The sequence below is a fragment of the Penicillium citrinum genome (genome assembly GCF_028827155.1).
Source record: "Penicillium citrinum strain IBT 23319 chromosome Unknown utg000009l:1.0-4274883.0:1.0-4276374.0, whole genome shotgun sequence".
Lineage (NCBI taxonomy): Eukaryota > Fungi > Ascomycota > Eurotiomycetes > Eurotiales > Aspergillaceae > Penicillium > Penicillium citrinum.
Window position 1 is genome coordinate 845,480 of NW_026622694.1, and position 873,752 is coordinate 1,719,231.

The window sequence follows — 873,752 nt, forward strand, 5'->3', positions numbered from 1 at the left end:
TGCCCTATATCAATGGACAGAGTGGGTGACAAATTTCTCAATTAACTAAGAAATCCTCGATTTATTTCTTTCAAACTAGCACATCTACAGGAACCAACATGAATATACCTCTAAATATCACTGTGTAGACTTAAGGGGGATATACCGAGTACAGTATGTATAAAAGTACGATCTTCACGGCCCCGCAACGCGCCAATGTTGTTTGGCGGTGGAGGAACCCCGTCAGTTTTCTCCGCCGAAGCTCCATTAAGCTTCACAACTTCAATTGAACTCCCCACTAAGTCAATCACGGGCAATTTATTCCTAAGTCCTCGAGATAGGGTCACTTCATCCAAATAGCCAGCGGTTTTGCTCAAAATAAACCAGCGATGAACATATGAACCTGATCTACCTCAACGAAGTCTTTACCAGCAGGCGCAACTCCCTCATCTTGAAAAAGTAACTCTTGACGCACTTTCGACTCACGACCTCCTCCTGGACGAATTCCCCGGTGCAAAAAATGCTTTCTCTACCATTCATCACACCTCGCGACGTAAGCGGCTCTCTTTTCCCCTCTCTACTCTAAACTCACCATTCTAACAAACACCTAGTCCCACGAGCTCTGGTTCGGCTCCCCACAAACATATCACCCTTCATCGACGCAGCAAATAAACGACCCAGCAACTCAATCCCGCAGAAATGCCTCGAATCTCTCAATTCACCGCGCCTTTCTCCCCTCTCGCTCCCCAGCAAATAGTCTCGCCGCACTCGCAGCCGAGGAGCGCGCTCTGCGCGTGCGCAAGCAAAACATCGCTACATATGGCTCTTCCTGGATTCGACCCGCCGGCTGCGCAAAGACAATGCAAGGCATGAAAGAAGAAGAAGCCGAGCGTGAAGAGGCGCTCGCCGCAGCACAAACGGAAATGGGCGCTATTGACGGCGAAGGAATCATGGAAGATGATCTGGGGATGACACAAGGCGAAGAGGATGATGAGGAGGGTATGGAGCGGGATTTAGACGAGGACATACCAGAAGCAGAGGAGGGGCTTGTTGAGGAAGGGGAGGAGGGCGAGGATATTGGTGATGAGGAGGGATATATGGAGCGGGATTTGGACGAAGATATACCGGAAGGATATGATGATGATGGATATGATGATGGGGGACTTTATGAGGAAGAGGCTGAAGAAGATTTTGACAATCAGCCCGATCTAGACGGTGATATACCGTCTGCAGATGAAGGGTTTGGAATGAGTGAAGAGGGTGAGAGTCGGGATTTGGATAATGATATTCCTGACGCGGCGGAGGATGGTTCTGAACAGGAAGGCGAGTGGCAGCATACGGATACGGAGGAGGAAGATGATGATTACGATGAAGACGAGGACTCGCATTCACTGCGTCCTCAATTCACTTCGAATTTCAGAACAAGTACCCCCAATAGCCGGGGTGGATTACCACCACCGCCGCCATTGCGTCGGGAACGTGAAACGGAGGCTCAGCGCAGATTCATTAATCGGTGGAGTGGGGGTGGTGATGCCTTTGACTCGAGCAGTATTTTGCTTGAAGACGATGAACTACGTGCTTCAGTTACTAGTCAGAGCAGTCGACACGGTGGATTTGGACGGAGATTTCCTCGACATGTCGGGGGACCTCGTGATAGTCTTAACTGAGTGGGGGTGCAAATCGTTTGATTCTGCAAGTTTGCATATGCTTTTAACCTTGTACTTTGGAGTCTTTAGGAATTTTTCGAGCGTTTTGATTATCTTATGCTGTATGATAGTGTCAGTCGTTGGGTGGTTGACTGGATTCTCTTTCAAGCGTTAAAGCTAGGACTCTAGCACTCAGCAAGAATAATAAAACAAGATGTATCATTGATAGAAAGACATGAAAATGAAATTAAGTCAACTCCAAACACCCTACCCAAGGTACATGCTAAAAAGATAACCCGTATGTAAGTCACTGAATAGAACAACCGCAAACAACACGGTCAATCCATCCAACGTAAAAGGATAAATTAAATATTGGGAAAACCCCGAAGTCCAACCCTATAGTCCCAGACTAAAAGAGCCAGACATAAAAGAACAATAGGAAGACAGCGAAGAGAAAACCAAGCCAGACCTTCCATCCAACACCAGTTCGTTCTGCCATACGAAGCATACGCTTCATATTACCCCGAAGTCTCACTCGAGTTCCTTCGAAAGAACTCTCTAAATCCGTCATGTGCGTAGTATCTCTAATTTCATCTCCAATAGCAATCGTAAGCTGTCAACCATTAGCTTCGATACAAACCACCCAAGTTATCCCATTTGCAAGGACATCCTTAACTCACATCTTTAAGCATCTTCACTTTCGAAGAAATACCCTCCACCTCAGCATCATTCTGCGACTCTAACGAGTCAAGGACGGCATCCGAGTAATGTCCCCTTTGTCATGTTAGTTAAAAACTTCCCCTTCTTATTCTGCACCCTTATCTCCGGGACTCAAATCAGAGCAAAGCTTCATTCCTTTCTACTCACTTCTTGTCAGGTGTTGCATTTCGGAATAATCCCGGATCCCTCGTATGTCCATTCCCGTATGAATTCCCGTTATACCCTCCATACCCATACCCCCCAGACGGAGCGGGCGACCTACTAGCAGGACGAGACTCGCCACCGTATGAATCGAATAAGTTCGAAGGACGTTGGCGGGGAAATCTAGTAAATGTCTTCGTTAGTTTCCAATAGGTTCTCTGATAGTATATCGGAACGGTCGAGTATTCTTTTCGGTCCCCTTTGAACGAGTCGCGTACCGTGAAGCCATAGCGGGATTGCGTTAGGCGTGGTTCCGCGCTGAACCGAGGTTATGTGAAGTATTTCCAATCAGCGATTGTGTCAGGTTATTGATTTGATGAGTGGGGTTTCTGGATCATTGTGTTGTTTCGTGAGAATTGTGATTTATTGGGGACTTTTGGGGATTCGAGTTTGGTTTTTGATGCTTGCGGACAAAAACCAGGTGGCCAAAGCGTGTCTTTGCCCGAAGTGAGGCGATGCACGTGATGATGCAATTATTTGTTTATGGCCGAGACAACAATGAATTGTTTGGATCTTAGTTTTTGAATTTCGGTTTGTTTCTTGAATTGGCGTTGGGAGATTTTACTGTGGACTCGATTTTGATCTGTTGATTTATGCTTGGTGTCTGCGAGCGTTTATGCGTGATTACAATACCTCATATAGAGAGGGAGTTTCACAAGTATATGTGTAGCTCAAAAAATCTACATGGCCGGACAAGACAATATACGTGCTCCTTGACACTCACTCTTAGCTTACCAACACCTCCGGTACTGACACCCTTTTCTGAGGTCCAAGGCATACACAAAGACAGAAGCAGGCTTCATTTCATTTATTCATAGTCATGTCCATTGCCAGGCTCAGGCCATGACATTTCATAGGTGAGATGCTAACCACAAAGGCGCACGAGAGAACCTCCTTCAGAAACCATAGCGCCAATCCTCCAAAGTCCTATGTTAATTGAGATCCGTCATCAAGACCATGCGCTTAGTCGCGCATCTGGTCATCCTCGTCGTCATTAGCGCCTTGGTAATCCTCGTCATCCTCAGAGTCCTCCATCTCATCCTTGTTCTTCTCGGCTTCGGCGGCATAATCGATGATCTTGCCGCGTGTACGGCGACCACCTGAGATGATGTTGTCTTGGGAGATGGGCTCGAGGTTGTTGTCATCCTCTTCCTCGTCTGTGATCACGCTTTATTAGCATAATGTACTCAGTGATTTCAATCAAGCATGCCTGTGAGGAGCAATAGAATAGCGAGTAGGGGAATTTCCGTAGCAAAGGATGCGAAAGTGGCAAATGCGATTGTTGGAGGGAGGGGTGGAGGGTCATCACGTACCAACCTAGATGGTAATAAAGTTAGCAAATTACTTTTCAATGGCAATTTTCCGGCGAGCGCTGGCGCGGTTGATTCTAACTCACCATCTCAGGCTCCTGGTCACTCTCCTCGTCGCTGGAGTCCTCCGCGATTTGATCCTGGACGTCCTTGCCCTTGCCCTTCTCCTCGAAGGTGGCGTTGGAGGGGTCGTTGGTAGTGGCGTGGTCACCCATTGTGTAAAGATATAAGGTTGTTATGGAGATATGTGGAGTGTAGTAAATGTGCAAAGGAGACGGGTGTCAAGGAGGAGATTTAAAAGAGACGGTCTGCAAAGTAAGGTGTAGCTTGACCAAAACAACCCGCAACAGTAAGGGAGGCCCCTCGGCGGTGTGATTCGTCAGAGACTCTGTGCAGGTGGAGATCCCGTGACAGTGCCAGCCCTGAGTCCCAAAACCAAGATGGCTTTTGCGTTTGGGCCTACGGAGTACAGGGAGAAGGCAATTTAAAGATGTGATAGAATTATATTCAGATTCAGTACGTACCCTTTGTAGTTGGAGAAGGATAGAGGCATGGAAAGAAATAGACGGATGTGGTGAACATAGGTCCTCCTCAGGCCTCTAGATACATTGTATCAAGGTATCCTACAATTGCAATATGATGTGTTAGACTTCGATTGCGTGGTCACTGGTAATGCATGCTTCAATCAGAGGGTAGAGCCCAAAGATCATCAACTCCTATTCGTTTCAGTGACTGTACGTGAACCTGTGTGGTTCATCTTATGGCTACCATTAGAGGATTCCAAACTAACTAGCTGCCTCTGATGGACAAGACCTCTCAGCTCCAAAGCCGTTTTTGGATTCACCAGAGAGCACTTATTCTAGAAAAAGTCAACTTGCCTCGTCCTCTAAATCATTCAAGGGTACTTGAGCGCAATTATCGAGTCTTGCAATTGATGGTTGATTCATTGAACCCGGGAACATAAGTAGAGATGTTATCAACCTTTCAAACTAATATACAGATTCACACCCGGGATATAATACTTATACTCATGACATGATCAGTGCGACAGAGGCCAACACCTCATTCAACCCAAAGATAACCCCTTTATGCAGTTGCCTTTGCTTGAGCTTCCTCCTCCGCCTTCATTTCACGCTCCAACGCAGCAAAGTCTCCCTGGAAGGCGTTCCGAGCCGGCTCAAGACGCACATCCCAAACATCTTCACTGCTAGGACCAGTCTTATATTTGATGGCCTTCTTGCGATTGTGGTCTCGAATGGTCTTCCTCCGTAAATCATCTGACCACCCCCCTAGTCCTCATACACAACCAAAAGTTATCCCAATGCTCACTGCAAGAGCGCATCTCTCCGTATCGATATACATTGACGAATTGACCACCGAAGGACTGGCAGAAAAACGCATAGTCGAAGGCTTGACGGCAGGACATTTCATCTTGGTAAAGGGAATCGGGTGCAATTGCGGAGGATGATTTATCGGTGGTATTTGAATCGGTCTTTTGTTGCTGGAGGTTCTTTGCAAATGTATCCTCTTCTTCGCGCAGACTAGCCAGGATCTGGCTGAATTCCAGCTCTGCTTGTTGATCCGCGGTCAATTGCTTCGGAGGCGGGCCTTGCGGTGGGACCTCGGGTTGAATTGTTGATGTTGATGTTGATGATGCTTCATTATTACCATCCTTTTGAGGACTCGATCGTGACCACCAACCCATGTTTGTGGAGGTGAATGTGACAAATTGTCTTTGATTGGCGATTCCGAGCCATCCCCGACGGCGGCGACGCGATTTTCCGTCGATACATAATCGCAATAGTCACGTGCTGGAGTAGACCTTCCCGATAGCGATAAGCCCGATGCGCGACGTCATTACTTCGGGGAATCGAGATGGGCTGCTTTGGACCTGCAGTCATCGCTTGAAAGCTTGTTTTTCTTTCTCCTTCCAGGTGGTGGTCGACAGTCTCGTTATGCACAACTGATAGCATGAGACCAGCGATATTCTCGAAAACATCCCTAGCACGAGCTCCTCATTTACAGTCCAGAATTGGCTTCCGGGCATCTGGCTGGAGGTGGGGAACGACGCTGCGCTCTTCTGTCGATATACGCTTTTCTTCATCGATTCAATCAGGACACATTAAACTCGCCGAAGATGAAGGCGTAATATACCTCAACAGTGAGCAATTCGACTACTAGAAGGTTGATGGAATATTGTCTTCTAATATGATCTAGATATCTTCCCACATCGACTTCAATGGCTATTGCGGGGGCCTCTCAGCCATGTCCAGCCCCTGGAAGGAATCCTGAAGCGAATCAACCATCCCGACCTAGCTGCAGCAGATCCCACCCAGATAGTGCAGCGCGCACTTCCCAAATCTCTGGATCTTGAGATCAAAGAAGTCATCACACGGTACAAGGAAGGAGGTGTTTTCGTCAAGTATGCGCGAAAACCCGGCGTTAATGATGAGGAAATCCAAAATGCTGTCAAAGAGCATCTTGCCAAATCCCCAATACGTCCTTGGTTTAATCCACTTCAGAGAGCAGATGCAGATTTGGTTCGGGGACGTCCATGGATCGAGGATCTTTACCGAGTCCCGAGCGCATCTTTGAAAGTCGAATTTCTCCCAAGCACAAGCGAGGGCGCACCTACAGAATTGACTCAAGAGGCTTTGTACACCTTATTCCGACCGTATGGAAAGTTGTTGGATATTCACCCGCAGCCTTCAGACTCGAAGCTTGAGCCGCGGTATGCTACCTTACGTTTCGACAGACCCAGATTCGCTGTCATGGCAAGAAATTGTCTGCATGGATATATTGTTTCGGAGGAAGAGGGTGGTGGCAAGGCCGGTACAAAGTTCAAGATCAACTATGAGCGCAAAATCAAGCTATCGTTGATCAAGGATTGGATCTATAATCACCCCCGAATCGTGATTCCTGCCCTAGCTGCTTTGGTCGCAGCGATCACAGTCATAATCTTCGATCCTATCCGAACTTTCTTCATCAAAATGAAGATCAAAGCTACACTTCATGCTGAGGAGAATTCTTTCTTGCAATGGATTCGCCGACAAGCTAGCAAAGCCAATATCACCTACTTCGGACAGCGCAAGACGGATCCTCGAGGCCTCACGGCTATTTGGGAAGACCGCCAAAAGGATATCACCCAGTTGGAAGCCTGGTTGACTGAAACGGCGGAGACTTTTATAGTTGTTCATGGGCCGCGAGGGTCAGGTAAACGGGAGCTCGTTCTGGATCAGGCCTTGAAGGATCGCAAATACAAGGTTATCATTGACTGCAAGCAAATCCAAGATGCTCGAGGAGATACAGCCAAGATTTCTCGTGCGGCTGCTCAAGTTGGCTACCGGCCTATATTTTCTTGGATGAACAGTATCAGCAGTTTCATTGACCTCGCTGCACAAGGAATGATTGGCACCAAGGCCGGCTTCTCAGAGACTTTGGATGCCCAGCTGAGCAAGATCTGGCAGAACACCGCAGTGGCTATGAAGCGGGTCGCTCTCGAGGGTAGACACAAGGATGACAAGGATGCCAGCATGGGCGATGATGAATATCTCGAAGCCCATCCCGAGAAGCGGCCTGTCGTGGTCATTGATAACTTTGTCTATGATTCCGAGGGCAGTGTCGTTCTTGACAAGCTCACTGAATGGGCAGCTGGGTTGACTACTTCGAATATTGCTCACGTCATCTTCTTGACTACGGACTCTTCATTCGCGAAGCCGCTCAGCAAGGCACTTCCCAACCAAGTTTACCGCACGGTTAGTTTGGGTGACTGCTCTCCGGAAGTGGGCCGCCGTTTTGTGCTCAGCCACTTGGACACCGAGGGCTCTGATGGAAAAGACAAGCCGAAGCCGAAACGACAGGAAAATCTAGCTGGCTTGGATGATTGCATCAAGATACTGGGTGGTCGGGTGACTGATCTCGAGTTCATGGCACATCGAATCGAGGTTGGAGAAACTCCTCAAGGTCGGTCTTACATTTATAATACTTCAGAACCTCCGCTAACTTCTTCTAGCTGCTGTGAATCGTATAATTGAACAATCTGCGTCGGAAATCCTGAAAATTTTCATCCTTGGTACGGATACCTCCACAGTCGATCCCCAATGGAGTCGCGAACAGGCGTGGCACATCATCAAATCTCTGGCCCACTCCAAGGATGGTGCCCTGCTTTACAACAAGGTTCTTCTTGCGGATCTATTCAAAGACAACGGAGAAGCAACACTTCGAGCTTTAGAGCAGGCAGAGCTCATTTCCGTCGGATCCGAGAAAGGATTCCCACGATGGATCAAACCTGGAAAGCCCGTCTACCATGCTGCATTCCGGCGACTTCTTGAGAATAAGACCTTAGAGTCTCGTCTTGACCTATTGATTCTCGGAGAATTGATCAGCGGTGAGAACAAAGGCATTGGCAAGTATGAGCAAGAGCTGCAACTGCTTGGGTCGCTACCGAAACATCCTGGGGAGCTCACATCTCGTATTGAGTGGCTCCTTCGTAAGATTCAGGGCTCACAGGCGAAGATCATGAAGTATGAACATGATAGTGCTGTTTTGCAGAAGATGTTGCAGAGCGAGAAGTAGTTGCTTATCGTCTTTGAGAATGTATCCTGATGTATATTTTGAGCACTGTTTTGGCGATTTTGCAATATTTACTTGAGTTCAAATTTAACACTCCTCACTCATCGAATAATCCTTAAAATATGTGCAAGACCTCCTTTTGTAATCTCATCCAATATTCGCAAGAAATCTAGCACATCTGTGTGCTTCAGCTTTTTTTAGGGCTGCTCTCCAGCGTTGGATGTCTCAGGCCGTCGTTGATGAGCTAAGCAGACGAATTCCACCTGGCCAAATTCCCCTGCTGCGCCTTCTTAAACACGAACCGGGCCAGAATTCCGGCAATTTTGAAATTTTCTTGTCTTGATTAATCCTCACCTTCAATTTGTGTTCCAGCAGTGTGTGGGCGCTGTTGAATTTGGCGTCGGGCCTCGATCGGCATTGTTTGTCCATTTCCTCTCTCATTGCGCCCCGTCACAATTATGGAGGACCACTGGAACTACGAAACGCCATCTAACAGTCTAATCCAAACCATGAAGGATGGCTTGTCTGAAATGAGCTGGAACAAGTTCTTAATCATATTGGCTCTGTCATGCGTCGTCACCCGTATCATCAGTGGCATACGGAGTCGGCAGCGTGTCTCAAACCCTTCAGAGCCTCAAGTCTCACGCTTAGCGCCATATTGGTTCCCTTGGTTCGGCCATGGCTTTTCCTTTATGTGGAATTATGCCAGTTTATTCGAGTCACTCAGGTAAGTTGTGGATGTAGACTACATTATTTTCATGCGATCGCTTATCAATGACTAGGGACTCTATGAATGAATCGGTGTTTGGCGTCTACCTACGCGGTGAAACACATAATACTGTGATTTCACCATCAATGATCAAAAAGATCTTGTCATCACCTAATACATCACCTAATCTAGCTCTCGACCAAGCACTGCAGAATGTCTTTGGCAATCGCAGCCTCATGCAGGCCTTGCAACAGAATTCCAACAGGGAGATCAGCGACGATGTTCCTGCTCTCTTGAATCAAGAACCATTCTTGAAAGATGCGTCGGCCGCTATTACTGGCCTAGTAAAACGCAATATTCCAACCTTGGTGAGCTTCAGCAGAAGTCTCGTAGACCAAACCCCCTGGGAACGCGACAGTCTAGTATCTCTCGCCGAAGAGAACCAAACAATCTGCGAAGCTAGTCTTTTTGCTCTGATCCGAAACTTCGTGGGTCACAACATGTCCACGTTCTTGATGGGGGAAGCCTTTCTTGAAAACTTTCCCATGGTAATCGAAGATCTATGGAAGCTTGACACCAGCTTCCCTTCGATGTTTCTCGGAGTTTCTCGCGCCACACCTTCGCCAGGTATATCATCGGGATATGCCGCACGTGACAGACTTGTCCATATCACATCTGTCTTCTACCGAGCATTTTGTGCTTGGGATGACGGAATTGACCCCGGACTCGAGCTTCGTGACCTTGAGGATGTCTCTGAGCTTTTCAAGCAAAGAATGCGGACATTCCGTAAGCTCGATCTGACACCAAATGGAAGCGCTGCCGGCTATCTATCATTATACTGGGACTTGCTTGAACATATTAGCAAGATAACCTATTGGACTGTCCTCCATATCTTCGCAGACAGCGCACTTCTGAAGGAGATACGAACCGAGGTTGGCCCCTACGTGAAATCGACTCGGCTGAGTCGCGAAGAGACAGGATTTCCATTTGATGAACCTCCTCGTCTCAGCCTTGACCTCGAGAGGGTACTTGACTCGTGCCCACTTTTCAAGGCATGCTATTACGAGACTATCCGTCTTCACTCTGCCGGTGTTTCTTTCAGAAAATTTGACTCGGATATGATCTTATCTGAGTCAGTGGATGATGCCACTGAACCTCGCAGCTACAAAATGCGCAAGGGTGAGAAGATTATCATGCCCCATGTGGCTTACCAAACCGACCCCCGGCGCTTCTCGAATCCAGAACAATATGACCCGCTTCGATTCATTGTGATTGATCCTTCATCCGGAGGAAAGAAGGTCCATGCCGATATTCTTGGGCCTTTTGCGGAGGGGCTTTATGGCTCCAAGGACAATCAATTTAATGAGCAGTCCATCTTAGCTTTTACTGCAGGTATCTTGTCGATGTGGGAAATAATGCCAACCGAAGGCAAAGATCTGAAAATACCCAATAATTGGCCAGCTTGGGGCTCTTTCCAGCCCTCGAAGGAGATCAGGGTCAACCTGAAGCCGACTGCTTGAGCTACTCGTTTGAAGGCTGTGTTGGTATTCAGTTCATAATGCATGTCATATAGAGAGCGTTTCATTATAAATTCCTTTCAATAGCAGTCATCCTAATTCCAGTCCTATCTAAATACTAGCCTTAGACCACAAGACTGCATCACCTCACATACCAAGGTTACCATAGGGCTCTGATGCCCGTAGTAAATAACAATTTTCAACCATTGATCATTATCCTTCGGCGAATTGTGCATTGGCCGAGCCCGAGATGACCGAGATGATATAATTCAACAAATCAAACACCCCCGAAACAAATAAAAACAGCCCTGTTCTTTGCCCTTTCACTCATCTACAAATCAAATGGAAGGTCGAACGCGGGGGTGAAGGAGACGGGAGCAACCCGCACGGAATAATATCCGATCGGAGTTGACCCGAATGACACCATCCACTTAAAAGATGGGCATATATAAGCCCCACGAGCTACTATTTTGAATATTATGAAGCTGTGGATTGGCTAGAGAGTTACCTTCACAGCGGGACATTCATCTATCCCGAATCTAGTATCTCACCATGCAAAACGAAACAAAGCCCAATGACGATTACGAGCTCGACAAACCAATAGCCTCAATCTCAGGGCTTCGTCAGGGCCTAACATCTTACGGCGATGCTCATTTCTCATTATTTCTTCGAAAGGTGTTTATCAAGGCATTGGGGTATTCAGAAGATGCACTCTCACGTCCAATAATTGGGATAATCAACACCTTCTCGGGGTTTAATCCATGTCATGCTAATGTGCCACAACTTATTGAGGCAGCTAAGCGTGGTGTACAACTTAATGGCGGATTGGCGATAGAATTTCCAACGATAAGTGTTCATGAATCTTTCTCGCATCCGACGAGCATGTTCTTGAGGAACCTGATGAGTATGGATACCGAGGAAATGATCAAGGCGCAGCCATTGGATGCTTGTATCATGATTGGAGGTTAGTATCAAATCCTATCAAGCAGCGCGATACATGCTGTACATTGATACATACATTTGCTGATATTTACAGGCTGTGATAAAACGGTCCCTGCACAGCTTATGGGTGGTATATCTGCCAATAAACCCATTCTACCTCTCATAACCGGCCCTATGATGCCTGGTAGTCATCGAGGTAAAAGGATTGGCGCATGTACAGACTGCCGAAATAACTGGGCCGCGTTTCGCGCAGGCGAGATCGATGTTGAGGAAATTTCAGAAATTAACGAAGAGCTTGCTCCCACAGTAAGTACTGCGTAGTGTCTGTATCTTGGTCATATGGGCTCTGTCTAACACCGTTAATTTAGATTGGCACATGCGGCGTTATGGGGACTGCCAGTACTATGGCCTGTGTAACTGCGGCTCTGGGGATGATGCCTCTTCGTGGCGCATCTGCACCGGCCGTATCATCTGCAAGACTGCGAATTGCCGAGGAGACCGGTGCAAATGCTGTAGCCGTGGCCAAGTCTTCATCTAAGCCTCAGGAAATCCTAACAAAAGAGTCATTCCTGAACGCTATTACTGTGCTTCAAGCTATCGGCGGCTCGACGAATGCCGTGGTTCATCTGCTCGCCATTGCCAACAGACACCCTCAACTTCAAGGTGTGATAACTTTGGAGACATTCGAAGAGATCGGGAAGAAGACCCCGCTCCTAATCGACTTGAAGCCAAGCGGAGATAATTACATGAATGACTTTCATAACGCTGGTGGCATGATGGCATTACTCCAAGTCCTGCGGCCGTTGCTACATCTCTCTGCCATGACAATTACTGGGAAGACATTGGGAGAGACCCTGGACTCAGTACCAACAAAGAAATTTGCATTTGCTCAGGATATCATCCGACCCTTATCAAACCCTCTCTTCCCATCCTCCTCTCTAGCCGTCCTACATGGCAATCTTGCGCCCAACGGAGCAGTCCTCAAAGCATCAGCTTCAAAAGATCGACACCTTCTCACGCATACTGGTCCTGCAGTGGTTTTCGAAAACTCAGTAGATTTGGCCCAGCGCATCGACGATCCTGCTCTCGAGGTTACAAAGGATAGTGTCTTGGTACTCAAGGGGATAGGACCAATTGGCAACCCCGGAATGCCCGAAGCCGGACTTATCCCCATCCCGAAGAAACTCGCCTCTCAAGGCGTAAAAGACATGCTCCGATTATCCGATGGTCGTATGTCAGGAACTGCTGGAGGAACCATCATCCTCCACATCTCACCCGAAGCCGCTGTGCCAGATTCACCATTTGGAATCGTTGAAACAGGGGACCTGATTACCTGTGATATCGAAAGTCGCAGACTTCATCTTGATATTTCCGAGAAGGTGTTGAAATCTCGAATCTCACAACGTAAGCATCTTCTCGAAGCTGAGACCGGACCTGTTCAAGCAAGAAAGCACAAACGAGGTTATCGTGGGTTGTATGAGCGGTCGGTGAATCAGGCTCATGAGGGGACCGATTTTGATTTCCTGACTGCCAATGGACCTGTAAAATAAAATTGAACCTGAATAATTTTAAATTCAAACCGAACAAGTTCCCAGTATGTAATTCGTTTTCTGATGTATACTTCCGTGCCCTGAACCCTACTTTCCCAATCGGGTTAAATCCCTGGGGCGCGTCGCGCGCGCGTCTCCGCCGATCACCTCCGAGCAACGCCAGAGGGGATTCTCCAAGTTGCGATTGACTCCCCGCGAATTGTTGTTGCTGCAATATCATACTGTGCAGAGTTGTCTGCAGGATAGTTTGCAATGAGCTCGGAAGTTGCTCGCCCTCGAGGGCGCCCAGCCCGTGAGTTGGTGTCGCCTTTGAATGTCAAGTGAGATCTCCTACTGACCTTGTTATCACAATCTAGACACCCCAGGGACGACTGTCTTGACGTACACACCAGATGGTCGCCGAATTATCACCGGTGGTTCGAATTCGGCCATTCGTATCTACACTGTTGACGAAGATGGAGAGCCGCAGACTGTTGACGATGGAATGGATGGACATGTTGGCGTTGCCGCAACGGTAGGATTAAGAGAACACGATCCCTCGATTTGCGAATTGAATTTCTAATGGATTGGTAGAACAAATACTTTGTTATGGGCAGTGAAGATGGTAATGTTTGGCAATACGACGCAGTAACTGGCAAGTCGGGACCGATCCTGACACGATGCGCGCTACCGATTCGAGACCTAGCCCTGTCTAGAGATGGAGAATGGGTGGCTGTGGCTAGCGAGTCAGTAAAATTGAAGCATAATACTGGAACAACAAGTTAATCTGGCTCTTTAGTGATCTCACCGTGAAGCTCGTCAAGGTCGAAGATATGTCGCAGATCAAGTACCTCCGCGAACAACAAAAGTCCGCCAAGCATGTCACATTTGATCCCAATGGTCGATACGTTGCCGTATCCAGCACCAACGGTCTCCTTTACATATATTCGTTGGCAGAGGACGAGCCAGAGCTGATTCAGAAGCTCGATGGAGTGATTCGACAACTCGAGCCCGAGTCCGAGGCAACCTCAAGAGCTGTATGGCACCCTGATGGAACTGCATTTGCTGTTGCAGAGGCAACCAGGGATGTAGCTATATACTCGGTATCACAATGGAAGAAAGAGAAGACTTTCGCCAATGGACACACCGGCGAAATTACCGCTTTGAGCTGGTCTCCAAATGGAGCTCTGCTGGTTACGGCTGGAGCTGACAAGCAAATCGTGCTTTGGGAGACGAAGACTCAAAGCATTCTGCAACGATATGACTTCGGAAATGTCATCAACATTGCCTGGCACCCCACCAAGAATTCACTTTCCTTCACGACCTCGGACGGTGAACTCTTCATCCACGACAACTTTGTCCCCAAGAGTCATGAAGCTCAGCTGCTGAAGTCCCTACAAGCGGCTCCCATATTTGCCGGGCCATTGACTGATGTTTCCAACAATGTGCAACAGACATTAGCAGATCGATCTAAGGAGAAAATGCGGAAGCCGGTCCGAGCAGGGACGCCGGATTCTCTGGATGATATCCTTGGCGGCGACGAGGAAATGGAGGACTTTGTTGATGATGACGATGGTGCTGGCTATGCCGAGGAGCTGAATGCGCATGGGAAACGACCAAATGGTCATCTTGATGACCTAGATGGCCCTGACGCCAAGCGCCTCTACTCTGGTGCTGTTCAGCCCAAAAGCCACCCACCACTTCAGCCTGGAAGTACACCATGGGCTGGCAACAGACGGTATCTATGTAAGTTGATCTTTCGTGTAAATACCGTGTCTTCTACTAACCATTACAAGGCTTGAATTTGACTGGCGCTGTATGGACTGTCGACCAGGAAACACATCATACGGTTACTGTCGAATTTTATGACCGAGAGCTCCATCGAGACTTTCACTTTACTGATCCTTATCAATACGATAAAGCCTGCCTGAGTACGTTAAATAAGTCCTGACCAAAAAGCAGCTCTGACCGACATAGATGACAACGGTACGCTTTTCTCTAATAATCCTTCCGACGGAAGCCCTGCTACGATTTTCTACCGGCCGCACGAGACCTGGACGACACGAGCAGACTGGCGTACTCAACTGCCTGAGGGTGAAATGGTTCGAGGTAAGATATCTCCTGTCGTGTTATTTTCGTGAGATTCTAACAAATGACTAGCTCTTGCCTTGAGCGAATCTTATATCGTTGCTGTTACGACCAAAGGCTACGTACGAGTGTATACCCTCTTTGGGACACCCTACAGAGTCTACCGGCAAAAGAGTCAGGCCGTGACTTGCGCCGCTTGGCGAGACTATATCATGACCATTGGCAATGGCTCTGTATCGGCTGATGGCCGATATGCAACCTTACACTACACGGTTGAGAATGTCAAGCGCGATGAAATTTGCCAAAATGAAGACGTGGTTGCTCTACCCCCCGGAGCTCAACTACAAAGTGTATTCTTCACCGACACCGGAGTACGTCCCTCAGCTTCCCGTTTCTGGCTGTGCAGACCATAACTAATCATATCCAGGACCCCTGTGTCTACGACTCAACCGGTGTGCTGGTAATTCTTCAACACTGGCGTACACCAGGACAAGCTCGATGGGTTCCTCTCCTGGATACCAAGCAGCTCTCTCGTCTCGCAGGTGGTCGTAAAGAGGAGACCTATTGGCCTGTCGCCGTTGCCCAAGGCAAATTCCACTGCATTATCCTGAAGGGCGGTGACAAAAACCCATACTTCCCTCGACCCTTACTCAGTGAATTCGACTTCCAGGTACCTATTTCCAGCAACCCATCAAAGGGACCCGAAGAAGACGGCGCAGATGCGAACCAAAGCAGCCGTTTCGAAGAAGGTTTTGTTCGGGGAAGTCTCCTTCTCTCGTTATTCCGCGATCTCCTGGCCTCCACAAATGCAACCTCCGGACAACGCGCCGAATTGGCTCGTAAAGAATTGGAGCTCGATAAGACTCTGCTACAGATGCTGGCCATTGAGTGCAGAGAAGGCGAAGAACGCGGCATGAAAGCTTTGGAACTTGTTAATCTCATGACAGATCGCAATGGAAAAATGGTCGAGGCTGCGGCCAAGGTTGCTGAGCGCTATGGCCGCGGTGTTTTGGAAGATAAGATTCGGAATCTGGCTGAACGACGAGTATCAGGCATGGATGATGACGATGATGAACTTGCGTGAAGTTAGAATGTATGGCGTGGAAAGATCCTACGAATATCAAATGATATGACTTCTCAAAGACGCTTTTTTGCTACTTCCTGAGATGGCGTGTATAGTATTTAGACTCATTCCTTCCCCTGAACGGCAGACCCATCAGTACTTGATTGCTGCCATGCCGCGACGTATCGCCGTGACCGCTCCACCTATCCATGTCTCGTGATATGATGACTCCTAGTAGTTAACATTTTCCGTCTTGTTCTCTTGTTTTCCTTGCCTTTCCTGCTTTTTCATGACATTACATTAATCCAGCACCCCCCCTAGGCGGTTGCAACCACTTCGCCGAGTGTAAAAAGGACAGCCTGCCACCCACTCTGCACGCCCTTTTGTTAGTCCACTTGCTCAGGCCTGGTAGACACAAACTAATATTTCAGCCTCTAGTGCTGCTTGAATCCCCCAGAAATCATTTGTATAATTCTGAGTATATGTTACATACTACGGCCACCAAACATAATATTCCGTACAGTTAAACTATTGTCGCGGTTATAGAATCTTACCAAATAGTTTTATCAACTAGTTTTTTAATTTTTGATCTAGATGGTGACATTCAGGTCAATTTTTTCTAACAAAATAAAAATATATATAATACCTGTATAATATCGATATAAACAAATTTTATTACAAAATATATTGCAATTTATACAAAACAAAAATAATATTTCCAGTTTATATTATTGAATATAATAAAAATATTCAAAAAATCATTTGACATCAGACAGTCTCAGTTTTGAAAAAATAGAGACGGACAGATATCTCGTTATGAAGATGACTGAACTTCACAACATCAATGGCTTCCATTACGGAACATGTTGTTCTGTTAGTTTAAACAGTCTGTTATATTCAACAAACTCCGATAACTTTCCCCCTCTTTCAGTCGTCATTATCTCCGAGACTCGAAACCAGCCGGAGTATGATCTGGCAACATAATACTACTAATGTAACATTGATGTAGTAAATTGGAAAATAACGATTCTACAAGACAAATCTCTTTCATAGATTAAAGTCATGCCGGCCCTACAGTAAGACATGTTCAGATTTTGCATAACATCCGCATTGTGACTCCGTACAAAAGTGTATATCTCGTAATAGGCTTGACTGCAGAATATGGCTGCTGTGGTCTTGTCCACAACAGAGAGAATGCCAGCTTTTTCGTCGTTGAAGATGTCAACTCCTTTAGAATCAAGGTCCGTCTGTCAATAAATCCGTTCCAAACATTATAAGCGACGTACCTGGAGCAAGAATGTTGCTACAGCCCACAATCTGCCCCTAGGAGATGGTGCTAATTGCATGCCCAGATCCCCGGGTTTCCTTGTCCAGTCAATAACATGGACTGTTATCTGTCGTATTGGTAGTTCACGATCCCCAATCTTAGGTCTCCATTCTCTTTCCATGGATCGATCGGCTCTCGCGTTCTTTCAGCTTCCTGAAGAAATTTATCGATTTGATGGCTCATCGGCTCGTTATTTTATTGTTATTTGGAGTATAAATGCAATATGCATTGAATATCAACTGTGTTCTCTGTAGTTCATTGGATGTGCTAATACAATAAAAGGTTATTGTATACCGACGCGTTGTGATTGGCTGCCCGCAAAACCGGGAAAGGCCTCTCCGCATCCAACTTTCTCAACTCCCAACTCATTTCCAACTTCACTGTCTCCCTCTCCATGGCATGACCCTCGTTACTCCAAATCTGCGTCCCGGCAGAATGCCCAAGCTGCTCCCAGCCTCGCGCTCTCTACGCTTACGGCCGCTGCAACTGCAGCATCCGTCTTGCGCGGGCCGCTCGTTCACATTTACGCCGAATCATCCACTCGCCCATCCGCGTCATGGGATCCTTCAAGAGCCCTGGCTACCTGCAGACTCCTCCACAAATCCTCCGATAACACATTTCTCTCCAACAAGGATACGTAATGGACTTGACGGCCTGGATGGCGGGCCACGGAATGACCATAAGCCGCCAGACGAACGAGTATTGAAACTCGGGAAAAGTGAGCGCAAGATATGGATGATTATAATTTCAGGGACAATGCAACTGACTGAATGCTTCCAGCTCTACGAACACTCTCACCTCTACTTCCAACTATTTTGTACAATACACTCCCACCGGAGATCCTTGCTCCAAGCGTCAACCTCCACCTCTTCCCTTCTACCCACCCACACCTCCCCACTGTAAAGGGCCGCACATTATACCGGGCAGCATTATGGACAGTCCCCGTCGCATGGAGCAGCGTGCCGCTAGTCGGCAATGTAAAGCTCAAGATCCTCAGCGAGCGAATAGTGCGCGCGGGTACACTTCTGGAACCAGAGCACGGCGACAAGCATGACTGCGGCGACGAGCGACTAGTCGTGCGATGGAAAACTGAACCTCGCACAGACAGCAGGCCTTTTCATGAACCACACAAATCAATACTAAACACCAGCAAAGAGAATATCGCGACAGGCGGATCACAAAATCACCTCTCGTCTTCTGAAACTGGGACAAATAGAGGCCTGAGTAAGCTTCTCGGAGGCGAAGAACCGATATTCAAACTCTCCAAGGAACAGCAATTTAGCGGACTGTTCGTTTTCTCTTTCGACGAGGAAGGCCGCATCTTGACTCATACTATTGAGCATGCTGATGAAGCGGATGGTGAGGATCGTACGGCCAAGTTCGTCACATTGACTGATTGGCTTATCGGCAAGGCGCGTGGATCTCTTGATCCAAATCCAAACCCGGGGCTATGCATGGAAGCATGTCATGAACATGGGATACCGTCGGGTCGTTCTCGACGGAGAGGTCAGCACTAGTATCCTAAGATGTACCCGTATATTTGCTTGGGTAGTGATCCCTCGACATCCTCCAAAGTTTCGACTTTCACATCGCTCTTACTTCCCATGATATAACTTGGCCTCCGTGTACAGCAGATACTGGAACTCACGTTCACCACTCTTTGCGTTACAGCTTGTGTACTATACCCTCTGTCAATATCTAGAATCAATCTTCACTACTTATCTACATCAGAGTATATCGAGATACCACATTCATGCATTTTCCATCTCGTACACATCATGTCTAGAATTCTCCAGTGTAAAAACAAGTTGATAGAAGCTGATTACCCGATAAGGCTAGCGTATTGCGTGATTGATGAGATAAGCCCCGCAATGAGTTCATTTTGGGAACTGGCAAACCCGGGGAACTTCTGAACTCTTCTCGTTTCACAATTCTATCCCATTGTCAATTGATCAATTTAAAAAAAAATGGCTTCATTCATTGCTCCTCAAGTCTGTCGTGCCTTTAGGTCGGCTCCCAAGGCCGCTCCATGGGCGCGTTTGTCCACTCAGCTGCCTCGTGCTCAACCGGCCTTCCGCCGCTTCTTCGCAGCTCCCGCCCAGGAACAGCCACGGCTACGTCTGGGCTCAACCGGTATGGACTTGCAGACGTACTTCATTATAAGACCTGCTCGAAATATTGACTATTAATGGAATAGCCCCCAATTTCAAAGCTCTGACCACCAAGGGTGAAATCGACTTCCATGAGTTCATCGGCGATAGCTGGACCATCCTCTTCTCTCACCCCGCCGACTTCACTCCCGTTTGTACCACCGAGCTCGGTGCTTTTTCGAAAATGAAGAATGAGTTTGAAAAGCGTGGCGTTAAGATGATTGGTTTGGTAAGTCGAGAAGTGCTCTTGGGGAATGGGGTTGAGTTACATCGATTAACATTCTTTCCCCTCAGAGTGCGAATGACATCGGCTCCCATGACGAATGGATCAAGGATATCAATGAGGTCTCATCGACCGACGTACAATTCCCGATCATCGCTGATGCCGATCGTAAGGTGGCTTTCCTCTACGACATGATTGATCAGCAGGACCTGGACAACATTGACCAGAAGGGTATCGCGTTCACCATCCGCTCCGTCTTCATTATTGATCCCAGCAAGAAGATCCGTCTGACTATGATGTACCCCGCTTCGACCGGCCGTAACTCCGCAGAGGTCCTGCGCGTGATCGATTCCCTGCAGACTGGAGACAAGAAGGGCGTGACCACCCCAATTGACTGGCAGGTTGGCGATGATGTTATTGTTCCTCCTTCTGTGTCGACCCCCGACGCAAAGAAGAAGTTCGGTGAGGTTCGCGAGGTTAAGCCATACCTCCGCTATACCAAGTTTTAAACTGCCAAGGTCCGGATATCCCGTGGAGGACCACACAATGTAAAATAAGAATATGACGAGTCAATCAAAAATCACCCACGCGACAGGAAAAAGGAACCCTTGTAGAACAGAGTGGGCCGTCGATCGCGATTCTTCCATTATCAACCCCGGCTTTCATGCCGGATGGAGTAGACTTCGGGTAAATCTCGACAAGCAAACCTTGGAACAACAACAAATCGCAATGCTCCACAGATTTCATCAAACATCATGTCGAATCGTGCATTGATGGCTTGGGTACCGTTGAAACCCCTGACAGAAGGCTATTCTGGGAAATGATAGTCCGGGGCTGCAGGATCGTCGTTCATAGTTCGACGGGTCTTCCTATTTTGGGCTACAATCCCAGCATTGGCGTCGCCGCTATGGAAAACAGCCGAAGCGATTCCACCTATCCCTGTTCTGCGTTTCGAACTCGAGTACGAAGTTGTATGGAATACGGATCACTCGGTTATGCAAGCGAACACCATGATCACCCTTGTTTCTCTGAACAGGCCAAGTCGATCCATTCCTCCGGGCAAAGATCGTCTACTGAAGAGATGAAAAAAGAACTCCAGGCAGCACGTGGATTCTTCCTCCTTTTATGAGATGCTAAAAGTCAGATTAAATCCCCGGATTCTTGAGAGTTTCTGTATCACCTAACTCGCCATCCATCTGTGATACGACCCGGGTGATTGCTTGTGCCTGATCTGTTGTGACCCGTCTGTCAACCCTGCCGGGACACCATGACTACCTGGACGCGTCTCGCATTGGGCTTACTTCTGCCCCAGATTGTGATAGCATCCCCAGTACCCGAAGCCGCTCCTGGGACGATAAATCTCGAGCAACGTGACGATGCGCCGGAAGGTTATAACTCGCCGGCGTATTATCCCACTCCGCACGGCGGATGGGTGTCCGACTGGGCTGAGGCCTATGAAAAGGCATATCAGGTAGTCAGTAATATGACACTTGCCGAGAAAGTCAACTTGACGACTGGTACCGGCTTCTTTATGGGACCCTGTGTAGGACAAACAGGGAGCGCTCCTCGATTCGGGATCCCGAATATCTGCCTCCAGGATTCCCCTCTAGGGATTCGAAATTCGGACCACAATACTGCATTTCCGCCAGGAATCACGACGGGTGCAACTTTCAACAAGGAGTTGATGTATGCCCGAGGTGTCGCGATTGGTGAAGAGGCTCGTGGGAAGGGCGTGAATGTTCAACTGGGACCCTCCGTTGGTGCTCTGGGACGAAAGCCTCGGGGTGGTCGAAATTGGGAAGGCTTTGGTGCAGACCCTGTTTTGCAGGCCATTGGGGGTGCGCAAACGATCAAGGGTATGCAAAGCACCGGTGCTATTGCTGCTCTTAAACACTTTATTGGGAACGAGCAGGAAATGTACCGCATGAGCAGTATCATTACTCAGGGATACTCTTCGAACATTGATGATCGTACTCTACATGAATTGTATCTGTGGCCCTTTGCTGAGGGCGTTCGTGCTGGTGTTGGCTCGGTCATGACTGCATACAATGATGTAAGTCTGAAGAGTACGTTCAACTATAACGAGGCTCTGACATTTTCTAGGTTAATAGCTCTGCCTGCAGTCAAAACAGCAAGCTACTCAATGGTGTTCTGAAGGACGAGCTTGGCTTCCAAGGATTCGTAATGACAGATTGGCTTGGCCATTACGGTGGCGTAGCATCGGCACTCGCTGGTCTGGACATGTGTATGCCTGGAGACGGCGCTGTCCCTCTGTTCGGTGACAGCTGGTGGGGGCCAGAACTATCCCGTTCGATCTTGAATGGGTCGGTACCCGTCAGTCGATTGAATGACATGGTAATTGCATTGTCTGGTAGCCATCTCCAAATCTATGCTGATACAGACTTAGGTTACTCGAATCGTCGCTACATGGTACAAACTTGGCCAGGATAAAGATTATCCTCTCCCTAATTTCTCCACCAACACTCAGGATGAAAAGGGTCCTTTGTATCCTGGGGCCCTCTTCTCGCCTAGCGGAGTTGTGAATCAATTTGTCAATGTTCAAAGTGACCATAACATTACTGCCCGGGCAGTTGCCCGGGAGGCTGTTACGCTACTTAAGAACGAGCAGGGCATTCTCCCACTACGAAGAAACGACTCTCTTAAGGTATTTGGCTCTGATGCAGGTGGTAATCCCGACGGGCTCAACTCTTGCAATGACCAAGGCTGTAATAAAGGCGTTTTGACTATGGGCTGGGGTAGCGGAACCGCTCGACTCCCATATCTCATTACACCACAAGAGGCCATTGCCAACATTTCGAAGACGGCTCAATTTTATATTACCGACTCTTTCCCTAAAGACGTGACTGCAACCTCCAAGGACATCGCAGTGGTTTTTATTAATGCCGACTCCGGAGAGAATTACATCACCGTCGAGGGTAATCCTGGAGACCGAACCAAAGCCGGACTCAACGCCTGGCACAATGGAGATGACCTTGTCAAAGCTGCCGCGGAGAAATTTTCTAACGTCGTGGTTGTTGTGCATACTGTTGGTCCCATCCTTATGGAAGAGTGGATTGATCTCAAGTCTGTCAAGGCTGTTGTCATGGCTCATCTTCCTGGCCAAGAGGCTGGAAACTCACTCACGGATGTTTTGTTTGGCGAATATAGCCCTAGCGGCCATTTGCCGTATTCAATACCGCGCAGCGAATCTGACTACCCTGAAAGCGTGGGTATCATTGACGATCAGCCCTTTGGTCAGATTCAAGACACGTTCACCGAAGGTCTCTATATCGATTACAGACACTTTCTCAAATCTAACATCACTACACGCTACCCGTTTGGCCACGGTCTTTCTTATACAACATTCAAGTTGTCCAACCCAACTATCTCAGAAGTAATCGCGATCAACAGCGCCTATCCCCCTACAAGACCCGTAAAAAGCTCGACCCCGGTATACAACAACTCCATTCCAGCGGCGTCCGAGGTCGCATGGTCCTCAACGAATTTCACTCGCATCTGGCGTTACATTTATCCTTACCTTGACAACCCAGAATCCATCTCCGCATCAGACAAGTACCCTTACCCAGATGGTTACAACACATCGCAACCGGAATCAAGGGCTGGTGGTGGCGAGGGTGGAAACCCTGCGCTCTTCAAAACTGCATTCACTGTGCAAGTAACAGTCACAAATAATGGAGCTCGACGAGGCAAAGCCGTACCCCAGCTCTACGTTGAACTGCCGTCTAGCTTAGGTCTGGACACGCCTAGCCTGCAATTGCGTCAGTTTGAGAAAACGAAGGAGTTAGCCCCAGGCCAGTCTGAGACTGTTACTCTTGAAGTCACTCGCAAGGATCTGAGCGTTTGGGATGTAGAGGTGCAAGATTGGAAAGCGCCTGTCAATGGTGAGGGCGTTAAGCTATGGATTGGTCAAAGTGTTGCTGATCTACCCATTGTTTGCGTTATTGGTGAGAAATGCTCTTTCCAGTGATATCTTGATTCGGCTTTTTTTGAACATTCTTTTTTTTTTCTCTTCCTTTCTTATCCATTTCTCTTCTATTCACATCCCTTTATACAAGGCTCTTCCGACACTATGGAAACTTGGTCGTTCAAAAGTTTTCTACCTGAGCTTCGACTACATTCTTTGGACTGTACATATTTCTCATTTTGGACTGTCGATATTAATTGCATTTACGTTCTCGATATATTTTTATGTATCGTTCAAACTCCTAGCTCGGCGTCTAGCAGTCTCGTACGTCTTCAACTACAGGCTTCTTCTCGATGGGAAGCCCGGTGACAGTTTCAACATGCTCCTTGTTCAGAGTGGTCTTTAAGATAAAAACCGAGAAGAACAAACCGAGCCCAGACATGCAAGTATAAAGAATCCACATATTCCTCATACTCCAGGCAAAAGCCTCTTTAACGGCAAGCAATTGAGCAGCATCGTCGATAGTCTTGATAATTTCAATACTAGCAGCCGCAGAGTCACCGGTCATCTGCTCAGCCAGACCTTCCGGCATACCAGTAGCTAAGAGATTAGGTCTCATCTGGCCCATACTATTCTGGAAGACCACGCCTCCAATAACAATTGAAGTTGCAGTAGCCATATTGCGAATGAATCCCAATGTGGCTGTGGCCGAAGCTGTCTCATCTTGAGAAACCATTGCCTGAATTGCAATGATGGGAGTTTGAAAAAGGAAACCTGCACCAAAGCCGCTTAAGAATTGATATCCGACGATTTCTCCTAAAGAAGAATCAACGTCAAGATTAATGTAAAGACCGGTTCCGATGGTCATTAGGGCTAAACCGAGCCAGATTAATTCGAGATATCGCCCAGTACGATGGATCACAGCCCCGGTTATCATGCCAGAGAAAGCCTCTGCGAGAACCACTGGGAGTGTCAAGATACCTGAGCGCATGGGCGAGGCCTCCTTTGCAGATTGAAGGTAGAGTGGAATATAATATTCACCGGCGATGAAAACCTGTCATCCAGTCATATTAGTTTTCTCACGCCCATACTTCTTTCCCTACGAATGAGATAGACTTACAAATCCATGAGCAAAAGTAACAGCCAGAGCCGCGATGTTTGACAGACGGCTAAAAATACCCAAAGGCATAAGAGGATACTTTGCCAGACGTTTTTCACTGTAGATGAATAGAAGCGAGCAAAGAGTTCCGAAGACAATCAAACAGATGACCTGCGAAGAACTCCAAGCAAAAGTGACACCTCCAAAGTCAAGACCTAGTAACAACATCAGTGTTAGACCAAGGACGGACAAACTTCCAAACCAATCAATGGCTTTAATCCCATCCATCATCTTGGTCTTTGGATTATGAACATCCAGGAAGAACAACAGCAAAAAAAAGGCAAGACCTGAGACTGGAAGATTAATCCAGAAATTCCATCTCCATGTTACATATTCCGAGAAAGCACCTCCCATGAGTGGACCGATTCCACCAGCCAGTGCCCACATACACTCCATGAGCCCAAGGTAAAGACTCCGGTGCCTATCAAAGATATTAGCCAGGAACAGAGCCATATTATCCAACAATGAAACTTGCGCCTTACCGAACGCTGAATAGATCAGAGATGACAATAATAACTAATTGCAAAAGACCACCACCAGCAACACCTTGCAGCGCACGACCAGCAATCAACATCTGCATATTAACAGCAGTAGCACAAATAATCGAGCTAACAAAAAACCACGCAACGGCGATAAGAAGAATCAACTTGCGACCCCAAATATCAGACAGTTTAGCCCAAATACAAGCACCAGCCGCATTAGCCAGTAAATAAGCACCACCAATCCAAGTGTAACCAGCAGCAGAGTGTAACTTGGCGGCAATTGTGGGAATGGCTGTTGCAACGATGGTTTGATCAAGAGCAGCCACAAACATAGATAACTATGAATTTGTATTTAGTATGGTCTCATAGATGGGGTAGGACTTGTCATTGAATGTCAATCTTACAGAGAGTGCAAGCATAATAGCTACAATACGAAGTTTCCCTCGACCCGGCGTGGGAGCATCTTGCATTTCCATATTCGAAGCCATGTTCCCCTCAAAACCCTAATGAATAAAGATGATTTCCGGATCTGGTAGGGAATGAAACAAAGAGAAAATACCCTCGAAGACTCGAAGATGGGGCAGAATGAAGAGTCAGATGGATGGGCTCCGATCCGAAAATCTTTTGGAACTTCTGACCCCCGCCGTGGCGTCCAATACGAGAATATCAGTGGGTCCACGATGGGATCTTCCGAGGAAAACATTGTCCTGTAGAGATCATCACTGGAGTGTATCTTGGACGGTTTTTCCGGCTGTTGAGTTCACTTTGAAAGAAATTTTAGCTGGCATACCAAGTATATACAGCAGCCATTGCCTGTGGCTGAGGTGCTTTAAAGTCTGGGCTATGGGAACGAAGTACACTCATTGCTAATTCGAAAATAAAATTGACGCCGAGTTCAAGGAACAATGGTAAATAGCTGCCAAAGAAAGACCTCAGAAATAAAATGCTTGATCTGATCCTTTGCAAGCCTTGGGTTTCAACATCGCTGATCTACTGGGCAGTCTGTGAGGATATACTAGGGGACACCAGATTCACAAAGCCACCAACTAACCTCAGTCCAATAAGGTTATTGTGACGCAAAAGGATCAATAGAACCAAGATCTAGCCTTGAGTAAAGGCTAGTATCGGATATTGATCAGAGCATATTTGAAGTAGTTTTTTTTTTTTCTGGCGACTCATCTCCTTCATGCTATTTTTACTAGCAGTAGAAGTAATGTAGGAAGTTAGAAATTGAACCCGACGTATCTGGATATAATTGGATGGTTCGAATTGGATTTCAGTCTCTTCACAGCCGTGATTTTGAATGCGAAATGCTTGGTGTTTTTTTTTAATGAGTCTCTCTATCTACTTGATATGTCATTGGAGCTCCTCTTTACAAGGGTATCCTGCTTGACGGGTTGTTCTATCGGCAATTCATTAGATTATCTCCACTCTCCTATCATAATCGAGGAGAAACAGAGCCCTAGAAACTTGTTTGGTATAACAGTAACTCTCCCGCCGACTCCGTTTGGCTGATTTGTATCGATACATCCCCAACGACCAATTGTGTCAAAACACTGGTGAAAGGTTGGCTTTTCGAGGTTAGCGTAGGGTGAAACACTTATAATTCTGTAGGAGACTCGAATCAGTTGTGATGAAAATTTCTCGGTCCAATTCAAAACCAGTCCGCAGATTTCTGGAGTCAAGAACGTGAAGGTGTTCGTAAGGCTGGGTTTCTCAATGGTATTCCTTTCTGACTTGCTGAAGATGCTGGGTCACTCTTCATGTGAAATGTGAAGGTGGCAGCTATTCAAATGGAATCAGTAACCTTTACATATACTTAGTATGCCTCACGAAAACATTTCATCGTATTGTGATCAGCGTTTGGACAATATCTCTATTCGTCAATTAAGAAAATCAACATCGATTCCTTGCGAGAATACTCATGACGATCACGTCGATCCTTCAAATGAGGATGAGTTTCCTCGGGTTGTGTTTCCTCAGGTTGTTTCTGTGTAACCTTCTCTTGTCAAGAGAGTTTGATGGTGATGATAATCGATATTCTCTACGACCAAATAGCTACCTTGAAGCATTCGAGCATTCAAGCTCTGTGCCTCCTTGTCGTTTGACATGATATCATGCAGTAGATTCCGAGGTCGCCGAAACCCCAGCAGAACCAAACAAACTAGAGGGAAGACACTTCAAGGTTCAACTGGATCTTTGAAGAGGATATCCCAGGATTATCGTCACAGCAAGACGACCAGGCCAAGATGTAGCAACCATAAATACTGCCTTATGATGCGCTTCAAAATCAGCATCGGACTCAGCTGCTGATTTTTTTTTTTAAAAAAAAAACACTCTTATTACGATCTAATCCTTCAACATGAAGATCACGCTCGCCACCTTGGCTGCTTTCGTAGCCTTTACATCGGCCGTAATTGTCGAAGATCCTGTATTGGGACCAGGACCTGACGGCCAACCTCTACCTCTAGATTTAACAGTGCTGAGATAAAATGGAGCCAGGCGTGAGGCACTTCCCTTGCTATGATTTGAGATTAAAAACCTTTGAGTATTGAAGTATGGATTAAATCTTACTCTTTCACAGTGACAACCGCCCGGTATACCTTTTCCTCGCAAATTACATGGATAGTAAATATCCTCCGGAATGCACCAGCATCGCGAAAAGCATCGATCCCAGTAGTGGGCAGTATATGATCCCTGCAGGGAGCATTAATTGTTCTGTCAGCGGCGGGTAAGTGCCCCCTTCAACGCATAGAATATAGATCTACTGTACTAAATTGAATACCTTTTCAGGAGTGGATATCAATTCCGTCTAAGCTACGAAGATAATTGCTGCAGTATCCAAGCTCAAAACAACAAGCCCTTCAACGTGGCGCCTTATACACCCAGTGATCCTACGGCCTGTGGAAGTCGAACCTGTTAATTGAATCAATTGAGTTGGCCAGATTCATTGCTCTGGCATTCGGATTTGATCATCCCAGCCTTGCATCTCATGTTGATTCGAGAAGGGGTTTTCTATGTTGATCTAAGTTGATGGCCATGATATAGTGGCTTTCTAGCGCTCATTGAATTCCATGACAATTAGGTAGTGACAGCGAAGTTTGTATCGCTGCTCTTTTCGAGTACCAATTGACTACAAATTATGAAGTCTTCCGGTTACAGCGTATTGAAATATATCTATTTCTTGTAAATCATGGGTTGAAGCTACAGATGCTTCACAATAACACTATCAGAGGTGACCGAGCTTGAAGTAAGAACAACACCCTTCTGTTTAATATCAACGAGAGTACTCCCAACCGGCCCACCAAGAGTCCCGTTCCGAGAAGCCAGAACCTTTGAAAAAACAACCTGCTCAAAGTCCACAAATGGGACAAGAACTGTACTCTCTATAAAATCCTCAACAATCCACTCGGCATTATATCCGCACAGATCAGCGTGAACCTCGAAAGGCCCACTAAACGCATGAGACGCAATCTGACCCGTGGAAATATTCTCGATAACCGCTGTTCCAGAAATCTTAGATGTAGCATTCACCGTCATTTTAATCCTATCCCCGGCTGATAGAGAAATATCGCGATGCGAGAATGAATGCGAATACGCAGGATACCATTCAAACCAGGCATCGTACGAGATGGAATTTCCTCTTACACAGAATTCTATCCCAGTTTGCAGGATTGCAGTGCTACAGGTATCTCCATCGATACCAACCCAGGCAGAGGCGCAGTATTCGTCTAATGAGGGGCCTTGAGAAGGGGGTTTTGGAGTTGGAACGGTGATTTCCGCAGTCACGAAGTTGTAATCCGTGCCTGTGAGCACTGCACCGGCCCAATTGGAGGTATATCTCTCATCAGAGCGATTGAGAAAGAGCCTCTGGTCTGTGTCGCATGTATAGGGTAGATGGCTCTCGTGATTATTGAGATGGGAAAGTCGTCGAGTTTCATACCGTCCCCGGCGATGAATAATCAAAGGGTTAGCGAGGGCCACACTCACAAGGAGCCAGCTGCTGAGAAATGTATAGTAGAGCCTCATATAGCAAGGTTTGTGAGGTAAAGTGAAAAAGTCAGTGGGCTCTAGATAAATACAGGAATTAAGCCCTTGAATTTAACGGACCAAATGAGTAAACCTGAGTGTCTCACTCAACTCGACTCTTTATATCACTAATTATGGTCTTACTTCACCGAGAACCATTGTGACATATGACTAGCAGGTAGTAGATGCCAACTCTTCAAAGACGAAATCTTTCTCTATAATAACCTCCGAATGATCTTAGTACTAGTTAGTATCATGGGACTGATTGTCGATGTAACAGCATTGCAGGGGTTTCGCCCACGTCAGCTTGCATATTCGATCAATTTCTAAAGTCAGTCTATGTCCATCCCCCTCGCTCTCTTTGAGAAGAGGGAGAAAAAAAGAGAGAGAGAGAAGTCGTACGGGACAGTGTCTTCCATGTTTGATGTGTAGCAGTGTCTAAACTTAAGCAGAGAGAATGAACAAAGATGGTCTTGTTAATTCATGGAACGCTGAACCATGCTCTGAAAGATGCAATTGCTTGACGCATTTTTGAATTCAAGACCTTAATTGAAGAGAGCCACAGGTCACATTCATTGAAGTTGTCGTAGTCCCATGAATTAACCCTAGCCATACCGGATTGGGATAGCTAAGACACCCTGCAGTATAAAATCGATCTGCAAAAGATCGAACCAATGACAGGCCCACAATGTCGATCTACAAATCACCACCATCATACTTCATTCCATAGATCGAATAAATCCAATTCAAGACTTGCCGATTTCCTCCCATGATTGATTTTAATGAGAAAAGTCCTGTTCGACTTTATACTGCAGTACAGTACGTCATGTTCATGACGTCAACCGTTCGCAGCAACTTCGACTTTCTCTTCTTCCTCTTCTTCTCATTCTTTTCTTTCTTCAAATGGTCAATGCTTTGATTGGAAAATACTCCAATCCATTCCATACCTTCACAAAATCACCCAGTACCTCCCAAAAATTCCCATTGCCAACCATTGAACCACTCTCCACCGCTATCACCACCACCACCACCACCTCGATATCAACCATGAAATCCAACTCCACAACCAAAATAGTACTTTATTGGCACCGAACAGACCTCCGTCTCCACGACTCCCCAGCTCTAACCTCCGCACTCTCCCTAAAACCAACAACCTTCATCCCAATCTGGACCTGGGATCCACACTACGTCTACAAATCCCGCGTCGGACCAAATAGATGGTCTTTCCTGCTAGAAAGCCAAATCAATCTCTCAAACTCCTACAAAAGTCTCAACCCAAAGCAGAAACTCTGGGTAATTCGCGAAGCGCCGCAAACCGTTCTCCCAAAATTATGGAAAAGATGGGGGGGTTACGCATCTTGTTTTCGAAAAGGATACAGATTCCTACGCACGTGCTCGTGATGAAGAGGTCATTCGATTAGCAGAGGAAGCGGGCGTTGAAGTTATTGTTAAAATGGGGAGAAATTTATTTGATCCTGATGATCTTGTTCGGAAGAATGGGGGGAAACCTACGATGAGTATATCGCAAGTTGAAAAAGCTGCTGAGAAAATTGGGGATGGAAGACCTGAAAGACCTCTGGATGCTCCAGGGTCAAATGATATTCCCAATCCATTACCGATTGAGAAAATGGATTTGAAGGGTATACAACATGAGAATGTTGATCCTGGGGTTGATGTTAATTCTGATCATCGGGTTGGTAAGGATAAACAGTATATTGATATCATGGGACCGAATCAGGATTTCGGAGTCCCTACCCTTAAAGAAATTGGAATTAACCCTTCTGACATCGAAACACCACATCGAGGAGGGGAGTCCGTTGCATTGGATTTGTTAAATGGATATATACAAAACGAAGAGTATATTGGTTTATTCGAGAAACCAAATACATCCCCCGCAGCATTCGAACCTCAATCAACAACACTCCTCTCACCACATCTTCATTTCGGCACATTATCAGTCCGAAAATTCTGGTGGGATGTACAAGACGTCATGGAAAAGCGCAAAAAAGCCAAGAAACCCAATGCTTCTATACCAACTAATATACCCGGTCAACTATTATTTCGCGATATGTACTTTGCCGCTCAGGCTGCTATCGGCGAAGCATTTTGTCGAACATACGGGAATCCCATCGTCCGTTTCATCGATTGGCACCTGCAAACTAAAAGTCCGGAGAAAATTGCACATGGGGAGTCGGGGGGTAAATTGTACGACGTTGATTCGGAAAAGGCCGAGGAATGGTTTTTACGATGGAAGGAAGGGCGGACAGGATTCCCTTGGATTGACGCTTTAATGAGACAACTTAAGCAAGAAGGGTGGATTCATCATCTTGGTCGACATAGTGTTGCTTGTTTTTTGACTAGGGGAGGTTGTTATGTGAGTTGGGAACGAGGAGCTGAAGTTTTCGAGGAAATGTTGATTGATCGTAAGTATTTCCCCCCTGGATATCGATATCCTGTGACTTGATCATAAGATCTACCCAGAACACCCCACGCTGACATTATCCCACTGAATCAGATGAGACAGCTTGTAATATTGGTAACTGGATGTGGTTATCATGTACAGCTTTCTTCGCCCAATTCTACCGGTGCTATTCACCCATATCATTTGGTAAGAAATGGGATCCTGAAGGTAACCTCATTCGGAGATACTGTCCGGAACTAGCAAAGTTTGATAAGAAATACATCTACGAGCCATGGAGGGCACCAATTGCCGATCAGCGGAAATGGGGATGCAGGGTTACTGGAGATAAGACCGATTGGACCGAAGATGGCCAAGTCTATCCCAAGCCCATGTTTGATTTTGATGAACGAAGAACGATTTGTCTGGATGGGATGAAGAAGGCATATCATGTTGGATTGCACGGAGATGATAAGCAGGTGAAGGATGAATCGTGGCGGAAAGCCTTTGGAATAGAGGAGGGTGGGCAGAGGCCTCAAAAGAAGCAGAAGACAAACCAGTAGTAAACATGTGTTGGGAGAAGTTGAAGTGTGAATATTTTGATTCATTCGAGATCTTGAAGTATAAATGTGTATAATATATAATATACAAGCGCCCCGTATTCATATCGTTTTCGTCATGAATTCCTCCAAAGAATAATTTCAGCGCAATGATATATGATCCCAATATTAAATGCTCCACATGCCGTGTAAAATATGAAAAGAAAATGAAAAGAAAAGAAAAAAAAAACAAAAAAACAAAAAAAAGTCCTCACAAATGCAATATATACATAAAACTAGAAGAAGAAAGAGTAAACAAAGATCAACACCGTCGCAACAGTGGCAATCTCATATTGGAACTCGAACCAAGCAGCCTGGCCACCAAAGGCAATCTTCTTGCTCTTCCGGGTTGGATGGGCAACGCCAGTCTTAGGGTCACGGTTCAACAGATTCTCACGATCGGGGACAGTTGGAGGGTGAATTGCATATGAAACGGGAGTCCACAATGAGGTACAGATGAAAAGGAAGGTAAGTGGAGGCCAGAAGGCATGGGTAATCAGACAAATGACGATACCCTTGAAACCGCTCTCCTTGTAGAAGCACCGATAAGTAGAAATGGCAACCGCAATGATAGTCACGTAGACGAAAGCGAAATGGAATAAAGCCATGAAGTTGAAGAGAATCACCCGCAGACGGACGAACATGTTTTTCCTTAGGTTGACATCACGCTCGTTCAGTTCGGATCCCAGAGAACCGGTTGGCTTGAAGGCTTGCGTCTGGCCACCGAGCCACTTGGGAAGAATGAATGATCGAACAATGCAAAGGGCGATGTAAGGTGACATCCAGAGTTGGTAACGAGATCCACGCTGACCAGTGTGGTAGCCAGCCGGAATGAAGAGTGCAAATTCGCAGAGTCGGTTGGCCAAAGTTGAGGCGAAACAAGTCCAGATAAGCCAATGCAGCTGGTCCTGGTTTGCGTAGGCCACGAGCTGCTTACCCCACAGAAGAATGATGGGAATGGCGAAGAGAGAGGCAGTCAGAAGGATAGTATACAAACTCAAAGTCGCATACAGGAATCCAGAAAAGCGCTGGGCAATAGTCATTTTCTTGACCGCATCACCCCAAGCGCAGAACTTCAGCTTAAATGCTGTATCCACAGTACCAATGGCCCAACGGGTACGTTGCTTCAGGTGACCGCCAAAGTCTTCAGGGACAGTACCGAACTGCAGAGGTTCATGGACATACGCGGTTTTCCAGCCCTTTCCGAGCATCAGGGTGGAAGTTGCAACATCCTCCGCCAAAGAACCCAGTGGGAAGTTACCGATATCCTCCAGAGCCTCGCGACGAACAATATAGCCCGAACCAGTACACCAAGCGACGTTCATCGCATCCTTGATAGGTTCAATGACATGCACGAAGAAGTCGAGACTCTGCGCGAGCGGATCGGACGCAGGGGTATTGTAGAAAAGCTGGGGAGGGCATGCAAGGGCCATTTGAGGGTCCACCAACAAGTGGGGAAGAACGGCGCGCAGCCATTCCTGTTCGGGGATCTAAGGCCTCCCATTAGTATAGATTCGCGTATAAGAGACACTCGTATGAGGGGAGGGGGGGGCAATAAGAACAAAATTAAAGTGCTTACCATGTCAGCATCAAGAGCAGCCATAAATTGACTGGCACCACCGGGCAAAGTGTGAACCTGGTCGAGACCGTAGTTCAGATTGCCAGCCTTGAAGTGATGAGGCTTGCCAGGGATCTTTTCGCGGGCCATGTAGTAAAGATTGGGGTTCGTCATGGCGATTTGATTGCAGGAGTCTTCCAAAGTGACCGATTTACCATCATCCAAGACAATGACTCGGAATCGTTCCATCGGGTAGTCTTGATCGAGGGCACCACGGACAGTATCAAGAACAACCTCATCATCCTCTCCGCAGCAGGTGATGAAGACATCCACAGTAGGACAGTCATTCCCAACCAATCGAAGCTTAGCTCTACCTCTCTTTTTCAATGCCAACATTGTCCAACAATTGTGCATCAGAGAAGGAATTGCAACAGCAATTTCAATCGCCACGAAGACCCACGCACCCGCGAAGCTGTAACCGGCCGCATTCTGAGCCATAATGATACAATAGACACGAAGTCCCAGATAGAAGAGGTACAGTCCGGTATTAGCAAACGTGAGAAACGGGGTGAACATGAAGACCCAACGTTTCCAACCCTTCCAGATATCGACATCATCACGATCATCGAGACGAGCAATAGACCCAGAACCTGTCTGTACCCATTCTTTCGCGAAACCTGGAGTGGCCGGTGTATCGACGAGATTTGTGAGAGATGCCGCACTTGCTAATTGTGAATTCTGATACTGTTCAAGGACAGAGACCTGAGTTAGCTTCATTGGGAACCACTTTGCCTTTGTCTCGAGGCTTTCTTCTTTTTCTCTCTGGTGCGGCATTGCAAATCGCGCGAGCCACATGGAAGGACAAGAAGAAAGAAAGAAAAGAAGGTTGATCGAAGGAATGCGACACATACCAGAGTAGGCGAGGCCGAGCGAGAGTCATAGGGAGTATTGGGGAACGAATCCGGACCACCGGACAAACGCGGAGTCGGTTGCAGCCATGGAGACGAATACTCGGGGGGACTGTAGTTGGTAGTACTTGTGGTAGCAGTATGACCCGGTCGGATTGGCATGATGGGTCGAGGTGATGGGGCGGAATCCTGGAATTGGAAATCGAAAGAGTTGGGATACCGGGAATTTTGTGGAGGAGTTAATTCATAAGTCTCCTCTTCCTCGGGGTATGGGCTACCATAGGGGCTGGGAGGGTAGTGGGAAGCAGCATGGCCGTTCATGGTGGATGAGTTCGACACCACGCACGCTTGCGGTAATGCGATGGCGGGGAGTGGGACGAGCGGAGTCACAGAAAAGTTGATCAAAGGATGGATAGGGAGGAGAAAGAAAGGGAAGAGAGTTAAGGATCAACAGATAGCAATAGTGATGATGTGTACAGAGATTGCCCGTACAGAAGAAAAGAAAGCAAAACAAAGCGAATGTGATGTAGCAAAAGACGGGAGAGAAGCAAGGAAGAAGTATTAAGTGAGATACACTTCGATGCTGTGGTGGTGTATTGTATGTATGTTAATACCAAGATTACCAAGATACCAAGCTACAGTACATAGTAGAACATGCATTAGGGCGGGCTTATCTTTACTCTTTGTCTATGGATCTCCGTTATTGGTGTGTATGTACAATGTAAGAGGTGTAATTTATGCAATCTGATGGATCCGATTGGCGTCAATCTCTTCACGATGGAGAAGTCTTAGACCAATCGGACCCGCAATGATGAATTGCCTCCGGTCTGGATCATCGCAGTATTAGTACAGTTTACTTACTCTGTACGGAGTACTCCGTACATTGATCATTATTCATTTACAATAATAGTATCACGACTGTACGTATATGCCGAGTATACTCTATACTCTATACTCTATACTCTATACTATATACTATATACAGAAGAGTTATACTCGCGTCCTCTTGCGTCACCATTGTGAGTACTCCCTCAATATACTGTACTCACTGTATTCACTGGACCGGCTAAAGATATTTCACCGATCGAAAATAGAATGCAAATGGAATGAATTGATTTTGAACCAACCAAACCTCGGGCAAACCCAGTCCCACTTTTGTCTCAGTCCACTTTTCTATATCCAGGCACATCTCGATCAACCACGGTTCCTGATCGCCAATGACCAACCGTTGGGTTTCGTGATTGGTGGATATGATTGGCTGGGTGTTATGACCAACCTGCATTTGGCCTACACAAACCTGGTTGATAGTCTCCACTGATCTCCACTTGGACCCACCCTGCGAGGGGAAAAAAAAGAACTTATCAGGCACAGCCAAAAGTAGACCAAAGCACACCCGCATTAGTCCGTGGCTTTGTATTGCTTGGTACTTCCGCTGCACTCGGAGAGATACTCTCCCTCACTGCAACCCCGATAATCCTTTTTTTTTTCTGGTTCTTTTTTTCGGATTTCATTTTTTACTTCCCTTTTTATCTTCCCTTTTTTTTTTATTTTCTTATTCATTTTTTATTTCTTGGCAAAATCAGTATTAACTTGCTATTCTTACCTATTCATTTTTCCCGCAACATCTCCGACATCCCGTTTTAGGCACATTCCGATCTCACACTTCCACTTCCCAGATCTTTCTTCAATCCTCTTTTTTCTTTCCATTCCTCCCACCACATTCTCAGCATAAACCCCCTCTTCACCTTCACTTTCACACATGGCGCTCTCGCTGATCGTCAACGCCGGCCTGATGGCCCTACCCATCGGGGGCTGTCTAGGCACACTCTTCGGCATTGATGCTCATCGCGCCGCCACCGGTCAACGCCCATTGTTCGCACCCAACCCAAATGATCCCGACGAGAACTTGGGTGTCGGAACTGGAGGAGGAGGAGGAGGTCAAGATAGTACCGGTGGTGGCTCGGGTGGTTCAGGATCAACTGGAGATGTCAGCGACAATGGAATTCAGAACAATCAATACTGTCAACTCTCTTACGGTATTTCGCCGCCTTCAAAGCATGGTGAATCTTTTACGCGTGAGTCTACCTCCTCTCACTTCATACAAGCTGCTTTCTTCTTTTCTTTGGCTCTATTCTGAATCAGTCGCTAATTCTTCTCAGTCAATCCCAACCAGTGGGGTGTGACAGATACCTCGGTTGGCGGACTATGCATGAATGTAAGTCAAATCTGCCTTATGCCTACTCTCCGGCTGCATTAGAGGCATTGGCTAACACTCACTCACAGGTCACCACATTCAACAACATGACCTACCCAACTCAATACTCTGCCCCGGACTTCTCCGTGACATGGAAATGGAACCCTGGACCCCAAACCGATCCCGTACACGCATTCCCCAATATCATGGTCGACAAAGTCCTACCCGTCGGACTCGACGATATGCAAGAGCTCTACTTCAACGTTCACTGGACCTACGGCGTCGGCGACACTATTGCCGAAACTACCGACGAAGATGAATTGACCTCCAACAGCGTCAACACCAACGTTGCCATCGATATGTTCTTCGACAGTGACAAGGAAACCGCGTTGAACAGCACAAATGCCAAATACGAAGTCATGATCTGGTTCGCAACCTTTGGCGCCGCAACACAACCATATGGTTATCCAAATGTCGTGACAACCCGAGAACTTAACGGTACAACCTTGTAAGTTGAACCATCGACACATCGACAGCCTTGCTATTTCAGGTTCCATACTAACGCCTTCACAGCAAACTCTACTCCGAAAAGAACAAGAACACAAATCAAAATGTCCTCACCTGGGCCGCAGAAAAAACCGTCGAACAATTCAGCGGAGACATTTACCCATTGATCACCGATCTTTACAAATTAAAGGGTGACGTCTACCCCTCAAGCCAGGATTACTTGGGTTACTTTGGTTTCGGTTCCGAAGCCTTCTCAGCCTCCAAGAACGTCACGCTCGGAGTGACCAACCTTGAAATCGGCATCAAGACATAAGCATAGCAACATGTATATATATAGAGCGATTCTTTGATTTACACAATATTAATGACTGGATGATACAATGCATACCAATTATCTTCTATTTTTACCTGATCCTGAACCACGCTTTTACTTTTCATTATAATCAACTTAACTACTATAAAAAACAAAAAACCAACACTGTAGACCCTTTTTTTTTTGCTAGCGCCGATCGTGGAATCTCAGTGGGGCAAAGGCGTTTCACCGTCTCCCACTATCTTTTGACACAACTTTATTGAATCGCCAACCCACCATAAGGCTAGCAATTGTTATGTAGGGACTCCTTCCCTATAATTCTACAGTCCAATAATACACAAACCCCTAGAAACATCCGCGAACACAATAATGTACCATATATGCAGTGATGGCAGTTGCTTCGGTGACGTGAATGGCTGGTATCACCCCTTACCGCAGCCGGAACGACGCATTTGGCAATACATAGACGAAATCAAAAAATCAAAAAACTGGGATTATTCAAGAAACAAGGAACTGTACAATACATACAATGATAATCAAAGAATCATGCATTATTCATATAATGGGTCGAGTGGTGGAGATGGGATAATTTTCTCGGAATTATTCACTTGACCTTGCACATCCACCCCATCACCGGAGCAATATCAACTTTTACCGGTGAAAATCACATCTATACAAATTATACTATAATTGAAAATCTAACAGGTCAAATCTATTAGGCTACTACCCTTACTCACTTCGAAGCAAAGAAGGGGAGTAGAGAAAATGGAGAATGGGAAACCAAACAACTTTCTTATTTCCATATTGTAACCCACGAATGCGGCCACTCTTCTCTCGGTCATCCCTGTCAAATCCCGAAGGACATTGTCACCTTAAAAATAAAATCCTACTAGTCCCAAACCACGCGGATTACATTACAGCCTTGTGCTCATAATGTCAGAATAGCCCTGTCGCGATTTGATTACTGATCAGTTTCCGTTTAAGGGTGGAAGCCAAGTCTGGCATTAGGGACGAGCCCCTTAGGATTGAGATGTGGTTTATAGGAAGAGGGATTGTGATCGGGGTTTTTCTGGAGGTGTTATTCAAGAATTGAATTTTTTGATATGCATTTGTGGCCATCGCTGGTCTTTACAGTAGTTTTAATATTGTTTTTATAGATCTGCTGCGTGGGTAGTTGAAAATCAGCCCTAAAGGTCAGCCCTTATAACATCGCACTGACTCGGCCTGACTAGTGTAAAACTTTACAACAAACTAAAACTGTCATTCTCAGGCCAGATAATACTCTAGCATACTTTAGATGAATATCCAAGTCTCCCAGCCACAGGTGAATTTATTGCTCTCTACATTAATTAATGTACGCTGATGAACCACCTGATTCATCAGCGTGCATTAATTATGGTGTTTTCTGAATGAACTATACCAGCTTTTTTTATATCTGACGCCTTTTATCTTACTCGGAGTATGTATGAGTATTGTAATATCCATCTTATTTATCTTGTCCTACCTTCATGATGGTATACTAAACTACTAGTTTAGTATAGTAATCCACTACAGCTAGAAACTATGCTTCTATATGCACTTCTCACATCTCATATCCAAAGGCGTATCAAATTTATTTAATTCCTTAACTTTGCGTTGGATACCAACAAAGCATCGCTCTCACCCGCAATATCTTCAGTGGATTAGAATACCCAGGTTAATAATGTCAAGTGCATGCCGCAAATTTATAAAGGAATCCATTGAATTTGGACGCTGAGGCCGCGTTCCACCACTGATAATCACGTGATATCATCGGCTGTCGCTCGGCTACTCAAAATGACATTGAGTCATCTTCAACAACGCACATCATTCTTTTATGTTATTCCATTCTGGAAATTCCAATTTGCCAGCCTTTAAAGCGTCGTTTTCATCTATTTATGGGGTCCAGCTATACGTAGGACGTGTGTCTTATCTGATTCAATACAGTCGCCCTGCATTAGGCCACTTCGCAAAACTCTCAGTCCAACTTCCGGCGAAACTATTCCATGTTTCTGACGAACAGCTCTTTAATTCAACCAGCATGATACTCCAGCTTGTTCAGTCTACATGGGGCTTCCTGGCAAATCCCCGTGTCCTGTGCAGCATTGCAGCCATCATATTTCTCTTATGCATCGCCTTGGTTATTGTTGCACAAAATGGAAACAATACTACGACGCGTAGAAAATTAAAAAATTTACAAAAAGTGGGATCGACCACGAGAAATATGGCGGATCAATATCATCCCAAATTCGATCATCCAGCCGGTACTCAAGTTGATGGACTACCTCGAATTAAATCAATCTATCTCCATCCAGTCAAATCATGCGGACCAATCGAGGTAGATCGGGCCTTGCTCACCAAAACCGGGTTTCTTTTCGATAGATGTTTTGTACTGGCAACGGGTCCACTAAAAGAAGACTCGTCGAGCGAGAAATGGCGATTCATCAGTCAGCGCACGAAGCCATCCATGTCCAGAATCGAGACAGAACTGTGGCTACCAAATAAATACAACTACACCGCTACACAAGACCAGTCCGGTGGATATCTAGTTATGAGATTCGACAACCCAGAAACACCTACATGGGCTGATCGAATTGAAACATTGCTCCGTACATGGGATCCATCGACTATCCCACAAACATCCTTCATCGTCCCCCTCAGTCTCACAGCTACCGAAATAGAAGGCTTCCAAACAAAGCCCAAAACATTCAACATTCATTCTCGCGATGCGAAGGGAATAGATATGGGTGAAATCCCATCTGTCGCAGCAGCTTTGCCTCAATTGAAGAAATTCTTGAAAATCCCCAATGGCGACGGCTTGTCTCTTTTCAGATGCACACCCGATACCCTCGTCCGAACGGATAAAAATCTCGCTCCACTCAAACACATCGGGACACCAGCCGTTCACGGTTATACAGACCAACAACCCATCAACATAAACAGTCTATCCTCGGTCCAAGCCGTATCCGCCCTCCTCCCAACAGAAAATCAACCCATGGACGCCCTTCGCTTCCGGGCAAATATATGGATCGAGAACGCACCCGCATACGACGAAGAAGAATGGAAACGATACTGCATCCTGCCAAAAAGCCAAACTTCCCTTTCTCGAGCTCAAGTGGCGCCGACACTTTCAGTCGTTTGTCGAACATCAAGATGTACAATGCCAAACGTAGATCCAGCAAAAGGAACCTTTGATACGGATAACCCGCCACTAGACAGAAAGAAAGGTAAGCCCCAGCCAAGTACGACTTTGGTTCAGTATCGTACCGTGGAAACTGGCAACAAAGCGGCGCTCGGCTATCTGGGCATGCATTGTGTGCCAGAAGACTGGTGTTTGAAGGTGGCCGAGGGGCAGGGGGAGGGTTTATTTGTTGAGGTTGGAGATGAGATTGAGGTTCTTGAAAGGGGAGTGCATCTCTATGGATCTACTGGGAATGACTACTGAGCTTTTTTGGATACATTTCAGTACATAGCATTGCACAATGCTTCCTAGCGCCATTCATTTTTTTCTCGGGTCCTTTAGTTGTATTCATTCGGGGGCGGAAGGAAGTTCCTGTACAAAAGCGTGGATTTGATCAAAGAACTAGAAACACAGGCCAAATTGACAATTATGTGACCCAAATAGTCTCCATATGGAGTTGAAAGATCAAAGAATCCCATTTCTACTAGAGCAGTTCCATGCTATCAATGACTGATACTCAGTCCGGCATCGTAAACCTGCGCTGAAAGAGTCCCGTATTGATTCCAACTCGCTCTCCAGCATCAACGGATGATCTTCACATTAATCAAACTCTCCCACGTATCACCATAAATAAAAAGAAAGAACCAACTATTCAAAGAACGGAAGAATGGGCGTGGCTCAACCAAACAGGCCATTCACAAATAACTTCTTTGAAAGACAGCATTTCTAGATCTGAAAGATATCCAACTTTCTTTGATCCCAAACATTGTAACATAACCATGCTCTAGTAATACATACCAGGGTAACCCTCTATATCCTATCTATCCCACGCCTCAAATATACTCGAAAATCCACCATCACTGTCTACATCCCACGACCCTCAAAATGCCTCGTCGTCACATTCGAAGCCCACATACAAAGAGGAAGCGTCAACCATCACCCTCAGAGTCATCACCTTCAAGATCTAAAGCTAAAACATCCGAAAGTAAACCGTTCCCCCGCGTAAAACCCGAGGCACAAGATCTATCACTTTCATCTCAGAGTCGGAAATCTATACTATCGCAGTCCGCTTTGCGTAGATCGAGTTCTGTTATTCAAACACCCCCAAAACCAGAATATAGAAGATGGCCCCGTCAAGATCCGCCTATTACCAATATGAATGATATTCCTAAGAGCTGGAATTGGAGTCCTGATGAGCTTGATCTTGATACGGAGTACGTGACAATTATAAAAAATGATTCAAATGTGCTTCAGGACTCTAAAACTCATTTCGTTCCATAGTGACATCGACGCTCACATCGCCCGTAATAAAGAACGCATCGAAGATGGAATTCTTCCTCGACTCTTCGAGATAAGACTACGAGAATACGAGAAGAAAAAGGCATACCGAGACCAAATGATTTCGTCGGAGCCAAAGGGTCTTAGCATGAGTGTTATAACTAGACTCACCAGTCTAAAGGACATGAAGAAGATTCTTGAAAAGAACGGCGATGAGAATGAACAACTTTCGAACGTCAATGCCCTCATCAAGGCTTATCGAGAACGTACACTTGACTGGTCTCAAGATGGAAAAGTCACATACTGGTATAAAGGGACACAACTCTGTCAACCAAGAGACTTTATAATTGAAGAGTTAATTGAGTTGAATCGCAAATATAATCCCGAAAAGAAGCATAATGAGGGTAAAGGATTTTGGGTTGAAGGAGTAAGTCTACTTACTCCTTAGGCAATGACCTATTAACAACTCTAAATAATATCCCAAACTAAACTAAACTAATATGTCACATATTGAAATAGCTCTCAGGACCCGAGCCTAAACGAATGATGTTATCAATTTCTATCCCAGCAGTACTCTCATGGAATCTTTGGCCAACACACATGGTTCGTACTACACATATCCATCCAAATCAATCAAAAAAAAAGTAATACTAAATCTCATCCACAAACAGATATGGTTCGAAGTCCGAGTCCCAGGGTCACCCAATGGAATCAAAATGGAATTCCTAGAAGATACCGGCGCAAACACAATGAGCATCTACTCATCTGATCTAGAAACCCTAATTAACGGCACTGGCGTCCCGGGTTTAATCCCCCCTGAACCTAGGCGATACAGTCGTTCAAACAGCTAGTACCGCCGTCACAGATAAAGCAGTACTCCTCGAAGCAAGAGTAGCTCATTCAGGCTTGTATACGAAGTGGTATATGCTGGAGTGTATAGTTAGGGAGGATACAGTGGAAAGTACAAGATGGAGACTTAGTGGGTCTTGGTGGAGGGAATCGTTGTATACTGGCAGTTTTCCAGATAGCCAGAGAGTCATATCTGCTTCGGATAATTACTGGGAGTTTGTGAAAACGATTCCAGATGTAAATCCTGATGAAGTCGTTCCTATTTCCCCGCCGAAGCGAGGCGATAATGCTGTTGGCGGTGGAACAAAGTATAAAAATATCTTCGATGAATTCCTCAATTTGATTTCTTGATTTGGATTGATATGATCATTTGACGGAATATCGTCGGGACTTTAAGTGATTCTCATATTTGCGTTTAGTTGGGAAACACCTGATTGTTGGTTATCGAGTGGTTATATGATCTGTTTGAGTCACTGCGAATCTTTTAAAATACTTAATTAGCTCTTCATGGAGTTGACTTCTAACGGTGGTTACTAGCATAGTGATAAACTCGATAGAGTAAATTGGTCATATGCAGTGATCATATTATTGAAGTAAATACAGTAAATGTGAATTTGTACAAGAAGGAAACAATTCATCACACTTTTATCTGGCACTAAGCACTTGGCCAATTACCACTCCATCGTACCAGACTCTCATCTTCATCATCAATGACAACGACCATCCAAACACCCACCTCTCCATTATTCGCCAAAAGAGGCGTGCAATGGATCCAGCGGTGCCGACCCTGATCCCTGAAGCGGTTCACCCATTTGATCCGAGCTGTAACGCTACGACCGGCCATCATGGCATGTAAGATAGTATCACGCTTGGGCCCTGAGTCACCGATACGAGAGAGGAATGATGATTGAAGCATGCCGGGAATTTGAAGAGACGGGGATGTAAAGAGGATTCGAAGTGATGGGTATGGTCTGACAAGAAGATACTGCAAAAGAAGATCAGAATCCGGCCGCGACACTTTTCTTTCGTGGGCAGACTTACATGTTTATAAACACCAGTTAAAGAGCCTCCAGTGCTAGAAGGAGAAGTCGGCATTCCAAGGCGAATTTCATTCTCGCTCTCGGGACTCTGCAACCACAGGCGACTGTTCTTCGGGTTGAGTTTGTCGGACACGGGGTGGAACAGATTACCGCCGTAATCATGCACATTCTGCAATTCACGGGGACTGAACAACTCTCCCAGTTCTTGAAACTCAGACTTGGGTTCCTCGTTCAAATGTGAAGCATCGTCTTTCTGGGATTTGTCATTTTCTTCTTCTAAGGTTTTTTGCTTCTGTAAATCTTGTAGTGATTCCATTTGTGCACCTTCCATGGCTAGGCCAGAAACATCAATCTGGGCTCCGATAAAGTAACGGATCTTGCCATGGCTGTCACATAGCGGGGCGCACTGAAGAAGATTCATAAAAGGTGAGCCATCGCGGCGGCTATTTCGGATGCGTTAGCTTCTTTCTAAACAATGCAGACCCAAAAGAGACATACTAATTAAGGAACAGTTCTGAATGGTGTCGGCCAGATTTTATACCCTCCCGAATACGCCGAACACTATTGGGATTCGTCTTGGGTCCTTGCAAGAAACGGCAGTTTCGTCCGAGTACGTAGTCCATACCATATTGCGTCGTGCGGTGGAATTCTTCAGTGAATAAGATTAGAAAACACATACTTCTCAAAAGTGATACCCAAATCAGCGAGTTACTTACCTCCTGAGGCAAATATGATCGGATTATCTGGACGAGACGGATCCGTCAAACAGAATACCTCTGCCAACGCATCTGATGTTCCATGGAACTTATCTGGCAGCGTTCCTCGTACCCGTTCCTCGACAACCTTGCTGGTGATATTAATGCATGTCGCCGTGATAAAAGCAGGTAGCTCCTCCGCTGTCAAAGCATTCAGAGCATCATCAACGCGAGCCTCAAGCGCTGCATTTGTCGTAGCGCCAATTGGCTGTTCGGCTGGCTCGATCCCTGCTGTCGGCACATCTACCGACAATCGGACAAGCGCATTGGCATATCGAATTGCATTAAGTGCCTTGCAGGCATTAAGATAATATGTCAATGTCGGGATCGATTTTGGGCGCTCTGAAACCAAGAAATCTCGAAAGCGTGCCAAATAGCGTGGATTTTTCAGGATGGTCAGCATGTGTTCAGACGAGAACATTGTATCCGCTTGGCGCTCGAGTGTGTGTAGTGGGGCCGCGTCGCCCTCGTACGGAGCAACCAGGTCGAAAGTATCTCCATCTTCTTCTTTGACTGGATTGAACTGCTCCGAGCCGTCATTGGGATTTGTCGCTTGGAGTAGAGGCAGCTCATTGAGTGTGAAATTCCGACGCTGAGTTTTGAGTGATGATTCGGGGCAAAGTTCGTGCGTCCCTCCAGAGCCCGGTGGGAGCGAACTGGGCTGTAATTAGCGGCGGGTTCCTGCGTTACTAGTTCTTTTCCCACTGCAGATCTTAGCTCACCGTTCATCGTCACCGGGCACCCGGACAGCATCTTTCTCTTCTGGGAAATCTTTTGGTTTCTCTTGCGGTTCTGGCGTGCCGAGATCTTGGTTCATTTCTGAGCGCACATCTGGGGTTGTATCTCCTCGCACAGATGAATGCTGTGCCTTGCGGATATCTTGATAACCCTCCTTGGACCGCGTTTCAAATTCATATTCTGTCGCACCATCAAGGACAATGGTAGGCGAGTACGACAGCACCGACGGAGATTTGTGTGGGCGATTGTCGGGAATATCAGGAATCTCCATGGTGAAATGACGATACGCAAAAGTTCAACAGTTTCGCAAAGGCGAAATTCAATGTACAGGGCTCCTGTAGCCTTTAAGAATGCCGAGTAAATCTTCTGTCATGATTCGTAGGATTCCCACAAACTCAGCTGTACCGAGATGAGTTATTGAAGGCCATCCATGGTTAGGCTGGCATCCTGGACGAATGGATAGTATTTCATGTCGCGCAGTAAGGGATCTGCATCACCAATTTCAAGCTCAGGCTCGATCGACCGATCAATCGAACGATCTGCTTCACCACGAGTAGCCGCTGCACGAGATCAGAGAGCTGGGGAGGCTATGATGCAATGGGCCACGTCGGTCAGCCGCGAGTGGAGTCAATTCTGATCTCATTTTTATTTCGAGGCATTGTAGAGACCGTACAGTACGGAGTATTCCCGGTGACAATAGGGAGACTATCGAAAAAGATCCACAACAAACAAGAATAACCAAGATCCTTTTTGAAGGATGAAGCTGTGAAAGTTGACAATTGGGTCTGGCCCAATCACGTGGCTTTGTGCCTGTTCCTGAACTAAAAACGGATCCCCGGACTATGACATCATTAAGTGTTCCCAGGTCTTTTCTATCGACCCCGGCGAGATGGAATACACTATCGATAAACTACTGAGTGCCAAATTTGGAAATTATACGCTGTAACAGTCATGGATTGTGGAAAGGATATTTCTCAATAAATGGCTGAGATTACTATATTAGCCGAACTCCATGGCAAACAGCACATAACTCGAACGCTGCATCATGAAGCTGATGTAGCCATGATGCAAAGAAACAGCTATTCATTTCATATTATATCGAAACGGACAGTACAGAGTTACCCACGTCGATCAATAAAGCCTTATGTCGGAGTGGAGGAGAGGCATCTTGGAAATTGGACCTTCATTCATTGGACGCCAGTGGACGCAAAATCAACTCAAAAGGGGTTGAATCGACAGCGTCTGCAGGCATGTAGTCTGCAATGCTGGCATCCGTAGATGCACTCTGTCAGCTTACCGCGGAATTCCTCGCATTGGTGCTCTCCGGTCATACGCTTCCAGCGTTTGTGGCCACACTCATGGTGCTCTCTGAGCGAATGGGCCACCTCCCTCACGGCATCACTGTTCAGTCTAGGATTCTCTCGGGCTACGATTCGTTCTGCGCGGCGGTACAAGCGAGTCTCCTCCCATAGTGGGCATTTGCATGTCCTCCACTTCTTGCTACAAAGGTAACAGAACTCGTACCTGCAAATGCAACTTGTAATCGAGAATATATGTCAGTTTGTTTGAGCCAGAAGACTCGATCGTGCTCAGCAAACTTACGTGATATTATTGCACCCTGTATCGAGCTCTATGAGGTGTTTGCAGTAAGGGCAACGCTTTCAACCCTCACGCAATGCTAACTGCAAAGTTGGATCGGACTTTTGGACGCAGCGCCCTTGGTGAAATTCTTCTGCAAAGAGGAGTCATGTTCTTTGATTGCATTCCTGGCATGTGCCGCAATTATTCTTCCTCTGGCCTGGGAAGATGTATGCCGAGCAAGTTGGCTTTGAGCAATATCTTCTGGAGGAATCGTTGAATTCGACAGTTCTTTGTCTCACTCTTCGGCAGGCCAATGGCCCAAGAAGCGTCTTAACGAGCGCAAGAGGGATGGCTAATTGACAGCATCGTGCTGGAAAAAGAGATTCGTCCGTGACAGATGCGAGGAAAAGTCGAGTCAGGCAACGCTGACAATAGTAATGACCACAAGGGGCACAAACTGTGTTGAAATAGATCACTGGCTCCATGCACACGATACACTCAATTCTCCTTTTCTTGTCCGTGTCGCTATTTTGTTCTCTGAAGGAATCACTTAGCTGGCCTTCCCATACAGCGCCTGTATTTTGGGCAAGAACAATGTCGACCATCCGCTGAGCAGGTTTAATATCCACTGGTCTAGCTAGTTGATTGGTGGGGGTTGCGTTCTCGTCCAGAGAAAGGGCAAGCCGGCGATCAGCCTGTGCTGCTAATTCCTCTTTCAGAAGGGATGAGATTAAGGCAGCATCAGCGCGGGCAGTCTTTGACATTCGAACTGCAAGTTCGTGGTCAAACAAGGCAAATGCTTGAGCCTCGACCTCGGCCTTCCAGAGCTCCAGAGCTAGCTCCTGGTCTGTGAGAGTGCCGGTTGGGCTTTTCGGCTAGAGAGAATTGTATACTTCATCAATGTCATCCTGGAGTAGCTTGAGAGAGAGTTGTGCTGACTTCTGTGTCATCTTGGCCGTCTTTAGTCACCTGGTAAAAGAATAAGACGGAAGGCTCTTCACCGAGGCGTGGTGATCCTTTCGTGTAAGAGATTTATCAATTCGGCAAGTTATAGCATAAGAGTGACTAAATAACGAATCTTTATGATGACATCTCTCGAGGGGTGAAAAAGGGAAGGAGAAGGGAAGAAGAAGAAAGTGAGAGTTGGCAAGGTGGAAGTGACTTGCTTGAGGAAGGTGCGTGTCACGTTTGCAAGGCGCGTCGGGAGAATTCCTCGTCAGTATTTTATTACCCCGTCTTGAATACTGACCTATCAATGGATGGACTTTATTTCCTCGTAGAGCACGTGGAGGACACATAACTCTTTATTAGCATAGATATCATTGGTTCCTAGCCGAAGCATCTACTCAATTCATACTGCTCCGCCATCATCGGACAGACATTATGAATTTGAAAGTGAAGGCTATCTTCGAGAATACTCAAATTCAGAGCAGATAATCTGGTTGAAGTTTAAGGGCAAAGCAGAGAAGAGCCACAGTCTGTATTGTAGATTTTCAATTAGGTATCACGTACAGTCATGCTACACTAATGGTACCAGTATGGGAGAGCATCCGTGATATGGATGAAACGCTAACTACTAGTACACCAGCGCTTGAGCACGCCAGTTCATTCTTTTACTACTTCATCTATCAATTAATAATATAAATCGGATTTCGCAGCAGTCATCGGCCCGGGCTAAACTATTGTCGCTTCCGAATTCCATGACGGAGTTAACATAATCTCCGGATGTACTCTACATCCATTATAAAATAGCCTGACATCCCGGATGTTCTTATGCTGAACAGATCTATCATATATTCTCTAGAGCCCAAAAGCAATGGCCTCCTCATCCCTCAAATATACCTCCAAACTAGCCAACCAGCGTATTCTGGTTCTAGGTGCTACTTCTGGCATTGGATTCTGCGTCGCCGAAGCCGCTATCGAACATGGTGCCCAACTAGTCATCTCCAGCTCAAAACAGAGCAATCTAGATAAGACTATTGCTCGACTGAAGGAAACATACCCTTCACAGGTCGAAAAGCAACCCATCACCTCGCACGTCTGTGACCTGTCTGATGTCGCAAACCTTGACACCAACCTCAAATCTCTGTTCGAAGCAGCCACAAACGGTGGTACCATCAAGCTCAACCATGTCGTCACCACTGCAGGTGATACACTCCCCCTCTCTTCCCTGAACGAGGTCACTCCCGAAATCATCTACGCAGCCATGAATATTCGTTTCGTTGCGCCAGCGGTAATGGCCAAATATATTCAGAAATATATCGAGTCCTCTCCTACCAGCTCTTTCACTATCACCACTGGAGTTCGAGCTCATAAGCCTGCACCGGGATGGTCCGTTGTCACAGGAATGGCCTCGGGCTGTGAAGGTCTGGTCCGTGGTCTTGCGGTAGACCTTAAGCCAATTCGAGTCAATGCCGTTTCCCCAGGTGCAGTGCATACCGAACTTTTCTCTCAATTTCCGAATGTAGACTCCATTCTGGAGATTTTCCGTCAATCTTCTCTCACCGGCACTGTTGGTAAACCGGAGGATTTGGCGGAAAGTTATATCTACGTGATGAAAGATCATTTCGTTACTGGCACCGTGATTGAGTCCAATGGTGGGGCTCGACTTGTTTAATCACATTAATATGCTTTCAACGCTAGTTGATTCTTGTTAAGAAACAACATTTTCCCAGAAGAAAGTTCGGCTTGATGGTAAATGTAGGATCGAATGAAACTGGACTCCGTATTATATATACATATACTAGTAGAGCAGATGGAAGCTCGGGCGGCCACACTCAGGCTGAGTCATGCCCGTTAAGTCCGCGATCTTCGGTCCGCAGCGCAGCGCCACGCCAGATTCCGCATTGCGATCACCTCTCGGTTTTTGGCTTCTGCAGCCACGCTGGTCGAGGTGGGCTGTCTACAGCGTCAACCTTGTTATATCTCAACTGGTCTTATCTGTGTCATTACTTCAATTTTTTTTTCTTGTCCGACGGGCTCGTTGAGCCAACCAACTTCACAATGCAGGGCTTCAGTAAGTACCACCCCCGCCTTGCGCCAGGAACCAAGAGCTAACCTTAGATACAGATATGGGACGGTTGGTTACCAATCCAAAAGAATCTATAGGAAATCTTCTCTCTAACTCAAGTACAGCTACGTCCCTCCGGACCAAGAAGGCCTCACATCTGCAAACAAACTCGCCGGCAAGCACCCACTCGGTGCCCGAGCGCGCCACCTCCATACAACCGGCGCACTAATCGTTCGATTCGAAATGCCATTCGCAGTATGGTGCACAAACTGCAAGCCCCACGAAACAATAATAGGCCAAGGAGTCCGCTTCAACGCCGAAAAGAAAAAAGTCGGAAATTACTACTCGACCCCAATATACAGTTTTCGCATGAAACACACTACATGTGGAGGATGGATTGAAATTCGCACTGATCCGCAAAATACCGCATACATAGTGGTTGAAGGTGGAAGGAAACGCGATACCGGAGATGATAAAGAATTACAACCTGGGGAAATTGCCATTCGACCCTATGGTTTGGGTTTGGCAGAGCAGGATCCAGCGGAGAAAGATCCGTTTGCAAAACTTGAAGGGAAGGTAGAAGATAAGCAACGCGCACAGACTGAGTCGAGACGTATATTGGAATTACAAGAACGTCAGAATAGGGATTGGGAGGATCCATACGAGAAATCGAAACGACTGCGACGTACATTTCGAACTGAACGGAAAAGTCTTGAAAGGGCAGCAGCGAATCGAGAGGCACTACAGGATAAAATGAGTCTGGGAATCGAACTCGTTGATGAGACTGATGAAGATCGTCAACGAGCTGGTATGGTTGATTTCGGCGAGGATCGGTCTATCCTGGGAACTGAAGCTTCTCGAAAAACAAGAGTCCGACCTATGTTCGAGACATCTATTCCTCAAAAGCCGTCGAATTCCAATTCGCAGAAAACGAAACGCAGTAGTCTTGGACAAACGAAGACTGATAAATTGGCTGCGCAACACAAAACATCTCTTCGTCATGAATTAACCGGAAATACGCGTGCTGTGGTTGATCCATTTTTAAACGAAGTGAGCGACACCCAAGAAGCTTGGAAAGCGGGTGTGAAGAGGAGAAAGACCACGGGCAATACGCCGATTTCCAGGAAAAGCGTGGATTCACCTTCTAGGCCTGAAGACGATAGTTGTATGTCAGAGTCAAATTCCAGTTCCTCAAATATGCCCAGTGCTGGTCCACTAGGCATATCCAAGGAAACCCTATCTACGACATCACTTCCAGCGCTTGTGAGCTATACTTCTGACTCTGAATAGTGTTTTATATGCTCTTTCTGGTACAGAATTTGCGCTCACATTTCTTCGTCGTTCCCTATACCCTAAATGTTACGATATACCAGACCTTATTAGGAAATCAATAACTTGTAATTATAGGGCAGGATTCAAATCAATCTATCTTCGTAATCTAGACTCTAGAGAGACACGAATTTCCGTGGATTTTGTAAGCTTTATTTATGTGCTACTCGGGGGACATTGAGGTTGATTCAAATAGAATATATGGCATAGAATATTGACATGGTATTTCATTCAACTATCTCGACTACATATTCTTCTTCTTCAGGGGTATCTTACTACATCATCTTCATTTAGCCCAGGGGGGCTTTTGTAGGGCCGTCGCCACCAGGCGGAGCTGGAGCCTGGGAACTTGCCCAGGGAGCTCGTGTGGGGGCCATGGGACCGGGAGGCAGTCGAGAAGTATCCGGAAGGCCTGCCGCGCTTGGTGCATTGGTTGAGCTTGAAGCTAAAGGCCCATCCCTTCTACCTGCTGCCCAAGGCGCCGCTGTCGGGGCTATCGGAGCCCTTGTTCCAGCTCCCGAGGTTGCCCACGGAGCTTTTGTTCCGCTGTCCACATTTGGCCGAGCCCCTGCGGATGATGGTGGACCAGCATCTGGGACAACTGGTCGCCCTTGTGGACCAGAGGTAGTGTGTACGGTGGATGGAGGCGCAAGAGCATACGGGTCGCGATCCCAGCTGAACAAAGAACCGAATGGGAAATGCTGTACCACGGGGAACTTAGACAAAACTTCCGCATTATACATTTTGATCATGCCCTAGTAATTCCAAGTCAGGTTTCAGCGTGTACGAAAGAAATTAGAATAAAAACTCACCTTGTTAATTTTTCCCCAGCCAGCTCGTATACCAGATATATCGTAAAGCATTGGGCTATGTTCCCAGAAAGGCCCTTTTTTTACATCATAGATGAACCCGACAGCAGAAAAATACAAGTTTGTCTTTCTCTCGCGTTCCACAATGTTTGGTTTGACTATTCCACCTGGATCAGGAGCATCTGGCATAGAACCTTCCTCGGGGGTTAAGTCAGTGGAATTGATAGCTGGGGACAGCTGAGCAGATCCAAATATGTAAGGAATAAACGCGTGATCATCAAGCCCCCATACTCCATGGGAGCCAGCAGGCTCTAGAGTGTATGTTTTTATGAGCAACCTCACGAGCTCCAGGTACCTAGACGTCTGTGTTAGGGACGATTCACGTATTTGAAAGCTAGATGGGGAACATACGGCTCGATCACACCAAGAACAATAGCTCTCTCTTCAATCCCGGGGTCTGATTTGGGAAACCCATTCAACTTCCAGATTGACCCCAGGAAAGCCAGAAAACTCAGCTCATGACCTGTCCCATAATCCAGTCTCTGCCCACTTCCCCAGCTTCCCAGAAAATAGGCTTTAAGCTCTGCCTCCGCAGTAACACCATCCGCCTCCGCAGACCTTCTTTCCAAGAGCTCTGCGGGTAGACACTCTTTCAACAAACCAGACGCGCGTTCCTCCAATACCTCATGCCATTTCCTGAAACTTATATTCCCAAATCTGCGTGGTCCGGTGTCTGGTGGAACTTCCGTGATAATATCTTCGAGTTTCGAGAGGAGGTTCTGTAATTGTCGGACAGGTGCGGAGAATTGTACTTCTTCTGTATTCAGCGGCCAAGACTGTGTTGTACCGTCGTTATATTTTTCTGGAAACATTGATCGATTCAACTGCAGAAGGAAGGTCATGATATCCGTGTAAGCTTTTGACGTCAAGAACGCCGAGACATCTTGTGATTCGTGTATTTTCTTGACGGGCTTTTTGAAGACGTGCGACGTGGATGAATCTAGCGTTGGAAGAACGCGCACATGTCTACCGTCTGTTTCCATGATGAGTGTTGGTCTGATGTATGAAGGATGTCAGACAATAACAGCCTTGAGAAAGCTGTGGAGGGGAAAGTGGGATGTGGTGGCGCCCTCCGAATGGGCTCCACCCAAGCTCTTTCAACTCCGCCGTGACCTCCGCGTTTGATGTACATCACGGAGGTGAATGGCTTAGACTTTTTTAAGATCTCATGAGAAAAAGATGATATATATCAGATGGTTACATGCTAACTTATTGACTCTAATTCTTTAGATCAATGTTCTTTCAAGATTATTCAAAGCTTTGTTCGTGGGTGATTCATTATGGTTTACTTTTTACTTTGCAATTTCATTATAGAATCGGCACTGTGATAATTTCTAGGTAGATACATAAATAATCCCTCTGGCATGAATGAGTAGCATCCTACACTTAACCTTAGTTGATCAACTAATATCAGTAGTGATATACTAACTAGTTATTGCGTCGGAGTAGGTATTTATACCTGAAAAACGAGGTGTCAAACCGATTGCCGTCATGACTTCCTCTCTTCGCATTGACTGCACTCCGCGCACCGCGAAAGTCAGAGGTGCTTCCCACGTCACTATAATTATGGCTCCTGCGAAAAGGCGAAAACTGCGCCCGTCGACAAATAAATCCCTTGATTTCCTCAATAACTTGTCAAAGGCCGGCTCGACAAAGGGGAAACACACCAGCCGACATGACAGTGTCTACGATATCCCCTCGTCGCCCGAATCTCCAAGACTTTCCCAGAAGAATAAGCCTGTTCGACAGCAGAGAAGGCCTCGTACTCGTCAAACTAAAGGCACTTCGACGCCAAGTCCCGAACCCGACGAATTCCCCGAGCCTGATCGTGAACCAGAGACCATTGAAGCGGAACCCATTCATTCACTCTCTCCCGACGTGGCTGACTATGAAGATGCCGAGGAATTGATGATTCATTCAGAAGGGGCTGAGGAACTGCAGGAACAGTTGAATGATTCTCTCACTAAAAGAACCGAAGATGGTGAACAGCGATCGAGTAGCGCAGTCGACGTGAGCGATGATAATCAAAATGAATTTGAGGTAGAGGATATGGGCAAGGAAACAGACGAGGGTCCAGAGCAAGAGAGCGCAGAGCATATTGACGATAATACCTCTCCGCAGCCCGAAGATCATCATCAATTGGTGCCATCGCGAAATAACGTCGAGGTAGTGATCGAGAATACTCAGCATAGCTATCTGTCACATGGGTTCGCTGAGACCATCCTTGAGTCCGATGACAATCGAGATCCCGAGCCTCGTGAGCAACCCGTAAAACAGAAACAAAAACACCAAAAACGAATCAATCCCAATACACAATTCCTTCGCGATCTACGCCAAAGATTCGACCAAGAGGTCCAAAATACTGGCGTGGATTCCGATTGGAAGAAACTCAACGAACAAGGACGATCTCTGAAACATTATGCCTCACGGCCCCGGCCAAACTATCTGGAAAATCTCCACCTATTGTTCGATGAGTATCGAAGGCTTTACAGAGAAATTTCGCGACCTGATGATCTTTCTTCTGATCTGTGGGCACGGCTTCGAAATGTCAAAGAATCCATTGTGACGGAAGTCAGACAGCTATTTGAGCATGCATCGGAAGTTCTCCAAGATTCCAGTGTGATAGATCAATTTGAAGCGCACTTCATACCGAAAATGGTTATTCTGCCTCAACTGGGGTTCATTGTATATCGAGCCACAGATGGACAGGCATATGACCAACTGTATCAGACACTGGACCTGCTGTCCATATGTATCAAGCTTGTCAAAGGATATATCGGGTTGCTTGAGCCACAATTCCGATCCCGGTCTCTAGGCCAACCATTGAACCGCGTCTCAAAGGCATTGAAAGCAGGTCAATTGAGAGCTAAACATCCTGATGAAACTGGTCCTTTCTGGAGTGACATCGCACCGGTAACTGAACGCTGGACCTCAGATGAAGAGCGAGTTCTGAGATATGGGATGATTGAATATGTCGAATATGGTCAGTCTCGCCCAACTACTCTTTTTTTGAAAAATTCACTAATGAATCAAGTAGATAATCCTTTTCTCCAGATCGCTACGCATTGGGGTCATAAGTTGCCTCGACGGAGTATGAGGGACATGGAAGGCAAAGCCAAAGCAATGGGGCTTTCTTAAACGCTCTTTATATCTTTTTCTTCCCATTCCCCGACCCCCGAAATGACTTTACGTATTCGTTCTCTGCTTTGCTATTCCATTCTTGCTCGATTATTTGATGCTATATACCCTTTTTACTTTATTACCAATTCGAGACGAGCTGATGGCCCAAGTTCGGTTCCAGCGGATCGGGCTGGCCTGTGAACCATGGATGTCTTTGTTTTGGTCAGACGCGCGGGCTTCAGGGGTTGTTTGTAGACATTCATGTTCATTAAATGCATCCCTCGACAGCTGTTAGAAAAATCAATAAAATTCGAACCATATTTTACTAGTGTCTCCTTCCGCAACGTGGAATTCATTTTCATCTGGGGACAAAGTTTAGAATATAATAATGATCGGCATAGACTCACCCGCCGCTTTGTGTACCTCCCGTACATACCAAAGATGTTTGAAAATGTCTTTGAACGCCCAAAAGCCTGTCAACAGTCTAAGCCAAGGCCTGTAGGTATGCAACCAGACATTCTCAAAGAGACCCATACATATCTCGAGACAATGTCTTCTTTTTTTTTCTGATCCTCAAGACCCTCTTCGTGTAGTTTCGCCCAATTTCGGTTAGTCGGCGCGCGTTGAAGCAGCGGCGATCCCCCCCCTCCTCTCTTCCTCTCCACCGCTTTACTCCCGCCTCCTTTTCTTTTCTCTCCAAACCTTTTTGCGACAATATCGCGCGATATCAGCCTTTCTCTTTCATTTTGTGGTCGCCATTTTAGGCTGATTGCCTGTTGTGTTGAGGTTTGATCTTGTACTTTTCTGATTTCAAGTCATTGGAGCTTTTCCTGCAATAGCTCTATACGCGTTGTGTAAGTACAATATTTCCTTGAACACAGACCACCAGATGTGCAATGCCTAGGCATTTGCTATATTTGCAATCTCTGTGCTTTGCATGAGCTTCAGCTTTGAATAATCCTATTCGAGGTCACTTCTTCAATGATCCTCCATGGACATAAACTTCCTGCTCTGAGCTTGGGCTACAACGAAGAAGCGTTGAACAACAGGTGTAGATGCGATGCAAGCTTGGCGTTGGGTCTCAACCGTGCAATTTGCAGTTCCTCACTGGCCTAGCATTGACTACGTTTTCTCTGAGGTGTACTTGTGCTAATTGATCACATAGCTTAGGCCCCTTTTTCCTCCCAAGGCCGTGTCTTCCGACTGATTACAATAACAAATTTACATACTTCCTGCACTTTAATCGGACCAATTGATCAATATGGCTTCAACCGAAGAGCCCATCCCTACTCCTTCTGATGTCGAGCCAGAGACTGAGACCGCGCCTCCGGCCACCCCGGTAGAGTCCACTGTTCTGTCGGGAGGAGAGGAAGCCAAATCGAGTCCCGAGGCATCCAAAGAAAACGTCCCAGAGTCTCCCGCAAAAAGCACTACTGGCACTACGGCTACCGCTAAACGTCCGGTCTCGAGCTCTACAGCCTCTAAGCGGCCTACATCGTCCTCTACTACGTCGTCGAGACCTACAGCTTCGACCACACGTGGCACCACCTCGTCGAGCAGCACGCTCAACAAGCCGCCAACCCGCCCCACCACTACTACAACCGCAACCCGCAAGCCTTTGAGTACTTCGACGACCTCTTCACATCGATCTCGTGCCTCGGTCAGTAGTTCCGCGGATGAGAAGCGCTCAGTTGCTAGCTCTGGAGACGAGAAGAGAGGTATCTCAAGCACTGCCAAGCGTATGTCGATGGCCGGTACTACATCGACACGAACTCCATTGAAGACTTCTTCAACTCTCGATCGTAGATCGAGTGTTGCCGGCTCAACTTTGGACAGAAAGCCCGCCACCTCTACTTCTACTACCCGCACTGCAACTTCGACTAGCAAGCCTGTTGGAAAACTCACATCGGCGACTTCGTCCACTACTCGCACAACCCCATCATCCACAACTGCCACTCGAACTGCAGCACGGCCTACTTCCACATCTTCTACTGTTCGATCTACCACATCGTCGGCAACTGACCCGAAAAAACGTCTTAGTACAGTCGGAAGCTCCGCCGCACGGAGCGCGGGAGCCGATGAGAAGTTGCAGGCTCTCCAAACGAAGTTATCTGAGAGTGAGGAGACTGTCAGCAATCTGAAGAGTGAGCTTGACACAGTAAACGAAAGACTAAGCCAACTTTCTGTCTCGGGGGAGAAATCTGCCGAGAACGGTGTTGACACCGAGGCGATTCGTGCTGAGCACGCGGCAGAGCTCGAAAAATTGGCTTCTTCGCATGCCGAGGCACTTCAAGCTCTCCAAGCACAACTTGACAATGCGGAGATCCAGCGCAAGGAGTTGGAAGAGCAATTCCAGAAGGAGCTCGAAGAAGCCAAACAGTCTGCTGCTGCTTCGGGCAATGACACTGCTACAGCTGCACTTGAAGAGCTGAAGGAAACCCACAAGGCTCAGCTAGAGACTCTCGAGAAGGAATTAGCGGACCATAAGGCTGCGGCAACTACCTTTGAAGAACAGATCAATGCTTTGAAAGCTGAGATCGAATCCGAAAAGGCCCTGCGCGCAGAGGAGAAGGCTCAGTCTCGTGATAACCTTGACCGAGAGCTCAAAGGAACCAACCAGGTCATCGAAAACCTTCAGTCTGAGCTTCAAAAGTTGTCTAACTCCAACAACGAGGTTGTAGCTGCAAAGGAGGCTGCCGACGAATCTGTTGCTGAAATGAAGGAACAGATTGCTGCTCTGGAAACTAAGCTTGCGGAAGCCGAGTCCTCTACTCAACAAAGCTCGGAGCAAACAACCAGCTCTCTTGCCGAGAAGGATCAGCAAATTGCCGAGCTGAAGCAAGCTATCGAAAAAGCACAAACTGAGCTCGAAGAGGCACGTGAAGGCGCTGCCAACGCCAAGGAGCTAGAGTCCTCTCACGCTGCCGCAATTGCAAACTTGAAGGCCGAGCATGACACTGCTTTGAGCTCCCTCCAAGCGTCGCACGCAGAGGAACTCACTGTTGCCAAGGCCGCAGCTGAATCAACCGGCACTGAGCATTCTCAACAATTGGAGGAACTACGTGCTTCGCTGGAAGCTGCTCGGACTGCTGGTCAGGACGACCACGATCGTGCTATCTCTGAGCTAAAGTCCGCCCATGAAGCTGAAGTGAATGCTCTTCAAGAAAAGCTCACCACATCTGAAAAGGCGCTCAGTGATTCTCGCCAGGCCCTTGACGAACGTAGTGCTTCCGCCCAGGAAGATGCTGTTCACGAAATCGAGGCCCTGCGCCAAAAGGTTGAGACTCTCGAAACTCAGCTGTCCACTGGAACCGGCGAGATCAGAGCCTTGCAGCAGGAAGTTCAAAACAAGCAGGCCGAGGCTGAAGAGCTTTATCACAGCCTGAAGAATCTAGAGGGTGAGACTAAGTCCAAGGATGTCCAGCAAGATAGTAAGCTGAAGGAGCAAGATGACAAGCTCAGAGCTCTGGAAGAGAAGGCGGCGGATTCAGCTGCTCAATTGGCTGCTGCCATTGAGAAGCATTCACAAGAACTGCAGGCTATCAAGGCTGAGCATGCGTCTGAACTGGAACGAGTGACTAAGGAGGCATCTGGATCCCACGAAGGCGCTCTGAGCGAACTTCAACAAAAGCATGACGAGCTATTTGCCAAGAACCGTGACCTAGAGTCTAGCCATGCCACTCGTGTCGAGGCCCTTGAGGCCGAGTTGAAATCAACTCTGGAACGCCACGCTGGAGAAATTGCTACTCACACGGAGTCTCGGGATAAGGATGTCCAGCTTCAGCAACAGGCTCAAGAGACCCAGGCTAAGCTGCAGGCTGAGCTGGAGACTCTCCGAAGCGCGGCTCAGACTGACAAGGAAACCCACGCCAAGGAGCTCGCAGAGCTTCAGAAAGGATTCGAGGAAACTAAGGCAAAGTTCCAGACTGAGCTTGAAGCTTCTCAAGCCTCAAAGGCAGCCGATGCTGATGCCGAACATGGCAAGGCCATCGAGGAACTTCTTACCCTTCAAGAGGCCAAATTGGCCGGTCTGAAGGAACAGCTTGAGGCAGCGAACAAGGCAAACATTGAAGAGCTCCAGAAGTCCCACGAGGCTGCTCTGGCCGCAGCAAATGAGCAACTTTCTCAGGCCAAGTCTGCCGCGGCGGATACCTCCGTCGTCGATGGTTTGAAGGCTACTGTCGCTGAGCTCGAGCAGAAGCTAGCGGATTCCGAAAAAGCCCACTTGGCAGTCCAGGAATCGGTGACTACTGCTTCTCGCGATCTCCAGGACAAGCACTCTGCTGAACTTTCTCAGGTGCAAGCTGAACATGCTGGACTTATTGAGAAGCACCAGGCGGCCATTGCCCATATTGAGGAGCTCCAGAAATCCGTTGCCGCATCAAGCAGCAATGTATCCGATCTAGAGGCTATCAAGGCACAACTTTCTCAGTCTCAGGCTGAGATTGAAACCCTTAAGGCAAAGCACACCGCCACAAGCCAGCAGTTAGAGGAAGTTCAGGTCCAAAACAAGACCATGGAGGAGAAGCTTGCTGCTGGCGAGCGGGACCTTAACGATCAGATTGACAAGAACATGTCACTTCTCAACCAACTCGGTGACGTCGACAGCGCTATCTCCAGTGGCCGTCGTCGCGTTCGCGAACTCGAGGCAGAGCTTGCTGCTCTGAAGGCCGGCAACGATAAGAGCACTTCATCCGGGTTGGAGTCCAGCCGGTGGGCATCGGCAGAGGAGGGTAGCGAGAAAGCTGAGGAGGGAGGTCCAGCCGCAATGGAAGGTGAGGACCTTGGCCCATCCATCGAGGGAACGGTGGGAAATCCCCGTTTAAAGTCTTCTTACTCCTCAGACCTACCCGTTTTCCATCCATTTACATGAGGTTGAAATAATTTGATATCATACAATTACTAATCATTATTTTTTTTGTAGATGGCAAGCATTCAGGAACAGCTTAAACATATCCGATTCGCTAATGACGAATGGTATGATGAGCATCGCAAGTTAGTATCTCCATACTACATCCACGTGTTACAGAGCAATATTAACCATGTCCCTTGCAGACTCATCGGAGAATTAGCCCAACTCTCCCGTCGAGCTACCCCTGACATCCGCAGCGCCTCATCAACTCCTCGCCTGGAAACAACAGCTTCAGTCCATGAATCAGAAAGCAGTCGCAGTCGATCTGATGAGGGTTCTACCGCTAGGTAGATACTTTAGGACACTCGTGGCTGTTTGCTCACTTGTTAGAGATGGAATCCCCTTGCAAGATGACATGACTTTCTTTTGTTAGATCCATTTCGTTCGTTCCTCGTCTTGGCTCGTTGTATGTAATAGGACTCGGGATACCCTTCCGTTGGAGCCAACTTTACGTCACATACGTTTATTGTTTAATATTATCGTCCCACTCTCTTCTAGAGGTGAGTCGTTACTTGTACATGTACATATCTGTGTTGAAGGATGTAAGATTCTGTTTCTAGCATTCGTAGTACCTACTAGGTAGTAATACTCTCGATGCCCCGTTCAAGACTGAGTACTACTCAGGCAAAAGTATTGCCTCGTCCATCATGTTGAAGGATCTTCAAATCCGCAATGTCGATATGTGCCAATGTCCGGACTTAAATAGCACCAGTCTAATCAGTTTTCCGAAAATCAATGACAACCTTAAGTTGGAAATTGAAGACAGTGGAATCTACATTAACAGCCGTAACATCCGCAAGACCCGGGTCCTCAGAGTGAGCATATAAACTCGTACCACAATTATTGCAAAAATAATGCGGAAACTTCTTAGAAGCAAACCGATATTCCTAGATGAACTATTACTATCGCTGACGTTGGTTGTTATGACTTCGAGAATTGATACCTTGACATCCCCCTCGCTGTGATGAATCGTAACATCGCTCGCTTTGGGATAAACCTTTAGATACCCATTAACGTGGCAAATAGAGCCCTCTATCTAGGCTGGAGCCAAACAAGTACTTTGTTAGAATTGTATCTTCACCTTCTATTTCTTCTGAGGTAAATGATCCAAGAAGGAGGCTAACACGATTGCATCGTACAACGTTCTGTCCCGATATTGGTGAAGATAAGCGTATTTCGAATTTCGCTTGTCCGCAGTGACAAGCACCGTTGTAGGTTTGAGGATTCTGTGTTTCTTCGGCCATGTTCTAAGCTTATTGCAATGTTTGAGACGTTGAATGGGTTGACGAGGGACTGATCAGCTTAACTTGTTGGGGATTCGTTAGCTACATGATCGCCAATGCCAAACGTGATCTCGTATTGTCAGCCACGATATTCAACTTCTCCTACCAGGGACTTGGCGGTGTTCTCAACAGGGGATTTAAAGACAAGAAGGATCTCTATGTAGAAAGATCCTTGCCTTCGTCGTTTATCAACCTGCATCAATTTGAGGACTACTACTCCGACTTGTGTCGTCTATATACGAGTCTCTTTAGAGGGCGGGTTCTACTTTGCAAGATAAACCCGAAGCTCATTTAGAGCAAATTTTGCATTGACTGAATACGTTTCAAAAAACTTATTTGTCTGCTGGCGTATTTGAAAATAATGACCTGAGCGGTTGAAAGATGCTTCTCTGTCGGGATAATCTTCTCTCACGCGTAGCACGTTGCATTTCCATATAAATTAGGGGCGTCATAACTTGAGAGGGCGGTTGAGGCTGGATATCTTGATTTGTTGAGAAACTAGCCACCTTCTCCTCTGATTGAGACTTGTCATAAAGAGTAGGTAATATGTTGTGGCGTGAGGAAACAAACGACGGGTCATTTAGGACCAAATCTTTCTCTTTCGATTCGACTGATGGGGCGTGTATTATCTCCGGTTGGTAGTCAAAGTTGCCACATAAAGATCCAGACTCTTCAGCAAGATGTGAAGTTGTTGGAATATGGTTCTGGTTTGCTAGATAGCTGCATGCATTCGTAGCTTGTTCTCCCCGTTCCGCCTCCATCGAGATATCGAATTCCTTTTTCATTTGCGGGGTACCTGATAGAGTAAATTGGTGGCAGAATACATCGTATTCGGGCATTAGGTATGGGTCCTTTTCTAGTTGTATGGGATGTAGCGAAGGACCTGTCCCAGAGACTCTGTGAAGAAATTCGGATCCCTTTACGAAACTATTTCTCACGGCCATCTTCCCTGATATACTCCGGTCCTGGACCAAAGCGTCGCTCTTTGCTTCTGAAAATTGTGTAGCCTGATCTAGAACGATAAGGTTCTTCTCGCTTAACTCGTTGACGTTGGTATTATTCGATAATGGTCGCGAGACCCTCTTCGAAGCCCATCTTTTTAACGTAGTCACTGTATTTCGCCGGCGAAGTGGTCGTGGGGGTCCCGCTGGTAAGTCATAGGCTGTCGAGAAGGAAGCAGCACTTGATATCGATGCGTCGTCCCGGTCAATGCGAACTTGAGGCATGTTGAGGCTATCGAGTGTATCGGGGCTGTGTGAAGTACGACGATGGTAATAATATGGAGAAGGGGAAGTCGTAGGAAAAGCAGCACTTGTGGGATATGAAAGAGTCAAAGAGACCGTGTATCCTCACCTCCAAACTGCCCTGTATCTCACCTCTTAGGGTAATAGAGGTGAGAAATTCAAAAGCAAGACACGGCGGAGGAGGTGCATCTAATAGATTCAAGCATTTATCACGACAAACACCTGAGAAAAACTCAAGCAATGATCTTTCTAGTGTCTGTCAGCCCTTGTAAAGAACTTGAAAGGGGAGGAAGAAGAAATAAAATATCAGCGTAGTAGCGGGATGGTTAATATCGGTTGTATTCAGGTCATAAGTGTGATGTCTCAGTAAAGAGAATAAAAACCACCAGAATCACTTTCTACCTTGGCCAAGAATTAATTACGAGCTCGACAAACACCCCTCATGGCATGAACCGACATGCAACTACATGCCCCAGGCGTATCATCGCAGCAAGCCACATGCACGAAGCCATCGACTAGCACACTAGCACATGCCCTTGGATATCTGCTCGGGCGATCATAACAGGGAAATGAAGCAAGCATCATAATCTGCCATCCAATAACACTGTCAATGAGACCTCTGATCTATCGAATAGAATAATGTATACTCACTCTGAATCTCCTGGCCTAGTGTAAGTGATTGTCTACTGGCTTGATTGCTCGCCAAAACATACGCAAAGGAGTGTGTGAGACATGGAGACACTCTGGCTTCAGCCGCCGACGAAATATGGCTTCGCTCCTTGTCCCAACTGAGACAATACACCCAATCAAAGCTTGTCAAAGCCAGGCTACTGCATTATCGCATTTAATAGAAGGGTCTGCTGCTGCCAAGCCACAGTTTCTTTCAAAGATCTACAACGTTGTCTTCTTGGCCGGGAAACCCCGTTCACATGAAGCATTTGAATTAGTGCGTAGTCCAATACTTTACAGGGGTTCACTTTGGAACAATATGGAAGACAGCGGAGTATATTCCGGTTCCGTGTTTTTTATTTATTTACATATACTATGTAGGATATCATTGTAAGATTACTAGTACACAGCCGACATGTTAGCCGGACACACCATCTCGGCCTAAGCCCCATCGGCCAACTTCACGCATGGCTTCATCACCACCTTCAACCAGACGACCGTTGGCATTTGATGGGTTCTCTTCTCCCAGAACTCCAGCAACACATTGCCAACCAGTACGACCACCACCCCAGCGAAGGACTTCATTTTTGTATCGTTCGCCAGCAGCCCGATCTACAGATGTGCGACCAGATTGGAAGACATCCTGCCAGATCTTGTTGGCAATCGCGCGGTCAAAAATGTAACTATAGTAGGTAGCACCGTATCCATAAAGATGACCAAAGAAGCCTTGCCACGAAGTCCGGGGGTGAACATTTTCGGGATCAGGAAGACTAGAGTATTGGGAGAACACCTTGTGGTAGATATCAGTGGTGTCGATGCCTTTGACTGCATCCGTTGAAGGGATAGAGTGGTAGGCTTGGTCAACGAGAGCCATAAGAATTTGGGCTTCATTTTCAACAGCGCCATATATAGATCCGTGCGCAGTACGGTCCAGCTCCATGCTACGCATCATATTCTCGGACAAAGGCTCATCGGTCTTCCAGTGACGCGCGTACAGAGAAAGAACCTCAGGCGCGGTAGCAAAACTTTCCATCAATACTGAAGGGAGCTCCGCAAAGTCAGTAGCACATCGCGTTCCGGAAATCGACTGGAGCGGCGTCTGGCCTAAGATCGAGTGCACGGCATGGCCCATCTCGTGGAACAAGGTGCGTACACTCTGCTCGCTGAGGAGCGTAGGACGACCTGATCCATTCATGATTGGCTCTTGGAAGTCACAAACAAGGGCGATGGTTGGCAGTTGTCGCAAGGTTTTGGTGTGGGGATCAACTGCTGTCGCCATGCCATCATTTGGATGCGCAGACTCGTGTAAGGAAGCACATTCAGCAACCTCATCGGCGGATATCTCACGTGAGCAGCGAAGTGTGAAGTGAGCTGGGTTCGGCAGCTTGTTGGCTCTAGTAAAAAGATCACAGTAAATGACCGCGATATGCTTCTCGGACTCGTCCACGACATCCAACCGGCGGACATCCGGATGCCAGGTCTCCCCGGGAGCAGTCTCTTGGGGAACAAGACGAACACCATAAAGACGATCGAAAAGCCGAGAGAGCCCTTGCATGACTGTTCCCAGGGAGAAGAACTCGGGAACGGCACTCAATTCACGAGACCGGCGAGACTGCGAGTATTCCATCACACGCTTGTGAACATAATATGCGTGGTCCCAAGGCTTCAAGGAACTGCCTTTCAATTGTTGTAGCTGTAATAATTCTTCGCTGACAAGGCCTTGGTTGCTTGAGATCAGAGAAGTCAGAAAATTGGAGACAGATTCGGGGCTTTTAGCCATCTTATCGCTCAATGTCATGTCAGCAAAGCTGTTAAACCCCGAAAGCTGGGCAAGCTCGGCTCGCTTCATTAAGAGTTTCTCAAGCCGGTGGATTTGACGAGAACTAGAAGTTCGTGTTGCCAAGTAGACCTCTTTCCGCACATCTTCATTCCGTACGGACCGTAGAACGAGTCTGGGGACAATTCCCATTGTAGGGACGGGCGCTTTATTATTCCATTTCTTGATTTGCTGGATCACAATAGGATCAAGCCCTTGAAGGCTGTTGGCAGGAAATGTTACCTGTGCCCTAGCTGGCTCTGCACCTCCAAAGAAGTCAGACCCAACCTGGCTGACATCGTTGGAGAGATTAACAAATCGCTGCCTCTCATCCGGTGGCATATGAATTGCTGAGTTCGTGAAGTCTTTCATCAGGATCTTAGCCACGATGGTCTCTGCTTCTGTCCAATGCGATGTCACATCCGGATTATCCAGGGCCTTGCCTAGTTGCTCGTGAAGACCGGTGGTGGTGTTCAGCACATTCATATATTCAAACATAAGAGCGTACGCCTGCGTTGCTGCTTCCTGGATTTTTCGATCGGGGTGAATGGTTCGAATAAAGTCTGAAAGATCGATGACGCGGCAAAGAAGGTCACTTAGTCGGTCCAGGTTCCGTGCTAGTGAGCGGTATTCATCCAAAGTCGAGGCCTCGAGTACTTTTGTCACAATCGCCTGGCATTTGTGAAGTGATATATGCGCAAACGCTCTAAATCCGTCAGGGCTTGTCAGGTATTGATTCTGAACTAAGCCCGCCGGCTTAGACGATACTCCAGTTCTCGGGCGCGAGAAGTCTTTCCAAAATGGCTGGGAATCAAAAACCCGGCGTAGGGAATCATCATCGGCATCCTTTCTTGGTGATTTATTGTCAACTGGAATGTAATCTGGTTGGGATCGAGGAGCAGGAGACGCGGCGCTTTCGAAGGCTCGGGAGTGATTGCGCAGGAGACATTTGCGGCATGTCCACGCCCGGCGCCCGACAGGGCGAAACATAATATAAACTGTTCAAATCGAACGAAAAGAATGAAAGCTCGAAGTTCCCACCTTCAAAACGCAATATAAAAGCCACCAGATAATCACGAAAGGAAGAAGTCGAGAAGTTTTGGGGAAGAAGAACGGGCAATGACGGAGATTTCTGAGTTCCGCCGAGCCGAAGAGTTCCCGCCTCACTTCAACCCGACTTTGCTGCTTCAAACCTCACCCGATCTCTCTCATCTCCCCTTCCCTCCTCCCCCCACATCCAGGATGTCGTTCCCGGCCGATGTTGCAGCAGGTATGTGGAATGATTTTAAGCTGGACTCGATGATATTGAGTGCAATTGACTGTTCAATGTCATACTGACACGCTTCAAGCGGGCTGTGGCTCCGATCGCAGCCACCCTCCTCGCAGGAAGCATGGCCTTGTATCCTAAGCAGACGGCCTTTGCGGAAGACGCTCTGAACGTGAGATATCCGATCTATTTTATCAATGCCATGAATTGCAAAGTGTATATATCTGACATATGACGACTTGCCCCCGATACAGAGGAAACCCATCTACGACGACATCCCATCTGACTTCCCGGAATCTTCCAAGCCCGCCGCGCCTGCGCCTGCATCTGAGCCTGTGTCTGAATCCCCGGCTCCCTCCAAGGAAATTTCGCTTCCGGTGTCGCCATCCACTCCCTCTTCGCCAACCCCGACAGACATCCTGACCTCCCAGGTCCGACAAGCCCGTCTCTTCCTCTATAATAACTCCCTTGCCGCGGAGACCGGCTTCAACAACTTCCTCTCCCGGGCCCTCCACATCGAAAATGCCTTCACCAACACTGTTGCTTCGCTTGCGCCTTCTGCTGAATCTGGCGAGAGTCTGACTCCCGGTGGTGTCTACGTTGTTGTGGCCGCCATGGCCGGCTCCATTGTGTCACGCAACCGCGGTATCTTCCTCCGCACCATGTCTCCTCTCGCCTTCGGCACCGTCGCGGCCTGGTCTCTTCTCCCCGTTACTATGCGCAACATCTCCGATCTTGCCTGGGAGTATGAGAAGAAGTTCCCTGCTGTTGCGGACCAACACCTTGCTGTCCGCGAGCGAGCAGAGCGTATCTGGTACACCAGCATTGCGCACAGCCAGATGACCCGCCAGATGATGGAAGACAAGATTGGTGAAGGCCGCAAGAAGTTGGAAGAGCTGGTGAGCAAGGGTCACTAGAAAGTATTTTTGGGTTTTTTATACCGTTCTGCCCTAGCGTGGTTTGAGGGGTTTGTCCACTTTTTGCATATGTACGTTTAGAACTCGCAGATCCGATGATTTAATCCGGACTAGTTCCTTTTGTCAACAGAAATCCGTCTTTTGAAGTTTTCTATTTCATTGTTTTAGATATGACTCGCCTGCGGGATTTTGCAGGGAGCAATGTACTGCACTGCAAATGGTATAACTCTGGAGAAAAAAATACATGCTTATCGACATAAAATCCGACGATAGTCTCATTGTCATTATTCTTCTTGGGATGGGCCAGGCTCTCCTTCCACCGCCTCGACTGCTGGAGGGGCCGGCGTACTAGAATCTGGAGAAACCCCGGCCTTTGGCGGCGGGGGAAGAGGTGTTCCCTTCCGGGACGGTGCGTAGTCTTGTTCTCGGCTCTTCTGTTCACCTTCTGCAAAATAGTCATCGAACGCCCTATTAGGGGATACGGAAGGGCGTGTCTTTCCACGACGACTCGATGATGACCTAGCGTCTGGAGGTGAAGTCACACTTGTCTGCGAGGCAAGAGGGGGAGGTGATGCCATGTTCGCGGGCACCAGGAATTGCCCAGGTGTCCCATATTGTGGCCCAGTGCTGCTTGCCTCCGGCAATGTCGTAGAGCTACCATCCTCTCTGGTCTCGAAGACGAGCTCGCCGGGTCCCTCAACCTCTTCACCTAGTCCAACGGGCAGTCTGTGTAAGGCACCAAACCCCAATTCAGCACCGACGGCACCTTCACCACCCCATCCTCGAGTAGGGACTAGTTCTACCTCTCGGATCACATCAAACTCGCTGTTGTACACCCACAGAACCAGTGTGCGGTCGAGATGATCCTCCACCAGTTCACCGAGAGCTGATTCTCCTCGCAAAGTCCCACTCGGGGTACCAATAATATAGTCTGAATGTGGAAGAAGACCTGCACGGTATGCTGGGCTTAATGGTGAAGGGATACCGAGCACATGCCATATATTCTGGGTCGAGTTTAGAGGGGCTAGCTGTAGAGCAACACCTAAGGATGGGTTCGTTGCGGGAACTGGAACAGTAACCGTATGAGTCCGTTGTCCCTGGAATAGCGAACTTCCTGTTAGTCTCAATTCTTCTTAAAAGTCTCAGATCACTTTATCATACCTTAGCGCTCCAGACCTCCAGTGTCACGCTTGAGCCGGCGCAATTGCGAACCTCCGTCGCAAAGAGGTTTGGGTCAGGATCCTCCTATATGCCATGTATTAGTAAAATCTTCCGGCAGTATGGGCATCATATAGCTCTCATACAATTGCATGCCCATTTATTCCCACGACAAAATCAAACCATGGCTCCAAGGGTATATCTTTGTCTTTATTGCGAAGTACCTGGAACCCAAAAGCGTTGTCACTAGGTCCATTTCGAGTTTGTTGAGTGGGCTCGCCATCTAACCGGCCAATGAACCGATTAAGTGCCCCAAACATTTCGTAGAGTATCAACTAAGTCGATCTAAAAAGAAACCCGGGGAGAAGTAGTCGAGGCTTGGAGAGGACGAAGCTCGGGGCATGCGCGAGCTGTCCAATTCAATGCAAACACAACAAACATTCTCCATGCTTTATCGGTTATCAAAGATGATTTCCCAGGTTTATCTTGACTGATGTGCAGCAACTGCTTTTGAAAGCTAGAAGCAACACTATGGCCGATGTGGAGGAGGCACCTCCGGAGGTGCATCACTACAGTAGTCTACAAGAAGTTCCGTGGGATATTCAAAAGTGAGACCTACCGCGAGCTCGATGTTGAAACATCACTGACTTGTCATTCAGTTACTGGTCTCAACGTTATCGGATCTTTTCCAAATACGATGAAGGTATTTGGCTCACTGATGACGCTTGGTTTGGAGTGACTCCAGAGCCCGTCGCCAAGTAAGTCGCAATCGAAACTTGGTCGATTTTATATCAGACTGAACGGTTCTTAGTAAAATCGCGAAACATATCGCAGAGGGAGCACCCAATGGCCGCAGTATTTTGATCGACACTTTTGCTGGTGCCGGAGGTAATACGATTGCTTTCGCCAAATCTGGGAAATGGAAACGAGTCTATGCCATTGAAAAGAACCCCGCGGTCTTACAATGCGCCAAGCATAATGCGAAGATCTATGGGGTAGAAAAACAGATCACTTTCTTCGAAGGAGATTGCTTCCAGATCCTCAAAAACCAGCTTAAAGACTTGGCCCCATACAGTGTCATCTTTTCAAGCCCTCCGTGGGGTGGTATGTTTTTTCTGCCGTTTCCATCTGTGATCATTTTTAACTCTCGTATTTGTAGGGCCGGGATATCGCTCTGATGAAGTCTTCAACTTGCGGACCATGGAGCCTTATCCCCTCGAGACTCTTTTCAAAGAATACTCTCTCTTCAGCGAACATGTTGCCTTGTATTTGCCCAGGACTTCAGATGTGAAACAACTCGCGCAGTTCGTTAAGGGCGACGTTAAGGCGACAGTGATGCACTACTGCATGGAAGGCCACAGCAAAGCTCTATGTATCTACTACGGTGGATTCAATGTACAATAAATTTTCAATTTTTCTACCAATATCCAAATTTAATGAGCGTCTTTATGATTTTACAGCTAGATACTTGCTTTCCGTACCTGTTTGAGGCCGGCTATTCTGCTGCGTTGACTATAGCTTAAATCCCACTCCATCTAATTCATGATTTTAAACTTACACTTTCGTTTTTGGTATTTTTTGTTGCTAGAAAATACTCTTATTTTGCCTTTTGATTAGTTATAGATCATCTCACAGCCAAAAACCTGAAGGTCTTAAGTATCCGCTAATAAGCTGGTTACCCAATCGGGTTAGCGCTCGGGCGCGCGGCTTTTTGGCCGCTGCCGCGCCTCAACCCGGTCTCCATCCTTCACTTCGCTGTCCCCTCCTTGTCCACTCTTTTACGTGACGTCGACTGCGTGTCGCATCTGGATAGTTGACGACCTAGATATCTGCCAGATGCGCGCTTTATAAACCCCAGACTTCCCCTGTCTGGCTACCAGTCGCCTCACGTTCATCGCCTGTTCGGTTCAGACGCCCAGGCTGCCCAGTCGCAATATCTCAGGACCATCCTACTCAAGGGTTTTATCGCCCTTGGACACCGAACATGCCTCACGCCACCCAAAATGAGGCTCCCGCGGAGCCGGAAGATACCGATTTCGATAATGTGATGCGACAGTTGAACAACTACGAAGGCGGGCCGGAACTGGACTTCTTGTCACGAGACCTCGACGTTGGCGAGAAAGCAGATGATGCCGTTGACTATGAAGATTTTGACGATGACGAATTACCCGAAGATGAAGGAACCGCTACGTCTCTACATCCCCGGCAAAGGACGGCGACGATGATCCTTTTGCTAATCTCGGTACGGATGACGCTGGTCTGTTCGGAGCTGGAGACGATATATTCGGGGAGAAAGGAGATAATGAGAATGAGGTACAGGGCCAAGAAGACAACCTTGACGATCTCTTCGGTGATGAGCCTATGTCACCGGCCGCCGACCAGGCAGATCACACACAAGGTCTTTTCGAAGATGAGGAACAAACCTCTTTGACCCATCAGCCTGTCGAATTACCACCGCTACCACCTGCCGCAGAACCTGAGCCCCAACAGATGGCTATTGATGATGATTTTGAGGATGATGAAAGTGTATTATCAGACGATATGGACCCGGCGACCCTACGCGCTTGGAAACTCCAGCAGGAGCTGTTTGCGATGTCTTCGATAGCTGGGCCCGAAGCTTTGCCAGCGCCTCCAGAGAATCATGAAGAGCTTCTCCGCTCTCTGTTCCCTAGTTTTGACCGCTACACGCTCCCCCGCTGGTTGGAGCTGATCCCTCATAAAAAGGCATTCTTTCTTGGGAAACAGCCTCTCAAGGTTCCGAAGCCTGTCCTTCCTACCAAGGTCAACATTGAACTGGCTCCTGATCAAGAACGTATTTTTCGAACAGGTCAGGCTGCTAAGCGCGGCATTGACCATGAATCTCAAGGAATCGTTATGATCACTGAAGCTAACCAAGAGGAAGAGGAGCCAAAGGAAGACGTCGATCTCGCGGATATGGACACGGATGAGGTACTTCCCGGTGGATTCACCATGGCAGATCTCCGAACGATCTGTGCAGACTGGGATGTCAAGGACGAAGATCCCTCTCTGGTTGAGAAGAGCAAGCAACAGCCCGATAAGGCAGACACTGATATGTTTGAAGAAGATGAGCCAGATTGGCTCATTGATGCAGATCATCCTTCAAAGAAACGTAAAACTGGACCAACCCCAATGGATGTCATTGCTTTGTCTCATCTAGACATTCCACTCCTGGATGACCCAGAACAGGCGCTTTCTCAAATCGCAAGGAAGGTCACCATTGATATGAATGATCCCAACATTCTTGTCGAGGAATTAAGACCAGACTCAGTCGTCCAAAAGCCAAAACATGTCGTCCCTCGCAATGGAGAAGAAATGGACGTCAATACAACCCGCCGCCTCACTCAGCGATACAATATATCGAACGACCAAGCCTATGATATGCTGAAACAAAACCATCAAAACAAGATTCGAAGTACACTCGGCAATGTAACGCTAGAGCATGCTCTCCCGGCCTTGCGACTACAGTGGCCCTATTACAAAACGGAGTTGGCGAAGGCTGAATCTCGATCGTTCCATCGGCCGACTATGGTCTTCCGACAGGGCCAAACTTCATGGTTCAAAAATCCAGCACATGTTAAACGCAAGCATTACAAAGGCAAAGATCCTAAGACCCTTTTTGAATCAACGAAATCTTTGTCTATGGCGGACAATTCGAGTATCCTGCTTGTGGAATATTCCGAGGAAGCCCCAATGTCTCTGTCCAACTTCGGAATGTGCAATCGTTTCATAAATTATTACAGGCGAAAGAATCCAGACGATCCTACTCGTCCAAAGGCAGATATTGGAGAAACTGCAGTTTTGCTCCCACAAGATAAGAGTCCATTCTCCATCTTCGGACATGTGGATCCCGGCGAAGTCACTCCAGCAATCTCGAATTCGATGTATAGAGCGCCGCTGTTCCCACACCAATCTAAGTCGACCGACTTCTTAGTAGTTCGCAACTCTACTGGCTCTAGTGGCAGCAATTACTATATTCGCAATATCGAGAACTTGTTTGTTGCAGGTCAACAATTCCCTTCAGTCGATATTCCTGGTCCACACTCGCGCAAAGTCACTACCGTGGCCAAGAATCGTATGAAGATGCTTGTCTACCGACTCCTGAAAAAGAGTGCCGATTCTCGACTATCTATCAGCGACGTAACAGCTCATATTCCAGGTACAACCGATATGCAGAACAGACAGAAGGTCAAAGATTTCCTGCAGCATGACAAGGATACTAAGTATTGGAAGCCTCTTGATGCCACTCTTCCAGATCGGGATACCATACGGGCATGGGTCCAACCTGAAGATGTTTGTCTTCTAGAATCGATGCAAGTTGGCCAGCAACATCTTCACGATACTGGTTTTGGCAATGATGCCGATAATGGGAATGATAACGATGACGATGAAGAAGGCGAAAGTTTCGAACAGCAAATGGCTCCCTGGAAAGCGAGTCGCAATTTCTTGCTGGCGTCTCAGGGCAAAGCAATGCTGAAGCTTCACGGTGAAGGTGACCCAACCGCTCGTGGCGAGGGTTTCAGTTTCATCAAGACATCCATGAAGGGTGGCTTCAAAGCTATTGGTGAAAGTGTGGAAGACAAATTGGATGCACAGCGGCTGAAAGAACTTGGTGGTCACAGTTACAATGTTGCACGTCAGCAAAAGTCCTATGAGACCTCCATCCGCCGTATCTGGGATTCTCAGAAAGCTAGTCTTTCTTCCACAGTCGAGCACTCGGATCAAGAAAGCGATGTCGACCAAGAAGATGAAGAGGACTTCAGCAAACCAACGCCACGATCTGAAGCCCCCACACCGGCTCCTTATCACCACAACGACGACGCCACCAGTCAATTCAGCCGAATGAGCTTCGCCACTCAACAGGGCAAGGTTCTGCGAATCACACGTCAAATCAAGGCCGACAATGGTGAGATTGTCGAGAGAGAGCAAATTATTCGAGATCCGCGCGTTATCAAACAATACATTCAGCACCGTCACCGCACCGAAGCTCTTACGACGAAATTAGAATCCCTCAAGCCAACAGGGGATGCCGAGGTTGATGCTCGCAATCGCAAGCTGATTGAAAACGAATTAAGTCGACTCAACCGTAACAAGGAGCGTCGCTTTGCTCGAGAAAAACAAAAGGGAATCTCTCGCTCCGGCGAATCTTCCATGGACGGTAAACCAGCCGGTACCCAACGCAAATGTGCCAACTGTGGACAAGTCGGACATATCAAAACGAACAAAAAACTCTGTCCATTACTAAACGGCACCATGAAACCCGAAGATCGAGTCACCGACTCTGCCTTTTCCATGAGTGCCCCCGTCCTTTGAGGTGCCTTTTATTTATCTACCTCTACCGCCTTTCACTTTCTCATTTCCCATACGATACCCCTATCATAAACTTTGGGTCAACATTTGGACTTTTTGAGGACCCAGTTATCTGCTTAGCCTATTTTTGCGAATATAGTCGAATCTGCAGAATGGATAAAAATCTGGCGTTCATGGATGACTGTTTTTCCACACTTTTACATCGAATTGGGCTTTGGTTTGCGGTTTTTACGTCGATTTAGACTAGTATCCATGGCGTACACTTCCTGGAATTTGGAGTGTTCTTTTTACCTGTACAGTAACTTGAGACACTTCCGGTGCAGTATGTCAATTGATACCATAAACTCACGTTTCCCATTCACCATTTGATATACCTACTCAGGCCTCGAAATGCAAGGAACCTCGCCTTCGAATTCTATTAGTTGTACGAAATGGATTAGCAATGTCATGTCTTGCACAAGTAGTTGAAATATTAGGTAGGTAGTAATATACAAAAGGGGGCGTTGTGTCTATTGATATGGATTAAAGGATCGTTAGAAGTAAGAAATCACAGGATCAAGAATCCTGAAGCGCAGAAAAGGAATGAAAGGTTCACAGAGACACCCAATAAACTGTTTCAACCCTTCGTGGAAAGACCCTCAAGCTGCGTACAGCTCTACCATTTGATTCCTGCCCAATTTCTGGCGGCCACGGTCTTGAATGAGAGCAAGTGTCGGTCCCTTTGGTCGCCGATAAGTGTAGCCCAGAAAGATTGAGTTCTTGCGTATTTCGAGTGCTGTTTTCCCAACTTTCTTATCTCGCAGGATCTTGTCTCGGGCACGTTTTCTGGCTTTTTTCTTGCCAGTCACTGGCGTTTTCTGTGGGTCTGCTTTCACAGGACCGATAGCATCTATATCAGAGACCGGGTGATCAAGTAAAGGCTGAATCTGTGCGGGAGTGGAACCTTCTGTATTTGACACATCCGGGTTTTGATTGGTCTTTTCATCAGATTCCTCGTTTTCACTTCCAGTCGTGAGCTCTTCGGCATGGTCACTTGACTTCCAGTCCTCAAAATATCGGGTATCTTCCCAGCCCTTGACGCGGGGGACCATTGGTGGAGAGGTCAAGTGAAGTTGGTTCCACTGAACTCCTCTGAAGAAAGGATGGGCTTTGATTTCCACGGCATCGTTCCGGAATACGTAGTAACAGTTGATGTCCCGACGGTCCATGGAGTACAGAAAGTTGGAGGTGACTGGACGACCTATCAAGATGTCATTGACACGGTATCTCGGCGAACACAGTCGGTACTCCCGTTCCTGGAGTATTCGACTAATGAGATCAATTGCATCATGCGATACTTGCTTCTCGGTGGGCTTCTCTCGGGGGAATATGAGAGTTCTTGGGTGTTGCTTTAATGTCATGTTAGCAGATTGAAATGCCATCTGATTCAGATAACTGACCAGGATTTTGACCTTGGTGTCGTGTCTGTTCGCGCAGGCAAAGGGTGTGAATCCATAAATACACTATATGCCAAAAATCAAAATCATCTATATAGAGTCCAGTGCGCAGAATGCGTTACTCACCTCATAGATGATCACGCCCAAACTCCACCAGTCACACCGACCATCGTACATCTCGCCTCGAATGACCTCTGGAGCCATATATTGACTAGTACCAACCACACTCTTAGCGAATCTTCGTCTCTCCTTCTTGTCTCGCCACTCCAGCAGTTCCGAAGAAGGATGGCTGTATCTAGAAGCATCTTCAAATTCCCGGTGGCGGAGATCTAGGTAGGCATCCTTTTTCTCGGTCACTTGAGACTGATCTTCTTTATCGCCTTTGATAGTGATATTGAGCCTATCCAGGAGAGAATAACGCTGTTTATGGTAGTAGAGTTGGTCGTGGGACCAGTGCCCGTTAAAAGCCAGGCCGAAATCGGATATTTTCAAGTGACCAGATGCAGATATGAGGAAATTGTCTGGCTTTATATCGCGATGGATCCAATTGAGACGATGTGCTTCCTCGATACATAGGATCATTTCCGCTGCGTAGAACCTTGTCCAGTCCTCACGAAGGATATCCTTGCGAATCAGAAGCCCAAGGAAGTCTCCGCCGACCATATAGTCCATAACAAGGTAAAGGTTTAGGTTGTCTTGAAAACTGCTTATCAATGGCACAACCCATTGAGACCTTTCAGATGCAACAAGAAAATCCCGCTCGGCCCGGATATGGCCTTCTTGGGAGTTGTTGATCATTTCTCGCTTTTTAATCACTTTCATTGCGTAGACTTCCTTTTTCTCCCCTGTCATATACTTTCGTCGGCTATTTCTCACTCCATCTGCGGCGAATCTCAATGCGTTAAGAGATCTAGCCCTCGAGTTGGCTGAGGTCCTCTCCAATGAGTGTGTAAAGCTCTCATCGCAATCGAGTTTGGTTGCGCCTACTTTGCGTACTAAGCGCACTACGCCGAAGCTGCCTCTACCCAATGTCCTGATAGTCTCATACCCAGCAGCTGAGATCTTATCTTCCGTTCGGTTGCTCCTCATCCGAGTCTTTAAGTTTCGACATTGCCGAAGATACTCGTTTTCCTGTATCAGCCAATTTTTCCTCGTTGCAACCTGAGCTTCGGAGGATAGCTGAAATGCGAATATATGTTGCTCCAGTTCACTCCGTCGGTGCTCTCTACTATCAACATTTTGGAAAATTGAGCTGAAGTATAGCTCTAGATATGTTTTGGTGGCCGAAGTGGATTCCACTGTGAGGATAGACGGTGCTATTACCGGTGATGTACTTCCCGGGGTGGTATTTTGGTCTGAGCAACAATCTATTGAAGCAAGGTTCCCTGAAGTAGAACTATACTTTTCCGATAAAGTCGAGGTTTCATCAGACGTTATCGGTGTTTGTGGGGCCGAAGTTCCAACGGGAGGTGATTCGTTACTGCTGGGACCTGTAGATGGGGCTGAACTATCATCGGCACCATCGCCCTGTTTTTCTGGAGTATTCGGCTTAGAAGGGTCAATGAAAGGAACACTTGGTCTCATTCGCAGATTAGGACGGCGAATGACGGTTGGATGCCCAAAGGTTTGCGAAAGTCGATGAGAAACTCTGTCAACCAGCGATGGATTCAGTGGACTCACAGGCTCGTCACTGCCCATATAGCAACCAAAATCTTCCCTTGCAGGCAGATTTTGCTCATTAGTTTCGGTCTTGGCCAAATCGGCCTCTGTTCCCGGCGTATGACAATCCGAGGAAACTTCGGTAGGGTTGTCGAGAACAGGTGGGTGTACATCGATTGAACGAGCGACAGTTGGCGATTCACTTTCTGGGGACCCATCGCTAGTCATAGAGACTGGGCTACCTCTTTCAGCATCCTCAGGTAAGGATGTTTCCCCTCCCTTGGGGTTTGAGGTCTCTCTGCAAGAACCAGATCCTGCACTGGTCTTATTACCTATATCGAGAGGTCAATTTCCACACCCGGCGAAGTACGTTATTGGGTACTTAAACTGACCTATGTGAGTCCCACCCAGCCCAAATAGATATAAAATCTTAGATCGACTTCGACTAAAGCGGACCTTCAGACGATCACGACTTCCGCATGGAATAGTTATCGGGTCGGATGAGGGAGTATCCGATATAGCGGAATCAGTTGGAGACGGGTCGAGTCTGCTATCAAAAGGAACGACTTTAGTGGGAATCCAAAGACCAAAAACACTCCGTCGTTGGCGTAGTTTGGTGGTTCGTGGAATATTCATAGCGTATATATGTCGCGCAGCATCCAAGGCCAAAAATGAATTGTATAGAAAGTTGTCTGCTGTCACGACATGGTGATTTGTATAGAGAATGACAGGATGAAACTTGGTTATGTCAAGAATAGAATGAATGGCAATTCTGTGTTCAATATATGAGATGGAGAGAATTAGCTGGAGGTTAAGTGGAAAAAGTCACGAGGAAAGTTGTTCACGGCGCAGATGCGGCAGGTCCAACCTTGACTTGTCAATTAGGGCTAGCAGTTGGTTACTGTACACTGCAAAGAAGTGGCATACAAGACGCTTCAAAGCAATCCTCAGTAATTAACCAGCTAATCATATTGTTCTCCTGTGGCAAGAAGAACAGAAACTATTGCATACTACTCGTCCAGGCTATGCCATGGGTCTACGATCAAACTGCGAAGGCTCAGAGCAGCCTAGTACTCAAACATATCACTAACTCAGCTTGCCAGCTCCTCATGAGTCCTAGGGATGACCTTCAAGTTATTGTGATGATAAACTATAGAGGCTTTGCACTTAAAATTGGCGTCTTTCAGGTCACACACTACGACTTAGGCAGGTCAAATTAGAGTAAGCAAGAGAATTGGAAGGAAAGCCCAATGGGGCGGAATAAATTCAAGTACAGATGAAAACAGATACAAAAGTTACAATAATAAATCAGGCACTTTTCCATGCAGGGGAACAATTTCCTCGTGATGGTCTCGGCCTCCTCAACAGAGGGAGACAGCAAAATAAGAGAAACAAGCCGGATATCACGGGAAATCATGCAATCAAATCGGAGCCCTATATAACACCCTGGGAGCCGACGGTAGAAGACACAGGACACAAAATAGCCATTAATTTACTTGATCTCCAGAAGCTTAACATCGAAGATGAGCTTGGAGTTGCCGGGGATTCCGGGGAGAGCCTTCTTGCCGTAGGCGAGCTGAGGAGGAATGGTGATACGACGCTCACCACCGGGGGCCATGCCGGCAACACCAATGTCCCAGCCCTTGATGACCTCACCCTTACCCAGCTTGAAGGAGAAAGGCTTGCCCTTCTTGTTGGAGTCGAAGACCTTGCCGTCCTCGAGCTTACCAATGTAGCGCATGGCAACGACGTTGCCAGCCTTGGCAGCAACACCCTTACCGAGCTTCTTGTCGTCAATCTTGACGCCACGAACCTCCTTCACTCCAAGAGTGCCGGTGGGCTTATCACCGGAAGGGGTAGGGCCTTGCTCGAGGTTCTTGGCGAACTGAACCTTCTTATCGGACTTGGCCTCCTTCTTGGGCTCGACAGCAGCAGCGGCGCCATCGTTCTTCTTGAGCTTCTTCTGCTGAGCCTTCTCCTCGGCCTTGCTGGCCTTGCCCTTGGCGCTCTTGGCGATCTGGTCATCAAGGCTCTCCTCCTCAGCGGCGCGCTTGTTCTTTCCCTTTCCCTTAGCCTCAACGAGCTTAGGAGCCTCCTCCTCCTCGCTTTCGACCTCGGTGATACGGGGGTCCTCCATATCATCCAGATCGTCGCTCTCATCGCCGTCAAGGGCCATAATATCATCAAGGTCGTCGAGCTCATCCTCATCGGGGGACAAGTCGTAGTCATCCTCCTCATCCTCCTCATCCTCATCGAACTCGGGGCGGCCCTCATCAAGGCCAATGACGTAGTTACCAGTGATGAAAATAGTGTGGTTACCGGTGGCCTTGAAGAAGACACGCTCACCCTCGCAGACGGTGATGTCAAGGGGCTGCTGCCAGTTCTGCAGTAGAGTTAAATATGTTTCGAAACTATTGAGTGGAAGACAGTGATGCTTACCTTCTCGGGGCTCAGTGTGCAGATAACGTTCTCGTCGAGGTCCAGACCCTCGTCAGACTCGTCGTCAGAGTCGTCATCGGTAGCGGGGCCCTTGCCCTTGATCAGCTTGGAGATAGCAGCCTTCAGGTCGAAGCCACCATCATCCTCCTCATCGTCATCTTCCTCGTCGTCCTCGGCCATGGCCTCCTCCAACTCCTTCTGGGCGGCGGCCTGCTTCAACTTGCGGGCTTTCTCCTTGTCACTGGGGCCACCGTTAACCTCCTCATCATCAGAGTCCTCCTCCTCTTCATCATCCTCGTCACTGTAATCCTCATCATCCTCATCCATGTCAAGGCCGGGAGGGGGGCGGATGATCTTCAGAGTCGCGCGAGAAGGCTTGCCAGACTCGCTCTCATCCTCGTACTCGGGAGCCTCATCAGGGTCGATGGCGGCCATGCTCACGCGAAACTATATTTTAAAAGTCAATGGCAATTTATCAACCTAATAGAAAAGCATTTTGTACTGACCGATGCGGCGGCATTGGGCACGGCTTCAACCATAGCACCGGGAGGAACCCGGAGGGCATAGACGGCGACAGGCTGCACAGCAGACATTGTGACTGAAATCAAAATTTACGAAATGCAGAAATTAAACGTAAACGAAGAAAGGTGGCAGAGTGAAGGAATGAGCCACTGGAAAACAGGCGTGGATGAAGAGAAAAAGATCGAAGATGCGACCAAAAGCAGCGATGGCAGATCCGCCGGAGCTCTTTTTTTTAGTTTTTTTTCTTCCTGCCAATTTTCGGCCCGCCTATAAAACTGGCCAATCAGGTTGAATTGAACATACTCACCGCCACATGACTTTGATGTGTTCACCGCCTGTCATACCGCCTGCACGTGCTTTCCAGTTTCTGCCGGCGACGCGTGATGTCGCCGCGCGCGCCGTCGACATTGAGTCCTCTCTTTTTAAACCAGTTGATGGTCATGGTGGTCTCGCTGGCCCAATATGGGCTCCCGTCTCGAAGCCTCATCTAGCGCGGTGCGGAAGCGGATTGAGAATCGTAGGTTGTGTGCCTATCTGAGTCCGTTGGATCCTACTTGCTAATAGAACACCGTATAGATGACTTCCGCGACGAAGCCGGTGAGGAGTATGAAGCCTCCAGTTTCGGTGGCTTTGCGGATTATATGCGTCGGAAGAAAATCAAACTTCAAAACCTAGATGCCGAAATTCGAGCTCAATCGGGCGATTGTCCCCCCATCTTCCGCGGGGTTGTCGCTCATGTCAATGGTTATACTCAGCCCTCCCTCCAAGATCTTCACCGTCTGATTGTCAGCCATGGCGGTGGGTTCCTGCAATATTTAGATAGCAAGACGATTGCAACACATATAATTGCTAGTTCATTGACTCCAAAGAAACGTGAAGAGTTTCGACGATATCGCATTGTGAAACCAGCTTGGGTGACTGACAGTATAAAGGCTGGGCATTTACTTCCTTGGGATGAATATCGTTTGGTGGATGAAGGCCATGCCCAAAAGGTCTTAAAATTCAGTGATGGTCGTTTTGGAAGTCAGGCCAATACTCCCAGGTCTAGTTATAAAGACCAATCTAGAAAGAGTTGGTACCACGAACAGTTGCAAGCAATGGAGTCTGCTGGGACTTTGAATACTCCTTCTAAACCCCCACGGCCGTCACCAAAACTCCCGAGCCAACACTCACAATCCGACTATGGTGATTTTCCAAGCTTTACTGCTCTCGAAGGCAGCAACTCTAGTTCCCCTGCCAAATCAATACAAGATTCATCTACCACCCCCAAGAAACCGGTGACTAACAGCGCCTCTGATGAAGTACACCGGCTTCCTGAAATGGAGCAGCGCAAGACTGAGAGCCCTCGATCAGCAAAGAAGCCCTGTCTGCCCTCCGGCGCGCAGATGACCTCCGAAGAATATAATGCGCAGCTTCTCTCCGACCCGCGAATGCGCAATTCAAGTTTCGCCAACCCTGATTTCCTCCGCCAGTATTATCAAGAGTCCAGACTTCATCACCTGTCAACTTGGAAAGCTGAATTAAAAGCCCAGCTTCAAGCAGCAACCCGAGAGAAATTGCAGTCTCAACCTCCTCCAAAACGGCCCGCGGCCGGATCAAGGAGATATATTCTTCATGTTGATTTCGATTCATTTTTTGCTGCCGTTTCCATTCTCAAGCGTCCGGATCTCAAAGAAAAACCGGTGGCCATTGCACATGGCCCCGGTCCGGGCTCGGAAATAGCCAGTTGTAATTACGTTGCACGTGGCCATGGCGTCAAGAACGGCATGTGGATGAAAGGTGCATTGCAAGCGTGCCCAGAACTCCAGGTTCTACCCTACGATTTTCCGGCATATGAAGATGCCAGTCGTAAATTCTACAGCTCAGTTCTTGCTATTGATGGTGTTGTTCAAAGTGTTAGCATTGATGAAGCACTTATTGATATCACAAATCAATGTTTGGAAGCCGGCAGCTCGATCGACAGAGACATGCCAGAGGAGACTTTATATCGTGAGCAGGCATTGGCAGACGGAATAGCCCGGGACTTGCGAGATTCAATCAAGGAGAAGACGGGTTGTGCGGTTTCTGTTGGAATCGGTGGTAACATTTTGCTAGCCAAGGTGGCTCTAAGAAAGGCAAAGCCAGCGGGGCAATTCCAACTCAAGCCGAATGATGTCCTGGAGTTTCTCGGATCTCTTACAATAAGAGATCTTCCCGGTTTTGGATATAGTCTTGGGGCCAAAATGGAGGAGCTTGGCGTCAAACTCGTTAAGGACGTTCGTGAGATTCCCAGGGACAGGCTAATCTCCAGTCTGGGGCAAAAGACTGGTCTTAAAATGTGGGAATATGCCCGAGGTATCGACAAGACTGAAGTTGGAAATGAGGTCTTAAGGAAATCTGTTTCAGCAGAGGTCAACTGGGGTATCCGATTTGTCAATCAAGAACAAGCGGAGGATTTTCTCAGGTCATTGTGCAAAGAACTCAATGGGAGGCTTATTGAGAATCTGGTCAAAGGGAAGCAACTTACGCTCAAGGTTATGCGCAGGTCAATGGATGCCCCCCCTTGAGCCCGTGAAACATCTTGGTCACGGCAAATGCGATGTGTTCAACAAAAGCGTGGTAATTGGCGTTGCCACGAATGCATCTGAGATTCTAGGCAAGGAGGCCGTTTCAATGCTGCGAAGTTTCAATTTCTCACCAGGTGATCTTCGAGGTCTAGGTGTTCAAATGACCAAGCTGGAGCCTCTTAAGACTGGACCTACTGCTAGCCTCGAGAGCAGTCAGCGACAACTTAATTTTCAGAAATCACCAGTACGAAAGAAGCCCGCCGTGGATGCTGATCCTGATGAATTGGAAAGCCCACAGAAAGGTGATTCTGCTAAAATCCAAGTCGATCCGGTGCTCAGCAACAGCGCACATAAGCCTTTGAACATGTCCGGTTCTCAATTCATCATGCCCACGCAGGCGGACCCCCAAGTCCTCTCCGAGCTTCCTGGGGACATCAGGTCGAGACTCGTAGCACAGTCAAAAACACGACAGAATACGCGCTCTGGTTCACCATGTCCACCTCCGCGTCCGCGGGAGAGACTTACAGCCGACTTGCCTCCTCAGTCCCAGCTAGATCCAGAGACTCTGGCTGCCTTACCTGAGGATGTTCGAAGAGAAGTATTAAGTTACTACGATGTACAGCCAACCACGTCTGCGCCCCTAGCACCACCTCCAGCACCGGCACCGTCCATACCGCGGCCAGCTTCTGCCGGTGGCTTCAAGCTAAGAAGGCCGGCTTCTCCTCCCAAAAAAAGACGCGGCCGTCCTCCCAAATCTGCCTCAAGCACAAACAATCATTTGAAGCAGTCAAGCTTCGCGTTCCCGCGGGCTGCAGGCGCCGCCGCCGCGTCAACGAGTCGGGAGACGTCCCGACAACCATCTCCCGCTCTAGAAGAACAACCCGAAGCCTCTGCTGAATTTCTTGCCGCATTACCAGAGGACATTCGTCAAGAGATTCTCGAAGATCAAAAACGAGCACGTATGCCCCCTGCCGTCCCAACGACAATTAGGCCGATCTCACAACCACAAACTGTTCCTGCACCCGCAACTGAAACTCCTGCCCCCGCTCAAGTTGAGAAAGTACTACATCTCCCTCCTATACCTGCTCGACCCGTTTTCACATCTCAGCGCCTTTCTGCACTGCCAGATCTACGAGACGCAGTCAGGGCTTGGCATGATGTGTTTGCAACTGATGGCCCCTACGGTGAGGACGTTCAGGTCCTGTGTACATACCTACGATGCGTGATTACCGAGGAGAAAGATATCGATAAGGCTGTCTCTATAGTGCGGTGGCTGATGTGGCTCGTTGGCGAATGTGCCTCTCCTGATGGATTGGCGGATGCACAACAACCGCCGAAATCTGCACAGAGTGATGTTGTCTCTTGGTCTGAAGCAGTTTATCTGATGCAGGGTAGTGTACAGCGTGCTTTGGTTGAGAGGGATCTACCGCCTGTGGAATTCGAATGATTTTCTTGTAAATTAACATAGTTAGGTATATGATGCAATGATATACGACCAATTTTCTATCGAAAAGATTTCTGGGCTTTCAATACCATGTAAAAATAATATCAGTGGTAGAATAATATCCAGGTAGCGTCAAGTCTGAGACGTCACGATATATGCACTTCTAACGTCCTACTTCAGCCAAACTACCCTCAGGCATATATTTCGGTAAGGCAAATTAGTATAACTTCCAGAAAAAATAACATGATATATTTGACTCAGCTTAAAAAAGGCTACCCTGTGATATCTCAAATGAATAACTGCGGTATACAACTGGATATACAACGCTGTGGCAATAGTCACGTGTCGGGCTTTGTTTGTATTTGCGTCATGGCGCAACTTGTTGTCTTTCTGTTCCATTTGCCTTCCGTTTCTCCCAGTCTCCCTTAACTGAGCATTCATCAAGAAATAGAATTAGACAGCTTGCATCTCATCTATACGGGCAGATGACCGTCGACTACATACAGTAGGGCCCAGCATTGCAGCTTTTCTTTTGGCCCGCCTGTTGCCCCGACTACGAGACCAACCAACCGGCTCGGCCTGAATTGACAAGTGGACAAACAACCCACATTGCTTTTCGCAAGACTCCTTCAGGCCAACTTCCAAATCAAGGAGCGATCGGTGGCTCTCCTCTGTGTGTATTCAATCCCAGACTGAACGTCATCTTGCGCCACGACCATCCTTGTCGACACCGGGTGACATTGAACCGAGGCGTCTTTGTTGGAAGGCTTGTGCTTCGCTGTCATCATCATTAACCATTCGCACGTTCCAAGCGAGGCACACACAATACACCATGGCGGATGAACTAGATTATCTCCAGTCGGACTTCGACTTAAACTCCCTAACCGTCCCCCGCCTTCGCTCCATTCTCGTCAGCCATGATATACCCTACCCTGCCTCCGCCAAGAAGGCTCAACTGGTTCGCATCCTGGAAGATGAGGTTCTCCCACAAGCCAGAAAACTCCTCCGGGATCGCGAGCGCGTGAGAAGGACAAGTGCAGGCATCACAGATATGAGCAGTCGCTCTACTTCAGTCACGAGTGAAGACGAAGGACGCGATTCCCTACGTCCACCCCCGACACCATCTACAGTAACATCGACCACCGGAACGCGGCGTGTTGGCTCACGGCGAAGTGCTCGCGGATCAACCGCGGACACTGAAGAACATACCGTCCCAGCCACCCCTGCGACTGCGTCGAAGCGTCGAAGTGTTGTCGCGCGCTCGGTGGGTAAACACCCGCGCGCCTCAGACACAGAAACCGGCGACGATAATTTAGCAACCCCCGTCGCGGCTGTTGGTGCTTCCCAACGCAAATCTACAGCGAGGAAGCTTCGACGCAGCGATGTAATTCCTTCAACTGAAGTCGATGAATTCACACCATCTGCTGTTAAGACCGAGCCTAGGGAAGGGGGTATCTTTACGGATGACAATCCCTTCCAAAGCGGAAGTCCCTCGGACAATATGCGGAGCAGGACATCTAGTCATGATGGAAAACGCAAGAGTGGTGGGAGGTTATCTACGGAGAGTCCCGCCATGAAGAGTAACCTGCGGTCCAGGAAGTCAGCAACTCCTTCCAGTATCAAGCAGGAGAGCGGAATCAAGGCCCCGGCGAGAGCTTCTTTTGACTTTGCATCTCGGCTACAACCCCCTCAAGAAGAACCTGAAGAGTCTTCTTCAGAAGAGGAGGAAGACGCCGAGAGCGAGGTTGGCTTCGGTGAAGAGTTTACTCCGGAAGAGCAGCTGGCCCTGGAGACAGAACAATATGCACCACTTACACAAGCGCGTAAGCGCAAGCAGAAACAAGGATCTCCCAGTATCATCGCTTCATGGCTCGTTATTTTGGGCATCCTTGGTGGCTTTGGTGCTTGGTGGCGCAAAGAAAAGATTGAGATCGGTTATTGTGGTCTTGGAAAGCCTACCTGGTCTTTGACAGAAACCAACGTTCCAGAATGGGCTAATGTCCTGGAGCCGCATTGCGAACCATGCCCGCCTCATGCCTTTTGCTACCCAGAGTTTGAGGCCCGTTGCGAGCACGACTTTATTCTCAAGCCGCATCCTCTTTCATTGGGTGGAATTATCCCGCTTCCGCCAACATGTGAAGCTGACAGTGAAAAAGCACGCCGTGTCAAGGCTGTTGCCGAAAAAGCTGTGGAAGAGCTCCGTGATCGACGAGCTAAGTGGGAATGTGGCCAGTTACAGGAAGATGGGAAGGAGGCATCTCCTGAAATCCCCGAGCCGGAGCTAAAGGAAGAGGTTGCTAGGAAGCGCCGCAAAGGTCTTAGCGATCTTGAATTTGACGACCTTTGGAAAGGAGCTATCGGAGAGATCATTGAGAAAGATGAAGTTATTAGCAAGACCGAACAGTAAGTTGAACCTTCTCACTCGGACATTTTCTATGTCTACATCGCCGCGCTTTTCGTTCCGGGCTTCATACCTCCGCCGGCTATTTCTTATGAAGATCTTGGTTCTGACATGGTGCACCGGAACTAACAGAGACGCCTTCGCAATTACAGACCTTCCGCCGTCCTCGTCCTCACATCAACATCCACTGCCCGACTCCCATTCACATGTGCCACCCGCCGTTACGTCCGACTCGCTCTCCTCGCGTATCGACTCCCTCTTTCACTTCTAGCTTTAACATTTGTAGCTTTGGCTTATGCTCGTGCTCGAGTTCTCGCACGTCGCAAAGACATTGCGCGTGTACCCGAATTAGTGGCTACAAGCCTTGACCGACTTGCCACACAAGCTGCACTTTACGCACGCGGGGGTGCAGTGGAACCTTACATCCCCATCGGCCAGATGCGAGACGACGTTCTCCGCTCTGAACTGCACGGCAAGCGACGTGAAGAATTGTGGCGCCGCGTCCAGCGCATTGTGGAAGGTAACGCTAACGTTCGAGCCGCCGTGCGCGAGGGCCGTAGCGGCGACGTTGCGCGGTCATGGGAATGGATCGGCGGTATAGGAGGCGTTGGCGTGTCTGGCGGGGAATATGAAGGAAGTGCTCGCCGTGAAAGTGCGCGGTTTTCCTTGCCTTCTCCTTCTAGTAACGTCGATGCAGGTCATCAAGTGTCTAAGGGAGTCAATGATGAATCTGCAACGAGTCCGAGACAATCGCGTCGGTGGGATGAAGGTCGTCCGATTTACTAACTGGGAAGTCTTGGTTTTCAAATTCAAATGTTGATGGGGGTATCTTTGTATTCTGAGATGCAGTTTTCTGCATCTTGATATCCTCTCATGTATGAGTTTGGTTTTGGTTACAATTCTCTCATGCCCTTTTCCTTTTTATTTTTTCTTCTTTCATCCTTTTATCAGATTCACGTACATATGTCTGTTCTCTGTCTATCCTAGCTTTCATTCCACATTCACAATACCCCTTAAATCAGTCTAACAAGATTCATTCTCATTGCTTTCCCATTCTGATCTATCCATTTAGTTATTTTCTAACTCTCAAAGACATCCCCATTCTAATGGGTATAGTAACCAATCAATATCTTATCAGCCCGTGTCAAGACGCCAGCGATCGTCAATGCCGATCAGCTGTGCGTTCATTTTCGGTTCATAGTTTTTTGCACTTTTTCTCCAATTGTACTTGATGGAATAGTTATAGCGAGACTGAATAATGGCTATAATATTTTCTACTTCACATAGTATGGAGCAAGGGACGCATCTTGTTGAATATGCACCGCCCGCCACACTATAATTCCTCCGCATGTATCATACTAATCGGAGACAATCTCCGCAAAGTAGAAATACATCTACTTAGGGAACACTCTTTCATATACTCCCACTCTACATCTATATGAGAAGAAGTTCTTTGTATATTCGGTAGCCCGTGAAGCTACTTTAATGACAAATAAAACAAAGTGAAAATGAGGAATTGAACATTTTAGGGTGGCATATTTCTTGCCCTAAGGGGTCGACGGGGTCTGATGCCCAAATGACGAGATGCCAAGTGACCAGGCAAGCTCCGAATTCAGATTTTCAACGCCACAATTCGAATACACGGGATTGAACGATGTGTGTGTGTGTCTGTGTTTTATTTGACAGGTTTGCGCGAGAGATAGATCAGGGATTCAGAGTTGAGTTGAGTAGAGTAAGTAAACCGGTTATTGTACGGAGTAGAGCTCCGTTAGTCGCCGTTGTCGACGAACCACTCTGTATACAAACCATCAAGAACACCCCTTCCTTTTCTTTTTTTATTCACTCCTCGATAAAAAACGAATTTGGTTCTCATAATGTGGATATTAGGATTACACTGCATATTTCGCAAGGGTTTGCCTGGGACTTGCAGGCACGCGATACTTGAAGCGATGTATGACGAGACGGACATTCAGAACCAATAAGGGCGTAAACTAGATGAGAAAAGACGGGATTTTGCTGTAATCCTTCATGCACAATATCGTGGAACTATACCTTCCAATACTCTAGTAGAAAAATGCCGGTGTCGGCTCAAAGAGAGCTGGAAATAATCTCCGTGGGACGCGATGATCCTGATTCCCTTCTTTTCGGGGTTACTAGGGGTGTGACATCTTCATTCTAGCAGGACCGCGCATCGTTTTGACCGCTCATTTCTTTTTCCTTACTTCTGACCCGGGGGTAGATCGTATCTCGCTCTGGGTCTTGCTCAGGCACTTTTTCGCAAATCGCCGAGTCTATCCTGTGATGACCCAGCCCTAAAATGACGAGGTGGATCAGGTCTGCCCCGCTCAGATGGCTCTTCATTCGACAATAGTTGTGGTTATTGCCTACTGGAAGCTGAGAGAACTTTCTTTCTCGCTTGAGGGGGGGGTTTCGCCTGGTTGGCCGCATGAACAGTATGTATGAAGACGAGATCAACGCGGACACGTCGTCAGGCAGGTATGAGTATATCAATACCATGATGAGAATGTATGCTCAAGTAGTGTATTGTATTCAATCGTACACTCGGACATTCCATCGAAAGGATTATGGTGCTTGGTAATTTGTACATACGGTATTTCCCCGGCGGTCCCGTGAGAACAAAAATGGACCGGGATCTAAGAACATTCAGGAACCACCTTCGACTTCAATCAACCCGTAATACAGTAGAAACCATTCCCTCTCTGGAATCGGGCGTAAGCAACCATTTTAGGGGTCATTTGTGCGCTGATCACGGGTCTCCTGTACATGTGTGGAAAAGGTGGTTCATTACCGGTGTTATTGCAAAGTAGGCCCGATCCGAGGCTAGCGTCAAAGAGATTCGACTTTTTACTTGTTTGGAACCCGGTAGTTAGACCAGTTTGCATTTAACCAAGAATAACAAACGCTCTTCAAGGGAATGTGGGAATCGGTTAAAGAATTGGAGAGGGAACGAGCTCGGCTCGGTTGAGCAAATTATCATGATCTGGATATAATATCCCGCAGTGTCAACCTGAGTATAGGAACGCCGCAATCCACTTTTTGAAGACGCCAGGGGGGGAGAGGGGCAAGGTCCCCGTCGCCCACTTTACTAGAAGATCGAGAGGCTTGGATTTGAACCACTTGAATTGGACCTGGATAATTGAGCCAAGATACCGGACTGATTCATGTCGAGATCGGCGAGAGACCAACGGAAATGTTCGCCGAGGGTCATATTATCATGCCTGAGCCACGGCCCACTGCTATTGATGTCGTAGCGGTTCGGTTTTTGTGGTTGTTGTTGTTGTTGTTATTATTATTATTATTATTTACCTTGTCTGTTTCTGGTAATGGACGTGGAAGCCATCGAGATGGTGGGCATTGGCTCGACGAGGAGCTTTGATCGATGCTTTCCCCATAAGGAGTAAGCTGTGGATATTGCCGTTCTATCAAAAGACGAAATCAATATTATAGCATTGGTTTGAAGGACAGTATAGATATTTGGTGTAAGTATGATTAGAAAAAGTAGAATGCGTGATCAATGTTAGGTCATACTCAAGAGTACATATGTGTTGTTAAAGCATTGATATTCTGTTCTCGATTAGATCGTACCAGTACATAGTCTTTGTTTCGTACAAACGTGGCTGTCATGTCAAGGCTATTCTTCTCCGATAAAGTTCACCTCTGACTATAATACCGATGGCGGTCGATTTTAGTAATTCTCTTGGGTCCGCAGCGCCATTGATGCCGTGACACTAGAAGACTCGCGCCAGTGGCGAATCTCAAGCCGCTCATCTGCCGTCATTTGTCAATCATTCCGGGAAAAATATCCCGACAGTTGTGATGCACCTTTTTTCTTTCCCCTTCGCAATCATCGGCCGAATGCTTTTCTTTTCTGTACATAGTCTGTAGTGCTTATGTATAAAGCCACAGTGGAGTCTCATGCTTCACTCGGTGGAGATTTGCCGTGCGACTGACGTTGCAAGCGCTAGTGGCAAATATCCCAGGTGAACAGAAGGGGGCGCATTCCACCGAGTTTCCCGGGTCATTTCTCCACGAGCTGGAATGAAGATAATCTTCTTCACAAATCGAAGCCATCTAAACCTTTTCCGGGGTGGGCGGAGAGTGTATGCGGATCTCCTGTGAGGGTTTAGAAGGTTGAATATGCCAAACAACGGAGGCGCGCATTGTCGGTATAAATGTATGGATTAGGGATGGGTTAGGAGTGGTCAGGGTGGATATTAGGGTACACATGTAGACATGCAGACAGAACTAGGGATTAGGTGAATATTTGGTACTGTACTCTGTATGACCTCAATTATACCTTCAGTATCACGATGGGTTCCAAGGTTAGAAATAATTATAATATACACATAGTATAAGAGTGAACTGTCACTTGACCTCTATTTACTGTAATTAGTCAGTTAACTACCTAACTATGCCTACTGTACATACTGTACATACATTGTACAGTACTTAGTCATAGCCCTAACTCCGTAACAAGAATCATCATTGTAAACCTCCTTGTAAGATAAACCAATCAGCAAGCCAAAAGGAGCTCATCCGATGCGATCGAAGACGACATTTTTCGGTTTTCACTGAACACTCGACGGACGAAGGGGCAGTGGCTGTTTTGATTGGTTGAGCGGAATGGAAATAATATCCGAAACTTAAACCACTCTCTGCATCGGACGGGCTTCTCCACCGAATTGTCTCCCTTTCCAAACACACAAAACAAAAAGAACGAGAAGAATTGGCGTACTTGTATTTACTAAGAAAAGAGAATATCTGCATGCAGAGTTTATGAGAAAAAAAATGATTGGCATTATGCATATTTGTAACTAATATATGGAAAGAATTGTGATGAATCCAGGGGACGAGACATAATAATAACAGTACTCAATATGATAATCATAACAAATCGATTGGTACTTAAGTTTTAACCTTGTATAAATGTACTTGGACTACAGCTTAGATGGAATTGAAGGACTAGAATAGACAGAAGCCTACCAATTATTCCATGTTAGTCCAGTATATTTTAACTGTTTTGATGTAATACAAGCAGGTATATTGTAGAACGTATGGATCGGACTAGCCGCGGTGAATACGCTAGTTAAATTTTAAGCTGTAACACTTCACTCCCATTCAGTTAGTAAATTAGTCTGAATAGCTTCAAGCCGAATTTCGAAGGGGAGATAATACCGAAAGGACGAATGCTTAGATCTATCTAATACAAATGTACTTTAGTAATAGGTCCTTCGGCACGAGGTACATGTGTTTATCTAGTAGAAATACATAATTATCAAGCTCAAGTAAACACCATCCAAAATACCAAAAAAAAAAAACAAGAAGACTGTAAACTATTGTAAGGAGAAGGGGAAGAGATCTATCTCTGGGATTCAGATCTACATGAGCTGAAATAAATCAATTCCTTTTATGTTTAAATGGAACATTTTTTTTTATTGAATTATTTTATTAAAATTGAATTTAATTGAATTTTCCCTTGGTTGGCCCACCATCCTTACCTGAACTGGAGAAAAGAGAGGGGGGACAGAGAATGTCAGTCAGACCCAAGTTCCACCTTTCCGCCACACGTCTCGATCTTCTCTCCCCTTCTCCAATCCCCCACTATCCTAACTTTTTGGCCCAGTTCGACGGGGCAGTGTGTCACGGGCGTCTGGTCCTGCAGAATTTCCTGCACCCAGTAGTAGTAGAAGACTGCATTGAGGGGCCCCAACCCAGTGAGATTCTTTTTCTCAGCCCGCTCCCGACTCGTTGGACCCATTCCGCGCTGATAATGATTCATGTGGCATGGACTCTACGTTTTACGATTGTGGCTTGACCCTCTCGAGTTGCCAGTCTAACGCCGTGAGCTTCTCTGTGATCCCTTTTCGGCTCTTCTCTCTCCCCCCCCTTTTCCCTCCATTCGACCTCCTTCCTCCTCCCACCCCCCAACCGGGCCTTCTAACGCAATGGGTGACGGAGGGAGGCCTTTTCGACCCATTGCCCCTCGGTCCATACCTCCAGGTGCTGGTGCTGGAGGAGGTGAAAGGACGCCTATCGCTGGTGCCAGTGGTCTACCAGAGGAGGGCAAGATGAAAAGAGCATCGACAGCTTGTAAAGAGTGCCAAAAACGTCGGACAAGGGTACACATGATCTCCTCTCCTGCTACTCCTTTGATGCCTTAGAAATTCCTATCGCACACTTTCTCTCGTTCGTTTATTTGTTCTATTTGTATTTTCTAAAGGAAATTTCCTTTTCTTTTTTTCTTTTCTTTCGCTGTTCTTTTCTTTTCCAGTCATATTCTTGTCGCACCATCTCCCTCCCTGCTATATTGAACCATATTTCTGATATCGGCTATTTTTCGCCCAATAATTTAGTGTACCGGAATGCCATGTACAGAATGCGTTACCCATGGCCGTGAATGCGTCACAGATGAATTATCTGATAAACGCCGAAAAGCATCTGCGAAAAGAACTCAGGAGGAACTGATCGATCTTCGTGGATTTCTGGACCAAATCTTGACCGTCATGCGGATCAGCGACCCGGCAGCCCTACAACATTTCGTTCAAACCGTTCGAGCCGGAGCCGATATGAATGAAATTCGCGACACTGTTCAACGGATCCTCCATGCCCATACCCATAACCAATCCTCCGAACCAACCCTACGACCAAGTCCACAAAATCTACATGTCGGCATAGATCCAAACATGGTGGACCCTAGCATGAGGAATTTCTTCAATCCGAATCCGCAATAGCGAATTTCGGTCCTTTTTGTGATTTCCTACTTTATATTTCCTTGCCTGATTGTGCCCCCCCTTTTTCCCTGTCATATAATGGCAGGGAGGGGAGCGTCTGTTTGCATAACATTGGAGTGACACTTGGGTTTACGATTCGTGCTCAGCGATCTTATACACGTCTCGATCCTGCGCCGCATCCGTGCTACGAGACGATTGCCAGGTGGGCTATTTGATAGTGATGTCCGATGGTGGACGTCAGGATCTTTCTCGCTCGCTGTTTCATTGCTTTTGGGGAGGTTTGAATGATAGATCCGCATTAGCCCTGCCGCAATCTCCGTGGTTCTTTTTATTTTTTCTGCGCGCTATTATTATACGACAAACTTGAATTGTTTCAGAATGGTTCTTTTTATGAATGCCATAATTTAAAAACTCTTCCGTATCTAATAACATAGACTTCATGTTCTGTTGTATCATTTGATTAATCCAATATTTGCGAAATCTATTGGCCTTGCGCAATTACTTGAGTGGATGTACATTCAGCGCGACAAATGCGGCCTACCTCAAGTTTATCTTGCTCAGGAATATTTCTAGTTGGTCGAGATAATAATTTCTAGCGTCAAGTGTACAACCTTGTACATGCATGGTGATTGGAAGAGAACAGGAGAAACTTCGCTACATGCGTCCCTTTGTATAGCTAACTGGCAATACATCCGTAGTAGACATGCACTGATTTTTTTTTGGTTCTTGCTGGCTCCTCGACTTTTCTCTGTACCTTGAGATAATATACATTAGATATAGTATTATGTTGGAATACGAGTTTATCTATATATATTGAGTATACCAATAACAACTGATTGATTCCTGGCATAGATTAAAACTTTACTGAACATCATCGTACTGGAAATCTCGGTATGTCTTGCTCGCGCTGGAACGAAGTGGCAATCTTCCTTATTTAGTACTTCACTAGTGTAGTCAATATGTACCTAGTATAGTATAGTATAGTATACTATACTATACTACCTCACTAGTGCAATGCGAGTCCTTCAAATCCCAGCTCACATTCTCCAGAAACACCGAATCATTCGAGGGTGAATCCCTCTGACCAACCCTATCCAAGCATTGCTTCTTTCTTGCATGATTCTCAATCGGGATATCTGCTACTGTAGCACCCTAGTTGTAATATGCATATACCATGATATACCATGGCTGACTATTGAACGTGGTATAAATCCGGGGGTGGAGTTGTGCCCCGCGCGCACCGAAGGAGCCAACAGCCGACGAGAGCCTCTCCACTTTCGTTTCTTCCCACTTCTCAACACCCCCCCCCCGGATTCTTCTCCTTTTGGTGCTACTCGGATATCCAGTCCAGTCTAAATTGGAAGTATGAACTACTTGGCAGTTCTCACATAGTATCGACATCCCCCTCCAAACATGGCCATGGCTACAACTAGTATAGCCAATCCGAGCGTCACGCAGGGATCCGAGTCTGGATTGCTCGACGACGCTGTTGACACTGCAGAAATGCGCAATCCCGGTCGCAAAAGAAAAGCCTTCAGCGCACTGTCAAATAAAAATAGCGGGGGCCGACAGAAGATCACTAGGGCCTGTGACTCGTGTAAAGTTAAAAAGACTAGGTGCACTGGTACCCTTCCCTGCACAAGATGCACTCGTCTATCACTATCATGCCAATACAATGCGGCCTACTCCAGAGGACTTCCACCCGACCCACTACCTGCAACTCCATCACCGGGTAATCCTACCGGTACAAGACGCCCATCTTCTGAAACGGGCCATCGTTCTAGTAATTCTATTTCTGGCGATAATGCGGGATTTATGACGACGTCGTCTACTGTAACGGCAAAAAGAGGCACTGTCAGCAGCCAACATGTCTCCCATAGTCAACGCCACCCTGTGTCGCGACGCAACTCTCCAGAACCTGGATCAACTGACTTTGATGGTAACTATCTAGGTCCAGCATCTGGCGTGTCGTTTATCAATCGTGTCTGGGGTCGCCTGCATCAGGATGAAAGTCAGATCCCGAATGAGCTGCAGAATGAGTCGAATAAGAACACAGCCGTCTTCATGTTTGGAGACAAACCTTATTCCCAATGCCAGGATATCCAATTTCCACTGCCATCATATGAGAGTGCAATGGAGCTTGTTGCTATCTATTTCGACTTTTCCATGGTCACATACCGCTTTTTGCATAGGGGTAGCGTGGAAAAATGGGTGAAGCAGGTGTATGAGAATCATATCTCGGTGGCTAATCCTCCAACTGGTAATATGGTAGCAAGGACTGCGATTGTGCTCATGATATTCGCCGTGAGCACTGTCCATAAAGCCCCTGAAGTCCAGGGGGATGGACAAAGCCTCAGGTTAGTGCGTCTGGTATCAAGTTGTTATACAAGCTCTAGCAGAACCGCATCAACTAACGAGTCCTGTAGTGAGCGTTGGTTCGCAGCTTCAAAATACATGTCTTCCTTGGAATCGGGACCGCCTCGTCTGGAGACGATACAGGCCCGATTGATTCAATGCCTGTATCTACTATCTTCATCGAGGGCTAATGAATGTTGGTATTCATTTGGCACAGCTTTGCAAGTCGTGACGGCTTTAGGTTTACATCGGAAATTCCCGGTCAAACCCTCTAAGAAAGGAGGCTCTCATTTGGAACTGGAGCTCAGAAAACGTATCTTTTGGAGTGTTTATGTTCTAGACAAATACTTGAGCATAATGTTTGGACGACCGCGTCTGCTCCATGACGAGGACATTGATCAGGAACTACCGGATGAAATGAATGACGATGACCTCCTAGAGGAAGATCCAGCCAGACGTACAGGGTCCACAGATAGTATGATGATCGCTTCTGTACTTCATTATCGGTACACCGCACCCCATTCCACCTTCCTTTTTTTATTGTCTGCTAACACTCCCGGCAGATTAGGTCGCATTTTGGGCGAGATCTCTCGACAGCTTTACAGCATAAACCCTCTCTCGCGAGACTCGCCATTAGAAACAGCCGTTCGTCTCACCTCGGAATTAGAAAAATGGAAAGAAACCGTCCCACCACTCTTCAACAGCGTTCGACCATCAAGTTTAATCCCGCCTCTTTGTCGACAAAGCCAAGTTTTACAATTAGCATATGCCCACGCCATGATCCACGTTACTCGCTCATTTCTCCTAGATGATTTCACCGATCTAAGCCGTCGTCCAAGAGATCCCCATCCACTCGTCAGCGCCCATGTACACAAGTGCATTGAGGCGGCAGAACATATAATGACACTCGTCGACGAACTAGCGCAACAAACACTATTCATCCAATCATTCTGGTTTACACATTACGTTTGTTTCTGCGCTATTCTCGTCGTATATATTCACGTTATTCAACAACATCGTCAATCTCTAGCACCAAGCCCTTCAGCCGGGAGTCCAGCCGATGTCGATAAATTGCATTCACTATTTTCACTGGCAGAAAGGTGTCAGCAACATCTAGCCGAAGCCACACGAAAAAATTGTCCAAGTCGTCGATACAGTATCATCCTTGAAGAACTCAGACAGGAGGTCCACAGACAACTTGGAAATGGTTTGGATCAATCCAATCCATCAAGGGATACCGATATAATGCAGGAATCGCAAGAACAGGCTGCACTCACCCCTAATAGCGTGGACCAAGAAGAATCCTTTGCCACGCAGAATCTAGACTTTGCGCCAATGTCCGGAATGTTACAAGCTCCTGAAATTGGGGCGTCATTCGACGATATTGGTCTTTTGGAAAATTTAGAAGGCTCCATTTGGTGGGCTCATCTTGATTCATGGGTGTGTGTTGGTTGTACTATATTCTTTCCCTGTTGTCACTCGCTAACTGTTCTTAGGCTTTATCAAGTTTTCCCAATGACCCATCCAATTTTCATTTCTAAGTGGAGTTAGAGATGTTGATTTACATAGTAGTACATAGTACACTCTATTCATATCAGGATACCCATATAGATCGTTGTTTCATTTCTACCACATTTCTTTTTCCCTCAATCACGTAACTTCGAATTGAAGGAGAAATCTGAAAAAAAAAAAAGAGGGTGTGTGTGAATCAAACAATATAATCCAATGATGTTTGGAATAAAACTAAAAACATAAAAAAATGGACTCGCGGGGAATCGAACCCCGGACCACTCCCATGCTAAGGGAGTATTATACCACTAAACCACAAGCCCCATTTGATGAAAGACGGCTCATATCTAGGCTACATGAATCTAAAAAATAGAAGACGTAACAAAGTCATCTCTGATCGCCGGGTCTCATATCAAGGAGATCTATGGGATACTATCCCCTACACTTCTCGTTGGCATTTAAATATGAGTGGGGTTCTAGGGTATGTATGAGGTCTCTTGGGATTGTAGCTATAAATATAGGATAAGTTGAATGTGGAATTGAGTAGCTTTCATGTACTTACACGTTTCGGCACGATATATGTTTGAGTCCTTGGGGGTCAAAGCTGTGGGCTTAACACCCGTGTTACCTAACTCATGGGCGGGCACCCATCACATAGGTTCGGTGGACTTCCACCTGGAAAACCTTGGAAGGTTTATCCCACAAAGAGCTCACAGTACCACGATAGAAACCTTACTATCGTAGTTGGAACAGTCTACAAAGAAAAACCTAGCCAGGAATATGTTCACATTTCAAGCCAAATACATGTCCATATAGACAAGAAGCTACAAAATACACGAAAGCGAAAAAATAATAAAAAAAAAAACCAGAAAGAAAAAGAAAAATCCAATCCACCGTGGCTCCGCGCCTTGATGCAGTAAAATCAAAAGACTCCCCACCAATGATAAAAAAAAGACGCCGTCCTTAAAGACATGAAAGGATCAAAGTATTCCGAAATCGACCACAAGAGAAAAAAAATTGCGTAGGGAGACCGATGATTGGAAAGTTGATGAATTATATGAATGAAGTCCTCTTATCGAAATCTGCGTTGAGATTCGAAGGAGCGAGGATCCGAAGTGTCAGGTGTATCGGGTGGGTGTAGGAAGGATGAGGAGGCGGAGGTTGTCATACTATCCATGCTCATGGATGGGTGCATTGAAACACCTCCGTATTGAGGTGGAGTTCCATCGGGGATGCCAGCAGCCCCGGTAGCCATTTGTTCTTTGAGAGCGCCATATTCTGCGAGTTGAGTTTGTAATTGTTGCAGGACTTCACCGATTGGTACGGCGTGGTCGTCGAGTGTATCGCCAGGTCGGAAGGGGCGCATCATGTGACGGAGTGAGAGTGTGTTGATCGTTGTCTCGATGCGAGTGACTTGTTGATCCACCAGACTGATCACAGTTGAATCGTTCAGTTCACCCCCGTGATTCTTGACCATGTGGAAGAGAGCGACGTTGGGTTCTCGGAGTCGAGGTTCAGTTGGGTTTTCCAATGCGCCGCAGAGTCTTTCCAGGCGAAGGGTGACTTCCCAAAGGCGCCAGATTAAGTCTGTCTTGAGATCAAGTTCAGAGCCAGGTGAGATAATAGCCGGGTTGACTTCTGAGTCTTGAGCCTCTTCAGAGGCGGTCATACGGCCTGCTAGTGAGTGCGGGTAGACAAGGTACAAAGGTTCAGGGTTCTCGAGGCCCTTGAGCTTGCGCTCACCCTGGTCTTTGATAACGAAGCCTTGGCTATTAAGCTGTTGCAACTCACGCCGGATGGTGTGTCCTAGGCTGTCCATGCGTGGGTGGCTGTCATTTGAACTGGTCGATGCAGAGCGCTCGGCATCAGCGAAGACCTCGAGATTGCGTTGAATATCGCTCATGAAGTCCGATGAGACAAAGATCTGTCCACCATCGGCAACAGCAGAAATACGGGATGCTCGATTAACCATTGGACCGAAGTAGTCCATACGATTCGTCACAGGATCATTCTCGCAGACAGGCTCGCCCCAGTGTCCACCCATGCGAACAGAGAGACCACGGAAGATAATGTTATTCTCCATATCGTAGACAATACGGCATTGTGGCTGCTCGAGAATCTCTGTTGGCCACTCAGCTTCAAGAAGCTGATTTTGACAATTGAAGCACCACAGTAATGCTGCAGTCGTAGAGTTAAAAGCCACCATGAATGCATCACCTTCAGTCTTGACTTCATATCCACCAATAATTCCAAGTTGACGTCGAAGAATATCATTGTGGATTTGAATCGCAGAGCGCATGGCATCGGGACAAGTCTCCCAGAGACCAGTAGACTTCTTGATATCAGTGAACATGATAGCAAGTTCACCGATTGGAGCATCGACGCGGTCAAAGCGAGCCAGTCGAGAGTCTCCAGGGACATCACGGGGTCTTTTGCGAAGCTTAGTTGTCGGAACGATTTGGTCATCTGGGAAGGCAGAACGCTCTAGGTTCATGCTAGGTCGAGAAAACTTCTTCTGTCGCTTTTGCAAGTCACCCACGCCAAGAACCATTACCATAAGTTTGTTAGTAGCACCGAAGGAGATAGCGAGATCTCGCAACTTCTGTGCGGCATACATTAGATTGGGATGAGCGGCTCTAGTAGCGTCAACCACGAGCTCAGGCGCCACATATTCCCATAATTCCTTGGAAGCAATGATGACCATTTCATCCTGCTCAGTCAATGTTGTATGCATGAGAGCAGGGGCCGCAATTACAGCAGGCATCATTGGGAAATGGCCGAAGCATCGCGACACGGGAAGAACGTCATTAAGTTTTCCGTTTCGAGACACAAAGCCACCAGCAGCTCGAATGCGAGCCCGCTCGCTGGCCTCTGCCGGGTCATGGACTTGGGTCAAGTTCCGTAATGAACCGTCTGACTTCACGAGAATCGCCTGCGCATTACCCACGTTGGCAGCGTAAAGATCCATGTTGTTCAGATACAAGACGGTTGCAACACCACCAGATTGTATGTCATCCTGGTTGAGCTGTTTCGTGTTCGAAGATCTGCGATTGTACTGACGCAGCTCGCGGTCATCGATTGATCGATAGGCAGATCCCGCCATATTCTTATTCAATGCCAAAAATGCGCGTCGCAAAGCATCTAGTGGTGTCTCATCTTGACCCGGTTGGAGCCTCTTAAGCTCATGGGAGAACGTTGGCGTAAAATTTTCATGAAGATACTTCGCAACGCGAGAACCACCACTTGACATTGTAGAGCCATCGAACATACCAACCAGGGTTTCGATCTTGTCAGGCTTCAAGCGTGGTACGATCATATCGATGATTGAAAGATGCTCGGTTCGACCTAAGGTGTCTGCCATTCCGTATGCAAGTGATCCAGCCAGCGAAGCGGACGTTCTCACGCGGCGATCTTCATTCTCCTCAGGAATAGTAGGAATAGTCAACGTCACATCCATCAATCCAAGAACACGAAGGTGTGTCAAAGATGTGAAATCGGTCAAGTCGGCACCATTCGTGACTGGAGGACCCAAGGAAGCAATGTTGGGCTTGATTTCCAGACGCTTGTTACCAGAAAAATTCAAGTACTTCAAACCTCTGTTCCAGTTCCAATTCCAATCATACGGCCAGTTGGAGACGTTATATTTCAACATGTTGCTGCCGACATCGAGGATTGACAGTTTGCTGACTTTGCACAGTTCTGCGGGGAGCACTTGGAAACGGTTCGCGTTGATATGTAATACCTTCAGGTTACTGCCCTCTTCGAGATCATCGGACGGTAGTGAGGTCAGCTCGTTGCCAGACAAGTAAAGCTCTGAGATCCAGGGCCACCGTTTGAGAACCCCCCTGAGGCAATTCCGTCAATTCATTGTAGGAAAGATTGACAATGCGGAGCTCTGGAAGACGAGCAAGTTCACGGAAGACCTCATCATCTAGTCTGTTGTCGGCGAGATAGAGATTCCGGAGAGACGCCGCAAATGTCAATGAAGCAGCATGCTGCGAGAAATTTGAATCCTTTCGAGATGAAGAGCTTCCATCTGTGGCGTTAGATCGCGATGCGGTGGACACCTTCCGCCCGCCCTGCTGTTGCCCAACAGAGGGCGCGATGGATGGATTCCGGTACGAGCCACTGGGAGATGAGCCAGTTGCCAAAGCTGCGTTGGGGTTTTGATTGGGTCGACGGAGATCCGGCTCATCGAGAGGGCCTAGTTCCTCGTAGCTGGGATTGCCCGTGAGCCCTGGAGTTGCAACGGGAGTCGTAGTTGGCTCACCGGGAACCAGCGGCTGCGGTGCACCGTGCTTCGGAAAGGTGGTGAGAAGATTGGTAGACACGTTGAGGGTTTCCAACTTCGCACAATGCCAGATCTCATCCGGGAGGGATTTCAAATTGCACTCGCGCAGGTTGAACTCCCTCAGTTCAATCAGACATCCAATCTGGGGAGGAACGATTCCAAGTGGGTTCTTAATGATGCTAAAGTGCTCCAACCGGCGCAATTTTCCAATCTGCGCAGGAATTGATGAAAGATGATTCTTGTCAACGCAGAGTTTGGAGACATTTGGCATGTTATCGAAGATAGTGTCTTTCAGGGCAGAAAGATTCGCAGATGCCAGATTAAGGGACGACAACGTTGGCATATGAGAATCAATATCGAATTGTGTCAAAGGATTGTGGTCTAGATGCAAACTTCGCAATTTTGGCGCTGAGCCTCTGAAGCGCGAGACTAAATTGTGACCGAAGAACACTTGCTCAAGCTTGGGAAGCCCGCAAAGATTATCAATGCTTGTGATTGCATTGAAGCGGCCATCGATCTCCCTCAGACTAATCAGCCTTTGGAAGGTCTCATCAAGCGGTCCGGAAATATTGTTATTAGTCATCCAGAGGCGTTCAAGCGTGGTCAAATTCCCAATACATGGGATGCCTTCAATGTTATTAAAACTGATATCCAGATCAACCAGTGCTCGGAGGTTGCAAAGAAACTCGGGGAAAACCTTGAAGCTGTTCGATGACATGTTCAAGCTCCGCAGGTATTGGAAGTTGCCAAAGTAGCTCGGCAGTTCGGTCAGCTGGTTATTGGCCATTTTAATGCTCACTAGACCAGTAAGCCGATCCAAGTTGGCATGTTCTAATTCTCCCAGAAAATTGTTCGACACATCCAAGTACGTTAGCCGACTGGCTAAGCTGAAACTCAAAGGGAGATGCAAGGCCTCGTTCCCAATAAATTTGATCTCCCGCAGATTGATGCAACTTTGAATGAAGTCCTTCGGGACATCCAGTGACAAATTCCTGGACAAGTTCAAAGATATTATCTCGGACGATTTCTTGTAGAGGGTGATGGGGATGGTGACAAGACTCCGACCTTGAAGATCCACATGGCTGAACTTTTGCATCTTGTTGAACCCAGGATCTGCTTCAAGGCTGGTATAGCCACTCAGCTTTGTGGGTAAGAATACAAAGCGGCAAAGATAACTGTGGTCCTCACGACCAATGTCTTCGATGCGATCCTTTTCTGTATATCCGACTTGCTCCAGAAGCTTCTTCTGCATTAAGATCGGTCGTTCTTTATGGTCAAGCTGCCGAGACAGATCATTCTTCCGCAGTACGATCTCATAATTATTAAGATGATCCTGCAAGAAGGACTTTTTCCCAAGCATATAGAGAACATCTGCGACGGTCGTGTTCAGACCAGCTGAAAGTGTGGCAAATGTCAAATCTATCCTAAAGACTCGGATGAAGTAAGACGCCCCATCGCGCTCTTTCACCGCACCATTGGGTTTGAGCTGACCCTGGGCTTCTGTAGCAACATCAGGTATCTTCTTGACGTGCCAGCTATCCGGTGCATGCCAGCTATCAGAACCTTGGTCGCCGCCTTGCAAGAAGTCTGGCCGCGGCAGTTCTTCGCGTGGTGTTGTTGTACCATCGGCCGCTCTAGGCATGCGACCAGGACCAGGTGAAGCAGTGCGCACACCTCGCATGTCTTCAAGATCGGTGTCCAAGGAAAAATAGTGTTTCCCTTCTTCACCATGTGATGTATTACTTCTTGGTGGGTGGACATCTCCAGTCAAATTGCTGAGACCTCGTCGAGGGAACTTTCGCCCCTTACCAGAATCTTTCTTGCTTGAATCAGCTGTGTCCAGACGAGGAGTAGATGTTCCTTCGAGGCTTCCTTGTCGGTTCCGATTTGGAGATTGTTCGCGCCTCGATGACTTGTCGTGGTGCGGCTTGTGCCCGGGCAAAAATCGACCAATTTTGCTCAGTATATTCTGTTTATTGGGAGGGCCTCCTGGAGAGTTGCGGCTATGATCGCGATATATAGCACTTTGCACGCTCGGAGTTGGACTTGTGGACCGACCTCCAAGGTTAGTGGACGAGCTCATGGCGGTAGATGAGTGAAGATGGCTATCTTTGTGAGGCTTCAACCCGACAGAGAAATCATCTCGCCCGACGGAGGGGCGGCCGCGGAAGCCAGCATACTGGTGGTCCGCAAGATCACCGGCAAGGGTGGGCCTTTCCTCTTTGCTTCGAGAATGACGATGACCAGTACCGCCTCTTCGACTCGATGAGTCTCTATGCGCAGAAGACTGTCCTCCTTGAGATCCCATACGCTGACCATCAGGACCTATAGGTACTTGCCGAACAGGAGCTTCTCCATATTGTGGGATATCATTGAAGCTTTGATACACCCAGGGAGTGATATCACTTGAAGGTAAAGGTGTTTCCGCTCGGGAACGTGATTGTCGTTGTGAGATTTCGGAGCCGTCTGAGTTGGCCCGTTCTCGAGCTCGCAACTGATCAATTGGACCCCCGCGCTTATTTGATAGGTTCGATCCGTCACCAGACTCATCCACTGAATATTCTTCACTGACGGAGCCCTTTTGTTTCTTCCTCATGAATTTGGCGCTCAAGTTTGATTTTGTGCTGCTGGTCATGCTCGTAGCAGAAGGTCTCCTGTATTCTCCATTATACTCCATTTCTGCGGGCTCGCTGGCAAAAGTGCGTCCAGTTGTAGGCCGGAATGTAGCAGACGCAGGCGAAGCTTCATGCTCAGACCAATCATTGAAAAAGGTCCGTTGGCCATCTCCGCCGGCACTTGTTGCCCAAGGAGCTATGGACTCCTGATCGGGGTTGTCATTATTAGGGCGGGTTTGGTTGATCGGCGCAGGACGCGGGCTAGGGGAAACTGATCGAGAAGCATCATCTCCAGCACCAAGAACAGCGAGTGCCTTCTTATGATTGCTGAAGCCGGATCCTTTGCGCTCTTCGGTAGGGGAAATCTCGGGAGAGCTCCATGACCACATGGAAGCTCCCCAATCGATCTTAGGAGCTCGGGACGACTCGGACCTGATAGATATTTAGCACTCGGCTTTTTTCCAGATGAGGATATCGCATATGTCGTAAGAATTTCCCCAGGGACTTGGGTTTTCTTCACTTCTTTTTCTGGAATGGAGAAAGGTAAAAAGAAAGCTCACCGGTCTGCTAAGGAGCCAGGGAAAGCATCGGCATTACGACTGTCAGAGGTGATATTGCTCTGATCCCGGCGGGAGCCATCACTATTTCGAACTGTCGCTTGTGACATCGAACTGTGCCCCGAGCTCGCTGAGCCCTGCCGGTCGGGTTGCTCGTGCTCTCGCACGGGCATGGCTGGTCCCAGACTCGACCGAAACCCTCGACGGGGAGCTGGATCAGGTCACTACCGGCGGCAAGTTTCGGGATGCTGTGAAGAATCGGTGTCGTACACCATCAATAAAAGCAGGCTTTTTTCAGTGCGCCGGGGCACACAGGATGTGAGAGGTCCAACGTGGGTCGGGTAAGCTGTCGCGGATGCTTGCGCCACAGTTGGAAAGCTCAGACCCGGAGGTGCGGCAGTGAGTCGTGTTGATCCGGGAGTGATGGATGAATCAGGAAGACTTGGTCGGGGATGGCAAATGATAAGAGCAAGCTAGGTGATCGGTCGCATCGATGGACAGAAGGGTTAAGATAGGTATTTGGTAAGGTAAGGACGAGGCGCGTTGGCCGAACTGCGAGGCGAACCACGGGGGGTAACTGAATTGGGGGGGGGGATTTGAGTGCCTTATGATTGAGGCTGAGATTGGGAATTATCGTTCAAAAGGAGTGTTTAAAGGCGACGCTCAGGGATTATGGATAGTGCTGATCACAGAGCGCAAAGTCAGGGACACGTAAAAACCATGCTGGCGATGGAAGAAATTGTCAAGATCGAGAGTGAAACTGGCGAAAAGTGGGGAGGGGAGGAGTTGAATTTGGGGGGGGAGGTGGAGGGAGAACGGATGGCGGACGATAAATGGTGGAAGATGCGGCGGATCAACAGGGGACAGTCGGAGATACGAGGAGATGTCTGAGATGGACAAGGCCAGGCGAAGATAGATTGCGGAATGTTGAAAGGTCAAGTTGCGGGAAGAGGGGAGATGTGAGGAGAAGAAAGATGGAAGAAGAGAAAGGAGGAGGAAGGAAGAGTGAAAGAAAGAGATATAGTAAGATGATTATTGTGAGGCTCTGTATGAACGGGAGACGAGGTGATTGGGGGAGAGAATGTATGTATGTATGTGTGTAATGCATTCAAAGATACGAGATTCAACGATAGTCAACAGATGTTCACAAAGATGATCAATAAATGAGAAGGAGAACTTTCAGATGGGGCTGTCTGGGGGTGGTCCGTGAGGCTGTCCGTGCGGTGGATACATTATATATACAGTACATAGTACAGTAGTACACAGTTGAGTATAGAGGATAGTAGATTAACATTACAGAATTATTATATAGAGTATTGTTATATATTCAATTCTCAGGAAAAGGATACAATTATCTACAATACTAGATAGTCATTAATAACTAAGTGGTTAGTACGTATGGATACATATGATTGATCGAATTCCTTGGAGACGGACAGGAGTCCCTGACAGACTAGAATCCATAAAAATATATACTCCTATGTATATAAAAATAGGTATTCTTATAGAACATGGTAGATCTGTCTCACATATGCACCCGCCATGCATGATCCCTCGGTAAAGTCTTTGTCGCTTTCGCTGCCTCAAAGGGGATCCTCATGCAAACTACCTAGTCGGCCACTTCCAATGTCTCGAATTATCCACCAATTGTAACTTTGGACCCGTCACAGGAGATAGAAGAGGAATATGATATATTCTGTGTGCCACAATAAGGAAATCTAGCGAGAAAGTTGGTCATGTGACTGGCGGTTGGGTAGTGACTTTTAGTGATCTTTTGTGATGGTTTTATTTTAGATATCCAAATACAGAAGCTAAGATTCTGCAATTGCTAAAACTGTGCGAATTGTGCTTTTCAAAGCAGATAGTGCAGCCTTAGCACTTATCACACAGAGAAAACTCATTCCCAGAGTCTAGTTTCCATCGGCAAAACAAGCATCATGGCATTGGTTGATACGCCAGATAGAAATATAGCTGCTATGGCCAGAAAATATATCCATACATTTCTGGGGGATGGATCCAAGCGTGTCTGCCACCTGGATGTAAGCGAGCCGAAGAAATGATAGATCTGGTTTTAGAGCGGAATATGGCACAATTCAACGTACGGCCGCTTCTAACTACATCGATTCTACTGACGCACGAGGTATCAAAACCACTCTGCACAACTTTGCTCAGACTTAAGCCAAAGGACCTCTCTCAACTTCAAAGGTAATTATTGTCTACTGAGTGCACTTTAGATACAATAGACCTCCTAAGTATTAGATGATTTTAGGAGTCCGTACTTTGACGGGACCAACGAGTGTTCACATTGATCTTCCATCTCACAATGTCAATATAGATTACCCCAACCCTATATCCGCCATAGAGTGCGACAGTATTGAGGAAATTCACAGTCCTATCACCATATAATGATAACCCAGGATATGCAGCTTCGGACTTTTCAATGTAGAGGCCAAAATCAGCCTTGCCCCGCCATCAGCCACAACACCGTGAGTCACGAAAGATCGTCGATCATTGAAATACCAGTACTCCGATAACGAGAGGCAAATTAGTACGTCGATGAGTAATTTTTTGTATTGAGGATATTTTAAAGTGTTTTAAAGTCCATAATTGCTCTTACACTATACTATGTACGATACTGTATCATCTAAGGTTCATAGTATAGGTTATACTAATGATAGCTTTCAACTGGGTTTAGGCTTCCCCGAAAATGTCCAGGCTACCACAACTATTTCCCCGTCCAAGATTTAACAGAGCTACTCGTATCTGATTATGGCATATCTACCAAGTCCACATCTCATAATCAGTTTTAACCATGACAGAAAAGCCTCACCATATGACAACACAGTTTTTACATTCAGTAGATGTACACGGAGATTGGGGAAATGGAAGATTACTGGATACTACCACTGGGAAATCCAATACCATGGAACATACTTAGTACAGTTACAGTTTACAGAGTAGTCATTGACAATCAAGATTGGAGTTTCACAACTTCATTCATCAAGGAACCATAGCATCATAAAGAGCATATCAGAAACAAAGGAAAAGTAATAAAAACACATATCATCGGGAATAAACCACTCTCCATACAAGACAACTTCCCCACAAACGAGTGAGTCACAAAATCAATGAACCAATAACAACATGCATCAAGCAAGAAACATGCATACAACCAAACAAAGAAGAACTTCAACTTCTTATTGGTCTTCCATCCACACTCCCAGCCAATAATGGCGTAATCAAATATGCAAGAAGTATAGACCTCAGTAAAGAAAAGAGGGGATTCATGCATTCGAGTCATTTCCTTCAAAAAGACCAGATCTTTACTAGATCCGGCTGTCCGACTAAAAAAAAAAGCAAGGTGGTCTTTTTCACGGATATTGTTGTTGTCCCACAATACCCCAAGACGCAAGTTTACCAAATTTCCTTGTCAAGGACGAATGGAATCAATGGTGGGACTTGTCGAGTTCCCAGCATTGGGTTTGGACCGTCTTGCGGTCTCAAACCGGGAGAACAATCAATATTCTCCACGGAGCGTGTATTGAAGTGAAGCTTTTGAATAAAAGCAAATCAGGGATATGAACCGTGAACCATGGTTGTAGTGTAATGCGTAAGACGACGAAGGGGATTCGATCAAGACGTAAATAATCAACGGTAGTAATCAGATCGACGTCGAATATTGGTAGATTCATAACGACGTTCTGCTCGATCAAGAAGATCAGAACCATAAAGCGAGCCTCGACTAGCCGGACTACGACTAGCAGAGTCACGAGGAGTTTGACGAAGAACGACACGGTAATTCTTAGTGTTGCCGGATGTACTTCCCGAGGAGCTACCACTAGTACTGCGAGGTTTGCGAGTGACGATAGTTGGAGAAGTAGGTTCGTTTTCAGGAGAGTAAGAGCGAGGACGACGCTCAACGATCGATTCCCGGACTGAAAGACGAGGACGAACGTCGTAGGTACTATCGTAGCTTACAGCCGGTACATTGGAAGAGCCAGAGCCACTGGATGGAGGACGAACGGCACGGGCACGGCCTCGACGGGCGGATCGTAGAAGCAGACCTGCTTCAATGCCTTCAAGCAAGTGATGAACTGACTTGGCCTCACGAGGTAACTTGACTCGACGCAATTTTCCATTCTCTTGGTCTACTACCGCCAGGTGTTTTCCTCCTTGGCTGTAAAGGTATTTGCTCACGTCGACGGCGTAGGCGTTGCCACGGTCACAAAGAGTATCGTGGGAGGCATCAAGGGCTGAAGAGCACTGAGTGCAGTGAGCTGTGTGTTGCTCGAATTTATCAACGACAAATTGCTCGTCGTCTTCTAGATCGCGGACGACGGCGGGGGCAGAGACGATTTCAATGGGAGCGGGCATTTCGTGTGAACGGCGTGTCCCAGGGAGACGCCGGGATGAACTTCGAGGGGAATCTATGGTGGAGGTGTTTGGGTCGATAAAGTAGGTTGTTGAGCGTTGAGGAGACAGTTTGACGGATTTCTTGATTATCACGCGGGTGAAGGTGTATGTGTGCGTGGATGACCGAGGAGGATGGAAGTATAGAGTGGATGATCGGTGGATGATGGATGATCAGTGGCAGGTGATTGAGTCTTGCGATACAATAAGTATAGAAGTGATGGGTTGATATACTATGATGTGACGTGTAGTAGTAGATGAAAGGGAATCTATTCAAGAGGAATCATCAATTTATATAGAAAAAGTGCCGGGTGTATGTAAATCGAGTGTAATCCGTAAATAACGAATCTGCGAGGCATCCCCACTTAGTCGCTGCCTGCAGGGTAGACCCGCGAGAGGCTCTGTGAGAAAAGGTACCCGCTGTATCCGCTATTTTTGTATGACAGACTAAGTACCCCTTCCCGCTAAACTAGTGCGTGGCTCAGTCAACACCGCCGCGATGAACCTGGCCGATTGCTTCATTGGTGGAGGACTTCTTTTCTGACGGTCTACACACTCTTTGTTCCGGGGAATTTTGGTTCTCACGGCGCTTTGTGATGCAGTCTTTGTTCTGCACCTGCATGACTTGCATCGTCATCGTTCCCGATTCCCCAATTTACTTTTGTTTTCTTTTTCTCTTTTTTATTTGTTCTTTTCTTACAGGCCACTCTCTTTGCTGCCTAGTAAATACCTGAACAAGATGTCATCACTAGGATCATACAGTACATACGTATGTAAACATACATGGATGGTGTAGAACATGTGGCTTGAGCTTCTCGTGTTCCTGCGCCCTCAGGGGTCTCGTGTTCCCCTCATCAATCATCCTCAGCCCTCAACTGTATAATCGTGACCTGTACTGGTATTTCTAACCTTGTATCCGCAACTTTCATTGAGAGCCACTCCTTGTGAATGACGTTAGTTTGATCAGGCGCTGTCTCTGGTCGACCATCCCTATTTGTTCCCCGCTACCCGCTTCAGCGTCTCCCAAGACAACTATACATACAGTAGCACTCTATTCTATGTACTCGAGTCCAGGAATACTCGAAACACTCGCAATAAGTATAGTACTCGCTGAGACTCCTGAGACTCATTCACATCTCACAATGCCAATTTTGGAAACACGAGATCGGCGTTTCAATACTTTCTATCTTAAAATTACGAATTCCTAAGAATAGTCGCCGATCGTCTAGCCTCGTGTTTTTGGACCCCAATCTACTATGTACATAGTACTATTCTCTTCTTGTCTTCTTCTTCGTCTCTCAAGTCAAGCCTCAATTACTGCGCCGCAAGCCACACCCCTCCCCATATCCCCCTCGTCATTCAGTCTGACGAGAACAACTTCGCAACTCCTCAACTTCTCAAAGTCGCACACTTCCTTGTTTCTTCATGCTCAGCCTCAGCCACATATCACGCTTATCTAGGTGTTTTCTCACACCAGCCACTTATTCCTTCCTCTTTCTCTCCAACTCTCCTCCTCCCTCCTCTTCTCTCCTGTCTCTGCTTACTCCCCCGCTTACTCGTCCCATCCCCACCCAAACGTTCTCGGTTCTTCTTGTCAGGGGTTGTCCGAAAGTTTTCCATGACGATATCAATCCATGATTCGTACACCGGCTAACGCGCGCCATTCTCTAACAATCATCTCACAATCCTCTGTCTGCCTTGGGGACCATAACCACTGACTGACTCCAATTGCCCGGGCAATCTGGCTCTAGACCCCTGGGCCGTGCGCAAGGCACGGTCTTTTCCTTGAGATACGGTATTGGTGTAATTCACCAATTGTCTCATCTCGATAGAACTCAATCATCGTCTTACACTTACGTCCTACAGTACGGAGTACAATTGTTGAATCCAGCACCCGGGTGAATCTAAACTTACCTCAGTACAACTCCACCCACAGCATAAGGGGAGATCAATCTTCTACTATTCACATATGAATCATTCCCCCGCTTCACCCTTCAACAGCCCTTGCCGGGCTAGCTCAATCGGTAGAGCGTGAGACTCTTAATCTCAAGGTTGCGGGTTCGACCCCCGCGTTCGGCTATTCCTAAAGATAACCACGAGATTTCTTTTTTGCTTCATGATTTTATGGATTTTTTTTGGTTCTGTGTGTGTGGTTCTCATCAATTGCGTGATCGTGAATGGTCAATATACATCTACAGACCCACAACAGTGGATCGGACCGGGATGGGAAGAACAGAACTTGAGAAAATACATTAACTATTTTAGTATTGTACACATATACTATGTACTGTACAAATGAAAGAAAACATCAGATGTATGTAGATTACACTATCATGAGGAACGGAGGCAAATTCCTCAAGCCAAAGAAAAAGCAAAAACTGTAGGAAGCAAGATTGATGCCTGCACCTGTGGCTAGTGTGACCAGGCCAAAGCGCGAGGCAGAGTCTGTCATCCTCGATCAGGCGTAGAGGTTGGGGTTTTCAGCTGAGCTTGGTTCCTGACAGATGTCAGGGCAGGGAATCAATCACTTTATTCAGAGGGGAAATTGAGTGAATTTGTAAGCTGCGCTTACTTCTACAGTTCAGTAGCTTGGTATTCTTGCAAATGGTTATGAGATGCGGGCCGCGTTTGTTGCTGGTGCTTATCGATCAATATCAGTTATTAGCAATCAGTTGTTCGATCATGGATTGTAGGGTTGAAATCCATTATGATTATTCACATTACATACCGATGTGTATGTGTACTAGGTGACACAGGATCAATTTCAGATGTCCAACCTGAATTTGTTTCGTGCTCATATGCTCAGTCCATTTTAGTAATTTTGCTTGTCCCCACCACATGTATATAATATACCCCATGATAAATAACATCAGGAATATCCAACATAAGAGAGCATTTAAACACCCCTCTAGACCGTAAAATATCCCACCCCAAACAACCAAAAATGGAAGAAAAAAACTACCTAGTGCTGTAGGTACATCAAATGTATGATGTGATCAATATTCGCCTGAGGTTTCGTTCCGCCGCTAGTCATCCCATCCATGAACCCCGATGGGCATTTCAAGGTCTGTCGACGGCAGGTTAATTTTTACAAGCATCGAGTAAAATTACCATTACACCCCCGTTAAGTACATAGTATCGGAGAAATATTCTGCACGTGGTATACCCCTTGCCTAGGAATACCTGAAGCACGATAATCTGCCGAGTCCAAGTTGCAGCAGCAAGGTAATTGTGCATACCGCGAATGTGCATCCATCCGTTGACAGCCCGCATTTCAGATAACGTGGACATCACCCCGAGGCCTAGCGCGTGCGGTGTTGAGTACAAAGAAGCAATGGAATAATATATTTGATATTTTCTTTTATGCATGATAGTAGTATAGCGAGACGAACCCTCACAGCCTTGAGCTTATCAACTAGATTGCGAGAATTGAAACAACACCTTCTAAATGGACCTTATATCTCACAAAAAAAAAAAAACACATAATATATACACTATCCACTCAAAAATCTCTCCGAGCAACCTGCTCACAAAGGTCACGCAAAATACCACCCAACCACTCAAAATCACTCTTCTCCAAGAAAATCTGCCCACTCAACCGCGTCCACAACCACGGCCCATGCTGAAAAACGGGAACAAACGTATTATACTTCTCCAATAACTGCCTCTGAATAAAAGGAAAGGCCCGAGAAGCCTCAGTGGTCGATAACGTAACAAGAGTACCAGGAACCATAGACCCACCATCCGACGAATCCGCAACAGCAATCGGCAAACGAACCGTAGTAAGCGCACAAGCACGCATTTGACTCTTCTCCCCAGGCTTCAAACCCGGTTCCTGAAGAACATCCGTTCCCAGGATATTAGCAACCACATCAGCACCCTCATTAGCTACTTTCTCGCAATATCCCATAATAGCTTCCTCGCCACCGCATACTTCCTTGCGGAATTTGAGTGCGGCTTCAACGCAAATATATGCCGAGTCATCGCTCGTAGCGACGAACTCGAATAATTCCTCAAAGGGACTTTGGGATTTCACCTGTGTAGGATCTTGAAGGACAGATGCCATTGTTTCGGCGGAGCCGGCTGCAGCGATGAACCCCCATGATGTTGGTAGGGTGCTACGCATGAAATGCTGGTTGCGTTTCGGGACGTAGAGAATTGCTGCGCTGCGAGGGGTGTATAACCACCTAACCAGGGAGAAAGTTAGTGATAAGGAGAATGGCAAGAGTGGATTATGAAGGGAAGATGAATGTTGGGGGGGAGCTCTTTCGTACTTGTGGCAATTAGAGGTGAAAAAGTCAGGTTGGAGGGTCTTCATGTCTAACGGTATCTGACCAATACCATGGGCACCATCGATAACACTTAGAATACCCTCTTCACGACAGATACCAATGAATCTCTCGAACGGGAATCGTATACCCGGATTACTAACGATGGTATCAAAAACCGCAGCGCGAACAGTCAATCCCTCATTTCGAGCAGATGAAACCGTCTCACGAAATCGACGCTCAAGTTCATCCACAGTAATAGGAAAATGAAAATTCACTTTCCGCGCCTGAAAGGATGAATGTTCTTGAAAAGAAACGATTCCCTTCTCCACAGCTCCGTAGACAGGTTCGAAGTAAATGAGTGCTTCCTTGGGTTGGAAATTCAGGTTATATAAGACGGTCGCGACGCCGGTTGTAGCGTTCTTGACAAAAACACATTCATCTGTCGGTGCATTGACAATTTGAGCCACGGCCTCGCGTGCCTTTTGAAGAAGCTTAGTATGTTCTAGACGGATGTAAGGGTCTGGTCGTGAATCTGCCAGGTCCAAGAATGCACGCTGTGCGTCACGGACTGGGGCAGGATGAGCGCCGAAAGAGCCTGGTTGAAGTGTAAGTCTTCTTATCCCGATCCCTTTAGAGATACAATCAATTATCGCAACGAACCGTGGTTTAGATTTTTATATGAAGGGTCGAAGAGCCAATGCTTTAACATTGGTTTTCCGAAGGGAGTTAATTGAGTTGTCATATTGTTGGAGTTGGATTGCTCGATCGGAATCGGAATCGCCCTTGTAGGTACCTATTTCCAATAGTTATCTAGGTAGGTAATTGAGTGTAAGGTATAAAGAACTTGGTAGAGAGAAATTGGAAATGATTGAGTTGCGTGGTAGTCGAACTAAATAAGGTCGATGAGTCAGATTAAAGAAACAAAGCGTTGTTGTAACAGTCACAGCAGCCTTGCGGAGATTTGCTCATTTGAATGTTGCTAGAGCCAATCGTCAAGGGAATTTCTTGCTAGAAGCTCCACTTGTGCCATACGAAGGGCGGGGGGAATTGGAGTGCAAGTAGTACATATGTATACTAGTTATGTATCTGTACGAGTAGACTAGAGCAGTATTGTATCAACGATTCTAGAATGTATTAAATATCGGATGTAGAATATTATAGAGAGCCCTTTCATTTGGGTTCTTTCTACGATGTAGATAGGGTGAGTTTAACTTAACAATGAATATTGCAAGATGTTGGCCCAGCTGACGTTGAGGATTGCCGCAATCAACCGGAGATAACCGACAAATTTAGGGGAAAAAAAAGTGGCCGAAGATGAAGTCCATAAGGGGGAAGGATTGAAGACTCACAAAATTAATATTACTATTCTTTAATAAAGTAGTTCAATTATAAAATGATACTCAGAATCGAGTCTCGAAGTGCCACCGATTATCCGTGCTCGCCATATACATGGCCTTTTCAACCTCTTTCCGTTTAAATGCAGGACCAGAACCAACACATATACAACGACGAGAAAGATCTATCAAAAATGTCAGTAGACTATAGAAATAACTGAGTTATTTGATACTCACATTTTATAAATGATGGTGTGTTGATTTCCGTCGTATAATCAATAGACGGACTAGACGGTACCGAATCACCCTCTGACAATCGAACTCCCTTCCGTTCCAAATATTTCTGCACCCCACTAGCATCCATATATTCGCCAGGTCCAGCCTCCGAGATAATTCTCGAAGCACGCACAGTACGAGCACGCTGCTCTGACGTAGTCGCGTCCCTCGCGTTATACAAAGGACTGCAGACTTTAGTCTTATGCTCGATTAGGTCTCCGACTTCATCGTGCATAGCATTATAAAATGATGTTATCATCCGATTGCGCTCGGTAGTTGATAATGGTGCTTTGAATATATCTTCTATCGTGTGTTCGTTGGCTTCACCGGTCAATAACAAGTATCCATTTTGACAACATTGCCGTACAAGTCGATGGGACAACGTCCACCTCCCTTGCTGCATGAGATTGCTTGGAGATATCGCTGTCGGAGGACTTGGAATGGCCTGAGTCGTATTCGAGAAAGAGAAGGGGGGTGGGGAGTAGACGATTCCGAATGGGAGAATAGGTTGATCCTGGTGAGGTGGTGTAGGTGGTAATTCTGTCCAATGAGCCAAAGTAGCTAGCGAAGGTTGAAACGGATCCTCGGGAAACATAAAATCATTTCCACGTATAATCTCAGCATCAAAGTCTAGATTTATTTCTGGCGTATGAGGTTTATTCCGATCGATCTTCGCTATAGTATCAATGGCAACTTTCTCTTTCTCTTTCTCTTCGGGATCATCGCACCCCTGTTTCGCAAGAGCGACGCATTGTTGAGTGATTTTCTGTAAGGCAGACGTGATATTTGGATTTTGTTCGAGAACTCGTGCTTCGAGAAGAAGATTACTGAAAGATAAGAATGATTGACTGAGATCTTCAATTCCAGATTCAAGTTCTTGTACGCGAGTCTGTAAATTGCTGATTGTCGTTTCTTTGCGCTTTCGATATGCCTGCTGCGCGACACGAAGTTGTTTGCGACGCCTCTGCGAATTTATCAGTGAATGTTCTTCTTCTTCTTTTTTTTTTACTATCCATTTATTGCATCATTTTACCTCTGGCACTTCTTGATCATTTGGGACAGTTCGAGGACGGCCTCGCTTCCTTGGCGCGGGCGATGCGACTTTTACCTCAGCCATCACTTCCAAATTTAATAGAGTGTTTGTACTGATGGGTCTTTTGTCTCTTCTCTTCTTATCTGATACTAAAGAAGTGATGTAACGAAAGAGAATGGAGAAATCCTGGGGGTAATACTAGGATTGGCGGATGGTTTATTCATCGAATTCCGGTTCGGAGTGTTGAATAATCGAAAATTCCGCCATTCTGCGCCACTCAAATGCTGACAAAACCACATCTTCAACACTTTTGCTGAAGAAATCAAGAACCGCAATTCAAATTGATTTTATTTATTTTGGGAATAAATAGATCTTTTAAAAAGAGATTTTCAAATTCAAAGTGTCAATCCTGGCGCGTCGTTTAAATATGTAATTAAATCAATTGTCACTAGTTGATGGTATAGGATACTTCCCCCTTCTGCTGCGGATGTAATAGGCTTTGAAAGATCTGTTGGCCCGATGATGATGTTTGATAGTCTCAGAGCTCGAGGCGCGTCTTTTGATTCCAAAAACAAGCGCGTGATGACACAACTCCTCAACGCATGCTGCAAAGGAAGGGTACTTTTAATAAGATCTCTCATAACATATGACGCATCTGTGAAGACTAGCTCAAATGCAAAGGGTGATGCCATTACACGCGGCTGCTTATTGGTATCAAGATGAAGGCGAGACTGTAAAATTACTTTTGAAGAATGACGCAGATCCGAACTCGGCATCTCCTGATGGTACTCTATTGCGTTTTACTGTTACGAGACGAAAAATTTGCGACAGCGTCAAGTATCTCGTGCAAAGTGGAGCTAAAGTCAATGAATTAGACGACAAAAAGAAAACTCCCCTGGAGAGGGCAGCCATCAATAATCCAAATAGCGATGTTATCAATTATCTTGTTAAGAATGGGGCAACGTGCAATCTCAAAACTCGGCAACTCAAATGAGGATTCGACGAGCACAAATCTGGAAAGGTATTAGTGGAGCTGTGATACCGAGTTGGGGTTAAGCTGTAGACATGTCTGGAAAGAACTTGTCTAGATTGGAATTACAGAGATATGTAGTATTAGTGGAGCTTGCGCAAATATCTTCGTGTATCAAGCGAGAGGTTCCTATTGAACGTTCAGAGCCGGTGGCTACCAGAGCATGAAGCCTATATTATATGGCCACGTAGATGAGATGACCCATGTAGCTGCAATATAGTAAGCCGATTTATGAAAGGTAAGATCCAATCGCTCGAAATCCTCGATGGTCTACATCCAGACACAAATATATGCATGTCTTGGTGGGTCGGAATTGGCTGGATGTCATGTTTGCCCCTTCAGCCCTGATGTGGGATCATAAAAATGTGAGACGTAGCTGCAAGATAACTAGTATTGATTCCCACCACGACAAGGCTGATATTGTAGCGAAGACAAACAATCTCTCCCGGGGAGTGTCCGCGCCGCAGTCTTTAAGCATTCCGATTTCTTGTAACAGTCTGCTTTGAAAAATCTAGATTCTGGACACCCACAACAAAAAATCAGTATGGGCTCTCTTCCAGAGACAAATATCGATAACTTCGACCCCTGTAAAGAACTTCCACCAAACATCGTCAATCGCCACGCTGCACTCTACCCTGACCAGATCTGGGCCGAGGCTCCAAAATCTGCAGATAATTACAGCGACGGCTACAGAAAGGTCTCTTATAGAGAACTAGCCAATGCAGTCAATGGGATTGCTTTGTTTCTGATCGACTCTCTCGGTCAAGGGGATGGTACAAACAAACTGCCCTACATCGGACCGAATGATATTCGGTATACTATACTTGCTATCGGTGCTTTGAAAGCGGGTTAATGTGTAAGTTGGACAATCACCTCATTTCCGATAGGCAGTGAGCAGCTCAGCGCTAACTGCTCAGAGATGTTCTTCCCATCAGCACGAAATAGTCTTACAGCACACACCATCCTACTGGCAAAGTTGCAATGCAAAGTCCTACTAGCATCTACGCCCAGTCCACCGATTATTTCGGATATCGCGCAAGCTACTTCCTTGCCTGTAGTCACAATCCCTGAAGTCAATGAGCTTTTGACAACTGAATACGCATCTGTCCCATTCTCGAGAACTCTCGCGGAAAATGGGACCGACACGTTTACGGTTTTTCATACCTCGGGCTCGACTGGTATTCCCAAGTCAATTAAACTACCTTTCGCAGTCGGTGCAGCCTTTATGAGGATGGTCCAGCTTCATACGCCCGATGGATTTCACAGTCTTTACCGCATGATACAAGAGAAGCGTATCTTCGTGACCGTCCTTCCTTTCCATGTAAAGAAAATCTTCTACCTCGTCTTGAAAGGAAAAAAAAAAGTTAAGAGACGCTTTGACTTAGGCAGCTTATATTTTCCACGTTATTTTCAACGTCATCCCATTCGGGGTTGTCCTCATATATCCGACTTCATCATCATTTGCTTCAGCTCAGGGAATGGTCAATGCAATAAAGCAAACCCAACTTGACGGAGTCTTCACAACCCCTATAGTGATAGAAGAACTAGCCCAGAATCCCTCCCTTCTGAACTTCTGCCATAAAAGACTAGGAATCATCTTCTTTGGAGGCGGCGACCTCCCCCAAGAAATCGGCGACAAAATCCATGCAAAAATCAAACTAATCAATCAATTCGGCGCCACAGAAATTGGTCTTCTCCCAGTCCTCTTCTCCAAGTCTAATCGTATCCTAGGAGATTGGAAGGATATGGAACTTGACCCAGGCCTTGGAATCGAATTTCGTCCCATCGGACAAAACCAACATGAACTGATCGTCGTTCGTCATCCAAATAGAAAAAAGCACCAACCAACCTTCGCCTATTTCCCTCATTTACAAGAATACGAAAGTCGAGATCTATTCGTACAACACCCCGATCCCAACAAAAAGAACATGTGGAAATGGCACGCACGAAAAGATGACATTATTGCATTTTCAACCGGCGAAAGACCAATTCCATCTCTATGGAACAGTACATTCAATCTCAGAATTCAGAGATAACCGGGATTTTAGTTTTATTGGTGCACACCGAACAAGAGCAGCTCTACTCATTGAAATGAAAAACGATAGAGAAGAAATGTCATTAGCTGAACGAAGTGATTTCATCGAGAAGATCTGGCCGTCAATAGAAGAGGCTAATAAGGAATGCCCCGTACAAGCGCGCATTATTAGGTCTCATATTCTATTGACGAGCCCCGAGAAACCGATGCTTCGTGCTGGGAAAGGAACTATTCAACGAGCTGGAACTTTACAGGCGTATGAGGAGGAAATTGCTAAACTTTACACAGAATTTGACTCGGGGTCGGGGTCTTTAGCTTCATACTGATTTGGAAACGCAGTTTTCAGGCTGAAATAGAATCCTGCTTGTCGCTACATGCCGTGCCATTTACTTGATAAGCGAATAGAGACGAGTAAATGCTGTCATTACTACTTGTGGCACTGCAGCATTTACCAGAAAACAAGTAAAATCATACAAAAATACGTTCCGGTTGCTAACAGACCACATATGGTTGTACATGGTTATAAGACCAAATAACTTGACCTAAGCCTCATAACAACCGAAGACTGCCATAACAAACAGCCAACATGATAATCAAACAGATGCAAGATATAACCTACAGGCTAAATCACGAAAATGCACAAGATTACCGCTTGCCCTTCTTGCGGGGAGCAACGACCTTGAATGCAGCATTGCTCTCCTCTTCACGCTGAGTCTGGGGGGGTAGCACTGGAAGCAGATCCCTTCTTGGCAACCTCACTCCAACCACCGCCATTCTTCTGCTCGGCAAAAGCACTAGGGGAGACGGGTTCGACGACGCCCTTGTCGGCCAGCTTGCGGCGGCGGATGAATTCATCGGCAAAGCGGCGACCATCTAAAGTCTGAGAGTTGGCGTAAACAGAGTCGGAAATGATCTCGGCCTCGGCGGGCAAGAAAAGAAGCTGCTGAACGAAGTCATCGACTAGGAGTATGTTAGAATAGGACAATTTTGCTTTTTTTTTTTCTGTCTTGGATCTCATTTGCGTGACTTACCATTGATGTTGCTGTTCAGGCCCTTGCCCAATGACAGCTTGGCCCACTTCGTGAATTCCTCGACAGCGCGGGTAGAGTTAGACTGAGGAACACTACCAACAGTCACGTTACGAGTAGTGATAGTAGGGCGAGGCTTCGCAACAGAAGCTGGGGCGATTGGCACAGTTCCGCTGGTTGAGCGAGGACCGAGGGGTGCGGCAGGAGGAGCCTTGGCCTTGCCACCGGCGCCAACAGTTGTCCAGGCACTAGAAGTGGCAGGGGAAGCACTGGCGGCAGCAGCAGGGGCAGGAGCCTTGCTAGCGAGTTCAGCATAGCGTTTGGTAGCGGAAGCAGGAGGGCTAGGTGTCGCAACTTGAGCAGAGGCGGCGGCATTGATAGCAGCTTGACGTTGCTTACGAGCCTCTTCTTCCTTCTGAATCTGAGCGAGAGTCTTCTTGGCGCTGCTGGCGGCAGGCACAGGCTGGCTCTTAGTGTTCCAGGGCGAACCGGCCGAAGAAGGAGTGGCTGGGGATCCAGAGCTGGCCCAGTTAGCGGAAGAGGGGAGACCGGGGACAACCTGGGCCTGGGCCTGGCTAAGACGTTCTTGTTCCGCTAGTAGCTGAGCACGACGAGCAGCGGCGTGTTGTTCTTCACGTTGAGCAGCAGTGCGGGCCTCGGCCTCCTGGATTTCCTTCAGAGAAGGACCCTTTGGCACCTCGACAGCATCCTTAGCCCAGGGAGCAACAGAGGTGGGAGGTGTATCAACCGGAGTTTGAGTGTGAGACCGCGATCCGGCAGCCAGCGATTCAGCCACGTTCTGGCGGTTGCGCTGAGCGGCAGGGGCAGGTAGAGGCGATGCGGAGGGAGGGGGAGGGAAGGGCTGAGGCATAGCGCTGTCATTTTTGACGCCCCAAACATTTTCAGGAACAGCCTGGGTCTGCTGGTCCTGCTCCTGTTGCTGCTGACGCTGGGCAGAAGCAGCCTTGTGGACTTGCTGAGAAAGGGTAAGAGTAGGCTCTTCGCTAGGCTCATCGGCGGACAGAGCCTCCATGGCTAGCTCCTCGCTAGTAGCAGCAGCCTCAGCGTCCTGGGCAGAAGCAGAGGCTGGGTGAGTTGGCAGGCCGTCGGCAGTACGCATACCATAGTCGCCTTCCTGGGCTCGCAGAGCATGGAATTGGCGAAGTCGCTCCTCGCGAGCCTGCTGGTCAAATAGATCATTGGCATTCAGCTGATCAAATTGCTCTTGCTCCTGTTGAAGTGCTTCACGGTCCTGAAGCATAGAGGAGACCTGCTGGGAGTGCAAAAAGCTGTCGGGCTGGCGGGTAGCGAATGAACCAGCTCCACCAAAAGCAAAGGGATCTTGGCGGCTGACGTTGAGGCGATCAAGAAGGGCTGGGAGTTGATCTTGACTGCCGAGTTCGGTTCCTAGCATTCCAGGCCCGACATTTGGGAGACCGGATTGTCGGATCGGTGTTGCGGCATCAAAGAATCCTGAAACACCACCCTGTGATTGCTGCTGTTGCTGGCCTTGGATAGGAGCCTGGATGGGAGAGGGCTGATAGCCAGAGGGCGAGGCGATACTTCCGAAACTGGGCTGGCTGTGAAGGCTGTGAGCGCTAGTTTGATGCTGCAATTGGGGCTGCATAGTGGAAGGCCCAATCTGCTTCATGATAGCTTGCTGCTGAGCCAGATGCTCCTTTTGACGGGCCATGAGATACTGCTCCTCCTGTTTGCGGCGCTCAAGCGCATTTTGCTGCTCAGCAGTCAAGGTAGTACCAAAGCTTGGGAAGCTACCGGGGAACGGAGGCTGAGCAGTAGCGGCTCCAGGTGGACCAGTCCATTGGGCACCAGAGGGCTCAGGGCCGTGAGGAATGCCAATTTGAGGAACAAGGAAAGGTTCACGGGAATTGCCAATGCGTCGGACCAGTTGAGCGAGTGGCTCAAACTCAATATCCTCGAGCTTTTTGATCTGCAGGTCGGGACTGAAAAAGCCAGCCTTGAACCAGTCATGCATTTCAAGTCCAGTCCAGGGCCCTTGGACATTGCCCTGTGGGTCGCGGTAAATCCAGCGCATACGATCAGGCATCACCATGCAGCGTTGTTGAGCGGAGGGCACAGTTCCACCAGGAGTTTGAATTGAAGATGCTCCATCATGGCCAATGCCAGGAGGAAGAGAACCAACGGCCGAGACAGGGGTTTGAGAAGGGTTTGAGCCGGGCTTGCTTGCCTGACCAGGCTTGTCCGCCTGCTGAGCTGCGTCTTCCAGGCCAGTTGATTCGGAACGACCTTGCTCGTCCTGCATAGCGGAGGAGAAAAGGGCGCCAAGTTTGCTTGATCGGCCGATGCTGGCGGTTCCGGATATACCAGCGTGAGGGCTGAAAAGACCACCACCGCCAAGCGTAGACAGACTTGGAGACTGAAGATCACCCATAGAGCCAAAAATGGGATCTCCGAAGCCACTAGCGAAAGCTGAACGTTCGCGGGTCGGGGTACCAATGGCTCCTCCTCCAGATGGCCAAGCAGAGCCTCCACCGAGAGAAGGAAGACCCCCAAGGCCACCAAGACCGGAGAAGTTCCGGTTTGCGTTGGCACTCGAGTTTTGACTGCGATCAACAGTAGGCAAATCCATGCCCGAACCAACGCGTCTCATGGATCCGAATGGGTTCGAAGGATCCCGTAAGCCACTCAATCCAGGATGCTGAGAATGCTGAATGTCCGATCCATCAGTGTCCACATCCTCTGCGTCGACAGTCCGATCGTTTTGAGGACTCTGGTAGGGGTTGGTATTCGTGGGGCTTGTGGGCTCGTGGCCTTGGAGCAGGCTGGGAGTAGGGTTGCGAGAATTCTCCTGACTTTGCATTAGCTCTCGGAAGCCCGGGATGCTTGAGGTCATGCCAAAAGCGCCGAATCCGAGGTCAGCTTGAGAGGGAGCTTCCACATCCTGAGATCCACCAAGTGCGGCGCTACCACTGCGAGGCTCGTCGAAGGGATTGGTCTCGCTACGATTCGCACGCGTCTTGACGGCCTCCCCCCACGGAGACTGAGAGCGTTGATTGCTATCATCTTCGGTTAGACGCTCCAAACTGCTTAGGTTCTTCTCCTTAGCTGAGCCGGCAATATCCTCGGAGCTATCCTTGGAAAGCAGACCCTTGAATCGACTTTCTCCACGAAGGCTTCCGTAACCAGGCTTCTTCTCTGTGGGTGTCTGAGCTGCGCTCGAGCCCAGGGAGAAAGCTCCAAATGCGCCCATGGGGGAGAAATTGGCATTGTGCGAAGCAGAAGCTGATCCCCAAGGCGAACTTGGTCCTCCAACGGCAGTATTGAGAGGATTGGTGGTGCTCCGTTTCAGCGTGCCAAAAGGAGAAGCAGCTTCAGATCCTTCCTTAACCTTTTCATCACCCTTTTGATCTCGGAAATCGGTCTTGCGACGCAAGAGGGCCGGCGGAGGGGTAGAAGTCGTCGCCTCGTCGCGGAAAAAGCGTGAATTAGAGCCGGTTGGAGACATGGGGTTGCCCACCGAGTCTCCAGTCTCACGACGTCTCGCTCCTGGGCGGTTGGCGGTAGGAGAGGAAGTGTTGTAGTTATTGATGTGGCCCTGGGTGTAAGAGATGGACTGTTTGCGGGCGCCGGTACCCGGCGCAGTATTTTCTTTCTGGGCATTCGTGGGTGGTGGCTTGAGTGGGGAGTTAACTGAAGCCGAGAACATCTGCAGAATTTTAGCATCAGAATCCAAAACGTCCATCTCACACTGGATGCTGTGACCGACCTCTTTCTCTCCGTCCGACATATCATTTAGGCCCAACGGTTCGGCTTGTCCTCCATGGTCCCAGCACACCTCAGGCCCCGCGGAGGACTTGTGGTCATCCCGCTTCCCCCAAGCTCCATTTGCGGGGGTTGTCACGGTGTGAGGATCCCAGTCGGCCACAAAGTATTCCTCCACATTCTTGCCCAAAGAACCGGCCTCCCGTTGTGCCTTATACATCTCTAGGAGTTGTTCCTTGGAGTATCGGGCTTCGCCATTGCGTACGGTGCTTGGAATATTTGAGCTCATGTGGGGTGGGATGTATGCCCCCGAGGCCGTCGGTGTCGAAGCAGATGCAGGTTGACCAGCTTCTCGGATATGAGAAGGGTTGGTAGCAACAGAGGGGCGGCGAAAGGTCTGAGTGGCACCGTTCATGCGAGATCGAGACCTTTGGACAAAGATTTCGAGGTTAGCAATGAAATTCTCGAATCCGGGAGAAGAGGTAATTGAGGATCAACGAGGTGGTTTAGATGATTCATGTCGATATAAAAAGCAAAATGAGGCTAAGATAAGGGAGAAAGAACAAAGATTGCATACCATTCACCACCAACTCCTCCATCCCCTCTCCGGCTGGGATCCTGCGTGTTGCCTGCAGCGGCAGATGCAAAACTCGATGGAAGTGGTGTCGGCATTATGAATGATGGGCAGTTTTAGTAAAGGTGATAATCCCCCACAAAACAGCTGATTTGAAAAGAGTTCGTCGCGAGACTTCTTGTGGCGGGTAGTGAGAAAGTGTGTGATGCGAACTTTTGGTTGAGAAACGCGAAACACAAAGTGTAGATCGAGAGAGTAGAAGGGCGGGTTGATAGAAATGACAGCAATATGCTTGTCAATCGACGAACGAAATCGAGGTGGGTTGAGGTGATGCTGTATGCTAAGGCGCCAGAGGAACGAGGTCAAGAAAAGAGAGATCGAGATTCGATTTCGCTTGGGTTTCCTGGAGCAAAAATGATTTAGCGGGGGGCGTGGCATTAAGCGCGCAGAGACGAAAATACCGCGTATTCATGACGGGCTGTCGCGTGGTAGGTCTTCATTCAAGGCGGCAATACGCTGTATTAGTGAAACGAAAATTACACACAAGCAACCGCCAGCCACCACGAAAGACCAGGGCGGAGTACTGGCTACACACAACACACACTACTCCGCCTCTATTGCCCAAGTACCAGGTACTTCTTACATCAGAGAGTATGAAGCTGGAGGGAGGAATTTATCAAGGTAGTTGAACTCATCAAGATTTTTTTTTTTGATTCTTTTGCTTCTCTTTCCTTTTCTTTTCTTTTGACCTTCTAGCTACTTTGAATTCAACGTTTCTACTCTTTTCCCCTCCGAATTTGTGGAGTCTGCAGTCAGAGGGAAGCTCCCTAACGCAGCACGAGCGCAGCTGGCATCTTTTATGTATGCATGCGGTGGATTGCGTGTGTGGCAATAAAGTGGTCGACGTGTAAGGTGTGACTACTACCACTCCCAGTGTTCAATTGGTCGATCAGCTGCTTTCAAACGGTTAAAGTTGGATTGGACTTGTTCTTTTCCTCTTTTTCTTGACGTGTCGTGCTGCTTGATGTTCGCCCTTGCGGCGCGATGTACACTCTTTGCTTAACTGTACTCTTTTCAATGCTGTAAAGTCCAACCTCAACGATAATTGAAAGGAGGGGAGGGGGATACTTGCATACATATTGTCCTTTCATTCCTCCCTTTCCCAGCCCCAGCCAGCCCACGATATTCCTGGATACCAGAATTAAGCACTCACCAATTTCAGTGAAATGGTCTTCTTTTTTCATTAAAGTACGAACGGTTATTAGCAAACCCTTCTCCAGTCTAGGATCGGACTAGAATCCGGCTAGGTTCGAACTTCTATTCTTCTACCCGTCTTCATGCATAAGGCTATCGTCACCGGCCCGTCTATTTGGGAGGTTGGCCTGATTGCATGGCTTGTAACCGTTTATACTTAGTTTGCTTGATCTCTTTGAAGAAACTCGTAGGCAGAAGATTCATCCCATGTACATAGGAATCAACCCATTCAAGAATTCTTACGGTAACTCTGGTCCAATCGCTCATTTATAACTGGTATTCTCGCCTCGCCCTTGACCGACGAGTGCTTCTGTTTTATGCTTTTCTTAATTTGCTAAGCAATCAGCCTCTCGCTCTCATCGCTTCTATTTGAACCTGGTAGCTTTTTTCCTATGTACTTATTTGGAAGATATCCATCTTCAACGACGCCATGAAGCGAGGCAGCCGTGGGTGTATGAACATTCCCGATTACTTCTTAGGCAAGTCATATCCTAAAGTTGTCTCTCGGGGTGAGCAAATAAAACCCAATTTATTCTTTGCTCGTGGAAATGAGGCCTGTACCTTTATGCATCATTCACCCGGAGTGACTCCAGCCGAGAAATCCACTTCTCGAAGCCCTTGTGAGATTCACTGCAATCACACATATCCAAATACTCCCACTGCACCCCATAATGATCAATCAGATAGAGCCTCGCTCTTGAAACATTGTTGTGGTCACTGTTCCCCCAGTGAATTGGAACCTCAGAAACCTTCACAGCCCAAGAAGAGTAAAGGAAGCTCCAAGAACAACAAAAAGCCTCCTGCTGCAAGCATTCCGACAAGTTTATGTCGTTGTCAGACACGTCATCCAAGACCACCAGCTTCTTCAATGCCAGATTATCCTTCTTATTCTCCAACACCAAACATATACGGAATGGCTTGCAATCATGAACATTGTCATCACCCACCTCAATCCCCAGCAACGAATCCAGCATGTAACTGTTCACATCAACCAATCGAGATACCCCGAGAGCCCGAGTCCCATACGAAAAGCACTTGTAAACGACCAAACCCAACGCCTCGATCTGAGACTCGGCCAGAAGGCTGCTGCTGCTGTGCAGATGATGCCAAATCTGAAAGCTCTCTTGATTATGCACTTTCTGACGACTCGTCATCTGATTCTTCCACCGGCGCCGTGGTTGAAGACACATTGGATTTTGGTAAAAGCAAGTGCACTTCGTGCCATACATATCAGCTTGTATGTTGTTGTCGGCATGGTGTTTTATACGGGACAAGATGAAATTTGCTTAAGAATTGGGTTTCTTTGAGGAGAGGGTTTGGAACCATTGAGTACTTTTGGCGGCGTCTGGCCTAGGCGTTCTTTTAATTAGGATAGAACCATGCAATTATTCGCAGATTTTCGTATCAATTTGAATTAGAATCTCAGTAATAAGTCTTGGTATTGAACGAAGTTCATCTCTAAGAGCTGGGTGGCTCTTTCAGATGCCCAGTCAGTTGAATAATCGATTGATTGGACTTCCTAATAATTACACTATACTTAACTGCTAGTATTAGTACTACCAACTAGTAAGTAAATAACAGTAGAGTACCCTGCCGTGGTACTGCTGCACATATATATCGAAGATTGCAGCTCGAAAATATAGTAACATCAAGTTGAACGCCGGAAAATGTTCCGTTTACTCCGAAAATAAGACCACAAATCAACAGGTAAGCCGTCTACTTCTCCAAATTGGAGAGAAGATTACAATAACTATAAAATGGTCGTGGACAATTAGTAATTTGATCGCATGCCCGCGGGCCGAGGTCCCTCATGGAAGTATCGATACCATGAAATGCACTTAGGTTTCAACAAAGCTCTGAGATTTAAAATTCATAGTATAATAAAGTCGATTGATCATTATTTCTCGGTCTAAATCGTGAAAACATAGTGTATCCATCTTCATTTGACGCAACCTGGGCCCATTCAACCGGTTTCGTGACCAAGTGATCCTCGGCTATCGATAAGCTAGCTGTCCCCGCATTCAACATTGGACATCTCTCAGCACCAGCAGACTTGGTTTTTTTTCCAGTTCATTTTTTCCCATATACTATATCAATATATCAAGATGTCAAAGGCTGTCTATATTTCGCCCATAGATGGCAAACCCGGCAAGCCAGGCCAGGTGTATTACCCACTCACCGTGCGCAATTTACCCCAGCCTTCTCCGCAGGGCCGCGAGCTCCTTGTGAAGTTAACAGCCGCCTCACTCAACCACCGTGATCTCTTTCTCCGCCAACACCTGTATCCCGGTGTTACATTCGATGTACCTCTGCTGGCAGATGGTGTTGGCGAGGTCGTCGGGGCCGGACCCGATGCTTCTGGACAGTGGAAGGGCAAACGCGTCATTCTGAATCCAGGTGTGGGCTGGAAGGACTCACCTGATGGCCCAGAAGAGCCTACCGGTTACCGTATTATGGGAGGAACCAAGGTCTACGATAAGGGAACTCTCCAGGAATATATCACCATCGATGAATCTGAAGTTGAGGAGGCACCTGCACATCTATCCGATGCGGAGGCTGCTGCTCTCCCCTGACAGGTCTGACTGGATGGAGAGCTCTTGTTTCCAAAGCTGGCGAGAAGAACTCTGGAAATGGCGCCGCCGTCCTGATCACAGGTATTGGTGGTGGTGTCGCTTTGATTGCCCTGCGGTTTGCAGTCGCCCGTGGCGCTCATGTTTATGTGACAAGTTCAAGTCAGGAGAAGATTCAGAAGGCTATTGACCTTGGCGCGGCTGGCGGTGTCAATTATAAAGAGGAGGGATGGGAGAAGAAGCTGTTAGCTTCTCTTCCTTCTGGTAAGAAGAACTTTGATGCCATTATTGATGGAGCTGGTGGTGATTCTATTGAGAAGTCCGTCAAGCTACTCAAGGTAAGTTCACGCATCCAACTTCATAGATAACAACAATTTCTTCGAAATTTTTACTGACCCTCGATCAAGCCTGGTGGTATTCTGTCTATCTATGGTATGACGGTGTCCCCGAAGATGACATTCTCCATGCCAGCTGTCTTGAAGAACATTGATGTTCGTGGCTCTACGATGGGCTCTCGTAAGGAATTCAAGGATATGATCGAATTCGTCAAGGCCAAGAAGATTCACCCGGTTATCTCACGAGTACTCAAGGCTCAAATTGATGACCTTCCCGCTATCGATGGACTGTTCGAGGACATGAAGCAGGGCACACAGTTTGGGAAACTGGTTATTGATTTTAGCGGTGCCTCTTCAGGCAGCAAGCTGTAAATAACTACCTAGGATAGCAGCAATCCTCAGGTATATTCACGATCTTTAGATGATAATGTTCAACCGCGCCTGCCATAGAAGGTACGCAAGTATTCACCTAAGATGCTGCGCGAGGCAGGCACGACCCTGTCCCTGCCCTCATCACTTCAACTTCCTCAGTATATTCCCATTCGTCTATCAGACCACGCCTGCTATCAAAATACCTCGCTGACAACCGACTCGCTGACAATCAAACGACATGTCTGTCTCCCCCCAGAAATGCTCTCCCGGCAAAGGCTCCCCTGAAAGAGGCTCACCCAGAAATCGTCGACGTCGGACGCGGTCTCGTTCTCGTGGGCCAGTGCCATCGGCCGAATCGGAGGACAACTTTTCTGAAAACAGAATGAGTGTTAGCCACTGACTTTCAAAATGGTGGAATGGAGTCATCGAGAGTACGAAACTGTGAAAGCTAACAGACCGACACAGAAATACGAGATCGCGCGTCTCGCACTGCAGGCCTCGAACAACGATCTCCAGTCTCGTGTATCCTCTCTGCACTTCAATGCCCAACGACTGAAGCGAGAAATCACAATCCTGACGCGCCATGTCAATGATCTCAGCTTCCCCCTCCTTGAGACCTGGGAAGCCGACATCCTGACCCGTCTTATCGAAATCGCGCATGTACGTCAGCACAGCAAGATACCAGATGGAGTTTTTATTCGTGCGAACACTGTCTTGGAGCGTGAGCTTAATTGCAAGGCATATTGCAACGCGGCTCGCCGAGTGAGGATGAGTACGCTCTTCAAGCTCGGTCTCGATGAACCACACTATGAGGCGCTTCAACGTTACCCTGAAGTAAGTTGATAACCCCTAGAGATGGAAATGAGAGCACCATGGTGCATCCGATCACTTGACTCATACTTGGTATAGGTTGTTGTGTATCGAAGCCCGAATCCCTTCCAAACAGAGACTTCTTTCGCCAAATGGCTGATAGAGGAGGGTGAGGCTAGGCCAGAAAAGTATGAATTCTGGGCAAAGCTCTATCCAATCTGTTACGGACGCTCCGTGGAAGAGAGTGCCAACCTCTGTTAAACGTCTATTATGTTTTCTTCTTTCAAGCACGGGCGTAATGGACATGATACGAGGTGAAAATTGTGGGCGTTCCGGAGGGACAAAGGGTTGGGCTAAGGGACTGAAGACACTCTTGTGAGCTTCTGCCAATCGTGTACCTGCCTCAAGAACTTGTCCAGTTAGCGACCTCCAATTTGAGTGCAGTTTTACTTGAACTGAGAGATTACTTTGGGCTGGAAAACCCAGCTGTACGGCTGCCCACCTGGATCTTTCCCTTGAGGAATAAGGCGTACGACCGCATAATCATTGATATCGGCATCATCACCAACGTGTCACTATGCTGCGAAACTAGGTACAACTCCTGGATATCAGCCCGCTTGGTATTTTGCATACTATGGAATCCGCTTGACCGACATCAAGACTTGCTGATAACTACCGTCTCGGTCTTAGTACCATCAACCCTAAGAATGAGACACTACTGACCGCCAGACGATCACCAGACGATCACCATGGCTAACACCGTCACGATCAGGCACCCGAGAACACCCTTCACCGTTAAGAAAGTACATAATATTGGAGACCTACGCTGATAGGAATAAGATACGTAGATCAAACATCTTCAACGGCTATTTCGAACATGGCTCAGCTGAATCAAACCCCAAAAACAAACAATTCGGTGAAAACCGAAACAATCAGCTGAACTATGGGGTGATCCGTATCTACCGTAATTCCCTGCTACAGTACAACCAGGATAAGAATTGCTACCGTTACAAAGAGATCATCTAAAACATAACGCCTCATTGACTTCCCATCCGAAAAAAGTACGCCATATCGGCCTAACCCAATACTGTGTGCTATGTATACTGTATACTGTATACTGTATATAGTACCAATTTCATGTCGAACCATATCAAGAGGGATTTTTTTTTTAACTTTCCGTCGTGTTCACCGCTAAGAATAGTAGCTTCTGGAGAGCTAAGCTATACTTAGGGCAAGGTGAGACAGAAGTTTAACAGCTCCAGCACTGCCCTGCAGTTGTAAGTTGGCGGTGGTGGTGGCAGCCAATCACAGTCACTATGGCAGTTCACCGGTAATTAACCAATTATATCTCCTTATATTATGGGTCTTAACTGCGCGGGCTCCGATTCGTCCCGCCTCGGTTGGGTTCCGAAGCCTCTTTGTCAGAATGATGTCGTGGATTGCCCTAGTGCTATACTATGTAGACTGACTAGTAATGTACATAGTATGTATGTGTAGTGTAGTACATATGCGAACAACATCTTCAGTCTACAATTATTCTGAAGTTGAATATGCTCATAACTATAAGATACTAAGTTTGAACATATTACTCAATCTGAAATATGTAGTACCATAGTCTCGCACAGAATGACACAATTGACTTGATCATTGATTGATTCTTTTAGGGAGGTAAAGTTGGATCAATGCTTTCTTTTCTTGGGTCCTCCTCAAATTTACCTTTCCTGGCGTCCATGTTATGGAGTCGTTTTGTACAATTTTGTCTATTTAGTCTTGGCTTTTTTTTTTTTTAGGCGATGTACATAGCAGAGAGAGTCTATACGATATTCGTACTCGTTAACGGTATGACCAATCTGACCCAAGCTTAGCATTTTAGTTAATTGCAAAGTGGATGTGTCGACAAAGTATGAATATTAACGAGCTGTCAAAGCCGAGGTCCAAGCACCCGTGTGAACTGTTGCCTGCTGTGGCAGCATGGTTCATCAGAACATTATATTTTGGTACGCGGTGCACGGTGCAAGGAAAGAGGGTCAATGCCGGGCAATGAGGGTGGTTGGTAAAGGGTTGGTTCCATAGATACACGATGTCGAGAAGAAAAAAAGAGGATACGCTACGGAGTACAGTACAAAAAAAATTTAAAAAAGGAAAGAAAAGAGAAGAGAAGAACAGAGAGAGAGAAAAAAAATAAAAGTGGAGCGGCGTCTCTTTCGCATTCGGCTCCGACAGCAGTGGAGAGGGTACTAACAATGATCATTGGATGATCATGAATAGCGGCATCACGGCCCTCTCTCGGTAATACTCGATCTGGTATAACTACATAACAAACTTGTAAACAGCAGAATTCAATGTCGGAATAGACTGGGTCTCCGACATCCCCGACGAGGTACAATTCCCATGCCGCCCATTTGTTGTGCTTTCTTTTCCCCACTAGATTCGGCGGAGGATCGCTTAGCGCGTGCAGGTGGATTCTCCATCTCGTGGGATGCACCGCCATTCCACCTTGCCCTGTTTCCATAAACTTGACATTCAAAAACCCGATCCGGGATCCAGGAATAATGACCAATAAGCCTTCAACAAGCAAAAAAAAAAATTACTGTAGATGTTGGATGTATATTGCTCACAAAAACTGTGCATGAGAACTTGGACCCTGAAATATATATATTTTAGTCGGCATTGAGGGAGTGAGAATTTAAGCCTCGGTACTTTCAAACAATGGTTCGCTTCAAGTTCGTTTCAACCGGGTTATGCCAGCCGTCAACTTGGATCTATGAGGTGTAGGCGGGATAGTTTGAAAGAAAACGACTCCGTTCTAGGATCAATTTGAAACGATCGTATATAGGCGGAGGTTTCAAGTGTGGATGATCAGGGCCGATCGCCGCAAGCTCATTCGGGAAGTGACGAGCTCTGAATCGAAAGAAGAAAGGAGTATCTTCTGGAAATCGGTAAAATTTTGTTCGGATAATTCCTTTCCATGTCTTCATCAATCAATTGGTTCCTTGTTGGTAGGATCTCTATTAGAGTTTGTAGATGGTGTCGGATTGGACGATAAGGGTTGAACCTCTCCGCATGTATTTATCGGGCCGGTAGCGACGATCTACCCTACTCCTCGTGCCCGATACTACCTTAACTTATCCGCAATACGATCTGGAGAACCAATCCAAATCCATCCTAGCTGAACTGGACGTTAGACGTTTTTTTTATCAGTTTTTACTCAAATTTGAGATTTTCATACCCTACTATGTACATTCTTATGGTCGCCAACGCAATTTGGAGTAAATACAGAACCACGGTCCTCAGGTATTCCTTCAGTCACTATAATCTAAAGCACATAATAGTCCTGCATTTCCGATGATATGTTCCGTTTCTGAATTGATCGACAACATTGCAGTATGGTAGCCAAACTAAGCGAAGATCTTGTTTCACAGCCCCTGAGCCTTGAATGGAGACGCATCTTAACGAAAGCTCCCCCTACAAGGAAGGTCGACAAAATGTCTACGTAGGCTGCTAGATTTTAGCTTCTCAGTAGTCACTCATAAGAAAATTTTATTTTTCAATGATTGGACCAAGTCTCAGCAACGACGACTGGAGCTAGGATCGACGAAAAAAGCCCCATGTTGTATTTGGCAGAGTGGAGGAAAACAGCTTTGGCACCATTCCCACGTTGGAAAGGAACGCACTGTGCATGATTTGCGCGGGTGGTCATACTTTCCCTACTACGGATAGGATCTTCATTCGAAAGGAAAAAAATATACTATGTAAGTGGGCGGCCTTCTTTTACTATTCCCCATGGGCTGAAGAATCGCCGAAGGAATCGAAAACTTGTGGTGAAACCTTTCCTATGGTCTGCTCGTGTAGTGAAACATTTACGTCCACGGGGATCCCGTGACGGGGCTAACGGGAAGGAACAGGATGTTATGAGGGCGAACCTAAATCTATTGAAAATCCTGTGCCGCGTCCTGGGGACTTCAGCTCGGGGAAATGAATCAATTAGGGTCATGCTCATGGGTTGGGTTAATCTGCATGCATCGGGGAGATGGTTGAAAGGAAACTACTCCGTAAGCGTTAGTGTGGCCTACTGTACAGTATGCAGGTCAACTCCTCAGATTTGCTGATACGTCCAGCAATAATACAGTGTACACGGATAATTGATCAGGAATGACGTCTTGAATTTAATGTCGATGGGTCAGTTGCGCCTTTTTTATCATTCAAGCTTAATACCTTATGTCAATTGAGACCAAACAGAAAGCGCAGTTGGTGGCCGAGCACCGACCGAGCGACACGGAGACAGGCCGGCAGATGGAGCCACTAGCTAACGCGTAGTCGGGGAGTTGCTGACCCCCTTTTCTTGGTATACAAAGTTGTGGACAAAGCCGTGATTAAGTTGGAGCACTAACAACAGGTGAGGCAAGAATCTATGTTCATCAAAAGGTGCCATCGATGGTACCAGGACGTGACGGGAAAAACTTGGAAGGCTTGAATGGAGGAATATGCAGGGCTTAGCGGAGTTCATGGAGATGCTTCACCATGAATGGTCTCTTCTTGATCCCGGGATTGCGAAGCACCGAGTTATTGTGTAAGTATCACGTCAACAAAAACCACATGCAGATATACTAACGGCAAGTATTGATGAAGGGAAAAAAGTACAGCACTACCGTCAATGGTTCTTCAAGCCACCTCTACCTCATTCGTGAACCAAATTTCAAGCATATCTTCACCCGAAAGATGAACCAGAGATTCTAATCTATGGAACTATGGCTCAGCAAGACTACCATGTGGCTGAGTAGAGGGGAGAAAACCACTTCCAAGAGAGGGTTCCACCTCGGACATCCGGGACTTGTACATTGGCAGAAAGGATTGTAGTTATGCAGAAAGACCATATCTTTTTGAGACGGCAGAGATGCAGGGAAAACCTTGGATATTGATTGTCCTAAAGCTGTATCGGGTAATTTCTATCAAAATCATCGAGCCTGTAAGGGTGCTTCACCAGAGTCGATCATGGTTTCACTCTTATGACGGCGCCCACTGTGCGATTTACTTCGAATGCAAGGCTCCCAAGAGCCCTGACATCTCATCATCATCCTTCAGATGATCGTTTGTACATCCACCCCGGTAAAAAGTGTAAAGGGAGAAAAGTAGGATGGAAGAATGGAAGTTTATCATTATGTGTGATTGTCATTTAATTAACTTCGTCCTGACGTATGTACTTAAATTTGCGTACAGATATTACCTGGAGAGTCAATAATGCCAAAGCCTATTTAATGATCGAGCAATAGTGTGTGAGCAGCGCCTGGGGGAATGCCAAAAGTGACTGATTTACCGGTGGGGGTTACTAGGGAGAGTAATAGGCAGGTGCCGGTAGAAGCCGCAATATCAACTCGGAATAACTACGGAGGTATCTCTAAGAAGGTTGATCCTCCGAAACCCTGAAAGACAAGATTTGGTGGGTCTCATTTTCTCTTTTTTTCTCCTTCTGGGAACTTGTACTGTATTTGGTAATGAAGCAGCAAATGAAAATTGATTTTGATGATTTCAGAAGGGGCTTTCGGAGAATCGTAGGAATAACTATAGTATAGCCCTTCCTTAATTCGACCCTAGCCTTTTCCTTTTCCTCATAAATTGCATGAGATTGAGTGACAACCTACAGCTAGTTACAGATCTTGAATGTACACTTTCGAATGGGGAATTTTCTTTTTGGGGAGTGTGGAGCTAATGTGGTCCCGGGTATTGGCCGATCAGAGTGGACGATTGGCGGTTGATAACCAGGCAAACGGGCTCGGGTTGGGTCCCGGGGAATGAAGAGGCGAAACATTGGCAAAAGGGAGAGTCCATAAAGGTTAAACTTAGAAGCTCATCTGGATGATACTCATTTCCTCCTTACCGGGTCTGTTTGAATTAAAGGGGTGGTTGATAAATTGATTAAATTAAGTAAACTAGGGAGTCGTAGTTTGTATAGACGTTGGAAGGCTGGGATCCGTTTGCCCTTGGCTCTTACCAAAGTTTCGCTGTGATTGATTGCTGATCACGGTTGAGGATCCACGGTCCCCTTGAACCTGACCTTGCACCCTTGTTGTAATCCATTGTTGCTCTCTCCACTGAGCCAAACATCCAGCTCCTCTTCGAGTTTAGTGGCGTGTCCACAACGGACGTCTTGAACGTGGCAAAATCGCGGAGACGGTGCATTTACATTATCCAGTTAGGAGAATTTACTTTCGCTCTTCTTTCCTGGAGAGGTAAAAAGGGCGATCCGGATAGATCTGTGCCAGCGATATGTTCGGCATTAACACGGGTGTTTTGACATCGTGTGTGGCTGGATACATGTATGCAACTCATTAAGTGGGTAGGTAGGGTTAGAAATCTGCATCCGAACCGTTGAACGAAGGGAGAAAATTCAATCAAAAGAAAAAAAAAGTCTGTTGCTAGAGACTGCGAGGGCTACACTTTCATCCTTGCTCAATGATCTCATTCGTCTTAGAGCTCAGGCCCTTACACTTGCACACTTTTTAAGATATACAGTAAACTACTGTAGACGAAGGGATAATAGAAATATTCTGATTCGTTATGATTCAAAGAAAAAAGAATTATCGGTGGATCAATTGCTACATATAGTACGGAGTAAATTTGAATTGTACGATAATCTCACCACGATGGAAAGATTTCATCCTCATGTTTCATGGATATACGTAGGAAGGGGTGGCAGATGTACCTAGTACAGCCACCCAGCCGCCACGATCGACAGGACCAAACAATCGGTTAATCCTCTCCGCAGGGCAGGACCCTGAGCTTGGACCAATCTCGGAAGGCGGATGAAAGTGTACAAAGCTGAGCATAGCAGCCGGGGTAGCCGCTTAGAAGGATAAGGTCGCAGTGCAGAGTATGATGATACGGTATCGTATGTAGGATTTGCCCTCGCACGGGGGAGGACGAAAAGAGTATCGCACGGATCCTCGTGGGGCGCGGGTGATACTGGATTTGCAGTAGCGCTGGCCAACCTCTCCCAATCAACGTTCAGAACCCTTGCATAGTCAGGCCACCAAGTCAGGTGAGATGCAAGGTGTACTATTGTTAGCTCGGGAGCTGTCCGTTCTTGACTTGTCCACACCTGGTGTACGGAATACGGCGTACGATTGGAATGAACTATGAAAGTTGTCCTAAACGGAGTAGACTAGGTTTACGCCTTGGCTTGATTTGGAAGTATCCGGGGTCTGCAAGTATGAAAATAAGGAGTTGTGTAGCGAAAAGAAGTCTCAAGGCTGTCAAGTCGATCAGTTGATTCTTCTTAAGATCATGATATCCAATACATACGGTATGTACAGAATGGGTCGGGGGGGGTTGGATGACCCAACCTCCCGCAGCCACCCTCGTGTGTTGGTAACTCGAGGGGTATATTGTACGTGCAAGTGCTGCAGGTCAACTTGTGAACAATACATACATACACGTAGCTATGTATGTAAGTGTTTAGTCAGTCATGACACACGCACACGAGGGAGCCTGATGCAGAACTGACTTAGGCGGCCGAGCCGGAGACAAGGGGTAGCCAATAGAGGAGCCTAGGGAGATCCGCGGTGGATCCTGAGCATCTCTGGAGAAGAGGTTGGCACAAAACAGGGTCGTTTTTAGTACGTGACGAAGAGGAGGGGGTTGGCTTGTCTTCAACCCTCCGTTCTAGCACGGGGGTTGGGGATCCTCCCTCCTTCACATCGGATCGACCTCGCAGCAAGGGTTCAAGGTAGTGAGATACAGTAGTCGGCAACTTTACTTTGTAAAATCAACGAGCTACAGAATTCTGTATTATAGTACATACAATCGTGACTTCCTAGGGAGTATCATATTGACTTGAGGTTGGTAAGAGTGGCTGGAGCTAATATCTCACCATCCTTAGATCAGCTAGGGCCTAAGCTAATTATACACACATACTTTCTCTGAGTGGCTTATGAAGGGCGGAAAGTAGAAGCTAGTAAAGCCAAGCCTTTTGATTGGCAGTGGAAACAACGAGAAAAAAAAACCGTCGGAAGTCGGCGTCCGGATTGATTGGGTCTGGGGATGTGTGAGGTTGGTGAGTGACTTGATGGAAGACTGTGCTTTAGCCCCCTCTGCTGCAATGGAGTAAATGAAGTCACCCCTTCGCCGTTGTTTTTTTGCATTGTATAGAAAGAATACGGTATACAACTGGCTCTGTCTATGGTTCTTCCCTACCTACAGCAGCCTTTTTTTTACTTTTCTTAACAAGTTTTATTTTTCTTAAATCCCACACGCCCTTCAAAGTAGGGGTCCACTTTATCTATTCTCGTTCGTGTACGGAGTATACACGGCTCTGTCCGCCAGATCGGAGCGGAGAACTTACCAAGTACATACATCGGGTACCGTTTGTTCCGCTTGTAACGTATTTACTTTTTTTTCTTCTTGATTGAGTTCTTTATCAACCCACGAAAGTACTGAATGTACTTTTTAAAAGTATCGGAGCTAGTTTAATTTGTAAATATCAATTAAGAACGCCCGTAGATAAAATAGAATATCGTTCGACTAGTATTGATGGGTACAATTACTACCGGTCGGACACATCGGAAAATCATGACGCTGATGAGTGGTCACCGGCTCTCCACTGTGGTACATACAACCAGAATCACTTCCGCGTGTTGTTGTACATAGTACAGATGGATGTACATACATAGTGTACTGTACATATGCGCAGAGTACGGAGTGCCGGAGTACATATGTACCATGTACATACTTCCCTAGTTACATACAGGAAGTACATGTGTACGGGGGACATGTGTACTGCGTACTGTAGAAACACATGTCCAATTCCAGTAATACCCAACCACCCAAGGGCAAAGCAGGCTGGTAAGACTCGATCTGGTAGTAAAGTATAACTATAATAGATACACTACACCCTCGCAGCCAATTATTGCGAATATGTTACTGTCCCCGAGACCCTGGACCGTGTCACGACCTCTATTTCCTCCGGAACCAGACGAATACCATGATGATGCCAAGTTTCTGACCCCAAGTTCCCTCGACATCGGTTGCTCTGTGCATCCCCCGCCACGATTGCCCACTAGTCCTCTTAGTGTGACTACTTTGGGGCTAAAGGTGGACACCCCGAGGTTAGAAAATAAAATTCGCCAAAAAAAAGAGAAGAAGACGAGGGAATTGGGGGGACCATCCGAGATGCCCACTTTTATTTTTATTTTTATTCCTCCCCCTTTTTTTTTTTCTTGGTTTTTTATTTTATTTTTCTGATTATAATTATGATTATAATTTTTTTGATTTTATTTTTCCCATTTCCATCTTCAAAAGGGTAAAAGCGTGTAGGAAGGACTATTGTCCCCACTGCTCGCAAGCCCTATACAGTTTAGGCCCAAGTTGCACTCTGACCAGGGCTCCTCTTGACTGCTAATAATAATTTACACTCAATCGTATAATGTACCCTCGTCGCTTTTAACCCTTCTGATTCCTTGCTTCGATCTTGATCTTCTTTCCCCCTCTTCCCTTTCTCCTCCCTTCCTCTATTATTTCCTTCCCCAAGACTCGCTGTTATTATGACATCTTGAAGAGTCCCACATTCGCTCACAATACCCACGTTCGCTCATACGCTCGCTTTTCGCTGCTACGAGAACCACGTTCGCTACGCCAACACAAATCAAAAAGATACTCTTTCATCTGGATTATCAGTAAAAAAGAGTTTATATATCAGAAGAAGTAAAATAAGGTGTTTATCCTTATTTGAACCTTGATCTACCGGAAAAAGGGAAAAAAAAGAAAAAAACGTCTGGTTATATCCCGAATATTCTTAATATTTAATTATCGCAACGCCTTGCGCGCCTATTCGCTGGACGCACCCTTGATTTACAATATTTCCCGTGACAATCGACTTGCAGAGAAAAAGAATATCAAGGTGGAGAAAAAAAAGGACGCAGGAGTCGGAGATTGTAAAGTGACAATCGCCTGTCGTTTGCGCATCTCGACCTTGTCGTGTCTGTAGACATCCGTTTGTCCCGCACCCGCGACAATTTGATCGAATTTATCACCAACGTCGATCGTGATCATCGCCTTTTTGTTTTTGATTATTTCGAATCTAGAAAACTATATGTTCTAGAGTCGTTCATCGCCGCCTTCAAATAACCCAAATCACTCGCTTCTGGGTTTTGTTGTCTCGGCTGAAAGCACCACCTCCCGTGTCTCACTATTCACGAAGAGTATCAAATATCATCTTAAGGTTGGCACCCCACTTCTACTTCCCTTTACCCCCTCCCTTCGCCCACGGTCTCAGTCCCTCCCTCGTGCCTTGCATTGCTTCCTCTTTGGTCTTGTCTGTCGCATCTCCTTGCAGGCAAAGGTCGTGCCCTTTGATCTACGGGACTTCCGGGAGATGACGAGCGTCGTTCGAGCCGCCGGACCATCTTCCCCGTATCCAATATCTCTCGGGGAGTTGTTGTTTGTTATTGACATTAGTCTCTTTTGTCAGGCATCTTCCAATTTGCAAAACTTGCATAATAGGAGGCTTTCACAGCAAATCGGTTTCAATTCTCTCATCTTTGAAACATCCGGTGAGTCTATCTACTACTACTGGTCTATGCATTGACCCAACTCTCTTTCTCTCCCCTCTCCCTTCTTTCTATTATCGATCCAAGGGCTTGAAGAAAGACCAAAAAAGAGAGAGTTCATACTCATTGCTGGAGTAGTTCGCCCCTTCGCTTGAGAAAGAAATCGTTCGGCATCCAATCTGCTTGAACCTCTCCCGAAACCTCTCGGAAAAGGAAAAGAAAGAACGCAAAACCTCACCAGTCCGCGTGTTTCTCGCCCAGTATTTCCTTGGAAAGCTCATTCGCAAGTCTCCCGTCCAATCTCCGCTTCTCTTTTGTTCCAAATAGCGGTGGCTTTTGCATCTGGCCTTATCCTCACATACGACAAGTTTACTTCTGTCTCCTTAGGGCTTTATGAACCTTTGGGCACTAGTATTTCGTGATTTGAGTCTCTATCTGCAGCCAGCCTTCATCTAGTTTCAGCCTTAGTGTACTCTCAATCCTGGATGGTGATTGAGGCACTCTACTGTGAGACTGACAGCAACTTTTCTTCTCGTCACTCGTTCTTGTCTCGGAGAGCCCCTTTCTCGTGTACGCTCGTGGCGACGTACTATCGCTTTTGAGAGAATAAATTCTCAGTCATTCGCTTCTTCAGAGTATTCGGTCTCGTTGCAGTCGCTGCAACACCTTCAAGCTGGCTTACTCGAAGACACACGGTGTTTTGGTGAGAAACCTCCCCTAAACTATCTTGTTGTTGCGTCTCTCTTCTGGATGCCCGCATGTTTTGCCTCTTCTTCCAATTCCCGCTTGATTTTTTGTTTGAAAAATTTAAATCCTCTGCCCTCCTGACTTTCCGGATTGTGTGAGAACCTGCTCGGCTGACTCTGATTTTTCTTTCTTGTGTGTCCAGTTCGACCCGGATTTCCAAACGCCTCTAATTTTAGGAGAGACGTTGGATCTCTCGGATTCTGAAGAGTCACGGTTCGTCGGTGCGTTTTCAGACGGCCTGTGGGCCAAGTCTGAGCCCTTCTTGTCTATGTCTAATTTCCAGAAGCCCGCTGCTGGTGCCGTACTTGGTAAGTGCTTCCATTATCTTTTTTCATTTTGATTGCAGGTGATAGTTGATACTAAGACTGCGCTTCGGATATAGACTACGCTTCCACGCGGTCTTTGCATGATGCTGGCTCATACTCGGCCTATGGCCAGTCGCCATACGTGACAGCCTCCCTTGTTCCCTCCCCGATGGCCGATCAGGCTAGCCAGGCTTCCGATTGTGTTCCTTACCTGCAGAGTAACGAATATGCTAGCTCGTACGACGAGGCTCCCTCTCCCATCATGGGTAACGGATCTCGTCCTTTGCCTGAGATTGTCAGCTATCGTCCTCAACGTGGCTCCGAGGGTACAAGGGTAGCAGTTTACATTCAGTCTCCCTTTGATCTGCACAGCTCCAATTATGGTAGTCTGTCTCTGATTTTTGGCTCAAAGCGGTGCGAATGTATTCCCACCTTCTGCGGGTTCCAAGGGTCCGCCTTCCAGTATTGTCTCTCGGTTGAGGCGCCTCAATTCATGTCGACTGGATCACCTTCTTTAGCGGTTCCGATTCAGCTTGTCTTGGAGTCCCAGGGTGATTGTCCTCCTACGACTTTACAAGTTGGTGTTTATACATATCAGCATGTTCCTCATGCTTCTCCTTCCGCGGACTCTCGCAAGAGAAAACTTTCCACTTACTCAGAAAACCCCGTCTCTGCACCCGCGAAGCGAACAGCTACTGGACCTGTCATTCCCAAGGTTGAGCCCCAAGACAGCTACTCCTACCGTGACAGCCGCTCTGCATCATATTCGCCTTATTTACAGACATTGCCAAACATGAGTGGATTCGTTGCTCCATTCCATGCTGCCTCCTCCCCTCGCACAGCGTCTGTTCATTACTCAACCGTCTCCGCTACACCCCAGCCAACGATCCGTGCTCCATCTCCCCTGACCCCTGGTTGGAGTCCTTCTTTCATGTCTGTTCCATCTGATGGCCGAGCTCCTGGTATGTCTATGGCCCATGGCATGGCACGACACAGGGTACCTTCACCTATGCGCTCCTCCAACCCTACTCTCATCCGTACCTCTACCTTGCAGCAGGCCAATGGCCTTGGTCAAGCTCACTCTTTCAACCCATACGCCATGTATCCCACCAAAGCTATTCTCAAGCTGAACGGTGATCTGGACGGCATGGCTGAGGGTTGGACTGCGGAAGAGAAGGGAGCCCAGCGTCGACTGGTTGAGTTCACAAGGAATCAAACTGGAAGCACCATCCACGCCGATTTCAAGCCTGTGACACCGGAGAAGCGTTCACCCAACAGCATCTGTATTAGCTGCATTAGCTGGGAGGGCAAAAATGAGTGCTTTGTTACTAGCGTTGACACAATCTATCTGCTTGAGTCACTGGTTGGAGTTCGTTTCACTGTCGAGGAGAAGAATCGCATTCGTCGCAACCTGGAAGGCTTCCGTCCCTTGACCGTTTCGAAAGCCAAACAAGATAGCGAGGAGTTCTTCAAGGTTATTATGGGCTTCCCTAACCCTAAGCCTCGCAACATCGAGAAGGATGTCAAAGTCTTCCCCTGGAAGATTCTGAGCCATGCCCTGAAGAAGATCATTGGGAAATACGTGAGTATAATTCGACCCGATAGCATGTCGTTTGATTGATATTGAAGTTTAACATGTATTTTTTCTCTTAAGTCTGCTAGTTACTCCTCCACCGCAGGTGCTCTGCCTACACCGATCACAAACTACGCCAGCCATGGAACAGGGTCTGACTCCGGAACTGAGCCTCACACTGCTACTTCTCCTCGATCAGTGTCTGATTCCGGCCCAGCCAACAATTACGCTCACGCTATGGGCGCACCGGTATATACCCAAGCTGAGCATCCGTCTTTGACAGCGGCTCCCGAACTCCGATCGATTATCCCTGCTCATACTCAGCCGTATACTTCCGTTGGCGCATACTCCTACCCGGCAGTCTGTCAGCCTCAGCATGCCCACAGTCTGGTTGCTCCGACCCCCCCGGTCGGCATGGGACATCCATGGCTTGCCTGCTGCGGGCCCTCCCAGCACTGCAGCTCCAGCTAATGCATGCTACAACTTCATGGATCCTGTGTATCCGATGCATGACTCTGCGCATAGTCAATGATCGGTCCGTTTGGAACTTTTGATCCGATCTGTGTCTTTTGCTTGCTTTTTTGTTTGCTTTTTTTTATCTTTCTATTTTTATATTTCCCCCTCTTGCTCCGTTGATACACGATTCTCCTTCTTGTCACTCCTTGATACCATGCCCAGAATCGACGCCGGAGAGGTAGATTGTCAGACAGAAGCTCGTTCTCCCGTCTACTTTCTTTTTTTCCTGCAGTCAACCTATTTACGATTTGAACGTCTCTCCTTACCACAACTTCACGCCTGGATGCCCCTCACCCAAACATATTTTGCTTTTTTTTCGACACGGTTTGAGACCTGTTACTTCCTGCATATTCTTAGACGGTGTCTTGTTCATTCCTTTTTTACTGGGTTGCATCCTCCATTGCCGGGCATTTTGGGCTTTACTCTCCTTTTACACTACACATCTGGGCTACTGTATGATTATTCGGCATAGCATTGGGCGCTGCTGTCATTCCTTTGAGCATTCGCAGGACGGATTTGGGATAGATTTATTGATTTGGGAAATTGGAGGTGAACCGGCCAGCTTGGAGAGCTGGTCTTTGTTCTCTCCTGGCGCATCAGGGGATACTGTCTTCGAGATTAAGTCACATTTGTGTCTTGCTTTTGGAGGCTATTATTTCCCCTGTCTGGAACTTATTGGGAGTTTTTTTTTTCTCTTCTTGTCTTTTTGTTTTTGAGCTGAGGGTTTGTTTCTTGTTATTTACTGCATTGTCCTGGAGTTTGGGGAGAGATGGGCTGCTTCTGCGCCCCTTTGTATCTTGATTTTACTTCATATAGTTCAAACCGGTTAATTTCCTCCATCCTAAATATCTTCACTTCCAGCAAATATTTGTACGTATTTCGCGCAAATACCGAGTCTTCTTGTGGTGAACTATTTCAATCAATGTACATAGATGGACCCACTCAGCACATTCCTCCACGGCAATCATTGTTGAATGTACGACAGTCGGATCTCGCTGTGTAACTCGATGTCAAATATTCGACACGTCCAATAAAACAAGACCAAATGAATTCCACCCTATTATCGTTGGATTCAATCAATCGCATCCCTACGACCATTCAAATTAACACTTTGATCCTCCAAAGCCATCCTGTATACTTCGTCGCATACCCTAATTTCACCCACATAAGCCGCTGACTCAGCGCTATCTTATCAAACCAACTCACGTGACTCCGCGGGGCGAAATCGGCGAAAAAGGCGGATTCCAATTGATTGACTCATTCGGGTCTTTGACTTCAATCTCAACTGCATTCTTCTCCTATTTGCATTGGCTTGTTCAAAAGTCTCTGGGTTTCACGGCAAATTCCGTGTTGTCTCTGTATCTTCATTTTAGGTCACCATTGACCATTTCCTTCACCTCTTCGCCGTATCCCACTTTCTTGCCCCGCGTTTTTACCACTACACATCCCCAATATGGAGCATATCAAGCAAACATTTGCCAAGTGCAAAGAGCAAAAGCGTGCCGCCCTGGTAGCCTATATTACCGCTGGTTACCCAACTGTAGAGGAGGCCGTTGATATTCTGCTGGGTCTCGAGAACGGTGGTGCTGGTACGTGCAATGATTCCTCAAGTGGCGGGGCAATAAGCATTGTAGGCTAACGACTTATTTTAACAATTATAGATATCATCGAACTCGGAATCCCCTTCACTGACCCTATTGCCGATGGACCTACAATCCAAACAGCCAACACCAAGGCCCTCGAGAATGGCGTTACTGTCACAACAGTGCTGCAGATGGTCCGCGATGCTCGTAGCCGCGGCTTGAAGACCCCTATCATGCTCATGGGTTACTACAACCCTGTTCTTCGCTATGGTGATGAGCGTATGCTAAAGGACTGCAAGGAGGCTGGTGTCAATGGTTTCATCATGGTTGACCTTCCTCCCGAGGAGGCCGTTCGCTTCCGTGACCTCTGTGCTAGCAACGGGTATGTTCCAGTCTAACTGAGAAAATCCGCTCATAACGAATACTAACATCTTTGCCAGTCTTTCATACGTTCCCCTCATTGCCCCCGCCACCTCAGACTCTCGCATGAAGCTTCTCTGCAAGATCGCCGATTCTTTCATCTACGTCGTCTCGCGTATGGGTGTCACTGGTGCTACCGGAAAGCTGAGCGCGAACGTTCCCGAGCTCCTCGCTCGTGTCCACGAATACTCCGGCAATGTCCCGGCTGCTCTTGGATTCGGTGTCAGCACTCGTGAGCACTTCCTCTCTGTCCAGGAAGCTGCTGAGGGTTGTGTGATTGGTAGTCAGATTATCACTGTTGTTGGCCAAGCGCCCGCTGGCCAGGCTGCTAAGGCTGCTGAGGAGTATTTGTCCAGCGTTACTGGCCGTAAACTTGAGCGTGATGCTCAAGGTACTCTTACTCGCGAGGTCAAGGTCCTCGAGGCTATTGAGAAGGCTCTGCCCACCGGCGAGACTGCCCCTACCAAGGTTATCACTGATGCCGACACTCCCTCCGGCCCTGGCTTGGGTGACCAGTTGGAGGCCCTGAACGTCACTAAGGACCCATCCGCTCAGCCCTCTCGCTTCGGCGAGTTCGGTGGTCAGTACGTTCCCGAGTCACTGATGGACTGCTTGGCCGAACTTGAGCGTGGCTTCGACCAGGCCCGCAATGACCCTGAGTTCTGGAAGGAGTTCCGCTCTTACTACCCTTACATGGGACGTCCCAGTAGCCTCCACCTGGCTCAGCGTTTGACTGACCACGTTGGTGGAGCTAACATCTGGCTTAAGCGTGAGGATCTCAACCACACCGGTAGCCACAAGATCAACAATGCCCTGGGACAGATTCTCATTGCCCGTCGCTTGGGCAAGACTCAAATTATTGCCGAGACTGGTGCTGGTCAGCACGGTGTTGCTACTGCTACCGTCTGTGCTAAGTTCGGCATGAAGTGCACTGTTTACATGGGCGCGGAGGATGTGCGTCGACAGGCCCTCAATGTCTTCCGTATGAAACTTCTTGGTGCTTCGGTCGTTGCTGTCGATGCTGGCAGCCGTACCCTGCGTGATGCTGTGAACGAGGCTCTTCGTGCCTGGGTTGTCGAGCTCGACACCACTCACTACATTATCGGTTCTGCCATTGGCCCCCACCCCTTCCCTACCATTGTCCGTACCTTCCAGTCCGTTATTGGTGACGAGACCAAGGAGCAGATGAAGGCTGAGATTGGCAAGCTTCCTGACGCTGTTGTTGCTTGCGTTGGTGGTGGTAGCAATGCTGTCGGCATGTTCTACCCTTTCTCCAACGATCCTAGCGTTAAGCTTGTTGGTGTCGAGGCTGGTGGTGACGGTGTTGATACCGCTCGTCACTCTGCTACTCTTTCTGGAGGCTCTAAGGGTGTCCTTCACGGTGTTCGCACTTACGTCCTGCAGAACGAGCACGGTCAAATCTCCGAGACTCACTCTATCTCCGCTGGTTTGGACTACCCCGGTGTCGGTCCTGAACTGAGTGCCTGGAAGGACTCTGACCGTGCCACCTTCATCGCTGCCGATGATGCCCAGGCTCTGTCTGGATTCCGCGCTCTTGCTCAGCACGAGGGTATCATTCCTGCCCTCGAGTCTTCCCACGCCGTTTACGGCGTCATGCAACTTGCCAAGTCCATGAAGAAGGGCGAGAACGTCGTTCTCAACCTTAGTGGACGTGGTGACAAGGATGTCCAGAGTGTTGCCGATGAGCTTCCCCGCCTAGGCCCTAAGATTGGCTGGGATCTGCGCTTCTAAAAGAAAATACTTTTTTATTTTGTTTTTCTTTCACCCTATCCTCTCCTTATCCATTATAGATAAGCGATCTTTCAACTCCCCGTCATTGGGATTTGTAATCTGTGTCTAGTTGTCACAGGTCATCTCATATTATCTTCCTTGGCCCACCATTGGTTTTCGGATTCTAGATGTTTATACGCACGGTGCTTAAAAAAGCGGGTCATTTCTGGACTATTCTCGGCTTTCTGCTTGTTTTCAAGATACGATTTCATTTTATACAGAATTATATACTTTGAATGATATCCTTCTATCCTAAGTGGTATTTGCTCATTTAAGGCTAGTCAGACTTCTACGAGACTTACTCACTGATTGAAATAGCCAAGGTGAGGTGCAATTTGAGTATCTAACCTTCTATCCTCGCATATCCAAGAAAAGACAAAATATAGTAAATAACTTGAAAGAATAATATTCACACTAGCTGGGCAAGAAAATCACTCGCTCAGAAAGATACCGTTTCTAAGCCTATAGTGGTCTATAGTTGTAAACAACGTATTAACGAACATGAATCCAAATCCAACAACAAAATCCAAAATTATATTAACGCTCCAAGACCTACATAGAAAATAACAACAAACCCAGAAAGATTTACAGCTTGAGCCTGCAGTTTCGGAACTTTCGCAGGTCAAAGCTATTATCATAACCAAATTAACGTCGACGAGCAACATTATCATCAGCATGATCCCGGAGTATCTCGCCTTTTCCAGCAGCCGCAAGCCAATCTGACAATCGTACCGGAGGCCCAACTTGATCAGGGTACTCGGCGTGAAATTCAGATAATAGTTGTGGTTGCTCTCGAAGTTCCCTTGCATCATGCCATCTCTGATCTGCAGGAAGACCCCTCCACTTCACTCGATATTTTAGTTTCTTTCCATAGAGACGCGATCTTAGAACTGCTTCGATGACTGGTCCGCTTTCTTCTTCTTCTTCTTCCTCCTCCTCCGCCTCCTCTTCTGGCTCTTCAAGTGCATTCAATTCCTGTTGTTGGAAATAGCTCTGTTCCGGTGACATGGGTTCTTGCTTTGGGGTAGGCCAAGTGTCGGCGTTGTGCCATAGAGGGATAGAATGAATGGGTACAGAGGGAGGGCTTGTATAGTTTGATGTTGAAGGGACGAACGGAGAATTTAAGACAGATTCGCCTGAAAAAATAGGAAGACGATTCGTAGTATGTGCAGGGTGGAAAGTAGGGGGAGACTGGACAGGTGTAGCTTCTGATATAGCTGGGGAAGTATTGCCTGGGGGAGATGGTGGAAATTTGTGTAAGACAACAGGTGATCCAGAGCGAGACCTGGACGAGGATGAAGATGAAGATGAAGAATGCGACGAATCAGGCGATGAAGGAGGAGAAGGAGTAGGAGTAGCTCGGCCAGAAATACTCGGAGAAGAGAAAGGTGAAGGAGAAAGCGAGCGAGACAATGAATTCTCGGAAGAGGAAAACAGCCAGTAAATAGGATAGCAGATCACCCAGATGATTGAGAATATAACGAATTTCAAAGAATTGAAGAGCCTCGATATTGCCGGTTTAAGTACAGCCCAGACAATGATTGGAAGCAAGCCGATATAACGCAAAAGTATATTCGATAGTCGAAGAAGCGAATATACCAGCGTGAGGACAATGCACAGGAAAAAGTTAATGACTTTTATCAACTGTCTTCCAAAGAAGTTCGGGACGGCATTAAAACCCCAGTATGCGAAGGGGAAAAAAGTAGATTTAACTCGAAGAAGAGCTACGAACCCATTCCAAATTACAAAGTATAATGCAGATTGCCAGTGTGCCATACCTGACACCATCATCCTCAGTCCATGCCATGTTCGATACCAACCAGCTGATAGTAATGATGAAGACATTGCCGCTAGTGTAACTTGACGATGAATATCATCCTGCGTCTTGTAGAGACGCATGTATAAAATACCATACGCCCGAATGGAAACAAACGAGGCTAAGAGTATGCCACAGAATGCCATGAATTGAGTCTTTGGTGAAGTAGGATGATATACAAGATACGCAAGCCGCACACCATATTTGGACTTTCTCACGACTCGGTTCCAGATGCGTGTAAGCCACCGAATCGTTTCTTGTGGAGCTTCTTTTGGCGAAATAAATGAGTACTTAATCCAATCCATGGGATGCATGTATCCTTCTCTCGTGACATAAGCACTATACTCTGTCCAGAGATCTTCTACATCGGCTCCAAAGAGGCTATTCCAGAAGTAAGATCCCCCGTCTGTAACACCATCTTTGCCCCAATAGTATTGTTTCGAGATATGCTCATTCAGTAGTGCAATCGACCCAGTTCCGTTCCTTACATTCTCAAGCCACATCAAAAAGTATGCTGTGTGCTCTTCATCGGAGTCCCAGCTCTTGGGCAGATCATATAGCAATTCCGGTGTCTTGACTCCTTTCCAGGCTATACCAGACTGAAGCGTGACAAACTTGGCAATACCTTCAATGAGTTCACGAGGAGGATTAAGATGCTCATTACCCTTCCTTTTCACGAGAAAATAATCTGGCTTTTGATATTGATAAATGTGTACGAACTCATGCGTGACAAGTTCCGTAAGTGCATGTCGTCGGACTTCTAGTGTCTGCCAAGGTAATGGATTTTCCCAACTCTCTCTAAACCAGCCAAGACTAAGATGCATCGTCCTCTTGAGCGGATCAATAGAATTTGGTGATTCAACCATGCTCACAGCAATATTGATTGGTTCGAAACGATAGTCTGAAACAACAATGGATATACATTCAACATCTGGGATCGAGAATACTCGATTCTCAACTGCATTCGAGGGAGATGACCAGAGAGAAACTAGACCAGAAGCCAGTGAGCGGAGGATACCCTCATTACGTGAGGAACTGTCGATGGGTTTGTAGAGTTGTTTGATTGTGGTTTGTAGGGCTATCGGGACGACACTGCCGATTTCGTGCAGGATAGCACTACTCGCAACGGGGTCTGATTCTGATGAATGAGGTCGGCGTTGTTCAACGCGAATGTTCAGGAGTGAGCCAGAGCCATCAGTAGTAATAGGTTTGGGGAGATCGAATGTTAAAAGCCAATCTCTGTCGAAGTTCATCGTACTTTTGATTTGAGGACTAATGTCGGATATCGTTTCAGGTACCTCTGTCCACTGATGAAGGTCTACTTTCCATGCACCTCTAGCTAACGAGCAGCATAGAAGCAACACAGTCAAGTACCATAGTACCATATTGCTAGTATTAGTCGCGGTCATCCTATAACTTGAAGTGATGATACTTGTATTTCATAGACAATATCATTGAAGTCGACGAGTGCTGGGTATGTAAGCTCTATATTGAGAATGTAGCGCGATTCAACTGATATCTAAGGTAGTCAAAAAGACCCAGGAAGGTACTCGAGTGCGACTGAATGGAAGTTGACACTTATAATGGCAACAGTATTCTTTGTCTTCGTCCCAAGTCAAAATGTGACTCCATGAAAGAGAATTATAGGTTTTGAGCAGGGAGATGAATGAGCAGACAAAGACTGAGGCCTCGATATTCCATTGAAATCTTCTTTTCGACTCTATTTCCTTTGATGAACCTTGAAGACAGAAAAGAGGTCTGGGACTCATGCCTTAAGTTAGAATCCTGTCAAAGATGATACTTGATCTGACACCTGAGGTAGGGCTTCCAAATGTGCCAGAATACAAAAGATACAAGGCTTCCAAGGTTGAAGATTAAGATTATCATAGTGTATAGTGTGTTCGTGGAGATTATTTATAGAACAATCTCATTTCGAATGTCGTTTGTGCTGCCCATAGTGGTCCGCTCGTATCATACCCCCCCTAGTAGTGGTAAACTCCATTATTAATGTCTTTGACCTACCTACTGACTATCACCTAGATACATGAGCTTTTTCAGCCCCACATTAGATGATCATGATAGAGTATCTGATGAGATTGTGAAGATCTCGCGCTGGTTGTATTAGTAGTATCACTAGTATTAGGCCTTGCAGATAAATCGCTTGTACTCCAGCACTGTCGTGGAGGTACAGGCATAGACACAAGTGTTCTATATTCGTACCAGGCCATTTTCTTTCGTCGTGATATTCATTGTGCTTAGACTTCCTGTAAATAGGCCAATGAATGACCTAGTATCGGGTCTTTTTGGCATTGGTAGTCATCCTAAATAGCATTACGATCCGAACAAAGAATACCATAAATCAGACCTAGCTGATGTTGAGGCACGAGATAGAACTGAAACTTGTTCCTTTTTCAATGGTAGTACTCCATATATCGAACCTCGTTATGGTAACTAAGCAATCTCATTAGCGTGGGGGTCTTTCAATAGCCGATGGTATCTGTATAGATTGACGATACCTCGAGTACATCGTGATGATAGTAGATCTCCCAAGTTATACACACTGTACATACCCGGTTAAATCAAAGAATCAACGGAATAAATTGCTCTCACCCCATTCCCCCTTGACAATCCCACAAATACCTTATTTCCCCCTTCGGAGTCCCTCGCCGAGATGTCTCCATTTCCCGTCGGGCTTCGTCCGATCGTGTGGAGAAAAGCGGGCAATTTCCAAAATGGCGGGGAAATCCTTCAAATCATCCAATTCTCTCTCTGAACTTCTTCCTTTTGAACCATCTCTTCCACACTTCATCACCCCCTCAAACCTCAATTTAAAGAACTACGTACTACTCATTTCCAAAATGAAACTCCTCTATCCAACCTCCCTCCCCCTGGACGTCCAAGACCTCAAGGGCTTCGCTACATCCCTCTATCCCTATGATGTCAAGTCCCCAATTCCAGACGAACACATCGACGCCGATATCCTCGTAACGTGGTCTAATTCCCCCGACAACCTCAAAGATGCAGCATCACGTCTCAAAAATCTAAAATGGATCCAATCTCTCGCCGCAGGTCCAAATGACGTTCTGAGCGCAGGTTTCGACGCCTCGAAGATCACTATCACTACCGGTGTCGGATTACATGATCACCCCGTCGCCGAACACGCATTGGGTCTCCTCCTATGCGGAGCCCGTCGTTTCTTCGAAATGCGTGACTACCAACTTCAATCGAAATGGCCTGCTCATCTGGGTGGATCGTTTCCACGAAGTGACTTTACCTCGCTGCGCGGCTCGAACGTGTTGATTTGGGGATTTGGTAGTATTGCCAAAACACTTGCTCCCCATCTCACTTTACTCGGTGCTAACGTTAAGGGTATTGCTCGGAGTGCTGGAGTTCGAAATGGAGTTGAAGTTTATGGGGAGGATAAGCTGGAAGATTTACTTCCACAGACTGATGCCTTGGTTATGATTTTGCCTGGTTCTGCATCTACGCAGAATGCATTGAATGCTCAGCGATTGAAGTTATTGCCTAAGCATGCTTGGATTGTGAATGTTGGTCGGGGTGTTTCTGTTGATGAGGATGCTTTGGTTGATGCACTTGAAAAGGGAGAGGTTGCGGGTGCGGCTCTGGATGTTTTCCATACTGAACCTTTGCCTGAATCTAGTCGGTTGTGGAAGGCGCCTAATGTTGTTATCTCTCCTCATGCTGCTGGTGGAAGGCCTGAGGGATCGGCTGAGTTGATCGCGAGTAACTTGCGACGTTTCCTTGCGGAGCAACCGCTCAAGAACAAGATCTAAAATTATAGATATGACTTCCAAGTCATTGGTGGGCGGTGGAACATTGAATACTGGCATTCTGTATATAAAGGAATACAATTGGATATAGAATTTGGTTATCTCCTATCATCTTCGTTGAATGAGCAGTTCATCTTTACCAGAATACAGGTACAGTACTACGACACTCTAGCGATGAGACTATTCACGATCTCCCTGCGTAATAATTTCAGGAACTTCGGGCATAGGGAGCCAGACTTCATCTACCAGGTGTGTTCTTTAAATCAGAGCTGAGAGGATAAATATGTGCATTAACATGTATCATTTGATTTCTATCTGCAATGTAATAATCATCCGTTATTCATGAATTCGGGGTATCGAGATATGGGAGATGAGAATAACAGTCTAAGAATACCACATGGTATCCAATAATGCAAAGAGTATAGGTAATATCAGTAAGTCATGACCGAGCTGAGGACTTCATAAAGGTCACACAAGACCATTAGACTAGACTAATCTAGTCAACCTTTGCCTGTACAAGACTCTTTGGTGCTCGAAGGTTGTTGGAAAGATGGACGGCGTTTCTGCCTTTAGCAGAGATGCGCTTAAGCTTGCGACGTGCAACCATAACAGGAACGGACGAATGTTGAAGTAAATAGTTGGAAAAAGAACCCAAAAGCACTCTTAAAGTTAATTGTCAGCTCTATCCAGTTGATATTTTGTTCAGGAAACAAAACACTTACCCTTTCAAAGCACTTTGACCACGAGCACCAACTATCACCATAGTAGGCTCAAGCTCATCAATCTGATGGTAGTATTAGCTTGGTTGATAGCAAGGATTTCTTAAGCAGGCACTCACGGCTTCGGTGATCATAAGTTTCGGACTCTTGCAATGGATTACCTCCACAGCAATGCGAACCTGAAGAAGAGTTTTGCGCAAAAGTTTCACACATGTCTGTGAGACTGCTTCAACAGCCCTGACGCGCTCTGTTTCCGCGAGCGAAGAAACCCGAGAATCAACAGATCCAGCTTTACTAGCTGTGCCGGGGCCAAGTCGGCCAAGGATGGTGCGAGAGCCAGAGCCGGAGTTCTGAGAAGCCTCTTTGGTCTGGGAGCCCACAACAACCGAGGCATCTTGCATGGCTTTACCACCTTCGCCAACCTGGACAGAGGACGGATTCGCATCCTCGTGTATGGTATAAATGGCGTACATCGTATCTCCCTCTCGAAGAACAGTACCGATAGTCCATTCCAAAGCATATACTGATTCTTCACTCAGGTCAGTCGCAACGAGATATTTGCGTTGGCGGCGACGTCCGCCGTCGGCTTCTTCCTGTAAGCTAGCGTAGTTTCCTCGAACAATGGTTCGAATGGATCTGTTGGGGACGCGGTTGTCAATGGCGGACATGGAAATGCTCAAACTCTGCGCACGATGAACATCCTCTTTTTCTGCCTCGTCTTCTGAGCCATAAGGCGTGCCGGCGGCCGACTGCGTGTATGGAGTCGGAATATCATAGCTAGTTCGAGGATGTATGACGGTTTTGAGGGCAGACTTCTTGGGCTTCTTATCCATGGATGGTATATTATGTTTGTTAATAGGTTTTGCTGACGCATTGATTAGCACTCGTTTTAGTCTCCGCCAAATGGTATCCTTGAGCACTCACATTCTTCTGAGGATTGGGCCTTGTCATCTCTGGCTTTCTCGAAATCACTTGGGGTGATTCTGGTAATATCAGAGCCCTTTTTCTTGCGACCACGTCTCGCCATCTGTTCATCATCACTCGACGACTCATCGCCGTCATCCTCACTGCTTTCAATAATGTTCTTATCACGATCAAATACATCTTTGGCTAAACGCTCGCCAGTATCCTGATGCTCCGCTGGTTTCACATATCCTGGAAGACCACCTAATTGTTTGTTATTAGGCAGAGCTTCATCCGATTGGTTATGAGCATCCTGCATTCTAATCGCCCTCCCTTTCTCCGTATCTGCTACCGTTGGTTTTGGTGCGGAATCGAGTTGACGCGTGCCTGGCGAAACGGACCGACTGAATTGTGAAGTAGACGAGAGCGACCTAGAATCAAGGGATGTGCCACGTCGACTCGATCCTCGACTGGAGTCTCTGCCACGAGAAAAGCTCCGCGGGAACAGTCTGGACTCCAATCCTGACATCATTGCTGCCATACCCTTTCGACTTTGTGACTTGTCTCGCTTCTTCGAAGTCTCTGGCTCTGAAGAGAGCGATAGATCTGATTTCGAGGCATCCTCGGCTCTTTCCACATGTGCTGCCGACGAATCTCGGGTTGTCTCTCTTGAAAACTGGTCTGATGATCTGCGAGGCCGGCCATCAGTATTATTTGTCGACCGCTCCGGGGAGCTCGGAGCAGACGCCATGGCGAGAGATATATTTCGTAAAGGCGAGGATTTTAAGGGTCCAACCGAGTTGCGATTTGATCTTCCTCGAGATGACGAAGAAACCCCGCCAACAACAGTGCCCGCACTCCTTGCAGACTGCGGGGTGCTCAGTAGACTCTGGACTGTACGGCCAATACCCTGAGATATGGTATCTTGAGCAGTTGTCAGCAGCAATGGTAGAACGGTGCTATCTGCTAAAGACTTTGAATATTCCTGTGAAGAAGTTTGAGGAAGTTTGGGGGAGATGCGACCAGTGTGGTACGACATCGCGTGCGGTGCCGTCTCCGGCGGGTTTGGCTTGCGGTGGAGAATTGAAGGGGATTGAACCAACGAGGAAGCTGGATTGTGCTGGCATGTGGATCTTGATCGACCACCTTATGACGATAGGCCCGCAGTGTAGGAGAAGCTCTAGCTGATTGTAGCTAATTAACAGAGTTGCAGGATTAGCATTTAGGAAGGGTTTCCAGAAGATATGCGCTTGTGAAAGGATAGCCTTGCAGCTAGTTGGGATCAGAATTGAGGGGAATGAATAGGTCAGTTATTTGAAGAATGAAAGAATAACTTACAATGATGAAGAGTTGTATGGGCAAATCCTGAAGTTGCAGAGAGAAAAGACGAGAGAAATAAGAGAGAAGATGGAGGAAACCCCCAAGAGGAGGCTTGGACTTGCCCTAATTTCAAGCAAGGCGTGGAAGGGAGAAGATTGGGTTGACACTTCACAGCACGAGAATGCATTGTTTACTATCATTTGTATGACATTGATGACCATAGATAGTTCGAAATATGTAGAACTGTACTTTAGAAAACAAATAAATAGAGAAAATAAGATAGTATCCTCTCAATGTACTAGTAGATGAAAAAAAAAAACTCCCAGCCCTAACCCTATACAACAAAAACGCTCAATGAGAAAACGAACGCAACCCCATCAACAATCAAGCAATCAAGCCTTGGGCTTCTTATTCTTTGGCTTCGACTTCGCATCTTTCGATTTGCGAGCCCCAACAGCAGCAAACGCCTCCTCAGATGGTTCATCAGGTGGTCCACGCTTCTTACCATTTGGCTGCGCATACTTCTCCTCAAGATGTGCAAGGAATCCCTGACCCCGTTGTTGTTGTCGCTTGCTAATTAAAGCTAATAAATCATCTTCACCCCCAGTCGAGCTCTTAGACGCACTCGCCGCCTTCTTCTTCTTATCGTTCTCCAACTCCTTCGACAGTTTCTCCGCTTCCTTAGCTTCCTTCTTCGCCCGCTTGACTCGTCGCTCACGCTTCTCTTCCGTCTCTTCGCTGTACTGATCATATTTCTCAACTTCGCCAGAAGAAATTGCCTCGTCGATGATGGCTCGGAAACGCTCATCATCATCTAACACGTTGGAGAGCATCACCGACTCGTAAATCCCATCCATATCACCTTCATTTGTCTCATATGCCTCCAAGAGATCTTTCTTCTCCTCATCGGAACCTTGATATTTCTTTTGAAAGTCGGAGACGGCGCGCGTGTCGAGCATGGCAGAGAGTTGCTCGCGGTAAAAATCCAACCAGTCAAAGTCCCCATCTTCTCCAAGGATCTCTTCTGTGTTGCCGGTACGATCATACATGTTCCGACGCCGTTGGTCGGAGAGGACGGCGTAGGCAAGGGCGATTTTTTGGAATTTGGCATTTGCTTCTTCGCGCGCATCTTCGCTAACCTTGTCTATACTTCATGGTTAGTATGTCTATGGCGTTCATTTGGTTTAGCAATTGAAATAAGAAGAGCTGACCTGGGTGGTTTCTCAAGGCATTCTTCTTGTATGCAGTTTTGATTGCTTCTGGTGTTGCCGTGGACTCGACGCCGAGTATCTGGTAGAGATCTTCCTCGACTGCAGGTGGTTGCTCCTCGGTGATCTTTTCAGACTTGGATCCTTTAGCCATTGTAAATCTTGCGTACTCAATCCAGAGCAAATTCGAGTAAAATTGTATAGATTTGTAAAGTTCGTGCAACAAGGTAGATTTCTCGGCGCGTTCAATCGCGCTTTTCCGACGCGCCGACAATTCCGTCATTTGCTGCAGACCGCTTTCAAGCCTGACATCACATCCAAGCTTGTTCTCTTTTTCTCTTTTCTTTTGTGTTTAAATTGACATTATCCATAGTGAGAAAATCATTTACTCGGTTTTCTCAAGGGGATTTGATCTTCTTCAAAACGACACTCGAAAGCAATTGGCACATTGATCTGAAACAAATCGATCAATTTACTTTTCAACCCCTCACCATGACGAATACCTCCTCTCACACTGCCTACATGCAGAAATGCATCTCTCTCGCAGAAAAGTCCCCTCCACGACCGACCAATTTCAGGGTTGGTGCAATTCTTCTCTCAAGAAAAGACAATGACCCGACCTACTCCGATGACCGCATCCTTTCAACAGGTTATACCATGGAACTAGCAGGAAACACACACGCCGAGCAGTGCTGCTTCGCAAACTATGCATCTGTACACGGGGTTGCTGAAGACCAAGTGGCCGAGGTACTACCCATCGAGTCAGGTCGAAAACTCATCATGTATGTGACAATGGAGCCTTGTGGAAAGCGATTATCGGGAAATGCACCCTGCGTGCAGCGGATTACGAGGACCAGAGATGGGGGGCGAGACGGGATTCAAAAGGTTTATTTTGGCGTGAAGGAGCCTGGGACTTTTGTCGGTGAGTCTGAAGGCTGTAAGATGCTTTCGGCGGCGGGGATTGAGTGGGAGCATGTTTCCGGTCTTGAAAGGGAGATTTTGAGTGTTGCTGTGGCGGGTCATGAGAATGCGGAGGAGGAAATTAAGTCTGCGTTGGCGCCAAAGGAAACTAATGTCGATGATATTAGTGAAGAGGAGAGGCAGAGACAGGCGCAAATACCTCGCAATCCGAAGAAGAGGATGATGGAGGGCAATACGATTATCTATTGAAATCAACGAATGTAAAGTAAATGACTGAATGAGTTGTCCGATGGTTGACTCCTGGTATTTCAAGGTGGCGTATGCAGTGAGACTCTTAAAAAATACAGTTAGGTCCATCGAGATCATTTGTGTGTCTTCATGTCTGTCTCATATCATTGTTTAGATCCAGCCTAAAAACCATCATGTAGTTACTCGAATAGTATAGCGCACAGGTTCTGTACTACCAAAGATTCTTATCTTTACATTCAATTCCAACCCTTCAATACATAGTGATATAAAATTCAATGACAATCATAACCTCAAAAACGAGCATCTCATCCAAATTCGATAATGCCATCCAAAACAAGTCAGTCATTTCTGCAGTACAAAACAATCGCATTGAGGGCATTCCACGTGACCCGCTCCACTTCCTTGCAACATCAACTCAACTCCTCAACATATCAACCGACAAGCAGCTTGCAGCAACATCAATTTCCCCTCCAACGAAAAAATGACCTTATGGAGAACCCCAATGATGCGGGCCTTATTTTCTACCCCGCATACTGCTTCAAGGCATCACCGACACATTTCGCCTGGGTGAAAATGGCCCTGGCAGATGTACACAGGCTTCAGAGACGAAAAGGTTTTGAGGGTGAGTTTTATTTCTTTCATCTTGTAGATGCACGATCTCTTTCAGTACAAAATATCATTTTGTCTCCATTCCGGATGACTGAATGGACGAGACTTCATTCATCCTTTCCTCCCTATTTTTTAGATCAGTCTCAAGACGATATCTCCACTCCATATCCAATCCATCAAATTCAAAAGAGAAATAGACAAAATTCGAGCACGCATTGAATTAAAACTAACATAATCTCAGGCCAAAATGTCTTCTTCTACAAAAACCATCCCATCACATTCATCAGCGTGGTAGGCGTGATAGTAGCCAGAACAGAAATCACTCGTCGGACAATCCTCACAATAGACGATGGCAGCGAAGCCACACTACATGTGATAGTCTTACAAGCTGAACCCAAAGAGAAAAATCCAACAGATACAACCTTTGCTCCATCCTCAAAATCACTATCAACAGGGCCATCATCAAATGTCACCGATATCTCGACCGAGATACCAGAAACACCATCTCTAAACGAGACAATTCACGTATCTGCAACAGATCGAACCATAATCAACATCTCATCTCTTCAACCAGGAACAATGATAAAAGTTAAAGGAACAGTAAATTCCTTTCGATCAACAATGCAAATGAATCTAGAGCGATTCTCCATAATTCACGACACGAACGCAGAAATGCAATTCATCGATGAAAGATTACGATTTCTCGTGGATGTTCTTTCTATACCATGGGTCTTGACAGATGAGGAGGTTGATGCTTTGAGGATTAGGGCTTTGAAGGATGATTTTGATCTTGATGAGGAGAGAAAAAGGGCTGAGAAGAGGGGGAAGAGGAGGCTTGAAATGGAGGAGAGGGATCAAAGGTATATTCAAAGGAAATATGAGAAGGAGGAGAGGAAGAGGGCGAAGGTTGCGGGAATTTGTAAGGAGGATGGGGTTAAGATTATGCGTGATATTCGGAAGAGGAGGGATTTTTCTTCTGGATTTGTTGGTTGACATCATGATTGGGATCGAGGAAGTATCATTAATGAATATCGATATTGGAATGTATCTATCTGATTCCAATACACTCTATTTTGGAAAGTGAATAAATAGGTATTGGGTTTTGTATGAGATGTGTATGATTTTCGAAAAGGGAGAAGCTATATGAGACGGCTTTTGTTGTATTAAGAAATGCCATCGAAAGAAAGTATTAACATGGGACATCGTCATTCATTTCATCACAAACCCTAGAAACAGGGTATCTCCATGACATGCGAAACGCCTAGCTAAAGAAACAAACGAGAAACACCTCACAACCAAGAAAAAGTGTCAATTAAACCGAATACCACCCAATTCAAGCACATTAGTGGTAATACTTGTTATAATCATGTACCGGTCCACCACCATGTCCTCCTAACATTCCACGATAATAATCCTCGCCATTGGTACTACCAGCACCGCTGCGACCACTGCGACTAGGTAAATGATCCTTGAACCGACGACTATCGTCACTATCGGGGAGAATAGAAGTTGGTGACTCCGTATAAAGATCTGCAGCAGATATACCCTCATATCTAGGTGCAGCTTCCCGACTATGCAAATCACTCTCCGAGTGTCGATAGTCGCCGGGACGTGAATTCATACCTCGAGATGAACTACGAGATCCACGTGAGAAGCGTCGAGAAGCAGGTCCAGAACCAGTTCGAGCATATCGAGAATCGCGGTCGAACTTTTCTGCAGTTCGATGTTGTGAACTTGTACTCGTGCTATCTGCCGGTCTAGACGTTGAAAATGAACCAGTAGAGGTTCGAGAATGGCTAGCTCCAGACCCGTTATATTGCTTTCCACCTCCAGGTTGAGCTGAATATGGCTTTCTCTCACGCTCAATTGAGACTGACGGGGTGGTTTGGTCTTTCTCGTCGTCATCGTCGTCAATTATAGCCGATGATACAGAAGCAGGTGGAGGGCGCCCTCTTTCATATGATCTAGCTCGGCCTGAAGATGAAATCCCGGGCTCTGGAGACCTCTTCGCAGTCGTGGGTCGTGATTCGCGTTCATCGGTGATTCGAGGTAAATCCACTCCGCAATGCTTCATGATATACTCCTCCGTCTCCTCTCTCAATTGGATATCACCAGTTTCTGGGAAAAGTCGGCGCGGGATCTCTTTTGGAAACCGCTCTTTCTTGTCATCCGGATTGCTGATCGGCATATTGAGTACAGCCTTTTGTAAACGCTCGTATTCGCGATCCGGATGGGCCAGAATCATTACGGTAGCCCATTTCTCGAAACCTTTAGGAGTTAATCCTGGGATATCAGGCCGCTCTTGGAGATCTTCTGGCTGGACGAGATGATGCTGCACTTTGAGATCACGAAAGAGTCTTGAGATTGAGGAGGTGCGGTCATCAAAAATATCTGTTAATATCAGTTAGACTTGCGTCCCTGTCTAGCTCGATTCGAAAATAAACAAACCTTTCCAGGGATATTGGTCCAAAGAAACATTAGCATCCGCATAGAATTTCTGCATCTTGTCCGGGGTAATGACCAGCGTATTACCGGGTGGGTAATCTTCAATCTATTCGCCAATGTTAGAACCAGACCTATATTTTTACCGGATAAAGTCCTATCAAAACATACCAAGTGCATCGCAATTCCACGCAAGAACTGACTCAATCTCTTCGTGGGCTTGCCATCCTCAAAGAGCTTCCCCCAAATTCTCTCTAGCGTTGTCATCTCCATCGCTGTGGTATCCCGCTCTGGAGGCCTAGGACGAGCCTCCCCACGCTGGCTTCCCTGGCTCGACATCGACTCACGTCGACGAGAAGATGTCTCAGCAGTCTGGTGCGGCGGGAAGTCACTAGAAGAAGCAGAAGGAGGCACATATGGCTGTGTATCATAGCTCTTCGACATGGGATCGACAAACGGCACCGACCCGCTTCTCTGCGAAGCAATCGGTGGAGACTCGGAGTGTGGTCGGGGAGCTACATCTGCGGCTATGTAGGGAGGTTGGAGGGATTGTGATCGAGCAGGAGGTGGACCTGATGATCCTGGGAGATTGTTGGTATTATCCAAGCCATTTGCTTTGAGCTGCTGGATCACGGTTGCTGTGATCTGCTGCAAAACATCTGGAGACAAGTAGGACGTGGATTCTGAGCTATTCACCGCCGAACTGACTGCATCGTGGAAATGACCGGACTGAGTGCTTTCCGGACGAGGAGGCGCTGGGTATGGCTCCATGTTTTGGGTAGAGGAAGTGGATGGAGGCATCTGTGGTTGGGGCATATTCAGATGATCTGTTTCATGGCGAGAGGGATATGGAGGATTTGGTGGACCGTAGGGATCATTCTGATCAGAGGTCATATTGCCCGTCTGGTAAGGATTGGGCGTCGAGCGATACCCATTGTAAGCCATCACGACCAAGGGTACGAGACGAGCCGTGGGGTCTTAGTAATTTCTTTTTTTTCTCTATATCGGTACTATGGCTTCTAGCCCTAGATACCAGAGAATCGAGCCAAGCAGATGGCAGAGAACCAAGGAGAAAGGAACCAGAAAGACAAATTTGGAGGGGAAAGTCGCAAAAAGGCAGAGAAATTCGGGGGCGATGGAGGGGCTGTGGGGAACAAAACAGTGGCGATCTCAAACATCGCTGCGTCAGTGGGTGCAACCGTTGGATTTTACTAATCTACTGTACAATATTTAACTACTTTACATAGTACAGAGTACCCAAGACTGGGATCTTTCAAGGAGAATCAAAATTCGACGTCACAAGCCCTTGATGTGGCGCATTTAATATATTCAGTGCCACCCATGCTGAGGTTGTCATATTGTCTAACTGGCGTAGCGTCATGATCGGCAATATTTAATCTAAATACTCGCGGCTTCAACGAGATGCCTGCGTCGATGAGGAAGATCCTCACCTATCAACGCGACCGGAGGCAAGTTTCATCTTTGGCACAGATCGCTAGAAGCTGCATTCGGCTGCAAATCCGACAGTTGATGCTGCGTGTCCGGCTAGTGCGACCATCAAAGGCGAATGACCAGAAGGATTGGAAGACTGCAAAACTGCAGGTGGCATCATCTGACATGAAATGAGCGAATAGGGATACAGTCGAATGGGCGTATGCAAGAACCTACTAGTAACTTACTACTGGTAGAACTAGCGAAGACTTTTGGTCCTTCAATTCATCAAATAATTGTTTGATTTATCGTGTGGGACCTGAACTAGTGTCAGTCATTTCCTAATTATAGTTCATGGGGGGCGAATTTCGTATACTCACTTTAAGACAGGCGGTTCTGTTCAAATTCATGCTAGGCTAAGACATATCACTAGCGCGCACCCGAATGGAAGAAAAAGACAGAATTAACAGCGAGCCCGACCTGGTAAAGATGAATAGATCATCAACAGTCTCAATTTGAGTGGATCGGATGTTTTGCTGGAACGTGGGGATCGGAGCCACTGATGTCATGTCCATGGTTCCCCTGGTTCTGACCCAGGGATACAAGGTCCAACGCAGATCGATAAAAGAAAATACTGGATTGAAGTCATCTTGTGCACGAAGTGATAATGGGGGAGCACAGGGAACAAGCAAAGTACCAGGGCTTGATAAGCAAAAAGCAAGAGGCTGAAGAAAAGTTGCACTTCAATCCATTCTTCTTTCTTTCGGCCTGAGCAGGCTAATCCTGTCGAGGCCAGGGTCGATGACGATTAGGCTGATTTGCGTAGGAAAACATTAGCAAGTTCAACACGAACAGAAATCCAGTAAGCTTAAGACACTGTCACTCACTCGAACTTTCGACCATCCGGTTCGACTTTTCTCCGCCGGAGGAACAGTAGTATCATCATCAGAACCATACTCGTTCAACAGAAACCCATCGGTCGAGATAAGAGTAGAGCTCATTCTGGATTCCTTCAAAAGAACGATAGTTCATTAGCATGGTAGGAGCCAGGGAGGATCCTATGGGGCCACCTCTTACAGTCTCATCATCACCCGCTGTCTTTGTCGGTTTAGATGCTGTAGCTGTATCTGTAGCTGCAGCCCGGTTGGAAGCACTGTCGTCTGGTGGCTTAGCTGAAGACTGGGAGGATTCAGCCTCTTGATCCTTGCTATCATGATATAGGAGGCGACGTCGGGGGAGTCTCGGTGGAGGGAGAGATGCATTATCATCGTTATCTTCATCCACAGCGCCGAGGAGTCGGCGTTGAACCGGAACAGGAGCTCCTTCAAGGGTATGACCTGTCCGTAAATGATCATCCCATCGTTGTAAACTTTTCTGTTTGCTACGTGTCTCGAATTCGTGATCGCTGTTCATTATCCAATCCTGACAAGGAATGCAAGTCTGGCAATGGTCATCGATACTTGATTAGCTCCTACCATACCGGTCCGAATGTATCACGATATGATGGGACAACAACTCACGGGTCCCTGATACTTGCGTTGATTCCGTGCAAAGCAATCGAGCGTTTTGGACTCGCTGCAGATCTTGCAGATTCGCTCTGACTGGAGCGGGTTGCTTGAGCACTCCGTGCAACGGATTGATTTCGTATGGACTGCATTCAATGCGTTGCTTCCATCTCTATAAATTCTCTGTCTGAGGCTGGCAAGTGCATTTGTCGAGAACCATGTCTTTGAACGGCGAGTTCCACACTGAGAACAAGTGATCCTAGTAGGGTGAGCGAGAGTCGTAGCGCATGAGTTTCTTGATAGACTGACCATTCTGGAAGTGATATACTGTCCACACTGCAAGACGTTAAGTAGGCCCTTCGAAGTGATAATGTAAAGTGAGAGGTGCGCTTACGTTCTTCTGATTTTACTGTTGTAGCCGCCTTCATAGGCACTCGCTCGGAAATCACGCTCCATGGCAGTCGATCAGGATGGTTTTTGAAATGATGTTGGAGTGATCAGAAGTTTTCTGGGAGAATCGAATTGAATCAGATACCTTGATAAACAAAAGGATGAAGAGAGTAAAGGATCAGCATATGATGCTGTCGGAAGAACGACGTGAATGGAAGGCTCCTTCCATATTTGTAGGAGGCACACCATTCACTGCCAAATCAGGAAATATCGTGATTGCACAACGAAGTCCATAGATTATTCTTTTAGCACTCTAAAAGGCACGTACTCAATGAATAATAGATATCATTTACCGAGTACACTGACAGTTTATATGCATTCTGGGAAACTTAGAGCAACTTGCCATTGAATGGATTGGCTATTCCCGCCCATGTCACAATATATATCAAAGTGCCTGTCTAAAATACTACCAACCAAAAGTTATTCTATCACTACATTGGGTAATGTAGAGGGCTCCGACTTCAAATAATGCTAATATACGGATAAAGTCATCACTAAGTTTCAATTTTATCTGTTTCGCTATTTTACAATAAGATAGCGAAACAGATAAAATTTTAGTGTACTGGGTTGGATAACACAATATATGTGAAGTTGACTATAGTGTCATGGAAGGGCACGGCTTGAACACGCCAATGCCTCCAGGGTTTCAAATTAGAAGCTTCTAAGGGAAACAACAACTGCAGGAGAGTTGAATATTCTTTTTGAACCTTTATATTGTAGGTACATCTAAGAACCAACACTCGTGAAACCTTGGAGATTGCTCTGAAACCCTAGTAGGAGGGCATTGCACGATGGATATATAACCACCGTTGACATAATAACACTATATGGCTATATACACCGCATTACCTTTAGGAAAGGTGATTGGAATCATCTCTAGATACATCCCCTAAAGTAATTGGAAACAAAATCTATACAATCATTTTGAAACACAAGAAAATTCAAACGAGAAGATCGAAAGCCCCTGGATTAACTCTATCACTCCGAAGCGATTCCCCCAATGCCGTCCGTGGCTGGCACCAATTCCAACAATAGCAAACTAGTTCACAAACAAAGGATCATTCAGCGGGTAAAATGTCCGAAGGATCCAAAAAGTGGACTGCCTCGCTACAACCTTCAATCTCTCCTGGGAACGTAAGTGTCAAACACAAAATGCCGAGGAAAGTAAACGAAGCATTGTTTCCTCGGCGACATCTCCACAGTAGGGTTTAATTAGCTTCGACAGACGGGATGACATGCTTCTGGAATATTCATTTCTCGAACGTCAGGGGTAGTCTACCTAATCCGTAAGCACATACACAATTTTGCTCCATCAACATGCAGCACCAGTAGTAAACTCACGGAGTCGGACAAGTAACAGATAAACTAGCCAAGACCCATCTTTCCATCGCAGGGATCTCACCGGAAATAGTTAGGGGCCGCGTTATCATTTCCATGCAGAATATCCTGCTCCGTACTGTACGCTACTCCATGTAGAAGAATGGTAAGGACCTTCCAGAAACGCCAAAGCGTCGAATGGAAGCCCACGTTCCCGTAGTGATTGTGGGACCCGACCCGAAGATGGATGGATGGATGTGCCTCGTGCTGGTTTCCGGGGCACTGGGTAAAGGGTCAAGCCTTCATTTGAACATCATGGGCACGCTTGGGTCGATCGATCCTGGCAAAAAGGGGGCATATTGCCCTGCTCATCCGCTCTGATGGATGTCTGTGTTCCCGAGGAAAAGGGGATAAGCCCTTGAGTGCCAGTGCTCATGTGTGTATTACTGTATGTTCGGCGTCTGATGTGGGGCCGAATGAATTAGTTTATGTCTATCCGTACGGAGTACTCTGGACTAAGTTAGTAGAGTGAAGAGTGTTTTGAATTGGTTGTTGGAAATCTCATTGTGAGCTTCGCCAATGTGGAGGGTATACAGAGTACACAAGGTGCCCCTGAAAAGGTGGAAAGTGGATGGTGGATGGTGTAGGAGGCGAAGCAGTCTGCCTCGTCGAACTGGAACAAGGTGGCAAAGGCAAAGAAGGGGGCGGGCAAGAGGGCTGTTGGAAAGCCGGATATTTACAGCAACGGTACTATGTACGGAATCCAGTATTCGAGCATAGACAATATGAAGCTAACGATAAACATCATCATACTGTGGACGGATCCCCGGCAGATGGGGGCCAACAACCTTCTCGAAGGTCGAAGGAAGATGGCGGCGCTTCCTGGGATTCTTGGCAACCGTGCAAATAGTCTCCATTCCTGAACTTTCCGCCCCCCGTCCAGCGATCATCTTTGCACAGAAAGATGGTCCTTTCGGGGAAGAGAGGGACGGGCCTGGACGAGGCCCACGTAAGTGGAGTTGTCCGTCGTTCCCCGAGTGCACCGCGTCGCGTTAGATCCACAGCTTCGAGTGACTTTTTGGAGTGTAGGGCAAATGAGTGGACCGGAAGAGGATTGATTTTGAGTTGTTGTGTGAATCAGAATCCACTGGGGGGGATTCACCACTGGGAGGATTCCAACGAAAAGAAACCTGCTTCTTTCTTCCTTCCAATGGCGTGGTGGGCGCGGACGGAGTCGGCTCCATCGAACTATGATCCTCTGATCCTGGCTATTGGTAAACATCTCCCCACTGGTCTGTGTATGCGGTGTGTACGAGTACCGAGTGTTTAGGTGATCTCTGCCCATAACAAATCAGCTATCTCTGCTCTGCAATAAGAAGAGCTCGAGTTGACGTTGAAGTTCAAGTTGTAAGGAGTCATTCTGAGGATGCACTTGGCCTTGTACTCGTAGTCATGCACAAATGTACATACATAGTATGTACTATAGTACACAGTATGCTTGATGGTGTTGATGTAGACCCACTTGTAATTAAAAAATCACCAAATGAGCAAAATGAACCAAGCGACAAATTAACTTGTGGATTTCCATGGGTTGACCACCTCCCATACGCTGGTACATCTGTCGGTACGGCCCTTAAGGGGAACCCACCCTCACCCGCGGAACTCGCCCGGACCTTGGACCTTCTACAGAAGAAGTCGTAAAGGGTTAGAAATAATTATAGAAATAACACAAATACTAAACACCAACCCCCTATTCTCATCTGCACCAACTTGCATGGTGGAAAGATGCGACGTAACCCAGGTAGTGGAGGAGTCTAAAAGCGCGTGGACGGAGAACACAGGAGATTGTTACCCCAAATACGGACTACGCGAACGGAGAGTATGGAGAATACAGAGCAAAAAAAAAAAAAAAAGAAAAGACAAAAATCACAGAAAGACAAGACAAGGATAAGATGGAGACAGCCCGTCCGGGCCAAACGGCCGCCCCAGGGTTCGTTTGGTCTGACAGGTGCGTTTCATTTCGTCTGCAGGTAATCGATTACTGTAAATATCATAGCTCGTATTGATCTCCCCCTGCCTCGTCCTCCCGTTCCGTGACTTGACAGGTAATGCGAGGATCGTCTTCGATCGTCTTACCCATGTCTGTGTCCTCGGGTTCCTGGAGTTTGGGAAGTGGATCTCAGAGGCAAATGACCATTTCATTCATTTCATTTTCCAAATATGTAAGTATGTACACAACTGTGGTTGTGCGCATGTACACGGGAAAGAAGATCACGCCGTCCACCGGGCGACGTATCCGGGCGAAGTAGAGATTTACACCTCTAACGGTCCGCAGCGAACGATGCAATTTTAATATGCTTGACACGGAATAGGTTAGAGACTAAGCCGGGGAAGTGTAATAGCGTATTTTTTGAACAAAGAAAAAAAAAAATAAACACTAACCATTTATTAAAAAAAAGGCAAAAGAGATTTCCCCTCTTTATCCATCCACACGATTCGTGTACATCTTGTTGACAGTGCTGTTGTTGCGCGGTCAACGTGAATCAGAACACGCCACCTGTTTTACTAAGTTGACCGAGTTATTGCATTCGTACAATACATACATACTGATCACTGATTACAGAAGGCAACATCGACGATGGATCCAATTGAACGATCAGATGCAAGATGTACACCGATGCGTCCCATTACCATGGCCCGCGGCTTAAGCTTACTCTCTAGAGACTTGCCTATGCGAACGCCTCCGCGTCTTTCCGTCGCGCCCGAACCTAATTTCCATTTGAACCCGATCAAATTCCGTTGTGATGGACCTGATGACAATTTTACCCTCTACTGTATGTACATAGTACAGTATGTTCTCTGGATACTACAGTACACTCATATAAACACCTACTATGTACATAGGATACACAGCGTAGCTACGCAGCACGTACTCCGTACATCATGATATCATACTCCTATTCTCCATGTACGCCGTCAAGACAAAGGAGGATACTCTTCTACAGAAGACTGTACATACTATGTACAGTAATATGAAGATAGGCAGAGACCCAAAAAAGGAGCCGACGATGACTATAGAATCCACCACATTTCCCCAGGAACGCTCGGATAGGCGAAGATCAGGTGGCGAAAGAGAGAATGCCTGGTCAACCGGATCATCCAGCCGGAGTGAGACAGGAGCTGTCGACGGGAATAACCCAAATACAGTATCTGTAGAGAGTACAATTTATTTTGATTTTACCAGTGCCTGATTTGCCAATTTACTATGTACAGAGGACTACGGTAGGGTTAGTTTCTCATCCTTACCAGGCTTAGTGATGGTCTCGAACTTGTCTAGGTGGGACATGACATAACAGACATGGTCACAAGAAGGATTCTCCTTGCGGGCCAGACTGCACTGCGGCTGCGGCTGCGGGTTCTCCTAGTGAAATTGAAATGACATGTTCAACAATTAGAAAACTCCCCTGAGACTAACCGAAAGAGCCCGAGGAAGAAAAGTGATGGATGGCTGGGGTTGAATCTGATGCGTCAACGTCAGATGAATATGAGAAGCGCGAACGCGGTTGATGTCGCGGTGTAAAAAAGTACGGAATATCGTGAGTACCGTGAATGGTATTCTGTGTGTAATATGTGCAGTGTTGTGTATTGTATGTTTACATTTACAAGGCGGCCCAACTGAGGGGCCGCCCCGGGAAGGCTCCAATTTGAGCTGCGTGGGCGACCGCGACAGGCTCACTTTGCAGGTTTATGCCCAACCTCCCACATTCTCATGTTTGAATGTCCTCCAACTGTGCGAACTGCATGTTGGGTGGATGTTAGTTGGCGAAAATCGGTGTGTTGTTTATTCTAGTTATCTGTTGTTGTTATTATTCTGTCTATACAAGCAGACAGTAAATACATAGATTGAATAATACCAATCATACTGAAGTATACTATGTATTTACTTTCCATGATCTGTGCTGCTCATACTCATAATTTCTTTTTCAGCAAATAAAAGTACTCCGTATTGCCTCAATATTCGAGTTGACCACTGATCATAGTGGAATACATAGTCATGTTTCTTTTCTTTTTCTCCAACTAACCAAAACAACCCATTCATATCCATCTCCATACGTACATAGTGTTGTATTGAGAGTATCCACTTCATACGGTAAATAACCAGGAACCAATTCAATTTATCCCCCACTGCCTCATTTTTAATTGGTTGAATTTCTAGAGAAACCCGTTATTTCGCCAAACAAGAAGGTCTTTGAGGGTCTTTTTTCTTCATGGACTCGTACTAATTACAGAACTAACCGTCTTCAGTACAGTCGTGAGTTGTAAATGACTCTGTATGTATACATACATACATAGTATGTACACACACAGAGTGTATGTATCGACTCCATCAATAGTCCCCTGCAAAAATGCCCACTTCTTCCCCTCTCGCGCCCTCGTGCGGATATCCTTTTCTATCCCCATCTCCCTGTTTTTGATCTTTGTCAAGTTATGATCTTTGAACTCTCCCATTTACCCTCCTCCCATCAAACCACTCAGCCCCGTATACGAGTACTTTCAATTTCAAAGCCGATCTTCGTCTTCTCCTCCACCACCACCTCCATCATCACCATCCATTTGGATCCCCGAGTGGGTTGATCTGCGCCGGCCTAACGTGGTTAATTTACCGTCCCCACGGCGCCGCCTTGGAGCTTCAAAGCTGTCAGCGCGTCAGGGGCTTCCCACGGTCTCCCGATCGCTCCAGTTCCCACCCTAAACGGGTCTTCTCCTATTCTGGAGTGGAATTTCCTTTTTATTGCTTCGTGCCCGTTCTTCTGGTCTGGTCATAGATACTCCTCCTCTTCCCCCTCCCTCCACTCTCCCACTCTTCGACTCCTCCTCGAAACTTACTACTTACATCTCCCCCTCCTCCTTTCCAACTGTTCCGTCATTCCTTACATTTGTGTCTTTAATGGGAGCCATTTCCCTCCTTACTCGACATTACACTACTACTACTCCGTCTCTTCGGATCATGATCATTCGTCTCAATTGATCCTCCCTCCTCCTCTATTTAGACATACATATTTCCCCGTGGGAAGCGCTTAGCTCCCCCCCTCTAATGTGAGCATGTCTCTATATCGTCGAATCAACCATGGTACGCCTGAAGCTAACTCGTCCACCTTGAAGATATATATACTCTTCATCTGCTGGCAGATTGGGAGACACACATAAGACAACATGACAGTCACATACGATTCCCCTTCTCGGGCATCTCATACATCAATGGCCACCCTGGAAGATCGCTTCCAGGTGATGAAGGAAGTTGGTGATGGTAGCTTCGGAAGTGTCGCCGTCGCCCGTGTGCGCACTGCGGGATCTCACATTGCGCGAAGAGGAACAATGGTATGAACCATACTCTTGGAACATATAGCTTCGAATGAAGACAGAGCTTGGAGACAACTTGGACGATACTAACACAAGTTTCTTGATAGGTCGCGATTAAAACGATGAAGAAAACATTTGATTCATTAGCGCCATGTCTAGAACTTCGTGAAGTGATCTTCCTTCGCACATTACCCGTGCACCCTCACCTCGTCCCCGCCCTCGACATCTTCCTCGACCCGTTATCTCGAAAATTGCACATCTGTATGGAGTATATGGATGGCAACCTTTACCAGCTCATGAAGTCCCGTGATCACAAGTACTTTGAAGGCAAGCATGTCAAGAGTATTTTATATCAGATCTTATCTGGTCTGGATCACATTCATGCCCACCATTTCTTCCATCGTGATATCAAGCCCGAGAACATTCTTGTGTCAACCTCTTCTTCTACCGAATCTCCCTTCAGCCGCTACTCTACTCTCGTTACTCCCCCATCCACTCCCCCGACTTATACCGTGAAGATTGCCGACTTTGGCCTTGCTCGTGAGACTCACTCTAAACAACCATATACGACCTATGTCTCAACTCGTTGGTACCGCGCACCTGAAGTACTCCTGCGCGCTGGAGAGTACTCTGCCCCCGTTGATATGTGGGCAGTTGGTGCAATGGCAGTTGAAATCGCGACACTCAAGCCACTCTTCCCTGGAGGAAACGAAGTGGACCAAGTATGGCGAGTCTGCGAGATTATGGGAAGCCCCGGCAACTGGTACAGTAAGTCCGGAGCGAAGATCGGCGGAGGTGAATGGCGCGATGGTTCGCGACTGGCTCAGAAGCTGGGCTTCCAGTTCCCTAAGATGGCACCACACTCTATGGATAGTGTCTTGAATCCATCAATTTGGCCCGCTGCTCTTAGTGAGTTTGTTACCTGGTGTCTCATGTGGGATCCCAAGGCTCGACCTACTTCTACTCAGGCTATGAACCATGAGTATTTTGCCGATGCAGTGGATCCCATGCGTCCCAAGTCCTCGACATCGTCGCGCTTGCTTGGTCGTAAGCAATCTGAGAAGAGCTTCAAATCTCCAACCCTCACTCCTAACGACTCGCCCACCCTCTCGACCAAGCCTTCCTGGTTCCGTCGATCACTCATTGGACGTTCTGACAGCCCGGTTCCCGGTGCTGAGGGCGAGAGTCCTGCGAGACCAGCACCTGTTACATACAATACGAATCCGGAGGTGCCAGTTGCGAAGACGCGGCCCGCCAACACTAAGCGAGCTACCTGGACAAATGGTGCACCTATGCCCATTCTCCCTTCCATTCGCCCCGTGTCTCCTCTTTCGAACTCGGTCACTGCTCAAGCCAATACGACTCACAGCGATGCTCACAAATCTTCTGAGACCGATGCTCTTCAAAGCAAGAAGATTGGCCGCCAATTGTCTGTCAACTCGAACGGCAATCACTACTCTGACGCCCACCGCCAGGAGGCAGAGCGTATGTTGAATGGCTCTGGAAGCACTACGCCAACTACCAAGGAAAGCTTCTTCTCGCACCTCCGTAAACGTGCGCGTCGACTTTCTGGTCGCAACCAAGCCAACGCTGGATCCGATGATATCGAAGCTAATGCGGGTTGCATTCCATGGTCCAATCGTTCATCTATGGCTCTCGATGGAGCTAATCCTGGAGAGCCCAAACCTCACTCTGATCTGAGTGAACTGGACAAGGCCCTGCAGAGTGTCAAATACTCACTGGACTCTTCTACTTTAAGCAATGTCCCCGTGCATCTCTCGGGTGCCGAGCACAATGTCACTAAGCGGCAATCAATGCCTACCAGCAACCCTACTCCTATCTCCAGCAAGACACGGCGCGCCATGCAAATGACCAGCCACCCGGTTCACCGCTACGAGACACCCGAGGAAGAAGATGAGCTTCTGGATGAAGTGCTCCACTCTGCCAGCAAGGCGGCTCGACGCCTCGCGCAGACGCAGTCGATGGCTGCTCAGTCTCCTAGCTTGGTACACCGCCAAACGGATAACTCGCGTGCATTGCCGAGTCCTTATCCCACTCCTTCGCCCACGGCCAAGGCCGACGGATACTTCGATTCCACCCCTGTGAAGCAACATGCTTCAAAGGCGGATCCGAATTCGAACCGTCAATGGCCAACTCCTCCCTACGAGGAAAGTGAGTGGAACCAAAAGTCTTCTGCCAATTACTTCTCATCGGGAACAAACTACATTTGAATCAAGGATTGGCTTCGATCTTGATCACCTGAAACAGTCATGCATTCATTTTCAAAATACACAATGAAGAAGCAACCAACACCAAAAAATTGCAAACAGATCGGTATAGGCGTATTATACGGGTTTCGAGATTCTCTTCAGGTCTGACAGTTTTGATCCTCTTTTCTGTTTTGGATTGTTTTTTTTTCCACTTTTCTTTTCTTTCTTTCATACCCCCATAGGCCCTTTGTTTGGTATAGATGGTTACTGGCCTCGCACATCTGATCCCCCTCGGTTTTATTTCCCTGGTGTACTCTCACTTATATTTTTGGCGTTGCACATCATTTTCCACCCATCCTATTTTTACCCCCATCTTCATTTGATACCACACGCGCAAGGTCGCATTATATACCATTCCCTATCTTTGCATCTCTCTCTTTTGCATTCCCCATCTTTGATGAATATGGTGATCCGTTCCGTTCCTTTCCTTTTGTCTACATACTTTATTCCATCCTTCTCTGTACATTTGTCTGGCAATCAGCCAATCCTGTCCATCATTTTCCTTCTTTACTCAGCTCCTGCATCTTGGGAACCTTCCTGTTCACTCTTTCTTGTATTATCTTGACCCGCATCCCCAGACCCGGCTGGCTGGCCTCCAGTCTTGCATATTGTAATATATCACATCAGGCAATACTGCCAATCACATACGCATATACATATACTTGTCATAATATTATGGATTCGAACATACCTCTCTCGATCTATTTGTCAAATTAAAGTTTAATCTATGCGACGTACCTGAGCTAAAGCACAATTTACACATCACTTGAGCCTTTTGTACGCGCCAACTTCGGGCTTTGTAGGGTTGATCGGGCGGTACATTCGCCGATCTCTCGGAAAAATGATAATCCACGCATATTCAACTTTCCAAATCGAGCAGCTCTTCACCTTGGAACTTTTTTTTTTGGTCTTGCGCAATTGGTCTCCGCAGCTTCATTAGCGGAATTCACTTGGAATCATCATTTCATATAATCGAGTAAGAAGTATCTTCGACTTACGTACCTCGGCTTACCACAGGCCACGACACAAAACTCTGATCATAAATTCGGTATCGAATTATCGACGAGAAACCCTACAGCTGCTGCAGCTGCTAAAACGCCAGCACTCTGCCAGAGACTCGCAATTGAATTCGAAGGCACTCGAGAAAGGAAACACTTCGGCAAGGCAAAAAAGAAGGAGAAGAAGAAGAAAAATCCACCAAAATGTCTAATCAAAGACAAGCATCTTCAGCATCTCAAACCCCACACCTCTCCCCCGCCGAATTATCCTACCTCTACACCTCGCTCTCACTACCAAAAGCCCCCATCCGCCCCGATGGCCGCTCACCAACTCAATTCCGCCCTTGTCCGCAGAAACCAATATCCTCCCTGGTACAAATGGGAGTGCGCGCATCGGATTTGGAGATGGAACACAGGCTATCGTCGGTGTGAAGGCGGAGGTTGAGAAAACCATTCTCTCAACTGATACGCTTGCTTCGGGTATTTCTGAAGTTGATGCTGAGGGGGATGAAAATTCTTCTGCGGCAGCGACGGGTCATGGATCTTGGGTGCAGATGTCGATTGAGATTCCGGGGTTTAGGGATGATGATGCGTTGCCGGTTTTTTTGTCGGAGATGATGCGTGAGTCGTTGGTTGGTTCTGTTGCGGATGGGGAGGGGGGTGTTGGTGAGATGGTTGGTGGATTGAAGGGGAGATTGGTTATTAATAAACGGTGGCATTGGCGGTTGTATATTGATGTGAGTATTCCCCCTCGCCTTGAAGCGAGGAAGATGTATAACATGATGGAGGGTTCCCACGAAGACCGATGAAAACATACTAACAAATAACAGGTCCTGCTCCTCTCTCAACCATTGTCATATCCGCTTCCATTGCTCTCTCTAACAACACATCTCGCCCTTCTCTCCACAAAGTTACCCAAACTAAAGTCCCAAGGCGAAGAAGACCCTTTCTTCGACGACGACTGGGCTGTGGCCGAGTACCTGTATCCACGCACCTCAAGCCCGAAAACAGGCACTCAATCACCCGTCCGTCCACCAGTAACTCTCCTCGTCGTTAGTGTCGGCGAGAATGTGATTTTCGATCCTAGCAGAGAAGAAATTGCCGTTGCAGACGCCGTTCTCGCAATTTCAGTTACCCGTGATACTGAAGCTGGTAATTTGAAATTACTATCTATTCGAACCATCGATCCACCCTCCCGTCTTACTCAACCTGCTGTGCCTAATTCCGAGAATGTGAATATGCTTGGTGCTACGCCTTCGACGGACGATGTGGCTGTTTTGAATCCTGCTACGGGTGAAGAGGAAGTTCCGGGTGTATGGAGGCCTAGACGGGGTGGTCTTAAGCGCAGCGTTATTGCTCATATGATTAAGACGGTGCTTAAGAAGGGGGGTGTTGGTGAAGAGGTTTTGGAGGGATTGGAGGGTGTTGAGGTGGACTGATTATTTCTGTATAGAGCTGTTTGAAAGGTTGGCGTTTGGATTTGACTTTTATACCATATTTCGCAAATGAGAGGCGATTCATGACCATGACTTATAAGTATAAGCATAGGCTATGTGATGCATATTTCCACAAATTTCTAATATACAAATGGTGTACCACTACCCACTTCTCATGGGAGTGAGTTAGTAGTATCATCATCTAATAATCAACCATAGATCTCCGATCTCCAAGTTCGATTAAGACATCGCATGCATAACTCTCATCCCCATCCACTGGAAGAAAAGATTACCAAATCCCAAGCCACTTCTTAACAGGCTTCTTCTTCCCCTCCCAATCAACAAATTCGCCCTCACCCTGATCAGCCGCAACAGGCGATTGATCGTCAACCTTCGCTTTGTCCTGCTCAGAAGGTTCCTCTAAACCATGCGCAACACGATACTGTCTCCTTTTCTCAGCATCCTCAATACGACGATGACGCTGTTCACGCACACGCATCGAGTTATGCTGTACATCCATACGGTAAACGTGCAGGGCTTGGGAAATCGTATCAAAGGGCGCGGTGAAGAGACCGGACCAGGACGGGAGAAGGTGCGCGTATGGTGAAGTTGCTTTGAAGTTTGTTGTGAAGGTGAATGTTGCTAGGGAGGTGAGGATGCCCTGTTTTATGCTTTTTTAGTATGTGCAAAGTAGGATTTTTAGGCTCAGCCCGGGGAGAGGAGGGGGGTGAATACCATTGCAATCCACACGTGAATCCACCGATTTGTAAGGAATCTATGCATGACAGTCCCTTCTGGCGGAAACATATTCGGATATTGTTTTTTATTCTGCGCTTCGCGCTGTTCGGCTGTTAATCGAGGACCATAATTGATAGGTTGACCGGATGGCGAGGTACGCGTTGGATTAACGAGTCGTTGTGGGTGAGATGGAGGTCGGAATTTATCCGGTTGACTAAGTGTTCGACTCTTATCAATATTCTTAGCCTTGGATACAGGACTCGTGGAGGAGAAACATTGTCGAGTTATGGGACTGGTGATGCTGAGCTGTTGCTGTTGCTGTTGCTGTAAAGTACGCAGAGTCCGCGCGGTAGGAAGACCGCGCGGTAAGAGGAAGTGCGGGATCGAAGCGGGAGGCATCCTGGTTAAACAACAAGAAAAGATCAATCTGATCTCTTCTGATAGCAGCAGTTCAACCCTCGTGTACTGAGGCTCGGGGCATCTCTACTGATGTTGGCACTGTTTGTCCCGATGGGATTTTCTATATCACGTGAATGACCGCCTACCGCAAGCGGATGGAACAATCTCGGGCCGCGAAAAGTTGCGGCTGCAGGGGCATTCCTCGGTAGAAGGAAAAGTTTGCATTTTTGCAGATGCTTTTAGCCGGGGAAGAAGATAGGAGTGTATCCTGGCTATTTCATGCCATGGTCATCTTGGTGTTCCAATAGTGAACATTCCCGATGCCTTTCGTATCCACAATCGTATGATTCTCTAGTATTGCCCACTCTTACTTCTCTCTTTATGACTATATTTGGTCTACCCCGTAATCCGGACAATATCTACACAATGATTTTATTGCAGCGGTGTATACTCCGTAGTGGCAGGCGCAAACTGTTGAACAAAAGTTGGCTATGGTATCGTCTCGGATCCACTGTTACTGGGTTAATCCGGGAAGCGGATCAAGTTGGGCGAATAAGAGCGTCTTTATTTCGAAGCCCCGGTGGGCCGAAAAAAGGTCATGTCAAGGGGGTTGAAGGGGTGTTTGGTTTGCCCCGTTAAGTTCAAAGGGGCAGCGGCAATGGCAATTCGTCCTTGAATTATGGTTACCTTGGAATATCCGAGGCTGGAAGAGAGTACGAGAGGTGAAACCGGGAAAGGAATAGCTGGTGAACTTGTATAGGCCAAGGCAGGGGCGGATGATGAGCCATGAGATCATCTGCCGTAGAGCCAGAGTCTCTTGCTAGGACCACATTGGCAGACACGATACAGCGTGGTCAATTGCTGAGATGTATCATTGTAGATACTCAGTGGAAGTAATAGGACTACCTAGATGTAATAGAATAGCCGACTATAACACATGTCCGTCATTTTGTTCATGATCATCTGTCGATGTTCTGTCGCTGAGACTCACCGACGGCTCCGCGACGGCTCCGGTTGCGCCCGCAATGCTGAATTAGCAACGCTGTGATTGGCTGAGCGGCCCAGATCACGGGGATCGGGGAGGCGCGGTACAAATAATTGCCAAAACTGTTTCTGGGAAAATCTTGCTTTCTGTCATCTCCGTTTTTAAAACAACTGTACAGTCAATCTTTCTCTTCAATTACCTTTTAATCATCTTTCAATATGGGCAAGGACGCTTCTTTCGCTCCCGGTAAGCTTGAATTCTCCACCTTCTCCTTTCCTTTGGCTGTTCTCCTACCTCGCGAGCTTTCGCGCTGGCGTCGATTTTGGGGACTGGTCGTCGGTCAATGACTGTGAAGTGATGGGTCGTCAAAACAAGAAAGAGAGAAAGTAGCAGCGGCAGTGGGCGTATATGGACAGTTACAAAGGCTTAGGCTTCCATTGCTCGTCGCGGCAATTGCCGTACACGCTTTTTGTTAGACAGGAGGCTTGGGGGTGCGCAGTAAAACTCGCACTTTTCATTCTGATCGCGACACGTCCAACTCTCACTACGCACTTCCCAACTTTCTCTCCACGACAATCGCTTCATCACTACACTTCAGTCATCCCTATTGAACCAGATCACCGTTCCCATCATCTACCATCTCGAAGTCTTTGCCACTATGACAACTTTCGATGTGTTCTGCACATTGGCTATCATTGATGAGCGCGAAGCCGAGATCGCGGCAGAGGCAGCCAAGAAAGCGAACATCAAAGATACCATAGCGATGACTATGGCAACTACCAGCAGCATTGCTAATCCAAATTCAGGTGACTCCGCCAAGGGTGCCAAGCTCTTCCAGGTAAGCCTCTTTCTCTGTCTCTCGCTCTGCGAGTGCTGTCTACGAAACCAGAAACTAATTGAATTTCAGACTCGCTGCGCTCAGTGCCACACTGTCGAGGCTGGTGGTCCCCACAAGGTCGGCCCCAACCTGAGCGGTCTCTTTGGCCGTAAGACTGGCCAGGCCGACGGCTACGCCTACACCGATGCCAACAAGCAGGCTGGTGTCACTTGGGACGAGAACACTCTGGTAAGAAATCGCATCACCAACTAGCGAAAAGACTACTTTTTACTAATATACATTTTCTTCTTATAGTTCAAGTACCTCGAGAACCCCAAGAAGTTCATCCCCGGTACCAAGATGGCCTTCGGTGGTCTTAAGAAGGGCAAGGAGCGCAACGACCTGATTACGTATGTTTATTTTTTTCACCGCTGAGATATTCTGCCAGTCATATTGCAACTACTAACATCTTATCTTTTCCAACAGCTACCTCAAGGAGTCCACCGCTTAAATGACTTGATGTTTTACTACCTACACGGCTTTTTTCGTTCTCGTTCTCTCTCACCCCGTCCTTAGAACAGATTAGACTCTGGGATTGGTTTCTGGCGCCGTGGGCTGATTTCCGGGCATTCGAGGGAGCGGGCATGTAATTTTACCAAAGGTTGACCCGCAATAGATTTGAATTCTTCTCTCTCTTCATTCTTTTTTTTGTTCCCTTCTTCATTGCCGTAAATTGCTGCGCATTGCTGCAGGTACGTTTTGGGGAAGTTCGGTCGATCATGGAAGACACCTGGGGAGGCTTGGTGGAGCCTGGGGGGGAACTTGGGGGAAACATTTATGGGGAGGCGATTGGACCATCTTCAAGTCCGTTGCAGGGGGTGGCGAGAAGACCCAGAAGTCAAGAACATACCAGTGGCCAAGGAGAAGAGGAGGGGATGTTTCAGTGAGATCCAATTCGACACATCGATTGGGCGACAATGGCGGTCAGGCATTGGAATGAGGTACAGTGAATGTCACAAAGAGGTTAATGTGATCGGAGAATTCTAGGAGAATTAACCAATGCAGACACCAGCAAGGTACCAACAAGATACAAGCAGAATACATCGAAGAGGATCTCCGCCCAGAAGCAACTCGAGGGCATCCATGTACACCACCTGACCTGGGCTGATTGGTCCAGCCTCCTCTACGAAGGTGAGGAGTTCCTCGACTTTCCGCATTGCTCGACGAGGCGCACTTTCTTCTTCGTCTTTGATAAACTCAACAAAGTCGAACTGATTTCCTGATCTTGAGGTTTTGGTTGGGTTGAATGTCATTTACTGGCACTGTGACTCTGTAACCGACATATAAGAACTTCCCGCTGTGAACAACTTCCCCTCCCACCATCACTTCCACCAACAACCGGTCTTTCGCATAATTACTGGTCGCATCGCATTCACTCTGGTCGCGCGGGGTTGATTATTCCCCAGCCGTCTTTTCTCGCCTGCCAGGACTCTCATCGATTCAATCAGCGCACTCCATTTGCCTAGAGCGCTACTCACTAACCGCCTAGCCTTGGGACTGTATGTCTCTCAACCAGCCAACCACCCAGTTACTCGAACCTACGAAACGACCCTGATCGCATGACGCTCTGCGCTGCGTCACTGCGATCTCCCAATCTGAAGCGCCAACATCGGAAAACGCCGTCCACCATGTTGGATGAGCTCGATCACGTATTCGACGACCACCCGTCGTTGGATGCCTCACTCGAGGATTTTGAGAGTAATAGTAATGCGCATCGCTCCCCACTCTTTGGTATGCCTTCCCAGCACTCGGGCTTCCGATCTGAGGGGTCAGATAGTGAGATGGAAGATTCAACCCCGATGGATCCCTGGTCACCGCCAGGTTTGCGACAACACGATTATGTCCAAGGTAGTGGATGGTACCGTCATCAACCATATGCGCGCAAGAATAGGATGCATGGTCGTCCAGATTTAAAGCCTACCGTAGGGCTTAGTGATTCCCCGTCAGTCTCGCGCGAGGCGAGCCCTCAATATGAGGATGCTCCTGAACCCCCCGCAAAAGGCAGCGCAAAAGAGTATACTGAAAAAGGTGACGTCGCTGTCGCTGCCAATGTCCCTTTGCCAAGCGGATCAGGTACACCACAGATAGGAAGATCCCCCAGTCCCGGACCGCCGCAAAGTCCTGGCGCGACTCGCGAGGGGGCCGACGATGACGGAATGGACTTTGGAGCGGAGAATCTGAGTAACTGTAGGCACTGCCTGATCTGGGTTTAAAAATCCCTTCTCCTGCAGACGCGGAAAAAAACACTAACATTGTCCCTTTTGCGCATGGCGATCAGACATCCGTTTCGCAGTGCGTGCAGAAGTCCAACATCGTGAACCGATCTCTGCCATTTGCGGCTACTTGCGAAATAAGTTCGAGCAAATCACAAGTTCCAAGTCCAATACGACTCTCTCGATATTAGTGCTTCTGATATCGATTGCCTTTATGCGTGCTCTCTTCCTGCCAGGTTTACCGCAGTCCATTCCTGATCTGGTGAAGTTATCGGGATTCGCGCGCTCCTTTGAGCCTTTGATCTATTACTCCGAAAACGGAGTACAACAGATCGGTACCCTGCAAGAGACGGGGGTTGCTGTTTGGGACTTGAGTGAGTCTGTGCGCGGAACAAATATGACCAGCGCACCCATTATAGTACGCCAACTAGATGAACTTTCCGACTCTCTCAAGAGTCTTTCATTGGAGTTGACGCGCTTCTTCGCAAACGTCGATTCGGATATCGACTCCATCCTCATCGTGATGGACTGGGCAAAGCGTGAGCTTGAAACTTTATCTGCTCAACCTCCCAGTTCATTACCAACCATCGTGTTTGATAATGTGCACAACATGTTATCACGGCTAGGTGCACTTGAATACTCTGCAGAATTAGCTGGAGGAGGTGTATCACCCTCGACAACGACACCATTCGGACATGTTGTAATGGCACTCTTCGGACAGACGTCTGCACAACGCACCCGTGCAACCCTCACGCGAACCTTCTCCGAATTCCTCTCAGTCCTAGAAGAGTCCATAAACAGCGAACTCACACACTCAACGGCTCTATTCGCACTCTTCGAATCAATAGACCGACAATTCTTGAACCTGCAGCGCACAGTCGTTCGCGAATCAGATGCTCAAGAGCGTGCCGAAGGTGAAATGCTAAGTTCACTATGGACTCGCGTACTAGGGCCCAATGCTGCAGTTATTCGAAAATACGAGAAAAATAAGAAACTTCTCGCTAATGTTCGCAGTCGCACTGTTGCGAACAAACATCTTCTCGTTGATCACCGTGGTCGTCTTCTTACCCTCAAGGTGAATCTCGAAACTCTTCGTCGGAAGCTAGTCAGCCCGCTCGTGCGGCGCAATGATTCAGTGAGTTTCATGGGGGCGGAAGGTGGTTCTTCAGGGGCTGGTAATGCCAATGCTGGTCGTATGCTTGGTCCCGTTGAAGCTGTTATTGATGGACAAATTCGTGGACTGGAGGGCACATATGATTACCTACGATCCGTCCGAGAACGACAGAAAGCCAAACTTATGGAGATGGTATACGGAGCTGGACGGAAAGCGCCATCAATGCTTACAGGGGTGGAGGGACAGGAGGAGACGATTGAAGGGTGAAGTTCAGACAAATGTCTTGTTCTCTCTTCTTAACACCTATCCCTACATCAACACCTCTTCACATCTCATTTCAACCCCATCTCCGTTCTATACTTGTTTGGTTTCCTCTGATTCTTGGCGTTTTCGAGTGAATTCAATCGGCGGGCTCGGGTGGTGTTCGGCCTTGGTGGATGTCACTGGATGACAATCCAGGTAACTATCGAATCACGCAATGGGACAGGATCAAGATTCAGGCACTATCTTCATCTCCGTCTCTGTCATCGAGGAAGGGTTCCGTTCTGACTTGTCATTTATCATTCGAAATCTTTTCCATGGCGCACAGGGTGGAATGTGGGCGCTGAGGTAAAAGGATAGATATTGGCGGCACATATTAGTCTTATTTACTGGATTTTTTTTTTCAAGTTTTAATTGAGCAATTATTTCAGATTTTTTACATTTAGAATTCTATGTACTGTATATGATGTGCTCATCTTCGAGTTCTATCGTGAAGTCCGGAGTAAACCCATGTGCCCATCTCCGCTGCTCTATGCTGTAGTCGACGAATTGACGAAATGAGTGGTATTCCAATCGGAGACATACTAAATCAACCAAAGCATCAGAAAAGATATATCACAAACAAATAAAAGCTTAACTCACATTCCAAGCATCAATTCTAAGTAAACTGATATCTTTCGTAGTCGGGATATTCGACGTCAAGACTCCAACAGCTATATCACAGTAAAGTCAGCCACAACACTCTATATCTACACAATCTGCAATACAACTCAAACTCACCAAGAATATTATTCATCCAATAATACTTAGGACTAGCCGTTTCAAAAATAAGTCGAAGATGCAAGTGTCCATCCGGACCCTTTGGACCCGAAGTTCGAATATAGATATCGGCACCATCGTCCGTTCGTAAGTTATATCGCGTATCAGCCGAAAATATATTCGTTCGGGGATCGATAAGGCCCCAATCTGCTCCTACATCGAGAATCTTGCCTATAAATATGATGCATCGTATTAGTTTCGGACTCGGATGTAAGCACGTAATGAATACTTGTAAAATGGATGTTTGGGGAGAGATATACCGGAAAGACGGGGACCAGTGAAATTCCCACCGACGATGGGAATCGACTTCCTTATACCGTGTGGACCGGCAATTTCAGTCATGAGGTTCTCGTTACATTCGACATAAGCAGTATAGAGAAATTGGAGATTCGGGGGGTTTGGTTCGGCGATGGTGGTAGAGAAGGCTAATTGAGCGCAGAAGATGAACGTAAATAATTGGGCAATAACCGAAGCCCAATTGTTTCGAGACGACATTTTATTGAGACTGAAGACTTTCCCCAGAGCTTTTTTTGTCTTTCTTTGTCAATTTGATTCAATTTTCAGGAAGTACTTGGAGAAAGGTCTCCCTTTTAAAGAAGTCCGGGTATTCTTCGGGATATCCGATTCATCTGCCGAACCCCGCATTCTTGAATCATGATGCGGAGTATAAATGATGATCTGCATTACGATGGTCCTGTAAGGAGGAGAGATGGTATAAGTAGATCGAGTAAGCTTGAAATTAGTGTGAATCTTGGCATTGGTTGAGGTCATGTTCCGAGGCATCTTTCTCTGTTTGTTTGTTGACTGCCGGGTTGAGTTACCGGTATACACCATGTAAAATATCACTAATGCACCAGTTTGGTCAGCAAATAAATTAAGATGTATATGAGCGAGCCAGAGGGCAAATATATTAATATAAAGATCTAGCGCTGGCTCTAAATTAGTCAATTCCATTATTCTATCCGCTTCAACATGGCTGGTTGTCTCTGTCATGTTTCTATATCAATCATAGAAGACCTAAGACAGCGACTATATTCTATGCAGACAGAATTGACAAATTTGGAATTGACTCTGGAGTAACTATGCTTTCATATTTGATGAATAAGTGAAAGATCGGTAGATAGAAGTGTTACTCCATTCGATCCGCAGTGTAACTATCCCCGAAATACCATTCAGAATTCATAGTTGATGCTCGCGCGCTGAAAGTGTTCAAACCTATGATATGAACAAAATTTTTTTCGGACTTGCCGTGGAAGGATTCTCTGCAATTTTTGACTTTCATAAGCTTTCCACGAGTGTCGCTACCATTTCCTTATACAGTTTCATAGCACAATTCAAACTGACTAGGATGAATCTGGAGGGCGCCATAAGATTGCGCTAACCTCGTCTAAGCAGCGAAATTCCTTTTAATATAGTCCAGCAGTATGGTTTGAGTTTCAACATAGTGTACGGCTGTGATGGAGGGGTGCTCATTGTCGACGAAAACGATAGTGTGATATCTACCCAATATCCTGCTTTATACTATTCAAGGCAACTCGAGAAGGGTAAATCCCACACAGGGGATTCTTGTAGTTCATCAGACCAGATAAATGTAACAGTAAATTAGGATAAATTGATCTCAGACCATAATGTATACTGTCACTTCTACTTAGTAGGCTATTGAATATCCCCCGGGTATCCGCGGGTACTCGTAATTGGTTCCCGCCACCAAGAAACCCGACTATCCATTAACCATCAACTCTACTTATTAACTAGGGAAGCCAGCTTACCACGGAATCCTCATTAATTATTTAAAGATTACATCCAAGTAGCTAAGATACGTTAATCCATCAACCATCAAAGAAATCATCAACTCCACAATGAAAGCCGTTCAGATCCTAGGGGATGTTTCCTCCCCAACTATCGCCACGAACTATGAAATGAACAAACCCACTCCCAAAAACGCAGAACTCCTTATCCGAGTCCATGCTGCCGGTATCACTGGAGACGAGATTATTTGGCCCGAGCCATATTCCCGGGCGACCAGGATCCCAGGTCACGACATTTCAGGAGTTGTCTCTGAAATCGGTCCAGACTATAACGGGCCTCTCGAGGTCGGCCACGAAATTTTTGCTTTGATCGCAGCAGACCGTGGCGAAGGCCAGGCTGATTATGCTATATGTCAAGCAAATGAGGTAGCCATGAAGCCAAAATCGATATCACACCAAGAGGCGGCTGCGCTACCGATTCCACTTTTGACTGCGTGGGAGGCACTATCGGACCATGGTGCGATTAGGTCTAACATGAAAGTCTTTATTACGGGGGCTTCTGGGGCTGTGGGAATTTTGGCTGTGCAGATTGCTAAGCATTGGTTTCACGCCCATGTGGTTGCCTTAGCCTCGTCTCAAACTCATGAGTCTCTTCGTAATATGGGGGCTGATGAAGTTTTGGATTACAGAGCTGCGGGATGGGAGAGTCAGATCAAGGGTATTGATTTGGTTTTTGATACTGTTGGAGGTGAGGTATTGGAAAAGTGCTGGGAGGTTGTTGATGATACTGGGGTCATTGTTACTGTTGGTGATCCTGCACCGAAATGGGCCTTTGGACGTGGTAAGGCTGTTGAATCTGCGGGTCACCCGGGTGTTCGATATAAGCATTTTATCGTTTCTTCCAATGCTGAACGGCTAGAGGAATGTGGTAAATTGATTGATGCTGGATCGGTTAAGCCATTGATGGTCAAGGCGTATCCCTTTGCGGAATCGGCAAAGGCATGGGCTTCTGCTCGACAGCGAGGCCGAGGACACAAAGTTGTGATAGATTTTGCTGGTGCGTAGCCGAGGCATGATCTTACCCAAGGGGCAGTATTAGTATCTTCGATATAGCAATGAATGGAAACGCTTCTATCGACACCTAAAGCCTCTAGGGGTTTAGTCGTAATGCTAGATCAAGAACAGCAGTAAAAGTGGGAACCGAGGATTGGCCACGAAAGAGGTGAACTTAAAGTACAAATCGAAAATCCTGAAAGAGAAGAGAAAGGTTTTTTTTTTCCACTAAAACTTAACAACAGCCAGCTGAACACTATCTCAGCGTAGTTCAAGGTTATATTAATTTTTGAATAAGCCATTTGCCAGCAAACAACAAATCATAATGTATTATGCATGTCCCATGAGAAATCAGTCCCCACATCACCGATGTTATACCATCCACAAAGATCGTCAATAGATCCCAAGAGCGGAAGAATATCAGTGTTGCTGCTTGAGGCCTCACCTTCTGAGCCCAGACTTCCTTGTCCGTTGCCACCGACGAGTGGTGGTAAGTCACCAGATCTTGGAGTACTTCCATTCGCCATACTTCTTGAACCAATTCCTAATACATGGTGTGCAATCTTTTGAATCTCTCGCACATTTCTCGCAGTCCTTGGCCACAGCTCGCCTAGGGCTTTGAGACAACCAATAGTCATTCGAATTTGGTCCCTAGCGGTAGCTAGCTTGGATCCTTTCAGCAGAAAATTGCAGGCAGAGAGAAGCGCCAACGTTCCCTCGCTAACCATACAAGTGGTGAAGGGCGTGTGGCGAAATGGGCGGACGGGTAAGGCTAAGAGGCGAATTTGTGCTTCAACTGATCGCATTACTCGGACAGTATGGACATTGATAAGCTCTGGAGTAGGGGTGTCTGGAGGTGGCTCTCGAGCACAACTTGAAATATCTTCAATAGGGTTGAACTTGAGATCTGAAAGTGGTCGATGAATACCGATTGTCGCTCTGTGTCGTCTTCATGTTAGCCGGAACAGTTTTCCCTGAAAATCCGATGGTAGGGATTATCACTTACACATGTATAAGTAGATGTGCTTGAAACATGAGTTCATCAATTTCACCAGCCTTATTCATGACCTGTTTACGATCCTTTGGCAAAAGGAGTAGCCAACCATCAATGGCAGAGTCGGCGGCCTGAATTACATGGATAGAATCCTCCTTGACGGCGTGTTTCGGGACCGTTGAGATCGCAAGTCCTGCACAGTTGACGGCGCCAATAAGGTATGCAAACGACGAGAACACTGTATCGTCAGAGGAAAATTCTCGACATTCAAAATCTTGTATTGTCTTAGGCTCGGGTATCACCTATTATCAAGTCAGCACATTTGGTCATGGTAATTGTGATTGTGGCCATTTCAAAGGGTAGGCTGTATTCGACTAAGCGGAGGAGGGGGTATGACAACGTACTCCTGACTCGTATTCTTGTTCTTCGCAAGGAAGCCCCACTGTTGAATCGACATCCAGGACTTGAAATTCCATTGTTCCCAAGGTCCCGGCGTAATATGCGTCGATTATGTACAACATCCACCAGGTTCGGCGCCAGCTTTCCCTGACTACGGGGTCATCGGCCCCTTGTTCCAGAGCGAATTCCTCGTGGTGAACTTGAAGGTCTAGGGCGAGCCTGATTGCGTTATCAATTTCCGCTTTAGACTGCTTCTTATGGTCGTACCAGAACAGGGCAATGGAGTATAACAGCCGAGCCTGGACTATGACTGGATCTGACGGTAGCGCCTGAACCAAGCAGTTTTCCACGTGGTCTTTCAATGGAACTGACCATTCACGGAAATTGTATATATATCCAATCAAGCGCATGGCCGCAATGAGCGGTCTCAGGCTTAGTTGTCGGTTCGGATCTTGATAATGTCTGATCATGTGGCGCCTTGGTAGAAGCAAAGGGTGAAAACGATGAAAATCCTTGTAATAAGAATCAACCAAGGAGTCATTTTCAATATTGCTCATCTGTACTTGACAAGGTGTTGTAGATCCCGGCGAGTTGGTATTGGATGTTGAATTGCCAAGAGCGAAACCATCAAGTAAACCACCGTCATTGGCGAAATTCGCCCCCATAAATTGTGACGTGAGATCCAGCTCGCCTTGAGTCCTAATGTTTCCCTGTCCTTGGGGGCTAGAGTTACTATGCATAATTGTGACAGACGAAGTATCTTCTACCCCGGCAAGTCGTTTGCGACGCTCTGCCAGCGCTGCTCGATCTAAGCCTCCGCGGCGCGATCGCGCATAGTTACATTCTTGCGCGGATTCAGCGCAACGAGCGCAACATGGTCGCTTTCCGTCGCACTTGAGATGCCGCGACCGACATGGTAGACATGCTAGTGATGAGCGCGTAGCTCTAGTATTTTGCACGGGAGATGTCATGTCATGGGAAGATGAGGCTAAGGCAGATAGATCGTCGGGGTAGAAGAAATGCGGATACTCGGGAACTCGTCGGGTATCCACTTTCCTCACGGCCCAGGCGGATACCCGAGTTAGGGCTATCTCATGCCGTCTACATTTCGTGAAATAATGTCAATTTTTTAAATGAGAAGGAATTTGGATAGCCGAGTGGAATGATTCACGTTGTGCCCGAATATCATTGAAAAGCGATTTATATAAATTGGGTAGGAAGTTTCGATCAGTTACTATTCTGATACAGCATATATACACAGTATAACAGCCACTTGAACTTGATTAAAGCTATTCTCAGCAAAAGAGTAGTACACCAGCCACTCAATTATCCTGCATAGGCTTTGAATATTTTCAACAGATCCCTCCAGCTCCAACTTTAGAGCTGTAAATCCAAATTTGCAGAAATGTCGAAGCAACTTGTCATTATCGGCACAGGCTTTGCCGGTATCTGGAGTGCTCTAGCCGCCAAACGCCTCGCAAAACTCACCAAGAAAGAGGATGAACTCGAGATCGTGGTTATTGCGCCAAAGCCATCTCTCGTCGTTCGCCCACGCCTTTATGAAGCCAATGCATCCAGCATGACCCACTCCGTCGAATCTCTCTTCATAGAGACTGGTATCCAGTTCGTCCAAGGTTTCGTGAAAGACATCAACGTTGAAAACAACACTGTCCTCGTTCGTGCGCCTGAGACTGTGAAAACCGTCAGTTATGACAGTCTAGTCATAGCAGCCGGGAGCTCAGTCGTACGACCAAAGGCTATACCCGGCATACACGAGCATGCGTTCGATATCGATTCCCTGGAGTCATCCAAAAAGCTTGAGTCGCATCTTCACAACCTTGCTTCGCTCCCGGAAAGCCCTTCGCGTGACACAATCGTCGTTTGTGGTGCCGGATTTACGGGAATTGAGTTAGCAACTGAGCTTCCTAAGCGTTTGATGAATTCAAATACTAGGATCGTGGTTGTCGAGGGCGCAAAGGAGCTGGGCCCTGAGCTTGGACCGGGTCCACGTCCTATCATCAGTCAAGCTTTGAAAGAACTCGGTATCGAGGTTAAACTCGGGTCTCTAGTCTCAGCTATTGGCGCTGACAGTGTGACTCTTGCGTCTGGGGAGAAGATTGAGACTAAGACGGCAATCTGGACTGCTGGAGTCAGAGCAACGCCTTTGACGGCAAAGATTCCCGCCCCCACGGATAGCCTGTCACGTCTCTCGGTTGATCGAAACCTTCGAGTTCCATCATTCAGTAAGATTTTTGCCACAGGTGATGCTGCCCATGTTGCAACTGATGACAAGGGTCATTTCGCTTTGATGTCTTGTCAGCATGCTCTTCCCATGGGGCGTGTATCAGGCCATAATGCCGCGGCGACACTTCTTGGCGAGCCATTGATCCAATATGAGCAGCCTTCCTATAATTGCTGTTTGGATCTTGGTGCATGGGGCACTGTTATCTCCGAGGGATGGAATAGAGAGGTCAAGATGACAGGTGATCTGGCGAAAAAGGTCAAATGCTTTATCAACCAGAAGCTAATTTACCCACCGGAAAATGCTGAGGAAGCAATCACAATGGCCAATCCAATTGGTCCTGACTCAGATCAACTCTTTGCACAGATTCTTGCCGCTGTTGCATAGATATTTTGTCTTTACTTCGTCGCTATGCTTCCAGTGCAGATGGTAGCTTAATACTGCAAATTAGAGATAGACAACACCGGATTACGCACAAGAGACACACGAACCTTTTAGACAATAATGTATTAGTATGATGAATTTCAAACTACTGTAGTTCAAAATCTTTCACGATCCGTAGGAAGATCATCTTTTTACACAAAAACCCCGAGCCACTACGACTCTGCCACTGGCGTACTGCTTGGTGTGACTCTTTTCATCTTCAAAAGCTAACATGATGATCGGTAAGACCTACTCCTTTGACAACAAATTTACCTGTCACTGAACTAATGCACTCCCATGAGTTGGCACCGCGAGTCCAGCCTGGTCTACTGTGTTCCGAGACCTAGATCCTGCAAAAGAGCTGCAACTAAGTGGGGAACTACAAGTTGAATACGACTCAATTCCTATTTTCACGATAGCATAACCAGCTCAGAATTCCCTCATCGGTATCATTGAACTTGTAAGAATATGACTTATCCTTGTTCTGATAGTTTCCCTGCACAAGGTAGTATTAGGGGCTTACCGGAGTCTTTCAGGCACTTGGGGGCCCAAGATCAGCCTGGTGGGGCCCCCTGCGGGAAGGACCCAGTCACCGCGGCAGGGCCCCCGGGGGCGGCATGGGGGAGGGTTAAGTTGGCAAGCAACCCCCGGCACCAGTACGGTTTAATCACGAAGAATTTGCTTCAGCATCAGCGTGTAAGGTTCCCCACTAGTCCGAAATTAATCGGTGATCATGGTCCGATGCAGGTGCGATCGAATTGCTTATCTAGCTGGGCACCCTCGTGGCGATTGTGCGAGTTTTCTTTCTACCTGGAGGATAATCTATACAGAACCTACATCACATAGCAACCCGTAACTTGGCAGTACATAGAGACATCTATCGCCATGGTTCAAGTTACCGCCAGAATACTTGCGATAGTAGGGATTCTTACCCTACAAGCATATGCCGTTCCTGTTTCCAAGCACAGCATTGAAAGCAGCTCATCTTTATCTCTTGAGGTGCCCACGGTAGCATCTAACTCGTCGATAATTGCAGAAGTTCAGCTTCAGCGGCTAGCTGAGATTGCGCGTGGAATTGCCCTTTCTCGTGTCACACACGCTTCAGGGCAACACGAGAAATGTACCCAGCAAACCATCAGAGTTCGTCGTGATTGGAGAGCTTTCACTCGCAAGGAGAAAAAGGCTTATATCAACTCCGTATTATGTTTGCGAGAGTTACCGTCTATCACTCCCCCCGATTTGGCGCCAGGGGCCAAGTCACGATATGATGACTTTGTGGTTACCCATATCAATCAAACACAAATAATTCACTACACGGTATGTTTAAGCTGCAAAATTTGCTACAGGTTCTGAATCTAGATGGACTATGATTGGTTAGAGTAGTAGAATTTGCTAATATGAACTTGAATAAAGGGAACATTTTTGGCGTGGCACCGGCATTTTACATGGTCTTTTGAACAGACTTTACGAGACGAATGTGGTTATTCTGGTGATTTTCCGTGAGTTAATGTCTTTCATGAATCTATTCTATCCGTCAAAGCCATATTAAATTATTTCCTCCGAGTCAGATATTGGAATTGGGGAGCTGACGTTGACGCCTTAGAGAAATCTGAGGTGTTCGACGGCAGTGATACCTCCATGTCAGGCAATGGCGCTTATATAGCGAACCAACCTGAAGTCATATTGACTCTTCCGGGTTATCCTGATGTTTGTCTTCCCGCTGGAAGTGGCGGAGGGTGCGTGACCAGCGGTCCATTTAAGGACTGGAAAATCAACCTTGGACCGGCAGATTTAGTGATACCCGGCGCAGACGTGGGCACGAGTGAAAACCCTTTAGAATACAATCCTCGCTGCTTGAGACGGGACCTGACAAGCGCAGTATTGAAGAAATTCAATAAATTCTCCGATATCGTGAACCTAATCGTTCAAAACCACGATGTTTGGAGCTTTGAAATGACTATGCAAGGGTTTCCTGAAACAGGACTTATTGGTGTACACGGTGGCGGACACTTTTCGATGGGTGGCGATCCAGGTCGTGATGTTTTTGTGAGTCCTGGGGATCCAGCCTTTTGGCATCATCATAGTATGGTTGATCGAGTTTGGTGGATTTGGCAAAATCTGGATTGGGAGACTCGTCGGGATGATATCTCGGGTACCGGGACATTCTTGAATAAGCCTCCGACGCCAAATACTACACTCGATACTTTGATTGATCTGGGTTTTGCGAGTGGGGAACCTATTGCCATGAAGGAAATCATGAGTACCACTGCGGGTCCATACTGTTATATTTATGCGTGAATGCTGTACCACTGGTAGTATACAGCGAGATGAAGGAAGCGAAGGACTGCATTGGCTATTCACTAACTTTATTGGAAATTTTCGAATAGATAAAAAATATCAAATACGAGTACAATAGAAAGAACGGGCACGACCTGAAATGCACAGGAGAGGAAGCGTTTAGTCTCAAAAGGTGATGTTGTACATATTGTGCAGCATTGTGATGTGAAATGCCATCATTCACTTCCCACTCGACAAAGAAGACCACTGTGAAGATCAGAGTACCATCTGTCACTTACAATCCCGCTTATCACGTATATGCTTTCACTTGGGTCGTACCTCAATTTAAGGTCCAATAGTCGATCATAGTTTATACCATAGAAATCATGCTTCCAAGTAGTGGTGAAGGGATTGCCTTCATTCATATAAGACCCGGTATTGGGCGCCCAGTCCCTCCAAACAGCCTCTTTAGCATTCTCATAGAATTTGGCACCAATCTCGAGACCAGTCTTTGGGTCACCAGAATCATCAAAGGAAGAACCGTAAGCCATGACGTGAGCATATGCCGAGCGCCAAGCAGGAAGTACGCTTCCACGTCTTTCTTCAGGGATACTTGAGGGACCAGGTCCTCCCTGTAAACCAAAAAGAAGCATAGCTCCCTGCTTAGGATCCTGCGAGACGGATATTCTCTTGAGATAACGGATCAATCTTTCCCGTGGAATATCGGATAGTTCAGGCCTTCCCAAAAGTCTGCTTGTGAACAAACTAGTAGCTCCCGCTGACTGGCTGGACATGAAGTTTGGCTTTGTGTAAGACCAATAAGACTGGGAAGTCGGACCAGTGATAGAGACGTTGAGGTTTCCCTGTCCAACGCTTGCGGCTTGAGCTACCAGTCGGTGAATAGTTTCGTTCATATTTTTCGTGCTGGAATTGAAACTCGCCAAACTAACGATCACAGCGGGACCGGAGACTGATTCACTCATTCCCGCATAACTAACGGCCTGGTCCCCAGTCATTGACATGACAGTTCCAGTAATTCCCGCATCCATAAGGTCAGGGATATTCGAAGCTGTTTCGGCTAGAGCGGCCCATGATGCATTGCCAGAAGCATGAAAATTGTCTCGCGGGTAAAAGGTCAGACCTCCAGTCACGACGTTTGCTGGGACAGGATGGGTTTTAAGAATGAACTCGGTTATAACGCCAAATTGACCTCCTCCGGCACCACGAACGGCCCAGAAAAGATCTCGGTTCTGCTGGTCATTGGCTATAAGACGACGGCCATCGCTAGTCACAACAGTCACTTGGTATACCTGATCCGATGCTAGGCCATATGTACTTGAAAGGAGACCATGGCCGCCATTCTGGATTAGTCCACCTAGACCGACGGTTGCGTCTTCACCTCCCACCACGGTTCTACCGATTTGATGTACGGCCGTGTAGACATTACCCCAGCTATTTCCGCCACCACAAATGACCACATCGGCAGTTTCGTTCTTTCCAGGTATTTCCCATGCAGGTTGATGTCGTATATGATTGAAGTTGTGAGTCAAGATAGAAAGTGAGTACGCTCCCGTTGATCTAGAAGAGTGTTAGAATGCCTCGGGAAAAGCAATCAAATGACAAGAGCACACGTACCGACCATTCAAGTCGTGTCCCGTAGACTTAATTACAACGCGGATGTTGTTGTCGGATGCCCATTTCATAGCAGTGGCGACTTGTTTCTCGGTAGTAGCATTGACAATGTATTGAGGCAACCCCCCAATGCTGCATCCCTTCTCCTTACTGTATCCAGATACACCCGGAGGCAAACAAGAATTGTTGTTCCAAATGGAATAGTCATTGCTCTCGACCCAACGGCTGTGGTAAGCCGCATATCCCCAGTGATCTTTCACGTCACTGCATTCATGAGATGATCCGAAAGGGTTTCCGGGGTAGCAAGAGGAAGACACTGGAATAGTTTTAAGAAGAGTTCCTTGGATAGATTGATTCAGTGAAGCCCATTCTTGTACAGATGGCCAGTTTGCATCGTGAGGTGATGTTTTGCATTTTGTCGACTCTACCAGAGAAGCAGCAAGAAAAGCAAGGCACCAAGAGACCACTGCGAAGGTGAATTGCATGATTTTGGCTGCAAATTTTGGTTCGGAATACTCTACAGACATTAGCTGATCTTTATATCTTCCATCAATGCACTTCCGTTAATAAATACGAACACGCTGACCCACTTAAACTAGATCGTGAAGAGTCGATGTAGTTGCAGATCATCCATGGATGAATCCGAAAATTTCCCTTTTTGGTAGAAAAACACGAATACGCGCGAATCTACAGTCCATAGATTTTTACCTTGAACCAGGTAGGCACCAATTTATAAATCTAAAAATAATTCAAATAAAATACTTGATCGTCTGGAAATTTGGAGCTAGGCCTCGGAGTCTTGATATGGTGTACCGTTCATCCGCATCACAATATCTTCAAAACGGTACTTAATACCCTATTTCCCTTCCACTCGTACATGAACCATGCGATAGTAATCCCCTACTTTGGGTAATGGTGATAATGATGATGATAGTGATGGAGTGAAAATGGTGATGATGTTGAACTTGTTGCATAAGTCCGCAGCCATTAATGGTAGATCACGCATCATTTGGCATTGATGATAAATTTCGAGACGATAACAAGAACTTGCAGTATGGTGGCTTCTTTAATTGATACTCGCTGGGTTTCCTCTAGCCCTGGCATGGAAATCTGCGGTTCAGATTGTTTACCTTGATTTGGACAAATGGAGGTAAGATTCTGCTGATTTCTATTGGCAGGATCCAATAACCCCCAGAGGGAATTGCAATCCCAAGAATCTCCTTGTTGTGGTAATGTCGCGAAACCTGGGCGTCTGCTCAAAGAATGAGATGTTATGGCCAGTGTTATTTTGTAGTTGTGTGGTGTTTGATCCCTTGAGACCGTGGTCGTGAAAGTTTTCATGTTCGTTATTGGAGTTGACCGTAGCATTGTTTATCGGGAGTCGATCTCCTGCTGCATTTTCTAGTGCAGAGGAGCTGATATCCCCGATGGGAATAATGGTGGTATTGTAGGGTTCTCTGATAGGCCGGGGGATGGTTGGGTAGAAACATTCTCTAGTCAATGCGGCTCATTGGTGTTTGATTATTCCTGGCTTGTAATGAAAGACCAGCAAATTGTGTTGACGTAGAAGTGAGCGCAGAAGATGATACTGCATCCGGAGAAGAGGCGAGTTAGGTAGAGGAAAGGCCACTGATCTAGGATAGATCTTTAGAAAGCCTCCACCTATCTTGACAAGTCAAGGGAGGCCGACCTGGATGCCAGCAGCAATAGTGGCCCATTTATGCACAAGCTCGGTCACCTTGACTGTCAAGGATTTACCTTCCTCTGGCCACCAGTCTTTGAGACGATCTTTAGTCAAGGGGTTCAGGATGATGTTATATCTCTTAGCGCATTGATCGTCTTTCCGGCCTTTGATGAGCAGTGCTGTGGCTAGTTAGCATTTCTTCATGTTTGATGTGTACATCAGAATAGATCACCAATTTCATCAGCATTGTAAAATTAATAAAAGGGATTAGATAAGATGATACGGACTGTACTCTGCCATAATGATATCCCAAAGCGAAGTCCCGCCTGGATCAATGAATAATGTGTGAAAAATTCAGAGACGGCGATGAAAGATCTCCATTCTCCGAGAGATTGGATAACAAACCACTGAAAAGACTAACAATAGCAAATCAGATGAGAAGACCTGCAGGGCCCGCAGTTGAAAGACCAGTTCCCATTCCCATAAAATTACCAAGTCCTATGATACCACCCATGGCCATCATAACCTAACAATTGGTAAATGTTAGTTTGCCCACAGATTCTCGTTAATATAGCGTGGTCACGTACAAGGTGTCTTTGAGGAAAAGCCCGGTTCAATTGGTCATTTCCCACTTCACGGACCTGAGTTTCCTCGATGGATTTTGCATTGTCTTCGTTGTCGGGAGGGTCGCTAGGACCAGATTTCTTTAGTTCCGTCATAGTAAGAATGCAAATGCCACTCTTGATGAGAGGCCTAACTATACGAGACGAGACCAAGTTTCCTTCTAAAAGATTCAGAATCTCAATACCTCCAAGTACATATAATCTGACGTGGAGATTGACTCGGCTCATTGACTCGGCTCACCATGGGATTTTAGAATAAACCCATCATGACTATATAGAGCTCCAGCTCTTCCCCTACACAATTAGCAATACACACTTTTTCCATTGCATTCTCCTGTATTACCCACATACATTTGAAAAGAATCTCCCAATTAGCAAATCTGTGTTCTCAATATCATTGGAAACCTTTCGAAATCTGGTATACTTGTCCCGTTCCAAGTGCAGTCAACGATGACTCAATCCACCACCAACGAAAATTCAATCAAGCAAACGTGTACAAATTCAATATAAGCACTATAAAATAGCAGCCGACTCGTCCAAATATAGCACAATAAATACTCATTTCCATCCCATCAGTGAAAAAAAGAAAATCATGGCCCGCAACCCGAAAAGAAAGAAAATCCCTTCGAATCCGCCGACGTAAACGGACCCGAAAATCTACTTCTCGCTTTTACCTTGTATTCGGCATAATTGTTCTTTTATCACTTGCCGTAGTGACGACGGCTACAATCACTCTTTCTACTGGTTTACCTACTATATCATCACACGATAAAATCCCATCGATAGACCCTGTATTACCCTCATCCACTCCTTCCATTGAGAGTCAGGGCATGTACCAAAATTCAGGTTTCTTCGATGAAGTTCAGATAGAGAGTATTCTGGGATTTTTCCGCAGAGTCGATCAATTATTGGTTCGTATTATATCTTTTACTGGTCTTCCGATGTCGAGGCTTCAGTGTATTCGAGTGATATGAATAGTTGCTAATTTCTTGAAAGGAGGTTGGATGGCGAGTTTATGAGTTGTGTACAGCTCAGACAGCAGTTATGTTACCCCGATATTCGCATCGAGCTTTGATTGAGGATATTCCTGGGACTTATAAAGGATGATCTGTCATGGAGTTGAAAGATACGAAATGAGACCGAGATAGTTCTTGTTATAGCGTCTTATTCGATTTTCGATGATAATCATGACCATTCGACTGGGAAAAGTCGATGCTCAATTCAAGACTACAATGAGATAAATCATCAACACGCATCTATGACATCTATCTTGTTATATTATCGACAAAATGTTGTTTTTTTTTCACGCTAGAAGTCTAATCAAATAACACGACTGCACTATCCTTAACAATATCCGGACCTAGAACAGCGGCAAGCTCACCAACAATCCCTTTGACAGATTGTGGATTATCATACTTCATTTTCTCCCAACCGACAAGGTCCTTTCAGGGTCAGTAATTTTACCATACAAGTGACAAAGCTTGAACTCACATTGAAATGAACAAATGCTCCATGGTATAGAAGATTCCAGTTCCCCAAGTTTAATGCGTTCACTTGATCCAAGGTCAGGACACCTGGCATGTCGATTTTGAATAGAGAAAGGGCCTCTTCATTGGTGCCATCGATGGGTTCCTCGGGTGCTGATTCTCCGTCCTTCGAGGAGCGATCTCGTGATAGAGAGACGTAGGGTCGGGTATCTAGTTTTTGAGAGAGTTCTCCGTCAAGGGGGTCCCATGTGTTTGATTTGGGGTCTATATGGGTCAGTAAATGTTCATTTCATGACAAAGAAAAGAACTCAAGCTCGGGCGACCTGCTTACCAAGGATGTACTGGGGTTTGAAATTTCCCTTATAGCGCATCTTCTGACAGTTATGAATATAGTAACCTATAAAAGTCAACACGAATTCAAGATTTTTGGATCAGATGGATACAAACCCATATAGTAATAAGGATATCCATTTTCTTGCGCAAAGGCAATCTCACGCAAAGCGCTCAATTTGCCAAATTCCCATTCTTCGTATTCGGGATCGTAACTAGAGGTAATCAGCCTAGCCGTCAATTACATTCCCAGAGGATTTCATTACTCACAAGACATAAACCGAGCTTACTCCGCTCGGAAGCAAGTCCAAGACCGCCACTGCAATCAGCTTTCCATCCAATCGATAGCATTGATGCCACGAGCCCAATTTTTTCTCGGATTCATTAGATTTAGTAACTGTAGCTGGGGACCGTTTGATACCCGAACACAGGAAACGTGAGAAATCCTTGAGTTTCCAGCGAGAAAGGTCTTCCTTGTGAATGGTAGTTTGATACTTGAGGAATAACTCATACTTCGCCTGCGAAGGAGAGTCGGCTTCAATGTTTACTTCAAAGCGATGAGCTGGTTCCAGAGCCCGTTTTGTCGATGGGTCAATGGGCCGTTTGACATGGCTGTACTCTGACTCATGAACCGATGAAAGAAGATCAAAGTTGCATTTCCGAAACTTTTTCTCTCTGTAGAGCGCGTTTGTTAAAAAAAAATGGGAATAATTTTGATATTAAATTTTCCGTTCAAGTAATACTCACTCTCTTGAACGTGGACAAAGCCGAGCAGCTTTTCGAATGTACTCAGGTCCCAAGACGAACTTGTTCCATCGATTGATGGCTTTGCGCTGATCCCGTCGCGATTGGTAAGCGGTAGCCTCCAATCTTAGCGTATAATGGGGACAACAAGAACGCCGCAGATTCTGTTTGTAGTATAGAGTGCCCGATCTAGATGAGTATAAGTGATTGGACAAGACGTGCCAAGAGACAAAGCGCGAAGGCGAATGGTACATACCTTCTCCAGCCCTGATCGACGAGGATACCATAATGCTCAGGGCGCACGGCCACAGAGCTGGTGTAGTATGATGCGCCTACACCATGACGTGTCAGTTAATCTTTGCCCTGGGGAGAATTGTAGGACTCAAATGAGTTCCGAGTATGACATACTGCCATCGTCTGATTTGCAGTACCCGCACGAGTTGCGTTGGTAGCCTGTACATGCAAGAAATTAAAAATCAGTGGGATGTGAAATGTATCTTTTTTTTTTTTTGTCTTTTTTGTACTGCGTATTGAAGCCGGAACTAGAGATCGACAAGCAAGTTGATAGTTCCCCCACCAACCTGGTCTTGTTTCCCCCCCCGGTGCAGCCACCAAAAACCAGTGGACACGCCACGGGGTAGTGATAGAGTGTTTCAGTGGTTCAATGCAAGGAAGTGGGACGGTACCTAGTGGCCGAAAGAGCGACAGCTGTCGCGCGCGTTCGGCGTCAACGGGTTCCATCTGGCAATCAATTCACAGCCGACGGGGTTGGTTGGCGGTCCCGGCGGGAGTCAGAAATTCACGGGAAACAGCAAAGAGACAGAGACAAAGACAGAGACACTTGACTGTGGCGATGAAGAGGGGAGAGAAGGATTAAAGGATCAAAGATCAAATGGGGGAGGGGAAGGGGGCCGAAGGGAGATTGATGTGTGGCTGCAGAGGGCAGAAGGGGAAGATCGGGTCGAATGGACGAGTTTCTGGCGGGGTTGTAATACATGCGAGTCAGAGTACGATGTGGATAGTATTAGATAGTCATAGATAAAAGATAAACAATAGAGGGGGAAATGATAGAAAGACGAGAAGGAAAGGGAATGACTATAATAAGTAAGAATGATTTAAAATCTTGAAGATTTGGAAAATCATAGCTATGATCTACGTAGTCCAGTATAGTCCTTTCATCGTTATCCCCGTGCTCGATTACCAGATGCGTCTGTCTGGTTGGGATATAATAAGTAGATCACACTACACCATTCAATATCATTTTAATCTACCAGGTAATATATAGATAGTAGTATATAGTATCATATAAGAGTCATTCCATATTATTGTTCATATTGAATATAATCTACAATTTCATTTCACTACAGACTAGTTATACTCATGTTCATACTCATACTAAGCTGTATGTATGTAATGTATTGTATTCCTTAGTCAGTCACTGCGATGCCCCTCCATTCCACTTTCAATCCTCAATTCCATCTTTCTCCCTCTAGACTTCTTTTCCTACCTTTTCTTCTACTTCACCATGTCTTTTACTACTTTTCAATTTCGGATCCCGTCCACTACGGGAATGAATCGGAAGACTTAAATCACCAATCTTTCTCTCGTATCTTCTTTTTTTCCCCCTTCATTTTAATCCTCTTCCCTCAAAGGAAAAAAAAAAATTCCCTTGCCGACCGCCTTCCCAACTCCTCCCCGCCCCGAAAAAAGGGCAGAAGAAGGAAAGTGAAGTTCGGCTTGGAAGAAGAAGAAGAAGCTTCTTCTTCTTCTTCAACCGAAGAGACTTGCAGGCTCCGCGGGAGCTTGTCCTGAGACAACCTTTCTTACTTTACAACCCCCTTTTGCAATCTTCAAAGATTTCAATCTTCTTTTTTTTTTAATTTCCATTCTCTCACTCTTCTTCTTTCGCTTTATTTTCTGACTTTCCACCCGTCCCCCACCCCATTTTTCCTTCCGGTCCTCCACGCTCTTTTCCACTTTCCTTCCGGTCCGTATTTCGGTACCCTTCCCGATTTCGGCTTCGGTAGCCACTCTCCTCCTATCGCAATGGCTCAAATTCGTTCCATGGAGGCTCGCGTTGGGCGAAAGAATCAACGTAAGTACTTCTACAAATGTAGTACTCTACATCCGCCATTCTTGCTGCATGTGGGGGGGCGATCCGTGATCGACTCTGCATTTCCCGCTTACACCACACCTCATCTTTCTGTCTGGGGCTTAAATCACTAACAGTGACTTATCTCATAGGCTATGGTTCAAAAGGCGAACGGCTTGTCGCCGGAGTCGTTCCCCTTTCCGCCGATAAAACTAAAGTTCTGATGATTCAATCCGCCGGACCCGGAGGTTGGGTACTTCCCAAGGGTGGATGGGAACTCGATGAAAGCACCGCACAACAGGCTGCTTGCCGAGAGGCATGGGAAGAAGCCGGTGTCGTTTGTACCGTGAGCAAGGATCTGGGTCTGATTCCCGACATGCGCCCTACTGCGTTGGTGACGGTGCAAGCTCCCAAGGCCTCCTATCAATTCTTCGAGGTAACGGTCGATCGAGAAGAAGACGATTGGCCAGAAAAGTACAAGAGGAAACGGCAATGGGTTGGCTATGCTCAGGCGGCCACAGCGCTTGCCAATCGCCCTGAATTGCTCGAAGCGCTTAACCGGAGCTCTTTGAAGAGGTAGCCACCGCCGGTACAATCACGCTGTGCGGGTTGTATGTCACGGCCTCTTCACAACGTGAACAACCGATATTTGGGAATGACTGCGGCTGCTATGTATCAATCCATGCATGAGCAAGTATTTTTCTCCCGATTGATGACTCGCTACGACCAACGAAAAAAAAAAAGATCGGTGGCTATGTTGGCTTTCTGAACTTCTTTTTTTTGCCTTTTTCTTTTTCTTATTTCTTGTTTTATTCTTATCTCTGCATCGCATACTTCGCCTCTACGGCCGGGCTGCTGTCTTACCTGGTCGGTTCCTCTTTGGCGCTTCAAGTTTCAACTTTTTTACTATTTGCTTCCTATTTTGCTACAACCTTATTCTTATAGACACCCCGCTTGAGTCCCCATTCGGGGACCTCTAGCCGGCTGGAGGGCTCCCCGTGATATCTTCGATCAAATCTTCACTTCCTAACATGCTACTTCGTCAAACGCCGAGCGAGAGAATGTACCTCCGGATCATCTGGAAAGCCTCACTTAACTGGCTAGGCGTTGCTCACGCTCAATGAAATACGAACTATGCCCTCCACTCCAAGTTCTCAACACTCAAGCTTCATCTAAAAGACTTTTTTCAATAGCATAAATGTGTAGTCAAATACGTATTGAATGTTGTAATCACTAGTTAATACACCGTCGCCAAAAACGAAGACCGACGATTCAGTGCTGTGTCCCGATTAGGAAAAGCGCCAAGACTTCCTCCAAGAAAGCAAATCCGCGCTTTCACTCCCGCGCGGAGCCAGGAACAACTCTCAACCAATCTCATTTTCATCCTCACCACCCCATCACCACGGCGCCTGCTGTCCACGGCCTCAATATACTTTTGCCTACCTTCCATCAATAACTAAATAAGCTTCTCCAGCCTCGGACACAGGCGGCGACGAGCGCGGCCGCATTGAAATCACGATGGATTACGAGATGGACATGGAGCCCACAGGGCCTCAAGTGACCGTCCGCGAGGTTCGTTATCTCCAAGATATCAATATCCAAATCTTCTCAATGAAGGGATTCACTGACAAATACACCAGGCGGAGCCCTACCGCGTCGATTTCAGATTGAGCTCTGTCGACCTCGCCTTCGCCAACTCACTACGCCGAACGATCCTGGCCGAAGTCCCCACAATGGCCCTAGATCTAATCGAAATCGAAAGCAACACATCCGTTCTCCCCGATGAAATGCTTGCCCACCGTCTCGGCATGGTACCTTTGAACGCGAAAAACTGTTCGCAGATGGATTATACCCGCGACTGCGACTGCGAGGATCATTGTATGCGGTGTAGTGTGACGCTTTCGCTTCATGCGCGGTGTGGGAGTGGAATTATGCCTGTTTATGCGCGTGATTTGATTGTTCAGGGTGACCGGTTGAATGATACTATTGGTGATCCGGTCATTACGGATCCTGAGGGGAAGGGTCCTTTGATTTGTAAGTTGAGGAAGGGTCAGGAGATTAAGTTGACTTGTTTGGCGAAGAAGGGGACTGCGAAAGAACATGCTAAGTGGGCGCCTACTGCTGCTGTTGGATTTGAGTATGATCCGCATAATAATTTGAAACATGTGGATTACTGGTATGAGCAGGATGCTGCGAAGGAATGGTACGTGATTACTTGCAATTTCGATGATCCTTGAGGGGGGTTTTTGTTGGTATTCAAAATTACTTACGCATGACTTTTCTAGGCCTATTTCTGAAAATGCTGCTTGGGAACCTGCTGCCAATCCGGATCAGCCATTCGACTATGATGCTGAGCCTAGTACATACTACTTTGATGTGGAGAGCATCGGTAACCTCGAACCTGATATGATCATTCAGCAGGGTATCTTTGTCCTTCAGGAAAAGCTCGCTACCACAATCTCTGTTCTTCAAGGCGGGGCTGAGGATGGTCACGTCGGTGGTATCGATGATGCCGACATGATGGGTGGCGGTGACCCTGACGCTTACGAGCCTCCAGAGGGAATGGATGGCCACCTCACTGCTTATGGAAATGGTGCCGGGGGTGCCTGGGGTGCCAGTGCACAGACACCATATGGTGCTACGCCATATGGACAGGGCTCTTACGGTTTCTAAATGTCAGGCGAGCAGGGCATGGAATAGGCTCGAGCATGCGGGTTGGAGTTTTTAATCCTTCATCTTTCTTGTTTTCTTCTTTAGGTCATTCTTTTCAGGCGGTCTGGTGGCGCAATATGGAGTTTTCTCTTGAAAGGTGATAATCGGCCGTGTGAGACTTACATTGTCCATATACTCTTCACTACTGTTAAAAAAAAGCATTTTCTTGGTTGATAATAATACCGACGTTCTGTCAATTCAAAAATATAACTTTGTTACTTTGTATACAATGACCGAAAATGCTTATTAGGAGGTGAATAAATGCTCAATCGCCCAGCACCCAAAACTTCCGGTCCAAGAATAATATACCCACCTATAACAAGCTACCTAAACAAATGAACCTGTCGTCTCGCAGCATCAAATACATCACACTCATGGCGAAATGCCCCTCTCACCTGAATCCAAAAAGCATGTTTGGGCACTTTACCTGGTACATCAACAATAACACATTGACTGTTACTCTTAGTAGGAGTAATACTACTCACCGATTCCTCAAGAGAAGATTCAACCGCCAATAAAAAGTCCTCTGGAACACGACATTGATAATAAAATGTCATCGGTATAGCAACCCACATCTCTATTCCGGCATTAATTCCCGTATCATATACGTTTTCCAAATGCCAGGTTCGACTAGGGAGGAATGTTCTATCTAAGACTGGCATTAGTGAAAGTGGGAGCTGAACATGGTTATGGAAGACCACTTGGAGGTCATTATCTTGATGGATTGAGAAATGGATTAAGGTCTCTGTGTGGTTGGGGAAGGGGTTTGTTGTAGGTATCAGGTTTATATCCTTGTATTCTTCGTCGAGGTAGACTATTTTTTGTAGTGAGGTTTCTTGTATGAGTACTTGATCGAGTTGGGCTTGTGTGGCTTTTGCTCGGTTGGATTCAAAGTGTCGTTTGCATTTTTATGACGGTGGATTTGAATGACTATCTTGATGAGGAGGATTTCAAGAATTATCACGATGACTAGGGTGGTGGTAACAGCGAATATAGCTGCGACGATAACTGATATAGTAAATTTCATATCTTGAGGCGGAAAGTGCTAAGCTCACGATTGGAGGGGAGGGAGGAGGGGGTTTAAGTTGGTGCAGCTTTACGGTTAGATGATTGAGGTTGAATGGTGCCCGTGTTTCACTTCTATGATTGATTGATTGATTGAGAAAACAACGTTGTTGGTGCGGTCTGTAGACAAAGAACGCTATCGTTTGAACGAAGCTATTGTCTTTCATATAACCATGCTCGGCTTTATCTGCTTCTACTAATAGTTTGTATACGAAGACGCTTCATTCATTTGTATTGGTCTTTATTACTACGTTCTTCTCAAGTCTGAATGGATGACTTCAAGCGTAGGTCCTACTACTCTTAGGTACTAAGACTCCCTTGCTATGTCCAAATGAAGAATTATATAAGAGTACAAGCATAAATGAATTATTATTCTGTTCTTTCCACTTAAAGAGTGATTGATACCTCCAGTATAATGATCTTTTCAACTTCATGTATATGACAAGTGGTCTTTATTAGCCAATGTACTACAGAGACAGACTATGTACTTTCATATAATATTAATTCAACTACTCCTCCTTCTTAGTCTCCCAGACAAGTTGTAGCTCTTCAGTATAAATTGGCCACTGGCAGCTCTAGTGAATGCTATATCTCTAACATTCAAATTACCGTCCCCAAAACATAGACCATCTTACTACTAGCACTAGGACTACTTCGATATCAACAAGAGTTAAGCTCACCAAATCCACCAGCTCACGTACCAAAGCTTTAAGTATGGGAAGCTCCAGCAAAAAACAGCATAGTGGTAAGGAGAGTCAGCAGGGCAAGGGCAAAGGTAAAGAAGCTGAAGGCCTTGGTATCATGAACGTCGAGGTCCCGACACAAACGAAGAAACCCGAAGGGATGGCCAAACTTTGCACATGTGATTTCGTCTGTCAACATAAAAAGTTTGCTCGAGATACAGCGAATACAGGGAAGAAGGTTGAAAGGCCAGATGTCTTCGCTGTTTTGCGAAGTGCGGAGAAGCGAAAGGGTAAGCAGGACCAGCAAAATCAGGAGTAAATGATTTGAGTTAGAGTATATACTATCAGTGTCATCGAACTTATTGTTTGATGCTATCCAATAAACTCGAAAATCTATTATTATGGAGGAATATCAGCTTAGACGTATGCTCCCAGGAGCCGTGTTTGTTTAGAAATCTTTTTATCCAATTTTAAATAGGGTTTATAGTCATGTATTACCACACTGCAATGGTGCATTTGCTATGACTCTCCGACACTATCACAGCCTTGTGATAGTAGACGCAAAATTGAATGCAGTCTTGCTCGTATCATTGCTTTTCCTCTTGCGCTCAAGCTTTCCCGATTTGCTGTTCTCTCGTTTACTTCATCGGGATATCCTCATTTCATCTTTACAAACGGAATTCTCAAGAAACTCTAGCCTGATATCGCAACGATACCTATCGTTTACCTTAGCAATAGGCATTGCAGAGCATTTCCGCTTTGGGCAGTCAGAAGCTACAATATCCTCATCACTTAAGGCATTGTGTTTACTGCGAGTGGTGATCTACTTTTTCAATATCATGCTGGAGAAAGCGGGGTGCAGTGGAGATAGGGCCGAGGGTGATGGTTGTGATGAGTGTCCCCAGATTCCTATCGTTTTGTACACTAAAATAGTAATACCTTCCAATTTGTTTTAACTCCTAAAAAGGGCAAGCCTGATGATTGGTTCAATAAAAGGCTTAGACTTGTATCGTTATGCATTTCTACTATGTATGCCTACGGGCTGGAATGATCTCCAGCGAAAAAGGCACCCGATGAACCATCGTATCAAGATTTCGCCTGGAAAAAGCAAGTATAGTGGGGTTCTGATCGACAAGCATCACTCGCCTGACGATGCAGGGCCGGGGAAAATGGTTCTATCTAGTGAAACCCCAGGAACTGTTTCAGCAGTCGCCATATGGCTGTGGAGTGCAGATGAACTACATGATACTTAGACCACAACATCTACCCCCAACATTCTTCCTTATCGCCGATGCTCCGATATGTTGCATTCTACGGAGTACAGCCGGGTGCCTTTTCTGAGCTCTTGTTCCTTTTAGTCTTCGTGCATATACGGGTACCGAATCGTCCAATGTGGAGGACGATTCCGACGCTCCCGTTGATCCTATTCCAAGTGTCGACTAGCTTGCACTATGAACGCCTGGTAAAGCTCCACCTCCATTGTCGTTCGAGGTATGAGCGCATAGCACATCGGCTCACGCCATGCGATTCCCCGTGTGGAGATTCGAGCCCTAATGCAGCCGGCGAAAGACCATCGACTGGCTCAACGCAGAAAGTTAACTTTTCTTATCAGCCACGCACCGCATGTACATTATACAGTCGATGACTCGAGGCTTTTCTCATCAGGTAGAAGGACAGCAGTCGTTCAGAGCGGGCTAGCCAAAGCAGAAACAAGGCGAGGCGCTCTTCTGCCAAAACAATCACGTTGTGTTGTGGGTCATATTGGTGGGTCCAGACTGGTTCCTAGTCGAATCCATCACCTCCCCTTCATGGCCTGAGCCCATCCCTTTGTACTTTTGATTCGTCAGACGGAAATACAAATTGGACTTCTGTGGACTCGAGCTTCGACTTGTGCAGTTAGTTAAATGGTTCGAGTAGCCACGGGGAGTCCCGTCGCCGTCTGTCAACCCCACCCTTTCCACGCCCCCCCCTTTCCCAAGTTTTTTTCAACCGTTGTTGATTAGCTGTACAGCTTCATCTGTCCAGCCTTTGAAGAACAACCGCAACAATGGCACACAAGACAGCCGAGAAGATGGAGCCTATCGCGGTGGTAAGAAGTTGATGGCGGATGTTTGGGGAAGATGGTTAAATCTCACATTTTGTCTTAGGACCCCGATTTTTATGAAATGGCCCCCAAGTACAACACGGAGCCACAAGACTTTGCATCGTTAGTATATCTAATCCCTGCGGTTTAGATCTATACTTTTATTGACTTTCTCTCTTTCTTTGTACAGGGAAACCACCTCTCTTGCTTCAACAATCGCAAAGGGACGCCTGGAAAATGGCCGCAGGTTAGCCCATCTCCAGTGTTTCACTCCTCTATATAAGACTAATTTGCAGTATAGATACCAAGCTATCAAAGAAGATGACTACTGGTAAGCTGCGTCATAAATTGCGACACATCCAGTGTCCTTTTTTTCGCTTTTTTTATGACTTAGAATAACCGTTCTCTAGGGGTCCCTCTGACGAGCAACAATTCGAGGCCTTTGAGATTGGGTAAATCGCCTCTCTTTACAAGTACTGTGAACATAGAGCGAAATACTAATCATCACAGACATATGGTATTCCTCGTCCTAGATCACAATGAGCCAAACCCTCTCTTCCGCGCTCCCATCGGCGATTCGCCCAAGGTAAATATTGCCCGAGTCGCTTCCTACATGGAAATGACACTCACCATCAATACAGAACATTCTGGATATTGGAACTGGCCAAGGAAGCTGGGCAATGTAAGTATATAATCGCAAAGATACTCTAACTTCTCCCCAACTGAAGCGCTAACAACCCTATAGCGATGTTGCCGACCTCTACCCAAACAGTACGAACCCTGACATGACGGCTTGTCTTTTCCCCTTCGATCTAAACTAACGACCAACAGCAACCGTCCGTGGCGTGGATATTTTCCCTCCACCCGTGACATGGATGCCTCCCAACTGCGTCTTTGAAGTTGACGATATCCTCCGAGAATGGACATGGAGAGAACCCTTCGATTTTATCCACATGCGCTTGATGTACGGTGCATTCGACCCAGCCGGATGGGAAAAAGTATACAAACAAGCCTACGAGTAAGTCGAATATCTTCCAAATCTGCAATTCACCATTCTCAACGATCCGAAATTCCTAACCCTTCCACCCCCTCTGCTATAGTGCGCTGGAACCAGGAGGTTGGATCGAACAAATGGAACTAGACGTCCGCGTCTACAGTGATGACGGAAGTTTAAAACCCGAACACCAACTCTACGGCTGGGGCAACATGTTCATCAGATGCTCCGAACGAGCAGGAGATCGATCCCTCCGAACCCACGAGACAATGCGCAGCGCAATTGAGAAAGCGGGTTTCGTGGACGTGCATGAGGTCAAGTACAAGATTCCTCTTGGACCCTGGGCTAAGGATAAGTTGTTGAAGGAGGCGGGTCATCTCCAGTTCGCTCATTGGAATGCTGCGCTTGAGGGATGGGCTATGTGGCTTCTTACTCACCACGGTGAACCGGAGCCTTGGACGAAGGAGGAGGTTCAGGTTTACCTTGCTAAAGTTCGTGCTGAGTTGAAGAACCCGCATATTCACGCTTATGAGCCTGCGTAAGTTGAAACATCTATTTGGAATACTTGATATCTTGGGTTGTCGGTGCTAACTGGTCAATAGGAACCGCGTTTGGGCGAGAAAACCTACCTTGGAAGAGCAAAGGGCTAGAGAGGTTAAGATCAAGGCTGAGCCATCACCTTAGGCTTGGACATTTTCAACTCAGGCTGTCTTCTATAATAGTACTAGTATTGGTAAACTGCCTGATGGGATAATCAATTTGGAGGAGAGGAACTTTGATTTTACAAGTACACTACTTAGTGTACTAGGTGGTGTAATACATTTGAAAGCGTCCAGTGTGGTATATACAAGTCTATTACTGTTTTGGATATACGTCACTATTCTTTTTAAATGACATTGCAATTACAGCATGTGTCATGATTCTCTAGTAGAGGTCGGTACTTTTGACTTATCAAAACTACTCGTACGTCATGAGGATATGAATATTAATTGAAGGATCTTCCAAATTTAGAGTATAAATATTAAACTAGAAGCCAAATTTTGACGGCCCGCGAAGGAGAATAAAATAAAGGATAGAATCCAACCCGAAGAAATGCTGCCAAAAATTCGGAATTCCCAAAAACGCCATGATAGAATGCCACTAAATAGTGGATGATCTATGAACAATGAAAACCAAAACCCGCTCGCTAGACAATGCACCAGAAATCACGAACCATTTGAATCATTTACTCCATCATCAGCTCCACGGGTGGTCGGGAAGTTTTTGGCGGCATCTTCTTAACCGACATATCGATGGGACTCAATGCCTCATCCATGTCAATATCTTCGTCCACGTCCAGGCTCACGTCCTCCACCATGACAGCAGGCAAATTTGGGCTGTTACCGTGATCCTCGGGGTGGAAGATAACGGTACTGCTGCGGCTGCGCTGCTGTGAACCAGCCAAAGGCCAACTACCAGTGCGCTTGTCGGAGGTTATAGAGACTGGGGTTGCGGGGTCGACTCCAGAAGACTCGGTTTCGATGGACTGATCGGTCTTAAGCATGGCTAGAGCATTTGCAAGATCACTGGCGTGAACTTCCTTGTTGGGCGGGTCCTCGTTGCGCATCACCCATCCGGCTGGGGGGCTGGGAGGCGGGGAGATGAAGAAGAGCTTGTCTGCTTGCGGGGCTTGCAGGAGCTTAGGGCCCTCTTCGCTCAGAATTGGAGTTGGTTCGCCGAAGTAAATTCGTGGACGAACATTGCGGTCAGCAAGTTGGTTGCCCTCGAGGAACTTTCGTACTGTGATGGCGTCGTCTTCGCAATAAAAGGAACAGACGATGCGGCGGAGGGAGGGGAGCGGTGAGAAGGAGTTGAGAGCGGCTAGAGCCAAGATCTGGTTGCGGATCCTATCCAGGGAGGTGGGCTGGAAAAGGACGAGGTCGTTGAGATCGGTGATCAATAATGTATTGGAGGGAGGTGTTGGTTGAGAAAGCGGGGGAAGACTGGATAGATCAATTGATAGTGATGGCCGCGATGATGATCTAGAGGTGCGGGTTGTCTTGAAGGAAGATGCAGCCAAAGGGCTGGGAGGCGAGGTTGACAGAGCCATTATTTTCGAATATCAGAGGGTAATATGATTGTAGAGAGAAGAATTTGTTACGTCGAAAATCTTCCAACGATGAGGGGAGGTTGGAGGGTGGAGTTAAGTAAAGAGGCGGTGATAAGGGGGAGAAGTGTTCGCCACCGAATAAACCTGAGAAGTCTAGAATTCTAGAAATTTGGAGGTGGAGGCGACTCAGTTTCACTGTTGTCTTATTGGGGGTGTCTGAGAAAGAAGAGAGACTGTGTGTTCAGTTCAAGCCAGATTCATCACTATTTATGATTTCTAACTCATTGCTGTTCCCGTTGGGTGCATGGGGATTCGATTGGGGCGCAGTCGATTGGTGATGCACATTTATTGCCGGTTTGCACAGCCCGCCTACTCGCTCAAGGCCGAATACTCCATAGTATGTACACTGTACTCTGTTTGTTCCTGGCGATCCACCGCTAAGCCCCTCCTCTTAAAATTGATGCTTGCGCACTCCTTCACTGCGAACGGCAAATGATTCGTCGCAGCAATCCACGCGGAATTTCACGCACGCGCCACATTCTCTAATGCGCCACACTTTGCAACGGAAAGAGCGACACTAGCCACAATGTCTACAGTCGTTCCTTCCCTTTCAAACAAAAAAAAAGAAGGGTCGATCGCGGCTGCCATTTGCGGCAATCCCAAAATGTTATTCTGCACTTTCCCCAGCGCCAACTTCGCCTCAAAAATCCCCCCTTTTTTTCTATTTCAAACTTGAATAATTTTCCTTATTTCCATCTGATTTGAATGAATCTGCCTATTGCCCTACATTGCGGCTTGGCTTACTACTGATCCTCTCTATGGGCAGTGCTGCCGGCGGAGCCGAACTTCAAATCTGCCAAGCTAGTAAACAGATCGAGATGATATACGACAAAGCCTCAAAACTGGGGTAGCTGTGGATGAAACATGGCGTTGGATGCAAGGCAACTCTATTATTTGTTAATATTCGATCACCAGATTTCCGCTTGCTGCTCTACTTAGTACTGCAACAGTATGTACAGCACAGTCCTACTATGATGGCCCGCATCTGGCACCACAGCCCATCTTGTTGCACTTCAGCGAGGCGCAACGCATGTCGTATGCTGTGAACACCGGCAGTGCATGCTGGTCGTTCAAATATCACAATGTGTCTCTACTTCCTACTACATGTATCTTTTTTACCGCCACACGCTACGTAGATGTTCCAAGGCGCCCGTTTTCTTTTCTTTTTTTTCTAAAAGGGGGGTCGGGTTCAGGGCCAGGCAAGGGGCCGTGTATGACAGCACACGTTTCGTGCCATATTTAGCACCGGGTAAAGTATAGAAATCTAGTCATCTAGCAATAGTTAGTTTCTACTGTGGACTTTTTCACAGCCGGTTGAGACTTCACATGGCCATTGTGCGAATCGGGTATACCAAGAAGCCCTTCGCCACTGGGGGGGCAAAAGGCCACGACTACGGCAACGGTAACAAACCCAACATTGCCATCCTTGCCTGCGCCATTCTTAGCGAAATATCCTTTGTCCTGCCAAGATTCCGAAGCGACTCAAGACGTGGCAGATACGCCCTCTTTGTTGGATTGCTGAACCAATGCGGCGGTTTCGTGATTTCGACTGATCTAAGAAAAAGGAAGCGACAAGGCTCTCTCGAAGGAGACACTCTGCGCCTTTGTCTGGAAGTCCCATGATATCTTGTTTCTCTAACGATAACCCTTATCCTCATTCCATGATCAAGTCAGGCTTGTTTGATTCCTTTCTCTGAATGAGGGTTGTGCATTGCTAACCCCTTTCCTGCTGGATCCGGCATACCTCCATACCTCTTAGAGCCAACACTTAAAGGCTCGTTCTCATAGTTGGTCACTAGCCTTGGTACTGGTTAAGTACTAACCAACTAGTGGAATAATAGCTCATAATAGCCATGCTTTTGTCATTATCTGACTCATTTAGGAGGGGAGTAAATCACAAAAAGTACTATGTACAGGAATCAACCAATAAAGCTAATCAATAAACAATCCACCCGAGGCAATAAGATGAGTCCCGTTGATCCATCGTGCTCTCTCTTCGCATAAGAATCCAACCGTATATGCAATTTCATCCGGCTGTCCCATCCGGGGTCCAACGGGTGTCTGGTCAATAATTGGCTTGAGGACCTTCATCTGTTCCTCACCCGCAGCAGCGAATCCTTCCGTCTGCGTTGGACCCGGACTTACTGCATTAACTGTGCAGCCATATTTGGGGGGCAATTCCTTCGCCCTTGACAGCTAGTCAGCGACGTCTCTTTTCAAGAAATTGAGTCAACTATAAGGTTTAGCCTTACCAACATTTCGTAAATGAGTCGACCATCCCCTTAGTCCCGGCATAGATGGTCTGATTCGGCGGTGGTCCTCGAGCAGAAATACTAGCAATATTCACGATACGTCCGCTGCCTTTTGTGAGATGGGGCAAGATAGTTTTCGTTAAGAGAAAAGTACCACGGCCATTGACATTGACAAGGCGATCCCAATCGTCCAATGTCTGTTCTTCTAGAGGTTTGTTGACGGCTAGTGCGACGCTGTTGATGAGGATATCAAGACGGCCCCATTTAGATACAGCTGCATCAACTAACTTCTGCGCGGAGTCAATTTGGGACATATCTGCTTCTACGGCAATTGCTGATGCTGGTGAGGGTAGCGATGAAATCACCTCTTCGGCCTCTGCTTGTAGGTTTGGGAATGGATAGTTCACCACTGTGTTGGCGCCGCGTGAGGATAATTCTCGTACAATTGCGGCGCCTATTCCAGAGGAAGAGCCACTTATGATGGCTACCTTTCCTGTCAGAGTTTGCTCGGGCATCTTCAGAATTACAAAATGTGTAGATTCAGTAGAACGTAGACGTTGGGTTGGGCTTTGAAGAGATAATTTCTTTGCTGAAGTGAGACTTGAATCAAGGGTCCTGTCGCACGACTCTGATTGTTTCAGAACGGGTGTGCAAACTGCGGAATAGTACAGCATGGAAGGATTATGAATACCTCAAATGACAGCATTGATCATTCATGTACTTTTGAGATTGTATACCAACTTCCCCGCGAAACATCCCCACATCCCGATACTAACCCCTCATCCTTCGTCTCAACGCGCGTCTTGTTTCATATTGCAGGGATCGCAAGTGACCGTGGGCCGCAAAGACAGATATATCCCCGTCACAAGGCTTTTCCGGTGAGTGGACAATCTTCGATGTCTTGAAGGCTCGGGGGAGCCTCTTATCACTGGTAACTTCTCAATTCGGGATCCATGGGAGACCGGGCGGTCCAACTCGTATACTTAGAAATAAGAGCTCGCCAAAAAGCAATGGGGTGTGTTTTGTCCCTTATGATTAGGTATTCTCATCTCTTTTCATGTCTCGTGGGCTTTCGGCTGACTCTATACCCGCAGGAGATGGCGTGTAAACCGGAGGGTTGTCGTTATATGAAAGCTCAAGCCGAGCCTGTGCCCTATCCTCATTTTCTTGAATTTGAGAGACTATTTCGACAGGCATATCAGGGGCTTGAAACTTCAAGACCTTCCCGACACATTCAAACTGGGCTGACACACACAATCTATATGTTCGGCTGATGTTATACGTACCAAATGATACAGGATTAGGCCGAAACACCAGAGGTCCAAACTTAGCGGTCAAATCAACCGTCCCGGATATCATCATGTTAAGTGACGAGGTGGATAAAACTATCATTCGCTCATCTACCTCGCCGGACATCTTTCCCATTATGGACGGACCGCTTCGTGTAGAGGTTCTGCTCACCAAGGTGATATGTAAGGACTGCAACAAGATGACAGGAGGTGAGCTCACAGATGAGTCGCCCATAAGAGGAGTAATATCCAAAAAACAGGAAAGTGGTGTCGATTGACCAACGCGAGCTGGGTAAGAGAAGGACACCTTGAAGCTGAATTGAGGCAAGCGATTGGGAGAAAGCCACGAGGAAAACTTTTCTTGAAGTCCCAGGATTTTTCCACTGTGTTTCTGGTGTAGAAGCATACTCCGAAGGTGGAATGTCTGCTCTTTCTGGTGACGGATTATGCGCTCATAATTCTCAGCGTCGAGCATGTCGAATTTGCTCAATGGAGGCCTGAATTGTAGCCATATTGTGTCTGAGAGGAATTCAGAGTTGTTTTTCATAAAGCCAGATGATGGGTTGAACACCTGAGCATGAATTCGGTATCCAATAGAACATTTGAGTCTCCGAGAGGCATCCTCGACTTGAGTAGCAAATGTTGGCGGTAATGGATGCTTCGAATCACTACGAAATGGTGCGGCGACTGGCCATTTCGTTTCTTTGAGTTGCGGCTCAGCGTTTGAAGGGAAGACTAGCTCAAATGGCCAGGAGTGAATCCCGGTATTGAATGGTTGGCCTTCTGTATGAGATAGTATAATAACTTTCTCAAAGAGTATGCATTTACTTCGATAGCTACCAGATGGGGCTGCAGATCCTTTGACCTTCTGGATTTTGGCCTCTGCGAGACCCGTCAAAGTCAATCTCACCTCTTCAACTTCAAGAGGTTTGAAACATTGAAGTGTGACCAATCCGTTAACTGACTCATTGCCCGAGTAATGGGGAAGCTCATTGTGTAGAGATACTTTGAGTGACATCGATTTCGGATCGATTCAAGTTTTCCGGGCCTGGTGGGAATGAACGGAATGAAGTTCATTTGTGGTCAAACACGATATTTAAGTAGGAGAAATCTGAAAAATTATAAATTCAAGGTTTGACCTACTATTAATAGCCTACTATGTCCACGGGAGGGCCAAGGTTAATAGCTACTCCGCGAGTAATGTGTGATATATGTACATTAATTAGTAGCCTGCCAGTATGGGTGGATTGTGTTTTGATTGGTTCAATGTGATTATAGGATGGACCCAGAAGTATGAAGATCTTTCGGATCATCCAATCGATATGCTTCATTCTATGGCCCTTCGGTCCGTCCAAGTAAACGAATACGCCAGAATTTCCTGATCGAGCAAATATCACAGGTCCACATAGGGAGTAAGTGTATTGCGATGCAATTGCGTTGGTCGATTATATGAGCGAAGAGCTTTCCGAATTCCCAAATGTCCTTTTCCAACTCTCTTTTGTATAAATAACCCTCCACCTCCCATTGCCGCTGACACTCACTAAGATCTGATCGCACTTTATCCCAGACCTTATCGTTCGGATTCGATACCACCACGAGCATACCATGCGTATACCCTTCTTGGATTGTGTCGTTGGTGAGTCTTCCAGTGTCCCCAAATTCAAACTTCATCATGTAAAAGGCTTCCCTTAGACCATATTACTTACTCATGAATTGCAGGACGATTTTGTCTTTCGTCAGTTAACTGACCAGCTGAGATTTGTAATCCCCCAGTCACCTCCCGTCACCTGGACATTGCTGTGCTCGCCATGGGATTTTAAAATGCATGTCGCCTCTCAATTTTAGGGTACATGGTTAGCTTGAGTTACACCAGTATTTAGTTGTGGATATTCCGGTCAACAGCAGGGGTCATGCATGATGAAGGAGTTGAGGTTTTAGCGGCACACATTGTAAACCTCGGCTCCGTTTGGCCGATAGTAGTTGCATTACATATTGTTATGTCATGATTTTCTTAGGGCTGTGGCTAGGACCCATCGCAGAATCAGGGGAAAGAAACGTCTCGACTGGCATCTATTGGTAGTGTAACTCAAACTGGTATTAAAGGCCCGACACCATGAAAGAGTTGAAAAGATTGTACTCTCGTTGGGTTGTCATTCTTCATCTGGTAATTCATAGCATAGGCTAATTTGCACACTACCATGACTCCACAAGGCGTCTATGTGATTCATTGAACATGTTTGGGATTTGCAGCGCTAGAAGCACGGATCGTATCTGTATTGCTTGGATATTATTCACATTCATAGTCATTCCACAACGCGTCCACTAGACAATGTAGATCACGAAATGTTCCATTATACGTTATAGTGGCAGCACATCGAAGGGAGCAGTATTTAGTGCGCAGCCTGGTGACGTGCGTGACGACCTGCATGCTTAATCACACAAGCCTTGGTCGTAGCGTTCTGGGCTTGCTCGGTAGCTTCTTGAATACGCTTGGTCATATCAGTGAAGTCGTCATAGGAAATTTCATTCGTAGCTTTAGACCAGCCAAGTTCCGTTGGAAGTCGCTCGTTTTCTGCCAATATGATGAAGATTAGCAAAACCTTCACCCACATACGATACTTCATATTGAGTAAATTATGTCTTTGGCTTACCGAAAAGATATTCGACCCAGATTTTCTCAACGGTACCCGCTGCCTTATCACCCATCACGACGATAGGGAATGCCGATTCGCCGAAACTGGATGTGAGGATAGACTCGGGGATGTCGAAGGTGGGATTCATTGCCTGCGATGTCTTCACACGAGCTTGACGAGCCTCTGCTGCTGACTTGACATCGATAAGAGAGCCTTTCCAATACGAACGGGTCTCCTCGAAGACCTCTCGGTTGAAGGTGTGGTCATTACCGAAGTAAAAGTCCTGACGGCTATAGTAGCTTCGAGTTAGACTTCCGAGCTGAAATTGCCATTCTTCCCCATCGATGAAAGATGGCTTTATAAGCTTTTCATGGATCTCAGCTTACCTCAGGCTGGCATCATGTTCAACTACATTGTGACGAGTTAAATCGCTTAATGAGAATGTTGTAGCATTCTTATCTGGGTTCGCAGAGATGCCATTCTGGAAGAGCGCAAGAGCAAACTCCTTATCGATATTCAAAGCTTTCCCTAAGGCAGTCACAGTATGCTCCTCAGTAATATCTTTGCCATCATGGGGAAGATATCCATGGTTTGCCAAGGCATTCAACATAGGGCATGGGGCCCGCACTGAAGAAGATCAGTTCGTGTTATCCATACCATCAATTAAATCAAAGCACATACCATCATTCGGGCCCGCGGGTCTCCATGGAACAGGGGGGTGATCCGCTGGTGGACTCAGAGCAAATGCCTGGGTTAGAACCGTCGCTGCAAAAAACAAGCTGAATTTCATTGTGAAGGAGTGACGCTGGTTAGAAAGACAAGAAAATCAAAACTGCAACGAAGGACTGGAATTATGAATTTAATTCGAATGCTCGATTTATAAAACTACAGAAAATCGATTGTGGGAAAAACCCACTACTATGCAAAGTAATTGTCAGCACCAAATTGCCAATTGCCCACAAAGAGGCCCGGCACTAGCTGGACGCCGGCTTGCAGATCCCAATATCGGATGGAGTCAAAACAGGGCAGATTTCACCAAATTCACCATTGAGATCTCTTAGTTCCTCTTAGCTTCGATAAACTTGTCTCAAATTTGGGAACTTCATAAACCTTAACCATAAGTAGCAATCAGAAGTTCACCACGGAGTGCACTATGCAACTATTCTGTCGCAATATTCAGCCCCGTTGCCCCCTTTCAACTTTCACCCCGGAAAACGTTGGTCAATTGGTAAGTATCAGAAAGTAGAGAAAAAGACCTAGACCTTAGACTACTACATACTATCTAGTTGTAAAGGGGAAAGGACCCGGATCAGCACGTACCTTTTAGCGAATCCTGCACCCGGACACGACGTAAATCCCGAGCATAAAATCGGATCTTCGAGATATGTACTCTATACAGCAGAGTTTTGAATACCCAAGTGTAATCAGATACAGGTGATTGACTCTTGTAATCTGAGTCTTCCACTCTTCAGAGATTCTATCTACTATAATTACTGAACATCTAAAAATGCTGATGGTCCCGTACTTCATTAATACAACAAAATATTGCGGGTCTCAGAGTTGGGATAAAATCCATCATTTACCCCTGAAAACCCGAAGTAGATTAAAAAATCTTCATTCCAACACACAGATTGATTTCAAATACTTATTTCGAGTGGTTTCCACTTAACTGACTATTATCTAGGCAGATCTCATTGAGTATTCTCTTTTAGCCTCTCCGTCATGTACTTTTGTTCCCTACGGAGTAGATAGCCTAAACAAAAGCTCGCATGTGGGGACGTTGAGAGTGTCCCGCGATCGTGGCTCGTGGGTTCGCTGCGGGCCGCCGGGTTGGTAACCCTGTTTTTCTAATTTTATGGGAATTGATTAGGACAGATGTACATAGTACTCCGTAGTCAGTAATCCACTGACTCTTAAAAGGTGAGACATTTCGTTTCTTAGAAGAAAAAATGTATATGTATAAAAGAAAAAATGGAGAAGAAAATTTGGAGAAAGGATGTATCAGAAAGTCCGGAAAACAAGCATACCTGCTGTCGGAAAACCCCCGATACATTATTTTAGCCCTCATAATTAAGTGTTCATCCGATCAAATGGAAGACCAACCGCCTGGCTACACCAGTAGCTTCAGGGTTAAGAAGAGACCATCAAATATCATAGGCAAGAGGAGTTTGCAGTCTTCTTTAAATAATCTTACAATCTGAATATCAAATAGTTTCTAATTGATTGGCTTGCGGACATTATATTCCTTTCTTCAAGCTGCTGGTACATCACATGTACGTGTATGTGATATACCACTTATAGACAACTTCGATCCCAGGGTTAAGTCACGATTGTATAGTGCGTACTATGACTAGTCACAATGGATATTCGAAACTCGAAATCATAAAGATTTTCTAATGGTTGTCGTCAAGCCAACATTATCTTGACGTCACGTAACACCGTGCCCAGAGCTTGACTGCGTATGCTTTCAAGGTCATGCCAGCATACCGAGGTATAACAGCTACAGATGGCCATTGGGCATCGACGAGTTACCCACTTCCCTCGTAGAAATGTGGTCATGATATTGCTACGGCATCTTCGCCGTTTTTTGATAAATCTGTATTGATCGATTAAACGAGGACGATGGGAGTCGTCTGCATCATTCAACAATTAAAAAATAGTAATTCAAATCTTAAAGCGGGACCTAAGTTCTTTTTTTTCTCGACAATGTGAAAGGGTATCTGTATTAAAAGAAAGTATTGATCAAAAACCTAGCTAAAACAAGAATTGTAAGAATATATCGTTGACTGTCCCGTTATCCTGACTCTACACGATCTGCACACCCTTTTCGCCATTCGTTTCCGCATCAATCAACACCCCGTTTTTGGAATTTGATTCGATATAGAATGGATTAAGATTTCTCTCGGATGATATCGCTGTATCGGTGAACTTCAATGCCTTCTTCAAGAGCATGAGAATCAAGAGGTCCTTTTTGAAGACTTGGGTTGGTCGATGTTGTCGTAGTGGTGGTATTGGTATTCAGATGGGACTTTCCAGAGACCTTGCTCCTAGAACGAAGCTGGGACCAGAATCCAGGTCCACCGGTCTTAAAGAGAGGTCGCAGGTTGGGAAGACATGCTGCAACGATACCAACGGCTGATTCAACGCAGGTCCAGAGGACAACTGGGGCTTGATGGTCTTCGTGGAAGATTAGCTTCGTGTTAAAAAGTCTCTGGCAGTGCTTTAATGTACGTACAAGTAATATCAGGGCCAGCGTTGGACAGTATGATCATGCGCCATAGTCGAATACAGTCGAATATCAGGGTTCTAGAAAGCATTAGATAATCAATTTTCCCCAGTATCTCATTTAATGGAAAACTCACAGGCCACCCACAACAAAAACCCCGGAAAGAAGAAGCTTCTGCTGTTTTGAAATTGGTAAAGACCAGACCATCCCAAGAGGCATGGCCAATATGATGGCATCGGAGACGATGTTAGGGATTTGTTGACCATAAGAGAAACTGGCAAGGTCCATGCAAGCTCCTTCGAGTGATCGGTCCCAGAATCTAGCGACTGGCAGACAATTGATGGTTCCAGCAATCCAGTTCCCAATGGTCCAGATGACAACAATGAATGCCATGGTGTTGACTGCATAGTTCATCTTTTTCGTAGAAAAGATTCGCCTGTACAATGCCAAGATGGATAACTTGATAAAGCCAATGCAACCTGGATAAACGAAATTATTGGCCCAAGCAACCTAAGCAAAAATCAGCCGCTCTGTATATCTAGGTTATGTTTGTAATTAGTTCCTACCTTGAGATACCAGGTCAGGTTTTTTGGCGGGATGGTGTCGATGTGCGATCCAAGACCGTTGTACAAAACTAGTTGCAGGATTAGTATGTCTCTTGCGATATCAGGACAGTAGTAGACGAACGTGTAGTGACTCCGATTGAGCATCCATATTTGAAAACCTTTCCGGGAAGTCAAATTAGCTTGGACTCATACGCGTAAATAATAGTTGCTTGAAACTGTACTCACCAAAGCAACAAGAATCAGCCAGTCGTCCAAGTACAGTCTACGTCCAGCCACCCGTCTAGCCATAAACCGGAGTGCCACGGCAACGGTAGGTAGCATGAAAGCAAAGACAAGCCCGATCGTAATAGACCATCGTAGTTGCTGATTTGGGTGCTCAAAGTCACCGTCAGTCCACGTGTGATCGGAAGACTTTTGTGAATCCATGCCGCACGGTCAATAAGCCCTTCTTTGAAGGAGGTAGAATTAAACGACTAAACGACTAAAAACACCAGTGAAGGATTTCAGTGGCTAAAGATTTGGAATCATCTTATTTAAATACATGCATTTGTGAACCTAAGGGAAGGGAGACAGACCCCGGGGGTCGTTTCAACTAGGGATATCATATCCACCAGGCTGTATGTGTGGAGATCCAGCATAATGACAAGAGAATCTCGCCAATGAGAAAGATGGATCTATCTCGGGGATCAAAGCCACTATCTGCCGAGAAGAGTGTTCGATGTCAATAAAAGCCACGGACCTAAATAGTTTTGCCATTTCTCCTGCAAATGGTATCAGAAACGGCAATCAAGGATATCAGATGGTTGAATTTCTCTGGATTGTGTGTGCTTTGACCGTTAATAAACTGCAGGTTTTGCGCTTAGCTTCCGGACATATCATCCTGTCCTGCAGACTTGTCATATTTCGGCAGGGCTGCAATGACGCTGTGCTGCACGCCATGAAATGACATACCCACTTTGATATGATAGATGCATTCATACATTACATTTTGCATCTTACCTGCCTTTACCAACCACACGCTTAGTTCTTGGGTATTTTGATCGGAAAGAAACAGCTTAATCATTATTTACTGTATTCAAAGGCATATAATTGCACGGTCCTTAGATTAAGGTTTGACAGACAAGGAGAAATCAACTACCCCGGAATGATACCCGAGAGGATGCAAGGGTTCGTTCCGATAAACCCTCCGATTAGGAAACACAAGGCCAGCAAGGAGGAACGATACCTCAATGTTGTATTAATTTTATCGATAATCAAAATACTTCAAACGTCAACTGGCCTGCAATGATTGTGCAATTTGCGACGGACTCGAAGAAAATTGATATGTCTACTGTACGCTCGGTTAGATGAGTTGATGCAAGTTTTTTTTTTTGGTTCATGGACCTCAAACAGCACCAATTACTGTATTAATGTTCTTTGGGCTATCAAGCCGTCAGAAGATAATGGAGAATTGGGGTGGAGATCGAACAGCTCATCTGTGCGCATCATTAGACGATCTGTCCGATCCGAATGTTACACGTCTATTTTCAGCCACATGTTCGATTTCAGCCTTGGATTCTTCACCAATACCGAGTCAATGCCTTGATTCACCGGAAGAAGATCCAATAAGTTTGAATCATGTTTATATCATCTGTTCCATGTATCATATTGGGCTTTGAGGCATTTTGTGCGATCCCAATCTGATGTCAAGATTTGACAGTAGCTTTGACATGTTTTAGCAGAATAAAGCCAGACTTCCGTAAGGATTTTATCATAATCCTGATTGTCTGTCAAAAGCAATGATACAGCATTGCTGACCTGACGAAGCTCGCTTTATCAAACTCCGATTTGGTTCACGGGTCATGGATATCCAGCTCCTGATCCGAGCCAGAAGCCAAGTGCCAAACTCTACAATCTGGGAAATACACTACCGCATGTAAAGAGTCCTATCGATTTCCTAAACTATATTATTCAACCCACATTATTCGGTAATCAATCTCGAGCATTTCCCCAGATTTAAGTCGCGGGGTGGACATAACACTGCTCCCTTGGGCGGCCATGAGACATCCTTTTAGACATATCTCAATCAGTAAGGGCAAACCCATGTACGAGATTTGACTTCAATATTGTGTCTATCGTCAAATTCTTTGTCCGCCCTTGGCTGGGTAAGACTCAATTGGTTCAATGGAACGGTTTATTTCACTTTGTAGCGTGGGTCTTTATAGGGCTGAGCCGATCTCTTGTCCATGCCGAAGGAATTCCCACCTAGTTGAGCTGTTCTGTTAGTTTTTCTGGTGAGCTTTGTGCATTCACTTTTGTCAGAACCGAAGTGCATGCTGCTGGCCCAGCAATTGATCATATAGTAGTTGTTGGGATGCCAGCAGCATGGCTCACCCGTTGTTGACCGTATCTCCTTAGCTCAAATTTTGGGCTTCCTAGGGTCAGTATATTCTTTCTTCCAGAAACAGATTCGACAATAATCGAGCAACCACTTCGAGTCTCTCACTAATTGACTCCGTAATGATCAATCTTCTGGCAGTATATAATGATAAGCGGAGAGACAAATTGAAGACCAATCAAGCTTCCCAGCTAACATCTCATGACAGGAAGAATCTGAAGTCTGAAAGGTTCAATTGTTCATGAAGTAAGACTGGCTGCCCTCATCCCTCCAAACATACCTAGACCTGAGAATACAGTATAAATGCCAAGTCAAGAGCTGCCTATTCAGGCAGGTCAACAAGTACCAAAAAACCCTCGGGAAAACAGCAGACCCGATGCTAAGGCGGTCAGGTGATGATCAAATTTGCCCGTCGATCAGCTATACCCGCAGTCTGTTCGATTCTCTATTCTTCTTTCCTTCATCACATCCTTAATACCCCCTTCAAATCCCTCTCATAATATCCGAAATGTTCCAACGGACTCTCCTCAGACAATTCCAGGCCGGCCGGTCGGCTCTGAAGTCCTCTTCCTTCGCTAATTCCACTCCGCTCGCTCTCCGCCGGGCATCGCAGTTGCAAACACAGCTTCCCGTCGTTACTCGGCCATTTGCGCCTCAACCCGCGCGTCGCTGCTACTCTACTGAGACCGAGCAGAAGGATACTCCCAAGGAAGGCGAGAATGCTGAGGCCGCCGAGGAGGACCCCGTCACCAAGGAGAACGCTGAGCTGAAGAAGGAGGTTCTCGAGTTGAAGGTAAATCCAGCCTGCTCTCAACACATCTGTTCTCCATCTGTATAACTAAACTGCAATGCTATAGGACAAATACCTTCGCTCTGTCGCCGATTTCCGTAACCTTCAGGAACGCACTAAGCGCGATATGGATGGTGCTCGCAAGTTCGCTATCCAGGGATTTGCTAAGGACCTTCTCGAGAGCATTGATAACCTTGACCGCGCGCTGCTGGCCGTGCCCGCGGATCAACTCAATGCTGCCGAGACAGCGGAGAATAAGCCCCTCCTCGAGCTTGTTCAGGGTCTGAAGATGACTGAGAACATTCTCATGAACACACTTCAGAAGCATGGTCTTGAGCGCTTTGACCCCGGCGAGCAGGTTGAGGGCAAGGCCCAAAAGTTCGACCCCAACATGCACGAGGCCACTTTCATGGCTCCTTCTCAGGCCCATGAGGACGGCGATGTTATGTACGTCCAAAGCAAGGGTTTCAAACTCAACGGACGTGTTGTCCGGGTAAGTTTTTCAATTCCACCTTTTCGCAATATATTTGGAAGCTTGTTGCTGATGTTTTTTTTTTCTCTCTCTTCTACAGGCTGCTAAGGTTGGCGTTGTTAAGAACGCCTAATCTTCCTCGATCCTCACCCATTTTCTCGACATTAATGCCCGTTTCTTTCTTCCTCTTTACTTTTCCTTCTCTCTGTACCATAAGTCATACGTCATGACACGATAGGGATTTGCACTCGGATGGGATACGGCTGGCTGTTTGTCCCGGAAAATTCGTCTTCCTTGATATTTGCTTGTCTCTTGGATCTGTATGATACACATTTGCTGCATGATTGGAGGCGTCTGGGCTGTGCCGTGTTCGTGTGATTTGATGACTCTCTCCCCACTCTGTATAATATACACATTCAGAGGCGTCAATAAAGCCTCACTCTCACGTTCTAAATCCCTATTGCTTGATCAGTAAAGTAAATACCCAATTTTATCATCTTCCAGATGCAGCGAATGCCTCCCGGGGTTTGAGACTTTTCCTGGTGAGCTCTAGGCACTTCGTGGCTAAGTCCCTGATGTGCCCTCGTGTAGCAAAAAAGTCCGGGTCGACTACAACCCATAAAGAAAGGCCTTACACTAGGGCAATGAGGGTAACGCAAATATATGAAAAGTCATTGAGTGGTCTATGAAAATTTTACTAGATGACTTGAAGAACGAGTAACACGTGGGAATTTGCCTGCCACCAAGAGGGGAAAATCGTGGTATTGTACATATGTTTATGGCTAATCAAACAGTATAGAAACAAGATCTATCTTACAAGACGAGATCACTCCAATCATCTCAATTCCACCCCAAAGTCATCAACAAGTTGCTTTCGAACTTGATCATGCATCTCGTTAGCTTCCTCATTCGTCAACGTCCGCTCAAGACTACGGTAATTGATACGATAACACATGCTCTTGCGCTGCGTCTTCGGGTGAGTAAACTCATCAATTAAAGAAACATCTTCAACAAGATCGCCGCCAATACCACGAACAATCTCCATCACATCGTTCTCGTGGAAGGGCACAGCGCCGCCTGCGGCACTGCTACCGCCGGTAACAGCGGAAGGGGGAAGCCAGAAGGCAACATCCTTGTAGCAAGCCGGGTGTTTAGAGAACGGCTCAAATCGGGTGATTTGACCAGCGCGGAACTGAGATAGGAAACGTTCATCGCGGGACCAGAAAAGACGGATGTCGGGGATGTTAAAAAGGAGCATTGCGATACGCTCGATTCCCAGACCAAAGGCCCAGCCAACTCGGTGAGGAACGTCAGAGTTATTGAGTAAATTTTGTTGGATTACACCACATCCAAGAATTTCTAGCCATTCGCCCTGCCAAAAGACTTCGAGTTCCCATGAGGGGCTTGTGAAAGGGAAGTACGCCTCTACCCAGCGGACCTTCAGAGGTTCGGGCTCGTAGTCACTTCCAGAGCTTGCCGCGGCAGCCTTACTACCCTCAGTGAAGACTTTGATGACCATGCGTTCGAGGGAGCGCTTGAGATGCGCCGCGATAGCTTCGACTTCCTCCTCGCTGTGATATTGGTCTTGCAATGGGTTGCGCTGGGGGTGGATTGTAGGGTTCGGATCCTCAACTGGTACGTCGTGGCTTGGGATCAGCTTGATATCCGCCTTTATCTTAGCGGCTGTTTCGGAGGATGATGCGAGTGGGTTGTTCTCGGGTCGCTTCCACAGCATCGCACCCTCCATCTGATGGAAGACAGGGTAGTGGCTGCGATCGATAGCGTCACGGCGGTATACATCGGCGATTACAGTATATCCGACCTCTTCGGGATGACTTTGTTCGTTTCGATGGAGCTGTTGGAAGTATGCTTGCTGGTGGGCACTTGTGTGGGTGCGCAGCACTGTTTTGTCATTGACATAATAGGTGTCAGTCCGGCTACGACCGGGATGATCCGCTGGGAAGCCGAGGACATCGAAGTTCTGCGCTGTGGTGACCACGGGGTTCTTTTCGATATAATTTCCAAAGATGGGAGCGGGGAATTGGCTCTCGATAAGTTTGCGGGTGATGGCCAGCGGATGATCCTCGTTTAGGTAGAGTCGTCGTCCGACATGTGACAGAATTTGGTCGGTAGTATTGGTCCAATTGTCTGTTTTGTAGGAGTCACCCTCGATTTTTAGGCTTGGTGGTTGCTTCGCCGATGCTGTGGACTGAGCAGTCCAGCGAGCTGGCGTTGAGCTCCAGCTCCGGGAAATGGCCGGAGTAGACTCATGCAGCAGGCATGTGCGAGGAATGGAGATTCTGGGCCGGGTTGCAAAGATTGGCCAGCGACTGGTGCTAGCACGCAGGGCTCGGCCAGTAGCAAACAACCGCATGGCGAGGAATTGCCAGTGGAGGTCGAGGTCATTCAAGCATGAAGACTGCGGTCTCCGCGGAGTCTCAAAACATTTCGGCTCGGGAAAACAAGTCGCCGACCTATAGGTATGCCTATATGGGATGCCAGTTGGTCGGCAACTTGATGCTGCCAGTAATTTTATGTATCAGTTTGTGAGAATCTTTTCAAGTTTGAGAGAACTGTATTGGAATCCGGGCACAATCATGAAAAATCCGAATTCAAAAATAGGGTGTAGTTGTTGATATACTGGAAATATATACTGGCGTGGAACATTATACATAATGCGACCAGTATCCCCAAATCCTATATCCAAACCTAAGCAATAAAGCCCGCTACCTGGGCATAATGTGAAATAGCAAATATCTCTTGATCTGGCTGTTAACCATCTATGATCTCGATCATATCCGAGTCACTGAAATCGCACGAAATCCATTCAAACTTTGATGTTATCGCGAGGGGTTCGTTCCTCGGTAATCCATCTGAACTCCCGCAATTCCACCGAATATATCCGCCCGTCCGCCATAGGTCCTCTTCAATGACATAGATGCTTATTGCCTGGATATTAGTATTAGCGAGTAGCTAATAGAGTTGGAATCATGAGCTATCGCAATCCTATTAGATACTCGGTAACTAAAAGAATGTCCGACTCCGAAAGACCAGCGGCTAGGAAGGGAGGTGGATAAGGGTCTTTGTACTCATGGTATGTGCCTTACAGGCTGTATGAATATCGGCCTGTGTGAAACCGAGTCTCTGATTGGATTAAAATACGGAAGATCCACTTCTAATCGCGAGAATAACTTTCTGATTGGCCACGAGGCGCCCTCGGGCGGAGGAGCCGAGCGGCGCTTCGGCGGCCTGATTTGTGTCCGTCGGTATTGGCGATCCAAAATTACGTCAAATGTCACGCTCAGAAAAAGGCCGACCTGAAAAAAGAATCAACTTGCCTTTAAAACATCCACTCTTTCCCACCCCACCTCTCCCCTCCTCTCTCCCCCCACCCCTCTTTTTTTCTAAGGCCCTCGCGATCTTGTTTCTGGGAAGCAAGATGGCAGACAGCGGCAAGTTACTCGAGGCTCCTGCCCATGCGCGGGTGGCGCCCGTCTCGAAGCCTGCGCAGGCCAAGCCCCAGAAGGTGCACTACCCATTCTGGTTTGGAGGTTCGGCCTCATGCTTTGCGGCTTGTGTGACACATCCTCTAGATTTAGGTATGTGAACAAATATGCGACTTATGGTTGCAATTAGGCACTGACTTCTTCTGTTCGCAGTCAAGGTATTTTTCAAGTCCCGGCATATCATCCGAACTATTCACCCCTTCTGCGACCAATACTAATATAACGCCCTGTCGCATTGCAGGTCCGGTTACAAACACGTGCACCGGATGCCCCGAAGACTATGATAGGCACATTTGGACATATTGCGAGACATAATGGTTTCTTTGGACTGTACAGTGGCGTATGTCATAAGCCTGGTCCCAGTTGAAACGGCGATTACGACGTTTTGCATGAAAAAAGGTCAAGGCTAACAAATCTTTGCTCATGTTGAAATTATAGCTTTCTGCTGCCATGCTCCGTCAAATCACATATTCCACTACTCGATTCGGTATCTACGAAGAAATGAAGAGCCGCCTCTCAAAACCGGATTCGAATTCAGCAGCCTCATCACCGGGACTCTTGACCCTTATCGGCATGGCCTGTACATCTGGCTTCATCGGCGGAATTGCTGGCAACCCGGCCGACGTGCTAAACGTGCGCATGCAATCTGATGCTGCGCTGCCAATGGAGAAGCGTCGTAACTATAAACACGCTTTTGACGGTCTGGTGCAGATGACTAGGACGGAAGGATTCGCTTCTCTTTTCCGCGGTGTCTGGCCGAACTCGACTCGGGCTGTACTGATGACTGCTTCGCAATTGGCTTCCTATGACTCCTTCAAGCGCATTTGTATTGAGAAATTCGGCATGGGCGATAACCTCGGTACTCATTTCTCAGCATCTTTTATGGCTGGTTTCGTCGCAACTACCGTCTGCAGTCCCGTCGATGTGATCAAGACTCGAATCATGTCTGCATCTCACACAGAAAGCCGTGGCCACGGCACGATAGGCTTGCTGCGCGACATTTGCCGCAAGGAAGGTCTGGCCTGGACTTTCCGTGGATGGGTTCCCAGCTTCATTCGACTGGGTCCCCATACCATTGCCACTTTCCTTTTCCTGGAGGAGCACAAGAAGCTCTACCGGAAACTCAAAGGTATCTAAATCATTGACTTAAAAAGTTCGTCCTGTTGGACTTTAACTGTGGCCGCTCGGATTTACATTTCCTATATTTTGATCCCCTACACATACATCACATTCCATCTATCACCCATGCGAACAACCTTTTTATTACGAATTTGGGTGGAAAAATCGTGAAACTTTGGTATCATTTGGCTTGTACATATCTTGCATTCTCGTTGGGATGGCTATTTCCAAACCAGGAACTTGAGCAAAGGCTGGCCACACCAGCTTCTGTCAATTTCTTTGTACAGGGTGTATTGGATGGAAGATTTTTTTTATTCTGAGAGACTGGACCATATAGACATAGACCACACCCTGAATTGCATCAGACCATTTCCGCAAGGAAATCCTGGAAACATCCACAAAGATAACCCAAAAAATGAAAGACTTTACATTATACTATTGTTCTCGTCGCAGACATCCGAAGCCATACAAGACTTCAACGATCTACGATTGTCTATCACACTATTCGTTACTAGTTAAGGTGCTAGATCCTGTAGACCAAGAGATGGTCGATCGTGCTTTACAGTGCTAAAAATGGGGTTACACCCGAGGGTAATCAGCTAATGGAAGACGTTTAGTTTCAAAACAGCGAGTTTATAGACACACTTTCTTCATCAGAGTGGGAAAATTACATCCAAACAGAAAAGAAATGTATCCCCGCATGACCAGGTAGAGTACATTGGAAAGTTTGTCAATACAGAATCTGCTATAACCCAATTCACCAACACAAAGCAGCCATTGGTTGTCTATTTGTTAAGGATAGCAGGGAAGTTACCACCCTCTGGAATAGGACATAGATTAGCATGCAACGAACAATCATCTCATTAGGGGATAGGAATGCGTACCGCGCTGGGTGTCCCAGCGGTCAGTCCAGGCCTTGGGGCAGAGGGAGCGGAAAGCGTGGTAGAACTATTATTCAGCTTGTCAGAGTAGTCTTGGAATAATTCCAGGTGGGAAGTAAATGTACCTGCTTGCAGGGGCGGAAGTCTTCACCCTTGGCCTCGACACACTTGTAGTAGTCGACGTAGTTTTGCCAGCAGTGCTTGGTCCTGGGGAGACGAGTTAGAGAAAAAAGACGACGAGTTATTTGAGGAGTGAAGGTATCGCGTACTGGTTCTGCTGGGGGAAACGAGCGTCGTAACCTATAATTGCGCCGAAAATTGTCAATCGTAAGTACGGCAGTCGGTCGGGTCGAACCTGGTCCGAAGGTACCCCGAAAACCCATCAAACTGGAAACATATCGAATGTATACATACCAGCTATACATCAATTAGCCGTTGAACTCTTTCGAAAAGCGATTTGTGCCCGTTTTCGGGGGGGGAGGGGAGTGGGTGCACTTACCAGTCACGAACTTGAAGGGCTTGGTCTCGAGGGGCTCCTCGGGATCATATTCCGGAATGGCACCCATTTTTGCGAAGTGTAGCTTCTCGAGAAGAACACGGACGAAGAATTGAGAATGGCGGGGTGGGTTAGAGGTGAGAGCGAGGTGGGAAGAGAGCAAAGACGAGAGAGGTGGTGATCGAATGTGAAGTGACCCAGCCGTATGACCCCGGGCGGTGTAAGCGAGAGCCATTCAGCATCGAGCCGTTCCCAAAACACCCGAGCCACTCACAGGACGTTCTTAGCTACCACCTCAAGTCTTCCCTCCCACTCCCAGATCTCTCTTCTCAACTCCACACCCTCGGTCCATCTCTCACCATGTATCCCACCCGTGTGTTCCGTATGCAGCCCTCGCGCGCATTCTACAGCCCCTCTCCCGTGAGTACTCAGGGTCCCGATACCCTTGGATGATCATACGATCCGCTTCGGTTAATGCTAACTCCTGTCTGCAGAAGGAGCCTCACAGCGGTACGCGGAATTCCTAATCGACCACCGACCCTTTTAAAGTCAATGCGCAACGTGCTTTCATTGAGATGGGTCTATTAGAGAAATATTGAGCTAACTGGTCATGCCCTAAGCCCACACTATCTCCCAGCGTCTTCGCCAGATCAAGAAGTGCCCTCCCGAGCTGATCCCTCTCGGTATGTTACTCTTAAGTCACAACTTTACAGGTAGAAATGATATCTAATTGTTATTTCGCATATAGGTGTTGTCCTTGGGTATGTATCTATCTACTTCTGCCCACCCGTTCCATCCCGCCATGCATCAAAACCGAATTTTCTCCCATGAATCCCTTCGGCCGGATTTGGAATATTTGATAATATCTCCCTGCTAATCTCTTTCCCGCAGTGTTGCCGTCGGTGCCGCCATTTACGCTAGCACCAAGAAGCTTCTGACCGACAAGACTCTCCGTCTCTACCGCAACAGCCCGGAGAGCCACGATCACTAAATGTATTATCAAGTTCCTCTGAGCTCCAAGAATGCGACCCCAAATTGTTTCTGAATTCTCTCGATTTGTATTCTCCAGTCGATTGAAAGCCCAGTAAAAATGTTGGAGAAAATCATATCCTGCTTGGAATTGCAGATTGTGTAAATAGTCGGGCTTCGCGGAGGTGAATTCCAGATGGTGTTTCTTTCTTTCCCCGGAAAACCCTAGTTCCATGACTGTTCATTATCTTCGTAGCTATCATTATAACATGCTTCATTCGGGCTTTGGACCAGCGACATCAAGTTGCTCGAGACCCTGCATTGGGTCCTGAGGCCGGTCACTTGCGGCTTGTGCCTCCTCAGCAGCGAGACGATCCTCTTCACTGACGGCATGCTTCGCAAGATAACCCTCCTGTAAACATTTGTCAGACTATGTTGCAAAATTCAAAGAGATCGTCCAAAAAGAAGCTCTACATACCTGTTCCCAGATTGCAGTCTTGCTACCCAAACCCTCGTTGGCGTCCTTCTGAGGCTTCGCAGCTGCGACTTTGATCGTACGACCATAGAGCTCACTACCATCCATATTGTCGATAGCTTCTTTCGCATCCTGCGGCAAGTCGAATTCCACATACCCGAACCCGCGGTGCTTGTCAGAGGAGTTGGGTTGGTCCGGCTTGGGAAGGGAGATATCGACTACCTCTCCAAAAGGAACAAATGCTTCTGCCAGTGTATGCGCCGTGACACCTTGATCAAGGCCACCGACGTATACTGTGCTCTTAAGGCGGGTGGTATCACTCATGGTGGGGAATGCGATTTGAGATGCCGGCTTAGTCTTTGAGGTAATGGCTTGATGAATTTGTGTTGGCGCAATACAGAAGCGCTATTTTAAATCTGGTTTCCGGACTAGATGCAGAATTTTTCGTTTGGGTATGGGTGTTGCTTGTCTTTGCTCTTTCGTCCCCGGCAGAGCTTCGACCGAGAAAATGATATCACGTGCCAGCCATCCTCGGGGGTGTTTTGGCGAGTCCCCAAAACGGACTAGCGTTGATTCCCCCCGGTCCCGCTCAGCCCAGGAGGCCACTTGGTTGAACTACAGCATCGCACCCCCCGTTGCCAATTCTTTTTTGTACAGGGGTGGGATCTGGCTTGTTTGAAACGTCGTTTTCTTTTGAACCTTTACCACATACAATATTTCCTTCCCCTTCGTCACTATGGTCCGTCTGAGGGAAATCCCAAGGACGGCCACGTTTGCCTGGTCCCCTGGCGCTTCATCACCATTGATCGCCACTGGAACCCGTGCTGGAGCTGTTGATGCCGACTTTTCTAATAAGACATGCCTTGAGCTGTGGGATCTGAGCTTGGATCGACAGGATGCGAGTGAGGAGCTACAGCCGGTTGCCAAGATTGACACCGACTCTGGGTATGCAATGATGCAATTGTTGATTCCGCACAAATTAGTGGTAGTACTAACGCAGATGCTTTCATAGGTTCAATGATCTGGCCTGGACTGAATTTGAGGATACGAAACGGGGTGTTATTGCTGGTGGTCTGGAAAATGGCTCGTTGGATCTATGGAACGCCGATAAGCTGCTTGCAGGAGCCAGGTGAGTTCAAGAGACAGCAATAAAAGTTCCTCGACAGCGAAGTTAACTATTTGAAGTGATGCCTTAATTTCACGAACCCAGAAACACAGTGGTGCTATCAAGGCCCTCCAGTTCAATCCTAAACACTCGAACCTCTTGGCTACTGGTGGAGCCAACGGCGAGCTATTCATCTCAGACCTGAACAACATAGAGAATCCTTTCCGATTGGGAACTACAGCAGCCCGTACCGATGATATTCAGTGCTTGGATTGGAATAAGAAGGTTGCCCACATCCTGGTCACCGGTAGCAGTGCTGGTTTCGTCACAGTGTGGGATGTCAAGACGAAGAAGGAAAGCCTGACACTCAACAACATGGGCCGGAAAGCTGTCAGCGCTGTTGCATGGGATCCTGAGAAGGTAGAAGACCAAAATCCGAGTTGCCTTTCTAAACTCTCCACTAACAATGCCTTTGTCTAGCCCACGAAGCTTGTCACTGCCACCCCCCTCGAGTCGGACCCTATGATCTACGTCTGGGACCTTCGTAACTCCCACGCTCCTGAACGGGTAAGCATCTCGCTCTATCAACTGACCATGAAACCGGAACTTTTTAACCTTTGGAATAGACACTCAAGGGCCATGAGTCGGGCGTACTTTCGCTGGCTTGGTGCAACCAGGATCCAGATCTGCTTCTCTCTTCTGGCAAAGACAACCGCAACATTTGCTGGAACCCCCAAATCGGCCAGCCTTATGGCGAATTCCCAGTCGTGACCAACTGGACTTTCCAGACACGTTGGAACCCCCACAACCCCAATTTCTTTGCTACCGCATCATTTGACGGCAAAATCTCAATCCAAACCTTGCAAAACACCAAGACCGACGATGCCCAAGCTATTGCGGATCACAACCAGGCATTGGATGGCGAAGACTTCTTTGCCAAGGCCCAAACACAACCGCAAGTTTCCAAGTTCTCCCTCCCTAAGCCTCCTCGCTGGCTCGAGCGACCCTCTGGTGTTTCGTTTGGATTTGGCGGTCGTGTTGTCTCTGTCGGTCTTGCTGAGAAGGGTGGCCGTGCTTCCAAGATCAGAATCACACCTTTCGAGGTTGACGAGACCGTTGGAAACGCCACCGAAAGCTTTGAGAGCGCCTTGAAGGAGGGTGACTTGCGTAACCTTTGCGAGACTCGGGCGGCTGGTGCTGCCAGCGACGAAGAGAAGGCTGACTGGAAGGTCATGCAAGCCTTGCTGTCCGAAAACCCCCGTAAGGGCTTGGTTGAGTACCTGGGTTTCCAGGACCAGGCTGACGAGGCCGCCGACAGCTTGGCGAAGCTTGGCCTGGACAAGAAGGAAGAGGATGATTCCAATGAGGAAGCTGAGAAGCCGAAGTCATCGGCTAAGAAACACAAGCGACTTCAATCTATGTTCGATGCCACTCCGGATAGCGACAACTTCCTGTCTGAGTTAGCTGCCTCCAAGGGTGCACAGACAAACAACCCCTTCCAAATCTTCAACGGCTCGGAAAGTGAAGCAGAGCAAAAGATCACCCGCTCCCTACTTCTGGGAGAATTTGATAAGGCTCTTGATGTTGCCATCGAGGAGGATCGTATGTCAGACGCTTTTATGATCGCCATCTGCGGTGGCCCGAAGTGCATCGAGAAGGCCCAGGAATATTACTTCTCTAAGCAAGCCGGCGGACCTAACTACATGCGTCTACTTGCGTCTATTGTTGGCAAGAACCTGTGGGATGTGGTGCACAACGCCGATCTCTCTAACTGGAAGGAAGTTATGGCTGCTCTGTGCACCTTCGCTGACGAGAAGGAATTCCCTGACCTGTGCGATGCTCTCGGTGACCGCCTTGAAGAGCAAGTCAAGAAAAGCCAGGACAAGACTGCTCGCAAGGATGCTTCGTTCTGCTTCCTCGCTGGCTCCAAGCTGGAGAAGGTCGTGGCTATCTGGGTCCAGGAACTGCGTGAGAATGAGCAGAAGGGCATTGAGAACGATTCCGATAACTCAACGTTCTCCATTCACGTTCGTGCACTGCAAGGTCTAATCGAGAAGGTCACTATCTTCCGTCAGGTCACGAAGTTCCAGGATACCGAGCGAACCAAGGAGTCTGACTGGAGTCTCAGCACGTTATATGACAAGTACATTGAATATGCGGACGTCGTTGCTACTCACGGACGCCTTCAAATCGCTCAGAAGTATCTTGACCTGGTTCCTGAGAAACATCCCGAGGCCGAGATTGCTCGCAACCGCATCAAGTTTGCTACGCGCCAAGCACCTACAAAGGCTCAGCCAGCTACTACAGCCCGAGCTGGCGCCAAACCTCTGCCTCAACAACCATCTGCCTATGCCCCGCAGCAGACATTCTCGCCGATGACTGCCCCCGGGCCCGGTGTACACAACCCGTATGCACCTCAGGCCCCTGCGGTTTCTGCTCCAGTCCAGCCGCAACAGCCTACCAACCCTAACCCGTATGCCGCGGTTGGTGGAGCTTACAAGCCAGCAGGTTACCAGCCGACCCAGGGCATGGGACCAACAGCATATACCCCTCCGACACCGTTCGTTGGAGCACCGGCTCCTGCTGGTGTGCCTCCCCCTCCACGCGCTTCCAACCAGTCGCCGGCCAACACCATCACCACCTATACTACGGCTACTGGTCTCCCTGCATGGAACGATCTGCCTGAGGGCTTTGCTAAGGCTCCTACGCCTCGTCGCGGGACACCGGCCGCATCTGCAGCGATCAGCTCTCCATTCCCTAACCAGTCTCCCCCTCTCGCCCAAGGACCTCCTCCTACCGGACCCCCTATGGGCTCGCAGAGAGCTCCATCGGTTCCCCCTCCCCCCCAAGGCTGGAGCTCCTCCTCGTGTGACATCGCCCCTGGCATCGAACGCTCCCCCTGGGCCGTCCCCTCCACCACCAGTCAACCCATATGCCTCTCTTCCCCAATCCCCGCCTGCTGGAACTATGGCGCCTCCGGCATCCATTCCTAGAGGACCATCTCCTTATAATGCTCCCCCCAAGCATCCCGCCGCCGACCAACAGGTACACGCCGAACCCAACTGCTCAGGCTGCAAGCCCGCAGCTTCAGGCCCGGGCCCCCGTTGCCCCTCCACCACAGGCTGCTGCGTCACCATATGCCCCCCCAGGCCCAGCCGCCTTCAGGACCAAGTCCCTATGCGCCCAGCGGCCCTGCTGCTGTCCCGCCGCCCCCAATGGCTGGCCAAGTACCTCCCCCTCCCATGGCATCGCAGGTTCCTCCTCCCCCCCATGGCATCCCAGGCCCCGCCGCCACCCCAGGGCTCCCGTCCCGGTACAGCCCAGTCCCAACGACAGGCCCCTCCTTCGACTCCCAAATATCGTGAGTGTATCCCTGCAAAACACTACTGAATATTATGGTATTAACATTTCCTAGCACCCGGTGATCGTTCCCACATCTCCCCCAGCGCCATGCCAGTCTTCGAGATTCTCTCCGCAGACATGCAGCGCGTCAAGGCTCGGGCACCCTCATCCTTCAAAGCACAGGTCGATGATGCTGAGCGTCGCCTGAACATTCTGTTCGACCACTTGAACAATGAGGATCTGCTTAAGCCTAACACCGTGGAGGACATGGCGAACTTGGCTCGCGCCATCCAGGCCCGTGACTACGAGACTGCTCGTGCAGTTCATGTCGATATCATGACCAACCGAACCGACGAGTGCGGTAATTGGATGGTAAGTACCTTCAGAATACCAACTGTGATGAAATCCACCATGGCTAATTATAATCACAGGTCGGTGTCAAGCGTCTCATTAGCATGAGCAAGGCTACGCCTTGAAGCTTAAATAAGCATTATAGAAGTGATAAGTAGCGATAGCTTCAGTTTGTTGACCTGGGATATCCTCGGCCGAAACGATGAGGGTTTTGAAATTCTGGGACAGAATGGTGCGCGCGCTCTCTTTTGGGGCTGTCTTTCATGTCCATTTTACTATTAATGCCTGCGTATTTTCATTTCCGCGTTGTTCCCTTTTAGGGGAGATTTAGTCTCTTTGATTACTTGTTACGAGAAAAAGATTTTTTTTTTCTGGCTTTATCAATGGTCTCTGGTGCCAGTACTGAATATCGTTAGTGGTTTAGATTGATGAATAGACGAGGCATGAACGTATAAGTAGATTAATCCATGCAATATTCAATATTCCTGTTATATTGTGGGTAAGTTCTGCTTAGGATATCTTCTCGTGTTATATTTACATAGTACATGCCGTGAAACAAAGAGTAGCCATGCCCAGAACCAAAATATCTAACATCAAACTTTGACGACTCTCCCATCACCTTCCAACCGATGTCATACCCCCAAGTCTACCCCCGCGACTAGTAGGGAAGTTCCTCGCACTAAGAAGTGCACCCTTAACGCCGCGGATTTCTGCCTTGAAACTAGCAATTGCTTCATCTTCGGATTTCTTCACACCCATCGAGCTGCTATCCACTCCATTCGAAGTCGTGCTGTAAAGACCATAGGAAGGAGTAGAGGCGGAGTAACTTGGAGCCGCGTAAATCAACCCATCTAGATAATGATGAAGATCCGAAAGACGGTTCCGCATATCATCGTCCAATGTACTTGAATCCTTATCAATATTGTTGATTTCCTTGAGCTGCGACTGGATAGATTCCAAACGACTCATATGATTATTGACTGCCTGAGTTGGAGCATCGGGTGCCTGATTATTCTTTTCAGCAGCGGCGAGAGAGGTTTGAGAGTTCTCTAGACTCGTTTGAGTACCGATGTCTCGATGAAAGAGTTCTGTTGGGTCTGAGGTAACTGAATCGGTATCATTGCTCTCATCTTCGTCATTCGAAATAGTCTTTCGTGCAGTAAGATGAGCTGGAATAACGCTGACATTTCGTTCCAGCTTCTCATTTAATTTCTGGAGGTTCTGCTGAGCGGTACTTGCGAGTTCGTGGCGGGCGCTTGTTAGAGTTGCCAACATTGGTTTCACAAGATACTCGCTAGCACCATAGATACTTGCGCCGAGACCGGCGGCGCCGTAGATAGTGTAAAGAACACGCTGCATGGTTACTAGTGGGGGGAGGCTTGTTTGCCTCGAAGAGAAACTCGGGATATGTAATGATCGGGGGCACATCGCGCGATGTGGAGGCGGGGGCGGTCATGGTCGTGTTGGTGGAGCGAGGCTGAGGCATGGTGGTGGATGAAGATTGTCCAGTGGTAGAAGGAGATGAAGTGTCTTCGGATTGATCATTAGATAGTGTTGATGGTGTTTCCTCGCTTTTGCTCTCAGCTGCGGTTGCGCTGGTGCTGCTCGCCTCGGCGTTTCGGGTGATACCGAGGAGGCTATCGATCTCATCGGAGTTCAGGCCTTTAGACTCGAGAAAAGATACCTTGCGATCAGTTGGAGAGTCACGGATAGAGTCATCCTCGAGGAATCTGGCGGCCTGGGTGAGGAGGTCCTGTCTGTGGGTGGAAGCGGGCGCATCGTCGGAGCTTGGCGATGGCGAGGTCGGTGACGGGGAGGACTGATCAGTTGGCTGGTTGTCTGATTGACGTTGCCATGAGGGAATGGAGGGAGGCTTTGGAGAGGAGTCTGACATGGTGATGTTGCATTCACAAAAGTCAGAAATGGATGGAGAGAAAGAAGGTTGAGGAGGAACTTCCCCGGACTTCCCATGTGAGCCGACCTCGGCTGTTGCACTCTCGGATCTCCCCGACTGCAACTTTACTGACCGCGGACTACACAGCTAATTACTCTGGGCCGAGTTAATCCACAATGTATATATTGATGAAATATTGAATCATATTATTGACCAAAATATTACACCAGTACAGTAATGCCTTTACTAGTAATAAATTTTGTACTCATAATCTGTCACTAGTTACAACGGGTTAACTGTAGTAACCCTGCCTTGAACTGTAATATAGAGTCACAGCATGCTCTACTAATGACCCAATGATCTGCTTGTAAATTTGATAATGTGTCATCATTCTCAATGTGCTGGTGTAATATTGTCTCGAGTATTTTTGACCTATCCTTGAATACTTACTATCTAAGCCGTACACAACATGTACACTAGAACTATTGAGGCTCGTTTTGCCACAATATATATACTCCAAAATAGTCACTATACTAGGTAGTAGTGACTATTTCATATCTTGTCTCGATTCTCTCTCGGCTAGATATACCTTTCACAATCCGTAAAAGCCATCACAAATCAAACCTGGAGGTTATCTCCATAGTTATAAAGGAAGACATAATCTATCACGGGCACCTACACACCACGGAGGGACTCATAACATCTTACCGCCCGGCAGAATGGCGCGTTGGTCACTTCATTCGTTCATCCAGCGTCAGCGACAGCATTCATAGACATTTGGAAACTTTTTTTTTGGACAAAGTACCTGTAAGTAGGCCTATTTGGCCCCAATTTATTCCGTGTGCCCCTATCATTATCCGCAACAATATGTACTTGGATCCCCCCAACCGTCGCCTTAAGGACCAACTTGCCTTAAACCCTCAAACACACCTGGGGGAGCACTGCAGTCAGAAAAGCAACGGCCAACTTCCCCCTGCAACGGCGCTTTGTCCGCACGGCGAGTCGTCCAAACGTGGCGTCCGAGACAGACTGGCCCTGTGCCTTCCCGGTCTGCCTCCGTGGTGATTGGACAACTACCCTTCTCTTTCAATCCATCTCCCCTGCTCCTTGGGATGCCATCTCGTAACTGCCACATCCACTGTGCAAATGATCTCTCCTCCCCCTCCCCGCATCTCTAGTTGCCCCCAATCCTCTCACCCTTTGTGTTTCAAATTACGTCTCCAGATACGGCACTTTTCTATTCCCAATGGCGCCAGCTCTTCGTCGCTCTCGCCGATCGCGAGAAGCTCGAGAACAATCTCCAGAATCAGATGCTAACGTCGGCTCCAGACCTCAGAGGCAAACTCGCTCAGCTACTACTGCGGCGACTGTGACTGTCTCTCGATCTTCTCGATCGTCTTCGGATCCCTCAAGAGAACCAGCTAGAACTCTTCGAGTGACGGTGAAAATGCCCGCTGGTAAATTGCGGGAAGCTACCGGTGGCCGCTCTGGTCGCCGTTCAGTTAATGTCTTCCAAGAGAATCCCATTGTCTCAGGACCTCGTTCCAGTCGGAACAAGAAGAAGGTCGTCGAAGTTACTCCATCCGACGATGAGGACATCGATGATCAAGAAGAAGATGAGGTCGATGATGAGGACGCACCTGGTGAAGATGAAGATGAGGATGCTGACGCTGACGGTGACTTGGACATGGATGATGCCCCGCCACAACCACCGTCAAGGCGGAACGTCAAGGTTACTGCACCTGCCCGCGGTAAGGCCAAAAGCGTCGAAGCCAAGGAAATGGAGCTACAAGACGAAGACGGGGAGGAAGAGGACGAAGAATTGGACGAAGAAGTAGATGTCACTGACTCCGACGCGGAGGGTGAGCTAGAAGATCAGGATGAGAGTGCTATTCCAGAAGCCAATGCCGAGGAACTAGATGAGGAAGATGAAGAAGATGACCTTGATGAAGAGATGGACAGCGATGCCCTTGCCCTTAATAGCGGCAAGACAACTAAGCGCCAACGAGGGAATCTGGGTGATGATTTCCTACAGCTCCCAATGGGTGAGTGATTTGACCTGGCTATAATTTAGCAAGAAAATGATTCTAACTATCCCACAGAACCCCAAGTCAAGAAACATTTGACAGCTGAAGAGCGTGCTATGAGACGGGCTGAAATGGCTCGTCGAAGGAAGAACCTCAGCGAGAAGCGAAACGAAGAAGAAAAGGTACGCAATTTATATTCAAGATAGCCGTTGTGTGATACCATCCAGCTAATGCCAAGTAGATGGATACAATCAATCGATTGCTGAGGAAACAGCCTCCTAAGCGCCGAGGTCGTGGCGCAGTTGCTGATACCGACACAACTCCCGCCGAACAAGAAGCTCAAGAGCCTGAGAAGGCCGATCCTACAATGGTCCGCTGGATCAGCAGTGCCAATGGTTTCAAAGTTAATGTGCCCGAAGAATGGCTCGGTACACCAGCAGGCCGGGTCTTTGGTGCTCCCACCGTCGTCACTGGCACAAGCAAAATGGTCGAGGAGGTTTGATTTCCATTTGAAACGTTTGTCATTGAAAGAGGCGCATAAGGGATCATCATTGGGATACTTGGGAAAAGGCTGGAAATGTATCAAGTCATGGCGAATAGTCATGGTCGGTGTCTCTCGAAGGCATGGCGTTCATATTTTCAATTTATCTAACGTTCAGATATTTAATCCACGAACACTAGCCGGTAGTCGTCCTATGTCACGTTTCCATCCCGTTTAAATGTCTGTGCGGAAAAGTACTAGGAAAGTACTTGGTAGTATATTAAAACGCATTCCAACTATACTAGTCTACTGGCACATTCCTACCACTGGAATCTGCACTACCTTAATTGCCAGATGGCTTGCCGGGTGAAGTTATATTATTTGCACGTATGACGAAGAGACGTCGAAAAGCAGCTGAAATGAATCTCCGCATATATATTACAAAAGAGGGTCTATGTTCGTTGAGGTCGAGATATCTGACTGACATGGCTGTCAATTGACCTTGTCGCTGGTTCCTCCAACCCATTGGGACCGACCAGCGTGACCCATGATTGTCCAAGATGACAGAGTTCGCACTTCTTTCAAAGCCATTCTCTGTGATCACCCTCACATCCAATTTCTTATGTCTTAGCAACACCTGCATGGCATAAGAGACTATTGATCCTTGTCGCTTCCGGCTGCCCCAGGCGTTGGTTTGGAGCTCTGGGAATTGACATCGGCAGAAGGCCCGTTGATACTCAATGGGGCTCCCGCATTCGATTGAGGACCAGCAGGCCCGTTCCCATGTACCTTTTCAATTGCAAGTTGTTGAAATGTGGGTTGGAAAGTGTAGTAGCCTGCGGAGAAAAATTGACGTCAGAACTCAGTCTAGCTTTCGACAGTGCGTTGTCCAAGGGGTCTATATACCCGTAAAGACGCCAACGCCAATAGCCAAGGCAACTGGCAAGAAATTGCGACTCATTGTGAAGTGTGTGAGATTGGAGCTTTTGTAACCAAAAGTTGGGATGTTAAGACTGGACGATGCGGTAGTGCCGATTGCCAGGGCGGAGACCCCGTTATCGCCGGCACTTATCAGTCGCCGCGGCGCGTCTTCAATTTTGCTTAATTCTATCGACGCGTCTTTTCTTGTTCAACGAACCAATTATTCGTGGTACACGAGTTATACGCCTTGCACTGATCCTCCGGATACACCATAGATGACTCAATGACCCGCTAAAGAAATGGGCGAAGCCCGCCAAGGATGTCAGTCGAACCATGGCGGAAACGAGGGTTTGTCCCGGACTCGGACGACGAAGACGAGTTCGAGTCTCTCGATTCAAATAAGGAGAACGTTGGAAATTCGAATGAGGATGACCAGGATGATATTGACTTGGATTATATTCCGCTGCCGTCATCAACATCGAAATCCGCACTCCAGGACGCCTCCGAACAAGAACACCAGGACGGTGGAGCAGATACGTTGAAAACGCCTTTGAACAAGAAAAACGGCAGAAAACAGAAGACGAATACCACAAGTCCTGTGGCCCGACAAACTACATCCAGTATACCGGATCAATGGACTTCTGCAGCCTCCAATGGAGCAACGAGCGCGGAAACACCTTTATTTAAACAGACACCGGTGCCTCGTCGATCGGCCAGGAAACATGGAAAAACGCCCTCGACAACGAAGAAGGATACTGAAACTGATATATGGAATATCCCATCATCACCCGTTCGGATGACTATGTCGTCAAGGAAATCACAAAGTCAAGATACCACACCCAAAAATCAGACTGCGAAATCATCTGATACTTCAGATATTGACGAGAATAATACGCCTCAGACCGTCATTCGACAGAGTAATAACACTGTATCACGAGATTCATCCCCGGACGAGTTGATGGTGCTTGTACCCTCACCGAAAAAGCCGACTGAGAGCAAAGAGAAGAATTTTCGTGATGAATCACCAAAACGAGCTGGCTCAGATGATGAATCTTCTTTATCATCAGCTAAATCAGAGGTCTCCGCTCCGTCTCCAGTCCATTCCCAGGCCAGACCAGGCCATTCCAATGAAGGAGGCGAGCAGGATATTCTGGCGCGGATTCTGCCGGATCTTGAGATCCCCGACGAATTTCAACAGCAATCTTCCCAGCAAGAGCTGCCGCAGGAGGAGGCTCCCGAGCAGCCTATTCAAGAGGAGGTTGAGCCTTCGGCGCCCCAGCAAGAACCCGTCCAACGACCTATGCGATCACTTCGAACCCACAGACCGGAACAGATGAATCCTTACACATACGAGTCCTTGAAATATATGAAATTGATGAGGGATGCCGGTGTGCGTCCAGTCAAACTGCGCGTCGAGGCAGAATCACCCAGGCATCGACCAAACGAAACAACAAACGAAAGCCAAGAACAAGATACTTTTGATCCGAATGCCATCAGATCAAGTCCTCCTGCAGAGGAGTATCTTCCAGCGCCACGACCGGAACGAAGAAACGACAAAGAAACGAATACACCCCGTGCCCAAAATAATGACCGAAATCCATTGACTATCCGACGAAAGCAATCCACGAAAAGACGAAAGAGATCTCGTTCTAGTACTTGGCATGACGGGACGCATTCCGTCAGTAATGACAAAAGAGCGCAAGTATCCATTAATTCTCCTCCTGCTAGTCGTTTGGACTCTTCAATCTTTGATTTCCCGTCCAGCCCGCCGAATACAGGAGGTCTACATTCAGGATCAAATACTCCGCGCGCTTCAGAAGGCTTTCGTTACCCCCCGGGTTTGACTCCTCCGCCTACTACCACCGCGGCTATTGACTCAAGCAAGATTACCTCAGACGTTGATATGTCGGCCATAGCGAATGACGCGGAATCAATTGCTTCCTCCGAGGAAGCAAGCTCGGAATCATCTGGCGAAGATTTAGAGACTGCAGAGGAACGTGAGATACGAAGGCTTCAGCGACAGACTCGGGGTGTTCTGCCTGCGTCATGGTCTCGCATTGAAGCGGAGCAACGCTTGCAAAAAGAAAAAGCCTCTCAAGCAAACCGTCTCGCCTCCCAACGAGCAGACGCCAAGGGTGTTGCCAAGAAGATCATACGTAAACATGATAAATCTATGCGACCCAGTCTCATGGATCTTGGAGATGACGATGAGAGCGATGGGGATAGTCAAGGCGCCAGACCACTCCAGCCAGATGAGGAAAATCCAGACGACGAGGTGCACAGGATCGTTGGGTTTGAAAACCCCTTTGGGGAAGCCGAAGAAGAAGATATCATCGAAGACAACCAGGTTGATTATATGTTCCCATCAGCCTCTCGCAACCGTGGCAAAGGGGGAGCCCTGAAACGATCTCGTCCCAAGGAAAGTGCCTACGCGAAAGAAAGAAGATTGAAAAGGGCTCGACTGCAGAAACAAACCAGGATAACTGATTCCTCATTTGGCGCTCGTCAAAATAAAAAGTCATCCGCACGCTCGACACCCCGGCTGAGCATATTGGATGCTCCCGATGTTGTCAATCGGGCCCATACAGAGCAACCGCAGTTTCTAAGGGTTGCAGCGAGGAAAGCTCGCTCGCGTCGTGATGGAGGGCGGCAAAGTCCAACACAGAAGTTCTTGCAGCTTGGCTCAAGAGTTGACACGGCAGATGCGAATGAGTCTCTCAGGGCATGGAAAAGAGGAGCAATTCCACAAACTAAGCTCCAGCGACCTCGAACAAAACCTCAGAAATCTCATTCAGCCAAGAGGCATCCAAGCAATCGCCAACCAAACGCTGCATCTTCTCGCACGTCTCGTTTGACTAGTCAATTTCCTATTGTTGACGCTGGTCACAATTTCGATGATGACAATCAGTCTACGCGTGAACGATTACCAAATGAGGCCAATGCTCTTCCCGTGGAATCATCCACTACTGAATCCACAACAGCAAGATCCACACATGCTGAACGAAGGGGTCATCAGTGGATGGTTCAACGCAACACTGCAATATCATCATTGACACGAAATGACCCTCGCCCTGCGATTGGAAGTCTGACAGAGCGCAGTGCGGGCCAACCAACCTCTAAAGCGATGTTCCGCCAGACACTCACTCTTCTGAATCGAGACTTCCGGCATAGAAATTCGTCCCGAACATTCAAACCCAGCCTGACACTTGATAGGTTCATCTCCGGTGCTGGGCCAATAGAGACATCGGGCAGGGCTCCGGTCCAACGACCTCAAGATTCCGGAACGGAGAGAAGAACAAACCTACAGGCCCTGGCCTCGCAACCAGCCGTCTCAAACAGAAACCCTGGCCGTCACTTGAAAAAGAATCCGCCTAACCGTGTCAATCCGACTTTGGATGAATATCTGCAAGACCCGGGAAATGCGATGCCGATTCCCGATGAGCAAGATATTTTCGCATCGACCGCACCTCAATCTACTCGCCCTTCCGCTTTCAATGTCGGTGGTGGGCTGTTTAACTGGCATCGTTCATATCCGCTCGATTTTGCGGTCCATCCTCTGTATGACGGGACTTTCTTTCATGAGTCTACTTTTCTGGGAAGTGGAGAATTCGCAAAATCTGTACGAATTCTCAATCGAGATTTGGATCGAGATACGGGATTTTCTTCCGTTCCCTTCAGGGATCAGGTATTGCAATGGGGAGTTTGGAACGACAAAGTATCCTCGGAGATAGGCACTGTATTTGAGATGATTATTGAATCTGTCGAGTCTCTCAATGTTCCGGCTTCTGAAACAATCGAATCACCGCTAACGTTGGCATCAATCACATTCCGAGCTTTGATAAATTATACCACTGAGAAACTGGCATTCACCGATCCTATTGACCGGACTGGATTCATAAGTCGGTCGTTAACGCTATCTCTGAAATTGAGAGATCCCATTGTTGCCTCTCTCGCAGATAACAGCGGCAATAATAAGGATTTGGCTAGAATTGTATGTTACAACATGGTCTTTGCCAACCAAATACGCCAGATTGCGATGCATAGTCTCGTCGGTCCTTCGCTCGGTGAAGAAGCAACAGACCTGGTCAAACTTTGTGTCAAGGATGTCATCGGGTCAATTCTGAGCTCGTCTGGGAGAACTGAAATTCAGCGTCTGCTTGGCGAAAATGAAGAAGGCCAGCGTCGTGAAATGGGCATTCGTGATGACTTTCCGACGGCAGAAGCGTGCGTGGTTACGGAACAGCTTTTGCGTACCTCGGAGGTATTCAATGGAGTGTTGTATAATTTCGAGAACGAGGCTTATGCCAGAAGCATCGCTCGCAATCCAAAGGATATCAGCAATCTGGAGACTACCTGGCGTAGCCTGTTCATGCATTTGCCTTTCCACGAGATTGATAATCGTGGAATTGTTCGCCGAGAACTTCGCTTTGCATCCAAACATGACAATTGGAACCTAGTGAAGCAACTTCTCACCCCGGCATTTGAAAGCTACGACATTCACTCAAAGACCCATACCTTGTCATACAATACTTATTGCCGAACTCTTTTCCAAAGATGTCACCGTCTGATCAATTCTTGGGGTTGGAGAGATTGCAAATCTATTCTTGACATTCTATATGATTTCTTCGCACAGAGAACTCTTTATAATTTGAAACTCGAGGCAGGTAATGGATCGCCTGCCTTTCTCGACGAGCTTGACCAAAACCCTTCTTTGGAAATTCGGCCCGGCGAACCGGCTTTTCACACCTTTCTCAAGATCATTGCAAGTGGGCTACGGTATTTGTCTAAGCGTTATGACAATAAAAAGATCCGCAACTTCGCATGGCGCCTTTTACCAAATCATGGACGGATGTACCCAAAAGAAGAATCTCTGCTTCGCGACGATTTGGATGCATTGAGGAACCATCATGACCTTCTCTGCACATTGTACTGGGTTGTTCCCAATGGTTATCGACCTCGACTAGAAACCATCAAAGATCTAGTCAATCCAGCAACCTCCCATCGCAAAACCTGCAGCATCAATCTACAATGCTGGGCAAGACTCGTTCGATTCAAATTATCTACAGATGAGGAAATCCCGGGACTGGAACCATTCGCAGACTGGCATACATACTTCGTGACCGAGCTCCGGAAACAACATCTCCTTGCCCGAAGCGAGGCAGAAGCACAACGCAAAGACGGCACTTCATTTCTTCAGAACGATATTGAAAGCATCGTCATTTCGAATCAAAAGCAAATTGAAGATTTGTTGGGTGAAGCACTTGACGGCATGCTTTCTGCCATTGAGCGGGCACCTTCGCTAGAGCATGCCCATCGATTGATCTACAAAACCCCCTTTGAATCACTTCTCTCATTGTTCAATCCGAATGTCCACAAAAAGGCAAATAGTGTCGTATCGAAGGCACTGGCCGTTATCGCAGCCTATACCCAAAAAGACAGCGCTGCCCCCCCTAGCGCCTGCTGGAGAGACCTCAACATCCACGACTTTACCAGCTGCAGAGGACGATAGCCAAGAATACGGGGATTGGGCTGATATCGATGCCGTAGTGACCCAAAATTCAATTCTCAGTGAAGGTATCGAGCACGTCCAGTACGCCCTTCACCCGGTCGTCTCTCGTCTGGTTTCCAACTGCTTTGGAGAAGACAAATGTCCCGAAGACCCAATTCTTCTAAGTACCATTGATACATGGACTTCAGTCGCACAAGTATTAGTACGGCATGGTCTCAAACGCTGGGATGACTATCTAAATCCATTCGGTAATGAATCCTGGACGAGACTTCGGGAAACGATTCAAACTCGAAAGTTCTCACCCCAATTCCTAGCCGCGTGCATCGAAAAGGATACACAAATACTCTCCGATTGTCGAATGCTTGTCATGGGGATGTGGCTATCGTGTTTAGTGGAGCGAGCATCTTTGCTTAAATTCCAACACCGTCTCACAGAAGCCCTACTAAATGGTCTCCCGGGGGATGCCTTGCTTCAAAATCTTCCCTTCTCAAAGGACAAGAAATCCGATCGATACAAGCTTACGATCGAAGAATTGACCCAGCGCCGCATTTCACTTATATCAAGCGTTTTGTCCAATATGCGAGAACACGTACTACGATTGGAGATCGAAGGCAATCGCGATTTATCCATTGTCAAGCAAGAGTATTCAGAATCACTCGAGTCACTGATGACAGCCATGAAGAAAAATTATCGAGAACTCGGTAATGGAACTACTGAAGCTGTCCAAGGTGCATATGTCGACTTCGTCCACCGAATCATCCGATTCTTACAAGAACTCACAAGCGACATCAGACCCGTTGATCCATTCTTCACGGACTCAGCTCTATTCCCGCTGCCATCTACAGATCCTCGATACATAGTCGCGAAACTCAAACGCTATGAACCGAAACTTTCTTCTAAAAAGGAACTTCAGACGTTGATCATGTTCGTTCAAAGTATAGTTCAACGCGCCGTTTTGGAGGGTCAAATGGATCATCTTACTGAGCAATTTCATACGGCTATGAAGGGTACTTTTGAAACTGGTGATCTTGAAAGACCCACCCTTCGAACTGTTCTGCTACGATGTATCTTTCCCGGATACATTGAACTTGCATTCAGTATACCTGCTGCTTGGCTTTTATGTCGACCGATTATTCGGAGTATTAGTTTTGTATTCAAGGACTTGCTCTTCGATCTGGATGCGACGGATCCGAAATGTGTTTCATCTGTAATTGAGATTTTCAATGCAGTTTTCCACTCTTCGTGTCGAGCTTTGCGTCAACTTTTCAATCGTCCCGTTAATCTTCGAAATCCTTCCATTTTAACGATGCTGGCTTCTTTCATTGAAATGGTCTCTTCATCTCTTGTTGTGGTGGATTATCTTGATCGTTTGACTGATCATGCTGATGAAATCGTCTCATTCATTGAATGGTTCCGTGATCTTGCAATTGCTGTCCTATCGCGTTTGAACGACACAGACCCAAATTGCGTCTTGGATGTACTTCCCTCAGCAACAGATTCTGATCTTGAAAGACACTCGAGAAATGCATCTTCGGGTCTACCGGCTCATTTAGTCGCAACTCGCAGCATTGCATTCGAGGAACATCAATCTTGTCTCAAGAATTGGTCTTCGCATGGAAGAAAATTCTACTATATTCGCCCTGGACATGAATCAAAGGAAGTCTTGATAGAACCCCAACTTGCTTTCCAGCTTGAGGATGAGGTCGAGCCAAAGAATGTTTTCATTGATGCTGTGAAGGATTTCACAGATCGGATTTCTCGGTTGGAATTACTCCCAGATAAAGAGTAACGCGTTGATGATATAACATTTTTCCTTTTCTCGTCTGTTGAATTTCCTTTCTACGACTCTTTTTTCTTTCTTTCTTATATTGTTAATTATGAGATAGATTTCGCATGCTTAGCATTGGCGCCTGGTGAATTCTTCACACTTATTGGCATTGGGAAATCATGATATCAGCGGGGAGTTCACGTTGGATTTGATAGGACTCGTACGTTTATCACGTTAAAAGAATAAAATGTAAGATGAACAAAATGTCATGAAAACCATCAAGACCTGCTTGTGTTTGTAAAATCCTGTGCATAGTAAGTAATTACTATTTGCACGCTCTTTGCATACGAAGTCACTGCCAGGCGAACAATCAAAGAATCCAACAAGAAAATAATGAAAACAGCACATACACTCGTAACTACATCCTTCATCCTTTTCACATTCTCGTCGTATGTCTCGGGGAGCGTCATTAGATAACAAGGAGTAGGAAACAAAAACCAAATAGCAGCACCATGATCAAGAAAAGAAAACAAAAACCAAAGGGGAAAAAAAAGAACGCCAGATGCATCACGCACAAGAGCGTAACATGACTCAAGATTTGATGACAATGCTAGAACCATCCCCCCCATAACGCCATTCATATCTTTGCGATACTACTATCTTCAAAAAGCTCGAATTCAGGCACCATTGCCAACACCAGCATCATGACTAGAACCACGGCGATGAAATGGATTATGAAATACTTTGCGCATAGCGTTTGTAATACTATTTTTTCGTCGTGATGCCGGTGCATCATTGCCTGCATCTCCGGTTTTAGGAACGGACGCGTCGTCTGCAAGGACAATTGAAGTAACGGCTGGTTTGGGCGGCCATTGACCATCTGCTTTCCAACCTTGGACCATTGCCTTAGTGAGGTCTGCCAGATTCACGGGTACGGTAGGGGTCATTCCTTGCACGACAACCTTCGTATAGATTGAAGGGTAGATTGTTGGATTGATCGTTGCGCGGATGGGGTTTGACGGGGATATCAATGGAGGTGCGACTGGGATGAGGAGTTCTTCGAGTTCCTCTTCGTCCTCATCCTCTTCACTATCGCCGTCATCAATGGCTGCGTAGTTACTTGAGCTTTTGCTGGAGACTTGTTGATCTGGCTCGGTAATGCTTGTCTCTGTTGAGCCCTTGCGCTTGGCTTCTTCATCTGGAGCCGTCGAGTGCTCTTCCTCCTGATCCTGTCGGCGTTGCTGTTCTTCAATCTTCTCGCGCTCGGCGAGAGAAAGTGTCGCCTCGGCATGACTTGACAGTACCGATGCATCACCAGTCTCAACAGCTTCACCAACGACCTGAGTATCTGCAGACGGGGAAGCTGCCGTGCCGCTCTCCTCTGCCGAAGTGCCCGTAGTGGTGGTGGTAGTAATATTAGGAGTAGTAGGATTCGCATTCAAAGCAGATTGGTCCTTTGCTGGAATTTGTGTACCAGCCATCTTGCGCTTATGTTCCTTGGCACGAATTTGCCTCCGTGTCCGAGCCCCAGACCAAGCATTTCGTTGCGCGATCCATCTCCGCAACCCCTCATTCCAATCCATCTCCTCCTGCATCTGTCGACGACGCCGCCGTCGCTGCTCAACAACCGGATCACCTGGCACCCTAACTACACCAGGCGAAGACTCCTCATCCTCAGATTGGTCCGAGGATTGTGGTTCAAGCTCAGAGCCAGAGCTATCGAATTCGCGACAGCGCCATTCGGTAATTTCACGATTCTGCGAAAGGGTGCCGACGGAGGAAGACGAAGACGAAGAGGAAGGACGAGTCCCATCAGGATTTGAAGAGGGGTTGAATTCCCAATCATTCCGTACAACCTGACGGATAAAAAGCTTTGCCTCGCGAACGGCCGCGTCGCGACTTTCGGTCGACATGATTTTAAATAATGTGGGGTCGATGCGGATCCGAAGATTGTGTGTGCAGAGAAGTAGAGTGTTAGGATTGGGGAGGAATGGAAAAACTGGGTTGAGAAGAGGGGGTTGCTTAATGGAACCAAGCTCCGAAGCTTCTCAAGTGCGCCCGGGCCCTGCAATGGTATCCGCTCCCACTCTGTGAATTCGAAAGAAAAGAAAAAAAGAAGGAAGAAGAAGAGGAAGAAGAGGAAGAAGAGGAGAAGACGAAGCTTGAGTGGCGGGCGGAGAGCGATGACATCGCAGGCACGTGCCCCGAAAGGAACTGAGTGTAGTACTACAATCTTATACATATATTTATATTTATATATACTTCAGGAGATGATTACAGAAAGGAATTGTTTGTGAGATCTTTATCTTATTACTATCTATTCAAGTCATGTCGTGGTGCTAATTGACGTTACACAGCGGTGGCTCTCTTTTTTCCATATAGATTAGCCCTATCTAGGGGGGGAAATACCAAGCTGACCGTTCCCTTTCGATACTGTCAAATTTGATATTATTACACGAGGGATTCGGGGAACTGAATATGCGAGATGGCATCTCTCGTCTTGCCTCTCAATGGTTTCTAGGTGGATGATCATTGCCAACTCCACAGTGTAGCCGCTCGGCAAAGTTTATAGTTGCGGGTCGTGCTACATCAAGCGAGCTTTGCATCACCACTGGCACCTGTCAATGTTTCAGGTTAGATTTATTCTTGGATGATTCAGATAGACTTACGACCAAGCTGTCATGCTGTTCAAGTGCAGGAGTTACTAGTGTCATGGTTAAGATTAAATGCTGATATAGACATACTACACTAGTGTACTACTGGTGGTTGTGATTGGTGAAGCCATATTAATACTAGTACACAGGTATATCTTCACTTGTTTATTGGTACATGTCTATCATATCGCTTATAGTGTATAATGTTACAATCCAAAAAAAAAGAAAGAATCCCCACAAACTATCCTCTAGAAAAAGATCATGTCCGAACACGCGCAGACTCTTCCCGACTCTCCTCACCAACGGCTGGAATAAATCCCCATCCAGAATTCTTCTTTCTTTGAGCTTTACGATCACCGTATTGTTCGTCGAACTTGCGAATGGCAGATAAAGAGGCCATATCTTCACTGATAGATGCGCTGATTTCCTGCATTCCGAGTTCGAAATGAGATGATGTGAGTGTGCGACGTTCCGGATATTGATAAGGCCCGTCTCCCTTATGTTCTGCTGCCGCCTTATTTTCCTCACGTACACATGCTAATGCCGCAGCCACAGACAGGTTTTTCAGATCTGATCCAGAGTATAGAGGGGTGCGATGGGCCAGGTCCGCTAGGTCAACGGAGGAGTCGAGTTGTTCGTCTTTGAGATGAATCTTAAGGATGGCTTGGCGATCTTCTTCCGTTGGAAGATCGACCAGTAGTCTTCGAGGGAGACGGCGTAGAACCGCATCATCTAGGTCGAATGGTCGATTGGTGGCAACCATAATGAACGCTGACATGTCATTCATACCATCCCATTCACGCAAGAATTGGTTGATGAGTTCCCGATGCGAAGTACGACTGCTGGCTCCAGTGCGTGAACAAAAGATAGCATCCGCCTCATCGATGAATACCACACATGGGCTGAGTTTCTTTGCCAGGGTGAAAATAGCTTTGACATTCTTCTCACCTTCTCCAACATACATGTCATACACATCAGATCCACTCACTTCGAGGACAGTGGCCCCGCTTTCGCGAGCGACAGCCTTGGCGAGGAGTGTTTTTCCGGTACCAGGGGGTCCGTATAGAAGGAGGCCGGGGATTTTGTCAGTTGCTAATACACCGTAAGTGAAAGCCTCTGGGCGAATGAGAGACAGTGAAGTCAGTGTCTTGAGAGCTTCCACGGTCTCGGGGAGAACATGGACATCCGAGAAAGTAGTTCTGATGCTGTTTGCATCAACAACACCGTTTAGAAGCTTCTTCTCGTGAGTTGAACAAGTCTGGCGTAAGGATTTTAAGAGTTGCTCCCGGCTTTGGCCACTGGGTTCGGAATTTTGAACGGTCTTTCCTTGCAGCCAATCGCTAGTAACCCGATCGCCTCCATCCATGAGCTCAATGCCCCGTTGGATATGCCTGAAGCCGAACGGCTCGTCTGACTCTGCACTCCCAAGTGCAAGGGTTGAAAGCCAGTGCACTTGGTTATAAGACCAGAAACGGTCTTTGATACCAGACTTCTTGATCGTCGACTCCTCAAGTGGCCAATCGCGAGTACCAAGAACATCATCCTTCACTGCCGATGAAGTTTCATTTAATCGATATCGTAACATTGATTGAAGATGACGGATGTTGATGTCCATTGTCCGCTTTTGATGATCTTCGGCAAACGTTTTCTCTACTGTCTTCGCATCCATGGAGGGGGTAATCACCAAAGTCTTAGAGAACTGGTCGTCAAAGACATTCTGCAAGATCTTTGGGCCATCTCGAGAGTTGGCATGCTGAAGATCTTGAGACGTGCTTCCAACCAGTAGAATTCTTGACCCTGCTCGCCTGCGCTCTTGAATAACTTTCTGTAGAAGACTGATGACTCGTGATCCCTCTCTGGAGCTTTGAATTTCACGATAATCCTGAATGTGAATAATTGTGTCCCGTGGAAGAGGTTTGTCGGCAATAGGCTCGAGCGCTTGTTCAGCCTCTTCAATTTCAGATTCGGCCTTTTTGAGGCTAGATTGGGCGCCTCCGTTGGCAGAGTAAAGAAGCTCATTCAAAAGGCCAACCCAACGCTGTTCCATGCGTTGCCCAGACCCCCTTGAAGAGCTTGGCTCTTGATCTGGCTGACCATTGATCGACGCCACAAGTGACTTCAACCCAAGCCAGTTTGGAAGCGGCACATCACCGGAATCTTTACTAGCTTCAATGGTGATGAAACGAGGAGTACTCAGTTCAGCGTGAGTACCAGGGTGAGCACCCGCTATCTCAGGGATGTCTTCATCGGCTTCGCCACTCTCTCCAGGCTCAACGAAAGCAGCCATTATCTTAGGGCGGTAGACTTCGTAGCCGAGCGAGCGAATGGCTGAAGTTGCACCCGACTCCGCAAGGTCATGCTCGCTGAACAACTGGGCAATATCTTGTGCATTCAGCGTAATCAGATCGGTATTCAAATCATGAGACAACCGCTTTACGACAGCATCCAAGAACATGATTCCATCGTTACCGGGATATTGTAATACCAGGTGTGATTTCTTCGCAGGGGGGTTCTTTTGCATATTGCGGGGGCGGTAAAAGCAAGCCTGCCTTAACTGATGCGCGCAATTCCTCCCATAATGGTTCGGCAAGGGCATAGCGATTCTCGTTCGACTCTGGTGGGTTTGATGCAGCCGAGGGATCTTCTCCATTCCCACCAGAGGCCCGTTTCTCCACTGCCTCATTATCGGGAGCATTTTCAGATCTCGGTTTCGATTTTGTGATATCGACTTGGTGCTGAGATTGTACCATATCAGCGCGCGCGCTATGGGAGACTACATTCTCCCGAAACCAGGTTGGTATGTTCGCTGCTAATGCATATTTTTGATGTTGTTGCTGCTCCGACTGTCTATTTCTCATGGCCCTGCGAAGAGCAGATCCATATGGCCTGGAGGCGGATTTTGTTGCCTTTTCAGTGGTTGAGGTGGATACTGTATCATTTGCGCTGCTTTCCACGCCGGCGTGGCGATTATTTATGACATTGTTCGTATCTGTGGGCGGTGTTGAGCCGTCGGAGGATGGTGATGAGAGCCACTGCCGTGACAAGTGGAACCGTCGCGAAGGCACGGGGAATCGGCGATGAGCGATGAGTCGACACGGACGCACTATTAAAGGCAGTCTCCAGGACTGATGCATTGCACGATACATCCAGGGCTCTGTACGGCAAGATTGTCGCGAAGAACGAAGTGCAATGGACGTTAAGGCCAAGCTGCGCAGGATCCAAGTCTCCGCGGGAGTGATATCAATCACGTGATTGCATAACTGGTTTTTTAAAGGCAAAAAAGATCCATTGAGAATTAAAGCCTTAGAGACGGCTGAATGAGCAAGTATTGTTACATCCAATACAAATTATATTCACTGAGAATATGTATGAAGAGCTTGATAACTGGCTTGCAGTGAATGGGTGTTAGTAAGATGGTCTGGAAGTTATGTACATTTATACCCCAATGGATGTGTTGAATCATCTTCAAGCTAATTTAGCCCATGCATCGTCCATGATGATACTAAGCTTCCTATTAAATGTCGAGAAACAAAATGAAGTGGGGCTTGGGATTTAATGATGACCCTTGTCTAATTACGCTTGAAGAATGATCTTCGACCAGGATTATAATAGAGTTCATGTTGGATTACGAAAGATACAGTGGAAGCTTTCCAAGGCAAGAGTTCCAGGAAGATGTATGAAATGAATATATTCTTCATCACGGATAGAGTGCCCTAATGGCATGATGTTCCAATGGTATGATCTCGCGGAGTCAGCTCGTGACCTAATGAAGAGCTGGATTAGCTGATGATCCAACTCAATGGCATGTTGTATGCAAAATGTAAATGGTAGATGTTTCTCAGACAAGATATACTGGCAAGTAGCAGACCAACCGGGAAAGGAAGGTCCGAATTTCCTCGTCATGGTCGATTTGGTAGATAAAGAAGAAAATAAAGGTTTGTCATCCTCGAAGGGGAGAGGGAGGGAAGGGGGAGTGGGATGTGAAGCAAAACAATATCAACTTACCATCATCGAAGGGAAACCTGCAGCGATGAGCTGATCGAGGTTAGTGGGCGGGAGTGCAATTCGTGAAACTACTGGTCAGACATCATAACCAGTTGCTTTTCCACTTTGATTCTCGTGGCAAAAGAGAAAACACTTTGGAGTGGGAAGCAGCACGAAGGAAGACAAAGGAAGGAAAACTTTTGGAAGCGGAAAAAAATCGAAAAATGGCTGAAATACACAATAATCACGTGACTACCATATGAGGCTAGCGCGGCGTGATTGAAACGACTGCAAAAATGAGAAAAGAAAAGGATTGATTGAGATGGAATGAACGGCAGTTGAGATGAAGCAGTAATCCTCTACTCTTTTTCTCATTCTATTCCATTCTTACTATACTCTCGCACATTCAAATTGCTAGATCATTCATGGAGTACCTTTTCAACATATAAAATATCGCGTTGTCTTCGGTTACATCCACTTCGGAGCCGGTTCCTCCGTCCCCAGTTCTCTCTTTCGCTCCCACCGGGCGATCATCCTCAATCTCAACGTATAGGCGATCGTGATTCTCTTCTCGACTTCCACCATTTGGCCTCCATTCTCCTTGTAAGTGGTACCCTCTTTTCTTTCTCATCGACAACCATCTTTTTTATTTTTTTGTTTTTATTGTCGATCTTCCCTCCCAAAATAGGCCCTGCAGCCCAGCCCCTCCACACGCCTCCCTATTACCGGCCCCGTCTTTCTTTTCCCGTCTCTTCCACCCACTCTAACCCCCCCCGATCACACGCTCTGCCTTTAGTCACCTCACCTCCTTCTGCCCCCCAATCTTGACTGACAAAGGTCTCTATCTCAGGTGAAAGAGGCCTTGAGGCGAACCCGGGTGAGTTGAATAGGCTGAGATCTTCCCCCGATCGATGCTTCGGCCTTGTCGCGCGCTGTATCAATTCGCCTGGTCTTGGCCTCCCGCCCCGAAACGCTAAAACCCGATTGTCGGCCCATCTCAGGCGCGCGACTTCTATCGCCTACTGACCTCTCTCCCTCTCCCTCTTGGTCGCCTTTGTCTTGTCGCTTTTGTGGGTGACGGCCGTGGCAACTGTTTTCTGGTCGTTGCTGAATCCTCTCCGCGATGATGATGGCGCAAACGTTTCCCGCTCATCAAGGCATGCCGCAACATGGCATGGCCCCCGGTCACCATCCAATGGCCGCTCAACACCCAAATGCTGGACATCCCGGACCAGGAATGGTACAACAAATGCATCCTGGTGTTTCTGGACCGGGCGGACCTCAAGGAAGTCAGGCAGGCCCGATGATGGGTGGAATGCCTCCGGGCGCTGGTGCCGGCGGCCCTGGTCCCGTACCAAACGCCCATGCTCTCTCACATTTGAACCCCGCAACGACAAATGCGCATATGTTCCAAGGGCAAGGATTTCAAAATTGTGAGTTTGATCTCTTATCTGATGGGGGATGTTTTGATATCCTTTGATATGCCACTGGCCGCTTTCTGCAATCAGAACACGCGATTCACGCCGGCCACGGACATAACACTCGTCTATATATTCCCCATTCGATGATTCCTTGATCGATCATTTGAATCACCAGCATATGCTAATTATTCATCTTATCTGCTTTAGTCCCCAATGTCCCAAATAACCCTCAGCTCTTGCAGCAACAGCAGCAGCAACAACAGTTGTTTCGCCAACGGTTGATGATGCAACAACAGGCACAGGCGGCGCAGCAGCAACAACATGGTCTTCCTGTATCATTACCAAATGGCGCACAGGGACTGAATGCTGCTCAAATGGCTGCCATGCAAGGGAATCCTAGAATGGGCCAGGTGAATATGATGCACCTTCAGCAGCAGATTCCTCATGGCCAGCAAGGCCTTTCGCAGCAACAGATGTTCGCTATTCAGCAGGCGCAACAACAAGCGCAACAACATGCACAACAACAGGCTGCACAGGCAAATAACGGGCAACCGGGCCAGCATACTCCCCAACGTGCCTCTGCGCAACCTCCGAGTATGCATGAAGGCCAGACTGGCACACCACAATCCCAACATGGTGGGCCCCCTCAGAGCGCAACTCCGCAGCCGAACCAGCCGTCGCAACCTCCCTCAACTCAGCCACCGCAATCACAAGGCCCTCAACAAGCTCAAGCCACTCCAAACCCTCAACCGCAATCGCTTCCCCAGTCCCAGCAGCCTGGGCAGCAACCTCCTCAGCAGGGCCCCCAATCACAGCCCCAGCAGGGTGCGCAAGGCCCGCAAGGTCCAGTGTCTGGCCCGCCAAACCAGCAGGCTCTTGCTGCTCAGGAGGCTCAGTTAAAAGCCCAGCAACATCAGAATCAAACCGCCTTGATGATGCAGCAAAGGATGAACAATCGCCAGGGTCAAGCTATATTACGCCTCATTTCTTATGCGGAGAACCTTGGCAACTTCTCAAGTCAAGGAGAGGCAATGGACCTCGCATATTGGCATAACTTTGTGGATAGTTTTTACTCCCCTAGTGGAGTGTTGCGTCAGGGTGTTTGGAGCCCTCAAGGCGGATCCAAGCAATTTGAAATCTCCACTCCGGCGCTCGCGAGGTATTACCTAACCCAGTTCAACAGCGGCATAAAACGCATTCAAATGGTTGTTGAGGGTGCTCGTGAATTCCCATTGCCAAACGGCACACACGGCGTGGATGCCCCCAAGGCATATTTCATCTATTGGTTCACGAACGACTGCCAACTCTTCACCAATGGACAACTTCGTGCCCATTTTGATATGAACAATAAGATTGATATGTTAGACTTTACTGTCACCAGCCACAATGAATTTGTTCCCCGAACCCTTGTCCAGTCTCTCGAGGCCTCGGAACAGAAACAGAGCCCGAAGGCAACCAAAAATCCGGGCAAGAGGGGACAAAAGCAAACGCCTTCTGTCTCGCTCCCAGAATCAATGGTGACTCCTAACGGTGTTCCAGGGTTGGTGCTGGATTTCCTCGAGATGGCCGAAACCATTTCTCATATGCAAATGCTCTTCAATTACTCGCAACAAAACCCCAATTTCTCACCCCCAGAAGCTCTCCACAACCTTGTCAATACTCTTCACACGCCGGGTTCAGCTGCTCAATTCGCAAACCCAATGAACCCAGGCATGCAGCCTGTACCTAACCCCCGCGGACCTAACATGAATGGTCCCTCACAGTTCGCCTCCCCTGCCATGGCTCACCTTGGTCTCCCTGGTGCCCAGGGTTCGCCTCACCTGACTGGTTCAGCACATGCGAGCCCTGCCCAAAGTCAAATTGCCGGTGTCCCCGGAATGCCTGTCCAGCCGTCACCAGTTGGCGCAAATAACAGCCCCAACGTGGGTGGTAATAAACGCCGTCGTGCCAGTACCGTGAAGATGGAGAATGAGGACGGCGGTGCTGAGGTCAATGGCACAGGCCCACAAGGGGGCGCCAAAGTAAAGGCCAGTCCCCGAGTACCCAAGAGACAGAAAGGAGCTGTGGCTTAATGGATTCATTGCGCCGGATATACCCATTACTTTCTAATGGCTTTTGATTTCTTGTTTCACGTTTCAAGATACGGCAACTGGCGTACAATTGGATACCAGGACGACAGCTCGTGCGTCCCCTTATATTGACTTCTTTCTGAGGATTCTCTTTGGCTTGCACCCCTCGAAGGGAACTTCTGCTTCCCTTCTCTCCTTTTTTTTCGGCTCTGACGTTAAACCATACCTATGACGGGGTATAATTATTGTCCAAAGTGTCTTCTTCCTTGACACCATCTTTTGGAAACCGTGCCTCTGGGAGTAGACTTGTGGACAACTATCCACAGCGGTTTCCCCCATTCAACTCCGATTCTAATGTACTCTACCTGCTCCTACCTTTTCAGCGTTTCTTTGGTTGGCTTGGAATCATTGCCTTGAATCTGCATGTTTTTTTGTTACCAGCTCTACTCTCCAAACCCTCTCTTTCCTATGCAACTAGGGTTTGACGATTTCTGGATTGATATTGATCTTGTACGGAGGCGTTTTTGCCTCCCCATTTACTGTGATTTTCTTTTTCACTTCCTTATTACTATCCTCTTTCCCCCCTTCTCTTGTTGAGGGCCTGGATGATTTGGCCGAATCCTTGATATCCGTGTTGGCGATTGCAATGGCGTCAGGCTTATTTATTTCTCTGGAGCTCCGTCTGCGTGCATTTTTTGGAAAGGGTTTTCCTTTGACTTCCCCCCTTTTTGGGTCATGAGTTTTGAATTCTTTGATGATTTCCCTATCGGGGGCTCATTGTTTTGCCGCAATTATTTTTTTGACGAATCCATACATATCAGCAACATGTGCAATTCTGTAAACAAAAAAACATCCACAACAACGACAACAAATTAGATGCAATAATTGGTAGATATCACTGAAATATCCAACAATTACTTCCAAACCAAGTTCTGAACTTTTACACTTGGCCGAGCCGGCGACCTCCGCTCGGCATCGGCCAGCTTTTGATAAAGTCTCGGCATTGCCGCGTTATCGCGAGGTGATTGATTCCCCACATAAAATCGCCCTTGCTTGAACTTGCCCCTCTTCGCTTCCCCGAACTTTTTTCTTTGAAAGTCTTCCCACTCATTCTAGTTTGATTCTTTTATATTTTTATTTTGTTGTTACGCCCATCATGTCGCACACTCATTCCCACGATACTGGCATTAGTCACTCGCACGATGACCCTTTCAATGGTCACGGTCACTCTCATGATATTCTCGATGGTCCGGGTTCATACCTCAATCGTGAAATGCCGTTGATTGAAGGTCGTGATTGGAAAGATCGTGCTTTTACCATTGGTATTGGAGGGTATGTTTTTCAATCATCATTTCTTGAGTTGAGATCCTAGAAAGAGATAGCATCCAAATGATTGAGGATGGGTCATATTTGATCTAATCCATGGCGTTGTTACTCTTTGCTACCTGGCAGAATATTATATTAACAATATAATTTATTTAGACCGGTGGGATCTGGCAAGACTGCTCTAATGAAGGCTCTTTGCCAGGCTCTTCGTGATGAATATAACATTGCAGCTGTTACCAACGATATCTTTACCCGGTATGATACTTCTACATGGATACCCTAGTATAGGTGTTGTTACTGCATTACCATGAAACACACAGTATTATACTAAGACGCAGAGTATCAATACTAGCAATATGTCCTAAACTAACACGATAAAACAGTGAGGACGCCGAATTCCTAACCCGCCACAAAGCCCTCGCTCCATCTCGAATCCGCGCCATCGAAACAGGCGGATGTCCTCACGCCGCCGTTCGTGAAGATATCAGCGCCAATCTCCTCGCTCTACAAAATCTCCAACGCCAATTCCAAACAGACTTACTCCTAATCGAGTCCGGAGGCGATAATCTCGCCGCCAACTACTCGCGTGAACTGGCGGACTTCATCATCTACGTTATTGACGTTGCGGGTGGTGATAAGGTTCCTCGGAAGGGTGGACCAGGTATTACGGGGTCTGATCTATTGGTTGTGAATAAGATTGATCTTGCTGAGGCTGTTGGGGCGGATCTTAAGGTTATGGAACGGGATGCGGCGAAGATGAGGGAGGATGGTCCGACTGTTTTTGCGGTTGTTAAGGATGGAAAGGGATTGGATCATATTGTTAATTTGATTATTAGTGCCTGGAAGGGAAGTGGAGCTTATGAGCTTAGCTTGCAGCGGTGGAAGGATGGTGCTCAGCGTGGTTCGGGAAGTGTGGATGAGTAGATGGTGGTTTATAGCTTCAAGATGATGTACTAGAGTACTTGGGTCAAGGTAGGCCCTAGTACTCTAGAAGCCCTCGGTGATCACAGCATTTTCATCCTAGGTAGGAATGGAGCTAAAGTTGGAATTCTATTTTATGGTTGGAAGGAACCTTCAACATGAGACGAGTTAGATAGTACAAGTGATAATCTTTTGCTTTTGAGTGCCGGTTGCTAAAGACAAAGAATTCTATACAAGAAATGAAGAAATAAATAGTTGTATAGAAACATGATCAACGCATTTTTCCCTCCCGTTTTCAACGCCTGAAATGCTGTGATCACCGAGGACTTCAAACGTATCTCACTTTTGAAACAAAGGAAATTAAGAAAGTTAAACAATGAAAGCCATGGCTGGGTATCTGGATAGTGTCCGTAGAAAGAAAAATGAAGAAATACAATCAAGAATCCTTCTTCGCGGCGAATCGACCCAGAGCAGGTCCCAGGTCCTCGCGCTCTTTGCGGAGTTTCTCCTTGGTACGCGCATGATGTTCCTTGCGCAGAGCCTCGGCCTTGAGTCTCTTCTCATCAATAACATTGCCACGACCCTTCTTACGAAGATATTTCCGGAGAGCACTGTTGCGGCCTCGACCACGGTTCTTAAGCTTCTCCATATGATCCGCCGGACGGTGGTCAAGATTACGAGCCTCTTGGACCTTCTTGTCACTGATGGTATCAAGCTTACCAATGACGTTCGGGTCAAGAGAGATCATATCAGGTTGCAGTTTGGTGAGCAACGAGTGAACCTCAGCCTCCTGGCGCTGCTTGGTGTTTTCGTATGGGTTGGCCTCCAGTGAGTCGAAGTTGGGCTCACCAGCACCAGGGACGATAAGACTTGCGAATCCTTGGTCGTGACCTACACCTAACACATCTTCGTATGGGCACCAGCGGAGATTCTCAATGCGTTGTCCATCTCCACCCCAGGCCATGTACGGACTGTTCACCTTGCCTTGATCAGCGACGGCGGCATCGAACAAGCCACGCCACACGCTGACCTGAGTACCCCAGCCCACTGCGGTCAGACCGCGGTCACTGATAGATACAGAAGCACCGGGCTGGTAGCAAGAATATGAATGTACCTCTCGGAACATACGAATATCCCAGACATTCATCTTCTGGTCCTGACCTGTTGAGACCATGTAGCGGCCCTGACGATCGACTGCAAGAGATCGCACGGGTCCGCGGTGGACTTGCGCCTTAACAAGTGCAGTTTGTGAGTTGGGTGACCATAATGTGACGGTTCCATTTTGGTGTCCAGTGTGCAGAATAGCGTTGTGTGGGTTCTGGCAGAGAGAGGTAGGGCGTCCTAAACGTGTAGGTAATTCGGCAACCGTTTGGCCAGTGGATGTATCAGTGTACTTCAGGAAACCGCTGATTCCCTATTGCATATGTTAGTTCGCAAGGCCCAGAGAAAGTGTGTGTTTGCGGTAAAAAGAAAAGGATAACATACAGCACTGGCAAGGAGGAAGTGGTATGGAAGAAACTCAAGGAAAAGCGGTTCCAAATGCTTGTTCAAACAGTGAATCTCAACACCATTATGATCATAGATGTAGACGTATTTCTTTTGTGCAACTGCAAAGAATTGGTTGTTGTGTAGCCAGCGCGCATCGCGGACAGTCTCGTTCAATTGAAGTTCGCAGCCCAATTTGCCATCACGCCAATCCATCGTCGCAACATGTCCCTTTCGTCCTGCGAGTAGCAGATTGCGTCCATTTCGAGTATAGTCCATGCGATAGGGTCCAAAGTCGTTGAGTCGTAGCTCGAAGCCTTTTTTCGCCGTCTCCAGTCCAACGCTTTCTTTGATCTCGTCTTGTCGAACCTTGTAGGTTTTCTCCAATTCGCCCTCGGGCTCGAGGAATCCGGCTTCATGCTCCAACAGAATCTCCGCATCCTTAGCCTGTAGCATTGCATTTTTGTGCTTCTCTTCCTGAAGTTTCAGGTTGCTGCGGAGCTTCTTGTCGCGAATGTTCTTCATTGAAGGAGCTTTGCCACGTCCATATTTTTTCTGAGCCTCAGCCAGACGTAGCTTAGCCTCACGATCCTCAGACGACATTACTGCCTTATCGGAAGCAGAACCAGCCATCTTGTCGAAATTTGTTGAACAACCTCCAAGCCAAACCAAATAAGAAAAACTTGGACGTTGGAAAGCGGAGACGCTCACTTTTTTTCGAGGCTGAAAAATTGTGCCAAGAAATGGCGCTCACCGCTCGCTTATCCTCCACTTCGAATTTTTGTTTTTTCTTATCGCCCAATTTTCTCTTTTGGTGGTGGGATTTTCTTTCCAGTTTGGTGTCTTTTTTCTTTTAAATATTTGTGGATTAGTCCATTCAAGGAGTCTGTCTTGATTCTTCCAAGCTGGACTCTCTTCCTTTTCGTTTTAAAGGGTCTAGTGCCAATATGGCGCCCACCCAGGTGCATCATCACCGTTCGACCACCAAGGTCTCCCACAAGCCTTACAAGAGCAAGCATGCCTCTAAGAGTGCTCTGAAGGACCAGCAAAAAGGTATAGCACTATTCGGGATATAATACTCTTACTGCAACTCAGTAATGCGTCTACTGACACTTTTTCTAGGAAAAATCGAGGAGCGGGGCACTCGCAAAACCCCCCCACCAACAGCTCAAGTCCAAGCTAGACCGTCGCAACCAAGCCCGCCAAAGACAACAGCTGAAGCACCAGGAGAAAGCTCAAGCGACGAGTATCTTCTCCGGTCAGAATGGTGCCCCACGACATGTTGCTATCGTCCCTCTCTCCGTCGATATCGATGTTACTGCTGCCATTCGCGCCCTGAATGAAAGTGTCGATATCTCTGCTGAGATTGCCGCCGAAAGTGCTACCCGAGTACGAATTGATCGATTTAAGCAGAGTCTGCTTTACATCCCCGCCAAATATGACCTGATCAGTGCTTTGGATGTGTGCCGTATGGCTGATTTCGTGGTTTTGGTTGTCTCTTCTGAGGTCGAAGTGGAGGAAGAGGGTGAACTTTTGCTGCGCTCTATCGAGAGTCAGGGTATCTCCAATGTTGTCAGTGTGGTTCAGGGTCTTGATAAAATCAACCCTGCCAAAAAGCGTCCTCAGGTTGCCTCCTCACTTAAGTCTTTCGTCAACCATTTCTTCCCAACTGTCGAGAAAGTCATGTCTCTGGATTCGCGACAGGAGTGCTCCAATGCTATTCGGTCCCTCTGTACTGCGACCCCCAAGGGTATCCGGTGGCGTGATGAGCGTAGCTGGATGTTCATTGAGAATGTCCAGTGGCCAGAGGCTAGCTCAGAGGTGGTGGATGATGTTGTTGTTACCGGTGTTGTTCGCGGTCACGGTCTGAAGGCTGACCGTATTGCTCATATTCCTGGATGGGGAGATTTCCAAATTGACTCAATCACTGCCGCTCCTCTGCCTACTACGAAGGGTAAGCGAGATGATGCAATGGCCGTTGATGCCAACGAGACCACGCAGGTCTTGGACGCTCCTACCGCAGACCAGGATGATATGGCCACTGTCGCACCGGAAGAAATTGAGATGGAGGATGACGACGTTGTTTCCATGGCTGACACTGAGCGCAAGGGTGTCTTACTTGATGACCACCACTACTTCTCTGACGATGATTCACACATTCCCGCTAAGCCCAAGCGACTGCCAAAGGGTACCTCCGAATACCAATCTGCTTGGTATGTTGCGGATGTTTCCGACTCCGGATCTGACATGGAGGACGAAGATGAGGAGATGGAGATGGACACAAGCGGCGCACCTGAAGATGGTATCTTCCCCGACAACCAAGACGCCATGACCGAGGGCGGTGGCACTGAATACCCGCAATCCGAGATGTTCCTTGACCCATCCCCCGAGGATGAGGCGCAAGAGCTGGCCGAATACCGCGCCAGCCGCAAAACGGAGGCTGAAGAGGATCTTGAATTCCCCGACGAGATCGAATTGCACCCCAACGTATTGGCTAGAGAGCGCCTCGCTCGTTTCCGAGGTCTGAAGAACTTGAAGATCAGTCCTTGGGAAAAGTCCGAGGATCGTCCGTTCGAGCCGGAAGACTGGCGACGCCTGCTGCAATTCGGCGATTACAAGGGCACAAAGAACCGTGTTCTTCGTGAGGCCCTGGCTGGTGGTGTGAACCCCGGTATCCGAGTCGATATTCACCTGCGTGCAGTGCCCACCGCTCTGCGCCAGAAAGCCCAGCCCTTCGCATTGTTCTCCCTACTACGACACGAGCACAAGAACACAGTCGTCAACGTCAACCTGACCCTGAACTCCAGTGTCGAGAAACCTATCAAGTCTAAGGAGGAACTCATTGTACAAGTCGGTGCTCGCCGAATGGCTGTGAAGCCCATCTTCTCCGCTGGTGACAACACTCCCAACAACGTTCACAAATTCGACCGATTCCTGCACCCCGGCCGCAGCGCCATCGCGACTTGGATTGGACCCATGACCTGGGGTGCTGTTCCGATCCTTGTTTTCAAGAACAAGCAAGCCGAGGCGGATCCGGAGGTCCTTGACACCGCTGATGTCGACCCATTCAGCCTCGATCGACTTGAGCTCGTCGGTACCGGTACCGTCATTGCACCTGACCAAAACCGTGTTGTTGCCAAGCGTGCCATTCTCACTGGCCACCCTTACAAGATCCACAAGAAGGTCGTTACCGTTCGGTATATGTTCTTCAATGCCGAGGATATCCAGTGGTTCAAGGCCCTTCAATTATGGACTCGTCGTGGCCGTAGTGGTTATATCAAGGAAAGTCTTGGTACACATGGTTACTTCAAGGCTACTTTTGATGCGAAGATCAACCCACAAGATTCTGTGGGTATTAGTCTCTACAAGCGCGTTTTCCCTCGTCCTGCTCGGGCTTTGGAGGAGATTGATGCGTAGGTTAGTTGAGGCCTTTATGATTGATTGATTTTGTGTATGAGATGGATGAACTGGGATCTAGAAATATGACTCGGGACTACCGAGGACTGATCCTGCTATTTGTTCGTAGGATAGGATATTTTTGGCGTCATGATATATCTATAAAAGTAAATAGACTTGAGACGTTTCGATAATGAATCACGATTTTCTCTGCTATACCTTAGCACTAAAGGTACTACATACCTAGTAGGTACCTTGGAAAGTACCCTTGCATTCATACAAAATACTACACAGACGATACTAGTGGCAACATCGTTTTTCCTGGGGCCCTTCAAAGTGGTACACGGGCTTTAGTTTTTGCAATAAATACAGTATCGTAGGACAGAAGCAACAATCTCTGATTGTAGAAGACCTCTTCTAAGAGAAGTTGTTTGGTTTCGGAGTGAAGTAGTGGGAGTAAATACAGTATACTTAGCCATATCACAAAGTAGCGTATGAGATTCCCTCTGCGTGACCAGTCGGTAATCATTGATATGGTCATGCCCCTTTACTTTCCTACCACTTGCCAAGATCCAAGCCTAGTAAAACCAAGTCTTGACTTTAACCAGGTTTCGAGAAGAGCTTGAGCTCATCAGGATCAACACCCGCATCATCAGGAACTTCGAAGCGGACTCGCCCTCCAACTCGAATATCCCCCTCGGAGTCCGGTCCCTGGCATTCATCACGAAGTGATTCAAAATAGGGACCAGCCTGTTTAGCAGCTATTCCACCGCAAGATCCTCCAGCACAGGGGACACCCCCAGGGTCACCAGAGCACTGTTTTCATAATTTAGCACAACCATTCTAAGTCGTCGATGAGAGATTTTCACTACGTACTCGCATTCCAGGGCCACAGACCATGAATGCAGCGCCTCCACTGCCGGAATAACCAGTGTTCGTCTCTCCACAGCCATTTTCAGGCCCGGGGTTACAGAGATTCTCGCCTACTGGCGCATCATTGAGATTGTCAATCATTTCATTCACGTTATGCAGATAAGGGCTAGCATCACTTCTCTCACAGATGAAGGAAGTGTTACCCTCTCTGTAGTCAGCGACTGCTAGCCCATTGAGGACTGCTGTGAGGAGTACAAAGCTGGTCTTCATCATGAAGTGCTGATAGGTAAATAGACAAAGTCTGAGCTCAGAAGTGTTGTTCAGCGTTTGTTTCTGATCGTTGGATGGCCAAGGAAAAAAGGTGGCTTCGAGTGCTTCTTTATATACATTTTTGCAACACATTCAGATACCTATCTGTATAGGTATACATAGATGTTCACTATACCCATATAACTACTCACTCTATCTCGAGATACTGCCCTGAAACCGGCCCTTGAAATGATGTCACTCAGGCTGTCGGGACGACTTATTTTCGTTAAATATCGCGATATCTTGGCCTTCAAGGCCCGCTAGTATGATGTTTGTTCTAGTTCCTCATATCCACCCAGAGATCTACATTCTGTAACGTGGGAGCCCGCAAGCTTCCGATGGATATACTATGTAATTCGCCTTATAGAAAAAGAATATTGGTCTGCTAATCCCTCTGCAGCCTGGGCGCCAAGCTATGGACGAATCCATTCTTTCAAGATCACTTCAGCATGGGGCCAAATTTGGCAACGAGCCAAGCTCGCACTTTCGCTCCGCCGTGATATAGGGAATTCTCTTGGCATACGTTGAGCTGGCTGATCTTAGTACAAATGCCCAGGATCTCATCTTTATGAAGGATCTTCACTGCATATCTTCCCGTGTGAATGATTGTAATAATGTGCAATAGGTGCTTCCTTGGTAGTATAAAGACTCTTGGAAGGTTCCGCCCCATCAAGCATCTCTACCTCAAAAGGTGCTGCCAATGAATACTAGTACTGTATAGGCAATATTCTGCACTAGTGCAACTTCGATGTTCGTTCGGATCTGCAGTCTATTGTACTATGTAAAGAGTGTCCAAATTATCCAATTAATGCATTGAAGGACTGTTCTTCATTGAACGTACATTTAGTTACCCTTACTCACAGTATGCCCGGAAGTAGTATAAGATCAGATCGATATAGTCCATGTAAGTGTTTATTGTTGGTGGTCATATGTAGTATGAGTAAGTCGCTCGCATGGAGTAAATGCCACAAAGAACAGAGAAAAAGGAAACAAAGTCGCTCAGATATGTGGAACCAAGATATCACCATACTTTCCCCAATCGACATCACGACTCCGAAGCGACTCCATACCTTACTTAAGTGGCTGGGGCTCGATTCTCATGGCAACAAAGATGGTAAGATTACGATAATATCCTTGCATCTAGGTTAGTCCCGTCGAGGTTGAGTTCCCCTAACAGCACAAGTCAGAAACTTGCTTCTAAACTGGTTCCTAGTAGTAATTATTCTTGTGGTAACTGCTTTGGTAGTTGTGTCAGACCGCAAGAACGTGTAGGGCTTCTGCAGCGGCTTAATAGTACTCAGAGCTTGACTCTTACACTTGGTGACATGCCCATTCGACCTGGAACAGTCAGTATTCGTGAAGGCTCTTTTCTTACAGCCGCAGATACATTTGGTGTACGTATTTCGGACGTGGTAATCATGGCTTCTCGTCACATACAACCATCGATCCCATTGTTATCGGTGCTTCGATTGTTATGCGCTTGACAGACTTGGTGTCTTTGAAATTCATCATCTAGTTTCAAAAAAGCGTTGGCCATTACAGCGTCTTAATCAGGACCAAATGCCATGATAAAACGCACTGTCCATGCTGAATGAAACCAATAGAACTATATGTTTGAAGGAAGAACAAGAGAGGAAAATCGCGAATATCCCGGTAGAGAATCTCACTCAACACAGGCAGGGAATCAAAAGACAAAAATAAACAAAATTTCCATCTAGGAGAAATCTTCCTCCACGTCCTCAGCTGTAGTCGTAGCGCTAGCGCCAGGGGCAGGGGCAGCGGGGGAGTCAGGGATCTTTCTATAGACCCGAGTAATCATAATCTGTCGCCAATCGTTGAAAGGGGCCAACATAACGGGGAACTGGGAACGAGTTTCCTTCGAGCCACGACCCTGTGCTCCATCTACCAGCCCGTGGAACAGTTTCGCCTGGTCTTCTGTGGGGGTGGAGAGAATATCATACATGTGGGAAAGGAATCTGCACTCATTTGAACCGGCGAAATGAGGGTATCTGCCCGGATCCTGATATTTCTCTAGGGCATTACGAACACCCGGCAGATCCTAAAATTAAATTGGTTAGCGGATGTCATTCAAGGCAAAGCAGATGTCCAATTATAAATTTACCATTTCAGCAAACATGCAAAGAATAGCGTTGAAGAACATCTGCGTATAATGACCGGGATAAGGTCCATTTGGATCGGAAGCAACTCTGATGAAGGCATCGATGGCGCTTGGATAATCCGCTGATAGAGCACCCAATTCTCCCACCTTTTGCCAATTCTTATTCGCAAGCCTACAAATTTGATCCAGATTAGTATATATGGGAAACCTGAAAGTGGAAAATAATAGAACTTGGGGTGATCCATACGCTTGCGCATTGTCCTTCTCAAATAACTTTGCGGCTCTCTGATATGCGTCCATCGCCTGCTGTTCATCTCCCATGAGCTCTTCATAATGCTTCGCAAGAGACTGGAGCTGTGTCGCAGCCCGACGAGGGTTCTTTAGAAGGTAGAAGCCGATGGCCTTCTGTAGGACTCGAGCAGCATCCTCGGGGCTCGTCTTGCCGTAGGCCTTGAACGCATCTTGGAGTGTGTTGGCGGCGTCGAGGGGTTCTTCGACCTTGGTTTCTTCTATGGAGGCTGCCTTTTCGTAGGCCATACCGGCTTCCTTGTCTATTTATATCACAACGCATCGCTCATTAGCCCTCAACTGATGGACGGTTTGGGACAGACGTGGCAAACGCGGGGGAGGCCATACCCATATCCTGGGCCCGGAAGGCATTTCCAGCTTCCTTGTAAAGATCGATGGCATTTTCGTATTTTTCCTGGCGTCCACCGAAAAGACTCCAGCCGCTCGATGCGCCGGAGAGAGCTTTATCGGCCTAGACATGCGCAAAGTGGGATATATGATTAGTTCTGCGATTTCGTCATTGCCTGGCTTCAAAGCTGGCCAGATTGGGTAAGGTATAGAGAAGAACTCACTTTTTGCAGGAGAACACGAGGATCGTGAGACATTATGATGATGTTTCACGAGCGAGAGGGCAAAAACAACAAGAAGGTTGTTGAAAGGAGGAGGGTTTCCTAAGGTTGGAGTTGGGGTTTATCGTTCGACGGGGAAACTCGACTGATCGGCGGTCCCACGCGGCGGGCGGTCAACTTGTTTTTGCGGCGTCGCAATTCCTCCAAATCAAATTCTCCCTTTGAGTTGGAAGTTGGAACCACCGGGGATTCTTTCGGTTGCGCTGTGCTTCTCTATAGTTGGGATACTATCAGCTGCATAACTGCCTGTCATCATGTTGCCAGTCCGCGTAGTCACGCGGTCTGTGGCCCGCTGTCCATGCATGCTGCGCCGCTATTCCTCCAAACCTCAAGGCAGCGATATCACGTCAATTCTTTCAGAGCCCAGCTGGTCTGTTCGTTCTCTTCTCCCTGATACAACCTCTCGATCGCCTACATCATCAATAACTTCGAAACAACTTCACCATCTACTTCGACTCGCGGCCCTCCCCTCACCAGCTACTGAGGAGGAAGAAAGATCTATGTTAGAGACACTTGAATCCCAGATCCATTTCGTCAAGGAAATGCAAAGCGTCGATACAACAGATGTCGAACCGCTATGCAGCATTCGTGACGAGACCCTGGCTGCCTATAAAGAGACGAGTATTGGATTGGACCGTCTTAAAGATGCCTTGGCGAAAGAACGTGTTAGTGGAAGGAGGAAACGTATTCAGCGGATTGAAGAGGAAAAGACGCAACGAGTGGAAGAGTCTATATGGGATGGAGATGCACTAAAATCTGCTTCCAGGACGAAGGGGCCATATTTTGTCGTCGAGACTGGGTCAAGTGTTGGCGGCGAATCGGCCTCCTAGCTGTATTCGCTGTCTCATGATGATATTTTCTGCATGTTTGCTGGAATATCAACACTAACAGGCAAAGGCACTAATATGTATAATAATGTAAGATAGAATACCCATTGAAAAGCGAATTGAACCTGGACATCACATGAATTAAGCCGGGGCTATACAGTAGCTTCTTATACTATAGAGCCGAGTGGATCATTTGAGCTTGGAAATATCACCGCCAGAGATGTGATCGAGTAGATGTAGAATACTTTTTTAATATATGGCATTATTCACCAAGTTCGAGCCTACAGTTTAAATAATTATAATCGTTGAAATAACCCAATTTCAAGGCTTTCGTGACTGTTTGCAGATCTAAACGTGCGTGTGCCAAGAGCCTCCTCGGCCCCATCCAAGCATCGCCCCTCCTCCCTTCTTCTCTCTTCTCTTGTCAACTCCCCAATTTCTAACAAGAAATTGAAAAGTAAAGAAACCCGAAGCCAATTGGTCATATAACAAGCTCTAAATGGCCAGAAACCATGTTTAAAAACCTCAAAGAAAACGTGCGGCCTTGTTCGATTCGAAACAACCCGATGAATCCGAAGCAAATGATGGCCAAGATCTGACGTCAATTCTCGACCGTTCGCAACGAGCGGACCTCACAGTATTGGTGGCTGAAATAGCAGAGTCAATGCGTACTCGCCTTTTGGAGGTATTCGATACTCCCAGACAGGCATCCGAAAATGAATTATCTCCAGATCAAACACCGGATCGTGGAGAAAATGATGAGTCTGTGCCATCCATGCCCCCGAGACCCCAGGAACAGCAAACTACTTCATCCCCAGACAAGGCAGTGAAAAGAAAACCTGCTCCTGCAAAGGCCATTTTCCCACCTCGTGCTAGGGGAATTGCATTGTCCCATTTTGAAGATTGGAGAGATGCTGTATTGTTGCGAATTGGTGAAGTTGTCAATAAAGACGCTGAGAATGAACAGAAGGAAAAAGGCAAACCATCACCGGCTGAGTCTGAGGACCTCAAATTGGATGAAGATCACAAGAGGATAGAGAAGCTGTGTGAGATCTTCCATCCATTGGAAACCCCACTGGTCCATCTTCCAAAGGCAACTAGACTACTCATCCTACATTCGCTTCTCCTATTATTACTCAGTCTGAAGCATTACAGCGCCTACTCTCGAGTTTTACTCCTTCATGTCTCAGCTAGCTTTGGGATCGATCTTGAGATTCTAAATCAGGATGAAGTCAAGGTTGCCCGTGGCCTTCTTGATACTGCTTTGGCACTTTCATCGGAGCCCGAAGGTAAACCACAAGCGAATAAAAAGGATAATTCTCGGAAATGGAAAGTTGGAATTGCTTCGGTTGCTGGTGCCGCTCTGATAGGACTTACAGGCGGACTTGCTGCGCCATTGGTAGCCGCCGGACTCGGAACAGTCATGGGTGGCCTGGGACTCGGTGCTACTGCAGCTGCCGGATACTTGGGTGCCCTAGCTGGAAGTGGTGTTGTTGTGGGTGGACTGTTCGGTGCCTATGGAGGTCGCATGACTGGCCGTATGATGGACAATTATGCACGGGAAGTGGATGATTTTGCTTTCATTCCCATTCGAGGATCATCGCAGAAACGAACAGAGAAGGACACCGAAGCCGCCAAGCAAGACCATCGACTCAGAGTGACTATTGGAGTCACAGGATGGCTGAAAGAGGAATCAAATTTTGTTGTTCCTTGGAGAGTCATCGGTGACGAGGCGGAGGTATTTGCACTGCGCTGGGAAACAAAATCCTTGATGAAATTGGGAAATGCGATATCTACGCTCGTCACTAGTGCAGCGTGGTCTGTTGCCGGACGAGAAGTTCTAACACGTACAGTGTTTTCAGCCCTCATGAGTGCCGTCATGCTTCCTATGGGCTTGATGAAAGTCGCTGGCGTTGTCGACAATCCATTCAGCGTCGCCAAGGCCCGAGCTGATAAAGCCGGTGAAGTTCTCGCAGATGCTTTGATCGATAAGGTGCAGGGCGAACGACCAGTCACTTTGTACGGATACTCTCTGGGATCTCGTTTGATCTTCCAGTGTCTACAGAGTTTATCAAAGAGAGGCGCATATGGCTTGGTTGAGAATGTGATCTTGATGGGCTCACCAACACCATCAAATGATGAGCATTGGCGACGTGTGCGTAGCGTCGTGAGTGGACGAGTTGTCAACGTCTACTCGGAAAATGACAGTGTTCTGGCCTTCCTCTACCGAACAAGCAGTCTTCAGCTTGGTGTCGCTGGCTTACAGCCCGTTGAAAACGTGCCAGGCGTTGAGAATCTCGACGTGAGCGATATTATCAGCGGCCATCTTCGCTATCAATATTTGCTTGGAAGAATCCTTTCGTCCATCGGGTTGCAGGATCTCGATGTTCGTGAGGTTGAACGTGAGGAAGCTGCTCTCGAAAAGGAGGATCAGCGACAAGAGCAGGAGAGACTTCACAATGAAAAAGAAGCTGGCGTGGAAGACCGTGATTCATCAACTGCCCGCGATACTCTCAATAGTCAGGATGGGTTTGGAGAAGAGGAACGGATGCAAAAACAGGTTGAGAATCAGACTGATGAGCATATGACAAGGGGACGGATCCAAATGTTAGATCTGGATGACCCGGATTATTCTTCGCCTCTGGTTGATCAGAAAGGAAAGCATTCGGCTCTATGAACGGCGAACATACCGCACGATCAAGATGTTGTAAATTGGAGCTAGAATAACTGGCTAGGAATATAGTCATGAAGGATCAATTGGAAACCTCGAATTCTGTACTGCACTTTCATGGCGTGGTGTACTCCTAAGTCTTCAATTCACACGTGTACCTTATCTAGTAGATAACTCTGTGTCCTGTGAAAATATACCTAGAGTTTAGATCCTAAGTCTTCCATTGACGGCATCTTTCAAAAGCTTCGAAGTGGGTTCTATAAACTACATAAAGCAACTTGAAAGGAGTATAAGGTAGTAGCCCAAGAGCAAAATTTATATACTGTATACCGGACTAGCAAGTCTGAGCAACGATAACATAAATCAGGGACATAATTGATTGCATTTCAGAAACAAACAATTGTATTTGAATCCAACTCATTCTTGGCTGCTTCATTGGTATGGAGGAACCAAGATACTACCGTACCGGTAATCCGGGTGTCTTTGTTCGCAATCTTTCAAGATAGGTTGTCCCTCCCAAGACGAATACATCAAACGCCGCTAATAACTAGGGCATCCACAAAGGACACACCCACAACCACCCCCAGAGCCACTACCACCACCACTGCACGTCCATGACCACACCATAATCTTCATCTTTATCCCTATCCCAGCCCAAACGTGGTAACTGGGTCAGTGAAGTATCTCACTTCGCCTCGCAGTCCGAGAGAGCCAACACCAAGCCATAAACCATACCCCATATTGCAGGGGCCACCAAAGCTGTCTTTGGAATTCCCAAGAAATGACCGACTTGTTCCAGGGTATTGGAAAAATGGAACATAGCCCCGAAGCCTTGAAACAGGACGCCAGTCCATGCGATTTCCGATTTCTACGGGTGTAATAAATGTGTTCTTCCTTGTCCAATACAATAGGTAAGAGTCTTCCGTGTTTTTTTTTTTTTGGCGAATATAGTGTCGCAGGAGAACGGTAGGAGTGACAGCAGCAGCAGCAGGGCAAATGTTCTATCCGGGATAAAGTATTCGTGATTTTTGAAATCGGTATTGAAAAGGAGAAATTGGAAAAAAAAAAAACAGAATTGAATAAAAGAAGTTGAGAATTAGAACAAGGAGCTACCCTCTTGAGTCTATCTGGAAAACCCCAGAATGAAATTGAGAACGATGTGGAGTAGTCTTTCAACAGGTAGACTAATTACTATTGAATCGGGATGAATTGAAGAAAGAAAAGCTTCAAAGTAGTCTATATTCTACGCAGAATATTAGGTCTGTATAAGAAAATTTTAAGGCCAATAGGGGTTTTGAAAATGACTGCTATTAGCATTTTATCGTAATAGCAGTGGTAAGTCGCTCGTATGGAATCAATGTCAAAAAAAAAAAACAGAAAAAAGTGGAAGAAAGTCGCTCAGAGGCTCAAAAAGAATCAAAAGATGCCACTATGATTTTCCTCATCAGTATCGTGTATCCATATTCATAGAAGTGTCCATCTGTGCCGACTTATAATCCCGAAACATCCCGTACGTCGAGAAAATGTCTCGGAAGAACTCAACAGGGTTAACGAGCATAAGCCATGCGTATATCCCCAGAGGACCACCCTGATAACGTTTTCCTTGAGGAAGCCCAGTCTCGCTATCGATCACGGCAAGGTATGGATGAGAGCCACTAGCTCCTTTGGTACTCAATGCCTCGTAGGGTTTGACGGAATAAGCATAGTGGAAGAGGAATACAAAGGGAACCACTTGAAGGCAGATGATTAGTGTAGGGATTCCAATCTTGGTATCTGCATAGCTTAGAGTATCGGTTGGTTCGAGAGCGCTTGTAGAATCAAGGATCATGAAAATAATCTTTGGTATGTCAGTTATTGATCAGACGTAGTATATGGAAATAAAGAGGAGTGCTCACTTCTTCCAAGAACTCAAGACCGACAATAAGCTTGAATGCTAGGAGTTTAAGCAATGGTTTATGTTCTTTCATGTGAGATTTGAGGTTTCCGTAGAATCTTAGGATAGCCACCATTGCCACGGTGAGCGATATAATCCCTATCACTCTAATCTATTGCATTGTCAGACACGGAAAACTTCCTTGGATGGCTTATCTGTCTTACCCAGACATGCGCAAAGTGTCGATCTTGACTTTCGAGACAGTAAGTACCCTCTGCCTGCGTAATGCTTTGGGCGATGGCGAGAATGACTGTAACGAATGGATACTGAAGGACGGAAAACCAAGTTCTCTGTGTGAACATCGGGTCAGCTGGGTCGGTACTTTACAATTGAGTGAGTTCAAAAGATTTTCAATAGCTCACCTTCAACCAGGAAAGACCATCGGTTGTTTTGCTCTTGTTGTACATTTGAGGGATCCTCAAAGATGCAAAAAACTCAACTCTGTGTCGATCGTTCGGAGCAAGAAAATCACAAAGTAACATCAAAAAAGAATATAATGCAATTCCTTGGAAAACCAGCGTCCATCCAACTAGATAGACATACGCATTGGGAAAACATATTAAAAGAAACGAACAGATCGAATATAATGGGAACAATGCCGCAATTCTCATAATTCTGGAGGTGGTCTTCTTTAGTAACGTTATTTACCATACACACACTAGTTTCAAGATTTGGTAGAAGTAACTTACTTGATCTGTTGGTTTGGGTCACTTAGATGCATTGCATGCCGAGCCATGATGGAGAATATTACGAGGCAAGTTATACCCGTACAAGCACCGGAGAGTATCATGTTGAACTGGTGGAAGCTGAAATCACCAACAAAGTTCTCAGGCGCATCTAAAGTCCCAAAAAATTAATTATTCAGATTCTCGGGTCTTTTCCGAATCTGTTCACAATAGACTGCGTACCAGGAGCTAGATGTACCGGCATTGGGCAAGTTGTGTTGCTCTTATCGCCTGAATCATGATGGAGCAACCCCATTTTGAAATTTAGGGTCCCGAAGATCGTGGCAGTTGGATATAGAAAATGAAAATTGCGTTCAAGTTATTGTATTCGAATCGGTCTGGGCTTGAAAGTCGAATTGATGGATGAAGCTTGAAAGACTCTCGCGGATGGAGATTATGTCAGATACTCGATCGTTATGAAATGAATTGGAACATTTGTAAACAAGGACGAACGCTGATTTATATCTGCAAAATATAATTGCGCAGCCTCAGCAAAGCTAGGCATATCTATTTGTTTTGAGAAAAGATCTACTCTAAAAATCTTCAATCAACACAATTAGATGAGTACGAATTAACTTCTACTTCTTCAGCTGGATCCCGTCAGCCCTAACAAGCCTTGATGATTCCGAATGGGGAAATAGTTGCGTCTGGAGCTCCTTGAATCCCATCGATCTAATTGGATGATCTTTTCAATCATCATGCTGGGTCCGACACTCTAGTCAGACGCTAAACGTTTTGTGGCAAGCGATGCGGTCCGCCCCCATCAGCCCAACGCCCGCTGGGGCTGTGAATGACACGATTCAATTATGACCTCAAGTCAATAATAAAGAAGTCCTAGAACCCTTCAACGCTAACCTCTATATTGGGACAACCTTGAAAAAGAAAGGACCGAGCACTTATTCCTATCCACTTCGCTCCCTTGTGGCTTGGGTCCACACACAATGCCAAACAATCGCGGGCCAAGTAAAGGATGTTGTCGCTGCAGAAAACTGAAGGTCAAGGTAATCTCTCACCCAGCTCAATCTCGACTAAACCCCCAAGATGTATGAAATTTTAATTGATGCAAAAGTGCGATGGAGATAAACCATCCTGTCAAAGATGCCGCAGAGGTGGTCGCGATTGCGTATATGAAGCCGATTTCGACCGTCTCCACAGAGACCAGAATTCAAAGGCTCAATCTATTGCAACTACAAAATGGAGACAGCGTGCTGGTATAAGGATAAATCTCCCGGTGAAAGATCATCCAGATGATTCTCTAGCTCAACGAGCGTATAACCGATTTTGCTACGATTTTATAACCGTTTACCCTGGGGTGATAGGTCGGCTCCCAGCATTGCTTGAAGATACTGCCGACGACTCATGTCTTTTCACGGTCGTCAGGGCTCTTGCTTATGCCAATTATCATGGCAGATATGGATCAGACGAAGCATATGAAGCTAGCAGACTGCATTACGGCCAGGCTCTGCAACAATTGGTCATGGTAATGACAGTCCCGGATGAAATGCAACGAGACGATTCCTTGATGGTCATATTTCTTTTCGGTTTATATGAGGTACGGTGGATAATCATCAGATTTGTGACATGGCTTAAAGAGCATAAGTTAATTGCTTCTAGATGTTTACATCTTCCATTCGTGATGGCTCGTGGATCACGCATATGAAAGGCACGCAGACTGTGATTGCTGAAAGGGCCATCAGTAGTACCAGTCTGATGGAGGACTCCCATTATCTTTCAGTGCTCTGCTCTCATTTGGTATGTCATAATTTACTCCCAGATACACATGAGGTTGCTAAATTAGGCTAGGTGGTTTATTATTTGACAGAACAAAAAACGCCTCCACCAGATCTTGATCGCTGGATTCAGCAGATTCCATTCGAGAACGAGGCGAAAAAGCATCTGATCCTATTAATGTCTGAAGCGGCCGGGATTTGTGCTAAATTATCAGCCAATACCAATAATATATTCGAAGGTCTAGAAGATCAAACAGACCTGGAAATCTTCCACGAATGCCTGGAGCTCGATCTAAGACTCGATAAATTTTGTACAGACACAACACCAGACTGGAATAATGTCGTTCAAGCCCCGATTTCCCACAGCAACCGTCCAAGCTGGTCAATAGACTTTCTCTCAGGGCCTGGTGCCCCCGATAGAATGTACTCTTACTCCAACCGCCTGGCAGCTAGCAAGTGGAACATGTGCCGCTCAACTCGCATTCGACTTAATCTCGCCCTTCTCGAATTCCTGCAGAAACGACCGTTCATACAGCCTCAATTTGAGACAGCGGCGTTAAGAGCACGCATGGTCGATTTACTCTTAAGCTTGACTACCGAAATTTCTTATACTATTCCCAACGCACTAGCGATGTCGTTTGATGGGTCATCCGATTTTGAGTCGGTAGATAAGATTCCAACTCTTTGGGCTTATATGGTAACTTGGCCTGCATATACTAGCTTTCAATGCTTGAACCATCGGCTTGTTAAGGGAGAGAACACTATGAACAAAGCGATTTGGTTCCGAAAAGTACTTACATTTTTACGGGAAACTATCGGTATAGCAAAGGCTAAGATTATGATTGAGGAGTCCGAGGCTCAAGGGTTGTGAGACCATCACAACAAGATTTGGTATAGACACTGGTGTAACCTGATCAATAAAGATCTTCATATTTATATAAGTATGAATTGGTAAAAAAAGACCTATTATTGAACAAATTCCCTTTTTTAAGCTTGTAGTATATACCCCCTCTCTCTCTCTCTCTCTCTCTCTCAGTAGTTGGTCACCTTTTAGGGACTTGTGAAGAACCAATTTATTCTGAGAATTACAGTGCACTGTCCATTAAATATAAGGGCATTGTGTCCTAATTTGGGGGACATAAAAATTTCAAATGACGGTGAAGTTGGAGGTCAAAAGCTCCATATGGAATCCATTACTAGGGTGGCATCATGAGTAACTAATCCACCATGAGCACCTGCTGCGAGAACCCAATGAGATAGGCGATCCGCAGCAACATATCATGGTCAACCAATGATAAACTGAAAATTATAATGGCGCTCTCTTCAACCACAAATGAAGTAGAGTCTTCAAATTACTGAGAATCAAGCTGCGATGAAGACGTGTCGAAGGCGGTGAGCACAACAACGACAGCAGTATCGAAATGGCTGCGGTTGAATGAATCTCGACAATCAACAACCTGTGAAGTACATGACATGACCTAAGTTTGTCCTTAGGTTAGAACCCCCTAATATATTTTGGTCAGCATTGGCCTAACACCTTAAGGGCCCGAAAGGCACCACTTGAGTAAAGAAATCATTCAAAAACGAAAGCAAAAAAAAAAAAAACAAACTCAGGGATTTTTCTCTGCCAGCTTCCCAACCTCAAGCAAAACTCACGATGAGCTCAACACAACCTCCCGCCATGGCTGAAGCCCATCCTGAAAGCATGAAAGCTTGGATGTATACTGGGACATCCGGAGGTCTAGAGAAAAACATGAAGTTGCAGTACTCCGTTCGAGCACCACCCATCCCACGAGCCAACGAGGTTATCGTGCAAGTACTTTCCGCCGGACTGAATCCAGCAGACTTCAAAGTCCCAGAGATGATTGGAGCCCGTCTAGTAATTGGATCACCCGCTACTCCTGGCATGGATTTTTGCGGACAGGTCCTGAGTACTGGCCCTGGCGCTACACAGTTCACTGCCGGCCAACTCGTTTACGGGTGTCATAGTCGCCCAATGCAATTTGGGTCTTTGGGTGAGTATCTTTCCATACCGGCTACATTTGTATCTCCTCTGCCGGAAGGCGTGGAGGTAGACCAGGCTGCTGGTATTGGTATTGCGGGACAGTCAGCCTATCAATCACTCCTTGGATACGTGAAAGAAGGGGACAAAGTCTTTATCAATGGAGGTTCCTGGGGTTGTGGATTATTTGCGACTCAGATTGCGAAGGAAATGGGATGTCATGTTACTGTGACTTGTTCGACGCGAAATATCGAACTCTGTTATAGGATGGGAGCTGATAATGTGATTGATTACACTGCCGAGGAAGACCTTGTAGGTGGGCTCAAGAATCGAGGGGTAGTTTATGACCATATACTCGATCATATTGGGTCTCCGTCTTCATTATATTATGAGTGTCACCATTTTCTCAAAGCAGATGGAGTATTTGTTCAAGTTGGTGCATCGTCTATTCTGACTTTTGCTGGGCGTTTGGGATGGCCTTCTATTCTTGGAGGTGGAAAGAGGAAATATGTGATATTCTTCTTCTCGAATACTGGGCAACATCTTAATAAGCTTGGTGAGATGATGGAGGAAGGAAAGCTGCAAACGCAGGTGGATAGTGTCTATGAATTTGAAGATGCAGTTCAAGCATTCGAGAAACTACGCTCGGGGCGCGCAAGAGGGAAGATTATTGTTCATGTGGCGAAACCACGGGCTCATTGGTCTCAAGACGTGGGCTTGTTTTAATTCTCATTATCTATTTCCACCAGCATTGATTGATATTGTATGTTTGAGATACTCCAACGCCATGACAATCCATCACTCTGTACTAGTGCACGAGTGAACATTTATTTTCTTTTCAAAAATGACAATGCTCCTAACGCCAAAGCATCGACGCCTGTTTCTAGAGTGGGCTCGATGACTGGTGCAAAGAAGGGAGAATGATTACTTGGTAGCTCATTAACAGTCCCTTTTGTAACAGCATCATCCCACACTTTCTCGTCAATCCCGCCAAACATCCACATAGCATAAGGCGACCCGGCAGCTTTTGCCAGAAGCGAAAAATCCTCACTAGCAGAAGCGTCATGGGCATCAACCAAACGATCCTTAAAGAATGACTTAAACGTGGAGCGAAGAACCTGCACAGTTTCTCCGTCATTGACTGTGGCAGGACATGAATATGTCCGAGTAATTTTCGGTTTCTCAATTGCGCCTCCAGCCTCACATTCTGCCTCGATAATCCGATGAATAGCGCTGCATACTTTCTCACGGACTTCAGGATTGAAAGTCCGCACGTTAAGCTTTAGATCTAGATAATCCGGAATCACATTCGAAGTATGTCCCGAGTTGATACTACCACATGATACCACCGCCAGCTCACCGGGAACAACCTCACGGGATACAATAGTCTGCAAGCGCATAACGATCGAAGCACCAATAACGATCGGGTCGATGGTTGTATGTGGCGAGGAGCCATGACCACCACGTCCGAAAACACGTACATCGAATGTATCTGCGGCTGTAAGAAAAGGACCTTCACGAATACTGACCGTTCCAGCTCGCATTGGCATGACATGTTGAGCAAGGACTAGATCTGGTTTTGGAATCTTGTCATATAATCCATCGTCCAACATTGCTTGCGCACCATTTAAGTGCTCTTCTGATGGCTGGAAGATACATATCAGCGTACCGCTCCATTCATCACGCGCAGAATGAAGCACCATCGATGTTGCCATTAGAGCTGTAACGTGTGAATCATGTCCACAGGCATGCGCGACTGGTGTGCTGATACCATTTTCGCCTTTGACGACGTTCGTGCTTGCATAGGATAGACCTGTGTTTTCTTCGACTGGAAGTGCATCCATGTCGGCTCGAAGGAGAATTCTGGGTCCTTCGCCGTTCTTGAGAACGCCTGCTACCCCGTGTCCTCCAATATTCGTCTGTACGTCATATCCCAGATTCCTCAAGTGCTCGGCTGCTGTTCTGGCTGTACGTACTTCTTGACCGGATAATTCGGGGTGGCTATGGATGCTTCTGTATATGCCCTCGAATGGTCTTAGATCTGGTCTGTACTTCTCTAATATTTGCCGTATATTATCATGGTCGCAGGTGGTGGATCTCGAGTCGTCTGTATGACATTAGGGTATATCGATGATGCCAAGAAGAGTGTATGCATACTTTGTTGCTTCATTTGGAGAGCTGAGCCGGGTGATGTTGGTTTATAAATTTTGATTTCGAAGTAAACTATAGTACAATCTCTGTCGCCAGGCTCTATGTCGTTCAGAAAATATAGCCAGGAAGTTGAAGTGGGTTTCCAAGTTCCAAGTTGTTCAACTGTTCTATACCCGGGCGAGCCGAGAACGGTCGTATGCGAAGAGTTCATTTTATAAGACACTTATACAAGTCTAATCCACACCTGGACTCGAATTGGAGTGACACATATATCTAGAACCTTAAGTGAAATTACTTTTACGCAGAAACAGTATTACAGTTTAAAGGTACATATCGAAGATGACAACAACCTTGTTGTCGGTTTGTATAGATTGGAATCTATACAAGCCGAGAACTATGAACCCGAGAGTCTAACCGTCATCGGAGTTCTTCGCTAAGGTTATGATGGATCACAAACAGCTTACAATGAATGGTTTTTAATTATCATCTCAATCAATTAAAATACGGTAGAATAGGTATTTTAGATCCACTCTCGCCTTCTCTACCCTCATAATCTTGCTCGGCAAAATGTATCGGCATCCTCAAGCGAACAGGGTCCACCACGCCAAGACAATGGTTCATACTAGGAAATGCTCTCCCAGGGCTTATATTAACGTTAGTATTACCCAACTTAAGCCCCCCTAACTTGGGTCTTTCCAACAACTTGAACATGCTATCTAGGCACCCGGGTATTAGTTAAGTGGTATTTCATAATATATTCAGATGGTTCAAATGTATCTGCTGTCTACCCCGGATAACTCAGAAATGTACCCTCGAAAAGAAAGGGAAAAAAAAAAAAACCAGAGCATGCCATCACTAATAAATGAGGCGGGGGAATATATACAATCGGCAGACAATCATCAATGGAAGACCAGCCATGTCATCTAGTCGCCGATATCTTGGAAACGACAGTAGGGGTATGTGTGTAAAAAGAAAATCGCTGAACAGCCTGTATCACCGCAAATAGATAACCCAGAAAGAGAAATCAAAAAAAAAAGGAAACGAGCACCGGGGATTGGGGGGGGGGACGTTTGTTGGAAGAAACGAAAAGATAAAGAAGGGGGAATCTTGACTCTGAGATGATTTATCCACTACCACCTCCAAATCGACTCCAGACCCAACCGGTGATTCCACCACGATGATGGCCTTCACTCCGACTCGTCCGTCTAGATCTGGTCGGTCCATTCGATTCTTGGGTCGGTGAATTCGCACTAGATCGAGAGAATGAAGATCGGCCGCTTCGGGAACTGCGCGAAAATGGTGAACTGCGTCGTCGACGCCGGCCGGGTTCTTGTTCGGGGTTATCCTGGGAATTGACGGGAGGATCGCTGGTGCCTTCGCCGGGGCTTTGTGAAACATGTCAGCTGGGGCGGAAAGATGGTGAATTGTTAAAGGGTGCTTATCACGCTACCTTGTGGAAGAAATACTTCGACGGCAATTTGGACAGGTATTATGGCGACTCAGCCACGCTTCAATACAATCGAAATGAAACCAATGTTCACAGGGCAACATAGTGACTTCGGTATTAAGTTCCACTGTATCCTTGCATATAGCACATTCGGCTTTACCATCTGCTCCTAACATGTCTTTGTTGACTTTCTTTTTGGGCAACAGTTGGATGGCTGTGTTTGAAGCTGGTGGTGCACCACCACCTTGTGCATGAGGGTCTTGTTGGCTGATCTGGGCGATAACCTCGTCGAGGGCTTCCCGTGAGTAAACTGCGTCACCGAAACGGCCTGTAGATCTGATTTCGTGCATTTCACGCATTAATTCGCCAAGCATCGTGACTGGGTCAGGACCCGTCTGCATTCTGGGGTGAGGTCTTCCACTTCGGCGCCTTGGACCGGAGTTATAGTGAAAGTCTCCTAAAAGACTATTCGGGGTAAGTCAGATTGAAGATCTCGATCATTTCATGATATATGGGGATACATACTCGGCCAAGCTTTCGACTGGTGGTGCCATACGTTGAGGTCTATCGGAATTGCGGGGGAATAGTTCACCGAACTCCACGAATTGATCTAAACCTGTGTGATCTGGATCTGGCGACTGTTGACGTGGCGAGGCTTCAAATCTTGAACTCCTTTGATGACGGTGCGGAGAATGATGATCTTGATGTTGATTGCTGTTACTCTCGGTATCATGTGTCTCTGACATATCTCCCAGTATTGTCTGCAATGTTTGGAGCATGGGGATCATGGGGTTTGAGTAAGTACCACCTTGGCGGAGAGGAAAGCTCCCACGAACCGTGGTGCCACTAAAGTTGAAGCGGCCATCAGGAGACCTATAGGTATGATGAGAAAAGCCAGGGAATGCGAAATCCATGGGGTTATAAGCTGCAGAGGCGTGATGTGAAGGTGAATCTTCTTCTTCTGCTGCTGCTGCTGCTTCTTCCTCGGACCACGGATTGTGGTTTGAGAAGGCATTTAAAGGAGGAGAGCGGGGAAAAGAGTCACGTTCAGGGGGGGAACTTTCTTCAATCTGTGCAAAGACCTCGGGATTAGGGGGAAATGCGCACGACAGGGAACGAACGAGGGAGCTGCATACGATCTGTACGAAATCGGACCCGCAGCTGGGGCACAAGAGGCTGCTGTCGTAATGAGAATCGCGAACCCAGTCCTCGCCACATGCATGGCAAGATAGCCATTCCAGTCCATCCATCACCGATAGGAGAGGGGAAAAGAAAACAGAAGACAACAAGAAAATGAAAAGAAGAAGAGAACAGAAGTGTTAACACTCGAAAGCACGAGAGCAAACAAAGTGGTGGAATCGTTTGGGTATGAAAGAATCCCCCAGTCATTTGCTTATCGGCGTGGGGCAAACGTGATAGTCCCGTGGCCTCCAATACAGCGTAGTAACTCAAGCAATGCTTTGGTTTACAGGATAAGGCAGACTTGACCAAATAAAAAAAAAACTAAAAAATAAAAAAGATCCACTTCGGTGCAGACAAAAAAGACTATCTAATTGGATTGAAATGTTAGTGCAACTGGGCAAACTAGCAAATAGAAAAAAAAAGAAATGACGTCTTGGTTGCCTTTTGAGTGGTGGGGAAGAGCTGAAATTTGGAGGCAAAAGAGAAAAAAGGTTGAAGTATAAATGAAGCACGAAGAACGAAGATCACAGAAGATCACGTTTCCCTGGTTTCCACTCTTTCTTTGATGCATTTTGCTGCATCTTCAAAGTTGGTAAAAATAGCAGTGCAGATTGTCGCATCAGGCAGCGCCGTTTTCCAGTGAAACGTTTCGGAGGATTGTGATGCAAGTGGCAAGGAGAGAGTAGACAACTAATATAACTACTATACTATACTATGTACAGTAGACATATCGAGAATATTATAGTATACAATAACGACAGTATGTGTTATAAGTATTGTAATGCCTTTTATCGTATTCAAATAAAGTACTAGAAGTTCATTAAAGTTGAGTTTAGAGGACTAATACAAGCTAGTCATGACCCAATGGTATATGTTCAAAGGCCTATGTACTAGTAGCGAGGGTCTCTCCAGGGGGTTGTCCGAAGAGTAGAGACAAAGAATCGTGAAGAAAGAAACGCCCGCAAAGATGCTAATACACAAGAGACCGTCGTCACCTAGTACACTTGAACGGAGTCCCACGACGCAAGGACTCCCTCATTTGACTGTGCCACAGCCCTTGCAGGCTGCTTGTGCCCAACGTCAATCCAGGTAAAATCTCACCGTCTTCGAACGCCCTTGAATACAAGACTGGCCACGGTACCCGCAGCGACGGCTAAGCCTCCCATGATGGCAATACCCATGAGTCCCTCTCGTGTCACCTTCTCATTGATGGCATCTTCGAGTTTCGACGCTTGTCGATTCTTCCACTTTCCTTGCTCATCCTTGCCTTCATGCTCAAGGAGCGCATCGTTCAGTCGTCGAGATTCACCATAGTTACCGAGCTTGTAGTTGGCCAACGCCATATACCAGAGACATTCCCGTTGACGTTCCGGGGCAGCCCTGAAGATCTCGGCTAACAGGCGGAGACCTTCTTGTTGATCAGATCGGGTATCTTCGCAGATCAAGCCCTATTATTCAAGCAGTCCTCCGAAAACGCGCGGAGATGCGTCGTTAGTTTACTGGTTTCGCGCGAATGTGTCAAGACGAGAGGCCGTCTCAATGGATCGTCTTACCCAGGCGTAGTTAAATTTTGTCTGAACTCCGGCATACATGCCTTCTTTCTCATATTGTGATCGAAGAACCTGGAGTTCACCGGCTCGAAGGGGCCTGGTATAGGAAAGACAATGGTCAGTTCGAATCTCTTCCTCGGGAGGGGAAGCTCGGTAATGACGGACCGGAAGGCTGCCTCGATTTCTATGAGAGAAGAAAAAGAAGGGATCAGTAAACACAGTCAATAGCAGATTCAGACAGACACGAATAATAACATACCTGGACTTCGTCCCATATTTCAAATAAAACGAGAGTTGAATATAAAGTAAGCCGAGGAGATGAATGAAGCAAGAAACTGTTTGAAGCCGAGCTGGGCGGACAATCACAAACGTCACTTGCGGAGGATGTGGCGGTGACTGTGGCGGTGTATATCTGTGGCTGGAGTTGCGGCAGCAACCAAAACAAACCAACTTTCTTCAAAACTCCCCCGCAAACAACATCTCCTCCCCGTCTTAATACGCCCATCATGTTGCTCGACGAGGATCCTGGAACAGTGAGTATAAATCTGCATTATTCTCTCTCATAATAATAATACTCATTCAGTCTCTTCCTAGCTTATCCACCATACGATCGGTAACTTCAATATCCATCCCGATAAACAAGCCGTCACCCGCATCAATGACTCGCTTTCCACCCTGCAGCAATCGCGCGACCTACGCATTCGCGATGCAGAATCATCACTGCGCAAATTATCCCGACATCTAAATTCCCTAACAACCCAGCACGAAGAAGCCATCGCAGTCCACGATTCGGGTAAACACGCCGCAGAGATAGTCGAACTAGACACAAAAAAATTCCGTATTGCGAAAGCTGCCTCGGAACTCGAAATTGAGAGTGAGCGGCTCGAGAGCGAGCTGGAAATGCTTAAGGAGAGATTAGCCGATCTCGAATCTCAAGGTCTTGAGGGTGATGAGGCGACTCGTCGTGAGCGTGAAGCTGACGACGCCACCATGTGAGTGTTAACGTGCTACTGCATGAGACTATTAAAGTATATACTAATTTACTTGGAAAAGTTTGCGTTTGAAGATCTTTCGCTCTTTGGGGATTGATATTGAACCTGACGAGGCTGGGAATTTCAATCGGGCAGTCATTCGCAATAGTCGCAAGGGTGATGTGCATGTTGTGAATATTGATCCGAAATTTTCTCGGTTCTTTTATTCGAATTACTTTTGGTCGACGATGCAGGGATAAACTTAATGATTTAATGTGGAGAATTCGTTTTTCGGGAGTTTGTCTTCTTGGGTGGGGAGGATGAGCCATTGGTCAATGGCTGGAGTTTTCTTTTAGGTATACCCATAACACTGATGTTCTTGCTTGCCACAATGAAATTACACATTACAGTATAGTTGATTCGATGTCTTCTATTTCATTCAATACATATACGGCATTATTTGCATTGGGTTGTATCAATGGTTCGTAAAGCCTGGGCAACTTTCTCCCGGTCCGGTTCAGCCACTTTCCCATCCGCAACCAAATCAGGACGACCATCAGGGAAAATAGTCTCGACAGTATCGAGGAGAGCATCTTTTCCCGACTCAGATACCTCCAGCCCCCAAGAAGAAATCCACTCTTGCTCAGAACGAGCGAGGTCCGACTCCACTCGGTCCAAATCTGGGATATCACATCCATCCCAGGTGAGGGTCACTTGCGTCGTGATAGATCCAGAATCCGACTGCGTAACACCATACCTCGTCTCCACACCAAGAGGGCCCAAGCCCAATTCTTCTGCCCGTGAATTCCAAAGCGCCTGTTTCAACGTCCCGTCCTGCTCAACCATAAGCCAGAAAAGCGGATAAGAACTTCGCGCAAGCGTGTCCCGCACGCCTTTGGTTGCCTCACGCGGACTCACTAGGATGCCCGCTGTTTGGGCCGTGCGCCATCCAACAGGCGCCTGACGAAGAGCACCCTCGAGCTCGCGTACTAGGTTTGGTCCTAGTTTCGTCTTGAGTGCCTTGCATTGTACCAGCACGCGTACTGCGCGTTCCCGCTCCCGCTCGGGCAGATGCCAGGTGCCAACCAGGTCGATGCCGGCGTCATCGCGGCCGCCTACGCGATGCAGAGCTAATGCGTATTGACGCAGACTCTGGAGAACAGTATATTCGTAGCGAGTGCCTACGTAGACTGTGCTGGTTGTTGGTAGGGAGGTCCGTTCAGCGTAGGAGAGAAATGTAGCTAAATTGTGGTGCTGGGAGGATGATGTTGGCACTGGAGGGAGCTTGTAGAGACGGCGCGTGAATGGGGAAATATCATATTTAGAGCGTGAGTTACAAAATGTTCGAGTTGGAATTATCGAGCAAGTGAGCTTCGACCGCAGCTCCGTAGATAGGATTCTGCCATTCTGTGATCGCAAATATAGCATCGAGTTGGATTGTGAAAGAAGAGGAGAACAAACCAGTTCCTTCACCGCATTTGAAGCTCCCCGAAGTCTCCGCATTTCATCGGCGCATTTCTTTTATCTCCAACTCCAACTCTTCCACCTCATTTCAATCTCTCAGATCCCACCCACCATGGCAGATATCCTAACCCAGTTACAAACTTGTCTCGATCAGGTAGGAACTCATTCATATTCGTCTTTGATATCTCTCGAAACTGACATGCAAATAGCTCGCAACTCAATTCTACGCAACACTCGGCTACCTCAGTACCTACCATGACAATTCCCCCGCGATCCCCCCTCCAAACGTCCCAGATGCAGCCCCAGCTCTAGCAAGGATGTCCAAAAACACAACATCACCACCGATCCCCGCCTCAGTCGCAGCATCTGCAGAAGCAAGTGGTGCAGGTCCAGCCGCGTCACCACCTCCTCCACAACCCCAACAACCTGGAGCCGCCCCAGGAGCCGCAGAAATTCAAGATCCAAATCAACCTCCAGAACCAGATCCCCCCCCGCACATTTGCCAGTCGTCAGAGAGAACTCGCCAGGGATCTGATTATCAAGGAGCAACAGATCGAGTACCTTATCTCTGTCTTACCTGGTATTGGGACCTCGGAGGCTGAGCAAGAAGCCAAGATTCGTGAATTAGAGGTCCAGCTCAGAGAAGTTGAGGAGAAACGCGAGGCGAAGGCTCTGGAATTGAAGAAATTGCGGGGAAAATTGGAGAATGTTCTCGGTGCTGTTTCGGTTGGGATTTATGGAGACAAGGAGTCTCAACATGATACTGTCTCCGCGTAAAGGTTATGATGGCTGGATTGGAAAAGTCCTTTGTGGGCTTCAGATACCCTATGGTTTCTCTTTCATTTTTCTTTCTCTTTTTTCTTGCATTTGTGGACAAAACTGGCGTTGGATATTATCAGGATCTTTGGGATTTATACTAACTAGAACATGAGTAACATTGAGTACTTATGAAAATAATGCTGAAAGTGCTTTCTTTCTATCAATCAACCATATTTTGAAATTCATTATGCGCGTAATTCAATCAGCACTTGAAATTCAGCAGCAATCATTCCTTGGATAGCGTTTAACCGAAAACCCTGGTAATATCAAATTGAACGCCAACCCACAAAAGATAAATCCAGCTGCAACCTCTCCTCAATTTCCCAAAAATCACCCCTCAAATGATAACCAGCAAAGATCTTCGATCCCGCCGAGAATGACTCAAATCAATGAAGTATATCATCAACAATATGATCAACCGTATGAAGGGCATTGTCAACGGTGGCTCCAATATGATGCTCAATCTTATCAACATTATACTTCTTGCACCAAAGTCGTTTGTATCCACTCTGGCATCCATGGCCATAGGCAGCGCAACAGTTCCCTCCATCTCTTTTCTCCTGCGCGCAGAACGCTTCAAGACTTGACTCTCGAGTCCAGTCTACTAAGGTTCGACCTGCTGGGTCGAGGTATCCGATGGCATGGTTGACAGTACCGCATGCCGGTGCGGTTCCCTCCCATTGACAGTCTTGACCGATACCCAGGGTGTCACAGGCGAGACTGGTGCTTAGGAATAGGGCTGTTGCGGCTGTGATGGAGAGTTTCATGGTTGATATTGAAGTTGTTTTGGTTTCAGGAGAAGTTAGGGGAGATGATTGCCTGCAATAGAGTATTGAGTATTGAGTACTTGGTCAAGTTGAATTTGATCTTGGGGCTCTTGGACATGGTAACGAAGTAATATTTATAGGTTTTTGATAGATTCCGTTACTGCTATTCAAGTGTTACTTGTAATGTAGTACACTGGTAATGATTTGGCCGCAGGATCCGGGGGCTGGTTGGATGATCCTTGAATATAATTCTGTCTCGGGCTACCCGGAACATTAACGGTGGTCTTTATACGATAGATATTATTAAATCTGACATTATTCGCACTGTTAGATACTGCTGCTACTAGTACATAATAGACAGTTGAAAAAGGTTTACACGGAATGTCTCGGATTTGCGGACTCATCAGTGCATGTCATCGAGCGATTTCAAATGGGCCAAAGTGGTAAGTAAGATTGTCTTTTGTATACCTGTATAGGAAGAGGTGAAAGTGCTGCAAGGCTACGTACGTAGTAATAGTCAGCTCGATCATGGTTCAACACTTGTAGTGAAACTGAGTCAATTAAGTATCCAATGAAAGTATTTACGATAGCAGTTACTTAGAAGAACTAATATGCCACAAGTAATACCAATATTCTTCGGCGTGTAGTGACTTCGAATTCAGAAAGATCACCCTTAGGACGCTATTACCGTGCTATCGGTATCCCTTTGAATTGACGATGCTGCTCATTTATAGTCTAATGAAGATAATCCGTGTATAGGCTACATATGCCAGAATATATCAAAGGAAACAAAGAAGAATGAAGAATGAAAAGATCACTATATGAAAGTAAAGACTGGAAAGAACCGAGCAGCCTGTCGACGCCTCAAAACGCAACGCATGAAATGGGAGTAAATGACATGCCTCTCCTGGGTATCAAATAATTTAAATAACCAAATCCCATCCTTGTCGCCGTTCCCAGTCGACCCAGAAAAGACCCAAAATATCAAAGGCAACGAGCGCATGTGTAACTTGCAAAGATATGAAGTAAAAAATATGGAAAAGATGAAACGCGCAGAAGAACAAAAGGAAAAGAAGAGAAAGAAAAAATGGGAAAATCAAAAGACTATTTGAAGAGACTGCGGTACTCGCGCATACGCTCTTCTTGAATCTCTCTTTTGTCCAGTTTGCCGCGATTCATGGACATATCAGCGAGCTGCTGCTTCTTCTTAGCTAGTTCAAGGATCTTTTCTTCGATGCTGCCCTTCATTATAAATTGAACGGTCTTGACAGGTCGGGTCTGCCCAAGTCGGTGAACTCGATCTACGGCTTGTGCCACGGAAGCAGGATTGTACTGGGGTTCCATGATGAAGACTTGAGACGCGGAAGTAAGATTCAGACCAACACCACCAGCTCCGATTGTGGCAAGTAAGATAGTGATAGAATCATCCTTGGCAAATGCCTCCAGAGCCTTCCCTCGTGCCTGCAGGGACATGGTACCGTCCAGTCTTGTAAACGAATTCATTCCTTTATCACTCAATGCGATTTCGATCAAGTCGAGATGAGAGGTCCAGGTAGAGAAAATGACGCTTTTGATCGGTGGTTCATTCTTAAGCTTGAGCTGCTCACTTTCGACCATTGCTGACTGAAGACGTTCGATGAGAGCAAGGGTTTTGGTATGCGGTCCTTCATATTCGCCGAATTGCTTGATATTCTTCTTCGATTTGCGGTCCGATTCCTGCTTGGCCAAGAAGCTCTCAAGCCCTGCGGGTGTGATGCGCGAATAGCTATTTGATACCCAGCCGTCACAAATTTGGCACTTGATGGTCTCAGCGGCTGGAGTCTGTGTCCTATACCATTTCGCGAAGCAGTCGGGGCAGAAGACATCGAAGCAAGGCATCACGACTGCGATTGGAGCATTTTGATCAACGTAGCCATTCTCGGAATCCTGCTCATCAGGAATCTTTAGCGTCTTTCGGCAAACGCGGCATTCGCAGTCTCCTGTTTGCTGCATGAGAGCGAACATATCATAGGCCTTTTTGTCTGCTGCTGCGGCACTCTTATCGGATGTCCCTTCTTCAAGATCAATGGCGTCCTGTACACTCAGTCCTCTGGTCCTTTCCCGGTCCTCGACATCGAGAAGCTCTTTGCCATGTGCACTAACTTGTCGCAGGATCATCATGGCCTTCAGGACGTGGTGATACACACGTCCACCCATGGATGTCTTGCTTTCTCCCGCAATTACCCGCATCATGACATTAGATTCCCTACGGAAAAATTCGTGCAACTGGGTTTCCTTTTCTGAGAACTCGAGCATAATAATCTCATCCTCTCGGGGTGGGAGATCGATGCGATCTTTCACTCGGCGTATTGTGAACGAATCAACCAAGACTCGGAGGCTAGCCAGCACGCGAGGGTCACCAGATTTGAATGGACTGAGAATGTAATGTCCAAAGCGGCCGCGGTCATCATAAGGAAATAATTTCAGGAATTTGGTGACTGAAAGAAGGTCATCCAGTCGGTTTTGAATAGGTGTTCCAGTTACCGACCAGCGACGTTGCGAATTGAGACTGAGAATTGCCTGCGTCTGTTGCGCATTCTGTTCTCGAATTGTGTGCGCCTCATCCAAAACAATCCGAAACATATTCATTCTTGTAAGAGGGCTGACACGTTTAGCATTCTGTTGTCCCTTGATCTCGCTAAGGACGGTGCTGTAGGTAGTGATAATGAGATCATATGTGGACAGCTCATCAAGGTCGGTGGTACGAGATGGCCCATGAAAGACATAGTAACTCAATGCGTTTTCTTCAATATGTTCTTTGATTTGAGAAATCCAATTGTTGACGGCACTTAATGGGACAACCAAAAGGGTGGTCTTTGTGTTGCGTATCCCGGGTATTTCGCGCACGAGTCTCCCCCCAGGAGGTTGATCGGTCCATGCTTGAGATTGATCCAGCGTGGACAATGCCAGCGACAATATGCTCAAGGTCTTTCCAAGTCCCATCATATCGGCAAGCAGACCACCGAGAGACTGTGGCGGTTCCTGATCAACGACCACTCCACTGATTATGTCCCGGTATTGAGTTTTGCCGTTGGCTAGATGGTCGATTCGCCAAAGAGAGTTGTTGTCTGCTTCTTTGGGGCCGAACCTGCGACGCTTTTCTTTGTCTGTCATATACCAGAGACCCTGCTTTTGGTGGTGTAGAAGCGGTGTTTTGATCTGGGGCGGAGGTTCCATGCTGGGGATATTTGTTGTAACCAGTTGATCAAACATTTTCATCACGGCGTCATTAACTTCTTCTGCGGTTCGAACTTCATATCTGATACCTACACTGGAGCGATCACGCCCAGCGTTGTTTGCCGCAGCTGAGGCCATGGCCTGTCGTTTTTCTGCATGCGGATTGAAAACTGGTACACCTCGTTCGACAGTAATGGGCTGACCAAGCCAAAGATTCTTCTGGCCGAGGTAATTGCCAATCATCTGGGCACGCTGACGTTCACCATAAAGGGTGATAGAGGCACGATAAGCTTTTTGCGTTGGCTCCCAGGGCACTTCATCCGGCTGCTTCTTTCGCATGTCGAGACGCGCAGCAACATCTATCTTGAAGTGCTGCGGGTCGATATCTAGAAGAGGACAAAGAGCTTTCGCAGTAACCGAATCGATCGTTCCGAATACTTTGCCAGACGCATCGGAAACGTCGATACGGTAGTTCGTTTTGTCCTGGCCGCGATGAATTTCCATCTTCATAGACGGCCACTGGTAAGTTTCATCAACGAAACGATTGGATATCGGCTTTGGAACAAGGAAGGCGTTGACCATAGTGTTCTCGATTTTACCGTAGCAAACCCTTTGTTTGCTTAAGTCATTCGATCCGGTAACCTGCAGATCTTCGTCGTCCCTGGGTGTAGCTGCAGCATCCGCTGTCAAGTCCACGATATCCTGAACCGAGGATGTCTTGGTTGGACTGCCTTCTTTCATCCACTGTCCCAAGCCACTATCTCCAGTCATAGCGATCGGCGTAGGCGAATTTTTGGTCTGTGCATCGTCTACTTTCACTTTCTTGACCGGCTGATAAGTTCGCTGTTCCACGCCATATATGTTTTCAATCATATTTCGAGGTCTCGTTTCGTTTTCATCCTCACTTATTTCGTAATGACTACGCTTGGCATCGCTGTCGTTGGAATCATCCTGTGATGTTGTAAATTGCACGTTGACGTCGGAGTCTGGAATGGGGTTGCTAGTTTGTCCGCTTGATGGTGCTGGACTCGATGCAGCTGAGGTTGTCCTCGAGGAAGACTTGCGAGCTTCGGGATCGAAAGTACGAGCCATGGCGGTTCCCGGGGGAGCAATGGAGGGGGCAGAGTCCTGAGATGACGGATTTTTGGTAGCGCCTATAGAAAGCGAAGATAAGTTTAAATGTTAAGATGAATGATCCATTTTTAACTTGAGAAATACATGTGCAACAGGCGAATGGGTGTTGGGTAGGAATAAGTGAAAGTGAGAGAGTGTAAGTGAGAGAAGATACCATTTCTTTGGAGGCGCTTTTTATACCCTTTCGGGTCCAGCAGCATCGCTGCATGTGACGCCATGGTGAAAAAGGGACGAGCCCAGAAGGTCCAAGACTCGAGAGTAAAACGAGATGTATCGTTCCAACGAATTTAAGCACGCGGGGTACGTGTTGCGGATTCACAAGATATCACCTGCGAGATAGTCTAGACCAAGTTGAGGCTCATGAAAAGAAAGGGCGCATGTGACCCCGCTGCCGAATGAATGAAGGACGCAGTCCCCACACAGAAGCCGTGGGGACTTCGCGACATCAGCAGAGACGAAGAAAGGAGAGGGTAGGGGATCAGTCGCGACAAGAGTTGAAGAAGTTGCGAAAGCGAGGGCGCGGCTCATGACCTCACAGCCGCTGACGCATCGGAAGATCCCGCCGATAAGCCCGCTTATCGACAATTAGCCGCCAACCAGTCCAATATCCCATATACATTGGATGTATGGAGTAATTAACGGACAGAGCATTTGATGAACAAGTGTGAATATTGCGGAGTCAGTTGATAGAGATTCAAGAATAGTATCTGTATATTCGAGTTCCCTCAGGCTAAGAGTCTTCTTAAAAGGACCACTCTTTTTACAGACTATGTAGTAGTGGGACCATTTATTCAATCCACAATCCACAATCTACGTAGACAGACAGAAGATGGTATCATAGAATTAAGTCTCGTCATATATGCTACATGAGGCGCTCAATCAATGCGCCACCCAAGGCAACCCGAACAACCAGAAGGTCTATATACAACACAAATTCCCCAATCATGAACGTGGCGTGCGAAAATCCGGGACGAGACATGCAACAAACTCTTAAAAGAGTCGGTGACATCTCACAGCAAGAAAAATAAGGGAGTTAAAATAGGATACTCGAAGAGACCCGAGAAGGGTCCAATCAGTTCCAGGAAGGGGTCGCTAAAAGGAACATCTGCGGGAATTAAATAGATGAAATGGAAATGCAATGACATGAGATGGGAATGAAAAGAGAAAAGAAAAGAAAAAGAAGAAAAAGGGACACCCTAGCTTGAAGAGAGAGAAAGAGAGCTCTCAACACCAGGTGAAAACGGGATTTTTGCTCTTCACGGCTTCAAGGCGTTCCACAATGACCTTGCGCTGGTTGCCTTCCATATCTTCAGCAGCCGCATATCCGAGATCGCCTTCAAGATCATCGCTACCGAAGGTATTCACATGGGGCATGCGGAAAGAGACGGAGCCGCCTTGTCTGTGGTGTTTCGGTCGAGGGGGAAGAGATGGCCACCCACCATCCAAGGATCTTGCGTAGGTGCCGTTGGCGGCTTTCCGTGGTGGACTGTCATCGTTGAAGGGTTCGGTACCACTGCCAATCGAGTCAGTGGCTCGATGTCCATCTCCATCAGAACGGCCGCGGGAGAGCTCGAACCGGTTTGGATTTGGTAGATCGCCAGGAGCTGACCCAAGGCCCAATAGATCATGATCGTTGTCTTGGGAGGAATTGGCCGCGCCGATATCCATTTCTTCTTCGTCATCATCATAATTCATGGCTTGGTTTCTTTGGTCTGTCGATGGGGCTTTCATAGGAATAGCGACGGGCACGTCTACTAAATCGTCCCAAACGCAGACGCGAGTCCGGCGGGTTAGTTCAAGCGGGCCATGGTCAGGTTGTTTCAATGTTTCTACAACATTCCAAGCTTGACCTTTCATAACGGCGATCTGTCGAGCAAACATGCTTTCTTTGAAATCTTCATCTTGGGAAAAGACCTGTCGTAGTGCCATTTGTGTACCACTCCACCATGCAGTTGATGTCAATAAGGGGAGGAAATGATCGCGAGTTTTCTGAGAGAATGGCTGGCCGATTAGGGAAACCGGCAAAAAGAGCCATCCGAAGGGGAAACTTCTCCACTATGATGATGGTTTACTTAATTAGTTGTAAAGCAAGAGAATTCACTGTAGAGTGACTTACGGCATCTGGGTGCTTCCATGGCCATGACAAACTGTTGTCAATGGCACCAATCTGGACTGAAGCAGACTGCTCGGACGTGGCCAGGGGAGTACCTGTGCGGCTCACTGCCATCATAGTCTCGTGACGTCTATAAGGATGAGAAGAATTGGTACCATTCGAGTTTACGGACACCGGGCGAGGAGGAGGCATCAGTTCATCCTCGTCGTGTTGGGGCTTGTCGTTGGGCTTAGGAGGATCCGCAACAAGTGATACTTGCTCGTTACCCCAGTCAATCTTGACCATCCAATTATCAAGCCCACGATCCGTGTTGCGCATAATATAGTCCAAGATCACTAGTTTCTCCAGCTCTTCTCGGAACGACTGCTTTAGGTTTTCGGTCCAGTGGAATCGTCGTTCGGCACTTTCGTCGCGTGGGTTGGGCGAGGGCATCTGTCCATGGTCTTCATCGTCTTCGTCATCTGACTGCACGCCAGACGGGCGACACGCCTCATTCCATGGTCGCTTCTTACGTTTCGGGGCATCTTCGGGGCGCAGGCCAGGGTTTGCCTGATCTGGCCAGGGGTGTTCCCGGAGAAAGATGTTGGCGTCTTTGTATCCTTTCAAGAACACTTGGAAGCTACCAGCCTTGGGAGGCAAAGTTTTCTTTCCCTTCCACGCCTTACGGCGATCCCAGAAATCGTAGAAGAATGATTTCGAGGAAAGCCTGACAATATCGGTATAAGGGACCATGTTAGTGCGGAGACGGGCGTCAAGAACGTATGCGGCGGCCTCGGAGACGTAGGAAAGATTGGGAATAAGGCATGCCCGGCCAAAGAAACAAGGGAACAAGTTTCGATGAATCCACTTGGTCCATTTGGGGTTTCGAGAAGCGTAGGGTTCCTCATCCTTAGGCTTGAACACACCGACTACCTTGCCATCAGGGTTGCGGGCAAAATAACTTCCTGAGCTTCCCTGGGAGATCATGCGCGGGTGCACATCCAATTCGATAGCTAGGCGAACACTTTCGATGATCTCTTCGTATTCGGCGCGTGCTCTCCGTTGCTGGCCCTCGAACTCGTCCGATTCAAGCTGCTCCGTTGTCACTGGCCGAACACCATCAGGCGCTTGGAAGACTGAATGATAGATTTCCAATTTTTCTTCCTCGTATGTTTTTCCCTTGACACGATTCAGCTTGAACTTGTTGGCAATCTCCTCGGCCCAGCGTTCAAGACGCGCATTGATGGCCTTGATGTCCACTCCAGAATTTCGGCGTCCGCGTCGCGAGAATCCACTATGCCTGCGTCGATGGCTAGGTGGTGTGGCGAGACCGGACGCCTGCATCTGGGCTCGAGAGGAAATCGGGGCATAGCGAGGAGCGGAGGTAGACACCGTCGAAGAAACCGCGGCGAGTTCGTCATCGTCCGAGTCATCGTGAAGGTAGCCCCTTTCTTCCTCCTCTTGGGCCAGACGAGCGTAGCCCGAAGTAGCAGGGCGATTTTTCGGCATGATGAAAGGAAAGTGTTGACGATTCTATGGAAGGGGGGATTCAAAAAAGCGAAGGCAGACCTGTTCCACAGCAGAGTTGTAGTGAAGATGAGTGAAGGGGAGGACAAGGTCTGCAGGATTTATAAACGAAAGACACGAATGAAAATATTAATCCATCCCGTGTGGGAGAGGATGGTTGAAGGTAGAAAGCGCTTCAAGGATGGAAGTTCGGAGTTGAGTTGAACATGAAATTGGCATCCCGTCATGGCCGGATATTATTATGGCCAGACACGGCCAGGGCAAGGGGAAAGGGCCCCGGTGGTCTTTACACGTTATTTACGAGGGCGGTGACTTATATTACGGCAGAATTGGATGCTAACCATGACTTTCCGGGGTTAATCATTTCCCGTGATTGGTATTACTATGACGCACCGCCACAAGACCGACGGGTCCCCACTGAGTCCCCCTTAAACTGGCCGTAAAAGGGGTTGTTTGGTTGATGTTCACCGGCAATAAAGATGGTCGTTAAATTGTACCATGTACTGTAGCAACATGTGGACAGTGGACAATGGGTTCAATGTTCCGTGAAGGAGACCCACCGAGGACAATTGGCTATTAACGTTTCAATTGGCAGCATGCAACACGCAGCAGGTAGTGCAGTGCAATCTGACCTATGTACTCCGTATAATGTACGCAGTACGGAGTACAGTACTGTAGTATGCATACGACCTTCGAAATGGGCCACCTAGGCGGCAGGAGATCATGGTCATCCTGTTTATATGTACATATACCAGCGCCAGCGGTGACATATGCCAATGTCTTGGTTTGCAATATACATATACATGTACAAGTTGTTTGCCAATTGAAGCTCGAGACTATGACTTGGGATCTGTATCGACGGATGCGGCTATACTAGCGTGCCTACACTGGCACTCTAACAGTACTATGTATGTAGTACTGTGAGGTCGTGAACCTCAGTAGTATGAATACTATATTCTATCTACCAGTATATTCGTGATTTATACGATGAGATAAATATAAAATTGCTTTACCATTGAACATTCCACACAGCCAGAGAATTGGCTGGACATGCCAAGGTCGCCTATAATTCCAACCAAACCGAAGCATTCTGCGGCATGCGCGATAAGTGATTGATTTTTCGATACGCGCGATAATAACAGTACCCGCCCAGGATAAGATCCGCTATGGGACTATTTCTCCATCTTCACCTTTCTCCCCCCCATCCCAACTTCGAACGTTTCGGTGTTGAATGCGTGATTCGCACCGACTTTTCTTTCTTTTTTCTTTTCTTTCCTTTTCTTCCACTTTTATGAATTCTTCTTGCGTGACTTAGTCTTTGCAGAGACGACTTCGCGGCAGCTTGCTCTCCTTCTATCGCGAGCGCTAGGATCTGCTCCGATCTTCCTCACACTTCTTGGATCAACTACTTATAATTACAATTGCTTCTTTTTCTGCTTGACCTCCTAGCAGCGAAACTTGTTGGTGAACTTCTTATCAACCGGTTATACCTACCACGGTCATCACGCGATCATTTCCACTCTTCTCCTCCCCCCTTTGCCTCGAACCTCTCCAATTCGGTCCCCGGCCGAATTTCGATCAATTCCTCACATTCACCTTCCATTGTGGCTTCCATCCTTTATCCGGCGTCGCCCATCGACCCGGCTCTCAAATCTGCCTCGTCTGCGCACCAGACCTCTGATCTCCCGCGTTACGATTCTCCTTCCGACACCGCCCAACCACCGCCTACGTCCGAAACAGAATCCAAGCGTTTCTCTCCAGCGCTTCCTGAAGTTGGTAGCATTGGAAAATCCCAGGGCTCCGATTACAAGGACGACTTCCCCGGCTCGGTCTCCGTCAGCACTTCACTTCCAGGGTTAGCCGCACTGGCATCAGTCGCGTCGGCTCCCACCTCCAATCTCCGGTATGTGACCGTCATGAAAGCAAGATATCGCACCCAACGGCTCTTTATGATCACCCTCTGTTCTCCTATAAAATCATACGGGATACCAAATCTACTTCTGCATGCCCCTCCTCTTCTGCAGGAAGAGGATTGAATGGACGAATGAACGCGCATGGATTGGCTGACTGGAACACCACAGAGAGTCCAGTGATGCACATGGGAACATGGCTAACATGAGCTACGCAACCTCCTCCCCCGCAGCCACTACTGGTGGACAAGGCAATAATCCGGTAAGTCCCTACACTACATACAATTTATTCGTGGCTATTCCCATCACCCATGAAATATCTCCAAAGCGGGCAGATTTTCATTTCCCCTTATCATCCGCTTATCTCGAGTTTATCGGGACTGCCAGTTGGACCGGGCTGGGGCTTGGCACCACCCGATCCGTGCGCTTCCAATCCTTATCGACTCAAATCTCTCTCCAATCTTATCATCACTCCCTCTCCCTCTTACTCCAACCTTCTTTTCTCCAAACCATGGCGACTACTTTGACTGATGATAAACCTCCTCAATTACAGCCCGTATGTCAGAACTGCGGCACTTCTACCACCCCTCTCTGGCGCCGCGATGAACTCGGCTCCGTCCTCTGCAATGCCTGTGGTTTGTTCCTCAAGCTACACGGACGACCTCGTCCGATAAGCCTGAAGACCGATGTGATCAAGAGTCGCAACCGTGTAAAGACTGGGCAGGGCCCCAAACGCAAGGTAAGTGTGCAACCTCTAACTCCAAAAAAAAACTTTGGACGGCCTATTACCACCAATAAGAAATTTCTCTGTTGCTGACAAGCCCTCGTCTTTTTTTTTAAGTCTGGCGGTCCCGTCGATGCCAACAGCCTCGCAGGCCAAGCCGACCTTGGGGCGCATTCTCTCGGCTCGCATGGATACCGTCGTGCTTCGCGAAAAATGTCCCCCGGCCATTCGGACCGTTCAAATTCGCCCTTGTCGCGTACGGATACACCTGGGTTTGGGTCAATGCAATCGCACAACTCGAATATCGCACCGCAACACATGTTCGATAGCGTTACGAGAGGCGACAATGCCTTGAACTCCTCTTCCGGTCTTTCTTCTCTTCCATTGCGCCAGCCCTCCCCCTCAGCTGTCGATCGCCAACTTGACACTTCCCAGACCTACGAGAGTCTCCTGGCCCTCAATACCTCCCTCAAGACCCGTGTCAGCGAACTCGATCTGATCAATGAATTGTTCCGCGGTCGAGTTGCCGAACTGGAGCAGAGTGACGCTAGTGCGCGTCGCTCGGAGATGATCGCTCGCGACTCGGAAGCTCGTCTGCGCCGATCCCTTGAAGAGTCTCAACGTCGCGAAGAAGAACTCAAACGACATGTCAGCGAACTCGAGCAACAGCTCGGTACTACCAGCTCCTTGGACTTGGATAGCTCAGAACCCCAAGCCAAGCGCATCCGGCTGTCAGACATGGTAGAGCAATCGTCTGAAGAACCCCCCTCGCAAGCGAAATCTCCGACTAGCGCATAGCGCCTAGGTACCTGTCTCCAGTGTTCTCGCTTGGTTATAAATTCCAGTCGTATGGTGTAACCACCAATGACTTGTCCGATCCTTCCCTGGTCTTTTTGATACCCTTCCCGACTCTTCCATCGGCGGCCGGAACTCTTTTCAACAAAAAAAGCTCGATACTTGATCGATCCTAATTCCTTACTTTCTCATTTCGCCTTGTTTGTCGTCTTATTTTCCTGAATGGCTTACCGTGGGTCTGTGTTTGTGTAATCTCAGTATGCTTCTAATATCCTTTCACTCGCCTTTTTTCATCTTACTTTTCTCATGCGCTGTTCAATTTGTGAACACAAGGGCGTGGAAGGTCGGACAAGATACTCATGGTGGATTATTTTGCAATCAAAAAACGAACGCGCTTTCTTTGATAGCTATTCAATTAGCCTTCCTTGATAGCGGTTCTATCTCTTTTTTTCTCTCTATATACTAGTTCTTTCTATAGAAAGGCTGTCTCTGTACTTGTCTCTTTCAGCCAGTTTGACAGGTCAATCGGCCAGGGTGTTACAATTGAATTCTTGTTTGCTCCTAGTATCTTCCTACATCTCACGAAGATAATTTGTACTAGTTACTGTAACGCGAAATTATATTTTTTAGCATCATGGACGATTCTGAGTTGGATAGCCAGTCATCGAAGAATTTATAAAATGAACGCTAACACTTCTCAATCAAAGTGATCACTCCTAGAATGTATTGAGACCTACAGCAGCTCAGCTGAAGTTGACCATGAGAAGGGAGTGATTTCTAAAATTCCCCAGCGAAGCATTTGATAGCTCAATCGCAAAGAAATGATAGCAAGCCTAAGTGGGTTGGGAACTCACTTTCACCGTGATAACGATACACTGGTTTGGCAGCTAAGTGGCAGAATGACGTGGCTATTCATGACCCTCGATTTCTGGATTACCTAGATATTCTCCCTTCATAGCCTTCATATAACAAATAAGACGAGCCCAAGCCGACCCCAGGAAAGTCTGATAATTCTCGAGTGTGCAAAGAAAGGAAAAGGAAAACTATATACAACTTCGGAAAGAAAGTCAAACAAACAGCCTTAGCTGAAATTCGGCCATTGAAGACCGAGAAGATGTGGAGTATCAAGTCTATGAGATAGGAAAAACCAAAAAAATGCAACGAATGCATAGATGGGATGAAGCTAACGTCATACGCCAGTGGCCCACCGATAAGAAAATTGGCCAGCAAATGCCCTGGTGGAACGTCGATCATGAGATAGCGCGATATGACAAACAAGATAACAGTCTAGTGACGTGCTGAGGGGTAAAAACGACTATATTCGACAGCTGTCAACTAAGCATGAATATGGAGCGTGCTCATTATGATAAGATCAAGCAAGGCGATGATCAGACTTTTTCATAGTAGAGCCGTGGATCTGCTTTTCGCGATAGATGCTCCATAGACAGACCAGGATACCCGCAAGACCAGAGAGGAAGGTCAAGTAATATGCGGACTGGTAACAGGCCAAACCATCGGGGCAATCACGGTCTCCTTCTGGATTCACAACCGAGTGACGATCGTATACGGTGCCGTATATAAGGTTGAAGATATTTCCACTGAAAACAGGGGCCAGAGTCATGACACCCCAGTTCTGCGAAAGTCCACCTATTCCAAAGGTGTGTGCAGTTAAAGAAGGGAAAACGCCGAACAAGAAGCCATAAGCAATGCCCGTGAATGCAGAGACAATGGCTAGAGTATTTGGGTTGGAGATGGAGGAACCAGCAAGCTGGGTGAGGGTGAAAACAACGGAGGATATTAACAGACACCAAAAGCGCGACATGTCAAGCTTCTTCACCAAAATGTCAGAGCCGATGCCGCTGAGAAGACGACCGAGGAAGTTTCCAAAGGAAAGAATTGAGACATGCATAACTTGTCGTTGTTGAATGAATTTGGACGAGGCGCTGTCATCGTAGTAGATCCATAAGGCCTTGGCGCTGTTGCCAATGTTGTTGATAGTCATCAATCCAATTCCTGATAACAAAGCCATGGTCAAGAAGAGTTGCCAGAACTCAACTGTACGGAGCATAGCCAAACCCCTAATGTCTGTGTGATGAGTCTCCATGGCTACCTCATCAAGAAAATCGTCATCTAGGGTGTCAAAGGACGGGCGGACGCCATTCTTAGACACAAGTGACGAGCTTTCATCATGATCACCGGAGTATCCATTTCCATGGTGATGGGACGTCGATTGGGTTCGAGCATGTGCTGATTGCTCATAATCAAAAGCGGTGGAATTGTGCAAGTCATCGGAGTTTTCAGGTAGAGATGACGCACTAGTACGGCGCAATCTTCGGGACTCGGATGGTTCTTCGTGTCCGTGGTGTGGAACAGATGAATAGGAATCCGTAGGCAGGATTCGGAGGAACGGGATTGACACGAAAGAGAGTACAGATGTACCAACAGCCAGAAGAAGCAAGAAGCGTCCTGTATCACCCTTGAAGACGATTGTTGAGATATTAGACCAGAACAAGGCACTCAGTCCGAATGCGGCTAATGGCAATGCAGTCGCAGTACCACGATTTTCGGGGAAATTGGAAGCAGCTAGATATGAAGTAGTTAGTATCGCCACGATTTATGTCTCTGGCGGGAATTTTCTTGGTACATACCAGTTTTAATGGCTCCAGAGAAAGCCGAGCAACCACCAGTACCTGTCATGAAAGCAAAAAAGCAAAGAAAAATGATTGGCACAGAGCCCTCTCCATGTTCATAAGCTGTCGTCTGTTAGAGTATTTTCTAACCCGCATGCAGTGGGAAGCTCTTACATAGATAGATTGGGTAATAACCGATCGCAAGACAAATCGAACCGATTAACGTGATGAGTCTTGGACCACGAGCATCGGTCAACAAACCCATGGGAAATCCCATAGCGTACATGCCCAGATTACCGGCAGCACCCTACATCCTGGTCAGTATGAAGGTTCCATTTCCATCTTCTCCCAATACAAGGTGACAAACTCACAATGAGGTTACTTTGTGTCGACGTGAGCTTCATCTTGTGTGCGAATTGAGGTGCCCATGCGGAATATGCATACTATCGGGGATTTTACCCATCAGCGATCATGTACTACATCAATCCATCAACCAATGGCAAGAAGAGATACGTACATTCGTTCCACAAGATAACGCAACTAACGTTCCGGCAAAAACGGATATATACCGTGCGGTTTGAGGTGATAGCCCCGGCATGGTGATTCTATTTTGCGGGGGTGTATTCGGAGTATTCTCAATATCGAAGCGGGCTCTTCAATTGGGAGGTCCCAGCGCACGCAAGCAAGTCCGAACTGGACAATCCAAGCTACGCGTGTCAAATCACGCGTATTAATGAAGTTTCGGACGGAAAGAGGGACATCGGACTTTGTGGTGTAAGGATGGACTAGAGGTGAGAATGAAAAAGTGTCAAGGTGTCGAGAAGGAGGAGTTTCAGGAGGATAGCGTCGTAATGGAAAGATAACGGAGACGGCGCGGTGCTCCACCGAACTCTGCCGAGTGCCAAGCCTGAATGTCCCACGCCTGTCACGCGAGGCTCGATCTAAAGTTGTTTAATGCCAGACACTAAAATGTGGAGGCAATCGGTAGTCATGCGTCTGATACTGAATATTCTACATGTATATTCTGTTGGGCTTGCTGTATAAAGTATCTCATAATATACATCTTATAGTTATTGGTAGCTGAAGAGCCCCGAGCGCGGACTCGTGGCAGGCTGGGCGTAGGATCGCGTCATGGGTCCAAAAAGAGCCAAGAGCAAATCACAGCCCTATGGATGCAATTATGACTAATTTGTGAGACTGTGTTCAGTACAAAGTACATACAAAGAATATACAATTGTACTCTTAATTCCATGAGTTGTCTCGTCCTTTGTATGTTTAGTTGAACTAACTAATCGAATACGAGTATACTTCGTACCGCCAGCCCGCCCTTTTTGGTTAAAAACACGTGTGGTCATGTGACTGAGGATGACGAAGGCGGAACCGCGGATCGTCACTTGACCTCCACTCTCTTTCCCTCCCTGGGGCCATCTTCAATCTCCAATCTCCAAACAACTGGCTGAGAAAGCAGGTTGTCTCTCACGACTTGGTCTGAATACATTTCCCGCCACTCATCCATAATGGGTGCTCTTCTGTCACTGCCGCTTTTAGCGGTACCCAGTATGGGCACAGTAAGTTCTCACCTCACCCTACCATGCCATGGCGCATCATCCTCGAATGGCCGACGAACAACAGCATGCTAACACTATGCCTGGATAGCTTCTGACTCTTGGAGGCTCATGCTGCGGAGCTGCGACTTGCTCTGCTGTTTGCAGCGCTTGTGGAAAGTTTCAGAACAGGTACGTTGCGCATAACCCGGATGCCTAGACCGAAAGGCTGTTCCAAACTAATCACGATACAGCATGGCCACTCGAATCGCCTATGCTTTTATTCTTCTAATTAACTCGATTGTGTCCTGGATAATGCTCACGCCATGGGCAATGAAAAAGTTGCAACATCTCACTCTCGACTACATGGAAATTCAATGCGATGGGAAAGAATGTTACGGTTGGGTTGCGGTTCATCGCATCAACTTCGGTCTCGCTCTCTTCCACTTAATACTCGCCCTTTTGCTGCTCGGTGTTAAAACATCTCGTGATAGCCGTGCTGCACTTCAAAATGTTTTTTGGGGCCCCAAGATCATTGTTTGGATCGCCTTCGTGGTCATATCATTTTTCATTCCGGAGCCATTCTTCTTCGTCTACGGGAATTATATCGCCTTCTTCTGTGCTATGCTCTTCTTGTTCCTGGGTCTGATTCTGTTGGTGGATCTGGCTCATTCATGGGCAGAGCTGTGTCTCCAGAAGATTGAGGATAGTGACTCGCGCCTATGGCGGAGTCTGCTGATCGGATCGACTCTCGGCATGTATGTGGCTTCGATCGTTATGACTGTCCTGATGTACATCTTCTTCGCTCGTAGTGGCTGTTCCATGAATCAGGCGGCTATCTCGATCAATTTGATCGTTTTCCTGATCATCTCATTCATTTCGGTTCAGCCCGCCGTACAAGAGTCCAACCCACGAGCGGGATTGGCGCAGGCTGCCATGGTTACCGTTTATTGCACCTATCTCACTCTTTCTGCTGTCTCTATGGAACCGGATGACAACGGCTGCAATCCCTTGATCCGCTCGAGTGGTACCCGCACTGTGACAATTATTCTGGGTGCCATCGTCACTATGGCCACCATTGCTTACACCACCACCCGCGCCGCTACACAAGGTATTGCCCTAGGATCTAAGGGTGGTCACAGCTACAGTCAACTCGGAACTGAGGATAATGAGCATGGCCTCGTGACTCAACAGCCAAATAGTCGTCGGGAGATGCGCGCAGAAGCTCTGCGAGCCGCCGTTGAGAGCGGCAGTTTGCCAGCCAGCGCACTCGACGAGAGTGACGACGAGGATGATGACTTTGAGACGAGTAGCAAGGATGATGAGCGTGGTTCTACTCAGTACAACTACTCTTTGTTCCATGTGATATTCTTCTTAGCCACAACTTGGGTTGCTACCTTGCTATCCCAAGGACTACAGGTCGACACCTCAATGGACTTTGCACCTGTGGGCCGCACTTATTGGGCCAGCTGGGTTAAGATTGTCAGCTCTTGGGTATGCTATGCGATCTACTTATGGACCTTGATTGCTCCTGTTGTTCTGCCTGATCGCTTTTCTGCATGAGGTTTCTCGTCAACTGATGAATTTGGGATTTCGGCGTTTTCAGCGATTTTTAGGATTTGAACATATTGTAGCAGTATTAGATTCAATCATATTTATCATGAAATTTAAAGTTCAATCTTTGTAGGATATATCAAATAACAAATAATAAATACTTGAAGTTGTTCACTCACTACAATATAAATTTTGACGAGTCGCTCTCGACTCGGGCCGATCACGCAGCTTGGCACTTGCCACGCGTATAGTGCGACGCGCTCACTTCACTTCGCTCCGTCATGTACCATGGCGACTATTAAGGCCATCGAGGATCGCTCAGTATGGCGCATTTCCCGTTATTTAGCATTAACATGATGGGAGCTTCTGCTAATCTCACGCTTCTTAGGTCCATCAAATCCAGTCGGGTCAAGTCATTGTTGACCTATGTTCTGTCGCGAAAGAGCTGGTCGAGAACAGCCTCGATGCTGGCGCAACCACAATCGGTAGGGATTCTCACCAAATACACGATCTAAACCTCTTCTTCGAGAATTCAAGCTGATGATCTTAATGTTCACAGAAATACGCTTCAAAAATAATGGGCTGGATTTGATCGAGGTTCAGGACAATGGCAGTGGAATATCACCGGATAATTACGAGAATATCGGTTTGTTCTCCCAGAGTCACCAAGCTTCTATTTGGCGGCTGCTAATCGGAGGCCATGCTTTTTTAGCACTGAAACACTATACCTCAAAGCTATCTTCGTACGACGACCTGTCCCGCCTACATACCTTCGGCTTCCGCGGTGAAGCATTATCCTCTCTCTGCGCCCTCGCAAACTTCTACATTACTACAGCCCAAGCGAACCAGGCTCCCCGTGCAAATAGACTTGAATTCGAAGTCTCCGGCAAGCTTCACAAAACTCAGATAGTAGCCGGACAGAAGGGAACTACCGCTTCAGTGGAAGGAATCTTCAAGCGACTCCCAGTCCGTCGGCGCGAATTGGAGAAGAATATCAAGCGGGAATATGGCAAGGTTTTGAATCTGCTACATGCCTATGCATGTATATGTGTGGGTATACGATTCAGTGTTAAGAACACCGTAGGAAAAACGAAGAATGTGGTCGTTTTCTCTACGAACGGGAACCGCACCACGAGGGAAAACATTGCCAATGTATATGGGGCAAAGACGCTCTCTGCGTTGATTCCCTTGGACCTGGAACTGGAGTTTGAACCCTCTGCTTCGATGAAGCGAGTAGGGGCAGACAAGAAGTCCAATCAGATGGTTGTTCGCGGCCATATCTCTCGTCCTGTGTTTGGGGAAGGGCGTCAAACGCCAGATCGACAAATGTTTTTCGTTAACTCCAGACCTTGTGGACTGCCACAGATTGCGAAAGCTTTCAATGAGGCCTATAGATCGTTTAATATCTCACAATCGCCTTTTATATTCGCGGATTTCAAGATGGATACGGATGCCTATGATGTTAATGTATCGCCAGACAAGCGACAGATTCTGATACATGATGCTGCTGCCTTGATCGAGTCTCTTAAGACCTCCCTAATCCAGCTTTTTGAAGCCGCAGACCAAACCGTTCCTCAGTCTCAAGTACTTGGTTCAAAACTAACCACCCCCAAGCAGCAGGCACTCGGTGCTCTCCCTGGATTCGTGTCGGCTCGTAAGCTGAATCATCGTGTTTCTGAATCGCCCGCTACCTCAAGCCAGGAACCATGTCGAGATGAATCAACTGAATATCACGAGGAGCGACTTGTTCCTCAGCAAGATCTCAAAACTCCGACACATCCCAATGAGACCCTAAATCAGGCCGAGGCTTCATCTCCAATCAAGTCTACTCCTATTCCCAGACAACCGTCAGCTCCACCACTGGAGAATTCCTCTCCACAAATCCCGGACAGTACGCCTGTCAAACCTCAAGGGAAAGACACTATTGATTCCTCACGGCAGGACGTGCATGATAGAGAATCTGAGGCGCCTCTGGACCTTTCGTCGCAACTTTCTGAAACAAAGGAACAGTCAACTATGCGCGAGGGCGACGACCCAGAAAAAATGCCCAATGTGGTACAGAATGCGTTCGATAGGATGCGTCCACGACGCATGCCAGCAGAGACGGCCACTATTACTATTGGTGGCCATACTGTGAAGTCGGTGGTGGGAAGTGGTCCCCCGCGTAAACGAACGTCTGATTGGGAATCATCTAACAAAGAGCGTCCAGCGCGGAAGCGACGAATTCACACGCCATCTCGGCCTAATATATTTGGAGACCATATGAAGGAGTTTGCTGCTCCAGGGACGCAGATGGCCTCGGATGCAGACAGAGATGAGAATGAGGATGATGAAGATGATGAGGATGAGGATGAGGAAATGGAGGAGGAAATAGAGGAAGACGAAGAGGAAGAGGAAGACGTCGAATACTCGGAGAGTGAGAAAAGCCAGGACGATTATATAGAGCAAGAAGCTGAAGAAGAACGCGCTTGCTCACCAGCTGCTGAACAACCTGAGGATATCTCCAGGCCCAGTCGAGGTCACAGCCAGCGAAGGAATCAAGAATCGCCACGAGAATCTCAAGGAGAGACTGGCCCAGGTACACAAGAGGATGACATGAACGAAGCGGAAAATAAAGCCTCAGAGGAAGCCAGAGTACAAGACCTTATACACCAAGCGGAAGAGAAAGCCGTTCTTCCCAGCGAAAACAACATCCACCGAGCGAACAAAATGAACAAGGGCGCTATACACCGCGACGCAACTGTACACCTGGTCAGCACGATTGATGCATCCCTCTCGCAACTAGAATCCCACATTACGAACTTACGAGCCAGCCTGGAAAAGCAACGAACAATCCCCGGGACAGAAAATGTGAACGATGTCCCTGAGGGACAAACAGCGGAAGACAAGCTATCATTGACAGTCAGCAAAACTGATTTCGCACAGATGCGAATAATCGGCCAATTTAACCTGGGATTCATTATCGCCGTACGGCCGGGATTACAGCGCGATGAGCTCTTCATCATTGACCAGCATGCTTCGGATGAAAAGTTCAATTTCGAAAGACTCCAGAACGAAACAGTTGTTCAATACCAACGTCTTGTGAGACCACAGCGATTAGACCTTACTGCGGTGGAAGAAGAGATTGTTCTAGAGAACCAAGCCGCCCTCGAAAAGAATGGGTTCATCGTCAATGTTGATGAAAGTGGCCAAGAACCCATTGGTCGAAGATGTAGTCTTGTTTCTTTACCATTAAGTAAAGAAGTTGTCTTTGGCTCACGCGATTTGGAAGAATTAATCGTTCTATTATCCGAAAGTCCGGTTATGAATACGACCTCGAGTGTATCTGTGCCTCGGCCTAGTAAGGTACGCAAGATGTTTGCTATGCGTGCTTGTCGTTCTAGTATTATGATTGGGAAGACTTTGACGACAAAGCAGATGCAGAAGGTGGTTTATAATATGGGGACTATTGATAAACCGTGGAATTGTCCGCATGGTAGACCTACCATGCGACATTTGACGAGTTTAGGGGATTGGGATGCATGGGATGAATATGATGATTATAGTCGTGATGATGAAGATGGTGTGGAGGGTGATAGTCTTGATATTTATCGACGATATGTGAAGGAAATACTTGCAGAGGAAGAAGAAGAGGAGGAGGAGGAAGAGGAAGAAGCAGAAGATGAATAAATAATGAAGCCAGCCAGTGATACCCTGAACAATAGGAAATAATGATATCCCATAGCTATGAGAATAGGAAGAGTATATCACCACCATCCAAACCAACTCTTCCTCCCTTCTTTCTTCCCATTAACATCCCCATTAACAACTCCATTCCCATTTCTATTTCCATTCTCATTCCCAAATCCATCACCATCACCATCACCATGTCCATTTCCAACCCTCTCCCCTTCCCTCTCCCCCCTCTCAACATCATCCATCATATCCTCCAAAACTAACAAATCCCTTTCAATCATCTCTGCCCAATTCTGCACATCCCCAATCTCCTTCAACCCATCACGGGTCTCGTCCGCTAATCCCATCCACTGCGCATTCTGCTTCGCAAGTCGCGCCGTGTGCTCCGCTAACTCGGTTTCCTGTCTCTGTAGCGCGGCCGCGTTGGAGGTTATTGTTGTTGCGCGGTCGATGAGGGGCGCTTCGAGGTTTGTTCCGACTGAGTGAAGAGTTGCGGTGAAGGCGGCTAGTGCTTCCTTTTTTTGTTGGTCTTCTGTTGGACCTGTGGCTGTGTTTGTGTTTATGTTTGTTGTATTTGGGTTGGGTTCGTCTTGGGATGATGTGGGGTCTGTCATGATGGATTTGAGCTGATGTTGTCTGTAGTAGAGATGTTGGTATTGGTAAGAGTTTAATCTGGTAATTCTTTGGCTAGTTTCAGGATAAGCTGACTAGTATCACAGAACGAAGATTGGAATCTGAAAATGTTGTGTTTCATGACCTCGTGATATCAACTTGAATATATATCCACACCACTTGAGGATCTGCAACCCCACTCGGCGTGGCGTGCTGTCAGCCTGTCGATTAATTGACGTGCATTTGAAAGCCCTTTCAAATGCACTGGTGGCAGACGCTTCGAGCATACATCATGTATTGTGATGCTATAATAGGTTATCTGGGTGTACCACCAGTAGTAAAAGTAGTACTTTTCTGATGAGGGAGGAAATTCAAATGACCACCAGCGAGGTAGGTACTTAGCTGGTATAAACCTTTACACCACTTGGAAGTACTACTAATAGGACCATCGAAGAGGACTGGAAGTGCGAGATGACATCCATGCGATATTCCCCATTTGAACACCAAAATGATATACCCTGGCCATTATTAATGAGAGATATTTCCCTATGTAAATAACGATAAAAAAACATTTTTGATCCAGAACGACATATCCAAGAATATGAAAGAAAACAATAAATAACACAAAAAAAAAAACATCCCAAGCCGGAAGAAAATCAAGGACACGCTTTCGAAATTAACTCATTCATGCAAGTTCGCTCGGGAAAAAAAAAAGAAATGTAAAAAAATGAAGAACGATGAATGGCAAAGCTTGAAAATCACAAATAGTGAAATATCCGTTATTAACACATGCTCGTTGAGACGAGTGAAATGTCGCGATAAAGATTCAAGACTGGATTAGAGAAGTCCCGAAAGAACAGCCTCGGTAGCTAGAAAAAAAAATTAGCAGATATTCTTCAAAGGGTATCTTGTAAAAGTGAAACATACCAGAATTAATATAAGGCCGCTTGAGGTCCAGATTGACGCCGAATCGTCTCTCAAGCTCCTGCTTGATACTCTTCTTCGTAACAGCCATGAGATCAGCTGTACGAAGAATCTCACGAATCTCCGCGAGAATAGCATCGTCGGAGGGCAGGTGGCTTAGATCCTCCATGCTAACGTCTGATTCCATATGACGACCCATCATTTCGGATGGGGCCACAGACAGACGCGAACTGGAGTTATGCATGTGTAGATCCATTTGTGAAAGGGGCCTGGAACCGGGGAAACCGTATTCGGATTGCGGGAAGGCGTGTGATCGAGTGCCGTAGGAAATGCCCGAGACTTCGGAACGGTCGTCGCGAGAGGTCTGAGCTTCCCACAATTCCATCTGGTACTCTTCCCAGCGTTTCTTCGGGATAGAGGATGGGTCGAATTTGCCTTCGTCCGAAATGACCAGCTTCCGTCCCTTTTCTCCAGTGATAACACGAGTGTTACCCCAGGAGAAATCATCCATATGCCAGAAGGAGTAAAGAGGTAAGGCGAGAGTGAAAACGGGAATGGCGAAGATGTAAATTAGCATCCAGCCAATCATTTCCCATTTGCGACGGACGATGAAGATGAAGGCTTGTAAACCGTAAATGACACCAAGTAAAATGAATGCAGTCCACGGAATCACCGAGCTGTCACGAGCCAGCCAGACGATCAGGTAAATGATGTAGGCGACGGTTACGGGCTGAATGATAGTACTGAGAAGATCGACAAAGACGATGAACCGCATACTGAAACAGCAGAAACCGCACAGCTGTTGGAGAGGAACCAGTTCGACCAAGTTGTGAACGGTAGAGTTGATCCAGCGACGACGTTGTGACAGGAAAACAGCAAAGCTCTCGGGGGCCACAGTCCAAGCATGAGCCCGGAAGATGTATTTGGTCTTGAATTTGGGGTGGTGTTTCAAGAGCAGCGTCGTGAGGTATCGATCTTCACCCAGATGAAGCAGGTTCTTCATGTGCAGAGTATCAACGCGGATTTCTGAATAAGAATCAACGACTTCTTTGCTGACGAACAGAGGTTTCCCGGTTTCCGAAGAACGTATACGGAACATTGTGAAACAACCTGGCAAACAAGTGACGGAACCGAAAAGACTTTCGAACGCCTTGATCAAGTTGTGAGAAATGTAGTATTCGTAAACCTGAATCATTGTGACCATAGATGTTTTCGCGTTGGACAGAGACGTCTCTCCGCACACACCGATGAGACGAGTATCAGACAAGAAAGACGAAACAAACCGGGTAGCAGAGTCGGGAGCAACCATTGTATCGGCATCAACTTGGAGGATGTATTCGTAGAAAGTTGGATTGACTCCGATAATGTTGCGGATTTGATGATGCATTTCAAGTTCCATAGGGCTCATAGGCAGATTATAGTGAATGCGGTTGAGGAAGCGCATCAGAATCATCTGAGAATCACGCTTACCACGGTTACCAGGGCGAGACACTTCAGACGGCTTGCCGACCTTGACAACGACCAGGAAGGGAACAATGTGACCTTGAACCTCGTAAAGGCCAGAGTAAATCTTGCCCATGTTGTGCTGTTTCATACCTTCGCCCAAACTCTCGAAGCTCAGTGGCTCTGGATCAACAGATTCAGGGACACCCAAGATGTCCAAAACGATACGTGGCGTAGGGCGATCGTTACCCTGACCAATAATCATGCCATCGCAAATAACCAGCAGAAGCTTACGCTTGTCATCGTAGCGCATGCGTGCCATTGAGTCCATAGCACGACGGAGTGAATCCTCGTCTTCAGTGTACGCTGGAACTTGGCAGATGATGAACTTGTCGAGATTTTCAGGCAAGTTCTTCTTTCCGAATTGCAGGGCAGCCACGAATTTGAAGACCAGCACAGCACAAATCAAGATGGAGATGGCAAGGATGAAGTAGCGAGCGAACTGACACTTGACCGAGTTACGGGTATCGACATGGCCAACGAAAAACAGGTTGTCGAGGCAAAGCTCCATGCGAGAGCGTGTTGTAGCATCCAGGTCCAGGTCGGTCCAATATTTAGTGACATCGGTGCCAGACTTTTGTTGAAACAAACTGACGAGCAGAGGGCTCATATAGTCAGTCTTGATGTCGCTGGTGGAACGGTTCTTGCCCTCCGGAAATCGTGGGCTTCGAGGCCCTGCGATATAGTATGTCATGTCGTATACCTTTCCGTTGATGCTCACAATATTTTTGTTATTGTCATCTGCCAGACTCTTCATGTACTTGGAGGTATAGCCAACATAGCCCTTTTTGTAATTTGCTCGCATCATGACCATTTGTTCATAGAACCAATCGGGTTGGTAGAGGTCGGTCCAGTAACGGAAGTCATGATACTTGGCGTTGATATCATACGAGTCAGAGGAGGTCTTGGCGTCAGAGTCATTCAGGTTCGATCTATAGTCGAGAGGCACACTGGGATCGATAGACCCATCCACACCTTGGCACAGAGCAGAGACCTGGACCGGAAACAAGTTGGTGGCATCCTTGCCCGCGTAGTTCTTGAGCTGCTTCTGGGGAACAATATCAGGGTAATGGGAGGGCATGAAATCACCCAGGTTGAATACAACACCACGGACAGCAATGAACGAGTTTTGTCCATCCTTGCCATTATGATTGCTGAGTTCTCCCTTGGAGTAGACATGTTGAGTCGGACAAATCAAACCAGGGAAAGCAACAATCATAAAGATGGCAACACCGCAAGCGAACCAAATGATCATGTTGATAGCGAGCTTTTCACGCCAAGCAGTGCGGATATCCTTACGTTTCATGCGTCCGACCCATCGAATCAGTATGTCAGGAATCCACCATGTCAAGATCCAGACCAATGCCATCCAGCGGCGACGGGATGCCGAGACCGGTAGCTCATCCACCTCCTGCATGTCCTTTTCCTGTCCCTTTTCAAGCATTTGCTGTTTCGTGTCAAGGTCACGGAACATATCGCCAGAGTTGAACGCCGAGCCGCCAGCATCAGAGCGACCATCCAGCTCACGGCTTCCAAAATATCCTTGCTTGGTTTCGTCACCGTAGATGAATGCACCTGGAGATTGATCGGCCGGGTTCAGCAACCGAACCTTGGCATCTGGATTACCAGCAGACTGCAGAGCCCCTCCATCATCAATAGCACCATAGCTAGGAACGACACGCTCGCCAATTTTGGCCAAATCAGCCCAGCACCTCTCGCTCAAGAAGACACCAGTGCTACCAACGCGAGCCTCGTTTCCAGGCCAGCGTCTTTCATCCAGCACAACTTCAGATTTCTCCTTATCACTGCCCACAACAACGTTGCCAATATCGGCCAGGCCAAGAAATTCGGCAAAGGGAAGGAAAACGGTGAAGTCCGCATTTCTTAGACGCTGACTGATCTCGGCAATACCGAATGTTTGGACTTGCATGCGAACACATTTGCTGTCGAATTGATTGGCAATGCGTCGGTCGTTGGGTTTGAGACAGATCACAAAATAGGGGTTCAAATTCGGTTGGCTTAGACACTTGTTGATAACTTCAAGACCAGACAGGAATTGACCCGCAGATCCCTGCGAGGGGGTTCCAATCACACCACTTTTACGACCAGCCACGCTGCGCCGGGTGCTGCCTCCTACTTGACTATCAACTTCCTCAATATTGTCGCTCTCAGTACGAGACATGGCCATCGAGGTGAGCCGGGACTGAACATCGTGCTTACGCCTGGCCATACTGGGCATGCGCATTGGCTTTGACGAGACCTGTGCTTGCATGATGGCTGTCTTCTCCTTGGGGTGAGTGATAGTCTCGAGGGCATCTTGATCAAAAAGCTCCCGGACCAAGTCGCTACGGGTAGACTTCATGAGGTTCATCAGATCACCAGAGATGACTTCTCCATTCTCCTCGATAAGGCCCGCCACAGAGTAGTCGACCTCACCGGCGAAATGCTTGACAGTGAACGCAGTACGAGGGCCTTGAGTGATATAGCCACTGCTAGCGCTCGAGTCACCAACGGAGATCGCTGGATTCTTGCCCTCGAACCTCTTGCGAATGCTGTCGAGGAACTGAGTATCGGAACGTCCACGTTTAGTTTGGTCGTCTAGGATGCTCAGCAAACCATTTCCGTGCTTCAGCAGGCCGCGTACAGTATCTGTGTTGTCGAAATAGCTGGTAGCTGGCACGGTAATTTCCTCGCGGTCTAAGATATCAGCTTTGCGATCGAAGAAAGACTGCAGACAATAGTTATAGAGAGACTCAGTTGCCGCATTACTCAGAAGTTGATCGAGTGTTGAGCCGGTGGCAGAGGACTGAGCGAAACCAGGGAAGTCCACAATAGAGATCGTGTTGGCAACGCTGTCCTCGGCTGCACAGAGCCTCTGATTCACTCTTTCGATCACGTAAGTCACCAACAGCGAGTAGATGGTGCGTGCAAACGCATCGGCATTTTGACGAGCACCCCGCGGATCGAGCATGACCGTCACCCGTTCACGATGAAGGGTTTTGGTCTTGTACCCCAGGCTAATCTCCAATGATTCGATGCTCAGGCCAAGGAATGCGGCAATGTTGGCGAGGACATCTTTGTTCTTGACGACCGTAACTTGCTCACCACCCTCATGAGAGTAACCACCGCTCTCCTCAGCAGCGGTAGTGGTCGATTGCCCGGAGACAAAGTCCAACTGACCAATATGTAGAATACTTGCGAGGATCTGACAGATCTCCGCAATTTCCCTCGGGAAAATTCGAGCTTTCGTAGAGCTGTCTTGAAGTGCTGGAATCCTTCGCTGTCATTGACACCGACCTTCAATTGTGTTGGGTGACCAAGGTAGCGCCATCGCTTGTGGCTAATAGAGCCTGCACCACCGGTTTGAACATGTATTGTGTTGTCAAAGCCTAAGTGTGACTTTTCAGCTGCGCTGGTGCCAGCCAACAAGTAGTAGAGCGAGTGGAAACTACGCTCTCCCGTGGGGACTGATGAAATACGGCTTCTTTCTAATCGATAGTCGATAATCTTTCCGCCGATCAGAGTCGGATTGACTGATGAGGATCCATCATACTGGAGTTCGAGGAACAGACCAGCCTTGGAGGCCGTCGGGGTGGTCACAGATTTGGTCGTGGTCAAGGTGTCGAAAACAAAGGCGGCATAGGAGAGTTTCGAGGAGAGAGGAGTTGAGGAGTAGGAAAGGAAGGATGAGAGTAGATGTGAGCGAATTGTGGTTTTACCAGATCCGCTTTCTCCACTGCAAACAGGTCAGTAGCTATTTCTTTGAAGAAACCCCAAGGAATGCAACACTTACAGGAACACCACAGCTTGATTCTCACCCCGGGCTCCGAGGCGAGTGAAGGCTCGACGAGCGAGGTCTTCGGCCTCGCCAGCCGCACTGCCTTCTTTGGCACCATCTGGACCTTTGGTAGCGGAAGAGTATGTGTTGAGAGATATAAGAGCTTGGGAGGAAAGGCGAGCTGTGGGCAAACCGACATGGAAACTAGAGCAGGTTAGAATTGGATTTTCTGGTAATATGAATGAAGAGGGGCTTATGTATTTGCGTACCGACTGGCTAGGTGAGCCGTGAGATGGGTATCGGATTGGAGATGTGCGGGGAGCGAAGGGAGAGAGGATTGAGCATGCGTGGGAACGCTAGGATGTGTGCCCGCCATGATGGTGAGGTCTCTTCAAGAAGAGAGAGAAAACGAGTGTGATGAAGACCTGTTAGTAGGTCTTCGTCCCTAGACGGGAGAAGCAAATAAAATTCCCGAGTCGGCGGTGCAAAAGTCTCGACAAGCCTCGGAATGAACGTGGTTAGGAGATCTGGATGGAATGTTGGGTGGAATGAAGTGACCCAGGCAATGGGCGTAGGCCTGCAGACCCCGTGGAGGAGAGAAAGAAGATTCACCAAAAAGAACAGAAAAAAAAAAACCACGAGATCAAACAAGGACAGCAAAAGACAGCAAGGTAAGAGGATTGAGGCAAAAGTGAAGAAAGAGAAGAGTCGAAAGGAAGCAAAAGATAAGAGGAGAGCCGTATGGTCACGGGGTGTATTGAATAGTACGGAGTATACCGACCATTGTAGTTACTGTACGGGGAAAGTACTAACTAGTGTACGGAGTGGTACACAAAGACACAAGTATAGTACTGCACAAGTTGGCAGGGAAGTCCGCTTGCCAACAAATTGCAATGGATTGATTGGAGATGGACAAGTCGGGTAAACCCACCGACCCACCGAAGCTGATCGAACCACGCCTGTATGGTTTGGTTGAGCAGTTTGTAGTGTAGCTGTAGGAGAAGAGTTGTTGTAGATATAATTAGAGAAAATTCTAGATGGAATGCTATAGTGTCTTGTCTGAGTATAGATGATAATTGTCAGCCGTATTGTATTTCCAAATATACAGTAATATATATAGTATAGTATAGTATAGTGATCTATTTCGGTCGCGAAAATATCAACACGCTAGACTGGATCAGGGTCTCAGGTAAACAAGCCCCACTTGGAGGGTCCAGACGGTCCCTGTACTTGCAGTATGTTCTGAATCTGTACTGTACGCACATCTAACACTGCCGAATATCCTCCTGTCCCTGACTCTATGCATGTACGATGTATATATCCCCCAGATATCCTCCCCCTTACTGCTCATATGGATAGCTGCAGAAATAGTAACATGTCAGAAAACTCCCCCTAATTTGAGGCGATTGAGCTGGGTGAGGTGTAGACCTGTGGAACTCCACCCTCTAAACATCCCGTGCCCCTGAGTGGATCGATCACAGGATTAACTGGGGGACCGAGTGAAACTAGGGGGAGGGTTGAAAGTGTAAGAAGACGGGAATGGAGTGGCGAGAAAGAGTGGCACACCCTTTTTGTGAGACATCCCAAATATAGCCGGCACAACAAGTTAGTTCCAGAGTGGCCGTGGGTGGCCTGATTGGCTGGAAGAGACAGCAGACTATCCATGTGCCTGTACATAGTACTGTACATAGTACACAACATTTGCAAAGTAGAATAACTGTGAACATCAATTGTAATAAAAAATATAGATTATGGTAGAGATTCAAAATTCTCTACCGATATACTCATATATTCTAAATTATATTAATATATCCTATACCTCCGGCAGTAGCATTTGTAGAGACTTCTACCATCTACTCTTGTATGTGCAGTACAGCAGTCCCCCACAGTTCGGGTCGATCACAGCTGATCGTCGTAATTTTCACTTGTCACCCAAAATTACACAATACACTCCCCGTACGCCTTTTGCTTGCCTTTCTTCTCCCCACGCTTATCTCGGTCCTACTCTATTCTCCTCTCTCTCTTTCTCTCTCTCTTCCTCAATTTTCTCTTTGCTTCAGTTTGCTTGCTTCGTTGATCCCCCTTTCACCATTTACCTCTACTCCTTCACTCACCCCCAAGGAGTCCTACCCCAGTCACTCGCTCACTACCCTTCAGAGTTATACTGCCTGTGCTTCTCCACTCACAAGGTTTCTTGTGCTTGTTTGTGTCGATTTGCCCCGGAAACCACCTCACTTCCAAGAAATTACTACTACACTCGCCGATCACTTCACAACCCCCTCGATGCGTTGATTATCGATTCGACTGGAAGTCTCATTTGATTCGTCTTTGTCTTCCACCACAGCGTTGGCCATGTCGAACCGCTTCTCGGTCTTTTCAAATCAGTCGGCCGGCTTCTCGGCTGGGCCTCGACCAACCTCACAACATGCCACTCAGGTCTCCACCACCACCTTGCTGAACGCTCTTCATTCGTTCTATACGGCCGGTCAACCATACCAACTCGATTCCAGCACAAGCTTGGTGGTCAATACCTGGGTCACCGCAGCTACAACTCTCCCCGATGGCCGTAACGGGGCTACCATCGATCGTGACTTGGCCATTCGAGCCTGGGAACATGCTCGGAGGCGGGCTGAGGATGGCTGTATTGCCCTCTGGTACGTTTTTTTCTTTGCTATGATAACATCCTTCCAAGTATGCTTGTGCTAATTCAAAATATAGCTCCCTCCACCAGTCAACACCGTCTTTACTGGAGCCCTTCATCACAGCATTGCCCATCTCTACTCCGGAAGTCGCCTTTGCTGCACTGGCAACATTGCGTCCATTCCTCTCCGCCGTCACCTCCTTCAATCCGTCTTATTCCCTTCACTCCGCTCTGTCAGCATCATACACTTTGACCCTCCAAGGCCAAGTGGTTGGTCTCTCGTTGGCCCTTTCAACGGCTGGAATCAATGTTCGTAAGGGTCTGCTCGAGATTCCAAGCGAGTCTGGTTTCCGTGCCTTTGATGCATTCTATTATTTGCTCACGTCTGCCTCTACTCCTGCGGAACGAGAGTTTTTGGACTTGAAAGACCCATCAGCTTACAGCTTACTTAGCCGCTCTAATACCTACAGTCCTCCCTCTTATCTCCCCACCGCTGATGACGCTGCATCCGCTGAAGATCTTCGTGCCAATTTGCGAAGCATTGGCATTAAGGGTGCTGCCCAACGAGGCCTTCTCTCGGTCCTCGCAGGTCTGCTCAAGCTGGGAAATGCAGCTGGCCTCGAAGTTGACCAGGAAGAGCTCGAAGAAGTTTGCGAGGATGCCGGTGGTCTTCTCGGTGTAGACCCTGAAGTTTTGTTGCATAAATGCTCCACAGATGAAAGGGAAGCTTTGATTGCTGGAATTTACGAAGCTCTGGTGGACTGGATTATTAGCAAGGCCAACGAAGCGATCGCTGCAGATATCCAAACTATTCTTGATAATGACTCTAGTAACGGTGGTCCTCAGTGGTCGAACGATGATACCGTTGGGCTGACCATTATTGATATCCCACGTCCTGCACTGGGCAAGGCTGTCGCCATGAGAGGGGTGTTTGATGATGACCTTGGAATAAATGCCGAGATGAAAGAGGACGGCATTACTATTCCCGCAATTGGCCAGTCCGTCACCACTGAAATGAACACCGCGGTGGGCCAAGTCGAGCCAGATTTGGGAATCATGACCGGCTCAGCTGGACGTGAGCGTGAATATGAGAACGATCGACGACAGGGTGTTTTGGAAAAGGTTGGGGTCGAAGCTGAGAGCGATTCTTTCTTGCGTCAGCTTCTTTTCCCTAGCGAATCCGAGGGCATCTCCGTCGGCAAGCGTGGACGATTCGATCTCCCCACAATTCTGGGCAGCAGTCGTGTCTGGTACCACCTGTCAATTCACCCAACCGATGAACTTCCCGAACAACTACAGGCCTCTGCGACTGCTTGGTCCGCAGGTGCAGTATCGCGTCAATTGCGAGATTGGCGCCTCCCTGAATGGGCCAACCGTCGCATCAAGCAACTTGACTTCACAGCTGACTTTGATGTTGAAGAATTTGTCGATCGATATGCTCGGCTTGGATGTGGCGAAGGCCAGGATGGTGTCGAGAACTGGATTCTCGAACGTGGTTGGAGCAACGGCGACGCAGTTGTTGGGCACCAGCGCATTTGGATGCGGGAGGGTGCTTGGTGGGAGGCTGAGAGCATGCTCGATCTCAAGCCAGATGAGTCCCCCGCTAACCCCTTTGGATACGGTGCTAGAATGTACGAGCCTGGCATGACCCCGGACGGTACTCCCATCGGCGAGTCCACAAACTTGCTCGGGGGGGCCCGACAACCTTATGATGCAGCATCCGGTCACGATGAGCACCATGGCTCCGAGTGTCATGGGTGGTGCTGCGAAGTCGATTGCTCCTAGTGTTCCTATGACCCATATGGCTGGAGATTACGGTCTTGGCCGCAAAGGAGATGACAATAAGGGTGACATCTCTTATTATGACCAGTACGGTCGCTATATTGGGGATGACGACCTTGAAGGCGGCGAGCCAAAGCACATTGAAAAGCAGCCCATCACATTTGGTCGTCGCTTGTGGGCCGGCTTTGTCTGGGCAATGACTTTCTGGATTCCTTCTTTCATGCTTCGTTACATCGGCCGTATGAAGCGTCCGGATGTGCGAATGGCCTGGCGAGAGAAGTTCGTCCTAGTGATTCTTATCTTGCTTTTCAACGCCATTGTCTGTTTCTACATTATGGCATTCGGTAACCTCCTCTGTCCGAACAAGGACAAAGTTTGGAACTCGAAGGAGGTTGGCTGGCACACGACTGATGACAACTTCTTCGTCAGCATTCATGGACGGGTTTATGATATCTCGAAATTCTGGAAACTTCAACACAGTGATATCAAGGGACAAGACACGACTTCATCTCTTATGAAAGAGTTTGCTGGTCTCAATCTTGATGCCTACTTTCCTCCGCCTCTATCTGAGTACTGTGGTACCGATGCCGATCTTAACGTCCAGTTGCAGCCCAATGACACCAACGCCGTTCTTTATGGTCAAGCGAAACATAACTGCGGTCCTAAGAACTACCCCCAACCCGGCACCAAGCTCCACAAACTCAGCTGGTACTCCGAAGTCTTCCTTCCGAAGATTGCAGATTACTATAAGGGAGAGTTGGTCTGGAAGAGATCTGCCATCAAAACTCAAGCAAATAATGATCAGCGGTATTGGGCTGTTGTGAACGAAAAGGTCTACGATCTCACAGATTATTTCCACACCAATGACGTCTATGATGGCTCTTCTACATACTCGTTCTTGCCAGACTCTGTGACCACGCTATTCAAGGACAATCCCGGAACTGATATCACTGATAAGTGGCAGGATACGTCTGAGTTCCAGAGGGCCCAACGTTGTCTGGACTACGTATTCTACAAGGGTAAAGTCGACTTCCGAGATAGTCCTCGGTGTACCGTCAACAACTGGATTCTGCTTTCGTTCGCCATTCTTATCTGTGCCGTGATTCTCGTTAAGTTCTTGGCAGCTTTGCAGCTTGGCTCCAAACGTCGGCCCTCCCCCCAGGACAAGTTTGTGATCTGTTTGGTCCCTGCGTACACTGAGGGTGAAGACTCCCTTCGCAAGGGCCTGGACTCTCTCACTGCCTTGCAATATGATAACAAACGGAAATTGATCTTCGTCATTTGCGACGGCATGATTGTTGGTGGTGGTAACGACCGACCAACCCCCAAAATCGTCCTTGACATTTTGGGTGTCGACCCTAAGATTGACCCGCCAGCACTGCCCTTCTACTCTGTTGGCCAGGGAATGGAGCAGCTTAACTATGCTAAGGTCTACTCCGGTCTCTACGAATACGAGGGCAACGTCGTTCCCTATATCGTTGTTGTGAAGGTCGGAAAAGAGTCCGAACAGCGCAAGTCTAAGCCTGGAAACCGTGGCAAGCGTGACTCCCAAGTTCTTCTCATGCATTTCTTGAATCGTGTGCATCATCGTGCCCCCATGTCACCTATGGAGTTGGAAATCTTCCACCAGATCAACAACGTCATTGGTGTAGATCCTGAGTTATACGAGTACTGTTTCATGGTCGACGCAGATACCAGTGTCAAGGAGGATTCACTGAATCGACTAGTCGCTGCCTGTGCGGCAGATGCTAAGATTGCTGGCATTTGTGGTGAAACTAGTCTCCAGAACGAAGAGCGGAGTTGGTGGACCATGATTCAGGTATATGAGTACTATATCTCGCATCATCTTTCTAAGGCCTTCGAGTCTCTCTTTGGAAGTGTCACTTGTTTGCCCGGATGGTAAGTCGTCTTTGGCCCTGTCTTTGGGGGCACTGTAATACTGACCTTAACCAGTTTCTGCATGTATCGTCTCCGCACTGCGGACAAGGGTCGCCCGCTTATCATCTCCGACAAGGTGATCAAAGAATACGCTGACAATGATGTTGACACTCTCCACAAGAAGAACCTGCTCTCCCTGGGTGAAGATCGTTTCCTGACTACCCTCATGACCAAGCACTTTCCGACAATGCGATTCAAATTCGTTCCTGATGCATACGCGAGCACAGCTGCCCCCGAGAGCTGGAGTGTGCTTCTTTCGCAGAGACGCCGTTGGATCAATTCCACCGTCCACAATTTGGTCGAATTGGCAGCTCTGAAGGACCTTTGCGGGTTCTGCTGCTTTAGTATGCGCTTCGTCGTGCTCGTCGACCTTTTGGGAACTATTATTCTTCCTGCTACTTGCGTTTATCTGGGTTACATCTTCTACCTAATTGGTAGTCACACTGGTCCATTCCCGATGATTTCAATCATCATGTTAGCAGCTGTCTATGGTCTTCAAGCCATTATCTTCATTATCAAGCGACAGTGGCAGCACGTCGGTTGGATGATCATCTATTTGATGGCTTTCCCCATCTATAGTTTTGTCCTCCCGCTTTACTCATTCTGGAAGCAAGATGACTTCTCATGGGGTAACACTCGTGTCGTCATTGGTGAAAAGGGAGACCGTCGTATCGTTGCTGTTGGAGGAGAGCCAGAGGGAGAATTTGATCCTCGCAGCATTCCCCTTCAACGGTGGGATGACTACGCTTTGGCCAACAACCTGCCTGGCCGACGTGGTGACATGGGTGTCTGCCAAGAGAAGGTCTACTCGACTGGTCGTTATGTGGATGACATGGGTATGGAGATGGATGACATGCACTCTCAGTATTCGTCTGTCAAGCCAGCCTCCACCATCCTAACCGGCTTCCCAGGCCAAGGCCGACACGGAAATCCATACATGCCTCCACCTCCTCAATCCCCGGCCCCATTCGTTGGTGGCAACGTCCCTGGCAACCGTAACTCACATATGTCGAACTTCTCTCGCTATACAGACTTCCCGCAAATGAGCGGTGGCCATCCCTCCGCTGCCTCCCGACACATGTCTATGGGCGGGTTGAGCGCTTACCAAGATGCTCCTGGCCACCAGAGCCGACACAGTCTCGGCTTTATGCAGAGCAGTGACAACCTCCTCGGTCAACGCTCCCGTAGTCCTCTAGCCCAATCTCAATACCCACCTTCTCGACCTGCCAGCACAGCATTTGACTTCCGTGGTGCTGCTGGTGCTGGGCCAGACGAATCGGCCATTATCGATGCAACCCGAGTCTGTTTGGCGGAGGTTGATCTAGACACGGTGACAAAGAAACAAGGTATGTCATGACCCTATCTATATCAATTCCTTGTGTCCCATCCGGAATAAGAGCTAACTTCTATATTCAGTTCGTGTTCTGGTTGAACAACGTCTTCAAACCACTCTTACCGGCGAAAAACGTGCTTTCCTCGACCGCCAGATCGACCACGAACTGGCTAATATGTGATTTACTTCAATTCCACCGAAACAAGCGCCTCATTATCATTGTACCAAGCATCCATTCCAGCGCTACTAGGCCTTTTTTTGCCTTTCTTGATTGACAAAATCTCCGATTCTTTTGATATTTATTGTGTGGTTGCTGGCCTTTGTTCATTTTTTGGCATGTCTGGAGTCTCATTGGATGCATTTTTTTTGTTCGTGATTCTCACTTGCGAAAAGGAAAATTTTTATGTTGCGCTTTTATCTTGCTTTCTTTTTATTTTATTGGGAAACGTACATTGAGCGATTTGGGATTGAGTTATGTTTTTTTTTGACTCGACTAGTAGTTTTAATGAAGAGGGGTGTCTTATACAATGCGAAACTAGTAATTTTTTCCCTTTATTGTCATTTCCTTTTTGAATTATCATTCTATATAGCAAGGCTTGTAGTTGATGGTGTAAAGTAGACTTTCTATCGTAGCAACCATGATCTATACCCATGGATCATGGTTGCTCTGCAGTGTACGAGTACTACGACAATGGCTTGATACCTATTATTTGGTATCTACACCAATTACATTGAAGAAAAATGATCAATCCTTCTACTAACAGGAGTTCAATGTACCTCCAATTTGTTTCAGCTATTTGGAGTAACTACTGCTATATCATCAAGATCAACCGCCCTAGATCTATGAAGATTCTAGCAGATCCGCTATTGCTGGCAGAAACCCACAGCGCTCCTCTAGCGGGACGAACAACTAAACATTAAGACCGGTGCAGAGAATGTAAAAGCTTCTTGATACCTCTCGGGCCCTGAGCTTGAACATGAGCATAGTAATAATCTTTCGCAGCATCCATGATAGCCTTGATTCTCGCGACGGGAACTTTCTCCTTTCGATCGTAGGTATAGAGACCGTTGACCTCTTGTTCGATATCACATCTGGAAAAGCGTTAGCATACCGCAGTTATTTTCATAATCCACTTAAAGAGTCCCTTGAACCCCGGGGGTCAACTTACAATTGCGTATAAACGAGACCGCATGAATGTCCGCCCTTGACAATAGCCATCACGAGATTCTCGTAGCGAACTAAGAAATCTTCAATATCAGTTGCAGTTGTGTATCCCCAATCACGTTCGCCAGCTTGAACGTCCTTTGCCGGGGCGATGTTCACGCCTCCGAACTCGGTGCATATCACCGGTGCACCGGCTTTGTGCTGGGCTCCTGGATCGAGTAACGTGTGTCCTGAGAAACCGGAGTAAATGGGCTTTGTGAACATATCGTGACCACCTTTTGGTCCGAGAATGCCGCCTTCCATCTTCGAGCAGGTTGCTGATAACTCGGGCGAGTCGGCGTAATCGTGGTATGTTGTGAGATCGGTTAGGACATGTTCCCAGCCGCAATTATCGTTGATGGGTCGGCTTTGGGTCTAGGGATCTATTGAAAGAAATCAGTTTCATTCCTCGATAACCAGTTGCGTCCGAATAGGGGAAACGTACTTCGTCAAGTAATATAGGGAACGAATGTGGTTTCGTTGCTCGATATTATCCTTCAACGAGGTATATGCCCAGCTCTCGTTGACAGGCGTCCAGGTAATAACGCAGGGATGGTTAATATCCCTCTTAACAGCCTCCGCCCACTCACCATTCATCCTGTCAATATAATCCGGACCGAATTCATACGCATTGGCCATTTCCCCCCAAACAATGAATCCAAGTCGATCAGCCCAGTAGTGAAATCGAGGATCCTCAACCTTCTGATGTTTCCGGCACCCATTGAATCCCAAATCCTTAGACATCTGGATATCAAGTCTCAATGCCTCAGAAGAAGGAGGCGTCAATCCCGTCTCCGGCCAATACCCCTGATCCAAAAACATCATCTGGAAATAAGGCTTGCCATTCAATCTGAATGTCCCATCACCATTCTGCCACGAAAGACTCCTCATTCCAGTCGTCGTCTCAACTTCATCAACAATGACTCCATCGCCATCAAACAACCGCAAAACAAGATCATACAAAATGGGATGCTCAGGCGACCATAACGCAACACCATCATACCAACACCCCTCAACATTAAACTTCTCTTCCTTCCTCAACTCACCAATCACATTCTCCGAAACTCTCATCCCCAAATTGATCTCTGCCCAATCCCTCTCCCCCTTGAAATCTACCTTTTTCTTCCCAATCTCATACCCCCCAAGTCTAGCCACAACCTCAACACTACACGCAGCCCTAGCTCTCCGTCCAAGAACAGAAACCCGAGCATGTAACTCTCCACCCTCAATATTATCACTCCTCAAAACTGTCCCACCACTCCCACACCCAATTCTCATAGAAGGCACGCTCTCCAACCAAACAGAAAGCCAAATTCCACCCGTAGGCGTATAGAATATACTTTCCGGAACAGGTCCCCAGAACTGTTTACCACGCGGCTGGGCAAGATCGAACGGACTATCTCGAACGCGAATAGTTACTTTTGCGGAACTTTTCTTCGAGTCCTTATCAGAGCTGAATGCGGATGAAATGTCCAGGTCGAAAGGAACGTGTCCGCCACGATGAGAACCCATATACTGACCATCCAACCAGACAGAACATTCATAATCGACAGCGCCGAAGCGGAGAAGGAGTGTGTTTCCCGAGACGAGGTCTGATTCAGTTCGAATGTCGTGAATTGTTCGCTCGTACCACATTACCTCGTGTGCTTCGTAGAGATTTATTCCCGAGGCTGGAGTTTGAAAAGCGTAGGGGACTTTGATGGGTCTTTTTGAGGATGTTTCGATTGTTTCTGGGAGGCCCTTTTGCCAGTTTTGTTGGAGGCCTTGGTCATTGTCGTCGAAGATGAAGTCCCATGTTCCGTCTAGAGAGGCCCAGTTTAGAGCTTTACGTTGGAAGTCTGGACGAGGATAGGAAGTTGCCATCTTTCGTGTGCTGAGTATGTTTTTGTTTGGAAAATTATCAGGACGGAAATAGTCGAATTGAATTGAATCGAATGATTGAGTGAGATGAGATGAGTTGAGTTGAAGTAAAGGCGTTGCAGTGACCCCACGTTGCTACGTCAGTGGGGAGCTGCGGGGGAGAAGTTAGTCAGAGAGTCGATCAGACAATAAACATCGTGTTAAAAGGGCATAAATGAGTTGGAAGAGGAGAATGAATGGAAATCGTCTAGATCAAATCTCATTGATGAGGATATCAAAGGAGTAAAATAAACATGGAGACTCAAAACCAAAACAAGAACTCCTCGCCAGTCTGAGGTATCAAAGTCAACTGACCAGACATGGCGCTCATCGATGCCCTTCCTTTCCTCCAATGCAACACCGTAATCGTTGCAATCCAGTTTCAATAAACACATCAAAAAGTATAAGAGAAGAAGAAGAAGAAGAAAAATAAGAAACATAAACGAGGCAAATTGTAAAAAGGAATAATCGAAAAAAAGCAAAAACATTCCTGCTCTATCTCACGCAGATCTTGGATATCTCTCGTTTTCTTTTCTGACGCCTTCATTGCTTGCGTTCCGTGGTATCAATCAAAAAACAGATAAAAAAAAGCATTTCAGAATAAGGCAAAGAAGCAAAAAAAAAAAAGAAAAAGACAAAACAAATAAGAGAGGAAAAGGGGGAATCCACTCAAATCAGAGAATAAACGGAGACACTCGCTGGAAACAAATCAACCAAAAGGGTATACTGCTGTAAATGGATATTTTGGGGTTTAACGCGGTGGCCCAATGGGGGCCGGGTATCCAGAAGTAGAATTCGAAGTGCTAGGGCGACCACTGTCAAAAGAGGCGCGTGGGTCATGCTTAGGGGTCATGTCACCCGGTGCCGTACCGAAAGGAAACTTGGTGTCGAAGCGTGTGGGCCAGCCATTGCTGTTGCTGCTCTTGTGGCTATGCGAACTACCTAAGACGGGGATGTCGTCTTCGGGGAGGTTGACCCCGGAATCATTCCAGGGGTTGCGGTAGCCACTATCCCGCGATTCCATCGAGACGAGCGAGGCCTTCGAGGCGTTGCTTGACGCGTGTTTGAAGAAAGAGCCTGGGGAGGCCGAGTGGTTCTTGCGTCCGATGAAGGAAGAGAAGGACGAGATACTTCCGGGCTTGCGGAGACGTTCGAAAATTGAGCCACGCTCGCTTGTCTCATCGGCGAAACTAGGTCGAGTTGGGGAGTCGGTGAGGAGCGGTGCAGGGGCGTGCTGCAAAAGCTTCGAGTCGAAGAAGGGTAGAGACTCTTCAAAGGAATCCGACTTGGGGCGTGGTATCGCGCCCTTGACCGTGTTCGCATCCAGACCGTGGGCGACGAGACGAGAAATGAGGAAGTCGATCGCATCCTTGAGTCCACCGGCGTTGTTGCGAGTGTATCCAAGAACGACTCGGTCTTCGGGAGCCGGGTCTGGCGAAGTTGAGCCATCCTCTCGGGTGGGAGGCAGATCAGCACTAACGTCAACATTGATGTCAACCTCGTACTGTTCCTTCAGCTTCGTACGAACATCCGCGAGGAAGTCTGGTTCCTTGAAGTATTCTCGCAACTCAGCCGAGCTCTGGAAGTGAAGCTCGTGACTTTCCGGAACCATGCCAAGCAAAGCGTCAACAGCCTGGGGAACTTGGTACTCAGGGCCAGAAATAGTCACCACATCACTGGCAAGCTCAGTGCTGGGGAACTCAATCTTGCAGTTCCACTTCTTCTCAAGCTCATCAATCTCGGTCATACGAGCCAACAGTTCGCGGTGGTAGAGTCTGTTAATGACGACTCTTTCCGAGACATACTCAGCGTCCTGTGATACATTAGCTCTGCTCAAAAGTCTCCGCCAGGTTAACACGGCACGTACAACTTTCTCGACCATGTCCATGATCTCCTGCTTAACCAGGTCCAAGCTCTGGGCATTGCGAGCGGGCGTTCGGCAGATGACATTGTCAACCTTAATGTCATCGTCCTCCTTGCCCATTCCTCCACGATCCATAGCGTTGGAAAACTTGACAAACACAGAGTATTTTTTCATGATGCGTTGGATATGCTGGCCACCAATTCCAATAATACGTTTGTGGTATTGATCAGGAACATGGAATGAGATGGAAGCCGGCATCTCCTGCTCAACTAGATCCAAGCCATTTTTGGTCGAGTCGTATTGGTTCCCGCAGACATCGATGTAAAAATTGTATTCGTTGAAGCCGTCGAAGATGATTTGGACATTACCTTAGTTACCGGGATTAGCAATCTTGTTCTTTCTTAGCATATACAGGTGAAACTCACTCTGGCCCATGATCTTGTTAATCTTGCCATTCTTTTTGCCACTAACAAACTCCTTGTGTTCATTGGCCAGCTCGATCTTGACACGCATCTGATACTGGCTACGAGTAACAAAGGGAATCTGGTTCACAACAGTCATGGCGGCCTTGACGGCATCATCCGATCCGTTGATTGTAAACGTCAGGTTATCGAAGCTGACCTCAGCCTCAGAGTTAGTACAAATATCAGTAAGCATCGAACGGATTTCGGGCGTCGACGGTGCACGTAGGCCACCCTGCGCGGGGTCGGGCATGATGATCCACCAAGAGGCGCTATAGAATTGGCCGGCCTGCAAGAGGAAAAGAAAACCCAAAGATTAGCACAATGAACAAAATGACAGATAATTTCGTAGTCCTACCAAGGCCATGATTTCTCTCACGGTTCGCTCAACGTGTAGAACCTCGGTGCCTTGGATCCGAACCAGACCGCGTTGGCTGCCCAGCTGAGGGAAGAGAACGTAAGAGCCATTCATCTCCATCACCTTGCGAACCTTGTCCAAACGATCCAGCAGGATATTGTCAATCTTGCTTGAGTTTACGACAACATCCTTGACGTATATTTTTACACCCATAACCAATTCGCGCAATTTTTGCTTCGCACGAGCAATCTGCTCTGGGGTATCACCAGTAATATACACCTCATCCTCGCTTCGACGGTTCGCGCCCGGCGGGGTATATCCGAAAATTCGAGGGAACGGTGGGGGGAAATAGATAGCGGTGCCGGTGGCAGCTTCGATGAGCTTGATGTTTTTGCGGGTGCGGCCGCAAACCAATGTGTGCATTGTCAGCTCCAACTTGATAGCATCAACGTGGCGTTTCAGCTGTCCTAGTGTTAGTCGACACTTCGTTTCTCACAGGGCTGTTTCCTTTGTCCGAGGATAACATACAATTTGGTCGATCATGATCAGAACCCGAGTTTTAGCGTGCTCGCAGCTTTCCATGTCACCGTAAATGGCAACTCGAAAGCGTTGGTCGAGGCCATTATCGGAAGCGTAGCCATAGGAGGAAACCACCGCACTATCAGCGTCGTGGAGCTTTGGCGTTAACAGAAAAATATCGGTCCCGGTATAAGCGGCCAAGGTGTCCATGTGCTCCAAAACACTAGCTCGGATACCCTTTGGAGATCCATCCATAATCAGATGCATATCAACATCAACCGTTGCGCAGCGCTATTCATCGAGCAGATACCATTAGCAAGGGGTGCTCTTTCAGTGGGAGCGGAAACATCATCTCGGTCCACCGATGGATGAAAGACAAGAAAAAAAAATTCAACCACGTACCAGCATGATGGGAGTTTCGTTCAAAATCTTTGCTCGCATCTTGCGTACTGTTTCTCCATCACCCGTGACGCAGACATTAGTGACCAAGCCATTCGGCCGTCGTTGTAGGGAAGGCAAAGCTTTTGGCTCTGAGGAAGCGACTGTTGCTTCAATCCGCCCACCACTTGTCTCGGTGATCTGTCTGCATAACCTCCGCAAGCCATCTACATTACTAGTATGAACAGGTAGTTGATGAACCTGAATTCCTTCGGGGGAACCTTCGGGGAAAGTCCAGCGTTGAAGGGCATTGGGACTGGCGTGGAGTACATCTTCGACATCGGGACCGGCCAAAGTGGACGAGAACGGGACGTTAAAGGAAAGGTTGACAGTTGGGTCAATACTCGTCGGAGGAGTCATGGGCGGAGCACCGTGTGGTCGGCGAAAGGCCATATCGGTGTGAGGTCTGGACATCCCAAAAGTCGGCGTCATTCGTTCCCAACCATGACGGGCCTGGCCCGTAAAGTTGGAGATCTTGTGCATGACCGGGAAGGTCGGAATGGTGAGTCTCTCACCCCTACGAAGAACTCGAAGGGGAAAGAGGGGAGAGGGGAGAGAGAGATGGAAGAGGGGGGAGGGAGGAGGGGAGGGGGAGAAGATGGTCGTGTTTGGGGGAGGGGAGAGAAGAGGAGGAAGAAGTGTGGAGGAGAGGAAAGGTCAAGGCTGCCGGATCACTTCTTGTTGGACAGGGATAAGGAATGGCTGCTGTGTGGGCGTTTCGGGAATGGTGGGAACGAAGATCGATCACCGAGTGGATCGATCGGGTTCAGTCAATGCGTACGGTGACTTTATTGTTGGCATGAATTAAAAAGATAAGAGTATAATAAATATACACCAAAAAAAAATAAGAATTAGATTGGTGTTGGGGTGAGTAGATTGTAAAGTACAAGAACCGAAGAAGTGTTGGTCGTCAGATGCGCGGGTCATGTCATTACGGGATCCCGAAGATTCTCATCAGACTGGATGGTAACTATGTACTTTATACTCAAGAATTGTAGTTAATGTATAGTGTAGTTCTTGTATCAAATACGTATTCTTAGTAGTATGAGATAGACAGACAATACAGTCCATGATATATATACTATGTACATTGATCCCAAATCATATTTTACTAAAACCCCAACTCGAGAATGCGGATCGAATGTAGGGTTTCCTCTTGGCGATTCAAGCCCAAAATCTATTCGAAATGTTGGCCTTTGGTGGAGTCCAACTGCAAAAAAAAAAAACAGAAATTCACCTTTTTGACACCCAAGCGAGACGGTCACGTGTTATCCAGACAGACAGAAAATCAAAAAAGCGGAGAAGAACAACTTCGTTTATCAAGTGAAATTCTACAGTAAAAAAAAAGGGAAAACCAACAGACGGTATACCTCTTGGCTTCACGATCATCCAACATCCAGCTCACTTTGCTGCAGCTGCGGATCCAGATGTGAGCATGAGATTCGTGGGATCCGACTCCTTCCGCGTCTCGCTCGTCCACTCAGTACGACGATCCGGTCTCTCATAGGCCGCGGAATCTTAAAGCCCTGTACGACGCCTGTACTGTATCTGATCCCCTCCCCCCCCCCTCTGTCTCTATGTACATATGTACCTCCCGATCCACATGGTGATGGGGGTTCTGTGAAGAACCAAATCTGGTCCGGCTGGCCCGGACATGGCCACCGACTTGCGCGGGGAGGCTGAGCTGGTCTGGTCATGACCATGATCATAGCCATGGCCATGGTCATGGTCAGCGCGCCATGTGGATCGCGGGCTGCTCATGTACACTGATGCCTGGGGAGCTGAACAAGACAGAAAACTGGTTTGCTCTGAGCCCTGTGTGTACTGTACAAAGTAGCGTAGTGTCTATCTTCCCCTGTGATATTCCCCTCCTTAAAACATGTAACTTGCAGCTGAATACAGTACTGCATCCCCATTCCATATAATCACTTCTCGATATCCTCAATGAAAGTGTGTAGGACAAGGTTTCAAAGTGGTCGACGTCATTCTCTCGTATACCTGCACTTCGGTACAGTGGGTCAATGGCTTTATTACATCCAGGAATCATGGAGACTCGACCCCCTCAAATCAATTCCGACTGTATGGCCTGCAGGAAGACCGCTTCAAAAGTCGGTTGCAGCCATCATGATGGACCGCCTTTTAGATGTTGGGGCCCGGGGCCCCAGACGTGAACGGCGTGGAGAGCGTTGTTAGTGACTGGGTCTGAATCTTGGCTCACTGCTCTATACAATCGTGTCCATTAAGCAGACTACCAGGGGTCAGAAGCCAGGATCCTTTTGCATCCTTCATTTCTTGTTCCTGTTCCCTTGTTCTTCATTCTGGTGGCCGCACAATCAGCAACGAGTCACCGGAAGTTGATCCGGCCAGATGGATCCAGTGGGCAGTGCAATCGCCCAATGGCAGGGCTGTCATCCTAAATGACAGCGTTGTCTCTCCACCAGCAGATCCCTTGTGATATTGTTCTACGAAAGTCGATCCTAAGCACAACGAAGCTCCTGTCAGCCGCCCAGCGGGAACTATTCAAAACGCCATTTCGTCGATACCGGAGTCATAAATGTCCCATGCCAAAGATCGATTCGTCCAAGGACTAACTAAATCTCCGCCAATCTAATTAATCAATGTAGGACAACCAGCCGTACGATTTTGGAGATCATTGTCACTGCCAGGGACCAGTAAGGGGTGTTGAGGTCTGCCCCTGGGGAGGGCAGCCCTCGGCCTCAAATTGTGGGATAACGTGACTTCTAGCTTCATCTGAGACCTTGCAAACATTGACTCCCCTTTGTGATTCTGAGATCACTTTTGCCCGTTCGAATCATACGTATGTATATTATGGAGCCATTGGAAGTTGATCATAGTATTGTCGAGTTACAATCTCACTGGATCTAGTTGAGCTGACCTTGCCTCTCCCTTGCGAACAGCCACTAGCATCTTCTTAGTCTATCAATACATCCTCATTTACTTACTACCTACAGCCAAGCTGTCAATCTGGTCACTAATTGCCTGCCCCCTGCGCAGCATAGTCCAAGTACAGTACTGTAGATGAACCGAACACCTCAAGATTGTCCAGAGAACAATATGGGGCCCCACTCTCGGACATCCACCAAGTCATCATCACTTCTTTTCAGACATTTTGCCACCGGATACATTAAGCAGACCCGTTTTGCGGAGCATTCTCGTCCGTAGGACGAAGGTGAGACTGAGTGCTGCATGGGGATACATATTCCTACAGTAATGATTCTTTGATCAAGAGCAGACGATTAATATGTGTGCTCCTCAAAGCTCCACCGCAATTCATGCAAGAGTATGAACACCAAGAGTTAGTATAACCATCATAAGAGGTATGCCTGAATCTACCTTGAGCCTTTCAAATGAAACTTTTATGACAAATACCGCGACAAGCGTGTGTGAGCCTTCGATTTGAAGTTGAAACTCGGAGCAGGATAAACCGATTTAAGCTGTATCTAGCGAACTCCTCTCACGGGGGTCATCGATACTAAAAACGAGAACAAGGCATAGATTTCCTTTCAGTTCCTTCCAAAGCTGTGCCGAGTACATGCATCATATGTATGTTTCTGTGTTAATCCGAAATAAATTCTTCAAGGTTGAAGAAGATTCGGTTTAGTGTCTTTTTTTAGCACCGACAGTAAAGCCGGGTGTCAGCACACTTATGGCCATTGTCCAGACACATAACATATATATCTCAGAAGTACTCAAGAGTACTAATAAAGTTCGACTTTTGATAGTGTGGATAGGCATAACCGATTATCTAGTAGATGAGTAGGCACCGATATGCGACAAACGTCTTTTCACACTACCGGCTGGATGATTTTACTCTCATCAAAATCAATTTGATACATGATGTGTCTGATATATATTTCAAATGCCCATGAATTCATGTTTCTCGCAATTTTATAATATTCTCTTGACATCTGATCATACTTAATTTTTTCAACAGGATGTGGGATCACACAAGTCTGGCTCAAATTGATGTTAAATGCGAAATTTCTGACTTGAAAAGATACCGGACTTGCACTATTGTATCTCAGAAGAAGTTGTGTATACATATAGAAGGAACTATTTTTATTTGAATTGAATTTGTGTTGTCGCATTTCCATAATCTTTCAAGGATTCTGGATTGCGAGTGAAGATTCAAGATATCCGTTTCTGGTAATTAGAATCCTTACATAAGCATAGGTACTACATACACTCAGGCCTCAGTCTTGTACAACCAATATAGTACATTCTAAGCTGAAACCTTCTAATTCTGTCGGAAATCCTTTTTTCTGAATATACTACAATGTCGCCTCTCAACTACGCTAATATGAAGTTCGACTCGAAAATGCATTAGCTTTTCTTCAAGCACATACTCAAGTTTGCTTTAGGTCGTCGTGGTTTGCTCTCGACTTGAGTTTCAAGTTCATGCTATGACCATAGATTTAACTCCATCGAAAAGTACCAATGAGTGCCTTGTACGAGTTGGAATCCACATTGTATCAATGTTGGAAGTCGGCCTGAAGAAGATTAATCCTTTTGTATGATTGACGATTCGTTAATATTATTTTACTTGAGTATTTAGGTCCACTACCACTACGCAATACCCAAATATGACCAAAACCTTCCAGCTGTATTTTACGGGGGAGCAGCCAGCGGGTGGATAATTTTGAACATCCGCGTATGCAAGCATACGTGTCACTGGCCACTAAATAGTAGAGCATTATATGCAAGCCAGACTCATCATATATGCGGGATATTCATCGATGTAGCACGATTCAGTACTGCTACTAGCAGCGTAGTAGGCGGTGTGATGGTCCATATATTTGAACTGGTATACAAGCACTTTATCCTAAGATGTCGAATATTTTTCACTCGATTTGAATCTTAGAAGCTCAACAATCTTTTCCTGAACCTTTATCTCAGGACACCTAACAAAGAAGATGACCGGCGAAGCAGGAAAGTATACGGGTTGGCTGAAGGACACAGTCGTCCTCATCGTCGGAGGAACTTTAGGAATTGGCTACGCAATCGCATCGGCAGCATTGGAGCACATGCAATTGTGGTTATTGCTGGCTCGAGCTCGATCAAATTGGAGAAGGCAATCAACAAACTTAAAACGTCATATCCATCACAAAGCTCTGGATCGCGGCTAAGGGGAACCACTATAGACCTAGCCGATATCGAAAACCTCGAGAAGAATGTTCAAGCCGTATTGCAACTTGCGGCTGAAGGAGTGAAAATCAACCATTTCGTCGTCACGGCCGCGGATATGATGCCACCACCTCCGCCGCTGGCTGAATTGAACGTTCACAGCCTTGAACGAACAAGTTGCATTCGGTACATAGCCCCTTTGATCTTCGCCAAACATCTACCCAAATACATGAATCAAGTGCCTGAAAACTCCGTTACCCTAACTAGTGGTGCTCACGGACACAAGCCCGACCCTGGTTGGTCCGCGATGAATGGATACCTTGGGGCAGTTGAAACAATGATGAAGGGCTTGGCTGTTGATCTCAAGCCTCTACGTGTAAACGTCGTCTCTCCGGGAGCTGTTATCACAGAGGTTGTGCGGGAAATGTTGGGTGAACACTACGATATGGCTATTCAGATGGCGAAAGAAAAGTCTCTGGTAGGCGGTGTTGGAACCCCAGAGAGTGTAGCACAGGCGTACCTGTATCTTATGAAGGATTCATTTGTGACGGGAACTGTGTTGGAGACCAATGGGGGTCTATATCTGGCTTGATGAAGTCATTGAAAGAGGAAGCTTTTCAATAGCGTACATAAAGGATACTGTTCGTATAAATGCGAGTGAATTTAACCCTCTATATTGTGAGACAGTTGTCTAAAAGGATTAAGCTATAGTTATTACGGGAAAGAGCTATATGATTGATGTGACTCTTGAATCCTTGGACAGTTTTCATGATGTATACTCGACAGTGTAGGTATAATGGTCAGCATTAAAGACCGTGTGTCCCTACATGTTGTGAGTATAGGACGACGTAGAGGCAATCATTCGGGGTTGAGGGGAAGGGCAATACCCTGGAAATCGACAAAGAGAAAAACAAAATATCCTTCCAAGGTCAGTGTAGCACGATTGAGTTTAACAATTATGTTGCTATGCGACTATGTAATAGGAATATTCAAGGTTACTAGTAAACTGCAAGGAGCATGAGGAGCAGGGTTTTCATACATAGTATGAGCCTAAATCCGGGCCTGAATGCACGCCAGTGGCTCTGCATTAAATGGCGAGCTGAAAGGACATATTTAACACTAGCATATGTAGTCAATAATTCTTCTTTTTTGTGTCATTCTTGTAACAGTCACGTTTAAGACGGAAGTTCTTTCATGTTTAGCATGCGCGACCATACAGTGTATATTCTTGACACTCGGTTTTTTCTGTTTTGACCTCTTGGCAAAGGAGGCATATTTGCAGATGGTATTTACAATATGATGGCACACTATTATAACATACTAGTAGATGTTGTCCTTGTACAATGCTGCATGAGGCGGCGAGTTCTTCGAGTTGAGTTGTCGAAACCATGAAACGCACAGCCCCTTGCTGAATATGGACCCAAAGTCTTATGCTGTACAACCTCGTGCCACTCGAGTCATCAAGCTTGGCAACCGTAGGGACTAATGCAAATAATGGAGAAAAAGAGAACAAAATTAGCGGTCAAGTCTCGTTGTCTGGATGTGGCTCTGCTGAGTTACGAGGAATAATGCATGACGGCCCGCACAAAAAATGTCACGTTCTTGGGCTGCTGATATGTTATATAGGCCCTCAAGCGACTTTCAAGCGGACAGAATATAATATTGAAAGACCGAAATTATTTCTATTTGTACTATTATTCCACGATTGACACGTTCACACGTTCGAGTCATCATGACAATCGAAGCCATCAAGAGCCAAGCGCCCCAAATCGGGCCGGCGACTAAAGGAACTTTTTCCACGTCCACGACCTTTGACGTGCTGAGTCAATACTATCTCTTCCCCAATAGTCACCAAAGAGTTTGGTGGGTGTAGACCGGTCGACTTCTAGACAAAGTCTGAGCCTCAGCAGGATATAACACTGCTCGTCGCTTAGAAGCCCTCACTTTCTACCTTCAGAGCCTCACTCCTCTTCTCGGTCCTTCATCCGCACGCTTTCCGCAGTGCAATCACTCGAAGTGGATTGCCACTTGAATTCAGCGTAAACTACCAACAAAAAGCAAATGTTGAGCCAGTGGTCCGTATTGAGTTCGAGCCAGTTGCTGAAGCATCCGGTACAGAACTTGGATCAATATAACCAAAAGCCAATCCTTGATCTCTTAGATCAACTCGAAAAGCTCAGAATTCCTGGATTCGACACATCTTGGATGCTCACACCCTCAATTACGAAGAAAAAGAGAAGCTCAAGCAAAATAAAATTGAAGACAGCGAATTAACCTCCTAACATGCTTTCGGATTTGACCTGAAGAAGAATGCTGTTTCAGTCAAGGGCTACACGTTCCCCGCGATGAAATGCACCCTCAACAAGAGAGATTTCGGAGAGTTCATTGCTGAATCTATCAATCCAGTTTCGGAAAAGATGGGTTCCATGCCCTCATTTGACATGGTCAACTCCTACCTACGAGAGTCGAATGGCTATAGCCAATTTGCTTTCTGGTAATTCGATTGTGTTGACCCTAACAAGTCGCACCTCAAGCCGTATAGCTCTCACAATAGTGTCGTCTGGTCGAAGGCGGAGGAAATCTGGACACTCGGTGGACGTGCTAAGTCGCCTGTTGTTCAGGAGGGCCTGAAATATCTCAAGGAGTTGTGGGGATTAACCAAGTTGTCGGAAGGTCGTCGTGATTTCACTGGTGGCTTTGATGACGGGATTGATGCCACTGTCTCTCCAATGGTATGGAACTACGAGAAGAAGAAGGGGAAACAGATTCCACTTCAAAGTTCTACTTCCCAATCCATGGCGAAAATGATCAAAAGATCATTACTGGGTTAGCCGAATTCATGTGCCGAATTGGATTGTCCAAGTTGGGCGAGAATTACGAAACAACAGTGCAACACTATTTGTACGTTACCCATTCCTTTGAATCATCTAATCTATTCCTATTTTGATGGAGATACTGACTGCAATAGCCCGGAGAGAGATCTCAACAAGACTGCTCGTCTGACATCCTGGATCTCATTCGCGTATACGGAAAAGACTGGAGTCTACCTCAGAACAATGAAGAAGATCCCAAGTCGTGGATCTTCAACTCCCCTGTGGATCTCGTTGAGGGTTTGGTCCATAGTCAAACTTTGGATGGCCAACAAGCCTCGACGAAAGGACATTTCGAAGATTCCCAATCAGCCCAGACCACATATATCAACGATGGCCTCGCTGCTCCTGCTTTCTGGCGTGCTGTTTCAGCAGCTTGTAATCAGATCCTCGGCAACTCTCTTCAGCCTTGTCAAGGAAGCAGTTGGTTGCACCGAAGGAAAGGAAGTATGATGGCTGCCAGAAGTGAGCATCTCCTTTGGCCTGTATTTGATCTATTAGAATCCGACATCAGTCGGTTAGGATTTTTTTGTACCGACTTACCTGAACTTCAACTTCCTGCTACCTTGCGGAGTCTTCTTTTCGAATCTGTGATTCAGAACGTGAGGTATATCTGCTCGTCGGGGTCATTTGATGTGGAGAGTGGATCGATGCATACCTCGTCTGACTTGTTTCTTCGGAAACTGAACTAAAGGGAATATTAAATTCGTCTTCCCCTCATTGTGTTATTATGTTAGTCTTGCATGATGTTCATGTTCAAGTTTCAGTTTATATTTTGATATTTTCGGAACTATTATGACAGGGGTTTTTTATTTTTCTTTGGGACATCACGACATCATTCGAAGCTAATTATAAAAAAGAATATGCCAAATTTGGGACATATTTAGCATTTTGTCAACTGGTAGCACATAAATTTGCCGTATCATAACCCTTTCTTTCTTAGCGTAAATATTCCCAGATCTTAAATACCGGATTCTATACCACGCGAAGTAACTAACCATTGTAGTAGTAATTAATCATTCCATTCGAGTCATCTTAAAAGGGAAAGACCATCCCCGACTCTTTCCTAACTCAGACAAAGCTGACTCGTTCTTTCCCAAAATTCAATTGGAATCTATAGAACACGCACTTTCCTAATATTGATTCACCGTTTTTATGTTCACGTTTATCCCGGAAAACCTCGCAGCTTTTCCTCTTCTCTTCTTCCCAACCACAAAGAATTTGACAAGATGATTGAAGAAAGAATATACCCTCAACGCGAGGCAGATAGACAGGTACAACACTTGAAGATATGTTCTCGGACTCTCCGCAATCACAAATGATGTTTGAAGTATCCCTGTAATAGGGCCCTGAAGCACAAATATGATGGGAATTTATTGTCATTCTGATGCGATTGAGGAAAGCTCACGAAGACAAGCTCACGAAGACAAGCTCACGAAGACAAGCTCACGAAGACTTCTACGAGTCAGCGATATGAAAATTATCCATGGATGATTTACTGACTTCGATCAGGGCTTTCCTTCAACGTTGCTATTCCATATCGAAATTCGTCCATAACTATTGTTCTCATCCCAACACCTCATTAGCCTCCGTTGCCAGTGCCCGTGACATATGCCTCGCAATGCGTCTTGATACAGAGTGGTGAGTCTGTCCTTGGTAAGATAAGCACTACAAGAGAAACAGCTGGAATACTAATTGACGGAATGATCATTCAGGGTATACATTGTTCTTGAATTTCCTTGATGAAACTAGAATTTATCAAACGCTACTTCCGTACGCTACCGATATGCGTGAAAAACAAAGGAGGGAAGATTTTTAGTATTTTAGTAGTGCCGAGACACTCGCGGAACAGAGTCTGCAGTGCTATCCAATGCAACCCGAGATCCATCCTCGCCATCATAAAATCGTCGCTCACGAACATAATAAGGCCGCTCAATGTAATCGCCCATTAGGCGCTCGTCCATAATCACACTAACATCACGGCTAGGACCAGGTCGAATGCTACCAACACGATGCTGGGGTATCTCACGTGGTTCTTCATATCGAGCCAGTTGCGGCCGAACACTTGCTGTACGCATAACTCTCTCAGGAGGGGCCGCATGCTCGTCTACGTAAGTTGAGTGGCGAGGAACATATTCAGCCACTTGAACGCTACCACTCCGAGGATAGGGTTCGTGAGCTTCCAAAGGTACCTCATATGCTCGACGTTCATTGGAAATGGGGCGGCCATACTCTGTGGGGATACGGCGGTAGTATTGTGGCGGTGCCATATCTTGTACGTATCTGCGTTCAACATATTGATCTTGAGCGACAGATGGGGCACGGACACTTGGAGCGCGGACAGAGGGACGGTCATCAAAAGCTTCGACTCTGGGCACTTTGGAAACAGGCCTAGGAGGTGGCGCCATTGGTTGCAGCCTATGCGCTGGAATAACCTCCTCATACTCGATGCCATTCTCATCAACGATACGCCTTCGCGGAGCAGCAATGACTCGCTGAGGAGGTAATTCTTCGTAGTAGGGCTCGCGATAAACCGACTGGGGCATATCATCCACAGCAACATACCTGGGCCCATAAGACCGGGGAACTTCTTCATAGTAATGGGGATGCTCGGGTTGCCGGTCCATGACTGAGTATGATGCAGCGCGATTACTGTTTGGATCGACTGGTAGATACTCTCTCGGGTACTCTGACCGGCTAGCGTATTGCATGCTGGCGACTCGTCGCAGATCCCCATCGTCCCGGATAGGACGTCTTGTACTCATTCGAGAAGAAACTATCCGCGGCGGCCCCTGGTCAACAGGCACTTCATGATAGTGACGGGATTCATAGATTGGCCGCGGGGCGGGACGTTCTTGTCTCTCGGGGACTGGCGTATATTGCGGCGAGGCAATGTCGATATACACGGGTTGTTCTTCGGCCGGCCGATTTCGGATGATGGCAGGGTCGTCTTCGAATGGGGGAGGGGAGACTGGCTCTTCTTTGATGTACGTTTCAGAAGGATCGGCATCCCGCCTTCTTGAGAGCGGCTGAGAGTCCTCCCGTCTTTCTTGTAAACGTCTTCGTTTTCGGGAAACGATATGAGAAGCTGGACCGTTAGGGCTGCCACGTGCAGAATCAGGATCGGAGTAGATTCGGTCTGATTCATGCTCTGCGCGCTCCTCTCGAAGCTGCTGAACCGAGGGCACTTTGGCGGTCGCTAACGGCGAAACCCGAGATGGTCTTGGGGCTGCAGGAGACGTAATATGGTTGCGAACTACCTTCACATTCTGAGATGGGGAAGTCGTTTCTTGCGCGAACCGGGTCTGTTCAGTGTACCTGGGTCGTGGCACACCACTTGCCACATTTGGTTGGTAGGCGCTATGATTTAGAGGTGGTGCAATTGGGGCAGGAGGGGAATACTCAGGCTCTTCCAAAGCATCTATTTGCTGGGTCTCTTGGGGCAGGTGTGCGGTCTCGTGACGACCGGGGATGGGTTGCTTCTGAGAGTAAGAGGCATGCTGGTCAGCAACAGGGTAAGCATCATGCATTTCCTGATCAGAGCCAGTTTTGTTCAGAGCTTCGAGTCGCTGCAACTCATCTGCGTATGGCTCCCTAGGAACCTGTGTGACCGTGCCCGCATTCGCACCCGTACCCGTACCCGGCGCTTGAGCCAGTACCACCGAAGATGGCCTTTGCTGCTCTTCAGGGGGCGGGGTCGAATCAGGAGCTCTACTAGAGTAGAAAGAGTTCTCATCGAAAGAATCACTTGGACCATTTGCCTCAGAAGGTTCAGTCATCGAAATCGGTCTCGCAATTTGAAGCGCGCAGGTCAACACTTGCGAGACATTGAAATCGGGCTTGGTGTCCTGGGCCGCGAGCTTGTGTTTCAACTCGTGTTTCTGTTGCTCCGCTTGGTCACGCAAAGTCCTCTCCAATCTTTGCCTTTGTAACTGAAGCTCTGCTCGGACCAAATCATCTGACTTGGTCAAGAATATAGGATCGATTTCGGAGGTAGGTTTGGGAGCTATGCGGGTGGCCGCGTACGACTGGTCTCCAGCCGCTGGGCCTTGACTGCGATGCGGGGATTGAACAGGTGTCTCATTAGGAGTATTATTCTCAGTGAGAGTGCTCGAGGGCTTATTTTTCAGCGCTGGGATAGACGCGGAACTATTTTGGCCATTTCGTGCTGTAGGTTTGCGAACAAATTGCTGGGGGACTCTAAGGCGTGGATGTGACCCTGCGAAGATCTGATCACTGATTTTCAAGATACGCTCGAATTCATGTACCTCATCTGCAGTTATTGTTGCGGTAGCAGCTGTTGAACCTGTTGGGAGGTGAGTAGTGGAACCATGTGCTGTAGCCATGATCTCAAGGGGGAAAGATGCCTCAAGTGAAGCAGATCTGAGTTTAAATCCGAGCAATAGCTAAATTTATGAGATAGTCGAACGAGATAATTTCTCTAGACTCTGTCTCATATAACAGCTTGAAACCGCGGTGTGCGATTGTCAAGAAGCTCAAGATTCAAAACGGAGCGGTTAAAAAAAGTCACTCGCGAATCGCGTTTTTCTGCGGCAGGCGCTAAGGTGAGATCCCGTGATTGCCCTCCGATTGTCCAGTCCATTTGGCTTCCCCCCGGTTTTCCTTGATAAACGACAGTCTCTCTTTTTTTCTCCATGCATCGCGCGTTTAATCGATTTTGTACTCGGCAATTTTCTATCCCGGTTCCACTTACAACGCGAACTTCAATTGGTTTTCCTTTCGCACTTCGCTGGAATTCCACAATGGCGACTACCAACGGCGCAAGTGGAGGTGACTCACGGCCAGTATTCTTCTTCGATATTGACAATTGTGTACGTTCAAACCGGCCGAGTTGAAGATGCGCCAAAGCCTTGACTGACATGATTTATTGGCCTAGCTTTACTCTAAAGGTTGAATTATCCTCTGGAATGCTTTGGGCGCTGGCGACATACTGACAACTCCTCATAGCATGCAACATTCATGATGAAATGCAAACCCTCATCAGTGCGTTATCCCCGAAGCCTGCGCTAAGGGGAAGAGTAGCATATACTATAGGCTACTACTAACCTACCATTCTCTTCATTTTAGACAAATTCTTCGTCAAGCATCTGGAGCTTAACCCCGATGACGCTCATATGCTCCATCAGAAATACTACAAGGAGTACGGCTTGGCTATTGAAGGCTTGACACGCCACCATCAAATTGATCCTCTTGAATTCAACTATGAGGTAGATGACGCACTCCCCCTCGACAGGATCTTAAAGCCTGATCCCAAGCTGCGCAAGCTACTGGAGAGCTTGGACACCAGCAAGGTGAAGCCGTGGTTACTAACCAACGCCTATGTCAACCATGGCAAACGGGTGATCAAGTTGCTGGGCGTGGAAGATCTCTTCGAAGGTATCACGTTCTGTGACTATGGACAATTACCGTTAGTTTGTAAACCCAGCCAGGAAATGTATGCCAAAGCAGAGAAGGAGGCAGGTGCCCCTAGTACGGAATCGTGCTATTTTGTTGGTAAGTCAACCTGAGCCAGGTCTCGGTGTCTGATCCCAGTATACTTGGGAGAGAAAATGTCCAGAACGTGATGAGGGTAATGTGATTTTCGCTAACCATGTGTATTATATAGATGATTCGCACCTGAACTGTACACATGCTCAGGCCCGGGGCTGGAAAACCGTTCACTTGGTTGAGCCAGGACTCCCCATTCCGCGCATCCCTGCTTCAAGATATCTGATATCAAGTTTGGAGGAACTCCGGACCCACTTCCCTGAAGTCTTCAAAGCGCAGGAAAATTAGACTGTTTAGAATTATGATGTAATGTACCAAGCGGCTTTTTTGTTGATAGAATTTCGATATTTTGCGTTCTAGGTTCTGTTCGATCTCGGGAATGGCATACAAGGAGTGAACCGTGGAATGTTAATGAATCCACGAGTGTGGTGGAGTAGAATTGTCCAAAAGATACTGCCAGGATCGGAACCTAGGGTTTCCAGCCTGTACTTATACTCCTGATATTCATTCAATGCTAATCCGGAACCGATATGCCTACCAGAAATTCCGTGGCACCGTGCAGTCACTTGCACAACAGGGGACCAAGTGAGAATAATCTCTCTTCGTCATGCTTCATTACGAATTCTGAGGCAGCTGCGATGAGACGGCCATCAAATTGGGAGCCAACCATCCGGGCAGCGAAAGCAGCTGGCGTGAAGCGTCTGGTGCTTAGCTCGGCCCCTCACGCGAGCAAGTTGACAAATGGAAGTTACTGAAGGGTTAGTTAGAATGGTTCCCGCGGTGTCAAAACACTCCAGATTGGCTTTTCCATTATCTCTATTCAAGATTCCTAAGTCACTCCAGTGAGGAAACCTGATACCATGGGCGGAACGGAAAGCAAAGTGACTCCTCTGAACCTTCAGATAGTCGTCTTGGAAGACGACTATCGTTGAATATATTCAACATGAAACCCTTCAAGCAGATGCAATACCATGCTGTCGACGCACTCTAGCCGAGGTTGGCAGATCACGAGTCTCGGGCTTGTCCGTATATATGAAAGAAATATTAACTTATACTGTATTTTTTGCTAATCTCAAGGTTTTTACTGGATTATCGATTGCCTTTTGGGCGTTCGTTGGAATCTGGAGTCTTAATAGTGTCCTTCGGGAAATGAAAACTGAAGAAGGAGCAAAGCACATCTAAGAGTACGATCAAATACGTATCAGAGCTTTGGGTGATCGATCAACCTTGTTAGATAGTCTGTTGCTTTTGACTTTAGGTCCTAGGTCTTCGGGCTCTTGCTGGACCTCTTGTGCTATCCCCAGATATGTACAATATACCAATATTCTATGCGTAGGTACGCATATAGAAGCATATAAGGGGGGAATTCATAATTTATTTTCAAATCGCAATGTCTTGAATAGGTTTACTTATCCAGTGTAGTAGTAGTACACTACCATTGAGAAGTAAAATTTCTGGAGTCTTAGTAAGACACCTAGGAAGTTTCCTAACTACTCGCTTTCTAGTTATAGTACCTCCTAGGTACTATAACTAGAAAGCGAGCACTATATACGTTATATACGTCCGACGTTAACTTAACGTCGACAGCACCCCGGCGTTATTTAAGTACTATAAGTACACATTCACAGAGATTCGAAACGATCTACTAATCTTGGTAAATGACCGAGATTTTTTCCGAGATCTATACCTGTGGACTAAACTATTCAATGTATCTGTAATTGAACCAACTAGTGATAATTGTTCTAGAGGAAGTTCGGGGGCTGCTATACATTTGGGTATTCAACTTGCAGTGTTGATCTGATGTGTATTTCTGCCCCAGGCAACCACTGACGGAGCGCGTCCCGTCCGAGCGGAAGAGCTTCAGTGCGAAGACTCCTGAAGCGCTAACCTTGTCCCCGTCTATCACTTCCAACATTCAAGTCGCCTCTCGACAAGTGTTGATTGGGGGACTTCGATCCTTGTAACCACGATGACCGGCCAAGAGATTTCACCGGGCTCGGTCATCAGCCTGACTGACGGGCGACAGGCCACCGTTCGCTTTATCGGTACCACTCACTTCGCGGTTGGAGATTGGATCGGTGTCGAATTGGACGACGCCACAGGCAAAAATGATGGTCAGGTACAGGGCGAGCGATACTTCCAATGCGAGCCAGGATTTGGCATGTTTATCCGTCCAACCGCAGTGGCTGCGGTGCTTCAACAACCTAGCCGGGAGAGTAAACAAAGCGCCAGGCCCGCCCCCGCTGCTGCTGCCGGCAGACAAAGCGCTGTCGGCGCTGGCACAAGGAAACCAGGTGCATTGCCCGCGACAACTGTCAAACGACAGAGCACAAATGCGACGGGGACACCTACACCTGCACCAAGAATGCCACCCCGAACTTCGATTAGGGTATCTACTACCTCCTCTGTCGTGATAGTGTGAGCTATACTGACTGACACTTCTACTGAAAAAGTCTCCTACGAAATCCCCAACGAAGCAGTTATCTGCAGCTTCAAGTCGTTCATCTTTAGGTGGCGCCCCCCGCACCTCTACCGTTGCTTCCAATCGACCTCGTCCAGCCGGCCATGCATCTCGACCATCCGCTGGTGTATCTACAACCCAGACCGCTACCTCCAGAACTACGCGCCCCTCGCTAGCGGGAGTATCTACAAGAACTTCACGAGCAGGCTCTGCAGTATCTAACACGGCGGCGGGGCTCTCCAAACGGCCTTCTTTGCGGCAGGTTGCCTCTACAAAGGCCTCGGATGGCGGAGAAACTGGAACCAGTGGTCAATCAGAAGGCCTAACTGACGCAGAATCCATTGACACTGAAGGCGAAACGCCACAAGATGAAAGACCAACTCCTGCTCCCGCTGCTCCGCCCACGCCCAAAGCATCCCGGCAATCTTTAACGGGCACCCGACCTACGGCAGCGCGCCAAAGTGCTGTAGGCACCACAAATCGCCCTACACAGAATTCAGCCATAGCGAGGGAAAAAGAAGAACTCGAAGCGAAATTACGCATCATGGAAAAGAAACGCGCAGAAGACCGGGAGAAGCTCAAGATGCTCGAACAGGTGCAAGCTGAGCGTGATAAGTTTGAGGCTATTATTCAGAAACTGCAAGCCAAGTATGGGCCGCAGCAGACTGAGATTACAGAACTACGTAAAAAGCTCAAGGAAACTGAAGCTCGCTTCGAATCAGTGGAGCGAATGCAGGCTGAGCATGAGTCACTTATGGAAATGGCAACTCTTGATAGAGAGATGGCAGAAGAAACGTCCGAGGCATTCAAGCACGAATGCGAAGCTCTTCGATCCAAGATGGAAGAACTCCAATTGGAAGTGGAAGTTCTTCGAGAAGAGAATGAAGAATTCAGCAACGAGACTAACCCCGAAGACCGGTCCAGCCATGGATGGTTGCAAATGGAGAAAACGAATGAACGTCTTCGTGAAGCTCTCATCCGCCTTCGAGATATGACCCAACAGCAGGAATCAGACCTCAAAGACCAGATCAAGGAAATGGAGCAGGATCTAGAAGAGTACTCCGCTGTCAAGTCTGATTATGAAGCTGCGAAGGAGAGACTTCTCGTCGCGGAAACCAACGTGGAAGACCTGAAGCAACAGCTTGAGACTGCGCTGGGTGCCGAAGAGATGATTGAAGAGTTAGCGGATAAGAATATGCGCTACCAAGAGGAGATCAATGAGCTTAAGGCGGCCATCGAAGATCTGGAAGCATTGAAAGAGATCAGCGATGAGCTGGAATACACTCATATCGAGACCGAGAAGCAGCTCCAGGAAGAACTTGACTATAAAGAAACCATCTTCAATGAGCAAGTTAAGAAGACTGAACAGCAAGAAGAGACTATTGAGGAACTAGGTTATACTCTAGGCCGATTCAGAGAATTGGTGACCAATTTGCAGGCTGATCTGGAAGAAATGCGTTCATCGCAACAGATCTCAGAAGCAGAGGCCACCGATCTCACGACCCGATCAAGAGCGATGATGAATCTAAATATGAAGCTCCAAGCTTCTGTGTCTAAGGCTCAGACCAAGTCCATTGATGTGGAACTGAACCGGATGGAAGCCGAGGAGGCAGTACAGCATCTTTCGATCGTCAAGTTATATCTTCCTGAATACTACGATGGGGAGCGAAATTCAGTCTTGGCTCTTCTTCGGTTCAAGCGCGTGAGCTATAAAGCCACCATCATGAACAATACCATCCGAGAAAAAATCTCAGATGAGTCCACTCTTGCTACTCCTGACGAGCTTTTTCATTCTCATGAGGTGCTTGAGCATCTTCTATGGATTGAGAGTGTCTGTAATCAATTTGTTAACTATATCTCTGCGTGCACCCCTGAGGAATTTGTCAACACCAAAGCTGCTCTCTTTGAGATGGAGCCTGTCGAACGTACCTTGAACTTCTGGATTGAGAATTTAAAGAAAAACGAGGCAAATATGCAGAAATTTGGCGTTGAACTCCATCGCTCCATTGCTTTGCTTGCGCACCTGGCGGAGACCCTTCTCCCTTTGACGCCAGAGACGTTTGCCGACGAAATGTGTATCTGTGCAAACCTCTCGCAGTCCTACTTGGATCATTCCGCAGGCGGCATTGCAAGTGTCAAGGCTATCATTGCTTCGAAACTCGCAGCTCCAGAAGAGACACCCGAAGAAGGCAGCGAAGAAAACTCGTTCACTCTCAATAAGCTTGATGCTTTCGTTTCTCAAGCTCGTGGGTTGAAAGTCGCCATGAGCAAAATTTCCCGCGCCCTTGAAGAATTGAAGTCGCGATCCATGGCGCCCCCGAAGGATGATGCTGAACAGCCATTTAAGTCTTTCGAAGCCTCTAGCCGAGAGCTCTCGCAGCTCACACGACAGCTCGGTGAAAATATCGTGAACCTGACCAGCGATGAAGGCCGCACGGAACGATTTTCCTTGCAAGAGATCCTAGACAACATGTCTCAGACGCTCGCAGCCCTCGTACCATCTACGGACGGCCCCACTGAAGCCAATGATCCGATAATCCTACTTTTAAACAAGCTACGCGATCTGGCTGGCCAGCTTGATGCGCTTGACTCTATTTCCTCCAATCTCTCTCGTATAGTTGAATTCGAGAGGGGGCCATTCCCTTGGATCGCTCGCTCAGAGGAGTTGAAGTCAAACAAAACCATTTCTCCGGACGCCGACGAAGAGATACGTCGTTTGAAGAATGAGGTGCACGAGGTATCCACCGCCCTTGGAGTCAAAGACAACACCCTGGAAGAACAAGGCATCAAGATCGAGCTTCTTGAATCGCGCATGCGTGAGACAAACAAAAAGGCGTCTATGGTCAAGGATCTCGAAACGAAAATTGAAGAAATCCAGTCATCCGAAGCTGAGCTCCAAAAGCTCGTTGAACGACAACAGAATGAACTCCAAGCCGTGGAAAAGGAGCGTGAGGAAATCAAGTCTCGTTATGAGAAACTGAAAAATATGTCTGGAGCCGCTGGCGTAACCACCACTGGAGACGGCCTCGTCATTGACAATGAAGCCTCCCTCGCCGCGATGCAAGAAAATGAATACCTCCGTTCCGAGGTCGAAAATCTCCAATCTGCTGTCCGTTTCTTGCGCGAGGAAAATCGTCGCTCAAGCCTTCTGGACCCATACTCTGTACAGCGCTCCACGGAGTTGCATGCTTGGCTGGATGCACCACTCACTCGGGCAAACCCTACAGCAGAGCAAGAGAAAATCCAACGCACAGCTCTGGAAAGCCGCGACGTCTTGACACACCTCCTCAAATTAACCAAAGAAACACGTGTCTCCGACCTCAAGTCCACAATGGTATCCACGACTGGAGAGAACGAGAGTTCCAACCGCACCGCATGGCGACCATCGAAATCCCGTCTTCGCTACCAGGTTCTTCAACAACGCGAGAACTTCGAGCATTGGGCTGAATGGCGCGATGATATTGTTCACCATGAACGTGAACAGGATCGTTTGGCTGCTGCTAAACGTGAGCGTGCACTACGTGACCGTATACCGAAACACGCTCATAAGGCGTCAGTTGAGTTTCCGCAGGGTCTGGGCCATGGGATGATGGGTCGTGCGTGGCAGATTTTGGGGATGCAGAATCATCGGAAGACTGGCTCTATGAGTATGTCTGGCCAGGATAATCTGGAGATAGTCTCTACTGACTAGGTTGGACTGATTGGTTATAAGTAAGTTTTTTTTTTTGTGAAGGACTCTGTATATTTAGGATTGTGTTTTACTTTTTTCTTGTTTCTACTTTGTGTGTGGCTCTCTTTTGCCCTTGACAAGATACCCTTCCCATCGCCGCACACTTTACCTACATATTACATTGTGCTTTTTGTGTTGATTACTTGAGCCGGGTTTGTTTTGAGGTGATATGAATCGATAAATCAGTTTGAAAACTGTACCAACAACGGTGTGCCTATTCATTGGACTCGGAATGTCAGTACTATAGTGCTATCGTCATTTAATGTTTCTCCGCAGCAATTTCTAGTTGGAATACCCCGTAGTACTATATTTGTTGGTAGCATTTCGGCTTTTGAGATTCAAGAGATTGATTGGCGAACCTCTGATAGCCTTCTGCCAAATACTACGGAGAGTTGGTAAGTATTGTTGGAGAGGGCAGTATGAGCTTGAGGCTTCAAAATATCACAAATTCGATTTAACCGTCACCATTAGGGGTATGTTACTAGTAACAAAATAACGATCCCAAGTTCCTCCCAACCGCGCGATTTGCAAAAAAAAAAACCAAGAAAAAAATATTCAAAAGAACCACGTTCCACGGGGGTATTCCATCAGACACCAAAAGGAAGATACAATTATATAGAAAAAATCCCAACAATCCATTCTACCACGCGATTCACAACAATTCTGCACAGTAGAGACAACCACCGAGTCCTTAAGGTCTATGACAATCGACATGAAGCACTCAAAGGAAGATCCTAAAATGCCAACCCAACATTCGACTCATCATACCGAGGAAAGTCTTCGGCACGAGAAGTAGAATACGAATGATGCTGCGGACGATCCTCAAAAATGGTAGGATGACAAAAACCCATATCATATTCTTTTTCTATAGCTGGCGTTGGACCGGAAATAGAGGCCCTCGGAGTCGATTCACCGGTAAAAGTACTCGAGATAGAAACATTTGGTTTTCTGGTATTAGCACCACCAGTAATAGTAGTGATAGTCGATCCTCCGACAGTACTACCGCTCAGGGTACGAGTACGCTCCCAAGAATATCCATTCTCGCCTGCTAGTGAGACTGGCTTTGGAGGGGTAGATGCTCCGTTTCCTGGGAAGAGCCATTGGGACATACGATTTGGTAATGCGGGTACGGGAATCGATGCGATTGTGTTTCTGTTCTCGGCTGCTGAGGGACGGCGGAGGGAGGAGATTCTTGAAGGCATTGTGCGTGAACTTTCTGTGCCCGGGGAATCTTGTGTGAAATTGCTGTCGGTGTATGGGGAGTCTGTGATTTGGTTGTGATGAGGTGTTTGTGGTGGTGAGTCTGGCAGGGACCGAGTGGTATCGTTTGAGGGCTCGGTCGTTAATGGGGAAAGATTTCCCTCGGACAAGGACCCATCGAAGAAAGGAATGTGGATGTCTTGTTGTGATATGGTAGTTCGGACTGGGTTGACGAGGGAGAAATGAGGGATTAGAGAGCTTGCGATGCGGACGGGCTCGGGTGACTCTAGATGTTCACGTTGATAAAGGGGTTCTTTGACTGGTTTACGGGAAATAGACACAGTGGGATGACTAGATTGACATCGTCGAGCTCTGATAGCAGGAGGAGTGATGGCCCGTGGAGGAGATGCGATGGTCTGGCGTTGACGATTGTCATCTAGTTGGAATTCCTCAAAGGAGGGCAAGTCTGATAACCGATGACCAGATCGATGAATGCTCAGTTCAAGAGGTTGATATTGCTTTGGCAATGCCGGCATCGACTCGAGGTGAAAGGACTCTACTCGACGAAAGTCGGTGGGTGCACCGATCTTCAATGGAGTCGACGACTGTCTTTTCCAGGACATACTTGCACGAGTTGATGCCCGCGATGCAAGGTTCCGTCCTTCAACCATCCATGATGACAGCGAGCTCCGTTGTCGATGGTGATTCACACTGGGACTAGGAAGATCATCATAAACCACCAATTTCATGGGTGGGACAAGATGCGGTTGCGTATGGCATACTTGCATCTCCCGCTCAACGACTAGATCATGTTTGATAAGATGAGTATTTGAGGAAACAGAATAGTTGAACCTTTGAATATGCCTCAACTCACCAGGCTCTTTTTTCTCCAAGCCCCTCTGCCCATGCTGAACCTCCCCATGCAACGACCAACATGAGACGCATGACCGAAACCAGCCGGTGAAGAGCGATCCCGCTTGCTCGATAGCCAGCGTCATGGCGGCCAGCGCGATTATGGAATCAATCCATCACCTTGCCAGAAGGCGAAATACGAAAAATGGGACAAACAATAGCAGCGAAACAAAGAAAAGAATTCAAAGAAAGAGAGAAAGAAAAAGAAAGTCTAGTAAAAGAGGGAAAAGAGCGAACGAACCGGATCGCAAGCAACCGGAATAGTCGTGCGACAGCTAAGGACCACCCGCTCTCTCCCTCCATCCTCCTTTCAACCCGGTCAAAAACGAGGATGGTCCCCATTAGCACATGCATTATGGCTGAACAAAGTTCCTGACTCGTCCAGGGACCGCTGAATGAGACGAAAGTGTGGCACTAAGGGCCGTGAACTAAGCCCGGATGAGCAATGATTCCTGACGCTTGCCAGGTGGACATTGCGCACACGCCCAGCGTTGGTGGTGATCGACCTAGCGGGGATGGTGCAGATGATGATGTGATTTGCTGGGATGTGGTGGAGATGTCACAATTGGGCTTAAACCGAGCTCTTTGCTGCTCGGTCCCCATATTTATGTACACTATGTATAGCAGCTGCAGTGGGCCGGGCGCGTAGAATCAAGTCACATTCACATCAACTTCTAGTTGCTAGTTGATTACATAGTAATATGGACGATATCACACCTGTATCATTTCGGCAAAAGTGTTTGTACTATTCAAATTGATATGGTACTATTTAGTTTAGTTGAAGAAGTGAATATTGTGTTCTGGTTGTAGAGCAAAGTAGAGACGATTGAGGGTTGAGGATGTCTAACCCTAAGTACACCAGCTACTCACTAAATAGTTAGTACCACCAGGTCTACAGGTAAATGAAGCGATTGGATGTGTCAATATTTGAATTTGTCTAGGGACCTTCCCAGAGAATTATTTACAGAATAGTTTGATTATCATTACTAGTTATTTCCAATACTTAATGGCCTGTTTCATCGGGCTTCCTCGGCGGCTACACAACTTCTACGCTTGGCACTCCATTGGAAAATTGATACTCGCAGGTCAAAACTAATTGCAGCCTTTTTGTGGAAAATTTGGAATCATACAGAAAAAAGTTCCCGAGATCCTATATCTATCGACCCCATACATCCCTATCTTCATCCAGGCCATCGTAAGTCCATCGATTGGATTGTTGCCCGCGATCGTCCGGACTAGCTTCGGCTGGGGCTGCTCTAGTCGGAGTTTCGGTCTCAGACTCTTCTTCGATTGGTTCTCCATCCAGTCTCCTGGAAAATGAGCAGGGTCAATCCAACGATGTTCATTTGCACCTGGGAGCCAATGAATCAATAATAGGAGATGTAACTTACGAGAAACGTCGGGGTTCACCACCCGCCCAAGCAGAGCCCAATGCTCGCTTGGCCTGCTCTCGTTCTTCTTCTTCAGCCTCATGATTTTCAACCACGAGGTCGACTCGTTGGCTAGACCGCGAATTCTGCGAGCTGCTTGAACTAGCGTTGCGCTGCAAGGGACGAGGTACTTCCGAGCTTCTGCTGGATTTGCTGGCAGGTCGCCTGTTTTCGCTGCCCGATGCTCGGCCCTTCCGATGGGAACGAGCCTTTTGCACATTACTTCCTGAATTCGACCTTTGGTAACTCCGGCTGGCTGACATGCGCTGGTCTCGAGGGACCTCGTTCGCTGTAATGACCGGATACTGTCGGAAGTTAGTGATCCTGTTTGAAAGTAAAACACAGAGACGTCGTGGGACTTGAGCAAGTTTGGCGCCCAACTTACATGCCAATCTCCATATTCCAGCGCTCGAGCATTTGTGAAAAGTCGTTCATCCTCATCGTCCATCGTGATGTCAATCTCACTGTATGATCGATATCTCTCAGTTGAACCGCGACTACCCCGTTCACTTCGACCCCGTTGACTAGAGTCACCGCCGGCGAGCAACGGAGTGCGACTGTTGACTTCACCAGGCTTACTGGCCTCGCCTGGCTTGGGAATCCAATACTTCGCTTTTCCGCCCCGCTCATATCGCATTCCATCCATCACTCGCTTGACTCGCGAATGGGACTCCTCGTGCGCAATGACATTGTCGCCTGAGTCGAATATTCGGTACTCGTAGTTTTCGCCACGCATGGTAAGCTTCGTATCCTCTACCAGGTCTTTAATGCCAAAGGCGTCACGCAAGGCATATTTCACTGGCATTCGAGCCGCTGAGACCGTTGGATCTGCATAATCATGCCATGAGAAAGCATACCAGTGTACTATGGCAAAGATGGGCATCTCAAAGCAGATGAGACTATCTTGAATAGCCGCGGCGAGATTGTTGGGGGTATACCCGGCAAGGCCGTTGCCAAAGGCTCCGAGCCATTGCAGAATCGACAAGAAGAACCCTTGCCAGTATGAAGCAAAGATAATGAGTTTGACGGATAGAAATTTCGGGATGGGTCGGAATGGCAGGAGATCATCATGCAAACACACCCAGAACATGGCGAGGGAGTACAGGCTAACTGTCACACTGATGTTGTACACGATACCCGTCCAGAGATAGCCAGAGGTAATGCCCAAGTACCCTTCTTCATAGGTATCCGTTGCTTTCATAATGATCGAGACGATTGCCAGAATCGGTTTGAGCCAGGCATACTGCAGAATACCTCGCTTCACGGCCAAGAAGGTATGAGGGTCAGAGATGTCAATCTTCTTGAGACAGTGGTTAAGTGGCCAAGCATGAGAAACCGGAGGACGGCCATGGGCCATAATAATTACGGACCGCTCTCCTCCAAGGAAATTTATGAGAAGTTGGAAAAAGGTATAGATGGTGAAAGCCTATTGACGTCCATGTTATCAGAACCAGTCTAGTCTGAAGCGCTTTGAATAAAGAGCAACGGACCTCATATATATCTCGAATCGGATCAAGAAACTGTGCCGCTCGCAACGAGATAATGCTTGTCCATGACGATGCCGCGTATATTGGTACCCTGGTCACAATCAGTATTCATATGATGCGGTCCTCTTCCCCCCCTGAGCTTTACCCAAGGCTGCCACCAAAACACTGACATCAGTAATATGCGCACTACGTATCTTTGGAGTAACGGCTTTCGATAGTTTTTCCTAGAGTAAGACTACTCTTAGTATCTGGGGCCGATGGAAAGCTTGAAGTTGAGCTCAGGATATATCGTACGTCTGAAACCATATCGATCTGTAAGGTTCCAAGGAGATGTTAGCTTAACAGCTCAAGTAGATTATCGAAGGTGATCCAAATGAGATTATTCCCGGATACTCCAATTAAATATAGAAAACAGACTCACACTATAGAGAGTAGCGAAGCTACCAGAGCAGCAACGCCAGAAGTAATAATGATTGCTTTGGCCAGGCTTGTGCCCGTACCTTTCGGAGGGCCCGTCATGATGGATAAGAGAGTTGACTGTAAATGAGCGCGGGTTTAAAACGCCGCGAATCTTCAAAGATACCACTTCATCTCGCCAAGCTCAACGCATCAAATACGCTATCAAGTGGCCTTCAAAAGGGAGTAGTTCGTTGAATAGTTGGCAGAAGGAAGAGGGCGTCTTTGGTCGATGACGATCTTCTCTCGTGACACCGCCTTGAATGCCCGCATTCCGCGGATTATCAACCTTCGAATTGTAACAAACTTCCCTACAGATTTTACGGCGCGCGCATTTAGACTCGTCTGTCGCGAGTCATTTTGAATTCGAGGATGCGTATGCTGTCTGGTGACTGTATGGAGAAATGGCCAGTACAAGCTTGACGGCTTCCTACTTGACGCCAGATCCAAGCTTCAATTGGTTTGTCGGAGCTCCTGTTTTTGTCTTCCGAGGATCGCGTTACTGATCATTCTAGGTTTTTTCTTTTGGAACTGATTGTATCATGTATTCTGTGAGTTGATAAAGATATGAAATATTTTTTTATTTTATGCTCGGAATTTCCTGCTAACTGTTCACAGGGTTCTGTTCTTCCTACTGTATTTTAATCGATTGTTCGCGGCCCTCCTATCATATGCGATTCGAGCCTACACTTGGCATTACTACCGCGTCTATGTCGACATAAATGCACTTCAGATCTCTTTACTTGGTGGAAGAATATTCTTCAAGGGTATACGCTATCATGGGTCGAACGAGACAATCTTCATACATGGCGGGTTCATAACATGGAGGTACTGGAAGCGCAATGTGGAACGGACGGATCTTTCAGAAGTTCGGCGCAAGACAGGAGGACCAGACACATCTGAAGGTCAATCGGGCGACTCTGCAGGTACTCACGAGAATCAAAAGGCCTGCGGGGAAGAAGGCGGGGTTGGGAAAGCGACTGAGCTACCGTGTCGCATCTCAATCAAGGTCTATGGTCTAGAGTGGTTCATTTACAATCGCAGCCCGGCGTATGATAGTATCCTAGCTGGATTTGGGTACACCAGAGATAGTGATTTGGATAAGAACGAGGGCAACCCATATTCGCCGACGACATTCGCTAGTTCTCAACCAGAACGTCAACCTAGCAACGACACAGTGAATATCCGATCCCAGAATGAACAAAAGCCTTCAGTCAATAGCTCGCCAAGGCGCGAGGCGACAGACAGCGATGGTATACGACCCCCAAAAAACGACCTTCGTCAATCTGAGTTATCGGATCCTGTTTCGAACATGCTTGAACTTCTTCCAGTCAAGCTTGAATGCACCAAGGGTGCTGTTGTGCTAGGAAATGAAAACACGCGATCTGTCTTGACCACTACGTTTGACAGTGCGACGGGAGCTATTGCTGCATGTAACGCCGGACCTTTGGATCTCTACCGGCAACTCTTCTCGTTCAAGTTCAATCATCCCGTCATTCAGATGCGTCCAAATCCCGACTTTAAACAAAGTCAGATCGCAAGCGCCAAGCTCCTAGCCACTGCGAATGAAGAAGATCCTTCCAACCGCACAAAGCGACGACAGTTCTTTAGCTTTCGATCCCACAAGCGCAAGGTGTGGAATGGAATTCGAGGTCTTGTTCCATACTTTCAAAGTTCCGTGGAGTCATTCCATGCGAGCATCAAACAAGCAGGAGATATGCCAAGAAGCGAAGCTAACTTTCCAGAGGTTCGTTGGACTGGACTGTCCCGCTATTTAGATCAAGACGATGGCGATGATCATGAACAATGGAATTCTGTCGAGTATGCTAGATTCTCGACAATTGTTGATAGCCCTAGCTTAGACTTGACCTATTTTTGGGATATCCCAGGACGAGTGGGACCACAGCATTTGGCGTCCGCCAGAACCAGTCATGATGGCACAGACAACAATATCAACCACACCCTTCCCCCGGAATGGGGCATCGACATGAAACTTGATGGCGGTACTATCAACTATGGGCCGTGGACCGACAGAGAGCGAGTTGGTTTGCAAAATATTTTCTTTCCAAATTTCTACCGAAGCTCTGACCCTGCAGAGCAATTAGCACCGGGGGTATTACGACAAAGCACAGCATTCAAGCTACGTGTTGAGATAAATGCAGAACTTGAACTTCGGATCCCGACCCGCGAGCAGTCCAAAGATTGGCAATGGAAAGGCCGTGCAAATGCTATTGGCGGCTCATCTAAAGCGAAAAATCAACAAGAGAGGAGAAAGTCTCGCCCGAAAGAAGGTGAAAAAGGTGCGCTGGGGCCTGACATTCGTCCATTTGGATGGCTCTCTCTTCGCGTGGCACCCGATTCCTCTATCACATATGCCATGGACATGGCGGCCTCTAGTCTGGGCTTTCGAAATGAGCTTTCGCTTGACTTGCGGGATTCGAAGTTGTCTTCAAGTGTCAATCATGGACTTCTTTGGCAGTGCCCTAGACAGCTTGTCACTTGTGATCTGTCTAACCCTCTCGTTTGGAATAGTCTGAGGAAATGGAATTTCACTGTCCACAGCTACGATTTGGAACTCTTCCTTCTACGAGATCATATCTTTCTTTTGACTGATCTTGTCAGCGATTGGGCATCCGGACCACCATCCGACTACTATACATTCGTACCATTCATTTACAATATTGATCTTGTCTTTTCAAACCTGCAGCTTTTTGTGAATGTCAATGACCGAAATATTATCAGCAATCCAACTGATTTGGAAGACAATCGATTCATTATCATCAAAGGGAAGACACTGACAGCGAACGTGATGATCCCACTAGATAAATTTCAGCCTGACCAGAACGCCGTCGAATTCAAAGTCAATCTTGAGGATGGAGGAGTTGATTATCTGACACCTGACTGGGATACCTTGCATACCTTCTTGCCAGGAAAACACATGGCCACATTGGACAATCTGTTCATTGACGGGTCATACAACTATTTCCACATGACCTCACCAGAGTTAACGGACACATTGGTGCTCAACATTGGTGGAGCTTCGCCTCGATTGTATCTTTACGGGTTCTTGATCAAGAGTTTCATGACCGTCCGAGAGAATTATTTTGGCGAAGAAATGCATTTCAGGACCCTTGAAGAATACCAAGAATTGGTTTATGCAGACGAACCCCCTTCCAACCCGACGGGAATCAACCCGAATAGAAAGTCCAATGATATGGATGTGCTGGTTCATGTCACTGTCGACAGTCCCTGCGCTCTACTTCCCGAGAGCATTTATGATCAAATGAGATGCTCAAGGCTTTCTGCCGCCTCCCTCGAAGTAGACTTGCGTTTTACAAACTACTACATGGACATGCAGCTTTCGATTAGTCCACTGAAGGTCGATCTACAATCTGTTCAGCAGGATGGATCGACATTCGTTTCAGGCACTCAGCTATTTATTGATGGCCTTTCAGCGTATGGTCATCGTTTGTTCGGCCTTCCGCCCGCCGAACCCACTTATGTTTGCAATTGGGATTTTGATGTTGGGAAGATCCTCGGTGAATGCACCACAGAATTCCTTCAGTGTCTGGGTTCCAGCCTCAAGAGCTTCGACTTTTCATTTGATAATGAAGAAAATTCTCTCGCACCGCTCTTTCCTCCGGCTTTGTATGATGTGACGTTCTTGAGAGCGAAGATTGACTCGATCCATGTTTCTATCCTGCTTGACCAAGTTGCCGTGATTTTGAAATCTAGCCCGCTAGCGATCAATTTCAATGATTGGGTTAACTCCAAGTTTTCGAAACGCATGAGCTTGTTCGTGTCTGATATCACACTTGCTGCCATTGATCGCGATAATGCTGCATATGCCCTTCGATCCCAAGAGAAGATTGTGCATACTTTGGGTATCGTCCAGCTATCAATTGGACTGAAAATGGCTATGCGTAGAAGAGGCATTGGCGAGCTCCGTCGTCTTCAGCAGGAACACATCAAGGCCCACGACAAGCGGACTTGTCGGGCTCAGTGGCTATTGTTTGATTGGGAAGAGGTTGGGCCAACTTCGCCATCTGCTAATGAGGATTTGTCACCCCCAACGATGGCTATCCCTTCAATGCCCGAGCCTATTCAAGGAAGATTTGATTCAAGAAGCACCCACTCCTTTGGTAAACGCTCCGGGGTCCGTCCCTCCAATCGCAGCGGGGGGAGCTTTTTGGTGCCCTCTGAAACATCGAGCCTTCGGAGTGTCAACTCTCGCACAAAGCAGGAGATGGAAGCACTTATCAGCTCTGAACAGACCCAACGACCAGATCCTCCTTTCCGGGACATTAGCTGGTCTAATCGGGTCAAAGATACCGATAGCGTCTATTTCACTCCCAGAGCAACTCCATACTCCTCTGCAGCAATTCGCGATGCAAACCCTTGGATTTTGCCGCAGTTCTCTTATCACAAGCTTTCTTTGGACACAACTGAGCTCCCTTTAGCTGCAGAAAAGCGACGTCTAGAAGATGATGATATCGACCCAAATAATCAATCCATGTTCCTCACGTTCGAGGATGACCACACAACATATACTAACTTTGCCATCGACCTTCCTTTGGGAATTAGGGGATTTTGCACCCCGAGGTTTCTTCATAGCTTGGCTTCGTTACTTGATGGGTTTGAACCGAAACACCCTATCCAGATAATGGACGCTCTTCAGAAGGATGTCATCTCTGATATTGTCGGATATGATAAATCCATGAGTCAACCGAAGAAGACGACCTCTGTGGCTTTGCGCATCCCAAACATCCAACTAAGGCTGGTTGACGTTTCCGAGTCTCCCGAAAACCAACAAGTCAGATTCCGAGACGTTTACACAGTCGAGCTTTATCAACTTCGAACGGAGGTCCAACGTAGGGTCCAGAGGCAGAAGGGGGATCTGCTTGAAGGTGTCAAGCAAGGCATCACAGTTCATGCTGCCGCTGACCACGCATCCGTCGCAGTCGAGGGCAGTCGAGCAGACACATTCCAGGAGAAGGCTGTCTTCGACTGTAGCCTTGGTGATATGAATTTCTGGCTGGTTACTACACCTAACATTCGGTCCCATCTTCAAATGCGATACTTTAATACAGTCACATCTGCCAAGTCCGTGGAGGGCTTGGCCTTACTGGTACGGCGAGCAACGACGATGTTTGACTCAGCAACGTCGGCTTTACAACAAGTCTCCTCGTCTAGCAAACGGCGCCTGCGACTCTTAATTTACTTTATCACCCAGTCCGCTGCTGACATCCCAGATCCGCCTTTCTTGGCGCGCATTTCTTATGTACTGAGAGTTGCTTCGACTCATTTGCGACAGCACGATTCTTGGAAAATCATCTCTCGCATACGCAACGTGTACAAGAATATGCCAGTGCATCTTCAACGTGAGCTAGAAAAGAACTGCCAGAGCGAAAATTTGACATTACCTCCCAATGCTAGATCGACTGTTCTGACCGGCTTTGACAAGTGGCGGGCCTGGGATCTAGCTCATGTGGGAAAAAGCTATGTCATGCGTAGGGTCTGGTCGACTCATGAACTCAAGCCTTCGGCTAAAGATCCTTCCATTTCGTTCTCAGGTACCATTAAAACTTTCAAGTTTTCTTTGGACCCTGGCCCAAGAGAAAGTGATCTCATTGTTGAGAACCTGTCGACCATTACATCGCTGATCCCAGAAATGGCAATCCAAGGAGAAAGCCCGGCGAAGCACAAGAAAGTTGTCAGTTGTCAAATGTACAACTCTTCAGCAGCTTTGCGTCTTCGATGGGAGATAGTAGATCTTATCGAAGGTGTGATAAAAGTCATGTCAAACATCAAGCTGGAATCGAAACCTGGCGCAACGCCAATGCAGAGGGAAATCACGGAAAAAATACCAACTGAATTGCAGTTCGTTTTTGGTACTGATTTCGGTTCCATTACCCTTGATGGCATCAATATCAAGCTTGCTTTGGTATCTCGTTCATTGCGTGGCTCCATCGTTCACTGCTCATCCAGTACCAAGGATTCTACAACGGACAAACTTGCTCTTCTCTTCAGCGCTGCAGCTTGCTCTTCGGAACTTCGAAGTCAATCAACAACTCTTTTGCTATCGAGGATCGCTGATCCATACCTCTATTTCTCCCTTCTTTCTGAAGATCAGAATGTTCAGTGCCAGCGTGACTGGAAGGTCACTAGCTCGTGCAAGAAGCTGCGCTTCGATATGGCTCAGGACCCAGTCAGCTTGGCACATACAGCGGACCGTCTGATAGCAGATGAAGTCTGGTACATCCATCAACTCATTGGTAACGTCAAGCTTCCTAAGCGTGATGTAGAATTGGCATCTGTTGCGTCCAAAAAGACGACGACGAACAATCTTAACGTGGCCATGTTTTTGGATGACTACAGGCTGAGTTTTAGCCTTCTGCCATCCTTGACATATGTCATCATTGGTGATGTCGCACGTATGTCCGTTATGCCCACTGAAAATTCTAAAATCGAAATCGACTTTGATGTCAAAAAGAATTTCCATAAGTTCATGTCTGGAGATGGTTCTAAGTCTCATTCATTGTCGGTCCTTGAGATACCCCCAACCAATGGCCGAATTTTGGCAAATCTCTTGCCTGACCGAAAGGAGTTGGAGGTTGATATGACCATAGAGCTCATTCGACTGGAGGCTAGTGCGGTGCGAAGTCTTCTTGCTGTTTTGACTGGGCCCGATATCGCGCACCTTGTTTCGGATCTGAAGCAGAATGTGGGTGTTGTCAATTCTCATTTAAAGGATGTTTTGTCATTGCGGGAAAAATCACCAGGGCCCAAGGCCCCGACAGAGGATACCGTCGTATTGTATAAGTCTCGTCTCACCATGGCGGGTATTGAAATCCATGCCATTGCTCCGGGTTTGAAGGGCAGGAGTTACTCGGCAGAGATGCTTCTCAGTCTTGGTATGATGCAGATGCGTCTTCAAAATGGTCTCGATCGTGGCTATACTATGGATTATCCAGAGTTCAGCGTCGATGCCTCTCAAATCAGCTTCGAACTACGCAGGCGTGAACGATCAAAAAGCACATTCTATGGTGGGCTTGCCGCAGCAGTCAAACTACTTGGCACCTCGACTGTTCGTGAGAATGGAGAGGTTATGCGCGCTTATCATTTTACAAGTGACAAGTTTGACATCGAGCTCTTTGCAGAAACAGCTGCTTTGGTGGTTGATATTGCAATTTACACGCAAGAACGGATCAAAACACTCGATCTTTCTCACGAAGTTAAACGGCTCAGGAGACTTCGGCATCGCAATCACGACATACCTGAAGCTCAATCAGAAGCCCCTGAGATCCATTTGAATGATGAGAACGCGCCGCAGACGTTTTTGAATGCGTTGTATTCTTTGGAATTCCTAGATATCCAGGTCGCTTGGAATATGTCTGGATCCGTGGCTGGAAGCTTTGGCCGTCAGCCTGAAGATTTGGTCTTTTCAATACAGCAGGTGGAGCTATCTAACAAGAAGAAAAATTCAGCTAAGCTTCGCATTGGAGACATGCAACTACAAATGGTGCCATTCCGGGCATCCAGAAAACAACGCTCCCTCAATTCCGCACTCATGCCAGAGTTGGTCTTCAACGTTGCTTACTATTCCAGTGGCAAAGATACATGGCTTGCATTTCAGGCAGCTGGTAAATCCCTGGACATCAGGGCGACTTCCGAATTCATTATCCCAGCTAATATGATACGAAACTCAATGGCCACTGCTTCTGAAGCCCTTCGAGAAGGCAAAGCTGCCTGGGCGACTCAACCATCGGCAGATGAGGAAAATAGCAACAACAGCAACAACGCTCAAAAAGACCGTAGCCTTTTCGGAAACCGACGCCTGCGTTCTGTCTTCGTCGATGTTGACTTTGCTGGTGCCACTGTCACTCTGCAAGGCAACCAAGGGGACAACCCCGAATCTCAGCCGGCAGCCTCACTTAAGAACAGCCGAATCTCCGAGGTCAAATATAGACAATTTGTCGAAGGTGATTCTGCAACCACGGCGACGCTCCGGGCCCCAGGTGTGGCAGTCAAGGTTCATTTCGAGGACAATGGGGAGGATGACCCAGCTCTCAACGCTGAACTCAAGGTTGATCCATCCACGAACGTGCTCTATCCGACACTTGTGCCTCTGGTCAAGCAAATGACTGCGACAGTGAAAGAGATTATGAGTGAACAACAAAGTCAGCAAGGCTCTCACGACCAGCAAAGACCACAAGACCTAGATGTTCAACGACCTCAAGAGCGTCGCCCGTCTACTTCATCCAGGCTGCAGCCTCAACATTTGATGCAAGAAACTTCATTTGGAGCGCAAGACCCCACATCAATTCTTGGACGCTGCAGGGTCAACCTGGGGCTGTTGTTTGACAAGCAAGAATTCAGTCTAAGCTGCCAGCCGATTGCCAGAGTCGCAGCAACCGCCCGATTCGAGAGCGTGTATGTGACTGTCAATACTGTTCAATCGGCGGAGCAAGCACGCTTCCTGGCGTTGTCTTTAGCATTCAACAACCTAGAAGCTTCGGTCAAACATGTATACTCTAATGAGTCTACAGCCAGTTTTGAAGTCAAATCCATGGTGTTGTCGCTCATGAACAGTAAACATCTTGGCCGTACCAGTGGAATGTCGGCCATATTGAAAGTCAGCCCCATGAAGGTTTCACTGAATGCCAAGCAAGTACAAGACTCGCTGCTGTTCCGGGAAATCTGGTTGCCGTCCGATGATGAACCTAGCCCTCGGCCAACTCCTGCTCCATCGGCTGCCGAAGCTTCACAGCCCTATATTGTCCAACGTTATCAACAGGTTGCCTCGGCCTCTGCATTCCCATGGAATACCACCATTGCTATCGAGAAACTGGAACTTCAACTTGACTTGGGTTCGACTCTTGGAAAAGCACAATTTGCTATTGACAACGTCTGGGTGTCATCCAACAAGACTTCCGACAGTGAACAAAGTATGTGTATCAATTTTGACAGCGTGAGCATCGAGAGCAAGGGTCGTATGAGTGGCCTCGTTGAGCTTCGGACCTTCAAGGTCCGCACTTCTATTCAATGGCCAGAAGATAGTCAAGAGGCTCGCCCTACCCCTCTTATCCAAGCCTCAATTGCTTTTCATCATCTCCAGGCCAAGATTTCCTTCGACTATCAACCTTTCCTGGTCGCGCATATTGCCATGTTCAATTTCCTGATGTACAACGTACGCGATGCCTCTGGAAAGCACAACCAGCGACTCTTCAGTATGCTGGAAGGAGATGAGGTGCAGGTTTTCTGCACATCCCTGACAGCCTCCCAGGCCCTGGCGCTGATCCAAGCCTGGCAGCGCTTGGTACAAGACAAGCAAGCTGCCTACGAGTCATCGCTCCATGAAGTCGAACGATATCTTCGGCGCAAATCCCCCATGTCCGCAAATCGAGCCCATGTACAATCTAAAGGGCTCGCTCAGAAACAAGACGAAGAAAAAGAACGGGCGCCAATATCCCTGCATACAGGTGTTGTTGTCAACATTCGCCATGTAAATCTTGGCGCATTTCCAAGCACTTTCTTCGATAACCAAATTTTCAAGGTGGAGGCCTTCGATGCCCAAGCCCGATTTGCTGTCTCACTTGAGTCCAACAAGATACATAGCGCATTGGGTCTGACACTGGGTCAACTTCGCGTGGCTTTATCTGGTATCAGTCGTCCCAGCGCCGCCCAACTTGAAGAATTATCAGTCGATGAGATTGCGCAACGGGCAGCGAACTCCCGAGGTGGAACAATCCTCAAAGTCCCGCGACTTGTCGCTGGGATGGAAACATGGCAAGTCCCCGGAGGCAGAGAGATCGAGTACATTTTCCGCAGTACCTTTGAGGGTAAGGTCGATGTTGGCTGGAACTACTCGCGCATCAGCTTCATTCGCGATATGTGGGAAACGCATTCACGAGCCCTGGCCTCTCGACTTGGAAAACCTCTCCCGCCATCTGCGGTTCGTATCACAGGTGGGCCTGGTAGTGGCAGTTCCGAGGCAGGCGGCGCCGGATCTGAGCAACAGGAGAAAATTACGGCTGTCGTCAATGTGCCACAGTCCAAGTATACGTATACTGCTCTGGAGCCGCCGGTCATTGAGACGCCTCAGTTGCGTGATATGGGCGAAGCAACGCCCCCATTGGAATGGATTGGACTGCAGCGTGATAAGTTGCCTAATGTCACGCATCAAATCATTATTGTTACGTTGTTGGAGATTGCGAAGGAGGTGGAGGATGCTTATGGTGCAATTCTTGGAGCTTGATTGCATTTTTTTGGCGTTTGGGAAATCCATGGAGGGTCTCTTCTGCATTTTGTAAAACCCAGCTTATTTCTTCTGTTTCAATATTCTTTATATCATCAAGTCCTTGAGCTTGATCACGACCATAATCAATTTGGGCAGCGCCCTTGCTTCAAGTTTTTACTAAAATAGGTAATACCTATTGGGCGCTCGCCCATAAAGTACAGGCGTACTTCAAATCTGATACTCTGGCTTGTCATTCCTTTCCATGGCTGAAATTAATTTCTTCGCATTTCAATGCCATTGTGATATCTCCATTCCGATGGAATATTGGATTGATACTATTCGCGTCACTTGCAGAAACAATCCATAAATTTATGATGCTAAAAAATTGGAAGCAATGCTATCATCGTATATCTTAGTGAAACCCTCGCTGTTTCATCTCACTCTCCGTCCACTCCTCAAGTAGCTTCGCAAGCTCAGTATCCCCGGCTATCTTGCTTTGCCATCCAGCCTGAGCAATTCTCTGGAAGAACTTTCCACTTTGCTCTTTCGTCATTTCAGGGCTAGCGACACAAAATAAACTAGTCCAAGATCCGACATCAGGATCCACCATGCCCCCCATCGCCCCATAAACATGAAAGAACTTCCTCAGGAGCCACGGCATGTCCGCGTTGTCCGCGATACCACCTTTTACTAGTCCGGGGTGCACTATGGCTGTCCAGATTTCGCCCCCATCAGCCACGGCATGGGGTGAATTCGGCCCGCACAATTTGTTCAATATCTTAGCGTGTAATATATTGCCAAGCTTTGATTGTCCATATCTAACCATGGAGCTTCTGCCTTTGAGGTTTAGGTCTTCAAAGTATATTCCTGCGCTAGGCACCATGGTGTGGCCTGAGCTGGACAAATCAACTACACGCACACTCTCTGGCTCTAACGACGTGGCCGTTTGAAGCAGGATTAGCAAAAGACGTGACTTGAATACCCAGTGGGCGAGATAGTTTGTCTGCCATTGTGCTTCGAACCCGTCTCCCGTAGCTTCAAAGGGCGTCGCCATTATTCCAGCGTTATTGATGAGCCCGTGGAGGGCAGGCTCTTTGGAAAGAAAGCTCTCCGCTGCAGAGGCCACGGATCCTAGAGAAAGATGATCCATGTCTAACAGCGTGATTCTAGCGTTTGGGTATTTAGCTTGAATACGCTGGATGGAACTGGTGCCTTTCTCCTGATTTCGGACACCCATATAGACGTGAGCATTATGTTGGACGAGACGGGCAACTGTGCCAAATGCACTTTCGAAAGTTAAGTTAATACGACACCCTAGAGCTGTAAATAATAAGATTGAGTCTCATTAAAGTCGATGTTTTGTCTCTGAGTACTTACATTCCTGAATTTCCTCCCGTCACAATGTATGTTGTCCAAGATAAATCTGGAAGGGAGTCTGGATGAAATGACATAATCTGAATATTCGAGATTTTGTGTTTTAGAACCTTCAAATAGATTGATGTATTTCCAATGAGAATCGTTGCCCTTTTTATAAATTTCCAGTCCTTCTCATAGCTTGAAGACTCCGCACTTTATGTCTCATCATCAGATCCTTGAGATGCGGACTCAGTCATACGCTATTGCATTTCGACGATGGCTGCGTTCTCGGTCCTTCCAGTGATGCATCTGGAACGAATGTGCCAGCTCGGAGAAGTACATACTTCCGCAGAGGTCTTTTTTGTAATATCTAATCGTAGCCAGGCTCGCGATGAAGGGGATGATTGGACTGGAATCACAGACGCAGCATCCCGGCGAAAGACACAGAATAGGCACAACGTACGAACTCATCGTGAGTTTCCTTTCCCCGATTCACGGTCATATTAAGGCTGACTTGAATATAGGCCGACGAAAGGCGTTGCAAGCCAAGCCAGTATCTAAAAATGAGCCAAGTACCCTTCCCAAAGGGCACAAATCAGTTCAGATAGTACCACGCCATTCTGGGTCGAGAACAAACAGATCGTTTGCTCCATCCGAAGTCCTACATCTGTTGTGGAAAAGATGGGCAAAAGGGGACCTATCATCCCGGACACAGTGACTCCATCTTCCAATATATTTCCCCTCTCCTCAGACCATCTTATTATACTCGTGCAGTATAATGCTCTTCGTGCAAGTATGACGAATCACATACTTCTGCAACCTCTCATCCTTGCGACCTCCAGCCCGACCCAAGAATGCGCCACTGCAGCTTATCACCTCCTCCCATCTCTAACTATTCCGGACTTAATCCCACCTTCCTTGCATCCCACTGATTGGCAAAAATCAATTCCGCACGGGAGCTGGGTTGATATAATTCCGCATCCTTGTTGGCGTGACAATATCCTACTAGCACTGGGTATATTTGACGAGGAGGACGAAGTGTGGACCGATACCATCGGCGGTCTCTTCGAAGGCTTCCCAGATGATGAGATCGAAAGGAGCGGGATTATTGCCTGGAGTCCACCATGGGACTTGTCTGGATGGGAGATGTCGGAAGGTTTTTGGCGAAAATGGGGCTGGTTGATGCGAGGATTTGAGAGCAATGAGAAGGGAGGATCCCATTCACTGGGATCCTTCCACAGAGCTATAGTGTAATATCAAGCTAGGTGTACTTGCATCTCACGCAGATCATAGAGGGCACACGTAACGACCGACTGTCTTGGCTTCATTTTGCTATATGCGTCATAGCCTTTGCCTGCGACTCTGTCATGACATAACTCGTGAGTTTCATGATATTGGCATTTATGATGAGATATATCTACAGAACCTTCGTTCGAAATTCTCTCCGTAAGGATGGTTACAAAAAAAAGTAATACTATTTTTTTGGAAGCGCGTAGGGTTACTCCAATTACCCCTCATGGAGTACTGTGCCCTAAAATTGCGCCTTTAGGAAGGATGCGGCGATTGTGTTTACATCAGAACTCCGTGCCATTTGCTCAATTCATACTCTACAAGGTTAGAGAAATATCAATTAAATTCAAAATCAATGAAACTTCTTGGTTATAGAAGGATCGCCATCCGCTTCTCTTCCTGTCTTTGTTCTTCATTTACCAGATCTGACATAAAGCTATATTATATAGTAGCTACACCGGGCTTCATATTATCACAACGCTCTGTTACCTCAGCCATCATGGCACCACCTACATACTTCAAGCTTAATACTGGCAAACAGATCCCCGCCGTGGGCCTCGGTACGATACACCCTGAAAAGCCATATTCTACCTATATCAGCATCAATCGCTAACAAGAACGTTAGGGACATGGAGATCTGAGCCAGGTCAAGTACGCCAAGCAGTTTCATTTGCCCTGAAGAACGGATATAGCCATATTGATGCTGCATTGTAAGTCCCATCTGTAATTTGAGAAATTATATTTTGGCTCATGAGTTGCAGGATCTACGGTTTGTTAGAGCAACACAGAAAAGGATCCACTTAATCTAATGGATTCACTAGGAAACGAACACGAAGTCGGCCAGGGTATCAAAGATAGCGGTGTTCCTCGGGAAAACATTTTCATTACCAGCAAGTTGTGGAACACCCACCAACCCAATGTTGCGGAGGGTCTACAAAAGACACTCGACGCCCTAGAAACAGATTACCTCGATCTCTACGTATTTCAACCCCCGGTCCCCTCGGAACGACAATTGATGATATTGACTAACACGAATAATAGCTGATTCATTGGCCCGTTCGACTTGTTCCTGTAAGTTGGTCGTCAATTCCTTTCGAGAATAACCTCCACTAATACTTGCGCGCAGAACGAGTCCAGCGCCCTTTTACCAGTCAACCCCGATGGTACTCGATCTGTAGACCGATCCTGGGATCAGAGTGAGACTTGGCGCCAGATGGAAGAAGTATACAAGTCCGGAAAGGTTAAGGCAATTGGTGTTGCCAACTGGTCAATCCCCTACCTAGAAGAGCTCAAGAAGAAGTGGGCTGTTGTCCCTGCTGTAAACCAAGTTGAGCTACACCCTTTTCTTCCTCAGCATGCCCTGAAGGAATGGTGTGACAAACATGGAATCTTGCTCGAGGCATACTCGCCTCTTGGTTCTCAGGGTAGGTTTCATTGCGAAGCCTCGATATGGCTCATTTGGTCTGACGTGACTATTTCTAGGAGCTCCGCTGATGTCCGACCCTGTGATTCAGGAAATCGCAAAAAAGAACAATGTTTCGGCCGCCACGATACTCATCAGCTATCACGTCAACAGAGGTGTTGTCGTACTGCCAAAGACTATTACGGAAAATAGAATTATCAGCAATGGTCAGGTTGTTGCTCTCTCTGACGAAGACATGAATGTTTTGAATGGTCTTGCTGCACAGGGCAAGGCGAAGCGGATCAATACACCTCTATTCGGGTGGGATCTTGGCTTCGATGACTGGTACAAGCAGTAATGTCCCCAGCGTTGGATTCTGACTTTGCGATTACATACTTATCTATAGGTATAGAGAAAATATATCTCCAAATGCAGACCTATTCCATATTTAACAATTTCAACCAAGCTTTTGTAGTTGGATTTTAAGAATCTGTTTCTGTCCATCTTGTCAGATAGTATTATAGCCTGGTAAGCTTCTTTCTGCAACTATAGGAACGCACAGTACAACGTTAGTGTCATGTCTGCTTCTTCCACCCAGTTTCAGCCATACTCAACCGTTCCACTCCAGACTCTCATATCTCTTCTTTCCCTCCCGTTTCCTCTCGACCTGAGCAACCCTTCAACAACTGGAAACATATATTTCATGAAAATCTCACATAATTTCACAACAGCTCCAATGTTAGCGGATATTCCCTGGATCCTTTACCTTCTCATTATTAGGTTCCAATGGTTGAAGAGATGACACCTTCCTGGGCTGGAGGAATGCCCCGTCTATCCAGATAGATTCTCCAGGGTTGAACTTATCATCTACTTTCGCCAAAACAGCAAACCTTCGACGTCATCGATGCACAGGCTGTACTTCCTTTTTTTTGAAAATGATGGTATACTTCCAGGATGTCCAAGGTGGTGGCAAAGGGGCTGTATTGCCGGATCCTGCAAAACCCACGGTTGGATACGCTGGCATCAGTGCCGCCACCAGCACCTCGCAGACCACCCAGAATCATGGTTTCATATCCACGTCGTGTTCGCAAATACGTCGTAATAAGAAAGAAAATTGACATTCCTGAAGATATCGAGCTTGGTAAAAGTGTCGATGTCGGTGAAACTGCCAAATACTGCTCGGGATAATCACTACTAACATTACTACTCCATGCAAATGAAATCGAATAAAGGAAGCGCAAAGTAGATAATTGACTTGGACGGGGAATCTAAAGACGAATAAATCTCGATACGTTGAACAAAACTAGATCTCAAATTTTGTATGGAGGGGAGAAATGCCCTCTTTTATAGCCTTTAAGCGCAAAGCCAATAACTTGGAGGCATAACGGGTCATGGGCAGGAAACCAACCATGATCCACATATTCTGAACTCCGGTCTCGCGATAAGCCGTCTTGTACTCACCTTCCTCATCAATACCCCAAATAGGACCGCATTGGCTGGCAATATCTTCGCCCAGCGTGGCTTTGATGGAATCAATCGTGTTCGAGAATCCGGTGGCAAAGACAACAAGATCAAAATGTTTCTCACGACCACCGTTCAGAACTACCTTATCTTGGGTGAATTTCTCAATATACCCCGCTTCAACCTTAATATCGCCATTGATAATGTGCTCGCAGGCACCAGCATCAAAGTAGAATCCACCATTCCGAGTTTGACCCAATGTGGAGTTTCCAGTGTCGCGCTGACCACGCCACGTACGCAAACCACGGGCATTAAGGGCTTCGAGCAGGGGCCTATCGAGATCTTCAAGATCCTTAGCAGTGCGTTTGGCATGTTCTTCGCCGGGCCCAACTGGCGTAGAGAAATTCAGACGGTCTTGAATCTCAGTATCAGGGAGTTTGCCGTTCTTAGGTGCGTAGCCTCCAAGCATACGCGGAACAGAATGGGTCAAAGACATAACGTAAGTCGGTGATCGTTGGAGAAGGGTAACATCAATCCCCAAACGAGCACATTCATAAGCCGTATCAAAACCCGAAGATGAAGTTCCAACGACACAGACTTTCTTTCCGACAAAGTCCCGGGAACTAAGGTGCGCACTGGAGTGACGAACCACTCCCTGGAAGTCAGACATCCCAGGCACATTAGGAATGAACGGTATACCGCATAGCGATGTGGCCATTATGAGTTGCTTGGGGTGAAGTGTACGAGTCTCGCCATTCTTATTGACTAAAACAGTCCATTCTCCGTCTTTCTGCTCGGCCTTGACCACCTCTGATTTTGTCCAGACGTTCAGCTCAAGAGCAGAAGCGTACCAGTTCATATATAGCCCTTGCTTTTGGGCCGGGGTGTAAGTGGGCCAGTGTTGAGGGTATTTGAAGTATGGTAGTGCATCAGGCCAGTGGGGGAAGTGCAGAGAAAGATATTCGTAACGTTTTTTCCAGACATCCCCAACTTCGTCGGTCTTTTCGATGATTAGGTTCTCCATATCAAGAGCCTTCAATCGCGCCGCCATAGCAAGGCCACTATTCGAAGTAAGTTAGAATATCCCAATCTGGAACCTCAGGCAGACGGGTTCATACTTCTGGCCACCTCCTATGATGAGTACTTCAGGATCAACAGTGTTGATCGCCTCATATCTCTGACTTTCCCAGCTAGTGATACCAGTCATATGTCCATCTGGTGCGTCTTGCTCAGGAAACTGTTTCAGGCCCTCGGCAACGGTATGCATAGTGTAAATTCTCCAACCATCTTTAGTCAGAACTGCATTGATAACTGCTGAAGCAAACACAAGTTCAGTCTCGAAAGACACAATAAATTGCAGCTGTGAGAAGTCCGGGTAGGGCCGGGAAACTGTGGGCGCAGGCTCGAGAAAGTTGAAATTTCTAGCTTTAGTCTGAGGCAAAAGATCGGTAGCAGCTTTGAGGATAGCTTCTCGAAAGTTGAATGTACGGAAGTCCCATGTGAATGAGAGCTTATCGCGCCACACCCCTATACATCCAAGACAATGTTAGCGATTATCAACGATTTCGGGGTTTGCTTGTGGGGGATCAGACCATAATCTAGAAACAGTCCAGCGAATGCTTGCGCATCTTCCTCTGCTGTAGCCTTGGAAAGCGATTCCATGATGTCACTAGCTTCCTTTTGGGCATCGCAATCGGTTGGAATATCAACGCCCAGGATATCGGTGGTGGGGAGATTATGGTTGTACTTGAAGTCGTACATGAAATCGTCCGCGACGGGCTTTGGGACATTGTCATGATCTAGCACCACCCTTTCAGGCTGAGACTTGGCCTTAGGGATGGGGTCGATGACAGTTGATTCTTGAACGAAAGGTGCCATTCTGTCTTTTGGCGAGTGAGGACGGTGCAGTAGGTACCTCTTAAGCACTGGCAGTGTTGGCAAACTGACTTCATGAGGATATGAACGGCAGAGGGCTGTTTATATGCTCCATGAAATGGCAGAGGTAGCTTTTACACAAATTTATGTATATGTTTATGTCCGAATAATCTAGTTAAACCCATCACAATATGGATGATTTAGCTCATGCTGTTCGAAAAAAAAAAATCACCTAATTGGGAAACTTGCGCCGCATTTCAATCGTATCGTCTTCTTCGCTGTCATCATAAAATCCCCGCATGTCCGCACTCAATCGGCCGATCATGTTCTAACTCTTGAATTGAATATTGCTGGTTCTGGAAATTTCCCGCGGGCATTTACACACGCGGCGAGATTTACTCAATGTTGTGCGGGGAGGCAATTCTTGAAGTCACACCCAAAAACCCATAAGCCGGGGCAATTATACACTTGTTTCATGGAAGACCTTACCTAAGGTCGTATTCCATAGATTCCATGCAGATATGTTCATCTCAAAGCCGAATATGTTAAAGGCAATCGTCGAGGTATGGAACTTACGCATGCTAGTAACTTCGGATTTGTAAAATTGGAATCCGTACCTAAAATTTTTGCAACTTCATAGTAGTCAATATGCTCTACGATTATCTCGCTGGTAGTCTTTGTGGGTTCATTCAAAAATCTCCCTGTTGCCTGGCGTCTTTCTTCTGCCTATTGGCTTTCGCTTTCTGGTTCTGGTCTCTAAAGATGACTATAGACTTGTGTGTCAGGTTAGAAATGCGAACAACAGATTTACGGGTGGGATGGAGGTTTAGAGACTGAAATTCTAGCATTTTCATTTTATTCATATTTGAATGAAGATATATGCAATTTTTGCGAGTGGTAATTACTCCATGATGGGCAAGCCTTCATCATCAAAATATACGGGCACACCCTTGCGGAACGAGTACTGTAGTGCAGCGCAAATCTTTCCCGCTTCAAAAGCATCCTCAGGCTGACATGTCAATGGCTTGTTGTCAAGCACCGCGTCGGCAAACTCGGCGAGATCAGTCAGGAATGTGGCATCGAAAAGAGTAAATGCATCAGGAACAGACTGTGTCCGAATACCGAGGCGGTCCCGAACCTCAACATTCGGGTTAGCACTGATAATTGAATGCCCTTTGGTACCACACAAACGGGTAGTATCTTCGAATCCGCTGGTGAGTGTACGACCGAGATAGGTCTTGAAGATCTTGCCATTGGCGTATTCAACTAAGCCCCATGCGTTGTCGGCGTCGCCATACTTGGTTAGGTCTCCATAAACGGCTGTCTGTCCAAAGGCAATAACTCTACTGACTTGTTTCTTGGGGTTGGAAAGGCCTGACTTGACATCCAATAGGTATCTTCCAGCATCAACCTAGTCTGGTTTTAGTAATTTGGACATTGCATCTTGATAAGGGCCATGACGAACGGTGTGGATGCCAAAATCAAGAAATATGCCGCCCGACTGCTCGGAAAAGGATACGAAAAAGGCTACATAAAGCCGTCAGTTTATCATCTTGTAGGGAAGTAGAAGTCCGTCAACCAAGATTTCCAGGGTCCCATACCTTTAGGATCTGCTTGATCAATTCCAGTTGTTTCGACAGCATGGATTTCACCCAGAGCTCCATTATCGACCAGGGCCTTGGCTTGACGGTAGGACTTGTCATCTAGAGGGAGTCAGCTTCTCGATTCGTGAATACCTGTCTCTGGTATTACTTACATCGACGAGTGAACGGCACGAGAAACTTGAGGTCTGGCCGAGAAGCAGACTTCTCAACCACTGCCCTCGTGGTAGCAATGTCCACAGAGACAGGCTTCTCGCACATAACATGCAAGTTTAGATCAAGAGCTTGCAGGATCAAGGGTGCATGTGTGGCGGTCGCGGTACAGATTAGGACAGCCTCAGCACCACTGTTCTTTAGACACTCTTGCGGATCAGAGAAGTATTGCACCGATGGAGGCAGGTTCTCAGCGGCCCATTCGTCGGTTCCTGCCTTTGTATCACAGACAGCGACTAGTTCAATCCGAGGCTGCTGGAAGGCGAGAATGCGAGCACGAAGGACTCCCAAGCGGCCCAGACCAAAAAGTGCGAACTTGATGCGGGGACTTCCGTAAGACATTTTGCAGCGTTTGTGATGGCGTTTTCGACGCTAGCAATTATATGCGTCGATAGTCCTCGAGCTGAGAAGATGCGATGCTAATGATACTAGTAGTATGAAGGTATAAAATTTGAAGGATCTATCAATATGTCCAGATCCCATCTGGGACCCGTATTTTATATGTAACTCTGGTCTCTATTTCGGCATTAAATTATACATTTTAGTAGTAGTACTCACAACCTTCCCCGCGCGATAGGCCTAGTATGACTTTGGGTCTACATCCAAATAATTGTGTGCCGTTAAGAGTACAGAGGTTGCCCGACAGAGTTGAATGCCAGCGCGATTGGGTCTCGCATTGAATTGATAGACAAAGATTACTAGAAATGGTAGCTCGGCGGCGGAGTATGCCTTGTTTGGCTAAGTGTATATAAAGTCATGTGATCTGATCAAGCGCCAAGTCAGTTATCCACGTGTTCTGACTGCGTAACTCACGTGATATCCACACGGCCAACTCCGTCTTTCCTTGCACAGTCAAGGCAATGCACCTTGGCAATTTGGAAATTGCTAGTAACGAGCTATGACGTCTGGCTATTGCTCTTCTCTGCTCTGCTACATCCATACCCAGATATTCTGGTAGGAATCCGTATATTCCAGCTCCAGTACACCTGCCCTCACTGTATGGAGGGAGGAGTTATGGGGTTTCCGAGCCCTAATAAAGTTTCGGTCGCCCGCTGCCGCAACCCGTATCCGCCGCCAGTGATGATTTGATAGTGGATGGGAACACGAAGTTAACTTTTGATATCACTATAAAGCTGTGAAGCGAGTGTTTAAAGATTCGCAAACGGCTGAAGTACATCAAAATGCTTGGATGCGATTTGAATTGCTAGGATTTTCGCTCGCGCTAGTGTGGTGTCAAATTGACTCAAGCACATGTCTTGGTTCACATCATTTAATTAAAGGACATCTCGTATGAATTCGCCGTACAGTCCATACCTAAAAGACTAGATAGTCGAACGATCCAAGATTGAAATCTAGCTCAAATTGAGCCCGTCTTGAGATGAAACACGCTAATTCCCCTTTTTTTTTACTATTTACTCGATAAGGGGTAATCCGTGATCTCGATCGATCGCCCGATATGCAGATGCTCCCGAAAACTTGGACATTCCAAATGAAAACAGCCTATCAAATTCTAGGAAAACACTAAGCAGCTTTTGCGGGTCATCCCTGTCACTGGCTAAGTCTCACCCTGAACATCGGTTCCTCAGCCATGGTTCTCACGGAATTGCCGATTCCACATGGTTCGATTTAGCCAAAAGAACACTTGAACACCAGCACTATGTATAATACCGTGCTTATTAGGAGCAATTGATGAACATCCTTCTTTGGCTTTCTCGCTCGTGAACAATTATTTATATTGGTCATAATAAAGCAACAAGAAGGCTCAGTGTCAGTCAGATTAGGAAATGAAGGATCTCGCTATGAGATCTTCTGTTTACTATGTATGTACTTGGAAAATCGCAATCTACCCAGTTGACCTGAACTGGGAAATGATTATCTCGCCCAGGGACTGATGTGTACTTTACTTACTCCTAGGGGTACTCCTTTTGCAGCTGGTCCACCATCTAGTGAACATGTCCACGTCGATAACCTTGCGCTAGCCTCTTTCGCCATTGACCCCATCGTAAGATACACGTCTTGCAGATGGTTCTTCTGGCCTCTGTCAGCCCTGCTGAAGCGTAAGCAGCGTAATTAATACACCTATTCGCATCTGTCGAGTACATACTCCGTATACGAAATTTTCTAGTGCAAGATGTGGCGTTCATGAACTATCTGATCGGCAAAGCACCAAAAACAATAAGAGTGCGGTCGCCCATCTGCAGAAATTGAGTCCAATTCTTCTCAGAGACTTTTTGGAACCTCAACAAAGTCAAGCTCTTCCGAGATGATGTTCCCTACTTTCAAGTCGCTCACCATGGCGCTGGCGCTCGGCGCCAGCCCTGTGTCGGCACAGGACTCATGGAACTCGCTGGTCAGCCGTCGAGTTACTGAGTATCAAATGCCTGTCGCCACTGAGACTCACGAGTTTGCGCGTGTACCGGACACCAATCTCGTTCTTCTGACTCAGATGTCCGACAGCAAGCTTCTCAAGATCGAATTGGACTCCGAGACTGAGCAGCCTCTTGCTCTGCACTCGTTCCCCATGGGACAGAACAGCAGCTCCCAGCTGCACGGCGTCTGGCCATCCACTGTCTACCCTGGCAAGATGTGGCTTTCCTTGCAGGGAGATAACAAGCTGCTGCTCATCGATCCCGGCAAAGAACTCTCGACCACTCCCTCCATCCTCAAGACGATCGATATCCCTAAGCCTGGAAATGGCCCCCACTGTGTTTTTGAGATTGGTAACCGCGTCTGGGCTGGTCTCAAAGTCGCTTCCAAGCAGAATGGCAAGTACTATGTCTTCTCTGCCGATGTCCACAATATCACCGATCACAAGATGTACCGTGCCGTCAACAGCCCCGTCTTCATCAAGGAGGACCCAACTACCGGCCTGATCTACGTGACCCAGGACAACGACTCCTCTATCATGCGCATCAACGTCACTAGCAGCGAGACAAAGCAGATGCACGTTCCTCCCGGCGTTGGTAACAACGCCGTCGGAATGATTTCTGCCAAGGGTGCTATGGGTGGTGTTTGGTTCACTCTCGCTGGAAATGCCACTGGCGGCACAGGAACCTTTGGTCACATTGGACACAATGGCAAGATGAACTTTTTCACATTGAAGCACCCTCTGCTCGGCGTTAACGCCGGTCTGCTGCACATTGCTGATGCGTCGACTAAGGATGGTGGCCCCGCCCTGTGGTTGCTGTCTACTTCGCTGCTCAGCACCAACTCTCCCGATGCACTTATCCGCGTCACCTTCGACTCTGATATTCAAGCCATCACCGGTGAGGAGTATATATCCATGCCTACTCAGAATGCTAAGGTCCACCGTATCCTGCCTTTGGACTCTACTGTCTTCGTGTCTGAGCTCTACACCTTCACCCTTGCTCAGGTTACTTACAACAACACCGTTGCTGGACAGTGGTTGCCTGCTCAGGCTGTCACCAACAACACTATTTATACTGAGGCTAGTTAAAAGGTTTTTGATCTTTGGTGGAACAATCGGGCCTATGGATCAAGTAATTTTCATCTTATACATACTATAATACGCGCATGTACATACCGGCGCCTAAAAACTAATATAATACATACTGGATGGAAGTACTTCTAATAATGGAATTGTACTGTGTAGCGACTAAAGGGAGTTCACCACTCAAAATAGGCGTTTTTCCCTGTCCAAACATTTTCTTGTGAAGTTAGTTCCATATTCACAAAAGATTTTTCTATCTTAATTGTCTCCAGTAACAACCTCGACAAGAAGATCCTTTGGCCAAGTCGGATAATCAACTCCATTCCCACGAGTTCCAACCTGATATCCCAAATCGACTTCATTGTTAGGGAATTGGGCAATGGGCTTGACTTGAACGAACTGGGCATCCAGATTCTTAGATGTTCTAGTCTCAAAAAATTCTGGATTGAAAAGTGTTTGCTGGTCGTGTTTATAGAGACTTTCGAGCGTAGCGGGAAGCATGTACTGCATTGCGTGGTAGTGACGGAAGGTCAAATTCTCGTGTCGATCCCACAATTCTTTCCAAGTTTCCTCGTCGTATGTTCCGCAAGAGCGAACTAGCCACTGCGAATAGTAGTTGAGTGAAGTCTAAATAAGGTATCTTTGATCAGCAGGTCTGAATCTTTCGTCGTGAGAATTGAAAAGAAGGCACTATAAGCTTTCAACTCACGTCAATGCCATATGATCCTCCTTGCTCAGCACGGCGTATAAGGGCTTCAAGGATAGCGGTTGAGCCGGCAGTGCCAGTACTTATAAGTAGACAATCAGTCAGTATTAAGAACTCTCTCCGTGGATGAGCCTTGTTGACCTACCAATAATCCGAATTCGGGAAAATGGGGGTCACAGCCTCATCAAAGCCCATTGCCTGAGCATAAGATCTTGAAATACCGCAACACTGTTGTATTATCAGTCTTTACCTTCCTTCATCAAGCAAACCTTATTCTGAAAGCTCTACACCTGAATGGGAACCACCGGGGTATACATACAGCATCACTAATCTGCTGCCAGCCGCTACGATGAGACCACGGCCCATGCCAACCATAACAGTTCTCTCGCACATGTAAAATACCACGCGAGCGATCTTTAACCTTGTTGAAAATAGCTTCGCGACTGAATCCCAGGCGATCCATGACCCCAGGACGGTAACCATCGACCACTACATCAGCTTCACGAATCAAACCCCATAGTTTCTCTTTGTCACCCTCGTCCTTCAGGTGCAAGTATGAATTCCATTTACCCCAGTTGAGATCTTGGTGAAGCGCGCTGATATCCGTTACGAGTGGCGAAACAACACGCATAACGCTAGCACCTAGCTCAGCAAGACTTCTTGTGATCGTGGGACCAGCAATGATTCGAGTGAGATCGACGATTTTCAATCCAGCAAGTGGCCGTTTGGGCGAAGAAGGGTGCGAAGTGTGTTCTGGCCACCAGGAGGGCTGCTGTGTTGAGTTCGCGTCTTTGGTAATCTCGTACAGTCCGACCTTACCGGAAGCCTTACCATGCTCGCTCGCAAAGTACTCTTCGGGTGTCCACGCGATGGTACCAGAGGTACGATATTTTTCGTTCATACGCTCGTCCAGGTCCGCTGCATCGATTTCAGAGACCTTGGTTTGGATTCTTTGAACGACAGTGTCATAGGTATCATTCTCCTCGCCGTCTGGGGGTAGTTCTAGGGCAGTCAGACAGGCATCTGGGTTTAGGTTGCCATGTATGTGGTAATAACGATCGTCCTTTGTCTTGTAGATATTTGTGGCCAGGCTTCGGTGAAGGTTTGCATGGGATCGGTGCTTATCTTGGCTGGGGAAAAGCTCCAAAAAATCCGGTGACATGAGGCTAAAGGGGATCTGTTTGCCATTTTTGATAAGGCGTGCAATCATCGGGCTCATGATAAAAAGACTTGCATGGTTTCTAGAAAAAGAATTGTTAGATATTATGAGAAGCTGTACCTTTTGACTATTCTATCACCTTACGTGTTGATGAGAATGTCCACCGGATCGATTTGGTATTTCCGAGTCAGAAGGAGGTTGAGCATGGTAGCTTCAAAAGCTTTGATTGCCGATATGCTCTCGGCAAATCTCCAGTTAACTGGTATGATGGGACGAGATGAACCTTCAAATCGCACATGTTCACTCAGGGATCTCAGTTCACCGATTAGACTGCTAGTCATCAAAGGATTCTGCAGGATTCCTTTCTCGAAGACTTGTCTGGCCTCGATCGGCACCGAGTATTGATCAGCTGAACCCATAGCAATAGCCCCGTTTGTGAAAGGATTTTTAAGGTCGAAAGAGATAGTAGAGTGGGAAAGAGACGGTTGCACTTCAACTAATCTCGAGAATTAAGAACTTGTCAGGGTGTGGGGGAATGGATTTTATCTGCTCCTAAGATCTCCGCGGTTGAAACGATAGAAATAAAATAGGAAGATGTGGGGAGCGCAAAGACAGCGGGGTTGTCCAAGCCGTTATGCACTATGTGCTTGAACTATGCATGCTAGTTACTGCTGCGTATGTAGTTGGGTTAAATACTTCTGATTGGTTTTCTCAGGAGGATCAGACGGCCATTACTGTGGGGAAATTGTATGTGAATTTCGAAGAAATGCATAAATTATCCATAGGTCCTGTATACAAATTATGCGCATATGATAGAGCGCCGTAATTTAACCACGAGTTTACTTTCCGAAGAGTATGTGAACTCAAGGTCCTAGTGAATCTAGATGTTGCTGGCGTTCGCAATACAAATGTAGTCCTCGACCCTACACTCGGGCCGATATCAAGTTGCATTACAAGTAGAATCCCAGGAGAGACTTTCTTATTAGTATACAGAATGTTTGGACGAGACGGACAGTTCCTAAGCAGTTGCCGTTATCCATGTCCTATCCTTTGCTTTGCCCAATCTATGATAGTATGTTTCCCTTCGACTTCAACAGAAACCAACGGACTCAATCTTCTCACAATAATTTGTCCCGCGAGTCTCGCCCACCACATATCCTTCGAACTTCCAATCACGGCACCCCAATAAATATAAATTAGCAAAGCAACAGATTCTTGTTCTTCAACCTGTGTCACAAAAGCATCGCCGACCTCAATAGCCCATGCAAGAGTCATTCTCTCATCTACCGCAGTGCAATTTTCCAGCATCACAATTGCCCGAGAATAGATTCCACGTAGTGATTCACTTACATTATCGCACATGTCATTTAACTCAGGTGGTAAGCTCCCAGTATCTGGCATGGGAGAAGTCCAGTATTCCCGAGGGTAAAGCCTGATCGCGACTTTCAAGGGACTTTTTTCAAGCCAGGGTCGGGCACTATCAATGACGGAGTGAATGCCCTTTCCAAAGAAAAACATTGATGTCAAGCTTGATTTAGAACCTTTCAAATCTCCACCCGGGATAGTGTCGCCCTCTGAAATGAAAATTGGGGAAACAGCTGCAAATGCCATCATGACCATAGAGCATAGCAAGAGCACCTCGCAGTTCGATTGCGATATTCGTTCAAGCTCTGTCCGAAAGATAGGAAGAGCTCTTTCTTGATAAGGAAAGGCATCATCAATTTTTATAGAAGAATGACAATCCGGTCCCGTTCGTTCAGTCACAGAGTGTAGACATGTCAATGCAAGCAATGAATCCATCAGTAACTCGTGACGCGTTCCAAGGTACACAGCGTAATCCTGAAAAATAGTGCTCATGGCTGGAGAAAAGCTATGGCATGTTTTCGAGCACCAGTGGTGCATCAGCTCTAGCTCTTTCATTCGGGTCGTTTGATTTGTATCTGGTGGTGGTGCAATATGCGTGGGATTCTCTTCCGACTTGTCCACGACACTCTGATATTGAACGCTCCAATAAGTATGTTGAAAGTCATGGTCCGGATATGTGCAATTCAAACTTCGGGAATTGCAGTTCATGCACGGTGGACCGGTCTCATCACACTTTTTGTGTCGTGATTTGCATTGTACACAGCCATCTCTAGACTTTTTGTGTCACCTTCGCAAAGGCATCTCTCAAGAAGCGAGTATGTTGAGTCGAGACTCAACAAGCGGGCGAACCGCGCCTTTCTAAACCAAAAGCAATGGGCGCTGAGCTCAATTGGATAGACGGCGTTTATTGCTTATTGGGGATATAAAACGAGGTCTATAACTTAATTACAGACATACGGCATTTCTCCCACCCATTTATCTTGAGTGGCCTCATCCATCACCCATCGCGCCACACTAGCTCGACTAATCCACATACCATCCCGGCCACTGCCCAAAAAGGTCGTCTCAATAGGACGCATTCCTCCATTTGTCAACCCTCCCACTCGAAATAATGTCCATTGAGCTTCTTCAACAGGTATGGACGTAATATATCCTCCCATGGATATCATTTCTTCGAATTGGCCACGTGTAGAAGGAAAGAACTTCATCGTCCATCCGCCAATGCGCCATTTAAACGATGCCACATCATACGATCCCTTGAAACAAGGCGTACAAAGAATGAGCACCCTTCTCACACCTTGAGAGACTAGCTTTGGAATAAATCTTTTATAGCCATCCGTGAGAGGCAAACTTCGTCCAGTTCTAGATCAGCAGTGTTATACTGTGGCTGTTTCAGAAGGATATTCATACCGTTCCTGTATTCCCAGATGGTGGTCCGGCAAATGAAACAAATGCATCCGCTCCGCATCGTGAGACATTGTCCAAAGTCTCTTCATCTTCTAGTAATCCCTCGATACTCGTGACTCATTCCGTTGTTGACTACTTCAGTAGGTAGCTTGTTCTGACATCGAACGAAAACCGTGAGCGTGTGCCTTTCTTCAAGGGCATTCTTGCAGAAAATATTCCCGTTGGCACCTTCATAAACAATCAGTAATTCATCTATACTGGAATTCATAACTAGACAATGGTAGGTAGTCCACATACCTGTAGCTCCGAAAACTAAGAAGTGCATGATGAGCCTCGGTTTGCTCTTTGTTTCTTCTTTTCTTTCTTCAAAAAGATAGAGATGATGAAGCCGGTTTCCCGTCATTGCCCTGCGATTAAGTAGTAATTCTCATCCGCCGGAATCTCTGGGCCTTGCAGTAATGTACATAGTCTTTCCATCTCATTGGAGGTGCAGAATGGAAACTCCACTCGAATACGCCGCGATGTCGCTCAAAAGGGAAAGCAATACACGTCCAATCAGAGCCGAGTCTGACTTGGACATCCAATGTTGCAGGTTCTTTTGCGAAATGGATATTTGAATCTTCATTGTAGGGGGTTTTTTTTTTTTTGCGAATAATTATTGAAAGAACATTCATGATTTCTTGCCAAGCGATATAAACAATAGTCAAGTTCAGCTTCAACATCTGAATTGAAACTTATATACAAATTTTAATCCATATCCGCCGTTCAAAAAATGGCTGTCGGCAGGGGGGAAATTATCGCCGAGTCGAGCCGTAAAAGACAACTGCAGTCTGTGTTTCCAGCGATACTATGCATGAAATAAACTGTCTCTTCGCGAGGTATACTCGCGTTTTTCATTCTTGAGACCTGCCCGCCCAAGCAACTGAAACATAATCATCAAGCCCGGATCCTGTGTAGATCCCAGTTAATACAGAAGAAAGAACACCAAGCCAGGACAGGCGAAGCGAGTTAACACAGCCATGAAAGAAGAAAATTGAAGGGGAAAAAACAATCATCTGGCGCCTCGATCGCGAAGCAGACCTGCTTGCTTCCAAATATAGTTGCAATTGCCAAGTGGTTGGAATCCAGATGGTTGAGGTTCGATAGCTGAACTCAAGCTGATTTCAAAGGTAGAGGTAGGCGTGTACCTGAACATCATGTTCATGCAGGCACGGATCGATACATGCACGTCATGTCGTATAGACGCAAGAGGAACGGCTAGTGGAAGTAAGGAGGAACAAGATCTGCAGGGCAATCACATCTAGAACCTAGGAAGTGACATTCGAGAATTGTATACGCTCCTCGATATGGCGTTCGGGAAAGAAAAAGAAATAAAAGTCGTGATTTTTATGGGGGGGGCAGGGCGAGTCAAAGCTCATCGGCGCTTGAGCTCACTGGCGAGGCAGTCGAGAATCTATATATCATCAGTAACGGAAGCGTTTCTAAATTTTGGTTTTGACATACCGTCTCCGAGACAGCTCCCTGGTTGTAAAGGTACTTGCCAAGGCCACGGACCACCTCGAGCTGCTCGTCAACCGACAGCCCGTTGATAGCGGTTTCGATGATGTCGCCCACGGAAGCCTTGTATACAGCAATGAAGCTGTGATAATACATGAAGGCGAAGAAACCCATGATGAACTGGCAATCCATACGGTCAGTGATACCACCATGGCCGGGGATGGACTCGCCAAAGTCCTTGATGTTGAAAGTACGCTTCAGACCGGAAGCAAAGAATCCACCGAATGGAGCGATGAGGGAAGCAAAAGTAGCGAATCCGAGGATGTGAAACTGCATAGGCTCAATCCAGAAGGTCTTGTCAAGACCAAACAGCTCGAGGGAGAAGGGCTGCGGGACAAAGACCGGGTTCAGATCGCATTGCAGACCGGTCAAGACGTTGGCACCCAGATCATTGACCGGGCAGATGAAGTACTTGTAGCGCATCAGAACATTGGTCATGAAGTAACCAAAGATAATGGTGCAAATCCATGCCCCAAGGAAACCCTCCACAGTCTTCTTGGGGGACAGCTGAATCAGCTGGGTGCGTCCGAAAGTGATACCGCAGACATAAGCGAATATATCATTCGTGATAACCAGCGCGGCAGGCAGGAAGAACCAGATCATTCCCTCGAAGATGTTGTTCATCACAAAGTGCGCTTGCACGATGATCAGATACAGTGCCATGTGGGTCCAGGCGAACTGGGTGAATTGGAACCGGTAGTGACGCTTCTGCAGAGATCCTACGAAGAAAACGAAGCCTACACTGATCAGCACGAGAAGACATGAAAACATAAAAGGACCGGGAGAGAAACTTGAGCTCACTTACCCATGACGTAGAGAGAAAAGCTAATAAAACGGTGGTGGGCAGCCAGAGGAAGCAAGACCTTGTCTACAAGCAAAATGTGCTTGAAATAGTAGATCACACTTTCTCCGTAAAGGAAGTACATCGTCGTCGCTAGGAAGTACCAATTCAGAGTCTTGGTGAAGCGGAGGTTCTTCTCCTTACTCGGAACATTGGCGATGGCAACAACTTCCTTGAACGAGACAATCTGAATTGCAGTAACCAGACCAATGATATAAATGTGACCGGAAAACAACGCGATAAAAAAGCCCGCAATCATCACGAAAGTCCATATCGTCCGGGTGATGAATGTCTGCTTTTTCTTCTCGTATTCGGATTGAGCGGGTTTCTGTTTAAACCAACAAGAGGATTTAATTAGGTATATCCTAGCGCGCAGATGACAATTCTATACTCAACTCACCTCCTCAGGGATTGTGGACTGCTTCGAGACAGCGCCATTTTTGCTAGGACTGGAGGGTTCCGAGGGAGCGTCGCTGACGTCGGAGGACACGCTGGGTCTCCGCTCGCTATTACGGTGCGGAAACCGAACATTACGGCGGGATTTGGACATGACTGAGAAAGAACACAAAAAACGAAGAAATAAAAGGAGGGGAAGTTAAAGGGGGTGTTGAGAAGATGAGAAGAAGAGGAAGAGGAGTGGAGGTTAGTAATTAATTCCAGCAGGAGCTGGCACGCTCTCATGTGAACCCGAAAGCGGTCAACGTGACGGAAGAGAGACCAGAGGCAACAACAAACCATGACAGTCCATCATTCCCTGCACTGGAATATCAGATTATCCCTTTCGAAAACACAGCCCCAATCAGAGAAAGTAAAAGAAGAACGTGAACATCAGCAGAGGATGACCTTGCTGCTCTGATTAAGATACTCCACTTTGTGTCTTGTCAATTCCTATCGAATTCAATTCCTGCTATTGTTCTGCTTCCTTCATTCATGGCGGGGGCATGGACGATGATGAATACTTCTCGGACGACTTCGACTCCCTGCCACCGGGTACGCTGTACGAGTTAGAACAGAATGCTTATCAGGCAACACAGGCTCCGGCCAGTCAGCACCATGTTTCACCGGTCGAGCGTGTTCATCCCAATGCTGGAGTTGTCACGCCTGCTCAGCAGTCGGCAACCTTGAAACTGCCACCTCGACTCCACTCTGGATTGACGAATGATTATCATACACTTGAAGTTGGGGAACTGGAAGCGGAGGTACACAATGGTCTTGAGGGCCAGTCGGTCCTTCATCAGGATCTCCATGCCTTGACTGCGCAGAATGAGTGGTCAAGGCCCATTAATGGTAGCATGGGCGACGATGCCATGGACTTAGACAACTTTAGTCAGACGAATGCATATCAAACAAACGCGCATTTGGAACAAGTGAGTGTCAGCCAGTGTCACTTCTCATCTGGGAGATCAATGACTTACAGTGTCCTATAGCTAGCGCAGGAAAAGGAACAATTGCAACGCGAATTAAGCGAGGCTCAAGCGCTTGCCGAAACAAAAGCCGGAGAAATTGCTATCATTCGCTCGAAACAAGCCAGCATGGTCCGGGACTATGATCGTCAATTAGCAGCTCTACGAAAGGCAATGGCAGATGAGGTGGCCAAGCACAAGGTCGAGGTTGAGGCCGCTATGTCAGAAGGGAGGAAGTTGGCAACAGAGAATACTTTCTTACAGCATGATCTTGCTGAGGAGACATATCATCTAAGGAACGTCAGAGCCAAGCAGCAACGCCTCGAGGATAAAGCCCAGCCAGTAACTCCTAAGAAGTCTCGAATACTCCCTTTTCGCGATGGATTTGACGACGACGAAATCGCGGTCGTTTCTCCCAGCAAGTCTGCTGCACAGTCAAAACGAGCCACTCCGACTCATCCCGGGAAACGAAAGCGACAGGCAAGCCAGGAAAGTCTTGCTCCATTGCAACTTAGTCCTGCTGGAGAGGTGATGATGGCCGATGCTCCCTCGGAAGATACCCCTGGCGTCAATTCAGATGATAGTCACAGGTGCTCTCGTCGGGGTGCCCGTGATGAAAAGTATATGAAGAAGCTCTTGAATCACCGCCTGATTCCAAGCGAAAAGACCGACATCGAAGCGATGGCCCAATTTTATTTCCCATCGGAACCCCGAGGACCTGTATCTAGGATTCTGCTCGATGAAATTGCTACTCTGAACATGGGGAACTTTATTGTGGACTACGTACATGCGATCGGCCCAATCTGGCAGCGTGCAATGAAAGAGAAATTCTACGATCCTATTCCTCGATTCATGGCTATCACTCGATACGTGTTGTCGCTGGATGACATCCATCTTGAAGATCTCATAGCGCCTTTGGTGAACGTATTACAATATTCTGTGGAAGTCAACGCAGCCAAACGATTCGAGTTTTCCCCTGCGCGCGCTCTTCGCCAGTCTCCTCAGACGCCGCAGTCTGAGCTACAGCCTTTAGTCGACTCGACCGAGTGTCTGCGGCTACTTTTCCAAGTTGCATGTGAGCTACTGCATGTTAAAAGTGCCATGAACACATTCTGGGGCCATGTCCGGCATGACTTCATCTTGGTTATGCTTCATGGATCTCAGCCGCTTAAAGATATATCGCTTACCATGCATCTGCTATCCACGAGCATTCGACCTGACTCTTTCGGCCCAATTATGCCCTCTGAGGGAGAACAAGCTGCCGTTCAAAGGTATATCGTTGATCGACTCACTCATATGCTCCACGAGTCAGCACAACCAGACGAAGGTAACGAGCCTTACACTGTCTATGACATCTGCGCGATGCGACTTGAGGTCCTACTCTGTCTAGAAACTTTAGCGTTCAATCCCGCCGCTCCCTCGCGAGATCATGGCAGTGCAATCTTAGCGGTTCATCAAAATGCACTAGCGCGCCTTTTCAGGTCAATGCACGACGAACTGGATGCGCTCTACTCATCTCCACCAGAACAAGAACTACGTTCTGCCTTAGTCAACGGACTGATGAGGTTAATTTTCGGCGTCATGCGTCGTCATGGGCCTTCCATTAATATGCAAGACAAGCTTGCATGCGTGGCTGGCAGTAAGCAGAAACATCTTGTGGTTTTGACTAGACTTGCTTTCTGTGATGGTGTCATCTTAGAGGCTGGGATTGAGGATGAGACTGTCGATATGGCTCACGAGTTGCTAGAGGAATGGACTAATCCACAAGAAGCAGAATCGCTTGCAGCAGCGTTTCCTAGTTCACGAAGAGATTAGCTAGAGATGGGAATTATCTATAGGTCGGTAGTGGAGTTTTGAAATTTTGTCGCTGTATATACCCAAGAATCCATCCTATTTCAAGTTCCAAATTTACCAAAGAAGAGAAAACATCTATAGCATCTTTGGTGCTCAAGACTTATTGCCCAATATACAACTTCTGGTGCGCGCAGGGATCTATCAGACATCGGAAATTGAAATCTAAGCTGCTTGATGAGAAATGCAACCCGCTCTGTAGCATCAGCCGACATAAAATCCGGATGCAAAAGACTGGCCTCGGAAGTCGATGCTTCGATCTTCGAGACCTGCCCAACGAATTACGTCTTGGAAGCTTTCGAGACCTGTACAGATGATATCGCGAGCACATCGCATGCACATTCCAAGTGCTTGTCTGTCTTGCAGGTGCAGAGCGCCATCGTTTTCCGCAATGGCAATTTTACATCTTCCAAGTTACTCAGATGAGAGACCAAAAATTATCTGTTCTCTGTTCCAACAGACCGTACAAAACCGGGTTCTGTTTCGGCCATGAGGCCCGAAAGTTCGTACGGAATGTTCGTTAAAGATCCGAACGCTTGCCTGAAACCCTACCACATTCATCTAAAGCTTGACAGAGAGAGTAAAATAATGCACCGCACATTTCCCCCCTTTCTGCCGTAAGAGACTTTGCAACCTCATGAGGGTCACATGCGACGAGTATGGCATGCCCAGTCGGATTGATAAGCTAATTAGGAAGCAAAGGCTATTTTAGATCCTTAACGGTACCTAGCTAGCATCGTTCATCTGTTGGGAAAGACAGACTTCGAAGGACGAGGTCGAGTTAATTGGAGTACAGGAAAAAGGGCATTTGAGCCGTCATACAAACAAAATCAAGACTTCAGATAGGGAACTTTGCGCCGAGACAATGGTAGCCTTCAAATTATATATTGAAGGCGAGCTTAAGGGAGGACATTCCTACTGAGACTACTTTATACTCTTCTCCATACTCGAGTCATTGACCCAAGACACGATGAAAAGAAATAGAATCCACAAGTGGATAGTGCCAAAGAATACGCCTGTCAATGACCCGAAGGCCGTTGAACAAATTGTTCCGCCGCGCTGTGCAATGCAGGGACCAATCTGTGGTGGGCCGCCTTCATGATCGCAGCCACCCAAACAAGGTAAGTATGAAGAAGAAAAGAAAAAGGGGAGGAAGGGCGGATGAGGTTGAGGTAATTTATAGGCGGGAGTCAAGGCGAGTCACGGGAACGCTGCGCTAGCGGTAAGCGAGAGGGGGGTTCAGCCAATCAGGAGCTTGTAGTCCAATGCAGGGGATGAGATAGTGACACGTGATTCATCCAGGCAGCAAGGCATGAATATGTGGGCTCTTGGTGTCTTAATATGAAGGCTAGAAGAAAGGATACACACGTGACTGCGGAAGTTTTGGAGGAACAGCGTCAAGATTCGGCCAGACCAGACGACTCGCAATCGATCTCTCGTCTACGCTCGTGTCCCTCACAGTTGCCACAATGAGAAATAGGGCCAGCAACTCCTTATCTAAGGGGGTATGTCCCAATTGATATCCTCGTTGCATTCTCTCTCGAAAATTACTAATAACTGTCCTATCCAGAAAATCCGTCAATCATGGAGCAAATACAACTTGTATAATTTGCAACGATTGCGAAGCCCGGCCACCGCGAACCGTACATTCTTCCAGCAAAAATGGACCGCCAAGGCTCTCGGACGTGCCTATCACGGCGAACAGGTCCGTGAAGGTCAATGGAAGCGCATGTTCTCCAAGCGCATCCGCAGCGTCATCCCCATGGACACCACCGACCTTGCCGCCGATGATGGATCCAAGATCTCTGCTGGTCGGGGCTCCGGTCTTCAGACCCAGGGCGACAAGGGTCGTCCTTCCAAAATCATTCCCTACACCCAGATGGCTTTCGCACCCCTCGAGCGTCGGCTGGATGTTGCCATCTTCCGATCTCTCTTTGCCAGCAGTACACGACAAGCGCGTCAATTCGTTATTCACGGAGCCGTCACCGTTAACGGACAGAAGGTAAAATCTCCCATATTCATTTTCATCGTTGTATCCACCACCTAAATACTAACTTAACCGCCACCAGATGCGACACCCCAGCTATCTCCTAAACCCCGGTGACCTTTTCCAAGTCGACCCCGAGCGTGTGATGTTTGCAACAGGTGCCACCAAGACGAAATTTGAACGACGTGAAACTCGCCAGCTGAAGCAGAAGGACGAAAAGGAAGAGGAAGCCGAGGGAGAAGCCGAGACCAAGTCCGAGGAGGCCGCCGAAACGAAGCCGGAGGGCGAAAAGGAAGATAGCCGGGATACCCTCAAGGCCTTGATGTCCCAGGCTAAGAACATTATGTCCACAGACAAGGATGTTTTGCCTGCCAAGCGCAAGCAGGAACTCCGTGGTTTCCAGAAGGCCGTCCGCCGTGTTCTGTCTCGTTCCGGAACCAGTACGATTCTCACAGACAACTTGGAGGCACAATTCTCCGAGCTCACTCTTATGTTGAACGCGAAGCGTGCCGAGAAGAAGCCCGCTAAGCAGTCCAAGCAGCAGTCTAACTCAGAGGAGTCAACATCCGCTGCTACCACCGAGGAGACTGAGGTCGCTAGCGACAAACTTTCTGAGGCCTTCCAGGCAGCTGCCGAGGGCGCTGACGTCGATGCCTCGGAGCTGACTGACGAGGAGTTTGAGATCCTCAAGCGTGCTCTTACCCAGATGCGCGACAACCCAATTGACCACTCCAAGCCCTATGCTACTCCCTGGCGCCCGCGTGACTACATGTCCGCCTTTGCTTTCATCCCTCGCTACCTCGAAGTTAACCAGAACATCTGTGCCGCTGTGTATCTGCGCCACCCCGTCGCTCGTCCCGGATCGGCCGAGGTGCCTACCCCCTTCGGCGAGAGCATCAGCACCCCAGCTTACGGTTGGTACTTGAAGAGACGCTGGTAAAGGAGATATGCACGTCTCGTGGTTTTTTTTTTACTTTGATCTCTTTGCCTTGTCTCTATTATCCTCCCTTTCCCACCTATTCCCGACGAGTGTATTACTGCTCTTCCTATCTGCATATCTTCTCAGGTGCTCAGAGATCCTCCCTTGTTTTTCTTTTTTAGCTGGGAGAGACTCCTTTGAGCACGGTGTTGGTTTTTCTTGTCCTGTTATTATTGGAGCCTCACGCTCTCCCTGTACCACCATAGCCATGATTCGATTGTAAATGGATATAAATTTCTCCTACGGCCTGAAGTCTAAAATAATATCTGCATAAATAAATTTGTCTCTGTTAGCATGTCTGGTTGATCTCTAGTTTGGACTCGTGGACCAACCTGATCATGTTAAACTTTAGTAGGAATCATGTTGTACTAGTTACAACATGATTTTCGATTCATCCCAGAGCGCCGACAAATAATGAAGTTTAGACGAATATCCATATTTATCTTCTCCTTGCGGGTGGGGAGCAAGGCTAATTCATTATCGTTTTTGAGTTGTGACAAACCAGTGTACTCTATTGCAGTCTCCTTGAAATGCTAATTCTCGATTCAACTCAAGTACGTACTATAAAAATGATATTCAAGTGCCCAACTACAAATTGTAGAAATCAATGCCGAGTACATGAAAGTGCAAAATCCTCTGAAAAAGACCAAAGTGGGGTTACCGCACGACACGCCAAGCGCAATAACCACCAGTGAAAATTACCGCCCGCTCAAAATTGCAACACCCAATTCCGAATTTGCATTTCTCCTCTCCGTTTTCCCCAGGATCGACAATCGCCTTATCAGAAGGGCTTCGCGACATCCAATCCAGTCCCATTTGTACGATCTTAATTGCTCATATCGCTGGCAAATTTCTATTTCATCCCTACTGAATTACGACATTTTCAAGATTCTATGTCTCATCTTACCTTGAAAACGTCGACCTTTTCCATCTCATGTCCCTGATGCCTTCGGATATGTCCTAGAGTGTCAATCAATCCACCTGCATAGATCGGACCAGAGGTACAGAACGGCCAAGCTCAACCACTCATGAAAAAGTAGAAGAGACGAATCCGTCAATCTATACATACTTCACCGCTATAATTCAAATCACTACGCCAAATACGGAGTCCCCCTTGTATCTCAATACAAGTACCGCCAACACCGCGGCAAGCCCGTCAATTTCCGTGTCCGCATGCGAAACTCCTTCCAGCATTATAGGACGTGGGACGCCAGTTGACAACAAACGCGAAAGGAAACCACGAGTCGATGCATATTGGGCCCAGAAGCGAAGTCTGCCCGCAAGCAAGTCGAGAGATTTGAAGTACGATGCAGCCCGACGTACGAGGAACTAAACGCGCAGCCGAGAACCCGCCTGAGGATGAGGATAGCTCGCGCAAACATGGCAAAAGACTAACTACCAAAGAAGAAGTCTCATTATTCGAACTATGCAATCGACACGCCGACACATTCGGTAAACGCAGTGATATATGTAATTGGTGGAAAACCATTGCAACAGAATTCACGCTCTTACATGGCCGACCTTATTCGTGGCACTCGGTGCGGAGAAAAATCGAGGTAGTCACGAAGCAAAGAATAAAATTCCTCGATGAGCAACGACAAAGACAGCGTGATTTCTCAGGGTCAACTACTCTAGAGGATGTGATGAATCCGCAATGGTGTGCTGTTTTGGATACTTGGATTCCGAATTGGCAGCGGTGGGAAGAATCTGAGGCGCGACGCATTGCGAAGAGGGATGAAATGATTATGCGCCGGAGGTCGAATAAACCTGGGGATCAGTGGAGATCCCTTGGTGGTCAGGTAATTGGGATGGAGGTGGATAGGGTCGATTCTTCACCGGCTAGTCCCGGTGCAGTGGATATTGGAACGAGTCACTCCTTTCAAGAGGAAGGTTCTCATGCTCCCAATGATGTACTTCGAATCTCAAGCTCAACTCCCACGCCTGCGTCTTCAAATGCTGTATCGCATGCATTCGAGACACCTTCAGCACCGACTGCCAATGCCGTTAGACTCCCACCTGGTTTTGAAAACATGTTCTCCAATCCCGTTCCTATCAACCAGGTTTCCACCTCTCCTACTCCTGTTGCACCAAGCACTACATTACAGGATCCCTCGAATAACACACGCATGTTCGGCGCCGTCATGGAAACACTCGGAAAACTCAATAAACATCTCGACGCTGCTTCCGGTGGAAATACTGATGTTCGATCCTCGCCTGTTATATCGGCTCTTGTTCAAGCTGCCTCTGAGTCAAGTTCCCAAGCTGCATCTACCCAGGATGCTCAGCGAGAGATTCAACAGTATGCTGGATTATACGATATAAATCGGATCAAGGATGAATTGCGGCAGGAAATTAAGGCTGAACTTCGACATGAGATGAGACGTGATCGTGCGGCATTGGAAGAGAAAATAGATTCGGTTCAACGGACGCAGGAGATGATCCTCGAGATGTTACGACAGGACCCTTCTTGATATTTATTCTACGTCTATTCTTTTCTCTTCTCTTACTTTTACTTTGCTCTGCTAGCAGATAATGGGAGATCATTATTTGTTCTCCCTTTGTTATGATACCCATTATGCGCATAGTTAGGTTACTTGTTAGATATCTTCAATTGTTGACCAATTCGCCTTGTTGGATAGCAGGGAAATAATATTGATGATGAAATATTGGCACGATACAATAGGTAAGCTGATTTGAGAAGGAGAATTGGTAAGGTTTACGTGTCCGACATTAAGAAAACTTACTATGTACACTGGTGTACGTATTCAATCAATTCTACCTCAATTTATTGCAGCCTCAGAGGTTTCTGGAGTGACCACCCGACTAAAATCTACACTAGTGTAACTGATTCGGAGATAATTCAACCTCAAGTCACAGTATACCAACTTCTAATGCTGCTACGAGAGGTCAGACTTCATGGAACCAATGATGATTTCTACTCTAGAACAAGGAACCACAACGAACAAAGAAAAATTAGTCATCGGCTAAATTACAGATAATGGTAGATAGGAACAGGGATGCACTGCGGGAATCTTTCCACGGGGAGAGAAATTCTAGAACCCCGTGGAGGAAAAAACAACCCAAGTCAACCGGCTCTTCCGAGCCTTTTTAATTAGGACCAAGAGGCCAAGGTCCGCACCGTCGAATCATTCTATCTAGTAGTAGAAGGTCTCGTCAACGGTACGGCCACGCATCCACTTGGGCTCAGAGCCACGGACGTAAATGTCCTCGAAGAGAATGCGGGAGTTGTTCTCGGGAACGGCCATCTGCTCAGCCTCGGCGACCTCGGCGTCGACATGGGCGCGAGCCTCCTTGTCAATGCCCTTGAGCTCCTCCTCGGAGGTGACGCCCCACTCGAGCATCTTCTGCTTGAGACCGGCGATGGGGTCGTTGGTGCTGCGCATGCGCTGGATCTCCTCACGGCTACGGTAGGTGGTACCGGGGTCGGACATGGAGTGACCACCGTAGCGGTAGGTCACGTACTCGAAGACGAGGGGACCGTTGCCGGAGATGGCGTAGTTCTTTCCGTACTCGACGGCGGCCTTGGTGGCCAGGACGTCCATGCCGTTGACCTTGATACCGGGGATGTACTGACCACGCTTGTAGTACTCGGTCAGGGCGGAGGAGCGGGCGGCGGAGGTACCCATACCGTACTTGTTGTCTATTGATTGAGATTAGCATATAGTTCGAGCGATCGTATAATATATTTATAGAATGACATACTCTCACAGCCGAACAGAGCGGGGAGGTTCCACAGCTTGGCCATGTTGAAAGCCTCGAACACTTGACCCTGGTTGGAGGCACCGTCACCGTACAGGATGATAGAGGTGTTAGGCTGCTCGTTGTACTGCTGGGCGAAAGCCAGACCAGCACCGACGGGAACTTGAGCACCGACGATACCGTTACCACCATAGAAGTTCTCGGCGAACATGTGCATGGAACCACCCTTGCCGTACGCGATACCCTCGCGGCGGCCCAGAAGCTCACCAATGATCGACTTGACGGTACCACCGCGCATCATGGCGAAACCGTGGCAACGGTAGGCAGTGATAACCTTGTCCATACGGGTGATAGCGTGCTCAATACCAACGGCGACAGCCTCCTGTCCAGTCGACAGATGGCAGAAACCGCGAATCTTCTTCTCCTTGTAGAGACGGTCGGCGGCCATCTCCATGCGGCTATAACAAAAAGAAACTCCAGTTAGAACAAGCTTCCCGTGTAGGAATTAGCGGGTAAATGCGAGCACATACCGCATGGAAACCATGTCGCGGTACATCTGCTTCAGCTCCGCCTTGGTCGTCTCCAGGGTGTATGGAGGGGGGGTCGAGTTCGTAGGTCTCGAAGCTCTCATCGGAGAGACGGACGGTGAAAGGCTTGTCATCTTCCTGTTACAGCGCAAAGAGAAGCATCAGTATTGAGTTCACGTTGGCCTCGAATGGCAAATTCCAGTTTTCCGTAAGGTATCTCAACAAACCTTGGGGATGTTCTCGGCGTGCGCGGAGGCGGCGTCGGTGGTGACAGAGCGACGGGTGATAGGGGTGAAAGCCTGACGGCGCAGAGGCGCGACCTGACGGATCGCAGAACGGAAGAGCATGGTGGACGTGGGTTCCCAATTGACGATGGGAGAAGGATGAGGTTTGATAGCGACACTTTTCCGTGAGATGTTGGGAACAAACTTTCCCGATTACTTAAGCGCTTCCCGTTCGGGGGCGGCCGGTGTGGCTGCTGCAAACAAGCCAAACCCGGAGCTGGCCTACGCTGGACAATTTCAATGGGGAAGTGTACAGCATCATGAAAGGTATAGTTGTGTTGAAATTGATGGATTTTGTTAGGTGAACATGACCTTCCACTTATTTACGACTCGAAAGGTCAGTTGGACCGGATATCCCAATTGCCTTCGATGGTCTCCGTCCTTCTCCGGCTAAACCCTACTTTGCCCGGATGGCCCCAACAGGAATACCTGGAGATAGCAAGTATTCCTTAGGGGCGAAGGAATAATCCGGCATAGGATTGAAGTGATCAGCCGGGTTTTCTGAGCATGAATTCTCTAAGGGAACTGTGCTCCGGTGTCTCCCAGGTTTCTCCGGAGCAGTTCATTCATTGTCAGTGGCATATTTGGTGCTCCCAACAGACAGATATCGAGGTTTCCAACTTGTAGTTTGGAGTTACTGCTGACGATTTAGTTAGTGGTCTGCTTTCACATTGATGCATGATATAGCACATCTAGTGGTTACATCTAGCAAAAGCTGGCGATATATCATATTGATACTTGTTCCAGCTAGGCCCTTGTTAAGTTAGGACTAGTGGTTTTCAAGGCTAAAAGAAAACTGATAGCCTCCAGTCGGAACACTCCCATTATAGGGCCAGCGCCTCACTTGGAGTTGACATTGGTGGGTTCACATTCCAGCCCACCTCAAATTGAACCTACACAACATGAACCTTTCAAGTTCGTCACGAGGACTCTCGCCAGGTGCTTCTCGTAGTGCTGGCGCCTCAAAAGTACCCTTGGGTATAGGGGACACAGATCAGGACGCACTGGCAAGAATCAGACCAAGAATCGTCTGAGGAACCTCGTGTCGTATATTTCTGTGATGCAAGTTGCGATATATCTCAAATTTGATAATAGATATGTCTGATTCCAAGAATTTCCTGTTCATCTACTCGTCCAGAAGACCAGCACTAATGCAAAACAAACTTGTAGAGTTATGCCCCGAGCAGCACCAGGGCATACTAGGAAGCATTTCGAGTTGATAAGTCCAATATTCTACTTTCAAGGTTGGACGTTGAAGTTGTTACTTCATGTTCGCCCCACCGTGACAGTTGATACATCAACTCTCACTTCTTCACCTGGACAGTTGATGTCTCTATATGTCCCTTTTGTCTATGGAACTAGGTCAAATCTGGCTATGTATCCAGCACTGATTGGCAAGGGAAGATCCGTTATCGACCGTGCGCCCCTCCATCATGCTTGGTCCATGCAGTTGATCACAGACACAGACACTGGCACTGATTGGCACTTGCACTTGCATCAATCCATACCAGAGCTATCGGGTGTAAGAATCCAGCCCCAGAAGCACAACGAGAAAGTTCTCCTCGTACAAAGATCGACACAAAAGCAATACAAGATAAGCAAGTGATTAGATCGGAGCACACCTGAAACCAAGCAGCAGTATCCAATACACAAGAATGAGATATTTTTCAACGGCTGGCTGAACTGGGTCCAGACATGTTTCTTCTACACTAGTGGGCGGCAATGAACCGAACAGCTGGAATCGCCTTCCATGGATCAGGATTCACCGAGGGTTCCATTGCCTGGGATTTATTAGTGTGGTTTGTGCCGAAGACGAGGATAATTGTTTCAAAATGGAGTTTCAGATGGGGTCCAGAATTGTACAACCTGATCTGAGCTCATGCCATGGGTTCAAATGTTTGAAGTATAGATCAGGATCCAATAGATCGGGATTCATATGGGTGAAGAATCTTTATCGGTGTCGTCATTGTTGACATTCCTCAAACATGCTATCTAAATGATGTATGGATATATACACAGATTTTTGCTACTGCTATGTATAGTTTGCTCATGAAACTTGAACATCCTGCGTGATTACGCAGCTGGGCGTTATGAAACATTTGCCCGATGAATTTCTAATGATGATATCCATGAGTTTCACTATGGTAAAAGACGAAAAACGAAAACGAAAACAAATCTGAACATGTAATATACAAAGAAATGAGGTGCAGAGTGCTCTGCATATGTATTTACTTCAGTATGCATGATGCTCTCTCTTGAAGATACCCACTGTCGCCCTGACCCGAAGTAGACCCGACCCCTGATTCAATCCAGTCCTCTCGTCACCATGCATCTGCACCATGCACTTCTGCACACTAACTCCTTTACTGCACGAGGGTGTCCCAATTTTTTTTCTCAATGCACCTCAGTCAAAACGCAACTACTTCTGCACCTAACAACGCGACAAGGTACCAACAGCCCCGCCAATGTAGGCATGGCCGTTTAATTTCAAAACCTTAATCGGAATATCTGCAACTAGCAAAATCCGCAATTCCTGTTTATTTACTCCGTAGAGCGTACCCATACACACTAACTAGAAGTGGTACAAGTAACTGACTGAATATTTCACACCTTACCAAGAAACATGACTCAAGCCTAACCCGGAGATCCTACCAAACTCGCATAAAAAGTACATCCCTCTATTTCTGTAAATTGGACCATCAAACAGATTTACAGAGCACTGGTAACGAGTTTACTCCATAGTACCACTCACAAGCCGAAGCTGAATTCCCTCCCACACTCATTGGATACACCCACCCTCTGAAACACCGGCCTCCAGCGATCCTAAGCACGGATAACACAGTGCTCAAAGATCCCGACCCTACACTACCTTTCGTCCCTGAACTGATCCACAACCCTTACAAGAATCGGATTCGTAACAAAACCTTTGTTTCCGTACGTTGAACGTACGAAAACTAGTCGTAACACCACGCAAAACGGTTTCCCATCACGCTTGTAACTGTACTCCGCTCATCCATACAATATCCAAGTTAAATTTTCGACAGAATCAAGAAACACTTGAAAAGTCAAATCTTGAGTCTTGCAGAAGCAAGCTCGCACTGCAATTGCAGCATTCGCTCAGTTTACGGAGCATTGTCCCCTTTTTGATTGGACCGGCGGGATTCCGAGATGCGAAGGTGTTGTGTCTTTTTTTGTGACGCCCCCGCGTAAGCTTTGAGCGTTGATCTTAATGCGGGCGACTTGGCGCACGCAGTAGTTTCCTGCATGCAGTGAGAAAGGGGGAGGTCTGAAATTTGAGGATTGTAGTTGTTTTCCTCCAGGAAAGTGTGTACATTTCAATAGTGTAGATTGTGTATGGGAGTATTATGTGGAGGGGTTGGATTTCTGATAGTTTGAGTATTATGGTATAATAGAAAACTGGTAGTACATAGAAAGGGAAAAAAAACCAAAGGCCATAGGCAAATGGTTCGGCTCCTGTAGAGAGTATACAACAGCTGTACGGAATATCAGGATCGGGGATGATGATAAACTTGGCGAAAAAACAGGGTGGAGACGGATGCAGAACTGGGAATACAGTACTAGGCTTACGGATTCAGACTAGACCACATCGAAACAGACCTGACCAGACTAGACCACGAGCTCGGTTGATCATAATAGTCGTCATCGACGGATGGGGCGATTAATATGGGTAGGGCCCGGTGGACAGGACAAAAGCCTTGTTGACAGCTTAGGGGGGTGACCAACTACGGAGTAAATGTCTAAGCTAATGGATGACTGTCCCACATGGTGAATGACAACGAAGAGTCTTGAACAGGTTTGTAGTGAGTACAGTACAGTGCATAGCTGTATACGGCAATCCATTGACAGACAGACATACTATGAATGTCCGATTTGTCTCGCACACTGTTGATCATGTTGAATATGATTTCCTCTGTATGGAACTTCTTTTGTGGTCGAGGTTCTTTGAAGATTCTCAAATACGGGTATAGACTCAAAATTGGGGGTGGACTGAAAGTCTGGAGTGTCCGGAGAAGATACTCCAACATGTTTAATTCTCCGATGGCTGGCTGTCAATCAGGCTATTCTGTGCTGTGCTGTGCTGCAGTGGACAGGTCGAGTTGACTGGTCTCCATATGTACTACTACAGTACAGTAATATGTATGCTGGATGTAGTGACAGTTAGTTTTTATGATACTGACTACCACGTGCATTATCTCCATTCACAATAGTACATATTGTACCTTGAATTTTTCAAAAACAACCTGGTCTACTCCGTACACCGTACTCTGCGCACTAAAACAATATCTGCACATAAATTAGAGCCGAAAAAGAAAACTTGGTTCACTCTTACCTAGACTCCCACTGTAAACCACAGTACGCGTTCTCATTTCCCGGAGACACGGAGCAACCAAGCTGGGACTTACTACGAAAGTGGAATATGACAGGGGAGATGCCGATCCGGCATTGACCCTTTTCAGCACTTCAGTGGAGGACCATGTCAAGGCAGGGCCTCTAAAAAACCAGCAGCGGGACAGATCAGCGCAACGCGAAGCGAGTACCAGTATCCCGGCTCCACATCGCAGTCTCGTGGGATAGAACGGCGCGCGTGGCGAGAGCTGTCTAGGGCCTGAATGGAGTCAGTGATGTGCAGTTAATCTCCCTTAGTTCTATTGCTTGTGGTGGTTTCTTGCACATCGGTTGACTAGTGGTGGGACGACGGGCGACGTGTGGGGATAGATTAGCGGTCGATAGTGCGGCGAGAGCGCGGCTCATGTGGCGATGATGGGAAGGGGTTCAGGGTTAGCAGAGCAGTACTCCGTAGACCAGAGTAGAGCGGAGGGGGAGAATTACTCCGTACGGAGTAGTCTGATTTGTATCGAATCGGATTGGACGGGACGTGCTTGACCCCAGTAATGGGAAATAAATCTCCGTTCATCGATGGTCATTGCGGGCGATTTTTTATTTTGCCAAGAATATGTACAGTATGGATGGGGGAATGGGATACATCATTTCTCAGGCTTTGGGGGGGGGGGGGGGTGTTCGTGCCGAGGCCGAGTACATACAGTACACCATGGATAGGATTCTTCAAGATAGACAATTGCCGATGAAAAAGAGCAATAGTTTGGGACCATGACGTCCAATCCGCAAAATTGCGACAAAAGCTTAATTGAGGACCTGAAAATGGACCAAAAAATGGTGAAGCGGCGATGACAGAAACCGTTGGACGATCGACAGATGCGGAAGTGCAGCCTCAGGCAGGAAGGGTTTGTCAGCAGATCACCGTGAGAACCACGGAAGATAAAGTGCATATTTAAAAATGTAGAGATATATGGTAGAGTGGATAGTGGAAGGATTTCAAGATATGCGATCATCTGTTGGAGATTAGTAAGATCTGATTGGTGATTGTGAGTGTTCGTTGGAGATGATAAAGAGTGGTTGACCACGGGAACTCAGCAAAGTAACCAAGATAAAAGACCCAAAGGATCATGGGCAGGGGCATTCATTAAAGACCAATTGATCGGATGGCCAGGTGCCGAGGGAAGTACTGTAGTCAATATGTACTGTACCACATTATATACGGGTGTGCGAACAAAAATGAAGAAAGAACAGAATGAAGGAAGCGAAAAGGGAAGAAGAGGGAAGAAGCGGGAGAAAAGAGGCAAAGTTAATCTGATCTTACGGAAGTCCGGGAGTCCAATAAATCGGGTTACATTGATCAGAATTTACTAGTAGTCAAATACAAGATACACATAGCACAGTAGTATCTATGAATAACTAGATTAAGTAGATTAAGTAGATGAACTAGGTTAATTGACTGGGTAGAGTATGTGGCAAGATGAACGATGGAGCAGTTTCATAGGCATTCGACCGAACACCTGCCCGTTTGAGGCGAACCTGCGTGAAGTGGACACTGTCTAACCTTTTCTTAGCCATCAGATGCTTTATTATACTTCGAAATGGGGGGGTTTGGTTCAGTTGGTTCAGTTGGGTTCGAGGTTGGGTTGCTGCAGGCTACTGCATGGTGGAGGGGCGAAAAGAAGCAAGGGGGAGGGAATCCTGCGTGTCATCCACGTTTTTTTTTCTTTTCTTTTTTCATCTTTCAATTTTTTTTAGTTTTGATGGAATATTCTGTAATGCTTCTGTAGTCCCACGGAAATTCAGTCATTTCAGGGGACTCAATTCTAGAGTAACTAACTATTATGTACATGTACAGTATGTCCTCCGTAGAGCTGAAGTATGACTGGAGGATATGCCCTTGACCCACGGAAAAAGAACAATAGCACCGGCGGGCGTCCATGGGTCGCCCTGACTAGCGCAGCTGTTCGGCAGACTGGTGGATCTTGCGATCGTGTTGGATCGTCGTGACTTTTTTTTTTCTTTTTCCTTTTTCTTCTTTTTCTTTTTTTTTGGCTGTCTTTTTCTCCGAATTCTTAAATGATCTAGTCCTTTTTAGGGTACTCCTTTTCCACTACGGAGAGAGTACAGTATCATACAGTACTCCGTACTCCGTACAACTCTCCTTTCTCATCCTACGCTAGTACAGTATTGTACGATCTCCATTTGATTCATCTTATGAATTATTTCATATTATTCTCATTTATTCGATTTATTTGATTGATTTAACTTTTCTCGCGTCTTTCGTCCTTTTTCTTCTCCCTAATTTTTTCCCCACCTCCTCCTGGGCCTTTGGGAGAATTCATTCCCCCCTCAATGTGGAAACCCAGACTGTCACCCAGAACGGAGTCTAAGGGCAACGATTCACATCATCTTCATCTACCTGAAATTGCCTTCTTAGGTCGTTCCCGAAGGAATCACGGTATGTTATCGAACTCCATTACTATCCTGTATTGTATACTGGATACACTACAGTGTATACACTGTACTCCCTCTAGCATCAATATCATCACTCCTCCTCCTCCTCTTCAGCTTCATCGCATCTTCCTCTGCTCGGAACTCCTGATCTGAGACCATTGCATCGGTTCAAGATGGGATGTGCCCACTGACCTTAAACCTCCCTCCTCCACTTTGCCCCGTATCCTCCTTTCTTTTCCTTTTCTTTTCCCTTTCTTCTCTTTCTCTTTCTTCTCCTCTTCCACTCATCCTCCTCCACTCTCTCTCTCATATCCCCCCCCTACTACACACCCCCCCTGAGACGTTTCTTTCATCTTTCCAACTGCCTGTTTCATTCTACGATCGACATTTCTGTGACACGCCGACTACCCGATCATACATCGTCGTCTTTTTCTTGCGTCTCCCCGCAGAACTAACAACTCTTCCCCGGTGACGTACAGAATTTCAATCGCGGCCAGAGTCGCCATCTCGTTCCACGTCCGCCCTGCGCTCCTTTCGTTCTTTAACTCGTAGGCCTGACCGGCCTGACCGGCCTGAGAGCACTCTTTCCAATTACACTACCAATACATCGGCCACTTATACCAACAATTCCAATCACAACAATCACACTACTTCCAACACCTCAACCTCATATCGACCTCGGGCCCCGTCGACTTTAACAGATTCTATTTATTCCACTTCTACTACCGACCAGCCGGCCTGGCAGTCTTCCCTGTCTCATACCAATCGGTCTCGTGTCTCATTTAACTCGAGATCTGGTAGACAATCCGGCCAAATGGAAGTCGATCGTACTCGCAGTCGCCGGGAGAGGACGTTTGTTGGGAGTGAATGCGCCGTCTGTGAGGAACCGTTAGAGCATACCCTCCGCGGAGAGCGCATTCTCCAATTCTCATGCAGTCATGTGTCCCACGAAGCATGCTTCTACGAATATATTCGCGAATTCGACCCCCAATTTTGTCCAACATGTAATGCGCCATTGGGCTTAGACACAAGTCGAGGCGGTAATGTTCTGGATGTCGGTATGTGTCAAAACTCCCCCATTCCCATCCTCTTCGCTTCCCCCGCGGCTTCGGCCCTCGCTTCCCCCGCGGCTTCGGCCCTGACTAACTCGGGAATGCGACTAGAAAAAATAACCAACATTGTTCGCTCGGTAACTATGAGCGACAGTGCCACAGCTCGGAGCGTGACAACCCCAACCCCATGGGATCAACAATCCAGCCGTCGGGCTCCTAGTGAAGTAGGCAGCCGATACAATGGTCCGACCCAATCGACATTTAGTCGTCGAGACAGTCGCGATACCACGGGCCAACGGGAACGCGTGGAGCGGCTAACGGCAGTCTCGCATACCCCTTCCCGACAGCCTCATTCCCGCAATGGCAGTGCGGCAGGCTCCTCAGGCGACTATCACAACGATGGTGCGCATACAAGCAGTGGGCGTCGCCACGATTATGACGTCCAAGCAATGGAATCTGACCTCAGCCCTCGGCCTGGTGTCACCAAGAATCCTATTCCCGCCCCGATCGTAACTGTCCGCAGTGAGTTTCCCACGATGAACCGATCTCGCCAGCAACAATCCCTTACATGCTTGATCACGGTCGAGGTGCCCGAAGGCAACTGGCGCCCCGACGCGGAAGATCTCCGACACACCCCATCTGGCCAATCGCAACCCGATGAGCCTTTCTCTGCGCGAGGATTTGAAGGCTCACAAGACGCTCGGTCCATTCAATACGACAACGGGGAGAATTTGGATGAGGTCGCGGAAGAGTTGAGAAACCGGGTGGATAATTGGCATGGACTTGAATTCCAACGATTTGGCAAGCTTCGCCTACACGGGCAGATGAGAGTTGGCAAGGATCGGGAGTCATGGCAAGAATTGGAATGTTTTCTCTTTGGCGAGATGCTCATTTGCGTGAAGGAGAAGAGAGTTAATGACCCCCACCACCTTTACGATGATCAAAAGCCCAAGACACGGTGCACTTTGAAGGGTTCAATTCTGATCAAGAAGCACCTGAAATCCATCGAGTCTGCCTCTGACGAGCCTGTCCTCACACTCAACCTTTCTGTTAGCGAGTTGCCTTATTTCTACCTGCGGTTCCCGAATCGCAATCAACTGGAGATGTGGCGCCGTTCGCTGGTGGACTTGCATCCGGTCGAACATCTCTCTCGCCATAATGATTATGATATGGATAATTCAGGGACCGAGGAGGATGACTACCGCACGAGCCGTATTCAGCGACAGGCATCGATCAACTCTTCCTATGGCGCTGGCAAGTCCAACAACACTGCGATCACAGACTACACCAACCCTGACATGGAGACCCCATCAATTGATTCGTTCCATATTCCTCTCGATCTGGTCGTCGTTATACCCGTCTCTTCCTCCATGCAGGGCCTCAAAATTACACTTCTTCGCGATGCTTTGAAGTTCCTCGTGCAAAACTTGGGCTCTCGGGATCGCATGGGCTTGGTGACTTTTGGTTCCAGCGGTGGTGGTGTACCTCTGGTTGGCATGACCACCAAGACATGGGGTGGTTGGAACAAGATTCTGGACTCTATTCGGCCTGTTGGCCAGAAGAGTCTCCGCGCCGATGTGGTGGAGGGTGCTAATGTTGCCATGGACCTCTTGATGCAGCGCAAGTTTAACAATCCCGTGTCCACGATCCTTCTCATCAGCGACTCTTCGACGTCTGACCCGGAAAGTGTTGACTTTGTTGTGTCTCGTGCTGAGGCTGCGAAGGTCAGCATTCATTCATTCGGCCTCGGTTTGACGCATAAGCCGGATACAATGATTGAGCTGTCGACTCGTACTAAGGGTTCCTACCTCTATGTGAAGGATTGGATGATGCTGCGGGAATGTGTTGCTGGGTGCTTGGGTGCTCTGCAAACGACCTCTCATCAGAATGTCAAGTTGAAGCTCCGCTTGCCGGAGGGCTCGCCTGCCAAGTTTGTCAAAATCAGCGGTGCCCTACATACTACCAAGCGTGCTACCGGTAGGGACGCTGAAGCTGCATTGGGAGATCTTCGATTCGGCGATAAGCGGGATGTCCTGGTACAGCTGGTCATCCAACCAGATAATACCACCCAAGACAACATGCCTCAAGATCCCTGGGAAAGCCTCGTCTCAGGTTTGGAGGCCCTCGGTGGTGGTCTCGATGGGGATGAGCAGCGGGTTCTCAGCGTTGAGGAGGTACCGCTGATTCAAGCCGACCTCACCTATGGCGATCTCCTTCGCGACGGCCACCTCACACACTCGCCTCGTCCATCTCTTTTAGCCATAACCATGCTTCCTCCGAACCCGAAAGCAAAGGGCAATCGGCCCATGACACCTCCCATTCCACCCCACCCATCGATCGTCCAACGTCGCATGGAACTTCTCACATCCGACATGTTAACCCGAGCCTTAACCCTTGTCTCCCGCGGCCAAAACGACCGTGGCCAACATCTACTCAACGAAACAAGGAGTATCCTCAAGGGTCTCGGCAAAGGAGGTCTTCCACCATTACCACCCGGTGCAGCTTCTCGTTCCGGAACCAGCGACTCAGGTAGCCGCACCGAAACGCCCAACTCAAGCTCGCCCACACCATCTTCAACATTTGCCGAAAGCCATACGTCGTCTGTCTCGGATGCCAATACAATCACCCCCGCATCATCTGTAGATGCGCACACTATGGTCGCCTTGAACGCGGATCTTGACTCTGCTCTCGAATGGATCAATCACCCCGCTGTATTTGGTCGTGATTCTCGGAAAGCTGTGTTACAAAGTATTGGTGTTATCTCCTCTCAACGCGCTTATACGTACCGGACTCCTTCCGAGGCACATTGGGCTCAGCGTATTAGTGGTGTGCGGAGATTAACCGATAAATCTAAAGATTGGCGGGAAATGGGCGACGATGCTTTGACAGAGGAATGAGTATCTGCTTTTTGAGCAGTTCTCTTTCCCTTTGCCTTGCCTTGCCTTTGCATTTATACCTCTCTATCCCCTTGTCTCTCTATATCAAGCTGGTCATGACTCATGTCCTTATTCCTTTTCTCATCCTTGATCATACCCTTCTGTCTGCTACTCCCTTGCTCCTTGTCTCGTTTCAATTTTTTTTTCTTTCTTGCCTGCCATGATACCACTTTGTTCCCACCACGACTGCGCGGCATGATTCCAGGGGCTATTTGTTTTTGATGTGTTTCCGTTATGCCTGTGGGTTAACCGTGTTTATGCATCCGTCTCTGATTCTATTCTGTTTTGGTCTGGCTTTGGTGCGGTTAGGTCGTTTTTTCCCCCCCATTTTGGTATGCTACGTCTTCTCCTTTCAAAGTCTTTTTTCTCTTTTATATATCTCCTTGGTTCTACTGGTGACATTTATTCCCCCTTGGAAACGGAGATTCTTTTTTCCCCCGAAAATATCATGACTGGAACTTTTTGAATTTTGTTTATAACTCTATCCCCTTCTATCACTCACATTTTTTTTTCATAATTGATCCGCACCCTCTTGTGAATAATGACTGCATGTGTTTTACTTAATATAAGATCTGAGAATATCCCCTGAGTTGTGCTACCTACTTTATATTATACAATTAATTCGACTAATTTAGTTGAGCTTAGTAGGTAGACAGACCTGCTCGTAATCAGGACTTTGCTTGGACGCTGAAGGTGACCACATCGACAATACTGAATAACCCGCGTAAATTAGAGCTCTATCTAGATAAATGATGAATTTACATGGCTTAAAACTAGAATACAAATCCATTTTAACTTTATGTAGCATATACATTGCTGCCAGAATATTTCCGACGCAAGGTTCATCGAAGACTCTGGAATATTACCAGAGTAGACCATCCTAACGCCGGAAATGGGCAGCTTAACCCCGACTCAGTCAAAGCTCCGCCTCAACTTCCAAACCTAACTCACTCACTCATTCACTCACTCCTCACTCTTCGCAAAGTCCACAAACCCGCGACATATACACATACCCCAGCGCGAAATGAACACCTATACTCTCCGCGCTCTACGCGCAGCCCTCACAAAACCTGTCCCATCACCCTTGGGATTCCGAGGTATCTCACAGCAACACTCACGTCTTAGAACGACTTCAACACAAATACCCTCGAGATGGTTTACACAATCTAAAAACATATCCACCCCCAAAAAATTCACCCCTCTACGAAATCTCAACTCCCATTCCCGAAATACATCACCTTTCACCCCTCACATTCCAACCCGCCCATTCACATCCCATCCGCAAAACTCATACCGCGGACCAAACTATAACCGCTTCAACGGTAGCCGTTCCCAGGGTTCAGCTGGCGGCGCAATCTTCTACAGATTACTATCCGCCGCGAAACCAGGCCACTTTGTCCTGATAGGACTCGGTGTTTCGGGAATATATCTTTATAACACGGATGTGGTAGAGATGACGGGACGAAGAAGATTTAATTGTGTTTCTTTGGGGATGGAGTTGGAAATGGGGAAACAGAGTTATAGGGAAATTTTGGTTCAGGAGCGTGGGAAGGTATTACCGGATTATCATCCTTTGGTTAAATATGTTGATCGGGTACTTCAAAGACTTATTCCGGAAGCTCCTATTGAAGGGGCGGAATGGAAAGTTCATGTTATCAAGGATGATGGAATGGCTAATGCATTTGTTTTACCTGGGTATGTATATTTCTTGCCCTAACCTGATGCTATATTCTTGAAAACGAAAACGGAGCTGACGCATATTCTAGAGGGAAAGTTTTCGTTTATACGGGTATTTTACCGATTTGTCAAGACGAGGATGGTCTTGCTGCGGTATTGGGTCATGAAATCGCACATGTTGTTGCGAGACATCCAGCCGAACGAATGAGTAATAGTTTCCTGACGCTTGGAACTGTTTTTCTTGTCTCATTATTATTCGATGTTTCGGGACAGTTGTCTTCCATGTTGGTGAATTTGATGTGGAGTTTGCCTAATTCTCGGACTCAGGAGGCCGAGGCTGATAATATGGGCTTGATGATGATGTCTAAGGCTTGTTTTAATCCTGAAGCTGCTGTTGCTTTGTGGCATCGTATGCAGATGCAGGAGAAAGGTGCTCCGCCGCAGTTTATGTCGACTCATCCGTCTAGTTATAATCGGGAAGAGGCTATTCGGGGATGGCTTGAGAAGGCTGAGACGATTTATCAAGATAGTGGATGTAGTTCTATTGGGAAGTATAGTAAGTGATCCTTTTGCATGCTTTAATATGGATGGTTGTCATTGAAGCTGACTCTTTTATAGTGCCTAGCTTCCAGAATGCGTATCGGTCGAATAGTTCCTGGTGATCTGGACTCGCGGAGGGAATGTAATATACCCAACTCATGTGCAATAGTGTCATCATATACCAACATTTGTCTTCAATCAACTCTATTTTTTTTCAGTGAAATACCATATTACCATCAATTGCGCAATATCGACTGCTTTCTCTCTGGGTCTTTTGTATGTAGTCTTCATAGTACATATCGCTTTGCACGGCGGGGCGGTCAGTTGACCGCCCCGCGAACTGCAGCAAACCCACCACCAAAAATTCCCCGACACACCTTGACCATCGACATTCCCTTTCGAATCCCCCTGATAACCAGTCGTATCCTTCTCGGACGCGACCTTTCATAATGTCGTTATCCATCCCCGGGCCCTCCCAGCAGGGCCTCTTCAAGGCCGGGTACCAGAGGTAAGAAAAGCCCCCCTCTTCCCACCTCCTTATCTGGAGGGGGTAAAGAGTAAACTACCCCCCCAGCTCCTATACCAAGCTGCTAATCACAATCCCATCAATTCAGCCACGACGCCGAGGATGGAGCTGTCATTCGTAACATCGAGGCCTGCCAAGCTATCTCCGGCACTGTTCAGACTTCCCTGGGTCCTTACGGCCGCAACAAGATCGTCATCAACCACCTGCAGAAGATGATTCTGACCTCCGATGCTGCCACCATCCTCCGTGAACTGGATGTTGTTCATCCCGCTGCTAAGCTGCTGGTTATGGCGTCTCAGCAGCAGGATGCTGAGATGGGTGATGGCACGAACTTGGTTATTGTTCTGGCGGGAGAGTTGCTGAAGAAGGCGGAGGAGCTTATTCGCTTGGGATTGAAGACCAGTGATATTACTTCAGGGTACGAGAAGGCACAGAACTTTGCTCTGAAGGTTTTAGAGGGTATGTTTGGTCTTTTCTTCATTATTTTGGGCTCTGCGTGGCTATGGCGGCCGATTTTGAGGATAGGGGAGGCTAGACTCACGAACGGCTGTCTGCCCGGCTTTTATGAATTTTTGCTAATATATGCTTTTTGTGGTAGATCTCGAGGTCGATCGACTCAAGGAGATGCGTTCCACTACCGAACTCAGCAAGGCCCTTCGGACGGTCGTTGCTAGCAAGCAGTCTGGCACGGAAGATATTTTGGCGAACCTGGTTGCGGAGGCCGTTCTCGCTGTACTCCCCAAGAACCCCCTCAACTTCAACGTGGACAATGTACGTGTTGTTAAGATCATGGGTGGTAGCTTGGAGCAATCCAAGGTGGTGAAGGGTATGGTTTTCGGACGTGAACCGGATGGCATTGTGAAGCAGGCTCGCAAGGCCAAGGTCGGCGTTTTCAGCTGCCCCATTGATACTCAACAGACTGAGACTAAGGGTACTGTGCTACTCAAGAACGCCCAGGAGATGGTGGACTTCACCAAGGGCGAGGAGGAACGCCTGGAGACTGCCATCAAGGAGCTCTATGACTCTGGTCTCCGCGTCGTCGTTGCTGGCTCTACCGTCGGCGACCTTGCTATGCACTATCTCAACCGCTTTAACATTCTGGTCATCAAGATTCTCTCTAAGTTCGAGCTCCGCCGTCTGTGCCGCGTCGTCGGCGCTACCCCTCTGGCCCGTTTGGGCGCTCCCATGCCCGATGAGATGGGCACCGTTGACGTTGTCGAGACCACCGAGATCGGTGGTGACCGTGTCACCGTTTTCCGTCAAGAAGATGCCAGCTCCGCCACCCGCACATCCACAATCGTGCTGCGCGGTGCTACTCAGAATCACCTGGATGATGTCGAGCGTGCCATTGATGACGGCGTGAACGTCGTCAAAGCTATCACCAAGGACCCCCGTCTCGTCCCCGGTGCTGGTGCCACCGAAATTCAGCTCGTTGAGCGAATCTCTGCTTTCGCAGACAAGACCCCCGGTCTACCCCAGCACGCTATCCGCAAATTCGCCGAAGCCTTCGAGGTCGTTCCTCGCACCCTCGCCGAGTCTGCCGGTCTCGATGCCACCGATGTTCTCTCCCGCCTGTACACCGCACACCACCGTAACAACACGGATGCCCAGTCCGAAGGTGAGGAAGAAGGTAGCTCATCTGAGGAGGAAGAGCCCTACTGGACTACCGGTGTTGATTTGGAGGTTGGATCTGGATCCGGTGACGGCACCATCGATGCCGTCGACGAGGGTATTCTCGACTTGATGGCATCCAAGAGCTGGGCTATTCGTCTTGCTAGCGAGGCTGCTCGTACTGTTCTCAGCGTTGACCAAATCATCGTTGCTAGACAGGCTGGTGGGCCCAAACCCCCAGGCCCCAACCCTAACTGGGATGAGGATTAAATGTGATTATGAGGCTTCGGGACCGCTGGGACGTTGATAGATCTTCGTATGATATCACGAAAAAAAAGTCGGCTGTTGTGTATAGCAGAGTATGATAATACATCCCTTCAATTTGGTCAATTGCTTCTATGTAGCTGGATGTCAATGGTCTAAGCCGTCGACAGTCGGTAGTTCTGGTAACTTTTGTAGATACTGGTAAATTAATACATTTCCTCATTCTTTTACCGCAGCAAGATCTTGCAATGCAAAAAATCAAAAGCCAGCCTTTCAATATTTCAATTCCATGCTTGATGTCTCATTTGTATAGCTAGTGAATAGTTGGGTTGTTGACGGTTGTACACAGTACATGCTTACTAACCCATCACGTGATACTTAGATTTTCCCCGAAACTCTCACCATTCTTTTCGTCCGCATCGCGAATCGAGCTGTCTCCTACCAATTCCTTCCACCCCACGAGCATTCAATTGATTTTCGATCCGGAGTTATTAATTCCGCCCACGCCTTCGCCATGTCCTTCCCTATCCAGTCCGCAGCTCGCTGCGCCAGACAGCTGTCCGGCTCCGTCCGCCCATCCTCCCTGCGCATTGCGACCTCATACACAGCCCGCACACCCAGCACCCGACGATGGGAATCGACCGAGGCTGCTGCTGCCCCTGCCAACCCCAAGATCACACAAATTGTCGACCAGATCAGCACATTGACTCTGCTTGAGACTGCCGATCTTGTGTCCAGCTTGAAGGTGGGTTGAACCTGTCCGGGTGATTGATACGAAGTGATTTGGATTCTTATCTTCCAATTACCCTATCGAACCTTTCTGAAATAACCGAGAATGGTCAGTTACTAACTTTTGCATCTCTATAGACCCGCTTGAACATCCCCGATCTGCCTGTCGGTGGCTTTGCTATGGCCCCCGGAGCCGGCGCACCTGGCGCCGCTGCCCCCGTTGAGGAAGAAGAGGCTGCCCCCGCTGCTGCCGAGAAGACCCTGTTCAACCTGAAGCTCGAGTCTTTCGAGGCCGGCTCCAAGCCCAAGATCATCAAGGAGATCAAGAACATGCTCGGCTTGTCGTTGGTTGACAGCAAGAAGTTCGTCGAGTCTACCCCCAAGATCATGAAGGAGTCTGTGCCGAAGGAGGAGGCCGAGAAGATTATTGAGACTCTTAAGGGTCTGGGTGCTAAGGCCATCATGGAGTAAAATCAAAAGAAAAACAAGGAATTTGAATATGACTCCTGGGGAACAAGAAAAAAAAAATCGGACATCTTTGTTTGGGCCGGGGAATTTGGTGTCTTTAATTCCTTTTTCTCCTACTTGTTTCCCTTTTTATTCCCAAGGCCTTTTCTATTCCCCCCTTCTCCCTTTGAATGGCTTAAGCTGGTTGGTTTTGTGAAGACCTGAGCGTTGTTTGTTGGCCTGGGCGTGCGAGGGCAAATGTACATTATACGCATTTATTTTTTGTTTAGAGACCCGTCTGGTACAGAGGGTTTGTTTGATTAATTGATGCATTGAGCATGTTTCAATAGTATTTTCATCCAGGCTTTCATTACGTAGCATGGCATTTCCTTGTAAATCGGTGCTTTGGTCGAGGTAGAGTAGACTCGCTCTCGCCGTTAAAGCGGACTCGCCAATTCCTTACCTCCGCGATTTTCTCAACCTCCGCAACCTCCCAAACTCCACCGGCCTCCTCGCCCATTTCACCAGAATACAGCCACAATGTCGAGGTCAACGACCTCCCTGACACAATGGCTACAGCTGCGTAAGATAATTCACGCCAAAAGTCCGTCCGCGATTAGTTCTCGCACTCGCAGTCTACCCGCCTCGACACATGTCTCTCGGACAAACCAACATAATGCACCTGCACTAACGCGCTGTTTCCATACGACGGTTCCTCGAAGAGCTTCAAAGTCTGCACCCAGAGCGCCTCGAGCACCGGGAACTATCGAAAGAGAGAGAAAAGCTCAGTGGGAGGGACGTCGATCGGCGAAGATTGGAGTGAAAGGGCAACTTTTCCTTAAGTCCAAGATACAAAATAGCACTAAGAAGAGCATGGGGGAATGCTTGCAATTACATGAACAGATTGCAGGGACTGTCTACGATGCTGCTATTGCGAGTGGTGAAATACCAAAGGAAATTAGTTTCAAGACATATAACGATATTGGAGTGAAGTTGATCACGGCGGCATTCGAGCAAGATGCGACTGCGACTGCTGTCCGTGCTATTTCCGTCGGTATGTGCGAAACGCGTCTATTTTCAGTTTGTGCAAGATGGGGACTTGGCAATGAGTTGTGATAGAGTAAATTGCTAACGAGTGCAGATGTCGATGCTGTCTTTCGAATTGGACACTGCGTCGCGCTACCATTGGAAGAACCCATTCTTTCAGAATGGATTTTGTCATCTTGTGCTCAGGCAAAAGCCCGTTTACCGCTGGTAATTGCTGTTCATCGATCTACCATCAAAGAAAACATACCCGCGCGTTCAACATGGACAGCAGAGATTGAAAGACTGGCTCGAGAAGAATACCCACCAGCAATGCTTTTGCATGCGAATATTCTAGGTCGACGTGGTGAATATGATGCCGCTTTCAAATGGCTCGAGAAGAAGATCATTCCTCGAATTTCACCTACACGTCAACCACCGAGTATGTTTGCCAGTATTCAATTACGTGAAATCCTAGACTCGCCGCATCGAACTTTGGCTCTACTTCGTGCTTCGCACGATGAGCAATTCGGGTCGGTGGAAAGTCGCCAGAAGGCTGATGAAGCTATTCGCATTGCCGCGCTGGAATATAATGATTCTGCGGCATTAGCGGAGTATGCTTCTCTCATGATGAATGAGAATAATCTGGATATGTATGAGGAGTGTATGTGCAAAGCTGCGTCGGCAGGTAATTCAAAGGCTGCATTTTACTTGGGCAACTTCTATTATTTGACTTATCTCGGAAAATACGCTACTCGTGGGGAAAGAAATTCGAATCAGAATAGGTGGCCGCCAGCTTGGATGTCACGACTTTTGCGCTTGGATGATCCTGCGAAGTCCTCCTCATATTTGAACAAGTCTGTTGCCTACATTGCATCTTTCCTCAACAGGTCTCTGCCTCAGAAGGATTATGTCGAACTTGCGAAGGAGTGGTACAGTGTTGCGTTAGCGAAGGGAGAGAAGTCTGCGGCGTTCATGTTGGCACTTCTTATGCGTGAGACTGCTGTTTCCGCGCCGGAGAGGGAAGATGCTGGTATTCTTTTTGAAGTGGGGAGGCAAGATGATGATCTGGATTTGGTGAAGCCTATGGCAGAGCTTGAAAAGCATTGGTTTGATCCTGATTATGAGCCTACTCTGCCTAAGAAGTTCCTGGCTGTACGATAGCTCTGGGTGTGATATAAGAGAGGGATGTCAGCTCGAGCTGGACAGTGTATAGTGTATTATAGTTGCATGGGGTGGGTATACCAGATACAAATTGACACATTGTGTCTCTTTTGAACACCATGAGTTATCTAGTAATGGTTTTTATCGGTGTAACATTAGTAGTTTGAGGTTGAGATTTGACCATGATATTCAATTAAAGTCATCCGATGACAATGCCCATCTGTAGACATTGCAATTACTAAAAAAAAAAAAGAACATTGAAGGTCTTGCTACCAAGACACGATTGTAAGACCCCAAAAATACAGCATGATTTGGCACTATAGAACATGGTGTATGGGCCACGAAGCTCTGTTGGATCAAGGAGTATTCTCGCCCTTCCCTATCGACGATCATATCAATACAGTTGGTCTTATGAACAAGAGTCTGCCATCTGGAACAGTTTCGAAGCCGTGGTTGCGGGGCATTCTCGCCGCGACGGTTGCAGTATCAAATATGCACCAAGGGCATTAGCAGTGGTTGTTATTCAGGATGTTGATCAAATCCGGATGGCCTGTCCAATGTTGACATCGAAAAGCTTGGCGGACGATCATCTCATCTCTTCTTTGGCATTACAGGAACACCTTCAGTTTCCCTCAGTTCAGCCAGCTTCTTCTCCCTTTCGACCAAACGATCTTTCTCCTCCTTGATCATCTGCTCAACGGTCTTCGTAGCCTCAGACATTCGATCAAGCTCTTTTCCCTCCGTCGCCCGACTATACGGATTCTTTGGGGAATCACTTAATGGAATATCCGCCGTCCGAATAGCCTTTGCATTCTTCCCTTTACCTCTCGGTACTGAGCCTGCAGGTCCCCCGGTGAGGATCTCATAGAATGGTTCAATAGGCTCGTTGAAAATGACCTCCTCATAGTTCTGGCTAACGACAACTTCTCGGCGTTCCTTCATCCCTTCTGCATCGGGGCCGTAGGGATGTAGTTTCAAGCTGTGCCACAGTGTTTGTGGTTTCTCGTTGGATTCTGGGACAAAGTAGAGCTTGATTTGGATTTCAAATTCACCCCAACCTGTCTCAACAACTTCAAAAGGCGGCTGTTCAATCGTGCGCACATTCTGTGCATATGTCTCGTGGAGCTTGAATTGGACTTTCTTGAGCCAGTAGGAGATGTCTTCGTCGTTGATGCCTTTTACGAATACGCGCCATTGATGCGTGTGGTCCGTGGGCGCATTTGCGGGGCGCTTCTCAGGGTCGAAGAGTTGGGCTTCGCTGCCGAAAACTGGATACTTGTTAATTTGGATTGTTTGTAGGATAAGATATGATTTAATGTTATCGAGACATACTGAAAGGGCGGAATACTGAAACGCCCTATTTTGTGGTGTTAGTTAAGAATCCATGTCGAATACGGGATGTCTGTTTTCCAAAACACCATAACTCACTCTAACACGCTTGTTCCCAGTTGTAGAGGGCATAGTGAAGGACTTGACTGGGGGAGAGTCGCAAGTTGCGGAGGTGAGAGTCGCGCAAGGGCGGAAGTCACATTTGCGATGCACGTGACCATGACACCCAGAGCTTGCCAGTTAAATCATACTAATACCTATTGCTGAGCAACACAAGCTCTACCTAAATTCACAAACCTCAAATTCATACAACATTTGGACATAATGGCTGCTAAGAGGCTCGTTGTTGCTGGAGGAAGTGGTTTCTTAGGTTCGCATTATGTGCAAGAGCCGGAAAGCAGAGATGGCCGATAATCTCAATGCTAACTTTCTGCTTCAGGTTCCAGGATCTGCAAATCTGCAGCTGCACGAGGCTGGGAGGTCACTTCATTAAGGTATGAGGCTTTTTGCAACCAATTGATCGTTCATCTCTTCTAACGACTCTATCTCGTAGTCGTTCCGGTGAACCGCGGTGGGATGCCGTGACCGAATCCTCCGATCGTCCTAGCTGGGCAAGCTCTGTGGAATGGGCTAAGGCTGATCTGTTAAAGCCGGAGAGCTATAAGTCATTTCTGACTAATGCCTCGGCCGTTGTACACTCAATGGGAATTCTATTGGAAGCAGACTATAAGGGTGTGGTACAAGGCAGAGAACCAATTGTTAGCGGGCTACAGCGCGCCTTTAGTTCGTCAAAGCTGGGAAGCCAGAACCCTCTGACACGGCATGAAGGCGAGGCTTTGCAGCCTAAGGAGAGAGATGGCCAATTAACTTATGAACTAATGAATAGAGATTCCGGTATGTACCAGGCGAATTGTTGTGGTTGATTTCTAGATGCTTGAAGGCTGACCTATTACTATCGATGGAATACAGCTATCGCACTAGCTCAGGAATCTGTGAACGAGCATGTCCCAGCCTTCGTATACATCTCTGCTGCAGCAGGAGCACCCATACTTCCAGAAAGGTATATCACCACTAAACGAGAGGCCGAGGCAGCAATCACATCCAATCTTCCTGAGTTGCGGAGTATCTTCATGCGTCCCGGGTTCATGTATGACAGCAGCCGAAAGTTCACCCTGCCCATTGCATTGGGCGGCTTTGTCGCCTCGGAATTCAACACTTTGCTCGGAAATAGATTAGGATTTCTCGGTTCCATGGCTGAAAAGCCGCTGAAAGTCGACGTGGTGGGCGAAGCGGTGGTTGAGGCATTAGAAGATGAGTCAACAAACGGTGCAGTGGGAACAAAGCAGATCGAAGCGCTGGCAACAAAGGCCTGGAGAAAAACTATGCTCTAAGGCAGGACGCGGCTCGTTTTACAGGCCGTGCACCGGCCTCTCGTTCAATGTTGAAAATCGTGCGAACCGGCCAAGAATAACCACTGGTGACGAGGACTGTCTCGTGCAGGCACGACTCGAAAAACATCCAGCATGTACATTAGCTTTTTCTTTCTTTCCTCATTCTTTTTGTTTTCATGTGACATTAGATCATAGTGCCGCGCTCGAAACTGTCCCGAATTTCGGTGGTGTACTAAAAAAGGACGTTAGCGCCCCTAATCCATACACATCACAACTAAGTAGAAATCGTACCTTATTGTAGAAGCGTGACAGTTTCTGGTTGAACTGTTTGTTCTTCTCGTTGATGTAGGTCACATCTGCCTCCTCGTCTCCGCGACGCTCCTTACGCTTCTTCAAGCGAACCTCTTCAGCCTTGCGTAGATCGGTCACCAATCTGTCGACAGCAGCACGATCCGGTTTGTTGTCGGTAAACCCTACGCTGTCGGCAGTGGAGTAGAAGCTACCGTTCTTATCAACAGCAATCATCTCGCCATCCGCAGTCTCGACAATTTCCAGATCACCATTGGCAGCTGCCTTCTCAATAGCAGCCATCTTCTCCTTCTCATAAGCTTCTAGATTCGGCTGTAGCTCCCGCATTTGTCTGCTATAAACTTTTCGGGCGTCTTGGGTGTAATCTTGGAATGCGACATCGTCGCGATGGCGTTGCTTCTTTTCCAAACGGCGATCCCACTTTTCAGACTCATCCACGGTCCAATCCCAGGCTCTCTTGCGTTCAAAATCTTCGCCTGCCGCTTCCGTGTCCGCCTTAAGGAGGTTGTGAGAGGCGAACGCGTGTTTACGGGACAGATTATTCAGTAAGCCTGGGTCCGTTGCCAGACGCTGTGTCTCTGCTGCGGTTTCTTTCATGTTTCGTTCGGCACCTGATTTCTGTTGGAAAGTCAGTATTCTATTTCGAGTGATGTAAAGGATGGTCTACAAGACCACTCGCCTACACCAGTCGTAATAGTCACTTACCGCACGTGCTTGCAAAGCTTTAAATCTTTCCTTGCGCTCGCGTGCCCTCGCGGCAGCATCGTCGTCGCCGTCATCTTTCTTTTCGTCTGTAGGCGCCGATGCCGCAGGAGGATCTTGTGAAGGCTCCGCTTGCTGGGGCTTATCGGTGCCAGGCTCCTTCTCAGCAGCCACAGCATCTTGTTGTCGCGTTCTGGGCATGGTGATAGAAATCCAAAGGCCACTACAGAGTAGTTGTGACAGCAAAGTTCAATATAATGCCGAGGGGTGGTTGATAAGAAGCACTTACGGCAAGATTTCTGGCGGCGGTAAGATCATCGATAGACCAGCATTCACCGCTTTTAGCCACACCGCCCATGAACTGCCGCCCCAGACGGCTCCCTCACGGTGGCATCTCCACTTCCTCGTGGGTCAACCCGTCTCCGCGTTCCCATTGTTGACTCGAGGACAGCCAGTATTCACTATGGGGACTCCAATGCGATTGATACAAAGATCACACGGACAGTGGAATCGATCTAAACGTAATAAATGGTCTCGGAATGTCACAACTGTCGCTAATCCCCACAAGTTGTTCCTAGACCCATCGCCATTAGAATTACTGCAGGCCACGCTCTTGGGGTCGGTCACCTCCAAGACCAAGTGTCAAACTGATGCTGATCGAAATCGACAAATTCTTGACTTAATAGAGCCTCAATGGCAAGGTGGCTATCTACCCCCGCCCTTGTGGCATGCCCTCAAAGGAGTCTCTTCTACTGGCTTTAAAGAGGCTGAAGGCCGACTCAAATCAATTACGACTATATCTTCTCTTAAAGATGTGACAGAAAGATTGGTCATCGATGTCGATGGGGCAAGATCTTTGCAGTCTCAGTTACCTGGGATTATTTCGCGATGTCGGGGACAGCATTCATCTGCAGAACTTCTCTCGGTCTTTGGAGACATCATTGTGAGGCTACAGCGTCTAAAACTACCAATAAATAGCGACACCTACGGGCTCGGAATGGAACTTGCAGCCGAGAACCTGTCAAGTGTAGCATTTCATCGATTCTTCACGGGCTTCATCAGATCTCCCAAGGGGATACAAATCAGTCATCTGCACAATGTGATTCAGATACTATATGAAACCGTTCGCCAAGAACTATTTGAGAGTCCACATTACGATACGACGCATATTCTCGCTGAGATCACTGGAGAGTACGATGCTTTCTCAGAGAACGGAAATATTCGACTGCATGATTTTCTTTATTCCAAACTTGGAGGCAGCCAAGATGATTTTCACGCAGACTTAGCAACCTGGACCAACTACCTTTGTTTATTGTCTATCCTACAGAGTCGTGAGCCGTTGATCAGCTCATGGAAAGCTTTCATGAAGAGCTTCCGCAGTGAGACCAGTTCAAACTTACACTCTATGTATTCTGTCGTCCTGGCTTTGAGCCGGGTTGGGCGCTCAGAAACTGCTGCGAAGTTTTTGGAAGACATTTCAATACGTAACGGCGATAGCCTCCCCAGCTTGACGGAATTCCCACATGTTAGAGAGATTCTTAACGACTCAGTGCTTTGCCAAGTGCTGGTAGATATTGTCGGGAATCATGAATACGAAGCGCTACTCGAGTTGGCTGTTGGCGATATCGAACGGCGATTAGGATTGCAATGGGTGACTGCACAGCAATCGGAGATTGGCGCTCATTCGAGTATCACCCCGGGCTCACTATGGACTTCTTTTGAACATCAGCCTTTATTTACAATTGATGGCGACTGCGCTGGCTACGATAACCCGAGCCGACTCTTTTCCGAACTCGAAGTTTCGGGCTGCTCTCGTTCACCCGACCAATTGGGCCAAATTGCGGAACTACTTCATGAGCATGATGGGAGTGGGTTCGAAGTGACCTCACATAACCACTCCACAGGCGGCATCCCAAGGTTCAAATGGTGCCCTCAGCATTCGCCTATTGAATTCTCGCACTCTCAACTTCCAGTATCGTCCGACCGCACCGGAAAATGGACACCGACATCGCTTGGCCTGATATGGGCTCGTCCCCTAATCAATGGTATAGTCCAAGAAAGGGGGAAATCCTTCCATTTCATGCAACTTGGTTCACTGGACATGCAATACAACCCAAATGAGAGATGGCAGCCATCGGGCTATATCGTCGTCTGGGACCGTCAATTCGGCCATATGAATGCTCTCTTTGTTGGCACAGACCATGGCGTTATCGATCGCGGTCCCATGCCGTCAAATGCTCCATTTGGCACCATACTACGTATCCGACTCCCTCATATACCAGACTCCGAGCATTGGAGTTCTGCAGATCATTTCCATTTGGATCTGGATCCTAGTCTAGATCTATACTCTCGATAGTTTCTTTCACCTCCTTCTCTGCTCTGCATCTTAGTGTGTGGGGTCAAGACAAACTTAATGTATTCTCATTGAAAGGGCGTTGGGGCCAACCGATCATTAACGGTTGATCTCACATGTAGGAAAGCGATTTTGTATACTCGCATCATGATGAACAAGAGGCTTGTAGATCGAGTTCATTCAATGCCTCAACCCGACTTTCTCCCTCACTTCATTTTGCCTCGATTGACTTCCCTGCACACAACCCACTGTGGGACATGCTCGCTTCGGACTCCAACGGGGTTCAGATATGATCGTGAAGCCTAGTCAGCGCCTACTTGATTGGACCGGCAATTGTCATGATCAGCAGCGACGAATAAAACCCGGCAGTCCGGTACTGCATTCCTTCTAGTCATGTCTAGCAAGACGCCACAGATTTCTCTATCCTCGGTCATGCATCTCCGGCACGCACCCCGACTGCTTCCACCGTTCGTTGATCGCAGCTAACAAGGATCAATGGTGCGATCTTCACAAACTCTCGGTGACTGGCGCTCTATCTCAAAGGGTTGTGCATCAATGGCGATCTACATCCATTGATATGCATAGCAAGTGTTCCTATTCAACTGCATCTTGCCATGAATGCCAATCATTTGGAGCCTGGCCGGGCCAAAAAAAATTTCTACAATTTAGGTATAGATGATCTATTACCGCGGCACCCGACTGAGCGGTCGACCTTCTCGCGTCCCAATTTTTTTTTCGCTGCAGTAGCTCTGCAGCAGTGGATGCCTTCACAAGGCTCACCATCAGGCAGTCAGAGGCACACTATCTTTTTTTTTGGCCCTAATTGTGACTTGCGATAGTAGGATTTGAGTGGCGCGCAACTCCTCTGCCTCGACAAATCATGACAGCCCATGGAGCAGTCTCCACGGGGCCTCGCTTGTTCTGGTGGGCCTTTTTCTGTTTTTCTTAACGTCCTCTTACGGCCGAATATATGCCGACCCATCCTGTCAATTGGAGACCATAACTGCACGGCTGAGAGTGACGATGGAGACAGGGAACAGGCAACATGGGAATAAAGAATTGGCTGGGATGACTGAAGAGGTATCAATGACGAACAACACGACACACACACCCAGAAGGCAATTACAAATTATGTGATCTACACCATATCTGCAGTATCGTGAACTCAGATTACACCTCGGATCGCGAGAAGCCAACGATACGAACTTGGCAACGTTGCCTTTAGTGCTCGGGCCCTCTCTACAAGTCATCAACGCTGTTCCAATGGAAGGAAAAAGAAGAGGAAGGGTAAAAAAGGGAAAGAGAGATTAAAAAAATTATATATATATATATTCATAGTTCGCTTTTTCGAGTCCATTTCTGGCTGCCTTGGCAGATCTGATCTCAATTGACGTTGTGTGGACGCTTGAATCCCGACATGTAACGTGGAAAGCCACTATGTACATACATGTATGTACTCCGTCCAATGCTCGGGCTCATTCAATGCCATGCGAGGGATGAATGGCAAGTACAAGCAATGTCGTGAAAAAAACACTAATTTTCCCTGATTTCCTGGAACTGGGTGACTTACCGACTGTTAGTGCCCGCATCTTTTTTTATGGTTCTTTTTCCCCTAACCTGCTCCCCCTCCCTCCGGAAGCTTGCCGCCAATGCACGGACATCTTCAGAGGAGCCTCGGTGCAAAACTATTGTATGTATTGTATTTATTGTATCTGTTAAAGAATCTACAAGGAGCCACTGACGCACTTTGCCCAGATCCTCCCTCCCCCTCCACAGTGGGGTTTTGAGAGAGAAGATCGTCGTATGTTTTTGGGTTTTGACTCGCTTGCCAAGCCCACGAAAGAAAGGCCAATCATCGGAAGACGGACCTGCAGACCCATCCGGTTTGATGGGTGTGATTCGGAACTGAAGCTCATGATATCAGCTTCAATCCATTCTAAGGGTCGGTCAGCACCCGATCGACGGGTATCCCCGTTCACTTCCCGCGTAGTTGGTGGTGTCGTGTCCACTCTATAAAGGCGGAGATCTAACTTTTCTGCACTTTGGGGACCGTCCCACCGTTCTACCGTTCCATGGACCACAAGTCCTCTAATTTAGGTACCAAGCCGCGATGTACAAAGTATGGAAGAACTACCCAAGACATCCCCTGCCTAGGCTTTTTTTTTTTTTCAACTAGAGCCCCTCGCTGCTACCCACTGTGTGCCAGCCAAGCTTGCACCGAGCATCTTGTTCTTGGAGTAGGAAGAGAGAAGGAAAAAAAATCTACAGTACACACCTCCTAGTGGGAAAAAAAAGAAAAAATAAAAATAAAAAAAATTCAAACAATTTGAAAATATTCTTTTTTCCTCTTTTCCGTAAAAGAAGAAGACCCTTTTCAAGAAAGGATTTGCTACGTTTGCTGCCCCCCCCCCCCCCTCCTCCTCTCCCATCACACTTAATCCAACCCCAAATGGGCTGGGGCTCAGGCGACTAGGAGCAAGCCACCTTTATCTCTTTCACAGACCACAGTGTGGAGTCGGTCTCGACTGTGACATGAAGATGTATGAATGATGAATTTGGACACGCGTTGACTATGTATTGTTGACCGTCTTACACTTACTCTATCCCCCGATAAATATTCTTTCCTGGTAGCAACTGGCGCCCGAGGATCAACCTTGTAAGGCGATATTTAGTTAACACATTTAGCAACACACAGGCCCTTGCTCCTCTCATCTTCACTGGCAAGGTCTACCGCTCCACAGTGGCTGTGGCGAGACTTGACTGCTCGGCCCGTTCCCCCCCCCCCGGTTCTTGCCTTGTAGCTGATACACCAATCGTAGTAGTAGCGTTGGGGCTTGTCTGATGGCAGAGCCCTCCACCAGGGGCGAGAGAGATTGGGATTGGATTGGAGGGGGGGGGTGATATAATATCAAATTCTCGAAACTCAGCAAATCACACAACCGTTTCCAAAATAGAATAACTTGAGAATACAAGCAAAAAAAAAATAATAGTAATAATAATAACAAAAAAAAAAAAAACATAGAAAGAGTAACAGAAGACACTGAATCCACACAGCCTCCGCTACTGCACGCTTTCTCTCGAATGATTGGGTGGCTCAGTCTTGCGTGCACCGGCGAGGGGAAAATCCGGTGCGTCAACATTTCGATGGAAAGCTGCAACATCTCCTGATCCTTCAATTCCTTCAGTACCATTTCCAATTCCACTTTTTCCTTCGAGGGAATAGAAAGAAGGGGTATCTCGAACAGGAAAGGGGAAAAAAAAGGCAAAAAAAGAAGAGAAAAAAAAAATCCATCCGGATCTGCATTCTGCGGTTTGTCAGATATTTTGACCGTAAACCGAGCAGATCCAGGATATGCAACGAACCTTTCACGTTCCCATCTCCACCGTGGCCCCATCCCTATTATATCAAGTCAAGAACAAGCCGCAGATCTATATTTGAGACATCGACTCCGCTCCGACGCGGTCGTGACTTATCTGACCGCTCGCTGTCCGTTCAATGCCTCCCGTGCTAAGCCCACCGTTCCAAGACGGCACGACTTTAAAATCAACGCAACGGCCCGCATCAACGGCGCCTGCGCGATATAGGATAGATGTCAGGGACTCCGTCTCAGCAATGTGGGCACCCTCACCCCGATAACAGGGCCTATAACCCTCGATCCCGATCCGATATGTCTAGGATGATCTATGAGCCCTATATACACCATGAGCCTCGACAGGCCGTCGCTCCGAATGCTGGTTGTTATCAACGTCAAATATTGACGACACCACCGCCGCCACGACTACCTTCATTAGGAAGTTTACCGGGGGCGATTGCAGACCCGAGATATATCCTCTCTTCTGACAATGGATACGTGAATCATGATACTACTATACCACACACGCTGCCTTTACGAGTGCATCCTCATGGCCCTGTGATAGATCCTCGGGCATATCCCGTTCCGTATGAAGAGAGATCAAATCCGATGTTCAGCCATGGCCGTGAATATGCTACTCAGCAAATGCGGACATTCGACCAGGAGTCTCAGTAAAGTCCCTTTCTTTTCATTTCTTTCTCTCTCTCTTCTCTCTCTCTCGATTCAACCGCCTTATTTGTCAGTCCAGCCATCCTTGTGCGGCGTCCTTGAGGTATCAAACTGTTCCTATTGAGTTCAGAATTGACGGGACGACATATCATGTTTTACCGGGTGAACGATCGATTCAAGAAAATGTGCTCTAACACTGCCAAAACGAACTACTCTAGGTATAGCAATACCTCTACCAATATTTCGAGCCCTGTGCATTTTGAAAAAAGCCCAATATCATATCCCAAACCAACAAATACCCCGCAAGAACCAAGCAGCAAGCCCAGAAATCCGGGCTACAGCATGCCTCACGGCTTCGACAAACTTCTACACCACGAGCCCGAATCATCATCCCCACCGCCACCATCAACCCGCCGACCCTCCACACAATCCCGCTACCACCTTCACGTTCGCCAACAGCCGATAGCAGCCCGAGCTTGCGGTGCAGGAGATCGAGACCGTCGCCCCGTCGATCCACCCCCAATCGTCCAAATCCTCCTCACAGACTTTGACCCCGAATCTCAAGAGGACAGAGATATTCTCGAAGACCCCCGGTTCACGGTAGGCTGTCTTCTTTTCCCCGTCTCAGATGTCCCGCCTTACCAACCAAATACCGCCAACGAAGACCAACCTCCAGAAGGAGAAGGTGACGGCGTTGCCCGTGCAGACGATACGTTCTCAACACCACTTCTCTCCGGAAAAGCATTCATGTCTCCATTTTTCGTAGACGCAGATCCAGATCCTAATTCCGCACCTACACATCCATCCTTCGATAACACCCACCAAGCTTCTTCCCCGGGTCTCTCTCAACCGGAGAATCTCCGCAATGCATCGAAACTCCATCAGCCTGCGACTTTCTTTATTTTCGCAGATCTATCCATTCGCTCGGCCGGGTTGTATCGGTTACAATTTCGTCTTATGAATTGGGGCTCTGTTGAGGATACGGGTCAGTCAATGCCTATTCTTGCGGAGGCGTGGTCTGATCCGTTCCGAGTCTATCCTGCGAAGGATTTTCCTGGGATGAGAGATTCGTCGATTCTAGCAGAGGGGTTGAAGGAACTTGGGTTTGTGGAATTGAAGACGAGAGGGAAAGGGAAAGGGAAGGGTAGGAAGAGGTGGTGATATTGAAACTACGCAATCGGTTTTTCTTTTTTTTTTTTGCCTCATTCCTTCAAATTTACATTTGATCTATTCAGCGATAGTTTGGTGGAAAGTTTCTACATTGGTTTTCATTTTATCATTGTGCTTTCATTTGGATTTCTAGTCTGTGGTGCATCGCTTATTTTGTGGGTGTCTTTCGGCAATATTCTGGGGGTTGGAGCTCAGGGGCATTGAATAGCGAGAATGTATTAGCCCTGGGGGCAAAGGCGTTGATTGTACTTAACTTTTTCTTTTTCTTTTTCTTTTTTTGGAACCAACTCATGACCATCTTTCCTGGGTTGGACTATCATGATGTTTACTTTGCATCTTTGGATATGAGACATGACTGACGAGGCGAGATAACTACTTTTCTATAAGAATTGAAATAGACACCAAATGAAAGCATTCGAGCATCCACAAGTGAACAAGGGAAGAATAAGACATCAGAGTAAGGTTTTTTAGGGTTTCCGGAGTTGGTATTCGGTGTTTGGTTTAGAATGGCTACGACTGCCACTGGAAGACGCCATCCCCACAAACCTTGAAGACCGGATCCACAATGACTCGGTGTTTGAAGACAAGAATTCTTCCGGTTGATATTTTAAGTATAGTAGTATATGAAAAGGCCGGCCATAGTGAGATGGCTCTGAAATGATAGGTCCAAGGAGAGAGCTGACTTGTGCTTTTAATGTCTCGACCTTTGAAGTCACTAGTAGTTAAATGCATATCACTATACGCAGCACTAGTACAATCCCAAGCAACGATGGAATAATGATCATTTCAACTCATCCAAACCTGAAGTCTCTTAGTTAAATTACATACCTAGATAGCTAGTAAATTTTTCCGCTTATTTATTATTCATCCTCGTTGACAGAAGAGGATCACACATATACTGATGAATAGTTACTGGCTACTATGTACTATGACGTCAAGCTCAATCACCGTCAAGAAAAAGGAATTCTACTTCAAGTCATTAAGTTATCAGATAAAATCTACATACTATCCGCGGATGTCGAGCATGTAAAAAGCAAACCCAAGCAATCATGTCTAGCAAGTTGCAGCCTTAGTATCATCTCTTGTCTGCTTCAAAAACGGGATCAAACTCGTTCCACCCGTGCCATAAAGCCCAGTAGGATTCTTATCATCCAACCCTTTCATCTGCGAAGTAGCCGTAGCGAGATTTACCCTCTCATTATTATGTATCACTGGCGGATGGCTTCTTGCGGGTTTGATAATGTATCGCGAGACGATTTGGATGTGCGTGTCTCGGAAAGAACTTAATGAAAGCACTGCGGCATTATAGGACTCTTTTAGGGCTTGTTCAGTTGGAGAGGAAAGAACATAATCGCGAATATTTGAGAGGGTGGAGAGGGCTTTGAGGAATTCTCTGTGTGGTGCGGGCATGTATTTTCGCATTTCCTAAATCAAATCATTGTTAGTGGGAGATCACTCCTACTAGATGATGGTGGCTGGTGGTTGATATGGAGAATGCACCCAGACGTGGCTCGCTTACCTGAATATATCCTGTACCTGCAGGCTTGATATCCCCCGTAGAAGCATGGTTGACACCGAGGAAGATATCAAAAGTTTGAATCAATGAGCTTTGAGCATTACTGCCCCCGCTATATTGATGCCATTCGCCCTGTCCCTGGCCAACATCATAGAATACGCCATAGGGAAGACCAGCAGCGGTCATGTTCTTACTTCCGGCAAGGAACGGGCGAAGTTGGTGGAAGAATACCTCCGGCTTATTCTTCTCGTACATCCTCCGAAGGGTCGAGTTGAGATCTTCCAGGATATCAGTGAATCGCCAGAGTAGTGCTGTAAGACGCGCGGAGTCATTGACTGTGGCCGCTGCAATCGCATCTAACATCAACGGAAGGACTCGGGCCCCCTTTGCCTCGATAGCAACGGATATCACGATGAACCACTCTTCATCTTTAGTGCCGGTAAACGAGGTCAGAAGAGAGAGATTGTCTGGTTCTGTGATATCCGCTTCCGGGACTGTTGTATAGTTCCACAAAGTGATGGCTGCATAGGTTGCACAAGGAGGTAAACCCAGATGGGAGGAAATCTCAAGTAAAGGGACTGAGATACAGGGAGGTAGAATCTTATCTGTTCATTAATATTCAAGTTCCAGAAAACGATAGTTTGAATGGTTGAACGGGTGGTGTGATTTTACTTACGTCTTGGGGTTTCTCGCCGCCCCAGATATAAGCATGGGTTATGAGCCCTAGCACGCTATATGCACGGCGCCATTCTGGTTCAGATTCTAACAATGATGTCTTTAGAACCGGCAAGTTCTCGACTAATGGTCTTATCTGGCCGGTCTGGATAAGAGATGGGAGTTGTGCGGCAAGATTTTCCCAGGGTGCATAATAAGAGGAAGGAAGCTGTTGAAGAGGAAGTCCCCTTGGAAGAAAGCCATGATCCGGAGAGATGGCATAATCTTCCAGGTTAATCTCCGGAGATTGAATCATGGCGAAATGTTTTTTTTTTCTAGGGGTATAGTAGTCAGGAAGATAGTTGATGGAGTATAGCCGAGCTGTTGTTCAACGCTTGTTCAACGTGTCCAGGCCAGGAGTACTTTTGGGACGAACGACAAGATAAATGAAAGACGGTGTATATACAGAGCATTTCCAGCTTGAAATAGGCGAGTATAACGGAATTGAATATTGGACGGACCCCATCCAGGCCGGGTGGCATCGGCCCATCAACGTGTTGCTATGTATGAAACCCGGAATCAAGCCGGATCTCTATCCGCCATCCGGGTTGGTTGGTGAGGTCACTCCAACTGGCATTTTCGTCAATTCCAGAGCTACTACAGTTCTATGGTTGATACATTTCGATTTAATTTGTATTCATTTTGTTGCTCACTTTTTGTTAATCGAGTGTAATAGTATGCAAGTGTGCTTTGGGTCACTGCACGACGTGCAGCCAACCTATCCGAAGATGTCTTGCATCTGCACTACATGTGTAAGCAGGGTAACCAACTTGGTGGGTTTGAAAACTCACCCACTACAACAGAAATGACTTTTGCATAGGTTTATCATCATGCCCAATAATCATTTCAACTGTAGTTATATTCATATTGTTATCTAATCTAACAGCTTCAATTCAACACATTCTTTTCTTTTCTCGCGGGGAAAAGTGGGACCGGAACCTGGAAGCGGAAGCGGATATCGCATCCGGCTGCAACTTTCCCCGCGAGAAAAGAGAAACGATTTATAAAAAAAAAAAGGAAGAGAAGAAAAAGGAAGCTCCGGTGGATGGTATAAAGTGGTAAGGATTCCAGACGTAACCAACTACCTCCCGTGTTCCCCCTTGTGACCCCCTGTTATTTGTCCTACCTTCAACTTATCTCATCTCCTGTACGTCCCTTGTCGTCCCAGTCCCAGCATGAACGGTACCAACGGCACTACCAACGGGGTCAAATCGCCCAAGCCCAGTTTCCCCGCTGAGGCCACATCCAAGGAGTACGCGATCTCTCTGGATAAATCAGATCCGCTACGGGCACTGCGGGATGAATTTATCATTCCTTCCAAGGCTAACCTTGCCAGCAAGAAACTGGCCAAACCTGGTAAGCCATCCTTAAAGAGTAAAGAAGAAAAAAAGCACCAGTGGAACACACATGCTGAGAACAATTAAATAAAATGTTTTTCCGTGCTGTGCTCATTCTCGTTACTTCGTTACTCCGTGCTAGATGCTGATGCTTTACAGGCCTTTCCAATGAGCCGAGTATTTACTTCTGCGGTAACTCCTTGGGCATTCAGCCCAAGGCTGTCGCAAAATACATGGAAGCTCAGCTGGATACATGGTCCGGGATCGGTGTCTGCGGTCACTTTACTGATCTAGAGGGCTCTCCACTGTCACAGTGGCAAGTTCTTTCTGAGCAAGCGGCGGCCTCGATGAGCAAGATCGTCGGGGCTGCCCCGGATGAAGTCGCCGCTATGGGCACTTTGACGATGAATCTGCATTTATTGCTGGCTTCTTTCTACCGACCAACAGAGACACGACGGAAGATCCTCATGGATTGGAAGGCTTTCCCGAGTGATCATGTAAGTGCATGCAGTCTGCATTTAGCACACACGATTGGAGGAACCCGAGCAAATAAAGATCCCAGAACTGACGAAAACTTCATAGTACGCAATCGAGTCTCATATCGCCTGGCACGGCCTTGACTCCAAGGATAATATGGTTTTGATCGGCCCAGATGAGGGTACCTATGAAATTCCGACGGAGAAAATCCTTTCTGTCATCGATCAGCATGTCGATGATGCCGCTGTGATTCTTTTGCCGGGGATTCAGTATTACACTGGTCAGCTTTTTGATATTCCTCGCATCACTAAATATGCGCAAGAGCGCGGGCTGATCGTGGGCTGGGATCTTGCCCATGCGTACGGAAACGTTGAAATCAAACTACATGATTGGAACGTTGACTTTGCTGCTTGGTGTACCTATAAGTACGGAAATGCTGGGCCAGGTGCGATGGGCGGTCTTTTCGTGCATGAACGTCATGGACAAGTAGATTATTCGGAGGGAGAAGATTCACCCAAGTTCCGTCATCGGTTGACGGGTTGGTATGGTGGTGATCGCTCAGTGCGGTTCAAGATGGATAATAGTGAGTCTTCCATATACCTCCTGCTAATTTACGCAATTTTCACCCTGTCGAGGGAATCCCTGTTCATATGAATTTATGCACTGGATACTAATCTGCCTCTATAGAATTCAAACCTATCCCAGGTGCTGGTGGCTGGGTTCTATCGAACCCCTCGGTGATTGATCTGACAACCCTCTGCGCAGCCCTTTCAGTCTTCGAAAAGACTTCCATGAAGGACTTACGCCAAAAGTCTTTCCATCTAACCGCTTATCTGGAGTTCCTTCTTTTGAGCGATAGTACTGATGAGGACCGTCAATTCAAGATTATCACCCCATCTGACCCTCATGCTCGTGGCGCACAACTGAGTTTGCTACTCAAACCGGGTCTTCTGCATAATGTTGCAGATAGTTTGCAGAATGCAGGAATTATTTGTGATAAGCGTGAGCCAGATGTTGTCCGAGTTGCGCCTGTGCCACTGTATAACACTTTCTCTGAAGTCTGGCAATTTGTCCAGGTTTTCAAGGGGGCTCTTTCTTCGTGAGACTAAAATTATGAGTTGAATCGGTTGGATATAGAAAGGGATTGGGAGGGCTTTTATTTCTTTTCGGATTCTTTTAGGGATTCGCATTTATTCTACATAGTGTTGATTGCCTGAAGTAAGCTATCAATACGAGACTTAGCAACACTTCATCTCCAGATTGAATTCCTTCACTGAAATTGTCGTAAAAAAATAAGACCTCTCTAGCGCCGCCCTTCGTTCCTTAAACACAAGCGACACGATGTGTGGATTTTTTTTTAAAAGGATCAGAAATTCCCAACAGAATCCCAATTTTCTCCACTCCTGAGAAACTCTTGTCCCTGAGAAAAGAAATTCGTCGCCAGAATTGAGAAGTCATCATTCGAAAAAGTCAGTTGTTGTGGCGAGACTAGCCCGCTCGTAGAGTAATCCTGCGCCCCGGCGAATTCCGTATTCGTACCAAAGCTTTGATGCCTCACCCCAGACGAATGCTCATCTGACGCATTCAATCGGCTCGGTGCGGGAAGAGGCGATGTCTGCGAGACTTCGGCGGCTACAGGCGGTGGACCTGTACAAAGGGAGTCGCCAAATAAGCGACGGGCTGAGTCGATATCGTTATTCGACGAGTATTCTAGAATTTCCCAGAAGCGAGATAGGTCGATCAGAAGGCTTTGATTTTGTGTGTCGGGGTCTGGTTGGTAGGTGGCCGAGACGGCGTCTTCAAGGTGTTGGAGTCGACGGGCTAGACGGGCCATGTGTGGCCATTTCTGTCCAATTTTCTGAACGAATTGTACACATTTGGAGAACCTTTCACGTTTTTGTTCGCGGATTGCAGAGTTATCGGTGAAACTGAGCTGGAGTTCGATGGTTGCTACCACTGCGGCACTGTAGCCTAGTAATGGGTCTGATACCAATAATGACTTTTCTTCAAAATAGTTGATGAAGTGGATGATCCAAGTTGTGTGCGAAGAGATTAAGTCGGATGTGTGTTGAAGAAAGATTTCCGGAATGGTGCTCCGGAATGTGCGTAGGCTCAGGGAGAGTAACAGAGGGTGGTTCAACAGGCATAGGATGGTGTGGTACATGAACTGGTTGAGGAACCAGGGTCCCCAGTACTCTCGGTGTGCTTGAAGCTCTTCAAGGGATCTGTCGCCGAGATTTGCGGTTTTGTACCGATGAGTGAGAGGCATACGGGTTTCCATTTCCATTTGGATGGCAAGGATTTTTGAGTACTCGGAGTCAGGGGACCATGGCGGAACATTGTCTGGTCTTCCTCGAAGCTGTACATATCTCGCAGTCCTCGCAAAAGCCTCACTAAGCATTATAACATATGCGTTTATGCCCTGGTCTTGGATTGTACTCCTTCGAGTCCCCGAATTTGACAGTACCGGAGACATAATTCTTGGAGGCCTTGACGGACTATGAGGATATGGTGGGCCGCTCACATCTGGGAAATCAAGGATTGAAAATTCGCCACCGTGAAGACGCTTCAGCAAGCATATACTCCAGAAGCAGCGTCGACGTTCTTCTCGGACAATTGGATCCGCAGAAGGACGGGCTTCCACGCCAAGATTGGCGCACTGAGCCATGTTCATGGCAAGACTGCTGTGGATACTCGAGCGATGGGTGTTTCCATCTATCATGGTGTCAATTCATTTCGATGATTCAATCAAAAGCAAGACCTTACTGGTGAAATCGACCAAGCTCAAAAGACACAGGCACTGAAGTGTTGATATCTCGACAGGCCCTTCCGACACGCGCTTCATCACAAGTCCGCGCGCTACCTCCGCATAGCCATTGACTTGCTCGTTTAGATCCCCGCTACTGTGATACTTATCCGAAAATCTTATACTAAGAGATAAGACGGCATAAATGATCTCGACATCTCGCGTCGGGAGACTTGCCAAAAAGCTGCTTCGATGGAATAGAGGCAGCGGTTGAGAATCGCAGTACAACATATACAGCTCTGCGATAGGCAATATTTCGTCCCAGGGCGGCAATATAGTTGAGAAACTTGCTACAGAGGATCCCATGGCGGGGACAAGGGTCTCTGAGGACTCATTTCTTGAATTGGAGCTGATAACGTAACTTATTAGCCATGACACGTCACCACTTGTAGATGAGGATTTCCATACCCAAGATGGTCAAGGACAGCCCCTAACTTCCCCTCTAAACTCTTCAGTCTATCTTCCTAGTGGTTTGTTAGACATTACCCATGCATCTGAGATTCAATGGACATACCAGTGAATGTGACGATGACAGGGCCATTCCATTATTCCGCGGGGCTTCTTCTGGAGGTGGTCGACGCCTTTCTTCCGCATACACGCATTGCTGCCTGAGTCTAGTACACAGGGAGCAAACGGGCTGTTCGCCGGGACATTTAGCTTTCTTGCGTCTGGGCTTTTCGTGAGCCACGTATAATTCACCCGAGAATGATTCATGCTCTTACCTGCATGGCTCACAGGCCTGCCTCACGCGTTTGGCTGGTCTTTCTGGGTATGTGGGGTCGGCCTGGTCCATTTCAAAAGGGCTCTTTGTCAAGTGTCGCAGGGCATAATCCTGGGTCTTGCGTGGTCATAGAGCCTGGATGCTTTGTTTATTGATGTGCTTTGCTTGCAGCAACCTCCCAGTGGATAAGAGGGCAATAATGATCTCGGAGAAAGTATCAATTAATTTCCAAAGCAAAATTAGGCTTGATACTCCACCATACCTGATCTGACTGAATCGTGGAAATTTAAATTTTGTTTCAAGAAGTCGAACTGAAGTTGCCGAGACAGTTATGTATATGACTAATCACAGTGGTGCTGGATGGGATTGCCCTTTTGGCTGCGAGAATAGATTATCTACGATTTTGGCTTCAACTAGAGTTACTAACTTTCAATGACCTGTACAGGTGAGGAGTTGACTTCTGGTTTGGAAGACTAGTTATGAGGGAATCTTGCAGGTGTCTAGGTGTTAGTGATGGCGTCACCAGACACCACTGACTACAGTATATATATCCGTATATAGCGATGACATGAAAAAAGTCAACCGTGCAAACCCTTCTCTGGCACCAGAGGAGGGTTTACGAGTCACAAAAATACTAGAATATACGGTATATTAATAGCTTCAAATAATAGTATAGGACCGACTCCGACACATGGACCCGTGAAAACCAGCATATACAAGACGTGATGATGAAGTATAGTAGATGGTTGTCATGTCTCATAGCTTATCTCTGGTTCACGTTGCTGCGACCATATATGGATGTGCTGTTTACATCTCTCTCGATTTGCATTCTGGCCTTCTTAAACGTTTCAAGAGAAACAAAAGAGATTCATTTAGAAAGGGATTGTTCTAAAGCCGCAAAATAGTGGTCACGTATATGTAAAAAAATAAAAGGAAAGAAAAAAAGAAACCCGCCCGACCTGGGACTCGAACCCAGAACTTTCAGATTAAAAGTCTGACACACTGACCAATTGTGTTAGCCGGGCTTGTTACGTGATAGCGATACCCTTTTATCGCTCCATATAGTACCCTATCCTTGTAAAAACCGGGCCAATTACATTACTCACATAATAAGGTCACATATAATCATATAGAAGAGGCTAACAAAAACCCCGAGCAGAGTTATTCTACGGCCATAAAGATAAATTTACAGTCCAGAGAGAGTTATTTGAGGCAACAAATCTGGAATTGGCGCTTGAGTTGGTATATGTACAGCCCCAAATCATCGGTGTGCCTTAAAAACCGTCTATTCCATCACCGGAGTAGAAATACACCGCCATCCAAACAAACTGTATCTTCCGCAGTAGAGGAAATTGATGATTTAATCATCTATTTCTCACCGAACCAAGTCTTGTGGCCCTATTGAAGAGTCAGTCAGTAACAGGGTTAAAAAGCTCCGCCAGCGAGGGCTAGTGTAGATGAGTCGGTGGAAAGACGAGGGATTGACTCACGAAGACCATGCGGCACATGGCGTAGGTGGTGGCTAGAATCAGTGTCAGTAGGCTGCCAGTTAAAGTACCCAATTGGAGCCATATCACTCACCAGCACCGAGGCCGTAGACGGAGATCAGGTAGGGGTACATGACGTAGCCGGAACGGGGGGGTCTGGAGGAAGCAAACAGTATGTTAATATACTGCAAATTGTCGAGCCGAACGGTGCTTGATTTCAAAAACTAACCTTCCACCACTGACGCTTGCCGTCGTGGTTCTGGAACAGACGCTGGTAGTAGGGGACACGGTTCTCGCGGAACACGAAACTGAAGACAAGTCGCACCAGTTAGCAAAGCTTCTCCATAACTCTGGTGAATATGGATTTCAAGTCCGCAGCGCAGCCAATTGCAATTGACCGATTGCGGTACTCTTGAGAGGATTGCATCACGAGTTTCGGTCACCCGGAGAAGGAGACACGGGCGCAGCAGCAATCGCGTTCATGGAAGCAAATATCGAGGGAGACGTACCCGGCCAGACGAGGCGCAGTGCGGAACATTTTGGCGGTTGGAGGGGGGGTGAGTTGGGAGAATTTGGGGTGGGAGGATCGAAGGGCAATGGCACGATGTCGTGGTTGGCGAGCTCGGGTCACCTGACTTCCCTCTTTCTTCCGCAGTGACTAAGCACCGAAAAAGGCAAAGCGTCATCCAATCACCGCGGCCTGAATTGAGCTTGCAATTATTTGTTGCTCGTCGCTGTTCAGTGCTTTTTGCGTTGGTTTCCGTTTCGATTCTCCCTACTCCAGCGATGGTCGACGCCGGTTGCCATCCTCCCCTGCCCAACCCATGCGACCGGCTCTTCTTCGACTGTTGAAGAGGCCTTCCGCCGTCTCGATCCTCGATGCCCTCGCCGCGACCTCTATTGGGATCGAACAATTTGGGGTTGATTACACGCGCCTGCGCTGTCAATCAAGATGCGTGAGGCATAGTTCGACTACAAGTGATACTGGAGATCGCTCTGTCGAAAGAAAACTCTGGCCACGAAGGCGCACAGCGGAGGACAAACGGCCTTTGAACTTTCCTATTCATGACATTGAAACACAGACAGCAACTGATATGACAATCCCGCCACACTCCCACGAACCCGACACTGGAAACACGACAATAAATAAGGCCTCTTTGAGCACTCTGAGATTAAATCCTGACCGACTAGAGTTCGAGTCTAACCTTGGACACACCCATGACTTCGGGACGCGGTTAGTTGACCAACCGCAACACTCAGCCAATTTTGAGCTTTGGGAAGAACTTCTTCGGCACCGACAAAGACACTATGGAGATCAAGGCACACAGGATATTTGGGAGGGATTAACGGTCCGCATACAAGGGGTTTACCTCCCCGTCATCGGAGATCGCGCAGATTTCTTCTGGAAAAGCTTCGTGGAACTTGGACTCAGGCGCGAAATATATCTGGCAGATGTGGTTCAATATGCGATTGACCTCCATCAAAATGAAGGAGTAAGCTGGCCACGCCTCTATGAGAGCGTGGTTGGTGGTCTACTGGATCGAGGGAAGACTAGACAGGCGACCGCATTACATCGATGGTTGCAAAAATCAGGGATAGCCCAACCTAATCATCTCTCGCGCGTGATTAATCCGGCCTTTCATCCAGCATGCATACCTGTCTCTCCGGAACCTGTGAATCTGGTGGCGGCTCAGCGGCGGACAATTACCCTCGGACTCAAAGCTTTCAAAGAAATGTGTCGGACCGCACCCGGCCATCGCATATACGCACCAGTGATCTCGGCTTTGATGCAGCATGGCTACGGGGAACATGCGCTGAGAATGCATAATTTTCTGATCAAACACGATGACCATCCACGAGCAGTAGAGGAGATACTTGATCTTTTGGAATACGTCAAAAGGTATGGAAGTGCGGATGAATATAATGCAATTCGAGATTACGCCAAATCAAGAGATTTTGATAACGTCGGCCTTGAAGCAGGCATGGCCGACAAAGGAGGCCACAAAGCCAAGGTGACAGGAAAAAGGTACAACGACGACATCGGGGCGAAATTGATTTCCACGCCGCCCTTCAATCTTGAATGGGTCATTGGTGCTCTCAAAATACTGGGTGTGTCGGCAATTGGTCCGCGGACTCTTCGCGAAGTGACCCTTCGGGCAAACGGCAGCAAGGACATCCTTGATAGGATTGATATGATTCGGAAATCCGGAATCGTGATAGAGGACTCTGTCTTTCTACGACTCGTTGAAAAACTTGCTAGGCAGAACCGTGACATCTTGCTCTCTGATTTATTGCACAGTGACCAGCATCCCGATGTTCTAGCGGACGCCAAGCTCCAAGAAACGTTCTTGATATCGCACTATATGACTCAGGACTGGCGCCAGTATAACCTGGCACAAGCTGTTCTCACAGAACTCCTCCCAGACTCACCGGGCTTGTGGGATATACAGTTCCGCAAACACATTGCAGTTGGAGAATATGATGCTGCTTCTCGAGTAGTGGACGAGGTTGCTATCCATGGCCAGAAGCTCAGTGAAGAGAGCGTGGACTTCCTCGCCGAGAAGGTGTTGACAGCCCGACAAGTGACGAAGGCCCCTTCCCCGGGTAAACATCTCTCGGCGAAGGAGGAGGTTATGTTTGTCTTTCGAGTTCTGCAACGAGTGGTGCCCGCCGGGAGCTATGTCAGTGCGGCCTTTTGGGTTGAGTTGCTGAAACGATTAGGCATGAATGATGACTGGGATGACCTTTATGAAATGTGTCATTGGTTGGTCCAACAATACTCATTCACCCCTGGCGCAAAGCCATCATTAATATACTCCAAATTGCAACCCTCGGGACGAGACGGCCGAATCCTCAGTCAAATCTTTACCGAACGCATGCAAGCAGCCATCGTCACTTGGGGATTTCGACCCCGAATCCAGGAACATCTTGTGGGTAACGACAAGCATGTTTACAAATGCCATAAGACGGGCAATAATTACATTCTCTGGGTACGAGGAATTGTTCTCCTCCGCGAGCTACGCGACGCCGGCCTGCAAGTCAACGCAAGCTGGGTCCGAAAGGCAACTCGGCATCGGCTCGCCGTACTATTCAGCACCTATACCCCGTCCGCAAAGCCGGTAAATCGAACATTACGGCGATTATGCCCATTCACTTTACAAGAGGTGGTGACGAATCTAAATTGCGCCTGGGGCGAACCCATGTTCAATGAGATGGAACAAACACAGCCTCGATGGCTGGCTAATCCCTCGCGTACTGAGAGCAGTCGTCGCCGTGCTTCTGGGGTGGTTCTTTCACGGTCTGAAATCGCGGAATTGCGCGAAAAGGCGAGAGAAGGCGATAGTCGAGCATTGCGTCAAATGCGCGAGTGGCGAGATTTACGCGATCGGTTTCCACCGAAGGGACGGCCAGACTCTTAGAGTTGTTTCTTGTATATTAATTGTATATAAACCACGAAGTACTTTAAATTAACAACGAATGTACCAATACTCCACATGATTTCTGATACTCATTAATCCTTCTTATTCAAATGCCTAAATATGTACTATGTATATTACCATTAGAAGTAACTACCTTCATAGATTGTACCAAGTATCCACCTGTCAGAGATCCATGCGGCGAGGATATCACTAGTGGATAGTCCACTCCTTGCATCAGGCAAAGCTGACCGACTGCATCTCTCAGTCGAGTGCTGCCTATTTTACTCTACAGTATGTACATATAATCCGTACTATGTACTATGTCAGTGTGTAGTTACGCTGTACCCTTAGTAAGAGAGAACCCTGACGCACGCCTAAATGGAGAAAATGAAGCCATGTACACCAACGAGATGCAATGCCAAGCGTGGCTGATTTGGGCTGATCCACGTCGATCTAAGAATAGTTGAGACGGCAACGCGGCCTGGACCCGCTTTGGAGATCCGTCAACATTCCATCTCATTCATTGCGCTTGTCCCTTTCTTCTATCTTCTACCTATTTGTTTCTTCTTAACTAAATCGCATTATCCATTGTCCTCCTGTCTGATATACAATCCAGATAATAACAGCATGCAACTTCTTTCCTTGCTGGCGCTGCTCCCCGCAGCTCTCGCTAAACCGCTGAATGTCCGCGCAACCGCCTGCAATAACTCGCCCGATCTCTGCGACAAGTCCTATGGCGATATTACACATCTGGGTGCTCACGATAGCCCTTTCGTGAGCTCCTCTGCATCTTCTTTGTCCCTGGCTACAAACCAGTATGTTCAACCCCCCCCGGCACTGTCTGTCTCCTGACCAGCCTTTAACAACTTTCTTCTCTGTTCTAGATATTACGATACTCCGACTCAACTCAGCGCTGGTGTCCGTCTTGTTTCTGCGCAAGTACATAAGAGCAATTCACAATGGCGTCTGTGCCACTCCGACTGTAATCTGCAGGATGCCGGCTTATTGAGTGACTGGCTCGGCAATATCAAGACGTGGCTCGACGAGAATGAGAATGAAGGTACGTCATAGTCAGAGTAGATCTGCTGAATCTGCTGAAAATGGGGAAGTCCAAAACTAATCAGAATCAAACAAAAAACAATAGTCGTCACGATCCTCCTCGTCAACTCAGATAACGCCGGAGCCTCAGACCTAAACACCGAATTCAAGGCCGCAAATATCACGGACTACGCCTACGAACCAAAATCCTTAACTTCCGCCCCAACCTCCTGGCCAACCCTCCAAGAAATGATCGATGACGGTAAACGTCTCGTTGTTTTCGTACCAAGCTTGACAACAAGTCCTTCCTATCCATACCTCATGAACGAATGGGACTTTGTCTGGGAAAACAACTACGACGTCCGATCCCCGTCGAATTTCTCCTGCGACGCAAACAGACCTTCGACCGATACTTCAACCCTAGCATCATCAAACAAATTGCCTCTGATGAACCACTTCCTCTACTCAACAGATCTCTCCGAGATTGGCATCGAGTATCCCAATTCCAGCTACGTCGCCACAACAAACGCTGCCTCTGGCGGAACGGGAAATCTAGGGTCCACGGCTTCAGAGTGTAAGAAGCAGTGGAATAAGGCGCCGACTTTCATTCTAGTGGATTTCTTCAATCGTGGTCCTGCTATTGATACGGTGGATAGCTTGAACGGTGTTACTAACCCTGTTGGTCGGACTTCGGTTTCTACGACTGCTGATGCTTCGAGTGGAGGGTCGACGGTCAATAATGTCTTTAAGGGCCTTGTCCAGTTGGCTGCGTCTGCGAAGGCGGGATCTAGTCCTTCGATGGGAAATTGGGTTTGGGTTGGTGGGGATTGGGGAAGTATTCTGGGTGGAGGTATTTCACTTGGTTAAGATGATGCTTTCTAGTAGCATCCTCTTTCCTTCCTTTATTCGCCATACCTTTTCTCATCTTCCTTTCATGATTCGTTGAGCCTGAGACTTTTGTCGACTTTGAATATTGTGCAGCGTTTTGTTCTCGGATATTTATTTTTCTTTTTCGGAGTGAGGGGTTTCCAGTTTCGTCTGGTCCCTGATTCAGGTATATAGAGCATGGATATGGCTTTGGTTTGGTTTGTTCTTTTCTTTTCTTTTACGTTGATGAAGCTATGTGTGCTGCAAAAGGACCTGGCGTTTTGGATTCCTTCTTTCCTTGCCTGCTTTTAATCGGGACTGGAATTGCAATTGCAATTGGGATTTGGATTTGGATTGAATGACGGCATGACCTGTTGCGGGACCTTGATACTTTTGACATAGAGTGCACAATTTGAAATGAAATGAATCATTCTCATTGGAACCGGGTCAATCCTACTAGTAATATCCATACGCCATGCTATTCTTTGGAGAATATGCTCGTATACTTGTAGTACGACTACTACTACTACTAACTACTACTACTAAGTAGTAATCGTAGAGTATTGCATATCCTGAGTTATGAATGTGATTGTAATAGCTGCTATGCTGCACAATCACTGATCCTTTCGAAGCAGTTCGCGCACCTTGTTGACTTTATCTTCTGCTGTCTGTGCTTTGTCCGTCCTAGATAGTGTCAGTGTATATTCCGTAAATCTTGCTATAAGGCAAAACCGATCGATTTGCATGAGGAAATTCGTAGCTGAGAGCTTGATATCGAGCAATCAGATGCTGGGTGAGCTTACCTCGAGCCAACGCGGATATCCGTTTGAATACGCACGATTCCCTGCTGGTGAAGAAGGGTATGGGCCTGGCCGATGACCTGGTGGACGCGGTCCCAGGAACCTTCTATACGCAGCACGGAGCTGAAGTTAGTGAACCCAACCCTAGCTTCAGGACTGAGATAATGGATTTAGGTGCCTACCAAGGGTTGTGCCGGCTGAATGCAGGGTGTATTTCACGCCTGATGCCTCGATCAATCGTTGGACGTCAGCGATCTGGGCAGAGACTGAGGCCGAAGCAGTGCCGATCTGGCAGAATAATTAGGACAAATTTCAATGGAGGAATTAAATTGTCTTATCATACTGGAATCAGGCAAAAGTCAGCCGTGCATTTTGGTGGGGTGGGCAGATCCATGATGCTAGAATGGTCAAGTTTAAGAGTCGTGGTGATTGACTTGCCGTAGGAAGTGGAGGTGGGGTCTTTCTCGCAGGTCACTAGTCTCAAGTCAGTACTTAGTGGCTGCGTGGAGTGGCCTGCTGCAAGTATGTACTTTGTCCAGTGATGTACATGGAGATCAAACCACCCAGTCCAATTCTACAGTACTTCACAAGTACTTGTTTCTTTACCTTATTTATGTAGTTGTATACTTCAGTATAATAAGATACCTAGTAACTATTAGTACATACTCTCAATGATATACTATGTAAGCTATAATCCTGAAGTACACTCGAACCACAATTGATATGTAGTACAATCTCCATGCTACTGTACTATTTATTGATCATCCATCATCACTCTATCTTCCAATATCTAATTATATTTATATAAATGTATATATTCTCTTTTATCTAACTGACTCTTAATCGCAATGCAGCTGACTAAGATCGATCGGGTCCATAGCTTGTCTCGCGTGACCAATCGTCTCCTCGCGAACGCCCTCAGAAAAAGCATCCACTACCGACTTGATCAGCTACCCCCCCCTGTAACCCCAGACTCAAGAAGGGAAAGAAAAAAAAAATCGATCTAGAAGTCAATTCCATCGAATTCGTTTCTTCTACTCCTTCATCCTGAGTCATGCTCCTGGAGACTTCCTTCTCCAACCATCCAACATTCTCCACGAATGACGAAACCAAGTCTCCTTGAGCTCCCACCGGGAGTTCAGCTTGTCTATCTCGCCGAGGGTGGTGCAAATGTGATATATCGTTTCGTCCCATCAAACTCGAACCTAGCGGTGAACAACGATACTAAACATTCACTATCCTCATCTACTTGGGATAGAGATCGAGATCGCTGTGATTACGAGATCCCCGCTAGCTTTCGAGGCAAATTACTTCGACTCCGCAAAGAGACCGTCTCCGACGTCTCATACAGAGAAATCATCCACAACTTCAATGCTGAAATCCGTCCCCTTTTCCAACCTCATGAACTAATCGACCAAACCCTCATTCGTCTTCCTGATTACCTCGTTCCCCAGTGTAACGAGCAGCTCCGCATTTCAGAACGTAATGGGTCGAGACCGACAAAGCGACATGGCGGGTACCTCTGTTTGAGCGAACCATTCGGTCTTTTTATCACTGATATGACGGTTTTCAATGAACCCGGTGCAACGCTCGCCGAGTTAAAACCGAAATGGCTTCTTCAATCCCCATCTGCGCCAGTTGCGTCGGAAAGATGTCGGACGTGCGCTCTGAGAGAAATGAAAAATGATCAATCCCGTCGAATGGGAATGAAAGAGCAACGCTCGTTTTGTCCGTTAGATCTTGTTTCGGAGCAATTTAAGAATGTTCTTCGTGCGACGGATTATATCAAAGGATGTGATGATCGTGCTCGACTTGCGCGAATCTTATTTCGAAATTCAACTTTGCGAAATCTGCAATCGAGGCAGAAAACTTGTCGTGAGGTTGGATTGTTAGGTCCTTCCGCTTTATCAAGGGAGACGTCCTTGGATATGACTCTTCGTGACTGTACAATGTTTATCAAGGTTTGTAGTGGCATTTTTTCTTGCGAAGATCACATCTCTTTTTTCCAGAATTTTCACTGACAATTGCTTAGATCCCCCATGATGAATCATCGCCCGTGGAAATTCGCCTCGGTGATCTCGATCTGAAAACTGGGGCCGGAGGGAAAGCTCAGTACTGGCGAGACCTTGAGCACCAATTAATTGATGGAGGGTGGTACACTGGCTCTAACGACTGTCAAGAATCGAGCGAGTGTGCACTGGCCCGATTTCGGGAGATTAGGTCTAATAATGGCTGCTAATGTTATGACTGCGTGTCATCGTTGTCTCTGACAATGTCCCACTTCCAGGCTGAGTTGCGAGTCATCTCGGCTTGCACTCTACATGGACAGAAGTAGTAATAGATAGAATAATTTGCATACAATTGTGGGTGGTTTGCCATTCCTATTCAATTCATGTTAGTTGTTGTTGGCCTCAGACTGGCTATTAGTCAAAGTGAATATGGTTATTAATAACGAGAAATTTTGCAGTATTATATAACTCCCAAGTCACACTTGTTTTTCTATCCGCATCCATCTGACCTCGAAACGCCAAAAAGTAGTACTTTTTGGCGTTTCGAGGTCAGCTAGTAGCTTATGCGAGGCCTGGAAAGGCATAATTCGATATCTTTGCCCGGGTTGACATCCTTAGATAATTCATCTGACTCAACAGTTGTGGAATTTTACTCTGCCCCAATAAATCTCCAACTTGATAACGAAGGTATGAAAATTCCATGATTTCCTATGAAACACGCATTGCATGAGTCGATATCTGCTTTGGCTGCATTTCACAGGGCAGGACATCTCCAACAGTCCCAATTATCAAGCATAGTTTGAGACCCTGCACTTGATTAGTACCAGTCAAGATAGAGAGAATATTCAAATCCACTTACTCAATAAGATTCCCATCCGGATCTCTCACATAGACACTCCGGATTTTGCCAACTGCCCCGGTTCTATCTACAACCTGGGCACCCTCAAGGACCTGGAGAACATGAGCAAATCAATTCATAGCCTTTGGGGAATGATCACTTGATTATTCACCTCAATTTTAGCATTTTCAAAATCCCGGAGAACAGTTTCGACATTCTCGTCTGTCAGAAAACACATATCGGCGCTCCCAGGCTTGACATTTTGGGCCTTGGGCTCGAATTCTTTTCCTGATAGATGGAGGTTGATCTTTTGGTTGCCAAAAAGTAGGGCATGTCTGCTGGTTGATTAGCTATCTGACCAATAACTGAAAGAGTGTCTTGATAGAATCCAGCCATGCCTTTCCACTGACGGGTCTTTAGGCGAAGTAAAGACCTCATGACGCATGCCTAGATGAGTTGTATAGAAAGTAACTGTTTCCGGTATAGAGCGTACGGTCAAGACCAAATGGTCCAGACTTTTGACTGCGAATCTACCGGCCATTGATTTTGCAGAATTCAATGAAGAGAGTTGAAGAGAGAAATGACAATTGAATGTCGACGAGAACTTGCAGAGAATTGGAATGCCTTTTCGGCAACAAGCGGTCGGCGCCGATCCGCGAATCCCGACATCGCCAACTTCGACTCTTTTCAAAGGCAATGCAAGATGAAGAAGAAACACAAATTGTATTCAATATGATGGTTAATATTTATATCTTTCCCATTCTTATTTATTTCGAGATTCTTCAGAGACAAAAATCTCAACAAATTACACGTGACAACCGGCCATAAGAATATTGAATCCTCTGTGTTTTGAAAATCTGACATCTATGAGACATTTCGCTATTGAATAACTATCATCGACATCCCAGACATATAGTCGTCTATCATGCTAGAATCTACTACGCAACCAGAGCTGGCCCTCATCCATGGGACTCGGCGACAATTGTTTGTCTCATCGTATTTAGTGTTGTTGCATTCGGCGTAATCATCGTCAACGAGTCGAAACTGGCAAATTACCCTATAATACCACTCATGCTTTTCCGTCGACGCTCCAGTGTTGCAAAATTTATTGTCTGCTTCTGCCATGGGTTCATTTTCTTGGGACAAACTTACTACCTACCGCTATACTTTCAAGGCGTACTTGGTGCCAGTCCTATCATGTCCGGTGTATATCTCTTGCCACTTATCATATCTATCGCCATGACTGCAGCATTGGCTGGTCTCTTCATCCAACAGACAGGCAAATATTTTCCTACTGTATGGGTAGGAACGGGCCTCACTATTCTAGGAGTGGGACTATTTATCAATCTCGACGCGAGTCACAACTGGGGCAAATTCATCAAATTCCAGATAATCGCTGGAGCTGGAGTGGGTGCGAATTTCGATGGTCCACTGTTGGCACGGTAGGCGATTGCCGGAGTAGAAAGTACGGCGATCGTCACCTCAACCATAGGCTTCATGAGAAGTCTTTCAACGGTAGTGTTGGTAGTCATTGGAGGAGTGGTCTTTCAAAATCAGATTCGAAAGAAGGTCCCAGCCTAATCGATGTCCTTGGCGAAGAATTGGCTGGACAAATTGCGGATGCTGGTGCAACTTCTAACGTTGAGCTGATCGAGACATTACCTTCTGCGCAAAAGGCAGTTGTTCAACATGCTTTTTATCGATCCCTCGGGACTATGTGGATTATGGTGAGTGAATCTCTGGTCTCAATAATCGTCTCGTTAATATTGTTATTTCCTTAGTATGTCGCTTTCTCGGCCCTGGGCCTGTTAGCTGGGTTCTTCATGGATACACATCACCTGAAAAAGGAACATGAAGCTGCTGTTCTTGGCCTTCGTGTTATGAATTCAGATGAGCGTCCTTCTGAATCGGCGAACACTACCACTAGTACTCCGTGAAACCATGTATGATAGGAGACGGGGAAAGCAGGAAGTGCAGTCTTTACATAAGACTATTTCTGGAAATTCTCCGCAGGCAATAGAAAAAGGGCCTCAAGTTCATGAACTGACAGCTATTCGAGCAACTTTGACACCTGCCTATAGAATGGACTGGCAAATACATATCGACTATTTCAATTTTTCTTCCGATTTAAAGCGCTCGTTTCAAGGTTCAGTCAATTGGATTCTCCGTGCTGCTGGAGCCGGCCAAAATGAGCAGATGTGTTGCCTCTGCATCAAAGACATCTCAAACGATACGAGCCATGCCTACCCAATGAGCTGGCCTGTATAACAATCCCACTACTTAATACTACTTTTATGTTGTATTTAGCTCCAAACATACACACCTTTCTCAATGATTTGCCCATTGAAAGAATCCTCAAACTGCGTAAGCAACGGGGCTGAAAACTAGGACAGAAGAGGAAACGAGGGCAAAAGTAAGCAGCCTCAGCCCAACCCCGCCTTAGACAACATCAAGGATTATCACCGTGATACTATTCATACTGGCCCTCAAAGCTTATAATATTAGGTGCTCCATAAGACTAGCACCGGAGTGATATAATCCAAAAGCAGAGAATGGGTCCTTCTAAGAGACCCCTTGACCTTGAATATGCGGAACAAATGCAGTATCACCCATATGGCACTGCCCTATATCGACCTCAACCCCGCGACGTATTTCATCCAGGAATGGTTGGTTATTTCAATGAAGATGGAGACTGGAATCCTATCATAGATCTCTCGCAGAAGTCACAACCGTCGTTTACAGAGCCCGCATTAGCAGCTTCACTCACACCACCCGATGATCTCCCCGCCATGGCAAGGCCGGAAGAACATACCTGGGGTCCGAAACTGGGAGATACCACGCGTGTTCGACAAATTGATCTTTCGGCCGGTATCGGCGAATGGTCCATGCTAGCTGCTGCGGGAGCACCTATAAGTCTGGAGTCATGCTATCGATTTGAGAATATGGAGTCTACTGGTGCAGTACTCATTACCGGAGCTCCCATTTTACATGAGAGATTCTATCATGCGACGCCATTTAAGCGATGGGTTGTGTCGAACGCGACGAGATTATTGGCTGAGAGGACTGAGTTGAAGAAAAATGCATTGTGGGTTATTACGAGTATTTGGAGTGCTGAAGAGGCTGCTGTGAATTGCTGGAGAGAGCATCACCGAGCGGTTGATGTTGGGTTTAAGGTGGGATTTGTGGAAATTGGGGAGCTTGCGCCGAAAGGGAAGTGGGTTGATGGTGGATCGTCAGAGGGTTGGATACGAGTTAAGGGTGATGAGGTATGCACTCATTCTGAATGTGTCTGATTTACAATATGATGGATAATACAATTTTTACTAGGAATATTTGCTGACTTGGAGTTAGTCATCTGGAGGTCGACGAGTGGTATTCTTTGGGGGTCTAAAATTCAAATACAGACATATCATTGGAGTATGGCTGAGTTTCATTCAAGAATATTGGTAGAAACATCTAATAATGTGTTTTTTAATAGGGACTTGGCTCACAGAATAAACGCACTGCATTTAGAGGGGAGTCTTCAGCAAAAGAGACCGTGGCAGCTTCTTTGAAAGCGGAAGATGGTATGGAGTATGACTTATCTTGTGAGTCTATACTTGAGGATGAGTCTTTACGTCCTGATCAAGATGCAAAGAATTCAGATGATGAGCCCGACCAGATCGAGGCTGATGGCGACTCCGATGATGACTGGTGACATTTATCAAATTATTTGAGTAGAAATAGATTCGAAGTATACAGACTGGTGCAGCAACATCATCATTTCAATAAACTTCGATAGCTACATGTTTCCATTTTCAAATGAACTACGGGCCGAGATGTATGTATGTTGCCCAAAGCAATGGACTCTCGCCTGAATCCCTCATCTCAACGATAACCCGTCGAAGCGCTTTAGCTGACTGCGTTGAGTCAAACCCCGAACCCAGTGCACCGAGTATCTGATAAAACCGCATGGCAACACGAAGACTAAACTCGTCACTCGCGTGCCAAAGACTAGCGATAACATGAGGGACGCCAGCCATTTGAAAGCCTCCAGCGAGGTGTAGTCCTTCGTCGCGAAACTTGGACTTGTTAGATGCACTCTCACACGCAGAGAGATAGACAAGTTGAGGTCTCATGTCTTTCTGACTTTGTTGGAGAAGACATTCTACATCGAGGGGACTTGTTTGCCAGTCCATCAGACGAAGCGCACTTCTTGCAGGATCATCTCCATCAGAAAAGCCATGACAAGCGAAGTGAGCACAATCCGCTCGAAGGAGATGGCGTAAAGTCTCGGCTCTGTTCGGACTTTGTAAGAGTTTACATTTCCCTCCATTTTGCTTGAAAATATCTTGAACATTTGTTACTTCTCTCAAAGCGTTCGGGAGGTCCCCTTCGTCTCCCATTTGTGGTGTCCATTCCATTGAAATCAGAAGTGCTCGCTTTTCAGCAGGGGGTTGGCTCTCATCTTTATTGTTGCGTTGACTACGGGCGTATTGCAGTGCACGAAGTCCATTGACATAAGATGGTATTGTCCTGTCAAGCACGGTGCAATTAGATCCTTTCCGAGGATTACCGGCTGCATGCAAAGGAAACGTCCCAATACGACCAGTCGAGATCCACCATGATCGTGGTGGATCCGCTGCATCAGTCACTGTGCCGTTGAAACCGAGTTCCTCGAATATAGGCTCGGCTATACTATCCCATATCCATTCAAGGACCTGATTCAACTTTTGAGTGGCGCCGATAAGGTCAGTGCTCATGAATCCGAGGGCCTCTTGGTACATGTTATCATTTTGATCCAGTGCTTCTCCAGTGAGAGAAGGGAGAGGTAGTGACACCACGCCGTTCTTTGTAAGAAGTATGGCATCGCTGCGGGAAAGACCGTAGTTCACGATAATGACAGGCCCTTCTTTCGCATATTCAACGAGGGAAGTTATGTCTTCTGGTAATTGCATGAGCTTTTCATATTCAGGATTCAACTGTAGTTGCTCGGTAATTCGCTCGTATTCCACCCCTTGTCGATATACCTCATGCTGTTGTACTAGCATTCCACCCAGCTCCTCCGAGCTCATGAGCGGCCCCTTCTTAGGAATCTTATTCGCGGCAATAAGCTTCGCAATATGCTCTTCCTTGGCTCGCAGCTCAGCAAAGCTTTCGTTTTCGTTTTCACGAAGTGAGAGTTTGCTAGAAAGTACATTGTTCCACATGACGCTCCGCACTTTGTCGAAAAGCTCGAGGGCTTGCTGTGGCGAGTCTTCCGCTTCTAGAGAGCAGGCTATAGTAAATGATGGCAGAGCAGCAAAATTGCCGAGATTGTTGAGAATATCTTTGCGGTCAAAGCTGAAAAGCATGCTCTTGGGAAGGATCTCGGCCGCGATACGAATCATGTCGCGGGCAGCCTTTGGCTGCTTAGAAATAATGCGCTGAGCAATTGATGCATAGATATAGAACCTTGCAATTGCGGAGCTTTGTATTGTTTTCAAGCGGGGAAGTAGGGTTTGACATGCGCATAGATACATCTGTCCATGTGTAGATGTTGCACTAAAGGAAGAATTTTCCCAGGAATCGAGCGTATACTCGAGAAGATTGTAAATTAATCCATCCATATGAGAATAATCAGCGCCGTTATTTGATGACCTAACAAAACCAAGACTTTGTTGAAGTTGTTGCAAAACAGCAATTTGATCTATGAGCTGTTTCGTATGCTTGGCTTTGTATAGTAAAACGCGCGAGAGGTTCACCGAGGCTGCAAGTTGAAAAGCTGGAAGCGTACATCCCGCGTCAATCGCTCTACGAAAATTATCTGCCGCGTAGTTCAAATATGATGGCTCCTTGCATTCGATATATGAGAGGAGAAAGGCACGCCCGAGGTTGTTGTACAAGTTGGACTTTTGGCTCGCTTGTAGATCAACGTCCCACGCGAGCACTTCAATCAAAACAGCCTGAGACTTTTGGACGTCGGGCATCTTGCTTGTAAGTTTGAATCGTTCTTGATAAGCAAAAGCAAGATTGTTGGCACGAATCACGCCATGAAGAGTTCTCTTTGCCGCTCCTTGATAGCATTTCTCGTGGCAAACTATAGCTCGGTCGATATCTTGTTGCTGTTGGGTAATCTCGAACTGAGCAGTCAACGCGATTGCCAGCCCGTGTGTGATCATCAGACTGTCTTTCTGAGATGTATTCAACCCAACGTTGTTGAGGTCTTGGAGAGCAGATTCGTACTCGTTTATGGCTTCAGAAAGGTCTTCAAGTAGCAAAGTCCTCTTAAACTTCAAGAAACAAGCATTTGCGAGATCATTTCGAACAAGATATTCATTTCTATTACCCTTGGCGACATGCTGCTGGAGTGACTCTTGGAACTGTTCAATTGCCCGGTGAAGAAAATCAGGCTTATTACTCCATTTGTATCGCGCATTAGAGATAAGTCCTTCGAGATGAAGACAATCGCCTTTAAAAGATCTAGGAACATCCTTGAAAGAGGCGGCACGCTCGGCTTGCGCTTGTGAATCATCAAGATCTTCCTGTTGCTCAAGTGACTCAAATCGTAGCAAAAGACATTGAGCAAGTTTCAAGAGATATTGTGCATGATCTGACTCTGAATCACGCGATCGATCTGCCAGACTGCGATATTTTTGTATAGCCATCTCGATATCTTCAGACCTGCCTTGTCTCTTGAATCGGCTCATCAGTGTCAATGCATGAGCGTCAAAGACACTGTTACCTGGATCATCATCTGTAGAAGTAGCTTTTTCCAAAATCTCCACTGATTCTGCAATCATCTCATCTGAATCTGTATGATTGGCGAAATTGAGAAGATGATTCGCAAGACTTTCCATAACCAACAAAGAGTCTGGCACAACCTGCAAAGCTTCTTTCAACCATTTCACTGCAGATTCAGCTTTTTCCAAAGACCCACCATTTTTGAACTGAATTGCGTTCACTCGACCTAAATCCCGACAGGAGTAGAAACGGTCCATTGAATCATGTTGAGGAGCTGTCCTCGCAATCCCAAATATCTCACTCGCTTTTTCCAAGTCCTCGGGATTCTTCGTGAGCTCGTAGCGCTCCCAGATGGCACATCCTACATTCCACCAGATACGGCTGATGGAGACACGATACTCGGCATTTTTGAATTCTTTGCTTTCACTGCGAACAGCTTCACTTAATTTGGTGATGTACTTCCGCAACATTTCAGCCTTTTCGCAATTCTCAAATTCGTCGCGTGAGCGAATCAGCTTTGCCCAACGAAATAGAAAGACTGGTTTTCCGGCAGGCTTTAATGCAATAGCTTCCTGGAAACTATTTTCTGCTTCCACGTAGTCATTTTCATCATGTGTCAGGTTATATCTTGTCGTAAGCTGTTGGCCTAGATCATTGAGATGTAATGATCGATTCCATCCGTGGGGATCACCCAGAGTCACAGCTTTGCGACAGTATTCTATAGATTCATTGAGAATCCGAGTATTCGATGGGGACTCTTGAGATTGGAGTAGGAGTGATCGACCGAAAACGCTGAGAAGTGCTCCACGAACGGCGTTCTCTTTGGCGAGAGAGGTATGGTATGCGACCAAGGACCCGATGGCTACTCCAATATTCAGATCGGATGTTGATTTTGTTCTGAAGTAGAGTAGGAAGTAATTCTCTGAGAGCTGTGCAAGGAGCATTGGAATAATGTTTTGCTCATTCTCCTTGTAAATTAGAAGCAACTTTTGTACTTCCTCGTCGCCGAGTTCCGCCAAGAAATGAGAGCTACGGCAGTATTCTCCATTGTGGATGACTCCATCATTGTGAGGGAAATTATCAATTAATTTTTGGAGTTCTTGACGTGGTGTTTGTGGTTCTGAGAGAACAATTGGTACGGCTTCGGCCATGTTGAATCGTGAAATTATGATGTGTGGAATGCTTAGACTACGATATGTGGACAGTCTTTAAACTCCCCAAGATGGCCAGACATGCGATCTAGATAATACAAACTAAATGTAGGTAGTGGGTATTACAAGCGAGTGGGCTTTTTCAGCTGATTACACTAGACATAAAACCTCGTATATGTACAGATATAGACCAGAATTGTCCGTGTTTTGGCTGCCGCCGCTTTTACGAGCGCGCTCTGGCTCAGGCTCAGTGAGTAAGTCTCAGCACGGGCTCAGACTCAGTGATCAGATCAGGCAGCCACGTGAGGTATGGCTGATGCTCACTGATCGCTCTGGGAACTGTCGGAGCTGTTCAGTGATCACTCGGAACCGCTCAGTGATCATTCGATGATTGGTCAGTCTATGATGTACCGTATCCAATCAGTATTTGTTACTATGATGACTCATTTATTCCAAAATTAGTATGGTCGGAAAGGTTATCTATTCCGTGACAATTAGTTGTACCGATGTTTAGAAGTTGAATGCAGAAATATCTCTGTTTAAAACCACGATCTGTGTTATTTCTATCCACTATATTACAAACAGAACTGGGTGAGTAGTTTGTTCCATTTTTCTAGAGATGACGTGGTCAAAAGCAATGATTTTGTTTTATCAATTTTTGTTCCGAATTTGCTGTCTCTCAAATATAAAAAGTCTAGTCCGATTTCTCTTCAGTATTCAAACGATTGTATATTCTATATTTTTACAATGTTTCTAAAAAGTTGGCTACTGAATCCCGATTCGGACAGTCATCTGAATATAGACCGACAGACCGTTTTTTTCCAGACGTAATAATAGAACGAGAGACAAATATTTTATTCAACGGGAGAGAAATAACTATCTTCCGGATATCCACAGAAAGAAAAATACAGGTCGAAACAAAGACAAGAAGATTCTTGTAATGGTTACTAAATTGTCAGGTTAGAGACCTGTGACTAGGCAAGGGTATCGGATGGTAGGAATCAGGTAGGATGGATTGATACACAGGCTGATTCTTGAGGAGCATTCGAATCCTGAATGTGTGTGCGAACTTATAGACATTAGGATTTGGGTGGAGATCTATATATAGATGATTCGGGAGGATTAAGATTTCGGATCGATATCGAGTACTTGGGGTGTCGTATACTTCGAATTCCGTGACAGTTTTACTGAGAGAGATAAACTGTATATCTCCACCGTATCAAAGTTTCAGAGTTTTTGTCAGGAATACTGTAATAATTAGACTATATACTGTTGATATAGTATATTGATATTATATATTAGAACAGTGGGTGTGAGTGAATCTTGTCGATTGCAGTCATTATCTTTTCGCACTATTAAAATGATGTAAGTTACGGCGATGCTGAATTGAGCGAAGTTCTTGGCAGCGGAGAGATACAAAAATTGCAAATTTACGATATTGAATACACAGAAAAATAACAATATTGTAAGATAGAGTATGAAATATACTACGGCCGCTTATTATAGAAAATCGTCCCACAGCTATTCTGTAATGATTACGGACGATTACCTCGCTAGTCTCAGGCCGTCCGCGAGGAATGATTGTGCGTGGCAAGACAAGATCTGCGAGAGATTATCGGGCACTTGATTCCTCATTGCTTGGTATTTTGTATCTTCTCTGCTCGCTATGCTTAGTGACATTGAACAAAACGGACAATCATCTCTGCACACAATCTAAAAGACCTTCGACTACTCTAATATTATGCTAGAGATGATCATGTTCCTGGTTCCAGTATTGTGACATTTTCGGTCGTGCCTCACATCATCTCAAAACCCGAACCCTTTTGTGATCTCCATATCATATTTATGAATCGCAACGCGCCTTGAAATGTGAAAGCGCCACTCAAGTTATAAATATTTACGGCCAGTGAACAATCTGGTGTGTGTCTTGGCTGTAAAGTTTTTGGCTGTGAGCACAAAGCAATGCTTTCTCCACTTTGTATTATTGTCGATATTATATACAGTAGTGGCCAGTCAGTCTCCAGAGGGTCCGAGGGTCCTCTTCCACATCATGTTTTGTTTCATTAAGCTGAAATTAGACGGCCTTGATTTGTTTCTCGAACTTAATTGCTCGGCGGTCTGGTACTGTATATACGCCTAACATATTGCCCAAGATGAGGGTATAGTCACCGTCCTATCTCCACGCATACAAGCGTTACAGAGCCTCTCAGGGGGTATAACAGCAGTTAGCTAGGTCGCTATCAATCCTGTGAAACTCTCACGACATATTTGACACCGCTAGCCTTTCCAGCTTTCAGATAATTCAGCGCAGATTGAACACCATTAAGGCCACCCGGAACAATCTCATGGGGATGAGGCTCCAGCCAACCTTCGCGTAACCCCATGCTCACCACTCGAGACCACACAAGTGCAAAATCTTTATCGTCTTCATGACTGCTTCCAACGTTGCTGAACTCCACACGGATTGTGCTAGCTAGTTCCTTTGGTCGCTCTGGGGTGACGATTGAGACTGCTCCGGAAGTCGGATCCAAAACTTTGCTGATCACGTTGAAGCTGGAACTCTCGCTGACGGCGTCAACCGCATATTCAAGGGTTTCACCGGTTGGAATGGCATCTAGAATTGCGCGTAGGACGGCAGATTCACCGTCGCGATAGTCTATGACTACATCGCCCTTGTCGATGCTCATGAGGCTCTTGGCATAATCCTGAGCTCTTCCAGCAATTCCAATAATGGGGTGTATGTCTGCTTTTTGCAGCAATTTGATGGCGAATGATCCGACGGCACTCGCGGCACCGTAGACGAGAACCCCTCCTCGAGGTTTCCTGGCCCAAGATTTATTGCCTAGCCACGGTTCAGGGAGGCCCAATCGAGCAAACAATGCCAGCGAAGCGGTTGCAGCTGTCAATGGAACGGTTGCCGCTGCCTCGAAAGAGATATGCGGTGGAAGATGAAAGGTGGCGTGGACTTTCCCGATCGCGTATTCAGCGAAGCTTCCATGCGGTGTCATATAATCATGAAACGCGGCGACTCGGTCTCCCACTTTAAACTCGCACACATTGTCGCCGACCTGGTGTATGTACCCAGCGATGTCATCACCGGTGTTGGTACCGTTGAATTTCTCAAACCACTCCGGGAATTTCCAGTCCTTGGGGTTCGTGCCACTGGCGACGACCTTGATCAGAACTTCATTCGGCCCGGGTTTGGGAATGGGTACCGAGTGAATCTTGACCTCAAGTGAGGAGTTGGTACAACTAACGAGAGCTTCTTCCATGTTACAATTTGAGGAGCTTGCACAGAACAAGTGAGTAGAAGGAATCACCCTTTTCTCAAGATGAGGCGAGATACTCATGCGTGAATGACGTGAGCTTTATAAGAGAAAATTTTCTCCGTCCCTCGGAAAGGGTCCTCGGGAATCTGCGATCCTGCCGAACCTGCAATTGGTCAACGTTGGCTGTCCAATCTTCCATTTCAAATTTCCTTCTCTTCCTCACTCTTCTCCAATTCTGATCTTGAGGAAGCGTCGAAGTGCTTCATGCCGTCGATCCGCCATTCGGACATGCACATGTATTGGTTCAAACATTAAAGAGCCCCACAGGTCCACCTTGAGACTAGCTAGAAGTAGCAGCATTGGCCGCCAAGACTTTTAGGGCCGACTCTTCCACCTAGAGCTAACTTCCTACCACGGAATTGATGACTAATTGGCCATCTCCACACCAGACAAGCTCGGATTTCAGCAATCCCCCATACTACATCAGGCGAACGATGAAAATTAGGAGTCGCGCAGTATGTCAGAGCTGTCGGAAAAGGAAATATGGAGTAAGTTCTGGGTGTCTACTGATCCGTCGGTGCTTTGTATCATATAGCTATTTCCTGGACCAGGATTTACTGATATGGTTTCATCCCAGTGCGACGGAAAACGTCCTGCTTGTACTCAATGTCTTAAAGCCAAGAAAACATGTCCTGGCTATGAGGATTTCACTTTTGTTCTGGCAAAAACTTCCAGTTCCAAGAACCCCCCCTCAAAAGCTGCACCAAAGGATCTTCCGTCACAAGCAGCGTCAATGCTCCCATCCAGATCCTCCGCTCAATGTCTCATGCTCAACTTCTCCACTTTCTGGTGGTCTACAGAGGAAGATGTCGTGGCTTTGGTCATTGAGTATTTCACTCCGGAACATCATGGCTCTTGGCAGGATCTTCGTCCCGATAAGTCTTCCCCAACCATCTGCAGTCCTTGGCTAGAGGCGCTTCCTCTGTTGCTGGACCGCAGCCGACGCACCAGCCGAAACGCTCCTCTTCTATCTGCGTCGCTCAGAACTTTAGGGTATTCAATTGTTTGTAAGGGGTATGAAGATTCCACACGCTCCCAGTGGGATATTTGTCGTGCGGAGTATTATGCAAAAGCCGCACAATCCTTGAACCGTGAACTAACTGAAGGCACTGGTGTTTGCGACGAGTCTGCGGCTGCTATTATGTGCTTAATTATGGCAGAGGTATGTCACACCTTGTGCTGTCCTACAACGAGGAACTATTCACTGAGACTTGCAAGTTGTTGATCCCCACCTCCAGAGAAGGCTGGATCGCTCACGTTCGAGGTATCGGGCGAATGATGGAACTCTGCGGCCCGAGATCATTTACGAAACCTATATCCCAGCAACTATTTATGGCTTTCTGTCCACTAATTGTGCGAGATCACACATCGTTTCCATAATTCAAAAGTTCATGAGAGTATGGCCCACTGACCGGGTGAATTTAGATCGTAGAGGCGTGCCTCTCTCGTCAAGATACCTTTTTGTCATCATATGAGTGGCAAACGATACCCTTTTCCCTGCATGAAGCCCCACCTTTTCAGATGCTCCTCGGTCACGGCTCAGTTCTTCCATCTCTACTTCGAAAACTTCAATCTCTACACCTCTTTTCAGACGAAGTGAAAGGCTCGATGGCCCAAAATATCCTAACGGGTTTGCTAACTACTCTTCAAGAGCTTGAGGCGTGGGAGCATTCTATGCAATCTGCGGTGCAAGGTCCTCTTTTCTGGCCAAGAGCAGCATGTCCAACTCAGCAGACTGTCAATGATTCTGTGCAACTGTCTCTATGGTTCTCCAGTCTACCAGTGGCAACGTCACTGAGTTATTTATGGGCCTTCCGTGCGGTATGTTACAAGCAGATCGCACACCTGCTATCTTCAGATCTAGCACCACCTTCTTGCAGGGATAGAGCGCTGGCCTGCTTGAATCTACCTGGAATCAAGGATTGTCAGAAGAAGTCCCTTGCTTTTCACTCAATGATCTGCCAAAGTATACCATATTTCATGCAGTATGAAATGAAATTCTACGGTGCTGCGTCGGTTACGCTTCCGCTGATGCTGACGCAAATGGTCTTGTGATTACTCATGATACAAACTTCGCCTGGCCTTCTGCCCCCGTATTATATCTGTGACCTGGCCTTGTTTGGCTGCGGTCTATTGTGTCTGATACGAGACAACAACCACCCAGCAGCCCATCCAAAGTATCCGCTGCACTGTGATCTTGTGCACTACCCTAATAAGAAGACTCTTGGTCGGGATATTGAATAGTAGCAGAATATTTCCAGGAGGAATTGGCTGCTGCTTGAATAACATACCTTTGAAGAAAGCCTGGCCAAAGAAAATATGTCAAACATTCAACAGCTACGCAGTACTTGTAATTGGGCCAATCAGAGCAGCAGAATCATAGCGGTAATGGTATTGATTGGGTAATGAGTGATTGATTGACTGAAAGAAAACCCATGAAATGGCAGCGCTCACGCCGCTTGTTGCGATACGAAAACACCGATTCGGGTCGAAAAAATAGCATCAAGACCTTGATAGATGCAATTGAAAACAAATAATAGGCAGTGTTATTCATAATGGTTGGGTAGCAGTCAAAGAATATGCCAGAACGTTTGAGCGTATTCCGAAAAGAAATTGAGAGAGATCCCAGATATCGGACCTATAGAACTTTCTCTCAAAGCAATGCCAAGCGATATCTAGGTATCTCATCTCCTCCACTCATGTGGGTCTCGTGGCTTGGCGGAATTTACTTCCATATTTGGAACAATTTTAGCCCATTTCTGCCCCACTGAGTATATTGACTCAACTTAAGATCGCGCCTCAATTGCCTTACCACTGCTAATATTTCGTTCATCGTCACTTGTTCCCTAATGTCTTCTTGATATCGGTGAATATTCTTCTTGGTTTCCTAACAGTCGGGTTGGTTAGTTATAAGGGAGAAGGGAGCGTAGTACCGAAAAGAGATGAAGTTAGTCCAAGGGAGATCTGCGGGCTGTTGTATAACATACGGCTGCTGAAATTCACTCTGTGGAGACTGCAATGACTTGCTGTCAGAAAAATCTCTCGGTAGATTGCTTTTTGCTAATCTGCCGCGGGGTAATCTTTGGACTCGCTAGCGCATATCCGCGACGTAGTTAAATAGTGAACCTTCCAGTGCCAATTCTCTATTTCCATCCTTTCTGCTGGCCAGCCTTGATACGAAACTGCTGATATAACAAAGAGAGAGGAGATACAGCAATCAGCTATTCGCTCAACAGTCTTTGAGGTTCCTATACTGAGTGAAGATGACCACGATGCGTGCGATTGGTACGTATCCGATGATTAACTTAGTCGAGTACTCGATAATAGCCATGCAAGCTATCGCATACTGATGGCCTCCCCCATGGTGATCTAAATTTCTGTCACTACTTTTTCTTTTCACATTCTAGGCATCATACTAACATTTTCCAGCCATCCGAGGCGGTAAAGGCCCCGCTACTTCTATGTATGTCACCGAAATCATTAAGCCAGTTCCAATACCAGGCCAAGTGCTCGTGAAGGTCCGCGCTTTTGGACTCAATCGAATGGATTTACTCCAGCGTGAGGGTCTATATCCGTTACCACCTCATGCGCCGGAGACGATGGGGGTGGAATTCAGCGGTGTTGTTGAGCAATTTGGAAATGACCTTGCCTCTGTGGGGAGTGAATTCAAACTTGGGGATGAGGTATTCGGATTGGCATATGGCGGTACGTATTTCGCTGACGAAGATTCCATTGCGTCTGTAGCTTACATTTACCGGATAGGTGCCTATGCTGAGTATATAGTGGTCTCGACCAAGACTCTGTTCCATAAGCCTAGCCAGCTTTCGTGGGAGGAGGCTGCTGGAATACCCGAGGTATGTATATCAGTATGATCTAGGTATGGCCTATATTTTCCACGGGTCTTACATGTGAGCTTATACTGATTTTGGCAATGATGGATTACTCCTTCAGACCTTCATGACAGCCGCTCAAGCGCTCTTATTTATCGGTGAATTTAAACACGGCCAATCTGTCCTATGGCATGCTGGCGCCTCCTCGGTTTCTATCGCAGGCATCCAATTGGCTAAGGCCAAAGGTGCTTCAGCTATCTATGCTACTGTCAGCTCATCTGAGAAGGTCCACTTCCTCGAGCAAAATCTCGGTGTCACAAAAGCCTTCAACTACAAAACGGATAACTGGGGGGGCGGATCTTCAAAAACAAGGCGTCAACCTTATCGTTGACTTTATCGGGGCACCGTATTTCCAGAATAATCTGGACATTGCCGCACAGGATGGGCGCATCGTGCTCTTGGGTCTTATGGGTGGCGCGGAGTTACCAGTTGGTGTGAACATTGCGCCATTGCTATACAAAAGGCTTCGCTTGGAGGCCAGTGGGCTGCGAAGTCGGGATCTGGGGTACCAGGGGAAGTTGAGAGATATGTTAGTGGAATATGCCTTACCCAAGTTCTGTGAAGGATCGTTGAAGGTGTTCGTTGAGAAGGTGTTCCGGTTTGAAGATATCGTGGAAGCACATCAGTTACTGGAGAAGAACCAAACGAAAGGCAAGATAATTTGTACGGTAGGGCCTTAAGAGGTCAATATCGAAATGCTGAAATGCAACCGGTGCGTCTGATTAAACTTTGGATAGGGTATTCTGTTACTTCCAGCGAGCAACATGCATGCAACTGGATATCCGACGGGTGATCGATCCCCATCATGGATACCATCTAACTGTGTTTACCAATATGCAAAGAATAGAATTGACAGAATTAACTTGTTTTAGTACTTCATATGATATTTACGCAGCTAACCAAGGACTTACTTCCCTCCCTCATTACGAGCCAAGAATTTATGATAGGCCTGCTCCGCCTGTTCGCCTGCCTATGGGAGGTCTGGAGAATACCGAACCAGACAGCAAACTGTCGATCAGCAGCATGGTCAATAATTGCCGAGAAATGCACACAACGATTGCATCGTCAGGTTTTAAGTAGGTGGCACTTTTGTCGTGAAGAAATTGCATACTCACCATTCATCTTATAGCGATATTGATAGGCCTATCATCGAGATTAGCTGTAGATTAAAATGATAAAATAACTGTCGCTGTAAAGTGAATATGTAAGTTTGACGACATTTCGTAAACGGCTCTATCACAGCGAGCATATGACGTAGACGTAGACTTCTATAAACCCTAAACTCTCGCCCGAGGTATTGGGTCGGATACCTGTCCTTATAGCTCTGAAGCAGTTGTTCTTCTTTAGATGGCCATTCGGAATAAGAAAAGGTGGCATAACAAACTCCATCCGTGACCTTTTTCGTCTAGCGTTTCTTAATCTTCGCCCGTTCTGGCGACAGGATAGATCTCATAATTGTTATAGCAGATTTCTCCAAGTAAGTTGGTAATACTCAAACCCACTGAGCAGCGCTCGGTAATTCAATAGATCTTGCAGTTCGATGGTGATGACTCGCCGCGGATTATTATGCTGTTATTAAGTTTCCAAGAAAAGATGAGGCTCTTTCGGATTTATTTTCCGGGTCAAATTATGGAGCGCCCGATATCAGGTATTGGGATTACGGTATTTTTGACGGTCAGCAAATGGTATAGTACCTTTCTACTGCCAAGACTTTCGCTCAACTCAACAGTATCGTAACTCACATTATTGTAATAGTCTGAAAAGATAATTACCGCGATCAAAAAAGTTCAGTCGCGTATAACTGTCCCTCATGTTTATCTCTGATGTCTTGGTGGGTGATCTTGGCGTCCCAGTAGTCGACGGCAGATATTCTGGTAGTACATAATGTTCTGTATTTCAGTATTGGGCCACAGTATTTTCTTTCTTCTTTTTCAAAAGCAGTGATAGCAAGAAATCATCTAATTGAGGTATTTCCCTATCCATAAATAACTATTGGCTTGTTGTTAGAGAATAAAAATACTGGACTGTGTAGATACCTCGCGGCTGTTTCATCGATATAGGGTTTTTCATATCATCGGGATGGGGGTTAGCTCTCGAAAGACATACCCGAAAAGTTCACTCCGTACATTATTTTACTGAAAGACAACACATCAAAACGGGATTCTAGACAAAGTGTATAGGAAGATCCTCAGACAAGATATATGGATTTGAATTGCAAGTTTTCTTTTCGCAAAGTTTTGCTCAAGTCAAACTCTAGCTACTACATTCATTTAGGGAAAAACATTCGGTGTAGATTGGGAAAACTTCTCCATGCATGATAAAATCACTAATTGTTCAACCGTAGCAATTAATTGAGTCTGGAACCACACTGACAGTTATCAAGATTCAGTGGATTGGTATATATCAGAATTTTCTAGATATTGTGATTGACAAAATACCCAAACTTCGTGTGTAAATACAATACCCTTGGACAGTGAACTCTCAGAATTGTGATAGTATCATTGGATCTGGCTAGACCTCGCCAAAACCCAGGGGAATACCCGTACCCGCTACCCGAACCCTAGGGTATGTGTATAGATTTGTGCTCTTGTCCGAGTGGATCTCGGGCATGGATAGAATACGGTATACTGTATTCAAGAGCAAGAATATAAATTTATATTTTTGTTCTAGTAGATTTCGGGTATAAACAGAATACGGTATACTGTGTTCTAGAATATTATCACGGGATTCGAAGTATACAACACCCCAAGCACTCGATATCGATCCGAAACCTAAACCCTTTCGAATCACCTGCATATAGGTCTCTACCGAACCCTAATGTATATAAGATCACTCACACACACTCAGAATGTGGAGGCTCTTCAAGAATCAGTCTGTGTATCAACCCATCCTACCTGACTTCTACCATCCGGTATCCTTGCCTAACCACAGGTCTCTGGCCTGACAACTTAGTAAACATAACACTAAATCCCGATATATATTTGCCCGGAAAGAATTCCTGGAAATATACTGATACTCTCAGAAATAGTTTCTGGCGCAAATATAGATAGTATATCTCCCTATTTTTTTTTCCTTTCCATTTAATATTGCTAGGAACAGTATAAAATTGTAGACAACGAAACAATTTCAGTCAAGTAGAAGATAACCGCTGAGAATTTACCGACTCAATATCCAAAAAAAGGAAATATTTTACATAATTTATCTAATTACATATCTGCCTGCATAGTTCTCCCAAATCAGATCAATGTATCGGGAGAACGAGACTGCTCCTAGAAACATCAAATCTCAATTGAATCAATTAGTCAATAAAAAGACAATCTATCTGCAAAGGAAAAGATCGTCAGTTGGAGGCAATTCTACAATAAACTCTTGCACAACGATCGAGCTAGCATATCGCGTTTTATTGTATCCGTTTACTCAGACTGTCTGAGTTGCAGGAGCCTAATAAACAATTCGTAATTGATCAGGTCAGGGTCAGTGATCTGATCAGGGTACTCGGGGCAGACTCACTGAGCAAATCAGAGTGCTTCGATCGGATTCAGTGATCGACCGGTTTGATTAAACGATCACTGATCAGCTCCGGCCGCTCAGGGACGTGCTCAGTTCTACCCAGGGAGTAAAAGCGGCAGGGGGTGAGCACCAAAACGGAAAGAGAAAGCCAAAAGTTGCCAGACATTTTCCAGTGCATATGCCATTCTGTGGTGAAATGGGCGTTCCGAGGGTATCGGACTGCCGTAAAACGGAAATATCAAACGAGTGGCTGAGCTAGTCCGTCGCTTGATCTTCCATAAAAGTGTACTATGTAAATTATATCAACTGTTCGAAAAAAGTAATCAATATTGAACAGTTTAGATGATATTCAGATAATATCCCGCCACAATAGATTGTGATCAAGCAAAGTAAAAGATCATTCTTCGTTTCATCATGAGAGAGTATTGAATAATGTTCATTCTGCAATGATTCAATTGCTTCAAATATTCCATGGATATAGGTGTGCTTCCAATTTGAAGCCTGGATCTGCTTGGCCCAGGCAAAGTTCTTGTTTCATATTTCCAACATGCCAGCCCCCATTTCCCTAATCCACTAGCTCCATGAATGAGCCTCTCAGCACGGCACAAGCGTTGCTTAGACTCCGCTTTGATCTCGCCGGTGGCCCCCGGGCAAAAGACATGACCGATGAGCAAATCACAACGAAATTCCACACCCGGACGTGAGGCCATTGGGGCAGTTCGCCGTGCAAAAATAACGCAAAGAAAAGAGTCTTGTCGGGCTTTTGTCTCTTTTTTCAAGATCTTGGAAACTTGCCAGAATATTATCCAGCTCCACTTTTAACAACTTGTCATCAACCCCTCATTATGTCCTCCAACGCAGGAATATCGCGGATGTTCCGGCCATATCCGCGCCTTGCGATGAAGTCTCCAGATCGCGAAGTCGCATTACGAAATGAGCATGTCGTGCGAGCAAAAACTACACTTGTCCTTAGACCTGCGCGCGATGATACATTGGAGGTGGGTTATCGCATTGTTCATGAGGATGGAACTCCAATGTACACTGTAACCGGTCGCAAATTCGGCGACAGCTCGACTAGAGAGTTCCGCGATACTTCTGGTCTACCTTTATTTGATATACACCGGAGGTCGGCTATCTCAGTTCCATTTCACTGGTATTTAACTATGCCCGGCAGCAATAGAAAGTCCAGGATAGGCACGGCTGATCCACAGACGTCATTGAAGGGGGGTGATTTGAGATTCACTTTTCAGAATATGGCTTCGAATGACATGAAATTTGGAGATGAGAGAGAGATAACGCTTATGGTTAGGCGGCATGGGGAAGCGTTGAGACTTTTTGATATTGTTGATGGGGACAGAAGGATTGGTGAAGTGCGAGAGAGTATTTACCATAATGAGAAATTATACTTGACGAAACGCTCAAGACGACAGGGATTTCGATCAGCCCTGGAAATTATCATCGTTCCTGGAGTAGATGCTACTTTGGTATGAAAGCCTGATCTCATCTCTCGAAGATTCTCACTGACTTTAGGTGTAGATTGGAGCGATAGCAGTCATCTTGTCTGAATGGTATTTTGGAAGCGGTTGAATATGATACAATAGTCAAGGTTATACTAGTACTATACTAGCTTAGTATTATTCATTCGAATAAGAAGTCGATTCAAGGTCAAATACTATTTTCTGTCTCATCATCTATAGTCTCAACATGTCCACTTCAATTTTCAATCAAGAACAAATAATCTGAGAAAATAGGCAGTCAGCCAAGTTGTTTTCGTCTAAGCGCATTCACCTCCATTTGATTGGTCGTTCTCAAACGATGTAAGTCAACCTAGGCGCCCATGACCAGGCTCCGATAGGATTTAACACATTTCCATACAATCTTCCTAATCAATCATTTAGTTCGCCCCTCCTCTGTCCTCCAAGTGCCCCGATAAACTTTCGTCTTACCTTTGTGTGCCTGTGAAGCGCTGTCAACAGTGGGACAAGGCACTCTTCGCCATCAGCCACTCACTGTGCGTGTGGCAGTGCGTTCAGACAACGCACCTAAACCTGCTCATCGGCCAACAAGTGATATTTCGATATTTAAATCTATATAACTTCATTACTTTCTCGGCGTGTCTTACTCTCTACAATTCAGAATATTTTCTATTTTTTTTTTTCCAGGAAATTTGAGCTGAGAATTCATCCTTGACGTTGCTTTTTATTTTTGCAAAATCACCCCGCTATTTCGTCTCCACGTCCCCCCCTTGCAGGGCAGAATCGATCGCAATTAAAACAACAAACTCCCGAATCCAATTCACCAATTCAATTATGGAGCCAAAGGTCGGAGTTGGAGTTTTCATCCTCAATTCCGAGGGTAAATTCATCATAGGCAAGCGTAAGGGGAGTCACGGTGCTGGTATGCTCTTCCACTCGTATTAATGAGACATCTCCGAGATCTTCATTCTGACGGATCGTTTTTCATGAATACATAGATACATGGGGACTTCCTGGGGGTCATTTAGAATTCGGCGAGTCGTTCGAAACATGTGGGGAGCGTGAACTCCTCGAGGAGACAGGCTTGGCAGTTCGAAATTTGAAATATTGGACTGCTACGAATAGCGTCTTCAAGGATGTCGTCCCTAACAAACACTACGTCACGATATTCATTGGGGGTACTCTTAGGGATGAAGGGGCTCAGCCGCAGGTAAGTACATACGAACTCCAGACTATTTTGCAGATCATGTTCTTGGATTTGCGGATTTCCCCTTTTTCTTGCTTCAAGTTCCATGCTAACAACCTATCAAGATCCTGGAACCCAATAAATGCACGGCCTGGGAATGGGTATCTTGGGATGAGGTTAAGGCTGACGCGGAGAAGATGATCTCAGGTGCAGGGACTCCGGAGAGGAAACTTTTCCTACCCTTGATGGAACTAGTTATCCAACGACCTGACTTCAGTGTTTCGAAAGATCTCGTGGTGTGAGGACACACGACACACTTCATGAATGGGAAGGCATTCTGTCATCGTTTAGCATTAAGAGAAAACTAACACATACTATGTAACGCTCAATTATTCTATCTTCATAGACTTGATAACTTGAAATACATACTTAGTATGAGAAATGCTTCTGCAAGAGTAATGACGGCGGTCTTACCTGTGTAATCATCCATCATGCATCTGGTCAACTTAAGCCTTTACCTGTTTTGGCCCGTCCTATCTGATGTATATCGCGATTTGTCGATCACTCATGCAACTCTTCCATCAAAAGAAACCATGATGAAATTGTAATAAATAGTTCACCACCCCTTGATAGACACGGGATAATATCCTTTCCTTGACTCCTGATCACATACACTCATTTATTCAAACTAGTCATATATCATCCATTTCCTTCTAGTCAATACACATTCATTACTCCCATTCTCATTCGTGTCTATCAACATGCACTTCACATTCTTCCTCCAGGCTAGTAGCCTAGCTCTTTTGACCGGTCTCGCCTCCGCCCAACTGGATACTGATGGACTTGGTCTCAATCCCATACTTGGCTCCAATCCCCTTGGCGGCAATTCTCGACGGTTTGGTGAAACGGGCTCTTACATGAAGCCTGCCTCAGCTCCAGCTCCCAATGGCCCTGCGATGAACGAGAGAGCCCTTGATGGCATTCTGGGTGGTAGCGGTGCTCTTGGAAACCTCTTGGGAGCACAAGCTTCGTCTTCCGCAGGCCCATCTTCATCCGCAACAACTCCAACTCCAACTCCAAGTGCAAGTGCAAGCTCCACCCCTATTCCAGCGCAACAATCCAACAAAAGATTTGTTGAAAGAGGTGGAAGTACCGAAGCAGATTCGACCATTCCTTTAGACCTGGGAAAGATCATGGGACGCCAAGAGGCTGAAGCTGACGGACCTGACTCGGATCTTGCCGAAAGAGATCTTCTCAGTAATCTGGGCGGTGGCCTCCTTGGTGGTATGAACGGCGCTTCTAGCTCCTCTACTCCTTCTATTACGCCAACTTCTGCTGCTTCAAGCTCGGCTACGCCGACTACCATGCAGACTAAAGTCCGATCAACCCCAGTGGAAAACAGCGCTAAGCAGACCGGTGCTCCTTACCAAGGAACTTCGCAAGGAAACTAAATATTGTAGGAAAATTTGCTTCAAAAATTTTTTCCATGTCAGATAACTAATCGTTGAATTCACCGTTTTAGAAATGCTGGCCAAATATTTGCCCGAGGCTTGACGTTTCCACATGTCCCCGAAGTTTGGTCCTTACGGATCTATATCGATGCAGCTGGCTTGGTGTATTGATATTGCAGTGGCTTTCAAATTTGTGAATTACTATTTAATTCTATTGGAGACTCAGTGATACTTTCAATGAGCCTTCCTCTGTCCCAACCTTCAACATTGGAGGTTGGCATTGAAATAATATTATTGTTCATGTCTTAATCGGTTTATGTGAATTGTATTGAACATATGGTTTCAATCAAGCACTTCACGAACTGGTGCAAATGAAAATTCCAGCATGGTACCAAGTCAAAATTTTCAGGGTGGTACAATCTAGTGTTGCCATTCTACTGTAGTCATCACGATGCAATCTCCTCACAAAGCCATGGGCTCTCAGTGATGAAGGTGATCGGCATAACCAGTCAGCCACGCGAAATCCCGGGATCATTTTTCCGCTACGAACACCTCTCCATAAGATGTGTCAACAAATGGACATTGGAAGAAAGCTTTTGGTCAATTGCAGAACCCCATTGACGTAATGTAGACTCTGTTCAATCTTTATACCTGGCTCCATATTGACCCTTTACCCTACAATCGTAAAACCCGTGAAGATATCCCCAGCAACAGAATTTTCTGGCCTTTTTTTGACTCGTCAATCCTTTGTGAAGAGGTCTTCGCCCGTACCTGATCCTCCGAGATTTAACGATATCTGGGTGGCTGTTTACATGAAAAGAACCACTTTTCGTACCCACCATGGGAGGCACAGGCCTGTATATGACGACATAGCATTTCTGAAAACGGTGAAAACAGGGGTAGGGCCGATGCCCTAGTCCCTACACCGCGACAGTTTATAAAGAAAATTTCAGGAGCTTTGGAACGTAGAAGTATCATATATCTCAGAAGATTCTTTCGAAATGAATCTTCCAAAGAACAAAAGGGTCGCTTTTTGGATGATTTTCACTAAGGATTAAACTATCTTAGTCCCATCGGAATCTATTTCGCCACTGATAGATTGGAGTCCGGGGGAAAGACTCCAATCAAACCTTTCGATTGTTAACTAATTCGATATAAAACGATGTAAAAAGATCCTTCAGAAAAGGCTTTTATATTACAGGGCTGGGATAATGATTCCACGCCACACCCTTGTTTCCCGCTAGATCCCCACTGGCGGGAACATTCCGACTGGTTCAGGTAAGAATATGCCCCCTTTTGTACCCTAACCCTTTTTCTTTTATTGTGATATCGCGTGGCGATTGCGGCTTCGGTGATGACGACCTACGATTTCCCTTACTGCAAAGTCTTTGAGGAAACTTAACATACCTTATGTTTCAAGACGGGTCTCTGACGAGCTGTTGAAAACTTTTTTTTTTCACCATGTCACTATTTGCCTGTTTGGATTATGGCTAACTGGTGTGATTAGAATAGGGCTTCGATATTTCGAATTGCAATATGCCAAAATCATGGTCGCACGTGTTTTGGAGCTAGAGTGAGGGTTATAGCTATGACCAGACTCAATATAGCCATGTCATCCACTGGAAGATTAGGTGTATTAGTTTCATACAGCTGGATTAGTAGTTTCCAATTTCTTTAGAGGGAAATTAAAGAAACCTTGATATAATTTCTTTTTTCAAACTTTCGATACTTGCTTTTTTTCATTGTTTATTTACCCATTTGATGTCACTTTTTCAGTCGTAATAGTACGCTGTCTAGAATGACACATCATACAGTCGGCTACTGTTGAACATTTTTTGCTGAAATAAATCCAATTGAGCCAGCATTGACCTTACATGACTAGACATAATTATCAAGACTGCTGGTCCGGAGGTGATGGTATTTTGATTCATTGTATTTGCATTTGGTGGCTATCAGCAGGAATCTACATTGTACTCCTCCACGATGTGAACAACTCCACTGGAAAGGTTCTTCTGGCCAATCAAATTACGTGAAAATATATCGGGTTAATATATCCATGCCCTGAAGAGTCCTCGCCACTTCACGTTTCTTTTTTTGCAAGAGTTGGAACTCTTCATATCTGGCAGTCAATTAAGATAGAAATCTCCTCGGAAGAATATATACTTTATCATTGAATACTTCGCCAGAACTATGTCCAAATGATTCTAAAGATGTACGTAGTGATACCTACCACTACAATAGTGGTAGATTTCTAGGTAGAAGTAGAGAGATATCTACATACATGGGTACTATACACATACATAGTAAATAGTATGTTGAACCTATTGATTCCCATCTCAGCGATCACTGCAGAATCAAAACCCCACCTATTCATCCAGACTCACTAGTCTCACCAACGTTAATCCCTGTTCGGAGACTTATACCAAAGTACCAATCCACCCAATCCAAGGAACGTACGATGATAGGTGGAGACCATCACAACGCGGGGGACAACCTGGCAGGGGGTTAAGCTATTCTTCAGCGCGATCGGTAATCGGAACTAACTGGCTGATGCACATCTCTTGGGCCTTTACCTGGGTGTAACCCAGGCATGAGGCTGGGTCACTTTGGGTACACCTCCATGTACTAATTAGGTATGCCGGGAAGGGTATTGCAGGGGTAGGGTTAACTACGTCTGGTCATTTTCCGGTCCGGTGGTTTTTATCCACGTCTGAAACAATGCTTCCCGTGTGAATTTGGCTTGGGGTGTCTATCTTGACATATTCTCGTAGGTATTACTGTTTACTAGGAGCGAGAAGGGGGGAAGTCTCATCGTCTATAGATAGTCTATACCAATGCCATTAATCAACTACATAGTTATGTATAGTAATGGCCCGGCTGATCCAAGTGAGTCAATTGCTGATTGCTGATCCTAGTCGATCCATGCTGACTGCTGTGATCATCTTAGCCTCGAATCTTATAATTTCAAGACCCCATCTCTGGTACGTAAATGATACCGAGATAGTATAGAACCATCCTGTCGGGTCAGCCTGTCCACGTCACATCCTCTTCGAATGGACCAAAAAAAAAAAAAGAGATAAAAAAATTCTGCCCGGGATCTGCCTCTTCTCAACACTTTGCTCTCTCTGATCCGTGCCCGAAGTCTGACTCCAATGGCCTACCGACACAGCGGTACGACTCCACCGTGGCGGACGCACCATTGGCCCAAGGCAACAGAGGAGATGCCACTATTCTCATGGATTGACGACTCCTCTTCCCTTCTCTCTCGCCTAAGAACCCTTCCGGGTTCTTAATGGGCCCTCGTTTTATAACCTTCACCCGCCTAAACGTTTCGTGAAATTCAGATGGACTATCCTGGTCGGGTGGTTTGGGTTTTTATACATCCAAGTCAACCTTCTTTTCCTCTCTCTCCCCGCTTCCGCCAAAATTAAACTTGGAATATCCTTCTGCAAATCCTCTCCCCTCTTTTTTTTCCCCCCTTCTTCTTTCCTTTCACAAGCGTTCTTCCATTTGTCACTGGGAGCCCCTCCCCTTTCGTATCGTCTTTTGCTTGTCATCCCCATTTCCATCTGAAAAAAAGGGGTCCTTAGCTGGACCTTCTTACCGGTCGGTATCATGACTGACCACTCCATTTCCGACGGGGTATCGATCGATGTGGTAAGTTTGTGATGACAATAAGTTGACCCGGACTGTCGGGATATTGCGATGTGCTGACCGGGGTCGACTAGGATCCCGAATTTAATGAAAATGACAGTGCCTATGGCGGCGATGACTGGGTATCGTAAGTTCCCTTCTTTTATTTTATTTATTTTTTTTGTTTGGTTTAAAATTTAAAACGAAATGAATCTTCATTGGGGATTACATTCCTGCTTTGTTTCTATGTTTTTTTTTTCATTCCTTTGGCCTGCGCGATGGCTGCGCGATAGACTGACCTGTGCGTCTTGATTGGTCTAACAATTCAATAGACTCCGAGATACCACGTCAATCAAATCTTCCATCTATCGAGGTATGATGGAAAATGGTAGAAGGTATTTCTTGAATACACCAACCAAAAATCCCTCCTGTTATGCTGATTGAATCGAATTGGATCTATAGATATCAAAGTCTCCGAAATAAAGAATATTGGTAAGGGTCTACCACGGTTGAGCTCCGAAGACTACCCAACGCTGATATCAAAACAGTCTTCCTTCAGATGAACAACAATTCGAGGCTTATGAAGCAGGGTTTGTCCTCTTTGGCTATTATTTCGGCCTAAAATTACATGGATTGCCACTAACCAGTGCTTAGACATCTCGTGGATCTCATTTTGGACTCCGAGAGAGAGAACCCGCTTTTTCGCGCACCTTGCGGTGATGATAAGGAAGCGCGACTTCACATTCTAGATATTGGCACTGGAATGGGTACCTGGGCTATGTATGTTCGTTCCCAATATAGCCCTATCAAAAGTCTTGACTAATATGCTGACGGATCTCCCAGAGATGTCGCTGACATGTTCCCAAATAGTCGGTGCATCCTCAAAAGCATTCGCACACCATTGAAAACAAATTTACTTACCAAAAGAAATAGGCATTGTTCGTGGAGTTGATCTCTATCCGCCACCAATAACCTGGATGCCACCAAATTGTACGATCGAAGTAGACGACGTACTACAAGAATGGACCTGGCGAGAACCATTCGACTTAATCCGCATGCGCAACATGATCGGATCCTTCGATGAAGTTGAATGGGACCGAGTTTACCAACAATGCTACGATAAATTAAAGCCCGGTGGTTGGATCGAGCAATACGAAGTCGGACCCTTTGTCGAATGCGACGATAACAGTTTACCAGAAGATAGCGTACTTGCGAAATGGGGCCCTAATATGCGCGGATGCGGCGAGCGAGCAGGTCGCTCTTGTGACGTGATCTATACAATGGCGCAAAGCATTCGGGAAAAGGGATTTATCGACATGCATGAAAAGAATTATAAGTGGCCGATTGGTCCCTGGGCGAAACATCAGAAGTTTAAAGAGGCTGGATTGTTGAATTATGAGCATTGGACGTCTGGTATTGAAGGTTGGTGCATGTGGTTACTTACCAAATTTGGGGCTCCTGAGCCCTGGAAGAAAGAGGAGGTTTATGTTTACTGCGCGCGTATGCGTAATGAGATCAAAAATCCTGCCTATCATACATATCACAGAGCGTAAGTTGGGACTTTTCTTTTTTGGGAGGTAGTCAGGCTGTCTTCGCCTTCTCGTGACGCTTTTCGATATGATGTGTGACTAACGTATGACCTAGGAAGAGAATATGGGCTCGAAAACCCTTCCCTGGCGAAGTACCGGAAAATACAAAGACGGCGTCTAGTCCATTGAAAGAAGGTCCTGAATTTCATGAGTGAGGAATGGCCTATTTTCGCATTTGATGACGGTAATGGGAGGCGTTTGTTGGCTTTCTCCTTGTATATACAGCATTGCCTTCACGGCAGTCCCCTTTTATAGGGTCGCATTGTTCACGATTTGATACCCGGCGGGCTGTGAAGAGCTCTTTTGCATTTCGGGCATTGACTGCTCCAAATGGCTTGAGTCTGTTGCAACCCATCTTCGAGATTCGAGGCGCAAGTGATAGATAAATCATATTGAACTTTCGTTCAGATGCAAAATGCCCAAAAAGAAATCAGGTCTTGTTCGTTAAATCGTGGCATTAAGTTTTTGGTATTCTTCGAAACTAGGGTATCATTAAGGTTATTTTCGAGATCAGCAACTCGTACATCTGAGCCGATATGATAGAGTGACTCTATCGATGACCTATCTCATTTAAACGTCCACTTCATAATCTTCCATCTCAACTCTGAAATAAGGCTCAACCTGCCGTTTCTCATCCGCAGCACATTCTGGATCAATCGTGAATCGTACAGCCGCATCGCGATCCCGTTCACTCATCCCAAGACGATCCCCATTAGCCGCAATTGGCGTTAATGGATGAAGAGGACGCTGTGGCGTATCGACTGGCTTGTCGATGGATCCATAGACGTTTTGAGTATTTTGTTGACGAGGTCGGTCGATCCAGTGATTATATCGAGGAATTTGTTGAGAATTGGCTTCTTTATTAAGCGGGATACGAACGGTTAGGAAAACGGGCGCTTGGAAGTCGGGACCAACGGATGTTAAGGCGCGATAATCGGTATAGAGTTCAAGAAGGTCAAAGAGTGTTTCTGTTTGCATCGTTAGTCACAAAGAAGGAAAAATTTGACGATTTGGACAAGTACACTTACCCATAACTTCTTTCCGGCTAGTCTTCCATTGTTCGTAATCAGCCCCTGACTCAATTTTCTCGATCCGCTGGCCAGATAGTCGACCCGCCAGTTCAAGACAGGCAATAGCCATGGTGGATGTCGTCTGTTTTAGTGGGGCAAATGTTCGATAGAGATCTAATGAGATCCGATAGGCGAGGAGGGTGACCTTGTCGCCAACATTGTAATGCAATGACAGTTTAGCTAGGGTCTTCTCTGGATGTCGTGTACGGAAATCAAAACCGGAACATTCTAGCATGAGTCGTTCAAGCCCAATAATAGCCCGGGAATTCGTTTCAAATGCCTAGTAACCTGTCAATCCCATCGTCTTGTCTATGTATAGTCGGGTATCGCGTACTTGATCGTCCGGCGAGAGATGCTCTGAAGGAACGTGCTTTAAGTTATATGCCGCGCATAAAATATCCCGTGATTTTTTCAGCGTGTCTTCGATCTTGCACGCGGTGAATAGCGCTGCTGCTGCGGAATCCTGCTCGAAACATTAGACCCAGCCACCTTTTCCAATTGGACAAGACAAATTACCGTGAAGCTATACTCGGTATCCGGGCGAACAAGTCGAAATCGATGGTAATAAATCACTGCGGTATTGAAGGTACGAACAGGTCTGTGATAGATTAGTTTAACGCTGCGGCATGAACACTTGACGGGCATCTTTCAACGTACAAGCGCAGTGCCTTACGCACATTATCAATCCATGTCACTCCCTGCAGACGCTGTGATACCTCTCGTGTCGGATCGACCCCCATCGCCTGTATACATTCCTGGATAGTCTGCTCGAAGATATAGGGCTTGGCAACCTGGACAAAGGACGGGTGAATGGGCGGAGGTACGGGCGGGCCATGATCTGATTCCGAGCCATGATGAGCCCGCTCGTCACGGGTCGCGTGTGCCATCGCAGAAATCGGTCGGTCTATGTGATTGAAAAGCGACAGTTCTGTATACGCGGGGATGGAAGAGCTGTTGGAAGCTGTCGATTCGATATCGTACGCCATCACGTGCTGATAAAGGAAGATCGGGACGGAATAAAACAGCTCCGAAGTGCATATATAGTAGGATGAATGAAGTAGAAGAGACAAAGTAGATTGGAAATTCTTGAGAAGAAATTGGGGTTGAGTTATATCTTTCCGATTAAAAGACTGGAGGAAGTAGTGTCTTGATATTTTTGGAAAAGCATTCACGGATGAGTCAGGCAAGATCAACAACAGCATCCGACTAGGAACAGCTATCAACGAGCACTAGTATATCCAAGCAACGAGTACTTTGAAATCGTCTTACTAAATTTCAATTCTGCCACTAATACCTGTATTACAAGTCAAGTTTTGAGTGAACTTGAGCTTATGGAACTCCCCTTCCAGCCCTCGTAGCCTTAGCCAACTCACTCTGCGCCTTATCATCCGCATAACGTCGATAAATAGGCAAATAATGCTCTTTCTCACTAGTAGTCTCAAGAATACTCCTCCTCGCTTGAATGGCACCAATCCATTTCTTCCATCGATCCCAAACAGCCTCATCAGCACCTCCAGCCCCTTCCAACGGAACCCCCAAACCGTGCTTGAACTCATCGAATATCCACAATCGCACCGCCCACGGCGCAAGCACAAGATCAGGTAAACCGACTTCCGAACCTAAGAAGAACGGACCATCCGGATGCATTTCTTTAGTCCAGGTCTTCAAATGGCCAAGAAATTCCCCCCCGAAGCTGCAAGAGTCCCGAATCTTGGTCTGCTGCTTCTCCGGGTGGTACCTGATATTGAAGGAATCGATGAAACGAGGGGATGATTCGTGATGTTACATAGTCGATCCAGATCCGAGCTCGAGCCCGTGAGTATGGGTCTTCTGGGAGAAATTTCGGCCCGTTTGTTGGGTAGGCTTCTTCTAGATATTCTAGTATCACGGTTGATTCATAGAGCGGCTTTGGACCTGTCTCTGTTGGACATTCAAGCGTTGGAACTAGACCCCGGGGATTAAGAGTGAGTAGTGAGTCTGGTTTGTTGTATGGATTGACTTCGATATATTGATATGGAATTTGTTTTTCTTCGAGGGCGAGCCAAACGCGTTGAACTGAGATGAAGATGTTAGGTCTGATTTAATTCCAGATGAACAGCGATATTGCTTTCAACGCACCAAACCTACATTCGTTAGCTTGGACACTCAGTGTGTTTGGTGACCTTCAAGGTTGGGGAGCTTTCTGGTTCACGCACGGGCAAAACCACCCCGCATATAACTTCAACGGCTGTTCGTCGCTGTGCTTATTGACCAGTGTTTTTGCGGGGCCACTGGCCTCAGGATAGATATCCGAGTCAGGATGAGCAGGCATGCTCGTATTTAATTGGTGATAATATTGCAAATTGACGAGGAAGAGAATGCAAGAAAGTGCAAGTTGAAGACGGAATACCCCGCGAGGAGAGATGATATTAAATCATCAGATGTGACATCATTGAGGGGGGGATATTCGCCATTTCTACTGTAATGCAGGCTGTTGCTTATTTTGAAATACTCAAATGTTTGTTGTTTTTGAGATTTTCTGTAATGACCTGGTAATTCTAATGGCAATGTTCCAATTGCTTCAAATTTACTTTCCATCCCCATACTTCCCAACCAACTTTTGCATAATTGACATCGCACCCGAACGATAACCTCCGCCGAAAATAGCATGATGGTTGAGATGATGATACCTGCCCAAAGTCAATATAAAAAGAATCACACAAAGGGTTCAAAAGAACATGACTAAACTCACAATTCATACAACCTCACCCGATCATTATACTCCTCAACAGGCTCCGTCCTCGGCACAATCCGATGATACTGCTCGAAGAACCTCGATCCAAACCCTCCAAACATATGCATAATACCCAGTTCAAATTCACTATGTCCATAGCAAGCAGATGGATCATAAACAACATCACCAGGACTATCATCCCGACCTGATCCAACAATCCTCCCCCGATCTGCATTCCCACTCCACAAATCCCCATGAATAACAACAGGTAGAATTCCATCCCCTTCCCCTTGAGAATTATATCCCAAATGATCATCTCCAAGTAATCGCGGTACAACGCCGTAAGCAGTCTTCTCAACTAAATCCCGTAACCCTTCATCTTTCCCATTCCGCTCCTCACTCGTCGCAAGAATCCGAAGTAATCGCTCCTCCGCGTAAAAGTCCGCCCAACTATCGCGAAAATGATTGGGCTGTTTTGTATCACCACAGAATGTCGGTACGGGAAATCCGAATCGTCGTCGTCCTGTTTCGGGATCGACGGGTGCTGGTGTAGAGTGTAATTTACCTAATCTGTATGCAAGAGTACTGGAATCCGTCTCATCGCCTTTACTTCTTGACATCATCCCGCTTAAATCGAGATATTCTGTCGCAAGGAAATATTTCTTTGCACTGCCTTCTTCAAGAGGACCCCAGGCTAGTGCCCGTGGACAGAATCCCGGGACGGAGTCTGCGATGGCGTTGAGGGATTCGGATTCACCGCGGAACATTTCTTCCGCGGCTTTGCCGTCTGATGATGTTTTAATGAAGTATTGTCTCTCTTCATCCGTGTTGGTTGTGTTGTTGGGGAGCTTGGCGCGTAATGTTGCTGTACTTGTGAAGCCGGAACCTAGGCCTGAGGTGGATAAGCTGGCTTTTGAGGGGTCTGTTAGAGATAGAGCACGGAGAATAGTTTCAGGAACTGGTGACATTTTGAAAATATTGCTGAAGAAATCTGGGTTTGATTTGAAAAGAAATACAAAGGTAGTTTCAAGATTCAATTTCTGAATTGAACTGTTTTCGCAGGGATGAAGTGGGCAGCGAGGTATGACGTTAGGTTACTCCACACTTTAACCTGCAATGCTTCAACTTCAACTTCAAATTAGGGCTAAATCAAGATGAATACTTCAGTGTATCATAGGAAGGCGATAGATATTGAAAAAAAAAAAATCTAAACATTTTTGCACAATCCCAAACTGATCTATGCACAATCAATCATATTAACTAAAACACCAATCCACGCTTTGATATGGTTAATTCCTCCCCCAAAACACACAAACAGATACAACATTCTCATGAGGTAAGCGTATCCAATAAATGTAACGCCGTCTTGGTTCGCTCTCGAACATCCAAGTCGGAGTCTTCTTGGAGACTCGCTAACTGTTCAATGATTCCAAGCTCTTTAAGTCGCGTCGCGCGTGCGCGACAGCCTTCATGGTCACTTTGATCCTCTTCGTAGACGAGGTTAATCACCACCCAAACACAATTCACTCGAACTTCACGGTGGGAATGATTCAAGTGGCCAATCAGTGATCGCAATAGATCCTTGTGCGATACCAATATCTCGCGATGGCGCGGCAACCCAGCGGCAATGTGAATGATCACTCCGCTGACAGAGCTGAGAATTTCAACAGGTACTTGAATAGGGCGATTAGGTTGCTCTCGACGGTGTGCAAGCTGAATGTTGCGTGGGCGTAAATTATCTGCGAGTACATCCAGGAACTCTTCCTGGCCGACTTCTTTAAAGAGGAAGTCGATCATTTCGGCTACACCGGCGCCACAGAGGATGTTTCTGATCAAGTCGTAGGTTTGCTCTTGGACTGCGATATCGTCTTGGCGCGTTTGTGTGGACTGTTCGATGGATCCGCGAAGAACTAGCCTACGTCTTCGCCTTGCGTCAGGGAGAAATATGTCGGAACTCACTTTCGACAGTGAAGAGTTGTCAGTCGTTTTGAAGTTCTCAGTAGGCCCGTCAATGTCCTCCATTGGATTGAGGATATCAACTTGTTCGCCAGCTGAGTTAGCTCCGCCCATAGCGAGGCTTGTGCCCTGATCCATTTCTTCGTCCAAACTATGTCGCGCAGCAATAGTGGTATCTCGCTTGATGACTTGCCAGATCCAGGCTGGGCCAAGTCCTTCAAACACCTTCATTTTTATATCATTGGCTGTGTTATAGACCACATGCTTGAGAGCCCATAAAGATTCAATCTGCAGTTTGATGTTTGGCGAATGAGCATGTTCACACAGAATGGGAATAATATCAGCAGAAATGATTGCCTGTACAGATTTTGTTAGATAAAATGTTCATATTCACAGAGTGAAGCTGATTTACCTCTTTCATGGGACTGAAGTCCAATGCCAGGTTACAGATAGCAGCAGTAGCAGCAATCTGAACCTCCAGATCGTGATGTTTCAGAAGTACAAACAGTGGTTCCGCAACACCTGCGTCAACGAGGCTTGTTCTCAAAACGCTCACGGATCTGGTTAACATTCGAGTAGCACCACAGGCAGCCAGAAGTGTCGGGGTAGGGTTTCCATCTGCTGCTGTATTTTTGGGCATGGAAATGGCGTCAGCTGGCGCATCGCTGGGCCTAGGCTTGAGAGAGTCGATAATGTATGGTACCACTCCATTTTCACACACAGTCTTGCGATATTCGTCCTTGAAAGGTACCAGGGCCGCCAATGCTTTCAAAGTACTTTCGCGATATCGCATTATGTGGCACATCGTGGGAGAGTACCCAGTGGGGCCAAGCCGGCATTCCGGAGGCACAGATTCAAGATCACGAGCAGGGCTGTCTCCTCCAGCATACCACATGGACCGCAAGTTTTCAGACACTGGGTTATAAGTTTCTTTGAGAATTTGCGATAGACGCTTGAGAGCATTGCCATTCACTGCATGCTTTTGGAGTTCTTTGTCGTCCATGACCAGATTCGCTAGTACGGCCGGTGCCTCCTCTTTGGCACGTTGAGTAGGCGTGATTAGCCCATCATCGTTGGATCCCTGTTCATCTGGCAACTGGAAATCCCGGTCCAGCATACGAATAAGTATTGGAACCAATAAGAATCCAAACATAGGAACTCGGTGCTTCTTGGCGAGTCCCAGGCGAAACAAAACAGTTACCAAGCGCGCCGCCATCAACCGGGAGGTACCCGTCTCCGACCGTAGAATGCAAATCAACCACGGAATGATAGAGTTTTCATCCTCTTCTGGGGCAGGAGTCTCAGCCAGCGAAAAAGGCGTAGGGTATGAATGGCTTTGGCGGCGCTGCGGCCCGTGGGCTCCCAAAGGTGGGAAATTGGCAGAGTTCGGTGACGACCTCTCATGGGATAGCGGAACTGAAGGTAAAAGGTGGTCCACTGGGTTTCCAATAGATTGGCGAGGCACTGCCGAGCCAGATAGATATGTTGAACCCCAAGGACCCCGTTTCACATCCACTGCGGCAAACCCAGGTACTTGTTTTGGGAATACCGTGACAAGCCCAGGCGAAGAGAGGAAATGCTCTGCCCTCCACTTGGATTGCTCAATGATAATTGTGATAGCACGAAGAATCGGCGCCATGCGGGCAGATGCCGGTGCTGGCGCCGGGAGCTCGCCCAGCGCGCCTGGGTCTTGAAGGTGATACTGTGCACCAGGCAGGACGAAACCTTGGGCCACTATGAAAGAGGCCAGCTTTACAGAGAGGGCGTCCAGCACCCCACATTCCGCCAGTGTTGTTTTGTGAACCTCTTCAGTGCAGAGCTTCCCGATCAGAGCAGCCGCCAGCTCAATACACGCTTGGTTTTTCAATTTGCCATAATCCTGTGCGATTACTCTCCGCAAAGCCCCAACATGAGTGTTTGAGAAGATGAGGTCTGCCAGGCGAGTATCTCGTGGCCATTGCTCCTGGCTTTGTAATGGAAGTCGGTCGGCGATAGTATTAAGCAGCCGTAAGATGGGAAGACTAAACGTCTGCGGGCAATCTGGGGATGAAAGTATAGCGAGAAGGATAGGAAGGACCTCACTAGCGAAGATCGGAGCGAGGAATGTTGGACCACCTGCATGTTAGACACCGATTAGCTCCCAATCTGGAATTGTCTTATCAACCTCATGTCCATGATATCATAATATACCTTGTGTCACACTGCCCACAATCAGGATCGCTTGAAGACAAGCTTCATATTCATGAGAGCTGCGGTAATCATGTGGATTCAGGGCTGATCCATTGGATTGTTCTTCTGTGTCCAGTCTTCTCGGTCGACATGAAGTAAGTACCTGTGTAAGAGCGGGAAGAAGTCCCTCAGTCACATAGGCCTCTTTGCGTTGGTCATGACCAATCAACTCATTCTTGAGGGTGCGCAGAGCTGCGGCCTGCGAGGACACCGACTCCGTGCTAGACAGCTGCAATAAAATCGGCGGTGCAGCTGCTCGAGTCATCTTCGGAAGACCACCGCCTCCCGGTGGGAGGTCCGCAAATAAATCGCGCACTTAGGAAGACCGTTCAAAAGTTCGAGATAATCAAAGGCCGATCCTGTGTCTGCTGAATTCAAACAAAGGATAAAGTGACAAATAAGCCGCGGGGGAGGTGAGGGTACCGTCAGGGTTCGATGAGCGGAACGGAGAGTGGGAGAGGGGAAATGGCCGGATTCGGGCGTTCAGGTCGTGTGTCCGACGGGGGCATGCGTCGGTGGTAGCAGGAAAATGTCAGGGTGCTTAATCATTCAATCGTAGAAGTAGTCACTGAGCACAAAAAAGGACATGGAAAAATCTTTCCGATGCTGGCTTTCTTCTCTAGTTTAGTAGCTCCGTCTCCAAGAGCTGCCCTTTCTTTGATCTTCCCCGGCGTCTCCGCATACTCATGACAGGAGGTTATGTAATATTTATGCCTGAGGCAATAACATAGCTGACTATATGCAAGCAGCTTGAAGATGCTGCACAATACTCCATTGGTTAATAAAGCTACTAGAAAAATACTAGCTGCACTCAAGGAAAGTGAGGAAGAAGTCATAGACTTTGTACTACGGAATGGCAATGATAGTCAGCGATGTTCGTAGTGATTCCAAGGCTAAATGGGTGAGCTGTGTGGCAAAACCATTGGGCAGCTTCCCGTACCACCATGTATATGCTGTGATATGCCATTTAGAATCTTCATCTACTTGTCTTTTTTGGGGGAAGGAATTCTCCCTAATGGATATCTCATATCAAAGGAGAAAAGTTAAGAAGCTACAAAAAGATTTTCCTTGATATAGCGACCCACATCAATGTATAGAAAGAGAATGCCAGCTTGGGATTGCCGAATAGACGTAAATGTCATCAATTGAAACGAAACATCCATTATAGCTACTAAACAGGAAAATAAGAGTCTTTTGGTTAATCCATGGTCGTTGGTGGCAATATGATGGTCTTGGCGATCTAGCCGCCTGAAGAACTTCCAGTCGTTCCCAGTCTATACTGGTAAAGTTTGGCCCAAGAGAGCGGATCTAGGAATCCCGGATAAAGTTGAAGTACAAGTAATTAGGATATCCATAACCCATGGGAACAAGCAGAGATGAGGTTCCAAACTGAGGTTCGTTGAATATTCTCCTCGGAATTCTGAAAATGGAAGTGGAATCGGAAATGGGCTAGAATCCAAGATAATCGTAATGTTGAGAGCGAGAGCGAATCCGAGAGATCATAAGACTGGGTAGTAAATGTGGATCTAAGAGGGTCAATTCGAACATACAACTGATTATGCTCAGACATGTCCCCGCATTCCTTGTTTTCACCTTCTGCCGTTTGCGTCGAGGTTTGTATAACCTAAACCACATTAAGCTTTAGACCTTGCTCCTAATCTTAGAGAACCACCGGGTCTAGATGCAATCTGTATATAGCTTCCTGCCTCATCAAGCTATACCTATAAACAGGTTGCACAGTTGTCCAGGTGGATTTGGATCAGGCGATCCTCGTGAATCAAAGTATCGGCGTCATTGCCATAGAGCAGAATACTGGCATTATGGTTTAATTCATTGTTTCCAATGAGGTAAGAGAGTCTTCATCTCAGGACTTTCCGAGATCAATTGAAAATTTCTTTCGTATTTTGATATTTGAACTATACCTTTGAATCTTTTGCTTAAATAGCCCTCTGAATCCCGTTGATCTCTCGATTCTTTTTTTTTTCAACCACGAGCAATTCACAAATCAGCTGAGCACTTCAAACTTTCCTCTTGAAGAACTATCAATTCTCTTCGCCTACCATGCATTTCTCCCTCGCTTCCGCTTCACTCGCAATCATCCTCATTGCTACCGGGTGTGCCGCCAAGGGCACAACCTGCGAAAGTAATCAGGTTGTCATCTGCAAAGGAAATGGCAATGGTGGTCTTCTATCCTTGGGCAATATCGCCTCAGGCCTTCTGGGTGAGAACTGTTCAGGCGGTGATGTCTATTGCTGCTCTGAGGACGACGTGGAACAGGTAATACGATACTAAATACCCTTCAAGAAGTTCGATTGCTTGTCGCAAGTGGCTAATTGGATTTCGACAGATTGGTCTGATTAACTTGGACCTGAATGCCCAGTGCAGTCTCAACCGTGTTCTCTAAGCACAGTGTTATTTCCCGCGACAGGCCCTTATCAATGGTTTGATACTACCCGTACCCCCGGGGGTACTGGTAGTCCAGTCCGAGTCTCATACCGGTAATACTAGCAGACTGGCAGGATGACATCTATTTCAAGGCTACCTGGGTAACTGTCAGGATTTGTTTGGACACATTCTATTTAATTAATATTTTTCGTCAGGAAAAATCTATAATTGTACATGAGAAACATAATATCAGCACCACATTCATTTCCAGATATATGAAAAGGCTCTTGGCGCTCTCTTATGTATAGAAATCATCGCGACTCAAGGGTCAGACCAATTTTAAAGCCTTTAGAATCCGTATTTCCCGGTATCACTGACACTTTTGTCTTTATGTTGTGTTCTTCGCCTTGCCCTTCTCTCAATAAGATATTTGTTGGTCCATATGGCGAGGGAAGCATCACGTGGTTATCATCCCCAACTTCTCCACGTCCAGACCATGAGCAGATGGCACTAACTCGGATGGCTGTTAGTGACATGATCTAACGTACTAGCTGACAATGATCAACGCCACCTGACGTATTGCGATCTTCGACCCGCAAGTCTTATCTCACGATCTCAGATCATTTCTAATGGACCGTCCCTAGGATATCCTAGTATAATCTTGACCACTACGGAACCTATAAGTCCCGAAGTGTTGAAGGTACTCGCATCAAGTAAATCCGAAATGAGTCACATGATCGGAAGTCAGCCCTGTGGCTGCCGTATTGTCACGTATTGTCAAATTCGGACCGTCAAACCAATCATAGAAGACTTATCTCAATAATGCAACCTAATTGAGATGTACTGCAAGGATAAATGGTACGTGTAATACCGGGCGTAGAATTACCTTAGGTTTAACAAACAGGATTTTCTTTGACTAATGTCAAACTGCACTCCAGACTCTTTCGGCGCCTCCTGACTGCAAACTCCTCTTTTATACCACTTCTCCTCCTCCGCACTTTCCCCCTCCCTCCTTTCGCTCTTATTCACTTCCCCCTTCGCATTCATCGAGACCCCGGATTGATATCCACCCCTGGTCTCGTCTACTCCATCCTTCTTTAAGCAAGGATGAGGCCGTGCGCCAACGCCTCCAGTTCCGCCCCGTTGACTCGTGCACCCACGTGGTGCCAGCGTGCACTCCGAGCGGCCGCTGGGCCAAATCTCTGCATTCCCCGACGGACCTAAACCCAATAAAAGATAAACATTCACTATGTTAGCCTCTTCCCCTTCACCATCCACCACCGCTTTGCGTTCCCCACGGCCTCAGGCGGGTCATTATGATCCCCCGGCTCCACAGTTCAATAGTCCTCGCTCTTCGCGTTTGGCCATTGAGGAGTTACGATCCGCTCTGAATCGGCATACCGTCGATCCTACCTCTCCTGAATCTCCTGCAGACCGTCAGCGTAGGCGCGCTTCTGCTGCTTCAACCACTGCCACTACGAGTGCTCCTACAACCCTCGCGCCTGCGTCAGCGTCTACTTCTACTGCCGCCGGATCTGTCGCTCCCAGCTCTGCCAATACAGTGACGGCCTCCGATTCTTCTGTGATTCCTACGCATTCTCCTGCCCCCGCCACTTCTTCCGTCGCGGATTCGGGCCCGACTCCGGCTCCGGCCTCTGTCAATCCTCCCTCAAACCCTACTGTATCGACGTCGGTCTCGATGCCAGCCCCAGATACTTCAGGGTCCAATAAGCGTAATAGCCAAAGCGACCATCACTCGTCGGATGGTGGCCCGACAGGCGCCAGGGACCCTGAGGGGCAGGTGTCACAGTCTAAGCGCCTGCGCCCCTCCAAATTGGTGGCGAAGACCTTGCCTGCCAATTACGAGGACACTGATCCGCGTGACTTGGTAGTGCTGATCTCCAGCATGTTAATGGAGCTGATTCGGTTCAATGACAAGATCCCCCTCAATGAAGGCCGGCTAACGCGCTTCCATTCCCGATCCCCGCCTCGTATCTCCGTGCAGGATTACCTGCAACGTCTTACAACCCACGCAACTCTCTCACCACCCATCCTTCTGTCCATGGTCTTCTATATCGACCGTCTCTGTGCATTCTACCCGGCATTCACCGTCTCTAGTTTGACTATTCACCGTTTCCTGATTGCTAGCGCAACTGTAGCCAGCAAAGGGCTCAGCGATAGCTTCTGGACCAACAAGACATATGCGCGAGTGGGTGGTATTAGTATGAACGAGTTGGCTATGCTCGAACTGGAATTCTTGTTCCGTGTGCAATGGCGTATCGTTCCTCAGCCAGAGGTCTTGGTAGATTACTACCAAAGCCTGATCGAACGATGCGATGGCTTCCAAATAGAACGTCCTAGTGGCGATGAATCTGTCCCAACGACGGCATCAACATCTGACCTCAACACCATTCCTGCATAGAACCGTCGACCGTTTAGAAAAAAGAAAGAAAGAACTTTTCTTTCCACTATGACCGCATCATTTTTCCATTATCGCCACTCCATCATACCTTACGATTATTTCGGGCTGGCCTCGAATTTGAAGGGAGAGGCGACAGCCAATTGACCGACATTTCCCTCCCTTAGATCCGCTATTGATGTCTTGTTTTGCATCCCTGAAGGGCGTTATCTGATCGAATACCCCCGTCATACTTACGGTGTTAACAGTGGAGGGCATGCATCAATTGGCGCGGTATACTAGAGTGGTCTCATCTACCTATCATATACAGGAGAAGACGGTGCTCCTGTATCATGTTTCCAGCGTTTCATTTTCTAGCAATATGATCCGGCGTTCTGATTTTATATTGAATTGACCCATTACCAACGATTTTACCGATAGGCACACGTCTACTATGTATTACTGCCCCACTTCATCTTTAGCTTGCCTTCTTCTCTTCTTTGATCTTATACTCTATTTAACATTCTTTCCATCTTTCAAAGTCAAAAAGATCGATCCTCTAAATTTCACATGATATTAAATTATTTTAATGCTATGACGATCTCCCGTTCCAATGGTTGTCGCTGAACCAGGCAATTAGGGCATAGGGTGCGGGGTTTAGGGCAGCGACGCTTCAAACTTTTGTCTCGACTCGATCGCGCCTGCCTTTTCCATAACGTTTATGCGCGCGCGCCTTCCCGTTGTGATAACTCTAGTCATGAGGCTTCTCTCACTTCAGCCTTTTCTTTCCTTTCAATCTTCTTCTATTCTTTCCCTCGGTGAGCAAGCTTTCCCTTTTACATCACTTCGACACGATGGCTTCATCATCTCGCCGCACGGCGATGTGGAACGTCATCGAGGCAATTGAACCTCTGGATGGAAAGGTGGTTCCTGTGAGAACGATACAAGAGACTCGTCCACCTGAAGGATTCGGTATGTTTGATTGTCTCATGCTCCTACTCCTCGGCGTGACTAGCGCGTGATTGCTGACACGGTTTGTTAGAGGATGCCTTTGTCGCAGAGCTCAATATGAGATCTGCCTCCAAGGTAATAAAGTCAGTATAAACCATTCTCGCATAGACCAAAGGTCAAGCCTAATGACTTCTTCCCAGGCAACTCGATGTTGCGATCCCTCGTGACCCTGCCCGCCCGCTCAACCATCTGCGACGATTTTGCAAGTACGAGATGTTGCCGGACCATGTGAAATCCGCGGTGGACGAGCACCGTAAGGTTGAGACGGCGGCTACATTGCCGACTCTTTTCTGTATCCTTGGGCCACCTTTACCTGATCCGGAAGACATGCGAGCTCTGCTCAAGCCCTTCAGTCCTACCCCTCGGAGTCGTTCCCGCTCGCTTTCGCCAACGACTAGTCATCATTCGAAGGAGACGCCTTGTTCAACCTTCAGCTATCCAGACAATGGGCCAGCTATGTTTCTATTCAAGATACGGGTCCCGGTCTATCCACCCTCAAATGCCGAGGTGGCCGAACTATGGAGCAAAACCTTATGGCCAGTCACATTCAACCCAGCGGCGGCTCCATCGACTGTCGTGCCTCCCCCACAAGTCCTCAGTCGCGCACAAAAGTCGATAGAGCCTCGCGCCGGCTACTATCTTGCTTTGGCACGGGAGATTGCTAAAGAGAGTAAGCAATCAGGTCGTGGGCGCGGCGTGGGCGCGGTGATCGTCGACCCGGACATCGAAGCCCGAATTGATAGCAATGCTTGGGAAGAAGGCTACAATAGCAGAGAGCGTTGGATGCAAGCTGTCATTGCAGTTGCAGGTGATTGTAGATACGCACGACCTGAAGCTGGCGGTCCCTTCCGGACTACCCTCAAGCAGCCTGTGCGTCCTACAAGCAAAATGTACGACTCAAACGAAGAGGGCGGCCCGGATTTGCATGCATTGATGCGTGCAATTGAACTCGTTGCCAGAGTGCGACGAGGAGATCCCGACCACCAAGTGTCAATGGCGGGTAGGTACTGTATGCCTGTCGTCTTCTCTGATCCCCAGCTTTCCGAGAAGCTCAGCCCCTTCGAGGAGTACTTCCTTTATGAGGCTGGTAATCATATCATACCGGGTGACTCCACTTCCTCGCTTTCATCTACTCCGACTTCCTCTTTATCTCCCCGAAAGAGGAAGCTGGATGAACCAAATCTTGAAGTCAGCTCTTCTCTCGATGGCCAGGCTGTGGCTGAACAGCCTTCTTCTACTTTCCTACCAGCACCCCCTCCTTCAACGGCCACAGCCCTCCCAGACTCTACCAGTTCGCAACTGCTTCCAGGTGGCCAAGACGATAGTTCTCTCGCGGGCTTACGCATCCGTACTCGCGCCCAGGGCGGTTATCTTTGTACAGATCTGGACGTCTATCTCTCGCATGAGCCATGCCTATGCTGTTCGATGGGAGTTCTACTTTCCCGGTTCCGAGCCGTGATTTTTCCCCGAACGGGGCGCATGGAATGCGGTGGTCTAGCGTCAGAACCTATTGTTAGACCAAGTCTAGTGCAAAAAGAGGTCAACCCGGACACCCAGACTGCACCCGATGACCAGACCGGTAATGGAACCGAAAACCCGGACCGTCCGTATTACGGACTTCACTGGCGAAAAGAACTCAACTGGAGAGCGCTGGGCTTTGAGTTCGTGGAGGACGAGACAGATGACAATTTCTTAACTGAGGGAACTTTCCACGCTTAATCTCGCCAGACCTCATGCTACAATATTCTCTCTCATGAAGCGAATAACTACCATTTGATGACGATATGCACATACAATATTATTCTGTACCATTACCATTCTAGCGCGATAGGCAATTCAGGAGAAAAAGGTACATCCTACGATAGGTTCTTCCCAGAATCTCCGACGATATCTCCTACCACCTTCAGCCATACTACACTACGCAGAAATGAAAAGAAAATTTTTTTTTTTGAAATAAAACTTCCTTTGAAATTTTTTTGGGGGCTGTAAAAACATGGCTTTTTATCCTCCTCTTCCTCATCGTAGCCCTTTCCTAGTCCATTGCACCACACCAAGTTTCTCTTCTTTCTCTTCTGCATCTGCATCTGCATCTTCTTCTTCTGTTTCTCCGTCTCCATTTATTCTCATATGCAGCAATAAGCAATAAAATAACATGAACGGTCCTCGCTCTGTTCCATGCAGTTCAAATCACCCGCGAGTTCGAGGTCGAGTCAATCCCACGTCTATGAAAGCAATTAATAGGGATAGGGATGATGACAAGGAAATTCATGATGTCGTTGTCATAGTAACAAGATACACAAGAGTGAAAGGAGATCTCGATTTCGATTTCGGGTGAAGGTGGGTTGTGGTTTTTGTTTGTTTGGTGAGAGGGTGGTGTGATTGTTTTGTTGAAGGGTGTATGGTGATCGAGTTTTTTGTTCGATTCGATATTTGATGGGATTTGATTCATTCCAGATAATGCTGAAACTGTTTCTCCGCTGATAAGGTGTGTTCAATTGATGTGGTAAGTGTAAGTGAGGTCGTTGAGGGTGCGCGATTGTTGAATTGCGTGGAGGGTGATATTGACCTTTCCTTCGACCCTTGATGATGCTGACGCTGGACACGAAACAAGATGATAAATATATGCAAAAAGGGCCGCCTTGCCCGGCAGTTTGTGTAATTTGTTTGTCCTCTTGTCCCGGTGCTCCAATCAGCTTCCCTGTATGAATTTTTCAACGAGTCTGGCCTAAGGCTCTTTCTTTGCGATGAAAAGTTAACTGGGCGCGCTATTTACAGCCGCTTGAAGTATCGAAGTATCGGAGGGAGCAAAGAAAAAGAACAAAAAAAGGTAATGCGCCCTACAAATTGAAAACATGCGATGAAATCGAAAGCGCCACTGACGTGGGGTATGATGCTGTCGCAAAGAAACAAATCGGAAATAGAAATGCGTATCTCATATGGCCAGGATTTTTGAGAATTTGGGAAAGGGTATTGGAGGATAGGATGCAATTCTGGCCCATTTTAATGGCATTAGGCCATACGCTGGTAAAACAGCAGATATGCGACTTTGTTGTCACGAGAGCCGTATCTACCAAGAGGAGTACGGACGCCGGATGATGGAGCGGAAGAGGGCGCAACTCCGTTGACGGATTTCTTGCTTGCGTGTCCGTTGGAGCCATTTCCATTGACCTGGCTCCATCCTTTATCGTTGTCTGCCGACTCCATTTCGTCTTGGTCGATGTGGTCGAAAATGTTGGCACTGGTGTTCTTATCTTGTTTGTTGTGCTGTTCAAGAGCAGCTGCGAGAACTTTAGGATCTTCCTCACCACCAGCTTCCGCCACGTCCTCGCTGCGAACACGACGAAGAACTGTGTCATCCATACGAATCCACTCACGACCATCCTGACGTCTGACGTCGACAGTATAATGTCCACCGCTGGCATTCTTGCCGTGGTGGTAGATCACTCCCATGAGACGGTACTTGGGGAGGCCGCCATGGGCATTCATAGCATTGCGTCGGTGTGCCGGGAAGACTTCGCGTGGGATTTCCAAGTCGAGGGGATATCCAACCTTCTTCCAGATTTTCTGGGTAGCCCCAGTCACGCTGTCGTATTGGAAGCGCTTCAAATGAAGGATTAGGACCGGAGGTAGAGTTTCAATGAAAATCTGTTTCGTAGCTGTGACGTTGGGACCGCGAGGAGAGTTGAAATCGCCTTGGATGTTTTCAGGCTTTGTGAGCCCGCGAAGTGCGTCAATAATGTTGTGAACCTCGGGGGCACCAATATCAAGCTGCAGAGGCTGGTACGGTTCCATCGTGACAGATGGTTTATTACCAGGCACCTTGAACTCTGAACGCAGCTTACCTCCGAATATTCTAGTAATTGGTGACTCGACGGCAATTATACCTGATGACTGAGTCATAGCTGACTTCTGCTTAGCACCGACCTCGAGCCATCCGTCTTCAGAGGAGCCGTTGGCGGAGTCTTCGACAGCGCCTGTTTTAGGCACATGTTTGGCGGCGCGGTCACATTCTTCATGCATCTCTTCTAGAAGGAAACCCAAAAATTCCTGCGCATCTTGCTGGTGTCCACGTCGCATGTCTCTGAAACGAGGCAGCTGTCGAATCATGTCATAAACAAACTCCGGAACAAAAGATTCGCCATATTGTTCTAACTCTGTAGGCTTTAATCGCATCTTGAGTTGTTCTTCCGAAGTCGCGGCATCAATAGCACGGAACTCTCGCATAAACATGATCAGGGCATCGATTAGTGGCACGTCGCTCTTGAAGCTGTGTACAGCCCGGCGGCCAACGTGATCAAGGAACTGATAGAACGGCACGCATGAGACGAGGATTTGCAGGACGGAGTTCATATAACACATGTTGCCAGTATTGACAAGTCCCCGAGGCTCAAGGAAAGCAATCTTATCGCTATATCGTGTGACATCCTCTCCAAGGCTACTCAGAACGTCCCCAAGCGACTCACTTTTAGGAGCAGCCAACGGTGCCGACTCACTGGCGACAGGCGCACTAGGGGGGGGGTAGCGGCCGCGGCCGCAGCGGCAGCGGCAGCGGCTTTGGTGCGAACAAGGTCGGCCCAAGACTTCGGGGCGGCACGGACAGGGGAGGCTGGCTTAGTAGAGACCTCCGTGGCAGGGGACGACTCCTGCTCGCTATCAACAGTAGTCGACTTAGGCGTCTCTGAGCCAACGCTGGAGCTATCCTTATTTGCTTGACGACGAGGGGTGCCAGGTATAGTTGGCACGACCGGAACAACAGGGGCGGGCTTTGTACTCTTTTGCTGAGTCTGTTGGGTTTGCTGGGTTTGAGATTTCGTCGTCGAAGAAGGAGTCGTCGGCTGTGTCGAGTTTGTTTCCGACTGAGGAATGGAGGTAGTGGGGGTTTGAGGTTCTGATGTCACATTCACGGCAGTATCCGCAGGCTTCACTTCATCTTCACCCTTCTTTTCTCCAATAATATGTTTTCCATCCTTTTTGGGAAACTCGAGGGCAGTCAGCATAGGACGAGCCGAACGGCGTCGAGTTCGAAGTCTTTGGGGAAACGGGACTTCGGGAACTGAAAGCCAGGGAACCTATATATGCTATTAGACTATACAGAGGAAACATAAGTCCAGGATTGAATTCAACTTACCGGTGCAGCAAAAGGGATTTTGGGTTCAGATTCCACGACTTCAGGCTCGGGGATCGTCTTGGGTTCCCATCGTGGGGGTGGAGTAGCTGCGGGATAGTGTTGGGGTGTTTGTACAGGAAGAACAGGGTGGTCTTGGATATCAGGTTGAATGGGAACCGCATGGACTGATGGAGACATGTGTGGCTGTAAAGGTGTTGTCGTCCGAGGCTGCATAGGTAGCGAATGAGGCGGGACGTGGTTGGGCGTCATGATAGGCTGGGAAGGCGGATAGGAAGATACAATCATAGGGCCATAGTGAGGTTGAGATTGGAAGTGACGAGGAGGAAGTTGCATATGGCCATAAGGCGGATACCAAGGAGTGAATTGCTGAGGCGAATATGCTGGGGGCATGTGGCCGTTCATGCCATTCATGCCATTCATACCGTTCATGTGTGGAGGATAGGCCATGTAAGGCGGCGAGCGCATGTTAGGATGACCAGGGTTGTAGGCAAAGTCCTGCTGCCGCCGCGCCTGTGGCATCGGTGGCTGCCCATGAGGCATAGGAGGCAGGTGATGATTCATCTTGACTAGGCTTGGGATAGTTGTCGCCTTTGTTCAGCCACGCGTTGCCTCAAAGGCAACCATGCGCTATATGAAAATCAAGATGATTCAAATTCCTGAAGCTTCAAGTTCATTCATGCAGCCATTTTAGCCTCGCCCGGAGGTCGAGTCAGGGTTCGAAAACGGGTGGTTGGGTATATCGAAATGCAGAGACCGTGAATGGGTAGAGCTGGAGTTTTGAGCGTTAGACACAGTTGCACTAGATGCTGAAGACGGGGCTTGTTTTCAAAACTCACGGCAATAGTTACATGAAAATCAAGCTCGAGTATTTCCAGATAAGCTGGCAGGCGAATGTGCCAAACAAGGTGAGGTGAAAGGTCGTCGGAAGAGCGGCGGTCCCTCATTCAGTCTTCCGAAGAGCTGAATGAAGTGCAGACCTTCGAAATATTAGTCAGCATTGCTGAGTCACCGTGCACGTGCCGGCGATGTCATGGCCGCCCCTCCTCCAACGCCATTGCGATGTACTCAGCGTGCCAATCCCGGTCGCCATCTTTATCTTTAGATGGCCTCTCGAGGCTCTGTCTATTCTTATTGCTATTTTGTTCTATCAGACTGACTTATTACTCCTGGATGGACACCTCTTTGCCTTCCTTTGTTGGTTGATCACCTACTTTCCTCGGTGCTACTACATTTACCCGCTTCGAGAAGGAGCCTCATTATACGCTTTTCAAGCGGGCATCCAGAGTTTACACTCCTTAAGTCGTGTGAAATCGACTTCAAGACTTTCTAGTTGCGGTGATTAGCTCGGAGATGTCGTCGAATCCCGGTCAAACTTCAACTCCTTCAAAAGCTGTGAACATCTCGAATACACCCACTGGACCTGCAACCTATCACGGCAGCAACTCAACCGATAGTGGCTCCCAGCGACGGGTAGGAGGGTCTGGAAGCTTTGGCACAGGTTTATCTTCGAGAAGCTCGGGTACGCCACGGAACAACCAAGCCAAAAAGAGCCAGCACAAGCGGCAGAAGAAACCAGGGCTTTTGGATGACGATGAGTACAGCGAAGCGGTAGGTTGGATGAATCGCTCAGGATCAGGTAGAACCCTGCTGATATATCATTCTTTGGGCAGGCCGTCATGAAATCCTCAACCAGTCGCAAAGGACAAACGTCCATTACTCATTTAATGAACTTTTCTCTCCCTCCCCGCCCGCAGTATCAACCGCCACCTCGCAACGTTCGTCGCTATGCATCGTATGGCGCAGGCTCTGGCTATCACGCAGTGGACAAAGCGCGATATGTTCACGCCAATTACCGTTTCATTGTCTCCCCGGAGCGCAATTACCATGCTCAGGCAGCCAATGCAGATGTACATCTAGACTGGACCTCCGTCCTTCAAGTATTGGTCTCTGCTCAAACTCAGGCTGCAAGCTGTCCAATTTGTTTGTCCACTCCAGTTGCGCCGCGAATGGCCCGGTGTGGCCATATATTTTGTCTTCCGTGTCTAATTCGTTATATGCATTCATCTGATGGCGAAGAGCATGCTCCTGACAAGAAGCCTCGGTGGAAAAAATGCCCGATCTGTTGGGACTCGATATACGCCTCGGAAACTCGCCCTGTGCGATGGTTCCGTGGCCAAGAGGGCGACCTCCCTGTCGAAGGTGGAGATGTTGTTTTGAGATTGGTCAAGCGAGAACCCGGCAGTACCCTTGCTCTCCCTCGCGATGGCGGCGAAACCATTGGAAAAGGAGAAGATATACCTTGGTATCACGTTGCTGAAGTTGCTGACTACTCTCGGATCATGAAAGGTGGTGAGGACTACATGGCAGCTCAATACGATGAAGAAATAGAGGATCTCCGCAGGCAAGAGATCGAGGATGAGTTATTGTTTGGTGATGAGAATACGTGGTCTCGGAAGGCGATCCGAGCTATTTCCGATGCCAAGGACAAACTCAAGGGCATTGGCAATCCTCCCACCATCACGAGGCAAAAACCAAACTCCAAACCCGCCAAACAACCTGTTGTGGTGCCTGAAAACGCTCAACATGCGGCTCCGCCGGGGGGTAGATCTTCCGAGGATTCAGCGCCAAGCTCCAGCACGGACATGACACATCCGACAAAAGAGTCCACACCAACACCAATCACATCAGATGAAACAACAAGTTTGACGGAGGACATCGAGAAAATTCAACTTGGTGCAGAATCTAAGCCACGGTCTCGGTCAAAGGGGCGGGGCAAGGAGCCTCAAAATACACCCTCATCAGATCAACCATACTACTTCTACCAGGCTTTGCCTCAGTTTTACCTGTCGCCGCTTGATATTAGGATTCTCAAAGCGGCTTTTGGCGAATATGCTCAATTCCCCGCGACCATACTGCCCCGGGTGGAACACATCTCGACTGGCCATATGGTCGATGATGATTTACGTAAGCGTGTCAAGTATCTTGGTCACCTACCCTATGGGTGTGAGGTCAATTTCCTGGAATGCGACTGGAGGGACGTGGTTGTTCCGGAAGTTCTCGCGCGCTTCCGCACAGAGACTGATAGAAGGCGAAAGCGCAATCGAGACAAAGAAGCGCGCGAGGAAAAGGACCGCGTTCGTGCGGAGAAAGAGGAAGATGACAAGCGATGGGCGGCTGCACGACGGAAGCGCCCCAGTATTGGGACTTCCAATGACGTGCCTTTCAATGTCAATGACTTTCAACCACTATCTGGCAATGCCGATCCAGCTTTGTTTGATGCCGGGGCTTCTTCTGCGTCCCCACCTCGCGCTTCTTCACAATTCGGAGCTCTCGCTTCACCTTCCACCAGTCCACCCGGGGCCCGCACTGTTTGGGGTACAACAGCTATTGCATCCACAGCTCCTACTTTGGCAGCCGAACGCCCTCCCGATGGATGGCTCGAGGGCTGGGAGGACGAGCTCTTTGCTCAGCAAGAGTCTGCAGTCATTGCGGAGACCGATCCCAACAACCAGACATCAGGATCCGGGCCCTCTGCATCGAAGGGTGGTAAGAAAAAGAAGAAGGGTAAGATTACATTGATGTCAACCAATAGTCATCGCGGTGCATAATCATGGATTCGTCTGTACTTAGCGTAACCAGTCTGTGTTTCTCCCTCTTGTCCTCCTCCGTCTTTTCTGTGTCCTAACCACAACGAAACACGCAATTGGATCATGTATATTGATATCGCCTTTTGCCCCCCCCCACCCCTCTCCCCCTCTCGACGGGATTTATTGTGACTTCTTGCCTCATTGCATTCTCGTATTCCGGCTGCATCTGGGGACTGAACTGATCGGCTTGACATTTGGACGGTTCCACATTCCAGGCCCAACATTTTCGCTTGGTGTTGACTATCTGAAAGCAAAATAAACATAGAAATATACTGTTGATAGAAACCATCAATTGGTCCTGTTTTTATACTGTTCAAAGTGAAAATTTAAATGAACCAAAAAAAAGATTGAAATTCAGAATCAAAATCAAAGAATAGCCATCGTTAGTAACCCCAATAGAAGCATTTCGTACTTCTTCGTAAGACCAGTCAGATTGAAGGATCCAATGGAACGACAACTCTTGGCGCAGGGATCGCCGCCGCAGGGACAAAATTATAATTCCCATCATAATAAACAATATACTCCCCGTGCCAGGCCATGTACAGTGCACAGTAAAAATTGCAAAAAAAAAAAGATTATAAAAAAAAAATTATCGGACATCGGGACTTTCATAGATACGATCAAATTCAAGAACCAATATTTCATTCAAGTAAAATAACCCAGTACCAACCGGAAGAACAAGATAAATTGTGGGGGAAAAACAAGACAGGCCCACGCAGGGCGGAAGAGGCGCGAGCCGGACGTAATCTGCAGGTAATTCGAGGTAATTTTGATACTTTCGCATTGTAAACACTCGCCCGCCTTTTCTTTTCCCTTCAACTTTACAACAACTTCAACCCTCCTTTTTTTGTTTCTTCACCGTCGGATCTCGGGACTTCCGGGCCATCATGACTTTGACTCGTTCTCAAACGGGGAAAACCCCCAAGTAAGTCCTTGTATTGATTTGGTTTTTTTTTTTCTCTTTCTTTTGGTCTCCCTTTTTCTGCTTTGGCAATTGGTTCTCTCCTTTGCGATCCACTCTGTCGCGACATGAATATATGATTCCCCTGTCCCTCCCTGAGCCGCACCGCAACTGTGTGCTTCTAGATCCTCTTTTTCTTTCTTTGATCTTCTCTTGTTCTTTGGATTCTTCCTTAAGACCCTCCTTCAATTGCTAATTGCTTGCGCGACTTCAGGAAAATGGACCGTCCTGGTTACATTGAAACCCCCGGTCGTCGCGTCTCTCGCAAGAGCTCTGCCTTCGATGGCAGTGAAAATGACGTTTCCGATACACCGGCCCCTAGATCCCGCTCCAAGTCTACTACTCGCCGTCGTACATCCGCCAAGGTAAAGACTGAGGAGGAAGAGGACAAGCCTGTCAAGGTGGCCACCAATGGCAAAGTTTCCACCCCGAAGAAATCCTCCGCGAAGACCAAGACTAAGTCGCGTATCGTCGATGGCTGGGAGGAAGGATTGGATCCCAAGATTGACTATAGCGGACATTATGAGTTTGGTGGCTCACCCGGTGTTCTCGCAATGATGATTGGTTTCCCTATGCTCATGTATTACATGTGGATTGGCGCTACCTACTATGATGGAAAGTTCCCTGTTCGCGAGGAGGGGCAGAGCTTCTCCGAGTTCTTTGCGCATATGGCTCATCTAGTCTATACTGGCGCGTTTCCGTCGCTCAAAGCCTGGACTATATACTGGGTCTTCTTCATTTTCGAGGGCGCTTGCTACGTCCTGCTGCCCGGTGTTTCCATGATGGGTCGTCCATTGCCTCACTCCGGTAACAAGCAGCTTCCTTACTACTGCTCGGCTGTCTGGTCATTCTACACAAGTATCATTCTCGTCTCCGTTCTGCACGCAACTGGCCTTTTCAAGCTGTACACTATCATTGATGAGTTTGGTCCCTTGCTGAGCGTTGCTATTCTGTCTGGCTTCATCGTCTCGTTTGTGGCCTATTTCTCGGCTTTGGCTCGTGGTGCGCAGCACCGTATGACCGGCTCTCCCATCTATGATTTCTTCATGGGTGCTGAGCTGAACCCCCGTATGTTCGGCATCCTGGACTTCAAGATGTTCTTCGAGGTCCGTCTGCCTTGGTATATTCTGCTTTTCCTTTCTATGGGTGCGGCTGCCCGTCAATGGGAGGTTTATGGTTATGTGTCTGGCGAAGTCATGTTTTTGGTCATGGCCCACTTCCTATATGCCAACGCTTGCTCCAAGGGGAGGAGTGTATTGTGTCCACTTGGTGAGTACTATCTTCCAACCCTTTCAGAAGATGATCAAGCTGACGAAAACCTAGGGATATGTACTACGAGAAGTGGGGCTTCATGCTTATCTTCTGGAACTTGGCTGGTGTTCCCTTGAGCTACTGCCACTGCACCATTTACTTAGCTAACCATGATCCCTCTGAGTACCACTGGAACCGGTACTTCCTGGCTTTCCTGTACATCGCGTATCTCTTCGTCTACTGGGTTTGGGACACCACCAACAGCCAAAAGAACCGCTTCCGCCAACAGGAACGTGGCGCCATGGTTCAGCGTAACACTTTCCCCCAGCTCCCATGGCAAACTCTTGAGAACCCCAAGACTCTTACCACTCCCGATGGCTCGAAGATCCTTGTGGATGGCTGGTACGGCAAGGCCCGCAAGATTCACTACACCTGTGATCTGTTCTTCGCTCTGAACTGGGGCTTGATCACTGGCTTCTCCAGCCCCTTCCCGTGGTTTTACCCAGTCTTCTTTGCTTGCATGATCTCCCACCGTGCTCTGCGTGATATTCAACGCTGCCGCACCAAGTATGGTGAGACCTGGGCCGAGTACGAGCGGCAGGTTCCTTACCTGTTCATTCCCGTGAGTCCTTCTATCTATCCTCAGTCGTGCGCAATTGCTAATATCAGCTTCTTTAGTACGTCTTCTAAGGGCGATAACACTCGCAAGATCTATTTTTGGGATCGATTCCCTTTTCCTCTACTCATTGCCATTTTCCTTTTTGTACAGCGGCTTCGAAGCAATTGTGCTATCTGAAAGCCCATCAAAATCCTCACGGCACTCCCTTTGACTCCTTTCGACATGACTCGAGATACTTTATTCTAATGCTTGCCATGGTTTCTTCTTGGTGTCTAGAGAACATCTTGCGACCATTCAACATTCAGTTCCATGTACATTATTCAATGGATTCCTCGGGCTCTTTTTTTGCTTTTGTTAACTTAATACGATAAGAAAAAAATATACCAAATTCAATTCTTTAATCATAATTCTAGTGTCTCGCTTTGCAGCACAGATCAATGTAGTTCAATGTAAAAGATATTCACTGTTGCCAGTAACTACCCTCTTGTGATGTTATCAATTGCTCACCGGGCCCGCACTTTGTCAGCGTCCACATGACTCCCCCGCGCCATTCCTGTTTTTGACTATCCGACAGCTCCAGCTTTAAACTTCAAGCTTTTCATTCAATTGCTATTCCCTGCCTGAAGTTTCTAGCAAGAATTTTTCAAAGGAGAAACATTGACTGGATCCCGCCATGCTTGTCCAAGAATCCCACGTCGACGTACCCACCAAGGCCGATGGCCAGGGTAGCATGCGTATGTACACCCCTCATTTCTTAAGCTAGCTGTACAATAGCTCTTTGAGCTTCAATATCTAGCTTTATTATCTTGCAAGACAGTCTGTACTTTCAGGATTCTTATCATATTTGACCGTTGCGTGGGCGTGTACTTTGCTGATCTTCGTTAGGTATTTATATCTTCCACCCCACTATCCCGGGATACCCCAAAGCGCGATTCCCAGGCGTAGTGGTATTCAGCGAGATTTACCAGGGTAAGTTCGCTGATAAATATGTCAATAGCTAAGCTACTAGCTAGACGCATACTATCTTGGGAAGAAGAATCACTATAATTTATTTTCATCTGCTGATGTTCTCTAGTCACTGGGCCTGTCGCCCGTTTCGCTCGTCAGATTGCTGGACAGGGATATATCTGTGCGGCACCCTCGAGTTATCATGAATTTACCGGACCAGAGGCACTACAATATAATGCCGAAGACACCGATAAAGGCAATGCCTGGAAGATCGGCAAAGTAAGTTTCCTCCAAAGACAACCCCACGAACTACTAGTATCGCACTTGAGTAGTTATTTTCTTTTTCCATGTACCATGCATACCAAAGGCTATCCGAGCCCTGCCTCATCTTCTCCGAAAATTAAAATCAAATACTGCCGGCTCAACATGCTGACTACGACTGCGCTAGAAATTGGAGGCCTATGACGAAGATGCGAGTCTTTCTGTGGATTACCTTCTCTCACTACCAACGTGCAATGGACGCGTTGGCGCTACGGGGATGTGCCTGGGTGGTCATCTTGCGTATCGATGTGCTCTCGATAACCGGGTGAAGGCAGCTGTGTGTTACTTTGCTACGGATATCCACAGCAAGACCCTGGCCCGGGGTAAGAATGATGACAGTTTGGCTCGAAGCGGTGATATCAAGGGTGAACTTTTGATGGTACGTCTTGACTTCTCACCCCTCCATCGCCTCCCCTGGTTGGTTTTATAATTATTACACGTTGTTTTTCCATAGGGGTTTCTTTGAAATCTTATTCTCTACAGAGCATAGTTGAGCTGTGAGGTCTAACATCCCCAGATTTTCGGCAAAAATGACACCCACGTCCCACCGGAGGGCCGTGATTTGATTCGCAAGACCCTGCATGATAAGGGTGTTTTGTTCAGCTTTTATGAAGTTGCCTGGGCGCAGCGTAAGTTTGATCTTTCTTTGGGTTGAGGCTGTGCGGTTTGGATTGGTTAGGGAATGAGATGAGATGAGGACTACGCTGACGATAGAATATGATGTAGATGCTTTCATTCGGGACGAGCTCAGTAAAGGCCGGTATGACCCTGCTATCACCAAGACCTGCTTTGAAATGTTGTTGGAGTTATTTGGGCGTACGCTCAAATTGGATTTGGGGGAGCATGACGGTAAGGAGATGTTTGTTGAAGATGTGTGTTGAGTAAGGTCTGGATAGAGGAGATATAACTACCCGTAGACTGTGACTCGGGTCTATATTGACTCCTGGCTTGGTTGATTACCATGAGATATCAAATTGATATTCTCTTATGATAGACAGTGCAGACAGTGGATGAAATGCTGTTAGACTCTGACGATCGCGTCGATCGGCCGTCGGCGGGTCGTCAGGTCGACCGATCGATTCACGCAAGGCACGAGTGTATACAATAATACATATCAGGAGCATGATCCCTTGGTTCTAGACGAGTCTAGATTATTTGTAGTTTTCCATTATCACTATGTAAGATTCAATAATTGCTTGGACTGTTCCTTGAAACTGTTGTTGAGGACTCCCAAATGTAAACATGCTGCCTTGAGCCATGGTTACCAGTGCTATTCTTAGCCACAGCAGTACATATTGTACCTATTTGTACCTACATAGATACATCCAACTATAACTATACATGGAATATTTAGTAGTCAATTATGATATACTGTTTATGTATACTCTTGGACTCGAATACTACACTCTACTCTACGTTTATTCTATCATTCCTACTAATTAATTATCAGGCCATCAACTCAATATTCCCAAATCTCAGTCCAAGCTAAACTAACACTAGCGTCGGCCATTCCCTGAATCGAGACAATCTCCAGCCCCGACCGCACTGCACCACCAAACTCCACTTCGGTTCCTCCTCTCAAAGATTCACATCTTCTCTTCCACCTTCTTCCAAGGCTCGTCTCTCGCTGGAGCCCTAGTTACTCCAATCCTCTCTCGCTCACTCTCGCTCTTCCGTCTACAACCACCCGAGCATCGCGCTACTCCACACCTCCCCTCCTCCATTGTCTGGGTTAGGGGCCCCAATTTCCGAGGAGTTTTCGCTCAGCCTCCCGACCTCTCTTTCTCTAGCTCGTCCTCCTCCCCCTCCGCGACAGGAAAATAACGGTGCGCCGTGAGATCTCACCATGGGTTCGACGCAATTCGGTAATTTCCACGTGAGTCAAGCATTCGTCCCGCCCCTGGATTCTTCCTGGATTCTTCGATCCTTCCCGTCCAGCGATCTGAGATCACCCACTGACCAACCACTCTTTGATATAGGACTTTTGTCGCGACTCGTTATTGCCAGTCTGCAATGTTCGTCCCACTTCTTAAAACCTCACATTCATTGCGCTATTGCTATTGCTACTGCTATTGCTATTACTAGCGCGTCGCGTCGTGAACATTGACTAACGGGCCTTTCTTGCGGTAGCTTTTCTTGGATAATCAGCCGCCAAATGCAGGTCCGAATGGAACTTTTGGTGGATGTCCGCTTTATGGAATCGAGTTGAGTGGTGGTCGTCACCTCGCTAATCTTGGTATGTTTTGCGTGCGAATACCCCATTTTCATGGTTCGGTGGCTAATTCGGGCTAGGTTCCATTATACTGGCTGGGATTGCTATCCTTATATCGCTCGCTTTGTTATGGAGGTCGGATAAAAAGCATGCTGCTGTTGGGCGTCGGTATGGTTCTTTCCCCCCCTTCGTCATCGGTGCTTGTTTTGGCTTTGCCAATCGCGATTGGTTTATGAGTGCTGGGCTAGGCTAATGTGTGACAGTGAGATACAATTGTTCCTGATCGGCTATATCGTCATTCAAATTTGTGAAATCTTCACTGTGGGTGGTATCCCACTCGATGATGCGGTTCGAAAGGTGAGTATACGAAGATATTCTTCACGGATAATATTATTTTCTTGACCTCCGCGAGCATCTGCTGACCATATATACAGGGCTTTTCGGCCGTTCACCTTGCGGCGATCACTGCTACTTGCTGGATTCTTCTCTTGAACGCACTCGTAGGCTTCCAATTACTTGACGATGGCACTCCCGCCTCAATCGGTCTTATTTGTGCCTCGGCTATTGCTCTGTTTATTGGGACCGGTTACATTGCTCTGGATACCGCATTCGACTGGACGGGACACTTCCAGTCAAGTACCGGTGTCAATGACACCAATCGCAACATCGGTCTCTATGTCTTGTACCAGCTTTTCCCACTGATTTGCTTGGCTTTGTTCTACATTTTCGAGGCCATCCTGGTCCTGCGCGTACTGGGCGAATTCCGGCCAATGATCTATCTTACCGGTGCAGCTCTCCTTTTCGCTATCGGCCAAATTTTCCAATATGTGATCAGTGTCCACCTCTGTGAAGCCTCATCGAATAAGATCAACGGCACACTATTCGAAACCCTCTTTACGCTGCTCTCGGTCATTGGCGTCTGGGCCTTCTGGAGCAGTATCACTGAAGATGATTGGCCCTTGCCTACCGGAGGCGGATACAACTAATCTTCGTTATTTTTTTTGCGTTGATTTGATTTTTGCGTCTTTTCTTTTTCTTTTCCATCTGATCACTAACTATCCTATTCTCGTGCCTTTGAATACATACGCGCGCATATCTGTTCACTCCAGACTCGGAGGCGTTCAGTTCTTTCCCGCTAGTGACGAGTCTGTCAACGACGAACAGAACTTTTTGACGTTGTGATACCACATTCTGGGAATCATGTTTCACGATTTTACTGTCCTTTTTCTTACCATCTCTCCATCTCTCTCTCTTTCACTACTGCTATGCCATGAATGGCGGTTGTCATCTTTTGGTTATCTCCCTAGGGAATCAGAATCACGGGGATCTGTGATCTGTAAACGGGGTTGATCACCTTGCCGTTGACATCTTCTTCTGTGATCTTTACTTGTCAGATATCCTCTCTCCGCCATGTATCTATGTTATAATTCGATCGATAATACTAAATTCATTTACCTCTGGTACTGCCAAGTTCACCATCTCCTAAAATCTCCTAAATTGAACTAGAGGGTCAGACAATTAAATATGCTCGACCCGAAACATGAAATTCCACTACCTAATGGAAGACTTTTCAAACGTCATTTCTAACCTTCAAGCCGGCATTTTCTGAAGAAATATCTTCCATCCACACTGCATTCCAGACTCGAAATGTAGTCACATTGGGATTACAAGTTGAATCAACTTGTAATCCCAATATGACCCGGTGCAACACTCATCCCCTCCCAATTCGTTCATTTCCCCCTTGGCTAACCTAGGGCAATGAACATTGGTTATGATTCCATGGATGTGTGACATATAGCAATTCACAGGCCTAATGTTTTCTGCTGTGTGGCTTCTGATGCATGCTCGGTTGAAGTAATGTGATGCTGTGAGCTTTAGTAGCACTAGCAGTAGCTTTAGCTGTGAAAGCGAAGTCGTGTCCTCTCGATATTAAATATAAGCTTGACGCCTTGCTAATTCACTCTACATACTATTAAGTGTCATACAATTTATACAACCTGGCGCAGAACTCATCCTCCTCTTTAATCTTTTATCCAGATACCTATCACTGTTCTTCCACATACACAGTCTATATCTTCAGCGACTTCTAGGTTGATCTACTGAAATGAGATTCCATCATTATTCCCTCGCTGTAGCGAGTTTGATTGGAAGTCTGAATCCTATTTATGCGGAGATCATCGATCAAGATAATACCACGCGAACTTGTATGCTCGCTCTCTCTCTCCCCCCCCTTCTCTTTGCATATATCTCAATATCTTCCAAATGTCATTGATGTTCCCGAATCACTATACTGAAATTGAAGCTAACAAATACAGTACGAGAGCAAAATAAGCTCACCATCGACCAAATGCCCCCAGCTTGTAATCTAGCTGCTTGTCTCGGTCTCTCAGGCACAGCATCGTGTATCGTTTCTGCGCTTGGGAGTGGAGATCCAGCGGCTTTGCAGAGGTGTTTAGTTAATGGATTAGCCCAGGTATGATTCTTGACTTCCTTTCCTGTACTAGTTGATCAAGGCTACATCGATGTGCTCGAGATAAGTCATACTCATACTACTTGAATTTATAGATTTGCTCTTGTGCGGCTTGTGTCCCTCTCCTTGATAATTTCTTGATTACACTTGGTGTTTGCATCTCGAGGCCTGGTACGAACCAAACTGAGGTTACAGCTGCTCTGTTGAACTCTTTCGTGTCGAAGGTGAGGTTGGTGGACTCGGATTCAGAGGCTGTTTAGCGCGATGATGATGGATTGTAAGGCAGAAGGTGTGATGTTGAGGCGTGATCATGTTCGATTTATTTTATCTCCGCACTGGAATGATGCATCTTAGTTTTTTTGTCATTTTTTTTACCCTTTGCTCTTTTTTCGTCTGTCGTGATTGATGGTTTTATTAACTTATCATATCGTGTCTGTCTACTGAGCTCTCGGGGTTACTAGTATGAGATCATAGTACTGGAGGCCCTTCTGATATTGAATTATTCTTTATTCCTTTACATCCATCTAACTTATGACGCCACTATGTACAATACAGAACCATGCTATATCAAATGAAAACAAGCCCTTTGGAACCAACGGCTCATCGAAGCTGATCAAAGTCTTGTGCGTTCGACCCGCCTGATAGTTTCAAATCAGAGAAAACGCAGTCTTCTTCATCCTTTTATGGATGAAAGTAATGAACCATGAAACTTTTGCTCAAATTCTGTCCAGCTCACTCATCTATAATCGAACCTTAACATCCACACAAGGGAGTGTCCATTCCCGTCGTCCCAGCGCACCGCGAAGCCACTCCAGGCCAACACCGGTCCATTCCTCGGGCTTTGATTCCACCCCAAGTTTGTTCTGCGCACTTTCCATCGCTGCACCCGCAAGTGCTTTCGCGGTGGAGTTGAATGTGTCGAAGACGAAGCCGGTAAGGCTGTCGCCGGGGAATGGTGCGGCAACGGTGGCGTTACCATCCGGCAGGGTTGTATTGTTCGCTGATAACTCGGAGCTGTAGCGCGGGGCAAACCAGTTAATACGCAAATCGAAGATGCAACGGTCTGACCAGTGACACGATGAGGCGAAAAGGATTAAGAGGAGGGCGGAGCAGTAGATGCATGGTCGGTGGATGATGTAAGTCAAGGCGACGAAAGAGATGATGAAGATGGGGGATGCATTTGTTGGAATAAAAAGAAGCGGTAGCCAGCTAAATCCATCCGAATCAAATTTTTTTAGCGTCTCTTTCATTTATCATGCAAGTCTTAGTTCATCGGGCAAGGTGGTTCTTACCTGCGTAGACAGAACATGATGGTTGACACCTCGTGTTGACGCGGTTATACAACACCGGATTAATATAGAAAGATCCCTCTCGAGCCCGGAGTTCCGGTTATCGAAGATATGTCCATGCAAAGAGATATATCAAAGCTTGTCGCAGATTAAAGCAAGCATGATGAAGACGACAAAAGACGAGCGGGCCCAAAAAGGCCCGCTTTTGGGCGGTGACGGAGTCGGAGAGCCACAAAAGCCCATCGATTTCCTTCTTGGAAAGTTCCAATTTGACAGTTTCTCTTCTCATCCACTTTCTCTTCTGTTTCCATCACGTCTATCCTTTGACTCAACCATCCAATTCGACCACTCACTTCAAGTGCTTTTCCCTTATTGAGATTTAATATCTCCCCACTCTCGAAAGAGAGCTATTGAAAGCTCATCAAGCTTGCTGTTCGTGTGTGGAGGTCGCCTGTATGACAAGGCGAGAGGCAGAAATGTCCACCCCCAACGATCTGCAAGCCCTTCTGGCCAACATTCGGCCTCGTCCATCGCCACCAAACGCTCCAGGCCAGGAATATGGTCGGCAGCAACGACCTCAGCAAGGTTACCCTCCAGGCATGTTCCCGCCTCATCCGCAGCATCCTTCTCACCCGCCACCGCCTTACGAGGGACCGAGCTATCCCCATCCCCAGCAGCATGGCTACCACCACCCTTCGGTTGCATCTGCGGCCCAGAGCCCTTCTCCTATGAATACCCCGCCTCACCATGGCTCGGATATCATTAGCCCGAACGTGCCTTCTCCTTACCCTGAGTGGGCACAGCAGCCGCAGCTCAACAATCCTGACCGTGCGGCCAATCTGCTCAACCTGCTTAGATTCAGCCAGGGCTCTGGTGCGGTGCCCCAGCCTGCTGCACCTAATGTACCGGAACAAGCTCGCTCCCCGCTGTCCCAGGAAACGACCGCCTCCGCTCACGGACGAAACATTTCCGCTTCGGATTTGGTTGCTTCTTTCTTTGGCAGACCTGGCCCAAATGCCCCAGGAGCTGTTCCTGCAGCTGTTCCTGCAGCCACCGCGGCTGCCCCTCCAGTGGCTCCAGTGGGTGAGAATACTGAGACAGAGGGCTTACCTCCTACTCAGCCTCCGGCCGAGGATCGCCCACTGACGGACCTGTTCATGCGAATGCTTAATGATGCACCTGGTTCGCGGGCTGGCCATGGCGAATCGGCTACCGCTCAGGCTCCAACTGCCCCAATTGAGCCCCTGATACAGGAAACCGAGGAAACTATCGTGGAACCGTTGGAGGCTAGTTCCGAGGAACCTGTGGAGCCGGAAACGGTCCCAGTCCCAGTCTCCAACAATTCCATTTTCACCTACAGCAATCCTTTTGACCAGCTTGCCGCTATCTCCCCTCGCAAGAACTCCCCGCAGCCTCCTTCGGGTGGTACTACTCCAGCTGCTGAGGTAGTAGAGAAGACCACAGTTCATGTCTCGGCTGGCCCAAGCTCCTCTGAAGAAGCTTCTGCGCCGCCACCACAGCCTAAGAAGAAGCGGAACCAGGAGCCTGTCTTGGAGCCCGCACAGCGTCAGGCTGTCAATGACGTCGTTGGCCGTCTCGTAGGCGAGATTGGTCGGTCACTCAGCGCAAGCGAAGCTCAACCCCCGTCGGAACCCGAAGTTGTCTCCCCTCCTGCGGAGGAAGAATCAACCGAAGCAGTTCTCTCTTCAATCGCCAGTCACCTACGGGAAACCGCAGCTGAAGCGAAGGAAGCTGCTATCAAGGATGAGCCTGTCAAGACAGAGGAAGTTGGAGCAGCCGCCGCTGTAGCCGCCACCGCTGCCGCTACCACCATGAACGCAAATGAAACCAACGAAGCTCTTGCTGACAGCTGGGAGAGTGCCGAGGATAGTGCTGAGAAGGAAGAAGAGCGTATTGTGTCCGTTCACAACTTCCCTTTGAAGCCTTTCATTTCTATCAATGTTAAAGCGCAAACTGGAAAATCTGCGGTTTTCCGTGACGACGGTATTATGGATATCGCTCGTCTCAAAAAGGATTTCGACCAGCTGGACCGCTCCTTGACCGCTGCTACCTCGGAGTACATCGTCTATGCTCTAGCGAAAACCGGTGGTATCAGAATTATTCGCCAGGACGATGGTAGTGATCGTCAGGTCTTCCGCTCCACTCGTGACCGTGTGTTCAATGTTGCTCTTTGTACATCTTCCTCCTCGACTGGTTCCTCTGACGTCCAGGCTATTCTTGGTATCGGTGTTAGCGGAACTGTTTACTGGGCGTTGATTTCTCGACATGCTAAGGACCTGTTCGAGTTGGACGCTTTGGAGAGCGAGAGTCTTATCTTCCCTCCATTCCCTGCCTCGGACGAGAATACATCCGGAGGCCAGCTGAAAACGCGGGCCAAGAGGAGTACTCGTCACCCGGAATTGTTTGCCATCGGACGCGGCAAGAACATCTATGTTGTTTCTCCCCAAGCTGCAATGAATGTTAGCTACGGCGTCACCGGGACGCAGCGTACCGTCAACACCGAGAAATATTTTAAGGAGCGTGCTCTGAAGATCTCTACTGGTAAGGCCGGCAAGGACTTTGCTTTCAGTGATGATGACACTGTGATTGCCTCCCTGGACAAGACAGGTCGTCTTCGCTTCTGGGATATTCGGGATTTCCTGGCAAACTCTAGCGTTGTTGAAGGACCTGCGCCGAGTGAGATTCGGGTCCCCCTGAACACATTCGTCACCGGCTCTCCAGCCGAAAAGTCTTGGCCTACTTCGGTGCTTTTCCTTGACAAGCTTCGCGCCTACTCGCGATCCATGGCTTTGCGCTATGTCTTGGTTGGACTCAAGCAGAACCACACTTTGCAGCTCTGGGATATTGGGCTTGGCAAGGCCGTGGAGGAAGTGAAGTTCCCCCACGAGAACGAGTCAGATGCGATCTGTAGTGTTGCTTACCACCCATCTTCGGGCATTATTGTTGTTGGCCATCCTACACGCAACTCTATCTACTTCGTTCACTTGTCTGCACCGAGATACAACCTGTCGCCAATGTCGCAGGCGACATTCATCAAGGCTGTTGCCGAGAAGGACAGCACCTTGCCTAAGCCGGACTCAACTGCCTGCCTCAGTGGGATTCGGGAGATCTCTCTTGGTTCCAAGGGCCAGCTGAGAAGTCTGGAACTTCTTCCGATAACTAAGTCGGCGACTGATAAACGAGGACAGGAGGAGACTGGCCTGTTTGAGCTTTACGTGATGCATTCTCGTGGAGTCACCTGCCTCAACATCAAGAAGGAGGACCTGGGATGGACCTCTGACAACAAAGTTATTCGCCCTGTAGACGGTCTGGAGGAGGGTACTATTGAAATCACCGATCTCCAATCGTTCCCCAGCTATGTCACTGATGACCCCTCGGTCAATGGTGATGCTGCATCTCTCCAGTCTAGAGCCTCTAAGGAGACTGCGAAGAAGGCTGAGACTATTGACTCTGTTGCAGGTGCAACTGCGACTCGTAATGCTTCGCCTACTAAGACTCTGAAAAAGAAGACGGGCGATGAACAGGCTGAAAATGTGCCTGCGCCTAACACAACTGAAAAGGCCGACAAGAAAAAGAAGAAGAAGTCGGTTTCTGCCTCTTCTGCCGTTTCCGACGCGACAGTGAAGGCGAAGGAGCCAACCGCCACTGCCGGTGTTGAGCCCCTTCCGACTGAACAGGCTGACGGTAAGTTTTTGTCCTTCCTCACCTCTAGTTTCTATCAACTCATTTCAAATTTTCACAGCATTCACGTCTACTCAAACAATGTCTTCTTACCCTCTCGATAGACATCTTGAGACTCTTCAGAGCACTGTTGCTCAACACTTCAACCAGAGCCTAAGTCAGGAGATGGAAGCTGTCCTCAGTCGTTTCGACGCGGAGCGTCGCAGCTGGGATGCTGCTTCCTCCGCGAAACAGGACCAAGTGCTTCGCCTTGTCTCTAGTACTCTTTCTGACAATGTTGAGAAGAACCTTGCTCGTATTGTGTCTGAGAGCATCAAAAACGATGTTCTTCCTGTCGTTACCGAGGCCACCTCTGCCACTGTCAGCAAGCAACTGAACTCTGCTGTTTCTCAGCAGCTCGGAGGGTCTCTAAATCATACCCTTCCCAAAGCTGTCGCCAGTGCTTTGCAGCAGCCCGCTGTCATGAAGGCCGTTTCAGACTCAGTTGCGCAGCAACTTGGCCCCCTCATTGGCACTGAAATCAACAAAGCTCTGCAGACTTCGCTCTTACCTTTGATTGAGGACATGGCTCGCGGCACCAAGAAATTGGAAAGCGATATGGAGCGCAACTTCCAATCTCAGATCAAGCAACTGGAAGCCCAGCGCCGAAATGACCAGGCCAAAATGGATGAGATGTCAGCCATGCTTCGAAGCCTCTCCAACACCGTCAACACCCTGGTTGCAAACCAGGGACAGGGCCAAGCCCAGCCCCAGGTTCGTTCGAACGAGCCGCCTAGTGCTAGACAAGCTCAGCAGATCCGCCCTGAACAGCGTGCGCACACTCCCCAGCGGCCAGTGACTCAGAGTACTCCCCAGCCTGTCGCCCCTGCTGCAGCAATGCCGCCAAATGTTCCAGTCTCTGTTCCTGCCCCTGCCCCTGCCCATGCTCATGCACCTGCTCCCGTCCATGCTCCCGTCCCTGCTCCTGCCCCTGGCCCAGCTGGTTTCACCCCTGAGCAAGGCGAACTGGCGGAGATTGGTCGATTGTTCAACAATGGCCAATTTGAAGAAGCATCAATCAAGGTTAGTCTGCCACACATTCTGGAAATCATTGACCCCTGCTAATTAAGTCTTCCACAGTGGATCCAATCTAGCCAGCAGGCTGATTTGTTCGACAACTTCTTCGTTCGTGTGGGTCCCTCGTTCCTTGGACAAGTTTCTCCCATTGTCTTGCTGTCCGTCGGTGTAGCGGTGACCTCCTCTCTCGCGACCTCCGTTGCTACACGTCTCGGATGGTTGAACATGGTCCTGAACAACGTGAACCCCGCGGTATGTCTCCATTTTAAATAAAAGCCTCGTTGCTCCATACTAACTAGATTTTAGGACCAGGACATTCGGGAACTTGCCCCCAGCATCATGGACATTCTCGGGCAGAGGCTGAACAGCCTCTACATGACAATCGCGGGTAGCAACCCGCAAGACCCGATCCTCCGGATGATTCCACCGCTTTCTCGTCGCGCGCGCGAGCTGCGCAACCTCTAAAAACGCCCACAGGGCGTTGAATACCGTTTGCTTTTTTGTTTGTTTTTGTTTTTGTTTCTTTATTTTATTTTATATTCCTGTTTTGATTTTTTTTTCTTTGGTTTTTTATTATTTTCATGTTTCGCTTTGTTCCTGTTTTATACATCATTGTTTTGCGTGCAGTTTTTACGTTCTACGATCATATGATGGGCGCGAGCATTTTTTGTCTTTCAGCATGACGTGTGACGATATTTAATGCATGCAAAGGCCCAAAGAAAGTGAATGAAGGAAATGGAGCGGGCCTCAGACCGGGACGAAGGATACTGATGTGCCTTGCTTTGCTTTCCTCATGAAATGAATGGCTTTTGGTTTTCTTCTCTCTCTTTTCCTTCTCGTGCTGATATTAGTGTTTGATGAATATTGTTTAACTACTTTATGTCTGTGTAAGCTTGTCTTAGCATTTCAGAGGCTCTTGGGTTACAGTCTCTTCAGGTTTGCTTTTATTTTTCTTTCTCATTGCTTTATCCTTATTGGAGTTGTTACTTCTCAATGACCTTTGATACTAATAACTCTTGCTTGCATTCACTTGTATCGCAAAGTACTTCATCCTGTATCTATTTATACATTACTCGCTTGTCTTCACTTGCCTTCTCCATGGTCATTCTAATAACTCAATCAATACTGAATCCCCAACTCCTTTCTTCCACGTAGTTCGACACCCAAAATCTTAGTCACAATCCTCTCAAATGCCTGTTCACTTTCCACATGCGCTGAAGGGGATTTCTCCGCCAATGACGAAGCCTCATGACCCGTCAGAATATCCCAAATTCTGCAAACCTCGTCTTTACCAAGCCTTGATACCTCAGAACAACTTCCACGCCAGGCGATATGTGTATCAGGTCGAACGAGAACTAGCTCTCTTTCCCAGATTTGATGAACTTGAGGCTGATTGTGGATTTGAATGTGTTTGAGTGGAATTCCACGAGCTAGCGCTGTAGAGACGAATGGATTTTCTCCATCATTCAAGTTTTCTTGCGGAAAGTCGCTAATATTCTGCTGAGCTCCGTTTTCCAGGCACATGGTTCTGTCGGTCTTATGACCTTTCTTTGATTCCGAGTCGTATACAAATTGAACGAGTGTAAATCCAGTCCCAAAAAGGTCATAGATACTCGTATCTCCTCGATCATCTAGAAATACATGCGGTGCACGCGAACCAGGTCTTGTATTCGGTGTATACCTTCCAATTTCCCACTTAACTTCATCAGATTGATCCTGGTAAATAATCGGTGAATGATAATGTCGGATATCAAACTCAATGCCCCGATCCCGAGTCTCTGTCCCGGATTCACCGAGAAAGGTATCTATTTCCTGTCGGAGGGCTTCACCATCTGAGGTTGACGCATCGAGGTGATGTAGCCTTGAAGCGGAAATCTGGGCTAGTTTGACATGTTCGAAAAGATGTCTGTATGTGCGGACTATTGCGCGAATCATGGGCGGTCGTCTTTCCATTGTGTAGGATTTAAGAAGTAAGTCTCCACCGTATCCTTTTATCATTGCTGCGAGCCGCCAACTTAGATCTAGAGCATCGACGATGCCGCTGTTCATGCCGTATCCACCATGTGGAGGGCTCCTGTGGGCTATTTTTTTTTTTTTTATGTTCAGCTTGATTTGGGGAAGTTGGTTTGACTCATGGGGATGTATGAACTGACCTGCATCGCCTGCTAAGAATACTCTTAGATTGTCTGTGTGATATTGATCTGCAATACTGAAATTCGGGGTCCATTCACTATCGACTAGGATTTCATCGATTTTGATCCTGTACTTCTCCCCCACGGCACCTAAGACACTGTATATTATCTCGCGGGGGTCTGTCTCATCAGGTTTCAGAAGGTTGACGGGGAAATGTGCTGTGAAGGTATATTTGTGATCTTGATCAATGATGAATCCACCGTTGGCGGCGAATATGTGCCAAAACCGTCCGAATGGCAGATTTTCACTAAGTTCCTTGGATTTGAAATGAACTAGGTGGAATCGCATTGGCCTGTATACCACCGATCTGTTAGCTTCCATCCATGTTGGGGAATGAGTACCACTTCGTAGTAGTACTGGCTTCATGTAAGTATAAGTTATACTTACATGGGACCGCCTTGCATTTTAATCCTAGTTGTACGCCGGACTCGACTTCCACCTCCATCACAACCAACAAGATATCTGCCATGCACTATGTGGGTGCTTCCATTGAGATCGATAAATTCAGCCTTGACAATTCTCTCGTCCTCTTCATGCGACTTGTACTTCCATCCGAACTTTGTTGTGATTTTGGCTCGTTTGGAGAGAACTTCCTTCATCCAGGCTTCGAATACGATCTGAGAGCATCTTTGCTCAGGCTCGGCAGTCTGGCTGCCATCATTGATGATGCGAGCGTGGTTACGCTGTTCTTCGGTAGAGGGAAGTCCCTGTGAAGAGCAGATAAGTATTGCTAGTAGTATGTCCATACATCAAGACTCGTATATAAACAATGTGGAATGCCATATGTCATACCCAAGTATGAAGTAATCTTCCTCCAGGGCATATCTTCGTCACGAATTGCGTATCAAATCTCTCCGTCTGAGGTACAGCGCCGGGCTGAGCGCGATAGTCATCTGCCAAACCTAGGATTCGAAGGATTTCCATCGAGCGACAGTTTGTCAAGTCCATTTTTGGCCATTTGGTAGTCTCAAGGTTCTGCTCTGCGATCAAGCATGGGATGTCCAACCTGTCGAGCTGATAGGCGAGTATCATGCCGATTGGTCCGGCGCCAACAATGATAACTGGAGCGTCTTCGTGCATTTCGCTTTGCTTTCGATTAGAGGTGTGTGGTATATAGATTCATGTAATGTTTGGATGGAAGTTGAGGGTGCCCTAAACAGAACATTCTGTCTTAAAAGGTCCAGTCTCAACCTAAGTCCCCGTCTCAGCCTCAGCCTCGTCCGTGGACTAATGAGCTGTCTCGTTTAAATGTAGATCTCTGATGTGTTCTGGAGTGTGCCTCGACCAACAAGGTTCATAATCATGGAATAGTGATGCATCATTTGAGGTCCGTGAGCGTGTCAGCTTATTGAGTTCAGGCCGGTCAACACAAAAGCTGAAAATCCTCTGTCCCAATCTATTTGCCGGTTCTAAGTATATTATAACTCTAGACTAAATCCCTTCGTCTATCTGCTTCTCAAAAATCTAGCTTCAAAATTTATCTCCCGGTTTGCTTTCCACAACAAAAGTTGGTACCACAGGCTCATCAGAACATTCCACTTGAACAACCTGATGATCGATTCTCCCATCAACAGCCGAAATGATAAGCGCACTTAGTCGATGTCCATATAAGCAAGCTGAGTCCAGCCCAATAGAATACTTCCCCAATTGCAACCTCCGCTTCGCATCGTGTCCGAAAACCACCGTCGTCTTAGATTCCTGTCTCTCCTGCCACGAATCCCACGTCTGAGCCCATCCCTCTTCTCCAAATTCCTCCGTCGCAACAAACTCGCGCCTATCACTGGGCCCCGATTGAGCAACGAAGCTCCGCATATGCATTATCGAATGCGGATCCTGTTGTTCTAGAGGGATGTTCGGGACTAACCCCGCATGAACGACAATTAAATTTTCACCAAGTGTTGACGACAATTCGTGTGGTATCCCAACCCGTAATATCAACGGTAAAGACGCTAGCCATTCGAATTGTGCTTTTGAAAGTGAGGCTGCTGCAATGTATGTTGAAGCACTGTGCTCCACGTCTGTGCCTCCTGCAGATACATGTTTTTGAAAGTCTTCAATTTCCCCGAGGATTTTCCCCGGTATACTGGGCTCAATGAGTCCTGCTTTGACGAGACTGTCTCTTTTGTCATTTATTTGGGCTGTAGCGTGTAGAACTGCGTTGTCGTGATTTCCTCTCACGGCGCTGGCACCTAGTCTCTGTGCGATTTCAAGAACTCCCGCGCTATCAGGCCCTTTATTGACAAGGTCGCCGGCGAGAATGAGATGATCCCCATTTTCTTTGTTGAAGCTGATTTTTCCAAGAAGTGATTCGAAGGATTTTCTCATTCCGTGTATGTCGCCGATAATAACCAGACGCCCACGAACTGGTTCATTTTCGGATCCTGAAGTTGATGGAGGGGTTTGTAGGATATTACTTGTCGGGAGATCTGAGATGAATACTGTGATTGGAAAAATCTTTTTGGCAAGCTTTTCGGTTGCCATTGTGAGGCTGCAGCCTATAATTATTCGGCTCTTTTTTCGACACTTGAATAAATGGTGATGACCAAGTCTGAATGTGCAATATATGAGAGGGTTGAGGGCTTTCCAGTTGTTTGAAGCAAATACTGCCAGAACACTCCGGCGGATGTTACAGTATTTTACGATTGATACACACACAATTATACACGAGGTGAATGGTCTCGTGGAATTTGATTGTAACGAGTGATGTTTCTGCATTGCAGCAGAATCAGGCTCATCTATGCAATATGTAACAATGCAATAAATGTAAAGAGGTAGAACAATGTCCCACCAGAAACAAATTTGTGCAAGAAATACCGACAACCGCCTAAACTTCCCCCACGAACAACACAAAATCAGGTATAATGGAGATATAGATATATTCCATTGGCAGCAACCCCAAGACTCGAGACATCCAGTCAGCACCACTGGAATTCTGAACGTCAATATTGATGAGAATAAGTCTAAGCAGTGACTGGAGAATCAACAATTTTGGGAGTACTGCAATATTCGCACTCTATTGACTCGCGGTGGTTACACATCACGAGCATCGGTAGACTCCGTTATTTCGCTCTCGAGCGGAGGAGAATCACGGAGAATGAGATTGACAGGTCGTTCTGGCTCATCCTTGATACCGGCGCCGGGTTGCATCTCGGTTGAGGATGGCTCAATTACTGAGCGACCAATGCGAAATATTGGCGGGTTTGGCGTCGTTGAGCGATTGCCTCGCTTACGAGACCGGAAGCTGCCATCATTGAGAGGCATGGCAGTGCTGTGAGTGTGACGAGAATCGGCAATCGGTACTGGGTCTGCCTGATCAATGCTCGTGCTGATGGCACTCGAGATGGTCCTCGGTAGATGATAGCCTGCTTTCCCGACAGGAACAGAAAGTCCATGAACGACCTTGGTAGAAGAAGAAGTTAGTGCTTTAAAGTAAGATATAGTTTAGCAATGTCTACTTACAATGCTGCAAATGACCAGAAACCACACCACGATGTCGACAGCATCGGCAACTCTCTGGGCATCTTCTCTGACTTGGCCATCGACAGTGATTTCAAGTAAAAACTCGCGGCTTATGGAAAGATAGAAGATTGCACCGACGCCAATCGGACCGAAGAATCCAACAAAACAAGCCTGCGAGAAGTGCTCAATCTGATGGATGTACTTGTGCATGGCAAGTACAATTGGCAACCGACGAACGATGAGAATGAGAATTCCCAGAAAGATCAGGCGGTAGATGGGGATGATATCGTTGTTGAGGAAAGATTGCCAGGGACAAACGGCACCGAACCACATAAATACAGCCAAGTTGAGTAGCATATCGATGGTGGGCTGGAGGGAGTCATCCATAGTCTCGAGGCGAAACCAGTCACTATATCGATTAGCGTTTGGAGCGGACTTCTTTCGACAAATGACTTACTCCTGCGTGAAAACATTTCCTGCAATGAAGCATGCGAGGAGATCATCTGTTCCAATGAGACCACAAGTGCCCACGATGAACAGCTATACCAAAATCAGCAATCGCAAAGAGAAATATTTTTCATGGAACATGAATCACCGCAAGTGCAATGGCAAACACCAAAAAGCTCTCCCGGTCGACGTAGTGCTTTTCCTCAGCCCAGTGAAGTAATTTCCTTGCCAGCCAGCCAGTCACAGTGCCATAAGCAACACTAAGCAGAATGGTGTATGCCCAAGTTTCGTAGAACCATAAGCCCATAGCCTTCCCACCACCACCACTATAACCTTGCCCACCCATTCCCAGAAACTTCAGCAAATATATGCCGAAGAATAGGAACGGATAGCCAAGTCCATCATTAGCTCCCGATTCCGCAACGATGATTCGTTGCAACGGCCGGGGAACATGCTTGTCAGCAAATTTACCCTTAACGATGGAATTGGACAAGACGGGGTCCGTTGGCGTTACACAAGCTCCCACGATCAAAGCATGCAGAAACTCGAAGTTCGGAATCATGGCCCAAACAATTAAACTACTGCACATCCACATGGCAACCATACCTGGACCCAGTAGTAAAGACAAGCTCCGCCATTCAATTTGAAGATAGCGTTTGGGCAATTGTACTCCAGCGAGAACAAGTTGTACACCGAGTACCAGGCGGGTGAAATGCAAGGTAATTGCATCTAGGTTCTCACGGGAGTGCAGTGCATAATCATCCGGTCGTATGAAATTAGCCGCATGCGGGGAGAAGGCCACCCCGGCAAGCAATGAGATCACTGGCCCACTGTTTAGTATGACATCCTCAGCAATAGATTGATTATAGGTAAATTCAGCTTACATGCTTCAGAGAGGTAGAACTTCTCTTTACAGAGATAAGAAACAAGTCCGAAAAGAGAAACGAAGCCTCCGAGGGTCGCACAGACAATGTTGAAGTTGATCAGGGCGAGGGTCGGCATTTCGTCCCTTGCTCTTGGAATGCGGGCGCGGACGTTTAGTAATGAAGAGACCGTCCCGGTCGAGATATACGGAGATAAAAGGAAGTCGTATGGTTCAATCAAGTCCGGTATTCCTAATATAATTTGCTTGACTGTGACGTCGGTCGGTCAAGATATGCCACAAAGAACAATTATGGCGGCAACAACAAGCGAATGTTATCGAATCATGATAATCTGGAACTTCAGAGACGAGTACACCGAGGTCATAGAGAAGAAGGTCAATCGCCAAGTAGAGCCAAGTAAGCCAAGCCTTGAGAACGTGACAGTGAACGATGTGAGTCGTGGGTTGTGGAGGAGTACGGAATATCTTTGGAAGTTCGGAGATCTTTGTGAATCCGTGCCAAGACCGCGCCAAGATTGACTCAGCTCAAACGGGAATTATATACATCTGGGGTACTTCATGAAATGATGAATGGTAGATGGCATAGTTAGATTACGTAGTCAAATCTAATCAGGTAGATAACTCTACTAGTGCTTGTGTAAAGCTGCTACCATCTGCAGATTTCCACCGTGAAATGGCCAACGGGCATGCTCGATTCATTGTGACATACTCATTACTATTATTTGCAATATGAAGCTCAGAAATCTTCCTCCAGCAATTCCTCAGGCAGGTTGCGGCTGGCCTCCAAGGCCTCAGCCTTCTCTGTCACCCCCCCTTTGGGCACCATTCACGGCCAGACGATCCGCGGCCTCGTTCCCTGGATCTTTCGCGTGCCCTTTCACCCACTCAAACAATGTTTTCACTTTCAGTTGTTTTCGCTCCTCGATGTTCACAAGAATAGACTCAACGAGATCTTTGTTCTCGACCGGCTTGCCGTCTTTCGTTAACCAGTTATTTCGTTGCCAGTTCTTGTACCATACAGTCACACAGTCAATCGCATATCGACTGTCCGTCACAACAGTTACGTCGCGATGACGGGGAGCAATATCAATTGCTCTAAAAATTGCTGTCAACTCTGCACGCTGGTTCGTCTGGCGATTGCCTTTTAATGGCTCCGAGACATTCCTGCTGGCATGTGAGTCAGAGGACCAATATCTTCTTGTCAGGAATATGAAGTCATGGAGAAACCAACCTTGAATCTCCAGGTCCAAAGAATACACCAACTCCGGCCGATGCCAAAGCCGTACCATTTCGTAATGAGCTTCCATCCGTATATATGCGTAACATACTCGGTATCCCATTCACTTGTGTTTTGGTAGCCGCCTTTTTGGTAGCCTCCTTGTAAACGACCTTACCTGTTGCCGGATCCAACATTACATTTGGATCGAAACCATCTATCGCCCCTCGTGGTAATGGGCCATCTCCGGCTGGATATTCTACTCCATTTGCATCTTTAGGTCTCTCATTTTCGATTCCGTGTGCTCCTGCTGGTTGAGTGGTCTCCCCGAACCCAACTGCAGGCGGAGCTTTTTGTGATCCTCCTTCTTTCACGAAAGCCTCTGCCTCCTCGCGTGTCGGGAACTTCCGATACCGCGGCCTCGCGAATCCACGGATTTGCTCTTGGGCTGTTAACCAGTTGGTGTAAACCCCAGGGACTCGACCACGTTGAATGCCATAGAATCTCGGTTCGGACCCTTGTGCGGCAGAGTCGCTGATTGTGCCACCGGTCAGAAACGCGTTGGCGTCTTCGAATGTGGGAAATGATTGAACTAGATCAGCGCGCATTTGTCAGTCAAGTTGTGTTTAGTTTTGCAAAGGGCTTGTCGGCTCTCTCGAACGTGCGCTGAGCCTGTAGAACAGCACGGTACAACTTACAAATTGCGCCCTTGAATCCCGTTATTTGGGCTAGACAGTCTTTCCACCCTTCATACACGCCCGGCGCGAACCCTTTCTTGACAGCATAGAACTTTGGTCCAGTGGTTCTCTTGCGCTTAGTGCCCGCACCTGGCGAGGCAGAGGATTTGGAGCGCGACGGAGCTTTCGACCCGTGCGCGGGGCTAGGTGAAGGAGTGGTCTCGTTCATGGTGTCGGTAGGATATGCGAGGATATGCGAGGCGGATGGATGGAAGAAAGGAGAGAAGGTTGAAGTATATGTTCGAGTAAAGGTATTCTGGCTGTGTCGTGACTGTGAGGTAGGATGAATTATCTCGCGTCGGAGAGAGAATCGCGGCCGGCAGCTCAAAATGAAACTCCGGGGCCCCAATATTGGAGCTGAGGACCAGAATGGCCTGCGAATTGTGAATATCCCGTACGTGACCGGGGAAAGTGAGCTTTTAAGCAGGAAAAGTAGTGAAGAGGGGAAGTTGGATGCAACGGAGGGGGAATTGAAGTGAACGAGGGAGGGGGGGGGGGGTGGAAGGGGGACCTTGCCTGATTGGGACAATCGCAGTGGAGAGTCTCAACGTACTATGTACACTCACTCTATACACTCCATGACTATAGTTTGTATATACTCAAAGCAATTAGGGCAAGAAATCCATGTCTAATGGATTAGAAAAGTATAATCAGAGATGACAATATGAGAAGTTTCAAATAGACATGCACTTCAGAGTATCTCCTGCGAAATTGACACCTCAGAATGACTATATACCTCATACTCCTATAATATGAGAGTATGACGTTTCAACTATAGAAACCTTTCTATAAGATTGTCATCCCAAAGCCCGTAAAAAGTCCAGACTAAAGATACCCCATTACCCTGGCGATAACCTCTTTCACTTCTTTCTGTGTACCTTTGATCACCTCGTCCACGCTGACTACAGCATCAATGACTCCAACACTCGCGCCACTGTGAGATTTGAGATACGTCAGTTGGTTGCCTTTACCGGTAGAGTAGACTTCACATACGCCCAGACTGTCCGTCGATGATCCTTCCCTTCCTTTCTAGCGTCATTATATCGCTGAATAACTTCCTCATTGCTGATACCAGACAGTGAGTCAGTATAGCTGAGCCCAATCACAGCTCGGCCGTCATACTGCTGAGGCCAGACATCCGTGGATTGAAAGATATCATGTTGAACTGATTTGACCGTCGAGACCCCTCCGTCAGTGGTTGAGACGAGCTTTTGTTTGATCTCCTCTGGGGCAGGGCATTCAGTAGTAGCAACGAACTAAAATCGGTCAGCAATTTACACCAGCGTGATGTACTAGCACCGGAGTCAGATATTCTTACTCTGGTTCCCATGACGATACCATCCGCCCCTAGTGTAGTGAAGGATATGTCAGTTCCGTCCGGAAACACTAAAATCGGGGAAAAGAAATCATGCATGGGTGCTATATCTTACCCAGTCCCAAACCAGCCACACATCCTCTGCCATCAACAATTCCACCAGCTCCAAGAATGGCAATGTCACCGGAATACGCACGCTTTGCGTCTCGTACCTCAGGCAAAAGTGACATAAGACCAGCTCCCTGCGCCCATTGATGCCCACCTGCATCAGTACCCTGCACAACAAGAACATCCACGCCTTCATTCATAGCCTTTTTGGCCGCTTGCACAGTGCCAACTTGTACAAAAATCTTAACCTCCCAATCACTCTTTGCCTGAGCTCCTCGAATTGCCGCAATGAGAGGTTGATGATCATTATCTGACTTGGGGAAAGACAGCCAAATCGCGGCCACTCGATGCTTTTGCAGTATAGCGACGACATTTTCGAATCCTTCTGGGGCGAATGTGATAAAGCCAATTCCAATAGGTAGAGCTTGCGACGAAGATTCCAATTCAAATTCTGAACGGGCTTTTGCTAGATTGGTATCTAGATCTGCGAGCTGTTGTGATTCGGAGCTGAAATCGAATCCTCCGCCAATGAAACCTATGATTTATGTTAATTAGATGTCACCGAAGATTAGCATTGTGTGATGTCCGTTGATATTATTCGGTATCTTTATTTTGCCAGGGGTATAGATCGTACCGAAGCCTCCGGCTTTGTTAACTGCTTTTGCCATGGTGAGATCAGTAAATCCCAACATCGGCGCGTTTGCGATGAAGGGACTAGTGGTGTGGGGGAACCACTTTTGTAAAAGCTTCTGGGAGTCGACTGTTGCCATTATGATAGGTCTTTCAAATTGATTCTATTGCAAGTTGAAAATTGTGGAAAGCGAAGAAGTCTGTCTATCATGGACGGCAGTGGGGTAACGCCCCTCATCTGACTGAGGTTGAACAATATGTATGTATATATTTGATCATTTCAACAAACATCTTTTCACAATTACTGGACTAGATGTAGATACTACTGACGATATTCCTACTAGCAGCACAGAAATATGAAAGATCCTCGAAAAAGGGAAATATAAAAAGGGTTAAAAAAAATGAAAGCATCTCATCCATGCATTCATCAACTAGAATTGATGAAAAAAGAAAGTGGCGCCACCCGGATTCGAACCGGGGCCACCTCGGAATTGGAAAATGTCACTGTTCACTGTAGACAGCAAGCAACCACAACGAGGCATCTTAACCAGCTTGACTATAGCACCTTTGATTGGTTATCTCGTCAGATTTTTGGCGATATGAGCAGTTCACTCTAGACAGAGATCTTTCGGTCACATTCTCCACTATACTGTGACGACAGACTAATTGGTTGCTATAAAAATCGCTATACAGTTAAACTTGAGATACACCATCCTGGGCTGATCATTCAAAATGGGTGTTTGGAGTAAAAAACTCTGGATCCAGATCACTGTCACTCTTAGGAATTGGAACTAGCCCAGGCCTGCCTCTTCCTCGCCATTTTCCATAAATACGTCCAGGAGGGTTAGGCCGAAGTGCCACATCGGGGGGTGCCTTAAGCTCCACATCTGACTGAGCAATCGGTTCGAGAAGCTGCTTGAACAGAGTTTTATTCTTTGCAACACAAAGCAGGCCATTGCTGGGCGAGCTTCCCACGAAGAATTGATGTCTCATCCACGGACCACTTAGTCGAACTATTCCAACTTCTCGATCCCATGGGAGCACAGCCACCTGGATAGGTGTCTGTCCACTCAACGAGATTATTACCATTATGGTCTTTCATATTTACTTCCAATTTGTAAACAAGAACCCACCAGCCCCCAAATGCACCATTTAATCTTGCGGCTCCCATGACCTTTGGTAACTCGTTGGCCTTGTTCTCCAAGCTTTCTATGTCATCTTCATACATGACCATGATTGAAGCCCCAGTATCATCAAGAAAAGAAAACTCGATACTTGCGTCCAAATCTTCTTGGCTATTGCCTCCTTCTTGCCGATCATTTTCGTCATCACTGTCATCCGGTGACTTTGGAATAGGCTTCTCAGGTATCCGGAGAGAAAATTGACACTAGTTACTGTGATCAGCTAAACCGCACAAGACAATAAATTAAGATCTGGAGCTTTTCGAATATGCCTACTATATGCTGAAATTGTGCAGTCGTTGTAGGAATAGTGAAGGCTCGTCGATCAGGTGCATTTGTCGGAAGCACAGGAATCGGCCCCAGTCCATTCATCTAGTCTTTGTATTAGTATTCATTCCCTTTTTAATAATCAGATGAAATGTTAGCCTACCCCTTCGACCCAGAATCCATTGTGCTTTTTGTACTTTTCACTATAATAATCGAAGTCTTACCAACTAAACTCCTTAGGGCCATCACAAACCCTTTTTCCCGCTGACCAACAAGTAACCATTCCATCATTCCATTTCAGCTTTCCAGATTCATAAGCTTTGATGATACCATCAATACTTTTGATAAGATGATATTTATCTCCGACTCTCTTTAGGTCACTCTTAATTTCCTGGAGATGTCTCAAGCGGAAATAAACGTCTAACTCTAGACCCGGGGGTGCTGCTTTAACTGTCTTGTCGAGAGAGGCTTTATATTTTTGATATTTCTTGAGTTTCTTTTCCCACCATTGAAGCATGATTCCATCCTCAATTCGCTCCTTGCATCGCTGGATGTTGGCAGCTACGTCGCTGTTTCATGCGAGTCAGATCAGTTCTCCTAGAGTCGACGGAGAGGTTGAACATAAAGGACCGCAGTACTTACTCCTCATGGATGTCATGGTCCTCTGCAGACCATCCTTTGGGGACCTTCTTGGAGTCGGTTATCGGAGGGCCTTTATGGTGCCATCTCCTATATCGTGTAATGGCTTTTCTTTTCGGTGAGCTGACCTCATCGGTCGGGGCTGTTTTTCTCTCTTAGGCATTATGGCACTATCAGTAGTATTCGGTGTAATGTTGACTCTAACAAAGCATAAGGTGTACAATAAGTAATAGGAGGGAAGCCTTAGTAGAATCGGACGATGGAAGGTGGTTTATAAGACATTTCAACCAAAGAGAATGAGCGTTCAAAGACCTCTAAAAATGAAAGAATCATTTTCTGAAAGACGCGATATCTAGTTTTCTTTGGTTGCTTCAACCCAGATCCAGACTAACTCTTTCAAAGAAAACTACGATGAGTAATGTATTTCAAATATGCTGTTCGAAGGGTCTATTCCATTACCCGTGGAAAAAGTATAGCACATTTCTACAAAGAAAGGGTTCGGATAGCTCTAAGATAGAAAGAATTCTCTTCTAATCAGAGACAAAGGTACACTCAACCCAAATTTGAGACACAAAGAACTATCGATGCTATGTAGCGCTGTGCATAGTCTTTTAGTTACGGCGGTAGCTGGTCTCATAACGTCTCGGGAGAGATCCGGCTTGCCACTATCAATTGTTACAAAGACCTATGTATTGACTTTCTTTGGGTTTTCAGGAAATTGTTAGGGTAATAGCCTATCAATTTCCTGATAGCTATTCTACTCAATATTTATTAACATCCATGGACGTGGGGGCAGGGAGGATTAATCAAATTCAGGCAGATTATCTCTCCCATTGGACTGATAGTGCCCTCAACGTTTGCCGGTAGCATGTTTCTCAGGGAGATCGTTCTCATACTGTCGAGAAAATTACGAACTATATAACAATCATATGTCTCATCATCTCAAGAAAATATGAATTAGGTAAGGAAATTACATCTGACTCAGGAATTGGCACTCACTAGCTATCCGTGCACTCAATTTCGCTTTTCGCTATAGCTCTGAGGCATTGTTTGTCGGCACAGTCATACACCCACTGGAAGAGCCAAGGTCAACGAGAAGATTTTTTAACTTTAGAAACTTAGTAACATATCTAAGTATTCCCGAGTCCGACCGGCCACTGAGGCTGTGCTGACCGACCCATGTATGCGAAAATCGCCAAGATATCCCGCCCAGCGGGCCAAGGCCTCCAAGATCTCGGCACCTGGCAACGCATCGCGGTGCCCAGGAATTGGCATTCAATTATAAAGCTTTCGTCAGGAACGTGTCGACTACTTTCAATATTACTGGTTCCGTCTTTCGGAGCACTCGACGATCCAGTACTCCCAGTGGCGTGGAATCGAGCTCAGTCCACCCTTGGCAACTAATCTCGATAGCCATTCCATCCAACTATGCAAGAGACACTTTCATGCCATGAAAATTTCACCCCACCAGTCAACATAGATATTCACTTGCATGATATGAAGCAGTGAAGTTTCATAGGATGAAGTTCAATATGACATCAGGCTCGGCTCCCTCGCGATGGAGCTCAGGTGGCTCTGGGCCTAAGACCTAAGAAATCTCGGCAGGAGAAAACTAACCGGGTCATTATTTCTATAGAAGAGAAGATCTCGCATGTTGTATGAAGGAAAAAAAATCATTTCATACAGGTTGTCTAGTTCCCGAGTCGCCATTTTCCCTTTCAATTTTCACCAATCGTGACCATGGTATCACCAGTCACTGCAAAGTATGATTGGATTTTGGCCCTGACAACCATTGCTTTCGTATTCAGTGCGTTTGGCAATGGTGCGAACGATGTCGCCAATGCGTACGCGACATCTGTCGCCGCCCGCACCCTGAACATGGCGACGGCTGGCGTCCTCGCTATCATAACAGAGTTTGTTGGTGCCGTGGCGATGGGAGCAAGGGTAACAGATACTATCAAGAATGGAATCATTGGTGTTGAACGATTTGAGGGCAAGCCAGGTGCTTTAATGTTGGCAATGGCATGTGCCGAAGTTGGCAGTGCCACCTGGTTGATGCTTTCCACAAAACTTGGGTTCCCAGTGTCGACCACTCAAACCATTGTTGGTGCTCTGATTGGCGTTGGCTTTGCGTCTAAGGCTTCAATCTCTTGGGCATGGGAGAAAGGCAGTGTATCTCAGGTCGCTGCATCTTGGGGCATTGCTCCTCTCATCGCCGCTGGATTCTCTGCTTTGATATTCGGCACAGTCAAATATTCTGTTCTCGAACGACAGGACTCGTTCAAATGGGCTATGCGTCTGATTCCTTTCTATTTGGCCATTACAGGTGCTATCCTAGCTCTCTTCATCACGATCGAGGCTCCCAGCGCGCCTTCACTTGAAGAGTTTGGAGCCGGGAAGGCGGTTGGAATTATACTGGGTGTTTTCTTCGGCTGCCTCCTTGTCGCTTATGTCTTCTTTGTTCCATATTTCCATCGCCGTCTTGTGAAAGGAGACACGCGCATCAAACTCTACCACGTTCCTCTCGGTCCACTTCTTTTGAAAGAGGATCCTCCCCTATACTTTCCTAGCAAAAGCGAATCGACCGTTACCAACTATTACGAAGATTCATATGGCGAGGTAGTCGCGGGCCAACATGACGCAGCTAAACAACAAACTACGGCGAATGCGGACTCAGTAACCTCATCTCCAGAAATCATTGCCAAACCACATACAGAGCAACCGAACGACGACGAAGAGAAGAAACTGGCCTCATCCGCTCCTCCCAAAACTGGTAAAAGGATACTCGAGCCAAAAGAGCGTTTCATTGACCCGGTCAAAGACCTTTCCTGGACAAACCCCAAGAAGTACTGGGGGTACATAAAGTGGCTTCTTCTTCAGGGAGTTACCAGAGACGTGGTCACTCACGACTCGCCTGCTCTGCGCGCCATCCATGCACGAGCACATCGATATGATGATCGAGTCGAGCATCTTTGGACTTATTGCCAAGTCGTTTCCGCCATGATGATGTCCATTGCACATGGTGCAAATGATGTCGCAAACGCTGTTGGACCCTGGGCAGCTGTATACCACACCTATCAAGCAGGGGCTATCGAAACCGAGGCACCTACTCCTGTTTGGTTTCTTGTTGTGGCAGGTCTACTCCTCGGCCTTGGGTTTTGGTTCTATGGGTACAATATTGTGCGTGCACTCGGAAACAAAATCACCCAGATGTCACCAACTCGTGGGTTCAGTGTTGAGCTCGGTGCGGCTATCACGGTGCTTTTGGCTTCACGGCTTGGTCTACCCGTCTCTACGACGCAGTGTTTGACAGGCGCGTCTATGGGCGTGGCACTCATGAACTATGATCTTGGGGCTGTCAACTGGAGACAATTGGGCTTCATTTTTGGTGGTTGGGTTTTGACACTTCCATGCGCAGGGCTTATGGCCGGACTACTTTGTTTGATGGCGTTGAATACTCCTCACCTGTAACACAAGAGTCTGGTGATATTTATTTCTAGTATATCGAGAAACTAAATATCGAATGTTATTTTCAAGACTTTGTCTCATATCTTTCCCTCTCCGAGAAACGTTCAAATAGCACGAACTGGTTTTGATATCTTTGCGGAAATAGGAAACCAGCCTCTCTTTGTTGGTTTCAATAAAATAGTTTCTAGATAAATGAGATTCTGTTAAGGAGAGATTTAGAAGGCATCGGTTGTGTGCAAATGGAACAGGTGGACTCAGAAAGTATACCCAGGTGTTCGGCCCTGTGCCAGATAACACGATGGTACACTCAGAGTGCCACTTTTATTTATTTTATCTTTGTCCAAATCAAAACCATCTACAAGAAGAACAGGAATTGGAGGTGGCGAAGATCCGGTATTTATACCGATGGCGGGAGGCCTCAGGCTCGAGGGCTTAATCATCCCGCATCCATAAAGACCTCCCTATACTCAGGGGTATAGGAGTCAGTATGTAGATATATTTACATTATCGATCATAATCTCCATTCTATCCAGTGTACATTGCGAAATGGGCCACTAACCTGCCAGTCGCGAGTGATGTGGGTGCAATCTATGACTCTCCGAATGTGATGCCAGACGTTACCTCGGCCCAGAGCTTATGAAATGAGAGATTACAGGCAAAGGTCGACCGGGCTGGAAGATTTCTTGAAAGTCGGGCCCGTTCAAACCTTTTCTTACAGGCTTGGCATTCACTGAATTCACAGCCTCAGACAGTAGGAGAGGCCACCTTCCAAGAATACTGGTATCTGCTCAGATACTACGAAATTGTAGATTTACAGACGGCGGGTGATCTCAAGTAGAGAATTAAGCCTTGTAGTATTCGTTGCTGTATCTTTTCGACTCCATATATATAAGCAATATTAGGGGTTGATATCAAGCTAAGTAAAGTCCTGGCCAAAAAGGGTATATCCAGTCTGAGGCTGAATTTGAGTTTCCCCTATTAAAGAAATTTGATAGCCTATTCCAGCCAGATTCATTGCTGATTGTAGAGATGGTAGCGCCTTCTAATGGTATATGGTCAATGGTATCTTCAGAGAATTGAAGACAGACACCATAATATCATCTTTTGGATCTGATTCTACATAGGCCCTGGTATAATCATGATTAACCACCAGCCACTACGGGCTTTCGCATACCATTTTACTTGTGGACGTCTGCTGGGAATCGAAAAAAAACGGTCCTAAGGTTGATGCCACAATAGTGAAATCAAAAAGCGAGATATAATGGCACTTCATGTGTGACAAATAAATTCTTCATGGATCCAACATCACCATGAGGCACAGATGAACTACTTACTTGTACTAATCATTATTTGGCATTTTGAAGGGCATCTTTGATCAAAATTTCGAGATCAGCTTTGGACTTCTGTGGTATACCAAGAAGGTCATTATCAATCTCCTCGAATTCGCCTCCATAACCTTCGGCGTAAACCGATCGACAAAAGAATCCCACGGAGGCTAACAGGTCCATCGATCCACTAGCATATTTTTGCTGCGCCATAACCTCCATTTCAGCAGTGCTCACATTCTTCGGGGCCCAATTTATGTCTGGCTTAACCTTTTGGGCGATAGCGAGCATCTCATTCTGGGTGGTTACGAGGTCTTGAACGAACACAGCCCGATTCTTGGTCTCATATGGATGGCGAATAACCTCTACCACAGCCTGGCCGATTGTAGCCAAGGTTGTGGTACTGAATGGACGATCACCGCCATCATATACTGGAGTCTCTCCTCCCTTCAGGTTGAGGAAGAAACCAAAAGCAAGGCTCCAGTCAAGGAATGGTCCATTGCGGATCAGACTGTACGTGAAATTGGGATTTTCAGCAGCCTTTTGGCGTACGAAGTCATGCAATTGGACCTTGGAATGATATACAGGTAAACCGCCTGCTTTCGGATTGCCAATGTTTGCGCAAAACTCAGATGGTAGAAATCTGTGCACGCCAGCCTTCACAGCTGCCTCTATCAGTTGGACTTGTGTCTCCATGGCATTAGTTGTCAGAACCGAAACAACAACATCCTGACCGGCCAGAGCCTTGGTGAGTTCCGGGATTGAGGTATAGTCGACGCGGATAACCTTAACAGAGTCAGGAAACTCGGTTTCAGATGAGTGGCGTGTGAGAACAGTGACGCTAAAATGTCCGCTCTTGAGAAGCGCCTCAAATATCGGTGAGCCTAGGGCTCCAGATGCCTGGATATCAACTATAAGTTCATGCTCAGACTGAAATCAAACTGGGACAATGATTGATGCAACTTAACTCCTGCGATGGCAACGTTGCGAATATCTGCCATTTCTTGATGGAAAAAACTAGTTGTAAATTTTTCGGACTTCTCATCTCATTCTCTGGAAAATGGTTTAATATATAACAAAGGAGTATGGATCATGAGGGGAAAATAAAAATGCGGGCGTGGATGCGGACTCTAAACCGAATTGATCTAATCCTTGGGACATCGAGGTTGATGCGGGTGCACCTGCATCGCACCTGGCACTTCAAGTCGCATTACCAATTTATCCACTTCTTGATGTGGTCCGAGATGAAAGCGTCTTTTTCTGACTGTTTGGCCATCAAATTGATGAAGACGCTGGCGACCTGACAGAAAGAATCGGCCGAACCAACAGATACCCACTTATTAAGATCCTGCGAGAGCGAGACACGTCCAGCCGACTCTTGATTCTTCCCAATCAGCACTTGCACATCCTTACAAGCATCGCTGTAGTCAACAGTATCGGCAAAGGAGGTATACTCTTTGTTGCCAGACCATTGAGCCGACATTGATATTAGGATTGAGCAGTTGACGAGGTCTACTAATAGCAGCTGGTGTCGATGTCTACCGGCGTCTTGCAGTCCATGGACATGCACCATTGCAGATCGAACCGGGTGCCCTCATTTGGCTTCTGCGTCAGGTATGTCCGGAGCTATCAAAGTAGATATTTGGGAAGCGTTCGCTACATACAGACTGGTCGAAAATCGCGGACTCAAAGAGACCAAAGGCGCCGGGCCGGCCGAAAGAAACACGAAGCGAAAGTCCCATTGTTGATCAGATGCGATAAAATCTTGTTGAAGGATCAGACACGTGGAAATCTTTGCGCCCTGGCTGAAGCCAAGAAGCCCTATCCATTCTCCACTTCCTCTGAGCATATCATCGTTTTTCATTGCGGACTTTACGCAGCAGTGTCATGATCTAGCTCTTAATTATCCAATGGAAATCGTAGCTATTGCCCAGAAAAGGACCATAATTCTGATAAACTGGAACAAAGTCGGGTCCCAGCTCGGATACAAATGGTGCACCAACGGAGCAAAATCGAAATGTCGATTTGATAAAACTCGGCACTGAGTTCGGAAAATTCGTAAGAAAATTGGTAATCCCGAGGCCATTTTCATTCCATTGAAGATATGGTTTGATGGACCAGGAATGGTGCCAGCTTCCGGAGAAGAGACCTTAGATGCTTACCCAGTACTCGAGACTATGGACCTTAATCTTGAAGGGACGAGTCACGACTCATGCCTTCTTGTCAACACCGTAAAGGGAACAAATCCCAAGCGTACCATAATTCCTGTCTAGCATTTGTCAGTGGTAGACTCACTTTCGAAATGTGGATCTGGGATCATCATCCTTTCGTTCGCCAAGTGACTCCAAGGTCCCCGTTAAATCCGGCACAATGTCCCGAGATCTTCTGCCGAGCTTTTTCTGGCTCTGGATTCAGATACTTTTCCCGGCTGAAATGCAAGCTGTATCTAAGACTACCAATTTTTTCTGCTGAGCTGGTTCAGAGTTTTCATGGCTATGCACGTTCCGAGGGCTATATAACAGGCACCATGTACTAGGGAATCCACAATTTAGTGGATTGAGAAGATGAACAGAATCTGATACCTTTGCTTCGAAAGCTTGGTATTTCCTTTAGCGTCTATCATCTCTCGCGGATGGACTCACGTCTATGGGGCCTGGCCCGGGAGACCGCTTTGATCTTACCATAACAGTTAGAAAGATTTATCAAGAGAAATACACAAGTGATATCCTGCAGCCCGTTTAGAAGCTTGGGAGGGTCCATTTCAGAGAACATCTTTTCCGAATTCCGAGTTGGCGATCCGCTGGCTCTGTTTCCATTCTGCTTGCAAAACGTCAGAATACGGCGACTCGATCATCGTCGGAGGAAGTACCCGCAACATCCCGAAGTTGCCCTAAAAGGGCTTTGCTGCTGAACCATTGAGCTCATTTGTGGTTGCATGGTCAGTAGAATTTTGGCTCTCGCGAAGTAAAGATCCCTTTTCAATATATGCCGAAAAGTCTTAGCTCTCTTCGCGTTATTTTCTGTTTATGAATATGTGATATCATGTTACTTGGAATCAGGGTACCTCCAAAAGGAAACGCAAAAAACTTTCAGTAATCAAAGTGCTCTAATCTATTTCAGGATGTCGTAATCAAGAAGAAGTCCCCCTTCACGTTGCTTAGACTATACCGTTACACCCACCACTAAAAGTACGAGTTCTTCGTACCCGAAACGTAGAGGGAAATAGCCCGAGGGGAGGCTTTGAGCAGTGATTCTCAGCGGGGGTCTGTACCCGAAACTGATGAGATACATGGCCCGTTCGAACACCAGCAGTGTTGCATAGCTTTGGATAGTGAAAGTGTCCAAGAGCCTTGGGCATGCCCGATGTGCCGATCTGTAGCTGCTCAAGTATCTCAACTACTGCTGAGTAGAGAATGCTGACGTTTCCATCTTCAACCTTAACAGCTATGCCAACAGCTCCATTTGCTCCAAGTTGACGAGTTCTTTCCGAGGATTTGATGGCAATGCCATAACAAGCATCTGCGCCTAGCTTCCCAACAAGCGCCCCTTGGCTCAATTTTGCAAGTTCGGTGCAAAACCTATCTTCACCACCCACAAGCTCAGGATAAGCTGCCATGGCATGGAATATCCGACTCAAATAGTGTATTCTCTGCGTCTTCGGTTCTGTAGCAGAAGAACATTGCCGCTCATCAGAGTCTGTTGCCTGTGCCAGCAACGAGTATACTTTCGCCAAAGTGGTCAATGGGAATGCTGGTGCTGGTAGATTGCAGCCGTTGAGCCCCCATTTCAGAAATTCTGGATCTGCTCCACAAATACTTCCAAATACATCCTTAACTTTCAATTGCATAGGATGAGTGGGAAGGTGATAATCGCAAAAGTCCACACCGAGGGCCTTAGCTCCAGCTAGCATACCTGCGTGTTTTCCAGAACAATTGTTAGAAATTCCGTTAGGAATGAATTTCTTCTCGATCCAGTCTCTGTTCACTGCGTCGGATAATGCGACATGCCCACCGCAACGAAGGTCGTCCTCGCTGACACCGACTTTAGAAAGCATAGCACGAGCACGATCTATGTGCCGATCTTCACTGCTATGTGACGCACACATTAATGCGAGATCCGCATCATCGAACCCAAATTGCTCTAAAGCCCCAGTCTCGAGGATAGCCAAGGCTTGCAGTGGCTTCGCAGCTGATCGAGACAATGTCATTCTGCTTGGGTCACCGACAGAGAACAAAAGCTTTCCAGTTGAATCCACGACTGCGGCGTGAATGAGATGTCGATTTTCCACGATTCCGTCGCGGTCACAGACCACGAAATCGAGCATTTCAGATCTCATAAAGGATATTGCTTTATTCAGTGATCTTGAAAGACAGAAAAGTGAATTAGAAGCAGTCGATATATTATAAGACACAGTAGAGGAGCTCTGATTGCCTTGATTGGATTTCAGAAACCATGATTCACTCTAACGGGACATGGGTGGGTTTTATGCACCAGCTAGAGTCTCTTTCCAGTGCTATGTATCGGAAAAATTAGTATTTCCAAGTAAAAGAAACCGAAATGACCCACATGAGCGATGAATATGTTTTTTCGCATTACTCGAATGCTAGATCTAGGGCCGTCAATGCCTGGCAAAATGTATACCGACGATGCCTGACGATCATTATGAGATATAAGGGAACTTATTACATGCCAATGGAAGTATGCTAGTCTTCGACCTTAAGACCCTCGCCAAGTGCTTTAAAGTCTGATCATATGAACGCTTTTGTTTCAATGCATCCTCAAAATTGCTTCCTTTTGTTATAAGCAATACTCATCACCATGGCATAGCAATTGTGCGAATACCTGTTCATCCACTCGCTACATGTGGGACCAGACCAAGCCTGATGTAGTGCACGAGAGCGATGGTGAACCAATCTTCGTCACGCTCATCGCTTGAATGTTTCCCTTCCATTATAGCATTTGTAAATGGATCGTTAGTGAATGGAACATCGCTGGACATCTCCACATTCCAGCGGAGCCACGCTTTTCCTAATGAAGTGTGCGGGTGCGATGGCGCGTATTGATTGGTCCTTTGGGACAGAAGGATGCTTCCAGATATTTGATATTCTTGTGAAGGCGATATACATAATTGCCTTAATCCAAATTGGTGAATGTCCGACGGATAATATGCCCAAATTTGCAGTGTCTTCTTCCATTTAGAGGTTGTTAATTGAACAACTGTTGTTACTACTTGATCAATGGCTTTTCCAAGTCCAGATTTGTATGCATTTACCATACAATAAAGACAGTATCAAAATTCACAATCGATGTGCTAGAAGAGTGGCCCTATGAGCTTCTAGGTGACTGGGGCTCAAGCCTCGGATATTTCGGAGAGGTATGTACAGATGATGACTATCCTGACAGACCCGTCAGTCAATGATCTGCCAAGACTGTCTTAAAAAGATGCGACAGAGAGGCCTCTTGAGACGCAATGCTTTCCTGTAGATACCTGGTAGAGCCATCGGCTAGGGGAATTTGACGCCGGTTTACTCGGTATCTTTAACTTCAGACAAAGCACAAAACTAGAGGAAATGGGTCCATCAATTACACAGATTATTTGACATAGCATTGTGCGAATTAGTTGAGAGGGGAGACCAAGTTGTGACAAAACTTGGGGTATATCAGCCATATTCAAGGGCTTCTGGCTCTCCTTTTCAGTATTATATTCTTTAGATAATTGGAACAAACAGAAACAAGACTATACATACAAAGAGAAAATTATGCAACAGCAAGGATTTGTATACGGTCACCCACCATCCTACTCACCTACCGCGTATAACTTCAAATCTGGAAGGATTTCAGAATTACCGAAATACCTGGCAACGGCGCCCTATAGCCGCAAGCGGTGCAGCCAACGGGTGTTGTTAGAAGAACCATACTTCCTATTGCTTGGTCCATCATCCTTCCAAATATAGATAAATATACAGCTGATCAATCTCTTGGAGTACTCTGTTATATAAGTCTATATAATCTCTGGCGTAGTACTAAGCAGCTACCCAGGTAGGTACTTGGGTAGCTGCTTAGTACTACGTATCAGAAAATCGGAGATACAATACAATACAAATCTGGAGATTTCGATAATGTGAACTATAATTATTATGGAAATATGCACTAATAATGAAAGTAATAAATATAATAATCCTATCAGTAGAAATAGTGATTATTCTAATGACATTTGTCTATTGCACCTATTGCGGTTATAAAGCTCTGTACCCAGATTTTCTCGACCTTTATGGCAGATCGTGACTGCTCTGAATCAGCAGAACTGGCAAGAACGCCTAAATTGAACTAGGCCTCGCGATCCGTTTTTAAGTATTTGTCGTTCTCCGTAAACGCGAGACCCTTAGGCTCGTGGCTCGTAACGAAGATGATGTTGTTGGCAGACTCCGGTAGCCAGATCCCACACTCGCAGGGATTCATCGTCGGATGAGATAAAGATTTTTCGACCGAGGAAACGAATACGGACATCAGCAATTCTCGACTATACTACCAAAAACATCGATCTTGTCGACTCTCTTCAAATTGGTTCCGTGGTCAAACTTCCGAGCATACACTGGTACCTACCGCCGAAAGTAAATATTGGTATGGTACCGGATCCATCTGTCATGTCACACCTTGTCGTCTTTTGTCTCTTCACCTCCTGCTCCTGGACCAATCCACAACTATAACGACTACAATTACCATGTTGTGCCCACAGTCACGATGGAATTTTTGAAATCCTTCTTCGACCCTCATCTCGACCTCCCACGCCAAGCAATCAGCCCTCAGTCTCACTGCATAGATAGATTGACCGGGCTCCCCTCGGAGTTAGTAGTTCGGATATGCGATCTGCTTTCACCCGTCGACATTGTTTGTCTTTGCCTCTGCAATCATCGATTCTATAACCTCTTCCAGACATATCATCGATTTCCTACTCTAAGGGGTGACAAACTGTCAATTTTTATCCGACTGGAAAGGGATCTCCCAGAATATTTTGCATGCGATATTTGCAACTTTCTTCATCGATACGATGGCTCTGAGAGCTTTGGACTCGGCAGAACAGCCCATGAAACATCCAGTGGACTTCCCTGTGTAAGAAAAGGATATGACTGGCATGCAGAGTGTATTGAAAGGTCATCGATCAGTTTGAGAACCCATGTTGTATTCTCTCATTCGAAAAATCGGCTTTACTTTCTACAAGTCAAACTTGCGATGAGACGACACTGCTACGGTCCTTATTCTGGAATCAACCCTGATCCTCTTGTCTTTACACAAGTCCGTGAATACATACATCCTTGGCAAGAATCTCAACCATCATCGATCTATCGAAATAACAGAAATCTCTTCTCGATAGAAGCTCAAGTATGTTCCGAGCCACTCGGGGCTCATATAAGAATGCAGGATATTGTGCTTCATGATATATGGGAGGATTCAAAAATTCAAGTTAATTCGAAATCATATTCTCTGTGGTACTATGAAATATGCCAACATACCTCACTTGAGAGCAAAGCCTCTGATATTGAATCAGTGTATAATGGAGAAAAACGTTCATTTCTATATACATGTCCCAGGTGCAATACAGTTTCCTTGATTTAATTCCGCAGAATAGGTTCCAGGCTTGCCCTCGTTATGACAAGATGGATTAATCTAGGTTCTGGTATTCACAGAGAAGATCCTCTGTGGAAAATTTACATTTTTACTTGCAATGACGATCTTTCAATTTCGCTGATGCTTCAAAGCCCTCGCACGTGTTTTGAAAATACGACATCGCTATCGTTCGAAGACTTACGGTCTCGCAACATATCCTATCTTCGTGACGATTGATACAAAAGGGGAGGAGCTTTTGTTCCTGACGAGGATGATGCTGTCTGGTACATCTCATACAAAGAGCCATCCAAGTGATGGAGGATCTTCTCTCTTTTCTCTTGAGTGAGGGCTTTATGTAATCCAAAGAACTAGGAATTTGATGAAGGGTACTGACGAACGTGAGATTGAATAAAGGTTGCTGTGACAGAGCTGTCATCATATTGCCTATTTCGCCATCCTCTTCCTTATCTTTTAGAATGGTCTTAACTTCTTCAAGGAATGTATGTACCTGGTATCTGCTAGCTCTTTAAATGGAAGGATGGAAAGGGTTTGGCACCACTCTTTTACGAGATTGGCCATTAATCATATAATAGCTTATTGATGCAGTAGAAAGCTCGGTGGGAGGCAAGTGCTACGGTGTCCGTCGAGATTTTGCTTGCCTTTCGCTGTCAACACTTCATGTCAAGCTATCCCTTCCTGCACTCTCTGAGACCTGCCCATGTACCCCGTGGCCCGGTCAGGTTTCCTACGATTGAGGTTCTCTCCAACAATATTGGTGTCGTTCGACCGGGCGAAGAGATAGTTTTACCAGGTGTAAAAGAGCAGCTTATGGATCCTTTATTTAGTATTGGGATTCGAGGTTAGTTGGTCTTCTGTTTATTTTACACTCTGATATCATGCATAAAGTGACTCCTCTTGTCCGAGATATCTTGGAGATAATAAGATTAGGGTTGAGGCACATCAAAGTTTTATCAATTATCTCCTTGTTTAAGAGGGGATCTAGTACTGCTATTTACCCTTGTGGCTGTTTCAACAGTTTGGACAGTGATAAATACATATCATTTGAACTCAGATAATGTCATACTACGTAAACCAACATCCCAAAGCCCATACATGGCCTCTCTTCCATGTCTACTATCTCCTACCAGTAAACAAGAGCAGTCACCATATCCCATTCGGAAGTACCGCTTCAAACCCCCCCGTCATGGCAGCCCACATCCGATCTTCCAAACAATCACCGCAACTGCAGTCGCGAGCGTAGCCGCAAATATCACGACCGAAGGCATGAGTGTGCCAATCATCGCCATACTAGTCAATGTCGCAAAGATACCGCTTGCAGGAGTAAACCCACCGTACATAAAGGATTGGAAGGCGGCCGCTAGGGAACCTATCTAATGTGTCAGATTCGAAAAGCCCTCAAAAGGCTCTCAATGAGCGAGACGCGAATATGATCAACCTGCAATAACCCCTCCAGGCCCAAACCCAAGACATAGTATAATTGTAATAACAACGGAGAAGGTGATCCACCAAGCGGTAATAATTGCTAGAACATCTTTGAGAGTACGTTATTATATATTATGGCTCTAACCCGAGATTTGTATGTTCTTACTGGGACTTGAAAGCCATTCTGAGGCTTTTATCAACCATGAATCCTCTGACCATGTCTCAGGGACAATTTCCGCGCCAGATAAGACGAGAAAGGGATCTGCCCCAAATCGATAGAAACCAGCCCCGACAGTCTCAGCCCGCATGGAATTCAAGCCTGCTATAAGGAAGCTTAGAGGCGCCATCTGTAGTGCAATGGGTAAAAATCTGGAAGGGTTCAAAAGCAAAATACTGCACGGGGGAAGGGTGATGCTTGAGGTTTTGCCCAAGACTCGAAGGGTTAGAATGGGTGTATAACTAGTTACCCGGAAAGCAGGACTTACTAATACTATTCTAATCCAGACGACCACCCAGCGAAACTATTTGGCCAACTGTAGTCATGTAATCAAATGCGATCCGGCAGTACCAAAAGAGTGGGGAATGTAATACGTGGTGAGCGCGTCCCCCGCCCCCAATCTGCCAGTGGAAAGGGAAGTGGTTCCTGATCCAACGGACCGTGCCGTTTTCTGGTACAGCCGCTTGGCAATAATATTTTTGAAGAGCGATTTGCCAAAATGGCTCGACTGACTTATTTTGTTGGATCTGATCGTTCTATTTTTACCGCCCCCTCTCCCCCCCCACACGGGACCGACCGAAGGCCCCTGCTGCCAATCTATTCCCTTGCCTTAGCGCCGTGGAAGTCACTACTAGGTAACTAGTCAGCCTAAGAAGATGCCCTGTCTTCACCTGGGAGGCAGAAAATGTCTTGGTAACAGCCTGATGTTTCACCATCTAAGCTCCGTAGTGTGGGCAATCGACGGGGGCTTGCTTTCGCCCAGGAAACCTGTTCAGGAACAAGCACCGGCAGAGCTACAACAACGCTGGGCCATGTGAGAGGCAGTATTTTGGCTTTGGCTATTTCCAATTATGTTGTCCAGCCAGCAAGAGGGATTTGTATGTATATAAGCGCTTATGGTCCGCAGCCTCCAACCCGAGTTTGTTATTGGCGAGAGCCTGGTGTTGTGGCCTAACCCCGACATTGTGCTTTTCCAGTTTGCTTCCCTAATCTACAGCTACATAGTCTTATATAATTCTCGACACGGTTGCGCCTTGTTTACTGACGGCGATGAACAATAATCTGCAATGATATATCTCCATTATCTAATCTCACTGGCAATCTTTTATATTGTCCTCTGCACTATGTTATCCCTCAAAACCATTTGAATGATTGGAATCATTGACAGTCTCGAATTCTACACAATTGTCTGGGTCGCTACGTATTCTATTGAGCGGGCCGCCGCAGAAACAATATTTGACAAAAAAATATATAGCTCCAACCGGCTTCAGCTGCAGTTGCTGCAGCGGACCTCTCCCACTCTTTGGACTTGTGCGAATCAGAGTAGTCGCAAATTCTCCGACTGGGGGACAAGGGAGGACATCTATCATGCCAGCAGCCTTCATTTTAAAACATATTACATCGAGTTCTCGAACAACACGATCTCGAGTAACTTCATTTTTCATGAGTTGGTTTCCTGAAGCGACCGCTCATGGTGGATCAATATCTCATCTGATTTCCGTCTATTCCGTTGAACCAGGTTTGAATGGTCGCAGTTATCACAGCTGTTTATAGCTGTTAGAGAAAAATTGATGTTGATAAACTGATAGAAAAAGACGATCTGGTAACTTTGGGCGGTTGTACTCACAGTGTACCTCTAAATTCTGCTGCAAGATAGAAAGAATTCGACTAGGCCCTAATTCGTGTTTCGATCGAAGTGCAGAAACAGCTATCCCAAGTAGTATGCCAGGGGCTCTAGGGTTTGCTGTTCGCAGAAAACTTCCATCGCCCATAATGTTCCCAAGATCATACTGCATGACCCTTGTTTCGACATCGTCACCCAAACGAACATCAGACTTACCTGGCACACCTCCACCAATCCCGACCATCAGACTAGCGCGAATTGCTGGAAAGGTACGTTTCAGATCTGTCGTAACTTTTGCCTCATTGGTCGTTCCATACTACCCTATTGGTAAACACGTAACAACAATGTTATGCTGATTAATGCTTCCCAGCACATATGTATTGTTGTCATTCGTAGACACTGGCAAGTGTCGGTGAGTATAATCGAGCATAGCCCGAGCTGCAGCCATCTCGATGTCTAGCGCGCAGACCCAATCAATGGTGTACTATTCGTGCTCTTGGGTATGTAATCTGCTATGGTGGGAGGTCTTGTGTCTTTAACCGTTTGATATTGTGGACATAACCTACCTTCTGCGTGCAGACCCGAACAGTACTTTGATCCCTGGTCCGAGAATAGATCTCGCCCTCCATCTCGGAGGCTATGCAGGTCGCTGTCAAACCCAACCGTGTTGCCTACAAATTATTGGCTCTCAATGGTCTATCAATACTGTATGTAACTTCAGACGGTGACCCCTCATGTTGTAGTCTCCGTAGCAAGTTAGATATTTATAGGAATGTTATCGGTGGTCCTACTATGAAATAGCCACAGCACAACAATCATGACATTAGGATTTATTCAAGCACCCTGGCATGGTTTTCTCATACCCTTTAAGGCACTTCGATCTTTTAAGATTTTTTGGTTACTACTTTGCTAACCCTTGATTAGTGTGACACAATCATCTGAATATGTCTCTTGGGAACGGCCCATGACAGACGCAATGAATGATCTTTGGCTATGCTTCTGACTATCACTAATACAACATCCCTCACTTGAGGCATCATTATTTGGGCGTAGGAAAGGACATGACGGTAATATGGTATTTCGATCTTATTACTGTCGCTCATTTTACCAAAATAACATCATGTAAAAGTATAGAGGATCTCTAGATTTTAATAATCTGTATAATACCGTGAGTTTCACCGACATTAGAGATAACACGATCGTTATCAGAACCCTTTGCTAGCAACAGGATAGATACGTAATTCATTGTTCCTCATCTACCTCCAATAGTAAAGGCTGTCTCTCATGCTGGTTTCCATTCTCGGCTCTAAGCCGCCGGCCTGCTGACGAGACAAACCCAACAAGTATGACACCAACGACAGAACCCGCGATTGTCAAGCCTACATTTATTGGAAGCGGATTCCCGCCAAAATGGCTGTGGGTTAGCGAGTCCAACCAATATTGGGAAAAGTTGACGAGCCCAGCTAAGCAGATGATCGTGCCATAGACCCGACCAAAGGTCGCGAAACCGAATACCTTAGTAGCATAGTCACTAAAAGTTTGTTTAGCATGTCTAAAGAATATATTTTAGTGACGTTTAGTGGCAGAAGGTGGACATACGACATAGCCGAATAATACAGAGGTCGAAGCAGAACGAACAGGACGACGGTCATATATCCCGCCCACATAGCTGGGATCGAGTTCAGAACGCCAATCACTGTAATGAATGTCACGATGACAGCTAGCATGGCTGGCACGCTCAAACGATCTAGCAATGCCCCTATAATGGGCGTGAACAGAATACCGCCAACGGGTAGGGCGACATCAAAGAAATCGTTGATTCGCTCAGCGTTTTCGGCTGAACCTAGCATGTACTTGTATTGCGCATGGATAGTCGCAATGAAATAATTCATCCGGAGCATTTGGATGACGGTCAGCAACGTGATCAAGATAAACCAGGGAGTCGCCATCTGCTTGTGGGCGGACATCCCATGCAACACGCCCCAGATCTGACTAACTTGCTGACGATCTCCCTCTTGCTCAGCTCGTTGTTGTCTCTCATCTTCATCACCGAGGACTTGGCTGATATCATTGTACAGTTCCCGCCGATGCTCGGCACGTTTGTCGCGTACAAGTTGCCGCTGTCTGTCGCTCTCAATTTCGTGGTCAGAGTCGTGTACGTCATTTGTTGCATCGGCAGTTTGTTCGATTTGTTTCTCCAGTCGGAGCGTAGAATAGTAATCGAACTTCGGCATAAAAGACAGATTTGCGACAGCAATTGCAACAGGTACGGCCAGATACCCAAAGAAGAACTTGTCAGGAGTAAATGCCCTGTCAGAGGCATCGTAGGCAAGTCGATAGAAAAGAAATACAGCAGCAGATGCGTCAAATGCTCCTGTCACGAGAGAAACGATAGTACCAACGTGCTTTGGAAATGCGTTTGCTATCTGGAATGACGGAAGAAAGATAAAAGTCCCGCCAAATGATAGAAAAAAATGACCAGCAATAAGTGCATGGAATTTGGGCCAATGGAAAGTGGCTGACATGAATAGACTACCGAGAGCTAGAAAGACGCTACCAAGCAGGCCACAGACTCTTGATCCATAGCGATCAAGGATTGTCCCGACAGGCAATGCCGACACATTTGCTGTTATCGACGCGATGGTAAAACATAAATTGAGTCTTTGTCTCGTTAGAGGAGACAGTTGAGTTTGTGGTAACAAACATACCTTAAGTCTTGCTTAATGCACAGTTTCACTCCTTTCTCGAGCTCGGTATCGGTACACAGATTATGATAGATGCGTTCTTCAACAAGGATCGGCTTCAGCGCTGCGTATCCAAATAGGATACCTGATGCCACCCAGCATGTGAAAATCGTAAAGATGACCTGCACTTCACCGTGTTCAGCGATGATTTCGCGTTAAACGACATCAATGTACATACCCAATCTTCTCGAAGCCGAAACTTTGTAGGCAGGTGTTGCCGGTGGTTGCTCCTCTACCGGAACGGGTTGACTGGGCGGCTGTAGTACGTCATAACTGATTTTCCGTGCTATAACCGGACCATTGTACTGAAAATCAGCTTCGGGATCATGATCGGTGCCCTCGACAGATGACAGATGCTGCACGAGCGACATGACTCGCTATGATGAACAAACTGAAACTGGAGTCAAATGAAGTCAGTTCAATCAGTTTGTTGGTCAAATTGGGGTTACAAACATAAGTAACAAAGCGAGACAACTAGATACAGGTCCGAAGGTGTTCCAACGCAAGAGATGGTCGCGTGATTATTAACATCACATGATCGGCGGAAGTGCGGAGAAGTATATACATGAAGCTGGAAGTTGCTAGAACCAGCCCGCAAACACTAGAATCGAGCTATATGGCATCATCGATTGTTAGAACCATCACTTCTAGAAAATCATTCTGACGCTGCCTCTCGTCTATAAAAACCCCTCTCCATGATCCCATCTACCAGCATCAACTCAACTCAGACGAACCAAGACACCACTCTCTAGCTACATTTATTTTCAGATACCAAGTCCACTAATATAGCTATAACTCATCATGTCACTCCTCCGAACCAGTTCCCCCTCTACAAGCCATTTCGCTCCTCTTTTCCGTCTTCTCGACGACTATGACAACCACCGGAGCAACAGCCTCTCTGCAATTCGTAGCTTCGCCCCCAAGTTTGATATCCGTGAAAGCGAAACAGCATTTCACCTCGATGGGGAGCTACCCGGTATTGCCCAGGAAAATGTTAATGTTGAATTCACCGACCCACAGACCCTAGTCGTTAAAGGTCGCACTGAACGCGAGCATCATATCACCGATCCAAATGATCAGAAGAACAAAGAACAGGCCGTGGTAACTACAGACAAAGCCTCTAAAGCTAAATCTGGCCACCGTTACTGGGCTAGTGAGCGTTCTATCGGTGAATTCTCACGGACTTTCTCCTTCCCGGATCGCATTGATCAAGACAATGTCAAGGCGAGTCTGAAGAACGGTATACTCTCAATTGTGGTTCCCAAAGCCGCTGCCCCTCCTACTAAGAAGATTGCCATCGAGTAGGAATGAGAGTATAAGAAACTGAAATTTAGCGTTTGTTTTGCAATTCATATCTCAAATTGTGTCTATGTATTTTGGTTCTCCTCAGCTCTGAAATATGTTCAACAAACCAGTCGTCGCACGTCAATATAGCAGAACGTCCCATCTGGATAATTTCATGTTTAATATCAGAATCTTTCCTGTTATGAAACATTCGTTTAAACTATCTCGAATAAAAACCTTGTTCAAAGCCTGTTGCTAATTATATTGCTAAAATTAGAGATAAATTTATTCCAACCCGTCATCCTCCGGAGTAATAATATAAATATTCTAGACACTGACAATCCCCAAAATGGGTCGGAGTCTCCGACCCAAAACCCACATCACATGGATTAATTATAGATTCTTCAGTCAAAATCCAAATCTGGTTCTTAATCCACATTTAATCTGTGGATTGAAAAATCGGATCAAAAATCTATGATGGATTGGACTTGATTGGGTTAGATCATGGATCTTTCTTTGGAGGGAAACAACCTTATGAGAATGATCTAGAAAAACAAAGCACAAGCGTCTGTAAGATTTCGAGTCCTAGCATACTAACAATGGTGTCGGGCTAGCTTTAAATAATGTTGTGAGATGCCCAGAGCAGCCATCCACGGAGCCTTATCTAGGTTAGACATTTGAAGTCTTAGGTTAGTAAACAATCAACACCAAGACATTGAACTAACAAGACTGGATCATATCACATATAAAGACTTAAATGGAAAACTTTTGCATTCAACCATATCCTTAGCATGCAATGCCTTGTACCCAGAATCTGCTAAGAAGAGGATACTCTGCGCTTTTTGAGAGACAAAAGCACAACAACTAAGGCGTACCCTATTCCGACGATTCCAGCTACCACACTGTATGCAATAACTGCGCCAACAGGGGCGATCGAAAGGCCGACACCTGTTAGGCGAAAGCCTAGTCCCGCGTTAATAATGCCAAGAACTATCAGACAGCGACCAAGCCACCGATGCATGTAAGCAAATACACTCTTGCCGCCAGTTTTGTGAAAATACCTGTGTTGAATAAAGCCCATCGCGGGCTGGAAAAGGATAAGGCATGGGACGGTCACCATTCCGATAATTGGATGATACATTCCTATGAAACCGAGGCTTCTTGCCATTGAGATTCCAATTCCAAAACCGGCAATGGCCAAAGCAAGAGTAAAAAGCTGAAACGAAGCATGGACATAGACAATCTTCGAATGTGGAACAACATGAAGCATCAAAGCAAAGGAAGGGAAAAATATAACAAAGACCAATATCATAATAACAGCATGGGCCTTCCTGCGTTTTTCAACCGACCCAGTACTAATGGTCGAAATCGGATGCGATGAACTCGAGGAGTTCATATTGTTCGAGGTTAGAAACGGATTATCAGATGAACCACCGGTTGCTTGTTGGAGGTCTATTGCTGCAATCCCCACAGCGTCATGTATGGTGATAGATGCCGCTAAGTTGTTCGTGTTGAGTGGTCTTCCATATTTCACTGCCCAAATCCATGTACTTGACGAGCTGCTCAGATCTTCACTTCCGCCAGGCCAGGTGATACAGCTATCACATCGGATGTTTGCAGTCATAACTCCATTACTGATCCCACTGCCATTCAAGACTGATAATTGAGCTTTGGAGTTATATAGTGGCATAACATGCTCTACACCCAGCCTTGGGGAGACGGTAACATTATTGCCGTCGCTAGATGCATAGACAATGAATATATTTGCCCCTTGCATTCGAGAGCCCTGACCCCAAGCAAACCACTGAAGCTCACTCGTGGACTTCAGTTGGAGAAAAATCGGCCCAGAGCCCGAGGACTCGGTGGCTCGGGGTACATTGACACTATAGGTGATTCCATTTTGCCCGGGTGGCACGAACGTTTGTAACTGGGCAAGGGTAAAAATGGATGTAAATAGACTGAAATAAATGTATTTCTTTGCCATTGCAGAGCAGGGATCGTGTGAACTTCTGGGCCCTAAGAAAGACCTGAAATATGCGGGCTTGACGTGAAGCCTCGGGAAATATCGTCTTACCCGCTATATTACAGTAGCTGCGCTCCTTCACCGAATTTCTATATCTCTCTGGACAGGACTTACCAATCACTTCAGCTCATTCTGCAAGCATTCTGTGATTGAGAGCTGCCAGGATTGACGAAATACTCAAGTCTAGGCATCATGACTTGCTGAACAGTTCCCGAAGATGGCAGTTCGAGGAACCGTTGATCGATTTCCCAAGAATTATTACCATCTGCGCGGCTGAATAGTTCATTGAACACCACAAGATAAAACTACGAAGCTCGCCAATAGCCTTTGCCATTTGAGAATGTCGCGGTCTAGACGTTCTTTGTACTATTTTCTCATCCAGAGCTTGTTTCCAATTCTGTCTTAGTCAGCTGCCAGACACTCAAAATAACCAACCATAATTGGTTGACTCACTTTGTCAAAAGGTTATTCTGAACACCGGGCGGCATGGGGCTACGTAGTATGCTGGTTATAATAAAAGCCACATGACCGTCTTTCTGTGGTTGATTCAATACGATAACGAACCGCATTCTCTACTTTGAGTAACCAACTGCCTAAACCATCTGAAGCCAGTCAGTCAGCTAAGCTTTTTTGCATTGGTCATGCCGTGGCTATGCTAAAGCTTCTAAATATTCATCGTCAAGCCATGGGGTTATTACGATCCTCCACGTACACTGTAGATAAAATAACATAAAGGAGACCAGGCCCATCGCCTGATCCTTTGGAGTTGAGCTCTGGGGTTTCTACACAGATCTTCGCCCTCCTTGTGTTCTCGTTCAATTCAGTGGCTATAATGATCAAGGTCTCTTTGTGCACTTTCGCTCTATTCTGCCTCCCTCTTGTTGGTGCCCAGTATGGGGGAGGTGGAAAAGACTCTAGAGATACGCCTACGACCACTGCGAGCTCAACAGATAGTGGTTCAGCTTCAAGTACCACGCAATCAGTTGACGTTGGTGAGAATGGTTTTATCTTTAAACCCGACACTATCCACGTCCCTGCAGGAGGCGTTGTCGAGTTTCATTTCTATCCAGGCGATCACTCAGTTGTCCAGGCCGCTTTTGATAACCCATGCCATCCAATGAGCGATACTAGCTTCTTTAGTGGATTCATACCGGCCACTAATCAAAAAAAGGTAGTTTCATGCCTGTCGTTTCAGTATTGTATAACTTTCTGACTTTTTCAGCCTGTCTGGTCGTTGACTGTCAATGATACAAACCCGATTTGGTTCTACTGCGGTCAAGTTGGACATTGCCAAGCTGGCATGGTTGGCGTGATTAACCCATCGTAAGTTTATCATAGCCATAGCCACAAAGTGATAGAAACACTAACTAATTCTGTCCTTAGCACCAGTGGCCCAGATACGCTTGATGCATTCAAATCAGCAGCTTCTAGTGCGAATGGCCAGAGTGTGCCGGCCACGGCCCAAGGTGGCATTTTCGGTACACCGAGTGCCAGCCAGACAACTACGACCTCCAACAGTAATACCGCCACAAGCAGCGGTCCAGCCACTACCAGCAGTATGACTACCAGCAGCAGCACGTCTACTACCAGCGGCACACAGACCACCAGCACTGGTGGCTCCAGCCCTAGCGCCACTAATATAGCAGAAAGCTTGCACGTTTCAGTCGACCTCAGTGTCTTATCTATTCTCACCTTAACAGTAGCTATGTTTTTGATGTAGGTTCAGTTTCAGTATCATTGACAAGGTGCTAGGATTTGTGATGATCGGCCACGGAGGAATCCGATGCACGCAAAAAGGGACAAATGCAGGCTCTTGATAAGATTCCTGGTGATTGGTTTGTGTCTTCAATAATTTGATTTTGACGCAGATATTCGAGGCTCTTATTTTATAATCTATTTCAAGCGCAAATGTTCGTCAGTAGAAGTAAAATTCGACTTCCGTCATGATATCATACCCTACCGTTCGCTCGACTTCAAAACTTTTTGTCGTCCTGTCATCGTCGCTACGTACAGCTTTCACATTTACTGGTATCGACTGGTGCGTCATTTCAAGAATCTACATGCTGTCAAAGGCTTCCTTAGCCCTAGATCTAGGATGTATGTGCTTATGTATCAGCGACAATGCGTCCGAAGTAAATGCGACTTCCCCTTAGGTCTGCCATTCTAATTCCCACTATGTGAAGGTGTTGGTTCGTTGTTGGGCCGCTGCATGGGGGGGTCATTGCCATGAAGGCAGCTGTAGCAGCTCCCTCAGCATCAGAGACAAAGGCTCAAGTGACCGCACTACACCAGGAGGCATCTTTTCACGCCAAATACTCTGGTCAAAGTATTGCGAGCGAAATGCACGTGCTCATACTGAATGGGTTCATGCTAGATGCACCAGTAACTGCGATCTTCGTTTTGATCTGTTGATTTATCTACTATGTATTTCAAGTTAGGCAAGATATGGTCCCGCATCCGTCCTATCGCTTTCTTCGCTGTCCAGGACAGTCAGCTAAATTTGCTGCTCAATAGGCAAGGCCCAAACAAGCAATCCGAAACTTGCTCTGTTGCAGATCTACACAACCATTATCCCGGATCTTTTCCTCGCCCCTTGGCCCCTCTCAACCCTCATTCTACGGAACTCTCCCTATCCCCCTGATCAAACCGGCGGAAGCCATCGGTATTGTAGTATATATCAAATATATCTAGAAATATATCAAATAATTATTTTGTATTGTATTTTAATCTGATTTTTGTTATAAAACATACGTAATGTTTTTACTATGTTTTTTATAACTATATTTCTTGATAATAATTATCAATTATAGCATTTTTATTGATATTTCTATATTATAAAGATTTTGAAACTCTGATCTACGGAATAAACAGCAGATTGAATATTAACTGATAGATTCATTGATATTGGCAAGAATTATCACTTTGCGTCATTTACCGCCAGCTGCCGACGGCGGTATATAGTCCAGGATCATATACCAAAAGCTTCGCGAAACTTGCTACCGCCAAAGTTGCGCGGACATACTCATCATGGTACCACCATTCCAAATCACTCTAGAAATCCTGATCATCTGATCCATCTGACAGACATATTCGTTCGAGACCCGACAGTCTCTCACTCCACAAATATTCTCACCAGAAGGTAGCACTGCCAGCTGTCAAGGTCTGACCTCTTCTGTTCGAGGTCCCCAGGATACCATATCTCTGTCTGCCACCAGACTGTTCGAAATATCCGCCGTCATCTTTCCGAAAATTCGGGTAGTCAACAAGGCAGCTTACCCCGATGCAGCTAGTCTCTCAAGATCAAGGTGTCACTGATGACCCAAATAGAGAACTCGGATGAAGAGATCTTTGTTCGCTCAGTACATCCTTCATTGAGGGACTGCCTCTATATTGCAGTTATCAAAGGTGCCCCTCTGAATCGATCTGTCTGGCTAATCACTCCTCAGAATGCAAAATTCATTGTAAGTATATACGCGGCCGGCAGAGAGATCCATATCAAGTCAAGCTTTTTGATCAAATCTGTGGACTACCAATTTGTGCCAGTCCGCGATGTTATTGTTCCAAATATCAATTCTCGGAGCTTTCTTTCGGAAGAAACTATCGAATGTGTCTATCTAGTCTTTTCCGGGTCTGTAGATGCTCAGATTCTAATTATTGGATAGATCTTGGTCTTGTTTCCGGACAAAAAAATATTACAGAAGTATTGGAACTATAGTGTTCCTGATAAGATCAGTAATCTATAGGTTGGATATATTCTCACGAAGTGCTATAGCACTGCTAGCACCACTACTATCATTGAAACTGGCCAAGTTGTAACTGGAACGCCAGATTCTATTGATAGCCAGACAGCACTGGACTTAAGATTACGACTTCCAGATGGATTGGAAGCAATTACTATAGTGATGTATATATTTGTGCGGCTAGCCAATTCTCAGATATCGGGTTTCAGAAGGGCTATTACAGAACAGATTCTGGTCGCGAAAAAATATCTCCAGAAATTACAATTATCATCAAAGAATGCCCAGTATGAAGGTATAGTATTTATATATGATTACTCAAATTCGTCAATCGGGAAGACTGTATGGCTAAGCGGAACAAAAATATATGTATGTATCAATAGTCGCTGACAAAATTATGACAACAAAAGAATAGCACTAATTTTATATCAATTATCAGATCGGTACCATTATTCTTATCTACGATTGTAGTTCATGTTATCACTTAATTCTATACCCTCACGGTTTTCAATACAATCTGAGTCTGATTACCGGGCCCAATCTTCCCCAACTCACCAACCCTCGCAACAGTCTCCGTATAACCATATGGGGGCTGTATGAAAAGGCCCTTCAGGGCAAACCAGTATTCGTACACAGTCTCAACGTTGCGACCAACAGACACAGGATTCATAAAGGGTATAGAGTGACCACAAAGGCGCAAACGTCTATCATATACGGCACGCAATACACCTGGGAGGAAAGGGCACGAGGAATAAGCATTGCTCTACTGTGGCGGACACTCCGTGATACTGATGGGGTTGAGAAGGCCTCGGGGAGCATCTTATGTCTAGGCGAGACCTACCACGAAACGGCGTCTGCTCTTCTGTTTCAAAACTTCCACGGCCCCCTCAGAGAAAGTGAAGACATTCAAATTGGTCCGGACGAGGACTTGCCTACATTCAAGGGAGGCTTCCTGTTGCCTGAGGAGATTAGAATGTCGACAATCATTTCGGTTGAAAACTTTTTCTCGAAGTCTTTCCGTACGCCTCAGAAAAATTACGATATGGAGACAGCCACTCAGGAGAACTCCATGACTGTTTAGAAATATCCAAAATTAAATTCGCTGGTACCTCTGAAATTAGAAGCTGTAGACTTGGGTTGGACCACTGGCTCTCATGCAAGCAATGCCCAGTGTGCAAATCAGAGTAGTTACATGATGATCACTGATATTCTCAACGCACTCAGAGACGTGCTCAGGTCTAGACCTGTGTACTGGGCGGCCCATAGACCGATTTTTTAAAGATCTACCCATCATGGGCGGCCCATCCAGCGGATATTCTCACCCCTTCTCTTCCTGTTCTCACCCCGTCCTCACCTCTCTAACCCCAGTCTGAAGAATTCTCACCCATATCACCCGCACTCACCCTAACACAAGACCTGACGTGATTTAAGACCCAGGGCTTAAGTCCGGCTGAGCGGACGGAAGCCCTGTTCTCCACACCCTATGGTCGTATGTATCAGCTTCAGGGTGAGTTAGGTCTATATCCTAAGTACATATATTCATATGGCTAATGTCGAAGTCACCAAAGTTGGCTATCCCGTCAGCTACTTGCTGACATGATAAAATTCTCGTGTAGCCAGGACATATGCGGAGATCATCCTTTCCCATAATTCTAACGGACTAATTTTTTTCATTCTCTTAATATTCTGTAAGCGAGGCGACAGGAACGGCCATTCAATTCCCTGCTTAGCTTCTATTTAGCAGTCGCACGAACAAAACATTCCATAACCCGATCTCCCATATTCAAGATGGTCAAGCAGTCAGGATTTTCAATGCAAAGATTCATTGGTCTATAAGTCGAATCAGCCCGCATACGGCGTAGAACAGAAGAGTGGACATTGGCATCTAATGGAATCTTCCGTAGATTCCGCTTCAATGCCGCTGATTGACTGAGAGTTCTCGAGTAGAACAAGTCTCTAACTCTTTGTTTGCAGACATGCACGGGAGCCCAACCGCGTCCAAATTCCAATTCGTTATGTAGGAACCCTTCCTCGCATGCATTGTTGAGGGCAGTAATAAAGTCTTTGTGCAAGATGGAAAGACTCGCGTCATCCGTTTCACTTTTCGCCTTTCTGTAATCTCCACTAATAAGATCCAAGTCTTCCTCCACAGTGCTTGTTTTGCGGCTTGTTTCCTGCTTTCGATCAAAGCGTAGGCCCGCCCGCTTTGCGTTGTTCACCATCCAGACAAGTGACAAGTGACTAAGAGGGATTATTTCGTCGCAGTTCCGCTGCATTATCCCTTCAAGGTCCTGTTGAAATTAGATATGCATCAAATTCACAATGAGTCAAAACGTACCTCATGAGCTCCGGGAAACCAAACTTGTTCAAAGTACTGAGAATAACTAGTATATTTTTTAGCCAATGTCGGCCGTAGAGACGCTTGTCTTTCGTCTATCGCAAGCGCGTGACAGACGAACTGACTTGAGAAGACCATGTATGAAGTTGAGTGCCGGTTATTTTGCGCATCAGGGTCGACAGCGTCGAAAAGACCAACGAATGAGATTCGTCTCCTTGGCCGGCAGAAAGACTCTCTGAAATACTGGAGCTTCAGATGGGCATACTGCTTGGCTCGCCCTTCCTGGGATTTAAATGTCAAGAACGTGCTCCATGCCTCATCGATCATTTTTTCATGGCTGCTGAAGAGGATCCCGAAGTGATCCATGAATTCATCCAGGGTTTGAGCTGCATGGCATCCCCTAGAAAACCCAACGAGGCTGATCTCGTCTTCACGCTGATAGTACTCCATTATAAACTTATAAGCATCTTTGGTGACACTCTCCAGTGTAGTTCCACGCCCCCAAGTCTGGTAAAAGGCCGCTTGGTTCCCTTCAGACCGATCAAGCATGCGATGAAGTTTTGCCACATTTGAGGCGTTTCCGTCAGCAGTATATGGAGACGTAGTGTCATCAAAGCATAGAACTAAGTTTTTGCAGTGTCCCCGTGGTTGGATTCTTCGATTTAAGAGGTGATCGGCTATCTGAGAGCTGCTGTTGGCTTCAGAATCACTAGCTTGGGCTTGCAAGGCCGAGTTGTTTGTTGAAGCTAAGAATAGAGACTTCGGGATGTACGCCGTATCTAGAACGGCACCAAGGAGTACGGAGTACGGGATGTCACGTAAAAGGTTGCTTGTAATTCGAACGTAGTCGGGCGAGCTTGGGCTAGTCATGATACCAACTCCAACAAGCTTGGAACTGCCGACACACTGGAGTATCAATGTAGTGGTAGATGAGACGGGCGGGACGAGGGGTGACTGCATTCGGATTCCACGGTTTGTTGAGCCAAAGGGCAATCCATTCTCAGAAAGAGGGTAGGGGACAATATCGCCTGATTCTGCGAAACAATCTGGCGAGGGAGCTAGTAGGCCACATGGCTTTTCTTCTGATATACCGTTCCTTTCCCATGCGAATAAGGTTTCATCATTCGAGTCCTTCATGATCTCTTCTTGGAGGCGTATAAACGCATTCTCGCCTTCGCCGTATAGAAGTGGCATATTAACATTAAATATACCCATCAGACAATACGCCCGATCCTCTGTCCTCGTTGTCTCACGTGTTGCTGCCCAGGACATTCTCTTGGAAATACAATAATTATACAGTTTGGTTTTACCAAGTAGTAAAGCAGTATCGATGTTTGTGATTTGCTCAATCCTTGAGGCGAGTTCCCGTCGAGATCCAATTTCTGACCAGTCATTAGCCAGAAAGACCATCTCCTGTGGTGCAACGAGCTCTTGTAGGGTCCAGCCTCTTGTGAACCAAACACTAGTGAGGAGCTGATCCAGACAATCTGTTTCGATCATGCTCACATCCAACATATAGGCATAGCATTTCGTAGCGTTAAGGTACCATCGGAACATCGAATTGATAGACTCTGATAGTTCAGCACTGCTTTCCTTGTTGATGCAGCAAGTGTCCACCCATACATATTCGAATCCATCGGCACGCGCTCGCTCGCAGAAATGCTTGACTTTTTGGTACCCCTTTTTCTGTCGGATCTGTGCTGTTGGTGCAATCATCTCTTGGAACGAAAGTTCCTCTTCTTCCCAGCGATGAGAGAGAATGGCATATTCGAGGTTGAGAATTTGATTTTCGAAGAATTCTCCGAGCTCAAAGGGTGGCGATGTGCGAATGAGGCGCATGATCGTGGTTAATTACCTAGGCTGATTGTTGACGAGTCTCTCTGGGTAAAAGGATAGATTGCGACGAACGCCTCATTGTTGCTCTGTGGCATTCAGGGGCTCACCCGAGGAGTTCTCGAGGTGGATCCATGACTCTGCGTTCATCCATTCGAATCGAATACAATCCGAGATGATACTCCGTATCTTTACTCTCTTTGAGTTGATTGCGGCTGACTGGTTCCACTGACCCACCCTTCTACAGTAAGTAGAGTATGGATCTCAGAAACGGTGTCAGCTGAGTATTCCACTCAAGGCTTCAGCTCGTGCGATGTGAATCGGGTAAAAGGTCCACAACGCTAGGATCGCGAGTTACGTATTATCTTAATTCAAGCAGCCGATAGCCAGTTCATCTTTTTCAGCTTAAGGACTACCATTCAACTTTAACACAGGCGATTTTAAAAAGATACTAGGTACAGGTTAATTAACAGGGAAGCTTAGTTGGTTGTCTAAATTGACCATCCTTCTCTCATTTGATTCATAAATATGCGGCAAGAGAGCACTCGAAGTAGCATATGTCAAGGAATACATATACTGGACCCCACATTAACATTCTGTGCGGTTTCTATAAGCTACTTTGGCGAAATCGCGGCGGCCCTCAATAGAAATGGCGCTTTATATAATGGGACGTCAGTGGACTTTTACTCGCTGTCTACTGATGGAGCAATGAAGTTTTCTTATTTACCAGGAATATGACGCAGAAGGACACTAGTTTGGTGCGATATATTCTCCATTCTTTTTTTTCAATATGAAATGTACCCGATCAAGTGAAGGGCAATCAATCCATGAACAACAAACGCTGGATGTAGACATCAGCTTGGCAATCGACAACGAAACTGGACAAAATGTGAATTTTTAACGCAGACTTCGCTTGGAGCCAACTTCTTCCAGGCCAATTCTTGAGCCACAAAGAATATATTTTATGTAGTCGGGTCTATCTGGATATCTGGGTACCGTATGCTGTGTTCTTCGTACTTGATTAGGTAGTAATCTGCGTATGAGAGAAGGGCCATGAATTCCCGCGTGAAAAGATTCAATGTAACTTTAACGTAGCCCATTTATCATATACTCACCGTAATCTATCATGTTCAAGATATTTATTATCCATGGATCCTGCCAAAGCAAGAAAACAATTTTCTATTTTGTACATACATGGATAGATCAAGCAAAAATGATAAAAAGAGAAAAACAATGGAAGACGGGGAAATAGCAGCCGAACGCGGTAACCACTGCGCCACTCCGACCAACGTCGGAGCCAGGATTCGAACCTGGGCACCCGAAGGAATTCGGTGAGCTTAACCACTGTGCCATTCCATTGTTAAAGACCAAAGACGCACTTTTTGTATACATATACTCACCAGTGGTTGTAGTATACCTCTCATTCTGACACGTTGAGATTCAATATAGTGATAATTTAGAGTTATTTCTCAATAATACTAATAGTATTATAATTCAAATAGCATGCACTTCCTCAGGGCTGTTTCAAGCCATTGCGAATAATTACCATTGGCAGAAATAAGGTACCTGAGTGCCTGCTCGGCATCGCCTACTTTAATTATTATATATAGTCCGCTTCGATTGTGAGTAAACAACGCTAATCTAACCTCTGCACACCGGACCCTCGGCGATGGCTAAAATAGGAATAGCCAGCTGAAAACCTCAGAGAAGGCAACCAAGCCCTCAATCTTCAAATTCAATACGTACTTTGCAAGCGAAACACAAACCTTTACACGTGAGAACTCGAAAGATCACGCAAGAGCACGGGTCACCCCTCATCTACATACCGTAGTGTTATGATCACACGAGCTAGCTTGGAACACCCCATTCTCCTTCTGAGAATCCCCCCCGTGGAAATCCGCACAATAGTCTTACATTAACACCTTCAGTGTCTCATCATGTTTGAGGTTGGTAGAATTACATTCAAGCTGACCTCCTCGCACAATATCCCACTGACAAGCGTAGCGGCGAGCCGCGGATCGATATCATCTTCGCACGCACCGAGCGCGATCGGCCGTGCTGACTTCCGATGAACTGGTTGAAGTACGAGCAGCACAACGCACCTTCGAAGGGGCTTATGTCCGCACATCTCTCTCCCTATTCTCCTTCGCGCTGGCCGTTCTCAAAATTTTCACCGCCGAGTTCTACAGTATAGGTGCCTTATTTGCCGTGTATGGAACGGGCGTTTTAATAATTGGACTATTTCGTCGATCTCAACGAAATCGCCAATTTTATTCTGAAATAGGGGAAGATGGCATCCACCGACACAAATTCCGGACTAGCGGGAATGCGGTCGTGATCTTGACCGCGCTGAGTATTGCAGCATACATCTGTCTGATTATCCTGACCTTGACCATGAAGCAGTGAGACCTCAAAGGGGTACTGGTGAAAGGCAGGATCTTATCTACACTGTATGGTGGATCCTGCTATTCATTGAATATTTCCCATGGGGGACTTTTGGAGGGGTTATGTGTGATCTCCCTGCGTGATCGCCAAGAGCCAAGCCATTCGTAACCATGCCATTGGATATCAAGATCACCTGTTAGAGAGGGCGGAAGATCGTCGTGCCTCTGCGGTAGATTGCAGTTGGTCGGAGTCCGCGCCACTGGACTGAGACCTTCCGCGAAGCCGCCAAGGATGCCGAGTATGTTCCGTGAAAAAGGGAGACCCTGGCCCGAGCGGTGAAATGGCGTGTTGGACAGGGCGTCCCGAGAATTGGCTCGTTGCTAGATGAATGCGGTCTGGATTGAAATTGGCAGATGTGTATAGAAGATATGATCTGTCATCAGCTTCGCCGGCAAACTTGGCGTTCGACTTGGCTTCACAGGGACGAGAGAGAGCAAGGGTTGTGAGCATAGCGATGACAAGTGATAGGATATGTGCATATACTGTATCCTGACAGAGCCAAGCCGGGGATCGCTGGATGACTATCATGCAGTGGATCTCGGTGGATAAGCAGGCGCCACGAATGTACTGTGCACTACGGAGTACATATGTGCAGTATGCACTGTCTGTATGCACTCCGTGTTGATGTACACAGGGATGGAGCTCGTCGACTGCTCCGCCATGTCAATGTGGCCCAAAGGGCCTCCAGCCAAGCATTCTGGGTTAGAGATAAACCTTTTACAGTTGGAAAAAGGAGATATGCATCGATAGTCTCGCTAGGTCTGCCTTGTCGGTCTTTCTCCTTTCTAGAAGGGGGTTTATATAGATAGATCTTTTGTCGGGACCTTACTCCATCTTCTATAACCCAACCTTGTTTTCAACCTTGTTTCCAACCTACTAAGGGCTATTCATACTACCTTGAGTCTTACTACGGACTGCATATAGTTCTAACTGGTAACTTGAACACTGACATCATCTCGAGATGCGTTCGGTGCTCCAGTGATCCCCACATTCGAAATCCGCCAGTTCACAGTGGACTCGACGATCGCGCCACCAAAAGCATAGCTTGTTGAAGAGTGACTTCATTGAGCGTATGTAGTGGGGGTGGCTTCGCTTCAGAAGATAATCGAGCACTCGTTGTTTCTACTCCCCATATTAGCTCCAAAGGGCGCCATCATTGACAGACTTTGCTTTGACACTCTTTGTTGCTGGTGGTATAGGGCTGCTTCTACTCTGCCTTCTCATTCATCTGATTTCCAAAATATCTCAATCACTTCAGCCAAAACCAAGCCTGCCTTCTATCCAAGCAGTATCGCTTTCATCTTACCTCCACCACCTCAATTTTTGGCGTCCTTTACCAGTGTATATTTGGTATAGTTGATGCTGTGTTGATGAAGTGACGTTGGGCCCGGAGTTGAGTCATCCGCCTCGCCGCCCTCTTTTTTCCCTCCCCACTTTGTTCTCCCCTCGAAAAAAAAGGCCCTTTCATCAGATCCCTGCGAGTTCATCGCTATAAATCACCTCTCAACCCACAATCTCGAGGGTCATCATATCTATCGATAGCCCAGTGTCACTGTATCTCAAACCTTCTTAACTCACCCCACCTCTCCAACCCCCTTCGCAGGGGATGGCGCAACATTCCAACATCGCGCGGTCGGCCATCATGACGTCGGCCTCATCACCAGATCCTGCAACCCAGGGGGATCAGAGGAATATGAATCAACCAAACGGAATCAGTTCGACCACTAGCGCCGGCTCGGGAAAAGAAGGATCTTTAATGCCTCCCCCGAAGACCGTTGTCGGCAGAGCGCTAGGCAATGACTTGCATTCCGAAAAAACATCGCAGGCGCCCAAGGGCGGAGTCGGAAGTGCCCTGACGGACACTCCGATTTCTACCGCACCCCCGTCTCCACAGATGTAAGTATTCTGCTTTTTTTAGTCGTCCATCACTCTCCGATGGGAACCTTGTGCCTGAACATCCCTTCACTCGACCTATGGGAGTCGTTCTTGTTGATCGGCGCTGTTTGGTGCCTGCGCCTCTTGTCTCGGGTTTCCCAGACCTGCGGTAGCCGGAGCCTACCCTTTCCCCCCTAGGTTGTTGCTTTTGCCGGAGGGATGAGCCGTGGTGCCTGTCGGGTGATCGGCCTATCTTATTTTCTACCTTATTTTTTTTGTCTGGGAGAACAAGCTTTTTTATTTGCTGTTTTAACTTAAACGTGACTAACACATTTCCGTTTACAGACAAGGTATCAACCAACCGGCAACCCCTGGTGGTCGTATTCGGGCAACTACCCTTGATATTCCCGGCTTGACGAAGTCCAAGGTCTCCCCCGATGGACGTATTGCCAAACGTGATGTTGGTGCCAAGTTGGTCATCGTCATGGTCGGTCTGCCGGCTCGTGGCAAGAGTTATATCACCAAGAAACTTGCTCGATACCTAAACTGGCTGCAGCATGATACCCAAATCTTTAACGTCGGCGAGCGTCGTCGTGTGGCTGCAGGTCGGTCACCGTCCCCGGCCCACCTTGATAAGGGCCGTGAAAAGTCTAGCCCCAATGTCCAACAGGACCTCCTCGACTCAGTTCGTCGGCTTAGTGTCAGCGTGGGAACCAGCAATCAGAAGCAGACCTCGCCGCCCGAGAGCGAGAGTGAAGCACCACTCCCACCACCTGTTGTCCCGACTAAGATTCTTGTCAACGGCGAAGAGTCTGAATCTGTCTCACAAAATGGCAGCACCGTGATTCCTTCCATCGATGCTGGTCCTGCTGAGTCCATTCAAGATGACGACGAGGCAGTGAAAGAAGCATCCCCGGAACCTATGGATCAGACTGCCAACTTCTTCGACCCCCAAAATCAACGCGCCGTCAAGCTCCGTGAGCAAGTCGCCCTGGATACCCTCGATGAACTCCTTCAGTACATTATGGAGGACGGCGGGAGTGTCGGTATTCTCGATGCTACCAACAGCACGATGGAACGTCGCAAGGCTATTGTTGACCACATTCGCAAGCGTGCCGGCCCCGAGCTTGGAATCCTGTTCTTGGAGAGCAGCTGTGTGGACAAGGATTTGCTGGAGGCGAACATGCGTCTGAAACTCTCTGGTCCAGACTACAAGGGTAAGGACCCTACTGAGGCACTCGAGGACTTCAAGAGACGAGTTGCTCTCTACGAAAGGTCATACGTGCCTCTGGGTGAATACGAGGAGAAGAACAATATGGCCTACATCCAAATGATTGACGTTGGCCGCAAAGTCGTCTCCCACCAGACTCATGGTTTCCTCTCGTCACAAGTCGTTTACTACTTGCTCAACTTCAATTTATCCCCCCGTCAGATCTGGATCACGAGGCATGGCGAAAGCGTGGACGATGCAGCCGGCCGTATCGGTGGAGACTCTGATCTTAGCGAGAATGGCAAGCGCTTTGCCAAGGCCATGACTCGTTTCATTGACCACCAGCGAAAGCAGTGGGAGTTGTACCAGCGACAAAAGGACCTGCTAAAGCACTTCCCTCCTCGACCTGGTGACAGCACACCTCCCAATCCGTCATGGATTCCTCGCGACCGGCCACGCAATTTCTGCGTCTGGTCTTCCATGATGAAGCGCTGTGTCCAATCCGTTGAGTACTTCAATGAGGAGGAATACGATGTAAAGCAGATGCGCATGCTGGATGAACTACATTCCGGAAAGATGGAGGGTATGACCTATAAGGAGATTCAGGAGCAATACCCCGAGGATTACGCGCATCGCAAGAAGGACAAACTCTTCTATCGGTATCCCGGACCTGGAGGTGAAGGCTACCTCGATATTATCAACCGCCTCCGGACTGTCATCGTCGAAGTCGAGCGCACGACCGATCACGTTCTGCTCGTCAGTCACCGATCTACCGCGCGTGTTCTTCTGTCTTATTTCCGTGGTCTCAAGCGGGATGAGGTCGCTGATCTTGATGTTCCCATGGGCATGCTGTATATGTTGGAGCCTAAGCCATATGGTGTGGATTTCAAGGCGTATCAGTACAACCCAGAAACCGATTGGTTCGACTACGTCCCTCAATATGAGCTACACCAGGTTGGCGCCACGCAGAAGCAGAAGGCCTAGATTTCTCCTTTATGATTGCATGAATTGTCATGACTTGACTGTTGAGCCCGGTCGATGTCCTCATACCCTCCTTGCTCTCTTTTTCTTCTCCGCTCACCTTTGTTCATTTGTTCATGTTGATGCTACTTTGGACGTGTATCCTTTTGCCCTTGCTGATTTTGTATTTTACCCATTTGCTGCCTCTTTCTGCCACCCTGTTGTCTTCTTCTTGACTTATGATTCACCGTGCATTATGGGCGTTTTTATCTTCTCTATCCTCACCTGCCTCTTCGCTTGGCGTTTGGAATCGTGATAGTCTCACGATTTACTAGCTGTGCCCGAGCACATATATATAGATATGCAGTGATGGTGGGAATATCGCTATTTGATGCGACTCTGCTTAGTAGTATAGCTCAAGCACTACTCAATATCAACATTCTTACATCCTCATTCCTCAACATGCCATCCATGGATGGATTCAGCTACTAGTAATTACGGACATAAAAATAGAGCCATCACTGCAGTAAATTCTACCTAGGGTCTGGAACATTGCACGAAAACAACAAATATGTACCTGTAGGTAGATAATATCCCCATACACATACTAATGTAGTATGGGTATGGATACTGACATCACCAAGTCAAGATATGCCAAAAGTAGACCTACATTTGTCTCGATTACTCCCCATTCTTAACCCTCTCAAAGACCTCCAAAAACGCCTCCGGTTCATCCGCCCCTTCAATAACATACTTCCCTTGAATTTCAAAGAAAGGCACACCAGAAACCAACTTCCTCGCCGCATCCCCAGCTTCAGCATCAACCTCCTCCTCCACCCCGATCAGACTTCAGCAATGCGTCAATCTCACCCCCATCTAATCCAGCCTCAACAGCCGCATTCTTAAGAACAACCGGATCAGTAATATTCTTCTCCTCTTCAAAATAAGCCCGGAATAAATTCTGCACAACGGCACTCTGAATTCCGAATCCTTCTGAGCCCGAATCTTTACCGGTCGTAGTCGCAACATTACCAGCATACCAAATAACCCGATGCGAATCCCTCGTTCGTCCAGAATTTCCACCAAAAGAGAACTTAATACCTTCATTCTCACCGACGGAAGAAAGACGCGCGATAATCGCGTCTGTCCTCGCAGCCCCGAATTTCGCGGCGTACATTTCTCGTTTATTTACGCCTGGATATGATGGCGAGCTTGGATTCAAGTAGAATGCTTTCCAGTGTAATGTAAATGTATCATCAGGATGAGATTTTTTGTGCGTTATTATTGCGGTGCTTAGACGTTTGAAACCGATGTAGCACCACTATCGTTCCCAATTAGTTTATATGATGTATTTAGGGCAAATTTGGAATACTAGGGTTATTGGGGAGAGACGTACGGGGCAGATTGTGTCGGAGATAATTTGGATTGTGAAATTTGTCATATTGAATTTGGATGTGGATTTCGATCTGAAGGGCTTTTTTTTCCTGGAATTCCGAGGGTTCGAGGGTGAGGAGGGGAAGTTGAGGTTCGTTTAAAGTTGAGTTGAGTATGAAACGACAATTTGTCAGCAATTTGTAGAAGAGTTTCCGCTGGTCCCGAATTATTTCGATTCTGTTCGGTGTACATTCTACATACTCGAAGTATTATTTACTTTTGTAAATATATCACTTGACAAGTGCTTACATCTACCACTGTTTAATGAACTAGCTATTACTTGAATACTACTACTGCTGCTATGCTGCTGTGTGTCTATACCGAAAGTCATTGTAGCTATTCATAAATACACCGTAGCTCCGAAGATGCAATCGCCAATTCAGCTTGGTCCCAAAGCCTCAAAGATAAATCGACATATGGAGAAATATTTTACACAGCTGAGCAGTGAAGTAAGTGCAAAATTTTTGAGAATCCGAAATGAAGTACACCCTTACAGATTTGGATTGGTTACAAGATTTGCTGCGCTGGGGAATTCGGCCCCCATGAAGCTGTTGAGTCAACAGCGGAGACATTATAAGTAGGCTCGGAGAAAGCAGGTTCATGAGCCTTTTTCATCATGTTTTGATACTATAGCGAGTTAGAATGGAATAGAAAATAGATAAGGGAGATAGAGACCAAAAAAAAAGACCTACCTTGAAAGCAAAGTTCAAGACCAACGCAATGGCCAAACCAACACAAACGATTAAAGGACCGATCATATTGTCCAAATCCTTCCCACTGCGCTGGCGGATTAACCGAGCGCGTTTCTCATATATGTACCAGCCCCAGGCGGCCGTGAAAATGGCGAAGAAAGTGTAGACAACAGCTAAGGCTTGAGCGATGCGGTTGTGTTTCCCTGCAGCATTGTACAAGCCCAATGAAAAAGATGAGAGTAGGATGCTAACATGAAGCCATTTGATGAAGGTTCGCTGGTTGGCGAGCCACACTTTACTTTCGACGCGGACGGGTCCAGCATCCTTAATCCAGACACCTGGGTCACGGACACCTGGTGGTAAGACAACATCCTGCTTTCCTGTCCAGTTGTGGAATTTCTGGCTCAAGGACTGCCAGAGAGAGAAGACGGTATGGGAAGAGGTTGGCGATTCCTCGATCGGTTCAGCGGATTGTTCTGGTTGCGGGCGACGTTCAGGCTCAACGACGGAGAGACGTGGCTTCGGTGGAGGGGCACCCTCACTCATCCCGGAAGGTCGGCGCATGTTCGAACGTGAGCCACTATCAATCCATCGGCGAGAAGGAGATCCTGATAGCGGACCAGCACTGGGACTACCCGGACCACCCAGGAAACTACCGACAGCCATATCATCTTCTGCCCGCTTAGCTAAACGCTCTTGTTCTTGATGAAAGGCGGTTTCGGGGTCTCGACGGATATCGTTCTCGAGTTCACCAAGCCAGAAAGGGAAACTATTGACATGGTCCTCGAATAGCTGAGCAATGCCGTGGACGAACTTGGAAAATCGAGGTGCCTCCTTGACCAGGTGCGAGGACATGAGATCATTGACCCATTCGGAATCGTGGGCTTTACCACGTAACTTGATCTCTAGAAGGGCGTGAGGGAAACGGACGATCTCGCCAGTTCGGACGGTGTTGAAAGGATAGGATGCGGCGGCATCGTCCAGATCGGTTCGGTGCCATTGAGAAGGATCACGACAAGGACGCTCTCGATCCAGCGAATCCTCCCGAATTAAAGCGAGATTGGTATCGAGGGAAATACGAATTCGGTCATCGCCGGGGATTTGGAATGCGGTGCGGGTGTAGTTGGCCCGAAGCATAGGCTGAAGATTGTTGTCCTTGATGAAAGACTGCAGCTCCTCCACATTCTGTTTCAAAGACTCGGCCTCGGCTGACTCGCCATTATTCATATCCTCCATGCGGTGTACCTTTTTGTCCAAGTGGTACTGGCCGTCCAAGAACTCCTTGATGTGCTTTTCCTTGAGCTGGACCTTGATTTCCCGGCTGCTGTCATCTTCGGCGACGATCTTCTTCTCGAGGAAGATGGGGGGTTTATCTTGCAGCTGACCAGTCCAACGTAGGCGCAACGATCCCGCCTCCGAGGCACGGGCAACTTTTTGGTTGTACAGATCGAACTGGGGGTTGTCGAAGTAAAGAGAGGTGATGGTTGGATCATCGGGGAGGGTGCGCACGTCCTTGTTGGTGCCCGGGTTATAGATGAGGACAGGCAGGCGACGGAGGATATGGGTCTTGGTCTCGAGGACGTTGTCGGCGTGCACCCAGAACTTGTAGGACGAATACACATCTCGACCAAAGCCACGTTCCGTCTCCTTTGACTGGACGATATCCTGGCTGAGGGTTTCACGTACAAAGGAGTACATCACCGATAGACGGTGAACCAATGGCGAGTAGTCCTCCGAATTGAATGGCAGCTGAGAAAGGCGCACCTGCAGCAGGGGCTTGACGCGGTATCGAGCGCCGCGCTTGCGGTCATGCTTCTTGGCGGCTTTGAGGAAGCCGGTGAAATTGATGCGACTGTATTTTTCCAATTCACTGACTTCCTTTGTGATACTGTCCAGCTCCTGCAGGACTTCTGAGGCGATCTTCCGTTTTTCCGCATCGGTATCAGCACCGCCACCAGCACCACCATCCTCTCGATCGGCCGTCGGGGCCAACGGTCGCAGCTTCGCCTCACAAGCGGAGGTGCGCTCTCGAAGCTGCTGAGATGTTTGAGATTGGAAGGAATTGACCTTATCTAATTGCACATTCAATAATTCCTGGACGAAAGCTTCCTCGTCCTGTTCGGTCCAAAGACCGCCATCGGAGTCACTCCCATCATCGGCCTCATCAGTGACATCATGCTCTCTGAGCAGGGTCTTCAGCTTTGCATAATCGATATAATGGCCCTTCCAAGGGGGGGTACACGGCCTTCCGAAGGGTCTTTCCAAAACGCATGATTAATCCCGGGGGGTGGAAGAGGGGAGTGAGAAGGAAGCAAGACGCAAAGCGGGCGAGATGGCAACTTGTGTCACTTTAAAGTATTGAAAAGGTAAGGGCGGGTTTTTTAGTCAGTTCATCCCAGCCCACCCTTTGGAAATGCAAATTTCACTTGGTTCAGTCGAGTCAAAGTGGAAAAAAAAGAGTAAAAAACAGTAGTTAATTGTAAAATATCGTCAACAAATATACCCAAGTCGTGAAAATTGCAGAATAGCAAAGTGCAAAACGTGAAGCGAAGCTGGTCGCTTTGGGAGTAGCTCCGAGCTAAGAGGAGCACGTGCGCTCTTCAATGGCTGAGAACAGCAGAACAGAATAGTCCAGTTGTATTGTATTGTACAATACACTGCATTATAGTGCAAATCATTATACACTACAATATATTAAAGATACTATATAGTTAACTAATAGAATGAATAGATGCTATGTATATAAACATGTCACTCTGGAAGAGGAAGATATACAAAGTATTCAGTAGAACATCCTGCGGAGGCAGAGTACTCTTAGCAGACAGCAAAGTAAGTGTGGAGCTGTGGGGAAGCCGAGGATGTCCCGCCCAGTCCAATCCAACATTCCCCGATGGGCTCCCTCCTGCATATCCAATCGATTTACTGAGTGCTGGATGCTTGGTGGTCAATACTCTGTATAAACTAACATAATCTCATGGATTCCTCATCCTCATCCCATTCTCCCAACCAGGGATTATCCCATCACCTCCACCATGTCCTAACTGACCTTCACCGCCGCCCTTATCCACAAGTTCCCAATCCACCCCAATGCAAAAAACGTGCCTCCGTCGCCTTGATCCTCCGCGTTCGCCCAACCTACGATCACTGGCCAACTTCTTCAAATATACCAGATCCTACGCTCCCCGTCGATCAGAGATTGCAGAAGTTCTTCGATCAGCCTTGGGTTCAACATGGTGACCCCGAAGTTCTCTTTATCAAGCGCGCTTCACGACCGGGAGATCGGTGGACCGGTCATGTCGCTTTACCCGGTGGAAAACGAGACCCCGAAGACGTAGATGATCGAGCTGCGGCGATTCGGGAAGCAGATGAGGAAATTGGTTGGGACTTGACTACCGATGATTGTATCAGTGTGGGAAACTTGCCGGAGCGAGTGGTTACGACGAGTTGGGGATCGGTACCGTACGTACTTCCTGGTGGTGGTGATTATCAAGTGAAAATACACAGCTGCTAACTATCTCATCTGATCAGATTGATGGTTCTATGTCCTTTCGTCTTTCTCACAACCCGGAGTGATTCTCCTATGCTCAAGCTGCAGCCTACCGAGGTCGCTTCTATCCACTGGATACCACTTCGCGCTCTACTTTCTTCCTCTCTCCGCACAGTCGAACATGTAGATATGTCCCAGCGTTTTGCGAGACAAGGCGGTTTTCTCACGCGAATGCTTGTCCGGTCCATGCTAGGTTGGATGCAATTCTCCGCTGTCCGTCTACTCCCCGCCGAAACGATACAATGTACTTCAATCCCGGGATTCGTCCCAGAAGATCAGAAAGAGACCTCGCTGCTGCAACGATTTAGATCATGGTGTTTGAGCAATCAGGCAGACTCCGGTGATACAAATCGTCCCCTTCTACTCTGGGGTCTGACTCTCGGGATCTTGGCAGATTTCTTGGATATGTTGCCTCCGCATACTACGGTTCAACAATGGAAATACCCAACCTTTACGGCACCGGATTTGCGGCTCATCGTCAGTGTGTTGACATATAATTTGCGCAAACGTAATGCGCGTATGGTGAAATCTGGCGCTCGCCCCAGTGACACGGCTTCCGATGCGGAGACTGCCGCCGCCCCTATTACCACTGATCCGAAGCACGACGATAATGAAGTTGGCATTGGTGGTCTTGGAGTCGGGAGATACTATGGTCCGAAAGATCGGGATCCAGATGGAACATCTTACGCCGTTGGTATCATGTTACGTGGATATTATCAGCGATTGCGGGTGGCTATCTACGTTTTCCTAGCTTGGCGGGTGACATTTGGATCGGCTGTTGCATTGACAGCGTGGCGATTCTATCGTCGGAGACTTCAATAATCAGCAATGTCTTCAATCTTGCCTTGGAGGATGGAGGGTGGACATGTTGCGAAAGTATATAAAGTAGAACAAAATAGAACATTACATAATCCGAGATCGACCCCCCACATCGAAACTTGGAGTAAACAATCACCCGTCATTCTCTTCTGACGAACATCAAACCCAGCAAGATGGCAGCAACTCAGAAACTTTACCCTCGAGGGACTGTCAAACGAATCGTCAAAGCACACTCTAATAGAAGTGTGAGCAAGAATGCTGATATCCTGGTTCGTTCGCGATTTCCCTAACGCGTTAGTACGGTGACGGTGATGATGGATGCTGACCAAAAGCCTCGGCAACTTAGATATTTCTGGACTACATGCTATTCATGCAAGAGTATGTCCTTCATTGTCATGATCTTCCTACTCCCGACTCCCCTCAAAATGGTGTCCAGGCGCGATGTCTACCACGCGACCAAAAGTGCCTCATGCGAACGCAGCAAGCCCGATTCAGTACGCTAATCGGTATATCTCAGGTTAATGCGCGAAACAACGATTCGGTCGCGGAAGTCAGGCGACAAGAATATCTCTGCGAATGCTGTTCGCAAGGTCACTGAGGTTAGTCATGAGTGTTTGGCCGATAGCTGGGTACAAGGCTAGATTGGATGCGATCGAGTCTGTGAGGATCATACTAAGATGAGTCGATTCTATGTAGAAAACGCTGCGCAAGTTCCAGGGATGAACTCGGCACGAACTGTTAGTGACATGGATTCATGCGCTTTGGTTTGGAATCAAACAGTCAGGCATATACGAGTGGTCTTTGCTGGCATTGGCCAGACATGCGGGGGGACAGTGATGGAGTGTTTTTGCTGGGAATAATTATGGCGTTGGCGTAAGATGATACCCAATAGGATACTGTCCAGGATATAGTATTCAAATACCTCGATTTCTCTGTTTTTCCTCTTGCCATTTTCCTCATCCTCTTCCTCTTCACTCGTATGGTCAACTTGGTATGATCAACTGGACTGGTCCAGCTGTAGTCAAGTGGGCCACCAATTCAGGAAAGGGTTCGGGCGACTTCCACCCGCATCGATTCTCCATCAACTCATTCCTCTCCTACACATCTTCTTTCCAACCCCCTTCCCCCCTTTCCCACAAGACATTTGTACTTTGTACACAAGTGTACAGCTTAATTTCGTTCCAACTTTTAAGTTTCCTCGCTGTGTTACCCACATTCCATCATGGCTCCCGCCTCCGCCACCCACAACCCCGACAAGCTCAAGAAGCAGTCCTCCCGAGCTTCTAGTACCTCCAAGCCTGAAGTTGAAAGCCCGATTGCAGAGCAGGCTGAGACTGGCTCGGAGTCTACTTATTTGAAAGAATTGCAAAAGTTGGTGATGCGATCACAACGTGAATGCTACTGGAGCTAATTGAATGCGCTTCTAGGAGTCTTCGCAATGCGGTGAAGAAGTTGGTATGTGCAAGACGTCAAGCCTGACCCTAGATTGATGCTTCCTTTTCTCGGAGGATTTCGAAATACACAACAGAGAAATTTTAGCTAATGTCTATTTCGTGAATTTAGAATGCTACCGCCAAGGTCGACGCTATCATTGCCGAGAACAAGGGCAAATCCCTCGATGAATTGGTAGAGGAGAAGAAGATTAATGCAGATCAGAAGGCGCAGGCGCTGAAGAAGCCCGCTCTACAGGCTAGCATTGCGCAGATCGAGGAACAAATTGGACATTATAAATCGGTGACTGATCAGTTTGAGGAGCGTCTCGTCCGCCAAAAGGCTGCTCTTGAGAAGAGCCACCAGGAGGAGCTAGAGGCAGTACGCGCAAATGCCATTGCCGATGCGACGGAGTCCACTGCGAAGCTTCTGCGTCAGCAATTGTTGACTGTCAGCCGGTTCCTCTGCGCTGCGGCTAACAGCCGTCGCGATGGTGATGCGGAGTCCTTGGAGAGCCGTGCTTTCGAGGGAGTACTGTATCAGGTTTATGGTGGCAACCAGGACGCTGTTTCGTCGATGATCAAGTTGATTGATGGAGCAGATGAGAAGGTCCCGGGTGTTGAGGGTGATTTACTGGAATTGAGCTGTAAGTTATTCAGCTGGCATGAGCTAGCCTCGACACAAAATCATATACTAACTATTCCCAGACGGAGACGTGAAGCAGGCATCTAACAAATTCGCTCCTGCTGAGCCTGCCGAACTCGCGACAGACGCCGTTCCAGCATCGGACCCGACCCTCGCCAATGCTGGACTGACCGAGCTCCAGGATACCTCTGTCGGCGCTGAGGTTGAAGCCACCGCGCAAGAGACTACCCCGACCTCTGAGCAAGTTGCTCCTCCTTCCCAGACCCTAGTCACCGGCGCGACCAACCCCGTCGCCGAAACAACCTATAATGCCGGCTCTATGACCTCGTCATCCACCACAGACGGCTGGGTCAGTGTTTCTCGGGACCCCGCTGAGACCGAAACCGGACTCCAAGCAACCCCAGCCAATCCCGAGAACCCCGATGCTGCTGGCTCTAAGGGCCAGTCTGGCAGTCGTAACCGAAACAATCGCCAGGGCGGACGTGGTCGAGGTGATGGAAGCCGAGGAGGTCGTGGCCGTGGAGACTTCCGAGGCCGTGGTCGAGGTGGTCGGGGAGGTCGTGGACGTGGTGGTGCAAGCGGATCTCCTGCAGGCGCTGCTTCGCAATAAGAACGACAAGAATATGGCTCGATGCTTTTCAATGAAGGACCGGCACATTGCTATCACCTCGATTTGCCCTCTCATTGAAATTCAAACCACGAAAGCAACGAATTTTCTTTTCCAGAGTGATACTTATATCCCTCAACTTAACCCAGGGAAAGGGCCATATTTTCCAGCGTGCATTTTCAAATCATTCAAGGCTTATATCTGCCTTATTGATCTTTATAATTTCATGTATTTCTAGTATATCATCATCATCATCATTATAGTGGATGGGAATGGTTCAAACAATGGAGTGATCAACTCCAACTCCGATTGGTCCAATTTTAACGTAGACTCTCTCCACTATTTACTTTCCTTCCGACCACGTCCATCTCATCTCAACTCTTCTTCACCTTTTGTTTTTGTTTATTTTCACTTCGCATACTTCTACCCCGTCAATTCCCCTTCATATTCTTTACATTCAAATCATTCAATTCCTCTTTTTAATTCGGCGCCAGCAGCATCTCATCCAAAATGGCTATCGCTGGCGCCCAACGAAAACAAGTCCTTAAGATCTTAATGATCTCCCTCCTCTTGGACCTGGTAAGATTCGATTCTCACCTCACCTTAGCTCCAATCACCATACAACCACAGCTTAAAGACACAGACTAACATATCAAATCTAATTTAGATCTCATTCACCTTCATCCTCCCACTCTTCCCCTCTCTATTATCATTCTACCGAGCAAACGACCCCTCTCCAACCTCCCTCCTAACCCGAATCCTCCACTACCTAAACGCGTACAAAAACGCCTTCGCCCGCCCCATAGATTCAACCTACGATATTGTCCTCCTAGGCGGAGCCCTAGGATCACTATTCTCCCTACTCCAAGCCCTCGCCGCGCCAATAATAGGCCACTTATCAGATCGTCATGGTCGACGCCCCGCATTACTTTTCTCGATGATCGGTAATATAGCCAGTGTGGCGCTTTGGGTTTCTGCGACGGATTTCAGGACTTTCTTGGCTAGTCGCGTTGTTGGTGGACTTTCTGAGGCGAATGTTCAACTTGCCGATGCGATTGTGGGTGATGTTTCGGATGAGAAAGGGAGAAGTGCTTGTATGGCGCTTATTGGGGCTTGTTTCTCCATTGCGTTTACGGTTGGACCGTTACTTGGTGCTAGTCTTGCTGGGGTTGGTGTTGTGAAGAGTAATCCATTTGTTGTTGCTGCTGTTGTATCGTTGGGGTTTGTTGTTATTGAAACTGGGTTTATTTGGTGGTTTTTGCCGGAGACTCATCCTGCTTTTACTACTTTAGTGAAGGAGGGCGAGACGGAGAAGAGTGAACAGAAGGATATTGCCAAAAGGGATGTCAAAGAGGAGGAGAAATATGTGGGAACGAATAGTCCGGTTATTCTCAATGCTTTGCATTTCCTTTTCTTACTTCCTTTTTCTGGATTGGAGTTTTCACTCCCTTTCCTTACTGCGACGCTTTATGCTGGGATTTCGGATGCGAGTCCTGCTGCGTTGAATGGTCGACTTCTTTCATTGATGGGGCTTATTGCGTCTCTTCTTCAGGGAACGCTTGTTCGTCGACTTCCGCCGCTGATTACGATTCGTGTTGGGGTTGTGGCTTGTGCGATTTCGTTCTTCTTGTTGGCGAGGGTTACTTCGGTGCAAGGTCTGTATGCTGCTGGTGGATTGCTGGCTGTTACTAGTGCGACTGTTGTAACTGGATTGAAGAGTCTGGGTAGCTTTGAAGCTCGTGATAAAGATCGTGGAGCAGTGATGGGTCGATTGAGAGGCTGGGGCCAGGCTGGCAGGGCTACTGGGCCTATTCTGTTCTGTTCGCTTTTCTGGTGGGCTGGTCGTGAAGCGGCGTATGATGTTGGTGGTGCTGCGATGGTGATGGTTGTCGTAGCTGTCTTTACTTTATTGAAGGCGCCGAGACTACTGCATGATAAAACGGATTGATTGGATGCAGCAGTATGGCATGAGTGTAAGATTAGCATTGAATCTGGGGTTGCATTAAGGAGTACATATTCTGGTTCTTTATTAGGGTTGGATTTGTCTGAAGCTGGCCTCCAGACTATCTAGAAGGTATACTGATAGTAGCAGTATATCTTAAATATCATGCTCACAACACTACTAATAATTGCCAGTACTGTTGTATTGCCCTTTGTATTTGTAGCTAGTACATTTTTGAACATATCCAGGTACAGCAGTCCTAGGGACTCGAGGAAATACAAAAATTGGCGCTAGATATCGTTCAAGAAAGACACGCTGAAAAATCCTCCCTATTACCGAATGGCAAAGAGCCACCTATCTAATGGCAAAAAGCCACCTATCTAGTGGCAAAGAGCCACCTATCTAAAGGCAAATACAAACCCGAGATACCTTCTCAACACTCCATTCAATCCACCTAGGTCGGCTCACCCTAGACCAACTCACCTAGACCTACTCACCTAGATCTGCTCACCTAGATCTGCTCACCTAGATCTGCTCACCCTAAAGTTGCCCAATCACGATATAGAGATTGACCAACGGAAGGACCGTCATGCAATGCTCTTGGTACCCGATGACGAGTTCCTCGACCTTTGCTTTAGCCTCTGGCATGTCTTTGGCCTCACCGGTAACAATCATCGTGGGAGGAATCAGTGCTCGAATCACGCCGACAGCCCAGTTGACAGCTACATCATGCAAGTAGCCCAACCCTCGTGTACTGTAAGCTTTACGCTGAACATTTTGAAACTGATGAGAACGAAGTTCCTGAAAGACCTGGCTAGGAGCCATGTAGGACATTTTCATATGCATCAAACCATTCATAGCTGTTTTTCGGATCTTGGTGATGACCGCTGGCTCGGGAACCTTGTCGGTACAGAATGCGGTGGTATCAAGTTCTTCCCACTGGACGTAACCATTGAGTTCTAGGATGGGCGATAGTGAATTAGTACAGGCATCGATTAAGAAAAAATGCCTGGATGTATATTTGAATACATACTCAGTAGACTTCGTACATTCTTGACGACGTGCTTGTAATCCTCGGCTTTCATGCCTGCAGTCAGGAGACGTATGTGGACGAGGTCGTAACGGCCATGATGTTCGGGCGGGAACTCTTTTCGGGCATCCTGGACATGCAATCCGATCTCTGAGTTTTCAGAAACCCGGAGTCGATGTCTTGGGGGAAACTGGGCGTCGGAGATATCAAAGCCTTGGAGATCGAGTTGTGGGCTGGGCAGAACCTTTGCAACTTCCTGAAGCCAGATTCTGCTTGCAATGTTAGAGGGTTTCCTTCGTTTTCTTGCCAACTGATCAGTTGTGTATTTGTCCACATACCCAGTTCCAGTACCGATATCAGCGATGGAAACGAGATTATCTCTTGGGATGGACTTTTGGATGATTTGATTTCGGAGCAGAGCCATGAAGAAGAAGTGCTGTTTCTCGAGACTAGAACAAAGAATGATAAAGTCAGTAATGCTTTAGTCAATAAAAACTAGAACATGGCTGTTATTTGGGCGCTGGAAGATTCGCTAGGTGTGAGGTTGTCGTGGACTATGCACGATCCAAGACAAGTGCCACAATTTTGGATCTGGGGTACATGACGATGCAGGAACATGTGGGCCTTGACCAATTGGATCAGAAGTCATGGCTTGTTGACGTCTGGATATCTTGTATAGCCAGGTGAAGATGAGAGGAAAGAAAGAGATGGAAAGAAACACAACAGAAGAGAAACAAAGAAGGCGGGTCAGATACCGTTCGCTTTCAGTTTGATCTCGAGCGAGAAGATAAGCTCGATCACCAGAGTGCTTCCCCATGGTTGACGGATTGATCAATTTGAGACACGTAAGTAAACGAAAAGGAGTGGTATGAATGAGCTAAGAAGAAGGTGTTGTTTGTTAAAGATGGGGTGAGTGGGAAAGGAAGAGAGGAAAGTGAAGAGTGAAAGGGGAAAAGGTCGAGGTTGAGTAAACAATGAATAGGCAGAACCACCCGAGTTACTCTTCAAGTACCAATCCTTCCCAGGGATTCTTTGAACTATACCTTTCTATTTTTAGCGTCTTTCATCTTATTATCGTACCTAGGACATGCTTTTGATATCGGAGAGTCGAGAAAGAAAACATAGTATCTATTCACCTACTATTCCAATTAGTAGATGAATAGTTTGATTGCTAGGAAAAAGGAAAAAGAAAACCCCTAGAGAGTGATGGACCTTATGCTTCAAAGTAACATACTGGGTATTTCACTGTAATGCCCGATGCCAACTTACAAACGTACAAGATATCGAGACTTTCCAAGATTAAGCGCCGTATTCTTTCAAGTTGTCCATTTTCAGTTTGATCTATGAGCACATGGGTTCCCGATTAGTATACTATAGCCTACATAGTATACTAGCTCTTGTTTGATTCCGATTGGATGTGATATAACCCGAGTCTAATTCTATTGTTTAACCATATTTGGTCTATGTGATACCCTACCTGCAATCGAATTCATAAATAATAACTAATATTGAGTATCTCAAACCAGCATTGAGGTACGACTAGTATTCCAGTAAAAGTAAGCACTGATGTTGGCCTTAGAGAGATCACATGTAGAGTCCTTGATTCCTTTTTTTTTTTTCCAAGATATAATTCTATGGTTCAGATTAAATGGTAGCTGTGATAAATCCGAAAAGAACCCTAGCCTTGAATCGATTCATGCATGATGCATTTTATGTTTAAGCCGATTCGGTCCGCCCTTCGCGTCTATCAAATCGCTGACACTTGTATCGGTGGGTGTGTAGATGGTTATAGGATAGGGTACATTTTGTATAAAGACGGGAAAGATTTTATGTCATGAGTCAGTATACCAGAATAATCGAACTAGACAGTACCAAGTACTATATAACTAAATAAAGTATGTGGCTCCCACGATCCTGGGATTTATGTACATTATCACAGCGATCGTGTCATGTTTCCTTCTACGACATCCACAATACTTGCTCTGAGTACCCTCGCGATAACGCTCATTGAGGCGTTACCGGTGCTACACGAGAGCCTCATCCTCTGATCCATGATGTTATAATCAGATCGACAGAGTGCGCAAATCAGGGCGATAGTGATGTATACGAGCTAGGTGTTCGAGCCGGTCTTTATCTTCAATGGTTTGCTGGCTTTATACTGCGAAATATCGGATCCTGGAACACGATGACTAGAGTCCAAACTGCCAATAATACCCTTTGCATTGCATTAGCACTGGCGGAGGCAATCAAGATTGTTGGCCTCAATATACTTGCCATTGATTATCTTCTCTCTTACTACTTGACAGTCATTCGGTTTTCTTCCGAGTCTTACAGAATCCGCCTCGAAGTAGGTGGAACGATTCCGATTTTTGAGGAGCAGTTAATGCACCTGCCCAATTCCAACAATATTGGAGAGGAATGATGGATGAGATTAAATCATATACTCTGGTACCTGATCTCTCGCTGCTCTTTCAGAATGTGTTCTACACTGCGTACACGCTCTTCGGGGCCTGGTTTTGGCTTCATGAGATCAGTAGGATCCAGGAACCGCCTTGCTCAGAACATGCGGCAATTATACTACTTTCATATCCGCGAAGACTAATGGCGAATTGCAGCCGCAGTTCTTGCTATCCTATTTGGTTTATTCTGGGCCTTTGTCTTCGTCTTCGACCTTGGCTCATTCCTTTCGGCGGAAGGCAAAGACCTTCAGCAGAGAATCCGGTCCAATTATGACTGCAACTTATAGGACTCTTCGTTTTTTGGGTATCATATCTGCGATGACTCGGCTGGTACCCCAACCACAAAAAATAGGGGCGTATTAGTTTCAGGCACCCACTCTCGAGGAACGTTTTTCATTATACTTTGCTGAATCTGTTGGACCCATTTGTGGCGATAATTTTTGTGGAAAGAATAGTTTCCAGAAATACGCTCATTGCATCAGAGATAAGCCGCTCGACTGGAATAAATGATTGCATTAGTAACAGGTATCACTAGCGTCCTGTGTGCATTGTGGGAGCTTGCCAGTTGGTTTGGCAAGAAGACATCTGTTAGTTAAATTTTGGAATGGCAGAGATCGGCCAGATGGCTCTTCGCACGGGGGAAGGGATCCCAAGAAGAGACGCAAGCCACTATCGAAGAGTCAATTAGATGGGAGGACAGGTCAGACTTCTACTCGAAGAAGAAAAAGAAAGAGAAGGAGTAATAGCAGCGGAAGATCAACAAGGCCAAATACTTCGCGAGCATGATAATTGGTTCTCTGCTAAACGACTGTGTTGAATATTGGGACAATATCCATTAAAAGTACGCAAAGACAGATGGGCTTATTGAGACCTCTCCAAATCTCTAGACTAGAAGCATAGGCGTGAGAATCGTGTTTTTGAGGCCTGCAGCCCGTAGTAACAACTTGAAAGACTTCAAGACGATTTTGGAACTTAAATGCAATGAGTAATAAAGGTGTATAATTTACACATGCAACAGGGCAGCAAAAAAAAAATAACATCAAATCAATCAAAAAAAAGAGAAGAAAAAGCATACACCCATGAAAATGCTTTTCAAACTTTATCCACCAAATGCGCAAAAACATATCGGAAAATCTCCCGACTCTTATACAAATTCTCCACCCTCATCCGCTCATTATCCAAATGCGCATTATCACTAGCTTGACCACAAGGTAAATTAGCCGCAGGCGCAGAAAATTCCTTTTCCAAAAACCGAATCGTAGGAATTGAGCCACCCTCGCGAATAAAAATGGGTTTGACGGGGGTGGATTTTGCTTCTAGTGGCCGCGATGCCGAGTCTGCGCTATCTCTTTGAGGCTCTGGCTTGACTCGAACGGGTAGGGTTAGAGATTCATCGGAGGAATTTGTTGCGGCTTGAGTTAGTGTTGAAGAAGTCGGGACTGTGGCGGTTGGTTGGGCTGAACGTTTGCGGGCTGCGGATTTTCCTGCGGAGGAGGTAGTTGTTGATGTGATTACTCGATCAACGTGTGAAGCAAGGCTGTCTGATGAGTCTTGGCGCATAAGGCTATGACTGGCGGCTGGTTTGCTGACCGGGGCCGTGCGTCCATTTGTGAGTTGGGGGAGAGGAGGGTAGTGATGCTTCGATTGTTGTTGATCTGGTGTCCATGCGGCGGTGATGGCTTCAGATAGAGTTGCGAAGATCTGATTGTCTGGGTCACCGAGCCATGCGTCTGATTTACCGGTGATCTCGACCGTAAGATCATTCTGTGATTCGAGTAGATCGAATTGCTCTTGTGCGAAAGCGGTTAAATTTGCTGCAACGTCATCGGCTTGCTGATCGGGCACAATACGAATCGAGAGGCTGGCCTTTGCTCGTCGTGCAATCGTGGTCGTTCCACTCTTACTACCGGGAACCTCCATCGAATGGACGGTCAAAGAGGGTTCGCGCCAACGATATGTGAGTGACTTAATCAATGCTTGGCTGCTTGGGATCTCGGGGTGGTGAGGTAGCAGAACATCTGCGATAGCCTGGAATCGCTTCTCTTCAGCATCCGTGGGAGGGCGAACTGTGTCATGGAAACCAGGGAGATTAATTTTGCCCTTTCGTCCGACCAAAGTCGATACTAGAATTGACAAGTCCTTTACAGGCTCATCCAAAAGCGCACTACCATCAATACCACTGTGCAGATCAGGGTGATCACTTGTGACGACCAAATTGGCGTGTACAACACCGCGGAGCCCATATGTTAGACAAGGGTTATAGTCGTCCAACCAATAACTGTTTGCCAGTAGGATCCAGTCCACGGGACCAATTTGTTCTTTGTGTTCTCGCACTGTTTGATGGAATCCCTGAGACCCTGATTCTTCCTCGCCTTCAATGAGAAAAACCACATTGCAACGAAGTGATTTGGTGCGGGCTAAATCAGCTGCGGCATACAAGGACGCGAGAATAGGGCCCTTATTATCCGAAACACCCCGGCCGTAGAGGAACCCGTTGATTGATGTGAGTTGATAAGGATCTGATTTCCACTTTGGTCTGTTCGCATCAGCACCTACCACATCGTAGTGGCCATAGAAGAGAATGGTTTTATCGACTTTGTCGGGAGATGTCGCATTGAACCTGGCATGTACGATAGGGTTGGTGTCTTGTCCGGTAGTAAGAAGCTTTGTCTTTGCTCCAAGATAGTTGCAGTGCCGTCGAAGAAATGCAGCTCCTTGGTTGCACTCGCCGGCGAATTTTGGACTTGCAGAAACTGTTTTGAATGAGACAAATTTGGCCAGGCTGTTGACCATTTCATCGTTACTGATAGGAGGTAGCTCTTCTTGAGTTAAGAAAAACTCTGTGAGGTCCCAGATTCCCACCGTGTTGTCATTCCCTCCGGTGGCATATATATGACGGTCCTTGAACCGGCCAGCCGCAGATGCAAGCATAGTTCCTTCGTGAGCAACCCAACTACCGACCTCTTCGAAACGAGAGTTGAATTTCTATACTAGTTAGCCAAGGCAATGAACAAGCAATAGTGAGAAAGTGAGACGTACCTTGACCGTGCCTGTCGAGTCTCCGCAAATTGCAACGCCCTGGATGACTTGGACCGCCCACAAGTCACCAGAGTGACGGGATATCCGTTTGACAAGCTGTTGCGAATCGAGATTCCAGATATTCAATGCACCACCTGCCAGACCACAGTAAAGTAATGAGCCCTCAACTGCAATTGAGAGAACAGGATCTCCATTCTGAAGTTTTGCAATCTGCGTTGGGGCAGTACCAGGAGTCTGGCCGAGACGCCATAGCTTCACCACGCCATCTCCGGAACCTGTCAAAAGTGCCTCCTCAGATGGTGCGGATTCAATTAAGCCCTTCACAAGTAGCATTGAATATACGTATCCATGATGGGCAAAAATCTTATGATGGTCACGCTTGAAAGTCAAAGTACGTCCACCCTCAGACACGGAATTGGCACCGTCTGATGGCCGGGGAGCCCGAGTTCCATCGGGACCTCGAGAATCAAAGAAGCGATGAGCTCTTTGAGATGGATGCGTTGCTGTACTTTGATTGAGCGTTGATCCTTCTTCAGAGAAATCACACCACTGGTGGAGTTAGTGGCGTGCTCATATAGATCGACAAGTGGATGCTTACTTGAATGCTAGTATTTTGAGCACCGCAGTATAAGGTCTTGTTGTTGGCCGAGTATACCAAAGTGAAGATGTCACCAACATCATGATGGGAGTAGATTGAATATAGGCGTTCAAAAGTTCTCGTTGACCATACCTACCTAGGCATTAGTCTGAAGTGCTAACAGCCCGGCGGATTTTGAAATACTCACATTGATTACAGAGTCACCACCACTCGAGAACAACAGATCATCATTTTCGGACAGATATAAGCCCAGCACACTTTCTTTGTGAGCGTGTACTGATAAAACGAGATCATATGTCTCGAGGGACCATGCCTAAGAGGCGTCAGACGATGAACTTCATATCTTGAGATGACCAAATTTTTTCCGCAGAGTTCCAATGAAAGACCTGCAGATTTGAAGCAACACTTACCACAATGTCACCTCCTTGCAAACCGGCGAAAACACACTCTTCATCAATGACTAGAGCCAGGACCGAGCGACTGGCCAGGACTCGATGGCCTATCCCACAATCATTCTGTGGATTGACAGCATTTCCGGCATCATCAGTAGAAGAGATAGGTAATTGCGCATCTGAACCCCAGGATTTAGAGTGGTCCTCCAACTCCGAGGCGCTTCCTGAATCCGCTGGATCCATTTGTGTTAGCATGGAACTTCGCAAACAAAGAGAAATGTAATGAAATAATAGAATTAAAAGACAAGAATTCGAAGTGTAATTCAGCTCAGTCTAAATTAACAGACTGCATCAATTCAGATCAATTGGCCATGGTAATAGGAGAGAATCTGGGGGAGGTTGAAAGTGCGGGTGCAAAATGGAAATGAATCATCGGCGGTGGCGGGTGCGGGAGGAACAACAAAAAAAAGTGCAACACATTGCACCATCGCCAAAGTATTCGACTCACCACCCCTAGCATAGGTAAAACCATATCGCTTGTGATTCCAACAGCAGACGGGACTAAAAGGGGGTGAGGCTCTTGGTCAGTGAGAGTGAGGATCGCCGCTGAGGGACATGATCTGCTTTTTACTTCAGACTACGTGACCCGGTCGCAGGATGTATACAAGCAAGCCGAACAGGCTGGAAGGAGGATTGTAGGAATAATAATAGTAGACTCACCGAGGTTCCCATGAAAGACGTGCTATAGGGGAATTGGGAGAATGAGGAGATTGAGGATTTCTGAGAATGGCCATTCTGGTTGATGGTCTTCAAGATGGGGGGGGGCCATCGATGGACATTGATTGATACACGGAGTTGAATCAGATGTGTGTAACTTCAAAGTTGTATAACTAGAGCGTACAAGCAACGTAATCTTGGAATACTCGTGTCCAATGTTCAGTCTTGAGATAGATGTATTCAAAAATAGGATCAAGTCCAAAGTAAACGACTCTGAATGAAAGACTAAAGCCTAGGGATCTAACAGAAGCAACTATGTGTACTCAATATCTACACCGACGGTGATCGACCAGGAGATAAGCCAGATGACCCCTGAGGTGCAATGTTTCATCTTCTATGAATCTAGGCTTTTGCATTGATTGATCCGAGAAGTACCGAGAATGACAGTTCGTTGTACCGACGATGGTACCATTTGTCGTCATCGCCAGGATTCACAATGTAGTTCGGCTTCACCGTCTCTTGTTCATAACTGTGTATGTATTCATGCCCATCAATACTAAACTCATTCAGTTACTGGAGTACCCCGTGACCTGATTATATGATAACACAGCCACCGTGGCTGATGAATGTGGTACCAGCCACAGTGGCGGTCACCAAACTAGCCAATCAGCCGTCGCTAGTCACCGCTGTTTGTACGGGCAGCCAACCAGTGGAGTAAGTACATCAACTACTAACTACACTTACTCCTGTACTAGTTAGTTGACTATGTACAGTATGGTGGTTCACTATGTAGATTACTCCTATCTAAATAAGATATACTCCGTCCTCGAAGAGAATGTAAATATCTATCTATAGACATACCACTGTACTGAAATCGGATTTTTCACTCCATCTCACTTCCGCTTTTTCTACCTCCACTAAGACATACTCAATACTATTACTTAAATGTGATATCTCCAAGAATATCAGATTTTGCGCAAATCACACCCCGCCAGCAATCCCGATTTCTCCCCCACTCCCACTCCCATCGCGCGGTCACCGCGCTTTGATGTCAATCTCAGCTGTGCCCAGCCTTTGATTCGCTTCTGCCTTCGCATCACTTCTGGCACCCGATTGCTTTTCCTGCCCTACGGAGAACTGCCCTGCACACCTCCGCACTTTTGCAGTTTCGTTGTTCGTTGCTCTGCCCAACTTCCTGCACGCTGATGCCATCAACTTTTCTAGTCGGGTCCTTCCAGCCACCTGCTCGCATCACCTTTTTTTTTTTTCTTTCCCCAGCTTTAAGAGGAACTCCTAAGTACGTAGTACCTGGTGCATTACTCTGTACTCATTTTTCGATCGGATTTCTCCGTTGATCCTTTCTATTTTTTTTTTTTTTATTCTTTTATCTTTTTATTTTTCTACCTGTTTATTCTTTGCTCTTTCTTTTTTTTCACTCTTTCTCTCTCTCTTTTCCTATTATCATTATTATCGGGTTGATTCTATTTCTGTCTGGGTATATCATACGAAGCTACAGCTTCCACTCAAAGTACTCCGCTTCCGCCATTTATATCTGGCCCAGCACCCCTGGACTTTCTTTCACACCGCTACCCTTCTCCTCTCAAACCTGGTCCTTCTGACCTGTCGATCTCATCTACGTCTGATGAGTGATCTTTCCTATTCGGCAGTCGTCAAAGACTATCATCTGCGATGGCGCCGTTAGGGCAAACGATCGCCGTGATTGATAAATCCGGTAAAGTCGTCAGCACCGTAAGTACATGCAAGATCTCGCTCCCTCTCCCCCTCCTCTCTCTATCTGCTTTACAATGCTAAATATCTAACCACCGTTGTGTAGAGCAAGCAACTGTTCGGCGTCTTCAGCCATGCTAAACAAGCTTATCGCGAACGAAAGTCCCACTTTGATTCTGAGCGCAGTGCCAAGATTGCTGAGCAACAAGCGCTGGAAGGCCTAGCCAACTACCAGATTGAGGATTCACCCTCAGTACGATCAGGACGGAGTCGTGGAGCAAGATCCCATCACTCGACCCGTCATCGTTCTCGCCCACCATCACATTATGAGCAAGACTTGCATTCCGTAGCGCGAAGCCGTGCGGGGTCTCGATATGCTCCGTCGGAGGGCATCGTGCGCCGACATACTCACCATGATATTTCGCTGCGTGAACCCCCTCGCCCGGAGACTGCGCGATCAAAATCGGATGCTAATATCGACATGGACCTTGCGTATGGAGATGCGCATCCCGAAGCCTTGTCTCGATATGATCCACCTGCAGCACCTACCGGGAACGATAAACAGCAGCTTGATGGGCTTGTCCATCGGGCCCAGTGGCTCTTAGAGGAAGCACACTGTGTCCAGCATAGTGCGACAGCAACCATTTCTCACCTTCAGAAAAACCCCGACGCCATGGCCGCGGTTGCTCTTACATTAGCCGAGATCAGCAACTTGGCGAGCAAGATGGGCCCCGCTGCACTCTCTGCTTTCAAGGCTGGTGCACCAACAGTCTTCGCACTACTTTCTAGCCCCCAGTTTCTCATCGCCGCGGGTGTTGGCCTCGGTGTTACCGTGGTCATGTTCGGAGGGTACAAGATTATCAAGCAAATCAAATCTGGAAATTCTACTCCAACGACAACCACAGAGAAACAATCCGACGGCATGGACGAGATGATGGAATTTGACGTGGAACACCTGAGTAGCGTTGAAAAATGGCGCAGAGGTGTCGCCGATATCGAAGCCGTTAGTGTAGGCACCTCGGTGGATGGCGAGTTCATTACTCCCACAGCAGCAGCCATGTCAGGAATCGACGTCACAACCGCTCGTGCGGAGAGAGATCCTCGTTTCAAATTCGATGAAGATGGTTCCGTCGCTTCATCTCGTCGCTCGCATCGATCTCATCGCTCACATCGTTCTCACCGTTCTCGAAGCTCTCGGGCTCCTTCGCGCGCTCCATCAACTTACTCGAAAAAGGACGAACCTACACCGCGTGGTCCCGTCTCATTCTTCTCGAAATCATCAAAGGCACCACCAAAACCATCCAGTAGGGCACCTAGTCGTGCCGCCAGTCGTGCTCCAAGCCGAGCCCCGTCCAAAGCCCCTACCTATGTGTCGGAGAAAGAAAAACCGGCTAAAGAATCCAAGCCGAAAAAGAAGGGTCCGAGTCGTTTGCGTCTCATGTTCACCCCATAGCGATCAAGTTTAGATTTCTTTCATTGAAGATGTTGGAGCCGCAAGGCTTTCACTTGGTCTACATTCAACTTTGTACATTCTTATCACGCGGCAGTTTGCATCACACACACCCTACCAGTTCTCATGATAACGACCCCAACCTCACGTCTTTATGCCGCCGATACCTTTCTTTGCTTTGAAGATATTCTACTCATGTGATTGTGGTTGTTTTGAAATGGGGTTCATTTGTGAAACCTTTTTTTTTATTGTTTCTTTGAATGCATTCATTGGAGTTCTCAGGGTGTAATTCAGTTCAACAATGATCTCAGGCAGTTTAGTTTGGAGTGCGTCTGCAAGCCAACCTCCTGCTTAGACAAAGATATCAATTACCAAAATATTATCATTGCTCGTACCCATTCTACTCGGGATCTTCAAGCTCGAAAGGGCCATTTATCTTTTTTTGTTTTCATTCTTCATAATTCACCCTTTAACTGTTGTCCATTCTTTGCATTTGCCGCGTCTAAACGAGCAACCTCTCGAATCAAACACTGGTAAGACTTGAATTTGCGGGCTGGCACTCGTGCTTCGAATATTTCGTCCAATTCTTCAAGAGATCGACCCTTCATCTCCGGCATGAAGAAGTAGAAGAATACCACGCAGAGAAAATTGGATACGGTCCAAATATATCCATATTGAGCACCCTATAACAAAATTCCAAGTCAGCACCAAATCTCAAGTACAAAAAATAAGAAACGCAATTAGTCAGAATCATTAAACTAACCCAATTCAAATGCTCCGGATTAATGAAATAAGGCGTGCAAAAATTCACTAGCCAAGCAAGCAAGTATCCCAGGGATGTCGCTGTACCAACTGTCCATGCTCGTAACCTCGAGCTCACCAGTTCTGTTGCTACAGGGTAACTCGCCGCCCCGACACAGCCATTATAAAAGAAGAAGAACAGTGCCGTGAAAGACACGAGAATCTGACCCGTTTGAAAAGAATTCGGGTTCACCGATGAAGCTATTGCACTGGCTAATTGGCAAAGACCACAAGCAATAGCCCCAAGCATCAATATTGCACGACGTCCGAGCCATTCACGGATAGCGTACATTCCGATATTCACGCCTAGAAAACCGAAACAGGTATTCATGACGGAGTACTCGAATGCCTTTGCGATACCAGATACGGTGTAGAAATAAGTTTGGTATCCGATTAGAAACCAGACTCCTGAAGCAGTCTGACAGGCGATCATAGAATAACAAAGAATTGTTCGACGGAGATCAGCGCCTGGGTACTGTTTAGATTGTGCTCTTGTATTCTTTTCATTTAACTTGAAATTGAAATTGAAAAGATACTCACCTCTAAACATATCCAACGCAGTGACATTCCTTTCAATGCGTTTCTCTTCTTCAACCCCCTTCACCATCTCCGCCCACTCAACTTCAAGCAAAGTAGGGGCTGCAGTTGTACTCCCAACACTCCCACTCTCATCGCCACCCGCACTGTCACCAACAGTATAAAGTAACGTAGCATAACTAGACCCACGAAGTTGCTCCAAAGCCTTCCTCGCAGCATCCTCTCTTCCTCGATGAAGCAACCACCTCGGACTTTCCGGAACAAAAAACAGCGCAACGAAAAGCAACGTCGGTACAATATAAAGACAAGCCAAAGGAATACGATACGACAAAGGATCCATCCTTTCTTTAGTCTTATTATCCACAACAGCACCCAATATACTCCCAATATTAACCCAATAAGCGAATAAAGCGACAATCACCCCACGCATATGAGCAGGTGCTGCCTCAGCGGTATAGATATTAGAGAAAGTGACAAAAAACCCATTAGCGAAACCGAGAAGTAATCGACCCAGATATAAGACACCAGGCGAGGAAGTTCCGATTTGAATTCCGCATGCTATGGCATTGACGATGCATGCTAGCCATAGTGCTTGACGACGTCCTAGATATGAGGAGAAAAATCCCGCGACAAGGGATGAAGCGAAGGATCCGAGTGTTAGCAAGGATGTAATTAGTTGTTGCACTGTGCTCTATCTCGGCGTTAACTAATTTGATAGTAACTTCAACATGAGTCCACGACTTACATCAATTGCGTATCCAGTATCACTTTCTTGAGAGGGATATCCGAAGACTTTAAGGAAACCCGGCATAGCTTGCAATGATCCCACTGCCGCAAGGTCAAATCCATACTGCATATTCGCAATGGAAACTAGACAGCATAAAAGGAGACATTTTCGATTTTGCCAGAGAGTCGTTGAAGATAAAGCGTTTTCCATTATGGAAGTAACAGTTCTTGAATCAGTGATAGAGAGCAAATCTCCTTTCTTTACAGTTGGGCAGAGAGTATTTCACAGGAAAATATTAGTGTTCATTCGGCTGGAATATTTGATACATTACCGAGAATGCCGGGGAGGAGATAAGTTATGTCCCAATTGATGGACTCTAATGCGTTGAACAAGTGCATATCGACTAGTCTTGGATGTTGATTTGCTAAATGCCGGCATGCTGAGAAGAGTAACCCTTGTCCCCCCGCAATCCCCGCAAATAAGTTTGAAGGTGAGGTAAATCTGGGGCAGCCCCACTGATGGTTGGCATAATGGAGTCACTGTTTCTAAGGATAAGTGTCTAATTCCATCAATGGTGATAATATTGCTGCGTACAGGTCAAAATTCTTCGAAGGTATACCAGTGCCTATCGGACAAGATATGAGGGAAAGCCATTTGAGTTTCGAAGTTTAGGGCTTTGCAACCGGCAACTACATGAATTCCTTGTATGAACAACCACTCGAAGTAACCGCGTATCCATCTTTCCAGCCTTAAGAGGATACCTGTAGGTAGAATGTGGGGCAACTGAGGTATCATGAATGGATTTGGGACTACAGTAACTTTGGCCTCATTTTCCTCCCCGGGTATTGTCATTCGCCTTATACGCCATTCCCCGCTGCACCTTGCTTTCTTTATACCGCTTAGGGCCCATTTTATTGAAGCGAAGCTTGAGTAAAACATTCAAGTCTCTCGTCTGAATCGATTACCCTGATTTCACTTGGTCAAATCGAATATACTCAGTGCCTCGGTAGTGGGGAGTATTTCTTCTCATTAGCCATTGAGACGAATCTTCAAACTCGTCAACTTATTGAGCAGACCTCGGAGAAAAAAGTAAAAGAGGACAGACATGATTGTTGAAAAGGGAGAAGAGTTTCTAGCTCTTCTCCAGACCAAAACGCTTCATCTTCTTCCCGGAGTTAAATCCAACAAGGGAAGCCTCCTTGGGTTAATTCCTCTGCTGATTTCAGGGATAGTTCTGTTTCTCTTGATAGATTATGGAAGAATAATCTATCTTCACTTTCAAATGGTACGTAAGACGTAAAGCCCCGAAATCCACAACTGAAAGATCTCGAATGGATTAACACTTTACAGCCCCCGGGCCCATTTCCACTTCCACTGATTGGCAATACGCATCTATTACCCAACGAAAAACCCTGGATCTATTTTGAAAAGCTAGCAAAACACTACAAAACCCCAATGATAACATTCTGGACCGGACGAAGACCTACAATCTGGATCTGCGATGCATGGGCAGCAAATGATCTTCTCGACAAACGTGCCGCAATTTACGCCTCTCGACCACGAATGGTCGTCTTCAGCGAGTTAGGAGCCGGTCAATCTAATCTAGTTAATATGTACTACGGCGATAGATGGAGATTACATCGCAAACTCACGCACATGGGAGTCGGCCTACAGCAAGTTCGTAAGTATCGCGATTTCCAGAATGACGAGAGTAAGCTTGTTGCGTTTGAACTTCTGTCAGAACCGAAAGAATACGTGAGGCATTTTGAACGTTACGCTACAAGTGTCGTTTCGATTATTGGGTTTGGGAGACGCGTGGCTTCTTACTCTGATCCGATCATTACTGAGGTTATTGCTGTTATGCAACGAGCTGCCGAGCTCAATGTCCCTGGTAAAACATTTCCGATGTTAATGGAGTCATTTCCATGTAAGCACATGCTATAAATGTTAACCGTCAACATATTTTTAAAGTGTGAAATGTCTAATACTAAAAAATATTTCCAGTTCTGGCAAAGTTCCCAAACTGGATGGCACCATGGAAACAAGGCTTAGGAAAAGGACAAGGAAGAGGCCGACCATTTTTCTACGCACTGGCCGAAGAAGCCGCTACAAATCCAAATACTCAACAATGCTACATGAAGAAAATTTTCGAGGAAGCGCCGAAACACAATCTGTCCCGAATGGAGATTTCTTCATTATCGGGGAATTTATTCGGAGCCGGAAGTGACACGTCGAGCTCCACCTTAATAACCTTTGTATTAGCCTGTTGTGCTTTTCCTGAAACACTTTCGAAGGCATGGGAAGAACTCGACAGGGTCGTGGGACCACACCGGAGCCCGACATTCCAGGATGAACCGAATCTACCATACATCAAGGCTTTTGTGAAAGAAGTATTACGCTGGCGATCGGTGGCGGTAATAGGAGGTCAACCGCATGCGCCGATCAAGGACGATCATTATAAGGTAAAGAGACTAAGCACTCGTTTCCTGCCGCTCCAAGCGGTCTAAGCCTGCCGCTATCTTTTAAATTGATCTGATCTTGTTGCTGATAAGATGGATCGACGAAATAGGGTTGGTTGATTCCTCGTGATACATGGGTCCAGGGAAATGTCTGGGCCATTCATCATCATGAGCGAGAATTCCCGGATCCAGATCGTTTTCATCCGGAACGATATATTGAAGATAGCCCCTATGCACGACCATTCCCTGGAGAAAAGGGATATATGACCTTTGGATGGGGAAGACGTGTGTGTAGTGGTCAAGGATTAGCGGAACAGGGCACTTTTATCACAATCGCGAGGTTACTTTGGGGATTTAAGATTGAAAAAGCTTTGGATGGGGAGGGGAAAGAAATTCCTGTGAATATATTCGATTATACGTGAGTACTTTGATAGCATGTTTCATGTTTCAACTCTTTTTTTTTAATGTTCCGGTGAACTGATTGTCCATGCCTTTGTCCGTGTTGGGTACAGCAATGGCCTTAATATGCGGCCTCACCCTTTTGAATGTCGAATCACCCCTCGGAATCCGGAGATTTATGCTACGATTGAGAGAGAAGGTAGACAGGCGTTGCAGGATCTCTCTCAATATGATGGTACCACACAGTACCGCATGAGCACATATTATGCCACAGAGAAAATTTAGGGTGAGGATATAGCCAAGCTGATGAAGCAGAGACTCACGGAGATAACTGAGGAATTAGCATCTGGATATTTGGGAGACTAGTACATGTATACCTGAATCATATGTACCACATTGGCGGTGTTCTGACAGCTGACGACGTTGAGGCCGAGCTTGGCGTCTCCTTGTGGAGATAGAGGGTCGCTTTGTGAAGTCGACGATACGAAATCGCAATTGCGACAACAAGTGACCAGTAATTATCTATCAAGGGAGCCATGGCAATATCTCAAGACCCGAAGTCTTCATTTTCGTATTGACCGGCGTATCGAGGGTTAAGATTGGCTGATTTGGCGTGAACAAGAATTACAAGTACTCTGTACTATGGTTCATAAGGTGGGAGGGGATGGCGAGTCTTTCACAGAACTACTTTGAAATTGAATTATTGGCCATACGCAAAGACTAACTAAAGGCTTGACATTGAACAAGAATGGGCCTCCAGTTCAGTTAAATTTCCTGCATGTAAATCCTCATGGTTTAAACTTCAAATATCCCGCGTGAGATCAGCAGATCGGCTATGGCTGGTTAGAATTGCCGTGACTGCAGATAGGTAGCAGCATACTACGTACATACATATTGTAGTAAAGAGTTAGTAAATCACAAGATCAACAACATTGGGGAAGTGGAGTTCGGCCATACTGCAATTATTAGCAATAACTACGTGGAAATGTAACTACATGCTGTACTCTGTAATGTAGTTCAATATTGACTCGATTCTAGTAGGAGTTTAACTCGGCAGATGAGGCACGTTGAAACAGCCGGACTCAACTGGTGGATTCCCCAGAGGAAAAATCGGGCCGGCCAATCACTGCGAAAGATCCACTTGCGACCATCCTGCTCGGCTCGGCTTTTTGAACACTCCAAAAAACAAGGAATTCAAGTAAAGAATTGGTACCACATTCCAAGGACAGTAGAGACAAGAGAGAATTTCAAATATCGATCTAGACTGCAGTATATTTCTAGTCAAATTCAATAAAACCAATTGTATAATACCAAGCACTCGGCAAGCTTATCCCTCGGACCCGCAGATGCCGCGAAGTACCGTTTCTGATGTACTTCGGACCGGACCCAGACTAGACATGATACGCCCGGGGCAATGAAATCAAAGCCCGGTGTATCTCATTTTGTGCATGTGTGCTGGATCTGCGGGGAGGCCAAAAAAAGAGGGTCGTTCTTGAACGACTTATTATGGGGTCACTCCCTCCCCCCAATGCCCTGGAGAGTTAGGATTGTCGGGGGTAAAGTATTAAATACTAGACCAAGGACCTACTTTCAGTCTGGAGAAATAGTGTACTTGTGGTACGAGTGGGACGGAATACCTCCGAACAACTAGGCTCGGGATTGTCTTTTCAGAAATAGCCACGGGGTTAAGAGTCCGCCACGCGAGGCTTTGGTCAACCACTCCTGGACCATCTTTCCTTTGTCACATACTGAAGATTGACGACCGACCTGTTTGTTGTATATCCCACAGGTTTGTCTTTCAGCATGGCGGTTCCAATGGCAAATTTGCCTCTGAACGTGATTGTCGTCGGGTAAGATCCCCTAATTCAAGAGTAGACGGTCAGGAGCTAATATTCGACAGGGCTGGTATGTGGTTTCCACGGTGCATGACACTCTTGCCGGTAGAAAAAAAAATTGATTGACGTCTTCCCATAGGAATTGGTGGTATGGCGGCAGCCTTGACACTCGGTCTGCGAGGACACCGAGTCACAGTGCTCGAAGCCGCGCCAAAAGTATGTATTCAGCATTGGCAAGTGGAATTCTGTAGCTAACAATCCCAAGCTGATGGAGGTTGGAGCTGGCATCCAAGTATCTCCGAACATGCTACGTCTTTTCGACCGTCTGTTAACCATAATCCACCCATAGTAAGAGTTGGGAGCTAACATATCTTCAGGATGGGGTGTGTCGGACTTAATCCACGCTCAGGATGTAGCCTTAGAACATATCCATGTTCGAAGATGGCAAGACGGAGCACTTCTCGGCACTATGCCCGTGAACAAGACCTTTGGCCAACAGGTAGTCATTCACAGAGCTGATCTGCACAACGCCCTTATCGAGAAAGCATTGGCTCTTGATAATGTTCATCTGCGGGAGAATTGCTTCGTATCCAGTGTAGACTTCAGCCCTGCTTCCGTCACATTAGCTGACGGTAGTATCGTTCGCGGGGACGTTGTTATCGGTGCTGATGGTATTAAGTCTACTGTGCGTGGTCATCTTTTGGAAAATCCCCATATTGATGCCATCCCCACCGGAGATGCGGCGTACCGGATTATGCTACCCCGTAGCATTATGGAAAAGGATCCAGAGTTGAAGAAACTTGTTGAAGAACCACAAGCAACTCGTTGGCTGGGACCTGCGCGGCATATCATCGCCTACCCGGTGCGCAACCATGAGTTATACAACGTTGTCTTATTGCATCCGGATCGACAGGAGGTTGAGGAGTCATGGACCACAAAGGGATCAAAACAGGCGATGATCGATCATTATGCTGGTTGGGATCCTATCGTGAGGAAATTGATTGACCTAGTCGTTGAAGATGAAGTTCTGGAATGGAAGCTATGTCTCCATCGACCTCTGCGAACTTGGATTAGAGGTCCAGTCGCTCTTATCGGTGATGCATGCCATCCAATGCTGTGAGTCTGAAAATAGATCCCAGTGATCCTGTCCAAGCCTAATATCTCTCTCCTAGTCCATATGTTGCGCAGGGAGCAGCACAAGCCGTTGAAGACGCAGCTGCCCTGGGCATCTTGCTTTCAAGCATCATATCTCACCACGAAATCCCAACTGCATTGCAAGTATACGAGAAGACCCGGAAACAGCGCGCGGAAACGGTGCAACAATCTGGCACTGAGAACCGCATTGCACTGCATTTACCCGACGGCCCGGAACAACTCGCCCGTGACGCACAATTCCGGGCGTCAGCAACAGGATCTAATCCAGATAAATGGAATGATCGCCAGACACAGAATTTCTTGTGGGGGTGGGATGCAGAGCAAGTTGCGTTGGATGCATGGAGCGGTAGGTGATGTGAAGCCTTGAATTTGGACAAATGCTAACTTTCTACCTGATAGACTTGGCGAAAGATGAGAAGGTTAATGCTAGCTTATAAGCTGGTTGACCATGTTACGACCATATTCAACATAGAAAGGCCATGTTACATCGAGCCTTATAGACGGTAATACTATCCAGTATACCGCTGGCAAATATTCATTAGAAGTGTACATATTATTAGACAGACTAGTACGAGATATTCATCATATCGTATACAATCAATCGCATTTGAGTCCAGTTCAATTTTGGAATTTGATTTACATTCGTCTCCGCTATATTACCGACGATGTTCTCCACAGCATGACTAGTAATAAGATTAATGTGTTAGAAAGCTGAAAGACTAATACGAAAGTGTAGAACTTTTTTTGATTTCATTATACAATCTTCCTAAAAGGGAATCATTCAATCTCGCATCGGGCATGATAAAACGTAAAGCATAGCCCGATACTTCCCATAGTGAAGGCCAGTAACGCTCAACATATGGCTTCCTATATATTCTTTTGGTGGCGTTATTCAATCATTTTTGAAGAAGACATTTACATCTTCTCGCCAGCAGCAGCCTTCATCTGTCCGTACTTCTTGAGACGGATAGCAGAGACGTTGATGAAACCAGTGGTCTCAGCGGGGGAGAAGTCACCAATCTCGTCCATGCTGGACTCGGTCATGTCGTACAGCTTCTCAGTCTCGGAGGAGCGACCAAGGATGGAGACGGTGCCCTTGTAAGCGCGGCAGCGGACCTGGCCGTTGACGGACTTCTGAGAGGCAGTGATGGAGGACTCGAGGAACTCGCGCTCGGGAGAGAAGTACATGCCGTTGTACAGAAGCTGTTATGAAGTTAGTCAATGCAAATTGTATCATTTGGATTGAGAACTGACCTTGGAGTAGTTGAAGGTGACGAACTGGTCACGCAAAGCACGAACCTCACGGTCCATGACAAGACCCTCAAGATCACTTTGATATGTTAGCATGTAAAGAACTATGAAATCGAATTTATGACTCACATGTGAGCAGCGCGCAGGCAGGTGAGACCGGGGGTCTCGTAGCAGCCACGAGACTTGATACCGATGAAACGGTTCTCGACGATATCAATACGTCCAACACCGTTGCGGCGGGCAATAGCGTTGGCAGTGAGGAAGACGTCAACGGAGTCGGTGACGGTCTTCTTTTGGCCCTTCTCGGTGTACTCGAGCTTGACGGGGATACCCTTCTCGAAGTGGACGGTGAAGTCCTCGGGCTGGTCAGGAGCGGTCAAGGGGTCCGCAGACAGCTTCCACATGTCGGCAGGGGGAGTAGTATCGGGATCCTCCAGAATACCAGCCTCGTAAGAGCAGTGGGCCAGGTTCTCATCCATGCTCCAGGGCTTGGACTTGGTGGAGGTGACGGGGATGCCCTTCTCGGCGGCATAGGCAAGGAGATCGTTACGACCGGCGAAGCGCTCATAGAAGACGGGGTCGCGCCACGGGGCAATGACCTTGATGGTGGGCTGCAGGGCGTAGAAAGCAAGCTCGAAACGAACCTGGTCGTTACCCTTACCGGTGCAACCGTGGGAAACGGCGAAGCAGCCCTCACGCTATTTGAGAAAAGTCAGTCAGAGATGTTTAAATTTCGGGTATTTTCAGGATGTTTCCTACCTGGGCAACCTCGATTTGGGCACGGGCAATGACGGGACGAGCGAGCGAAGTTCCTGAGGTACATTGTCAGTAGGCTGTTCGTTGGAAAGCGAATGGAGTAGCACAGCATACCGAGCAGGTAGACGTTCTCGTAAACGGCGTTGCAAGCAATGGCGGGGAAGCAAAGCTCATCAATGAACTCGCGGCGGATATCGACAATCTCGCACTTCAGGGCACCGCACTGCAGGGCCTTGGCGCGGGCAGCCTCGAAGTCCTCTGGGGTAGCTGTTTAGTTTCCGGTCTGGGTCACGAGCCATCGAGTAAAGTCGAATCCATACCTTCTTGACCAACATCGGCCACTATCAGACAGATTAGTACCATGAGATTGCAATTGGAGCTGGCGCCGCAATGGAAGACTTACTGAAGCAGACAACCTCGTAGCCCTCCTCAATGAGGTACTTGACTGGAAAAAATATCAGCGTCGTCCATTGCGCGGAGTATATATATTTAAGAAGTCCGTACGGATACAGCTGGTGTCGAGTCCACCAGAGTAGGCGAGGCAAACCTGTCCGCGCAATGAGTCAGTAAACTCGGGAAACCAGACGGGCAAGTTGAACGATTAAAGTGGGATGAAGTGGCGGTCTGATAAGTGAAATCACGAATTGCGATTGCACCGGGGGCAATTGAGGAAACACACCTTTCCTTTGCTCATTGTGAATGATCTGAAACTGTGATTGAGTGTAAGATCCAAAAAAAAATTGGGGGAGTTGAGTTGAAGAAGGAGAGTGTTGAGTCACCCGGAAAAAATGACGGTTTTTTGGTGCGGGCGGGGGGGCATGTCTTGGCGCCGACACCGGCTGATAAGCCCTGATAGATCACTCTGCTAGTGGACGCCGATCTGTTTCCACATATTTGGGACGACTCATTGGCACAAAGGAGGACCATTCTGACTACGGAGAACAGCTTCATCCATTAGACAGTCCCAGCTAGACAACTCAACTGTATGTCTTGCATTGTACTACAATCGTGAGGCTCATCTAATGGTTTCCCGACATTGGACTCCTCCCCACACACTACGTAGAAATAGTGTGGGTAGAATTACCACTATTCAAGCCAAGTCTCAATATGTTGAATGAACAACTTCATCTCAATTTTTTTACCTTTCCCGAATTATTATAGCTTCAATGAATACTATGGTTTATAAACACTCACAGTTGACATTGGTCACAATTGATTGCTGTCTGCAAAGTATCTTGTGGATATGTTTGGCTTCGACCAACCCGCCAAGCCTGCTGGTGCCGTCATCGCCCTCCGCATGATGTTTGCCTCGTTTGCAGCAAGCATCGGTTATTCGCGGCCTCCCCCGCAATCTCCATATAGCCCTTTATAAAGAAATCCCAGCACGGGGTACGCTTTTCTTTATGATTCAACTTATTAAGTCAATTTGAACATCGAAATGGCGCTATTCCGTGCACAGCAGGGGTTACTCCCACGGATAGCCCGTCGATCTTATTCGGCTGCTCCTTCTCCTGCTGCGAAGCTCAACCTGCCTATTGACTACAAGTCTACTCCATTGCTACATCACACACCCTCCTCCTTATCCGGTATCCCAGATTTTCCTGCAGCTGCTACGACAAAACGATTGAATTATTTCCAAGCCATCAATTCTGCTTTACGGACAGCACTTTCAGCCTCGGACAAAGTGATGCTGTTTGGCGAAGATGTTGCCTTTGGGGGTGTCTTCCGGTGCTCTATGGACCTACAGACTGAATTTGGATCGGATAGAGTCTTCAACACACCTTTGACTGAGCAAGGTATTGCGGGTTTTGCGATTGGTGCAGCAGCTGAAGGCATGAAACCTGTTGCAGAAATTCAGTTCGCCGACTATGTCTTTCCGGCTTTTGATCAGATAGTCAATGAAGCCGCCAAATTTCGATATCGAGAAGGCGGTACCGGTATTAACGTAGGAGGACTGGTAATCCGCATGCCTTGCGGAGCCGTGGGCCATGGGGCGCTGTATGTTTCTTCATTCTGTGACTGTGGATAGCATACTAACTGAATGTACGAACAGGTACCATTCTCAATCCCCCGAATCCCTCTTCGCACATATTCCCGGCGTTCGGGTAGTAATGCCACGGTCCCCTTCTCAAGCGAAGGGTCTTCTTTTATCCTCTATCTTCCAGCACAATGATCCAGTCATCTTTATGGAGCCAAAGTGTCTATACCGAGCAGCTGTGGAACACGTCCCGAATGAATATTACACCATTCCCCTCAGCCAGGCAGAAGTCATAAAGCCCGGCAAAGATCTGACCATAATATCCTACGGCCAACCACTGTATCTGTGCTCAGCTGCCATCTCCGCCATCGAGAAATCTATGAAGGGTGTCAACATCGAGTTAATTGATCTGCGTACGATCTATCCCTGGGATCGACAGACAGTTCTTGAAAGTGTCCGCAGAACTGGCAGGGCTGTTGTTGTCCACGAAAGCATGATAAACTATGGTGTTGGTGCTGAGGTCGCTGCCACCATTCAAGATGGTGCTTTTCTACGATTAGAGGCCCCAGTCAAGCGAGTTGCAGGCTGGAGCACACATACAGGACTTTCTTATGAGCAATTTATTTTGCCCGACGTTGCGAGTACGCTCACTCTCCCCTTCCCTTCTAATTGCCTACGTACTAATCAAGGATCCTCACCCAGGAATCTACGACGCTATCAAACAAACCCTTGAATACTGAGCCATGCATAGAAAGATACCAATATGGGACAATGAAAAGATAGAGTACTATGGGCACTCTTTTCCGTGAAACACATGCAGATATTGAAGGTTCCCAGTAGACACCTCTAGGATACCCAAGCGCTCAGCAGACATTCATTTGATTTGCGCTAAATTCTACAAAGATAGAAATGCTAGGATGATTTGAATGGGCACAGAACAGGTAATAGGATACATTAGCTCTCCGGTATTCGCGAAAGTACATATTGACTTAAAGCAAGATCCCACACTCTCACTCAATATATTGTGTAATATATTCAGTCTTGAAAATATATCTTCATGGTACTACCATGAATTGCTAGATAGTATCTAGCAACTACCTAGTTGGAAAGGTATCCAGCTTGTAGTTAGGTACCGTTCTACTGAAATCTAGTAGATTCCAAGCCTGCAATCTCGAATATTCCCTTCCAATGTCAACCTCTCAAAGAGTCAAAACCTCGCAAGTGGTTCATATAGACTGTAATCCGATTTTTTGACGATTTTATCTTTCTTCAATTGCTTGAGCATTAAATATATTAAATAATGCATACAATGTACAATTAATGCTTGTGCCGTTCGCCAAGACCAAATGCATTGTGATCCACTCCGTGCATGTTTTGGGTAAGGACAGATCCACATGTGCCGCAAAGCTTATTTCACCGTCAAAGTAGAATATAAAAACTCAATTTCTTTCACTGGAGATTCGCAACAATACTTATGGAAGTAGAAGTATGTGATATCGCTCGAGTTGGTATTAGAGCTCCAAGTACTCCTGTATTTGAAAGATATTGAGTAAGCTCGTCTGGCTTGAAATTTGTATTAGTTGTGAGAGTAAAGTAATAGCCCATTATCTAGCATATTTGTCTAATGGCTGGATATTCCCTGACAAAGTAGACACAGAAATGTCCAGTTCAAGCCATGGCCGATATTCGGAGAGCTGATAGTATAAACAATTGGAACTCAAGGAAAAGTATATACCATGGACACGCATGGAAGCTGGATGGGGTTCCAAGATAGGCAACATCAACAAAAGTGTGAAGTGAGAGTTGGGAAGATGCGATGAACCACCCAGTGAATGCTGGACAGCCGATGTAAACAAGAAGAGGCCCCCATTTCCACCACTCTTCCCTCTTCTTCTTCTTCTTCCTCTTCCTCTTCAACCACACCACACAATATTTTTTCTACGCTTTCATCAACAACTCGCTAGTTAATTTCTTGTGTTAGCTATTCTACTGTCTGGTAAACAGACTTCTTTGTCATCTCTCTCTCGTCAGGACAAACCGCCATGTCGGGCTCAATGACCGACATTCGTTGGCTTCTCCAGACTGTCTTCATTCTCACCATCCCAATCATCCTTTCTTATTTTCTGCCGGTCTTCATGGGCAAAGAAAGTTGGGATGAGTTGCTGTACAGGTTCTCCCTATACCTGAATGGCTTTCTCCTTCTTGCGCTCGCCATAATGGCGTTCATGATGGCATCTTTGCAGCAGCTAGAAGCCTCATCTCCCTACCCTCCATTTTCGCCAGTTGAGGACAGCCTCCCCCAGAACGGGGCGAATTCCAATGCTCCTACCTTTATTCCCATCATGGGATTCCAGACGTAAGAAACCCCTTATGTTTGCAGACTATAGAGGAACAAAGCTAACAAAAATACAGCCCAGGACAATTTGAGACTCCTGTAGCCGAACCACCACCACCTTTTTCGGTGATAGGATCGTAAGTCACCTTGTGTTCCCAGGAACATGCATTCATTGGCTAACAAGACCGCAGACTAGCCCTTAGACTCCAAAGAGCCAGGGCGAAGATCGGAGAATGGAAGAAGAAATACGCCAAAATTCACAGACACTTCCGCGAGTACAAAAAAAACGCGAGCGACACTGAATCCTCCAAAACGCAGGAAATCGGAGACCTCAAAGACAAGATGAGATTGGCCACAGCTGAAATCAGAGCGTGGAGTATCACGAGTAGGCGAGATATTCAGATACTCAAAGAGAGGCACGAGCAAGAGAAATCCAACGCTGTCAATGACCTCATCGAACAGAGGAACAAGTTTGAAAGCGAAGCCAAGATTCAAGCTCAACTGTATTCAAATTCCCGCTGGGACCGCGCTGATATTGAACGGTTTACCAAGGACGAGTGCGACAGAAAGCACGAGGCCAAACTGAATGGAGTGCGCGAGTTTTATGAACAGCAGCTCAATGAAATTGCCGAGAGGACGAGAAACGAGAACTCCAACCAGATTCAGCTCCTGACCAACGACAAAGAAGAGAAAGAACATGAGATGATAGCAGTTAAGGCAGAAATTGTCCACTTGAAGGAAGAACTGACCGAGGCCGAGACTGAGAAGCGCAACCACGAAGAGTGGAAGCGCATGGCGGGGGCCGAATTCTGGCAACTTTGGAGAGGGTGTCAGAAGTTAGAGCGAGCACTGAAAGAAGGCCACGATTGGACTGGAAGCGCTGGTGTCTTCAGATGCGAGGGCGTGGATCGAGATGGGGATTACGAAATGGATTCCCCAGGACCAGACTACAACATCACGCCGACTCTGAATGCCAAAGATACACCCACTGCTACTATGAGCGTTCTGGAAATGGAAAACATGAACTTGAACCTCCGCAGACAGCTTGTCGAGCATCAAAGCCTGACCACCGAACTTGTCAAAGAGAACAAGGACCTCAGAGGAGAGATCATGAAAGCCGAGGCGGATGCTTCCTGGAACATGAAGACCGCCAATGATATGCTCCAGGCCAACAAGAATGAGAGAGATAATCTCAAGTCTGCAGTGGAGAGTCTTCAGTCCCAAAACTCCAAGCTTGCAACTGACCACGCCGACCTTGACAGGGAGCTGGGTCAGCTCCGGATTGCCACCCAGAAGTCCAACGAGGCAGATCTTATTACTCGCACTGACCAAATCGCTGCGTATGAGTCCGAGATAGCTCGTCTCAATCAGGCCATCGAAAGCCAAAACGAGGAGAGTCTTCGGGCCAGCCCCAGCGAAGCTTCTGAGCTTCGGTCTCAGGTAGATCGCCTTCAGTCCGAAAAGTCCGAGATCGCAGCATCCAATGAAGCCCTGTGAGATCGCGCACCGCCAAGTCACAGCGGAGAAAGACGCGGCAACTGCCGAAGTGGCTCGTTTGATGCAGGAAGGCAGTGAACTTCTCGACAAATACCACAAGCTCGAAAAAGAAAGTCTGCACAAAAACATGCCTAGTCTTGAAGCGGAGAAAGACAAAGCAGTGTCCGAAGCAGGGTGTCTGAGAACCGAAGTCAATGAGCTACAGAAGAAAATTTCCGAGCCTGAGATCCTGCGAAGCGACCAGGCTAAGGGTGCTCTTGAATGCAAAACTGGGCAAGATGAAGCGTTGAAAGAGGTGACCCGTTTGAGAGAACTGGGCAATGATCTTCAGAACAATTACGATCAGCTGAAGAGGGATCACCAGGCTGTCTGCGATGCTAGAGATGATGCATTGACGGGAATTCAACTTCTGCAAGCAATGGGCAACGGCCTTCAGGCGAAATGCGACAGGCTGAAGAGCGAAAAGCAGAACGCCATGGACACCTCCAACAATGCATTATCGGCGGACGATACCGCAGCTGCGGTGTCACTACTCCAAGCATCAACAAAAATGCTGAGCAATGAGAATCGCACTTTGAGGGACGAGAACAGCGGTCTCAAGGCCCAGATGATGGCATCAACCAAAAATCTGAGCGATGAATACAATGCCCTGAAGGAAGAGAACAGCGTTCTCAAGAGCCAGATCATGGTCGCAGACTCAGATAAAGCGAGCCTCAAAGCAAAAAAGGAGGCACTGAAGAATCAAATGACAATGATTGGCATGACCGACCCTGAGCTTCAGACAGAGCTCAGAAAGGCCAGAGAGAAGAAGGAAGAGGCCGACCACAAACTCAAGGGATGCATTTATCTCGCTGACAGGCTTCGATTATGCGCCCGCGAGCTCGACGAGCAGCTGAACGATGTCAATGAATGTGCTCAGCAGCGAGACTTCCAGAGACTCTGCCTCCTTCTTGAGAACACCGTCTGGCAGCCCATTGTCAACAACTGCAAGTCAATCTGGGAAGCCAGCCGCTCAGAGCTCAGACTGCGTCAATGGAATGCTTCGCCTGTGGCTTCGGCCTAATTTGGTCTGGCTATACAAGACTTCGAATGGCCAATTTTTTTTAGACCAGATCAGACAAAACAATGATCCACTGGGGGCCTTGTGGAGAACAAATCTGGAACCATTCGAAGTTTTGACGTGCATGCCGGTCAGATGTCGTCAGGTGTTTCTCAGGTGTCGACCGGCCGCTCCCGCAAAACCCAATTGAGCTTCCGTGCGACCATCAAATCTTCCGTCTTTGTAAACGCTGCTTTTTTCGGTTTCACCTACTTCTCCTCTTTCTCTTCTGCTTCTGAAACAACCACCCCGGCCGACCTCATTTTGTTCACCTCTCTTCGACCATTGCCCACTACTCCGAGAGATCCCGCGTATACCATTCGCCTGTTTCTCCCGATCCCCCCTCTTCCCCAGCTTGGGTTCTTCCTCTGCGATGATCACCTCGCAGCTCTAACCTCCACCTCCTGTTATTTCCCGCCGGCGCTGACCGACGCTGTGGGGATAATTCGATCATTCTGTCGCTTCTTCTTCAATTCCTGCATCCGATCTCTCAGCGATGACTTCACCTGCAACCCGCGCCCTTGCTGCTAGGCCCATGGTTTTGGGTCTAGCCAGGTTGATCGTCCTCACCTTTTCTCAACTTCCTCTCGCTGCTGCTGCCCCCGCTCTCTCCGCATACGGTCTCTCATCCTCCGAATCAGAACTTCCGAAAGAGCCTAGCGATCCAAGTTTATGGCTCTACCTGGGAATCTCGGCCGCCCTAGTTCTCAGCGGTGGGGCCTTCGCAGGTCTTACAATTGCTTTGATGGGGCAGGACGAAGTGTACTTGCAAGTGATAAAAACATCGGGTGAAGGCTCCGAGAAGAAAAATGCCGCCAGTGTCTTGAATCTTCTCAAACGGGGTAAGCATTGGGTTCTAGTCACCTTACTGCTCAGCAATGTCATAACAAACGAAACCCTGCCCATTGTGCTCGACAGGACTCTTGGGGGTGGATGGCCCGCGGTCCTGGGCAGCACAGCTCTAATTGTCATATTCGGTGAAGTTGTTCCACAATCAATCTGTGTACGCTACGGCCTACCGATCGGAGCTTGGATGGCTCCCTGTGTTCTGGTTCTCATGTACATTATGTCCCCTGTCGCCTGGCCGGTCGCAAAGTTGCTCGATAGACTTCTTGGCGAGGATCATGGTACCATTTACAAAAAGGCGGGCCTCAAAACACTGGTCACGCTGCACAGGACTCTCGGTGAAGCTGGAGAACAATTAAATTCCGACGAAGTTACAATCATCAGCGCTGTTCTCGACCTCAAAGAAAAATCGGTTGGCACCATCATGACGCCGATGGAGGACGTGTTCACGATGTCTGCCGACACTGTCCTGGACGAGCGAACTATGGACTTGATTCTATCCCAAGGATACTCTCGCATTCCGATTCATGCTCCTGATAACCCTGTGAACTTCGTTGGCATGCTCTTGGTCAAGATGCTCATTACCTATGATCCAGAAGATGGCAAGCGTGTCCGTGATTTTGCCTTGGCAACCCTCCCCGAGACAAGACCAGAAACAAGCTGTCTGGATATTGTCAACTTCTTCCAAGAAGGGAAATCTCATATGGTTCTCGTCTCGTCATACCCCAGTGAAGACCGAGGCGCACTGGGTGTTGTCACCCTCGAAGATGTGATTGAGGAGCTCATCGGAGAGTATGTTCATGTTGCCCCTCATGTTTGATTAGCACTTATTAACTTTGACACAGGGAAATCATCGACGAGTCCGACGTATTTGTCGATGTACATAAGGCCATTCGTCGGATGGCACCTGCACCTAAATCGCGTGTCCCCAAGGGCAAAATCGTCGAAGAGCCGCCAATGGTCTCGTCTCTCACAGAAGGACAGCTTGTCGATGTGGATGGATCATCGCAATCTACTCCCAAGCCAGAAATCCCACGACGTCGCAGCTCTGTCGAGGCACCTCCCCCTAGATTCCAACTTCGAAGGCCCAATAATGATGTTAATGGCAAACCCTCCGACGCATGGTTCACACAAAGGGGCGCAACTGATGAGATCCGAGAGCATCTCAAACATCTCGGCCCCTCAAACTTGGCGAGTCGCCCGAGGCAGACTCGATACCACAACGTCAAAATCAAACGCAGCGGCGAGTCTCCTTCACGTTCCGCGCAAACAGACATTGAATCTGGACACAGCACGAGCGATTCACAGTTTCAATTTAATGCCACAGCCTATCAAGGTGGCATCGGAGCAGGTCTTGTGGGCTCCGGTGCAGATGCAAAAGATGGCACACACGCTTTACAACTTGGCTACGGCGCTATTTCTACTCAAGACAATTTTGTAAAATCACCTAATGCGCAGCAATTCAATGATCTGCCGCAAGTTTCCATCCCAGAGCCTGTCCATGAAGAGCGCGAAGACCAACCCCACTCTGGTTCAATGCGCCAAAACAGCAGTGGAAATGACAGCGTTCAATCCACTGGATCTCGGGGAGAGTTCATCTATCACCATCGTGGACCAACTCGAAGCGGCAGCATTACCGAACAAATTGTGGACGTCAATGGAATCCGAAAGGTTGTCCTGCATACAAATGGATCGGATTCCTCTTCTGATGGCCAGTCCTCTCCTCATCGCACGCGTGACTCGTCGCCCAACCGGCAACAAATAACCGACACGAGTATTGAATCCCAGGGTTCACAGCAACCCCACTCCAAGAAACGCCGCCGCCGCAAGCATCAGAAATCGAAAGCTCAACAGAAAGGTTCTGCTGAGGAGCAGCCTCTGCTTCAATGAAGCACCCGTGTTCTGGGGTCCAAATGGCCTCCGACGGAGCCACATGGAGCCGCCCATCTCACCGATGAGATGTTTCACCTTGCTTGAGCTGATTGTGGTTGTCAGGCGTGGTTGAAATGATTCATTCAGAACAAATCACAAACATGATCAACAACACAATCAGTCACACCCCCAACCCCCCAAAAAACAACAACCAAACTACAACCACAGCCAGCTCAGGCCATCACAACACATGGCAATTCACACCATCATTATAACCAACTCCGGCCAACCACGAAACACAACCAATCGATCGGATTTCCAAGCTTGCTTGAGATGGTTGTGGTAGTCAAGAGGTGTGGTTGAAATAATCGATTCATCTGTGATGAATCAATTCAACTAAATTACCAACCCTTGGTAATGAACCAAATCAACCATACAACCAACCACACCTCCCCGGCGCCAGACAACCACAACCAACCACAACCAAACAAAAAAAAGGAAGAAACCGCACCTCAACCTACCATAACCACAAACCACAACCGATCGATCAATCTCAAACAGACTTGGCACCTGCTGTGCTGGTGGGCGAGGATCATCCTCATGTGGGCAGATGGGTTTGAGGTGGAAACAGTATCTATGTTTTTGAACATGGTAAGATGGAGGATGGAAGAAGGGATGACCCAGACCAAGGAGTGTTTTCTTTGTCTCTTTTGAATCAATTTGTCCTCGGCGTTTGGGTCATTTGTACATACTAAAAGATCTTGAAGTGTCATATTAAGCCGCATCGAGAGCGAGCCACAGTATTATTGTCTGAATCACTGTTACCACGTCCACTTGTTCTTGAGCTTTCAAGTCTTCTTTTCCTTTGTGACGAAAGTAGATCAAATGCGCCACCATATACCTAGATATCATCTTCCGGACCGGAGGTGCTATCATGCACTCTAGTTATGAGAAAACTTGACAACTACTCTATACAAGATCTGGTCAACTGGTCAACTACAACATTTCCTTGAAGCTATGAAAACACGTGATCGACACCAAAACAGTATGTTGACACCTCCCTTTGAAGACAACTCGCCATCTATCATGACGAATTGCTCTCAGAAAATACTTTGGATTAATTCTTGGTTCGTGGAACCAGGATAAGCTCGGGCTGCTGCCTCTCGTTTCCACGGGTCTCCAATATCTCGTTCGGGCAGATCATGCTATTCCTCGCTCACAAGTCGACATCTGAGGATGCCTGAGAGGATTGTCACTTCGAGTACGTCTGGATCGATGTCGCAGAGAGGCTTGAGAAATACAAGCCAGGCGGGTATCATCCTATCATGTTTGGTGACAAACTACGCAATCAATACCATATTGTCGATAAGTTTGGTTACGGGGGTTATTCGACTGTTTGGCTTGCCCGTGATACTTGCTCTGAGAGCTACATCGCTGCTAAAGTAGGCATTGCCGATGCTGCTTCCGATGAGACAACTATTCTTCAAGCACTTGCTCAAAATAATGGCTCAACGTATAAGCATCCGGGTCACGATGTGATACCTTTTCCAACGGATGAATTTGATATCAGTGGCCCGAATGGAACACATCAATGCTATACTAAGCCACCCGCAAAATGCGATCTCAGAAATGTCTCCTTTGCCACCTCTTCCCTCTTGAAGTCACTCGTGCTCTGTCATATCACCTTACACCACCAGCAGCCCGGAGCCCCGAACTTTTCTTTCACCCAAAAGCTCCGCTTTCATTCCCTGCTGATATTTGGAGTCTTGCAACTTCTATCTGAGAAATCCTTGGCATGAAGGCAATATTTAGCAGTGAATTTTGTGCGGCAGATGAAATACCATCCCAGCAAATCGATACACTGGGCCCTGTACCCGAAAACTGGTGGGAGCAGTGGAAAGAACGAGATGGGTATTTTGATGAGATTGGTCGTCCAGTGCAGGATCGCTATGTGTATCCTCCCATCGAGCAGGCTTTTCAGCATGGCATTCAGAAATACAGACGTGAGAGTCAAATTGGAGAGTATGAGGAGGAAGAAACTGCTGCAATCCTCAATTTGATGCGGCGAATGCTCGTGTTCTTACCTGAGGATCGACCTACGGCTGAAGAGGCGTTGAAGTCTGAATGGATGGTAAAATTGTGTTTGCCTGATTTTGAACGGAGCTTTCATCCGGGCAGCTAACTGGGTGTCTCTTCAAACATTCACTTCAGTCTGGTAGCATGGGCCAAAGGATTACTATAATTCGAACATCAGAAATCACCTCTCAGTCTATTGACCCAGGCAAAGGATAGCCCATTATAAATCGTTACAGTCATTGGACTCACACCAATATGGCCATCCTGGCCTGGGGCTTGTATGGAATTAGCCAAATATGAGTCCCCCATGTAACGACGAACATGTACTTAGAGGTTTTCTAGGTGGCCAAACACTGAGGATAAGAGAAAGCTGAACGTGGTAGGGCTGACCATTGGTTGTGGCATACTATGCTAGTCTAGTAGACTTGAGAGATTTTGAAATATACTTGAAAGCACTGATACAGAGTAAAATTCTTTTTTTGTCTATTCAAACTCCAACCCTACGTTCCTCAGTTTGCAGAATGAACGAAGAAATGCCAAACTCAGATAGATATCATAAAACGTCGTCAAATGCCCAGTCATCTCACAAATGCTAGCATTCGCTCTAATTCCATTGACCGGCCGAGTATCTGTATCAATATGTAGACCACTTGATGTGTTGATCGATTAGCATCGAGGAACCTCGTTAGTACCGACCTAGCTATATCAAGCCCTTGGAGAAACATAAATTAAGATATCAACGATGTCTCTGTCTTACGAATGTGACTCGGGGCCTGAATCGCTTCAGAATGTTGACACCAAAACTTGACACAACCGAAACGGAATGTCTGGCTAGTCAAAATGTTTGGACGCCCGAAAGAGTGCCAGGATGAACTATTTTCATGCACAGTGTCAGGCATCTTAAATAGATCTGAGCTCGAGATAAATGGGTTGTTCTTCCATCCAGTGCATTGAAAGAATACCAAACCAACTGATGCAATCATTGCAGGAGGGGATCCCGGTAGTGCTTCTGGAAGTTGTTGGCTCTCTGGACGCGAGCCAAGTACCGGTTCTCTTGACGTTGACCACGGGTTCTCTCACGACGCTCAGCAGTGACCACAGCCTGCTTCTGATCATCCCTCACGCCGATCATACCAGTGCCACCATTGGCACGCGAAATGAGAGCACGGTTCTGGTTACGGCCACGAGGCTTCTCACTCTCCTCCTCTTCAATCTCTCCATTCTCAATAGCCAACTGGCGTTCAGCTCGCTCATCGGCAGTGGGGTAGTTGTGCAAGTTCTGGCGGTAGTACTTGGCTAGGGAACGGTGACCAACACTCTTTCCAGATGGGAGATGAAGTTCATAATCGTCAGACCAAGCGACAGGCGCCTTGCGGCGAGGGTCAATCTCATCATCGTCATCGACAGAAGAAGCGGAGGTTTCAGTTTCCCATCCTTCGTCATCACCATCCGAGCGGATCTTAACACCACCCTCATCAGCCATGGTCTCATCTTCTTCGTCATCCTCGCCATCAGAGTAAGTGCTTCGGAAATCGTAGTATTGACCAATCTCGATCTGTTCCTCCTCAGACTCGAAAGCGATCATGCAGTGACCCTTGTCACGCATGTGAGTGCGCGCACCAGCGGCATTGTTGCGGATAGCGTGGCAGTAAATACACTCAAAGTTCTCATTAATCTTACGATAGAGATAGTGGATCAGACCCTCCAGATCCACGAGATACTCTCGCTCAGGTAAGAACATGCCGTGGTTCTTGTACATATGCTCGACGTTGGCCTGGGTGTCGGATGATTCTGTGCGACAGAAGAGACACCTCGACGAGGAAAATTCGGGCTGATCATTTTGCATCTCTTCATCTTCATCTCCCTCCTGAATGGTTGCAGACTTCAAATCATTTGTAACCTTGTTAACGTCCTGCTCCTCAGATTTGCTGACTGGCTCTCCAAAAGAGAATGTTGAGCTCATGACGGAGGCATCGTCGCCATCTTTTCGCAGGCGAGCTTCACGCTGCTTGTGCTTTGAGCTCTTAACGTGGTTCTGGTATGAGTTCTCGCTGAAGAAGGTCTTCTGGCAAGCGTCGCAAGTCTTTTCGAATGATGCTTTGGCGGCGGCTTCGGTGGAAGTAGCCTTGGCGGCCAGGACCTTTTCGTTGAAAGTTTCGAGGGCTACAGGTGGCAGAGCGGCGATCCGGCGCTTCATGTTATATAAACTATACCAGAAAGGTTAGTTTGTGCTTTGTGACGCCTTCAAATTCAAGATTTACTTACTGCCAATCCTTGCGCATATGATCTCTCTGCGCATCGCTGCGGTGGAAAGCAACGAGGCAGGTGTTGCAAGTGTATGCAGCAGATTGTGCGTTCGACGACATGATTCCTTATGATCTCGTCAAACAATATGGAAAGTGGAAGATTGGGTAGTCCCGTTGGGTGTAAAAAGACGAGTCCAATGTGGGACGGTTTTTTTTTTATCGCAAGCGGGGTATGATGGAAACTTCTGACTGATGGTGAGTCACGTTTTCACTTGGCTTAACACCAGAAAATGGTCACGGAATAATATTTAAAAAATAGTTCAAAATTTTCGAAGTCTTTGAAAGTAACTAAATACTTAAACCTAGGAGAAAATAAAAGGATGAAGTAGCGAGAAAATATTCCCAAGAGCCTTTTGATTTGCAAGCAACTTTCTTATCGCCGCCCAGTCATTTACGCTAACCCCGATTGAGGATAAATCGATCAGTGTCACGTGTTTCTCGCATGAATAGTTTCGCCGGCGGTCGACTTGATGCCTCAGGCGGACTACCCCGGTTGTCCCGATGATATCAGGTGAGCTCTAGGCTTCTGTCGTAACACATATCTGGGCCGTGATCATATTTAGGCCCTCGGAGAGTCGTCCGATTATTTTATCATTTTCATGAGTCGAGGTATGCGATCGCATTCCTGACAATGACCAGGCTCCGCGGAGCTTCCCTCGATACTCCGGATAGAGTGCAGCAAAGCGGCGAGAAGCATCAGTCTTGTCGATCAAAGGTCCCATCAAATGCGCCTGAAGTGATCATCCAGAATACGATCGAAGTCTCGGACCCTTCACAGGTCCTTCCGTGGTATAGGGATGAACGTCGACGCAATTTCAACGTGTTAGTAAGAAAGTCAGTATTAGCGCGGTGAGCTGTGGGCGACGAAGGTCCTCGAGTCGATACAGTCATACTAATTCAGTTTTTGACAAATAGGTATAAAAATCAATTACTCTATGGATGTGATGATCCAGGATGCCGTACCCCAACCTGTGCTAGTCGCCGCCGCCGTGTTAGTGAAGGACCTTATCGCCGATATACCGAACTCAGTGCACGAACCTTAGCGTGTTATCTTGCGAGCCTAGATGATGCCGAAAGTGGACTGTGTCGCAATGCCCCGAATATTTCCCCTGAATTGACACTACGTGATTATCATCGTATCTCGCTACAAAGATCACAGGTGTTCCAAGCACAGGCCGCTGCGGAACAGACCAATGCAACTATAGCCGACGGACGTAACAGCGGCGCCGATAATTCAAGAAGCTTGGACGGAGTGAAAGAGCGCAAGACAGATGACTCAAAGGATGCAGGTCAAACTTCGGGTCAGGCATATTGCCCACAAGAGCAGCAAGATGCCTATTACTCTCGAGAACTTGAGCACGCCGCCGAGCAGCCGCTTAAAGATCCGAAATCATTCACGCAGAACCTATTCGACACTTTATCTTTGCGCATGGTTGAATGGCTTCCACTTCGTCGAGCATCCGAGTCATCGCAGTTAAAGGCATTTCAATCCGCTCTCAGTACTGAGCAACAGTCACAGTCAAAGGAAAAGCCACAACTCCGCAAAAATGAAACCGAGAAACCAAAACCAAGCAGAGATCAATCACATTCGACCCAAGCACAACATAATCTCCCCCGTACTCCGTCAAGAACCACGGGTACATCCTCTTCATCGGTCGAGCTCAAGATACAGAATCAACATGTCAAACGTCTTTCTATCGCCGAGGTAGAACCCTGGCGTCAGTCGCCCCGAAGTGGCAAGGAAGAAAAACTACGACTGGAATATAAGAATCGAAAATCTTCCGTGAATCATGTCACTTCAAATGAAGTTGCCAGTGTGACATCCCCACCAGCTCTAAAACACCGGCCGCAAAAACACCGTGGCAGGATTGAAGGCGTTGAGAAAACGCGTCTCAAGGAACGGTCTAAAGCCCAGCGACGAGTTTCCTGGGACAGCGAAAAGATCTTCAATCAGGCTTCTTCTTTGGAAAGCCCGAGTCCGGAGGCGCCCTCCCAACCTCCGGTCGAACATGAGTCTCCAAGTCACCGCAAAGCCAAACGAGAGCCGTCTCCTCGCATGCCCAAACCTGATCCTCTGGTCCAGACAGTAACGCATTTCACGCCTGATATCATCAACGGGCTTGGCCAGATAATGGTCGATTCTGATGAAGATGCAGAAGCTTGGAAAGAAGAAATTGACCGGATCCAGTCCATTGGTAGTTTCGAAACTCCTGATTGGAAATTCGCAACTCTTCGCCAACGCCAGGCTTTCCCATTTATAGCCCAGAGTACTTTTTTCATTTTCAGCAGTGCCAAGCATATTTTACATTCATTCAGAAGAGAAGCACTAGATTCCAAAACACAAGAGCGTGGCGCGATGGCCAGCCATCTCGATATTTCCAATCTGCGGGAATCATTACAGCGGCTTCTTGCCGTTTGCCCGTGGGATATTGCATTGCATAGCCTGTGGAGTGCGTTGGACAAGCTCTTCGTGCCCCCTAATGATTTCACATCTGCTCGTGGATCACGACGCTCCTCACGAAGCTCAACTATGACCGGCCTTGCTCCCCCAGTTGTGCGCAAAACTTCAGGGCCTTCCACTGATGAGCATCTATCTGACGCCGATGCTGCTCATATTGCTACTGTGGTGCTTTTCGTTCTGGTCAGCGCCATTCCAGATCTGAGCATCTCGACCTGGCGGGGCATTCTACGGATGCGTGCAGCGGGAACAATCGCCTCCTCAGCCGATATGCAAAAGCTTCCAGCCGAACATGCCCAGCAAGCCGTGGAAGCGACTGACAAACTGGAGCACGAGCTTGGAATTCGTTTAGTGAATCGACTTGTCCGCGCGCTGGCCGCGCGACTAGCGTATCACGAAATATCCAAGGCCCGCCAGGCCTATAGTCTTGAGATACCGAAGCAACGGCGGTTCAATGTGCTTGATCGCATTGTTGATCATCTTAGTGAACATCATAGTCTCAAGCAATCTGAGGCTGAAGAGGATTCTCCTCAGTTTGCCGGACCCGCTCCCCTCATAGTTGAGTGGCTACGGACCGTCTTTTTGAGGGAGTGGGATGGAAATCCTGAGATGGCTCGAAGCAGTGCTGCTGGCGGCGCCGTGCAGATATTGGCCTTGATGTACAAAGAACGAAATCGATTGGGTCTCCACCCCGAAGATTTCCAAACATCTTTCCTCGCTGACCGTCTGGATCCACTCGAAATGCCTGTCGCTTGGATCAGCGGCCTCTCAAACAACCGAACGATACACCTCTTGTCCTATTCATTCCTCTTTCCACCGTCCTTCCTTGTCATATACTTTCGTGCCCTCAACTACTCGGCAATGTCTAAATACTTCGAGGCTGCGATGACCACAACGCGGCATGTCACCCAGACTGCCTTTGGAAGCATTTCGATCCCCGATGATGGCGCACTGCTTTCTCGTATGAAGGTATCCATGTCGACTTATCTCGTTCTTGTTGTTAGACGAGACAATGTCCTCACTGATGCATTAAATCAACTTTGGCGTCGAGAAAAACGCGAGCTAATGCGACCACTTAAAGTCCAGATGGGAATGGATGAAGGTGAGGAAGGATTAGATCATGGCGGTGTTCAACAGGAATTCTTCCGAGTTCTCATGGCCGATGCTCTTGATCCGTCTTTTGGTATGTTTACATTGGATACTCGGCATCGTGTCTCATGGTTCCGGCCCTGCTCCCTTGAGCCATTGTACAAATTTGAACTCCTTGGACTTCTCATGTCCATTGCTGTGTATAACGGATTGACACTTCCAATCAACTTTCCTGTTGCGTTCTACCGGAAACTCTTGGGTCTCAAGGTCAAAAACCTAGATCATATCCGGGACGGATGGCCAGAACTTACGCATGGATTGGAAATGCTTCTTTCATGGCATGATGGCGATGTCGGTGATGTATTCATGCGAACTTATGAGTTCAGTTTCGAGTCTGTGGACCGGGTCGAAACTGTTGATATGCAGAAGGTCAGCCGGGACGCCCCTTGGCCCCTTCACACTTCAAGTCCAAGCACCGCCTCCAATACCAAAGCATGGTCCGCCGGCGTCCATTCCAGCGATCTGGGCATTGCCAGTCCGCCGGTGTCCACGGTGGCTGAAACTGCCTCATCAAGGGATCCAGTTATAGAAGACAATTTCAAATCTGTGGCTGATCCTATAGGACCACCGTCTCCAATTCCCCCGGTCGAAGAGGCTGCTCTGGTGACGAATGAGAACCGAGATCAATTCGTGGAGGACTATATATTCTGGCTCACGCACAAGTCCATCCGTCCTCAATTTGAGGCATTCCTCCGCGGTTTCCACACATGTCTTGACCGGTCTGCCCTGTCAATCTTCACACCGGAGTCACTCAAAACCGTTGTCGAGGGTCTACAAGAAATTGATGTAAAGGAGCTTGAGAACCATGCCCGCTACGAAGGCGGATTTGGACCTGACCATCGTGTTATTCGAGACTTCTGGAGTATCGTTCAAGAGTATCCCCCTGAGAAGAAGGCACAACTTCTGGAGTTCGTTACTGCAAGTGACCGAGTCCCCGTGAATGGGATCTCGAGCATCATGTTCGTTATCCAGAAGAACGGCGTTGGTGATCTGGTAAGTCATTCTCTCTTTCCTGTATTACTCCTAGTTGTTAAATCCAGCATTGCTAATATCATTTCCCACAGCGTCTTCCTACGAGTCTGACGTGTTTTGGCCGTCTTCTTTTACCGGAGTATTCATCTAGGGAGTCTTTAGCTCAAAAACTGGATAAAGCCCTTGAGAACGCACAGGGATTCGGAGTGGCATAGAGCCATGGCTCAATAATGATTTGTTCGGGTTTCCGAGTAGTTTATACATACCCATACTATTTAGTTGTGCAATTGCATGAAGCCAAAAGCATAGCATTTACAAGTGCATTTAACTCTCTCTCATTGTACGTTTTATATTATTCTCCATGCTTCTACAATCCACCCATAGACTCTATGTCTGTATGCACATCTGCGAATGGGCCACCGACCAAGTGGATTCACGGCCCCAGTTGCGGGTGCGATGGAGACTGTTGTGGCAATACGTTGAATTTCTTTCAAAACGGAGTGCTGAGGTCCGATGCGATGACTCGTATGAATATAATAACAAAGTAGAGCAGAATATCTTCTTATTTTTCCCTCTTATACAGTATTCATTGTAAATTCCTATAATTATTCAACTCTACTTGTATTATCAACTGAGTATGCTCTCCTACAACTTTTCCCCCGGTGCCCCACGTCTTCCCCGAAAAGAGTCATTTCTCATCGGGTCCTCCTCTTCTTCTTCCTCTTTCTCACTCTCTCGTTCTTACTCCGCGCGAAAATACTTTTCGGATATTTGACATCAGACGATAAATTAACCTTGATATTCTTCATCAGAAACTCATTTGTCAAGTCACTTAAGTCTCATGGCTCCAATCATCCACTGCGTTCGCCACGCTCAGGTATGTCTTTGCATGCCGCGATGAAAAGATTCGCGCAGAACCCCGCGAATCTTTTCACTCCCAGTCCCTGTATACCTCTCATGGTCACAGAGGTAATCTAATCGTCTGAATAAAAACAGGGCGTTCACAACCTCTGCACCGCCAACCATGTCATTCGTGACCCTCTCCTCACAGAACTCGGCCACGAGCAATGCGCCAAATTGCGCGAGACCTTCCCCCGACACGCCGAAGTGGACTTAATCACAGCTTCACCTCTTCGTCGAACCATCTACACTGCATTCGAGAGTTTCGGACCCGTTTTCGATGCCCACCCAGACATGAAACTGATTGCTCTGCCCGATGTCCAAGAAACCTCCGACGTACCCTGCGATACGGGCAGCGATCCCCAGGCTCTGAAAGAGGAATTCGCGGGGAAGCCCATTGATTTGGATTTGGTTCATGACGGGTGGAATAACAAGACTGGTCGTTTTGCGCCTACTAATAAGGCTTTGAAGGAACGGGCTCGTGCTGCTCGTAGGTGGTTGAAGGCTCGACCTGAGAAGGAGATTATTGTCGTTACGCATGGTGGATACCTTCATTACTTTACTGAGGATTGGGAGGATAGTAGCCAATACCAGGGTATGTGACACGAAAATCATGCATGAACTTGGGATATTTCTACCCGGGGAGAAAGAGAGAGGGCTAAGCTAATACGTTGGGATTGTTATATAGGTACCGGCTGGGTCAACACTGAGTATCGCACATACACTTTCACAGACGAGAATCATACGGATGATTTGGAGGGGAATGCGTTGGATGGCGATAATGCTTCGATTTCTGAGACTATCGAGTCTCGAATCCGTCGTGGAAAGGAGGGTCCTACCCCGGACCGGGAACAGCAGAAGTCATTGTACAAGCTCGGTACACAAGGGTGGGATGATCAGGGTTTGCAGATGAGCACCGCTGACCGTGAGGCGGCCAAGGTACCTGAGGGTAAAGAAGTCAATGGTGTTCGGATTTAAGGTGGTAAAGAACGAGAGATGAGGATCACAATGGAGGGATAAAGGCATTATTTTACACAAAGGGTTCGTCATTTATCTCAATGGGTACTATGTATAGACTTCTAGAAAGAGTCGGAATAGAACAAAAGCTGGTTTTTATGTGAAGAATATTGTTCTTATTGTTTAGAATTGAGAATAATGACACCGAGTCTCATCGATATATTCCTCTTCCATCATTGTTCTGCGTCGATGTGAACAATCAGACAATCAAATTGAAATATAAACTCTTTGATTGTGACCTTGAAGGTCCATTCTCCTATTGGTAGGGCCTTTGATGAAAACGCAATGCCTATGAACAAAGGGGTTCCGAAAATTTAAGTCTCCATTGTACTATCATAGTATGGATATTATCGACTGGACGGAATTCAAGTACTATATAAGGCCAATGCTGGACCACCCTCGATCTTCATTCCCACACGACACTCGTGAATCTTCAATTTCAACTTGAAATACCTATTCAAGTGTGTAGTACACACTAGATCGACAAATACTGATGTAGTTTGTTTAGGCTGCACGAGTCAGTACCTACTGACTGGTGCAGGAGTGTACACATTGACATAAAGATGATACTCCGAGTCGGAGTATATTCCTTCTCTAATCAACTTATATATAAACTAACATGGCGATACAGATAGAATCAGGTCTATTCAAGCGATATTAAGCGATATTTCAATTGAATATATTCGATCTACTTTATCATCTGGAGCGGTAGGTTCCTCCTCCTTGTCAAACCAAATTCTAACGTCTAATATTCTAGGATCTCATGGAAAGAAGCAATTTGAAATCCACAATACGTTTAAGGTGGAAGGAATCCTTGAATCAGGGAGCCAGAAAAATAGTTCTAAACCCATATATCTATCGGCCCTTTTGACATGAGTATAAACTTCGAAACCACATTTTCTACCTGCAAATTGAATGAAGGATTCATACTAACTCAACTTCCAGGATATTTTCCTACCCTTCTTCCTCTACCGCAATAAGACGTCAAACCAGTGAGTGTCCCGATGCGACTTGGGTTCACTAACAAATGATAGGAGGAGGGAAATTGTACTTATTTAAATCGAGATACTGTCCGCCATACGCTTGAGCTCAGACGAAATCCAAGGTTGGACCCCCGATCATACTAGCTAATCTTTAAATTTAGGGTATCCATGACGGCATTTACAGTGCGTGCCCATAACATCAGTGGATTTCCTTGGGCTTGAACTTTTCAGATGCTTACAGAAAACTCAATAACTTCTACCCTATGGTTTACATAGGTTCATCGTTAGATTGTGCACAGTAAAAGTCGAGTTTCTGAGGAACATTGACTTGTGAGTGGCCACTGTAAATGCCGTGATGGAAACCCTTTACATTATACTACTACTACTACTACTACTACTAGCCAGAGAAGTAAGAGTACTCCAGAACTCCAGAGCTATTGATTCAGAAATGGCAGATTAGATTCGCCAAGTGATTGAAAAAGAAAAAGAAAAAGAAAAAGAAAATTCGGTATGGACGCGCGGTCGTACGGACATAGTATGATCGTATGTAGCAATATTCAGGGTGGCTCCGCTCCACCTTTCATTAATGAGAATCCAGCCATGTATCATACATATTCAAGTTTCTGTCCCAAGTAGATGACCTGCCAGGGTCAAAAGTAATACAATATACTCCCTGCTAGTCCACTATCCTGGTCCAACCCCGTAATATGCAGTACGTACGATTGTAGAAAAAGCTCCGTTGCTCAGTGGCCCCCAAAGCAAACAAAACGGGTTGCGTTGCTCAAGGCTTGGAATCGCAAAAATGCCGACTAGAAGAGATGGCAGATCTGTCGATCGGGTCTTGCCCTGCTTCTTGATATACATAGACACGAGGGAGCCTATCGGGTGAATTGAAGTGGTGGAATATGGGGCTATCGTCGCAATCCAATACCAATCCAGTCCAGTATGTACTTTAAAAGCGTAGGCAGCGAGATTTCGGGTACCTGCAAAGCGTAGGTCAGAAATGCAGATTGTAGTTTAGCATAGCCGTCAAAGTGGAGTATCGAGTTCTCCAGAAATCTTGATGCCTCGTCCTTTCAAAATCTTGACTAGGCTGTACATAGTACTACTGTCGTACATATGGAGAAGATTGAATGTGGAGAGAAAGTTGAAGGTGGGAAGTGTGGTGCTTTTAACTATTTTTAGGCGCCGATCTGCGTGGCGCAGGTTTGATTCGCGCGGGACTTCAAGAACTCCCTTCTTTTCCCTCTGTTCTTTCTTTTCTTCTCCGCAATTATATCCCTGGCCAATCCATGAGGTGTCAGTTGGCCGAAAAATGATTGATGAAAATCTGCCCAGTAAGGTCATACTATGCTACCTGCTATTTCAAGGCCCTTTTTTGATGTGCTCTTGATTCTCTATTATCATCACCATCGAGGTCTACGTCATGTCACCTCTGGTTCGGTACCGTAGCTAACTATTGGACCTCTAATAGCGTTCTTTCTTAAGAACGATTCGAAAAATCCTCAACAAAGTACGATATATCACCGTCAACATGGCAATGATCCAGAACCCGCGTATACCCTCCGTGCCCTTGACCCCGCCTCCCCTGCGTCACAAAACCGTTATGGCGTCGCTCTCTGCGATCCCTACGTGTCAGATGTTGTTTATGGCGAGGTGTCTGTAGTTCCGGAATGGACACAACCAAGCTTGTCTGCAGATACGATTCGAGCAAATGGAGGTGCACCTCCTCCGCCCGAACCTATTCTCCCTGTCGAATTCACGATTCAACTATACAACCCCGACCAGACCATCACCGTAAAGCACCAGCCTAAGTCTTGGAATAAGCCTGCTCGATGGGAGTTTGAAATGCCACAACGTACCTTCAGATTTCCCTCCGCCTCGACCTTGGATCGGACACAAAGCGACCCCGCCGCAGCGGACATAACACCAAAGCTACGATTCAGCTGGCGCAAAGATGGAAAGTTGTCCAAAGACCTCTCATGTCTGCTGCATGGAAAATCAACGACCATTGCGGACACACAGAAGAAGAGCCGGGAGCCTGATATTACTGTTGCTTTGTTTCAAGGTCTTCGTGAGCTAACCTTGTACGAGCCAAATCTCTACCGCGTGGAAATGGAGGACTTCAAGGGACTAGAAGTTGTCCTGTTGCTTGCTGCGGTGGCTATCCGTGATATCTTCTTTGGTCCCGCCAAAGAAGCTTTCCATATCACAGCCAATGGTCCAACTGTGGCTAATGGCAGGCCACAGCCTGTTGCGACCCTAGGGGGCAGAAAGAGCCCCAAGGTACAAACTGCCGGCGCAGGACCTAATGGACCAGTCAAACGAGCGTCGACATTCGACACGCTATCGCCACAATCACCTGGCCCCCAAGCTCGAAGAAGACAAGACGAGCTTGCCTCAGAGGAAACACGTCGAACTCAAGAGCTCCTAGCCGCCGAGAAACGAGCGCAAGAAAAAGCCAGGCAGAAGCGCCAAGTAGAAGTCGACAAGGAAACTAAACGACTTCAAAAGCTATATGGACCAGAGGAGCAGAGAGTTCGAACACAAAACCTTCAACCAACACCTTCACCCCGACCAAATCTACCTCCACGCCACAGCGGCCCATCTCGTCCATACGGCCACCAATATTCCCAATCCCATTCCCATCTGCCTCACCAAGGTCCACCTCAACCTCCCCGCCATTCGCGCCCTCAATACCCGCACGGTGCTCCAGTTCCTACTTTCGCCAATGGTCCATACATGCACTCCGCAGGCGGGAGAGACCCGCGAATCCAGTCATCCGCACATATTGCACCACCTCGACCTCAACATCGACCCCAGTCAACAGTAGGCTTCTACCAAGCCCCTGTAAGCAGTGGAGCCCTGCCACCAGGGACACAGTCTACTCAGCAGCTCCAGCCTAAGAAAAGTAGTTTCTTTGGATTCCGGCGTAACAAAGAAGAAAGTGACCGTGCACGTCTGGACAAAAAACGGAGTTCGATGTTTTGAGCTTGATTTATGAACCTTTGAAGTTATCAGCGATACCCTGTGGTTTTTTTTCTTTATCCGGCATTTTCGGTATCTAGCATTGGGATTTTATAGACATTGACTGAAGAAAGGTCTGGAATATGAAGCATTTGAAATGAGGATGCTCTTTGCAAAGTACTCTTGTAGTGGATTGCATTTCTAGAACTCTGATCCTTGCAAATCCTATGTTTAATACACCATTGAACTACTAGCGCAGTATTTCTTTCTCGGGCATTCCCGAAATGCCATATCGCAAGAACCAAGCTTTGGCTCTTCCCATGCTATTGAAGGTTATGAATCTTGGAACTAGATCCATGCTAGCACATCACCATCAGTTACTACCGACAGTGCATTAATGTGAAGTATACTCTTTCGATATTTCGAATCTTGAAGGCCTTGCATGGTGTTCATAGTTACTCTTGATTCGACCCTCCAGTACTTTCTTTGACTGACAACTCATTCCCCTCTTCTAGAGTGGTTTGATCCCAGACGCACCATGCCCATGGTTCCCAGCAATACCCATCGTAAAGAGCAATGCTCAGAAATGTCCATCCTTGCATCCCAATCTTGCGTGCATTGTGTCCGAAACATGGTTGACAACGCAGACATTGACGACGACTCTGTGGCTGCAGATGGATTTGTTACCACTCAAAGTCCCCGATATCTTTTTTTTCTATATTGCTTTACCAACAGTTCTGCAATGGTAGTTTTCAACGGACTTCAAGTCCAATCCATCTGGCCCAGTCGAGAGTATAGAAGGTGCCATTGCTAAAAGGTCCCCCAAAATATTATAGATATTTTGAGATAAAGCGACGACAAAAGACGAATTCTAAGCTTGCGCTTGATTTTGATCGAAAGAAGAGACCAATGATTTATTCAGGCACTCCAGAGGGGGTTTAAAGAACGCGAGGATGGATACCTTTTGTTCGGCTTTTTGTGAAAGAGCCCAATAGAAAGTGTTTTGATAATGAACACTACTTGTGAGGTAGCCTTGAGATGGGTCGACTGCTGAGGGATGCTCTTCCTGGATAGATTATATACTAGTCGGACTTAAAGACATGGGGCTCTACAATGTTCACCTTCTTCCACACGGCTAGCTACATAGAACAGGGCCTGCGAGCAATGGGGCTTTCAAATCCCAAGTTGGAGGGAGTTGACCTGCAAGTTCCCCGCAGCCTATTGGTCTCCTTAGGGCTGACGCCCTGTCACATTAAGCAACACGTCAAGACGCTCAGCAATATGTATGCAAGGCCCATGGAGCAGATGATAAGATCAGCTTCAAGCTGATCTTCTCACTGGTTGGGCTAAGAGAGCCCCGTCTCTACATCTGCAACTGCCTACCCTATAGAGTATTACTTGGTGCATCGTATCTGTATGTATTTACACCCATATTCACTTGATTACCATATACTTCTGTTGCACTAAATTTGTCAGAAAACGAAGGAGGCTCCGAAAAGAGTTGGCCGCCGAGGAAGTTGGCCATCGCTCGGCACTATGCTGGCCCAGGTCTTCAAATGTTATCGTCATCAACGCTACCAGATCTGTTCCATTGGTGAACCATCATTTTGTTCTGTCAGTATGATTATTGAGAAATTAACTGATTCTTTTTTTATAGTACTGCTAACTTTCGTTGACGCTGAGTAGGAGGTTTATCAGCCCGCTCTTTGACAAGTCTTTCGGCGGATTTTAAGTCTGACGAATAAACAGAAAAATACAAGTCATACAGAAGAGATAAGTAGGCGATTGAGGATAGCAATTTTTGGATATTGGGGTATATATAACAGGTCCAGAAAAGTAATTGACGCCGAGCAATTGGAAGATTAATAAACCCAAATTCCACCAGTAATCCGCCCATGATATAACATAACGTAGAAGAAGATAAAGGGAAAAGTTTATGCACAGAGAGCGTGTGACATGGAATTTTTCAACAAAGAAGGTCATTAGGGTGTAAGGATAGATAGGAAAAGAAAAAGAAAATATAGTAGAGAGGGAATCATCATCACGGAACAGAAAGCGTCATCACAAACTCTGCTTCCGCACAAGCTCTTTCGTACTCGCAGTATCATCATTCGGAAGTTTACCTGGATGCGAAGTTGACTCTTGCTCGACAAGCGTAGTAACCTTAATACCAGCAAAAGCCTCCTTATAATCACCCTTATTATAGCTAGGAGCCGAACTAGGCGGCGTTAAATCATCGAGATCGTATTCGTCTTTTGAGCCATGGCCACCGATGACGGATGCTTGGACTCGGGTGTTGTTGCCGGTGAGAACGCTTCGCCCATCTCGGGAAGGGATTGTTGTCTTGCTGCGATATCCATTGCTGCGAGTTGAGAAGATGTGGGGGAGAAGTTGAGAGAGTACAGCTCTTGTGCTGGGGAGACAGGCGCAGATGATGGCGACATTGCATTCGATTGCGGACCATTCGGCGGCGCCGACGTTGTCATCTAGACTCGATTAGTACCTTTGGCATTTACGGGATATTCAGCTTTGACCGGGGGATACGTACAGGTTGGGTCATTGGAGTTCGAAATAGTAAGGAGACTTTTCAGACGGAGGATACTGGTAATCATAACGCTGGAGGAGAGACTGTAAGTAAAGAAGCGTAAAGATAGATATCAAGCTTGTTGAACTTACAATCCACCAAGAGCAAAAACACCCATCAACGCAATCTTCTGCCTTCTGGGAAGTTGAAGTGATTTCAGGACGGGCATTGGATAAATCAAAATCAAAAGATCGGTCAAGATATGAATGGCGGAGTTGGAAAACCACAAGGCCTTCTTATCAAAGCAGAAGCCTGGCACTGAAGGGTCCCAGAATTTGGCGAGAGGTACGCAATTTGCCCAGGCGCTCACAACCGTCCATGTACCATAAACAGCGAGGAACCCGATAAGCAAACTACAGGCGAGACGCATTCGGGGTGTTGAGAAGACTCGACGGTATTGGAGAAGGATTGACATCTTGGTTGTAAGTAGGCTAGTTTGGTAGATTGGAACAGATGCCCAGAAGCACTGGAAGCGAATTGAGTCAGTTATGCCCCATTTCAAGGGCTTAGATGTTGGAGATATCACGCACAATCATTTGGATTTTATAGATTTGTTCTGGAATAAGTTTGAAATGCTCGCCCATTCCATGATAAACCTCTACTCAGCATTAGTAGGTGTACCATCGAAGCATGTTTGTAATATGGGGAGGACGAGAAACATACCGCCAACGAATAATCCAAAAAAGGCCCATGAAAATGCCTAATTGACTCAATTAGTTCGCTGTTGCTTTTGTCCTTTTAAGTCTCATCCCAAGTCCATACCAGTGCAATCAAAATGGCATAATCATCGGAACCCATTTGCTTCACCATGACTGCTCGCGTATAGATACGCACGAGAACCAAAAGCGTGGCAAGACATGTAAAGACTGTGCTGACAGCGAGAGCACCCCGGCCGCGCGAGGTAGATAACGTCGTCATGATGCTAGTGGTGTATACAAAAGAGTGGAAGGGTTTAGAGTCAGAAACAAATGGATCAAGCTGGGACCACCACTTGTTTTAATAGAACTCCATTCCACAGTCGTGGGAAAGGATTGCAATCGTTGGGGGGGTTGCCCGGACCCTCGACTATTGCTGAAATGGGAATGGGAGATCGACAAGAGTGTCAAATGTCGAAGTGGGATGGAGTGGGAAAAGATCAAATACAGTCAGCTAAATCGGCTAGCTCGTAGTTGATATGATGCACAAAGTCTCGAAAGGGAATTGTCGGGTAGCCACTGAGAGACTATAGGATATAAGCTTAGGGACAAAGATGAAACTATTGGAATATGAGAAGAGCGGGAAATCTTCTAGTATATTATTATTAAACTTGGCAGATTATTCATCGAGTCTGATACAGCATAGGGAGTATAGGCGATCATAATTCCCACCTTTCATTTGAATTTTATTGTCTAGACAGGCGAAACCCCCGGTAGAGTTTGAGAAAGACACTGACGGTGGCGCGTTGACTTGCGGAGAAAGCGCGGCCGATTGACGACGATCAGGTGGCCAACCTTCAGGATCCTATCAGAAAGAAGAGACAATGGCCGTGAAGCAGGCCTTTGTCAGAGCGTCAGGGGTATTTTCGGCCAAGAGTGGAACTATAAGAGCGTATGGGGAGTATCGATGCTCGCATGAACCACGAGGGCTCGTGTGTTTATCCGCTGTCGCTCCACGGAAGACAGGTCTCCACGCGGGCCCGTTACAGAGCGGAGCTGCGCGATGCTTTTTAAGAGGGTAGAAACATCAGTCTAGTCCTGATGAAGAAGAGGTAGTGTACAACAGTGGAGTAGCTTGGGTAAATGGGAAAGTTGATTCCCTTGGGCTGTCGTTATTGGAGTTGTTGTGCGTCGAATATCCAATCCCGTGGAATAACGCAGCCCTAACCCAAGCATAAATACGGCACATTTCAATGCTCAGCATTTTGCCATTCGCACGTCTAAATTTTGAACCATGGTTGAATAACGGACTGTCATTTCCACTTATTGCCAATGTTTAGTATTTAACTTCGTGCTACAAGGTTGTTCTTTGTCAAGGTCCCCCTGAATGAAGCATTGATCACTCAACCGCCACTATCTCACGATCCCGAGGCTCCCGTAGCACATCATCAGGATCAATTGGCAGTGTACGGAGTAAGATGGCCATTCCTAGTGGCACACTAAAAATCGGATTTTGGGTTCGTGGACAATCGCCGAAGTAATTCCTGCAATCTCCTGCGGCTAAAGTCGTCCCATTGAGCAGCTAGTGGCGGGTCCCGTCTTTTTCCCGGGTCCTTGGCTAGCGCTCTGATTATCGCCAGGCTAGATACTGACTACGGAAATTGTGGCGGAATATAGAGTCCAATAGTTCTCAACTGCCGGATGGTGGCGGCGAAAAGATTCGTATTGTCAAAGCATGTTGTGGGTTGTCTGTCAAGTTCTGTCAAGTTGTTCCAAGGGGAAAATTGAGTATCTGTCATCGATATCAATGGCATCACTTCTACCCGAGTCTACTGTACTGCACTGTAACTTTCTCCTGAAACATGATATTCACGCAAGTTTGGGTCTTATGCAGTGACTGTCCCACCATGTCCTGGAGAGAATAAATAAAAATAAAAGATAAAAAGAAACGACCTTTCGGCGATTCTCCAAACTTGTTATCTGTCGTGCAGTTCACGCCGATCGACACGCGTAGCTTCGTTGTAATCTGACCCAGGTACCCGGTGCTTCCATCGCGCACGGGGCGCGTAGGGAGTTAAGTCGGTAGAATAGCCATCCGAATTCTACAGTAACTCCAGTAAACAGGGATTTATCGTGATTTCAGTAGGACGGAGCCTCCACTTCGTCATGACGCGAGTGCAGATCGTCATGGAACTACTCCGTCGAACTCCACTGTTGCCATTCCTCGGTCAGACTAACTCTAAGCGATTTACGATAGTCGTGAGAGCGGGAACTGGAGACAATTTGATCCTCTCCCTACGAAGTACACTGTACAGTACACACAATAAATACTCTTCAAGACAGCGGAAACTGTACATGCAACAGAGTTTGCATGCAAAGCCGTGATGAAAGGGTAAGCTAACGAAAAAGGCTAGCTTACACCTTAAAAACAAATAGACAATGGGTTTAGTTGTGCGCATGGTTGTAAACTTACACCTAAAGACGATCGCGATGGATCACGCCTATCGAATGTTTCATAAAATCTCCGAATCGATCTGCTTTGTTTAGTATTGAAGTCTCACCATCGTGATGATCCTTCATGGAACGAGAGCCCAGGCAAAACCCATGACATGACTAGAGAGCAAGATAGACGAACTTGAGATCATAAATTACAGTATGTCCCATGACTTCATTTTTGGGATTCTGCAGCTCGAATCCCTCAAAAAGCCAACTACGCATCAGGTGCGAAGTATGAAGTAGCACCCTTCCAATGAATGATCTTAGCTTAAGAATGTGTCAAAAATAGCAGTTTGTGGAAGACACCAATTGGGGGTGACCCGTGCAAAGGTATCGTTTTTGGGGTCATCGATCGATATTATCTGTAGTATATACTGACTGGATGGGTCGATCGATAATACTATGTATAGGATATGCCTGCCTTGGCCGTAAGGGGGTTTTGCCATCGACCTTTAATTTCAAGATCTACGAGATCTTCGACGAGGGTTCACGGACAGGAGGGGGGGCTTATTTTGTATATCTTGATGGTATGATTCGTGGATATTTTGAAATACCTAAGTTCATATCTAGCATTGGCTTCTCACCACGCAGTCTCACTATGTACTAGTAACACATGGATAGTAGTCAGTAAACCAACAGCTATGGTCATGCAGTCCAAATTCAGTGGATAGACCCCTTCTTGAGCGCTTGGCTGTAATCCAGGACTAGGTTATATATAGTATACCCTGTGAGCCTGTCTAGTCTAGCTACACATAATATCCACGTTGACATCTAGACCAACGGAGCAGCTCGTGGGATCTCCTCTGACACAACAGCCTAATGGTTATAACTAATTGTACGGCTTGCAAACTGAGAAAGCTCACATGTAGTCGAACAGATCAAGAGTAATCAGTATTGGCTATAGTTATTCAAAGTATCTTACTTGTCTTCGCGAAGGTGAGTGACGAATCTCCAAAAGTATTGTACTTTCAGGTACATGGCCAACACTTGTGAAGCAATGGGCAAATGATACAAGCGACCGCAATGGAACAGTATAAATCATTTCAAGCCGCCCTGGGATAGACACTTTTTTATACTCCGCGAGCATGGTGTGTGCTGCTCAGAGTATCAGTAGTTAGGGATACTTATTAAAGTCTTGGCATGGAGTTGGGACCAGATCAAAGGGTTACAGTGTTGGTAGAAGTGATGCGTTGGACGTGTGTTAGTTTACGAACCAATAAGATACCCCATACAAACAAAAAATATATATATATATATATATATAGAGTGTAAAATGGGTGGTAGGAGAGGCGTGATCGACGAGGCTGCGATCGGGCAGATCTCCTGCATTTGCATAGTACACTGACTGGGCTGGTGTAATAGTACACATTGAAATACCACTCAACCCTGCGAATATACATAGAAAAGAAAAATAGATACAACCTAATCCTGACTTGAAACGAATTAATTTAAATACTCTGACACGTCTCAGAAAACATCTCGAATCATGGAAAATCCTTCGACTCAAACTTCTTGCCAAGCCCACGCGGACTTTTCCCCAGCCACCGCGCAAAAAGCACATGGCTGGGAAGCGTCGTTTCTTTTAAAATCCCCCAGTTTTATCGATTCCCCTAAAATTTCCCCTCTTATTCTACTTTGTCTTCTCTTATTGAGAGGGGCTTTTTCTTTTCTTTACTTTACTTTATCACCCACGAATTGAACGAAAGTAAACGGGGTTGGTCAAGTTAAGACACTGCGGACTTGTATACAATTTGGAGTATATCTACAAAACTTGTGAAGTTACACATTCCACGCAAATTCTCCGCAAGTTCCTGGAATTCTGAGAGATTTCAACGTGCACCGGGAATCCTCAACTTCGAAAACGACTGGACTTTGATTCCCTCACTTTATTATCATTGTCACTGCATCCGAGCACGTCCATACCTATACATATTGAGTCAAACTGCTCTGATCTTTTCCTCACCCCGTTGCAGCCCAATCGGGGTATATCTATACCATACCAACAACCATGGTGCAACGCAACATCACCATCGCGATTATTATCATCGTCCTCTTCCTCATCCTGGCGATTGCTGGATTTGCCATTTGGGCCGTACAAAACCACGTTTCATTCTTCTCTAAGAAGCAACAACCCGATGAAGAAAGTGCAGACGGCGGGTGACGAAAATAAACCCAAACCCAAAACCCCGAAGAAGAGGACTTGATTACCCTACATGGACTATATCATATCCTCACGAATTATTACACCTATACGCAACATAACATCTTCCCAATAACCCGATCAAAAGACACGATACCCCTCTTTCCGCTCTGATTTCTCGAGACATAACGACCTTCGATATGAATTTCGCGACAATGGCCTGAGTGCCTAATTTCTTTTCTGTATAACTTTTAAGCTGAAGAGCTAAATTTGTGAACACATGCGCATATGGTTTTTTTTATTGCTTTTTCTTGATGTGGAGTTTGTTGGATTATTTGAACACATTTCTTTTCTTCTTTGTACCTTTGAGGATGATTTTTACATGAACATGGTTTGCTTGTTACGTTTTATGATACGTGGATTATACTATAGATGCCAGTGAATGACCAAGAATTGAAATATACAATTGACATTGAATATATCAAAAAGGGTGATAGATACTACTACTACTCGACTTAGTACTACACAATATAGTATAGTAGTGTAATATAAGTAAAACTTGTAAACTGGGGATCATTCAAAAGGCCACACCAACTGCGAAGAAGTCTAATAAATCGCTTTCACGAGATAGTATATTCGGAATATGCAATATGTAGTAAGCAAATATAAGGTAAATATAACTGAATCAATGCAGAACCGTCTCGCTTATACGTAAATCAAACCCATGCCTCCAATGGTATCTCCTGCCTAAAAATCAACATGTATGCAATGCACCCAACTGTCTTCGTACATTTAAACCAAACAATCCAGAAACGCCGTCGCCGAAATGAAAATGATAATAATATGACATGAACCCCTTTCCTCACAAGACATAGCTCAAGAGCTCCTGTGCTCTCAGTGCAGTGGCAATGTGCCACGGCAGTGTATTATTTTGTACACTGCGAATACCCCGTGCCCGGGAAAGTGTTGCTAGATCTCGATACATGCCGAGAATATCTCTCAATATATTTTCATGAGATGGAGCAGACCGTGGACTGTGAACCAGATTCACGGTCATTGCGAAGACGCCGTCGCTATCGGTGGTGCCTCTGCGGCGAAGAAGATACCCGCTAACCAGCGCGGGGCGGAGTTCGGTAACGTGGTGGGAATTGTTGAGGCGGTGGGATAATATTACTGTCCAAGATTCATCGCGCATGTCGGCAAGCACCACGTCGGAGTCCGGCTCTATTGATGCCTCTGTGGGTGTCGGAGCATTGTAAGGGGCTCCTGGCGTGGGAGCATTGCCTATCTGTTCGGGAGAAGCAATGCTCATACTCGGATTGGGAGTCGATACAGGAGTCGATGAAAGATGAGGGTTGAGGACGTTATTTGTCATGGGCGACGCAGGTGTCTCAAGTAGCAGATCAGGGATTGTGCTGACTGTGGCGATGGCCAACTCCAGGGCACCGGGACGGAGTTTGTTAAGCTGATCAGCAAGACTGACCCATCCTGTTCATGTTTAGTAAGTTGAGTATTCCATTCAAAGTGGAAAAGAAAGCGTACCTTCGATGTCATCAGTATCCATCGGTTCGGTATTGACCAATATGAGCTTCCAGCGAGCCGGGTGATTGTCTATGATATGCTTCGTCGTGGCCCATATTTCATTGCGCACCTCACCAATCGGCCTTGGCAAACTTCGGCCACGATACTTCAAGCAATAGGACATAGACACTTGAAGGCTACCATCCCCATCAGACCATGCAGCGGAGATCCAGCGCTGATCTAAGCTTTTCGAGATAGCAAGATGCAAGCTCCTACCATCCTGCAGTGGCGACACTTTTTCGGGCACAAGCCGGAACGCAATGCTCTTTGGAGTAGGATTCGCCAGAGAGATGGCAGATGCGCATGTAAAAGGGCCTGCATCAACATCTTTAGGGCGACAACGACTATACACCTCGAGCGCAAGATTCTGGTAATCAGGCTGAGTGGGTACAACCATGGAATCTTCAGATAGAATGAATTCCATGGGGATTATTTGAAGAACAACATCATTTATTCGTTGATTCCGTTGCTGGTCAGCGTCTGCGGCCAATTGTTGGAAAAGGCGCCAGAAAGCCGCACAGATATCGGCAAGTGCTGCTGCATGCGGGAATGGATTGATGATATAGACGACATGGTTATCAGTAGTCGGTGGGGCCTGAGCTAGCTCATTTCCTATTTACCAATGAGTAAGGATCTTGTATTCGGTAGAAACCAAACATACCTAGTTTTTCACAGAGCCTATTCAAAGACTGCATCAGGGAGCCGTAGCTGGAATTTTCTGAGCCCCATGACCCGAGACCTTTTGCGAACGCCGTGGATTGATTGCCTCGAGTGTGAGCTCCAAAATTGCAGCTCTGGTATAGAAGACTGAAGCGATCAAGGAACACGTTCGCTGCCTCCGATGCCGCAAGAGGGTGAATGCAATAGGCCGAAATATCTTTAGCACCACAAGCTGGTTCGAGACCGAATGTTTCCCAGAAAGAAACTGATGGCGGAAGAGCCTCTAGAAATTCTTTGCCTCGTCGGACACGAAGATGTGGAGCGAATGATTTGGAGATAGGACTCTTAGAAAGATCACGAGAAGGCGACTGTGCTTCTGCCATATCTTCTTGAAGTGCCGTGTACCCTTTGAGGTCGAGTCTGACCATATCGCCAAGGAGATTTGCACTTTCGAGACAGGTCTGCATCAACATATCTTCGCTGTTCAAGCCAAAAAGGTTGACACAGGGAGCTAGGTGATGCTCAAAAGATGACTGAGTAATTTGATCGACCAATAATTGAGCAATCGGCACCTGGTCTTCTCGTTTCAGAAGGACAGGCAGTTGTTGAATTTGGGTAGCAGAGAAATAGCCGATGAAAGTCCAGTCAGAAAAGTTGGCCAGGAAATTGCCAAGAAACGTAGTGTTGTCGCCCTTAGAGACTATAGCACTTTCAGGTGCGTTCGAAGACTTAGCTGGGGACGCTGTCGATTGAATGTCGGATTCAGATGGTACACGCTTTCTTTTCAGAGATTGCATGGGAAATGCTAATGGTAAAGAGGCATTCTCAGGAGGTGCATCGTCGCTTGAATCGCTGCTATTGCTGCTTGAAACAGACGACGATCGACTGTGATTTTCGAGCGTCGAAAGAGTTGCACTCTGACCTGTCAATTTTGTTTGCACATTACCTCTACCACGATGGGGAATGCCGATCGTAGGAATGGAATTTGAGTCTTGGGTCAACGTCTCTGAGGCTCCCCCAGTAGAGAACCAAAACTTTCCTGTCGCTCCATATTTTTGGTCCCAATCTCCCATTTTATTTTTGAATGCGATAGGATGATAGTGGCCTTGCTGGATCCGTTGATCGTCCATTTGATTCGGTTCTTGGCCCTCTGATCCTGGAAACAGGATTTTCTTGATTTCCACAGGACTCAATGGGGGACTTATAGTTTGAGACTTGGGTTCCTTGGGAGATGGTGGAAATCCATCTAGAGCCATCGACTCGTCAACCGGGCTCTTCTGAAGGTCTCCCTTGGGATCATGTTCCTGTTTCTCTAGGAGATCAACGGCCTGATGAGCTTCCACTGGGCCATCTCCTGGACCTGCTTCCGCGTTTTCCATGAATTCCTGCTTTACTACCTCCTGTTTTTCTGGCGCCGGCATGGGTGTTTCCGCCGACATCTCATGACTAGGTTCATCCTCCACCGCAGGCTCGAAAGTCGGGTCATCGAAGAAGCTGAAATCCGCATCGGTAATCTCTTTGGAACCAAAGTCTTTGTCATTCATATCTCCAAAGAGATCCTCATCATCACTGGCATCATATCGACCCGTGCCTACTTGGAGATCTGGTGAGAATTGCACATTAGATGGATTCTTCACATCTTGTTCGGCGGCTGGCGATAAATTGAAGTCGGGATCATCGGGGGACATCTCGGATACGTTTGTATTGTTAATGCCGACAGTGACAGCACCATCTGGCGGTGTTGGATAGACCAAATTAGTGCTTTGTAAATCAGGATACTGAGCCAACCTGGAAAGGCTCTCTAGGTTTTCCGTGCTGTCAAGCTGTGGGGAAGCCATATCATGATCTTTCATTTGCGGCTCCTCTGTAAGAGGAATACTAGGAAGATCTTGATTCAGTTTGAGGGAGCTAGTTTCCGAAAACCACTGTTCGGCAAAGTCTAACGGATCATCCAGAGTAGGAAGGAGACAAGAGGACTGGACCATCGGGCCAGATCTTTTGAAGCAGAATCGCGCAGGCCATAACATGCGCTTCAATGGAAGGGTGCACTGGTTATCCTCACTCTGGCGCCATGTTTCTCCAGCTAGTCTTGCAAAGAACGGTTCCCAAACCTCCACCTCAACCCATGGTTCATCATCAATTGAATCAATATGCAAACCATAATTAAGTAGCCACTGAACGACATCAAGCTTCCACTGCTGTTGCTTCGAGAAATTGTTCACTGATGAGGGGTATTCTGGTGAAGGAACGGTTGGGGCTTCAATATTTGCGGTAACAAATCTTGCGATAGCCCCATTTGGACAAAGCCAGATATCGGACCCAGGTTGTACTCTCAAAAGATCATCAATGTCATCACGGGGACTGCATAGTCGGGTGATCCCCGGCTGTGCGATTGTTTGTGGTGATATCGTTAGTGTTCCCCAGGCGTTCAACTGGACATTGAGTGTCGTCAGACAAGACTTGGAAAGGGTACTTTCGTTATCAATACGAGGGCTTTCGTAGCCAGTTATTTCCACGGCTGTAAAAAGGGTGCGCGAGCCGAGTGGTAATGCACCGCGGTTGCGGATGAGATGAAGGCTAATAGCTCCTGTGACAGCTGACACGAAAGAAGCGTATATAGCAGCGGAGCTACTGTATCCGTCTGGCCGTCGTGGATTTGACTGAGCCTGTTGAGGTCTCTGTTGTGCAGATGACTGAGTGCTAGTCACATTTTGAGACTCTGCTGAAAGGCTCTTGATCAACTCTTGGGAAGCAACACTGCCCGATGCGGAAACTATATGAAGTCAGCGTTGTAAGATAAACGCAAGCTCCACCCGAGATTATTATTATCAGGGACATACCCTTGAGCGTTGTTGTATCCACAAGGATCTTAGTCGTCTCTGTATCACCTTCCTTGGTGTATAGGGAGGCCAGGCTTTCGAAGTCTGGAGTTGCGGAGAACACCCATAACCCAAGTCGCCTTGGACATGACGCCAAACAGTTCAATCCTCTCAAGCGAGCCTCTAAATCCTTCAACCGACCCAGATGTTTCAAAATCGTATATCCATTAGCCGGTCCGTCTTGGGGATGATTTGATATGCCCTGTTCTTCGGTGTATATTCTCCAATAGATGGTGGAGAAGCCATCCTAACGTCTCTTTGTGAGTCCATGTCAAGTAACTAGCAGCAAGCTTGCTTACAATAATATGTATATTGGTGGTCGCGCTTCCGGGAAAGTCCATGGTTCAACGGTCGCGGACAGCCCCGGGAGCATTCACAAATAAGAGGGTTGATGAGCTGTATTCGAGAATTCATTTCCATCGGGCCATAAGGAATGATTTCCATCAAAGTGCGCGCGCAGTTCAGGTCGAGTGCAGAGGGCCATCAGGCAGGTAGAGACATCGCAGAAGCGTTGGGCAACACGGCGCAACGTCAACAAGTCGAGGCCGTCCGGGGAAGTTCGCAGCGCGCAATCGCCGCTGCGGATCCCGGTGCCAAGAGTCACGTGGTGTGCCTTATCTTCGCGTTTTTTTTTTATCGCAACTCCATTTTTTGCTTGGAGACTTTTTCTCTTCACGCAGAGAAGAGTGCTTCAGCTCGACACTTTTTTAGACTTCCGCCATGAAGCTGTCCAATCAGTCGGAGGTACCCGTCTATACCATCTCGGGCTCCAACACTGCCCGTCCATTACCGGAGTGGCTTGCTAGACGTCGCAAGCGCAGCTTGAAGGATGATCCCGAATATGCGAATCGTGTCGAGTTGCTTCAGGATTTCGAGTTCGAAGAGGCCAGTCAATGTGTTCGGGCCAGCGAAGATGGCGAATGGGTTATGAGTACAGGTAAGCCCGCAGTTTGGTTGCTATCGTAAAAAACAAAACACAGAGTGCGCAATCTAATCAACTAACTTTGTGTTGCTAGGCACATATAAGCCGCAAATTCATACTCACTATCTTCCTCAATTATCTTTATCATGGGCTCGTCATACAGTTGCTCTTAACACGACATTCATCCTTCTATCTTCCGACTACTCCAAGTCCCTCCACCTTCAATCTGACCGTTCTCTTGAATTTCACACCCCTCAAGGATGCCACTATACCACTCGTCTTCCGCGATATGGCCGTGACCTTGTCTTCGACCGAAACTCCACCGAGGCACTTATTCCCTCTGTTGGTGTTAACCAGGACGGTTTGGGTGAGGTTTTCCGTCTTAATTTGGAAATGGGCCGGTATATGCGAAGCTTCGAGGTAGACGTCGGCGGCGATGATTTCACATCCGCAGGTGGTGGTACGCTTCAGGGAGGAATTAATACGGGTGCGGTCAACACTGCTGCGATTGCAGAAGAGAGTCACGGTCTTCTTGCGTTCGGTACCACAATTGGTACCGTCGAGCTCTGGGATCCCAGAGCCAAGGGCCGTGCCGGTGTGCTTTCCCCGCCTACACAGCCTGCTCTAGACGAGGCGAGAAACGAAGTCACTGCGCTGTCATTCCAGCGTTCTGGTCTTACATTAGGAACTGGATCTTCTAACGGTCTGATTCACCTCTACGATCTTCGATCTCCTGTCCCGTTCCTGAAGAAGGATCAAGGATACGGATTCCCGATTCACACACTTCAATTCCTCGAGTCATCATCCGCAACCCGCGAAGCAACAATGGAGCCCAAGATTATGTCAGTCGATAAGCGAATCATCAAGCTTTGGGATCCACGCGACGGTGCTCCTTGGACATCTGTTGAACCCGCGGTGGATATCAACTCGGTGGCTTGGTGCAAGGACAGCGGAATGCTTCTCACGGCTAACGAAGGACGCCAACAGCACTCATTCTTCATCCCACAACTTGGACCAGCACCTAAATGGTGCTCATTCCTGGATAACCTGGTCGAGGAAATGGCCGAGGACCCCAACGATCCCAACGCCTTTACCAGCTCTAACGCTGGTGCTGTTTACGATAACTACAAGTTCTTGACTGTGCCCCAGCTTCGCACCCTTAATCTCGAGCATCTTATTGGCCGCACCAATCTACTTCGACCATACATGCACGGTTACTTCGTGGCTCAACGTCTGTACGAGGAGGCCAGATTGATCACCAACCCGTACATCTGGGAGGAGGAACGTGCCAAGCGAGTCAAGGAGAAGATCGACAAGGAGCGAGAGAGCCGTATTCGCGGCAAGAAGAAGGCTGCTGTCAAGGTTAACAAGAGACTGGCCGAGAGATTGCTCAATGCAGAGGAGAAGAAGGAGCGTCGTGATGCGAAGCGTGTACTCGAGCGTGGTGGTGACGCGGAAATGGTCGATGCCCCCGCCAAAGATGATACCAAGACGGAATCCAAGAACATCGAGGAGAAGTCCAAGGGTGTTCTGGCCGATAACCGTTTCAACGCCCTATTTGAAGACGAGGATTTCGCTGTGGACGAAAACTCTCATGAATTCCGTCTTATCAACCCTAGCACAGTTCCCGAACCCGCTGCTGCTCGCAAGGAACGTGCAGAGCGAGGCCTAACTGCCGTCGAACAAGAAGCCGTCGACGATATCCCCGGATCCAGCTCCGACTCTGATTCCGATAGCAGCGAAGACGAACGACCCGCCAAACTCGAACGCTCTAACAAGATCTCCTCTTCCGATTTCAAGCGTACCAAGCGTGCTCCTCCCCGCATGCAGGTATCATCTTCATCTCGCACCAACTCCGCACGCGATCGATCCTTCGGTTCTCGTGCCCAAAAGATGAAGACTAAGCAACGACCCGCGCGATCAAACGCTGTCGTCGGCGAGAGAGAAGTTAGTTTCATGCCCGCTGGTAAAACCAAGAACAGCAAGCCTGAGGTTCGGTACGATAAGACCGATTTCAAGACCAAGGAACGTCGCAGTGCTTCTGGTAATACTTTCCGGAAGATGTAATGTGAGATAAGACTGATTTTGGTCATTTCACTGGCCGAGCATTTACTTATGATACCCGTGAAAAATATTGATGGTAATTCGCTTAAATGGTGGATTACTTTGAACCCCATGTTGATATTGAAAAAGTCTCGATTACTGTACCGGCTGGCGTCTTTACTGTTTTGTACCTATATGGATTGCATGACGGATCATTTTCAGCATCTGGAGTCTGGTTCACATTATTATAGCACTTTCTACGAATAAAAGTTTACATACGTTGATCCTGTTTCCTCATGCCAGATGGGACTACTTGTTCCATTCCAATGCTTTCACGTATAGGTAGACCTTAAGACATGAAAAACAGACCTGTTTACACAAGATGGAGTTAATTGCTTATACCACATTGTATGGACGCAAAGATCGTATAATTTCTTATTTATTGAGTTTCAAAAGATCAAGACATCGTCTCGTTAAAGCGGGAATTTGCAGAATTGAGATATTTGAAGAACCAGATCAGCAAAGGACCGATAGTGCAGGAAGATCAAATGACATCAACCACTGCAAAATGCAAGATTAGAAGCAATGCAAGACTCAACTCGCTTTGCCGGGAAAGCAGGAAGTGAAACAGTCATGACAAGAACAAGAACGATGGGCTCGGAGATCAATATCTATGCACATGAGGATCAACCTTGACGGGAATAACAAAAACAACAATCAATCAATCCAATCTATAAGAAGAAGGCACCATGTCAAACAAGGAGTTTTTAAATCAAGAGAAAATGAAGAGAAGATACGCGTTCAGACCTCGCGTCGCATTGTCCGGGGTAAACCAAGACCCGGGTGAGAGATAGAAAAGATATAATAATAATAGAAAGGGGTATTCGAAGGGGCTTGGCCTGGTGGGATCAAGCCTGACCAAATGTCACAAGGGAAGTAAAATCAAATTCAAACAAGATGGAACATCGGGGAGGAGTTTGGATAGAGTGATGAGTCTACCAAACGTGGAAGTTGGGAAGCCCAGCTCCTCTTCTCCCACTACCTCGCCGAGAACCACCATTCGAGTCATTGCCACCATGGTTTCCTCGATTTTCTTCAAGGCTGCGCCGGGAAGCACCAAAGTCACTCATGGCAAAAAGCAAGGGCTCATCGTCTTCGAAAGCCGCAGATGGTGGAGCACGGCTGGCACTGGGCCGTTGGCCTGATCCACGGCGAAGTTCCATCGTGGAATTACCGCTCGTGCTACCACTAGCATTACCATCGCGATCAGCATCACGTTCAGACAAATGCGGCGGAATCGCCGAGCCTCTTGCAAGACTGCTCGAGGCAGAGCTCAGGGATTGACCACCTGAGTATCCGCGACCCCGCGAACTAGCGAAGCGTGGCTGGTAGAGATGTGTGTTCGAGATCGAAGAGGTTGCGGATGGGCGTGACGCGCCGGTAGCGCTTGCTGTGGGTACATTATTCTCACCAGAACATTGCTGATCTTCTGGCTGAGACTGGTAGAGATTGGGATCGGGATGTTCATCCTCATTCATGCGTGGCAAGGCGTCTGGGAGAGGATGTACTGCATCTTCATTTCCGAGACTTACACTCCGCATGCCAAAGGGGAATATTTCATCGTCGTCGGCCACGACTGGTCGACGTCGCTGAGCTGCGGAGCTTGAGCGACGGTACGCTGGAGGGTAAACACGAGGGGAGATAGGTATGTCTATAGCTGCGGCGGTATTTGGATCACGCTGCGTTATAGATTCACCAGTAGTGTTCTCTTCAAGGGCCGAGTCGTGTTCGATATTTGGGACACGCCGGTCGTGTTCCGTGGCAATCTCATCGGCAACACTGTTAGAGCTAAGGCGAGATCGAATGGCAGGTGTGTGAGGGGTATGAGGTGATATAGGCTTGCCAGGAGAGGAGGCGGTAGAAATAGATGTGCCAGCAACCATTTGCGGGACACCAGAAAGATGCTTGCTGGATGATGAAGATGAGTGACGAAGATGCATCGATGTTGACATAGAGTCGGATAGTGCGGCATTGGAATCACGCATGCGCTGGAACCGAGCAAGAGCTGCCGATGTGGCAGTTGGCTTGCGGGGTCCAGGCTCTTGAATAGTAGAGCTAGATGTATTCATCAAATCTTTCTTCAAGTCAAGCATCTTCAAGAACTCGGAAATATTCTCATCGTCCGCATGGATAGATTCCGCGCTGGTTCCAGTTGGCTCTGCCAGAAGGCCGGAACCTGGTTGTACGTTAGATGAAGCCGCACTAGCCTTGCCGCTTGACACTTCGTCATCCGGCTTGGTGGTGCCTCCTGAAGACGGGCGGCCTCGTCTGTGGCTAAACGAACTGCTATATCTAGTAATAGGTGCTGGTTTCGGCGATGCCGAGTTGGAAGAAGAGATGACTTGTTCTGATACAAGAGCGGCGGGTCTGCGTGCAGAGGCTGCCACAGATGGTGGCGGCATAACCCGCGATTCGGCGGATGTCCCTGCTGACGCACGAGCTGATGCTGTCCGAGGTGAAACACCCAGTGGGGTATCTACCAGGGCCGGGGAAGCAGAGAGAGGGGGCGCTTTGAAGGGCTGGAACGAGACAGATGGACGACGGGCGAAGTTCGAGCCACTGCCACTCTCATTTGCAATTTGAGCAGCTCGTCCTGCGGGTGTTATCTTCGCCGAAGGCAAGAGCTTCTTGGATGGAGAATCCGGGGACGAAGAGAAGTCCGGGGCAGCCTCTCCTGCAGCACGCAAAGCTGATATAGGACTCGTTCCAGCCGGTAGACCAACCTGGTGGAACGTGGACAAACTGCCATACGCCCGTGAACAGTCGGTATCTCCAACTTTCCGTTTTTCTACCGGGACTGATCCAACCTCAGGATTTGGTCTGATGTTCTCCGATGGAAGAGAGGGACGGAAAATATCATCATCAGCACCCATGAAACGAGAGCTGAGCAGGGCTTCGGAGTCATCCACGCGGAAGTCGCAGTTTGTCCGATAAGTGACCTGCACCGAGAATGGCCCAGCAGGAGAGTCGGTCACTCCAAAGCTGTAAGTATCCACTACCTTTCCACTACCTTCGTATAGCGGGGCGGTTAAGTGATCAGACGATGCAGAATGCTCATTAGTGGGGATACTGCCATCTATGACACGATACTTGATTTCCAGGGCAGGACTTCGACGCAAGTTTGTGTTCCGTTTAGAGAACTTCCAAGCAGGCAGGAACTTTGAATAGGTAAACAAAGATCGGAATAGAACAATGCTCTTCTTATACACGGTCGGTAATAAGGAGCCCAGATCAACCGGAGGCCTGCTTGTAGATTCTCCCAGCTCTATCTTCCACCGCTCCAGGATGATCTCATCTGATTTTGTCCGTTGGAGATGGGGGACTGCTGTTCGTAGAGCCTCGAGCGAGTCTTGGACATCCCAACGCTTTCCATTGTCGTCAAGTATCACTAAGCTCTGGTTCTTGGTCAGACCTTTGGTATCCAAGTACGTTTCGATAAGCAGAGGTGGAGGTCGGTTGTCTGTGGCATCACACGTTCGCCAGATTCGAAGTTGTTCTCGTAGAATATCGGTATCGTTCAACTCAACGTTAAACTGTTATCATAGAAGACACGAATCAGTTATTCTATTACCGCAGCCAAGGGAGGGGGAGAAACGAATGGAGGAGAGACGCACCCAGCGGTTAATCCTGGGAGTATCGGAACCCTTTGGGTACGAAGGAGGGAGGTCCACGCGCGACTGTAGAACAATCAGAGCGGCTTTCGTATGGTAGTTCTATGGATGATAATGTTTAGTCATGACTTATGATTTCTTATAGCCAGGTTCAAGTTGAAGATGGGAATGATAATGAAGACGTCAAAGTTGGTGGTGGTGATGGTGGTGGCGGTGACGAGAATAATAGAGCAAAACACATACGGAGATGATCTGGTTCAACTTGGACATATTCTCTTTGCTTGGAGCCGTAGCTCGCTGCTCAGAGGATTCTGCCCCGCCATCAATGCCCAAGCCTTTGGCAGAGTTGGTTCGAATGTCAACAGTGGGGGAGGGTGGGACGGAGTCTTGGTCTTTGAGGTCATCCCGAGCCGCGGCCGGCGCTCTAGGAGATGGCTTCGGAGCCAGAGGGGAGACGGTGGGGAAACGAGGGTGTTGATGCATTATGAGCGGCTGGTCTAGAGATCAGTTACCCCCTTCCAGACCGTATTATATTATAGCTTGAATAGCGCTTACCCCGACAAACGGGTGCTGGGGGGAGGAGGAGAGGTGCTACCAGCGCACGATTGTGTTATCAGCAGCGCAGCGAGTCGGTGGGGCCAGTGCAAAAGGCCATGCTAACATAAAAAAAAAAGAGGCAAAGGACAAGATCGACGACGACGAAGGGTGAAACAAAAAATAAAAAAATATTTCAAGAAATTATCATGGGAGATTGTATTCGGTAGAGACAATCAAGACCACAACGAGCATGATCGAAGGGCAGAATCTAGACCTGGGACCTTCGGAACCTGAGGAGCTTCTCCGCATCCAAAGAGCAGATCCGATCCGCACGAAGGGTTCACAGCGTCAGGACGTTGTGGAACCTACGGGACAATAGCCATGGCCCTGAATCAATTTTGGAATATAGTTAAATTAACGGGTGGAAGATAAGAGGATGAAGGAGGAGAAGAGGAAGAAGGAGGAAAGAGGAAAGTAAGGTGTTCAGGAGCGAAGAAGAAGAGAGGGAGGTTACTGTGACGCACATCCGGTGACTCTGCGTGGGTGACTTTTTTGAGGGGGGAACTTTGGGCTCGTCAGCCTACGCCACTCGCAGCTGATCAACAATATTTGGTATGTGGTGAAGTTGGATGATTTATTCTTGGTGATTTAACGGGGCTTTAGATATTTCTTTTTTTTTTTTTAGGTTTAATTTCTTTTTTATATTTATTTCTTTTGGCTGTAATTATAGTAAATCCGGAGATAAAATTCTACAAAGTACTATATATATGTACATACATAGCCCATTAACTACTGTAGTTGATTAGTGGATCCAAACACTCACCGCTTCAGATAAGCCCGCAGCTGACGGCAAGCAGGTGATTGACATTCTTCAAGTCGATTTTTTGATCTTGTTTAATGATATCTAGAGTAATCTAAATCATCCCTTTTGTCTTACCCTCGAAGTCTTCTCTACCAGATGCGATATTTCACTTTTGCAAGTTCAACTGTTCAGTCAACCACAGCTGCCTGATTGATCTATCATATCCTATCGCTGCAGCATCCTGCACGGGCGTCTACGCGAGGCACACCGCGCTCAGGCGTTTTCGGGAGACCCGCACAGCAGAGCCGCAGAGAAATGACGCAACTGAGTACGACAGAGTCTGGAAGTTTATCTCGATGAGTCAAGCAATGTCGAACCTGCATAGGTACAGTTGCCGATTTCATGACTACTAGTCATTAGTACTACTAATTTCTACTAATTATCGTATAGAGCATGAAACCGTCCAAAATCCCATTACATATATATATGTGAATACCGTCTTTAACTACATACCGAGTACACCTGTACTACTCGGGTTTCTACTATTAGGATCCCATTCTGGAGCAGCCATCATGATATCTTTCAAATTACCGCCCGCAGCACGGAAAGTCATACACCCTGGTACTTCAAGTATTCCAAGTGGATTACTAGTATCAGCACAAGTAAAAGTACCTAGCTGCCAACGAATTACCAGGTAACCTTGTCTTGCATGACATTGATGTTCTGCTTGACATTCGAGTCATCTCGTCCCAAAGCGGCTAGCACATCGATCAGCTTCGTCAGGATAGGCTCCAACTCGGATCCCAACGCAATAGGATTTAGCAAATTATCCAGCTTGGTGTTCCGGGAACAGCCCTTGGTGGTGTTGCCTGCAAAGGCAGATTCGACAAAGTTAATGGCATCCGGCAAGGCAATCACTTCAGTGGTTGCGTGGCCACCGTTGCCATACGAGGTGAATTTAATATCCGCACCGTTATCACACCATGAATTGACCATGGCAGAGGCATTCGAGTAAGGAATGACTTCATCCTGTGTAGCATGGTACACGAACACTGGTGCAGTAGGGGTCTCATTTTTATTGACTCCAAGTACATTCTTGCTCAGAATGGATTTGATTGTGGGTTGTTGAAGCAAATCCCAACCCATGGTCTGAACATCCGTGGAGAAGAGTGACATTTCTGGGAAACTGAGGAGATCCCCAACTGCACAGTTGGTCTTAGCAGATTCCAGTGTCTTCCGACCCTTATCAGTCAAGACCTTCTCAATAATGGGATTCAACTCAGCACCGTAGGCACTGGGCATCGCGAGACCAACAACCGCAGGTGGAATGAATCCACTAAAAACGGTGTTGTCGATGAATACCAAAGTACCTGTCAAGTTAGAAGGGGTTCCACCTTGAACCCAACCCTTGACGTCCAATTCAGGGGCATAAGTTGGTTGCAAAGCAGCTGCCCAACCGGTTGCAATGGCACCACCAGAGTAACCTGCGCCAACAACCATGGGATTGTCACTTGTTAGACCAAGTTTCGGGCCAAAGTTGCTCACAGCACGCATATTGTCCAGCACACCCATGCCTTCAAGACGGCCGGGACCGAAAGCAGCGTCGGGTCCCTCGTAATCTGGAGAGGCAACAATATACCCCAGAGCCAGATAAGCCTGAAGCAGCAATTGTTCAGCCGAAGAGATGATGTCGGTCTGGGGTGCCAAAAACTGATAATTGTAGCTGGGATTGCAGACTGTTGCAGAGCTGTCATATGCTGTGTGGAAGGAGACGAATCTGTCTTTCTTGGGTGATGCAGGCTTAAAGACTGTCGTTACTGTCGCAATAGCAGAGCCATTGATAGCAGTCGTGCGATATAGCAGCTGATATGTATCAACTGGGTCAGGGATGAGTCCCAGGAAGGCAACACTGACTTTACGCTGGCGCAGAATGGTCCCGGGGTCCTTCTCTTCAAAACCAGCTGGCGGTTGGTAGAATGGATCATCGGCGGGTGCCTTTGGGAGACCACGAGGCGCAAGTAGAGAGGTTGTCCGCTCAGAGGTAGGTCGAGCAGACGCGATTGTCAACATGAAAGCCATAAAGGCCATCACGATGAGGCGAACCGATGATCCTGTGACAGAGACCATGATGAAGCAACACTAAAGAAGAAATATCTTACTGCTTCGGCTGATTCCTACCGATTAAAAAAGAGGTCGGATGGAATGGAGATAAATATTCACCGCGCCCATCAATCCTGCGAATGTGATCAAGAAGTTTCTGCCGAGGCAGAGGGGTTTTTGGGGTGGAGGGATCGTCAGTCCGGAGTCCATTAGAGAGATGTTCCTGCATTTTGCATCCTGACGGAGCACTGCGGATTACTAGTATACGATGCGAATACGCAATGGTGTGATGATATTATTTGACGATTTAGGCTATAGCAGGTCTTTCAAGTCCACAGTCCTTAATATCGGATCATGTTGATCCAAAGTACTCGGGTAGTTCAAATACTGTGTTTCCTCAACCTTCGAGCCTATTCTGGGGAAAACCCCTGGGGAAACATGGGGCCACCATGAGTGATCGGCGCAAACCCCGCACGAAGAAGCCTTTGCCTTGTTTATGGATCGGCGTTAGGGCTCGCTTGGGGTGATTCGGACACTGCCGGAGTGAAGTATGTATTGTAGTTGGTTGTAGTAGAGATTTGATAGCATCCTTTCTAAACCCTTGGCTGGCTGAGTAACCGCTGTATCTCATAATTGCTCAATTGTGTATTAAATCACCTAGCTTTCATCTATATTTTAAACAATTTTTGGGGTCCACCCCTGTCTTATGGACTACTAGTCCTACTGGAAATCAAAATGATGATCTCCCGACCCAAAAATTGAAATCCCTTTTTTGTCTTTATTTTTTTCAGGAACAGGAAACCCATTTATTGGCTTTCGGTGTTTAATGTCTGGGCTTGGTTGTCATAATATAGGATCATTCTTCAAATCTCAGTGCCTGCAGCCGTCTCTCATTAGTTTGATATCGGCGCATATCAATATAAAAACCTCGCGATGGCGCATTGCTACCTCATGGCCAAACCCCGCACACGCCGAACATTTCCCTGCAGGATAGTCGCAATGCTTTCCAACCTTGGAAGTAGAGATTTCATATCCTCGCGAGATTAATAGCGCTACACATGTCAGAAATAAATCCAATATATTATAGTTCCAACGACATACCTCGGAACGGAGCCACCAAGACCACCTGGTCATGGGCGGACTGTCCAGATGTATGGTATCCTAGGCTGGTAAGGTTTGTGTACTTCAATGTGCCCTGATTTTGGGCTTCCGTTCTTCATGAGCGCAAAAACTTCCGATGGCTACCAAGCTGTGCCTTTCTGGCCGTGTAGTGGAAGATAAATTGTAAGAAAATTTTTATCTTATGAGACGAAATTGTATTCCGATAATGATAATAATTGGAAATCTATTCGAGCTGTCTTTCTCTCCCAAGTTGGGAGAGAAAGACAAAGGTCCTTATCACCAAGTCAGTATGATGAGGTCGTACCATAATTACTACTACGGGCCGCACTTCTTGAAATTAAACCAGCAGGTAAATATCAGAGAAAAGGAGAGCCGGGGCGACATTCTTTCTGAGATGTCCGCAATAATCTCTCAATTGGAAGTGTAATGTAACTCCACTATACACTAGTCCAGAAATGTTTGATCTAGTTGTACACTTTGGCATCCAATCCAGGAAGAATCTCCAGATCCTTGGAGCCGTAAGTATACTTCCCATCATCGGATACCTTGACATCTCTATTTCGTCGCTGCTGCTGCGTCTGTCGGACTTTAACCCACTGCTCAGTGGTGAGATGCTGGCCAAGTTCAGTAAAGACATTCTGTGTCAATCCAAGTCGTTTCAGAAGTGGACTGTTCGCGATGGGGTCCAGAACGATATGATTGTTTGGTCTAGTTCAAATTAGCCTTCCTAACCTTCGAAATCTCCGGGAAAACGATAGAAGAAATGGAATGGCCCAAATTTCACGGATGACCCATATCCACCTTGGTATGCTGGTATTGACTTACCGTGCAAAATACAACACGCCTAGTCGGTCAACATGTGCCTGATCCGCAGGAGGCGCATGTACCCGATGGATACTAGACTTGATCAATCCACCCGTAAGAGCAGTCAAAGCATCGCATGTGTTGATCGTGATAGTTCCATCCTGCGGTCGAACCCACTTCCAATCCCCCTCGGAGTTAAGAATTTGCAGGGCGGCCACTGGCTGCCGGAAGAGCAGTGTGACTGTTCCCAAATCCGTGTGACCGGGACTATACAAGCTTCCAACTTTCTTGTTTTCCTCGGCGCTGCGAGCTGCATAGTGCATGTAGCGCAGATGGTCTTCTCCACGGACATCATATTGGTGATCGCGAACCAGCTGTTCTTCATCATCAAGCTCGAGGAGAATGGCGAATAGACGGAGTAGTTTTTCGACTACCTCTGTGTGGCATTTCTAGTGAAGAATTTATTAGCTTTCGCCATATACCATATCTGAACCGGGCCCATTACCCGACTAAATGCTTCTATCTCAGCGATATTATCGGCAAGGACAGCTGGTTGCTGTCGTTGATGATATCCATCAAACTTAGGAATGTTGTACACCTGCACATTGTCTTTTATGCCGTTGCCGAGACTAGCCAAGTGTCAGTAAATGAGGTCTCGCCTAGACATAGTGTTACGAATAGCTGTGAGTCTTACATGCGATGACCAGCCGGTCGATACCCGTTATATTCACCCTTTACGAGGTCATCCGCATTGTGATATTTGAGTTTCTCCTCAAGTGGAAGCGCATAGAATTCACGACCAAAAGCAAATTGGCGATCGACCTCTTCTTGGCTGATGTTAAAATTCTTGACATAGAAGAATCCTAAGCGTACCCGATTCCATAGTCAGTTACCGCAAATCGAGGCGAACGTAAGAAGGGACTTTATAACTACTTCATACTCACCAACGTGTCGAACTGCATGCTCAAGCTTTTTGACTAAAGATTCTTTGCCTCCAGGCTGCTCATATTCACTTAGATCGAGGGTGATAAGCTCAGCCCAGTCCACTGGATTGCGGTTAGTGTCAACCTGGGAAACACGGGAAGGATACGCCCACAGTCTTCTTTGGTCACAGGTACATGATCATATCTGTCAATGATTTTCCCAGGCATGTTGATATTGTATGGTTGTGACTTATTTTCAAATTCAAGTTTCAGTATCTCAAGTGATGGTCTCAAGTAGCTAATGTACAATATGAAGGTACTTGTGAGCAAACGTTTTGGATATGAGTGAGATATAAGAACTAGTTCGAACAAGGTCTCGAAGGATAATATCGACCCCGCACTTCTGCGCAACATATCATTAGCAGTATCTTCTCCTAGTACAGTATGAATAAAGCACGCCATAAAGTCATCGAATGAGAGACAGCTTGAAAGTGATACTGGTTAATCTCCGGCTGGAAAACCATCCGCTCGATTTACTCATTAGGCACGCCATTACCCGTGGAAATGTCGCAGCCAGCATGTTTCAGCAAATGATTCTATCCGTCACCCTTTCAGAGCATTCAATTCTGCTTTAGTTTGTGCTTAATGTTGTCTAGAGCTGATCTCGGCACTTGTTTCTCTCGGATAGATTTCGATGGCGACAAGACGCGGGGCGATTACAAGAAAGCCACGAGATAATACTAGAATGTAGATGTGTAAAAGTTATTATCAGATGATGAAGAGTTGAGAGTTCAAAATAAACACCATCCCAGCTACACGTAGAGGTAATTTGAAAACATTAAAAATTCTCCGAAGGAAGCCCAGCTTTGTGTGAAACCACCTTAGCAAAATCGGCTCTACTGCGGGCAGTGTACCGTCTATCATGTCTGAGGCGAAGCAATCGTCGGCACGTCCGTCGTTATTGGGGGTCTTCAAAGAGATATTCAATTGGTATCCATCAGCATATCCCTCCGAAGAGAGAAAGTGAGTAGATTCCAGACTTGCTGGGACTTACATGACCATGAAGTTGACCATTTAGATTGCTGTTCAAGCTTGATTTGTCTATTTTAATATTCGCTTGTCTATGCTGTAAGAGGATCCCATTCAGGCTCTTAAGGTATTGTACTAACCTTTTTGCAGTCTTTGTAAAATACTTGGGTACGAATCATAGTATCTAATGCGCCGGGGTACCGATCAACTAATCCTATTATAGACCAAACAAATATTAGCAATGCCTACGTTAGCGGGCTGAAGGAAGACTTCGGTCTGTATGGAAATGAGCTGAATTACTTTAATGTTTGCTATTTCACTGCATATGTGGTATTTCAAGTGCCTGGCCTTTTGTTAATGTCCCGCCCAAGTCTGTGCGTTTAGCTTGTCGCAACCAATCGACTACTGAAGAATTTACTGACTGAGTCTAGAGCTCGCTGGCTATTACCTGGATTGGAAGTACTATGGGGAATCTGTACATTTGCCCAAAGCCGTGTGACGAACGTCCATCAGATCTATGCACTGCGATTCCTCGTCGGCGCACTTGAGGCGCCTGTCTTTGCGGGAACTCATTTTATCCTAGGTATGTCTTCCAAAGCGCATAAAATACAAACGTTAACCAGTTACTCTCTTTGATTCAGGCTCATGGTATTCCGGGCCAGAGCTTTTCAAGCGAGCGGGTGCCTGGTTTATCTGTAATCCACTTGGGTCCATGGTGAGTGGATATTTGCAGGCCGCAGCATACACAAATCTGTCAGGAGTTTCTGGCATGCCGGGTTGGAGATGGCTTTTCATTATCGACGGTATATTCACTATTCCCGTCGCGTTGATCGGATTTATCATCTTCCCCGGCATTCCAGACTCGCCACGACCTTTCTACCTTTCGGAAAGTGATATCTCGCTGGCAAAGGAAAGGGCGGCCAGGGCGAAGATCCGGCGACCAGGGAAGCTTGGACTAGATGTCTTCAAGCGAACATTCAAGAGATGGCGTATTTGGGTGTTCATCTTCTGTTATGCGTGAGTTTGACTAGAACCACTCCATTGCAGGATCCCGGATGGACCGTACTCACATCTCCCATAGATGCATGATCATCTCAGCATATCCATCGTCATACATGAATTTATGGCTAAAGGCAGAGGGTTACTCCGTGACTCAAATTAATCAGTTGCCTACTGTGGTGTATGCGATCACTATTATTGCCTCATGGTTGGGTGCGACTCTGGCATCGATATACCCTCCATGGATCATCTATACCTTGGCATCAGTTTGTGTTCTCTTCTCGACGCTTTGCATGATCGTATGGACTATTCCTACGGCATTGAAGTAAGTCCATTCTTTTATATTATCTTTTCGCGGGGAAAAGAGCTGACGCGACGAATTTTAGGTTCTTTGCGTGGTATCTTTTTGGCATTTCAGGGTGTTTGAGTCCGATCCTGTACTCGACAGTGAATACCATTGTCAAAGATGACTCTGAAGAGCGAGCCTTGCTTATGGTATGTCAAAATATCATCCCCGGCTGTATAACTTGGGTTCATCCAGTTTTGAGAGCCGGGCGTAAGGATATATCTCCAAGCTTTTGACTGACTTATTACATCGGCTAGGGATCTATGATGACCTTTGGGTACTCGTTCAATATATGGGTTCCGCTTCTCCTGTTTCCGACGGCTGGTCCAGACGGTGCTCCAAGATGGAGAAAAGGCTGGCCTGTGACCTTTGTATTCTATTTTCTTCTATGGGCTGGTTTCATAGCTGCTATTCTCATCCACCGACGGTACGAACACCGTTAACGCTGTTGGGGAAGACCAGCAGTGCGCATTTTGAACAGGGCTAACTTTATCCACAGGGATCAGCGAAAGAACAAATCCTCTGATTCCGATCAAAGTGATGTAGATGAAGAGACTGTTGTCATTGATGGAGTAGATACAAAGATATCTAGAGAGAGAGCTCTGCAGGCAGGGAGTTCAGAGTCTCCATCAGTAAGAGAGAGTTAAGCAGTGACTCATAGTTCCAGAGTTACATAGTGTATACCTATACACTGTGTAACATAAGTAGGTATTTTAAGCACTACTAGTAGTAGTACTATTATCCCACTATGAATAGTGACTATCTTGGTAATCTATCTAGAAGTTTCACAATAATATCCAACTTGCTTAAATATTCAACATATCAATATCAGTACTCTATACTGTTAGAAATTATTCATTACACTAATTATAATAATAATAATAATACAACATGCAATTATATACCTAATATACTCAGTATACTAGCTATTAATGTCTATGGTATACATCTGATATCATCCAATCATCCGACTTAAACAATTCGCTGCCACTCGTCGATTGTCTTTTGGCCGCATGGAGGGACTGGGTTGATTTGATTGGTGGATTGTGCGTTCCACAGGAACATGACGGAGCGAATCGATAAGAAAAGCCACGCTGCCCCCCCGCGCGCGTTTGCTTCTTGCTTCTTGACTCTTGACTCTCTCTCTCACATCTCTCTTCGCCTCGACGTTACTTTCGACTCTCATCAGCCAGAATACTACTACTCTGGAAAGCATTATACACATCAAGCAGCTCGCCGAACCTCCACTTCCTCCATTCGGGACACCCTGCGTCCCGGTCATCGCCACTGCGCGGCTTCTCCGGGCACACATGAGCAAGCTTTGGGAATTTTTTATTCAAGATGATGTCGAGAGCTTCCAGCGGCTCCTCGAGAGTCCGGACCCGAAAGGTACACGCGCCGATGTAAATGCTCGTGATCATTATGGTAGGACGCTGCTACACCATGTCGCTTCGTCGCCGAAACCTACCGCCAACACCTTTGCGCGCGCACTACTCGACGCCTATCCTTCGCTCGATATTTATGCACAGGACTATGAAAGTGGTTGGACAGCTTTACACAGGGCATTGTATGCGGGAAACGCTTCAATCGCGCGGGCGTTGATGATTCGCGATAATGTGTCAGATTTCACGAGGCTCGCCAATAGCAAATCCGCTCACCACCAAAGCGGTACTCTGATCAAGATCAAGGATCGTGAAGGATACTCTCCATTTGACGTTTATGGTGCAACCATTACATCTCGTGATATCAAGCAGATACTCTCCAAAATCCCCGGCTCGAGAATTTCCCACGAACTAGAGAACGATGCGGCCTCCAACGCCACATCACACGAAGACGACGAAGAAGAGATTGGCTCATTCATGCACGGAAACACCGGAGACCCCAGAATAGACTTCTCCGCGGATGAGATTTTTACCTTTGGAAGCAATAAGAATTTGAATCTTGGACTTGGAGATCAGGATGATCGACAGTTCCCAGAACGTGTTACCGTCCAGCGCCCCGATCATCTACTCCATCGCTTCTATCGGGAATATGTGGAACGCATGGAAAATGCAGGACTCGAAGACCTGCTCAATCCTGATTCGGAAGAGTTGCCAGCCATTATAACAAACAAGCCCATCAAATACCGAAATATGGTCATGTCAAAGTTACATACTGCCATCATCACGGATGATCCAGAAGCAAATCTATTTATGTGTGGCTTTGGGCCCGGTGGTCGTCTTGGAACCGGTGATGAGTCAACAAGGTTCACTTTCGTCTGTATCGAAACCGGTGGCCTGGCAGGTAAAGCGGTTGTGTCTGTCGCTTTGGGCCAAGACCATAGCCTTGCTATCACCGATACAGGCGAGATCTTCAGCTGGGGAAGTAACACATTCGGCCAACTAGGCTATAGCTTGCCCCGGACAAGCAACAGAAATGATGTCCCGATCCAGACTACTCCTCGGCAGATCTTCAATGCCTTCAAAAGAGAGAGGATAATGGGTGCAGCAGCATCGGCTATACATTCCGTAGTCTTCAGCGACTCGGGTCTTTATACTTTCGGCAAGAATGAGGGTCAATTAGGACTTGTTGACTCCGATGCAAGGTCTCTCGAAGTTCAAATTACCCCTCGCCGTGTGGGAGCGTCCCTGTTTCAATGTCCTATCCAGACGGTTTCTGCCATTGACCGTGCCACGGCTGTTTTGCTGCAGAACCATGAGGTGTGGGTATTCTCTCAATATGGGTACTCGAAGCTTTCCTTCCCTCTAGAAGCCAGCTCTAGCTTTATTCGCGATAGCTTCATGGCGACGCGGTATGACCACTCAGTCAACCGTGTAGTCAAACTTGCCAGTGGGGGCAATACGATTTGTGCATTGTCTAGTTCCGGAGAGGTCTTCACTGTTGAGGTTAACAAGCCACAAAACTCGTCGACGTCGACATCTACGACAAATCCAGTTAAGATACGCAACTCATTGGCCTCACCTTTGAGGGCATGGTCTGTGAAGAAGTCTCACATGGCGGCAAGCGATGTTGACGTGGGACAGGATGGGTCTATCATCATTTGCACCACCTCTGGGACAGCTTGGCGAAAGGAAAAAAGAACCAAGCGCAAGGATGGCTCTTCTAAGGACTACAAGTTTGCACGCATACCGGGCCTGTCTCGAGCTATAGCTGTGCGCAGCAATGCATTCGGAGCATATTCGGTGGCGCAGCGCGATTGTGATGTGACCCGAGAACAAGTGCACATTGGTCGGAGCACGCTGTGGGATGACCTGCTACCTCTCTCACCGTTTGTCCTTCCTGCAATCGAAGATATTGACACGATTCTTGACGCCACAGACGATCACATCGCGCTTTCAGCAGGAGTATCACTCAAAAAGGCCATTCTTTTCTCTTCGGACATTGAAAGTCAATTCCTGTCTTTGCAGTCTACTGGAACTATTTGGATGACAACATCAAATTCCGATCTGCGCATCCCAGCACATCAGTTTCTCCTTTCTGGGCGAAGTCCCGTCCTTCATAAGGCGCTTCAAGAATTCCGGTTATCATATTATTCATCTGTGACTGATCTTCTTGACATTGAATATGACAAAGACGGACAAACGCAAATCCGGTTCCAAGGAATTGACTTCCTGACCGTGATGAATTTGATCTTCTTCCTATACACTGATGGTATCCTCGATGTCTGGCACCTCGCGAAGACTTCACCCGCAAATGCGGCTCGATACCGTCAGGTACGTACCGAAGTTATGCGGGTTGCCACGCAGCTTGGTCTTCCGACGCTAGAACGCGCCGCGAGATTGATGGTCGAGCCCCAACGAAGCCTGAAAACAGACATGGCTCTTGCAATCAATAATCCTTCTTTCTTTGACGATGCCGATGTGATTGTTCAATTGAAGGGCGAGAATCTCAAGATGCATAGCCAAGTCATTTGCCAGCGCTGTCCCTTCTTCGAGGCCTTGTTCCATGGCCGTTCTGGAGGTAGATGGTTAGCATCCCGGCGGACTTCTGACAAAGTAGTGTCCGTCGACTTGAAGCATATCGATCGATCTATATTCGACTTCGTCTTGCGCTACGTCTATTCCGACGCAGAGGAACAACTGTTCGATCAAGTCCGCGTCAAGACAATGGAAGACCTGATTGACTTGCTTCTGGATGTGATGTACGTTGCCAACGAATTGATGATCGACAGACTATCACAGGTCTGCCAGAAGATGATCGGTCGTTTTGTAAACACTCGCAACATCTCATACCTTCTCAACTCAGTTGCCCCCATCTACGTGGCGGAACTCAAAGAGGCTGCTTTGGAGTATGTCTGCCTTGATCTGGAGAGCATGCTTGCGAACAAGTACTTGGACCTGGACGATGCCTTACTGGGGGAGCTTGACTTGGTCTGCCACGAGAATCAATTGGCTTGCTTCCCAATCTCGCGAGGGCGTAACTCCGATGCATATGTCCTCGAGAAGTATCCAGAAATTGTCAGCTCTGTTGAGACAGACAAACAACGACGCATTGATGCAATGGCTTTACAGACGCGGTTAGATCATAGAGAATCGTACGATATGCGACCACGACAAACTGCGAATGACAGAACGCCGGTTTCCGCCAAAAAGGGGAAGGTCAGCACTCCCAAAGATCTTCGGAGCTCAGCCACCAGTCCTATGTTGAAGCCTAGACAGTCAACTGGGGACTTGATGTTTCAAATGGATGACGAGGCTTGTCTGTCACCGAGTGATTTGTCGAAAGGCAAAGCCGCTTTGCGTGGTGTGGGACCGAGTGACAGTCCATATCCCGAGTCTCCAGCTCTTGGGACAAGTATACCAGAATCCATTGAGGAGACTAGTTTTTTGGACGCCCAAATGTCATCAAATCGAGATGCTTTGCTATCAGAGTCTCCAACCGAATCGAGATCTCTTGCACTTAATCAGAAGCGTTCTTTGGGGTCACCGGCTGAGACTTCGGCGCCGTGGGGCTCACCTGGGATACCTAGCGGCAAAAAGGATCTCAAAGATATCATGGGCGAAACTTCGCAGTCTCGCGTATCTAATTTGACTTTGGGAATGTCCGGTCGTCGTGAAAGCAGCAGCAATTTCACCCAAAAGATTTCTCAAAAGGACCGTAAGAAGATGCAACAGCAGCAGATGCAAGAGATGCTCGCTGCACAAGAAAAGGCCAAAGAAGCATCACGGAATCCATGGCAATTGCCCCCGCCAGCTGCCCCAGCTACCCCAGCTACACCTACCAAAGACCCTCTTCCAGGTCAAGCCATTACTAGTCCACCTACCTCTGGACAGAAACCTGCCCAAAGGCCGGCCATGACTATGCGCCAAACCGTAGCGGGAACACCACCTCCGCGGTCGAAACCTGTCGCAACTCCAGTGCAGTCACAAGGTCGCACTGTTTCAGCAAATATCCAATCACCTGCCTCTAAACCCTCGCCATCCTCTCAAAATTCTCTCCCAAAAACATCTCCTCGCCCTTCAGTCCAGTCAATCCGCCACATTCCACGTCCTGATATACATGCAACATCTCCATCTGCTTCATCTGGTTCCTTCTCGTTGGCTTCTATCCTTCACCAACAACAAACAGAGAAGGACGAAATCCGAGAAGCTGCTACAGCAAAACACAATCTTGATGAAATTCAAGCCGAGCAAGAATTTCAACAATGGTGGGACCAAGAAAGTAAACGTGTTCAAGGTCTCTTGGATCCCGAACCTTCCCAGCAGCAAGAGCAACAGCAACGGGGCGGTGGAAAAAGTGGACGTGCTGGTAAAGGTACGGCTACTCCTGGAAAATCACGCAGACGTGGAGGCAACAAGACTTCTGCATCTGAGCAGCCTGTACCTCAAGGTAAACCTCAGAACCAGAAACAAGCTCAATCTACCCCGAAAAAGGGTGTGAATGGGCATGGATCATCACAGCCTCGGGACTCTCCTGCTGGAACGGCTGGAAATCATGTTACAGGGAAGGATGCACGCCGCGGTGGAAAACATCGTGGCAAAGGCAAAGATAGGGGTAATCAGGGTTAAACATGGGGTTGTTTGATTTCATTTTCGCCCTGGGCAAAGCGTTCTCGGGTCTACCAAGCGTTGGAGTGCCCAATACTTGACTCTCTATGTCTTCATGTCAATGGTTAATTTCCATTTCTAACAATTTCTTTCTACTTGTGACTCACTGCGTCTTAGTGGGTTGTTGTTTCAACGCTATAGTTTAGGGTGGTTTCTTGTATATGCTCTTTTTTTTTCAAGTATATGGCGCTTTGGGGACACGGTATACTATTTAGTGTCGCTATGATAGATTCTGCTCTGGATTTCGGGCTAATAATAGTACGATAGATCTTGAGTCTCCTCTGGTTCATTGGGTGCAGAGATACTACGGGTTATCAATACATGGTAATCATGATTTCAAGTTCTACATTGTAGCTCTGTTGTCAAGTAGATCACCACCTGCACCACTTATTTGGAAGCACGAAGTACTGAGCACAATAGACACGGTTCAAGATGATAAGGGTAATCTTGCCAGCGCGGACATTGTAGTGAATTGATTGATTAAATACGATAATACCAAGCCCGGTGAAAAATTAAGTAGGTAAGCTCGAAGAACAAGAATATAGCCCGAGAACTCTTCCATGCTAATCCCAGAAACGCATTCAAACCCCCCCACAAGTGACTCCTAATACTCCCCACGTCGTTCCCACCGTACAGTCGCCGGTTGCATAGGTCGAGAAAAGAGCGACTATACAAAAAAATCAGCATCATAGCAAAGAAGGAGAGAGTATAAAAAGAAAGTCAACACATACCGAATAATCCGTCTCGGGAACACCCTCTCTATCGCCAGGCTCATAAAACCGAAAATTCCTCACCAGGGTAGCAACAATAACAGTAAGATTCAAGTACGCGAATTTCTCCCCAATACATCGGTGACGACCCGCTCCAAAAGGTAAATAAGGACTCTTCGTCCCCTTCGAAACAACCCCGTATCCATAATCAATTGTCTCACCATCATCTTCGACCTCTGTCCGTGATTCCCAACGGTGTGGATCCCAGGTCATTGCGTTTCGAAAGTGTTTCTCGTCTCGGGTTGTTACGCCGGGGGAGGCGAGGAGGGTGTGACTGGTTGGTATAACGTATCTTGTTCCCGGAACGGGCAGGGGATTTTTCACCTTACGCATGAGTGTATGAATTGAGTTGTGGATTCGAAGGGTTTCCTTTATGACGTTTTGATGTAAGGGGAGTTTCTCCATGTCTTTGTATGATAGCGGAGGTAATTCATTTCCGAAAGCATTTACTTGCTCGGTGTATAGTTTCTCTGTCATTTCTGGTTCCGAGGCTAGACGCAGGAAAATCCAGCAACTTATTGAAGAGGATTGATGTTGTCCAGCCATTAAGAGGGTTATCATCATGTGGGCGATTTCTTTATCTGGAACGGGTGTACCGTCGCGGTAGACGCTGCGTATCAAATTCCAGATCATGTCTTGAGTTTGGTCTGTTTCGGGGATAGTTGACTTTCGACGATCTCGGATGATTTGGAGGTAGATTTCGCGCATGCGGGCGTGAGCAATATCTCGCTTGCGATTTCGAGGAAGTGGTACCCAGGGTAACATGAAGTTGATAGGATGAAAGCCAAGATCGAGATCGTGGTAGAGGCTGGCGAATTCGGATGTTAGTTTGGCGCGAACTTCGTCACCCTGTAAGGTTCGTCCAGCTGTGAATATGGTGATTTCGGCCATTGTAGAGCTGAGGTCGACGATGCCTGTCTTGCCCTTGAATTTGCCTGATGATTTGATGTATTGTTTGACTTCTTCTTCGATAAGGGGAACGTAGGATTCAAGGGCGGTTTGGCTTAGGCCAAATTTGATGAACTGAATGTAGTCTCTGGTTAGTCTTTTGAGCTATGGTATGGTGATAGGACTGGGATGGGTAACTTTACCTTCTTCTGCTCCATTAATTTGGAATTTGGACAATCGTATACCACGTCAGTGCCGAATACAGGAGTTGTCAATTTGCCATAGACCTCCTCCGCATTGACATCCTTCAGTTTACCATTCAGGATGAATTCATTGCCTTCAGTCCCAAGGTAAACGGTCGTCTTTTTGCCGAGAAGTATGAAAGTAAAGATATCTCCGTGCTGTGTCGGTCTATTAGTACTGCGTCACCAAGGACCACCACAAGTATCTATCTACATTGCGGCACATTCCAACGTACTTTCTGACGACAAGCAAAGAAGAACTGGTACGGATCCATGCCATAGGATATCGTGCTTCCCAGTATAGGAAACCAGTGGAATACAACTGGAGGTTCATTGCGGTTGTACAGGAACAACTGATTGAACACATTCAGCAAGACGGATATCAATACTATCCCAAGAACATAAGCCGAGACACGGGCAATTTGGCCCACGACCAGAGGAGCAAGAATATCCATAATGCTTTCAAAAAAGATCACAAAGATGAAAATAATAAAGATGGAATGAGAAGGTGTACTTGTATACTCTTTTTACATGGACAAATCATGGGGAGTCCATTGGGCATTACTCATCTTAGGGCTAGAGGGGTCACGCCATGGACGATCCCCGGAAGTCGGGACTGCCGGTGCCAAGATCAGAGAGAGGGTTGCAATTACAATTAGCGCATGTCTGAGAGGGTCAAGAGGTATGTTCATGATGGATGCGAAACGCCTGAGGCATCCCGGGGGAAATATAATGTAGAAAATAGAACGTAGGAAAAGAACCGCCAGAAAGATAAGAACGCCCAGGGAATTGCAGATAGTAATGGATGTCATTAGCGTAAAAAGATGGGGGTATGGGTTTGTCCGGCGTCCATTACCCAGATGTAGCTACCTCACGACTCTCCCACATGCGACGGATCATCATATCGGCTTGGCTAACTTGTGGGAAGTCTTCGGTATCTTGGTCTCCGGTCAGGCCATGCCCATGCACAGCCTCATCAGACGTGGAAAGGATTCGGTGGGAAGGGTGAGAAGATCTAGTTGCCTGCACTACGTCTGCAGACTCGCTTTGAGTGGCTGGGTCCTCCGAGGTGGAGGATTGTGGGTCACGTAGTTGTGACTTTGATTCTGAACTAGATCCAAGTCCACTGGGACGTTTGCCTTGCTGAAGAAGGGGTAATGAAGGGGCCGACTTGACGGGCTTTCCAAGCGCAGATGCCTGTTCCGCACTAACAGCTCGACTTTTGGATGAACGGGCGATGGCGCGTAGTCGGTTGAAGCTATCACCCGTGGGCGATTGGAATCGTCGCACCGCCGTCAGCTCTAGAGAAACTTTTTCATAGGCTTTTCGAGTCTGTCGAGATTCGCTGTCTTGTCCTACAGCTCCTCCCGGGCGAGCACTGCCGTTGATTCCTCTATTTACTTCGAAGGCTCCAGCACCGGGGCGTGGCTGGTTGACTGCCATCTCCATGGCAGCCGATGACGTCGTTGGGGTCGCTCCATGGTTGTCCGGAGGAGAGTCGTTGAGTGTAGCTGTACGCTGAAGCCAGAGTTTCTGTTGAGTTCGTGAAGGTAAGTCTGCACCCAGTGGTCGAGCTGGAGACGCAGCTGCCTTTCCAGCGCCTCGGTTGGGTGATGGTGGTGTTTGTGGGTGGTAATGTGGCAGAAAAGAAGATGGGGTATTGGGATCAGAATCAGTGCGCGATGATGCTTGGTTGGCCGATTTGTTGCTCACAATGAACCGGGAAACACCGCCCTCCATCGAAGAGGAAGTAGCTTGAGGCTGACTGCCAGGGGCCATAGCAAAACTGGGGTTGGAGCTTGCCATCGTTCGTCGATTGTTTTTTTCTTGGGCCAGGTTTACAGAGGCACTGCGTGACGCGGGATCTTTGGGCGAAGGTTTGGCCATCGCCGAAATGGAAGACATGGCTGGGGGCGCTTTCGCGGAGTGGGAAGGACTCAGCAAACGGCTGGCGATATCGCCTTGGTCAACAGACTGATCAAGTCCTTGCTTACTGTCCTCTTGTTCGTCGGCGTCTGCGTCTTCGTTTACGTCCTCTTCGTCGAGATCAGAGTGGTTGCGAGCAAATTTGTTCGTTATAGACTCGGGGAGGCTGGTAGCGCGGGGGATTTGCGGGTATGGTCGTTTCACAAATGTAAGAGGATCAACGAGAACTTGGGTATTTTCGACGCTAGGATTGGAGGGCACGACTGAGTTGCGCCGCGTACTTTCTGGTGATTGTGTGGTGTCTTCCCACTCGGCGTCGTCGTTATCGTCATCGCCCAGCTCAAATCCCACTGTCTTCTTCCCGGTGCTCGATAACGGGCGTTGGGAAACGAGAGCCTTCTTTCCCACGGCCGAGTTGTTGCGTCTTAATACGGGTGTAGAGTTATTCCGTTTCATAGAATGATTCTTTGGGTGATCCTCCAAATCTCCATCCCATCGGACATGTCCCTGGGCTTTGGGGCTACCCACGGGAGTCGCCGGGGCGGACTTCTTGCGGTGGTGGTTTCGACCAGTCGTCTCGGGGCCGCCAAGTTGAAACAGTTTAAGTTTGCTCAAGTTCTTCCCAAGCGACGGGTTTCGGTGATGATTGCGGTGACCACCCACGACATGTGCCCGGTGTGCTTTATGGTGGACGGGGGCTTTACTAGTGTGTGACTCGGACAGCTCGTTGGAGTTGGACCGCGTGACGACTGCATGTGAAGAAACCGCTCGACGACCGAGACCCGGGCGCTTGACTGGGGAGGAAGTGTTGTTTGGCATGGCGGCAAAGACCCCAAAAAGGCGGGCGGGTAATCAGCGATGTACACGGGGCGTCGCAGGGGATTGGTCAAGACAATGAGGAGGCACCACCGCAGATGGACGTGCAGGCGAAAAAGCAATAAGGCGTTCAATACTTAAAAGCCGGGAGAGAAGCTACACCGCTCCTATGGAACCCATTCGGGGTTGTGCGATGGGATAGTCGAAAGAGTTGGAAGGTGGAAAGGAGGAGAAGTGAAAGACGTTGGAGGTTGGAGGGTTCGAAGGTTCGAAGACGATCTCGCCGCGAGCGGAACGGAGCCGATGGCGGGTACATTTGCCGGCGGCTGGTTGGTTGGACTACATTAGTATAGAACGAACACTCAATAATACATAGCAGAGTATAGTTGAATATTATGTATACGATAGATTTTTTGAAGTGGATGATATTGTAGACATCTGGTACGTACAATTTGCAGTGAAAAAGGGGGTAATAGTAGGTATCATCAGGTACATAGGTCAAGCGAAGATGACGTCGAAGAACACATGGAGAGAGCAAACAGAGATAGATAACGCCCAGGACAAAAATCAGATGTATGTACGCTACAGTTCAATCAAGCTCTCCTCTACAGCGGGTCGCGCAGGTTGTTGGGTATGGCTAGGTTCCGGATATTGACCTGGTTGGCCTGTCGGTACCTGCGGGTATGCGGACGCCGGCACGGTGTTGTTGGACTGCGGTGGCTGATAGTAGTAAGGCTGGGGCGCATGGCCAGCGGATTGCTGGTGCAGGACTGGAGCAGGAGGTGGCACAGTGGAATATGCCGGGGTATGGACGTGCTCGGGGGACTGTGGACCGGGGGCACTTGGCTGATATTGCGAATCACGTCGCATAACAGGCGATGGTTGGTACGGAGGCTCAGCATGATGGGATTCCTGCTCAGACCGGGACGCATAGTACTGGGCCTGTCCACCATAACCAACGGCACCGGGATCATTGCTAGGTGGAGGTGATCCCAGTGTTGGGTAAGGGTTCTGATCCCAGGTGGGGTTTGGAGGTTCACTTCCAGTAGCTCCGTATTGTGAGCGCGTCGGGTACACAGGGCTTGTAACACCAGCAGGAGGAGCTTCATATCCATTCGTATTCGCTTGCGGTGGTGGTGCATAGGCTGTGCCGGCTGGACTGGAGACGTCGGGAGAATTGCCATAGTAAAAGTTCTCTGCTCCGGATTTCCCATTCGGAGCTTGAGACGGCACGCCAGTCATGCTGGGGTAAGGGGCCGCGCCGGGTACGGCACCATATCCGAGAGGTTGCTGGGAATAGGCGCTGGAAAGACGCTCTTCCAGCATGCGATCATAGTAGCGGACGACCGTTGATAGTTTGGAATGAAGATCTAGTAAAGTATCGTGTTTGCTCATTGTCTCTCCATAGCTCCGAGCTAGCTTAGGTCGCAGAGACCCAATGCTATCATACAGTTCCTGGATTTGAGGCTCTCTGAGGATGGTGCCTGGTGGCTGATGCTGCAATCGATCGACAAGAGTTGAAAAAAGATGAATATTCTCGGCTTCTACGGCGCTGAGCTCGTAGGGATTCTGGACGGCGGGCGTTGGAGTACTTGAAGAGTCGCGTACGCCAGAGTTCGGCTGCGCATTATTCTTCAATGCTGCCGCATGGTTTTGCTTGTGCTCCTCCATATCTCGTAGAGATGCCTCAATTGCAGCCTTGAGATCCGCGTCTTCCTCTTCGGTATCTGTAGGCCCTGCGGCTGCGGCTGTCGATGTCGTCGTAGACGTCGGTTGGGGGACGTTTCCGGTCTGAGGAACGTACCCGGATGGACCTCTCCCTTCTGCCTCTTCCAAGCTCATTTGTAAGGCTCGACGAAGATCATCGTCAAAGCTAGTGTCTGCTTTAGCACCACGGGGTTCCATAGAACTGGATTTGGTGATAGAGTTGTTCTTATATGCCGATCGATCCGATAGACCTGCCGGGGCCAATGCCTTTGAAGTGAGTTTAGTATAGCATCCATCATCGACCCGCACGGGTTGAAGAATTCCGAGATGAGGCAAAGGGATAGTCTTGCTGGAACATTGGGCGTCAAAGACATTCCCACAATTTCGGCAATGGTGCTTTCGGTTCATGAAACTAAAAGCGGTACGACATCGCATACAAACATCCGAGTCAATCCACTCTGGCGGCTAATAGTTGACATTGCAGTTAGTTTTCAGGTTATCCCCGAGCATATAGAGGTAAGTTCTGTACTAACAGCGTTACTTTCCAACATGCTTCCACTTAATTCCGTCTTCGGTGGAAATTGGAACCCCTCATTCTGTAACTTGCGATATGTTTCCCCCAAGTACATTAGATCCATCCGACCTTGCGCGGCCATGGCCCAATCTTGTATAAGCTCAAGAGCCTTTCGTTGAACATCTGGGTTGAGCGGAGCGCCCTCGGCCTTCATCAACGACACCAAATTGTCCATGAACTCGCGGGATGCGATTTCGGCCAGGAAGTGGGTGCCTCCGTTTTTGACACATGTATCGGTTAACTAGAGTGTGAGATATGACTTGATTAGCCTTTGAGCCAGATATCTTATATATGCGAAGACGTTTATCAACCAACCTTCAATGTTGCTAGCTGGATATTGGGGTTGCGGTTTTCTAATCGGCGTTTCAAAGATCTCATGGCATCTTTAGGCTGAACACTTTTGGATCGCACCATATCAGAGATTTCCAAGTTGAGCGCGATGTCCTCTCTGAAAGATTGGTTAGTCCACGAGGTCTTCTATAGCCAAGTTGCTCACCTGCAACTTTCTATTTCTTCGCAAGGCAGAAGGAATAAAGGGCACTGATAACGGCATACAGAGAGGACGCGGTCGCCCGCTCGATCTGCTCATCGAGGGGCGACGCTGAAGAAAACCAGCCGGCCATATTGATGATGAAGAAGAAGTCAAGAGCACGAGGATACGCGCAATCTTGGGATGACCAAACAAGCAAACTGCAGACTAAATCGAAAGTTGACTTTGAATCTAGGATGAGGGGAGCTCTCGGAGGTGAATTGACTAAGCTTCCCAGTGCGTCATCGGCGGTGAGCGGCGCTTCTATTATTATGTTACTGCCTTTCCCCAGACCCGCCTTGGTACCTGGCCACTCTTTCTCCCTCTCTCTCTCTCTCCCTCGTGCTTTCCACTGTCTTTTTGCTTTGGTTATATCTCTGTTCACGATATTCTATATCTGTTCCGTCGACTAAATATGCACTGAACCTTTGCTCGTTTTTCATCCTACTCCCCCGATCATGCCCACCGATGCGGCGGCCCTCCCCTCTCCACCGGACATACCACCGTGGAAGAGCGGCACCCGTCCTTACTCGGTGGGGGGCAACTTGCATTCCAACGACTACTATGGACAAGTCACCAGACCAGACTCTTATAAAAACGGCACTCGCTCAAGTATTCATCCCAAATATCCGAATATTAAAGACCTGCAGGACCAGGCAGCTTCGTCAAGTGTGAATGAAACAGAGCCAGTAAGTATGGGGATCATCCGCGGCGGGGACAGACTGGCTCACCTGATCCACACAGCTCGAGGTCCTCCTTGGAACCGCCGCCGAAGCAATCGATCTTGCCAAGAAACTGGCAGAAACCAGACCTGACCAAGCCTACGTTCATTATCTTCGTGCCTCAGAGATCACCGTCAACACTATCCCCCACCACCCAGACTATAGGACAACTAACATCCCGCACCCTGGATGGCACAAAGAATTTGCGGGTCTGATGATGGTATGTCCATTCGATATTCCTCTGATATGCCCTCTGCTGCAGTGGCGAGTTCTTTTCGCCCTTGCGGTTTGTGATCATAATCTAATAAAATGATTTATCTGTAAATAGGCGGTGCGAACGAAGCAGGGAACAATGGATGCGATTAAACAGGAAATCATCGAGGATAATATCCGCAGCGGCGTACAACCTACCCGGAACTCCACAATGACATTTCCCAGTCAACATGGCTCGCCTGTTCCCCGAGGTCGCGAGAATCGCAATTCTGGCAGCGACTCTGTGCGAATGCCCAGCCCTACACAATTCCAGGCTCAGCCTATCCCGAATTCCCAGGCGCAAACAAAGGCAACTTCGAGCCCCGCTGAAGATATGCTAGCGCAACGCTTTGCGAAACTCAAGGCATCCCCGCCTTCTGACAATGCGCCAAATCACAATGTATTCGCTGGATCTTCAAACGCGGGCCCTGCAGGCCAGGTTTCCGCATACACCTCCAATACTCCTCAGGCAAATTATAGCCCTTCGCATGGTCCACCTACTCGCCGCCCACTAGGTCCTCGAAGTATGGGATCTGCAACTCATGTTCCGACTGTACCTCCTAAGCTTCCTCTTACAACATCCCTTCCACGCGCACCGGATCCCACGTACAGCCCGATCTACACCGTCCCTTCTCAGCCTCCTCCGCCTAACCCCCCCACGGACTTCCACAGAGAGCACACGATCCGTTGATCCGCGGTTCTCGACTCTCAGTAATTCTCCCCGTGGCAGTCCAAGTCGCGTGCTCGATGACAGCCCGTACCGTTCTCGAACCCCAAATGGCGTCCATTCTGCACGTGAAACGCGGAGCAACTCTCCCGATCTGCCTCATACAACAGCTATATCAGCTCAAAGTTTACTAGAATATCTCCGCAAATTCAACGTCCTTTTGATTGATGTTCGCTCTCGGGACCATTATGATGGTGGACACGTCTATGCTAAGTCGATTATATGCATTGAACCAGTGGCTTTGAAAGAGAATGTCTCGGCGGAAGAGTTGGAGGATCGACTTGTCGTGTCTCCGGAACACGAACAGTCCTTGTTTGAGCGACGAAATGAATTCGATCTGGTGGTCTACTATGATCAGAATACCGCCTCTGTCAGTTATCTCGCAGGTCCTCCCGCTGGAACATCTGCGCCACATTTGCGAGCTCTTTACGATACTCTGTATGAATTCAATGAGTATAAACCACTCAAGGCGGGGCGACCCCCAGCGCTTCTACTTGGAGGATTAGATGCGTGGATCGATCTCCTCGGGCAGCAATCTCTGGCGACCTCGTCGACGGCCGCCGTGATGGGATCGCTACAGAACAAGCGGCCCGTTGCCAGGCCTGGCCGGCCATTGGGACGTGTACCCACCATGGCCAGTGCTAACTCCAGCCTGGAAGTACGCAGAAGAAGACTTCGCGAATTCACCCCGCTTAATTCAGAGGAATTATCGGCATGGATGGAACGATCCAAGAACGAGGAAATTGACACAAGTCAATATCTTGACGAGGAGCCGCTCACGGAGGAGCCACAAGACGAGCCCGGCACCGAAGCACACACCCCTTTTGTGCATAACTATGAAGATTTCCTCCGTCGCTTCCCAGAGCCGCATCATGTCCAACAATCTATGATTCGTCCTGAGTCAAAAACTGCCCCCCTTCCTCCTCCCATGCCACAATACCCAGCCCCCGTTCCATCGGCGCTCTCACGACCACCCCCGGCTGTCCCGCGTCCTAGTTACAGTGGTGTATCGGAAGGTCGCCATATCCAGCCTCATTTGGAGCGCCAGAACTCCGCGACGCGCACGGCTCTATACATGTCGAACTCGCTTCTTCGTCGTCTTAAGCTGCCACGGACAGGACTGACCAATTTTGGGGTTACGTGTTATATGAACTCCACCATCCAATGTCTAAGTGCAACATCGATTATGAGCAAATTCTTCATCGACAATCGGTTCCGTAACTATGTACAAAAGAACTGGAAAGGGTCACAGGGTGTGATGCCGGGGTTGTATGCCAATCTGATTCGATCACTCTGGAAAGATGATGTGGAGGTGATCATGCCAAGCTCTTTCCGGAATTTCTGTGGTCGATTGAATCGAGAATGGGCCATTGATCGTCAGCAAGATGCTAAGGAGTTCTTCGATTTCGTAGTGGATTGTCTTCATGAGGATCTCAATGTCAACTGGCAACGGAACCCGCTACGACCCTTAACCTTCGCCGAGGAGATGCAAAGGGAACGTATGCCCGTTCAGAAAGTGTCGCGCATTGAGTGGGATCGATACTCTCATCGAGAAGAGTCGTTCATTTCGTCGCTATTCGCTGGGCAACATGCCAGCCGTCTTCGTTGTACTACGTGTCGCCAGACGTCGACTACGTACGAGGCATTCTATAGCATCAGCGTGGAAATACCCGCTACGGGCACCGCGGATATATATCAATGTCTTCGCAGTTACTGCAAGGAGGAGATGTTGAGCGGCGATGAGGTCTGGAAATGTCCACACTGCAAGTGTAAACGAATGGCGACCAAGCAAATATTCATCACGCGAGCGCCACAAATCCTGGTTGTTCACTTCAAACGATTCTCTGCCTCGAAGACGCAAAGTGCCCGCAAAATCCATACTCCGATTGAATTTCCTCTGCATGGTTTGCGGATGGATGAGTTCTTGATCCCTCATACGACATCGGCCCCTCCACCAGATGTTGGCGGACCGCCCGCCATGGGAGCGACAGACCCCCCATTTACGTACGATGCATTCGCGGTGCTTCGCCACCTTGGATCTTCGATGGGTAGTGGGCATTACATTTCGCTGGTCCGAGATGCGGAACGACACTGTTGGCGGCGATTTGATGACGAGCGGGCGAGTGACTTTAACCCACGCGATCTCCGGACGCGCGATCGGTTACAGAATGAACAAGCATACATTGTGTTTTATGAGCGAGTCCCAGCGAAATGAGCGTTTTTTTTTTTTTCACATAATTCTTATCTTTCTTCCTTTGCTGCCTCTCCTGTTTAGTCCTCTCCCTCTCCCTCTCCCCCACCTCTGTTCCATTCTGTGCGTCCTTGCACATGATGAGTTTATGTTTGTTTGCATGTCACGATAGCCACGATTTTGGATAGACCGGCGTCAGGGCATATTACATATTCATCACTTTTTGTTTCTGTTCTGGAGGTGGGTGATGTGATTCCGCTGATGTGTCTGTCTATTCATTCCACGCAATTCCGCAGGGACCGATGCATTTCCCGGCGAAGGGCAATACCCGAGGGACCGGGTATTGCTGAGTATTCCAGCCAGTTGATTGGTTGGAGGATGTGCATCTCCCGAGGAGACTGCCTTTGTTATTGTAATCCCATACACTCGAAGTACTCACGTATACTCGAGATGTATTGCAGTTAACAGTATTCTAGTGTTACTTCTTATGATTCGTATGTACATATATATTCGACAAATTACTATCTGATTCTGTGTAACAGATTTCTTCATATGCGCCGAGGTCAAATAAGCAGCCGCTGATTCGCCCAGTATTTATTCAATGTCACGGGGGCGTGTTAATGCTCATATGTACATAATATCCCCCCCCCAATCAAAAGTGTACTTTACTCTACATTCAAATGTACAAATAATACATATCCCACTAAACAATTAAAATTAACAGCGTAACCGTAATACCCCAGCCAACCCCTCAATTGACCGGGTGCCATCCACGGCAGCCCCAAAAAAGTCCCAAAAGAAAAAAGAGGCCCACCGCGCGAAGAGACCGCCCTCGCTCGGCCCCAGTCAACTTTGCGATCTCCATCTTCTTCTCTTCTTCATATCCTCGAACACTTCTATCTGTCCTTTATTGAGCCTTTCGTTGTCTCTTTCTTTTTGCTCGTGAGTTTCTCCAACTTTCCATTCCACCAATATTTCCCCTTAGTCGTATCGTTCATCTTGCCCTGAATCCTCTCTCCCCTTATCAGTCCTGTCTATCTTTTGGCACGTCGACGCTGCAGAAATTCAATCCCAGTTGGACCTCCTCTTTCGCTCACCCGCCAACCTCGCGGTGCTTCTCTTCACTTCGCTCTACTTCGTATCTCTTAATATACTAACCATTACCTCTTCTCTATTCTATCCAGATTCCCATTTCGCAATATGTCTGAATCAAAGGAATTCACCCTCCAGGAGGTCTCCGGCCACAACACCAAGAAGGACCTCTACATGGTCATTCACGACAAGGTCTACGATTGCACCAGCTTCGTCGATGAGCACCCGTACGTGGAATCCTCTTCCTATTTACCCCTCCCACGTACTCTCCTCCTATCATGTCTACAATCGACCGATAGTGATCGTGATCCCCCTTTCGCGAAGAACGACTTCTCTCCGAGTCCTCCACACTTTTCTGACTCCGTGGAGTCACACAATGCATAATACACAAGGTTATACCACCCAAGAAATTCAAAGCTAACACATGCGATACAGCGGTGGTGAGGAAGTCCTCCTGGACGTCGGAGGCCAAGATGGCTCCGAGGCCTTCGAGGATGTCGGCCACTCCGACGAGGCGCGTGAGATTCTCGACGGTCTGCTCGTTGGTAGCGTGAAGCGTATGGTATGTATTATACATTCCAACATCCTATCGATACTCATGACTGCTGGGCTTAAACTAATTTTCCCAGCCCGGTGACCCTGAGCCCAAGTCCCATGCCACCACCACCGCCTCTTCCTCCAACTCCAACTCCAACTCCGCTGGCTTCGGCGTCGGTCTCTACGCTATCATTCTCATCGGTGGTGCCATTGCTTACGGTGCTTACAACTACCTCGAGGCTCAGAAGTCCGCACAGTAGATGTGGGGACTGGGAATTGTATATGGGAATGGAATCAACGTATTGAAAAATGAGGGGTGTCGGAATCGGGGTGGGAATACTCAGAGGAGATGCGAGTTGGGGAAGATACACTATTCTTGGAATGTGCTGGAATGGACCCTCCATGAGGGGAAGAACCAAAAGAGCAAAGACCAGCTGCGGGGAGAAAGCAGCGATATCATCTACTCGTCTTACAACTTTTTTTGGGGTCTTTTTTTTAAATTATTTGCTGTTTATTTTTTATTTTTTCCCATTGTTAAATGGTTTCATTTCGGGATTTTGCTTTCATCATTTCCTTCATCCCTTTTTTTTCCCCTATTTTTTCCCCTCCAATTGGAAGCATATTGTGCCATATCATTCTGCTGACTGCCATCTGTCATCAACTGTGGAGTTGATCGAAGATAGCAAAGTTCGGCGGTGCCTGCGTCCGACGGAATGTTTTGCTCTTTTCGGCCAAGATTGCCCCGGCGGGGGGGCCTTCACCCCCAACTGCGAACTGCGGAGGAGATGGGCCCGTTTCTTTCAAGAGTACATACTATAAACTAGACTTTTTGTATGACTGTTTGTCGCAATTTACTGATGCTCGTTTTGTCGTCCCCGCATGCAATCCGACTGGGCAATTTTCCCCGCAGTACTATCAGTAGTGTGTAAAAGACTAGGCGCTTAGTTATATGGGAATATGTTCAACCAGTTTCATTTTGGCATGTTCAATAGTCTAGAATACAGTGATCGTTCTATGGCCCAGAACTCCATATAAAGTGCGTGAGCAATGAGAAAAGATTATCCACCATCTACCATCTACCATCCACCACTATTTCCAACCCTGCGGACCAGCCCACTCACCCTTCACCATGGAGTTGTAATAAACCCAAGGGAAGAAGTCCTTTTTGAGATGATAGAATGACCGACGAGGAACACTCTGATCAATACCAAACCAATTACCAAACGTCTCCTTAGGCTCACCACCATACTTAAACTCCGCCAGAAGCACCTTGCCGTACTCCGTCAACAACGGACAAGAGGTATATCCATCGTAAACAGCATCAGCCTTCTTACCCTCCATATTCTGAAGCAAGTTTCGCACCACAACGGGAGCCTGCGCCGTAACAGCCGCAGCAGTCTTGGAAGTAGGCAAACTCGACGCATCACCCGCAGACCAAACGTTCGCAAATTTCTTATGTTGAGCCGTAGCATCATCAACATCAACAAATCCACCCTCATTCGCAAGAACACTCTCCTTAATAAAAGCAGGAGCCCCCATCTTCGGAACAACATGCAACAAATCGAATTTCTTTGAAACTTGCTCCTGTCCATCTGGCCGGGCAAATACCGCCTTATCCCCATTAATAGCGACAAGATCGTGTTGGAAGAGTGCATTCACGCCACGCTCCTGCTGCATCGCCGTCAAGGCCTTGTTGTACTTTGGTACTCCGAACATCACAGGCATACCAGTCGCAAAATCAATTTGAATCGCTGATCCGGCTGGGTTCGAAGGGTCGTAGAGACCGGCGCGCTTCCAGTGATCTAGAGCTAACCACATGATTTTTTGTGGGGCTCCAGCACATTTAATTGCGCCGGCGGGTTGAGTGAAGATAGCATTTCCCTTCTCGAGTTTCTGAATGGTTCCGAAAACCTTGCTCACGCTGTCATAGCCGTAGATCGAGGAAACAGGTGCAGAGGGGTCGGCCAGGGCTTCAGGTAGACCCTTAATACTACCGTAATTAATAGTCAAACCAGGCGCAACGATTAATTGATCGTAATTGACGTTGTCGCCGTTAGAAAGTGTAACGGTATTTTTCTCGGGAGCGAAAGAAGCGACGCCATCATTGTAGAATTTCAATTTGGAATCGATGAGACTTTTCATCGGTCGACGGAGTTCTTCTTTTGTCTTTAGGCCACCGCCCACGAGGGTCCAGCCTGGCTGGTAGTGGTGGAATTCGGCGGGGTCAACAATTGCGATATCATCTTGATTGAATTTACCGGATTGAAGGAGTTGGTGACTGATTGAGAGGCCGGCAGTACCGGCGCCAACTACGACGACTTTGTGGTTGCGGGCGCTGGCGTTGACGGGGGAGGCGGTTGCGAAGCTGCGAATGCTTGGCGTGAGTTGCGGGAGGGCCGCGGCGCGAGTAACGCGGAACATTGTGATTATTATTAGAGTTGGGGAAGGATGGGGGGTGGGGGGAGGAGTATTAAGTGGGAGGAGAAAAGGTAGAGAGATGGGAGAATGAAGAATGGAGAAATCAGGGGGAATCAATTCAAGATAAAAAGATTGAAATAAAAGTGGAATGACGCATTCGTCTCGGCCGTGATCGACCGGGAATTTCGTTCGTTTTTACCTTACGCGGTCCACTTCAATCCTCATCAGCAATGGACGAGTTAGTAAGAATCAATTAGTATCGTATCCAATACTAGTAATATATTATGAACGACGTAGATTATACTAGATTATACTATATTAAACAAGTAAAATAGAATATCTCCGAGCGGAGACTTTTACTCGCCGATTTTCAGTGGCAATCGGCGATCAAATGGAGCCCGAATTGAATACTTCATTACTTCACGACTTAATTACAACTCTACTCCAGCTGCATATTCAAACTTCATCTGGAGATACTACAGCTACTGAGCAGACAGTATACAGCAGACAGAGTCGATATGAAAGGCTCTCTGAACGTATTTCCACGGCCGATGCTGAAACGCATCCGATTCACACCCGCCAGCACAGGCATCCCATTATATCAATGCCCGTATCAGATTCACCAGACCCCGAACTTATCAGCCAGGTCATACTCCAACGGGGTCCAGATACCATTGAAGACTTATAAAAGCCGGTCTTTATCCAACAACATCAATAAACCCTTCATCCAACATCCAATTCACTTCTACAGCATGAATGCACTGCCCAAAGAACCCACCGTTCACGATATCTTTGAACCGGTAACTGGAACATGGCAGTACATTGTGGCAGACCCATCGACCCAAGCAGCCGTGATCATCGATCCAGTTCTGAACTATGAACCCGCTACCCAAACTATAACCACCACTGCCGCCGATGCATTACTCGCCCTTGTTCAAGAAAGGGGTTATCAAATTGAACGCATCATTGAAACACACGCCCATGCAGACCATCTCACTGCCTCTGCATATCTCCAGCATCAACTCAATCAAATTCAAGGATCAAACCCTCCCATTGGAATCGGTAAACGTATCACTCAAGTTCAGAATCTATTTGGTCACCGATATCAAATCGGTAAACGAGAATATGAACAGGTCTTCGACCATTTATTCGATGACGACGAATCTTTCACCATCGGTGAAATGACAGCTACTGCTCTCCACTTACCCGGTCATACCCCAGACCACCTTGGTTATAAAATCGGAGGTACGTATTCAGCTACACATACTTAGCCGAAAATATCCATCTAACATCTCCACCAGACAACATTTTCTGCGGTGACTCCCTATTCCACGCAGACATCGGTACAGCACGCTGTGACTTTCCCGGCGGTGACGCAAAACACCTCTTTCAATCCTCGCGTCGTCTCCTTCAATTCAACGACGAGGTCAAAATCTGGCATGGACATGATTATCCTCCCAACGGGCGGGAACCTGTCTCCTTCCTCACTGTTGGAGAGCATCGTCGATTGAATCGACATGTCATGGATTCGATTTCGGAAGAGCAATTTGTGGCTATGCGTAAGGAGCGAGATGCGAGTTTGAAGGAACCTCGTCTCATTCATCAGTCGCTTCAAGTTAATATTCGGGGTGGACGACTTCCAGAGCCAACGGAATCAGGACAGCGGTTGCTTCACCTGCCGTTGAAATTGGGTGGTGTTAGTTGGTAGTCAATTATCGATATTATATATATGTTATTTTTATCGATTCATTTGTAAATATATTCTGTTAGTAGTTATTTCATGTTCTGCTTGATACTATGATTGAATATCTGATATACCCCGATAATACTGTACGCATACAATACTGTACTCCGTACATAGTATACAATCGCCGATGGCGCAATTCTCTCGTCCGAGAAATCCATTTCTCGCCCGAACAGGATTCTGTCGTCCGAATAGACCCAAAAATGATCTGAGTAAGTGATGACAGCTAATTATCACCAGTTAGATACTGAATGGGATGATGAGACGAGTATCCGTGCAATTAGAAGTTGAATGGATCATTTATCACATTGATACGTTAATTGACAATCAGATTGTTTAGGGGCTGGTTTACCCCGGTTTAGTGCATTGTGGCGGGGTCCACTAAGCCAATCAGAGTCAAGACGTCTTACTGTATACAGTAATGCAGGATATGCTTGACAGAAACCTTGGTGTATAAGCAATTTGAAATATGCCCGGCTCTATTTAATTTGTACATGATTGTTTACAGAGTGGTCCCAATCATCACTTTATATCCTCAGTAGTCTATTATGAATTTGTAAAATGTATTATATGCTATGCAGACTGTGGGGCAAAATAAGCATAATTCCGACTTTTCCACCTCGGCTTTCCCTTCCCTTCCGCCTTCAAAGATTCCAATCTCATCTCTCCGAATCCCCCCAGATATCCAAACGAACAACCCCGTATTGTACATACACTCCACTCCATACATATCGCGAATCTCTACTCCATACCGCCCTCAATACATTCGTCAATGGCCTCATTCTTTCGCCGTCTAATTCCCGCAAGAGTCGCAAACACAGGCTCCCAACAACGCGACCACCACGCCAACGAACGAACTTTCCTCTCATGGACTCGAGCAGGACTCGGGTTTGCCGCCATGGCCCTTGCGCTAGACCGACTTGAGGCTGTGGATCGTCTCATTCATAAACAACTCGGTCTTGCCGGAAAACCATTAGAAGAACCACTCGTTCCGATGAAACGCGAACAACCTGTAAATGATAATTCTGCCGCGTCACAACTTGCAATGTTGAAGAATGGGTTGACGGCTTCGAGGATTTGTCAATCTCTTGGTGCTTGGTGTTTGGGGTATGGGTTTTTTAGGTATTGGTCTATGAGGAGGTATCTGCTTGTGGGCAAGTTTGTGCCGGCGTTTTGGGGACCGGTTTTTATGACTGTTGGTAGTTTTGGGGCTTTGATGACTTTGGGAACGCAGGTTAAGTTGAAACTTCCTGCGGAGGAATGATGGTTTTTCCATTTTGGATTTTCGAGAATTGCTGATTCATGTTCTTGATAGATTTGTATTACTATGTTTCATAGATTTTCATAGAATTCTCATAGAATGTTTGTATATAGACATAATGTTATTTAGATGTATCCATCTCATGACGGAAAATGGAAAATGGTATACAAAATCCAATATTGTCGTGGTATGCAACTAATATGCTCTCATTAAACAACCTTTACTTCCACAATTCCACAATCACCTCCACTGTCCTTTCCATTGTCCAGCATTCTCAACTCCCTTTGCAACCGACTTCGTTCCATCTTCCAGTCCCGTCCCGGCATTTCCAATCGCATCACCGACCGGCCGTCCTGCACTGCCAGTCGCACTGTTGATAGTATCGCCAAGTCCCCTTGTCGCGGCACCAGTGACTCCGCCTACCGTGCGAGTCACGCCGCCAACGGTGTTTCCAAGGGTAGATGTCACCCACTTAGCAGCGCCAGTTGCGCCTGAGTCTTGAGATCCAATTGTCATCGTGAATGTGTGGTAGATTGTTTCAAAATTCGAGGTGGGTATTAATTGACGAGAATAATCGAATGAGATTGTATGCTAAGATTGAGAGCGTAACTGTATGATGGTCTTGACTTGAGTGTTTGTGGAGTGGAGTTTGGAGTCTCCCATTCACATTTATACATATGGGCATCTGTCCTATGATGTCATTGTTTACACACATGATGATTGTGGCTGTTCGGTACAATATGGTGAAGTCCCATGAGGCAGTCTCCTATTCAGATCATAATTTACTGGATAAACTCCCATCGGCCCTTATCCTTCGTGTGTGGCTGTATTAAGTGTGACATGATGTATGAATGGTTAGGGGTATGGTTAGGGGTGATGTGTTTCATTGGGTCTGGCGTGCCAACTTGGACATCGCTATCCCAATGAGGGCAGATGAGTGAGTGTCCTAGTAGTATCAACTGACTTCAAATTACCGCTTCTAATTTGTTATATGAATTTGCACCACCCTACCGACAAATCCTATTTGCACCTCGGTGTACCGTGGCTTTACCACAACGGTCGAGCCAATGGCCCTCGGGAGGGCCGGTATTAACCTACGAGTATTTGGTAGTAACTAACTATATGAGGTTCATGTAAGTGAACCAAGTGCAGCCAGAGCCATACTTCTAAACTGCACGTCTAAAAGGTTTCTACATTACATATAATCCACTACTAATGATACTCCAGTGTTCTCAAACGCCAAGAACTCCCAAGAACCCCAAGTAGAATCATGGATGAATCACCTGGCCCTATTTTTGGCCCCAAGTTCGTTGCGGAAGAAATATCTTCCAACCACCATTCTCTAAACACTTCTCATGAGAAGAGCTCACATCAACATTGATGGTACCTCTTCCGTGAACATCTTAATATCACTTAAAGCTCACATATCATAGATGATCCTTATTCTAGTACTCACGTTACCGCCCGGTAACATGTTCGACTGGCTAAAACGACTCTTCGGCAAAGAATATATTTCTAATGAATCCGAATCTGAATCTAAATACGAATCGGCCAAGGAAGCGCAAAGAAAGTCTCCCAAGGGTAAAAGAATGGATCAGGATGAAAAAGCAAGGAAGAAGCATGCTCAAGAGCATAGTCGACGACAACGAGCTCGTGAACGCCAGTTAACACGTGACTATAATACAGAAGATAGACGGTGGTCTGTAAAGCGTGGAGGAGCAGCATTTGCGGGCATGGCTTAGGGATTTAAAGGTGGTATTTACTAGATCCATGGCTTTTATCCTTAAGTGTTCCTCGAAGTTAATTTATATTCTTTTTTTTTGTGGCTTAGTGTGTTTCGACTAAATATAAACTTGAAAACCCCCGATTCCAAAGGGGGTGCTTTGAAAAGAGAAACAACAAATATTGGAGGCGAGAGAGAAATGGAGGCATGCGAGCAAAATGAAATGAGAAGAGAACATTCTTTTTGAAAGAGAAGAGAGATACACTAAATACCATGGTAGATGTAAGAAAACAAGAAAGAAATAGAAACAAGAATTTCTCGAGTAGAAAAAAAAAAGGCTGGGGCTTATGTCTGGATGCCAATATGTCCTGTCATCATCTTTTCCATCAAAAGAGGTTGGACTCCATCACAACTCAAATAATTCACCGAGCAGAACCATTCAGACCATTCTGAACAGCCTCCAAAATCATATCCTTGGCTTCCTCCAAACCAGCAGAGCTGCCACGGATCTCAATCGCCTCGCCGCGAGCCTGGTCCTTCGGCACGTTAATACGGCAACCAGTCTTCTTGCGAATAGCGTTGATCTGGCTACCACCCTGGCCAACGACGAATCGGTAAGTCTTGGGGTCAGGCAGGATCAGGTAGCCAGTCGCAGATTGTTGCTGGGCCGAGTCAATGGCCTTGGCAATGGCAGCACGAGCCTTAGCGACGTTCTCGGGGGAACCAGTAAGAACCCAGGGGAAGGGGGTGACATCCGCATCCGCGGACTGGGCGTTATCAATCACGTTCCACGAGTGAGCATCCGAGGCAGCATCGGCGTCGTCAGTGATAAGGGGAAGAGAAGATCCATTGGCCACAGTGCGAGTTTCGTCAGCAGCACGGTTGGTAGGAACGGGTTTGCCAGCGTGGTCGACGGTCACCTGGTAGTCATTACGCAGACGGCGGAAAATGGCACCGTTGTCAGCAATGATATGGTGGAGATGGCTTGGAACATCTGTGGTCTCGGCGTGTTGTTCCTTCAACATGCCCTGAACGTGCTCCTTGGCCTCGGCAACAGCATTGCTAGGGCCCTTGAGCTTGATATCGGTTCGGCCCGAACCTTGCTTCGGGATGTCCATAGTGACGTTGAACTTGGACTCGATACCGCGACGAGTTTCACCACCGCGGCCAATCAGGAGGCGGTGCTGGGTGGTAGGAATATCGAGGGTCTCAGTGACCTGATCCTCGCGCTCCTTGACAAACTCTTCGATGGCAGTAATGATGCTCTCGACGATCTTACCATTGCCCTCAAGGCGAATAGTAGACTCGGTGCTGTCAGGTCGGGGGAAACGAACCATACGAGCGGCGCTGCCGTCGTTGGGACCACCGGCATCAACAACGATCTTGCGGATGTTGGCACCTGAGAGCAGTTAGCAAAGATTGAATCGCGGAGTCTTTGAATATTAGAGTAACGTACCGCCACCACCAATAAGGGCCTTGTGATACTTCTTATCCACCTCAATCGACTTGGTAACAGTGGCATCGAAGTCACTGGCCCGTTGGGTGAGAATCTTCTTGGCCTCAGCCACCTGCTGCTTCGTACCCTTAATACGGATCTGGACTCGGCCCGATGCATCGGGTGTGTCACTAGCACTAGGGACATCAATTTGAGCACCAGTGTCGGCACGCAGCTTGTCCATCTCACGGCCGCGCTGGCCGATCAGTGAAGCGACTTGGTTCTGGGCAACAGAGACATTGGCAGTGTGCGAGGTTTCAACGACGTACTGCCACAAGCTGAGGAGCTCGTCGCGAGCGGAGTCGGCGCCCTTGCTAGGTCCCTTCACCAACACCTCATCGGCAGCCTGTTGAGGGCGGCTAGCACGAGCACCACCAGCATCGCTGCCAGTGTCAGTGGTAGACACATCATCTGACACAGTCGCGCGAGGGAACTGGACACGAACAGAGTAGCGGTCCTGAAGACGATTAACCTGGTTACCACGTTGTCCGATCAGTTCACGGTGATATTGGGCAGGAATCTTCAGGATGTGGGTAGTCTCATCCTCCAGCTTCTTGCCCAAGTTGATAATGCGCGTGCGCGCGGCATCAGCCTTGGCCTTGGGTCCCTTGACCTCAACCTTGCCATTCTCAACCTTGATGTCGACATCGAACTCCTCACGAAGTTTGTTGATGTTCTCGCCACGCTTTCCAATGAGGAAGTTGGCATACTTTTGAGGGAAGTCGAAGGTGTTGGTGTATCCACGCTCCAGGTCATCCTTCTCTTGCTCTACGACAAAGGCTTCGAGCTTGGCCGCAAGCTCATCAACCAAGCCTGAAGGACCACGAAGGGCAATCTCGCACTTGGACGCCTTCGCATCAGCAATGATAGCACGCACGGGGATGCTATCCTGTCCCTTGGTGTCCTGCTCGCGGATAATAAACTTGCGAGCCTTCTCCTGGTATTTCGCAGGGATGGTCACGGTCTTGGCGACAATGTCGTTCTGGTCGCCAAGGGTCTTCAGGAGGAACTCCTGAGCCTCCTGCAGAGACTTCTCGAACTGGGCAACCTCGGCGGGGGAGGGGCGCTGACGGGGAACCTCGAAATTGGAAGCAGTGGCAGTTGGGCCCTCGTACACCAGGACAACCTCCGGGCTGTTAACATCATCGGGAACGAGCAGGTGAACGCCATAGTCACCCTGGAGCTTGCTGGCCCCGCGGGAGCGCAGGTAAGAGTGGAAGTAGGGGTCAACAGGAACATGGCGCAGTCGGGAGGGAGGGTGAGCTTGAACCAGGTTCATAATATCGGAACGAGCACGAATGGTGTTCTTGCCATCACGAGAGTAAACCTCCCATGTCACGGGTCCGTCGACACTAGAGGGCAGCGCAATGTGAGAGTCGTAAGCGGTCTCGAGCTGCTTGATGATTTGACGGCGTCGGAGATATTGCGTCAAGGCACGGGCATGAGCGTGTGGGCCGGCAGGGGCACCAGGGTGTTGACGAGACAGGTCAATACTGGCCATTTGCATGCTCGTAGCCAAGTCCATGGCATGGTTGATACCAGTCTCAATCTGGTCCAGAGGACCAGTGATAGTCAAGAATTCACTCTCATCGGAGGCAGGAGGAAGAACGATCGCGCAGCCAGTCTGGGCCAGGAACTGATGGAGAGCATCAGCTTCGTTTCCGAGAATGAACTGGTGCTGGCCACGGTTGATTGCCAACTGGCGGAGAGTCAATTTGCGTTGAAGCTCCGCAGCGAGGCGCTCGACCTCGGCACGGGCCTCCTGGGCCGCAGCTCGCTCTCCAGAAATGAGAATATGCTTGTCAGCGCAAGGCACAAACTGGACCTGACCGGGGAAGGCCTCTTGAGGAGGAGGCTGGCTTGACCAAGTATCGTAGCGTGGCACATGGACCTGTGCCTTTGTGCGCTCCTCAATTTCCCGAAGTGTAGCATCGTGGGCACCAGCGATGAAGGGGAAGAACTCGGGTGGGATTGTCTTCAAGCGGAGGCTCATGTTGGACCCACGCTCTTTGACGATAGCTTCGATCTCCCTGCGCGCCATCTCCGCGGCCACTGCATCACCTTCGATGAGCACGTCGATGGTGTCGCTATCGTCATCGTCGACAGGGGCGGCATTGTCATCGGCGCGGGGAACTTGGACACGGGCACCGGTACGGCCTTGGATATCTTGAACGACCGCACCCTGGCGGCCGATGATGTGAGGTCGAGCGGAGGTCGGGATAGGCACACGAACGGATTGCTTTTGAGAGGGAAATAGATTAGTCTTCGCTTTCATCAAGTTGAATCATCTCCACTTTATGGCAACATACCTTGGATCCGACTTGTTGCGCAACCTCCTTGAGAGCTTGCCGCACAGCATCAACAGAGCCCTTTCCTTCAAAGATGATCGAGCCGCCGGGACCTCCGCGCATATCCACGGTGGCCTTGGACCGGCGAGAGATGTCGCGCAAGATATCCCGCAGAGGCTTCTTCAACTGACCACGCGGTTGCATTTGAGACGGAGCCAATCGGAGCTGCTCCATGTGCTTACCCGGAAGAGACATAACGCGGGGAACATCTGATATTATTATCATGTCAGTGGTCCTCCTTAGGTCCAGATATACTAGGACGTTGCGTCACTTACCCATTGGCTGGGGAGGGAGACCATTCGCAACGGTAGCGGCAGCAGAGGGCTTCTTTGCACCCCATGTGGCAGCAGCTGGAGCAGCGGGCTTGGGTCCACTACCCAGGGCAGGGAATAGTTCTTCGGATTGTACGTCAAATGCAGGTCCCTTCTTTGCGGCAGGCTTCGGTACGGGAGAAGGGGCAGTCGACTCGGCGGGAGTGACAGCTTCCAAGATAGGAGGAGCAGCGGGAGCTGGCTGTTGCTTGTTTGCGAGCGAGGGAGGAGGATGCTTGAGATCTTCTTCGTCCACAACGTCCTCGACGGTGGCCTTGTGGGCCTCGTCGTGTTGCGCTTCGAGCATAGCGGCAAGAGACTTCGATGCGCCGCCATTGGCGGTAGCAGATGCTTCAGCAGCCATGGTGAAACCAAAGAAATTATCCAAGAACCGGAGGAGAATAGATAAAGTCGAGGCTGTGCAACAGTAGTCTACAATTGAAGTTCAGGCAGATGAGTATGAGTAAGAACAACGGCGGGGTGGCAAGATCCATTGTGCATTGACAATGAATGGATTATGATGTAGCAATTGAGGTAGGGTCAGCACTCACCAGAATACTGCTACTTTAACGAATTGACGAGCAGTGTAATATGTGCTCTCTGACAATTCAGTGAGATCCGTGCCCGGGGAACTTGGGGCAAGTCGGCAGTAATAGTGAGAGGGGTATTGGAAGTATCCGAACACCCAAAAGAATATACACGGGACCCGAAGACCCCAAAAAGAAGGGTCGTGACGGGTTGAGAAGGGAAAAAGGGGGGGAGGTGGAGAGAGATGGAAAGGTGAAGTTCGAGATGCCCCCGGACGAGTACACAAAGTCGCCGAAAAGGCCAGCTCGAGCCGGGGGGAGTTTTCTCCGCCTCCGAGCGCCACGAGACATGCTCTCTTCTGCAACTATTTCTCAACCCATTTAGAAGGGTATTGAAACTACAATCGGTCGTTTTCTATCATGAAGGAAATTTGGAATGCCATTGGATTACTATTGAAATGCCATCTGTAGCTCTTCAAAGTTACCACGTCATGTTCTTAAGGTCCTGAACGTGATGGCACATGCCCCACGGGTCGTCCACACTTCATCCAGACTGTCGCCCGCAGATCACGTACTCAACGTCAATACTCCCCCACTCTCGCTCAGGCGCATTGGGGCCTCAATTGATTATCTTATGATGTCAATTCCAAGTGTTTGATTTGTGTGCGACAGTCCAACTCGTCTCAAGTGTTTTTGAGTGGCTCTCTTGGCAAGGAGGCGCATCCACGTGCTGCGCATGATGGGGGGGGGGGGCCTTAGGTCAAATCATCTGGAGTTATTCAACATGAGGAGGCTATAATAGGCGTGTCTATTGAAAGCAGATATGTATTCAGAATTATTAGCCTCGATCGGATGTTTCCTATCAGTCCACGATGATACATCTTTAGGCACTCGATTTGATTGTTAGCATAACTATCGCAAGGTGAGTTAGTAATGACCGGTCTGTTATGCCGCGGTGGCAAGGATATCCTGATACCCTAGAATATGTACATAGTAGAGTAGTTAGTAGACTGTCCACAATGCCATCCCCGCACTTCATATAATGGATGTAAGCCCTTACAGGGTCTGTAGGCATGCCGGTAGCCCTTTGTTGGCTATTCCATAGGTGTGAGAACATCTGGCAATATCGCTGATGATGAGCATTGCACATTTTGGTTATGCTGTACATAGTGCCATTTAGATGTACAAGTATGTAGATGTCAAAACAACTGGAAGATACTAAAACGACTTGGAATTAGTTTCCACTCTCCCAAGGAAATATCAATGGATACACATCACACCATGTATACCTAAATATATACGGTAATAGCACTATCACATATGAGATAGTCTCCCCCAATACTGAATGCTGTAAATATTCACAGTGGACCAACTCGGACTCAGCCGACCCCACTCGATAAGAGAATTTTTTCCTCGGACCGCCGCAAAAGCTTAACCAAACACACTTTAATTGTAGATGACAATCTATATATGGTCCAGTTTACTCACCTCAAGTCTTCATGAGTAGTTAATCCATACTAATGATTTTAGGTAGTACATTCGCTCTCTTTTGAACCCCAATTGAACTTACTCTATTACATCTACTCGGTAGATAGCTATGGATATGGCTAGAATCATGGGATAGTGGCACGGCGATAAGCCGCGGTCAGGCCCACAACTAATTCCCAGATTGGACAAAAAGCTCCCCCAAGCAGAAAGATTCACCGATAAATTGCGACGCTATTTGAGCCGTTAGGCCCATTATAATCGAGAGGCGTGCGGAGAAAAAAAGGAAGAAAAGAAAGAGGGGAAAAAAACCCTTTCCCTTTCTCACCCTCCGCAACACTTGCCAATAACTACTTAATCCCAGGCTACTCTGTACGAGACGGCCATTCCAGTATGGCGGAGCAAATAGACGATCCAGAGAAGACCCTCCAGCCCGAGGTCAGGCCCGTCGAGCAAGAATCCGAACCCAGTGTGCCAAAGGGAATTTTCGCCAAAGTTCGCTACTATGAGGAATATCTCGACCGCAAATTGGGTATTGAGTCCCATAGTCTCGATCGTGTACATCCGGAGAATCGTCATTCACCTAGTCCAACCGTGATGGCTTTTATGTGGGCATCGGCCACAATGAATATTAGCTGTTTCAGTACGGGGTTTATGGGCAAGGAATTCGGGTTATCGCTCGGTCAGACTATTCCTATCATCATCTTTGCGACTTTATTAGGGGCCATGGTAACTGTATGTCTACCTCTTTGTCCTGTTTCTTTTTTCTTTTTTTTTTTTTTTTTTTAAAAAAAAGCGGGAAAAAAGTCGATGGGCTTTAGCTGACTCTCGAATTAGGGCTGGTGCGCGACAATGGGTCCCGGAACGGGATTACGCCAAGTTGCTATCTCACGATATTCACTTGGATTCTACCCTTCATCTATAATTGCCTTATTGAACGTAATTGAACAGTTAGGCTGGGCCTCTGTCAATTGTATCACGGGTGGATTAGCACTCAGCGCCGTCTCAAATGGTCACGTATCCATCGCCGTCGGCGTCGTGATCGTCGCGTGTGTCAGTCTACTCTTCAGTTTTGTAGGATTACGCGGTGTCCTCTTATATGAGAAATACGCATGGATTCTATTTTTTATTATCTTCATGATTATTTACGGGGAAGCGGCGCATCGTGCAAATTTGGCTGACCCCCCTTCTGTCACGGGGTTGACTCGTTCTGGTCAAGTACTAAGTTTGTTCAGTGTTGTTTATGGATCTAGTGCATCGTGGAGCTCGATTGTTTCGGATTTTTACGTGCATTATCCTGTCAATACGCCCAAGATTAAAGTGTTTTTATACACTACTCTGGGAATCACTATTCCCACTTGTATTGGCATGTTGTTGGGTGCCTGCATCGCCTCGGCTTTGAGCGAGAATCCTGAATGGGCGGCTGCATATGAGGGAGGCATGGGTGAGGTTTTGAAGGCTATCATCTATCCCAGTGGATTTGCCAAATTCTTGCTAGTTTTGCTAGTTCTGTCTGGAAGTATGTCTCAGAGACACGACATCCTACTTTTATTTTTCTTGTTTTCAAAAGCTAACATTCTTCCTCGTCAGTTGGTGTTAACTGTATAGCTATCTACGCTGGCGCACTATCTGCGCAACTTTTCGCGCCTCCATGCGCCAAGGTCCCCCGAGTTATTTGGTCACTCATTGTTTTCGTCTGCATTCTCTTGCTCGGTATCGTGGGCCGCAATCACCTATTGGATGTCCTAGAGAATTTCCTTTCCCTACTGGGCTACTGGAATACCTCTTTCTTTGCGATCCTATTCATCGAACACTACTATTTCCGAAAGGGCAATCTAGCCAACTATGATCTAGATGCCTGGAATACTCCGTCGAAAATGCCTGTCGGCTACGCTGGCCTGACAGCGTTCTTGTGTGGAGCAGCCGGTTGGATTGTGGGCATGGTGGAGACATACTATGTCGGGGCATTGGCATCAAAGATTGGAGTAGATGGTGGAGACATAGCGAACGAATTGGCGTTGGTCTTCACGACAATCTCGTACCTGCCACTGCGCATTTTGGAACTGCGGTATGTGGGACGATAAAGTTGTCGATCAGGTACCACATGCCGGAAGAATACGACGACGGCTAGAACTACCTGAGTGTACTATGGATATAGATTTACATTATTTTGACTCTTAATACACCGGCGCGAGAAGAATGAAGACTCTATAAAGATTGTATTCATTTGTATGCAAAAGAAATGTGCATTAGACCAGTCTGATGCTGGACTAAATTAGGAATTAATAGAGAAAAAGGTATGCTCTGCCAGGACACAAGCGCGCGCGCCGAGCCAGTAGGGACGCGACAGCATGGGTATCGAAGAAAACGAGTGCAGTACTTTAAAAAAAAAGGAAGTATGACCCAATCATGGACAGAAAGAAGTGAAAAGAGGGCGGTACTAGTCTGACCGGCTAGTACCTGGTATATGTATAAGAGCAAGCGTAACAAATAAACAATCCCTTTATGCTGAGACAACGGGCCACCCGTCGGTGAAGGTCAACTGGTTCCAAGAGAACTTGTATCCTGAGTTGACGCCATCAGCATCACCTCCAGCTTGCTTGGTGGCTAGAGGGTAGTAGTGGTAGTACAGGACGGGTCCGAGATCCTTGTCGTTTAGAACACCCCTGAGTACGATTGTTAGTTTCGTATTATCTTTTTCGTATTGATATCGGGTTCAACTTACTGTCCACCGGGACCAAAGACTTGGCCATGGCTGGAAAGAATAGTGGTTCCACCAGTCTTCAAGCAGTCCTTGCCAGACTTGTCGACGAATCCGCCAGATCCTCCAGTAGAACGGCAAACGTTGATGTGGTACTCGGCGCCCTCAGCAGGAGTGGTCTTGGTGTATCCACCGGCAATACCAACGCTGATGAAGAGGTAGTGGAAGTTACCGTGCTGGTACATGAAAGCTCCCTCTTCGCGGTGGTTTAGAGTCTCATTGTAGGCGATTTGGTGAGGGGTGTTGGAGCCAACCTTGAGAGGAGACTCAAGCTGAACTTGGTAGATATCGCCCCAGAAAGATCCAAAGTTAAGGTACTCTTTGCCATCAATCTTGATCCAGTTGGGGTCAATGCGATTGTAGGCGCTGTTCTGTGGAATGCCAACACTGCCGTGATCGGTCCAGGAACCAGGGGCAAGGGTCTTGGATGTAGCTACACCAATCTGCGAGTTTTGGGTTCCGAGTTTAGACAGAACATAGTACATGTAGTAGGTATCACCCGAAAGGTGGACATCCGGAGCCTGATTTTCAATTAGTCGTGATACAAACCAAATGCGTGATCGGACAATCTGACTTACCCAGATATCAGCACCGTCGACGCCGTCGACCTTGATCTTTGACCCATTGGGAAGGGCCTTGCCGACCTCCTTCCATGGACCCTTAATGGAATCGGCTGTGATTACGGGAATGCCAGTTCCAGTCGCGAAGCGGAAGTATTTGCCATCGCTGCCACGCTGGATAACAGCAGGGTCCTTGGTCCAGCAGTCACCAGTGCAAGCGCCACGGTTAGGATAGGCCGCGGCTAAGCCCACAAAGAAGAGTGATAAAAAGGCAAGCATTGTGACGAGGTGACAAGAGAATGAAGGACCAAGGAGAAGGAGGAGGAGGAGGTCTGGCGGTTGTCGAATCTTGAATGTGAATAGATCTGATACAGCCCGGGGAATGAGCCGGAATTTATATTGAATCGGTCCATTATTTAGCTCCGTTAAAGGGTCATGCAGGATGTCGCCTTAGAGGGGAAGTTTTTCGTTTTGATGGAAAGGTCTTGGGACCCAACGACACCAATCACAGGTTCATTCCCCATTGTAGACCCATCCTATGAATGTAAGGCACATGTCAGTAGTAAAGTAGGCCCCGGCGTGGCTCAGCGCCACAACAGGGATAGTGCCAAAGGAGAGCTGCGAATCTCAGGAGAAGCATTGTTCGAAAAGCGCAGAGCATCGCCGCACTGGGAAATTCACAAACAGAGACCCGCATGTTGAGATATCATGGACACTCTACCGGGTTATCCCTTATGTGATGTCTCGCATCTGTAATGCAGCCAATACCATGCCGACTCCACAGTTGAATCCACCATGTCCAACATGAGATCGAGATTTGTTGAATATTCGAATGTTGCTGCCGACAGGGATGAGTCGTGCATGATTCGCAATTAGGAAGAGAAGTGCATTGACCCACATTCCCTTGAGATTGAGAGGAGATTTTGGAGCCTGGCAGCTTTGAGGCAAGGGGATCATCCGGCTCCTTTGTGCACTATTGATTTTGGATTTCCTTTCTTTTTCTCCCCTCTCACATTGCTATTCAAAATAGGTGAGGATCGACTTTAGTTGCTATGCCAGCAAACCAGACCGCTGATACAGTACATACATAAGTATATTCTTCCCCACCACACTTCTTCAAAACTAAAGAGATGGAGCGGTCAGGTGCATTGACACTCGGGCATTTTTTAGTTTACGCCCAAATCTTGGGAAAGTTGGCGCAGCGTCCGGGGAGGCTCGATGATCGGCGTACCATGTGGAGCGCCCAGCCGGGACTCATAAGACCCCAATGAGCTTTTGGGCTTAGTTGCTTCTTCCTTTTTCCTTTTGAGATCGCCAGCTGGACAGTGCTCGGGCGCGAAGAGCCGATGTCCACCCCCGGATCGCCCACTTCGCGGTGCTGCGCATCAAGTCTTGGATGTACTGTGGAGTCACCTGCAATAGGAAAAGTGAGATCAAGGATCGCTCGACCTAAGTCATCCTTCGTGGCCCGCTCTCTTTCATCCCCATGTAGGACGGCAGATACAGTACCTGTATGTAGGGTAGCTCTGAGTCTTGCCCTCCCCTTATCTTATACTCCCCCTCTTCCCTTGAGGGGTTGCCCAGACGGGAAGAAATCTGTATGAAGGACAGGGACTACACTAGTAGATGCATATAGAAGGGAGGGGGTTGAAGGAGGATATCGTGACATGTCGGGAGAAGTACGAATTAGTAAGACCACATCAGCAGAGAAGGGATATTCAAAAATACCAGACTTGGATTGCGTGCTCTACTAACGTCCGGTGAAGGTATTTTCACCTATGTCGCTACAGTAGTCTGCACATCGGGTTCGAGGGTAAACTCCGAAAGAAGGCCCGCATGTGGATCGAGATCTTTAGCACACCGACTCGCCCGTCTTTGTTTTGCAGTACAGATATCATCCTTAGCCGGGAGCCGACGAGGTTGAGATCAAAGATGGCCTGAAAGATGTCATCGACTGGCGATGCAGCCGACCTTGGCCATCGTCATGCAACCTCCATCTTGCTCATCGATCGATATATATGCTGGATGATTGGTTCATGGTGAGTGTAAAGCTGGTAAACTGCGGTAAGTCGATGTTTGTCATGCGAGGCTGTGTTACCCCTCAGCCTTATTCTGGTGTTAGCGATCCTACATCATGGATGATGTACGAGGTGCTTTTTTGACTTTTTTTTTTCTTCTTTCTTTTTTCTTTTTACTTTTTCTGATTTTCTGTATGTGCATGCGGCTGGAAGTGTACAGCGCACTGCCGTTATCGCAACACATGGTTGTTGTCCCCATGATGTCCTTCCGTCGGTCTTTGTCTCCTCCTGGAAAGATGTCCGTTTTGGAGAGCTTCTGTCGGCATTAAGTCTGGGGCCCATGTATATACAATCCCTTACTCTCTGTACTGCGAACGGGGACTTTTCATGAACAAATGACCCTACAAGCTGACCTGCGACAATGCCCGATGATACGAAATATTGGGGAAATGTCGGAGACCCCGCGTCTCGGGAACGTGGACGGATCTCATTGCTCATCATCTCTTCTCGGCGTTGAACACGATGAAGTGGGGTTCTTTCGAATCCCAAGAGAGATGTCGCAGTGGCATGGCAATGCCTTAGGCAGTAGCTTGATTCCATATTGGTCGGGACTGTAGACCGACATGCACTGGCACCGTCACTGAGTTCGAGTTTGTTTAGTTTGATCGCGACATCTCTCATCGTCATCTTCTGACGTTTTTCCTTTCTGATATATTCTGAAAATGACTCTGTATGTACCTGCTTTCCAACCTACAACGGAGAATAAGATATATGTCTCAGTTTAAGCTTGTTTTAAATTTCCTTGTCATACCCGTTGATGGCGCGGGAGAGGCGCTGTGCACTGAAGCTTGATCGACTCCCCGCCAATCGAAGGCCCAACACCTCATATTATTGATTCAAAGATCAACGGAGCTGACGCGTCACTACCATTTTGTTCCTGACAGTATTTCAAGGTTCCTGGCAGGATATAGATCTGTCGGGAAGAGACGCGTCACCACGATTGGAAGTACATTGCACTGAAAATCGCTGCTAAAAGGATGTAAGAACTACGTACTATCAATCAATGTGGAACTTTACACACCCGAGGACTTCGAAATGCAGTATATTAAACTTGAGATGCAAATAGTATAAACTTAGTTCATTCGCAAATACTTAGTCTTGCAAGAGTAATACTATGATACAAGTGACACTGTACACAAAATAGCTCATCGCTTTGTCATGAATATCACTAAGCTGGCGGCGTATAAGTGATAGCATTAATCCTTCAGCAGAGTACCGTGAACCTTGCGACTCAGCTGCGCACGATACAGCTTGTTCTCATTCAGAATAAACATCTGACCATTGCGACCAAACGAAAAGTTAGATGTGCCATCCTTGACAAGAATCTTGCCCAGAAGAACTCCACCAGCAGACCAAACATTAACACCATCGCCACAACCAGCGTACACATTACCGTCCTGATCGACCTTGATTCCATCGGGAATTCCATCTCCAGGCATAGCAAAAACACGACGGTTAGTTAGGAAAGGCTGGCCGTGAGTCGTAATCACATCAAAGGCATAACTGTACACATTAGCGGATTGCTTATCTTTGACACCCGAAGCCCCTGGAAAGGAGAGAGGGTCCCCTTAGCATATTCATAACATACATGGTAGCTGGCTGCGTCAGATCCTCCGATCCATCACCATTTGTCTCGGCAGTGTCGGTGATATAAACGATCTTCTCATCCGGTGAGAAAGTGATCCCATTCGGACGACCAAATCCATCCGCAATAACCCGTACATCCTTGGTAACCGGGTCATAACGGTATACCTGGTTTGGCAACTTGGGCTTAGGCCGAATCCCCTGTTTCCAGGCATAAATGGGATCAGTGAACCAAAATGAGCCATCATTAGCCACGACAACATCGTTGACCGAGTTGAACTGGCGACCGTGGAAATCCCCCACAATCAACTCTGACTTGTAAGGGGGCTGCGCTGACATCTGGAATAGACCACCGGTCTCGTTAAAAGTACCCTGAGCAGCCCAGAGGATACCGCCTTCGTGGTTGACGCCTCCGTTTGCCATTGGAATGGTTGAATTGATAATTTCGGATGTCACGGGGTGGGCATTGATGCTCACTTTGGTGACCTTGATGGTTTTCTCCTTTGTGATAGGATCGGTGAACATGTTACTGGACATGAAGAGTGACTCCAAGCTTGGGATGTACACGCTCGCCTCGTGGGCGAAAGGATAGTCATTATTTTCAAGAAGGACTTCGAGTTTTGGAGTTGAGCCGAGAATATTAAGGAAATCATTGTTGTAGATGCTGAAGTTCGCGGGGATATGGTGGGTTGCGTTTGCCGCAACGGCCGAATGCGTGAGTGAAGCCATTGTGCTCGTACACTATGTATGAAAATGTCAGATGGGAAGATCTGATGACAGTGGTTCTTCAGGGGGGAGTGTCGATCTTTTTTCAACGACGATGCTTGGCGTGTTGTTTCAGTTTATATGATGTCAGATAGCTTTCTCCTGGAAAAGTTTATCGTAGTGGGGATTTTGTATACAAACGGAGTAGTGTTTCTCTGGATGGTTCGGATCGGCGATGAACCAAGATCCACACGGTTAATTTCCCGAGATTTTGCCAGCTCTTGAAAACGCATAAACAGAATGGTCTCTTCCATTTCATTACTCGATATTGATGACCAATTGATCAGCTTTGTTGCCAGGCTGATGGACTTTGTGAGCTACTGTAGAGAACGCTGCTGGCCGAGAGCCATTGGAAAGCATGACTGCCACCTGGCAACGCCTGAATCGGATTACAAATGAAGATCCTAGTATATAAGATTCCTACTTGCAGCCTTCACCAGGTATAAATAAATATCTTTGTAGATCATTAGTTATATCAATTGGCATTTCTGGTCCTCTACCTTGTCAGGTCGCCGAGGTCCTAAATGCACGGTTTCTGTGAAGGAATACCATGGCCCATCTAAACCATCCGCTTTGCTCCAGAACGTCACAGAAAAGAGAGGCGGCGAATCATTGTCGCTCTTCAAGATCACTACACTATGATCTTGGATTCTAAGCGCATCCGGGTATCTCTTGTTTTCTGTCTGCTTCTTCGTCGTAATGAATTTGAGGTAGGCTTCCTCGATCTCCATAGTACGAGAAGATACTGAGTTATAATGATTTGCTGAAGGAAGCCAATCAAGCCCAGATAGACGATCCTGCAGGTCCATTCCCATTCGATGAAGATGCGGCCAACGACACCTCCAAGCCTCAGGCTGAAGAGGAAATATCATGCGAAAATCCAGACTAAAGACATTCGACAAGTCATTGGGAGAATGATTCATATTGGATGCGAGTTTATTCACGAGTCCGACTGTCTCTTCATACCGTGAACGGTACTTCTCCCAATCACAATCACTTTGAGCCTGGTATGAATAAATTCCGAGTTCGGCATTACATCGCATGGCCGAGATAGCATCGGCCATTCTTCTCTCCTGCTCGTCCCAGAAATGCCACTCTCGCTGAACCAATTGCTCGAAACCAACCTTCCATCGATTTAAGATAGCCATGGCTCTTTCACAGATGATTGGGAAATCCATGCTGGAGGGCTCCATTTCAAATGGTTCGAACTGCCATGTTGAAAATATGACCAGATTCAAAAGTGCAGCTCTGGCCGATTTCAGAGATTCGAATCGACTCGGTATGATAATGTCGCTGGGATCAGCCGCCGAGTCTAGAATGAGACTGGCGTGCATGCCAACTCCCCACTGAACTGCATTAATGTTCATCGTGCAGAGTAGAGGAGCGATTTCAGTTTCCATAAACTCGGCCTCCAGAGACATATATCGATGATTACCATTTTCAGTCGACCTCTTATTGTTCCTTGTTCGCCAGTTGTCCAGAATCCCAATTCCCCCTCTGATATGGGAAGCGGCGGCCTCAAGGTTCCCTTGGAAATATTCGAAGCAGATGAAAAGTACATTGACCACGGCCACAAAAGGTAGATGTGGAGATTCTGCGGTAACCTTCTCTTTTATAGATTGAATGGCCCTATTGTATAATTTGATGGGCAGCTCAGGGAGAAGAGTCTCTCGGTGCAGGAATGGAGTCCTTTTTGCCGCAGCCTGTTCATGAAGAATGCCAAGGGCGGCGATCGCCTGGCGGATGGCTGGTTCGGCGAGACTTAATTGTAGAACACGCCGTTGAAAGAATCCGTATTCAAAATGTCCTGCTAATTGAGGTGCTGTACATATGAAGAAAACCTCCAAGGCATGTTGTTCGATCGGTGAAATCAGTGTAGGGACAGATGCCAATCTTCGTGGCACTGAGGGTTTGACTGGGGTCTTTCGGTAACCTTCACATATTCTGCCCATGCGCTTGCACCTAGAATATGAATCAGCCAGGAACATTAGGGATAGGTATATCACGAGATTAAGGTTGCAGCGAGTGCAATCGAGAAATATCACTGCTGGTCCAAGGAGCAAGTCATACCGAGCACAAGCTGGCTTTTCCTCGTCGCATTTGACATGACGAGATCTGTAGAGGACAAAGTCAGCAAAGGATTCGATGTCGGTATAAGCAAGGTAATTACTCACTTGCAGGTGATGCAGCCAGTGCGCACCTTTGATTTCGATGCTCGTGTTTGCCTTGATGAGCCGGTATCCTTCTCCGCGGTCATTGAAGCAGTTTCCGACAACAGAATGAATCGATCCAGAACATCAAGTCTTATTGCTCGAGTGTCTCTCCTTTAGGGGCCAAATTCACGTGGGGGGGGGGGGGGCGAATTTTGGAAGGGAGTCGTTTTTTAGCATCGATCGCCTTACTCGATGCGGTTAAGCGTTGTGTATTGCCAAACCTTAGTGGCACTCTTGAAGAGTCGATGATTGTATTCAATCTTGATAGAAGATCCAGAAGGAGGATGTAAAAGCCATCTGTTGACTGGCTCTCACTGGAAATTGACAAGGTAGACGGATTCAATATGTACTTCGTGAAGGATGGACTGTATTACTAGGGGTTGAAGTAGTAGTCCCTCTACAGCATCATCCATGATGATAACTGTTACTCTTCAGTAGACTACGTACAGGATTCAGTCTACCCTACTTCAGAGAATCTACATCAGAGAAATCGTTTGAGCAGAAAAAAGGTCTGACCCTTTTGATTCATACCGCAAAGAAAAAAAATAAAAAATAAAAAAAAAGCCCAACAGCAACTAGTGCGACAATTGACGGTTTTTCAGCGCGCTTCACCATTCAAGTCCTAAACCTAGGTGTTGAGGAAAAAAACACAAACGACCTCATGAGCCCCAGCGCTCAGTCAGAGGCCACCTGGATATTCAGCGTCCCGAAAGAACCAGGCTGGTAAAAAAAAAAAACCTCCCAGCCAACTCCGGTCGGGCCTTCAGAGCTCGACAACAATGACCGGCACCGCCGAAGTTGGAGGGTTAGGAGAAAAAAAAGACAAAAAAAAAACCTCGCACGACTAACTCCGGTCGGGCCTCCAGGGTTCGACAACAATGACCGGCACCGCCAAAGTCAGGGGCAAGAAAAAAAATAAGGAGGAAAAACTTAACCCATCAACTCCGGTCGAGCCTCCAGGGTTCGACAACAATGACCGGCATCGCCGAAGTTGGGAGGGAGAAGTTGAAAAACCCCCAGGTCACAACAGACCCCAACCCAAGCTAAAGAGCGAGTGATGGTGAGTGTACAGTCAACTTTGCAGAAGCCTGCCACTCTAGGTCTGAGTTTCCAAGTGCCTAGATGATCAGCTTCAGGGGAGGCGGTTAGGGGGGGTTACCTTAGGTCTTGTCGATTAATCTGCGGTCTCTCGTCAGAAAAAGAGTCTTGTGAGTTCAAGAGGGTACCTCTCATCGTTTTCAGCTTGCTGTTGTTGAATGACTACGTCTTCTTCGGGTTAATTCGTTCGAATGCTGGTCGACCTTGGCGTGTCTGCGTCAGGTCAGTGAGAATTAGAAGTCATGCTATGAAGGGGATACCAGGTAACTTCACGTACCGTTCAGAACTGCTTGCTTCGAATGCCAAACGGCAGGGAATTCGGTTTTTTGTGAGGTCACCCCTTCAAGTTTGATAGAAAAACTTCTTCTTCTTCTTCTTCTTCTTCTTCTTCTTCTTCTTCTTCTTCTTCTTCTTCGGGTGTTTTCTTTCGAATAGTGGTCAACCAGAGGAAACCAGTAAGGAGAGAGAGCCATGATATGAAGGGAAACCAACCAGTTTATTGTACTGTGTCAAAATTGATGGTGATGAGTGTGATGGGAAAGGTAGAGGAGGAAGAAAAAGAGGGAGGAGGGGGAAGTAGGGGAAGAAAACAAACAGAAGTGGCGTGACCAGATGACTCACTATTGACTCAGTTTTGGTGAGTGAATTGCCCTGAATAGGAAGGGACGAGGCTCAATATAGGTGGTGTTGACACTCGTGAGGAAGGTGCGACTGAGGCTGGCCGGGTGGCCGGAAGCAACCACGGCAATTCACCACTGCCAAGATTGAAAAACCAAATTACTTAATCAATTATTAATTATGAATTATTAGACATAAATAAAACCCAGTATTTAGAATATTGAAAAGCTCATATTGGAGGCTAAAGAATTAGTTGCGCGACAGTGGAGGTCAAGACTAGCCGTTTTGGTGAGGGGGAGAGCTTGCTTGGATGAACACAGTGGTTCGACTCTTCACTATATTATTTGGCATAAATAGGAGGAGCACTATGGGATTAATATATTGAGAGAATTCCAGCAAACCGTAGATCTTGTGCAGGTAGTATTTATCTCGTTATCGACAGTTGGGGGTCATTTCAATATACTTGGTGGCCCTCCAGGATGTTTATAGATCGAGTCCCAACCAGTCCTGGGCAGTCGCGGCTGTCGACATAAACCATTCCGATATGCCTATGGATTTAGAAGATAATGTGTAAATATGCATGGGAATCAAAATACCATTGGAGGGCTTTACCGCTGCAGCTCGTTCTTACATTGAAGCTAATATAATATCGTATAGCCTCAGGCTTGCCGCCTCTCCAGTAGTCCTAGTAACAGGTACAGCGTAAACTTATGCAAATTTTAGCGACTTGAATCGGGTGTTGTACTCTGCTATAACTTCTATATGATTAAGACAGTTGGCGTTAAATTGAGATCGCAATCTCGAACGCTTGTTCAAGCTCCTTGAGTATGCCGGTGCAGACCTGATACTGCACTAGTGTAGCTAGTTGTACTAGTAATTAGTTACTGTAAAGAGCCTACCAGCTTGAACTTCAACTCCAAGCAGACCGCCAAACATCACTTTCCATGCGATTGAGACAATAAATAAGAACAATTGAGTCGATTCATGATTACAGAGCCAGTTACGAGTAGTCCAACTCACGTGAGTTGTGGCAGAGGCCGCTCAGGGCGACTCTGGACCTGCATTCTTCCATGCACATCAGCGGGAGTATACAACATACATGGATCTTATATTGACTGATAATAATATACATAGTAATATAGAATACAATGTACAAGTAGACAGATAATACTATTAATTGTAATGTTTGCTAATCAATCAATCGAATGTTTTATGTCAACTGCCAATAGTTTATGACAGGCCCGCTTCTATTCTTGTCCCGCGTAGTCATCGCCAGTGACGGGCCGGGGTCGAAAATCTAGATTTCTCCTCTTTTCTCCCATCACTTATCATTCTCACTCCCCTCTCCCTCCCTCTTTCATCTCAACGATATCTATTTTATTTCAAACATCGTTCTCCATCGAAGATCAACTCAATTCTAATTATATCCCAATCATCTTGAATCTCTTGGAATCTTAAATTCTTAACGTTTGAATGGGTCCCCGCGTCATCGCCCCAGTCACCAACCCAGCCACCGTCTCCTTTTTCGCTCCGCTCTCCACGTGCTAATTGGACAGCTTCGATTTTACCAATTCGAACCCTTCTTTCTTTTCTCATTCTTTTCCACCCCCTCCCCCCCATTCTTCCTTATCGTGGGAGCCTCCTCTTTTTTCTATCGTCATTTTTGAATCTTTTCGGGGGCGGCGCAAGACAGCCATCTTTTTTCCCTCCTGGTTGTGCGTTTGCTGTTTGACTGCGCGGTAAAACCGGTCGCAGACCCTCGAATTGGCTAGTTGGAAATTTCTCCTGACCCCTCCTCGGCCCAATTCCAATCTGTCTCGTGGAGAGACAGATTTTCGCCCGCCATGAGCCAGGAAGGATTCTCGTTAAAATTCCGGCGTCCGTCCAGCAAACTTCACAAGGACGCCCCTAGCTTCAGTTCGCGCATTCTTCGGAGTCATCAGAGCACCACTTCTCTCAAACGTCATCCTTCCGCCCCAGTCTATCCGCGCTCTTCCCCCAGCGGTAGTCGCGAGCACGTTCGCTCGCGATCAAACGCTTCCGCTGCCTTTGGTTCCTCATCTTCATCGCTGGATCATAGTGGTGGTCCTTCTCCCGTTCAGGACGAAGGTGCTCAATTTTCTGGTTACAGCTCTTCCCGCTCCCGCACACGCTCGAACCGCTTCTCCTACGATCAACACAGTTCGGATGAATTAAACACCCCTTTCGAGACGCGGGGCATGCTCAGTGCGTTGGATGAGAACAGCGCCGAGACCGATATTGAACCCCAACCCCAGCAATCCCAACAACCTCCGCCCTTGAAATCGCATTATTCTAGTCCAGACGCACGTGGTCGCCAAACCCTTCGACAATCTGCAAGTTTCACCAATTTTACGAATCGAATGGATCCTTTTGCCCACCGTGAGACCGAACGGCCTTCCCATTCCAAGCGGTACTCCGATGAGGGCAATATGCCGAATGGCCCATCTGGCCCCACGCCTACCGCGGCCAAGAGGCAGAGCAAGAAGGCGAGTTTCTCCAGCTTCGTGAATAACATGCTCGGCACTCCTCGCAATATCAAAATTTCGGCTCCGGAAAATCCTGTTCATGTCACTCACGTTGGTTATGATAATCAGACTGGTCAATTTACTGGTCTCCCTAAGGAATGGCAGCGCTTACTCCAGGAAAATGGCATTTCGAAGAAGGAACAGGAGGAACATCCGCAAACAATGATGGACATTATGCGATTCTATGAGAAAAATACCCGCGGAGACGACGACGAAGTTTGGCACAAATTCGACAACGCATACAGTGGGAACACCAGCAGCAGCAATAATAACAACAACGGTCGCAGTACCTCGCCTCCCGGAAGCCCGCGTTTTCCACAGAACCATGAAGGAAGTTTTGAGAACCCACGAGCACCTCCTCCTATCCCTCGAGGTGCTCCAACAAGCCCACCACAGCAAGTGCCCGCCATGTCTCCGCCGCTAGGTGGTCTGGTACCGCATCGTGCCCCTCCCAAGCCGCCCACCAACATGACCCCAGTCCGTCCGCCGCCACAACCTCCAGTGTCTCAACCATATGGTGGTAGTTCACAAAGGCCAGTGCAAGATCCCTATGGGCATAGCTTTGGTACGCCACCAATTCCGGAGTCAGAGCCGCTGGCTACGTCTTCTCCCCAGCTCAGCCGCTCCAGTTCCCGCAATGCCGGCCATTCCAAGGGACCCGGTATTGTCTCCAACCCTACGCAATACCAGCAGCAACAAGAACAAGTCATGGCGGCAGCTCAGCAGGCAATTGCTTCGAAGCAGCTGGATCGCAGCACCAGTCATCGTCAAAAACCACAACAGCCACCGCCGATTGCGACGAATATTGGACCTTCAACCGCCAATCCTTCTTCGGCTGGTGCATCGCCATCGACGCGCGCACCCCCTGCCGCCCGGCCCCGCCAGCGCCAGCGCCAGAGCAATATCATGGATGTTCGAGCCCGTCTTTTATCGATCTGTCATCCTGGAGATCCGACCCAGCTGTACTACAATCTAAACAAAATTGGCCAAGGTGCATCTGGTGGTGTGTTTACAGCTTATGAGGCCGGAACAAACAGCTGTGTTGCGATCAAGCAGATGAATTTGGATCTTCAGCCCAAGAAAGATCTCATTATCAACGAGATCCTTGTCATGAAGGACAGCAAACATAAAAACATTGTCAACTTTTTAGAGAGTTATCTTCACGGAATTGACCTTTGGGTTGTCATGGAATATATGGAAGGTGGTAGTCTTACCGATGTGGTGACTTTCAACATTATGAGTGAAGGACAGATTGCAGCAGTTTGTCGAGAGGTAAGCCCTATTCGCTCTTTTTGATTTTCCAACCCGTGAACATAGTACTGACCATTTCTAAAGACACTTAATGGCCTGCAACATCTCCATTCCAAGGGTGTTATCCACCGAGACATCAAGTCGGACAACATTTTGCTTTCTATGGAAGGCAACATCAAATTGAGTATGTATTCGGTCACTGAATCCTTCCACGAACACTACTAACATACTGAACAGCTGACTTTGGCTTTTGTGCGCAAATTAATGATTCGCAAAATAAGCGTAATACAATGGTCGGAACGCCGTACTGGATGGCCCCCGAGGTTGTTACTCGTAAGGAGTATGGACGGAAGGTCGACATCTGGAGTTTGGGCATTATGGCCATCGAGATGATCGAGGGAGAGCCACCATATCTGACAGAGTCCCCATTACGCGCGCTCTACCTGATTGCTACCAATGGCACACCCACCATCAAAGATGAACATAACCTTTCCCACATCTTCCGTGATTTCCTTCACTTGGCCCTCAAGGTTGATCCCGAGAAGCGTGCTTCAGCCCACGATCTCCTGAAGGTTCGTTCTTTCTTTCTTTCCCACGAATTCAAATCCGATACTAATATACGCCACAGCACCCTTTCATGTCTCTATGCTCACCACTGAACCATCTTGCACCCCTCGTGAAGGCTGCTAGGATCAGCCGTGCCCAAGAAAAAGCACAGAAGGGCGGAGCTTAGACAGCTAAGAAGAATTCTAGTCTTCGGCTGTTTGGATTGTTTCGGTTCTTTCGTTCTTCTGCTTCTTAATTTCTCTTTTCATTTTTTTTTGTTTCATTCTTCTACCTTGTTCTTTCGCCGTCTATCCCTCTTCCCATCTCGTTTCAGATACCCCATCACTCCCGATGTTTCTTCTCGATCCGGACATGCTCATCTTCGTATCATGTCGCCCGGGTCCAGTTCCAGTGTCAAATTATCATTTTTTTAAACCACTTTATTTCTTGATGAACATCCTTTTGTGATGAAAACAATCTGACTTCACGAGCCTGTTTTGTGTCTGTCCCGTTATTCCTACATCTTTGTCTTGATTTCTAGTGATGTGCTTTTGTGTAGCGTTCTGTAGTCCTACTTCCGGTACTTCCCAGCGTGGTTTAATGCTGATCTCGTGGCGTCCCAGACAAGGAGTATGAGGCTTCCATTGCATTTATATTATCTTGTGCTCGCAGGATTTAGAATGCGACATTCTGACGTCTGGAGTTTGGGGTTGCGAAAGACCTTTTACGATTTACGATCTGTGATAATTCTTTTCAATTATATCTGTTTCGATTTTTCCAAAAACAATGTTGTTTAAGAAGGACCTTCCCAGGTGGTATGTTATCAAAATAACACAATCTCAATTATTACCTAATTTTCGAATCTTGAGTTATGTCGCGAACACCTCCAGGGCTGAGCAGGTGCCCACCTGTTCTTAAGATGGGCATATTGAGGCCCCTCTTTGCATATAGATCAAGGGGATCATTCTAGCCCACTAGATACGAGTACGAGAGCCCATGAAAACGTGGATATTCTTGGAAGAATATCCACACCTCATGATACCCAGATGCAAATGATTACCAGAATAGTAGAAGAGAAATAAAACTACGTAGGATATTTTACCATACAAAACACGGGAGCCTACCACGCGGAGCCAAATGGAAAAAATCTCAAGGCAGACGTGAAGAGCTAAGAATATCCGAGCTGTCGAGCTCCATCGTCATCGCCTGCTGACTCAGGTTTCCGGGCACAACACCTGCTCCCAGAACATTTCCACGATCATCATCTTGGCTTTTTGATCCAAGCAGTGCTATTGCAAGACCCTGCATTTCCCCTATATTCTTTTCACCTCGCACTTTTCGCTGTCCGATTTCTCGTCTCGGCGGTGTACATTTTGACTCTCTTCCCAGCTCCGCCCACTGTGGTCCTAAGTCCACTCCCCGCATTTCGTGCTCGACCGCTGTCGCTGCGAAAAATACACCTCGCCGTGCTCCTTAAGACACAGTAGGAACAATATAATCAAGGCATAAGAAGCGAAAGCCATTTGAACCGGCAAGCGGAACTATTCTGGAGGTTGATTGAGCCAGCTATTCGTGCTAAGGCAGAGGAGGCGGTGCCCGACTTCCCCGAACCAACTACAACATCTTCCCTGACCACCTGGTTTTATAACGACTCGCCCATTGAAAATGTTTCGCGCGCAACAGAATGCTTTTGATGATGCCGTCGGTAAGTCATACAGATTGCGACTTGAGTGGTCGACTCGGAGACGCCTATGCCAAGCGAACTGCGCTGCAAGGCCGAGGCCGAACCCGCTGAGCCATGACTGCTGCGCGCAAGAGACCCCCTGAATCCTCTTCCAGAGTGAGATCGCTGACATTTGATTCAACTGTGATAGCCAAGGCGACTGACGAAAACCTGACTTCCGAGAACTGGGAATACATTCTCGTGCGTAAACCCTAACCGACTGGTCGAAGACAATGCGACGGGATAAGGGGCGATTCAAGAGGCTAACGTGGCTTGCTTTTGTAATATAGGATGTCTGTGATAAAGTCGGTGCTGAGGAATCTGGGTATGCTATTCTAGCTTTCCGACGACTACTTTGATGCGGGAGCCTACCTGAACGAATGCTAATGATATCACGACCGTACAGCGCAAAAGAGGCCGTTGCTGCTATGATCAAGAGATTGGCTCACAGAAACGCCAATGTACAACTCTATACATTGGAGGTCAGTAACTCTGCCCTCGCATACATATGTGCGCATTCAATCTAAGATGACCTGGCTAACTTGTACCATGTAGCTTGGTAACTCGCTAGCACAAAATTGTGGACCGAAGATTCATCGAGAGCTGGCCTCTAGAAGCTTTACTGATGCTCTTCTTCGATTGGCGGCTGACCGGGTAAGTTTGCAATATAAGATGCACTGGCTATATGATCGCCCGCTTACATGCATATAGAATACGCACCAACAAGTGAAATCTAAGATTTTGGAGCGCATGGAGGAATGGACCGAGATGTTCTCATCCAACCCAGACTTTGGAATTATGGAGCAGGCCTACATGAAACTTAAGACGCAGAGTGAGTTTCTCGGATATCATAGGCTCTCTTGCATAACTAATTGGTACTGTTTGATAGATCCGAACCTCCAGCCGCCATCTAAGCCCGTGAAGCAGCGAATCACAGATGTTGATAGACAAAAGGAAGAAGAAGAGCTCCAGATGGCATTGGCACTTTCCGTCAAAGAAAGAAAACCTGTGCCTGGGCCTTCCCAAGCATCTTCGTCTGCTGCTGCAGCTGCTCCCGCCGCATCCACTCCTACACCCGGCTCTGCTACAGTGGCCCAGGACGAGCCAGCTGTCTCTCATGCTGTCCCACCCGGCACTTCAGCAGCTACTATCTCGCGGGTGAGGGCCTTGTTCGACTTCCAGCCTTCTGAACCCGGCGAACTCCAGTTTCGAAAAGGCGATATTATTGCTGTTTTGGAGTCTGTCTACAAGGATTGGTGGAAGGGTTCACTTCGAGGCCAGACCGGAATTTTCCCTCTCAACTATGTCGAGAAGCTGGCCGATCCAACAGTTGAAGAGCTCCAGCGCGAGGCGCAGATGGAAGGAGACGTTTTTGGCCAAATCAAGAACGTGGAGAAGCTGTTGACACTATTGAGCACTCGCAGCTCTGATTTGAATGTCCAAGAGAATGAGGAGATTACCACACTTTATCATTCGACTCTGGCCATTCGGCCAAAACTTATCGAGTTGATTGGCAAATACTCCCAGAAGAAAGGTATGTGACTCTCGCAGTGTGCTGCTCTGGTGTAATGCTAATAATTCTTTAGATGAATTCACTCAGCTCAATGAGAAGTTTATTAAGGCTCGCCGAGACTATGAATCTATGCTGGAGGCTTCAATGTCTCAACCGGCTCAACCCCAGTACGGAAGGCCTGGTCAGCCCCAGTATGGATATCCGGGTGCTGCTGCTCCTGGGTATCCTCAAGGACCTCCCCCTCAGGCTGATCAACGTTACTTCAGCCCTCGTCCCCAGGAGACACAACCTCCACAGCCGCAAGGTACACCATTCTATGGAGCGGAGCAAACTATGCCGTACCGGCCCGCTTCTCATTCTCCCGACCCTCGACTGCAGTATGCCGGGGCGCAGCCTCTGCAGCCACAGCAAGCAGCCCCTCAGGTCCCGGCTTCAGACCCATACCAGCAACCAGTGCAGCACCGTCCTCAGTCTACTTACGATCACCCCCAGGAACTAGGCACATCTGTATATGACTCGCCTGTTGACCATGCTACTGCCGGAGGACGTCCTCCCCACCCTGCTAGCGGTCAAGCTCCGCCGATGGCCCACCAGCAATTCCAACAGCAGCACCCGCAACAGCAACAGGATTATTCTCCATCAGCCTACTCGGCCGACGATTCAGCTCAGTTGCCCTCAGCCCCAGGAATGGCTCCTCCCCAGCAAAACCTCAATCATTTCCCTCCGCAAACGCAAAGCCAAGCGCCCTACCCCGACTCTCCTAGTATTCACCAGCAAGCCCCATCTCATCAACCACCGCCTGTTCCGGGCACAGGAGCACCACCCTCTCAATACACTGCTTTCAACCCGGCACCATCAGCTCCTACGGGCAGTGGAGAATATCAAGCATATCAGCCTCCCTCAGGCGGAGTGCCTGCATCGAACCCTGCGTCTTTTTACAGATAAACGAGTGGTTCATCTGTGTGAGATGTGAAATAAGTAGCCAAGTGCTTTATCTTTGCCGTCGTCCTCTTCACCTTTTTGCTTGTCTATCCCCCGTTGGCTGCGTTTGCTTGGAATACCGTTGGTCGTGTAATTAGCCAATCACTGGCTACCGGCCGAAGGTGTATACCAGTACATATGTTTCTTTATACCTCGGTTGTTTAGCAAATGTGATTTCCCTGCCATGTCTGTATTCGTTCATCTTACTGAAATGATAGGTATCATTTCAGTTTTTAGTAGTAGCCTCGACTAATGTAAGCTTTCAATGGCATCTCACTACGCTGTACTCGAAACCACGTGATGTTAAACAGGAATCTTCCATATATACTTCAGTCTTAACGAGCCAACCATCCAATAATGAGTCAATTGCTTGATATTGGCTAGGGCGATAGTGAATTGAGCCAAATTTCAATTTGAAACATTTAACGAAAATTATCTGCTTAAATAGATCATGATCAAGGACCGCAACTGTTCCGGTTATCGTCCCATCACGTGATAGATATCGACCTTCCTCGACCCGCTGCCCTCGCCCGACGGGCGACAACAAGTAACGCGAAACCAGCGTCGTCTGCGTCAAATCCGCATCGCGGTCGGAATAAAGTGGCCATCGTGGTCATTCACTTCCAGAAGATACCGCTACTCACTACCCGCGTAACGCATATCCGACGAAAACACCAACTTTCCCTGATAGCTTCCCCGCAATCGCGTCGTTTCCTCGAGGACGATGATCGGCATTGTATGAAGCGTTGAGATCAGACGCTTCGGGCCCCCGCGAGCCACTTGTGGCCTCTATTTTGATTATCGACAAAGTTATCACCTAGGTGCTTCCTGGAACGACCAACCGCAGTCATGGAAGCCGACTGGGATGAACTGGCGCGCATGCCTATGCCGCCACCAAGTCCACATGCTATGCCCACTGTTGCGACAGCAGTCGCATTTGACGATGTTATGGAACTTCTTTGGACCGGAAATGAATACGTGAGTCTCTATACTAAGGAGAAGACCGTCGAAATCATTAACGTAGTTTCTTACTAGGGACGACTCTCTTCATTTTGCGGACCTGAACTAGCTCGTTACACCTCCGTACGAGCACACCCAGCTTCTGAAGGAATGGTACGACAGATATTGTTCCATGAGCGAGGTGTGATATCAATCTCTTCCAAAAGTATACATATGATCACTCGACGCGGTCTGACACAATGGCATCTGAATCACGAGGAAATGGTGGATCTCCGCTGTATGAGCTTCACGGCGCAGCTCAATCGAATTCTCGTTGCGGGCTGTCAGAAAGTTATGTTTACAGTGGACATTGATAAGGGAACCATTGTGGATAAGTTACCCACGGAACACAGCTACACGATGATGAAGAAGAGTCGATACCTCTGCGCAGCAACAGACACGGGCTCTGTGAATGCACTTAGCTTAGCAGATTTCAGTGTTGTAAAATCCTGGCAGGCTCATGGCACCGCTGTCAATGATATGGACGCTCGGAACGACTTGCTGGTTACCTGTGGCTTTTCCGTACGACACCTCGGCTCTCCAATCGTCGATCCACTAGCCAATGTTTATGATCTTAAGACATTATCGCCATTACCACCCATCCCATTTCATGCTGGAGCTGCATATGTTCGCATGCATCCAAAGCTTCACACAACGAGTTTTGTCGCTTCGCAAACGGGCCAGCTGCAAGTTGTGGATCTTATGAACCCCAATGCGATAAATCTACGACAAGCAAATGTCTCGCTTATGCTTGGACTTGACATATCCCCGTCAGGCGAAGCCTTAGCAATCAATGACGCTGAATGCTCGATACACCTATGGGGTTCGCCAACTAAAATCCATTTCAACGAGATGAGCAAGGAAATGGAATTCGCTGATGTTCCCACTCGTCCAAATCCAATTGACTGGTCCCCTGATACCCCCTTGAACATGGTAGGAATGCCATATTACCACGAACGTCTCTTCTCAGCTTGGCCTAGTCACCTATTATTTGAAATTGGCAGTCCGCCAGCTCAGTTAGACCAGTCATTGCTCCCATACCTGCGCCCCTCAGAAGTAGGGCACCATGCGCCAAATCCAAGGAAGACCCGACGCAATCAGGTCGAAAACACACGCGCATTGGCAAACGCAGAGCCTGCTCTTATTGCTCCCAAGTTTTTGAGCGAGAAGGCTCGAGATCAGAGCAAATCGAAACTAGAAAGTTCAGTTACCGATGCGGCCGAAGCTCTCGCAGGGGCAAAGATAAATGGCGAGAGCGACGATGATCCTCTCCTCAAGTACAGCAATGTCGAGATCAAGTATAGTCGCTTTGGCGTGGACGACTTTGATTTCCGGTATGTGTTTGTTTGATACTTTGCAACCACATCGATGTCGGAAATCGATATTGGAAAACACTGGATTGTCTGCTAACATCGCCTCTAGGTTTTACAATAAAACAACCTTTTCCGGGCTTGAGACTCATATTGCAAACTCATTCACGAATTCTCTCCTTCAACTCCTTAAGTTCATTCCTTTATTCCGAAATCTCGCTCTTAACCATGCCGCTGGCTCCTGCATATTTGAACACTGTCTGCTCTGCGAATTGGGATACTTATTTGACATGCTCGAGAAAGCAAATGGTCAGAATTGCCAAGCAACAAATCTGCTGAAAACGTTCAGTAGCTTCCGGGAAGCCTCAAACCTGGGACTTTTGGAGGAAAACTTGACCAATAAATCTCTGTCGACCGCAATCCAAGCTGTGAATCGATTCTTTCTGACCCAGATAGCACACGACTTCCGTATGATTCAGCCAAACTCCGAAGATTTGGACCAACGTCTTGCTACGATCGCCTCTGAGTCAATACGCTGCATGTTCTGTCAGAATGAGACCGTGCGGCCGGGCAACTCGCTTGCCAACGAGCTTCTGTATCCCACTTTGGACCCAAAGCATGTGAGAAGAAACCCCGCCTATCGCTTCTCTAGTATTTTGCGTGCCAGTATCGAGCGCGAAACACAAAATCGTGGATGGTGCAACTATTGCCGGCGGTATCAACAGGTTATGATTCGGAAAACCGTGCATCGGATGCCTTTGATTCTCGTCCTCAATGCAGCTTTGACGAATCCGATCTGCCGCCGGTTGTGGACTATTCCTGGGTGGCTTCCCGATGCAGTTGGAGTTATCATCGACAACGGACAGGTTGCTTGTTTTGAAGGCGATGAACTCCGCCTAAGAATACAGAACAATACCCCTGGACTCGTTGTCTATGACTTGGTTGGACTAGTCTCCGAGATTGACATTCCAGAGCACCAAAAACCGCACTTGGTATCCTTTATAAATGTTTCCCTATCTGATCGGGAGCATAAGGAGCGGGATAAATGGCATTTGTTCAACGACTTCTTGGTTACCGAAGTCGATAGGGATGAAGCCCTTCGATTCACACAACCGTGGAAGCAGCCTTGCGTGCTTGCCTTCCAGGTCCGGGACGCGCGCCACTCTGTCGATGATTCATGGAAGAAATCCCTCGACACCACCCTCCTTTTCCGCGAGTGGTCATTAAACGGTGGTCACCAAGTCGATTCATGCCGTACTCTTACCGAAGAAGAAAAACCTCAACCCGGCACGCCATTGGCCCTGGATACAGAGTTTGTGGACCTTGAAAAGGCCGAAATTGATGTCAAAGCAGATGGCTCCCAGGAAATGGTGCGACCAAATAAGAGTGGTCTTGCCAGAGTCTCAGTACTGCGGGCTTCTGGTATTGACGAAGGCGTGCCGTTTATCGACGACTACATCACTATTCGAGAGCCAATTGTGGACTATGTCACCCAGTACTCCGGTATCAAACCTGGCGACCTAGATCCACGAACAAGCGAACACAATTTGGTACCCTTGAAGGCGGCTTACAAGAAGCTCTGGCTACTCCTCAATCTGGGATGTATCTTTGTTGGTCATGGCCTAGCATCGGATTTCCGCAAAATTAACATCCAAGTCCCCAAGTCCCAAACAGTGGACACACAATATCTCTTCTTTCATCCCGGTAAAAACCGCCGTCTCAGTCTTCGTTATCTTGCCTGGGCTGTCTTTAAAGAATACATCCAAGAGGAACCCTCCCCAGACACAATACACGGGCATGATTCTATTGAAGATGCCCGCATGGCAATGCGTCTTTGGAAAAAATTCCAAGAATACGAGGACGCAGGAATCGTCGCACAGATGCTCGAAGAGATCTTCCGCGAAGGCCAGAAGCTGGGCTTCCGACCTCCTCCCAAGAATGGCACTCCCGCCGTGCTATCTCGCCCCGGAACCGCCGTTACAATGCAGAATGACAGTGGGCGAAACACCCCCAGCGCATCCGATGCTACCTCTGCTGTCGCTGCGGCTGGAAATACGGCTGCAGCAAACCCCCCCTCCTACGAGTACCCCAACAACGCCACGACAGGCATTCCGGAGGTCTATTGCCCTTACCCCCAGCAATGGCAGTTTCTCAGGGCCAGGAACGAATGACTTCTTTGGTGGAAGTCCTCTTCGGTAGACGTCCAATCCTTTCTTTTTTCAAGTTCATTAGGCTGGGTAATTGCGGCGTCCTTGCTGTTGTGCCCAATTGGGACACAGCATGATCTGCAATGGCAAAGAAACCTAGTCCAGACACTTTATAAATGCATAGCTAAAGTTCAAATCCTATCGGGCCTACGTATTGAATTGTAAATATCAATTATTGTAAATTAAACTCTCTTGGGTATAAGGCCGTCTCGCCCATGCCCCGATTTGGTTGAGTGGGGAATGACGTGGTCTGCCTCATCAGAACTTCCCTCGCTTCCAAGCTGCTTTCTTCTTCTACAACTTTCGACCGAGATATTCTCAGGTCTGTTTTCATTTTATTACCTAGCGTTCAAGTTCCTCCTTGATACAACGATACACTTCGCTTTGTACACAGCTACAATACTCACCATCTCCATTTCCCCCATCTCCCTGTCTTCTCCCCGCCAAAACTCCGATCCGATACCTTTGTGCTCCCTGAGCGCCCCACCATGTCGAGACACCGCGTGAAAAATGTCGGATACGATGACGATGACTACTATAGTGACGATGGATATGACTCGCCTGATCCCGAGGAGCAGGAGCTCTTGCAACGGGCTACTGCTGAGGTCTTGCAGCAGCTTAGCGCGGGGCAGCCGCCGGTGAATGTCACTAAAGACGAGGCACAAGAAACACTATATTACTACTACTACGACGTGGAGAAGTCGGTGAACTACCTCAAAGGTACGGTTTATTATCCAATTGCTTGATAATAGGACTTCAAGACTCCTGCGCGAAAGTCCGTAAACAGACAAGTGGGCTGACAACGGATATGTGCAGGCAAAAAGGAGAAGGAAAGGAAAAAGCAGCAGGCCGCTGCTGCTGCGCAGAAGACGAAACCTCAACCCGGTAAGCAATTAATTCTTTTGCATTGTATTTCGACGCGTCATGGCTGGGCTCGAGACATATCGTGCGGTCTGAATGGGGTGTCAAGATGCTGGTGAATTGCTTTGAAGGTATGTATTGAAGCTTATGGTAGCTTGGTACCTCATTCTATCTCTGGAGATTATGGAACTGACGTGGCATGGAAGTTTGGACTATGTTCTAACAGGTATTCCAGTACTAGGATTCCCAGCGGCCAATCCTCCTCCAATGGCCCATTTCTCTGCGGCCGACTTTTTCCGCGATTGTCCGTGGCTCAATGTTCCTTCGCATCGCAAGGCTGAGATTATGGTGGAGCCATTATACCCCAAACTTGGGCTTTTGGGTGGTGCACCCGAGGCCGGAGGAAAGCCCTCCAAGCTTGCTCAGCTTGCAGCAGCGCGAAAGAAGAAGGAGGCTGAAGCTGCAGCTGCAGCATCATCGACTTCAACTCTACCACAGGCTGGACAGCAAAGTGCACCGGTGTCCGAGGCACGCACAGCTCCGCTTTCCCTCAGCGAAAGATTGGCAAAAGCGAAGGCGGCAAAATCTCCTGAGCCAAGCTCTGGACTTGCAGGTCTGAAACAGGCAAGCCAATCAGCTTCATCTTCACCATCGTCGCCTGCAAAGAAGTTCTCGGTATCTGAGTCGAGCAAGACTATCCCAAGTCCAGTGCGCAGCCCAATAGAACAAAGGGAGGAGCCAAGCCAAAAGCGTGAATCACAGCCCAAGACACCTGCGATTCGCGCAGCACCATCTACATTTGCGAGCATCATTGTTGGAAGCCCAGAAGGACCGACGATGGCTGAGCCCAGCCACTTGTACTCGAATGATGTCGATCTTCTCAAGATCTATGGCCAAGATCATGCTGAACCTTTTGACTTTGCAGGCCCTAGCCCCGATGATGTAGTGCTCAATGCTCAAAATACAGCAAAAGGTTTGGCGATTCGCAACAAGAGTTGAAACCCCTCACCTAATAATATGCAGGAATGAAGTCCAAATCCGCCGCATCCAAATCGGGTGATAAAAAGGCGCAAAGTGACCTAGCAGGCGGTATGAATAATCTCTCCGTGGAAGAGAAAGTCACGGTGAAGAGCAAAAACTTGAATGTCCTGGATGAGTACAACAAGTCTAAAAGGAAGAAGTCGGCCAATTTTGTTGTTATCGGTGAGTCCATGAACCATTATTTGTATATACAATGCCCCTGTACTAATATGATCTGGATAGGACATGTTGATGCGGGCAAGAGTACTCTGATGGGAAGGTTACTAGCCGACCAAGGAGCCATCGACCAACGGACATTAGAGAAATATCGGAAAGAGGCGGAAAAAATTGGAAAGGGATCTTTTGCACTCGCATGGGTCTTAGATCAGGGCGCGGAGGAGCGCGCACGAGGTGTTACAATCGATATTGCAACCAATAAATTTGAGACAGAGAAGACTGCCTTCACGATTGTCGATGCACCGGGTCATCGGGACTTTGTTCCGAATATGATTGCTGGCGCCAGTCAGGCAGACTTCGCTGTGTTGGTCATCGACTCTAGTGTCGGCAAGTTCGAATCCGGTCTAAAGGGCCAGACCAAGGAGCATGCATTGCTAGTACGCAGCATAGGCGTGCAAAAGATCATCGTGGCTGTTAATAAGATGGACGCTGTTCAGTGGGACAAAGAGCGCTTTGTGGAGATTGAGCAGCAGATTTCTTCTTTCCTCATGACTGCCGGTTTCCAGGAGAAGAACATTTCCTTCATTCCTTGCTCGGGTGTACTTGGTGATAACATTACTCGTCGGAGTGAGGAAGCAAATGCATCTTGGTACACTGGCCGGACTCTGATTGAGGAGCTCGAGACTTCAGAGCCCTATACGCATGCACTCGACAAGCCTTTACGTATGACCATTGGCGATGTGTTCCGCGGTGGTGTACAGAACCCGATCTCAATCTCGGGTCGTCTTGACGCTGGCAGCTTGCAGACCGGTGACCAAATTCTCACCATGCCAAGCGGTGAAAAGGCTTTGATCCGCAGTGTGGAAGTCGACAGCGAGCCTAGTGACTGGGCCGTCGCAGGTCAGAATGTCGTGCTAAACTTGGCAAACATTGATCCCGTTCATCTTCGATCTGGCGACGTGGTCTGTCGAGCATCCTCGCCGATCCCAGTCATTACGACATTCACGGCTAAGGTCTTGGCTTTCGAGCACCTCATGCCTATGCCTGTTGATGTGCACCGCGGACGACTTCATGTCCCTGCGCGCATTAGCAAGATGGTAGCATCTTTAGACAAGGCCTCTGGTTTGCCTATCAAGAAGCGGCCTAAGATTGTGTCACCCGGTACTGTGGCACGGGTGGTGATTGAGATGGACCAGGCAGTGCCTTTGGAGGCCCCCACAAGAGTTGTTCTCCGAAGCGGAGGGACAACAGTAGCGGCTGGGTTATTAGAGTAAAGAAGATCTGGTATTCATGTTTAGAGGTGGTTCTGGAAGATACCCTTACACAAGGACATCAAGGTAGCAAAAGGGAAGACTAAATATTTCCAATTTTGAGCAGTTCCCTTACCTCCAGCCCTGGAGGTCATTTCAAGATATATATCAAATTATTGACTAGACCGTAGAATTCTGGGAACATCCGCATAGCAGGCCTATTAAAACTATAGATCTACTACTAGTAGTATAGGTAGTACCTAGTAACTAGTATCCCGATACTAGTATGAGGTCAGTATGATAGTACTACTATACCCTATAGTAGTACTATCATAAGGTAGGTACCTTGACAGTATCAAGGTTGATCCAGTACCTACTGTATAGGCACTACCTACTCACATAGGTATATATTGAAAAAAACGATGAGATGGTAAACTTCCGTACTATACTACTACGCTCAAGGCAAAGAAGTCTTCAGCTGAATCTACGGTGTAGGTATGCCCAGTTTGGTTACCCAAATTTGGATCATCCAAGCTGAAGATAGGATGTTCCTGAGGCTCTGCCGATCCTTGACCTTTCTACCTCGCCCCATGCTTCCCTGCCCAGAGGATCGGAATGTACTGTCGATCTTCAAGGGAACTGGGCTCGACAGGTCCACTCTAACATACGGTGTCATTTACAGTAGCGGTAAACCTGTCGTACATGCCACTTGTCTCCTCTCGATCGGTCTATGAAGTATAGCAGAACGTGTTATCATTATTGAGTTATTGGCGTGAGTAACCCTTGGAACCCTGAAGAGCCCTCAATTTGGGGGCAAACGCTTAGCTGCTTCTAGCAAATTCGACAGGGTGGCGGTAGATGATTGGTTCAATCCTTGCTAAATAAGTGGGCTCTAGGAGCTAGTCTAGCCTAATCAAGGTTAAGCTTACCTCCTTCAAGAAGGCGGTGAAGACTCGAAAAAACCGCGGGTCCAAGCGTGGCTGAGTCAGATATTTCCTCAGTGAAGTCCACCAATCAGAACGCGAGAAGTAACCTCAGTAGAAAAGGCCATGCTGGCCGCTGCGCGTGAAGGAGGCCCTTCATACAAGTAGGCCTTCCGCGCTCACCTTCCACTTTTCTCTTCTCTTCTCCATCTCCTTTAGGGTCTCCTCCCACCCAACTTATACGACCAATTCGACAATCAGTGAGGACACACTCGAGTGTGCTTTTGTCGATTCAATCCTTCTTTATTCACAATGGCGCGCCTCTCGACAAGCAGCGCCGGCGCGTCCAAGTCATTCACTTGGACCACCGTCTTTTACCTTCTTTTGGTGCTGATTGCACCCATTGCCCTGTTCGGTACCTCCGTCCAGGCTGAGAATGACACCGATGTTGAGAACTACGGAAGTGTTATTGGTATTGATTTGGGAACTACATACTCGTAAGTGTTTTGTGTTTTTTTTTGTGTTTGTGGCAATTGGTCTCTTCACCCAGAAGCTAACTTGTTTGTTTTTACAGTTGTGTTGGTGTGATGCAACAAGGAAAGGTTGAGATCATCGCCAACGACCAGGGTAACCGTATCACTCCTTCTTACGTCGCTTTCACCGATGAGGAACGTCTTGTTGGTGACGCCGCCAAGAACCAGTACGCCGCCAACCCTACTCGCACCATCTTCGACGTCAAGCGTTTGATTGGTCGCAAGTTTGACGACAAGGTCACCCAGAAGGACGCCAAGTCTTTCCCTTTCAAGGTTGTCAACAAGGACGGCAAGCCAAATGTCAAGGTCGAGGTCAACAAGACCCCCAAGGTCTTCACCCCTGAGGAGATCTCCGCCATGGTTCTCGGCAAGATGAAGGAAACTGCCGAGAGCTTCCTTGGCAAGAAGGTCACCCACGCCGTTGTTACTGTCCCCGCCTATTTCAATGATGCTCAGCGTCAGGCCACTAAGGATGCCGGTACTATCGCCGGTCTGAACATCCTGCGTGTTGTCAACGAGCCCACTGCCGCCGCTATCGCGTACGGTCTTGACAAGAACGATGATGAGCGCCAGATCATTGTCTACGATCTTGGTGGTGGTACTTTCGATGTCTCCCTTCTGTCTATTGACCGTGGTGTCTTCGAGGTTCTTAGCACCGCTGGTGATACCCACCTTGGTGGTGAGGACTTTGACCAGCGTGTCATTGACCACTTCGTCAAGCTCTACAACAAGAAGAACAACGTCGATGTCACCAAGGATCTGAAGTCCATGGGTAAGCTCAAGCGTGAGGTCGAGAAGGCCAAGCGTACTCTGTCTTCCCAGATGTCCACCCGTATCGAAATCGAGTCTTTCCACAACGGCGAGGACTTCTCCGAGACTCTGACCCGTGCCAAGTTCGAGGAGCTTTGCAACGATCTGTTCAAGAAGACTCTCAAGCCTGTCGAGCAGGTTCTGAAGGATGCCAAGGTCAAGAAGGCTGATATTGATGACATTGTCCTTGTTGGTGGCTCCACCCGTATCCCCAAGGTTCAGAGCCTCATTGAGGAGTTCTTCAACGGCAAGAAGGCCAGTAAGGGAATTAACCCTGACGAGGCTGTTGCTTTCGGTGCCGCCGTCCAGGGTGGTGTTCTTGCTGGTGATGAGGAGCTGAAGGACGTTGTTCTGATGGATGTCAACCCTCTGACTCTCGGTATTGAGACCACTGGCGGTGTCATGACCAAGCTCATTCCCCGTAATACCGTCATCCCCACCCGCAAGTCCCAGATCTTCTCTACTGCGGCTGACAACCAGCCCACTGTGTTGATCCAGGTCTTCGAGGGTGAGCGCTCTATGACCAAGGACAACAACCAGCTCGGAAAGTTCGAGCTGACTGATATCCCTCCCGCTCCTCGTGGTGTTCCTCAGATTGAGGTCGCTTTCGATCTGGATGCCAACGGTATTCTCAAGGTCAGCGCCAGTGACAAGGGCACCGGTAAGGCCGAGTCTATCACTATCACCAACGACAAGGGCCGCCTCACTCAAGAGGAGATCGAGCGTATGGTCCAGGAGGCTGAGGAGTTCGCCGAGGAGGACAAGGCCATGAAGGCCAAGATCGAAGCCCGTAACGGCCTGGAGAACTACGCCTTCAGCTTGAAGAACCAGGTCAACGACGACGATGGTCTGGGTGGCAAGATCGATGAGGACGACAAGCAGGCCATCCTGGACGCTGTCAAGGAGGCCATCGACTGGCTGGAGGACAACGCCGCCACCGCCAGTGCCGAGGACTTTGAGGAGCAGAAGGAGCAGCTTTCCGGAGTCGCTTACCCGATCACCAGCAAGCTGTACGGCTCTGGTGCTCCTCCTGAGGACGATGAGCCTCTGGACCACGACGAATTGTAAAACTATCTTTTGAGGCATTACCCATGGAGTTTATTTTTCAACCTTTTGCTTGTGTTTCTAGTCAATATGCGCGCGGGTCCTAAGCTTGCCCGTCGCGCCGAGTTTGGCCTGAGCCAACTCTAAATACCATGATACCTTTTTTATTATACTATCTCTTCAATGTACACATCCAACGTAAAGTAAATCTTGCCATTGACACCGGAGAATTTCGAACATGTCATTATCTATATTGTTCCCTTAAATGTCTAATTTCCACGAGCAATAACCTCCTTCACAGTTTCCGCTACAACCTGATGATCATCCTCCTGCTTCAATCCACTAACCACAACAACAGCAACAATACCCTCAACCCCACGAACACGAATAGGATATCCACCTCCATGAATCGCATACTCATCCGCCACAGCTCCACCATTCGCACTGGCAAGAGCATACTTTTTCACAAACGCACTCTCAATCTCATTCGCCGTCGCACCAGCAGTACACCCAGAAATCGTCTTCTGTCTCATAGCCCAGCTCGACACACCCCACCGCAAAACGGTATTCCGCTTACGTCGCACCCAGTTCTCATTATCGGGAATCGTACCACTCTCAGTTGCGCTCTGGAAGACAACGTGTAGTGGCACCCCGCCGGAAGTAGCGGTTGCGAGGGCGATGGAGATGAGCGCGGGCTTGCGTGTACCTTCGGGGAGGGAGAGAATGCGATCTCGAAGGGCGGTACCCAGAGTCCAGGCGGTGCTGGTGGTGAAGCTGGAGAAGATTTGCTCCGGGCTGTTTTCCTGGGCAATGAGGGCTTGGGGCTGTTTGGTGTTGATATTAGTCGTTTTCTTCCAATTGATTTGCGATATAGAGGAGATACTTACGTCTGTGCTAGGGGTTGAAAGGGCCATTATGAATGTCAGATTGAGAGTCAAGAATTAAGTGAAAGGTTTGTACAGGAGAGGAAAAGGGAAAAATTGAGATTGAACGTAGATGAAGGTCTGATGGATTTCGAGTGGAGCGCGGGGGGTGACGTCGGCCAGCGTGGACCTTCCTTCGAGTGGAAAGTGGAGAATCCTTTTTATATGAGAATTTAAACAGTATACAATAACACATTAAGAGTTATTGCAAATAAATATAAACCAGAGAGGAACATATATAATCCACCATTTGCGTACCAAGTTTATATAGCATGTATAAGTTGAAGTAAGCTGCATAATGCGATTGCTGATCGGCGACTTTGCCGAAGTGTATGTACTCCATGCAATTCTTCCCCTCCCCAACTCTTCCACCTCCACTACAATATCCATGATATATAGTCTTCTCGATGCCCCCAAAAAGAGCTTGTGATATTTGCATTTTGAGAAAAGTCAAATGTAGCGGCTCCTGGCCATGTGATACCTGTCGCGATTCCACTAGAAGAGTTCGCTGCACTTATCTGAAGCCGCCGCGGAGAAGAGGTCCCAAGGTAAGACGTGCGGTTCAACAGAGCCGGAAGCTGATTCAACCTTCAACTCCCCACGAAGAGCAGAAGGATGATCATGTACCCGGGACATCTGATACCCAGCAGTCTGTTGTTCTAGGCAGCCCTCTTCCCTTGCGCATACCCAAAGCTGTCGTTGAACCTATTGTCCGTCTCTATCAGCGACATTCTTATAATGTCTGGCCAGTCATAAATGCCGACGTACTACTTGAGCAACTTGATCATATCAGTTTTCATGACGCAGGTCATGTCGTAGATGGCATAGCTTGTCTTGTTACCGCTCTATGCGCAGCAACAATGGCCCAACTGCATCTCGCTCCGGTGAAGAATGATTCAATGGCCATTGATAGCACAATTATGGCACAAATATGCCTGCAGGTACGACCTAGATATCTCAATTACAACATGGATCCCGACTTGATTGATATCCTGGTATCTTTCTTCTTGCATGTGTATCACGCCAAGGTGAATCGGCGCACTGCTGCCATGATATACATCCAAGAAGCCATCTCAAATGCAAAGATGCTTCGTTTGGATAAGGGAATGCTACATCTAAGTGCGCTTAAAATTGGCCGAGAGTTTGATATCATCTCGAATCCGTCTTTAATATTCCCCTTGTTGTGGGTTTCCGAGAGGTAAGGCGATGTCGATTGGGATGTCGATTAGGTGATTCAGTTGGCTGAAACTTTGATATAGAGGATATGCAATGCACCTCGGCCTATCTCCATCTTACATCGAGTCGCCACGACTCACAGATCTTGAAGAGTCCTCAAACGATGCTCACGTACAAGGCCTCTTGGATCTTGTGAAACTTTTCATGGCGTTCGATCGGATTTCAATTCATCGTAGATCTGGCAACAAGTCAAACTCCGTGACATGCCTGGCCGAGACAGAAAATAGATTATCCTCATTATGCCTCGGGCTTGCTAATCAGAGGTCGACAAGAATGGCAGATTGTCATATTACACGAGAGTGGATGAGAACAATTCTATGGCAGGAAGCGTTGTCTATGGGGTTACTATCTTCATCAACTTCGACAGATGTGATGACTTTCAGCTTCCCTGCGAAGGTTGGACGCGATTTGCTTCATTCCTTGAGGTTCTTCTCTAAAGGAGACTTACTACCTCTTGGTCGAGACCAGGTTTGTTCTTTATAAGATTTCAAGGAATAAATCAAACGCTGACATCCAGTAAAGCTCTTAAAATGCTTTGAAGTAGCGAACTCTCTTGCGGACACTGCTCTACTAGCCTCTACTGCTTCCCATTCCACCTTACAAATATCATCAAAGGACTTCTTACACGCGCTATATCAGAAACTCTCGCCATTCCTTGAACAAGATCCAACACTAAACTCCATTCTTCGGGCTAAGACGGCTGAAGCTCTTCTTCTAGCGCCAGCTCGATTGTTCATCATGGAACCATCCAGTCTTCACGATGAGAATAGCACGTTGTCAATTGGAAGAAAGCAAGATATTGAAATTGATGAGTGGGAGTGCTTATACTCAAACCAGAGCCTCGAGGAAGTTCATTATCAGTCAGTACTATCTGGAAGAACCTAACCCAGGAATGCCAGACATTCGACCCAAGATATCCAGGTAGCTAATCTTATTGAGATCCAATGTCAGATATCAATGAGCGATTTGAAGGACCACTCGTCCTGCAATATCACCCCTCTCCATCTCATCATATACCTGAGGTAATTCTCTAAATTGCCGCACCTTAATGACGGGCTTCACCACACCCCCCCGAACAAGATCGACTGCCTCCATACATTCCTTCAAAGACCCAACCAAGTTACCTGTAATTCGCAACCCCTTGATCACGATAGTGCAGATAGGGGTTTCGAGACAAGGCCGGCCTGGTGGGATACCTACGCAGCTAAGACTTCCTCCAACCCGTAGCATTTCACATGCATGCGCAAATGCGTTTGCATTACCAGCTGTAACAACCGCAGCATGGGCCCCAAGGCCAGTTATCTCTTGCACTCTTTTAATTGGGTCTTCTTTAGCAAAGTCGATAAACTCTTGCGCTCCAATTTCACGAACAAAATCCCGTTTTCCAGGCCCGGTATCTACACCAATGACGAGAGCACCCTGAGCCCGCGCGTATTGGACTGAAAAAGTTCAAATATTATTACTTGCAAGCATATCAAGTATATGAGAGAAGAAAAAAACTTACCAGCCAAATGACCGAGACCTCCACCAGCGCCAACAACCACTACCCAATGCCCAGGACGAAGGTTCACATTTAATACCGCCTTGTAAGCCGTCAGTCCTGCACAGAGAACCGGTCCCATGACAACGGGGTCAACATCATCTGGCAATACGGTCAAATAATCCGCATCAAGAGCAATATACTCCTGGAAACTTCCATCTTCATGATGCAAGTGGTTGGTACTATTAACGCAATACTGTTCCGTCCCAGCAAGACAAAACTCGCACCGTCGACAAATTCGACTAGAGAACCGAATTCCCACAAGTCCTCCAACTTTGATCCCAGTTCCGTGTGTGATATCCGGGCCTAAAGAGATGATTTGACCGATCCCCTCATGCCCACCGACATGAGGCAGCTTTATCTGCGTGATCGGGTTTCCATCTGGACCGGCTGCGGTGCCGGCTCTAGTGTGTAGGTCTAGGGACTTGTTAGATATTTCATTTGTGCCATAGAAAAGAGTATTATGTTAACTCTTACCACTTTGACAAACACCCGTGTATAGAACTTTTGCGAGAACCTCATTTTTCCCTGGAATTGGAACTGGGTAATCTGTTTTGAATTCGACTGAACCACCTAGATCGCGGACTAGGGCCACGGTCTGGGTTTGGGGAACGTCGAGGGAACCCATGATGAAGAGGTTACAGAGATGGAAGGAAAATATAGGAAGAATATGAAGATCAAGTCTAGAAGTTGAAATAGGGGAGCAGAAAGGTCTATTTATAACTTTGAAGCAATAGTACACTAGAGTCCACAGGTAGTACGTCTACCCTACTCCTGTGTTCCACAGTTCGTTATTCAATTGGCTAACTTGGGTGGTGGCTATGGAATTACGTCCTGAATATAATGCGTGGGATGGGTATATCCGCAGTGAGTGAAGCTGCTTCCTGTATCATGTTACTACACAATTTCATCTATCCATAATACTCGCGTGGGGGGTTGGATGAAGCTGCCTAGGCCCATGCGTAAGCCTTGTAGGAAGAGTTGATTCTAATCGGAGAATTAGATATTTCTCCAGCAAATACAAATCAAGTAAAATTGGGAAACGAATTAAAGACACTCTATAGCTTACTTTCGCTTGATGAATCTGTGGGCCAGTATAATTCTCCGAGCCAATTCTCCGAACCAAGGTGGAACGTAGTAGGTTCGTGCGTTTAGTGGCAAGAACTTTGTCCAAATCAACATGTGTACTTGTACAAGATACTAATAAACATTCATTGAATGACTGAATGACCAGGGTTCTTGTACGTCAAGGGTCCAAATAATTATCTCCAAACAAAAAAAGTCTTCAACACTCGCGCTCCAGAACTTAGGTCTATCCATCTAGAATACATCATTTTTTCATGATATACAGTTTTTCGATAACTCATTCAGACACATTGGACACTGACATGAATTTAACTTGAAGTATCTATGTGCTTTTTCCCTGATGAAAAAAGGCTCGTGGCATAGAAAACGACTTGTCCGTCCGTACTAAATTATGCGTCACAATGGGCCTCTGTCCTGATTCAATATCATTACTTCTCTCCACAGCTCGATCATGAGGTGATTGGCCGCTTAATGGGCCAGTGAGTAATATCTCTCCAGTGGTTTGTTTGCGTAGCCAGTACGTTCGTAGTCGATCGAGAGCCGTTTTGAAGTCGTCTAAGATAACAGTGTCGCACAGACATTTGAAGATAAATGATAGCTAGAAAAAACTCGTCAGCTATGTCTCATACTGTAAATTGAAACTATAGGCGCTGGAAATAGTAGGATCTACCTTCCAAAATGGCTCGACACCGGTGGGCAATTCCGAACTCTTGAAAGCGTTCAGGACACTGCAAGTATCGACGATAATAAAAATTATGGAGAGGCACATCGATGCAAGCATTACTCCGAACCGAGGACTCACTAGTATCAACTCCCATAGTTTGAAGTTATACTGGCGTTTGATGGTCCAGAATAGAGAGGCTGTGGTGAAGAGCCACCAAGGGTCCCTTGACGAATTAGTTCTTGACTTGAAATAATATAATGGTGGGACTCATACACCCATTGCACGGCATGGGTATAATAGATGAAAGAGAATTAAGAATTGAATAAGAGATTTCATACCGGAAGAGTGGTTCAAGTGGCCGTGTCTTGAGGAATATCTTGTTGATGTTGTTGAAATAAGTGAAATTGGCATAAATTTCCAACACCCAATAAGGCCAGCAAAGTACCATAGTCGCAACATAGAATATTGAGACTTTACGAGAAAGAAATGGGCGGTTTTTCATCCAGGCGATAACATTGTGTAGCGCCCAGGAAACGTTCAATCCTATCGCAGTCACAGATAGATACCAACCATATGTAGGATCATGAGGGAAAATGAATGTCCCATGAGCCATGGCAAGGATCAACTTTGAATTTCCGATTAGCCAGTTTGTTCAAAAATCAGATATTTCTTTGATTGCACCGTCTCGAATTCAACAAGCAATAGCATACACTTACCTCTGCGAAGATCAATTTGTGCAGTAAAATGTGCCTTTTCATATTGGCAATTGTGATTGCAGCCATAATGAGAAGGCTACCAACCATCAATCCCTGGCCCCATGCTTCAAGAACCAAGCCATCGGGGTCGGTGGGCCGGTCAACTCGATCGGTCATGATCAACTAGTTCATGGTAAGAGTGGAATATCCGAGTGATTGTACCTGAGAAGTCCCGGTATAATTATGAAGATTTCTTGCAACTGGAAGAGATTTCAAGAGGGAGAAGCAAAAACAGATTCTTGTGGAAAAACGCCAGGCTAATCTAGTCTAACCAGGGGCATCCTCCACAACGCCCTGCTACTTAAGGTTCGACCACTGGGGAAAGGAACTTCCGAGGTATAACTATAACAGTTTATAGGAAAAAGAAGCGGATCTAGTGGGCTTCAAGTTGCTAATTGGGCGTGGCTTGGATACGTTGAGGGCCAAGGCGACCCTTCCAAAGTCCCCATGAGACATTCAAAATAGAAATGGTCGTGACTAAGTCGCCTGAAAGGATTCATTTATACAATAAATTACTCTTAAAGTACTCGGATGCGCCATTTATAATATCTGCTAGTAAACTGATCTGCGTTATGTGGGAGTTTTTACTTCGCGCGACAGTGGGGATCTAGCTTCCAAAGCCGGGACTTTTCTAAGAAGAAAGGAGTGTGAAATGCAAATGAAAGACGTGCCAAGCTCGGAATGTCTTTTTTGCGGATTTCGAGGGCGAGGCAGTATCGATTTAGGTGAGTGCTGAATCGCTATGGGATGGAAGAGCCCGAGGAGTGGCAAGTGTGAGTTACGTGATATTCCCTCGTGCTTCTGCCAGAGGCTTGCTAACAACGGAGTTGTTGTCCATTTAGGAAGAGAGCCCCAGAAGCTGTGTTTATTAAAGGAAGTTGGTGGCGTGACACTAAATTGAGTTAGTTTCAATACGCGACTGAAGCGTAAGCCTGGAAATCTCTGCCTCAGCTAACAGAGAGGCTCCTCGAATAAGGGAAGGCTTATCATTTGTCCATCTAATTAGGGAGTTACGATTAAACCCTGATGGACTTCGTAACGAATGAAATACTCGACATGACACTTCACAGCAGCTCATAAGGAAATGATCGAGCAGATGAGAATCGACGATGTTACGCTAAAAACACTTCAACTCCGCCATTTCCCCGCGGCGGGGGCGAGAACTGGGGAACGAGCCAATCACACAAAGGACTTCATGATAAAGACGGCCGATGCAAGATTTATTTGGTGGAGTGAGGTTACTACGTCGTGTTTGTGGAGAAAAGTGTATAACAGAAGTCCATGGCCCGAACGAGTGCTACCAACACACTCGGCTTATTGCTTAGGAGTCGATCCTGGCATAGTACCTTTCGTATCTCCAGCTGTCTCTGCATGCTCAACATGCAATGCCTCTTCCATATGCTTGTGCCCATGTTTTGCCCCTCCAAATACCTCTTGCATCTCTTCCAGAGAATATTGTGATGTCTAGTCGTGTGAGCCATGTGTGTCAATTTGATACTACAAGTTGGACATACCTCTTTCAAGACCAGCCACGAATACACAATGATGGCATAGTTAAAGATAGCAAACATCAGAAACATGCGCCATCCGATGTTATCAATGGCGTGTGGAGTGACCTGGGACATCATAAAATTGAAAAGCCATTGAGAGGCAGCTCCAGTAGCAATGCCAGCCTCACGAGTTCTACTCGAGAAAATCTCTCCCATATAAAGCCATGGGAGTGGACCCCACGACATATTGTAGCTAAAAGCTTCCGCATAGGTCATGATAATGCAAGCTATACCGGCTGATGTTGTCTTCGTGGCATTCGCACTGACGGGATGGGTTGCCAAAATACAAGCAATGATCAGCATGAATGACCCCATGGCAAAAGCCCCTACCATGAAAGGTACACGACGACCAACACGATCCAACACGAATATCTGAAATATAAGTACACCGCATACTTTGACGAGGCCAAAGAAACCCGTAACCAGCTTGGCCGCACCGCCGGCGCCAACAGCACTGAATATTTGAGTGGCATAATATGCCAATGAGGTATTTCCCGTGAGTTGAGCGCAAAGCTGAATTGAAATGGCGATAAAGAACCTATACCTGTTGACAGGGAGAAAGAGTTCTCGGAGACTCAGGTTCTCCTTGACGCGAGCTTCTTCTTCGATACCAGCCAGAATCTCATCAAACTCTTTCTGGAGTTCTTCTGTCTCCTCTCCACCGCGAACCCATTTCAGCGACTCACGCGCTTTGTCTATCTTTCCTTTTGAAGCCAGCCATCGCGCGCTCTCTTTGACTGTACACATACCGATCAGCAGAAACGTAGACCCTAGAAGCTGAAGGCCCAGTGCTGTCTGCCATTGATTAGTTCCAACAGCCTGGTCTTTCGCTACAGCATATGTTGTCCAGTATGCAATCATGACACCAAGTGCAAAGAACAACTGGAAACAGGCGCCTAGCCGGCCGCGTATCTCCTTGGGAGACATTTCCGCCGAGTACATGGGAATCAAGACTGTCGCCGACCCGATCCCGAATCCAGCCACCACACGTCCGGCATAGAAAGTGCCCAGAGTACCTGTATTGATGACCTGCAATATTGTACCAAGTGTGAAGATGAGAGAACTAATGATAAGCCCTGTTCGACGGCCAAGATACGAAGCGACTGGAGATATGAGGAAACATCCGAAAAATGCGCCTCCCTGGAGGATCGAGACAGCGTTGGAGTTCACGGTGGTTTTTTGGGCTTTCGTGAAGTGAGCATAATTGAAGTCTTCTTGAAATGAAGATAGAGAAAGAACACCACCTGCATCATGAACGTTGGAAATTTAGTAACCCAGACTTGTATGTTAGATTTCAAGGTAGGGACGAACTGATGATGCCGGTATCAAAGGCAAACGCAAAAGAACCCATGCAGCTGGCCGAGACTAAGTAAACGGCCCTGAAGAGGCCAAGTTTGCGCCCCATTTCGAATGCCGTTGATTTGACTTTCAGATTTTGAGACACGGAATGGGGTAATAAGCTGTGACTTCTCTATGATTCCTAAACAGCTGTCCTTTCTTCCAAGAAGGTTCCTGTAGTAAAGGCTGGAAAATAGGGTTCTAAGCTCAGATCTGGGATAAAGTGGAGATGAAGTGGATTTATAGTAGATCATATTCTAGGGCTCAGTAATTCTAGTGAATTTATGTTTGTCTTTCAGTTCTGGTGTCAATGTCACTTTTGTTCCTTTCATGGATAACTTTCCGAGGCCAGGCGAGAGCCGACCGGCTTGCAGCCGAGTACGAGGGGAGTAGTCATTGCGATAATTGGTGGTCAGATAATAGCTAAGCTAGCGTGGATCTCTGGACAGAAGCATGATGAACGCTGATTTGCTTGAAGCAGGACGCGACACATCAACCAGGCTCTGTGACTTATATACTCTTGTATGCATTGGGAGTAAAATGTAGTCGGATTCTATATGGCACAAGAAGTAGCCGATGCTTGAAATTGCGTGCTTCTATCCCGGTGAATAGGCCATCTGTCAGTGTTATGAGGTGATGGATCAGAAGCAGAAGATGGCTTGCGGGGAAAAGCATCAAAGTATCGCAGAGGCACTTGTAAACTGCTTGTACCGAGGAATAAGATGTCATAGCGAGGGATTATCGCATTGCTAAGCTTGCCACTGACTAACTAACAAATCGATTCATATTGAAAATGAATAGCCTGATAGTTAGCTTTGATACCAATCCAAGCTACTAATGGAGAGCATCGTACTGGTACATGGTAGTTGGCATAGTTACCTACCAGGTACCGGAAACGATAGGGAGAAGGGAGAGGATGACCAGAAGAATGATTGAACTCTGACAGATGATAAAAAATAATTTCAAATTGAAATTTTAAGTTAAAGAAGTCATTATCAGTAGTAGCCGAAAGCTGGTCATCTTTGAAAAGATCATAGTGAGTCTTCCAACAGTACTAAGGTTAGTACTGAAGAGTAGCACGCGGATTGGGCCGCTATGATCCTCAAATGCTTATATGCGGTTTGTTACTCCATTTGAACTGCTCTACAGAGGTTTTCGTGATATTGGATATTATTCCTTTCACAATAGAAGGACCTATGGATCAGATGGGGCCATGATGGATTTCAATCTTGAACCATACGCACTCTATTGGTACGAGTTATATAGGATCCGTAGATTGCATCAATGCAGCTGTGATATTGGATCACAAAGGTAGACCTATCTCTCATGCCTTTAGATCAACCCTTGAAATGAATTCAAGAATCTCGTTCAACTGGCTTCAAGTGTGGTGTGAGTGGCTCAGATATCCCATCTTCACTGTCACTGACTGCGAGTGGTCGATTTGAAGCAGTCCGTGTCGCATCGACGCTGATCACCGTCGGTCAGCGCCGGTGAACCGCAGAACAACGCAAAAAAGAGATGCGAAAAAATATTCTTCCGTCAATGCCGTATCTTCTCATTCTTAAGAGTTCAACACGCATGTAAATGCCCTGTTCCTCATATTCCTCACTCGGGCCCGAGACTCGGGTCCACAAGGACCTGCCATTTCAAGTTTATTCGGAGCCGATCCCTCGCCAGGGGAATCTTCGCCTCTCACCCTTCCCACGGGGCCTCGTTCTTTGGTACCACCACTCGCGTTGCTTTGTGGCCTCCCCACAACCCTTCATTTCTTTCCAACATGGATACGACGCGCGCACTGCCGACAAAAGTGACTTATTCGACCACGCGAGTCTCGTCTGAAACGGGTCAATTTGCCATGCGAAGCATACAGCCACGCTGATCAGCTCGACGATCCTTCACCTTGGCTATCGCTAGTTTTCTGTAGTGCAATTTGGTTGGTCTATGCATGTTCACAAACTTTCGATCGATATGGAGATTACCCCGTATCCCATTGAGGGGTTTTATGAGGATTGTTATCTGATGCTTGTACGTGCCACAAACCTTGTCCCTTTAACATCTGGAGATATTCATGGAGTGATAGGTCCGCAATGACGAGAGCCAAGGGAAATGGATCCCGAAAACCCCGGGTACCGGGGGATATGGTGGATTGAAGTGGTGGAAGTCCATCAGGGAGCTCGTCGGGAACCACCGTGGTTGGGCTTATGACGATATTCGAATCCACCATCCGCCCGGACTGCGGCAATGATCTTCAGGGCTTGGTTTGAGGACGCGGGACATGAAGGGGCAATGCCGGATGTCGTTGGGATTTTTTTTCTTTTTTAAAAAAAGGAAAAGATGCTGCGCTGCTGGTAGATTCGAATTCGCACGCCTTCGCAGCTCTGACTGTCGCCATTCTTTTATTCGAGCCTCATTCGTTCCTTTTGAAGTATACAACTTGCATACCAACAACGGCTCTATCAAATTGCGAAAATGACTCCCTGGTGGTATACTGCCGGCAGCGCGCTGCTTCTATCGATCAATGTCGCAGCTTGGGATTACTCGACTTACAAGTCCATGGACTTTCAGCCTCCTACACTGGTAGTCAATAAGACTGGTACAACTGAACCGGGATTCATCTTCGTTGGACCCCGTGGAGGCGTGCAGCCCGCAGGCCAGGCGGCACTCATCTATGATGACGAGGGAAATTTGGTTTATGAGGGCCCTGAGGAGGTGACCGCGAACTTCATGATCCAGCAATTGAACGGCACTGATGTTCTCACCTTCTGGGCCGGTGATATGATGGATATTGGGTACGGCTACGGAACAGTGCACATTCTCGACAATACCTACAAAGAGATCCATACCGTGACTCTGACTGGTGACTTTGTCACCCCGGATAACTCGACGAAGGATTCTTACATTGATCTACACGAGAGTCGCATCACCCCTCGCAATACCCTTTTGGTCACCGCGTATAATCTCACTCAGCATGATTTGACTTCTATTGGTGGCAATTCCTCGGACTGGATGCTCGACAGCCACTTCTACGAAATTGACATTGTCACAAACGAGATCCTCAATTCGTGGAGCGCCCTCGAGCACGAGGATGATATCCCATTGACAACTTCTCACCAAAAGATCGCTGACGATGTTGGTACTCAAGACGCGCCTTACGATGCCTATCATATCAACGCTATCACCACTACCAACGATGGATATCTGGTCTCGCTTCGTCATATGTGGTCTGGCTACTATATTCACAGCAACGGTAGTGTCAATTGGCGCATCAGTGGTGAAGATGGTGGAGATTTCAAGCAGATCGGCAACACCAACTTCTCGTGGCAACACGACATGCGTGTCTTCAATGAAACCGACGAAGGCCTGGTCCTGAACCTTTTCAATAATGCCAACACTCCCACCGATAACGAGTCTCCGACAACTGGCATTAGTCTGGCCATCGACTTGACCAAGAAGACTGTCACTAGCCTTCGTTCCCTCAGTGACCCTGACGATGCCATCCACTCTGTCAGCCAAGGAAGTTATCAGCTGATTAGTGAAACAAGCAACCACGTCTTCATGGACTATGGTTCCATCTCGAAGGTGAAAGAGTACGACGGCGACGGAAACGTTGTTTTCAGCGCTCAATTTGGCGACGACGATGCGGTTGCTTCTTACCGTGGTTATCGATGCCAGTGGAGCGCTGTTCCATTCTGGAAGCCTACCGTGAATGTAGCCCGTACCGATGATGGTGCGACGGTTTATATGAGCTGGAACGGTGCCACAGACTATGATAACTGGGCCATTTACTCTGCCGCTTCTGAAGCCTCGGTCAACAACCAGCAGATCAGTTCTGCCAATCGCACTGGTTTCGAGACTATGGCAAACCTGACCAGCCCTCCCACCAACTACATTCAAGTTGCCGCCCTTCAGGGCACTACAGTTCTTAGTACATCTGAGATCGTCTCCTTCTAAAGAGGAGGGACTCGGTTTTTTCTGTGTATATACTTGTCTTTTCATCCCTTAAAAGGGAGTAAATATAGAGCCCTTTTATTATCGACGAAGAACCTTCATGTAGTGATACTAGTATACAGCATAAGAACTAATAATACTGTAGATTGGAGGACAACATCTTAAGTCAAGGTGATGTCTACAAAACTATAGGCATCCAGCCTCCGAGGCTGGATATAGACGAGTCGTCCAAAGGTGATCCTCAAGGCTAGGGTCGATACGGTGATCATTAATATCGGATTGCATTTCGATTACTCGGCAGGCCACAGGCTGTATCACTGAAAGTTTCATAAACGATAAGATCATACAGAGCTGCCAGACTTGGCATTTTCATCTGAGCCAAATTGCCAAGATTATTTTTGTCTTTCTAACAAATCCCTCTATCAAAGAATCCAATAATGACCACTGCGTTTCACTGTAAGATAGTATTTTTGATACTTGATCTTCTTTTTCGAAGAACATCCAGATTGATTTTCCTCATGACAAGCTACCGTGCTTTCATAAAATTGAAGTAGTGGGTTTGACCAAGTGGCATTGAAGATTACTGCTTTACTATGGGTACTCCGTACTGTAGCCAGAAACACTCTCAGGTGCAGGATCCACCAACGATCGACTATTTTTAGCCCCACTTGAGCAGCCAGGCAATACAGTCCTTACGCTAGTAAACTTACCTCACTTTTCCTTCTGGCTTCATTTTCTCCTGGTTTTTAAGACTGGATATTTGACGTAGGCACCACAATTGCTGGCGGTCGTATCACGTGACTTATTGGTACAGGACAAATGTTCGTCAGAGAACCCTAGGCTTCAATTCTCAACGCGGGTGCAGCGCGTCAGTTCGATGGTGACTTCGTGTATAACTCACCAATCCGCCACATCCGATGATGCCTCGTAGAACACATCGCAAATCACGTAACGGCTGCATAGAATGCAAAAGGCGTCATATCAAGGTATCGATCTATAACCACTTGAAGTCTCTCTGGCAGTAGCGCTAACTGGACGAAAGTGTGACGAAAAGAGACCTGTTTGCTCGCACTGTACGAGCTCAGAGCGAGAGTGCGAGTATGGTCCTGGTTTTGAGCCTCAGATAAGGCGGACCGAGCCTCCATCTACTCGATCAGTTTCTTCGCAGCCACAGACGCCTAGCCTGATTGAACCGACAGAGTCTGATGATGGGCATCAGCCTGTGAATATGCAGCATGTGGAGCTTTTCTACCATCTCTCCACGGACGTTCTCGATTCCTTTCGTCCAGAATTTCAAGGAATTGATTTCCCAGCTCGCCAGATTTTGAAAGAGGTGACATTAACGCCCTATCTCATGAATGAGCTTCTTGCACTTGCTGCCATACACCGAAGTACAGTAGAACCAAGGCAAGAAGTAAGGTCATTTTACCTACGGCAAGCGACTGAGCTTCAAACATGCGCTTTGTCAATATTCAATACGACTCGACCAAATGTCAACGCCGAGACATGTGTTCCCATTTTGATTTTCTCTTCGAGTCTCGGCGTACATGAGATGTGCAAAACACTTATCTTTCGAGAAACTACTTTTGAGCCCTTCATGTCAAAATTCGTGGATTATGTTTCTTTGCATCAAGGAGTTAAAGCAGTTGCAAGGGGCTCTTGGCATCTTCTAAGAGAAAGTATTTTGGCATCATTTGTGAAACAAGGGGAATCTTCTGTCGCTGATAGTGGATCCTCGGAAAGCGGAGAAGTCTACCAACACCTACAAAGCCTTCTGAATTCGAATGGTCTCAGTTCAACAGATGAAGCTAGCTGCAAGCAAGCTATATCATCTCTACAGTCTGTCCTGAATTTCAAATCTATCAACTCAGCAGAAAGTCTAAGTATGAACTCTATCTTGACTTGGCCTATTATCCTAGATCAAGGATATACTGATCTGCTCAGAAGAAGAGATCCGCATGCATTGGTCATCCTCGCACATTATGGGGTCATGTTGCACTTTCGCCGTGATATGTGGATGTGTGGAGATGGAGGGGCATTCATGGTGCATTTAATAGCTCAACACCTGGGTGATCAGTGGTCTGACTGGTTGGCTTGGCCAATCCAGGTCGTCTCACAAATTTGATCCTTGTGATTGTTGAGAAAATTCTTCTATCCAATGTGATGAGCATTGTAGTCATTACTTCTATCAGCACATTCCTCCTCCCTCCCCCATTGGATGATGCTATTTCGTGGCACAATACATTGCAGTTTCAGTTTAAGGCTTCACATATGGATACGATCTACAGCAAATGCCTTTTTCTCTCTCTGTACACCAAGCAGTGTCCGATTAGTTGGACAACTCAACGAAAATTACGCCCTCTCCTTCAATATTCCGAAGAATGGTGTACAACTCCACTTGAAAGAAGCAATTGAAGCAGGCTAAAATTAGACCAAGGAGACTGCACCGCTTTCCTCGATATGCCAGCTCGAAACTTCCAATCATGTTGAGATCTTTACACCAGCCAAACAATCATAAAAGCGTCCTTGTATGGGGATCGCTCTAGCAACCTCAATTTTATGTCGGTTGCTTAACTGGGATTTCGAAATTCAATGGCTGCCTATCGCCGTCTCAGAACGCTGCTGTCCGTAAATGGACCAAAGTGAATGAGTTCCAATAATTCAGGCAGCTTAATTACACATTGGTGCTGGGTCCATGGCTAGTCTCACCCTGGTGAGAGAAATTTGGAAAGAACTCCATATAGAATACGTGTTAGTACTTGGGTAGGGGTGGAAGAGAAACAACCCACTAATTATTGTGATTATACTCCCCTTTGTCTTCATTGGAATCTACTGGACCACGTTTCTCAGTTACATTCGCCTACTTCATACGTTCAGAACAACTGTAGGATGGAGAGCTCTTTTCATCCCCTCTGGTGTGATCACATCTCCGATTACGCACCCACCAAGATTTATGTGACACTTTTCGGATCTCCAGGCTTTCCTGCGACAAGAATGACAAGCAAATATTCATTCACAAATATTCAAAGTTTATAACAAATCCACCACAAGCATCCAAGTTCTCAATTCTCACTAGGCTTCGAGTTTGGGCTCCACCGTGTCGGTTTGTTCAGGCTGCGCGCGCGGTTGAACCAGAAATGGGTACAGCTCACTCGGGTGCCAAACAGCGAAGCAGACCATCGCGATAAGCATAGGCACAGCATCGAAAATGTAATTCGGCCATTCATTTGATAGTAGATACCCATCATTACCCATTCCATATTCGATTATTCGGAAAATGGATCGAACAAGTATCATGGCGCTGATGATGTACAGACCGTTGAGATGTGTCTTCCATGGCACATCCTCATACAGACTAGTCTGTGTAGGATACTGATTCATTCGTCTATGAAAAATTATTGCCGTACCAAGGAAGACAACGAATGTGACAATCTGCAAGGCTAGACCGGCCAGGACAATATCTTGACCACTGGATGCCTGGTCGCCTTTAGCCATCAAACCAGCCCCACCACCCTGAATGAGAAACGTTATGATATCACATGAAACAAACAGCTTCGTGATCAGTCTCATCGGGATAGGAGAGTAGGCCTCGCCTTTGACACTGTATATTATGCGCGCAAGAACCATGTAGACGGCAGCCGCAAAGAGGGTAGGTGCGAGAAGAACGAATACACTCTGAATGATGTAGGGCATCAATTTTCCAGTTTTATCATGTGCGGCTGCACGAGCAGTGTATCCAATAAACTCGTCTGATCGATATTCTATCAGTCCCAATACAGTAAATCACTCATGGGAGCAAGAAAGAGAGCTCACAAAGTCCGCCAATTGCAAATGGGAGAGTGAATTGGACTTTTGTTTTGAATATCTTCCAAAAGTGAAACGAGGTTACCGCCGAGAATAATATTAGGAAAATAATAGATGCGGCGATGGAGGGCACATAATGCCACACATAATATCCGCTCTTTAAAGGCTCTAATTTGGTCATGGTCGACGAATTTAGTGATGCGACTGCGAGAGAATAGACTCGACTTTTTGAAAGTCGTGCAAGAGACAAAATAGTGATGTACGGAATTGCAGAATCAACTGGAAGGCAGTGAACTATTTATCAGATTGCAATGACTGATATAGGATAAGGCAGTGGCGTTGCAAAGTAGAGGCGTGGAAAACCTTTTCAATCTTACAGCCAAGACCAGATGCGGAAGAGAGGCGCAGTCTACGAATACGCGGATAGGAATAGAACAGTTGATCAATAATTCCTGTATACCGACACTGCATGGACGATATCGAATACGCGTATAGAAAGAGTGGGTCCTACACTTAGATCAGCTCGATCCACGGAAACACAACGGGGTGGCGTTTCTAGTTTAATACAGAATATGTTTCATGAGATTACTATGGTCGGTGCCCACTTTGAACGAAACTCGAAATTTAATCCGACAAGGATTCTCGGGCCTTCTTCGAAGGAAACGACCTGTAAACATGATTTAAAGCTACCGGTGTAGGTTCACACTTTAGAGTCATGAAATTGACACTTGGCTTCAGGGCCTGTCAGTAAAAATGCAGGTTGAGTAAGAGCAAAGATTATATTTCTTAAGCTCTACGTATCATCACTAGGACTATAAGGCATCGGTTGCCATCTCCCTGGTCTCTCTTACAGTTGTTGGATGAACTGTCAAAGCAATACGACTAAGTTTACGCATTCAATGAGAAAACAGTGTGTCCCGAGGTCACCCATTTCAAAGTATAGTATTCCCAAAAGGCTGCCAACAATTGAATGGCACAGAGCTTCAAAGAATTGGCCATCGCGTGCGAATCGCCACACACATTGCTTTTGAATAATTTGTTTGCCAAGCAGGAGTCGAATTTTATCCAATAGGAAGTAATCCAGCTGACCTGATGGCATATATGGTGAATAACCCTGGTCTCATACCCAGTATGAATAGTCTACGTGATGGCGATGCCCAAGAAGAATCGTTTGATGATGGCAGAAATTCTTCATGGTTGCTGGAATGCATGTATAATGCCTGACCCCGTTACACATGCACCCTTTGTCGCCAGCGCGATTATTGCTAACCCCCCCAAGTTTCGCACACGTCCATTGTGCCCAAGCTCTCGGCATCCCCCTTCATCTCATGTTTACAATGCCATGGAGCCCTACTCGAGCGTTTTCTCATCCGCTGGCAAATCTTCGCAATGTTCCCCCAGAAAAGAGCTGGGTCAATCGTGTCCCATATTCGGTCGTTGACTGGCTATCATGGCAAGGGTAAGTAGAGATTCCCTCATTTCACATTGTACCGCCAGTATCTCATCATTGAAATCAGTTTGGGGGGGTATCATCAATGATTGGCGCAAACATGAGCTGGAACTAGATCCAGTGTCTTTTTCGGATGGTCCTTTTCTATTGGAGAACCTTAATATACCATACACCTACTGCTGGTCGCCCGGACTGGTTCCCAAGCCCGGAGACTGGCCTGCAAATATTAGGTACGTCATTTCACGGTCTTTCCACAGCTTCGAGCAACTTGATACTCACCATCAGAACAGATGTATGTGGATTCTTCTTTCGTGATATAACCAATTACAAGCCAACCCTCGAGATTCTGGAATTCCTTGATGCTGGTCCACCTCCAATTTATATTGGATTTGGCAGCATTGTTATCAGCAACCCAAAGAAAATGACGGAAGTACTGCTACAAGCTATCGAGGGCACCAATGTTCGGGCTATAATATCTCGAGGTTGGAGTAATATTGGTGGGCCGCAGTTACCGCATATCCTTTACATCGATGATTGTCCGCATGAGTGGCTGTTTCAACACGTCAGTGTCGTTATCCACCACGGTGGCGCTGGTACAACAGCATGCGGTCTCCGCTATGGCAAGCCCACCGTAATTCCCTTCTTCGGCGAGTATGTATATCTCCTCCCAGGTCAAGCTTTCCCGGCTGTTTTATACAAGCCATGCATAGCCCAAACATTAACTTTGGTATTCAGTCAACCATTCTGGGGAGAAATGATTGCTGGTAGCGGAGCGGGACCAAGCCCTATTCTGCAAAAGCTTCTTGATGTACCGAAGCTCATTGGAGCAATCAATTATTGTCTGACCCCCGAAGCTACCAGCGCTGCAAGTCGTCTTTCATTGAAAATTAGCGAAGAGCATGGTGTTCAAGTAGCTGTGTCTTCCTTCCACAGACAATTAAAGAGACGACTTCTTCGTTGTGATTTATTACCACATCTGCCAGCATGCTGGAAGCTCAAACAGAACAATAGAGTGTGGTACCTGTCTACAGCCGCTGCTGAAATACTCGTCGGCGGCAGATCAATAGATCCAAAAAAGCTAAAAATGTAAGCTGAGTACCGCACTCAAATACTACGGAGTGATATCATTTGCGATCCTATTTTAAATGAATATTGACGCTTCGTATTGATAGATATCAATCAAACCCAATACATATTGGGACAAGAAGATGGGAGCCAAACACAGGAATTGCATCTGCTGGAATGGGAATGACATCTGACCTGCTGAAGGGCAGGACGCGATGTTGTCTACAAGCCATACGAAGTTTATAGAAAGGGGACTTCATCAAATGCTTCTTCGAGCTTATCGCATTTGGATAAAGCTGTACTTCTGCCCCCTTTGATATCTGGGATGAGATCTGACAGTCGACCATTGAACCAAACCCGGTCAATGAACGACTTGACGATGACGAGCTCATTGGATCAAAAGGAGAAACGCATATTTCGTACCATGGCGTCCGCGTCCGCTCGGGCGTCGGGAAATCTGCTCGGAAAGACCCTGTCAGGGGTCATGATAGAAATTCCGCTGGCTGTCGCTGAAGGCTTTCGCGTGCTTCTGGGGCTATATGGAGACAAGGTTCATGAACGAGGGGTGATCAAGGATTGGAAATCCGTGGCTATTATAGGCATGAAAAGCTTTGCTGTCGGTATTGGCGAATCTTTTATCGATCCTCTTTTCCAGCCCTACAAGGGTGCCAGAGACGGGGGCATCCCTGGCTTTGCTGGAGGTTTGTTGAAAGGCTCATTTGGGTCTTTGGCTAAGATGTCACATGGTAAGATACTCACATGGTTATTTCGCTATCAAGCGTTTGGTCAAATCTCTGACTTCGTTCAGCATCAATAGGTCTTGTCGCGTATCCCAGCCAGGGAATCAAGAAGACTGTCCAATCAGCATATCGCGACAATACTCGAAAACGGATATTAGAAGCTCTTCATGAACAGGGCTTGGACTTAGCCAAACAAATCAGATCTAACGGCACTGCCGATGACTGCTGACTTCTAAGTTCCTATCCTTAGATCGGAAGGATACATTGGATTACGATAGTGACTATTACTGAATATCCTGAGAGTTTTGACCAAGACCATCCTGCATGATTTTCAAATTTAGTAGACAGTCTATTTCCCAAGTAGAGTTTCTCTTTAGCTCAGCAGACTTGTACAGCAATCAGTGGAATGATAATATGTACTACCGTGCCAAATGTATCGCAAATAGAGAATGGCACGGGATACCTTAAGAAAAAAAAATATTTCTGATTGATTTACAAAACAAAAGACTATCCCTTAGACTCTCAAGTACTCCTGCGACATTGAGCTCGCCAGAGGTATATTTCCCTCAGTGTCTAGATCAGAAGTTGGGTTTATCTGACTTGGATACCAGATGAAAAAGACTACCATCACGATGGCCATCGGTACACTATCAAATATGTAAAGTGTCCACTCATGTGTTAAGGGATATCCGTCGTTCCCCAGGGTGTATTCGATGATCCGGAAGATAGACCGAACAAGAATCAAAGCACTAACGGCATAGAGCATATGCAAGGATTTTTTCCAGGGAATATGTGGCTGAAAGGACTCAGTAGTTGGCTTTCGGTGAATACGACTCGAGAAAATGATAGCTGTGAGCCAGAAAATAAAGAAAGAGATTAGTTGGATGAGTAACCCAACAATCACGAGAATCTTTCCCCATTTAGCGTATCCCAATACTGAAAGTGGCGTTGAATTTCCTTGGACAGCGAAAGATATGATATCCCCCCAGACGAATGTCTTGGTCAATCTCGACACACGAATTATTGAGAGGTGCTCTCCTCTCACACGACGAATGATGCGGCCGAGGGCCATATAAATTGAAGCAGCAAAGAGCGTAGGGCCAAGAAGAACGAAAGCATTTGTTAGGACATATGGTCCCATCGTAGTCGTATTGTTGTGTGCGATGCAACGACCTAAATAGCCTATCACTTCAACTAGTAGAGAAAGAATGTCAGCTGAGTCCTAGAGGCAATTGAGGGCGTCTTGAAGCTCCATTCGTCGGATGCTAGAGAACATACATAGACCACCTAGCGTAAACGCAATGCAGAACCACGTTTTCGTTTTGAACATTCTCCAACAATGAAGGGCGGTAATTAATAAGAAGATAAGCATAAAAACAACGGCAGCGGGCATTGATGGAACATATGCCCAAAATTGATAGCCACGGGATATGAGTCGATGCATGCTTGTGGACTGTATGGACCGGGAGAGGTAGATGAATCAAGGTAGAAAATTTTAACGATTGAAGATCAACTTGGGAAAGTAAAGCGAGGTTATAGGGGGACAAACAGAGGCGCGCAGAGGGTTGTAAAGATTGTAAAGTAAGAAATGAAGGACTTCAGTTAGAAAGGTGTTGAATCAGTGCAGTCGACCAATTCGAACAGTAATTTCCCCTGCTACGGGATTTAAATAGCAGATATAGACTCTACCATCTAGATATTCAAGGGTACTAAATTTTGTTTCATTCTTTTTCGGTCTATACACGTATAGAGAATAAGGTCCACTTGACTCTCAGCCTCTCTCTACACGCACCCAGACATAGCTTCTCCGCCGCTTACTAGTGGACCAATACCGGGTCCACCTAGTGGTTACCAATCTATTTACCAATAGTTATCTTGAGTTTATAAATAATATTCAAGGGCCTCTTTAGTAGAAAAAAAGACTGATAGCATCTGCTTGACCAAGATCAGGTTTTTGAACGTAGCTTTTATAGTACGTGCCATGCTGGAGAAGACTAGCTCAATCGGAGCGAAGAGAGCGTGAAATAAACTCTTTGATTTTTCAATTCTCCTTTGCAAAATAGATTTCAAATAAGATACCTACTGGTCTCTCGGACTAACGAATCGTACTATGTAGTACCACTGCACTCATGCGTGGACCCCACTCAATTGAAGTAGCGCCGTTCTAAATTTATGTGGAGCACCTACAGCGTCCTCCGAATACGCGTATAGATTTCTTGGTGCCATCCATGGATGGAAAAGATCAGAAAAAAAGATGTATATCGGATCTGAAATGGCCAAATCAAGACATAGCCTCAGTTCGATTCTTTATACAGCTTTCAATCCGGAAAATAAGGCGACTAAAGACATCCACCGAATATCGGATATTTTGCCTGTAGAGGTCAGCCAGCCTCGCCTTGTATTACCATAAATTTTACAATTTTTTTTTGAAAATTCCGAATTAATCCTTGTGGTCTGTTGCTCAAAAGACCACAAGAACCTTCTATCTTGCCAGTACGCCAAGCAAATATATCTTAGCAGGATTTGCTGTCAACCGGCAAGAGACCATCACATTAGATCAATTGGTGCAGGAGATCCAAAGAAAGTTTTTACTATGCCATCTTGACCAAATGCACAAATTTGATATATGTAGACCGATCACATGGTAATATCTCAGAAGCCCCTTGAATGGCCATGGTAATAAAGCAACAAGTGTCTCCTCTCATGCCTGCATTCCTAGTATGTAAGGTACAATAATCATATTACCACGGAAGTCAAGCCACCGTCCAATACCTATTATGGTTTTAGGTAAAACCATAGGTTATGGAGTTAGGCTCCTTGATGCTCTGGTCAAAGCATAATAGCTGTCGCGGTTATTATCTCAACTCTTGAACATGATCTTGTAACCGCCCGGGCGTGGTGGGTTTTAACATTGAATACCTTGCGTTGAACTCCCTGCTCCAGTGTCCCGGACCCCAAGGACCTTAAAACAAAAGACTGACATGGATACCTAGTTTACGCCATGAAACAGCTGGAATCCGTGAAGGTGGGCGAAAACAGGCGATATTCTTCACGAGGCAATCATTCAAGAGCATTTTGGTCACTCGGAACTTGAAATTGTGGAAGTATGTGCCTCAAATCTAGCTTACCGGAGTTTTATTAAAACATGGAAAGTCCCATCCCTTTGTGAGACGGGCTTTGGAAACTTTGGGATTAATTTCGCGAGAAGGTCTGAATGCCTGATTTCACATTCCTCAAGATCTCAAGTTTGACACTGCCAACCATACCTCCTCCACAAGGTTGCATATCCGATCAGGGGTATCGATCTGAACTTGAAGGTCATACATTGCCGATCTTCATCAGTTATCTATTGGTTCTTTTCTTTCCGAGTGGTAACATACAAACTGATATCTTCATTTGAAGGCAGACCTAGACCAGTCCAAGCAATCGCTAGACCGGTGTCCCATGGGAATATTGCATTCCAGACAGGCAGCGTTGTTTGAAAACACTCCGCTCTTTGTAGAACGATTCCAACTTTTCTTGCCTACGATGGTGATATAGTACTGATATCGAATAGAGTATAAAATACTTGACAGTTCCGGGCAGTTCAGACACAGACCTTCAAAACATTCAATTTCAATTTAAACCTCCGTACAGAGCCGCTTCATAGTGATAAGATGAAATCATACTTCCTTCTTTCAATCCTAGCTTTTCGCGCATTAGCTCTCTATGTGCCTTCGACCCAGGACGTGGACATTTACGATGACCACATACCGTACGGCGCCTTTCCATCGAGCTCATCATCCTCAGCCTCTATGGCCCCGGTTGCAACACCAAGTCCTTTAGTAGACCACGGGTCTCATGCTGGACGCGCTATTGTCGTCAATGCATGCAAATTTCCAGTGTATATCTGGTCTGTCGGCTCGACGGTTCGAGCCGAAACAACTATCGCTTCCGGGGCACGATTTACCGAAACTTTTCGCCACGACGTGAAGTCTGGTGGGATTGCATTGAAGATTGCGACGGTCCAAGGTGGTCTTTATAATAGCTCACCGCAGACTATATTTGCATACAATATCAAGGAGGGTCAAGTTTGGTATGATTTGTCGGATGTGTTTGGCGACCCGTTTAAAGGGCATCAAGTCTCTCTTTTACCCTCTTCGCCAGAGATATCTTGGCGAGATGGAATTCCACCCAAGGGAAGTGAAGTTCGTGTGCAGCCTTCGACCCGTGATCTGACCTTGACTTTGTGCTGAACGAATCCATGTTTTACGCGAATTCAAAGGTTGTTATCAACCATTTGATTTTCTATTCGATAAAAGAAACATGTTTTATTGCTGTGCTATGAATATGCTTAGGCATGAAGTTAATAATTAATAGTATCCTTTCATATATAACTCAATTGAAATCAAATTTGTCGTTTACTCTCCGAGGTGCATTGTTGTGTCGCCATTCCATCCGATCCGCACTGTTGCGTGGTTGATGTCATTGCCGATGGACCTCGGTTGAAAGGGAGACACGCTGAATGCTCGTTGGGAAAAGAGTCAGTGGAGAAACGTAAAGACCCCAAAATTGAACAAATTGAGAATTGGAAAAAATGGAAATTCATTATTGGAGATTAGTTAATTCCACCAAGTCCAAAAAGATCTACTAAGAGTATACTACATACTTAGTTACAAAGTGGATGTACTGCTGGTCCTCGGACAGAAGGCCGAACTAAGCAACCCACGAAGAACCCCCGCATTTCTCCATTTTCTCCAATTGGCCATCCATTTCAACCTCACCTTGAACAATTTCCCAGTCCTTTCCCCCTTTCCTTACCTTCTCTTCTCATCCAGTCTTTCAGTTATCTCCTGTTTTCCCCATATCACAGTCCCCAGAGAGCAGAATGGTCACACCAGCTATCAGAGTGGCCCCTTCGGCTGCCAACCGGGCCTTGAATCTGCTGCGCACAGTGCAGTACACTCACCCACCTAACTGCCCTTGTCACTCGAATCCCAATCATCACCATCACCATAAGACCCCTTCAATGATGAACAACGTTCGTCGTCATTTGGCAACTCCCGTGGATCCATCGCGTGAGAAGGAGTACGCTTTTGAAATGGCCGCATCCAGTATCCGTTTCGGTCCCGGTTCGACCAAAGAGGTTGGCATGGACTTCAAGAATATGGGAGCCAAGCGCGTGTGCATTGTGACCGATTCTAATGTTACGAAACTAGATGCTATGAAGCAGGCTGTGGAGGGTCTGACCAAGGAAGGAATTGAGTTCACCATTTATGACAAGACTCGAACTGAGCCTAAGGACAGCTCGTGAGTTCTAATACCGAGTCTCCACTACGTGTAGAAATTCGTCGCAACCAGCTAATATGATTTTACCCATATTTAGAGTCAAAGAGGCTATTGATTTCGCGAAGCCCTACAAGCCAGATGCTTTCCTGGCAGTTGGAGGCGGTTCTGTTATTGATACCGCGAAGCTTATGAACTTATATACCGCTTACCCTGAAGCCGACTTCTTGGACTTCGTCAACGCACCTCTAGGAAAAGGTCGCCCAGTTGACAAGCCTCTACTCCCACTCGTTGCCGTTCCGACAACAGCAGGCACAGGCTCTGAAACAACGGGAACCGCAATCTTCGATTTAGTCTCAAAGAAAGCGAAGACAGGCATTGCGCACCGTAATCTGAAGCCAACGCTCGGAATTTGTGATCCCCTCAACACACGCACCATGCCATCTGCCGTCCATGCCGCATCAGGCCTAGACGTGTTGTGCCACTCCCTTGAGTCTTGGACTGCAATCCCTTACAATGAGCGTACTCCCCGCCCTACTAACCCCATCAACCGCCCTGCCTACCAAGGTGCAAACCCAATCTCGGATATCTTCTCCCTTCACTCTCTTCGTAGTACTGTCAAATATCTACCTCGCGCCGTTCGTGACCCGGAGGACCATGAAGCGCAGTCACAGATGCTTCTCGCCGCTACGCTGGCAGGTATTGGATTTGGAAATGCAGGCGTACATCTTTGCCACGGTATGAGTTATCCCATTTCCAGCCAAAATCCCGGTTACAAGCATACTGGATATGCGGTCGACCACCCTATTATTCCACACGGTGTTTCAGTCGCGGTTACCGCTCCCGCCGTGTTCAAGTTTACCGCCGCATCCAACCCCGATCGTCATCTTGCGGCTGCTGAGGCCTTCGGCGTTGACATCTCCAATGTCAAGCGTGAGAGTGCTGGTGAAGTCCTTGGAAACGCAATTGCTGAGTTCTTGGCTAAATTGGGCGATCAGCCGCGTGGTCTGAAGGATCTGGGATTCAAGGCTTCTGATATTGATGGCCTTGTCGAGGGTACTCTTCCTCAGAGACGAGTACTTATGTTGGCACCGAACTTAAGTGAAGAGCTCCAGGCTGAAAAGGGTGAATTGAGGCGTCTTTTGGAGGAATCTTTGGACTACTAGAGTCTCAATATTTAGGGGTTTTTTATGCTTCTACGTGTTGGGCCAGGAGTTGAGGGTGAATGATCGGTTGAATGTATATACCTTGGTATCATGGAATATTTGCGAGGGGCGGAAAATTTCCGAAATTGAATTCGCTAGATTGCAGTTAAGTATGCTCGCTCTACAGTAACAGCCCGGTTACTATTCGCTAGATTGCAGTTAAAAGTCTGGGAATCCCTTCATTAGAAACAGGAAGGAAAAGAAAATGGAAGGAAGAAATTCTGGAGATACGCATGGGCCGGTAACAAAAGTTTGGGTATCAAGGAGCCATCGATGGCTCGGGGATGTATCTTCAACGCAGGTAATAGTCTCTCCCTCTCCAGGTAGTAATTTTGTTCCCAGCATCCCCATAGAGGAGGCAACGCGATCTAGCCAAATCACTGCGCGCGGATCATTACGATCGGATGTTTGTGAGGGACCTCGGCCAAGCTCAGAGTATATACGGAAGGGCAGGTTGAAAGTTTTTGGCCTTGCACATGGAGGAGAGGGAGTGTCAATACTGCCGTCACTTGGTGTATTTATCGTCGATTCTGGCGAGACGTTCTCTATAAGGCGAAAACGCCTTTGGTCCTCTATACGGTTTACCAGCTGACCCAGTGTGTCAAGGATACTCTCCGATCCCCGGAGAAGTAAAGAGGGCCCTGTTTCTGGGAAGATCTCTGGGACAGGTCCAACAAAGGCTTCTGGCCGCCGTATGATACCTTGCTGGCGCTGACCATGAGCGCTGATTGAGGCGCGAAGTTGAATATTCAGGGCCTTCAATGTGCAAGAGGATGTTTGTATTCGTTGTAGCAGCCTTTCCACGGCATCTTCGTCTGCCTCAGTGCGACCGGAAAGAACCTCCTGGGATTCGCTGATATATCGTGGACATTTGGCAATCTCCATAAACACTTTGTCCGAAATAACTGCATAAGCAGACCATTCGCCCGGTTTCCGGGCGTCCTCCGCCATAATTTTGGTGGCATAATTTTGCCAGTCTTCCTGGTCCAGAAAGCAGGGCTTGCCCTGATAGACGGCAGTCGCAATATGAAATCCTCGAAAAGCGATCCAACATGAGCGTCCGAAACCAGATTCATGAAGGGCAGGTCCACGGCGCATCATTAACTGTTTCACAGCATCTGAATGAATGACCCAAGCACCGGGGCTAGTCTGCGCATACATTTCAAACACGCTCAGCATCATAGCTGTACAGACCATATTATCGGACATGGCTCGGTCAGGCTTACCCAGGGCGCGGATCACTTCCTGCAAAGACAAGCCATACATACGTCGACTTGTCCTGAGAAGAGCTTGATCTTGAGTGAGATGAGAGAGATACACCGAACTCAAACAGCAGATCGCGGAGTCCATAAATGCATCTTGACCGAAATTCAAGACAATGTATTCAGCAAAGCCAGGCTCATTGCCAGCTCGAAAATGATTATGAAAATAAAGAGTTGGAAATGATGCGCTGATGAAATCCAGAAATAGTTGTGGTTGTGCTGCTTTGAAGGTTTTGCGTACTAAAGACGGAGAAACACTTTCGTCTAAAGATACAGCTGCAGAATGTCGACGCATTAAAGCTATCGCATTATTACGCACAATCGTCGCAACGCCTGCATCGTCGTCTTCACTCATGGTCTTATCGTTGTCGATGGAATCTAAGGGTTCCATTTGGCCCGTGGCACTTGGCGTAGTGCTTGGCGTTGAACTCGCGGGCCCTGTCGAAGCCCCGCGACCTCGCCTTCGAGGAGTGCGATGGCGGCGAGCCAAACTGGGACCTTCATCTTGAAATCGAAATGTGCGACGATATCCTGGACAGGTCCGGCCATATCTTTGACATTGCGTGCACTCAGGAACGGCCTCATCACACTATTTTCATCCTAACATATCAGCATGTTTTCGTCTGACGGGTAATTGAAGAGGGGTTTCTTTTGTTTTTGTTTTTCTTCGCCATTTTTTTTTTCCCTTCGGCTTTTTTCATTGCATCTGATAGCGTCAACACTCACCTTAATATGTCTTTCACGACACAGGGAACAACCAGTACTATGTGGTACTCCTACCATGATTGAATAACGGCAAATTCAATCCTAAGTCATCGCGCCGAGGGATGCATCGGTCTTCAAATAAATGATGAGCTGACAGGGGTACCGTTGGTGCCAACCTCCGTTTGTTTCAGTCGTTTGAACAGATTTCTTCATGCGATCGCAGAAGACCGACGAGACTAATAGGGGCGAAGGGGCAGAATAGAGTGGAACACGGGGCAAAAAGGAGGGTGATAGAGAACCTGAAGAAGACAAGATGACAAGCGGCTGAATTACGAGATGTTCGGAGACCAGCCGACAGGTTGCGGTGGAGATGGACGTCTCTTTGATTCGCGCCACGCACGCTTGGTCCTCAGCCTTGGAGCCGTTGGGCTCTAGAGCCTTTCTCATCTTGTTAGTTTAAATACGGAGATCGTATTGCTTAGTGGATCTGGGGTCGAATTCTATTTTAAACCCTCCGGACACGAGATGATCGTCAATGGCGTCCTGCACGGTAAAAAGGGAAACAAAAGGATCCTCGGCAATGGGCTTGCCAAGATTCTGGGACATTGAACAGTTTCTTTTGGGGAGTTGTTTCCTAGTGATAGTAATTTCTCCTGCTGATTGAAGAAGGTTCCAAGCCTGAAGCCTGTTCAATCAGCGAAGGTTATTAACCACTAGGATAGATCATCGAAGGGGCGCCCAAGGAAATGGTTGACCCTGCAAAAAGGGAGGTCCAAATTATGAACAGTTTGGCCCTGGCTAATCAGTCATATCGCAAAATCCCTGGAGCATATTTTCGAAGGAAAGCAATAAGATTGAATAGTAGAAGAAAGGCACATGAAAACCACCCAAAAGAATGAAGAAGCATAGATACTCGTACCTGGATATTATGTCTAGGAAGAGCCACGGACAGTCCTTGAGAATTGGACTTCACCTACAACACACCAGTGTAATATCTCGATAAGCAGAGCACCTTGAAGGCAAATCCCAGAATGCAGTTTTCAGATTGAAAAAAGATAGTCAATCACGAAGTCAATGATCACCGTCCATGTTGCTTCAGCAAAAAGGCACGCAAAGATGAACCAACCTCAGTAGACATGCGGTGCATACCAAGCTCAACACATGATGGAACGATGCCTTTTGCTATCTTCATTAACACATTTAGACCGATTTATGCTTCTTCTCATTGCCAGTCGTCCTAATCAATAATTGAGTGGTTGTGGAAGCGTCTCAACACAGCCCAAATCGGGACTTAGGGCTGTGGAGCAGTTCCCGCATTATCAGAATCATCGGCGATTTACCTAGTAGATTTAGCTACTTCTTTCGTCATGCTATCTCTAACTTAGAAGCATAAAAGGTTCCAGCCCCTGTGAACCACCGACATCGCGCCGGGTCGCCAATCATGAATGACGCACCCCGTCTACCCCGCGCGCAACTCACTTCTGTACTACGAGCTGACACTCTGCGATTGGCGATGATTGGACGTCGACGAGGTTTGCCTGCAAACTTCGCCAGATTCAACTGAAGTAGGAGGTGCGATCTCGCTGGGGCGCGCCTGCCGCGCGATTTTGAGTTGTTTTTTTTTCTCGCTTCAAACCAGCCTGATTAAAAAAGGAAGGAACGGAGTTGCTGACAAGAGCTGGTGGTTCCATAAATTCTGGAATCTTATAAAGGCTGCGCTTCTTCAATTGACTTCGAACTTCATCTCTCTTGAATCATTTATTCACACAAGGCTCGTCTCATTGTCAGCATTATGCCTCTTTTCAAAAAGGCCACTCCCAAGGTCCTTGTTCCGGAGAAGTTGTCTCCGGATGGCCTGGCATTGTTGCGAAGCTCTCTGGATGTGGACGAACGCAAGAGCCTGACCCCTAATGAGCTCCTAGAGATTATACCAAACTATGAGGCTTTACTGGTACGCTCAGAGACAAAAGTCACTGCCACTCTCTTGCGTGCTGCTCGGAACCTGAAAGTTGTTGCCCGAGCTGGTGTTGGCGTGGACAATGTTGGTAAGTTCTCCATAGAATGATAGGATTGGGAGATCAGGTAGAAACCGATATGAATCTCATTTACTCTACTTTGATAGATGTTGAGGCGGCCACCAAGCTTGGTATTGTCGTCGTCAACTCGCCCTCGGGGAATATTGGAGCTGCTGCGGAACATACGATTGCATTGCTGATGTCAATGGCAAGAAAGATCCCTGAGGGATGCGCCAGCCTCAAAGATGGAAGATGGGAGAGAAGCAAATTTGTCGGGGTAGAGGTGAAAGGCAAGATTCTAGGAATCATTGGCTTGGGCAAAGGTATGATCTCTTGCGAATAAACGAAAGGCAATGTCTAAACAATTATGCCTTGCACTACAGTCGGTCTAACTGTCGCTCGTCTGGCGAAGGGACTTGGTATGAACGTATATGCCTTGGACCCATATGCTTCTCCAGCCGTGGCAGCTTCTGCGTCAGTCACACTGGTCTCGTCTCTATCAGAACTCCTTCCCTTGGCTGATTTTCTCACAATCCATACCCCATTGATTGCGTCGACGCGGGGTATGATCAGTGATAGCGAATTGGCACAGATGAAACCCGGATCTCGCATTCTGAATGTAGCACGAGGTGGCACCATTGATGAGACTGCCCTCCTGGCAGCTCTTGAGTCAGGTCATTTGGGAGGTGCTGCAGTGGATGTATTCACCTCTGAGCCTCCAGTGCCAGACTCTACAGCTGCCAAATTAGTTGCTCACCCACGAGCTGTCGTGACGCCTCACCTTGGAGCTTCAACTATCGAGGCTCAGGAGAATGTGTCTGTTGATGTCTGTGAGCAAGTACTTGAGATTCTCAACGGTTCCTTACCTCGAAGTGCTGTCAATGCACCTATCATATTACCGGAAGAGTACAAAAAGCTACAGCCGTTTGTACGTCTTGTCGAAAAGATGGGCAGTCTATATACCCAACATTACGCTAGCACCCCCGGGGGATCGATGACTGTAAACACCTTTGACCTGATTTACAAGGGTGAGGTAGCCGGGATCCACAATACAACACCATTATTCGCAGCACTCATCAAGGGTCTACTGTCTCCTATTAGCAGTACAGAAGGACTCAACATCAACATTGTGAATGCTGAGTTGGTAGCTCGCGAACGTGGAATCTTTGTCTCAGAACAGCGGTCTCGAGACCCGACTGAAGAGTCATCCTATTCATCACTGGTCGTTCTCGTAGCTCGGCCACCATCTCGTGCCTCTTCGCGTGCACCAAATGCATCCGATAATGTCGGAGGCACTCCTCAAGTTCACCAACAACGAATCATTTCTGGCACATGTTCTGGAGATCAACCATTAATCACTCGCTTGGGCCGATTTGAAGCCCTCTTTGAGCCAAAAGGTACACTTCTCATCTGCGAGAACTATGATTCGCCGGGCAAGATCGGCGTTGTGGGAAGTATTCTTGGTCGCGAGGGTGTCAATATCAACTTCATGACAGTGGCCCCGGTGTCGCCGAAGCTCCTTGCCGCCGGCGATCTCACAGATATCAAGGCGACTAAAGATGGCACAACTGACGCCACTCTCAAAATTGAGCACGAAGCTTCAAAAGAAGCCTTGATGATTCTCGGCATCGATCGAGGTATTTCTCTCGAGGTTACAACTGACTTGGTAAAGGAAGGTGGCGTCCTCAGTGCTTGCGCAGTGACACTCTGAATTCAGCAATTGCAGACACATTGTCATGGTTTCTGTTCAAGGTTTAAATATTAAGGATCGTACAGCCTCTTTCGCTTGCTCGCTCAACGCCCTTCATGCATGAAACCCAATGCTGAGTTTCAACCACAGCAGGGATATGCTTTTCATTAGGAAGTTAACTTATCACTACGGACTGATTTCAAGATATCGAACATGGTTCTATTTGGTAGCAGAATATCACTTTGAGAATCCATATTATTTCTAAGCGTAAAAAGAAAACTATGTTGACGTTATAGCACTACTTCGTGGAATCGGTAGTTCCAATGCAGCGAATTCATACTTGTATATAGTGGTATTTTAACTTCGTTTTAACACTGGCTGCACCTATATAGCACTCTAATGTCCCTGTCGTTCATAGATTATACAAGACGAACTGACAAGGTAGAAAAGCCAGGAAAGTGAAAATGAACAATCGGAGGGGATAGGGTGTAAAGCAAAGCAAAGACTCAGGCCACCGGACACCATGCAATAGCCAATGTGCAAAGCGTGACCACCAATGCAAGATGAGAAAAACAGACAGGGTGTGAAAATGACATTATCATGTAGGGCTCTCCATTCACTATAAAGAAGATCAATTACTCCCAAACATTGGAGAAAAGGTCATCCGCTCCGCCAAACCCGCCAGCCGGCTTGGTTGAGCTGTTGCCGGTCGTTGCACCAGCCGAAGGGGTAATGGGAGAAGCGCTGGTCCAGCCGCCGAAATCTTCGTCCGCTGCAACGGTAGGGGCAGGCTTGGGAGCCGGTGCTCCCCAGCCACTGCCGATGTCGTTGGCAGTGAGAGTGTCGGGAACCTTCATCATGGATGCGGTGGATGATGGGGCTGGGGCAGGTGCGGGTGCGGGTACTGGGTCGGGGTTGCTCCAAGCATTACCGCCCCAAGGATCCATAATTCCTGCGGCGGCAGCGGTCGCGGAGGGAATATCAGACTTCGGAGGCTGCTGTTGGGGCGGAGGAGACCGCACTGGTGGGCTAGATATATTGAAGGCAGAGCTCATTTCCTGCTGCGGCGATGTCACAGTAGGCTTGGGAGGTGCAACAGGTGCAGCCGGGGCAGCGGCTGGAGAAGAAAGACCAAAGAGATCATTGGAGAGTGAGGAGGATGGCTGGTTGGGCTTAGGCTGGGATGGTGGTGAAGAGAATCCTCCAAAACCAAAATCTTGGGAGTTCGATGAGATAGACGCTGTTCGAGACTGAGGCTTTCCTGCAGATAAGGTTGGTGAAGCTAAGCTTGCAAAGAGATCGCCACTGGCTGATCCAGCAGGAGAGGTAACCTTTGGAGCAGCAGGTGTCGATTTTGGGTTCCCGAAATTAGTTAGATTGGCAAATGGAGAGGGCTTCTCGGCTGGCTTTGGTGGAGGCGAAGTGGTAGAGGGAAAGCTCAATCCGCTGAAAGCATCAGTCAAGCCACCCATGTTGGAAGATGATGAGGGGGCCTGGGGAGAGGCCATATCGCCAAATGAATTGTTCCGCTCATGCTGGACAGGTGCAGGCTGGGGTTTCGAGTACAGAGACAAGATTGACTGCTTCAAGTCGGGACGAGACATGCCACTCGGCGCAGCGGGTGTAGATGAGGTGCTTGTTGGCCGGCTCCCCGTGGACGGCTGAGCACTACCAAAGAAGTCCAACCCAAGCAATGAATCAGCAGGCTTATGCTGGGCCTTAGGTTGTGCGGGCTGGGATTGTCGCGGGGGTGGGGGTGCGCGAGTAGACGGCTCTGTAGTGCTAGGTCTAGGCGGGGCGGAGATCATATCATCATCGGCAAACAGGTCAATGGAGGCTTGCTGTCGCGCAGGTTGTGGGGGAGGTGCAACTCGTTGAGAGGCAGACCGTTCGATCTTCGCTTTTTCCTGGACAACCGCAAGAGGCTGGTAGGTCAGTCGCTATTGCTCAGAAGGTATCGGGCCGCATTTCACTTACCACATCATCGTCCCCTTCACTCAGGGTAGATGGATCAGGCATGCCACCGTCCATGACCCATCGCTTAGATTCGTACTTGGTTCGAATGAAGTTCTCGATTTTTCTGCAATGTCTCCGTCAGCATTGAACCCCCCCTGGTTATCATATAAATGCAATCACTTACGCATCCGACGGAACGTGGCCCGGCGCGAGTTTGGCTTCCCAGTACCTATACAGCATGAGCACAAATCCGATAAAATCAATTGCTTCTCACTAACTTATTGGCCCGTCCATTGCCCCATTTCAGCACGCTCTGTACTTGTTCATCCGTCCAGGCGTCCAGATCGACCGACTTAACCCGACTTATATGTGTACCCATACCACGGTGGATACCCGAGCAACGAATGCAGACAAATATACCCAAATTCCAAGACGCCCATCGCGGGTCTATAGTCAAACAAATGTTAGTACGTCTGACATAACAGAGAGGTTGTTGTATCGCATGGCCGGCCGCTCGGAGACGAGGGGGGGTGAATTGAAACTGACGTTTGTTGCGCTTGCAGTCAGCGCATACTTTGTTGGGCTCGAGTTTTAGCAGACTCTTGATAGTCTGCTGATTCTGGGCAGCTTGACCCGGGGTAGCACGGCGAGACATAATCTGCTGGTACTGTAAGGAGATGATGAGAAAGGAGAAACAATGGCAACCCGCAATGCGCAGGTGGCGGTCGGCAGAGCGGCCTTAGGCTGCAAAATTATAGTGGGACTCGGCGGGGCGGAAGGAGCCAATTGCGCAGTTTGGAGTATATTTCATGTTTGACCCTGAAGAGAAATTAGTGAAACTGCCAAGGGTAGATGTCTGGAAGTAAACAGAGCTGAATATTTTGAAAATTTGGTCTTTCGTCGTTAATATCTATATTACCATCAAGATCATCGAGATCAGAAGAGAGATTTATGGGAAAATCAATATCAAGATCCCATGTAAACGGGCCATATTTGTGCAAAAATTGTAACCAAAAACATTCATTGTTTGCCAGTAGGCAGTGCATCAGAAGAAGTACCTTACAGTATTTCCAAGTTAAATGATTTACAAATGTTCAATCAACCTGCTCTACTAACAACCCACCTAGAAACTATGTGGCACCGGAGCCCCAAGGTACTCAAATCATACTTCTCTCTCCGATTCTAGAACACCTTAAATATGTTTAAATGTCATATATCTGCTCAAGCCTTGGATTTGGGCTTGGTATCAGCATCTTCGGAGAACCGCAGGCTGATACTGTTCACACAATGCCGCTCATCCGTCGGTGTTGGGAAACCCTCGCCTTCGAAAACATGTCCAAGATGGCCTCCGCAGTTGCTGCAGACGATTTCAGTGCGCTTCATGCCAAAGGTATTGTCCACATTTCTTTTGACAGCACCGGGAATCGAATCAAAATAAGCGGGCCACCCACAGCCAGATTTGAACTTGTGGTCTGCTGTATAAAGAGGCGCATCACAGCCAGCACAGTTGTATACACCCTTCGAGGGATAGTGAGAGTCATATTCGCCAGTCCCAGGACGTTCAGTGCCCTTTTCACGGAGAATCCTGAATTGTTCTGAGTCCAGTGGCAATTAGCAAGGTCTGCTTTTAGATGAGTCACAATGCGATTACGAACCAGGATTGAGAACGGTCCTCCACTGTTCCTCCGAGCGGTTGTCAGGAAAAGACATCTTCTCGGTTTTATCTGTGGAATTGCTGCTTGACCCGAAAAGTGCACCTAGGATCGAGAAAGTCGGAGCAGCGCGGAGTGCTTTCACGCGTGTTGTCGAGCCGAGAGCCCTCTTTGAAAATATAGAGTAAGTCCTGGCTGATGAAATGGGCTGCGTAAGTCCGAGTTGCCTAATGGGCGCTTGAAGGCTTCGAAATATCTGATGTCGCATAGAGAGAAACGTCGATCAAACGTTGATAGTTTGTGCAGTCATCGTCGCTGAGGGGCGCGTCAACTTCGAAGGCGAGGACGGTTACGTCATCACGCGGGGAGCTTGAAGTATTCCTAACTACTCAGGCCATGCAAACATCAAAGTCGACATCAATTCAGTTTGAGAAAGTTATCAGATAGTAGAATGGTCATGAGCATCGTGAAGCTGAAGAGATTAGTTCGACAACTATAATTCAGCACTATATTTGCATGTACTCGGAGTCAATACTATCAGCACATAGCAAGGACACTGGTATTACCTTTGTATAGTTACTACTAGTAATAGGACAAGCATTTTAATTTGGGAATTCCAAGATGCAAGTCTAATACGCCACAAGCCTGGCTTCAATTGAACATACTGAGCTTGGGTTGCGAAGGTGTTCAAGTCAAAAAGTCTCAATTTCCTACCTACTTAGTACCGTCACTAATTATTCCGGGAAGAACTGTTTCTAATGCTTCTAATCAACCTTGAATTTATATAATCCAAAGTTGGTATGATGAGATACGAGGCGCTACCAGGAAGTAATGGTACTGGTTCTCCCACAGAGAAACAGCTGATAGGTGTTATCAGCTGGAAAAGTGTTTCACGTTCAATGATGCCTCGAAAACGCGACGCACAGTGTAAAGGCAGACTCGCCGATATATTTTACAATGAAGAAGTTTCCGGAGATCATAGATACGCATCAAAGCCGAGCAACTGCAATATCAGTTGACGAGGATATCACAACCCCCGATGTGCAATGCAGAGCACCGATAGACATATTTGAATTCAATCCGAGTAAAGCCCAATCAAGACGATTCCGATCCGAGGTTGTGCCAACACCATGCGAGTAGTACGTATCCTAGGATACGAAAGAGTGATGTCGAGATGATAACCACGCGGCCATATTGCGGCTCGGAATAAGCAGAATAAATTAGAAAAGAAAGCTACTTCGTAGTGACGAACTCTCAATTTTGAACGGGAGGTGCACCGACACTTGTAGCGATATCCTCGTGTTGCGTGAAGGTAGAAGTCAAGTTGAAAACATAGTTGCCGTAGACTTGGCTTTTGTCCCACACAGATTCATGGCTGTCATCCGAGACCAAGCGCAGGGAATCCAGCTGTTCCGAGACGCTATGGCCTTGGGGCAAATACTGTTTGATCTTTAGTTGGATCTCCCAGGGGTTGCAAACGGGTAGTGCGATGCAGTAGATCGCCTGTCTCGTGGGCCTCACATTTGCTTTGGGAAAAGCTGGGGCCTTCACAAGGAAAGACATGTATAGCCTCTTCAGCGATTTTAGAGCAAATTATAAGCCCTGGTCTATAGCGTGGAGAACAATGCCCCCAGCTTCATGCGGTTATGAAATTTGGAGTCAGACAAAGGCTTATCTCCGCCATCCTGGTGATCAATGCTCAAGTTGGATGGGCTGCAGCGGTGATCCCAGCGAAGAAGTCATCAAACTAATCCATCTGAAAGCGAAAACCCAATACTGCAAGAAAATCCCGCTAGCTTTCAATATGGACAGGTACTGCACAGGAACTATGACGCGCGGCCAGTCGCAATGATATCAGCTGTGCAGCACTACTTTGCCTGTCAATAATTCCAATGTAGGCTGACTTGGGATTCATGCAGTAACAACACCCGTACCTTGGAGAGCAAAATGAGTACCATCCATGGTGAGCTATGGATTTAGTCTAGGAAGTAGAGGCGTACGGCCCTTGCTGGCTGCTTCTTGTACTCCCTTGTATTTAGAGCACGAGACATGACGCATTGAGGCATCATGAATACCCTGGTACACAGGAAAGCCAGAATGGACTGAGCAGTGAATGTTGTGGAATCGAATGAGGATTATTAGTTATATGAAGTTTATAAAACATTGTTACCCCTCCCAATTTTGTCTTTCTTCCCCAACCTGACCATCTCCTGCCTCGCAAACCTGAAGATTCATAGTGCATGCTTTCTTTTGTAGTGGCTGCATTAGAGAAAATAGGCTAATCATTCACAATGCGAGTTACAACCGTTTCGTCCCTGATCGTCTTCGCAGTCACAGCTGCAGGTACGAGTTTCGAGATAACCAAACAGATAACCAAACCACACGGAGCATAGTTCTAACATACATGATTTAGGACTCACTATTACCTCGCCGGAAGTCGGACAGTCTGTTGACAACTCCAAATCTGTGACGGTGAAATGGCAGGCTGTGGAGTTTGTTTCCTCACAACAAACCTACGACGCTATTAGTCGGCATTTTCGAACTCCGCTGAATCCAAGTATAGAACCGACCCCGAAACCTTCTCGATTTATCTCGTTAATCAGAATGTTTATCCACCTACCCAAGAGCTCGTAGCCTCTGATGTCCCGAAGGATAAGGGATCGTACACCATCAAGGCCAAGAGCATGGATGGTGTTGATACTGGGTAAAACGGACCCGTGGCTCCAATATTTTGCCAATAGAACTATACCGGTACTGACACGAGAATCACTACAGTCGTGGTTATCAAGTCAATATTGTCTCCGACACCAACCAGGCGATATTGGCTCAGTCATCGCAATTCAAAGTGGCTGGTCATGATAAAATGAGTTCCATTTCTGGTAAGGAAACTGGCATTTCAACTGATTCTGCTACCGATTTTACTTCTGCCACCGATTCTATTTCTGCTTCTGGAACTGCCACTTCTGTCACTGCTTCAACATCCATGACTTCTTCATCAGCGTCGATCACTGCTACTGAATCTTCGACTGTTCCTTCTACTTCTCCGACCATCACTCACACCTCCATCAGTGCGTCTTCCTATACCACATCTTCATCTTTTGCATCACCTCTCTCTACTTCTACCCATACTAGTACATCTCTTTTGACGACCTCTACTACAAGTGCGTCAACCTCTTCTTCTTTGCCTTATTCAACATCTAGCTCTACCACAGCAACCCCTACGTTGCATACCTCTACCTCTTCATTGTCATTTTTCACAACATCCTCATTTGCCCCTTCAACTTCGAGTTCTATCTCGAACACTACATTCACAACAGCATACTCTACTTCATCAATGGCCTTGTCATCATCTACTTTGCACAGTTCCACTAAAACGAGTTCTGTCACACCAGCGACTTCTACACCTACCACTACATCTATCTCTACCTCTACTTCTACTTCTACCACTTCCTCTCCTACTACCACTACCACTACCCATACAAAGACTACCAGCACTCTCACTACTTCCACTTCCCCAACATCCACTACTACAAGCACCTATACCCGCACAAAGACACAGACCACGCGCACCACGGGTTAGTTAATGGTGCCACCCTTGGCTTCCAATCTCGTTTCATCGCCAAATTCACCCGCTATAATAGTTGTGGCGAGTCACTGACCATCGTTCCTAGAAACCACTACTGAGACCACTATGACAACAAAGACTCATACTTCTACTTCCACAGAGACCTCAACTACTACTCATCACACCAAGGCCATGACTTCCACCACAACGGAGGAGCCCACTACCACTACTTCGAACGCGGCAGGACTATTGATGCCTACCAATCATGCCGGCAGTCTTCTTTTGGGCCTTGTCGCTCTTGCTCTTTAATATCTCGAATTGGAGGGATCGTATATTTTGACTGGGGGTAACACTGGCATTAGTATAAGCTGGACGTTTCTCGGAACTCGAAGGTGTCCATTACAATTCTTTCGATGCAGCTTGATTGAATTTTGGAGGGAAACAATCTAATTGATTCGGGATCGTTTTGCTGTTATTGGGTTTAATTGATAGTATACTACTAGTTCCTGGCAAAAATGGATAATGAATTGGACTTGAAGTACATCGGTTTAGTGTATTAACTCCTCAATTGATATTCTACATATTGGAGCATACAGGGATTAGGAAATCCTGTAATCAAACAAGCCTTGACCTTATCATTATATTGTACATGTCCCAACTACAATATTAACCTGTAACTATTAAATTTGAATAATGCTACCCTGTCTGCGTATAATAAGGATTAGTACAGTAATATTTGAATACACAACTACACCACAACGCTAAGTGACGGTAAATCGAACGCCCAAAACGACAACACTCGACACCGGCTTAAGCGTTCATCCCCACCCGTGCGGCTGGGTTTTCGTGGGCGGGTTTTCGGGTTTTGGGGGCGAGCTTGGCGAGGCCTAGCTGCAACATGAGAATCATTTTGAGAATCTCCTCCATTACTGCATGGACGCTAATCTCATAAGTAGACAGCACCATCGAATACCACCGTATAAATCCTTGCATAGACTTCACTCATCTAATATTGAGTCAAAATCCGCGCTGAAATCTACTCCTCGTTGAAGTGGCCTTATGCCCCACATTTTCAGTAAATATCATTTTATCCTACGAAGTAAAGAGGTGCATATTATAACTACTTAATAACCTTTGGTCCAGTACTGTCTGGCAACTTCAAATTAAAAGTTTTGGCTTTCCAGCAACCTCGGCACTTCGGGATCTCCGACCCACTTCAATTTCCCCGCAGTGAAATCATCCACCAGCAACAATTATAAATTTGGAAATTTATATCAATCAGCCTTGAACTCGACCCCTGAAGAAAAGAAAAAAAGTTTGCGATAAAATAATTTGAAGCATAAAATTTCAACGTACAATCCATCCTCAAACCAAAACTATGCCTATCTGTACTCTACACCTACTCAAATTCACAAAAACCACCAATCTCCAATCATTCCTTCGACAACTGCAACAATCGGCGAAAATCATACTTGCATCTCGTCCTCGACACACCGTAATTCACCCAACAATCCTGGACAATGACCCGCTCGCAACAGAGAAATGGGATCTATTACTCCTCCTCGAAAGCAACCCAAACACACCAGATCCAATTCCCAACAATCTTCGGCACACAATTACAACCGAATACAAAATAACAACCGGAATACCATCAAAACTCCTCCAACGCTATCCAACCCACAATGAAACCCTTAAAAGGCAATCTTCATCAATTCCCCTAACAGGTTCCCTCAACAAATTTCTTTCGGGTGGTAGCAAATCCACATCTCAAAATCTCGAAATATCCCCATCACTCCTATCATTCATGGATGAACTCACGAAAACTCACACCGGTCCCGTAACAATGCTCAATCTCCTACATTTCCACCAACCAAATGGGAAAACAAGCTATTACCAATACGGTCAGGCATTTATCCCTGTCGCGGGCAAACGTGGCGGGGACGCGAAGTTGGTTGGGAATGTTGTTGCACCGCAGATGCAAGACGGTGTTCGGGGTTCGGAGGGGTGGAATGAGATTTCTCTTGTGCATTACCCTTCTATTCGTCATTTCTGTGATATGCTTGCGGGTGATGATTATCAGGCTATTAATGAGAAGTATCGGCTTTCTGTGCGTTAAATCCCAGTCATTATCCTTGTCTCTTCATACACAGTCATTTTTTATATGCTGATGCTGACGACCGTTCAGGCCCTTCGTGATACTTTTCTTTTGTGTACTACGGAAATCAATTTGCAGGATTTGGGTTCCTCAAAGCTTTAAAAATAGGAAATTGAAAGGACGATTAGATTGTTCATTTAGCTACTAGAAGCAATCACATACAAACACATTTCCTGCTCAATCAACTGGGTATCTGAAATTATGAGACTGGAAAACCGCCCAGTCCCCAAACGCTGGAAATCATAATAGCAAAGCCAACGTATTCACCGTCCTACCTTGAAGCCGACCTCGGAAAATTCCTTTTCAAAGGCGATGGTCATGGCCGACAACACTGTCACTTGGCCTGTCCCAGGTACGAATGTGGCCTGGTTTTATTTCCTGTTAGCGATTCCCACATAAGCCCTGCAGTAACCACATACCTTCAAGAGAAGATGTCATAATACTATCTTTCTGGAAACCTAGCCAGCAAATAGGATCTTCGCCGACAATCTTAGACTACACCATTATCAGCATATGCGATGAAAGCCCATCCTCATGGTGAACTTACCATTATCGGCGGTAGTAAAGCGGTTCTTGCTCTTGGTTCAACCGGGTGGCTAGCCATGGGATCGAGGTCACCATCAAGCTTTTCAGTTCGTTCCGAGTCTGATCGAACGCGATTCCCACCACTATCAGCACGATGACGATGAGGTGATTGTCTGTTCGGTGAGATAACGCTACTTCGATTACGAGCAGTACTTTGATGCTGTTGAAAGTTAGCCTCAATAACTTTGCGGGTAGGTTTGATATGCAACGAAACTAACCGCGCGAGGTCGATGAAGCATTCCGACACTGAAATCCCACAAGAGGAGTCTGCAGTCATCGCCAACACTACCGAATCGATACGTCTTTTGATCACATCGCCACGGGTCGAATGCAACCGCAGAAACCCAGGAATTATGACCCTGGCAGCGAGCAACAATCTTGCGTTCTGGGAAAGACCAGATAGTAACGAGGTCGTCTTGGCCACCAGTGACGATGTATTTGCCATCGGGCGACCAGCAAACGCAGATTAGACCGCCGTAGTAGCTTCGGAAGATGTCAAGAACCCTAATTGAGCATTAGCAAAGCAGGAAGATATCGTTTGAAATATGGAGTCAAAACATACTCTTCTTCCAAATAATCCATCAATCGGAGAGAACCGTCTTCCAAAACCACTGCCAAGTGTCTCTGATCCGGAGAGAACGAGAAATGGGAGATTTTCTGATTCGCCAGCTTCCAGTAGCAAAGCGGGTTGGTTTTTTGATTCTTCGATTGCACCGATTTCAAGACCTCTAGAGGAAATTTGCTGGGATCATGATCGGGAGGAGGAGTCACTTCGGGCGTGAACAGTGCATCCTCTTTCTCCTTGTCGTAAACCACCATAACGCCATTTGCATGCGATGCAAGGAAGAGATTCTCGGACCCAGGTAGCCATTTGATGTGCGTGACGGGGGAGTTGTTAATAACCCCGTTCTTATTGATGCGGGCATATTTCTGTGACATCGGTTCATACCAAATGATATCCCCAGCCGAAGAACCCATCACAATATCCAGATGTGAGGAGGTCTTCGTCAATTCATTGATGTCATGACAGAGCATGTGAGCTTTGGTGAAAAGAACTTTGGTAAGGTGTTCCTCCTTTTGTGCTGAGTTCAGGTCTAGCCATTGAAATGCTCGGTTAATGTTGGCAAAGGCAAAGATACCATTGGGATCGCGCTCGCCCAAACGCTTGGCCGAAGTCTCATGAGTAATGACTCGGGACACAAATGAGGAGCTACTCTTAATGATATTGTTCTTAGGTTTGCGTCTCTTGAGCGCATCCTTTGCTGCTTGTACCGGGGCTGCCAGTGCGGGATTTCCATCTCCGAATGGCGGTGCAACGACAGGCGTTTTCAGGAAAGTCGGAGGTTGCTTGCGCGAGTCTAGGCTAACCAACGATAGCTTCACACCACATGTGGGAGGAGTTGGTAAAGTAGCCAGAGGGTTGGGGTTGACGATGGGTGCTTCGGATGGGTGTGGGGGTGGTGTAGCGAGAAGGAGATCATCCTTGAGAGTATAGGTTCCTGATCGCGGCGCATCATTCATTAGCATCGTTTGACGGCTGAGAAAAGCATGACACTGATAGGGTCTATTGAGAGACTTGGGATACGATGCGATGCACATACCTTCTCCGACTTGCAGAGGACACCCGCTCTCCGGATGGGAGATGGTGTTGTTCGTCTCAACAACAGGGACCGCCATGCCGTTCGCCGCCCCTGCCGCATAAGCGACAGGGATGGTGTATCGAGGGGGTGGAGGTGGAAGGACACTAACGCTTTGGGTCAGTATATTCTTGGACATGGTTGTAGGGCGATTGTCCCAAGGGTCCGAGGCGAAAGTGATTCCCAAGGATTTGAGGCTGTGATATCATACGGATACAAGATGGAAGAGAACGGATCAATCGGAGAATTGAGGAAGAGCACAGTGAAAGATAATTTCCGGGCAAAGATAGAAAGAGAGAGGAAGAGACGAGGGCCATCTTACAACATGATTTCTTTGGTCTCGACTTAAACCGAGACAGACTTGATGTCGTGACACGGGCTAGGCAGCACAGCAGCAGACAGCGCTACAGTCAGGGCTGTATACTTCAGTGACGGTTATACAGTTCGTCCCAATTCGACGGGTGTGGATATGTATATATCTAGATCTTTGTAAAGAGCCTCAAGGTGGCTTTTCGGCTTCTCTGGTGATGTCGGAGAAGAATGAGGGGAAGAGACCGCACAGCCGCGGACGTGGGGGGCAATGATCATCCAATTATTATGTGCAGGCGAGAATGCGAGAAAGAAGAAATAAAATCGTTCTATGCGAAATGGTGTGACCTTGTCTAATGCAAATTAAGGCCAGATGAGATGCAAATAAAGAGGAGAAGCGGAAGAAGAGAAGAGGAAGATGCAGAAGCGCAGAGATCAGCGGTCCGGGGTAAAAGGCGAGCGGAGAAGTGCAAGTCTCGTGCCTGGCCTTGGCAGATATACGGGATTACTCAGGATCAAGTGTATGAAGTGTGGTGAGTTGCAAGAATACGGCAATAAACAACTATAATAAAAGCTCGAGGGTATTATTGATCACTATTCATGTACATCCTAATTCTTACTTTCCACCTATTGCCCACTGCCACTCACTCGTCGCCAAATCATCACTGCCGCTGCCCCCGCGCAAACAACCGCCCCCAATGCAATTCCCCACGACATCCATTTCCCTTCAACATCCTCTTCACTACGCGGGAATGCCGTACTGGGTTCCATCGCAGCTTCGGCAATATGCACAAAAACTTCTTGAATGGAATTCCAGGTCACGCTGACATGCAGAGGAGGACTCGGCATGTTCAATAGAGCAGTGTATTCATGGGGTTGATACTCCGCCCGCTGAGTCGTCCGGTCTAGATCAGCTTTAAGCGCAATGAAAACACTAGGCAGCTCTTCCAGATGGGGGTATTTGGCCCGTAGCGCAGGGATATAAGCGAAGGAGTCTGGGTCGGAAGAGTCGTAGGTATAGGCGATTACATCGCATTGATCTAGCAATTTGGCCTGGTTCTCCAGAATAGCAGGCTCCAATTCACCTAGCTCATCCATGATCAGATAGCATTGTTTCCCGCCAGGTAACTCCACCGTATTAACGCCCGTCCGAGGCTGAATCGTGGGGTGATATGTCGTGCTGAACCCACGCGAGAGAAGCGCATCTAGGAGAGCTGATTTTCCGGATCCCGGGCCGCCGAGAACATGGCATTGAACCACGTTTCGTCCGACACGCCCGGGGCGCCGTCTTCTCTTGCGTGGTCGCGTTACTTTCAATGCTGTGGTGATAGAAGGATTGCTGCGGTCTGATGATTCAAAGCCAAGATATGCTAGGTATTCTAGTGTGGTTTTGGGAGACATGAACGTCGTCATGCTCCATTGAGCTAGCCAGCCCTGCAGAGTGACATGGCCCGCTTCATTGCGCACCGTTGATGAAGGGAACGACCCGTCTGCCCAGGATGGGGGTAATCCAGGTGTCGGAGCAAATAAAGATGCCAGTTCGGCATCATTCAAACCACCATCATTGTCCTTGTCGGAAAGCAAAAATAGATTCACGAAGAATCGGTATCCCTCCGGTGAAAGTTCAGCCGAGGCATAAGGCGGTACTTCGAAACGGGGATGGAGGAAGTTCTCCTGTAGAGATAGGTTGTCGGTATACTGGAATGCTCGTAGAATGATCCAAACCGTCTCATGGCGGCCCTTCTCCGCATAGAGTTTGTTCAAATGAATGAATCCAGGGCAGTCAATACCGGAATCAGTGACTGAGTCGGGGAAGCTCCGTTGGATAGTCTCCTTTATATGTGCAAGGTCCTCCTCGCTCAGAGGTTTTCCGAAACAACGCGTTTGAAAGTCCGCAATTTCTTTATCCGACAAATATCCATCTCTGTCTTTATCGCTGAGGTAGAAAATGCGCTGTAATGCGGCGACGGCGGCGGGTTTCAGGGCGGCTTCCTTGGAATCGAAAAGGGGCGCGATGGGGTGAGTGACTGCCTTTTGGCAGACGAAGAAAGCTTCGTTAACATTTCGGTGCTCACGGGCACTTGTCCGAATGCAAGAGTCGATTTCTTTGAACTCCGACATCAAAGGAAGCATTTCCTCCTCGATGACCTGGGCCTCGCTGTGGCTCGTGGCTAGGTCGGATTTGTTGGCGCAAAGCACTACGGGGACATTAACGCCCAGCGAGCGGAAATGTGGAAGCCAGAATAGTGCGACCCGCTCATAGCTGTAGTGGTCGGAATATACCAAAAGGATCACGTTGGATTTGCGAATCTCTCGCGCCAGGTTGTTACGTTCTTGCGGGAGAGCGGAGGTATCGACAACGGTTGTGGTGGTGACATTTTCGGGAGTTCCAATGGTGGGAGGGATGGTAATCTGTGGGAGGACAGGCTGAATCTTATTCGAGACGAAGACACCTTTCACCAGCGACGTGATGAGGCTGGACTTGCCGGTGCCCTCGTCACCGCAGACGCAAATCCGGACTGATAGTTGGTCAGCGGGAGAACAGGCGATGTTAATTTGATTTGTCTTACCTGTAGCCATGTGTAAGGGCTATTTAGGAGGAGAGGCTATGAGCTGGACATGGCCGATTGGTGGTAGTTGGCAATAGCGAAATGTTTCGTGTTTGGGGGAGCTCGGGGATGCGATAAGGGCGGACTGGACTGGAAGATGTCAGTGCCAAGCCATTTGGGGTGGAGTCTCGGCGTTTGGCATTGGCAACAAACAGTTAATGACAATAGACTCAACATCAAGTCATGGCTTGTGGGATATCTGACAGAAGGCTGATATTGAATTATATCATTTCGGATGGAGATATCTATTCCCCCTTTGCAGGGTCAATAGCTCTGGCCATTTAATGTTTGGCGTTTGGTATATTCACGTACTGTTGCTTCTAGTATACCTATACTACCGGTGAAATCCCAATATCAATTCGCATCAGGTGGACTCTAAATAAGTGTGAGCATTTCGCAATCACCTGTATACCTGTATACCTAGGCATACCAGCACCTGCTGGCAGTGAGTATGGTATCTTTTTGAACACTTATCTCTTGAATGCTAGGTCCTTTGCTCACCGGTAGTATTAACCAACTAACTAACTATAGTAAACTAGAAGTATAAGCCGGTTGGATGTGAGTGGCAATAGCCTAGAGTATTCATGAATACCATTGCGATACTGAAGTACTGAACCTCTACATCACCATTATCAGGGTCCTAATTGACCAAACTGATTCTAATCGACTGGTCATCTCATGCACGGCCCTCGTGCACCCCGCGGTTCACGTTGAATATCTGGACGAGGCTGTGTGCTGCGCCACATCTAAACGGCCGTACTGATTGTAGAGTAAACTCAACATGCAATACTTGCAGTACTGTCATCATTCATGCACTGACAATCTTCTTCTTCTGCTTCTGCTGCATCAATCCAATCTAGCTGTCATCTACTGAATACTACGTACATACATTCTAAAGTGGCTAAACCGATTCCTCCACGAACCCGCGTCAACCCGCCAGGCCCACAACGGCCCCATCTCACTGACTAACCTATTAACCTGCCCGAACCTCCAACTCCGAATCATCCAGCCATCTCCTGTCCTTCTGACAAGTCTCTTTGCGCCTGTTCCTCTCTGTCGCAAATCTCTCCCCCTTCCCACCCAAAATGCCTCTTGGGATCCATAATCCTCTCCCGTCATCTCTGAGCAGTATGTGTTGCCCTTTCAGACTATCTGCCTGTTTCCCCGCAATCGCGTGCGGCATCTCCGGCTAACACATCCATCTCTCGAACCTATATAGGTGAATGCAAGAAGGCGGCAAAGATCCTCACTTCCTTTGTGGACCCAAAGCAGGCTTTTGGTCCAGATAAAGTCATTCCACCAGAGATTTTGGCCGGCGCAAAGGTATGCCTCTTATGATCGCGGGGTAGACAGAGCGATTGAACATGGGTTCCCATAATGCGGCTCAACTAACTTCTTCCCACTTAACCCCAGGGCCTTGCCATCCTTACAGTCCTCAAGGCTGGATTTATTGGGTCTGGTCGATTCGGTTCCGGAATTGTCGTTGCTCGTCTGGCTGATGGCTCTTGGTCGGCTCCCTCAGCTATCGCGACCGCCGGTGCTGGTGTAGGTGGTCAGATTGGGTTCGAATTGACCGACTTCGTCTTCATCCTCAACGATGCCTCTGCCGTTCGCACATTTTCTCAAGTCGGTACCCTCACACTAGGTGGCAATGTCTCTCTTGCGGCTGGACCGGTGGGCAGAAATGCTGAAGCTGCCGGTGCTGCTAGCACCAAGGGTGTTGCTGCCGTCTTCTCATACTCCAAGACAAAGGGTCTCTTTGCCGGTGTCAGTTTGGAAGGTAGTATGTTGGTTGAGCGTAAAGATGCCAATGAGAAGATGTATCAGAGTCGTATCTCCGCAAACCAGTTGCTTTCGGGTAGTGTTCGGCCACCACCATCTACAGATGCACTGATGCGTGTTCTCCAATCCCGCGCCTTTTACGGTGGCCGTGGAGCCGGTGGTAGTCTTCATGGAGGCGATTCTATGTACAATGACATGCCGGTTTACGATGATAGCCATGATGATGTGGTCTGGGAGGGACGTCGTGGAGAGGCTTACGGTCAGGGCTCCCGAAGAGGTCGCTCAAACACATATGATGATGAATATGAATATCGCGATAAGCCACGTCGGGCTAACACCTGGGCGGACGATGTATATGACAGACCATCCGGAGGTCTGGGCCGATCTTCGACCACACGATCCCCAGCGAATGATTCATTTGATACATACGGAGGACGCAACCGCAGCAACACCACGCCATATGATGATGACTATTCCTATTCAGACCGTCGACCGACCCGGCCGACTGCACCCAAGCCGGTCTTTGGGCAAAAGACGGGCCAAGGGGCAGGACTGCGTGCCGACCAAGCTGTTGCCCTCTACACCTTTGATGCAGATCAAGATGGTGATCTCGGATTTAAGAAGGGTGAGATCATCACGATTCTCAAGCGGACAGACAAGGCGGAAGATTGGTGGACTGGCCGCATTGGTGACCGTGTGGGCATTTTCCCTAGGTAAGCAGTCCCTTTGACATTAGCTAGATGAGTTGAGCTGAGCTGACATTATATCATGCAGTAACTACGTCGATGCCTCTTAGATTGAAGAGGGAACCGTTGTTACGGTGGGAGACATAGGAATACTTGAAGAAGGGATGAATCGGTTGGGGTCTTGGATATTGGGTTCGTTGAATATATTTGGGCGCATTTTCTTTTCTCTCGTTTTCTTTTGGATATCGCTTCATACCTTGAGCGCTGGAGTTTCTCATTCTCGTCACGATGGTTCTTTTGCTCCGCGGGATTCACGGAGATCTCGACGGCTTTGCATGTTCCTAGAGTTTCGGTCCGAGTGCTTTGATTCCCTTTCCTTTTCTTTTCTTTTTTTTTCTTTACACATCATTCTTTGACGTTCTTTGTTTTCTTCCAAGAAGTTCATCAACGGTTTTCGTGATCGTTTCATGTCGGAGAACATCACATTCACCTTGTCAGATTCAGCATCATCTTCAGCCTAGACCCCGTCCCATGAGCATGGGTCATTTCCAGCGTGGCCGCTCAGGACGATGGAATGACCTAAGCCAATCAATTGTACGAGCACACCCTTTCCCGTTCTACCGTAGCCAGTAGAGTCACACAACAGCGACATGACAAGATGTTGTCCCCTGACTCAGTGTGAGCACGGGACTGCCGTGGATTGAGGGAGATCTCGTGGATTGAGCGTGAGACCAAGGTTGGGGAGTTAGTTATAGTCCGTAGCTTTCTGGGAAGGGGAAGAGGAGGTGTAATCTATTGAAGATGTATCTGTATCTATAATTTCAATATCAACCATCACCGAAGATAATATTCAAAGGAAAAAAAAAGAGAGAACTGGTTGCGGATCTAATCTGACGCGATTCGGCGAAGTCGTCGCGTTCTTCTGAGCCAACCGTGCCACAAGAGTCGACACCTGAGAGAGGGAGAGAGAGACAGAGAGAGAGAGAGAGAAAGAGAGTTTGGGTAGTACTTGTCACCAGTTGGGATTGAATTGACAGAACAAAGTAGAGTAACGAGTTGAAGTAACAAAGTTGAAGTAAACCGTTAAAAGTAAAGAGGAGGAAGTACCGTGTCGATCGTCAATTCACAGTCTCCCCCAGAGATCGTCGAAATTCCAGGCTTTCTCGTTTTCTTTTTTTGGTGGAGCCTCCACAAGTTCATCCCAACTTCATCTCTTCTTCTTCTTCTTCTTCTTCTTCTTCCCTGCTCTTTTGGCTATTCTCGCCTTCTTTTCTCTCGGCTCTCTTCTCTTCTTGTCTTCTTTTTTTCTTTTCTACTTCTTTCTTCTATTTTCTATTTCCCTTTCATCCCCGCTTCGATGATCGCTCCTCTTCAGGTGGTACCTTGACCTTATCCCCTCTCTCTCCTCCTCCTCCACCTCTTCTTCTCCTGGCTTCCCTTTGGTCTTATAAAAAGGGTTCTCCTTTGTGGCTTTGTTTCCTGTATAGCTGGTTCCCATGCAGGTATGTTATTTGTCGACATTGTTTGCCTTTCCCCAATTTATCAAAGACGAGTCACAAAAAAAAGTTACCCAAGAAGTGATGTCCCCACTCAAATCTATTGCTACTGCTGGTTCACAACTTGGAGGGGGCTCTTCTTAACTTGAGTGATCAGCAAAATTATCTCCGCTGGTATCAGCTCCGCCGCATTGACTTGGCATCGCGTTGTCTTTTGGAATACATCGTTTTTTCCCTTTAATCATTATATTATTATCCAGAATCCTGACCAACCTTTCTCTTTCATCTTAGGCTTCCACGAGTGCCCCTGAGGCAGGCGGAGGACACACGACTCGGAGAGGACATTCACCCCATCTTTCCATCAGTGACCCAAGTCACCATGTAACAGAGGCCATCGGACACATGTACGACGACGATTACGATCGCAATGACCCGAGGCGTCTTAGTTATATTGCCTCCCCGCTAGGCGAGTCAATAACAACCATTCCACGTGCCGCCGCTGGTTCCGAGTCCGGCCTTTCTACCTCAACATCCATGCAGAACTCGCCGGTCGAGGGATCGCCCAAGTCAACAAATGGTCATTTACGCCCACCACTCGCGACTCATCGATCATTTGATCGTGATAGTGAACCTGGTTCCCCAGACTCGACTCGTTCGACTTCCGACACCGCCACCTCTTCCTTCCCTTTGAATGATATTGATTACGAATCCGATCCGGCCGCCGTCGTTCAAGAGCTGAACAATCTGGCGGCCATTCGACGCATGTCCATGGACGTTGCTGCGACCGGTGACCCTGATCTTCCTTCTTATGGCAGTAACCTCCCCGTTCCATCTACACCACCCTCGCCGACAGCCGATGAAAATGATGCCTCTCGATTGTTCTGGGTCCCCGCAAGTCTGCACCCCGAACTGGCCCCAAAGGAATTCAAATCGTTCTTGGAAAGTAAAGCCGATCTTATCAAACGGAAATCTGGAGACTATTCTGCCCTCGGGCCGGATCGTCAAGGATCTGGAAGTGGGCTTCGTCGGAAACGGTCTATGCTGTCTCGACAGATTGATAACTCGTCAGGATATACCGATGGCGCGGAGAGACTGGAACGCAAGCGATCGTCATCAAGTCGTCGCGATGGTATGCTGAGCCCTAATCTACAAGAGCTGGAAACTCTAGTGGATGATTCGAAGCCCACATCACAAGGTGATCTGGTACGGGATATGCAAAATGCGAGCATTGCAGCACAAGAGGACAAACCAATTCTACCCCCGGCACCACCAGGCCATAGCCTACGACGATCGACTCGCACACAATACAAGAAGGGAAGCTTGAAGAAAGGCGAGAAGGCCCCTTACTCCAAGCGAGTGGGCAGAGGCCTCTCCGAATCCGCCGGGTCCGCACCTCCAACCTTGACGGACGACCAGCCAATTCTAGGATCTACTCGTGTGTCTACCGATTCGACCTCTTCCACATCTTCTCGACCATCTCGTACCCTCTCGGCCTCCTCTCGCGGCACCGCCTATACTCCGACAAATAGCGTTGGCTCGAACTTTGACTCGATTCCCGATATCCCAGAAGCGGAGCAGGAAGAGGCCAAGGCTGCTCGCAACCAACCGGATGTCGACTCTATCGCAAAATCAAATGCGGCTTCATATGCCCGACAACCGCACTCACGCGCGACCACCCCTCAAAATCAACAGACTGTGCCTGCGATTGTCGAAACGCCCCCAGCCGATTCCAACCGTGCACAGTCCAGTCCAAGTCCACCGGCCTCACGGTCAAGCGATCGCGATACAACATCGCAGTACTCGGCCAGGACATCCCCGACTCACGAATCAGCCTCTAATAAGCGACATCCAATGGGCCGCCAAACAGGGAAAGAGACCAGTTCACCAACCACCTCGCTCAATGACTTTAGCAACAATCCTCAAATGATACCCGGCAACAATACTCGAACGGACAGCCTCTCGTTTATTCCAACTATGACCGAGGAACAACAAAAGACCCGAGGAGCGCAAGTTAGAGGGCAAAAAGTCGAAGAAGGAGTCGGAAGGCCGAAAGTCAAGCTGGCACTGGTTGCTTGGTAGTGAAGAGAAAGATAAAAAGAAGGATAAGGATGGTGATTCGAAGAAGTCAAAGTCGAAGTTCACCGACAAGATAACCCACAATAATGCGCGTATTGAGACCCCGCCACAGTCCTCAATGGACAATAGTTCGAAGGGCAGGGAAAGTCTTATCCTCGATCGCCTCGATCCGAAATTGGAGGAAGAGCGACGAAAGGATGGTGTTCGCAGAGCCTCGGGAGATTCGAAGAAAGAGAAAGACGGTATTTTCTCGTCGATTTTTGGCGGTGGTAGGAAGAAACATAGTGGAGAGGGTCACCACAGGAAGAACTCTTCTCGAAACCTATCTCCCGATCCCCCAATACGGATGCTGCGGGCTGATGTCGATTATCCATGGACTCGATTTTCCATCCTGGAGGAACGAGCAATCTATCGCATGGCCCACATAAAACTTGCAAATCCCCGACGTGCTCTTTACTCCCAAGTGTTGCTGAGCAACTTCATGTACTCATATCTTGAAAAGGTGCAGCAGATGCATCCCCATATGATGGTGGCATCTTCTGGGTCCCAGAGATCATCTCAATCAAGGGACCAGCCTGATGAGTACACTCAATATCAGCGATACCAAGAGGTGAGTGAGAACCAGGGGTTTGATGGAAGATCGAAGACAGACTGACAGTTAATTTTTTTTCCCAACACTTTGCAGGCACAAGAGCAACAACAATACGCGGATAGTGCATATGATGATCCATCCATGTATGACTACGATGACGATCCACACGATCCGTACCAGTCCCACGGGAGAAACGTCAAGCAAGGCTATGAGAATGGCCATGCTTACGACTCGGGGCATTACCAGTATGGGCATTCGTCATATGGTCATGATGCCCAACTGGATGACGACGATGACGATGATATGTGGTGAAGCAAAGCCGGCGTCTTCATTCGTGATCTTTTTGTTATTGTTTACCATCCTGATCTCTCGATTTCTGCAAGCCACGGAAATACCCAACTCGTTTGTTAGTCCTGCTTGCTGTTAGACTCTTGTATACAAGTCTGATCCCTCCCATTCCTTCCTTTCCTTACCAACGCTGCATCATCTCCCTCTTCACGAATGGCGGTTTCTTTGAAGTCCAGGAATCCTCATCTTTTAACCCGCATATCCTCATATCCAAGGGACACATACCTCCCCATCCCCACACTCGGCGAAACTAACATCGAGATCATTCTGTGACATAGTCTTTCCGTCTTTGTTTCAAGCCGACACGTTCATAACCCTTTCCCTTGTGCCTTAGGCCTGTTGTAGCCCTGGCCTCTTGCATTGCCATATAGTTTGTTCACACACATGGTTCTGATTTGTCTCTTCGCATAGCGTCTGGGGTTTGATTCATTGCGTTCCTTATATTCTTCCCCTTGGTTCACTTCTGGTCCGTCATTGAACATTTTGGACCATTTCTGTATCGTTCCTCTACTCAAACCATTATTTTCTTAACCTACGCAAGGTTTTGGATATTATTCGTCCAGAGTATACTCATTGAATGATCAATGACAATAAGTAAATCGGTACCATTGCATTTATATTCAATTCAATCACCTAAATGAATCATAAGAAACTCGAATACACCACTTCTAACAGGGAACAAGAATTCCATCTATAATTGAAGCAGACCTGAAGATGCAGTGTGGCCCAAATGCTTGTAACCGTAACTCATCACTCATCATCGTTTTTAGAGTGATGCCCATCACTCTAAAAACGCAGAATCCAAAAACGACGTGCGAAGATGTAAATGCTCAGTAGTATGAAGCATCTCCCTCTCAAAATAAACACCATCCCTCAAATTAAAATCCCTATTAAACTCCACCGCAACAGGAAACAATCTCCCCCTCAAACCCGGATCCGAAGTCGCCGCCCAAGCAGCAGTAACGCAAACAACAATATAAGCCGCCCCAATCGGTTTCCAAATAACAGATCGTCTCGCCAGATCAAGAACCTCCTCCGCAAGATACGTCGCATCAAACTGGGTATTAGAAATACCATCTTTTGCCTGTGAATCGAGTGCGGTAAGAATACAATTGAAAACAAGTGTAACGGCAAGACCAATCCCATATGTGCGCTGATAATGCGCGAATCCATATTCAAGAATGAATTTTTGGCCGGCGGGACTTGTTTTCTTGAATATTTCTGAGAAGTCGTTCTCGACGGATCGATGTTTCATTATACTTAAGTTTGTTTTGCAATCTTGGTATATTGACCAGACTTCGTCTCGGAGGGATGTTGTGTCGGTGCCGGTGCGGAGAGCTTCGCGACCTCGACGCATTATGCTGGGTGCTTTTGAGAGATTTATTAGTATTTGGCCGTCTGGTGTTGAGCTGTCGTAGTCGTTTCGGACTAGATTATCCCATTCTTCGTGGGTGAGGTTTATTCTGTCGTTGAAGATTCCCTCGAATAGCTGTACCAGTGTGAGAAAGGATGAGAAAACGAGAAGACATGAAAGGAAATGCATCTGAACGAATGGAGATGGCTAGACTTACCACACTCCCACGTAAGGATAAGAATAACTTCGACTCAAACTCATCACGCGGACCAAAGTCCTTCCGCGCTTTAAGAATAGCAGCCGCACCCTCGGCATGACCAGAGAATTTCCTCTTCGAAGGTCCTAAAAATAACTGACATATCAAAAGAACCATAACAGCCGACAAAGTACTAGAAGATTGAGCATGGACACTATCATCCAAGTACACACTTAGCGTGCGTAGAGCCCGGGAATGCTTTGATAATGTCTCCACAGACGGTGGCTGATTGCATGAAAAATTAGAGTGTGCCATCGTCAATGTATCCACTGCACGATCAAGCGCTTCATTAGTACCCAATCGGCGAGGTAAATCTTCAAGCCATAGTCCGAAAGACCACCAGAGATTATAGCGTAGATCAGTAGTTCGCTTGATCGTCGCTATGAAATTCCCCGCTAGGGAATTGAGATCGCTTCCGATTAGTGGCTGCGGGGATTCTGGAGCAAGGACTTGAAGAGCAGTAGTGGCATATCTAGCGCTGTTGGGACGATTCTTTTGTGGCGGCGACACTCTAAATACCGTTTGAGGTGGAGACTGAGATGCAGATGAAGTTTCGGAAGTAGAGTCGGATGAAGTTGAAGATGATAGTGCGTGATGTTTCCTTGCGCGCGTGGAATATTGCTTCTCCTCTTGGAATTTGAATCGCAATTGACCTGATCCCACACAAGGGATTTTGAGACGGAGACATCGTGCGCAGGAAGGTTGCTTTTCATCGCACTGTGGTTCGTTATTAGCGCATTGATACTTGTGGACGTGTCTCCTTGATGAATCTGGATGTATGCGGCGGACCTTTTTCTTTTGTTTACGACAGGCTTCGCATGCTCGACCTGTTGGTACACCTGGCATTGTACTAGTATTTTTTGATTGGATCTCAGGAGCCTTGCTGTACCCCGTAGACCTAGTAGACCCAGTAATGTACTGTAGACCCTGAATGAAGTGGGGATAGATAGTGTGGATCCCCTTTACTGTGGTGCATACTACTATGCGAGATTGATGTCACGGACCGACAAGCAAGGGTCCTTCGTCGAAGGCAATCTGCGTCTGTCGATGTGCTAAAAAGGACAAAAACGTGAGGATAGTCGAGGAGTTGGGGCTGGCGCAGTGGGATCATCGTCATCTTTCATGGCTGTGCTTGGCAGTGATGCTAACCGATTTGGGTCTGATGCACCGCTGCAGTGTCGATTGTGGGGGCGTATTGATTGGCGCGGACATTGAATCATTTCCAGCTGGAGGCGTCTTTTTGGGGGCCATTTGGGCCTTTTTTTTTGGTCTTGCAAATTTCGTGTTGAAATGTTAAATTTTTCGGAGCGAAGAAGTGACTGTTCTGCGCCTCAGGCTGATCTCTTTGTACCGTTTTGGGCGCGATGCTGCGCTATTTGGACTGCATGAAGGGTATTCATGTTGATGTTGAGCAATATATAGAGAGGATGAGAGCCCACAGACGACTTCCTATGCAATATTTCTTTTCCATTCACATCAAAAGACATAATTCATATTGATCATGGCGGTCGATGGTCAAGAAAAGCCTCATGGCTTCTATCTATACAAACCGAGTCATATCCTACCAGCAGTTTTTGCCGCGCTGGTGGCCATTTCTTTGATTCTGCACATTTTACAAAACATGTGTGTCATGTACATCCCTTAGATTCAATGCTACGCATACTAATTCTGATTGTTTCCTGGACAGTCGCTATCGATTCTGGCGCATCACCTTCTTCATTACCTGGGGAAGTGTCCTGTTCACCACCGGATGGATCCTTCGCTGTATATCGAGCTACTACCCCGACCATCTCGGCCTTTATGTTGCCCAGGCAGTCTTTATCTACTTAGCGCCACCTGTCTACTCGGCCGCTGCATACAATATAGTCGGTAGATTAATGAACTACCTCCCCATGCACGCAGTACTAAATCCCAACCGCGTGCTTATATTCTTCGTCTACCTTGGAGCCGCAGTCGAAGGCATGACTGCTGCCGGAGCTGCAAAGAATGCAGCAGCCGGCAAAGAATTGGATGAATATAAGAAAGGCGGCCAGCTTATTGCTGCGGGCCTAATAATGCAGGCTGTAGTAGAACTCCTAGTGATCATGATCGTGGCAACAGTGCACCGTCGTGCCGCGACAGCTCGCAAGGTTACCCGCAACGTGCAAATAGTCTGCTTCACTTTATATGGAACCTCCACATTTGTTGTTCTGCGCTGTATTTTCCGGGCAGTCGAATCTTTCGAGATGTTTGACAAGCTGGGCTGCTCCAGGAACTGCGGACCCATCCTCAGCAATGAATGGTACCTCTATGCATTCGAGCTGGGTCCCATGCTGATTTTCACCTATTGGTTGAACATACTACATCCAGGCCGATATTTGCCTCGACAAAAGAATCGATACCTTGGTACTGATGCCCGGACTGAACGTATTGGACCAGGCTGGAGAGATCGTCGTGATCGATGGGAAACATTCATTGATCCACTTGATGTGAAGGGCATGATCAAAGGACAGGCTTCGCATGAGAGGTACTGGGAGAGTCCGGAGCGATGGCCTGTTTGCTCGGATGGTAGTTTCGCAGAGGGGACGGCTTCAAATGTGAAGAACCAGGGCTTTACTAAGGAGAATGCCTTGCTGGCAAGCGAGGTCTAAAGTAGGCTTATTTACCATGCGTGGAGGGTCCAACGGGTTCAGAGATGAACTAAACCTTGTGTTCGTTGACTATGAAGATAGTTATAATGCCTTTCCATAACCATTTTCATAGACTGACGCTTGTCATCTTGTCAAAGCGTAATAGCGAATGTACTATTATAGCGTCCTTGTTGCTTGAATCTGTTTCTTCATTGCCATTTTCACTGACGTATTTGAAATGTTGGTCGTAACTGTCTATAGAGGAATATCATGGTATCTTGGAGTAAATTCTGGCTAACAATTTACAATGCAGGGTTGTGTTCTGCGTAGATCGTGGGCTTCGTGCTATTTTTTTTCTGGAATTTATAGTAGGAGACAATGAACCAGTTCTAGAGGGATTTTCAGTCCGCTGTGGGGAATTAAAAGATCCAAATTCCTCCAAATGAACAAATTAAGAAGTTACAGTCAAGTCAATTTTCTGTTTCTTTTTCTGTTTCTTTTTCTGTTTCTTTTTCTGTTTCTTTTTCTGTTTCTTTTTCTTTTTTGAATCACAATTAATAATTTCAAATTCAGCTCTTTCGAATTTATTTGTTCCTCCAAGTTGAACTGGTTAACCCGCCGGGTTTAATCTATTTTCTTCCGCTTCCGCGCCGGGCCGTCCTTTGCTTGCGCTCCAACTTTCTCTCTTGCTTACGACAAACTCTGCACCCCTGAAACTTTGCCCCGTCTATATTTCAAGGAGTTCTTCCGACAGCCCTGTGGAGGTGCCCCGCTCTTGATAATGGAAGATGAGCGTCCGGCCAAACGCGTCCGCCAGGCCTGTGAGCCCTGCCGGTAAATGTTCCGCCCTACCCATTTCGCGGGCTCCACTAATGATATTCCTGAAGGCGTAAGAAAACAAGATGCCCTGGCGAAAAACCAATTTGTTCTTTCTGTGAGCGATTGGGCCAAAAATGCGTATATGGCGGCGCAGAGACTGTGGACGAAACATCCGATTTTGCCAGGAACATGGTGAGAGAGATCGAGATTTGCTCAGATATGTTGCCGAACTATATGTAACAAAATATCACAGGAGGATCGAGTTTCCCGTATTGAACGCAAAATGGAGTCCTTGATCGACTTTATTGCGTAAGTACTAGCTGATCGAACGCGTTGGTTCTTGACTCATTCTGGATCTTTAGCCAGGGCGCCCATCAAGAGAAAACACCAGGACCGGTTGCTAGCAGAAGTGAGCATCAAGGAATATTGCCTGTTTCAACACCCAACATTGGTGCCAGGTATGTAATTTTACATGAGCATTCCCTCCTTGTATCCTGACAAAGCTCTCAGCAACCAAATATCGTCTGATACGTCAGCTCTGGACCTTTATTTTGTATTCTGCAATGCACAACCACTCTCGCTATTTCCGCGCGGGGTATGCTCGGAGAACCTTGGGAGAAGGGATCCAGAGCTACTATACGCTATGGAAGCCTTGGGCCTTCGCTTTCGGGGCAGAGGGCTTTTGCAGAGCAACATCGAGTCTGAAATTCGTTCTAAAATGAAAACTGCTCGCCAGGGGATTATGGCGCGCTTGGAGGATGGGGCGGTAGAACTTTCTACTTTACAGACTCTTTGCCTGTTGAGCATGTTGGAGTATACAGGTGAGCATAATTGAAAATATACTCCTTCCAGAATTTTCCAATATTGACAATTTTCCAGCTGGAAATCTAATCCGTGCGGGTTTTTACGCTCGCATGTCTGGGTATTTTATCCGCAGCATCCACACAGGCGGTTTGGAATTTATCAGTGCCTTGGATAACGAGCAAGATGAACGGAAACTATGCCACGCAGCAGTGATATTGCTCCAGAATCTTCAAGGAAGCCTACATGCCTTCCCGACAAAAGACACAACTGACCAATCTCTTGATAACTCGCTTTCTGCCCCATTATTTGAGACAATGATCTCAAAAAAAGACCCTCGACGAGGGACAACTGGTTTAAAGTTGGACATTGGCATCAATGCAGCCAATATGCACACTAGTGAGCTTTGGGCCCTAACATGCAAGTATGCGATGGATTATCGGATTGATGCAAATCCGCCGTGGCATCCACAGTCTGACTATGCTATGATCACCTATTGGCATACTGAGCATGAAAGCTGTATGCCATTGAGGTTTCGGTTGCATGCAAGCCGGTTTCAAGACTATACCCCTGGGGAATTGCAACAATATCGCGATTATTGGGGCCCGTGGCTCTTTTTCCAGATACTCTGGCATGCAATTCCCTGTCTTCTCAACCACCCATTTCTTCTCTCTTTGCGACTGAGAAACTTCCGAAGAACAATGCCTCAATCTTTTCTTCGCAATTCTTTCGAACAACTTACCCTGCACTCCGGCTGGATAGTGCATTTCCTTGACCTTGTGGAGCAGAAGCGGTTTGAGATTTCAGATCCGACGTTGTGCCACTGCGTCGCGATCGTAGCCACGGTATATCTTCAACATAGCTTTACAGAAGATGAGGCGTTCAGCAAAAAAGCTCAAATTGGATTGGAGAAATGTATTCGCTTCTTACACCGCATGTCTCACCGATGGCCAAACATTCGTCAACAAGTCAGTATTTAATACGAATTCTGGGTTTGCGGCTCATGTATTGATATTGAACAGGCTCAACATATCGAACAACTTCGAGCCAGCATCTCCCCTGGCGGCCTATTCAATGAGCCAGGGACAGCAGGCTCCAGCACCCGACCGAAATGGTCGGTCAACTTCCAGTTACTCTGGAAAATACTAGTCTACGCCCATGCAAGTAGATCGCCTGACCATTCCGGTGATATCTTTGGTCCTGGCCTGGCAAAAGACGGTCTCGGAAGCTCTGAAATGAACTTCGCCGGCGTCATTGCGGAGCCTGATTTCGCCCTCATCGGATCCGCTGGCCTCTCAGGGCACAAAACCGTCGCATCTGAATGTGTGACATATCCACCGGAAGAAAGCGAGCACGTACTCCGAGGCCATGATCAAATGGGTCAGAACTCGGAGGCCATAGATCTACCCGAATTATCGGAAGATCCAGCGTTGGATTTGAACGGCGGCGATACCTTATTCCTGCAGCTGCAAGACTATGGCCGAGCGTTTGAAGACTGGTTAAGTGTGAATCCAGGATAAAAAATAGCCACTAAAATTGTACCATCCCTAACGAGCTTACATACTGAGTACTCCATCCGACCCGGCCCGTTTCCGTCTTCTCCGGGTGCCAAGACCCGGTACTAGACCGGGTTCGCCCCTCCTCTACGTTTTTAAAGGACCACATCAATCATCACTTTTCATATCATCAAAGGCTATCATAAAGCAGCTGACGATTTCAGAATGCCTGACTCGAAAAAAGATCCTATCATCATTGTGGGCGCTGGCGTCTTCGGCCTATCGACGGCCTTAGAGTTGAAGCAGCGCGGATATACCGACATCACAGTTTTAGATAGGTACACACCACCGGCAGTCGATGGAAGCAGCGTGGATATCTCCCGCATTATTAGAATTGATTATGCCGATCCGGTATATTGCAAAATGGCCCGTGAGGCCTACGAAGGCTGGAAGACTGAGTACTCCGACCATTACTACGAGTCGGGGTTTGCCCTGCTCTCGGAGACACCTAACAACGACTGGATTGTTAAGTCAGCTGCCACCGTCAAGGAGAATGGTGGTACTATCGAAGATCTCCCTGATGCTTCCCAACTGGTCAAGTCATATCCAAATATTCAATCCGATCTATCCGGGCTAAATGGGTACCTCAACCGACGAGGCGGCTGGGCCAATGCGGCAGGCAGTATTCAGCAATTGGCTTCTCGATGCAGCGTGGAGGGTATCTCCATCATAACTGGACCCCGCGGTACTGTTCTTTCCTTGCTTCAGGAGGGCTCGCGTGTTATCGGTGTCAATGTTCTCAGTGGGGGCTCGATTCGCGCTTCCCGGGTCATTCTCAGTACAGGCGCCTGGACGAGCCGTCTGCTCAATGTGGCTCACGCTGCTTCATCTTCAGGTCAGCCAGTTGGCTTCATCCAATTAACACAAGAAGAAGCTCGTGCTCTGGATAACACCCCTGTTATGATCAATATGAGCACTGGAGTATTCTGCTTCCCACCTACACCGGGATCCAACATTCTCAAACTTGCTCGCCACGGATATGGCTATGCGAACGAGACTACGACTTCAAACGATGGAAACAGAACCATCTCATCTCCCAAATTAGAGAGCAGCAATGCACAGACTGGCTATATCCCGGACGATGCTGATGATGGTCTTCGTGATGGTTTGCGTCGCTTTTTCCCGAAGTTTGCCAATCGTCCCTGGTCAAACCGTCGGCTGTGTTGGTATACCGATACCCCCAAGGGAGACTTTATCATCGATAATCACCCTAAGTATGACGGTCTTTTTGTGGCTACTGGTGGAGCGGGACAGTAAGTATCTCGTTTATTAGCAAATCTCCCCGGGAGCAGTCATCAGCTAACACTCCCGAAAGTGGATTCAAGTTCCTCCCAGTCTTGGGCAAGTACATCGCAGACTGCTTTGAGAACAAAGCTTCCAAAGAACTGCGCGAGAAGTGGAGACTCCATCCGTCTCCAGGTGGTTCCAAGGAGAACAATATGGCGGGTGATGGAAGTCGAGCTGGGCCACCTCTCAGGAAGCTCAGTGATCTCGAGAAATCCAAGTTGTAAACAAACATTTGTCCTTTTTATCCTATACCATAGTGATTCTTTGATTCAAATTGAAAATCACATCATCCAATATTGTCCTCTCTGGAGTACAAAGTGGGACGTCCTGCCACATTCCACATCTCATGTGGGATCCCACTGGAGGGGTACCCTAGTATAATCTCCACTTCTGTCTTCCGATCTTTTCGTGCGGAGTAAGTCAGCTGAGGTGACATAAATATGATAAATAAGCTTCCGTCATCAAATATGATTCATCTGATTGGCAGTTTCAAAATTCAATGTGGAGGACATGACTCGGGCTGGAGGATTGTGGGTGTGGGGATTGCATCGTACTACTACAGCATTGCTATAAATATGCCTACTTGGTCAACATACAGCCCTGAGAATACTCATATATTCCAAGGCTTCGAATCTGAGAAAAGTGAGCGTTGCATACTATGGCTCTAATGGTATTAAATTTGATTGATCACCCTCTTCTTTTCATAACTGCGTTTTTCGCGATATATTGCATCGGATTAATCATCTACAATCGCTTTTTCCATCCACTCGCCAAATATCCCGGTCCATTCCTCGCCTCAATCACCGATATCTGGCAGCTTTGTCAATTTCTGACATTGAAACAACCCTACAAACTCACCGAACTGCACGCAAAATATGGAACTATCATACGATATGGCCCGGACAAGCTAAGTATAACCGACGAAGACGCCATCAAAATGGTCTATCAAACCGGAGGACGGAATATGCCGAAAACCGAATTTTACGATGCATATGGTGCAGCTCATCCTAACGTCTTTGGCATGCGAGATGAAGCGGTTTGTTGATTCAAGATTTTGAAGGGGTGTAGTATCTTTCTAACTGTGCAATTTCAAGACCCACTCCATTCGACGCCGCCATATGTCCCATAGTTTTTCCATGAGTTATGTGAAAGAGATGGAGCAATACCTCGACCTGAATATCAGGATTCTTCGGAACAAAATTTCTCAATACGCTTTGAACGAGGAAGTATTTGACTTGAAGAAAGTCCTACATTACTATTCCATCGATGTACTGGGTGAACTTGCTTTTAGCCAGTCTTTCGGCATTCAAGAGTCCAACGACGAATCACGCGTTCCACCGGTCATTGAGCATAGCCTGTTAGCAGCTGTCACTGGTGCGTGGCCAGCTATGACAGCAACCCTGAAAAAGTGGCTTCCGTTGATTTCGCACGAGGGACTGCAAACCCTCTTCAAAGGCCGTCAGGCCTGTGCTGATCTTGCCTCTCGATGTGTCAATATCAGACTCAACGCTCTGAAGTCTCAAGATGGAGTGAATTTTGCTGTTCCCGAGAGAAAGGATATTCTGACTAATTTGATTAATGCCAAACATCCTGATACTGGAGAGAGTCTCACGAAGGTAGATTTGGAGACAGAAGCATTCGGATTCATGTATGTTGATTGATATCCCTGACAAACTCAAAGACCGTGATGTAACAATCCCTGGAATGGATTCACTGATCTCGTTTTCAGTATTGCGGGTACACATACTACTAGTGCCACGACTACATTGCTGCTGTATCATCTACTTCACAGTCCCGATGTCATGCGACAATGCGTCAATGAAATAGACCAAAAGATGCCCCCTCTCGCGGAAGATGAAAGCGCATATTCAATCACGGACGCTGAGGCATCATTGCCATTCTTACGAAACTGCATCAAAGAAAATTTCAGGATTACCCCTGTCTTCACGATGCCTCTCGCGAGACGAGTTCTAAAGCGCGAAGGCATTGTAATTGCTGGGAATCATATTCCGTATATGGTAAGCGCAAAGCATCTTATATTGCTGCATCATTTTGTCTGTCTTAATAATACTGATGTGTATAATTATATAGACATCCATCGCTGTCTGCAATCATGCATTCCACCACAACCCAGATATCTGGGGTGATGACCACAATGTGTTTGATCCATCACGATGGGACATTCCCGAGGTGGCCGCCAAAGGTCGGCTCTTGATGCATTTTGGTCTTGGTGGACGACAATGCATTGGGAAGACGGTAGCTATGACGAATATCTATAAGGTTGTGAGCACATTACTGAAGGATTTTGAATTTGAACTGGCGGACAGGGGGGAGCATTCACTGACACAGGCAAATGAGCTTCAACGTAAAATACCTGAAATGATCAGTGTTGGCATTAGTGATCTAGCCTCGCCTTTGATGGTGAGGGCCCGACAGAGAACTCGAGATTAAATGATACTATTAGTAGTAATGCTAGGAGCAAAGCAGGCTTGGATGGAATTTAAAAAGTAAGAGCAGGAATAATCTAACAAGGTCGCGTTATGCATCCATCGTATTCGGGGATTATTATAAAATATATAGGAAAAAACGCAGCTTCTGAAGACCAGCTGAACAGACTCGCTCGACCCATACTCAAGATGAATCTTGGGCAGAGGGGATCAACATCCAAAGCACGACAAAGAAAAAGTGTGCTGGCAAGGCATCGTTGGAATCCAATGCGTAGTGAGGGCTGATGCGAAATAGAATATATCGATACTGGAAGGTCATATAGATCAAAGCGTGAATAGTTTCACTGCGTTGAAAGTCTAGGACTTTTTGGGTTTCTCGGAGGTCTCCTGGACGGCTGATCCCCCAGGAGAGGTGTGGAAGTGACTAGTAGTACTAGCAGTGCGGCTGATACCAGGGGTTGGAGCCTTTTCCTTGGCATCAATAGCAGGAGACGCAGGGGTCGTTGAAGCTGGGCTTGCAGCAACATTCTCTTTATCCTTCTCGGCATAGACTGGGGGTTGAGCTTGGGAAGCATCACCTGACGAATTGACTGCACCAGAGGGGCTGGTAGCCGCAGCAGAGCCAGTGGGCGAAGCAGCAGTTGGAGCCGCACTTGCTGTAGAGGTGGGGACAGGGTTACGAGTGGAATCCTTGATCACAGTCCACCACTTCCCAGCATCGGCAGGCGAGTGCGCCTTGAAGCTAAGTTCGGTGGTAGTGTGGAATGCATTGCCAACCTTGCCGCTAGAAACATCCTTGCCCTTGACGTTGAACTTAACACCGTCAATGGCACCGACAATGGAGTCTGGCAGATACAAAGACAGCTGGGGAGAAGGGTCCTGGCGGAAGTCATCGTTATCCTTGAATTCGTGCAGATAACGAGCGGGCGTGACGACATAGTAGCCGGTGCTGTAGCCCTTGATGACAGCACGGGATCGGCGCTCCAGAGATCCCTCAAGGAGAGGCTGTGTGGCACGGTGATCCATATTAGGGAAAGTGGTACTCTCAAATGTTCGAGGGGCCGAGTCTGGGTTCACAAGACTCGACTCGTTACGAACAACAAAGTTGACCCACTCGAAGTCAGGAGGAATACGCTGTGCGGTAGCCAGAATATCACCGTACATGGTACGCTGGCGATCAAGCTGGCCACCCATAAGTTGGAAGAACTGTTCCAAGGCACTTTGCAGGGTCTGGAGGACATGGGCCTCGAATTGCTGGAAAGAGTTCTGCACGGCAAGAATATCATTCCGGTGGTTGTTTTCCTCAATAATCTGCTTGTTCAGACGGTGGTTGATACCGCGCTTGAGGATGTATGGGTCGTGAGCGGTATCAATTTTGTTTCCGGCCGCAGAATCGTGAGTGGCAGCGTGCTGGCCTAGCAATTCAATGTGTTTCTGCGTCACCTGGCGAGCCTTCTCCACGGCCTTGGCACCCTTGGCTGCCCCCGACTTCAACTCCTTGGATTTGTTCTTGATCTCCTTGTGCAGACGCTCAAGTGTCGGGAGGACGCTACCCTTCAGGTTCTTTTCGGTGTCGAGATACATGTTTACCATTCCCTAATCAAAGCCTGTGTAAGTAAATTGTAGAGCAACGTGATGAATATTGGCATCCTACCTGCGAGTTGTTGCGCATGTTCTCGAACAACCCTGCAACACCACCAGCACTAGAGCTGAAGTGATGGCTCTCTTTCAGCGGATCACTGACAGTCTGTTACCAAAGAATAGAGTTAGACCCATGGGCATGGATAATGGACTTTCGGCGCATATTGTAATCCTGACCTTGAGGATCTTCTCATGGTCCTTCGACTGGGACTTTGACACTTTGGCAGTGGCAGAGATATACTCTTCCAGGTTCCCACACATGTGTTTCCATGCTCGAAGGCGTTCAACCAAAAGGTTGGTGGTCTGAAGAAAGTCCCAACAGACGTTAGCCGGTGTCACATCTCGCAACGTGGGGTTCTCGCATGCAACGATCCAGCAGGGCCGGGATGCACAAAGAATAGTCCTTCACATACCTGACTGCTATCGGTATCTGGAATGGCCTCATCGTCACTCATTGAAGTACGACGAGTGACGCCACTAGAAACCGTAGCTGATCGTTGGGGGAGCTTGTGCTCCACGGGGCTAACTGGGGTCAACATGACGAATAGGGGGAAGGGTCAAAAGGAGACGGGTTGAAAGGTCGAGAAGAATGTAGTCAATCGATGCAAGACACAGCAAGTCAAATATTAAAACACTTCGCTATAGATCGAGTCCGGCAGGGGGGGGAGGGACAAAAGGTGTCGGTGCGGGCAGATCGGAGGATCTGTGTATGAGAGCAACTGTGGCTGAGATTTAAACCGGGAATTTGGAAGACAACACGCTAGTCTTTGACCGGAATAGTCACTAACAGAAGAAAATCGAGCGGGGGGTGGGTCAACACTACAAAGTGCGGTGGACAGGAAAGAATGTCAAAAAAAATAAAGACGGAGAGAAAGTGGGATGTTTTCGATTTGGAGGATCGGCGGAGGATGAGGTCATCGGGCCGCACTCGGCGATTTCAACATTGAAGCACCTCAACCAGTTCAGCCAGTTCAGCCATTTAAATTCATTTCATTCATTGCAGCCCGATTTGATTCTTCCATTTTAACTTCTGGCTATGACCCTCCCTTTCCCTCAAAATTAAGCCGATGCTCAGCCACATACGTGTTCCCCACAAGAAGTAAGCTATCGTGTACCGTGTTTTTGGGTGGACGCCACAAATTCGATTCGGGTGGAGCTTTTCGGCGGATCGCGAGGTTGCAATCGTCTATGAAATCATAGTAGAGTACAATGGGATTGATTGCTCCAGGATAGGTGGTGTCGCGTTTCTTCTACAGATTTTAGAATGTATGGAGAAGACGAAGTGGTAAGGGTTGTCATTTTCGTTTTTTTTTTTTTTTTTTCTTAAAAAAAAAAGAATTGTTCGTGTTATTGTCTAAATGCTAGCATACAGAGGTAATCATCAGTAGAATATCTCAAATCTATATTATACTACTGAACTTAAGGTGTAGACCGCATAGACATAAATTTGTATAGCTAATACTATAACTATTCCATACTAGGTAAGTCCATCGTCAAAGTAGCAACAAAGTAGTTCGATTAACAGCACTCCAGAGCCCTCCAAGTTTCCATTTCAATACGTAATGTATTGAAATGTTCCTTTATAATTTCTTTTTTTGGCGCCATTGCTCCAAACCTAGATGTCCGAATCATAATCAGCAGGATGATGAGCATTCCAAACCTGACCAACAGGCTGTCCATGGGGTTGACCCTGGGATCCAGGCGTTACAGCCCGCTGAGGAGGATATCCTGTGGCCATAGAAGGCTGCCCAAATGTATCCGGTGGAGCTGCCGTCTCATACACATAATGCTGTGGAGGAGGAGGTTGTTGAGGGTACATGTTATTAGCGGGTGAAGGTGTAAGATTATAGGAAGAATGGTTTCGCGGAGGTGTGAATGGTTGAGCTTGGTGAGTTGGGTATTGATTGGCCCAAGCAGGATGCATGGGGGGTTTAATTGGTTGTGCTGAAGTGGGTGCTGCGGTTCGTGGTAGATGGCCTGCTTCCGGTGACAGGACATGATCAGCACGAGTACTGTTGATGTATGCTGCTTCTTGATCGGTCATTCCTCTTGTCTCAAACAGATATTTCTCAAACCCGGTGCCTGCTTTAACGACTGTTCTAAAGTGACGAGCCGTGAGGTCGTTTTTATTGTCATCTTTCCGAATACCGTGGGTTTTTTCGTAGTGGGCGAGGGCTGAGGCGATGAGGAATGCATTTCGAATTTGTCGACCGTTCCATCTTCCCTTGCCATTCCGGCTTTTCTCGTAATGTCTTTTTGCAAAGGTGAGGATTTCGTCGCGGTCGATTGAGAGTGGCTCTTGAACGGAACTCTGCTCGGCTTCAATCATGGCCAGTCGATCGAGATTCACTGCCCAAATCTTCTCGGTTTGATCTAGGTCTAGGTATGGATAGTACAAACTGATATGAATTCTTGACTTGAAAGCTTCGTCGATAGTGCCCACGCGGTTTGTCGTAAGGAAAAGAATGCCGGAGTAATAGTCCAAGACACGCAGGAAGACTATATAAGGGTTAGCAAAGCAATATTTACTACTAGGAAGCAGAGAAAGTTCATTCGTACCTGATACCAATGCGTTTCGACTGAGGTCAGACGAGACTCGCTCTGACAAAAACACGTCTGCCTCATCAAGTAGAAGAATACAATCCCACAGCTGTGCCACCCGGAACATCTGCTTCAAGGACTTCTCAACTGCTGCAGGATCCAACCCCAGATCGCCACAGGTAATAGGAAGCAAAGGTCTCTGAAAGTTGCTAGCAATCATTTCTGCAGTGGATGTTTTACCAACCCCAGGAACTCCATGTAGCAGAATAACCAGACCCCTGCCCTTATTCTGAACAATATCCTGGTTTGTGGTAGAGATTGTAGCCGTTTCGTTGATGTCTTTTCGTCGGAAGTGAGATTCCACAAGAGCGCGAAGCATTCCCTCGTGATCTGGATTGATGATTAGGTTCTTGAACTTGTCTCTATTCTCCTCGATCTCTCGGAGATTCTTGACATCTAATGCCACAAAACGTCTGTCCTGGAGCGAATAGCCAAAAAGCCTGCTCGGCAATAGACATAGAAGGTCCTCGCCTGGCAGATCAACTGTTTCATTGCCGATCAAAGTAGAAAGAAACTTATCTTCCTCCAGGCAGTAGTTTCTCTTCGTCAGCCGTGGCATCTGATTCTCACTGAAGGAAACAGTAAGAGGGCTGAACTCTTTGAGCTCTTGATCCTCCGTCCAATACCACTTTGATTTGCTGGTTCCAGGTTCATCTGCGCCTCTATTTCCCAAATAATATGTCGCAGGTAATTTGGATATAGGCTTCCAGTCCGGGTGAGCCTTGAATGCTTCCGCAAAATCAATCACAACATCACCAGAAACATATATGAGGCTTGTACTGTCATTCTCCCAAACCGAAGACCATCCGGTATGACCTAACAGCTTCAAGTCGTGGGTTCTCAAAAAACCCCTGCCACCTTCAATAGCATCGTCCATGAGCTTTTTCGCGTTGGTTGAATATCGAACAGGATATACGGCCAACGAGTTTGCGCTCATTTTCCCTTCGTACTTGTCAATGGTAAACCACTCCTTCACACAGACATATGAATCTCCATCGTAATCAATACAGTACGCCTTGATCCAGTACTTGTCTTCGTTCTGATATCTGGTATATACCTTCCATAATTTTTGGTCAGGTCTCTTGCTTCGGTGGAGTTTTTCGTAGTCCGCTACCGAAGGGTTGATTTTCGCCTCTGGATAGTAAATGATTTCTCCCGGGGTAAACAAATGCCAAAGGTCATTGAAATAAACCTTCAAATTATCCGCGGCGGTCTTTGTCTTAAAGCTGTCATAGTACGGCAGAATGGTATCTTCCATCAGCCGCACATATGTCTTGACCTCAGCCAAAAGCTTAGAACTGCTAGCACTTTCGTCTGTTTCCCCATTCGCTGCTTTATCCGCCTCTGCTTCCTCCATCTCCTTCAACTTGCTCTTAACTTCGTCGTGATAGTATATAGGCGCCGCGAAGGGTTTCTGTAGAATAGCTATATGATCTTCTAAGAGTGAATCGCCAGCGATTATCGGCCACAGAAATTCCCCAAGCGGTCGGGATAACACTCGAAGCTGGTCGAGTGGGAGACTTAAATCAAGCTCATAGGGCTTCGCGTAATTCGTGTTGATCGTCTCAAGAGCTTTTGTGGGCGTCATATCCACAAGTGACTTTTGAAATGCTTCGCACTTTGGGTCCTGTTCAGCTGATTTCTCGGTGAAAGCCATGAATTCCAACGCTGGAATTTCTGGTGCCGTAAGGTCATGGTGGAAGGCTTGAACGAAGTTCACACATCGGACCTCTGGCACTGTTGGTGGGTAAGGAGGGTGTTCTGGCTGAGGTTCTCTCGTCTCCTCCGCTTGGCTATCATCGTCTCGAATAGATTCATTCTGCTCCTTCTTCGCGCTTTCTATGTCGACTATTCGCTGCTCGAGAGCGGCGAGTCGTTCTTCCAGCTTCTGGATATAGACGGCTTGAGCTTGATCAGCTTGGTCGGGTTTGCTTACAATACCCACCTCACCATCTGACATAGGAATTCCAATAGTCATTTTTGACAATTAAGTACAGTGTTGTCTGATGGGTAGGACCACAGAGCAGGACACAAACGAAAACCTCATGGCTGCTTGTATTAGGGGTTTCTCGGGTTATATTTGGCGCGACTGAGAAATTCCAGCCCCAATTTAGTGCCCCTCTCAGTAATATGAAAAAAATAGCGAACACGTCTTCCAACATGAAAATCTCACCTCTTCTGCTGCCGTTATTCCCAAGTGCTATGCATGTCCGCAGCAAATACCTGACATGGATATCTTAAGGTCCAATCAGCGACGGAGCATGACCACCGATAGCCCGGGCTTCATCTCCACTCCGTCAGCAACAACCCTAAAGACCGAATCAGAAGCGTCAAGCTAGCGCCAAGCTAGCGCCTTTTCCGTATAGGTGGGAGAGTCTGCAGGACGCTATTTTGCTCGGGGTCGGAAAAATGGACGATTCTACGCATAAGCTCGTCTAGATTCAAATGCAATTCACCCCTCCCTTATACACGATATATCCAACCCCGAATCTAACACGAACAAGAATGGTTTTCGTGGACACCTTTAAGATCAAATCGTCGGCTCAAAGTCTCGATGTCAGCGCAGAATTTCTTCAACAAAAAGGAGACAATTATCATGAGGCTCTGGGGGCCAAAGCACATTATAACCAGCTGACAACGTGGTTTGAGCCGTTGCCGGAGCCTGAGGATACCACTTCCGATGAGGATTTGCGAATCGCCCTTTTCGAGTATAATGAAACGACAGAAGAAAGATTTAGATTGAACTTGGCCTCCTACACTCTCAACGATGTTCTCCTCGAGATTATCGAGGCTGACGGAAGATATACGGCAAGGGGAAAGGGGATCACTCACGCCCATCGTCAGATAGCAAGGTCTACAGGGAACAACGCAGCGGCTATTGGACCCTGGTTAGGCCTGATACCATCCGATGAAGGATTGAGTGTACTGACTGGTGGACTCAAGGTCATTTTGGATGTTTGTGTAATCTCCAAAACACCCCCCGACAACAGGAGCTCACGATATCTAGATTGCCCAAAAGAATGCAGAGAACCGCCAGAAAATCCTCCATGCTTTACATGGTATTCCGGACGTTATATTCCAGACTCAGAAGCAGCAGAATATCTTCTCTGCGGATTCAAGTATTAGGGAAAAGGCAATAGACCTATATAAAGTCCTAGTCGGTTCCTTGGCACACCTAATTGCGACGCTTAACCCTAGCAAGGCAAAGGATAAATTCAGAGATAAGGCTAAGCGCCTGGGTAAAAAGCTTATTCCATATCATACGGCTGCAGATATCGATGCGATTCTAGGTGATGTAGCAACTAGCGTTGCTAAGTTCCAAGATTCATTACAGTTAATCCGGGATGGATACCTTGTGGACACACATCAAAATACTGAATCACTGCTGGATCAAGGAAATCAGATACATGCAAGCACGGAGGTTATTGGAGAGGATGTTTCTCACATTCGACAGGAACTGAGCTCATTAAAAAGGGGGTTTGATGAGAGCCGTTTAGAGCAACAGATCAGACACAGAGACGAGGTGGATTCTAAAAACTACTTTCTTGTTTTCGTTCGATCCGATCCACCAGGTACGGACCATTACGCTAACTTTTTGGTTACTGCTTTCTTTGAATTTAAGGGTTCATTGGTTAATCCCAACTCTAGAAACTCCCTTCATCGCCGCTCCTTACATTCACCAACCACAACAACCACAGCCTTTTCTTTCTGACAGTGAATTATACCATTCTTTGGGGTTACAAGTAAATGAGCCTATTGAAGATGTCGACCAAGTTCTTAAACACCGGGATCAATTTGATATCGCCACTCATACCCAGGCCCAACAGCTTCTTTCATCAGAGCAATTCATGGGTTGGATGAAATCCCCCCCTTGCAGAGACGCTTCTTGTGAAGGGAAATTTTCAAATGGCCGGCTCTGGTCGTATATCTGTTCTATCAACCTTATGTGCGACCCTTTCCCTCCATCTGTCGAGAAATACACCACATATTGTTATGACTGCTTTCTGCGGTCTCCATGAAGCCCATAGTCATGATAGCCACGAGGCTGGCCCGAACTGGCTGATTCGAAGTCTTATTGCTCAACTACTTCTCTCAGGCGTCACATTTAACATGGATTTCATCAATACTCGTTCCTTCGCGGAACAAATCAAGTCACATTATCTGCAGGATCTCTGCAGTATATTCCGACAACTCATTGAACAGCTCCCAAATACAGCCACTGTCATATGTATCATTGATAGTATTGCCCGATTTGAGTATGAGAGGTGGCAAGAGGATTTGGTTGACGTGTTGCAAATTTTGGATATGATTGTGCAGAACGAGTACCTGAAGCCTACATTTAAGCTACTACTCACAACCCCGTTCTCGAATGCGCGGCTTATCGAAGATTCAAGTAAGATCTGGTCTCATTATACCGTCTGCCTTCGGCCGACAGCGTCAACTAGTGGCCGGCGAATATCAGAAAGAGGACTACTACGAGGTCGTTCTCTAGAGGAGTACCGGGCTAGGATGCAGCAGGATCAAGGGAATCAGGCGGATTCTGAGGATGAAGATGAAGATAACATATTCTTCTAATCCATTGCGAAGAGTACATATTCACTTTAACTTATTACTAGTATTATGTGTTCTATCATATCTAGATCGCGTGGATGGATTTGTCTAATAATGGCAACTTTCCTCATATCCAACCCTATCAGGTAGAGGTAATGGCCCTGAGATATAGTATATCATAGTACCTACTATAGGTATGTGTATGTACAATCTCGGGTAAATAAAATGTAGAATATGAATGAAGTCCAGATATGCTTCGTGAGTGGTATTTTCCTAATTAAGCGACACAAAAAGTAAAATGAATGCGTCTTGATAGAATGATTCGTGCGTGTCTCGTACTGCGGGAGTCTGGTTCTCCCGTTCAGCTGATATTTTTCTGAAAAAAAGCAAGTGGTCATGTCCCGTCTATATAGAATACCCATTTCCCATCTATGGCCTCGCAAACGCCGAAACGAAAATAATGGGTAAAGTGAAATGCAATAATCAAATCAAGTCATGCGACCCAGTTCAGCGAGGATGCAAATGGTGAATGAGAAAAGAGGTTGAGTGTCCAGCACCCGTCTCCTGAAACATTTTTGAAAAAGCATAAAGAGAAAAAGAGAAAAAGAGAGGCGGGAGCTAGTGATGAGGAGAGGAGAATCAAGAATCACGCTCTAGCGCGCGCTTGTACTAAACGGAGTCTGCGGGCCTCGTCGTCAGCGTTGTTGTTGTGCGAATGAAAGTAGCTGGATCGATTCACCTCTAATGGCGTCACCGGAGTGGAGATGCCACTGGTGCGACCGCTAGTCCGGCCACTTCGGAGATAGGCTTGTTGCGGTGACTGAAGAACTGGGGTCGTGGGAAGGCTGCTAGCCATGACGCTCTCGTAACCTGGAAGGTTCGAATCACATGGTCCGACGGCAGCGCGTACCGCGGTGGAGTAACTTGGTACTCGGCTGAGAGTCTCAACCTCGGCGTATTGGGGGTGGAATGGGGTGGCCATCCCAGATGAAATTGCCTCATGATCCACCTCGTCAGAAGGTCGACGTGAGAGCTCGGGACTGGCGGGGCTGTGTGATGGAGAGCCCGAGGCTGATCCAAAGTAATCGCTGAAGTGCACGTTCAACTGTCGTGAGTTGGGATGGCTCTCAGTAGGAGATTCACGCGAGGTAGCTTCATTGGGCGAGGGCCGATTAGCGTTGAGATTCGTTAGGCGATGGTGCAGAGCAGAGGCTGATATATCGGTATTCGTCAGAGCGTTCATAGAAGCAAGATTTTCCGTGGAGATGTTGCGACTCAGAGGGCCAAATGGTGTACCCGGCCCGCCACTACCAGGACCTGGGGTACGATATCCATTTGGATCCACTTCGCTGTACAACTGATCGAACGTATGTTCTCCGTATAGAGGTGGCGCCTGGTTGGCCGCCTCATCGACCGTCCTTCGAGCTGACTGGGGTGCGGAATCGCGAATATTGTTGTTTTCGTCAATCGCAATATGAGGGGAGATGTAGATAGAGACCGGGAGGGTGGCTCGAAGCTAAACGAATTGTTAGTCTATTCACCTGGTACTGGCAGTTTTCAAACCCATACCTCGCTGATATGTCCATCGGGATTATGAAGTTGAATGCGGAATTTCATCTTGTGCCGGATCTTGATACCCTTGGTGTCCGTATCCTGCAAACACCGTGTGAGTGTTTGTGGCATGTCTAAGAACCGAGTGAACTGGTATCCCTCGGCTGCCTCATCGATAATTTCTAGCGAGTCGTCTTCCAATTCGTGCTCATCGGTAATAATGGTTCGTGTGGTTTTGTAAGTATTGCGAATGGAGTCGGGGTCTTCAGGATTGAGAGTAAGATCATGGCTCTCCATGAGCTGTGACGTAATTTGGCCAATTCGAAGACCCTTGAGTAGAGGAATCAACTTGAAGTCAACTTGGATAGAGGTGCCAAAGACGACGGCCTTGGTCGGAGTGCTGATGGAATATTCGATCTTATTGGGCCAGATATTGTCGACCGACTGTATTAGATTAATTTAGTATGACGATTGTATTCAAGATTGAATTCAAGAAGAAAAACAGATCTTACCATGGCATGTGAGAGTTCGAGAGCGCTGGGGTCGAGTGTGCGGATAATTCGAAGCGGTTTCCGAGCCACGATATCCTTGGCGTACTTGCGCCCGATCTCTGCCTTGAATCTGTACATGACCCAGGTTTCTGATAGACCCTCAACACTCTCAGGCATGGAGCCCTCGAGGACAACATCGAAGGGGTATTCGTAATTACCGGCCGCGAGAATCTCTGTTTTGCCTTTGCCGGGGTCCCGGAATCGCCAAGTCTTGTCGTAGAAGACCCGTTCTCTCCAGGATTTGCGACCGCCAGCGGTCGAACTGGAAGGTAGATGCCAACTGTAGATTATACGTTAGATCGATTGTCCATTTTTCTTTTTTCCTTTTTTTTTTTAGGTTCCACTTGTCTTAGAAGCAAGGGTGTGTTGCGTTGCGATGAAGAGTCGTACCAGACACGCGACATGCCAGTTAATTGGAGTCGTAAATGTTTAATGGCGAGGGGTTCGGATAAGCAAAGGACTAAAGTCCCCTTCAAATGAGCGCTGGCAGATTCATGTTCACTTCCACGAAAGACAATATAATCGTCGTTTAAACTGAGAGAGGAGCGTTAGAGCCGCCATGCAATATGACGAGATGCCGGGATCCCCCCACTCACCGAATGTCGAAGTACTTGGCGTTGCTTGCGCTCCCGCCGCCACTAAAGAAGCTGAGGGCCATTTTCGGAGAATTTGCCCACTGCTACGGTCGGGCCGAGCAGCTGATGGACGAGGGGATGTAAGAACGAGAGTGATATGGTAGAAAGACGAGAAAGTGTAAAGGAGAGGAGAAGAGGGGAGGTGGAGGGGAAAAAGAACCAAGGCTAGGGTAAAGAAAAAGAAAATCAAATAAAAAAAAAAAAGAAAAAATAAACCCGAACTATGACACCACCGGATGAGAAATTTGTGGATTATCCAGCGATGGAAGATCTACCGGAGTATGTCCAGAATTGCAATCCGGTCCGACCAAACGGGGTCCCACTTGGAAAGGTTCCGCTTCCGGAAGAGTGGCGATGATAGGAGAGAGTAGGGTGAAGATAGTGAAACAACCAATAGAAGTAATGAGATGAGGTTGAAAGGAGGTTATAAAAGAGAAAAGCAGAGAGTCAAAAGAATCAGGAGATGATGAAGAGAGAGAGTGAGGAAGCTGACGAAAAGAAAAGAAAAGAAAAGGGGGGGTTGACGTTGTTGATGGTCAATTTACGTCAGCGATCTCTTCTATATCAGACTACTCCAGTATAGAACTCATTACAGTGATAAAGTAGTTAGACATTCTAGTTCATTTCTGCATGATTCTTCAGTATTCACTTCGTTGATACATATGTGCATACACATGTATGTACTCCGAACTCATCAGCCCATATGAATCCATTTTTGAGGCCATCACGCCATTCCTCGGGATCACCCTTCCCGCAGTTTGCGATCGATCCTCTTCAACGACGATCTTGTAGGTACACGGTGCCTGGGCTGCACAACATCCTCGTTACACAACATTATCTTGCTTTGCTTTTTTTCCGCTCTACCCCACTCTGCACGTAATTGGAAGATTGACAGCTGGAATGTACATCAGTCTATCACCGTACCTTTTATTTCGTAGATGTAGTCTCTCCCCACTGGAACTATACTTTCAAACAATATTCATAGTATTTAATTAATACTAAGTAGTAATGTACCGTACGCCGAGAGAACAGCCTAGCCCTATGGCGATCCTCAGAAATCCTTGTGACGCAGGGACAGCATGCATCTTCTGCATGATCTTCATTTCTACTCCAAACAAATGTGGACTCTGCTTGCGCCAAACATACTGTAGACTCCGCCGGGCCAGGATCAAACGACCAATTGTCTGATGATGTAGCAGATAATTCCTACGGCGTACTCCGTCGCGCAGGGGGGAGGACAGAGTACCGCCTTCTTTGAAATGCCTGTCAAAGCGATTGGGAATGTGCCTGCTAACCATGTGGGCATGCCATGCAACTACGCTATGTCGCCCAAACATCCGTGCGTGTCTGAATGCAGCTTGTTGATTTCGCCAATTACGGTTGTTGTTTTTTTTTTTTCCTTATTTGTTTTCTGCCTTGATGTAGTATTTTGATTGTTGCTTTTGGTACTTTCGATACATATAGTACATGTCTTATTTGGTTCATTGCTTAGCTTAGCCTCTGAGGTTATTATCTATCTTCACATGTCTAGACACTGGCGGTAGTAGCGGGAAGGGCCTTTGCGGTAGTCGATCCGCCTAGGCTCCACCGCCCAAGTGTCAACATGTTCACCGGTCACTCCATACCCAGTCTTTTGGATTCGGGCACTAAGCCAGATGACGATGATTTGCTATCATTGACGTGTGTGGTCATCTTCGAACGATGGATGGAGTCACCAAGCTGACAAGAAAGATAAGGTCGAGGACGCCGAATGATGGGGCACTATGATGTGTGGCGTTTAATCTTGTCTCTACATAGAATTCTCGAAGGAAAAGCCTGATGTTTCATTGCTGAGCAATTGAGCAATCTGAGCAAGCCGACGGTCCAGATTGGTTACGCCACTCTCCCCCTGCATTGCACTGCCCTAATCCATGTACGATCTCGGCCTGAATCCCGGCCAACGAGGCCTCTCGGGATGCCTTGACGAGAGTTCGGGCGTTCCCGCTTCACCGGAATCCCGACCACGTCCCGATTTCACTGCCCGATACCATTGCGCGTCCAATCGCCATCGGACTTGCTCCTGACGATCGAATCATTTTAGTTGGTTTCGCAATTTTGTTCATTTTCAAAAGTACTCGACACTTAATTCCATTGAATTGAATGTACAAAGAAGTGAGTATTTAGCCCGGGGATGCTTTTATTGGTCACACCGCAAATGACTGTGATATCATCATCAAGATATTATCTTATTTTGAAAAGATCAAAAGCAGCTGCTTCACTACCTCTTCGGGAGCCTCGAGACTACTGTGGCTCCAATACAAGGTCCTCACCAGGGTTTTCTTCCCGGGCCCACTCCAACCAGTAGATCATTGACGGGGACTCTTTGGCACCGGAGTCTTGTACTCCTGTCTCGACCATTCTTAGAACAACTGGATCCAGCAGCCGGTGTGTCAAGGTTCCAGAACAAGATCCTGTTTCCTTCAAAGCGGGTTTACGCACTTCACTGGCATGAGAAAAGCTAATAATGTGGACCTCATTGGCTCGATTCGAGCTTTTTATCTCGCTGTAGATTCTTGGATGCAGACATCGACTTGCAAGAGATCATACACCCATGCTCTACTGTAAGCAAACGAAGCGAACGCCAAAGTCGCTCTTCAATACCCTCGGCCCGATCACATGTGTCACGCCATCTCCCATTCCTGAAAAAGCCCGACCGGCAATGTCAATAGCAATGGCGGAGAAGCACTATTGAGGGTGAAAGGAATACGAATTTTGCGCTTGGCCGGAGCTAACCAGCCTTATCAGCTCGGTTGAACGCTGCCGAGTCAAAGATAGCTTTGATGCGGCAACCAAGACAAAATGCTGTGGAACCACCAGGGTGCTTTTCTTGCCAATTGCCGCTCAGAATTGTGGCACGCTTTGAAAAACAAAGATCTTGCTTGACCCACAGCGGGTTTGCGACGTAGGATTTCTCCGATAAAGACGGCAAGGGCAATGGCAATAGCGAGTATCGGCGTCTTTAGGAAATTAGATATCGGACTAACTGCGAGGTTCACGACATTCTACATACATTTTAATTGCTTGGACCCCTGCAGCGGGGATTACATCCTGCCAGTCTAATCTACCAGTATCATGCACGCTCGGTAAAATTCTAGTACATTTTGCCTATATGCCGATGGCGGCAGAATGGTGTTTCTGCTGTTTTCCGATGATCTACCGGGTGTTTTCTAGACGATCTCAAGTCCCTTCAAATTGGAATGATCGACGACCCTGCCAAAACCACGGGATAAGATTTTTCGCGCCGTTTGTTTGTTGTTGTCTGATACTACTATCATACCATACGGCCATCGCAGCTGAACGTGGGATGATCCTGTACGATTTCAAATTCAGAAATGCCAATTACCCTGTAAAGAATGTTGTGCTTAAATATCAATGATCCAATGCTGAGTAACTAAACGCCGGATCAAAAGGCCTCCCTGAGATAATATTTACATACATGACATTTCACAACGCCACTGAGCTCACATCAGGTCGAAGAACAAAGCTTTTCGTTACATTGGCTTAGCCCAGCTAGGCTGATCAAAGTTTGGCAGACACTTGACCATTCCTGGGGGAGCAGCCTGCCACTGGACGATCTCATCCTGAGCCAGGATCGGTCTAGAGATGTCGACATGATCACTCACATAGCCTTGCATCAACTTGGTACCAACTGCCTCCTTATCGGAGTACGCGACATTCACCGAAGGAACAGCGAGTATCTTTCCATGGCCATGGCGATACAAATCCTTCGCCAATAACGTCGGCTCGCCCATGTAGCACTCCCCTGGGTCTGAGGCACGGAACTTGACCTTATTTTCAGCAAATGTCGCTGCGTCCAAGGTCACCATCCCGCCCCAGCAGGAGTAAACCTGGAACGGCTTGTGTGCCTCATAGCGCCGCTTACCATCTGGATCACTCCAAAAGAGATCTTTGCTGTAAGCCCACGAGGCGTCATGCGGGATCTCAAAAAACGTATCTCCAACCAACGAGCGCGAGACCCAGACATCATAAAAGAGAGTGCCGTTGAAAATCCAATCAAAACTGCAGGTCATATGCGCGCCCTGGTTAACATGTTGAAACACCAATTCCAGAATATCCTCCGGGCACAGCGCGATATCATTGACGAAAATGACGACTGCCTCGGACGAGTAGATATCCGCCAGGCTATCGTCTAGTCCGGACGCACCAACGCTCTTCAGTGGTTCCAGCGCTATATTGCGCAGCTCAGCCAAGGCGGCGATGCGATTTCTACCATAATCATCCATAGGGTTGATATCGCTGGTGGAAAGAAAAAAATGACCACCCATCCCCTGAACGCGCTTCTGTAGTGCAGCCAGGATTTCGTATGTACCGTCCTCAGATCGACCCTCGGTAACAGAAATGGCACAGCGCTCAGGTCCCAAGAATCGCATTGCGTACACAATACTGCTCATGAGTCTCGGAATTATCTCAACAGATTGATAGAGATCCAGTGCAAAGAAATACTTGATTTTATCTTTGCTTCCGGAACTGAGCTGGCTATACCGATGAGGGATTACCGCAGGGCAAAAGACTCGATCGAATGCTGTTTCGTCTTCAAAGTCCATGATGGCATCCAAGTATTTCTCGACGTTCTCTGGCGACAAATAGCTGTTTGTTGGTTTCGATTCCTCTTGTGACATCCCAGCTGATATGTCACCGGGCAACGCCGACTCTTGCGGAGGCTGCGGCTTTTCTGGATCTGCCTCATCTAAAGTAGTTCAGTTAGTTTGGTAGGTCGAAGGCGAACGGAGATCTTAGATGAACTTGCTGTCATGAATATCAATCCCTAACCCTTGATTGAAATGTGGCTTCATATCATGAAGTCGCAAAGTCAAGAACCAAAGCCCCAAGGCGATGGTGGCCGCGGCAACCAAGATCTGGTATTGTCTCGACCTCATATTGGCCGTTCTGCTTCGAGTCAACAATATGGATAAGTCGAGCGTTCAGCCCCGTAGGGAGTGTAATTTTCAAGAGATTCGTGATAGTCACAGTCTAAAGGAGAGTATGTGGTAAAGCGAGGTGGTCCAACTTCGCAAGTCTGGAGGTAGAAAACAACATACGAATGGAGAAGTAAGCTTAATGCCGCATCCATCATGAAATTTCATCGGATTTCACCGGCAATGAATATTTTCCAATCGAATGTGACCGCATTAGGTAAAATGAACAACATCGAGTGATGATCCGAAGCTTGCAATGATCAACATTCCAGTGGAGCGTTTGCCGAAAACGGCATTCCTGGGGTTGCGGGGAGTTGAGTGGACTTCCAGTTGCAAAACCCCAACATTGGGTGGAATCAAATAAATAAGTTTTCTGGAAGCTCTTGTGACATTCGAGAATCGCCCCGTTCTCGGTCTTGGAGTCTATGTCTCTGTAACTCCCGGCTATTCAAAGATGGAAGTTTATATCCGAGTATCCTTTAGTATCCCTAGCTCGTCGTTACCGTTAGTACCATCAGGGAGCATATAGAGCATCAACATCGTGTCACAAACAAATGACAATGAGATAAGGTAGATAACGACAGCACAGAACCACAATTAGAGAATGGTAGAAAAAGCCCCTAGAGGTGGCGAGATTATGTTCATTCTAAAGATAAAGTAATTGCGACAAAGGTAACAGCACATAGTCGACAAAACAGACTCCACCAGGGAAATGCAGGTGCAGAAAGGATCTTTGCTCGGTTTTGCGTGATGAAAATATCGCCAAGAATGACAAGTCAAGGTCATAAAGCGTAAAGTGAAGGGAGAGAAAGACAGAGCTCCACGCTGCCGAAAGAGCTTGCAGAAACACAGAAGAGAGGCTAGGATAGCGACAACGTCATTGTAATCGGATTTAATGCAAGCCAATCTTGTAAAATGCGAAAAAGTGGTGCAGCGAAGGATCCGGGCACACCTTGAGCCAGCAAGAGTGCGCATTATCGATGGCGTCCAAGATATATGGGAGGATCGGAAGGTATAGGGAACGAGTGAGAGATTCTCTAGGACACATCTTTCTCTTCAAAAAATCCAGCCCAGAACAATGTAGATGGCGATACCAGCTGCAATAACGATGCCAGCAACTTTGAGTACAGCGACGGTGTCGCCTTGTCTCGCCATCCGTGTCAGCCGAGATGCGCTACCTTTCAGGTTCGTCGAGAATGAGGAGAAGACTTCGTTCTAAAACACAGACCGAATCGTTAGCTTTGTTGCGAGCGCTTTGGCCAAATAGCACTATCCCTAGTGCTGTATATTGGCAAATTTGTTCGTTCCAGGCTTACCGAGTTGTCGAGGGTATCCTGATCCCGCGCATGATCATGGATATCAATCGTCACCGAGCGCAGGGCTGAGACCTTCGAAGATAGGGAGTTGAGGAGCGCATTGTTCTGCCTAGACGTGCTAGTTAGCGATATTTGTCTTGTAGATGGTGACGCCACTGGAGGGCTGTGATGATTTGGAGCTAAGGAGATGGACCTCCAGAGCTGCGATTAATCAAGAGATGGCATACTGCTCACGTTCATATGCGTCACTCATCTTGCCTGTAAGTTGTTTGCAAAAGGCCTCTTCTGCGATTCTGGAAGCTTGCGTGGCTACGGGGCGAGAACAAGGGCTGGTTGGGGCGGACCCGTGACAGCTCACGTGATGAACATCTATAATATTATACAGGGACAGAAATGCGATGGGATGGGATGGATGTATTCCGGTTGAGTATGGAGAAATTGAGCAATGAACCTTCATTCCTTTGGAAAACATATCTGACGCTACCAGTGAAAATGGATTCTAACCATTAATGGTGGCATAATTACCATTATATATCATAGTGCATAGGTGCGCTATGAAAATCCAGAGACCCCATCTTCTGTAGAAAAATACGTTGAATTTCGTTTCCAAGCGAAATCCGATTAGAAGACAAGTATTTTGTAGACCTATACACTTACATTCTAGATTATACCATTCTAGATCATTTTCTATTCCTACATTATTAATGACCTCACGCTTGGACAAGATCCGTCGTCCTGATTTGTGTTTTCTCTAGCTACCCATAGCTAGAGAGGACTCTATGGTAGTTGATATCCCAAGTTATTTCGAATTCCAATTCGAAATATTTTAAAAGAAGGTTCCTTTAAAAGCACGCCAGCGAAAAATGGAATTACTCAATGTAATCTCAAAAGCCACTTCCCGGAATCAAACCCTTTAAATAGTGCTAGCAAAAGCTATCACTGGGCTGGCATCCGGGATGTCAAATCGCTGAGTACCCGCATATAACTATAGCGTTTCAATACATAGGAACGTGTTATGGATAACACGTTCCTGATGGCATGATCACCTATAAATTTATTCCGGAGGTTAGGCAAGCTCCGGAATAGATTACTGGAAGACAGAAATCGAGCAATACCAAAATCCTTTGCATACATTAATCCACTTGAGTATATTCAAACAAAAACCTATCTTGAAGCCACATCCAGCCATGCATCTCCCTCTTAAGCTCCAACTCAAAGGTAAACAGTTTCTACCAACATCAATGTACACCAGTGTACAGCTTCGACAGCAGCGTGCAGAGCTCGCCATACGTAAATGACAACGGACACCAATCTTCAAATCTAACTGGTAGCATTATAGTCCCCTATATAATGGCTATAATGTAGGGGAGGAAATTCCTTTTCCCTCGGGAGCGCCCCTACCAACCCCTTTCCTTCTGTCGCAAAAATTACTTTTTGCGTGCCATCCGGAAGACGTTCGAGGGTCCCGAATGGCACATTTCGATCTTTGATCTTGATGGTCTTTTTCAAGCTGACCTTTTTGTTGATACTGGAGACGTGCAAATCGAAATTTCCATCCGGAACACCCGATGTGTACATCATGGAGCGCAAGAATGGACCATCAAGTCTGCGTGATACCCCTTCGACATAGACGCCGGGGTCAACAGCACATTGAACTGCTCTCCATGGAGTAATTCGTTCACGTCTGCTGTTCAGAATTGTACACTCGAGCTGGACGACGTCTCTGCTCACGTTTCCGGCTCCAGTCACGATGTTGAAGATTCCGAGAACAGGGACGAAAGAGTCCACCTGGGTAATTCTGGGTCCCATGAGTGTTCTCAGATCACTTCGACAGATCTGCATGATTGTGGCACCTGTGTCATAGACGAACTCCAATTCGTCCCACCAGCTATGTCCTGGAATTCGAAGGGCGAGACGGTACTAGATTGTAAGGGAGATTGAGTTAGCGGAGGGGATGCTTGAAGTGCGATGGTATGTCAAAATATCTGTTCCATACAAAATTGATCCCAATATAACTAGTGGAGCCTGGCACTATGAACGATGCGGCTTGAAGTTGAGGTCCTGGCCCAGAAATCTAAACAGCATCATCATCAGCATCATATCTTACCGTCAACGGATTCCTAGAGGCATATTTTATGACTTACACCTTCAGTCCAGAATGATTTATGACCACCATGTGCAGCATTGATGACCTCGAATTCGTCCCATCGAAACGGTCTTGGTTCACACAACTTGACGCCTCTTGACCAGTAAGTGACCAGACCAGGATTCCATTGCAATTTCTCGTCAAGATAGGCTTGAAGAATGGCCTTCACATTCGGAAGCTGCTCAGACTTGTCCGCATTCTGGATTTGTCTCCGAATCGTTCGAAGGGTCTTGATCCGGTGGTAAACTTCTTCGCTTAGACCAGGGGGGCTCGTCCTTAGACATTCGCCTGAGATCAAAGTAAATTAGTGTCTAGGCATACGTCGACTAATATAAAAAGATATGCCTTACTCATAATACGCCTTGGAAATTTCATATCTCCGGAGCTTTTCTTTGAATACCTGCGGGAAGATATTCTCCTCGATTCTTTCGTGACATCTCACAATTTGAGCATCAATATCTCTGAGACCAAACTGTGAGTATATAAAGAACGTAAACAGTATACTGTAGTGGCTTACTTCGGATCAAGATCTGGTTCGGTGGCATCCCAACCCTTAGGCAAGTCTTTGATATTGTTGATCACTTTCTTACCCTTACGCTGCCATCGCTTACGCTTTGGTTGCGGCTCCTCAGGGTCGAAATCCACCCTTGTCTCATTCAGGCTCGGACGAGGGATACTATCAACGTACGAAACGTCAAGGTCCAACTCCTTTATATCAACTTTCTCCCGTACTAGTGGATCCCAAGGGGACCATGTAGGCTCTGGCCGCTCCTCGACATCGGTTTGCTCTGCTGCCTGCGAACGCTCCTCTGCTTCGGATGAATCAGACAAGCGAGATGCAGTTGCGTTTCTTTGCCGGTGAGGAGATACTGCCTTCCGCTTGCGCGTATTGGACGAGGTCTTCTTGGGTGGCATTTGATAGAAAATAATTGTAGTTGAAACGGGGTGATTAAGAAACTGAATGGATGAATGGATCTTTTGGCTAAAGGGATGGTGTTTTATAACTGACTGATCGAGGACAAAGAAGACATTTCTTTGACTTTAAATCCCCTGACTGGCTTATTCCTACTTCGACTTTACTAGTTCTTTATGCTGATCGTGTCATGGGAGTCCAAGCCAAATTTCCAAAGTTGAAAGAAAAAAGGACGGATGGAAGTTTGTCTCTGGCTTTGAGGTACATTAGTGTTGTCTCGGCATGAATCCAGTTCGGTTCCTTCGACTCGAGGTTCTCGAATAATTCAGGTTCTCGATGTTTAGGTAGTCAAAGAAGATTCTGATGTTTGCCAGGCTAGTAGGCGAAGTCACTACTAGTATGAAATAAATATTCCAATTTCAAGGTGTCATCAATTCATAAGGAAAATATTCGCTCAGGTTCGTAAAATGTGCCTCGCTGAAACATTACACCCTTTAGATATTAGACCTGGCACCCTTGTTCAGTAATGCCGCCCTATGGTCTCTGTTAAAAGTCTTCTGGACTATCCAAGTCATCCAATTTTTGCCCAAGAAATCTCCCCAATGCTGCACATTTCGACTCCAATGCAAGCAGAACGGAAGGCGATGCTGAGAGATTTAAGCTTGCAAGTCGAGCAAGTTCTACACTTCGGTCGATCTCATGTTGCGCATCATGCTTTCCGTCGCGAGCAGGGGGGGTTAGGTGAGGGTGGTGCCGTAGGAGTGCGATGGCCGTCTCCTGACCCATCCGAAGCATTGCCATTGCTTCCATCACCCGGTGCAGACCCATCTCCCCCAGCATGGCCAACTCTATTCCCATTTGCCACGTCTGCATCTGGTTTAGAGGGGCCAACCGCAGCCAGCAGAACCTTATCGGCGATACGCGTCACGACTGCTACTGAATCATCGAGCTCAAAGACAATCGAGCCCACGTCGCCGAGGGACATGGACTGGGCCGTCACATACGATGATGGATGGCTGGCGGGGTTAACGCCGGTCAAATTACCACTGGATGCATTCTTCGCATAGCAGGTGTATGCAGCGCCATATGTTGCGCTCAGATTTCGTAGCTGACGAGATGAGAGGGTAGAGCCATAAGCGAAGACGGCACCATTTGTTGCGAATACACTTAACCGGGAAACCCTAGGTCAGTATCTCATTTGAAAAGGAAGGCAGACCCTAGCACATACAGAATTGTGGTAATCTCTGGAGGGGAGAGATTATCCTCCAATAAGTCACCCAGAGCTTCTGAGTCGAGCATCTTGATATCAGGAAGGCCGGGAATCATGCTGCCGGTAGCGTCCGCGATAGTTCGCGGATGTGGTCCAACTGAGGTATCTGGTAAATCCTTGCGATGCTGGAAATGGGCCTCCACGGTCCAATCCTTTGGCGGCGTCCACGAACAGTCTTCAGGGAAGAAGAAACAATTATCGCTGTAATCTTCGTCGTTATGGTCGTACTCGATCGGTTCGTTGGAGGAATCAAGTAGGTTCTGAGCGTACTGGGTTCGACAGCGAGCCCAGTAAGGTAAGAATGGAGGATCGGTACGGGAAGATCGATCGGGGCTGTGAAAGAGATTGGAGACTGGAAAGGATTCGAACTCAGCCATTTTGAGACCCATGAGGAGAGCAGGACGCGAGAGAGCCAACTATATCCTTTTTGGGAACAGAAACCCGAAAAAGAAAGAGGGCACGAGGGGGGAATGTGATAGTCGTAAGCTCGTTAAATTTGAAGACCAGAAAATACAGGAAATGACAGGCTTGGGAATCGCATCAACAGAAATGATACAGGACGGGCCGGTCCAGATGACAAGTCCGTGATGATTCCCACCGTGTCCGGGTGGCACAGGGCAAAACTCGGAGGAAGGAAGAGCATTTTATAGCAGATGTCAGGGTAGGACTGCAGTCATGAGATGTGCTGCGAGGCTCCGCGGTTGAAGCGCCACGACCATCGTGCATATTTCTCGGAGGGTGGAGGGCAACGTGAAGACGAGGGGCATGATGATTGGGGGAAGGGTTCAATCAGGCCACAGACTGGACGCATAATCTGACAGCTAAGCGCGGATAATAAAAGTATTCAAATGAGAAAATTCCAGTAAAGGGGCCCAGGAGCATTGAAGAGCGTCCCAGAGAGCATTCAACACGAAGCTGGGGAATGGTTGGAGGCCAATGACAGAGACGCGGCGATCAACGGTGGATGCGGGGCGCACAGGTTGTGGAGTGCAGGGAAGGCAAACAGAAGGTCTTGAAGGAAGAATGGGAAGTTTAAAGGGCATCGAATGGAAAAACAAAAACAAGGCTCAATCGAGAAAAAAAAATAGCAAACAGGGACGTACCTTGTGCGGAGGGCAGTGAAGAGGGGGAGCGAATGGAGGGAAGTTGGAGAAAGGAAGAAGTGAGTTGCGAGCGGAGAAGAAAGTGAAGAGGGGCGGCGGAGCTGCAAAGCTACCTGAGAAGTTAACAAATTGATACATTCTAAGTCATTGGGTATTAAGATATGTACAGTTGGTGATCAGTGTTTCATCTATGAGCTCGCAATGTAATAATAAAATGCCATTCTCTTTAGTATGCGAAAATAGTACTGTTCTATAGACAAAATGGTGAATACCGAGCTATAACTAACTAACTTATCTATCAAAGGCCCGAATTCTCAGGCAGAGATGCATTGACTGTGCAGCAGATAAACTATACAGCCAAGCATTGTAACTAGTCTTGTCAATAGACAATCAAGATATCAAATACTGTAGACTCAGGTATGGCTCTAGTAAATTAACTATGTTATTCCTACTACATAATACAGTGTATACCATAAATCTCAGTAAATATCGGTAAATATCAGCCCATTACTAAGTCGACGTCACGCCCCACTCAACTCCGAGTCGGAGCTGCCCCTCACGCAAACTCGAAACTCCATCATGTTTGCTCGTTGCTCTCAGAGGGTCCTCAATCCTTTCCGCTTCAGTCTTCCTATTGTCCCTAAATCAGGTATGCACTTATACTTTAAATCTACCCCAGATTTCTTTTTTCTTCCAATCACTAATCAGAATGTAGCGCGATCCTTCACTATGGCTTCCGATCCTTCCACCTACAAGCTGAACCGTTTGTCCCTCCATCCTAGTCGCACCAGACACTGAAGTATCATGAACATACGGGAGACTGAGACTGACTAAAATGCCACTACACGTATAGACACAATGCTTCGGGTCAAAGACCCCCAGCGATCTGTGGAGTTCTACAAGTTCCTCGGCATGAGCCAAGTCATTAAGATGGACGTTCCCGAGGGCAAATTCACCAACTACTTTATGGCCTACACTGGTCCTAACTCTCTGAATGGAGATCGTCATTTCACAGACCTACAGGGTATTGTCGAGCTCTGCCATAACTGGGGCACCGAGAACGATCCGGAATATAGCGTCGTCAACGGCAACACCGAGCCCTACCGCGGCTTTGGTCACCTGGCTATCTCTGTCGACAATATTGAAGCCGCCTGCAAGCGAATTGAAGATGCTGGATATACCTTCCAGAAGAAGTTGACGGAGGGCCGTATGCGCCACATTGCCTTCGCAAAGGATCCCGATGGATACTGGGTCGAGATCATCAAGCGTGCCGATGAGAACCTGTCCACCACCACTGACCCAGGATCTTATCGCCTGAATCACTCCATGCTGCGTGTCAAGGATGCTGAGGCTAGTCTGAAGTTCTACCAGGAGTCCATGGGTATGACTCTTGTGCGCACTGTTGAGAACCCGGATAACAAATTCAACCTCTACTTCCTGGCTTACGCCAAGGTTCCTGAGGATGGCAAGACCTCGGACATGGAGGGCCTGTTGGAATTGACTTGGAACTATGGCACAGAGAAGGAGGAGGGACCCGTCTATCACAACGGTAACACTGCGCCTCAAGGCTTTGGCCATATCTGTAAGTTCTACGTTCCTACTCTTACGTTAGATATCTAGAGCTAACTCTCTTTGTTCAGGTATCTCGACCGATGATCTTCAGGCTGCATGCGACCGCTTTGAGTCCCTCAATGTGAACTTCAAAAAGCGTCTCACTGATGGCATGATGAAGAACATCGCGTTCGTGCTGGATCCCGATGGATACTGGATTGAGGTTATCCAGAATGAGCGTATCAAGCGTACCTCTAACTGGTAAAGCGAATAGGAAATACATCCATTAACAAATATAAGTAAGAATGCAACAAACATAAGATCATGAACTTTTCCCATAAGACCATACAAAACTCCCATTATAAATCTGTGCTTGGTCATTCATTTACTTAATTCTCGGGGGACTTCAAGATCGACCGAATGGGGCTCGGCTTATCCCCGCGCTTCTCATAGGCCGCGGTGGAGTAAAGTTTCCCCCGCCCCCCCAGACGAACATTTCCTCGAATTCACATTTTTGTTTCGAGCAATTTCCAAATCGCTTGTCAAAGGCATCTTCACGAAGTGGTTAAAATCAGCAAACTCGCAATGAGAAGCTACATTCTTCCGTTCTAGCGGCCATCGCATTTCCCAGCGCGCAAACTCCAGCGAAAGAACCGCCACCCCCACGCTCTATTCTTGTCATCACGGGGAATCTCCGCATCAAAAAAAGAGGATAGTGAGAACGCGAGAACATCGTGTCAACCATGTCTCCAGACCCTGACAGGCCTAAAAAGGCACCTCGAAAGCACGTCACAACAGCTTGTGTACCGTGTCGGGAGAGCAAAATTAGGGTATGTCGCCGTATTCTTCCCAGCCAGCTAGAAAGATCGGCGAAATCTAATCGGTTGAGTTGTGCAGTGTGACGGCTCCACGCCACATTGCCAAAATTGTGAGCGTAAAGGAAAGGATTGCAAATATCAACATGGTGATGACAAACGGAAGTGAGTTGTTACTGGATATCCTTGCTTTGTCACATTACTTCTGCTTTGTTCAAACGAAAGAAGCGACGGAGAAGATTGATATAGGCCATGTCGCCATTTGGGATCCTTGAACCATCAAGAGAACAATGATACACTTGCATTAAGGTTAATTTAAACTAACATGTTGTGCAGGGTATCTCTTAGAGCCGCTACTGAGCTCTTCTCTGCAAGAATTGATCAGTTATGTCAATTCATCCAGGACCAAGGCTTGATCCCGCCTCCAATGGATCCTGATGATGAAGCTGGCATGAATAGGGTATTGGATACTTTACAGATTCCTCGTGGAATCACCAAAAGCAAAGAGCATTCAGCCGGAGAGCAGAAATCGTCTGACGAGATCACTCCACCACTTTACTCGGGGCCATCACCCACGCACAACAGCCCAACACATACAGTCCCTCCCATCCAGCCCCAACCCGGGATTGAAAAGGAAAGCTCCAGCATATCGCCTTCTAACAGCATCGTTACGAACCAGCAAATTGGAGTGTCGCCCTCTGTGGAACCTTGGAATCCCTATGGGATGGTGCGGGGTGCGCCTGACAATCAAAACTTTGTTCATTGGGGGGTTCACCCTGCCCAACGCGGAAAGCTTGGACACGATTTACGCCAACCTCAATGGTGGGTCAGGAATGATGGCCAACACGGGTCTCAGTCCGGACACTTTTCAACTAGGCATGGACATGGTTCAACAACCTGGGGTTTTACTTGGTCAGGTGCCGAACCCGCAAGACCACGACTCCGACAGCGATGAGGAAAATCCGGCTGAGAGTGATGTTATTGAGCAATTGTCCAATCGAATTGGAACTTTGAAAATTGCTGGGGATGGCCATTTGCGATTTTATGGCGCTACCTCCAATCTCAACCTGGTTGATGTCTCTGCGACGCAGCAGCGGCAACGGCCCGATGCGCGGACAGTGCGTCATGATGGCCAGGATATCCTGAATCACCTCCGAGTTGGTCAGCCGGTTGATCAGGCTTTGGAAGATCACCTGGTTGAACTTTTTTTTACATGGCAAAATCCCAGCATATACGTAGTAGACAAGGCAATGTACATGACGGCACGAACGAAATGGCGGAATGAATACGATGATACTCCGTTCTACTCGGAAGTTCTCACCAATGCTATGTGAGTATTGAATCTTTCTCTATATCCATTACACCCCATATCTCCCTTAAATATTGTGGAAATACCGTGATTAACCTTGTGATAGGTGTGCAATCGGAAGTGCATTTGAGGCCCGATACCATCCAACCTTTATCACATTTCCCAAATCGCTGGCTGAGTTCTTCGCGGACCGGGCCAAGGCCCTTCTCGAAATTGAATTAGATACCCCGTGCGTTGCAACAGTCCAAGCACTTGTTCTCTTGAGCTGTCACGAGGGTGCATCCAACCGTGATGCTCGCGGCTGGCTGTATAGCGGTAAGTTGTTGTCGTTTGCTGGACTATTGACCTAAAACTGACTCTTTGAAAGGAATGTCTATGCGACTTGCATTTGATCTCGGACTGCATCTAGATATGTCCACTTATGTGACTAATGGGGATATGAGCGCTCACGAGGCGGACGTCCGACGAACGGCCTTTTGGGGAAGCTATGTTGCTGACCAGTGAGTATCCAAATAAAAGTACGCCGACGTATTATACTAATCAATTTAGTTTCTGGGGCTTCTATCTGGGTCGACCGTTTCGCATGGCTGCAGGAGACATCACCGTTCCGAAACCTGCTTCTACGATTGGTGCGGACAAAGATGCATATTGGCACCCATATGGATTGCAAAAAACACCAGCTCCCCTTGGAGAAGGCTTGAAGGACTCGACTGAATTGATTTGTCGACAGTTTGTTGTACTATGGGAGATGATATCTCCCGTGGGTCATATTTTGTAAGTCAATTTTATTCTAAGGAGCCCAATATTCTCAAATGTGCTCACGTATCATCAGGTATGGTTGCTCCGACATATCTCGCCACGACTTGCAAAGAATCACCTTTCAAGTGACAGAAGATCTATTTGCCTGGAAAAGAAATCTACCATCAATTCTCGAAATCGACCTTGACGACGAGGCTACGCCACGGCTTCCACATCTTTTGATCCTCCAGTGAGTACTTTGCCTATCAGGATAAAGCAGCCGTACGAAAATGTTAAACAAAATTCTGCAGTATGCAATATCACCAGATTATCATATTTTTCCACCGGCCATGGGTATCCAAGAATTACATCCAACCACGCAGTCCACGACAAGGCCCCGGTTACCATCATGCACGACGCATGTGCGTTGAGTCGGCCACCGCAATCGCACGACTTCTCGACATTTATGAAAAGCACTACTCCTTCCGCAGAATGAACAATCAAGCCGTGGCTATCATCTTCAGTGCAGCACTGATGCTACTATTCGTCACGGTCTCAAGCTCCCCACTCATGCCCAGTAAGCCCGGCGAAATCAGTCAACCACACCCTCGCAATGCGGAGATGGTAGCATACCTCAACCTCTGTTTCCGCGCACTTGACGAACTAGGCCAGTCCTTCGAAAATGCCAAGCGCACCAGAGACTTCTTGGTCACGCTTCAACGGCGCTGGCAAGCGCACATGCGTCGTTCGGGCCCAGCATCGAAGAGGCAGATGAGCAGTGCGAATCTTCCTTCTCTTGCTTCACAGCAGCCGATTTCGTCCCATAATCCAGGTCGCCAAGACCAACCATCTTATTCTCTCCACAAGAAATCACGTCTTTCCAACAACGCTGATATGCCTCAAATGAGACAAGGTTCTATGAGTGCCCCATCGACCGCAAATCCATCGAAATCCTTCCAGACTGCTCATCAACCACCCCCTCAACAGAATCAGCAATCTTCCTATGATCTACAACAACAATCTTTCCCCGTGCCTTCTTCTGATAATCTCAACTGGATGAATGAGCCCGGCCTTAATGCCATTAACGCGATGACTGCACCGCAGTTCACTAATGATCCTGGTATGCTTCCTGACCTTGGTGATCTTGAGGGGTGGTGGTCACCAGGCGGTAATTCTTCTGGATTGGGTGGACCGAATTTATAGAATGGATAGTTCTGGTGTACTAGTACATAATAGAAATAGATTTGATAAATAGACATACTTTACTCGAGGAGGGAAACAGAGTTATTCAAATTCAATTTAGATTTTCCAAGAATGTTCCGATGTTTAAAAACCCAGCTGGCTTAGTGGTGAAATAAAAGCAAGGTTGCTGTGATAAGTTCCAACACTTGTTATTATTGAACACCTACCCTCAATTTATCAGTCCAGATTCCACACTCGAAGAACATCATTCTATCAAGAGTTGCTAATTATGAGTCGGCAGCTCTTTCAAAAATATTAATCTGATGGTGCTATACATACAATCCGCTCCGCTCCGCCTTTACACGCCAAGACCTGCATTCCTGCGCCGCGCGAGACGTGTTCCTGTCCACTCCTCATCCTTCACTCTCCATGGCGCAATGCGCGCCTTGATCAGCCATTCGTGCCGTCAAATTTTTCACGCTCGGCAAATTCCCAAGAATCCCATTGTCTGCTTCCCAAGATCGCGCTTTGCGTCGACCTGTGTTGAAGAGAATGTTTCTGTCCCGGTTGGAAATAATGGGCGCGTGACTCTAAAGTAGGATGCTCTCAACGTTGTTCCAAACAATAAATCGATATTAATTATACTTCCAGAATTACCCGCCCGACAACACTCACAGGCCACAATATATCAAGCGGGTCCGAACCATCTGGGCCTAATGTGATTCTATATCTCCCTCCTGGGCCTTTGTTTGGTTTCATGGATGAAGTGCATGCTCCAAGTTGGAACCGAAAGCATGCATCCTTGAACTCTCGTGATGGAAATTCTACTATACCTAATACAGAATCGCTGCAGCATGCTCTCGCATGTACGACTGCTGCTACCGTTGTGACTGTCAAATATCGTCTTGGTAACATAGGCGAGATTGCACAGAAAGCCATTTCCAGCTCACAGCAGATATCCACAGACTGGCCCGAGCCCACTTCCACGAACCAGGCTGAGTCGAAATCCTATCAGTATCCGACCCCTATTCACGACACAATCGCGGGGTTCGACTGGATCCAGGACAACCTTCAGCCAGGACAGCTAGGGATATACGGCTCCCACATTGGTGGCTCTCTCGCGCTCATGCTAGCACTTACAGAAGCACAAACAGTCAACGCAGTAGCTGCTGCTGACCCCATATGTGATTGGCCAGGACTTGACGCGTATTGCATTTGGAAAACGGGGAGCGTGGAACCGCCAACAAAGAGGCCAAAGAAGAGAGCATCAAGAACAGTCGCCCCTTCGGATCTTGTTTCATTGCTTGATGCGCGGAGACGGTTTTTCCCGTCATTCGAGAAATGCTTTGACAAGTTCGCGTCGCCGATTTTATTTCTTCGCTCTGCTGGTAGAGATGTTCCTAAAAATTTCCCAGAATATCTTACCGGCGCAGAGTATCCAGTTCCTGTACTTCAAGAGAATTCGAAAACGACCTGTGCTGAATCAAACGAGACAGATTATTCCATTTCGGATAGTGATGTCTATTCCATCGATAGCGAGGCTTCCGAACAGAATGACGTGCCCACTCGTCGCCGAAAAGCTCTCTCACGCTGGCCTCCTTACGGGCTTGACTACGGGTTGAGTGGTAATACTTCTTCTCGACTAGGTCATGGAATTCGTCGTCTGCAAGTCGCTCTTCCATGGGTGCGAGTATTTTCAGGAGGTAATAAGGCCTCATCGTTTGAGTCAGAAGAATTGTCTAAAATATCTACCAAGGACATGAATCCCGAGGTCGCTCCCACGGTGCTTGCTAGACAGAGCGAGGAAATGGTATCTGTGATGAGACGGGCGTGCTTCTTTGGCCGTGAAAAGGGGTATGGCGAGCGCAGGGTAACCTTGTCTCGCTCAGACGATGACCCCGGACAAGCCGCAGCGAATTGGCTGAAGGAGGCCTTTGATGGAGTACTGAATGATGATTAGATGCTGACTATTATGCTCACTATCGATCGAAAAAATTTTTCATATGAGCAGAGGAATTCCTGAGAGTGATGCTAATCATAGTATTGGGTTATTCAAGAACAAAGATCTATCTCTGACCTCTGAGTATCGATAGTCGGTTTTCAAAATTGGTCTTCATCACCTTTCAACATCACGTCCCTATACTACTGATAGTATCATAGCATGTTCGTGCAACTTAACTCGAAGGAAATGTTGATATGCTGGAATTGCGCTGGAATAAGAAACAGTGTAGGTATCATATTCAAACTAGCAAACATTAAATAGCATACCAAAAAACGCCTTCAAAGTCTATCGCAAGATTGTCCATTGTCTCATTACCTTCCAATTCGCCAAGCTTGTTGGAATAAATGCAAGATCAATAGGTCGCTCGTTCCGCTTTGAGTTCTTGCTTTGTCGTAACATCTGACTTCCCAATCAATTCATCGGGTTGGCTGACATCCTTTTGTGGTTGAAGCTGCCCAGTCTTATCTTTCGACATGAAAGCCGAACCAAGCAGGTTGAACGGGTTGTTCACGCGAATATACATGCAATAAAACAAAGTGACAGCCAAAACAACAATCTCATCCCTGGCTGCGGGATCAAAGGCTTTCGGACCGAGGAGTTCAATCTTGCCGAATTTCTTGACAGCCCATAAATTGGCTGAAAACTTAGCAACCGGGTTCTGATTGTGATCGACACAGATAAAGTCCCAGCCTTTGAAATCGGTATTGCTAGTCCAGGTCATCTTGACTGGTTTATCTGTATCAGAGAAGACGGTAGACATGTGTGTGTAGTAGGTTCGGAAGCGTTTTTGAGCTTTCAATGTGGCAGGCTGGCCATAAAGTTCATAATCTGGCGAAATACTGAAAGTATGGACAGTTCCGCTACCAACTTGTCGCTCCATGCCATTACCCTCAATTGCCTTGAAGCGCAAATGAGGTGCCATCACCATCTGAAGGGCAACATTGTATAAGGGAGTGGCTTCGGGGTTGTTGGCATCTTTGATGAGGAATTTGAGCTTTTTCCAGGCCATATCCACCAATAGTGCTTGTGATTGAGAGGCTTGGACGTGAGCCGGAGCAGAAGGGGCAGCAGGAGCCATTGAAGACTCGTATGAAGGAGGTGAAGGATTCATTATGGTGATATCGAGAAAGGTGGTAGAGAGTATGAAGAGAGGAGATATGATTGCAGCTTCAAGTTAATGGAATGATATTGATTTGTGTTTTCTGCAGCATCAGCAGGTTCACCGATGGAATATATACCCCGAGGAACTATGCATCCAAAGTACACATCCAATCTGACGATGATGATCTTATTGTTGCTGCGCCTGCTGATCCTCAAGTCTATCCTTGCCAAGCTTAAACGAGCGGCACTTCATACCCGATTCGGCCTCATCTGCCGCTCCATCGCCACGTCTTGGGGGCTGAAAAAAATACGAGGACTCTTTGAAGCTTGTCTCTTTTATTGGTCAAGGATTACATTTGGATTCTTTCCTGAGACTGGCCGCGGGTGCTAATCATCATCTGGCACGTTTGATGAAGCCCAATTAGCCTCTTCAACCATATGGCCCCCACGACGACCAGCTCAGACTGTACAATGATGTCAGTCTCAAAGGTGACAAGTGATGGTCCCCAGAATTTTTGTCGATGTGAAGAGGCTTATTCAAGGTTCCTATTTCCTATTGAATCCGATATTTCTATTTGTGTCGCTCTGGCCCTATGGTCATCTTAAGGTTCAGCCATTCTGTCAGAATGCTTTATGAAGATTGCTATAGTAATGAATCTATGAACGTATACAGGTCCGCCTCCGATTGCACAAAACAGTTCTGCGTCAGAGCAATGCAAAGCCATGGGAATTTTCATAATTGGCTCAACTAGTTCCAAATGAGCGAGAAAAAGTGTCAGAGCACATAAATGGTCCATTCTTGATCACAGGTAAATGACCGAATGTCATTCAGGGCAATTCCTATGATTTCCTATAATTTGGTAGATGTAAAACGATACGTCTATTCATATATTATTCAGATGGCACGGCACCTGCTATCTCAATTGTTCCATCACCTTGAGCAGATCAGACATCAGTCCCATTGCCGTAATCTCGCCTCCTCCCCCTCCCCCTTGAAGAATCAATGGGGTCTCGCAGTATCTTTTAGTATAAACACTTACGAATTGACTACCTACCAGCCTAGCAAGCGGACTATTTAGGTCAACCTGCTTCAGTCCAACCTTAATGCTCTTTGTCGGCACGTCGATACTACCAAGAAATCGCAGGACTTTGCCCTGTCCAAGAGCCGCATCTCTTGCTTCATCCATGCGGGAATCAAATTTGGGTAGTTCGCTCATGAATTGTTCAATGCCTTGACCATTCGACGGTAACGACCTCAATTCGGCAGGAATGAGTGACTCAACTGCACATTCGTCAGGACCATTGATATCAAGACCGATCACACGCGCAATTATCGTCAACTTTCGAGCAAAGTCCAGACCGTTCAGATCATCCCGTGGATCTGGCTCTGTCTCTCCGGCCTCCCTCGCGTGAGAAACTAGGGAGCTCCATTTCGCCTTTGAATGTGAAGAGCCTGGCATAAAGGTCCCAAGTAACAGTGAGAGAGTTCCAGAAAGGATACCCTCGATGCTAATTATCTCGTCTCCTGTCGCAACCAGGTCTCTCAATGTTGAGAGCACAGGCAGCGTCCCGCCAACTGTGCACTGGTGGTATACGAGAGCTTTTCCTTCCGCTGCGGATGTAAAAATATTCTTCCAGAGTCCGATGTCCCCGGAGAACCCCTTCTTGTTTGGTGTGACTATAGAGATACCTCTTCTGAGGATTATAGGATATGCGCGGGCGATTTCAGGGTTTGAAGTGTTGTCAATTAGAATAGCCGGGCCTGGCGCTGCAGCCAGATATTCCGCTATCTCGTATGGACTGAGACTTCCCCTCTGTATTAGAAAGTCATTCTGTATCGCTGATTTCCAGCTAGATATCGGAATTGATGGTGAATATTCTGGCAAGGGTGCCAAAAGTGTTCGAGATGACCGGGCAAGAAGAACAAGGCTCGGTGGAGTTTGGAGCTTCCCCAGCTGTTCTAAAAATGCGTTCCCAACGACTCCGACCCCTGTAGCCTGAATAAGTCCTCGCTTGTCATGTCTATCATTTACAAACTCGAGTTCAAATACTAGTACTCACCGATAATCCCGAGGTAGATGTTATTTGACATACTGTTTGTAGTATCAGTAGGTGACAGTCCTCTTTGTGCGGGTTGTGATGACTGACTCACAATCTCCGACTGGCTAATCGAAATCCACCGCCGCCTCCACTGCTAGTGCATACTAGTAATGAATATTGATCACTCTAACCAGGAGAACTTTATCTCTTCCATGAGTTGCTAAAAGTAGCTATCTTTGGAAATGCTCTTCTTATTCTCATTGATTTGACCATAAAATCTCTGATGTTTGTTGGCATGGAGGCAGTTCAAAGATTGTACTTGTTGAAACAGTTTAAAAATAATTAAAAGTCAGGTTCCCCCGGTCAAACTTCAAATTTTAGACATCTGATCCATCTTTCGCGAACCTTTGGCAATATCGAAGCCTTTGAAACTCGGAAGAACGGATCTAATTTCTTGGGCATATGCAGGCTCTCCCCCAGAGTAGTTGACTTGCTCAAACACTTTTCCTGGGACCGTTCCACCCATATAGGTAGATTTTGCAGTAGGAAGCAAAGTCATGTCAGACAGCTGATTGATACGTTTTTTCCACTCTTGGATAGCCTCCTCCGTAGGGTTGATGTATTTTATGTCTTGACGTTCCATCTGCTTGATAGCCTGTGCAATCCACCGCCCCTGTATTTCGACTGTTGTAGGTCCGTTACTCAACAATGTCGGACCATGTGGACCGTAAAGGTGGAACATGTTGGGATAGCCGCGTACTGTGGTTCCTAGATATGTGTAGCATCCCTCTTTCCATTCATCCTCCAACTTTCTGCCGTAGATACTCCTCAAGCCCATGTTAGTCATACCTCCAGTTGCTATATCGAAGCCAGTCGCAATACAAACAACGTCGACTTCATGGATTGTACCATCTTGAAGCTGGATACCGTTCTCTGTGAACCCCACAATACCGTTACTCTTGATATCGACTGCCTCAACATTTGGACGATTAAATTGCTCGAAATAGTTGACCTGTAAGGAAGGACGTTTGACTCCGAAGTGGTGAGGTGGTTCCAACGGCGCCAGAATATCTCGCTGCTTAGGGTCACCAATACGCTCGCGAGTCTTTTTGCACCAGAAATTGTAAGCCTCCCGATTTGCTGAAGCATTGAAGAGATAGTCTTTGTAGTTGGCCAGCCAGAAACGAAAACCAGCCTTCTCCCACAATTCCTCGTAAAATTCTTGTCTTTCCTCTTCATTGTCGTCAAAGGTGTCCTTCTCATCGAATGTGTACAGAAATCCACCGAAGCACTTCTCACGGAGGGTAAACAACTCAGTATATGCTTTCTTGGCCTCTTCTTGCTCTTCTACGGCCAATTTTCTTTTCTTCATCGGAAGGGCAAGATTCGGAGTTCGCTGAAACACTTTCAATGAGCCAGCCACCGGCCCCCAGGCCTGAGTGACTTGCACTCCTGATGCTCCGGTGCCAATCACCGCACACCGTTTCCCTCGTACATCTATATGCTCATCCGGCCAAAATGATGAGTGATGGACGATGCCCTTGAATTTATCCATACCTGTCCATTCGGGGATGTATCGTTTTGCAGAAAATCCAGTAGCAACAATGAAATATCTTGCATGGGCAGACCTGCCGTCGGCTGTCTTTACATGCCAACGACCATCCTTCACATTGAATTGAGCGTCGACAACGACACTGTTAAAAGCGCAGTCCTTTTTCACCTGCAGGACATTATCGACATGATCGAAGTACCTTCGCAACTCCTCGTATGAGGGATAGTTTGTCGACCATGTCCAGTCCTTCCAGGTCTCAGGAATGGAATACATGTATTCAGGTACTTCAGAGTCGACTCCAGCCCCGGGATAACAGTTCCACCTCCATGTCCCTCCCAGCTCATTCCCTGCTTCGAAAATGACCGTTCTCAAACCAAGTTTTCGGAGCTCATAAAGACAATATATCCCGCCAAATCCACCTCCGACAACCAATGCATCGACACTTAGGTTATCAGCATAGGGCCCAGTCGATCCACGACGGAAAGCGTTCTCTTTCAGCTCTGTTTTGAAAGGTGGCATGGTAGTTAACTTGAAGTTACTGAAGTAAGACTTCCGAATTTGATGAATGTATGAAGGATCTGCCTTTATTGAATTATTATTCTTCTTCTCACACCAGGGGCTTCGAGCTATTATTATAATCCTGACCATTGATATGCATGAATCGTCCTGTGATGTAACCTACGCCGGGGTAGCTCATCGTGTGCGGATGGAATCAGCATAAGACTGGGGTTTCTGGAGGCCATACGTAGTAGCCAATGCTGTGGTTCTTCCATTTCTCTAGTAATTCATTAGTGATCTCTTCCATTGTCTGCGTTCATCCCGTCGAGCGAGGCTAGGCTATCCCCGCTCAATGTGAATGAGTCTTTCGACTCGCCCCACAAACCCCTAGTCCTGATATAGAAGCATGATTGGTGGCCACATATATGCAGTGTCAATAGTTGCATGGCTTTTGCTCGCCGAACGGATCCGCTGACCGGATCCGCACTCTAGACATCAGAATCTAGTGTCTAGGCCTCGCCCAATGGTGTTCCTCGGGCTCTCCTTTGAAGAAAATGACCATTTTGAGGATCCGCATGTGCTACCCAGTGAGGCGGGCATATCCTCATATATTAGGAGCTCTCTGGTGTGTACGTAGTGCTGGTAGCCGCTTTTTATACGCCGCTGTTCTATATTTTCTTGAATCAGTAATTCGACTTTCAATCATTTCCGCTGGTATTGATATTGCCATGGCGGCAGTGCGAGCCACAATGGTCGGGATCATTGAATTGGAGAAAATCCATAATGTTTAGAGCTTCCCCGAAAGAAATTGCGCCATGGTCCTACTAGTAATTTTTATGTAGATGTTATTATTATCGCTGCAGTATGCTCAGCACGGCGAAAGATTCTGGCCAAAAGAAGCACAGAATGGTCAGGCGGAGCGACTGGGAAGGATTCTCAACCCCATGGGGAAGATCATCATTCATCTTCTCCAATCACGATTCTTCAGATCCTCCTCCACCTTGGCTTCAGACAATGAGGGGTTACATAGCCTGTTCCTTTTCTCACCCCCACAGTTTGACTTGAACCTCCTCTAGTTCTTGTCCGATGCACTCCATAACCCCCTCGTCTTCTGCTGGATACTCCACAACAAATTACTCCCGTGTTTTTAGCGTCGGCTATGGAGACTCCAAGTCGGAGATCTGATCATAGTTGCGACCCATGCCGGAAGGGCAAGAGAAGATGCGATGCACCGGTTCGTCTCCATCAAAACATACCTGGAATTGAGCTAATTTGATTATCGTCGAAGTCACTGGATGATGATCGACCAGACTCTTGTTCGAACTGCAAGAAGTATAAGAAAGATTGCACATTTCAATGGTTGTCTACAAGAAAACGCAACCGCCAGCAGCACCGGAAACGTGCAGCTGGTGTCTCGAAAAGCCTGGTTTCGGATGTAGTAGATACTCCTGCTACTATCAGTTGCCAGAGTAAGTCATCAAATGATAGCCCGCCGTTTGATCAATGGAATTGTGAGCTCAAGGATGGCAAAGTTGGAGCTACTAAAAGAGCTTCTCAATTCTTGCCCGGGTCTGAAGAAGACGACATCCAATGGTTCGACTCAACAGGGGAACTTTATCTTCCCACCCAGTCCGAAAATACTTTCCCAGCCGTCGATGAGGGAGAGAATCTCGAAAAGTCAAATGAGATGTCCAATCATCAAGTCCGATTCCGAGACCCCATTCAAGGAACCCTCGGCGAAGGAACGTATGACTTTCTTGGTGGCGAAGGAAATAGCCTTATGAATGAGAATATGACCCGATCTGCCTCTGTAGCCGAGGAATTATCAAAGCGTTTCGGGAATCAGCGTGCTCGTTGTGCTTTATCAGATCAGACTGCGAGGGAATACGCTCGCTCTACAATGACCAGAAATTTAATCCGCATATATCACGACAGTATGGAGAATGCCTTGTCGTGCTGGCTTACAGAGAGGAATTGTCCATATAGCCGGCTAACTCGAGACGGCAAGCCACGAACCGCACAAAGTGAATGGGGTCCAAGCTTTTCAAACAGAATGTGCACTCGGGTCTGTAGATTGGATGCTGCATCTACTTCAGTCAGAGGAAGGTCCCTCAGTGCAGCTGAAGACCAAGCAGCATCTCGAGCTTTACATAAATCAATCATGGCATTTGCGTCCCAGTGGTCTCAGCACTTTGAGCATGATAATAATCTATTCTCGTCGAGATCTCTAGCTCAGGACGAAAGGTCTTTGCGAGAGTCTCTCTGGAATGACGCCAGACACTCTTTAGAAGCTTCTCTTGGTGTGCCTTCTTTTCGTGTCGTGTTTGCCAATATTTTATTCTCTCTTACCCAAAGACCTTTGAATGACGAAGAAGGGATCGGACTAGGTGAATTGTTGGAAAAGGACTATGCACCGACGTATCTTGAGAATGCCGTCCGCCAGATGTTCAGCTTCAGATATAAGTTCGCCCAAATCCGGCCCGGTACTCGTTCACAGGCTAAATCGCAACAAATAATATCGAATGCGCTACCAACATCATCTTGCTCCGACTCGCCAATTTCTGAAAGGGAAAATCGCGATACCTTTGACCTTCTCTTTTGGCTTGGAGTTATGTTTGATACACAAATTGCCGCCATGCACCAAAGGCCTCCGGTAGTATCGGATGAAGATAGCCAGAGATCATCGGACTCGGCATGGGGCCTAACACCACTCACCATGTCAGATAACTCATTTGATCTTGATGGATTCAGTCTTTATCCTCATCGGACTAGCAAAAGGAAGCGCGATCTTTGGGACAACTTCCTTCTTCAAAAACCCGCTTCATACCAAATTCCCGACAAAGGCATGCCAACGTGGCCCTGCTCTCACGAAGAAGCAGCAGAAATACTCTCAGATGCAGCCCCCGTAAAGGTACTGCTCTGGCGTCGAATCACTCAGCTTCAAACACTCATTTATCGAGATGAAGAGCCCGATTTAATCGAAGAGGGCATTCAAAAGGCCTTATTGGTATATCGACATTGGAACAACACTTACAACCATTTTATTATAAATTGTGTATCAAACCATGCGGTCTTACCTCCTCGTGTACAGTCATGGTATGTTATACTGGCAGCACATTGGCATCTAGGCGCAATGCTCCTCGCAGATGTGATCGAGAATATCGATCAAGCAAATTTGAGTCTCGAACAGCAGCGGAGCTCTCGGACTACTATTGATTTTGCGAGCACTTTGAGAAGAGACAATGCTTTGGCGGTAGCAACACTTGCAAAGTGCTCACTAGAGGATGATCTTGTGAAATCTTCCCAATTCCATGATTGCCTGAATGATGCAGCTTTCTTAACAGAGCCTTTCACTGTCCTTCTCGTTCATTCATTTGCCAAATCTGCGGACATATTACTTAACAGCATGGAGATGGCAATTAGCTCCGTCTATTGTGGACCTATCGGGATGTTCGAGCGATTTCGTGAAGGTTGTGAGGTCTGCATTCGAGCACTGAAATTTCTTGGGCGGAAATCAGATCTGGCGAGCCTCGTGGCGCGAGGGCTCCTCGGTAGATTGAACTCGAAGATCCATCTAGGGGTGAATGATGAGGAAAATGCAGACTTGGCCTCTTTAACTGGTATTGAGAGTCATTTCTGGACAACAGGCGCTGCATATAACTTCGAGGAGCTTTCTACTGTGGATCATGCTAGTAACATTTGGTTATAGTCTAGAGTTACCAGAAATGGTCTGTTGATCCTTCAAGCTCCCACTTCATCATAATTGACGTGGCTTGAAGAAAGTTACAATGATAATACAGGAAGCATCCATCAAGACCAAAAGCTGTAGAAATTATGTAAATCGACGCGCGAATATTTAAAGAAAAGAAGGGCTTTAGATAAAATTTTAAGCGCTCAAGAAACCCTCAAACACATACAGAAAATATAAAGAACAATTTCGATCATAATCATGGTGCTCCCGATCAAGGAGCAATATTCATACCCCAGAATGACTTTTCAATCGTCGCTGAAGCAGCAGGATCGTCTCGGTCGAGTGGGGCTTCAGTATCGTCATCTGGTACAGGGCGTACGACCTCCAAACTGAGACCCGGGTCTTTGGAATACACTCGTAGTCCAACTACACAAACAGCATTCCAGGGGTCATTGTTAGTCTCATTTGGCCCCTGTAAAGTGCCCAGGTTCTTGCTATCTGGCTCATCGGGTGGCATGTCCAAGTCGCTGTCGAACTCAAACCCATCAAGCAACTCCATATCACTACCATCCAGGTTATCGGTAGCAAGGCGAGTATTGAGACTTGGTCGTGGGGACTCTGTCCGTTTTCTGTAAGAGTCACTCGCATGTCTCGCATGTAACCCATTAAACTGAATGATGGGAACCGAGCCATTTACCGTTTGTCTCCTCCGATCACTGCCATCACTAGAGATGCTTGCAACATCTGTAGGTGACTGGGTTTGTGTTTCTGGAAGGATCTGTCCAGGCAAAGGAGTGGCTTCGGGGGTTCTGTCTAAAGATAGGCCGTTGGGAATTTGGCCAGAAAGACGTGCTTCCATTCGTTGTTGACGAGCAGCCATCTTTCGCTCACGAATATACTCCTTCTGGAGTCTTCTCTTAGTCTCTTCCCGGAGCCTCTTTCGCTCAGCAGCTTTGCGTCTTTCTCTCTCATATCGTTCTCGCTTTGTTTCAACAACGACACCTTTGGCGTGAGCCAAGTCATACGACAAACCAACCTGCACAAGCTTCTCACGTCTAGTTGAAGCGAGCCGTTGAACTGTTTCCTCAGTTGATTCGACGTCCTCATGTCTGAAAGCGATGATCTTCATAAGAACATAATAGCGTCCAGGGTCGAGATTGATCTCGGCATTCACGGAGCGGCCCATGAAATGACTGCTGTGACTGCGTACCATATAATCTTCTTCTCCTTCCTTTTGGACGCGGAATTTCAGGACAAAGTTGTATTCCCCACTGAGACCCTTGAAGTAGCGGGTATCAAGCTGAGAAAGAACAATGACAACAGGTCCACTCTTGGTAACGTCCATGAGGAATTTGGAGCTATGGTAGTCAGCAGACCAGGGCACATTGAGTGTCGTCCATTGCTGGGTAATGGTCCATTCGGGCCCAAAGAGGCGGGTTCGGTCGAAGTGCTGGTATTTCTTCAACAGGTCATTATACGAGATCCAAAAGAACTAATCATATGTCAGCGAGTCTCAGAGAATCTGCAGCACGTATGTACTAACACCATCGTTCCCGAATTTATGGCCCAACAGCTTCATCCACTCTGCTGTCCACTGCTCCGATCCATCGCCCCAGGCACCATGCCATTCTTTCTTTCCCCACGGATTACTTGGACGATATTAGCAAAAACCTCGATATTTTCGTGCGATCGACGAACTTACCGAAGTCGCAACAGTCGGTGTCCTTTAATCTCGCGGGCTTCCATGATAGAGTATGAATGATTCTCTGAAATCCCCTTGCGGTCTCTCGGAGGACCAGCATATTTTGGGTCCAGCCAGTTTGAAAACAAGCCAGTCCCACACCCAAACAGAAACTCTTCATTGACTTTCATGAGCTCCTCATTCCAGAATCGATCCTTGTCTAAGATATTGCTTGACAAGATCTCTGACGTGACACCTCCCGTCAAATCTTCGATGCCCTCTCCAACGAATCCGCCTTCAATAGCCGAGAAGTCACCATGGGCTTTGGCAAAGGCTTTCTCTAGTAATGGCAACCAGGTCTCATTCGGGTCGACACACTGAGCAAAGTACAAAGCCCTTGAACCTGTCTGCCACACTCGGCGGTATTCCTCCTCAGTGTCTGTCCGGTTAATGTCGTCCCAAAGTGGGCGCTCATCAATTGATTCATCATAGTCGGCAGCACGAAGGTAAAGCTTGTCGTCTACAATACATTGCTGCCACTCACCGTCTAAATCCATATTTAGCATCATTCAGTTGTCGAATTCTCAGATACACTTACCGCGATAAAATACGAATCCGTAGATCCCAATTTTTTCGTTCTGGGCAACACAGATCCTCTCAATAAGACCAGTCTTGTTCCCCATGGTACACAATGCCGCCATTAGCCAACAGTCGCCATCATGTCCTTGACGCACATCTGATGCCTTCGGTCCATTCACAAAGAACTGCGGGTTCTCAAATATCTCCTACATATTGTCAGTAAAGAAACTTCTCAAATTAGGTAATTAAGTGCTAGACAAACCGTCACCCTCTTCACACCACGCGGCCGCATCTCCTCGTTGACTTTATCGAGCCCATCTAGATAATGGCGAGTACCAGACTTGAGATCGAGCTCGATGTCAAAATGCGGATCGGTATATTTCTGATTCACACGCTCGCATTCTTTCACGATGCGGTCTACAGACTTTTGACATTCCTGGCGTGCCTGTTCATAAGACTTGACAGCCTCGTGGCCCTGTATTACTCCGTTGGGGACCCGTCTTGCTCGAGTTCGGGCGTAGGGGTTGTCTGGCAACACAGTGTACACTTTGCCAGGGTGTTTGGTATTAAATTGATCCCAAAATTGCCTAACAGCTTCCTGCGGAGATTGACACCTCCGATGGCCCGGTGGTCGGCTGTTTGATCGCGATGATGCAGGGGGCATAGGAGACCCGCACATCATCATCTCCTCTTCGAAGTCTGTAAGCGTCATTGTTATGATGCTAATGATATAGGATGCTGTAGAAAGGCGAATTCAAATGCAAAGTCCCCTGGAATAGAAATTATCTTCTTCAGCAGGCCCGGAAAGGACAAGATCGTTGGTATATCTTGTTCGAGAGGGGTAATATTATCACACTGTCCACATGAACAACAATCTAAAGAGCTCAGAAGGCGCAGCGCAGCCCTTTCAAATACGCCAAATCGCGTAAGAAACGCCCATCCATCAACACGGGCTCGCCGATGGCTCGGCCACATCGTTTATCAGCGGCCCCCACTACGAATTTGCTCTCTGGGCGTTCGTAAGGCTGCAGGGGCGTGCATTAGACTCACAATCCTACGAATAAGCCGCTCTGCAGACCAAATTGGCAGTTGGCCCCCAAATTCCATCTCAGCCGCTATTGCGACCTTTCTGGCCCCCAATTTGATACTCACGGGATATTTTCCACAAAAACCTCCTGCAGAAACCGGGTCTGGGAGGTTCCTGGCGTATGCAAGCGGGGGGCCCGTTGGGTCCGTAATTCCAAGAATAAATGGGTTTGCAGATGTCAGATCGCAGAACTGTCCTTGCGCAGTGGGTCGCTTACTCCTCAGCTCAGCGAAAAAAGGGCATTGATGCAGCATTATTGGTGGGGAGAAGGTGGCTGAATGGCATTTTGGCTTTGGTAGTCAAAATGCCCGTGTAACAAGTGCCTCCTTTTTTCATTTAGCTGCTCTTGTGACACTTGTTTCATCTGATGCAATGCTGACATGGCTGAATGCAATTTGAAGTGGTGCTTTGATGAAATGAAGATGTATCTGAAGAAAGTTGAAAGTCAGGTATTGAAAGGGATAGTGATTGCATATCTCATAGAATGTCCAGAAAGACCTCATCCTCCAAAATGGGTATGTACGCCTTGGATCGACTAGAAACAAAACAGAAAAGACAAGGTGAATCAAAAAGGGAAAATAAGAAAACAAACAAGATCAACAAGAAAAAAAAATAGCCCATCTCCCTGTTCACTCCTCGATGAACGCCAAATACAGAAGAGCAGAAAGAAAAGCATGTCCTCGGATATTCATCATCACGTGTAGTCTTCCACCGTCAATAAAGGTACAGAAAAGAGAAGGAATTAAATGATACCACTGTTAAATTAGTGGTAGCCATTGCTTGTGGTGCGGCCTGCGTAGTGTGCACTTCCACGACTGAAATATGGGTGTTGGCAGGCTTGCTTAGCAGACAGGCGATGGGCTGGGTCGAATTCAAGCAGAGCTTCCAGTAGGTCACTGCCAGCTTCTTCGAGCCCAGGAACCAAAGGCACATTGGGACGAGTCCACTTGGGGAAGGTCGACTTGTAGTCGGGGAATGAAGTGACACCCGGCCAAATCTCTTCGTCGGGAGTGCCGAGGACACTACGGTACGCCGAGGATTAGTGAGATGTATTGATATGAGCTGAGATTGTTAAACATACCGGAAGATTTTAAAAATTTCATCAATCTCTGAGTCACCGGGGAACAATGGTTTGCGTGTGCACATTTCAGCAAAGATTGCGCCGACAGACCACATATCGACACCAGTGGAATACTGGCGTCCACCGAGTAGGATCTCAGGAGAACGGTACCACAGCGTAACAACCTATGCATGATGGTTAATATATATTGAGGTCATAGCGCCAATCTCCTTCATCTCGTTGCTTACCTCGTGGGTATAGGTACGGAGCGGGACACCAAATGCTCGCGCCAGACCAAAATCAGCTAATTTCAGATTCCCTTCCCGGTCGATAAGCAGATTTTGAGGCTTTAAATCCCGGTGTAGAATACGATGACTGTGGCAGTATCTCACACCCTCAACTAGCTGAGCCATGAATTTTTTGACCATATCTTCGCCGAGGCCCAAGTTGGCGCCCATCATAGACCCATCAGGTAAAGCCTTGCCGCGACCACCTTCACTGACTGGTAGAGCTTCCATGTATTTCTTCAAGTCGAGATCCAAAAATTCGAAAACAAGATAGAGCTTGTGACCATCTGCGTGGACAATGTTGAACAATTGGACGATATTCGGGTCATGCATTTCTTTGAGAAGCGAGATCTCGCGAATGGCAGTACTCGGGACACCCTCATCTTCAGCTTCTAGTCGGATTTTCTTCAGGGCAACGATACGGTTTGGATGGCTAAGTTCTCGGGCTTTGTAAACAACTCCGTAGGTACCTGGTTGAAATAATGTGTGTGTAAGTCTTTCTCCTTTCTTGTAATTCTGTATGCCGTTCTTTGCTCCCATCGAACAACGGATGTAAACAATCCTGGGAAACCACTCACCCTCGCCAATTTTCTCGATTTTTTGGTAGTTCTCCATAGTGAATTTGACTTCAAATCCTATGTAGTCCTAAGGATAGTCAGAAACGTGACAGGATCCAGGTGATTTGGCAATGACGCAGTATGTGCACGCAGGAACAGGTGGGAAGAATGGGAATGAATGCAAGGCACATTGGATCAATAGAGCCTGCATCAGTCCAATTTTTCGGCCAATCCTGACAACTGAGGCTTGCGGTAAGAACTTACGGCAAGAAATTAAACTCCAAAACCAGGACAATTGAAGCTGTTTGAAAAAAAAAAGGGAGTCGTCACAAAATCACCAAAATCATCGTTGGTGGGGGAGACTTTTTGTTTTTGTTGATCTCCGCGGCGCGTTGCGAACACGTGCCTCTCCGCCGATCTTTCCGCCCGCCAAAAGTGGAACATTGCACTTTTTTAACCCCCGCGACTTTTTCTTTTCAACGTTTGCACATCTTCACATCTTCATAGCAGTCAAACATGGATCAGATAAAAGGAATTGATCCTCATCATCGTCCTCCAGAACCCATTCGGCAATGTTATAAGAAATATTCAAAACTTCCACTCTCCGAAATTGACAATGATTCGGAGATTCTTGATCTACAAAAAGTAGACCCCGAAACGCAATCACAGCTACCCCACGGCCTCGTTCTCTCTGAGTACATGTCCAGCCAAGATCTTCGATTGGCATTCGATACTTTTATGCAAGGCGATCACAATTCAAGACAGACATCGAAAGAGGATGCTCCTTTGGCAGAGAACATCCCCGTCTATACGCATAATGCTATTTCTGGTCAGCAAAATATAACTAATCTGAACAGGTAATTGTGTTCTATCCTAACCAGCTCGTAGGCCTTTTAATGATTCCTTCCCTATTCCCACCAACTATTCAAACCGAACTTCTTTCTCGCTTACTCCATCGCGATCTCTCTAATCCTACACATAAAACCAATCTACACTTACACTACGATGTCACTTACCCCAGGGGGTCTGAGAATATCGAAAGCCCAAAGTCCTTCTTCTCGGATGACCCAACTCGCTTGATCGAGCCTAAAGACCCCCAAATACACAAGCCATTGGCCATCCAAACCATACTTGAGAAGAAACTTCGTTGGGTTACACTAGGAGGACAATATGACTGGACCGCAAAGGTCTATCCAGAAGAGACCCCGCCACCTTTCCCACAGGATATCGCCGATCTCTTGCGGGCTGCCTTCCCGCAAACCCAAGCTCAGGCGGCTATCTTGAATTTGTATTCGGCAGGAGATACCTTGAGCGCTCATCGGGATGTGAGTGAGGAATGTGATGTTGGGTTGATCAGTGTCAGTTTTGGCTGCGATGGCCTTTTCTTGGTCAGCCACGATGACGGCAATGGATGTGAAGTCATGCGGTTGCGGTCAGGAGATGCAGTTTATATGAATGGAGCTTCCCGGTTCGCCTGGCATGGCGTACCTAAGATATTACCTTCCACCTGTCCGGCCTGGCTGGCAGAGTGGCCTTCAAATGAAGAGGACATTCTAGGTGCTCTCCCCAGCGCCTTTCCATATGTGGAAAGGCTGGATGTCTGGAAAGAGGATCAATTTGAACGTACGGCAAATGACCAATCCCAAAAGAACGGAGGAATAGCAAAGAGCCTCAATATCTAAAGAAAAAAATCTTATCGTCCCCTCATTTTCCCTTCGTCTAATTTGTATTGTCCGGAGCTTGCACTCCGGCTGGGGTTTAAGGCTTGCTTGACGCTGTCGCATTTTTGCCCACCGAGACCTGTCTTTTATTGGGCATGCATTGAATCGGGTACTCAAGAACAGATACTGCAATCACAGCAGAGATTCTTGAACTTGAATTTGAATTCTTTGAAGTGGCGTTGGTGGTAAACACGTAGACGGGGCTGGACAAAACGCCGCCCGAAAACTACATGATTGGGTCCATCTGAGAAGACCAATTGCATGCATAACCGAATACGGGTGCTGAGAATTTTGTACGTAGTACACCACGAAACATCATTCCATATCATTGGGCAGTGTTGAAGCTAGTGGATTATATCTCCGCAATGCTCAATGTGACTCCAACATGCCAAACCCCAACAGCCCCGCTCTCAGTGCCAAACACGACGGAAGACTCAATATAAAAAGTTTACTATTAACAACAACCACATCCCCAAATCAATGACTCACATCTTGTCACAAGAGCAGAATTGGTAAACATGACAGCTGACATCACCTGGCGTGCTAAAGGTGAAGCAAAGCGGCTTGCCATTCTAAATGCTATCCCCGAGAAATGGCGAATCCAAACCCCCATACCTCCCCCTGCTGAACAAGTCGATGTCACTGGAGTTTATATTCAGCAATTCCTGAATAAGCGAGAAATTGAAATTACGGAATCAGATGCAGTAGACATCGTCGCGAAGACTACCTCTGGACTTTGGACTGCAGTTGAAGTCACTGAAGCCTTCTGTCATCGCGCTTCGCTGGCACATCAATTGGTAATAAAATCCTTAGCCGATGGCATGCCAATATTATAACCATTAAGCTCTGACTCGACTGGCAGGTGAACTGCTTACATGAAATCTTCTTCGATGCGGCGATTGAAGATGCAAAAAAGCTTGACGCCTACTTTGCCGAGTATAAGAAACCCGTTGGTCCACTTCATGGTCTCCCTGTATCTCTCAAAGACCAATTTCACGTGAAAGGCGTCGAAACAACCATGGGATACGTCGGCTGGATCGATACATTCGAGGGCCAGAAAGACGATCCACGCCGTGGCGTCGAAGAAAGCGAGCTCGTGAGAGAGTTGCGCGACCTCGGCGCAGTGCTATACTGCAAGACCAGTGTGCCAGCCACCTTGATGTGCGGAGAAACAGTCAACAACATTATCGAGTATACATGGAACCCCAAGAACCGACATCTTTCCAGTGGTGGTAGCAGTGGTGGAGAAGGCGCTCTGATTGCCCTGCGTGGGTCACCTGGCGGATTTGGCACTGATATTGGAGGAAGTATACGAGTTCCCGCTGCATTTAATAATCTATATGGAATTCGACCATCTTCAGGTAGATTACCTTACCAGGGAGCCGCGAATTCAATGGAAGGGCAGAATACAATCATCTCTGTAGTCGGGCCTTTGGCTTCCACAGCACGGTCGTTAACGCTACTTTTTCAAAGCGTTCTGGGCCAACAGCCATGGCTACATGATCCACTGGCCTTGGAGCTGCCATGGAGAGATTCAATGGTGCAGGAGACACTTTCTTTAATTGAAGAATCCAAGAAGGGATCCTCGAAACTATCGTTTGCGATCATGACTTTTGACGGGGCAGGCCGAATTCATCCTCCTATCGCACGCGGCTTGAACATTGTCAAGCAGACATTAAAAAGACTTGGCCACGACATCATTGATTGGAATCCCCCTTCACACGCTACAGCACTCACCTTAGCGGTATCATACCATAAGCAATCCCAGCAGTCCTGAGAGAAAGTAATGCTAACTTTCATTAGGCGAAAGCATACGCCATGGATGGCGGCAATGATGCTAAACACCAATTCGGGCTTTCTGGCGAGATAAAACCACCTCAAGTAATTGTTGGCGGGCCTTCCAGTGGTCCGGAGATGCTCAGTTCACAGATTGCCGCGCTAAATGTATCTAAGAGGGAGTATCAAAAGGAATACATGGACTATTGGAACAGCACCGCCGCATTGACTGGCACTGGACGACCTGTGGATGGGGTTATATGTCCGAATGCTCCTTTCGCTGCTGTCAAACCTGCCGAGTACAACTATATCGGGTACTCTGCCTTTGTGAATGTGCTCGATTATCCTAGCATCACTATCCCGGTCACATTTGCAAACAAGACAGTGGACAGTCTTCCTTCCGATGTGTCTATGGATGAGGCTGAGCCTTATATAGAATGGGACTGTAAGTTTTCAATTCCACATGCAGCTGTATCATTCTGACTGTGCTGTAGACGATGCCGATACTTACCATGGAGCTCCGGTTGGAGTTCAGCTGATTGGACGTCGACTTCAGGAGGAGAAGGTACTGACTTTGGCTGAATATATTGGAGAAGAAGTTGCTCGCCATGATGCATGAATAGGACTTCAGTTCAATGCCAGCCTTGGAAAGGAGCTTCAAGCTGGACCTTCAGAGTACACCCGCCAATGCCCATTGGCGTGTCATTTAGCATTCAATCATTCCGGGCCCTAAAAACCTACTACTCTATTTAGTCTGCAGTATAAAAATACATTTCTTCTATCCTCCACCGGCACTGCCAACTCGGGCAGGAGCTGGAGGATTTTCTGTCATCTGTGAGCTGTGTCGGAAGTAAAGATATCCCAATTCTACCTCAATGTAGGAACTCTGCCCCTGTTGTTGTAATTTAAATAGCTTTTGTTTGTGCTAGTATATAATTATGTGTACATCGTATATCTATGAAAAGCTCAAAGCAATATCCAACATGAATGATCGCCAATTCCAAAAGGCCCTTTGCGTAATAGAGACAGCTGGTTCGTCACAATATATGAAGTTGTAAGATCATTTACCCTCGCGGTCCCGACGGAGGCGTTTGCGATGACGGTGCCGCGAGATTTGAGAGAATAGGTGTAGAGGAAGGCCAAGGTGCAGGGGCAATTGGTTTGGTACCCGCCGAAGGCTCCTGGGCCTGTAGACCTTCAGATCCATTCATGAGCCTTGGACGCTTAGCGCTGCCAGTCGGCGGGCTACGAGGATCGTGGTGTGAAAATGGCGAGGCGTATTGCGTTGAGGACGCAGGTGTCGATGCAGCTCCGGGATCGGGACTCATTGTGACGGCTGACTGCAAGGGACGTAGACGATTCGGATGGTTTGAAGTATCCTCGCCTGGACGAGGAGGGCGGACGTCAGGACTTTGACGATGGGAGTTCCCATCCTGTTCGCCAAATGGACCAGAGGCATTATATCCCACGCCAATCCGACCCATACTCTTATCGTGCATGACAACGCGCTTCCATTTACTGACCACGCTATCATAGTCCCATCTTGACGATTCCGGGCTTATCTGACTCTCCTTCGCATCCAGCTCCCGCGCAACATCCCGCGATAGAGGAAGTGTATCTGGTGGGAACAAGGCAAATTCTCGTGGCCACTGGCATGACCCTAGACGCTCGACCTGCGCGCGGAGTTGATTTGCTTCTTGTTGCACTCGTGCAAGCTGTTCATCCATTGACTTTCGTTTCTCTGCCTCCCGCGCAAATGCGCGGGTGATCTCTAGTTGCCAGACATCACGACGATGCTCGTACGAGTAACTGTTCCAATGACCAAAAGCCAGATCTAGATGGCGTAGGCTCAATTCTTCATGTTGCTGAGCCGTTCGATAGACCATGCTAGGATCAAGTCCTCCACTCAAATGTCGTGGATGGCCAGTAGAGTCCGCAGCAATCTGATCGGACTGCCATTGTCCGATCTTGGAACGAAGAGCCTGTCGCACAATTTCAAGATGTTCGGGTCCAGGGGGGGTCGAGCGGAAACGAAGTTGGAGAGGGAAATGGTTGGGCACTGAAGAGGCTCGGGGGAGGGGGGAGAAGGTATAGGCAAAGCGATGGGAAAGTCTGAGCTTGGACGTCGAAGTCTAACGGAGTGAGACGAGGTCGGAATCGAGAACTAGACACAATTCATGGTTAGATGAGTATCCTCGGTCAAAGATCGAGCAAATATAGCATACGTAGCGGCCTTGATGTTGTCAAGCACCTCGCGGAGAGCCAGCTCCAAGGCTTTCATGGTATCCGGGTTATTAGGTGTCGCACCCCTAGCCGCGTAGTCGGGTAGATGTAGAGACGTCGGCCGCGATTGCGTAGGTGTAACCCGGGGTCCTTCCAAAGCCCGACTGGGATTGGGGTTTGGTATGTCGTTGATGACACCGGTTGCATGCCAAGTTGGGGTGTTGAACATCATGCGCACAGGTGCCTCCCGCGACTTGGTACTCAATTCACCAGTCGCATGGGGTTCTGCTGATCCCTTTTTCTGGGTGGAATCAGGACTACCTTCACGTTTCCCTGATGCAGTACGGGCCTGGCGACGAGTGATACCACTGCGAATGCGCCGGATCTCCTCAACATCATGAATCCCATCCGGCTTCTTCTTGAACAAAAACTGGTCAAGATGTCGGCCCAGCGATGACGATGTAAATGCCTGGTTACAATATTGGCATTTCCGATCTTTTGTCGATTGATTCGCCGATTTAGAGCTGGAATTCTGATTCTCGTCCGCACGCGATTCCTCGGGCGTTTCTCGGGTATCTTCTTCATTCATCGTCGGTGAGGGGGAGGGGAAATTGAGCGAATAAGGAAATAGGAGGGATGAGGTTATATAATTCCAATTATTACTTGCATCACAAAAACGAGGGGCAAGTATATCAGTAAAGCCGGGGGGGTTCTTGGGAGGGGGAGAAGTGAAGCAATGAGAAGATGAGAAGAACAGAAATGGGAGAGACTGCCAAGCTTTGACGCGGAGCTGAAGCGCCCCCAACGAGGCACGAATGCAACGTCATTCGTCTATGAAGGGACTGAACATATTTTATGTGATTATATTAACTAGAATAAATTCCTATAATGAATTAGACGTGAGATATATATATCGCAGAGTAATATTGTACACTATATGATGAGTTAAAAAGGGGGAAGTTTGGGTAATTAGTGAAATAGTTCACTGTGGTTCACTGTATAAAGTATACAGTAGGTACTATATCATATACTATGGATAGTATATCAACTTGAATGCCCTTCGTCGAATTCCCAGTCCATACTTACTTGTTTGTTAGCCTATTAGAACTAGATTATTTAAAGGTTTACACATCTAGATTATCTAACTAATGTTCCACATGACTATAAGATCACTTCTAATTATTGCTGATTCAATAGTAAATGCCCTTCCCATGCAAGCCATATCTGCCCTATGAAGTCTTTCGTCTGCTCAGCCAGCGCTTCAGGTCACGGACTCCATGAAGATATAGCCAAGAGAAGATGAAGACTAACATAAAGTTGAATATCACAAATGCCCAGAAAATCCCCTGCGCGATCGTGAGTAAATTGTAAAACTAACCAACGAAAATCAACTTACATAGTCGCGCCATTTATGAGAGTAAAAAACATTGAAACTAGCTGCCTAAAATGCCAGTGTGTTAGTATTTAGTTGGATCAATTCAAATATCTGGTATAAAGCCGTAGCATTTATTACTCACGAATTTATCTCCAACGGAATATTGGCAAAAAGCACACAGTCCATTGCCGGCTTCTCGGACGTATCCTCCAGACTGCGCAGCATATGATCCAGCATATTGTTCGCACGTCTGACCCCGGTGGTGGGCTAAAGCTAGCCTCTTCACGCTTGACACAGTCGATCGGGATGTTATGCGTAGCTACCCCCAAGAAACCTTCAAGAAGGTAGTGGAACGGGGTAAGCCAGTACATCCAGGATTGCCAGAAATGGGGCAAGGCAACGTAGGGGACAATAACACCACAAAAAGACACAACAAATGTGAAGAATGAAGGTACGAGGAGTGATGCAAATAGCTCATTTGGTGCAAATGCAGCGATGAATTGACCGAAGCCCACATAGTAGCATTCGAATAGCATCAGAAGCATCCAAGTGTATCCGGAACTGAAAGAATCGCGGGGGAACCAGATACCCCAATACCTATAAATAGTTAATTAGGGATTCAACTTATAATAAGATAATGCTTCAACAAACCAGCAATTGAAGTAAATGGAGCCAGCTACAATCGAGTACGGAAGCTCAGGTAGAATCGCACTCACGACAAATGCAATCCAAGAATAAATCTTGGAATTTGCCTCTCGTGACTCGTACAGGCCTCTAAAATGCAGGTAACGTGGCTGTAACTGCTGGATGAGCGGAGGAGATATTGTTAATGTCATGAAAATGGAGAAAAGTCTTGACTGCATATCAATATAACTGTTACCGAGATGCCAGAAAGTGAAGGTGTTGAAAAGACCTGTGAATATATGCAGCATGAATTTTCCCTGTATAGCAGTGCGTCCAAGCTCAGTCAGCATTTGCATTTTTTTCCCTTTAAAAAATAGTATCAAAGTAGCAGTATTGACATACCAGAACATAGTCGGGAAGTCTCCAGTAAGCCACAAAGGCACGTCTCGTCACGGCCATTATCTGGGCATATAGAGGCATGGCATATTCTCGATTATCACTTGTGCTTCCGTCATCTTGCGTATCTCGGCGTGAAGTGATGATCTTTTCTATATCTTCAGATAACTGTTTGGACTCGGGTGAATTGGCCCAAACATCACCCCAATCCTGGCCCTTGTAATCTGGGTTTCCCGCGCCGATAACTTCAAGCATATACTAAAAAATATTATACAGGTTAGATATTATATGGCGACAAAATGGAATACAGACACATACCTCGGCAGGATTCGCATTTGGTGAGCATTTTTTGCCTCCATTACGTTCGAAATAGTCGATAAGCGTTTTTGAGTCTGATCCAAGAGCTCCATTATATACGACTCGTCCTCCACTTTGAAGCAGGAGAAGTTCATCAAATTGCTCGAACAAAACAGCCGATGGTTGATGGATTGTGCAAAGGACAGCTTGACCTGCATCTGCCAGTCTTCGTAAGAAGCGGATGATATTGAAAGCAGCCAAGGAGTCTAGTCCCGAAGTTGGCTCGTCTAAGAAAAGCAGTAGCTCCGGCTTGCTGGCCAACTCAACTGCAATGGTCAGTCTCTTTCTCTGCTCTTGATTCAGGCCCGAGCCGGTAGATCCAACGGTAGCACCGGCGATAGATCGCATTTCCAGTAAGTCGATAACTTTCTCACAATAGTCGTATTTCTCCTGAATTGGGACTTCCTTGGGTTGACGTAAGAGCGCTGAGAATCGTAAAGATTCACGGACTGTGGCTGTTGGCTCGTGTATATCCATTTGCTCAGCGAATCCTGTTGCCCTCTGAAAACTTTTAGGAAGTGGCCTGCGATAATTAGATACGGCTTAGATATTTCTGAGAGATTTTCTTCTTACTTTCCATCGACCAAGAATGCACCTGTCACAACTCCAAAATTGATACGCTGAGCAAGTGCGTTTAGGAGAGTAGTTTTTCTGGAAACCCGTCAGTTCTAGTGAATTAAGGTGCTCTCAAAACAACTATATCACATACCCTGCACCAGATGCACCCATCATTGCAGTAAGTCTACCTGGCTTGACATAGCCATGGACTCCCTGGAGCAGCTTTCGCGGTCCACCTTTGTATGGTATGGTATAATTGACGTCTTGCCAAGTGAAAATGGAAGTGTTCTTCGCGATATCGTGAACCTTCTCTCCATTCTCATCATTTTCAAGGCCAGGCGACGATGGCTCCATTGCCACGGACTCTTCGTCCCTTGGTGGCCGCTTATGTTCAATCGCTTGTTCTACTGCCTTCGGAACCTCACCTCGTTTGAAGACAGTCACGGAACTTCCTCCCTTGTTCGGCTTTTGAATCTCCATTCCAAGCATAGTTAGAAAAACGAAAAACAGAAACCAGCCCACTATAATACCAAAATTACGCCAAAGATGTGATCGGGAATATGTGTAAGCCGTCAGGATATAATCGGCTCCACTGACTATGAGGCTGTCTGGCGTGCTTCCTTGGATGGCACAGCTCTGATGGGAATCGGATGCGTTGGGTCCATTGGGAACAACATATGGCGGTTCGCATTTGATATCGAGACCGGTGAATTCGTTAGCCATTAGTGCTTCGAAGGCATATTGTACCGGATTAATCCAAATGAGCCATTTCAGCCATGGGTGCATCTTCCATGGTGGGATAAGATATCCTAATCGTAAGGTGTTAGGTATTGTTGGCAATACTGCGCCTTGAGGTATAGATTGGCATACCTGTGTACACCACTAGTGCTTGGATCGCTACACCCGTGAGGCGAGTGGCTGAAATATTGTTATTGTTTGGTTTCTGAGGAAAATAACTGAAGTTCAAGGTACTTACCAACATCAAGCGAAGCACACAATGCTCCGAGTGCCCGGAAGAAAGAGTACATCGTCATAGTCAGCATGAAAATGATTAGAAGGCTGATAAAAAATTGCGAGGGTGTTCGAGAAAGATTTGCCATGCTAGGAAAATTATGAGCGTGATTATCGGTATAATTTTGAGACGAATACAGGGTTGAACTCACAAATATACAATCAGGTTAAACAGCACTACTTGGATGAAGACCAATGGGACGTCCACCACGACTTGTGCTAGTGCGTATGCTGCTGGACGGTAGAAAGAACTGTCCCAAATTAGGCGTTTGTTAAAAATTACCTCAGTAGGATATGATCACACTCACAAGCTCTTGTGCTTCATTAATATAGGCCTGCTTTCAAATGCAGCAGTGAGTTCCGCCAAGGCAAGGAGAGAGTTGAACAGGAGAACGAAGAACATCACACCACCCCGTGTGAATACACCGCCGCTTGAAAATGTTAGTTTTCATTAGCGCTTCTATTCTTTGTCTTCTTATCTAATTACGAACCTTGAATCCGGAAGATTGTAAAACAGACTTCCAATGATCAGAGCCTGGAAAACGATGATTCCCCACTTGCCTATCAGCGCAGCTCGGTCTCCAAACATGACCAGAAACTGTCTATGCGTAAGAATCATCACTTGCTTCAAAAACGGGACAGTGTAGTTCTTGGTTGTGATCTGGGCTCTAGCGGCCTCTCTCCCGCTCTCGGTATCTCTCAACTCAGTTTCAAATTCTTCAATATCGTCTCTGACGGATTTCGACACATTGCATTGGCTATAGGCTGCTTGAAATTCTTCTGCGGTGCGAGGAATTCTATCTTCCCAACCAGGTTTGATACGTCTTGCATTCGGATCACTAACAGACGTCAAGAAATCAGGAGTTGTCCATCGCGGTGGACATTCGAACCCTAGATTCTCAAAATAGGACTTGGCATCTTCAGTTCGACCAAAGAAAGCGCATTTTCCATCTTCTATGAGTATAACTTTGTCGAAGAGATTGAATAGATTTTCAGAGGCTTGATATAAGGCGACAAGTGTCGAGACATTTGCGGTATTGGTCAAGCTTCTCAAACTTTGGACGTACTCTAGCGCGGTGCTAGCATCTAAGCCTCGTGTTGAATTGTCCCAGCATTGAGTGCTCGCTTTCGTAACCATGGCTTCCCCAATGGACACTCTCTTCTTCTCTCTAAAGCCAAGGTTATTGATTAGAAAAGTAATCAAGATGAACCAAGCGTGTTTACTAACCCTCCGGATATTCCACGAATAAGTTCGTTGCCGATTCGCGTTCCCAGCGCATGCTCAATCCAAAACAGCTTCGCGATGGCCGATAGAAAAGTCTGCTGATATTCTTTTCGACTCTCTCCGGGAATTCGAGAAGATTTATCGGGCGTGCGGGATTTCAGTGCAAAGAGGAGTGTATCACGCACAGTCAATGTGGCATAATGCAGATCGTCCTCTGGGTTGTATAGAACTTTTAACTGTGTCAATATCGAAGCAATGGGCCATCAGGAGATGTCATCGTTCAAGCCTACCTTCTGACCTATATTTCTTCGCCATTGATGCTGAATCTGTTCCTCCATATCGCACATCGCCTTCAATACTCTCGTACCCGGACCTTTGATTGCCGATTACCTTAAGAAATGTAGAGCATCCGGACCCTGGGCGGCCAAGAACAAGAAGCATTTCACCAGGGCGAACACAACCCTTCAGAATTGAGTGTTAAACATGTTTGAACCATCCAAGGCTAGAAGCTTACCGTGAAGTCATTCAAAATTGTTCGAGTCTCCGACTTTCCAACCCCCGTGCCTTTTTTCCCTCGTGTCAGTAAACCTTTGATGAGCCGTGGAATGCCGAGAAAGATATCGCCAGTCGTAGGCTGAAGGGCGGCCCCAAGTCCAAGACCTTTTACGGAGAGGTTTTTCCATACTACCCCGACATGTCTTGTCTTCTCTTCTTCGGAATTTGCTTTGCGCTCATGTCCGAACATCCGTGATATTAATCTCTCAATCTGAGCCCATTCATCGCCCTCATGGCCGGATGCGTGACTTTTCCGACGAGATAATGTGCGTGTGGTATTTTGCTCAGTTAACGGAGTGCCTTCCTCGGTTTCGTTGTTGTTCCCAGAGTTCGCAGTCGAGATTGGCAGAAAGCTATCTTGCTTTTCTAACCTCGAAGAAGCACTTGTGCTTCCGGATGTCCTCTCTCTTGAGCTGTCTCGTGCCTGTGTTTCAGAATTATACAGGTCATCCTGGGGATGGCTCTGCGCCATCTTCGCGATTTCAGGAAAGGAGGCTTTGTCCTTCTATGTTCGTTTTTGTCATGGGATGATTGAGAAAGGACGTTTTCTTTAGAAGATGACTTGTGGAACTTCGTTGACAAATCTCCCAAATTACGCCATGCAGTTTTTAAAAAATTTGCGACAGCACAGCTTATTGTCCATTATAAGAAACTAGAAATCTCGTAATAACGCTTAGTCGCTGCGAATGTAGTCATTACGTCAAATCTCATCGTCAGGAACTTTTATGGTACTCGGTCTCGGAAAGTCGACAATCTCCGTTCAGCATTCGAATAAAGACCGACAATCTCCGGTGCAAAATACCAGGTGGCACGCATAATGAAAGAATCGGCCACTAAATTCCCGATTACGTGGGCTGCATTGCCTCATACGAGATGTACAACCATGTGGGATGCGTGAATCCACCCCAGATTTCAGGATCCTCGGGTGGAGAACTTGGTTGATGTGCGATCATGAAGTCATTGATCTCCGAACCCTCCGCAGTGGTCTAGGCCAGATATCATGAATAAATCGCATCTTTTCGAGCTTATAACGATATTTAACTTGTTCTTTCATGGAGCTTTATCGCTTTCTATCATTCCATCTTTGCTTTTGCGATCGTTCATCCTTAACCTTTGTAAGGACTTGATACCAGAGACGACAATAATCAAATTCCCTTTATAAAGAGACTTTATTGTTAGGCGTAGCTTGGTATCGAGTTGTCTCTGCCGATGCTAGAGGGAATTTACCTGAATTGAATAGTTACTTCAAGGGCTACCACATAATGTGTACAGTACTTAGGGAATAGATATCTGGTACCAGCAGGTTATGAAAACGTGCCCACGCGCTTAGTAGCAACTAATATTTCTATGCAGTGACTTTCTTATGGTGCCTGGTAAACCTCAAGATTAAATATGAAATAGGTGTCAAATATTGATAGGTATTGATTTCATTATTTTCCGTCTACTAGTATACTAAATCCGTGAAGTATAAACGAGGATCGAACTATGCCAAAACGGGAAATCCCAAGGTTCCCAGAAGAGAACCGCGATGGATTATTCGCATCATTCATAGATAATGCTTTATTCTGTAGAAGCCAAGAAGAAGAAAATTTTGTGGATAGGATATTAGGAGTAACAGGCAAAAATACAACCTCTTCGGTAGCGTTCTTTCCCAACTTAAGACAATAATATTTGTGTTTTGATCAGTAACAATGGTGCTTCCACTTCAAAGAGCCTGGGTCAAATTTGTGGGACCTCACAGCAATAACAAGGGCAAATCTCCATGCAGCACGCAGATTCGCGATTTATCCATGAGCTCCTTCGAGTCAATAAGTCCCATCCTTACTCGCCCCGAATTAGAATATCAAATTTTGGGACTTTGGAAAAGGGTTTGGCTGGGACTCTATGAGATTGATATCGAAGAATCACGATTCCATTCTGATCGCCTAAGGACGCTATACTATGGAGCAGGTTTCTTACGATGGCATGACTCCTACAAGGAACTCCATAATCTTTTGTCTCGTCACTTCAACCGTTCTCTTCTGCAATGGAACAACGGTATCGCGTCGCTGAAGTTATCTGATTCTCTATCCATCTTCACTTTGCATGCTATTTACGAAGTCCTAGTGGGGTATGAAAGTGAAATTCGACATCTTCAACAGCTCTACTCCTTGCTACAAAGGCGACAGCTCAATTTAGATGGACTTTATAGCGCCAGAAGATCACCCTCTCAAATGCAGCTTTTGAAGAATGAGTTCAATCGAATAGCACTACCTATGGTGGAAGCGATTACTGTGTGTGATTGTCGAATGAATGCATTGAATGATTATCTTCGGGAGGAGCTTAATAACGAGAAGCAGGATGGAAGTTCAGTGAAGGCTGAATATGCTTACTTCATGGCATTTCCAGAACGAAGAAGAGGTGGATTCAGTGGGCCCAGTAGGTAGTTGATCAGTACTACCCATACTGCAATCATGTAGCACATGATTGCTTACGATCTTAAAACACTATTACCCTTGCTCATAATATTTTATTTTATTTTTGTTTTTGTTTATTGCACGTAATCAAGAGATTCCACCTCAATTTGTATCCACATTCGTAGGCAGATTTTACCATCTTCTTTTATCCTTCTCATGATGAGAAGGTCTTCGGCTTCTACGTAAAGCCTTCGATAACAATCATCATCTAGTTACATGGTCTAAATGTACTTTTAGAATGGGGTACATACGTGACTCGTCTTGCATTGATTTCTTTGCTTATACGCATGAAGATAAATCAGACATGATGCTTTGATTAGTTTGCAATCCACGACACATGGCGTCCGCCATATCAAAATAGTCCTAAAACGGCAAAGTCGATTCTAAACGTTCCAAAACGAGATGCGGCCTTCCAATCATCAATTCTTAGAGTTTTACCGGCTTAATGACTTTTACTCTTTCCTCTCATCCTTCTTCCTTCCTACACTCTTCTCATAAGCACCCCAATCACTTAACTCTCACGTTTTTCATTCCCAATAACATTATACCCTCTCAATATGACTTCAACAATCCAAACAATAAATCAGCTCGAGTTTGAGGGCATCGAACTAACTGATATGCGCCCTCTTACGTTATCTGATAGTGATGACTTACCATTTTCGTCTATAGATCGCAGGATTCACCACTGGCGCAGCCCATCAGGTGCAAATGGGATGGTTGCCAGTATTCCGGCACGTTCAAACAAGTCTTTATTAATTCGCCATCTCAAAAATGTTCACGTCTCGCCTGGTGCTCACCCATGTTGCGTCCCCAGTTGTGATAAGGTTTGCAATCGCGCGGATAACCTTGCGCAACACATGAAAAATGTCCACAGTTAGGACAAGCTATATGCAACAAGGGTTCAAGATTATTATTCTGGTTTACTAAAAGCTGCTTCTCTGGTGTTGTGCTTTTGTTTGATTTTATAATGTAACGTATGCTCATGGAATCAACACATGTGCTCAGTGGTCCGTGGTAGGTTCACCAAGCCCGCAAGCCCATATCCTCTATCCTCTAAAGCAATAACCATGGCTGAATGGATACAGCATCTTCTAAATTGTTCATTGTATACCTCGAAATATAAACTTTTGATATTCAACGGCCACGGAGGGCAAAATTGCTTCAGAGTTATGTAAAGTCACAACAAATGTTCTTCAATGAGAAGCCTTAAACTGATATTGTGTACTGCTGTCGGATTCAACTTGGGAAGTCAATCCGGGGAACATGATGGGTTGATGTCAGAAGCGTGTCTAGAAATTGACAAAAGCATTTCACACTGACTAAGGGAAAGGACTATTGTTAGTTCCACCAGCATGTTCACTGATTGCACCTTAGTCTGAATACCTTACAAGAACCGAATTTGACGAGTACTAAAGTATGGGTATACTATGCGTATCCTCGTTCGTTGGATTGAAAGATCATTAGGTAATGAGACAACCACGCAGAATGGAAACATCGGGCGCTATGTTTGCTTCATGAGATCAAAGCGGGACTGTTTTTCCAACAGATCATCCAATATGGTCTAGTGGTCCACCTTCCGATATGGTGTAGTGGCTAACATCGCCGTCTCTCACACGGCAGCCGGGGGGTTCGATTCCCCCTATCGGAGTCTCTTTTTCTTTTTCTTCTTTTACTTTGGACATCTCGAATTTGATGCTAAAGCAGTAGTCGTCGACTTTTGTTGATTTCATATATTGATTTTTGCTCACAATTGACGTTGAAATTTCTTACATATAATAGCGGCGGACTGTGCAGTCTGTGTCCACGGGCCGCGGTGCATCGAACTTTGAGCGACAATTAGCCTCCAACTGGACTACCGTTACCTAACGTATATGTAGATAGATATATATATATATATATATATATATATAACCACTATTCATGGCTGAGTATCGGAGGCCATCAGCCGCAGCTTGACTGCTTGCTAGCATAGGGCTAATTACGTTTAATCTACTAATTCCGAGGTTTTCATCCCTGGACCACAAAACAGACCCAAGGGTCTACTCAAGGGCTTGAGTCAATCAATACAGTTATGATCCCGGATACTAGCTAAACTAAGACCGTGGCAGCAGCAGCAGCAGCAGCAAGGAATCTCGGGCTTATGATTCACAATTCTTATGTACTGATGCAAAACTAGCGTGTCGCCCCAGAATTAAACTAATCACCAACAATTTTCAGCAGTGATCAATATACCTCCGTGCATATAGACTGAATGCTGCCCAGGTGCTTGAAAGTGACGATGGCTTTCCATAATTTGAATAGCGAAGCTGAGGTAAGATATACAATGGAAAATATCCGAGAGAACGAGAAAACAATAGGATGATGAGAGCCTCGTAGTATTCAAGTAGAAGTAAATAGAAGCTTAAGCAGACCACAGCCCTGTTTTAAGATGAGTGGCAGATAATCTTAAAATTTACCTGTTCGTGGAGTGTAATGATGTCAAAATTTATGCGTATTATGCCTTAAGTGAGCAAATGCTGTAATATACAAGAATCCACCACGTCCCTTTTCGAACGCTTTTCTGCAGGACGAGCAAAGGAAGTTCTTTTGGTGAGACTATTCAGTCTCTGAACGAAAAGAAAGCATGCACCAGTCTCGGAAACCAGCCATAGATCGAGCCCGCTGTCCACAAGAATACAATGCTCCGAAAAAACAGACCGGCGGTATCAAAAATAAAAAAGGCGTGTAAATAAAAAAGGAACCTCTATGCGATGTCGTTTAAGAATGATGACCCAGACCAAACACCTGAGAAGAGAGACTCAAAATGGGGATGTGTCGATGTGTTGTTTTATGAGAACAGAGGAGAAAGGCAGCATATATGCGCCACCGGAATATCAAGTCAATCGCGCGAGCGTCATTTTAGATGGGGATATTTAAGCGAGAGCCTTCTGTTCGGAGGGAGGAGGGGGAGGGAGCTAGATTGAAATCGTCGTTAGTTGATGTTCACAAGATGTAGCATAACGCCTTCATCTTTCCTTGGGGTAAATCATACCTCCAGCTTTGTGTTGTCGGCCATCATTCTCTGGAAACCGATACCAACACCCTCAATGACAGCCAGGAAGACAGCGCACATGATGGCGGAGTTACGGGCAGCCTTAACACCACCACGAACAGCCAAAGAGCCACCAGTGAAGAAACCAGCGATGATCGCGTTCCAAGGATCCTCCTTCTTGCGAAGGCCCTTAATAGCGCAGTCGTAAGTTGAGAACAAACCACCCTTCAAGTCAGAAAAGCGTTAGCGAAATGGACACGCATCGATAGAGTTGAGACGACTGTTGCACATACCCAAACACCGAAGTTACCACCGAGGACGGGGGCGCGCGCCTTGATGGCGGTGATGGCACCTATCCGACGCTCACCGTAGGGGCTGTTGCGGAAACCCTTGACACCATGCCAGACAGCACCACCGATAGCCTGGAGGAAAAGAATCAGAATCAACTGTTGCTTGGAATGAAAGTCGCCTCGACGGAGTTCAAAATCGGAGTCGAGGTCGGGATCGAAAGGAGACGTACACCCATGCAGAAAGCACCACCGAAATCGCTGAGCGCGACCCAGGGGCAGGGATCTCTGGAGTGATCCATAATGTATGTGTGTGTGTATGTATATGGCGTAAAGATCGAAGTGAGGGAAAGGTCGGAGATGGAAAGTGGAGGTTGAAAGGACGAGAGCTTCTTAGGGAGTGGATTTCAATGGAGAAAGGTTGGAATACGTCGAAATGATAAGACTTGACTTTTCACGTCACGTGCACAGCAAGCCGCGCCACCCGGCGAGATCGCCCGATGTTCACCTTTTCGCTGCACGAAAAGTACAGGAAAAAATCCCGGGGTTGCATATTTTCTGCGTGGCAGTGCCGCCAGTGACTAGTAGAGTTTTCATTTTGACTTTACTTGTGGATGATTTTTTTTTCCAACCATTAAAATGATTTTTAGCAGGGTATCATATATTCTTGAAGGCTTTCACTAACTACTAAAGAATTGACCGGCGACCGCGGGCGGGGGGCCTCCACTATTTACTTTCCCCAGGTTTTGCCATTTTGTTCCGATCCTTATTTATTATTAGGATGGTAAATTCCATATAAAATCCAATGCACCTCCTTCACACATCGGGAACTGTCCTCCATTGCTCATACCAAATGGTGCCATAGATGGGTCGAATGGTAGTGATAACCAATCATCCGCAATCTCGTTGATCGAGGGCATGAAACCTAGATCGGTGGACGCTAGATCTTGTGACATGGGAGTACCGAGAGTATGTGATCGATCCCCATTTTCTGGCCAAGGTGGAGGACCCATTGAGGATCGTCGAGTTGTACCACGACTGTTTTTCGCGTTTTTAGAGGACGCGAGAAGATTTCGTCGTAGGCGTGATACATGCATGTCCAACAGCGTAGCGTAACGGGTACTAAGATGAACATCATCTAGCGCATTGGATTTCAACGCGCTGATGCTTCGTTCTAATATCTCCAGTGACTCTTGGAGAACCGTTTGCCGGGTACCCAAACTAAGTGCTTTCATAAGGAAGATAGATGCACTGGTAATGCGGAGAACAATGCGAACGGGCGAGAATCGCAGCGCGCCCACTTCCGCAAGATGAACGACTTTTTGGAGTATCTTGCAACAGCCATCAATCACTTCTTGGATATATTCGTAGTCGGTTGGGTCGATGGTCATCGGCCGCATATCTTCAAAGTTATTGGGGCCTGTATCTGCTAGCACCCGCTCGACCACAGCTTGCATTCCCACGGAATGAGTATATACTCTGACAAAATGGTATTCGATGAATAAATCATTATAGAAGGCTTTGTCAAGCACCTCGGGTTGCAGATATTTATCTTTCCATTGATTGAGCAATGGGCGGAAATGCTCGAGGAGTCCAATGTAACGGCCACTGTGTAGTTGCTGGCGAGCGAATTTGGCAGATGGGAAAAACATATCTGTCACCGATTGAGCCAGCTTCGTTAGTTCAATCCAGGAGTCCATAAACATCAACCAGGTGTTTCCTGGCTGACTGAGCCCCCGAGGTTTTCTTCCACCGAGAACAGCGTGATTGAGCGACTGTGGAATAGGTGACACGCATCCTATCCGCCAGGCAAGCTGGTTGATGTAAACATAGAGCAGACGTTGAACTCGTTGTCTACGGAGAGCCATCTGTTCTTTCCACTCTGGTTCTTCATCCGGTGAATCGGCTTCTTCGGTTTCGAAAATACCCAACTCGTGAGCAAGTGAAAGGGCACACCCAAGAAGCATCCATGACATTTGATCCGATCGTCTCGATGGTTCAATCATATCTTCCAGCCACCTATTAGCCGAAATATCTTCTGATTCTGTGTTTTCGGCGGGATTTGATGCAGTGGGAATTAGATCATCATCCCACCCATCTGTCTCTGGAGGGAAATGTAGGGAGCGAGGATGCCATTCTGCCATGATAAGCAGTGCTTCCACAGTCCCTAAGCTCCTGATTTTGGACTTTGTAGATTTCTCTTGTCCAAAGATCAATCGCATTGTCAGCTGTTGGCAATGCTGCCATAGACGGTGATGAATAAAGAAGTTTCGAGATTCGCCGCCTGGCCCTGGGAGAATATGGTAACGAGACGAGACCATGAGGATGGTGCAGCAAAGGACCGGTTCACGAGAAATAAGCCAGTAATGGTATTTATGGTTAGAGTAAAAATCTGTCAATATTGGCGATAACCAAGACATATTCTTAAAGAATCTGACCGCTGTTAGCAAACACAACCCTCTCCCATACTCAGATACAGCTACTCACAAATCTATGAATGTAACCGCCTCTCTGGCAGTGAACCATCCCATCTTGACGAATCGACAAGCCTCCCAAACACCCAAAGTTTCTGGTGCAACATCTGAGATATCCACCGGTCCAACACTTTTCGGTGGTGGTTCAAAGGTAGCCGGGCTTTCGAAATCCCTGGGGGTAGAGCGCGCTTTACCATTCGGCCCACTCGACTTGGAGCCAACCCGGTGCGGTTCATCGGCTTCATTCAAGGCGCTATCCTCTTGATCTTGAGCAGTTGCAGCTTCAAAGAGAATATTTAGTGCATCATTGCCACTAGCAACAACAGTTCGCATCATGGAATTTGTTAACGTAGAGCTTGATCGATGTCGATGCTCATGATATGACTGAGATGGAGAATGACTAGGATGCATAACCGCATCTGTAGTATGTACCGGACTAACCCCAATCTGGGAGCCATGGCTGTTCTGCGGCGATTGTTGATGCCTGGTAAATGACCAACCCTGTTGAAAGGGACTTGTGGTCTCGGGGTACTGGCTTGATTGATGAGCTTGAGTCGGCTGCCTTTTCACAGTCTCGGGCGAAGTACCAGCGACACTCTGCTCTCTATTAGGCGATATAGTCTGCTCATCCTCATCGAACGAGTGAGCTGGACGAATTACAGATTAGCTAGTGGAACTCCGACGCAAGCGCATCGAGGTGTCACCAACTTACCGCGTTTACGCGATCTCTCCCAGGCTCTTTTCTCAGGGAAGATGCATTCTCTCATCTCTCTGCGACATCGCGCGCATGGTGGGCCGATCGGTAAGCCGTCTGGACCCGTCCCCAAGTCGCACTTAGCCTTACGTGCCCGGCAAGGGATGCATGCTTTGTAGGTGCGCTGATATGGCCGATCCGGGCGGGATGGTCTGGCCCCATCCATTGTCAATGGGCCCAGCGACTGACGGATGAATCAGGAGATGATGATTTGAAACGACAGACTCAGTGGATATTCTGGTGTAATTGTGGGTTTGTTTAGAGGGAATCTTCGAGGTGAGAATGGCTGGCGAAGGCTGGCGGCCTTCATTAGCCGGTGTTTTCCGCCCGCCCCCCGCGCTTCAATGCGACAGCAGTATATAAAGATTGATACTCGATTGTGGAACTTATTCATGACATGATGAATCCTCTTTAACATTGTATAAAGCAAATTAATATATTAGATACGACCATCTAAGCATGAATGAGAGACCAGTATTGAGAGGTGAAACTAATCAATGCTGTATCTAATGATATGCCTCGGCTTGACACCGGCAGAACTTACACAAACCCAAAACCCGACATAGGGCTATCCCAATAACTAACATAACTTCACGTTTATTAATACAGTAGTATTTAAAGACAAGAATTTTTACTATGACCCCCGGATGGCGAGCTAAATATCATGGCGAGCATACTTACTAGCCATGCGGATCCTCCGACCCCTCCAGAGAAGAATGAATGGGAAAGGAATAAAAACCACCGTCAAACACCCCAACAACGTACAAGCCCACCCAACGCCCAAATTATGAAACATAGCCGAAGCAAAAAGGGGAAATCCTGCACCAAACGATGACCGCATGAAATCATTCCCGGCTAAAACAGAAGCAGCATACTTCGGGTACGCATGTGCAAGATAGCAGAAGATGCAGTTGAAAATTAAACAGCCTCCAACGGCAAATAGCATGGACGCAATGATGGGCACTATCCAATGCACCGATTCAAAGTTGCCTGTCCAGCCGAACCAGAATAGTGAGATTGGTAGAGCAAAACAGCCTACGCAGGCAGGCGGCATTTGCATCTCCGGTGCGATATTGCCGTTTGCATCGAAATGCTGGGATTGGTACCGATATTTCCAGTAGAAATAGCCGGGAAGGGTAATGCAACACGTAGATACCAGAATTCCCATAAAGGCGAGTCCATTTTCTCCGGGGTTGAAGCCGTGGATCTCTTCAAAGACGATTGGGAAAGCTTCAAACCAGATATACAAAATACCATAGATTAGCGAGATATATAGGTTGAGAAGAAAAACTATCGGCTCGAAGAAGCATAGCTGGAAAGGACGGACGAGAGATTCGAAAAGCACGTCCTGCAATTTTCGTCAGATACAGATATCTTGCTAAGAAGGAGAATGAGTTACACATACCCTCGGCTTCACTTCTTTGATCTCAATTTCAGATTCAGACATATATTGTTGGTTACCCGTAATGCGACGAACGCGACGGGCGCGGCGAGCAAGGATATTCGGTGCAAATGTCTCTGGAAGCAAGAAAAACAGCAGCACGAAGGTAAAAGCCGAAACCCAAAGTAGTTGCCAGATAGTCCACGTCCAGCCCTTGGCCGAGGAGGCAAATCCGCCCAGCATTGGACCAAGAACAGGGGCGGAGATGGCAAACATACCCCAGATTCCAATCATGTAATCTCGAGCTACGGGACTCCACATATCACCCATTGACGCTGCTCCAGTTGCCAAAGCAGGAGATCCAATGAACCCTGTAAGGAACCGAAATGCCAGAAGCATGCCAAAGTTTTTGGCGTATATGACAGGAAAGTTGAAGAAGACGAAGACGAACAAAGTCAAAACGTATGTTGGGCTTCGGCCAATCATTGGGATCTCAGAGAGTGGCGACCATACCATTGGACCTGATTGGTATTAGTAATTTGAGAGTAGGCCAACGGCAAGGAACTGTTGTTGAAGTACAAACCTAGTCCATAGCCGACAACAAAAAGTGTGAGACCCAGAGTCGCGGCAACAGTGCTCACGCCAAATTGTTCTGATACGCCAGGAATACCCGGTGTGTATATCGCAGAGCCGACGTAGATAGCAAACGTGAGTAGCCAAATCAACATGCTGACGCACATCTTTTTTGATACACTCCAGTTTTGAGGATTCTGTACGCGATTAACATGCATGCCCAATGGTAGCACATGGCAGGAATGAAGCCTACCTCGGAGTCATCGGAACCACTCCAGCTGATAATCAATGGCTGATTTGCCAGGTCTTGATTCTGTTCATCTTTGCTTGTTGGAGTGAGACTTGACATTCGTCGTGCTCTCGTCGAGCATTGCGACATGACTGCATAAAGGCCAAATGCCTCGAGATCATCATTCTCTCTTTGGGATTGGGGAGACGAAGCCTCTAGTCTTTTTTTCGACTCTTTCTTTAAATATGTAGGCCAGACAGAAGTGTCCTTCTCTTCATTATATTTCATCCACTTGTAACGGCTGAAGAGCCGTACCAACTTGCCAAATGCTGTATCTCGCAGGGTTTCCATAGTTATGTTGATTTTACTCTTCTCATGCGGGTGAGGAAAAGGCCTTGAGGAAAAACTCAAGGATTGAAATATTATCCAGAAATTTCTGACCGTAGCTTTCCATTATGAAATCTAGTGGTGATTCATGAAGTCATGCAGTACTTGTTTATCAACCTTCTGTCTGTAATCCCATATATCCGATGGATGTGGCATTACATGTTCTTCTGCTGTATTGTGCGGGCAACAGCCTAGCTTGCTTTGGGTCGTGGCTTTACCCGCCGGATCCAATGTGGCAATTAGATCTTAGCGGGACCGCGGCGGGACACTGGAATGTGAAAATAAACTTCCAGATTGTCTACTCCCGAGGCGGGACCAGATAGAGCTCTTTAATCCTGAAACACTTACCAGAGAACTAAAAAAAGTATTTCCGAAGCAAATAGCAAGACTTGAGAGGCAATTAACAATTGGAAAATGTGAAATGAACGTCGAAATGGCGTCAAATGCAGCTATTTTCGGAACTCAATTTACCGCCACTTAGCGTTGTGATGTAATCTCGATCATATAATTTTTTCTTGCATTTTTCAAATATGCTAACAGATCAGACTAGACCAAATGGCCCAAGAAGAATACAAAAAAAGGGGTATCTAGTTTCGCTGTTCTGAAATTACGTCCTATTAATAACTGCAAATATGTTAGTGAGAGGATCAAGGCCATAATATTAAGAGTTCACTCACGAGAAATTCTCTGCATGAAGCCACAGCTCCCTCGCGGAACCAGGCTTCTTGGCCATGATTTTGCTCTGCTCTGCCGAGGCTGCTTCACAGACATCGTGATGCATGGAGGACGGACCACATACTACCATGCCAAGGGAGGTACCTTCTTGATCGGCCATTTGATGGATGATGGTCGGGAGATTTGGCCTACCGTTGAAGAAATGTACTCCAAACATTTCCGTTGTGAGCTGGCTACACTCCTTTGAGACCAGACTTTGTACCCTTGCGCCGTCCTCCAACTTGAGAGCTTCACTTCCAGGGTTTTGTGCTGTTTCCTGGGAGAAGGTCTCATGGATTTGAAAGGATATCCGTGGAATAGTTTCACTCTTGGAATGCCTCGCGGCAATGTTCTCTAGCGCCTGAATATACCAGAAACGCATGCCAGGATCACGAGTAGCAACGACAACCTTCATTTCGTCTTTGGGTCGGAGATGGGAGGTTTGAACAAATTCTTCCACCATAGATAGCGTCAAGCCAGCCCCAGCACCACCGCCGATGATGAGGTTCTTCTCGAAGTCAACTAGACGTCCCTTAGGAATACCGCCATAAGGTCCGTCCAAAAGGACTGGAACTTGGTGATCAGGGTTCTTGAGAGCTAAGCTCATCAATCGACCAGTCACACCACCTCTGCGCTTAACAAAGAAAACTAGTTGATTCCTTTTCCCTGTTTGGGAAACAGAGCAGATGGTGAATGGATGAGCCGTGAACGCGTGTACGCCACAAGTTAAGAATCGCAGGAAGATATGTTGGCCCGGTGCCCATTCCATGTTTGTATCAATTGTAATCTTCAAAGTATCCTCGGTCTCGGCGAAGAGCTGTGCCTTGTGCTTGAACCCATGCTCAAAGTATGTTCGGCATTGGGAGTACAGCCAGCAGAGAGTATAGATGACGGCGGTAGCAATGAAGTAGTCCCAAGAGGACATGCGAAAATCACAGTGGAGGAAAAAGAAGATGATGAAGACCATGGCCATGAAGAAGTGGGTCGCCTTGAAAAATTCGTAGTAACGGTTTCTGAGAGTTGAAGATTATTAGAAAAAAAAAATCAAAAGTTACAAGCGGTAGGTTCTAAGAGATCAAGGACTAGCACATACCGAACCCAAGGGACGGACATGAAGGTGAGCCATGCCTGCGCGATGAGAGCAACTACACCCGTCACCCAAACACCGCCGCTCTTCCATGACATGACCAGATCACCTTTCCAGGTGTGGAAGATGATAAATGGAAAAGTGTGGATCAAGGCGAGAACAAACATAGCCCAGGCAACCCAGTTATGCCAAATGTTTAGCTTCTCGTGGGAGATACCAGTAAGGGCAGTGATGGGATTAGCCTTGGCACCAAGCACACTTCGTCACGGTCAGTATCATTGTTAAAAAACAGAAGAAGGAAGCGAGATAGCGTACATCAAGAATGGCAGACATGCCAGGGCCATGAAACCCGTTCTTGTGGCAATTGGGGGTGAATTTCCGTAGCTGATTTCTTTGGTGTTAGGCCAGTAATAAGGATGAGGCCCAAGGGTCATTGCTATCAAAATCAGATTCAGAATCACTGTCATAGTATACCGAGAATAGTGTGCGAATAGAAGTTTTGAACTTACCCAAGAAGAAGACTAGTCCGGCACCTCCCAGCAAGAAGATACCCAAAGACTGGGTATTCCACCCAGCAACTCGCCAACCCTTATAAGACAAATACCGGAAAAAGGATACGGATCGCGACCAGATCGCGCTTCGTTGAACCCTTTCAGGAGCAAGAGCAGATAAGAAATGACCAATTGCGAATAGAACAATCGCTGTTAGAAAGAAAGCTACCGTCGGTAAGGCATAGCGATGATCTGCTTGGTACCAATTCACCCAGTACTGGGTTTTATAGGCACATTGTTCCGGAGTCATCGTGCACTCGCCGGGATCTCGCGACGAGTGCAGCATGACCGGTTGGTCTAAAAACGGAATCATCCCCATGCTATCCATCTTTGCGGTAGACTGCGTCAAAAGCAAGTGATTGACGCTGACTATGGGAGTGAGAGGATAGATATAGAGAAAACCTGAAGTCGACAGAATGGAATGGTTGATAGCCGTTCCGAGATGATAGGCATTATTAATAGCCCGAAGGGTCTAGGACAAGGTACGAATAACGTCTCGGATGGGATTTCTTGATCCAAGAGTCCCACAGGAATTGCTTTATCGATGGTCCCATTGGATCCTCCCTGAAGGTCTCGGATGTTTAATCTGCTCACGCTAATCTGCTCTCACGTCCATGGCTGATGATGTACTATGTATGTTGGTAACGGGAGTTAATTACAACCAATGAATTCGCTATATACATGAATTCTGTTCTGATATTATTGTTTTTGGTCAGTGCTTCTTATTGATAACAACCACTATAATCAAATAGGCCTTGATAACTATCGACATACTCTCTGTAATTTAACAAGCAAAAATCAGATCAATCAGAACTACAGTAACATGCACAGTAGATATCACAAACCTCTCAGGATTAAAGAATATCGATCTGAGCGCGCAACCCGCGCGATGGCGAGATGCCCCCGCGAATGTCCACAATGAGCACATTTGCGGGAGTTTACGTTGAATTGTGGCACAAAAAGTGGATCCTCACCTTCGAGGCTTTCGGCAGCAGCCGATCAAAAATCTTCATTTACAGTACAACAGTAATTGGCACTGAGATGATATCTGTCGGGGAAAGAGAAAATATGCGATACGGACCCGGATATCCACGATACCCACGTGGATATCAATTCCATGAGTCAAGTCAATGAGAGGGATTGCGCGGGTTGACAGAGGCTCTGGAGGTTAGAGCTTCGAACGCCTAAAATGGAGCTAGTTGCGCGCCACTAAATCTGTACGACTCCACATCTCCGTGCGTATCTCACGATGATTCGAGTCTTAAGATCATTTGGCCCCACGTCGGGAACACGCTTGTCTGTCTGTGCCAAGGCTCGAGTAGCCTTCTCGGGTACTCCAATATATTCGAGGGGAAACGCCCGTCGACGTGGACCTTCTCAAATTTACTCATCGGAGTGAATTGATCTAACAAGCTCCGTCTCTTGGTGGGAATTATATTCTGTTAAATACCTACCCAAGAGGTTTGAGTTGTGCCCAGGGAGTCGAATTTTCCATCTTCAAGTGTTACTAAACCTTTTAACACATTCACACAGTACTCTTTCGCCTACACTAGCGTACTGTGCCAAAATGCATATGGACATGGACATGGATATGACCTCGACAATGGCCATGGCCACTGGCACGGCAACATCATCAATGTCAATGTCCACTTCAACCTCAATGTCATCAATGGGTATGGATATGGGCTCTGGTTCATCCATGATGGGCATGTCAGATATGATGATGACATTCTTCACTTCTTTCAAGACCCCTCTCTTCTCAGAGACCTGGACTCCTACCTCTAAAGGCCAATATGCCGGCACATGTATCTTTTTGATTGTCTTGGCTGTCATTATGCGCATCCTACTCGTTATTCGACCAATTCTTGAAGGCCGCTTATTTACCGATAGCGCCGTCCACTCTATGCTGGACAGTCATATGCCCAACAAAGATACTCAAACAGCGAAACCTCCAAACGGATTGGTGTTGAGTGCTCGGGAGGTTGGAACCCGCTGGTCGAGATGGAGAATCAACCCTGCAGCTGGTCGTGCCACCTACGAAGTGATAGTGGCTGGTGTGGCGTACTTGCTGTGAGTTTCCCTCATTGTAAGGAAAGTGGCAAATAAGACTAATGAATATGAACTAGGATGCTTGCAATCATGACGATGAATGTGGGGTATTTTCTTTCTGTTCTGGCTGGAATTTGGTTGGGCACATTTATCATGGGCAGCGTCGCAGCTGAAAGCGCATGGCAGCATTGTTAGTTGTGGTATCGAGACCGAGTTCGAAGAAATATACGCTAATCGTGAAAAGAATTGCATCATAGTTGGAAAGATGGAAGCGCGAATCTGTGCATCTGATTATTCTGGATACCCCTTTTAGAACATAATTATACTCTCATCTTTGTTTTCAAATTGAGCAATATGTTATCGTAGACCAGACAACTTGAATATGACTACTCACTATGGCCAGTATTTCAGGCTGTATATCAGTCAAATTAACCAAAGAGCCCAGCGTATGGTCTTCAGGACTATTCTTCAACTAGGATAGTTTCTCGGCATTCGAGAAGCCTTGCTTCGATCGTGGGGAACCCCGAAGATCCGTGGAACGGTGGATCAAAAGCCGGGGTAATCCCGATCTAGACCCTATTTAGCCCTAATGACATGAGTCTGATGACAGTGTCTAAGAGCTTGATTAAGATGATAATTTCATGGAATATCTCCTGGACTATACAGCATCCAATATTATGTCTACAGCTTCGGCAATTTGTGAGTCTCAATGATGATTTTATACCCCTACGAAATCTTCGCCACGTTCTTGCTCGTTATAGACCCATATTCCATTGCCAACAACGATGAATTGGTCAAAGTGAATATTTTGTAGCCGAGTTTAATTTTATCCCAGTCCAATACCATCAAGGATGCTCCACATCGAGGTCGCCAAGCACCATTTCATCCATCAAATCATCAAATCATCCAAACATCAACATTGCACGGCTACTAGCGGCGGCCCGGAATGCATTCCGCACCCGCCAAAGCGTTATATTTGGAAGACAAAATCATTGGAAAACAAGATAATAAGGACTGAATGAAAGACATTTGCACCTCCAAAGTTCTCACAAGCGTCCTCTTTTCCAATCTCAAATCATCATTCGACTTACCACGATGTCTGGCGCTGTCACACTCTACACCTACTTCCGCTCTTCTTGCTCAGCACGATTACGAATTGCCCTCCATCTGAAGCAAATCCCATTCAACCCAGTCTTCATCAATCTTCTCCGCGATGAGCAATCCTCCGAGTCTCATCGCGCCATCAACCCATCTGGCACAGTCCCAGCTCTAGTCATCCAAAAGAACTCGGGAACTCCAGTCACTATAACCCAATCTCTCGCAGCACTCGAGTACCTCGACGAGGCCTATCCCCAAACACCGAAGATCCTCCCTAATGACCCAGAAACCCGCGCCCTAGTCCGCACTCTCGCTCAGATCATCGGCTGTGACATTCAACCCGTGACGAACCTACGTATTCTCAAGCGGGTCGCTTCACTTGGTGCAGACCGTGCAGTCTGGTCAAAGGATTTAATTGAAGATGGACTTCGTGCATACGAAAGTATAGTTGCTAAGTCCGCGGGTAAATTTAGTGTTGGGGATGAAATTACTCTGGCGGATATCTGCTTGATTCCCGCGGCCTGGGGTGCTGAGCGGGTTGGGGTGGATTTGGCGGAGTTTCCTGTAACGAATGGGATTGTTCAGAGATTGGAGAAAGAAGATGCGGTCCGGTTGGGACATTGGCGAACACAGCCTGATACCCCTGAGGAGTTTCGGGTGAAGCAGGAGTAGGGGTACTGGAGAATGAAGAGCTTTTGGATTGTAAATCTTAGCTAGTAAGAGACCCAGAGGGATTGTCGATTAAGAACTCCCCCTAGGATCTCTCAATATTTGTACTAGTTATCTTGTGAGCTCAGGATTTTGGTCATACCGGGCTTCAACCGGATCATTTTATTGCAGGATTTCTAAGACTATGTGGTGCGAAAGAATACCAATTCCATCAATTCATCTCGTTACAAATTTTAGATTCTGGAGCTTAAAGCTGGACAGGAGGCAGGATGGTTCCGACACAGTCGCCGAATCCAACATAGTTGCCCTCGGTACCGGCCTTACCACGCAGAATAATGGTATCTCCATCTTCAAGGAAGAGACGCTCTGAGCCATCAGCCAGCTTCAGAGGGTTCTTGCCATTTGTTTGTTCCAGCAGACTACCTTGAGTCTTTGGCTCAGTTCCAGAGATGGTACCCGAGCCAAGTAAATCACCAGTGTTCAGGTTGCAACCGGTAATAGTGTGGTGTGCAACCATTTGGGGGAATGAGTAGAGCAGGTTGCGGGCATTGCTGTTAGAGATCAAGGTAGGTTGGCCGCCCTTGTTGGTGATCTCGACCTCGAGAGGGATCTCGTAAGAAGTCTCGGCCTTCTTTTCACGGAGATAAGGTAGAAGAGAATCGCGGTTTCCGGGTTCCAGACCAGCAGCGCGGAAGGGCTCGAGGGCATCGATTAAAACAACCCATGGGGTAATGGTTGTACCGAAATTCTTCGCGTTAAAGGGACCCAGTGGAACGTACTCCCAAGCCTGAATATCACGGGCAGACCAGTCATTCATCAAAACCAAACCAAAAATGTGGTCCTCGGCTTCATCAATAGGAACGGGTTTTCCCAGATCATTGGGCTTGCTAATGAAACAGGCCAGCTCTAATTCAATATCCAGCTTCTTGCAAGGGGAAAAGGTCGGAAGCTTAGGGTTCGCAGCCGGGTTGACCAAAATCTGACCCTGAGGACGGTGCAATCCAGTTCCAGATGGGACAACTGAAGAGGCACGACCGTGATAGGCGACGGGAAGGTGCTTATAGTTAGGCTGAAGTGCGTTGTCAGGTCCTCGGAAGAGCACGCCAATGTTATAAGCATGATTCAATCCAGCATAGAAATCGGTATAATCGCCAATCTGCATGGGGACATGGTTTGTCACTTCGGAAAGTGGGATAAGTGCCGATTTCTGAAGAGCTGCATTATCCTTGAGAATCTGAGGGAATTGGGTATCGGCGCGGAAGACGTTCTGTAAATACTCGCGAACCTGACGGTGTACCGGTCGACCCAACGCCGCGAATGAATTGAGAGTTGGTTGATCAAAGACACTCAGATGGGACTGAATAGCGGGCAGCTGTGCAAAACCTCCAGAAGACGCAAATGTGTTCAGATTCAATGCATATTCACCGATGGCAATTGCGGGAACACGGGAGGAGGCTGCCGAGATGATACCAAACGGGATATTGGCCAAAGAGAAGGGTGAGTTTTTAGGGATCTGGAGCCACGAAGCCATGATTGCGAAAGTTGTAGGATTGCAGAGAATACAGTCAAACAAAACTAATAGGAAAAAATAGAGAAAAAAGAAGAAAAAACAAAAGAGTTGCAAGTTTATGAGACTCGACGGGGATGGTTCCGCACGGAATACCTCCGTCGTCCAATCCCCCGCAATTAAGCGGGTGCGGAACTAAAACGGACCAAACGAGGGGGAAAAGTGCGGAGTTTACCAGGAATTGCCGCGCTTCGGACGAGTTCGCGTTGCACGAGTCTGATGTGATCAAAGATTAACCAGTTGGATTAGAGTGTGGATTGGACTCGACTGGACGAGTGCGGCCGATTTCCTTGATTAAAGACAGGCACTCCTCTTCTTACTTCTTCCCTCCACCTTCTATCCTCTCATCCTCGAACGTCTATCTTTCTATACCATCATGCCTGTCACGAACTTCTCCCATCCCGAGCCTTATACTTACCAGAATGGGTTTGGCTCGTATCACGAGTAAGTTGGAGAATGTTCATTGAGGTGGAGGGGTCTATGGTAGTGACGTAGCTAACAAAGATATTCCAGAACCGAGGCCATCGAGGGTGCCCTGCCTATCGGCCAAAACTCACCTCAAAAGGTAGCGTATGGTCTATATGCAGAGAAGCTATCAGGAACAGCTTTCACTGCACCTCGCCATGAAAATAAACAAACTTGGGTCTACCGCATTCTCCCCGCAGCTGCCCATGAGAAGTTCCATGCCGAGGATGCCGACTCCTATCACACTCGCATGACCACCGATACCCATAAATTGCATCATATCCCCAACCAATTACGATGGAACCCCTTCGATCTCGATGAGAAAGTTGACTGGGTTCATGGCCTACACCTCGTCGCTGGATCCGGCGATCCAACTTTGAAGCAGGGTCTGGGAATCTTGCTCTACGCAGCAGGCAAGGATATGGGCAAGGAAGCTTTCTACTCCGCAGATGGAGACTTTTTAATCGTACCCCAACACGGAGTTCTGGATATTCAGACCGAACTCGGCCGCATTATTCTACGCCCGAATGAAATTGCTGTCATCCCCCGCGGTGTCCGATATCGTGTTACCCTTCCTGCTGGCCCGGTCCGAGGCTACATTTGCGAATTGTACCAGGGACACTATGAGCTACCCGAGCTAGGACCCATTGGCTCAAACTGCTTAGCCAATGCCCGGGATTTCCAAGCTCCTATCGCAGCCTTTGACGATGAGGAAGAGCCCACGGAGTACAAACTTTTCAGCAAATTCAATAACACTCTCTTCTCCGCTCGTCAGAATCACACCCCCTTTGACGTCGTGGCCTGGCACGGTAACTATTACCCCTACAAGTACGATTTAGGCCGGTTCAACACAATTGGATCGATCTCCTTTGACCATCCCGATCCATCAATCTTCACCGTTTTGACTGGGCCCTCGGATCACGTTGGAACGGCCATTGCCGACTTTGTGATCTTCCCACCTCGCTGGCTAGTCGCAGAAAACACATTCCGACCACCCTGGTACCATCGTAATACCATGTCCGAGTTTATGGGTCTGATTATGGGTAACTACGATGCGAAGACGGGTGGTGGGTTCCAGCCTGCGGGTGCCAGTTTGCACAATGTGATGAGTGCCCACGGACCGGACTCCTCTGCCTTTGAAGGGGCTAGCAACGCGGAGTTGAAACCGAATAAGGTCGGCGATGGAAGTATGGCATTTATGTTTGAAAGGTATATTCCAAATCCTATCATCCTGCTGCTGAAAATTTGCTAACATGGGAACTGCAGTTCTTTAATGGTTGGTGTCTCGGAATGGGGCTTGAAGACCTGTGAGAAGGTGCAAGAGGAGTACAATGATCACAGCTGGACACCTTTAAAGCGACACTTCAAGAACCCGAATAAGGCGTAGATTGGCTCATGAGTATTTGAGACAAAATTGTAAGGTGCATGTGTAAATAGTTTTTAAGTATAACCTGACGATACCAGTGGACAATAGCTCTAGGTCTTTCGGTATATCAGATTGCAATAAATTATCTCATATTTCACTTCTTGAGGTGGTGTTTAATGATTGATAAGACTAGTAACTTGATTACAATGCTCTCTTTGTGCAACTATATCGATGAATTACTAATTCATCGATATCACATTAAAATGTATGGATGGATTTAGACAAAGAGGCATGATCAATCTCAAACTTCTCGGCCCTAATCCTGACCACCTTCAACCTCTTTCCTCATAGCCTCCTTAACAATAGCCCCACACATTTTCGCATAAGGATTCGTTTGCACTGCTAATTGCTGCGCAACTTTATTCCCAAATCGACCACCAAGGAAGAAATCCCGACTAGCCATCTCCTCCAATTCTTCTGCGCTCAGCCTTCGCAGACGTTCCGGACCGACCAGATCCCCAAACAACAGATTTTTCTTCAAGCGCGCTGTTTTGAGAAGTAGATATCCACGGTGTGTATGTGCGTCCGCCAAGAGCCGGGCTTGTACCGACGACAATGGATCTGCCGGGGAGACAGGCGTGGCAAGTGTAATTGCCTGACCAAGGTCAGTGAATATTTGTGAAGACAAGGACTCGGACTCGGGGGTGAATAGGGCTTCGTCTGGTGACTCGGTTTGGCTTTGTGGGTGGGATTCTTTGTATTTCAGGTCGATGAGTAGACGGGTTGTTTGGGCGCGGTTTGTATAGGCGGGTGGGTATGTTGGATATTCGTTGATCAGAGCGTTGAGGCTATCTAATGCGAATTTGACATCTCCTTGGCTAGGATTCTCCCCTTGGAGTTTGCGGATGATGTCTACTTCGCGAGACTTGAGAGATTCGAGGTCTGCCTGGGAGATGTTCACTGTATTAGGCCAGGAGGGGCTGGTTTCTTCGATAGTAATCCCCGATGAAGGCGATGACTCTGCATCAAAGAGGGCTTGTAGAACGGCCGCATCATTTGATGTTAGGGAAGGCTGAGCTGGACTAATTGTCGTCATGGCGGCGGGTTATGCTTGATGTTCTCCGGGCTCGGCTTGCGGGGATTAAAATGAGGATTCAGACAGAGACAGCGGCAATCCAAGTGTTGTCTTTTCAAAAAATTTAGATATTTTTCTTGCTCAATACTGTTCAAAATTAATAATAGAGAAGAAGAAAAAAATAAAATAAACGAAGAGTCGCATGTCGGCGTTGCAATTGTAAGAAACTCCACTGACCTCGGCCACCCGGCTGTTACCGGATATTTCAGGGAATCTCAGGATACAACGGCTATTGGGGCAAAGGAAGCGCGAATGACGACGGGACAACCAAAGAATATCCGTCAAATGACTACGCTTACTTGAGGTTGTCTTGGATGGCGCCTATAAAATTACTTTTACTAGCAGAGTTTCCTCTCAGATCAACCCATTCCAACAGCACTCGAGTACTTTCTCCGAAAACAATAAGACTAGAAAGTACCCCGATACTGAAGTCCTTCACGAATACATTGGAATCTGCTTCAAGAGTCTAACTACCTTCGTCTTTTTTGACTATAACAATCATTATGGCACCTTCGGCCATCTCCAACAGTCCTCCGCCCTCAGTATCTAATGGTGGATCTCTAGCCAGTTATCGTGGCTATGACTCCGTCCACTGGTACGTGGGCAACGCCAAGCAAGCTGCAACATACTACATCACTCGCATGGGCTTTAAGCGGGTCGCCTATCGCGGTCTCGAGACTGGCTGCCGCAGTATCTGCTCGCATGTTGTGCGCAACGGCAATATCACTTTCATCTTGACATCCCCTCTTCGCTCACAAAGTCAAATTGACCGGTTCACCCCCGAAGAGCAGGAGACTCTACGTGAAATTCATGCCCACCTCGAGCAACATGGTGATGCCGTCAAGGATGTCGCCTTTGAGGTTGATGATGTTGATGCGGTGTTTTCTGCTGCCACTCGGAACGGTGCAAAGGTCGTCTCCGCTCCCCAACTTCTGGAAGATAAGGACGGCTGCGTCAAAGTTGCTACAATTCAAACATACGGTCAGACGACCCACACTCTGATCGAAAGGGGTGGATATCGTGGCGCTTTTTTGCCGGGGTATCGAGCCGAGACTGGACCTGAAGACCCAGTAGCTAAATATTTGCCTGATGTCCAACTTAAGCGCATTGACCACTGCGTCGGGAACCAAGATTGGAATGAGATGGATAAAGTCTGTGAATAGTGAGTTTCATTTTGACTGCTTTTGCATTTGTAAAAGTCGGATTTGGACTAATCTGATCAACAGCTACGAGAAAGCACTTGGTTTCCACCGATTCTGGTCTGTCGACGATAGTCAGATTTGCACGTACGTTAAACCTTGAAAAGTGGATTCTTCAGAATAAGCAAAACTAACCTAAATTCATCAGTGAATTCTCGGCTTTGAAGAGCATCGTCATGTCTTCTCCTAACGACATCGTCAAAATGCCTATCAACGAGCCTGCCAAGGGGAAGAAGCAATCTCAGATTGAGGAATACGTCGACTTTTACAATGGAGCCGGTGTTCAGCACATTGCTCTCATGACAGATGATATTATTCGCGATATCACCAATCTGAAGGCCCGTGGTGTAGAGTTCATCAAGGTTCCGGAGACATACTACACTGATATGAAAGCACGCCTCAAGAAGTCTTCCTTAGTTTTGAAGGAAGACTTTGAAGTCATCAAGAGCCTCGACATTCTAATTGACTTTGACGAGGGGGGGTTACCTCCTTCAGCTCTTCACCAAGGTACGTTGGGGGCTATTTGCATGAACATATCCTTCTATACTCTAGCGTCGGCCTGCTAACATTCTCGCTTTCCTTTTAGCATCTAATGGACCGCCCCACGGTTTTCATCGAGATTATTCAGCGGCACAATTTCGAGGGGTTTGGGGCCGGAAACTTCAAATCACTGTTCGAGGCCATCGAGCGGGAGCAGGAACTGCGTGGGAACCTCATTTAAGATAGGTTGGGATTCAAAATTGAGCTTTCATTGGTGAAGCTTTGGCCTCTTGTGCCGTTTATCTGCATTATTCAGGCGTGTTTGCATATATTTGAGTCAAATCATGACGAGAGTGTAACTTTTTTTAGTAGTGCTCTAATCCATTTGAGGTATTTTGATAGTAGCGGTCCAATTTTATGCAAATCCCTTCACTTGCTCCATCACGAACTCTTAAAATCAGCCCCATATGTACTTTGGAACCACTAGGGCTGTGAATGAGTCTATCCTGATTGGCTGAGATTTACGAGCTAAGTGCAGATCATTACCTTTCCGGGACTAATCTTCACGCTACAACTCGATTACCCGATTTGGTTAGAGTATTTTCGTGATTTGCATGCTTAAAATCCTCGCTACAATGTCCACGTCGCCGCAGAATTGCCCTGTATGATGAAGATGTGCACTAGACCGGGGGCCAAATATGATGCGATAGTCGTTAGAGGCTCTTAGTTTCCCCGCGTAGAAATTACTTAAATAACAGAGGGGCCGTACGGGGGAGAGAGTCGTCCGCCATCTATTTTCTCCTTAAACTTCATCACAACCTTGAACTTGCTTCTATAGACTCTCGGTAATATTGATCAAACTACCATTGCAATAATGGGGGGGAGCTCCATACTCTTCAAAGGGATGCTTGACCTGCAGAAAGCGAAAAATTAAGGTTAGCAACATACACTATATCTTGGCAGGCAAGCCATAAGTCCTCCCTAGTAGGGTCAATCAGTGCGACCGATGCTTATTCGCCTCTGCAGTGTAGTCTACAAATACCAGAATGCTCACAATGCATAAAAAGAGGGGTTGATTGTGGTGGATATTCTACCAATCGAATCTTCATCAGTTATGATCAGACGACTATGCAGTTACAAGCTGTCGGTCGCACGCGGATGGCAACGCCCAAAAACCCCGAGGACATCAATTCTGATCCTCAAATACGAGAGCAGCTCTTTGCTACCTTTATGGGAGCTTATTTTCCCAGCCATTCAGAGGAAGACTCTCGATTGGACTCGTGGCGATATCTCATATCGAGCTTCCATGCATTACCAAATAGGACTTTGATGCTCCAACGCGCACTCTCTGCCATCTCCTGTGCCTATGTGGGTCGACTCAATAATGATGACCGTCTTTCCCATCATGGCATTCAACTATATAACTCTTCAATGAGGTCGATGTCAAAGATGCTTTGCACAAGAACTCACACTGAAGATGCTCTTTATGCAACAGTAATCTTCCAAATGATTGAGGTAAGTCGGATATCGAGTCACTATTGTCTCCTTCTTTTCGGGGAGTAGACAATACTCTCTATCTATACCAGAGCCTATTGTGCTGACACTCGTCTTTAAGAAATGCATAGCGATCAAAAAGACGACAGGACAAAGCGGTGTTTATGACTGCGCAAATGGCTTCGACCCCTGGGTCTTTCATATGCAAGCCATGAATACCTTACTGAAGGAAAATCAGCCAGAAGTAGTCACGAATCCATTGATACATGTTATCGCTAGCGGTCATGCTAAATTGACAATTGTATGCTCACCATTTCTTTCTTCTGCTCCTCTTGCGAAATATGACTCGAATTTTACTAACATACGTAGATATATGGCATATTAGCAGAGCGAGGGCCAGGGGGCTCAACAGATCATCTTACAAAATCCAATCCTGAATCACCTTTAGATGAACTGTTCGAGATGTTCACTATGGGCCAATCATTTGCCGAAACGATTGAGTTCACGCGCACACTGCCCATGAATCATCCAGGAGCAAGTCCCAAATCCTGCTTAGCCCTTCTCAAAACCATTGTGGACTTCCGAAACAAATTAATAGCCTGGTACACCGAGCGAGAAGAAGTCATCGGAGGTGCTCCGACGTTATGTGAAGAAAAGGATCTCAAAAAGTTCAACAAAAAGTTGACAGAGATTAGCCCCTTTGAACAATTCTATCGATTCTCCTCGATGGATAATGCGAGAATACATCTTCTCTACTGGACAGCCATGAACGTCGCCCACATGCTAGTCTACCGAGCGCAAATGAATGTCGTTTACGCCAATGCCTCAGCACTACCAACAAATTTCTTACCCGTCGACCCATCAAGCTACGAAGACTTCGTTCTGGCCAGGTACTATATTGATCAGGTGTGCCGGGCTATCCCATATTGCATGCAGCCCATGAATCGGATATGGGGTACACACGTTGTCTTCGGCACCATTGGAAATGTTTTCAGGTCCTTGATTCTATCCAGGAGTCGGGAAAAGTTCCTCTGGTGCCAGCGTGTTCTGGAAATTGCCGGGAAACTTGGTCTAGAAATGGCCTTGTATTTCTTGGGTGTTGCAAATAGGGAATGGGATGCTATGGAGGGTGGAGGGGAGCCTATGGTTCGGAGCCCGACATATGCTGGAAGTCCAGATAGCATGCAATATTCTCCTACCACTTGTAGTAGTGCAAGCTTGGATGAAACTTTTGGCTCCCCAGGCTCGGATATTGACTGCTTCCTGCATGTAGTAGACTTTCAAGATTTACCGATGGACTCGATTGAAGTCTCTCCGGGATTTCAGCATCAAACAGCCTTTGCTGTGGAGTAATTTAGAATTCCTTTCATAGAACATCTCAAGAATTTATGAGCATTGACATAAATTTGCTTTTATTCAGATTTAAGAATCTATAAATAGGACATCCCGTATGCAAGATGCGGTATGCAATATGTCCTAACGAATCAAGCCCTAATAAAATTGACAAGTGTCTATTTTTTCTTGGAACTTGATCCGCCTGGGGCCGTTGCTCCTCGACGTTTGTATTTCCGAGGATCCTTGCGGCTCATAAGTGCGCGGTTTCTGGTTCCTTTACCACCCTCCCAGAATCCACTTCCTGCCTTTCCGATGAGTGTTGCCCTGCAGATCCCGCAATTCTCCGGTCTATAAATTTGCTCTCGGGAGCAGAAGCCACTAGCGATAATCCATTAGTCATTGATATAAGGCATCGGGGTTAGCGCGTCATACCAAATCATACGATTCGCATGTTCATTGGGATGATCCGCTTCTGCATCATGACACCTAGGTTTATAAGTATCCGTTCCATTATCTCCGAATAACACGGGTTCGTACTTATCACATGGGAAAACTTTGGAGCAGCAACTGAACCTGTTTGGGGTGAGTAAGGGGGAAAAAAGCATCTAGGGGATGAGCTTCTCTATACTGACCGGAACCAACGATAACTTTTGCCGTAATGCTGGCAACGGCCTCGCCGAGGCAACTCCTGGCCAGCGACAATGCCAAGCACCTCCTTCGGCTATAAAATTGTCAGTATAATAGACGAGAAAGATTTTGTGAGTTTGCCTACCTTCTTTTTCAACGGGAGGCCAGCACGGGAGGAAGCTGCTTTTCTTTAGTGGCTGTTCTTGGACTATGTCTTTCTTTGAAAGATGCACCCACCTGCTGCAGTTCCTACCAGCAAGAACTTGACTTCAGGGATTTTGAACACCATCTTACGATGGCAATGGCGGCAGATAGCCATGGCGCTCTCTGCACGTACAGCAGACACACCGGGGGCATGGTATTCTGTTGAGCACTCAGCACAGGTGGGAAGAAAGTTACTTCTCAGGGTCAGTAAGATCTGTGCAAAAAGGCAGAGTATGGTTTCCACGCAAGATAAGAGCATACCTGGGCAGAAGATCCACGATTGTGCAGCCTTCGAGATCTAGATATCCAGCACGGTTGGCATGAGAATGCATTAATTGTTTCCGGAAACCTAATAAAACCTGTAAGATTCATCATCAAGAAATTTTAGCATTTTACCTACCAATGCTCATTGAACTGGCGCATTTCTTGCAGGATTCGACCTTTGGTACATCTTTGGCGTCTTTCAGGTGAGGAACGTTTTTGATGTCCATAGACTCCTTGCAACGCTCACACTTAATCGTGATGGCAAGGTGAATAATTTCCAATAGCTCGATCCCATAGAGCTCTAAGAATGGGAATGAAAGTGCAACTCCACGACCAGGAGTATCTAGAGTAGCAGGAACAGGCGCGCCACCGTCTGTCTCTTCGCCATCCTCCTCATCCTCTTCCTCATCATAGCTGGATTCTTCGGTAGTCTCACTGCCACTATGGCCTTCCTGAACAGACCACTCAGGAGGACGGGGAATAATATGTAGATGAGGTCGGTCTCCAGCAGGTTCGGTAGAAGTTTCATTTTCCACTGGACGCGAGCTCTGGTCCATAGCCTCGGAGACGTGCACATGTTGCATCTGCTCAGCTACTTCAGGAAGAGGAGTCTTCGCAAAGTTGTGCATGTTACTAGCCAGATAGTTGATCTGTGAGACCAGGTTCATTTGGGTGTTCTTTTCAAACCATTCAATGAACCCGACTTCCACAGATCTCGCCTCAGGGCTGTCGACTCCTTGTATCTCAATTGAACTGTGTTCCAGCGGATACAAATGAGGAATTGAAAGCTTCACGGTTTTTACCAACTGAAGCGACTGGGGCAGGCGATCTGGTTTGTTCGGCTGAATGGGAATAATGAAGCAGTTCTCCGTTCGTTTTTGAAACAGTGGGAGCCTCCCCAAGCGGGCCTCCAATTGCTTTGTGTCCGTTAATTTCCGTTTCTCGGCTGATGCTCTTTGTTCTGCCGTGTAACTTGGAACTTTTGTCGGTGGTTTGGGTGCTTGATCTAGAGTAGTAACCTCGGCTGGTCCTTTTGGAGTGGGAGCTGGAGCTGAGGCGGCCTTTTGGCTAGGTACAGACTCCACGCTCGTAACATTGTCCCCAGTGTTGGCCACGAACTTTAGAGTCGGGCCCCTTTCGAGGGTAGTGAGTAGCCGCTCAAGCTGCCTGTCTAAGGTGTTCAGCCAGTTAAGCAAAGTTCCTCGGCCATTGGTACGTAGTGTGAAATCAACGATATCATCGAATCCTCTACCGACATTTGTCTGATACGCTGGTTCCATTTCGGGATTTGTGACAGCCAAGGTCGGGCGTCCTGTTCCTGGAAAATTGTATGGAACATACAGCACACATTGTAAACTATCCAACTCGAATGGGAAGTCTGGGTCAGATGGCACTAAACCGAACTTCAGAGTAGAGCCCGTATCATCAGACGTCTCCACGGGACGATAGCGTCGCCTCAACTGATTGATCTGAAATTCTCTTGGGTCATTTTGTTCGATCTTCGACACAGGTCTTTGAGGCTGGGAATGAGGAACATGTGAAGATGCAGGCTTTTGCTTCGGCGAGTCTGGACCGATGCTCAGATTCTGGACTCCAGAAGCTACACTAGAGCCCGTACTTTGGGAGCTATCAGGCGACGCTTGTGCCTTGGACTTCTGGTCAGACTGAATACGGCCCTGCTTGATGTTGGAAGAATCATGGACAAAGGGACACTCTGCACCAGCACGGCAACCTAGATAGACGTCAGCTCCCATTATCAATAATCACAAATGGCATATTGAACAACGCGGCCAAGTAGATCACGGCAAAATGCAATATACATGAATTCCTCCATTGCCAGAATCATGAATTTTAAACACACCACTAAGGATGCGAGGCAGAAATAAAAGCCCACAATTACATGTGCAATCTCACATGGATAGCCCATCGACATTGCCGTGAGGATAGATCTGTAACCATCATATGTCGATATAAAACAGCCACACAGATCTAAATGACAGCTCTGGTCCAAAACAGCATAAACTAAACGCAAAAACCTACCCTTCTTGGTAGAGAAATAACGGCATTTGGCCCGTCCCCTAGAAGATGATTGGCGAGCAGCACTCGATGAAGAAGTGGCTGCAACGCCATGCGTTGTCGCTGGGGATGCCAACTCATCAGTCAGAGGCAACTGCTCAGATCCTACAAAGTATCAAAATGAGCGTGTGATCAAAAAGGTTACGGGCCGTTGTGCTGCCCGCTCAGCCCGCGGTCCAGAGACCCTGCGCGATGCAAGTTCCGCGCACACGTAAAAAGCACCTGCAGGGGTGAGCCATGACAGCAATCGTGTGGCAGACGCGACATGTGGGTTGCATAAAGTCTGTAACTGGCACCGAAGGGGGCTCAAAATACAAAACTAGCGGGCTATAACGACAAACCAGCGCTTGTTCGTATATTGATCGTGGATCCGGCCGTTCGAGATTGAGCCAGTGGTGGGAGATACATGGACTTACGATGGACCTGGGGCTCCGGGCCCGCAGAGCTGTCAACTGACCCGTTTTCCATGTCGGTGACGGGTCTAGCTGTAGCCGAATGAACGAACGGGAGAGCCGGGGGCGAAAAGAGTACTCAGGGTAGCGTTTGAATTGCCAACGCAGAGATCGGGTGACCTTTCCAGGATCGACAGGACAGATCTGCAGTGCGTTGGACCGCGGTGGGCGAGGAAAATCCCGGTTGGATGGGAGAGATGACAGAAATAGAATACCGCCAGATTTACTCTAGCCGCTATCAATGAAATAATGGCCAGGCAGGTGGATGCAAATGCAAGAAATGTAGGAAGTGAAGGATCAAAAGAGATATACTAGTTTGAGGTGTTGCGGCAGGTAATGCCAAGACATGAGATGATCTCACGCCCCGCCGTGATTCAATCTGACTCACGTTGGTGGTGACCCAGTCATCTTGAGAGGCTTTGATTCATGAAGAGTGTTCGAAGATGAAAAATTCCAGATATTGTCATAGCTGCGCGGATTGGTGTATGATGACTAGAACTAAAATCAATGTACTCGATTCGCAAACATGGATTGAAGAACCAACTATGACTATCAATTAGTCAAAACAATAAAGCAATAGTACTATGAACTATGTGGAACAGATTCGAGTACTATTCGCATAAATGACCTCAATTACCACTGCCAAAAATTGTAGGCTATGCGTACCATTTACTACTTGCCTGCAGTGATCGTCTCCCCGCGCAATTTACTCCCCTCAATGCAGTTGCGGAGAAGGGTTCGGCCTGGCGGTATCCAAGCAATATCATACGTTCATGCACCCTGTCGTGCACGGTGATCAAACAGGCCACACCGCATTAAGCGTCGATATAATAGCACATACATATTATAGTCCAGGTTGGGAATCTGAATATTGCAAAGTGTTCCTGCAGTGTTGGCAAGGCCAAGAATATGTGATCTTTATTTACAGCAGCCACATCATCATACCTGGAAGTCGACATGATAACTATTTAGTTGGCACAATTTGTAAAAGTGCAGTACAGTAGTGGACACTTCGATAATTAGTTGCCACTCACACACTAGTGTGTACTTGTATGTAGCTCTGACTTTGTACATAGTACATATGTATGTAGAACGTGCTCTCGGCGAAGCAATAACCCGTTAACTTTATTATAGCAAAAAGTAGATATCATATAGTAATGAATACATTTGATCAAGTAAGAAGGTCGTCTCCGCATCCTGAACGCGGTTAAAGTTCACCGACATTCATTGCAACAGGGGTCTGCGCCCGGTGGCTGCAGGAATAGTTAATTTCGCGCGTTTGCCATCCCTAGCACCATCACATAACAGTCATACAACCCTAGATCAACCCAGTCGATATACCCCGGTAATTGTGGCTGCGATAGACTCTGCTAAGTGTAGCCGGAGATTGGTGCCAGCTCTTAAGTGGTGACAAACATTCTCCAACGGCCGTTAGGATGCAGAATGTCCGAGTGTACATGTAGGTATACCCCGTCTTCTATACAGGGAATGCGGAATACTTCGGGATACTACAGTTACTCATTCAACATACTGTGCTGGCCATTTTCCTCCTTGAATGGAAATTCCGAGCAATAGTTTTCTTTCCCCCACATTGTAAGAACTTATGCATGGATTTGCCAACACCATCCACTGATCTCCACGGAGTACATGTGTACATTTTGTACAGTAGATTTTGTATACCAGTGAGCAGATGGCAGATGTATCTGAGCGGAGAGAGTGTATTGACAGACCCCACCATGTAATACAAAATAACGACTAGTGGTATTGTACGGAAATATATTTCCCGATTCAGGCTATACACTTTACCGAAATGAGACTAGTGTATCTCCGGAAGAGCAGAAAAGCATGCCGGATCGGCCTTCCAGAAAGCTTCTGGAACGGGCCAGGGCAAGCCAAAACGACCATGGAATTGTTCACGCGCCGCCCACGGCTGCAGGCGCACAATTGCGCTGAATGCAGACTTTCGGCAGTTTGATCGGGAATATCAATATTATGTATGATTACTTTGATTAGATGGGGATAATTTGATAATATAGACAACTTGTTGTATCCAATTCAATACATCTCCAATGTTCATGTAATTCTGATATGGAGACGCATCTAAAAAGTGTGATTCGTCGGAGGACAGAGCTCCTGGACTGTGCGTTCACGTGAGACAAGACCCATGCCGACCGAGGCCAAATGGGTCCAATCACGCGTCGCACAATTCTCCTCGTCAAACACGCGTATTTTGCTTAGCACTTGGTGCAATTTTGTGTCCCATACTCATAGAGCACATTTTGGATGTACCCAGTGTACCCCCACGGTATCTAAAAAGCATGGGGGTACATTTACCCTCAAGCAACTTTAGTCTCGGCATCCCACGCGACTAATATCGGGATGGTCGGGATCGGTAGGTTGTATGCATATTCATGTGTAAATAGCAACCTCCAAAATCCCATTCAAATATCCTTGCCAGATCATGATAGGAGACCATGTGGCAAGTCAGGAAGCTAGGAGAAAATTCGGAAGAACCGCCCAGAGCATCACCGGTGAATGACCAAGGGGGCTTAAGAGTAGTCGCTACCTACTGTATGACGAAACTCGTAAAACTTGAGAGCGAAGAGTAATTGTTAAGAGTCATGATTGAATTGCGACTGATCCCGCTAATTTCCGTTCTGGAACCCAGTCCTGGGACCAGTCAAGACACCGGCATTTTGGACCTCGATCCGTAATCCACAGTGGATGGTCGATATCATTGAACACGAGGTTTGGTGAGCGACGAGTGCCAGTGACTATGTCAAAGACCTATGAATACATTATGAGAGAAATGAACTATTACGGTATCTTTACACTTTTATCAATCAAGTAAAACAAAAAGAGGACTTAAACATACTCCCAAGTCTAAACAGATATCAATCCGGGCACCCTGTGTACGCTTATCACGTCGAACTTCTTATGCAGCATCGGCATGCCGAGATTTGAGATGTCAGCCCGACCAATTTCAAAACCCAACCCACTCGAACAAAGCTTTGAGTCCACAACAAATGAAAATCATCTCTTCGAGTCCACCCTTGCTTTAAATTCTCACCCATCGGCTTCAGTCCGTGGGGGGTCAAAAGCAAAATTTCCCATAGTGGTCCTAAACCCCACCTAAAAAATCCGATTGTAAAGAGAGTATTGCCCTAGATTCCCCAAACGGCAAGCGGATTCCCCGAGAACAAGTGTCAGTGTAAAACAATGACTCTGTACGGAGTACACTACGGAGTACATGTTACCGGTACACAAGGACCCCCTCCTTCGAACGGCGGAATTCTTCGAATCACGGCGCTCTCCAACTCATCGGACTAATCCACTGATCTCCACAGATCCCCACTCGGCGGTTGAATGAGAGCTAAGATCGAGCTCCTGCCAACGAGACGATTCAAAAAGGGCATGACAGTGGATATGAAGGAGCCGGCACCTTGCTAGATTAAGAAAAGGTGATATATCAGGCTCCTGGAGGTGGCTGGACTTAGCGGATTGAAGGACGGAGTACGGAGTAGGGGGTTAAGCTGGAGTGGCCTACATGGAGTAGTTTATAGTTGCCTTAATCGCGGATTCATCTTCAAACACCAGCCACATCTACAACTGGAAGTAATCGATCTCCTACTGTATAAATCGAAGCATTTCTCTCAGTCCATGGAACCTGCCCAGACTGAGAACTATGGATATATGTACTGTACACTCTTGAATTTGCGGCTCTTCGGTGAAGAGAATGTAATTAAAACAGAAATATTCTAACTGGTTGATCCCTAAATACAATTCTCTAGACTCAAGTAAATTTTTCGTCCGCCCCACGAGTAACCGGGACCGGCCGGACGATTGGCCATTCAGTATAATGGATTGGAGTTGGGGAAGGTCAAGCGTCGGGCGTTTTAGGAACCCAAATGTGGGGTTTATGTAAAGCAGAACTTGTGCTTGAAAGATTCCACTTTTGGGGCTGGATGCAACGTCTGGTTGTCGCCCAAAGGGGAAACCTCATAGGCTATTGCTGAGATATTATTGGGGGATCTGCCGCTTAGAAATAATACACTTAGATTGTAAAAGGTACATGAAAATTACTCCCTATGGAACATCAGCACATAGTACGGGTACTATGTAGTCAGTACTGTATCAGCCATGGCATCTTGAATACTGGTTCAAATCATAACTACAGTTCTATTTCTTATGAAATTGGGGCGCATAGTGGCGAGATGCAGGCAAAGAGGAGCCTGATTGCTGAATCCAGCAGGATCGTCTTCCCCCAGAGTCATGTGTTCCTTTCTTTGATCCACTCTTCGTGCCACATGACTATCACGGGATGACATCAAGATAACAGGAAACACGGTTTATACTATGGAATGGAGTACAAGAAAGGTAGGGAGGCAATAGAGAAAGAAAAAGAAAAAGAAAAAGAAAAAGAAAAAAAAAGGAAAAGAACAAAAGCAGAGATTGTAGATTCTGTACCTGGATCTCAGTTCCAGCTTGATGGCACTCAGGTGACACCTTTCTGATGAAAACTATGCATCATAAGTGTCGTGATGAAGCTAGCTCTACATACTACAATCTCTCCTCTTATGTATGTACTCCGGGGAACTTGCCCGAACACATCCGGAAAGTCTAGAACCTTGCTAGCAACACAAGCTCAGCACAGCTTCAAGGTTGATCGTCACTTTGGCTGTAAGGCATTTAGCATAAACGCCCATGTCCATATTTCATGCCCATACCGAAGTCCATGCACAGGAGGAACAACTGGCTTCCTAGGTCATCAAGGACTGAGCGCTTATCTGGTCGAGTTACGGCGAAGCCACCACCACCATCTCACCTACCTTCAGGGCAGGTCTGGCGCGGGGCTAATGTGGGCAGATGTCATGGTTTCCGCATGTGAAGCGAACTGTGCGACCATCCATGCTTAGAGTATGTACCTGAGGTGAGGTGAGGTGAGAGAAGGTAAAAAAGGAGAGGGGGATCGAAAAGATCTGGATCTCATCGACTTCTTCCATGGTCGGTACTTTTGTCCAGTTCGTCAAAAATAGATAAGTTCAAGGGCTCTTAGACCTACCACTCACTGGTAGTTGGTTGATCTCCAGCCCAAAGTATACAAGTAGAAGATTTCACGATCAATATAAAATGTCTTAGAAATTTACACTAAAACTAAAGTCCAGAGTACTCCGTAAAATAAATCTATTACATACAGCATTCCCTAGTACTCCATAGTCCGAAATCGCAAAGGAATCATTAAAAAAAAAAAGTAAGAAAAACACAAACGTCCACCTGACACCCCCTCAGCGCCTTGCGATCTTCCCTTCTCCCTGGAGTCGGGACCGGGAACCCGCTGCTCGATACCCTCCTAGGCAGGTAGTACTGCCTATGGAACAGGAAGCTGTTCACTAGGATATCCGGGCGGTTGGTTGACGATAGACTATCTCACCACATTTTTCAAAAAGATTTCCAATGGCTACAGTCAGGTTGCACGCCATCTTTCTTTTCCCTGGATTATCCCATTTTCCCTGTCCGCCATGTAACCATGAGTTAATCATGACCAACAACCCTACACCCCCATCCAAGGAGAAATAATAATAATAATAATAATAATCATAAAAATTAAAAAGAAAATGTTAAAAAAAAAGAGGAAAGGCTTTGACTTCTCTCTTACGTGTCAACGCCACCAGACTTCACCCTGCAGAGACCACCGGCTTTCCCACATGATACACACTTATCTGGCGTTGTTATGAGCAAGGATGTATACCGACCGGGAAACCTTTTGCGGACCTCTGGTTGATTCGGGACTGCCGTGCGGAGTAAGTACCTCCGCTGTATAGTATCTTGAGTCTTTAGTATAACCTCATACTACTTAGTAGTTATGGCCGGAATACTCGTTGGAGTGAGTCGACCTTACTGAAGATATTCTCCGACTTACCTTGGAGATGTAAGCAAAGTCATTGCATCTTGACTACTACATACTACAAGTAGTACAGGGATCCTTCGACTTCAGAACCATCTAGACCGCCAGTTTACTCAATGCATGGCGCCAGCCGCGGGCGTTGATCATACCTTGGAAATAATCTATTAAACTTACGCGGATGGATACGAGATGCATAGAGATAAGAAGTTGGATATGATCGATTCGCAATTGAATTTTTATTCACTCCAGGTTTGGTGGGAGTTAGGATGCGCCCGGGAAGATAGGAGCAGTTATAGCATAGCGTACATGGGAGAAACTCGAAGGCTTGCATTTGCATGAAAGGCCCGAGAGACACTGAGAGCAAAAAAGCAGGGAAACAAGTGCATGGTATTTGGTATCGAAAACGCGAATGTCGGTAATAGAGGAACATGAAGATTGTAGGAAGAAAGATTCCACTCCAGCGGGGATTGGGCACTTGAAAGAAGAAGAAGAAAAAAGATTCACAATGAAGAGGCTCGCACGTTTTGTTGCAGCATTCTTTTTTGTTTTTGAAAATTAACTGCAGTGCAAGATGAGGTCGCTGATAGGAATTTTTTTGGTTGAAACTTTCCGGTCATGATAGGTTGACCCAGTAGGAAACGATATGGAGTATCTCGTGAGATAGATTTAAGGAGAAAAAAAAATTAGAGTCCGTGGTTCATCATCCATTCGAGGGAGCTGGTCCGAAAATAAAGAAGAGAAAAGAGGACGTGGAATATGGAGCTGTACATGAATATTAAGTTCGTAAAGGACAGAACTCCCCATTCAGTCGTAGGTGATCCAGACAGGGTGTCCGAAGGGACGCCCAGCGAATGCTGTACCAGGAGAACGACCCTAAAACCCGAAAGCCGATGAGACCCAGTTCCCAGTAACAATAAGCCGTAATAAGTGCGCCTAAATGCAATGCATGTTCATAATCGTGTCGATGAAAATGACTCGCTGTCGCGAGGAGAGAAACAAATGTCATGAGAAGAGGTGGTGGCGAGGAAGTATATCCAAAATCAAGTTGGTGAGGTCCCATGTTTACCAGCCCTTAACGTGGTATTCCCAGGGACCGAAATCCGTCGCATAGTTAGTCCAAGACCCGTTCTTAGCAAGATCCTTGGAAGCTTGGTTTGATGCATGCGCATCTGCGTTTCCAGCTGGTCCTCCGCCGGGAGCCTGGTGAGGACCCTTAGGACCGGGGTACTCCTGAAGATTCTTCATATCATGGGTCGTATGTCGACGCTTGAAAGCATTGGCGGTCGCGCTCTTTTGTTGGCGTTCCCAAAGTAGATGTCGGCGAAGAGATTCCGTCAATTCAGTCGCGAGCATGTTGCGGCGGGTAGTTCGTGGCGAGTGGGCGACCGACTGAGGTCCAGGCGCCTTCATTCCAATAGGCTTGGATCGAGGAACGTCAGGACCACGCATAGTGAGGTTTTCTTCGTCGTTCTCGGGAGGCGATGTCGGAATAGATGGGCCATTAGGAGATGTGAGGCGGGATCGCTGGAGGGCGGGACTGGACCGGAATGTATTTCCATTCATGTTAATTTTGGTGGGTTGGTGCATCATCATGGTCAGAAGGGACCGGCGGGACACGAGATTCGGTCGCGAATCCACTCGCTGGAACATCTCTGGTCGCTCGTCCATGCTTGCAGTGCCACTTTCGGTAATCGAGTCTTCCCAATCGGAATCTTCGTCATCCTCAATAGCGCTCTCGGAAACTTCGTCGTCGGTTTCAATGGCATCCTCATCGGCGCTGAGAGGACTCTTTGTAGGCCGGATCGTCCGCGTAGCAACCTCATCACTAAATGAGGCGACCTTCTTAGAGGGGCTTGGGTGGCTAGTCGTAGGCTTCAATGCTGAACCATTAGGCATCTTAGGTTGGGATTCCTGAGGGCGAACCATTCGATCTTCGAATGAACTCTCGTCGTCGTCACCGGACGAACCACCGAGCATGAACATACCTCCCTTCTTCTTAAGAGGAGATGGCTTGAGCTGGGTGGCACTGCGAGACGGACTCGGTTCAACAGATAGCTTGGGTTGCGACCGGTAGGATGATGAAATGTGTGATGGAGAGAATCCGCGAACAATGCTGGGGGACTTGATTAATTCAGGACGGCTTGGGAGAACGCCCGAAGAAGACACGCTAGTGTCGGACGCATTGAGCTGTGCTGTATCGCTGTCATTTCCTTCGGGAGCGGTAGTAGAGCAGGATTCAGTCGATTCACGGGGCATCGGCGCAGGGCGAGGAAATGGTGTGACCTGACGAGCGGTAGAGATCGATGGAGGGGTAGGAGTAGGAGTTGATGGTTGAGGGGTGATGTCAACGACGGGCGCGGCAGGCTCAATCGTTGGGGTCAGAGGTTCCAGACTTTTCCGCTCTTTGATATTTAGAACCATACGCTCCAGGTCCAGCGAGGTGATGTGCTTCTCCTTTCCACGGCCCAGACTAGACAGTGAGTCTTCACGCACTACAGCAGGTCTGTAGTCAGAAAACTGAGGACGCTTGATGTGAGCTTCGATGCGTTCGGCTTGGTCGGACGCAGCCGATTCGACACTGGCGGAGAGCTCCGGGAGATCACCAGCCTCGGAGCGTAATTTCGGGAGCACTGAGGCCTCGCTCGATTTCTCCGGCTCAACACAAAACGTTTCCCGAGTCCATAGACGCCAGCTCAGGTTCTCGAGCCGACGACCCTGGTCCATGTAATCGGCACATTTCGAGAAGACTACCGAAAGAAGTTAGCTATCACTTTGACGCTAAGAAAGGGCTCTCATGCTAGAACTTACCCATCCACATTCCATGAAGACTTTGAGCATTGGCAGTATCAACCTTGTGAATATTATCGGCATCCACCGTCAAAACCGGTGTTGTTAGAGGCATATTAGCGTCGCCACAACTACTGATTGTAGTGGCTGTTGGCTTTGAGAGATGAAGTTGTTGATGTTCCGGGGTCGCCGTCTTCCCCGAGAGTGATCGTACGGCGGTTGGAAAACGAGGTAGAGAGTTCTAGATAATTCTTCGGTTGAAGATAACGCCTTGAAAATTCGAGTTGGAGCCCTGCAATGTAGTGTGCAGGATCAAGACAGCTGAAAATTCTAGACCCGTTTGGCTACAATCGAGTCTCTTTTCGAAAAAATCGTTTGGGATTGAAGAAGCAGTAACTCAGACGAAGAGAGTGATCGACAATTCGGGGGAATTTGAAGCGTGAAAATTCGACTTCGTTGCAGAATCGAGACGCCACCGAGGTCGGAGATAGACGAAACCGGTAGGTAAGAAATCGGAGATGGCCCGGTGAACGCGTTCAAAAGAGGGATTGGCGCGTTTCGAGCAGCGATGTGAAGGTGAAGATAGTTGTAGATAGGTGGGGAGGAGGAATAATGGTAGAAAGACGAGAAGAGAGAAAGGAAAGAGAAGAAGGAGGGCGGAACGATAATAAGAATGACGGGGGCGGCAGTGGAGTTGGAGTGGAAAAGAGAGGGGGGGGAAGTTACTAGTGGGTGAAAAGGGAAAAATGAAAATTGGAAAAAATCGAAAATTGGGGAAGAAAAAAAAGAAAAAAACTAAAATGGAAAATCCGAAAAGAAATAATAATAATCCAGAAAATTGAAAATTGAAAATCAAATCGAATAAATCGGTAATTTTCAATTACGATACAAGGGGAGGCTTCAGGATCGGTGAGAGGCAAAGCGAGAAATTTCAGTCGCATCACGGGGCCTATCCCATTCTTACCAATATTACTCTCTAATACGTTACGATACACAGATCCTCCCATAGTGGACCTCATGGATCCTCTTTCCCAATACACCCACGGTACATCTTGTTGCCCGCGTGTAATCGGCCGTACCCCGGTATTCTTCCTTCCAGTCACAATCACTCATTCTCTCCACTTGCGTTGCCCTGACTCTTCCGAGGTGTTTCCGAATTGGTTGGATTTCGTATCGACGGGTATTTGGCGGGTATTGTACCCGTGATGGCCATTCCTTTACCGGTCTGTTTCCGGTTGGTGTTATATCTGGTATCTTTGAAATCTACAGCAATCTTTGAGGGCAAAAACACCTCTAGGTTTGATCATTCTAGTCACGCTTCATCCGGGGTAATGGGCTACGGTAGAAAGGCAAGAAGGGCGAAGAAGGACCGAAGACATCAAAATGGGAATAGCATACTGTAGAATGCAAACTCTTTCAGAACCTGTGACCTGTCGGGGCGAAAAGGTACAAGGTATTTTCGTACTTCGTCTGATGCAGGTGTGCACCCTAACGGTAGGTCAACGGATAATCCGTGTAAATCACATCCCTCTCTACAGTATCTTTTCTCCATGTAGTCCAGAAGAACTGGTCATTCAAGAATCAAAGTAAGAAATATGACTATCTTCTATTTTACTTTCAGCACGGAGAGACACACAGGAGGAAAGTCAGCGGCGTGGTGACTTGTCAAGCTCCCAGCCTATGTCTACGCGCACGCCACTGATCGTTTGAACATTTGCCCTCGCCACCGGTGATTTGCGCCTCGATAGAGCAGTATCGACTGACCGATGAACTGTCGCACTACCGACCATTGGTCGCCTAAGGGCTCTCCTGGGCCGGCTGACTCGCCTACTGATAGGGGCGGTTAAACTATTTTCGTCACGGATACTCCCTTAGGTGTAAGCCTTATTTCCTTAGAAGCCTAACATGGGGATCATGGGGCATATGGGGAAATGTGAGATTGCTTGCGAAGGCTTATAGAAAGGCTTTTGGGATAAGGGCTTGGTGGTTTTGGCATAAACTTTGCAACTTACTACTAATAACTTAGTAAGTTATTTAGAGATACATCCTGTATTTACATTGGAGACTTGCTTTTCACCATCTGTTGAAATCACAAATATACTAGCAGTATATTTGTGACTTCGTTTGAAAAGCACTTAGGAACTACTTCTTGTTATAGTCAAATGGTCAAACTGTGCCCCGTACAGAGCCAAAGAATTGAATTGGATAAATAAAGAAGAACTGGACCGCTCGCACTGATAGACAGGGAGGGATGATTGTATCCCAGCCCGCATACCGGGGAACCAACAATATACTTCCGATCGCCCTGCGCGCTTCGGTTTGAAAAAGACCAAAATAGTCGATTTTGAACTGCCTATGGCTTTCTGCTAGTTTTGCACATCAGCTGCAATGGAATGGCCTTCCCGGCCTTTTACCGCCTCTTTGGCCGTATC

The 873,752-nt window shown here is 47.2% G+C and overlaps 323 protein-coding genes across 323 annotated transcripts; 167 read left to right on the forward strand and 156 right to left on the reverse strand.

Annotated features, from left to right (window-relative positions):
- Positions 1-499: 499 nt before the first annotated feature.
- N7469_009791 (uncharacterized protein) lies at positions 500-1,646 on the forward strand (the record flags this gene model as incomplete). Its single annotated transcript, XM_056648696.1, has 2 exons — positions 500-532; positions 591-1,646. The coding sequence occupies 2 exons, from the start codon at positions 500-502 to the stop codon at positions 1,644-1,646; spliced, it is 1,089 nt and encodes a 362-aa protein (XP_056495827.1).
- A 388-nt stretch (positions 1,647-2,034) lies between these two features.
- On the reverse strand, positions 2,035-2,803 carry N7469_009792 (SNARE domain- containing protein; the record flags this gene model as incomplete). Its single annotated transcript, XM_056648697.1, has 3 exons — positions 2,035-2,238; positions 2,306-2,399; positions 2,493-2,803. Coding segments are annotated over 3 exons (609 nt in total), but the record flags the coding sequence as incomplete, so codon positions are not given.
- Positions 2,804-3,509: 706 nt separating this feature from the next.
- Positions 3,510-4,071, reverse strand: N7469_009793 (histone H2A.Z-specific chaperone CHZ1; the record flags this gene model as incomplete). Its single annotated transcript, XM_056648698.1, has 3 exons — positions 3,510-3,703; positions 3,860-3,863; positions 3,943-4,071. The coding sequence occupies 3 exons, from the start codon at positions 4,069-4,071 to the stop codon at positions 3,510-3,512; spliced, it is 327 nt and encodes a 108-aa protein (XP_056495829.1).
- Positions 4,072-4,942: 871 nt separating this feature from the next.
- On the reverse strand, positions 4,943-5,561 carry N7469_009794 (EMI1 family protein; the record flags this gene model as incomplete). Its single annotated transcript, XM_056648699.1, is given in 2 exon segments — positions 4,943-5,145; positions 5,159-5,561. The coding sequence occupies 2 exon segments, from the start codon at positions 5,559-5,561 to the stop codon at positions 4,943-4,945; spliced, it is 606 nt and encodes a 201-aa protein (XP_056495830.1).
- A 266-nt stretch (positions 5,562-5,827) lies between these two features.
- yme2 (uncharacterized protein) lies at positions 5,828-8,431 on the forward strand (the record flags this gene model as incomplete). The annotated part of the gene is made up of 3 exons (XM_056648700.1): positions 5,828-6,017; positions 6,074-7,819; positions 7,869-8,431. The coding sequence occupies 3 exons, from the start codon at positions 5,828-5,830 to the stop codon at positions 8,429-8,431; spliced, it is 2,499 nt and encodes an 832-aa protein (XP_056495831.1).
- Positions 8,432-8,886: 455 nt separating this feature from the next.
- Positions 8,887-10,657, forward strand: N7469_009796 (Cytochrome P450; the record flags this gene model as incomplete). Its single annotated transcript, XM_056648701.1, has 2 exons — positions 8,887-9,155; positions 9,211-10,657. The coding sequence occupies 2 exons, from the start codon at positions 8,887-8,889 to the stop codon at positions 10,655-10,657; spliced, it is 1,716 nt and encodes a 571-aa protein (XP_056495832.1).
- A 549-nt stretch (positions 10,658-11,206) lies between these two features.
- Positions 11,207-13,146, forward strand: ilv3C (putative dihydroxy-acid dehydratase; the record flags this gene model as incomplete). Its single annotated transcript, XM_056648702.1, has 3 exons — positions 11,207-11,618; positions 11,691-11,902; positions 11,965-13,146. The coding sequence occupies 3 exons, from the start codon at positions 11,207-11,209 to the stop codon at positions 13,144-13,146; spliced, it is 1,806 nt and encodes a 601-aa protein (XP_056495833.1).
- Positions 13,147-13,398: 252 nt separating this feature from the next.
- On the forward strand, positions 13,399-16,297 carry N7469_009798 (WD40 repeat domain-containing protein; the record flags this gene model as incomplete). Its single annotated transcript, XM_056648703.1, has 8 exons — positions 13,399-13,438; positions 13,503-13,660; positions 13,720-13,871; positions 13,925-14,871; positions 14,922-15,056; positions 15,103-15,234; positions 15,286-15,584; positions 15,641-16,297. 8 exons carry the CDS (start codon positions 13,399-13,401, stop codon positions 16,295-16,297), a joined length of 2,520 nt encoding a protein of 839 aa, XP_056495834.1.
- Positions 16,298-18,038: 1,741 nt separating this feature from the next.
- Positions 18,039-19,120, forward strand: N7469_009799 (uncharacterized protein; the record flags this gene model as incomplete). The annotated part of the gene is made up of 2 exons (XM_056648704.1): positions 18,039-18,321; positions 18,384-19,120. The coding sequence occupies 2 exons, from the start codon at positions 18,039-18,041 to the stop codon at positions 19,118-19,120; spliced, it is 1,020 nt and encodes a 339-aa protein (XP_056495835.1).
- A 450-nt stretch (positions 19,121-19,570) lies between these two features.
- On the forward strand, positions 19,571-20,485 carry N7469_009800 (peroxiredoxin; the record flags this gene model as incomplete). The annotated part of the gene is made up of 3 exons (XM_056648705.1): positions 19,571-19,736; positions 19,801-19,982; positions 20,048-20,485. The coding sequence occupies 3 exons, from the start codon at positions 19,571-19,573 to the stop codon at positions 20,483-20,485; spliced, it is 786 nt and encodes a 261-aa protein (XP_056495836.1).
- A 758-nt stretch (positions 20,486-21,243) lies between these two features.
- On the forward strand, positions 21,244-23,964 carry N7469_009801 (beta-glucosidase; the record flags this gene model as incomplete). The annotated part of the gene is made up of 3 exons (XM_056648706.1): positions 21,244-22,029; positions 22,080-22,331; positions 22,384-23,964. The coding sequence occupies 3 exons, from the start codon at positions 21,244-21,246 to the stop codon at positions 23,962-23,964; spliced, it is 2,619 nt and encodes an 872-aa protein (XP_056495837.1).
- Positions 23,965-24,214: 250 nt separating this feature from the next.
- On the reverse strand, positions 24,215-26,030 carry N7469_009802 (MDR family MFS transporter; the record flags this gene model as incomplete). The annotated part of the gene is made up of 4 exons (XM_056648707.1): positions 24,215-24,955; positions 25,022-25,481; positions 25,543-25,880; positions 25,947-26,030. The coding sequence occupies 4 exons, from the start codon at positions 26,028-26,030 to the stop codon at positions 24,215-24,217; spliced, it is 1,623 nt and encodes a 540-aa protein (XP_056495838.1).
- A 2,716-nt stretch (positions 26,031-28,746) lies between these two features.
- On the reverse strand, positions 28,747-29,571 carry N7469_009803 (A4/G1 family peptidase; the record flags this gene model as incomplete). Its single annotated transcript, XM_056648708.1, has 1 exon — positions 28,747-29,571. The coding sequence occupies one exon, from the start codon at positions 29,569-29,571 to the stop codon at positions 28,747-28,749; it is 825 nt and encodes a 274-aa protein (XP_056495839.1).
- A 1,047-nt stretch (positions 29,572-30,618) lies between these two features.
- Positions 30,619-32,532, forward strand: N7469_009804 (deoxyribodipyrimidine photo-lyase PHR1; the record flags this gene model as incomplete). Its single annotated transcript, XM_056648709.1, is given in 3 exon segments — positions 30,619-30,864; positions 30,878-31,994; positions 32,087-32,532. The coding sequence occupies 3 exon segments, from the start codon at positions 30,619-30,621 to the stop codon at positions 32,530-32,532; spliced, it is 1,809 nt and encodes a 602-aa protein (XP_056495840.1).
- Positions 32,533-32,804: 272 nt separating this feature from the next.
- On the reverse strand, positions 32,805-35,355 carry N7469_009805 (glycosyltransferase family 2 protein; the record flags this gene model as incomplete). Its single annotated transcript, XM_056648710.1, has 3 exons — positions 32,805-34,058; positions 34,148-34,870; positions 35,038-35,355. 3 exons carry the CDS (start codon positions 35,353-35,355, stop codon positions 32,805-32,807), a joined length of 2,295 nt encoding a protein of 764 aa, XP_056495841.1.
- A 1,438-nt stretch (positions 35,356-36,793) lies between these two features.
- On the forward strand, positions 36,794-38,048 carry N7469_009806 (glycoside hydrolase family 12 protein; the record flags this gene model as incomplete). The annotated part of the gene is made up of 4 exons (XM_056648711.1): positions 36,794-37,109; positions 37,194-37,249; positions 37,318-37,736; positions 37,802-38,048. 4 exons carry the CDS (start codon positions 36,794-36,796, stop codon positions 38,046-38,048), a joined length of 1,038 nt encoding a protein of 345 aa, XP_056495842.1.
- A 2,242-nt stretch (positions 38,049-40,290) lies between these two features.
- On the forward strand, positions 40,291-41,511 carry N7469_009807 (uncharacterized protein; the record flags this gene model as incomplete). The annotated part of the gene is made up of 1 exon (XM_056648712.1): positions 40,291-41,511. One exon carries the CDS (start codon positions 40,291-40,293, stop codon positions 41,509-41,511), a length of 1,221 nt encoding a protein of 406 aa, XP_056495843.1.
- Positions 41,512-42,402: 891 nt separating this feature from the next.
- N7469_009808 (uncharacterized protein) lies at positions 42,403-43,376 on the forward strand (the record flags this gene model as incomplete). Its single annotated transcript, XM_056648713.1, has 3 exons — positions 42,403-42,461; positions 42,529-42,952; positions 43,197-43,376. 3 exons carry the CDS (start codon positions 42,403-42,405, stop codon positions 43,374-43,376), a joined length of 663 nt encoding a protein of 220 aa, XP_056495844.1.
- Positions 43,377-44,029: 653 nt separating this feature from the next.
- N7469_009809 (uncharacterized protein) lies at positions 44,030-46,178 on the reverse strand (the record flags this gene model as incomplete). Its single annotated transcript, XM_056648714.1, has 5 exons — positions 44,030-44,359; positions 44,416-44,857; positions 44,913-45,063; positions 45,131-45,825; positions 45,892-46,178. 5 exons carry the CDS (start codon positions 46,176-46,178, stop codon positions 44,030-44,032), a joined length of 1,905 nt encoding a protein of 634 aa, XP_056495845.1.
- A 1,808-nt stretch (positions 46,179-47,986) lies between these two features.
- Positions 47,987-48,438, reverse strand: N7469_009810 (uncharacterized protein; the record flags this gene model as incomplete). The annotated part of the gene is given in 3 exon segments (XM_056648715.1): positions 47,987-48,013; positions 48,058-48,363; positions 48,382-48,438. The coding sequence occupies 3 exon segments, from the start codon at positions 48,436-48,438 to the stop codon at positions 47,987-47,989; spliced, it is 390 nt and encodes a 129-aa protein (XP_056495846.1).
- Positions 48,439-49,304: 866 nt separating this feature from the next.
- On the forward strand, positions 49,305-50,105 carry N7469_009811 (NAD(P)-binding protein; the record flags this gene model as incomplete). Its single annotated transcript, XM_056648716.1, has 1 exon — positions 49,305-50,105. One exon carries the CDS (start codon positions 49,305-49,307, stop codon positions 50,103-50,105), a length of 801 nt encoding a protein of 266 aa, XP_056495847.1.
- Positions 50,106-50,491: 386 nt separating this feature from the next.
- Positions 50,492-51,788, forward strand: N7469_009812 (Saf4/Yju2 family protein; the record flags this gene model as incomplete). The annotated part of the gene is made up of 3 exons (XM_056648717.1): positions 50,492-50,504; positions 50,558-50,567; positions 50,624-51,788. 3 exons carry the CDS (start codon positions 50,492-50,494, stop codon positions 51,786-51,788), a joined length of 1,188 nt encoding a protein of 395 aa, XP_056495848.1.
- A 329-nt stretch (positions 51,789-52,117) lies between these two features.
- On the reverse strand, positions 52,118-53,679 carry N7469_009813 (serine/threonine-protein phosphatase 2A activator; the record flags this gene model as incomplete). The annotated part of the gene is made up of 3 exons (XM_056648718.1): positions 52,118-52,582; positions 52,640-52,991; positions 53,048-53,679. The coding sequence occupies 3 exons, from the start codon at positions 53,677-53,679 to the stop codon at positions 52,118-52,120; spliced, it is 1,449 nt and encodes a 482-aa protein (XP_056495849.1).
- Positions 53,680-54,187: 508 nt separating this feature from the next.
- N7469_009814 (uncharacterized protein) lies at positions 54,188-55,834 on the forward strand (the record flags this gene model as incomplete). The annotated part of the gene is made up of 1 exon (XM_056648719.1): positions 54,188-55,834. The coding sequence occupies one exon, from the start codon at positions 54,188-54,190 to the stop codon at positions 55,832-55,834; it is 1,647 nt and encodes a 548-aa protein (XP_056495850.1).
- Positions 55,835-57,077: 1,243 nt separating this feature from the next.
- N7469_009815 (M protein repeat protein) lies at positions 57,078-61,019 on the forward strand (the record flags this gene model as incomplete). The annotated part of the gene is made up of 3 exons (XM_056648720.1): positions 57,078-60,623; positions 60,741-60,811; positions 60,872-61,019. 3 exons carry the CDS (start codon positions 57,078-57,080, stop codon positions 61,017-61,019), a joined length of 3,765 nt encoding a protein of 1,254 aa, XP_056495851.1.
- Positions 61,020-62,343: 1,324 nt separating this feature from the next.
- On the reverse strand, positions 62,344-63,237 carry N7469_009816 (uncharacterized protein; the record flags this gene model as incomplete). The annotated part of the gene is made up of 1 exon (XM_056648721.1): positions 62,344-63,237. The coding sequence occupies one exon, from the start codon at positions 63,235-63,237 to the stop codon at positions 62,344-62,346; it is 894 nt and encodes a 297-aa protein (XP_056495852.1).
- A 1,105-nt stretch (positions 63,238-64,342) lies between these two features.
- On the reverse strand, positions 64,343-66,730 carry N7469_009817 (mitochondrial intermediate peptidase; the record flags this gene model as incomplete). Its single annotated transcript, XM_056648722.1, has 1 exon — positions 64,343-66,730. One exon carries the CDS (start codon positions 66,728-66,730, stop codon positions 64,343-64,345), a length of 2,388 nt encoding a protein of 795 aa, XP_056495853.1.
- Positions 66,731-66,998: 268 nt separating this feature from the next.
- N7469_009818 (MICOS complex subunit MIC26/MIC27) lies at positions 66,999-67,924 on the forward strand (the record flags this gene model as incomplete). Its single annotated transcript, XM_056648723.1, has 3 exons — positions 66,999-67,010; positions 67,090-67,179; positions 67,262-67,924. The coding sequence occupies 3 exons, from the start codon at positions 66,999-67,001 to the stop codon at positions 67,922-67,924; spliced, it is 765 nt and encodes a 254-aa protein (XP_056495854.1).
- A 284-nt stretch (positions 67,925-68,208) lies between these two features.
- On the reverse strand, positions 68,209-69,402 carry N7469_009819 (uncharacterized protein; the record flags this gene model as incomplete). The annotated part of the gene is made up of 3 exons (XM_056648724.1): positions 68,209-69,021; positions 69,086-69,169; positions 69,229-69,402. The coding sequence occupies 3 exons, from the start codon at positions 69,400-69,402 to the stop codon at positions 68,209-68,211; spliced, it is 1,071 nt and encodes a 356-aa protein (XP_056495855.1).
- Positions 69,403-69,613: 211 nt separating this feature from the next.
- Positions 69,614-70,486, forward strand: N7469_009820 (RNA methyltransferase; the record flags this gene model as incomplete). Its single annotated transcript, XM_056648725.1, has 4 exons — positions 69,614-69,690; positions 69,742-69,840; positions 69,894-70,186; positions 70,242-70,486. 4 exons carry the CDS (start codon positions 69,614-69,616, stop codon positions 70,484-70,486), a joined length of 714 nt encoding a protein of 237 aa, XP_056495856.1.
- Positions 70,487-71,066: 580 nt separating this feature from the next.
- N7469_009821 (DUF3591 domain-containing protein) lies at positions 71,067-74,413 on the forward strand (the record flags this gene model as incomplete). The annotated part of the gene is made up of 2 exons (XM_056648726.1): positions 71,067-71,339; positions 71,402-74,413. 2 exons carry the CDS (start codon positions 71,067-71,069, stop codon positions 74,411-74,413), a joined length of 3,285 nt encoding a protein of 1,094 aa, XP_056495857.1.
- Positions 74,414-75,048: 635 nt separating this feature from the next.
- Positions 75,049-78,141, reverse strand: N7469_009822 (serine/threonine-protein kinase; the record flags this gene model as incomplete). Its single annotated transcript, XM_056648727.1, has 3 exons — positions 75,049-75,912; positions 75,973-77,837; positions 77,898-78,141. 3 exons carry the CDS (start codon positions 78,139-78,141, stop codon positions 75,049-75,051), a joined length of 2,973 nt encoding a protein of 990 aa, XP_056495858.1.
- Positions 78,142-78,997: 856 nt separating this feature from the next.
- On the reverse strand, positions 78,998-80,537 carry N7469_009823 (FKBP-type peptidyl-prolyl cis-trans isomerase; the record flags this gene model as incomplete). Its single annotated transcript, XM_056648728.1, has 3 exons — positions 78,998-79,888; positions 79,945-80,391; positions 80,451-80,537. The coding sequence occupies 3 exons, from the start codon at positions 80,535-80,537 to the stop codon at positions 78,998-79,000; spliced, it is 1,425 nt and encodes a 474-aa protein (XP_056495859.1).
- A 391-nt stretch (positions 80,538-80,928) lies between these two features.
- On the forward strand, positions 80,929-84,459 carry N7469_009824 (putative DNA damage repair protein Mus42; the record flags this gene model as incomplete). The annotated part of the gene is made up of 3 exons (XM_056648729.1): positions 80,929-80,983; positions 81,043-82,990; positions 83,061-84,459. The coding sequence occupies 3 exons, from the start codon at positions 80,929-80,931 to the stop codon at positions 84,457-84,459; spliced, it is 3,402 nt and encodes a 1,133-aa protein (XP_056495860.1).
- Positions 84,460-85,288: 829 nt separating this feature from the next.
- N7469_009825 (putative sister chromatid separation protein (Src1)) lies at positions 85,289-87,643 on the forward strand (the record flags this gene model as incomplete). Its single annotated transcript, XM_056648730.1, has 2 exons — positions 85,289-86,859; positions 87,010-87,643. 2 exons carry the CDS (start codon positions 85,289-85,291, stop codon positions 87,641-87,643), a joined length of 2,205 nt encoding a protein of 734 aa, XP_056495861.1.
- A 5,180-nt stretch (positions 87,644-92,823) lies between these two features.
- On the forward strand, positions 92,824-93,609 carry N7469_009826 (Zn(II)2Cys6 transcription factor domain-containing protein; the record flags this gene model as incomplete). The annotated part of the gene is made up of 2 exons (XM_056648731.1): positions 92,824-92,997; positions 93,232-93,609. 2 exons carry the CDS (start codon positions 92,824-92,826, stop codon positions 93,607-93,609), a joined length of 552 nt encoding a protein of 183 aa, XP_056495862.1.
- Positions 93,610-95,022: 1,413 nt separating this feature from the next.
- On the forward strand, positions 95,023-97,505 carry N7469_009827 (Zn(II)2Cys6 transcription factor; the record flags this gene model as incomplete). Its single annotated transcript, XM_056648732.1, has 3 exons — positions 95,023-95,966; positions 96,036-97,404; positions 97,461-97,505. The coding sequence occupies 3 exons, from the start codon at positions 95,023-95,025 to the stop codon at positions 97,503-97,505; spliced, it is 2,358 nt and encodes a 785-aa protein (XP_056495863.1).
- A 1,040-nt stretch (positions 97,506-98,545) lies between these two features.
- On the reverse strand, positions 98,546-105,109 carry acyA (adenylate cyclase acyA; the record flags this gene model as incomplete). The annotated part of the gene is made up of 3 exons (XM_056648733.1): positions 98,546-101,232; positions 101,315-104,811; positions 104,940-105,109. The coding sequence occupies 3 exons, from the start codon at positions 105,107-105,109 to the stop codon at positions 98,546-98,548; spliced, it is 6,354 nt and encodes a 2,117-aa protein (XP_056495864.1).
- A 3,475-nt stretch (positions 105,110-108,584) lies between these two features.
- N7469_009829 (uncharacterized protein) lies at positions 108,585-109,310 on the reverse strand (the record flags this gene model as incomplete). Its single annotated transcript, XM_056648734.1, has 1 exon — positions 108,585-109,310. One exon carries the CDS (start codon positions 109,308-109,310, stop codon positions 108,585-108,587), a length of 726 nt encoding a protein of 241 aa, XP_056495865.1.
- Positions 109,311-112,848: 3,538 nt separating this feature from the next.
- Positions 112,849-114,326, reverse strand: N7469_009830 (putative aminotransferase family protein (LolT); the record flags this gene model as incomplete). The annotated part of the gene is made up of 2 exons (XM_056648735.1): positions 112,849-114,212; positions 114,278-114,326. 2 exons carry the CDS (start codon positions 114,324-114,326, stop codon positions 112,849-112,851), a joined length of 1,413 nt encoding a protein of 470 aa, XP_056495866.1.
- Positions 114,327-115,017: 691 nt separating this feature from the next.
- Positions 115,018-116,344, reverse strand: N7469_009831 (bZIP transcription factor; the record flags this gene model as incomplete). The annotated part of the gene is made up of 3 exons (XM_056648736.1): positions 115,018-115,136; positions 115,189-116,191; positions 116,261-116,344. The coding sequence occupies 3 exons, from the start codon at positions 116,342-116,344 to the stop codon at positions 115,018-115,020; spliced, it is 1,206 nt and encodes a 401-aa protein (XP_056495867.1).
- A 1,490-nt stretch (positions 116,345-117,834) lies between these two features.
- On the forward strand, positions 117,835-119,651 carry N7469_009832 (NRPS-like enzyme; the record flags this gene model as incomplete). The annotated part of the gene is given in 4 exon segments (XM_056648737.1): positions 117,835-118,138; positions 118,178-118,611; positions 118,676-119,297; positions 119,314-119,651. 4 exon segments carry the CDS (start codon positions 117,835-117,837, stop codon positions 119,649-119,651), a joined length of 1,698 nt encoding a protein of 565 aa, XP_056495868.1.
- A 377-nt stretch (positions 119,652-120,028) lies between these two features.
- Positions 120,029-124,769, reverse strand: N7469_009833 (GYF domain-containing protein; the record flags this gene model as incomplete). Its single annotated transcript, XM_056648738.1, has 4 exons — positions 120,029-120,285; positions 120,357-124,041; positions 124,102-124,525; positions 124,675-124,769. The coding sequence occupies 4 exons, from the start codon at positions 124,767-124,769 to the stop codon at positions 120,029-120,031; spliced, it is 4,461 nt and encodes a 1,486-aa protein (XP_056495869.1).
- A 3,261-nt stretch (positions 124,770-128,030) lies between these two features.
- On the forward strand, positions 128,031-129,202 carry N7469_009834 (putative alcohol dehydrogenase; the record flags this gene model as incomplete). Its single annotated transcript, XM_056648739.1, has 3 exons — positions 128,031-128,373; positions 128,502-128,833; positions 128,903-129,202. The coding sequence occupies 3 exons, from the start codon at positions 128,031-128,033 to the stop codon at positions 129,200-129,202; spliced, it is 975 nt and encodes a 324-aa protein (XP_056495870.1).
- Positions 129,203-129,610: 408 nt separating this feature from the next.
- N7469_009835 (uncharacterized protein) lies at positions 129,611-130,273 on the forward strand (the record flags this gene model as incomplete). Its single annotated transcript, XM_056648740.1, has 2 exons — positions 129,611-130,036; positions 130,112-130,273. 2 exons carry the CDS (start codon positions 129,611-129,613, stop codon positions 130,271-130,273), a joined length of 588 nt encoding a protein of 195 aa, XP_056495871.1.
- A 10,765-nt stretch (positions 130,274-141,038) lies between these two features.
- Positions 141,039-143,649, forward strand: medA (transcriptional regulator medA; the record flags this gene model as incomplete). The annotated part of the gene is made up of 5 exons (XM_056648741.1): positions 141,039-141,131; positions 141,188-141,256; positions 141,443-141,608; positions 141,683-143,187; positions 143,260-143,649. The coding sequence occupies 5 exons, from the start codon at positions 141,039-141,041 to the stop codon at positions 143,647-143,649; spliced, it is 2,223 nt and encodes a 740-aa protein (XP_056495872.1).
- A 1,498-nt stretch (positions 143,650-145,147) lies between these two features.
- Positions 145,148-147,449, forward strand: trpB (tryptophan synthase TRP5; the record flags this gene model as incomplete). Its single annotated transcript, XM_056648742.1, has 3 exons — positions 145,148-145,283; positions 145,356-145,659; positions 145,718-147,449. The coding sequence occupies 3 exons, from the start codon at positions 145,148-145,150 to the stop codon at positions 147,447-147,449; spliced, it is 2,172 nt and encodes a 723-aa protein (XP_056495873.1).
- Positions 147,450-149,196: 1,747 nt separating this feature from the next.
- On the reverse strand, positions 149,197-150,557 carry N7469_009838 (PBSP domain-containing protein; the record flags this gene model as incomplete). Its single annotated transcript, XM_056648743.1, has 3 exons — positions 149,197-149,212; positions 149,267-149,347; positions 149,404-150,557. 3 exons carry the CDS (start codon positions 150,555-150,557, stop codon positions 149,197-149,199), a joined length of 1,251 nt encoding a protein of 416 aa, XP_056495874.1.
- Positions 150,558-152,162: 1,605 nt separating this feature from the next.
- N7469_009839 (phosphoglycerate dehydrogenase) lies at positions 152,163-153,098 on the forward strand (the record flags this gene model as incomplete). The annotated part of the gene is made up of 1 exon (XM_056648744.1): positions 152,163-153,098. One exon carries the CDS (start codon positions 152,163-152,165, stop codon positions 153,096-153,098), a length of 936 nt encoding a protein of 311 aa, XP_056495875.1.
- Positions 153,099-153,591: 493 nt separating this feature from the next.
- Positions 153,592-155,756, reverse strand: N7469_009840 (universal stress protein family domain protein; the record flags this gene model as incomplete). Its single annotated transcript, XM_056648745.1, has 4 exons — positions 153,592-153,757; positions 153,818-153,879; positions 153,934-154,679; positions 154,739-155,756. The coding sequence occupies 4 exons, from the start codon at positions 155,754-155,756 to the stop codon at positions 153,592-153,594; spliced, it is 1,992 nt and encodes a 663-aa protein (XP_056495876.1).
- A 673-nt stretch (positions 155,757-156,429) lies between these two features.
- N7469_009841 (DnaJ domain protein) lies at positions 156,430-157,399 on the reverse strand (the record flags this gene model as incomplete). Its single annotated transcript, XM_056648746.1, has 2 exons — positions 156,430-157,181; positions 157,249-157,399. 2 exons carry the CDS (start codon positions 157,397-157,399, stop codon positions 156,430-156,432), a joined length of 903 nt encoding a protein of 300 aa, XP_056495877.1.
- Positions 157,400-157,737: 338 nt separating this feature from the next.
- On the forward strand, positions 157,738-158,415 carry N7469_009842 (putative DRAP deaminase; the record flags this gene model as incomplete). The annotated part of the gene is made up of 1 exon (XM_056648747.1): positions 157,738-158,415. One exon carries the CDS (start codon positions 157,738-157,740, stop codon positions 158,413-158,415), a length of 678 nt encoding a protein of 225 aa, XP_056495878.1.
- A 489-nt stretch (positions 158,416-158,904) lies between these two features.
- N7469_009843 (OB-fold domain-containing protein) lies at positions 158,905-160,017 on the forward strand (the record flags this gene model as incomplete). Its single annotated transcript, XM_056648748.1, has 2 exons — positions 158,905-159,037; positions 159,266-160,017. The coding sequence occupies 2 exons, from the start codon at positions 158,905-158,907 to the stop codon at positions 160,015-160,017; spliced, it is 885 nt and encodes a 294-aa protein (XP_056495879.1).
- A 349-nt stretch (positions 160,018-160,366) lies between these two features.
- Positions 160,367-162,411, reverse strand: N7469_009844 (uncharacterized protein; the record flags this gene model as incomplete). Its single annotated transcript, XM_056648749.1, has 3 exons — positions 160,367-161,415; positions 161,473-161,575; positions 161,638-162,411. The coding sequence occupies 3 exons, from the start codon at positions 162,409-162,411 to the stop codon at positions 160,367-160,369; spliced, it is 1,926 nt and encodes a 641-aa protein (XP_056495880.1).
- A 1,431-nt stretch (positions 162,412-163,842) lies between these two features.
- On the reverse strand, positions 163,843-164,310 carry N7469_009845 (uncharacterized protein; the record flags this gene model as incomplete). Its single annotated transcript, XM_056648750.1, has 1 exon — positions 163,843-164,310. One exon carries the CDS (start codon positions 164,308-164,310, stop codon positions 163,843-163,845), a length of 468 nt encoding a protein of 155 aa, XP_056495881.1.
- A 7,073-nt stretch (positions 164,311-171,383) lies between these two features.
- N7469_009846 (serine/threonine-protein kinase) lies at positions 171,384-173,761 on the forward strand (the record flags this gene model as incomplete). Its single annotated transcript, XM_056648751.1, has 2 exons — positions 171,384-171,548; positions 171,638-173,761. 2 exons carry the CDS (start codon positions 171,384-171,386, stop codon positions 173,759-173,761), a joined length of 2,289 nt encoding a protein of 762 aa, XP_056495882.1.
- A 1,241-nt stretch (positions 173,762-175,002) lies between these two features.
- Positions 175,003-176,237, forward strand: N7469_009847 (exosome non-catalytic core subunit RRP42; the record flags this gene model as incomplete). Its single annotated transcript, XM_056648752.1, has 3 exons — positions 175,003-175,182; positions 175,215-175,535; positions 175,629-176,237. 3 exons carry the CDS (start codon positions 175,003-175,005, stop codon positions 176,235-176,237), a joined length of 1,110 nt encoding a protein of 369 aa, XP_056495883.1.
- Positions 176,238-176,523: 286 nt separating this feature from the next.
- N7469_009848 (uncharacterized protein) lies at positions 176,524-177,371 on the reverse strand (the record flags this gene model as incomplete). The annotated part of the gene is made up of 2 exons (XM_056648753.1): positions 176,524-176,895; positions 176,970-177,371. The coding sequence occupies 2 exons, from the start codon at positions 177,369-177,371 to the stop codon at positions 176,524-176,526; spliced, it is 774 nt and encodes a 257-aa protein (XP_056495884.1).
- A 1,203-nt stretch (positions 177,372-178,574) lies between these two features.
- Positions 178,575-179,684, forward strand: N7469_009849 (c-type cytochrome; the record flags this gene model as incomplete). The annotated part of the gene is made up of 5 exons (XM_056648754.1): positions 178,575-178,602; positions 179,163-179,194; positions 179,264-179,422; positions 179,489-179,583; positions 179,660-179,684. 5 exons carry the CDS (start codon positions 178,575-178,577, stop codon positions 179,682-179,684), a joined length of 339 nt encoding a protein of 112 aa, XP_056495885.1.
- A 541-nt stretch (positions 179,685-180,225) lies between these two features.
- N7469_009850 (uncharacterized protein) lies at positions 180,226-180,486 on the reverse strand (the record flags this gene model as incomplete). The annotated part of the gene is made up of 1 exon (XM_056648755.1): positions 180,226-180,486. One exon carries the CDS (start codon positions 180,484-180,486, stop codon positions 180,226-180,228), a length of 261 nt encoding a protein of 86 aa, XP_056495886.1.
- A 375-nt stretch (positions 180,487-180,861) lies between these two features.
- Positions 180,862-182,827, forward strand: N7469_009851 (uncharacterized protein; the record flags this gene model as incomplete). The annotated part of the gene is made up of 2 exons (XM_056648756.1): positions 180,862-181,420; positions 181,512-182,827. The coding sequence occupies 2 exons, from the start codon at positions 180,862-180,864 to the stop codon at positions 182,825-182,827; spliced, it is 1,875 nt and encodes a 624-aa protein (XP_056495887.1).
- Positions 182,828-183,038: 211 nt separating this feature from the next.
- On the forward strand, positions 183,039-183,382 carry N7469_009852 (uncharacterized protein; the record flags this gene model as incomplete). The annotated part of the gene is made up of 2 exons (XM_056648757.1): positions 183,039-183,169; positions 183,268-183,382. The coding sequence occupies 2 exons, from the start codon at positions 183,039-183,041 to the stop codon at positions 183,380-183,382; spliced, it is 246 nt and encodes an 81-aa protein (XP_056495888.1).
- N7469_009853 (DUF3237 domain-containing protein) lies at positions 183,352-184,135 on the reverse strand (the record flags this gene model as incomplete). The annotated part of the gene is made up of 4 exons (XM_056648758.1): positions 183,352-183,405; positions 183,464-183,534; positions 183,602-183,811; positions 183,901-184,135. The coding sequence occupies 4 exons, from the start codon at positions 184,133-184,135 to the stop codon at positions 183,352-183,354; spliced, it is 570 nt and encodes a 189-aa protein (XP_056495889.1).
- A 1,364-nt stretch (positions 184,136-185,499) lies between these two features.
- N7469_009854 (NADP-dependent oxidoreductase) lies at positions 185,500-186,453 on the forward strand (the record flags this gene model as incomplete). Its single annotated transcript, XM_056648759.1, has 1 exon — positions 185,500-186,453. One exon carries the CDS (start codon positions 185,500-185,502, stop codon positions 186,451-186,453), a length of 954 nt encoding a protein of 317 aa, XP_056495890.1.
- Positions 186,454-186,761: 308 nt separating this feature from the next.
- On the reverse strand, positions 186,762-188,805 carry N7469_009855 (uncharacterized protein; the record flags this gene model as incomplete). Its single annotated transcript, XM_056648760.1, has 3 exons — positions 186,762-187,380; positions 187,448-187,737; positions 187,840-188,805. 3 exons carry the CDS (start codon positions 188,803-188,805, stop codon positions 186,762-186,764), a joined length of 1,875 nt encoding a protein of 624 aa, XP_056495891.1.
- Positions 188,806-189,239: 434 nt separating this feature from the next.
- On the forward strand, positions 189,240-190,463 carry N7469_009856 (NAD(P)/FAD-dependent oxidoreductase; the record flags this gene model as incomplete). The annotated part of the gene is made up of 1 exon (XM_056648761.1): positions 189,240-190,463. The coding sequence occupies one exon, from the start codon at positions 189,240-189,242 to the stop codon at positions 190,461-190,463; it is 1,224 nt and encodes a 407-aa protein (XP_056495892.1).
- Positions 190,464-191,384: 921 nt separating this feature from the next.
- Positions 191,385-192,797, forward strand: N7469_009857 (tyrosinase family protein; the record flags this gene model as incomplete). Its single annotated transcript, XM_056648762.1, has 3 exons — positions 191,385-191,816; positions 191,913-191,988; positions 192,103-192,797. 3 exons carry the CDS (start codon positions 191,385-191,387, stop codon positions 192,795-192,797), a joined length of 1,203 nt encoding a protein of 400 aa, XP_056495893.1.
- Positions 192,798-193,012: 215 nt separating this feature from the next.
- N7469_009858 (putative isoamyl alcohol oxidase) lies at positions 193,013-194,893 on the reverse strand (the record flags this gene model as incomplete). The annotated part of the gene is made up of 2 exons (XM_056648763.1): positions 193,013-194,354; positions 194,412-194,893. The coding sequence occupies 2 exons, from the start codon at positions 194,891-194,893 to the stop codon at positions 193,013-193,015; spliced, it is 1,824 nt and encodes a 607-aa protein (XP_056495894.1).
- Positions 194,894-196,083: 1,190 nt separating this feature from the next.
- Positions 196,084-196,392, reverse strand: N7469_009859 (uncharacterized protein; the record flags this gene model as incomplete). Its single annotated transcript, XM_056648764.1, has 2 exons — positions 196,084-196,277; positions 196,380-196,392. 2 exons carry the CDS (start codon positions 196,390-196,392, stop codon positions 196,084-196,086), a joined length of 207 nt encoding a protein of 68 aa, XP_056495895.1.
- Positions 196,393-196,522: 130 nt separating this feature from the next.
- On the reverse strand, positions 196,523-196,811 carry N7469_009860 (uncharacterized protein; the record flags this gene model as incomplete). The annotated part of the gene is made up of 2 exons (XM_056648765.1): positions 196,523-196,618; positions 196,680-196,811. The coding sequence occupies 2 exons, from the start codon at positions 196,809-196,811 to the stop codon at positions 196,523-196,525; spliced, it is 228 nt and encodes a 75-aa protein (XP_056495896.1).
- A 1,220-nt stretch (positions 196,812-198,031) lies between these two features.
- On the reverse strand, positions 198,032-200,017 carry N7469_009861 (arginyltransferase; the record flags this gene model as incomplete). Its single annotated transcript, XM_056648766.1, has 9 exons — positions 198,032-198,157; positions 198,207-198,466; positions 198,534-198,599; positions 198,650-198,747; positions 198,803-199,207; positions 199,280-199,465; positions 199,533-199,608; positions 199,685-199,729; positions 199,963-200,017. The coding sequence occupies 9 exons, from the start codon at positions 200,015-200,017 to the stop codon at positions 198,032-198,034; spliced, it is 1,317 nt and encodes a 438-aa protein (XP_056495897.1).
- Positions 200,018-201,322: 1,305 nt separating this feature from the next.
- On the forward strand, positions 201,323-201,948 carry N7469_009862 (NUDIX hydrolase; the record flags this gene model as incomplete). The annotated part of the gene is made up of 2 exons (XM_056648767.1): positions 201,323-201,371; positions 201,521-201,948. 2 exons carry the CDS (start codon positions 201,323-201,325, stop codon positions 201,946-201,948), a joined length of 477 nt encoding a protein of 158 aa, XP_056495898.1.
- A 938-nt stretch (positions 201,949-202,886) lies between these two features.
- Positions 202,887-204,041, forward strand: N7469_009863 (DNA-directed RNA polymerase II core subunit RPB3; the record flags this gene model as incomplete). Its single annotated transcript, XM_056648768.1, has 3 exons — positions 202,887-202,940; positions 203,009-203,571; positions 203,654-204,041. 3 exons carry the CDS (start codon positions 202,887-202,889, stop codon positions 204,039-204,041), a joined length of 1,005 nt encoding a protein of 334 aa, XP_056495899.1.
- A 1,818-nt stretch (positions 204,042-205,859) lies between these two features.
- Positions 205,860-206,147, forward strand: N7469_009864 (uncharacterized protein; the record flags this gene model as incomplete). Its single annotated transcript, XM_056648769.1, has 1 exon — positions 205,860-206,147. One exon carries the CDS (start codon positions 205,860-205,862, stop codon positions 206,145-206,147), a length of 288 nt encoding a protein of 95 aa, XP_056495900.1.
- A 1,728-nt stretch (positions 206,148-207,875) lies between these two features.
- N7469_009865 (class I SAM-dependent methyltransferase) lies at positions 207,876-209,589 on the forward strand (the record flags this gene model as incomplete). The annotated part of the gene is made up of 11 exons (XM_056648770.1): positions 207,876-207,917; positions 207,976-208,034; positions 208,102-208,158; positions 208,213-208,242; positions 208,322-208,363; positions 208,422-208,497; positions 208,553-208,593; positions 208,657-208,682; positions 208,743-208,929; positions 209,012-209,443; positions 209,508-209,589. 11 exons carry the CDS (start codon positions 207,876-207,878, stop codon positions 209,587-209,589), a joined length of 1,074 nt encoding a protein of 357 aa, XP_056495901.1.
- A 541-nt stretch (positions 209,590-210,130) lies between these two features.
- Positions 210,131-210,994, reverse strand: cbpA (putative calcineurin binding protein; the record flags this gene model as incomplete). Its single annotated transcript, XM_056648771.1, has 1 exon — positions 210,131-210,994. The coding sequence occupies one exon, from the start codon at positions 210,992-210,994 to the stop codon at positions 210,131-210,133; it is 864 nt and encodes a 287-aa protein (XP_056495902.1).
- Positions 210,995-212,380: 1,386 nt separating this feature from the next.
- On the forward strand, positions 212,381-212,677 carry N7469_009867 (uncharacterized protein; the record flags this gene model as incomplete). The annotated part of the gene is made up of 1 exon (XM_056648772.1): positions 212,381-212,677. One exon carries the CDS (start codon positions 212,381-212,383, stop codon positions 212,675-212,677), a length of 297 nt encoding a protein of 98 aa, XP_056495903.1.
- Positions 212,678-212,986: 309 nt separating this feature from the next.
- N7469_009868 (SDR family NAD(P)-dependent oxidoreductase) lies at positions 212,987-213,821 on the reverse strand (the record flags this gene model as incomplete). Its single annotated transcript, XM_056648773.1, has 2 exons — positions 212,987-213,242; positions 213,307-213,821. 2 exons carry the CDS (start codon positions 213,819-213,821, stop codon positions 212,987-212,989), a joined length of 771 nt encoding a protein of 256 aa, XP_056495904.1.
- A 520-nt stretch (positions 213,822-214,341) lies between these two features.
- Positions 214,342-215,613, reverse strand: N7469_009869 (uncharacterized protein; the record flags this gene model as incomplete). Its single annotated transcript, XM_056648774.1, has 1 exon — positions 214,342-215,613. The coding sequence occupies one exon, from the start codon at positions 215,611-215,613 to the stop codon at positions 214,342-214,344; it is 1,272 nt and encodes a 423-aa protein (XP_056495905.1).
- Positions 215,614-216,985: 1,372 nt separating this feature from the next.
- N7469_009870 (peroxidase family protein) lies at positions 216,986-218,018 on the reverse strand (the record flags this gene model as incomplete). Its single annotated transcript, XM_056648775.1, has 4 exons — positions 216,986-217,167; positions 217,247-217,518; positions 217,615-217,855; positions 217,910-218,018. The coding sequence occupies 4 exons, from the start codon at positions 218,016-218,018 to the stop codon at positions 216,986-216,988; spliced, it is 804 nt and encodes a 267-aa protein (XP_056495906.1).
- A 2,100-nt stretch (positions 218,019-220,118) lies between these two features.
- Positions 220,119-221,446, reverse strand: N7469_009871 (putative integral membrane protein Pth11-like; the record flags this gene model as incomplete). The annotated part of the gene is made up of 6 exons (XM_056648776.1): positions 220,119-220,405; positions 220,464-220,534; positions 220,591-220,964; positions 221,021-221,088; positions 221,142-221,178; positions 221,246-221,446. The coding sequence occupies 6 exons, from the start codon at positions 221,444-221,446 to the stop codon at positions 220,119-220,121; spliced, it is 1,038 nt and encodes a 345-aa protein (XP_056495907.1).
- Positions 221,447-223,905: 2,459 nt separating this feature from the next.
- Positions 223,906-224,792, forward strand: grpE (mitochondrial nucleotide exchange factor MGE1; the record flags this gene model as incomplete). Its single annotated transcript, XM_056648777.1, has 3 exons — positions 223,906-224,190; positions 224,255-224,680; positions 224,760-224,792. The coding sequence occupies 3 exons, from the start codon at positions 223,906-223,908 to the stop codon at positions 224,790-224,792; spliced, it is 744 nt and encodes a 247-aa protein (XP_056495908.1).
- A 702-nt stretch (positions 224,793-225,494) lies between these two features.
- Positions 225,495-227,033, reverse strand: N7469_009873 (phenylalanine--tRNA ligase; the record flags this gene model as incomplete). The annotated part of the gene is made up of 1 exon (XM_056648778.1): positions 225,495-227,033. The coding sequence occupies one exon, from the start codon at positions 227,031-227,033 to the stop codon at positions 225,495-225,497; it is 1,539 nt and encodes a 512-aa protein (XP_056495909.1).
- A 1,065-nt stretch (positions 227,034-228,098) lies between these two features.
- Positions 228,099-229,302, forward strand: N7469_009874 (uncharacterized protein; the record flags this gene model as incomplete). The annotated part of the gene is made up of 4 exons (XM_056648779.1): positions 228,099-228,258; positions 228,319-228,323; positions 228,407-228,505; positions 228,604-229,302. 4 exons carry the CDS (start codon positions 228,099-228,101, stop codon positions 229,300-229,302), a joined length of 963 nt encoding a protein of 320 aa, XP_056495910.1.
- A 767-nt stretch (positions 229,303-230,069) lies between these two features.
- Positions 230,070-230,731, reverse strand: N7469_009875 (cytochrome c oxidase subunit VIb; the record flags this gene model as incomplete). Its single annotated transcript, XM_056648780.1, has 6 exons — positions 230,070-230,104; positions 230,169-230,232; positions 230,291-230,372; positions 230,435-230,465; positions 230,580-230,582; positions 230,665-230,731. The coding sequence occupies 6 exons, from the start codon at positions 230,729-230,731 to the stop codon at positions 230,070-230,072; spliced, it is 282 nt and encodes a 93-aa protein (XP_056495911.1).
- A 290-nt stretch (positions 230,732-231,021) lies between these two features.
- N7469_009876 (uncharacterized protein) lies at positions 231,022-231,652 on the forward strand (the record flags this gene model as incomplete). The annotated part of the gene is made up of 5 exons (XM_056648781.1): positions 231,022-231,081; positions 231,156-231,171; positions 231,282-231,344; positions 231,410-231,422; positions 231,553-231,652. The coding sequence occupies 5 exons, from the start codon at positions 231,022-231,024 to the stop codon at positions 231,650-231,652; spliced, it is 252 nt and encodes an 83-aa protein (XP_056495912.1).
- A 252-nt stretch (positions 231,653-231,904) lies between these two features.
- Positions 231,905-232,429, reverse strand: N7469_009877 (RNA-binding protein; the record flags this gene model as incomplete). The annotated part of the gene is made up of 2 exons (XM_056648782.1): positions 231,905-232,042; positions 232,109-232,429. 2 exons carry the CDS (start codon positions 232,427-232,429, stop codon positions 231,905-231,907), a joined length of 459 nt encoding a protein of 152 aa, XP_056495913.1.
- A 412-nt stretch (positions 232,430-232,841) lies between these two features.
- sec31 (putative protein transport protein (SEC31)) lies at positions 232,842-236,203 on the forward strand (the record flags this gene model as incomplete). The annotated part of the gene is made up of 5 exons (XM_056648783.1): positions 232,842-233,050; positions 233,118-233,234; positions 233,291-233,630; positions 233,691-233,777; positions 233,837-236,203. 5 exons carry the CDS (start codon positions 232,842-232,844, stop codon positions 236,201-236,203), a joined length of 3,120 nt encoding a protein of 1,039 aa, XP_056495914.1.
- A 277-nt stretch (positions 236,204-236,480) lies between these two features.
- N7469_009879 (protein transport protein (SEC31)) lies at positions 236,481-237,028 on the forward strand (the record flags this gene model as incomplete). The annotated part of the gene is made up of 3 exons (XM_056648784.1): positions 236,481-236,571; positions 236,626-236,924; positions 236,984-237,028. 3 exons carry the CDS (start codon positions 236,481-236,483, stop codon positions 237,026-237,028), a joined length of 435 nt encoding a protein of 144 aa, XP_056495915.1.
- A 490-nt stretch (positions 237,029-237,518) lies between these two features.
- On the reverse strand, positions 237,519-238,797 carry N7469_009880 (peroxisomal membrane protein PEX14; the record flags this gene model as incomplete). The annotated part of the gene is made up of 2 exons (XM_056648785.1): positions 237,519-238,256; positions 238,330-238,797. The coding sequence occupies 2 exons, from the start codon at positions 238,795-238,797 to the stop codon at positions 237,519-237,521; spliced, it is 1,206 nt and encodes a 401-aa protein (XP_056495916.1).
- A 1,246-nt stretch (positions 238,798-240,043) lies between these two features.
- N7469_009881 (PAPA-1-like domain-containing protein) lies at positions 240,044-241,326 on the forward strand (the record flags this gene model as incomplete). Its single annotated transcript, XM_056648786.1, has 3 exons — positions 240,044-240,842; positions 240,900-241,006; positions 241,066-241,326. 3 exons carry the CDS (start codon positions 240,044-240,046, stop codon positions 241,324-241,326), a joined length of 1,167 nt encoding a protein of 388 aa, XP_056495917.1.
- Positions 241,327-241,959: 633 nt separating this feature from the next.
- On the reverse strand, positions 241,960-242,266 carry N7469_009882 (uncharacterized protein; the record flags this gene model as incomplete). The annotated part of the gene is made up of 2 exons (XM_056648787.1): positions 241,960-242,141; positions 242,212-242,266. 2 exons carry the CDS (start codon positions 242,264-242,266, stop codon positions 241,960-241,962), a joined length of 237 nt encoding a protein of 78 aa, XP_056495918.1.
- Positions 242,267-242,545: 279 nt separating this feature from the next.
- N7469_009883 (uncharacterized protein) lies at positions 242,546-249,524 on the forward strand (the record flags this gene model as incomplete). The annotated part of the gene is made up of 2 exons (XM_056648788.1): positions 242,546-247,613; positions 247,681-249,524. The coding sequence occupies 2 exons, from the start codon at positions 242,546-242,548 to the stop codon at positions 249,522-249,524; spliced, it is 6,912 nt and encodes a 2,303-aa protein (XP_056495919.1).
- A 656-nt stretch (positions 249,525-250,180) lies between these two features.
- Positions 250,181-251,416, reverse strand: N7469_009884 (DUF4050 domain-containing protein; the record flags this gene model as incomplete). Its single annotated transcript, XM_056648789.1, has 1 exon — positions 250,181-251,416. One exon carries the CDS (start codon positions 251,414-251,416, stop codon positions 250,181-250,183), a length of 1,236 nt encoding a protein of 411 aa, XP_056495920.1.
- A 1,000-nt stretch (positions 251,417-252,416) lies between these two features.
- Positions 252,417-255,291, reverse strand: N7469_009885 (ATP-binding protein; the record flags this gene model as incomplete). Its single annotated transcript, XM_056648790.1, has 2 exons — positions 252,417-254,539; positions 254,643-255,291. 2 exons carry the CDS (start codon positions 255,289-255,291, stop codon positions 252,417-252,419), a joined length of 2,772 nt encoding a protein of 923 aa, XP_056495921.1.
- A 2,009-nt stretch (positions 255,292-257,300) lies between these two features.
- N7469_009886 (LIM domain-binding protein) lies at positions 257,301-259,634 on the forward strand (the record flags this gene model as incomplete). Its single annotated transcript, XM_056648791.1, has 2 exons — positions 257,301-257,574; positions 257,770-259,634. The coding sequence occupies 2 exons, from the start codon at positions 257,301-257,303 to the stop codon at positions 259,632-259,634; spliced, it is 2,139 nt and encodes a 712-aa protein (XP_056495922.1).
- Positions 259,635-260,787: 1,153 nt separating this feature from the next.
- On the forward strand, positions 260,788-261,881 carry N7469_009887 (urease accessory protein UreG; the record flags this gene model as incomplete). The annotated part of the gene is made up of 3 exons (XM_056648792.1): positions 260,788-260,963; positions 261,114-261,212; positions 261,341-261,881. The coding sequence occupies 3 exons, from the start codon at positions 260,788-260,790 to the stop codon at positions 261,879-261,881; spliced, it is 816 nt and encodes a 271-aa protein (XP_056495923.1).
- A 433-nt stretch (positions 261,882-262,314) lies between these two features.
- Positions 262,315-263,996, reverse strand: N7469_009888 (WDR46/Utp7 family protein; the record flags this gene model as incomplete). The annotated part of the gene is made up of 2 exons (XM_056648793.1): positions 262,315-263,292; positions 263,364-263,996. 2 exons carry the CDS (start codon positions 263,994-263,996, stop codon positions 262,315-262,317), a joined length of 1,611 nt encoding a protein of 536 aa, XP_056495924.1.
- A 314-nt stretch (positions 263,997-264,310) lies between these two features.
- On the forward strand, positions 264,311-266,780 carry N7469_009889 (small subunit rRNA maturation protein TSR1; the record flags this gene model as incomplete). The annotated part of the gene is made up of 2 exons (XM_056648794.1): positions 264,311-264,416; positions 264,547-266,780. The coding sequence occupies 2 exons, from the start codon at positions 264,311-264,313 to the stop codon at positions 266,778-266,780; spliced, it is 2,340 nt and encodes a 779-aa protein (XP_056495925.1).
- A 579-nt stretch (positions 266,781-267,359) lies between these two features.
- Positions 267,360-267,902, reverse strand: N7469_009890 (uncharacterized protein; the record flags this gene model as incomplete). The annotated part of the gene is made up of 2 exons (XM_056648795.1): positions 267,360-267,575; positions 267,636-267,902. The coding sequence occupies 2 exons, from the start codon at positions 267,900-267,902 to the stop codon at positions 267,360-267,362; spliced, it is 483 nt and encodes a 160-aa protein (XP_056495926.1).
- Positions 267,903-269,655: 1,753 nt separating this feature from the next.
- sec17 (alpha-soluble NSF attachment protein SEC17) lies at positions 269,656-270,953 on the reverse strand (the record flags this gene model as incomplete). Its single annotated transcript, XM_056648796.1, has 5 exons — positions 269,656-270,000; positions 270,064-270,232; positions 270,308-270,611; positions 270,697-270,820; positions 270,921-270,953. 5 exons carry the CDS (start codon positions 270,951-270,953, stop codon positions 269,656-269,658), a joined length of 975 nt encoding a protein of 324 aa, XP_056495927.1.
- Positions 270,954-271,231: 278 nt separating this feature from the next.
- On the forward strand, positions 271,232-271,807 carry N7469_009892 (Asp-tRNA(Asn)/Glu-tRNA(Gln) amidotransferase subunit GatC; the record flags this gene model as incomplete). The annotated part of the gene is made up of 1 exon (XM_056648797.1): positions 271,232-271,807. The coding sequence occupies one exon, from the start codon at positions 271,232-271,234 to the stop codon at positions 271,805-271,807; it is 576 nt and encodes a 191-aa protein (XP_056495928.1).
- A 661-nt stretch (positions 271,808-272,468) lies between these two features.
- On the forward strand, positions 272,469-274,481 carry N7469_009893 (DUF726 domain protein; the record flags this gene model as incomplete). The annotated part of the gene is made up of 1 exon (XM_056648798.1): positions 272,469-274,481. One exon carries the CDS (start codon positions 272,469-272,471, stop codon positions 274,479-274,481), a length of 2,013 nt encoding a protein of 670 aa, XP_056495929.1.
- Positions 274,482-275,919: 1,438 nt separating this feature from the next.
- On the reverse strand, positions 275,920-277,389 carry N7469_009894 (OSTA/TMEM184 family protein; the record flags this gene model as incomplete). The annotated part of the gene is made up of 6 exons (XM_056648799.1): positions 275,920-276,312; positions 276,371-276,520; positions 276,573-276,698; positions 276,771-277,023; positions 277,098-277,245; positions 277,317-277,389. The coding sequence occupies 6 exons, from the start codon at positions 277,387-277,389 to the stop codon at positions 275,920-275,922; spliced, it is 1,143 nt and encodes a 380-aa protein (XP_056495930.1).
- Positions 277,390-278,327: 938 nt separating this feature from the next.
- N7469_009895 (uncharacterized protein) lies at positions 278,328-279,734 on the forward strand (the record flags this gene model as incomplete). Its single annotated transcript, XM_056648800.1, has 4 exons — positions 278,328-278,364; positions 278,393-278,685; positions 278,748-278,885; positions 278,937-279,734. 4 exons carry the CDS (start codon positions 278,328-278,330, stop codon positions 279,732-279,734), a joined length of 1,266 nt encoding a protein of 421 aa, XP_056495931.1.
- Positions 279,735-280,544: 810 nt separating this feature from the next.
- Positions 280,545-281,591, forward strand: N7469_009896 (NAD(P)-dependent alcohol dehydrogenase; the record flags this gene model as incomplete). The annotated part of the gene is made up of 1 exon (XM_056648801.1): positions 280,545-281,591. The coding sequence occupies one exon, from the start codon at positions 280,545-280,547 to the stop codon at positions 281,589-281,591; it is 1,047 nt and encodes a 348-aa protein (XP_056495932.1).
- A 101-nt stretch (positions 281,592-281,692) lies between these two features.
- On the reverse strand, positions 281,693-282,709 carry N7469_009897 (putative zinc metallopeptidase; the record flags this gene model as incomplete). The annotated part of the gene is made up of 1 exon (XM_056648802.1): positions 281,693-282,709. The coding sequence occupies one exon, from the start codon at positions 282,707-282,709 to the stop codon at positions 281,693-281,695; it is 1,017 nt and encodes a 338-aa protein (XP_056495933.1).
- Positions 282,710-284,462: 1,753 nt separating this feature from the next.
- On the reverse strand, positions 284,463-285,713 carry N7469_009898 (putative RING finger domain protein; the record flags this gene model as incomplete). The annotated part of the gene is made up of 2 exons (XM_056648803.1): positions 284,463-284,928; positions 284,989-285,713. The coding sequence occupies 2 exons, from the start codon at positions 285,711-285,713 to the stop codon at positions 284,463-284,465; spliced, it is 1,191 nt and encodes a 396-aa protein (XP_056495934.1).
- A 1,029-nt stretch (positions 285,714-286,742) lies between these two features.
- N7469_009899 (mitochondrial fission 1 protein) lies at positions 286,743-287,470 on the reverse strand (the record flags this gene model as incomplete). The annotated part of the gene is made up of 4 exons (XM_056648804.1): positions 286,743-287,093; positions 287,199-287,292; positions 287,361-287,379; positions 287,455-287,470. 4 exons carry the CDS (start codon positions 287,468-287,470, stop codon positions 286,743-286,745), a joined length of 480 nt encoding a protein of 159 aa, XP_056495935.1.
- Positions 287,471-287,542: 72 nt separating this feature from the next.
- N7469_009900 (kinetochore Spc24 family protein) lies at positions 287,543-288,426 on the forward strand (the record flags this gene model as incomplete). The annotated part of the gene is made up of 3 exons (XM_056648805.1): positions 287,543-287,728; positions 287,790-288,187; positions 288,249-288,426. Coding segments are annotated over 3 exons (762 nt in total), but the record flags the coding sequence as incomplete, so codon positions are not given.
- Positions 288,427-288,622: 196 nt separating this feature from the next.
- On the reverse strand, positions 288,623-289,594 carry N7469_009901 (uncharacterized protein; the record flags this gene model as incomplete). Its single annotated transcript, XM_056648806.1, has 1 exon — positions 288,623-289,594. The coding sequence occupies one exon, from the start codon at positions 289,592-289,594 to the stop codon at positions 288,623-288,625; it is 972 nt and encodes a 323-aa protein (XP_056495937.1).
- A 148-nt stretch (positions 289,595-289,742) lies between these two features.
- Positions 289,743-290,407, forward strand: N7469_009902 (med21 domain-containing protein; the record flags this gene model as incomplete). Its single annotated transcript, XM_056648807.1, has 3 exons — positions 289,743-289,784; positions 289,840-289,917; positions 289,988-290,407. The coding sequence occupies 3 exons, from the start codon at positions 289,743-289,745 to the stop codon at positions 290,405-290,407; spliced, it is 540 nt and encodes a 179-aa protein (XP_056495938.1).
- Positions 290,408-290,835: 428 nt separating this feature from the next.
- Positions 290,836-291,216, reverse strand: N7469_009903 (uncharacterized protein; the record flags this gene model as incomplete). The annotated part of the gene is made up of 1 exon (XM_056648808.1): positions 290,836-291,216. One exon carries the CDS (start codon positions 291,214-291,216, stop codon positions 290,836-290,838), a length of 381 nt encoding a protein of 126 aa, XP_056495939.1.
- A 1,104-nt stretch (positions 291,217-292,320) lies between these two features.
- On the reverse strand, positions 292,321-295,524 carry N7469_009904 (DEAD/DEAH box helicase; the record flags this gene model as incomplete). Its single annotated transcript, XM_056648809.1, has 1 exon — positions 292,321-295,524. The coding sequence occupies one exon, from the start codon at positions 295,522-295,524 to the stop codon at positions 292,321-292,323; it is 3,204 nt and encodes a 1,067-aa protein (XP_056495940.1).
- A 1,266-nt stretch (positions 295,525-296,790) lies between these two features.
- Positions 296,791-299,167, reverse strand: N7469_009905 (1-phosphatidylinositol 4-kinase LSB6; the record flags this gene model as incomplete). Its single annotated transcript, XM_056648810.1, has 2 exons — positions 296,791-297,621; positions 297,683-299,167. The coding sequence occupies 2 exons, from the start codon at positions 299,165-299,167 to the stop codon at positions 296,791-296,793; spliced, it is 2,316 nt and encodes a 771-aa protein (XP_056495941.1).
- Positions 299,168-301,291: 2,124 nt separating this feature from the next.
- N7469_009906 (putative GATA transcription factor (AreB)) lies at positions 301,292-302,617 on the forward strand (the record flags this gene model as incomplete). The annotated part of the gene is made up of 3 exons (XM_056648811.1): positions 301,292-301,357; positions 301,649-301,834; positions 301,937-302,617. 3 exons carry the CDS (start codon positions 301,292-301,294, stop codon positions 302,615-302,617), a joined length of 933 nt encoding a protein of 310 aa, XP_056495942.1.
- Positions 302,618-303,986: 1,369 nt separating this feature from the next.
- On the reverse strand, positions 303,987-305,842 carry N7469_009907 (uncharacterized protein; the record flags this gene model as incomplete). Its single annotated transcript, XM_056648812.1, has 5 exons — positions 303,987-305,197; positions 305,263-305,367; positions 305,419-305,551; positions 305,616-305,687; positions 305,762-305,842. 5 exons carry the CDS (start codon positions 305,840-305,842, stop codon positions 303,987-303,989), a joined length of 1,602 nt encoding a protein of 533 aa, XP_056495943.1.
- A 919-nt stretch (positions 305,843-306,761) lies between these two features.
- On the forward strand, positions 306,762-308,351 carry N7469_009908 (serine incorporator domain-containing protein; the record flags this gene model as incomplete). The annotated part of the gene is made up of 3 exons (XM_056648813.1): positions 306,762-306,812; positions 306,901-306,980; positions 307,043-308,351. The coding sequence occupies 3 exons, from the start codon at positions 306,762-306,764 to the stop codon at positions 308,349-308,351; spliced, it is 1,440 nt and encodes a 479-aa protein (XP_056495944.1).
- Positions 308,352-308,891: 540 nt separating this feature from the next.
- N7469_009909 (ATP-binding mismatch repair protein PMS1) lies at positions 308,892-312,011 on the forward strand (the record flags this gene model as incomplete). Its single annotated transcript, XM_056648814.1, has 1 exon — positions 308,892-312,011. The coding sequence occupies one exon, from the start codon at positions 308,892-308,894 to the stop codon at positions 312,009-312,011; it is 3,120 nt and encodes a 1,039-aa protein (XP_056495945.1).
- A 77-nt stretch (positions 312,012-312,088) lies between these two features.
- On the reverse strand, positions 312,089-312,631 carry N7469_009910 (uncharacterized protein; the record flags this gene model as incomplete). Its single annotated transcript, XM_056648815.1, has 1 exon — positions 312,089-312,631. The coding sequence occupies one exon, from the start codon at positions 312,629-312,631 to the stop codon at positions 312,089-312,091; it is 543 nt and encodes a 180-aa protein (XP_056495946.1).
- Positions 312,632-313,466: 835 nt separating this feature from the next.
- On the reverse strand, positions 313,467-319,210 carry chsE (chitin synthase class Va; the record flags this gene model as incomplete). Its single annotated transcript, XM_056648816.1, has 5 exons — positions 313,467-313,498; positions 313,557-318,261; positions 318,354-318,792; positions 318,850-319,038; positions 319,104-319,210. 5 exons carry the CDS (start codon positions 319,208-319,210, stop codon positions 313,467-313,469), a joined length of 5,472 nt encoding a protein of 1,823 aa, XP_056495947.1.
- A 1,976-nt stretch (positions 319,211-321,186) lies between these two features.
- Positions 321,187-326,709, forward strand: csmB (putative chitin synthase; the record flags this gene model as incomplete). Its single annotated transcript, XM_056648817.1, has 5 exons — positions 321,187-321,488; positions 321,553-323,225; positions 323,287-325,156; positions 325,211-326,541; positions 326,612-326,709. The coding sequence occupies 5 exons, from the start codon at positions 321,187-321,189 to the stop codon at positions 326,707-326,709; spliced, it is 5,274 nt and encodes a 1,757-aa protein (XP_056495948.1).
- A 736-nt stretch (positions 326,710-327,445) lies between these two features.
- On the reverse strand, positions 327,446-329,605 carry N7469_009913 (glycoside hydrolase family 2 protein; the record flags this gene model as incomplete). The annotated part of the gene is made up of 3 exons (XM_056648818.1): positions 328,150-329,605; positions 327,698-328,107; positions 327,446-327,620 (listed from the first exon to the last, which is right to left on the reverse strand). Exons 1-3 carry the CDS (start codon positions 329,593-329,595, stop codon positions 327,446-327,448), a joined length of 2,031 nt encoding a protein of 676 aa, XP_056495949.1. The 5' UTR covers positions 329,596-329,605.
- A 777-nt stretch (positions 329,606-330,382) lies between these two features.
- On the reverse strand, positions 330,383-333,754 carry N7469_009914 (KH domain protein; the record flags this gene model as incomplete). The annotated part of the gene is made up of 6 exons (XM_056648819.1): positions 330,383-331,444; positions 331,499-331,863; positions 331,921-332,245; positions 332,315-332,776; positions 332,843-333,124; positions 333,236-333,754. 6 exons carry the CDS (start codon positions 333,752-333,754, stop codon positions 330,383-330,385), a joined length of 3,015 nt encoding a protein of 1,004 aa, XP_056495950.1.
- Positions 333,755-338,205: 4,451 nt separating this feature from the next.
- N7469_009915 (Glucose/ribitol dehydrogenase) lies at positions 338,206-339,008 on the forward strand (the record flags this gene model as incomplete). The annotated part of the gene is made up of 2 exons (XM_056648820.1): positions 338,206-338,327; positions 338,402-339,008. The coding sequence occupies 2 exons, from the start codon at positions 338,206-338,208 to the stop codon at positions 339,006-339,008; spliced, it is 729 nt and encodes a 242-aa protein (XP_056495951.1).
- Positions 339,009-340,761: 1,753 nt separating this feature from the next.
- N7469_009916 (Aromatic prenyltransferase DMATS type) lies at positions 340,762-341,739 on the forward strand (the record flags this gene model as incomplete). The annotated part of the gene is made up of 4 exons (XM_056648821.1): positions 340,762-340,910; positions 340,971-341,148; positions 341,196-341,317; positions 341,385-341,739. The coding sequence occupies 4 exons, from the start codon at positions 340,762-340,764 to the stop codon at positions 341,737-341,739; spliced, it is 804 nt and encodes a 267-aa protein (XP_056495952.1).
- A 1,370-nt stretch (positions 341,740-343,109) lies between these two features.
- Positions 343,110-345,632, reverse strand: N7469_009917 (uncharacterized protein; the record flags this gene model as incomplete). Its single annotated transcript, XM_056648822.1, has 1 exon — positions 343,110-345,632. The coding sequence occupies one exon, from the start codon at positions 345,630-345,632 to the stop codon at positions 343,110-343,112; it is 2,523 nt and encodes an 840-aa protein (XP_056495953.1).
- Positions 345,633-346,049: 417 nt separating this feature from the next.
- N7469_009918 (putative pyrimidine 5'-nucleotidase) lies at positions 346,050-347,082 on the forward strand (the record flags this gene model as incomplete). Its single annotated transcript, XM_056648823.1, has 5 exons — positions 346,050-346,118; positions 346,184-346,196; positions 346,255-346,290; positions 346,375-346,800; positions 346,913-347,082. 5 exons carry the CDS (start codon positions 346,050-346,052, stop codon positions 347,080-347,082), a joined length of 714 nt encoding a protein of 237 aa, XP_056495954.1.
- Positions 347,083-348,763: 1,681 nt separating this feature from the next.
- On the forward strand, positions 348,764-352,946 carry N7469_009919 (uncharacterized protein; the record flags this gene model as incomplete). The annotated part of the gene is made up of 2 exons (XM_056648824.1): positions 348,764-349,183; positions 349,248-352,946. The coding sequence occupies 2 exons, from the start codon at positions 348,764-348,766 to the stop codon at positions 352,944-352,946; spliced, it is 4,119 nt and encodes a 1,372-aa protein (XP_056495955.1).
- A 773-nt stretch (positions 352,947-353,719) lies between these two features.
- Positions 353,720-355,183, reverse strand: N7469_009920 (uncharacterized protein; the record flags this gene model as incomplete). Its single annotated transcript, XM_056648825.1, has 2 exons — positions 353,720-354,987; positions 355,060-355,183. The coding sequence occupies 2 exons, from the start codon at positions 355,181-355,183 to the stop codon at positions 353,720-353,722; spliced, it is 1,392 nt and encodes a 463-aa protein (XP_056495956.1).
- Positions 355,184-356,253: 1,070 nt separating this feature from the next.
- On the reverse strand, positions 356,254-358,533 carry N7469_009921 (OSTA/TMEM184 family protein; the record flags this gene model as incomplete). The annotated part of the gene is made up of 5 exons (XM_056648826.1): positions 356,254-356,407; positions 356,489-356,832; positions 356,913-357,953; positions 358,018-358,105; positions 358,436-358,533. 5 exons carry the CDS (start codon positions 358,531-358,533, stop codon positions 356,254-356,256), a joined length of 1,725 nt encoding a protein of 574 aa, XP_056495957.1.
- Positions 358,534-358,874: 341 nt separating this feature from the next.
- On the forward strand, positions 358,875-368,728 carry N7469_009922 (uncharacterized protein; the record flags this gene model as incomplete). Its single annotated transcript, XM_056648827.1, has 3 exons — positions 358,875-358,930; positions 358,986-359,021; positions 359,089-368,728. The coding sequence occupies 3 exons, from the start codon at positions 358,875-358,877 to the stop codon at positions 368,726-368,728; spliced, it is 9,732 nt and encodes a 3,243-aa protein (XP_056495958.1).
- A 394-nt stretch (positions 368,729-369,122) lies between these two features.
- Positions 369,123-370,161, reverse strand: N7469_009923 (uncharacterized protein; the record flags this gene model as incomplete). Its single annotated transcript, XM_056648828.1, has 2 exons — positions 369,123-369,996; positions 370,088-370,161. The coding sequence occupies 2 exons, from the start codon at positions 370,159-370,161 to the stop codon at positions 369,123-369,125; spliced, it is 948 nt and encodes a 315-aa protein (XP_056495959.1).
- Positions 370,162-371,855: 1,694 nt separating this feature from the next.
- N7469_009924 (putative glycerol dehydrogenase (GCY1)) lies at positions 371,856-373,116 on the forward strand (the record flags this gene model as incomplete). Its single annotated transcript, XM_056648829.1, has 7 exons — positions 371,856-371,916; positions 371,982-372,066; positions 372,118-372,125; positions 372,178-372,335; positions 372,398-372,427; positions 372,483-372,780; positions 372,839-373,116. The coding sequence occupies 7 exons, from the start codon at positions 371,856-371,858 to the stop codon at positions 373,114-373,116; spliced, it is 918 nt and encodes a 305-aa protein (XP_056495960.1).
- A 596-nt stretch (positions 373,117-373,712) lies between these two features.
- N7469_009925 (uncharacterized protein) lies at positions 373,713-373,946 on the forward strand (the record flags this gene model as incomplete). The annotated part of the gene is made up of 1 exon (XM_056648830.1): positions 373,713-373,946. The coding sequence occupies one exon, from the start codon at positions 373,713-373,715 to the stop codon at positions 373,944-373,946; it is 234 nt and encodes a 77-aa protein (XP_056495961.1).
- A 115-nt stretch (positions 373,947-374,061) lies between these two features.
- N7469_009926 (flavin-containing monooxygenase) lies at positions 374,062-376,097 on the reverse strand (the record flags this gene model as incomplete). The annotated part of the gene is made up of 3 exons (XM_056648831.1): positions 374,062-375,280; positions 375,338-375,746; positions 375,812-376,097. The coding sequence occupies 3 exons, from the start codon at positions 376,095-376,097 to the stop codon at positions 374,062-374,064; spliced, it is 1,914 nt and encodes a 637-aa protein (XP_056495962.1).
- Positions 376,098-376,995: 898 nt separating this feature from the next.
- Positions 376,996-378,250, reverse strand: N7469_009927 (putative NAD binding Rossmann fold oxidoreductase; the record flags this gene model as incomplete). The annotated part of the gene is made up of 4 exons (XM_056648832.1): positions 376,996-377,505; positions 377,560-377,621; positions 377,696-377,797; positions 377,851-378,250. The coding sequence occupies 4 exons, from the start codon at positions 378,248-378,250 to the stop codon at positions 376,996-376,998; spliced, it is 1,074 nt and encodes a 357-aa protein (XP_056495963.1).
- Positions 378,251-380,171: 1,921 nt separating this feature from the next.
- N7469_009928 (uncharacterized protein) lies at positions 380,172-381,365 on the forward strand (the record flags this gene model as incomplete). The annotated part of the gene is made up of 1 exon (XM_056648833.1): positions 380,172-381,365. One exon carries the CDS (start codon positions 380,172-380,174, stop codon positions 381,363-381,365), a length of 1,194 nt encoding a protein of 397 aa, XP_056495964.1.
- Positions 381,366-381,617: 252 nt separating this feature from the next.
- N7469_009929 (uncharacterized protein) lies at positions 381,618-383,643 on the reverse strand (the record flags this gene model as incomplete). Its single annotated transcript, XM_056648834.1, has 5 exons — positions 381,618-381,986; positions 382,069-382,147; positions 382,211-382,293; positions 382,385-383,306; positions 383,369-383,643. The coding sequence occupies 5 exons, from the start codon at positions 383,641-383,643 to the stop codon at positions 381,618-381,620; spliced, it is 1,728 nt and encodes a 575-aa protein (XP_056495965.1).
- Positions 383,644-384,256: 613 nt separating this feature from the next.
- N7469_009930 (uncharacterized protein) lies at positions 384,257-384,835 on the reverse strand (the record flags this gene model as incomplete). Its single annotated transcript, XM_056648835.1, has 1 exon — positions 384,257-384,835. One exon carries the CDS (start codon positions 384,833-384,835, stop codon positions 384,257-384,259), a length of 579 nt encoding a protein of 192 aa, XP_056495966.1.
- Positions 384,836-387,410: 2,575 nt separating this feature from the next.
- cds1 (phosphatidate cytidylyltransferase) lies at positions 387,411-388,944 on the reverse strand (the record flags this gene model as incomplete). The annotated part of the gene is made up of 4 exons (XM_056648836.1): positions 387,411-387,449; positions 387,500-388,290; positions 388,359-388,722; positions 388,795-388,944. The coding sequence occupies 4 exons, from the start codon at positions 388,942-388,944 to the stop codon at positions 387,411-387,413; spliced, it is 1,344 nt and encodes a 447-aa protein (XP_056495967.1).
- A 391-nt stretch (positions 388,945-389,335) lies between these two features.
- N7469_009932 (uncharacterized protein) lies at positions 389,336-391,612 on the forward strand (the record flags this gene model as incomplete). The annotated part of the gene is made up of 2 exons (XM_056648837.1): positions 389,336-389,761; positions 389,822-391,612. 2 exons carry the CDS (start codon positions 389,336-389,338, stop codon positions 391,610-391,612), a joined length of 2,217 nt encoding a protein of 738 aa, XP_056495968.1.
- A 1,505-nt stretch (positions 391,613-393,117) lies between these two features.
- Positions 393,118-394,575, forward strand: N7469_009933 (mitochondrial 37S ribosomal protein uS4m; the record flags this gene model as incomplete). The annotated part of the gene is made up of 3 exons (XM_056648838.1): positions 393,118-393,153; positions 393,219-393,650; positions 393,718-394,575. 3 exons carry the CDS (start codon positions 393,118-393,120, stop codon positions 394,573-394,575), a joined length of 1,326 nt encoding a protein of 441 aa, XP_056495969.1.
- A 1,346-nt stretch (positions 394,576-395,921) lies between these two features.
- Positions 395,922-397,085, forward strand: N7469_009934 (uncharacterized protein; the record flags this gene model as incomplete). Its single annotated transcript, XM_056648839.1, has 1 exon — positions 395,922-397,085. The coding sequence occupies one exon, from the start codon at positions 395,922-395,924 to the stop codon at positions 397,083-397,085; it is 1,164 nt and encodes a 387-aa protein (XP_056495970.1).
- Positions 397,086-397,769: 684 nt separating this feature from the next.
- N7469_009935 (pyruvate dehydrogenase (acetyl-transferring) subunit E1 alpha) lies at positions 397,770-399,208 on the reverse strand (the record flags this gene model as incomplete). Its single annotated transcript, XM_056648840.1, has 5 exons — positions 397,770-398,275; positions 398,338-398,792; positions 398,865-398,905; positions 398,979-398,999; positions 399,089-399,208. The coding sequence occupies 5 exons, from the start codon at positions 399,206-399,208 to the stop codon at positions 397,770-397,772; spliced, it is 1,143 nt and encodes a 380-aa protein (XP_056495971.1).
- Positions 399,209-406,772: 7,564 nt separating this feature from the next.
- On the forward strand, positions 406,773-409,907 carry N7469_009936 (vWFA and PH domain-containing RING finger protein; the record flags this gene model as incomplete). The annotated part of the gene is made up of 1 exon (XM_056648841.1): positions 406,773-409,907. One exon carries the CDS (start codon positions 406,773-406,775, stop codon positions 409,905-409,907), a length of 3,135 nt encoding a protein of 1,044 aa, XP_056495972.1.
- Positions 409,908-409,960: 53 nt separating this feature from the next.
- Positions 409,961-410,143, reverse strand: N7469_009937 (uncharacterized protein; the record flags this gene model as incomplete). The annotated part of the gene is made up of 1 exon (XM_056648842.1): positions 409,961-410,143. One exon carries the CDS (start codon positions 410,141-410,143, stop codon positions 409,961-409,963), a length of 183 nt encoding a protein of 60 aa, XP_056495973.1.
- Positions 410,144-410,970: 827 nt separating this feature from the next.
- Positions 410,971-412,285, forward strand: N7469_009938 (M48 family metallopeptidase; the record flags this gene model as incomplete). Its single annotated transcript, XM_056648843.1, has 3 exons — positions 410,971-411,641; positions 411,713-412,179; positions 412,242-412,285. 3 exons carry the CDS (start codon positions 410,971-410,973, stop codon positions 412,283-412,285), a joined length of 1,182 nt encoding a protein of 393 aa, XP_056495974.1.
- Positions 412,286-412,612: 327 nt separating this feature from the next.
- N7469_009939 (chaperonin-containing T-complex subunit CCT8) lies at positions 412,613-414,570 on the forward strand (the record flags this gene model as incomplete). The annotated part of the gene is made up of 3 exons (XM_056648844.1): positions 412,613-412,671; positions 412,778-413,148; positions 413,288-414,570. The coding sequence occupies 3 exons, from the start codon at positions 412,613-412,615 to the stop codon at positions 414,568-414,570; spliced, it is 1,713 nt and encodes a 570-aa protein (XP_056495975.1).
- A 508-nt stretch (positions 414,571-415,078) lies between these two features.
- On the forward strand, positions 415,079-415,764 carry N7469_009940 (mitochondrial 54S ribosomal protein bL12m; the record flags this gene model as incomplete). The annotated part of the gene is made up of 2 exons (XM_056648845.1): positions 415,079-415,309; positions 415,432-415,764. 2 exons carry the CDS (start codon positions 415,079-415,081, stop codon positions 415,762-415,764), a joined length of 564 nt encoding a protein of 187 aa, XP_056495976.1.
- Positions 415,765-416,280: 516 nt separating this feature from the next.
- N7469_009941 (uncharacterized protein) lies at positions 416,281-417,927 on the forward strand (the record flags this gene model as incomplete). The annotated part of the gene is made up of 2 exons (XM_056648846.1): positions 416,281-416,794; positions 416,882-417,927. The coding sequence occupies 2 exons, from the start codon at positions 416,281-416,283 to the stop codon at positions 417,925-417,927; spliced, it is 1,560 nt and encodes a 519-aa protein (XP_056495977.1).
- A 591-nt stretch (positions 417,928-418,518) lies between these two features.
- On the reverse strand, positions 418,519-419,388 carry yaf9 (YEATS domain-containing protein YAF9; the record flags this gene model as incomplete). The annotated part of the gene is made up of 3 exons (XM_056648847.1): positions 418,519-419,195; positions 419,260-419,284; positions 419,356-419,388. 3 exons carry the CDS (start codon positions 419,386-419,388, stop codon positions 418,519-418,521), a joined length of 735 nt encoding a protein of 244 aa, XP_056495978.1.
- Positions 419,389-419,580: 192 nt separating this feature from the next.
- horA (ubiquinone biosynthesis protein COQ11) lies at positions 419,581-420,647 on the forward strand (the record flags this gene model as incomplete). The annotated part of the gene is made up of 4 exons (XM_056648848.1): positions 419,581-419,626; positions 419,696-419,750; positions 419,810-420,150; positions 420,226-420,647. 4 exons carry the CDS (start codon positions 419,581-419,583, stop codon positions 420,645-420,647), a joined length of 864 nt encoding a protein of 287 aa, XP_056495979.1.
- Positions 420,648-420,831: 184 nt separating this feature from the next.
- Positions 420,832-421,859, reverse strand: N7469_009944 (pre-mRNA-splicing factor SYF2; the record flags this gene model as incomplete). The annotated part of the gene is made up of 3 exons (XM_056648849.1): positions 420,832-420,879; positions 420,939-421,574; positions 421,662-421,859. 3 exons carry the CDS (start codon positions 421,857-421,859, stop codon positions 420,832-420,834), a joined length of 882 nt encoding a protein of 293 aa, XP_056495980.1.
- Positions 421,860-422,121: 262 nt separating this feature from the next.
- N7469_009945 (uncharacterized protein) lies at positions 422,122-424,014 on the forward strand (the record flags this gene model as incomplete). Its single annotated transcript, XM_056648850.1, has 1 exon — positions 422,122-424,014. One exon carries the CDS (start codon positions 422,122-422,124, stop codon positions 424,012-424,014), a length of 1,893 nt encoding a protein of 630 aa, XP_056495981.1.
- Positions 424,015-427,679: 3,665 nt separating this feature from the next.
- N7469_009946 (uncharacterized protein) lies at positions 427,680-428,039 on the forward strand (the record flags this gene model as incomplete). Its single annotated transcript, XM_056648851.1, has 1 exon — positions 427,680-428,039. The coding sequence occupies one exon, from the start codon at positions 427,680-427,682 to the stop codon at positions 428,037-428,039; it is 360 nt and encodes a 119-aa protein (XP_056495982.1).
- Positions 428,040-428,375: 336 nt separating this feature from the next.
- On the forward strand, positions 428,376-429,194 carry N7469_009947 (velvet factor family protein; the record flags this gene model as incomplete). Its single annotated transcript, XM_056648852.1, has 1 exon — positions 428,376-429,194. One exon carries the CDS (start codon positions 428,376-428,378, stop codon positions 429,192-429,194), a length of 819 nt encoding a protein of 272 aa, XP_056495983.1.
- Positions 429,195-430,256: 1,062 nt separating this feature from the next.
- On the reverse strand, positions 430,257-431,689 carry N7469_009948 (indoleamine 2,3-dioxygenase; the record flags this gene model as incomplete). The annotated part of the gene is made up of 3 exons (XM_056648853.1): positions 430,257-430,628; positions 430,723-431,319; positions 431,396-431,689. The coding sequence occupies 3 exons, from the start codon at positions 431,687-431,689 to the stop codon at positions 430,257-430,259; spliced, it is 1,263 nt and encodes a 420-aa protein (XP_056495984.1).
- Positions 431,690-432,604: 915 nt separating this feature from the next.
- Positions 432,605-434,350, forward strand: N7469_009949 (kynureninase; the record flags this gene model as incomplete). The annotated part of the gene is made up of 4 exons (XM_056648854.1): positions 432,605-432,789; positions 432,930-433,267; positions 433,353-433,830; positions 433,935-434,350. Exons 1-4 carry the CDS (start codon positions 432,609-432,611, stop codon positions 434,348-434,350), a joined length of 1,413 nt encoding a protein of 470 aa, XP_056495985.1. The 5' UTR covers positions 432,605-432,608.
- Positions 434,351-434,613: 263 nt separating this feature from the next.
- Positions 434,614-436,846, reverse strand: N7469_009950 (uncharacterized protein; the record flags this gene model as incomplete). Its single annotated transcript, XM_056648855.1, has 5 exons — positions 434,614-435,962; positions 436,014-436,402; positions 436,462-436,517; positions 436,568-436,721; positions 436,776-436,846. The coding sequence occupies 5 exons, from the start codon at positions 436,844-436,846 to the stop codon at positions 434,614-434,616; spliced, it is 2,019 nt and encodes a 672-aa protein (XP_056495986.1).
- A 1,296-nt stretch (positions 436,847-438,142) lies between these two features.
- Positions 438,143-438,799, reverse strand: N7469_009951 (cytochrome c oxidase subunit 7; the record flags this gene model as incomplete). The annotated part of the gene is made up of 5 exons (XM_056648856.1): positions 438,143-438,172; positions 438,265-438,296; positions 438,356-438,417; positions 438,501-438,569; positions 438,771-438,799. The coding sequence occupies 5 exons, from the start codon at positions 438,797-438,799 to the stop codon at positions 438,143-438,145; spliced, it is 222 nt and encodes a 73-aa protein (XP_056495987.1).
- Positions 438,800-439,085: 286 nt separating this feature from the next.
- N7469_009952 (uncharacterized protein) lies at positions 439,086-441,680 on the forward strand (the record flags this gene model as incomplete). Its single annotated transcript, XM_056648857.1, has 1 exon — positions 439,086-441,680. One exon carries the CDS (start codon positions 439,086-439,088, stop codon positions 441,678-441,680), a length of 2,595 nt encoding a protein of 864 aa, XP_056495988.1.
- A 627-nt stretch (positions 441,681-442,307) lies between these two features.
- On the forward strand, positions 442,308-443,585 carry N7469_009953 (uncharacterized protein; the record flags this gene model as incomplete). The annotated part of the gene is made up of 3 exons (XM_056648858.1): positions 442,308-442,495; positions 442,565-442,740; positions 442,825-443,585. 3 exons carry the CDS (start codon positions 442,308-442,310, stop codon positions 443,583-443,585), a joined length of 1,125 nt encoding a protein of 374 aa, XP_056495989.1.
- A 614-nt stretch (positions 443,586-444,199) lies between these two features.
- N7469_009954 (thiamine-binding protein) lies at positions 444,200-444,779 on the reverse strand (the record flags this gene model as incomplete). The annotated part of the gene is made up of 4 exons (XM_056648859.1): positions 444,200-444,269; positions 444,389-444,491; positions 444,568-444,673; positions 444,729-444,779. The coding sequence occupies 4 exons, from the start codon at positions 444,777-444,779 to the stop codon at positions 444,200-444,202; spliced, it is 330 nt and encodes a 109-aa protein (XP_056495990.1).
- A 706-nt stretch (positions 444,780-445,485) lies between these two features.
- On the forward strand, positions 445,486-446,624 carry N7469_009955 (inositol-pentakisphosphate 2-kinase; the record flags this gene model as incomplete). Its single annotated transcript, XM_056648860.1, has 2 exons — positions 445,486-446,346; positions 446,418-446,624. 2 exons carry the CDS (start codon positions 445,486-445,488, stop codon positions 446,622-446,624), a joined length of 1,068 nt encoding a protein of 355 aa, XP_056495991.1.
- Positions 446,625-447,249: 625 nt separating this feature from the next.
- N7469_009956 (VOC family protein) lies at positions 447,250-447,773 on the reverse strand (the record flags this gene model as incomplete). Its single annotated transcript, XM_056648861.1, has 3 exons — positions 447,250-447,345; positions 447,405-447,570; positions 447,592-447,773. The coding sequence occupies 3 exons, from the start codon at positions 447,771-447,773 to the stop codon at positions 447,250-447,252; spliced, it is 444 nt and encodes a 147-aa protein (XP_056495992.1).
- Positions 447,774-448,303: 530 nt separating this feature from the next.
- Positions 448,304-449,169, forward strand: N7469_009957 (major facilitator superfamily domain-containing protein; the record flags this gene model as incomplete). Its single annotated transcript, XM_056648862.1, has 3 exons — positions 448,304-448,674; positions 448,725-448,959; positions 449,014-449,169. The coding sequence occupies 3 exons, from the start codon at positions 448,304-448,306 to the stop codon at positions 449,167-449,169; spliced, it is 762 nt and encodes a 253-aa protein (XP_056495993.1).
- Positions 449,170-449,784: 615 nt separating this feature from the next.
- On the forward strand, positions 449,785-450,929 carry N7469_009958 (uncharacterized protein; the record flags this gene model as incomplete). Its single annotated transcript, XM_056648863.1, has 2 exons — positions 449,785-450,498; positions 450,711-450,929. The coding sequence occupies 2 exons, from the start codon at positions 449,785-449,787 to the stop codon at positions 450,927-450,929; spliced, it is 933 nt and encodes a 310-aa protein (XP_056495994.1).
- Positions 450,930-451,038: 109 nt separating this feature from the next.
- Positions 451,039-455,085, reverse strand: N7469_009959 (CHAT domain-containing protein; the record flags this gene model as incomplete). Its single annotated transcript, XM_056648864.1, has 1 exon — positions 451,039-455,085. One exon carries the CDS (start codon positions 455,083-455,085, stop codon positions 451,039-451,041), a length of 4,047 nt encoding a protein of 1,348 aa, XP_056495995.1.
- A 2,240-nt stretch (positions 455,086-457,325) lies between these two features.
- Positions 457,326-458,357, reverse strand: N7469_009960 (zinc-binding alcohol dehydrogenase family protein; the record flags this gene model as incomplete). The annotated part of the gene is made up of 1 exon (XM_056648865.1): positions 457,326-458,357. The coding sequence occupies one exon, from the start codon at positions 458,355-458,357 to the stop codon at positions 457,326-457,328; it is 1,032 nt and encodes a 343-aa protein (XP_056495996.1).
- A 491-nt stretch (positions 458,358-458,848) lies between these two features.
- On the forward strand, positions 458,849-460,469 carry N7469_009961 (uncharacterized protein; the record flags this gene model as incomplete). The annotated part of the gene is made up of 3 exons (XM_056648866.1): positions 458,849-458,869; positions 458,992-459,576; positions 459,840-460,469. 3 exons carry the CDS (start codon positions 458,849-458,851, stop codon positions 460,467-460,469), a joined length of 1,236 nt encoding a protein of 411 aa, XP_056495997.1.
- Positions 460,470-461,686: 1,217 nt separating this feature from the next.
- Positions 461,687-462,984, forward strand: N7469_009962 (NAD(P)H-quinone oxidoreductase; the record flags this gene model as incomplete). Its single annotated transcript, XM_056648867.1, is given in 5 exon segments — positions 461,687-461,699; positions 461,844-462,119; positions 462,177-462,268; positions 462,366-462,557; positions 462,568-462,984. The coding sequence occupies 5 exon segments, from the start codon at positions 461,687-461,689 to the stop codon at positions 462,982-462,984; spliced, it is 990 nt and encodes a 329-aa protein (XP_056495998.1).
- A 3,675-nt stretch (positions 462,985-466,659) lies between these two features.
- On the forward strand, positions 466,660-467,304 carry N7469_009963 (uncharacterized protein; the record flags this gene model as incomplete). The annotated part of the gene is made up of 1 exon (XM_056648868.1): positions 466,660-467,304. One exon carries the CDS (start codon positions 466,660-466,662, stop codon positions 467,302-467,304), a length of 645 nt encoding a protein of 214 aa, XP_056495999.1.
- An 819-nt stretch (positions 467,305-468,123) lies between these two features.
- Positions 468,124-468,777, forward strand: N7469_009964 (nucleotide triphosphate diphosphatase NUDT15; the record flags this gene model as incomplete). Its single annotated transcript, XM_056648869.1, has 3 exons — positions 468,124-468,211; positions 468,288-468,499; positions 468,601-468,777. The coding sequence occupies 3 exons, from the start codon at positions 468,124-468,126 to the stop codon at positions 468,775-468,777; spliced, it is 477 nt and encodes a 158-aa protein (XP_056496000.1).
- A 459-nt stretch (positions 468,778-469,236) lies between these two features.
- N7469_009965 (uncharacterized protein) lies at positions 469,237-469,926 on the forward strand (the record flags this gene model as incomplete). Its single annotated transcript, XM_056648870.1, has 1 exon — positions 469,237-469,926. The coding sequence occupies one exon, from the start codon at positions 469,237-469,239 to the stop codon at positions 469,924-469,926; it is 690 nt and encodes a 229-aa protein (XP_056496001.1).
- A 3,615-nt stretch (positions 469,927-473,541) lies between these two features.
- On the forward strand, positions 473,542-475,303 carry N7469_009966 (class I SAM-dependent methyltransferase; the record flags this gene model as incomplete). The annotated part of the gene is made up of 8 exons (XM_056648871.1): positions 473,542-473,583; positions 473,655-473,707; positions 473,892-473,954; positions 474,108-474,149; positions 474,214-474,339; positions 474,403-474,428; positions 474,493-475,108; positions 475,204-475,303. The coding sequence occupies 8 exons, from the start codon at positions 473,542-473,544 to the stop codon at positions 475,301-475,303; spliced, it is 1,068 nt and encodes a 355-aa protein (XP_056496002.1).
- A 415-nt stretch (positions 475,304-475,718) lies between these two features.
- N7469_009967 (putative cyclin) lies at positions 475,719-477,865 on the reverse strand (the record flags this gene model as incomplete). The annotated part of the gene is made up of 6 exons (XM_056648872.1): positions 475,719-476,116; positions 476,177-476,498; positions 476,553-476,681; positions 476,735-476,816; positions 476,876-477,122; positions 477,592-477,865. 6 exons carry the CDS (start codon positions 477,863-477,865, stop codon positions 475,719-475,721), a joined length of 1,452 nt encoding a protein of 483 aa, XP_056496003.1.
- Positions 477,866-477,869: 4 nt separating this feature from the next.
- On the reverse strand, positions 477,870-478,529 carry N7469_009968 (uncharacterized protein; the record flags this gene model as incomplete). Its single annotated transcript, XM_056648873.1, has 2 exons — positions 477,870-478,293; positions 478,414-478,529. The coding sequence occupies 2 exons, from the start codon at positions 478,527-478,529 to the stop codon at positions 477,870-477,872; spliced, it is 540 nt and encodes a 179-aa protein (XP_056496004.1).
- A 255-nt stretch (positions 478,530-478,784) lies between these two features.
- N7469_009969 (putative fructosamine-3-kinase) lies at positions 478,785-479,899 on the reverse strand (the record flags this gene model as incomplete). Its single annotated transcript, XM_056648874.1, has 2 exons — positions 478,785-478,887; positions 478,950-479,899. The coding sequence occupies 2 exons, from the start codon at positions 479,897-479,899 to the stop codon at positions 478,785-478,787; spliced, it is 1,053 nt and encodes a 350-aa protein (XP_056496005.1).
- A 361-nt stretch (positions 479,900-480,260) lies between these two features.
- Positions 480,261-483,381, reverse strand: N7469_009970 (armadillo repeat protein; the record flags this gene model as incomplete). The annotated part of the gene is made up of 3 exons (XM_056648875.1): positions 480,261-481,244; positions 481,300-483,002; positions 483,078-483,381. The coding sequence occupies 3 exons, from the start codon at positions 483,379-483,381 to the stop codon at positions 480,261-480,263; spliced, it is 2,991 nt and encodes a 996-aa protein (XP_056496006.1).
- Positions 483,382-485,177: 1,796 nt separating this feature from the next.
- Positions 485,178-485,520, forward strand: N7469_009971 (uncharacterized protein; the record flags this gene model as incomplete). The annotated part of the gene is made up of 2 exons (XM_056648876.1): positions 485,178-485,393; positions 485,464-485,520. The coding sequence occupies 2 exons, from the start codon at positions 485,178-485,180 to the stop codon at positions 485,518-485,520; spliced, it is 273 nt and encodes a 90-aa protein (XP_056496007.1).
- Positions 485,521-486,750: 1,230 nt separating this feature from the next.
- phoB (regulatory cyclin phoB) lies at positions 486,751-487,923 on the forward strand (the record flags this gene model as incomplete). The annotated part of the gene is made up of 1 exon (XM_056648877.1): positions 486,751-487,923. One exon carries the CDS (start codon positions 486,751-486,753, stop codon positions 487,921-487,923), a length of 1,173 nt encoding a protein of 390 aa, XP_056496008.1.
- An 830-nt stretch (positions 487,924-488,753) lies between these two features.
- Positions 488,754-490,629, forward strand: N7469_009973 (putative tRNA-specific adenosine-34 deaminase subunit Tad3; the record flags this gene model as incomplete). The annotated part of the gene is made up of 3 exons (XM_056648878.1): positions 488,754-488,871; positions 488,942-488,993; positions 489,051-490,629. 3 exons carry the CDS (start codon positions 488,754-488,756, stop codon positions 490,627-490,629), a joined length of 1,749 nt encoding a protein of 582 aa, XP_056496009.1.
- Positions 490,630-491,919: 1,290 nt separating this feature from the next.
- On the reverse strand, positions 491,920-494,599 carry N7469_009974 (mRNA-binding ubiquitin-specific protease UBP3; the record flags this gene model as incomplete). Its single annotated transcript, XM_056648879.1, has 3 exons — positions 491,920-493,368; positions 493,419-493,979; positions 494,039-494,599. The coding sequence occupies 3 exons, from the start codon at positions 494,597-494,599 to the stop codon at positions 491,920-491,922; spliced, it is 2,571 nt and encodes an 856-aa protein (XP_056496010.1).
- A 789-nt stretch (positions 494,600-495,388) lies between these two features.
- On the forward strand, positions 495,389-497,646 carry N7469_009975 (RING-type E3 ubiquitin transferase MAG2; the record flags this gene model as incomplete). The annotated part of the gene is made up of 2 exons (XM_056648880.1): positions 495,389-495,646; positions 495,709-497,646. The coding sequence occupies 2 exons, from the start codon at positions 495,389-495,391 to the stop codon at positions 497,644-497,646; spliced, it is 2,196 nt and encodes a 731-aa protein (XP_056496011.1).
- A 926-nt stretch (positions 497,647-498,572) lies between these two features.
- Positions 498,573-502,666, forward strand: erg4 (c-24(28) sterol reductase; the record flags this gene model as incomplete). The annotated part of the gene is made up of 9 exons (XM_056648881.1): positions 498,573-498,610; positions 498,861-499,904; positions 499,970-500,574; positions 501,203-501,250; positions 501,402-501,485; positions 501,592-501,743; positions 501,913-502,164; positions 502,303-502,414; positions 502,512-502,666. 9 exons carry the CDS (start codon positions 498,573-498,575, stop codon positions 502,664-502,666), a joined length of 2,490 nt encoding a protein of 829 aa, XP_056496012.1.
- Positions 502,667-503,631: 965 nt separating this feature from the next.
- On the forward strand, positions 503,632-504,983 carry N7469_009977 (chitin synthase export chaperone; the record flags this gene model as incomplete). Its single annotated transcript, XM_056648882.1, has 6 exons — positions 503,632-503,661; positions 503,765-503,800; positions 503,916-504,021; positions 504,078-504,165; positions 504,261-504,354; positions 504,432-504,983. 6 exons carry the CDS (start codon positions 503,632-503,634, stop codon positions 504,981-504,983), a joined length of 906 nt encoding a protein of 301 aa, XP_056496013.1.
- Positions 504,984-506,299: 1,316 nt separating this feature from the next.
- N7469_009978 (uncharacterized protein) lies at positions 506,300-506,727 on the forward strand (the record flags this gene model as incomplete). Its single annotated transcript, XM_056648883.1, has 2 exons — positions 506,300-506,470; positions 506,563-506,727. Coding segments are annotated over 2 exons (336 nt in total), but the record flags the coding sequence as incomplete, so codon positions are not given.
- A 480-nt stretch (positions 506,728-507,207) lies between these two features.
- Positions 507,208-507,776, reverse strand: N7469_009979 (uncharacterized protein; the record flags this gene model as incomplete). The annotated part of the gene is made up of 2 exons (XM_056648884.1): positions 507,208-507,676; positions 507,760-507,776. 2 exons carry the CDS (start codon positions 507,774-507,776, stop codon positions 507,208-507,210), a joined length of 486 nt encoding a protein of 161 aa, XP_056496015.1.
- A 456-nt stretch (positions 507,777-508,232) lies between these two features.
- N7469_009980 (uncharacterized protein) lies at positions 508,233-512,979 on the forward strand (the record flags this gene model as incomplete). Its single annotated transcript, XM_056648885.1, has 4 exons — positions 508,233-511,461; positions 511,520-512,520; positions 512,578-512,766; positions 512,821-512,979. The coding sequence occupies 4 exons, from the start codon at positions 508,233-508,235 to the stop codon at positions 512,977-512,979; spliced, it is 4,578 nt and encodes a 1,525-aa protein (XP_056496016.1).
- Positions 512,980-513,633: 654 nt separating this feature from the next.
- N7469_009981 (uncharacterized protein) lies at positions 513,634-515,787 on the reverse strand (the record flags this gene model as incomplete). Its single annotated transcript, XM_056648886.1, has 3 exons — positions 513,634-514,999; positions 515,095-515,414; positions 515,500-515,787. 3 exons carry the CDS (start codon positions 515,785-515,787, stop codon positions 513,634-513,636), a joined length of 1,974 nt encoding a protein of 657 aa, XP_056496017.1.
- Positions 515,788-516,177: 390 nt separating this feature from the next.
- Positions 516,178-517,188, reverse strand: N7469_009982 (metallophosphoesterase family protein; the record flags this gene model as incomplete). Its single annotated transcript, XM_056648887.1, has 1 exon — positions 516,178-517,188. One exon carries the CDS (start codon positions 517,186-517,188, stop codon positions 516,178-516,180), a length of 1,011 nt encoding a protein of 336 aa, XP_056496018.1.
- Positions 517,189-517,737: 549 nt separating this feature from the next.
- Positions 517,738-519,615, reverse strand: N7469_009983 (putative Na/H antiporter; the record flags this gene model as incomplete). Its single annotated transcript, XM_056648888.1, has 5 exons — positions 517,738-518,106; positions 518,167-518,575; positions 518,624-518,706; positions 518,762-519,435; positions 519,498-519,615. 5 exons carry the CDS (start codon positions 519,613-519,615, stop codon positions 517,738-517,740), a joined length of 1,653 nt encoding a protein of 550 aa, XP_056496019.1.
- Positions 519,616-520,287: 672 nt separating this feature from the next.
- N7469_009984 (RNA-DNA hybrid ribonuclease) lies at positions 520,288-521,618 on the reverse strand (the record flags this gene model as incomplete). The annotated part of the gene is made up of 3 exons (XM_056648889.1): positions 520,288-520,660; positions 520,728-521,304; positions 521,411-521,618. The coding sequence occupies 3 exons, from the start codon at positions 521,616-521,618 to the stop codon at positions 520,288-520,290; spliced, it is 1,158 nt and encodes a 385-aa protein (XP_056496020.1).
- A 656-nt stretch (positions 521,619-522,274) lies between these two features.
- N7469_009985 (nitronate monooxygenase) lies at positions 522,275-523,642 on the reverse strand (the record flags this gene model as incomplete). The annotated part of the gene is made up of 5 exons (XM_056648890.1): positions 522,275-522,383; positions 522,443-522,705; positions 522,768-522,796; positions 522,880-523,407; positions 523,507-523,642. The coding sequence occupies 5 exons, from the start codon at positions 523,640-523,642 to the stop codon at positions 522,275-522,277; spliced, it is 1,065 nt and encodes a 354-aa protein (XP_056496021.1).
- A 583-nt stretch (positions 523,643-524,225) lies between these two features.
- On the reverse strand, positions 524,226-525,752 carry N7469_009986 (uncharacterized protein; the record flags this gene model as incomplete). Its single annotated transcript, XM_056648891.1, has 7 exons — positions 524,226-524,564; positions 524,611-524,889; positions 524,960-525,055; positions 525,114-525,153; positions 525,175-525,519; positions 525,593-525,679; positions 525,718-525,752. The coding sequence occupies 7 exons, from the start codon at positions 525,750-525,752 to the stop codon at positions 524,226-524,228; spliced, it is 1,221 nt and encodes a 406-aa protein (XP_056496022.1).
- A 1,577-nt stretch (positions 525,753-527,329) lies between these two features.
- N7469_009987 (inorganic phosphate transporter) lies at positions 527,330-529,060 on the forward strand (the record flags this gene model as incomplete). Its single annotated transcript, XM_056648892.1, has 1 exon — positions 527,330-529,060. One exon carries the CDS (start codon positions 527,330-527,332, stop codon positions 529,058-529,060), a length of 1,731 nt encoding a protein of 576 aa, XP_056496023.1.
- Positions 529,061-530,403: 1,343 nt separating this feature from the next.
- On the reverse strand, positions 530,404-531,383 carry N7469_009988 (aromatic alcohol reductase; the record flags this gene model as incomplete). The annotated part of the gene is made up of 2 exons (XM_056648893.1): positions 530,404-531,282; positions 531,351-531,383. The coding sequence occupies 2 exons, from the start codon at positions 531,381-531,383 to the stop codon at positions 530,404-530,406; spliced, it is 912 nt and encodes a 303-aa protein (XP_056496024.1).
- A 209-nt stretch (positions 531,384-531,592) lies between these two features.
- Positions 531,593-531,865, reverse strand: N7469_009989 (polyketide synthase; the record flags this gene model as incomplete). Its single annotated transcript, XM_056648894.1, has 1 exon — positions 531,593-531,865. The coding sequence occupies one exon, from the start codon at positions 531,863-531,865 to the stop codon at positions 531,593-531,595; it is 273 nt and encodes a 90-aa protein (XP_056496025.1).
- A 32-nt stretch (positions 531,866-531,897) lies between these two features.
- On the reverse strand, positions 531,898-532,124 carry N7469_009990 (uncharacterized protein; the record flags this gene model as incomplete). The annotated part of the gene is made up of 2 exons (XM_056648895.1): positions 531,898-532,008; positions 532,047-532,124. 2 exons carry the CDS (start codon positions 532,122-532,124, stop codon positions 531,898-531,900), a joined length of 189 nt encoding a protein of 62 aa, XP_056496026.1.
- Positions 532,125-533,539: 1,415 nt separating this feature from the next.
- Positions 533,540-534,706, reverse strand: N7469_009991 (asparaginase; the record flags this gene model as incomplete). The annotated part of the gene is made up of 1 exon (XM_056648896.1): positions 533,540-534,706. One exon carries the CDS (start codon positions 534,704-534,706, stop codon positions 533,540-533,542), a length of 1,167 nt encoding a protein of 388 aa, XP_056496027.1.
- Positions 534,707-542,513: 7,807 nt separating this feature from the next.
- N7469_009992 (putative MFS transporter) lies at positions 542,514-544,386 on the reverse strand (the record flags this gene model as incomplete). Its single annotated transcript, XM_056648897.1, has 4 exons — positions 542,514-542,802; positions 542,871-543,932; positions 543,980-544,142; positions 544,194-544,386. The coding sequence occupies 4 exons, from the start codon at positions 544,384-544,386 to the stop codon at positions 542,514-542,516; spliced, it is 1,707 nt and encodes a 568-aa protein (XP_056496028.1).
- A 430-nt stretch (positions 544,387-544,816) lies between these two features.
- On the forward strand, positions 544,817-545,320 carry N7469_009993 (Hsp20/alpha crystallin family protein; the record flags this gene model as incomplete). Its single annotated transcript, XM_056648898.1, has 1 exon — positions 544,817-545,320. The coding sequence occupies one exon, from the start codon at positions 544,817-544,819 to the stop codon at positions 545,318-545,320; it is 504 nt and encodes a 167-aa protein (XP_056496029.1).
- A 796-nt stretch (positions 545,321-546,116) lies between these two features.
- Positions 546,117-547,283, reverse strand: N7469_009994 (cytochrome and DOMON domain-containing protein; the record flags this gene model as incomplete). Its single annotated transcript, XM_056648899.1, has 1 exon — positions 546,117-547,283. One exon carries the CDS (start codon positions 547,281-547,283, stop codon positions 546,117-546,119), a length of 1,167 nt encoding a protein of 388 aa, XP_056496030.1.
- An 871-nt stretch (positions 547,284-548,154) lies between these two features.
- Positions 548,155-549,042, forward strand: N7469_009995 (cupredoxin domain-containing protein; the record flags this gene model as incomplete). Its single annotated transcript, XM_056648900.1, has 3 exons — positions 548,155-548,493; positions 548,545-548,645; positions 548,706-549,042. 3 exons carry the CDS (start codon positions 548,155-548,157, stop codon positions 549,040-549,042), a joined length of 777 nt encoding a protein of 258 aa, XP_056496031.1.
- Positions 549,043-551,339: 2,297 nt separating this feature from the next.
- Positions 551,340-552,140, forward strand: N7469_009996 (uncharacterized protein; the record flags this gene model as incomplete). Its single annotated transcript, XM_056648901.1, has 2 exons — positions 551,340-551,354; positions 551,499-552,140. The coding sequence occupies 2 exons, from the start codon at positions 551,340-551,342 to the stop codon at positions 552,138-552,140; spliced, it is 657 nt and encodes a 218-aa protein (XP_056496032.1).
- A 652-nt stretch (positions 552,141-552,792) lies between these two features.
- Positions 552,793-555,236, reverse strand: N7469_009997 (uncharacterized protein; the record flags this gene model as incomplete). The annotated part of the gene is made up of 2 exons (XM_056648902.1): positions 552,793-553,350; positions 553,398-555,236. 2 exons carry the CDS (start codon positions 555,234-555,236, stop codon positions 552,793-552,795), a joined length of 2,397 nt encoding a protein of 798 aa, XP_056496033.1.
- A 1,931-nt stretch (positions 555,237-557,167) lies between these two features.
- On the forward strand, positions 557,168-557,636 carry N7469_009998 (uncharacterized protein; the record flags this gene model as incomplete). The annotated part of the gene is made up of 2 exons (XM_056648903.1): positions 557,168-557,176; positions 557,235-557,636. 2 exons carry the CDS (start codon positions 557,168-557,170, stop codon positions 557,634-557,636), a joined length of 411 nt encoding a protein of 136 aa, XP_056496034.1.
- Positions 557,637-559,281: 1,645 nt separating this feature from the next.
- N7469_009999 (6-phosphofructo-2-kinase PFK26) lies at positions 559,282-561,744 on the forward strand (the record flags this gene model as incomplete). Its single annotated transcript, XM_056648904.1, has 2 exons — positions 559,282-559,571; positions 559,896-561,744. 2 exons carry the CDS (start codon positions 559,282-559,284, stop codon positions 561,742-561,744), a joined length of 2,139 nt encoding a protein of 712 aa, XP_056496035.1.
- A 657-nt stretch (positions 561,745-562,401) lies between these two features.
- On the reverse strand, positions 562,402-563,161 carry N7469_010000 (uncharacterized protein; the record flags this gene model as incomplete). The annotated part of the gene is made up of 4 exons (XM_056648905.1): positions 562,402-562,567; positions 562,634-562,656; positions 562,688-563,041; positions 563,117-563,161. The coding sequence occupies 4 exons, from the start codon at positions 563,159-563,161 to the stop codon at positions 562,402-562,404; spliced, it is 588 nt and encodes a 195-aa protein (XP_056496036.1).
- Positions 563,162-563,661: 500 nt separating this feature from the next.
- N7469_010001 (SPX domain protein) lies at positions 563,662-566,118 on the reverse strand (the record flags this gene model as incomplete). The annotated part of the gene is made up of 3 exons (XM_056648906.1): positions 563,662-563,781; positions 563,847-566,028; positions 566,087-566,118. 3 exons carry the CDS (start codon positions 566,116-566,118, stop codon positions 563,662-563,664), a joined length of 2,334 nt encoding a protein of 777 aa, XP_056496037.1.
- Positions 566,119-566,820: 702 nt separating this feature from the next.
- On the forward strand, positions 566,821-568,215 carry N7469_010002 (NUDIX hydrolase; the record flags this gene model as incomplete). The annotated part of the gene is made up of 2 exons (XM_056648907.1): positions 566,821-567,305; positions 567,375-568,215. 2 exons carry the CDS (start codon positions 566,821-566,823, stop codon positions 568,213-568,215), a joined length of 1,326 nt encoding a protein of 441 aa, XP_056496038.1.
- A 170-nt stretch (positions 568,216-568,385) lies between these two features.
- On the forward strand, positions 568,386-568,935 carry N7469_010003 (uncharacterized protein; the record flags this gene model as incomplete). The annotated part of the gene is made up of 4 exons (XM_056648908.1): positions 568,386-568,481; positions 568,559-568,590; positions 568,730-568,841; positions 568,909-568,935. The coding sequence occupies 4 exons, from the start codon at positions 568,386-568,388 to the stop codon at positions 568,933-568,935; spliced, it is 267 nt and encodes an 88-aa protein (XP_056496039.1).
- A 499-nt stretch (positions 568,936-569,434) lies between these two features.
- On the forward strand, positions 569,435-570,898 carry N7469_010004 (uncharacterized protein; the record flags this gene model as incomplete). The annotated part of the gene is made up of 4 exons (XM_056648909.1): positions 569,435-569,583; positions 569,640-569,667; positions 569,776-570,289; positions 570,351-570,898. The coding sequence occupies 4 exons, from the start codon at positions 569,435-569,437 to the stop codon at positions 570,896-570,898; spliced, it is 1,239 nt and encodes a 412-aa protein (XP_056496040.1).
- Positions 570,899-571,405: 507 nt separating this feature from the next.
- Positions 571,406-572,843, forward strand: N7469_010005 (putative tetracycline transporter; the record flags this gene model as incomplete). The annotated part of the gene is made up of 2 exons (XM_056648910.1): positions 571,406-571,474; positions 571,563-572,843. The coding sequence occupies 2 exons, from the start codon at positions 571,406-571,408 to the stop codon at positions 572,841-572,843; spliced, it is 1,350 nt and encodes a 449-aa protein (XP_056496041.1).
- Positions 572,844-573,377: 534 nt separating this feature from the next.
- N7469_010006 (putative LaeA-like methyltransferase) lies at positions 573,378-574,684 on the reverse strand (the record flags this gene model as incomplete). Its single annotated transcript, XM_056648911.1, has 4 exons — positions 573,378-573,796; positions 573,871-574,136; positions 574,206-574,316; positions 574,623-574,684. 4 exons carry the CDS (start codon positions 574,682-574,684, stop codon positions 573,378-573,380), a joined length of 858 nt encoding a protein of 285 aa, XP_056496042.1.
- Positions 574,685-577,418: 2,734 nt separating this feature from the next.
- Positions 577,419-580,598, reverse strand: N7469_010007 (glutamine amidotransferase subunit DUG2; the record flags this gene model as incomplete). The annotated part of the gene is made up of 5 exons (XM_056648912.1): positions 577,419-579,311; positions 579,366-579,914; positions 579,964-580,095; positions 580,151-580,276; positions 580,374-580,598. 5 exons carry the CDS (start codon positions 580,596-580,598, stop codon positions 577,419-577,421), a joined length of 2,925 nt encoding a protein of 974 aa, XP_056496043.1.
- Positions 580,599-582,761: 2,163 nt separating this feature from the next.
- On the forward strand, positions 582,762-584,253 carry N7469_010008 (uncharacterized protein; the record flags this gene model as incomplete). Its single annotated transcript, XM_056648913.1, has 2 exons — positions 582,762-582,821; positions 582,907-584,253. 2 exons carry the CDS (start codon positions 582,762-582,764, stop codon positions 584,251-584,253), a joined length of 1,407 nt encoding a protein of 468 aa, XP_056496044.1.
- A 452-nt stretch (positions 584,254-584,705) lies between these two features.
- On the reverse strand, positions 584,706-586,525 carry N7469_010009 (uncharacterized protein; the record flags this gene model as incomplete). Its single annotated transcript, XM_056648914.1, has 3 exons — positions 584,706-584,933; positions 585,014-586,279; positions 586,334-586,525. 3 exons carry the CDS (start codon positions 586,523-586,525, stop codon positions 584,706-584,708), a joined length of 1,686 nt encoding a protein of 561 aa, XP_056496045.1.
- A 1,245-nt stretch (positions 586,526-587,770) lies between these two features.
- N7469_010010 (cytochrome P450) lies at positions 587,771-589,196 on the forward strand (the record flags this gene model as incomplete). Its single annotated transcript, XM_056648915.1, has 3 exons — positions 587,771-588,242; positions 588,320-588,777; positions 588,885-589,196. The coding sequence occupies 3 exons, from the start codon at positions 587,771-587,773 to the stop codon at positions 589,194-589,196; spliced, it is 1,242 nt and encodes a 413-aa protein (XP_056496046.1).
- A 1,780-nt stretch (positions 589,197-590,976) lies between these two features.
- Positions 590,977-592,600, forward strand: N7469_010011 (putative salicylate hydroxylase; the record flags this gene model as incomplete). Its single annotated transcript, XM_056648916.1, has 7 exons — positions 590,977-591,023; positions 591,074-591,078; positions 591,148-591,224; positions 591,274-591,331; positions 591,386-592,124; positions 592,181-592,509; positions 592,563-592,600. 7 exons carry the CDS (start codon positions 590,977-590,979, stop codon positions 592,598-592,600), a joined length of 1,293 nt encoding a protein of 430 aa, XP_056496047.1.
- A 478-nt stretch (positions 592,601-593,078) lies between these two features.
- Positions 593,079-594,864, reverse strand: N7469_010012 (argininosuccinate synthase; the record flags this gene model as incomplete). The annotated part of the gene is made up of 9 exons (XM_056648917.1): positions 593,079-593,366; positions 593,418-593,493; positions 593,544-594,112; positions 594,174-594,226; positions 594,285-594,428; positions 594,491-594,511; positions 594,574-594,615; positions 594,675-594,717; positions 594,850-594,864. 9 exons carry the CDS (start codon positions 594,862-594,864, stop codon positions 593,079-593,081), a joined length of 1,251 nt encoding a protein of 416 aa, XP_056496048.1.
- A 744-nt stretch (positions 594,865-595,608) lies between these two features.
- Positions 595,609-596,888, forward strand: N7469_010013 (2-oxoisovalerate dehydrogenase subunit beta; the record flags this gene model as incomplete). The annotated part of the gene is made up of 3 exons (XM_056648918.1): positions 595,609-596,168; positions 596,224-596,789; positions 596,851-596,888. The coding sequence occupies 3 exons, from the start codon at positions 595,609-595,611 to the stop codon at positions 596,886-596,888; spliced, it is 1,164 nt and encodes a 387-aa protein (XP_056496049.1).
- Positions 596,889-598,990: 2,102 nt separating this feature from the next.
- Positions 598,991-600,109, reverse strand: N7469_010014 (uncharacterized protein; the record flags this gene model as incomplete). Its single annotated transcript, XM_056648919.1, has 2 exons — positions 598,991-599,299; positions 599,348-600,109. The coding sequence occupies 2 exons, from the start codon at positions 600,107-600,109 to the stop codon at positions 598,991-598,993; spliced, it is 1,071 nt and encodes a 356-aa protein (XP_056496050.1).
- On the forward strand, positions 600,108-601,043 carry N7469_010015 (uncharacterized protein; the record flags this gene model as incomplete). Its single annotated transcript, XM_056648920.1, has 1 exon — positions 600,108-601,043. The coding sequence occupies one exon, from the start codon at positions 600,108-600,110 to the stop codon at positions 601,041-601,043; it is 936 nt and encodes a 311-aa protein (XP_056496051.1).
- Positions 601,044-601,575: 532 nt separating this feature from the next.
- N7469_010016 (putative DUF21 and CBS domain protein (Mam3)) lies at positions 601,576-603,815 on the forward strand (the record flags this gene model as incomplete). Its single annotated transcript, XM_056648921.1, has 2 exons — positions 601,576-602,717; positions 602,771-603,815. The coding sequence occupies 2 exons, from the start codon at positions 601,576-601,578 to the stop codon at positions 603,813-603,815; spliced, it is 2,187 nt and encodes a 728-aa protein (XP_056496052.1).
- Positions 603,816-605,592: 1,777 nt separating this feature from the next.
- On the forward strand, positions 605,593-605,979 carry N7469_010017 (uncharacterized protein; the record flags this gene model as incomplete). The annotated part of the gene is made up of 1 exon (XM_056648922.1): positions 605,593-605,979. One exon carries the CDS (start codon positions 605,593-605,595, stop codon positions 605,977-605,979), a length of 387 nt encoding a protein of 128 aa, XP_056496053.1.
- An 873-nt stretch (positions 605,980-606,852) lies between these two features.
- On the reverse strand, positions 606,853-608,239 carry N7469_010018 (putative C2H2 finger domain protein; the record flags this gene model as incomplete). The annotated part of the gene is made up of 2 exons (XM_056648923.1): positions 606,853-608,080; positions 608,139-608,239. The coding sequence occupies 2 exons, from the start codon at positions 608,237-608,239 to the stop codon at positions 606,853-606,855; spliced, it is 1,329 nt and encodes a 442-aa protein (XP_056496054.1).
- Positions 608,240-608,810: 571 nt separating this feature from the next.
- Positions 608,811-612,973, forward strand: N7469_010019 (HECT domain protein; the record flags this gene model as incomplete). The annotated part of the gene is made up of 3 exons (XM_056648924.1): positions 608,811-609,013; positions 609,095-612,779; positions 612,851-612,973. The coding sequence occupies 3 exons, from the start codon at positions 608,811-608,813 to the stop codon at positions 612,971-612,973; spliced, it is 4,011 nt and encodes a 1,336-aa protein (XP_056496055.1).
- A 626-nt stretch (positions 612,974-613,599) lies between these two features.
- Positions 613,600-614,636, forward strand: N7469_010020 (uncharacterized protein; the record flags this gene model as incomplete). Its single annotated transcript, XM_056648925.1, has 3 exons — positions 613,600-613,635; positions 613,755-614,253; positions 614,347-614,636. 3 exons carry the CDS (start codon positions 613,600-613,602, stop codon positions 614,634-614,636), a joined length of 825 nt encoding a protein of 274 aa, XP_056496056.1.
- A 2,337-nt stretch (positions 614,637-616,973) lies between these two features.
- N7469_010021 (uncharacterized protein) lies at positions 616,974-618,649 on the forward strand (the record flags this gene model as incomplete). Its single annotated transcript, XM_056648926.1, has 2 exons — positions 616,974-616,995; positions 617,133-618,649. 2 exons carry the CDS (start codon positions 616,974-616,976, stop codon positions 618,647-618,649), a joined length of 1,539 nt encoding a protein of 512 aa, XP_056496057.1.
- A 2,037-nt stretch (positions 618,650-620,686) lies between these two features.
- On the reverse strand, positions 620,687-622,127 carry N7469_010022 (putative integral membrane protein; the record flags this gene model as incomplete). Its single annotated transcript, XM_056648927.1, has 6 exons — positions 620,687-621,111; positions 621,174-621,253; positions 621,302-621,675; positions 621,740-621,807; positions 621,873-621,909; positions 621,972-622,127. 6 exons carry the CDS (start codon positions 622,125-622,127, stop codon positions 620,687-620,689), a joined length of 1,140 nt encoding a protein of 379 aa, XP_056496058.1.
- Positions 622,128-627,342: 5,215 nt separating this feature from the next.
- Positions 627,343-631,941, reverse strand: N7469_010023 (uncharacterized protein; the record flags this gene model as incomplete). Its single annotated transcript, XM_056648928.1, has 5 exons — positions 627,343-627,968; positions 628,023-628,673; positions 628,723-631,494; positions 631,562-631,847; positions 631,900-631,941. 5 exons carry the CDS (start codon positions 631,939-631,941, stop codon positions 627,343-627,345), a joined length of 4,377 nt encoding a protein of 1,458 aa, XP_056496059.1.
- Positions 631,942-632,320: 379 nt separating this feature from the next.
- On the forward strand, positions 632,321-634,589 carry N7469_010024 (WD repeat NOL10/ENP2 family protein; the record flags this gene model as incomplete). Its single annotated transcript, XM_056648929.1, has 2 exons — positions 632,321-632,537; positions 632,617-634,589. The coding sequence occupies 2 exons, from the start codon at positions 632,321-632,323 to the stop codon at positions 634,587-634,589; spliced, it is 2,190 nt and encodes a 729-aa protein (XP_056496060.1).
- A 971-nt stretch (positions 634,590-635,560) lies between these two features.
- N7469_010025 (uncharacterized protein) lies at positions 635,561-638,719 on the reverse strand (the record flags this gene model as incomplete). The annotated part of the gene is made up of 3 exons (XM_056648930.1): positions 635,561-638,158; positions 638,240-638,338; positions 638,480-638,719. 3 exons carry the CDS (start codon positions 638,717-638,719, stop codon positions 635,561-635,563), a joined length of 2,937 nt encoding a protein of 978 aa, XP_056496061.1.
- Positions 638,720-640,262: 1,543 nt separating this feature from the next.
- On the reverse strand, positions 640,263-641,702 carry N7469_010026 (uncharacterized protein; the record flags this gene model as incomplete). Its single annotated transcript, XM_056648931.1, has 1 exon — positions 640,263-641,702. One exon carries the CDS (start codon positions 641,700-641,702, stop codon positions 640,263-640,265), a length of 1,440 nt encoding a protein of 479 aa, XP_056496062.1.
- A 1,559-nt stretch (positions 641,703-643,261) lies between these two features.
- On the reverse strand, positions 643,262-644,752 carry N7469_010027 (naringenin-2-oxoglutarate 3-dioxygenase; the record flags this gene model as incomplete). The annotated part of the gene is made up of 6 exons (XM_056648932.1): positions 643,262-643,505; positions 643,623-644,050; positions 644,107-644,230; positions 644,296-644,464; positions 644,546-644,647; positions 644,698-644,752. The coding sequence occupies 6 exons, from the start codon at positions 644,750-644,752 to the stop codon at positions 643,262-643,264; spliced, it is 1,122 nt and encodes a 373-aa protein (XP_056496063.1).
- Positions 644,753-645,446: 694 nt separating this feature from the next.
- Positions 645,447-647,545, forward strand: N7469_010028 (MFS general substrate transporter; the record flags this gene model as incomplete). Its single annotated transcript, XM_056648933.1, has 9 exons — positions 645,447-645,547; positions 645,603-645,652; positions 645,777-645,927; positions 645,985-646,136; positions 646,195-646,570; positions 646,635-646,877; positions 646,939-647,047; positions 647,156-647,325; positions 647,398-647,545. 9 exons carry the CDS (start codon positions 645,447-645,449, stop codon positions 647,543-647,545), a joined length of 1,500 nt encoding a protein of 499 aa, XP_056496064.1.
- Positions 647,546-648,208: 663 nt separating this feature from the next.
- On the forward strand, positions 648,209-652,906 carry N7469_010029 (BTB domain and ankyrin repeat protein; the record flags this gene model as incomplete). Its single annotated transcript, XM_056648934.1, has 1 exon — positions 648,209-652,906. One exon carries the CDS (start codon positions 648,209-648,211, stop codon positions 652,904-652,906), a length of 4,698 nt encoding a protein of 1,565 aa, XP_056496065.1.
- A 643-nt stretch (positions 652,907-653,549) lies between these two features.
- N7469_010030 (cytochrome P450) lies at positions 653,550-655,300 on the reverse strand (the record flags this gene model as incomplete). The annotated part of the gene is made up of 4 exons (XM_056648935.1): positions 653,550-653,612; positions 653,677-654,738; positions 654,807-655,004; positions 655,082-655,300. 4 exons carry the CDS (start codon positions 655,298-655,300, stop codon positions 653,550-653,552), a joined length of 1,542 nt encoding a protein of 513 aa, XP_056496066.1.
- A 397-nt stretch (positions 655,301-655,697) lies between these two features.
- On the reverse strand, positions 655,698-657,590 carry N7469_010031 (uncharacterized protein; the record flags this gene model as incomplete). The annotated part of the gene is made up of 1 exon (XM_056648936.1): positions 655,698-657,590. The coding sequence occupies one exon, from the start codon at positions 657,588-657,590 to the stop codon at positions 655,698-655,700; it is 1,893 nt and encodes a 630-aa protein (XP_056496067.1).
- Positions 657,591-658,169: 579 nt separating this feature from the next.
- vps27 (ESCRT-0 subunit protein VPS27) lies at positions 658,170-660,491 on the reverse strand (the record flags this gene model as incomplete). The annotated part of the gene is made up of 4 exons (XM_056648937.1): positions 658,170-659,759; positions 659,828-660,109; positions 660,184-660,316; positions 660,424-660,491. The coding sequence occupies 4 exons, from the start codon at positions 660,489-660,491 to the stop codon at positions 658,170-658,172; spliced, it is 2,073 nt and encodes a 690-aa protein (XP_056496068.1).
- A 364-nt stretch (positions 660,492-660,855) lies between these two features.
- Positions 660,856-664,313, forward strand: N7469_010033 (putative ubiquitin C-terminal hydrolase; the record flags this gene model as incomplete). Its single annotated transcript, XM_056648938.1, has 4 exons — positions 660,856-661,086; positions 661,142-661,339; positions 661,448-661,977; positions 662,009-664,313. 4 exons carry the CDS (start codon positions 660,856-660,858, stop codon positions 664,311-664,313), a joined length of 3,264 nt encoding a protein of 1,087 aa, XP_056496069.1.
- Positions 664,314-665,456: 1,143 nt separating this feature from the next.
- On the forward strand, positions 665,457-666,178 carry N7469_010034 (cytochrome b5-like heme/steroid binding domain-containing protein; the record flags this gene model as incomplete). The annotated part of the gene is made up of 3 exons (XM_056648939.1): positions 665,457-665,608; positions 665,817-665,943; positions 666,011-666,178. The coding sequence occupies exons 1-3, from the start codon at positions 665,490-665,492 to the stop codon at positions 666,176-666,178; spliced, it is 414 nt and encodes a 137-aa protein (XP_056496070.1). The 5' UTR covers positions 665,457-665,489.
- An 829-nt stretch (positions 666,179-667,007) lies between these two features.
- Positions 667,008-668,339, reverse strand: N7469_010035 (NAD(P)/FAD-dependent oxidoreductase; the record flags this gene model as incomplete). The annotated part of the gene is made up of 1 exon (XM_056648940.1): positions 667,008-668,339. The coding sequence occupies one exon, from the start codon at positions 668,337-668,339 to the stop codon at positions 667,008-667,010; it is 1,332 nt and encodes a 443-aa protein (XP_056496071.1).
- A 749-nt stretch (positions 668,340-669,088) lies between these two features.
- N7469_010036 (MBL fold metallo-hydrolase) lies at positions 669,089-670,044 on the forward strand (the record flags this gene model as incomplete). Its single annotated transcript, XM_056648941.1, has 2 exons — positions 669,089-669,581; positions 669,638-670,044. 2 exons carry the CDS (start codon positions 669,089-669,091, stop codon positions 670,042-670,044), a joined length of 900 nt encoding a protein of 299 aa, XP_056496072.1.
- An 808-nt stretch (positions 670,045-670,852) lies between these two features.
- On the forward strand, positions 670,853-671,344 carry N7469_010037 (uncharacterized protein; the record flags this gene model as incomplete). The annotated part of the gene is made up of 1 exon (XM_056648942.1): positions 670,853-671,344. The coding sequence occupies one exon, from the start codon at positions 670,853-670,855 to the stop codon at positions 671,342-671,344; it is 492 nt and encodes a 163-aa protein (XP_056496073.1).
- Positions 671,345-671,581: 237 nt separating this feature from the next.
- On the reverse strand, positions 671,582-671,857 carry N7469_010038 (uncharacterized protein; the record flags this gene model as incomplete). Its single annotated transcript, XM_056648943.1, has 1 exon — positions 671,582-671,857. The coding sequence occupies one exon, from the start codon at positions 671,855-671,857 to the stop codon at positions 671,582-671,584; it is 276 nt and encodes a 91-aa protein (XP_056496074.1).
- Positions 671,858-672,813: 956 nt separating this feature from the next.
- On the forward strand, positions 672,814-673,083 carry N7469_010039 (uncharacterized protein; the record flags this gene model as incomplete). Its single annotated transcript, XM_056648944.1, has 1 exon — positions 672,814-673,083. The coding sequence occupies one exon, from the start codon at positions 672,814-672,816 to the stop codon at positions 673,081-673,083; it is 270 nt and encodes an 89-aa protein (XP_056496075.1).
- Positions 673,084-673,486: 403 nt separating this feature from the next.
- On the reverse strand, positions 673,487-677,582 carry N7469_010040 (putative RNA binding effector protein Scp160; the record flags this gene model as incomplete). The annotated part of the gene is made up of 4 exons (XM_056648945.1): positions 673,487-674,463; positions 674,521-676,798; positions 676,869-677,116; positions 677,183-677,582. 4 exons carry the CDS (start codon positions 677,580-677,582, stop codon positions 673,487-673,489), a joined length of 3,903 nt encoding a protein of 1,300 aa, XP_056496076.1.
- A 2,041-nt stretch (positions 677,583-679,623) lies between these two features.
- Positions 679,624-681,314, forward strand: N7469_010041 (putative nucleoside transporter; the record flags this gene model as incomplete). Its single annotated transcript, XM_056648946.1, has 3 exons — positions 679,624-679,965; positions 680,068-680,749; positions 680,821-681,314. 3 exons carry the CDS (start codon positions 679,624-679,626, stop codon positions 681,312-681,314), a joined length of 1,518 nt encoding a protein of 505 aa, XP_056496077.1.
- Positions 681,315-681,733: 419 nt separating this feature from the next.
- Positions 681,734-682,830, reverse strand: N7469_010042 (uncharacterized protein; the record flags this gene model as incomplete). The annotated part of the gene is made up of 3 exons (XM_056648947.1): positions 681,734-681,896; positions 681,956-682,512; positions 682,570-682,830. The coding sequence occupies 3 exons, from the start codon at positions 682,828-682,830 to the stop codon at positions 681,734-681,736; spliced, it is 981 nt and encodes a 326-aa protein (XP_056496078.1).
- Positions 682,831-685,825: 2,995 nt separating this feature from the next.
- N7469_010043 (SMP-30/gluconolactonase/LRE family protein) lies at positions 685,826-686,942 on the reverse strand (the record flags this gene model as incomplete). Its single annotated transcript, XM_056648948.1, has 2 exons — positions 685,826-686,132; positions 686,218-686,942. The coding sequence occupies 2 exons, from the start codon at positions 686,940-686,942 to the stop codon at positions 685,826-685,828; spliced, it is 1,032 nt and encodes a 343-aa protein (XP_056496079.1).
- Positions 686,943-687,448: 506 nt separating this feature from the next.
- On the reverse strand, positions 687,449-689,235 carry N7469_010044 (Zn(II)2Cys6 transcription factor domain-containing protein; the record flags this gene model as incomplete). The annotated part of the gene is made up of 3 exons (XM_056648949.1): positions 687,449-688,940; positions 689,049-689,093; positions 689,153-689,235. 3 exons carry the CDS (start codon positions 689,233-689,235, stop codon positions 687,449-687,451), a joined length of 1,620 nt encoding a protein of 539 aa, XP_056496080.1.
- Positions 689,236-692,751: 3,516 nt separating this feature from the next.
- Positions 692,752-695,437, forward strand: pakA (mitogen-activated protein kinase kinase kinase kinase STE20; the record flags this gene model as incomplete). Its single annotated transcript, XM_056648950.1, has 4 exons — positions 692,752-694,725; positions 694,789-694,888; positions 694,942-695,276; positions 695,333-695,437. 4 exons carry the CDS (start codon positions 692,752-692,754, stop codon positions 695,435-695,437), a joined length of 2,514 nt encoding a protein of 837 aa, XP_056496081.1.
- A 1,478-nt stretch (positions 695,438-696,915) lies between these two features.
- On the forward strand, positions 696,916-699,431 carry N7469_010046 (ESCRT-0 subunit protein HSE1; the record flags this gene model as incomplete). The annotated part of the gene is made up of 8 exons (XM_056648951.1): positions 696,916-696,955; positions 697,125-697,174; positions 697,264-697,298; positions 697,380-697,455; positions 697,529-697,627; positions 697,685-697,805; positions 697,863-698,507; positions 698,560-699,431. 8 exons carry the CDS (start codon positions 696,916-696,918, stop codon positions 699,429-699,431), a joined length of 1,938 nt encoding a protein of 645 aa, XP_056496082.1.
- An 867-nt stretch (positions 699,432-700,298) lies between these two features.
- Positions 700,299-703,947, forward strand: pan2n2 (poly(A)-specific ribonuclease; the record flags this gene model as incomplete). The annotated part of the gene is made up of 3 exons (XM_056648952.1): positions 700,299-700,445; positions 700,503-701,800; positions 701,889-703,947. Exons 1-3 carry the CDS (start codon positions 700,317-700,319, stop codon positions 703,945-703,947), a joined length of 3,486 nt encoding a protein of 1,161 aa, XP_056496083.1. The 5' UTR covers positions 700,299-700,316.
- Positions 703,948-704,471: 524 nt separating this feature from the next.
- Positions 704,472-707,315, forward strand: N7469_010048 (putative translation elongation factor EF-1 subunit; the record flags this gene model as incomplete). The annotated part of the gene is made up of 5 exons (XM_056648953.1): positions 704,472-704,703; positions 704,800-704,868; positions 705,071-705,817; positions 705,868-706,047; positions 706,108-707,315. 5 exons carry the CDS (start codon positions 704,472-704,474, stop codon positions 707,313-707,315), a joined length of 2,436 nt encoding a protein of 811 aa, XP_056496084.1.
- Positions 707,316-708,526: 1,211 nt separating this feature from the next.
- Positions 708,527-710,625, forward strand: bipA (Hsp70 family ATPase KAR2; the record flags this gene model as incomplete). Its single annotated transcript, XM_056648954.1, has 2 exons — positions 708,527-708,711; positions 708,789-710,625. 2 exons carry the CDS (start codon positions 708,527-708,529, stop codon positions 710,623-710,625), a joined length of 2,022 nt encoding a protein of 673 aa, XP_056496085.1.
- A 245-nt stretch (positions 710,626-710,870) lies between these two features.
- Positions 710,871-711,515, reverse strand: N7469_010050 (DUF967 domain protein; the record flags this gene model as incomplete). The annotated part of the gene is made up of 2 exons (XM_056648955.1): positions 710,871-711,425; positions 711,489-711,515. The coding sequence occupies 2 exons, from the start codon at positions 711,513-711,515 to the stop codon at positions 710,871-710,873; spliced, it is 582 nt and encodes a 193-aa protein (XP_056496086.1).
- An 869-nt stretch (positions 711,516-712,384) lies between these two features.
- Positions 712,385-712,726, forward strand: N7469_010051 (putative C6 transcription factor; the record flags this gene model as incomplete). The annotated part of the gene is made up of 1 exon (XM_056648956.1): positions 712,385-712,726. The coding sequence occupies one exon, from the start codon at positions 712,385-712,387 to the stop codon at positions 712,724-712,726; it is 342 nt and encodes a 113-aa protein (XP_056496087.1).
- A 988-nt stretch (positions 712,727-713,714) lies between these two features.
- On the reverse strand, positions 713,715-714,928 carry N7469_010052 (zinc-dependent alcohol dehydrogenase; the record flags this gene model as incomplete). Its single annotated transcript, XM_056648957.1, has 3 exons — positions 713,715-714,199; positions 714,265-714,717; positions 714,778-714,928. 3 exons carry the CDS (start codon positions 714,926-714,928, stop codon positions 713,715-713,717), a joined length of 1,089 nt encoding a protein of 362 aa, XP_056496088.1.
- A 780-nt stretch (positions 714,929-715,708) lies between these two features.
- On the reverse strand, positions 715,709-716,928 carry N7469_010053 (uncharacterized protein; the record flags this gene model as incomplete). Its single annotated transcript, XM_056648958.1, has 4 exons — positions 715,709-715,984; positions 716,057-716,273; positions 716,389-716,675; positions 716,767-716,928. 4 exons carry the CDS (start codon positions 716,926-716,928, stop codon positions 715,709-715,711), a joined length of 942 nt encoding a protein of 313 aa, XP_056496089.1.
- Positions 716,929-718,119: 1,191 nt separating this feature from the next.
- Positions 718,120-719,760, reverse strand: N7469_010054 (uncharacterized protein; the record flags this gene model as incomplete). The annotated part of the gene is made up of 3 exons (XM_056648959.1): positions 718,120-718,269; positions 718,320-719,599; positions 719,667-719,760. The coding sequence occupies 3 exons, from the start codon at positions 719,758-719,760 to the stop codon at positions 718,120-718,122; spliced, it is 1,524 nt and encodes a 507-aa protein (XP_056496090.1).
- A 2,402-nt stretch (positions 719,761-722,162) lies between these two features.
- Positions 722,163-723,644, forward strand: N7469_010055 (arylsulfotransferase family protein; the record flags this gene model as incomplete). Its single annotated transcript, XM_056648960.1, has 1 exon — positions 722,163-723,644. The coding sequence occupies one exon, from the start codon at positions 722,163-722,165 to the stop codon at positions 723,642-723,644; it is 1,482 nt and encodes a 493-aa protein (XP_056496091.1).
- Positions 723,645-724,561: 917 nt separating this feature from the next.
- N7469_010056 (Zn(II)2Cys6 transcription factor domain-containing protein) lies at positions 724,562-725,766 on the forward strand (the record flags this gene model as incomplete). The annotated part of the gene is made up of 2 exons (XM_056648961.1): positions 724,562-724,616; positions 724,652-725,766. 2 exons carry the CDS (start codon positions 724,562-724,564, stop codon positions 725,764-725,766), a joined length of 1,170 nt encoding a protein of 389 aa, XP_056496092.1.
- A 947-nt stretch (positions 725,767-726,713) lies between these two features.
- On the reverse strand, positions 726,714-732,144 carry N7469_010057 (RTA1 domain-containing protein; the record flags this gene model as incomplete). The annotated part of the gene is made up of 4 exons (XM_056648962.1): positions 726,714-727,390; positions 727,455-727,602; positions 731,221-731,894; positions 731,979-732,144. The coding sequence occupies 4 exons, from the start codon at positions 732,142-732,144 to the stop codon at positions 726,714-726,716; spliced, it is 1,665 nt and encodes a 554-aa protein (XP_056496093.1).
- A 2,212-nt stretch (positions 732,145-734,356) lies between these two features.
- Positions 734,357-734,935, forward strand: N7469_010058 (Bys1 family protein; the record flags this gene model as incomplete). Its single annotated transcript, XM_056648963.1, has 1 exon — positions 734,357-734,935. One exon carries the CDS (start codon positions 734,357-734,359, stop codon positions 734,933-734,935), a length of 579 nt encoding a protein of 192 aa, XP_056496094.1.
- Positions 734,936-735,567: 632 nt separating this feature from the next.
- On the forward strand, positions 735,568-737,131 carry N7469_010059 (hydroxyacid-oxoacid transhydrogenase; the record flags this gene model as incomplete). Its single annotated transcript, XM_056648964.1, has 2 exons — positions 735,568-735,989; positions 736,066-737,131. The coding sequence occupies 2 exons, from the start codon at positions 735,568-735,570 to the stop codon at positions 737,129-737,131; spliced, it is 1,488 nt and encodes a 495-aa protein (XP_056496095.1).
- Positions 737,132-737,329: 198 nt separating this feature from the next.
- Positions 737,330-739,215, reverse strand: N7469_010060 (Zn(II)2Cys6 transcription factor domain-containing protein; the record flags this gene model as incomplete). The annotated part of the gene is made up of 2 exons (XM_056648965.1): positions 737,330-739,021; positions 739,159-739,215. 2 exons carry the CDS (start codon positions 739,213-739,215, stop codon positions 737,330-737,332), a joined length of 1,749 nt encoding a protein of 582 aa, XP_056496096.1.
- A 1,714-nt stretch (positions 739,216-740,929) lies between these two features.
- N7469_010061 (uncharacterized protein) lies at positions 740,930-742,863 on the forward strand (the record flags this gene model as incomplete). The annotated part of the gene is made up of 3 exons (XM_056648966.1): positions 740,930-741,182; positions 741,260-741,475; positions 741,536-742,863. The coding sequence occupies 3 exons, from the start codon at positions 740,930-740,932 to the stop codon at positions 742,861-742,863; spliced, it is 1,797 nt and encodes a 598-aa protein (XP_056496097.1).
- A 614-nt stretch (positions 742,864-743,477) lies between these two features.
- Positions 743,478-745,453, reverse strand: N7469_010062 (uncharacterized protein; the record flags this gene model as incomplete). The annotated part of the gene is made up of 5 exons (XM_056648967.1): positions 743,478-744,767; positions 744,820-744,922; positions 744,983-745,027; positions 745,077-745,245; positions 745,345-745,453. The coding sequence occupies 5 exons, from the start codon at positions 745,451-745,453 to the stop codon at positions 743,478-743,480; spliced, it is 1,716 nt and encodes a 571-aa protein (XP_056496098.1).
- Positions 745,454-746,019: 566 nt separating this feature from the next.
- Positions 746,020-746,718, reverse strand: N7469_010063 (peptide-methionine (R)-S-oxide reductase; the record flags this gene model as incomplete). The annotated part of the gene is made up of 2 exons (XM_056648968.1): positions 746,020-746,393; positions 746,454-746,718. The coding sequence occupies 2 exons, from the start codon at positions 746,716-746,718 to the stop codon at positions 746,020-746,022; spliced, it is 639 nt and encodes a 212-aa protein (XP_056496099.1).
- A 986-nt stretch (positions 746,719-747,704) lies between these two features.
- On the reverse strand, positions 747,705-748,013 carry N7469_010064 (uncharacterized protein; the record flags this gene model as incomplete). The annotated part of the gene is made up of 1 exon (XM_056648969.1): positions 747,705-748,013. The coding sequence occupies one exon, from the start codon at positions 748,011-748,013 to the stop codon at positions 747,705-747,707; it is 309 nt and encodes a 102-aa protein (XP_056496100.1).
- A 728-nt stretch (positions 748,014-748,741) lies between these two features.
- Positions 748,742-749,822, forward strand: N7469_010065 (GPI anchored serine-threonine rich family protein; the record flags this gene model as incomplete). Its single annotated transcript, XM_056648970.1, has 5 exons — positions 748,742-748,793; positions 748,864-748,942; positions 749,014-749,154; positions 749,226-749,615; positions 749,663-749,822. The coding sequence occupies 5 exons, from the start codon at positions 748,742-748,744 to the stop codon at positions 749,820-749,822; spliced, it is 822 nt and encodes a 273-aa protein (XP_056496101.1).
- Positions 749,823-750,141: 319 nt separating this feature from the next.
- N7469_010066 (uncharacterized protein) lies at positions 750,142-750,324 on the forward strand (the record flags this gene model as incomplete). Its single annotated transcript, XM_056648971.1, has 1 exon — positions 750,142-750,324. One exon carries the CDS (start codon positions 750,142-750,144, stop codon positions 750,322-750,324), a length of 183 nt encoding a protein of 60 aa, XP_056496102.1.
- Positions 750,325-751,393: 1,069 nt separating this feature from the next.
- N7469_010067 (uncharacterized protein) lies at positions 751,394-752,131 on the forward strand (the record flags this gene model as incomplete). The annotated part of the gene is made up of 1 exon (XM_056648972.1): positions 751,394-752,131. The coding sequence occupies one exon, from the start codon at positions 751,394-751,396 to the stop codon at positions 752,129-752,131; it is 738 nt and encodes a 245-aa protein (XP_056496103.1).
- A 342-nt stretch (positions 752,132-752,473) lies between these two features.
- Positions 752,474-754,719, reverse strand: N7469_010068 (WD40 repeat domain-containing protein; the record flags this gene model as incomplete). Its single annotated transcript, XM_056648973.1, has 7 exons — positions 752,474-752,535; positions 752,590-752,665; positions 752,718-752,915; positions 752,974-753,259; positions 753,318-754,254; positions 754,357-754,499; positions 754,715-754,719. 7 exons carry the CDS (start codon positions 754,717-754,719, stop codon positions 752,474-752,476), a joined length of 1,707 nt encoding a protein of 568 aa, XP_056496104.1.
- Positions 754,720-755,328: 609 nt separating this feature from the next.
- Positions 755,329-757,281, reverse strand: gem1 (ERMES complex Ca(2+)-binding regulatory GTPase GEM1; the record flags this gene model as incomplete). Its single annotated transcript, XM_056648974.1, has 2 exons — positions 755,329-757,220; positions 757,272-757,281. The coding sequence occupies 2 exons, from the start codon at positions 757,279-757,281 to the stop codon at positions 755,329-755,331; spliced, it is 1,902 nt and encodes a 633-aa protein (XP_056496105.1).
- A 1,114-nt stretch (positions 757,282-758,395) lies between these two features.
- Positions 758,396-759,888, forward strand: N7469_010070 (SYLF and SH3 domain-containing protein; the record flags this gene model as incomplete). The annotated part of the gene is made up of 4 exons (XM_056648975.1): positions 758,396-758,438; positions 758,530-758,633; positions 758,724-759,805; positions 759,867-759,888. 4 exons carry the CDS (start codon positions 758,396-758,398, stop codon positions 759,886-759,888), a joined length of 1,251 nt encoding a protein of 416 aa, XP_056496106.1.
- Positions 759,889-761,228: 1,340 nt separating this feature from the next.
- N7469_010071 (putative telomere silencing protein Zds1) lies at positions 761,229-764,254 on the forward strand (the record flags this gene model as incomplete). The annotated part of the gene is made up of 4 exons (XM_056648976.1): positions 761,229-761,280; positions 761,566-763,280; positions 763,354-763,960; positions 764,036-764,254. Exons 1-4 carry the CDS (start codon positions 761,275-761,277, stop codon positions 764,252-764,254), a joined length of 2,547 nt encoding a protein of 848 aa, XP_056496107.1. The 5' UTR covers positions 761,229-761,274.
- An 817-nt stretch (positions 764,255-765,071) lies between these two features.
- Positions 765,072-766,746, reverse strand: N7469_010072 (Zn(II)2Cys6 transcription factor domain-containing protein; the record flags this gene model as incomplete). Its single annotated transcript, XM_056648977.1, has 3 exons — positions 765,072-765,779; positions 765,862-766,617; positions 766,690-766,746. 3 exons carry the CDS (start codon positions 766,744-766,746, stop codon positions 765,072-765,074), a joined length of 1,521 nt encoding a protein of 506 aa, XP_056496108.1.
- A 655-nt stretch (positions 766,747-767,401) lies between these two features.
- N7469_010073 (uncharacterized protein) lies at positions 767,402-768,530 on the forward strand (the record flags this gene model as incomplete). The annotated part of the gene is made up of 2 exons (XM_056648978.1): positions 767,402-767,523; positions 767,588-768,530. 2 exons carry the CDS (start codon positions 767,402-767,404, stop codon positions 768,528-768,530), a joined length of 1,065 nt encoding a protein of 354 aa, XP_056496109.1.
- Positions 768,531-769,290: 760 nt separating this feature from the next.
- N7469_010074 (transcriptional regulator family TF) lies at positions 769,291-771,649 on the forward strand (the record flags this gene model as incomplete). Its single annotated transcript, XM_056648979.1, has 7 exons — positions 769,291-769,343; positions 769,397-769,520; positions 769,582-769,637; positions 769,691-769,786; positions 769,839-770,149; positions 770,208-771,097; positions 771,152-771,649. 7 exons carry the CDS (start codon positions 769,291-769,293, stop codon positions 771,647-771,649), a joined length of 2,028 nt encoding a protein of 675 aa, XP_056496110.1.
- A 201-nt stretch (positions 771,650-771,850) lies between these two features.
- Positions 771,851-773,196, forward strand: N7469_010075 (NAD(P)/FAD-dependent oxidoreductase; the record flags this gene model as incomplete). The annotated part of the gene is made up of 2 exons (XM_056648980.1): positions 771,851-772,938; positions 773,001-773,196. The coding sequence occupies 2 exons, from the start codon at positions 771,851-771,853 to the stop codon at positions 773,194-773,196; spliced, it is 1,284 nt and encodes a 427-aa protein (XP_056496111.1).
- A 434-nt stretch (positions 773,197-773,630) lies between these two features.
- N7469_010076 (uncharacterized protein) lies at positions 773,631-775,423 on the forward strand (the record flags this gene model as incomplete). The annotated part of the gene is made up of 4 exons (XM_056648981.1): positions 773,631-774,008; positions 774,067-774,620; positions 774,702-774,990; positions 775,064-775,423. The coding sequence occupies 4 exons, from the start codon at positions 773,631-773,633 to the stop codon at positions 775,421-775,423; spliced, it is 1,581 nt and encodes a 526-aa protein (XP_056496112.1).
- Positions 775,424-775,776: 353 nt separating this feature from the next.
- N7469_010077 (PH domain protein) lies at positions 775,777-777,599 on the reverse strand (the record flags this gene model as incomplete). The annotated part of the gene is made up of 4 exons (XM_056648982.1): positions 775,777-777,015; positions 777,074-777,166; positions 777,238-777,363; positions 777,474-777,599. 4 exons carry the CDS (start codon positions 777,597-777,599, stop codon positions 775,777-775,779), a joined length of 1,584 nt encoding a protein of 527 aa, XP_056496113.1.
- Positions 777,600-778,675: 1,076 nt separating this feature from the next.
- On the reverse strand, positions 778,676-781,639 carry N7469_010078 (ATP-binding protein; the record flags this gene model as incomplete). Its single annotated transcript, XM_056648983.1, has 2 exons — positions 778,676-779,559; positions 779,620-781,639. The coding sequence occupies 2 exons, from the start codon at positions 781,637-781,639 to the stop codon at positions 778,676-778,678; spliced, it is 2,904 nt and encodes a 967-aa protein (XP_056496114.1).
- A 527-nt stretch (positions 781,640-782,166) lies between these two features.
- N7469_010079 (uncharacterized protein) lies at positions 782,167-783,373 on the forward strand (the record flags this gene model as incomplete). Its single annotated transcript, XM_056648984.1, has 2 exons — positions 782,167-782,616; positions 782,669-783,373. 2 exons carry the CDS (start codon positions 782,167-782,169, stop codon positions 783,371-783,373), a joined length of 1,155 nt encoding a protein of 384 aa, XP_056496115.1.
- A 281-nt stretch (positions 783,374-783,654) lies between these two features.
- Positions 783,655-784,236, forward strand: N7469_010080 (uncharacterized protein; the record flags this gene model as incomplete). Its single annotated transcript, XM_056648985.1, has 1 exon — positions 783,655-784,236. The coding sequence occupies one exon, from the start codon at positions 783,655-783,657 to the stop codon at positions 784,234-784,236; it is 582 nt and encodes a 193-aa protein (XP_056496116.1).
- A 622-nt stretch (positions 784,237-784,858) lies between these two features.
- N7469_010081 (arrestin family protein) lies at positions 784,859-786,972 on the reverse strand (the record flags this gene model as incomplete). Its single annotated transcript, XM_056648986.1, has 5 exons — positions 784,859-785,728; positions 785,782-786,207; positions 786,276-786,594; positions 786,705-786,848; positions 786,911-786,972. 5 exons carry the CDS (start codon positions 786,970-786,972, stop codon positions 784,859-784,861), a joined length of 1,821 nt encoding a protein of 606 aa, XP_056496117.1.
- Positions 786,973-790,479: 3,507 nt separating this feature from the next.
- Positions 790,480-791,886, reverse strand: N7469_010082 (glycosyltransferase family 69 protein; the record flags this gene model as incomplete). Its single annotated transcript, XM_056648987.1, has 2 exons — positions 790,480-791,696; positions 791,757-791,886. The coding sequence occupies 2 exons, from the start codon at positions 791,884-791,886 to the stop codon at positions 790,480-790,482; spliced, it is 1,347 nt and encodes a 448-aa protein (XP_056496118.1).
- Positions 791,887-792,981: 1,095 nt separating this feature from the next.
- N7469_010083 (SNARE domain- containing protein) lies at positions 792,982-793,494 on the reverse strand (the record flags this gene model as incomplete). Its single annotated transcript, XM_056648988.1, has 3 exons — positions 792,982-793,140; positions 793,242-793,350; positions 793,469-793,494. 3 exons carry the CDS (start codon positions 793,492-793,494, stop codon positions 792,982-792,984), a joined length of 294 nt encoding a protein of 97 aa, XP_056496119.1.
- Positions 793,495-794,648: 1,154 nt separating this feature from the next.
- Positions 794,649-796,302, reverse strand: N7469_010084 (uncharacterized protein; the record flags this gene model as incomplete). The annotated part of the gene is made up of 5 exons (XM_056648989.1): positions 794,649-795,161; positions 795,238-795,315; positions 795,386-795,662; positions 795,738-795,848; positions 795,905-796,302. Coding segments are annotated over 5 exons (1,377 nt in total), but the record flags the coding sequence as incomplete, so codon positions are not given.
- Positions 796,303-796,846: 544 nt separating this feature from the next.
- Positions 796,847-797,959, reverse strand: N7469_010085 (uncharacterized protein; the record flags this gene model as incomplete). The annotated part of the gene is given in 3 exon segments (XM_056648990.1): positions 796,847-797,146; positions 797,166-797,466; positions 797,529-797,959. The coding sequence occupies 3 exon segments, from the start codon at positions 797,957-797,959 to the stop codon at positions 796,847-796,849; spliced, it is 1,032 nt and encodes a 343-aa protein (XP_056496121.1).
- Positions 797,960-799,531: 1,572 nt separating this feature from the next.
- Positions 799,532-800,489, forward strand: N7469_010086 (lactoylglutathione lyase GLO1; the record flags this gene model as incomplete). The annotated part of the gene is made up of 2 exons (XM_056648991.1): positions 799,532-800,255; positions 800,314-800,489. 2 exons carry the CDS (start codon positions 799,532-799,534, stop codon positions 800,487-800,489), a joined length of 900 nt encoding a protein of 299 aa, XP_056496122.1.
- Positions 800,490-800,967: 478 nt separating this feature from the next.
- On the forward strand, positions 800,968-804,289 carry N7469_010087 (transcription factor domain-containing protein; the record flags this gene model as incomplete). The annotated part of the gene is made up of 9 exons (XM_056648992.1): positions 800,968-801,054; positions 801,122-801,204; positions 801,376-801,861; positions 801,896-802,369; positions 802,455-802,663; positions 802,716-802,848; positions 802,898-803,122; positions 803,181-803,336; positions 803,398-804,289. 9 exons carry the CDS (start codon positions 800,968-800,970, stop codon positions 804,287-804,289), a joined length of 2,745 nt encoding a protein of 914 aa, XP_056496123.1.
- A 416-nt stretch (positions 804,290-804,705) lies between these two features.
- On the forward strand, positions 804,706-806,228 carry N7469_010088 (uncharacterized protein; the record flags this gene model as incomplete). Its single annotated transcript, XM_056648993.1, has 2 exons — positions 804,706-804,863; positions 804,920-806,228. 2 exons carry the CDS (start codon positions 804,706-804,708, stop codon positions 806,226-806,228), a joined length of 1,467 nt encoding a protein of 488 aa, XP_056496124.1.
- A 394-nt stretch (positions 806,229-806,622) lies between these two features.
- On the reverse strand, positions 806,623-807,348 carry N7469_010089 (uncharacterized protein; the record flags this gene model as incomplete). The annotated part of the gene is made up of 1 exon (XM_056648994.1): positions 806,623-807,348. One exon carries the CDS (start codon positions 807,346-807,348, stop codon positions 806,623-806,625), a length of 726 nt encoding a protein of 241 aa, XP_056496125.1.
- Positions 807,349-808,323: 975 nt separating this feature from the next.
- Positions 808,324-809,463, reverse strand: N7469_010090 (homoserine dehydrogenase; the record flags this gene model as incomplete). Its single annotated transcript, XM_056648995.1, has 3 exons — positions 808,324-808,362; positions 808,427-809,361; positions 809,433-809,463. The coding sequence occupies 3 exons, from the start codon at positions 809,461-809,463 to the stop codon at positions 808,324-808,326; spliced, it is 1,005 nt and encodes a 334-aa protein (XP_056496126.1).
- Positions 809,464-809,781: 318 nt separating this feature from the next.
- N7469_010091 (flavin-containing monooxygenase) lies at positions 809,782-811,482 on the reverse strand (the record flags this gene model as incomplete). Its single annotated transcript, XM_056648996.1, has 1 exon — positions 809,782-811,482. The coding sequence occupies one exon, from the start codon at positions 811,480-811,482 to the stop codon at positions 809,782-809,784; it is 1,701 nt and encodes a 566-aa protein (XP_056496127.1).
- A 1,138-nt stretch (positions 811,483-812,620) lies between these two features.
- N7469_010092 (Zn(II)2Cys6 transcription factor domain-containing protein) lies at positions 812,621-815,170 on the forward strand (the record flags this gene model as incomplete). The annotated part of the gene is made up of 2 exons (XM_056648997.1): positions 812,621-812,695; positions 812,750-815,170. The coding sequence occupies 2 exons, from the start codon at positions 812,621-812,623 to the stop codon at positions 815,168-815,170; spliced, it is 2,496 nt and encodes an 831-aa protein (XP_056496128.1).
- Positions 815,171-815,423: 253 nt separating this feature from the next.
- N7469_010093 (uncharacterized protein) lies at positions 815,424-818,124 on the reverse strand (the record flags this gene model as incomplete). The annotated part of the gene is made up of 5 exons (XM_056648998.1): positions 815,424-816,644; positions 816,696-816,801; positions 816,855-817,380; positions 817,432-817,618; positions 817,675-818,124. The coding sequence occupies 5 exons, from the start codon at positions 818,122-818,124 to the stop codon at positions 815,424-815,426; spliced, it is 2,490 nt and encodes an 829-aa protein (XP_056496129.1).
- A 1,138-nt stretch (positions 818,125-819,262) lies between these two features.
- nimX (cyclin-dependent serine/threonine-protein kinase CDC28) lies at positions 819,263-820,461 on the reverse strand (the record flags this gene model as incomplete). Its single annotated transcript, XM_056648999.1, has 4 exons — positions 819,263-819,521; positions 819,581-819,744; positions 819,808-820,316; positions 820,425-820,461. 4 exons carry the CDS (start codon positions 820,459-820,461, stop codon positions 819,263-819,265), a joined length of 969 nt encoding a protein of 322 aa, XP_056496130.1.
- Positions 820,462-820,919: 458 nt separating this feature from the next.
- alkB (oxidoreductase, 2OG-Fe(II) oxygenase family) lies at positions 820,920-822,085 on the forward strand (the record flags this gene model as incomplete). The annotated part of the gene is made up of 2 exons (XM_056649000.1): positions 820,920-821,232; positions 821,292-822,085. The coding sequence occupies 2 exons, from the start codon at positions 820,920-820,922 to the stop codon at positions 822,083-822,085; spliced, it is 1,107 nt and encodes a 368-aa protein (XP_056496131.1).
- A 557-nt stretch (positions 822,086-822,642) lies between these two features.
- gmdA (putative general amidase GmdA) lies at positions 822,643-824,519 on the forward strand (the record flags this gene model as incomplete). The annotated part of the gene is made up of 4 exons (XM_056649001.1): positions 822,643-822,921; positions 822,987-823,868; positions 823,928-824,345; positions 824,395-824,519. The coding sequence occupies 4 exons, from the start codon at positions 822,643-822,645 to the stop codon at positions 824,517-824,519; spliced, it is 1,704 nt and encodes a 567-aa protein (XP_056496132.1).
- A 445-nt stretch (positions 824,520-824,964) lies between these two features.
- Positions 824,965-826,712, reverse strand: N7469_010097 (uncharacterized protein; the record flags this gene model as incomplete). The annotated part of the gene is made up of 2 exons (XM_056649002.1): positions 824,965-826,012; positions 826,126-826,712. The coding sequence occupies 2 exons, from the start codon at positions 826,710-826,712 to the stop codon at positions 824,965-824,967; spliced, it is 1,635 nt and encodes a 544-aa protein (XP_056496133.1).
- Positions 826,713-827,352: 640 nt separating this feature from the next.
- Positions 827,353-832,696, reverse strand: N7469_010098 (putative ABC transporter; the record flags this gene model as incomplete). The annotated part of the gene is made up of 17 exons (XM_056649003.1): positions 827,353-827,469; positions 827,520-827,564; positions 827,641-827,712; positions 827,747-828,095; positions 828,150-828,439; positions 828,525-828,776; positions 828,837-829,398; positions 829,449-829,526; positions 829,585-830,242; positions 830,304-830,351; positions 830,410-830,534; positions 830,597-830,695; positions 830,753-830,875; positions 830,936-831,613; positions 831,673-831,898; positions 831,960-832,131; positions 832,184-832,696. The coding sequence occupies 17 exons, from the start codon at positions 832,694-832,696 to the stop codon at positions 827,353-827,355; spliced, it is 4,407 nt and encodes a 1,468-aa protein (XP_056496134.1).
- Positions 832,697-833,915: 1,219 nt separating this feature from the next.
- N7469_010099 (uncharacterized protein) lies at positions 833,916-834,650 on the forward strand (the record flags this gene model as incomplete). The annotated part of the gene is made up of 1 exon (XM_056649004.1): positions 833,916-834,650. The coding sequence occupies one exon, from the start codon at positions 833,916-833,918 to the stop codon at positions 834,648-834,650; it is 735 nt and encodes a 244-aa protein (XP_056496135.1).
- Positions 834,651-837,592: 2,942 nt separating this feature from the next.
- Positions 837,593-838,331, reverse strand: N7469_010100 (protein transporter TIM17; the record flags this gene model as incomplete). The annotated part of the gene is made up of 4 exons (XM_056649005.1): positions 838,232-838,331; positions 838,005-838,133; positions 837,712-837,936; positions 837,593-837,634 (listed from the first exon to the last, which is right to left on the reverse strand). The coding sequence occupies exons 1-4, from the start codon at positions 838,298-838,300 to the stop codon at positions 837,593-837,595; spliced, it is 465 nt and encodes a 154-aa protein (XP_056496136.1). The 5' UTR covers positions 838,301-838,331.
- A 443-nt stretch (positions 838,332-838,774) lies between these two features.
- On the reverse strand, positions 838,775-840,319 carry N7469_010101 (fungal specific transcription factor domain-containing protein; the record flags this gene model as incomplete). The annotated part of the gene is made up of 1 exon (XM_056649006.1): positions 838,775-840,319. The coding sequence occupies one exon, from the start codon at positions 840,317-840,319 to the stop codon at positions 838,775-838,777; it is 1,545 nt and encodes a 514-aa protein (XP_056496137.1).
- A 162-nt stretch (positions 840,320-840,481) lies between these two features.
- On the reverse strand, positions 840,482-841,392 carry N7469_010102 (Zn(II)2Cys6 transcription factor domain-containing protein; the record flags this gene model as incomplete). The annotated part of the gene is made up of 2 exons (XM_056649007.1): positions 840,482-841,119; positions 841,185-841,392. The coding sequence occupies 2 exons, from the start codon at positions 841,390-841,392 to the stop codon at positions 840,482-840,484; spliced, it is 846 nt and encodes a 281-aa protein (XP_056496138.1).
- A 1,212-nt stretch (positions 841,393-842,604) lies between these two features.
- On the reverse strand, positions 842,605-843,093 carry N7469_010103 (uncharacterized protein; the record flags this gene model as incomplete). Its single annotated transcript, XM_056649008.1, has 1 exon — positions 842,605-843,093. One exon carries the CDS (start codon positions 843,091-843,093, stop codon positions 842,605-842,607), a length of 489 nt encoding a protein of 162 aa, XP_056496139.1.
- Positions 843,094-844,469: 1,376 nt separating this feature from the next.
- On the reverse strand, positions 844,470-846,476 carry N7469_010104 (ferric reductase family protein; the record flags this gene model as incomplete). The annotated part of the gene is made up of 4 exons (XM_056649009.1): positions 844,470-845,523; positions 845,604-845,855; positions 845,913-846,033; positions 846,107-846,476. 4 exons carry the CDS (start codon positions 846,474-846,476, stop codon positions 844,470-844,472), a joined length of 1,797 nt encoding a protein of 598 aa, XP_056496140.1.
- Positions 846,477-847,817: 1,341 nt separating this feature from the next.
- On the forward strand, positions 847,818-848,392 carry N7469_010105 (copper transporter family protein; the record flags this gene model as incomplete). Its single annotated transcript, XM_056649010.1, has 2 exons — positions 847,818-848,218; positions 848,275-848,392. 2 exons carry the CDS (start codon positions 847,818-847,820, stop codon positions 848,390-848,392), a joined length of 519 nt encoding a protein of 172 aa, XP_056496141.1.
- A 900-nt stretch (positions 848,393-849,292) lies between these two features.
- maiA (maleylacetoacetate isomerase MaiA) lies at positions 849,293-849,967 on the forward strand (the record flags this gene model as incomplete). Its single annotated transcript, XM_056649011.1, has 1 exon — positions 849,293-849,967. The coding sequence occupies one exon, from the start codon at positions 849,293-849,295 to the stop codon at positions 849,965-849,967; it is 675 nt and encodes a 224-aa protein (XP_056496142.1).
- Positions 849,968-850,211: 244 nt separating this feature from the next.
- fahA (fumarylacetoacetate hydrolase FahA) lies at positions 850,212-851,495 on the reverse strand (the record flags this gene model as incomplete). Its single annotated transcript, XM_056649012.1, has 1 exon — positions 850,212-851,495. The coding sequence occupies one exon, from the start codon at positions 851,493-851,495 to the stop codon at positions 850,212-850,214; it is 1,284 nt and encodes a 427-aa protein (XP_056496143.1).
- Positions 851,496-851,907: 412 nt separating this feature from the next.
- On the forward strand, positions 851,908-853,383 carry hmgA (putative homogentisate 1,2-dioxygenase (HmgA); the record flags this gene model as incomplete). The annotated part of the gene is made up of 3 exons (XM_056649013.1): positions 851,908-851,975; positions 852,045-853,205; positions 853,263-853,383. The coding sequence occupies 3 exons, from the start codon at positions 851,908-851,910 to the stop codon at positions 853,381-853,383; spliced, it is 1,350 nt and encodes a 449-aa protein (XP_056496144.1).
- A 295-nt stretch (positions 853,384-853,678) lies between these two features.
- hmgX lies at positions 853,679-854,458 on the reverse strand (the record flags this gene model as incomplete). Its single annotated transcript, XM_056649014.1, has 1 exon — positions 853,679-854,458. The coding sequence occupies one exon, from the start codon at positions 854,456-854,458 to the stop codon at positions 853,679-853,681; it is 780 nt and encodes a 259-aa protein (XP_056496145.1).
- A 542-nt stretch (positions 854,459-855,000) lies between these two features.
- On the forward strand, positions 855,001-856,262 carry N7469_010110 (putative 4-hydroxyphenylpyruvate dioxygenase 1; the record flags this gene model as incomplete). Its single annotated transcript, XM_056649015.1, has 4 exons — positions 855,001-855,659; positions 855,724-855,783; positions 855,845-856,203; positions 856,249-856,262. 4 exons carry the CDS (start codon positions 855,001-855,003, stop codon positions 856,260-856,262), a joined length of 1,092 nt encoding a protein of 363 aa, XP_056496146.1.
- An 877-nt stretch (positions 856,263-857,139) lies between these two features.
- On the forward strand, positions 857,140-859,023 carry N7469_010111 (Zn(II)2Cys6 transcription factor domain-containing protein; the record flags this gene model as incomplete). The annotated part of the gene is made up of 3 exons (XM_056649016.1): positions 857,140-857,691; positions 857,813-857,971; positions 858,040-859,023. Coding segments are annotated over 3 exons (1,695 nt in total), but the record flags the coding sequence as incomplete, so codon positions are not given.
- A 158-nt stretch (positions 859,024-859,181) lies between these two features.
- Positions 859,182-862,644, reverse strand: N7469_010112 (CHY zinc finger protein; the record flags this gene model as incomplete). The annotated part of the gene is made up of 9 exons (XM_056649017.1): positions 859,182-859,383; positions 859,438-859,578; positions 859,638-859,726; positions 859,778-859,812; positions 859,870-860,030; positions 860,098-860,185; positions 860,237-861,832; positions 862,141-862,281; positions 862,593-862,644. 9 exons carry the CDS (start codon positions 862,642-862,644, stop codon positions 859,182-859,184), a joined length of 2,505 nt encoding a protein of 834 aa, XP_056496148.1.
- Positions 862,645-869,595: 6,951 nt separating this feature from the next.
- Positions 869,596-871,452, reverse strand: N7469_010113 (uncharacterized protein; the record flags this gene model as incomplete). Its single annotated transcript, XM_056649018.1, has 2 exons — positions 871,342-871,452; positions 869,596-871,280 (listed from the first exon to the last, which is right to left on the reverse strand). The coding sequence occupies exons 1-2, from the start codon at positions 871,433-871,435 to the stop codon at positions 869,596-869,598; spliced, it is 1,779 nt and encodes a 592-aa protein (XP_056496149.1). The 5' UTR covers positions 871,436-871,452.
- Positions 871,453-873,752: the final 2,300 nt, after the last annotated feature.